The sequence below is a fragment of the Elephas maximus genome, chromosome 16 (genome assembly GCF_024166365.1).
Source record: "Elephas maximus indicus isolate mEleMax1 chromosome 16, mEleMax1 primary haplotype, whole genome shotgun sequence".
NCBI lineage: Eukaryota > Metazoa > Chordata > Mammalia > Proboscidea > Elephantidae > Elephas > Elephas maximus.
The window spans coordinates 65,943,902-67,093,163 of record NC_064834.1 but is presented as its reverse complement, the minus strand read 5'-3'; the positions used below and the strand labels follow the sequence as shown (position 1 = coordinate 67,093,163).

Sequence of the window (1,149,262 nt, the reverse complement as noted above, 5' to 3'; positions counted from 1 at the left end):
GTGAGTATATGATGACAATGATGGTAACAATAGTATTTACTGAGTATTTTCCAGGCACTATTCCAAACACTTTACATCCTTTTGAGAATGATTTTAGTATTGCTTTCATTGCTTAGCGGGGGAAACCGAGGTACAGAACAGTTAAGTATCTTGCCAAGGTTGCATATCTACTATATGGCAGAGTGAGCTCTGAACCCAAGAAATCTGTGATCAGAGGCCATGAATTTAATTTTTGTTTCCGCTCTTTTTTCCTTGTATTATATCACAAGTATTTTACTATTTCATTGAAAGCTTCATAAAAGCATTTTTAGAACTTCATAATTCCCCATCATATAGACACGTGTAAAATTTAGATATATAGGAATAAATTTGACTCTTTTATTTGCTCAAGGATGAAAAACAAAGCTGAAATTGTGGTTTGAGCCATTTTCTTTGAGCACTCGTTTGGAGGCTTATGAACTGTACCACGGCTGCCATCAAAGGAAAGGGCTTCCAGAAGATAAATTATATTACTAATTAATATCACTCCCTTCAGAATTATTTCCTATGGACTTGCACAGGGAGCATCCTCACAAGGAGGCTGGTTTTCAAAAGCATGCTGCTATTTAACATTCCAATTTTATTAGTTACACTCAAACTCACATATATTATTTAACATTCTCTTTCCGTTCTGAAACTTGGCAGAGTGAGATTTGGGCAGCCTTTAGGGAGTCTAGTTGCCTCACTCACACAGGAGTGTCGAAGGGAGCTGTTGGAATTTCAGGAAAGGACATGTGGGGTGAGATGGTTTGCTTCTTCATCTTCTGTGGTCTTCTTCACACGCCCAGAATATTTGGTGCTTTTAAACACTAAGCTAGAGTATTCTAGAAGTACCACAACTATAGACAACAGCAGGGTTTTTTATTTTGTTTTGTTGATATAACATTATTATGCAAGCCCACGATTCCAACTTCAAGTGTTTCACAATAATGAATAAAAGAACCATAATTAAGATATTAAAATGCCATTATCATATTTAGTGTTCTTCATGTATTTTCTATAGCATTAAGATATTTTTCTTGTAGACCTACTTGCTGATTACATTCTATAATGTTCAGAGAAAGCGTGGCATTTCTTAAATTTATGCCAAATAAAAATGGTATATGATGTGGTAAAACTTGGGCATACTGTTTTCTGGAAGTGTATCGATCTTTTAAGTCTAAAAAAAAGAAATGATTCATTCAACAACTGTTTAATGACTCTCTGCTATTCACCAACAAATATTATTGAGTATCTCTTATGTGCCATATTTGAGAAACAACAACAAGATTTAATAAAAACAGAACTACATAAAAAAGTATTTTTCTTCCCCCGGATATATCTAACCTCGTTGGAGAATTATTATATTTTTCAACATTTTGGCAAGAGTATAAACAACTGCTTTCAGATGTTTCAACAGATGTTCTTATTTGCATTATGATACCCACATATGATTCTCAGATCTAAACTTTCCATCTGTACATATTTCATTGAATTGCATACCTATGGAATATAAATGTTAAGAACACTCATTGTCTCTCAACCTCAAACTTTTGTTCATAATAACTCTAGCACCTGGGTTATTGAGCAATTGGTAATTGCTTTGCTAGAAGGCCTTATATAAGGCTGTATTGTTCTTGTAATTTAAAATGCATTTCCTCTCCATTCTTAGATTGATAACATCCGTAAGTTCTAAACCAGGCTTGCAAATACCCACTAACCCAGGGCATATATATTGCAATGGAAAGAGGAAAAGTAATTCATTTATTTTATGTTTTACTCACGGCATCTGCCAAAAAGAAAAAAAAAAATTATGTGGGTTCAACCAAGTTTTACAACCATTTATTGAGTATCTACTAAGTGTAAAACTGTCTGCTAGGTACTATGGGGATACAAAGTCAAAAATGATACAGGCCCTGCCCTCCTGGAGGTCATAATCTGTCAAATGGGACACAGCATATATAATAACTCCCAGGCAGGCTATGTACAATAGAGCTTCACTCTTGTGCTATGAGAATATGGCAGAGGGAGAGAATAAGCCTTACAAGTGTGATCTGGGAAGACTTATCAGGAGAGTATAACTTATGCGATTGGTTTTTAAGGAGGACGGGACTTCAAAAGATAGAGAATAAGGGAGAAAAGGGGGTAGAGTGTTAGGCGAGGCCAATATTTAGAAGGTGTTGAACATTTTCATGTATATGATGGAAGATCATATGTTTTCAAGCAGGTGAGTGACATGTAAGAGTTGTTTTATGCAGTCAGTTCTTGGCAGTGGATTAGAAACACTAAAAAGGAAGATATTGACAGCCTATGCATTGAATAGCTTGGTATTTGCCAATCACCATCTGAGACCGTGGCAAACATTAACTCATTTAATCTACACAACAACCCTACGAGATTGATGCTTTTCTTATTTCCACTTTATAGTTGGGAGACTGTGGCAGAGAGAGGTTAAGTAACTTGTCCAAGGTCAAAACAGTAGCCAGGAAGCAGCAGAATCACAATCTGAACCCTGATAGTCTGATTCTAGAAGGCGCATCCTTAACTACATCACTTGGTCGCCCCTAAAAGCTAGAAAAAAAAGGAAATGAAAGTGTTTTGGCAGCTCAGTTTCATTTCAAGGCAGATGAATTTCCTAAACAATGCTCGTCACCAACAAATTATTATCTTTTCTGAAGACACTTGGAAACCTCTCAGACTTCTAGAGCTTGGATTAGTAATGCAAAGCGTCTGTAACAAATTAAGACCAAATGTGATCCAAGGGTAAAGAATCGAGAGTGCTTATTTAACTAGCTACATATCTAATATGTAAAACTAAAAATGAAATCTGTGTATAAAGACCTTAAAAGGTAAGATGTGGAAAATAAATTCTGATTTTAAGAAAAGAAAGTGAATCAAGACTTTGATTTACTTCTATTATAATCAAAGCATTTTTGGTGGTTTAAGTGACTTTAGAAAGCATCCTGCACAATTCTTTTATTAGGTATGTGTTAATATACCTCAGGCCAGGGATATGTTGGATTTTCCCAACAATGCAGAAGCAGTTAACATCAGAGCTTTGTCTAGAACCTTCTCCTAATTCCTTCCTACTCCAACGGAAGATCCTTTTGTTCGCCAGTGGTTTTCAACCACTTCAGCTAAAACAACTCCTCTTTGATTTGTTTTCTATTTTGAACTTTGTTATAAGAATTTGAAGGAAGGGTCTGACAGCCAGAATGCAGGGCTGGTCTGGAGCAATTCATCTACTGCAGAAATCCTTCCTATTAAGAAGATACATATTTATGTGGATGTCATTATTGTCAGTTGCCATTGTGTCGGTTCTGACTCGTGGTGACCCCACGTAAACCAGAACAAAAAAAAGGTCTTGTGCCATCTTCACTCAAGTCCATGATTATAGCCGCTGTGCATTTTGAGTGACTTTCAACCAAGGGGTCTCGTCTTCCAGCACTATGTTGGGCAATATTATGTTGTGATTCATAAGATTCTCATTGGCTAATTTTTAGAAGTATAATTCTAGGCCTTCCTTCCTAGTCTGTCTTAGTTTGCAAGCTCCAATGAAACCTGTGTATCATGGGTCACCCTGCTGGTATTTAAAATACCAGTGGCATAGCTTCCAGCATCATAACAACATGAAAGCAACCACAGTAGGACAAACTGACAGATGGGTGGTGGATTTAGATAGATAGATAGATAGATAGATAGATAGATAGATAGATAGATAGATAGATAGATAGATAGATAGATAGATAGATAGATAGATAGATAGATAGATAGATAGATAGATAGATAGATAGATAGATAGATAGATAGATAGATAGATAGATAGATAGATAGATAGATAGATAGATAGATAGATAGATAGATAGATAGATAGATAGATAGATAGATAGATAGATAGATAGATAGATAGATAGATAGATAGATAGATAGATAGAGGTAGATGAGAGAGAGAGAGATAGGTAGGTAGGTAGATAGGTAGGTAGTTGGGTAGGTAGGTAGGTACGTTCTCATGTACATATGTACATAGGTACATAGATGCATAGACACATACATATATACATACACACACATATGATAAAACCATATATGTAAAAGTATAAATCCTTAAAAGTGTCAACTTTATTTTCAAACAGGTTCACACTTGTACAGCAGAAATGAAGGTAAACTCTTCATTCTTAATTACTGGTTAAAAAAGCTACCTTTTTTTCTTGGTTGTGAAATATGTTGGATGAAGAAACTCCATGAACACATTAAAAAACATTAGTAGTCATTAAATATTAAAATCTTCAGGGAAAAAAAAGCTGCAGTGTGGCTTGTGAACCTGGATTTTCATATTTTTCACAGTCCAGAACCCAAGCACAGGACCCAGGAAGGCTGCCCCAGGTATCCTACCCAAGAGATTAGCCTGCCAGCTCCAGAAAACACAAGAAAAGCAAAATGTGGAAGCCACTGCTCACTGTGTGTCTTAGCTATCTAATGCTATTACAACAGAAATACTACAAGCTGATGGCTTTAACAAAGAAAAGTTTACTCTCTCACAATCCAGGAAGCTAGGAGTCCGAATTCAGGGTGCTAGCTCCAAAAGAAGCCTTTCTCTCTCTGTTGGCTCTGGAGGAAGGTCCTTGTCATCAATCCTCCATGGTCGAGGAACTTCTAAGCACAGGGATCCTGGGTTCGAAGGACGTGCCATTCTCCTGGCTCTTGTTTCTTGGTGGTAGGAGGTCCCCATGTCTCTCCACTTGCAAAAAAGATTGGTTTAAGATGCGATCTAATCTTGTAGATTGAGTTCTGCCTCATTAACATAACTGCTGCTAATCCCATTTCATCAACATCACAGAGACAGGATTTACCAGACACAGGAAAATCACATCAGGTGACAAAATGGTGGACAATCACACAATACTGGGAATCATGGCCTAGTCAAGTTGACAGATATTTTAGGGGACACAATTCAATCCATGACATCATGTATAATTCATTTGTTTATTCAGTAAATATTTATTGCATATTTTTTACATGTAAGGCAATTAGAACTTGGGGATGCAAAGGTGAATAAGACAAGGGGCCTGAACTCTAGTTGTGCCAAGTTGTAATTTCAATGACAGTATGTTCGGTGGTATGGGCCTATGTAGAAATAATTAACAGAAAAATTTAAGAAATTTTAATTTAAACTTAAAAAAATTTAAGTTTTTTTTTCCTTACCAGTTACCTGTTTTAGTCATTAATTTATTCTTTGCCTACCTAATAAGTACATGGTTACTTACCCACTAAATAATTGACTCTTCAGTTATGAGTAGGCCTAAACCCAAACCAACAATTAACATATTCTGCTCCATCTAGTCTTTTATTAGAATTTCTATGAAAATTTCTGTTAACTTCCGTGAGTTATTCATAGTGATTATTTGGAAATTTGCAGGAAATTTCAATATGTATGTAATTTTCTATGAATTATTTACAATGACTATTTGAAAAGTTTGAAAAAACACACACATAAGTGTGTATTAATTTTTATATTAATATTACTTATAATGTAAAGTGTATTATATATAAATGCACAGTGAAACATAAATCCTTGTTTCTTACAGCAATTAGCTAAATTTTTCAATTATCAAGATAAAATTGCATTATGCTTTCAATGTTTAACATGACTTTAGTGGCCTTAGGCAATAGTATTACATTTTAAAAGCCAGACACTTCCATTATTTTCCCTCCATGATGCCACAGACAGTTTGAAATGTTTTATCACAGTTTACATGGCTCATAAACCTTCTCTTTTATTTGACATTGCAGGTGTGTTGATAATAGAATATAGAAAGCCCTGTGTAATGGTTAAAGGAAACAATTAATTAGCATTTAAATAAAAGATCTCACGAAGAAACATTTTAAACAGAAAACAAAGTGGTTACTTCATAGGTAATAGTAAGCAGTTCTGGAACTGAATTGAATGGAATGAGTAAAGAGAGTGAGAGGAATTTAAATGTCTGGAAACATTTAAGGAAATACTGCAAAATATTAGAATTACAAAAGAAGTTGTATATCTGTCATCCTTTAAAAATGTCAAGACTAAACCAATGTTCTGTCTTTTGACAGCCTTATAATTCCATGCCTGTTATATCTCTACTTTACTTAAAAAATGTGAACATGCACAGATTCCCTAGACCTTTTGGTAATTTCCCATTTCCTTTCTCAAGGCATTAACACAGAGAAAAACAGGAAACAGCTGAGATCCCTGCACTGTATTGTGTCTCAGCCTCTAGTGAAAAAATGCAAGGGCTGTGCACCCAGGATCCGAACACTCATAAAAAAGATTCATAGTGATATTCTTAGAAGAAATTAATAAAACCTAAGAGAACTTGTCAGAAGAAGGTCCTAAAGATGATTTTATTCTAGTAATTGTTATATTTGAAACACTTTCATTTTCTTTTGTGGTGTCTTTTATCTTACTTACGGATGCTATTACTCATAGAATATGATATTTCAGTCCAGAAGGCTGTAACTGTAAATGAGACATAATAGTCTCATCCAGAAGTAGATAAGGGGGTCCAAATCTGCTGCTTCATTGTGTAAACTGACTACCATAGAGGTCAGAAAGCTAGTTTCAACTTCCCTCAAATTAAGTGCTGGCTGTGATATTTTTACCTAACTGGTCAGAGACCTTTTCTTTCCTTTATTCACTTATTGTTGCTGTTGTTGGGTACCACTGATTCCATTCCAACTCAAAGTGACCCTATGTGACGGAGTAGAACTGCCTTATAGGGTTTCCTAGGCTGTAATCTTTACGGGATCAGATAGCTAGGTGTTTCTCCCATGGAGCTTCTGGGTTGGTTCGAACTCCTGACCTTGCAGTTGGCAGCCTGGTGCTTAACTGTTGCACCACTAGTACCAGCCTCTAATTGGCAAGCTGTCTCCATGCTTTCCAAGATGGCCTGGGAACTCTGTGCATTGGGAGTGACATTATAGCTTTATGTTGAGGCCATGAGGAATGACTACAAGTGGCATTCGGTAAGTGTTCACTGAAGACCCCCTGTGCACCAGGCCCTATGCCACAACAGTGGACGTGATAAATGAGCTCTCTGAGCTCATGGCACCTACAGGGCCCAGGGGGCAACATGAAACAAAGAACACAAATTCATTAATTCAATACAAATAGAATAAGTGTAGGTGTAAAAACTAATAGTGTAGGGTTGTTGTTGTTAGTTAATTTTGACTTATGGCTACCCCATGTGTGTAGAATAGAACAGCTCCAGAGGGCTTTCAAGTCTGCGACCTTTCAGAGGCTGATCACCAGGCCTGTCTTCTGAGGCACCTCTGAGCGGGTTTGAACTGCCAACCTTTTGTCTAGTAGTTGAGCACTTAACTGTTCATGTCGCCCAGGGACTTTTACAGCGTGGGGTAGAAACCTGGTGAAGACATGTGGACAAAGAGTTTGCAGTTCAATAAAGTCCCTCAAGTTGGGCAGAGCCTGGCATCTTAGGAACTGAGAGGAAACCAGTGTGACTGGAGCATTGGTGAAGCAGTGGGCCCGATCACGCAGGGCCTTGAAGTCTGTGTAAGGAGTTTGGGTTTTATTCTAAATGCAGTGACAGACCACAGAAAGGTATTGCAGGGGAATAATTGCATTGTAAGAATAAGAAGATGACTGATAAGTGCTGTTCCCTTGATGGAGGGATTACTAAACACCACAGTATATGGGGATGAAGAGTGGCTACCCTGGTCCTGGGCTCGGTTTGGCTGAAAACTAGCTGTGTGACCTGGAGCAAGTCATTGACTCTTTTCCTTTTATTGCCCTTGTTTTAAAAATGGGGATAGAAAAGGGTAGAGAAAAAGAAGGGAGGAAATACAAGAGAGAAAATAAATAAATACTCAGTAGCCTTTATGGTTAGAAATAGTTGGAAATTGGAAATATTAAATTGGAAAAAAAAAAAACCTAAAAATTCAGTAATAAAAGTCCTTAAGCAAGAAGGATCATTCTAACCCACATATAGATGTCAAAGCAAAAGTGCCACTTCGAGGACTAGGGTACACCTGACCCAAGCTATGGTACTTTTAGTCGCCTCAAACACATGCAAAAGCTAGACAATGAGTATGGAAAACCAAAGAAGAATTGATGCCTTTGAATTATGGTGTTGGCGAAGAACATGGAATATACCATTGACTGCCAGCAGAGCAAACAAATCTGTCTTGGAAGAAGTACAACTAGAACGCTCCTTGGAAGTGAGGATAGTGACACTTAGTCTCATGTACTTTGGACATGTTATCAGAAGGGACAAGTTCCTGGAGAAGGATCATGCTCGGTAAAGTACAGGATGAGCGAAAAAGAGACAGCAACTCTACGAGATGGATGGACACAGTGTCTACAACAATGGGATCAAACATAGCAATGATTGTGAGGATGGAGCAGGACAGGGCAATGTTTCATTCTGTTGTACACAGGGTCATAATAAGTTGGAACTGACTTCATGGCACCTAAAAACAACAAAGGTCATGTAGGAAAAAATCTAGAAATCTATTAGAATCATTGCATTGGCCACCTTGGCTTAGGGTTATTGTTAGAGTCTTAGGGAAAAAATTCAAGAGTGATGCTAGAATCCAGTCTACATCCTTTATATTTAGTTGTACATAAGCATGTACAACTAAATATAAAGCATATACAAGAGAAACTCACACTGGTACATTTACATTATTGTTGTGTTGTTCTGTGCCATTGAGTGGATTCCAACTCATAGCGGCCCTATAGAATAGAGTAGAACTTCCGTGTAAGGTTTCCTAGGCTGTGATCTTTATGCGAGCAGATTGACAGGTCTTTTCTCCCATGCAGCTGCTGGGTGGATTTGAACCACCGACCTTTCAGTTAGCAGCCAAGCACTTAACCATTGTGCCACCAGAGATACTTGGTACATTCATACTAACTACAAAAGTACTCTATACTGGTTGGTAACTACTGCCCAGTCCTCTGTATACCAATATCCATCACCAGGGACAGATTACCCAACAAGCAAGGTAAATACAGGTTTAATTGTGCTTACTTACTAATCTGTAGTGCACAATTTCACCTGGGTTTCACCACATCGAATCTCTCCTGGCCCCACCTCCACAACCATATACCAAAAGCTGTTGCCATAGAGTCGATTCGACTCATAGCAACCCTGTAGGACAGAGAAGAACTGCCCCGTAGGGTTTCCAAGGAATAGTTGGTGGATTCAAACCACCAACCTTTTTTTGGTTAGCAGCCATAGCTCTTAACCACTGTACCACCAGGGCTCCCCATGACCATATAGCTCTCCCTCAAATCTGACAACTATATGGTTAACACCTTCCTTACCAAAGGGCCTCAAAGACCCTTCTCAGTGTCAGTTCTGGTTGCCTGGCGCCTGCATCCTGCAGGTGGTTGTATTAGTTTCCCATGGCTGCTGTAACAATTTACTATCAACTTGGTGGCTTAAAATAACAACAAATTTATTATCCTATAGTTCTGGAAGTTTATAGTTCTGGAGGTGAGAAGTGGGTCTTACTGGGCTAAAATAAAATGTCGGAAGGGCTGCATTCCTTCTGGAGGCTCTAGGGCAGAATTCGTTTCCTGGCCTCCCTGTATTCCTTGGCTCTGGTCCCTTTCTCCATTTTCAAGCCAGTAGCATAGAATCTTCAAATCTCTCTCTTGCTCTGATTCTCCTGTCTCCCTCTTAGAAGAACACTTGTGATTACATCGGGTCCATCCTGATAATCCAGGATAACCTTCCCATCTCAAGATTCTTAGCTTGATTATACCTGCAAAAACCCTTTTTGCCATATGTCATGGATTGAATTGTGTCCTCCAAAAAATATCTGTCCGTTTGGCTAGGCCATGATTCCCAGGATTGTGTGATTGTCCACCATTTTGTCATCTGGTGTTATTCTCTTATGTGTTGTAAATCCTAACCTCTGCCTGTGGTTAATAAGGCAAGATTAGATTATGTTAAAGAGGATTAGAGTGGAATGTAACACCGTTTCTCAGGTCCAATGTACAGGGGGTTTTTCTGGGGTATGGACTGCATCACCTTTTATCTAACAAGAGACAGAGAGTTGGGGACCTCATACCCCCAAGAAAGAGCATAGATGTCCTTTGGACCTGGGGTCCCTGCACTGAGAAGCTCTTCGACCAGGGAAGATTGATGACAAGGATCTTCCTCCAGAACTGACAAAGAGAGAAAGCCTTCCTCTGGAGCTGACACCCTGAATTTGGACTTCTAGCCTACTTGACTGTAAGAGAATAAACTTTGGTTTGTGGAAGCCATCCATTTACAGTATTTCTGTTACAGCAGCACTAGATAACTAAGACGCCATGTAAAGCTACATATTCATAGGTCTCAGGATTAGAATGCAGACATTTGGGGGGTATTATTCTACCTACCACAGCAGTTATATATTTTAAATATCATACCTTAGTATATACAATAATAAACATACAGTTCTCATCAAAGAAAACTGAGTGTTCCACAGTCAGAAGGTAAGATATGAGGGGGAAACCTCTGAGGCATACATGAAAAACTTAAAAGTAGACCTGTATCTCCAGAACTTTCTAGGATACTACACAAACGTCATTTCCCTCTCTGCTTTAGTAGTGACCAGTACCAACAGATGAAATAATTAAAAAGAGGGAAGAGTTGAGGCAATATCGCAAAAAGGAGTGAGGAAGAGGGGAGAGAATGAAAATATCACTTGTACATCTAAATATCCTGTTAGGGCTCAAGAAGAGAGGGGGACAGAATGGCAAACCCTCCAGAGGATGTATCTCAGCAAAGACAAGACTCCAGAAACTGATGGCAGGGTTGCCAGCTAATCCCCAAGCCTTCCAGGATCAGTTGTCTCCTAATCCGGGATACTGCGGGACAACGAACACGAAAAAAATGGACCAAGGAAGAGAATGACAGTTTGAATGTCCCCTGCAATTTAATGTCCAAGGAAATACCTGGGATTGGTTTGTGGCGGTTTGGGGGAGATATTAAGATGTATAAGGGGCAATTTGAAGTACTGGTGGTCCAGTGGTAGAATTCTTGCCTTCCGTGCAAGAGACCCAGGTTTAATTCCCAGCCAGTGCAGCTCATGTGCAGCCACCACCTGTCAGTGGAGACTTTCGTACTGCTGTGATGCTGAACAGGTTTTAGCAGCACTTCCAGACTAGGACAGACTAGGAAGAAAGGCCTGGCAATCTACTTCCTAAAATCAGTCAAGGAAAACCTGATGGATCACAATGATCTGATCTGTTACCAGGCAGCGTTTAGTTCCATTGTGCATAGGGTCACCATGAGTTGGGGGCCAACTCAACAGCAGCTATCAACAATAACAAGGGACAATTCATCTGCTCTGGTAGGGCAGGAATCATATCTGATGGGTCTTTATATACCAAACATTGCCTGTACACAGTGGGAGTAAATGTCCCAAAACAAAAAGCCAGGAGCAACAGTGAACTGTGAACTCCAGGAGGGAGGCCCTGTTGGTCTTAGTGCCTCCAACTCCCCGCTCCTGGAACAGTGTCAGGCAAACAGCAGATGTCCAATAACTTTGTGTTCAATAAATAAAGGCAAATGAATATATGTAAACGCTTGGTGTAAACAACAGTCTTACATTGAAGTGATAATTTTAATAGCCAGGAAATGCTAGAAGCCAATACTGGCATTTTCATAGGATGTATCAATGTTTAAGTGATCCAATGAATTTACTCCTGTCTACAAATAGGATTGCCAGATTTAGCAAATAAAAATACAGGACACTAAGTTAAATTTGAATGTCAGATAAACAACAAGATTTTTTTTTTTATATAAGTATATCCCAAATATTACACGGTACCAGGTTTATAAAGTCACATTGTATTATATCTTAGATATGTTATAACTTTGTAAGGATGATACACTCTTAATGATGGCATTATGAAGGAAGTAAAGGGAAATGCTGCCATTAGATTGTGTACAAAATGGGGGTAGGGGGAGGTGGAGACCAGCTCTGTTGTATTGTTCTGTTTTAAAAACCTGCTTTTCTGAGAGTGGGTGCCCACAGAGAAGAACTGAAATTCAAACACTCCTAATTTCTGCAAAGCTACCAAGGAACAGTAATCAGTAAGGATAAAATCTGAAAGGAAGGTCAGGGAGGCAGGTAAGAGTGGCTGTGTTCATGTTACCTAAAGCACACAGAACTCCACAAGGCGGGCCCAGGAAAGGGAGCAAGAGAGGAAGGAGAGAACCATCCCACAGGGCACTGATACAGTGTCTTTTAGGAACAAGCCCTGTATCCGCCTCAACAGCTACTTCTAATGTATGTGCATGTTGCTCTTGTTTAGTCCATAAAATAGAGTTTGCATGTTTTCTGTACTTAGCGATCTATCTTCATAAGCCTCTGTTGCTGGTAAAGTGAGTCACTGTTTTTCTTAGAAAGGGCACAGTGTTGCTGCATTCATTTCAGCCTGATCCAAAGACTATAGATGCCTTTTTTTCCATTAGGCATTTAGATGCTACCTGGCTGTTAGGCCTGAAAATACCAGATGGAGCTTGGGAGAAGAGCAGACACTGTTGTCATAGAAACGAGATGCTATCCCAGCTCTATGCAGCTGCCTTTTTTTTTTTTCTTTTCAACGTGTGGAGTTCTGATAGGAACAAGTACCGATAAAATACAGAGATTTCCCGCACACGCACACTCGCCCACCTTGGAAAATAGAGCTACGTTTTCAAATGTTGCATAAATAATCCATTAATATGTCCCTCAGCTAACTGAGAGCCTAAAACTATGGACAATCATCTGATTTCCAGATCTTCTAATCAGAGTATATAGTGCAGGCTTTGACATCATCTTCTTCCCCTAAACTGCGATGATGCCAGTTATCCTGTCCCCAAATGAGACAATATCCTTCATAGCCAAGAGAGCCTTAGCTTTGACATTCCTGGAAAATAAATGGAACCTAAGTGTTTGTAATCACCCTGCAAAGTCTGTGCTCAGCAGGAGAATGGGGAGTGACCTCTCCGATTCTCTGAATTCCCCACAGTGGTTCACAGAATGCTGAGCACACGGGAGGGGAAAGATGAATCCTTGTGGCGGGGTAAGATGAATTGAATTCTTGTGGCTTGATGTCCAAATTTGAAGGAAGGAACTATTGGCCGTGGTCACTCAGGCTGCTTCGTCTTTTTCTGGCAGCGATGTGCCCTCAAGGGAATATGACTATTGGAGAATTGCTGAACACAGATGGGAAGAGGGGGCAGCAGAATTTTCTACAGGGATGGTTGCTCTTGTGTCCTCCAGAGTTGGGGAACCGGACAAATGCAAGGGCCTGAAAGCTCTGGCTTGAAGGGTTGTGTTTAGCAACAAAAGAACATTAAAACAGAGGTCATTTTAGGGTAATGGTTCCTGTACTCGCTTCCTATAGTTGCTATAATAAATTACTGCAAATTCGGTGGCTTAAAGCCAACACAAATTTATTCTCTTACAGTTCTAAAGGTTAGAAGTCCAAAATCAGTTTCACTGGGCTAAAGGCAAGGTGTGAGCAGGGTGGGTGCCTTCTGGAGGCTGTAAGGGAGAATCCTTTTCCTTGCCTTTTCCCACTTCTAGAGGCCACAAATGTTCCTTGGCTGGTGGTCCCTTCCTCCATCTTCAAAGGCAGCAGTAGAGCATCTTGCTTCCAAGGTCACATTGCCTTCTTCTTCTGTAGTCAAGTCTACCTATGCCTCACTTTTTCCCTTATGATTACATTTAGGGCCTACTGGATAATCCCAGATAATCTCGCCATCTCAAGGGCCTTAATTCAATCACATTTGCAAACTCTCTTTTTGCCATAGAAGGTAACATTCACAGGTTCCAAGCATGAGGACATGGATATCCTCCTGAGCCATTATTCAACCGATCCCCTTTCCCAAATCTAGATAATTATCAGAATTACCTGGGAAGCTTTTCAAAAATAAAGATTCCCAGGCCCTGCACTAGACCACCCTGTCAGAATTTCTTAGGGTGCAGGCCTGGCAATCGCTATTTGTAAAATACCCTCCAGGTGATTCTGTTGAAAACCTCTGTTAAGAGCTTCCTCAGGCTCTTTGCCAAACGCACGCAGCGAGGATTTAGTAACACCGTCAGAGACTGAGTTCTCTAGATTATTGTTCGGGGGCAATGAGTATGTGGGCGAGGGCTTTTATTTTGTTGTTTTTGAAGCATGGAAGGTCCAACTATCCTCTAAGATCCAAAACATTCTCACAAAAAAGTTCTGGCATATAACTGTGCCAGGGGAACTGGGCCCGGCAACTCTTCAGTGTAATGGTAAAAAAAAAATGGTAAAGACACCAAAATTGTTTGCTAATGTCTCCTTAGGTCTTCCACCATAAGAAATATGTATTTTGATACCTGGGATTAGCTATTGTTTCTTTTCCTTATGGAGACTTATCCACTTACTACCTCAGAACAATCTCTTCCTTCATAGGTGCTTCCATGGTGTTCTTGGAGCTCAAGTTGCCTATTTCATCTGCTTCAGGAAAAAGAGCCATGGCAGAGGGAAAAACCCATACAGTATCTTTAGAAAAATCGTAAATATTTCCTCGTTTCTTACTAAACATACATTATTTACTCTGCAATGTAAATATTTTATGGCTTGCAACTGGCAATTTTGGAATATATTGGTATATTTGGAGAATTGCGGTTCAGTTAAAAATCCTACACTGCACACCCAGCTCATATTTAACTTACACAACTCTTTAAAAAGCATTTAACTCTCAGAATTAAAGGAGTAATAGAATCTATTTTTCAAAGGGGCCTTAAGGACCAAACTCAGAACCTGAGACAGCAGAGTTGAAAGCAGACAGTTGGAAGGCATAACAGCCCAAGACGGCCCTGACCTGCGGGATGACAGCATGATATAGTTACCGAGGCCTGAGAGGGTCTAATTTCATCCAGGGCAGGGAAGGGGGAGATCCACAACCAGTTCATCAGAATGTCGGTAATCGGGTTGGGAGGAGAATCCGAGAAGAGCTTTACCACACACAAAAAGGCAGAAAATCTTCCCCAGCTTTGGGGTAAGCGTTTGGAGCTGTGCCTAAACCCGTTGCGGTCCAGTTGATGCCGACTCATTGCGACAGAGTAGGACTGCTCCATGAGTTTTCCAAGGAGCAACTGGCCGATTTGAACTGCCGAACCTTTGGTTAGCAGCCATTACTCTTCCCCCCCGGGGCTTCCAGAGCTGTGCATAGGGCAAGAAAATCCTTTCATTGAATAAAATGGCGGAGCATCAGAACATTTAAGCCAGGTTTTCAAATATAGACCTTAATTTTTTGGAGAATTTTTATTTTTTATTCCAGTGACTCTCCAATGTAGAGGTCATAGAAGCTGCCATCACTCTAAATCATAACCCATTTCAGAGGTTGGCTGTAATCCAGAAGGTTGCATTATTCCAAATTGCCTGTCAAAAGCTGTCAAAACACTGCCATTATTAAAAAGTAGTCCTTTTAAATAATTTTCTCACTCTTTACTCTGAAACTTTACTGGCATCGAGCCTTAATATCATAAGCGTAGTAAATGGAAGCCTTTCAAACGAGAGTGGCAAAAAAAAAAGTATACATACATATCTATTATTATATGTGTATATGTTCTAGGCAGACAACAACAACATACAAATCTCTAGGCAGAAAACTGAGCCAAGTTTACAGATGTATCCCCCAAAGCAATAGCCATTGGTAATCTACATTTGAAATGGTAACCAAAGGATACAGAAATGATGAGTCTTAGTAACATGACTTTCTTTCCATGTATTACAATGAATTCTCTAGTTAGTTGCTAGATTACACATTATTCCTTTTTTTTCTCCTTCATACTAAGTTTCTAAAGAAAAAGGTTATTTTTTATAGTTACTGATAGCTATTCATTCCTCGCAGCTCATAAGTACCGAAATTAACACTCAGCTGTTTGATTTACTCAGGCCTTAGTAATAGACCCAGACTTGAACCCTGTACTCATTCTAATACACATGCCGGCTCTCCTTTTGTCTTGGAAATTCACTTTCTTTATCTTCTCTTCTTTACTTTAGACCTGACTTTGCAGAATTCCACTCCTTGGATTAGAAAAACCTACCTCTGATGGTTAATTTTATGTGTCTGCTCGACTAGGATATAGTACCCAATTCTATGGTCAAACACTAGACTAGATGCTGCTATGAGGTAGTTACGTGTGATGAGATCAGGTGGCCTTAAATAATGCAGTTTACCCTCCATAATATGGGTGGGCCTTATCTTATCAGTTGAAGACCTTAAGAGCAAAAAATAGCAGTTTTCCTTAGGGTGTATTCTGTCTCCAGACTAAAAATAGATGTCTTGTCAGAACTGCTCCACTCTTTAGTGGCCTGACCTATCTCCAGCCTGTTGCCTGACCTACAGATTTTGGACTCACTAGCTCCCACAGCTGGGTGAGCCAATTCCTTAAAATAAGTATCTGTCTGTCTATCTGTCTGTATCTCTATCTAGCTGTCTGTCTATCTGTCTGTCTATCTATATTACTAGTTCTATTTTTCTACAGAACCCCGACTAAGACACTATGCTAAAAAGAGAAATTCCTGTCACCTAGATTCTCTTGCCTAGAGACCTGATGTTAAAGCTTCAGTTCTAGCAAAGAATTTCAGCAGCTATTCTGTTTAAGACCATTTATCTTTCAAAGAGCATAAGATGACAAAATATTTTAGAAAGGCTGCTCTTATTTTGAGGCATTACAATTTAAGCAACAAATTAGGAAATCAACAGGGTAATTCAGTCCTACAATCATTGTGGCAGTCGTATTTGTCAACAACTAGTTTTCAGAAGAAACAGAACTCAAGGAAAACACATAGCTTCCACAGTCAGACAAAAAGATACACAGAAATACCTCTTCAAACTCTCTGTAGTACATTATAGAGAAAATTTAATGTGCAGGTGAATTCTTGTAACAGAAAGACAATGCTTTGAACAAATGTAGCATAAAGATATTTCAAAATAGATCTGCAGCTTCTGAGATTGCCAGTAATATATGTAATGGTGCTTGATCTCATTAACAAGCAGCTCAAACTCTTCGGCTACCATAAAATAAAAATTGTAATCAGCACATTCTCTGGAGCAGTATTTCTGTCTGACCTGACTTCTGCTCTGCAGTTAACAATTTTGTTTTAATCCATAAAAAAGTAATTCTCATCGTCTCTCCATTTTGCAAACAGGTTCCCAAAAGATCACACTTTGGTCTGGCTTTCATGTTGCACGTTGTTCCATGTTCAACAGCAATCTCTAGGGCTTGAGGAATTTTCTTTTTAAAACCACCGACAAGCCTTAATTAACTCATTACCAACAGAGATAACCCCAGGATCTTTCCTATGGAGGACGCAGGATTCCAAGGAGCCCCCCAAAAGAGCATTTTATTGGGTCTTTTTGGTTCTTTGTTACTGGGTGCCGTCAAGTTGGTTTCAACTCATATTGACCCTACGTGACAGAATAGAGCTGCCTTATAAGGTTTTCTAGACTGTAATCTTTATAGGAGCAGATCACTAGATCCTCCTCCCACATTGCTGCTGGGCGGATCTGAGCCCCCAACCTTTTGGTTACAGCCTAGTGCTTAACCATTGCGCCACCACGGCTCCCTTTTGGTTCTTTACTCTCCTGTTATTAAAAATGTACTAGCTGAAAATATCTGAACTCAAGAAGAAATTACATGAAAAAGTGTTTTCTAAACTGTGCCTTAAGGAACACCTAATACTGCTCAAGATTTCTCTAAAAAACAGTAATTCTGTGGGTTTTTTTAATATGAAAATAAGTTGGGAAATTGCATTCTGTAGTCAGTCCTCTTGGAGACTCACATGCATATTTGTTTGTCAAAGGTTCTGAGATATTCTGCGATAAAGAAATCCAACTTTCGTTGTTTAACATAGTGTTCCCGAACTTATTTTGACCATGAAACCCTTTTTTTCAGGACGCGTACTTAGCCATTTTAAGGGCCAATGATGTTCTGCAAAACACAGCTTATGGCTCAAGCCCGGATAGGGTATTCTGTTTAGGAAGCTATAGAGGCCTTGGTCGAAAGGCACTCAGCTTCCTTCTGCCAGGAGCTGTAAAAGCTCCTGGCCAAGGCCAGAGGGCATAAGTGTATGTTTTGAATAGAGTAAATCGCCACTGATAATTTTGCTGCTAACACATAGGTCCCCCTGATGATAAAAACAATTAACATTTTTTTTAACTGTACTTTAGATGAAGGTTTACAGAACAAACTAGCTTCTCATTAAATAGTACTCATATTGTTTTATGACATTTGTTAACAACCCAGTGACATGTCAACACTCTCCCTTCTCAACCTTGGGTTCCCTATTACCAGCTTTCCTGTCCCCTCCTGCCTTCTAGTCCTTGCCCCTGGGTTGGTGTGCCCCTTTAGTCTTGTTTTGTTTTATGGGCCTGTCTAATCTTTGGCTGAAGGGTGAACCTCAGGAGTGACTTCATTACTGAGCTAAAAGGGTGTCCGGGGGCCATACTCTCGGGGTTTCTCCAGTCTCTGTCAGGCCAGTAAATCTGGTCTTTTTTTGAGAGTTAGAATTTTTGTTCTACGTTTTTCTCCAGCTCTGTCCGGGACCCTCTATTGTGATCCCTGTCAGAGCAGTCAGTGGTGGTAGCCAGGCACCATTTGTTTGTACGGGATTCAGACTGGTGGAGGCCGTGGTAGTTGTGGTCCATTAGTCCTTTGGACTAATCTTTCTCTTGTGTGTTTAGTTTTATTTATTCTTCCTTGCTCCTAAAGGCGTGAGATCAGTGGAGTATCTTAGATGGCTGCTCACAGGCTTTTAAGACCCCAGATGCTACTTACCAAAGTAGAATGTAGAACACTTTCTTTAACAACTATGTTATGCCAGTTGAACTGGACGTTCCCCGAGACCATGGTCCCCACAGCCCCCAGCCCAGTAATTCAGTCCCTCAGGGAGTTTGGATGTGTCTATAGAGCTTGCGGAAACCCTGGTGGTGTAGTGGTTAGAGCTACATCTGCTAACCGAAAGGTTGGCAGTTCGAATCCACCAGCCACCCCTTGGAAACTCTATGGGGCAGTTCTGCTTTGTCCTATAGGGTTGCTATGTCAGAATCAACTCGATGGCAATGGGTTTTTTATGGAGCTTCCATGACCTTGCCTTATACAAGTTGTGCTGTCTTCCGCAATATTGACTACTGTCTTACCCTTCACCAAAGTTACCACTTGTCTATTAAAAACAATTAACATTGGGCACTAACAACAAGTAGAGACAACATTCTCAGTGCTTTGGGTGTAAACTCATTTAACCTACATGAACAAACCTATAATTTTTCACGGCTTTCAGATGGGGAAACTGAGATACTCAGAGTCTAAGTTACTGTATTTTTACACAAATAACTCAGTGCCTTCTGCGTTTGTTTCCTGGCCATGCCCCCTCCCCCATGAGGTATTTTCAAAGTGCACTATACTAATTTTTTTTACAGCAATGTGTGGAAGAGGATTGGAATGGCTGCGCTTGTGAAGGTGTCTCACGGGGACATGACTTCTGTTCACACATAAATTCATAATTTAGCTCCTCTGTAAGAAATCAATTCAAAGTCAAAAGCCCAATAGGTAAATATATTTTAAAGATTTGCAGCTCTGAATTCCGAACCTACTTCTCAAGTGTAACATAAAGGGAACGTTCATACTTGTTTTTGAACCATAGAACATGCTACACTTCAGTAAAGAGCGTCTGCATCCTTCCACATCATAGACAGAGTACGCAGCTCGAACCAAAAATGAAACAAATATTAACAAAACCTAAGACCTAATGCTCACAAAGTGACATGTGTTGTTTCTGAAGTATATTTTCAGATAACAGGAAGAAGTTCTGCTATGAGAAGGGCTGTGTGTCGTGGTCTTTTGGAACCATTGTGTTAGGACCTTCCCTCCTATCTCTACAGCCAAACTCTTGTGGTGCCAACTAGCCAGAGCTTTCAGTGAGGGAGTCCAAAGACCTTCCCTTTTCTCTGTTCAAATAACTGAAGGGCAAAAAGTATTGAAGGTTGTCCATTGGTCTGCTCTTGATATCCAACATAGATCAATGTCATAATAACAGTCCCCAAATTGTGTTAATGTCAACACCTTGATGGAGAAACAAACAGATGAAATAAATGGACCAGATTAGGCTCTTGGTTATAAGGTCTGCTCTTCTGGTTAGTACCATTTCTGGGACTTTTTTTTTTTTTTTTTTTGGTAATTCCTTTTCTCTGTTGACCTCAAGATAATGCTATGTGCCAGGCACTATGTTAAACATTTTTTTTATCATGGATTATCCCTTTTTATCCTCAAAACCAATTCCACAGTGTACGTACTGTTATTACTCCCAGTTTAAAACTGAGGTTTCAAGACGTTGAGAAATTTGCCCAAAGTCACACAGGTAATGATTGGTGGTGGCAGAACGCACACTAAAGTCTATTCCATTTCTGTTCATAGGCAGTACGTTTCCTTCAAATGAAGCCAGATTTTCCCCTTCCAGATTGCTGCATACATTTCTACTAAAATCTTGTTTTCACATAAATTCATAATCTCTTTCCTTGCAAGGCAAGAATTTAATGCTATTTAATCTTCAAAGGAAGTGTTGAATGTTAACAAGCTACCCAGGCATTTGAGAAGATGGAATAATGAAGGAGAGGGCACAGGAATCAGTTCCTGGAGTTGTACTTGATTTTAATTTTGATGTTAGTAAATTCTTGAAAAAATTACTTGAACAATTACCATTATCCTACTACAAGCATCTGTTAAGCCCCTACAGTATACAAAATGCATTTGTATGCATAGTTCGTGCTCAATGGATTTGATGTCAGAAGAAATCTCAAAGAAAGAAAGAGAAAGGGAGAGAAACAGAGCTTTCAGTTTTCCCTTCTTATAAAATCTAGCTTTTCCCAGTTGAATTCAGGTGCTGTGGTTTTTCTCTGTTCTGTCTAAAAAATAATTTTTCCATCACTTACCATTGTGTGGTCTCTGGAATCAAGACTCTTACAGAAAAATGCAGCAATGGCCAAATTTCCACTGCCAGGAGAAAAGGAAAGATTGAGACAGTTTTCTCAATAATTGCTTCAATCCTCCCCCTTGTGCTGGCGGTGGAAACTTGGCCAGCGACTATTAAAGAGATGTTGGATTGATTTTCCCCCCTTCCTCCTATAACTGTTTCCTCTGCCTGAAATGTTCTTCTACCCCTTCTAGGTTATCACACTCCCTCTCATTCTTCAGGTCAGATGCCGCCACCCCTGGGAAGCCTACACTGACATCCCTCCATCCCCTCTTCCCTGATTACTGCCTGCCCCCTCTGTCCCAGCAAGATTAATCACCCCTTCCTCTTTGCTCCTCTAGTGCTTTGTTTATACCATTCTCATAGCACTAATCACATTGTGTTAAAGTTAGCTATTTATTTTTCTGTCTTCTCCAAAAATGTGTGAATTTTTTGAAGGCAGGGTTTTGTTTTTTTTTTTTTAATTACTCACCAGTATGTCCCGTGTAATGCCTGCTACCTAAGAGGTGCTCAAACCAACTAGTTGCTTTTGATTCATGGAGACCCCCATGTGTTGCAGAGTAGAACTGTGCTCCATAGGGTTCTCAATGGCTGGGACCTTTTGGAAGCAGCTCACTGGGCCTTTCTTCCAAGGCATCTCTGGATGGGTTTGAAATACCAGTCTTTGGGTTAGTAGCCAAGCATTTAGGCATTTGTGCCACCCGGGAACTCCAAAATATGCTCAGTACAAGCCTATTTGGCCAGGTTTGCACCAGAAATGATATCATCACCACCTGAACCAAAACTAGGGAAAGAGAATGTTCCCCATGTCAGTGCCTACCCTCATTTCCTGCAGTAAACACCAGCTCCACTACTACATGGCCCTACCCCATGTCCAGAATTTGCAGTCTATGTACACATGGACAAGTCTGAGCAATGCCAGTTGTCGTAGATTGAGAGACAAAGCCTTCCCTAGAAGTTGACACCCTGAATTTGGACTTGTAGCCTACTAGACTGTGAGAAAATAAATTTCTCTTTGTTAAAGCCATCCGCTTATGGTATTTTTGTTATAGAAGCACTAAATGACTAAGACAGAATTTGGTACTGAGAGAGTGGAGTGCTGTTCTAACAGATACCTAAAATGTGGAAGCAGTTTTGAAACTGTAAATGGGTAGAAGACTCAGAAGGAAGTGAGGAGAACTGTCAACACTGGAGAAGGCACAAACGGTGAGAAACAGTAGCAGAGGACTGGCAGCAGCAGTACACCAGCAGCAGCAGAACCAGGAGACTAGCACCAGACACTGCTGGACCTGACCCACAGAGTGAGATTGCTGAATGCCTGTGTTCAGGAAGCTTCCTGGGGAGCTGGATACCTCTGGGAACTTATCAGTGGGACTAGGCTTGCTAACTCACAGAGATAGAGCTGAGTGCCTGTGCATGGAAGGCTTCTTGGCTGAGTGGGGTGCCTCCAGGCACTTATCAGTGGAGCTACTGGTTTTGGAACACTCACCACAGCAAGGCAGATATGGGCATGAGGCCCGAGGGCCTAGATACCAAGAAACCAGAAAGCAAAAGCTAAAGGGATAAGGAACCCAGGAAGGCGAGCTGCCTCAGTCTCAAAAGGTATGGTCTCGGCCTCTGGGGTTTCAAAGGGTGGAGTGGCCACTCAGACAGACTAGAAGAATGTTGCACCTAAGGCAAGGGAGCAGAGTTGCCATCCCAGTGGGCCTGGAAGGCAGAGCTGAAGCCCAGGGCCAAGGGGCCTCCGCTCATAGTACTTAGAGTCTGGAGGGCAGGGCCTTTGTGTAAATGGTCTCAGAGAACAGAGGATTATTTTCAAGCCCTGAGGGCTAATGTAATGCCTTCTGCTGACTTGCGTGGTGCCTGCTATGCCTTCTTTTCCTCCAATTTCTCCTATTTGTAGTGGAAATGTCTAGCTTGTGCCTGTTCTGCCCTTGTACTTTGGAAGCAGATAACTTGTATTCTAGATCTCACGGCTGAAGAGGAATTTTTGGATTTTGGACTTGGAGTTGGTTTAAGACTTTTGCTATGGTATGATGGGGTGAATATGTTTTACGTGTGGCAAGGACATGAATTTTGGAGGGCCAAAGAGTGGAATGTCATGGATTGAATCGTATCCCCCCAAAATATGTGTCAACTTGGTTAAGCCATGATACCCAGTATTGTGTGGTTTTCCTCCATTTTGTGATTTTCCTATGTGGTATAAATCATAATCTCTGCCTGTGGTTAAAGAAGATCAGGGTGGGATGTAGCACACTTGCTCAGGTCACATCCTTGATCCAATGTAAAGGGAGTTTCCCTGGGGTGTGACCTGCCCCACCTTTTATCTTACAAGAGATAAAAGGAAAGGGAAACAAGCAGAGAGTTGGGGACCTTGTACCACTGAGAAAGCAGTGCCAGTAGCAGAGTGTGTCCTTTGAACCTAGGGTCCCTGCACTGAGAAGCTCCTCCACCAGGGGAAGATTGAAGACAAGGCCCTTTCTCCAGAGCCAACAGAGAGAGAAAGCCTTCCGCTGGAGCTGACACCCTGAATTTGGACTTGTAGCCTGCTAGGCTGTGATAAAAGAAATTTGTCTTTGTTAAAGCCATCCACTTGTGGTATTTCTGTTATAGCAGCAGTAGGTGATTAAGACACCAGTCTTTGGTGAGGACAGAATCAACATTATGGCATGAAGGAGGAACAAGCTTTCCTCTCCACACTGAGCTCCTGGATTCGACTTAGTTCTCCAGATTTGACTTAGTTCAACTGGCTTTATGGGTCTCAGCTGAGTTGGAAAATTGGGCTCCGGGTAAACCTTGTAAAACAGCAAACACTGATTCCTCATGGTGGTTTCAGATTGAGGTGGGGGTTGAGTCTATTTCTTGTTTGTGCGCAATAGAACACTTCCTCTGAAGGACTGTTTCCTCTAGCTCAACAGCACGTTATTGGTGGGGCTGCCCATCAACACATCCTCCACTTCCAATAGGGATGGGCAGTTCATAGGCCAACTAGAATACTCCATCTCAGTGGGGAAAGTGATTGATCAGGGCTGAGGGTATTATCCAAGCATGACCAATGGTGTCCAGTTTTGTAACATGATATGGCTGGGGGTAGGGGGAGGGAAGAAAGACAGATACAGAGAGAGAAGAGAGGAGGGGAGGGGAAAGAAGGAAAGGGAGGGAATAGACTGTTGTGAAATTATAAATAAAATTATAAGCATATAAAACTGGGCCAATGAGAGAGGGAGAGTTGGGGTGGGGGGGTCGGGAAAAAGGTAGTACATATTACTGGGGCCAGTATCCAGAAGAATGCTCTGGGCCCCAATGTACAGATCAATACAAATACAGTGTCAAGATTATAAAACTGTCTATTCTGGTTATAAGGTACCTGGCTGTTATGGATTGAATTGTATCCCCTCAAAATATCTGTCAACTTGGCTAGACCATGATTCCCAGTATTGTGTGATTGTCCACCATTTTGTCACCTGGTGTGATTCTCCTATGCGTTGTAAATCCTGCCTCTATGATGTTAACGAGGAAGGAGTAGAGGCAGTTATGTTAATAAGGCAGTACTCAATCTACAAGATTAGGTTGTATCTTGAGTCAATCTCTTTTGAGATATAAAAGGGAGAAGCGTGCAGAGAGACAGGGAGACCTCATACCACCAAGCAAGGAGTGCCAGGAATGCGTGCATCCTTTGGACCTGGGGTCCTTGCGCTGAGAAGCTCCTAGATCGAGGGAAGATTGATGACAAGCACCTTCCCCCAGAGCTGATAGAGAAAGCCTTCTCCTGGTGCTGGCACCTTGAATTTGGACTTCTAGCCTTCCAGACTGTGAGGGAATAAATTTCTCTTTGTAAAAGCCATCCACTTGTGGTATTTCTGTTATGGCAGCACTAGATAACTAAGACACTGGCTATAAGGGTAATGCAAAGGGTTTGTGCTGGACTACAAACCTAAATGTTGGCGGTTCAAACCCACCTTATGGCGCTGAAGAAGAAAGTCTTGGTGATCTGCTCCCATAAGGATTACAGCCAAAAAAAAAAAAACACCTTATGGAGCTGTTCTACTCTGTAACACCTGAAATTTTCATGAGTCAGAATCAGCTCTACGGCAGTGAGGTTTTTCTTTCTGTTGTTGTTGTTTTATCCTGGCTATTTAGCCTGGAAAAAAATTTCCTCAGACCTGAACCCCCTCTCAGTAACTGTGAGGGTTAGCTCATCTTTGCTTCCACCTGGATACAGCTTGGGAACGAAGCAATCATAAAGGAAGCACAGCTGAAAGGTAGAGAAAAACAGACACGTTCCTGATGACATCATCTGAACCCTGGATCCTGCTTTACTGGACTTTCCAATAACATGTCGCAATAAATCCTCTTTTTGGCCTCAGCTGGTTTGAGTTTGGTTTCTGTCACTTGCGACTGAAAGCGTCCTGAGTAATAGCCTTTGCTAATACTCAAACCTGCTTCCCGTTTGCAGGTTACAGAAAGAGCACTCCAAGCACAATAAAGCAGGACCATTGACTTAATTTCAGTGCTGTACTTGACTGTTGCTTTTGGGAAGGTGTTTCCTAATGATTCTAAAAGAGTGTGCAGCTTGAAAGAGTCCAAATTCAGACTCTATTAGAGCACACGTCTCACCTATACATCAGAAGTTAGTCCCTGAGAAAGTTTCCTACTTACATAGATACATTTTCAGCCCCTCAAGAATGATTGCGTTGGCCTGCTAGGGTTTCCATTAAGGGACCTTACTGCCTATGGATTCTGCCCAAATATGCACTTTTTTAATATAAAGTGAGTTTATATTTTGACTGAATATCTTGGTACTTTTCGAACTACAAACAAGAGTGCTTGCTAAGAAAGGTTGAAAGTTAGTGAGATTCCTCTTCATTTGCATGGTATTTTATAAGTAAAAAAAAAAAAAAACCTTCCAAAATTTAATAATTTAAAATGACCATTGGCCAGTCAAATAGTCCCCACATTTTCAACTTTCCTGTAATATATCATGTCTCCATCAAAGTGGACTATTATAGCGGCCTGAAAAACTATTGTTTGATGTCTGTAAGCACAGTCAGCAATCAATAATTTGAAATTTGTACCATTTGTACCTTTAAGTCCTGGCACATCATTTTTTATTTCATTCAATCTGCTTACTGTTGAAGAAAAAGGATTTTGAACCATTGCCACAAAGCACATTTATGTGTGAAAAAGGGCTCATTTATATAGTGGGAAGTATATCATTTTGACGTTTATTTGCAATATTAATTGTGCATATTGATTCTGTTTTTCAGAAATTGTAAATTTATTATAAATACTACCACTGAGGACCTTATTTTGGTGAGGATGTTCTTAGGCAGAACTTGAAGAAATGCTGGAGTCAAGTCATGGATTTTTTAACTACAGAAAGGTAACATATGCTGTAATATTAAATTAAAATTCCATAATCAGTTGTTAGTTCAAGGACAAACTCAAGCAGAAAATGCATTTATATATATAAAAAAAAAAAGTCTCTTAGCTGTTAGATTAAGAGGGAGTGACCTTTCATGATCGGCTCCTCTTGTCTTTGTAATTCATTTCTCTTGTTTGATCTTAGTCCAAATATAAATATAGTGTGGAAAATTACCTTTAGCCATTTCTAAGTATCGTCATTGTTTTCAGGTAGTAATCATAAGACATAAGAGCAGGCGATCTCAAACTGCCTCTGCCCCCCTCCCCAAAATAGACCTCCTTCACACACACAGTACTATTTAAAACAAACAAAAAACTAAAACTAAACAAAAATCTTTCTTCCCTACAGGTTTGCAGTTAGAAATAGTGGGGTAATAGACTCTTACAAAGTGAGGGTTCAGCATACCCGGGAATAAGAAAGATCTAAGAGTTGTCACCTAAGAACTCTGAGAACATTCTCAAAAAGAAGAAGGAAGACTTCAGACTCTTAAAAGAGGATGAGATCCTCTCATGCCATTAAAAGGGATTTAGGTGTGGCATGCAAGCTTGTCATGGAATGGTAGTTGCCAGTGAGAGAAGAACACTCTTCATAGAAGGTAACTAAACTCTGGGAGAGAGAATGGTCACCTAGACTCTGTTCTTGAGCTTACTCAAATGTATTGGTCAGTTACTGGATATCATGTGGACATGATAATTTAAAAAAATACTATGCTGAGCAATGTAGTGCTCATATTTTTATCAAATACCTACTGTGTGCTGATGTGAAAGACACCGTGGGAGAATAGGGGTGAGGAAGGTGGAAGATGTAATCCTGGCAGCTAAGAGGTCCCTACAATGGTGGATCGAAAGTCAATGCCTGTAAATGCACAATGATGTAGCAGGAGATAAGTGCCTGAAGTGATGTATAGATAAGGTGCTATAAATATTCAGAAGCAGGAAAGATAATCCATGCCCTGAGAAATTTGAGAAGGCTTCATAAAGGAGTGGGTATTTGAGCTGGATCTTGAAGGACGGGCAGGAAGAGACAGAAGGAAGAACATTAAGCAAAGGTAATAAGGCAAAAGGTAGGAAAATATATAGCATATTGAAGAAGCTTTGGAGTAGTCCAGCTTGCCCCACATGTAAGATATATGGAAGTGAAGTAGAAGGTAAGGCTGGAAAAGAAGTTTGGAGCCCAAAAGTGGAAGGTCTTCAATGACAAGAACAGGAGTTGGACTTTCCTGTGCAGACACTGGGAAACCACAGAGTATTCATGGGTAGGAGAGATAGGATCCTGGTGTAGATCAGGAAGCTCATCCCAGCAGCATGCTTCTTATACATGACAGCTGGGGCTGACTGGAGGGAGCAAGTCCAGGGGAAGGTAGTGAGGGCTTGATTGGGAAGGGGAGGATTGGAATGAAAAGAAGGGGAGCAACAAGGGAGAGATGGCGGCAGTAGAACTGTCAGGTCTCAGCAACTGCCCTGGTGGGGATGCAAGAGACAGATGAGGGGGTGTTGAGTTTGGAAACTGAAAGCATGATGGGAAGTGATTGATTCTGGACACGTTGACTTAAAGTTTCCGGTGTGAGATTTAGGAGCAAAGTCCAGCAGACAGCTGTAAATGTGGCTCTGGACCTTGGGAGAGAGGACAGAGCTAAGACAAAGATTTGGGAGTCAGCCACAGAGAGGTGAGTGCTGAAGCCATAAGAAGGGATGAGATCACCAAGGAAAAACCATATGGAGGGAAGACAGAGGATGAGCATAAAAATGGAAGGCAAAAAAGGAAGTACTTTGGAAGACTATTAAGTGCCAGAGAAATGCTATGTAGTTACGAGGATTCATGAAATAAAAGACGATTCTTTGGAGCTGAAAGAGACCTTAGAGATCAGTCGGCCCAATCATTTTATTTGACAGGAAGCAGAGGCTCAAAAAAGGTTAAATTACAGCTGGCTAACAGCTGCACCCTGGGCTGAACTCGGTCCAAATTGTGAAGAAGTAGATAAAGTTTCTTTTCCCTGTCCTCCTGCCTCCCTATCTCAGAACCTGACCTCTCTTTCTTTATTACTTACAATAACATTAATAGTAGAGACATTTATTGAGCTCTTTCTCAGAGACCTGGATTTTGGAACTAGGCCACCCAGGGTTCGAATCTGGGACCCTCTACTTTGGACAAACTACTTAGACTATCCAAGCCTTAGTTTCCTCAGCTGTAAAATGGGGGTAGCGACAGTGCTTGCCTCATAGTTAGTATATATAAAACACTTAGAATAGTACTTGTCGCCTTGCGGTCACTGTGTAAACATTAGTCATTATTTTACAACATGCTCTCAATTAAAGTGATCGTATAATTTATTGTTATAATCAGGGTGGCTTTGAGCAGTGCCATATTGGAGCCTGAGGCTTTTATTTAAAATTTTAATATTTTGTGAATCATGGATGTCTTTGCATTCATTTGAATTTTTTTAAATGTTGCATTAAAATATTATTTATCTTGATTACTGAGTTTATTGGCGCCTCCTTAAATTTTGCACCCAAGGGGAGTAGCTTACTTACCTCATTCTAGTTCCAGCCCTGCTTTTGAGGGTGAAATGGAGGTCTTTAGTAATTATACTAGCACAACAGGCATAAATCATACTTTCCCAGGCATGATGGGATGTACAGCTCCCCTAACTTTCAGTGCACCATCTGCCAACCTCCTCCCTATTTTCAAGGGGCCGTGTGTGGCTTGTCTCCCATCAGTTTAAGCACTGCCTTTCCCAGGGCATGGCCGTGTCCTCACACCCACTGGGGACGCCATATATGAAACCCAGGATGTGCTCCACAAATGGCAACATGGAATTGAGAACTAGGCCCCAAGCTGACCCCGCTGGAGTTGTTTCCCCTCAAGGTTGTGGTCTCTACCTTTAGTCTCTACCTGGAAACATGCCAGCAGGCCCAATGATAAGCTGATCTCATGAGGTGAAAGTGACAAGCAGTTAATGTCATACTATTTCCCGGAATATTTGCATAATTTGGAGGATAATATTAGAATCTACCTCATGGGAATAAATGATAAAAAGTATGTAAGCCACTTAGCAATGTACCTGGACATGGTATGTGCCCAGTAAGTAGTTGTATGCCATCCAATCAATTCTGACTCATAATGACCCTATAGAACAGAGCAGAACTGCCCTAGGCTGAAATTTTTTTGGCAGCAGATCACCAGGTCTTTTCTTCTGCAGAGCGGCTGGTGGGTTCAAATTCCTGACCTTTCAGTTAGCAGCCGAGTGCTTAACCGTTGTGCCACCAGGGCTCCTTGAATAGGTTAAAAAAAAAATACAGTAGATATTATTATTATAGAATGACAGATACTTATCTAATACCTAAATAGCAATAATTTTATTATATAATATTTTATTATTATTAACATACTTGAACCATATGAAAATGCTGGTAGCCAGCAGTGTTTGATTATACAAAATGTCAACTGTGTTTGACTATACAAAATGGGAAAAATGGGAGTCTCATATAGTTCAACTTACTACAACCACTACTACTAATGTGATAATTAGATTAAATGATATCAAATTGCCGTTTGGGGAGATTAAAAATGATCGAGTATTGGCAAATTCATTAGGTCCAACCTAATAAAAACAGTATTGTGTCGGCAACACTGAAGTAATCCAAAAGGCTGAGTAATTAACAACTTACATTAGGTAATTACTTCATATGGGCAACTGCTTGCTTTGTAAATTAATTTTAATTATATATATGTATGTTATATAATTACATATTTATGTATGTATTTAATTATATGTCATACAAGAATCTGTACATTCCATTCCACTCCGCTTCACTCCACTCCACATTTATGGAGCTTCCCAATGTGCCAGGGATTCAGACAGGAATAAAAGAGCCAGATGCTCCCCATTGTTGTCGATTTTCTCCAGGGCACAGTGTTCTGGTGGCTGAAGTCGCACCTCAGATTGTGTCCTTTTAGAAACTTTGAAGAAATTATTGTAAGTGGGGTGTTGTACATGGTCATTTTCCTATGCTGATAATTCCCAAATTTTTCATACAACTCCCACCTTTTCAGCAGAGCCCATGAAGTACCAGGAATAATATATGAGATGCAGTCAGATGGTGGAGGGATGGCATCAATGGTGGAGCGAAGTTGGTCCATTTCCAGCTTTATTCCCCGTTCCGTAAAATCCAACCCAAAACAAGCTGAAGGAAAAGCAACACACTTGATTTTGATTTGCCAACATACACTGTGAACCCCTTCTGCCCTGACTCCCTAAGTCATTGTTATAAGAAGACAGGATTTAAAAATTCACAAGCATTATACTGTCTGGAAACAATATGGCTTAAGTTACAGTATGTCAGCCAAAGTGACCTTTTCGTTTTCCCATTTGGAGAGAACTGAAGGAATTTGCAAACCCTTCCAACCATCTTTCCAAGTCTTCTCCCTGATTCTCCCCTACCTTGCTAATTAAGCTCAACTTGGCCTTTACCTAAAAGTAGGTTTATCTAAAAGTATGTGTTCTGGCTAAAACGGGGTCTCGAAACTGGGAATCATCAAGCAATGGAGAAAAAATCCCAGGAAGTCAGTGACTAACAGTCTACGGAAACAAAAAAATCAAGATTTTTCTTGAATTCCCATTAAAATCAGTGAAGCAGTAACTGGGACATAATTCAGCTCTCAGAAGTAGTGGATGGGAGGTAAGCAGGTATACGTAACTTCAACCTAACTTTGACTGCAAGCATTTCTCCCCTGAATATGGACAGATAGGAAAATATATTTTTAAAAAAAGATTATTCCAGACAAAGGAAAAAGACGTCAAAGTCATTTAAAAATAATATTTTGAGGTTCAATGCTCATTCTACTAACTGTTTCATTTAATTCTCTTTCTCTTTCTGGAATAGGGGAAAAGACCCTTTCAAATGTCAAGTTAAAGCTTCCTCCCTTTCCTTTCCCTCCTGTGTCCCTTGCCCTCCATCTCTTTCTCTGGCTAAAGTACTGGCCCTGTGTCGGTCTGAGCCACCAGACTCTTCAGTGCACAGTCTACAAAATGCATAGATTTGCTCTCTCGGATTCTATAACTCATTCTGAACAGTCCTGTTCCAGGCAGTAGGGGACACTTAATTTCTCTCAGCCTGCCACTTAGTCTGTCTTGCCCTTCCAGACAGGGGTATTCCCGCTTCTGAGAAGGATTCTTTCCAAACACTAAACCATGAGCTCCTTGAGGCACCTATTCTTCTTCTTTTAAAAGTGATTTTATTGGCAACATTTTATTTTCATATTAAAATAATTGTTTTGCTGCCTATCTTCTGTAATGCAGACATTTATTAATTTTTAAGCAAAGGGCAACTCATTATTTTTTCTTCTTTCCAAATTGCTACTCTGTGAATCGTGTTCGTTTATTTGTTCATTCACGGAGATTTTATTGGCTTCCCTATTACATGCTGGACACTTTGAGTTCAGATTCAAGACTTATCTTGAACTCCCAGTAAAACCAATGAAGCAGTAACTGGGACATGATTTAGCTCTGAGAAATATTCAGTGCCAGTCACTTTGAGCTATTCAATGCTGTGATTTACTCCAAGTTGATGCTGAGAGCTATTCGAAGATGATTAAGAAATAGCCCCTGCCTGCAAGAAATCTGCCATCTAGTAGAGGATATAATAAATGTGACACAGTAACCATAATATCAGGTAGACTTAACAAATAACATCCAAGTCAAATGATGTAAGTTTTCAGAAAAGTGATCTGAGTTTCTTTGAGACTCCTCCAGTTTCAAGCTTTTATCACTGTCTTGGGCTTTTTAAAAATTTCGTCCTGCCAGGCATTTTTTTCCACAGTATTAGCTCTTAATTCAGTCTTGAAAGTTTTCCTCTGTGTTTTCACTCTGAAAGAACCACACCTTACTAGCCAATATGTTGGGATAACCCTTGTAGCATTGATGAACGCTGGTAAATGTGAAAGTCATTCTCCAATGTGGACACCAAGAAGTCAATCAATCAATGTTTCATTGGCAACACAAGGATAGATTAACAACTGAAATAAATGCCTCAAAAACTCAGGAATCATCACCAGCAATAATTCCCTCATTTATAGCCAAGAGAAAAATTCTAATGTCATCAGCTCAGGAGCCTAGAAATAAAAAATGAAATAATTCTTTGTCATTCCCAGTGATCATCATGAATGGAAATAATCAATATTAATAAGAAATATATATGAATTTTGTGAAACAATTAACGAAATGATATAGCACAACAATTTCCTGTAATTTTCCTACACCTAGCACAGCACCCACCTCATCGTCAGTGAATGAACGCAAGATATTTCCTGGGCCTAGCAATATGCCCAGTATACAGAAGGCACTTAACAAGTACATGCTAAAGAAATGATTGAATAATAACTCTCATTTTAAGTACTCAACTAAATTCTGAAACTCATTTAGAGTCCTCAGTGCTGATGAAATGTTCTTGATGGCAATTCCACTATCTCAGTCCACGCTACCAGGTTTATGAGGCTATTGCTATTCTCTGCTCTTCCCCTGCTCGACTCTACTCAGACTTTGAGACTCGGCTCAAATGTTGATTTCTCAGAGGCTCTCCTTGTCTCCTAGACCATCATTTGTCAACGTCTGGTTCATGACCCACCTGTAGCAGACGTACTAGGTTATTGTTAAAAGTGCAAATCCCTGGCTTCCATCCACCACCATCACATCATGCCAATTCAGACTCACAATGACCCCATATGTTTCAGAGGAGAACAGCACTCCGTAAGGTTTCTCAATGACTTTGATCTTTTGGCAGATCACCAGGCCTTTCTTCCGCCTCTCGGTGGATTCAAGCTGCCAACCTTTTGTTTAGCAGTTGAGTTCTTAACCATGTGTACCACCCAGGGACTCTGGCTTCCACCCAGGCCTATTAAATTGGAAAACTGAGAGGAGGGGAAGGAATGGAGGAAGAAAGCATAGCAGGAACCTCTAAGCTTCCAAGTGACTCTGATATAAAACTTTGAGATAGACGCATTGAATCCTCCTGTAGCAATCTACACTTTCACTTTTGTAATCATGCTTGTAATTAGACTGTAAGCCCCAAGAAGGCAGAGACTCTGGCTGTCTCGTTCAGTGCTGTATCTCCAGCATTTAGTACAATACCTGGCTCAGAGTGGCATTCATTACATAATTGTTGAATTACTTGATTTGAACATGAGAATCGTATTTCTTATTTGTAAAATAAGGATAAATTGTCTTCAATGGTTGATATGAAGATCTGAGATTATGCGCATAAAGGAACTTGCACCATGCCTGCCGTAATAAATGTTGGCTCACTAGAATTTTTATTATTGTCACAGGTATCATCAGCATCATCGTCGTCACTGGGGGAAGAGGAGCATAATTATTCAGGGTTTAGACCAGGAGTTACAAACTCGGATGCCTGCGGCCTCTAAACTGGTCCTGTCATTGCATTTGGCATGTTGGTTTTGCATTTTCCAGTAGGAAGTGGCAGGAACTGTGGTGAGCTGAGCTGTGTCCATGCCATCTACAGAAGCTGTCACTTCTTAACTCTTGCCTGTTGGTGCTCTACAGGTGCTCAGATCCAGAACAATACAGACCTTACTCTGAAATGCCCCCAATTTATAAAGTTGTCTAGTTATTCAAGGTTTTTAAAGCTCTGTTCAAGCCAAATAAAGCAAGTTTATCCCTGAGCCATGAGTTGTGTCCTCTGATTTATCCCAAGGCTTAGGGTATTCCAGGTCTCTGGAATGGACCCTACTTCTACTGAAAATAGAACTGGAATCATCTACCTTGCTTGGGCTCGCTGGACTCCCGGGTTTGGGAGACCATCTAGTTCAAACCAACCAAAACAATAGCAGAAAAGGTGGTGACAGTGTGCTTACTAGTGACTGTCTAGGAGAAGTTCATATGGGGCATGGAAGACCAGGATAATGCCACGGATGCTCACAGCCATGCTGACATTACTACCAACCAAGTGGTAAGACAATAGGAGAAGATCATGTTGCAAGCTTTTATTGAATTGTTTTCCAGCAGGTTTCTCGGGGAACTGCTTACTGCTTTGCAGGTAGGTTACTTATCTCCACTGAAAAAAAAAACCCAGTGACTTATCTCCACTACCACTAAAAAAACCCAGGGACAGAATTATTTCCAACAGCTAGGGGGCTCTAGCAGCCCACCTTTCCCATACAAAGGGATTTGCTCTAACAGATTCAAATCTGAAAATAGATGACTCTTCTCATGCTTATCTCTAAATATTCATAGATTAATATTACCTAAACATTGTTTAATCATGTAAAAAATTACTGCTCTTCCTTGTCAAAGGTTTTTTTCTTTGTTTCACATTCTCTCCTTTACATTTAAAAAGATTTCCTATATGCCATAAAGCTTCATGGTTTTATGGTGAACATGTTCTTCTAAATATCTAAATTAGACAATAAATTTCTATTGATATGGTGAATACATTTTAGCACTTAGGTTGATATATTTTAGCCCAATTCTTATCCTGTAGGTCTATGAAAAAACTATCTATCGATCCTGATAGATAACAGGAAAAATAAAATTTCATTCCACAAAAATGACATAATTCGACCATTTTAAAACCCAAACAACTTTTCAGCTTTGAGAGATGCTCCGCAAAAGAACGTTTAAGTGGGGCATCTGAAGTTTTATCTGCTCGTCACGCCTGCTTATTTTTTGTCTGACATTTCCACTATCAAGACACTTAAATGTAATAATTTAGCCTTAATTCCCAGCTTCACTTTCTTCGGCCCTCCGTTCTGCTCTAGGACATGTTTTAAAAGCACTTAGAGGCACTTAATGGACAGATTTAGGAAAATCTTCCTCCCGGCTCCACTGCTCTGTGGAATACAAAAGGCTGAATAAACTTCCCTCCTCCTGCCTTCATCCCCTGAAAACGTTGATTGTGGTCAAGGGGGGAGGCAGAGCGTGATTTCTCTTGTGTGAAAGCTACACAGGGAGAAAAATTTTTTTTTGAATTGGTTCTTTTCAGATGTTAAATGCTCACTTCCTCTTTCTTATCAGCCACTTTAGTCTACTGGAAATCACAGTACTTAAACAAGCACCCGCACAGATTTTCCGTTTCCTGAACATCTCAAACATTGCTGTTGCCCAAATATACTGACTTCGGGAAAATAGAAAATGCATTTTTGGTCTGGACCATCCTTTCCTATTTGCAAACCCGTGAGAATTTAACCAGTTGCCATCGACTCAGTTCCAACTTGTAGTGACCCTACAGGACAGAATAGAACCAGGGAGGGGCTGGTGGATTTGAACTGCCATCCTTTTGGTTAGCAGCCAAGCTCTTAACCACTAAGCCACCGTGGCTCCAGCAATGCTATATGACAGAGTAGGACTGCTATACAGGGTTTCCAAGAAGTGGCTGATGGATTTGAACTGCTGACCTTTTGGTTAGCAGCCAACCTCTTAACCACTGCGCCACCAAGGGTCCCCAATCCTCATGTTTCTGGCCACTTCAATTCAAATACATTAATCTGAAGAGCTCTCACCACCCCCCAAACTTTGTGCTTTTCCATATGAAAGTGACTTGATGGCTAAGAAGCTTTTAAAAATAAATCTTGGTCCTTTTTTTTTCTTAGAAAGAGAAAGTTTCTTTTGGATAAGATTAAAGTACACCCTGAAGATTTGACTTTGGCTTCACATTTAGAAGTCTAGAAGTCATTTCAGTAACAGCAGTTTGTACAGTCACTTCTAAGCCTACCAGCTCATCTAGTTCCTCACCTATTTTTATCATTTCCTTTTTTTATAGTTCAAATCCTTTTTGTGTATTAAACACTGCATCAGTCAACTTATTTAGAGTCCCTACTTGTGCCAGGTCCCATGCTAGGTGCTGGAGATACCACAAAAACATGGCAGACATACTTCCTGTCCTCATGGAGCTTAGAGTCTAGCAGAGAAAAGAGATACTTAACAAGGGATTGCAAGTCTGATGGAGATCCTGGGTGGTGCAAATGGTTAACATTCTTGGCCGCTAACCAAAAGGCTGGCAGTTTGAGTCCACCCAGAGATAACGTGGAAGAAAAGCCAGGCAATCTACTTCTAAAAAACCTTTGAAACGTCATTGAAGTCATTGAAAACCTCATGGAGTGCAGTTCTACTCTGATACACATAGGTCGTCGTGAGTCAGAATTTACTCAATGGGAATTGGTTTGGTTGTTTTTGGTTGCAAGTCTGATGAGAGAATTCCCAGTGCTCAGTAGGGGAATAGCAGAGAAGGCTTCCCTGAAGAAGTATCCCATGAGCTGGGACCTTGAGCCAAACAAAAGAGATCAGGTCTAGACCCAGGCCAAGGTAACAGCAAGCTCAGAACTCTGAGGTCAAGATGGCCGAAGCTTTGAGGCTGGACTTAGAATTCATAGCACAGTCATTGCCACTCATGGGGTGAAACAGGGTCCGCCCAGCCTGATACATCTCCCAGACACCCCTCTGTGAATTTTTCAACTGAGTGCCACTTGCAAGGCAAAACAAAGGCATTTGTAGACAGACACACACATGCACACACACACACATCTTTATATATAAACATATATATGAATATATGTGTGCGTGTATCTTTTACACTTTACTACCACTTGGTTTAAGGAGTCCTGGTGGCAGTGCAATGGTTAAGTGCTCACTGCTAACCAAAAGTTTGGTGGTTCAAACCCACCCAGAGGCTCTGCAGGAGAAAGACTTGGTGATCTGCTCCCAGAAAAATTACAGCCTGCAAAATCCTATGGGGCAGTTCCTTGCCAACCTCCACACTGCTGCCAGGTTTAGCAATGTCACTTCCCTGTTCAGAAATCCCTGAGAAATCCTAGATGGACCTCTGATAAGTCCTCTTTGCCCACTAGGCAGAATCCAGAGTAGTGCCGTTGAGTCAGCCCCCAACTCATGGTGACCCCCTGTGTTACAGAATATAACTCCTCTATAGGGTTTTCTTGGCTGTAATCTTTACAGAAGCAGATCGCCAGGCCTTTCTTCTGTGGAGCTGCTAGTAGGTTCGAACTGCCAACCCACGGATTTGCAACTGATTGCAAACCACTTGAGCTACCCAGGCTCCTAATAGGAGTTAGGCCTGCAAATAGTCAAACATGTTGGAAAATGCTGTTAAAGTTAAATAGCTTATTTCAGCGCAAGACTTTCAGAGTCTTTAATATGCAAATACACACTCTGACTCTCCAAGAGCAGGGATACAGTATCCCAAACTTATTTGACAACAACCCCCAGGCCCCCGGAGTATCACATGGGGACCAGCATTCTGAAGGCCACAATTTGGGAAATGCAAACCTAGGGCCCTGAGCTTAGTGAAGAGAATATGCTGTGAGCAAACTAGGAAGCAAGTTTGCCCTAAGTTGAGAATGGCTGACAGCATTTTAACACTTCTGGAACATTCTCCTCCACAAAACTGAGTGAAAAATTCCCAGTGGTGGAAGAATAAGCATTTGGGGTGACAAGATGTCCTAGTCTTTTATCTTTAAGTATGACCATGACCCAGGACCATTTATTTATACAACTTGCAGGGCACAGTGCAAAATGAAAATACAGGACCCCTTATTCATTAAACTAGGAAGAATTTTAAAATGACAACAGCAGAGCATGGTTTCAAGCGCGGGCCCCTTCTGTGCACAAGGCCCTATGTAATAGCACAGATGTCATGCTCATGGAGCTGGCCCTGCCTTCACTGGTCCAACGTAAGTCTGCAACATAAGTCTTGCACACCTGCCTTTTTAATTTCTTGAATTACATTTAGAACGTTTCTGTGTCAGGGATCTCCAAACCACCTCTGGTTTGATGATTCTTTAGGAGGGCTCACAGGGCTCAGCTGTTATTTATTACAGCAAAAGGATACAAAGCAAAATGAGCAAAGGGAGAAGGCCCATGGAGTCCTTTCCAAGAGTTCTTTCCAAATGGAGTCACAAAGGACAAGCTGAATTCCCCCAGCAAGGAGTAGTGACAACACTTGTGAACTGTTGTCTACCAGGATTTCTGGGTGGCACAAAGGGTTTGTGCTCAATTACTAACAGAAAGGTTAGCAGTTTGAACCCACCCAGAGGTGCCCTGGAGGAAAGGCCTGGCAACCTGCTTCCATAAGATTGTTGTTATTTGCCATCAAGTCAATTCTGACTCATGGTGACCCCATATGTGTAGAGTAGAACTGCTCCATAGGGCTTTCAAGGCTGTGACCTTTCGGAAGCAGATTACCAGGCCTGTGTTCCGAGCAGCCTCTGGCTGGGTTTGAACTGCCAACCTTTTGACTAGTAGTCGAGTGCTTAACGATTTATGCCACCCAGGGGCTCCTTAAGATTACAGCCAAGAAAACTTCATGCAGCAGTTCTACTCTGTAACACATGGGGTCGCCATGAGTCAGAGTCAACTCTTCATTAACAGGTTTTTTTTTTTTTTTTTTTAATGTTTGCTTGTTTAGTTTTTTAGGTAAGCTCATTAGAGACTCAGTGCCCGTGGTTTTTATTGGGAGCTCGGGACCTGGTCATGCAGGTACGTTGCCTGGCACGTCCCAAAACTCCAGGCTCCAAGAAGGAGGCAGGTGGGTTTGCATCAACCATTATTGTTTGCACAGTTTTGGGCACAGTGAGGCACTCTTATCAGGGAATGGTGGGAACCCTCCCAAATCCAAGTTCCCAGACACCAGCCAAGGAGTCTACTTGCAAGTAGGGTTTTCTAAAGATAGTAGTCTCTGGCCTGCTACATTAACTTATTTGTCTGCACAGATTCAGAAGATTTATTTTTTTCTAAAATTCATTCAATCTCACTAATAAGTGTTTAAGTTAACAGGTGATGGTGAGTTAGACACAAATCAGCTGAACACTCTCCTACTCAGGCTGAGTGGACACGCTTGCCAAGGAATTCAGATTTCTTCTGTTCAATTATTTAAGACAATTCCTCTAGGAAGCCTGTAAAAAATGACCCATGAGTGAGCCTCAGTTATCTGATCAAGAAACTTTCTTACACCGTCTGCTTCTACGATTCATTTGGGCATGAGGTAAAAATGAGAGCTTATTTCACCTTCTTAAGAGGCTTTACATTCAAGCATTTGTGTTGTGTTAGGTTTGCGTGTTCCTATGATGCTGAACAGGTTTCAGTGGAGCTTCCAGACTAAGACAAATGAGGAAAAAAGGCCTGGCAATTTACTTCTGAAAATCAGCCAGTGAAAACCTGGTGGATCACAACAGTACAATTTGCAACCCATCATGGGAATGGCGAAGAACCAAGCAGCTTTTTGTTTTGTTGTACATGGGGCCGCCATGAGCTGGGGGTCAACAAAACAACAAGCAAGCCACGGCTGAGGTTGACCTCTGTACACCAAACCCAAGTCTGACTGCCAGTTTCCAGAAATCTCTTTTGGGAGTCAGTGCTCATCCACTCCAGACCACCATGTTGGGCCGTGCTGCAGCCCTTTCTCCTCCCAGCCAAGGGGTCATCAACTCAGTGACACTAAAGTAAAACTGACCAAAAAGTCTTCCAAAGATACATATGTTTTGACAGGGGACACTAATTATATCAAAGCTTTAAAGATGGACCCTCACACATCAGCCAGCAAAGTAGGGAGTCATTTCAGTAACACAGGGAGCTATCCTGAATAGACATTCAACTCATGGTGGGATTGAAAACATTCAAGAGAAGCCTTGTCCATTTAAAGGCTGTGTGCTGACCTGATATTCTTAACCGTTTTTTAGTCTTCATAGTAATGACACTGAGAATAATTCAGGTTAAGCCAATGTCTCCTAATGTTTTGGAGAGGCATCCAAGAGAAGGAGCCTTGGATAACTCTCCAATTTATCCAGATTTCTATTTATCCAGATTGTATTTGGTCTTGATCAACCCATATGTATGAGTTACTGCCTTAATATTCTATGAATAGAGCAATTAAGCAATTTATCGAATTTTCAAAGATAAATTATTATTTAACACTTGTCATTTCAATGTGCTAGGTGCTCTAATAAATATATAATTTTGGTTTTTGCCATTAAGAATAGCACGGACTTTGGACAGATGGTGTGGCACACTGGAAGCGACACTCTACTTGAAACTTGACTCCTCCATTAAGAGTGGAGTCGGTCCTTTGCCATGAGACCAGAAGAAATGGATGGTGCCTGCCTACCGTTACTGCATATTTTGATCAAAGACACAATAGATGGATCTTGATCAAAAGGAGGAAAATGTGGAACAGAACTTCAAATTTTTATAGGATACCAGGCACAGGCACAGGCACACTGGATACATTGAGACTGGAGGAACCCCTGGATCTATTGGCTAGAAGCAACTTTTAAGCCTTGAACCAAAACTACCCTATAAAGTCATCTTTAAACAACAATCAAGCTTATTTAATGAAAAGAATGTTCACCTTGAGCATCATGCTTTTTTAAAGAAACGCCTGTATGAGATTAAATGGACAACAGTAACTCTAAAACACAGCTGAGAACATTAAAGGGCAGAGAGTCTAAGTTAACAGTGGTTAAATAATATGGGCAGAGAGAGGGAGTATGGCAACCCAATGTGATGTAACCATTGTCAATGAACTGCACATATAAAAGCATGTGGAATGGGTGTAGCCTTTGTTGTGAATAGTTTCACCAAAAAATAATAACAAAAATAAATTTTAAAAGTGGAGATGGGTGGCCCTGGGCAAATCACTAGACAGCTCTGAGCTTCAGCCTCATCATCAGCTCAGTAAAGATAACTTCTACCCTTCATCACAGAGTAGGTATAAGGATCAAATAAGGCAATAATTCATGTGAAAGTGGTTGATAAAAACTATGAATTTGTATGTGTGTGTATAAGATCTTAAAGAATAAGGAAAATTGACTACTTTTTAAAAAAAAGTACATTTTATAAATGATGGCGATAACTCAGTCCCGTTATGGGGAGCAGTTACTGTCATCGTCTGCATCACTGATGGCACAATTAACTTAATTAACACATACCTCTGTGGTAAGTCTGCTGAAATTACATTTTTCCTTTTAACATGCCCCTGCCTTGCCAGTGAGGCATCTTGGAGCCATGTATCTTCCAAGTAGGGAGGCCCAAGTGCTAAATGGCTTTTTGTTTTGTTGGGTTGCAGAAAACAGAATTCCACAATATCGACATCTCTGGCAGGTAAAATTACCAAGGAAATATTAGAAGTCTCACCAAAATCTTGTATAATAGGGCAGACCAATGGATCCTAAAGTGGAGGTGTGTCTAGGTGGGACAGGTATGTATGAGCCCATAAAGAGGCAGTTCTCATGAAATCCAGGGTGATTTTCCACAAGGAAAGCATCCTGTTCTGCAGGAGGTTCTAAGGAAGGGGACATTGCAACGTTGTGACGGTAACAAGGGTTTCTGAAAAATGAGAATGAATCTGCCTAGATGAGGAACAAGTCTGTAGACTGTAGACTGGCCACTTTGCCACAGCATGGACTCCTGTTGATCACCTGGTTGAGTGCTATTTAGGGTTGGAAATGAGAGATCCAAGATAAAGGGGCGTTCTACTTCCATTCTGGAGGTCTTTAATTTTATTTCAGTTCTTCAGAGTGGCTGAAAACTTCTCATCAAAGTTATTCCTCCCCTTTCATGTTCTCTTCTTCCCTCCTTTTCTACATTTTCCATCTATTTTCTCTGACTCTATAGAGCCTTATGTTTCCCACAGTCCTTCCCATTATTTATTTCAGATGCTGAGCTTGTTTTCCCAATGAGATTGCACTTTACTTCACCGTCTAAACTCTTCTGTATTTCCCACAGCAGCCTAGCAGAGAGCTGGTCCGTGAGAGATGTTGTTGTTTTGTTGTTAGCTGCCCTCAAGTCAGCCCCCAACTCACGGCAACCCCATAAACAATGGGAGAAAGCACTGCCCCATCCTGCACTATCTCCATGGTCAGTTGCGGATTGGACTGCTGGGATTCAATTGGTTAATTATCGAAATAGATCACCAGGTCTTTCACCCTCCCTGAGCCTGGTAGCTCCACTGAGACCAGTTCAGTATCACAGCTGCACACGATCCCCCACTGATAGATGGGTGCTGGCCACCCATGAGATGTGTTGGCTGGGAATCAAACCCAGGTCTCTGGCATGGAAGGCAAAAATTCTACCACTGAACCACCAATTCCTCCTCCATGATAGATAATCACTGTAATAATTGTTGAATTGAATTTATTTTCTTTCTTTCGTTAGAAATTGGAAGAACTAGTTCTGCAAAACTGCACTGGATTGGATGTACTGGAGACCAAATACAACAGTGCCTAAATAAGACATCTTCATTTATCCCTCATATAATTGTATTGGGGTGCAAGGTTTGCTACTGGAGGTCATCCTGGGACTCAGGTCTCTTTTATCTTGTCACTCTGCCATCCCTAGTGCATTGTTCTCACCCACCTGATCCAACATAACACAACTCCAAACACCAGGAAGAAGGAAGATACAAGGGGGTAGTGTAAGGGTTCTCCTCAGATTGTTCATCTTATTCCTGAGATCCTGGCCACGTGACTTTAACTGATTGCAATGAAGGCTGAGAAATACGGTCTTCATTCTATGTGGCCAGAAGTCCGCTAAAAATCAGAGTATTATCACTACAGAGCAGTGGCTTTCAAAGTTTTTTTTTTTTTTTAACCTTGATTCACAATAAGAAACGCATTTTACATGATGTCCCTGTAAAGGCATCATAGAAAAAAGAAAGGCATCATATACATATAAAAATGAAATAAAAATTTTATGAAACAATACTTATCTCTACTTTGTGTAATGCACCTTCCTTTTTGTTTTTATTTTATAAAACAAACGTAATTTTGCTTCAATTTTTTTTTAATGACCCTGGTGGCACAGTGGTTAAAGTACTCAGCTGCTAACTGAAAGGTTGGTGATTCAAACCCAACAGCTGCTCTGTGGTAGAAAGATGAGGCAGCCTTCTCTCAAAAAGGATTACAGCCTTAGGAACACTACGGGGCAGTTCTACTCTGTCCTATAGGGTCCCTGTGAGTTGGAACCAACTCGATGGCAATAGGTTTGGTTTGGGTTTGCAATGGGGTCTGGTAAAAATCTTCAAACCATGTTTTTTTCAATTGTCTCATAGGCATGTGAAAGCTGGGCAATGAATAAGAAAGACAGAAGAATTGATGCACTTGAATTACGGTATTGGCGAAGATTATTGGATAATACTATGGACAGCCAGAAGAAAGAACAAGTTTGTCTCGGAAGAAGTACAGCCAGAATACTCCTTAAAAGCGAGGATTGTAAAACTTCATCTCACTTACTTTGGACTTGTTATCAGTAGGGACCAATTCCTGGAGAAGGACATCGTGTTTGGTAAAATGGAAGGTGAGTGAAAAAGAGGAAGACCTTCAATGAGATGGATTGACACAGTGGGTGCAACAGTGGGCACAAGCATAGCAACAGTTGTGAGGTTGGCGCAAGACCAGGCAACGTTTTGTTCTGTTGTTCATAAAATCCTTATGAGTCGGAACTGATTTGATGGCATGTAACAACAACAACAACAATGGGACCTGACCTGCAGTTTGAAAGACACTACTATGAAAGGACAAGAGAAGAATCCTAGGGAGCAACTAAGAGTCTCCACCACTGAGAAGGAAGCATTGGAATTTGACGTTAGGCTAGACTGATAACTTACCTGTATTCTTTGTAGTGCACATCATGGTACTGGCCGCTGGACATACACTCAAAATGAATAAGTCAACCAAAACCATCAATCAAGCAATGAGGGAAATCTCAGAGAGTACAGGCGAATCCTCTACCAACACTTCAGAAAACCAAATTGAAGACCAGAGGGACCTTTTCACCAAGAGACCCTCTAGGGATGGGAAGAGAAGAAATTCTTTTTGTCTCTAAACATGGGTTGTATGTAGGCAAAACACCTGCAGAAATGCCCATCCCATGGATCCTCCTGTACTTTGAGCTTAACAGATAATTCAGATCAAAGTCAAGTTCATCTCATTTTAATTCTTTGTCATGGCCTCAAATTTATGGACAGTGTTAAGGGCAACCTCATATACTCGTGGTGATAGTGTATCTCCCAGACTTTCCTAATTCACTTTTGTGCTGGAGTAACCTATATAACAGATTTGTCATTCTTTCTGTATACTTCAAATTTGAGGAAAACCTCATATTGTGTGATGTTTTTCCTTGACAGCTGCAACTGACTTTTGTCAGGTTTTTGACAGGGGAAAATAATACCAACGACTCTAAGAATATTACACTGCTTTTGTTTTCTAAGCAATAGTTTTGGATGAGTTTGAAATGACTTTTAAATGATGTCACAGTAGAGGCTTTAAAACAGGCCCCAAAATCCTTTGTGTTACAAGAACGGTCGGCTTAATTAGTTCTTTGAGGGGCTTCATCATTAACTACACACTAATTGTGTTAGTGGGGTCATCAGCCAGTGCTAACAGAGGCTGTAGTTTTGGTAAGCAGTGCATTTCCATGGCATTTCTTGAGAGATGCCTGAGTAAATGGCCCAATGAGAACAGTGCCGGACAACAGAGCCTTTCACTTTTGCAGCCAGGGCCTCCGGGCCACTCACGCCCAAGTCTCTGGTGGCCTTTGCTGCTTCCCCTGCTTCCTCATTGCTGGGATAGGCCACATCCCATCACTTCAAACCTAATGAGCATCCATTGAAATCCAAATTTTTTTTTTTTTTTTTTAACGGTCGTAAAAGCTGCTAAAAGGCTTCTGGAGAAATGAGTCAGTGTTTTCAGTCTTGTTTTTATTCCGAGGCCCAAAGCCCATCCGGATCGGCATCTGTGTTTGCTGCCTCCAAAGAGAGAGAGGCTAATTACTGGACAAAGCTGGGGATTAAGCTTCTCTCTCTCGCTTTTATGAAGGAACAGTCCCTCTGGAGCAGTCTTTCGGGCTTATTAGTGGAGTAGTGAAGAGAAAAGGTGTTTTCTTAGTGTAGGCGTTCCCATCCTTTCTGGATAAAGATGGCTGGAACGTACAGAGCTTTTAGTCCACCACCTTTGGCAATCACTAGGAAAACCCAGCAAGTCCCCTAAGATGTGCTATCTTTTGCCATATATTCAAGCAATAAGATATGACAGGCACTTTAGTTCAGCAAGACTGCACACCTTGAAAGCGTTTTGTGGCATAAGGCCAAAGTACAAATGACTTCAACTTTCATGAAATGCAATATTCTTCCGCAAACGCATTAAAATCCTTGCATGGGCTTATTAGTACTAAGAAACGACGATTACTTGAAAACTAGGGAGATAGAGAGGTTTCCTGAGACAGGTTCCTAGGGGGTCAGGTACCCGGACTGCCCATAAGAAACTTTCATTTGCAAGTAATGTTGGAATGACGCATCTTAATAGAGTCAGCCTGGAAAAGGGCTCTGAAATCCAAGACCGAGGTGCTTTTCCTGAATCACCGAAGGGCAAATGTCAAAGTCTAGGGTCAGAACGTGAAATCTTTGTCCCCAGATAGAGCCTTACACCAGCCTTGCAGGTTTGGGTGATCACTATTATCTCATTTTCCTTAAAGATTACAAAAGCACTTGAGTGTTATAGAAGAATTTGAACACTTCTGGGCCAATTGGCTTTTACAAATTTGCCTTTAAGGATGAAGGCTCCAGGGTAGTTGTGATCTGGCCCTTCTAAATCCCTCTCTCCCAGAGGGAGACACATTTCTAGATGATTAGAGATTTTCAGGTGGGAACGTTACTCTGCCTCTGGCTTTATGCCTTAAAATATGACCTAAGGCAAGCTATCATTTCCCAGAAATGAAATATGTCATATGTTACTATTAAAGTGAACCAGAAAAAGAGCATTCTATTACAATAATGGGTTTTGTTTTTAAAAAAAAATGTAAATGTCAAATCCCCAAAGGAATAGTGCATATTTGATACTATTATTGGAACAGCAGTGCCGGTACTTGCATGAGGCACTTATATTTAGTATTGTTCATAGGGTAAAGGGATTTTATGTAAACCTTTCAGTAAAATTATGGTGGCAGACCAAAATGAGAAACAGTATCACTCAGTATTCATGCAATCGATAGACATTTATTGGGGTGAGTGTGTGCCAGGCATCAGTCTAAATGCTGGGGATGCAAAAAAAAAAAAAGATTAGAACATCTTCCTGCCTTCAAGGAACTTACATTCCAGATGAGGAAGCAGATGCGGCCGCTAACTACAATGCAAAGTCGCAAGAGTGATAACAGAGACTCAAGTGGGTTCACTACGTTGTTGCTGCTGTGGTTGTTTCTAGTTGCCGTTGATTTGGCTCTGATTCATGGCCACCTTTGGCAATCAAAAAAAATGTTGCCCAGTCTTGTGCCATCTTCATGATCATCGGTATGTTTGAGTTCCTTGTTGCGGCTGTTGGGTACATTACAGGGAACTATTAATTCTGGCCAAAGGACTCCTTGTTATCCTTAGTGGCCTGTCTGAGCTGAGCTGTACCTTCAAATATCAAGATAAAGGGCACATTAGGCAGATGGAAGAGTACAGGCAGAAGCAGGGCAGCAGAAACTTGCACGGCACATTTAGGGCATTGTGAGTGGTTCTGTGTAGTTAGAGAGGTAAGTCTGTCAAACTGTCTAATGTCAATTACTTTGATGGACCGGTTTGAGTTAAAGGAACTTGAATGATGTTCGAGCAGTATAATTTTACAAAACAAATGTATTTTGCGTTATACTGTATAGGGCCAAGGCAAGGAGAGTAAGAGACAAAATGCTGCATGGAATAAAACTGTCATTCCCCCTATGACTCATCTGTTAACTTATGAAAATACCCTTACATCAAGAAAAGCAAGAAAATTGTTCATTTCACGTGCTTATGGGTGGATTGAACCTAATTTTGTAGCATTAAAACCAATTTCCCACCGAGAAAACATGTCACAGAGGATAGCATGAACCTTTATAATTATTAATAATATTTGATATTTTGATGTCACCTTTCATCCTGAGATCGGTCCTGTACACGTGGGAACAGATAATCTCCAAGGGAACAGAGATCATATTAATCCAGTAAGTCATACTGTATTTCTATCTTCCATATTCCAAGTTAGTGGATACAGTTGTATATAACACTGTAAAGCAGGGATTTTTTTTAATTTAAATAATTAGCTTTCACTATAACACATCTTAGGCCAGAGCAAGGGTCATGTCTTTCTGTTCACAGATCTTCTAAGGAGATCAGCTTTTAACATATCCATTCCCCTACTCCTTGGTTAAGAAGTCCTAGTGGTGCAGTGGTTAAGCGCTTGGCTACTAACCAAAAGGTTAGAGGTTCGAATCCATCAGCCACTCCATGGGAGAAAGATTGACGGTCAGCTTCTGTAAAGATTTACGGCCTTGGAAACCCTACTGGACAATTCTACCCTATCCTATAGGATCGCTGTGAGTCAGAATCGACTTGATGGCAATGGGCTCTCCTTGGTTTCTTTGCCTGCTGACTGGCTTCTGAGTAGAAGACACACCAATAGTGGGATGTGCCTTCATGGATTCTTCAGCTTCCTTGCAGAGTAACAAATTACCATCATCATCATTACCACAACTGCTACAGCTTAGAAAGCACTCACTCTATGCCTGTACTATCCTAAAAGCTTTATACGTACATCATAAAAAAAGTAACCAAAAATTCATACCAACTTTATGGGTCAGTGTTGTCTAACAGAACTTTCTGTGATGATGGAAATGCACTATATCGGTGCTGGCCAGAATGGTAGCTACTAGCCGCATGCCGCTATTGAGCACTTGAGATGTGACTAGTGTGACTGAAGAACTGAAATTTTTCCTTTTAGTTAATTTTAATTCAAATAGCCACATGGTTAGTGGTTGTTATGTTGGACAACACAGTTATAAGGGCTGGTGGGCTATTTATTTTAAACAAAGATCTGTTTTCATCATTTGCTGGGAAAAATTTAATGAGGAATAGTGTGAGTGAATGGTTCTAAAATATTATTGGAGCTGCAGATATTTTAAATTCCACTTATGAATGGAATGATGAAAGACTTTTATGTTTTGGATGTCCATGGAGAAACACAGTTCTCAGATAAACTCTTAATTCAGAGCCCTGGTGACCCAACAGTTAAGGGCTCAGCTGCTAACTAAAAGGTCAATAGTTCTGACCCCACCCAATGGTTACAACTCATCCAGTGGCTCCATGGGAGGCTAGACCTAGTGATGTGCTCCGGTAAAGATCACAGCTAAGAGAACCCTATGGGGCAGTTCTACTCTGTCCTATAGGGTCCTTATGATTGGAATCCACTTGAGGGGTCACAACAACAACAACTTCGTCTCAGCAAAACCACCTCCCTGGGATTTCTCTGGTTTGTGTGTGAAAATATGGGAATAAACTTCTTTAAGGTGGAACGACATCAAGGACATCATACATGAAGAAAGCGAGAGGCCACTGAAAGGAGAGGAAAGAAAAAAAAGACCTAGACGGGTGTCAGAGGAGACTCTGAAACTTGCTCACAAACATTGAGCAGCTAAAGCAGAAAGAAAAAATGATGAAGTAAAAGAACCAAACAGAAGATTTCGAAGGGTGGCTCAGGAAGACAAAGTAAAGTATTTTAATGACATGTGCAAAGAGCTGGAGATAGAAAACCAAAAGGGAAGAGCACGCTCGGCATTTCTCAAGCTGAAAGAACTGAAGAAAAAATTCAAGTCTCAAGTTGCAATAGTGAAGGATTCCATGGGGAAAATATTAAACGACTCAGGAAACATCAAAAGAAGATGGAAGGAATACACAGAGTCATTATACCAAAAAGAATTAGTCGATGTTCAACCATTTCAAGAGGTGGCATATGATCAGGAACTGATGGTACTGAAGGAAGAAGTCCAAGCTGCTCTGAAGGCATTGGTGAAAAACAAGGCTCCAGGAACTGATGGAATATCAATTGAGATGTTTCAAAAAATGGACGCAGCGCGGGAGGTGCTCACTCGTCTATGCCAAGAAATATGGAAGACAGCTTCCTGGCCAAATGACTGGAAGAGATCCATACCTATTCCCAAGACAGGCGATCCAACCAAATGCGGAAACTATAGAACAATATCATTAATATCACACCCAAGCAAAATTTTGCTGAAGATCATTCAAAAACGGCTGCAGCAGTATATCGACAGGGAACTGCCAGAAATTCAGGCCAGTTTCAGAAGAGGACGTGGAAGCAGGGGTATCATTGCTGATGTCAGATAGATCCTGGCTGGCAGCAGAGAATACCAGAAGGATGTTTACCTGTGTTTTATTGACTATGCAAAGGCATTCAACTGTGTGGATCATAACAAATTATGGATAACATTGCGAAAAATGGGAATTCCAGAACACTTAATTGTGCTCATAAGGAACCTTTACATAGATCAAGAGGCAGTTGTTCAGACAGAATAAGGGGATACTGATTGGTTCAAAGTCAGGAAAGGTGTGTGTCAGGGTTGTATCCTTTCACCATACCTATTCAATCTGTACGCTGAGCAAATAATCCGAGAAGCTGGACTATATGAAGAAGAACGGGGGAATAGGATTGGCGGAAGACTCATTAACAACCTGCTTTATGCAGGTGACACAACCTTGATTGCTGAAAGTGAAAAGGGCTTGAAGCACTTACTAATTAAGATCAAAGATCACAGCCTTCAGTATGGATTGCACCGCAACATAAAGAAAACAAAATTCCTCACAACTGGACCAATGAGCAACATCATGATAAATGGAGAAAAGACTGAAGTTGTCAAGGATTTCATTTTACTTGGATCCACAATCAACAGCCATGGAAGCAGCAGTCAAGAAATCAAACGACGCATTGCATTGGGCAAATCTGCTGCAAAGGGCCTTTTTAAAGTGTTGAGAAGTAAAGATGTCACCTTGAAGACTAAGGTATGCCTGATCCAAGCCATGGTATTTTCAATCACATCATATGTATGTGAAAGCTGGACAATGAATAAGGAAGACAGAAGAATTGATGCCTTTGAATTGTGGTGTTGGTGAAGAATATTGAATATACCATGGACTGCCAAAAGAATGAAGAAATCTACCTTGGAAGGAGTACAAACAGAATGCTCCTTAGAAGCAAGGATGGCGAGTCTGCGTCTTACATACTTTGGACATGTTGTCAGGAGGGATCAGTCCCTGGAGAGGGACATCTTGCTTGGCAAAGTACAGGGTCAGTGGAAAAGAGGAAGGCCCTCCAGGAATTGGATTGACACACTGGCTACAACAATGAGCTCAAGCATAACAAAGACTGTGAGGATGGCGCAGGACTGGGCAGTGTTTTGTTCTGTTGTGCATAGGGTCGCTATGAGTTGGCACCTAACAACAGCTAACAAGGTGAAGAAGCTGATTTGAAGACTGAATTTCATTTCACTTAGTCTGCTCTGGAACTTAGACTGTGAGAGACAGGGAACTTAAATGGCCCTTGATTTGAACCATCTGTCGTGAAAATGTGACATATGTTTGCTTTGTTTACTCAACAACCCAGTGTAAACTGATACACTGAACTAGAAATCTATGTATGGTGACTCTGTACGTGTGTGTTGGGGTGAGCTGGTTGAGGGCGGCAATCTCCTCAAACCTTGCCCTGAGAAACACGTGCATAGCAAACGAGGCACGCGAATAGTGGGACAACTCCAGCGTTTGGGATGCGTGGATAGGCCCAGACGTACCTTGGCGACTCCAAACAATACGAAGGACGCACTGAAGCAGCCTCCGCAGCCTAGAGGCACGTAACACAAACGGGTAGCTGAACAGGCAACTACCCGCTCCTCCCCCTTCCTCCTCCTCTTCTCCAGGCCCTTACAGCCCGGCCTCCAATCTCAACCAAAGCCGATGCCCTTTTCAATTAACCTCCCTCGATCAAAATGAGAGTTTTCCTTTCTCTCCTGCGTGGCTTATTGTCTGGTGTGATGGGTTTGCAGATTTGACAGCTGGACTCGCCCAGACTTGATTCAAACTCGGTTTCCCTGAGAGATGAACTTGGACATTAGCAAAGATCTCGAATACAAGCCCTGAACAGCCTGACGGCCACCCGCCAATGTGGGCTGTCCCCCAGGCCCTCTCCCTGGGCCCAGGGTCGACCACCACCACCACCACCACCCCCCCTCGGGCCAGGCGTCCCCAGGAGGGGGGAGGTGAGGTGAGTCTCTGGAAAGAGAGGGGCGGTCTGCAGACCCGCTGAGAACTAGCGTTGCAGGGCTTGGGGTGAGGGGCTGTATAGGTGTCGGGTATTTTCTTTTTTTTTAATTTACTATTGAAACAGCCAAGAAGGGGGTCAGCTCATAAATTTCCTAAAGCCAGGTGCTGCCCCGCTTAAATGCTGTGGGTTGGGGGCTCCGCTTTTGTCTCCTTGTCCAAGCTGGAGGAGAGAGGGAGACTGCGCGCGTCTGTGTGAGTGAGTGTGCGCGCGCTGGCGTGGAGGAGCGGGTGGACGCATCTCGCGATCGCTGCTTCGGGGGCCCGCGTATGAGTGTGTCTTTAAAAAGCCAAGTCTTGAGTCACAGGCGCGAGTGACAAGGAGAAAAAACTTTCTGTTCCGAAGAAGGGTCTGGCTTCATTGTACCAGGACGAAAGAGCCCTTGTGCATCGCGCCCTTTTGTGTCTCTGAGTGTGTATGAGAAAGAGACACAGAGAGAGAGACACTAGCGGCGCCCGTGGTCTGCGGCGTCGCAGCGCGTGTCCAGTGCGTGTGTGCGGGGTCTGGCCGGGGTCCCACGGCGGGCCGGTGTCTGCGTCTGCGGAGTCTGTCAGTTCCAGCAGGCGAGGTTCGGAGGGGCTGGTGGGGCGCTGCGGGGCGGCGCGAGCAGGGGTAGGCGAGGGGCTTCTGGCCAGGAGCAATCTAGCCTCGTAACCCTCCATCCTCCGTAGGGCTTCCAATAACCACTATCAGTCCTAACCGGCTGACGAGCCGAGCGCTCTGCTCGGAAACAGTCCTGACCCGACTCGGCCCTCCGCGCTCGCGAAGATGACCGCATTTTCCTGCCTAGCGCAGAGAAAGTGAGCCGGGAAAGGGAAGGAGAGGGTGGGAACACCCCCTACCGAATAAATAAATAAACACCTAAACGCGCTCCTCGCCGCAGCTGGACGCGGTCGGTTGAGTCCAGGTTGGTGGCGTTTGGAGAGTTTTCTCGTTCTGTCGGCTCGGGAACCTATCGCCGCTTCCCCGCATCCCTGCTACCTCTTCGTTTCTTGCAGGTGCCCCCCAACTTTGGAGCCCAGCGCGAGCGGGGGGCGCAGGGCGCTGGGCGGGCGGCGCGGGGCTGCACCTGTCCGGGAGGGCGCGGGTGGGGTGGTGGGGGGAGGCTACGGGCCGGCCAGCTCGCCTGGGCGGTGGTGTGGATGCGTCTGAGTCCTGGGCGCCAGGCAAGGGTGTGCAAGGCGCAGACTCCCGGGACGAGCCGAAGACTTGCGGCGGGTAGGGTTGCACGAGCCGGGTGCAGGCCCCAGCCGGGACGTCGCTTCCCGGTTGCCTCAGAAAGGAGGCGCGCTCGGGGAGGGGGCTTGACGACCCGCGCAGCGATTGGTAGTTTGGTGGGGGTGGTGGGGGGGCAGCGGCTGAGCGAGCGAGAGGTGCGAGGAGGGGCGGCCAACTTCCCCGGAGAGGGGCTCTTTCCTCGCCGGGCTGGCGAGCGAGCCGCCGCCGCCGCCGCCGAGGGCTCGGATCACCGGCATCTGCCAGCTCCACTCCCGGTGCTCGGAAAGTAACGTTTTTTTTTCTTTCTTTGCTTGGGTTGGAGCTGGGCAGACAGCCCCTAGCACTTTGCGAGTCCGCGTCAGACCTCTCCAGCCCCTGCCCGCGGTTGCCGGGGCTCCCGGGATAACGCACAGGCACCCCTGTGCCCGGCCCGGGTGGGGTGGGGTGGGTCCTCCCCCGGCGCTGGGAAGTTCCCCCGGCGGGAGCGGGGGAGGGAGGGGGCAAGGGAGGCTCTAGTGCTCTCGGCTCTCATTTCAAAGAACGCTTTCCCTTCCAGGTTGGGTCGGACCTGATCGGGGAGAAGCGGCACCGCCTCCCGCCCTCGCGCTCGCCGCCCGCACGGAGCTGAGTGGCGCGGGCAGTGGTGGCGGCGGCTGACCTGGGAGTTGGCTTTCGAGCTGGATGGAGCTGAACTTTGGGCGACCGGAGCAGCGCGGCCGTCCCAGCATCGCTGCCTGCTGAGCTCCCGGGCGAGACCCCCCGGCCGCTTGTGATTTTGGGGGGGCGGGGGACCAGCTGCGCGCCGACACCATGTTCCTAGCGACCCTGTACTTCGCGTTGCCGCTCCTGGGTAAGTCGAGGCTGTCGCTGGTTTCGTACCCGCTGAGCCTTTGCAGAGGGCACGGGTGGGTGGACTTGGGAGGGCGACGACTGGCTGGAGGAGAAGGGGTAATAACGCCTTTCAGCTCAACGCCCTAGGCTCGGGAGGCGGTGGCGGCGCGGCACTTGACCGCAGCTTTGCGTGCTTGGCCTTTGATTTTCTGTGGTATTTAATGCCCCAGTGTGGCGGACCTACGGGGTCCGCGACCTCCAGCCCCGGGCCTGGCGCCCCCGGCAAGTCCCAGGGAGCTCTGAGGCGCGGGGGAGCAGGTGGGGTGCGGGCTAGCACCGGGCTGCGAGAGCAAACTTCGAAGGGAAAACTTTTCCCAGAACAGCATTTCGGCGCGCCCCGCCCGGCCGGCAGCCGACCGAGGCTCACCCGTGCCCCGCTCCCCGCTCCGCGCACCCCGCGCCCCGCGCCCCGCCAGCTGCTGCTCTCCTTAGAAGCCCCCGGCTTCAGCCAGGCGGGCCGAACGCGCAGCGGGAGCCGGGTGGCGGGAGGGGGCTGGCGCGTGCTGGGGGCGTCACAGGCTCCCCGCCCACCCCAGACCCCGCGGGGAGCCGGCGCCGCCTTCCCCTAGGCCCGGGGTGGGCGCAGGAGTTCCCGGGGCGGGCAAACGGACTCCTGGGGAGGCGGGCTCCTTCCCTGCGCATGGCTCCCCGGGAGGCTGGGCAGGCACCCCCGCCCAGGACGTGTGTCTTGGAACCGCGCTTTTCCTCCCCGGACGCGGCACTCACGCCCCTGTTCTTGGCCCAGCAGACTTGCTCCTGTCGGCGGAGGTGAGCGGTGGAGACCGCCTGGACTGCGTGAAAGCCAGCGACCAGTGCCTGAAGGAGCAGAGCTGCAGCACCAAGTACCGCACGCTGAGGCAGTGCGTGGCGGGCAAGGAGACCAACTTCAGTCTGGCGTCCGGCCTCGAGGCCAAGGACGAGTGCCGCAACGCCATGGAGGCCCTCAAGCAGAAGTCACTCTACAACTGCCGCTGCAAGCGGGGCATGAAGAAGGAGAAGAACTGCCTGCGCATCTACTGGAGCATGTACCAGAGCCTGCAGGGTACGCGCAGGCTGCCCGGCCCCACTCTCGCTCTCTCCGCGAAGGCAGGCGGCCTCTGGGCCCCCGGGCCGGCTGACCTCATCCTCCACTCACTTCTCCCCAGCTGCAGAAAGAAGACCTTTCATAGGTCCCCAGGGACAGGGCAGCTGGTGTTTGCTGCAGCCCGAGTAGCACTGGTGTGGCCTGGTTGTCGGAGAACCCTGTGGGGGTGCTCGGGTACTCGGTACTCGGGAGACCCCCGCTGACCTCTCTGAAACCTGGTCGGAGCTTCGGACTAGGATCCCATTAAAGGCCTCCCAAGAAACCGGCAACTTCTCTCCAGGGAGATCCAGCCTGAGGCTTTAGCTAACTTCACAGAATAATAATACAAAGGCTTACCTTGCTTCTTGTCTCCTTCCCCTCAACCTATTCTGGCATATGATAAAGAATTAAGTGTAAAAGGTCCAATAGAATCCTATCTTCACAACCCTCCCCACCCCCAAAACCTGATCAAAAGCTGATGTGTGAAAAACCATTTGTCATCTTAGATTAGCAGCTGGTGTGGTTCAACCTTGGTTAACACAGAAGGAAGTAGTTCAGGGAGAGAACGATCCACTTGCCATAAGCATGCATTCCAACGGGAATTCTCTGGTCCTTGTGTGCCAGAGGAGGCTTGTGTTTGTGAATCTACCACGGACATCTGTGCACTCACTCTCCACTGAGACTCACACCAAAAATTTGTAATACACAGATTTGACTTAGTAGCTTCCACTTGCTCTGTAACCTATGAGTGCAAATAGCTTAGGACACCTGCTTTCATGCCATGTTTGGGAGTAAACCAAGATGGGGCCTCCTCTGGGTCACCTTTCTTCCATTGGCTCCTGGAAGCAAGCAGGGCTTGTGACGTCACTGGCTTTTTCCTCTTGATTTCATTCCTTTGCAAAGAGTGGGAGAGTTTTCTGGCAAGATCAGGCTGGGTTGCTCTCCAGTGTTTTCATGGCACTCTTGGGAGAGCAAGGACAACAAAGAGGGAATGAAAAGAAACAACCCAAACCGAATAAACAGATGCATTTGAAATCTTTGGAAGTTTCAGCATCTTTTTGTTACACAATCACAACATAATTAGAATTCAGATTCAGTAGTGAAAAACTGCCCGAAGTATATCTGTTTTCCAAATGGGATCCCAATCTTTTTGTTGTTTTCAGGAAATGACCTGCTGGAAGATTCCCCATATGAACCTGTTAACAGCAGATTGTCCGATATATTCCGGGTGGTCCCATTCATACCAGGTAAGAAGAGTTATACTTCCGCTCTGTTGCCTTTGCCTGCTTGAAATTCTTTGGCTTGCATTCCCTTTGGCTCTCAAATAGTGTATAAGTAGAGAGTTGAATGGTGCAGTGTTTCTGGGAAATTAGAAATAGGCTGATGATAATGAAGAGGCAGAATGCCTAGAGATGATTGTATGACTTGAAAGTAATTCTAAATGAAGTAATGTGGTGTGGTGATTTGGAAGCGGTTGGAGGGAGGTGACTTGGTCGAATTTTTTTCTTCACATTAAAATATGATTGGCCAGCTTTTGCAAAGGAGTGCCTCTTCTGTCTGTAGGTGGCAATCGTATTCCCTTCTTGTTACATGCCTGAGACAGTGCCTCCTTGGAAATGGGATCTGGCCAAATGATGCCATTTACTTTACGAGATGTCTGCAGATAATCTTAGATTGCTGAAGAATTTCAGATGGATTCACTTATCTGCCTTTGATTTAAAAGATTAAGCTCTGCCATTTGTTAGAAATTCTTTTGTTTCTAATGTTTCTTGAACAAGTGTCTGCATTTATAAGAGAATGTATGACCCTTTACAAAGTAGTCTTGCTTCCCATGGGTTGTTTTTTTTTCTCTTTGATGCTACACTTAGTTTGGAAGTGTACGTTGTTTTAGAATTAAGTTGTCATAAGATCTTCATTCAAACAACGCTATAAGTAATGATCAAGGCAGTAATTTCTCTTAATGGCAGGCAGATTCCAGACAGATGTTGTCTTTATTTGTTTACAGTTAGTTAGATATAACCCAAAACCCAAATTATATATCTCGATGGTTCAACATGGTGGTTGATGTTGAATTTGAACCTATGAAATGACACATTACTCGTGAGAGTGTTCTAAACGGTTTATGGTTTACTGCAGAAGAGCCACAGAACCAAGGAAGGGGTCCATAAATACTGACATTGTGTGTGGGTATGTTATATATTCATGTATTCACTCACAAAACATCCATTGAGCAACTACTATGCTCTAGGCACTGGGGGTTTGGCAATGAGCCAGACAGATATGGATTTTGCCCTCATGAATCTTAGAGGCAGCCAGCAGCTGACATTTATTAAACCCTTTTTATGCCAAGCACCGTATTAAGAGCTTTACATCATTAACTTATTTAATCATCATCAAGTGCTTGTTAGGTATTATCATTTCCATTTTATAGATGAGAAGGTTGAGTCATAGTGAAGTTAGGAACCAACCCAAGATCATAAAGCTTCTAAGTGGTGGAACCAGGATTTACACCCTGATTTGTTTGGGACCCTGGTAGCACAGTGGTTAAGTGTTTGGCTGCTAACCAAAAGGTCGGCTTTTCGAATCCACCAGCTGGTCCTTGGAAACGCCATGGGGCAGTTCTACCTTGTCCTGTAGGTTCACTATGAATCAGGATCTACTTGACAGCATTGGGTTTTTTTGGTTCTGTCGGAGTCTCGACCTGCATTAACAACTTCTACCCTTTGCTAATTGCTACCCAGAGTGTGGTCCTCAGACCAGCAGCATTGGCATCATCTGGTGACTGGTTAGAGGTGCAGAATCTCAGACTCTACCCCAGATCCACTGAATCAGTATCTACATATATAACAAGATCCCTGAGTGCTTCCTATGTACATGAAGCATCAGAAGCCTTGGTCTATATTATTCTTTCAATTCAGTGGAAAAGTGTGTGTGTCTATGTGTGTGTGGTTCAGGGTGGACAGTAAGGGTAAAATCTGGTATTAGAAGCATCCATATATTATCCTGAATAATGCTGATAGTTTCCACTCCAAATCCCCATTGATGCTTTCTGTTCCCTGGGCCCAGGCAGGACAGTGGCCCATGCCGTGTACAAGGGACACACAGACAAGTGTATGTGACCATCTGGGCTTTCATGGGAGCAGGTCTGTAGGGACTAGAATGAGGCGTCACAGATGGCGTACTGGAGGTGAAGCTGGCCTTTCTAGTGTGGGCCAGTTCTTGTTGCCTGCTGTCTGCCCCATGGAAGCATGACTCCTCGGTTTTTCTGCTGATGCCTGCCAGGGTCATCCTTACATGAGGAAGTGGACAAGGAGGAAGAGTCATTTGGGTTTTAATGTCAGACCTGATATGAGCTATACGGCTTTAATGGACTCATTTTCCCTCCTTGGGTTACTCTTTTCTCATTGGTTTAATGATATAATCTCCAGTCCCAACAGTCCATGATTCTGAGGGAAAGGGCAAGGTCCCTTCCTGACTCTCTCCACTGTGCTCTTGCATTGCCTTTTCAATCCTTGTGCTCATTTCTGTACTCGAAGTGGCTCCGTCATTTTCAGATACCATTGGTTCATCTGAATTTCTTTCATGAGTATCTGAAATTCTTCTGCATGGACCAAATTTCAGTCGTTTGGTTTTTGGATCCACCCCTTAGCCAGGGATCTTTTCCATAGCAAACGTGATCTTGAGTTTGTGAGACTTGTCCCGCTGAGAATCCAGAAGTCATAATGAAATTAACCAGAGGCAGGAAGGCCTTCTGTAGAGCCACATTTCATATCTCAAGGGCATTGAATTTAGGTTCCAGCACTAATGAGATTTGACCTCTGACAGTGACTGTGTTTCTTAAGTGCGTGTAGTAAAGCCAAATGGAGCCCTGAGAGGTTTTAAGTCATTGAATAATGCATATTATTCAGTTTGGCATTTGTAGGATGGGGAAGGACAGAGGAACAAGATGATAAATATTGCTTTTCATGGTTTGAATCTGAGTTTCTAGAACATCTCTTTCCATCTTGAAAATTTCCCTGAAGAAACCAGGACAACAGGGCCTCTGCCTTTTTACAGATATGGTAGTAATCAGAGTTTCCATATTTGGATTTCTCTGCCCAATGTGAAGAGAATGTTTATCTACATCCATTAAGCGTGGGCTGAATCCCCTCACTGAGCAAGACATGTTTGACGTCTTGCGTTTCCATTTTCTTCAGACTCCTTCAACCTGCAGCCATCTTTGCCATTGTTTACTGGCTAGCCAGATTAAAGGCCATGATGAAGTATTACCATCCGTGGCTGGGTGGGAACAAAGAAGGGAGTAAAAATAAGGTAGAATCTAAAACTGTCATCTCTGTTCTGAAGCCTGAACTGCAGAAGAGAAATAAATGAATCACCCCTCCCCAGACGAGAATTGCAGTGGAAGGTTGGAGGGACGACTCTTGTGGAAACTTGATAGTGGAAGCATTTGGCCTCAGAGGCACTTTTAAGGCCTTGAGGAGGTGTGTTTACTGAGGGTTGATGTGAGTGGATTTTCGAGATCTTGAGCATGAAGATAGGAGCCCTGGTGGTACAGTGGCTAAATGTCCAGCTGCTAACCAAAAGCTCGGCCGTTCAAACCCACCAGCTACTCCAGGGGAGAAAGACATGGCAATCTGCTTCTGTAAAGATTTACAGTCTTGGAAAGTCTGTGGGGGCAGTTCTGTTCTGTCCTATAGTGTTTCTATGAGTTGGAATCGATCCAATGGCAGTGGGTTTTTGTTTGTTTGGTTTGAATGTGAAGAGTCAGACAGGGAGTGGGAGCACACGTAGAAAAAAGTGAGCCAGTTGCAGGAGATGTTGGAGTAGAAGAGAGAACACAGCAAGTGTCTTGGGAACCAAGAGGGCAGAGCGGTGTGGGAGCTTGGAGGCCCAGGAGACAGAAACCCCGATATACTGCTTAACATCTGCGTCTCTCCCAGCTATTCTTTAACCTTCGTTCTGCCTTCCCTTTTGTTTTTCGCGGAAGTTCAAGAGGCAGCAAGAAGTAAACATTGGTTTAAAAGGAAGATGAACCTATTGACGATTTTTTGGACCCTCTGGAGGGGGAGAACAAAGCAGCGAGAAATTCTGAAAGGCAGCGGCGTAGAGTTGGGTGCCAGGAGAAAAGTCTGAGGATGGACGATCAGAGGGAGGATACAAGTGCCTCAGCAGCAGCAAGAGAAAAAGAGGGCTCCGAGGTTTAAAACTATGGATTGGGAAATGGGATTTTGTAGAGAAGAGTCAAGGGATGCCAGGCCTTCCTAGAATGTCATCCAAGTTGATGATACCGCAAGCAAGAATCAAGCGAATAGATTGTAAGGAAAGGGTGATGTTAGGATTTGAGCATTCTAAATCTGATTTAGTGAAAGCCAAAGCCCCTGCCCTCTGGCTGTGACATCATTTCCCTACCAAGTCCTGTTGTTGTCGTTGGGTGCTGGCCAGTCGATTCCAATTCATAGTCATCCCATGTAACAGAGTAGAACTGCTCCATAGGGTTTTCTTGGCTGTAATCTTTATGGAAGCAGGTCACCAGGTCTTTCTCCCACAAATCTTCCGGGTGGGTTTGAACCGCCAGTCTTTCAGCTGGATCTGGGAGTGGCTTAAACCTTCCCAGAAAGCTGGAGTACCTGGAAATGGGAATGGTTTCTTCCAGGATGAGATGCCCCTATACTCTCTTTTGAGTCCAACCTCTTTTTCTGAATTATGCTGTAACTAATTAGTCATTTATGTTTTAATGTACCGTCGTGTTTATGTAACTGTTTTTTTCAAAAGTTCTTAAAAAGTTTTCTATGTTGGAGAAAAGCCTTATAATATCATCTGCTGTCTCCTCAAAATGTGGTGAGAGAGAAGGGCTTATAAGTCCCAGCTCCTAGGGGTATGTGTTCGTCCATTCCTTTTCATTCAGCTCTCTAAAGCAGAAACCTAATTGTGTCGTTCCTATATGTGAGGACCCTGGCTGGTTCTGTACCACTTCTTCTGATATGTGGGAAAGCCTGGAAGGCCAGTAGAGCCCCTTTACAGCCTGACCCTGTCCGCCTTCTCCAAGCATCATCACTCCTCTCTACTCAAGCGCGATGAGCTCAACCATTACCCAAGTATTGCATGTGCTTTCACATTTCTGTGCCTTTGCATATGGTCTTGCCTCTGCTTGGGAAGTTTCTATTAGTTCTCCAAGAGCAAGATCAAATTTCATCTCTAAGGGCCTTCCTGGAATTCCCCCAGACAGGCACTTCCAACTCAGGACTCCCTCACTCTGCCTTTTGCTCTTGCCTTTATGAGAGCCGTTAATCACGGTGTATTGGGAGGACTTTTTATGTGTCTGCCCTTCCCACTGGAACATCAGTGACTTGCTTGGTATGCTGGGCATCTGCTTAGCACCACTCATCCTCCCTGGTTCTAAGCTGGTGTCGCAGAAATGATGGTTGGTTGAATATCTGAGTAGAAGGGACCTTGGGATCTAGTCTAACACTTTGCTTTTACAGAATTGAAGTTCAGAGAGGAGAAGTGATTTGGCCAGGGTTGCGCAGCTTGAAGGCAGCCTCCAGGACCTTTGCTAGGGAGGCCAATGTTGGCCTCTTACTGTTTTGTACAAACTTCATCCATTCCTGGGACTTCAGCTACCACTTACAAAGATGACACAGAGCCTTCCCCTCCTGTTCCATCCTTTCCTGAGCACTATGGTAAACCAGTGTTTCCATCTCAGTCTTGGACCAAGCCATCTGGATGTGTCTCAGTCATCTCAAACTTAGCTCATCCAAAATGGATATTATTATCTCTTTCCTTTTCTCCTTATACCCTTCTCTTCAGGAGTCCCTATTTTATATAATGGCATTATAATCTTATCACCTACCTAGTGATCTAAGCTGTAAACTTTGGGGTCATCTTTATCTCCTCCACCATGCTCACTTCTTCAGCAGGACCCATCACCAAGTCCTGCTGAAACTACCTTGGATGTGTCTTTTGAATTTGCTCCCCTCTCTTCATTCCCTTCACAAATGCCTTAGCTCTCACTTAAACTTTGCGAAGTCCTTCTTTTTGGCCTCCTTGTATCTAAAAAAAAAAAAAAAAAATTTATTTATTTTTTTGTATGTAGTTTCTCCTAATTCAGTCTGGCCTCCGCAGTGCCATGTCTTACCTTAGCACCTTAGTGACTTACAGAAATGACCTGGCTTCAGTGATCCTTTACAGGTTCTTCTGCTAATCGTAGCCTTCCGTCTTGCCCCAGCTGTCCTATGTTCTAAGCAAGCCAGGTTGACCTCCTGCTATTCCACCAGTGCTCTAGGCAGCTTCATGCTTTCACACCTTTTCACATGCTGGTGCCAGAGAAAGGACATACTCTCTAAAGTTCCACCCAGCTTGGTGGATCCCAGCCCTGTCGCTCACTGGGTCTTGTACAGATCACTTGAGCTCACTGAGCCTTAGGTTCCTTGGATGTAAAATGAAATGATTGATGCTGCCTACATTTTTTTTTTTTTTTACCTTATAGTTTCTTGTGGCGCTCTGGTGGCATAATGGTTAAAGGCCTGGCTGCTAACCAAAAGGCCAGCAGTTTGAATCCACCAGGTGTTCCTTGGAAACCCTATGGGGCAGTTCTACTCTGTCCTATAGGGTTGCTATAATATGGAATCAACTTTATGGCAAAGGGTCTTTTTTTTTTTTTTTTTAATTCTTATGGACTAAGGACCAAAAAAAAAAAAAACCAAACCCGTTGCTGTCGAGTCAATTCTGACTCATAGCAACCGTATAGGATAGAGTAGAACTGCTCCATAGAGTTTCCAAGGAGCGCCTGTTGAATTCGAACTGCCAGCCTTTTAACTAGCAGCCATAGCATTTAACCAATATGCTACCAGGGTTTCCAATACTATATATAAAATAGCTAGCATAGTGCCTTTTCCAATACTATATATAAAATAGCTAGCATAGTGCCTGAAACACACTTGGTCCTCAATAATATCTGTCATTTTTAATGATGTGCCAGTGTCACAGAAACCCTGGTGGGGTAGTGGTTAAGTGCTATGGCTGCTAACCCAAGAGTCAGCAGTTCGAATCTGCCAGGTGCTCCTTGGAAACTCTATGGGGCAGTTCTACTCTGTCCCGTAGGGTCGATATGAGTCAGAATCGACTCGATGGCACTGAGTTTGGTTTTGGTTTGGCCAGTGTCACGTTAGTGGCCTGCTGTGTCCTGACTCGAAGACTAGGACCCTTTTCAGTACAACACATCCCGTGATCATGGAACAATGATTCTATATCTTGAAAGAGATAGCAACCCAGAGCTTTCAGGAAGCCTGCTCGTAAACTACCTAGGACAAGAAATGAAAAATCTATCCTCTATCTAAAGGGCCCTGGAGGAAAGTCCTGTCTCTTAATAACTCAGTTTGAGGTTTAACTACCCTTTGGGGAAAGTCTTCCTTATTCCTGCTCTGAATCCCTCTTGTTCCTTTGGCCCGTGCCCTTATGCTCTATGGTGAGAGGTGAGTTTGCTGCAGCTGGTGATCACAGGGATGGGAGTTCTTCCTGTGCTTAAGAATTCTTGTGATCAGCCTTCCCGTCTCAGCTTGACTGACTCGCATTCTTCTAACCTCTTCCCATAAATCTTCTTTCCAATACCCCTCATAGCAGGAAGAATTACTGCTCCCTGAGAAGGGCATGCCTTAAACCTGGGAGGTGCTTCCGTCTCCACAGGCTCGGCTAAGTACACTTACATTTCACTTTCACAGACCACTACTTTTAGTTTTATCCTCTTCCCCTCCTGCCCCCTTAGCAGGCCATTTTTATTATGTGACAAGGAGAAATTACAAACAGGGTAAATAGGAAAACAACTTTGAATCGCCCATAATTCCACCCCTTGAAGATAACCAGTTGTTGTTAGGTGCTGTCAAGTCAATTTTTGACTCCCAGTGACCCTCATGTGACAGAGTAGAACGGCCTCATAGAGTTTCCTAGGCTGCAATCTTTATGGGAGCAGATCGCCAGGTCTTTTTCTCACAGAGCTGCTGGGTGGATTTGAACTGCCAACCTTTTGGTTAGCAGCTGTGAAAACTTAACCATTGTGCCACCAGGGCTCCTCAATAACCACTGTAAACATGTTGATATGAGCCTTTCAGATTTGTATATACCCTTTGCTGTCGAGTCGATTCTGACTCATAGTGACTCTATAGGTCAGAGTAGAGCTGCCCCATAGTGTTTCCAAGGTGCAGCTGGTAGATTTGAACTGATGACCTTTTAATTAGCAGTCACAGCTCTCTATACACACAAACACACTTTTTTTTTTAGTAACAAAAATGGGGTCATGGTCCATACCTGCTCTTACGTTCTGTACCTGCCTGATGACGTCAGGAATCTGTGTTTCTCTGTGTTGCTGATCAGTTCCCAAAGGCAAATTTTATTATTGAGAGCAACTGCCAACCTTAGAAGTTTCATGAATAAAGCAGCAGTTTTCAAGTATCTCAGGACCTCTGGCAAAGGCCTGTAAAATCAGGGAAGTAGAAACAGTCAAACCTTTTGCACAGAGTTGCCGAAGTACCTTGCGGGCCTGTTGCCAGAAGAAGGGAGATAAAACATGAGTGAGTGACAGGTCATTGCACGAACTGAAGATTATTACAAGGTGCACAATTATTTATAGGCAATATGTCTGTCCTCAATCCTCCGTAGTCCTCTGAAGTATTTCTTTCTGCCGTCTCTTAATTTTTCTGCTGTCGAAGCTTGTTCTTTCCAAAGGGTGTCCTTTTTTTGTTCTCTGGCATACAGTACCAAATTCTCAAGAGGAGGTATCAAATCGAGATTGTTTGGTGAAAAAGCACTGGTCTAGGAGCCTGGAGAACTGTGTTCTGATTCCAGCTTTGCTCCTGACTAGCTGGGTGACCTTGGCCAAGTATCTACACTTTCTGAGAGTAGATGTAACTTCCTCTTTTTACAACATGAGGGCAGTGAACTAGGACAGTCTTTAATGTATTTCTCCCCCTTCTCTAAGGGTCTGTGTATTGAATCTTGTATTATTTCTGAACTCACTGTTCTTCCTACCCAAGAAACTTGTGATCTTGGCATATATATTTTTCATATTAACAGCATTTTTTAAAGCATGATTTATTCCATGTACACCTTACTTTGATCCAGACTGCGTTTAAGGCATCTTATTTGATACATGGAAGAAGATAGAACAAAATAACAAATATGTAAACAGAGAAAATAGGGAAAAGGGGGAAAATGGAAGTAGGAAAGATAAAACGAAGCCGGGGTGAGTTCAGTCAACGGAATGTCTGCCACCAGGTTATATTTAAATAAATTAAGTGATTGGAAGGGCTGCGTTTGTTTTGCGAAGAGGCACATAAAATCACTGGATTATAGATGCCATAGGACTTCTGGAGGTCATTCGAGTCCAGTCCCCTCATTTCACCGATAAGAAAACCGAGAGTTCCATAAATTTCTAGGACAGTACAACATAAATTGCCTAGAACAGTGATGACAAGTCATATTAGGTGTGTGTTTGTTTTTAAATTGATATTTGAAACTCACCATATCCTGGCATTTCCCCGCCCCATTTAAATTGTCCTTCACCTGTCCGGGCCTGTGGTCCCTTCAGGCGATAGGCTTTATTTCTCCTGCAGTGAGGTCAGGAACCAAGCCATCGACTTTGGTTAAGGGGGTGGTTGCCCATGTTTTCCAATTGTTTCAGAACAATGGTTAATTAAGAAGTCTGTTTGGCAGCAGGAATTGAACCAGTGGCTAGAATGTTTATTTTCCTATCTTTGGGCCCCCTTCAGAGTGGCCTGTGAGGAGAAATGAGAAATCATTTGTTGCTTTGAGCTCTCCCAGCCCTCACATTATTATTTTTTTTTAAATTAATCTTTCATCTGAATTTTTTTGTTTAAGAAGTGAACCACTTCCCGTAATTTAAAGACTCAACTAGCTGGGTCAGTGATGAAAACCAATGGATGATTTGCATAAAGGGCTAATTTATTATGTCCCCTGGGCTTTTCTTTCATCTCTCTTTCTCTTCTAATTAATGTTCTAAGAAGGTCTATCACCATATCAGAAATGAGGGGTGAAAGCAGCCATTGTTAACCTTTATTATTCTTATTTTTTTAATCCTCTGTGATCTTTTAACCATTTTCTTTTCATATTGAGGGATTTACATAGAGAGGGCTGGGAGTGCCTGGAGAGATTGCAAGGCTGTGCTCTTTTATGATCTTTCTTCAAATAGTAGGATGTTGTAAAAATAAAAATGACTCAGGGTGGCTTGCCAACCACCAAGGGATTTACAAAGCATACAGAGGGTTATGGCAGTGGCGGCATAATTGTTTCTAAATGTAAGCCCTCTAAAACATTTATGTGAACATGTATATATACAGATACACATACACATATTTGTATATATGCCTGCTCACGGGTATGTATATTTATAGCATGTGTAAGTGTCTAGATATATACACACACACACATATATTCTATATATGTATATGTATGTTATCTTTTTGCCTCAAAAAGATCTTCTTCGACATGTGTTTCAGTGGCTCTGGCTGTGACAAAGGCAGCTGTGTGTGAGACAGTGTGACACAGCTGAGGAAAGACAAGAGAACAAGCAATTCCTTCGAAAATCAATTGCAATTTACTCCTACTAAACTGGCCAAAGGTCCGCGCCATCCAGTCATTAACATGTGACAGACTTTTAATTACTTGGTCACATGGCCTATTTTTGGTCAAACCACACTGGCTTCAAAGGAAGGTAGGAGTGGAAGAGGAATCACCCTTGGGGAGCCCCTGCTGTGTGTCCTGCCTCCCTGCCTGTTTATCTCATTGTTTGCCTGGAATGCCCTCCCCAGTACACTGTTAAATTTCTGTCTCTCACCCACAGTGGTGGGCCAGTGGTTAAGGTCAGCAGTTCAAATCCACCAGCCTCTCCTTGGAAATCCTCTGGGCAGTTCTACTCTGTACTACAGGGTTGCTATGAGTCTGAATCGACTCAACGGCAACAGGTAATGGTAATGGCTACCCACTGAGCCTGGTGAGGAAACCTGGGCTCAGAAAGGTTGAGTGACTTTCTCAGGCCCATGCAGCAGGCACGTGGAGGAGCTTGGATTCACATCACACGCTCCAAAGTCTGTGCTCTTTTGCCATTGTTGTGTGCCATCGAGTTGAGTCTGACTCATAGTGACCCCATATGACAGAGTATAACTGCTGCATAGGGCTTTCTAGGCTGTAATCTTTACAGGGGAGCCCTGGTGGCTCAGTGGTTAAATGCTTGGTTGCTAACCGAAAGGCCGGTGGTTTGAACCTACCAGCCGATCCACGGGAGAAAAATGTGGCAACCTCCTTCCCTAAAGTTTAAACCCATTGCCCTCGAGTCTATTCCGACCCATAGTGACCCTACAGGAGAGAACAGAGCTGCCCCATAGGGTTTCCAAGGCTTTAGAGTCTTTATGGAAGCAGACTCTAGTTTGTCTCCCACAGAGCGGCTGATGGGTTCAAACCACAGACCTTTCAAAGAATTAGAAGCCGAGCTTAACCTCTGCACCACCAGGGGCTACTACCTCAAAGATTACAGTCTAATAAACCCTATGAGGCAGTTCTCCTCTCTCCTATAGGGTTCCTTTGAATCAGAATCTACTCAACAGCAAACAACAATCTTTACGGAAATAGGTCACCTGGCCTTTTCTCCCACAGAGCAGCTGGCAGGTTTGAACTGCTGACCTTTTGGTTAGCAGCTGAGCGCTTAGCCATCATACTACCAGGGCTCGTGCAGACTTGGATCCTTCATTAAGGAGGAGATGCGTAGTCCTTTCTCTCCCTCCCTAATTCCCAATTTCTCCTCCACTGTCTTCCACCTTAAAACGCTCTTTGACAAAGGAACTTTACAGTTGAAGTATCAACCAATACTTACTATTGTAATATTTAGCCCTGAATTCTGATGGGTTCTTAATTGACAACTGAAATCCAGAACACGCGTGCTATTAAAACCATTCCTGCGGAACTGCAGAAATATTAACCAAAGAAGCAATTTCTGGATTGTATCTTTTTTCATTTCAGTGTGAGATGGAAGCTCTAAAGTGGGGCAGGATGCCTAGGGCCATTTTTTGTCATGTTGTTGTATAAATAGCATTACACAGTGGTAAAGAAAGGAATGCGTAGGTTAGTCCCACTTTAAGGTGACCTAATACACTATTCATTTGTCTTCCGCCATGCTGGTACTGCTCTCCTTTGCGTCCCTGTGAATTGTCTATGAAGCATCGTGCCGACTGCGATTTCTGTTGCCCTTTGTGCATTATCATTTTGTGTACAGTTAATAATGTATGAAAATAAGTATTGATTGTATTCTTTGAAGGACTAGGCCAGCAGGTTGCTCAAAGCCCATGTTTTATGAAATGTTTCATTGATCCCTGTTACTACAAGTTTTCAAATCAACTTTTGCTGAAGAAGATACCAGGAGATGAGTGAATTTCAGAGCCCTGGATGGAACCGTTCTGTTCCTGGAAGCTTAGGAATGGCAGGTGGCACAGGAATGGGAAAGGGATGACCAGGCTGAAAATCTAAGCATACTCCCTACTGGAAGTGATTGCCTTGCCTGTGATAATGCAAGAGAAATAAAAATAATTACAACAGCTGTGAGAGGCAGTGAGCTAAGTGTTTTACGTGTGATAACTTTTTCGTGTTGTTGTTAGGTGCAGTCGAGTTGGCTCTGACTCATGGTGACCCTGTGTACAACAGAACAAAACACTGCCTGGTCCTGAGCCACCCTCACAATTGTTGTTATGGTTGAGCCCATCATTGTAGCCACTGTGTCCATCCATCTCATTGAGGGTAGTAGGTTCTCTTAGCCCCATTTGATGGATGCGGAAACTGAGGCCCAAGTAAGAAACTTGTCTGAGGTCAAGTAGTCTGTGGTAGAGCTAGCATTTTTACCCAGGCAGTCTATCTCTGGAACCCACACTGTTACACCCATTTTGCATACATATAACAGAAGCGAGTTCCTGTGAAAATGACTTAATGATGGATTCTTAGATATTTTATACTGTGTTTTATCTACATATAGGTATATACACATATTAAGAATAAGAAGACAAGTCTGTCATTTTTTTTGTGATTTCTACCCGTTTTTTGTATTTCAGTGTGATAGAATGACTTTCCTGCCAAATTCATTCATCAGCTATTTACTGAGAACTTACTATGGGCCTAGTGATTCAGAGGTAAATAGGACCCTGCCCTTGACTTATAGGAACCCTTTTGTTGTTGTTATTGTTTTAGGGGTATATATATAGACAAAAGAAACCATGATGCAAAATGGCAGGTGGATGAGTAAACTCTGTACAAGGCTCAGATGTAGCCCTATGGAAGGAATAACTAACTAACTAGAGTTGTGGATCATACAAGGCTTGCTGAAGGTGACTTTTGAGCTGGGTTTTAAGGGATGGATAGGAGTTTGGTAAGTAGATATGGTTGGGGAGGGCATTTCAGGCAAAGGTAATAGAATGGACAAAGGCATGGAGTGTCCAGGGTGCTAGTAATAAGCTGTTTGCTGTGACTGGAGCATGAGGTCTGAGGAGTGGTGGGAGAAAAGCTGAACAGGGAGGCAGGTTTACCTTACTCAGGAGTTTGGACTTTGTCTTTGCAAAACTGAGGAAGGGTGATGGCTAATTTATCTCAGCATTGCTGGGATTTTTAGGTTGAATGATATGAAATTGTCGTTTTTGTAGGTCAGCCTGGTAGAAGAGCAGAAATTTTATATGGTCCCACTTAACATAGTTGTGGGTTATAAAAGCCCATACAGGGCTCCTGGGTGCATCTAGAGTGAAGAACGTCATAAGGCCTACTGTGGATGAGTCACACCTGTCACAGAAGACACCTTCTACGGAAATGAGAAGAAAGAAAAAAAAAAAGAGGCCAGGAGAGCAGTGCTATTGTCCACAGCTCCTGGTGGAGGCAGAGAGAGTGCAGGTCAAGTTCAAGCTCCTCCCTCCCAGACTTGTCTTCTCCTTGAGGAGTCCACACTGTCTACCATGAAGACCCCGAGGCAGGCAGAGGAGAGGGAGTCAGGGAGGCCGCCTGGGGCTTACATGTGGTCCTGGGGAAGAGGGTGGGCCACAAGTTGTGTGGACTGACATCTGGGCAGAGCGCTGTCCGCATGGAAGAGGGTGGGCCCCAAGTTGTGTGGACTGACATCTGGGCAGAGCGCTGTCCGCATGGAAGAGGGTGGGCCCCAAGTTGTGTGGACTGACATCTGGGCAGAGCACTGTCCGCATGGAAGAGGGTGGGCCACAAGTTGTGTGGACTGACATCTGGGCAGAGCGCTGTCCGCAGGAATGAGTGTGAACATGAGGCTAGTGGCTTGGAGCCAGATAATGTAGGGCCACAAGTTTGGGAGATGTTTTGGCTTGTGCTGGAGGAAGGCAGCCACAGAAAACTGTTAAGTGGGGGCCCCATGGACTTTGAGTGAGCAGCTGGTGAAAGGTTGCCTCCCCGGTGGGCGGTGGGTGCGGGGACAGTCTGGGAGGAATGGCTCCCTGCCTGCCTTTCTTGTGCCCCACCTCCAGCCCCACACGCTGGCCTCTGTCCGGGGCTGAGGATCACTACCACCATCAGCTGCTATCCAGTCGATTCTGACTCATGGCGACCCCATGTGTGTCCGAGTAGAACTGTGCTCCAGAGGGTTTTCACTGGCTGATTTTTTGGAAGTAGATCTCCAGGTCTTTCTTCTGAGGCACCTCTGGGTAACAGCTGGGTGTGTAAAGCGTTTGCACCACCCTGGGACTCTGGGCTCAGGATGGACGTCTGCTTCTTCACTTGGGGGTGGCGTCTCAGTCATGGGGGTGTGGCCCCCCAGGCCACTGCTGCCCTCCTGGCTGGGAGGAATGGCGCTGCCCAGCTTCTCTGAGGCCCTTCGGAACCCTGGCGGATAGTGCCTGTTTGCAGAAATGGACGCATGGGCTTTTTTTTTTCTTATTTATTTTCTATTTACAGTTTGATTCTTGCGGTTCCCTAGTTTCCTGTCTCACTTGGCTGTTCTCTATGCTGAATTCTCCACTCAATTCAGAACATTTCGCAAGACAGTGTCTGAATAAAAACTCAAAGATTCTAAATGCAGGGAGTTGTCTTAATTGAAAGAGATGCCGCAAACCCCAGGGCATGGCCTGGGAGGGAAGGATGAGGAGGGAGGGCGTCGGGACTGCAGCCAGGGACTGCAGCCAGTAATTACCGCAGCTCATAGAGCTGCTTCCTAAGAAGTGACCCACTCTCCCCGTGCCCTTTCTTGAGCCCAGAGTGCATATATGATACTGTTTTTATGACATTGTGGTGTGGAGGTGGAGAGAGGTGGTGCTACCCACTTTTGACTGCTAGTAACCTTTGTTAGAAACCCACCCAGAGCCTGGCAGCACTTTCTGACATGAAGAACAAGGGTGATCATCTGCAATCATTGCAGAGGTTCGGGTGGGGATGGGAGGGGCAGTGGGTGAGGTCCCGATGGTCATAAGAAATTATGAAATTCAGAAGAACACAGTGGTAAGGAGCAAAGGTCTTGGTTAAACACACTTGAATTTGAATTCCACCTCCTTAGCACTTACTAGCTATGAGACCACAGGTGAGTAGTTACTTACTCTGTCCTAGGTCTTCTCTCTGTAAATGAGGATAGTGAGATGGCACAGTGGTTAAGTGCCTGGTTGCTAACCAAAAGGTCGGTAGTTTGAACCCACCAGCTGCTCCACGGGAGGAAGACTTCTAAAGACTTACAGCCTTGGAAACCCTATGGGGCAGTTCTACTCTGTCCCTTAGGGTTGCTATGAGTAGGTTTCTTAGTTATCTAGTGCTGCTATAACAGAAATATCATAAGTGGATGGCTTTAACAAACAGAAGTTTATTCTCTCACACTTTAGGAGGCTAGAAGCCCAGATTCGTAGTGCCAGCTCCAGAAGAAAGCTTTCTCCCTCTGTCGGCTCTGAGGGAAGGTCTTTGTCATCAATCTTCCCTTGGTTTAGGAGCATCTCAGCGCAGGGACCCTGGGTCCAAAGAACACACTATTCTTCTATCTTTTTATTTCTTGGTGGTATGAGTTTCCCATGCCTCTCTGGTCATTCCTGTCTTTTATATCTCAAAAGAGATTGGCTCAAGATGCAGTCCAATCTAGTAGATTGAGTCCTGCCTTGTTATCATAACTGCCACTAATCCCATTTTATCAATATCATAGAGACAGGATTTATAACACACAGGAAAATCACATCAGATGACAAAATGGTGGACAATTACACAATACTGGGAGTCATGGCCTAGCCAAATTGATACACGTATTTTTGGGGGACACAATTCAATCCATGACAGTAGGAATCACCTGGACAGCAGTGGGTTTGGTTTGGTTTTCATAGGGTTGTTGGAGGTAATACGCAAAAAACCTTTAGCGCGTGTTTTGGCCAGCAGGAAGTGCTCAGGAAATGGTAGGTGAGTGACTGACTGCGGGTCCTTCCTTTTATGTGCACCCTAACACCCTTGCCCCTCCTCCCCCAATTTATTAGCAATAAACAGGAATAGTAGATTACTCCTGCACCAGTAATGATACCTGAAATGATGATTGCCAGTTCACATGAAAACACGGATAATCTTCTCTGAAATTAACAGTAGCTAACTTTTTTTAACACTGTTGGAGAGCTTACTGCGTGCCAGGCACTGTGCTGATTGCTGGGGAGATGGTGAGAACCAGAGAGAAAGTGCAGAGTAGGATGAAGTGCCATGGAGGAAGCTGGAGTGGAAGAAGGTTCTGGAAGGAGATGGCAGAGACTGGGGAGTGGGGAAGGGGTGTGGAGTCCAGGTGAGAGCCAAAGCACACCAGTGGGACTGGGAAGGGTATGCACCTGGCCCAGGAAATTAATATTAGATGTGCAAGCCTTGTGTTGAGCGGATGTGAAAAAGCTGAAAACTGCTTTTTTTCCCCTCACTGATTATTCTCAAGAATGTTTAAAAAAAATGTAATGTTTGCAAACAGAGTACAAACAATTGAACCATTGTTTTGTATTAGCAGTATAAGGTTCACTGGCTGTGGGTATTTTTTCATTCTTGTCTTCCAAATTGTAATTTTAAAAGACGAGGCATTTCATATTCAAGAGTTTTCTTTGTCTGAGATAAATTATTCATTTCTTTCAGAAACAATGAACATAATACTTAATGCATCACAATTAAGCGGGTGTAGCTTCATATAAAATTATGTTCTGTGCATTTGGGTGGCACACAGAGCACTGCATCCTCTATCTTGCCGACATTTGTTCCTCATAAGCAAAACATGGAGAAGCCCCAGAAATATGTTTTCTTTCCTCTTGTCGTGGAGGGGAGGGGGCGGTAACTTTAGAGCCAGGCAGCCGCGTTTTGACATTCCACAGCTGTTGGTGGCTGTGTCGCTCTGCAGAGAGAGTGAGCTTTCTGCCCCTATGCTGTGCGTGAGGTCAAGGGAGGGTCAGAATGCCTGGGCACTGTCGACTCCTTTCAGTCCGCTTTGTCTGGGTTTGAGATCTTCGAACCCTTTTAGAAGGGCATTGCCGGGGGTCTGGTCCTAGAATACCCTTCCTATAACAAGGCTCCTCTTTGGGAAAATGGGAATCGCCAGCAAGAATCAAGATTTCAATGGGAAGCCTATTTAGGCTTGAAGGTAAAGGCCTTTAGCTATGGCAGTCCACAGGAACATTTTTGGGATGCCTCCAACTCAAGTCCCAGTCCTCAGGTCAGAGCCCAAACTAGCTGCAGTTGCCAAAGCTCAATTATGAAATAACATTAATTGTGAAATGCCTGCTGGGTGCCCAGCAGTAGGACACTAGATGTCTTCATGTGTTATTTCATTTAACCCTCACAGAAACCCTGAGTGTTGGCAGGGGCGGAAGGGAGGCTGTTATTCATATTTTAAGGAAGAGGAAAACGACAGCTCAGAGAAGTTGAGTGACCTCCCTCAGGCCACACAGCTAGTTGGAGCCAGGCTTGTCCAGCTCCCAAGGCTTAGCTCCTCCTTGCATGCCGTCCTCCTAGTTGCCTCTTTTGATTGTTAGAACTAGGCAAAAAACCACTGATTGGAAGGTGGATTCTGAGATATCTCTGGTCCAAGCATCAATTTATATTTTGACAGAAAAAAATGCATTTTTGTTATATTAGAGAGTTTGGGAAGAAGGTCCTTGGCTAGAAGTTTTTGTGGATGGTTCCTTGCCCTTGACCCTGGTTTAGTTTGTCTAGCACCTGGCCTTGCAGGCTGGCTGGACTGACTGCACAGCCCTCGAGGGACCTCGTGCTTTCATGGTCTCTGCTTCTACCTGTGTGCCCATGACCCCACCACGGAGTTTCTGCTGAGTCCTTTGCTCTGTGCTTCAGTCCAGTATTTCCTTTGTGGGATTCCGAGGTCCCCCAGGAATTGATGGATGTGTTCTGGGGAGCCTCTGAAATCTCAAATTTGATGAGGCCTCTTTTAGAACATACTAGTTACACCAAGGAAACCCTGGTGGTGTAGCGGTTAAGAGCTACCGCTGCTAACCAAAAGGTCAGCAGTTCAGATCTACCAGCCACTCCTTGCAAGCCATGTGGGGCAGTTCTACTCTGTCCTCTCGGGTCGCTATGAGTTGGAATCGACTCGATGGCAACGGGTTTTTTGGTTTAGTTACACCAAGATATCCTGGCCATAACTCAAACCTGTTTCACGTTGAACTTGCCTTCTCTCTGAATCCTAGGACAAGAGGAAGAGATGTTTTAGAATCTTAGGAAGGTATTTTGGTATTTTGTGGGTAGCAGTGGTATATTGGAAAGAATGTGGACTTTGGAGTGAGATCTGGGTTTTCAATCTGACTTTATCATTTCTTAATTTAGCTCAAGTTATTTAATTTCTTTATGCCTCAGTTTTCTCATTTGTACAATGTGGGTAGTATCTACTGTGCAGAGTCATTGTGAGGATTGGATCTGAGTTGTTAGTGTGTTTAAGGATATAACACAGTGTGGAGGTGGTGGTGGTAGCTGCCGTCAAGTAGGCCCCCGACTCCTGGCGACCCCACGCACAATGAAACAAAACGCTGCCCTGTGCTGTGCCATCCCCTGATCAGTTTTCAATTGAACTGTTGTGATCCATAGGGTTTTAATTGGCTGATTTTCAAAAGAAGATCACCAGGCCTTTCTTCCTGGTTCGTCTTAGTCTGGAAGCTCAGCTGAAACCCGTTCGTCATAGCAGCATGATAGCAGCACGCAAACCTCCACAGACGGAGGAGCAGTGGCTGTGCCTGAGGTGCACTGGCCAGGAATCGAAGCCAGGTCTCCCACAGGGAAGGTGAGAATTCTACCACTGAACCACTAATGGCTCATATTGGCACTAAGGGTAGGGACCTCAAGATAGTAGAAGTCCTTAGTAAAAAATAAGAACTTATTCAGTGGCTTCAAGAAATTTCAGTTCAGCAAGGGAGGGCATGGTGGTCCAGGCGCCTGTCCTTCCAGCTTCCCACAGTCGAGGCTGTGAAGATGCATCTTGACTTCGTGGTTGCCATCTGGAGGTTTGCTAAGATGCATGACAACTGGTTGCTTGGTTTGCCTGTAAAACAGTGCAGCCCCACCAGGCTGGCCCCCAGCTGTGTCCCTCGCTTGTTCTCATCTGCAGTCCTGCCTCACTTAATGTCCCCAAACATTCCCACAGCTCTAAGGAGCCGACACAGAGCACCCTGAGCAAAGGGGCCCTCACTGACTTGTTCTCCCCGCCTTCGTGCTTAATTAAGAGAAAGCGCAGTGCGCACAGAGAGCCCTCCCAGAAATGACCCTTACGCAGGTCCAGCCTCCTGCTCGCTGGTAGTAGGGGCTCACCTGGGAACCTGAGGGAAGCAGAGTGAGTGTTGTGGGTCTATGGGCAGGGTGAGTCTCCTGAGCTGAATGGAGAATTCTATTAAAAGCAGCACAAAACAGCTTTTTTAGATAAGCACTCTAACATGGGCCAGAAATGCCCAGCAAATATTTACCCCAGATATAAAACACATACCAAGTTAAATGCTGTTTAGGAAATGCTAAAATAGAAGAATTTACACTCAGCCTTTTATATTTGGTATTTAAAAAAAAAAAAAGGGGGGCCTACTGTTGTTTTCCATTTCTTCAGGGTTGCCTTTTGCAACATGGGAAGGATGAAGAAGCTTCCCTTCCTGCCTGCCTGCCCTGCCCCCTCACTCAGTGACCTCAGCCTCTTTTCTCCATCCCAGTCCCCCTCTCAGAAATATACCCCCCCAATAATTCAAATGACTGTGGAGCTTTCACTTTTTAATCCCTGACCGTGGGCGTAGCACCATCTCGCCTGCCTCCCCGCCGTGAATCTCCACATGGTGAGTATTTGACTCTGGCATTTGCACATTTTACCTTCCAAACAGCTTCCAAGAGTAAAATAAGTCTATTGACCAAGATGTTTAAATTTCTGAAGGGCCGGCATCGGACTTGAGAACACTTTTGTATGTGTCAGACACCAGGGTTTGAGTTTCTGACTAGTTGCCATTGAATTGACTCCAATTCCTGACGGCCCTGTGGGTGTCAGAGTAGAACAGTGCTCCATAGGGTTTTAAATGGCTGATTTTTCAGAAGTAGATCGTGAGGCCTTTCTTCTGAGGTGCCTCTGGGTAGACTTGAACCTCCAGCCTTTCAGTTAGCAGCCAAGAGCATAAATGGTTTGCACCACCCGGGAACTCCTTAAGTTTCTGAATGTCATGCTAAATAAGTTACTTTCCTTTGCTAGACCTTCTTTTCGTCCCTGGCAAAACAGCATTTTGGGCTTCTGTGGTTCTAACCTATAACGTTATGGATTTTGTGCAGTCATTGTTCCATGGGGGAGGTGTATGATATTCCGGTAGCTTCCTTCCTTGTCCCCAGATGTGCTGTCTTGGTTGAGAATTGTTGTGCTAAACTAGACGATTTTCCCAGGAACTTTCTAGTTCTGGTGTGCCATGTGCTCTTCTGTGCTTTATCAAAGATCTTTGGATGACGTCTTCCTTCAGCCTAGCAACAAATATTCACTGATCCAACTTTCTATGGGCTGGACATTGTGCTAGGCCCTGCGGACATGGGCATGGAGAGACAGGTGAGGCCTCTGTGTCCATAAAGCTTGTGGTCTAGGAGGAGGAACATAATGAATTAAAATAATTTTGGTGATGGTTGGAGCCCTGGTGGTACAGTGGTTAAGAGCTCAACTGCTAACCAAAAGGTGTTCAGTTCCAATCTACCAGTCACTCCTTGGAAACTCTGTGGGGCAGTTCTTCTCTGTCCTATAGGGTTGCTATGCGTCGGAATGTACTTGAGGGCAGCGGGTTTTAACTATTCCGGAGAAGATAAACCAGTCAATGTGATAGAGAATAGAGGGGAGAGGGAACCAGTCTATACAGGTAGGGCCTCTCTGGTGAGGCAACTGAGTTGAGACCTAAATAACAAGGAGGAGCTGGCTATGTTGCATGCCGGTTGAGGAATATTGTCATCAGAGTGCAAAGGCCTAAGGTGACCACATGCTTGGTGTGTTTTCCGTAAACAGGGAGGCAAATGTGATTGGAACCTCATACCTTGTTGCAAGGGACGATCTTCTGCTACCCTGGTCAGCAGTGCAGGCTATGGGGGCAAGACCACCAGCAAGGGTCAGTAGGGTGCTATGGCCCTGAGGTTTTGGGAGCATGAGGACGCTTCAGGGCCATGGCACCTGCTTTGGGGGAGCTCCTGTACCTTAAACAAGAAAGCATCCATGACTACTTCACCACTCTAGAATTTTGAGACGTGAGGAAAAAAAAAAAAAACTGTCTGAATTGAAGACTTTGTGTCTGAGTGTGACCTGGTGTGATGAACTTGGCCCTGTTCCACTTGAGGTACATGCCTTGAAAATGTACTTCTTAAATGATAATTCTCTTTTAGTGTCAAGTTCATGTTTTCTATTCCTTTGTCTCATTTTCTTACAGACAATGCAAAGGAAAATAACTTCAGAATATTGGAGTTGAGCCTTTTGTGGTCACCAATCCAGGTCGTTACTTGATGGATAGATGATGGAGTTAGAGACCAGAATGGTTAAGGAACTTTCTAGGAGACAATCTGGTTCTAGTGTGAGTTCCAACACTCTTTCTTCACTACTCAGCTGACATACTCAGCTATGGCCAAATGAGACATGCCTGAAGGAGAGTGAGGCCCAAAGGAATGAAGACTCTATGTCTGTAGACATTATACTATCCTCAGAAGAAGAATTCTTAAATAAGGTGGTCCCTGCCCACTTTCCTGGCCTCATCTGGTTTTATTCTCCCTGTGAAGAGTTTCTTAAGCCACTCTATTTTTTTCTGCTCCTCACACACATCAATCCTGTTCCGTCTCATAGCCTTTGCTCTTGCTTTTGCCCATTGTCTGGAATGTCCTTCGCATGATCGTCACTTGGCTGGCTCCTTTCTTAATGCCATTTCCAATCCAGAGCCCTCCATGAGCACCTAGCAAAATATTCCCGCCCCATCTTTATTACATTTCCCTACTTTATTATCTTCCTAGAGCTTACCACTATCCAAAATTATTTTGATTTACTTAATGTGTCTGTTTCTCTTACTAGAATAAAAGAAAGAACCTCATCTGGCTTGTTCACGTCTCTGTCTATAATGCTAGAAAACCACATCAAAACCAAAACCAAACCCATTGCTGTCAAATTGATTCCAACTCATAGCGACCCTAAATGACAGAGTGTAACTGTCCCACAGGGTTCCCAAGGAGTGCCTGGTGGATTTGAACTGCCAACCTTTTTGGCTAGCAGCCCTAGCTCTTAACCACTATGCCACCAGGGTTTCCTAGAAAACCACATAGTAGGCACTTAATAAATATATGCCAAATAAATAAATGAATGAACAAATATACAGTGAACATAAGCCAGATAGGTGAAAACAAATAGGATCGAAGTATACGAAACTATGCTATTAGGGACCGATAGTCTTGTTAAAGAGGTGCATCTGTTAGGATTCTTTGTTATGAATGGCGGAAAACTTACCTCAAACAGACTTGGATGATAAAGAGAATTTATTAGCTTATGAACTGAGTGGTCCAGAGGTAGAGCAGCTTTCCAGTAAACACTGTTACAAAGAACATGACTTCTTAACCTCCAGCTCTTGGATCTGCCCTTGGCGATGAAAGTGTCTTCAGGATCAACAGAGTAATATCTTCCAACACGTCAATGTTGTTTCCTCATGGAAGCAAAAGAGCCTAATCTGAGCTCTGACTGCACGGCCTTGCATACTCCATCCCTGGTTAGGTGTTTGGTGACGTTACGGAAAGACCATTTGCTAAAGAAGGACATCCTACTTGGTAAAGTAGAGGGTCAGCATAAATGAGGAAAACCCTCAATGAGATGGATTGATACAATGGCTTCAACAATGGGCTCAAACATATGAAAGATTATGAAGACGGCATAGGACCAAGCAGTGTTTCATTCTGTTATACATAAGGTTGCCATTAGTTGGAGCTGACTTGATGGCAACTAACAGCAACAACAACATGGTGAACAAAGTCAGACTTGGCCCTGCCCTTACGGAGCTTCTAGAGACATTAATCAAATAACCACACAGATACATAGACAATTACAAGTGTAGAAAATTGGTCTAAAGGAGAGCCTGTAATGGGAGTCAGACTTGGCCAGGGACGTCTGGAAAGTCTTCTCTGAGGAAGCGAGGAGTGAGATAGGGTGACAGAAGAGGGTGGGAAGGGCGGTCCAGGCAGAGAAAAGCCAAGGTCAAGCCATGTGAGAGAGCAGGCGAGACAGAAGACCAGTGTGAGATTAGTGTGAGATGAGTCTGGAGAGGTCATCTTGGGCTAGTTAGGAATTGGCGGGCCTGGCCAGGGCATGCGCGGCTAAACATTGGAATGCACCGTGGAAGGGACTGAGGGGCCTGCATTGTTTTCTCATCCCACTGTCGTCATTGTCAAATTTGAGCAGCTACACCCGTCTGGGGAAAGAAGCCCCCGAGCACAAGTGGTGAGGACTGGAGATTTAATTCACTTGTTTTTCAAAAAGAACTCGATTCTTTGAGGCAGGCCCCTTAACTCTCCTAGCCTCAGTTTCCTCAACTCTGAAATTCTGGTAATATTTATAGCTGCCCTAGATTCCTCACAGATTTGTTGGCAGGCTAGCTTGAGATGACAAATGGCAACGTGCTTTGTGAACTCCAGAGCTCAAAAGTAAGTTGCTTTCAGTTGTTTTGATTTTTCTTCAGCTGTGGGAAGAGATATGGATTCAAGGGAGTTGGAATCAAAGTCCAGGAAGTTTGGAGCTGGAAGGAGCTTGAGGGACCTCTTGGTTAAACTGTTGATGGCAAGGTGTGAATTGTTGAGGCTGTCTACCTCTGAGGGGTGTGTGGTCATCTTGCTGTCGGCCATCTCCCCTGGTCTCCTGTGTTAGGGTGTCCCCTTCATGCTCCCTCTAAGGCTGTAGAGAAAGAATGGCTGCTCTTCTTCCAGCCCTTACTGGGGTCTAGTCATGTTCTAGATGAAAGCTCAGGTCTGGAAATCGGAGGTGACTTGGCCGCAAGCTAATGGCGTACGAAAGGCAGAGTTCAAATGAGCCTTGTGCTCTACCCTCTGTGGCTGTTCCTCACCTCTCCCCCAGCCCTCTTACCCTACCCAGGCCATCTCCTCCAGCCCTCTTACCCTACCCAGGCTGTCTCCCCCAGCCCTCTTACCCTACCCAGGCCGTCTCTCCCAGCCCTCTTACCCTACCCAGGCCATCTCCCCCAGTCCTCTTACCCTACCCAGGCCATATTCTGGAAGAAGTGTGGGACCACAGATTCAGTCGGAGTCAGTCAGCTCCTCAAGTCTTGACTGGGAATTAGTGTCTCATATCAAACATACAAAAAAGTCAAGAGTACAGCAACAAAAGCCTACGCACCCAGTATCCAGAACGAACAAACTGAACCACTCTGCCATATTTGCCCCATATCTTGTTTAAAAGGAGCTATATGTCTGCTAACCAAAAGGTCGGCAGTTTGAATCCACAGGTGCTCCTTGGAAACTCTATGGGGCAGTTCTACTCTGTCCTATGGGGTTGCTATAGAGTTGGTATGAGTCAGCATCAACTTGACGGGAACGTGTTTGGTTTTTTAATTATTATTTTAAGTAAAGTTGACATCTACTTAAAGTATCATTGAATAATGAATTAATTCTGTAAATATTTTCTGAACACCTCCTCTGGTCCAGATGTTCTATATATTGGAGGTACAGTGAAGAACAAACCAGAAAAAGTCCCTGCCCTCAAGGAGCCTACGTTCTGGCTAGGGGAGAGAAATGAATATAAAGTGAAGATGAACAGTGGAGGGTAGTGGGGAGAGAGTAATAGAGAGATGGACGCTAAGATTCAGGAAGCCCTCTCTGGTGAGATGACATTTGACCAAAAATCACAGTGAAATGAGGGAGCAAGCCACATAATAGAATATCTGGTAAAGACCTCTGAGGTTGAGGAATCAGCCAGTTCACAGACTTAGAGGTAGGAAGCCCTGATGTGTCCAGGGAACAAGATGACCAGTTAGAGTGAGACTGAGCAGCGAAGGTCCTAGTCACCAGGTTGCAGGGCCACACGCCATGACAAGAACTTTGGACTTTGTTTCAAGAGTGGTGAGAAGCTCTTGGAGGGTTTTGAACAGGGTAGCCTCATGATCTCATTTATGTTTTAGAAAGATCACTTGGCTGTAGGCAGGCAAGGAAAGCAGTTAGAAGGCTGTTGTGATGTCCACTTGAGCTGAAGGTAGCTTGCATTCACTTTAGTGGTGAGAAGTGGTGCCATTCAGGGATCCACAGGACATGCTGATGGGTTGTGTACAGAGGGTGAGAGAGAAAGAGAACCAGGAATGATGTCTACGCATTTTTGCTGTTACCATTCACATGGATGAATGATAGTGCCATCTTTTCAGTTTGGAAAGCCTGGGATTGAGTGCTATTTTTGTTTTGGGAGATGGCAATCTGGAGTTCAGTTTTGGACATGTTAACCTTGAGATGGTTGGTGAAGAATATTGAATATACTCTGAACTACTAGAAGAATGAACAAATCAATCTTAGAAGAAATACAACCAGAATGTTTCTTAGAAGCAGGGCTGGTGAAACTTTAGCTTGCTTACTTTCTCATGTCATCAAGAAAGACCAATGGCTAGAGAAGAACACCATGGCTGGTAAAGGAAAGGGTCAGTGAAAATGAGGGAAACCCTCAGTGAAATGGATTGACCTAATAATCACAACAATGGACTCAGAAACACTAACGCTTACAAGGATGGCACAGGCCTGGGCAACATTTGATTCTGTTATACGTAAGGTCACCATGAGTTGGAGCTGACTTGACGGCAATTAAAACCTACATCGTTCAGAGGCTATTTGTTTATCTGAGTAGATGTCTTTCCTCCCTTCTCCAGAATTCAGTGTTCATGGAGCTCTTGTCCGTCCTGTCCATATTTTATGCGTTTACAGCATATGTATATGTTTCCTTGAATAATACTCCACTCTTGGCAGGCACTAGGCTGTTTCCTTGTTTTTGAAATTACAGACAATATTGCCATAATGTTCTTACTTGGGTATCTTTAAGAGGATACATTTTATACTTAGAATTACTGGGCTATGGGACATGCACTTTTTTTTTTTTTAATAACATCTTTATTGAGATGTAATCCATATACCATTACAAAGGGATGCACATTTTCACTTTGTTTTTAAATCCTCCAAAATTAGTTTTTGTTTTTCAATAGTCAGTGTATCTTTTTATTTACCAACGTATGTAACCAGCTTCTCTGCTGACTTCCTTGGGTTGTGTATGCTTTTTACTGGCACATAGCTTTTAAGAGTTATTTCATCCAGTGTTTATCTGTGCATGTACCAGCAAGAAGGATTATCTTTTTTGTTTTAATTATTTGCCTTTATTTTTAGAATAGTTTTAGATTTACACAAAAGTTGAGTAGACGGTACAGAGAGTTCCCATTTGCCCCCCAACACACATGCACAATTTCCCCTATTACTAAGGTCTCTCTTTAGTATGGTACATTTGTAACAATTAATAAACAAATACTGACACATTGTTATTCACTAAACTGCATAGTTTACAATAAGGTTCACACTGTGTTGTTGTTCTCTGGGTTTTGACAAGTGCATAATGTCATGTACTCACCATTACAATATTATCAGTCAGAATAAACTCAATGGCACACAACAACAACAACAATAGGTGTGTAGTGGCACCTCATTGTTGTTTTAATTTTCAATCCCCTAATGACAAATAAAAAAAAATTTTTTTAATGACAAATGAAAGGAGTCCTGGTGGTGCAGTGGTTAAGCACTCAGCTGCTAACCGAAAGGTTGGCAGTTTGAATCCACCAGCAGTTCCATGGGAGAAAAGACCTTGTGACCTGCTCCCATAAAAATTACAGCATAGGAAACACCCACATGTCTCTCAGTTTATTGTACTGTGGGGGCTTGCGTGTTGCTGTGATGCTGGAATCTATGCCACCAGTATTCAGATACTTGCAGGGTCACCCATGGGGGACAGGTTTCAGCTGAGCTTCCAGACTAAGACAGACTAGAAAGAAGGACCTGGCAGTCTACTTCTGAAAACCATTAGCCAGTGAAAACCTTATGAATAGCAGTGGAACATTGTCTGATATAGTGCTGAAAGATGAGCCTCCTACGTTGGAAGGCACTCAAAAGATGACTGGGGAAGAGCTGCCACCTCAAGGTAGAGTTGGCCTTAACGATGGGGATGGAGTAAAGCTTTTAGGACCTTCATTTGCTCATGTGGCATGACTCAAAATGAGAAGAAACAGCTGCAAACATCCATTAATAATCAGAACCTGGAATGTATGAAGTATGAATCTAGGAAAACTGGAAATCATCCAAAATGAAATGGAACGCATAAACATCAATATCCTAGGCATTAGGGAACTGAAATGGACTGGTATTGGCCATTTTGAATTGGACAATCATATAGTCTGCTATGCTGGGGTTGACAACTCGAAGAGGAATGGTGTTGCATTCATCGTCAAAAAGAACGTTTCAAGATCTATCCTGAATACAACGCTGTCAGTAATAGGATAATATCCATACGTCTACAAGGAAGACCAGTTAATATGACTATTATTCACATTTACGCACCAACCACTAGGGCCAAAGATGAAGAAATAGAAGATTTTTATCAGCTTCTGCAGTCGGAAATTGATTGAACATGCAATCAAGATGCATTGATAATTACTGGTGATTGGAATGTGAAAGCTGGAAACAAAGAAGAAGGATTGGTAGTTGGAAAATATGGCCTTGGTGATGGAAACAATGCCAGAGATCGAATGATAGAATTTTGCAAGACCAATGAGTTCTTCATTGCAAATACCTTCTTTCACCAACTATACACATGGACCTCGCCAGATGGAACACACAGAAATCAAATTGACTACATCTGTGGAAAGAGACGATGGAAAAGGTCAATATCATCAGTCAGAAAAAGGCCAGGGGCTGAGTGGAACAGACCATCAACTGCAAGTTCAAGCTGAAACTGAAGAAAATCAGAGCAAGTCCACGAGAGCCAAAATATGACCTTGAGTATATCCCACCTGAATTTAGAGACCATCTGAAGGATAGATTTGACGTATTGAACACTAGTGACTGAAGACCAGACGAGTTGTGGAATGACCTCAAGGACATACATGAAGAAAGCAAGAGGTCATTGAAAAGACAGGAAAGAAAGAAAAGACCAAGATGGATGTCAGAGGAGACTCTGAAACTTGCTTTCGAAAGTTGAGGAGCTAAAGCAAAAGGAAGAATTGATGAACTAAAAGAACTGAACAGAAGATTTCAAAGGGCATCTTGAGAAGACAAAGTAAAGTATTGTAATGACATGTGCAAAGAGCTGGAGATGGAAAACCAAAAGGGAAAAACACGCTCAGTGTTTCTCAAGCTGAAAGAACTGAAGAAAAAGTTCAAGCCTCGAGTTGCAGTAGTGAAGGATTCCATGGGGAAAATATTAGATGACGCAGGAACCATCAAAAGAAGATGGAAGGAATACACAGAGTCATTATACCAAAAAGAATTAGTCGATGTTCAAACATTTCAAGAGGTGGCATATGATCAGGAACTGATGGTACTGAAGAAAGAAGTCCAAGCTGCTCTGAAGGCATTGGCGAAAAACAAGGCTCCAGGAATTGATAGAATATCAGTTGAGATGTTTCAACAAACAGACGCAGAGCTAGAGGTGCTCACTCGTCTATGCCAAGAAATATGGAAGACAGCTTCCTGGCCAACTGACTGGAAGAGATCCATATTTATGCCTATTCCCAAGAGAGGTGATCCAGCCGAATGTGGAAATTATAGAACAATATCATTAATATCACACCCAAGCAAAATTTTGCTGAAGATCATTCAAAAATGGCTGCAGCAGTATATCGACAGGGAACTGCCAGAAATTCAGGCCAGTTTCAGAAAAGGACGTGGAAGCAGGGATATCATTGCTGATGTCAGATGGATCCTGGCTGAAAGCAGAGAATACCAGAAGGATGTTTACCTGTGTTTTATTGACTATGCAAAGGCATTCAACTGTGTGGATCATAACAAATTATGGATAATATTGCGAAAAATGGGAATTCCAGAACACTTAATTGTGCTCATAAGGAACCTTTACATAGATCAAGAGGCAGTTGTTCGGACAGAACAGGGGTATACTGATTGGTTTAAAATCAGGAAAGGTGTGTGTCAGGGTTGTATTCTTTCACCATATTTATTCAATCTGTATGCTGAGCAGATTATCCGAGAAGCTGGACTATATGAAGAAGAACAGGGCATCAGGATTGGAGGAAGATTCATTAACAACCTGCGTTATGCAGATGACACAACCTTGCTTGCTGAAAGTGAAGAGGACTTGGAGCACTTACTAATGAAGATCAAAGACCACAGCCTTCAGTATGGATTGCGCCTCAACGTAAAGAAAACAAAAATCCTCACAACTGGACCAATCAGCAACATCATGATAAACGGAGAAAAGATTGAAGTTGTCAAGGATTTCATTTTACTTGGATCCACAATCAACACCCATGGAAGCAGCAGTCAAGAAATCAAAAGATGCATTGCTGCAAATGACATCTTCAAAGTGTTGAAGAGCAAAGATGTCACCCTGAAGACTAAGGTGCGGCTGACCCAAGGCATGGTATTTTCAATGGCATCATAGGCATGTGAAAGCTGGACAATGAATAATGAAGACCGAAGAAGAATTGACGCCTTTAAATTTTGGTGTTGGCGAAGAATATTGACTATACCATGGACTGCCAAAAGAATGAACAAATGTCTTAGAAGTACAGCCAGAATCCTTCTTAGAGGCAAGGATGGCGAGACTGTGTGTTATATTCTTTGGATGTGTTGTCAGGAAGGATCAGTCCCTGGAGAAGGATATCATGCCTGGCAAAGTACAGGGTCAGCGGAAAAGAGGAAGACCCTCAACGAGGTGGATTGACACAGTGGCTGCAACAATGACATCAAGCATAAGAACGATTGTAAGGATGGCGCAGGACCGGGCAGTGTTTCATTCTGTTGTGCATAGGGTCGCTATGAGTCGGAACTGACTTGACGCCACCTAACAACAACAGGAAACGCTTTGGGGCAGTTCTGCTCTGTAATATAGGGTTGCTATGAGTTGGAATCAACTCAATGGCACATACCAACAAAAATGACATATGATGTTGAACACCTATTCACGTGCTTATTTGCCATAAGTGGTATCTTTTCAAATCTTTTACCTTTTTTTTCATTGTGCTTTAAGTGAAAGTTTACAGTTCACGTTAGTTTCTCATACAAAAATTTATATGCACATTGTTATGTGACCGTAGCTGTTCACCCTATAATGTGGCAGCACACTCCTCCTTTCCACCGTTTATTTCCCATGTTCATTCAACCAGCTCCTGTCCCTTTCTGCCTTCTTATCTTGCCTCCAGACAGGAGTTGCCCACTTAGTCTCATGTAGCTACTTTAGCTAAGAAGCGTACTCTTCACAGGTACCATTTTGTGTTTTATAGTCCAGTCTAATCTTTGTCTGAAGAAATGGCTTTGGGAGTGGTTGCAGTTTTGGGCTAACAGAGAATCCGAGGGCCATGTCTTCTGGGGTCCCTCCAGTCTCAGTCAGATCATTAAGTCCGGTCTTTTTTACTAGAATTTGAGTTCTGCACCACACTTTTCTCCTGCTCTGTCAGGGACCCTCTGTTGTGTTCTCTGTCAAGGCAGTCATTGGTGGTAGCCAAGCAACAGCTAGTTCTTCTGGTCTCAGGCTGATGGAATCTCTGGCTTACGTGACCCTTTCTGTCTCTTGGGCTCATATTTTTCCTGTCTTTGGTGTTCTTCAATCTCCTTTGCTCCAAGTGGGTTGGGACAAATTGATGCATCTTAGATGGCTGCTTGCTAGCTTTTAAGACCCCAGAGGTCACTCAGCAAAGTGAGATGCAGAACTTTTTCTTAATAAACTTAGTCATGCCAATTGACCTAGGTGACCCCTGAAACCATGATACCCAGACCCCATCCGTGCTACTCGGTCCCTTCAAGTGTCTAGTTGTATGTAGGAAACTTCTTAGGTTTTGGTTTAGTCCAGTTGTACTGACTTCCTCTGTACTGTGTGTTGTCATTCCCTTCACGTAAGATAATTCTTGTCTACTACCCCTCTCCCTCCCTCTCTACCCTCATAACCATCAAAGAATGTTTTCTTCTGTGTTTAAATGTTTTCTTGAGTTCTTATAATAATGGTCTTATACAATATTTGTCATTTTGCAACTGACCAATTTCACTCAGCTTAATGCCTTCCAGATTCATCCATGTTATGAGATGTTTCACAGATTCATCATTGTTCTTTATTGTTGTGTAGTATTCCATTGTGTGAATATACCGTAATTTGTTTATCCATTCATCCATTGATGGGCTGCTTGGTTGTTTCCATCTTTTGCTATTGTAAACAGTGCTGCAGTGAACACGGGTGTGCATATATCTATTCGTGTGAGGGCTTTTATTTCTCCAGGGTATATTCCAAGGAGTGGGATTGCTGGATTGTATGCTACTTCTATTCCTAGCTTTTTAAGGAAGCACCAAATTGATTTCCAAAGTGGTTATACCGTTTTATATTCCCATCAGCAGTGTATAAGTGTTCCAGTCTCTCCACAACTTCTCCAACATTTATTATTTTGTGTTTTTTGGATTAATGCTAGTCTTGTTGAGGTACGATGGTATCTCATTGTAGTTTTGATTTATATTTCTCTAATGATCGTGAACATTTTCTCATGTATCTGTTAGCTGCCTGAATGTCTTCTTTGGTGAAGTGCCTGATCATATCCTTTGCGCATTTTTTAGTTGTGTTTTAGTTGTCTTTTTGTTGTTGAAGTTTTGCAGTACCTTGTACATTTTAGAGATTAGACACTGATTGGATTTGTTGTAGCCAAAATTTTTTTCCAGTCCGTAGGTTGTCTTTTTACTCTTTTACCCATTTTTTAAATTGGGTTGTTTGTTTTCTTATTGTCTTTGTAATTTTGGATTCAAGTCCATTATGAGATGTGTGTTTCAATATGTCTTTTCATGTTTGAAAATGTCTCTGTTTAGTCTTCATTCTTGGATAATATTTTACCTGGTTATAATATTTTAGTTGGGCAATTTTCTTTCATTATTTTTACAGTAGTATTCCACTGTCATCTGGTATCTGTTGTTGCTGATGAGAAGTCTGCTGTTGTCTGATATTGTTTCTTTGAGCTATCTTTTTTTTTTCTAATATTTTAAGATTTCCCTGTTGTCTTTGTTCACTTGTTTCACTGAAATTTAGATGTGGTTTTGTTTTTAATGTTTCCTGTTTGGCATTAGGTATGATTTAACTGAATAGGCATATCTTTATTTAGTTCTGGAACATTCTGTATCTCTTCTGATGATCTTCTATTATTGCAATTCTTTTTCTTTGGAACTTCTGTCAAATACAGCTTCTTATTTTTGCTCCATTTTTCATAGTTTTAGATTCATGTTTTCTATTTCTCTGATGTGTGTTTTGGGTCAGGTCTTCAGATCTGTTATCTTAGTCATTATCTCCTTTTCTTTGTTTCACTGAACCCATCTATGAGTTTTTATTTTGACACCTGTATATTTTAGTTTTAGAATTTCTATTTGGTTTTTTAAAAATATTTTTCTTTTTTATGAGATGTGTTCTTGCGGTTCCTATTCCTTCGTCTACCTTATTGAACATATTTATTTTAAAGCCTCGTTTCAGATTGATGTTCTCTCTAGTTCTCCTGTGTGCTGCTTCTGCAGAATTGCTATCATAACTTGTGTATGTATGTGTTTTAATATTTTGACTAAGTTTATCTTCAGTGACAGTGGCTTTCCCTAGGAGTCCTACAGATGGGCTTGGAGGCATCCCTATGAAATAACCTTATTTGCTTGGCTGGTCCCTACAGATTTCATGAATTCTGGGCCATGTTTAAGTTAATTTGGCTTGGAGTTCCCACATGATGTGAGGAATGTTTTTGGAACTAAACACTATTATGAGGTTCAGATTTCTTTCTGTATCTTGTCTCCAGGCCAGTGAAAAGAAATACTTTGGGCCTACTTTCGAGATCTGAACCTTCTGGGATGCTGATTTCATGTAAAGAGCTTTTTCAGAGCTTCCTGTGGCCATGGCTGCTCTTGCATGGCCCTGTCATGGTAGTTCTCAAAACAGGCTGCATTTTTGAATCACCTGGAAGCTTTAACATATCCTGACGCCTAGGCCCCACTCACAGAGATTTATTAAGGCTCCCAGATGATTCTGAATGTGCATCCCAGGTTGAAAATTATTGCCTTACAGGCATGTGCCTAGTTCCCCAGTTTTTTCTTGATTTCAATAATTGTTTTTTTTATATTACTTTTAGTATTTTCTCTATTCGTTTGTTTTGGGAAGGCGGTGTGTGTGTGTATGTGGTATGGCTGGGAGCAAGTATACCTACATTAGTCCAGGCTACCTTACTGACCAGAAGTCAGAAGCACCACATTTCAACCAGTGTGTTTAAATAAAAGGACCTAAACAGATGGTTTTAGAAGAACTTTGGGTTGTTGAATTCTTTCTACAATTTTTATTTTCTTTGGAAAAGATAACTCATTTTCTGGAACCTTCTCCCCTTCTTTTCTTTCAGCACGCGTGCTTATCAAATATCTTTAATTAACATGAATTTATAGTTCGGGGACTGAATTTGAGTTAGTGGCATTCTCTGCTATCCCTTTGTGATACAAATATTTAAATAGATTGTGTAGCTAGAGAATATATTCCAAAAATAAGTTAAATTTGGGGGATATAAATGGAGTAAAATTTAAAATACCACATAAAGAAATGATTAATTTTTTTTTTTTTGGCAAAAATCAAGGTGAAAGAGTAATATTTAGGAGGGAGGCAGTGTTTTTAGTTGATTTATGAAAATATACTTGATGTAAATTTGGCTTCTGAAGCAAAAAGGGGGCAGCTTTTATAGGAGTTCTTTGTTACTAGAAACTGTGTTCTTATAAATACATTGCCTTGTCAAATAGTGAAAGAGTCATTAGGACAGTTTTAAGGACATGTCTTATTGTATATGAATTCATTTTGGGGGGATAGATATGTCATTACATGCTTAAGTGACTTTTTGCAAGGACTGGGGTTTAAAAGGAATTATCTTTTTTTTTTTATAGTCAGATGTTCAAAATAGGCTTCCAAAACTTCAGACTTGACTCTGGTCTGTGCTGAGTTACATCTGCACATAATTGTAACCATAGATACTGGTGCATCTGTGGATAATTGTACTTCCAGTTGCCAACCCACAGGATGGTCTTGTGGCTCTCTAAAGAACAGTGGAGAGATGAAGCCACTATCTGGATAACTCAAGCCAAAAAAATAAGAATCCTCCATATCATATCTTCAATTTTCTGGATATTTCAGTTGAGGGGATGATTTGATTGGAATCATCTGAATAATTACCTTAGTTTTCCACTTCACTTTGTATGTGTCAACACAGCTGTTGTATGATTGATGACCTTTTCTTTTTTAAATCTCACTTTTGGAAGTAACCATTTTTCAAGATCACTGTTCTTGCTCGGGGAGTGTGTACTTGAGCTCACTTTTAGGATCCTTGAATAGTACTTGGTGTCTCCCAGTGAAAATAGCTGGGTAGGCAGTTGGTGCTCCTGTTCTTAGTGTTAGAACTTCCTTTTGGAGCAAGTGATATTACTAGCTAGCCGTTAGAGAAAGTAGAGCAGTAGTCCAGCCAGTGCTAACAAATCCTGCACCCAGAAAAGCTTCAGTCTCCACCTGTACCTAAGAATCACAAGTCCGGCAAGAAGCAAGCAAATGTTTCCATGTTTGGAAAAAAAAAAAAAACCAATTTGGCCATTCCCGTCAGGTCCAGATGGTACCTGTTTCTGATGAGAGCCTGTTTATGGCCAAAGTGAAACCTCAGCCAGTGCGTGTTAATTCCGTTCCCGAGTTCCTCAGCGTCCTGTGGCAATGTGTACTAATACGCATGAGCTGAGGCTTTGGTCGGCTGAGGATGCTAAGGTGGCGGTGGGGGACAATGCAGAGACGCTGGGCTGGGGGCGGTGGGGAATCGGCATTTTTGCATCAGAATGAAGGCTGCGTCAAGAAGAGCTGAGGAACTGAGTGGTCGAAGTTTGCTTTGACAGATTTGGCTCTATGAGGCCTCTCCGTTTTCTCAGTCTCTTCCAGGCAATTTGAAATGCTCACAAGATAGTTGGACAGAAGCATGGGAACCATGAACCTCTTGGTGACAGGTTCTTGGAAATGTGTGAATTGCTTTTTTCCCCCCATTGTTGGTTTAAAAAGTTTTTTAAATACTGGCAGAAGACGCTGTATCACCTCAATATCTTAGAGTGTTATTTTGCTAGAACATGTTTTAGGAATCTAATGTATTATGAAACTGTAAACTTTTCATTATATGAAAATAGGTGCATCTTAAATAAGGGCTTATTTTTGAGGATTGAGAGGTGTTTCATTAATCTGTTAAGCACTTTAGTTCAGTGGTTGCGAGCCTAAGGCCTTGAAGCACGTGGCTTGGTTTCACATCCCAACTCCACAATATAATTTTGCTGGGTAATTTTAACCTCTCTAAGCCTCAGTGTTGTTATCTATAAAATGGGATGATCTTCACTGTACCTACCTCATAGGATTGTGTTGAAGATGAAAATGTGTAGTGTCATCCCTGACTTAGAGTGAGCTTTCTGTATGTTAGCTGCTATTTATTCATTTATTCCTTTTAGCTGCAGACATTTGTTGAGTGCCAAGTACTATGTGGGATGCCAGTCTGCAAAGATGTGTAAGACTTAGTCTCTTTCCTTAATCAGCAGTTCAGGAGCTAACAGGTTAGAAAAGCACGTGAAAGTTAACAGTGATACCATGTGGTGAGTGGAGGGCAGATAGCTCATGGGTTCTTGAGACGTATCCTTTAGAGTCACTTCCCACACACTTGAGGGCCTTCTTTGTGTTCTGCCCAAGTGTTTTATTAGGTGGCCGCGAAGGGCAAAAGTTCAAAGCGAGTAACTGACTCTTGAGCTCCTTTGATTTTTGAGACGTGGTAGAACTGGACTTGTTGACGAGAAATCTGTCTCTAGAAAATGCTTCTTTGTAAGTATGGTTTTGTTACTATTAATAAGAAAGAAAATAGTTGCTTGGTGCCAAGGGCTCAGTCTTAGTTTTCTGTCTGTGGAGAGGTGGGCGGGGCATTATCTGAGCTGCATGAAGGCTCATGTAAGGATGAAGTGGAGTAATTTCTCATGGTGCTGGGAGGTCCTATCACCCAACAAGAACCCAAGCAGCAGCGGGGCACTTAGGTCAAAACGATGGGAGTCAGAGGCGAGTGTGTTAGGTCAGCCCGTGAGGGAACAGTAGGAGCTTTGTCCTGAGGACATAAAATTATACCAGCTGCTTTCTGAAACTCAGTCACTTAGGTTTTCTGGGTGGTTTATAAGCCAGATACAGGATTTCAAAATACAGTGGTTTCCCCTTTTTAAAGAATAGAACATAGGCAAATGGAACAAACACCTGTCTGTAGACTGTATTTTTCCCCCTATGAAGTGCTGTGATTTCCCCAATGTAGTTAAGCTCTGAGGAACACGTTGTGACCTTTTGGTCTGAGGACCTTAGCTCGTGTAATGACGAGCCGGCCAACAGGGCTCTATTATGCAATACTTTCAAGACTCTAGTTTTGCTCAAATCTGACTCTTCAAAAATTTCGAGTTAATCCTAGGAGACTTGGCTCTCCGTTTAAGCCTTTGTTGTTGTTGCCGTTAGATTTTTTTTAAAAATCCAAATTAATTTCTCTTTGATGAGGCGCCATAACCTTCTTTTGTTGAAGATGATACTTGTCTTTCACCAGATAAATAACAATTTTTAATTATTAGTGTGGCATGGGAAACAACTTTTTAAACAGAATTTCATTCTGAATGTATGACAGACTAAATTAGTATTTAGGAAGTACTGAAAGGAATTCATTGTTAAGTTATGTTTTTTATCTTCTACCCTATCTGGCTTTGTTTCTTTAATTGAATGTTATTATTTTGAACCTCATAATATTTGCTATGGGTAAAATAACAATAACTCAGTAGATTCACTGCCTCTGCATGAGATCAATAACAAAATTTCCATTATTTATTTTCCCAAAAGACCTTTAGACACTGCACTTCCAGCACAGTAGGAAGGAAAGGGGTTTTATAATGATTTACTTTAAAAAGATTTTCACCTCTGATATATATCCGGCAAAGCCCCACTAGAACTGCACTGTGATAATAATAATTATAAAACAAAAATGTCAAGAAATTGTTCCATCGTGATCTGCGTTTTGACTCTAAATGAAACCTGAGAAACACAAGGCATGCAAAGCACGGCGGTGTTTATACAAGGCTTTGTTTGAATGGAATTGGTCAAATTATGTGTTAGGAGGAGCCGTAAATATAAACAGTTTAATGGACACTGACAAATGATGAACATGTCCATTGATCAGCCAGCTGAATTCTTTCTGTCTCTCTTTGTCTTTCTCTCTCTCTGGTCATCTTAGTAAAATAGAGTTTCCCCTTTGCTTCTAATATAGCTGGACATGGTCACAATATTTCTGCTTAGAGATTTTTGTTCCACGTATTTCAGTGTGAGCCCCAGTTGAGGAGACTGCAAAACAAACATGTAAGCTTTATAAGGTGCTCGTTTTAGGGCAGTTGCAAAGGCTAATCCTGAAGCTGGAATTCCTGTGTGGTACAGTTAATGCGCTCAGCTGCTAACTGAAAGATTGGAGGTTCGAGTCCGCCCAGAGGTGCCTTGGAAGAAAGGCCTGGTGTCCTACGTTCAAAATATCAGCCATTAAAAACTCTGTGCAGCACAGTTCTACTCAGATACACATGGGGTAGCTGTGAATTGGAATTGACTCATCGGCAGCCTGTGCTGGTTAATCCTATAGCTAGCAAGCTAGCCTTCAACCTGGGCAAAAAAGTATATAGAATTTTTTTTTTGTGTGTTGTAATCTTTTTAAGGAAACTCTGGTGGCGTAGTGGTTAAGTGCTATGGCTGCTAACCAAGAAGTCGGCAGTTTGAATTTGCCAGGTGCTCCTTGGAGACTCTATGGGGCAGCTCTACCCTGTCCTTCAGGGTCACTGCGAGTCAGAATTGACTCAAGGGCAGTGGGTTTGGTTTTTGGTTTTCATCTTTTTAAAGGAATGGCCATTTGTTTTGCATGTCAGTGGCTTCACATTAAATGTGGAGGAAGAGGTTTCAATATTCTATCTCTGAACAATCTGTAATATCCCATAGATTTTAGATTAAATGGATTAGTAAAATTGTGGGGGACATTATTCCCTCATCGAACAGATTACAACCAATTACATCGTAATTCTGAGCCCTTGTTAAATAAATACCTCTTATTAGCAATCAGGAAACCCTGGTGGCGTAGTGGTTAAGTGCTATGGCTGCTAACCAAAGGGTCAGCAGTTCGAATCCACCAGGCTCCTTGGAAACTCTATGGGGGCAGTTCTACCCTGTGCTATAGGGTCACTATGAGTCGGAATCAACTCGATGGCACTGGGTTTGGTTTTTTTGGTTTTATTATCAATCGTGACAGCTAAGTGTCAGAGGAAAGACGGGGCGTGCATTTTCCGACGCAGTCTCTCTCTCTCCAGAAATTTCATATGTATACGGAACATACACAGAGAGCGTAGACAGGGGATGGTGTATGTCACATGTAAATATACATGACACACACACTGAGTAATTTTAAGTCTGGCTCTTCAGAAGGCAGGCGTTCCATATCATTGGAAGGCCAAATGCAGCTGGCAAGTTTGCAGCCTTCTTCCAACTTAAAACGTCAGATGAAGTAAACTGTTCTGATACCTTGTGAGGTCACAAGGAGGTGAGCTTTCAGGCCAGCATTCTCCAGGGCCTGGAACGTTAACAGACACGGCTTTCCTGTCGTCAGAGGCTGCACCTTCCTGGCAGCTGCGCACAAAAGAGCCTGCGAAGAAGTCAGCTGTGTTCGAATGCACTTGATGTTGTATATAATTCCGGTGTTAAATTTATGGACGACTGAGCTTAATGTAAAACACAGTGTAAAAAATCAAGGCGACACGTGTCAACTTTATGGCACATTTGGAAGGAGTTTAAAGTTTCCAGAATGTCTGCGTTGTGGAGGAAATGGGCGCTAGGAAGCCCTGGAGCAAGGAGTGGCGCCCAGAGTGAAGTGTGAGCTTGGGGATGTAGGCATATGTGTTGTTTGCCCCCAGGAACCCTTTTCACTGTTTCCTTGTGACCTTGTTGAACAGAGCTTTGGGGCTTTGGGCCCGAAGAGGTGAAGCTTGCATTCATCCTAGCATGTTCTTTTATCCGGGGCTTGGGTCAGATTAAATGAATGTGGGGGGATCAGGCAGGGACCCAGGTCTTTGCAGAATGTTGAATGGCTGAAACCTTTTTTGTTCAACTACTTTGATAATATGAGGCATTAATGGTTGAGTGGTAGACATCCCACCTTCGTGTCAGAAACCCAGGTTTGATTCCCAGCCAGTGCCCCTCATACGCAGTCACTACTCATCTGTTAGTGGGGGCCTGCATGTTGCTATGATGCTGAACAGATTTCAGTGGAACTACCAGACTAAGACAGACTAGGAAGAAGGGCCTGGTGATCTACTTCCAAAAATCAACCAATGAAAACCCTAGGGATCACAACAGTCTGATGTGCAACTGATCATGGGGATGGTGCAGGACTGGGTAGCATTTTGTTCTTTTGTGCATGGGGTCACCATGGCTTGGTGGCTGACTCGATAGCAGCTAAATACAACAACTCTGATAATACGCAGGAGTGGGTATCTACAGGGGGAAACACCTACGGGGGAAAAAGAAGAATGGAATAGCAAGGAAGAATGGAGATGAGAGAGAGTAGAATCGCGCTTCTTGCTTTTTTGCCACTGGTTTGTGGGTTCGTTAATCTATTCGCCAAATATTTATTGAGTATCTACTGCATACCAGGTATTGTGCCAGGTAATAAATACAGAAAATTGCTTAAGAGCTTAGAACTGAATTTAACTAACTTCAGTTTGGGTTGCTCCTTTGTGGCATATCAGCAGTGTGACTTTGGACAAGTCACTCACCCCCTTTAAGCCCCAATTGCTCGTCTGTAAAATATAATAATAGAAGCATCCATGTCTCCATCAATGGAGATATGGTTAAATATTTTATGGTTCAACCACAGAATGGAATACTGTACATCTATAAAAAGTATGAGATGGCTCTCTGTGTAAAGATCTCCTGGTTAAGTAAAAACTCAAAGCGCACTTTGTACAATATGCTGTCATTTGTGTATAAAGAAAATAGAAACTGGGTAGAGGAGGAAGGCAAGTCAGGAATAGGAGGAGGATGGGGAGTATGTGGCTAATTGCCTCCTTGAATAACTGCCTCTTTTGCCATGAGACCAGAAGAACTGGATGGTGCCTGGCTACCATTACTGAATATTTTGAGCAAAGATTCTGTAGGAGAATCCTGATCAAAAGGGGGAAAATGTAGAACAGCATTTCAAATTCCCATGGACTCCAGACTTTCTGAAACCATGGGGGTTGAATGAACCCCTAAAACTATTGTCCTGAGATAATCTTTAAAACTTAAACCAAAAATATCCCCTGAAGTTTTCTTAAAACCAAACAGCAGTTTAGCTTAACCAGTAAAAAGAGCCTGCCTTAAACATTATGCTCTTTTAAAAACTATCTATATGGGATCAGAGTGACAAGAGAAACTCAAAAGATGAGCTAGGAACCTTAGAGGGCAGTGAATTTATGTTGATGGGGGAGGAACAACTCAGAAAAGGAGGGTGAGAATGGTGGTACTACTCAATGAATGGAATCAGCGTCACTGAATTGTACATGTAAAAACGGTTGAATTGGTGTATGTTTTGCTGTGTTTTGTCTCAACAACAACTAACTAACTAAATAAATAAAGAGTGTGTTAAAAAAAAAAAAAAACCAACAACTATAAATTGATACATGTTGTGGTCCTTAAGTGCTGCTCAGTCAATTTCAACTCCTGGCAAACTTACGTGACAGAGTAGAACTGCCCCACAGGGTTTTGTAGGCCGTAATCTGTATGGGAGCAGATCATCAGGTCTCTCTCCCATGGAGCAGCTGGGTGGGCTCCAACTGCCAATCTTTAGTTGCTTAACTATTTGTGCCACCAGCACTCCTTTGAATAGGGGTGTGTGTGTGTGTGTGTGTGTGTAAAAAAAAATTTTTTTTTTTTATGGGTACATGAGACACCAATAATAATTATATGTGAAAGGGGGTGTGGGAACTTGGCATATGGAGGACAGAGTGGGAGGGAGATTTTACCATGGTGTCTTTTTATGTTTCTGTATTGTTAAACCATGTAATAGGACCTTTTGTGAGGCTCCAAAGAGATAACACACTTAAAGTTCTTCAATTATTGTTGTGATGGTAGTGTTGAAACAAAATTGCAATGAAGAAGTAAACTTCTCAGTTTTCCAGGCTAGGGAAGATACACACAGAATGTCACCAAAGTGCTCTGGGAAGAGCACAGATGAGGCTGTAGCTCTGCCTTTTCAGGGAAGACAGGAAGCCTGGCTGAGGTGGTGACTAGACTGCACCATGGCTTTATTTTCTGTCTTCAATTCCTTCTTTGATTAAATAAATGTGTTATTTAATCCTGACAGTTGCTCCTCTAATCCTAACAGCTGCCACTTCCGTCATATGGCATACATATAGGGTATGTTTAATTTGTATACATATTGGGGGGTTTTTTCATACTTTTTGTCAGTTGTCTGTTTTTAATCATTTTCTTTTTTCTGTGTCTGTTTTTTCTCAGATCACCAGCCTCCAGGAAGCCAGGGACCATATTAATTTAGCTTTTCGTCATAATGATTTGTGCTTACTTGGTAGTTCTTTATAAATATGAAACAGTATACACTTGTCTCCTTTTGTGTCTGAGAAGGTACTGACAGCATTCTTTCTGGAATGGAGGGGAAAATTTCCACCACAGGCCCTTTTCTTTACAGAAAGAGAATTGTTATTCCCAGTTCTGTGGTTTCTGGCAAACACTTGGACTTCAGGGCTGATCGGAAGCCATTTGGGCAAGGCCTGGGAGGGAGCACTGGCAGCACCACCATTGTGGGTTGCGTGTGGGGCAGGACCCCCTCTGGGACCATGGGCTAGGGTTGTTATCCTAGGAGGGCACTAGGGGGCGCCCATGCTTGTGGTCTGCTGGTACTGTGCTTGTTACCAATGCCAAAGCAATGGTGGATTCTGTTCAGAAGAGAGGTGGCCTTCATAGTGTCCATCCTTGGACATATCCTTGGACATAGCTTCCTCCCCTGCCACTGTCCAGAAGGGTAATGAGAGAGCCCACAGAGATAGGTGGCATGGGCATTTGTCAGCTTTGGGCAAGAGCAGTCGTTACAGTAGAGTTATGATAGACTCCCCTCTCCCCCAGTGTGGCAGCAGCCTCTGACCACAACCACTTCCTTCGTTTTGGATTAACCTTCCAGGTAGATGGCACAGAAGGTTTGCACTCATCTACTAACCTAAAGGTTGGCAGTTCAAAACCACCCAGTGGTGCTATGAAAGAAAATCCTGAGAATCTGCTTCCATTAAGCCAAGAAAATCCTGTGGTGTGCACTTCTACTCTATAAGACCTGGGGTCACCATGATTCAGAATTGACTCAATGGCAGTGGGTTTGGTTTTTGCTTTTGTGTCCAAGTGCTGGAGTGTGTGGTGGTGGGGGGAACGTTTCTTGAGGCTCAGAGGTGCAGTGATCTTTTGTACAGGCATGTAGCAAGGCATTTGGATGTCCAATCAGAGGTTGTCAACATTATTTTATCATTTTTAGGGAGACAGGGAATATGTACCCTGAGACCCGTTTCTTATAAAAAGAAACTTGTGGACCTGAAAAAAAATCTCTTTTTAGGAGCCTGGGGATACTCTAGCTACCCATGAGTTTTCAGGCAAGCTGCAGTGGCCATTTTACCTATGGCTCTCCCCCTTCACCGGCCTTTGCAAATCAACTCAAGGGGTATCATTTGGTTGGGTTGTCTGCTCACTGAAAGAGGTGCAGATGACGTTGACTCAGCAAGTCTGGTGCCCAATATTGAGGTTTTCCTGTTCTACCCCAGGTTTAGTGGTGCTCAGTGGGGTCCTCGCACCACCCCAGGCGCTATGCAGTGGCCTGAGTGATACTGAGTTACAGAGTGTATGGCTATACTTGGAGGGGCATTAAGGGGCTGAATGTCCTGTTGTACCAGAAGCACTCAAGGTCACCGAGCGATTTAATGGAGAGTCGCAACTAGGTTTGCAGGCCCACTGCCTATGAATAGTTAACTGAATTGGACCCAACTGAAACCTCCCCTGAGCTAGGTCCTATTTGTTGTGTATTCTGCTTTTAAACCATACGCTGAGTATTCCAAGACACCTGTTCCAGGTGCACAGGGCTGGCTAGATTTTAGGATTCCAGACTCTAATTCCCCCATGGAAATTGGAGCTGATTCCTTTTTTACACTCGTCTCTTTATTTCTATAGATTCCTAAAAGGCTGCCTGGTTAGAACTAGGGTCACACCTAGTTAAATGGGTTCCCATAGCTGGAAGCTTTTCCTGGGACTGTAAAAGTTTCACTGGAGGGGGAATAAGGTAGCCTGATTGCAGGCATTTTCCTCAAAAGGTAACAAAAATAAATGACTGTGGGATGATCAGCACTCTGTTCTGGTTTAGCACATAAAGCCTGCCTCTCAGAGTTGTAAATATAAGTACAGTTTTACCTTCTCCAAAAGAGTAGGGAGATTTAAAAGGCTCATTCAACTCAGGTGCTGAGGAAAGAGACAAAAGGAGCCATATCCCAAAATGAATCGATCCGGGGTCTGCAGATCCTGTGGTCCCCGGCAAGGAACGTGGATTATAGTAAATGACAGACTCTTCCCCAAAGCCGTGTACAGTGGAGTGTAAGGAAAATAATAATTCTTTTTCCTCCTTTTATGTAAGATGGGCATTTATACATGATTTACGTTGGGGGGAAATGGAAAAATCATGTGCGTTTGTTAAAAGAACCCAGGCAAAGCATTTAGATTATACAGTTTTGGAAGAGAAAGCCAGTTGAGCTGGATGGGGGCTCTTGAAGGAGGGAGATGCTGATAGGTTGAGAGGACCTGATTGGTCATGGCCCTGGTAAGGTGGGGAGAGGGGACAAGTAACAGAGGAGCTCTGCCTCCAGAACGAGTCTGGTACAACAAGGCAAGGTGGATAGAGCATCATGAGGGCAGGTGGTGACATGCCACGACAGACTTCAGCAGTATTTTCCCAGTATGTCTGTGTGGTCAGTCCGTTAACTGGATTGCTCCAAGATGCTGGGAATTAACCCTGGGAACTCCCCAGGGCAGGAAATTTTTATATTTTAATATGCTTACACACGGCCAGGTGTACTCAGAAAGCTAACACGATTAAAAATAATTACACTTTTTAAATAAAAAGAAGAAAGAACTAAATATAGCTTGTTTGGATCCTGGTTTAGGCCTGAGATCAAAATAACATGTTCTGTGGCCTCAATGAACAAAATATACTTAATTGAAGGTCAGAGATGTCTGCGGCCCCGTTGAGGGTCCCCAAGGCAAGAAAACACGTGAAAAGTGAACTTCCCAGCAGTTCCCTGAGACTGGTGGCAACTCTTAGATGGAATCCCTCAGAAGATCTGAGACTTGGGAGCCCTGGAATTGGAGGTTATCACAGAACCTCCTGATTACTTTTCACACCTTTGAGGAGTTTAATGATTAAAATGTGTTCCACTTCAGAAAACTTCAGAACAAGCTGTAAAAAGTAATTTGCAATTCTTCCTTTCTCCATATCTATGCTGAATGTAGTGTTTAATTACTCCGTAATAGCTTTTTGTTCTGGTGATTTGTTACAAAAATAGGCAAGTCCTTTATCATCATTAAATACCAGGATTAGTTTTTTTAAATTAGGAATCACTTAAATCTCTTAAAAGGTTTGAAGAAAAATGGCAGAGAAATTTTTTTTTTAGGTATGAAATTTGAAACACAATGCCTCCATATTGACACTAAATGGATTCATTCAAATGGTGCATATTTAAAAAGAAGTCAAGGCACTAAAATACTCATCGCTTTAAATCACCCAACAGCTATTTAAGACAAGATCCTGGAGGGGAGCCAAATTACATTCTGTAATGTATATTCCCCGGGAGGTTGAAATCTCTGGCATTTTTTGCTCACATTATTTCTCAGTAGTATGGAATGCGTTTGATTCTTAACCTGTTTATTTGAGCAAGTTACAGAGTGCAGCAGTAGGTTTGAATAGGTTGACATACTAGGGCAACACTTCTCGGAAACTCCCAAGAGTTTTGACTTCTCAGATCATTTTTGGAGAGAAGAGAAAGTTAACCGTTGAGGAAGAAATGGGTAGGTTGGCCTTCTCTCTCTCTCCCCCTCTGTCCTTTCTGTACTGGGCTCCCCACTGGATCCCAGTAATAAAGTGTACTTGTCCACAATTTAAGGAAATTCTTCTTGGGTGGTTCTGTTTTCAGAAGGAAGTACAGTTGATTCCCAGCGTGGTTGAATTAGTTTTAAATGAGCTTGTGTGCCCAGCTCTTGATTTAGGTGTTGTGGCACTGTGAAGTAATAGACCTGTCACAGAGCATTAGTTTTTATATTGTAGTTAGAATTTAAATTTATGGGTCTATTCCAACAGATTATTTTTCTTTGCTAAACAGGTGAGTTGGGGAAAAGGTGGTAGCTATTTTTAGTTAAGATGAAAGAGAAAGGTCTAGAATTTGGGAGAGGGAAAAGACTTGGAAAGGTAAACGTTATTTAATCAATATAGCATTCAAACAAGAAGCTTTAACCTGGATTTGCCTGACATACACATTTAAAAATACTTTATATAAACTGTATAATTTTTATCCACAATAATCTTAGGAATTCTTATCCTGATGTCTTTTTATAATACAAAGGCACATTTCATTTCATGTGTGTAAATTTATAACTTTGAACTGTAACATTTTAGAGGTAGATGTGACGTTAGCATCATCATTTGTGACGGTCAGCCTCATCATTTAAAGCACGAGGGAAACTGAGGCTTAGGAAGTTGATGTAACTTGGCTATGTCACAGAACCAACTAGTGAGAATTGGGGACTAGAAGAAGAATTGATGCGTTTGAATTGTGGTGTTGGCAAAGAATATACTGTGGACTGCTAGAAGAATGAACACATCAGTCTTAGAAGAAATACAACCAGAATGCTCCTTAGAAGAGGAGGATGGTGAGACATTGGCTGCTTACTTTGGACTTGTCGTCAGGACATGTCATAGGGAAGAGGTCTCTGCTTTTAAGGACTCATGTGATTAGACGGGGTCCATATAGATAGTTCAGGATAATCTCCCCATCCCAAAATCTTTAATTTAGTCACATACGCAAACTTCCTTTTGCCATGTAAGGTATACGTATTTACAGTTTTTTTGAATACAGACATGGACATCTTTGTGGGGGGCATTACTCTGTCACTCAGCCAGAAAAGAGAAAGAAGGGGTTGGTACCCCTGGTCATCTTTTAGGGCCACCCTGGCTTCAGGAATCTCTAGCTGGGAGATGATTGAGGCACCTTTAAACCTCTTTATCAGACGCCTCCAGACCTTGGATGGCCTGCAGTGACATTTCCATCACAATTTCCTTGAATTTCCAAATCACACCACCCAGAGGTTTCTAAGCCAGCCAACTGCTTACTGACTACCAGGCCTGGGAGATAATGGGAATGAGGGGAGGAGAGTGGAAAATGAGGGCTTTGATTATCCAGGTCCTGGAGAAGTCCATCTAGAAATAGCTGTGTTACAGCTAGTTCTTTTGAAACTCTGAGTCAGGGACATTTCGTAACAACTGCTATGATTTGAAGATATCTCAATCCACAAACTGGCTCAAGAAACAAGCTTTGTTCTTTACAGCACACTTTGCCCAAAGCACAGGCCCTTTAAAATGACTTGATAGGGTCTAACTGAGGAACGTCCTAGAGGGGAGAGAGCGTGGTATATCCATCTTTGCCCAGGACTTAGTGCAACACAGGGCCTGTCCTAGGTGTTAGAACCAGCATGGTACATGGAACCCTCAGTCATTTATGGGCATGCAGCGGAAACAGGTCTAATGTGACAGAATATGGAAAGATGGACTCTTTCCCACCTATACCCATGTGTGCCCAGATGAGATTAAGGATCTTGGGATATTTTGGTTGGAGCACTGGTGGGATAGCGGTTAAGAGCTCAACTGCTAACCGAAAGGTCAGCAGCTCAAATCCACCAGTCGCCCCTTAGAAACCCTATGGAGCAGTTCTAAGCTGTCCTATAGGGTTGCTGTGATTCAGAACCATCTTGACAGCAATGAGGTTTTTTTTCTTTTTTTTTTTTGATGGGAGAGGGTTCTATAATGTACAGGATGGAGGCATTTTGGCCATTGAAACTCTCTTCTATCCAGGTTACTGGAGATCCTAAACAGAAGTAGATATAGGAATTTAACAGTGTTTCATTAGAGGACGCAGATTTCTAGTTCATGTTTCTTTTCCTAGGTGGCTATAATTCTCTATCCCCACAGCACACAGCAGGGACTAGTGTTTGTGGAATGAAAGAATAACAGTGTTGTTATTGATGACGATACTACCACCCCATGATTGGCCACAGATTGGACCATTATGATCTGTAGGGTTTCATTGGCCAATTTTTGGAAGTAGATCACCAGGCCTCTCTTCCTAGTTTATCTTAGCCTGGAAGCTCTGCTGAAACCTGTTCAGCATCATAGCAAAATGCGAGCCTCCACTGCCAGATGAGTGGTGGCTGTGTACGAGGTACATCGGCTGGGAATCAAGCCCTGGTCTGCCGCACAGAAGGCAGAATTCTACCATTGAACCAATGCTGCTCCCATTAATGACAGCATAGCTTAGTGCTAATTAAGGGCATTGGCTTTGGAATTAGGTAGGCTTGAGTTTGAAGTGGGGCTGTGCCATTTATCAGCACTGTGTCTCTGGGCAGTTACTTCACTTCCAAATCTGCCTTCTTAACTCCAGCGACCCAGGACTGAAAGGGTCAGTTGACACAGGTCTTTGGGTATTTACTGGGTAATGAAGAAGCAACAAGACATGCTGGTAGGATCTCAGCTATGTTCCTCTGTGGTGGTGTCTTGATGAGGAGAGCCTGTTATACCTGAGGTCCATTTTTGTTTCCTGGCTTGGGGCCCATACTCACCTCTGGATTTTTTTTTTTTTTTAATTGTACCTTATGTGAAGGTTGCAGAACAAACTAGCTTCTCTTTAAACAATTAGTACACGTATTGTTTTGTGACATTAGTTACCAACCCCATAACATGTCAACACTCTCCCCTTTTCAATCTTGGGTTCCCTATTACCAGTTTTCCTGTCTTCTCTTGCCTTCTAATCCTTGCCCTTGGGCTGGTTTGCCCCTTCGGTCTTATTTTGTTTTACGGGTCTAGCTAATCTTTAGCTGGAAACCCTGGTGGTGTAGTGGTTAAGAGCTACAACTGCTAAACAAAAGGTCGGCAGTTCAGATCCACCAGGCGCTCCTTGGAAACTTTATGGGGCAGTTCTGCTCTGTCCTGTAGGGTCGCTATGAGTCAGAATTGACTCAACAGCAATGGGGTTGGTTTTGGTTTTAATCTTTAGCTGAAGGGTGAAACTTGGGAGTGACTTCATTACTGAGCTAAGAGGGTGTCTGGGGGCCATACTCTCTGGGTTTCTCCAGTCTCTATCAGACCAGTAAGCCTGGTCTTTTTTTGAGAGTTAGAATTTTGTTCTATATTTTACTCTATCTCTGACCATGACCTCTGTTGTGATTCCTGTCAGAGCAGTCGGTGGTGGTATCCAGGCACCATCTAGTTGTGCTGGACTCAGTCTGGTAGAGGCTGTGGTAGTTGTGGTTCATTAGTCCTTTGGACTAATCTTTCCCTTGTGTCTTTGATTTTCTTCATTCTGCCTTGCTCCAGATGGGGTAAGACCAGCAGAGTATCTTAGATGGCTGCTCACAAGCTTTAAGACCCCAGAAGCTACTCACCAAAATAGAATGTAGAACATTTTCTTTATAAACCGTGTTACGCAAATTGTGCTATATGTTCCCCGAGACCATGATCTCCACAGCCCTCAGTCCAGTAATTCGATCCCTCAGGGAGTTTGGATGTGTCTATGGAGCTTTCCTGACCTTGCCTTGTACAAATTGTGCTGGCTTCCCTGGTATTGTGTACTGTCTTACCCTTCACTAAAGTTACCACCGATCTGTTGTCTATTTAGTGTTTTACCATTGTTGTTCTTTATCTTTGTGTAGTACTCCATTGTGTGTATGTACCATAGGTTGTTTATCCATTCATCTGTTGATGGGCATCTAGGTTATTTCCATATTTTTCCTATTGTGAACAATGCTGCAATAAACATGGGTGTGCTTATGTCTATTTGGGTGATGGCTCTTATTTCTCTAGGATATATTCCTAGGAGTAGGGTTGCTAGATCATGTGGTATTTCTATTTCTAGCTTTCTAAGGAAGCCCCATATCATTTTCCAAAATGGTTGTACCATTTTGCATTCCCACCAGCAGGGCATTAGAGTTCCAGTCTCCCTGTAGCCTCTCCAGCACTTGTTGTTTTCTGTTTTTTTTTTTTTGATTTGTGCCAGTGATGCCAGGGTAAGATGGTATCTCATTCATGTCTGGATTTTTTTATAAAAATTTGGCAGAGCCAGAAGTTTAGAACTTGCCTCTGTCTCACAGGTCTTGTTCTCATTGCCTCGTGGCTGTGTATCCAAGAGAAACCTAGGGAAGGAGAAACAAAAACCTTCTTAAACAATTCAGGGTTCACAAATGTGGTATGAAGTGGGGAGGGAGGAGCTCTCACAGACTTATGGATTGAACTGTGTCCCCCCAAGACATGTGTTGTAAATCCTAACCTCTATGCCTCTTTAAAAAGAGCCCTGGTGGCACAGTTGTTAAAGTGATCATCTGCTAACTGCAAGGTCGGTGGTTTGAAACTACCAGCGGCTCCTAGGAGAAAGACGTGGAAGCCTGCTTCTGTAGAGATTTACAGCCTTGGAAACCCTATGGGGTGGCTGTGAGTTTGAATTGACTTGATGGCAGTGGGTTTAGTTTTGGTTTGGTATGCCTCTGAAAGTGTTAAAAAGCAGATATTACATTGAGGACTAAGGCGTGCCTGACCCAAGCCACAGTATTTTCAGTTGCCTCTTATGCATGCGAAAGCCGGACAATAAATTAGGAAGACCAAAGAATTAATGCCTTTGAATTATGGTGTTGGCAAAGAGTATTGAATATACAATGGATTTCCAGAAGAAATGGAGAAAAATCTGTCTTGGAAGAAGTACAACAAGAATGCTCCTTAGAAGCAAGGGTGGCGAGACTTTGTCTCATGCACTTTGGTCATGTTATCAGGAAGGACTAGTCCCTGGAGAAGGACATCATGCTTGGTAAAGTAGAGGGTCATGGAAAGAGAGGAGGACCCTCAATGAAATGGATTGACATGGTGACAACAACGATGGATTCAAGCACAAGCAAGGATTGTGAGAATGGCACAGGATCGGGCAGTGTTTCGCTCTGTTGTATATAGGATCACTTTGAGTTGGAGCCGACTCCATGGCACCTAACAACAACAATAATGCCTGTGGTTGTAATCCCAACTGGGAATGGTTTGTCTTTGTTATGTTAATGAGACAGGATCGGTGTAGGGTGTATCTTGAGATACAAAAGACTAAACGAAGGCTAGCAAGCGAGAGCCTGGGGAAGAGTGATGCCAAGCCACATGTAGGTCACCCAGGAGCAGAAGCTCGACAGAGACGAAGACTTTCCTCCATAATCTACAGAGAAAAAAAGCCTTCCCCTAAAGGCGGAATGCTGAATTCAGACTTCTAGCCTCCTAAGCTGTGAGAAAATAAATTTGTTTGTTAAAATCACCCACTTGAAGTATTTCTGTTATAGCAGCACTAGATAACTAAGACACAGACGAAACTCAAAGACCCTTCTAGAAGAAATCCCTTTTAGCAGAAGTTTCCTTTCTGTGAATAGTGGTCTATCATATCAGAATAATCTTTAATCATAATCAAAAGGCAACCTTTTTCATCATGAATCTTAGAGAGTTCAGACAAAGTTCTGTGGTCCTGTCTTATTTGGGAAACATTTGTGCTTTGTAAAGACTTGGGCACGCCAATATTTAAAAGTCCATGCCGGGTATCTTCTACCCTAGTCAAAGGAACCGACTGGTGGAGGGCAGCAAACAAGGAAACTTTTGTGCCTCCGTAATTACAGAGTAGCAGCATTTTATAACTGCTGAGTGTACTTCTACGTTAATTACCATTTTGAAGTCTGAATAAAATAACCTTCCCAAATTTTGCGTATCAGCAAAGTTTCAATGATTCATTTATTTTTAAAGATCTAGACAAGTGCCGTTCAATGGAAATAATAATGCAAGCCACTATATAATTTAATTTTTTTTAAGTATCACATTAAAAATATAAAAAGGCACAGGTGAAATTAATTTTAATAATAACATTTATTTCACCCAGTTTATCGAAAATATCATCATTTTAGCATGTAGTTTGATAGAAACAATTATTAATGAATTGTTTACCTTTTTTGCTAAGTCTTTGAAATCCGGTATCTATTTTATACTTAATAAAACCAAACCAAATCTGTTGCCGTTGAGTCGAATCCGACTCATAGTCGGACCCTAAAGGACAGAGTAGAACTAACTGCCCCACAGGGTTTCCAAAGAGCAGCTGGTAGATTCGAACCATTGACCTTTTAGCTAGCAGCTGAGTTCTTAACCACTGCACTACCAGGGCTCCACATTTCAGTCCAGATTCACCATGTTTTAAGTCCTCACTGGCCATGTGACTAGGGCTACCACAGGGGATAGCAGAGGTGTGAGCTAAGGCACCACACAGTACTCCCTTGAGGATGGGGATTCAAACTCCAATCTGTGCAATAGCTTTCTCTGTGCCCAGCATGGTGGTTGGCACATAAGGTCATTCTTTAGATGCGTTCATAGGATGAAGAGCTGTGATGCAGTTTTGAGAGATTGGCTTTGGGTGTCCTAGGTCTTTTGCACTTCCTTATTTTTTTTATTCTGGGTTCTTATATTCTTTATAAATTTTAGAATTGGTTTATTATTTTCTACAAAAAGTTTGGTGGAATTTTGGTTGGGATTGTGTTGAATCTATAAATCAATTGGAGGAGAATTGATATTTTAACAACATTTGAGCCTTGCAGTCTGTGAACATGGTATATATCTGGATACATCCAGGAAGGAGACCTGGTGGTGCCACGGTTAAGTGCTTGGCTTCTAATAGAAAGGTCAGCGGTTCAAAGCCACCAGCTGCTCCATGGGAGGAAGATATGGCAGTCTGCTTCCATAAAGATCACAGCCTTGGAAAGCCTATGGGACGGTTCTGTCCTGTCCTGTACGGTCATTATGAGTCAGAATCGACTCGATGGCAACAGGTTTGGCTTTTTGGGTTTATTTATGTCTTCTTTAATTTCACATGTTCGTTTTCTTTTTTCTGACTCATGTGTTTTCCTGGTACTTAGTTCATACTGTTTTGGGGAATATTATATGAAATATTTAAGCCTTAGAACAAGGCTTAACATAGAGTGGGGCTCAGTAAGTGTTGGCTTTTCCTAGGACTGACTTTCGTGGTCCCTGAAGCCTGCTCAGAGCTCCGTACCAGGATTTTCTCTCCCTCACTGTGCTATTTCCCTCTTAGTGTAGAATCTAGCACCATTGCGTGAGTGTGTCTGCCTCCTCCTTTCTGTTATAAGCTCCTTGCTTGGAGGGGCTGCATTTTAGGTACCTTTGGGTCTATTATTTGCTTATCGTAATGCATCAGTTCCATTGGACACTAAAGAGATGTCTCTGAATTCAGAAATTGTAAGTTTAATTCTTCTGAGTACAATCTTATCCACAATCTCATTTTTTCCCCTAACAAGTAGTTAAGGTGACTTTTATCCTTGATTACAAATGAGGAAACTGAGGTACCCCAAGAGAGGCTAAACCTTAAACAATTAGGGACAGAGCTAGAGCTAGAACCTAGTTTTCTGCACTTGAATAATGACCATCCCGTTAAATCAAGTTTCTGTTCCTAGGCCACAATGCTTAAAAAAAATATCTAAAGCATAGTGAAAATTTGTTAAGCTCTGGAAGATACTGGAATCCCTTCCTCAGGGGGCTCCTGGCAAGCCAGCCCCACAAGTCCTTCACAAAAACGGCATTTACGTTTCATGACTGTGTTGAGCCACATAGTCATGAAAGAATTAAAAGAATTTGAAACTGCCATATCAATTTCCCCCTTCTCTTTTGAAAAGACACTGAGTGGGGTATGATCTATGGCAACGACACTGACCGCTTGCTGCCTCTTCTTCACAAGCATGACTTGTGGCGCTCCCCCATTTACAGCTGCAGAGGACATTTGTAAGGTGTTCTCTGCTCTACTGTTGTTACTCTGTCTCTTTCTGTGAAATGCCTGGCTTCGCTGCGGAAGAGCCCAGCTCAGTGTGTGTCATGGATTAAATTCTGTCCCCCCCAAAAATACGTGTATCTACTTGCTTAGGCCATGATTCCCAGTATTGTGGTTGTCCTCCATTTTGTGATTGTAATTTTATGTTGAGAGGATTTGGGTGGGATTGTAACACTATCCTCACTCAGGTCACCTCTCTGATCCAAGGTAAAGGGAGTTTCCCTGGGGTGTGGTCTGCACCATCTTTTATCTCTCAAGAAATAAAAGGAAAGGGAAGCAAGCTGAGAGTTGGGGACCTCATACCACCAAGAAAGCAGCACCAGGAGCATAGCATGTCCTGTGGACACAGGGTTCCTATGCCGGAGAAGCTCCTCAACCAGGGGAAGATTGAGGACAAGGACCCTCCTCCAGAGCCGACAGAGAGAGAGAACTTTCCCCTGGAGCCGACGCTCTGAATTTGGACTTGTAACCTACTAGACTGTGAGAAAATAAATTTGTTTGTTAAAGCCATCCACTTGAGGTATTTCTGTTATGGCAGCACTAGATGACTAAGACAGTGTGTTGTCCGGAGGCAGAGCCAAGGCATGGGACAGATGGAGAGAGAGGACCCGTGTTAGCTACTGAGCCTGCCAGTGGGTGACTTTAGAAACAGGGCTGTTCTCTAGAAGCAAGGCTTGTGGTCTGAATGATTCCTGCAGTACCCATAGCTCACATTTAATTATTTGCTTCCAATTCCCTCTGAAAAACACTAGCACCTATGTGATCTAGATGTGGGGTATTGTGGTGGTGCCCCTTTCCTGGCTTTCTTCCTGGGATTCTCATCTTTTCCTTCAGCTCCACATGCTTTCCCCACACCTTTAACCTACCTTACCCATCACCACAAGCATGCTGAAATGGTTGTATTTTTTAAAAAGAGAATTTGTGAAGGTTTAAAAAGTAAATGCACATCGCAGTGGTGTCTACTGCTGGATCCAAACTCCATGGATGATAAAATTATGGAAAAAGTATGATTAGGGTTCTAGAAATATGAGGATGATTTTGATATTAAAAGCATGATGGATGTGATTCAAGTTAACTATCTCTGGGGTGTTTTGGAAGAAATGAGGCATATTTGTTTGTCCATCCTTCCTTCCAACCATCTATCAGACATTCATTGAAAGATAGTGTAGCATAGTGGTTAAGAGCTGGGCTCTGAAGCCAGGCAGCCTGGATGGAATCCCAGCTTACTAGCTTTCCCTTGACTCTTGGCAACTTTAGTTAACCTCTTTGGGTCCCTTTTTTCTTATCTGTAAAATGAAGATAATGATGATAGCTACCTTTTAGAGTAATTGAAAGGTTTAAGGCAATCTATGTAAAGTACTTGAAATAGTGCCTGCAATACGGAGAACTCTGAAAACAGATAGTTGGGTAGCTGCCGTTGAGTTGACTCTGACGCATGGTGACCTTACATATAACAGAACAAAATGCTGCCTGTTCCTGCATTAGCTTCACTTTCACCGAAAGTTCATGTCCATCACTACACCCACTGTGCCAGTTGATCATAAGGTTTCCCTTGCCCTCGTTGGCCCTCTACTTCACCAAACATGATGTCTCTCACCAGCGATTGATCCCTCTTGATGACGTGTCCAAAGCAAGCAAGTTGGACAGTGTTCTGTTGTGATCTATAAGGTTTTCATTTGGCTAGTTTTTGGAAGTGGATTTCTAGCCTTTTTTCCTAGCCTGTGTTAGTCCGGAAGCTCTGCTGAAACCTCTCCACCATTAGTGACCCTGCTGGTATTTGAAATACCTGTGGTATAGCTTCTAGCATCAAATCAACACGCAGGCAACCACAGTACGGCAAACCAACACACGGGTGGTGGAAAAACATATTTGTTATCTTTGATATTATTATGTGCCTACTATATTCTTGTAAGGAGACTTGGTGGTACAAATGGTTAAACACTTGGCAACTAACCAAAATGTTGGTGGTTTGAACCTACCCAGCCACTCCATGGGAGAAAGACCTGGCAACCTACTTCCTTAAAGATTACAACCTAGAAAACCCTATGGGACATTCCTTTGTCACATGGGGTCGCAATGAATCAGAATCATCTCGACAGCACCAGCAACAAGAAACATGGTCTTGTACCTGAGCTTTGGGACTATGATAGACAAAACATGGTGCTTGGCACCATGGTGCTCACCAGCGTCTGTTAGTGTACGAAAGAAACGCTTAGGATGATGTGGGAAGCTGTAGCAGAGGGTCCTAATGAAAGACCCTGGTGATGTCCATTCTAGAACTATAGAGCTGAAAGGGATTGTGGAGATTTTCGGTCAAACTCCCTTTGAGACCTGGAGTGCTTAAATGATTTGTCCAAGTTTATTCAGGCGATTAATGGTAGAGGCAGGCTGGAACCTGTGCCTCCTGACACTGAGCTGAGGCCAGAGCGTATCACGTGACCAGACCTCCTCCTTGAATAAAGACTTAGGCCAATTTGCTGAAACAAATTAACTCCCACATCATTGTGATCAGCAGTGCTTGATGTTGGGGCAGCTTCTCAGAACTCAGAGCTTAATTGTCTCTGGCTCCTGGGAGCTCTCTTGATAGTAATTTGTGCCAAGCCATCAGAATAATGATGATGGTCATTGTTTTGTGTTTACTTTAAAGTTGCCCATCCTGATAATGATCACCTCGCAAAGAGAGAGGTGTATTCTGCTGGACATTTTTAAATATCCAGTTTGGATTTAGGAGACTGAGTTACCAATTAGATTAAAACCTGGCTGTCACATACCTGCCTGAGGAAGACACATGTGATAAAGTTAAACAGTCGACTTACAGATGGAGTCGAAAGAGCATCTTTCAGGAAGTATATTACCAGGGGTTGAGGGGAATTGATTAAGAAGGCACTATAACCTTTAAGGTTTCAGATGGTTTATAATTTATCTGTAATGGGGAAATACTTTACCACCAAGATAATATCTTAGGATAAATTTGAAATCATCAGTCATATTATGGACGTGTTTGTGAATGTACAGGAATTGCAGGGAATGGAATTTTTTTCTGTGAATGTAATTTAGTGTGGGTAAGGTGACGAATAAGCTATATGCAATAAGAGCCCATTTGATACAATGCGTGTAATTTTAAACTTCAAACCATCATGTTTTAGAGCTGGAATGGGCCTGAGAGATCATTCAGTACAAATCATTTTGCAGATGGTAGAACTGAGTCCCAGAGAAGGTGGGTGGTTTTGCCTACAGTGAAGACTAAGCATTAACTCCATTGCTGTCGAGTCGATTCTGGCTCATAATGACAGCGTGTGACAGAGTGGAACTGCCCCATGGAGTTTCCAAGGAGCACCTGGTGGATGTGTACTGCCAACCTTTTGGTTAGCAGTCGTAGCTCTTAGCCACTACGCCACCAGGGCTTCCACAGTGAAGACTAGGATCCAGATATCTAGACTGCTGTGTTTAGAGATACTTTAGAACAGAAGGCTTGATACCCACGGCTTGCGTTTAGGGTTTGCCAAGTGATTTTATGTCATTTCTAATCACAGCTACAACATGATTTCTTCTGAAAGGTGGGACGACTCTTCAGACTTTACATGCGCTTAATAAAAATACTTCCTGTGATTCCAAATTAATGCCCATCTCAGCTGTTAGCCAAAAGGTGGGCAGTTTGAATCCACCAGGCATTCCTTGGAAACCCTATGGGGCAGTTCTACTTTGTTCCATAGGGTCGGTATGAGTCGGAATCAACTTGACAGCAAGGGCTTTGGGTTTTTTTTTTTGGTAAGAAGTTTAGAGGAATTAGAACACTACTATTTGTTTTTTTTTTTTTTATTATTTGTTAGCCTCTTCTTTTGCTTGGGCTATTTATGAGGCTTCGTATGATTTCTCAGTTAACTGATTTGAAAGAATTTAGAGAAAGTCATGTATACTGGTCTTTTTAAAGAAAAACACTGGAAGCTAGAGGAATTGAGTTTAATATTGTTTCATATCATAGAGGTTTTAATAATGCAGTCTAAAGTATTTGTACATGAATTCATTAAGCCCAGATTAGTCTTATTATAATTACTCAAAAAGTAATTCAATTTAAGAGAAAACATCTTAAATGGATATAAAATACACTGTTAGCTGGGAAGCCATACTGTTCTACTTTATCAGCTCCATAAAGTACTAGCAGATTTGAACATAAGTTTCCCAGTATACAGAATGCAATCATAAAAAGTATTATTCCTAAATCTATTTTTTTTATGTTCCTTCAGTAGTTAAGAGCTTTATCCCTCTGTGCTAGGAATGAGATACACTAGGAATAGAGTGTCATAAAAATGTTGGGGACTTACTAGCTTGCGTCCTTTGCGTTGCCTTCCCTGGTCTGTGTGGGCTGATGCATTACACGCATGCGGACTAAGATTGATGTTGGCTGCACATTGCCTAAAAAAATGTCGCAGGAAGATACTTCAGGGCTCTTTTTTTTTTTTTCCTTTTTCACAAATAAAAGACATGTACTGAGCACTGTGTACCTTCAGAGGTATGACAATGACAGACAAAGGGTTGATCTTCATTTTTTACATGACAAAAGGGGAGGGGAGGCCAGGAGCAAGGAAGACAACAAAACTTTACCCAGCCCGCATCCCAAACGAGACAGAAGAAAAAGGAGGGTGATAAAGGCCTTGGCATTGAGGGCTAGAAACTGAGGAGCCACTAAACCTTCCGCTTGGTCTTTAAAGCTGTTCCGAAGACTCATGGGGGCTCTGCTTAGTTTGAGCTGCCTGAGCGTGCCTGGAGGAAGTGGGAGGGTTGGGGATATTGGCTGAGTGGCCACAACACTGCCCCAGCTGTCTGGCTTTGGAGACACAGAAAACTAATCATGGCCCCGGTATGGTGCCACTGAGGCCAAGCCGGGGCTCCGGAGCCGTGGACTCTGGCTGCACTCCAGGAGAGCACAGACCTGCACCTGCACAGGAAGCTTGTTGTGTTCAAACTTGAGCTAATTTGTTTAATTAAGCAGTGGAACCCTTTTCTCAGGCAGATTCTCCATAGAACCCCATGAAGCTGCAGAACAGAGGGTTCTCTTTGAAGCACTGCCAACTCAGCTGCCCCCCTGCAGTCCCTACCTCTTTGAGCCTTGACCTACAGGAAGCTTGGCTTAAAACACTGATCAAAGCCCAGGGCAGGGCTGGCTGAGCCCCTTCAGTGGTGGCCTGAGAAACAGAGACAGGTCCAGAGGAGAAAGGGTATGTCACAGAGGTACCAAAAACAGAGGCCAAGCTCTGGGACTGGGTTTCTGAAATTCCTGGTTCTAATCACAACTCCTGAGGTCATTTAAGGAACCCTGGTGGCACAATGATCAAGTGTTCTGCTGCTAACTGAAAGGACTGCAGTTCGAACCCACTAGCAGCTCCGTGGGAGAAAGACCTGGTGATCTGCTCCCATAAAGATTACAGCCTTGGAAACCCTATGAGGTAGTTCTACTCTGTCACATAGGGTTCGCTGTGAGTTGTAATTTACTCGGCAGCACCTAACAACAACAACAGATCAATTGGTGTTTGAAGGTAGGTTGTCACTAGAGCGTAAAAATAACTCATTGTTGCCCTTTATTGTTTCATAAGAATAAGGTAATATTGGGATTGACTTTAGAGTTTCTTAGGGAATGTAGCTACATGATGACAGGCCCTAGATAGGTCATTAGGTTTTTTACATAGTTGACAATAACTGTTTGTTGAATAATATTACTACCATTTATAAAAGATTTTGTGTGTAGTAGTTGTTGTGTACTTTTATATATATTCCTCATTTAGTGTCTTTAGCAGTTTATGATGCAGGACAACATTTAGCTGTTATTATCTGCATGTAACTCATGAGAGAAACCCAAGGCTTGGGGAGGTTACAGAAGTTTCCCAAGATCACACAGCTGGTCAGATGTAGAACCAGCTCTGACTCCAGGACCTGAGCTTTTTACACCCTGTTCTGTTGCTTGCTATTATAATAACATTAAATTTTATTTATTGAACATGTTCTATAAACTAGCCACCACGTGCTAACTGCTTTACCTATATGATTTGGGTTATTCTTATAGGAATGCTGAATGATGAGCTTTATAAATGAGGAGATTGAGGCTGGGAGAGTTTAGATAACTAGCTCAGTATCATATGGCTGGAAGGTGATTTAACTGAGAGCTAAGAGTTGAACCTAGTATTATTTGACTCCAAAGCCCATGTGCTCTATGCTTCTTAGTTAACCAATTAGATTTTCATGATCTCCCTGTGGTATAGAAAAAGCTTGTTCCTGCCATCTTCATTTTACAGAAGGTCCAAGAGGTTGAGTGATTACCCCAGGTTTCCACCCGCTAAGGAGCTGGGACCTAATTTCAAGTCGTTTGGTGACACAGCAGTAGATCATATTGGCGAGAGAAGGAGTCAACCCTTGTCTTCCTTGGGAAGCTCACGTGTCACTTTTGCACCTGGGTTTTGTCATTCTGGAGCAGAACTACTCGGGAGCACTGATATTTCAGTGAGAGGGAATGCATTGGCAGGCCCCACTTTTCAACACGGAAGAGGAACAGTTCGCTTCATTCACAGAGATTTGCAGGGGAAATATATATGCTGAATTTTAGTTACCCTTCATAGCCATGTACAGAGCTTGCTGATCATGAAATTGACTTTGGTTAATGGTGAACCTGGTCCCTATTCAAGAAACTGCCTGCTCCCTAGACCCTTTCGTTGGACCCTGGTTAGCCGCGTCCCAGTAAAATTTACAGTGCTTTCCTGTAAAAGCACTTGTACTTGAAAGAGAATTTTCTTTCTGTAGCTCAAACCACAGGAGGATTAGCAAGACAGCTGTCTCCCCAGGTGAGACTCCTTAAATGGGAGTTAAGTGCCTGCATTTTCAAGAAACTAAACTCCCCTCATATATAATTTAACCTAGAAAGGAGAGCAAAATTGAGAGAGTAGTATGATTACATTGTTTGAGAACTAGTAACTTTACCTCCCCCAGTCTTCTGGAAGTCATGCACACTTTCACTGTTTGGCATGTCTTTAATGCTGTGGGACGTGGGCTAAGTGTGATCTTGTAATAACAGTGAGGCTTTCTCTAACCATAGGTATAGACTGTGGATTGAAATAGTAAATTATTCCTAGTAGACTGAATGTGCAAGAAGACTGCTATCCAGTCTGCCTCATAAAACAAAACAATAGATAAATAAAGGAGTACCAACTTACTTCACCCACGTGGCTCTGCGCGCTGCTAATTATTAACCCGGGCACAAGAGAGAGGTTCGCCCAGAGTGTAGTTAAATCATTTTTAATAGAGGTAAACACTAGCCATGTGGACAAGTAGCACTCAAGAAAGTTTTTAATCAGCAACGTTTAGGAATCACCCAGCCTAATTGCCATAGCTTATTAATAATAATAAATAATCTAGTCTCTTTTTATGACCCCTGTCTCTGGAGGAATCCATGCTGTCAAGATCTCTGGAATGTGAATCTCTCAGTAGCTGAGGGGGAGGGGAACAAGGATCTTTGATACTTATTCTTAACTGAAGAAACTGGACATAGTGGCTCAGAAAGGCAAATCTGAGTCCTTCTTTTTTATTTTCTTCTTCCCATGTCTGAATCACCAACTTATACATGCCCTTTCCTGTATTTATAGGACCAGAATGGCTCCAGGGGGTGGGGTTGGAGGCTGGAGAACAGGCTTTCTTTGTTCACTTGAATGACTGGGTTGAGGTTTTCTCCCTGGGGAAGTGAGTATGAGCAGAGGTTTGTCTGAAAGAGTTCATTTCCTCTGCACAAATGTCCCTGGTGTCCTCTGGGCTTAACCTTGTTGTGGCTAGGGTTGGTGTTGGCTAGATGACTCAACTCCCAGCTCTACTTCTATACGATTTCTGATTCCTGTGAGAACAAAGAAGATGGCCCTGAGTCTTTTTTGTTTTTTTGGAGTAATCTCCCACAGTAGGTGATGAAACATTGTTGGCATAAATTATTTAATTTTGCCTTCCCAACACCATGGCCAGGGTATTAGAATATGCACAAGTCATGGGCAAGGACACTCAAACCCAGAGAGGGAAAATGATTGACCTACAAATAATTATTTGTAGTTGGTTAGTCTGAAAGGAAAATATCATACCTATAGTTGAGGCTCTTTGATTCTTTATAAGTGGTTATTCCCTGTGGCTCAGGGGGATGGTGTAGGGGGAGGAGGCTTGGACAGCAGAGTAGGAAATGGTAGGGGTATTTCTATGGCTAATATCCTCTGAGGTCCACAAGTTTTGTTGCAGGTAAAATGTAGTCAACCAGCAGAGAAACCACCTTCTTCTTACTTATTTTTCGTTCTTCCAGCCATGAATCATTTGAGCCTGAGTCTGGAAGGCTGTTTCAGTCTGGAAAAGTGGTATTTTAAAGAAGGTACCCAAGCCATTATTATACAGAGCAAAGAGCTAAATGATGCTAAGGATGGAATGATTTATGCCACAGACCACAAAAGACAGAAATTTAGAGTGTAAATTACAAGAGTGCTCATGTGCAAAATTGTTGCAATATTTATATGAGTGTTTATTAAAATTTACATTTGAATAAAAGGTGCAAAATGTAAATGAAGCTGGAAAAGATTGTTTTAAAAAAAACTAGCACAGTTTATATGAAAACTGAGAGAGGTTTTTGGAAGAGAGGGTATTGTACTCTATGCAGATTTGTCCACTAAAGCGTGAAATATACGATGGAATCAGAAGGAATAAGGTCACCCAATCCCTGCCTGAATTTCCTTCCTCCCTGCCTGCTGATACTTCCCAGTGATTCAAATCAGTGCTGAATTTTGAAGGAAGTTCTCTCTGTCAAAGGCCATGGAGAGGAGGTTGAGGATTCTGGACAGATGTCGAGACGGGATCCGTATTTGAAAGGCTAATCTTATTTCGCTGATGTTTTCAAGGGTGGAAACTTTTGTCTGTATTCATTAGAGGAGAATGATAAATCTCTAATTTGTACTTTGCTAATAATAGGAACGTGCTTTTGTGCTTCATTAAGGTTAAATGAATCTTGTGTAGTCCTGGCTCAGATTTTAACTCCATTTGTGACCTTGAGAAAAATTTCAGAGTTCTCTGGGACTCCGTTTCCTCACCTGTTAAATGAGGGGATGGGCCAGATGAGTGGTAAGGCAGTGGAGCCCTCTCTCCCGCTGCCCTGTTGAGGACCCACGGGGGTGACTAAGACACTCAGCTTTTGTCTTTAATTAGGATAGGAGCTGTAATTGCAGCTTGCACACATCACTGTAGGAGCATTGAGGCAGAAACTGAGTTTTCTCTGTGTGGGGATAGGCTCTACAAAGACTTCACAGTGGCAGTGACATCTGAAGCCTGAGTAGACAGGCTCCTACAGGAGTGCAGACCTTCAGAGGGTGGGTGGTTCTCACCATGCATACCAGGAAGCGAATGCAAGTGAACTGGTGTACTTAGGGAGCTGCACACGTACCTTCTCACAGTCCCTGGGCAGCATCAAGGGACTGGAGGTCAGCAGCATTCCACTGCTGTGTCAGAATTTGTACTAATGATGAATTACTGGGCTTAGCGAATAATACAGAGCCTGTAAAATTAGAGCAGAGTCAAGGTTGTCCTGTAACAGCACCAACATGGTCCATTCACATCCCAATTGGCTTTGTTGAATGAAGAGAATGGGGTGGTATTTTAGCCAGCTCCTGGGAATTGTGAGTCTGCCGTCTGTCTTACCTGTGCCACGGCCCTTGGCCTGGATGTGCCCTTGGGAGTCTGTGTATTGCATGTGAATGACACCCCTCATGGAGGTCATGTGTGTCCCAGTGGAGTGAAAACCGCTCCCGTGGATATGCTCTCCTTGCAGCCTGTTAACCTCCCACGGGCATGTTTCATCCACACCATTCATGGGCCATTGGCTCTTTGTGGCCTTGTAGGAGCTGATGCTTCAGCTGTTGATGAAGTACAACGTTAGATGTTGTATATGTATGTATATATATGCGTATATATGTACACATATGTATTATATATATATAAACCAAATGTGTGCCATTTAGTTGATTCTGACTCATAGCGACCTTGTAGGACAGAGTAGAACCACCTTATACGGCTTCCAAGGAGCTGCTGGTAGATTCAAACTGCTGACCTGTTGGTTAGGAGCCAAACACTTAACCATTGCACCACCAGGGCCCTGATGCTATAGTTCTTATTTATTAGCTTTTCAAGATGCAAATAACTTTAGTTTCAAAATTTAGATTATCAATGTACGACATCTGCATTGTTCAAAATTAAAATTATACAGAAATACCACCACACCACCAGCTGTCGCTGAGTTGACTCTGATGCATGGCAACCCCATGTGTGGCAGAGTAGAACTGTGCTCCACAGGGTTTTCGGTGGTTGTGATTTTTCAATAGATCACCAGGTTTTTTTCCTGAGATGCTGCTAGGTGGATTTGAACCACCTACCTTTCTGTTAGTAGTCGAGGACTTAACCATTTGTGCCTCATGATATTCAAAGAAAAAAAAAAAACCCAGATTCCATCACCTGAAGGTAAACATTTCCGTGACCGTCATCACAGAGCTTTGTTCATGTAGCTGTGCACAGGCATGCATGTACATTAATGAGTTCAGGATATATGTTCCATTTTGCTATCTGGTATTTTCACTCAAATGTAACCAAAGGCTTTAAATAATCATTCTAAATGGTGCACCATAATCCATTGCATGATATGTTATTTTTTGTTTGGTACCCTATTGGTGAGCAATTAGGCAGTGTCTAGTGTTTTGCCACTATAAATAATGCCATGATGAACATACTTGTAGACTTCTTTTGTGCTTTTAGTTATTTCATTAGATTAAATTCCTGGAAGTGGTATTGTTGGGTCAAGGAATGCATATTTGACATTTCCAAACCAAACCCATTGCCACTGAGTCGATTCCAACTCATAATGACCTTGTAAGACACAGTACAACTGCCCCGTAGGGTTTCCTAGGCTGTAATCTTTATGAAAGCAGGCTACCACATCTCTCTCCCATGGAGTGGCTGGTGGCTTGAACTGCTGACCTTCTGGTTAGCAGCCCAGCACTTAACCACTGCACCACCAGGGCTCTTTCCATTTTTGTACAGGCCATCAAAACTGTTGTCTAGAAGTCTCATACTATATACAATCCCAGCAGCGGGGCAGGAACTGGCTCACATCTGTGCTGTCTGTATCCATGTCCGAGTCTCTGGCCTTTCCAAGTTACTGAATGACAAAGTACAGGCAGACAAGGACACTTTGGGGGTGACTGAGGGGTGATTGAAGCAAGGTGAGCCTGAATGCACATGAGAGATGTCGAAAAGTACCTGGCATATGTACATATGTCATCAAAAAGTATGTATGAAAATGTTTGTCACAATTCCTGACTGTGAAAGACTGAAAACAATCTGGATGTCCATCAGCATTAGAATGGAGAAATCAGTTGTGGTGTGGTCACACAGTAGAATACCACGCAGCAATGAGAATGAATGACCGACCACGTGCTGTGGCAGGGATGACTCCCACAATCACTGTTGAGCAAAGAAGCCAGGCGTAAAAGAAATGCATAATGTGTGAGTCCATTCATGTACAGTTAAAAAATGGGCAAAACTAATGTATGACGTTAGAAGTCATGGGAGTGATTACCCTTTCGGGGGATGTTGGTGACTAGCGGAGCACAGGAGAGTCTAGGGACAGAAAGTTTCTTGATCTGGATGCTGGTTATGCAGGTGGGTCCACCTACCTGTATGATTACAATTTGTGCATTTTACTGTAAGTGTTATGTTCCAATAAAAAGTATACTTAAAAAGAGTAATGGGAAGGCCAGGTGGCCAGATCAGCTCAGCTGGATTATGTGGAGATTTCCATTCTTTCTCTGCTTGTTGGGGCCATGCATCCCCCAATTTTTCCAAGATTAATTCTTCCTCATTCTTGAGGAGTCAATTCCAAAGTCACTTTCTCCAGGAAGTCCTCCAGGACTCTCACTCTGGTTCAGCATCTGCCTGTGCCCCATGGACTCTGCATTTACTCTCATGCTGTGTTCTCTCTGCCTGCCTGGTAGGTGCATGCTTCTCAGAGCCACACGTGGTGCTTGGCATAGAAGAGCTTCTCAAATGTTTGTTGAAAAAAAAAAAGGTTAATATTGTTTCACCTTTTTAAGCAGATTTTGACCTAAGATTTAGTATGAAGACTTGATATTATTAGTTGTGGGTTATAATGTAGAGAATTCATACAAAAGTTTTGTTTATATGATTTTAAGTTGGAGCTTTAGTGTATTTATAGGTGCTTCCTCTGTTTATTCTCTTGGTATTGTTTATTTATAAACTAAGTCAGGCAGCTTAGCAGTGGGTAAGCAGATGGTTACTGGAATCAGACATACCTAGGTTCAACCCTGGGTCCATCCCTTCCTCCTCTGTCGCATTGGATGAGTTATTTAACCTTCTGGAGCCTCAGTTTCCCCGTCTCTAAAATGAGGATGATAAATAGGGTTGTTGTGAATAATAAAAATAATCATATTAATAAAAGTTGCCAAATTTTGCATGTTTATATGTGCTGGGCACTGTTAAAATGTATGACACAATTTGTTAATCTTGCCAGTACTCCTGTCTATTTTATAGGTTAGGGAGCTCTAGGTAACAGAGTTAACAAGCGTAGAGCCAGGATTTAAGCCCAGGAAGTCTGACTCCACAACCTGAACTCTTAACCACCTCCTGCCTTGTTAAAGGAAGTACTGTCCATAGGTGCCCAGCAGAGTTAGCATCTGTTAGCTGTGAATATCATCACTGTCACATTCAACATCATTATTAATATTTTTTCTTCTCTCTCTCTCTCATTCCCTCCTCCCTGTTTTTCCTCTCTCCTGGCAGATGTTTTTCAGCAAGGTAAGTCTCACAGCATACTGTGGCTTTTTTATTGGCCCCGCTCTTTTGGGAACAAGGGTGTAGTCTGTTTGCAGAGGCTATGGGGTTTACATTCTCTGTGGAGATGTCACGTGGCCTTTGGGGGACACTATGAGGACAGTGGCCTGAGGTAGCCTGAAATGCCATCAGCCTCACTCAGCCTCTGGTATCCAACCTCTGCTTCTTCCTCTGGATCACACTTGGGTGTAGGGTGGGGAACTAGACCACTGACGTGGGGTGGCTGGGGAGAGGTCTGTAGCTGGGCCCCTGGAAGGGGCAGGACTGACGTGGGGCTTGTAAGGCTGGTAAGGAGCAGGTGTCTCTGGAATGTGTCAGGTGGAAGGCCTCTTGGCAGTAGCCTCCCAGCCTCTGAGTCATCCTGTGGGGCTCCCGTATCAGGGCTGGCTGCTGCTTTGGGTGGGCCTCCATATGACAGCTCAAACACGTTGCTATTGTGGAGGTGTGGTCAAGACCATGGCCGCCTGGTCACTTCGTGCCCTTTAGCCCAGCTGTGACTCACCCCCTCCCAACTGGGCCTATGACAGGGCCAGATGTGGGTGTGCAATGTCTTATTGTCCCACCACCAGTCAAGGTCATATGTCTGGGGAGCTGGTGACAGAAAGCCTGAACCCAGACTGCGTCTCCCGGCCGAGCTGGCGGCGTTAACACCCCACCGTGTTTCAGTCTGCCATCAGGATGCACCGCTACTGAGCTCTGGCTTGCAGGAAGAGACTCACAGGTCATGGCACGGGCTAACCTGCTAGACGCACATTAAGGGGGGCCACCTTTTTGCTTTTTGCCGTCACAGTTTGAAACGACTTGATAAAAGTGGCAGGGCATAACTGTTTGCATTCAAGCTGGGAAAGATATTTGTAACACCCGTCTGCTATGCCTTTCTTGAATCCAAGTCTGCCTTAGAATAAAAAAGACTGGTTTCAAAACATATCCAGGCATTTCAGAAATAGCTTCCAAATAATCTTCCAGGCTTGATATTTTCACAACTGTTATTTCACCCTAAACACGCAGAGTGTGTTACGGGGAATGTCTGTCTGCTCCCTCTGATAGAAGTGCAGTGTGGGTTACAGCCATGGGACTGTAGTATTGTCTTTTGAGTCTGGAGTCATAGACCTACATCTATAAATAATTCATAAATCCCAACAAGCTATAAGTAATAAGTTCCATTTGGCTAGAGACTAAGAGATGAACAAAATTGAAAAGGTGCCGTGTCTGTTGGTGTAATGAAAGTGCGGCTGTCAGGGCCTGTTGCTACCGTAAGATTTCTGCCTTGACAGATTGGGGGTTCGGTGGGATGCTCTGGGAGGAGAATATTTTTTCTATGAATTAGAAAGCCAGCACCACCCAATGCTGAATTGCGTTTCTCCTCCTGAACCATGAAACATGTGAGCTTAGGTAGCCTTTCTAAAGCATGTGTGGCGAGGCTTCTAGAGAACAAGGGAAGAGGCTGATATCAGCTGTGGCTTTTCCGGGCACAATGGTGAGAGTTCATGGTGTTGTCCTGGATATCAGAAAGGCTCATCAGACCCTCCATTTAAGTTGGCCTCCTTTGTTAATCAGCCATGCCATTCAGTGGATGGGATTTGCCTGTCAGTAACAATGATAGGCAGAGGAAAAGTTGTAATCATCTACAAATCACTGACTATCCAGACTTAATAGCATTTGCTGGAGATGGAAGCCGCTCGCTCGTTGCCCTGTATGATGGCGTGGTGCCTACTCCCTTCTAAGATTTTACTAGGATTTCGGATGGAGAGAACTGAACTCACTTTTATGAATTATTACACGGCTCTGACCTTATTGGATCATTTCGTATGGAGACACGTCTCTGAAATGATGGCATAGAACTCACCAGCCAGTACCCCCTCCTCCCCATGCCTTGCTTTTGTTTCTGGGCCATTCTGCCTATGAAATGAATGCTCAGTGAAAGATACAGCCGGTGGCAGTCACATCAGACCAAGACGGAATGTTCTGTGTCTTGCAGGCAGGATCTAAAATGTGATCCCCACAACTGCTTTGGTGGTTGAAACCCAGTGCCAGAATCGTGCCTTTAACTGGCAATATGGGAGTGATGCATTGTTCTAGAAGGGAACTGGCAGAAAACCATGTGGCTTCAAATGAACAGATGCCACTGGGCTAGCCCCTGAAGCCCACCCGCACTGTGGCGACTCTGAGTGGCTCTGCCCTCCTGATCATAGTGTGGCATCCAGGCCCTGCTTGTTTTGGCATGGCCAAGGAATCTCAGGAAATTGTGGGGGGTGCTGCTTTGGAAATGTGTTTCCTTCGGTGAGGATCTGAGGCCCCTTTGCCCAGAGGAGTCCCAATGTTTGGGTTGCTGTGCGCTGTGGCAGGCAGAAGAGGGAGGCAGACTTGCAGTTGACAACATCAGACATTCTCTGAGGAAACGGGAGTTATTTCCTGTGGATTGCATTATCTTTTATTTCGCTACAGATCAATCTTGTTATAGTAGGTGACAGCGCTGTGGCTACTGCTGGGTTTTTCTCAGCATTATCTGTGGTGTGTGCACGCAGGAGTGTGTGCCTACCCTGCTCCTGTGCCATTTCATAGCTTATTTCAGTTCTTTCATCTGTAAATGCCACTTGCTATGGTGTGGAGATCACCACGTATGAGGACAGCCAAGGACTTGTGGGGCCCACAGCAGGGCCTTTCAAAAGTGTGAGTTCCAGGGCCGTGGGGCCAAGTTTTCAAAGAGCCTTTAATTGACCCACATTTCCAGGTAACCACGGAGCTCACAAGGTGTTGGATGGCTCTCAGGAATTCCGACGTGCCACACAACTGCTCTTCACAACATCGAACGCAATTGAAAATGTTGTCTGTGCACACGTGTCTAGAATTTTGAGTTTTAGAGCACTTTTATACCAATTGTTTAATAATGATGAAGTGAGGACCACACACGCATGCCTCATTTGAAGTTACTGAAGCACCTTTTGAATGCTCCTCCATAGGCTGAACCTTGATTCTGAAATTGAATAGAAAACCTGAGTGAGTGGCTCGGTAATCAGAGCAATACCACTCAGCAGGACGCTTTAAAGCCCAAGTGGGTACAGTGTAAAGATCTCACCATTGTGTTAATTCTCTGCTCTGTGCTGTGAACTGAAGTCCCTTAAATACGTGGAGCCCAAAGACCAGAGCTTTTTTTCCCCAATTCTCACCTGGAGCTGGGATCTTGCTAAAGGAAAGGCTTCCCCCCCACCCCCGCCCCCAGCTCTCTAACATCGTACAGTCATTTATTCTGCAGCCAATAAATATGTGCCAGGTACTTTCTAGGCCTTGGGGATAAGGAAGAGAAGACAGCAAAGGCCTCTCTTCTCATGGAACTTCCAGCCTAGGTTGGAGAGATACTTGTTAGCCAAGTATGGAAATAAATAATTTCATGGAGGAATAAGTGCGGTAAAGAAAATAACACAGGGTGATGTGATGGTGGCTGGGAGGGCCACTTTAGGTGGGGTGACCAGAGATTGACAAGAAGGACCAGCTACTGGAGGACCTGGGGGAACAGCAGAGGGCCTTGCAAGGGAAACATCTTAGGTGAGAACCCCCGGATGTCCCAGAATAGAAGGAAGCAAGTGTAACCGGCACTCCTGAGTGAAGGAGAGAGTTGAGTGACAGGACCCAGAAGAGGAAGGCAGGGTGGTAGTCTAGGGTGAGAGCAAGGAATTCAGTGGTGGGCTTTAAGCAGAAGAGTGGCACTATCATTGATGGCTGTGAAAATGCACAAGAACGTGCGTGGAAAGTAAGGACAGGGGCTGAGTACTGAGCGGGCTCAGGTAGGGCTGGGATGGGGCCCTGTCCCCAGGCCCTGAGCACTTCCGTTGGTGGGTGTCTGCTCTCCTGGGCAGTGGAAACAGGTGGCCCCATTTTCAGCCAGCTGGCCTCTACTAGGTGCCCACTTTGTGCTTGCTTTGCCTGTGGGGAGTCTTGTGCCCATGGCTTATGTCTCCTTTCCTGGCAAATGATGCTCATTAAGGCTGGCCCCTGACTCTTGGCGACCCCAAGCACAATGGAATGAAACTTTGCCCAGTCCTGTACCATCCCCATGATCGGTTGTGGATAGGACCCTTGTGCTCCACAGGGTATTCACTGACTGATTTTCAGAAGTAGACCACCAAACCTTTCTTCCTAGTCCTTCTTAGTCTCGAAGCTCTGCGGAAACCTGTTTAGCATCGTAGCAACATGCGAGCCTCCAGTGACAGGCTGCATATGAGGTGCATTGGTGGGAATCGAGCCCAGCTCTCCTTCATGGAAGGCAGGAGAATTCTACCACTGAACCACCACTGCCCTCTGTAATGCATACCCACATACATATATGTGTGTGTGTTATATGTATCATATGTTAATGTATGCGTATAAGTTGTTTTAAATCTCAGTGGAATATGTTGGAGAGGAAAGGTAGCAAGTCCAAGGTCTATAGTCAAAAGTAGTACAAGGAAAGGCGGTCCTAGGGTTGTGGCTTGTGGCCTCCTGGAGACCACATGCCCATCTGCCACAGGAAGCCATCCCCAGCTCCACAGATTGAAGCTGGGCAGGAATTGGGGCCCAGGGGTGTCAGTTCCTTGGGATTTTCAAGAGAAGCAAAAAATCTGGGGTTGTATGTGAAACTTTATTATTTTTAAGCTTTTAATAAAGCTTAAAGAAAGCAACTAAACCTAACCGTGGTCAGAATGGCCTCTAACTTCTGGAAAGATTGGTGGACAATGCTTAGGAGACCTGGGCTTTGCTCCCGGCAGGGTTGCTCCTAGTGTGGGGAAGCTTAGGCCAGTTGTTTTGACCTCTGGCTTTAGCTTTCCCGTCTATAAAATGACCCATTTGGGCTTCCTGCTCCTGCCATCTTGAGAATTTTTATGTGGATTTCAGTTAATAAAGTACAGAAATACCCACAATGTGAAATTCCCATGCTACAGGATTTGGTTCTTCTCTAGAGACCTTGGGTGAAAGCAGAGGAGTCCCTAGTGGCTGAGAATTAAGGTTAAAAGAATGTGGGTTTAAAAGTGCAGCCTACTCACATGGCCATTTTAAAACATTGGCTCTTTCCCACATGGATTAATACTGGAATTCAGAATGGATGGCATTGCTTTCATTAATTTGAAGAGGACAATAAATCATAGTTTGGCTTCTGGCAGCCAAGCCAAGCCTGTTAATTGTTGGGGTGGGCTAGTGGTGACAGGGGACCGCTGCCATTTATAACATGTTTGACATAAGCGCTTTTTCATGTTTCAAACTTATTGGTCAAACTGCTTGGACTGGATTGTAGGTTTTTCCCAACCAGTTCAGAAGCCCCATCTATTATGAAGCTATGACCCCTTCTCCATGAATTATGTTCCCCTGATAATGTTATACACTATGAAATTTTTTTTTTTTTTTTTGATGAGAGTGGGATTTGGGTGAATAAATTAAATCTATTGTAACCATTTCTAGGTAAAAGTCCCGAGTTGTCTTATGATGGTTAACTAGTAAATGAGAAAAATGCATTAGCATTTTTATGGTGGAAAGTGGTTGGTTCCCTGGCCTCACTTCCTATATGGTAATATTTACTGTGTATGTAAACCATCTCCCCATTCTGTCCAGAATCAGTAGAATATTCTGAGTCACATAGGAAATGCATCCATCTTTCTAGCACAGACGGAACAACGTTACCATTTAATTTTAAATAGATTCACTTTGTGTGTGTGTGATGTATGAGGAAAATGATAGCCGTATTTAAATAATCACATTCTCTGAGGAGCTTTATTACATTCAGTGGGGGCTGTGCAGGGCCGCCTGTTCCCTGCTGGGTGACCTTGAACAGATTTTTCTTTGGAGCACATTAATTGTACGCCCTCTCCAATCCCAGGGCATGAGTTTGGGGTGGTTTTAGAGCCTCTCATCCTAGTAACTTGTGTTTCAAAATTGCTAGGTCAGGCTGGGGTAAACTTCTAGATGCTTCTGTTAAGATGGTTGCTAATAGGAAGAGCAATTTATACTTTTTTATCCTATTTGAATGATAATGATCATGTCAATGCCAACATTTGTGTGCCAGGCATTGGGCTAGGCACTTTATACATGTTTTCTCATTGAATCATCCTCCAAACTTTATAACCAGTAATCCCACTTTACAGAGGAGAAAACTGAGGCAAAGAATAGAATTATCTAGGGTTAGTTATATAAATAGTGGGAGAGCCAGGATTTTTTTTTTTTTTTTAATTAGCAGACTTTATTTTTTTAGAGCAGATTTAGGTTTACAGAAAAATTGCCGAGATAGCACAGGAAGTTCCCGTATACCCCTGTAAAAGGGTGCAGGAAGCTCCCGTATACCCCTGTAAAAGGGTGCAGGAAGCTCCCGTATACCCCTGTAAAAGGGTGGTTACAGTGACAGTAGTAGCATCAGAACCTGTCTAATTTCCGGTGGGGATGATAATCAGGGTCAGCCCAAAGCTGATTCCCATGAGGTGGAGATCAGACATACTTCCACTCTCCAAACTTTTTACCAATTCTGACACCAGCTGTCCCTCCGATAGCACTCTGTACTTCTTTGCTGAATTGGATAATCCGTTGCAATGGCCACAGAGAACTCACAGACTATACTTAACAGTTAAGTGGTTTATTAAGGAACAGGGTATAACTCAGGATCAGGATCAGGAAGCATGTGGACAAAAGTCTTGCTTCTTCAGTGCAGGACAGCTCTCTCATTTCCTCTTGACAGGACAGACCTCCTCTCAGCCACCTGAGGACAGGTTCCTTTTGGCCCTCTCAGGACAAACTCCTCTTGACCTGGCCACCTGTGATCACCGACACTGCCACAGGGCCCCTTCTGAGTCTCTTCCTGTCTTCAGTGTTACAGACCTTAACTTGTGTTACAGCTCTTTTAGGAGGCCTCTTGCCTTCTCTCTTTCTGCTTCTCCTGCTTCCTGTCTGCCTCCAAAACCTCCATGGGGCTGGCTGTATATATACATAAACTACTGATCAACTTCAAGACATGGCTCTCTCACCAGGGCCTTGAACTGACCAGTCCTTTCTCAGTAGGCTACAGACATTTCATTTGCATAGTAGGCTATAGGCACTCCATTTGCATAGTCTATTGACCAATCCCTGCAAGGTACATACTGATCACAGGGCAGGCTGCAGCCCAGGATCAGACAAAAAGTATCAAACCAAGTTGTTTACAGTTTACCCAGGAAATGTAACAAACCGTGGGGTATAAAACTAAGGCAAAGATAACTCCTCAGGGCTTAGTGGGAAAATCTCTTAAGCTGTTTTTCCAAAGAACCAAGGAATTCATTTCACCACACCCCACACCCAGGTTTCCCTCTTGTTAAAATCTTACATTAGCCTGTTGCCGTCAAGTCGATTCCGACTCATAGCGACCCTATAAGACAGGGTAGAACAGATCCATCGGGTTTCCAAGGAGCGGCTGGTAGTTTCAAACTGCCAACCTTTTGGTTAGCAGCCAAGCTCTGCCACTAGTGGCCTTCATAAAATCTTATAGTAGTGTGATAAATTTGTTAAAATTAATAGCTTACTACTGATACATTGTTATTAATAAAGTCCAAAGCTTATTCAGTTTTCCCTAGTTTTTTTTTTTAATTGTGCTTTAAGTGAAAGTTTACAGTTCAAGTCAGTTTCTGATACAAAAACGTATGTTGTTGTTGTTGTTAGGTGCCATCGAGTCAGTTCTGACTCGTAGTGACCCTACGTACCACAGAATGAAACACTGCCCAGTCCGGTGCCATGCTCACAATCGTTATTATGCTTGAGTCCATTGTTGCAGCCACTGTGTCGGTCCATCTCATTGAGGGTCTTCCTCTCTTCTGCTGACCCTGTACTTTACCAGGCTTGATGTCTTTCTCCAGGGACTGATCCCTCCTCACAACATGTCCAAAGTACGTAAGACACATTCTCACTGTCCTTGCTTCCAAGGGAGCACTTTGGTTGTACTTTTTCCAAGACCAAGAAAAAAAAATTATACACACATTGTTATGTGATCCTAATTGCTCACCCTACAATGTGACAGCACACTCCTTCTCTCAACCTTGTATTTCCCATGTCCATGCAACCAGCTCCTGTCCTCCTCTGCCTTCTCGTCTCGCCTCCAGATAGGAGTTGCCCACTGGTATCATGTATAGACTTGAGCTAAGAAGCACACTCCTCACCAGTATCATTATATGTCTTATGGTCCATTCTAATCTTTGTCTGAAGAGTTGGCTTTGGGAATGGTTTTAGTTTTGGGCCAACAGAGAGTCTGGGGGCCATGACTTCTGGGGTCCCTCCAATCTCAGTCAGACCATTAAGTCTGCTCTTTTTACTAGAATTTGAGGTCTGCATCCCACTTTTCTCCTGCTCTATCTGGGATTCTCTGTTGTGTTCCCTGTCATTCCCTAGTTTTTTTTTTTTAAAACCTTGTCATTGTGTGCTGTTGAGTCTATTGTGACTTATTGTGACTCTATAGGCAGAGTAGAATCTCCCCATAGAGTTTCCTAGGCTGTAATTTTTATGGGAGCAGATCTTCAGGTCTTTTCTCCCATGGAGCTGCTGGGTGGCTTTAACTGCTGACCTTTCAGTTTAGCAGCTGAGCACTTAACTTGTGACACAAGGGCTCTGAGTTTTTGCCTAGTGCCCTTTTTGTGGTCCAGGATCCCATCCAGGATCCCACATTACATTTAGTCATCATGTCTCCCTCCTTAGGCTCCTCTTGGCTGTGACTGTTTCTCAGACTTTCCTTGTATTTGATGACAGTTTTGAGGAATACTGGTCAAGTAGATTGTAGGAGTACTGGTTAGGTAGATTGTAGGATGCCCCTCTTTTGGAATGTTTCTAATGTTTTTCTCATGAGTAGACTGAATTTATGGGTTTTGGGGAAGAAGAACACAGAAGTAAAGTACCATTTTCATCACATCGTATCAAAGGTATCAACATGACTTGTAACTGTTGACATTGACCTTGATCACCTGAGTGAGGTAGTAGTTGTCAGGTTTCTCTACTGTACAGTTACTCCCCCCTCCCATTTCCATACTGTACTTTGAAAGGAAGTCACTGTGTACAGCCCACATGTAAGAAGTGGGGAGTTATGTTCCATCTCATCGAGGGCGGAGTATCTACATAAATTATTCTGCACAGCAGATTTGTCTCTTCTTCTCCATTTATTAATTTATTTAATCATTTATTTATATCAATATGGACTCATGAATATTTATTTTATACTTTAGATTATAATCCAGTACTCCTTCATTGATTTTGTTGCTCAAATCATTCTAGCTTTAGCCACTGGAAGCCCTTTCAGTTGGCTTCTGGTGACCCTTTGATATACCCTCATCAATTTTTGTTTGTTTTGAGTACTTCCTTACTTTCTGATACTAATTGGTGTATATACACATCTGTAAGTATTTCTGTATGTAACTAGCTATATCTGTATCGGAACCCTGGTGACACTGTGGTTAAGAGCTCAGCTGCTAATGAAAAGGTAGGCAGTTTGAATCCACCAACTGCTCCTTGGAAACTCTATGGGGCAGTTCTACTCTGTCCTTTAGGGTCACTATGAGTTGGAATTGACTCAGTGGCAACTTTTTTTTTTATATATATATATATATTTATATTAAGTTAGACAGGAGCTGTTACCGATGTCTCTAACTCTATTCCATTACCACACGGATCAGTCTAGCTTCCTGCCCTCGCTTCTCTGTAAATTCCCACTCCAATACTGAGAAACCTGAGGCAGGATTTTGAACCCAGGTAGTTTGACTTCAGGACCTGCAATATGCTGTTCTGGCTCTTACACAAGTATTTTTGTCTACCTCCAGTGGCACACAGTCACAAAGCCTTGACTTTCCTGAGGCCCAGCATAGTTAGGTTCAGAGGGATGAGTTTTTTAGGAGCCCTGATGGCACAGTGGTTAAGCACTCAGCTCCTAACCAAAAAGTCTACAGTTCAAACTCACTAGCCACTCCTCAGGACAAAGATGTGGCGGTCTGCTTTCGTCAAGATTACTGCCTTGAAAACCCTATGGGGCAGTTCTGCTCTGTCCCAAAGGCTCGCTATGAGTCAGAATTGACTTGAGGGCAGTGGGTTTTGATTTTGATTTCCTCTGCCTCTACACCAGACCTAGGCTTATACTCACAACCCCTCAACCAGTCCCAGCTCCACAAACTTTTAAGTAGGTCTGCCTTATCTAAAGCAGAGGCCGTATTGCAGAGGGCCTTGTTTCTTAATGTAGTCATTTACACTTTATCTTAATAGCCTGGGTAAGCCACACATGGGAGGCAGGGTTATAACAACTGATCTGTTTATAATATCCCAGCTAGTGAGTGCAGAAAGCCCCTTGCACCTTCCTTAGATTGATTGCTGCTCATTGGAAACAAGGTAGAGCCATCCTTTAAGCCACCAAGTTTGTCCTGGGGACAGTAGGAGGCAGTGGGGTATTTACTGGATGTGATTGGCTGAGCATATTGGTGCCTGGGCTGCACCCAGCTGCCAGCATTCCCCAGCTCCTCCCTGTGACACCCTTCCCAGATGCGGTGCTGATGGGCAGTCCCCTGTGGGAGAAAGATGCTCTGAATTGGAGGCCCACCGGCGATGGCCGCATTAATCAGCTGGCAGCCGGGGTGTCTGCAGAGACAGGTGGCACCCATTTTCCAGTTCCCCCTGCTACCTCCAGTGCACCTGATCCCCTCCAGCCCAGCAGTCAGGGGATGGAGCTGCGTGGACTCGTGATGTCAGGAAGCCCCACTCCCACTGTTTGTGGGTTCCCAGAAACCACAGAGCATTGTGAACAACTGTAGTTGACCCATCCAAATGTTTTTGTTCATAGCTGAAGCAATCTTTGGGGACGCATTTTGCCAGTCGATAGAAATGTTTTCCTTGTCCATAAGAGTGAGTTTGATGATGCTGTCCCCTGCAGGTGGCTGGATGTGGGCGCTCATTGATAAGCAGCCTTCTTCTAGGGGACACAAAGGCCAGACCTCCTCCACCTGGGGCCCGCCCCCATCCCCTATCTCACCTTTGTTCATCCCGGTCGGGCTCCAGCAGCTTGATCCTGATTCTTCAAGATGCTCCTCCGCACCTATGTGACCTCGGGTCTTTTGATTCCTCAATATGAAGCTATCTTCCCCTTTTCAGCAGCCCTTGTCATGTTCTGCACCCACCCTCAGAAAAGTGCCTGGGTTCTGCTGTCATGGTGGCTGTCGGGGCTGGGGCAGGTGGGTCTTCAGCCTGACCACTAAAGCTTCCAATTAGGTGGGGGAGACGGACTTTAATTTTCTCATGTCTCCCTCTAATGTCTTATTGGTATGATATTCATAACCATCGTGCCAACATTTTACCTTGAGATAATTGAGATGGTGCCACCCAGCTTCACTTCTAGATATGCCCTAGCTCCTGTTTACCCTTCAAAACGTAGCCCAGGTCCTCTCTGCTAGGCTGCCTCTGACTCCTCCCAGGGGAATTCTGCCTCCACTCTGGAATTACCATTGCCTCCCTAAGCCTCCACCAACACTTCTCTCACACTGCGTGATGATCTGCTTGAACACCTGCCTTCCCTCACCAGAGGAGCTCCTAATGAGAAGGCAGTATGTCTCTCTATTTTGAATCCCTAGCACTGGGTGCAGTGTTTAGCACATAGTAGGTGCTCAATGAATATATGATGAATGAAAGTGGAAAAGAGGTAACAAGTATAGGTCCTTCAACGTTGGTGAGATAGAATGCTGGCAGTGTGGCAGTATAGATAGTGACGCTGACAGTCAAGCCAAGTTGTTTCTGACCCTTGACATCTTTCTCTATTCTGTTCTCCCACCAGTGTTTTTTGGGGGAATCAGTATTTGGATCTAAAATGACTTCAGCAATTATTTGTCTGCTCAGCAAGGTTTGAGCAGGAGTGGGGGAGATGTAGCAGACACTGCCCCTAACTTCCAAGAGCTGTTGGAGACCCAAGGCCAGACAATGTTTGGGGCAGGTGGGTGCTGACCTCTCCTGGTGCTGAAGGAAGTCGTAGAGGATGGGGTTCCAGGAGTTGGGAGAGGTTGCTAAGAGAGTGGCAAGGCTGACTGGGATGGTTCCGGAGAAAGGGGAGGATCTGAGTGGGCAGGACAAGTGCAGGCCTAGGGGTTGTGGTAGGAGGAGAGTCATATGGAAGTGGGGACAAGCACAGTGTTGTGTTTATGGGACATTGAGAGGGCAGTCAGCTTGACAGGCTCTGGGCTGTCATTGGATAGGGCCAGATTATGGCACCTTCTCAGCTTGTTTACTGCCATAAACTTCCTTGTTTCCTTGTCTGCTCATCCCAACACCCTCACTAGATTGAATAGATTTTGTCTACCAAGTGAATAGTATTGGCTATTGAGTTTTCCCATTTTTTTATTGCTCAAGGGCTACCCATCAGCCAATCATATTCCTGATCAGCACAGTGATTGTCATGTCCCTGGGCTGATAAAACTCTAGTCCATAGAAAAAGAGCTTGATGTTTTAGATAGCCTGAGCAATGATTTTTCTTGGTTATTTTAAAATCTAGGCAGCCAAGTTTTGACTCATTCATTTGCCCAAGAAAGCTGTGGTAGCTTTTTAAGCAGAGAAATAGTATGTACCACGCACACGATCAAACTGTCCATGGTGGCAGTGGATAACGATAGGCACTACTTACTGGGTGCTTCATGTGTGTCAGGCACACACGTTAACTCACTTCCTCTCCAGAACAGCTCTGTGAGGTTCACATACTTGTTTATCTCCTTTTGTATCCCCATGTTTTCAGATATGAAATAGATTCAGAAAGGTTAAGTAGTTTTAATTCAGAAGATCTCAGAGCTAGTAAAGACCATGTTTGGGTTCAGATCCAGGCAATTGGACTTAGCCTGAATTCTTAAGGACTGCGGTGCATAGGAGTCTTGGAAGGATGGGAGGAACCTGAGTTGGGCTTGCCAGTGGGTCAGGACAGATCATGCAATGATCAGGCAAGACGTCCTAGCCAAACCCCAGAGAAATGAAAGCATAAGTCCAGCAAGAAGACTTGCCCACAAATCTTCATAGCAGCTTTATTCATAACAGCCCCAAGCTGGAAATCAGGTGTTCACCAGTTAAGTAGGAGAAAGGACAGCCTGTGGCAGAGTCATACAATGGAATACTACTCAAAACCAAACAGGAATAAAGTAGTGATACACACAACATAGATGAATCTCAAAAGCATGCTGAGTGAAGAAGCTTTTCACAGAAGAGGACACTGTGTGATTCCATTCATATGAAATTCTTAAAATGAATCTAGGGTGCAAACACATCAGAGCCCTGCTTGCCTCTGGGAGATGGGAGTGGGTATTGATTTGGAAGAGGCAAGAGGGCACTTTTCTGGGAGGATAGTAATGTTCTCTATTTTGATAGGAGTTTAGGCTAGAGAGGTATATGCATTTGTCAAAACTCAATGTACCCTAAAAGATTTATGTATCTCACTGTATGTAAATTTTACCTTAAAAGGAAAAAACTGTAAACAAATAATTGAAATCTGGTTAATACTGTTGTATACTGAAATATTTAGGGGCAAGTGTTCTGATGTCTGTGCTTCATTTTGAAATGAATAAAATGAAAAAACAAACCAAGATGGATTGATGGATAGGTAGAAATGTAGTCGGGTAGAAATAGGACAAAGCAAGTATAGTAAAGCGTTAATGATAAAATCTCGGTGGTAGACATGTGGGTGTTGCTTGTAAAATTCTTTCAGCTTTGCTATATGTTTGAAAATATTCATAATAAAATGAAAAAAAGGATCCCAGCTGAGGTGCTTATATAAATAGCAGTCCTGTGGCCTCAGTACCTATGAGTGCAGATGTTGGTCAAAGTTGGACCACCTGAAGGAGGCAGGCAGGCCTGGGGTCTGGCTTCAGAGTTCTAGGTGAAGTGGAGGCCAAGGCCGAGGGTCCAAAATGCATGAGGAGGCTCTGGACTCAGAAATGCTAGTAGATTCCGAGGACTGCTCTAACAAATGACCACAAATTTGGTGGCTTAAAACAACAGAAATTTATTCTCCCACAGTTCTGGAGACCAGATGTCCACAATCAAGGTGTTAGCAGGGCCATGCTACCACTGAAGGCTCTAGGAAAGTGTTCTTCATTGCCTTCATTGCCTCCTGGAACTCCTTGGCGTTCCTTGGCTTGTAACTGCACCAGTCCAATCTGTGCTTCTGTTTTCACATAGCCTTCTTCCTTGGGTCTCTGTGTGTCCTCTCCTCTTCATATGAGGGTATCAGTCTTTGGATTTGGGCTCTCCCTGATCCACTATAGTCTTAACTTACTTACATCTGCAAAGACCCTATTTCCAAATAAGGTCACATTCCAAGGTTCTAAGTGGACATGAATTTTGGGGAAACACTATTCATTCAACTACAGATGTCCAACCAACTGGGGGCCCATAATGAAGGGAGTGCATAGATAGAGATCTAGAGAAGAGAGTGTCGGGGGCTGGAGGATTGGGAGGAAAACCTGGGGAGGGTGGAAAAGGAAACCTGATTAAACCTGGCAAGAGAAAGAAACAAGGGGTTGGGAGAGAGGAAAACAAAGCAACTGGGTTTGAGAGGAAAGGGGCTATTTCTCAACCATAGGCCTCTCTATCGATTTATCTCCTGAATATTTTAAAGAATTAAAATGTAAATCTCGGAAATTAAATCCATGGGTACGGTGTAAAGAGGGGAAGCTTTTGCCGCACAGACAAAGCTGTTCTTTTTCCTTGTTAAACAGCTATGTGTGGGAAACCAAGTCTGTATGCACAGGTTTTATTTGAGATGGATTAAGGTTCACGATGAGTGAATCTCTGAAGGATTGCAGGTGCAGTTCTCATAAGCCTGCAAAAGTTCAGCTCCTTATCTGAGGCTTATCCAAACCTGACAAAACCTTTAAGGCCAGCATGGAGGTTAGGGACCTCCAGCAGTCAAAAGCTAATATCTTGCATCAGGAAACCACCTGTGGGGGAGCGGATGGGAGAGGTCTATAAATTAATGCCCTCCGGAACAGCGGGAAACATGCTGCGGTCTGGGCCTTTCTTGGCTTAGTCCACTCGTTCTCTTTGGTGGACAAATTATAAGTTCCGCCCTTTTGGAGAAGGAGTTAATGCATACTAGTTCTTTAGATCTTTGACCACATTCAGCTCTCATGTCAACTTGCATGAGCTGGCCCCTGCCACCCCACTGACCTAACCTTCTTTTAGTGTCTCCCTCCCTTACCTGGAAGAGCCACTTCCTGGGGCCTCTGTTCTGAGCCTCAGACCTGTTGGTCAAGGTTGCTCTTGCCTCAGGGCTCTGGAACATTCCTCTTATACTTGATGACTCTTTGTCAGGCAGTCATCTCCTCCGAGAAGCCTTCCCTGGCCATCCTGGCTGAAGATTTACCCCCAGACACTCTATCTCATTTCGTTCTTTAATTTCTTTATAGCACCTGTAGTGGTTGAATACCCAGTGCCGTCGATAGTGCCCCCAAATTCACATCTCCTTGGAACCTCAGAATGTAACCTTATTTAGACATAAGGTCTTTGCAGATGTAATTAGTTATGGATCTTGAAATGAAATCATCCTGGATTTAGAATGGGCCTGGGGCGCTTATAAGACGAGGAGAGAACACAGAGAGATACACAGAGAAGACAGAGGCAGAGGTTGGAGTGATGCTGCCACAAGCCAAGGAATGCTTGTGGCCACCAGAAGCTAGAAGAGGCGAGGAAGGATTCTCCCCTAGAACATTCAGAGGAAGTGCGGCCCTGCTGACAGTTTGATTTCAGACTTCTAGCCCCCTAAACTGTGACAGAATAAATTTCTGACGTTTGAAGCCACCACTTTTGTTAGTAGCTTGTTGTAGGAGCCCCAGGAAAGTAATACAGGAGTCAAGGCTGTCTGAAACTATTTTGTTCATTTTCTTGTTTGTCGACTTGTTCATTGCCTGTTTCCCTAACTTGCATATTAAGCTACATGAGTGCAAAGTCTTAGCCATCCCTGTATCCCAGTGTCTACAACAGTACCAGGCATGTAATGATTTATAGTTTTGCATTTTACGTTTAGGCCTATGATCCATCTTAAGTAAAATTTTGTGAAAGGCGTGAGGTTTGTGTCTGGATAGATACAAATACACACACACAGACACACACACACATATATCTATTGTTGTTATTAGGTGTTGTTAAGTTGGTTCCGACTCATAGCAATCCTCTGGACAACAGAACCAGATGCTGTCTGGTCCTGTGTCATCCTTACAATCACTTTGAGCTCCATTGTTGCAGCCCCTATGTCAATCCATCTACTCAAGGGTCTTCCCCAGTCGTATTTTGAGTGCCTTCTAACCTGAGGGGCCCATCTTCCAGTACTGTATTAGACAGTGTTCCGCTGCTATCCATAAGGTTTTCACTGGCCACTCTTTTTTGGAAGTAGACCACCAGCTCGTTCTTCCTCGTCTGCCTTAGTCTGGAAGCTCTACCGAAAGGTGTCCACCAGGGGTGATCTTGCTGGTATTTGAAATACTGGTGGAATACTTTCACCATCACAGCAACACACAAGCTACTGCAGTATGACAAGCTGACAGCCGAGTGGTGGTATATGTGCATACGTCAACTCAACGACAATAGGTTTGGGTTTGATTTTTGATTTATATGTATGTATGTGTGCGCTGTTGTTACTGTTAGGTACTGTAGGGTCAGTTCTGTCTCTTAACCACTATACCACCAGGGTTATGTGTAGGCAATCAGAATTTGTTGGGAGATTTTAAAGGCTTACCTTAAAGATTTCCAAGCCAAGAGTCCTCATCCATGCCCTTCTTTGTGTCTGCCTGCGATTCCCAGTGGGGAGGCTCAGCACATCTCTCCTTTAGAAACTTTAATGCCTATCTCTTTTTTTCTCATGTTGCCCCCCACCCCACCTATTCTCTTAGACTTTAAAAGATAATATGGTAGACAGAATAATAGCCCCCAAAGATGTCTGTGTCCTAACCCCTGAAACTTAGAATCTGCTAGGTTGCATGACAAAAGGGAGTTTGCAGATGCAGTTAAATGAAGGATTTTGAGATGAGGAGATTCTCCTCGTTTATCTGTGTGGGCCCAATGGAATCACAAGGGTCCTTATGAGAGGGAAACAGGAAGATCAAAGTCAAATAGGAGATGTGATGACAGAAGCAGAAGGTGCGTGTGTGTGAGAGAGAGATTATTGATTTAAAGACAATGCTGGCCTTGAAGATGGAGGAAGGGGCCACAAGCCAGGGAATGTAGACAACCTCAGAAGAATAAAAAAACAAAGAAATAGATTTCTTCCTAGACCTCCCAGAAGGAACACAGCCCTGCTGACACCTTGATTTTAGGACTTCTGACCTCCAGAACTATAAGATAGTAAATTTATGTTGTTTTGAGGTACTGTGTATGGCACAATGTGGGCATGCTGGATTAAAAAAAAAAAAAATCAGACACGGACCTGGCCCTCAAGGAGCTCACAGTTTTATAAGAAAGATAAGACAAGCTTAAGAATAATATCACACAGCTGAAGGTGGTCAGTGTATAAATGATGGGTGGGCCAGCCAGGCAGCTGCCTAGGAAACCCATCTATAAGGGGAACCAAAACATCATCAAATAAAATTGGAAAAGATTAAACAAACTCTTCTTAGAAAAAGTGTGGAATGTGTATGCAAAAAATAGTTTGATAAGCAGTTTGGGATGTGAAGTAAAATTTCAAGGATCGGTCTTATGGAAAGCTTTGGTTTTGCTGCATAGGGTTTGCCGGTTTGGGGCCTGGGCTGAATTGCTGACCCAAGCCGTGATGTTTTCAGTCGCCTCATATATATGCAAAAGCTGGACAATGAATAAGGAAGGCTGAAGAACTGACACCTTTAATTATGGTGTTGGCAAAAGATATTGAATATTCCATGGACTGCCAAAAGAATGAACAAATCGCCTTGGAAAAAGTACAGCCAGAATGCTCATTAGGACCAAGGATGGTGAGACTTTGGCCCACATCCTTTGGACATGTTATCAGGAGGGATCAAACCCTGAAGAAGAACGTCACGCTTGGTAAAGTAGAAGGTCAGCCAAAAAGAGGAAGACCGTCAACGAGATGGACTGACACAGTGGCTGTAACAATGGGCTCAAGGATAATAATGATTGTGAAGATGGCACAGGACTGGGCAGTGTTGAGTTGTGTTGTACATAGGGTCGCTATGAGTCGGAAGTGACTTGATGGCAGTTAACCACAACAGGCAGGAGAATGTGAGGCTGCCCCCTCGTGGCCCCTCCTAGCCTTCCCTGACATAGTGCTCATCTTCCTCCTGCAAGGATGTTGAACAAATATTTAAAGGCTATCAGTTTGAAGGGTAGAAAACCAACAGTTTGCCTGGTCTATTATATGTCTCAGCCTGCCTGTGAAAATATAACAAAAAAGATAGCGCTAAATTGATAGGACAATTTAGAATAGAGAGAGTTCTTTTGGAAGGCATTTAAGAAGACTCCATGGGGTAGGGGCTTTCTAAAACTTGACCATGAAGGCAAAGAAAACATTACTTTAGTGAAGGGATTGCAAAGGGGCTAGCCATCTATTGTAAATAAAGTTTTATTGGCAAACAACCACTCCCACTCATTTACATACTATGTATTGCTGCTTTTACACTGCAGTGGCGGATGTGAATAGTTTCCACAGAGACTGTAATGGCCCACAAACTGAAAACATTTACTATCTGGCATTTTACAGAAATGGCTTGCTGACCCCTGTTTTCATGTGTCTACATAGCAAGTTTTTGATCAGAAGCCATAATGAATAAGAAGTTTCAGACATAACAATTGAGCTGCAGATATTGATAGAGTGACAAAATGAGCCTACCAGTAGCTCAGAAACCAAAAATCGGTTGTCGTTGAGTCGATTCAGACTCACAGCGACCATGTAGAATAGAGTAGAACTGCCCTATAGGATTTTCAAGGAGCGATTAGTGGCTCAGAGATGCTCCTGAATGCTGAAGTTTCTTCTTAATTCAGTCAAGTTTCAAACAATTATCGATCCCTTGCTGTGTGTGATTCAGTAGGCTAGGGATTGAATCATCAAAAAAATTGAAGTCACTCAGTGGTTTTGTTTTTATTCTAATGATTGAGCATTGGCAATCCATGGATGGTGGTGTAATTCTGTATCAACCAGAAGACTTAATTATTCAGAAACCCCATCCTTGATCTAGCTAAACATTGTGTACTTTGTTACCTATCGACAAGAACCATACCAGAGATTTTAATTAACCTTTCAAACCCCCTTTCGATTTCTTCAGGATAAATTAGAAAACATGGAGTGGCTACTGGGTTCATCTGCAGTGAGGGGAAGTTTAAAGTTGACCCAGAAAGGTAGCTGGGCCAGGGACGATTCATTGCAAACAGCTTTGTTTACTTGACTTCCCAGTGGGAAAGAATTCATGTGGTTATTTTTAGATCGCCTATTCACATTTTATTCACATTTATCAGTCAACTTTGGCATCATCGATTTACCTAACAGACCCAATCTGTAAATGGTAAAACAAATCCGCAGGAATATTTAGAACCCACTTTCTGCATAGATGAGAGGCAATTATTAGTAACTTGGAGGCCATCCTAAAGATTCCTCAGTCCAGGCTTTAAAATGAGCTTCCTATTTATAGATCACCGGCTCTCCTGGGCCTTGGTATAGGACTGGCACAGGTATGTGGGGAGTGGGAGGTAGGACAAGGATATCTGGAAGCAGGTCTAAATGCAAGAATACCCCCTCTGGGCTTGGCTTACAGACTAGACTGTCTGGATCCCTCTGCCTGTCTTCTCAGGTGGCAGGGCACAGGATTTTCCCAACAAAAGCAGGATTTGCGTCTCTTAGGAGACGGGTCCTTCTGGCAACATCAGAAAATACAAAACAGATGTGATTGATGGTGAGAGGCTGGTGACATTTCCATGAACTTGGGACTTGATGAAACCCTTTATCTTTTATCACCAGCCTGTAGTGTTTTCTTACTCTACCTCACCAAGTGGTGTCTCGTTTTATTTCCTTTGAATGGTAAAAAAAAAAAAAAAAAGTTAATAGATTTTTAAGAATCAACCCGAAAATCCCCAAAGTCTTAAAAATGCTTTCTGTTTGCTTCCCCTCCCCAAACTTTAATAGCCCTTGGAGTAGGTGTGGAAGTGGCAGGAGTCCTTTGTACTTTCTAAACCTGCTGTTTGCACAAGTGGCTGTTATGACTGCAGCAACATAATTGCTCTTAAAATGCCTCAATAATAATAATAAAAAAAAATCTATTTTTGTTTGATAATCTTGAGGCTCCTTGGCTTCCATTTTTCCAGGCCACTTTAGTAACTTCAGAAAATTAGCCTGACAAATGCGGTTTCCCAGCTTGACCCAAGAACAGCTTTGTCCAGGGAGGGGGTTGGGTGACAGTGTGTGTAGGGGGGGTGGTGGAGGGGAGTTTGGAGGTGAGGTGGTGGGGGCTGAAGTTACACAAGTGGGGGTGGGGATTAGATTCCCAGCTGGCAACTGTTTCTGTCTTCTCTTGACCACTTTTAAAGGAAGCATAAATATAGAAAATACTTTCCAACTTGGACACAGTCCCCTGGACAACCTTGGTTTCCCCAGGCTGGATTGAGACGAAGGAAAATGGCCCTTCCTCATCTCTTCTTGGAGCCCCTAACTGCTTGCTGGGCTGGCCAGGTGGCTATTTGGTGGCATGGAGAGCCCAGCCACACTCACTTGGAGTTTTCTGTGCTTTTCTGAACCACACTTTTAAGAGAATGTGCTCTGGCTGTGGCCGAATGGACAAGGGCTTGTCAGCACTGTGAGGGGGGATTCCCACCGGGTGAAGGTTCACCAGGCGGCCTCTTCCCATTCTCAGATTCTACAGTGTGACTCTTTGAGCTTTCAGCCTCCAAACAAAGCCAGCTCTGTGTTTGCCTTGGACAATTCATTCACACTGCACCAGACCATGAGTTGATCCAATTTGCGATAACCCTGGAAGTAGGGACTTGAAAGGAGAATCATCTCAGATGGATTTTCCAGGGCTGGTGGTGGTGCTGGAGACGCTGGTGGTGTAGTGGTTAAGAGCTACGGCTGCTAACCAAAAGGTCGGCAGTTCTGGTCCACCAGGAGGAGCTCCTTGGAAAGTCTATGGGGCAGTTCTACTCTGTCCTATAGGGTTGCTATGAGTCAAAATTAACTCGATGGTAACGGGTTTGGTGTTTTTTTTTTTGGGTTGGTGGTGGTGCTGAGAGTGGGTGTGTGGAATGGAGGTTCTGGGCAGGCCTACCCTCAGCATCTGGGAGCCCCAGGCAGGAGTACAAGTGAGGCCTACCCCAGGTCAGAGATGTTAGGCACACACCAGTGGACACCCAGCCTGCAAGCCCAAACTCCTCCTCTGTAGTGGGAATGAGTATTTGTTTATTTGTGTAAAGCTCTATACTCCTAGCCTGTGGGAGTGAGGAATAGGGGTGTCCATTTAAGGCAAGAACATTTATATCAGTGTGGCGTTTATATCAGCCCCAAACCACTAAGAAATTAAATTACTCCTTATCTCGTTGTAAGGAATGAAGGAAAGGATTCATTTGGACTAGGTCTAACTCCTTGTTAACTGAAAACTAACTCAGATTGGTGTACAGGGTCCCAGCCCATGAAGTAGCAGGCCTGTACTTTCTTTTTGAATGCTTTAGCTCACTTTAAAATGTTTTCAGGTATTTGGAGACTGAAGGAGACAGCCTAGTTAAAACCTTGTAATTTTCCCCTGGCAATGCATAAGTCACCCCTTCTTGTACAGTGAAGAGGTATAAACGGAAGCCAGTCTGTCTGATGCTGTAAGGCTTAGAGTGTCAGCTTTTCACAGCGTGGCTATTGAAAAGTTTGTTGCCTCGTGCCAAAAAAGTCATTTTGATTTCATTTTCAAAAGTTGAATTTCAAACTCAGAATATACTTTCTTGATAATTATGCTTCTTATTTGGCAACATGTGGTGAAAATTTATACAGCCTATCAATGTGAAAGAACAGAGCCGAGGCTCGGGGCTTTTATGGTGATTACCTCTACCTGTATGGGGGCTTTATGTGCTTACAATTTGAATCATTTATAGATGCACACTCAACAGAGTTCTAGCATAACTAGTACTCTGGGTTTTTTTTTGCTGACTAAATGATAGGCAAAGCAATTTTCCACAAATGTCTCCCAGTAGGCTGTCATCATAGCAGCCTTATAATATTGCTTTTTAACCTTAGCACTGGCAGCTATCCAGAAATTATTGCACTGATACCAAACTGCCTTGTACCAGGCAGTTGCCCTTTTCTCCATGGGAACCTGGTGAACTCTCAAGTCGGCATCTGGTTCCCCCTTTGGCTCCCCTTGTTTTTATTTCAGGGAACTCTTTTACCTGTTCTTGTTCAGCTGTAGGCAGCCAAGCATGCTGGAAGTTTAAAAATATAGCAAAACAATTCTCTGGCTTGTGTTATAATGCCTTTTAATGCATTCAATTAACATTCAGAGCTTTGCCACCCAACAAGTGACGTACCTTGGTGGCACAAATGGGAGAGGAAAGGCTGTGGGTGTATGTGTTTTCTTTAGGTGAAGACAGATCTAGCTTCCTTCCTTCTTGGCTCCTTCTCACCCCCCTCCTTGCCTTTCTTTCACTTTCAGAGCAGCTTGTAAATGGCATCTGGGGATTGGTAGATCCTGATGCTGTGTGGTTTTGAAGGATTAGTTGTTGCGACTTTGGGGAAGGACTGAATGAATCACAAGGTCCTGCCCTGCAGTTTCCCAGCACAGAAGGTGGGACCAAGGGTGAGATCTGGGCAGCCTTCTCCAGGTCTTTACAGGAACTTTAGTTCCTGGGCCTGCACCTTTATGGAATCCCTGGGTGGTGCAAATGGTTTTATACTCATTTACTAACCAAAAGTTTGGAGGTTCCAGTCCACCCAGCGGCACCTTGGAAGAAAAGTCTGGTGAACTGCTTCCAAAAATTCAACCATTGAAAACACTTTGGAACACAGTTCTGCTCTCACAAACACGGGGTCACTATGAGTTGGAGTTGACTCGGTGGGTACTGGTACTGGTTTGGAGAAGGCTGTGAGCCGTGGCTTCCTTCCATCTCCTGTCGGTGGAGCTCTGGCTAAGGATAGAAGCTGACTTCCTGGGAGCCCATCACTCTTCTGGACCCCAACAGGTGGGATGCACTGATGAGCTCTCGTGTCCAAGTAGAGAGGGGAACAGTGTGGTGACTATCTAGTGCTAAAAGTTTGATTTCAAACACCCATCAAGCTCCACTCAAGTTTTGAGTCCACCTGTGCAAGGTCTTGCTGGGCACTAAGACTTGAAAGGTTTGGCTTCATGAGTGCAGAAGAGTCTCAGTCAGTGCGTTGCATAAAGGAGCCTTTTCTGATTCAGTGGGGAAGGCTGTTGTGTTCGTATGCCATGTTGGCCAGGGCTTGACTCACCTTGTGAGCCCAGTTGCATCGCAGTTACTGCCCACAGTAGTTCTCCCTGAGCTTTGATTCTCCTCTCTGCCTTTCCTGGGGCTTTCATCTGGTTCCAGATGCCTCTGTGAGGGGCATTTGCCTTCTCATAGAGAGCTCTGTCTCTACCCACCCTCATCAGGAAAAGAGACCTTAAAAAAACCTCTGGCCTAATGCATTTGCCTTGACCATCTAAAATGATGAGTGCTATAAATGGAGAAATAGATAACTATTGTATAACCATGATTCGTAGGAAATTCTGTCTTTGGCTTGGGAAAAAACATTGTACCAGATAAAACTGGAGATGTAAATTGTAATAGAAAATCAAAGTAAAAGCGTTGAATAAAATTGTGGAAGTCAATGGTTTTCAACCAGCTTTGCTTATTCCCATTGCTTGAAGAGATGTTTCATTCAGCAAGTATGAATGGATGAATGAATGAGTGAATGAATGAATGGATTTTAGAAGCTGATTATGTAATAATTCTGCTATGATTGACACTTAAAGGGAATTAAACTTAAGATGATTAATTTATCTAGTTCCAAATGAAGGTAGCTAGAGAGAGAGAGGGAGTGGATGGAGGGAAGGATGAGTGCTCCTCCCAAGATGGATAGACAGAGGCAAGCACAAAAATGAACACACTAATGAAGAAGTACAGCCAGAATGCTCCTTAGAAGAACGGGTGGTGAGACTGTGTCTCACATGCTTTGGACATGTTATTAGAAGGAGGGATCAGAATAGAGGGTTTTTGAAGAAGAGGAAGACCCTGAAGGAGATGAATTGACACATTGGCTGCAACAATGGGCTCAAGCATAGTAATGATTGTGAGGATGGCACAAGACCTAGCAGTGTTTCGTTCAGTTGTACCCAAGGTCGTTATGAGTCAATGGCACCTAACAATAATAATAATGAGTATGCTGAAGCTCAGGGGATGTTGTTCTTTTGGAAAATACGATGTGTCAATCAAGGGAACTCCTTGGAGGAAATGTTTCTCGAGCTACAATTTGAACCAACAGAGACGCACGTTGGTATCTGGAGCCTGCTGATGAAACCCATCCTCTCAAGCAGTTGTCTTGCTTGTGGTCGTTCATTGTGCTCTAAGTCTTCTGAGAGCAGAACCACTTCTCTGCCTGTAGGTAGATTCATTTACTGGCCCAGGGAACATGCTTAGGTGCACTGAAAATGCTCATTTGCTTGCTCATGTGGCATTTTCAAGACTGGCTTAGCGTAGCCAGGAGCATCTGGTGGCAGCGGGATTACCATTGATTCAGCTCTGACTCATGGAGGCCCCTCGTGTGTCAGGGTAGAACTGTGTTCCATAAGGTTTTCAATGGCTGATTTTTCAGAAATAGATCACCAGGCTTTTCTTCCAAGGTGCCTCTGGGTGGACTTGAACCTCCAACCTTCTGGTTAGCAGCCAAGCCCGTTAACCATTTACACCACCCAGGGACTCCTGGCAGCAGGGGTACTGGGATTCATTTACCTGAACCTCAGCGTGCACAGGCACTTCTGCATATGGCTGCGCCCCTCACCCTGCAGGTCTGAGCTTAAATGTGCCTCCTCGAAGAGGCTCGTACCCCAACCATCCTACCTGAAAAGATCCCTGTTCCCCATCTACTCTGCCCCTGTCTCCGGTTCTTCCCATCGTTTCTGCTCTCACAGTGTGTAATCACATGTAGGAGTATGGTTTCTCTTCATTGACTCACTGGACCACTAGATCATAAGGTCTGAGAGGGCAGGAATGCTATCATTTAGATTATCACCTGGGACGTAACATGGCGCTTATCACACAGTGAGTGCTAAGTAAGCATCTGTAGTGGGAGCAAGGGGTGAAGGAATGAGTTTCTGTCTCTTGCCATCATCAGGGATCGGCCTGAGATCATCCATGTGGCCGTACTTGGAGGCCCTCAGAGATAAATGCTTACTTAATCCTACCAATTCTCATTAGAGTCTTCACTGTCTTCATATAGAGTTTCCATGACAACTTGTTAGATTTCAAACAGCTCCCCTCTTATAGCCTGACAGGGTTCTGGACTGCTTTGCTCTAGTCCCTGCATGGATGTGCACTCAGAGAAGATAACTGAATTTTCATATCATCCTACATAAAACACAGTTAAAGGCTGAAACCTGCTGTAGAAAAGTCGATCGCCACATTCTTGTGCTGGATAAAATAGCTTTTGGATGATCTCCTCTATTGGATTATCCAAGCCACTAACTCCTAGATTAGTATGTTAATTAGACTTTATTAATATTAAAAATAATGTAGCAGTTTTTAGGGCTGGCGAATTAGAACATAACTCCTGGAATAAGGCTGAAGTTACAGAATGTTAGTTCTAGAAGGGGGCTCACTGAGCACGTAGTCCAACTGGTTCATCATGCAAAGGAGAAAATGGCAGGCAGGTGAGACCAGGGGCCATGCAAGGTCCCCCAGAGAGACTCTGGCAGAGTGTGCACGGAGCCCAGGGCTCTGGCCTCATAACCCCAAATAGATATTTTTGAAAGAAAAAAAAATTATGTACAAGTACAAACTATTCACAGAATATTTGCATTCACAGAGAGTTCAGTTTTTTTTCTAGAATACTTGGTGCTTTCATTAACTAATGCCAGTATTGCAATCATCATTTTTTATACCTCGTTGCCTTTAAAACCCCATCTTCCATCCAAATGCAACATTTTGATTACATAATAACACAGCTATCGGAACACACCTGAGAAAAACCTCGGGTGCCTCCCTGGCTGCGTTTTAACGTTAAAGTTCCTGGGAACGTTATTGGTTCTTGGGAAAAGAACCAAGACATGGCCCTGTGAGCACAGGACATCTTCCAGCTTTCAGTATCACAGCTTGAAGGGACATTAGCTTGAGCCCAGTGAGGGGAAGAAGAACTTGGAAGTTTGCTAACGCTCACCGGAGCTTGAGATTTGAAGTACAGCTAAAATGTTTCATTTCTTTGGGAGAAAAGTCATATTCCTCATAAATACAGTACGTTCACTTGCCAAGGAAAATCTTACTTCTTTTATGTTCCGTTCACCTGAGATGCAAATAGGAGTTTGCTTGCGATTAATTAAGCAGATGCTGCATGGCACTTAAAATGAACATTCAGCATTTTCCCGTCTGTATACAGAATACAGAGATAATCGGATGGGAAACAATATGACATTCAAATGTGGATTGGCTTTTTTGAAGGAGATTTTTCCCCTTTGACGTATATAGATAGAGAGATTGGCCTTTCAGAATTGTCATAGCATAGACGTGTGTAACCCCATCAGTGGTGCTTTGGGCCCTCATTTTGTAAACGCACCCGCCCATTTGGCTGTTGGCAAAGTCTTGCTTAGTGGTGCATCAGTAATTAGGAACTGCCACCACCTCTGTGCTAAGTAATGTGGCTTTTTTTCTCCTGTCACTTAGTTCCTTGGGGGCTGGCAGGAGACTCACATTTTATCACTGGCAAAATACAGACCTATTTGAAGATGGCAAGGTGGCTCAGGACTGTTTAACTACATTTTAACCATCGGAAGGACCTCCCTTCTCCAAGACAGTCACTGTCACCATAACTCCTGCTGACATCTCCCCTGAGCGCAGGAGACTTTTGCTCCTGGGTTGCCATTTTTGGGTCCTGTGCTGAGGACCTGGTCAAGCCATAGAACAGCTGCTGCTGGCTGCAAGGCCCTGGGAGGGATTTTCCCTTGGTACTTGCTCCCCATCTCCCTCTTGTCAAAAAATTAATCAATTAAAAAAAAAAAAAAGGATCAAAAATCAAAACTGCGGCTTTCTTAGAGAGGTACATCAGAATCCATGCCCAGCTCTCAACTGGGGGAATCCAGTCCTGCAGGGCATTGAGACGGGCATGATAATAATTAAAATAACAACCATAATGCCATCTGACCTTTATTGCACATTTTGTAGGTGGCCAGATGGTTAAATGCTGGGTTACTAACTGAAAGGTTGGCAGTTTGAACCCACCCAGAGGTGCCTCAGGAGAAAGGCTTGGTGATGTACTTCAGAAAGATCACAGTCATGACAACCCCGTGGAGCACAGTTTTACTCTGCAACACGTGGGGTCGCCATAAATGGAGTCAACTTAACAGCAAGTAGTTATGCTAGTGATCAGCAGGCTCTGAGATGAGAATTCGTGTGCAAATGATTTATTAAGGACCTGCTCCCTGAAGAAGCTAAAAAGGAGAAGCAGGAAAAGGAAGGGGAGGAGGCCAAGCAAGGGTACAAATTCCTGTGAAGGCCTGGCCCCAGCCTGATGCAGGCTGAGGTCTGAGCATGAGTAATACCTCAGAGTTTGTCCTGCCTCCAGGCAGAAGAGCTGGGCTTTTGAACTCCTTCACTGGCTGGTCATTGGTTATGGAGCCCCTAGCCTAGCTGGGAAATGTAAACTCGCAGGCACTTCCAGCTCCCCAGCAGATGGCCAAGGCAGCTCCAGTGCCCAGAGGGAAGCCTTTTAAGGCCACAGGTGCAGGATCTGAGCAGCCACACACACAGAAGCTGGGAGTTGGTGCAAAGAACGGTAAGAGAGATCTGCGAGGACTTGGGTGGGACGTCCCCAGCAGTGTGCTGTCCAATGTGTTATCATATTAGGGGCTGTTAGTAGCCTGTCCCACAGAGGAGGAAAATGAGGCAGTGGTGGGTCAGTGGTAGAGTCTCGCCTTCTATGTGGGAGACCTGGCTTCCATTCACGTCCACTGTACCTAATGCGCTGCCACCAACCACCAACCGTGGAGGCTTGTGTGGTGCTATGATGTTGAACAGATTCCAGTGGAGCTTCAAGACTAAGATGGACAGGGAAGAAAGGCCTGGAAGTCTACTTCTGAAAATAAGCCAATGAAAACCCTATGATTCATAATGGTCCAGTCCCCAACTGTGTAGCATTTTGTTCCATTTCGCTTGGGGTCGCTATGACTCAGGGGCCCACTCAACAGCAGCTGACAACAACAACACAGATAAGAAACAGACTTCAAGAGGTTACAGAAGGTATGGAAGATCACAAAGCTAAGAAGTAGCAGAGCTGGGATTCAAACCCAGGTGGTTCTTTTTTTTTTTTTAAACTCCTTTGCCTTTCCGTTCTGCCACCACTATGCTGTATGCTGAATTCCAGTAGTTGTAGCTCTTCACTACAGTAAGGGTCTTCCCTTAAAGTAGCTAAACTTTGAGGACTTTAAAATTCTTAAGGCAAAAAAAATTAAACAGGAAAACAAATGGAGAATTTGGTGCACAAGAGTACTGGGCTGATGGGCCCACCTCTGGAGCTGCATGAGGACCTGGCAAGGTTTTGTGGCTGACCCCTGCCCTGCAGATGGACAGTGTCTGTTGGGGACATATGGGCTCTTGGTGAAAAAGGCGTCCCATGAAAGAAGCCCTCTGCACTGTCCCTGGTCTGAGAGGCTCCCAGCTCCTGTTGGACCAGGCTCTGGGTATACATCGAGGAACTCAGGGTGACTGATAAGACTAGTCTTCCCTGGGCCTCTGCTTTGAGCTGTCCATCCAACCTCCCATCAGGACAGAAAAGATGCACTGAGGGGGCCTCCCCTCTCTGCTGTGGCCCTCTGAAGGGACATTTCAATTAGATCTGGAGCAGCTAGCCAGGAAGCCCAGCTGCAGCACCACGCCCTGTTGGAGAACAGGGCCTGGTGAGCAAAGAAGCCTTCTCTGGTGGCCAGAAGCTACCCCTGAAGCCACCCCTGGCCTCCTGGTTCGTTGGTTTGGGGCTGTACCCGGGAGCTGCAGTTCCCTACCAGGCCTAGTAAAGGAAGAGACGTCGCTCCCCTGGGAAGCACATTCATCTATCAGCTTGGTGAGTGAGGTCGTTCCTGAGAACCGGGGAAGCTGATGGATGCTGGCATGTGGGCCCAGGGAGGACACTGCCATCCATCCTCCAAGTTGTGTGGACCTTACTACTGACAGCTGGCCAAGGAGATGGCTGTCCCTGGCAGTCCTTGATTTGCGGGGACTCCCCCAAGCTAATCGGGGGCTTTGGCGGGCAGCTTCTCTGCATGCCTGGTGATTCCATGCACCAGTTCCTAGCAGGTAGAAAGGCTGCCTGTCTGGGCCAGTTTTTACAGTGTAGGAGAATCAAAGGATCTGCTAATGGCATACACTTCATGAACAGCTGAGCTTTCTTTAGAAGGTCTGCATATGGTGTGAGCACTATGTTTTATGAATGTACTCCATGCAACCTTGGGAAGTGCTTTCAGCAGCCAACACCCTGGAGTGCTTCCAAGCATGGTGTGCAGGTTGGTTGACCATGGCGTGACCCTCACTCTGGTCAGTTTGCCCACGGAGGCAGTGGGGTGATGTGAAGAACATTGACCTGGGGATCTGGAGACCTGCTTCAGGTCTAGAGAATGAGAATAGAGCATGCTCCTGGGGAAGCTGAGATGGACCAAACACTGTCCCAGCCTCTAGGAAGCATGAGCAGAAACTGCCTAGGGACCCCTGGAACTGATGCTCAGAGCAGCCCCTGGTATGTTACCAAAGAGGAGCCTGGGAGCAAAACGTTATGCCAGGCAGCATCAGGCTCTGTTGCCCTCTCTGAGTAAGACACCCAGGTAGATGTTAAAGAAAGACTAGGTGAGTGATCTAGAAGCAGAGGGAAGGGATGGGAGCAAAATAAGAAGGGGTGGGTCTCCGCCTAGGCTGCAAGAGCCTGGTGGCCTCTCTTGGAGAGGAAGGTGCTGGGAAAAAGGAGAGCCCGGATTGTGGTGTTCTTTACATCGTTTCATGCCCTTATTGGTTGACAATGTCAAGCACCTTAACTCTCCATCCATAGGACTCTGCCCACTTGGTGCTGAAAGAGCGTCAGGGATGGGCATGGCAAAGAAAGCATGATTTGAGACCAACAGTGTTCACATCCACCCTCTTGATCTTCATCAAGATAACCTCTCTGAGCCTCATGGAATGAGTATAATCAAGGGCTGCTCATGGGACTATTGAAATGATTGCATGATGTGATGTAGTTGAAGTCCTTATCGGACATTGGCACATGGCCCACACTCAATGAATGTTAGTTACTAGAGTTGCTTGGACCCATTGTGGTAGTTCTTGGAATGATGGGTAACCTCCCATGTGAGGTGCTGTCCTTACCCACCAGACCTTATTTGACCTGAGGGGAATAGCCTTGAACCTCAGGCCCAGCGAGCAAAGCTTCCTTTGCTCATAAAATGGTTTTGAAATCATGAAAGAAAAGGAAATTGATTAACAAATGCCATGATTATTCCTTCAGAGGAAAAGAATGCGTATTTCCCTTCTGACTTAGAAAAAGTCAGGAAAGAACAATGAAGAGGGAAAACTGTGTCTAGGCAGACATCTGGGAAGCCCCTTGGATGGCCTTGATTCCAAAAGGTAAATAGCCCAGTGTAAGGTCCTCACAAAACTCCTTGGCCACTCCAGCTGGAAGCATGGGGGAAGCCATGATCTCGTGATACTTGTGAATGTCTTCATGGATGATTTCTGGTGAGGCTTGGAGGTGGGTATCGCTGTCTGATATTGTTGTGACTGCAGCCTTCACACCTAGGCTTTGCTTGCTTCCTGCTGCCCGTCTCAGCTTGGGTCTGGGCATCTCTCAGAACTGGGCATCTCTCAGAGACAGTGACAGGACCTTGTCATTTATTTCATTTTGTGATGCTTAGGAATGGGATGAGTGGGGTTTCCATCACTTCTGGCAATCTGACATGAAGCACAGGGCTGTGTGTGGGCTCCTGAGTCATGCATCAGCTTCTAGATCATCTCTGATTCAGAAGATGGGAAACAGCTGGAGCTGTTTTGGAGCCAGCCTTAGCATTTAGAGCATTCCTGAATTTTGTTTTGGGTTGAATATAATTCAGCGAATGCTACTGGCCAGAGAATCAAGAGCTGTCCAGATCCCCCACTTGGCAACTTTCTGCTGTGTTTGCTTATGTAGCTTAATTAAGCATTTGACTTCTGGGGGTGGGGGGATGAGAGAGAGTGATTCCAGACAGAGCTATGCTCAGATCCAAACTCTGTCGCTTAAGACATGCCTGCTCTTTAACTAAACATTTAAGACATGTTTGCTCCTTCAGGTTCCTAAATAAAATAGTTCCAGCAAGAGCCTGTCATTGAGGAAACAGTTGTTGTGTTATTCTTCATCTTATTGTTATTAATAATGATAATCTTCTTATCATTGCGCCAGTTACTTCTCCTTAGTTTGTAAAGTCCTATCGTGATAACAGGGAGACAACCCTCACTTCAGTTTATTTTGGGTTTCCTCCTTCATTCCCCATCTCCACTCCCCGCTGCCTCCACCCCCACTCCCCTGTCTTTAATCTGTGTCCTTGAATAGGTATGTACCCTGAAACAAGATACGGTTTATGTGCCCAGTATTTTTGTTGTTTTTCATACAAATGATATTGCGCTACAGAGTTTGCTAAGTTTCTTGCCTTTTTACTCAAAACTTTTAAGGGTCAACCTATGTTTTCCTGTGTATAGTTAGTTCATAGCTTCTGCTGTGTGGGGCTTTTGAATAACTTCTTGAAAAAAAGAAACAACGCGCGAATAGCTGAATGAAGTGTTATTGTGACCATTTTACAGATGACTAAACTAAGGCTTCTAGCATGAGGACGTACGGCAAAGTGGGCGGCAGAACTGGGCCTTACTCCTGATTGGTGGTCCAGTACCCTCTCCACTTCTAAGCCAGTGACATTGGTGTTCTTAAGCCCCCTAGTGACTTCAGCTTGTAAAAATGTCTGACCTTGATCACTTTGACCACCTTTGATGGTTGCATCCTAATCAACACTTGGCAGCAGAGGACAAGCCTTTGGCCTCTCCTCACCCCAGTCTCTTATTCTGTGCATGCGACTGTGCTCACAGCATTTCTACCCGTGTTTTCTGCTCTTTGCTACTCAACAAGAGATAGCAGTACCTCCTACACACTAGAATAAAAGTAATATCGCAAGCACATAATTATTCTTATAAGCAGATTATTATTCTTATAGGTCTAAGAATAATAACATTTTTGTTCCTAGGTTCTTACAGATGGAGTCCAGTAGGCTTATTTCCATTCAGTATAATCATCCACCTCAAGAGCTTCATCAAAATCAGCTCTCTACCAGGAAACACATTATTTGTGGGCCACAGTGACTGCGTGTGACGATTTAGAAGGAGTAGAAAGATTGGGCTACTGAACTCAAAGCCCTTCTTTGCTAAAAAAAAAAAAAAAAAGTGGATCCTTGAAAGGCTTACAAAAACTATTCAGAAATGGAACAAAGATCTCAGAAAAGGATGCTTTCTAGAAAAAAGAGACTGCAGATGCAGTTATATAGAAGGGTCTTCAAAGAGAATTGGAAGGGGTAATGGCAAGTGTGTGGAAGCCCAGATGGAATGGAGCCTCCAACTGGGACAATAACAGAATGTTTTTATCTAGCTCCAGAATTCAAAACCCAAACAGGGCACTTGGAAAGAAACAATAACAGAAGAGGTGGAAGGAGATGAGAAACAGAGAAAGAAAGGCCAATGATTGGCCATCAGTTGGTGTAGAAGCTAGAAAGTAAGGGTGGGATAATTAGTTCTGTTGGGAGAAAAAGTTAAGAAGTTAGTGACAAAATTTATAGTGACCGAATATTGAATGAAGGGTTGACACATAACTTTAATTATATTGTTCTGTTATTTGTTATTGTATTATTACCACCCTTTTTATTTAGTAACTGAATAATGAGAGAGGGTTGAGATTGATGAAGACCTTCAAGTCAAGAAATTTATCACAGGACCCAACTTTCTTGGAATATGTGTCAGGGACGTAGATTCACAAAAGAAAATTTCATATTTGTGAGGACAGTATAACTATTTGGCTTTTATTTATGTCCTCACACGCTACACAAATAGATTTTCTGTCCAGTGTGCTGGAATTTATGCTGCAGAGTCTTATTACAATATTGTAAATTGAACCATGTATGAATTCTCCTTTGGAAATACCATTATTTCTCCTGAATGTTCACCTCAGCCAGGCACTTTAAAACCTTTGAGTCAAAAAGGCCTCTGAATTAATTATGTATTTGTTTGGAAAGAGGTATATGCTAACTGGCATGGATTGGAATAATGACTCTTAAGGAGCCTAATTCACGTGACAAATTGTGGATTGCCAGAGTTACAAGATCGGCAGTGTAGGAAACATGATGTCCCTTTGCAAGGTCTGGTGAGAGGGTGAGACCCAGCATCTGTGGTTTCTTCTCTAGTGGATAGCGCATAGGGCTGGCCTCCCCTGGACTGGTACTCCCTGGAATCCAGAATCTGCATTCTGCCTTTCTGTAGGCACAAAACAAGTACCTCTATCTGGACACAGTGTCTGCTCACTTCCATACCCTTGGTAGCTCTCCACAGCCTTCAGGAGTCGAACAAGTCACCCCCGGGCACCATTTAGGGTCGACCCTTTGCTGTGTGTGCCCAGCATACGATCCAGCCTTCTTTCTCACGGACTGTTGCCATGTTCCCAATACTCCAGGCAAACCATTTAACTCACTGTCCCCAAGCCCTTGTGTGCACTTTCCTGGTTCTCGTTCTGACATTTCTTCTGCATTGAGTGGCCTTTTCCCAGCCCTCTCTTCCTATCTAAATCCCACGCATTATTCCAGGCCTAACTCATATCTCTCTTTCTCAGACCATTTCCTCAGACTGTTATCTCTGACCAGTGAACCCAAAGGCCCATCACATCTTTCGGCCAGCATCCACCTCAGGAGTCTGTATGAGTGCAAGACAGTGTATTGTGGTGGTGAAGAGCATGGACTCTAGAGCCCGGCTGCCCAAGTTCAAATCCCAGCTCTACCACTTACCAGCTGTGTGACCTTGAGCTAGTCACTTAATAAAGTACTTACCTCACAGGGTTGTTAAGAGGTGCTGATGAGTTACTGTTTGCAAAGTATTTAAATCAGTGCCTGGCATATAGGTGACTTGATAGAAGTGTTTGTTAAATCAAATACTGAAGTTGTAGTTGGTTAGCTTTTTGGTTGTACAGTAACCCCCTTCCCCCCGCCGCCATCTGTATTTGGTCTTCTTGTCTGGTCTGTAAGCTGCTTGTGGGCTAGCCAGCCTCAAACTTCTAACTTGCTCAGCATCTAACACTGTGTCCTACACATCAGCAGTCATCGAGGGAGGGAACAGATGGGGAGCAGAGACCTGCCTGGCTGGAGGGGAGCTCTGCAGAGGGACTGCAGGCTCCTGCAAATGGGTGCTCTCCACCAACAGGACAGAGTGCTCTCATATGTACCTGTTGCCATTGAGTCAATTCGGACTTATAGCAACCCTACAGGATTGAGTAGAACTGCCCCGTAGGGTTTCCAAGACTGTAATCTGTAAGGAAGCAGGCTGCCACATCTTTCTTCGGTGCTAATATATACAGGGGCTCCAAAGCGGGTACCTGAGAGTCTCCCCACAGGGACCCAGAAAGGACGGCCCCATCAGGGAAGAATTCTAGAGTGAAACAGGCAGGCAAGTCCTTAGTCTAAGGAAGAGACAGAATGCTTTTCTGTTTGCACATCTCTCTTCCTTTCCAAAGAGTGTTTTTTCAGTTCCATTCAGGGCTCCTTTGGTTTGGATTTATGTACTGACATCAGCAAAGGCACACACCATGGTGACCCCAGTCAGATCTGAGGGGGGCGTCCTCTCCCAGGCGTCTACTGTGTTCTGTGTCTATCTCTCTTAGAACTCTGAGTGCAGTTCTCCTCGTTTGGTTACTCATGGGGTAGGAATCCCTGTCCTGCACCTGATTTGGAAACCCTGGCCCTCCTCCCTGAAGTACTGAATGAGATTCCTGAAGCCTGCATCACTGAGTGCTTCCTTGTAGTACACAGAAAAGTGTGACTCAGCCAGGGTTCTCAAGAAACCTGACATCTGGCCAGGTAACAATCAAATAATAATAAGCTCAACCAGTGTTAATCAGCAGTACAAGATAGTACAGACAGTAGCTACTGTAGGGGTTGGGGGGTGTGAAAGGGTCCCCCACTTCCGTGGGCTGAAGTGCTCTGGGGAAGGACTCCCGGCACAGCCAAGACCACGGTGTTTAGGGGATGCAGAACGAGTAGCTTATAATTTAGCTTTCTTTGAAAATGTTCCAATTTATCAGCTGGGAAGGAGCCAAGTCCAAACGAGATCTGTAGGCAGTTCAAGCTCAGGTACACTGCAGGCAGACTGTCCCTGCTTTGGAAAGTGTGTGTTTGCTTTATAAGGCTCACGTGCATCTTAGGAAGAGGTACCAAAATATGGATTTTTGAAAATGGAATCGTTGGCAGTAGGTGCTTGTCCCCGTTGTTGGTGTGTATGGCAGAATGAGCCTTAGGGAGCCTGGGGGTCTCTGGCTGCCATGAACCTGGGCCCTTTCGTGGCCACTATTTCATGGCATATTCCCTTTCTGGCTCAGGAATTGGAACTTAACACAGTGTTAAGACTGTGCCCTCAGCACAACCAGATACGTGGCATATATACTTACCAGTAGAAAAAATATCAGGGGGTGAGCAGAGGTGTTGTTTTATTCTTTTATAGCGATGATGTTGTTGTTAGTCACCGTCAGTTGGCTCCAACTCATGGCGCCCTTATGTATAACAGAATGAAGCGTTGCCTGGCCCTGGGCCGTCTTCATGGTCACTGCTGTGTTTGAGTCCATTGTTGTAGCCATTGTGTCAACCATCTCATTGAGGGTTTTGCTTGTTTCACTGATCCTGTACTTTACCAAGCATGATGTCCTTTCCCAGAGATTTTATAGTGATGCCTCTCAGATACCCAGGACCTAGTTGTATTGTTTTCAGTCATTGTTTCATTATCCCAGCTAAACTACCATCTCTTTGAGGGAAGGTACCTGGTGGTCCTTTGGAGAGTGGAAGTGGATGCTTGGTGCCTCCTTTTGTCCATTTAGCATGCTCAACTACTCCCATGGTTTCAGCTACCCACCTGTACTGACAGCTACCACATCTGGCCCAGACCCTCGTCTCAGGCTCCTGGTTTTTATTTCTGATGGCTTTCCCTCAGCCTAATCAGGCTAAACATTGCCCCCAAGCCCAGCCCTGCCTTCTCCAGTGTTTCCTGTTGCAGATGATGGCGCTGCCTTGGCCCAAGCCTGGAATCAGCCTGTTTTCCTCCTGCTCCTCCTCACCTCCGCTGACCACATCAGACCCTCATCAGGATCTTGGATTCTACCTTCTGGGTCCATCTCAAATGTTTCCCCTTGTCTCTATCCCTGTGTTATTTCTCGTAGTCTGGGCCCCACTATTTTGCCTGCACAATTGCCCAAGCCTAATAGGCCACTCTCTCTCTGTCTCCTCCATTCTGTCTTCCTCACTGTCACTAAAAAACTAGAGTCACCTTTATAACACATCGATGTTCTCCTGTAATTGTCTATTTTGAGACCCTCGATGGCTCCTCATTGCCTGATGAGGAAGCCTCCATTTCTCATCAGGTCTGACAATGTTTGCCATATCCAGGCCTCCATCTTTCTTTCCAGCCTCATCTTCTGTTGTGTCCTCTGTGTTCTAGGCGCACGTGACAACTTACCTTTCTCCAGACAAGCCAGCTATATTCCAGCCTCTGTGCTTTTGCTCATACTACCCACTGGTGTCTGTCCACCTTGTTTCCCTAGTGAATGCCAGTTTACCCTTCAAGACCCAGCTCAAAAGTCCCCTCTCTAAGAAGTCGTGCACCCTAACCACAACTCCACTGCAGACCCACCATACTTCAGACAACCTCCTGCTTATGTATTTGTCTTCTAGTGGAAGTTAACTTTATGAGTGCTGGGACTGAATCTTATCCACGATGCCCAGTCTGTAGTCCACAGGAGACCCAACATTGGTTGTGAAAGTGAAAGGGTGGGTGGGAAGACTGATGTAGGAAAGGATGGAAGGACACATGGAAAGAAAGATAGAAGGATAGATGGAAGGAAGGATGGAAGGGTGGATGGGTATAAGAATGAAAGGAGAAGGGAGGGAGGGAGGGAGAAAGGAAGAAAGGATGCATAGAAGGAAGGAGGGAAAAGAGGGAGGGAGGAATCTTTTTTTACTGACTCAGAATCCTAAAGTGTTCTCTTTGCATGGACTTCTGTCCCATCTCCCTAATGCCTAAGGATGCCACGTACTTTTTTTGTTCCCTGTTCTAAATGTAGCCACGAGCTCTAGCACATAGTAGGCTCTTAGTGAACATTTGCAAACTGATATGTTTGTGGAAAATATGCTTTAAAATTTACAGCTGTTAAAAAAAAACAGGCAACTGGGTATGTTCAGTCTGCTTATAAATTGAAGATTTTGTTTGTTGTCTTTAAAAAAGAAAATAGTGCACTTGCTGGGTTATTTGTAGTAGAAACAGTCTGCCTGCATCAGACATTAGTAGCCCCTATTGTTTTTTTTTTTTTCAACATCCACTTAGGAAAAAGTGAAAGGAAGGTCGTTTGGTAACCAGCTGGGAATGCCATCTCACATGCGAGTCTGCCTTCTGACTTAATGCTTAGTTTCTGCAGAGTTGAAATGGGTAGGTCCCTTTGGAAAAGAAGGCAATGAACACAAAAAGAAAAACTGGGCCCATTCATTTCCTCCTGAATTTGAAAAGCTGTGCAACCCAATTCTTTGTTTCCTTTTATTACCATATTGACGTTTACATTTTGTAGCTATGGTAATGGAACAGGCCTGTTGTGAGCGATGATGGATACAGTTCCCAGTGTCAGTACCATGCCAAAACAAAGGGACCCTGAGGATGGTGGAGGTCTGGGCCAGCTACCTCTACCGATTTTTCTGAAGCTTCTAATTTAGCTCACGAAGCAGAGCTAGCAAGGAAATGCTGGATGAGGTTCCCAGGTGAGGCTTGTAAGGAGCATAAAATCAACCAGCATTAATCTCGCCCTTTAATGATCTACGCATGGTAATCTAACATTGCATTTTTTTTTTCTTCTGTCCTTGGCGGAAGGCAGCCTGCTAGGCTCCCCCTTGCTCAGGCTTCCTGATAAATGCCAAGCCATTTTTTGGAGCTAGCACCTAGATAGACAGCTAAGAAGTCACATATTTCCTCCAAGTCATCCTCTTTCCCAAGGATGCGGAGAAAGCCCAGGACATATTCTACACCAGCCACAGAACAAACGCTACTAACCTGGAGGAAAGCTGACATTTCTGCAGGCTGCCACAGTGTTGGTATTTTATTTGCTTCCCTTGGGGTCTGTCCATATCCTGTCTCTTCCCGTGATGTGCTCTGATGAAGCTCGAATGCCACGCACAGGTTTTCTAACAGGTTATGGGAGAAAGAGGCCCCTTCCCAGGGTGTGTGTGAGTGAGATTTCATTTGAAGTCCTAGGACGGGGTTGGGGGTTGGGGGGTAGGGTGGAGAGCAGCTCGCACCTGTCGCCTTAAATTGATTAGGATAGTGCATTTGCAGGCGGGACACAGGCTGGGCTTTCTCATCAGTTATGGGGAATGGTCGCACAAATCTTTTGGAAAAAAAATACAATAAATCCATAGCTCACGCCGAGTCATTGTATATTATATTTTGCTTTCAGCAGTGAGAGAGAAAAATCATGCTTTAAAGCTTATTAAAATGTTACCCATATAGATGGTTTTTTAAAGATAATTTATATTAGCACTGGTGCATAAGCTTTTAAATTAATAATTCGGAACAGTGGCTAGAGGTTGCAGTGATCTCTCGTAGTATATTATCTGACTGTTCCAATAAGAAAGTAGCACTTATGGACCAAGGTATAAAATTGAAAAATCTAACCCATTTGGTAGTCTGTTCTCAGCTACGAGAGTCTTCTTAAATGAGAGCCTATTAGTGTGAGAATTCTGATTTCGAGAATCAAATCTGTTTTAGGCCATTATGGAGTTATATATATATATATATATAAAAAGGTCTCTGCTGCCTAACAACATGTTGAAGTCTTCAAAGTAGGCAGACTATTGATTTTTTTTGCACGAGTTTTACTGCCCTAGATGCTGAAGAATGATTCTCATGACTAAAATTTATAGGTTATTAAGCAGAAGAATGCAGGGCAAAGACGAGTTGGAAGAGTCACAAAATTAGCTCATTTTCTTCGTTAGAATCCACTTAGCACTCTTTCCTGAAATATAGACATCTCTGAGTCTGAAAAGCGCTTCTTGGTTTTCCATGGTAAATTTATATGGATAAGAAATATGCCAGAATCATATTTTAGCCCGCAAGGATACAATCACTTTTTGGAGGTTGGCAAAGAAAGGGCAAAGCAATTTTTTTTTTTTTGGAGAAGTCTAATTTGTCGAAAAGATCAGGGCTGACAGATTGAGCTACAGGATGACTTTTTTTACCTGGGAAGGTGAGGAAACAAAATAAAACTTCAGCCCAAACTAAGCAGACACATTACAGAGAGCTTTCTGTAGTTCAGGCTGGTTTTTAATGCAAGGTTTAAAAAAAAAAAAATCCAATTCTGTGCCTCAGTTGAGAATAGGGAAGCTTTCTGAATGCCTTTGGAGGGAAGGTGTAATTGTTGGGAAGGGCAGTTCTGTGAAAGCCATAGGTGTTTTCTTTCCATATGTGGGCTAAACTATAATATGTGCCTTATGCCACAGGCGTTGTAGTACAGGAGAACCACTGGACTAGGAAGGTCAGAAGGGGCATTGCTTGTCTGCTGTGTCACTCGGCAGTGAGGACGACACTGGGCATTCAGCTAACACTCAGCCTTCTTTCTTCATCTGTTGAATGGAACCCTAGCCCAGCATTCTGGAATCCCTGGGTGGTGCAAATGGTTAACGTTTTTGGCTGCTAACAGAAAGGTTGGAGGTTTGAGTCTACCCAGAGGCTCCTTGGAAAAAAGGTCTGGTGATCTAATTCCAAGAAATCAGCCCTTATAAACCCTTTGGAGCACAGTTCTACTGTGATGCGCTTGGAGTCTCCAGGAGTCGGAGCTGGCTTGATGGTAACTGGTTTAACCCCATTGTGCCTCCACCAAAGACGTCCTTGGGGACTGTGACCTGGCCTCTCCTATACAGGGATCACAGAGAAGGAGTTCAGCACCCAGGAAAAGCACTGGAACAGCAGCCTCCCTGCCTCCGTTCCCAGGCACTGAGGTGTGCCCACCACCCTGTGTGGTTTATGTGAGGTTAAAATGAAAATCCTACATGTCGAAGTGCTCAAGAAGTGTATAGATGTGAGAAACTTAGCATGTAACCATTCCCCATTTTAAAAATAAATAATACGTATTCAGTACCAGATACAGAGAATATATTCCACATGTTGGTTGTGTGAGTGAATGAAGAATTTATATATCAAAATTAATGTTGTCTCCTTCAGAGTAGACCCCTGAAAGAGCTGCTCACAGCCCATTATGGAAATTTTCATGTGAGTTTTTTGTCCTCACACCTCTGGGTGCCTGTAACACCTTCCCAAGGGCTCTTGGCTTCTGAGTGTGTGTGCCTTTTTGTCAACCTATCTCCTCTCAGCTACCAGAGAATTCTTCCTGAAGTGTAACTCTGAACAAGTCAGTTCATTCTAGAGAGGAAGCCCTCAGATGGTGACCGCCCGACTCTATCAGAAAAAGGTCCTACTTCTTTCATGGGACACAAAGCCCTGGATTTCCTGCTTCCTGCCAACTCTCCCGCCTTCTCCTCACATCCACCCCTCACTTCAGGCCAGCTGAACTACTTGAGTCTCCCAAATGTGTGAGTCCTTCTGTGGCCTCCTGCTTTCTCACCTGCTCTCCCCTCTGGCTTGTGTGCCCTCTCTGAACCCTCTATTCCCCAACCCGTTCTTCCTTCAAGAAGTAGTTCAAAGGCCACCTCCTCTTGGAAACCTTTGCACACCATCTTCCAACTGAGTTTGGAGTTTCTCCTCATTTCCTGTTGACAGCCTTACCACATTTTCCAGTCGTTCTTGGTGTCTGCCCTCCTTTCCAGACTCTGAGTGTATTGAGAGTAGTTAGTGGGGCCTGATTTCTTCCCATACCACCTCAGTAGGAAACACATCATAGGCTCTCAGTGAACATTTGTTGAGTGGGTGAGTGGATGGATGGGTGAATATATGTAAGCTACCACCTTTTAACTTCTGGTGTATTAACTATCAGGAACAAATGGTACTTCACAGGGATTAGTTATTGCATATTCTGTGAAGAATTGTGAGTAGTCCTAGATTCTGTTCTTCTTCCAGCGAGATTCTAAAGGCTTTAAAAAAAAAAAAAAGATTCCAAAGGCTTTGTGAAGATGACGGATTCTAGCTCAGGAATGCTCAGCTTGGTCCCATCTCCTAAGGAGTTTTCTGGACTGAAGATAAGACTAAAGTGCTTGAAGTGTATCCTTGGGGAAGGGAGGCTTTCAGAATGGAGCTGTTGGTGATCTGAGTGGATCCAGGAGAAGGGAAGAGGAGCTACTACCAAACTGAGCCATGAAATGATTGTTTGTGCTCAGCTGCTAATCAAAAGGTTATCAGTTCGAGCCCACCCAGTGTCGCCATGGAAGAAAGGCCCAGGGATCTGCTTCCATAAAGATCATAGCCAATAAAACCATATGGAGCTCAGTTTTATTCTGTAACGTGTGGGGTCGCAATGAATCAGAACCGACTCTACAGCAATGGGTTTTACAAGGTTTACTAACCAAAAGGTTGAGGGTTAGAACCTACCCAAGGTGCCTTGGAAGAAGGGCCTGGTGACCTGCTTCTAAAAGTTCACAGCCACGAAAAGCCTTTGGGGCTCAGGTCTACTCTGAAATACATGGGGTTGCCATGAGTCTGAATCGACGGCAATGGGTTTGGTTTTTTTGGTTTGAGCTAGTTGAAGCAGTGATTTCCTTTGCACACCTCCCTCTGCTCCTTGGCACACTGATAGGTGGAGAGTGTCCTCCTTGAGGACACATCTCTGGTTGTGACCAGGAGTGAGTCAGTAGACAGAGGCCTTCAGAGACTGTGGGAGAGAAATCGATGTCACACTGGTTGAATCCTTGGTCCCAGCAGCAGGGAAGTTCAAGGCAAAGCACCACAAAGCTGTGCTTGTGGCTGAGCATCTACTAACAGCCACTCATCATTCCAGCTGTGTATGTGCTGTTCCAGGAAGCCTAATACATCTGCTGATTTAATTACAGTAAATTACTTAATCAGAGAAATTTTTATGCTACAAATTATTGCTTTAATAAAACCAGAGAGAATAAAGAAAAATTTCTCAAATATCTTTGCCCAATCCGTCTGGGCATCCATTTTCAATTTAATAACTAATAGCAGAGGAGATTGAAGTAGATGTTATTACAGATTCTTTACAAGGCAAAATATATTTAAGCAGGATCAGAAGGTTAATTAAAATTATAGTTGGGGCTCGTCATTATCCAGCCGCTCTTTTTCTTCGGCACAGTTGCTCCGAATTTAACATGTTTGATTAAAAAAAATGCTTCAAGTGGAATCCTCGTTTAAAAGAGAATTATCCTCAGTATTATTTCTGAGCCTGATCTCATGTACCTACGTCGGAAATAAATGCATAATTAACCCTTTTTCATGATAAATTAACGTTCATTTTCCTAGGATTAGGAGGAAATAGCATAATACAGGGCAGATTTTGCCTTCTTTGGAATGGTCCTGTGGGACCTCTAACACCCTTAAAGGATTAGTGAAGCCCGTGATTCATTGTGGGCCCGTGCACACGGAGAGAGGGTGCAGTTCCTGGCTGTCAGAGGGAGGTTTTCCTAATTGACGTCTTTTACAAACAAACGTGGAAAGATTAGCCTGTAAATACTGGGAGGATGGCTGAAATGTGTTGGCAAAAGGAAATATCTGAATATTTGAGATGTAAAATTCATTCTTCCAGGGTTTTTAGACACAAAGCTACAGCAGCTGTTGAAATCAAGGCCCTAAGAGAACAGATACGATTTCAGGGGAAGCTCTTTGTCTTCTTGTCTAAACTCTTGGGTCTTCTTGCTTATCTGAGCCCGGTTTTATCAACACTAGGTTTAAATTGATATAAACAGTAGGGTTTGTTTCATTTGATCTAGTACAATCAGGTTGGAAAAAGGGTGGGCTCGTTGGAGAACAGAATTTTGAGTCTCCTTGTTTTGAATCTTTAATCCAAAATTCCCAAAGCCTGCATGAGCTTGAATACTTGCCATCCAACATTTATTGAGCTCCCAAAGGTCACAGGGCAGAGAGTGTGCGTTTTAAATGTTTGAAAGGTGGGGGAGGCTTCAGCAACTGCACTCAATAACAAGCAGAGTAACTTTTCTTTCGTTTGGTACAAAAACCAGGAGTTTAGAAGGAAGGATGGAGCCACCATCTGTTGAGTAGCTGTGATGTCCAAGTAATTTTCCAGGTATTTTATGTGAACTATCTCAGTGCAGAGCTTGAAAGTCAAGAGCTAGACACCTGTGAGCAATATAACTCGGAGAGATAATAAGGTCGATCCTCCCACCATCGTTTTCAGCAGCACACACCCGTTGCTGTTGAGTCAACTCCGACTCAGGGCAACCCTAAAGGACCGAGTAGAACTGCCCTATCAGGTTTCCAAGGAGTGGCTGGTGGGTGCCAACTGTTGGTCAGCAGCCTGAGCTCTTAACTACGGCACCACCGGGCTCCACATTGTTGTTAATTGTCCTCAAGTCGATTCCGACAGAGGGCAGCTCCATGTGTTGCAAAGTAGAGCTGCTCCTGAGGGTTTTCAAGGTTGTGACCTTTCAGGGGCAGATCACTAGACCTGTCTTCCAAGGTGCTTCTGGTGGGTCTGACCCACCAACCTTTTAGGTAGTATTCAAGTGCTTAGTCATTCTTGACACCCAGGGACTCTAAACGCTTTGTTGTTGTTAGGTGCTGTCAATCTGGTTCTGACTCATAGTGACCCTAAGTTCAACAGAACAAAACACTGCCTGGTTCTGCACCATCCTTGTAATTGTTGCAATGTTTGATGAGTGCCCCCCCCAAAATAGCTAAGGTTTCTCACTAGATTTGTCGCATTTACTTAGTGGAGTCTGTATGAAGATCGAAGCTCAGCATCACATTGTAGATATAACCCTGGTGCGTTCCTTCCTGGTCCTAACCTTAAACTAAGCTCATTGGAAGCCTTTGATTAGGGGGTGATTAGGATCGGCTTTGGGAGAAAGGAATTTTTTATTTTACTTTTTAAAATTCTAGATCCAAGATAGCCTTTGGAAGGCAAAGAATGACTATACTGGTGATCTTGGGGGTGCTGGGTGAGTTTGTCAGGTTCTTGCCCCATCTGAACAGTGGCATTCTGGGGATGGGCTCTGGAGGCAATCCTGTGTCTGGGGTTGGAGGCAGGTCTCAGTGGTGGTGAGGGCAACCCATATAGGAAACAGGATAGGAGGTGACCAAGACAGAGAGGCACAGCCAGGGAGTGGAGCCCAGCCGCCCGCCCGTGCAGCAATGGAGCTGCTGCTTATTTCCCAAGGGCGTGCTACACTTAACTGCCCCATCTGGAACCCAGGGATGTCACTTAGGGTTTTGTTTTCAAAAGGAAGCTATTGAAGTGCTCCAGAGTACTGGGAGGTTGTTTACACAGCATAGTGGGTTTTATTTTTGAAAGAAAATCTGGTACGCATGTAATCTGCATGCTGGATGTGGATGGCTTCAAGAAACAGTTGGATCAAATAAAAGTAATGATGAATAAAACAACCCTAGCAGCAGCCAATACACATGAAAGATTCAGCTCCAGCCCCACAGCCATCAGCACAGCCCCTGCCTGACAGCAGGGAGGAAAGGCTGTCTGAGGACCTTAGGATAAATTCCCTGCCCAGCCCTCTTAGGCCCATGCTCCTCCCCTTGGCAGTAGTTGCCAGGACCTGGAGAGGACTTGAGAATTTATTTTAAAAGGCCAGAATGCATGCCCCTTCTGTGGAGGCCTAATGAGCAGACAGTATGAGGCCAGGACCACAGGGTGACCCAACAGCAGGTAGACATTTGGGAAGGAAAGAGCTGACCTAGAAGGACATTGGGCCAAGGTTGCCTCGTGTGGGAATTGGTTATGCATACTGTGAGAACACACGTGCTTTGACCGTATTGAGAACTTCAGGAGCTAGTTTTTCCCTGCCTTGCCTTCAGTTCTCTCTCAAGACTAACGCAAATGGCTATTATGATGGAGGGTGCCCTGGCACCCATGCTCCATAAGAAGGCAAGCTCCTGGAGGGCAGAGGTTTTTGTTTGGTGTGTTTAATTCACTGCCATATCCCAAGTACCTAAGAATAGTACCTTGCACTTAGTAGGCCCTCAATAAATAATTGTTGAATGACAGTCACACTGGCCTGTCAAATCTAAAAACACAACTGATGACATTTTTGAATCTTGAATCATATTGACTTAAGAATTTCATGAATCAGTTGTGAACTTTGCCCCTTGATCTGAAGATGACCTCTCATGGACAGTTCATAGTAGTAGCTGTATCATGGATAGAAAGCATCAGTTCTCAAAGCATGGCTTGGTTCCCTGAAATACTTATTAATAAAGCAGATTCTTGGGTTCTACCATAGGTCCAATAAGCCTGTTGCCATTGAGTTGATTCTGACTCATAGCCATCCTATAGGACAGAGTAGAACTGCCCCATAGGGTTTCCAAGAAGCATGCTGGTGGATTCAAACTGCCAACATTTTGGTTATCAGCCAGGCTCTTAACCCCTACGCCACCAGGGCTAGCTTATCTGAGGTGGAACCTGGGAATCTCCATTTTAAACTCAGGCTCCCAGGGTTTTTCTCCACAATGAAGGCTAAGAAGAGCCTTGGTTGTGCCTAATGAGAGTCTACCAAAGACACTGGGAAGGAAAAACATTACTTTAATTACAACTAATTTTGCAAATGAATTCATCCAGCATTCAGGAGACATTATATGCCAGGCATTGAGCCAAATCCACAGGGATTTTAAGAGAATTGGGGCAGTCTCCACCTACCACAAGTTTAGGATCTGGCCAGGGAGAGAAGACCGGAAATAGATAACCATGAAGTAGAAGTAAGAGGGCTATGTCAGACATGTGATTGTTGTTCAGAGGAGAAGACGACTGGGGTGGGGGACGGGGGGGCAAAGGGAAGGCCTAATGGAGTTGGACCTGAAGTGGTGGGCTGATTTAAACAGCAAGTGATGGCAGGGAGGACAAGTTCAAGCCCTAGGAATTTCTTAGCAAAAGTATTGATATGGGATAGGCTTGAGGAGCAGTTGGCAAATTAGGAGAAACTTGAGAATCTGATGTCGGAGGGGAGAAAGGTTCATGAAGAAGCAGACAGTTGAGTCTTCTATTCAAAGCTTAAAGAAATTATGGTCTGAGAGAAAGCCGTTGGATTTAAGCTTTAGGAGACTGTTGGGATCCTTCAAGAGAAGAAATTCAATGGCAGATTTTGGCTGAAACCAGAATTTAAGGAATGGGAGAAAATGGCAGGTGAGGAAAGGAGACAGAACAGACCAGTGGGGTCTTCTCTCCACAGTATGGTAGTGGATATTTGGCAAGAGGATGGCAGCTTGAGGGGCTGATGGAAAGTGTTTTTAGGAGAGGGGATCTGAATGTTTATGCACTGAAGAAGACTTTGTGGAGAGGGAAAGGGAGGGAGGGATGGAGAGAGAAGACACAGAGAGAGATTGAAAGTGCCAGAGAGAAGCGAAGTGGTCCCAGAGAACAGTTATATACCTGGGAGCGTTAGTGTAGTGATTTTAAATAGCCATGAGTTAATGTGTGTGCATGGGGTTGAGGGGGGGAAGGGCTGAGAGTAACAACAAGCCACCAAACTTACCTTGGTTAGAAGTGATTTCAAGGAGCAAGTAAAATGTTGTTAACGGCCACAGTTTGATAGCTGATGTGAATGACCATGTGAGAGAGCAGAAAGCACCACTTTGTGTGAGTTACAGCCTCGTACTATGATTAAGAGTTTCTCTCCTACGACATCCCCAGTGTTAAAAGGAGAAAAATGGACCAAACAGCTCAGGAATATTGAAAGTGATTCTTTATTATCCACAGTAGGAGGAGGATAGCAGAGTGACAGAAATAAATTATTGCAACATAGCGTCTCCACATAGCCACCATTTTGAACATTCCTCAGATGTTATGCGGGCTAGGAAGTGTTGAGGGTAGACTGAGATACTTAATATAGAGCCCCTGAAGAAACACAGACTCTGGTTTATTCAAAAATCACCTCAGATTCAGAAATTTCCTGGCCACAGGCTCTCAGAGGCTCTGCCTTTCCAGAGAATACAAAGTCGAAAGGTAGCTAGAGAATCCAATAACACATTATGAAGAACCGTCTGTCTTTTGTAGGGTGGAGTGAGAAAGCACAATTTAGAAAGTAGTGCTGGTTCCATACTTAAAAAGAATGACAGTTTTTATAAGGAACTTATAAAAATTTTGTGTCAGTGGTTTCGTGAGTGAGGAACAAAATGTCTGCGGTACTTTTAAATGATGGTCATTGGGTAGAAAAAGCTTTGGGTTTCTGTGGGCCAGCAGAGTTTTGGTCAGACTTAAACTCCACTGCTGGCAACACTGGGTTGTTGCTGTTTGAAAGTGAAGTAAAGACCTTATTTTTCAAGTGCAAATCATATGTGACTTTAATAGTACGAATCCTGTCAAGTAGTCCATAGAATAAATTTGCACACAGTTTAACATAACACGAGTACATTAAATAGGTTTTGGCATTAAAGGACCCAACACTGAATGGGAATCCGAAAATAAATGCCCACATTCTCCCCAGAAGACCATTCACCCTGAGGCCTTGGGCATTAATTTAACTGAATGAGGAAGCCACTGGGGCAGCTGTCGGGAGCTTATTTGATTTGTGAATAAACAATGGCTTCATTTTAAATGCTGTTCACTTTTACCCAAACCAAAGCAGGACCAAGAGCACAAAAGACATTAATTGGTTACACAAAAGTACTGAAAAACAAAACAATCGGAGGTTTTTTGGGCCAGTGTTGATTTTTTTTTTCTTTTTAAAGGAAAATGCAGAATTCAGGAGGTACTGCTAATTTTTAAGCCCAGCGAGCGACTCTATGCCTCAGGGTGTGGCCTGTCGTTAATTGATACTGTGCATTCAGGCATAGGAAACCCTTGTGGCGTAGAGGTTAAGAGCTATGGCTGCTAACCAAAAGGTCAGCAGTTTGAATTTACTAGGCACTCCTAGGAAACCCTGTGGGGCAGTTCTGCTCTGTCCTATAGGGTCTCTATGAGTCAGAATCGACTCAATGGCAATGGTTTTTTTTGTTGTTTTTATGCAGACATCCTTTGGTAATGAGGATTTGGGGTGTATCAGGCCATCCAGTAGAGTCTGACCTTTGGGGCGTCAGCTTGAATTAGACAGCATTCTGTCTGTGGCAAACGGTGGCCAGGAGGAGGGCTGAGAAGAGTGGTTGTCCTTGGTTGATTTTCTCCAGTAAAGTGAGAAGCCACCTCTCCTCGCCCAGTGCTGCTGCTGCTGTGTGGGGTGGCTGTCGCCCTGTCCCATTCCACATGTAGCTCTAGGTTGTTTTTGGCTAGACAGGTGATTCAGATCTCGAATTGTGTCTGTGCATCAAGTCCTATTGTCCATCCACCAAAAACCAAAAAGAAAAACCCGTTGCCGTCAAGTCAATTCTGACTCATAGAGACCCTATAGGCTAGAGCAGAACTGCCCCATGGAGTTTCCAAGGAGCGCCTGGTAGATTTAAACTGCCGACCTTTTGGTTAGCAGCCATAGCTCTTAACCACTACGCCACCATGCACAACCCAAAGGAGCCTTGCTAGGAGATCTTTTCTAAGTCAGAGCCCTTTTTTTTTTTTTTTTTCCTGAGATACAATTTAAAGACCAAAGAATTCATCCTGCAACATGTACAATTCAGTAGATTTTAGTATATTCACTCAAGATTGTGCTACCATCTAGAGTGGCGTCAGCTCAGAATTGGCATCAAGCGAATCAGTGGGAGCCTTTACAGACATCTCTGGCAAGGACCTGTTGTCACTGCATAAGGACTAGTGGCATTCAGTGCCTACCATCTCCCTCTCTTGGGAGAGACGTGACAGTTGGGGACACCGAAACCTTTGGGAGCTCACTTCGGTTAGAATTTCTGAATGAAGGAAATCTTTGGCAAATGTTTGAAAAGAGTGATATTTTAAGGCTTTTCTGTATCCCCCTTCCTTCATGGCTCACCAATTTACCACTTGTTTTAGCCAGAAACGGGTCCGTGAAGCAACCAGGACAACCAAATGGAGGCCTGGTGCTTTGGGCTCTGTGGACTTCCTCAGGCCTTCTGACCTGGGAGGTGAGCAGCACAGCCAGGGGCAATGGGGGCCTGTGGGAAAGGAGAAGGCATTGTTCAAAGGAACAAATTGCATGTATTCATAAATACACATGAATTTCAAGATGCTGCTTCAAGTTTGCACTTAGCAACCGAGATGAAATGGGCTTTAAAGGCACCATAGTGGCACTGGAAATCTGGGTCTGTGGATAAATTGTTTTCCAACAAGGTCTTCAATGTATGGAGAACAAATAGGCTTGTCTGCGGCATTAGTTGTGCTTTGGCCTCTGGTGTTTCTCAAACAAGTGGCTGGTATGTGGGCGCTTAGGGAGTGTTCATGAATACAAGCCAGGGCAGTTGGTATGGACAGAAAAGAGGAAGGAAATGTTAGCACGGAGGCCCACAAGTCTTTCTCCTCCCCACATCACACATGTCAATAGAGCATGGGGTTATGCCCTACTCATAGATTTTTATGGTATTTTCTTTCCTAAGGGGCCGGAGAATCACTAGAAGTGTTTAGTGACCTTCTTTATGAGTGGTTTCCTCTTATGGGTCATTACATTGATTTTCCTCATCCAGCCCAGGGAGATTAAGAGCAGGGCACTTGGCCTTTCCCACACTGTGGACCAGGGTTGCCTGCCAGCAGCAGCATCTACGGGGTCCAGCCTTGCGGTCATTAGAAAGTGTGGGATGGCTGTCCTCCTGTCCTGTTCCCCAGGAAGGTCTAGGTTGCTTTTGGAAAGGCAGACGATGTAGATCCCACATTGTGTTTGTGAATCCTATTGTTCCCCTGCCAAAGGCATGCACGACCCAAAGGAGCCCTGCAAGGAGATCTTTCCTAAGTTAGTCTTTTTGGTGGGGGCGGGGGGGTGAGGATATAATTCACCCAACATAAAATTATTCGCCCGGTAAAGTGTACAGTTCAATGGGTTTAGTATATTCACACACGGTTGTGCAATCATCACCATCCAGAGTTCTTTTGACCAGAGGAATAATTGTCCTTTGATAATTGAAAGTTTCAACTGGGGATTTTTGCTGTGAGCTTTTTCCACTAAGGGAAGTGCCCGTGTGTGTATGTGTGTATGTGTATGTGTGTGCGCACACGCGTGCTCTCCCCAGAGCTTTTCCAGATGCAGCTCTGTGGAGAGGACTGTGAGGCCTGACCACGGGAGCTTGGCAAGAAGGGAGCCCAGAGCCTGCCATAGCTGGGATGTTCTGCCTCGAAGGCCAGCACTGCTGGGAGGCTGGCAGGTCAAGGTGGCCTCAGACCTCTAGCCACGTACTGGCAGTGATTAACGGAGTGCTCAAGCTGGTGGAGAAATGCATGCCCTGGGCTCTGAGACCAGAGTTAACGGTGCTCTTATAGGTTCTCTCTGATCCTCAGCCTCTCTCCGTCTAGACCTCAGGTCTCTGCTCTTCCCTGCCTTAACTGCCTCCTGCTCAGACCCGTGATGGGGGCCAGACCAGGATCGGCAGGCTAGCACTCCACCTTCAACTAATGCTGGTTAACCCAGTTCTGGTGCCGTCTAAATTCTGGGAGAACCGATGAAACATATGGTCAGCACTTGGGATAATCCCAGAAGACAAAGTCTGGGGTGAACCCTGCTCAGAACTGTGAGTCTGAGAAAGAGCTGATAAACAGAAAACAACCTGGATGATTAGCCCCTTCTCAGCCAGGGTGTTATTATCTGAGGTTGTAACTGGAAATAATTCTAATTGTTTTAAATAGTCCTAAATGCCTCTTCTTATTTGAACATGGCCAAGTGTCCCATTTTGAGACTGGTGTGTCATTTTTTTTTTTTTTGCATGTTTGGTAGTGCAGTTGTATATCGTTAGCTGCTGTCAAGTCGGCCCCAACCCATGGCACAATAGGACGGGACCATTTTGACTCACAAGGTTTTCGTTGGCTGATTTTTTTCAGAAGTAGGTCACCAGGACTTTTTTCCTAGTCTTAGTCTGAAAGCCCCACTGAAACTTGTTAATAATCATAGCAGCACACAAGCCTCTACTGACAGATGAGTAGTGGCTGTGCTTGAGGTTCATTGACTGGGAGCTGAAAATAGGTCTCCCACACGGAAGGCGAGAATTCTACCACTGAACCGCCGCTGCCTTCCATAATTGTATACAGGATATACATTTCATGACATAGTTGTAAGCACCTGTCTTGGAATAGAGGTTCCTCGTGCTCTTTTCGTTAAAGAAATGCTGTTATTTCCAAATTGGTTCTTAAAGAACATGGTGGGATTCATCATAAGTGAGAATCTTGCATGTTTATGAGTTAGAAGGTAAGGGGCTTGGATTCGGGTACCAGCAGGGAAAACATAAGCACAGCAAATGCTGTGAGTCAGGGCAGAAGCATCAGGCTGGAGAACTGACATTCTAGTGACCACACCAGGGAAAACCTAGAGTTCTAGAAGACCATCAGTAATGTGTCTTCAAATGGAACTTTCCTAGACTTATGTTTAGAGATGCATATCACAAGCCTCCCCTTAACATAGGCAGCTTCACAGATAAAGCATGGGGCAACAGGGCTCACCCCCCATGTCCTGGCAACACAGCTCTTATGCCCAACCCTGAATTCTGCCTCCCAGACCCATTCTCCATGCTGGAAACCTCTGATCTCTGGTTACCTGAGCCATTTTGTCCAGAAATCTCCTGAGAAAGAGATTCGAGTCCTGGGTGTGCCCTGGTTGCTTCTCTTGCATGGATTTCCTGTGAGAGGTGAGCAGTAAATTAAGCTCTTGTAACCAAAGAATGAATAATTCATTGTTACTATTGACAGGTGTCCTCCTTCAGGAACCCACATTGGCTTGTATAGAATTGAATGTGGCATGTGGAAATCCAGATCTATTCATGGCTGTGTGCCTGGTGGTCCCCGCCACTTGGGGGTTGTCTAAATGCATGATTTGTTAAAGGCAATACATCCTTTTGTGAAACTTATATTGTCCATTAATTGGTCATTGATCTCCAATCCATTTAGGGCGGTTACTCTTCAGATAATTCTATGCCTTTGTCATGTTGTATAACACTGGATCTTAGTTTATTGCTTGTGGATGATGATGGTTTCATCCAAGGCATTTGAATGATGTCTAATGATTTCCTACTGACATTCATCCAGCAAATATTCCTTGAGCATCTCTTGTGAGTGAGGTGAAACGCCAAGCTGGTGTGTACACAGGATGCATAGTGATGTTTGCCGCCTTCAAGGTGTGTTTTGACTGGTCACATATACAGGTATACCTTGGAGATATGGTGGGTTAGGTTCCAGACCACCACAATAAAGTGAATATCACAATAAATTGAGTCACACGAATTTTTTTATTTCCTACTATACTGTAGTCTGTTAAGTGTGCGATAGCATTATGTCTTAAAAAATCATGTACATACCTGAATTAAAAAACATTTTATTGCTAAAAAGTGCTAACCATCTCTAAGGCTTCAGCAAGTCATAATTCTTCTGCTGGTGGAGGGTCTTGTCTCAATGTTGATGGCTGCTCACTGGTCAGGGTGGTGGTTGCTGGAGGTTGGGGTGGCTATGGCAATTTCTTTTTAAAGTAAGGCAACAATGAAGGTTGCTGCATTGATTGGCTCTTCCTTTCATGAAAGATTTCTCTGTAGCATGCTATTCGATAGCATTTTACCCACAGTAGAACTTTCAAAATTGGAGTCAATCCTCTCAAACCTTGACACTGCTTTATCAACTAAATTTATGTAATTCTAAATCCTTTGTTGTCATTTCAACAGTGTTCACAGCATCTTCACCAGGAGTAGATTCCATCTTAAGAAATCACTTTCTTTGCTCATCCATAAGAACCAAGTTCTCATCTATTAAAGTTTTATCGTGAGATTACAACAATACAAGCACATCTTCAGGCTCCACTTCTAACTCTAGTTCCCTTGCTATTTCCACCACACCTGCAGCCACTCCTCCCCTGAAGTCACGAACCCCTCAAAGTTATCCATGAGGGCTGGAATCAACTTCTTCCAGCCTCCTGTTAGTGTTGATATTTTGACCTCGTCCCATGAATCAGAGATGTTCTTAATGGCGTCTAGAATAGTGAATCCTTTCCCCAAGGTTTTCAATTTACTTTGCCCAGATCCATCAGAGGAATCACTTTCCCTGGCAGCTATAGCCTTATAAAATGTATTTCTTAAATAATAAGACTTGAAAATAGAAATTACTGCTTGATCCACGGGCTGCAGAATGGATATTGTGTTTGCAGGCATGAGAACATTAATCTCCTTTTACATCTCTATCAGGACTCTTAGGTGACCAGGTGCATTGTCCATGAGCAGTAATATTTTGAGTCTTTTTTTGTGAGGAGTAGGTCTCAACAGTGGGCTTAAAATATTCAGTAAACCGTGTTATAAACAGATGTGCTGTCATCCAGGCTTTGTTGTTCCATTTATAGAGCACGGGTGGAGTAGATTTAGCGTAATTCTTAAGGGTCCTAGGATTTTCTGAATGATAAATGAGCACTGGCTTCAACTTAAAGTCAGCAGTTGCATTAGCCCTATCAAGAGAGTCAGCGTGTTCTTTGAAACTCTGAAGCCAAGCATCGACTGCTCCTGTCTAGCCATGGAAGTCCGAGAGGGCACCTTCTTCCAGTGTAAGGCTGTTTTGACTACACTGAAAACCTGCTGTTTAGTGTAGCCCCTTCATCAACCGTGTTAGCTGGATCTGCTGGGTAACTTGCTGCAGGTTCTGCATCAGCACCTGCTCCTTCCCCTTGCACTTTTATGTCACAGAGACAGCTTCTTTCCTTAAACTTCCTGAACTAATCTCTGCTGGCTTCAGACTTTTCTTCTGCAGCTTGCTCACCTCTCTCAGCCTTTATGGAGTTGAAGAGAGTTAGGACCTTGCTCTGGATTAGGCTTTGGCTTAAGGTAATGTTGTGGCTGGTTTGATCTATCCAGACCACTAAAACTTTCTCCCTGTCAACAATAAGGCTGTTCCCCTTTCTTGTCATTCATGTGTTCACTGAAGTAGCACTTTTGATTTCCTTCAAGAACTTTTCCTTTGCATTCACAACTTGGCTAACTATTTGGCGCAAGAGGCCTAGCTATCAGCCTGTCTTGGCTTTCGGCATGCCTTTCTCACTAAGCTTAATAATTTCTAGCTTTTGATTTAAAGAGAGATGTGCGACCGTTCCTTCCATTTGAACACTTAGAGGCCATTGTAGGATTATTTATTGGCCCAATTTTGATATTGTCGTGTTTCAGGGACCAAGGAGGCCCAAGGAGAGGGAGAAAGATGGGAGGACAGCCCATTGGTGGAGCAGTCAGAACACACAATATTTATTCACTAAGTTCACCATCTTTTATGGGTGCGGTCCGTGGTGCCCCAAGACAATTACACAGTAACATCAAAGACCACTGATCATAGATCACCATAATAGATGTAATAATAATGAAAAAAGCTTGAAATATTGTGAGAATTACCAAAATGTGACACAGAGACATGAAGTGAGCACATGCTGTTGGAAAAATGGCCCCCGTAGACTTGCTCGACGCAGGGTCACCACAAACCTTCAATTTGTAAAAAATTTATTGTGAGGTGCACTAAAGTGCAGTGCAATAAAATGAGATATACCTGTATCCAAATAATTATTATGGGAAAGTGCTAAGCACCCTTCTTGTAGAGTGTTGGCGAGAAGGTAAAACTGTTATAGCAGTTTGGAGGGTAATTTGACAATATCTGTTAAAATTAAAAATAGCCTTCCATTTGATTCTGCAATCCTATTTCTAGGAATTTAATCCACATAAATGTAGTACATAAAGACATAAATCCTAGAATGTTTACCACATTATTTATAATAACAAATAATAAAACAGCCTTTTATATGCAACAATTGGGAACTGGTGAGCACGTGATAGTTCTTACACTGGAGTAGAATGAAACTGTCCCAGGGATGAGGCATTTCATGTGTTAGCCAGGCCAGGACAAATGTCCCTGATATGCTGGTCAATGGAAAAAAAAAGAAAGTTTCACATGGTTCTGTTTTTGTAAAAAAAAAAAAAAATTCTGTATATTGGGACTTTTATGATTCAGTTATCAGGAGGAGGTGGGATTACTTACTCATTTATATGGTTTGTGGAATTATAGGTGGTCTTCACCATTTGTTTTCTGAATTGACTTTAAGAGCTGGTCTGTGGGAGTTGGGAGAGTGAGGACATGCTTGCTGTCCCTCTGAACCTCTGTGTGTGGTCACCTGTGGCCTGCATACCACAGGAGGGCACCTGGAGGTCAGCGGAGCAGGCTTTCTACTCTGGACTCCCTGCAGTCAAAGTCTTTGTCCTTCCTTGTACATGGTGGGCTTAGCAGTGTAGCAGGTATTGCAAGTTCAGAGTGCGCGTCTCTGGCCAGGACCTGGTGTCCAGCCAGCCCCAGGGCCCAGGGAACACAAGCTTTATACCCTGAAATGAGTACCTCACTCTGGGGCAGGTTCCCGTGACACAACACTCTGCACAGGGGTGAGAGCAGCACTCCCCCTGTTCTGTGACACTTTCCATGAAATAAAGGGGGGAACCACAGCAGAGTACACATTGTTACTTGCTTGGGGAGCTACGGCATGGTAGCATTTAGAGGGTTTAATAAGTTGTGCAGTGGTGAAATATGTTTCATTTTCTTTGTACCAGGATGGACTACTTTTCCTTTTTTTTTTTTTGGCCAAGAAAAAAATCCTTTTCACGTGGCCACTTAACATCCAGTTTCTATGAACACACTGGGAACTGCTGGGTTAGAAGATAGATGGGACTAGAATGACCTGGGCCCAAGGAGGGATCCTGGTGACTCCACCCTCCACAGAGGCAGTGTTAGAAGTGCAGTGGTTAAGAGCTTTGCCCCTAACCAAAAGGTTGGAAGTTTGAAATCCACCAGCTGCTCCTTGGAAACCCCATGGGGCAGCTCTACTCTATCCTATAGGGTCGGTATGAGTTGGAATCAACTCGAAGGCAACAGGTTTGGGGGCCCTGGAGTAGGCGGTGCCTGACGGGGGGAGAAGGCAGGATAGTGAAGAAGGACACACACACACAAAAAAAGAGAGTTGCTATTGAGTTGATTCCAACTAATGGGCAACCCCGTGTGTATCAGAATAGAACCGTAGGGTTTTCAGTGACAATTTTTCAGAAGTGGATGGCCAGGCCTTTCCTCTGAGGCAACTCTGGGTGGATTCGAACTGCTAACCTTTCAATTAGCAGCCAGGTACATTAACTGTTTCCACCCTTTTTTTTTTTTTTATTGTGCTTAAAGTTTACAAATCAAGTCAGTCTCTCACACAAAAACTTACATACACCTTACTACATACTCCCAATTGGTCTCCCCCTAATGAGACAACCTGCTCCCTCCCTCCACTCTTTCTTTTTGTGACCGTTTCACCAGCTTCTAACCCCCTCTACCCTCTTATCTCCCCTCCAGGGAGGAGATGGCAGCATAGTCTCAAGTGTCCACCTGATCCAAGAAGCTCACTCCTCACCAGCGTCCCTCTCCAACCCATTGTCCAGTCCAGTCCCTGTCTGAAGAGTTGGCTTTGGGAATGGTTCCTGTCTTGGGCCAACAGAAGGTCTGGGGGCCATGACCACTGGGGTCCTTCCAGTCTCAGCCAGACCATTAAGTCTGGTCTTTTTACGAGAATTTGGGTGTGCATTCCACTGCTCTCCTGCTCCCTCAGGGGTTCTCTGTTGTGTTCCCTGTCAGGGCAGTCATCGGTAGTAGCCAGGCACCATCTAGCTCTTCTGGTCTCAGGCTGATGTAGTGTCTGGTTTATTCCACCCATTTTCTTGAAGGAGGACAAAGAGACACCCGAGGCACAGGGACAGCATGCATAGAGCATTAAGGCTTGGCCAAGCAGAGTTCTAACCCCTTCCAAGGGGCTAGAAGGCATAGATTTTTGTGGCGAGTGGTGTGTCTGATAGCGCCTTTCACTGCCAGCCACCAGACAGCTGTATGCTGGGTACTTACCACCATTGCCACATGGCTAGTTCAGGGACGTGTAAGAAATCACATGTCCACCCCTTCTGGACAGTTGATACCCAGATCTAGCAGCTTTTGAGTCTTGGAAGATGTCGCCACAATCCTACTTTGGAATCCACATTGAGGGCAGTATGAACTCAAGTCAGCAGAAGGAGCGTTACCTCAATAAACTTCTAAACGTCCTACCTGTGGACTTCGGTCTGCTCCCAGGTGTCCAGTGAGCAAACGCCAGAGGAAATATTTGGATTAACCTTTCCTTTAAATTTTTATTGTTTAAAAGCACCTTTTCACTGTGGTCTTACCTTATTCATTCCACCTGGGAGAGGAAAGTGGGTTTTTAATTGAGTCCATTGTAGTTTGATCATTTCAAGACAAATAAAACAGTGAGGCTGCTAAACTCTGAAAAGGACTTATTCTGCAGTTGAGAGTAGCTGGTTATAATTAGCCAGCACTGGTGATGTTAAATTTATAAACGAGGGTGCACCATTGTAGCGGGAGGGGGAGGAGATAATGAACCCTACCCCTAGTTTGGTAACACAATGGATATAACTCAAATTAAAGAACAAAAGGGAAACTGTGTAAAGCCTGTGATAAAATATCATCTCTAATTGGGTTTTCCTTTCACAATAGCACAGATTAAATGCGGAATATCAACTTAACCTTTCCGTTTGCCGCCTTTTGTCAGCCCAAAACAGATGGTTAACATGATTTAGACTTTGGTTCTTATTGTACTTCATAGCCGTTTAATTGGAATCAGGTTATCCAACTGTTTTGTAAACAACCTAAAAGTGAGGTGTTTGTTTTATTGCTGAATCAAATAAAGAAGAGGTAGAAATGAAATGCATCTTAGATTGAACCAGAAAGACATTGCCTGGGAAGTGGGGGGAGGGCAAGACAGATGTTTGAAACGGTTCCAGTTGCATCCCAGCATTCAGGCCTCCACACATGAAAGGTTTATAAAATCATGTAAATATTATTTGTTCTCTGAATGAAACATGCAAAATAAAATTCTGGGTAAATTCTTCAGAAAACTGAAGAAAATCATTTAAACCCATAACTTAATTTGAAATTACCCCTAATGACCTGTAATTTCCTCCTTTTGAAATGGTCCCATTACATTAATCAGATTGATGTAGTGGTGATAGATTATTCTCATTAAAAGGAATATTCCTTTGTTGTTTACCGATCAACCATCTATAATATCTAACCAGGGATAGTTCAGAAAGCAGTGGCTCCATTCCTTGTCTTTAGGGACATGCTTTGTTCCATTTGGTTTGATATGGGGGGAACTGGGTTGCTTTCTTTGGTGGCCGAAGAGACGCATGTGTGTGTGGAAATGGCATCTGATTCGGTACCTGGATCACGTTAAGCTGATTTGTCTGGGCTGCTCAGGCCAGCCTGGGATCGTGACCTTCTTTGTTTTCTAGCATTTGCTTTCAGCATGTGTCCTGGAGAGCCTTTTATGATAGGGTGCTTCACCCTTTCCAAGCCTCCAGATTCATAAACCAGAGTTGGTCTTTACAACCATCTATTTTTTACCAAGTCCCTAAACCTCGATGGCTCTGACATTGCCTACAGTTCCAGCCTGCATCCAGTGTGATGATTTGATGGCACAGATGCAGGGCCGTTTACACCCCAACAGCCAAACCTTCAATTTTTCATGGGGTGCTAGAAGAAGAGCTGTGTGTTCCCACATCTTCCTCAGCACATTGCTTTCAGGGCTCTGCCTTTGTTACCGTGTTTTGCTGAACCTGGCCCTGCTTGAAGGATGAACGTTGCTCATCAAATCAGCGAGTTTGGGGGTGAAGGAAAAATAATACTTTATGATTTTTTTACTTCATTAATGTTTTATCAGTTTCTGGGAATCTAGGAGAAAGGTCTTTGTTTTCCTTGGGGCCTTCCCTAGACGTTTGTCAGGAACTTGAAGCCAGTCACTCTCATCTTGGGCCCACCTGGCCTAGTAGTAAGGCGCAGGTGACCGATGGTGTCTGTTGCTTGTTTCTTCCCTCCTTTCACTAGAGGGTGAAAGGTTTAGAAGGACTGTGTGTCACTGCGTCTAGAGAAGCACCAAACCAAAAACTCAAACCCATTACCATTGAGTCAATTCCCGCTCAAAGCGACCTTACAGGACAGAGTGGAACTGCCCCATAGGGTTCCTAAGTCTGTAAATCTTTACGGAAGCAGACTGCCACATTTTTCCCCATTCAGAGTGGCTGAAAGGTTCCAATCACCAGCCTTTTGGTTAGCAGCCGAGCGCTTTAACCACTATGCCACCAGGGCTCCTTAGAGAAGCACCACAAATTGTCAAAAGGGTGTTGGAGCCCAAGAGATGGGGCTTTGCTCCATTGTGCTCTGCCACGCACCAGCTTTGTGACCTTGGGCAAATTATTTCACCTGTTTTTAGTCTATTTCCTCATTTTTAATATGGGAACAATAATGCACATTTTATAGGATTGCTGTGAAGATTAAATGAATTCTGAAAAGCTACAGACAGTAGTATTATTTTAAAATAGGGTTAAAAAAGGCAAGTGTTTTCAGCTTTACTGTGTCTGGTATATAAATACTATAGAAAACAGGTAAGATCTGGGGCAATTAATTGTATTACTCTAAATGATTCCCTTTTCTGAAGAACTCCCAGTGTGTTTATTTGAGCAGAGTCTCCTTTCTGCATTCAATAGTCTCTGTTGGTTAGTCAGCAGCAGCCAAGGGTGGAGATGGCCAGGCACTTCAAACTGTGGAGGACACCACAGGTAGACCTGGCCTTATAAATGGGTAGATGCCCACTTGCTCTGCTCCAGCCTGGGACCTGGTGTGTAGATGCTCAGTAAGTGCTTGTGGTGCAGGTGTTGGGAGCTCACTGTGTTTCAGTGAACATTTTATTGGATTACAACTACATGTGGAATACTGACCAAACCCGAAGTGTGCGGATGCAATTTTACGAAGTGAACACAGCCATGTAAGTAAGTACCACTCAACCAAGGTAATAAGAGATTTCTAGGATCCAGAAGCCTCCTCTTGCTTTTTCTAGCCAACACTCCCCTCCAAAGATAATCACCATTCTGACTCCTCTGACCATGGATTAGGTTTGCCTGTTTGAACCATATATAAGTGGAATAATACAATATGTACTCTTTGAGACTGGGTTCTTTTGTTCAACATTATTATGCTCATGAAATTCATTCATGTTGCAGGTAGCAATAGTTTGTTCATTTTCATTGATGTAGAATGTTGCATTGTATAATTAGACTATTGGGTATTTTGTTGTATCCAGTTTGGGGCTACCAATAATGAACAATGATAGGGTGAAAACTTTTGTACGTATCTTTTGGTGAACATATATGCACATTTCTAGTGAATAAAATTGCTGGGTCATAAAGCTTATCTTCAGCTTTAGTACTACCAAATGGTTTAGTTTTCCAAAGTGGTTGTACCAGTTGACACTCCCATCAGCAGGCTGTCAGAATTCTCGTTCACACTCACATTTGTCTTTTTTTTTTTTCCTTTTAGCCGTCTTGGTGGAGGTACAGTGGTATCACATAGCTTTGTTTAACATTTTCCTGGTGACTAATGATGTTAAGCGTCTTCCCATATGTTTTTGCCATTCAAACGGCCTCTTTTGTCAAATGCATGTTTGAGTACTTGCTTGTTTTTCCACTTGTCTTTTTTTTTGCTGATTTGTCAGAGTGCTTTATAAAATCTGGACACAAGACCTTGGTCAGATAAACATATTCCAAATATATCTCCTACATGGTAGCTTGTCTTTCATTGTTTAAATGGTACCTTTTAACGAAAAGAAGTCTGTTTATTTTAAAGAAGTACAACTTACCCATTTTTCCATTATGTTTAGTGCTCTTTGTGTTTTGTTCATTGCCTATCCCATGTCATGAATATATTTTCTGACTTTTTGAAGCTTTGTTATTTATCTTTCACAATTAGTGGAGTCACTATTTTTTTTCTTCTAATAGCTTTATTGAGATATAACTCACCATACAATTTGGAGTCGCTGCTTTTTAAAACCAAACCCGTTGCCGTCAAGTCGATTCTGACTCATAGCGATCCTATAGAACAGAGTGGAGCTGCCTCATACGGTTTCCAAGTACTGGCTGGTAGATTCCAACTGTCAGCCTTTTGGTTAGCAGCATGAGGCCCTTAAACACTGCTCCATCAGAGCTCTCAAATAAATGGAAAACTGTCCATAGTGGTATCTTAAGGTGACGGAGGTTTAAGTTCCAAAGCAACAGATAACAGCCAACCTGTCAGGAACTATAAGGTTGGTTGTTGCTGTTGTTGGGTGTTGTGGAGTTGATTTCGACTCATAGTGACCCCACGTGAAAGAGTAGAACTGCCCCATAGGGTTTTCTAGGCTGTAGTCTTTATGGGAGCAGATTTCCAGGTCTTCCTCACGTGGAGCCACTGGGTGGGTTCAAATCACCAACCTTTTGGTTAGTAGCCAAGCGCTTAACCATTTGCACTGTCAGGGCTCTTTTAGAGTTGGTTAACAAAAAAGCAAACCAAACCCATTGCTGTCGAGTTGATTCTGACTCATAGTGACCCTGTAGGACGGAGTAGAACTGCCCCTTAGGGTTTCTAAGGCTGTACCTCTTTACAGAAGCAGACTGCCACATCTTTCTCCCACAGAGCAGCTGGTGGGTTCAAACTGAAGACCTTATGCTTAGCAGTTGAACACTTAACCACTGCGCCACCAGGGCTCCTTCTAGGGTTGGTTACCAAAAGCCAAAACCCACTGCCCTCGAGTTGATTCCGACTCATAGTGACTTTACAGGACAGAGTAGAACTGCCCCATTAGGTTTCCAAGGAGAAGCTGGTGGGTTCAAACTGCAGCCAAACACTTAACCACTGCGCCACTAGGGCCCCTAGGGCTGCTTAAGTGGGATATACTTGACAAAGATGTGCTGCTCTGCAATGGGCCTGACGCTGGCCAGGTAACCATGGGAGGTTGCTTTTCACAAGGCCCTAGTCTTCATCTGTACCAACCCGCTCCTGCTCTAGGAATTCCAGAAAGATGTGGACTGCGAGGGAGGCATGGTGAAATAGTACCTCTGGGGGCCTTCGGAAAAGATATCCTTTCTTTAGCAGTCTACTCGTTCACCTTGTCTCTGCATCTTTTAGAACCTATGTGTCCGGCTTCCAAACCTGCTCTCCTGGCTCTGGAAATCCATAGTTTACTGGCTTTATGGTGTTAAACAACTACTTAACTGTTTTGATCCTGTTTCTTAATCTATAAAGGCACGGCAATAAGGAGAACCACTTGAAGTATTTATAGATGCATGGATGCATAAATGCATGGATGGATGGGTGGGTGGGTACATGGGTGGCTGGGTGGCTGCGTGGGTAGTTGAATTGTTCATTGTGCTGACTATTAAATAAGACAAAGTTTATAGAGCACTTAGTACAGTGCCTGACATATAGTTCGATACTCAAGAAAAGTACTTGTTTTCCATTCTCTTCCTACCAAACAATAATCATTTCCTGAATAGTAAAATGTCATCAGCTTAGAAGACCTAATACAGCAGATAGTAAAATAAATCTAAATTATGCCAAAATGTCCACAGAGTAGGTTTGCCTTATGGTCGTGGTAGAAAATACGTGTGACTTTGAAACAACACCAAAAAAAGATACTGCCTTACAATTTTTAAATTGTAGTATACCTGACTTCTGTCAGGTGGGTGGGTGAATATGCTGTTGGAGAGGTGTCTTTTGGTGAACGTTTTAAAGATGCAGTGTAATTACAAAGCATAGGGTACAGAATTATTTCAGTATCCTCCCAACTGATGTCCCTGCATCTTCTCCAGTCTACCTTACACCACCATACTCATGCCTTCTCCACCCAGCAGACAAAGTGAGCTCTTCAAAAATGAATCAGGTCATGGCACTGATCTGATTACTGTGCTTGGAAGCCTGAGATGATTTCTCAGCGCAGGTACAATAATACCCAAACACCTTTCCATGCTGACGAACAGGGATGGATTACCCAGTAAGCAAGGTACGCAAGGGCTTAATTGTGTTTACTTACTAACCTGTAGTGTACAATTTCACCACATCTTTGTTGTGTTGAAACCCATGTACAATTGTGCACCCCAGATTAGTGAGTAAATACAATTAAGCCCGCGCATTATACCTTGCTTGCTGGATAAACCCCCGCCCCCCCACCGCCGCTGATGAATCCGTGTGTGGTATGGCCCATGCCAGCCTTTCCAGCCTCATTTCCTACCTCTCCCCTGTCCCTCCCCCTGCCCAAGACACAATAGCCTCCTTCCTGGTTTCTCCAAATCTCTTAGCTTTTCCCTGCCCCAAGGCTGGCCTCAACTCTCACTGTAGAGAGCTCCTCCCTGGCTATGCTCTCTCAAGTTGAGTGGTAGAGTTGACTCCTCGTTTTATCATGATGTTATTCCTTCTATGTCTGACCCAAGCCATGGTCTTTTCAGTCACCTCATATGCATGATAAAGCTGGACCATGAAAAAGAAAGACTGAAGAAGAATTGACACATTTGAGAATTATGGTATTGGTGAAGAATATTGAATATACCATGGACTGCCAAAAGAACAGATAAATCAGCCTTGAAGGAAGTATAGCCAGAACACTCCTTAGAAGCAAGAATGGCAAGACTTCGACTTACTTATTTTGGATATGCTATCAGGACAAGGACATCATGCTTAGTAGAGTGTCAGTGAAACAGAGGAAGACCTGCAATGAGATGGATTGACAGTTGCTGCAACAGTGGGCTCAAGCATATCTCTTCTTATGAGGATGGGGATGGCATAGGACTGACCACCGCTTTGCTCTTCTGTACATGCGGTCACTATGAGTTGGACATGACTCAGTGGTACCTAACAACAACCCTCCCTCCACAATACATATCTTGTCTATTTGTTTGTTTTCGTTTCTTCTCTCCCTTGCCTACTGGAATCTAAACTGTGTAATTCATTTCTGGCACAAATAGATGCTCAGTGAATGCTTACATAAATGAATGACTACTTGGTACCAGCCTCTCCCCATCCTGGGTTTTTATGTCCACCAGCCTGCCAAGTCTTCATCGTGTTGTACATATCGTCCGGCCTCTTTCTCTCACTAACCACAAGGCTGACTCTCTGCCCCCTTCAGTGTCATTTACAAATTTTAGGTGGCCCTGCTTCCCTCCATCTTGCCATAGCAACTTGCAGCCTTTCACCTCCCTGGAAGATGCACTGTCTCCATTTGAAATCTCTCCTTAAATTCTATTTTAAATAGTGACAAAAGTTACTGCTCCAGTCCCACATAATGATCATTCGTCATTTCTCCCCGAAGGAAGAATGAGTGTTTGTAACATAATGAACCGTCTTCCCCAGTGGCCTTGTAGTAAGTGTGGGTGTGTTCATTTCATCCCTACCAGGAACCCCTGATCTGGGAAAGTTTGTTATATCATCCATTCAGTAACATAAACTTCCAGGATTCCTTTGGAATGTTTGTCAATTGGTCTGTTGGTTGCAGATAAGAGAAAACAACTTAAGTTGGTTAAGTTATAGAGGGAAATTTACTATAAGAACTGTCATGGATTGAATCGTGTCCCCTCAAAATATCTGTCAACTTGGCTAGGTCGTGATTCCCAGTATTGTATGATTGTCTACCATTTTGTCATCTGATGTGATTTCCCTATGTGTTGTAAATCCTATCACTGTGATGTAATGAGACGGATTAGTGGCAGTTATATTGATGAGACCTACAAGATTAGTGTCTTGAGCCAACCTCTTTTGAGATATAAAAGAGAGAAGCGAGCAGAGAGACATGGGGACCTCATACCACCAAGAAAGCAGTGCCGGGAGCAGAGCGTGTCCTTTGGACCTGAGGTTCCTGTGCCAAGATGCTCCCAAACCAAGGGAAGACTGATGACAAGGACTTTCCTCCAGAGCCAACAGAGAGAGAAAGCCTTACCCTGGAGCCGATGCCCTGAATTCGGACTTCTAGCCTACTGCACTGTGAGAGAATAAACTTCATTGTTAAAGCCGTCTACTTGCGGTATTTCTCTTGTAGCAGCACTAAATGACCAAGACAAGAACCTAAATGGTGTTGTTGTTCTTAGGTGCCGTTGAGTTGGCTCTGACTCATAGTGACCCCATGTACAACAGAACGAAGCACTGTCCGGTCCTGTGCCATCCTTACTATCGTTATGCTTGAGCTCATTGTTGCAGCCACTGAACCTAAGGGTGTCTTATGGAAATCTAAGAGCAGAAAGCACATCTAGGACTTGTGAGAGGCCTTGCCTTCATACCCATTCCCAGTTTCAGTGGTCAGAAGATAGTACCAAGACCAGATTTCTGGTAGAGAGCACTTGATTGATCCAGATGGTGACCCTGGTGTGGTCAGCTGTGACTGGGGGGTGGTAGGGGTGGGGCTGCAAGGCAGATGCTCCTCGAATGGGAAGAACAGTACTTCAGGGGACTTGGGCTGTGCAGAAAACCAGGACACCTACTATGGAACTTATCAGAGGCATTTCCATGTCCTGAACAGTAGCAGGAAAGGATGGCCACCCCTGACCTGGGAAGGTTCCTGAAGGAAATGCAGTTTGGCCAGGGTTTTTTCTTTAATGAAGAGTAGTGGGACAGCTAAAGAGGTTGAAGAAGCTTGCTCACTGGGATGGAGGGAGGAGGAACCATCCAGACCACTATTGAGATGGCTTGGAATATGGTGCACTGGGGGCTGGGAGATGGGCAACAAGTGGGTGAGAGAGTGGGAGTAGGTTTAGTCTTCAGGGATGCAGCAGACCCAGAGGTTAGGCTGTGGTGTCTGTCTGCCAGAGTTCAAATCCCAGCCCTACCATTTAGCCTTTTCCTCATCTTTAAAATAGGGAGAGAACAAGAGTAAGATAATGCATGCAGAGTGCTTAGTTGGTACCATGCGTAATCACAAATGTTTAGCACATGGCTGCTAAATGAAAGATTGGTGGTTCGAATTTCCCCTCCCCCCAGCGGCTCCACAGTAGAAAGACCTACTCCCATAAAGATTACAGTCTAGAAAACCCTATGGGGCCATTCTCCTGTGTCACATAGGGTCACCATGAGTAGGAATCGACTCAACGGCACCTGACAACAACAAATATTAATTCATATTATCATTAATCTCTAAAAGGATATAACTGCTTTTGCCCCAGTGAAATCGGCTCTTGGAGTGCTTTCAACACATTAAGAAGGAGTTTTTGTGTGAGTCTCGCCTGCCCCCTGCACTCCTGGTTTCAAGCTTTAAAATGGTGTGTTTTCATTTTTTAATGACAATAAGGAATGGTTTAATAAACAGTAAACCACACTCGTATCCTATCCATCCTTAGGAATTAAGGAACTGATTCTGGTCTTTACGTAGCTGAAAAATACATACGAGGCTAAATCCTAAATTCATTCATTCACTGATGTCCTGAGTTAACAACACAATGAAATCTGTAATGTTAGTACAGACTGAACCCATTAGGTAGATCCCCAGGTGAATTTTACCTGGACCTCTTTGAAATGTTTGGAAGTTATTAAGCAGTAATGATGCTCTAAAGAAAAAAATGCATTTTCTACTTCTAAAATTAAGGTGTCTTCCCGCAGGAGAAACAAGTCTTCTTCCTCCAGCGCGTGGTAAGCAGTTTGTGTGCACACAGCTTAGCACCCCTTCAGCTATGTGTTCCCTTTGATCCCCAGCTTATTAAAAAATGCAAATCTAAATTGTATCTTATTAATGTGATCCTTTGTGTTAAAGCTATGGGGGGTTAAAAATCCCAGTTTCTCTAATGTGTTTGTGTTTTTAATGCACAAAGTATGACGAGAGCTTGATTTTCCGCAGGCCATATTTTCTAATCAACTGTTACGGAGGATTTTTTTTATTGTGCTACTATTTCTTGCTTTCTCAGAATCCAAGGAGATAAAGAGTAATGGCACTATTGTTACACTCCAGGTATTCTCAAGCCAAGTCGAGATCCTCATTAATTTGCCGCAACTTCTCCAACAGGACAGTGGCTCTGTCTTACAGGAAGCATATTGTAGAGATGGGCAGAAGGTCAGAGGTAGTGGATATATAGAATTTGTTGGTGAGCCCCCAGGCTTGGGAGGCACATGTGTGGGACAGTGCCCAGCCAGGCCTCCTCCAGATGTGTACAGCAGCCCTCAGACCCATTGTGCTCTTATTATTAGAACAGTTTCTTTCCTTAAAAAAAAAAATCATGTGTTTGAAATTTAATTTGGATGAAGTTAAAAATTGATCCCATTAGCATACGGGTGCATCTTTCTCACTTGTTGCATTTCTGGTTCTCCCAGCAACTTCTCTCATCCTTCCTCCCTTTTCTCCATGGCCTGGAATAAACTTCCTCCTCTTGTTCAATGATTCTTTTTCTTAAGATCAAAGCCAATTATTTCACAAAAATCGTCATGCAGAAACAGCCGTTTTATATTTATTAGGCTGTCAATATGTACCCCCAGAAAAGCCCTTTCCATAATAACCTGTAATGGTGGGAGTCATGACTGTGTAGAAGGAATAAGTGAACTGATTAATGATAAAAACCAACAATAACTACTAGTAGCATTGCACTCCTGGTGGTGCAGTGGTTAAGTGCTCAGCTGCTAACCAAGAGGTTGGAAGTTCGAACCTACCAGACACCCCTCAGAAGAAAAGACCTGGTGATCTGCTCCTGTAAAGATTACAGCCTAGGGAACCCCATGGGGCATTTCTCCTCTGTCCTATAGGGTCGCTCTGAGTTGGAATTGACTGGACGGTACACGGCAACAACAACAGCACTTGCTGTGTGCTAGGCAGAGTGCCTGGGTGGTGCAAATGGCTAATGCTCGTGACCGTTAACCAAAAGGCTGGTGATTGGAGCCTACCCAGAGGCACCTTAGAAGAAAGTCCTGGTAATCCTCTTCTGAAAAATCAACTATTGAAAATCCTATGGAGCACGTTCTACTCTGACATGTATGGGGTCACCATGAGTCAGAACTGACTCGAGGGCAACCAGTTGGCTGGGTGCTAGTCATATGTTATCTCGTTTAATCCTCAAAACACCCCTAGGAGGTTCCTACTATTATTACTATACCCCCATTTAACAGATGAAGAAATGGAGACACAGAGGTTAAGTAACTTGCCTAAGGTCTCATGATTTTGGGGGTCAGAGTGGGCGTACAGCCCTAGGAGTCTGGTTGCAGAGGCTGTGCCTGCCTGTAACCACTGCACACTGCTGCTGTTTACCATTTATGGGAAGATCTGGGCTCTTCTGGCTCTGCTGTGTGGGTTCAGGCAAGTTGCTGTTTTCCCTCATCTTTAAACTAGGATATTGGACTGGATTATCTCTGAGGTCATGTTTATCTCTAAAATTTTGTAATTCTTAGCTGTTATTATTCATCTGTTCTAGGGGTAAACCCGAAGACAAAAGGCAAAATTTTTAAAACATCCCTACTCCAACCATTTTCTTTGTTGTTACACTCGATGAAACCCCAGTAGAAAGAATCTCAGCGGTGACATCTTATAAAATCCTTCATTTTAGGCAGAAATTGTTACAACTCATATTCAGGAAAAAAATTTAAAAAAGGCTACATGTGGCTTCTTGACACCTTCCCTGTGATCTGCAGGAAACGGATATGTGGGGGAGGAATGTTTGTAGGTGGGAATAGTGGCGGGTCTATTTTTAACTTGAGACTTTTGCAGAGCTGCTTCCTCCTCTCTTGTCTCTAGTTCTTAGCAAATGAGATTTCACCTTATTCTCATTCACAGAGATGGCATCGTGGTTCATAAAGAAAATTCTCTCTTGGTTGCTGTTGAAGTGTTCTACGAAAAGAAGTTTGATGTGCTCTGTGAGAGGATGGCAGGTGGCAGCTTTCTGTGTCATTCTTTGACATGTGCCAGCCGATGTGAAGTGACATGTGGAGACAGAGTCACCCTTGGCACTAGCAATTTCTTTTGGCTTGATAAAACAGGTAGCCTTTTCTGTGGGGAGTCCAGGGCCGGGGCATAGGGTGGTGTGTTTTGGAGAAAAGGATAGATCTCTGAGCATGCTTTCAGATGAGATGGTACGGTATGAACTGCCAACTAGTACTGCAGATGAACTTGACCTTTGGTGACTGACAGCTGTCACAGGATCTATTGGGTCCTCTCCTCCTCCCCCTACGTCTACCCCCAGGCCAAACAGCTCTCTCAAAGCCATTTCTCCAGAACTCTCCACCAGCTATTCCCCAGGAGACCTCAGAATATAAGCACACTCAGCATGTTCTCTGGCTCTATCCTGAATCTCTCTTAATGGAACATTTCAAATATACAGAGAAGAGTAAATAATAATACAAATGTATATGCAAGTACCTACCAACTCGGATTTATCAAATCTTAACATTTTGTCATATTAGCCTCTAATCATTTGATCTTTCTGTCTTTCTCTCACATACACACACAAACACACGTACAGAAATAACTCATTACAGATCCCTTCCTTATTCCTCCCCTCCCCCCAAAAAATCAAACCTGTTGCCGTTGAGTCAATTCCGACTTAAAGCGACCCTACAGGCCAGAGTAGAACTGCCCCATAGAATTTCCAAGGAGTGGCTGGTGGATTTGAACTGCCGACCTTTTGGTTAGCAGCCGAGTTTTTAACCACTGCACCAGAGGTGTTTTACTGTGAAGCTAATGAAGTTTAAGATTCTGGCCCTCTCTTCCACGAACCCTAGGAGAACCCTAGCAATGTGTTTACATGACTATATGTTTTTGTAAAATTTGCAAAAATAAGACATTTTAGCTGTGAATGATAACAGCCACTGTCTTTTTCCACTTTGACCTTTCTTCTCTCACACTTTCCCTCCTGTGTCCTGTGGCACTAGACAGACCTCAGATATTTGAGGATCTGGCTAAGGGGAACCTGAGCTGGGGATACATTTAGCTTGGGCTTAGTTGGATGTATTTATGTGGTTCCCAGTTAACTTTTGTGTATCGTTGAATTATTACTAGATGTCCCAGTGCAGGAATGGTGGAATAGCTTCTAGGAATCCTCCCACCACCTGCTTGTCTGAGTCAACAGCAATGTGACACGCAGTTACAAGTCCAGGGGTCATAGAGTGATATAACTCTGTCCTTTGGTGCCTACATTTGATGTTTGTGGATAGTAAAGGAGAAACAAAGTGTGAAATGTATTTAGCCAGAAGTTAGTCTATGGAAATGTTTTGAAGTCATTGTTGTTGTTTTTGTTAGGCGCCATAGAGTAGGTTCTAACTCATAGCGACCCTATGTACTACAGAATGAAACACTGCCCCATCCTGTGCCATGCTCACAATCGTTGTTATGCTTTAGCCCATTGTCATAGCCAGTGTGTCAATCCATCTCATTGAGGGTCTTCCTCTTCTTCAGTGACCCTGTACTTTACCAAACATGATGTCCTTCTCCAGGGACTGATCCCTCCTGATAACATGTCCAAAATATGTAAGATGTATTCTTGCCATCCTTGCTTCTAAGGAGTATTCTGGTTGTACTCCTTCCAAGACAGATTTGTTCCTTCTTTTGGTAGTCCATGGTATATCCAATATTCTTTGCCTATACCACAATTCAACACATCAATTCTGCTTTCGTCTGCTTTATTCATTGTCCAGCTTTCTCATGCATATGGTGTGAATGAAAATACCATGGCTTGGGTCACGTGCACCTTAGTCTTCAAGGTGACAAAGGTGACACCTTTGCTTTTCAGCACTTTAAAGAGGTCTTTCACAGCAGATTTGCCTAATGCAATGCATCTTTTGACTTGATGACTGCTGCTTCTATGGATGTTGACTGTAGATCCAAGTAAAATGAAATCCTTGACAACGTCAGTCTTTTCTCCGTTTATCACAATATTGCTTATTGGTTCAGTTCTGAGAATTATTGTTTTCTTATGATGAGGTGTAATAGATACTGAAGGCTATGGTCTTTGATCTTCATCAGTAAGTGCTTCAAGTCCTCTTTACTTTCAGCAAGCAAGATTGTGTCATTGTGCCATAACCCAGGCTGTTCATGAGTCTTCCTCCAATCCTGATGCCCCATTCTTCTTCATACAGTCCAGCTTCTCAGATTATTTGCCCAGCATACAGACTGAATAGGTATGGTGAAGGATACAACACTGATGCACACCTTTCTTGACTTTAAAGCATGCAGTATCCTCTTGTTTTGTTCAAATAACTGCCTCTTGATCTATGTACAGGTTCCTCATGAGCACAATTAAGTGTTCTGGAATTCCCATTCTTTCAGATCATTAAACATGTCAAATTGTAATTTTTTTTTTTGTTATTATCATCAATTCCTACCCAACATGAAAGTGTTCTAATCTTAGGAATGTACTTGTGTTACGATTGAATTGTGTCCCTTCAAAAGATAAGTTGAAGTTCTAATCCCCAGTACCTGTGAGAGTGATCTTGTTTGGAAATAGGGTCTTTGAAGATGTTATCAGTTAACATGAGGTTACACTGGAGTAGGGTGGGTCCTAATCCAATCTGAGTGAGGTCCTCATAAAAGAGGAGAAGAGAGGCACACGGAGGGAAGATGGCGGCAGAGATTGGACTGATGCATTGTAAACCAAGGAACGCCAAGGATTATGGACCATCACCAGAAACTAGAAGAGAAGCATGGAACAGATTTGCCCTCACAGCCCTCAGAGTGAATCAACACAGCTGACACCCTGGTTTCAGACTCGTACGTAGCCTCCAGAACTGTGAGACAATGAGTTTCTGTTCTTATAAACCACCTGATTTGTGGTATTTTGTTACAGAAGCCCTAGGAAACTAATACAGCTTCATAATTTCACATATACAGTTATAAACATATCATATTTTTTTCTGCTCAAAACTGTTTTCGTTTTCTTAAAGACAGTGCCCTATTATATAAGCTTCTCACCCCACAAAACCTGGGACCCACCCAGATACTGAATTGTTTCCCCTTTGATTTGGCGTTTATTACTCTCTTGCATGTTTTCATATCTTCATTTTATATATAAACCAAACCCGTTGCTGTCGAGTCTATTCCAACTCATAACGGCCCTACAGGACAGAGTAGAAATGGCCCGTAGGGTTTCTGCGGAACAGCTGGTGGATTGGAACTGCTGACCTTTTGGTTAGCAGTCAGGTTCTTAACCACTGCACCACCAGGGCTCCTAATTGTATATATTATAGTTGCTGTCAAGTTGATTTCGACTCATAGCAACCATATAGGACAGAGTAGAACTGCCTCATAGGGTTTCCAAGGCTGTAATCTTTACGGAAGCAAACTGCCACATCTTTCTCCCAAGGAGTGGCTGGTTGGTTTAAACCCCAGACCATCCAGTTAGCAGCCAAGTACTTAACCACTGCACTACGAAGGCTCCACGTGTGTGTGTGTGTGTGTGCGCATGTGTGGTGCAGGTGTACGTGTGTATATACTTGTTTTCTAGGTTTCTATGTTTTATACATATGTTACCATTCAGTACATATAATTCTTGCTTCTTTTTCAAACATTGTTTTTGAGATTTATTCATTTTGCTTACTCATTTTCACTACCATTTATAGTATGCCATTGTGTGAATGGAATACATAATTTATTTGTCCTGCTTTCTGCCAGTAGGTTCTTGGGTTATAATAGTGACTAATTAGAAGCAAACAGTGTACTTATGTGTGAGAGGTTCTCTGGAACTATGGTCTTCAGACTTTCTTGCTCAGGTATCCCCTAAAAGAATTTTGGAAAATTGTGGATCTCCTTAGACATTTAAAAATTGACATCTAAAACATTTCAGCAAAAGATTATGTAGTTGGAAAAGATGTAACATGCATAACATTGTAATACAGATACTTAAAAATAAAACTAAAGATCTCTTTTCAGTAAATCCAGTGAAATGAAAATTATGTAATGATTTGGCTTCCACAAGCATATTTGTTAGAATTTTTTTATCACTCCTTTTGTACTTTGAACTTGAAATTCTGTTCCTTCCATACACAGAATTTTATCTTAATGCAATATATTTTTATGTTTAACCGTGTTTTATTGCTCTCCTCATCATATTTCTCATTTTCACATTGGTTTGTAATAATTCTAGCAGTTTCTGAATATCGTTCTTTGGTCGTTGTGTGAGTTCAAATATCATTTCCTGGTCTGTGGCTATCTTTATACATTGTTCAGGGGATTTTTTGTTGTTGTTGTACTAAGTTTTTATTTTAGTGTAGCGAATGTATCAGTCTTTCTTTAATGGTTTAGGGGCATGTGTGTCTTGTTTAAAAATTTCTTTCCTATCTAAAAGTTATAAAGATATTCTCCTGTGTTTTCTTCTAAAAGTTTTAAAGTTTTGTTTTACACACTTCATTCTTTCATCCATTTAGGATTTATTTTTGTGTATGGATGCCATAGAAATCTAATTTTATCTTTTTCCAAGGGGATAAACAGTTGTTGCTGGACTGTTCTTGAGTAGTTCATCCCTTGCCAACAGATAGTTTCTGCCAAATTCATATATATATATAGGTTTTTTTTTTTTTTTTCTGAGCTATCTGTTTTATTCCTTGTGTCTGTTTACAACTTGCATTTTTAACATGAAGGGACTACTTTTTGCTTAGCTGACATTATCTTGTATTCTTTGTAGGTAACCAGCCCAACAGTATACAACATGTCCATTATTTAATTAATATTCACTAATTTGAACTGAATTTGAATGGGTAGGTTGGTCTTGGAAAAATAGGGATAAGATATATACCTGGCCTAGCCCAATAGTAAACACAATAAATGTTAGTATAAACACTATGAATGAATGAATGAGCAAATGGTGCAATAGAATGATTAAAGAGTACTTGATATAGCTTAAATTATCATTGACTTATACTGTAGGAAATTTATGTCAATGGACTTAGTGTTAGAGGAAGCCATTTTTTTTAGCAGTGCAGTATCTCTCAAAATGTGATCTAGCAGAATCACATGGCAAGTGTGTTAAAATGCAGATTTCTGGGCCCCTTCCCAGATCCACCAAATCAGTATCTATGGGAATGGAAGGGACCCCCCAAAAATGTAAGAACTGCTGGTTTAATGGAATGTCATTCAGAGCCTTTATGCAGATGCTTTCCCAAACAGGGCAGTGACAAGGACAATTTTGGCCAGCACACCTTTTTTAGCAAAACCACCACCACTTGCAGGTCGTAATACATTAGAGTGGAGAGGACATCCTCGTGGGGTACCATGTTCAGTTCCTCTTTTAAGGAAGCTATTAACTTATCAACATGACCTACTGCAAGATCCTTAGTCTTCCTTATGTTAATTTGCCTATCTGTGACTTTTCCAGTGTGTTAGAGAGTTACAGTTAAAATTGCCATGTTCCTTTTAGGGAAGAGAGAATTAAACTGGGACAGGAAGCCCTGCCAGCTGGTATATTTTCCTCTCACCATAAATCTAAATGATATTCAGGTAGTGGTTGCAGTGTATGGAATTTTGTCCTCAACTCACAGCAAAGTAACCTTTTCAGAAATGTGACTTGGGGTACTGGGCGTGAAAGCTGCCATTGCTGCCGTGTGTCTTGGCCACTCAACCGATTGTTACACAGACTGCCTGAGGGTGAGTAGACCCACTGTCCTGTGCTAAAGACAACCAAGGAATTTTATTCAAACCACCCTCTTTAGTAGAGCCATTAGCCTTCTAGGTATTTGGAAAAAAAAAGGAACTGACAGTGCCACTTTGTTGTTCCAGAAGAGCTTTGTTTGGCGTCCTAAAAACCAGCCTTAGGAACTGGCTCATCATGTCTCCAGAATACTCCAGCTTTTTCCTCTTTGCAGTAATTCGATTTGAATGAACACACACTTGGAGTATATGAACCGTACAACTGGTTTTAAGCAGGGATAAAGCTGGGCTCATCCCCACCTCCATCCTGTATGGCACAATCATTTTTTATTTCATTCTGCTCGGCAGTAGCAGCAATTAAAGTTCCCAAAGTATGAAATGTTTTTATCAAGTAAGGCATTAAAAATTTCGGCCTGTCAGAGGGGGACGTGGACCTGTGCTTTACTTTGCTGTTTTTCAGCTCCACTAGGGCATGAAGTGGTGAATAGCATTCATTTCATGCAGTGGAAAAATAAGGCCAGCTTTGGCTTTAATCTTTATTAGGAGGAGTCTCCTAGCTGTTGGAAGGTAATGAGTGGATGCACCCCATTTAGCTTAAAGTAACAGATCTATATTTTTAGGGCACGAAGTGGTGAATAGCATTCATTTCATGCAGTGGAAAAATAAGGCCAGCTTTGGCTTTAATCTTTATTAGGAGGAGTCTCCTAGCTGTTGGAAGGTAATGAGTGGATGCACCCCATTTAGCTTAAAGTAACAGATCTATATAGAGTTGTTAATATGTAGATAAATATGGGTTTTCTACTATTGATGTTTCTTGATCCACACGAAGTGGTTATATTAATACTGAAACATTATTAATCAATAGTTTGCTGTTTAAAAATACATCAGTAAGACTACCCAATTACCTTTAAGTATATATCAAAGGGCACAAAGCAATCTGACGTATACTCAAAGTCCATTAGAAGCTGCCAGACACATTAATTAAAATTTTTAGTTACAATGAACCTTACAATGGGAATAAAAATTTCTGCTTTAGCCAAAAATAGTTACGGGTTAACTGAAAAGTTGACAGTTGCAAATGGATCTGGGTACAGGGTTTTATGGAGGATTTAGCCATAATGAAACCCCAGGATGACTTATAGTTTACTTGAATCCAGCACGTAAATGGCTTTTACTCAGGTCTGTGAACTGACAGATTCAGAGGGCTTCTCTCCTGTGTGCGGTGAAGGGCAGAAAGACATTCCTATGTAGTGAAATAGAGCGTTAGCAACGTGGTAATCGCTTTCAGGGAGCACAGATAAAACCCCACTGGAGATTAGAAAAACAAAACAAAACCACCACGGTGTGTGTAATACAGCCCTTTCTCGGTCCTGCTGTGTGGCCAGGAGTCATGGCCCTTGATCAGTATGGTTGTGGCAAATGCCCACAGTGCATAACCCTCCACTGCTTGGTCCCTGTCCATTCTGCAGCCAGTATACTAATGGAAAGCTCTGGATTTGTGCTGAGAGGTATGTCATCTTCTTTTTTTTTTTTTTTGTTATCTAGCTCAATAAGCTTTCCTTCCAAATTTCGGTTCTCACTACCAACAGCCCAGCCACCTCTCTTGTCCAAGTAGACCATTTTGACCAAACTGTTCACCTGACTAGCAACCAACATTCTCAGACAGTCCAGGAGCTTACCAAAAAAAAAAAAAAAAAGATAGGACAAGGGCCAAACTATGTGTATGTTGTTCTCTCCCCTCCCCGGGGTTCTGTGGGTCTAGTTACTACTGATTCCGAAGAGATAGGGCATAAGCTCTTACACTGCAGTGCAGAATGCGATTTATACCAATATGCTCACTACATAACTTGACTACAACGAAGATCTGGACACCCTGAGGAACTTGCAGTAATGGTTCTGGACTGACAGCCTTGTGCATTTCTAATTGGGTTACTTTGTCAGCATGTGGCAGCCTCATCACACGTAAAGGAGGCGGCCAAGAGAAAACGTACCTGAGATCCATGTGTGACCATCCCATACCTGGGCTGCTCCTTCAGGGATATACCCTCCCTCCACCCGCTTTGTGTTTGTCCCTGAGCCGTTATCCAGCACAAGCCATTCACTGAGAATAGTGTGAGGTGTAACAGATTGTCATTCAACCCAAGTGAAATCTTCAGGTGAACATTCGTCACTGTTTTAGACATGTTAGCTTCAAGTGGAAGCAGTCAATTATAGACTAGAGGTTTTATGGCTACATTATTACCATCATACTATTAGGGTTTCAGCAGTCCCGTTCTGTTTGATCGATCTGTGCCAGAATGTTGATGGATAGCTTTGTTCTTCAAATGTCAAATATGTGGGACTTCTGTGCTTTATGTATTTACTGACACACTAATCTCCTCTAGATACCTTTTTCCCCTCTGTGGTGTTCCGCTTTAGCAGATGGTTGTGATCCCTTTCCTGAGAGCGCTGTGTGGGGCTTGTCATCAAATTGTAATTTCCTTTCTATTGTCTCTCAAAATGCAGTCGCACTCCTGAGTTATTGGCATGTGAAAGAAGGCTTCCCCACACAAAGAGGACCTCTTGTTGGTGTCAAAAAATAGATTTAGACATTTGCTTTTTTTTCTTTCCCCTAACATGCAGACAGCGTATTAGAAATGGATTCCCAATTGCAGGATATATATTAGATTTCCAGAACTTCTGCTCTCTTTTATTATGCTGTTTGACCTATCTTTCCCAAAGTCACATTTAACTTTCAGTTTTTTACAGATGCATCCCTAAACCAAATCTCTGAACTTCAGGAACTGTATAAAGCCACCATGACAACCTCCAAACATCACTAAATATGGTACCATTTACAATATTTCACAGAATTTCTGACATGAGACCCTCAAAAGGCTCATAGCAGACTTTAAGGGATTTGTCTCCTTTCAGAGGAAGTGAAGAGCTCGTAAGCCTGGCAGTGAAGATCGTCTGTTTCCCACTTTAAATAAAATAGAAGTGGAGAAAGCCTTGTTTCCCACCAAAAAGCTGAGTGGACTTCCATCTTGTCTTTAATCAAGAACTACCTGGAGGGGATGGAGTCCATGGGTGGTGTAGACAGTTACCACTCTAGGCTGCTAACCAAAAGCTGGCGTGGTTTGAGCTTACCTAGTGGCACCTGTGAAGAAAGGCTTGGTGATCTACTACTTCAGGAGAATCAGCCAGTGAAAATCCAGTGGAGCACAGTTTTACCCTGACACACATGGAGTCTCCATGAATCGGAGTCGATTTGGCAGCAACTGGTACCTGGAGGGCACATTCAAGTACTGGGAATGCCAGCTTTCTCACAGAGTCAAACCAGTCCCCAGCTCCACCTCCATGTTTCCACTATAGGGCCCACTTTTCTACCATGTTTTCTACCTAAGGAACTTGCTCAGTTCTTTTGGGTCAGTTCATCAGCTAAACTAATAGAGAGGAGACTGAATGATCTTTCCTGGTAAGGGGAGGCAGCCCTAGACACATCAGTGGAAATTCTCAGGGGCCATTCATTATTCATTTTTAAGACCAAAGGGTAAAAGGCTAATACCTGTGTTTGGCAGTATCGCATGTAAGAATATGAAATCATAGAGATACCAGGTCTGGCTTTTTGTGATTCTTCCTGTGTCTTAAAAGAGGATATCCTGCAACACAGAGCCTCATCCATTAGCGTAGGGCTGTGCGGGGACCCAGGCCATTCTCCTACAGGGCAGAAATTCACCACAACTTTCAGCTTTCAACCCTTACCACGAAAGGGCAGCCTGGCCTTCCTCACTTCTGTTGACCTTGACTGCCCTAGCTGAAGGGCAGCCCTGTACCTCTGGGCTTGTCCGGGGCTGCCGAGTGCAGCGTTCGTGCTGGCCTGAAGCTGGCCCTTGTGCTTATTGTCATCCTCATGTCTCCAGGCACAAAGCTGATGGAATCATCCTGACCCGAACATTCACATTCAGCTTCAACCTCGCCCAGGGTTAAATGGAACCATTCAAGTGACAATTTCTCACAAAAACTGGCTGGTATGCAAGTCTAAATCTCTATCAGAAAAAAAGCACATTGTGAAGCCTGAAAGAGTTTGGGGTAGAACACATACAATTTTGCACAAACTATGCTCGCTTTTTACTGAGCAAACAGCTAGGTGGAAGTATTCTCTAGGTGATGGGCTTGTTCTCACTGAGCCCAGGGGCCTTAATTTGTGTAGTGTCCATGCACAGTAGGGACACAGCAACCCTGTAACTGACACAACTGTGAGAGAGGCTAAGGAAACTCAGGTTCCAGAAGCAGGCTGAAAGTGCTGGGTTCCTCACCTGCCTCAGTAGACTGGCATCTGTGGACAGGAGGCAGGTGTGAGAGCACCCCCCACGGAGAGGTGGCTCGATGCCCACGGAATACCATGAGAATATGGCCGTATTTACTCTGCAATTCCTGCGGGAGGCAGAACCTCGGATTAAGTTGTAGAGACACAAAGGAATTTTAATGTAAAAATTCTGTGGTTTAAACTTAATCTTTGAGCTAAACTGGTGTAGTTTTTCAAATGGGGATATAATAGGAGTTATACCGGGGCTCAGAAGGGCAAGTGTGTGAATGCATTTGGAACCAATTTAAAGCTAGAAATGAAATGAGCAGAAAGACTTGCCAACACACCATCAAAATAAAACACAAAAGCTCACCGGAGCGTGGAGATGGCGCTTACACGCCCTTTCTGCTGTCTGCTTCCTCTGCAGTCACCCGGAGGCCATGGGGTCGGTGCGGGATGGGTGGAGGTACTGATGTCTTGCTACGTTGTGCTAGGCCCTCCTGCTATGTCTAATCTAGCCTTAATCCTGAAGTTACACTGGAAACATCGGTCAAGAAGATCTTTCGCCAACAAGATCTTTATGGAATGAGGGCTGGGTGAGCTTTCCACAGGAAGGCATCCCTTAAGGACTAAACTGATAAAAAATTTGACCAGAGCCAACTAGAAAGCTGAGACATTGGTGGTTTGGTGGCAAAATTCTCACCTTCCATGTGTGTGTGTGGGGGGGGGTGATTCCCAAGTTCCATTCCCAGCCTGTGAAGCCTGCCTATCAGTGGAGGCTTATGTGTTGCTTTGATTCTAGACAGGTTTCAGCAGAACTTCCAGACTAAGGCAGACTAGGGAGAAAGGCCTGGCTATCTATGTATTTCTGAAAATCAGCCAATGAAAACCCTGTGGATCCCAACCATCTGCTCCACAATCGATCATAGGTTTGACACTGTATGGGGCAACGTTTCATTCCATTGTGTGCGGGGTCCCATTGTGCCTGGGGTTGCCATGAGTTGAGGGTTGACTCGACTGCAGCTAACAAGGACTAGAAAGCCAGGATTGACTAATAGATGGAGATACAGGTGGGAGAGTACAAAGGAAGGGTTTAACCTACTGAAGAGCAGCAAATACCAAGCCTGATTCTCAGAAGTTCCTGGAAACTTCTTTAAAATGCAGATTATCAGAAGGTGGGGCAGGGCCCACATCTATTTAAAAACAAAAACAAAAGATTGTTCACCAGGGCCTTCTGATGCTCCCTAGGTTCTATCACTGCTGGAAGGAACCAACTTTTCAAACCCTTAAAACTTGTTTACATAAAAGAGAAATAAAGTGCTAATCTTCATTAAGATAGGTCACCTAAAATGGCCCTTAACCAAGCAAAATTTTATTAACCCCGCTTGACATGAAACACTTTCTTGAATGAAGCAAAATATCAACTATAGATGATAGACAGATAGATAAGATAGATTAGATGGATAGATAGTAGATACAATCTTGAGTTCACATATCTGACTAATTAAGATTGACATTCCTTCTCCCCCTAGTCTTCTGGAACGTTGTTACATTTACTCTAGACAATTAGGCCTGGCTTTCCTGGAAACGGACCTCAGTTTCTGGCTACCATCTTAAGATAATGTACACCCTGTAAATGCGAAGCGCTGCCGTCGTTATTCATGCCACTTTTGTTTGTCTTCCCTAAAGAAACAGTTGAACTGTAGCAGAAGAGTGATGGTTGCAGGGCTGTGGTGAAGGTAAAAGCCACTGCAGGTGGAGCTGCTTAATGGGGTATTAATTGGGAAGCAGGTGAAGGCAAATAGGTAGCTCAGCAGGTATGTAAATAGGCTCGTGGGAGGAAAAGCATTGAATTTTATGCTCTTTAACTAAAAATAAAGACCTGATATTTAGCTTATCTGTGCTGAAATCCGCTCTGTGAGGGTCCTGACAACCGCCAACATCATCAATGATTCATTATTATCTCAGCATCATCCTGGCTACTTAATAGGATCTTCAACCTCTTCATTTTTCATTGTTCCAGCTGATTCTTTGGCTTTAGAATCAATACTTATTCTCCTCTCTATGCATATGAGAACCATTTTTGTAGACTGTGTAATAGAAGTGACATTTAGGCCTCTAGCCTTCCTTCAGGTGGCATTGTTTTGCTCTAACTTGTTAGAGGAACCCAGGAAATGTACAGTGAGATCGTGGATAATGAGCACACCAAGAACATATACATCCAAATCAATACTGTCCTTCAGAGTAGTTACCTTGAGAAGGGTAACACTTATTCCATTGCTATTTTTGATTCAAAGTCTTTTTCAAGAAAGCCACTTCAGTGATTATTTTCAGAGCAGATTTATAAATCACCTGTACAAAAAAAAAATCCATATATATATATATATCCCACTGCCGTCGAGTCGATTCTGACTCATAGTGAGCCTATAGGACAGAGTAGAACTGCCTCATAGAGTTTCCAGGGAACACCTGGCAGATTTGAACAGCTGACCTCTTGGTTAGCAGCCTGGAGTACTTAACCACTAGGCCACCAGGTTTTCATGTATATATATATTCATCCCTGATTTTATACCTCTAAGCCTTGCTGAACATCATCACCTACTTCATTCACCACCAAAAAAACAAAAACAAACAAACAAAAAAACCGTTGCCATTGAGTCTATTCAGATTCATGGTGACCTCATGGGCAACTGTGCTCCGCAATGACTGATTTTTCGAAAGCAGACCACCAGGCCTTTCTTCTGAAGTGCATCTGGGTAGACATGAACCACCAACCTTTTGGTTAGCAGCTGAGTATGTTAACTGCTCGTACCACCCAGGAACTCCAAAACCAGATGCCATTTGGTTGACTCTGACTAATGGCTTAGCACTAAATGACACTTGGCTTTTAAAGCTGCCCGCAGTGCAGATTCACTGTGGCTCAGGGTATTCCAAAGAACATGCCTTGGGCTCCCGGGGAAGAGACCCATGGAATGTTCTCAGCTCTGGCAGCCTCCTTGGCGTAAGTGCCCACCCAGCTTCCCAGAGCGATGACTTTGCATGGCACACACTTAGATATTCCTGAATTTCAGTATGCTGGTTCACAAGTTCAGGCACTTGAGTTTAATGTTACCTTTTTATTTAATAATAACTTAGAAAAAACTGAAAACAAACTACTCCACATTTCCCTTCCAATTGGTCCTCCCTGTGGTTATATGTTGGTGGAAAGCTGAGGGGAAGCTCAGATTCTTTGTTACTTGGGTTGACTCACATATGTTGTTTTTTCAAAACAAAAAAGAAACCGTACTGGTTCTGGAGACTAATTTAGCCTTTTCCTGTTGGAATGGTTAAATATTCGTGGAGCTTGAGCAGGCTAAATATTAGCAGAGCTACAGTTTGTACCCCATAAAATGAATTAGGTTTATATTATCATGCAGATCTTTTCCTGTAGCTGAAGTACTCATTAATTTTACTGCTAATGAGATGTTAGCAATTAAATACCTTTAATTAATGAAAATCAGACAAAAGCGAGAGCTGCTTTCTGTATCTTCATAAAAATAGGGAAAATGTTTATAGATCTCATTGTGAATTTTGTCTGTGGAAGAATCAGAAATCAGAGCTACTGGAGATCAAATGTTCAGGTCCAGAGAAAGTCATTAGAAGATTTTGCTTTTAGAATATGAAAGGAGTAGGCATTTTTGGATCTTATGAAGATTATCTGAGATTGGGGGGGAAAAAAAACCCGCAACTGAGAGCCAGTCCTACCTGTAGTAGCAAATTTCATGGTTGAAGATGCAACAGGATTGAGCGCAATTAATGGTTCTGAAGCAGTCGTCGAGTTCTGGGGTAGGCCCTGAACACATAATTAGATTATTAAAAATGGCCTGTCTTAGGCGGACTATTACTAAATTGAAATCCAATTATGGTTTTATTTTTTGCCGAAAAATATTTCACTGTTTTGCTGAAGTCCTCGTGGCAGATCATCTCCGTTTTGCATCAGCGTTTGCACGTGTCACAATACATTTTCCAAACAAATCTGACATCAGTTATCTCGGAATCAATCTTACATTAGATAAAATCTATTTTAATGAGTGTTTTTTATGTCTAATATCATAATCGTGCCCCTCCATACTTGAGGAATTGAAAGATGGTGATAGAAGACTTTGCAAGGTATCTTTTTAATAGGAGGCATGCATATTTTAGAAATAACTAGCTTGTGCCATCTTAATACACTGAAAGGCATTATGCTTAAATAGGTGCCTGAACATGTTGCAAGACAAACTTGGTTCAGTTTGCAGTAATTGGCATTGGAATTGTAATAAAGCAGTTGTTTGCAAAGAGATAGGCTCAGACGTTTCAGGCACTCCTGCCATGTGGATTTAAATGCTAAGTTAAATATTTATGAACCCGAGATTTTTATAATTGATCATTGTATGATTTATACACAGTAATTATAATTAGGTTGAAAGAGATTTTAAAAAGCCAGTTTCCTGGCAGCCAAGGCCATTAACTAACACTAAGCTGCCAAAACAAAAATTAGGTGGGAACCCAGCCACCAAGTTCTGAGCGCCTGTCCCCACATCTGATGTACAATGAGGCACAGCATCTCAGCAGGCATCTCACCTGGTGCCCGTCATCTGTCATCATTTTTCATGCCTTTGTTTCAAACCCAGTTGAACATAAACAAGTATAAAACTTCAGAGATCGAATGTATAACAAAAGGCAAAGGTGGGGGAGGTTGGAAAGGTTAATTAAAAATGTAATGATCCCATTTGCTGAGACAGCACTATTAATCACTGTGTAGCCGCAGTCATGTGACTTGCCCACCACTTCCAGGAGACATCTAATTTTTTAAGGTATACAGTGGCCCCAGCAGCGTGTGCATTAAGGAAATGGAAACTGTGACGGATGAGGCTAGACCATGGCTTGTGCTTAACATTGGGAACCGCCTTCACCAGACAGAAGAATTATTTTCAAATTTACAGGTATTCAAAATAATTCAGTCACTGGAACCCCAGAGGAAACTTGGGTAGGGATTGAGGTGTAATGTTGTTGTGTAAGGTATGAAAAAAACAGGACTTGGAGGAAATTCATCATCATGTAATATAATATTTCTGAAACGATGTATGAATGATAAAATGGGTTCCAAAGAGCCAACATGTGCATTTTAAATGTAATTTTTAGCACCCCAGCTGGAAAAGGCCAAGCTCTTGAAGGATCGATGACAAGGGTCGCAACCTTGTATGATCAGATTTGCCACCTGATCCTCGTGGATATCAGAAAGACCAGACTGTAAATGTGAGCTTCCAGAAAAGCCTGCCTTATCCCTGCGTAGCTCTTGGGAGTCTTTTGTCTGTTTTTTATTTGCTGGGATGATACGTTAGAGGGAGCCTATTAGAAGAAGAAGAATAGTAGTTATGTTAACATGGCAATTAATCAAGTTGGAAAGAAAGAGGAAACAAGTTGTGAATTCAGTTCTGCAGCCCCTAAAACGAAAGGCAGAAAGATACCCAGAAATTAGCATTTGTAAACAAGATCCTCACACTGTGTCTCGTGAACTTTTTGCTTAAAAAGTCACAGCTGGTACAGCCTCCGCTGATTTTAATGTATTTATTGTTTCATTCCGCCTCATAATCTATAGAAACGGATTTCTAGTTGCTTGCATCTGTGTTGCATCCTGAATCATTTTGACTGGTTAGCTGGCTCTGGCATTTGCCAATAATGGTGGCATTTTCTACATGTAAATAACGAGAGGCTGCCGACCACAGTGATAGCCTCTTTGACTTGAGACAGTGTGAGGATTGTATTTGGGATAAAGGCAGTTCCGTGCTCAGAGGAGTTTAGAATATGAAAGCTTCTCCCAGTGCATAATTCATCCCTGACACCTTAACACTAGGGTCTGAGAGAAAGCTGGAGGTGGATCTGTGAGAAGACTGAGAAGGCAGGATCCATTTCCATGTGCTGTGCTCGTGGGTCAGGGTTGAAATCTTTGGTCCATGTATTCTTTACAGCAGCAAATGGCCAACATGGATAGAAGCTCCAACTGAGGCTGTATATTCTGTCCCCAGTCATCAAGTTTCAGCCTAAATACTTGAAGTTATTATCAGTAAAGGCAAACTACACTATGAATTGATGCATTTGAATTGTGGTGTTGACGAAGAATGTTGACTATATTCTGGACTGACAGAAGAACGAACCAATCTGTCTTGGAAGAAGTGCAGCCAGAAAGCTCCTTAGAAGCAAGGATGGTGAGACTTCAGCTCATATACTTTGGACATGTTATCGGGAGGGACCAGTCTCTGAAGAAGGACATCATGTTTGGCAAAGTAGAGGGTCAGCAAAAAAGAAGAAGACTCTCAATGAGATGGGTTGACACAGTGGCTGCAACAATGGGCTCAAACATAGCCATGATTGTGAGGATGGTGCAGGACCGGGCAGTGTTTCCTTCTGTTGTACGTAGGGTCACTATGAGTCAGAACCAGCTCGAGAGCACTTAACAACAACACTATGACCATCGAATCTAAGACCCTTAAGGGTTGAAGGACTTTAGTTATATCATTTCACGAACAGGGAAACTGAAGCCCACAGGGAGAGAGCTAGTGTGTACAAAGACACTCAGATGATTGGACCAAATAAATTTAAGCCCCCTATCCCCCTGACTCCTAATTCATTGCTCCTTCATCAGCACCTGACTCTGTTTCTTCCATGTTCTGGGGCCTGGCCTTCAATTGCTATGGCAGTTACTCACTCCTCCCATGCCCAAGAAAACAGGAAACTAGTCAGTCAGCTGTGATCACAGCCAGAAAGGCATAGAATGGTGATGGAGAAAGCAATCTGTAATCTGCAAAGTAACAACATAGTTATGACTAACTTTGGAGGAAAAAGCTGGTTCAATGGCCTTCTCTGTCATACAGTGCTGATGCTGGAGAGGATCTCATTAGCCAAGCCCAACTAAGGTGCATATGCCCTCCCTCAAGAAAAAAGAATTTCTAGTCAACAGCCTTCATTCTGAGAATACTTCCCATTCAGACGGCATCCCAGACATTCCACCAACTTAAAGATTGAATAACAGCAGATGGAAGGAGAGATTAGAGGTGGAGAGGAGGGGGGAAAACAACATTTTAAAGCTGAGCTCCAAAATGAACTGTGGAGAGGATGGCACTCAGAGTTATGGAAAAGCTGTTCCAAAGCCTTCCCATGCAGACTAGAAGGTGCTTTTGCCCAGATCATAAAACAGAGGCACATTGCTGTTTGTTGGCGCAGTGTGTGAGTTGATGGAGAATTGGGTGTGACTCAAGTTGTGTAAATTGGGCCATTCTCCCCCTCCCCCTCTTCCTCTTCAAGTAACTGAGGTGCCATTTAATAGATGTAGAGAATCAATCATCTTACCAGGTGAAAAACCAACTCTAATGCACCAAAAAACCAAAACCAAACCCACTGCCTTCAAGTTGATTCCTACTCATAGCAACCCTATAGGACAGAGTAGGACTGCCCCATAGAATTTACAAAGGAGTGGCTGGTGGATTCGAACTGCTGACCTCTTGGTTAGCAGCTGTAGCACTTAACCACTATGCCACCAGGGTTTCCCTCTAATGTACATGTCCTGCAATTTCAGGAGTGTTTATTTTGGATTTCACCGCAGTAGGATGCTCAATAGTAGGGCCGGAGAGGGAGTTGAGGGTAGATTTTTGACAGAAATTAGAAGGAAGGGAAAGGGGTACCGAAGAGTTATTTTCCAACTGCTGTACGTAATTGGCATGTGAAGTTTTTTTGGTAAAATCAACGGTCAGCGAAAATGAGGGAAACCCTCAATGAGATGGATTGACACAATACCCACGACATACCAAAGACCATGAAAATTGCGTAGGACCAGGCAACGTTTCATTAGATCATACGTAAGGTCGCCGTGAGTCAGAGACAACTTGATGGCAATGATACGGGCATAAGTGCATCTATCATTCTCATTATTTTATTACAAACCTTTTCAAAGATATGAGAAAGTGAAAAAATTTTTACAGTGAACCTTTGTACCTACCACCTCAAACCAAACCAAACCCATTGCTATTGAGTCGATTTTGACTCATAGCAACCCCATAGGACAGAGTAGAACTGCTCCAGAGGGTTTCCAAGGCTGTAATCTTTACAGAAGCAGACTGCTACATCTTTCTTCCGTGGAGCAGCTTGTGGGTTCAAACCCCCGACCTTTTGGTTAGCAGCCACACCCTTTAACCATTGTACCACCAGGGCCCCTTCCTTATCCACCACCTAGATTCTACTACTAATGTTTGCACGTAATTACATTATCACCTGTCTATCCATCTATCCATTCTTCTATTTTTCCATCTAAAATTGTTTATGCGTACCATAGTAAATTGCAAACATAAGTATAATAAGCCAGTTAAACCAAACCCATTGCCGTTGAGTTGATTCTGACTCATAGGGACCCTATAGGACAGAGTAGAACTGCTCCATAGGATTTCCAAGTCTGTAATCTTTATGGAAGCAGACTGCCACATTTTTCTCCCTCAGAATGGCTGGTGGATTCAAACCACTGATCTTTTGGTTAGCAGCCGAGCACTTAACCACTGTGCCACCAGGGCTCGTTTGACATAAGTATAGATCAAAAAAACCAAACCCATTGCTGTCAAGTCGATTCCAACTCGTAGCCACCCTATAGAACAGAGTAGAACTGCCCTGTAGAGTTTCCAAGGAGTGGTTGGTGGATTCAAACTGTTGGCCTTTTGATTAGCAGCCATAGCTCTTAACCATTGCACCACTGGGGCTCCATTGACGTATGTGTACCAAACCAAACCAAACCTGTTGCTGTCAAGTCAGTTCCGACTCATAGCGACCCTATGAGTAGAGCCACTCCCATATGATTTCCAAGGAGTGCCTGGTGGATTCGAATTGCTGACATCTTGGTTAACAGCTGTAGCTCTTAACTATGCCACCAGGGTTTCCGACATAGTACCCAAAACCCAAAACCAAACCCACTGCCATCGAGTCCATTCTGACTCATAGCAACCCTATAGGACAGAGTAGAACTGCCCCATAGAGTTTCCAAGGAGTACCTGGCGGATTCAAACTGCCTACCTTTTGGTTAGCAGCCGTAGCAGTTAACCACTACACCACCAGGGTTGCTAAACTAAAAATACCTCAGAATAAATACCATTAACCGGAGTTTAATATTTCTTTGTAGTTTTGTTAAAAATTTATATATGCACAAACCTTGGTGTACTAATCTCTGAGTTTTGACAGATACATACACCCATGCAACCCAAACCTCCATCAAGATATAGAACAATACCGTCAACCCAAAAAGTTCCCTCTTAAGCTGGCAAAGTTGTCATGAAAGGAGAGACTGAAAGGGCTGACTCAATAGGGGGAGAGCAAGTGGGAGTAGGGAGTAAGATGTATGTAAACTTGTATGTGACAGACTGATTGGATTTGTAAACGTTCACTTGAAGCTTAATAAAAGTTAATTAAAAAAAAAAAACACAATGGGTCTGAGATTCAGATAATCAGAAACAGATTATTCGCCTACATGAATCCTGGTGGGACATTCAAAAGTTATGTTGTCTGACACGGATTGGACTGGAGAATGGGTTGGTGAGAGATGCTGATGAGGAGTGAGCTACGTGCATCAGGTGGACACTTGAGACTATGTTGGCATCTCCTGTCTGGAGGGGAGATGGGAGGGTAGAGGGAGTTAGAAGCTGCAAAGTGGTCACGAAAAGAGAGGCTGGAAGGAGGGAGCGGGCTGTTAGGGGGAGAGTAATTGGGAGTATGTAGTAAGGTGTATATAAGTTTATATGTGAGAGACTGACTTGATTTGTAAACTTTCACTTAAAGCACGGTAAAAATTATTTTTAAAAAGTTAAAAAAAAAAAAAGTTCCCTCTTGCCCCTTTCAACCAATCCCCACCCCTACCCTCTAAAAGCAACGTATGTTCTGATTTTTTTTATTGTAATTTAGTTTTGCCTGTTCTAGAACTTCAATATAGGGAATTGTAAAGTGTGTGCTATTTTTGGCTAAGGCTTTTTTTTCCACTCAGCATATTACTTTTGAAATTCATCCATGCTATTGTGTATATCAGTAGCTGTTTTTATTGCTGAGTAGTATACCACTGTGTGGATAGACTAGAGTTGATTTAGCCATTATTCTGTTAATGGATACATGGGCTGTTTCCAGTTTAGGGGTATTATCAATACACTGCTATGACATTATTATCAAGTCTTTTTGTGGCCGTATGTTGTCATTTTTCTTGGGTAAGTATCTAGGAATAGAATTTCTGGGTTGTAGAGTAGGCATATGTGTAGCTGTATAAGAAACTGCCAAATATTTTTCCAAAGTGGTTGGACCATTTCGCACTCCCACCAACATCTTTTACAACATTTGGTGTTGTCAGTCTGTAATTTTAACCATTGTGGTGGGTGTGTAGTGGTATCTTGTTGTGGTTTTAATTCGCATTCCCCTAAAACTAATGATGTTAAGCACTTTTGATGTGCTTATTGGCCATTTGTCTCTTTGTATGTGAAATGTCTCAAATATTTGGCTCATTCTTTAATTGGTTTATTTTCTTTTAATTTTGGGTCTTAGGCATTCTTTTATGTATTTTAAGTACCAGTCTTTTGTCAGATGTATGTTTTGTGAGTATTTTTTCCCAGACTGTGGTTTGTCTTTATTTACTTAAGTGTCTTTTTGACAAGCAGAAGTTTTTATTTTTGAGGAAATTTAACTTATTCTTTTTAAATTTTTTTTTATGATTATTGCTGTCTGTGTCCTGTCTAAGAAATCTTTACCTGCTCCAAGTCATGTAGATATTATCTTGTTTTCTTCTATAAGCTTTATCATTTTTGCTTTTATGTTTAAGCTTGTAATCCATCTTGCGTTCATTTTTGTGTATGGTGTGAAGTAGGAGTTGAGATTTTTTTTTCCCATGGTGATGTTCACTTATTATAACACCATTTGTACTTTCTTTTCCCCGTTTGGATTACTTTAGCACTTTCATCAAAAATAAAATCATTTATTTGGGTTATTTCTGAATCTTGTCTTCTATTCCATTGTTCAGTTTGTGCCTGGTGGTGTAGCGGTTAAGTGCTGCAACTGCTAACCAAAAGGCTGGCAGTTCAAATCCACCAGGCACCCTTGGAAACTCTGTGAGGCAGTCCTACCCTGTCCTATAGGGTCACTATGAGTTGGAATCAACTGGACTGCAATGGGTATGCTGTACTAATTGTCTTGATAAGTGTAGCTTTACAATAAATCTTGAAGTCAGTTTAAGTCCTCAACTTTGTTGTTCTTTTTGAAATTGCTTTGGGTAGTCTACGTCCTTTGCTTTTCCACACACATTTTAGAATCAGCTTGTTAATTTCAAAATAGGTTATAATTTGTGGATAACTGACACTTTAACAATATTTAGTCTTCCAGTCCATGAACATGGTATATATCCCTATTTATTTAGGTCTTCTTTAATTTTTCTCATCAGTGTTTGGTAGTTTTCAATGGAGAAGTTTTGCATGTCTTTTGCTAAGTTCATTCCTAAGAGCTTTCTTTTATTTTATTTCTTGGTGGTATTATAAATGGAATTATGTTTTTAAATTTCATTTTCTAGTTTCTTTTTACTGCTAGCTTATGAAAATATGATTGATTTTTGTATATTAGGCCTGTATCCTTTGACCTTGCTAAATTCATGTATTACTTCTAGCAGTTAGGATTTTTTACATTATCTGTGAAGAGATAATTTTATGCCTTCCTTTCCAACTGTTACTCCTTTTATGTCTTTCCACTGCTTTTATTGCAATGGCTAAGACCTCTAATACAATGTTGACTATGATTGGTATGGAGGGCATCCTTCCTTTGTTCCTGATTTCAGGGGAAACAGTAGTTTACCACTGAACATGATTTTAGCTGCAGGTTTTTCATACATGCTTTTTATAAGATTGAGGAGGTTCTCTTATATTCCTAACTTGCTGAGAGTTTTTATCATTAATGAATGCTGAAATTTGTTGAATGCTTTTCTTCATCTATGGAGGTAGTAGAGTCCCTGAGTGGTGCAAACTGTTAACACACTTGGCTGCTAACTAAAAAGTTGGAGATTCAAGTCCACCCAGAGGTGACTTGGAAGAAAGACTTGGTGATCTATTTCCAAAAAAATCAGCCATTGAAAACCCTGTGGAGCTCAGTTCTACTCTGTGCTCACATGGGGTCACCAGGAGTTGGAATCAATTCAACGGCAATTGGTTGGGAATGGAAATAATCATATGATTTTCTCCTGTATCCTGTTAATATGGTGAGTTATATTAATTTTTAAATATTAGACAAACCTTGCATTTTTGGGATAAACCCTAGTTGGTCATTATACATTGTCCTTTTAACATGTTGCTAAATTTAATTTACTAAAATTTTGTGAAGAATTTTTGCATGTATATTCACGCGGAATATTGGTCCATAATTTTCTTTTTCCGGTTCTCGTATTTGGTTTATGCTAGCCTCATATGTGAAGTTGGGAAGAGTTTTGAGATAGTTTTCTATGAATGAAAAATCAGAAACACAAAGAAAGTCAACACTGAGCTGTAAGCTGGAAATAAATCAGTAGTTTTTCACCTCTGAATGTTCGAGATTGTGCATTTTGGGATCTGCCATTGGGTTGTATGTTAAGGAAAGCAGAATCAGCAGAAAGTGAGGCTAAGTCACACCCATTGTTAAATGGGGAAACTTAGAGCTGCAGTTTTGGGCATAAAATGCTATATCCTATTCCTACTTTACACAAAGCTTTTCCTTTAAAATATTCCTTTTCTTTTTTGATAACACTAAGAAGAAAAAATTAGTAGGTTATATAAATTTAACAACTTTACAAAGGACACTACCAGTGTTACAGCAAAGAAGGCATAACGTAGGCCAATTATTTTAAAGCTTGCATATTGTACAGACTACTTTCAGAGAGAAAAAAATTACCTGGACTCTTATTTTTATTATAATGTTATCTGAAATTCATAAACATAAAACTTTAAGGTCTTATTCTTTGCTTTTACACAACTCTAAAGCAACACACACACAAATTAAGTATGATCAAAACTTTGAAAACAATAAAATGCAAGTTAATAACATTAACACAAGGGATGATACTGTTTTGCTGAAACTAAATTGGTGCTTCTACTCTGAATGTGGAATTCTGTTTCAGTATGGGTTCTTTTCAGTTTGGCAGGCCTGTATTACTGAGGTGTGTGATGACTTAATTCTTCTGCCATTTTTCTCCATTTGAACTAACATAAGCTGTTTGTTCATGTATCACTATCTACATCCTTTAAGAATTAAGTCCACCCCTGTGCCTCTGTTCTTTCTTTGAGCCAGAGATCATAAAGTACCATTTGACAGCGAGTGCAAATGTAACTGCGAGTAGTGAAATTGTGTACCAAGATCCAGCCTTAAGCAGTAAATCCAGGTGATCCAGAATATGGTCATATCAATTTATTTTAGGTTATTATCCAAAGACATGTGTAATTTAGAAATCTCCTAGAGAGCCCCAGACCTTCAAGAATGTAAATCACTTCCCTAGGCCCCAACAGTGGCAAGATTAGAAGTCTCAAAAGAGGAGAAAGCTAGAGTGTCACCAAGGCCTAGAGGTCCTGATCACCAGGTATCTTGGTTTCCTGGGCTGCCACAACAAAATACTGTGAAGCTGGTGGCTTTAAAGAACAGCTCTGGAGGCTAGAAGCCTGAATTCAGGGCACCAGTAGGACCATGCTGTCTTACAGCTCTAGGGGAAGATCATATCTTGTCTCTTCAGCTTCTGGCAGCCCTGGCATTTCTTGGTGTTTTGGCTTATAGACAGATCCCCACATGGTGTCCACCCTCCATGTTTGAGTCTATGCCCCCCTCTGTCCTTCTCTTTTATAAGACACTTCTCAGAAGGGGTTAGGATTAGGACCTACCCTACTCCAGTATGTCTTTGTTAATTTGATGACATTTGCAAGGAAAAACTCTGTTTCCCCAAACAAGGTCAGATTCCCTGGTACTGGGGTTAGGACTTCAACACATCTTTTTGAGGGAGAGAGTTTAATACATAATGCCACATAAGGACACATGGTGACAGCAGTGTATGTACAGAACATAGTGCCTATGGCAACTAGTTTTAAATTGTTGAGTAATTTCTCACAGCTGGCAATGAAAACTGCAGAGGCCAATAGAAACTGCCACACCCAGGGTACTTGCCATACCTGCCATACCTTAGATACACCTCTGCGTGGTAACTGTTCCACCCCTTGAGTCCTTAGGAACCTCAGTGTGGAGCAGAGGAGCCAGAGAGAAGTAGGCTTGGAAAGAGTGTGATGGGGAGGAACACCAGGTGTGCTTGTTAAACCAGCAGGCATGCATTTCCAGCTGCTAGCTTCCTGTACTGCTTACCCGAGAAGGGCTTGATTGTCTTGTTTATTGCCTTCCCTATTCAATTTTTTGGACTCAGATGTGATAGGCAGAAACATGAACCTGGGGCACAATAAAATACTACTTGTGGTACCAGGGTATACAGTCATTTTGTAATTTCAGATTTTTGCATAGTGAATTTTCTTAAAGCAAGGCACATCTTCTGTAGAATATGGAGACTGCGTATACCCTTTAAACCTGCACTAACTACACTGTCCCATTCATCAGTCCCACCTGACCCACCTGGACTCTCCTCTCTTGTCATTTCTCTTGCCAGCTGCCATGACATCGGTTCTGACCCACGGTGATCCCATGTGTGTCAAAGTAGAACTGTGCTCCATAGGGTTTTCAATGGCTGATTTCTCAGAAGTAGATCACCAAGTCTTTCTTTCAAGGCTCTGCAGGGTGGAATCGAGCCTCCAAACTTTCACTTAGCAGCCGAGCACATTAACCGCACTACCCAGGGAAGTCAATTCTCTAGCCTCCTGTGGTTTCCCGAATGCCTTCCTGGCTTCCGTCTAGAGGGAGCACATAAACAGAATGAAAGGGAGTCACGGAATCCGTGGAGGGGCTGAGGCCAAGCAGGAACTTGCTGGGCTGGCTAGTCCAGCTGTGTGTTGCTTGTCTACCATCTCCTCCGAATCACTGCTACGTGGAATTATCCATCTTCCATGGACTACTTTATAAGTTGGCTCTGGGAAGTCTTCTCTATCACTTCCCTCTCTGTAGAAACATCTGTGTTCTGGGGATGGAGCTCACTTTTCTTCTGCCCAATCTTCTTTTCACTTGGCCACTGGGCTTGCCCCTGGCCAAAAAGAAAAAAAAAAACAACTCATTGCCATGAAGTCAGTTCTAACTCATGATGACCCCATGTGTTACAAAGTAGAACTGTTCCATAGAGCTTTCTTGGCTATGATCTTTGTGGAAGCAGTTTGCTAGGCTCTTCTTCCGTGGCACCACTGGGTGGGTTTGAACCTCCAACGTTTAGGTTAGCAGCTGATTACAAACCTCCTGCACCACCCAGGCACCTGTTGCCCTGACCAGCCTGTTCAAGCACCCTAGTGGGCTTTGCCTCCACAATGGCTCTCTCTCCAGAGTGCACAGTGGGCAGTCCAGCAGTGGATGGCACTGCTTCTCTGATGGTCTGAGTACAAAGGAGCTGGGCCAAAGGCAGTATATGTTTTGTGAGTCCTAAAGCCTGTGGTTTGTAAACTCATGGAAATGCTATCCAAAACACTAGCTGAATTTTTCTAATCTGAGACTTAAGTACTTGTTGAGACCTCATTCTGTACGTGGTGAGTTACATGGTAATTGAGGTTTGCGAATTTTTTCTAATTCTGGTTTCGTTCCAATGGTCTGTGAGTTTGAACTTAAATACAGCTTCCTTGTAGTTGCTTCTTCCTGTTTAGAGAGCCTGGCATAATATTTTGTCTTCTGGGCTCGAATAACTGTGTAATTACTCTGTAATCATATAGTAATTAGCATGTACTATATGCATTTATTACATAATTATATTCCTGGAGGATTGCATGGCAATTATACTTGCATTCAGCATATCATTTTATATACTGTATAATGAACAAGTATATAATTTGTTGCTGCTTCCTGTTATTCTAATTTCAGTTTACAAACCAGGAGCTGGAAACTTAGTCTCCTATTGCCTTGTCTGCGCATAGCCGGGCAGGTGCCTGAGGTCCTTTTTCTGCACTCAGTACCTCCTAATTACACATCCCAGAGAATATGAGCCACCTGCTGTGGCCCTGGACTCCCAGCACTGTTAATGCATTCTGCTTGCCATGAACTCATTAGTTATTAGGTTTGAAACATGGAGGTGAGTTGATTAGAGCACCCAGCATTGTGAGGTAAATGGCAAGATCTCAATGTGAACAGAGTACGTGTGAGCTGCCTGGAGTCTGAGCACCGTGATCATGGCTGCTGCCTTTCTCTTGTTTTGCAGTGGAGCACATACCCAAGGGGAACAACTGCCTAGATGCTGCCAAGGCCTGCAACCTCGACGACACATGCAAGAAGTACAGGTCTGCGTATATCACCCCCTGCACCACCAGCATGTCCAATGAAGTCTGCAACCGACGCAAGTGCCACAAGGCCCTCCGGCAGTTCTTCGACAAGGTTCCCGCCAAGCACAGTTACGGGATGCTCTTCTGTTCCTGCCGGGACATCGCCTGCACCGAGCGCAGGCGGCAGACCATCGTGCCTGTGTGCTCCTATGAAGAGCGGGAGAAGCCCAACTGTTTGCATTTGCAGGACTCCTGCAAGACGAATTACATCTGCAGGTAAGCAAGCGCCCGGCAGCAGGGTGATTAATGAGGTGGCCTGGAGAACCTCGGTGGCTGTCGCAGTTGCCAAGCGCTCGTTTTCTGTATTTGTACCTGGGTGGAGGCTGGAGGTGGAGGGAAATTGGTTTTAAAGGACTGGCAAAAATACTGACCTCTGCCTGTGACACATGGTTGTTCAGAAGTGGTTCAGGCTTTCATGCTGAGGAAGCTTCTGTCTTTAATACGTGATGCTCCATGAGCGGTGCTGGGATGCAGTCAAATACGACTGCATTTAGTGAGCACAGAGAGTCACCTGTGGGTGAGGTGATCGTGAAGGCTTGTGCTCACTTCTCAAGCCCTGAGTGGCTCCCAGGGGTTCCGAGGAGCAAAGTACAATTAGGAGGGGAGTTGACTGGAGCTATGGAGGTTCTTGGCCTTTGGAGTTCAGAAACTGGAAGAGACCACCGAGAGAGACTGAATGGTATCCAGCCCTAGAGAGGAGAACTTTGAGAATGCCTGATTCTGTTCTGAGTCATGTAGCCATCTACCCAGCTAGGAAGAGTGGGTACCTCCTACTCAGCCATGCTTCGAGATAATTCCGCGTCCATCAGAAATCCTGCTGAGCCTTGAATGTGTTTTTAGAACATTGACTTCCATTTCCTTTGGGGCCATTTATTGGTTTATTTTAATGTAGTCCATGAATACATTCTCAGTGTAAAAACAAAATTAAGCAATGTGGAATGCTCCCTTCACTCCTCTCACCTCCAGCCTTCAGGTGATCACAGTTAACAGTTGATGTGTGCCCTTCCAGAACTTAGGCTTGAATGCAGCTGGTAAGCAGAGACTTGCCACCTCTGGAGACTGAGGCTGCTCCGGGGCCTCATTTAGAAGAGCAGGCTGGATCCTGGGTTGGAAATTCAGAAGGGGCATCATTTTGGACAACACCTATACTTTGTCCCCAGGGATCAAAGCCAGGAGCCTTCCAAATGGACATCTCTGACAAAATGCTATGCACTCAGTAAACCTTAGACAGACGGACAAGCAAAGGAAGAGTCTCCTCCAGGGACTCTTCCTCACTTCCAAGCCTCTGGTCCATTGTTGCCCTCTTAGCTGCAGACTAAGGCCAGGGATGGCTGTGCTAGAAGGGTCCAGAGGAAGAAGCAGGGCTCTGCCATAGCCAGTGGCCTGGGGCAGACAGTCAATCAGGGTGTCCAAGGAAGCCCCTGCTGAAGAGTTGACTGAGGAGCTGGACCCAGGGGAGAAGCTGTAGGAGTCTCACTCAGGGTTCAGTCATGTGAGGGGCAGAGAGTTCTGCATCCTCCTCAGAAGGCTCCTGGATCTGAAACCCAGATCCCTGGGTCCTTTTAGCCTTCAGGGATTCATCTTCCTGCTGAAGGACTGGGGTTCCAGGGTGTTACACGGCTTAAGGCAGGGCCACCCCTCGTCACCTGTACATTCAAATGTCATCCTGCTTACTGATGGGTCCAGGCCAGAAGACCTGGGCTTTTGGTCCTGCCTTGAGTTGAGAAGCTATAGGGGAGGAAATAGAGTCATAGATGATCCTTCCTTCATTGAGCAAGGGGTGGGAGAGGTCCCGCTGGTGGAACCTTTTCCTTCTCTCCTCACAAGCTTCCGCTTACATGCGGGGTCCAGAGAAGGTGTGTTACCTCCCCTACACAGGCTGAAAGGCCACCCTTAGTGGTTAGTTAGCATTACCTGGCCTGCTCCTCAAAAAACAGAATCCTTAGAGGGTTGGTATGAATTATAAATCAGATTATTTTTGTGCTAAGCTATAGGGGAAAGTAACTGGGAGTTTGGGAACTTCGGGATACTCTGGGAGGTGGCAGGAGGAGCCTGCAGATAACAGGATGGTTTGGATGCTATTTGAGGGCCCAGACAGACCTTGTAGGAGGGACATTTGTGCTGACATACTCCCACTAGCAGAAAGTAGACTCAGTTGATGGAGCAGCAAGACAGACCTTGCCTAATAGAGTAACTGATTTTGCCTGATCATACCAAGGTCCAGGTGTCGTGGACAAGAGCCCCCTTGCAGTAAGGTGAAGGCAGGAAGGAAGATTTGTACTGCTGTCACATTTCTGCATCTGGGTAGAACTCAGGGGCTGTTTGGGAACCTGGGTCTTAAACCAGCCAAGGTGCTGAACCACGTGAGTTTTGGCTCCGCGTGATCGATGGGTTTTCCACCCTGTCTTGACTCTTTCCTGGGAAGGTGAATCAGTGACTTGCCCTGCTGTTGCCCCGCTGTTAAGTTCTTTAGCCCAAATGTCTTTCCAGAACCTGGACTTACTGCTCGTGATCAACCCCTCCCCATCAGATAGAGTAAACGTAATTTTAGCTGATAGGTTGGCTAGCAGTGTTTTCTTTCATCAGATTGTATTAATCGCATCTTTAATTTTCAGCTTTTGATTCCATTCCTGCCCAGTCCATCTTGGTGAGGCGGCTGTTGTCACTAATGCCCAAGCAGCAGCTGGTAGGAGTTGGAGACGGAGGTTTCTGCACGTTTCCTGTTGCTCTAACCTTTACCCCCTTCAGAGGGAGACCCCACCTGACATGATGACTTAAGGCCTAATTTGAATGTCCCCAAAGGGAAGGGTTGGCAAGAGGGAAATTTGCTTCCTAAAAACCGTGTTCTTTGAAAGCGCACACTTTCAAATGCTCCATTTCCATCTCAACGTCAGTGAATGTCAGAGAGCTGCTCCAGCTCAGTAAAACTTCCCAGCACTTAAAGTTTTCCAGCTCAACTAGTGGCATACAGGTTTGCTTCCCCAGGGCCCCATGTGCCTCTGTGCAAAACCTGCCTCTCTCCCTCCTTGTCCCTTTAAACAGCTTGAAAATCTTCTTTAGCTTTTCCTTTTGACTCTGTTTTCCTATTCCTTCTCCCTTTTAGGGAAGCTGACAAGTACCTGTACTCTTGGGGTGCTTGGGGAGAGGCAATAGGCTTGACTGTCGGGCCTCCAAGCTTGTCTACAGAAAATGCGGAGGTGTTATTAGGAGGGTGTGATGGAATTTCAAAGCCTCAGGTCCTTTCCCTGAAGCATGGAGTCTCCCATGCCAGTTTTCCTCTGCTTGCTTTCCTTAGCGTCTGGAAATATGTCAGGACTGGGTTTGGCTGTAATGAAAGAAAATACCTTTATTCCTGATGCAAATTGTTATATATACATAATTTAAACTTACACCTTACCTCCTTTCCCCCAAAATTCTGACATCCAGAATTAGCTCATTACTCGAGCACTGGCTTCAAAAACGGAACACCAAATCCATTGCCGTTGAGTTGATTCTGACTCTTGAAAACCTTATGTGTTACAGAGTAGAACTCTTCCCGTAGGGTTTTCGTGGCTGTAATCTTTACAGAAGCAGATTGCCAGGCCTTTCAGCTGTGGTACCACCGTGGTATCACTGAGCAGGTATGACTGCCAACCTTTAGGCTAGTAGTCAAGCACAAACTATTTTCATCACCCAGGGACCTGAGCACTGGTTCAAGGTGCCACAAATACATTCATATTCCATTTATATTTCTAATTAATCACCAGATTTACACAGTGGCTGCGACAGTGGGCTCAAACATAACAGTGATTGTGAGGATGGCTCAGGACCAGGCAGTGTTTCGTTCTATTGTACATAGGGTTGCTATGAGTTGGAACTGGCTCTACAGCACCTAACAACACAACAAATTAATCACCCAGGCACCTCAGCTTCTCTTAATTAACAGGAGGTTAGGTCTATCATCTTCCTTTTGAGCATGCTTCCTCCTCTATTTGTCTAAGAATCACAGAGGAATACTCCAAAGCCCACTAGGCTTCTAATGCCGAGCAAAGGGAGAGCTTGAGGCTACCGAGCAGCCCATCTACCTTGTTGTTTTCGCTGCTGCCGCACGGTGTCGCTGTTGAACACAGCCCTAAGGCTGCTTCGTGGTTCAGTGGCTGTGCCCTTCTCGGCCATTTGGGCACCGGATTAACAACTCTTAGTGCACATTCATGTATGGTATGCAACCACTGTTGCCCAAAGCATGGCATTTTGCCAGGAGGGTTGGGTCTTAAAGAGTTCCAATCAGAGCCAGCCCTCTGCCTTGAACACCAGTAACCTAGACTCTCCCTTCCTTTCACTACATTCCTAGGTGGAATTGAGCGCTGCTTTTGCATTCTTTGGAAACCCTGGTGGTGTAGTGGTTAAGTGCTACGGCTGCTAACCAAAGGGTCAGCAGTTTGAATCCACCAGGTGCTCCTTGGAAACTCTATGGGGGCAGTTCTACTCTGTCCTATAGGGTTGCTATGAGTCGGAATCGACTCGATGGCACTGGGTTTGGTTTTTCGGTTTTGTTTGCATTCTTTCTTACCAGCAGTGCTTGTTCGAGGCTATTTCAATCCTTTTAGAAAGGTTCTGATAATGCTGACCCTGAAAGGGGAAGGAATCAGGCCCATAGTGTCAATAGTGGTGGCTTTGATGAAGTCACAGATCGCCTGGCTCTACCTTTCCCAGAGGAGCCGTAGTAGTTAAATGCTCAGCTGATAATTGAAAGATTGGCAGTTCAAACCCAACCAGCAGCTCCACGGGAGAAAGATCTGGCAGTCAGCTTCCATAAAGATTACAGCCTTCTAAACCCAATGGGGCAGTTCTACCCTGTCCTACGGGGTCACTGTGAGTTGGAATCAATTTGATGGCAACGGGTAACTTTCCCAGGGGTCAAGGATATGATAGTTGTACTGTGGAGACTTGGGGGACTCTTGGCAGAACCACAAAGATCCTTCATACAGAAGAACACCATATGTAATTTTCAAGATTCATTCCCAGCTAGCCATTTCCGCTCTGAGGATGACCCTGTTATATTTAGAGGAAATAGATTGTTGTTAATGTGTTAACTGGGGCCATTGGGAAACCTGTCTACAAAACCACGCAGAATATTACTGCACTGGTAACTTCCTTGGTCTGACAGTGTTAGTACACCTTGAAAACGTGGGAAATATGTCTCATTTGCCTGGAGTCAGACCCCATTCCCACAGTAAACTGCTGATCTTAGAGATCAAGGCCATCCTCCCCCTCATGGCCTAAGTTCCTGAGTAGAAAGCTGGATTCTGTATCACTGTATCCAAGCTTGTCTTGACGTGTGGCAAGCACAGGAGAAAATGGCTCCAAGGATAATTAATGCCTCAGAAGAGATGGGTAGATTAATTTGGCACTTAATTTTATTTTACACTGATTCATTCACAAATGGAAATCAGCAATTAGACAATGCAAACTTTTGAACCATGGAAAGAAAGGTTCGGGGATATGAGAAAATACAAGTAAAATATTTTCCAGTTCATTTGAGCAGTTTTCATTTCAAATGATTACATGGGTGTCTTTAGCAATGCATTCAGAGTGCCAAGCGGCTCGTTTTAATGTGCCCCACCTGTGTGAGCCGCCTGCCACCTTTTCTCTGTGTTGGAAGCTGCGTGTGTGTGCCAGAGATTCAACACCACCCTCAAGAGCGAGGGTGTCCGTGGACATCTGCTGTGGCCCTCTTTTGATTCTACCTAGGGGCATAAGCATTCTTCTTGTTGGACCCTCTGTCCCCAGCCTGTGCCTCTTGACATGTGGCCAGGCAGCCCCAGCTAAGCAGTGTCAGAGCTGGTGTCTCTCTGCTCACGGGGTAACTTGAGCTGTGGACCAGGCGGGAGCCAGCTACAACACGCTCCATCTTGTCGTCATGTATCTCCCCTTATCTCTCCTCTGGTGGAGGTGGTGTAAAGCCATTTGTCTGTTCCTGCTGGAGCCTGCTGCTAAAAAACGCCTGTCTAGGTTTACTCCGAGGACCCTTCTCTCAGTTGGCCCCTCCCGATGTCTGCCCAAGCTCAGATTTTTGGCTTCCTTTTTCTTGTACCTTCCTTCACCTGCCCACATCCTCACCAAAATCACTTTTTCTACTCTTGGCCCTGAGACAGAATGAGGGACTCCCTTTCTTCCACATTTGTATATTCTGTGGGTTATTGGATCCATGTAGACAGGTGGAGTCTTGACATCAGAACTTCCTTTTCAACCTTTGAGCGTGAAAGGAATGGGATGAGTCTGTCCAGAAGGCCCTAACAGAGAGCCCCAGGTTTCTCGGGGCGGAGGGGAGTGTCATAGTGGAGAGTCATAAGAGCCATTTTAGGGTCAGATCTTGGTGGCTGAGAAGCAGGAAAAGTCAAGCAGAAGGAAGGAAGCTCAGTTTGGGGGGATGTAGTGCTGGGGTGGGAAGTAGGGACCTGGGGGCCAAAAAAAACCAAAACCAGATCAGTTGCTTTCAAGTCAGTTCCGTCTCACGGTGGCCCCATGGGTGTCTGAGTAGTACTGTGCTCAATAGGGTTTGCAATTGCTGATTTTTTGGAAGTAGATCACCAGACCTTTCTTCCAAGGTGCCTCTAGATGGACTTGAACCACCAATTTTCTGGTTAATAGTTCAATGCATTAACCATTTTCACCACCCAGGGCAAAACGATTCATCGACAACCATCCTAGTGTCAGAGGGAAAAAATCGGTGTGATTTAAAGGCAAGACAAGACGTTGGAGACCTTGAGTCCATGCTGCAGCGTGTGGATGTTACCCATCAAAGGTCCCTGAGAGCGGAGAGGAGTGATTGGCTGGGCTTTATAGACGGCTCCCAGGTGTTGGTGCAGAGGGAGGTTTGCAGAGGGCAAGGCTGGTGGCCAAGAGCCAGTTAGGAGGTTCTGGAAGCAGAGTAGATGAGAAGTGATGAGGCCAGTGAGCAGTGAAAGCTGGACGGGAAGTTAGAAACTTGATAGATGCCGGGGAAGGAAGGAATGACTCCCAAATGCTGGGAATAGACAAGATAATGTGGGGACTGGGCAGATGATAGTCTCCATAGCCAGAATGGGGAATAGAGGAAAGAGGGGCAGAATTGTCACTTGAGTTGGAGGCAGGGCAAGAAGAAAATGAATTACTTTGTCCATGCTGCCTTTGAAGGGTGTGTTCACCTGACTCTTTGGATCCATGCTAGAAATTTCCTAGGGCTAAAGCGGGGGAGGGGTCTATTGACTCATGTGGCTGGGGAGGGAGGGGTACTGGGGACAGCCAAAATGGAGGCTTTGCGATCCGCATCCTCGCCGCCCTGCTGCTCTCTGATTGTCTGCTTCTTTCTCTAGTACAATCTACCAGTGAACACAGCCACCTCCTGTCACCTCAGGATCACAAAGAGACTCTTCCCCACTGAAACCTGCTGAAAAATCCCAGGCAAGGACTTCGTTGGCCTTGCTTGGGTCAGTTACCCAGCCCTGGACCAGTCTCTGAGGCCAAGGGATAGTCTCAAGCTGGGTCGGCAGAGTCTGTTAGTGGAAGGCCGTGGAAAACAAGGTCCAGACCTCCGTGCACTCAGCGCACTGCATGTGGAAGTATGGTACAGGCAGGCCATCAAGGCAAAGGCACAGTCCTTTCAAAGGCCCTCACAGCCCTTCACGAACTACCCTACCCAGTTACCTGCCTGCCTCGTACCTGGCCCCCTACCTCCGCTTACTCTGCTCCAGCCACATGGGTGTCCTTGCTGGTCCTGGAATGAGCAGGCCTTTACCCTGTCTGTTCTCTCTGCCAGGATCACTCTCACCCTAGATACTTCCCTGGAGAGCTCCCTCACCTCCAAGTCTTGCTGAAATCTCATCTGGAGGAGGCTTGCCATAGCCACCCCATTTAATACTGTCAGTTTCCACACACTCAGTCCCACTTAGCCTGCTTTCACTTTTATTCTTTTCAAAGCACTTTTCACCTTCCAACAGCTTATATGATTTACTTATTTTGATTGTTGTTTTCCTTTTTTCTTTGCTAGAATGAGAGTTCCATAGAGTTGGGGACCTTTGTCGCTTTTTTCTCTGATGTGTCCCAAGTGCCTAAAGCTGTGTCTGGCCAATATGATGTACTTAGTACTAAATATATGCTGAATGAGTGCACGACTAAACAAGTGTAAACCATGACCAGATCTTGGAGAAGGGGCTGGGCTAGAGGAGAGGGCAAGGTTTTAGAATCATCAGCATAGAGGTGGTGGCTGAAGATGGAAGAGAGGATTTATTCCCCAGCAGAAGTCTGGTGGCATAGTGGTTAAGTGCTATGGCTGCTAACCAAGAGGTTGGCAGTTCGAATCCAGCTGGCACTCCTTGGAAACTCTTATTGGGCAGCTCTACCCTGTCCTATAGAGTCACTATGAGTCAGAATCAACTCAACAGCAGTGGGTCTGGTTTTGGTTTTTTGGGAAGTGGATGGAAGAAGAATAGGCCAAACACTGCACCTTGTGGACACCAAGCTTATGGCAAAGGTGGTGGAAGAGGCCTTAGAGAAAGGGAGGCAGTTGGAGAGTGGAGAACAAGCGAAGACCTCAGCAAAGCCCAGGGGACACAGTCTGAGGGAGGAAAGGGCAGTGGTCATCAGCGTTGATCATTCAGAGGGTGGGAAAGGAGAACCCAGAGTGACGCTGACGTAGCACATTGGCAAGTCATCCCTACCTCCTCCATCCATCTATCCGTCCAGCTGGTCTGCACTTACTGTGCCAGGAATAAAGCCCTGGTTTCTCCGCTCCGGTGCAGAGAGGAAAGCACATATGCCCGTTACAACACGGTGTGACAGTCTGTGATCAGGAAGGTACTCACTGCAATGGGAGAACAGAGCTGAGAATAGCCAGCTCAGCCTCAAGGGTCAGCAGAGCGTCCTGCAGAAGGTGGCACCTGAGCTGCGGCTGGAAGGGCAAGTGGCAGGGAAGAGAGTACCTCAGTAGTAATGCACAAAGGCTAGGGCAGTGGGTTTGCGGAAGACATGGGAGGACAACCCATTTACTGCATGTTGATGGTGAGCAGCACTGGGCTACCCATCTCCCAAAGGTGACCTCTCATCAGCCCAGCCACCCTGCAGGGAGCAAACCAGTGGGCTGACTAGCCTGGGGATACCTCAGTTCCCAAGTGGAGCAGTGGAAACCAGTTCGATCTTGCTAACCCCAAAACCTGGCTCCTGTCACTGTTACCAAATGTGAGCGTCTCTCATGACAAGAATATAATGTTCTTACTCTGTTCAGCCTTACCGCCTCTAGTTCCAGATGGCCAGAACGACAGTCCTGACTGCTTCTGAATCCAGATGCACTTTGTGGTGCAGTAACTAACACAGCATCGGCTGTAAAGAGAGTTTTCACAGGGAGTCAGAACATAATGTTCGCCAGAGCCTCTTAGCATCGTTAAAAAAAAAAAAAAAAAGCTACTCAGGTAATACATGGTCATTAGGTTCTTACTTTATCTAATTTCTTTTTGAGCATTCATTGCTTATTATACAGTGATTTCTCAGTGACAGCTTACTGATTTCAAAAGAGTCATTTCTACAAATAGGAGAAAAATCCTCCCAGACCACGCTTTTTTTTTATTAACTCAATCACTCACTCACGGCACATTTATCGCGCTCAGCCTGCTTGACCCCAAGGGTGCCAGGATGTGTACATCGTGTGCCCCTCTCCCGGGAGCTCAAGCTAGCTGGTTTGGATTCCTCAACTGCCCGCTGGCCCGTCATTGGAAGGCAGAGTCCTCCACCCTCACCTACCCCAAGGCAGTGGGTATCAGAGACCTGGCTGCAGGATAGATGAATTCTTTGCTGTCACAGAGTGACAACCAGCTCTAAATAATCCTTGGTATTGTCACCAGGTTGGGGCTATCCAGGTGTTTTGCCTTTCTGCCTCCTTTCTGCCCTGTGGCCATTTCATTAATCATTAGGAAAAACCTCAAATGTGTGGATTGCATCTTGAGATATTCCTGCTAAAAGGGGCAGTGGGGGAAAGACCTTGGACTCATTCCTGGAAGTGGAGGTGTGGGGGATTTGAAAGGGGCCTCTGAGTTCCTAATACCCAAGACTGTCTTATCTAAGGCATCGGGTAGCTGAGAGAGACCCCAGTGGATCCTCACTGCTGTTCTGGACAGCCCGGGCCTCTTCAGAAGGGGCCCTTCTTGCCCAACGACTGTTCAGTTCACGTCCTAAGAAGCATGAGGTTCATGGACATAGAAACTAGCTGCCACCCTCAAGCCCATACTGAGACCCAACCGGATAGATTTCACTCTCTGTTTTTCATTCCAAGGGAAAGGGATGCTTCCATTTCGGGTAGCTCTACTTCCAAATGTGTTTCATCCTCAGAACAAGGAATGAGAAGAAAAAGAATGGGGAGAAAGGAAACCCCAGCATTCGTGGGAGCTACCCTCATCCAGGCCAGCAGCCTGCAGGGTCTAAGGGCAACCCCATGATGGCCAGCATGCTGTTGCCCCCTGGTTCTCCCCCCCTGCCACCCCCCACACACCCCAGGAGACAGGATGTCTTTTTCTGTTCCTGCCATGGTTTGCAGTTGACGTAAGCCTGTGACCCAGAGAAGTCCTGTATTTGTGGGGGAACCTGCGCTGGGTTGCCGGGTACATGTCATGTATTCAAGGAAGGAATAATGTCTCGTGTTTAATTAGCGCCTGCTGACTTAAGGAGAGGCTCGAGGAGGATAGGACAGGCCTGGACACCGTGGATACCAGGGCACCTGCCTGTGCCACAGCCAATTGGCCAGAATGGGCCCTTCTTACCCTGCTGGCCTGGCCTTGGAAACTGGCTCTGACCCTTCTCCTCTGTGGCTTCCAGTTCAGACTCACTTCTGCCTGCCCCTCCCTGCCGCTCAGGCCAGCGGGGCTTGGAGTCCTGCCCCACCCAAGGAGACCAGACTCTCCTCTTCCCCCAACATTACACTGTGGTAGGCACCCTCCAGTCAGGCTTGCATTTACATTTCTACCGAACATCTCCAACTCAGTGAATGGGAAACAGCTCTGTAATTTCCAAATGCAATTAATTATGCAGAAAATTTTGCATCCAAGAAAAACAAGAATTTAAAAAGAACCATCAATGTGAAAAGTACCGCCCCAAGTGAATGTTTTGGGATTTGCCTTTTTTCCCTTCCTTAGTTGCTGTCAATGTAAGGTTTGTGATCGAGGCAGACAGACCTGAGCTCACATCCTGGTTCTGCTAGCTCTAAGACATAGGCAGCCTGAGGCCTCAGTTTCCACATCTGTAAAATGCAGGCAGTGACCCCATCTTCACAGGTCTAGTTTGAGGATTAAATCTGCAAGTGTGCACCAGAGCACCAGGAAATGCTCCATAAAGGTTTCCCACATCATGGGTTGAATTATGTTCCCCAAAAATGTGTATCAACTTGCTTAGGCCATGACTCTCAGCATTCTGTGGTTGTCCTCCATTTTGTGATTGTAATTTTATATTAAAGAGGTTGAGGTTGGGATTGTAGCATCCTTCCTAGGTCACATGCCTGATCCAATGTAAAGGGAGTTGCCCTGGGGTGTGGCCTGCACCACCTTTCATTTCTTAAGAGATAAAAGAAAAGGGAAGCAAGTAGAGAGTTGGGGACCTCATACCACGAAGAAAGCAGCACCAGGAGCAGAGTGCATCCTTTGGACCTGGCGTCCCTGTGCCTGAGAAACTCCTAGACCAGGGGAAGATTGAGTACAAGGACCTTCCTCCAGAGCCGACAGAGAGAGAAAGCCTTCCCCTGGAGCTGACACCCTGAAGTTGGACTTCCAGCCTACTAGACTATGAGAAAATAAATTTCTCTTGTTAAAGCCATCCACTTGTGGTATTTCTGTTATAGCAGCACTAGATGACTAAGATACCCACTCTCCCTCACTTTTCCCAGATTCTATTGAAGAGGACATAGAGAGCTTAAGATTGCAGATGTAACATTTCCCCCAGTAGTAGACAAAGAGATCGTTAAAGTGGGATTTCTCTGTGTATGCTGGGGGTGCAGATTCTAACTGCTTACACTTTTACGCACCCACAGCATTGAGCAGAATGTGGAAATGCCAGCACCATCATGTGAGGCTGCATTGCTAAGCTTTGCACGTCACCATCTTTCCAGTCTTTGAAGCATAAGGGAAAACTGAGGGAGGGGGCAGGGGACAAAGCACAGAGGTGTCTAGAGCGTGTGTCATCTCAAGAACATTCCTGTCCAGAAGATGCAGTTGTTGACACAGAGACACGCAGTAAGAGGTGAGCGGAGCTGGCCATGAGACTGCCGGGCGTGGGATGGTGAGATTCATCATTGTTCAAACTGAATAGGGTGTGGGGGGACCACGTGCTGCTTCCGTGACCTGGGGTGACCATGAACAAGGGGTTTTTAGAGGTGCTTGCGTGACTCAGTGATAGAAGGATTCCTTCAAAGGGCAGCCACTGAGTCAGTGCAACTGAGTCCACACCTCCCTCTCTTCTGGATGGTTCTCTGTTGTGAATCATCAGATCATCTGTTAGGAAGCACGCCACAACCGGGGGCTGAGTGCCTCCTTGTGCAGGGTGCAGGAGCTGAGAGCCCGGAGAGAGGGGCACCATGGCAGGAGTTTCAGGATGATGGTGGGGGTGATGAGGGTGATGATGAGGAGAGCAACATTTATTTGACATTTAATGTGTGCCAAGGACTATGCTGAGTACTTTACAACACCTCCAATGAGGGCTACTGTTGTCCCTCCCCATTTCACAGATGAGGTGAGATCTTGAGCAATTTGAGCAAAGCGATCCAAGTCATGCAGCTGGCCTTCGAACCCTGAGGGTCTGTGGGAGCTGTGTTCCTGTCAGCTGTGCTCCCCATTTCCTGTACAAAGTGTGTATCTCTCGTAAACACCCACATAATTTTCCAAAGGCTCTTGTGTGTGGAATTGGATATTGGAGGTGATTTTGTTTTTACTTTTTATTTATTTATTCATTTTAAAATATATATATGTATTTTAAATAAGAGACTTTTGAATCTTGTCATGATAGGGCTAAAGTGCCCCTCACCAAACATGTTTCATTTTCCCATTCAAACAACAGTTCTCAGACTGTTCAGCTTCGGGACTCTTTTATACTCTTAAAAATTACCAAGGCTCCCAAAAGGCTTTTGTTTATGTGGGTTGAACCTATCAATACTTACCTTATTAGAAAGCAAAGCTGAAGAAATATTTGTAAATTTATTATTTAAAAAGTAATAACATTAAGCCCATTACATGTTACCATAAGTAACAGAACATATTTTTATTTAAAAAAGAAATACACTTTCCTAAACAGAAAAATATAGTGAGACACGTAGCATTGTTTTACGTGTTCACAAATCTATTTCTGCTTGGCTGAAAGACGGCTGGATTCTTATATATTGGCTTCTGTATTCAATCTTTTGTGGTATCTCATGTCATGTAGCCCCTGGAAAAACTCCACGGTACTCTCATGAGAGAATGCAAGTGAAAGGGTAAATAAGGTCTTAGTATTATTATGAAGGAGCCCTGGTGGTGCAGTGACTAAGCACTCAGCTTGCTAACTGAAAGGTTGGCGGTTGGAACCCACCCAGCTTCTCAGTCTGTGAGTGAAAAATCTGGCGATCTGCTCCTGTAAAGATCACAGCCAAGATAACAGTATGGGCAGTTCTACTCTGTTACATGGGGTCACTGAGTCACAATTGACTCAACAGCACACAACCATAGCTTGGTGAGATGGGATTCTTTCTCCCCAAATCTCCAGTCTAAGAAGTTTAAGGCTATTTGACGAACTCTTCAGTAGGAATTCCAACTACTGGATGCCCACAGGAATCTCGAACGTGTAGCTTTCTGGCATTTCCGATTCTAAGGATAAGCCCAGGCCAGAAGTCACTAAATCCTTTAGTTTATGCCATGACAAATCATCACAGAGGAGGAGGAACAGAGAGGGTTACCCCTGAGATGGCCCACATCAAGTGCATCCCCCTGCCCAGCATTCCATGGGGCCACGGGTTTACCTGTGACATTTCCCAAGCCCTTAGCCAAGAGGAGTGCTCCATCAAGTCTTTCTGGACACAGACGGCTTTTACAGATCGGCTCAAAGCTCTGCCCCACTGAGCTGGATATGGCATTGAAATCCTTTGGAGTGTTGGTAAGAAGTGTCTGTGAAGGCACTGTCTGTCAGGGCATCTCAGAGCAAGGAGCCAAGCTGTGGGAATGACCATGTTCCAGACTGCCATGCCGCCCTGCTGTGAAGGAGAGGTGGATGGTAGAGGCTCAGCAATTCTCCCATTACCTGAGCCCATTGCCATGAAAATAGTTTTGAGCTTGCGGACCCCCTAAAAGGCTCTCTGAGACTGCCAGTGTCCCTGGCCCTCACTTTGAGAACCGCTGCACTAGAAGGACCAGCATAACTTTCAGCTAGAAGACGGGTGTGCACTGCATTCCTATGGGCCCCTTGAACCAGGACTGTCTGGATGGCACCTGGCTGTGCCCTCCTGGTTTAGCTCCAGCAGGTCAAGGATCCTGAGGCTGTGGGAGGACTTTGGAGCCTGGCGCCGGACCGTCTATGTGGCAGTGGGAGCAGCATATTTTCTCTAGCAAAGGATCCTGACACTGCCCTCCTGGAAAACCTTTCTGTGGAAAGAGACAAAAGCAAAGGGGAAACACTTCTTCCACGGTCGATAATTTCAGGATGAAACATTTTTACCTACAGGTAAGGGATATGGCTTGAGATATGGTGTGCTTTTTTCTTAGCAAACTAGCTGGTGATTTTGCCATTGCTGGTAGTGGGCTCATACAGTGATTCAGCGGAACTGAAGAGCCCAGTGCTTTGCTGGGCTAGGATTTGCAGAAATGAGTGGTGCCTGCATTCTCTGGGCCTAAAGGGGACATGGAATTATCTTCATGGGTGCAGCTCTGGCCTAGGGCATCGCTCTGGGGCAATGATTCTCAACCGTAGCCTGAATCAAGACCAATTTCTAATTCATGAAGTCTGAGCATCTTCATTTTCAGAGTGTTCCTGGGTATTATGGATTGAATTGTGCCCTCCAAAAAGATATGTTGAAGTCTAACCCCCCTGTTTAGTCATCTGGTGCTGCTGTAACAAAAATACCCCAAGTGGGTGGCTTTAACAAAGAGAAGTTTATTCTCTCACAGTCCAGTAGGCTAGAAGTCCGAATTCAGGGCACCAGCTCCAGGGGAAGGCTTTCTCTTTCTGTTGGCTTGAAGGAAGGTCCTTGTGATGCATCAGTCTTCCCTTGGCCTGGGAGCATCTCAGCCAGGAACCGCAGGTCCAAAGGACGCGATCTACTCCTGGCACTTTCTTGGTGGAATAAGGTCCCCATGTCACTCGGCTTGCTTCTCTCTTTTATATCTCAAAAGAGATTGGCTTAAGACGCTACCTAATCTTGTAGACCTCGTCAATATAACTGCCGCTAATCCATCTTATCAATCATAGTGATGGGATTTACAACACAAAGGGAAATCACATAAAATGGTGGACAATCACATAGAATGGTAGACAATCACACAATACTGAGAATCATGGCCCAGCTAAGTTGACATACTTTGGGGGGGACATGATACCCCCAGTATGTGTGAATGTGATCTTATTTGGAAACACAGTTTTTGAAAACGTTGTCAGTCAACAGGGGGTCATATTGGAGTATGATGCATCCTAATCCAACCTGAGTGGTGTTCTTATAAAAGAGAAGAGACACCGAGACAGACACGGGGAAGATGACTCTGTGAGTTACGCTGCAGCTGCAAACCAAGGAATACCTGGGGCTACAAGAAGCCAGGAAAGACAAGCATCTCCCCCTAGAGCCTTCAGAGAGAATATAGCCCTGCCAAAACCTAATTCAGACCACTACCCCCAGAACTGTGAGACAGTACGTTTCTGTCCTTATAAGCCACCCAGTTTGTGCTACTTGTTATGACAGCACTAGGAAACCAGGGGTTTGAACCAGTTCATTCTGGTTGAACCCCTGCTGAGAATTTGCATCTCTAACCAGTTCCAAGGCCATGCTGATGTTGCTGGTTAGGGACCCACCCTGAGACCAATTAGTAGAGCAGTGGTTCTCAAAATTTATTATACCTAAGAGTCACCTGGGAATCTTGGTAAAATGTATTCAGTATGTCTGGAGGTGGAAATGCAAAATCTGAACTGGTTGAAGCCTTGTAGGAAACTCAGACCCCAGGGAATGCCGTTGCGGGTCTGGGCCCACTGCCTTAGGGAATGCTGACCAGGTGAGCTAGGTTGGTGCGCCTTACCTGCTCTCTGAGGGGCCTGCAGAGCTGAGGGTGGGCAGGAGTAGACAGCCAGATCGACACTGCACAGGCACGGAAAGGATAGCACACCGCCATGGCTAGGAGTAGGGCGCCTGCCCAGGTGGGGAGAGGGCGATGTGCAGGATGGGAAGCCAGTGCCATGGACCAGGGACGATGCTGGAAGTTTGTGCTGCACTAAAGCTAGGCTCTATTTGGAGCAGAGTGGGTAGTCACTGGGCAGGGCTCTAATGCCTGGGTGATAACACCTCAGAAACTAGGGACAGAGACATGGGTCGTGGGTATCTGTTTAGTTATTGTCCTGGCAGGCCCCAGTGTGAGCCAGGACCTTGCCCTCCATGCACAGGAGGACGTTGACAACCAGCTGTCTGTGACTGAGCTTAGCCTGAGAAAGAATCCATTTGGCTGAGTTATGCCTGAAAATGTAAAGCAAAATAGATGGCTTTAAGGGAATTGCCTGAAAAGAAATCCTCCTTCCAAAATGACTTTCAGAGCAACCTTCGACCTGGGGGATCCAAAGGAGAGCTGACGTTTTTTTGCTATGCTGTTCTTGCCACTTTGTCCCTGTGCACATGTCCCAGGTTGTCAAGGGGGAAGGTGGGATGGGCAGTGTTTAGAGTCAGTGCCTACAGTGGGGCTGTCGTCCAGATTGCTCACACAAACACATACATGTACTTGAGAATCAAAAGCACTATGCATGCTCTCATGAGCCAAGGTCACCATGTACCTTATGCACCTTGACCTGCCTATACAAGAGCATGGTGCTGTCACATTCCTCAGTTCACTGCTGGGTCAGAGGAGCAGGCAGGTGGTAGGAGGGGGTGACCATGCACACAGCCCGGGGAGGGGGTGACCACGGACACAGCCCAGGGAGGGAGTGACTACATACACAGCCCAGGGAGGGGGTGACCACAGACACAGCCCAGGAAGGGGGTGACCACATACACAGCCCAGGGAGGGGGTGACCATGGACACAACCCAGGGAGGGGTAACCAGATACACAACCCAGGGAGAGGGTGTGACCAGGTACACAGCCTGGGAAGAGGGTGACCACGTACACAGCCCGGGGAGGGGGTGACCAGGTACACAGCCCAAGGAAGGAGTGACCACAGACACAGCCTGGGGAGGGGGTGACCACGCACGCAGGCTGGGGAGAGGGTGGCCAAGCACGCAGGCTGGGGAGAGGGTGACCACGCACGCAGGCTGGGGAGAGGGTGACCACTGACACAGCCCAGGGAGGGAGTAACCACGCACGCAGCCTGCGGAGGGGGTGGCCACTCACAAAGCTTGGGGAAGGAGGTGATCAGAGAAAGGAAGGCCTAGGCCAAGATGACTTCTCCACAACACCGTGAGTGGAATTGCATTTGAGCCATACTGAACAGTAGCAACAGATACTATATTTTTATGTTTTTAAATGGCAAGCACTGTTAAACAAAAATACGTGGACTAATTCTGTCATTACACCTTATCGGGCGTAGTAAAGGTCACTCAAATCCACCTAAATCGGATTTCCACTTCTCCAGAACACAGTTCACATCAAAATTATTGCCAAGTCCAAGGACTAAATGTAAAAGGTTGAACTTTAATTCTTCTTCCAGCACCGTGGGGATGAATACGAGCTTGGGAATCCGAGGGCTTGCTTTCAAAACCCGACTCTCTTACCAGCTTTTTAGGCTGGTTATTCCCTTTCTGGGGCCTTAGCGTCCTCGTTTGTAAAATAAGTCTAACCTGGCTCATCAGGTTATCGTGGGTCAAATCACACAGGCCTGCAGAGCATTTGCACGGTGACCGGCACTAAGTGAACACAGTTGCTGTTGTTAGCACTGTTTCTGGAGCAGTTAGGCTCGGGCTGCTATTTAGCCTCATCTGGTACCTGTTACAGGAAACCCTGGTGGCATAGTGGTTAAGTGCTACGGCTGCTAACCAAAGGGCTGGCAGTTTGAATCCTCCAGGCGCTCCTTGGAAACTCTACAGGGCAGTTCTACTCTGTCCTATAGGGTCACTATGAGTCGGAATCAACTCAACGGCGCTGGATTTGGTTGGTTTTTGATGCCTGTTACATTGCTGAACCTGTACCGTCAAGATGACTGATGAGTGTTGATCTGCAGGTGTGTGGAGCCATGGTGCACGGCACTTAGATTCATCCATTCATTCATACACTGAACAAATATTTACTCAACAGCTACTGTCTGCTGGGCATAGTTCTAGGCACACACATTCTCATGGAGGCAGACTGTACTATAGATTATAGCATACTAAAGAGGCACAGGTGGTGCAGTGGTTAAGCGCCTTACTGCTAACCAAAAGGTCATGTTTTCTCCAGCCACTCTGCCAGGAGAATAGACCCGACAATCTGCTTCTGTAAAAATTACAGCCTGGGTTACCCTATGGGGCAGTTCCACTCTGTCCTATAGGGACGCTGTGAGTCATAACTGTCTCCATGGCAATGGGATAGTATGTTACGTTAGTATATTATGTTAGATGCTGTCTTAGTTATCTAGTGCTGCTATAACAGGAATATCACAAGTGGGTGCCTTTAACAAACAGAAATTTATTTTCTCACAGTTTAGGAAGCTAGAAGTCTGAATTCAGAGCACCGGCTCTAGGGGAAAGATTTCTCTCTCTGTTGGCTCTGGAGGAAGGTCCCTGTCTCTTCAACTTCTGCTTCCTGCTTCCTTGGAGATCTCCATTTGTCTTGGCATCTGTTTTACCCCTGTCTCTTTTGCTTGCTTGTTTAATCTCCTTTATATCTCAAAAGTCTCAGAAGAGATTGACTCAAAACACACCTTACACTGATCCAGTCCATTAACATAACAAAGACAGCCCATTCCCAAATGGGATTGTAACCACAGGCATAAAGGTTAGGATTTACAACACATATTTCTGGGGGATATAGTTCAATCCTTAACAGTTTCCATCTAGTAGATTCCACCTCATGGCAACCGATGTGTACAGAGTAGAACTGGTCCACAGGGTTTTCACGGCTATGACCTTTCAGGAGCAGATCGCCAGGCCAGTGGCATCACTCAGGGTGTATGGGGGTTGCAGACTGGGTGACACTGTCAGAAGGGGTGATGCCAAAATGACTGTCTATAAAATTTTCGTGCAGTGTTTCAGCAGAAATGTATTTTTTTGATAAAAATATCCGTGAAGTTAGTTATAACAACAAAAAATTTTTTGTAAGCCCAGCTTACATGTATCAACTAGGCTAAAACTCTATGCTGATTTACTTTTTGAACCTTCTAGTGCGCTTCATCAGAGCTATCATTATTATCCAATTACGATGAGGGTTTGAAACACGTGGTTTTGTCTGCACTCACTATAAGTGCTGCTGTTTTCATTGCAGCCGGTATTTTCACAGTCGCTGATTTTGTCATATTTTCTGGTGTTTTAGCTAGAGTATTGTAAAAAAAAAAAAAAAAAAAAATTTTTTTTTTTTATTGTGGTAATTAGCATGGGGCGTGACACCAGGAGTTACCAGACTGGGTGATACCAACCCTAGTGATGCTGCTGCACCAGGCCTGTCTTCTGAGGCACCTCTGTGTGGGTTTGAACTGCCAACCTGTCAGCTAACAGTTGAGCATTTAACTTTTTGCCCCCCCCAAGGATATTATAGATTATACTTTACTATAAACAAAGTAAAGACATAAAATAGAAAGCACTGAAAAGGAGGTTACGTTGGCATCCTGCTGGCATCTTAGAGCCAATGATGGGGGCTGGGTGGGAAGGCTCAGAGGAGACCCTTAAGATCACTGTAAACGGGTCAAAACAAGCCCTGGCAGGGGTGGTGGTGGCTGGGGAGACCACCTTATTAGAAAGCAGCTTATGTGGACCATGGAAATCAAATCTTCTGCTTTGAAAGAAAAAAGGAGAAATTTAGTTATCAATTCAGCTGTGAGAACTTCAGATAAAATGCAGAAAATGGGCAGTATAGATGGAATAAGAGGATGTTAAACACGTGAATGGGTTTCTAAGAAGAGTTATGGGTTTTATAAAAAGTGGGCATTGTCATTTGGCAACAATGGAATAAGCAATTTCTTATGATCCTGTGACGCCACAATCCCCAGTCTCCTGAGCAACAGTGATATTCTCAATGCAATGCCCTGTTAGGAAGGTAGCTATTAGAGACTAGTTATTCGTTAAGCACAAAGTCTCTGTTGACCTTAAAACTGCTTGCCTGGAAGAAAAATGACCTACTGTGTATTTACTATTGAATATAATTTTCCTTAGGAAGCCTGTAACCCTATTAAAGATTAATAGAAGGTCTTTTTTTCATGGTTTTGCTTAAAGTCTGTTTGTGCAAGTGTAGGTTATTAGCCACTCAGCTGTTCATTCACCATCCCCTTCCCTCACCCGCTCCCAGGGAACACAGAAACTTGGCTCCTTCAATGGGCCAAAAGTAAATTAACACCCATTGAGCATAGCTTGAGGCTCAGGTACCGCATTCCTTGCCTCACGGCCATCTTCCACCATCTTCAAGACAGCAATGACCAGTCAAGTCTTTTTCACACGGCATCACTCTGACCTCCTCTTCTGCCTCGCACTTCCATTTTTAAGGACCTTTGTGATTACACTGAATCCACCTGGATAATCCAAGATAATCTCTCTACCATCTCAAATCCTTAACATTAGTCACATCTGCAAAATCCCTTTTGCCATGTAAGGTAACATATTCATAGATTCCAGAGATTAGGGCATGGACATCTTTGAGAGCCGTTAATCTTCTTACCAAGGAGCCCTGGTGGAGCAGTGGCTAAGCTCCGGGCCACTAACCAAAAAGTTGGTTTGAACCCACCAGTGGTGCCACAGGAGAAAAGACCTGGCGATCTGCTCCTGTAAAAATTATAGCCTTGGGAGCCCTATGGGGAAATTGTAGTCTATCACATAGGGTCACTATGAGTCAAAATCAACTTGATGACACACAACGACAACAACCTTCTTTTTCTTTTGAGCATCTATCTTCTTTTTAATTCTATGGATATCATGAATGTGGGACTAGTTATTTTCCTCTCTTCCAAGTGGTTTCTAGAGCTAGCAGGAGGTCTTTTGTACCACCTTCATTTCTACCTCCATCTTGTCTCTCTCTGGCTCCTAAGTCCCTCACTCGTTTTTACTTTTAGTCTATTTCATTGTGGCTATACTTGAATGCTTCTGTAAATTCTTTCTGATGCAAATGTGGGCATAGGTAATTCAACAAAGCCATGGTGGGTGGCAAAGCTTTGCTACTTAGGGTTCCTTAGCAGTTGAGGTAGACCTTCTTAGACTTCCAAGATGAATCCAAGGCAGCTCCTGCAATTCACTCCTGATGATGGAGGTGCCTGCAGAATTCTACAGGAGGAAAATTCACTCCATGCTGCAGAAACATTGGTTGAATTTCTATTTCTCCTTGTGGCCTAAAGTCACTAAACTGATTCCTAAGTGTCCCTGCAGAAGTATAAAAGACTTATTTATTGGGTAAGATTTACTCTTAAATAGTCTTAGCGTGTTTGTCAGCCACACTTATCCAAGGAGACAACTATTGGATATTTGAGAGCTTTATGATAGTTTCATCATCCAGAAAACCTCCCGTTCCTTTTCTCCTTCACTTTCTTCCTTTAAAAACAAGTACCATCAAAGCTAGATTTTCTGCACTAATGGGCATAGTGTAACATGGGTAATACAAAACAACTTATTTGAGTTGGCAGTGCATTAGAGGGTTGTTTGTGATTCTCCCATGCTCCCATTCCTTGTAACCGTTTGCCGATGCTGTGACTATCAGTTTGTACCTTTGGAGACACTGGCTCAGGGCTGAGAGGGGGCATGAGTCCTGACCAAAGGGCAGCTGTTGGGCATCAGATCAGGCTGCCGAAACCCCCTTCTGGATTGGAATGGATTTCCTTGCCAACCACCCTGACTTGCCTTTCAGATTTGCCAGGTAGAGATTAAGTGTCAAGATTTGTCAGCTGCTCTGCAGATGTTGATCGATGGCTGTCAGTGTTCATGCAAGGTGGCTTCTTGAGGGCTGCCGAGATGGATCAGATGCTGCCCTGGATTTCTCTGGGGGCTGCTGCAATAGAAGGACCACGTGGCAGTTTGATGTGAGCACAAGGCTAAGGAAGCATCGCATCTCCACCACAATCTACTTTCCCTGAACCGTCAGCAAGCAGAGAGACCCAAGGCAGGAGCCAGGGACTAAATGACACGTGACTCCACCTGCACCAGCTGAGTGCCTTACTCGGATGGTGCTGTTTTGCTGGAGCACCTATGGGTCAAGCTCAGAGAGCAGGGGCTGAAGCCCCCCATGACCCGTGTTCTGGGCACACTGCAAGGAGACCTTGAGCCAGAGGGAGCCATGGAGATCAGGGCTTCCAGGGGGAAGTGAGAGGCACGTAGTCTTGGTTAAATGGGTTGCAGCTTCACGAATGTGAGAATGAGGCTGAGCAGAGATTTGGGAGAACAGGCGTTGATCTGTACTTGGCCAGAGAGGCCTTCCTGCCCCAGGAAACAAAGCCTTTAGGAAAGTCTTGAAGGCTCCTTGTACCTCATAGTGCTCTTTCCCATGTGGCCATGGGCTGGCTAGTCACCTAAAAGCTCATCAATGGGTCTGGGGCTCTAATAATCCCACAGAGAATTAGTGATGAAGACAAGATGTGGGAACTCTGCGCATCTGCCCCTGGGGCACGCCAGCCTGGGAACCAGCCCCAGGGCCTGGCTAGTTTCCCACACTCACTCCAAGGCAGGGGGTGGCCCCCGGCTTTCTGCAGGGCCGGCTGAGTCCTCAGTCTCACAGCTTGCTCCCGGGCAAACACAAGGTCTTTGCTCCGGCAAGCCACAATGCATTGCGCAGAGTGAGGGACAGCAAGACAACACCGCCTGCAAAATATCTTTCGTACAGAGGCTGATCTCCTGAAGGATGCTTTCCAGATGTGCTCTCTAGTAGCTGTTGGAGAAGAAGGGCTAAGGTAATGCTCTAAAAACAGAGGAAAAAAATCTGTTTTGTGTCACTGTTCCAGAAAATTACCATTCCGGTGCTCATGCTCTGTCATCCAGGGTCTAATATTAGCAGCATGTTTTTCAAATTGTTTTTATTCTGCATAAGAGATCAGCAGTATTAACAAACCTGCTGATATTTAGTCATTTCTAAAATATGTCTTCTCCCTTAAGCCCCTGGAGAAAGGAGCTTTTCTTAAAATGCCTCTGAGCTCATATGACTGGGAGGTTTTAAGTCACACCTCAGGGTTCCTGGCTTCGGACTTAACCAAATTTGTTTTGGTCAATGTTGCTGCCTTCAGTTATGGAAATGTAGGCCATTATGAGTATGTAATATAAGGACCAGAAGCTAGAAAAAGATATGTTTCTCTGTGTTGAGTTTCTCCTGGGTGCTTTTGCTGCGAGGGCTTAACATTAGAATGAGCCAGGAATTTGGGGAGAAAAGATGAAGAGATGGGAAGTAAAAATGTACTGAGCAATTGGGATAGTCTGTAATCTTGGTAGGGTACTTTATATAATTGTTATTAAAGTCTCAAACCAAAAAAACCAAACCTATTGCCATTGAGTTAATTCCAACTCAGAGCGACCCTATACGACACAGTTGAACTGCCCCATAGGATTTCCAAGGAGTGGCTGGTGGATTCAAACTGCCAACCTTTTGGTTAGCAGCCAGTCTCTTAACCAATGTGTCAGCAGGGCTCAGAGCAGCCACTTAAAGCAACTATGGGTAGCATTGGCCTCTTTCCCACGTGGAGAAACTGAGGGTTGGAGAAGTCAAGTAACTCACTAAGGTGTAAGAGCATAAGAAGTGGAGCTGGGATTATAAACCAGGTTGTGTGTCCCTCCCAAGCCCATGCTTGGTTACCTCTCCTACTCTGTTCCCTCCAGCTGACCCACTGAGAAACCTTTCAGAAACTAAATGACTTGAACTGGAAACTAAGACTTTGAAGCCCCACCGTTCACACTGGGTTCAGAAAAACTCTGGTGATGTCTTATGTAAGCAGATTGATAAAGGGATCCTGCTGCAAGGTTCTGAGTTTCTCCTGGGTACCCAAGTCTGTAAGGGTAGTGGTGTGATCCAAAATTGATTGCTACCACCCAATCTGTCAGTTTGTCCTACTGTGGTGGCTTGCATGTTGCTATGATGCTGCAAGTTATGCCACCAGTATTTCAAATACCAGCAGGGTCACCCATGGTAGATAGGTTTTAGTGGAGCTTCCAAACTGAGACAGACTAGGAAGAAAGGCCTGGTACCTCTGAAAATTAGCCAATGAAAACCTTATGGATCACAACAGAACATTGTCTGACTTGCTCGCTTTGGAGATATCATAGGGAAAAACCAATCGCTGGAGGGGGACATTGTGTTTGGTAAAGTAGAGGGCCACAAGTGTGAGAGAGACTTTCATTGAGGTGAATTGGCACAATAGCCACAACGGTGGACTCAAACATGCCAGTGATCATGAGGAGGACGCAGGAACGGGCACCATTTTGTTCTTTTGTACATAAGGTTGCCATGAATTGGAGTCAACTCAGTCCCAGCTATCCGTCTATCAGTTGATTGATTGACCAGCCAATCAGTCTATCTATCTTGTTTATTGACAGACCCCCACGCTGTTGTGCAGAGTCTCATCCTGCATCCTCTGTCCCCCCGGTACTCAAGGTATATGCAAAGTCAGTGGAACATTAGGAAGGAGACTCTGAAGAACAAGCTGGGCCTGTGGTGCCAGGGGAGAGCAATTATGATGACTTAAATCAAACCCTAGGGAAACTGAAGGCAAACATCCTCCCCGCTTCTTCTTTTCAGGGATGTTACAGGTCATTGGCAGCTCTTCCGCTGAATGCCATCTGCCACCACCCACCATGTATCTTTGATCAGGCACTTAACCTCTTTGGCCCTCCCTTTTCTTGTCCGTGAGATGAGGAATCCACTAGAAAAATCTTGTTCTCTAGACTCAAAGGAAACTAAATGCTTTGACGTAAAATCAGGGGTAATGGCAGAATGGGATCTTGGGTAATAACAGTAGTAACAATTCTTTGAAAACAAGTGGATTTTTTTTCCAAGTAGTTCCAAGTGTCCTGTGGATTACGTTTCCGATGTGGAGGTGTGGGAAAGAGGATGGGAAATCCAATAGCAACATACTCAGGAACTCTGGTTAATTAGTGTCAGAACCTGAATCTCAGTCAAGTTCTCACCATTCCTAGTCCAGGGCTCAATTCCACTAACCACATAGCTTGTGTCCAAGTATGGGATTTGTCCTGGAAAAACATCCAAAGGATTATGAAATCCAGGATGACATAAACTGGGCATTACTGCTATGTTTTTTTTTTTTTTTTTACCTGTTTGTCGTAACACTGTTTTCCAAAAACTGTTACAGAAAATGTAGGTAAATGATTTTTCCCCACTGTCAAAAGACCATCTGCCGTTTGAGAAGATTTTCCTAGATTTTATCATTATAATCATTTTTCTATTTCCAGTTAGCAGCATGCTTACTTTAATGTGATATTTTCTGCATAAACTACTGTCTTCTCTTCAGCTGATTTCCTAAGGCCAACTTGGCATTTGCCTGCGTTTTCCTCCTGTTTAAGGGTGGAAGCTTTTCTCTTTCTGAGGGAGATAGATTTCTACATTCGTGCCTATTCATTTCCTTTTCTTTTTCTCAGAGAAAAACAATCAGGGTTCATCACTACTGTAGTCATGGACACTTCATGTTCCCCGAAGAAATCCAGTTGTGGGGTTTCTTTGTTAATCCCATACTGGACAGACAGTTAAGATTCCTTGTTTGGATCATTGCAGCCCAGGCAGGGAAGCCATTGAAACATAATGTGATTCATAACTCAGTGGGGGTAAAGGGAGTGTATATGGGGCTCTGCTGGGATAGGGCATGCCCCCTCTTCTCTCTGCCCCACAACTGGTGCTCAGGCAGCAGTTGGTGCTGGACAGACGAAGCATCCAGAGGGCTAAGAGCCTACTAGACTCTTGGCTCCCCATGAGTATCATGAAGTCAGTACAGACACCATTCTCTCACCAATGTCCTCCCCTGTTGTCCTCTACACCACTGTTGCCCTGTCAACTGAGTTGTCCCAGTTCTGATTCAGGTGCCACCTTTCTGCAGAATCCATTTTAGAGATACCTACCACTCCGCGCATCCTCCTTGCTTCTTCCCTCTGGCCCTCCTCGTTTCCCCTTGGTTCACCACTGCAGTCTCCTAGGTAACCATCCCTCTTTGCTTTGGCCAGTTTCCCTCTTCAGACCCTCTCCCCATTGCTGCTGGAACAGTTGGGGCAAAGAACAGGTGTTCAGCAAATCTTTGCTGAACAAATGATAGGTGGAAGAATCTTCCTAGTATGCAAATTGGATCAAGTTGCCTCTTTGATTAGAATCCTTTAATGGGTCACATTGCTTTTAGGATAAAATCCAAACTCCCAGCTCTGATTCAAGGCTTCTCATGATCAGACCTTTTCTGACCTCTCCCACTTCACCTCCCATCATTCTCCATTTGTGTCCGGTGGCCTGGCCACGCTGAGTGAATGAATGCCTAGAAAATTTCTGGATGGTGCATGTTTTAAGTATAGTGGTTAAGAATGCTCTGTGGCACTGGAGTCTTGTTGAATGTTGTCACATTCTAGCTTCACCAAGGAATTCTTCAATATGAAGAGAATGCCTTAGGCTCTATGTGCCTCAGTTTCTCCTTTGTAAAACTGGGCTAAAAGTATCACCTAGTAAAGTTGTCATGAGAGTTGAATGCGTCAATACTTGAGAAGAACTGAAATCAGCACCTAGCATGAACACTCTGAAATTGTTACAAGCATGTTTATTTTATTATGTATTGTTTCTTCTGCCCAGAACTCCCTCCCCTATGTTTATCTGACAAATTCTTCCCATTTTTCAAGCTTCAGCCCCCAAATCAGAGCCTCTCTTGAAACTAGCTCCTGTGGCTGTGTAGCATGGAAGTTAAAAGCTTAAGTTATGGGGTTAGAATGTGCGGCTTTAAATTAAATCCTGGTTCTACTATTTATTACCTGCTCACTATTTTACTCTGGTCTAACCTCATTGTGAGGCCCTGGGTGGTACCGACGCTTAATGCACTCACTGCTAAACAAAAGGTTGGCAGTTTGGGTCCACCCAGAGGCTCCTCAGAAGAAAGGCTGGGTGATCTACTTCCAAGAAGTCAGGCACTGAAAATCTTATGGAGCACACTTCTACCCTGACACACGTAGGGTCACCATGAGTTGGAATCGACTTGACGGCAACTGGTTTTGCCTGTTTTTTTTTTTTTTTTTAACCTCACTAAGCCTTGCTTCCTCCATCTGTAAAATTAGGGTAACAATAGTACCTACCTCACTAGAGTTGTCAGGAAACAAATGTAAAGTGCTTAAAAACATACCTAATATATACTAAATCCTTAACTGATGTTAGGTATTATTTTTATTAAGAACCCTTCTTACATTCTATCAAGAATTAGCCACTGTGTTATTATAACCACTTTAATTATTGGTCTCTATGTTTTTACTTCTAGACTGTGAGTTACTTAAGTTCAAGGACAGGATCTTATTTGTTGTTATATCACAGGCTCTTTGCGCATCATTCAGCTAATGGAATGAACTAGAATGTAGCTGCTTTGTCCATACATGTAACCAGCTGCACACATTACTTTAAGATTTTAGAGGATGGTGATGGCAAGAGAAGATCTTGTGAGCCAGAAAGGATCTTTGGTGGGGGGAGATTATTTCCTTCCTTTAGAAAGGACTGAAGCCTGGAGGTTAGTTGGTACTATACCATTCATTTAGCATAAGCATGATCAGAGATGGAGAGGAAACTTGTCCCAGAAGGACCAGACTGGACTCTGGGGCCATGACACATTCTTGATCAGTGAGATTGGCTGCATTATCCTGTTCTTAAATAGGACTCTGCTGGTAAATGTTAACGACTGCTTCTCTAAGAACAACACAAAGCCCTGATTTGTAGTTTTTGCTGATTTCCATGGTTTAAATACTCTGAAATCAAACCAGTTGTCATTGAGTTGACTTTGACTCATGGCAACCCCGTATGTATCAGAGTAGAACTGTGCTCCGTAGAGTTTTCAATGGCTGTGACCTTTCAGAACTAGGCTCCCAGGCCTTTCTTCTGAGCCTTTCAGTTATCAGCTGAGTGCCTAACCGTTTGTACCACCCGGGGACAGTTGTAAATACTCTTACCATGGTCGATTTCAAGCTACCACTGTGATTCTTAACCAACTCTCAAAATTCCTGAAAATTTACCAGTGACCCAGTTTGAACATACCACTTTATAAACCTCTTACTCTAGTTTTTCCATCTGTAAAATGAGAATGTTGTAATATTCCCATTCTGTTTCCAGGCATAAGTGTCAGGGAGAAAGAGCCACGGAATATTAGTGCTTTAGCAGCGCTGTGTTTGCACAGTATTGTTTGGAAAGCCTCTTCCCATCCACTGGCTGTGTTCATCTTAGGGCCAGGATCTGTGCTGACCATCTTCTGTCAAAAAGCTGCCTGTCCAGGGCTCTGCTCCGAGCCGTATATTTAGTTTTATCCTCCCAATCAGGGTATGCTCTCTGCAGCAGACTGACTCAATTAGCCTTTCATTCCAGAGTCCAATTGTGAGTCAATTCTGAGGTTGTTGAGCAAAATGAGTCTGGTGGCATTAGTCTCACGCTGAAAGACAGTAATCCATGTCACACTGTTGTTCCGTTAATAGTCTGCTCAAGAGACTACGAAAAACAGGAGATGTAGAGACAGAGCGACCTTCAGCCGTCTCTGGGGGCTGGGGCTGGGAGTATGGAGCTTCCAGGTCAGAGAGCTATTCAGCAGCCAGCTTGGGTGCAGAACCGGGACCCCAGCTGCCTGAACCACAGTTGGCCTCTGAGAAATTAGAAGCCCGATACTACTAGGTCGTTAACTTTCATGACCATAAAAATTCTTATGAAATTAGCACACAGCCCAAGCTGGATGTGATCAGAGCCAGTTGAGTAAGCGTGAACCACCTTTAGGGATTGCCTCTGAAAAATAAATCCTTTAACTAGGCTACAGAAAATGGCAAAGTTTTATACCCTTCAGTGTGTGCAATTAGAGTCAGAAAACACCAGTGCACCGCGGGCTGGGGTGGAACCCAGGCACACACACATGCACGCACAAGCCTCATCTGGAGGATTTGGCCAAGGCAGTTAGCTTCAGCACATGGCCCTGCTAGGGAAGCGTTGTAGAGGGCCTCTCTGAGGAGTGTCAGGTGCTGTGCAAGGAAAATGAAGCAGCCCTCTGCCACCTGCCCCAGGGACTCACTGGGATGCACCAGGCACACAGAACACAGAGTGCGCCAGATGGGCACAGATAAGGGAGGCTTGAGCAGGCCTTGTTTATTAGGGTTCAAGGAGATAACCCACCCCACACGAACACTGTGCTGCCTTTGCAGTGTACTGTGACTGAGATAATTTCATCAGGCCCTTTAATCCCCCTTCATGTTAAAATTGTCCTAAAGGGGTATGTAACGTGCTTCCCGTGTGCCATTTGCAAACCTTTATGATCCCCCTAGACCAAGCTGTTTATATTACAGAGTGCACTAAGTAAATACAGCTCTTGGGTGGAAAGAAGTAAAAACGGCACCGAGTATATCAGCTGCCAACTCGGTGAGCTGAAGACAGAAGAAAGCTGGGACAACCTCCCATTGTCTCCCGTAATTGGCAGATAATTTAAATTCTCTCGAAGTGCATTGTGTTCTTCACACAGAATCAGAGCCGTTGTCTGCTGATGTGACCTCAGAGGGGGCCCAACTCTCATTCAGGATTTCTGTAACAATAACCTCTTCAGAGTTAAAAAACAACCAGTTAGCCACAAAGAGCCCTTTTCCTCCTCAGATCTGTGTGGCGTGCTTGCAGCATCTCTCCATGTCTGAGTTTCTGCACCCTCCCTGGAGTACCTGAGTGGTGCAAACGGTTAACGCACCTGGCTGCTAACCAAAAGGCTAGAAGTTCGAGTCCACCCAGAGGCACCTCAGAAGAAAGCCCTAGTGATCAACTTCCAACGAATCAGTCATTGAAAACCCTATGGTACACAGTTCTACTCTGACACACGTGAGATTGCCGTGAGTCAGAGTTAACTCAATGGCACCTGGGGGCAACTTTTCCACCACCCAGAACGTCCAGTTGGACTGCGCTTGCCTCTGGAGAGTTCCCAAATTACAGACAGATGTTGATTCTTTGATCGTGGACTCTCTAGGTGCTGCCTCCAATCACAGGCCCATCACATCCCATCAAGGATGGGTGTTACCCCTCCCAGAGCGAGTGTCTCCTGTCCCTCCTGCCTCTCCCTTCAGGTCTAGAAAGGCAAGCTCATGGGCATCGCTTAGCTGGAATACATCAGGGCTCCCTGGGCTGGCGGATGGGAGAAGACTCACAAGACAGATATACATATTTCTAAAGCCAGTAGGAATTACGGAAGCAGATGGGCTGTAGGATGCTATTTTGATGCCAGGGACATGTTTCTGTATAAAGTAAATATTTTCCCAGCGTGGATCTCCGGTGAATGTGTGGCGAAGCATATTTCCTAAAGATGTAAATAAGTCTAGTCAGAAATAAATATTGAATGGAAACTTCAAAGCGTCAAGATTTCCCCAGTTATAGGCCCTGAAGACTTCTCTCCAAATAAGCAGACACACAGAGGTGGACGGGGGATACAGGGCACAGAGGATGCTTGGGGGTTGTATATGAAAGAATGCTAATATTTCGATATTTTGCATTTTTCTATATACATTGTGTGTGTGTGTGTGTGTGTGTGTGTGTGTGTAAAGAGGCATTTGAACAAAGGAGTAAAGAACAATGATGGCAGTCCAGAGGTTTACAAGGCTTTAAAACACGTTTTCCCCCTTTCTTCATATCGCAGGTCTCGCCTTGCAGATTTTTTTACCAACTGCCAGCCGGAGTCAAGGTCTGTCAGCAGCTGTCTGAAGGAAAACTATGCTGACTGCCTCCTCGCCTACTCAGGGCTTATTGGTAAGATGGGGAGAAGGGGAGACGGGAGCAAATCTGGTTTACAAATACTCACAGACTATCCCTCACTGTCCAATGTCTGTAAAATCAAAAAATCTCCCAGGAACCCTGCGTGCAGGGGTTTTGATGTGAGGCCCTTTAGGACACGTCTGTGAAGAGAAGAGGATAATGGACGTTCACAGCCAAAGGCAGGAAGCTGGGATTATTAAAGAGCAGGAAGAGCGCGAGCGTGGGGAGACGTGTGAAGAGGCTCAGTTGGGGAACTGACTCGCTAGGAGCAGAAGTCTGTATAAAAGAATGGTTATGGAAGAAGAGAGCAAGTCATACAAAGTGAATTGAATTAGGAACCTTGGAAAAGCGGCACTTGGAAGTGCCTCAGTCTGGGAAAGTCAAAAAGGTTCTTTTCCAGAAGTGGGCCCTTCGGAAACAAAAACTCTAAATGCTGGGGTCTTTCCCTCTGTTGATATTCTTGGTAATTCAACTCCTGGCATACAGGGAGTGATTTAGGCTAAATTTTTTTCCTTGGAAACAGATATAGCAGAAATGGTATTTTTTTTTTCTTTTAAGACCTGAGGCTTTAGAAGAACAGAGTTCTGAATGCTCAGGAGAACAGTGTAATTAGACAAGGCACGGGGAAGTTGGAAGAGGACTGGACCGGGGCAAACTTGTGCCCACAGATCAACTGAGCAGGCAGGGGGAAGGCAGACGTCCCCAGTGGCCAGGCTTTGTCACTGATAGCACTTGAGAAGGATCGCGAGGTGAAAGCTGTGTAGGGGTGAAGGAAATCATGGTTGTCAGGAGCCTGATGGCCCTGCCAGGGTGTGTGTCCCTACCAGGTGTCTATGTCAGTTTCACACAAGTCATCAGGCAGGAAAAACTTCCCACCAGGAATGACATACACCAATTCAACAATTTCTACATGTACAGTTCAGTGGCCTTGGTTACATTCTTCAAGTTGTGCAACCATTCTCACCCTCCTTTTCCAAATTGTTCCAGTGTTTATAGCAACACTATTCACTATAGCTAAAAGGTGGAAACAACCCAAATGCCCATCGGCAGATGAATGGATAAACAAAACGTGGTATGTATATACAATGGAGTGTTATTCAGGTGTTAAGAGAAACGAAGTTCTTAAACACGCCACCACGTGGAAGAACCTTGAAAACATTACGTGAAGTGAAATAAGCCAAACACAAAAGGACAGATATTGTGTGACACCACTTACGTGAAATATCTAGAATAGGTAAATCCATTGAGACAAAACATTAGAGGGAGTGGAGAAGGGAGTTAAAAAAAGAGAAATCACGATGATGCCACATTTATTTTAATTATTTGACACTGCCTTGGAAGTTCAAACAAATGCAATGAAACATGAAAAAAAAAAAAGAAAGAAAAGAACGATGGTACAGACTAAATTCTTTCTTACCAGACTTTTTTAGCAAGAGCGATTGAAAAAACCAGTAGTATTTAATGCAGGGATATTATAAGTGATTGGCACAATTGTTGCTCCAACTGCTTTGAAACGATACTGTGTGCTCTTGGATAGCAGCTTTCCCCAGTTACTTACCATTTTATTGGTATTTCCAATGAATGTATCTTCCTTAAGTCAGTGTTCAGAATTTGCATTCACTCATCCCCCTTCTGAAATAAATTAGTGTATTAGAAATTACTTATCAACTATGGAATTACAGGTTTAAGAAATAGCATTGTGTATTCCATTCTAATTATGAAAGTAATTAAGACAGGCTCATTGTAAAAAGCTTTTTTTAAAAAAAAAAGGTACAGAGGAGAGTGAAGGAGAAAATGTGAAGGATCTCCAACCCCACCCTGCAGACATGATCACCATGAACACTTTCATCTCTGTCCTTCCTGGCGTACACACTCACTGAACTCCTCCATCAGCAACCTTGCCCGGTCCCGCTGGACATTCCTGAGAGCTCATTTCTAGGCTGGGCAAACCCTTATGTGCCTGAGGATGAGAAATCAAGGAAGCAACTGGCAGAGGCAATGTATTATACAGACAAAAATTAATTTCTCTCTTGGGTCTGGATCAATCCCTCCTCACTGCTTCCTGGGTCATTGGATTCTAACTTCTTTCAGGACACAACTTTTGCCTACTTCCTCCATTCGCCAGAGGTCCGCTATGGTACCAGGAATACAATGGGTGCTTAGTAGATACTCCTCAACCTCCTCACTCTGTGTTCAGGATGCCTGTTCCTTAGAAGATGTTTCTCAACCAAAGTGATGGGCTCCCTCTGTTCTGTGGGATACAGTTCTCATCCCAAGTTATAATGGGGTATTATCTTGTTCAAGTCAGTACAGAATGCAGGACAAAGAAGATAAGCATGCCCTTAACCCAGAGGAACTTACCAGAATCCTTTTTTGATTGTGGACCAAATATATCCTGTGGATCACCGATCACCTATTACTTCTTCTACAAAATATTTAAAAACAGAAGACTTCTTGGCATCCATGGGCACTTCCCAGTGTGAGCCACCCAGGAGAAGACATTTGGTTTGTATTAAGTATAGATACATTGTTCTTCGTGCCAATATAGAACTAATCAGACAAAACAATGGAACACTGGAAGGCATAGGCAGGAAGGACCACCCAGCGACTCTTAGAGGACTACTGGGGATCGACAGTAAGAACCATCGACTCAGAGAATTTCCACTGTTTGTTTCCAGTTCTTTCATAACTTGGAAGACTTCACTGAAATCATTTGAGACCCTGGTGAGCAGGCGCCTCATTATAAACATCCAGAATGTGGGGTAACCCATAAGGAGAGCTTCTAAGCTTCCCTGTGTTACTCTGAGGAAGCCATTTGCTTCTGAAGGAAGTGGATTCAAAGTCCTAAAAGGATTGTTAAGATATGTAAAACCAGTTCTATCTATTTATGAAGATTAAGGACATTTTCAAGAAAATACAAGGGATTTGGCAACTCATACATTCTAAGTTAATTCTCTCCTACTCCGTGTCATCCATACCATTTGTGCAGGGAAAAAAAAATGCCCTAAGTGCAGCTCAAGGAGCTTGGTTATAATTTTTAAAGTAAATGCATAAATTATTTTATGTGCTCAAGATAAATTGCCAAGAAAATGCACTACTTAACATAATTTCCCACTCAGCAAACACAATGTTTGTAATTCTCCACGGTGCCTCTGCTGTCAGAGGAGCATTTGTTTCTTTCCAGGCTACAGAAACATCCCTATCACCCCACGAGAGGGAACGCTTTGTGTTTACTCTTTTAGGCACCGTCATGACCCCTAACTACATCGACTCCAGCAGCCTCAGCGTGGCCCCATGGTGTGACTGCAACAACAGTGGGAACGACCTTGACGAGTGCCTGAAGTTTTTGAATTTCTTCAAGGACAACACGTGTCTTAGTGAGTTTTGTTTCTTAGTGTTGTTTTGTTTTTTAATCATTTGTCTTATTTTTTTGCACTCGTTGAGAATACTCACAGCAGAACATACACCAATTCAACAATTTCTCTGTGTACAATTCAGTGACCTTGATTACATTCTTCAAGTTGTGCAACTGTTCCTTACCCTCCTTTTCCGAATTGTTCTTCCCTCCATTAACATAGACTCATTGCCCCCTAAGTTTCCTATCTTTCAAGTTGATGGTGCCAATTTGATTTTATATAGATAGTTCTTAAAAGAGCACAGTGCTCAAGGCAGATATTCTTTACTAGTTAAACTAAACTATGTTTTGCTTTTGAGAAGACTTCAGGGAATATTTGTGGTTGAAGGTTTAAGATTTAAAGATTATCTCAGGGCAATAGTTTTGGGGATTCGTTCAACCTTTGTGGCTCCAGAAAGTCTGGATTCCATGATAATTTGAAATTCTGCTCTGCTTTTTCTCCCTTTTGATCAGGATTCTTCTATAGAATCTTTGATTAAAATGTTCAGTAATGGGTAGCCGGGGCACCATCCAGTTCTGGTCTCATGGCAAAGGAGGTAATTATCACGGAGACAGCCACACATTCCATTTCCTCCTCCTCTGTTGCTCTCAGTGAGTTTTTAAAAGATTTAAAAAAAAAAAAAAAAAAGCTTTCTTCTCCAAACATAAGCTGAACCTTCTTGTTTCTTGTGTCTGCTTACTGTGTTGGTCTCTCTCTTTCCCTTTTTTCTGAGCATGGATGGGGACTGCAGCCTGTTTTGGGCCACACAAGGTAAAGCAGCAGAGCACAGAGCAAGTGATGAACTGGGTGCTGCCAAGACTGTGAATTCAAAGGCCTGAGAAAGCAAGAGATGCAAATAATTCAGGGTACATTGTATGGGAATCAACACTTCTACCCACAGATCAAATTTTGATCTTGGCAGTCAGAGGAGCGTCTGTTCCAAAGGTCCTTAAAACCTAGGAGGAATATACAATGTGAGAAGCTCAGACAAATTAGATGGGGATAGGCCTCTACGGACTCTGAGAAAAATTAGAATGTTAACATCAATACCCCGTTAGATGTTCAGGGTTGGCTCAGAGTTAGGAGCAGTAATTCTTGAGTGGGATAAGCCAGTAGATGCAGGATGTCGGTTATCTTGGGAGATATCATGAGCACTGATGGGCTTGGAAACAGCATCGATTATTATTGCAGAGTCCTTTTGGCAATTTGGAAACATTTTTCTCAAAGGGAAAGGGATGGAGGGAAACGTAAGGGTATCAACAATGGATAGTCAACAAACAAACTCTAAAGGCCCTGTGTCAGGTCTTCTTTATAGCCACCAAGACGGCATGCTCTAGATGATGATCCAGCTGAGATACTTCAGTGTCTGCACTCACGCTGTGTAGCAGCTATCATTTAGGTGCCTTCTGTGAACTCACTCCATAAAAATGTAATATATATATCATTTACTGGGATCTGCACAAGAATCCTAGGAGATGTAGGTATGATCGTTTGCGCTCTACAGTTGAGTAAACAGCTGGTATTCACATAGACTATGCATGCCAGAGTTAGAGTCCAAAGCCCAAGCTCCTTCTACTGTAGCACTCTTCTCCTGAGGTCTTTTGTTCCATGCCTGCCACTGAAGGGTCCATTGGATAAGAACATATGCCTGAATATCAGGGGCCAGATATGTCTTCCTGATGGGAGGTACAAACCAAGTTTCTAGGAATGAAGATTCAGCCACCCCTTTGAAAGCATGTCCTCCAGGACAGTTTCCATGATGCTCTGCTATAAGGTGACTAATTTTTTAAAGAATTAGCTAACAGTCTACCATATGCATGTGGAAAAGCATTTAAGTGTTACTTCTAAGTCCTCCTCATCGTTTCTTTTGTTGAAGAGAAAAACCTAAGGCATTTGCTCACAAGGTGCCTGAAGGACTATGACTGTAAATAGATTGCTCTGGTCATCTTAAAAATAAAGGAAGCTTTTGGACACTTAAGTGTAAAGTTCAAACCCACAAAACTAGTCTCAAGTATGGAGGCACTCTCCAAGACATTGGGGTGTACCAAGGAATTGTACCTTGGCCATCTTGTTTGGTCTTGATTTAAATATATTTAAGCATAAATACAGTAAAACCTGCAAAAGCTGGAACGTTTGTAAGGCAGAAACCTGTCAGAGAAGGAAAACTCAAATATTTTCCACTAATAGAGAGTGATAGAAAAGTGGTAAGATTGCACCCTGTCAGAGGTGGAAAATTTGCAAGACTCAGAAAAACAAGGCAGTCCCATCGAGTTCTAGCTCTCACAGGTTTCACTGTATAAACACACACACGTATGTATATATATATACCTCACCGCTCTTTTTCACATCCTGCACACTTCTGGCAGAATACAAGTTTTAATGAAGATAAAGCATTGACAATACAGGTCAGTGTGAGAAAAGATTCTACTCATACTGGCTGGCAAACGTCTCCTCACAGAGAAATTAAAGTTGGCCCTGCTTAATAACATTTTGGTGAAGGGGAGAATAGTCTGGTATCTTATTGCTAATGACTTTTCAATAAAAATAAATGCATTTGGTCTGCAACAGGGGCCAAAGCCAGCCAGAATTGTTCACAGTCATTCCATTTATACTGTCATTAGGAGGGGCAACAGCATACTAATGACACGGGGCTGTAAATTCAGTCTCTTGCAAAAGGCCCTAAGGTAGGAGGAATTGGAATTTGTAGATTCCAACCCAAATGCAGTAACTCAATTTCTGCTCCCTTCGGATGAAGCCAGACCGCTCCCAAATTCCCTTATCATCAACACAACCTCAACCAAATGTGTTTACTTCTGGTTGTCGGGAAAGAAACAGTTGTTTTTAAGCCAAGTGCATGGCAGATCTAAAAGGAAGGGAGGAGAATGAGGTGGAGGTGGAGGTGGAGGTGAGATGTCAGTTGCTGTCACTCAAGTCTTTGTTCAGATGTCACCTTCGCCTGGAGGCCTCCCCTGACCACTTTATCTAAATTGCAGTTCTCCCTTCTCACTCTATAATCCCTGTGCCCGCCCTCACTTCATTTTTCTCCAAGCACTTACCACCACCTAATGTATTATCTAAGGAGCCCTGCTGGTGCAATGATTAAGCACTCAGCTGCTAACCAAAAGGTTGGCAGTTTGAATTTACTCAACAGCTTCTTAAGAGAAAGACCTGGCTATCTGCTATAAAGATTATAGCCTAGAAAACCCTATGAGGCGGTTCTGCTCTTTCACATGGGGTCGCTCTGAGTTGAAGTCGACTTGACGGCACCGAACAACAACAATGTATTGTCTACTTAACTTTTTTGACTCCTCAACCCAAATGTGACTCCATGAGGTCAAGACTTGTCTTTTGTTGCTGCCGTTGTCATTCAGCCCATAGAGCAAGACCTAGTACTTAATATTTATTGACATTTGAATGAACAAATGAACTCCCAAAGTGGCAAAGCAGACACACCAGGAAAGCAAAGGTAGTTTCAATAAATAGCAAAAATCTCTTGAATCTACATGTTTTAACAAGAAAAAAAGGAAGATTTGGGTTTTTCTGTTTTCTGGGGTTTTTTTTTTGCTCTCTCACAGCCTAAAAAAAAAAAAGTAAAAGTTTCAAAAAACAAGCTTCCAATTTGCTAGAATTTAAAGGATAACAATTTTAGAACAAAATGTCACTTCTAAGAGGAAGATTAGGCTTAAATTATTCTGTTTTGTGTATTGAAAAATGCCACCTAAGAGTCATATATTAGCAATTTGCACATTCAGGTCCCAAATGGAAAAGGCTGATTTCTTATACAATGAATATAAAATAAAAAATTCCTAAATCCAGGCCAAATCCCTGGAGACCTGATTAAAAGCTGTTTTTTATTCATTTTGGGGAGGGGAACAACACACAACCAATTTACTCTTGCCGTAAAAACAATCTAATCCCATGAAATTGTAATAAGCTTTCAAAGTTTTACCTCTTAAACTTCTCATTTACGCAGGGCTGCTCCTACCTAATTATGCAGATTTTGTTTGAAAGTCTGGGAGCAGAAAGGGAAAAAATAATCTTGCTTAAACTTGCCCCGTATATTGAGGAGGTTTGGGGTTGATTTTTCTTTTAAAGAAAGTGGTGGCATTTGTACTTTCAGCAGTGCCGAACACATAGTTACCCATTGCCGTCCAGTCAAATTCCAACTCATAGCGACCCTATAGGGTGGAGTAGAACTGCCCCATATGGGTTTCCAGGGCTGTAATCTTTATGGAAGCAGACTGCCACATCTTTTCCCGTGGAGCGGCTGGTGGTTTCGAGCTGCCGACCTTTTAGATAGCAACCAAGGACTTAACCACTATGCCAGAAGGGCTCTTCAGTGCTTAGTAGGCACTCTATTACAGTGGTTCACAGTGTGGGCTGTTTTATATCACTGCCTGCGAGATTAGAGGGTAAAGGCTACTGAGTTATCTCTGTCTCATAATTAGAGATGCTGTACTTTAAAAGAAAGTGCTAATTAGTTTGCTTTTAATACAGTTTTGACAGAGCACGAGGATATTCTTGGAAGGTGGAATAATGATTATAAGCCCAAGTAACAGGGCTGAGGCTGAGTCTCAAAGAGCTCGAATGAGGAGGATTTCAGGGGAAGCACCTCGCTCAACACCTGGCACATAAATAGGAGCGTGATAAATATTTGGTGCATTTGGAGCACAGCTAAGTGTCCAGCTCGCTGCTGAATGAGTGAATTGATTTTTGAGTATCTGACCCAGTGACTGGCCCTCAGCAAGCAGAGGATGAATGGATGGATGGATGGGTTTTGTTCAGAGAAGTCCGATGCCATAATCAGAATTTCTAGTATACCTCTCCAGCTGTGTGTATCTTGACTGTTACATTTGCTGCTTGCCTTTGAAATGGGATTCTCTCCTGTTTTACTGCAGAAAATGCCATTCAAGCCTTTGGCAATGGCTCCGATGTGACTGTGTGGCAGCCAGCCTTCCCAGTACAGACCACCACTGCCACCACCACCACAGCCTTCCGGGTCAAGAACAAGCCCCTGGGGCCACCAGGGTCCGCGAATGAAATTCCCACTCACGTGTTACCACCTTGTGCAAACTTACAGGTGAGATTTGGGCCCTCCCTGCCTGCTAGAGCCCACTTACTGGGGCACACTGATCCACTTTCTGATGGGCATTTACAGAGAGATGGCAGTGCTGCTCAGGTTTGGGTCTGAAAAGTGCATTTTAACATGATGTCTTGGGGCTCTGAAGTGCTACATAGTGGGAAGAAAGACGGACTTTCTAACTGACTCTACCATTTCCTGGGGGCAGTTTTGGTCCAGTCACTTGGCCTATCTGGCCTTAGTTTCTTCATCTGTCAAATGAGGGAGTTGGGCAGATGAATTCTCGAGATGAGTGAAATCTTTTTGATGGTGGAGTAGAAGGGTTGCATTGGCTCTTTATTCCTTTATTATACTTGTCCTGTGTTCTCTACAAAGCAGCAACATATATTGAAAAGGAAGGAGCTCTTGGGTTTCTCGCTATCACTGCAATTTAAACATTAATGAAGAGTATATAACTGTATCTAAAAGTAAACCAGAGTCCCTGGACGGTGCAAATGGCTAACACACTCAGCTACTAACCAAAAGGTTGGAGGGTTCAAGTCTATACAGAGGCACCTCAAAAGAAAGGCCTGGCAATCTACTTCCCAAAAATCAGCCATTGAAAACCCTGTGGAGCACAGTTCTACTCTGACACACATGGGGTCACCATGAGTTGGAGTCACTTCAAGGGAAGTCATTTAGAGGTAAACCAGAGTCCGCATTATTGGTTATGTGTTAGCCCAGATGTAGAGTCCTGGATGGATTTATTCGTCAGGAAGGAAAAGCACATGCTATTAGGTCAACAAGCAGAGCAGCGAGGAGCCACATGTAGCCCTGCAAAATCCCTCTTGTGAATGGTGTCCCAGCAAGAATGGCCGAGAGGCTTCTTTGGGGTTAAGCCAGGTCTCCAAGGGCAGAACCACAACAACATACAAATAGTGATTTCCTGCTTTCGGTCAAAGCAGAGGGTTTATTTGCCGTTTTGTTGATTTTTCATAGTAATGAGTATTCAGCTACTTGGCGAGACATATTTGTATGTTCACAAGGTAGTTTCATACCCTTTACATCCTTGGATGGCACCCCCCTGACAGCTGGGAGATAGATACTGTTGTAGTATCGTCAGCCTGGCTCTTGCATCTGAGGAAATGGGCAGTGGGGAGGGGGTCTCAGAGAGGTCACGGTTTTGCTTTGAGGCTGCAGAGCCAGGGCTGGAAATCCAAGAGCCTCGTTCTTTTCACATTTCTTCCTGTACCTGGTGGGCAGTGGTGACGATGTAGTGACATCTGACTCCCACCATGCTGGGGAAGGGGACACTTCCATGGCCCATGTTCCAAGCACTGTGCCGTCACTTCACACTTGTCACTGCAGTACACCCTCCCTTCTCCTTCTCCCTTCCCCATGGATCAGCCTCCCCAGAATGCTCACCAGAAGCTTTCTTTTGCCAAATGCCATCTTGACCCACAACCCACTTTGTCCTCTAGATAGTACTGTGGCAGTTTTTCCGCCCCTTCCAATTGACTTGTTGTCTTGTCATCTCCCATGTCTTACCTCTTCTTCTTAGATATCCTACACGTCATCCATCTGAGCTTTGGTTTCTGTCCTTTCTTCTCCTGGGTCTCCAGCCCCCAACATGCATCTTGAGATACACACACACCACTAAGGAGAAGGCAGGTAGGGAAACCGCATAGGCTAAGGTCAACCAGATAGCTTTCATACTTCAAAAACATTTCCTGTGTACTTACCATGTCCAAAGCACTGTGCAGAGAATGCTGGGGCTAGGAGGAGGCTTAAGGAGTACTATGGCATCTAACTGCTTCAGCTTATATCAGGGCCCTGAGGTCAGAGGGAAGTGACTTGCACGAAGTCTCCCAGCCGGCTACAGGTGGATCTTGGGTCAGACATGGCACCCACAGAGTCTCTTCTTTATCTGTGGTCACTGCTCGGTGTCTTGCTTCCTCTTAGGCCAGTCTCCTGTTCTCTTCAGGCCCACTCAGATTCCAGTGTCAGTAAAGACAAGTGCCAGCTGAGGGATAGGAACTTGTCACCCTAAGGTGATAACGGTGACTCTATGGTGGTTCCTGCAGGTAGAAGAGGTGAGCTCTGCTGTGGCAAAACCAAGTTCTTCTCTGCACGTGTTTAAGTGCCCAGAGCATGACTGCAGAGATGGCATTCAGCCTGCTTACTAAGCCCCTCTTTGCTTTGGAAACTTGGTGGAGATGGGCATTCAAAAATAAATTCTCTCCTCTGTGGACTTAAATAGAGTGAGCAAGATGTGGCTTGTCAACATTTTTGGAAGGTCAGACTTAGTTAATAGATGGCATCTCAGAGGAAAAGCCACCACTGGAAACATCGTGAAATTAGTTTTTCCCCCACGAATGGGCAAGGAGTCCACCAGCCATTAGGAGGCATTTCCCCCAGCCAGATCACAGCGCCTGACTCCGGCTTCCTGTGGTGAAGTACGTGGTTGGGTTGGCCACACAGACCTCTGATATTTTGCCTCCAATACAGATCTGCCAAACCACCGCTCCAAGTTCAAGGAGAACGCTGTGTCCTGTAGGGTTGCCCTGGCAACGTCAGGGAGCACGTAAGCTCTGTTCCCCAGAAACTGCACCTTTCCTTCCCTGTGTTAGCAATAGGAACTCTGCTTCATAAACAGAGGGGCAAAAGTAGAATTAGAGCATGGTGTTTATCCCAGGGTTGCCTTTTAACTTCTCAGCAGAGGGAGATATGGAGGTGGAGAGGTGCGGAGGAGTGAGGGGGCAGCCTCACCTCTCCTCCCTGTAACACACACCCAGTATCCATGAACCTTGTAGCTGAACAGCATTTTGCTTCCAGGAATCCTTAAGAGTTCCACAGAACCTTGCTTTTACCCCTAAGATAACACTACGTGTTTGAGCTGTTTTTGCACTCCGAGTCCAGTGTACTTTTGCATGGTTTCATGGTCCTTGGATAACCCAGCCACCTCCTTTGAGTTAGAAATGAACAGAAGGAAATAAAGAATGGAAAAGGAGGAAGGGAGACGCTGGTTTTGAGAGAGATGTATGTCCTAGTTCTTCTTGGAGGTCAGTGACGTGGGACTGGGTTCCTTCAGGCCTAGATTCCAGCAGACAAGGAACAGGGGAAGGACTGGAATGTTGACAGAAGAACTTTTTGCAGCCTGATGATCTTTTTAGGGTGACCTATATTAAGAATGGTTGAAAGAATCATTGAGGCCAGAGGATTTGGGGGAAGGGCATGAAGGAGTGATGAGCGAAGGCCTTTATGTGAGAACGTGGCTCTCGTGCTGATTTAGGACTCCTGTCTCTGCGTAGAACCCCCAGGAGAGTCATTCTCCCCATGTGTCCTTGCCTTGCCTACCTGGCTGTCTCCAGATGAATTACCATTTGCCAGGGGGTCCTAGAAATATCTTAGAATGGCGTTTGTCCCAGCCGCATGTGTCGTTACTCAGGATAGAACTGACTTCAACCAGCTTGGGATCCATTGGTAACAGATTTGGAGAAAGTCAACTCTCTTTGGCAGCTCGAAAGTTCACGTCCCTTGAGAAGCACCCTCTTGTAATATTTTAAAATGTACAGATAATATGAGAAAACTCTCGGGGACGTGCATTTCTCTCAACATTTGAGAGAGATTTCCCTCTTGGAAAGGAAGAAATAAGAATAAACATTTTCAAAAGTCTGCTTGAAGGGTAATTATTAATAAAGCCAACCTGATGAGGTTTGGGGAAACGGGTGGGATGGGTGTCACACATAAAGGACTCATCTGCAGTTTCTATGAATGGACTCTGCTTTTAAAAAAGGAAAGTTGATTGATTAGTATAAAATGTCACAGAAATGTCCAATTGCTTACCCCCTGAGGTGACAAAGTACAGGGTTTTGGCTATGCCGCCAAGCTCCCGTGTCAGGATTAATTGGCAGTTGTATTAGTAACAAGCCTGACACAGACTGTGCTATTGTTGGCATACCCCTTTGACTTGTACAAAATGGTCACATGAAAAACAAAGACACACTAATACTTCTACCAATTACTTCATCTCCTGGGCACTTGAGTGGTCTGGAAAAAGCTCAGGATTTTTAAACAAAATGGACCGTACTTATCGCTTATTTAAAATAAATACCTTTGTGAGGTGTAAGTAAGCACTTGAAAAAGTTCTGCCCTGCATCATTGTACACTGTTTACCTCTGGTGGCTTAAAGTGAAGGCCTCTTAACCTGTTTTTTGTAGACCTCTGATCTCGTCGATCAAATAATTTGTTTCTGTTTTGTGCCGTTGAGTCTATTCTGACTCATGGCGACACTATAGGACAGAGTAGAACTGCCCCGTAGGATTTCCTAGGCTGTAATCTTTACGGGGAAACTCTGGTGGCATAGTGGTTAAGTATTATGGCTGCTAACCGAAAGGTCGGCAGTTCAAATCCACCAGGTGCTCCTTGGAAACTCTATGGGGCAGTTCTCCTCTGTCCTATAGGGTTGCTATGAATTGGAATCGACTCGATGGCCACAGGTTTGGGTTTTTTTTTTTAATCTTTACAGGAGCAGATTGCCAGACCTTTTCTCCCGCAGTGCCGCTGATAGGTTTGAACTGCCAATCTTTTGGCTAACAGCCAAGTGCTTAACCATTGCACCACTAGGGTTCCTTATAATAGAGTAAAAATGAAAAAAACCCATTGCCATCGAGTTGATGCCGACTCATAGTGACCCTATAGGACAGACTATAACTGCCCCATAGGGTTTCTAAGGAGCACCTGGTGGATCCAAACTGCCGATCTTTTGGTTAGCAGCTATAGCTCTTAACCACTATGTCACCAGGGTTTCCATAATAGAGTATAGGGATTGGGAAATACAGCCTTGGGGCCAGTGTTCAGGACCCCTGAGAAAGTTTCGCTGTCCCTGCCCCTCTTCACCCCTTTGGTCCCAGAAGTGATGTGAAGGGTGGTTGAGAGGAGCGAGTCTGATACACCACGGGGCTCAGCCTCAGAACCAGAGGCCAGCAGGGTAGCCACAGGCAGCTGATGGGAGTGCTAATGGGACTTTTAAGACAACATTCTAGAAAGGAACCAGCAAAGTAGCCTGCGCAGTCACAAAATAGACGCGAGCAGGGTCTGGGGGTGCTGCAGGTAAGTGCTTGGCTGCTAATTAAAAGATTCGCAGTTCAAACCTACCCCAGTGGCTCCATGGGAGAAAGACCCAGTGATATGCTTCCGTAAAGATGAGAGCCTAGAAAACCCTATGGGGCAGTTCTGCTCTATCACATGGGGTCACTATGAGCCAAATCAACTCAATGGCATACAACAACAACAAGGGTCCAGATGGGCAGCCTGTGTAAGAATGTTTTCTTCTGAAATCAGCAATGCCAAGGTCAGCTGCATCCCCTGCTCCCCAAAAGCATCATCTCCTTTGATGGGCAGATCACACTAACCATAAGTGGCCCACCCGGATTAGCGTGACAATGGGGACACTGCTGGCCCTTCTGTGGGCTGTGGGTGCAGAGGCCTTGGGGTGGCATCTTGCCTGGCACAGAGAACCTGCGGCATTCACTGGATTTCAGTCTTGATCCACACCTTCTGGTCTCCCAGGAAGCTTCAACACATTTCCTTTGCTTCCCAGAGTATAGCTTCAACCTCATAGAAATGGGCTGGCCACTGGAAAATAGAATATACAATGTTAACAAATTGGTAGGAGGTGTGGAGGATATCCAGGATTTGCCTGTCTTTAACACTTCCTTGTAATCCCTGTAACTTCTGTGTATTCTGCTTTAGAATATGGAAATGAATTGACTTCTTAACTCAGGGTTTCAGTTCAAGAAGAACAGTGTCCCCATCCCTGTCCCCTTTCTCCCACCACTCCAGGACCTCATCAGACCTAAATAAAGTCCATTTGGACCAGATAGCACCAGACTGGAAACAGCTCCGTAACACTTCCCGAAGCCAAACCCCAAAAGTCTAGATGTGGCAGGAAGGCGATTATCCAAACCTGCTAAATACCCAGGACTCCACTGGCTGCGACCAAGTGAAAATTTTAAGTGTTGAGTTTTAAAAGGAAAGCTGCCAATGGGTGTTCTGTAAATCATTTGTGCCAGCCGACTGACCCCATTATGTCAGCTAATCCTGGAAATACAGGAGGTAAATTTAAATCTTCTAGCATGAAGCACTTAATCAATATTCTAAATGTTTTTCTTGCAATTTATGCTAGCAGAGCAGTGGGGTGCTTTGGCATCCCGTTAATCTTCCACCAGAGATGAGGTGCTTGAGAGCAAGGCCAGGGTGGTGGGATTTTGCGCAGGATGCCTCATGGGAGAGCCTTAGGAAGATGGAGGCTGAGAGGGAAAGGGGGGGGTTGTACTCACATCAGGCCCCTGGCATGACCCCACCTCTCCCAGTGGGTTGGAGCCACCTGATTCAGAGTTCTTTCTTCTGGCTACATCTTCAGGTACATCTTCAGGCTTTCTTTTTAAAGTCAGAATCCTGACTTACCACCTATTGCTCTGTGGTCTGGGGCAGGTTTCTTACCCTCTCTGAATCTCTGCTGGAAAATACCAATAATACCACCAACCTCTCAGGGTTGTTGTGAGGATAAAGAATAAATGCCAGTATATAGAGGGCTCAGCACAATGACTGGCCAACCCTCAGTATTTGGGAAGTGGCCACCGTTACCACCATGATTAATGAGATGTAGCAGTGTTAGAGCTTTAGCTCTGGACACTGGGGTCTTAAGAAAGGGTGGTTCCGGGAGATGGGGAAATGGAGGAAAAAAAAGACAGAAGCTCTCTGAGTCTTGCCTTCTTAATTTTAAGAAGGGTTTGAACCAAATGATATCATGCCAGTTCTGAGATGTGGTTGCTGTAGAAAGTCCCAAGGAAAGAGGGAAATGGGTGAGATGGAATGTTCTCTGTCTGGACACCAGGCCAGGAAGGAAGGAAAAGCCAAAAAAAAAAAAAAAAAAGAAGGACTGGCCTTTAGAGTTAGAACTCTTCCAAATCCCATCTCTCCAACAAGGAGTGTCCTAGGAGCATCATCCTAACAATCTCCTTCTTGGAGCTGAAACAGTAGTCAGATCTTAGGCCAGCCTGATTATCACAGTCGGACTGTTTGTCAACAGCTATTGCTACATCTCTTTAACCAGTGATAATGTTGGGAAGAGGTGACACATTTGTAAACAGGAAAGGCAGCAGACTAGAATACATGTGTTTGAGAACTAGCCCTGCCTCTTAGCCTCAAAGACTGTACAGCAGCCTTAAGCATATCTGCATTCCACCTATACTATTATTTACTTACTTACTTAGTTACTAGATATGCTTCTTTATATATACAATACTTTGGACATGTTATCAGGAGGGACCAGTCCATGGAGAAGGATATCATGCTTGGTAGAGGGTCATCAAAAAAGAGGAAGACCCTCAGTGAGATGGATTGACATGGTAGCTGCAGCAATACACTCAAACATAGCAACGATTGTGAGGATGGCGCAGGACTGGGCAGTGTATTGTTCTGTTGCAATGAGTTGGAACTGATTCAACAGCACCTAACAACAACAACTGCCTGTTAGACTTCTCCTAACCATTTAATAACATGTGAAATCATGGATTCAGTGTGTTAGTTGTATATATATTAAAAATGACGTACAAGTATTAAAACTAAAACAACGAAAGTTTGTATGCCACCTACAATAATTTCATATACCACCAGTGGTCCACAGACCCTACTTTGGGGAACATTGTAAGCAATCTAATCATGTGACAGAGCCCAGAACTATTTGTTTTAATAACTTGTGTCACCTCTGTTTTTATGGTTTGATACTAATAAAGTAGCATGTATATAGTGCTTCCCATGAGTCAAGCACTATTCTTAGCACACATACACACACAAATACACACACACATATGTATATACACACACTCATTTAATCCTCATGATAACCTCATGAGGCCAGCACTATTATTATTCCCATTTTACAGATGAGAAAACTAAGGCACAGAGAGGCTTGATCAGGTGAGGAAAAACAGCAGACTGACATTTTTCCCTCAATGCACTTTAAGTGGCTACACTGTGTTACCTAAATCCAGGGCTTTGAACCAGATCAGTCATGGCTGACGAAGCAAAATTAGATCTGAATTTTTAAAATTTGGGTGAAGAAGAATGAGAACCGGAATAGGAAAAATTATAGGTCAAAGCCCTGGAATGGGAGACTCAGAAGAGGCACGGTGAACCCTTTCAGGAGGCTGATGCCTGAGATTGGATTATTGGCAGGACTGTGGAAAGCGACACATATTCAAAGGAGTGTGGTGAGCCGCCATCTTTGAGCAGGGTACCTCTGTTCCTGACTCTGCGGGTCAAGAGATTTGGTTGCTATGCAACGCGCAAGCTGCTCTTGTTTTCTAAGAGGGGGATTAAGTTTCCAGCAGGGTTTCAACCAGTAGTTTTTCCTGTTCTGGTTCTCATTCTGGTTCACCCACATTTTTAAAATTTGGGTCCATTCGGGCAGAACCCATTCAAAAAAAAAAAAAAAACTTAAATCAGAGCACTTTCACGTTTTGTTTCTGGATAACATTTTTCATCACCATAGATTACATCAGTCCTTCAATTCTGGTTGAGCATCTGGCAGAATGAGATGCCAGGCTGGTTCATAAACCAGCATAAAGAAGGGTAAACATGCCTTATCAGAGTTGGGTGTTCTGAAATGTAATTTTAATCCTAGTGACATCCTGAAATTTCTCCTCAGGAAGCATGGGCTGACATCATCACTAACTGGCCATGAAACTTTAGGCAAATTATTTATCTTCTTGTCCTCAACTTCTTCATCTGTAAAATGGGGAGGATAGTAGAAAAACCTCATGGGGTTGTTACAAGGTGTAGCCATGTTTCTGCATATAAAGTATACTTAGAACAGCGCCTGGCCCAGAGAGGGTACTATGGAAGTTCATCAGTTATAAGTTTTGACAGCTTCTTGGCACTTGGATGTCACAGCCCCCTTTGTTCCCCCATCCGTCACAGAGAAGTATTCTGAAGGAACAGGCTGCAATATTCAGTGCACTCTAGGTTCTGTTTTCTAGCGGGTTTTCTGCTCTTGGTGGCCCGTGGAATTTTGCATGTGTAGAGAAGACTTGTTATGGGTAAGAAAAGGAGACAAGTCCCTGCCAGAGTGGTACTTTTGAAATGTTGTTTAAAGGCAGATGCTTCTCCACGGAAAGTCCCTTGCTTCCCTTGGCATTCTTTGCTGATGGCCTCTATGGGCTGCACACCCCTATGCCAACCTTGGAGACTTGGATGCGGATTGTTTAGTAACCTGTTGACCATGAATTGAAAACCGTTCTCAAGTTCTGGCTTGTTCACCACTGGCACTAGTGATGTTTGGGGCTGGATAATTCTTAGTTGTGGGGGCAGTCCTGGGCATTGTAGGATATTCAGCAGCATCCTTGACCTCTATCCTCCAGATCCCTGTAGCACCTCTCCCCAACTGTGACAACCAAAAATGTGACCAAATATCCCTGGGGGCAAAATTGTCCCTGGTTGAGGACCACTGCTCAGGAAGCTAGGATTGCCTCAAAGACCCCCCCTTTTCTTTATACTAACAAGGAAAATGGAGTGGGTTGAGAGTCCTCACGGGTTTCCTTTGGTTTATATGGTAAGAAGATGTAAGAGCAAATTGGTGTGTCAGACTGAACATTTCCTAAGTCATGTGGGCAGAAACAGGGAAAGGGAGCTGAGATTATCACCAGTCACCCACTTTGGGAGACTTAAATTAATTCTCCCATGGCATCACTCCCCTCAGAGTGGCACCATGGATAGTATCGTCAGTGACATTAACTTAGGCCCCTGAGCTGGTTCTTGTCATTCGTGAACCTGCAGGAGCCCAGAGTTTCCTGGGGCCTCACACCGTCACCTCTTCTGAGTGATATTTCCACCTGCCCATTACCCTGGGCCAGTACCCTGCAGGTTTTTCAAAGGAGATATTTGCCAGATGACCATGGTGATGGCAATGTTTATATCAAACTGCAGTCAGGCTCCTCACACATGGAGTTTGAGGATCGGGGTAGGGATTGAATGGGGTTATAAAGCCAGCACCAGACAGATCCACACAGCCCTTAGCACACATGCTGAATCTAAATGACCGTGGCAACGTGGATACCATTTCCTGGGCCTTTGTTTAAGTGAATAATCTTGGCACCATGTGTTCTTTGTGGCATTCAGTTTATGGCCTTTGTGAGGTGTATCCATCATTTCTGTGTAAAACACAGTGTTTTCTAGTACCCACTGTTTTTGTTTCATAAAAAAAAAAAATCTAAACCTTGGCTACATCTAATGTTTCCATTGCACAATGCTCTCCTACTCAGAATGAGTGCATTTCCCCTATTCCTCCCGGCCACCCTGGGCTCAGGGAGAAATGAGCTGTTGGGGGTCTACCCTTACAGAAGGGCTGAGCCACCAGGCCCTCAATCAGCCTGCTTCTGGACTCCCCTGGAAGCCTCATGGTGGGGGAGCCCTGGACCAGGCTGCCAAGTGGGCCTGGGTCCCTGTGTGATGGGCCTGGCTACTCCCAGCACAGAGAGGCTGCTGGTGGCCCTCTGAGACTCTGTCTTCCAGGCTCCAGGTGCCAGCAGATGTGCTCAGAGGGAAGCTGCATCCCAGAATCCACCCACGTTAGCCCTGGGAGGAAAGCACCTATTGTAAAAACACTTTGAAATAGCTGCTTAGAGAGCATTTTCAAAGCTCTTCATCCGGGAGAGCGTGTGAATACAGAGCTCAGAGCTGGGCATTACTCCTTGAAGGCAGCCACACCGTCCAGCTTGCTGAAATGCGTTTTCAATTGTGTATTCAAGCCCTATTGGAGACAGAAGCTTGCAGGGTATAACTGGGTACCAAGAAAAAAGGAATTTAAAACTGGGAATAAAGTATGAGCTGGAAAACTTCTTGGGGCGCAGGCTTCATGGCAGGTACGTGTATGCATCACCCTCCATCATAGATCGCGGTATTGTGCGTGAAGGGGGCAGGTCCCCAGTAACTAAACAGTTGGCATTTTTAAAATCTCATGTATGGGGAGACTTAAAAAAACCAAAACCAAGCCCATTGCTGTCAAGTTGATTCCAGCTCATGGCAGTCTCGTGCATGACAGAGTAGAACTGCTCCATAGGGCTTTCTTGAGTATAATTTTACAGAAGCAGATCACCAAGCTTTTCTTCCGTGGCGTCCCTGGGTAGGTTTAGCCAACCTTTAGATTAGTACCATATTTTTACATAGATAACACCCGCCTCCTACATTTGTTCGCCAACTGCGCTCGCTCCTTACGAAGTATTTTTCTAAGCACCGCTATGCCCATTTTTTTTACATGTTGTTATAACGAAAAATTGACATAGTGTGCTTACGAAAATACCTCCGGGGGGAGGGCACAGTTGGCAAACGAACATAGAAGGTGTTCATTATTTGCATAAAAATACAGTAGTTAAGCACAAACCATTTGCACCACCCAGGAGACTTCAAGGGAAGAAACAAATTCCTATTGCAACAGCCTTTCCTTGCTCTCCAGGGCCCTCCTAAGTGTCACTTGTACAGCCTTTAAATGTGAGAGGCTCTGACTCTTGGCTGGTCCTATGGTAGAAGGAATTGTTCCGTCCCCACCTACAAACATAGGTGCTCGCTGCCATGCTGAACCAGGTGTTGTCAGACTGCAGCTTCTGCAAACTTAATCCAAATTTTGTGATTGGTGTGCTTGCATTGTAGGAAACTTTGGCTCAGCATATGTTAGAATACATAATACTGTAATTTAAGATTATTTTATCAGCAGTAAAGGCCTTTATAATTCATTTAAAAAGTTGTAATGGTCTTGAGCATCTTCAGTATATTTTAATAATATAGCATTTTATGGTTGGCTGTAAAATATCTGATTATGGTTTTAGCCATTGTGCAATTCTATTTTATCACTTAATAATTGTTCAAATGAAGGAGAGTGTAAAGTTCCTGAAAACTAATTTAGTGACTTCAAAAAATAGTGTTTATCAGAATCTATTGCACACCTTTAATGAACCCAGTTTCACCTTCTCAACAAAGGAAAGTTGTGGGATCTTTTTTCCCCCAACTGCATTGTAACCAAGGAGCCCTGGTGGCACAGTGGTTAAAACGCACAGCTGCTAACTGAAAGGTTGGTGGTTCAAACCCACTGGCGACTCCACAAGAGAAAGATGTGGCAGTCTGCTCCCATAAAGATTACAGCCTTGGAAACCCTATGGCGCAGTTCTACTCTGTCCTATAAGGTCGATATGAGTCAGAATCGTCTCAATGGCAACAGACAATGTAGCCAGATGCCCTGCAAATTAAGCACACAGAGTACAGTATAATTTCTCTCCCTTTTTACTCTTTTATTTTTTTTTCTGTAGCTACGTAAGCTTATTTGCCAAGTACAATGTGAGCACAGCTAGGCCGGAAGAACTTCAGCACGAACAGAGAGTAAACTTGGTTCTTTCTTGAGAAGGTTCTTCATTTTATAGATGGTTCCTTATTCACGCAGCCTCAGTCTCGGCTCCTAACTCTCATAAAGCCTCTTATTAACTCCTCCAAATGACCCATACTCCACCATACTGTGAAGTGAGCGGCAAAATGGGAAGCCCTACATTATAATTTAATTTTACACTATCACTACAGGTAATAAAAGTGTTAGCGTGTAGCATCGGGAGAAGGCACTGTCTCATGTTGACATTGGAATTACTGTTCATACTATTATATCATATTTATGGGATTTACCAGGGGTGTGTTTTCAGACGACTAAAGTAAATATGAGAGGGGGCCTTAGGCCGGGTACACAAACATGGTTACACGTAGCAGGTGGAGCACACCGTGGGAAATGTGGTCCCAGGCCCCTTGGGTGCAGTGAAAGTCCCTGGCAGAACAGCTGTGGTTGGGAGCTCAGTTTCCATTCTCCAGAAAGACCAACGGTCAGACGGTACTCCGTGGAGCTGGGCTGTTTCCTCTCTGGGGCACAGCCAGGGATGTGGGGTTCACAGCCCATTACCACACTGTGCTATAAGCAGTGGTACCCCATGTGTGAAGGGTGAAAGGCTGACTCTGAACCTCACCTGGTAAGTAAGCTGGGGAGAGGTCACCTGCAACAGCTGGGACCCCTCTCTTTCATCACCCCAACAGGATAACGGGCCTCCCTTTCTCTGACTCTCATTCAGTTGTTTGGCCCTTCTTTTCGGCTTGGCTACAGGATATTCTGGGTTGGAATTGGGCCTCGTTTTTGAACAACTTAAGGCTATCCACGCCTGCTGTGAGTATCTTTGGGCAGGTCATGGTCATCTCAGCAATAATGCCGTGGCCGGATGGCATTCTTGCTGCCCAGGGGCAGGCAGTGGCTCTACTCTGTAACACTTGTCTCTGTCTAATCAATACCCCAGCACAGGTCACTTCCATGTTATAAGGGAGAAGAAACAAGAGCGGGGAGTGCCAGTGCTTCGTTATTCTGAGGTCCTATGGAGAGTGGGGTCCCTGGGTGGCGCAGATGGTTAACGCGCTCTTTCACTATATGAAAGATTGGATGTTTGAGTCCACCCGGAGGAATCTCAGAAGAAAGCCCTGGCAATGTACTTCTGAACCATCGGCCACTGAGAACTCTATGGAGCACAGTTCTCCTGTGACACACAGGGGTCACCATCAGTTGGAGGAGACTTGATGACAACTTTTTTTTTTTTAGTGGAGGCACCACCATCATTGATTTTACTCCAAACCAAACTCATTTTAAGATAATATAACTTAAGCAAAACCCAGTGTCCATCGTTCCCATGCTTGCCAAGGATCTTGCAAACGATATTGTTGTTGTCGTTAGGTGCCGTTGAGTCGGTTCCAACTCATAGCAACCTACGCACAACAGAACGAAGCACTGCCCGGTCCTGCGCCATCCTTACAATCGTTGTTATGCTTGAGCCCATTGTCGCAGCCACTGTGTCAATCCACCTCATTGAGGGTCTTCCTCTTTTCCGCTGACCCTGTACTCTGCCAAGCGTGATGTCCTTCTCCAGGGACTGATACCTCCTGACGACATGTCCAAAGTATTTAAGACACAGTCTCGCCATCCTTGCTTCTAAGGAGCATTCTGGTTGTACTTCCTCCAAGACAGATTTGTTCGTTCTTTTGGCAGCCCATGGTATATTCAATATTCTTCACCAACACCACAATTCAAAGGCGTCAACTCTTCTTCAGTCTTCCTTATTCATTGTCCAGCTTTCACACGCATATGATGTGATTGAAAATACCATGGCTTGGTTCAGGCACATCTTAGTCTTCAGGGTGACATCTTTGCTCTTCAACACCTTAAAGAGGTCCTTTGCAGCAGATTTACCCAATGCGATGCGTCTTTTGATTTCTTGACTGCTGCTTCCATGGCTGTTGATTCTGGATCCAAGGAAAATGAAATTCTTGACAACTTCTATCTTTTCTCCATTTATCATGATGTTGCTCACCAGTCCAGTTGTGAGGATTTTTGTTTTCTTTATGTTGAGGTGCAATCTATACTGAAGGCTGTGATCTTTGATCTTCATTAGTAAGTGCTTCAAGTCCTCTTCACTTTCAGCAAGCAAGGCTGTGTCATCTGCATAACGCAGGTTGTTAATGAGTCTTCCCCCAATCCTGATGCCCCGTTCTTCTTCATATAGTCCAGCTTCTCAGATTATTTGCTCAGCATACAGATCGAATAGGTATGGTGAAAGAATACAACCCTGACACACACCTTTCCTGACTTTAAACCAGTCAGTATCACCTTGTTCTGCCCGAACAACTGCCTCTTGATCTATGTAAAGATTCCTCATGAGCACAGGTAAGTGTTCTGGAATTTCCATTCTTCCCAATGTTATCCATAATTTGTTATGATCCACCCAGTCGAATGCCTTTGGATAGTCAATAAAACACAGGTAAACATCCTCCTGGTATTCTCTGCTTTCAGCCAGGATCCATCTGACATCAGCAGTGATAACCCTGGTTCCACATCCTCTTCTGAAACCAGCCTGAATTCCTGGCAGTTCCCTGTCAATACACTGCTGCAGCCGTTTTTGAATGATCCTCAGCAAAATTTTGCTTGCATGGGATATTAATGATGTTCTATAATTTCCACATTCAGGTGGATCACCTTTCTTGGGAATAGGCATAAATATGGATCTCTTCCAGTCAGTTGGCCAGGAAGCTGTCTTCCATATTTCTTGGCATAGATAAGTGAGTACCTCTAGTGCTGCATCTCTTTGTTGAAACATCTCAGTTGATATTCCACCAATTCCTGGAGCCCTGTTTTTCGCCAATGCCTTCAGAGCAGCTTGGACTTCTTCCTTCAGTACCATCAGTTCCTGATCATATGCCACCTCTTGAAATGGTTGAACATCGACTAGTTATTTTTGGTATAATGACTCTGTGTATTCCTTCCATCTTCTTTTGATGCTTCCTGCATCGTTTAATATTTTCCCCATAGAATCCTTCACTATTGAAACTTGAGACTTGAATTTTTTCTTCAGTTCTTTTAGCTTGAGAAACGCCAAGAGTGTTCTTCCCTTTTGGTTTTCCATCTCCAGCTCTTTGCACGTTTCATTATAATACTTTACTTGTCTTTTCCAGACGCCCTTTGAGATCTTCTGTTCAGTTCTTTTACTTCATCAATTCTTCCTTTTGCTTTCACTGCTCAACGTTCGAGAGCAAGCTTCAGAGTCTCCTCTGACATCCATCTTGGTCTTTTCTTTCTTTCCTGTCTTTTCAATGACCTCTTGCTTTCTTCATGTATGATGTCCTTGATGTCATTCCACAACTCATCTGGTCTTCGCTCACTAGTGTTCAATGCACCAAATTTATTCTTGAGATGGTCTCTAAATTCAGGTGGGATATACTCAAGGTCATATTTTGGCTCTCGTGGACTTGCTCTGATTTTCTTCAGTTTCAGCTTGAACTTGCATATAAGCAATTGATGGTCTGTTCCACAGTTGGCCCCTGGCCTTGTTCTGACTGATGATATTGACCTTTTCCATCATCTCTTTCCACAGATGTAGTCAATTTGATTTCTGTGTGTTCCATCTGGTGAGGTCCGTGGGTATAGTTGCCGTTTATGCTGGTGAAAGAAGGTATTTGCAACGAAGAAGTCGCTGGTCTTCAAAATTCTATCATTCGATCTGTGGCATTGTTTCTATCACCAAGGCCATATTTTCCAACTACTGATCCTTCTTCTTTGTTTCCAACTTTCACATTGCAATTGCCAGTAATTATCAATGCATCTTGATTGCATGTTCAATCAATTTCTGACTGCAGAAGCTGATAAAAATCTTCTGTTTCTTCGTCTTTGGCCCTAGTGGCTGATGTGTAAATTTGAATAATAGTCATCTTAACTGGTCTTCCTTGTAGGCGTATGGATATTATCCTATCACTGACAGCATTGTACTTCAGGATAGATCCTGAAACGTTCTTTTTGATGATGAATGCAACACCATTCCTCTTCAAGTTGTCATCCCCAGCATAGTAGAGTATATGATTGTCCAATTCAAAATGGCCAATACCAGTCCATTTCAGCTCACTAATGCCTAGGATATCGATGTTTATGGGTTCCATTTCATTTTTGACAATTTCCAATTTTCCTAGATTCTTACTTCATACATTCCAGGTTCCGATTATTAATGGATGTTTGCAGCTGTTTCTTCTCATTTTGAGTTGTGCCACATCAGCGAATGAAGGTCCCGAAAGCTTTACTCCATCCATGTCATTAAGGTCGACTCTACTTGGAGGAGGCAGCTCATCCCCAGTCATCTTTTGAGTGCCTTCCAACCTGGGGGGCTCATCTTCCAGCACTATATCAGACAATGTTCCGCTGCTATTTTTAAGGTTTTCACTGGCTAATGGTTTTCAGAAGTAGACTGCCGGGTCCTTCTTCCTAGTCTGTCTTAGTCTGGAAGCTCAGCTAAAACCTGTCCTCCATGGGTGACCCTGCTGGTATCTGAATACCAGTGGCATAGCTTCCAGCATCACAGCAACAGGCAAGCCCCCACAGTATGACAAACTGACAAACACAATAGACAGGCCAAAAGTGGGATGGTTAGTTCTCAAAGTGGCTTTTTCCAGAAAAAGAGGCTGTTGTGCTTAGGAGTAAAAGATACTGAAGGGCCAGGTCTCTTGACACAATGAAAATCAGACCCTCTGTGAACTAAGATGGAGCGTCGTTTTAATCTCCTCAGCCTTTGGCTTTATCATATGTAATGTGGGAATAATGAACACCACCATTATTACAGGAGGGTGGTAATAATTAAATACATTAAAATCTGCTGGGCCTCCAGCACAGCAGCTCTTATTATTATTTTATCCTCCTGGGCAGTCTGTGCTGGCAATAAGCAAGAAGGAACCCGTGCTGAGAGGGCATTCAGTGACCTTCACCCCAGAATTCACCTGGGAATGAACTTGGGCATCATACAGGGTATGCTACCCTGCACACACAGGTCTGTTGTGACAGTTTTTTTTATGATCACCCATTTATGATGCCTTCTCTTAAGCATCTTTTTTACCTTAGTTTGCTAATGGTGCCATAACAAAAATGCCACAAGTGGGTGGCTTTAAAGAACAGGAATTTTATTATCTCATGGTTTTGGAGACCAAAAAGTCTAAATCAGAGCATCGGCTGTAGGGAAGGGTCCTTCCTCCTCGGTTGCCCCACGTGTTCCTTGGTATTCTTTGGCTTGTAGACAGTTCCACATGTGGTCCCTTCCCCCTGTGTGTGTCTCTCTGTTTTCCTTTTTTATAAGACATCACTCAGAAGGGATTAGGTTTAGGACCCACCCTACTCAGGTATGGCCTCACTTACGTAACAAAAAAAAATCTATTTCCAAGTAGGGTCACATTCATAGGTACAGGGGTTAGGATTTCAATGTATATTTTTGGACACAATTTAATCCATAACAACCACTTTTCTCAAAAAATTAGAACAATTTAAGGGTGGTATGGGGAAAACTTGGCCCCACCTCCATGCACTTGGGGAAGAGCTGCTAGGCCCCCACACTTGTGGTCCAGGGGGCAGTGAGGCCAGCCCAGCCAGCCCATCAGTGGGACAATAATTCAGCAGTTGGACAATTGCTTAACCCAATTGCTGGGTAATAAACATGCTTAATAAAAAGCAAGAGGACATCTGTACCATCTTGGCCATAAATATGCTTTCTTGTTCTGGGTAACCTTTGAGAATACCTCTGAGCACACTTAGATCCCATACCATAAATACATCCAGTTTCTTATATCCCCTGCTGACCTTTTATCTCTAGGATTTCTAACCAACCATCCCTCTCCTGAACGATAGGCTCTGCCTTGTGATTGAACTCTGGAGCCCAGGGAGGTGGAGGAAAAGAGTTCTGGTTCTTTTGGGGGTGGGGTTGATGGAGGGCTTCCTTCCTCATCACTCCTTACATTTAAGACCCAGGAGGAACCTTATCATGGGCCAGGACATCTAGAAAGAAAGCTCGAGATGGTGGGGACTGGATGGACATTGCAGGAGTGTCCCCAGATTGGCTGTCCCCTGCCAGCCCCTCGGCTGTAGGGATTTGACATGACCAGTTCACCTTTAGGGCTCTTGCAGAGCAGAAAGCTCCCATCCCTGGGCTGCCCGACTTGACCCCTGACTTCCAGCAGAAGCTGCATGCATGTATACAAGTTCTTTCTGGTTTCTGGGGTGAACTTTGGGAGGACCTCCTAGTGCTTGGTACTCAGCAGGCCCTTTTCAGTGATTCATTTGACTCTAGGCTGCCCGTGATGGCTCCGTTCCATGCTGTCTGTGTGACCTCAGCCTTGTTACTCTACCTCTGGAACCCTTCCTCAGCTGTAGCAGGATAAGCACAGCCCTTTCTAAAGCTTAATGAAAGGAGCCTGTGAGATGAAGTCTACAGTGTCTGGCATAGAGTGAATATACGTGGGTGCTGGAGTCAGAGAAACTGAGTTCAAATCCCAGTACAGCCACTCCACACTGTGAAAATGGGCAAGTCATGCCCTCTCAGGACCCCATTTCCTGATCTGTACAAGAAGGGGGAACAATAGCGCCCCCTTCAGAGAGTTATTGTAAGTGTTCAGTGAAGTTCAGGACAGGAAGCCTGAGCCCGGCGTCCTTATTGACAGAGGTTCCCCTTAATAGTAATCACCACCGTCATCATCATGATGACCCTACTTGGTTTTCCTGTATTCTCTGGAATACTAAAAACTCGGTCTTCTAAAAACTCATCTTTTCCAAAGCCTTTTGGATTTTTTTTTTTTTTTGCTTTTTCCCTTGTTTTCACAGCACCTAGAGTGCTCCATCTTCTGAACCAGAGGGTGAACAAAAGCCCAGGTCTGTTAATGTCTCCAGACTAAGGCACTTTATATCAAACCTTAGTTACTACCATAAGTCACAGAGCCATTACAGGGCCGCCCTCAGCTGCACATAAACCCACAGGAGAATGGAAGGCTTAATAAATAGTATCTGATGGTGATGAGGACGCGTGTCCGGTGAGATAGGCTTCATGCACTCCTCATCAGGGACCACACTGCATCTTCTCTGTTGCTCTTACACATTTGCATTTCCAACTGCACAGGCTGAGAAAACAACCGTTTCCTTCTAGAGTCCTCTTTCCACGATTATTGCAGAATGTTTGCGCGACTAAACACCACCCTCCCCCCACCCCCACCCAGATGCCTTTCACACACAGTTTGGCATAATCTTATTGTTAATTGGGCATCATTTCCTGAAACACAGCTCATAAGTGCTTCTTATCTGACTATTTTACCAATCCGGCAAGTTAACCGTGAATGAAAACACACAGCTCTCTGGTGTATTTTGTAACTTGTGTTTGCCCCAGCTTGGGGGAAAAGCAAACTAGGTGGCAGGTGATCCTGTGAAGTTGTGAAAAGCCAAAGAAAGCCCAGCTTGAGTGCTGTGTTCATCTCCAAGTTGGAGACATTGTCTGCACCCAGCCCTCCCTGCCATCCTGCCATTAGTGTTAAATTACAAGTCTGCAGGCATCCTTTTTATGGAGCGCCAGAGACTGACAGGGAAGCCCGAGGGACTGCTTAGCTAATGGAGGTCTGTTGATATATCTCACTGGACTGTATCTCTTTCATTGTATTCATTTTTAAATCCACGGAATCACACAAAATCATGAGCCAGTTACATCCAATATCATGTTCGCAAGCAAAATCAGCCTGAGGTTTTTGCATTTTCCTACCCCTGGCCCTAACCCCAGAATGACCAGCATAGGACCCGCAGATGACGTGGACAGAATGGCTAAGAGAATATCCACAGCAACTTGGATTTTAAAAGGACGTCCATCTAGAGTATTGCATTTGATTTTCACAACTCTGTGAGGTTGACAGTAGGGCAGGGATTATTCTAATCATAGCTGCTGTTGTTGTTAGCTACCATCTGGTCAGCCCCAACTCGTGGTGACCCCATGTGCTACAGAGTAGAGCTGCTCCATAGGGTTTTCTTGGCTGTAATCCATACAGAAGCAGTTCTCTAGGCCTTTCTTCCATGGAGCAGCTGGGTGGGTTCGAATCTCCAACCTTTAGGTTAGCAGTCCGTCACACACTGCCTGCAAAAGGCTGACACTAGGAGCCTCCTAATCCGTATCAGTCAAGCCAGTACTAGCGGCAAGTTCTAAATTATAGTTGAAGCTGTTCTCACTGACCCTTATTTAACCAGCTCACCAGACAAGCCAGCCTCTCCATTCCCCTGTAAACGTTTATGCCCAGGACACACTGAATGCTCCAAGCGAGTGGGCTACCTTCTCTGCTCACCTTGCCCATCTGGTCTTTCCTGTTGAGACATAGGCTTACCAGGAGTCAGGTATATTTGTTCGCAAACCTTCTTATGATGATTGTATTTGTTGTTTTGCTCGCGTAATTCAATTAAACAGTACATGAATGAGTGAAATATGAGCTCAAAAGAAAGCACGGTAGTTTCAATGCAGACTACGTTGAACACATTGATAAAAGCATAATGTAAATTCCTGAAGAAAAAAAATGCTGTTGGATTAGGTGTAAGCGAGACAACTGTAAAAGACGGAGAAAAATTATAAAAATGTAGAAAGAGTCTACACTTAGATTCCTCTGTGGGCGTCACACAAATCTTACTCCCACTTTAAAGAAACGGCGAGACTGGAAATTGTAGACTATGAACCCAAACCCATTGCCATCGAGTTGATTCCGACTCGTAGCAACCCTATAGGACAGAGTAGAACTGCCCCATAGGGTCTCCCAGGTGGAATCTTTATGGAAGCAGACTGCCACACCTTTCTCCCATGGAGCAGCTGGTGGGTTCATGTAGTTTTATGCAAAACATAACACAAGGAATGCCAATCAGCAGACTCTTGCTTTAAAAAAAAGAAGGCAGCCTTGGGCATATATCCAAAAATCAGTAAATGAATGGCATTTAGATTTTAAATTAAAATAAAGTGTTTGACACAAATGTGTCATTTAAAATGATTCTCTGACTTAATTTCTCAATTGACCCATCACCTACAAGCCCTGGCCACAGTTCCGTCAGGTAAAGGCTTGAGGCACTGGTGGTTCAGTGGTAGGATTTTCCGCTTTCATACAGGAGACCTGGATTTAACTCCCAGCCAACACACCCCAAACGCAGCCCGTACCATCTGTTAGTGGAGTCTTGTGTGTTGCTGTAATGCTGAACAGGCTTTAGTGGAACTTCAGGAATAAGACAGAGTAGGAAGAGAGGCCTAGTAGTATAGTTCTAAAAATCAGCCAACGAAAACCCTGTGGATCACAATGGTCTGATCCCCTACAGATCGTGGGGATGGTGCAGGACCGGGCAGCATTTTGTTCTGTCGTGCATGGGGTGCACATGAATTGAGGGCAGACTTAACAGCAGCCAACAACAACTCTAGGCTTTGCCCTAACCTCAACCTAAATGCCACAGTTAAACTCTGAATGCCTCACAGGTGCCAAGAATCCAAGGTGTTTTAGACTCGAGAGCATGTCCCCAAGTCGCCTTCATGGCTGTGACCCTCCCCTCACGCCCGCCTCACACTCAATCTGGCTTCATTTCAGTGCATTGCACAGGCATTTTTGGAGGCCTCATTTAAACATAGCCCAACTGAGGTCAGAGTGTAGGCTTCTTCCTGCTAAGGAAGCATGACTTAGCCCCTCAGATCCCTTTCCTAAAAAATTCCTGCCACCCATTAAATGACCAAAACTCAACCTGCCCAGACTCATAAAACTCGGCACCATGGGCCTTCCTGAAGCCTGTGCTGAGTGAACTATGTTTATGAGGACTTCTTAGAGTTGAAAGCAACGAGAGCCCTTTGGCCAAGGTTCAGGCAACACGTAGTCACAGTGTCTTCCAGTGGAAGTAGGTGTAGGAGCTGAAGTGGGCTTGGTGGAAGAAAAGCTGCCTACCCCATTCTTAGAAGGGTATTTGCCTCGTCTCACCCTGGCTGTGCTCACAGGCCCGCACCCCCCTCCCCGGCATGGGCCAGGTTCCGTGGGGCTCCGCAGAAATCAGCGTGAAGTAATTGGACCCCTTTCTTGTCCAGCAGAGTCTCTGGAAGACAAATACCCGTGCTCAGGGCTCCAAGCAGGCCTTATTTATGTGTCCACTTATTTTACGCGGCCGACTTTAGTGCACATTATTCAGACCAGTGGTTTCAAGTGTTTGTTACCAAGTTTGTAGGAAAAGCAAATCACCAAGAAGGAGAGTTTTGAAAGAGATAGTCACAGGGATTTTAGAAAGGCTGGCCAGTGGCTTGTGAGCAGGCTAGCCATAAAACCTCCCCAGCTCTCCCAAAGCCAACTGGCAAAATCAAAAAGGCTGAGAAGATGATAAGGCCGCAGAGCACTAGGCTGACCACTGTTCCTTAGGGTGGACTCACTAACAGACAAAATCTTTTTTTTTTTTTTTTTTGTCTTTTTCACGTGCAGAAATGAATCTGGGCAAATACTTACCAGATACAGAATAAAATTGTTAGGTAAAACCAGATGCTGTTGAGTCAACTCAGACCCCTGGTGACCCCATGTGTGTCAGAGTACCACCGTGCTCTATAGGGCTTTCGGTGGCTGATTTTTCAGAAATAAATCACCAGGCCTTTCTTCCGAGGCACTTTGGGTAGGCTTAAACCTCAAACCTTTGTGTTAGCAGCTGAACTCGTTCACCATTTACACTACCAAGAGACTCCGTGTAGTAGGTACTACCCGTAAACGTCAATGATCAGGTACATCTATATTTTATTAAAATAAAATGTGAAAATACAAATTCTGAAGCAAGTTACTTTGCTCAGTTATCCTTCAGAATTAGGTGCACACCCTCCTTCCTGTGTTTTGCCTGATGGGAGATTGTAAGGTGTATAGGGTATTATTAAGACATGGCTTTGAATTTGGACTTTTTGCTTCTGGACTGTTTCAGGAAGAACCTTCCAGTGGTTTTCCCTAGCAGAGGTCCAGTTTGTGCTGCAAAAGAGACTCGTGTGATAATAAGCCAGTACTGACCAGGGCGATAGATGTGGCAGACTGTTTAGTGAGTGCTAGAGAGCTAAGTGGATTGCCTTTTACAGTCTGTGTATTTCTCTGTTTATTGCTTGTGTTCTGTCATTAAGCAAACAGGTTCCTAATATAGCAAATCTCTCTAATCAGTAAAGCAAGAGAGAAAAGAACCAGAAGCATCATTAATTATGACTATTTGGCTGCAGCCTGGACAGTCTGTTGCTATTGGATGGGGCAGCTTCCTCCGGTTTCGTTTTCTGGAGGTAGAGCAGAAATAGGCTTTCCTGCTGCATGGAAGAGAGTAGAAAAATGTTCCATGCCCTGCTGGCTGACAGCTCCCTAAAAACCCCAGATTAAACACTGGTTTCTATACAGCCTTGGAGTCCTGGGATGGCAAAGGCCAGGCTCTGAGCGGGTGCCTTTTAAGTCTCCAATTCCATAAACAGAGCAAACGTGCTGCCTGCGAGCCTGACCCATCCTCCAGGCTTGGGGAGAGCCTGCTATGAGCAGATCCATGTGTGGATGCCATGGCCAATGAGTGGGCTCTACAGAGAGCTATAAATTCTGTGTGTGCCTGTGTGTTTGGTACAGGAAAGCCTTTGGCACCGAGGCAGGTTTTCCAAATGCTAATCACTGCGGTAAAGAGCAGGAGCCTCACTGTTCTGACTCCAGGTAACAGAGGTTAACAGCATTTAATGCATTTATTAACCCTCTGGTGCCAGGGACTAGCGCAGTCTGGCCCTGCAATTACAGCACCGAGGAAATTCTATTAGGCAACGTGCCTGGACTTCCACATTAGCACCAGTGACAACTTTTATAACATGAGAGCCACGGTTGGTGGAGGGGCAAGGCTTACAGAGTGCCTGAAGCAAAGGCTTCCCTTGGTTTTCCAAATGATGGAGGGCTGTTGGTTTGGGGTCTGGTTTCTTCAGTATCCTTTTCATCTTGCCATTCTCAAAAAAGGAGCCAAACCCTGCAGGGTTGGGTTTGGCTTTTGTTGGGAAATCGGGTGGCTTTCCCCACAACATGTAATTCTGTATTAGCTGTTATGAAACTCTCCATTATAAAAGCGATTAAATAATTCATTTTTCAGCATACTGTAACAGTGGTTAAAACTGGCTTTTAGAAAAATGAAATACATTTTCTCTCCAATTTTTTAGTCTCTTTTTCTAAAGAGATACCATATTTTAAAACCACACACTGGAAGATTTGGTGTTTAGATAGAGATGGACAAAGCTCTGTGTTGGGTACCTGCATATCCTTGAGATGGTCTCTAAATTCAGGTGGGATATACTCAAGGTTGTGCTTTGGCTCTCGTGGACTTGTTTTAATTTTCTTCAGCTTCAACTTGAACTGGCACATGAGCAGTTGGTGTTCTCTTCCGCAGTCGGCTCCTGGTCTTGTTCTGACTGATGATATTGAGCTTCTCCATCGTCTCTTTCCACATACGTAGTCGATTTGATTCCTGTGTATTCCATCCAGTGGGGTCCACGTATATAGTCACAGTTTATGTTGCTGAGAAAAAGTATTTGCAATGAATAAGTCATCGGTCTTGCAAATTCTATCATGGGATCTCCAGTGTCATTTCTATCACCAAAGGCCATATTTTCTAACTACTGGTCCTTCATCTTTGTTTTGACTTTCACATTCCAATCACCAGTAATTATCAATGCATCTTGATTGCATGTTTGATTAATTTCAGACTGCAGAAGTTGGTAAAAAAAATCTTCAATTTCTTCGTCTTTGGCATTAGTAGTGGTTGGTGCATAAATTTGAATAACAGTTGTATTAACTGGTCTTCCTTGATATTATCCTGTCATTGATAGTGTACTTCAGGATAGATCCGGAAATGTTCTTTTTGACGATGAATTCGACACTGTTCCTCTCAATTTGTCGTAGCAAACTGTATGGTTGTCCAATGCAAAATGGCCAATGCCAGTCCGTTTCAGCTCACCAATGCCTAGGATATTGATCTTTAAGCATTCCAGTTCATTTTTGAAGACTTGCAGTTTTCCTTGATTCATACTTTGTACATTCCATGTTCCGATTACTAATGGATATTTGCAACTGTTTCTTCTCATCTTGAGTCGTGCCACATCAGCAAATGAAGGTCCCAAAAGCTTGACTCTGTCCACAGCATTAAGCTTGACTCTCCTCTGAGTCGCATTTTGAGTGCCTTCCAGCCTGAGGGGGTTCATCTTTTGGTAGACAACACTCCATTGCTATTCATAAGGTTTTCACGGGTTGATTTTTTTCAGAAGTAGATTGCCAGGTTCTTCTTCCTAGTCTCTCTTAGTCTGGAAGCTCTGCTGAAATCTGTCCACCATGAGTGACCCTGCTAGTATTTGAAATGCTGGTGGCATAGCTTCCAGCGTCACAGCAATACAGAAGCCACCACAGTACAACAAACTGACAGATGAGTAGTAGATGCTCAGGATAAAAACCTTTAAAATGTGGAAAACACAGGTTGTTCAGGCTCCAGTAATGAGCTGTAAGAGCCAGATTTCTTAAGTGGACACTGTATATGCATAGGTAGATTTATGACCCTGGGTGTCACAAATGGTTAACATTCTTGGCTGTTATGAAAAAGGTTGGCTGTTCAGATCCACCCAGAGGCACCTCAGGAGAAAGAGCTGGTGATCTACTTACAAAATATCACAGCCATTGAAAACCCTATGGAGTGCAGTTCTACTCTGAAACACATAGGGCCCACGTGAGTCAGCACTGATTCGACAGCAGCTGCTTTTATTTTGTTTTATAGGATTGCTAATCGTGCAACCCCCTCGACACATGTAGGTGTAAATTCCCAGTCTCTGCCTCTCCATCTGCAGCTTATGCACCATTAAAGGCACTGGATGCCCAGTGTGAGTGTGGCAATGCCCTGTCATAGTTGCCACCATTCAGCCTAGGCAGTTGACCCAATCAGGCCTTCATCTTGTAACATGCACCACAGGCTTGGTACGGGATTTGCAAAGATCTCAGGTCTACGTGCAGTCCTTTGATTGTGTTACCCATGTGCCACCCCACTCCAGTAGCCAGTGACGTTCACCTTTCACCTTCGAATCAGCCTCACAGATCTTACTATGGTCTGTGTCTGGTTAAGGTGGAACTCAGGGGCTGCGTGGACCTTATCCTCTTCATGGGGGTTTCCCGGGTACCCAGATTTCCCCGTAGCAGCTGTAGTAATCCACTGTGTCAACACAGTGTTTAAAGACCTGTGTGTGGACTGCTAAGCCTCTGGAGTGCTAAGTGCCGCTGTGGGTTGAGAAGGTGTTTAGCAGGAGAGAAGGCATGTTCTACAGAGCATGGGTAGGGACCTGGCTGCACATTATTGCCTTTACTCAGCAGTTCGCCCCTGTAAAAACAGCATAGAGGCAGTGTCTGACCTCCTCCAACCCCACAAGGGGAAAGGAGAACCCAGATCAACAGCCCAAGGCAGATTCTTATGAGGAAGAGATCAGACATACTGTCTCTCTCCTCCATTTTTACCAACTCTGTCACCAACCGTCCCTCCCATAGCACTCTCTACTGGGTTTGATAATTCATTGCAATGACCACACAGAACTCACAGTCAATTCTTACGATTATGGGGTTTGTTAGGGAAGCAACGGTTACAGTTCAGGCTCAGGAACACTCAGGATACAGTTTTTTCATCAGGACAGCCTCTTCCCAACTGTGCTCACAGGCACAGCTCTCCCTGGCCCTAGGCCTCTCCCCAAAGGTGCTAAGCCTACTTTGCCCGTCTTCTGCTGCTGGGTCACTGCTGCCACTGCTTCTCACCATCTTCAGGGTTACAGCTCTCTCTCTTTCTCAGTCTCCTGCTTCCAGGAGCTTCTCAGGGCAGGGATCCCAGGTCCAAAGGATACGTTGTCTGCTCCTGGCTGCTCTTCCTTTGTGGTAGGATTCTTCTCTCTGCTCTGGAATTGGCTCTCTTTTAAGGCAAAACTGACCAGTTCCCTTGGTGGACCATGGTTACCCTATCACCCAATCACCTGGGTGAAAGTTATAAGACCATGGCTAGAAAGGCCACACAAAAGTAATCAATCACACAGCAACCCACTTATACGATCCATAATGGTCGTAGGGGCCAAGATGGGGGGGAGGTGCTGCTGCCTCAGGCTTTAATCAAGGAGCAATGAGGCTATAGGGAGACAAGGCCAAAGTTGACCATTTTCTTCATGCAGAGGCCAAGAGAATATGTCTGCTTTGTGGGAAGAAGAGCCTAGGGTTAGGAAAAAAAAGAGGGTCTAAATGCATTTTCCCATGTGACTGAACAGTTATTCCAGCCGTTCCCACTTGGAGGGGAAGAGCCTATGAATTTAGGCCCATGCATGTCTACCAGGTTGCATGTTTATCTTGTACCCAGTGTGAAAATCCCAGCAGCCATCGAGGGCCAGAAATCCACTTTGGCAGATACAGAGTCCACTTAAGAAAATCCATTAAGATAGAGGCCTTTTCTAGGCCATTTATGGAAGCCCCTTTTGTAATCATTTAATAATAGTGGGCACATATATTAGTGCTTCAACAGGTTCTGGAGCCCTGGTGGCACAGTGGTTAAGCTCTCGGCTGCTAACCAAAAGGTCTGCGGTTCAAACCCACCAGCCGCTCCACTAGAGAAAGATACGGCAGTCTGCTTCTGTAAAGATTACAGCCTTAGAAACCCTATGGGCCAGTTGTCCCCACTATGAGTCGGGATTGACTCAATGGAAGTGGATGCGTGCACAACAGGTTCTTGACGTGACTAAGACGTGCAGCTAATGAGTATTGCAGAATTGGTACACAACAGCAGAACACCGCACACCAGAGCTGATCATACAGAACAAAGCTGGAAGACGCCCCACTGTGGTCTAAGGCACTGAGGTGCCATTTAGCTGTGACCACAACACGAAGGCATAACAGGTCCCATTCTGGAAGCCATGCTGCCTTCTCTGCATAGTTTAGTGAACTTATAGTTATGCAAAGGCTCTTAGCCAGGGTTTATGTCTTTTCTAGATTATGGCCTAGAAAAGAAAAAGAGAATGTGATGTTTTAGGGCCATTTTGGTACCTGGGCACAATTCCAATCTTGAAGAGAAATAAAACATGTAAAGCTCTACATATTCTCTGTAGGTAACAACGCAATAGACCCAATTTGCTATTAATATAGATTAAAAGTAGACTTTTGAGTAAGGTTCAATTCCTCTTCCAATTTCCCTTCTGTTCTTGTTATACATAACATTTAGTGACCTTTTAACAGCCCGGGAATGCTTTACAGTGTCTTATTCTTGATGCCTGTTTAAAGGTTTCTATTTCATATTCACAGTTGGTGTATGCAAATATAGATAAAGATTATGATGCCTCCCAAGTAGCATTATGGCCAATAAATTACTCCTTGGGTGAACATGCTGTCATTGCAGCCAAGCATGTCTTCAACTAGTTGTAAAAAAAAAAAAAAAGTCTTCTTGCAATAGGCAGTTGGCCCATGTCATTCTCACAGAGTTGGATGCCCAGGTACTCCTTGACTCTGGTGTGATGTTTAACCAGGGTCACTCTGCTGGAGAGTGGTCTCTCTGTCAGTGCCCAAGGGCTCTATCTTAGGGGGATTGTCAGAGGGGTTCTTTGGTCGACTTTGGGGAGGGTGGTGTAGGAAGAGTCAAACACCCATGAATTCCTGGGAGAAGCCCTGGAATGCAGGAAAACATACCTTCATTCAACAGTGGAGAGACCTGGTCTGTATCCGGACTCCACAACTAAATTGCTTGGTGGCCTTGGATAAGTCACTTAACTTCTACATAATTTTTTTCCTTTGTATATCAAGAGGGTTGTACAGGCCGAGCCTTCAGAAATGTTTTCACTGTAGTTTTTTTCTTCACCTAAATTGAGTAAACACCTAGTTTCAGTTAAGGGGAAATAGGACTGATTCACAGATCAGTCCCCTTGCAGCTGCCCTGGGAGCAGTCTTTAAATTGCTAGGTCAGAGATGCTGCACAGTTCCTCGAGAGTACTGTACGTCTGAGCGAGTCCCTGTGCCTTGGCTTCCAAGCAATGAGTGGTTTACTCCCTAGAGGGGAGCCCCCTGAGCCCAGGAACCATGTAGTCTTTGTTCATCACTGTATTCTCTGCAATGGAAGATGGTTATTGTTGTTGTTAGGTGCTACCGAGTCAGTTCTGACTCATAGTGACCCTATGTACAACAGAACGAAACACCGCCCGGTCTTGTGCCATCCTCACAAGCCTTATTATGCTTGAGCCCATTTTTGTAGCCACTGTGTCAATCCATCTCACTGAGGATCTTCCTCTTTTTTCTGACCCTCTACTTTACCAAGCATGATGTCCTTCTCCAGGGACTGACTCCTCTAGATAACAGGGCCAAAGTATGTGAGATGTAGTCTCGCCCTCCTTGCTTCGAAGGAGCATTCTGGTTATACTGCACTGGATAGTGTTTGTTGAATGCAGCAACGAATCAAACAATGAACAACCAAACGAACTTCAGAAAGACCTACCTTTATTGTTACTAATAAATGGGAATTTTTATTGCAACATTTTTACCTAGGAGATACTTCTAAAAAATTAACATTCAGAAATACAAATGAGTGATCATTAAAAAAACTTTTTCTTTAGTAACCTAGTCCTGTGCCACCCCTAGGGTAAATGGGGCTGGTCCACTTCATTGTGATGGGCTATGTCAAACACATTTTTATTTTGAAGACTTAATATTAAAAAAAAAAAAATGTGAATTAGCTCATTAATAAATTTTATATCAATTACATGTTGAAATGGTAACATATTGGGTTAAAAAATTTATTATTAAAATTAACTTTACCTGTTCCCCCTTTACTTACATGGCTACAAGAAAATTTCAGATTACACATGAGGCTTATAGTTGTGGCTCACACATTTCTATTGGATGACGCTGCTCTGACAGTTGACTAATGGATCATCAGTAATTACTCTTCTGCTTTATACCTATGAGCTTTTTTTTTTTTTTTTGTCTCCAGGCACAGAAGCTGAAATCTAATGTATCAGGCAGCACACACCTCTGTCTTTCTGATGTAAGTTACTTTTCTTTCTGGGTCTTCCCCATTTGTAAAGACAGAGCCTTTGGGCTGCTGGGACATGATATGGCCTAAAGAGCTCAGAGAAATAAACTTTTAGGTCTAGAAAAAAGCTAAGCCACCCTCCTTGTCCCTTTATCCCTCTGCCCTTTGAACCAGGTACAGACTTCATGGCACAGAGCAAAATGTCAGAACTAAGTATGGGACCCGGGGTCTTCATCTCAGAGTTGGTCCAGCACTAATACCGTGGCTGCAGTGCCATGAGACTCTGTAATCACAGTCACCCAGCACAGAGGTGATACCCAACAACTCTCACTGTTTGCCCACACGTCCTCTATCCACAGTGCCTTTGACTCTCCACAGCAATTCAGAGGTAGATAGGGGCAGGTGAGATTCCTCTCCGATTTACAGGTGAGGAGATAGGCCATTCCATTATGTGGTGATTATCGTTCAGGGTTTGGGAATGACACACTAGGGGATTGAGGTAGGGATGGGGATGAAGGAGTCAATCCTGGAAAGAAAAGCTGTGGTGGCTGGGTCTGGAAACCTGGGTTCTAGCTTGGGCTTTCCCACTGCTGAGCAGAGCAAGTTCCTTCCCCTCTCTGATTCCTCATCTAGAAAATTTAGGGTTGAGCTGGCTGATGGAGAGAAAGACTGCCCATCTCTGATGCTATTGGAGACGTATCTTGGCATGAGCCATTACTTGACCGGGGAAGTTTTCTGAGATGGTACAACTTGCCCTCCCTCCCTGATGGGGAGAGACAGGGAGCATTCCTCCTCAATCAGTGGTACCCAAAAGGGGAAGTGTTCCATGTTATACAGCTACTGGGGGATTTGCAGAGCAGAGGTGGAGAATGGCAAGGATACCTTCCCCCAAATCTCTTCTCCCAAATGGATTTTAATAAGCCCTAACAGAGGAGGAAGAAGTAAGCATTGGCCAAACAGTTTACTAAAATTACCCAGTTCTCACCCAAGTTCATGGTTACTTCCCATAAAACCTTTAAGTGTGTGAATTGAAGTTTCAGTGGGAAAATCTTAGGTCAGCGTTAGCAAGTGGTAGAGCTAGTCACTATGAGTCGGAATCAGCTTGACAGCAACAGGTTTGGTTTGGGTTTGGGTTTATAGCTAGTCAGGAATGGGGGGCAGGAGAGAAAGGATGTGGTTAAAATATACTGTGGTAAAATAAATACACACAGTGAGTGATAAAGAAAATGTTCTTTCTTACAGCGTGATTACGAAAAGGATGGTCTCGCTGGTGCTTCCAGCCACATAACCACAAAATCAATGGCTGCTCCTCCAAGCTGCAGCCCGTGCCCACTGCTGGTCCTGGTGGTAACAGCCCTGTCCACCCTGTTATCTTTTTCTTTGGCAGAAGTGTTGTAGCTGCATTTACAAGACAACACGGACATGTAAAAAGACAAAAATCAAGTTATCTGTTTCCTGTCTTCTTGTATATCTGAAATTCCAGTTTTAGGAGCTCAGTTGAGACACTGTTAAAATGGTTTCATCCAACTGGAATTTTTTTTTTTTTTAAAGAAAGCTTCTTGTGATACTTAGGGGCTTCTGTGGCATACTTGATGCAGTGCTATATTCCAAACACAGAAGGCTTTAGGGCATGCTGTATTCTGAAGGGACAGTCTGTAATCTGGGTGGTGAAACCAGCTGGGGTGATGCTGCTGCTGCCGAGGATTTGAATAGTTTAAATCTGGCCCTTCCTAGCTAGAGAATGACTTAGTATTTCTAAAGAATCTTCCGTATCTCACGCAATGGCTTTGATTTCTAAGGACAGAAACTGCAGCCTATCGTGGGCGCTAAGCTTTTTTGTCACAAAGCGAAGAGTCTCATCGAGAGTAGGCTTTGTGAAAACAAGCTTGTACTGACGTTCACCGTGCTGTACGTACTCGCATTTTCCTCGCCGAAGTTTATGTACTGTAAACAGCTCTGCGCTCTCCGGAAAACAAAACAAAAAAACACCTGTCACCTCCAAATGTAATGTCTGTTTTGTAGTCAAAACAGACAGAGAGAGTGGGCTTGAAACGCCGCAGTATCTTGATCATTGAACAATGCTCTCCTAAGCCTTACCTGAGTGAGAAGCCCTTAAACTAACACAAGTCAAATATAGCTGAAGCTTCACTCTAATACTCTTTACACTTATGAGGTTATATGTAGAAAAAAATTTTACTACTAAATGATTTCAACTATTGGCTTTCTATATTTTGAAAGTAATGATATTGTCTTCATTTTTTTACTGATGGTTTAATACAAAATACCTAGAGCTCGTTTTCCTCACAGTAAGTAGCATTATCTCTGATCTTAACTTTACAAACAAAACTCTTCAAAAGCAGACTCCAAGGGGTCTTGTGCTGTAGCAGAAAACTCTGTATCACATTACTGTGGACAGGCAGGAGGAAACAGAGCAGCCCTGGCTTGGTCTTCTGACATTTCTAGAAACGCAAGCATGCATACCTGTGAGGAAAATGGCGGCCATTGGTAAATGTTTGGAAACGTGTAATGGCACCCTTGCCAGTTAACAGGACCCAGTACCCTGGTATTCATGATACCTGACAAAGGTAGCTTTGACTCGGGTGGGAGGGTGGGGTGTTGCTCTCTCTTTTGAAGTAGATCTATCCCAGGGTCCACAATTCTTTCCTAAGGATTGTCATTACCCCCAACTTGATGGCACGGTCCCTGTTTTAGAGCAGTTTGGTGTAAAGATCATCAAGAATCTCCTCGCATTATGTTGCATGTCCTCCATGACAAATTGTGATCATGCAAGAAAGAAAGAAGGTTCATGGATTAAGACAGTCAATCTTAGGTGGAGATGAGTTGGTTGGCTCAGATCAACAGAACAGCAACAGGACGCTTGTTATAAGGCTTGTGATTTACTAGCTGTGTTAACTACACACCATCTTCCATTGTTCTCTTCCTTAAAGGAATATATCCTAAAGTGCACTTTTGAAGCCTGGTTTTTGATGGCAAGATGTAGATTCTACAAAGATTGAGTACTAACGTCATGTTTTTCCTAAAGTGGATAAAGAGAAGAGATGGCACCTTAATAGAGTGCTCAGAAGCACTAGCTTTCCTCCACATTAGTAGAGGAGTTGGAGCGGGAAATCCATGGTGCACATTTCATGTTGGTCCCCTTTGCCCAGTGATGTTTTCCTTGTAAGAATTAATCAAATTACTGAGAGAAAAGTCTATTAAGTCCCAGATAAAGGCATTGTCTTTTAGCTCTATTGGTGTTTGAAGTGCGTTTATATCCAAATGTTAATAGACACAAATGTGTAATACTAAGTGCCACCGTTTTTCACTTCAAAATGTTTTCAAGGAAAATTCATCAAACGTCCAACTGTATTTGATCAGTGGAAAGTTTCGTAAAGCTCTTCCTTTGAATAAACACGTTAAGTGTGTCAAAATATCTGGGATGCTAGTCATCTATGACAGCCTATCTGTGACAGAGCATATTTCGTTTTAATTAAGGTATCTCTGTGTGTCTATACTGGACTAATTACATATGGGCTTGATTCTTTGCGATCCCCTGAAGAAAGCTATTGATTATTTCTGCACTAAACAGTGACTCTAATTAGCTTCAGACGACCAGAGAGGAAATGGGAGCTATCAGCCCTAACAAGGGTAGCCTTCAGTGATGAGTGCATGCATGTGCAACACAAATTGAATTTTGAAAAGTCTCATCTATCACCAACAAAGATCTCATTTTTCTTCAGAGATAAAAGCATATTAGAGTTACCAAATCCTCAATTCGAAAATAAATTGTTAAATAAACAGGGGGAAGGACATTCAGTGGCAACACTTTAGAGAGGTTCTTAGAGAATCCTGGCAAGCAAGTGTGTCTGCCATTCAGTGTGGTGCCAGTGTGACACCATTATTTGCACCAAGACCAGAGGAGGCAAATGATTCCAGTCATTCACCTATCTGACTTCTTCCATGGTGGGCTAAGAAAGCAAAAATGGTTCACTACTTCCTGTTCTTTGCTCCCCACATTCAGGGTGTCCCCAAATACAAGGGGTGTATGCCAGGGTTTGAGCCTTTCACAGAAAGCATCTCGTCCTAGTTGATTTTAATAAAACCAAGACAGTAACTTATGTCCATGTAGAACAGGACTTCCCAGATCAAGTCCAGCTACGCCCTACCGATTTCGTGAAAAAAAGAAAATGGCAATTTTGCCAAACTGATTAGAAGCACATTTATTCCGCTTTGGTGGTGAATATCTTTGACCAACCTATGTTTGAGTGTCTTGAATAGAGCACACGAAGGAGGACGTGCACAATAGAGAGAGGGGTTGCTGAATGCCAACTGAATACTTATTTTTCCATATCAGAGTTTTTCCAAGCTTCTGATAGAAGTATAAGTTGAAAATCACATAGATTATTTTTCATTAAGTATAACAAACTATATTCACAGTGTGATTTATATCACACTGTGGTCTCTATATAATTTTTTTTTTTAATTTTACAATTCTTTATCCTGTAGTAAAAAATGTCTTAGAAGTTGGGCCTTTGAGTTTATCAGACACAGGACAGGGCTCCTCCAGGGTGGCTGTGGCCTGAGATTTGCCCCATATTAAAACTGCTCCTGTCTTCCACACATTCCAAGGAGGGGTCATCTGCAGTTGCATCCCATTTCTCATGTGCCTCTTTGTACGCTAAATCAGACTTTCCCAGCACTCCATCGGCTGAACTAGAAAAGTGGGAGAATGGAAGCATTTCTGTGTCTGTGTAAAGTACTCTGGAAAAAAGACTTAAGCGCAGCAAGAGTTGATATAATTAGCAAATTTTTTTCTTGGGATCCAGCTTCAAATGTATTTCTGTATCTCCTCCCTCAGAGGAGCTGTCTTTTGGAAAAGAAATTTTCATTCATGTAGTCAGACATGCACGGCTTAGATGAGTCAGTAAACAAACTGGTTCGGGAAAGGGCTGCGTGTATCAATTACATTTTCTAATTCTTTTCAACACTGTCCATCTTCTGGATTCATACCCCTGTGATCTTGTGGCTCTTGCTTCTGCCATCAAACAAGACCTTGTGAGCTCCATCTTCTGGGGTCATCATGAGTAAAGAGTAGGGACTTTGGTATTTTTCTAGAAAGATCTAAAAGCAACAGATGGGAGTGACTTTACCACTGGCCCGGTCACAGTTACAGCAGAAGGGCCTGGCGGCACTGGACTCTGAATTTTGAGAGATGAAGCTGAATCAAGGTATACCATGATGGTGCCTGTCACAGTTGAATGATCATACAGTCTGTTGACGCTCCTTACTGATCACAGTAGGGAACTTCTCCAAACAGAGCCAGAGTTCTGTGAATTAGATAGCAGTTCCTCTGCAAGCAAGAAGCCAGAGCTAATATCTAGATGCCAGAAGAGGCATTTCTTTTTAGAAATTCTAAAATGTAATAAAACAGCTGACTGTTGGATACTCTTAGAAGCTACATTTTTCTCTTTTCCCTAAGATAGGCATCTCATGTGTATATCTCACAACTCTTGACTCTGACGCAGCTTTTCTTCTCAAGGGACCATTTGTTTTAGTCTGTTGTCGAGAGTTCTTTGTGAGAACCACACTTCTGAAATACATTCTCATGGAGAGGACTTAAATCTGTGGGCTTTTCCTGCTTCTGTCCCAGGATGTATTCAGTGAGCCATTTTGCAAGGCTACTGGTCTTCTGAAGATACTGGCTGACTCAGTTCTCTTTCATATTGATTACTAATGCCCCCACCTCATCCTTGTTCTCTATTGCTTAGTATTTAAGAGTGTCCCTTCCTGTCAATTCTTAATCCTTATCACTCTAAAGGTAGTCCTACCCAAGTGAATTCTTGTTCCATCAGATGCGTGTTTTACACTTAACCCTGGCTTTTAGAAGAGGCAGAAGCCTGTCTCAGGAGCCAGGAGACCTGAAGATGATGCTGAATCCCCAAGTAGGAAGTTTGTCTATGTAACCCTCCCTGAGTGCCCTCTGTTTAGCTTAGGATTGTCTTGTCTGCCAAATCGTCACCAGGAATCTCTTTGTTGCCCCCTGATGAGCTCCCTCTGCCCTTCTAGAGACAATACAGGGTGGTAGTTCAGCAGGATGCACCACCTGCACTCTCCATTGTTCTGAGACCCAGCCGGCAGGGGTGGAGAAGGATCACCATCTCTATTTCAATAAGCTGCCTGCTGAGAACCGCAGCTGCGAATAGTCATTGAGGTCTCAGCCCCCTGAGGTCCCCAAGCTCATTTGACCAGTGCAGCTGCGACTTCGGCTGTTTGCCTCTGGCAGGTGCCAATATCAGCATCTTGTCCCACTGCCATGAGGAGTTTATTTTTGCTCAAGGGTAGCTGCCAAGCCCAGCACCAGCATCAACAGAAGGTTCTTTCCGATTGTAATCTCTTCATCCTAGGCTGGGCTTCCCTACTCGTCCCCCTAGTTTTTGTTTTGTAGAGAGTGCTTGGAGGCTGGCCACAGACCTCATCAGCCTTGTCCTGGGTTTTGACATTTCCCGCTCACCCAGCCCTTTCCTAGCAAAAAGCATGACATGTCGTAGGTACTTAGTAAACACTGGTGGAATGAAAGACTTTGGGACTTTGAAGGGCTTCATTCTGTGACCTGTTCTGTTTGCATAGTCCTGCTGGCAGTGAGCTGTTATACATTGACTCTGAATGTATCCCCTGAGGTTATGAAGGGTGGCCTGGGATAAAAAAAAAAAAAGGGTCTCATAAAACATAAGAATCAAAGAAGCTTTAAGTCAGCCACTGTGTTTCCTGCTGAGAGGTGAAGAAATGGCCGTTGTCCCAGGACCAGCCAATCCCAGGCAGCTCACCACACCTACCAGGAAGGCCAAGACCTAAAATGGGGTAGACTTGGGAAATTAGCCAGTGAGCCTGCTGAAGGCTTTGAGGTTAAATGGACCTCAAGTGCAGGATGCCACAAGGAAGGTGGCCACTCCATAGCCCCTGGTACTACAGCCGTTCTGTGAGCATTCTGAGAAGCAGAATCAGTGCTGACCCACGCAGCACCTGGGTGCTCACTTTCTCTGGATAGGTGAGCCAGTCTTGTTCTGAGGCTCCCCCTGTTCTCGAGAGTGTAGGGCCTTCCGAGAGTAGCTGAGGGAAACACCATCTCTCCCAGATTTGCACAATCCTTCAGTTTGACACCATTCAGAGAATTTAATTCTCTTTGTAAATATTCCTTGAAGCTCAGTCACCAATCGGTCACCTAGAGGCAAGTCCAAGCCACCCATGTGTGTACAGCCACCCACCCACAACACATGCTGGGGACAAGGCAAACACAGCCACCCTGAGCCAGAAAGGCCTCCAGATGAGCCAGAAAGGCCTCCAGAGAGGAACCAATAGAATCATTCCACTGAGCCTCAGAGGGCCGTGAGCTCAGCCAAGCAGGCCACAGCTGTCAGGTACCAGCAAGGATGCCAGGTGGGAATAAGCTGCACCTAAGCTGCTTTAGCCAAGGAAAGCAAACAGCAGTACTCCTTCAAAATAACAACTGTGAATGTGCCAAACACAACGTGGCTCATAAGACTAGAATGAAGTAGAAGAACTGGCAGATCCAGTGGATTCCCTGGATAGAGGAAACCCAGGGCTATTAGAAGTCAGTGCAGGTCTGTCACAGGGTCCAGACTAGGGTGTCCATCACAGGGACGGGAAGGTGCTGTGGGCCTTCTGACACACTAGCATGTAAGGCTAGATAGATACAGCAGCTTGTGTCACAACTGCTGCAAGGTAGTATGATCCAGCGTTATCTTTCTGGCATACAAAGCGTGCTTGATCTGGAATTTGTTTTTTTATTTTTTAGCTTCAACTGAAGGCATTTCTGAAATGTGGGAAAAAAAAAAGAATGGAAACTGCAGATCCAAATCACAGCTGGCCCTGCCTTATTTGGCTGTGGTCTTACTGGAATCAGGCATTTCTGATGTGTTTTCCTGGATTCTGAAATAGCTGATTGTCCTCCGAGGGTTGAAGAAATGGCTTCAGAAACCTGAAATCCAGGGCCTTATAGCTCTCCCAATTATTTCTTTTCTCTTCTTCTCCCTTCCTTCCCCCAAGCAAGAGGGGAGAGGCTTTTCACCACGGAATTTGCTTTAAAAGAGTTCTTTGCCGTCTCATGTGCATTATCCCTTGATATTGAAATTATTTTCTCTGTTTAATCCAACTCCTGCTGAGAAGCTGTGTGAGATTTAGGATGTGGGATTTTTTTTTTCTTCTTCTTCTTCTTCTATTGGATGGTGTTGCGTTTTTCACTTTTAACCCGAGGGCATGTCTCAAGTTTTGTTCATTCTATTTCATGCAGGTTGAAACAGTACAGGTGGAATAGAAGGAGTCTGATTTTGAGTGTATTTTTACAATTCTGTCCCAGGAGAGGGGTTCAGACACCAGGCCTTGTCAGAGCTGGGTGAGGGGTGGAGTGGGCTTAGTGGAAACCTCCCATTACAAGAAGCTACAGGTGGATCACCTCCTTCTGCCCTCCTTTATATTGTGTGTTTACCACGTTTTCCTCGTTTAGACGGTCATACATACAAAGAGTATCTGCTTTTCTGAGGAAACCTACGCATTCATTCCCACATGGCGTCCTCACACAGCTGTTTTGCAACGTACTTTTTCACCCACACAGCCACGGAAGAACATCTACACGTAGAAGTACAAGTTCTGGTGTTTGGACTTTGGAAGTGGTTTTGTAACGTTTGAATTTTCTGTTAGCGTATTGCTCAAGCACTACAGAATGTATGTATTCCCCTTGACCGTTCCCCACCCCAGAATATCCTAATAAACATTGTTTTCTTTTTTAAAATAAAAAGAGTATTGGGCGTCTTTCTCTTTTACCCTAAATTCATTGGAAACCCGTTGCCATCGAGTCAGTTCTGACTCATAGAAACGCTGTAGGACAGAGTAGAGCTGCCCCATAGGGTTCCCAAAGCTGTAAATCATTACGGAAGCAGACTGCCATGTCTTTCTCCCGTGGACCGGCTGGTGGGTTCAAACCGCTGACCTTTCGGTTAGCAGCCGAGCACTTAGCTAACAATCTTGAAATCTACAAGCACATGAAGATATCCAGTGTTGAGATCTTGGGGTTTTGAGGCAGGAGAGGAAGTAAGATTCGTAAGAACTGAGCGTGGCTGGGAGATTAGGGTTTCTCAGCCTGGGCATGATTGACATGTAGAAAAACAAACCAAACAAGCTGCCCTCTAGTCCACTGGGACTCATGGTCACCCCATGTGTGCAGAGTAGAACTGCACTCCACAGGGTTTTCAAGGCTGTGACCTTCTGGAAGCAGATCATCAGGCCTGTCTTCTGAGGCACCTCTGGGTGGATTCAAACTGCTAACCTTTCAGTTAGTAGTCAAGTGCTTAACTCAGTGACTCCTTATCAACATGCCCAAAAAAACCCCACTGCCGTCAAGTCGATTCTGACTCGTAGCGACCCTATAGGACATGCAGGGCTGGGTAATTCTTTAGTGTGTATGTATAACAGGATGGAAACCCTGGTGGTGAAGTAGTTAAGTGCCACGGCTGCTAACCAAAAGGTGGCAGTTCGAATCCACCAGATGCTCCTTGGAAACTTTAGCGGGCAGTTTTATTCAGTCCTATGGGGTCGCCATGAGTCAGAATCGACTCAATGGTAATGGCTTTTTTTTTTTTTTTATAGCAGGGGGTGGGGTAAAACTATCCTGTGCATTGTAGGATTTTTAGCAGCATCCCTGGCCTCTACTACCCAGTAGGTGCCAATAGCAGACCTCCACCCCCAGTTGTGGCCAAAAATATCTCCAGACATTGCCAAATGTCCCCTGAGGGGTAAAATCACCCCCGGTTGAGAGCCACTCTTTTAGACCCAACCCAATAACTCATGAACACCGGAAGGAAATCAGTTTCTAGCGTGGAGGCCACACACATGTGGTGTTTATTTTATGTCCTCAAAGTACAATTGTATGATTAGTAGGTAGGGCTAGTGCATTCTCTAGTTATTTTTATTGAGTTATTTATATAAACTAACAAATACTAAGTATTTTAATAAAAAAAATGAAGACCTAGAGTGGGTCATTTTTCTTACTTACAGCATCTAGTTCAGTACCTGACAAAGAAGAGTCCCTGGTCCCTTAGCATCACATGAGGCTAGTTTTTATCCTTCTGAATTAGGATCATAATCCTGGTTGCTCAAAAAAATTATGGCCCTACTTCCTCGGACAGTTATAATCTCTAGTGTTCTAGTCACCACCAGGATTTTTTAGGCGGTGTATTAAAACACAAAACATAGTAATTAATTTCACTACCCTGGTTTGCTTCATTATGCAACTTTTTAAAAAAAGCAAAAAACAGTTGCCATTGAGTCTCTTCTGACTCATGGCAACCCCACGTGTGTCAGAATAGAACTTCAATTCACAGAGTTTTCAATGGCTGACTTTTCTGGAATAGAACACCAGGCCTTTCTTCTGAGGTGCCTCTGGGAGGACTCAAACCTCCAACCTTTCAGTTAGCAGTGATGGACCTTACCCATATGCACCGCCCAGTCCACTAAACAGCAAGAAGACCTTAAAAAAAGCTGTTTGTAAAAGCCTGCAATTCACTTGAAACCTGCAGAACAAGCTTTTGTTCTCTTTGTAATTTTTCATTCCACGGGGATTTCCTTCTCCCTTGCTTCCTGAACCTGTTTCCAGACAACCAAGTTTAGAATGATTTTAGGCAGCTTCCTTGGAAACACTATGGGGCAGTTCTACTCTGTCCCATAGGGTTGCTATGAGTCGGAATCGACTCGACGGCACTGGGTTTTGGTTTTTTTGGTCCACAGAATACCCAAGTTGGTCTGGACCAAAAGTTTGTGAGCAGTGGATCTGGGCCTGTTGTTTTAAAGGTACACAGCAAAGCCCCAGGTCCAACAGCTCATCTGGCCCTTGCTTCTCAGGGTGGCCTTTACAGAAACCCCCACGTTTATTCATGGAGAAATGAAAAGTCCCGCCTGTTACATAGGAGAGCTGGGCTTATGGGGAGGAGGAGGGCAGGGACATCCCTGAGTCATCAAATAGAAATGAGGGATCAGACACAGCGCCCTGGGGACCTCAGGCCTCCGCCTCCAGCCTGTTTCTCCTCTAACCATCCTTCGAATACAACCAAATCCCCAGGACACAGGTGATAGAAATTTTAGGAGCTGAAACAAGAAATGACTAATAAAACCCTGAGAGAAATGCCAAGAAAGTGAATACAAACTGCGACGGAAACAAGTTACAAGACGGCTTGTGTTTGGAGATATAAATAAGGCATAAATGAAAACACAGTGATGCAAAAGATACAGACAGGCAGGAGTATCCACAAAAGTCACAGAAACTGGCGGTGCCGGCTGCTCTGATGGGTTTTATCCTCACCAAGACTGGCCTCTCCGTCCAGTCTGGTAGACAAAGAATACTCCGAGCATTAGAAGGAGGTGAGCCTTTGAACAGAGAAACCAGTACTCTTAAATAGTATAGCTTGGGTGGCTATATATATAGGGGCAATCTTTTTAGGACTGTTTGACAATACGTGCCACAATTTAAAATCCACACTCCCTTTGAGCAAACAGTTCTACTGCAAGGAATTTACTCCACATTCGTACACAGGGTACTGAGATCCATGCAAAAGAATTTCTACAGCAAAATAATTCATAATAGCAAGAAACTTGAAACAACCTGGACAGTGAACTGGTTAAAGAATTTACCACACATCTAGATGAGGGTATATTATGCGGCTGATAAGAAAGTAGGGGGGCGTCCACTGAAATGGAAAGCAGTGCAAGGTCTATCAAGTGAAAAGGCAGGTACGTACGGGACAATGAAAAATACAGCCTACTGGGAGATATTTTAGAAAGACAGGTAGACCAGTACCAGTGTCAGTCGCTGCCTAGTCAAATCCAACTCATGGCAACCCCATGCATGTCAGAATAGAACTATTTCATGGGGTTTTCAATGGCTGATTTTTTGGAATTAGATCGCCAGGCCTTTCTTCTAAGGTACCTCTCAGTGGACTTGAGTACATTAACAGTTTACAACACCCAGAGACTCCAGATAGAGATAAAGATGGAGATAGGATCCCTGGGTAGTGCAAAGGGTTAAGCACTCAACAAATATCCCAAAGGTTGGCAGTTTGAACCCACGCAGAGGCACCTCAGCAGACAGTCCTTGTGATCCACTTCCAAAAGGCCACAGTCTTGAAAACCCTACAGAACAGCTCTAGTCTGCACACATGGGTTCACCATGAGTCAGAATTCACTGGGCCACAACTAACAACAACATAGATAAAGTTATAGGTGTTTGTCGTTGTTGTTGTTAGGTACCACCAAGTTGGTGCCAACTCATAGCGGCACTATGTGCAACAGAACACAACAATGCCCGGTCCTGCACCATCCTTGCAATCGTTGCTATATTTGAGCCCATTGTCCATCCACTGTGTCAATCTATCTCATGGAGGGTCTTCCTCTAGTTTGCTGACCCTCTACCAAGCACGATGTCTGTTTTAGTTATCTAGTGCTGCTATAACAGAAATATCCCAAGTGGGTGGCTTTAAAAAAGAAAAGTTATTCTTTCACAGTCTAGGAGGCTAAAAGTTCAAATTCAGGGCTCCTGCTCCAGGGGGAGGCTTTCTTTCTGTCAGCGCTGGGTGAAGGTCATTGTCATCAATCTTTCCCTAGTCTAGGAGCTCCTCAGTGCAGGGACGCCAAGTCCAAAGGATGTGCTCTGCTCCAGGCTCTGTTTTCTTGGTGGTAGGACATCCCCCGTCTCTCTGCTTACTTCTCTCTTTTACATCTCAAAAGAAATTGACTCAAAATACAGCCTAATAACAATTAAGTCCTGCCTCATTAACATGACAACCTCTGATCCTGCCTCATTAATATCAGACAAGTAGGATTTAAAACACACCAGAAAATCACATCAGATGACAAAATGGTGGACAATCACACAATAGTAGGAATCAAGGCCTAGCCAACTTGGCATATATTTTGGAGGACACAATTCAATCCAACACAATGTCCTTCTTCAGGGACTTTTTCCTCCTGATAACATGTCCAAAGTACAAGAGAGGAAGTCTTCCATTCCTTACTTCTAAGGAGCATTCTGGCTGTACATCTTCCAAGACAAACTTGGAATATTCAACATTCTTTGTCAACACCATAATTCAAAGGTATCAATTCTTCAGGCTTCCTTATTCATTGTCCAGCTTTTCCATGCATATGAAGCGACTGAAAAAAACATAGCTAGAATCAGATGACCTTAGTCTTCAAAGTGACATCTTTGCTTTTCAATACTTTAAAGAGGTCTTTTGCAGCAGATTTGCCCAATGCAGCACGTCATTTGATTTCTTGATGGCTGCATCCACGGGCATTGATTATAGATCCAAGTAAAATGAAATCCTTGACAATGTCAATATTTTCACCATTTATCATGATGTTGCTTATTGGTGCAGTTGTGGATTTTTGTTTTCTTGATGTTGAGGTGTAATCCACACTTAAGGCTGTAGTCTTTGATCTTCAACAGTAAGTGCTTCAAGTCCTCTTCACTTTTAGCAAGCAAGGTTGTATTGTCTGCCTAACGCAGGTTGTTAATAATTCTTCCTCCAATCCTGATGTCATGTTCTTCCTCACATAGTCCAGCTTCTCAGATTATTTGCCCAGCATACAGATTGCATAAATATGGTGAAATGATACAACCCTGACACACAGCTTTCCTGATTTTAAACCACACAGTATCCCCTTGTTTTGTTCGAAGGACTGCCTCTTGGTCAATGTACGGGTTCTTGATGAACACAATTAAGTGTTCTGGAATTCCCATTCTTCACAATGTTATCTATAATTTTTTATGATCCACACAAATGCCTTTGCATAGTCAATAAAACACAGGTAAACATCTTTCTGGTATTCTCTGCTTTCAGCCAAGATTCATCTGACATCAGCAATGATATGCCTCGTTTCATGTCCTCTTCTGAATCCAGCTTGAATTTCTGGCAGTTGCCTGTGGATATACTACTGCAACTGTTTTTGAATTATTTTCAGTAAAATTTTACTTGAGTGTAATATTAATGATACTGTTCAATAATTTTCACATTCTGTTGGGTCACCTTTCCTTGGAATGGGCACAGATATGAATCTCTTCCAGTTGGCTAGCCAGGTAGCTGTCTTCCAAATTTCTTGGAATAGACGAGCAAGCGTTTCCAGTGTTGCATCCATTTGTTGAAACATCTCGATTGGTTTTCTGTCAATTCTTAAAAAAAAAAAAAAAAAAGATTCTTAGCGCCTTGTTTTTCTCCAATGTCTTCAGTGCGGCTTGGACCTCTTCCTTCAATACTACTGGTTCTTGATTATAAGCTGCCTGCTGAAAAGTTTGAACATCAACAAATTCTTTTTTGTACAGTGGTTTTGTGTATTCTTGTCATCTTCTTTTGATGCTTCCTGCACCTTTCAATGTTTTGCCCACAGAATTCTTCAATACTGCAACTCAAGGCTTGAATTTTTTCTTCAGTTCTTTCAGCTTGAGAAATGGTGTGTTCTTCCCTTTTGGTTTTCTAACTCCAGGTCTTTACACATTTCATTATAATACTTTATGTTGTCTTCTTGATCCACCCTTTGAAATCTTCTGTTGAAATCTTTTACTTCATCACTTCTTCCATTTTCTTTAGCTCCTCTACATTCAAGAGCAAGTTTCAGGGTCTCTTCTAACATCCATTTTGGTCTTTTTTTTCTTCCCTGTCTTTTTAATGACCTTTTACATTTTTCATGTATGATATCCTTGATGTCATCCCACTTGCCCGGTTTTTGGTCAGTAACGTTCAATGTGTAAAATCTATTCCCGAGATGGTCTCTAACTTCAGGTAGGATATACTCAAGGTTGTACTTTGGCTCTCATGGACTTGTTTTAATTTTTTCAGCTTCAATTTGAACTTGCATATGAGCAATTGATGGTTGTTTCCACAGTCAGCCCCTGGCCTTGTTCTGACTGATGATATTGAGCTTCTCCAACATCTCTTTCCACAGATATGGTCGATTGATTCCTGTGTGTTCCATCTGGCAAGGTCCATGTGTATAAAAAACATGTGTATAGTCACCATTTATGTTATTGAAAAAAGGTATTTGCAACAAAGAAGTCATTGGCCTTGCAAAATTGTATCATGCAATCTCCAACATCAATTCTATCACCAAGTCCATACTTTGCAACTACTAACCCTTCTTCTTTGTTTCCAACTTTCTCATTCCAATCACCAGTGATTATCAATGCATCTTGACTGCAGAAGTTGGTAAAAATCTTCAAGGTATAAGTATAGGGAGGAATCCTGGTGATGCAGTGGTTAATGCGCTCAACAGCCAACCAAAAGGTCGGCAGTTTGAACCCACCAGCCACTTCACGGAAGAGAGATGTGGCAGTGTGCTTCCATAAATATTTATAGCCTCAAAACCCTGTGGGGCAGTTCTACTCTGTCTTATAGGGTCGATGTGAGTTGGAATCGACTTGATGGCAATGGGTTTTTTGGTTTTATAGGTACAGATATAGAGCCTGGATATGCAGTTTTACTATGTCTGTTTATTATTTTTACAAACTGCTTTTTAAAGAATAAAAAGTAAAGGAAGTGAGAGCTGTGCAGCTGCTGGAATCCAACCTCTGAATCTGACCTCTGCTCACTGGAGGAAAGAGGCTGATGCAGCCTGCACACCCTGGACTAGCATTTCTTCCTGCCTCCAGGAAAGCCCTGCACAGCCCAACAAAGTGGCTTTCCCAAGATTAATTGCTGCAATTTGGGGAAGAAGCACCTTCCGGTCACCTGCTGTATGGTGTGTGCATGGGAGGGTTTTTAAACAATTCTTCACCCAGTGGTTGGTGACATGGGTGAGTCATCTCCAAGGAGGGCCTACCCGAGCCAAGGGGAGGCTGGGTCAGCCCTTCTGGTGACAGGAGTGTCAAGTGTCACCTGCTCTGGGGACGTTGCTCTCAGAGGGCTCCTGTTAGCACAGCTCTCAGTTTTGTGCCCAGCACAGGAATGGACAGGCTCTATGCACATGATTTCACTCCATCCTTAGAGTACCTCTAAGACAGGATTAGTCTAACTTTGCAGCCAGGAGACTGGGACTCAGAGATGGCAAATGACTGATGTAAAGTCACACAGCCAGGAGAGGCTGAGGGGGATTAAATCCAGTTTTCTGATGCCAGCGTCCCTTTAAACTATTTTCTCTGGCCTTGTGGAAAGAAAGTTCCCTGGCCTTTGGCCAGGAAACTCACAGGACACCCCACATCCCCACTTCTTTCCCTCTCCTCTTGGGGCCACGTTATGAGAGCAACCAAGTTGACATATTGCAGTACGAGCCTGTCCTCGCAGGATAATGAGATTACCTCCCTCGCCTTAAGGAAAAGAACAGCAGATTAAAAAAGAAATATGACAACACATCTGAGTGCCAGGACTGCTCCCTGGAGAGTCCCACTTCCATTTCCGTCCCTCATTCTAGGCACGAAACCAATTAAAGTAGTTGCAGCGTCCACAGTTAACACCCAGTGACAAAAGCCTGCCTAAGTGTTTTAAAGATCTAATTTACCCACAGGCTGTGCTCAGAAAAACATTGCTTCCTGTTATCGTACAACTTTGGAAGTGCTTGACCCAACTCCAACTTCACAGGGTGTCCAGTTCTCCTCCTTGGACTCCCCCGCTCCCCTGCAGCCATCATGCTCTGCACCTATTCTGTCTTCAATCCAAGGATGGCAGGAGCTCTTGCCATTGGGTTTTTGGTGGAGAGCAGGGCTTGTGTTTCTGCCTTGGGTGGAACTAGACCTCTAGCAGGGTGGCTGGCTCAGGAAAATCCTTTACTCCTTAGTTGCTAAATTTTGACCTCTCCTGCTTATGCCCTGTGATGATTAATTTTAGATGTCAACTTGGCTAGGCTATGCTTCTCAATGGTTTTGCCAAACACTAGACTAGTTGCTGTTCTATAATGTAATCTAATGCAATTTAATGTAATCACTTTCCATAATGTAATCAGTCAGCTGAAAGGGGAGTTCCCTAAGGTGTGGTCTGCCTTCAGACTATAAGCAGTTTGGCAGAACTTGATCTCTTTCTTGACTTTGCACTGTTCGTGTCACCAACCTGAGGATCTTGGAACACAAGTCTGCCACCTGACCCACAGATTTTGGATTTGCCAGCCACCTACAGTCCTGTGAGCCAGCAGGAGTCTCCAGCCTGTCACCTCACCTATGGATTTTGGACTTTTCCGCCTCTGCAAGTGCATGAGCCAATCCCTTGAAGTAAATCTCTGTCTCTCTCTCTTTCTGAGATATATATATCTTACTGGTTCTGTTTCTCTACAGAACCCTAAGACATGCCCCACATCTTGAAAACTAGAGGACAAGAGAGCATTGCAGTTAGGCAGACTTATGCTTGAGGACTTTTATCAAACAGTTAAAGCCATTTCCTTCATCTTATTTCAGGACAGGGGCATCTATCGTATTTTTATGCAAATAACTCACACCTTCTATGTTTGTTTGCCAACCATGCCCTCCCCTCTTGAGATATTTTCATAAGCTCTGCTATGTCAATTGTTTTTACATGTTGCTGTAAAAAAATTAGCATAGCATGTTTATGAAAATACCTCATGGGAGGAGGGCATGGTTGGCAAACAAACGTAGAAGGCATGCCGTTATTTGTGTAAAAATACAGCTCTTTTGAAGTGATCAGACCAAGATCAGTGGATGGAAAGCAGGTTTTATTCCTTCATTTGCAAGGATTTCATTCCAGCTCCAGCAAACAGTCTTCAGAAAATATTACCCAAATTGAGGAGAAAATGTAAAAAGGGCAATAAGAAAAAGGCCGCTCTGGTGATACATGTTTCTAATCTAAGTTTGTTTCCCCTTCCAGTCAATTGAAAAAGAAACACTGACCCCATCCATCTTCTGTGAGTGCCCAACACTGAATATTAAAGTAGCCACACTCTGTACGAAGCTGGTTTGTTTTCATATTTCCAAAACATTGCTGGCAACGGAAGATGCTTCAGGTACTCAAATAACATCTCTTTAATTTGGAAGCGCTTTACAGTTTACTGCCCCATACAGTTTCCAGGAATCCCTGGGTGGTACAAACAGTTAAGTGCTTACCTGCTAACCGAAAGGTTGGAGGATCGAGTCCATCCCAAGGTGCCACAGAAGAAAGGCCTAGTGATCTAAAAAAACTTCTGAAAAATCAGGCATCGCAAACCCTGTGGAGTGCAGCACTATCGTATTTTCACACAAATAACGTGTGCCTCCTGTGTTTGTTTGCCGGCCTCGCCCTCTTCCCTCGAGGTATTTTTGTAAGCATGCTATGCTAATTTTTTTTTTTTTACAGCAACATGTGGAAGATTGGCACGGCGGTGCTTGTGAGGGGCCTCATGGGGGGAGGGTGCAGCCAGCAAACAACTGTAGAAACTGCGCGTTATTTGCGTACAAATACGGTATTCTGGCACACACGGGGTTACTGTGAGTTGGAGTCCGCTTGAATCCTCACTTGTGCTCTCCCTTGACCCTCCTGGGGGTGGGTAGGGAGCCAATGGGTCACCTCCATTTATGGATACAGAGAGAAAGGCCCAGAAACGGACTGGTTGGTTCAAGGGCAGAGGAGGCCCTGTAGCCCTGCAGCTCTCCAGCAAGGTCCCCACCACGTGGCCTTCTTCAGCCTCCAGTCTTCCTTTTCCAGCATTCTCCTACTCACACAGGGATTGCAAACCATTTTAATTTACAACCAGCTTTTGCTACGCACATCTATCACCTTGATTTTTCTATGCCCTTGAGTTTTTCCAGGCAGTTTTTGCAGAGTGTTAAGTGTTCTTTGAATAACACCTTCTGTGATTTAGGGGACAACCAACTCCTGATACCCAGCGTGAGTTGGCCAGGTGCTGCTCACCTGCTGATAAGTCTCAGCCCTTGTGGACCAACAAACAGAGTAGAGGGATGGGATGATGGCTTCCTCACCAGACACCAAAATGTCCTGAGGTTGGGAACCAAGGTGCAGGGGAGAGGTGACAAGGGGGGTAGGCACTGCCCTCGGTGGCCTGGCTACACCCCCTGGTGCTGGGAGACACTCACATTCATCTTCCCTTTATCCAAAGAAAGAGCCTACAGCTAGCAAACCCTAAGTGGCTCAGACACTGGGACCTCCAGGCCTGCCCTCAGCCCCCACCATTGAGTCCATTTTGGTTTTGGTCTGGATTTCTTTCCTGCCTGCAAAGACCTGTTTCCCCTGGACTCCACAAATTAGTGTTTACTCTGCTAAATAACACTGATGATCTCATTGGTTCTTCTCAACACATCCATTTTGCAGATGAAGAACTTGACTAAGTAACTTGCTGCAAGCCCCACAGTTCCGAAAGGACCCAGGATTCAAACCCAGGCATTCCAACTTCAAGGTTGGCCTTGTAACCTCTGTGCTATCCTGCAACAGCCCCACACTGGAAGAGGCTTCCTGCAAATCCTGTTGTTTTTCAAAGCCACAAAGGGATTAGATCTCTAAGGAAACCTGAAGTTTCACATTGGTAATCCTTTTGTAATAAGGATTTGGAATAAGGTAAACCAATGTATGTGTTTGGAGTTTTTCCTTAATTTGGGATTTACCGACAGCACAACGTAACTCTCCTTTAGGCAATCGTTTTAATGAGTCTGACTCCAACATTTGCCTGGATAACTTCACACACAGCTCCCTCCCTACTCGGGAAAGGTCCATCCCCGGGTCTCTGCTCTTTTCCAACTTTCCTATCCTCCTTGGAGAGCCCATCCATTCCCCAGCTCTGCAGCTCCATAGCTCCCGTTGTCACCCTGAGCAGATCAGATGACGCAAGCGCTGCCTCCAGTGTGACTTCACTCAGCCTCTAGTTCCGTGTCTCCACCCCCTACCAGTAGGGCCGGCCATCTCCTCAAGCCAGATGTAATTAGTTAAGGATCTAGAGAAGACCATACTGCATTAGAGTGGGTCCTAAGCACTCAGCTGTTAACCAAAAGGTTGGCAGTTCAATCCCACCCAGTGGCTTCATGGGAGAAAGATGTGGTGATCTGCTCCCGTAGAGATTATAGCCTAGAAAACCCTAAGGGGCAGACCTGCTTTGTCACATGGGATCACTATGAGTCGGAATCAACTCAACAGAACCCAACAATAACAACCCCCCCAAAATAACATTTGAGAACCAGTCGATTCTGACTCAGAACCACCCCTTGTGTCGCAGAGTAGAACTTCACCCCATAGGGTTTTCTTGGCTGTAATCTTTTCGCCAGGCCTTTCTTCCCCAGTGCCACAGGGTGGGTTTAAACTGCTAACCTTTAGGGTTAGCAATCCATTTGTGCCACTCTAAGAATTTATCTTTTTAGGAGAGGTTAAAGTCTTCAAAAGATCACCAAGTCCCTACCTACCAAAAGGAATTTTCTGCAGACAGACCCCTAACCTAGGAAGGATGCTCATGTTTACGCAGTCGATTGAATGGCATTGCTCCAGTGCTTGACAGAAAACAGCCATTTCTGTGCCTGCTCACATCCTGTCACTTAATTGTCATTGTATAGGAGTTCATTAACTTTCCCTTAATTTGTTGTGAAGACTTAAAAGGCTTTCAAATCTCGTCAAACTCAAAACTAGCTTATTTGCCTTTTATGATGATTGAAATGCTGTGCACTGTAAATAACCTTATGTTCAACACTCAGCAATATTAATTTCACTTGACTTCGTGACTTAAGGTCAAATACGTTAATCAAAGCCGCCATCGTTAACGCAGTTTCCTTTTCTATTAAGCAATTATGGTCGCTTACTATTAATGAGTCGTGAAGTTTTAATAAATTTTTGCTGGTGTGAAATTGCAAAACAGTAATTATGACACATACCGCATGGATGGCTTGTTCCACAATGTAAATTTGGCCTAATGTTGGTAAAAGCACAAAAGAACAGCAAATAATTACTTAGTTGCCACTGTGATACCGGAATAAGCCTTCACCATGATGGTGAGTGCATAAAAAAAGGAGAGCCTTTTGTTGTTACCAGTGAACTGTTAAACAGACTTGGACACTCAAAGAGACCTGATCCCCCCCCAAACAACATCTTAAGCCAAAAGAGAAATAACTTTGCAAGAATGTGTTGGGCTGAACTCAATATTTCCGGCATAGGGCTGATTGTATGCCAGCATGTGGTGGAGGAGGCTTTTGAAATAAAATTAAATGTTGATGCAGATGAATTGCTGGGGTTGGGACCAAAGAATTACCATCTGAAGGCTGAGAGGCATCCTGTGAGTCTGGAATGGAACTAGAGGAGCAAGGAATGAACACCCTTATTGGAGTTCTCATGCTACAGGGTACACAAGATCATTGAAGAATTGTGTTAAATGCAGAGTCCTGGGCCCTGCCCCTAGAAATTTGATTCAGTAGGTCTGGAATAGGGCTTAGGCATCTGCATGTACTCAGATGAAGGTGGTCTGAGGACCATGCTTTGAGAAAAAAATTATTTCAAAGCCCTAAGCCATAATATAGCTTCAAAAAAAAAAAAAAACCTGTTACCTTCAAGTTGATCCCAACTAATAACGACCCCATAGGACAGGGTAGAACTGCCCCATTGGGTTCTAAGGCTGTTAATCTTTACAGAAACAGGCTGCCACATCTTTCTTCTGTGGAGTGGCTGTTTGATTTCAACTACCAACGTTCTGGTTAGCAGCCAAGTGCTTTAACCACTGTGCCACCAGGGCTCCTCAATATAGTTTAGGACTACGAAAACCCACTGCCCTTGAGTCGATTCCTACTCATAGTGACCCTATAGGACAGAGTAGAGGTGCCCACTGGGTTTCCAAGGCTGTAATCTTTACAGAAGCCAACTGCCATATCTTTTCCCTTCAGAGCAGCTGGTGGGTTCAAACCCCTGACCTTTTGGTTAGCAGCTGTTCTCTTAACCACTGCACTACCAGGACACTTTTAGGACTATATGTATAAGCTATGTAAACTGCAGTATATGCAAAACTATATAGGAGTCAAAATCCTCTAGATTATGTTTACAATCTAGTAAGAAAAGCATGACATGTATATAAATAATAAATATAATACCATCATATAAAATTTCCAGCACAGGGTTGAGTATTTTATATATGTGGAAACTGAGGCACAGAGACATCAATTAACTTGCCCAAGGTTACACAGCCAACAAGTGGCAACCCCGATTTGGTAGGCAGTAGGGATTGACTGGACATGATCAGGCAGGGGAAGGCCACCATCGAGTGCTAAAGATTTCTCCAGTAACAGCAGTGTGTAGCAGGGCTGGGGGTGGGTCCAGAGAAGCCCTCTGGGAGACAGCTTCAGTTGTCCAGCACAATGGCGTTCAAACTGCTCCCCAGAGCCCTGGAGGCTTTAGGGTGTGCCCCAGGGTCAATGCTGAGGGGGGCTTTAGATAGGGTTCCTCATCCTGTTGCCCCTATTCTATATCCCCAATTCTCATTCATGTTTTTTTTTTTTCTGTTTTGTCGTGTGTGTGCGTGTGCGTGTGTGTGTGTAAATATTGTTGCTTGATAAAATATTTGAAAAATAGCTGGCTCTAGGCAAGCAAGGAAAGGGGTAGTGGGTAGAAGGGCAACCTCAGAGATGCTTCCAGAAACGTGATAGGGCAGGGGGATGAGGTTGAGTTGGATTCTGGACCCAGGGTTCCTAACCTCTGGGCAAGAGATTTTGGTGGGAAAATACATCTGGAGGTGAGGAAAGAAGTTGGGGGTGGGAGATTTGCTATTTATTTTGGAATCACCTGTGTCCAAGTAATTCTCTCCTCTAGACCCGATGGCCAACTGGTTCCTGAGCGAGGGTCAGAAGGACCTGGGTGCCTGCTCTGTGCTGGTTGCTATGCCAGGGACTGTCTTGCCCCAGCCCCAAGAGGTCTGCACTTATACCATGCCGACTTGGAAGAGAAGACTCACTGAACTCAAGGTCCACCATCAGCATTTCTCACTGAACACCTCCATGTGCCAGGCACTGACAAAGCACTTTAAATATCACCTCACTTGTTCCTCAGGACAGCTCATGAGGAAGACACAATTATTTTCCCATTGTATAAAAGGTAGAGATAATAAATGCTAAGTGAGCATGTTGGGGAGTGACATTCCAATGTTCATGCACTTTCGTCTCCACCTGTGATAACATAGTCAAGACCCAAATCCATCTTAAGAATTAAGCAACCAAAGGTAGAGTAGCTTCAGTTATACATATAAACTGGACAGATGGGACTTGCCATTTACTCTAATTTACAACAACCCAGCTGGGACATTCGGATACTTCTCAAAGCCTGCCCCAGCTTGGGCTCATCCTTCCTGCAGGGAGAGGCAAGTTGTCTAAACATGAGAGTAGATGGAAAAGAGTCCAGAAAGCTGAAATCCTACCCAAGGTGGCCAAAGTAACAGGTAAGGACTACAAATCTGGCAGGAAATGGGAAAGGTTTTTCCTATTACCACCAAATACCTTATTACACTGGGCAACTTGCCTAGAAAGGTAACTCTCCCCTTAGGTATCACACATGTCAAGGTTTCATCAAGTCTTCCAAGGCTCAGATCTCATAACTAGAGCTATGGTATCCCTGCCTCTTAGATATTTTATCCAGCTTGCCAAGAACAGGTGTAACAGCCAAAGCCCAGCTGGCAAGCGCTGCTGTCTGTGTTCCTCACAGATAGGGTCATTTCCCTTCTTGTTCGCAAGACTGGTGTCATCTGGCTTTACCTCATTAAGTGTCCTTCTTCTTTACCCACAAAGGAGGCAAAAGTAATGTGATAGAAGACAAGAGTTGCCAACATGCAAACAAAAATAATGAGGTGATAAAATGTTCAAATAGCTCCAGAGAAACTCCAAAGACAGAGGGCTGAGATGACCTATTGTCCAAATTCCATGATGGGATGCCCGTGACGTGGGGATTACCCCTCTCTGGTGGAGATCATGGAAGAGCTTGGTTCAAGGAGTGAGAATTTCCCACTTACAAACTATGCTAGAATGGCCACTGACTTCCCCTTAAATGGTGAAACCAACATTTAAAAGCTAATTTTTGTTGAGCACTAACTGTGGTGGTACAACGGTTAAGTGCTCAACTGCTAACCAAAAAGTTGGTGGTTAGAACCCACCAAGCAACTCCATGGGAGAACTACCTATTCATCTGCTCCTATAAAGATTATAGCCTAAAGTCAACATCATCAGAGCTGGGACAAATCACCATCATGTGCTACCTGATAGAGGGGAAAGAAAGAACTTGAGTCACTTCCATGACATTCCTGCTAAAGATTCACAGTCTAAATCTAATCATGAGGAAACATCAGACAAACCCAAATTGAGGCACATTCTACAAAATATCTGACCCGTAATTTTCAAAAGTGTCAAGGTCATAAAAGTTTAGGAAATACTAAGAAGCAAAACATTAAAATGATATGACAAGAAAATACGGTATAATCTGTGATTCTGAACTGGGTCTTTTTTGCATTACTGGGATGATTCATGAAATTTGAAGAAAGTCTGAGCTTTAGAGGGTAGCAGTATATCAATGTTAACTTCCTAATTTTGTTGGCTATATCATGTAATATGTGATCATGTCTTTACATGTGAAAATACATAATAAAATATTTGGGGGTGATGGGTATCACAACAGCAACTTACTCTCAAGTAAGTCTCAGGACAAAAAAAGTTATTTGTACTACAGTTGCCAAACTTTTTTTTAGTAAATTTCAGATTGTTTCACTAAAAGTCTGAAAATTCCTAATCTATCAGAATGGATGGGCTGCATATTAAAGTCCTGTACCTCGAAGAAGCAGCTACTCCATGTCTACTCAGGTGATCCAAGACATACTTGCATACAGAGCTAAGATTATCCTTAGGGCATGTCTTAAAACATTTTCTCTTACAGACAAATACAGGATCAATGTCGAAAAGTTTCATGTCATACAGCATAGCTGCAATATTTTTATCTTAGGGTTTTTATGAAGTAGAAAAACTAAATCTATCCCTTCATTCATAAAAATGCACCCTTGAAGGAGCCAGGAGGTACAATACTGTGTACCGATGGTCTGGTCTCTGTGAGCTAGTTGCCAAAATTAATGCCAGGATGACAGAATGAAATGGGTTACTGAGGTGGCTTATTAGCTATAAAGCAGTTATTAATCAGTTTTGAATCTGGCAATGACTAAATAGCAGGGCCAGTTGTTGAGATTAATTAGATGAGATCATATGAATTGATTAATCCAGCTACGTCCCAAGCATGGTGTATGGTACAGAGTAAACACCACTGTCATCATCATCATACTTACTGTGATCATTATTATTATTATTGTTATTATTGGTGGCCATTTTTTTATTCCCAGCCAGAAACAGCAAACACCCTCCCTAGCATATTCTTCTAGTCTTCATCGCAGGTGGACACACTCATGGCTCATTCAAAAGCGGCATCCAGTCACTGAGGAACAAGTTTAAAAGACGTGAATGTCAGAAATTGTTTCCCCAGTGCTGGAAGCTATTCACTGACCATCCCAGCGACCATTTGTGTGCAGGCAGTGATTTACTCAGGGACATCTCAGTGTATGTTCTGGACAAGCCCCAACAACTTGGGGACTTCATTAAGTTTATACATGTTGGTGCATAATTGAAAGTGAAAGGCAAAGGAAAGGTCTGTGAAAATCCACAATGTAATAGTGCTCCTGGTTTATTTCTCATTCTGCAAAGTCTGTAGAACACTGACCTAGGAAGTTTAGGCTAACCATGTATCATGCATTGAGGTTAAACAGGCGTAGTTTTTAAATGGCATGCCCAATAAACTAACTGGTCTGTGACTAGGGAAAGAAAAAGGGGCAATCCTATACCCATCGCCTGCAAAATTGCAAAGTAAGTACCTTGACAGTTTTTTCCACTGAAAATAGCCAAAAATGCCAGAAAAAAAAAAATTGTAAACACCTTCTGAAGTGCACTGATGTAGTAAGAAAAAAAGGAACACTAAGACAAAAAAAAAAGAAATAAAGATGTAAATCTAAGAGGTAAACAAAAAATTGAACAGCTTTCAGCCTGGGGCCATTTACATAACCAGGTTAGGTTTTGCACAATATCACAGGGCACAAGAGACAAAGTGCAGGGTTCACCTGGGAGGAGGGAATCGAATGAACTAGAAATGACTCCACTCTCTCCTTACAATCAATGGGACTACCAGAAATGTTGTTTCTCTTGAACCTTGGAACATAGAGAAGAGGGAAAGAGCCCCTGAGAATTTTTACCCATAGCCTCGCCCTCACGTTGTTTTGCAGCTAGAATTCTTAGGACCTCGCCACCAGTGGTCATTAAGTCAATTCCAACTCATGGCAACGTCATGCGTATCAGAGTAGAGCTGTGCTCCGAAGGGTTTTCAATGGCTAATTTTTCAGATGTAGATCACCAGGCCTTTCTTCCAAGGTCCCTCTGAGTGGACTTGGACCTCCAGCCTTTCGTTTAGCAGAGTCGGGGTCTGAAAATACTCAGACCAACAATTTAGGTGATCCTAAATTAATAGTGATTCCAGGCAGCCAGCAAGAGCAAAAACAAATCCTCTTTGGAGAAGGCGAGTGAATCCCACCTTCAACCCACAGATAAAGTTTCAAGGAAAATAAGCTTCCAAGCATACAAGGAAATGAGGGACCATAAGTAAGAATTAGCAGAAACAAAAATCAGCAACAATGATTTCAGGTATTGAAATCATCAGAGACAGAACATTAATTATATTTATAGAAACAAAAAAATAAGCTGAATATAAGCAGTGAAAAACTATTTAGAAAAAACTAATAGACACAAAACATCTCACAACATGGGCGAATCTGTAAGGTGTTATGCTGAGTGAAATAAGTCAGTTGCAAAAGGACAAATATTATATGAGACCACTATTATAAGAACTTAAGAAAAAGTTTACACACACAAAAAAAACATTCTTTGATGGTTACAAGGATAGGGAGGGAGAGGAAGGGGAAATCACTAACTAGATAGTAGACAAGTGTCAACTCGGGTGAAGGAAAAAACAACATACAATATACGGAAAGTCAACACAACTTGGCCAAAGCAAAGGCATAGAAGCTTCCTAGATATACCCAAACACTTTGAGGCACCAAGTTACCAGGGGGGCTGGGAACTACAGCTTTGGGGGACATCTAGGTCAACTGGCATGATATAGTTCACAAAGAAAATGTTCTATATCCCACCTTGGTGAGTAGCATCTGGGGTCTTAAAATCTTGTGAGGGGCCATCTGAGATGCATCTATTGGTCCCATCATGTTCAGAGCAAAGGAGAATGAAGAAAATCAAAGACACAAGGAAAATATTAGCCTAAAGGACTAAAGAATCATATGAAACATAGCCTCCATCAGCCTGAGCCCAGAAGAACTAGATGGTGCCCAGCTACCAGCACTGACCACTCTGACAGGGATCATAACAGAGAGTCCCGGACAGAGCAAGAGAAAGATGTAGAACAAAATTCAAACTAACAGAAGAGATCAGACTTACTGGTCTGACAGAGATTGGAGGAAGCCCCAGTACTATGGCCCCTCGACACCCTTCAGTACTAAAACCACTTCTGAAGCTCACTTTTCAGACAAAGATTAGACGGGCCTATTAAACAAATGAGGCCCTGGTGGTGCAGTGGTGAAGCGTTTGGCTGCTAAGCAAAAGGTTGGCAGTTCAAATCTACCAGCCTCTCCTCGGAAACCCTACAGGGGAGTTCTACTCTGTCCTTGTAGGGTTGCTATGAGTTGGAATCGACTTGATGGCAGTGGGTTTTTTATAAAACAAACAATAACAAATATGAGGAACATGCCTTTTAGTTCAATCAAATGTACAAGACCAAATGGGCAACACTCACCCAAAAGCAAGAAGAAGGCGAGGAAGGAACAGGAACTGGACGAATGGACACAGGGAACTGGAGTGGAAAGGGGGAGCATGCTGACACATTGTGGGGATTGCAATCAATGTCACAAAGCAATACGTGTATGATTTTTTAAATGAAAAAAACTAACTTGAGCTGTAAACGTTCACCTAAAGCACAATCAAATTAATAAAAAAAAAAAACTAACAGGTATAGCTGAAGAGAAAATTAGTGAAGAAATCATCAAAATTGTAGTCCAGACCAGATAACAAAGACTTGGAATGTGTGAATAAGACATTAAGAAACATGGAAGGTAGATTTTTTTTTTTTAAAAAAAGGGTTTAACATATGTCTAAATGAGTGGTTCTCAACTAGGGGCAATTTTATCCCCTCAGGGGACATATGGTAATGTCTGGAATCATTTTTGGTTGTCATATCTGTGGGTGGGTTATGTTATTGGCATTTAGTAGACAGAGGCTAGGGATATTACTTAACAGCCTGTATTGTTTTGGACAGCCAATCACAACAAAGAATTAGGTCAATAGTGCTGAGGTTGAGAAACCCTGATCTACATGGAGTTCCAGAATCAGAGTAAAGAGAAAATGGGACAGAAGTATTATCTGAAGAGATAAAAGAAGCCAACCTCAATGAATCCCCCCAAAAAAGATATATAAAAAGAAACCCATACCTAGAACACCATATGAAACTTCAGTACACAAAAGAGAAAATTTAAATCTATAAACAGCAAAAGGATATTATTAAGGAATATCATAATATATTTCTAGGTATGATAATGGTAATATGGTTTTTTTTAAATCTATTTTTAAAGATATATACTAAATATTTTTAGATAAATGATGTGAGATCTGTGAAGTGTTTCAATATAATATAAAAAAAATTTTTTGGGGGGGGAGATGAATATTGGGTAAATGAAACAAGTTTGTCTATGAGTTCGTAATTGTTAAAATTGGGTGATAGGTACATAAAAATTCATTATAATATTCTGTATTCTTTGAAATTTTCCAAATTAGTGTTGTTGTTGTTGTTTTAAAAAAAAGGACAGTCAGAGGAAAAGGACCACCTCCAAAAAAACTTACAGCCAACTTCACAGCTGCAAAAAACAGAAACAACAAGACAATAGAATGTTATTTTCAATGTACTAGAGACAAATTATGTTGAAACCAAAACTTAACAGTAAAGTATAAGGAAGTGCAGTTATAGGCCAACCTTACTCAGGAATATATACACAGATACATTAAATAGAATGTGAACAAAACAGATCCAGAAATATACAAAACATGAATGAAGTTGATCATGACCCAGTTGAGTTTATCCCAAGATTGCAAGGTTGGTTTTAATATTAAAATATACATTAATGAAAATAGCCACATTATTAGAGGAAAGGAAAAATCTTATCACTTCAGTTGATGCAGGAAATGTATTTGATAAAACTCCACATGCATTTATTATTTAAAAATATACTTTCTGAAACAGAAAATATCATACTTAATGGTGTGGTGAAATATTGAAAGCATTCCCTTTAGGATGGTGACAAGACAGGAGAACACATTATCACCATGCCCGTTCAACATTGTACTGGAGGTCCTAGCCACATAGTAAGGTAAGAAAAAAAAAAGTAAGATTCATAAAGGAAGAAACCAGTAGCCATTATTTTCAGATAATAATTTGCCAAAAAAACTAAAAGAATCTATTGATAAATTATCAGAAATAATTAATTTAGTAAGGTCACTGGGATTAAAATCAATACGCCATGGTGGCATCAGCAAAAATGATGGAGTGAGTAACTACAAAATTCCTCCTCTCTATGATAGCAATAAAGAAACTGGCGAACAATAACTACAACAAGTAAATACAATAACAACAAACTGAGGTGGGGGAAAGTCTGATTGCCAGAGTTGCTACATTATTGTATTCAAAATGTCCAGTTTACAACAACAACAAAAACTACGAGGCATACAAATAATCAAGAAAGTATGGCCCATACCCAGGGAAAAAAGCAATCAATAGAAACTGTCATGGAGAAAGCCTGGATGTTGACCTTACTAGACAAAGACTTTACGACAACTATTTAAAATATGTTTAAAGAGTTAAAGGCAATCGTGATTGAAGAACTAAAGAAAAGTATGAGAACAGTGTCTCACCAAGTACAGAATGTCAACAAAGTGTTAGAAATTATAAAAAGGAACCATGTGGAAATTCTGTAGTTGAAAAGCACAACAAATTAAAAAAAAAAAATCCATAGGAGAGGCTAAACAGCCAACTCAAGCAGGCAGAAGAAAGAAACAATGACTTTGAAGACAGGTTAATTGAGATCATCCAATCTGAGGAACAGACAGAAAATCCTAGGTCTATATCCAAAACAATTGAAAGCAGGAATGCAAACAAACTTGTATACTGATGTTCACTGCAGCACTATTCACAATGGCCAAAAGGTGGAAACAACCTACATATGTATGAACATATTAAGGGATAAACAAATGTGCTATATATGCACGATGTAATACTACTCAGCCATAAAGAGAAATGAAGTCCTAATACATGCTGTGACATGGATAAACCTTGAAAACATTATGCTGAATGAAGTAAGTCAATCATAAAAGGACAAATATTGCACGATCCCACTTATACGAAATAGGCAAACATAGAGAGAACAAAGTTTATTAGTGGTTACCAGGGGTTGCTGTGAGTTGGAATTGACTCGATGGCAACAGGTACAGGGGTAGAAGGGAAGGAGGAAGTGGGGAGTCATTGCTCAGGGGGCAGAGTTTCTGTTAATGGTGGTGGAATAATTTGGAAAAGGAGAGTGGTGATGGTTGCACAACATGATGAATGTAATCAATGTCATTTAATTGTACACACAAAAATCATTGAATTGGAAGATGTTTTGTTATATATATTTTTACAACAACCAAAGTCAAAAAATAAATAACAAAAAACAGACAAATAACCCTGAGCAGACCGCCTGCAGAACATCCTTGCTAAGTGGAGGCTGCAGAAAGCCAGGGACACCAACAGTCCCTCACTTGGAGGCATTTTTTTCTGCAATTAGTAGAACAGAAATCTGCTACTAACGATCAGCAGGATCAAAGAGAGAGGTTTGCACTTTGCAGGAGCTCTTCTGAATACCATCTGCTGCCACTGGCCTCTTTTATCAGAGGCTCAGTGTTCCAATAAAAGGATCACAAAGAAAGATCTGAGTGGGCGGAGGGCAGTCTGGAGTTATTGGGATCCCCTCGTGGGAAGTGGTGGTGAACAGGTGTGGAAGGACAGACCAGGTTCCTCATTTGTCCCAAGTCAATGGCTGCTGGGGATTGGGAGATGGAGGGCGGAGTTGGCTAACCTTCTCTGGGCACCAGCCTTAGTTTCTAGCTCTCCCAATCCCCCTGTGGACAGCCCCACAGGGCTTCACTTCTTCATAACCCTTGCAGCATTCCCAGACACCAAGAAGCCCAAACCAACCAAAATATCCTGATATCCCCCATTGACTAGAGTCACACACTAGATCAGAATCTTGCCCCTGCCAAATATTAGCTGGGTGACATTGGAAAAGTTACTTCTGAGCTTGTTTTCCTCGTTCACCAAATGGATTTGAAGGCCCTTCACCTCCTGGAGCTGTGATGAGGAGGAAGGGTTACAGCTGATACAGGGACTAGCATAGAGGAAACTCACCCTCAGAAAGTGTTGCTATCATTTCATCGTTCACACACTCACCAGGCATTTGCTGAGGGTCACATAAGACGTGGTTCCTACCGGGTCATAAAGAGCTCAGCTGAAATGAATGAGTGAAATGAATGCCTTACGAAGCAGCTACATGGACAAGCTCCTCACCCTCAGAGCCCCAGAAGGGCAACTAGTCAAAGTGCTGCCTTCTAAATCCAAGCCAAGCTTACCCCCGCGCCCCCATTCCCCACCCTCACCACCATGTCCCCCTCATCCCCTACCCCCTACCACTCCCCCGACCACCATCTGGGTCCTGAGGCAGAGAGCCCATGCAGCCTCCTACAGGGACTTCTCTCTCTTTCCCCTTTGTCCTCTTCACAGTTCATCTGAAGAATTGAAAACTGCCGGAGAAGGTTCATCACTTTTTATCCCTTTGGTGCTCACAGGTACGACTAGCGACCAAGTACTTTTTCTGCCTCTGAAGGTTTCTTGGCAAGAGTTAGAACCACTTTAAATAAGCATTGGCATGGGGCGGAAACTTGCCTAACTGCAAAAAAAACGAAGAAGTTGCTCGCCCACGTTTGAGGGTTGGGAGGCATTCTTGTGAGCGGACGTATCCTGGAGAGGTGATTTTGTGAAGCTTTCATGTCTTTGGGTTTCTGTACAGAGAGGTAAGTCTTGTAAGTATAGATACTATCTACTTTGTGTTACTGGGAAGGTATGTTACTGGCATGCAGAAATATTCAACTGAATGACTTATTTTCAGGGTTAAAATAGTATAAGCGTGCATTTGTGATGTACTTCCTGGTCTGTGGTGCCAGTAAGTGCCCTTAGCATTCATTGTTTGCTTCTTGGCCTAACACACATCAAGATAAGGCTTGTAAGTTTATTTGCTATTTCATGTGTGTTGTTGGGAAGGTGAGATTTCCAGGATTCATTGATACTCAAGTGAGTAAGACATTTTATGGCTCAAAGCAATGTAAGCGCCCCTTCCTGCTCAAGGGTGCCAATAAGTGCCAGAAAGTGGGGAAGATTCTGAGTCCACCAGGACATACGTTGTCCCATATAATATTTATAAAAATCCATCATAGGTAACAAAAAATTACCAACACTCAATGACTCAGCATGCACTCCATTAGTGAAAAAACATGACATCACCAAAAAACTACAAACATAAAATAAGTCGGCCACGGAAAAGTTATAATGGAAAATTGTCCAAATACAAGGTAGAAGTTTCCTGCAAATTATACTCCAGGGAAGCTGATCTAGTGACTTCCTCTTTCATGGAGAAACTTCTCAAAACATCCAAGAGACTCAGCAGCAGAGAATGAGGGTTTGCAGGGTGGACAGAGGCAATGGGTGACTCCAGAAGCCTGGGAGGCACTTTTAGAAAGCACCTGGTACTCCCGTTAGGATGCAAATTCTCAGCCAGTCAGGGGTAGTGCCTGACAATCTGCATAGCTAAGGAGCTCCCAGGTAGGGCCAGTACTGCTGACCTGTGGCCCACACGTTGAGTAGTAGTGTTTCTCAAATCTTGGCCACATGAGAATCACTTGGGGAATGTCTTTTTTTTTTTAACAGTTGTATTGAGATATAATTCATATACCATACAATTCACTTATTTAAAAGGTACAACTCAATTGTTTTTAGTATATTCAAAATTATGCAACAATTATCACAGTTAATTTTAGAATGTTTTCATCACCCCCAGAAGAAACTCCACACCCATTAGCAGCCACTCTCCATTTTCCCCTTTCTTCAACTAACTTACTTTCTAACTCTATTGATTTGGCTGCTCTAAATATTTCATATAGATGGAATCAAACAATACATGGTCCTTTGTGGCCAGCTTTTTTTACTCAACATAATATTCTAGAGGTTCAGCCATGTTGTAGCATGTATCAGTACTTCATTTCTTTTTATTGCTGAATAATATTCCATTGTATGGCTAGACCACATTTTGTTTCATTGTTGTTGTTGTTAGGTGCCATTGAGTCACTTCCAACTCATAAGGACCCAATGAATACAACAGAACAAAACACTGCCCAGTCCTACACCATCCTCATGATCATGTTTTATGCATGAGCCCATGTTGCAGCCACTGTGTCAGTCCATCTCGTTGCAGGTCTCCCTCTTTTTCACTGACCCTTTATTGTACCAAGCATGATGTCTTTCTCCAGGGATTGGTCCCTTCTGATAACATGTCCAAAGTATGTAGGACAAAGTCTAACCATCCTCTCCTCTAAGGGGCACTCTGGCTGTACTTCTTCCAAGGCAGATTTGTTCACTCTTCTGACAGTCTGTGGTATATCTGATAGTCTTCACCATCACAATAATTCAAAAGCATCAATTCTTCTTTGGTCTTCCTTATTCATTGTCCAGCTTTCACATGCATATGAGGCAATTGGAAACACCATGGCTTGTGTTAGGCGCACCTTAGTCCTTAAAGTGACATCTTTGTTTTTTAACACTTTAAGGAGGTCTTTTGCAGCAGATTTGCCTAATGAACTGCATCCTCTGATTTCTTGACTGCTGCTTCCATGGGTGTTGATTGTGGATCCAAGTAAAATGAAATCCTTGACAACTTCAGCCTTTTCTCCATGTTTCATGATATTGCTTATTGGTACAGTTGTGAGAATTTTTGTTTTCTTTATGTTGAGGTGTAATCCATACTGAAGACTGTGGTCTTCGATCTTCAGCAGTAAGTGTTTCAAGTCCTCTTCACTTTCAGCAAGCAAGGTGTGCCATCTTCATAACGCAGGTTGTTAATGAGTCTTTCCCCAATCCTGATGCCCTATTCTTCTTCATATAGTCTAGCTTCTCAATTATTTGCTCAGCGTACAGATTGGATAAGTATGGTGAAAGGATACAACCCTGACACACACCTTTCCTGCCTTTAAATCATGTAGTATCCCCTTGTTCTGTTCAAACAACTGCCTCTTTCTGGTAACTTCTTTCTAGTATTCTCTGCTTTCAGCCAGGATCCATCTGACATCAGCAGTGATATCCCTGGTTCCACATCCTCTTCTGAATCTGGTCTGAATTTCTGGCAGCTCCTTGTCGATGCACTGCTGCAACCACTTTTGAATGATCTTCAGCAAAATTTTACTTGCTTGTGACATTAATGATATTGTTTGATAATTTCTGTATTTGGTTGGATCACCTTTCTTGGGAATAGGCATAGATATGACTCTCTTCCAGTTGCTTGGCCAGGTAGCTGTCTTCTAAATGTCTTGGCATAGATAAGCGAGCACTTCCAGTGCTGCATCTGTTTGTTCAAATATCTCGGTTGGTATTCCATCAGTTCCTAGAGCTTTGTTTTTTGCCAGTGTCTTCAGTGTACCTTAGACTTCTTCCGTCAGTACCACTGGTTCTTGATCATATGCTACCTCCTGAAATGGTTGAATGTTGACCAATTCTTTTTGGTACAGTGACTCTTTGTATTCCTTCCATCTTCTTTTGATGCTTCCTGCATTGTTCAGTGTTTTGCCCATAGAGTCTTTCACTATTACAACTCGACGCATGAATTTTTTCTTCCATTCTTTCAGCTTGAGAAATGCCTAGCGTGTCCTTCCCTTTTGGTTTTCTAATTCCGGGTCTTTGCACATGTCATTATAATACTTTGTCTTCTCGAGGCACCCTTTGAAGTCTTCTGTTCAGCTCTTTTACTTCATCATTTCTTCCATTCCCTTTAGCCACTCTTTGTTCAAGAGCAAGTTTCAAAGTCTCTTCTGGCATTCATTTTGGTCTTTTCTTTCTTTCCTGTCTTTTTAATGACCTCTCGCTTTCTTCATGTATGATATCTTTGATGTTATTCCACAACTCGTCTTTGGTCATTAGTGTTCAGTCATCAAACCTGTTCTTGAGATGATCTCTAAATCCAGGTGGGATATACTGAAGCTTGTACTTTGGCTTTCGTGGACTTGTTCTAATTTTCTTCAGCTTCAACCTGAACTTGCATATGAGCAATTGGTGGTCTGTTCCACAGTCGGCTCCTGGCCTTGTTCTGGCTGATGATATTGAGCTTTTCCATCATCTCTTTCCACAAATATAGTCAATTTGATTCCCATGTATTCCATCTGGTGAGGTCCACATGTATAGTCACTGTTTATGCTGTTGAAAAAAACATGTTGTTTCTATCACCAAGGCCATATTTTCCAACTACCAGTACTTCTTCTTTGATTCCAACTTTCACATTCCAATTATCAGTAATTATCAATGCAACCTGATTTCATGTTCGATCAATTTCAGACTGCAAAACTTGGTAAAAATCTTCAATTTCTTCATCTTTGGCATTAGGAATGGTTGGTGCATAAGTTTGAATAATAGTGATATTAACTGGTCTTCCTTATAGACATATGGATATTATCCTATCACTGACAGTGTTGTTCTTCAGGATAGCTCTTGAAATGTTATTTTTGATGATGACTGCAATGCCATTCCTCTTCAATTTGTCATTCCTAGCCTAACAGACTGTATGATTATTCGATTCAAAATGGCCAATACCCGGTCATTTCACCTCACTAATGCCTAGGATATTGATGTTTATGTGTTCCTTTTCATTTTTGATGATTTCCAGTTTTCCTAGATTCATACTTCACACATTCCAGGTTCCGATTATTAATGGATGTTTGCAGGTGTTTCATCTCATTTTGAGTTGTGCCACATCAGCAAATGAAGGTCCAGCAAGCTTGACTCCCTCTGCATCATTAAGGTCTAGTCTACTTTGAGGAGGCAGCTCTTCCCCAGTCGTGTTTTGAGTGGCTTCCAACCTGAGGGGCTCATCTTCTGGCACTATATCAGACAGCGTTCCACTGCTATTCATAAGGTTTTCATTGGCTAATCTTTTTCAAAAGTAGATCACCAGGTCCTTCTTCCTCGTCTGTCTTAGTTTGGAAGCTCAGCTGAAACCTGTCCACCCTGGAAGAGCCTGCTGGTGTTTGAATACCAGTGACATAGCTTCCAGTATCACAGCAACACACAAGCCCCCACAGTACGACAAACTGACAGACACATAGGGGTGCTTTCATTAGTTGAGGGCATTTGGGTTGTTTCACTTTTTGGCTATTATGATAATGCTGCTGTGAACACTCATGTACAAGTTTTTTGTTTTTGTTTTGTTTTTTATGTGTGCGTGGATGTATGCTTTTATTTCTCTTGGTATATACCTAGGAATGGAATCACTGAGTCATGTGGTAACTCTGTATTTAACCTTTCAGGAACTGCCAGGTGGTTTTCCAAAGTGGTTTCACCATTTTCCATTCCTACTGTCAATGTATGAAGGCTCAGATTTCTTCACAATACTTGACAATTCGTATTATTGTCTTTTTTATTAATGCCATCCAAGTGGGTGTGAAGTGGTCTCATTCTGTTTTTGATTTGCATGTCCCTGATGGCAACCTGAAAAGTTTTTAAAAATATGGGTTTCCTATCTATACCCTGAACAATTAAGTTAGAATGTCTAGAAAGGCCCACATAAGCCAGAGACTACATCAGCCCGAGACTGGAAGAACTAGATGGTGCCCAGCTACAACCGATGACTACCCTGACAGGGAACACAACAGAGCCTCCCTGATGGAGCAGGAGAACAGTGGGATGCAGACCTCAAATTCTCAAAGAAAGACCAGACTTAAGGGTCTGACTGAGAATAGAGGGACCCCCAAGGTCATGGTCCCTGGACCTTCTGGACTGGAACTATTCCCAAAGCCAAATCTTCAGACAGGCATTGGACTAGACTATACATCAGAAAATGATACTGGTGAGGAGTGAGCTTCTTGGCTTAAGTAGACACAGGAGACTATGTAGGTAGCTCCTGTCTGGAGGTGAGATGAGAAGGCAGAGGGGGACAGGAGCTGGTAGAATGGACACAGGGAACACAGGGTCAAAGGAGGAGTGTGCTGTCTCATTAGGGAGAGAGCAGCTAGGAGTACATAGCAAGGTGTAAGTAAGTTTTTGTATGAGAGACTGACTTGATTTATAAACTCTCACTTAAAGTATAAAAAAGAAAGAAAGAAAGGAAAGAAAAAAATGAGACTGGGAATGGGGGCCAAAGGAATCAGTATTTTTTAGAAATGCTCCAGGTGCTTCTCATGTGGTCCGCCTTTGAGAACCTGTTGGGTTATTCATTCATTATGCAATAACATTAACTACCTACCTACCAGGTAATACCCCAGGCACTGGAGATACTGAAAAATTAAGACATGGTCCCCTACTCTCAGGAAGGTCACAGTCTAAAATGGGGAAACTTAAGTGCCTACCTCATAGGAAGATTTAGAATAAATAGAAAAAAAAAAAAGTATATATGGCAACTAGCATGGTACCTTGGTGTCCAGAGCCACATCTACACATTAAGACCCAAAGATCATGGGAACCAGGTAATAGTTTCCTAGATGATAAGAATAGTCTTATTCTTAGAGGCGTTTCATAAACTAAGCCATGGCCACAGCTGTCCCCTGGTACAGTGTGAGAATCCTCACTTGAGAGAGATTTACAGCCATAAAAAATACTGTCCTGCTGGCCAGGAGAGCCTCAGTGCCTGCTGTGCCTGCTGGCAGCCTGCTGCCCACAGCTACACACACCAATCTAAGTGGGGTTATTAAAGCATAAATTCCCATCTCTTGTCTTCCTCTCATTGGGCCGAAGCATCCCCATGTTCATTAGTGGGAAATGTGAGGTTATATAATCTAATTTTTATAACTCTCCAAGGAAGAGTGTGGGTCATACATTAGGCTGAGACTCCAACCTTTAAAGATAAGGGGAATGTCATTTTTATTAAAAAGGACCACAAAGCATAATGAGAATTATTACCCCAAATACGTGGACTAACCAAGAATCCACAGAAAGGGGCATTTATGATTCTCTCCGATACTGTGGTCCTGGAAGCAGGCATGAAAATGAAGCCGCTCAAGGGCATTGGCCAGGACTGCCTGAACCGTACGGGGTGCTCAGGCAGACGGCGAGGTGCTGTGGTGAATTCTGATGCCACCGACGGCTGGGCGGGCCGTGGGGCTCCATCTACAGCGAGTGGGGCCAGGGAGGGGGCAGACCCCTGTCTGCAGGAAATGGGGCCTGGGAAGGGAAAGATCCCCATCTTTAGGAAGTAGAGCTGGGAGGGGGCAGACCGCTGGCTACCTGGCACCCCCACCCTGAAAGCAGCTCCAAGAAGTGTGCTTGAGAAGACTGTGGTTCACCTGGGGGGGATGGGCCTCTGTGACCACTCCCACCCCTGAGGACAGATGCCTGCTGCTCCCTTCCTCCTCCAGATGACACCCTTAGCTCTCCATGAGCAGATGGTAGTGCTCTGAGGTCAAGAGTGACCCCACTGCCAGAGGCTTTGAGGCATCCACAAAAGTCACCAGCATTTCATCTGCACATTCAGGTGTTTAAGGTACCCCAGAGTGGGTTAGAGGGCAGTGGTAGAAGGTGGTATAGTGGTTAAGTGCTACAGCTGCTAACCAAAAGGTTGGCAGTTCAGATCCACCAGGCACTCCTTGGAAAATCTATGGGGCAGTTCTACTCTGACCTATAGGATTGCTATGAATCAGAATTGACTCGATGGCAATGGGTTTGGTTTTTTGATGTGGGAGACCCGGGTTCAGTTCCCAGCAGTGCACCTCATACCCAACCACTACCCATCTGTCATTGGAGGGCTGTCTGTTGCTATGATGCTGAACAGATTTCAGCAGAGTTTCCAGGTTAAGATGGACTAGGAAGAAAGGCCTGGCTATCTATGTCCAAAAAATCAGCCAATGAAAACCCTGATTTGCAACAGTGTTTTGTTCTCTTGTGCATGTGGTCACATGTGTCTGGGACCAGCTCAATGACAGTTAACACGAACAAAAGAATGGGTTAATGACACATTTACTGTGTACAGAAGCGGGCAGGCCATGGGTGTCCAGACCATAGGTGGATTTTGCTTGACCTACAGTTTCAAGACTGGGCAGTGTTTCATTCTGTGGAACATAGGGCCGCTATGAATCAGAATTGACTCGACAGCACCTAAAAACAACATTTTCAAGAGATTCAAGAAAATATTTAGGAATCTAAAGTTTTCACCTAAAAATACAGTTCACTGGTTTCCCAGCTTAGGTCTTACAGGCCTGCTATAAACTCCATCCTGCCCAGGATGTAAGCTCTTCTATCTGGGCTGCTTCCCTCTTTGATTGTATTCATCCTCAACCCTCATGGGTGGGTAGGCATGGATGGGCAACCCATGAATTCAAGCCTGGCTCTTCATCCACCTCCCAATACCTTAGCCAGCTCATCCTCAAAGATGTCCTGCTCTAGGGGTTAAACCACCTCCTGATGGTCCCCACTGCCTACCTTTCCCTTCTCCAGACTTTCCTGCTGCTCTGCCTGTAGTATGAGGTTGTTGTGCTGCCTGTGGCTTCCCTTCTCAGCGGATGATAAGCTGTTGAGGACAGGCATCCAACACCCAGAACAGAGCCCCAGAATCCACAAGCCAGCCCAATCACTATCTGTGGGTTGGTTCCATCAGAATCCATCACAGTTGGGTATAAAAGAAGTGAGGAAACAAGCCAAGCTCCTTAAAATTCATTTCCCCACATCTCCAGTTATGCTGGACACAGTAACAACCTGTCTACTGGACAGCTCAGGGAGAAGCTTAAGGCCCAAAGAAAAGAAGAAGAAATGGAGTCTAAGGACACAGGCTCATCTCAGCCTCCACCTCCTACTCCTGTCTCAGAGAATTTAGGGCTGGGACACTCTCAAAACCCAGAGTCATTCAGGCAGGAAGTTCTGCCTTAGCTAATCTAAATCTTTCTTGCTGCTGTTTGAGCCAATTTCCTGGGGCTAGAGATGCAGTTTTCATCAAGGACACATGGGTGGCAATTATCTTTGAGAGTGGCTATTAAACAGGCAGTCTTAGCAGATGACAGCCTTTTAAGTTTTCAGAAGTGTGTATGCCTTTATTCCATGCCATATGGACTTCCTGCTCTGTTCTGCATATTTAAAAACCCATCTTCTAGCTTATCTATTTGAAATACATTTAATCCATTGTAATGGTCACAGCACAAGTAAAACCACGTATGCAACTTCTAATCAATAGCCCACCAAAGAAAGCACTTAAGCAAAGATGACTTACGTACCAACCTTAGAGCAAACATGACCAGGGCTCTCTCAAAAACATCCTAGACCTTCACTTCTGTAAGTCCCCAAAGTCCTAAACGCCAGATATTTCCGATGAAACCCAGAAATAAATGCCTATAGCCAGGTTATCCTAACTTTGAAAAGTATGGTTCCTTAAAACGCTATATGCAATTTCAAATAATACATTTTTTTTTTTTTTACAATTTAAAAGTTTTCCAAAAGAATGATTGTAGCTGGAAGTTTAGCTAAGTCGTTTCCCACAAAGGGGAAACCTGGTGGTGTAGTAGTTAAGAACTACGGTTGCTAACCAAAAGGTTGGCTGTTCGAATCCACCAGGTGCTCCTTGGAAACATCATGGGGCAGTTCTACTCTGTCCTATAGGGTTGCCATGAGTCAGAATCGACTTGATGGCAATAGGTTTGGGTTTTTTTGTTTGTTTGTTTTCTCACAAAGAGCTCCAGTCCCTAAACCCAGACTTTGAGGGGCTAAAAATTAATGCAGACCCTGGTGTTAAGCAAAATTCCCATAATGAAACCAAACACTAAAAAAGAAAAAAAAAAAATTACTCAATGCCTTAACACAGATCTGGGTGGAGGATTGAAACTCCAATTAGAAGCTTCTCCACCCACTCTCATTTATTACAGAAGACATGTTTTCTGTCCAGGTAGTCTGATTTGGATGACATTAATTTTCATAATATGTCCGTAATTCTCCAGTTCTCATTAGTGCTGGGTATGAGTACAATACCCAAGTTCTAAAATACCTCTTTGAGGCAGGAGGGACATACAGCTCTCCTGCTGAGCTGTGACAAATCTCTGCTTACTATTTGAAACAGGGAAAGTCTTGACATTTCCAAACAAGCATTGGGGGTCCTCCAAGGCAGGCTTCCAATTTCCAGAAGTCAGGCCCAATAGACTCTCAGGAAGAGGTGCTCTCCTATAAACACAAGAGCCTCCATGGAGAAGAAGGCACTGTTGTCCACCCACAGTGAGAGAAGATCTTCTTAAGGTCAGTTGCCATGAGGAATGACATGAGTTTTCACGGTGTGGGGGTGGAGAGGTGGGTACAGAGTTGCTTTTAGCCCTCAGTCCAGGACTTGTGGGTCACAGAATGTTCCCTGAATAAAGAGCTCAAAACACACTTAACTGCTGCTTCTGTGAATGACTGACCTGTTCCTTAATGGTTCCACAGAACAAAATGGCCAGAACAGTAGCAGAAAGAAGACCAATCCAGGGCAGGAAATTGCTGAGATTCTCAAAGAGGATGGGAGAAAGAACGGAAACTGGTTATTTTCTTAATGGAGCAAGAAAGTATTTTTCATCCAGTTCCTATTGTTAAAATAGAACTCCTAATTGTTATTTTTTTTGGGGGGGGGGTGGTAATTGTTATTAAAAATCAAAGGATTCTTTGGTCTCTTGGGAGCCACCACTGCTGAGTTCCAGATCTGAATAAATGGGTTTGGCCTTTGTCAGTTCAATAGATGAGTGTTTAACTTGTGACAACTTTTTAAAATGTGTGTACTGTCTGAGTTTCCTTTTAATTTTCAATACTTTTTCCCTCTCCTGATTTACAGCTAGATATGCAGCAAACCAACAGATATTAGAATCAGAAATGCATTTCCAAAGGCCTGGAAAAACCAGATTCATTTGATTTGTGGCAAGTTTTGAATAGTTAAGTCTATCCACTAATACAAGTAATAAATACGAAAATCAAAATCATTTTATACTAAAATGTTCCGTTATTTCCTCTCAGCCTCCACCCCTTTCTACTCTATTTTATTGTTTTTATTATAATAAGCACAAGAAGATATAAAATGTGAAAGCAAGAAATCCTGGCACCAGAGAGGCAATTGCATTTCCAAGTACCAGAATTGATCGTCTACTGTTCCCATTCACGCTGTTCAAACTCATATTGGTCTTTCTAATTTTAACAGCCAAAGTCAGCTTGGAGAGAATGATACTGTGCATATTTTCACAATATGTTAACAATTCCGACTGTGAGGAGTCAATAGTGACAGCGTACATCAGAATCATGGAAGCTGCATTAAGAGGAGATAATTATGAATGGAAAAAATATATATTATTTTTGTCTAATAGCAGCACGGGATGATGAGAAGACGGCTTTGCTCACAGGAACACATGTTTGGTAATTGAGCTCTCATTTTGAAGATTAATTGTTCAGTGACAGCTGTCAGAGACACACACTCTCGTCACTGACAAAACGGTCCCTCGAAGTCTGCCCCTCCAGAGTCCTTGGCTCCACGCTGACAGTAGAGCGAGACCACAGGGCCCAGGGCTGCAGTTTTGTGGGGGCCTCTGGTCACGGTTCTGCCTCAAACAGAACATTTCTGCTCTAGAAATCTATGCCTACCCGACCCTTAGGGCTATGTCCCCCCAAAGGGTGCTTTGTGTTTCAAAGGTGTATGCAAGATGAGTTTAGGGACAAGTGGGGATTTACTTTAAATGCTTTGTAGTTACTTTCTTTTGTGTTATTAAAAATATCAGCAGCACATGCAAGTGTGATTTCAGAGGTAGGATTGCATAGCATGAGGCAAAGTAATAAAAGTGAGTGTATTGAAGTCAATGTAAAGGATAACAATAAGTTAATAATAGCCCAGGAGGTGCTCAGACATGGCAGGAAGACGGTCTGAAAATGATTGAGTGTTGGAAACCACCGCTATGAGCCATTGCCTTGTCCCAGACACATAGGACAGAAGCCCTGGCTCCTTTCACTGGGGAGAGAGATGTGGGATGAGGGTTAGTTGTTTAAATTTCATGTGCCAAACGCTCAAATTGAATTCAGATACATCTGTGGTCCCCAGCGGGCTTAACAACAACATACTGTTGGCATTCCCAGGGTTGTCAACATGAGGGCCTCAATTATAAGCCAGGCTTCAACTTTGGCATAGAAATAGGAAAAGCAGAACTTAAATAATACGTGTGACTTTGAATTCTATGACTTAAAAGTAGCCCCTCGAGGCCAAAAGCCTGCTTCCAGAAATCCTGGAACCTGCAACGACAACATCTGAACTATAGACGGTCAGGCCCTGTTCTAAGACCTTGGCCCATATTATCTCATTCCAGCCACAAATGCTCCTGTGGGAGAAATTATTGTCCCTATATTAAAGATGAAGAAACTGAGACACAAAGATTGAACAACTAGCATATGGAAGAATCTGGATTTGAACCCAGGTAGTCAGGCTTTGGAGCCCTGGTGAAGCAGTGGTTAGGAGCCTGGCTGCTAACAAAAAGGTCGGCATTTTGAATCCACCAGCCACTCCTTGGAAACCCTATGGGGCATTTCCGAGCCAGAATTGACTTGACGGCGGTGGGTTTGGTTTTGGCTTTGGAGCCTGTCCTCTTAACCACTACACATACTTTACGGCCTCAAACTTTCAATCTCTCAATGCTCATGTCATTAAGTGCCCTGAAATTGAGAAATTCACAAGGGAGCTGAAGTCCAACAGCCTTAGCCAAGAACATGGAGGTTGACGAAACATCTTCTCTTCACCTAATTGGTCCCCTTGTCTAGAGGGCTGGAGCCTCTCCCGCGAGCCATTTTCAAGAAAGGAATGAAGGTACTGTTCATAAAAATTAAGATGCTTGCAAGAAACTGATAGGTAATTGTTTTATTTCTTTTTTATTTCAATTTCTGATAGGTAAGAAATATTTCTTGAGTCGATTCCAACTCAGAGAGACACTATCGGACAGAGTCGAATTGCCCCACAGGATTGTCTAGGCTGTAAATCTTTATAGAAGCAAACTGCCACATCTTTCTCCCACAAAGTGGCTGGTGGGTTCAAACAGCCAACCTTTCAATTAGCAGCTGGTCACTTAACCACTGCGAAACCAGGGATCCTTAATGCTGGATAGTAGCATGGTAGAAAAAAGTCTGACCACCATGTCTCGACTTCATCAAGCAAAGTAAACACCTTTAGCCTTTCTCTCTTTTTTTTTAAGCTTGTCTTCTCCCCCTGGCTCCATCACTTCCAGAGCAGATATGCCTTATGAGAAAACATGATTGAAGAGAGTCTGTACTTCATTTCTCAGCTTCTCTTGGCTTTTCCCAAAGAGCGCCCGTTAGGATACACAGAAGTGATTTTTCAAATCTGCTGTCAAATTGCCTATGGAAATGACTTCTCCTCAAGGTCAAATTAGTCTTTGAAGAATATTTGGGACCACTGAAGGAAAATTACTTTTTGGCATCCTAATGGTAGGCAGTAGGAAAAGAACTTCAATCCCTTTTTAGAGTTATTATGAAAATTAATCAAACGCTAAACTTAGATAATGAGAAAAATATGTGCTGTGTGAAGAGAGACATACTATTTGAGGGGGGCAAGTGGGTGGAGGGGGGGCTCTGAGTTAGTTCTGCTTTGGCACTAATGCTGGTTAATGCCAAGTTTCTGACGTGCACATGGGAGGTGCTGCTAGGCCAAATGGCCTGTGTGTGTTTTCAGGTTACAATAAGCTCTGTTACGTTGCAAGGAAACACACTTGTACTTACCATGGGAACAAGAGAGAAAGCTGTCACAGGAAACTCTAGAAGCCCTCGTCTCCTTTCCCTCTCTGAAAAAAAGGCAATGAAAGGAACACTTAAAAAAAAAAAAAAAAGCCAAACTGTGTAGTTAAAACAGCCTGGCAGAGAGCCTTCCAAAACCAATCAGCCTAAAAATTCATCTTCAGCTTTTGACATTGGCGTTTTCTCCTGTTTTCCTCTCCTTTTTTTTTCCAACTGTACACTTCAATTTTTTTTTTTTTTTTTACTGTGCTTTAGGTGAAACTTTACAGCTCAAGTTAATTTCTCATACAAAAATTTATACACATATTGTTATGTGACATTAGTTGCAATCCCTATAATGTGACAACACACTCCCCCTTTCCACCCTGGGTTTCTTGTATCCATTCAACCAGTTCCTGTGCCTTCCTGCCTTCTCATCCTGCCTCTGTACAGGAGCCGCCCATTTGGCCTTGTGTATCAGCTTGAACTAAGAAGCACACTTCTCATGAATATTATTTTGTATTTTACAGTCCAGTGTAATCTTTGTCTGAAGACTGGGCTTCAGGAATGGTTTTAGTTCTGGGTTAAGAGTGTCCTGGGGCCATGGCATTGGGAGTTCCTCCAATCTCAGCCAGACCGTTAAGCCTGGTCCTTTTACGTGAATTTGAGTTCTGCTCCACACTTTTCTCCCGCTCCATCAGGGACTCTCTGTTGTGTTCCCTGATGGCAGCCAGGTACCATCTAGTTCTTCTGGTCTCAGGCTGATGGAGTCTCTGGTTTATGTGGCTTTTTTTTGTCTCTCGGGCTTATACTCTCCTTGCGTCTTTGGTGTTCTTCATGCACCTTTGCTCCAGATGGGTTGGGGCCAATTGATACGTCTTCTTTTTTTGTACTGTCTCTGTGGCATGCCTGTTCTAACCAGTGGCAAACTCAGAACCCCCCCTCCCCAAACTTGAGTTTTTAGGAGCAACCTAAAGGATGGGCATAGATAAAGGGCATAGCCAAGTTCATGGCTCTCATGTTCTTTTTAGGGCAGCTGACTTGCAACCCACAGACCTGTCAATAAAAGTCCACTCCCATTCAAGGTGGGGTTTCAAGGATAGTAACAAACACAGTTAATCTCAAAAAGTCATAAACTAAGCACATTCACAGAGCCAACACTTACCTCACTGTCTACACTGCCTTCTAGCAGCTAACACGTAATAAGAGCTTATCGAAGCCTTCCTGTCCACTTTAGTAATAACTAACATTGACGGGGCACTTACTGAGTGCCAGGAACTGTGCCAGCAACTTTGCAGCACTATCTTATTTCTCCTTTACAACGGTGGCACTGTCTATTTTGCAGGTGAGGAAACTGAGGCTGGGAGATGTTAACTGGCCAGAAGACACAGGTGGACCAGGTCTGAGACATGGACAGGGTAGTAGATTCCAGAGTTCATGCTGACAAAACTGGCTAGATCAAGACCAACTAAAGTTGAACACCTGACACTGGGTGCTGACAACTACCACTCCACTAGACGTCATTAATACTTCAGGAGGGACCTACACCAAGGGCAAAAGGCCCCACCCCCCAAAAAAGGCTTTTTCATTCATTCACTGAACAGTGTTTTTAAATTAATTTCTTTTTATTGTGACTAGTATATATACAACAAAAAAATTGCCATTTCAACATTTTACGTGTACAATTCAGCAATTCAACAACTATTTCAGGAGCACCTCCCATGAACCAGACTGCTCTGGGCTCTTGAGTTATAACCGTGAAAAAAGTCTGTAAGCTAAGGAGCTTATATTGTAGTGAAGGGTGGCAGACAGACCCATAAGCAAATTACACTTTCGGAAGCTGGTGTTAGAGAAGGATGCAGCAGCGTAGGGGTGGTGCTGTTTCATACAAAGTGGTCAGGAAAAACCAAGACGTCTCTGATGCAGTGCAGAGACGTGAAGGAAGCGAGGAAGAGAATCATACAGGTACTGAGAGAAGAGTGTTCCAGTCAACACAGTGTACAGAGCCTCTGAGCAGGCAGGAACATGAAGGAGAATGGTTGGATGTAGGGGCAGAGGGATTCCAAGGCTCTGAGTGCCTACACTGAGCTGTAGCACCTGTGGGAAACACAAAGAAGCAACCCCAGACAGAGTTAACAACCCCATTGGTGACTCAAGATACAGAAAAATGGAGGAGTTACTTGGGGAACAAGAGGTCAAGTGCAAAATGAGCTATCGGGGGATTTAGAGGAGGCAGGAGACAGTCCTATGGCCTGTGGGCATTGAGAAGGTATAATAAGTGGAAATATTCCTTGAAGGATAAACCAAAACCAAACCCATTGCCATCGAGTCGATTGTGACTCATAGCGACCCTACAGCACAAAGTAGAACTGCCCCATAGGGTTTTCAAGGAGCTGCTGGTGGATTTGAACTGCCGGCCTGTTGGTTAGCAGCCAATCTCTTAACTACTTTACCACCAGGGCTCACCTTGAAGGATGACAGCATCCAAATAGGTAGAGAAAAAGAGGGAAGGTTTACTTTGTAATCAGCACAGGGCCTGGCACCTAAGAGGTGCTCAGAGTGTCTTGAGTTGCCAAGAAATACTGGTTGCACAGACTGGATAAATTAATCATGACAGGAAAGTAGTAGAAGATAAAATTGGAAGGCTAATTGGGGTCATACCTTCGAGAAAAAGGAATACCTGCCTACAATGTTCCATAGAGAATTAGGGTGTTTCTGTTCACCTTGACCTTAAGAACAATTTTTAATGTACTGTGTAAATTGCAATCTTATTTTTCATAATCAACCATTTTGGGATAAGTTTTATATGCTGCTAGAGCTGAAAAGATACCCAGCATGTGTGTTTTAATTTTTTCTTCCACTGATTTTGCCCCAACTGTCATGGACAAGACTGGTAATAAAACATGTGCTCAAGTTGCCCCTTCCACAAAGAGATGGGAGGCCATCCAGGGCCCAGATCTTGTGCAGGAGAAACTCAAAAATTCATAGAGAATTGCTTCAGTCACCCCAGATTCTTGCTCATGTTAGGGATTCGTGCCAGTATAGATTGAAAGTGCCAGTTGACCTGTTTCTTGGGGAATGTCTGCAATATTTTAACACGATCCTTATTGCGCCAAAGCACTTGAAGGAGACTGGTAAAATACATCACACTGGTTGGGGAAAAAAAATTCTTTTTTTTTTTACTGAACAAAATATCAGGGTAGGTGAGCTATTCCATTTTTCCCTCATGGCCCAGGACACCATGTAAACTCCAGGAACGGGCCATCCACGTGCAACTGTCAGGCGAATGGGTTTTGATGTGAAACTGCAATTTGGAGTGAAGACGAGTACCTTGCATGCCATATTAAATGAAGCATCACATAAAGCTTAGAAGCGGTAGGATAGAGGAAAAAAAGTTACTGGAGACACAGACACCTAAGGTTAAATTCAAGATAGAAGCCAACTTCCCAAGATGCTGTATTACTGCCTATTGCTTCGAAAAATGAATGCGTAAACAATAAGCAGAATTAAGCCACCATTGAGCAAGGAACTATTACAGGAAAAAATGATTTGTTTGTTTGATCAACAGAACTCTTCAGCAGCAGCATCTGCACCGCAAGAGGTAATTCACAATCAACACCACTTGGCACTGTTGCTGAATTTATTAAATTAAAAAAAAAAAAATCAACAACTCCTTTTGTCAACTTTTTCTGAGAAAACAAGGCCAGAGTACAGAATTTCAAGCTTGTGAGGTGGGTTGCTGATGATAGCACAAAGAGAAAAATGCAGAGAAAGTGGAATACCAGCTCCTGGAGATTTTAGCCTTCTGTCCCTACCTAACTTTCTGGCCCCTCCTGACCAAGAACTTTCCTTAAGTTTTTCTGGCAGTCTAAATGCAGACCATACACAAAGGCTTTGGTGTGTGATTGGGAAGAAACGAGGTGAGAAGAGGTTTTCTAGCCTAATCTCTCAGAAGTTGATTGCCAGGCCTTTCTTCCAAGGCACCTCTGGGTGGGTTCAAATGGCACACCATCTCGTTAATAGTTGAGTGCTTAACCATTTGCGCCATTCAGGGACTCCACCTCATTTCTATGCAGACTTCTCACCTCTGCAGCCACATATGACATGGATTTCTTTTTACCCTGTTCTATTCCACTGCCTCCTGCCAAAGGCAAGAGAACACCTAGATATGAAGGTCCTGCAGCTGATGGAAAGCTTTGCCTCCCTGGGAAAGATTGACTGGGTCCTATTTTTTTAAAAAGCAAATAAAAGACCAATAAATAGGTGCCTTCCATACTTTCTCAGGGCAATGACTCAAGCCCTGAACCCAGGAGAGACAAGTTAGATAGATTCTCAGGAGATTAGAGCAAGGACTGCTGTGATCGATCCCCAGAACCACACGCCATTTGGGATGAGAACAGGCATATTTCCTGTGCTGTGATGAGGACTTTTATCTTCTTGGGTCCAGGAGGAGGAAGAAAAGCTTGACTGATCCTTCTGATGACTACATTATTAAAAACTTTCCACCTGCCACCATCTTATTTCTTTCTCATTGTCTAGTGACCTTTTTTATTGGATGGTGAAGAGAGAGCCTCGTTGCCTTAGACTTATGATCCATTGCCTCAATTTAGTATTCTATTTACTCAAAAGCATATCTATTGCCCAGAACCTCTGGCAATATGTTGGAAATACAGATGGGAAAAATATGACTCTTATCAGCTTAAGTGCTTGGCTTAAAAAATAGCCTGAAGCATTATTCAGTGGAAAATACCAGGCATCATACACAATGTGTGGTATACCAGGCAAAAAGGTCAAGAAAGTAGGAAGGTGGCCAGGTAAGGAGCTGCTGTGTTTATCAAGGGTGTTGGTAAGGTCCAAGTACTGAGGATACCACATGGAAGGCAAGGATCTGCCCAAACATGTGGGTAAATTCTTCTTTCCTAATGCGTCCCCAAGGAGCCCTGGTGGTGCAAATGGTTAAGCGCTCGGCTGCTACTTAAAGGTTGGTGGTTTGAACCTGCCCAGTGACTCCAAGGGAGAAAGACCTGGTGATCTGTTTGCATAAAGATTACAGCCTAGAAAACCCAGTGGGGCTGTTCTACTCTGTCACATGGGGTTGCTATGAGTAAAAAACAACTCTGCAGCACGTAACGACAATGCTTTCCTCCTTGACGCAGCTGTCCCATTTACTTTCTTGCTTTGATGAATTATAATAAGGGTTCTGAATGGAACAAGGGTGCTTGAAACATATATTTTGTTGTTGTTATTAGGTGCTGTCCAGTCAATTCTGACTCACAGTGAACTTATGTACAACAGAATGAAGCACTGCCCAGTCCTAATCCTCCTCACAATCATTGCTGTGTTTGAGCCCATTGTTGCAGCCACAGTGTCAGGCCATCTTGTTGAGGGTTTTTCTCTTTTTCGCTGACCCTCCACTTTACCAAGCATGATGTCCTTCTCCAGGGACTGATCCCTCCTGATAACATGTCCAAAGTACGTGAGAAGAAGTCTCACCATTCTGGCTTTTAAGGAGCATTCTGGTTGTACTTCTTCCAAGACAGATTTGTTTGTTCTTCTGGCAGTCCGTGGTATATTCAATATTCTTCTCCAATACCGTAATTCAGACGTATCAATTCTTCTTCAGTGTTCCTTATTCATTGTCCAGCTTTCACAACATATATTTATGGAAGGCTAATTTATTCATCAGATATTCTCCAGGGATGAGGGTTTGACTGACAGTGTGTAATTCTGTGCATGTGGGCAAGCAGTTTTCTCTTTTCGTCTAATGGCAAATAAGCATGCATTTCCATAGCTGATGTAGGGAGTCACAAGTTCCAGGTGAGAAATACAACTTGAAAAGTCCAGCTCTTCCGAAGAGTATCTGCTGTGGAATCTTTTTCTAGACAGCTCTGTTGAACTTCTGGTGACCCCTGAGAGAAAGGCTGTGGGTCAGAATCATCAGCACATCAGGGTCTGAGGGGCCTGTGATCTTCAGGGTGGCCGATGAGGAAATGTAACCCAAGAATCAAAACTTCTGGAGGTTGTCAAGCCTCTGTTTAACATCAGCTCTAACAAGCATGTCTCAAGTTCTTAAATGCTGGTGGTAGAAAATGTTGTGAAAACAAAGCTTCGTGGTTTTTATTGTTCCCCTCTCAGTGATTATAATGGTAGAGAAAAACTTACTGAGGTTTTCATTGGGGTTGTATTTTTCCCTGAATTAAGATTTGACAACGAGCTAGGGAAGCACTTTTTCCAAAACCCTTCCAACCAAAAAAAAAAAATTTTTTTTTTTTCCAATCCTAGCAGACCCATATTGACCACTTTGTTTTGTTTTAATAGGCTGGCCTACTAGCCAAATCATGTTAGGATTTAAGAAGCAGATACTAGTCAAGAGAAAGAAGGATATTTCTGGCAAAAATGAGAACTATTCCAGATTCAAGGCAAGTTCACAAATCCGATGAAAGGTCAAAGAAGAAGGAAAGAAATTGCTTCCCAGTATTAGGAGTTCTAAAACAGTGGTGTGCAAACTAATTACTGGCCAGAGTTTGTAGCAAACCAGCACCCCATTTAGAAGACTGGGTGAAATCAGCACTTGTTTGGAATGTTGAGCTGTGCCTGTATCGAGCCCTGAAGCCATTGCTATGGGCAGTCCTCCAACAGGCAAGGGTCCCCAGATGACAAAGACCTGAGATTGGAATTGCTCTGATTTCCCACTAAGGCTGTGGCTAAATTTAACGAAGTCAAGTCCTTCAGAGGAGAAGAGGGAGAGTGACTAGGTAGAGCACAAGGCATTTTTAGGGCAGTGAAACTATTCTTTATAATACTGTAATGGCGGATACATCACATGATACGTTTGTCAAAGCCTATAGAACTGAACATCACAAAGAATGAATCCTAATATTAGCTATAAACCAAAAACAAACAAACAAACAAAACCTGTTGTTGTCAAGTGGATTCCAACTCTAGCGACCCCATAGGACAGAGTAGAACAGCCCCATAGGATTTCCAAGGAGCAGCTGGTGGATTCGAATTGCCAACCTTTTGGTTAACAGCTGAACTCTTACCCACTGTGCCACCAGTGCTCCAAAATATTAGCTATAGACTTTAGTTAATAATAATGTATTAATATTGGTTGATCAATTATAATAAATGTAGCAAACTAATGGGAGAAATTAACAACAGAAAAACCATATACAGGAGAAAGAGGAGGTGTATGGGAACTCTCTGTACTTTTTGTGCAATTTTTCCGTAAACCTAAAACCTCTCTTAAAAAAGTAAAGTGTATTAAAACACGCACACACATTAGATACTATACACCTACGGGAGTGATTAAAATTACAAAGCCTGATTATAATAAGCATTAACCAGGATGTGAAGCTATTTTACTTCATCATTTCTTCCTTTCCCTTTAGCTACTGAACATTCAAGAGCAAGTTTCAGAGTGTCTACTGACATCCACTTTGGCCTTTTCTTTCTTTCCTGTCTTTTTAATGACCTTATGTCTTTGATGTCATTCCACAACTCATCTGATCCTCAGTCATTAGTGTTCAGCATGTCAAATCTATTCTTGAGATTGTCTCTAAATTCAGGTGGAATATACTCGAAGTAATAGTTTGGCTCTTGTGGATTTGTTCTTAGTTTCTTCAGTTTCAACTTGAACTTGCATATGAGCAATTGATGGTCTATTCCACAGCTGGCCCCTGGCCTTGTTCTAACTGATGATCTTGAGCTTTTTCATCCACTGTTTCCATAGATGTAGTTGATTTGATTCATGTGTATTCCATCTGGTGAGGTCCATGTATACAGTTGCCATTTATGCTGGTGAAAAAGGTATTTGCAATGCATAAGTCATTGGTCTTGCAAAATTCTACCGTGATCTCTGGCATCATTTCTATCACCAAGGCCATATTTTCCAACTACTGATCCTTCGTTTTCAACTTTTGCATTCCAATCACCAGTAATTATTCTTGAATGCTGACTGCATGTTTGATCAATTTCAGACTGCAGAGATTGGTAAAAATCTAGTTTCTTCATCTTTGGCTTTAATGGTTGGTGCATAAATCAGGATAATAGTCATATTAACTGGCCTTCCTTATAGGCACATGGATATTGTTGTATCACTGCCAGCATTGTACTTCAGGATAGATCTTGAAATGTTCTTTTTGACAATGAATGCAATGCCCTTCCTCTTCAAGTTGTCATTTCCAGCATAGTAGACCATATGATTGTCCGATTCAAAATGGCCAATACCAGTCTCTTTCAGCTTACTAACACCTAGAATAATGATGTTTATGCATTCCATTTCATTTTTGACGATTTCCAATTTTCCTAGGTTCATACTTCATACATCCCACGTTCATATTATCGTTGGATGTTTGCAGGTGTTTCTTCTCATTCTGAGTAGTGCCACATCAGGAAGTGAAGGTCCAAAAAGCTTGACTCAATGCATGTCATTAAGGTTGACTCTACTTTGAGGAGGCAGGTCTTCCCTAGTCGTCTTTTGAGTACCTTCCAACATAAGGGGCTCAACTTTTGGCACTCTATTGGACAATGTTCCACTGCTATTCATACGGTTTTCACTGAAACTTGCTCTTGAATGTCGAGTAGCTAAAGCGAATGGAAGAAGTAAAAAGAGCTGGACAGAAGATTTCAGAGGGTGGCTCAAGAAGACAGAGTGAAGTATTATAATGACATGTGCAAAGACCTGAAGATAGAAAACCAAGTGAAGAACGCTGTCAGCATTTCTCAGGCTGAAAGAACTGAAGAAAAAATTCAAGCCTAAAGTTATGATAGTGAAGGATTCTATGGGGAAAATATTAAATGATGCAGGAAGCATCAAAAGAAGATGGAAGGAATACACAGAGTCACTATACCAAAAAGAATTGGTTGATGTTCAACCATTTTGGAAGGCAGGATTTGATCAAGAACCGATGGTACTGAAAGAAGTCCAAGCTGCACTGAAACCATTGGTGAAAAGCAAAGCTCCAGGAATCGACGCAATAGCGATTGAGATGTTGCAGCAAACAGATGCAGCTTTGGAAGTGCTCACTCATCTGTGCCAAGAAATTTGGAAGACAGCTACCTGGCCAACCAACTGGAAGAGATCCATATTTATGCCTATTCCTAGGAGAGGTGATCCAACAGAATGTGGAAATTATGGAACAATATCATTAATATCACATGGAAGCAAAATTTTGCTGAAGATCATTCAAAAGCAGCTGCAGAAATATAGCGACAGGAAACTGCCAGAAATTCAAGCAGATTCAGGAGAGGGCAGGGAACCAGGGATATCATAGCTGATGTCTGTGGATCCTGGCAGAGAATACTAGAAAGACTTTTACCTGTGTTTTATTGACTATGCAAAAGCATTTGACTGTGTGGATCATAACAAATTATGGATAACGTGGTGAAGAATGGGGATTCCAAAATACTTAATTGTGCTCATGAGGAACCTGTACTTGGACCAAGAGGCAGCCATTTGAACAGAACAAGTGGCTACTGTGTGGTTTAAATACAGGAATGGTGTGCATCACAGTTGTATCTTTCACCACACTTATCCAATCTGTATGATTAGCAAATAATCCAAGAAGCTGTACTATATGAAGAACGAGGCATCGGGATTGGGGGAAAACTCATTAACAACCTTCGTTATGCAGATGACACAACCTTGCTTGCTGAAAGTGAAGAAGCCTTGAAGAACTTACAGATGAAGATCAAAGATGAGAGCCTTTAATATGTGTCTTAGTCATCTAGTGCTGCTATAACAGAAATACCACAAGTGGATGGCTTTAACAAAGAGAAATGTTATTTCCTCACAGTAAAGTAGGCTAAAAGTCCAAATTCAAGGCATCAGCTCCAGGGGAAGGCTTTCTCTCTCTTTCAGCTCTGGAGGAAGGTCCTTGTCCTCCATCTTCCCATGGTCAAGGAGCTTCTCAGGCGCAGGGACCCCAGGGTCCAAAGGACGTGCTCTGCTCCTGTGCTGCTTTCTTGGTGGTATGAGGTCCCCCTGTCTCTCTGCTTGCTTCTTTCTTTTATTTCTCAAGAGATTGCCTGAAGACACAATCCAGTCTTGTAGATTGAGTCTTGCCTCACTAACACAACTGCCACCCATCCTCCCTCATTGATATCATACAGACAGGATTTACAACATATAGGGAAATCACACAATACTGGGAATCATGGCCCAGCCAAACCGATACACATGTTTTTGAGGGGACATAATTCAATCCATGACAGTATAGACTACACTTCAACATAAAGAAAAGAAATATCCTCACAACTGGACCAATAAACAACACCATGATAAACTGAGAAAATATTGAAGTTGTCAAGGATTTCACTTCACTTGGATCCACAACTAACACCGATGGGAAGCAGCAGTGGAGAAATCAAATGACGTGTTGCATTAGGCAAATCTGCTGCAAAAGACCTCTTTAAAGTGTTGAAAAGCAAAGATGTCACCCTGAAGACTAAGGTGCGCCTGACCCAAGCCATGATGTTTTCAATCACCTCATATGCGTGCAAAAACTGGATGATGAATAAGGGAGATCAAAGAATTGACACCTTTGAATTGTGGTATTGTCCAAGAATATTGAATACACCACAGACAGCTAAGAACAAATCTACCTTGGAAGAAGTACAACCAGAAACCTTAGAAGCAAGGATGGTGAGACTGCATCTCAAATACTTTGGACATGTTATCAGGATGGATCAGTCCCTGGAGAAGGACATCATCGTTGGTGGAGTAGAGGGTCAGCAAAAAAGAAGAAGACCCTCAATGAGATGGATTGACACTGTGTTTGCAACAATGGGCTCAAACATAACAACAACAGGACCTGGCAGTGTTTTGTTGTATTGTACTTAGGGTTGCTATGAGTCGGAACTGACTTAATGGCACCTTACAACGACAAGAACAGGATGTGAAGAAACCAGAACTCTGATATGCTGCTCTTTCAACCACTTGGAAGAACAGTTAGGCAGTTTCTTTAAAACCTGAAGCTACCATATGACCCTGCCATCCTACTCATAGGTATATACCCAAAAGAAATGGAAGCATGTGTTCCCATAAAGACCTATAAACAAATGTTCATAGCAGGCTTATTTGCAGTTGCTAAAAACTTGACATAAACCACATGTCCACCAACAGATGAAAGGATTAAGCAAGTTGTTTTGCATCTATACAATGGGCCACTTACCCAGTAATAAAAAGGAATGGACTATTGATAACAAACAACAACATGGATAAATTTCAAAACAGTTACGTTGAATGAAAGAAGACAAACAAGAGTTCATTCTGCATAATTCTATTCACATAAATTCTAGAAAATGTGCACATTGATAGAGCCCATACTATCTCTTTGGAGGACCATTTGACAATATGTATAAAAAATTCAAATAAACCTAGCCTTTGACCTAGCAATTATACAGACAGGAATTCATCTTATAAATATGTGTAAAATATTAATATATTTCCTGCAACGTCGTATGGAACTGCAAAAGACCAGAAACGACCTAGAGAATTTGGTTGTGAATTGGAGATTGAGACAAAAATTATAGAATATTAAAAAACTATGTAGCCATTGAAACTAATTAGGCTCCTCTCTATGTACTGATAGAAAATAATCTCCAAAGCTTATTTGTAAAATGGAAAAAAGCAAGACGCAAAACCAAGTTTGCTCGAAATTGTGTAAATGAAAAGGGGGCTGGAATTGTATATACACACTGAGACACACACAGAGTTGTGTATGCATAAACAGTGCTGGAAGGATATATAAGAATTGGCACCAATAGTTGGGTCTTGGAAGGGTGGGAGAGACACCTTTTGATTCTTTGAATTTTTACCATGAGCATGCATAACTTTTCATTGAAAAATAAAAAGTTAATTAAAAAAAAAAAAAAACCCTCTCCACCTATACACTAGATTTCCTCCTTCCCAGCGTCTGAGAACCTCACCTTCTTACTTAGTTCTTCAGTAATTTCAACAGCTTGCTCCTCACCAGCTTCCCATCTATCCTTGGAGGAGTACAATCCCACTCAAAAGCCTCTACTCAGCTCTGCTCCCTCCTCCAGAGATCCTTTTTCTCTCCTTTCTCTCACAGATTAACCTTTTGAAATGGTGGTGAAGCCTGCTGTCTCCACTTCCTTGCCTGCCAATCACTCCTGATCCCTCTGCAATCTGGTTTCTGCCCTCACACTCTCCCCAGATTGCTGTCTCCAAGGCCCTGGCAACTGCTGTCTGCTTGCCAAACCCGGAAGCTGCACTCAGTGCTTCTATTCTTCACTGGCTTCTTGGCTGCATTTGGCAATGCTGACCACCTCCCATTCTTGAAATTCTTCCCTTACTGAACTGTGAGCACCAAGGCAAGGGTGGATTATCCAATAGTCAAAGTAAGCGTGGTGCTTACCTTGTTTACCAGATGATCTGTAGTGAACAATTTCATATTTTTTCAACACATCAAAGATTCTGCTTCTAGGTATGGCTGGCATCTGTCTCCCTCCCAACCCCACAGCACCTTGCTAAAGAATCAAAGCCTCTTTTCAAATGTACAATCCCTCACAAGGGCAGATGACCCTGTAAGCATGGTAAACACAGATTAGTAAGTAAGTCCATGCTTACCTTGCCTATTGGATAATCTACCCCTACGCCGAGGATCGTTTTTTTTTTTTTTTTATCGTCACCACCATATTTGCAGCACCAACTGGCATATAGTAGGTGCTCAATAAAATATTTGCTGAATGAATCAAGCCCAGCCCCACGCCACTTCTCTACTTGCTCCTTTGCTTCTGCAGACTCTTCCCTTCTTTCACCCTAACTGTGGATGTTCCTCAAAGCTCAAGCTTTGTCTTCCTGACTTTGTCTACATCAGTGTGCCTCTACAGCATTCCCCCACACAGCCACTGATGTACCAGCCCCACAAGTTGGTGCCCCTCTGAGTCCACCTCTAGTGCCTGGTAGAAACCATTTTTGGATGAACCATTGTTCCCTCTGACTCAAGAACTTGTCTGAACTTATCTCCAAACCAGCAACCTCTCTCCTTCTCAGGAATTACTGACTCTTGAGTCTCACTCATCCCTCCACCCAGGCAGCAAGTCTGGCTCTTTCTTTACATGTTGCTGGCCTCTTCCTTACCTGCTTCTCCTCACTCTACCTCCCAGGTACAAGCCTCAGCCCCTCACACCTAGACACCCTGCAGCAGACCTCCAGCTGGCCTCTCTGTCACCTGTCACCTGCCCCACCAATACATCCTTCACGTGGCCATCAAACTAATACTTAAAAATGACTTTTTAGCAACTAAAAATTAAGCTTCTCACTTTTAAATGGTTAATTATATGTTATATAAACCTTACTCAATTAAAAAAATCAATTACTAAACTAGTTATAACATCTTACTGGTTCCCTCACTAATTAATGAGTTAAATAAAATCTCCAAAATATATTCACTAACAAAAAAAAAAAAAATTAAGCTGCTTTACTCTCATGTAACCTGCTCTTAAACCATAAATGTTTCCCAAATGCCCTCAGGAAGAAGTCCAGATTTCTTAGCTTAGCTTTCAACATCCTGGGATGTCCACTAGACCCTTCTGCAATGATAGAAATGTTCTATATCTGCATTGTCCAATAAGGAAACCACTAGGCATATGTGACTATTGAGTACTTGCAATGTGGCTAGTGCAGCCAAGGAACTGATGTATATATCTATTTAACGTAAACTTAAATAGTCACATGTGACTACTGACTACCGTACTGGACAGCACAGTGCTAGACAATCTGATGGGCCCTGTTCTATCTTTCCAAACATCTCCCCTACTTTGTCCCAGCATGAGCTCTCTTCTCCAACCAGATTGGTCTCTTCCCTGTCTTTTGAATGGTCTCTATCAGTGAATATTTTCATTTTTTATTTCTTTACTCTGACTACCCTTTCTGCTCTCCTTTACCTATCCAAGCCCTACCCATCATTCCTGGGCTAATCCTTATCCCACCTTCTTCCAGAAGCTTTACTGATAGTCCAATCAACAGTGCTTTCCTCCTTGCTTAGTTCCCAGAGGACTTCATCTCTAGTACTCACTCTGGGGCTCAAATGACACTCCGTTCTTGAAGGACGGTGTCCTCTGGGTTTGTCTAGACCCCCCTCTCTAGATCGTGAGCTCTTGATCAAGAACACTTTGTGCATTCCTGTCCACCACCCCCAGAACATCCAATGCCTTCCCCGTGATCAGAGCATGGGCACAGTGCAGCAGCATTTTAGTGGGGTGTTTTGCAGGAAACCAAAGCCTCCTTTGCAATGGAATGGATGAAGTATGTGCTTAATTTGAGCAAGTTCAAAAGCAGAGGCTGAGAGTAAGATGCTTAGTGTAAGGAAGTAACATCTGAGTGCTGAATGGGAAGGACAAGAACAGAGTGGCACACACAGAAAGAATCTGAGAACTTGGAAAGTGCCTGAAAATACTCATCAGCCTTTGACCATGAAGTCTCTTCTCTATAAGCCATTTTTGTTGAAATGCTTACTAGTTCTTCAGCGAAAAAGAACTAGAAATTAATCAGAATCTTACTAAATACCAATAGTAATAATAATAAAGAAGAGGAGGAGGAAAAGGAGAAGCATTAAGAATAGTAGTTGTTACAATGAGATATTATCTCACCCAACAAGGATAGCATTAATTCAAAAAAAGCAAAATAATAAATGTTGGCAAGGTTGTGGAGAGACTGGAACACTTACACAATGCTGGTGAGAATGTCAAATGGTACAATCACTTTGGAAATCGATTTGGCGCTTCCTTAAAAAGCTAGAAGTACCATACGATCCAGCAACCCCACTCCTTGGAATATATCCTAGGGAAATAAGAGCTGTCACATGAATAGATTTATGAGCACCCATGTTCATTGCAGCACTGTTCACAATAGCAAAAAGATGGAAACAACCTAGGTGTCCATCAACAGATGAATGGATAAACAAATCATAGCACATTCACGCAATGGAATGCTACGCAACGGTAAAGAACAATGATGAATCTGCAAAACATCTCATAACATGGAGGAACCTGGAAGGCATTATGCTGAGTGAAATTAGTCAGTTGCAAAAGGACAGATATTGTGTGAGACCACTAGTATAAAAACTCAAGACAACGTTTAAACACAGAAAAAAAACAGGCTTTGATGATTGCGAGGGTAGAGAGGGAGGGAGAGGGGTATTCACTAACTAGATAGTAGATAAGAATTATCTCAGGTGGAGGGAAAGACAACACACAATACAGGGGAAGTCAGTATAACTGGATTAAACCAAAAGCTAAGAAGTTTCCTAAATATAACCAAACATTTTAAGGGACAGGGTCGCAGGGGCAGGGGGTCTGGGGACCATGGTTTCAGGGAACACCTAGGTGTAACAAAGTTTATTAAGAAAATGTTCTGCATCCCATTTTGGTGAGTGATATCTGGGGTCTTAAAAGCTAGCGAGTGGCCATCTAAGATGCATCAGTGGGTCCCAACTCATCTGGAGCAAAGGAGAATGAAGAACACCAAAGACACAAAGAAAATATTAGCCCAAGAGACAGAAAGGGCCACATACACCAGAGGCTCCATCAGCTTGAGATCAGAACTAGATGGGGCCTGACTACCACCAATGACCACCTTGACAGGTAACACAACAGAGAGTTCCTGAAGTACCAGGAGAAAAGTGGTGTGCAGAACTCAAATTCTAGTAAAAAGACCAGACTTAATGGTGTGACTGAGACTGGAGGGACCCTGGAAGACACGGCCCCCAAACTCTCTGTTAGCCCAGAACTGAAACCATTCCCGAAACCAACTCTTCGGACAAAGATTAGACTGGACTATAAGACATAAAATGATACTTGTGAAGAAAGTACTTCTTAGCTCAAGTAGATACAGGAGACTAAATGGGCAGCTCCTGTCCAGCGGCAAGATGAGACGGCAAAATGGAACAGGAGCTGGTTGAATGGACACGGGAAATCCGGGGTGGAAAGGAGGAGTGTGCTGTCACGTTATAGGGAGAGCAACTAGGGTCACATAACAATGTGTGTATAAATTATTGTATGAGAAACTAACTTGAACTGTAAACTTTCACTTAAAGTACAATTAAAAAAAAAAGAAGAGTAGTTCCAGTAATTGTCGTAGTTGACTATGGTAAAATGTATACAGCTTTTCCTCCATACTGGGTTTTCAGTTGCTCTCGGCTAATTTGTTGGGCTGTCTTTATCAAGTTCCCAGGAAAAGAACATTTCTACATGCTGTTTCAGATAAGTATCTGAACTGAGCAGATCCTGCCCAACTTTGCAATCAAATTATAGTGCCCAGAGCAGAAAAGCAGGGAAGCAGTCAATTCCCTAACAGAATTGTGTGTTAACAATGCTTATATCTCTCTGGCTGTTTTAAGTATAACTCCAAGCCTTGGTAACCTATAGTGATGACCCAGAGGATAATAGGTTGGTCATATAGTCAGAGATCTACACGTTGTTGTGTGCCATCAAGTTGATTTGGACTCATAGCAACCCTATAGGACAGAGTAGAACTGCCCCATAGGATTACCTAGATTCTGTAGGCACGGATGGCCAGATCTTTTCACCCACAGAGCCACTGATAGGTTCACACTGCCAACCTTTTGGTAAGTAGTCAAACACTTAATCATTGCACTGCAAGGGCTTCTTGAGACCTACATAGTGGACATAATGCCCACCTAGTACAACTATTACAACAATTAGAGAAAATGCATGCAACTGCTTGGCATATAGTAAGAGCTTAATAAATGATAGAGATGATAATGTCAACGATGATTGACGGGACTCGGCAAAGGAGTAGTAAAGGCCTTTGTGACCTGCGGCCCTGGAGAAGCAGGCTGGTTTCTTGGCTTTGAGCGGTCCTGCCTCACAGACACTGTGTCACAGTGCTACAGACAGGCCAGGCTAAGGAGAGGAGCCCTCAGAGAGGGAGAGGACCTACCCCCAATCTTCCTTCCACCCAGAAGCTACAATTCAGTGCTGTTGCAGAGGGGACACAACTGGATCAAGCCTGAAATGCAATTACAGCCCATGCAAGAGAATGGAAAACGAATTTCAAAGAAATACAGATATTGTGAAAAACGTCATAACCCTAAGGAGTTGGGTTTGGCTCCTGTTTTTCACACACACACACACACACAGATTATGCCAGAATGATCACTCCCAACATCACTTCCCCTTCCAAAAAAGACGAAATACATTTCTCTAGCTTGGCTGTCTGTTTCTGCAGAGGGTGAGATGACAAAGCGGCTGTGTGATCGGAGATAAGTGATGGGAATTGTGGGGTGGGTATAAAGTGTATGAGTCTGAGAGGAAGACAGTCACTCGTCCACGGAGTACATGGGGTGGGCCTTTCCATCCTAACAACAAACAGGAAGCAACAGGGCCCTATAACCGGGGCGTCCTTCTCCTCTCATAGCATTCAGAGACTTGAAAACGCCACCTCCCCCCCTACCCCCCGGCCAGAGACACATGTATTTGTTAATGCTGCCTATTACAGAATGCAATGGTTGACTCCTTTTTACAGTTTTAAACAACAGTGCAGAAGAATTGCCATGTTGGGGTGCTGGGCCCTGTGTCAAGGATTCCATTTACCCCTTTCAGCTACCCTATGAGGTAGGTACCATCCTCAACTTCCAGATAAGGCAAACCTAGACTCAGAGAGGTTTGACCGTTTGCTCTAAGGCCGCAGCTGTTAAGTGTCAAGACCAGGATTCCTATCCAGGATGGCTGGCATCAAAGCCCTTGTTGTCCCCTCTATGCTGGGCTGGGTGCAGGGAATGTCTCAGAGGGAAGGAAGCTGCCATACCTGCCAAGTCCTCAGCGTCACCCTATATGGAGAGGCTGACCCCTGACCATGCGTCATGTTTCTGAGGTTTTCCCTGGGCTACCGGGATGTTGACTTGTGGTTTGGGGGTGGTGGGGGAGGACAGAGTCCTGCCCCAGTTTCTCTGCCTCGGAGATGCTGAGTCTTTCAGCCCAGCCTACAGTTTCCCCTGTCCTGCGTAAAGTCATGGCGTCTTCTATGTCCTGAGCACTCTGAGGAACCTTTCTTGGCAACTCCAGTCTCCAGCCCCCATCACCCTACTCATCTGTCCCTAGTAATTCAGTGCAGGGACATGTCTACACATAAGCTGACTTTGTACAATCAACCTTAAGCGATCAGGTGGATGTTCCCAGCCAGCCAATAGACACTGAGAAGGCAGGGCCCTGTTAACTAGTGGTAGCCACTGGCTACCTGTGGCAACTTGGCACTTAAAATGCAGCTGGCTTGAATTGAGATGTGCTGTGTCAAGCACACCAAATTTCACAAACAGTACAAAAAAAAAAATGTAAAATATCTCATTAATAACTTGTTGATATATATTCCATGTTGAAATAATATTTTGAATATATAGGATTAAAATATTATTAATTCACCTGCTTCATTTTACTTTTTTCATGTAGCTATTCAAAAATGATAATTTCGTATGTGGCTTGCATTTTTTTTCGACTGGACAGTTCTGACTTAGGCCTCAACCAAAAAACCAAACCCTTTGCCATCGAGCCAATTCTGACTCATAGCAACCGTAAAGGACAGAGTAGAACTGCCCCACAGGGTTTTCAAGGAGTGACTGGTGGATTCAAACTGCCAACCTTTTGGTTAGCAGCCATAGCTCTTAACCACTATGCCACCAGGGTTTCCGTCTTAGGCCTCAGTATACCCCAAAACCCCTCTGTGGTCTTAGCAGATAGTCCATGCTCAGCAAGCTGCAAAGGTCTGACTCAGTTGTCACAGGCCACACCCCTTCCCTGGGAGCTCTAGGGCACGAACTGCTGAGGGTGCAGTTTCCCTAGGGCCCAGGAGTTAACTAAAAGTACCCTCCAGGGGAGGTCCAGGTACTCAGGCTGGCTTAGGTTCCACTGAAAGCCACTTCCCTCTCACCACACAGGACTAGGGAGCAGCCGGGGGCAGGCCAGCACTGGATTAAAATCCAGAAAAATCCACGTGAAGCTCTTACTGAACTTGGCCTCCAAAGGAACTTTAAATAATGAACAGGGGAAATAAAAACTCAATTTGCAAAAATAAGAAAAAAATTGAGAGAGACAAATTAAACTACATAAAAAAAAAAAAAAAAGGCTTCTGAGGGCCATCAAATAAATGCCAGGCGAGAATTTGCGAAAACATATTATTTTCGTTTCAGGGGTTTACCAGCTAGATTGATTTGGTGATAAGGGGCTCTGAAAGCTATTTTCTCAGCTTCAGCAGACCCTAACCCACCTTGGAATGCCTCAGTATTTAGCTCTGCTGCTGACAGCAAACATGTCGGGGAAAAGCAAGATAGATGCGTGAACATACCGGCTCAGAGCCCCTAGCGGCGTGTGCAGCTCCATCCGGTGGCCCTGATTAACACCGGGCTGGGTTAGAAGTCTCCCACTGTAATTCCAGGAGCAGAACAGGAGCCAAAGTTCAGTGATAGGGAACTTGTTGTCAGCAACCCCACAAAAGGACAGGAAAAGTTTTAATTGGTTTTTTAGCCAGGCTGACAAAAGAGGGCGAGGGCTTTTTTCTCCTCCCCTGTAAGCTACTTCCAGCCCCCAGGCCTCGACCCCCAAAACACACACGCTCAAGCCTTCACTCATTTTTGATGTGGGCAAGCAAAAAAAAAAAAAGCAACCCTTTTATTTATGCTCCTTACCAGGAGACCTTGCAAATGACACACTTATAAACATTTGTTCTTGCAAGGAAAAAAGAGAAACATAATTTCTTTTGTGACACTTGTACAAACCCCACTGCCTTTGGGTATTTTGGAGGCAGGAATAAAAGCTCTGTCTTCAAAGGCAGGTTTCTTCTCACCCTTTCTAGAATTAAAGGTGCTCTTGAAAACATGTCTAGAAAACGTTCACAAATTCCAGGTGGCTTTCTGGTTCTCTCTCCCTTCCTCTACCTGGCCTCCCTGAGTAAAATACTAATTTCCTGTCAGATCCCAAGCCACAGATAAATTGCTTCTCTGGCCATCAGGGAGAGGGAAGTGCCTTTTGTTAAAGGCTGATAAATCGGAGTGACAGGTTGGAAGGTCTTGACAGGATTCACAAGTCTGAGTGTGTCCCTGGCCCTGGTTGTTTTGTCTGCCCAGCATGGCTGTGACCTGTCTAACCTCAGGAATATATCAGAGCAACATTCACTTCACTTGCTCCTTCATCAATCAACAAACACGTACAGAGGGACTATTAGACATGGTGCTCCATGTGCTGCTGCTAGAAGCGGGCTCTGAGCTGTCCCTGCAGTGGTGTAGGCTTTGGGAGCCTGTAGGCTGGGACCCATTGTTTGAACTTGAGCAGCAGATCCCCCAGCTTAAGCTGGCCCAAGATGAGGCTTACGATGCCTGGTGCTGCTGGGTGCAACAGCATGAATGCCCCCTCTCCTGTGAGCCCCTGGGCGGACTTTAATCCCTTGCTTAGAAACAAAATACACCTAGTGCATTATAAATTTTGGAGGAAGTAAATGCAGCAGTCAGAGTAGCTCTAGCCAGCCAGACCTGGGGTCAAATCCCAGCTCCTCTGATTACGGCTCATGTGACCTTGGGCCATTTATTAACCTCTCCGTGTCTGATTTTACTCCCCTGTGATCGTTGCTCGGAGACAGTGCTGTCCAACAGAAACATCCCAAAAGCCATGAATGCAAGCCATGTATGTAATTTTAAATTTTCCAGTAGCAACATTAAAAATATAAAAAAGGTGAAATTAGTTTTAATTACATTTTATTTATCCCACCAGAAAAAAAAAAAAAAAACCTACAAAACCAAACGTGTTGCTATTGAGTCGATTCTGACTCATAGTAACCCTACAGGACAAAGTAGAAGTGCCCCATAGGGTTTCCAAGGCTGTAAATCTTTACAAGAGCAGACTGCCACATCTTTCTCGCACAGAACAGCCGGTGGGTTCAAATTGCAGTCCTTTCAGTTAGGAGCTGAATGCTTTAACCACTGCTCCACCAGGGCTCCTTTTATTTAACCCCAAATCTGTTGCCATCAAATCAATTCCGATTCATAGCCACCCTGCAGGACAGAGAAGAACTGCCTCATATGGCTTCTAAGGAGTGGCTGGTGGATTTGAACTACTGACCTTTCGGTTAGCAGGCTCTTAACCACTGTGCCACCAGGGCCCCTTTATTTAACCCAGTAGATCCAAAATAGTAGCCTTTCAACATGTAATCAATATAAAAATTATTAGTATTATTCATGAGATCTTATGCAATCCTTTTTTACTAAGTCTTTTAAATCTTGTGTGTATATTTTACACAGCATATCTCAATTCAGTCTAGCCACATTTTAAGCGCTCAATAAGCCACATGTGGCTAGTGGCTACCATATTGGACAGTGCAACTCTAAGAGTTAAATGAGATGTCTTAACATAAGGCCAGACATAGCGAGTGCTCAATAAATGCTGGTCACTATGACTTTGCTAACAGGTCTGCTCAGAAAAAACGTGGCCAAGGGAGTCAGGACTTCTTTCATGATCCTGGCTTCACCAAGACACGTCAAAGCCGACCCACTCACAAGCCAACCAGCAAGCTCTCATGCAGCACCCTGAATGTGCTTTGCCTCAGGCTAGGTCTTATAAGGTAAAATACACCCATGACGGGTAATTCTACCACCTTTGTCTCCAATAATCTTTCACACTAGCTGATAATAGGAGCTATAGAATCATAGAATCTTCTATTAAAGATGAAGAAGTAACCATGGAGAGGGGAAGGGACTAATTTAAGGGAGCAAAGAGAGCCCAAGGTCAGTGTTCTTTAGATGTGCTATAGTCAGCACCTAATTAAGTGCTTGGTCAAAAGCTAAGGTAGTACGCAGGAGAGGACAAGATTGGGTAGATCTGCTGGCTTCTGGAAGACATCACCCCTGAGGCCTGGGGAGAAGGTAGGGCTGTGCTGGGAAAAGCCATAAGCATCTGGTGCTTGTGTTGAGGTCCTTCCCTTTCTCTCCTTGCATCAAAACTCACCTTTTCCAATCCCATGATGGGGTATATCCTTGGCAGTGTAGGGTGAAGGACAGACATATAGGAAAACCAGTCTGCCCTCACCAGGGTGGGCCCTCTTCACAAACTCATTAATTAACCCAAAGTTTTACCACATTATCAGAAATTCTGGCCCTGGTGCAGGTCTGTGGGTGAGATGTTTGGGGTTGGGGAGGCTCTCGAATTCCGTCCCGTGGGCTGCCCTGATCAGCCCCAGGTAGGTGTTCTGCTCCATACCCGGCAGCTTAGGCACTAGCTTCCTTCTCTGGGGGTCAGTGTTCTCTTGAACCTATATAAGCTCTGAACCAATGATGGTGCCTCACCAACATCCAATTAAAAGGATCAGACAAACTCATAGGAAAGGAGCTAAGTGCTGAAATCACGCAAACTAACCCAGTTAACCCAGCTCATTAAAGGGTGTGCTGATTGACAAAGGCCCAGTGTCAGTTAATTGGGGAAAAGATAGTCTTTTTAACAAATGGTGCTGGCATAACTGGATATCCATTTGCAAAAAAATGAAACAGGACCCATACTTCACACCATGCATAAAAATTAACTCCGAGTGGATTAAAGACCTAAACATAAAGACTAAAACGATAAAGACCATGGAAGAAAAAACAGGGATAACGTTAGGAGCCCTAATACAAGGCAGAAACAGAATACAAAACATTACCAAAAATGACGAACAGAAACCAGATAACTGGGAGCTCCTAAAAATCAAACACCTATGCTCATCTAAAGACTTCACCAAAAGAGTAAAAAGACCACCTACAGACTGGGAAAGAATTTTCAGCTATGACATCTCCGACCAGCGCCTGATCTCTAAAATCTATATGATTCTGTCAAAACTCAACCACAAAAAGACAAACAACCCAATCAAGAAGTGGGCAAAGGATATGAAAACACACTTCACTAAAGAAGATATTCAGGCAGCTAACAGACACATGAGAAAATGCTCTCGATCATTAGCCATTAGAGAAATGCAAATTAAAACTACGATGAGATTCCATCTCGCTCCAACAAGGCTGGCATTAATCCAAAAAACACAAAATAATAAATGTTGAAGAGGCTGCGGAGAGATTTGAACTCTTATACACTGCTGGTGGGAATGTAAAATGGTACAACCACTTTGGAAATCTATCTGGCGTTATCTTAAACAGTTAGCAATAGTACTACCATACAACCCAGAAATCCCACTCCTCGGAATATACCCTAGAGATACAAGAGCCTTCACACAAACAGATATATGCACACCCATGTTTATTGCAGCTCTGTTTACAATAGCAAAAAGCTGGAAGCAACCAAGGTGTCCATCAACGGATGAATGGGTAAATAAATTGTGGTATATTCACACAATGGAATACTACGCATCGATAAAGAACAGTGAAGAATCTGTGAAACATTTCATAATATGGAGGAACCTGGAAGGCATTATGCTGAGCAAAATTAGTCAGAGGCAAAAAGACAAATATTGTATAAGACCACTATTATAAGATCTTAAGAAATAGTATAAACTGAGAAGAACACATACTTTTGTGGTTACGAGGGGGGAAGGGAAGGAGGGTGGGAGAGGGTTTTTTACTGATTAGTTAGTAGATAAGAACTATTTTAGGTGAAGGGAAGGACAATACTCAGTACCTGGAAGGTCAGCTCAACTGGACTGGACCAAAAGCAAAGACGTTTCCAGGATAAAATGAATGCTTCAAAGGTCAGCAGAGCAAGGGCAGGGGTTTGGGGACTATGGTTTAAGGGAACTTCTAAGTCAATTGGCAAAATAATTCTATTATGAAAACATTCTGCATCCCACTTTGAAATGTGGCGTCTGGGGTCTTAAATGCTAACAAGCGGCCATCTAAGATGCATCAGTTGGTCTCAACCCACCCGGATCAAAGGAGAATGAAGAACACCAAGGTCACACGATAACTATGAGCCCAAGAGACAGAAAGAGCCACATGAACCAGAGACTTACATCATCCTGAGACCAGAAGAACTAGTTGGTGCCCAGCCACAATTGATGACTGCCCTGACAGGGAGCACAACAGAGAACCCCTGAGGGAGCAGGAGATCAGTGGGATGCAGACCCCAAATTCTCACAAAAAGACCATACTTAATGGTCTGACTGAGACTAGAGGAATCCCGGCGGTCATGGTCCCCAAACCTTCTGTTGGCACAGGACAGGAACCATGCCCAAAGACAACTCATCAGACATGGAAGGGACTGGACAGTGGGTAGGAGAGAGATGCTGATGAAGAGTGAGCTATTTGTATCAGGTGGACACTTGAGACTGTGTTGGCATCTCCTGTCTGGAGGGGGGATGGAAGGGTAGAGAGGGTTGGAAGCTGGCAAAATTGTCATGAAAGGAGAGACTGGAAGGGCTGACTCATTAGGGGGAGAGCAAGTGGGAGTATGGAGTAAGGTGTATATAAACTTATATGTGACAGACTGACTTGATTTGTAAACGTTCACTTGAAGCTCAATAAAAATTAAAAAAAAAAAAAGGGTGTGCTGATCATTCATGATGCTGCTGGTAATGGCATGTCTGCCAACAGAAAATTCTTACATGTGCACAGCACTTGGTAAATGGCAAAGTGTTTTCGAGCCTCATAAAAACCTCATCTGCTAATGAACCTGATATAATGATGACCTTCCTAACTCCCACTTCCTCTGGCCATCAGTCTAGCATAGAACATACATTTATATGCATATACATATATATATAGGAAACAGGTTTGGAACATCAGTTCTGGCAAAGGATGTTTGTGGGTAAGTTTTCATGCAAAGTCCTATAAAGTATAAACATGAAGTGTCATTGAATTATGCATATCATGAATTTTATTGAAAAGAGTAAGTTTGGTCTAAAATTAGGACTCTCCTATAACGTTCAGGCTCTATGACCACTGCAGTGGTGACACAGGGCACTGAGAAGCTATCTGCCCACATCCATTAGCAGCCCAGCCAGCAGCACTGACTAGGAGTCAGGTGATCTCATATCTGAGGATGGGTGACATTATTAAAAGGGAGCCCTCCTGAGCCCAGGTCAAAGTAACCACTGCTAGAAGCTCAGAGGGACCCATATTTTTGAGAGGAGTCTTTAGAAGGCCATCAGAGAGGCTACTTTTTTGGATAAAAGTTCCAGATCCCTGTCTCCCCCTCCCCTTTCTATCTGTAGATTAAAGGGAAAAAACCAAGTCAAGAAGAGGGTACTCAGAACAGCAGGGACTCCCTTTCACAAAATAAACAGCTTGAGAGAAGCCTGAATACAAAGGCTGAGTAGTCCTGAGTGGAAGCACTGTCCACTCACTACCTCAGTCACCTCACTGAAGAGCTGCAGTGGCCTAAAAAGCTCAGCAACATGGTGCAGGCTAGACCTTGGATGGTAACCTGGGGCTCCTGAGAGTCCTTGCTTGAAGTCCAAATCACTTTTCCAGGACACTTAGTGCTAGGTAAGGCCAGGGCCTTGAATGACTGAAGTTATGTTTACCCTAGGTTGGGTGACTCCAGTTGCCTGGCATGTCTCCCCATGTCCTGGGATGTCCTGCAGTTCCTAAATGACACCTGTGAAACTCAGACCCTCTCACCCTCCCTGACTGTCCCCATGCATTAAGTATGCAATCCAAAGGTATTCACTGGGCATAGACCATGGGTCAGGACTGGTTCCCCAGCTTCTGAACTGATCTCTGCCTGTTTATTCTTACTCCAAATCATACTGCATGACAACAATAAATGGATTCCCTAAAATTCCTCTTTTGTTTCACCACCTCAAGGCTCAAAATTTCTCTGTGGTTTACCACAAGAGTTCTTTTAGTATCAAACAACTTTTTGATGTGCAATAGTCAGCACCTAATTAAGCACTTAATCAAGCACTTAATTAGGTGCTGACAATTCTTTTTTCAAACAGCTTTGTGTAGAATCTTTTTTCAAACAACTTCATGTAGAATCCCAATATGACGAAATTGGTCCCTAAAGCACCAGCTTTGTGCTCAGAATCCCTCAAAACTTTCTCTCAGGTGCTGATCCTCTCCTTCCAGCCAACCCAAAACCAAAGCCATTGCTGTCAAGTCCATTCTGACTCATAGAGACCTCATTAAAAAAAAAAAACAAAAAACCCTGTTGCCATCGAGTTGATTCCTACTCATAACAACCCTATGCCAAAGCCAGTGCCATCAAGTCGATTCCGACTCATAGCGACAGGATAGACTAAAACTGTCCTGTAGGGTTTCCAAGGCTGTAAATCCTTACAGAAGCAGAATGCCACATCTTTCTCCCATGGAGCAGCTGGTAAGTTTGAACCACCGACATTTTGATTAGCAGCAGAGTGCTTTAACTACTGTGCACCAGGGCTCCTCTTCCTTTTAGCCATAGGGGCTCAAACCCTGTCCTGCGGGTAAGGTGGGCAACAGATGCCATGATACCCACCATCGCCTTTTCCAAAAGCAGCTCTGCTTCTGTCTCCCAACCCTGGTTAATTCCCTTGTCATTGGTATTGGTACTTCAGTGGTAGAATTTTCACCTCTCATGCATGAGGCCCTGGCTTGATTCCCAGCCAGTGCACCTCATATACAGCCACCACCCATTTGTCCATGGTGGATTATGTGTTGAAATGATGCTGAACAGGTTTCAGCAGAGCTTCCAGACTAAGCTGGACTAGGGAAAAAGGCCTGGTGATCTACTTTTGAAAATCAGCCAATGAAAACTCTATGGGTTACAACTGATCTCCAATTGATCACGAGGATGGTGCAGGACTGAGCTCAGTTTCATTCAGTTCTATACGAGGTCACCATGAGTTGGGGGCAACTCTTTGGCAGCTAATAACAACTGAAACCCATTCCTGTCAAGTCAAATCCGACTTATAGTTAGTTGTAGCGACCCTATTGGACAGAGTAGAACTACCCCCATTGGGTTTCCAAGGAGTGCCTGGTGATTTTGAACTCCCTACCTTTTTTTTTTTTTTACCTTTTAGTTTGCAGCCAAACTCTTAACCACTATGCCCCCAGGCTTTCCAGAATAACAACGACCACTATTAAAACAGTTTTTAGCTTCTTAAAGGGACAGCATGGATCTTGTCTTTTCATTTCCGTAACTAAAGGCCCCAGTTGGGTGTCCTTCTCAAAACAAAGAAACCATTTACCCCAAGGGAGTTTTGGCATCACCACTTCTTACAACATAATCAGTTGGGCAGGTTTAAAAAGCAGGTTGAGTTTTATTTGATGCTTTTTAGCTTCAGCCCAAAAAGATTTCAAAAATTTTAGGGTCTTCATTTCTGCTTAAGTACCTTGCAACATTAGTCTAAATTTATTCCATAAATTGAAATTATTAAACATTTGTGAATATAATCAAGTTGGTCAATGAGAATAATGAGGCTGTTTTGACAAACATAAAAATTTGAAATCTGGGTTTATGGAAGAAAACGGCAATCTCGTAACAGCCTCAGCATGTAATTTATTTCTGTATTTGATTTAAGTTGCCTAAAATGGAGAAAATCTTCATTCGCACCAGTAAAACTGATACCATTTACACCTTAACAGCAAATGTTGCAATCTCAGAATAGTCTTCAATTAAACAGTTATACCCAGGGTTTTATTTAGTGAGTTGATCCAGTCGTACAAGTTAACCCACTTTAGGTCGACAATGTGTTAAAATTTACTGTAAACCAAATTTGTGTGTGCTGATGTAATTGTATTACTATTTAAAATATGTAATTTGGAAAATTAAATTTAAATTATTTACAGAACCCCTGAAGCACCTCTGAGGTGCCCTGGAGTTCTTTGGAAAAAACATAATTGGAAAATCTCTGACCTACTTGTCCAGGTCCAAGCTCATCTGCATTTTATGTTTCCCTTCAACCTCATTTTTCCCTGCTCCCCTAGTGTGTACTTCTAGCTCCAGGCAGGCTGACTTCTCAGTGTCCTTGGCTTAAGCTCAGGATTAAATAATTTCAGGTGTTTGGTTTATGCGGCTGGCCTGCCTGGAATCCCAACTCTTTCCTGACTTTTGAGTCCAGCCCATCTTCTGGATCAAATCTTCCATCCATCCACTCATCCCTCCACCATCATCACCTGCTGGATGTCAATCATCTTTCTGGACACTGCAGTGTACCAGCTGGACGCTGTTGAGTAGACTCAACTCATGGCGATCTCATGTGTGTCAGAGTAGAACTTACTCCATAGGGCTGTCAATGGCTGATTTTCCAGAAGTAGATCAATTGCCAGGACTTTCTTCCTTTGGGTAGACTCGAACCTCCAACATTTTGGTTAGTAGCTGAGCATATTAGGGACTCTGCAATGTACAGAGAGTAGCCATAATCTGCATCCAATTCTGTTCTCTGGAGATCCCAGGAGCAGGGGAGACAGAGCTCTGAATGGAGTTAGAATACAGTGAGGCCGACAGCATAATGGAGCGAGGCACAGGTGTCTGCAGGATCACAGAGGAGCAAGGGCTGAATTCAGAGGCCTCTAACACACCCAGCTTTCTGTGGTCTCTGGTCTTCAAGTTGCTGCCAGTTTTTCACTTCACTGCTCATGAATTTGTTCACAGGCTTTAACTGTAGTGTTTTTCTTACCCCAACTTCTTTGGAGATAGGACCGCAAACACCTTCACATGCCCCTCAGTGCCAGGCACAAGGACAGGCACATAGTATTCAGGAAATGTTTGTTGGCTGATGTTGCTAATCAATAGGATAAATGAAAGTAAGTGTGGATGGGGATAGAGGAGGGGAACACTGTGGACAGAAAGGCACTAGAGGGTGACCAAAAGGCCCACAGTGTAAGACAGAAGGTCATATTGGCCCTCCCAGCATAGCATCCTGTAGGGATATATCTGGTTGTGATTTTAGCCCTGGCCCCAGTGTTGGTGTGGCCTCGTTCTGGCAGTTTCCTTCTCTCACACTCCCCTGAGCAGCAAAGAAAGATTCTGCACCTTAAGAACAGGTCTGGCTGGTCAGCCTTGGAGTCAAAGGTGTTCTATTAGATGATTAACAAAAGCTCTGATTTGCAGCACTTGCCAATTCCTGTGGTGTAAGTACTCCCACCATTCTTGATTTCAAGCTACCACGGTGACTTCCCTGGACACCCAACTGGCTGCTTGCAACTAGTGTTTCATGCAACAGCTCTCCTTTAAGGAAGGCTCCTGTAATCAAACCAGACATTGTCTTTGATTAATTTCAACCACATTGTCGAAGATAGAATATACAAGAGCTTATTCATAGTACAAGACAGAGAGACAGCCTAATGCCTCTCTTCCTTCTAACTATCAGTTTCCATGAGTGAATAATGACTGCCTGGCTTATGTATGAGACAGTTCAAAACCAAGAACAAGATGCTAGTCTTCGCATCTCAGTGCCATCTGCATTCCAGAAGCAAAGCTCATATTAAGACCCTACATGATGTTCTACAAGAGGGATCCTCAGATCAGCCTGTGGATCTTGGAGCTTATGAAAACGCAGATTTTAATCTCACCCCACCCCCACTCCCACCCTCGAATCCATGAATGAACGCTGTATTAGGGCTACCATAACAAATGCCACAGATTGGTGGCTTTAAAGAACAGAAATTTATTGTCTCAAAGTTCTAGTGGCTAAAGTCCCAATCAGGGTATTGGTTGTGTTAATTCCTTTGAGGGCTCTGAGAGAAGACCTGCCCCATGCCTCTCTCCTAGCTTCTGGTGGATCCCACCAATCCTGGTATTCCTTGGCTTGGAGTTCCCTCTGCTCATGTTACGTGATCCTTCCTCTGTCTCCGTGTCTGTTCTCCTGTTTTGTAAAATACCACTCAGAGGGGATTAGGACTTACTCCGCTCCAGTATGACCTTATGTTACCCGATAACATCTTCAAAGATCCCCTTTCCAAGCAAGGTCACGCTCACAGGAACCAGGGTTAAGGACTTCAGCATATCTTTTGCAGGGGACACAATTTAACCTATAATGAGCACTAAGGTGTAAAAACTACTATTCTACAGAATGACTTTGGGGAGAGGTGCAATGGCTTTTCTACAACCTACTATGGACCAAACACTGTTCTGGGTGCTGGAGAAAGAGTGAAAAAAATAGGTGCAGAGCTTAAGTTTTAGTGTTAGGAAGGTATATTAAGACCCACCTGGTTTTCCCTTTCCCACTCGCCCCACCTACTCTTACTATACAATCCTTCTTCCCCAGACAATAGCTGAATTTCCCTTCTGAGGGCCAAAGGGCTAGAGCTGGCTTGTGTGGCCCATTGGTGCTAAGACCCAGTCCAGAGATGGAAGCAGAGGATGTGCTCAGCCCTTTGGCTCCTCCATCATCTTGCTGTGTGAGTTGGGGAGAACTGGAAACTCAGACCCTAGAATCCTAGCCATCTTTAGAAACATATGCCTGGGAGAAAATAGAGTTTCATCAATACACATCCATCCATCGGGAAGATGCTGCCATGCCAGTGTCTCAACATCCCATCTTTTGTGAGCTCAGCGCAGTTCTCTTAGTAGCCTCATCATTTTCCCTTTCCAAGGTCTCCAGTTCCCATTCCCTGGGAGGAGCTTAATGGGATGAAGTGAATTTAAAGGGATGGGGTCTCTTGGCTACCTTTTTGTACCAAATTTATGAAAGCTGCACGTCAGTAGTAGTTGTTGCTTTGATTGATGAGCTGCTTCCAAGAGCAATGATTAAAAGTGACTTCCAGGAGATATTTATTCAAACTTCTCTTTAAATCCCTGATCCATCATCTGTAGCCAATTTGAAATGCAGATGGTGGCCATTATTGTTCTGTATCCAAATACTCTCCTTAGAAAGCCTGGTGGATACGCTTTTCCTGCCGTGGAGAAAGAAATAATCCTCAGAAGTGCATGCATTAAAGTCCCATCTGCTGGAGCCATCATCTGACAGGCATCATAGGTGTAGGCACTCCTAATTCGTCTTTGTCTCCACCATTGCACAGACCCAAATTCATGAAGGGGCTTCTTCACTTACCTCGTGTAATTAATCTCTGTCTCATTGGGAGAAAAACCCAGCCAGCAACAATGCAGTCTGTGTATCTGCAGGCATCAGACACCACACCTATTAGAAGTGCATGCACCAAGTTCATTTCCTCATCATCAACTCCCTCAGGTTTCTACAGTGAGACAGCTGGTTGCGCAAACAAACGAGCCTTGTGGACAGCAACAGGGCCACTTGCCGCAGCCTAAGGGAGGACACCAGGGTCGGCGAGCAATGCATGGTGTACATCAGGCCAGGGACTTTATGTTGAATACCCACTCCAGGGAGTACTTCCCTCCACAGCATGTGTCTGCAGCTGAGCAGAGCAGGACCAGGAGCAGTCCTCATTTGGAGTCAGGCAACCATGGTTCCCTTCTACTGTAGAACAGCCTCTGTTTTTCCCCCAGAATGGCAATTAACACAGGCCCCATACTGGTTGTTAGCAGTTGCCATTTTGCTTAAGTGGGCTCCATCTGGGACCTTTGCTTCTCTCTGGCTTCCTCCCTGGCGGGTGTGGAACAGCACTGACCTTGGCCATTAACCTTCTCGTTGGTAATTTCAGCCTCTCTCATGCACTGCAGGAGGATTACATCTGTGATGTGGAGTGCACCCACACAGTTGTCTCCAGAACAGTCATGGTTTGCTTGAACATTTGTTGCCCTGGACCTTGAGCTCTGCTCTCCTTTATGCCAATGCATGGGGTGAAATCTCTTGGCTGGTGGGATCTGTTAAATCAGGGCAGGTGGAGCATAGATGGCTGGGGGTGGGAAGGAGAAGAGAGCTTTTCAAAACACAGATATTCATTACCTTAGGCAACATGTTTTATGGATTGAATTGTGTTGTTCTCCCCTGCCCCCAAAAATGTGTTGGAATCTTAACCCCTACACCTGTGAATGTAATCTTTTAGGAATAGGGTTTTCTTTGTTACGTGAATGAGGCCATATCAGTGTAGGGTCTGTCTAAAACCTAATCACTTTTGAGATATAGAAAGAACAGACTAGGCACAGAGCCAAGCAAGCACAAATGGAGAACAGGTAGGTGCCACATGGAAATTGCCAAGGAACCAAGGAATGCCAGGATTACAGAAGCTGAGACAAGGATTTTCCCCTAGGGCAGACAGACAGCCTTCACCTAGAGCCGATGCCCTGGATTCAGACTTCCAGTCTCCTCAACTGTGAGAAAATAAATTTCTGTTCTTTAAAACCACCCACTTGTGGTATTTCTGTTACAGCAGCACTAAGAAACTAAGACAACACGTAAACTTCCTTTCAGAAGAAGGTTAAAATAGAGTCTTTAGAGAAAGTGTCCACTTCCTTAACACTCCTTCTGGGTCTGACACGCCTGATGCCATGGTGTCTGTTCTCCTCCTTTCTCCCTGGCCTTCCCTTCTCAGTCATTTATCTGGAGACTCTTCTGCCGCTGGTTCCTTAGGCAGCCTTCCTCAAACTGGGTACAACAACCGTTTTGTGCTTAAACCAGATTGGGGAATGAGCGCTCTGCACCTTCTCTTGATGAGCCATAGCTCCATTAGCATATTATATGAGCAAGGTGGATTGGTTGACTCCTGAACATTTATTCCACCTCTCAGATGATTGGTCTTGGACAGTTAGGCTAATTCCATTCCGCTTGCTCTTGGCTGATTCAGGAACAGGCTTGCAGCCCAATCAGAGTCAACAAATTCTCCACCATCTCCTCCCATTGTCTCCCAGCTAAACTGGGAGACAGAGGGTCTTAACTGGATAATCCAGGATAATTTCCCTACCTATTAGCATAATTACATGTGTAAAGTCCCTTCTGCCATGTAGTTCAACATATTCATCCATCCAGGGGTTAGGTCATGGACATTTTAGGGGGCCATTCCACCTACCACATCAATTTCTACTGGAAGCTGTAGAATTTGATTTTCAGTAATCATCAGGCCTTTCTTCCTAGTCTGTCTTAATCTGGAAGCTCCGCTGAAACCTGTTCATCATCACAGCAGTGTGCAAGCCTCCACGGATGGACAGGTAGTGGTGGTATATGAGATACATTGGCCAGGAATCAAACCCAGGTCTCCCTCATGAAAAGTGAGCATTCTAACACTGAACCTACCCATACTCATTGCTGTTGAGACGATTCTGCCTCTAAAATCCTGGGTATGCCTGTCACATTATACAGTAGTTGCCTGTAACTAGTCATCCGTCCTCTCCCCCCAGGACTGTCAGATCCTCAGAACAAAGACTGCCTGGCTTGTTCACCACTGTACTCCAGGAACCAAGCACACGCTCAGATATACACGCACTCGTGATCTATAATTCCTCAAAGCCTGTGTTATAACACAAAGCCTCACCTGAGTTTTTCATAAATTCTATGATCTGAATATTAATAATAAAGTTGACATTTAAGATCTCTCAAAATAGGACCAGATTCTCCTGAGACCCACACTTCCTCCTTGGCTGTTAAACTTGGGTAGGGGATACACAGAACAGGGTTGGGTGTTTTGTTATATTTTTTGGCAATAAGCTCAAATACACCTCCTCTCTTTGGAATTTCTTCCCCAAACACACACATCACACATCACAGGGTGCTTCAGTTTCTTGGGGTAGCCAGCTCCCTCTGAGGAAATGTTCCTGTCATTTCTTAGCCCCTCAGAGCCATGTCTGCTTTTTGTCTGCGGCAGCTGCCAGGTCTAAAGATGAATGTTCCAGGTTCCGCCTTGATGGATAGCTGCCCCCAACAAATTGACGCATGATCTACAGAGATCTTCTTCAAGAAAGGTGACAAATGGTGACAGATGAGGAAGGGGAACTGCACCTCTGCTGCCAGACACATCGGCTCTGAGGAAACTTTCTGTACAGGATGACAAATATCCACCACCAAAGCTCCTTACACCTTTATTCAAAGGTGTAATACCCAGTTCAGTGGTGAAATTAGTAACAGTAGGTATTTGGATAACTTTGCACTTGTCAGAGATGCTTTCACCCCGTTTTAATAATTACCCTGTGAGAGAGACAGGATAGTTAGTATGTTTCCTTTGTTCTGGTGGGTAACCTGAGGCTCAAACTGGTTAAACAGCAATGCCAAGGTCACCTGGCACATAGGGGCAGAGCTAAGCCACAGCCCATCCGTCCACCTGATTCCCTGCCCACTAATTGGCCAATAAGGATCCCTGATGGTACCAAGTTAAGCATTTGGCTATTAACCAAACCCACCCAGCAGCTCCACAGGAGAAAACCCTCGCAATCTGCTTCCATAAAGACTGCAGCCTAGGAAGCCCTATGGGGCAGTCCTACTCTGTCACATGGAGTCACTATGAGTCAGAGTCAACTGGACAGCACTCAGCAACAACAACAACAACAATGGGCTAGTGGTGTGGGGGGAACACAGTAGTTTATTTTATAATGAAGAAGTAAAGGAGAGACTGACACTAAGAAATGTTCGTATTCAACGTGTTTGATCCTTGAGACTGATTCATGCAAGGAAGACATCATGGGAACGCATTCGGTTGGAGCAGAGAATTAAAAAGAAATGTTGTTTTTGTCGTTTCAGGTACTTGAGGATGCCATATTACCCAGCAAGCCTGAGGTGGCGTGGCCGGTGGGTGGTCGATGCTGCATACCTTTGATGTGGCAAACACGACTGTATAGGGACCTTGGTGAAGCAGCTCACCCACTCTGAGAATGAAATGCCAAGTACATCGCTTTAGGGGACAAAGCTGGGGATCATGTACCAGCTTCGGGCCAATTAAGCCTAAAATAAATTCTCAGGCTGCCAGCAGTAACGATTACACTCAAGGTGCTGCAGCCCCAGTCCAGGAAGCAAAGCCTGGTGGACGTGCCCTGGTAATTGGGCTGCTGCACTGGCTCACCGTCCGCAGCTTCCCTAATGACCAGGGGGGCTGCCTGTTTGTTTAGAAGCTTTTAAAAAGCGAACACTCTACAAAAATGCAGTCAGCAAGCTCACAAACCAAGTCCCCCTGGAGGCCATTTGCTGGACACACAGGTTGGATTTTTCTACCATGTCTAGGGGCATAAGCAGGGGAGCAGAGATGAAGGGTCAAAGAAGCCAGAGCTATTAAAGCAGGGACGAGATGCCTCCCACCAGCACAAACTGTAGCCTCAAATCAGGTAGGAAAAAGTCATGGATTTTTCATCAAGAAAACACAAGCTCAGCATCGAAGAGGAAACAATTATTCATAAAACCCACGTGTTGTAAATGCATGGCTTCTTCCGTCGGAGAAATTCCAAATGGCTAATAGGTTCAGGTTGATCGACTTGGGCTAGATGGTTTAAATTTGTGTTATAAATGGATCAAATCCACACAGTTTAGAGGTTACAAAACTGTGAGTTCCCCCCAGTTTATTTGTAGAAATAAGAAAATGAGACTTGAGAAGAACATGTGTTGATCGATTCAATTCCACAAATGGTCCTGTGTGCCTGCTATGTGTTGATGAGCGACATGTCTGCTCCTGGCAAGAAACAAGCTCCTAGGAGTTGACCATCTTGGGTGGGAGACTCACACTTGGACCAAGTATCTGAATCGGTGGTGGTGGTGGTTGTTTGCCATCAAGTTGTTTTTGACTCAAAGTGACACCATGTGACAGAGCAGAACTGCCCCATAGTGTTTTCTTGGCTGTAAGCTTTATGGGAGCAGATCACCAGGTACTTCTTTCTTGTAGCTGCTGGGTGGGTTCTAACTACTAACCTTTTGGTTAGCAGCTGAGTACTTAACTGTTTGCACCACCATGACTCCCAAGTGTCTGAATTGGGAGGGACCCTAACAGTCATCACCTTCATCAGCCAGCCTCAAACCCAAAATACACAGGACACCTCACCCTCCCAGCTACCATATCTAAGATTGGGACCCAGGTGTGTGTATTGTTAAAAATCTTCCCAGGTGAGACGGCAAATGGATGCTAAGCTGATCTAATCTTCCCATTTTCCAGATGAGAAAACTGAAGCCCAAACTGGGGAAGAGACATGACCAGGTTAATCACTGCAGTGTGTAGATTTTATAACTCCCAGTTTCCTGACCAGTGCTCTTCATCCTACATGTTCCGACCACTCAACAATGTAAAGCAGATTGTGACACCCACAGGGGTGGTCCCTGGCAATACGTGGGGATAATTCCCGTTGGGCAGATCTGGGAGAGCTTCTTGGCAGAGGCAGAATCTGAACTGGGTCTCGAAATATGTGTAGTGACAATAACAAGACTATTACTAGTAACAGCTGCCTGTCCAGCCCCCTGCCTGAATCCAATGGGCAGCCCTTTCCCTCCCTCCTGCTCTGATTAGAAAGAGCTAATCTTTTTAATGGGGACAGTGGTGGTTCAGTGGTAGAATTCTTGCCCTCCATGTGAAGACCTGGGTTCGGTTCCCTGCCAGTGTACCTCATGCGCAGTCACCACCTACCTGTCAGTAGAGGTTGGTGTGTTGCTATGATGCTGAACGGATTTCAGTGACGCTTTCAGACTGAGATGGACTAGGAGGAAAGACTTGGAGATCTATTTCCAAAAATCAGCCAGTGAAAACCCTGTGGATCACAATGGTCTGATCTGCAACCAATCATGGGGATGGCACAGGACTGGACAGCATTTTGTTCTATTGTTCATGGAATCACTATGAGTTAGGGCCAACTCGATGGCAGCTAACAGCAACAACAATCTTGTTAATATAAAAACAACTCCTAGAACTCAAGAAGAAAAAGGACAATCGCCCAACTGGAAGATGGACTAAATACATGGCCAGACATTCTATGGAAAAGGAAATATGATTGCCAAGTAAGCCTATGAGAAGATGCTCAGCCTCATGCGTGAGAGAAATAGAAATTAAAATCATCCTGTGGATACCATTTCTCTCCAGCAAAAATCCAAAACCCTGATAACAGTTGAGGAATCCATGGCAAAATGGATATTCTCGGGCATTTTTTTTTTTTTTAATTAACTTTTATTAAGCTTCAAGTGAACATTTACAAATCCAATCAGTCTGTCACATGTAAGTTTGATGGAGGTACAAAATGGTGTTATCTGTGTCCAGGGCAATTTGGCAACATCTATCAAAATTATAAATTCACTTAACTTATGATCCAGCAATCCCAATTCCGGGTTTGTATTCTTCAGATCCCTCCACACATGTATGATATCACATAGATACAGCCCAGGTTGGTCAGTGAAGTGTTACTTATAAGTTTGGAAGTAGCTAAAAAAAAAAAACCCAAACCCATTGCTGTTGAGTCGATCTCGATTCATAGCGACCCTATAAGACAGAGTAGAACTGCCCCATACAGTTTCTGAGGAGTGCGTGGTGGATTTGAACTGCCAACCTTTTTGGTTAGCAGCCTTAGCTCTTAACCACTAGGCTAAAGAGTCCATCAGTAGAGAATAAATAAATCATGTTGCATCCACCCAGTGGATCTGCCATGCAGCTAACAAAGAACCAAGAACCAGCATTGACACGGGAAGGTCTTAAGGATTTACTTTAAGAGGAAAAAAACAAACCCAAGAAGGTACAAAACCGTGTATAAAGTATCCTTTCTTTTGTGTAATGAAGGAGGAAAATAACAACATCAATTTGTATTTGCTTCTGCTCACACGGGAAGAATTTTCAAGGAATTAATAACAGCAGATGTGGGTGTGGCAGGCGAGGTGTGGTGGCCAAGAATGGGGAGTGAACACAATTTGGCTGAGCAACCCTCCTTAGATCCTTCGCTCTTTGAACCACATGAATATATTATTTTCTCATAAAAATTAAATTAATTTTTAAAGAAATAGTTCTTTCTCGAATTCAGTCCAATTGCATATCTGTGCCCCTGTGATTTCTACCCCTGCCCCAGCCACTGCAAACAATGACCCTTGGGAACTGGAGACAGCTGTTAGTTCCTCTTCAAAGTTTTCTTTCCCCTCCCCACCCACTAAAGGAAAGAGAGCTGCTTCCCTGTTCACTGTGTACATAGGAGAACATCAGTGCTTTATCACTTGCCTTTGCAATGACATTTTTACCATTGCCCTGAGGCTTGGATTCTGTAACAGTAATTAGAGTCTCCCTAACAGCTGACATTTGTAGAGCCTTTCCTACGTGTCGGTGCCAGTGTAAGCCCTCAGGGTATCACCTCACTTAATCATCACTACAGCCCTGTGAGGTGAGCATTATAGGTACCCATTTTGCGGATGGGGAAATGAAGGCCTAACATGATCAATCAACTGTCCAAGGTCACAAAGCTGTCTCAGTTCGGAGTCAGAGATGCTGCCGCAGAGTAACCTATGACCATCCTACATTGAAAAGAATAGTAGTAATAACATATTGAGAGCTGCTGTTCACCAGGCTCCAGGCTAAACATCATTTGCCTTATTTCATGTAATCCTGAGAAGGCCCTAGGCAGTAGGCTTTGTCTCTCTTGTACAAAGGTGGAAACTGAGGCACAGGGAGGTTAAGACACATTCCTGTGGTCACAGGCTAGTGAGAGTCGAACTGGAAGTTGAGCCAGACCCCTACACTCCCACCCTGTGTCAGTCCCCAAGTGTAGTGAGCCCTCGACCTGCAGGCTGGCAGTCCACGGTCTTTAACCCTTCGTGCTACCTCTTAATCCTCATTTTTTCTTTACTACCTCACTGACAGCCACCTCCAATGCTGGGAGGTGAGATGGGAAGGGAGAGAAGAAAGAAACAGTGTTCAGTTATGCTATGGATTGAATCACGTCCTCCAAAACTTTAACCTCTGCACTGGTGAATGTGACCTTGTTTGGGGAAATAGGATTTTCTCCTGTCGATGTTAATCAGTTAAGTTAGTGAAGTCTTAACAGAGTACAGTGTTCCCAATCCTAGCACCTTCTGAGTGAGGTCTTATAAAAAAGTACAGACAGGGAAGGAGAGTCACGCACAAGGGAAGACAGCATGTGAGGATCTGTCTACAAGCCAAGAAATGCCTGGGGCTGCCAGAAACTGAAAGAGACAAGGAGGCATCTTCCCCTGGAGCTGACAGAGAGAGTGCAGCCCTGTCAACGCCCTGAATTCGGACTTCCAGCCTCTAGAACTGTGAGAATATAAATTTCTGCTCTTTAAAGCTATCCACTTTGTGGTATTTTGTTATGGCAGCCCAGGAGACGAGGACAAGCTACTCACCACCTACTTGGACAGGAGGAACGGCTGGGTTTAAGGGCCACAGTTGCTCTGTGAACTCCACCTTCCCTTACATCCACCTCACGGCAGTGCAGGATGGCCTCTGCAAGGTGGACTCCAGGACAGAGTCAGGAGCTTTAGACAGGTTGGATGGCAAGCTGCACCCATGGCTCTCAACTATGGTATAAGGTGCCAGTGTTTTATTGCTCATGACGATAGAGTGCTTGTCTTGGTGTCCTTAGGGCCACCATAACAAAATTCCACAAGGTGGGTGGCTGTAATGAACAGGAATTCATTGTCACAGTTCTGGAGGCTAGAAGTCCAAATCAGGGTATCAGCCACATCAATTCCTTCTGAGGCTTTCAGAGAGGGACTGCTATTGGCTGCTGGTGGCTGCTGGCAACCTCTGGACTTTCTTTGCTGCTTATAAATGCACCTGCCTCAGTCATCACGTGGCATCTGTCTTCCGCCTGGGTGTGACTCTATTTCTCAGTCTGTTCTCCCCTTTCACAAGGCACCACTCAGAAGGAATTAGGACCCACCCTACTCCTGAATGACCTCATTAACTTCATTAACTGATAACATCTGCATTAAAAATCTATTTCCCCAAACAAGTGAAAACTGCATTTGTTAGGAGAATTTGTGGGAAGGAAAAAAAAAGTCTCCACAGGAATAAATATGGTTTTTTATTAAAACTCGAAGCTTGCCAAGTTTGCAGAGCTCACCGTCTGATTGTCATCCACAGGGAATTTGAAAATCTGGAAGAAAATAATGCACTGCAGAGAAAGTGCTGGATCAGGGAAAAGCACAGAGAAGCAGTGGAGGGGCAGGGAGGCTGCTCATTACTGACGCCAGACAGAAGGTGTCAGGGATCAGAATATCATTTGGGAAGATGTGTGTGTGGGGTCGGGGGGCAACTTGGAGGGGAAAATGGTGTCTTAGGCTGGGTTCTCCAGAGAAGCAAACCAGTGAAGCATATATATATATATATATATATAAAACCAAACCCGTTGCCATTAAGTTGATTCCAACTCATAGCAAACTTATAGGACAGAGTAGAACTGCCCCATAGGGTTTCAAAGGGGCAGTTGGTAGATTCGAACTGCTCACCTTTTGATTAGCAGGCAAACGCTTAACCACAGCCCCACCAGGGCCATATATATATATATATACACACACACACGCATATATACATGTATACACACAGGGCCATATATATATGTATGTATATATGTATGTATATGTATGTATATACTCATACCCAGTAAAAACCCAGTGCTGTCAAGTCGATTCTGACTCATAGCGACCCTATAGGACAGAGTAGAACTGCCCCATAGAGTTTCCAAGGAGCGCCTGGCAGTACTTAACCACTAAGCCATGAGGGTTTCCATATATATACATACATACATATATATATAAACAAAACACATACACACATATATAGAGAGAGAGAGAGACATTTATCTCAAGAAAATGGCTCATGCAGTTGTAGAGGCTGACAAGTTCCAAGTCTGTGGGTCTGGCATCAGGCTGGAGGCTTCTCCTGATTCACATAGCAGCAGGGGCTGACAAACTCAAGATCAGCAGGTCAGATGGTAGGCTGCTGGCTCACGGTCTGTGGAAGCTGACAAATCCAAGTTTGGCAGATGAGACAGCAGGCTGCTGGCTCACAATCTGGGGTGGCCAATGACTCCCAAGACAGGCAGGCTGCTGGTTCAAGTACCAAGAACTGGAGGTCAGATGATGACAAGCTGCATGTAGGATCCAGAGCAAGCAAGCACGCTTTCCCAGACCATTCATATAAATATTTTATGCATGCCACGCTTCTGAGGAAATTTCTCTTACAACTGATTGGCTGATCACATCATGGAGAATGACTATATCATTACATAAGTGCCAAATTCATCATTACAAAACTGTCAAACCACTGAGAATCATGGCCCAGCCAAGTTGACACACAATCTTAGCCATCACAGATGGCAGGCAACCCCTTCATTGTGTTCACCTCTCTCCCTCCTTCCTCCCACCCCTCTTTCCTGTGGCACACCCAGAGCCCCGCAGCTCAGCTGTGCAAACTTCCTGCCCCCAAATAAGCAGGAGGGAGAGACATGCCACTGAGGTTTGCAATCAAATCACTAGTTCTACTTGGAACAGAGGAGTCCCCAGGTGGCGAAAATGGTTAAGCAGTTGGCTACCAAGTGAAAGGCTAGTTGGTGGTTTGAATACACTTAGAGGTGGCTCAGAAGAAAGGCCTAGAGATTTAAAAAAAAAAAAAAAAAAAAAAATTCTGAAAAATCAGCCACTGAAAACCCAGTGGAACACAGTTCTACTCTGATACGCGTGGGGTGCCACGCACGAGTCGGAGTTGACTCCAAGGCAGCTAGTGACCCAGGTCAGAAGAGCTCGTTGCCCAGGTGAGGAGCTCATCCCCACGGGCTAAACTCCGTCTCTGCCACTCGCTTTGGAACCTGAGCCACCACTTTACCTCTCTAAGCCTCCTTCTCCTCTGTGAAGGCTCCTCACAAGTTTGCTGGGAGGATGAAAACAAAATACGAAGGCCTTGCCCACATCTGGGCATTCCAGGAATTTAATGTCCACTCATACATCCATTCATTCATAGGTGATAACTCTCTTTATTTTCCCCATGGAGCCCAGGAGTGTGTCCTAGACACAAGAGTTGCTAAATAAAAATTTCCCTAGTAAACTGATCAAACAGAAATAAACCAAATCTGTCCACTGCTAACTAAAAGGCCGGTGGTTTGAATCGACTGGCCTCTCTGTGGGAGAAATGCATGGAATTCGGCTTCCATAAAGATTTACAGCTTGGAAACTCTATGGGGCAGTTCTACTCCGTCTTACAGTGTGGCTCTGAGTCGGAATCAACTCTCTGGCCATCGGTTTAATCTTTATGCAAGCAGACTGACACATCTTCCTCCCACGTTTGCAGATCAGGAAACACTTAAGCTGGGGTGAGCTGGAGGTGTTCCAAATGACTGCTCATTAAGCAACTATCAGACTTTTTAAGAAAATAAATCTGATACCAGAGTGTCCCAACCCTCACACACAGAGATACACATTAAAGGCTGTGTTCTATTGTTTGTTTTTAATCTTTGATCTACTATATAGGAAGCATGCGTTGGGCACCTCCAGGGCACTAGTTCTCTCCTGGGCAGCACTAATCCCCAGCCTCCCTGCCCCAGCCTTCCAAGGGCTCCCACCCCACAGAGACCAGAGCTGAGCCCCGACCCACCCAGTCTAGGGTGTCTGCTTCTTTGCTACTGCAGGTCCAATTTCTGCAAGCTGGCCTCCAGAAGGGTCCTTTGAAAACCCTTGAGCTGAAATGTACTCAGCACTGCTTCAGAATAAGAGTTTGTAAATCCCTCTTCCAGGGAGAGGCACACCCTGAACAGCGTTTCCAAAATTGTCACAATTTGGGACTGCACGATATTTAGTCTAACAGGCCTTTCCTTCTCAAGAGGCTGTTTCCAAAAGTAGGGAAGATTCTGGCTGCCTCGGAAAGGGCCTCATGCCGGCTCCCTTCCCCCAGGCTCCATGTTGCTCCACAGCAGACAGGATCTTTAGAAAGTACTGGAAAGCTTTCACTCTGTGCCGCCTGAGCTGGACCTAAGCCCTAGGAGCCTTTCCCCACAGGAGACGAGAGAGGCCACTCAGACAGGGCAGAGAACCCAGGAGGCGAGCACCTGGAGAAGGGGCAGAGCTGCCTAACTGCCACCCCACCCCAACCCAAGGCAGCAGAGGCTGGGACTGAGGACCTGCCAGCTCCCCAGGACTCCCGCTGCCAGGCAACAACCTGGGTTAAATAAAGCTGCCGCGCTAATGAGAAATTAGCCAAGGGCACGAACTGAGGGCTGGAGTCTCTTCAGTCAGTCAGCAAGTGTTTTTGAGCACCTGTTCGCATGCCTGTGGTACAAAGAGCTAAGGCACTCAGCTACTAATGGAAAGCTTGGAGGCTGAGTCCACCCATCACAGCCTCGAAACAAAGCCTGGTGATCTATCTACTTCTGAAAAATCAGCTGTTTAACCCTGTGAAGCACAGTTCTGCTCTGATTCAATGTGGCTGTCATGAGTCAGAGCCAACTCAATGGCAACTGGCATTAGAATGCCTGGTACTGTTCCAGGTACTGTGGATACAAGGGGGCACAGAAACCCTGTCCCATGGGCAGGTGGAAGCACCCAAATGTGTGATCTGATTATTTCTTCACAGCTGTCACGTAACTCTTCATCACACTGCACTGTAGACAGGGCTTCCCCCATTAAATAATAAAATGTTTAAAGCCGTGGTTTTTTCCTTTTTACAACCCTGGGTACAGTTTTGACTTCTTAGTAGGTGCCCAACAAACATGTAAAGGATGGATAACATTGGAGGCAGGGGACAAAGAAGGCAGGGTTGCTAGTGGGCCTGGTTCAGAGGCCCTGGAGGGTCAAGTGTAATTATCAACTGCTGCTTTGCAAGAGGTCCCAGGGAGGAGCCAGAATTCCCAAAAAGCCTGGGCAGAAGGGACATACTATCAGAAGGAGGCTTAGATACAAAGACCCGTTGCAGGAAGACCCCTCTGTCTCCCCTTTCAACAGTTGCAGCTGGGCGTGCCATGATCTCATTGGTAGGATGCTCATGTCATTGGCTTTAACAACTGAATATTTCCCCATCTCTTGGCACATCGCGTATATTAAATCCCACTGAGTGGCACACCTTGCTGCTCTTCGACAGCCTGTGCCATTAAGCCTGTTCCCTGAAGAACTCATGAGCATTTCCTACCAACTTCCTGCTACCCAAGCAGAGCATGTCCTGACGAGGTGACAAGAGGTGCCTGTCGGATTAGAACAGGTCAGAGCACTGTTTCTTTACCTACCCCGCATCACCATGGGTCATGCAAACCCCTAATACAAGGGAAGGCAGAAAAATGGGAGCAAAATCTATTTGCTGTTCTGCTAAAGCTAGGACAAGAGGGCTTCTTTCATGGAGGATAAAAGAGTAAAATCAATGACAGGGTTGTCTGAAGGCTGTAGTTCCATCTTATCTCAGGAAAATAAATAAATAAATAATAAAAACAGGAATCAGCCATTCCAGTCTTTCTCTATTAGATTTAGTTTGAAAATGCCTCTCGCATTGGCAGCCGAGTGATATGAGCTATTTATTTGAAGGACACTTGATAATTCATTTGTTTATTGATTTAGTTAAGCAAGTGTATGTCACCCTGTTTACTTGGAAGAAAAAGAAGTCTTGTACTATGTGAAAGAGAAACTCTACATGAGTTCAAAAGAGTTTTGTTAATATTAAAAAAAAATTGTTAGGGTAGAATAAAAAATCAAGTGCTGTCTAAGCCCTAAATAACTTCAGAAGAAGCCGGAAGTTAAGCTAAAACGATGGTCTGAAAGGAGAGGGAAAACTTTCTCATAAAACTCAGAAGTGAAAAGAAATGTAGAAGTGAAGAGAAATGAACCCAAGCGCCCGGGGGCTTGAGGGGGGAGAGGGAAGCTTGTGAGAGAATGTTCCCCATTTTTCACTTTGATACCTGCAGACATGAATTCTTGCTAGGAGAAACACCTTAAAGATGGCTTTTCACATTCGGGCAAAGTGAAATGTTCGTCTGCATGAAGGAGGAGCCATGCTTGAGGAAGATCATACCCTTTGCTTTCGAGTCCATTCCAACTCATAGCAACCCTGTATGACGGAGTAGGACTGCCCCATAGGGTTTCCAAGGAGCAGCTAGTGGATTCGTACTGCCAACCTTTTGGTTAGCAGCCTAACTCTTAACCACTACATCACAAAGATAACAAAGTTTATAGTCAGGCGTTTTAGAATACAATGGATTTTGGGGTGCTTAAAAAACTTTAGAAAAATGAGTTACACATGAGCAATGTCGTCAGTTAGCTCCTTTCAGACAAAAGCAGAGCATCTTACAAACAAACTCCTGTAACTTTGAATGGCAGAGGCATCACAATGAGTGGTAGGTGCTCCAGGACGGAGACCACTTAAAAGCTACTCTAATCTGCCTTATCTTCTACCATGCCCATTAGAGCTTTCTAGGGGAGCTTTGCTGCTTGGCCCAGTGGGTAGTAGTATTTGGAGTAGTTGTGGCTACTATGTTAAGGAGTGGGCCTTACATGAGGCATTAAAGCCCACAGGACCAGTTGAGCCAATGCCCTGAAATGCTTTCTGAGTGGCAAAGCCCTCCAGCTTCTTCACTGGCCAAGGTATCTCTCCTGAAGTTACAAGCCAAATGCCCAGGCTCCTGACCACCAGCTCCTCCAAAGTTCTCTAGCCAAGAGAACTGCAAAATACAACCAGACTTCAACCACCGAGACCACCTGGACTGCTTTCACCCTGGTTCTAGCCATCCTCATCTCACCCTGGATTGTCCCCTCAGCCCTCTAGCTGGCTTCTTTGTATCCACCCTTGCCCCTTTACAATTCTGCTTTCAACACAGCAAGTCAGAGTGATTCTCTTCAAACATAGTACAGAACTAAATCTGAACAGTGTACCTTTTGACTTCACTTCGAAATACGCACATGTGTTCACCAAAATGTGCTCACATGCTCACCAGGACACATGTGTGAGAATGCTCATAGCAGCACTATTTGTAAGAATCCCAAAGAGCCCATGTGCAATGAATGGATCCTGCACATCATGGTGCACTCTCACACAATGACCACTGCAAGGACAAGAAACAACCTACAACTACTTGCAATAACATACATGAATCTTACAAACATAATGTTGAGCAAAAGAAGCCAGACACAAAAGAGAATATATCTCATCCACCATTTATATGAAATTTAAAAATAGGCCAGCTGAATGTACGGAGATAGAAGTCAAGATAGTAATTACCCTTGGGGGCTAGGAGGCAAAGTAGTAACAGAAAAAAACCACAAGGGGTGCTTTAGGAAGGCTGTAGTGTATTTCTTGATCTGGTCCTGGTTAAACAGACATGTTAACTCTGAGAAATTTCACTGAGTTGTACTCTTCAGTGCGCTTTTCTGTGTATTATGTGCTATACTTCAATAAGCCAAGAAAAAAAAAAACTTTGATAATTGCATAAAGTTAAGATTTAAATATGGACAGCAATGAAGATAATGAAACTTCTGTAGTTGCTCATACATTCTGGGCATAGAATATTTGGTACAAATTTTAAGCACCTTGTATCTATGTGTGGAGCCCTGGTGGCACAGTGGTTAAGAGCTTCACTGCTAACTAAAAAAGTTCGGCAGTTCAAATCTATCAGCTCCTCCTTGGAAAACCTATAGGGCAGTTCTACTCTGTCCTATGGGATCCCTATGAGTTAGAGTCAACTTTTCAGCAACAGGTTTGGTTTGGGGTTTGGTATCTACGTATGAGATAAGTACTTTTTAAATTAAAGTAGTAAGGTTGGAAAAGAAAATTGGTACTGATATTACAATTTTCACACAATTTTTTTCACTGGGTATTTACTTTCTACTTTCTGTTTTTTAATGGTAGGTGTCGAGGCCAACGCTTTCACAATGATTTGACTGGGAGAGTAGTAATACCAGTTTCTTGATATCTTCATCCCAGATATCACTGATACAATGGATAGAAAGTCAGGCCCTATCACTGCTAGGTTCACAACCTTCCAATGGCCCTCATGTCACTCAGACTCAAAGCCAAAGTATCATGGGGCTCCACAGTGCCCTGGCTGATCTGGCCCTTCTTAATTTCTTACTCACTGGGCTCCAGGAAGCCAGATAACCCTCACCTCAGGGCCTTTGCACCAGCTGCACCTCCCTGTGGAACATCCTTCTCCAGATTAAGGCAAGCCTTACTTCCTTACTTCCTTTGATTTTTGCATAAGTGTCACCTTCCTGATGACCATCCCTCCCCATACCCTGCTTTACTTCTCTTATCGCCTACTCTGATTTTATTCAATTACTTATTGTATTTATTGTCTGTCTCCTTCTACTAGAGCCTGCCTGGCCCTTTCTCTTGCAAACTAAACCTCTTCTGTGTATCTCAGTTCTGTGTTGGAAGTTGTGGTTATACTAGATCCTTCTATGGATCTTAGTTAATCCACGATTGAAAACATTTTTGTCTTGAAAGCTGTAGTTACACCAAATCCTTCTAAGCATCTTAGTTACTCCATGATTGAAGGCATTTTTGTCTTTTTTTTTCACTGCTATAGCTCTAGTTGTTGTGTGCCTTTAAGTTGACTCTGAGTCATAGTGACCCTAGAAGGGTTGATGGCAACAGGTTTGGGCTTATATCCCTCGTGCCTAGAAAAAGAGTTGGCACGTAGTAGAAACTCAATAGATATTTATGGCCGGACTTAATGGACATAAGGACCTGACTTTGAATCCAACATGGTGTGGGTCAAACTGGTAGTTAAGGCAATATCCTGGTCAAACAAAACTGGATTAAGAACTCCTCCAGCCACATTAGGGCCAGAATAGAACTACAATAAGGGGGAAAGGTGTATTTCCCTGAATATGCTCTGATATCACTCTCCCAGAGTTTCTATTTTGGTGTTCCTGTTCACTCACTTGGAAACCCTGGTGGCGTAGTGGTTAAGTGCTACAGCTGCTAACCAAGAGGTCGACAGTTCAGATCTGCCAGGCACTCCTTGGAACTCTATGAGGCAGTTCTACTCTGTTCTATAGGGTCGCTATGAGTTGGAATCGACTCGACGGCAGTGAGTTTGGTTTGGTTGGGTTGGGTTCAGTCACTCATTGCAATATTGGAGCACCTACTGTGTGCAGGCATGTTGCTGGGTGCCTAGTCCCAAGCCTAGTGGGTGTCTTGATGAAAGATGGTGATGGCGGATAACTGTTATTAAACCTTACGTATTGCTGGCATTTGCTCATAAAGGCATCACAAAACCGTTGTAAGGAGAATACTATTGCTACTTTTATATCCTAATTTTAAAAAGAGGCTTAGTGAGGTTAAGTGAAGAGGTGGCAAAACAGGGGTTAGAACCAGCCTGCTGCCTCCAGCCTGCACTGAACCATCCCTCCCTGTTCTTTCCTATGGGGAACATGACTGCAGCCAGATCCTGAGGTTGAGTTCAGCGACCTCCTCAAGGAGCCCGCCCTGCCATGGGGAGAAGGAGGTGAGGATGTTAGGGCTGTAGTGCAAGGTTAAACCAAATTCATGGGTGCACAGGCTGAAAAACCAATGCATTGGTGGTGAGTGCTGTCAGGAAATGTATCATGGGAGCTTTTAAGTGGACCTTGAAACACAAACAGAATTTTAGCAGGTAGGACAGGAGAAATGGGCATGAAATTAAGGAAGAAAGAACTTGAGCAAATGGGGTGCACACAGGGACAGATTACCCAATAAGCAAGTTAAGCACATGCTTAGGGCATCAACAAAAGTGACCAAAGCAAAAACCTGTACATGCCAGGCAGACAGGACACAAGGAAAAGTGAGTGCTGCAGTGGAAGGGAACGGGCAAGGCACTAAATGAAAGTGATATCAGCTCTAATGAATGAGAATGAGCTGGCTGGAAATAACTTTCATGCAGAGTCACAAGGTCACCCACTTGCAAGGTTGCTTAAGCTACGAGGTCTCTACAACTTCAACACCTTTGTTGACTTCTGTCTCCTATGATCCCCTCCTGTGTAATTGAAACTCTTTATCCCAGTGGGTCTCTTGGGAGTATACTATTTCTTTCTAATAAATGAAAGGTGACGGTGGGCCGTCGAGTCTAACTCTTGCTACAGTCATCCAACATGCAACTGGATCCAACTTTAGCAGTTACTGGGCAAGGATAAATTATATTAATAGGTAACAGAACTCTGAGCCATTTTGAGAGAACCATTTTGTATATCCACGTCTGTTAACCCAGCAACTCCAGCCAGGGAGAGCAGCGATGCTTTTTGTCATGATCCAAATACAAGGGTGTGCTCTTGCACACATCCTGGTAAACAACTAATGGGCACTCCCGTCCCAGGTGATGCCCAAAAGCGAAGGAACTTGAATAAGTGGACCATTGCAATGATTTCAGTCAAGATACTTTTTAACTGTATAGACAGCATTTACATACAGGGTTATGTCCTAAATTTTGTAAACAATAATATTTATAACTTTAACTTAATATGTTTGGCATACATGTGGATGAAATCTAGCATACATTTAATATAATACTAACATGGGTAATAATTTAATATAATACTAACATAGCAAATGTCCAAAAAATACTGGAAATATTAATATTTATCTAACCTGAAAAGTTTTAATTTATGTATCAAGTGTGTTTTGTTTTTTATTGTCTGTTGCATGGGACACTGTGCTTGATATTGCTCTATATATGCTAATAAATGAGGTATGAGGCATATTAAGGGAGCCCTGGTGGTGTAGCGGTTAAAGTGCTTGGCTGCTAACCAAAAGGTCAGCAGTTCAAATCCACCAGCTGCTCCTTGGAAACCCTGTGGGGCAGTTCTACTCTGCCCTATAGGGTTGCTATAAGTCAGAATTGACTTGACAGCAATGGGTTTGGGTTTGTTTTAAGCATATTAAAAGGGCACAAAAATCAGTATTTATCATTCAAAATATGTTTCTGTTTTGTAACAATGGGTGTATTTCTAAATTTGTCTTCCAAGAAAGCAACAAAGGGCATTTATCAGAACATTACATTTCCATTTTATCAGAATATTTATGTATCTCCATGTAAGGAAAGTGAACAATTAATTCCTTGAGGGAACAAATTAAATGCATATTTAGATAGTAAAAATTATACAAATGTATTTTGTTTTCTGTTTCCCTTCAGAATGACTTTCTTTTAAGAAGTTGGTTGATATTGTCATGACCAGCAAAACAAACTTGCTTGCTGAGAAATTGTGTTATTGTTACATGAATTACGTACATATCTCCAAAACAGGAGTTGAACAATTCCACCAAGAAACAAAATGTACATTTTATACATTTTGTGTATGATAACAATTATATTTTCCTTTTCATTTCACACGAATCAGGTGTGACCTCACATCCAGTTCTCTCTGCCAGCAGCACTATGATCATGTGTCTTGTGACTTCTCTGGTTCTGTCCTGTGCAAAGTGAACCAAAACATCTTCAGATTGAGCATACCCTTGTATCTGTATCATGCTTTTTGTGATCACTTTTGCCCCTGTCAGGTATCAGCTGTAGTCCAGAGAACAGAGAAGGCTCAGTATCAAAGGACAGAAAGTGAATGTGCAAGTTTCTAAGTGTTATTTCAAGACAAAAAACACCAGTGAAGATCTGCGAAGGGCCTGCCAACAAATATCGTACAACGAACGAATAAAATTATTTGACTATCTTGTAAGTACTATTTCTTTTGACTGTCTCAGATCTGAAGAACAAAATTACATGCTCCAGATCAATTTTTTTCACTTACTAATTTTCAAAGACAAGTTTTTGTGTTAACATCCAAATTTGAATGTAAATTTTATTTTATAAATCTTACGTATTTTATAAACTATTTTTATTCACATTTATTTGGTACAGTAGAACAAAATTTAAAAAGTGACATAATTTTACATCCAGGTAAAATGAAATGGCAACAATGAAGTGGAGTGCAAAAGCAGAAGCTCACAGAAGATAAAAAGACAAGGATTTGTCAATTTCTAAAGACAATTCCAAATTTACCTTCTTTTTTAAGACGTTATGAATCAGAAGATACTTCTTCCGTTGAAAGCTCAAGTTTAACGGGTGCAAATTGTTGTATTAGTACCACTAGGACTGAAATTACTAACAGCAATACAAATAGAACAGAATTTATTCCAAAATCTGCATCCGTTCCTTGTTGTAGTAAAAATATTAAAATAATGGTGTAGAAAGTGAAACTATTTTAGAATCTGAAATTGTTGCATCCGCAGACCCCATAAATAACAGAAATACAGACTCTGCTTTGTAGAATAATTTTTCCTTTAATGATGTAAATTATTGGATTGAAAGATGGCCAAGTGATTGTTAAAATCACAGTGGGTCGTTTGAAAACCCGTGTTGGAAATTTCTGAGTGGTACTAATTTCAGTGAAATGTGGTGCAGAGGGTAAGATTTGGCTGCTAACCAGAAGGACAGTAGTTCGAATCCACCAGGCTCTCGTTGGAAACTCTATGGGGCAGTTCTACTCTGTGCTATAGAGTCACTGTGAGTGGGAATCAACTGGAGGGCAATGGGTTTGGTTTGGTTTGAAGTATAGCTCGATATTTCAGTTTGTAGATTTCGCTCCTGATCTTTGTCATACAGATGAGCCAAGTATTGTTTTAAGACACATATCTCTAACAGAGGGAAAACCTGTCGAGGGATTTTTCACATTTACTAGTTTAAAAAGTCGTATAGGTGAAGAAATTGCAAACTAAGTACTTCACTATTTCTGTGAAGTTTGCAAAATTGATTTTTCTAAGTGCTGAGGCCAATCGTATGACAATGTTGCCAAAAATGTCAGGGCATTATAAAGACATGCAACAGAAAATATGAGAATGTAATGAATATGTCATTTTCATACCATGTGCTTTGCATTGACCTAATCTTGTAGGATGTCGAGCAGCAGATGATTGTCCAGGAGCGGCTGGTTTTTTTCTACTGTTCAGTTACTCCCAACACTTTTTGCTGCTTCTACTCTCCGATGGGTAGTTCTTGAAACATACTTAGGCAATGATTAAGGATTAAAATGTCTTTCTAATACACTTTGGGAAGCGCATGCTGTAGCAATGAGTGCAATCCTGGAATTGTACACTCAGATTCTAGATGCCTTAGAAAATATTGGTGAAGGCCAGGCACAGAAAGGAGACACCAGAGGAGAAGCTGAAAACATTGCCAACCAAATGCAAACACGAGGCAATGTATTTATGTTGGTTATACAGAATAGTATGTTGCAGCACTCCAAGATTCAAAAGTAAATTTAAAGACATGCACAGATCTCTACCAGTCATTAACAGGGTATTTACGTAATTTAAGAAAAAATTTTGAAAACGCAACAAAATAAATACTGCCAAATACTGATTATCAAGTATTTCACCATCGAAGAAGCATTAGAAAGAAGCAAGTAAGTGATGAAAGTACTCCAGAACTATACAGTGCCAGAGATCAATTTCGCATAACTACATACTACACCATCATCGACACGCTCGAATCTTGCATGAAAAGAAGGGTGAAAGTGTTTGAAGTGCTTTCAAATAGATGTCCTTCTTAAACACTGTGGATATACCTGATGAAGAATGCATGAAGGCACCTGAGAAATTAGTGCAGGCTTATCTCCATGGCTCAATACAAACCTTTACGGAGAATGCGACAATTCCATTCTTACATGAGAACTAAATTTACAGGTTCAGGAAAGACAAATTTTACTTATGTAGGCATGTATGATTCCATAATAGAAGATAAAATACAATGCGTATTCTCCCAATGCTGAAATTGCTTTATGCATATTCCTAACTTTAAAGATCACAAACTGCACAACAGAACGCTCATTTTCGTCCCTGAGAGACTCACAATCCCTCAGTGTACAACGATGATTCAGGAAAGACTCGATTCATTATCCTTACTGTGTACGGAAGCAGATGTTGTTCAGTGGCTCAAATGTAATGAAATCATTGAAGAATTTATAAGAGCAAAGAATTAAAAAACGTTTTTAATTATAACATGTCAGAGATGAAAGATCTAAAAATAAAATATATTAATTTGTCTTAATATTTGTTTTCTGAACATTAAATTTTCTTTTATGACATATTTTCATTTTTAATTTATAATTATAGCATTTATTACCAAACAAGCATCAAAACTGAAGTCTGAGTCGTTTAAAGTAAATCGGTGAAAGTCAATTTTTCCTTGTCAGAGATAAACAGAATTTTACATTGATTGTTGAGACAACAAGTTCTCCGACTCATTTTCTTTGTTGTAGAATACGTGGAATATTCTTTGTGTAGAAAATATGTGGTATATTGTGCCCTGAATCCACTAAATTTTTATAATCCAGTTTATCCCATTCTGTTAAAATGGCACACGCCACTTCCACGTTCAATCGCTAATATTAGAGTTGCATTTAAAAAAGAAGTCACATCATGAATAGCTAAGACACACACAACTTTTGTGTTTATTTATTTATATATATACATGTATATATATCACTCACATATCCCATTTGAATGTATCAGCCGAGGAGGGGGCACCACAGATTATCAGTGTTTAGGGCCCTCACGTGCCTTAATCTAGCCCTGGATGCAAATCGTTGGTAAAAGCAACTCAGAGACATTTTTGACATTCACCCTGCATTGTGGGAAGCCCTGGTGGTGAAGTGGTTAAGAACGCAGGCTACTAACCAAAAGGTCAGCAGTTTGAATTCACCTGCTGTTCCTTGAAAACCCAGTGGGAAAATTCTACTCTGTCCTATAGGGTCACTATGAGTCAGAATTCACTCAACGCCACAAAACCACAATACAATAACAACTGCATTGTGGGTAAGATTATCAAGCTCTTTTCTGAGACTATGATAATAGGTATAAAAAGGTTTTATCACATATTAAAAAAATACAAAAAACGCCGGTTTTCCTTCTTAGGATATCTGGGGATGGGAGACATCAGCAGAAAGGACATAGAGAGGGGGCATGCTGTTTCTCCAGGGTAGCCCTGGCTCTAATGAACATTTGAGACTGATGGTGCTTACTCAAGGCTGAAGTCAGAATCCTATCCTTCAGAAGACTGTCATAAAAAAAAAAAAAAATTTTTTTTTTTTTTGTGTCATAGGTGGCATCTTATTCGAGGCTAAGCCCGCTTCACTACTGTTAGCGAATCTTAGCATGTTGGAACTGGGAGTGGCCCAGACCTCCCCAACGCTCTCGTCTTGAAGAGGAAGACATTGAGAGGAGAGGTAACTCTGATCCCTAATCACACGGCTACCTGCTGAGAGGAAGTAATTGATCCAAGATCCTGCTGGCAACCTGAGGACCATGCCAGGGCTAGCTGTGTGTGCTGATGGTGAGCCACCAGAGAGAAGAAAGGTCATTGGAAGAGATCATAGCAGGCTTTCCTGCACCAAAGCATGCCTCTACAGACTAACCCCTCCCCATTCCACTACTATGCCGTGAAGTTGGGTCAGCAAACAATGATGCTTGGCTCATGCCTAGCCACTCCTTGCAAACTCCACCTCTTTTGGATTTCTCAGTTAAGGGTCAAAAGCTGTGGTTATACAAGATTCTACTATGCAACTTATTCTTTGACCATTTTCAGGCTTATGGTTTTCCACATAACACCCATTTCATCAGCGCTTTGTGACCCACTATTTACTGATTATGCCTCATTTCAAATCATTCTTTCTAGCACCATCTACCAGATTGAATCTCGGCCCTAAGGAGGCAGTCCCCTGGGTTGAGGCCTGTCACATGTGTCTAGGAAGTCTACTATTTCACCCATTTGCACATACTGTTGTGAGCGACTTTATTAGCTTTTTCTGAACCTGGTAGCAGCTCTCTGAGGAAGTCAGGATCTGGCTAACAGGGATTCAAACACCATCACACAAGACCGAGGGGCTGTCCTCAGCAAAAAGGGAGAGAAGTGTGTGAGGGAGGGACAGGGAGAACAGTGCAGGCATGCAGTAGTATCTCCAACACTTTGCCTGCTTCCTTCCTTATTAAAGTGGATGATGCCTTTACCAGGCCTCCTCCATTCTATTAGCCTGGATATCGGATTGGTTACTCAGAACACCCCTCAGGGCTCTGAAGCCTGTTGAATAATGGTCTCATGGCCTCTGCTGGAGCAAATGCAATCATGCCACATCCAATTCCCAAAGATGTAATGCAAGGATGCGTTCGAGGTCCCGTTTTATTCAAGAGAACGTCTTATGCTATCCCACAGGACACAGTAACAAAAGACTAGCCTGAGAGTTAGACTCTGAACCAGGTCCTCGGGGAACTTTCCGAGTGTTGGAGCTGGAGAATACTATCAGACTATTTGGTAATAATTATAATCAGTGACTTCTAACTACATGCCAGGCACTTTCCTGAACACCTTATGCATGTTACTTGCTCATCTCAACCATGCTCTGAAGTAGGTACCATTATCTCCATTTTGCAGATGAGGAAATTGAGGCACAGAGAGGTTAAATGACTTGCCGAGGGTCCCCACAGGATATGAACCCAGGCTGCCTGGCTCCAGAATGTATAGTCGGAGTGGGTGCTCTTGGCCTGGTCAACGCAAGGCTCTGGCTTCTATGCAACAGGGGAGCTGCCAAGGAAATCTGTCATTGCCAGGGAACAACTCACTCAGGCCCTCATCTCTGTTCCAGAGAGAACAGACTCCAGGACTGATCGCTGTGGTCCCTACTCATTCTGGGGACTGTTACCCATATGCCCTTTCATCATAAACTCTCCACCTTTGCCAAAACACTTGTGCGGCTATGTTTCTGGAGGAGGAAACTGAGGCAGAAGGAAGATGACAGCCAAAAGTCAAATTTGTTCAAAGCTGGGCGTTGCTTACCTTCTAAGACACTCTCAGGCCTCTGGGGGATATTATGCTCAGTGGATTTCTGCGTTTATTGGGGAAGGCAGTCCAGCACAAGCAGTGTTTCCTTAGGTAGGTTACCGAATCTCTGTTTCCTCCTCCACAAGTGGAGAAGAACAGCAGTCAGGTCACCTGAGATTGGTGCGGATTGAATTAAGTGAAATAATGCACATAACGTTTCTAGAACAATGGCATCATGGTAAAATGTAGTAAGTGTTAGCCCGTTTGGATAGCTATTTATCTGTGTCCTGAATCTATTAATTACATATAAACCACGTTCAACATTTGATCACGGGGTTACAGGGTGAATGAGACCATTTATAGCAAACCATAATCTGTTCAGACAGCTCTGCTAGGAGGGATAGAGAAGTAAGTGAAAAAAAAAAAAAAAAGCAAATTCTCTCCAAGCAGGGAGCTGAAATCTAGAGCTCAGGGTATTTATTATTTCTCACTCATAGCAGTATGAATAAACTTGGCATATTAGGTATAATAAGGAGCCCTGGTGGCACAGTGGTTAAGCACTTGGTTGCTAACTGAAAGGTTGATGGTTTAAACCCACTAGCTGCTCTGAGGGAGAAAAATGTGGCAGTCTGTGTCCCTAAAGATTACAGCCTTGGAAACCCTATGGGGCAGTTCTACTTGGTCCTATAGGGTCGCTATGAGTCAGAATCGACTCGATGAAAATGAGTATTAGGCATAATACTTTACAAGCCACATACCAACGTGTGTGAAAAAGTAGCTATTTAAGTGAACCTATTTTTTCTCTCAAGCTCCCATTCCAACTCATGGCAGAAGTTTAGGCAAGTAAAAAAAAACTCAGTGTCTTGGTTAACTAGTGCTTCTATAACAGAAATACCACAAGTGGATGGCTTTAACAAAGAGAAATTTATCCTCTCACAGCCTAGTAGGCCAAATTCAGGGCATCAGCTCCAGGTGATGGCTTTCTCTGTCAGCTCTAGAGGAAAGTCCTTGTCATCAAGCTTCCCCTGGACTAAGAGCTCCTCCATGCAGGAAGCCTGGTCCACAGGATGTGTTCTGTCCCAGTGCTTCTTTCTTGGTAGTATGAGGTTCCCACTCTCTGCTGGTTTCCCTTTCCTTTTATCTCTCATAAGATAAAAGTGGTACAGGGAAACTTCCTTTACACTGGATTAGGGATGTGACCTTAGTAAGGGTATTACAATCCCACCTTAATCCTCTTTAACATAATATAATCTTGTCTCATTAACCATAGGCAGAGATTAGGATTTTACAACACATAGTTGAAATTACAATCACAAAATGGAGGACAATCACACAATACCGAGAATCATGGCCTAACCAAGTTGACACATATTTTGGGGGGACACAATTCAATCCATAACACTCAGCCACTTGAGGTTTCTCTTAGGGTTTTAAAGTTATTTGAGTCCCTCTCTTTCTCCTTAAACCACGTCTACATTCTTATGGGGCAAGGTGATGGGAAGGAGACAGATTGTGGCTCCTCATCAGTGGGGAAGGCCCTTCCTGTTCCCCATGATCTTCAGTCCCATAGAGGCATCTCTGGTGATGTCCACCACCCTGTCTTGCTCTGATCATCAGCATATACCCTTGCTGGCATCCACTGAGGTAGCGGGCCCTCCAAAGGCTGCCTCCACCAGCCAAGACATTAAACCCATTGCTGTCGAGTTGATTCCGACTCATACAGACCCTATAGGATACAGTAGAACTGCCCTGTAGGGTTCCCAAGGAGTGGCTGGTAGATTTGAACTGCTGACCTTTTGGTTAGCAGCCAAATGCTTAACCACTGTACCACCAGGGCCCCAGCCAAGACATTAAGACCCCCAAAATGCATGTGCATACATACATACACACACACACATACCCATTCCCCCTCTGGTCTTAGTCTAAGGAGAGGAGCAATGGGGCAAGGCCTTGACTCCTTATTAAATTGCCTCTTCAATAGTTTCTTCCCCTTCTCCCATATAACTGTCTATCATTGTCTCTCTCCATGGTGAGTGCAGGGAACTGTTGGTTAACTATTCTGTCCAATCCACTGCTTATGCTAGCACTTGGGCCTTAGGAATTTTGAAATGCCGGATTGAATATTAATATACCTTCTTTCCCTTTGTATTTTTACTTGGGCCTTCTTTCTTGAGGAAGAAGGAGCCAAAGTCTGGTTTTCTTGACTGTGTATTTTATTTGGGAAGGTGCACCAACCTAGATGGCATTAAAAAAAAAAAAAAAAATTTGGAGACAAAGTTAAAAAAAATAACAAAGGCAACCCACATTATAAACTTTACGTATCAGTCCTCTTCATTGATGACAAGTTTGCACCACAAGACTCAGATGTGCCTGGCATGGAAGCCACGTACTGAAAGGGTAAGCTGGCTTTTTCCAAACAAAGGTGTCAGGACCAGAGGCTCAGACTCTATACCAGCAGCACTTGCGATGGAGGAGGTAGTTCTGGAGCACCATGAATCCTCAGCCACGGAGTGAGTGGTGAGGGTGGGCCCCACATACTAGCACCATTTAGAAGTCCTTGGAGCTCAGAAATAGGCTTAGGTCTGAGAACACATTTCTGAGAAGTAGCTGTGCTTGCAAGATTGTGACAGTTTCTTCCCCCTCCTTCCCAGCAGAGAAAACAATTATTCTTCACATTAGTCTCCATCAGTTCAGACCCTCATCCATCTCTATCCAAATGGCCTGAGATGAATGCTGTCCAAAGAGCTTCTTTAAAAGCCTCCCTCAGCACAAACATGTCAGTGCCAGGAGTGGCTCCCTCTCCTCGCTTTAGGTCAGGCCCAACCATCCGCAGAGTGATGGCCACCCCTGCTGGCCCGTGCTGTTGCCTCTGCCCCCTTGGGTCACAGTCACTGCTTTGGATGAGACATTCCTGCCCCCTCTAAGTCTTTCCCAGATCCATCTGATGTCTCTTTAAGGTCGCTAATGACCAGCCTTTATTCACTTCAGTGGCGTGTATAGTCTTCTCAGAGACTCTTCTCAGTCTTCATTATCCTGTCAAACGTTTTTTGTGGAGAAAAGTACAATTTACCAAGCTCATTCCAGGACGGAATGTAAAGAACATATCAAGTTGGTTTTCTAATTGCCCTCTTCTCACCTATGAGCTGATGAAGTCAAGGCAAGCTAGAGGGGTTTGGATAACCTCAGGCATTCCCTCCTATGTCTACATGCCCTTCTGTTGTTGGGGGCAGGATGACAATGGTGACCAAGAACCTGCAACTGTGACGGGCAGGGCCATTGCCTCTCTAGGCTTCCTAGTATCTTCATTCTTACCCTAACCCAACCAGGATCTTATTTCAATAGTATTTGAATGTTCTATGGAATTCCCATCTGTATTCCATCTGTAAACTACATTAAAAAAATTAAAGAGTGCATTATTGGATTCAAAGTTGTGGCACAGGGAATGTCACGGACTACAAGTTGAGTATATTAGTTTCCTATTGCTGTTGTAACAAATTACCACACACTTGTTGTTATTAGGTGTCATCAGCTTGGTTCCAGCTCATAGTGATCCTGTGTACAACAGAATGAAACACCGCCCAGTCCTGCGCCATCCTCACAATCTTTGCTATGTTTGAGCCCATTGTTGTAGCCATTGTGCCGTCTATCTCATCGAGGGTCTTCCTCTTTTTCACTCCCCCTCTACTTTACCAAGCATGATGGCCTTCTCCAGGGACTGGTCCCTCCTGATAACATGTCCAAAGTAAGACCGTCCTACCATCCTCATTTGTAAGGAGCATTCTGGCCCTACTTCCTTTAAGACAGATTCGTTCTTTCTTCTGGCACTCCATGGTATATTCAATATTCTTTGCTAACACCATAATTCAAAGACATCAATTCTTATCCAGTTTTCCTTACTCATTTAAAACACCTCATATGCATGGTTGGGTCAGGTGAACCTACCACACACTAAGTGACTTAAAACAATAGAAATTTATTCTCTTAAAATTCTGGAAGCTGGAAGTCCAAAAGAGCCTTTGGGGCTAAAATCAAGTTGTCAGTAGGGTAGGATCCTTCTGGAGGCTCCAAGGGAGAATGCATTCCTTACCTTTTCCAGCTTCTGGTGGCTGCTGGCATTCCTTGGCTTGTGGCTGCCTCACTTTCATCTCTGCTTCTGTTGTTACATTGCCTTCTTGTCTTCTGAAGTCACATCTCCCTCTGCCTCCCTTGTAATTACATTTAGAGCCTGCCCAGATAATACAGAATGATCTCCCTTATCTCAAAATCCTTAACTTAATCATATCTACAGAGTGCCTTCTGCCACATAAGGTAACATTCACAGGTTCTGGGATAGGACCTGGATATTTTGGTGGGCCGTTATTCAGCCTATAACAATGGGGGACCAGTTTCAACTTGGAGCCTACGCAGAAAGTGATTCTTCCTGCTAAAGAGAGCAGATGACATGACCTGTCCTTAGTCTCAGTAGTCATGGAGAATACTGACACTGGTCAAAGAGCCAGCAGGTGAGGGAGAGCTGCAGGGCCCCACGGATGGACTGGAACGATTCCCTGGGTTAGCAGTCACAGAAGAACCAGCATTTTGCAGAGCGTGTTGGAAAGTAATTGGCACCCATACCAATGATAATCCCAGCAAAGGTGATGAGGGACTAGAACATTGCAGCAAACACTGATGGTCGCACCTTGCTTGCTAACATTGCCCAAGTTGCGATGTGCCATCTGTGGGGGATGTATTATCATTGGTTTAAAGCCTGAGTTACCCACAGTTTCATGTCTATATGCATCACCTTGGGTGGGGAGCTCTTGTTAAAATGCTGATTCTGACTCAGTAGGTCTGGGATGGGGTCTGAGATACTGCACCTGTAACAAGCTCCCAGGTGATGCCAATGCTCTTTTCCTAAGATCACACTCCTAAGAGGGTCTAAGCCAATCATGTCAATCATATTCCCTCTCATCAGGGGTTGGTATGGTGTAAACATATGACTCAGTCTTGGCCAATAAAATCTAAGAGAAGATCTGCTGAAGTGCAGGGTAGGCTTCTAAGGAAGATTTTCCTTCCTCATGAAAAACAAGAGAATGCTAAATAGAAAGCACTATTGCCCCCTTCCCTCCCTTCTACTTTGTACAATGTCATGTGGAGATGTGAGGGCTGGAGCCATAGCAGCCATCTTGTGACCAAGATAAACACATTTGAGGATAAAACCGATTCCCTGTATATAGGGGAGGAGGGGAAGAGAAGAGTGTAGACCCTGTGTCTCTGATATCGTCTTTGAGCCACCAGAACAACCCAAGACAGCTTGCTGCTAGATTTCTTGATAAGTTAAATCTAAATTCCTTATTGTTTAATCCACTGTTAGGTTGTCTGATATTTGAAGCTGAATATACTCTAACTGCTATAAAACAAACATAAGAGCCTCAGAAGGAATCAACAGTATGGGGGAAAACAACAGAGAACTGGGGTCTAGAGCCAACCACCAGAAGGAGATTATTTTCTTGCCACTCTAAGGGACTCAGCAATTCTTCATAGTAAAGCGCCTTACAGGCAGTTCCTCAGTTATGAATGAGTTCCATTCTGAAGTCTGTATTTAAGTTGAATTTGTATATAAGTTGGAACAATTAGGTAAGGAGATCATATCCAAACATCATTTAGTCAAATGCTTGTCTTAGTACATATTGTACCTTTCTGTGCATAAAAAATTAAAGAAACACTAAAACATCGTTAACATAATAATATAGTAATTTAGTATAATAATATTAGTAATATGCTGAAACTGAAGAGGATTTGAAGCATCTCCTCGTGAAGATGAAAGACTACAACCTTCAGTACAGATTACACTTCAACATAAACAAAACTAAAATCCTCACAACTGGATCAATAAGCGACATCATGATAAACAGAGAAAAGATTGAAGTTGTAAAGGATTTCATTTTACTTGGATCCACAATCAATGCCCATGCAAGCAGTAGTCAAGAAATAAAATGGCACAATGCACTGGGAAAATCTGCTGCAAAAGACATCTTTAAAGTATTAAAAAGCAAAAATGTCACTTTGAGGGCTAAGGTGCACCTGACCCAAGTTATGATGCTTTCAGTTGCCTCATATGCATGCGAAACCTGGAGAATGAATAAGGAAGACCGAAGGAGAATCGATGCCTTTGAATTATGGTGTTGGTGAAGAATACTGAGTATACTATGGACTGCCAGAAGAATGAACAAATTCGTACAGCCAGAATGCTCCTTAGAAGCAAGGATGACGAGACTTTGTCTCACATACTTTTGACATGTTATCATGAAGGATCAGTCCTTGAAGAAGGACATCATGCTTGGTTAAGCAGAGGGTCAGTGAAAAAGAGTAAATCCCTAAATGATATGGATTGACACAGTGACTGCAACAATGGGCTCAAGCATAACGAGGATTGTGAGGATGGTGCAGGACTAGGCAGTGTTTCGTTCTGTTGTACATAGGGTCACTGTAAGTCGAAACCAATCTAACAGCACCTAACAACAACAATAATAATGTCTTGGTGTGTGTTACAAAGTTGCATCCATTTGTTATTATGAACCAGTGTATGTTCCTTGAATTTTTAATACAATAGGCTTTACAAGGGTTGGTTCTTAACTATGGGTTGCAGGTAGATGGAATGTTGGTAACCTGGGGGGCTGCCTGTATCTTTGTTCTGCATCTTTGTGCAGAGTTACTATATGGTAAGTATGTGTATTGTTCTCATTCCTCTGTTTGGAACCAGAGTCTCGATAATTTTGTAGTCATCTTTCTAAGTCACAACTCAAAATGTCCATCAGGCATAATGATACCTGAACTGAATAAGCCCCATCTTTAATAATTAGGTCTCTGATATTCACATGGAACAGCTAAGCCATAGGAGTCACACCTTGCCGGCCCCTCCTTCTAACTATACTCCCTTCAGTTGTGCTCATTTCAGTCTGGGTATGCCATGTCTCCGGTACACACTTTCCAAACAACAAGAATGTCCCTTTGGCTCCATGTGTCCTGCAATCAGCCACATGATTAATTAATTCTGAATGGGACTTAAGCTACTTTGAAGAAAATCCCAGGCAAACAGACATAAAATACCTATTTTTCTTGCTGAATTGTTTGTTTGAATTCCCTCGTTGGTATCAGACTCAATTATGTAATATCTTAGAAATACATAAACATCTGCGATTTTATTTCTAAGCATATTTGATAGACAAAGATTTCAATGCCCTGTGTGTACTTTCTGGAACACGATGGATCTTCTTGAGACTAAAAAAAAGAAGGAAAGAAACACCTTCATTCAGATGACGTGGAGTTAAAAATATTGCAAACAACCTAAGAGTAAAAGATACCAGCTCATTTCAAAATGCACATTCTGGGTCCTACATAGAACCTGTATAGATTTTTTCTTTTAAGAAATGAATCTTAAGGAAGCTACCACCTCCTTTGGGAGATGGTTATATTATGCCTGTAGCACTGATGAGCTACATAACTTTTCATCTAGAAGGTTACGATTTTGCAGGACAACTATTCTACCATTGGCTCAGCCCTTCCATTTTCTGAGTCAGCACATTCCCTGGTGGAGGAGCCTGCACTGTGCAGAGCTGTCACTTCTATCAAACACAGTGCCCTCAGGGCATATGCTCATAATTAAAGGGAGAAAAAAAAAAAAAAAAACTTGTTAGAATATTAGCCAGGCCCAGCACAGCCTCTTTCAATTAATTTTTAGGGATGTATCTAGGTCATACATCTGCATGATGCATATAAACCCACCAGCTAGTTACCAGTGTTTGCATGTTTCTAAACTCTTACAGCCACGCTTGGTGGAGAAGTATAATTTGTTTCAGCTCCAAATAGAAGATGACTGTCCCTCTTCGATCTAACCATAAAGCGATTGTGATGTTTCTCCGGAAAGTTGGCCGCTGCAAAAAATATTTCCGACCATTCTTCTTTGAAGATTGTGTCTAAAGGACATTAACATCCCTAGCTCTGTTAACTAGCGGTTCTTTACATAGAATTGTTTGGTGCCAAAATAATTTATGAATTTTCTACATATCATTTTGTTTTCAGAGTAGAAAGAACGTATTTCATAAAGTCCCTTTAGGGGCAATGAAGGTTCAACACACAGCAGAGACAGTTCAGTTACAATATGCAGTTCTTTGGGTAGAAATTAAACTTCCCTGAGAAATAAAATAAGAATTTAGTATTTTTGTGGTGGCAAAGAATGTTTGAAGTATGTATAATGTAAAGGATCTTTGTTAGAAAAGATAAGGAAAAGAGGCAAGGCTGCAAGACCCATGTCTTTCAATAAGCTATGATGTCATGCCAAAGGGTAACCAAAAGAGTCCAAAGTTACAGAACGAAACCTTTGACCCTGCAAATGCCATTTCTATGAAGACCGTGAGCTGTTTTAAGAATATGTATTTCTCGTGAAGCTGAACTAGCCGAAATCTAACACAGCCTTCTCAGTGCTGATATCATAAAAGTCTAAAGCATGGTAACCCAGGTAAGCACAATGGCATTGTCACCAGGTAAGAACCCAGAGCAAACCAGCCACATACGTCCTGAGAAGGTCCCTAATTAGACAGATGAGTAAAATGAGGCTGAGAAAAAAGAAGTAACCCGCCTAATCCCATGCACATAAAAAAAAAAAAAAGTGCTTTTGTCAGTTCCCAAAGAAAAGATTTCCCAGCTTATATAATATTTATAATAGCAACACTGTAGTTCTAGGAAAGAATTTCAATGCCTCTCACAGCAACTCATAAATGTGATCTGACCTTATACCAGCCTATAGCCTTCATTATAACCCATAGTTTGTTTCTCTGAGAGCTTAAAATCTGGAGAACTCTGAATAGGTAAAACATCTTGAAAAAGAACAAAGTAGGAGGACTCACACACCTAATTTCAAAACATATTATAAAGCTACAGTAATCAAAACAGTCTGATATTGGTATAAGGATAGATACATAAGTCAATGGAATAGAACCGAGAGTTCAGAAATAAACCCATACGTTTATGACCAACAGATTTTCAACAAGGGTGCCAAATCCATTCAATGGGGAAGGAATAGTTTCTTCAACAAATGGTGCCAGGACAACTGGATCTCCACTTGGAAATGAGTGAAATTGGACCAATACCTCACACTACATACAAATATAAGTCAAAATTCATCAATGAACTAAATATAAGAACCCAAACCATAAAACTCGTAGAATAAAACTTAGGTGGAAAGCTTCAATACCTTGTTTTTGACAATGTATTCTTAAATATAACACCAAACGCATGGCAACAAAAGAAAAAAATAGATAAACAAGACTTCATCAAAATTAAAAACTTCTTTTGCATTAAAGGACTTTATCAAGAAATTGAAGAGACAACCTACAGAATGGAGAATATATTTGCTTATCACCAAATATGCATGATAAGCATTTAATACCCATAACATATAAAGAAATCCTACAACTCAACAATAAAATGACTGACAACCCAATTAGAGAAATGTGCATTTCCCTAATGAGTAATGATGTTGAGCATCTTTTCATGTGCTTGTTGGTCATTTCCAAAGAAGATATACAAATGACCAATAAGCACATGAAAAGATGCGCAACATCGTTACTCATTAGGGAAATGCAAATCAAAGACACAAGAAATAGATGTCATTTCACACCCACTAGGGTGGTTATAAGGAGCCCTGATGGTGAAATGGTTTAAATACTTGGCTACTAACTGAAAGGCTGGTGGTTCCAGCATACAGCTGCTCTGCAGGAGAAAAGGCCTAGTGATCTGCTCCCCCCATAAAGATTAAAAAAAAAAAATTTTTTTTTTTTAATTTTTTTATTTTATTACAGCCTAGGAAACCCTATGGGGCAGTTCTACTCTGTCCTATAGGGTCACTATGAGTCAGAATCGACTCAACAGCACACAACAGTGAAAACGACAGGGTGGCTATTATCAGAAAACAACAAGTGTTGGTGAATATGCGAAAAAATCGGAGCCTTTGTGCATTGCTGGAGAGAATGTAAAATGGTGCAGTCACTGTGGAAAACAGTTTGGCAGTTCCTCTAAAAGTTAAACATAGAATGACCATATGATCTAGCAATTCCACTCTAAGTATACACCCAAAAGATTTGAAAGCAGGGACTCAAACAGATGCTTGTACACCAATGTTCATTGCAGCCTTATTCACTGGAACCAAAAGGTGGAAACAACCCAAATGTCAACAAACGAATGGACAAACAAAAGGTGGTAAAATGTGGTATATTCATAAATGGAATATTATTCAGTAATAAAGAGAAACGAAATGCTGCTACATGCTGTTGTTGTTAGATGCCATCAGGTTGGTTTGGATTCATTGTGACCCAGTGTACAACAAAAGGGAGCACTGCTCCGTCCTGCGCCATCCTCACAATTGGTGTTATGTCAGAGCGTATTGTTGCAGCTACTGTGCCAGTCCATCTCGCTGAGGGTCTTACTCTTTTTCACTGACGCTGTACTTTGCCAAGCATAATGTCCTTTTCCAGGGACTGATCCCTCCTGATAACATGTCCAAGTACGTGAAACAAAGTCTAGCTTCTAAGGAGCATTCTGGCTGTACTTCTTCTAAGATAGTTTGTTCTTCTGGCAGTCCATGGCATATTCAATGTTCTCTCCCAACATTATACTTCAAAGGCATCAATTCTTCTTTGGTCTTCCTTATTCATTGTCCAACTTTTGCATGCATATGAAGCGATTCAAAATACCATGGTTTGGGTCAGGCCCACCTTAGTCCTCAAGGTGACATCTTTGCTTTTTAACACTTTAAAGAGATCTTTTGCAGCAGATTTGCCCAATGTAGTGTATTACCTGATTTCTTGACAGCTGCTTCTATGAGCTTTGTTTGTAGATCCAAGTAAAGTGAAATCCTTGACATCTTCAGTATTTTCTTCATTTATTACGACATGCTTATTGGTCCAGTTGTAAGGACTTCGTTTTCTTTATGTTGAGGTGTAATCCATACTGAAGGCTGTGGTCTTTGATCATCAGTAAATGCTTCAAATCCTTTCCACTTTCAGAAGCAGGGTTGTGTCCTCTGAATATTGCAGGTTGTTAATGCAACAACATGGATAAACCTTAAAGACATTGTGCTGAATGAACTGACACAAAAGGAAAAATATTGTAGGATTCTACTTACATAAAATATCTAGAATATGCAAATACATAGAGATCAAAGTTTACCAGTGGTTACCAGGGGCTGGAGGGAGAAGGGTATGGTGAGTTATTATTTATGAGGTACTGCATTTCTGTTTGAAGCTCTGGTAGTAGAGCCCTGGTGGCACAGTGGTTAAGAGCTTGGCTGCTAACCAAAAGGTCAGCAGTTCAAATCCACCAGCCACTCCTTGGAAACCCTATGGGGTGGTTCTACTCTGCCTATAGGGTCCCTATGAGTTGGAATTGACTTGATGGTTTTGGTTTTGGGGGTTTCTGTTTGGGATGATGTAAAAATTTTGGAAATAGATAGTGGTGATGATAATACAACTTGGTGAATATAATTACTGTTACTGAATTGTACACTTAAAATGGTTGAAATGGTAATTTTTTCCTCTATATATTTTACCACAATAAAATTTAAAAAAAAATGGGAGAAGAGCTGGGTAAGTGAGAGTTCTGCACAGGACTACTACTCAGTAAGGGTCCTCGGAGAACGTACAGAAATGTGGTGTGCTTAGCACTATCCAAATTAAGTATTAACAAGTGAGTCACTGACGATTGTTCTGATGACTTTGTGCATTGGGCTGAGAAAAACATTCCAACTGCATTCTAGAGATTTGTAGATCCTGGCAAAATGGAATACTGACAATATGATCCCATCAAGATATAACTTTAATTGTAAAAGTCACTTTGGATTAGATCACTGCACTTTTGTGCCCCTACAATGTGACATTATTAGCTAGCCCTAATGAACACACACAATTGTGCGGTTAAGTAGGCAGATTCATGGGCACGGCGGGTCACGGCATCTGGAAGTCTGAGCCTGCCTGGGACTGGGTAAAATTAGAGCTCATTTTCTTTACATGGGAAAGCCAAAATAACTCCAAAAGATTGCTCATTGGAAATGGGAAAATATCCCTTCAATTAAAAATGCTTCTGTCATTAGAAAGTGTGGTAAGGGAATGATAGTTGGGAGTTTTCAACATTATTTTTTCCACCACTGTCTGAAGGTTGTGTGTTAATTAATCACCTGCAGGTTTGGGGGAAGCAACATATCGTAGTTGATCGTTTCCCAGCTCTGCCACTTGCCAGCCACGTAAGCTTAGGTAAGTTAACACTCTAAGCCTCAGTTTGTTTATCTGTAAAACCAAGACTCTAATATTCTTCTCTTACTGGTTGTAGGAAGATTAAATAACCTGGCATAGTCTCTGAAGGGCACAAATGGTTAAGCACTCTACTGCTAGCTGAAAAGTTGGCAGTTCAAACCCACCCAAAGGTACCTTGGAAGACAGGCCTGTTGATCTACTTCCAAAAGGTTACTCACTCTGCACACATGGGGTTGCCATGAGTTGAAATTGAGTCGACAGCAACAAGTGCATGGCACATAGTAGGCGCTGTTAAATATTTGAACTTCCAGAAGTTACATTTTAAAACAGGGTCATCTTTGAACATTCAACTCCATGTCCACTAATTAATTTCAAGGGTGAATATAAATGCAATTAAATAACCATTCATACTTATTATATATGAGGACATAGCCCTCCTCCCCAGCAACGCTGCCTTAAGATAGAGGAGTCAGAAAAACATCACAGCATTGACAGAACAGAACAAATCATAATTGAACTTATCACACTATGTGAGATGCTTCCACAGCTTAAAAACACACTGGGCCAGTTCACATCCACCAATACAATTATGGCATGGGTCAGGGAAAGCCTAAGAAAACAAGGTCGGCCCCTGTAGTATGCAGGCACCTGCCCCAGACAGATGTCTTAAAAATGGGCTTCCCTCTGGAGCCTTGGAACTCCAATCTGAAGAACAGCTCGAGAAAAAGAACTGGGTCCTTAAGTGTAGTTCCCCAAACTCATCTCTTAAGGATTAATTGGGGCCCACAGGGTTGCCATGAGTTAGAATCGACTCTACAGCAGTTGGTTTGGTTTTCATTTGGTTTGTTAAAAACTCAGAAGCCCAACAAGGCCCCAGCTCATTCGTAATATCAGCTTCACCTTGGTCTAATTTTTTATAAGCCAGTTGGGTTTCTGGCATGGTCTATTAGAACAGGTGAACCAGATGTCATTCCCATTCAAAATGGCAATGGTTTTCAACTGCTTATTATTCTAGCAAGGCCCTCCAGCTGAATCTCCATGAATTAATATATGGTTCTAATGTCTCCCCTTTGCCCAAGTCACCCCTTGGCACCTGCCCAACTCTGTCCAGAAGCTTTACCTCGAGGCCACTACAGAGACGTTGGAGACCCACCTACTTTCTGGGAGAGAACCTGGGAAAATACCCGGGAATACGGCAGTCCCCAGCTTACCAACGAGATTTATTCCTAAGTCTGTCTTTTGGTTGAATTTGTAGGTAAGTAGGAACAGATGTAGGGTTCTTATTTAGCATCAGTTAGTCAAGTATTTGTCTTAGTATATAGTATATATTTTACCTTTCTATAGTCAGAATGGACTCGATGGCAATGGGTTTTGGTTTTTTATGCACATAAAACACTTAGGGAACCCTTCCAAACCATGCAATATTTTCATGAGTGTCACAAAGCTCAAATAGACACATAAGACTATGCGGGCAGTTCTTGTCTGGTGTGCATCCATTATTATGAACTACTGTATTTATTTACTGTATTTAACTCAAATTTTGAATATAGTAGGCTTTATGGAAGTCCTTCTTAAGTAGGAGTTGCCCATAAATTGGATGTTCTTAACCCAGGGAGTTACTGTAATAGACTTTATTGCAATCCTTTCTTAAGTATGAGTTGTCCGTAAGGTGGCCGTTTGTAATTCGGGGACTACTTGTACATAAGAAATCCAGATTCTTTGCTCAGTGCTGCATTCAAACCCATGCCACCTCATTCTTGATTTGGTTATAGGAGTTCTCAGAGTGGGGTCCCTGACCCCAAGCATCTGCATCGCCTGGAACTTGTTAGATGTGAAAATTCTTAGGCCCCGCCCCAGACATACTGCATTGGAAACTCTGGGAGTGGGCCCAGCAACCTGTTTTAGAAAGCCCTATGGATGACTCTGATGCACTCTGAAATGTGAGAACTACTGGCTTTAAAAAGAATTTCATTTTCTCACTTATTTCCACACAGTCAATCAATAAGTATCTTACTGGTCAGGCCTCTCAAGTATTTCTTGGGATTTTTCTATACTCAGTTAGAGGAAGGAAGAAAAAACCCTCATTTCACATGATTGATATTCTGCAAAGCAGCCTTGCTTTGAAAACATCAGAATGATACTAAAGGTGATCATTAGAAAAGAAAGGCCCTATTCTAATTTCCTTACTTCGTGTGTTTATGTTCATAAGACAAGGTCACCTATTTTCTACAAACTAGAGGCTTATCATACCGTAATGCCTCTTCAAGGTGCAATTGCCTCATACCTTGTAAGTGTTTCCTTCACATGGTGCAATCTGACTTAAAAAAAACCTGTTGCTGTTGAGTCGATTCCAACTCGTAGTGACCCTGTAGGAGAGAGTAGAACTGCCCCATAGGGTTTCCAAGGAGCAGCTGGTGGATTCAAACTGCCAATCTTTTGGTTAACAGCCAAACTCTTACCCACTGCACCACCGGGGCACCAATTTGACTTTAGCAGCTCAAATTATGAACAACCACTCAGTGACAGTCGTCCGAGGGGTAAAAACGCTCCTTAAAACCTAGCGCTCACTTATAAAAGAAGCCCTGGTGGTACAGTGGTTAACCTAAAGGCTGGTGGTTCGAAACCACCAGCCGCTCTGTGGGAGAAAGATGTGGCAGTTTGCTTCAGTAGAGATTTACAGCCTTGGAAACCCTATGGAGTCACTGTGAGTTGGAATCGACTTGGTGGCAGTGGGTTTGGGTTCAATTATAATGTATCTTCCATCATTCTTTTGCTACATACAAACACTGTCTTACAAATACATTTTCTACATTTAATAAACAAGGGCATCTGATGTATGTGTAAGCACATTCTATATAGAGAGAGACGTGAAAGGTTGAATATAAATGTACTTTAAATGGGAAACATTAAAGTCCATTATAGACACACACACACGTATATGTCAAAAGTGTATTATGTAACACAATATACTCTATTTAATAACTTTCTCTTTGGTTTATAAAACTCAAAAGAACATAGTTACATGAACAGGAATTGAAAGGATATGATGGATACGTCCCTTGTAGCATTTAAATCTCTTCCACTTGATTAAAAATTCCTAGTTCCTCTTCAGTGAATTGTTTGGAGTTTTTGAGCAGGCTCTGCCCTGATTAAAACAAATTAGCATCAAAGATCCCCTGTTGAATGAGAAATCATTAATTGAGAAACATGCAATGCTCCTTAATTACCTTTAGAACAGCAAGAGAACAAATAATCTCCGGTTCCGCAGGGACTGACTGCTCCGTACTGTGGACTCATTTCATGGAGCTGCCGGAATAAAACTCAAGTTGCAAACACAACTGGGGAATATCAATGCAAGCTTCAGTAAACACACTGTAGATTGTTTATCTAAAAGAAAAATATCTAGGTGATAACTAACAGGAAGAGAGAAAAATGTTTTAGCCTATTATTTCGATGAGAGCTTTAAAAATATTTGTTGCTGTTAGGTGCCATTAAGTTGGTTCTGACTCACAGCAACCCTGTGTACAACAGAACAAAACATTGCCCATCCTGCGCCATCATCACGATTGTTTCTATGTTTGAGCCCATTGTTGCAGCCACTGAGTCAGTCTATCTCATTCAGGGTATTACTCTTTTTCACTGACCCTCTACCTTGCCAAGTATGATGTCCCTCTCCAGGGACCAGTTTCTCCTGGTAATGTGTCCCAAGTACATGAGACAAAGTCTCGCCCTCCTCCCTTCCAAGGAGCACTTTGGCTGTACTTCTTCCAAGACAGACTTACTCATTCTTCTGGCAGTCCATGGTATATTCAATATTCTTTGCCATAATGCAAAGGCATCAATTCTTCTTTAGTCTTCCTTATTCACTGTCCAGCTTTCACATGCATATGAGGTGATTTAAAATACCATACTTGGCTAGCAAGTGGCCATCTAAAATGCATTTATCGGTCTCAACCCACCTGGAGGGAAGGAACATGAAGAACACCAAAGACACAAGGAAAATATGAGCCCAAGAGAAAAAAAGGGCCACATGAACCAGAAACTCCATCAGCCTGAGACCAGAAGAACCAGATGGTGTCCAGCTACCACCAATGACTGCCCTGACAAGGAACACAACAGAGAATCTCTGATAGAGCAGGAGGAAAGTGGGATGCAGAACTCAAATTCTAGTAAAAAGACCAGGCTTAATGGTCTGACTGAGACTGGAGACACCCCCAGAGGTCATGGCCCCCGGGACTGTCTGTTAGCCCGAAACTAAAACCATTCTCAAAGCCAACTCTTCAGGCAAAGATTAGACTGGACTGTAAGAGATAAAATGATACTGGAGAGGGGTGTGTTTCTTAGCTCAAATAGACACAAGTGAGTATGTGGGCAGCTCCTGTCTGGAGGTGAAATGAGGAGGCAGAGAGGGACAGGAGCTGGTTGAATAGACACAGGAAATACAGGGTGGAGAGAAGGAATGTGCTGTCACATTATAGGGAGAGCAATTAGGGTCACATAACAATATGTGTATAAGTTTTCGTATGAGAAACTGTCTTGAATTGTAAACTTTCACTTAAAGCACAATAAAAAAATAAAATACCATGCTTGGGTCAGGTGCACCTTAGTCCTTAAAGTGATATCTTTGCTTTTTAAAACTTTAAAGATGTCTTTTGTAGCAGATTTGCCCAGTGCAATTCCTTGTTTGATTTCTTGACTGCTGCATCCGTGGGCATTGATTGTGGATCCAAGTAAAACTTAATCTTTGACAACTTCAGTATTTTCTCTATTTATCATGATGTTGCTTATTGGTCCGGTTGTGAGGATTTTGTTTTCTTTATGTTGAGGTGTAAATAAATTCTTTTAGTAGGATCAAAACGAAGCTGGTTCCTATGAGGTAGAGGTTAAAGATGTCCCAAATGTCCAACTTTTCCAATTGCTGTACCACTCCATCATCTCTAACATCAACTACTCCTCCTCCCCTCAGTACTCTCGCTCATGTCTTTGGGTTCTGTAGTTTGCTGCAATGTCTCACAGAACTTAGGAGCTCTATCAAGTAAACAGCTCATGCAGTTGTGGATGCTGGCAAATTCCAAATCTGTGAGTCAGGCATGGGCTTCTCCTGACTCACTTGGCTGAAGGGCCAACAAGCCCAAATTGGCAGGCCAGACAACAGGCTTCTGGCTCACAAGGCTGCGGAAGCTGGTGAATCAGGTCAGACGATAGGCTGTTGGCTCACAGTGCTGGGGAAGCTGGTGAATCCCACAATTGGCACGTCAGACGGCAGGCCGCTGGCTCAAGACCCAAGAACTGGAGGTCAGACAGTGATGAGCCAGATGTAGGATCCAGATGCAGAGAGAGACAGAGAAAGAGAGAGAGATCACCCCACCGAAGCACCTATATATATACATTGGATGCAAGCCACTTGAGTAAATGTGTGACTTGAGTAAGGGTGGAACTTGAGTCATGCCTTCTTGCAAGGCTGTGACTCATGATACACGCCACACTAATCCTGTCTCATTAACATACAGAGGTTAGGATTTACAACACATAAAATGGAGCATAATTAGGATAATGACATTAAGTTGCAAAATGAAGGACAGCCAAACAATACTGGGAATCAAGCCTAGCCAAGCTAACACACAACACCAACCACCACACCTCATTAAGGTTCCATACACCTATTGCATGGATCCACCCAATCATTGTGTGTGAGTCACAAAGACTATGACTAGAAGGCCATATTAAGTAATACACTGCACCGCAAGGTGTAATCCATACTGAAAGCTGTATTCTTAACAATGTGTGCATATACCAATATTGACGGAGAAATAATACGAGCTGTTCTTTCTTATACAGATCTTAAGGTTTTGTGTGAAATAGTTCATTTATGTAATTACCTGATAAAATTTCAGAGGCTTATGTGCAGATGAGTAACGTTCTCGTTTTAACAATGGAATGGAAAATGCCAAAGTGTTAAACTTCACAAAACCAGCGACAAATATAAATTCAAATCATGATAGGACATCTTAGTCATTCTTTCCTTTATATAGCAACACAGTAGTTACCACAGCTTCCACAGGTCAGTGTGACATGATGCTTCCCTCCACATTCAAAATCTAGAAAACACCTAATAATAACACATGGGAATGTCATTTAGGAAACCAAATTGCTACAGGTGTAATGACAATGTAAAGAATGTTACCAAAAATGCATAAGAACCGTGGTGTGGTACAAGTTCTGAAGACTGTGGAAGCATAGTCCTCACAAATACCCTGGAACAGGTAGTGTTTTCAGGTCAAGTTCATTCTGACTCATAGCGACCCTATAGGACAGAGTAGAGCTGCCCGAAGCGTTTCCAAGGGAGAGCTGGTGTACTCAAACAGCTGACTTCTGGGTAGCAGCCGAGTTCTTAACCACTACATCACCAGAGGCTTAGTTATTCAGCCAAGAGTAGAATCTTGGTTTTAGTCTAATTTGCCCAGGTCTCTACTTTGACCATAGATCGTGCTTCCTCAATAGTCTTTAAAAAATGGACAGAATTGATTCAACTACTTCTATCTTCTTGCGTATTTTTTGTTGACTGCGTAGTTATAAACTAGTTCATATAAAATACAGCACAAAAGTCCCAAACAATGCTGCTACCGCAGATGATACTGATGTAGTTAAGACCTACTTTCAGGAATTTGAGTTTAATTTGTAGTTACATGAACTGATATATTTTACAAGGTGAATTAAAATTTACACCAATATTCTTAGTACCTTTCAAACTTTGTAGAAGTTATTAATCATTATTTTTCCTGTCTTGCATTCCACCAAGATAACAAGCTTGACATTGCCAAAATCTGAAAAATGTACAATATGGAAAATAGTCCCTTAGAACCTACATTATAAGGGGAATTATCAAGAAGATGTACACGAAGTAATTGGTACAAAAAAGAGAAGCTTATTATAACTGTATAAATACACTACGCAGGCCCGCCGGCAAGGTTGCGGTGCTACGAACCACGAGAAAAATTGTGTGTGTGTGCGCTTTTCCAAGGGGATTCTCGTGAAGCTACGAACGTCCCCCTTTAGGACAAAATAATTCTCAGCTCACTAATGTGTAAAACCGCTGGGAAAATCAAATCTCATTTCTCTGCTACTTCCGTCTGACGTCAGATTCACATACAGCCCTTTTCTCCTCTGATCCTAACCAGCTGGAGCCAGGGCAGACCTCACAATTCAAATAGTACGGTCCTCCAGCCGACCAGCTCAGCCCAAGACCTCAGACAGTATCCATAAGCTTGGGGGTCCTCACAATATCCTCACTTCTGACCTGCTGGCTAAAAATCTGGGGTCTTTCCACTACCCCTTCAGAATGTCAGGGCTTGTAGTACCCAGGGCTCCCCTCACTTCTGACCTGCTGGCTCCCACTACTCCCTGAGGTTCAGGGGCCAATTAACTAGTAAGCACCGTATGTACTGGTTTACAGTAAGCAAGGTACACACAGGCTTAATTGTGCTTACTTACTAACCTGTAGGAGCCCTGGTGGTGCAGTGGTTAAGAGCTACAGCTGCTAACCAAAAGGTCAGCAGTTCAAATCTACCAGTTACTTCTCGGAAACCCTATGGGTCAGTTCTGTTCTGTTTTGTAGGGTTGCTATGAGTTGAATTGACTAGACGGCACACAACAACTAATTTGTAGTGCACAGATTCACATGGGTTTTCATCAAAGATGTGGTGAAAATCAGGTGAAACTGTAAGCACGATTAAGCCTGTGTGTGATGGATTGAATTGTGTCCCCTCAAAATACATGTCAGCTTGGTTAGGCCATGTGTGGTTGTCCTCCATTTTATGATTTTCCTATGTGTTATAAATCATCATCTCTGCCTGTGGTTAAAAAGGATTAGGGTGGGATGTAACACTCTTGCCCAGGTCACATCTCTGATCCAATGTAAAGGCCTCTTCCCTGGGGTGTGGTCTGCACCGCCTCTTATCTCTCAAAAGATAAAAAGGAAAGGGTAGTAAGCAGAGAGCTGGAGTGTCATACCACCAAGGGGGAAGCACCGGGAGCAGAGCACGTTCTTTGGAGTTCCTGGGGTTCCTGCACAGAGAAGCTTCTAGTCCAGGAGAAGAGTGACGAGAAGAACCTTCCTCCATAGCCCACAAAGAGAGAAGGCCTTCCCCTTGAGCTGACGCTCTGAATTTGGGCTTCTAGCCTGCTAGACTGAGAAAAGAAATTTCTTTTTGTTAAAGCCATCCTCTTGTGTTATAGTTTCTGTTATAGTAGCACTTGATGACTAGGACAGTGTGCATACCTTGCTTCTTGGGTAATCTATCCCTGCTCGGGTTTGGTAATTTGCTAGAACAGATGGGAAGTGCTATACTTATGATTATAGTTTTATTATGACAAAAAGGATACAAATGAAAAGACGCATAAGGTAAAGTCTGGGAGGGTTCTCAACTCGGATCTTCAGTGTCCCAAAGGACATGCTACCCTCTCACACGCATTGATAACTTTCTCCAACCAGGAAACCCATGAATCTTCTGAGTTCAGAGCCTTTGTTGGGGCCTCATTTCTAGGCATGGTTGACTGAATCAGCTCCCTTACCCTGAGATTGGGCTGATACCCCAAGGTGGTCTTTCTGGCCTGGTCAGGGCCGACTTGAGTCACTTCATTAGCATAAACCCTCAGGTGTGGTCTGGGGACCTCATCAAAGACACTTCAATCATCAGAAAAATTCCAAGGTTTTAGAGGTTATCTCTCAGGAACTTTGGGTAAAGATAAATTCTTTACCATCCAAGAATCAAAACATTTTAAATAGATTATCATTTATGAGAATTTCTAATGAAAGGTCCACTCCGCAGCAGTCTTCTGAATATTGTTCAGAAAAGAAACATTGTGTAGCGTGTGTAACAATACATGACACACATGGTTTGTAAAACTCATCCTAGACACTGCCTTGTGAGAAATAAAATGATGTATTTGGTAGTTGTCCCTTTAAGGAAAGTGATCACTTCTTTAACAGCCAATACCGATTGCATTTTCTCATTAGAAGGTCAAATGGAGCTGTCACTTGAGAAATCAGCAAGGAGTGGACACTGGATACCCCGAATGTGAATCCCTTTCCAACCAGTTTATCTGCACATGAATGTTTGGGGAAGACCATATTTTTATCCTCACTGGGAAACAAGCTTCAAAGGAGCCTAGAGTTCTGACTCTCATTGGGGAGCAGTCTTGATAAGTAGAATATCCTGTTTGCCATTATCTATTTGCCTTGCAAGGTAATTCATTTTGGGCTGATATCAAATTGTTTTAAGCTGAGCTGGTGTTTTTATTGGTGTCCTTCCAGCCGGCCTTCACTTTTAAGTGCCATCGTATTTCAAACATGTTGATCTAAAGAAAAAAATTACTGCTGCCAAGCGCACCGTCACAAGGGAAAAAAAAGATGTGCAAGACCTATTTTATTTCTTTATTTTGTAAAGCATTGCTATAGGTGTAAGAGTGCTAGCCTGCTGCTGGGGGAAATGAGCTGACTAGCTGATAAAAGGTCAGGAAAGATGTGTGATGGGAAAGAAAATCTAATATGATCTGTTAGTATTTGCTATAAAATTGCCATTTAAAATCCAGGAAGGTAATATTTGAAATGCGCGATAGAGATTTTTTTTTTTAAGCTCTGAAAAGCACAACTCTGAATCAGCTGGCAACTCGTACCATTGGTTCTGACTGTGGTGTAATTATTTGGGAACGTTGGAACATACATACACTTCAGAGTGTTACCAAAAAATAAATAATTTCAAGGGAAGCTTCATTGCTGGTGGTTCACTGAATTTAACCTTGCACCTTTCATAGTAACAAGAAAAAACGTTTAACTATCATCTATTTCCCATTTCAACAACAACCCATCACAACACCTAGGTTAAGGAGGTTTGTGTTTTTATCCCAGCTGACTTAGAAACAGGGCTTTCAACTGGCTCTTTCAGGTTCAGCCCCCTGCTAAGAATTTGCATTTCTACCCCAAATATTCATAATCTGCATTTTAACAAGATCATAAAATGTAGATTCTCATTCAGTGTATCTGAAGTGGAAACCCAAATGCTCAGCAGGGGGTCCAGCCAGGACCCAACAGCTTGGAAGCCCTGCTTAGAAATGGTTAAGAGAGCTGGCCCAAGTCATTAAGAGAAAAGTTGACATTTGAGTTTACATTGAAACTTGACTGTGTCCCCACAGAAGACCTATTCTAACTTATAACTCAAACTATAAAATATCTTTGGGAAGCAGGGGTTATAGAAGCTCAAAGAACAGTTACAAGAATTTGCTTGCTAACGCTATTTTCCTTGGTGGATTTTGTAGAGCAGGGTCTCCTATCTGACTAGGCACATAGCTGGTTTAAAGAAGCTTATGCTTGAACAACTATCTTGCCTGAGTAAAATACCACTTCTGCACGAAATAGAATCAGTCAAACCTTTGGATGGATGAGTAGAACGTAGTCTTTCTCCTATGGGCTTTGAAGAGTCTGCTTTCTTGTTCATTGAGTACTGCTCCACAGCCAGTCCTTAAATGCGGAAGGATTATTTCCTCAAGGCAGCAGTGTTCCTTAACAAAGGCTGGGGAGCCCTGGAGGGCGGGCAGTTCAGAAGAGGGGGTGCAGTTTACAAGAGCTCACTCAAAATTATAACATAGTTTCATATTTGGAAGGCAAAATGGTACTTGCTGTTTTCATAGTAGGACTAGAGAAAGCTCATCAAAATCTTGGCTGCTTTGGATATGCCAGGTACCTTGATTTTAAACAAGTAGGGAAGCAGGTTAGAATTTGGAGAAAGAGTTGTGTGTTTATTAAGAGGAGCTGAAAGGCCAGCCCGTCAGCCACTCACAGGTAATTTCTATGGGGAAACTTTCAGGCCAGACAAAATTCTGGTTTGAGCTAGAATCTTTAACTCTCTTGATAGCCACTCGTTTACCATCAAAAAGCTGGAGAGGAGCGTGCCACAAGGCTTGACCGTTCAGGGCTGTTGCTGCTGTTTGGTTGCAAGAGAAAGGGGCTCCAGGGTTCTATCACTGGCCCTACCTGCTGTAGGCCCCTCAAAAAGCTTCTTTATTTTATTGCTTCTGGGCAAAGCGAGCCAGGCTGGACATGTTTCTCAGGGTTGGATGAACCTCTTGATCCCAGCCCTTTCCTTGGCCTACTCCTGGGAGGCGGAGACCACCAGTCCATCTCCTAGAGCACAGAAGGGGCCGACCTTAGGTTTAGGCTTCAGTTCAGGGGACAGAGGTCAAAACACAGCCCAAGAGGGGTTACAGATGCTTGATGGTGTGGGGTTGGAGAGAGAGAGGCCTGTGGGTCCTCCTTGGCCTGCCCCTTGCCAGCAACACCTGGCTGAAGGCCAGCAGAGCAGCACCACTGACAAAAGGCCCAGATGGCGACATGGGGACCAAACCCAGCACTTGCCAAAGAACAAGAGGCTTTTCTCAGAAAATTCCTCAGCTATGGCACAGCTGCACTAGTCTCAGAAAGCTGACTTTTAAGTAAAATCAGTTTATGTAAACAATAAACCAAGGGGCCAGCACCAGCAGGCACCCTGGCTGTTCAGGCTCTTCCAGGTTTTCCCTTCCACCCTGGTGGTGCAGTGGTTAAGAGCTTGGCTCCTAACTAAAAAGTCAGCAGTTCGAATCCACCAGCGGCTCCTGGGAAACCTTATGGGGCAGTTCTACTCTGTCCTGTAGGGTCGTTATGAGTCAGAATTGACTTGACAGCAACAGGTTTGTTTTGGTTTTCTCACTCAGGAACAGTATAGTGTCCAACATGCTGATCAGAGAGAATGTAGGAAAGGCCAACAAATACTGGGTGAAGAGAGAAAGAGTGAAAAATGTATGTAAAATGAGGAAATTCAATAACAAATTTTATAACCAAGTCTTAGATGGGGACAGGCTTTTTCAGGTTTTCAGTGTTTTCCTGTATGATCCTGGAAGGGTTAAAGAAAAAAAGCTGCATTTGGCAGTGGGGGTTGGCATATCCAATGTTTTTATTTCAGTAATTAAAGTTCCAATTAATAGCACATGTATCAGAGAATGTTGGCTTTTTAAAGCAGGTTTGAAGTTTTACACCATCTGTTTTGAACACTGGCATGCACACCTGCACACATACGTTGTGAGGGTAGCTATGAGTCTAAGTTTTAATTTAAAATTGTGATGAAACTGAAATGCTAAGTGTACACTATGATGAAAACATTGCTGTTACGCCAACCGGATGGCCTGTATTGCTTGGAAAATCACTTAAAGCATTTTGGAATGAGGATGATATCATCATCGTTTAAAGAAATCACTCTAAGAGCAGACAATGGCAGCTCTTTGGCCCAGAGTGGTGTTTCCCAAACTTGCCTGGTCATAAAGGTCACCAAGGTGCTCACTAAACATATCGATCTCCAGGGGCCAAGCTAGTCCTTCTGAATCAATCTCTGGAGGCCAAGGTGGGAATCTTCACTTTTTATGTGTTTCCCTAGGTGATTTTTATGATCAAATAAGTTCTAAACTTACCTAATAAAATGCAAAATGGGCTTTGGAAGTTGATTTTTTTTTTTTAAAGCCCGGGTGGAATTAGTTCACTGGATCAGTTTTCCTTTTAAAAACCTTTTATGTAAAAATTTTTTTAAATCGTAGTTCTATGTTTAATGAAAAAAGATGTACCACTTATGACAACAAAATGTTAGGATTGACCCCCTTCTTGCCTAAGTTTGTATGTGAAAAGTGACAACTGATGTTCCTGTGTAAATATCATAAAACAGCAATTTGAAAATTACTGTAAATATTTATTTAAAAAAATGTTAAAGCCTCTATTAACCGAAATATCAGAGTCATTTTTTAGAAATCCCTATATCCTAGAAGGAGCCCTGGTGACACAGTGGTTAAGAGCTCAGCTGCTAACCAAAAGGTGGGTAGTTTGAATCCACCAGCTACTCCTTGGAAAACCTATGAGGCAGTTCTACTCTGTCCTATAGGGTCACTATGAGTCAGAATAGACTCAATGGCAACGGGTTTTTTTTTTTTTTTTTTTTGGTATATCCTAGAAATGTAGGAACTTGAGATTTTCTTGAAACTTTCATTTGCAAAAACCTACTGAACTTATCTATGGTGCAAAGATAGATGAATAATTAATAGGTGGATTTATGAAGAGCGGCCTGGTGGCTGCAGGATTGTTGGAGAGCCTGCTGTGTGTGCTTTATGTTTCGTACCTTCTCCCTCACACCTTATAGCTCTCACCTCACTCTGCAAAGTGGCCACCATTACCTCCCTTTACAGATCAAAAGCCAGAGGCCCCAAAAAGGTTCAAAACCTGCTCACAACCAGACACCTCAAAGGTGTTTCCAAAGTCTGTTCTCACACCTCCTCATCCATCCACCGGTCTTCACTCGAAATGATCCAACAGCATGGACAACAGCCATGAAGTCACCTATATCTTACTGTGTCTTTTTGTGAACTATCCAAACCAAACCAAACCAAACCAAACTCATTGCTGTTGAGTGAATTCCAACTCATAGCGACCCTATTGGACAGAGTGGAACTGCCCCAGAGGGTTTCCGAGGCTGTAGATCTTTACGGAAGTAGAATGCCACATCTTTCTCCTGAAGAGCCAACCTTTCACTTAGCAGCCAAGTGCTTAACCACTGTGCCACCAGGGCTCCTTTTTGTGAAGTACAACAAATATCAATTACATATTTAAATATTTTCTATTTGAAGTTTTCCTATTGAACATAACACTAGTATATGGCATCTGTTTTGCTTCTCTTTATGTATCACTAAAGTAAAATGTATCATTTAAAGGAATTATGAAAATTTCAATCCTCTTAAAATTTATTAAACCCATCTGTAAGCATGTGTATCTCTTTCAACAAGAATTCTCTGTTTTCCAAATAGCATCCCTAGGTTAATTTTTAAAACTTTATTCTACTTTCTAAAATTTTTTCATATTCAGTAAAATAAGAAATCCTAAAATCTAAAGAATTTTTCCAAGTCATTCTAAACTGAAATGCTCAGAATTCCATGAAGATAAGCTTTCAAGAGAATCAGTCATTTAACTGCTAACTTCTTGGATAGTACTTGCATATGCTATCCTTGGTGGTGTATTTGATTTAAAAAAAAAAAAAAATGAAAGCAATCAGATTTACAGTGTTTGGAATCTGGAAAACAAACGAACAAATAAAAAACCCAAGACACAGATTCAAATTGATTATCCCTGAAGTCTTTTCAATCTACTTCACCTGAAGGTGAAGAATTTTATTGCCAGGAAAAGCTTTGATAAGTTGAAAATATATTGCATAATTAGTCACAAAGTTAGCAATATTTGGCCCAGAAAGGGATAGTATGACTTTAACCTAACATTGCATTATTTCCCATAATTCTCTAAAATTTAAAATTTCAAGTTTTAATTACCCAATGGGATTCAGTGTGGGTGAAGCTTGATAATTCTTTCTGAGTAATACTATTTGCTTAGCCTCTAAAATACAGCAGAAATAGATTTTACATCCAAATCTGTATGTTTTTGCATTTTTGTTATATGAGCTTTCTCTCATAACAATTATTACATAATTAAACAAATTGGGCCATAGTTTTCTTTTTAAATGATTACATTTTTGTAATCACCAATTTTGTCAATTTATTTTCCCGTGAGAAAAACCAACATTTAAAGGGTCCAAAAAGAAGCTGGAAAAATGACTTGGTGTTTTTTTGGAGACATTTACAAACTTAACTCACTGTTCCTTTGAGAAAGAAAACATCATAGGAAGGTAAAAACACCCAGCCTCACCCCCTTCCCCAAAAAGCTCCACAGGCTACAGACAAAATTACTCTAAGAGTTAGTCTTATTTTTAACGCATGGAAAATAGTAAAATTATCATGCCAACATAAGGAATATATACGATAATTCATGAATGTCTAATTATAAAAACAATGACATAGTCACGGTTTTAGATGCAACCTAGCAGTCTTGTATCAGATGCAACTACATATTGTATGATCATTCTGGTTATGTTTTACAGTCAATCTTCATCAAATTAAGCTGACTATATATAAATGGCTTTATGAAATAAACACTTAATATCACAATAGGGTTGTATTCTGCTACTGCACAACCATAGCATGCAAGTAACTATGCATTAGCTGTAAACGGTAAAGTGTCATTACCTTCCAGAAAGTCCAAAGAACATGAAAAGTACATATATAGTACTAAACATCAATTATTTTTAAATGGCTTTCATATTGAACAAAACTATATCATGTACAACCACTTTGGATTATCTGTCACGGTTCTCTACATGTCCCTAGTAGTCACCCTGAAGTTAAGAAACCATGATTCCAAACAAGACCTGTTAATACTACTGGCCTTCAGTGAACCTTTATCAATATTAGGACATAAATGATGTTATGTTCCAGTATGAAAGCTGCTGTATATCATTCCTCGCTTTTGCCATAATTCAGATTTTTTTAGTCATTAAAAATATGCTGAACATGGGCAACAATGAGCTTATTTTTTAAACGGGAGGCTTTCTCTCCTGACACCAGTGGGTTCATGTCAGAGATTAAGAATACCGTTGATACTTGCCAGTAAGTGCTCATCCCTGCATGTATTCTCAGTGAAGTAGTTGACAGGAAGGAACCTGAATCACATTATAACTTGGGAGGTGTCACCTCTAACACACATTTCATAACCACTGTGAAGGCAGATCAAATCTAGCAGCTAGAAGAGGAACACCAAAAGAAGATGACCTTTTCTCATAAAAACACAGATGGATCACTTTGGTCTGATCCAATAACTCCTAGGCAATTACAGAATTACCATGCTGGAGCAGAAGCCTGCACACTGTAAAATAACTATTTCAGCGGTCTTCGGGTTTGTGGCATCGGAGGCTGTTTTTGAAGGCAGGGGACAACTGATTGCTGGACAGGCTTCTCCATGCTCTATCAGCTCTGATAATGAGTTAGGCAGTTGGCATAGATGACAGGAATGTCCTCTTCGCTCTGAATTCTAACAAACTTCCTGTGAAGTTGTACACACCATCCATTCAAATGGACTCATTTTGGTCTGCATTCCAGTTAGGCAGAAAACTGTCATGTTCTCAGACTGAGTCTGGACATGATATTGCCATGTGAGATATTTAAATACATTACCTACACCTAGGAAATCAAAATCTTTCACATTTACAATGAGACAAAACAGCATTTAAAGCCATTGTAATCTGCTCATCTCCTGTTCTTATACAGGCAATTCAAGTTTGCTTATGAGGCAAAAACTGTACAATTCTCATCATTCAGGCATTATAAAATGTCTTTCTTCAAAGTCTTGAGATATAAACAGTTTGGTTCATATGAATTACATATTTTTCATTTGTATTAAGAAACAATATACATCTTTTTCCAGGAGTAATTTAAAGTTATCTATGATGAGTCTAAGATCATCGTAAAAACTGACTTTATCACCTGTGACTGTCGACACCACTACTTTCATAAAAGCCCGACTCATGACATTCTTTGGCCACGTAGGTCATTGCCATTCGGAAGGAACTGTACTCAGGCCCTGGGATCATACAGAGATCTGCCTCCATAAAAACTGAGGCTATACAGAACATCTTTAATGGAAGCCATTTATAAAGTATAACATTACAGAATATCTAGAGCAGTTTCTGTATCTCAGACACAAGTTCCTTGACGTGTTGAGAGGTGGTGCTTTCGATTTCGGATTCCTGAAGTCTTGTCTTTACTATCTGAAGGCTTCTGTTGTGAAATGTCTATTAGGGCACTGGCGATGGCAAGGCCTGGAAAAAAAGGAGAAAGACATTTAAATGCTTGGTTGTATACTTCTGGGAGGACAGCATGAGTAGCTTAGCACCCTGTTTGGTATTATTTCCCATTCAGCCATCAAAGATTCAGCTGTTTATTGGAAGTCATCCAGTACTTTCCGCTTTATCTAAAATGTTTCTTAACTCGGACACAAGAACTTCACACATGAAGAAGAACAAGGGCCTAAAAGGTTAACTGACCCTGACTTTGGACAATCGAATTCAGTGTCTGATAAAATGTCACATTCAGCTGTAGATGTGACCCCATACCTTAGTTTCTATGTCTGAACACAAGTTGGTTCTGGATGTACAATGAATTTTCAGTGTTATTTTTTTGTTTTGTGTTTAAGGAGTTAAATGCATCATATAAAGAATTTTTAATAGCCTTTTTTTAAAGAACAGTTTTAGATTTACAGAAAAATTACACAGGGAATTACACAGAGTTCCCCTATACCCTCTCTGTCCACTCCCATCATTTCCCCTATTATCAACATCTTGCATAGTGTGACACATTTGTTACAATTGATGAACCAATGTTGTTGCTGCTGGGTGCCATTCAACTGGTTCTGACTTATAGTGACCCTGTGTACAACAGAACAAAACACTGCCTGGTCCTGCACCATCCTCACAATTGTTGTTATGCTTGAGCCCATTGTTGCAGACACTGTATCAATCCACTGTGTTGATACTGACACATTATTTTTAACTAAAGTCCATAGTTTCCGTTAGGGTTCACTTTGTGTTGTACAGTTCTAAAGGTTTTGACAAATTCATGATGACATATATCCACCATTAGAGTATCATACAGAATAGTTTCACTGCCCTAAAAATGCCCTGTGCTCCACCCATTCATTCGCCCCTTCCTCCTCCTGAGCACCTAACTTTTTACTACAGTTTTGTCTTTTCCAAAATGTTACATAGTTGGCATCATAAAATATGTAGCCTTTTCCGTCTACCTTCTTTCACTTAGCAATATGAATTTAAAGTTTCTCCATGCCTGTTCATGGCTTGATAGCTCATTTCTTTTGACTGTTGAATAGTATTCCACTGTATGGATGTACCACAATTAGTTTATGCATCCCCCTATTGAAGGATATCTTGGCTGCTTCTAAGTTTTTGTAATTATAAAGTTGTTATAAACATTCATGTGCAGGTTTTTGTGTGGACATAAGTTTTCAACTCATATGAGTAAATACCTAGGAGTACAGTTGCTAGATTGTATGGTGAGCCTATGTTTAGCTTTGTAAGAAACTTCCGTATCGTCTTCAAGGGTGGCTGTAACATTCTGCATTCCCACCAGCAATGAATGAGAGCTCCTGTTGCTCCATATCCTCACCAACATTTGTATTGTCAATGTGTTGGATTTTAGCTATTCTAATCGGTGTGCACAGCCAGAACGCTCACTAGAAGCAAGGATGGAGAGACTTCATCTCACGTACGGACGTATCATCAGGAGGGACCAGCCCCTGAAGAGAGGCATCATGCTTGGTAGAATAGAGCGTCATTGAAAAAAAAGGAAGACTCTCAAAGAAATGGGCTGGCAAGGTGGCTGCAATAATAGACTCAAGCATAACCATGATTGTGAGGATGGTGCAAGACTGGGCGATATTTTGTTCTGTTGTACACAGGGTTGCTATGAGTGGGAACTGACTTGATGGCACTTAAAAACAATAGGTGTGTAGTGGTATGTCATTATTGTTTTAATTTCCATAGCTTGGGTCAGGCACACCTTAGTCCTGAAAGTGACATTTTTGATTTTTAACACTTTAAGAGGTTATTTGCAGCAGATCTGCCCAATGCAATATGTTGTTTGATTTCTTGACTGTTGCTTCCATGAGTGTTGATTGTGGATCCAAGAAAATGAAATCCTTGACAACTTCAATCTTTTCTCTGTTTATCATGATGAGGCTTATTAATCTAGTAGTGAGGATTTTTGTTTTCTTTATGTTGAGGTATAATCCATATTTAAGGCTGTATGTAATCTTTGGTCTTTATCAGTAGGTGCTTCATGTCCTCTTCGTTTTCAGCAAGAAAGATTATGTCAACTGCATATCGCAGGTTGTTAATTAGTCTTTCTCCAATCCTGATGCCCAACTCTTCTCATATAGTCTAGCTTCTCGAATTATTTGCTTAGCATATAGATTTAATAAGTATGGTGAAAGGATACAACCCTGATGCACGCCTTTCCTGATTTTAAACCACGCAGCATCCCCTTGTTCTGTTTGAATGACTGCCTCTTCATCTATGTACAGGTTCTACATGAGCACAATTAAGTGTTCTAGAATTCCCGTTCTTTGCAATGTTATCTATAATTTGATATGATAGAAACATACATATTTTTGAAAGAAAAAAGGAGCCTCTATTAAGTTTGAAAACAGAAGAGAAGGGATTTATGGTGTTAGAGAAGAAAACCAAACCAAACCAAACCAAACCCACTGCTGTCGAGTCAATTCCAAATCATAGTGACCCTACAGGACCAGAGTAGAACTACCCCATAGAGTTTCCAAGGAGCACCTGGTAGATTTGAACTGCTGGCCTTTTTTTTGGTTAGCAGCTGTAGCTCTTAACCACTATACCCCCAGAGTTTCCTAGAAAAGAAAGGGATTACAAAAATCACAATAATTACTGGCCAGGCTGATCATCTTACAAAGTTACCTTGTAAGGGTTCCTGTGAAGTAACTTCATTCTTTTGGGATGTTAAATATCATCTTGAATTTCCAAGAGTTAATGGAAGTTCAAAGGTTGAAAGAGTAAACAAAAATTGCTTCCTTGACCTTCCAGGAACACATATGAAATTCTGAATGGTGCAAGATAGTTGTTTTAACCACTTGCTCTGCTGTAGGAAATAATTATTTTCTCATTTCTTTAATTGATGGAGCTAAAGCATATTATTTAAAAAACCACGGGCCATGGTAGTGCTAACTAAAAGTTGAGTTCAGGCAGACCTCAAGTTTCCACAGATCTCCTGGCATGCTGCTGTCATAATTTACAACCTTCTGCTATTTCATTCCTGGCCCAATCTTATCCAGAGACAGCCAACTATGACAAAGAATATATGTCTCCTTTAATGTGGACAGAGCCCACTTACACTAATTTCAATATCACCATATCCAAATATGAAATCATTTTATTCATTAAACGACTGCATGACCTAGTCCAAAGAGGCTTTGAAAAATAAGACTTTTCCATTTACATGTGGCTGCGAATGTTGTCTTCCTTACAGAAGAGATAGTGCCAGAAGAAAAGTCAGCATTGTGAGATGCCAAAACAGGAAATTTTATGCTAATTCAAAACTGTCATTGTATCTTTGTATTTCAGGGTATACGAAGTCTAAAGCCTGACTGAAGTAGTGTCTCTCACAACATATCCTGGTTTTACTAATGATGCTTAAGCTTGGAAACACATTCAGTGGACAGTAATAAATCATAAACTACATTTCAGCTCTTAATTTACAAATAAAATAGCAAACTATGCTTATTTTTAATTGGATAGCTTTGGACTGCTTGGTTTCTCTTTGCCCTTTACAATAAAATGCAAGAGGAAAGAGATGGACTTAAAAATGAACTATGCAAAATAAATGCAGAACTTAAATATTTGGAAAATTCTGTTGTACAAACTAAGGCCATGGGTCCTAGGATTTACATCGAGGATGTGGCTACACAATCTTTAGTTAACGAGATTAAGCCTGTGACTGATGGATCTAGGCAACTACCACAGCAGAGATTGGGGAAGAGAGACGCCAAGCCACATGAAGATGTTCCAGGAGCAGAAACTCGAAGAGACAAGGACTATATTCATAGCCAACGAAGAGATAGAGCCTTCCCCTAGAGCTTGCACCCTGAATTCAGACTTCTAGCCTTCTAAACTGTGAAAAAATAAATTTCTGCTTGTTAAAGCCACATATTTGTGGTATTTCTGTTATAGCAGCACTAGCTACCTGGCCAAGAAACTAGAAGAGATCCATATTCCTGCCTATTCAAAATAAAGGTGATCCAAAGGAATGTGGAAATTATCAAATATTATTATTAATATCACATGCAAGTAAAATTTTGCTAAAGATAATTAAAAAATGACTGCAGGAGTACATCGACAGCGAACTGCCAGAAATTCAAGCCAGATTCATAAGAGGACATGGAATGAGGAATATCATTGCTGATGTCAGATGAACGTTGGCTGAAAGCAGTGAATACCAGAAAGATGTTTACTTGTGTTTTATTGACTATGCAAAGATATTTAACTGTGTGGAGCATAACAAATTATGGATAACATTGCAAAGAATGGAATTCCAGAACACTTAATTGTGCTCATGCGGAACCTGTACAAAGACCAAGAGGCAGTCTTTCAAATAGAACAAGGGGATACTCCATGGTTTAAAATCAGGAAAGTAATACATCAGGGTTGTATCCTTTCACCATACTTATTCAATCTGTATGCTGAGCAAATAATCCAAGAAGCTGGACTATGTGAACAAGAACATGGCATCAGGATTGGAGGAACAACAACATGCAATTTGAAGATGATACAACCTTGCTTGCTGAAAGCAAAGAGGACCTGAGGCATTCATTGATGAAGATCAAAGACCCCAACCTTCAGTGTGGATTACACCTCAACATATAGAAAACAAAAATCCACACAACTGGACTAAAAAGCAACATCATGATAAATGGAGAAAAAATTGAAGTTGTTAAGGATTTCATTTTACTTTGATCCACAATCAACATCTATGGAAGCAGCAATCAAGAAGTTAAATGACATACTTCATTGTGCAAATCTGCTGCAAAAATCATCTTAAAGTATTAAAAAGCAAAGATGTCACTTTGAGGACTAAGATGTGCCTGACTCAAGCCAGGGTATTTCAATTGCCTCATATGCTTGTGAATAAGTGAAAAGATACAACCCTGATGCATGCCTTTCCTGACTTTAAACCACGTGTATCCCTGTGTTCTGTCTGAACAACTGTCCCTTGGTCTATGTAAAGGTTCCTCATGAGTAGAATTAAGTGTTCTGGAATTCCCATTAATGTTACCCGTAATTTGTTATTATCCATACAGTCGAATGCCTTTGCATCAAACAACAAAACAAACTTGCATAGTCAATGAAATACAGATAAACAGCCTTCTGGCATTCTCTGCTTTCAGCCAGGATCTACCTGACATCAGCAATGATATCCCTTGTTCCAAGTCCTCCTTCTGAATCCAGTTTAAATTTCCGGCAGCTCTCTGTTGATGTACTGTTGCAACCACTTTTGAATGACCTTCATCAAAATTTTGCTTGCATGTTTTGTTAATGATATGGTTTGATAATTTCTGCATTCTGCTGAATCACCTTTCTTTGGAATAGGCATAAATATGCATCTCTTCCAGTCAGTTGGCCACGTAGCTGTCTTCCAAATTTCTTGGCACAGACAAGCGAGCACCTCCAGCACTACATCTGTTTGCTGAAACATCTCACTTGGTATTCCGTCGATTCCTGAAGCCTTGTTTTTCGCCAGTGCAGCTTGGACTTCTTCAGTACCATCAATTCTTGATCATACGCTACCTACTGGAATTACTGAACGTTGACCAGTAATTCCAGTAGGTAGTAATTTTCAGTACAGTGATTCTGTGTATTCCTTCCATCTTCTTTTAATGCTTCCTGCATCGTTCAGCATTTTTCCCATAGCATCCTTCAATATTGCAACTCAAGGCTTGAATTTTTTTTTTTCCTTCAGTTCTTTCAACTTGAGAAATGCCGAGTGTTTTCTTCCCTTTCGGTTTTCTAACTCCAGGTCTTAGGACATGTCATTATACTACTTTATTTTGTCTTCTCAAGATGCCCTTTGAAATCATGTGTTCAGCTCTTTTTCTTCGTCACTTCTTCCATTTGCTTTAGCTACTCTACGTTCAAGAGCAAGTTTCAGAGTCTTTTCTGACATCCACTTTGGTCTTTTCTTTCTTTCCTGTCTTTTTAATGACCTCTTGTTTTTTCACTTTATGAAGAAGAATGGAGCATCAGGATTGGAGAAAGATTCATTAACAACCTGGATTATGCAGATGACACCACCTTGCCTGCTGAAAGTGAAGAGGACTTGAAGCATTTACTGATGAAGATCAAGGACTGCAGCCTTCATTATGGATTACACCTTGACATAAAGAAAGCAAAAAACCCAAGCCACCGCAGTTTCAATCATTTCATGTGCATGCGAAAGCTAGACAATGAATAAGGAAGATTGAAGAATTGACGTCTTTGAATTACTGTGTTGGCAAAGAATATTGAATATACCAGATTGCCAAAAGAACGGAAACCCTGGTGGTGTAATGATTAAGAGCTACAGCTGCTAACCAAAAGGTTGGCAGTTCGAATCCACCAGGTGCTCCTTGGAAACACTACGGGGCAGTTCTACCCTGTCCTATAGGGTCACTGTGAGTCAGAATCGACTCGACGGCAATGGGAATGGGCCAAAAGAACAAATAAATCTGTCTTGGAAGAAGTACAGCCAGAATGCTCATTACTGGCAAGGATGGCTACACTTAGTCTCACATGCTTTGGACATGTTATCAGGAGGGACCAGTCCCTGGAGTAGGACATCATGCTTGGTAAAGTAAAGCGTTATCGTAAGAGAGGAAGACCCTCAACGGGATGGACTGACACAGTGGCTGCAAGGATGGCTCAAGCATAACAACAATTATGAGGATGGCACAGGACCAAGTGGTGTTTTGTTCTGTTGTACAGAGGGTTGCTATGAGTCAGAACTGACTTGACGAAGCCTAACAACAAAAACAATACATGCATGCAAAAGCTGGACAATGAATAAGGAAGACTAAAGAAGAACTGGTGCATTCCAACTGGTGAAGAATATTGAATATACTACAGACCACCAGAACAATGAACAAATCTATCTTGGAAGAAGTGCAGACAGAATGCTCTTTAGAAGCAAGGATAGTGAGACTTAGTTTCTTTAGAGAAGGACATCATGCTTTTTAAAGTAGAGGGTCAGTGAAAAAGAAGAAAACCTTCAGTGAGATGGACTGACACAGTGCCTGCAACAATGGGCTCAAACATAACAATGATAGGATTGCACAGGACTAGGCAGTGTTTTGTTCTGTTGTACACAGGGTTGCTATGAGTTGGAACCAACCTGATGGAACCTAACAGCAATAACATTAAGTACTACACACCTAACACACCTATGAAAATACAATAATCAACTGCATTTTCAGATTCTGCATAAATGGCAATATGTATGTAGGAAAGCTTGCTTTCCTCCAACCAGCAATATTTGGGTGTCCACCATGTAAACTTACAGAGGAGGCTCGGAGGACTATTTGCCCCAGGCCTTCTCATCTTGTTGGGCCAAATGATGTTTTACTCAGATTTAAGGCTGCATCCTTCACCGAAGGACATGAGTTATTCTTCTTTATAAATCTTGTAATTCAATTATAAATAGCACAATAATCATAAATTGCATTTGTTTGTATGTATCTTAAGTGTCAAGTTAATTGTAAATTTTGTATCATTATTTTCGCATTTTTTCATTTTTAGTATATGGAGAACTTTTTAAAACAACACAACAACAATGACAACAACCAGAAGTAGTTAGGTCCTTTTTCATCCTACAAGAGGCCCTGGACACTACAGTGAATAAGGGACAAGATCCCGGTCTTCCTGAATTATTTAGTAGTGGGCAGGGGGAGGCTCATTAAAAAAAAAAAAAAAAAAAGATTAGTTTCTAACTTTCATTGCCCTCCAGCACATTTTATTATTGTAGAAAATCTGATTTTCCTAATTGATAAAAAGAGAAAATTCAAGTCAGTAGCTCTTTAAAAAAAGACTTTACACCTCCCCCCGCCCCCCCACACACAGTGTAACTTTTATATTCTGGCAGTGAAGAAGTAAAAGGTAGCTTAAGATGTATTCTGGATTTTTAAAAAATACGCATCAATAAAATAAAAGCCACCCAGAAACACGTTCGCTGTATTGCCCTTTGAGGCAAAGCCTTTCTCCTTGTTGACGTTTCCCTGGGAATTTCTTCCGGGTGAGGGTTGTCCGCAATGGCTGATGCATCCCTGCACCCAAGGAGGAAGTGCTTCTTTCCAGGTGGATGCTGGGTGGTGGTGCATGCTGGGTACCCATAGAGTTCCATTAAAAGCAGGTCACTCAAGAAGATAATTTTTCAAAACGTCACACAAATCATCTGATGAAATCCACTTATTGTGTTCTCTAGGCCTAGCATAGTTCTTGTTATCAAAGCAATACAATTAACTGGGGGAACAATTCATTATTTCAGACTGGCAGTCTAAAGGAATATCATTTACCATGTCAAGATGATGCACAGACGCTGCAGGCCAGCCAAATTCACTTCAAAATCTGCTAGGAGATTTCACAAAAAACTGGGGCTTAAATGCTTATTATAAGCTTCACCTTTTTAAAATTTTAGTTTTTAAATATCAAACACTATGACATTAAAAAAAAAAAAAATCTGAAATATAAACCCATGAGTAAGAAGGTGCCATCTTCTGTTTCTTACTCCATTTTCCACGGGCTCTTGGTGTTTGAAAATGGTGTCTGCTAATGTGGACCATCACCAGCGGCTGCTTTGGATCCTCCAGGGTGCATGCCTGTGAAGGAAACCAATTCCTTTGGGACCATCAGGATTTCTTCAGAAAATGAGCACTGTTTCCGTCATCACTGGTTCGGATGTCAAGAGCTACGACAGATATTTTGCAAATACGTAGAACATGTGCCTAAATCAGACCTTTAATAAACTTAGAAAATAGCCCAATATTTTCTTCCTAAAATGTAAGAACTTTGTTCCTCTGTAAACATTTGTAAATATACCTTCAAGAGAAAGCAATGTAACTAATAGGTAAATATTTAAATGGTAAATATATATTTTTAAACCACTAAATTCTCAATGATATCACCAAGGGGAAACATCAGGAATTTAGTTATCTTTAGTAAAACTCCAGGTTTTCCTAACAGAAGTGAACTGGTAAGAGTAGACTCCAGCAGTAGCAATCTAATCATAAAATTACTGATGTGTGTTTTTTTTTTTTTTACAATTATGTGGAACAATTAATAAGTACAGTAATAAAATACAGCACATCAAACTAAATTGCCTTGGAAAGAACATTCCCGCTTTATATACAAACATAGCACTTCCATTTTACATTTGAACAAAAGCCTCAGAAAAGTCATTCATTTTGAAATGCTCTCCTCCCAAGTCTGTGTAAAAGCAGGCACCACTATATATTTTAATTTTCCAGAAAAACAGCTTCATTAGGCGTGAAAGGTTAATTGCAGGTTTAAGTGGAGTTCAGGGAACGGTGCAGGGTCTGTAGTGAATTGCACAGTTGGCTTCAGGAAGCCTGAATGAGAGCTATAAACTGTTTGCCCTGCTGAAATGTTTTACTACCTCATTTACTATCTGTCTTCTTTTACTGCTTGTATTTGTAGTTCTTCTAAACCTTTAATGGCTACAGTTTTATTTCACTGTAATCAGATTTAAATGGAAATACCATGCTGCGATGTTTAAATGTTTTCTCTCTGATTGTATATAGCTACATACTACTGATCAGAGTCTTGGCTATCCTTCACATGATTAAGAAAGTGACTTTGGGAAACTTTGAACGTTCCATAGACTCTAGCTATTGTGCAAAATTAATTTAACATTCAGTGTGGCCACCCCTGCCAATATGCAACTAGGGTTGGATGCATAATTAGAAAATATGCATTTCCACTTTAATTTATCTGTTGGAAGGCCAGCACAACTGAAGTCATTATTAGGCAAAACTCCAAAGGTTACAGTGTTGAACAAAAATGGAAATACTTCAGTGCTGAAGAGACCGGAATGACAAATAGATTTGTCAGATCTGTCTGAGAGTTTAATGAAAGGTTTCCCCTCGCCTGCTAAAAACCAGTGGCAGCTACGGGTGCCAAGGTTTAAATACAAATGAAAATTGTATTCTGGTTATAAAATTGTGTTTGGCCTTTAACACATGGCAATAAAAAATTTCATTTAAAGATACTGTACAAGTTATTTAAAATGTAATCCTACTGTCCCACTACGGATGCATTACCCAACCTTTTCCATGTCGTTGCTGAGCCCTCCCTAAATTTTGCATGAACTGTTCTCTCATTGGTTAAAATGTGCTGAGTAAATCATGGCTGGTACTGTTTCCAATCATAGTTTAATGCAAATCATTATGGTCCTTACCAAGTTCAGCTTCTTTTACATCCCATCAGTTCTAATTTTAATTCTATAACAGGAAACTTTACTTGATTCATTTTAAATATTTTTTTTTTTTCTTTTTTAAGAAGTCACAAATATTTACAAGAATCAGCCTTGCAGCTACTTTTCCACATTGTTAAGTCCCTTTTCCTAAGTCAACTGGGGAAATATTTTCTAGTATTTTCCTCCTTCAATTAAATAAAAATTTGATATAATTCCTCACTTTAAACCCTAATCATCCTTAATTTAAGTGCTACTTTCTCATTAAAGAAATTGAGCTATGATTGTTTTATAAGGATGGCAGTATTTTATTTTCCATAAAATTTAGTATTCCTAGTGTTAAATGTCATTGCTTCTTTTAAAATTGAATGAGGTTAGTAGAAAGTACTTTATAAACTATAAAGTACAGTACGAAGTTAGTTTTTAATTTCAATAATAAAATAATCAGTCACTATTATTAATAAGTATGGTGAAAGGATAACAACCTGACACATCTTTCCTGATTTTAAACCATGCATATCTGTTTGAACGTCACTATTAATAAGTATGGTGAAAGGATAACAACCTCACACATCTTTCCTGATTTTAAACCATGCGTATTTCCTTATTCTGTTTGAATGATTGCCTCTTGGTCTATGTACAGGTTTCTCATGAGCACAATTAAGTGTTATGAAATTTCCATTCCTTGCAATGTTATCTATAATTTGTTATGATACAAACAGTCAAATGCCTTTGCACAGTCAATAAAACACAGGTAAACATTTTTATGGTATTCTCTGCTTTCAGCCAAGAACCATCTGACATTAGCAATAATATCCCTTGTTCCATATCCTCTTCTGAATCTGGCTTGAATTTCTGGCAGTTCCCTGTTGATGAACTGCTCCAACTGCTTTTAAATGATCTTCAGCAAAATTTTACTTGTGTGTGATATTAATGATATTGTTTGATAATTTTCACATTCTATCGGATCACCTTTCTTTAGAATGAGCACAAATATGGATCTCTTCCAGTTGCCTGGCCAGGTAGCTAGCTGTCTTCTAAATTTCTTGGCATAGACAAGTGAGTGCTTCCAGCGTTGCATCTGTTTGTTGAAACGTTGTCAGTTGGTATTCTGAAAATTCCTAGAGCCTTGTTTTTCACCAATTTCTTCAGTGCAACTTGGACTCTTCTTCCTTCAATACCATTAGTTTGAGATCATGTGCTACCTCCTGCAACGGCTGAACGTTGACCAATTCTTTGTGGTACAGTGACTCTGCATATTCCTTACATCTTCTTTTGATGCTTTCTGCATCTTTCAATATTTTGTCCATAGAATTCTTCAATATTGTAACTCAATACTTGAATTTTTTCTTCATTCTTTCAGCTTGAAAAATGTCTGTCAAACGTGTTCTTTCCTTTTGGTTTTCTAACTCCAGGTCTTTGCACATTTCTTTATAATACTTTGTCTACTTGAGTCACCATTTGAAATCTTCTGTTCAGCTCTTTCACGTCATCATTTTGTCCATTAGCTTTAGCTACTCTGCATTCAAAAGCAACTTTTAGAGTCTCTTCTGACATCCATTTTAGTCTTTTCTTTCTTTCTTGCCTTTTTAATGACCTCTTGCTTTCTTCATGTTTGATGTCATTGGTATCATTCTACAAGTTGTCTGGTCTTCAGTCATTAGTGTTCAGTGCATCAAATCTATTTTTGAGGTGGTCTCTAAACTTAGGTAGGATATACTCAAGGTTGTACTTTGGCTCATGTGGACTTGTTTTAATTTTTTTCAGCTTCAAATTGAACTTGCATATGAGCAATTGATGGTCTATTCTGCTGTCAGCCCCTGGCCTTGTTCTGATTGCTGATACTGAGCTTCTCCATAGTCTCTTTTCAGAGATGTAGTGTATTTGATTCCTGTGTATTCCATCTGATGAAGGCCATGTGTATAGTTGCCGTTTATTTTGGTGAAAAAAGGTATTTCCAATGAATAAGTTGTTGGTCTTGCAAAATTCTACCATGTGATCTCCAGCATCATTTCTATCACCGAGGCCATATTTTCCAAGTACCAATCCTTCTTCTTTGTTTCCAATTTAGTCAATCTGTATGGTGAGCAAAAAATCCAAGAAACTGGACTATTTGAAGAAGAATGTGGCATCAGGATTGGAGGATGGCTCATTAACAACCTGCATTATGTGGATGACACAACCTTGCTTGCTGAAAGTGAAGAAGACTTGAAGCACTTACTGATGAAGATCAAAGACCACAGCCTTCAGTATGAATTACGCATCAACATAAAGAAAATAAAAATCCTCACAACTATACCAATGAGGAACATCATGCTAAAGGGAGATAAGATTGAAATTGTCAAGAATTTCCTTTTGCTTGGATTCGCAATCAATGTCCATGGAAGCAGCAGTCAAGAAATCAAACAATGCATTGCATTGGGCAAATGTGCAGCAAAGGACCTCTTTAGGGTGTTAAAAAGCAAAGCTTTAAGGACTAAGGTATGCCTGATCCAAGCCATGGTATTTTCAATTGCCTCATATGCATGCAAAAGCTGGACAATGAATAAGGAAGACCAAAGAAGAATTGATGCATCTGAATGATGGTACCAGCAAAGAATATTGAATATACCATGGACTGCCAGAAGAATGAACAAATATGTCTTGGAAGAAATAGAGCCAGAGTGCTCCTTAGAAGCAAGGATGGTGAGACTTTGCCTCAAGTACTTTGATCATGTTATCAGGAGGGACCAGTCCCTGGAGAAGGACATCATGCTTGGTAAGGTGGAGGGTCAACGAAAACGAGGAAGACCCTCAACAAGATGGATTGACACAGTGGCTAAAACATTGGGTTCAAACACAGCAACAATTGTGAGGATGGCATAGTATGGGCAGTGTTTCGTTGTGTTGTACCTAGGGTCACTATGAGTTGGAACTGAAACAATGGCACCTACCAGCAACATTAGTAATAAAAATAAATCATAATCAAGTTGAAAATTCCCACAAAACTCCAAAGTCCTAAGATACAAAAAATTGTTTGAAAGAGCAAATTACTTCATTTAATAATTATTTATTGAGTTTCTCCTATAAGCCAGGCACAGCTGTAGTCCCTATGGATTTAGAGGTGAACAAGACAGACAATGCATAAAAGATTCTGCCTTTCATGGAGCTTACTTTATAGTGGATCAAGCTCACGTACTCTTTTATGCAAGTTATAGTGAGGATTAAATAACACATGTAAAGTGTTAGAAAAGTGCCTGGCACATAACAGCTCAAAATGTCCCTCATCGAAATGCTTGAAATCACATACGTTGCAATACAAAAAAAGCTGGGGCACTCATGGATGTTTTGCCTCTCTTCTATAGTAGCATTCATTCATTTATTTATTCATTCATTCAAAAACCATTTACTGTGAGTTGGAATACCAAAAAAAGGAACAAAATTTGATAAAAAGGTGAACTCAAAGACTCACAGGCAGCATCAGTCTCGGGCAGTATCATTTGCACAGTGAAACTGTGTTGTTTCAAGCCAGAAAATCTAGATAATTACCTGTGTTGCCCACACAATGTGAAAATAATTGAAAGTGATAACGGCAAAACAGAAGGATGACAACATTGAACAGAGAAATCAGAGTTTATATAAATATTGCTGGCATTATGAAAATATCACTAATAACTAACTTTATTCATTTTTCAGAGTTAAAAAATTCTTTTACACTAATTATCTAGGTTGTTCCTCAAGCTTATTCTGCCAAAGTGGGTCAGGAAGCTATTTTTACTCCTTTTCACAGATGGCTAAAACAAGGCATGGAGTGACTGAATGATTAGTTCAGGCTCACACAGCCGATGGCAATGCTGGGACCTGAAACCATCCAGGTGGCGCACTGGTTAAACTCTCAGCCGCTAACTGGAAAGGTTGGCAGTTCGAACCCACCAGCAGCTCCACAGGAGAAAAACTGTGGCAGTCTGCTTCCGCAAAGATTACCGCCTTGGAAACCCTATGGAGCAGTGCTACTCTGTCCTACAGGGTCGCTATGAGTCTGAATCCTCAGCAAACAGGTTTGATTTTTTGTATTTGGTCACTTAGACAGATAAGACGGAAAACTGCTTTTTCAATACAAATGTCTATCACCTCATTTTGATCCAGCGGTGCTAATATTTCAAAGAGAAAAGAGAAAACAAAAACTCGTAGTCAGTCTGTTCTGGTCAAAGGCATTAATGCTGATAGTAATGGAAACAGTAATAACACAAGAAACAACAATTCTGTTAACAGTGACTGAATGCTTCCCACATGCCAGGCATTGCCCTCAGCATTTCATATGCATTATTTTATCCATTTATGCAGATGGAAGTGGATGACAACACATATTCAATCAATAAACACGTACTGAGGGCATATTGCAGGCAGCATTGTAGCTGGTCGCTCTCAGAGTCAGTCACTACCAAGTAGCATCGACCTAAGGCAAAGATGCAAGAGTGCCTAGATTTGCTAACAATTACAGAGACAAATTCTATGAAGGAAGCACAAGACATGAAAGGAAGATAGGGCTGAGGTCTCTAAGGTGGCTATGGAGGTTGGGGATTCCCAGGGAAAATGAACTCTGAGCTGAATTTTGGAAGATGAAAAGGAACTAGCCGGATGACGAACACTGGCGTGAGGGGTAGGAAGAGCAGTTCTGTTCTATGTAGTGATTTGGGGACCCAGATTGATGAAGACTCTGCTGTCTTCAATGTGAGGCTTCCACGGTTGCCTTTAGCACTGACATCTATGTGGCAGGAGGGAATGAGAGGGTGGAAGAGGTACCATTCCTGTCTGAAGAGTTGACTTCAGGAATGGTTCCAGTCTTGGGTTAACAAAGGGTCCGGGGACTATGATCTCCGAGGTCCCTCTAGGCTCAGTCAGACCATTAAGCCTGGTCTTTTTATGAGAATTTGAGGTCTGTATCCCACTGCTCTCCTGCTCCATCAGGGATTCTCTGTAGGGTTCCCTGTCAGGGCAGTCATCGGTGGTAGCCGAGCACCATCTAGTTCTTCCAGTCTCAGGTTGATGTACTCTCTGGTTTATGTGGCCCTTTCTGTCTCTTGGACTCATATTTACCTTGTGTCTTTGGTGTTCATCATTTTCCCTTGCTCCAGGTAGGCTGAGACCAATTGATGAATCTTAGATGGCCGCTTGCTAGCATTTAACACCCCAGACGACACTCATCAAAGTGGGATGCAGAAAGTTTTCCTAATACATTTTGTTATGTCAATTGACCTAGATGTCCCCTGAAACCATGGTCCCCAAGCCCCTGTCCTGCTCCTCTGGCCTTCAAATCGTTTGGTTGTTTTCAGGAAACTTCTTTGCTTTTGGTTTAGTCCAGTTATGCTGACCTCTCCTGTACTGTGTGTCATCTTTCCGTTCACCTAAAATAGTGAAAACCCTCTCCCTCCCTCCTCACCCTTGTAACAATCAAAGGATATTTTCTTCTGCGTTTAAACTTTTTCTTTAGTTCTTTTAATAGTGGTCTCATACAATATTTGTCCTTTTGCAACTGACTAATTTCACTCAGCATAATACCTTCCAGATTCCTCCATGTTATGAGATGTTTCACGTATTCATCGTTGTTTTTAATCATTGTGTACTATCCCATTATGTGAATGTGCCATAATTTATTTATCCATTCATCTGTTGATGGGCACCTTGGTTGCTCCCATCTTTTTGCTATTGTAAACAGTGCTGCGATGAACATGGATGAGCACGTATCTGTTCGTGTAAAGGCTCTTATTTCTCTAGGATATATTCCAAGGAGTGAGATTACTGGATTGTATGGTAGTTCTATTTCTAGCTGTTTAAGGAAGTGCCAAATCAATTTCAAAGTGGTTGTACCATTTTACATTCCTACAAAGTAGGGACTATGTTTTATTCACCTTTATATACCAATGGTTAGTCTAAGGTAGGTGGCCAATAATATCAGTTGAATGAGAATGAAATAATGTATCCTGGAGCTGTGTGCTGTTCAGGAAGTGAATTCTGATTAGAAATCTCAGTTTTGTTTTACCCTGATGATATTTGGAAATATAAGGCTGGCCTCTTATATTTCTTGAGTCCTTATACTTAGTGGCACAGAAGTTACTGAGTGGAGGGTGGGAAAAATGCAGGGCAGAGAAGGGAAACGCCATAGCACCACAAATGTGGCTACGGTTAATAGACTGCCCAAGAAGGTGACACGGGGGAGATGGGCTTGCATGATGCCACTGTGCTCCAAAAAGGTTACTGCCCCTTCCAAAGGGCTGGACATACTGACACCCAGAGAGTGAGAGCCACGCTAGTAAGCATCTGACTTAGTGTGTTGGTCAACACTGTCTCCCAGACAAATTTTCACGTCTGTAGCTGGGTGTACAGTATTAATGAAAATTGCAACAGCTGCCACACGGGCTTGGTGTCAAAGGACCAGCAAGTCAATTCTCCTCAAATGTTTTTGGAGAGACTTTTAGTGTTTTAAATCAACTTTGCAAGTCCCACCATAAGCGTCCCTCAGTTCCTGAAGGAACTACTTCCCAAAGGGAAAAATGAGCTCACCTTTCATATTCTGATCTGTCTTTGGATATCTGTGCAAAGTTAGAGCCAGCATCGATTATTATTTTTTATAACAATAATACCTCTTTACACAGAAATTTGATGATACTTTTAAGTCAAGGCTAACCAGTGTTGGGTGGTGATATGCATCACTGCTTTTCCATGGCATTTATGGAAGAGTTTATGAGACAGATGCAAAGTTATAGAATCACACAGCACAGACACAGCACTTTGAATATTAAAATACCAACTATTGACTAAAAATGAATTTTAGTATTTTCTAAGGTGCTGTTTCTGCTGTCATAATTTCATAGCAGTCAATGTTTTTCTGTAATTTCAGCATTAAAAGAAATTAAAAATATATAACTATTTCTGCAAAGTAAAAATATCATTTTAACAAATTCCAACGACAAAGCCAATCTGTAACTAATATATAAAACTCCCAGATCATAGCCAAATCGGGAGAAAAGAACCTGGGTAGGATTATGCAAATCCTCACTTCTAGCCATTTAGATAAAATGGAAAAGAGAAATGCCATATAAAATCATGATTTTCCATTAATAATATTATAAATTGCTTAGACCTTGCCAAGCGTTATTGCAGATAACTTAATGGCCAAAGGCATTTTAACAGAAACAGATGTGCCTGTAGCCAAATTGATCCTTGATAAATCTCCTTTGCTGAAGGAAAAGGCAGTATAGTTGGACAGTATATTTCTCAAAAAAAGACTTCAAACCATTTCTCTGATGTTTGCTAAGTGATCCAGGGCCCCAGATAGTACACATTCTTTCCAGTAATTCAAAACAGGGACTTATTGGAAGCGGTTTGTTTAAATGACCTCCTTTAATCTAACAGAGGCTGGTGTAAAAGAAACTGCTCTTCTCTGAAGCGATTTTGAGAATTTAAGGAACATGTCCCATAAACGCTGACCCTTCTCAGTGAAAAAAGTGTCATTTTGCCCCACTTTGCCTTTGGGAGCAATCCAAGTGGCCTCTGAGCTACTCTAAATTGAGAAGTGTCACAAAGAGTCAATGCTAGTGGGAACCTTTCAAGCTCCACAGGGAGGTAAATCATAAAGGGAAAAGACTGCAGAGTGATCTGGAACTTTCTTAAGTTATATCCGGGAGGGCGAACACTGGCCTGCATTCACTTAGAGGTATCCCCAGACACAAAGAGAATGAATTCTCAGGTATTGGTGTCACCGTCCCTGCCTACTGTTTCCTAAGTGATTTGCCAAGCATATTTGTTGAAGGAACACCTTGCTAACCATGGTTCCTCATATGGGTGGCAATGAACTAGGGAAAGAGATGATCAGAGATAGAAATTCTCATTAGCATATGTCATTGCAGAATGCCCAAAGGAGAGAGAATCGAAATGTCATTTGAGGGGAGTGATGGAAGACTTCAGCCTGTTTATGAGGCACATTCCCTTTGGATGCTACCTACCTACTTTCAGTAAGTGCCTTAGCTGGCAGGAAGATGAAAACACTTGCCTTCAGGTCAATAAAGGAAATCTTTTATGAGCAATAGCTGATTAGAGCAGGATCTTCTGAGCAGCAGGCTCTGGGCTACATTCTGTAAAGGTTTCAAATTAGTCCTGCTCTGAGGTCTGGGCAAGTAGCCAGTGTACCACCCAGCTGCCACTGACTTATAGCACAATGGTAGATGAGTTGCCATAATTAGGGGAAAAGTTTTCTTTATTTTTTTAAAAAAGAAATGTATTTTAGAGGCATTGAATCTAAGCAAGGGGAAAAGTATAGCAAAAGTACGGTACTATAAGGTTTAAAAAAGTCTCTATCAAAACAAAACAAATCCATTGCCATCAAGTCGATTCTGACTCGTAGTGTCCCTATAGGACAGAGTACACTGCCCCATAGGGTTCCCAAAGAGCAGCTGGTGGATTCGAACTGAGGACTTTTTGGTTAGCAGCCATAAATCTTAACCCCTTTGTGATCAGGTCTCCTCTCTCTCTGTATATGCATATTTTGAGTGTGTGTGTGTATACACACTCTCTCTATATAGGGTTCCTGTGTGTCAGAATCAACTTGATGGCAACGGGTTGGGTTTTGGATCTCTCTTTCTCTATATCATATTTTTGGCTTCATATTCTCTTAATCCAAACTTTGACTTACTAAGGTCAGGAGAAACGTAGATGATAATTTTTATTCCCAAAGGAATTTCTGACCTGCCCCAAACAATGTAAAAGTGAATCTTGAAAGAGCAAACTATAACTGGCTTATTTAAAATTGATTAGTACCTTGAGTCTTTTTTTTTTTTTTTGTAGAAGATGATTCTTTTTTAGCATCTTGACAAATCGGGATCATAATAATCAGTACAAAAGCAAGTCCCCTATGAAAATCTGCAGATTTTAATTAATTGTATTGTGTTCCTATTTCATTTTCTAAAGTTGGAAATAGCCAATCAGTTTGCTTTTATTTCTTTGGTCAGGTACTAATTGAGAGAAGGGGATGGGGAAGTAAAAATACAGATTCTATGCCAATGAACCATCATACCAAAGGGCTACCCATTATATTTAGCAAGGCTGGAAAGTGTACAAAAATTCTCTGATTGCTGCAGATCCTAATGCCTAGATGCCTACCTTCTACCAGCATTACTCTCAGTTGCAGATTCTGAGCTCTTTTTGAAGGGACTATGCTGCTAATCAATGTTAATTGTAAAAAAAAGTTGAGTGAATTGCCTGAGACAAAATATGGCTATGTCTTTGTACAGAACTACTTGTATGACCAGAACTGACCGAATCCAACATATTAGCTAAACCAATTATATGCAAAACTTAATTTTAGTTCAAATATAAACCAATGATTGCATTGTAGGTGGACAAATTACCTGGTTGTTTGACTGAACTAGATCCCTGATGTCATAGTGGTTAAGAGCTTGTCTGTTAACCAAAAGGCTGGCAGTTCAAATCCACCAGCCACTCCTTGGAAACCCTATGGGGCAGTTCTACTCTGTCCCACAGGGTTGTTATGAGTCAGAATTGACTCAACGTCAACAGGTTTTTTTTTTCGGGTTTTGACTGAACTGTTCAGATAAATATCCAGTTATATGGTGCCCCTCAAGGTATGACTACATCATTTCTGAAGTTTAGGATCCATCCTTAGTTCCCCTGAAGAGGTATTGCACTCTAATTCTGAGCATGACCTTTGTTTAAGGTTGTAATTAAACATGACAGGAGCGAGTTTGGAGAAGGAGAAAGTCTAACAAGCCTCTAGAATGACTGTGGGATGAAATAGGTTGTTTAGAAATTTTAACTAATTGGGGAAATTTCTGTTTAGAAGGCAATGAGGCACACAAAACCACATGAAAATTAATTTTAAAATCCGGAGAACTGGCATTAAACTGTGAATTAGATCAGCTTTTTTTTTAATCAATGATAGCCATATCCCTACAGTCTAGGTTCATGAAGAGGATGAGAAATGTCTTCTAAACTGCCTAAAATGATCAGTATTTTAGTATGCAAGAATCTATGCCACATTCTATGGAAGGATTTTAGGAACTATACCGTCAGCCTTCAGAAGGTATTTCTTGTACAGGTTATTTAGCCTTTCTCAAACATGTATATTGGATTGATATTTGAAAAATAAGGTGTTCTGAAAAGAGAAAATAGATATTTTTTATATACAAAAGCAATTTGTTCAATGTTTCATCTTTAATATATTGACACATGTTTTGTTCTAAGGTTATTCAAAATTAGCATTGAGATAAAAGTTCATATTAATTATCCCATAATGTAGCCTAATCACTGCTGACATTTTGAAAGAAGATATTAAGGCAGCCAAGATAAGAATAAAAAGTGGGTGCAAAAGTATTACACATATTCATCACTAAAAGCCTGTAGTGCTCGTCCATGACTTCATTTTCTCTTAAAATAAAACCTGATAATGACCATTGCTGGAGGCAGGATAAGCTAATTGGACCCTCTGACCCACTCAAGCCAGTATCTCCTTCATACTTAGCACTTCTCTTTGGCAGACGAGCCAAAAAGATTTTGGATATGTATCAGTTTTAATTTCATTGTTTTATTGATTTTTGTGACTTTTAGTATGACATAAAATAAGATAGAATGTGTCAAAAGATTGATGCTTTCAATTTCTCTTTCTCAATTTAAATTAGCCCTAGAATTAAGTAGGCCTTAAATCCAATCAGCTACTACTTTTTGAATTTAGTCAACGTTGTAAAGTTTAATATTAAAAAAATCAGGTATAGTTAAAAAAAAAAAAATTTTTTTAAATTCCTGAATCTCAGTAAGAAATATGTGTAATTAATCTTTGCAACTACAATTTTTCCCTTTAAAAATGTAAAGCATAAATTAAACCTTATAGTTTATGTTCATGACTAAACAGTCAGTATAAAAAAGTTGAGTGAAAACCAAGTACAAAGCAATTATGATACAAAAAGCAAAAGAAAATACTGATTTTACTTTTCTCGTGTTCTTCAGGATAAATATTCTACAAAATGGGGTTTGCAGACAATTATGTCAAAGCAGAACACAAGGATGTCAGTAGTTCTAGAAACGTCTACCCTTTACAATCCTACTGAGGGGACTTTTAATAATCTTAAAGGTATGGGAGCATCAAGGTCACTGGACATGTCTCTAAAATCATTCTTAAAATCTCATCCTACTAATCAAGATGCTTTCTCCACACACGCATGCATGCGCGCGCACACACACGCATACGCAGAGAATATTCAGTGAAGCCCTATAAACCAACAAATTATAAAATATTCTGTTAAATTTATACTGGTGCTCTTGTAATTTGGAGCTCTAGTGGCACAATGGTTAAGAGCTATGGCTACTAACCAAAGGGTCGGCAGTTAGAATCCACCAGCCACCCCTTGGAAACCCTATGGGGCAGTTCTGCCCTGTCCTATAGGGTTGCTATGAGTCGGGATTGACTGCATGGCAGTGGATTTTACTTTTGTGATTATCAGTAAAAAAAAAAAAAAAAAAATTTTTTTTTAAATCAGTAAAGAGAAGGAAAATGCTCCCTTATTTAAAAAAAAAAAAAAAAAACTATTTTATTTCTGGTTTTGATTAGAATACTTAAGAAGGATAAAGATAAGACAGTGACCACCAAAAACTCAATCTGGTATCCTTGGTTTCAGATAATTAACTTATCAACAGACAATTCTCCTTCCCAGGGACACAGAAAACCAGACATTTACTAAGGAACTTTTCAGACTTTCTACAAGGTAATTAATATAGGCTTCAATATACAAAATTACATTTTAATGACTTTCTGTTCAAGTTACATGAATTTTATGTAAGGAAAAGCTTATAAAACCTAAGATTTTCTTTCCACCCAAGTTATTAAAATTTGTGTTTGACTATAGCTCCTTTCATTAACATCAAATTGGTTAGCTTTAATTTATGAAAAAGGACTGCTAAGTTTTACCACAATAGTTTGCACAGCTTTAATTTGCATTCATGAAAAAACACAATAAATTAATTTGCTACTTGGAAAGAATCTGACAAATGCATTAATCATGAAGAAACCGAATTCCATTTTCTTTAGTTTTCCTCACAAAGATAGATGTAAGATAAGCGACTACCGATTTAACATTCTTTAAGCAAAATGAGATGTAATGATAATAAGGGGATATTCATAGAAGCAGAGAATTATAGAGCTGGAAAGAACCTTAGACACTTCCAGATTTAACAAATGGGGAAAGGACAAGTCAGTCTACCCAACAATCCATGGGGCAGAGCAGTGAAAGAGGGACTACTTTCATTTTCTCCATTGGAAACCCCCAGCGAAGCTACAATTGTTCAAGTGCCGAGTAATTTGGCTTTTAAATTACTTTGGTTCCTCTTGAACCATGCTAGTTCATTTCCCTAAGGTTTTCAGAGTACAGTTTGAGCTCAGAGATGATGCTGAATCTTAGCAGGAAACACTCATTGAAGAACTTAGATAAAAAAAAAAAATTGCATGAAAACAGCACGGAAGCCGTGCCCAACACCTACACTGTGCACAGACTCTTTTGACAAGTCAATGAAATATTGTCAAACCCATTTACAGGTTTGTATCTCCGTGAAAAGGTTTGGTTAAGGAAGCATTTAACAGCAACATATTGTATTGCAAATATTTCTCTTGCTTTGTTAATTGTCTTTTTACTCTCTCCCCACCCTTCATCAAATTTATGGTTTTATATGCAGTTCAAATTACACATCTTCTTTACGGCTCTATGTTTATGGCTTTTCCACTCTTAGACCACGTCAAGGTTATCCCATGTTGACATGTTGCTGCCCTATTGCTTTTTTTTTTTTTTTAATAATGTTTTTTATATTGGTGACATGTTGCTGCCCTATTGCTTTTTTTTTTTTAATAATGTTTCTTATATTGGTGAAAATATACATAGCCAAAAATACATCATTTCAACAATTTCTACATATACAATTAGTCAGTGACACCGATTACATTCTTCAAGTTGTGCTACCACATTACGTTTTTGCTAATTTTTAAGAAAATATAAAAGAAGTTACTGAAAGCAACAGTATTCACAATATTCTTTGCAAATGTTCAAACTTATTCATCACTTTTTGAATGAAATTAATTTTGATTTCTTACTATACATATGTATTCATAACTGGGTTACATGATGATATTGATATACTAACTTAAATCATGAGACACCAAATAGAAGAAATTCAATCCTTAGGTAAAGGTTTTGGACAAGAAAATACTGTAAGTGCCTACAGAATATTCTTAATAAGAAATCAAAAAGCTTTTTTGATTCACACATTATATTGGATTCATGGAAATGATTCATACTTGCCCTTAACTTTGGGGTAAAAAATCACTATTATCCTAAGGGCAGGAAGAGAATAAGCCAAGTACCACCTGCCACGCATAGGTTGCATTTTCCTTGTATTTAAAACTTCTAAATTCTTTTAAACTAATTGAGTCTTTGTTTGTGTAGAAACCAATTTAGTTTCTTCACTTAACCTAGTAACTGTTTTCTCTACACGCGTTTCTTTATATGAAAGAGCTGGCCTTCTTTTTTCTTATTAGTTTTCTAATCTTAAAATCAATTCTTATACTCCTATATAATGTCAGTATGAAAACGTCAGTACTGATGGGGTATTTTTGCTAGAGATTATTCTTACTGACTTCTGAAAAAGGAAACTATCCTGGTTACTTATTTACATATGTAAAAGGGTTGTGCTATTTTCAAGTATACTTAGTTTTGATGTGCTACTTATCTTCAGAAAATTTTGAGGATATTAAATTTTAGCTAAATTATTATAGACCACTCTTTACTCCACTGTCTTTACTAAAACATATAAACCCCAGTCAACAAATTATAGTGTTTTTCTAAAAGGTAAACAAAACCAAAAACACCCAAACTGCCATTGAGTCGATTCCAACTCATGGCGACCCCGTGTGTGCCGAAGTCAAACTGTGTCCGTAGGGTTTACGACAGCTGGTATTTCTGGAAGTAGGTGACCAGGGCTTTCTTCTGAGGTGCCTCTGGGTGGGCTGGACTGCCAACGTTTTGGTTAGCAGCTGAGCATTAGCTGTTGGCACCACCCAGCACTCCTCTAAAAGACAAGGACTGAAATAAAAAATATTTTCCCAGACAATCTCTAGCTGTCTATGTACACCTACAGAATTTCTTCACTTCAAGAAATCTTAGTGCCGGAAAACTTTGGTAAGCATGTTGGACTGAGTTCAGAGAAGCTTCCATCCCAGTCTAGTACCATCTCTACCTACAGTCCTGGTAGCAAGTTTGACAGCAGCCTCCATCAGCAGAGTAACCCTTTAGACTACTACTCTAGGTGAGTGAGTAATTATGAGCAGGGAAGCTGACTAAAGTTTTAGAAACAATTTCACTAGTTAGGTATGAATTTATGGTTAAACCCAGGGATGCACGGGCTTACTTACTAATCTGTAGTGCTCATCATCACCTATTTTCACCACATCAAACATATGGTGAAGCCCATGTGTCATGGATTGAATTGTGTTTCCCCAAAATATGTATCGACTTGGTTAGGCCATGATTCCCAGTATTGTGTGGTTATCCTCCATTTTGTGATTTTAATTTTATGTTAAAGAGAATGAGGGTGGGATTGTAATACCCCTCTTACTCAGGTCACATCCCTGATCCAATGTAGTCCCCCTGGGGTGTGGCCTGTACCACCTTTTGTCTCTCAAGAGGTAAAAAAGAGAGGGAAGTGAGCAGAGAATGGGGACCACATACCACCAAGAAAGTAGTGCCAGGAGCAGAGTGGTTTCTTTGAATACCAGCCCCTGAGCAGAGAAGCTCCTAATCAGGTGGAACATTGATGAGAAAGCTGACAGAGAGGAAAGGACTTCCCTTGGAGCTGACACCCTGAATTTAGACTTTTAGCCTACTTTATTGTGGGGAAATAAACTTCTCTTTGTTAAAGCCATCCACTTGTGGTATTTCTATTATAGCAGCACTAGATGACCGACACCATGTGAAACTGGGCACTACAGTTTAGTAAGTAAACACAATTAAGCCCACGCGTACCTTGCTTACTGGTTAATCCGTGGCTGGTTAAACCTGAATTATCCACAATACTCAGTTAATCTGTTTTATTTTACCATCTTTGGAAACGTGGAGCTATAAAAGAGATTATTAAGTTTGGGATAATCCCATGTATCAGGATTCACCAACATTTTATATTGACACAACTTTTTAAGAAATCACCTGCTGCATGAAGGGAAGTTTGCTAATGTTACATTTCTTCTGGTATTGGTACACTTCTGTGGCACTTGTTACTTGATGCATCCAACACCTGAGAAATCCCCTTAAGAATCAAACCCTGACAAGAAAGAACACTTGTAGCAAGAAGTAAAGGAGGAATGTATTATCAAACTTCAATACGCTAAACCCAGAAACATGGAGGTGGGCGGAATAAAGGAATATAGACCGCTCACTTGAAACTTGTTGTAACTATTGCCTCTTTCCTTGGCCTTTTAAAAAAGTTCCAACAGTTTTCTTTTAGATCTTTTAATATATCTTAACTCATATATCAACTTTTGAGACAAAAAACATTCATAGCTCCAACCTACACCTGACAGACTGTCTGTAATTATTATTTTTCTCTTCCTTTTGTCATTTATTCTTCCTAGCTTCCTTAATTTTAAAGGCAGTATGATGGCTGGTATTTGAAATTTTTGATTAAATAATAGCATTATCTAAACCATCTTTGAATCTTCAGGGACCTCCTTTTGTGAAACTACAAAAATGTCTACTAAAATTTCTCTGACGCTTTCTTATGCTGTGAGCAACTTAAAACTGTCATATCATTATATGATACTGTGGAACTTAAAAATTTCACATGCTTTCAATAACCCTTTCTGTTATTGTGCTATTGCTCACTTCTCATATTGGTTCATAGAAAACGTATATTTAAATATCTTCTATATATGTTATCAGTTATAGAAAGACATACTAATTTGATACTTTCAACATTTTCAGTTTTCTCTAATTTTTTTTGTAATTTTAGTACTAACATCTGCAGAATATTGGGTATCTTTTTTTTTTTTATTACTTTGTAAACCTGTACTAATTAGAGGTTTTATTAATGCTTTTTATTCATGTTTCTGTCTAAGGTTCTGAAAGTGATTTTTTAAAAAGCACAATGAAAATGAATCCAGATTTTGGTTTTTTTTAACCATGCAAAGTCCCTTTAAGGAATGGCGGCTTGAGTTCATTTCACGCTGCCCCGTACCTTCTGAGCATTCTCCTTAGGGGTTTCTAAAACATGCCAGATCTGCCTAGATGGGTTCTTGGGTCCTTCTCAGACTCTGGGTATCATAAAGCAGATAAGCAATTCTATTATTCCGTGGCAGAGGAAAGTTGAGTATCTCCGAATTACAGTCTTAAAACTACCTCATAATTGCAAACAACCCACCTTTTGCCATTTTTTTTGGAGGTGCTTGCGATAGCTTTGGCTTTTGATGCCCCGAGTTCCGCGAGTAGCAGCAATGAGGACTCAGGTCAGGACAGAACCCATTTTAGCATGATTCCACATGTGTGCTAGCATCAGACAAGGTCATCTGTCCACTAATCACCACAGGAGAGATCAGAAGACAACATGCACCAGAACATGCCAATTCTAATGTCTACAGCCACAGTGCCTGTTTTCTCATGGAGACGAGGGATGTGGACAGTGGGGTTCATGGTGACTACGGGAGAAGTGTAGATCCAAAATTCACTGTATATCCTTTAGTACGGCACAGGTGATAGTTACTGTCTGCACCAGAAATATGGCTGAAAGTTCAGAAAATTTTAAGCAAATTTTTTTTAACCTTCCTGAATATCTGGGCGGAGGGGGGCACTTGAAACCAGTAAGGGAGATAGGATGATTCTTTATTGTGTGGTACTATTCCACCTATCTCTAGACACCTAGGATCCCTGCCCCCTGCCTACTAACTGCCTGTATAGTGGCCCCAATCATTATGAAAACCTATGTCCTGGAAATTTCTGAAAGACTCTAGGTGGTGGTATTGCCCCCACTAAGAATCATTACTCCAAATGTGTTCTTTTGGTTAAGATGTGAAAATAGCAATGGTAGACTAAAGCTTATTTGCCCTTTTGGGGGCCTATCAAAAAAAATAAGGAATTGTCATCTAATTGTTTGTATGGCTTTTACTTCAGGAGTGTACGTTACTCTGTTAGGTCACTGTAGTAATATGTATTGCTGCATAACACGTCACTCACAAAGTAGATACTTAAAATAACCAACGCCGATCAACCTCATGGTGTCTGTGGATTAATAATTTGGAAGCAGCTCAGCTGGGTGGTTCTGGCTCAGGGCCTCTCATGATGTGACAACCAAGATGTTGGCTAATGCGACAGTCATCTGAAGGGTTTTCTGGGGCTGGAGGTCCTGATTCCAAGCTCATTCAATGCTACTGGTGGGGGTGGGGGTCTCAGTTCCTTGCTGGCTGCTGGCCAAAAGGCCTAGTTCCTCTCCACATGGGCCTCTCCAAAGATGAGTGTCCTTAAGACATGGCAGCTGGCCTTTTCCAGAGCAAGTGATCCGAGAGAGAAGGAGAGGACATGAGTGCCTTTTATGACCTAGCCTCCAAAGTGGCACACCGTAACTTCTGCTCTCTTCTATTTGTTAGCAGGGAGTCACTGAGTCCAGCCCACCCTCAAGGGGAGGGGAAGTAGGCCCTACCTTTTGAAGGGAGGAGTGTCAAAGAGTTTGTGGACATAGTTTAAAACTACTACAGTCATCAAAGCCAGGGATAAGCTATCCCTGTCTGGAATATGAAAGATCTAGAGAATTAATAAGATTCTCACAAAGCTAGTATAATATGGGCACGGAGTGACAGGAAATAGTGTGAATGTGGCGGTCAGTGGGTCTAGGTTTTGAGCTGAGTTAGGAAGCAAAAGAGTAGAGTAAGATGAGTAAAGGATACTGGGGGACACAGACAGGTGAGCAGACTCTTAAGGGAACTCTCAATTTCATTAGTGTACATTCTCTAGCCCTGAACTTCAATTCCTTCACCCTCATTTTATCTGAGGAAAAACAGATAAAATTCATTGTGACTCTTAAATGTTTGCACTCCTTCGTGATAGATGTAGCAGGAAATAATTAGACATGTGGAAAGTTTCCAATGTGCGTTCTACACCTATCACTGGAGAACTTGGAGCTGAGATCATAATGAGCAGAGCTGTATTAGAGAACATTCTCCATTCTGCTGCACTTCCTCCAGGCTGAGTGAACCCATCATTTCTTACCAAGGAAGTTCTATTTAGCATTTCAGCCAGCTTTCCAATTTAGCTAACTCTCAGGCTCTCTTGTTAACAGATTTACTTGTGCTCCCAAGTAGAATTTGAACATCTCATTTACATAAATACAATCTGTTGACCCCTTGTCTTTTGAAGATCTGCATGCAAAAATGCAGGGCAATGCTGGATTCCAGTGGGAATGGTAGCCTCAATGGAAGTATTTCTTCTTCCCACGGGCCATCTCTATGAAGTTTTACTGCTGAGTAAGGGCCCATCATTTAAGCCATTCACAGTCAAGTTCTTATGTTTGCTAATTATCTGTAAACATTTTATACACTTGTAATGGGAAAGAATTCACAGATTCCCACTGCAGAATAGGGTATAAAACACAACAGCTAAGTACTTGGCTGCTAGGTGAAAGGTTGGTGGTTCGAATCCACCCAGCAGCCCTGTGGGAGAAAGACCTGGCAATCTGCTTCCATAAAGATTACAGCCTACAGATACATGAGGAAATGTTCATGATCATTAGCCATTAGAGATATGCAGATCAAAACTATGCGGAGATTCCATCTCACTCCAATAAGGCTGGCATTAATCCAAAAAATACAAAACAATAAATGTTGGAGAGGCTGTGGAGAGATTAGAACACTTACACACTGCTGGCAGGAATGTAAAAAGGTACAACCACTTTGGAAATCGATTTGGCACTTCCTTAAAAAGCTAGAAATAGAACTACCATAAGATCCAGCAATCCCACTCCTTGGAATACATCCTAGAGAAATAAGAGCCTTTACACAAACAGACATATGCACACCCATGTTCACTGCAGCACTGTTTACAATAGCAAAAAGATGGAAGCAACCAAAGTGCCCATCAGTGGATGAATGGATAAATAAATTATGGTATATTCACACAATGGAATACTTCGCATCGATAAAGAACAGTGAGAAATCTGTGAAACATTTCATAACATGGAGGAACCTGGAAGGCATTATGCTCAGTGAAATTAGTCAGATTCAAAAGGACAAATATTGTATAAGACCACAATTAAAAGACCTCAAGAAATAGTTTAAACAGAGAAGAAAATATTCTTTGATGGTTACAAGAGTGGGAAGGGAAGGTGGGAGAGGGGTTTTCACTAATTAGGTAGTAGATAAGAACTATTTTAGGTGAAGGGAAAGACAACACACGATACAGGAGAGGTCAGCACAACTGGACTAAACCAAAAGCAAAGGAGTTTCCTGAATAAACTGGATGCTTCAAAGGCCAGTGTAGCAGGGGAAGGGTTTGGGGACCACGGTTTCAGGGCACAGCTAGGTCATTTGGGATAATAAAATCTATTAAGAAAACATTCTGCATCCTACTTTGGAGCGTGGCATCTGGACTCTTAAATGCTAGCAAGTGGTCATCTAAGATGCATCAATTGGTCTCAACCCACCTGGAGCAAAGGAGAATGAAGAACACCAAAGGTACAAGGTAATTATGAGCCCAAGAGACAGAAAGGGCCACATAAACCAGAGACTACATCAGCCTGAGACCAGAAGAACTAGACAGTGCCTTGCTACAACGGATGACTGCCCTGACAGGGAACACAACAGAGAACCCCTGAAGGAGCAGGAGAGCAGGGGGATGCAGATCTCAAATTCTTATAAAAAGACCAGACTTAATGGTCTGACTGAGACTAGAAGGCCCTTGGAGGTCATGGTCCTCAGACCTTCTGTTAGCCAAAGACAGGAACCATTCCCAAAGCCAACTCTTCAGACAGGGATTGACTGGACTACAGGACAGAAAATGATAGTGGTGAGGAGTAAGCTTCTTGGATCAAGTAGACACATGAGACTATGTGGGCAGCTCCCGTCTGGAGGGGAGATGAGAGGGTAGAGGGGGATAGAAGCTGGCTGAATGGACATGGAAATAGAGGGTAGAGAGAAGGAGTGTGCTGCTCATTAGTGTGAGAGCAACTAGGCATATATAGCAAGGTATACACAAGTTTTTGTATGAGAGACTGACTTGATTTGAAAACTTTCACTTAAAGCACAGTAAAAATTAAAAAAAAGATCACAGCCTACATGATTTTTTATAGGGCAGTTCTACCCTGTTACATGGGGTCACTATGAGTCACAGTTGACTGGACAGCACCTAACAACAACAACAAGGAACATGCTTCCTCTACTCATCCAACCAAATTCTATTCATTTTTCAAGACCCAGACCAAGGCCCAGCTTCTCCAGCAAGCTTTTCTGATTACCATAAACTTCTGAACTTATTTAGCACCTGAAGCTTGGGATAAATAATTCAACCCTGGTAGTTTTATTATTTATTGTTTTATCAGCGAAGACTGAGGAAGATCCAGCTGTGAGTTTTTTCTCCCCTCTTATCCTCAAATTCCTGGCCCCAGTCCACCCTTACTGTATAATTTGTTTGAATAAAAAATATAATTATTTCTCAAAACTTACTGAAATAACTGCCTTGAAATTATTGAATCTTTTCCCAAGAATTTCTTAACCCTATATTCTATAAGGAAACCCTGGTGGTATATTGGTTGAGAGCTACGACTGCTAACCAAAAGTTGGTAGTTCGGATTCATCAGGTGCTCCTTGGAAACCCTATGGGGCAGTTCTACTCTGTCCTATCAGGTCGCTGAATCAGAATCGACCAGACAACAACAGGTTTGGTTTGTTGGGGGTGGGGGGGGGGGCGGTTTATATTCCATAAGGAATGCAGTTAGCACTTCTTGTTTACTTACATAATTAATTAAAAAGAGGAGACACTAGAAAATAGATTGCTGTAAACTAGCACATGTATTGTCCAAATCTCAGTCTATATAGCATGCCAAGAAGCAATTTTAAAAAGTAGTTTAAAAAAATATTAACATTATTTCTATGATCTATTATATACTATCTTAACAATTATTGGCAACAGAATTTTACCTGTGAAAAATCAGTCAAGAAAAGAATACTTGTTTGTGATCACTATATTAGCAGTGATTTTTGTTGCGCCTATTTATATTGTTGTTACTTTTTTATACAGAGAATACCAGGTGAGTAAGCACTGAGCTGACCTGAAATAATAATTAAGCCCCAAAGAAAAATCTAATTCAATCATGATTATGAAGAAAACATGATTATGATAACTATTTGGTGAACTGTTCCACAGGGTCTTTGTTCCGTATAAAATGGCATTTGAGAAAAATATATAAAATTTTCATTTAAAATATGAATCATAGACTTTTTTACTCCATAGAAAATATGTAATACATTGAAATAATCCCCTCACTGAATGCAAAACAAACAAAAACCAAAAACACATACATTGAGCAGACTTTTTGGATACTTTTCATATTGAGCCCATACAATCACTTTAGAAAAGTAAAAGTTGCTATGAAGTCATTTCCAACTCCTGACGACCCTACACGTGTCAGAGTAGAGCTGTGCTCCACAGGGTTTTCAGTGGCTGATCTGCAGAAGCAGATCACAATGCTTGTCTTCCGAGGTGCCTCTGGGCAGACTTGAACCTCCGGTCTGATGGTTAACAGTCAAGTGCATTACCTGTTTGGACCACCCAGGAACTCTACATCACTCTAAAAGGCGCATATTATGGTCCTATTTTACAGAGGAAGAAATTCTGGGTCCTGAAGATTACCCAAGGTTTCCTAACTCCTAAACTTGAAGCCAGAATTAGAACCCATTCCCAAGTCCCTCAGTTTTCCCTTTATCGTGCTGCAAGACTATAGCACTGGCCGTCTTGCCCTGTATAGTGTGTACTGCACAGCTTGCATAGCTGCGTAGTCAGCCCTCCTCATTTGTATTGCAAAAGTGAACACTTTGAACTTGATTTTGGTGCCAAACCTACAGACAACTACTGATGGGGGCTGATCCTGAGCCTGATACAACTAAGCATTAATAATACCCAGACAAAAGTAAAAGGAGTGGTGTTGGAAGCATGAAGACAAAGCATCTCAAAGAGAGACTCTACAGCCCTCAGTGCTATAACCTGTCCTGGTGCTGAGAACCCCTGCCCTGACACAGAGCAGCTGCAGGGGCTTGGAGTTCAGCCATCCATGTCACCAGGGTCTCTCCCCAACAGACATTTGCAGATGAAACTATTGCGAATTCTAATGCATCTGGGATTATAGAATAAACATCAGTGGGAAAACAGGCCTTGCTTTACAGAAATTTACAGTGCAGATAGCTCCAGCCCATATATTCCAGCAGGTGAGGGACAGCTGAAATCAGAGCCATGCTTAGGATCGGTGCAAATTCAGTCACTTTAAATGTTGTGTTTACAACCATCTTCCCTCTTTACACAGTGTTGGTGCATGACTGATGGACAGAGATGATTCAAAACAAAAGGTCTCTGAGGGATGGGGCTATCTATGTCCACCTGACTGGCTGTGTGGGAACACCCGGAGAACCCAACAGACATTGTAGGAATTATGATTAAGGAGTCCTGGTAGCACAATGGTTAAGCGCTCAGCTGCTAACCAAAAGTTTAGCAGTTTGAACCCACCAGCGGCTCTGCAGGAGAAAAGGCCTAGTGATGTGTGCCGGTAAAGATTACAGCCTTTGGAAACCCTAGGGGGCAGGACTACTTTGTCTTACAGAGTGGCTATGAGTCAGATCCATTTGAAGGCACACAACAACAATTATGATTAAGCTATAGCTTAAAAGAAAAATAGTTCAGCAGTAAAATTGAGACTAAAATGTGGGGTCTCTGCCTCCCAGCAGTCACAATCAAATTCTTTTTTTTTTTTTTAATAATTTTTACTGTGCTTTAAGTGAAAGTTTACAAATCAAGTCAGTCTCTCATACAAAAACCCATATACACCTTGCTACACACTCCCAATTACTCTCCCCCTAATGAGACAGCCTGCTCTCTCCCTCCACTCTCTCTTTTCGTGTCCTTTTCGCCAGCTTCTAACCCCCTCCACCCTCTCATCTCCCCTCCACCCTCTCATCTCCCCTCCAGCCAGGAGATGCCAACATAGTCTCATGTGTCCACCTGATCCAAGAAGCTCACTCCTCCTCACCAGCATCCCTCTTCAACCGATTATCCAGTCCAATCCATGTCTGAAGAGTTGGCTTCGGGAATGGTTCCTGTCCTGGGCCAACAGAAGGTCTGGGGGCCATGATCACCAGGGTCCTTCCAGTCTCGGTCAGACCATTAAGTCTGGTCTTATGAGAATTTGGGGTCTGCATCCCACTGCTCTCCTGCTCCCTCAGGGGTTCTCTGTTGTGTTCCCTGTCAGGGCAGTCATCGGTTGTAGCCAGGCACCATCTAGCTCTTTTGGTCACAGGATGATGTAGTCTCTGGTTCATGTGGCCCTTTCTGTCTCTTGGGCTCATATTCGCCTTATGTCCTTGGTGTTCTTCATTCTCCTTTGATCCAGGTGGGTTGACACCAACTGATGCATCTTAGATGGCTGCTTGCTAGCATTTAAGACCCCAGACGCCACTCTTCAAAGTGGGATGCAGAATGTTTTCTTAATAGATTTTACTATGCCAATTGACTTAGATGTCCCCTGAAACCATGGTCCCCAAACCCCTGCCCCTGCTACACTGGCCTTCGAAGCATTCAGTTTATTCAGGAAACTTTTTTGATTTTGCTTTAGTCCAATTGTGCTGACCTCCCCTGTATTGTGTGCTGTCTTTCCCTTCACCTAAAGTAGTTCTTATTTACTATGTAATTAGTGAACGCCCCTCTCCCACCCTTCCCGCTCTCATAACCACAAAAGAATGTTTTCTTCTCAGTTTAAACTATTTCTCAAGTTCTTATAATAGTGGTCTTATACAATATTTGTCCTTTTGCAACTGACTAATTTCACTCAGCATAATGCCTTCCAGATTCCTCCATGTTATGAAATGTTTCACAGATTCCTCACTGCTCTTTATCCATGCGTAGTATTCCATTGGGTGAATATACCATAATTTATTTATCCATTCATCGGTTGTTGGGGACCTTGGTTGCTTCCATCTTTTTGATATTGTAAAAAGTGCTGCAATAAACAGGGGCGTGCATATATCTGATTGTGTAAAGGCTCTTATTTCTCTAGGATATATTCCAAGGAGTGGGATTGCTGGATCGTATGGTAGTTCTATTTCTAGGTTTTTTTTTTTTTTTTAAATTTTTATTAAGCTTCAAGTGAACATTTACCATTCCAATCAGTCTGTCACATGTAGGTTTACATACATCTTACTCCCTTCTCCCACTTGCTCTCCCCCTATTGAGTCAGCTCTTACAGTCTCTCGTTTCGTGCCAATTTTACCTTCTTCCCTCTCTCTCTATCTTCCCATCCCCCCTCCAGTCAAGAGTTGCCAACACACTCTCCCGTGTCCACCTGATTTAATTAGCTCACTCTTCATCAGTATCTCTCTCCCCCCCACTGACCAGTCCTTTTCATGCCTGATGATTTGTCTTCGGGGATGGTTCCTGTCCTGTGCCATCAGAAGTTCTGGGGAGCATTGTCTCTGGGATTCCTCTAGTCGCAATCATACCATTAGGTGTGGTCTTTTAATGAGAATTTGGGGTCTGCATCCCATTGGTCTCCCGCTCCCTCAGGAGTTGTCTGTTGTGTTCCCTGACAGGGCAGACATCAATTGTGGCCGGGCACCAACTAGTTCTTCTGGTCTCAGGATATTGTAGGTCTCTGGTTCAAGTGGCCCTTTCTGTCTCTTGGGTTCTTAGTTGCCGTGTGACCTTGGTGTTCTTCCTTTGCCTTTGCTCCCGGTGGGTTGAGACCAATTAATGTATTTTAGATGGCTGCTTGTTGGCATTTAGGACCCCAGGTGCCACAATTCAAAGTGGGATGCAGAGTGTTTTCATAATAGAATTGTTTTGCCCATTGATTTAGAAGTCCTCTCAAACCAAGTTCCCCAGACCCCAGCCCCTGCTTCACTATCCTTTGAAGCTTTCATTTTATCTCGGAAACCTCTTTACTTTTAATCCTGTCCAATTAGGCTGACCTTCCTTGTTTTGAGTGTTGTCTTTCCCTTCACCCAAATATTTCTAGGTTTTTAAGGAAGCGCCAAATCGATTTCCAAAGTGGTTGTACCCTTTGACATTCCCACCAGCAGTGTAGAAGTGTTCCAATCTCTCCACAGCCTCTCCAACATTTATTATTTTGTATTTTTTGGATTAATGCCAGCCTTGTTGGAGTGAGATGATATCTCACTGTGGTTTTGATCTGTATTTCTCTAATGGCTAATGATTGTGAACATTTCCTCATATATCTGTTAGCTACCTGAATGTTGTCTTTAGTGAAGTGTCTATTCATATCTTTTGCCCATTTTTAATTGGGTTATTTGTCTTTTTGCAGTTGAGTTTTTGCACTATCATGTAGATTTTAGAGATCAGGTGCTGATCAGAAATGTCATAGCTAAAAACTTTTTCCCAGTCTGTAGGTAGTCTTTTTACTCTTTTGGTGAAGTCTTTGGATGAGCATAGGTGTTTGATTTTTAGGAGCTCCCAGTTTTCTAGTTTTTCTTCTACGTTCTTTATAATGTTTTCTATACTGTTTATGCCATGTTTTAGGGCTCCTAATGTCCCTATTTTTTCTTCCATGATCTTTTTCGTTTTAGATTTTATATTTAGGTCTTTGATCCATTTTGGGTTAGTTTTTGTACATGGAGTGAGGTATGGGTCTTGTTTTATTTTTTTGCAGATAGATATCCAGTTATGCCAGCACCGTTTGTTAAAAAGACTGTCTTTTCCCCATTTAACTGTTTTGGGGCTTTTGTCGAATATCACCTGCTCATATGTGGATGGATTTATGTCTGGATTCTCAATTCTGGTCTATTGGTCCATGTTTCTGTTGTTGTACCAGTACCAGGCTGTTTTGGCTACTGTGGCAGTATAACAGGTTCTAAAATCAGGTAAAGTAAGGCCTCCCATTTTGCTCTTCTTTTTCAGTAATGCCTTTATTTATCTGGGGCCTCTTTCCCTTCCAGATGAAGTTGCTGATTTGTTTCTCCATCTCATTAAAGAATGTCGTTGGGATTTGGATTGGAATTGTATTAAATGTATAGATCGCTTTTGGTAGAATAGACATTTTTATAATGTTAAGTGTTCCTATCCACGAGCAAGGTATGTTCTTCCACTTATGTAAGTCTCTTTTGGTTTCTTGCAGAAGTGTACTGTAGTTTTCTTTGTATAAGCCTTTTACATCTCTGGTAAGATTTATTCCTAAGTATTTTATCTTCTTGGGGGATACTGTCAATGGCATTGATTTGGTGATTTCCTCTTCGATGTTCTTTTTGTTGGTGTAGAGGAATCCAACTGATTTTTGTTATGTTTATCTTGTATCCTGATGCTCTGCTGAGCTCTATTAGTTTCAGTAGTTTTCTGGAGGATTCCTTAGGGTTTTCTGTGTATAAGATCATGTCATCTGCAAATAGAGATACTTTTCCCTCTTCCTTGCCAATCTGGATGCCCTTTATTTCTTTATCTAGCCTAATTGCTCTGGCTAGGACTTCCAGCACAATGTTGAATAAGAGTGGTGATAAAGGGCATCCTTGTCTGGTTCCCGATCTCAATGGGAATGTTTTCAGGCTCTCTCCATTTGGGTGATGTTGGCTGTTGGCTTTGTATAACTGCCCTTTATTATATTGAGAAATTTTCCTTCTATTCCTATTTTGCTGAGAGTTTTTATCATGAATAAGTGTTGAACTTTGTCAAATGCCTTTTCTGCATCAATTGATAAAATCATGTGATTCTTGTCTTTTGTTTTATTTATATGGTGGATTACATTAATTGTTTTTCTAATGTTGAACCATCCCTGCATACCTGGTATGAATCCCACTTGGTCATGGTGAATTATTTTTTTGATATGTTGTTGAATTCTACTGGCTAGAATATTGCTGAGGATTTTTGTATCTACGTTCATGAGGGATATAGGTCTACAATTTTCTTTTCTTGTGGTGTCTTTACCTGGTTTTGATATCAGGGATATGGTGGCTTCATAGAATGAGTTTGGGAGTATTCCATCCTTTTCTATGCTCCGAAATACTTCAGTAGTAGTGGTGTTAACTCTTCTCTGTGAGTTTGGTAGAACTCTGCAGTGAAGCCGTCTGGACCAGGGCTTTTTTTTTTGGGGGAGTTTTTTGATTACCTTTTCAATCTCTTCTTTTGTTATGGGTCTACTTAGTTGTTCTACCTCTGTTTGTGTTAGTTTAGGAAGGTAGTGTGTTTCTAGGAATTCGTCTATTTCTTCTAGGTTTTCAAATTTGTTTGAGTATAGTTTTTCATAGTAATCTGATATGATTCTTTTAATTTCAGTTGGGTCTGTTGTAATATTGCCCATCTCATTTCTTATTCAGGTTATTTGCTTCCTCTCCTGTTTTTCTTTTGTCAGTTTGGGCAACGGTTTATCAATTTTGTTGAGTTTTTCAAAAAACCAGCTTTTGGTCTTGTTAATTCTTTCAATTGTTTTTCTGTTTTCTATTTCATTTAGTTCAGCTCTAATTTTTATTATTTGTTTTCTTCTGGTGCCTGTGGGTTTCTTTTGTTGCTCTCTTTCTATCTGTTCAAGTTGTTGGGATAATTCTTTGATTTTGGCCCTTTCTTCTTTTTGGATGTGTGCATTTATTGATATAAATTGGCCTCTGAGCACCGCTTTTGCTGTGTCCCAAAGGTTCTGATAGCAAGTGTTTTCATTCTCGTTGGATTCTATGAATTTCTTTATTCCACCCTTCATGTCTTCTATAATCCAGTCTTTTTTGAACAGGGTATTGTTCAGTTTCCAAGTGTTTGATTTCTTTTCCCTGCTTTTCCTGTTATTGATTTCCACTTTTATGGCCTTATGGTCAGAGAAGATGCTTTGTAATATTTCAATGTTTTGGATTCTGCTAAGGCTTGCTTTATGACCTAATATGTGGTCTATTCTAGAGAATGTTCCACGTGCACTAGAAAAGAAAGTATACTTGGTTGCTGTTGGGTGGAGTGTTCTGTATATGTCTATGAGGTCAAGTTGGTTGATTGCAGCATTTAGATCTTCCGTGTCTTTACTGAGCTTCTTTCTGGATGTCTTGTCCTTCACTGAAAGTGGTGTGTTGAAGTCTCCTACTATTATTGTGGAGCTGTCTATCTCACTTTTCAATGCTGATAGAGTTTGTTTTATGTATGTTGCAGCCCTGTCATTGGGTGCATAAATATTTAATATGGTTATATCTTCTTGCTGTATTGTCCCTTTAATCATTATATAGTGTCCTTCCTTATCATTTCTGATGGATTTAGCTTTAAAGTCTATTTTGTCAGAAATTAATGTTGCCACTCCTGCTGTTTTTTGATTGTTGTTTGCTTGATATATTTTTTTCCATCCTTTCAGTTTTAGTTTGTTTGTGTCTTTAAGTCTAAGGTGTGTCTCTTGTAGGCAGCATATAGACGGATCTTGTATTTTAATCCATTCTGCCACTCTCTGTCTTTTTATTGGTGCATTTAGTCCATTGACATTCAGAGTAATTATGGATAGGTATGAATTTAGTGCTATCATTTTGATGTCTTTTTTTATGTGTTCTTGACAGTTTCTTTTTCCCACTTGATTTTATGTGCTGAGTAGATTTACTTTATATATTGTCCTTTCCTCATATTTGTTGTTGATGATTTTGTTTCTGCTGAGTCTGTATTTTTCCCTTGTATTTTATTTTGATGAGTAGGATAGTTTGTCTCCTTTATGGTTACCTTATTATTTACCCCTATTTTTCTAAACTTAAAGCTAACTTTTAGTTCTTTGTATCCCCGTATCTTCCTCTCCATATAGAAGGTGTATGATTACATTTCTTAGTCCCTCTTTATTATTTTAATGTTGTCTTCTTTTATATAATAACATCGCTGTTACCCTGTTTTGGCCTTTTTTTTTTTTTAAATAATCTTGCTTTGTTTTTTTGGATTTCCCTGTCTGGGTTGACATCTGATTGCTCTGCCCAGTGTTCTAGTCTTGGGTTGATACCTGATATTGTTGATTTTCTAACCAAAGAACTCCCTTTAGTATTTCTTGTAGTTTTGGTTTGGTTTTTATGAATTCCCCAAACTTGTGATTATCTGGAAATGTCTTAATTTCACCTTCATATTTAAGAGACAGTTTTGATGGATAAATGATTCTTGGCAGGCAATTTTTTTCCTTCAGTTTTTTAAATATGTCACGCCATTGCCTTCTTGCCTGCATAGTTTCTGCCGAGTAGTCCAAGCTTATTATTGGCTCTCCTTTGTAGGTGACTTTTCATTTATCCCTCTCTGCTTTTATAATTCTCTATCTTTGGTTTTGGCAAGTTTGATTATAATTTGTCTTGGTGACTTTCTTTTAACATCTACCTTATGTGGAGTTCAATGAACATCTTGGATAGATATCTTCTCATCTTTCACAATATCAGGGAAGTTTTCTGCCAACAAATCTTCAACAATTTTCTCTGTATTTTCTGGTATCCCTCCCTGTTCTGGTACTCCAATCACTCGTAGTTTATTTCTCTTGATAGAGTTCCACATGATTCTTAAGGTTTCTTCACTTTTTAAAATTCTTGTATCTGATTTTTCTTCAAATATATTAGTGCCAAGTGATTTATCTTCAAGTTCAGAAATTCTAGCTTCTACTTGCTCAGTTCTGCTCCTCTGACTTTTTAGTGAGTTGTCTAATTCTGTAATTTTATTGTTAATCTTCTGAATTTCTGATTGCTATCTGCCTATGGATTTTTCCAGCTTATTAAACTTTTCATTATGTTCCTGAATGATCTAATTTCTTCACAGTTGCTTTATCTGTGTATTCCTTGGCTTGTTCTGCATATTGCCTCATTTCCTTCCTGATGTCTTGAAGGGTCTGTATATTAAACTTCTGTATTCTGCATCTGGTAACTCCAGGAATGCACTTTCCTCTAGAATATCCCTGGATTCTTTGTTTTGAGAGCTTCTTGAGGTGATCATGGTCTGTTTCTTTATGTGACTTGATACTGACTGTTGTCTCTGAGCCATCTATAAGTTATTGTACTAGTTTATGCTTGCTTACTGTGTCGTAGCTGCTTGCTTTGTTTTGTTTTGTTTTGGTATACCCCTATGGGTTGCTTGAGTGAGCTTGCTGATTGCTTTCTCCTTTGGAGCTCTGGTGTCCTGTCCCCAGCTGGCCAGAGCTGGTATCAGGTATATCAGTCTAGGAGTCCATTCAGTTTTCTTGTATGAATTCAGGTCAGGTTTCCAGGTAGCTGATCATCAAGTGTGTGGTACAGGCTCTGTCCTACAGTCTTAGAGGGGCAGGGGTGATTGGCGTATACACTGGTCCCTGATTGCAGCAGGGGGTCACGCTCTGAACAAGGCAGGGGGCTGAGAACCAACCCCCCAAGTGTCTCTGAGGAAAACACGTCTCTGTTCCCTAGTGCGTGCTGGTGGGTGGGTCCTGCAGAGGGACCATGGACACCCAAAGTTTTTGGTTGTAAGGACTGGGAGGTACCAGTTATCTTTGGACTTCTGTCGTGTGTGGCTGGGTGACCTGAGTGTACCTACCAGTCCTTAGGTCCCTGATGTGGGTAGGTGACGACCTTGTTTAATAGGCAAAGCAATGTCAAATGTCAAACACCCACCTCTCCACCGCACAGCTGAAATGGTCGGAGTTTGCCAACAAGTGCCTATTGTCCCGAAATAGGCTCACACAGGACCATGCCGAAAGGAAAGGTGCTCAATGTCCATGGACGGTTTATGCCTGGACAAGTGCCGCTTCTGTCCTGAGCTCCCCTGGTTAATGGAGCTAGCAAATGATGTTTTTCCCCCAGTTGCAAATTTTTCCTTCTGCAAGGCCGGGAGGATGGCTCTAGGTGCACATCAGGGTCTATCTCAGGCCCAGGTATTCAGCCGCTGAAGCCGGCTTGGGGGTGGGCGGGGGTGTGGTAAAATATACGCAAGTACTTAGCTTTTGCAGAGAGCGCCCTTCTCCTCAGGTTCCAGAGGTGTGAGTGGGCTGTGTGGCTGCTGCTTCTCCCTGAGGAAACTGCGGCTGAACGCTAGTACCCGCCTGCTGCCACCGCCGCTGCTGCTGCTGCTCCCGGAATGGTGCCTGAGGGCTCCCCGCGATTCAGGTCTGGTAACTCCTCTTCGCTTCTGAATGGTCTCTTCCTCCCCCTCTCCTTCAGTTAGTTGTCTAAGCTTGCCTTTGATAGGCAGGGCTTCCAGCTTGTCACAAATATACTCATTTCACTTGTTTTTTTGGGTCTTTGTTGTAAAGAGTGTCTGTCTATTCCGCCATCTTGGCTCCACCTCTTCACAATCAAATTCTTGATGCACGAGTGCAACGCTGAGATTTTTAGGGAAGGAGGCTGCCCTTTAAAAGGCCCATTCAAACTCAAAAGCTTCTGGACAAACACATGAGAAGCAGCCGACTCACTAACGTACCTGCAAACACTTTAAAACTGTACTTTAAACGATTCTCTGCTTCAAACAGATAATTGGCCCAATTCATCCCTTTCTCTGTGTCTATAACTCTCATTGAAATCAATGAGAATTGCATATTCAAAAGGAGGCGAGCAGCGAAGGAGCTGCAGGTTCATTTGGTGGAATAAAGGGCTTTGGCAATCTCTTAAAGCCTGCGGATTTAAATTGTGGCCTCACACAATTCCCTAGGGGCACCAGCAATTTGCTGGCCTAGGAAACCCAGCTGACTTTGTTTTCAGAGGTATCACAATTTATAGAATGCATTTTCTTAGATGGCAACATGTGATAGTTCCCAGCTCAAAATCTACCTCCTCATGCTAATCCCCTGAGGATCGGGCCCCTTGGAGTCTGGGCTTGCATTCAAACGCCCTTATCACCAGCTAAGCTCGTCAATCAATTGATCCCCAAAATTCCCATTCAAAAATCATATAAGTCAACTAAGCATCTATGAATATTGTATTTTTCAACTTAAAGAATTCTTTTCGGCTCAGAATCCCCCTTGTCGGTGTTTAGGACCTGACTGGGTCACATATCTGCTCAAAGCAGAGAATAATTTAAACCACAGTTTTTTAAAGTGTTTGTAGGCACATTAGTGAGTCTTTAGGACCTGATACTTTGGAATCTGGGATTTCATTCACATGTATTTATCTAAGAAAATCAATCAATCAATGGGCAAAATCTCCATTTAAAAGTCATGCAGGGGGGAGTATGCTGTCACATTGTGGGGACTGCAACTAATGTCACAAAACAATAGGTGTATAAATTTTTGAATGGGAAATTATCTTGAGCTGTAAACGTTCACCTAAAGCACAATAAAAAAAAAAATACATATAAATTAAAGGAAAAAAAGCATCATTTTGTTTACTGGGTACTGTGACAATAAAATAGTTAATTAGAAAAAATAAATGTCATGCACAACTAAGCATATGTGAATATCTTATTTTTCTATAAACATATTTATGTATGCATCATTTACATAAAGCTTTGTCTGCTGTCTTTCCAAACTAGAATGAAAGCCCTGGGTGGCAAAGACTACGTCTTATTTATCTTTATGTCCTTAGCACTTGATCTGATTTTAATTGTCAAATGATTTTAATCATTAGGACGTTTATGAGAATATCTGACTAAGCATTCATAAGCAACAAGAACAATAAAATACTTGCCTGTAAACATGTTTTTTCTCCACTGAAGGGAAAGAAGATATCATTTATTAACCACCAACTATTATGTTGGTTTCTCTCCAAATATATATTTTTTCAGTCAATTCTCACAACAATGGAGTGGGATGTAGTACTTTTACATTTCTGTAACCAACCAAGAAATGGAAGCAGTGGCTAAGGACACAGAACTAGGAAGAACGGGGCAGAAGTTTGAGTCCTCTTCTGATTCCAAAGCCATATCTCACTGTTTAATAGGTGAAAAGTAGGGAAAGGGAACACATTTACAAACTGAAAGGGTTATGACCAGTAAACAGAAAGAATCGGCAGTGATTAGAGCATGGCTATCAGCATAGAGAAGTACCGAATGGGTGTAAGAAAAGTTGAAAAGGAACCAAGTGATGAGAAAGAGCACAGCCTGGGTTGGCGCTTCAGCAGAAATCAATGAAGCACCTCGAAGGCCGTGCTGCCCACTTGTCTGCTTGCTCTCAGATGGTGTGTCCATGCAAGCTGGGTACATATGTGGCATAAATGTAACTCCATTGCTTCAACTCATTTGGTGGACTATTCCAGAACCCCAAATCCCTGCTCTGTGGTCAACACCAACTCAGAATTCCATCATTCCTCCATGTTCTATGGACCATACCAGATTTATTTCTCTCCATCCACATCTTCCCCAGTGTGTTCTGTTTTCCCCAACACACCCTCCCTACCAAATACTTCATGAAGTGTTGCCAAATACTGACTACATTCCCAATTTGCACTTATCCTTGAAGCCCACATCAGGTAAGGGCCCTCGGTTTTGGAATCCCAGTTTGGAGGCATCCATGGGCACTCTGGACATCCATTATGTACTGTAATGTCATCTATGTTTTCTGCATTGGCTAACCCTGTTTTGGGATCCTGAGGTTGTTTCTATCCTCCTCAACCAGAGTAGGTTGGGAGTGCTGGGGTGGGCACAGGCAGGGTTCTGTAACTGGAAGCTGTAAGCTGTCTAGGAGTTAGGGGCAGTAGCAATAATAAGATCCACCATTGAGTGTTTGCTCTGTACCAGGCATTGCACTAGCCAAGCACTTGGATTATTTCATTTAATTCTCTCACCAACCCTTTGAGTTAGATGATGTTATCCTCAATTTATAGTTGAGGGAATAGTAGCTTTAGAGCAGTTAAACATCTTGCCTATGGTTTTGCAACTAGCATGTGACAAAACAGCTCCCAGAGCTGGTGAAATCAACTACAATGCTACCCCGAAAGGCTCTGGGGGAGGCTGGGGCCGTCTTTGGGAGCTGGTACTGGTAGGAGTGATCAAAGGACTCAGAATTGTGTCTGAGGAGGGCAGCGGCATAATTAGGCAATTGGGATTACGTTTAAGATAGGACAGCTGGGCAGATGACTGTTAAATATGTGGAAAGAGAATTAGGAATTAGTTAAAATGTTTTATATATACTGCAATCTAGTTTATAAAATACTTTCACGGCATCTTATCCGTCCCACTAATAATTTTTCTCTCTCCAGTTCCTGCATTCTGAGCCAACAGCAGCTGCTATCACAGCTTCTTCATCACACTGCGGTTTACAAACTACCCTAATACACATTACCTCACAACTCTCCTGCTGAGGTAGGTGCAGGGGCACCAGAAGGAAACGTTACCTCACAGCTCTCCTGCTGAGGTAGATGGTGGGGGCACTAGCAGAAACATTACCTCAGAGCTCTCCTGCTAAAGTAGGTGCAGGGCACTAGGAGGAAACGTTACCTCACAGCTCTCCTGCTGAAGTTGGTGCAGGGGCACTAGGAGGAAACGTTACCTCACAGCTCTCCTGCTGAAGTTGGTGCAGGGGCACTAGGAGGAAACGTTACCTCACAGCTCTCCTGCTGAAGTAGGTGCAGGGGCACTAGGAGGAAACGTTACCTCACAGCTCTCCTGCTGAAGTAGGTGCAGGGGCACTAGGAGGAAACGTTACCTCACAGCTCTCCTGCTGAAGTTGGTGCAGGGGCACTAGGAGGAAACGTTACCTCACAGCTCTCCTGCTGAAGTTGGTGCAGGGGCACTAGGAGGAAATGTTACCTCACAGCTCTCCTGCAGAAGTAGGTGCAGGGGCACTAGGAGGAAACGTCACCTCACAGCTCTCCTGCTGAAGTAGGTGCAGGGGCTCTAGGAGGAAATGTTATCTCACAGCTGTCCTGCTGAGGTAGGTGCAGGAGCCCTGTGCAGTAACTTGGCCAAGGTCATGTGGGTAGTAAGTGGCAGTGGCCAGGGCTTTTGGTCCTCAGTCCAGTGCTCCCTGTCTGCCTCATGTGCCCTCTCAGGTGTGGAGAAGGTCCCCTTTCACTTCACCTTGCCTACCACATGAAGACTGTACATTCTTCATGATTTTAGGTGAGTGAATTGTGGTTTGATATTTCTCCATGTCATTAAATATTCCTTGTACTATTATAATACAACAACATATCTGTATGCTAATTCATATAAATTGGTCTTACTGTTGTTTATCTAATTTTCTGTTATTATACATGAAACTGGATTAACCATTTCGGTTTATGATTGTCCAAATTTCTGATTGTTTCCTTAGATTCCTAAAAAAAAATTATTGGGCCCAAAAGTATGAACTATTTCAAAGCTCTTGATATACTGTCCCAATTTATTTTACAGAAAGGCTTATTGTACTGTACCCTCACCAGCAGTGTTTAAGACGTGTCTGTCTGATCATGTGCTCACAGACACTGGACACACACACACACAATTAAATTTTTTACTAATTTGACAGGTGATGATCATTGTTTTAATATCCATTTTATTGACTACTAGTTAATTGCGATTTTTCACTTTTTATTAGTCATTATTTATCAATTGCTTCTTTGTGTACATACTTTGTCCCTTTTTCTATTGATATCTTAGGTTTTCCTTATCAATTTCTATGATCTTTCTCTATAATAAAGCTATCAACTTTTTATCATTTTTGTTGGTAATATTTCCCGCCTTGCTTTAGTGGCTAGTTGATGTCTTCACTGTCAATGAAGACCTCTAAGATGGGGGTGGCAACAACTGTCACCTGTAGTTCTTCTAACCAGATTCTTCCTATCACCCCTATGGGTGGGCCGCTGTTAAGTCAAAAGCACAAGATGAAATCATTCGCTAGTCTGATGTCAGCACGTGGTGTGGCGGTAGGAAAACCAGCACATGAAGGAAGCACACCATACAGAGTTCTATTAGGTATGCAGACCTAGGAAATGAATCATAAATTATGACTTTCCAGGCTTCAGACTTTTCAACTAAGCATGGAACAAATCACTAAAATAATCGGCAGCTCAAATAGTGAGGAAGGAAGAGGAGCACAGGATGGCGCATGGAAAAGCAAGGCAGCGGTACCTGTAAGGGAGAAGCTGTACTCATCTCTCTGTGCCTCCTTTGGGCTGGTTTCAGGGCCCAGCACCTATCAGCCGTCTGCTAAGGGCTTGTGGAGGATGGGTGGATGGATGACCATGCCCTTTTCTCCTGATTGCCACCTACTGTCCTTGTTATTTTCAACAAATCTATTGCCCTGGTTGGGCCTCAACTTCATCATCTGTAAAACGGGGATTCCTCAGGCTTATGGACAAAACCCAATGAGATAAAAGGCATATGAAAATAACTTGTGAACTATAAAGCAAACAGGAAATGTGAGCCATACATTTGACTGGACATTTAACCACAGTGATTTAGTATCTTAATGGGGATACTCATTGGCAGCAGCATGAAAAGCTCTGACTTTTCTCAGTGATTACTCTGGTTTCTTTCTGCTCTTTTCTCCTTACATAAACATCTAAATCTCCCTAAAACTCAGGTACTGTAGTCATTTAACTTGTTTTCACTAGTGGCCACTGTAGCCTGAGAACAAAATGTTTTGATGAAAATGTTTCAGGAAAATTCTGTCATACACAAATACATCCTATGTAATACATTAAAGGTTAGCATAAAAAATTAATTAATGACCTTTCCTCGGTGTGTGTGCTGGGGCGTGGTCATTAGGAAGAGCTTCACAGGGATGTCCTGTGTCTGACAATGGGCAGGAACTGCCTGGTGTGAAAATGGTGGGGAGGGTGGTACAAGGGTGATTCAGTTACTGGAACAGCACATAAAATATCTGCAGATGTAGAAGAGTGTGGCGTGTGTCCTGGATGGCTTCTCTAGAGGGGGAGGTGGGTGTTGGGGAAAATAGCTTGTAAAAATTTCACCTAGCACGATCAAAGTGAGCCTCTTAACACAAGCCCTTAAAAAGTAAGAGGTCCATGTAAAGGGCATAGAGGACAAAGAGTGAAGGTGAGACTGTAGTGCCATGAACCCCATTCCTCTCTCCTCTCAGCCCTGGTCCTTAGCAGGAGGTCCTTGTAGCATGGTGTAGGAAGTCTTCCTCCACAGCAAGTCGCCTAAGGAGGGTGGAATGTCAGTAGCCTTTCTTGGGTCTTTGGTTGCTGTCCTTGGTGCCAAGGCATCGGGTGACTAAGAAGAGGTAACCTGCAGGTGTGCCAAGCCCTGCGCAGAGGACAGACTTCTCATATTCAACTCCACACCCCTCCCCAAATCCGGTAGCTAAATCCCAAGAAAAGCTGACTTTCCATTTATTTACTTACACCTAACACCCACTGAGTGAAGTAGGGACTCAATTATTCTTGGCTCTCCTATCTACTAAATTTAGGAAAGATAAAGTCTAATAATGCTTAAAACATCCTTCTGGCCAGCTATCACTGACCACTACAAAGTTATCTCTAATTAACTGTATGTTCTTAGCTAAAACATACATTTTATCTGAATTTAAACACATTCAGTATATTTCTTCTCCTTTTCCAAGGCAAGATAATCATTGTAATATTCTTTAGAAAATCCCTCTAACACTGATCAACACTTGCCTTATTCATTCAGGTTAAAAAACAAAAAACCATGGTGAGAACAGTAAGTCCTCTCCTCTCTGGAGCATGTTTGGGGCCTGGCAAAGTTATGCGTATGGATGGCAACTGAAGCTGGAAAGGGAGGACAGGATCAGATTCGGAAGAGCCTTGTAAGTATGCTAACCCACTGCCATTGAGTCAATTTCGACTCATAGCGACCCCATGGGGTTTCCAAGACTGTAAATGTCTACAGAAGCAGGCTGCCACATCTTTCTCCTGTGGTGCTGCTGGTGGTTTTGAACCTCTGACCTTTCAGTTAGCAGTTGATCACTTTAACCACTGTGCCAACAGCAACAGGTATGGCTTTTGTATGTATGCTGAGGTAGTTCCTTCATCTTGTAAGCCTCAATGGCTTGTTTAGGCAGCCTCGATGGCTGTTTTAAAAATCAAAAATGTTTTAGGAAAAAAAAAACAAATAACAACACTGGTTCCTGAGTGCAGGATGAAGTGGAAAATTGACTGTCGTTTCCATGTTATATACAAGGAAACTGAGGCACAAAGACATTAAGAAATTTGCTGAGGCTATCACAGCCGCTAAGTGGCAGAGGCAGGATCCGGATTTGGCAGTTTTATTCCAGTGCCCTGTACTAGAGGGAGACTTTTAACCTCTAGGCTGCTGCTGCCTTTGATACTTGCCACTGACAGAGAACCAGGAGAAAGGGGAGTGGGGCAAAGGCAGGGAAAGAGAGAAGCCAAGTTCACTGTTAATCATTATATCACTAAACTCAGACAGTCTTGAAAGGACTCCTCGCATGTGACAATTTTTTAAAAATAATTATTTTCTGAATAAAAATTAGTAAAATCATAGATGTAAAAATGTGAAAGAAAAATATCAGTGTGGGTGTGTAGACATCATACACAAGTACACATACCTATATGGACACCGCCCTCCCCCAAGGGTCTATCTCACAGGGTATTATTACCAAGAGAATAAAAGGAAGATAATGAATCATACAACTTCCCTATCATTAGGTTTAAAAAAAAAGCAATGAGTAGGGAGAGAGGCAGTACCAACTTTAGAGACATAATATAAGGTGCATTAGGGAAGTAGTAGAAGAATAGCGAGATGAATCGGAGATGCCTCTGAGAACCACTCCAAGCAGCGCACCCAGCAGATTTCAGGTGCCCTGTGGACTCTGCTCACCCAGAGTTTGCCAAGTGCTTCTGAGGTAGGTAGAATAATGCCTCCAGCACCCCAAAATGTCCACTCCCTAATCCCTGGAACCTATGATTATGTAAATGTTACTTTACACGGCAAAGGGGGCTTTACATATGTGATTAAGTTAAGTACCTTGAGGTGGGGAGATTATTCTGGATTATCTGGGTGGGCTCAATGTAATCAGAAGTGGAAGAGGGAGGCGGAAGAGTTGGTCAGAGTAAAGTGATGTGAGAAAGACCCAAGTGGCCATTGCTGGCTTTAAAGATGGAGGAAGGGAGCAATGAGCCAAGGGATACAGGTGGACTCTAGAAGCTGGAAAAGGCAAGGAAACAGAATCCCTCTAGAGCCTCCAGAATGAACACAGCCTTGCCGACCCATTTTAGATTTCTGACTTCCAGAACTGTAAAATAATAAAGTTGTGTTATTTTAAGCTATATATTTTTATATAGTTTGTGGTAATTTGTTACAGCAGCAAAAGGAAACTAATATAGCATAAATACTAATACTAATAATATAAAACTAATATGCTTAGAACTATACTAGAGGGAGACATAGGCTAAAGGCTGTGGTCTTATGTATGCATAAAATACAAGTCTTCCGGGCCCCAGATGTGTCGTCATCCTCTAAGAGTTTATGATCCAGGTGGTTCACCAGTCATTCCCAGTCCTATCCCATTCAAGTTCCTTTCTCTCTTCCTTATAGTGCTATTCTTACCTGCTGCTTGTTGTAGGAAAGATTTCTCAGAATTACCAAGTCAGAAAATGAAGGAGAAATAATTTAGGTAATGCATGAGAAAACTAGCTATTAATCTTTTAAATTTTCTTACTTATTGCCATGGATTGAATTATGTCCCCCCAAAATATGTATCAACTTGGCTAGGCTATGATTCCCAGTATTGTGTGGTTGTCCTCCATTCTGTGATCTGATTATCCTCCATTTTGTGATGTGTTGTAAACCCCAGCCTCTATGCCTGTGGTTATGGTATTTGGGAATGAGCTGTCCTTTAAGTTAATGAGGCAGGATTAAACCAATTGCCATCAAGTGGATTCTGACTCTATGGGACAGTTCTACTTTGTCCTATAGGGTTGCTATGAGTTGGAATCGACTCGATGGCAACAGGTTTGGTTTGTGTTTTTTTTTTTTTTTTTCTGTATGTTAGGCACAGTGCTGGATGCCAGGGATTCCACAGTGAACATGACAGATATGGTTCTTGGTCTCAAGATAAGTGCTTTGGAAGGGAAAGTATTGGGTCAAGAACATTTACTAGAGTGGAACGTTTACACAGATGGATTTTTTTTTTCATAGATACAAATGGTCAAATTAACCTCTTGTGAAGTGATTCTTCCCAGTTGAATTTATGCTCAGGGGTCATGGTTCTGGGCATCTGGCATAGACTGGCTGGCATCATTGGAACTAAAGCTAAGATTTTTTTCTATCTACCCTCTTCCCTCACTTACCACTGAATCTCTGCTATGTTTAGGCCATTTTGGGTGCTGGGGTAATTGCTTTAGGGACAGGGACTAGCTCATTTTCTAGTTAGGATAAATGTGAGGCCAGGGTTGTCATCATCTTGAGATTCCCACGAACTCTTAGGACTCTTTCAAAGCCAGGCACTGAAGGATCTATATCCATTCCCGTGATTGACAGCATAGATTGAAGCTTCTGAAAAAGACTCTTACTCCTCCTAGACATTAAGAACCTCACTAGTTGGCACTGAACGATACAGGAAATTAGAGAGGATGAACTCTGGATTTTCATTATTTTTTAAATGAATAAGGAAGACTGAAGAAGAATCGACGCCTTTGAATTGTGGTGTTGGCAAAAAATACTGAATACACCATGGACTGCAAAAAGAACAAATATATCTGTCTTAGAAGAATTACAACCAGAATGTTCCTTAGAAGCAAGGATGGCGAGACTGCGTCTTACATACTTTGGACATGTTGTCAGGAGGGATCAGTCCCTGGAGAAGGACATCAAGCTTGGCAAAGTAGAAAAAAAAAAAAAAATTTTTTTTTTTTTTTGGGTCAGCAGAAAAGAGGAAGACCCTCAAGGAAGTGGACTGACACAGTGGCTGCAACGATGAGCTCAAGCATAACAACTATTATAAGGATGGCACAGGACCGGGCAGTGTTCGTTCTGTTGTGCAAGACAACAGGGCAAGAGAATTTGATTTCAGGTTTTTTTCTTTCAACTTTAATTTGCAAAGTTATTGAATGTTTGACTTAAATTTTCTCCAGGTATTTGAAAATGGTTATTTTTAGGTGCCATCAAGTCGATTTTGACTCATAGTGACCCTAAGTACCACAGAACAAAACACTGCCCAGTCCTGCGCTATGCTCAAAGTCGTTGTTATGGCTGAGCCCATCGTTGCAGCCACTATGTCAATCCATCTTGTTGAGGGTCTTCCTCTTTTCCCCTGACCCTGTACTTTACTTAGGATGATGTCCTTCTCCAGGGACTGATCCCTCCCGACAACATGTCCAAAGTATGTAAAACACAGTCTCACCATCCTTGCTTGTAAGGAGCATTCTGGTTGTAATTCTTCCGAGACAGATTTGTTTGTTCTTATAGCAGTCCACGGTATATTCAATATTCTTCGCCAACACCACATTCAAAGGTGTCAATTCTTCTTCGGTCTTCCTTATTCATTGTCCAGCTTTTGCACGCACATGATGTGACTGAAAATACCATAGCTTGGGTCAGGCGCACCTTAGTCTTCAAGATGACATCTTTGCTTTTCAACACTTTAAAGAGGTCCTTTGCAGCAGATTTGCCCAATGCAATGCATCTTTTGATTTCCTGTCTGCCGCTTCCATGGCTGTTGATTGTGGATCCAAGTAAAATGAAATCCTTGACAACTTCCATCTTTTCTCCGTTTATCATGATGTTGCTCATTGGTCCAGTTGTGAGGATTTTTGTTTTATGTTGAGGTGTAATCCATACTGAAGGCTGTGGTCTTGGATCTTCATCAGTAAGTGCTTCAAGTCCTCTTCACTTTCAGGAAGCAACACTGTATCATCTGCATAACACTGGTTGTTAATGAATCTTTTTTCAATCCTGATGCCCCGTTCTTCAAATAGTCCACCTTCTCGGATTATTTGCTCGGCATACATATTGAATAGGCATGGTGAAAAGGATACAACCCTGACGCACACCTTTCTTGACTTTAAACCACGAAGTATCCCCTTGTTCTGTCCGAACAACTGCCTCTTTATCTATGTACAAGTTCCTCATGAGCACAATTAAGTGTTCTGAAATTCCCATTCACTGCAATGTTATCCATAATTTGTTATGATCCACACAGTCGAATGCCTTTGCGCAGTCAATAAAACAATAAAATATTCTTCTGGTATTCTTTCAGCCAGGATCCATCTGACATCAGCAATGATATCCCTGGTTCCACATCCTCTTCTGAATCTGACCTGAATTTCTGGCCATTCCCTGTAGATACACTGCTGCAGCTGCTTTTGAATGATCTTTAGCAAAATTTTGCTTGTATGTGAGATTAATGATATTGTTCAATAATTTCCACATTTGGTTGGATCACTTTTCTGGGCAATAGGCATAAATATGGATCTCTTCCAGTCAGCTGGCCAGGTAGCTCTCTTCCAAATTTCTTGGCATAGATGAGTGAGTACTTCCAGCGCTGCATCTGTTTGTTTAAACATCTCAATTGATATTCTGTCAATTCCAGGAGCCTTGTTTTTCCCCAACACCTTCATTGCAGCTTGGATTTCTTCCTTCAGTACTGCTGGTTCCTGATCATATGCCACCTCTTGAAATGGCTGGATGTCAACCAATTCTTTTTGGTTAACGATTCTGTGTATTCCTTCCATCTTCTTTTGATGTTTCCTGCATCGTTTAATATCTTCCCCATAGAATCCGTCACTATTGCAACTCAAGGCTTGAATTTTTTCTTCAGTTCTTTCAGCTTGAGAAATGCTGAGCATGTTCTTCCCTTTTGGTTTTGTATCTCCAGCTCTTTGCATATGTCATTATAATAATTTACTTTGTCTTCTCGAATTGCCCTTTGAAATCTTCTGTTCAGTTCTTTTACTTCATCATTTCTTCCTTTTGCTTTAGCTGCTTGAGGTTCAAGAGCAAGTTTCAGAGTCTCTTCTGACATCCATTTAGGTCTTTTCTTTCTCTCCTGCCTTTTTAATGACCGCTTGCTTTCTTCATGTATGATGTCCTTGATGTTATTCCACAGCTCAACTGGTCTTCGGTCATTAGCGTTCAACGCTAATGAAAACGGTAGAGGAGTTTATGTTCAAAATTAGGTCATCTTTGTGTTAGCAGTCTACTATTATTATTTTTTTGATGTGGTTCCCAATTGATTTTTTATAACTCCCCATTCAATGATTCATACACAAATTATCCCATGACAATGATAAAAATCCCCACAATGTGTCAGCATTCTCCCCATTTCCACCTTGGGCTTCTTATTTCTGTTCCTTGGTTTCCGTGCCTCTTCCTGCGTTCTCATCTTTGCTTTTGGGTAAATGTTACCCATTTGGTCTCATATAGTTGATTGCTCTAAGCAGCACATTCCTCATGGGCGTCATTGTTTATTTTATAGGCCTGTCTATAATTTGGATGGAAGATGATCTCTGGGAGTGGCTTCAGTTCCAAGCTAGAAGGGTGTCTTAGGGCTATAGCCTTGGGGTTCCTCCAGTCTCTATCAGACCAGTAAGTCTGTTTTTCTTTTTTTATGAATTTAAATTTACTATTTTTTTTATTGTGTGCCTGGTCAGAGCAGTCAGTAGTGGTAGCTGGGCACCATCTGATTCTTCTGGTCTCAGGCTAAAGGAGGCTATGGTTCATGTGGGCCATCAGTCCTCTGGGCTAATTGCTTCCTTAAGTCTTTGGTTTTCTTCACTCTTCTTTGCTCCAGGCAGGAGGAGACCAGTAGTTGTATCTTATGGCCGCTTGTAAGCTTTTAAGACCCAAGATGCTACTCACCAAAGTAGTATGTAGAACATTATCTTTATGAACTATGCCAATTGACTTGGATGTCCCCCGAGACTATATTCCTTTGTCCCCAAGCCCAGTATTTCAGTCCCATGAGGTGTTTGATTATGTTGAAGAAGTTTCCATAAGTGTGCCCCCTATGTGCTCTATTAGATTTATGAATGTATATGTAGCATACACAAATATGTATGTAGAAATATCCACAACCACACCTATGTAAGCACGCGGGCGTACTCCCATATGACCTTCCACACCTATTTAGCATACATATCTACCTATGTATCTGCTCATAAATTATTGTTTGTTATTCCTGTTGTTGCAGGATTGTGTGTTACAGTATTTACTGTAGTTGCCCTGTATTTTTTCGTACCTCTCAGTGTTTTCCTTTGCCTTGGTCACACTGTGCTGACTTCCCCTATATCATGTATTGCCTTTCCCTTTACCAGAATTAACATGTGCCTACTATCCAGTTTGTGATTCTCTCTCCTTCCCCTTTCCATCCTTGGTAGCCATCATAGTATGTTTCTTTCTGTGTGTAAAACTTTTCTTGACTTTTTATAATAGTGATCTCATACAATATTTGTCCTTTTATGATAGACTTATTTCACTCAGCATAATATCCTCCAGATTCATCCATGTTGTGAGATGTTTTGCAGATTCATCATTATCCTTTATCGTTGCACAGTATTCCATTGTGTGTATGTACCACGGTTTGTTTATCCATTCATCCCTTGGTGGACACTTAGATTGTTTCCATCTTTTTGCTATTGTGAATAATGCTGCAATGAACATGGGTGTGCATATGTCTATTTGTGCCACGGCTTTTATTTCTCTAGGATATATACCTAAGAGTGCCAGACCTGCACGGTGGGCTGAGGCTCTCCTTACTTATATACACTTTTTCCCTTTATCCTTCCCAGGGAATTCCTCCAATAAAGCTCTTGCATATCTAATCCCACCTTGGTGCCTGCTTCTCAGAGGACCTGAATTAACACACTGAGGAATATTAAAGGGGATAAAAGTACTTTAAAACTGTAACATGAAAATGAAATGTTTATGAGACCTCCCTTTCGCCCACTCTACTTCCCTTCCCCAGGTCCTACCAGACAGGTTTTGCAAACCACTTCACAATACCAAGTATGAAATAAACTTGATTTTGCTGTAAGATGAAAAATAAAGATGAATCTTTAGGGAATTCTGATAATAGGAGATCAAGGTTTCAGGGTTGAATTGGATCCCAAGACAAAAGGGATGCTATTAAAGATGATGAATAAAAGACAGGGATACAATCACATTATAAGCCGAAAAAGAACTCTGGCTAAAGGAATTTAACCTCTCTTTCCTCCAAAAGAAAGCTGCAGGTAATACTTTGAAGCAGAAAATTTGTTACAGGTAAGAAAGGAAGCAATTAAGGTAGGAAAATATGTTAGAAGCATTTTCCAGGTCAGTATGAATAGTAGCAACATTCCAGAGACAGTGCTAACAGTCATGGAAAGCAAGAAATCAGGGGTATGAAATGATGCTACTGAACCTAGTTTTTATAGCTCAATGAAAGTCCAAGCCAAGGAAATAGAGGACAGAATGAAAGACACCAAGGAGAGGGTAGTTACTCAGAAGATAACTTGTATCCTTGAAGTACATTTTCAAAAACTAAAAACCAATTTAAACTCAACATCCACCAGACACAAAATGAATGTGTCAAAATATTTTTAAAAGATTGTGATAGCGTAGGGAGCTAGTCATACTGTAAATAATTTAATTCCCAAGTAATTAACCAAAGAATAAAATGATAAAAGAGAAACATCCCCAATTTATGTCAGATTATGTCAGTGTAAAATGTAAAAATTTCATAAGGTACACAGGAGAAGCTTGGGGCCAAGAGGATCACAAATTCGGAGGCTACTGAAAAGTCAGAAGCAGTTTCCAGATTTTGATAGATTTCAGGTAAGATATGTCAAAAGATAAGCTTGACATTTGACAGCCAGGCTCCCTTGAAAATTAAGCTTCTATGTACAGAGTCCTTCAGGTAACCAATTTCTACTTCACCTCTGCCTCCAAAACCAGGTCTCACAGGACTCCATTTCAACAAAAACCTGTCAAATTCCCCGATTGCTTTTCATTACTGAATTCCGTCTGTAAATTCTGTTGTTTGTGTTAAAATAACAAATCCGCATCTGACTGGTTTTTAAAGGAAGGAACTGCCTCAAAATTATTCACTGGCTTTTCTTGAATATACAAACAAGCAGAAAGTGTAAGGGGAAAACACATTTGTGGATTGAGTCATTTGCTTTTTGTGTAGCTTCTCTAGCTAAAAACATGGAGACATTCATTACAGAGTCTGCTTTTTTCCCTTTCTATTATGATGGGCCCTCTTTTCTCTCTGAAAGTGTTTCCCTCCCATTAATGTTAATGGAAGTCACTCTTGTGTATCAAGGGGAGAATAGGTCCCTTTGTCTTTTTAATTGGTCCTATAAAACAATAAATGAAGGCACTATCTGAGTTCTATCTAGAAATAAATTCTAGCCATATATACTATGCTGCCCTTAAAAAAAAAAACAAAAACTTTTTTTTTAATTTTAAAGAAGATAATATATAGTTTCCTGGTTGGACACTAGCTAGGAACTAAATACATAAAAAAAGTACATCTAGATTAAAGGGATAATAGGTAATTTTGTTCTTTAGGAAGATGATGTTACTAGGTATGTCTGCAGAGCATGGGGCAGAATACAAAGCACAAAGTGCCTGTTAAGATGAAGCAATTGCAACCACAATTTAATGGAGGACAAGAAAGCAATTAGCAGTGTAAAGTCACTGATGCAAAGGATAGACCTCGAGATTAGGATCTTATTAAAACAAAGGCTGGTACAACTTGATTATAATGAGTTAAGTTGAAATATCTCCACAACAATCTCAGCATGTAGATGTAGAAAAGAAAACATAATTTACCCTGTTATTACAGTTTGGGTTCCAGAAGCTGTTCACAGCACTAGGATCTTTTCTTAAAGAAACTGGACAGGAGCTGCCTCCAAGGACTTAATTCTGCAGGACTGGTGGACTGAGGGTTTTTGAGGTGTTCTCTCTGTCACTGCTAACCAACTGCCATCAAGTTGATTCTGACTCATAGCGACCCTACAGGAGAGAGTAGAACTGCCCCATAGAGTTTCTAAGGAGCGGCTGGTGGATTCAAACTGCCATACTTTTGGTTAGCAGCTGAGCTCTTATCCACTGCACCACCAGGGCTCCCTATCACTATTACCCAGTCCAAAAACATAGTTTGAAGCCTGATGATTCTTACCACTGATGTCTGGAACCCTTCTAGGACAGTAATGCTTTTTTTTTTTTTTTTAATCTCTCTAGTCTTTTTATAACAACATCACTAAAACTGTCCTGCAGGTCAATGTAAGATATGTAGTGGTTTGAGAATGAACTGAGCTATAATCTTCTGACACTTTCCTTGTCGATTCTAATATTTTAAAATAAATATGCAAGGAACGTGAAAAATGAGGCAAAAGGGCACCAGCCTAAATGATGACAAAAAAAAAAAAACAAAAAAACCACAGTCTACAACCTTTCAATCAATTAAGTTTCCATTTTGTCAGCACCCCAACCCCCTCCTCCACTGGTATAAAAATCTATCTTAACTAGGCTCTTTAGAGTAAGTTAAATAATTTTTTTCAGTCACATGTACACCAGCTTTTAATCAAAATAGATTTGAATGAGGCTCAATTTCTCCAATTTTAAAGACTAATTTAACATTTTACAAGTCATTTAATAAACTCCACATGCATATTTTGGAAACCCTGGTGGCGTAGTGGTTAAGTGCTATGGCTGCTAACCAAAGGGTCAGCAGTTCAAATCCACCAGGCACTCCCTGGAAACTCTATGGGGCAGTTCTACTCTGTCCTATAGGGTCGCTATGAGTCAGAATCGACTTGATGGCACTGAGTTTGTTTTTTTTATATGCATATTTTATAAATTGATAAATATTTGCTTCTATTTTTAATGAAACCATTTCATGTCCATGTTGAATGTGTAAAATAAAGAAAAAAGTTACATAAAGAGATAATGAGCCAAAATTAGGATTTTTTCATAAACGTTTTAAATGTTGTTGTTATGTGCTGTCAAGTCAGCTTCAACTCATAGTGACCTTGTGTACAACAGAATAAAACATTGCCTGGTCCTGTGCCATCCTCGCAATCGTTGCTGTGTTGGAACCCATTGTTGCAGCCACTGTGTTAGTCCATCTCATTGAGGGTCTTCCTGTTTCTCGATGATCCTCTACTTTACATGATGTCCTACTCCATGGACTGGTCCCTCCTAATAACCTGTCCAAAGTGTGTGAGACAAAGTCTCACCATCCTCGCTTCCAAGGAGCACTCTGGCTGTATTTTTCTAAGGCAGACTTATTCGTCCTTCTGGCAGTCCATGGTATATTCAATATTCTTTGCCAACACCATAATTCAAAGGCATCCATTTGTCTTCAGTCTTTTTTATTCATCGTCCAGCTTTTACATGCATATTAGGCTGAAATGGACTGGTACTGGTCATTTTGAATCAAGACAATCATATGGTCTGCTTTGCTGGAAATGACAAATTGAAGACAAATGGCTTCACGTTTATGGTCGGAAAGAACATTTCAAGATCTGTCCTGAAGTACAGTCCTGTCAGTGATAGGATAATATCCATATGCCTACAAAACCAAAAAAAACCGAACCCGTGGCCATCAAATCGATTCCGACTCATGGCAGTCCTACAGGACAGAGCAGAAGTGCCCCATGTGGTTTCCAGGGAGGCAGTCTGCCTGGCTTCAAATCCCAGCTCTGCTGCTTACTGGTCGTGTGGGCTGGAGCAGGTTCCCTAACCTCTCTGCACCTCAGTTTGCTATCTGCAAATGAGGATGACAATATTGCCTGTCTCATAGGACTGGTGTGAAAGTTAAATGCATTACTACGTGTAACATGCTTACTACAGTATTTGACACACAGTAAACCCTCAAAAATCACTAAGTATTGTTATTGCAGTTGCTGTGGAGTCAGCTCCCGACACATCACCAAATGAAGTATTGCCAGGCCCCGTGTGACCCTCACGATGACTGGTGTCTGCGCCCGTTGTTAGGGCTGTTATGTCAGTCCATCTCATGGAGGGTCTCCCAGTTATAGGTGTTTAAAAGTACATTCCAAATTTTGATGAAGATTGCTAAATTATCCCCCTAACAATGCGTGAGCCTGCCCACGTCCTCAAAGACCATCAGTAGTAGATATGATGAATTTGGTTCTTCTTTGCTTACCTCATAGGTCATAAATGAGAAATCATCATACTTATAACTCTAATTTCTTTAATTATTAGCAAATTGAAATATATTTTCTTATGCTTAGAGTCTATTCTGACTTTTTTCCCCCCTTTAGTTTGTATGTATGTAAATTGCCCGTTCATTTCCTATGCCTAGTTTCCTATCGGCATAGTCATCTCCTTAAATGAATTAACGTGGACTCTTATTTCGGGGATATTGACTCTACCGTTAAATATTGTAAACAGTTTGCCAGTTTGGTCTCAGTCCTCTACTGTGTTAAAGTGTTTTTGGCTATAGAATGTATATGTCTGTGTTACAGTCACAACCATCAGTCTTTTTCTTTATGGATCTTCCCTTACTGAGAGCTTGTAAAAATGTTCACTCATATTTGCATCTAATATATTTATGTATGTCTTTTAATATTAAACTACTTGATCCATCTGGAATTTATTTTAATGTAAGTAGTGATGTTTGACTCCATATTTTTTTGAACAACTGTCCTGATACTGTTATTGAATATCTAGCCAACTGTCCTCCCCTTCTTCTGCTTATTTGACATAGTCTATTATTGCACTAAATTACCATATATATTTGTCCCTATTTCAGTATTCCTTATTTTATTGATTTGTGCATTTAGTCTACACCTCACATTATTTTAATTTCTGGAGTTTTAACTTTAAAGTGTTAAAAAGCAAAGATGTCACCTTGAGAACTGTGTTAGTCATCTAGTGCTGCCATAACAGAAATACCACAAGTGGACAAGTGGATGGCTTTAACAAAAAGAAATTTATTCTCTCACAGCCTAGTAGGTTACAAGTCCAAATTCAGGGCATTGCCTCCAGGGGAAGGCTTTCTCTCTCTGTCGGCTCTGGAGGAGGGTCCTTGTCTTCAATCTTCCCCTGGTCGAGGGGTTTCTCAGGTGCAGGAACCTGGTGTCCAAAGGTTTGTGGTCCCCAACTCTCTGCTTGCTTCCCTTTCATCTCTTGAGAGATAAAAGGTGGTACAGGCCACACCCCAGGAAAACTCCCTTTACCTTGGATCAGGGAGGTGACCTGAGTAAGGGTGGTGTTACAATCCCACCCTAATCCTCTCAACATAAAATTAGAATCACAAAATGGAGGACAACCACACAATACTGGGAACCAAGCTGAACCATGTTTTTGGGGGGACACAATTCAATCTATGACAAGAACTAAGGTGCACCTGACCCAAACCATGGCATTTTCAACTGCCTAATATGCATGTAAAAGCTGGACAATGAGTAAGAAAGCTGGAAGAAAAATCGATGCCTTTGAATCACGGTGTTGGCAAAGAATATTGAATATACCATGGACTGCCAGAAGAACAAGTAAGTCTGTCTTGGACAGCCAGAGTGCATCTTGGAAGCGAGGATGGTGAGACTTTGTCTCACATACTTTGGACATGTTATCAGGAGGGATCAGTCTCTGCAGAAGGACACCATGCTTGGTAAAGTACAGGGTCAGCGAAAAAGAGGAAGACTCTCAACAAGATGGACCGACACAGCAATTGCAACAATGGGCTCAAACAAACAATGATTGTGAGGATGGTGCAGGACTGGGCAGAGTCTCATTCTGTTGTACACAGGGTCCTTATGAGTCAGAACTGATTCGATGGCACCTAACAACACAGCTTTATATTTTAATATCTATAATAATTATTTTTCTTCTTTTCATTACTCTTTTTTCTAGACTTTTAAGAAATACTTTTTTTACTTTTATTTTTCCAAATAATTTGTAGAACCATTTGAACAAGTTATCTTTTTGCCATGCTATCTTTCTTAGGCTTTGCATCATGGTTATACTTGCTTGAGAAAAAAGACGACTTTTTATGTTCTGAAATAGCTTAATTAGCATTGCAACTACATATTACTTAAAGGTGTGAGAGATTTTGCCTGTAAAACTATGTGGGCCTAGAATATTTTTAGGGGGTATCTTTAAAATAGCTTTCTAAAGTTATTTTGTGATTATTGGTCAATTTAAGTTTTCCAACTTGAGTTATTTAAAATTTGAAAAGTACAGTAGAGAGAGAACAATGACCAAAGGTAGCACACCATTAGATTCCTATAAAAGGGGCAATGTAAGTTTTCAATCTATCTGCTGAATGTACTGAGGGAATTTTACCAACATGGCTTGATGACAATGATGACAGCAATGATGACAATAACAGAGCACGCTAAAATCATTCCCCAGACTAGGCTTGTTACAGGCATCCCATTTTCTCATTTTGTATTTTTTTCTTGGATTATGGCATCCTCATTTATCTGGCTGATCAAGCTAGGAAACAAGAAGCCATTCTTTCCGCCTTCACAAATGTTCTTTCCTCTATCTGGCACTATTCTCTGCTTCCCATTTGATCCACCTGGTGAATTCCCTGCATCTTTCCAGACCCAGCTTGAGCATCTGCTCCTCTATGAAGCCTCAATGATTCCTCTTCTGCACCTCACCCTTGGATACAATTAGGTGTTTCTTCTTCTTTATGCCCATCACAATTAGAGCTCTTCTCGTAATTACTTGTTTACATGTCTGTCTCCTTCATGGGCCATGCACATCTTTGAGAGTAGGATCTGGGTCTTATTGGCCTTTATGTCCCTGGCATTTAGCAGTGTCTACTGTATAGTAGGTGTTCAATAAGTGTTTGTTGAATGCACAAAGCAGGGCTTTCATGGGAGGAGGGATTTCTGAGATGGAGGAGGCAAGAGGAGGTAAAATGATTGTAAACTCTTGCTGGAGCTTCCAAGGAGCTGGAAATCATGCATTCGCATTAGAACAGCAGGATGAACACTGTCCGTGTGCAGTATGCTGCTGGTTGAGTAACCTTCTGGCAGCTGGGAATGTATCACAGTAGAGAATACTGGATTACAACGAATACCTCCAGGTTAGTCAGCTGTATCCTCTGTAGGCCATGTAGAGTTGTTCCTTTGATATGCACGGCCACCTTGGACTTTGTGCCTCATATGTAATTTCAGATCATGCAAATCTCCAATCTTCTCTGCTGAAGTTATGAAGGTAAAAATGCTCTTTTTATTTTGCTTTTTTAGGAATAGTCTTCAGAGGAACCAAAGGAACATTAGTGGTCTAGCAGCAATTTAAAACAAGAAGCTTTTGATGAAATTGTTTTAATTACATAGCCCACTTTGGCGTCCTCCAATTTTGATCATTAGTCTGGATCTCATACACACAGCAATTTGAGTTTTACTTAAGAAAACAAGTAAACTAGAATTACCACACAGCTTGTGAGTGAAACCACGGTTACAACTGCGTGATTAGGAGCCATCTAATTGACCTAGAGGTATAGTAATTAACTGCCAGGGGATAAACTAAAAGCTCATTTTGTAGACTCCAAGTGTTTCTACACAGGCCCCCACATGTTATTTCAGTCTGCCAGAAGCAAAAGCCATTATGGTTGCGTTTGTATAAACACACGGAGGTAGATATTTGTGATGGATTTTAAAAGAACTAATATTGCCATTCTCAACGTCCAAGAATTGTTATGTGGTGGCAACACAGATGCCACACTATTTTGCTACTAAAACAAATTAGATAAAGGGGTCTTTTATATGAACATATTCTTGGCCATTATAACAATGCAACAATGGTCAATATCTTGGTAGCTGCTTCAAAAACTAATTTTCCTTGGGATTTTTTTTGGAGATTGACCAAACATTTATATTGCAACTCCAGTAGTTTTCAGAAGCCTGATAAATGTCTTTGTAATTTTAGAGAAAGAATAAAAATTCCGTTGGGTGCTACCCTGCTTACATGCATTTCACCTGTCTGAAGCCAATTTCAAAGCACTTAGTTTCTTGTGGAAGTGAGAATAAAGTATTGCTTATAAGATAAATAGTGACAACCCAACACGTTCTTGAAGAAAGCTCAATGTGGCTTCCCAAAGAACAGCAGAATTAGGGAAAAGCAACATGATGACGAAATTCTGTTTCAGTCATTAATTGCATGGCCTGTAAAGCAGGGAAAATCTAACCATCATCTCAGTACCATTCCCCCAATATCTTCGCGGACAGCAGCTCAGTCATTCTGATGCATCTTCAATCAAAGGCTATACTAATCAGCACCACCAATGCAATATAAATTATATTCAAGGCACTGGGCTTCACATGTAGCTTGTGACTTTCTCATCCTTTGAGATCTTGTTAATATTCCCTTTTCCTCCCTTTGCCTCTTTCCTCATTCTGTGGAATTCCAAAACCCTTTCAAAGATTCAGGAAACCCTAGTGGTGTAGTGGTTAAGAGCTACAGCTGCTAACCAAAAGGCTGGCAGTTCGAATTTACCAGGCGCTCCTTGGAAACCCTATGGGACAGTTCTACTCTGTGCTCGCAATAGGGTTGCTATGAGTCAGAATCGACTCGACGGCAGTGAGTTTTTTCCCCAAAGATTTATGTTCTTTCTTGTCAGGTTACAGGGCCCTTTGAAATTTTCTTGAATTCAAGCTTACTTATCAAAGAAACTTTCCTTTTTCATGGTGACTTGGCATGAAACGAAGGCCCTTATTTGATTCACACCATAAACATATTCACACCGGGTATTTGTGAGTTCAGTAGACATCACAAAACTTGTTTTTAGCAGAAATTCTTAGGGAGGGAGTCATATTTCATACAATGACATGCTGTTTCTCCCATTGCTGGCTCCCAACTCCCTACTGCCATCCCTACAGCCCATCCCTGACTCCTGAATAGTCTCGGAGAACTGCAGACCTCTGAGCTCTAAAGGTAGGGCAATTCAGCTCTCCCAGACCTTCTCCCAAAGTGCAGCTCTCCCAGACCTTCTCCCAAAGTGCTAATCTATCAACATGCTCAGTAGAACACAAATTCCTGCAGTTAGACAGAACTCATCCACCTTAGAAGAAAGGTGAGGCTGTAGAAGGAAAAAAAAAAAAATCCTGTTACATAATCTAAATTTAATTTTATTTACAGAACAACCTGAGTTAGATGTCTTTATTTCGATTTTAGAGAAAAAGGAACAGAGGTTCAAGGGGTTAGTACATTGGTAAAAGGCAGTTAGCAAACCCTAAGTCTTCTTCTTTCCTCTGCACCACACTCTTTAATAAAGTCCTTCCCAGCCTTAAACTATCTCCTCTGTAACTTCTTCCTCCTCACATCACACAATCACAGGCTACATGTCCTATACTCGTCTCCTCCATCTCATGTTTAATATCTTGAAATCCAGCTTCTGTTCTCATCCATATAGTAAAACTCCAACCTGCATGACTGTCAGTGGCTCTGGGGCTGCCAAATCCATTGTGGTCTTTTCCTGTTCTTTATCCTGCTCCTATTCTTGAAGTATTTGACACAATTGAGCACACATACCCTCCTTTTTAAAACCTTCCCCTGAGGCCTCAGATAAGTAAACCCAGTGCCATCGAGTCGATTCCAACTCATAGTGACCCTATAGGACAGAGTAGAACACAGTGTAAAAGAAGAACAAAGTGGGAGGCCTCATTCTACCTGATTTTAGAACCTATTGTAGTACCACAGTAGTCAAAACAGCTTGGTACTGGTACAACAATAGGTATGTAGACCAATGGAACAGAATTGAGAATCCAGACATAAATTCATCCAACTATGAGCAGCTGAAATTTGACAACGGACCAAAGTCCATTAAATGGGGGAAAAGACAGTCTCTTTAACAAATGGTGCTGGCATAAAAGGATATCCACCTGCAAAAAAATTAAACAATACCCATACCTCACACCATGCACAAAAACTAACACAAAATGGATCAAAGATCTAAATATAAAATCTAAAACAATAAAGATCATGGAAGAAAAATTAGGGACAACACTAGGATCCCTAGTACATTTTTAGGAGCTCCAAAAAATCAAACACTTATGCTAATCCAAAGACTTCACCAAAAGAGTGAAAAGACAACCTAAGGGCTGGATAAAAATTTTTGGCTACAACAAATCTGATCAGCATCTAATTTCTAAAATCTACAAGATACTTCAAAACCTCAACAACAAAAAGACAAATAACCCAGTTAAAAAAATGGGCAAATGATACGAACAGGCACTTCACCAAAGAAGACATTCAGGCAGCTAACAGATATGCGAGGAAATGCTCACGATCATTAGCCCCTAGAGAAATGCAAAGAAAAACTACAATGAGATACCATCTCACCCCAACAAGGCTGACATTAATCCAAAAAACACAAGATAATAAATGTTGGAGAGGTTGTGGAGAGACTGGAACACTTATACACTGCTGGTGGGAATGTAAAATGATACAACCATTTTGGAAACCGATTTGACGCTTCCTTAAAAAGCTAGAAACTGAACTACCATATGATCCATCAATCCCATTCCTTGGAATATATCCTACAGAAACAAGAGCCCTCACAGGAATAGATATGTGCACACCCATGTTCGTTGCAGCGCTGTTTACAATAGCAAAAGGATGGAAACAACCAAGATGCCCATCAACAGATAAATGGATAAACAAATTATGGTATATTCACCACAATGGAATACTATGCAATGATAAAGAACAACAATGAATCCGTGAAACATCATAACATGGAGGAATCTGTAAGGGATTATGCTGAGTGAAATTAGTCAGTCACAAAAGGACAAATATTATATAAGAACACTACTATAAGTACTCAAGAAAAGGTTTAAACACAGAAGAAAACATTCTTTGATGGTTACGAGGGTGGGGAGGGAGGGAGAGGAGTATTCACTAAGTGGATAGTAAACAGAGCTATTTTAGGTAAAATGAAAGACAACACACAGTACAGGTGAGGTCAGCACAACTGGACTAAACCAAAAGCAAAGAAGTTCCTGAATAAACCAAATGCTTCGAAAGCCAAAGTAGCAGTGGTGGGGGTCTGGGGACCACGGTTTCAGGGGACATCTAGGTCAACTGGCATAACAAAGTGTACTAAGAAAACATTCTGCATCCCACTTTGGTGACTGGTGTCTGGGGTCTCAAACGCTAGCAAGCAGCCATCTAAGATGCATCAATTGGTTTCAAGCCACCTGGAGCAAAGGAGAATGAAGAACACCAAAGACACAAGGAAAATATGAGCCCAAGGGACAGAAAGGGCTACATAAACCAGAGAGTCCATCAGCCTGAGACTGGAAGACCTAGGTGGTGCCCGGCTACCACCAACAACTGCCCTGACAGGGAAAACAACAGAGAATCCCAGATGCTGCTAGAAAAGAGTGGGATACAGGCCTCAAATTCTAGTAAAAAGATCAGGCTTAATGGTCTGACTGAGACTGGAGGCACCCCAGAGGTAATGGTCCCCAGACTCTCTGTTAGCTCAAAACTAAAACCATTCCCGAAGCCACCTCTTCAATTCAAAGATTAGAATGGACTATAAAACATAAAATGATACTGGTGAGGAGTGTGCTAAGTTCTTAGCTCAAGTAGACACATGAGGCTATGTGGGCAGCTCCTGTCTGGAGGCGAGATGAGAAGGGAGAGGGGGACACGAGCTGGTTGAATGGACATGGGAAATATAGGATAGAGAGGAGGAGTATGCTGTCTTATTGTAAGGGAGAGCAACTAGGGTCACATAGCAATGTGTGTATAGCTTTTTGTATAAGAAACTGTCTTGAACTGTAAATTTTCACTCAAAGCACCATAAAAAATAAAAAAAAAAGTATTCACCAGAAAGAAAAAAAAAAATACCCTTTTCCTTCCTAGGTCCATGACACAGGCTTCCACATACAATTCAACAGAAATATTTTAGCTACTTGCTTAAAATGTTTATCTCAAGCACTTAATATAATTTTAAAAGAAACAATTTTTGAGCTAACGTTTTATCAGTTTATGGAATATTTAATGAGATCACTTGATTATAACACAAAACATATATTATCAGAGTTACAATTATAAGCACAAAGGCATAAACAGATTTGTGGAAAAACTCAATCCCTCCTCTTGTCTGAATTTCCTTTATTTATAGTAAATACTCCCTGGCCATGAAATATTCCAATCAGAATTGAAACCCATTGTGTAATATGCAGTAATTGCACATTGTGTAATATGTGTAATATGACTTTTTAATATGGGTGGCTTAAGGGGGCTTGAGGGGGCTCTTTAGGTCCTCTATAATCTCCATCAGCCTCCTCCCCGAATAAATATTCAGTATAGCCGGAATCGACTCGACTGCAGTGGGTTTGTTTTGGTTTGTGTTTATAGTTTGGAAAGCAAAGATGTCACCTTGAAGACTAAGGTGCGCCTGACCCAAGCCATGGTATTTTCAACTGCATTACATGCATGTGAAAGCTGGACAATGAATAAGGAAAACTGAAGAAGAATTAAGGCTTTCCTTTGAATTGTGGTGTTGGTAAAGAATATCGAATATGCCATGGACTGCCAAAAGAACGAACCATTCTGTCTTAGAAGAAGTACAACCAGAATGCACCTTAGAAGCAAGGATGGCCAGACTACGTCTTACATACTTTGGACATATTATCAGGAAGAATCAGTCCCTAAAGAAGGACATCATGCTTGGTAAAGTAGACAGTCAGCGAAAAAGAGAAAGACCCTCAACAAGATGGATTGACACAGTGGCTGCAACAACGGGCTCAAGCATAACAACGATTATGAATATGGCCCAGGACTGGGCAGTGTTTCATTCTATACTACATAGGCTCGCTACGAGTCAGAACCAACTGGACAGCACCTAACAATAACAACAAATAGTTTAAATGATGTGCTTCTATGCCTGCTTTCAAAGAGTTCATAATCTGACGAGATACATATCATCTGCATGGAACAATGCTAGCCTCGAATTAACTACTCCACTTATAAGGTATTAAAGCATTACCACTTTGAATGACTCTGTGTCACATAAAAGTTGTTAAGAATTACTATACATATTGAGGAGCCCTGGTGGCATAGTGGTTAAGGGCTCAGCTGCCAACCAAAAGATCAGCAGTTCGAATCCACCAGCTGCTCCCTGGAAATCCTATGGGACAATCCTGCTCTGTCCTATAGGGTTGCCATGAGTTGGAATCGACTCCATGGCAATGGGTTATACATATTTAGGAGCCCTGGTGGCGCAGTGGTTAAGAGCTCGGCTGCTAACCAAAAAGATCAGCAGTTCGAATCCACCAGCCACTCCTTGGAAATTCTATAGGGCAGTTCTACTCTGTCCTGTAGGGTTGCTATGAGTTAGAATCTATTCAACAGCAATGGGTTTGGTTTTGGTTCCTATATATATTGAAATTACTGGTAGATGAACAGAACAGAAAATATATTAACAGATGTATAAATTACAAAGACAAAGTTTTTTACATTATAATTTTAGATACTGTAAATTTCCCCTTATTGGGTAAAGAGTCTCTTACACAAAAATTTACCAGATGCCTTCAACAGGGAACAGGAACAGCTGGCTGTGTTTGCTCAGCTAGCAACTTTCTTAAAAAAATGACATCAAATTTTGCTTGAAGGAGAACCACCTTTTCACTATCATGAAATTTCAGAAATATCCTTCTGAGAGAAAAAAATTCTAGAATGAACTGGGTAAAGATGGCAGAAAGCAACAAAAAATTTTGATAGGGTTTCAGGAGACTCCATAGTTTCTTATCCCTATTGACATTAATATGAATCTTGGTTCCCAAAACCATGAACTTGGTTTTGCTTCTCTTACCTTGAATTTATCATTCAGTAAGTAAATGTGTGAGCATTTGCACCACACATTTGTAAAGGACTAATAAGGAGAATTAATAACATCCTATTTAAATTGTGGAATATTTAGAATACGCGAGATTATCCAATCCATGCAACAAAACAATAGCAGTCTTACAGAGGAAACACAGACTCTTACTAGCTTACCTCATCAAGTTAAATGAACCCCAGCCAGAAAACCTAATGCCAAGACAAAAGTAATTAAACCTACCCTTTCTTGTGATAAAGTAGCCCTCGTGGCACAGTGAATAAAGCGATCAACTGCTAAGGAAAGGTCCCTGGTTCAAAATCATCAGGGGCTCCAAGGGAGAAAGACGTGACAAGTCTGCTGTAAAGATCAACAGTCTTGGAAACCCTATGTAGTTGCTATGATTTTTAGTTTTCTTGTGATAAGGAGCCTTCGTGGTGCAGCGATTAAAGCACTCTGCTGCTAACCAAAAGGTCAACTGTTTGAACCCGCCAGTCACCCTGCGGGAGAAAGACGTGGCAGTCTGCTTCCACAAAGACCACAGACTTAGAAGTCCTATGGGGCAGTTCTACTCTGTCCTATAGGGTCGACAGGAGTCCAAATCAACTCGATGGCAGTGGGCTTGGTTTTTTGGTTTTTCTTGTGATGTTTGAAAGTTCCTGCCCATTTTGAGGACACAAATTCTCTACAACAAGGATCTAAGTGATCTTACGGGATTTGGAGAGATGCATTTTGAAACAGAATAAATTGAGGAATAAATATCTAATGAATAGGTTCAAGGATAGATAAGTAAGTGATAGGAGGAGATTCCTGATACGTCACCTTGAAACTCAGTCATCTGCTCCAAACATGGTATAATTCTATACATAATTTAATTCGATACGTTGTCCTCATGGAGTTTTTGCACGAAAATAATTAAGTATGTCCTTGTTTATTTGCAAAACTCTGCATTTCAAAAGAGAAAGACAAAGCCAGCAACCCAGTCTCAGGTCAGTTCTTGGATGAAGCTCACAGAACTAGGCAGTTCAGAGATAACAATTGGCCTTCCCACTTCCCCTAGACTTCCAGAACACTGTCCCTGGCTTTCTCTGCTCCCTGAGCTGATTTTCTCCCTCCATAAATGTCCCCATTGTCAGTTTTCCCTCTTGGCCACTCAGGTTTTGCATATAATGATGGATGCTATTTTAGATTGCATGCTTTAATTTGCCACTAAAAGAGTATGTTTAAAATAAGATGAACATATGACTTTTTTTTTTTTTTTTAACCTGGGGATGAAAGAACACATTTGACAAGAGAAAATGCCCGTTAATGCTGTGGGCAGGAGGTGCTCTCACAAGCCCACAGACCTTGATTTGCACCTTGAAACCCACCCAAGAGTTTCCTGGACATTTCATGAGTCCCTTGTCAGCATCAGTAGTAAAAGGCACCATCAGAGATAAACCAGACTGACCTCCTCCAACTTGATGACCATAATTCTAATATCCACCCTGAATATTCTCTCATCAGAAACCTCCCTCAACACTCATTTGGCACAGAGGTAAACAGGCTATTGAGCAAACCTGTAAACCAAAGGTGTCAGACACTAAAATGTACCATTAAACTGATAAAATACCTCTGCATATGAGCAGGCATCATTACGGGTCTGTATTTCTTAGTACCTAAAGTTTATTGGCTCCTTCTCCAAACCTGACAGTGTCCTTCATGAACTCTCAAACATATCATAACACAAGCTATTAAAGGAAATAGGAAGTGTACATTTCTCTAAATAATCTTTTCCTGTAGCAGGTAAACTTAGTGCACTTGGAAAAAAAATAATGTGAAATAACTAGCAGCAACAATTTTGAAGGGATGATGGGAGGAAAAAAGTCTTACTTTATAGGCACTGTGAGTCACATAAAGGGCCTTTATATGGCACCATTATCGCAAATTTTAACAAAGATACGAATGAAAATAGGTGATGAATGAGAGTGGTAGAGAAAGATTCATACTACCAAGTGCTCAATCAAATGTCTTTGTGTTCAACAAATAGCTTTAAAATTAACCGTATTCAAACTGGTGAAAAATGGAGCCCTTCAACTTCTCATTCTATACTAAATAGGCTCCACATTCCTAACCCAACACAAGCTGCCATTCTTCCTGGTATGCTCTGATGGCCCACCACCCAGCAACCTGGATGTGGAGACAAGATGAAAGGCCCTACGAGGGTTTCTCTGGCTTTCCCATGATGAACGTGTTCACCATTTAATGTTTCAACTGTATAGAAAGCTAAGCATAAACCCAAAAGCTAGTCTTTTTTGTGCAAACATGGATGAGTGTAGATATCAAAGAAGGAAATGACAAGGCACAATGTGGTCCTTGTTTCGGCTGGACCTCCACGCACCCTCCCCATATTATCAAAAGAAAATTCACCTATTGTGAGAACATCACCATAACTCAATTAAATGCAGATGTTTATATTCTTTAGGAAAAAAAAAAAACTTTGGTGGTATAGTAGTTAAGTGCTATAGCTGTGAACCAAGTGGTCAGCAGTTCAAACCCACCAGGCGCTCCTTGGAAACTCTATGGGGCAGTTCTGCTCTATCCTATACAGTCGCTACAAGTTGGAATCGGCTTGACAGCAGGGTTTTTTTTTTTTTAAACTTACATTTTTTGGAATTTGGCTACAATCTTAGCAAAATTCTGTAAGTGTTCCATCAGAGTCTCTTTTCCAAGTTTAGGTCAGAGGATTACAAAGAGAAGATTAGTTACACTACTTATATGTACTCATTCTCAGGGTTGATAAATATTCAGGTGTTTAATTAACTCTGTTCAATGTAGCAGCATGCTTAAGTGCATAGGTTTTTGAGTCAGACAGACCTGAGTTCACAGCCTCTGCCAGCCAGTTTTGAACTGTGTTGTCTAGAACAAGACAGATAAGCTCTGAGATAATAATACCTGTATTGCAAAGCTGTTGAAAGGATTACTGAATGCCAGTACAGTTGTCCCTTGGTATCCACGAGGGATTGGTTCTAGGAAGCCCCACGAATACCAAAATCTGAGAATGCACAAGTTTCTTTTATAAAATGGCATAGGATTTGCATATAACCTACACACATCCTCCCATACTCTTTAAACCATCTCTAGATTACTTACAATACTAGTACACGTAAACGCTATGTAAATATAGTTATACTGTGTTGTTTAGGGAATAAGGACAAGAAAAAAAGTCTTTTTTTTTTCCCAAACATTTTCGGCCCGCAGTTGGTTGAATCTGCGGATGCAGAATCTGTGAATACCGAGGGCCAACTGTATATGTAAAGCACCTTGCACACTGTCCAGCACATAAACAATTATTCTGAACATTTTCATCAAGGTCATTGCAGCACAGGAAGCCACAATGTTACAAGAGCTGATTTTGTTTTGACTCAGGCTGTTGATGGGCTTAGTTAGCATTGCAGAAATGTGTGTCAGTACTTGAAACAAACAGCAATGGGTTATGATAGAAGTGGCGTCTACTAGTTCTGTATCTTTCTGTCTGTCCTCTCTGATGTTATCTCCCTCTCTATTTTTCTTTTCTGAAATCTTTACTTATTCATTGAACCAGCAGCTTGTATTAATTTCGAGGCATGTGAATGGTGCAATACTAACAAGTCAGGTTTCTAAACATGACTCAGACTTGGATCTTTTTCTCTTTGAGGAGTTTATAGTCTGGTAGAGATTATTAGTTTTCACTCATAGCTGGTTTTATACACTTTCCTGGGCATATGGAAGACTATACTCCACTATTCCATTCAGTTGGAGGGACCAGATTTCTAATTTCAGTCAATGAAATGTCAACAGAAGTGACATACCATTTCTGGGCCAGGGCATTTAAGAGACTGTAAGGTACCTCCATACTCTGTGGCAACCTTGGAAGCCACACAATAGGAAAAATGACATTATAAGATGAGGGAAGCCTAAATTCCCAAGTCAGTGAATGGTAGGGTGACTCAGCCAGCCCACTGTAGAACTGAATGTGAGTGAAAATCAAACATATTTTATCTTTTGCGGCAGCTTATAGGTACCGACACTGACTAATACAGACAGGAAAAATGTATGATATTAAATATTGTAGAGGGTAATGAGTACCATATAAGAGGATTTGAAGAGGACTTCAGGTAGGGAAGATGTCATTTTAGTCAAATCTTGAAAGACAGGTACTTTTCCATAAACAATGGGAGAGAAGGGAATTTCATATGTAAGGACCGATCACAAACGAAAGTAGAGAGGTAAGAACCTCTAGGATAGTGCCTATTAGCTGCCAGGCTCTGAGCTAGGTACTACGGTTACAATAGTGGGAAAAAACATGCATGACCCCTGCTCTAATGAAGCTTGTAGTCTTATGGGGAGACATGTTAATATAATAACTGCAAAAAATGAATGTTGAGTTACAACTCTTGACTATTATGCAGGAGGATAACTGGTATAATATGAGTCACAGAACAAGAGGAATGGACCTAATTAAGGAGGTCAGGGAAGGTTCCCTAGGAAGTGATGGAGCTAAGAGCTAAAGGAAAACTGGAGTTGTGTAAGTAGATTACGGTGGTGTGAGAGTGCCAGCCAGAGACAGCAAGGTGTGAAAGGACTGCTACCTTAGAGAACATCATACAAGTCTGGACAGTCATGTGAGGAACAGATCACGCATGATCATGTTACAGATTTTCATCTTTATCATGAGAACAATGGATGGTCACTGGGATATTTTAAGCAAGATGATGACGAGATCAAATATGTGTATCCAAATGATTACCCAGGCTGCATTGTGGAAAACATTGGAAGAGGTAAAGAACAGAAGCAGGGTTACCAGTTAGGAAGAAACAGCAAAAGAAGAAGAAGAAAAAAAAAAAGTCTGGGCTTAGACAAGGTAGCTTAGACAAGGATGGTGGCAGTGGAGAAGGAGATGGAAAGAACAGGAGGGATGTGAGACATAGAGAACTTGGTGATAAATTAGATATGGGGGTAAAATAGAGGAAGAATTCCAGCTTGTATGACATTGGATGGCTATGCTATTCATTGAGATAAGGAATCATGGAAAAAGAAGTAGGTTTGCTGAAAAAAATGATTAGTTCTATTTTGAACATAATGAGTTTGATATGTCTTTGACGCAGCCAAAAGGAAATGCCAGGGAGGTACGCCTGTGGACCTAGCTCTTAAAGTAACGTGTCTCAGGCTTACATATGAGCAGGAATCATATGGGGATCTTGTTAAAGTGTAGGTTCTGATCCAGAAGGTAAAGGTGTGGCCCGTGCTTCCGCACAGTTAACATATTCTTAGGTGCTGTGAATGCTGCTGATCTACAGACCACACTTTGAGTAGCAACGGTTTATAGAACAGGTCTGTTTGGAGCTAAATTTCATGAGAAATCTGTAATTGAAGCCTTGATTATGCATGTGAGCATTTAGAGCGAGTATATAGCTTCTAACAAAAAGACTGGCAGTTTGAACTCAGCTGCTCCACAGGAGATAGATGTGGCAGTGGAAACCTTATGGGGAAGCTCTACTGTGTCCTATAGAGTTGCTATGGGTCCGAATTGACTCAATGGCAATGGGTTTGGTTTTGGGTATACAGTGATAAGAGATGAGGGCCTAGAATTGAGCCTTCAGTACCACTAATATTTAGTGGCTGGATAGAAGCATATATGCCTGGAAAGAAGGCAGAAAAGGCATAGGGAGGAAATCCAGGAAGTCAAGGCAGGAGAGGATTTTAAGAGAGAGAGAGGGCAAGAGTTGCTTTGATGGTATAATGGAGCCAAAAAGTAGATTGGGGTGGGTTGAAGACTAGGTGGAAGGTGAGGAAATGGATACCGTGCACAGAGAAAATTCCCCAGGGAATCTTGATGTGGAGAGGATGAGAGATAAAGCATAGTAGGGGATGGAGGGGCTAGAGGATTGGGGAGTTGAGGAGGTGGGAGGATAGGAGATGAAGGAGTTAGACTTTTTGTTTTTAATGGTATATCCTTAAGCAAACTCCTGTTTCTTTGAGTTTCAGCTTCATCACGACTCCCCTGTGAACCCTTTCCTGACTCCCACGCAGACTGAGGCACTCCCTAGCACACTGTGCATCCATGTATTTCGACAACAATCATATCCTATAGCAGTGGCTCTCAAAGTGTGACCACACACCCTTAAGGGTTCTGGAGGCCCTTTTAGGCGGTTTGCAAGGTAAAAGTGTTTTCATAATAATAATAAGAGGCTATTTGTCTAAATCACACCAAGATATTATTTGCCTTTTTCTTTGTGTTGAAATTTGTAATGATGGTGCAAATGGTGGGTCAAATTGCTGGAGCCTTAGCAGGAATCAAGGCAGTGGTACAAACTCTACTAGTAGTCGTAGTTTTCTTCACTGCTACATGCCTGAGGTAAAAAATACCAATTTCTCTTAAAAAAAAATCCATCACCATCAAGCCGATTCCCACTCATAGCAACCCTAGAGGACAGAGAACTGCCCCATAGGGTTTCCAAGGAGCAATGAGTGGATTCAAACTGCCAACCTTTTGGTTAGCCGTCAAACTCTTACGGACTCCGCCACCAGGGCTCCAGTTTCTCTTAAGAATGCATTAATTGTATGGTTGCATAACTTGAAGAATGTAATCAATGTCATTGAATTGTACATGTAGAAATTGTAGAATCGGTATATGTTTTCAACAACAAAAAGGAAATTATTTTTAAAAAGAATGTATTAATTTTGTTAAATCCCAGCTGTTAAGTACATGTCTTTTTAATATTCTAAGTAATGAAATGGGAAGTACACAAAGCACTTCTGCTGCATACTAAATATGATGGTTGTCTCAAGGAAAATCACGTGTGTGAAGCTTGAACTGCAAGCTGAACTAGCCACATTTTTCATGGGACACCATTTTTGTTTTCTTTTTAAATGCGTGAGCGACAGACAAATGATGGTTATTCAGATGCGTGCGCATGGCAGACATTTTCTCAAAAATGAGCAAAGTAAGCCTGTCACTTCAAGGAAAACAATTGACAATATTTGTGGCCAATGAAAAAATCCAAGCTTTCAAGCAAAAAGAAAGATATTTGCATTTGAAAAATTTATCAGTTTTTTAATAAAGTAAATATCAATAGATATAACCCACAGAAATAAAAGGTCTTTGGGGCTCCTTGGTCATTTATAGAAGTGTAAGGTGTCTGGAAAACAAAACATTTGAGGACCATGGTCTTGTGTTATCATTTCCCAATTATTAGATGGGCTCCTTCAGGACAGAAACTGAGTCCTTCTATGTTTTAAGACCCAGTGGCTAGCATGGTGCCTGCACATGTAAGCACTCAATAATTTATTTTTTATTGTGCTTTAAGTGAAAGTTTACAAATCGAGTCAGTCTCTCATACAGAAATTTATTTACACCTTACTATATACTCCTAGTTGCTCTCCCCTTAATGAGAAAGCACACTCCTTCCTTCCACTCTCTATTTTCATGTCCATTCGGCCAGCTTCTAACCCCCTCTGCCCTCTTATCACCCCTCCAGACAGGAGCTGTCCACACAGTCTCATTACCTACTTGATCCAAGAAACTTGCTCCTCACCAGTATCATTTTCTATCCCATAGTCACTCCATTCCCTGTCTGAAGAGTTGGCTTCGGGAATGGCTCCTGTCTTGGACTAACAGAAGGTCTGAGGATGATGACCTCAGGGGTCCTTCCAGTCTTGGTCAGACCATTAAGTCTGGTCTTTTTATGAGAATTTGAGACCTGCATCCCATTGCTCTCCTGCTCCCTCAGGGGTTCTCTGTTGTGTTCCCTGTTAGGGCAGTCATCGGTTGTAGCCGGGCACCATCTAGTTCTTCTGGTCTCAGGCTGATGTAGTCTCTGGTTTATGTGGCCCTTTCTGTCTCTTGGGCTCATAATTACCTTGTGTCCTTGGTGTTCTTCATTCTCCTTTGCTCCAGGTGGGTTGAGACCAATTGATGCATCTTAGATGGCTGCTTGCTAGCATTTAAGACCCCAGATGCCACTCTCCAAAGTGGGATGCAGAATGTTTTCTTAATAGATTTTATTATGCCAATTGACTTAGACGTCCCCTAAAACCATGGTCCCCAAACCCCCACCCCTGCTACGCTGGCCTTCAAAGCTTTCAGTTTATTCAGGAAACTTCTTTGCTTTTGGTTTAGTCCAGTTGTGCTGACCTCTCCTGTATTGTGTGTTGTCTTTCCCTTCACTTAAAATAGTTCTTATCTACTATCCAATTAGTGAAAATCCCTTACCCTCCCTCCTTCCCCACTCTGGAAGCCGTCAAAGAATATTTTCTTCTCTGTTTAAGCTATTTCTTGAGTTCTTATAATAGTGGTCTCATACAATGTTTGTCCTTTTGGAACTAATTTCATTTAGCATAATGCCTTCCAGATTCCTCCATGTTATGAAATGTTTCACAGATTCATCACTGTTCTTTATCAATGCATAGTATTCCATTGTGTGCATATACTATAATCTATTTATCCATTCACCTGTTGATGGGCACCTTGGTTGCTTCCATGTTTTTGCTATTGTAAACAGTGCTGGAATGAACATGGGTGTGCATATATCTGTTCGTGTAAAGGCTCTTATTTCTCTAGGATATATTCCAAGGAGTGGGATTGCTGGATCTTATGGTACTTCTATTTCTAGCTTTTTAAGGGAGCCCCAAATTAAGTTCCAAAGTGATTGTACCATTTTACATTCCCACCAGCAGTGTGTAAGTGCTCCAGTCTCTCCACAACCTCTCCAACATTTATTATTTTGTGTTTTTTGGATTAATGCCAGCCTTGCTGGACTGAGATTCAATCTCATTGTAGTTTTGATTTGCATCTCTCTAATGGCTAATGATTGTGAGCATTTCCTTATGTTATCTGTTAGCTACCTGAATGTCTGAAGTGCCTGTTCATATCTTTGCCCATTTTTTAATTGGATTATTTGTCTTTTTGCAGTTGAGTTTTTGGAGTATCATGTAGATTTTAGAGATCAGATGCTGATTGGAAATGTCATAGCTAAAAATTTTTCCCAGTCTGTAGGTAGTCTTTTTACTCTTTTGGTGAAGTCTTTGGATGAGCATAGGTGTTTGATTTTTAGGAGCTTCCAGTTATCTAGTTTCTCTTCTTTTTTTTTTTTTTTGTTGTTGTTAGTAATGTTTTGTGTACTGTTTATGCCATGTATTAGGGCTCCTAGCATTGCCCCTATTTTTTCTTCCATGATCTTTACCATTTTAGATTTTATATTTAGGTCTTCGATCCATTTTGAGTTCGTTTTTGTGCATGGTGTCAGGTATGGGTCTTTTTCCATTTTTTTGCAGATGGATATCCAGTTACGCCAGCACCATTTGTTAAACAGACTGTCTTTTCCCCATTTAACTGTCTTTGGGCCTTTGTCAAATATCAGCTGCTCATATGTGGATAGATTTGTCTGGATTCTCAATTCTTTTCCATTGGTCTATGTATCTGCTGTTGTACCAGTACCAGGCTGTTTTGACTACTGTGGTGGTATAAAAAGTTCTAAAATCAGGTAGAGTGAGGCCTCCCACTTTGTTCTTCTTTTTCAGTAATGCTTTACTTATCCAGGGCCTCATTCCCTACATATGAAGTTGGTGATTTGTTTCTCCATCTCATTAAAAAATGTCATTGGAATTTGGATCAGAATTGCATTGTATCTATAGATTGCTTTTGGTAGAATAGATATTTTTACAATGTTGAGACTTTCTATCCATGAGCAAGGTATGTTTTTCCACTTACGTAGGTCTCTTTTGGTTTCTTGCAGTACTCTCTTGTAGTTTTCTTTGTATAGGTCTTTTACATGTCTGGTAAGATTGATTCTTAAGTATTTTACCTTCTTGGGGGCTACTGTAAATGGTATTGATTTGGTGATTTCCTCTTCGATGTTCTTTTTGTTGGTATAGAGGAATGTATGTTTATATTGTATCCTGATACCCTGCTGAACTATTCTATTAGTTTCAGTGGTTTTCTGTGTATAAGATCATGTCATCTGCAAATAGAGATACTTTTACTTCTTCCTTGCCAATCTGGATGCCCTTTATTTCTTTATCTAGCCTAATTGCTCTGGCTAGGACCTCCAGCAGGATGTTGAATAAGAGTGGTAAATAAAGGCCATCATTGTCGGTTCCTGATCTCAAGGGGAATGCTTTCAGACTCTCTCCATTTAGGATGATGTTTGCTCTTGGCTCTGTATAAATGCCCTTTATTATGTTGAGGAATTTTCCTTCTGTTCCTATTTTGCTGAGAGTTTTTACCAGGAATGGGTGTAGAACTTTGTCAAATGCCTTTTCTGCATCAATTGATAAGATCATGTGGTTCTTGTCTTTTGTTTTATTTGTATGATGGATTACATTCATTGTTTTTCTAATGTTGAACCATCCCTGCATATCTGGTATGAATCCCACTTGGTCATGGTGAATTTTTTTTTTTCTGATATGTTGTTGAATTTTATTGGCTAGAATTTTGTTGAGGATTTTTGCATCTAAGCTCATGAGGGATACAGGTCTGTAATTTTTTGGCAGTGGGTGGTGGTAGTGGGTTTACTTGGTTTTGGTATCGGGGATATGCCTGCTTCATATAATGAGTTTGGGAGTATTCTGTCCTTTTCTATGCTCTGAAATACCTTTGGTAGTAGTGCTGTTAACTCTTCTCTGAACGTTTGGTATAACTCTGCAGTGAAGCCATCTGGCCCATGGTTTTTTTTTGTTGGGAGTTTTTTGATTACCTTTTCAATCTCTTCTTCTGTTATGGGTTTATTTAGTTGTTCTACCTCTGTTTGTAGTTAGGTAGGTAGTGTTTCTAGAAATTCATTCATTTCTTCTAGGCAGGTTTTCATATTTGTTAGAGTACAATTTTTCGCAGTAATCTGATATGATACTTTTAATTTCAGTTGGGTCTGTTGTAATATCGCCCATCTCATTTCTTATGCAGGTTATTTGCTTCTTCTGTTTTTCTTTTGTCAGTATGGCCAATGGTTTATCAATTTTGTTAATTTTTTCAAAGAACCAGCTTTTGGTCTTATTAACTCTTTGAATTGTTTTTCTGTTCTCTGATTTATTTAATTCTGCTCTAATTTTTATTATTTGTTTTCTTCTTGTGCTTGAGGGTTTCTTTGTTGCTCTCTTTCTATTTATTCACATAGTAGGCATAATTCTTTGATTCTGGCCCTTTCTTCTTTTTGTATGTATGCATTTATTGATATAAACTGACCTCTGAGCACTCTTTAGCTGTGCTAAATACGTGATAAACTAAAATGAATGGGCTGTTGCAGAAAGTATTAAAAAAGAAGGAGAGACTAAAGAAAAAGTAACTTGAAGATTGCTCTCAAATTTAACAGCAACATCAAAAGCCTTAGAATGTTTACTGCATCTGACAGTAATTTTATGTCTAAGAATTTTCCCTATGGAAATAATTTATTCTAAGGATATGCATAAATATGTAGCTGTTTAGAACAGTGAAACCCAAACTGAGAAAATGTATGGATTCACTTTAAAAGAAAAAATTCTTACACAGCCCCTGTGTCGACTTAAATTATTTTTACTATAACGTTACTTAAATGTGTAAAAATATAAAATTATATATTAATTCCTTATTGTTATGGTTCTTTTATGACTATACAACCGAAACAAACTTAAAATAAATCTACAAATTAAATACAATATGTATAACACTAATAAAATTCAAATCAACAATATTAGCTTAGGGTAACTGATGACATTATTTGAACCTCAATGGCTGCTTGCTATGTGAATATGGTACCAACTTCTCAGGGTTTTTTTCTGTTTTGGTTTGAGGTACCTCTACTGCTGCCATGTGATGACTCAACCCTGCCATCATGCCTCCCTGTCTGAACTTCCATTTGTCATTTACACTATGAGGTCTTTTGGCCTCACTTGGTGGCAAATGGTCATTTACTTATTAAGTCAGCCTCTTCCCTTCTTCATCAGTCCCCTTACCATGTGTTGTGAAAGCAACGCACCATGGCTCTTGCACGGTGTGAATACAGACGCAAACTCGGGCACCAAAATTGCCACAAGGTAGTTATTTAGAATGGATGATCCAGAATACGCTTACACAAAAAAACAACATTTAAAAATTCTCTTAGAGAACACTGTTACAGTGAACAGCAAAGTAATAGTAGTGATTAATCATAAAAGCAAACAAACAAAAACCTGCAAATAACCTAAATATCTATTAAAAAGTGATGGGTTAAATAATTTAAGGACTATCACTATTATAGAATATTATGGCATCATGGGAAATATGTGTATATATATAATTTACCTAAAAACATGTATATATACACACATACATAAATATGTACACACACACACATATATATACACACGCTTTTCTAGGTAAATTATATATATAGGTTAAGAGCTTAGCTGCTAACCAAAATTGGCAGTTCAAATCCACCAGCCACTCCTTGGGAACCCTATGGGACAGTTCTACTCTGTCCTGTAAGGTCAGTATGAGTCTGAATTAACTTGAGAGCAACTGGTATATATATACATATATATAATTTATCTAGAAAAGACACCGGAAGCATATACAACAAGAAGTTAATGCTGATTATATGGGAGTATAAATGAGTTCTATTTTCTTCTGTATGTTTTTCAATGTTTTACAAACTTTCTATAATGAATAAACATCAGCAGCTTAATTAAGATAAAATATTACTTTTTAAAAGGAATTCTTACACAAAGCATCATAAGTCTGACAAAAGCTAGCAGTCTTAGCAGCTTACAGTCAGGTCATATTTAGTCAGACAAATTGTAAGTACTTGCTATTTGACGTACACCCAGAAATAACGGTGGGAATTGCTTGGTGCAACTCACGCCCAGTGGTGAGGTGAAACACAGTGGGCATCTTTCTGACAGAGGCCAGTATTATCTTCCTACTTCTAAGGCGATAACAGTATTATTATTAATTTTTGACATGCTATAGAATCTCCCTGTGAAGAATGGAATTTAAAATGAGACGTGCTTCTTTGAACCTGTTTATTTTATTTTATTTTTTGGATAAGGCACAAATTTTACATAAGTACTCTCTATTATTTATCCAGTCACTGTTCATCATTTAATTACACAGTTAATGCCATGGATTACAATAGCAAGTGCACAAAGATGTAATTATAGGATAAGTACCGGGTAATTTCTATTCTCTAAGTGAAGATTGAATGTTAATTAGCTTTAAGCATATTACTGTAGGTGCACTTATCAGGTAATCTTTGGGAATGTGTACTTTCTGTATCGGCACTTATTAAGGAAATCCCGTGTAGTTACTGAGGAATGTCATAAAAAGCTGCAGACCTTCGTGCAATGATAAAAAGAAAGAATAATTAGAGAAGTCAATTCCACCAGCACCTTATTGGTATTACTATATCCCCGTTGCTCCCTTGTAGCGCTGTCCTGCTAAATGCTCGATTATTCAGTATTCCCAGCTACCTGAGAAATCTGGAGAAGATGTACACGTGCTGCATGTCTAACTACAATGTCCTTGCAGAAGCCAAGTCCGTCAAACAGAACCTCTATTCAGCAGTTTTTGCATTTAAATATGAAATCATAATGAAGCGTCCAGGTGGCAAAATTTTTTGCTCCAGCAGCTGCAGCACCGACTCAGGAATTTAAAAGCAGGAGCCCAACAGATTAACGATTTCCCATAATATTATCTCTGTAATGTGCAATTTGTTCTCAATGATAATTAGATATTTAGAGAGAGACATAATTAGGAAGTAGCAGCTTAATGTTTTTTTTTTTGTTATTGTTGTTTACTGAGGATCTCCTGACAGCTAGAGGATTCGCATGGGAGCAATGTGATTCTGATAGTGGAATTTGCAGTAGCCAGCTAGGTTGGGATACAGCTTAAGCATTCTGCATGGTGAAATAAAAAAAATAAAATAAAAAAATAAAGCCATTCTAAATTCAAACCTTTCTATAGTTAATTGGTGTGTTGTATCTCCCATCCTTGAAAGTAGGCCAGGATTCTGTTTCTCCGTGCTTCATAAGCATGGATTACCAAGAGAAATGTTGAGCCAGATATAAAGAGAAATGAAGTAAAATATAATTTCAAATCCATTTGGAATGATGATGGCTAAAACAGCCACCTAAAGGTAAGGTCCAGATGGAAATTGCTATTTTCTGTTGTCTGTTTGTGACAGCTGGTTCCCTTTTTCCTCAGCTCCAGTAATGCTGGCACCAAAGCCCACCTCTGTATGCACACTGTTTTTCCCTGGAATTTTATTTACCGAATCAACCATCAGGTTCCTTCCTATGAGCAGAGTAGACATCAAGCTACTGACGAATGTCATTCTCCATGTCTACCTCGAATGCCTACCACAGGCGGGTGTGGAGGGAACAAAAAGACAAGTCGCTCTGATGGATGCAAGCCATTTCTGCACATTTCTTACCAAGCTGAAGTTCCAAGCTTAGTCAGAACAGTTGGCCCTTAAAAGTCACAGTTCTTTACACACTAGGGCCCCAGAAGACCCCCTTTGCTCTTTCCTCCCCTAAGATAACATCTAAACTGACTCCTATCACCATCGATTAGTTGTCTCCCACAAAAACTTAATATAAATGAAATCATATGGTATATACTCTTTTGTGGCTGGCTTCTCTTCTTCACTCTTCTGTATGTGAGATTCATCCATATTGTTGTATGTAACCCATTGCCATCTAGTCGATTCTGACTCATGGCAATGTTACAGAGTAGAAATACTTCATAGGGTTTTCTTGGCTGTAGTCTTTATGGAAGCAGATCTCCAGGTCTTTTTTTCTTGACACCACTGGATAGGTTTGAACTGTGGACCTTTAGGTTAGTAGCTGAGGGCAAACAACTTGAGTCACCCAGGGACCTTACTGTCACATGTAGCAGTGAAGGCTTGAGCAAGATGACTTTATCCTGGGTAATAATTTTGGTTCCTGGTCTACCATATAAAAGGCTTTCTGTCTGAGGCAGTCCTTTCTAGACGCCTTTGGCATCATCTATGTTAGCTTTTACCACCAGATGAATTTTGATTTCTGGCTCCTGAGCTCACCTGGAAACCCTGGTGGCATAATGGTTAAGTGCTATGGCTGCTAACCAAAAGGATGACAGTTCGAATCTACCAGGCACTCCTTGGAAACTCTATGCGGCAGTTCTACTCTATCCTATGGGTCACTATGAATCGGAATTGACTCGAGGGCAACAGGTTTGGTTTTTTGAGCTCATCCTGACTATGGGCTTCTATATACTGTTCTTAAAATTGTTCCCATCCATCACCCACAGCCTCTTCTCGAATCCCCTGATTTACTGATGGCCATGAATGAGGATAGCCTCAAATTCAGGTTGAAACTGCTTTCTTTGCAACCACTTGAGCAATGATGTGGAAAGAATCTCTATTATTTCTTTCAAAGAAACTCATGATGATTAATATTTATAATTTATCCACTATCAGTAAAAAAAAAAATTAAGACAACCAAATGACTATTATTGTTATTTTTAGTTTTAGTCAATCATAGTCAGGTCTTCCCCAATTTACCCTGTCCTCTTCTCCTTTCAAAATTTCCATTTCTTTCCTCACAATTTCCTTTATCCAATCATAAAAACCCACTGCCATCAACCCTATAATACAGAGTAGAACTGCCCCGTAGGGTTTCCCAGGAGCGGTTGGTGGATTCAAACTGCTGACCTTTTGGTTAGTAGCTGAGTGCTTAACCACTGTGCCATTCATGCCCCCCATTTGGCTTACAAGTAATCCTCCCTCTACACATCCTAACCCTATAGGTGAATAGCATTGTGCTGACAGCCTTCACTTGATAGCCAGACTGGGTTCACATCCTGATTTTGTCACTCATTAGCTATGTAATCTTGGGCAAGTAGATTTATCTTGGTCTCTCCATCTCTAAACTTGGGATAATAATTATGTGTACCCCATGGGGCTGCTGTAATGTTTAAGCAGATCTCGAGGTCCCGATAATCAACAGTACTCGAACATGAAAGAGAACCAGAAAACTGTTTGTAGGGTATAGGCCCCCTGCCCCAGATTAATCTACCCAGACGAGAGGCACACTAGTTTTTCTAATTATCTAATACTCTGCAAGTTTAAACCCTTGACAGTTCAAAGCATTTGGCTAATATGAGTATCTGCGTGTGTAGCTATACTGAGGTTTCTTACAGTTATCTCATTTGTAGAAAGTAAAACCTAGTTAAGAGTCAGTGAGGGAGACTTTTCTCTGTCTCAATAGAAAACTTTGCTCTCTCAGCATTTGTAGTCAAGGGAAAGTGTAAAATGGGGCAATAGAAATGAACATAGTAAGAGGGATCTGTCTGTCTGTATTACAGGAAAAGAGTCTTCCTACTGACGATCTCTCTTGCCTAAACCATGTTGTGTTGTTGTTAGGTGCCATTGAGTCGGTTCCAACTCACAGCAACCCTGTATACAACAAGACAAAATACTACCCAGGCCTGCACCATCCTCACAATTGTTGCTATGTTTGAACCCATTGTTGCAGTCACTGTGTCAGTACATCTTATTGAGGGTATTCCTCTTTTTGACTGACCATCTACTTTACCAAGCATGATGTCCTTTTCCAGAGACTGGTCCCTCCTGATAACATGTCCAAAGTATGTGAGACAAGTCTCACCATTCTCACGTCCAAGGAGCACTCTGACTGTACTTCTTCCAAGACAGACTTGTTCATTCTCCTGAGAGTCCACAGTATATTCAACATTCTTTGCCAGCACCATAACTCAAATGCATCAATTCTGCTTCGGCCTTCCTTTTTCATTGTCCTGCTTTAACACGCATATGAGGCAACTGAAAATATCATGGCTTGGGTCAGGCGCATTTTAGTTCTCAAAGTGACATCTTTGCTTTTTAACACTTTAAAGAGGTGTTTTGCAGCAGATTTGCCCAAAGCACTATGCTATTTGATTTCTTGACTAATGCTAACATGGGCATTGATTGTGGATTCAAGTAAAACGAAACCCTTGACAACTTCAATCTTTTCTACGTTTATCATGATGTTGTTGCTTATTGGTCCAGTTGTGAGAATTATGTTTTCTTTACATTGAGGTGTAATCCATACTGAAGGCTGTAGTCTTTGATCTTCATTACTAACTGGTTCAACTCCTCTTCAGTTTCAGCAAGCAAGGTTGTGTCATCTACATATCGCAGGCTGTTAATGAGTCTTCCTCCAGTCCTGATACTGCGTTCTTCTCCATACAGTCCAGGTTCTAGGATTATTTGCTCAGCATACAGGTTGAAAAAGCATGGTGAAAGGATACAACCCTGACACACACCTTCTCTAATTTTAAACCGTGCAGCATCCCCTTGTTCTGTTCGAACCGTTGCCTTTTGGTCTATGCACAGGTTCCAAATGAGCACAATTAATTGTTCTGGAATTCTCATTCTTTGCAATGTTATCCATAATTTGCTATGATCTACAAATTTGAATGCTTTTGCATAGTCAACAAAACACAGGTAAACATTTTTCTAGTGTGTTCTCTGCTTTCAGTCAAGATCCACCTGACATTAGCAACAACCCTCTTCCCATGTACTCTCCTGAATCGGGCTTGAATTTCTGGAATTTCCCTGTTGATGTGCTGCTGCAACCGTTTTTGAGTGAGCTTCAGCAAAATTTTACTTGCTTGTGATATTAGTGGCATTGTTTATTAATTTCCACATTCCACTGGATTACCTTTCTTTGGAATGGGCACAAATATGGATCTCGTCAGTTCGCCCGGTAGTTGTCTTCCAAGCTTCTTGGCACAGACACATGAGCATTGCATCTGTTTGTTGAAACATCTCAATTTGTATTCCTGGAGCCTTGTTTTTTGCCAGTGCATTCAGTGCATCTTTGACTTCTTCCTTCAGTATCATTGGTTCTTGATCATATGCTACCTATCTCCTGAAACAGTTGAACATTGATCAGTTCTTTTTGGTACAGTGACTCCATGTATTCTTTCCATCTTCTTTTGATGCTTCCTGTGTCATTCAGTATTTTGCCCATAGAATCATTCAATATTGCAACTCGAGGCTTGAATTTCTTCTTCAGTTCTTTCAGCTTGCGAAATGCTGAGTGAGTTCTTCCCTTTCGGTCTTCTAACTCCAGGTCTTTGCATATTTCATCATAATACTTTACTTTGACTTCTTGAGCTGCCCTTTGAAATCTTCTGTTCAGCTTTTTTACTTCATCATTTCTTCTGTTCACTTTAGCTTACCGTATGGTCAAGAGCAAGTTTCAGAGTCTCTTTTGCCATCCATTTTGGTCTTTTCTTTCTTTCCTATCTTTTTAATGACCTTTTGTTTTCTTCATGTATGATGTCATGAGGCCATCCCACAACTCGTCTGGTCTTTGGTCATTAGTGTTCAATGTGTCAAATCTATTCTTGAGATGGTCTCTAAATTCAGGTGGGATATACTCAAAGTCATACTTTGGTTTTATTGACTTATTAATTTTAATTTTCTTCAGTTGGAACTTGAACTAGCATATAAACAATTGATCGTCTGTTCTGCAGTCAAGCCCTGGCCTCGTTCTGACAGATGATATTGAGCTTCTCCATTGTCTCTTTTGACAGATGTAGCTGATTTAAGGAAACACTGGTTGATTTGATTCCTATGTATTCCATCTAGCAAGGTCCACATGTACATTCACTGTTTATGTTGTTGAAAAAAGGTATTTCCTGTGAATAAATCATTGGTCTTACAAAATTCTATCATGTGATCCCCAGCATCATTTTATCACCAAGGCCATATTTCCAACTACTGACCCTTTGTCTTTGTTTCCAGTTTTCACATTCTAATCACTAGTCATTATCAATGTATCTTGATTGCAAGTTTGATCAATTTTAGACTGAAGATGTTGGTAAAATCTCCAGTTTCTTCATCTTTGGCATTAGTGATTTCTGAGTAAATTTAAGTAACAGTCATATCAACTAGTCTTCTTTGTAGGCATATGAATATTATTCTATCATTGACAGAGTTGCATTTCAGAACAGATCTTGAAATGTTCTTTTTGACAATGAATGTGAAGCCATTACTCTTCAAGTCATTCTCAGTATAGTAGATCATATGATTGTGTCCCTTCCAACCTGAGGGGCTCATCTTTCATCATTCTATTAGACAACGTTCTGCTGTTATCCATAAGGTTCCCACTGGCCATTCTTTTTCAGAAATAGACCTCCATATCCTTCTTCCTAGTCTGTTTTAGTCTGGAAGCTCCACTGAAACCTGTCCACCATGTGTGACCCTGCAGGTATTTGAAATACCTGTGGCATAGCTTCCAGCATCACAGCAACATGCAAGACACCACAGTAAAACAAACTGACAGACAAGTGGTGTGCCTAAACCATGGGGATAAATAAATAGTGTTTCTCAATGTAAGGACCAAATTGTGTGGCATTAGGTTGGCTGGAATGAAGTTATGTTTCCTTGGTATGCAGCCAATGTGTTGAGGCTGTCCAGCAAGATCTGAAGTAGATTTAACCAGGATGGCAGCCTGCAGACAGAGATTCTCCTTTCTTTCTGGACATCAGAGCCATTCGTAAAGTGGTTTTCAAACTAGGTCCACAGAGTCCTAAGGATATTTGCTGAGAGGGCAGACTGGTGAGGAGAAGGGGAGTGGCAGGTCTCTTGGCTCAGATCCATTTCTACCAGAGCTGCTCTACTTTTGTTTGTTGGATTTTTCCTAGGATTCATTTGCAGAAGGGATACTGCAGCACTACCTGACTCACGTCTGTCTCCTATCCTAGACCGTCCACAGGGCAGGGTCGGTTTGACTTGACTTCGTGCAGTATACCCGGTGCTCAGCACAGTGCTTAGGATTTTGCTTGTGCTCAATAAATATTTTTGGAACAAATGAATAAAATATATGTGAAATCTACTTGTCAAGGGAAAAATATTGCCAAATCCCTAGAGAGGTTAAAACCAACATAGCATTTGCATAGATACCATGTGTCTGGTTGAAATATTTGAAGTTAATTATTTGTGTAAATTGTATTTATTGGTGGTGCAGTGATTAAGTGTTTGGCTGTTAATTAAAAGGTTGGCAGTTCATATCCACCAGCCACTCTTTGGAAACCCTATGAGGCAGTTCTACTCTGTCCTACAGGGTAGCTATGAGTCAAAATTGACTTGATGGCAATGGGTTTGGTTTGGTTTGGGGTTTATCTTTGATGCTGCTGTTAGTTGCAGTTGAGTCGATTCTGACTCATGGTGATCCCATGTGTGCAGAGTAGAATTGCTCTGTAGGGGTTTAAAGGCTGTGATCTTTAGGAAGTAGATCACCAGGCCTGTCTTCCGAGGTGCGTCTGGGTGGGTTTCAACCACCAAACTTCCAGCTAGTAGCCGTGAGCTTAACTGTTTGTGCCAACAGGATTTAAATATTCTCAAACAATGTTTTTGTTTTAATGTCCAAATAAAATAATCTCATAGAGATATTATAATAGGGGACAATATTTGAACACCATTGTAGCTTACTGTCTTCTTGACACTAACCTATTCCTGATCCAACTGTTTATACAAATAGGGACCATTTGGACTGGGCCTCCCTGCACTCCCATATTCTGGAGGGGGAGCTAAGGGGAGTTTCAGTAACTCTCTACAGACATTCTTGGTTTGAGCAAATCTATAGTGTTCCCACTGTGATTTCCAGAATTGTCTCCTAAGGTCTGATCAGACTCAGATATGTCTCAGGCTACATAGAAAGCTTCATTTCTAGCTGTGTGTAGTGGTACAGATCTTTTTTGCAAGCTACATTCTGAAAAGAAGTGATCTCTCTATTCACACTAATAGCAAATAAAATGACTGCCATTCTGCCTGAAGTAGAGTACAATGCAAGTAACCTCCTCACTTCAATCGGATAGATGCCTTCTTCCCAATTTTGTCCTCATGCTTCTTAGAAAGCCGGAAAGTATTCTATGGTAATAGTAGCTCAAAGCAGCCTCTATTACAGTATACCAGTTATGCATTTTAGTTGGCAATTGCTTATAAAGCACAAAAGTTGTATGGTTCTTGGCTTGGATCCATAAGGCAGAAAATTTACTGTACTATGCTTCTAATTGTCTACTATTCCTTTTAAAGGGAAAATCATTCTAGATAAATTGTTTAGCTGAAATGTTAGAAATGTTTTAAAAAGAAAAAATGGTTCCTTTCCTGGAACTATCAGAACAGTTCTCTAATTAAAGCAACATAGGCTTAGAGCTAAGAGAATATTCCAAGAGCAAGAGGCTAGAATTCAGTTTACTAACCACTTAAATACACAAATTACCAAAAATGCTTTAAAATTATTTTTAATGCATGCCATCTTAGCAATAAATTAACTATGTTTATCACTGTCAAATCTCTGCAATTATACAGTAATCATTCATTCATCACATGTTAGTTGAGTATTCACAAAACTCTATGCCTAAGTGAGTAGATTTTCATATGAATCCCTTCTTCCTCCTTCAATCTGGAGCTTTCACTTCAGAGGGCCTCACAAATATGAAACACAATTACAAACCCAGAAACAGGTGGAAAAGAAAGGTGCTCAGACAAGCTTCTGAGCAACAAAGAAAAGGCTGGTTACAAAGGTCATGAATTTTACTAGATGTGCAGATATTTTCATGTTCTTACCCCAATAAATATGAACCAAATAGAAGAGTAAAAGCATTGACATATGAAGAAGAGCATATATTGTACGTCAGGCACTGCATTAAGCACGTTACAAACATTATCTTCTTTGAACCTTTTGTTATTCCTGAGAGTTTTTTTTTCTTTAAGAGTTAGGTAGTATTACTCCCATTCTGCAGATTGAGAAACCAAAGCTAAGAAAGGTGAAGTGTCGTCTCTGGATAGAACCTCTAGGAAGTGGCCAAGCTAGGATTTAAAATCACATCTGTCTGACTACAAATCTGATGTTCTGACCATTATACAACACTGTCTTGTCCATTAGTTAGGTTCTGGGTAGGTAATATGAGGACCTCACAGGTAAGTGGTTCACTGGTTTAGACTTACATCTGTCCTATTTTCACTATGTATCTGGGGTTCCCAGTATTTTGTTGCTTTTCTATACTCCTGTGACTTAATCTTGCCCTAGGTCAAGCCCTCAGTCATGAACAGTTGCATTTATCCAGGGTTCTAGATGCAGTGATTAGCTCGTTTCCAGTGAACTCTGGTCTCTTGATGACAAGATTCCAATCCATGCTGCCATATATGGAGTGTTAACAGCTAGGCCTCTGGATCCCCCGCATATCACTGGCCTCATCCCTGCAATGAATCTCTTCCTTCTAGTCCCTGCCTGGCTAATTCCTGGTCATTCTTCATGGTTTCCGCTGGAATGTCATTTACTCAGGGAGGCCATTTCTGATTGCCAAATCTAAACGAGGAGCCCCTGTTATACTGTCTCATACCATTCTGCACGTTCCTTCGTGGTGATTATCACAATCTGTAAGTATGTATGCATTTGTGTGACTGTTTGATGCCTGTCTCCCACATGAAACCATAAGATCCAGAAGGGCAGGGACTATGCCTGTTTTGTTCACCATTGAATGGACCTCTAGTAAGAGCTCAATACATATAAATGAAACAAACTATCTACACATAGAGCCTTTAGGAATATTGTTATTTTATGAATGAATGAACTCTACTTAGATTCTTGGATCTTGACCTTCATGCCATGCTCCATTTTGTCTCAGGGATTGATATCCTGGTTTGGGGGAATTTCTTCTGAAGTTCCTTTTCTGATTCTTCTTAGAAATACTGACCTTGAACTTATTCCTCCCTTTGTCCCTCAGGATAATCTAACCCCAAAGTGCTATCTAACCTGGCGAGTTTCTCTGCCTCCTAAAACCAGGTGATGACAGCAAGTTTCAATTGTTTGAAAGTTTTGTTTACATACAGTTTTTACCAATTGCCATCGAGTCAATTCTGACTCAGGATGACCCCATGTGTGTCAGAGTAGAACTTTAACGATGCCAAATAAGTGTGGTTTTGGTTACTAAGACCTTTTGGGTAATTCCAAGAACTCGCTAACTTTATTCAACTGGAAAAGAATTCTCAAATCCACTTATATTATGAGCTTTGCTATCAACATGAAAATCTCCTTATGAGTTCACTGGTCAAGATTTATAATGTTGAGATGCACCAAAGATTAAATGATTTACTTTCAATATAACTCAATTTTATCACCAAGCCCTGTCAGTTCAAATTCATCAGATCCCCTCCTCTTCTACCACCATCTGGACCTTTACTTGCCTAGATAACTGTAATTTTTTTCCTAACCAGTCTTCTTCCCCTTCTGGAATTATCTTTGACAACTGAATTTGTATACTCCAGTAAAGTTAGTTTTTTTAAACCTTGCATTTTTAGGTCCGTTCCCTGCTCAACAACCTATAATTGTTACTCAAATCCCACCAGATCAAATTCAAACTCATCTTGGGAATGAGGGCCTTTCTATCACCTTCTATCAGACTTAGCCAGCGCCACTTCTAGATCACTCCAACTTCTAAGTCTTCTTTGCTCATGTGTCCCTCTGCTTCGATTGTTCTTCTCTTTCTATGCTGCTCACCCAAGTCCTGTCTGCCCGTCATTTGTAAATCTCAAGTTCTGCTAGCTCCATTTAACTTTTAGTTTAGTTTCCTTCTCTCTCATCTACGTTTTTATCTTTTGTAGAAATGGAAGCTTCATATTTTTATTTATCATCTACCTGAGGAGACTGCAGTCTCCTTCAGATAAGTGATTATCACAAATTTCTTTTGAATTCATAGTGTTTGTGGATAATTAACATTAATTTCCTTCTCTAATAGTACCTACTACTTGAGAAAGGGACTCTCAAGGAACGACTGTAAAGATAAATAGCATCTTTGCCATTTCCCAACTTAGTAAAATCAGCTGAGGACCTGACTACCAGGAGGTGAAGCTATCAGTTTATTGGTAAGGGTGACGATGGAAAGTGTAGTCCGCAGGCAGAGCCATCGGGGAGGTAAGCTTCAAGCTGGAAGGACTCAGGCCAGCAAACACCAGACTCATCCAGCCTTGGACTCTGCGTTCCAAGACAGCACTGAGGTAGAGCCAGTATGTGGGGGAGGATGTCACTGATAGACAGAAAAGGCAATAGAATCTTCTATACCAGGCTGCCTCCAAGTTGCAAAGGACAGAGAGAGAGAAAAGTGGAGTACCACCTCTGGGCACCATTGGGCTGTCTCATTTTGATTCTCCCCAGCATACAATCTGCTGCTGTACCTCAAACATGCTCACTGCCTTCCTCCACTATCCCTAGTAATTCCACTGTGTCTTTAGAACCTTGCCTTAGCCATGCCAGCAGTCTTTGTATCTGAGTTAACATTTTTAACTGATAAAACAGTGGAATTAATAAAAACCTTAAAGAATTCGCAATAACATTTTTCCTACATGAACACTAAAGAAAATTAAATATAGTGTTAGGAAATAGTCCATAGATGTTCTGTAACTTTGAATGAATGCAAAATATATTTTCCTCTGCCATTTTGATAGAAAACAAAAATACTCACCTAAATACACAATCAACTGGGTAGATCCCAGACAAAAGCTTGGAGCGACAAAGTGTCTTCTTCTTACATCCCAAAGGGCCCTGTCTTAGTTATCTATTGCTGCTATAACACAAATACCATAAGTGGATGGCTTTAACAAAGAGAAATTTATTCTCTCACAGTCTGTAGGCTACAAGTCCAAATTCAGGGCGTCGGCTTTCGGGAAATGCTTTCTCTCTCTGTTGGCTCTGGAGGAAGGTCCTTGTCATCAATCTTCCATTGGTCTAGCCAGGAGCTTCTCCACACAGGAACCTCTAGTCCAAAGGGCACACTCTGCTCAGGTGCTGCTTTCTTGGTGGTATTAGGTCCCCAACTCTCCGCTTCCCTTTCCTTTTATTTCTTGTTAGACAAAAGGTGATGCAGGCCACACCCCAGGGAAACTCCCTTTACATTGTATCAGGGATGTGACCTGCGTAAGGGTGTTACATCCCACTCTAATCCTCTTTAACATGATCTAATCTTGCCTTATTAACCACAGTCAGAGATTAGGATTTACAACACATAGGAGAATTTTATCAATCACAAAATGGAGGACAACTACACAATACTGGGAATCATGGCCTAACCAAGTTGACACATGTTTTTGGGGGACACAATTCAATCCATGACAGGCCCTCACTCTTCCTTTTGCTGGATCAGAAACTACCTTAAGGAAAGGGTCTAATAAACTTACTTAACACAATACACATTTGCATTTTAAAAGATTAACAAAGCTTAAGCCAAATAATTGTTAATCACAGAATGTCATTATGATCAGGTTGTGAGAAGTGTTTTATGGTGGATTACAACGGTGAGGAGAGAAAGGCCACAGCTCTTAAAATCATAAAGTGTATGACTTCTCATTCTGAGCGAGATCTTGGGTTGTAGGATAATGCTATTCAGCTATATGCATCCCCTCCCTAATGGAGTCAGCTTTGCTCTTCCCCGAAGCATGCTGGGGATGAATTTGGGATGGACTCGGGCTAAGGTAAAAGGCTGGGAGTGGCATGACTGGGCCAGTGGCCAAGGCCGAGAAATGCCTTAGCAACAAGAAGGAAAACATCTGGGCCTGGACCTGGAGTCCCTGGGAACACTGACTGCCCAAGGGCATGGGAGAAAATGATGAGCCTTGGTCCCAGCTGGAACGGTATATAAGCTTGGGTCCCTTGCTAGGTGGTTGCGGAGAATACTCCAGGTGGTTGCCACTGGAGAAAGCAGCTGCCTGCCCGTGTCAGTAAGTTTCCCTGAACGTATGAATCTGGAAGGGCTATGTGTCAGTTCTTCAGATTATCTGCCAGGATGCACAGCGCGGGTCTTCCCTTGCTGGGGCTGTCCCACAACATAGGTATTTTTCAGTCCTCCTCAAATTCACATTTTGGATGAGTCTATGAATGAGGATACGAAATACTCCCACAAGACCCTTCGGCCTCATATTTGCTACTTTGGGGTCTAGGTCCTGATTCCTCTCACTGTGGCATCACCAGTGACGTACACAAACAGCATCTCTGCTCACAACACAGACAGAAGCTGTATGAAGGTCACAGGCAGACAGGTAGACAGATAAGAGAATGTCTTTCTGGAACCGGCCATATCCCCCACGGAGGTAGCAGTTGATTATGTTCAGCTGTTGTGTGGCTATTGTCTCCCATTTCAGGGTACTTATCTCACAACGAGGAAAGCGAGAGGACACTGTGAAATATAATTGGAAGGATCGTCTTAAATGGCCAATAAAGAGCAGGTCCAGCTAGATTTTAAGGAACAGCAGCTATGCTGTAATCCTCACCAGTTCCCAGAAAATCTAGGCTTCCCAGAATTCTGGCCTAATTTACATAAACAAATCAAGGAAATGTTTTACTCGTGGGTTCTTCATTATTTCTCTGACAAATGCTAGAAAAATTGGCAAAGTGAAGTATCTGCCTGATTTACGGCTGCTCTTTCTCTGGGGCTCCTGCCGTCAGGATATAACAGTAGCTCCAGGAAACTGCAAATATTCACTGTATTTCAATTAGTTTTCTCCACATAGTCCACTGCCTCTTCAGCCAGCTCAGAAAACAGGACTTCTACCATTGCTTAAACTGCTTGACGTGCGAGATAAACACTCAACTCCTACCTTAGTCATTCCCCAGCAAGATTGAGTCCATTGTGTCTTATCAGTTTACCTGCTGGTATTTATTTAACACCATTTGTGATGAGCTCTCACTTTTTTTTGTCCATCTGAATTTTGACTTGATATTAATTTAATCTTTATCTTCTGATTAACACAATTCTACCTTTGTGACCCGGAGTCAAACTTTTTCTTTCAATAGGCCCATCTAAAATACAAACCTCTGAATGGAATAGTGCCCTCTTTTAAATAAGACGTTTAAGCTGGCAAGGCCCCTATTAGGCTTTTGAACTTTTAACTAGAAAAAGCACTGACATCTTTCTGTCAACATTTTCCTGAACCACAAATTGCTCATGCATTAGAAATTCTCTAGAAATGACATAAAAAGGCTAGGAAGCAAATGTATTCTTGTAGTGCAGGTCTGCAAGTCAGGGTAATTTCAGAATATACCACATAAGCTGAAAAGATGGCAGATGCAAGAACTGGATTTAACCATGGATGATAACCCAATTTTCTCCCTAGCACTGTAACTCAATAAGTCTTTAATGGCTTCTTAGATAAACAGATGGATGTCATCAAAAGGCAAGGATGATAAATCTGATTGGTGTCTGAATAATTTGCACGGCTTTATCCCCAAAACAAGTAGCAAGAGAAAAACGGAGAACCTACCCTTAAGCTCCAGCATGGGAGTTTAAATTATTTGATTAGAAACAGTTGTATGCCCCCAGTGGCATATAGTGGAAAAAAAAAACAAAAAACAAAAAACCAGGGTTGCAAAATCCAGGAAGTAAAATATATCTTTTTAATTAGGGTTCTTCTTTTGAAGATTTATACTGTTTAGTTTAGCTGTGTTTATTCTTATTTAATGGACTCAGTTTATTTTGGTACAGATTTTCAAATATTCAATTAAAGCCCTTTGGAAGATTATGACTTTCAAGTATGCGTGATGACCCAGAGTTTATAAACCTTCAAGTCCATGGCCAATTTCTGCTGGTCAAGCAGTTCCTGATTGTTTGAGCAGTTCCTTTACTTGGACGCTTTTTCAGTGAGCTCACTTGCTCACCAGGATCATTCACTGGAATTAGATTTCCAACTGTCCGTTGTCAGAAGTCCAATATATATGAAGGACCTGACCACGTCTTTCCAGGGCTGGTAATGTCAAATTCTAGAAATACACTGAAGATCTCAGCCTGTCAGTAAGATTTGTTCAGATGAATCTAGGAGAAAAAAACCCGTTCCAAACCTGTTGCCATTGAGTTAATTCTAACTCATATGAGGCAGTCCTACTCTGTCCTATAGGGTCGTTATGAGTCGGAACAGACTCGAGGGCACTGGGTTGGGTTTTAGCGACCCTACTGGACAGAGCAGAAATGCCCTATAGTGTCTCAAAGGAGCAGTTGGTGGATTCGAACTGCCGACCTTCTCATTAAGAGCTGAACTCTTAACCACTGTACCACAAGGCTTCTCCAGGAGAAACTGTATATGTCAAAAAAAAGTTCTGAAAGGAAATAAGCTTTTTGTTGCTGTTGTTATTATTATTAACTCTGGTTTGTGAGATTGTGGGAGGTTCTATGATTTTTAAGTGTGAATTTAGGAAATCCTTTAACTTAGAATATAGGGCTAGATTTTTTTTTTTTTAAATGCCTGATGATAAAGTATACTACTTCTTATAGTGTAGGGGAAAATACAGATGGGTTGGTACTGCTATTATCTCCACTAAAAAATACTGCTTTCAAATATTCTGAGAAATGCAATATTTGACTAAATATACAAAACTAAAATAAAAAACTAAACCTATTGCCAACAAGTCTACACTGAATCTTAGTGACCCTACAGGACACAGTAAAACCGCCCCATAGGGTTTCCAAGACTGTAAATCTTTATGGAAGCAGACCATTGCATCTTTCACCCTTAGAAGGCTAGTGGGTTTGAACCGCCAACCTTACAGTTAGCAGCCAAGCGCTTAACCACTGCATCACCATGGCTCCTCCATTAACTTACTATAAAATCAAACCAGACCAAACCCGTTGCTGCCGAGTCGATTCCAACTCGTAGTGACTTTATAGGACAGAGTAGAACTGCACCATAGGGTTTCCGAGGAGCAGCTGGTAAATTCAAACCGCTGACCCTTTATTAGCAGTTAAACTCTTAGCCACCGGGCCAGGAGTGCTCCATTAATTAGTATAAAAAAAAAAAAATAGTCATCATAAAAAAAACCTTATAAGGCACAACCTGAATATTCTTGGGAACCTAGTTGGAAAAAAAAAAAAGTTTTCCTTTTATCTCCAAAGCTCAATCGATAGCTTTAAAACATTTTTTTTTTTTTTAATGTTACTTCCTCTGTTGAAGTTAATTCTTAGCAACTTGAAATAATAAAAATAGAAAATTCTTACATAGTGCTTACTGTGGGCTAGATGCTGCTCCTAGTACTTTACATGTATTAACCCCATTTACTCTTCATGACAGTTCTTAAGGAAAGGACTATTATCCTCAATTTATAGATGAGAAAACTACAGCACAGATAGATAAAGCAACTTGCCTAAGGACACACAGATATTAAGTGGTAGAGCTAGGAATTAAATCTCAGGCCGACTGGCCTTAGAGTCTAAGCAAGCTCTTAACCATTTTTATGCTTCACTGCCTTTCATAAAAGCGTGATGTATTAAGATATCCCATGATACAATCAGCAATTAAGTAGAGATGGATTGGTTAGGCCACACTGAACATGGGGATAACAAGGATAATAATCTCTGCTTTGGAATCTGGTTACTCAAGTATGCAGGCTAGAGGGTGGGGGAGTTTCATCAGGGACAATTGGGATGTGGTGACCAGTGTTCACCTCAAATGCTTTTAGAAGGCAGGTAGAAAAACCCATTGACCTTGACTCGATTCTGACTAGTCGCAACCCCATCTGTGTCAGTAAAACTCCACTCCCACAGGGTTTTCAATGGCTGTAATCTTACGAAAGTAAATACCCAGGCCTTTCTTCCATGGTGCCACTGGGTGGATTCGAACTGCCAACCTTTCAGTTAGTAGCTAAGCACAAACCATTTGTGCCATCCAGGGGCTTTAAAATAAATGGTAGCCTTGTCTTAATTTTGGAAACCCTGGTGGTGTACTGGTTGAGAGCTACAGCTGCTAATCAAAAGGTCAGCAGTTCGAATCCACCAGGCGCTCCTTGGAAATCCTATGGGGCAGTTCTACCCTGTCCTATAGGGTCACCATGAGTCGTAATTGACTCGATGGCAACTGGTTTGGTTTTTTGGTTGTCTTAATTTCACTTGTTTCTACAGTACCCTTCCTCCACTAGCCTTCCATGGAGGCTTCTGGTTTGCTGAATGCAGGGTCCTGTTGCTATTCAATTGCAGTTAATCCCTTGATTGCAAAATCTGTCTGTCTCCCTATGTCCCATGGACATTTTCATTACCGAGTGGGATGTGGTCATAATTTATTACATGGTTTTCATGCCAATCAAAATGTCTCCGTTGCCTGAATAAATTGGTAAAACTTTCCCTGAAAAGCAATCTAGCAAAGTTGTTTGTTAGGCATCCTCGAGTTGGATCCAACTCATAGCGACCCTATGCACAAAAGAACGAAATACTGCCCAGTTCTGTGCCACCCTTACAATTGTTGTTATGCTTAAGACCATTGTTGGAGCCACTGTGTCAATCCACCTCGTTGAAGGTCTCCCTCTTTTCCACTGACCCTGTACTTTACCAAGCATGATGTCCTTCTCCAGGGACTGATCCCTCCTGACAACATGTCCAAATATGTAAGACACAGTCTCGCCATCCTTGCTTCTAAGGAGCATTCTGGTTGTACTTCTTCCAAGACAGATTTGTTCATTCTTTTGGCAGTCCATGGTATAGTCAATATTCTTCACCAACACCACAATTCAAAGGCATCAATTCTTCTTTGGTCTTCCTTATTCATTGTCCAGCATTCGCATGCATATGATGTGACTGAAAACACCATGGCTTGGATCTTTGGAGAGGCGGGGCCAAGATGGCAGAATAGCCAGATGCTTACTGTGATTCCCTCTTACAACAAAGACCCGAAAAAACAAGTGAAATGATTATATTTATGACAACCTAGGAGCAGCACTGGGGGGGAGGGGGGAGCCCTGAACATCAAAGGCAAAGTTAGAAAACGGACTGAGCGGCAGGGGGAGGGAGAGGCAGTTCAGAAGCAGAGAGGAGTTACCGGACCTGAATCACAGGGAGCTCTCAGGCAGCATTCCTAGAGCGGTGGCGGCGGGCTGGTACTAGCGTTCAGCCGCAGTTTCCTCAGGGAGAAGCAGCCAACTGCACAGCCTACTCACACCTTCAGAACCAGAGAAGAACGGCGTTCTCGGCAAAGCTAAGTACTTGCCTATATTTTACAGTGCTTCCCGCCCCCAAGCTGGCTTCAGTGGCTGTTGATTTCCCTGGGCCTGAGATAGGCCCTGTTGAGCACCTGGAGCCATCCTCCCAGCCTTGGAAAAGGAATAAATTCACAACTGGGGGGAAAAGATAATTTGCCAGCTCCACTAACCTGGGGAGCTCAGAAGTGGCTCCTATCCAGGCATAAATGGTCCAAGGACTTTGAATACCTCTCCCCTCCGGCATGGACCTGTGTGGGCCTTTTTCAGGAGAATAGGCCCTTGTTGGCAGACTGCAACTGTTTCAGCTGTGGGGTGGAGAGGTGAGTGTTTGACGTTTGACACTGCTTTGCTGTTAAACAGGGTCCTCATCTGCCTACATCAGGGGCCTAAGGAATGGTGGAGCCACTCAGGTCACCCAGCCACCTGCAACAGGGGTCCAAGGATAACTGGTACCTCCCAGTCCTTACAACCCAAAACCCTGGGTGCCCCTGGTCCGTCTGCAGAACCCACCCACCTGCACACTCTAGGGAAGAGGAATGTGCTTTCCTCAGAAACACTTGGGGGATGATTCTCAGCCCTCCGGCCTTGTTCACAGCATGACCCTCTGCTGCAGCCAGATACCAGTACCTACGCAATCACTCCCGCCCCTCTAAGACTGTAGGAAAACTTCACGGCTGGGGTCAGGAGCACCTTAGTCTTCAAGGTGACATCCTTGCTTTTCACAACTTTAAAGCGGTCCTTTGCAGCAGATTTGCCCAAAGCAATCCGTCATTTGATTGCCTGACTGCTGCTTCTATGGCTGTTGATTGTGGATCCAAGTAAAATGAAATCCTTGACAACTTCAATCTTTTCTCTGTTTATCATGATGTGGCTCACTGGTCCAGTTCTGAGGAATTTTGTTTTCTTTATGCTGAGGTGTAATCTGTACTGAAGGCTGTGGTCTGTGATCGTCATTAATAAGTGCTTCAAGTCCTCTTCACTTTCAGCAAGGAAGGTTGTGTCATCTGCATAATGCAGGTTGTTAACAAGTCTTCCTCCAATCCTGATGCCTGTTCTTCTGCATATAGTCCAGCTTCTTGGATTATTTGCTCAGCGTACAGATTGAATAGGTATGATGAAAGGATAAAACCTTGGTGCACACCTTTCCTGACTTTAAACCAATCAGCATCCCCTTGTTCTGCCCGAACAACTGCCTCTATGCAAAGTTTCCTCATAAGTGCAATTAAGTGTTCTGGAATTCCCGTTCTTCGCAGTGTTATCCATGACTTATGATTCTCACAGCCGAGTGCCTTTGCATGGTCAATAAAACACAGGTAAACATCCTTCTGGTATTCTCTGCTTTCAGCCAGGATCCATCTGACATCAGCAATGATATCCCTGGTTCTATGTCCTCTTCTGAATCCAGCTTGAATTTCTGGCAGTTCCCTGTTGATATACTGCTGCAGCCGCTTTCGAATGATCTTCAGCAAAATTTTACTTGTGTGTGATATTAATAATATTGTTCTACAATTTCTGCATTCTGTTGGATCACCTTTCCTGGGAATAGGAATAATGTGGATCTCTTCCAGTCAGTTGGCCAGGAAGCTGTCTTCCATATTTCTTGACATAGATGAGTGAGCACTTACAGCACTGCATCTTGTTTGTTGAAACACCTCAATTGATATTCTGTCAATTCCTGGAGGGTTGTTTTTCACCAATGCCTTCACTGCAGCTTGGACTTCTTCCTTCAGTACTATTGGTTCCTGATCTTATGCTACCTCTTGAAATGGTTGAGCATCGATTAATTCTTTTTGGTATAATGACTCTGTGTATTCCTTTGATCTTCTTTTGATGCTTCCTGCGTCATTTAATATTTTCCCCATAGAATCCTTCACTATTGCAACTCAAGGCTTGAATTTTGTCTTCAGTTCTTTTAGCTTGAGAAATGCCAAGCGTGTTCTTCTCTTTTGGTTTTCTATCACCAGCTCTTTGCACATGTCATTATAATATTCTTGAGCCACCCTTTGAAATCTTCTGTTCAATTCTTTTACTTCATCGTTTCTTCCTTTTGCTTTACCTGCTCGATGTTCGAAAGCAAGTTTCAGAGTTTCCTCTGACATCCATGTTGGCCATTTCTTTCTTTCCTGTCTTTTCAATGACCTCTTGCTTTCTTCATGTATGATGTCCTTTCACAACTTGTCTGGTCTTTGGTCATTAGTGTTCAACGTGTCAAATCTATTCTTGAGATGGTGTCTAAATTCAGGTGGGATATACTCAAGGTTGTATTTTGGCTTTCGTGGACTTGCTCTGATTTTTTTCAGTTTCAGCTTAACTCACATATGAGCCATTGATGGTCTGTTCCACAGTTGGCCCCTGGTGTTGTTCTGACTGATGATATTGAGCTTTTCCATTGTCTCTTTCCACAGATGTAGCTGATTTGATTCCTGTGTGTTCTATCTGGCAAGGTCCACGTGTATAGTCACTGTTTATGTTGGTGAAAAAATGTATTTTCAATGTAGAAGTTATTGGTCTTGCAAAAATTCTATCATTCTATCTAAGGCATTGTTTCTACCACTGAGGCCATCTTTTCCAACTACCCATCCTTCTTCTTTGTTTCCAACTTTCACATTCCAATCACCGGTAATTATCAATGCACTTGATTGCATGTTTGATCAATTTGCAGAAGCTGATAAAAATCTCCAATTTCTTCTTCTTTGGCCTTAGCGGTTGGTGCGAAAATTTGAATAATAGTCGTATTAACTGGTCTTCCTCGTAGGCGTTATGGATATTATCCTATCATTGCCAGTGTTGTACTTCAAGATAGATCTTGAAATGTCCTTTTTGATGATGAATGCAACACCATTCCTCTTCAAGCTGTCACTCCCACATAGTAGACTATATGATTGTCCGATTCAAAAAGGGCAATACCAGTCCAGTTCAGCTCACTAATGCCTAGAATATTGATGTTTATGCATTCCATTTCATTTTTGATGATTTCCAATTTTCCTAGATTCATACTTCGTACACTCCAGGTTCCAATTATTAATGGATGTTTGCAGCTGTTTCTTGTCATTTTGAGTTGTGCCACATCAACAAATGAAGGTCCTGAAAGCTTTACTCCATTCACGTCATTAAGTTTGACTCTACTTTGAGGAGGCAGCTTTTCCCCAGTCGTATTTTGAATGCCTGCCAACCTGGGGGGCTCATCTTCTGGCACTGTATCAGACAATGTTCCACTGCTATTCATAAGGTTTTCACTGGCTAATGCTTTTCAGAAGTAGACTGCAGGTTCCTTCTTCCTCATCTGCCTTAGTCTGGAAGCTCAGCTGAAACCTGTCCTCCACGGGCGACCCTGCTGGTATCTGAATACTGGTGGCATAGCTTCAGCATCACAGCAACATGCAAGCCCCCACAGTACGGCAAACTGATAGACACGTGGGGGAATCTAGCAATATGTATCAAAAACCTAAAAAAGAGCTCTTATCTACCAGTTTCAAAACTGGTAATGTATCCTAAGGAAATAATCAGAGATGTAGACAAAAGTTTTACATGAGAATCTTTATCCCAGTATTTTGTATAGCATCTAAAAAAAAAAAAAAAAACCCCAGCAAAATGGAAACAACAACAAAACCCAAAGCTTGGCAAAACATAAACAGCCAAGAAGAGGAGAATAATTAAGAAGTTTATGATACATCTATAAAATGCAATATCATGCAGTCATTAAAATTATGATTCTGAAGAACTTTTAATGACACAGAGAAATACTCATTATATAACAGTGAAAAAGCAGGATGCAGACTTCATAAAAAATGATGCCACTTTTGTAAAAAGACGAAAATCTAAATGTCTACAGAAAATTCCCAAAGAAAATATGCCTTTTGTTGGTTTTCTCTGGCTTGTGAGATTTGAATTTCTCTTTTCCCAAATTTTCTATAATGACCTGATGTTAAATTTGTAATCAGAAAACCAACCGTGAAACATATATAAAATATAAATACACATGAGCTACAGAGAGAATAGGAGTCCCTGGATGGTTCAGACTGTTAAGTACTGAACTAGTAACTGAAAGGCTGGAAGTTCCCCCCAGCCAGAAGCACCTAACAGCAACAACAGGTAGAAGAACTGACAGATCTTTGTTTGTGGCTGTGGGAGGTAGGTGGAAGTGGACAGCAGAAGAGAAATGAGTCCTCCTTCCCCAGAAGAAATATCCTGCTTCTCCTGTACCCTCTTCCATTCCCCCATTCCTCAGCACCTGTACACGCGAGCACATACTCACGTGCACACGTGCCTATACAAACACCTTCCTATCAATGTCACGCAGCTCTTTCCCACAAAGTTACGAATTCCTGGCTACTACATACACAGGGGAACAGAGTCATATCATCTCTCTGGGTACTTTTATGCAAGTTACTCTAAAAACCCAATGCCTGACCAATAATTCTCCCATTATGAGGCCTTAAATTCTTTAGGCTAATGCTAGCCTGGACAGTCCTTTCACACACACATGTTCACAGATTTTTGTAGTTCGTTGTAAGTTGTGACACTCATTGATAATCTCTTCCTCTTCTCTACTGAACACCAAGTTGCTATGCTCCTTTTGGGGGCCATTCAGTGTAAGATAAAATAGTAAAAGGTATGTAGCTCAATAAATACTCGTTTTCTTCCTCCTTCTGTCTTTTTAGGTCGTATTTTTGTTTTAGAAAGAACATGAACCGAGGGGAGCAGGCTTTGAGAATTTGGAGAGTGGAACAGGAAGGGCATTGCTGGTGGAGGAAATATCACAAGCAAACGCCTAGAGCTGGGAAGACAAGGTTATGTATGAGAAAGAGAGAATATTCAGTTATTTGGCGTGAGGGATATGACACAATAATCGCAATGATGGGCTCAAACATAGGAACAGTCATGTGGATGGCACAGGACTGGGCGATGTTTCCTTCTGTTGTACATAATGTCGCCATGAGTAGGAGCCAACTCTACAGCAACTAACAACAGCAACGAAGAAAGGTTGGTTTGAGGCCGGATCGCAGAGGCTCCTGGTAGTTTTTGGACGACTCTAAGTATCAAGTCAAGAGAGTAACCCCACACAGCCAGAAGGATACAGATTTGCCACCAGGTACGTTTAGGAGACTACGCTACGGGCTCTGACAGCAATCCAAGAGAGAAAGCCAGAACCTACTCTGAGCAGTGAACGCCAGCATGTTACGACATGAATCGGCCTACGAGTTAGCAGACCTGGGGCTACATGCTGTTTCTGCCAATACTGTATGATCTTGGGCAGATTATGTGCCGTCTTAAAGGCTTCTGTTTCTGTACATGTAGAATAGAGGGACAGAATAGATGTGCTCATTTATTCATTCAGCTAATGACTGAGGGTCTATTTTGTCAGTGGCTAAGAGCTTGGCTGCTAACCAAAAGGTCAGCAGTTTGAATCTACCAGCTGCTCCTTGGAAACCCTATGGGGCAGCTCTACCCTGCCCTACAGGGTCACTATGAGTTGGGCTTGACAGCAACGCGTTTGTTTTTTTGTTTGTTTGTTTCTTTTGGACTTTGTCAGTCACTGTGCTGGGTATAGGGTACTGTGATAGAGCTTACAGTCTGTCTAAGGAGGCAGACAAACAAATAACTGTAAGTGGAATGAGTGGGTTAAGGAAAACAAGAGTTCACCAAATCACCCCCATTAAGAGATAGGAGGACGCTGGTGTCCTCAGTAGGAGACTTAACTGAGACGTGGGTACTGAAGCCAAATTAATGTGGGCTGGGGGAGTAAATGAAAATGGTGACAGTTGGCATTAACACACGAAGTCTGGCTCTGAAGAAGACGAAAGAAAAGAGCTAGACAGAATGAGTTAAAAGTCCCAGAGTCCTCTCTCTTTCTAAAATACTAAGATTCAGGTCACTCAGATGGGTATATTTAACCTTCCAAGGCAACAGCCTTGAAGGGGCAGCAACCAATTCAATGTATAAGCACCAGAATGTTTATATAAAAATCAATCACACAGTGGCCACATTCCAAATGCTAAAAGGAAATTAAGATCTGGAAATTATTACCGTGAGAACCTGTATAGTCTCAATCTTTAGAAATGTTTAAAAATGTAAGATGGACGCTGTGCAGACCAGAGGGCCAGACAAGACAAACTCTTAGCTGTCTGAACCTGTTATGCTAATGATGCTGAGACTGGAAGAGGGAAAGGAAGCCCAGCTCAGTGAGGAAAAAAGCATACCAGGAACCCTGAGCAGCTCCAGGCTGCTACTTCCAGTAAGCAGGCTTTGACCTCTTGTACCATTCTTCTGCTACTAAAGATGGTGTACATAAATGGAAGCTTCTTCTGATTATATGACATGAGTGAGACATTGATGCCTAGGCAGATAGTTGCCTGACATCCCTAGATGTGTTATCATGATGACATTATAGCCTACAAATGACAGCCCTGAATACTATTATTCTAAAGAAATGTAACCATAGAGTATAATTTTATAAAGCAGCTAATTTTTCAGCACCAATTTCTGGCAATTCTTACACTATCCACTTAACACTAACAATTTTTTAAAAGGACAGATGTGCTTTTTTTCCTGTGTGAAAATGTATGGATGTCAGAAAGGCAGGTATAGCCATCTTTGTGGTCAGAATCCAGGGTTATTATGGTAAAGTTGGGATTTATTTTTTTCATTAGCATTTTATCCACTGGACCAATTTATCGGAGCAGGCTTGACTTTCCCAGGATTTCCTGAAGCTAGCATCTGCGCCTTTCCTAAGCTGCTGGTGACATGCACGATGTAAATCTACAAATGACAAGACGGCGCTGGATGCGCATCAGCAGCAGTGAGGCCTTGGGTTTCAGTCTCAAGTTTCAAAAAGCTAAAATGACCTTGGATCCCTGAGTCACTCTTTAAAATCCTTTGTAGCTTTCCTTTTACTCTTAAAAAAGGAAAGCACAGCAAATTAAAGGTAAGCTTAACAAATTTCACTTAAGTGGCTTTTTTTCCTTCTTAGATTTCTATGCTGTATTGAATACTTCTCTGTCAGGTATGCGTTAGAGTCCAGGGATTAAAGGTATAAACTCTGGAGTCAGACAGAACTGGGTTCAAATCCTGGTTCTGTCAGTTATTAGCTTAATAATTATGGTTAAGTTTTGAACCTCAGTTTTCCTCATTGGTAAAATAGGGATAGTAGTACCCAAGTTAGAGGATTATGGCAAGATTGAACGAGAAAATACAGAAAACGCTTATCACAGTGACTGATTCTTAGTAAAAACACAATAAAGCGTGGGGCTTTTGGTTTTTGCCTGTGTGTCTTCGCTCATTTTGGACACTTACACAGCCTACTAAACATATCTTCCCAACTGAGAAAAAGTCATAATAGAAATGACATTTACATCCAGAACTCTACCTCGCTATAATTTAACGACATGTTCCTGTCAACATAATTTATGGGTGTTTTTCACAGAAAAGAACTTCTCAGTCTCATATCATGGTCTTGAGATAATTAGTTACAACATTATCAAAAATTATAATAAAAATATGGTAACACGTTGTAAGTACACAAATAATTCAGGAAATATACATCATCTGGCTTTAAGCTTTTATTAACCTTGCTCCTAAGATTGCTACCGGGAGTCCGTACTTTCTGATTTATCTGCAAAATACAACTGAAAGATGGAAGGCAGAATCAGAGAAAATAAAAGTACAAACTACTTAAAAGTTTGTGTTTTAAGAATAAGCAACTCTAATGAATGAAATGAAGATGAACCTGTAGTTCAGGGATCAAGGGAAAGGTTCAAGAGGACAACACAGAAGTGTCTGTAAGATCTACTCATTTTCAGCGTCTGTCTGTAAGCTAGCGCCGTAGCAGACGAGACCTCAGATACTCCAACAACAGGCAGCTCAGACCACACAGGCCTGGCTCTAAATCCCAGCTCTACAATTTGCTTGCTCTAAATCTTAGACAAGTAAAAAAATTGAGGCAAGTAAAGTAACCTCTCTGAAGCTTAGTTTCTTTAGCTATGAAGCCAAAACAAAAACAAAAAAGAAACAAACCCACTGCTGTCAAGTCAGTTCTGGACTCATAGAGACCCCATAGGGTTTCCAAGGTCAAAAATCTCTATGGAAGCAGACCGCCACATTTTTCTCCCTTGAAGCTGCTAGTGGTTTCAAACTGCCAAACTTGCGATTAGCAGTGGAATGCTTTAAGTACTGCACCACGACTCCAGACTTTAGCTGTAAGATAGGGATAATTTCCCCTATGAGTTGTAATAAAAAAATTAAATGGTTTAGTAAACATAAAGCATTGAGAATAAAGAGGAATCAACAACGCATTCATTTTTTAAGAATAGGAAAAAAGATGGTCTTAGAAATGATCAAATAATGATCTGGGAATGATCAAACCATCAATGCAAGATTTTGCATGTGGAAAAAATAGCAAAAGACTCAAAGAAATCTGTTAAGTTTAGAAGACATTTACACGTACCAAAATGACTAACATGACTTGTGACAAATGGGTCTTGAGAATCAAACTGATTGTGTACCAACAGGCCTAGTCTGTAGTGAGAAATCAGTAGTTTTAATCTCAGTAAAGTTTGCAATTCTACTTTATAAGTCAAATTTTAGGCCATAGATTATAACACTGTTTTCATTTTTCAAAATTGAGAATCATCTAGAATTAATTTATAATAAGGTACATGTGAAGGAAGCCTAGTGGTGCAGTGGTTAAGGTCAGGTTTCTAACCGAAAGGCTGGCAGTTGAAATCCAACAGCCGCCTCAAGGGAGAAAGGTGTGGTGATCTGCTGCCCTAAAGATTTACAGCCTGGCAACTCCATGGGGCAGTTTTACTCTGTCCCATAGCATCGTTGTGAGTTGGAATTGACTTGATGGCAAACAGTTTGGTCTGTGTGTGTTTTGGAAGGTGCATATAATAAGTACAGGACAAAATGCAATAAAAAGTACAAGTCCACAGCTAGTTTAAGGGTTAGACTCTAGGACGTTAACGCCAACAGGGACATGTGAGTAAAAGAAGGAAAGAAAATAATAAATTACACAAATATATTGAGTTTCTATTATGTTGTTGATACCACTTTTGGCCCCTGGGAACATAATAATAAAAAAGGAGAAAATCTCTGCCTTTAGCTTGCTGAAGTGGGAAGGAAACAGTGTAACAAGAATTTTTATAATGATTAAATGAAAAAAAAAATGGTGACCTGAGGCTGGCTAGAGACGGGGAAAACTTGCACAGAGAAGAAGAACCCTTGAATTAGAAATTCTCTTGGTGGAAAAATGAAGGTGTGAGTGTGTGTGTGTGTGTGTGTGTGTGTGTAGCGGGGAGACAATTCAAGTTGGGGACTAACCAAACCAAACCATTGCTGTTGAGTCAATTCCAACTCACAGTGACCCTACAGGACAGAGTAGGACTGTTCCATAGGGTTTCCAATGCTGTAATCTTTACAGAAGCAGACTGACACATCTTTCTTCCACAGAGCAGTTGGTGCATTTGTGTTGCCATCTTTTGGGTTAGCAGCCGAACATTGAACCACTGCACCACCAGGGCTTAAGTGGGGACTAGTATGAACAGAGGTGTGATACATTCGTAACAAGCAGTGTTTTAAAAGGTACTTTGAAATCCAAAGCTATGAGTCATTTAATATATTCTTAAACTATCAATAGGAGTCACTAAGTATTGTAAAGTTTATGTGCTTGGGTGCTAACGAAAAGGTTGAAAGTTCAAGTTCCATCCAGAGTCACCTTAGGAGAAAGGCCTGGCTATCTACTTCCAAAAAATCAGCCACTAAAAACCCTATGGGGCACAGTTCTACTTTGACACCCGTGGTGTTGCCATAAGTTGGAATCGATCATTGGTACCCGGAAAAAAACACATCATATTAGCAGATAACATCAAATGGGGCATAGGGTACAAGAAAGGCCTTTAGAAGGATAGTATTAAACTTCAGAATGGCCTTGAAACATCAGAGAAATTAGCTGAAACTAACCATTCCCTTTTTTGTGCAACAAACAAACAAAAAACCCAGTGGACATAAATGTAAAATGCAGAATGGCAGAAAAGGTGAGAAAGGGCAGAGCGGTCCTACTGAAGTGTAAGCGGGAAGGTAGCCAGCAGTTCAGGGCAGCTGGTTTGAAAAGAGAGGTTAGGCACTGAGAAAGGAATGACGAGCATAAAGCCTGAGAGCAGCACCCGGGTTCTAGCACTGGCTCGGCCATGGATTGAATGTTGGACTCTGAGGAAGTCTCTTCAGGTGAACCTCCCTTTCCTCCTCTGGCAAATGAAGGGGCAGAGCCATCTCTAAAGTCCTTTTGTATTCCACAGTTCTGTGAGCCAGTGATACTTGGGAAGGTTGAAAAACATTTTGAGAGTCAAGATTCACCTGAGCTGGGAGACATGGGCTCTATAGGGCCAGGGCGGAAGCACTGGGAGTGCTGTATTGAACTTGAACTGCAGACTGGAAGTTGATTTCCAAACTGCCCTCTACCACGTGAACGGACTATTATGGGGAGCACAATCAGCTGTTCTCTATTTCTGGCACGATGCGAACAAGAAGAAGGAGAACAAAAGAAAATGAGATCAAATTGCCGTGAAGACTGTTAAATAACAGAATGAATGAGTCCCGGAAGTCATGGGCATGCCTTTTGGGGAAGTCTTTAGAAACAGTCTGTCTGTCCAAGATGATTCTGGGCAGGGTCACCAGCTGTGGCTACAGGCAGTTGGACGGGCCAGATGTCATTTCAGTACGCTTCCTATCTCTCTGTTTCTGCAGTTGTATGACATTATGCATGAATAGTATAATACCAAATCACCCCATTTATACATTTTATGTATCTATTAATACAGACAACAGCTTCCTTTCCATTTTACCAGTAAAGTTTTGAATACAAATGTAACTCTGGCTCTCCCCATTACAGCTCTACATTCAGAGCTAATTGCCTTGCAGAACACTTAAGGAGTCATTTTTCATTATGATGGTGAGCAAGGGAAAGGCAGATGGCACAGTCGTGTTATTGATTTGATGATCCTTGCCTGGATTGTGGAATAAATGGAACTGAATGGTATGGTCACTGCGTCCAGACTTTCAGGGACTTCAAGGTTCAGTTCAAATTGTGTCAGACAGCAGGTTCAGGAGATGAGAATCCACTTACTCCCCAAGGATTCTAAACGATGATCCGGGAACCACGCAGGGCTGCTCACACCACCTTCTTGGAGTCCTGCGGACCAATTTAAGTTTCCCAGCCCCTAAGGAAGAGGATGTGCTCTCCAGTTTTGCCAGGGCTTTAGTAGCGTGACAGCCCTGAATACACAGCCCACCAGTCAGGGATGTCTGCTCAACTTCCATGGACTAGGCTCACTTGCAAAGAACAAAGTGTGTGAAAGGAGATAAATCACTCACTTTCAGAGGGCCATTGACTCTTTTCCTTCAAAGAAAGATCGCTCTGGCTTTAAAGAGTTAATGTAACTAAAATCAACATTGACCTTTTTTAGAATTACTACAGCTGATGCTCGTTCTTCCCCTGGGTTTTTTTGTTAATAATGAAGACCTTCAAACTCGAAAATACCTTTGGTGGATACTATAGCACCATTTTTCAGTAAACAGTAAGCCTTGAGATTCAGTCATCAGTGAAGTATGGGATTTTTACCAAAACTTGAATATACTCCCACTGAATTTGCTATAAGGCCATTGGCCATTTGAACCCATCCCCAGAAAAAATGTTTATGGGAGAAGAAAGAATTCCCAGGGCCCCTGACCCACGTTTTCTTAGCTTTTTGCCAGTTTGCTGGCAAGGAGAAATATTTTTCCAAGCCACTTAATCTTCCTTCTTGGGCCTAGGGATTTCTCTTCTATCTGCCATTTCTGGCCCCTGTGGCAGAAGGTATGCAGTACTGCCTGCTCGTAGGAGGTGGGTTATTATTATTTTGTTCTGGTTTGATTTTGTAACGTGGCATAATAAACATGAGGGAGGGGTAAGGGCCCTCCCTGTATGAGCGATCCAGAGACCGAGGTTCTAGTCCCTGTTTAGCTACAAACGCACAAGTCTCTCCCCATTTCTGACTCTCCATGTTTCTCTTTGACAAAATCTGGACTAGAACTAGGCGATTTCTAGGGCCATGTCTGCAACTCCAAAAATTCTATAATTTCCTGACACTCAGGATTACTTACGCATCTTAATCCTTGTTAAATGCAGTAGGGTCAGCCTTTCGATAAGTTCTCTCAAACTATGTCAAGCAAGACTACTTCATGACCAATTAAAAGTAAACTTTCTGACTAATCAGCACTTTCATATAGACCATGGTGTTAGCCATCATAAGAAATACTGGGGGGCTGATTTGCCCTTTATATTTTACTCATACCCACACAACTCTTATTTTGTTTTTGTGTTGCCTCAAGGGCAGCTTGCTCATTCCAGGCAAATCTTGATTTTCCTTTGGCTTTGTAAGTTGATTTGTTGAGTTGCTTATGTTTTCCTGTTTTTCTCTTTGACCACAGTCATTATTTACCAGTCAATTCAAGAAATACCTGACAGGGGTGAGGGATGGGGGGGTGGGGAAGCGAAAAGTAAAATGTGCTGCTCACACTTTCAGTGCTGGTGGTCTCATCTTTCATGTCCAAAAATTCTGACTCTTTATGTGGATTTGTTTCTAATTGCTCCTATCCTAGAACTATTTGAGTTAGTTTTTAGGGTATTTCACTCACTTCCGCAGCATGTTTAATTAGCCATGCTCATTATTCCCCATCCTTATTTTCTTCCTTGTTTCCATTAGACATTAATCAATTTTTTTTTCAAATTAACAGTGGGACAAAGATTAATTTAAAAATCTCAACTGGGAGAACCATGACCATGTCACCTGACAGTGACACTGGTTGGTAAAAGAAGAAGCTTGTGTTATCCCAAAAGGCAAATGCTGGTAGCCTTTGGCAAAGGCACTACCTCCCACCAAAAAAAAAAAAAAGATTTGGAAAGAGCACTTCCACATAATACTTTTCTGGTTTTAAATTCTAGCTCCATCATGTGTCTACTATACGGCTGTAGGCAAGTTACTTAACCTTCATTAGTTCATTTTCCTCATCTGTGAAAGAAAAATGTTAAGATATACGTTGCAGGTATATACCCATCTGTCAGTTTGCCATACTGTCATAGCTTGTGTGTTGCTATGAAGCTGGAAGCTCTGCCACCGGTTTTTCAAATACCAGCAGGGTCACCCATGGTGGACCTTCAGTGAAGCTTCCAGACTACAACAGACTAGGAAAAAAGGCCTGGTGATCTACTTTTGAAAATCAGCCAGTGAAAATCCTATGGATCACAACAGAACATTGTCCAATATAGCACTGGAATATGAGCCCCCTAAGTTAGAAGGCACTTAAAACACACAATGGCCACAACAATGGACTCAAGCATATGAATGATTGTGAAGATGGCACAGGACGGGGCAACATTTCATTCAGTTGTACATGGGGTTGCCATGGGTTTGAGCCAATTCAGGTACTAACAATAACAGGGTTATGAGAATTCGAGGAATAAAACACTGAGCATAGAATAGATTCACAAGAAAAGGCATGTGTTAATGATAATAAGTAGAACAACAACAAATACTTTCAATTTTCCAGAAATATTTTGTGAGCTTATCTTTCCTGAATTTAATTATTATGTGGACATTTATTCCATAAATTTATTTTCCTGGTCATAAAGAACAGAACCTAGTTGTGCTCTTTCAAACTTAAATGAAATGGCTTAAAAAAATTATTATCCAAGGAGGAAATAAAAGTTCAAATCATGAAAATAGAATAGCTTTATGATATGTTTAGTATATGCTACATTGGAAATATACTCTGTGCTTTATTGTCTTATGTCATCTTACACTAATATTCTGATTTTCATTGAATCTTAAACTAAACAACTAAGCTTTAATAGATATAGTCCACCAAAGGTATGATATTGGGCTTGATTTTAGTTCCCAATATATGTAGCTTGAATCCTACATGAATCATAAAAGCATAAAATTCAGTCTGTCAAAAATTATGGGCTCAAAGTGAAATTTTTACCTAGTAAAGCTTACATTTCTATAGTATATATCTTTTCTACATCTTTTTTGGTGAAGAAGTTCTATCATGTAAGGATAAGTAATTTTATTCATTAATTAAGTATTTATCAAGCAACTATTAAATACTAGGAACCTGTTAGCAGTGAGCGATTCAAAGATAAACAGATTCCTGACTTCAGAGAGATTACTACCTGAGAATAAAGGTAAGTACTCAAATGACTTTGATATATGTAAAAGCTAGTAAAGTAGTAAAGAAGGTAGTAAAGAAACGAATCAACAAATTCTATGGAATTTCAAGGAGAATGAAGTCCAGTCAGCGTGTGGGAAGTGACAAGGCTTCATGTAAGAAGTAGCATTTGAAATGGGCTTTGGAAACGGGCAGCTAAGAGGAAAGGGCATCACAGGTACAAAAACAACAAGTATGACACAGAGAACACACATACACTCATAGAATCATAAGAGGAACAGTAAATGTGGAATTACAGGCCCCGCAGCAATTCTAAGGCTACTCTATCTAGTCATCACCCTTACAGATGAGGAAACTGAGGATCTAAGAGGTTAAAATAATTACCCTGGGGCCCCTGGTGCAGGTAGGCGTAGGCAAGGCCTCTGTGGGTGCTAAACCTGGAAGGGAGGTTGAGGAGAGGTCAGGGAAGGCCTTACATCCCAGAGTAAATGTCTGGACTTATTTAATTAGGCAGTGAAAACGCAGCGAAAGCTTACAAGGAAGGGAGTGATAGGATTTGAGTTATGCCTTCCTATGCCAGCAGCCAGCTTAGTTGAGAGGCAACCAGTGTCTGAACAAAAAAATGGAGGGAGTAAGAACGGAAAGAGGAGATGCCTACTCTCTGCTATGGGGTAAAATCTACAGGGCCTCCTGAATGCACAGGGAGAGAGAGAGGAAAAGAACAAAAGCTAACTCCAAGATTTCAAACCTAAACCACTCTGAAACAGACTCAACAAAAACAGTAAATTTGGGGGAAGAGCAAATCTGGAAAATATGTAATGGTGGAAGGGGAAAGGGAAGGGAGGCTGACTTTATATCTGTTGCTGTGTGCCTTCGAGGTGATTCCAACTCATAGCAAACTTACAGGACACAGCAGAGGTGCCCCATAGGGTTTCCAAAGCTGTAAACTTTATGGAAGCAGACTGCCACATCTTTCTCCCTCAGAGCTGCTGGGCGAGTTCAAACTGCCAACATTTCAGTTAGCAGCTGATTGCTTTACAACTGCACCGCTAGGATACTTTATTTTATACCTAGACAGTGGGAAATACAGGAAGAGACGCAGCAGGTGAGAGGTGTTGGCTGGAGATCCATAGTTGGGAGTTAGCTACAGAGGCGCTCCCCTAAGTGAGTGTGAGGGTATGATCCTACAGGGAGAGAGTGGAGAGAATGAAAGTCTAGCTAAGGGTCAAACCTTGGGGAATGCCTACTTCTTCTTAAGGGCAAAGGAAGTAGACAATGAACACAGGAGGTGTTCTACCTCCATTATCTCCAGGTCAATTCTGAGTAATGTATCTTAGATAAATCAAGGCACAAAATAGCAGAGGAGGAAGAACGTTTCCAAGGGTTCGGGAGGTGAGGTGAGGAATATTCAACAGTGGAACACTACAAAGACATCATTTTGTCTTTGTACAAGTGAGAACTGAGGAAAGGGGTTTTTTTTTTCCCCTCTTTTAAATCTTTTTTTAAATTTATTTATTGTGTTTTAAGTGAAAATTTACAAATCAAGTCAGTCTCTCATACAAAAACTTGTACACTCCTTGCTGTGTACTCCTAGCTGCTACACTCCTCCTCTCCACCCTGTATTCCCCGTGTCCATCCAACCTCCCGCCCCCCTCTGTCTTCTCATCTCCCCTCCGGACAGGAGCTGTCCACAGAGTGTCATGTGTCTACTTGAGCCAAGAAGCTCACTTCTCACCAGTATCATTTTCTGTCTTATAATTCAGTCTACTCCCTGTCTGAAGAGTTCGCTTAGGGAATGGTTCCAGTCTTGGGCTAACAAAGGGTCCAGGGACCATGACCTCTGGGGTCCCTCTAAGTCTGGTCTTTTTATGAGAATTTGAGATCTGCATCCCACTGTTCTCCTGCTCCGTTAGGGATTCTCTGTTGTGTTCAGGAAAGGGGATCTTAATGGCTATGTTTATCACTCTGTTACTTCTATAGAAAAATATTAAACTCAGCAAATGCAAACCAGTTTTATTTCACCTCTCTCAGAGAACTGCCTACTCTTTCTTCACAGTATTTAATACAATGTGTAATAAGGGTTCATTTGCACAATTATTTGTATCATGTTTCCATATAGGCTATAACCTCTGTGAGGGCAGGAAATGTACGAGCTAAAGTTCTTCTCCTCTGACTGCATGCCCCTTATTCCTAGTACACACATCCATTAGCAGATGTGTCATGGCTTGCATATATCCTCATTTTACCAAATATCTGGAATTAAATTACCAGGAAAGATAGATCTATCTTCCTGCTCCTTCAGCCCAAGGCTTAGCAGTACCTTCTAGGTCATTGCTCTTTGACTCTGGATTTAAAGCATTTTCAGGAATAAGGCTCTCTGTAGTATGTCTAGTCCCTATATCCAGAGAAGCACAGTGAGGGGGAGAGTCACAGAGCTGGGAATCCAGAGGGACCCAGGTTGGAGCTCTGGTTCCCTCACTCACTACCTGTGTTGGCCCTGGGAAAGCTATTTAACCTCTCTTGAGTTTCAGTTATTTTATCTGGAAAAGTGGGATAAGAGTAGATACTTCATAGACTCATTAAAAAGATTAAACCAATAGAAAAAGTATACATATAGGGAACCTATTAGAATACTCACAATTACTAGTTCTCTTTCTCCATTTTCATTTAATTAAAAACCAATGTTCTCTTTCTATCGCCATCACAAATAGGACAGGTGTCTAGGACACTGTGGGTAGACTTTCATTTTTAACATTATATAGTGTTTATAGATTGTTCAAAATAATCTGATCTTCCTGCTACAATTTTTAAGCCTAAACAAGAAAATTTTAAAACCTTACGTTATTAGTAGTCTTTTTGGTAATGTTAGACTCAATCGCACATGAGGCAAGATCACAACAAAATTGTGCTTTTAGTTGAAGCATGTAGCTTCTTTTCAGCAGTGGACACCTGAGTCACTGGGATTTTTAACCCAGTGAGGAAAGTTAATCTCCTTCTCATTGGGAAGAATCCACAAACTATGAAATCCATAACCCTCCATCACAAAGGGAGAGCGATCATTATCATTTTCAATTTATGCTTCTGAAGAGCTCTGTTTACTTTCCCAGGTTTTATCTTAATGTGAGTCTCCAGTGCTTTGGGACTCTGCTGTCCAGGGCGATTGGAGACACGCTTGGTTGTTTATAATGTCACGCAGCAGTGTTACTTAATATGCTCTGTTTTCATTGGGATGACAGTCTTTCAACCACTCTGAGATCAGAAGAGAAAGTGGCTACACAGCGAACATATGTCAACAGCATAAAACCCACGTATAGCCCAACAGAATCTGGTTGGCAGTAGTTACGAGCAGAAAATACAGGAATGAAACATCACAGTTTATGGGGTTGAAAAAAAAAAAATCCACTGCCGTCGAGTCTATTCTGACTCACAGGGACCCTACAGGAGAGAGTAGAACTGCCCCATATGGTTTCCAGGGAACCTCAACTCTAGGAATGCCAAAAAGTATATTTAATACTGTTTGCTTTTACTCTTCTGATCAGCTAGAGGAAGAATTGTTCACAAGTGCCTAAATTCATTACGTTAAAAAAAAAAAAAAAGTTGATGCATGAAGTAATCATAAGGATGAATCTGCACAGTTTTCTTTCTGACCTGTATAAGATGAGGGCTGTGGCAGGGACTTCGCACATTTCAGGGAGACACTAAAAGGGGTGTCTAATCATTATTGTTAACATTACTGAAATACTTGCTGGTGGAAAGGGAATAAAATAAAGTCCAAAGACAATGCCATATTTTAAACTTAAAAAGAAAAATCAATAGCTGCCACTGAAAAGAGATGGCCAAATTATCACCTGCATGTTACTGAATCACTCATATGTGAGTGCTGAAATTGAGTTTCCGTAAGAAAACCACCATGTTCATAGGATGTTAGTGCCTTCCCCATATCCCCAAATGCACCCTTCACTTAAAAGCTTTTATGCATAGCAATGAAGAGTGGATAATGAAAAGCATCACACAACATGTGGACCCTACATTTCACAAAAGGGCCTGATAAGATTTTAAAGTTCTGCAAAGTTTTTTTATATTTATTTTTCCCTGTACCAAAGCAGCCAGAAAATAGTATCATTTATATAAGCCATCCCTAGCAGGCAAGAGGACTTTTAATCTAATAATGAATGCTAATTTAATCACTGAACAGATATGTTAACATTTGGAGACAACATAGCCCAAGAACCAAGAGAAGACTCCCGGCACCCTGTCTGTCCCACAGTGGGAATGGGCTCAGGAGTCTGTCCACGAAGTCTCTCCTCCATCTCCTCCTCATCACCCCCAACTCTATAACAAAACTGGTGGAGGCTCTTCAGAACACAGGGCCTCTAGGAGAGCAATCTGGGACACATGAATGAATTTTAATCTAATCGCTCATTACAGCGTAGTTAACTTAGGCTCATAGATGGAAGTGGTTGCTCAGGTTACATTTCAGGTCGCCTATCATCATCATGGAAACTCTGGTGGTGTAGGGCAGTTCTACCCTGTCCTATAGGGTCGCTGTGAGTTGGAATTGACTCAACTTTTTTTTTATCATCATCATGGAAACTCTGGTGGTGTAGGGCAGTTCTACCCTGCCCTATAGGGTCGCTGTGAGTTGGAATCGACTCAACGACAGTGGGTTTTGGCTTTATCATCATCATTGGAAACCCTGGTGGCGTAGTGGTTAAGTGCTACGACTGCTAATCCAGAGGTCGGCAGTTCAAATCCGCCAGGTGCTCCTTGGAAACTCTATGGGGCAGTTCTACTCTGTCCTATAGGGTCACTATGAGTCAGAATTAACTCCACGGCAACACGTTTTTTGGTTTATCATCATCATCAAAAATCTTCAAGAACTACTTTCTATGTGTAGGGAATTGTGATAAGCACAAACATATACGTGGCCTTCCTACAAAGATGCAAGTCAAACTTCAGCAATGAGATACCTGATCTCAGCATTTCCCTCCAAACAGCAAGTATGTTTCCCAAATAATCATTAGAATGTATTTCCTCTCAAACTTTGGATGATACGATATCAAGTTTTAATAGGCTATGTACACACCAAATACCCCGAAGAAGAGTGAAGAAAAATAGACATTTAGTTTATATACAGGTGTCAGTATTTGCCTCATTCAGGGAAGAACAAGATGTAACATTAAAAATTTTCTCTGTGACGTAAAAGACCTATACAAAGAAAACTACAAGACGCTACTGCAAGAAACCAAAAGAGACCTACATAAGTGGAAAAACATACCTTGCTCATGGATAGGAAGACTTAACATTGTAAAAATGTCTATGCTACCAAAGGTGATCTATAGATACAATGCAATTCTGATCCAAATCCCAACGACATTTTTTAATGAGATGGAGAAACAAATCACCAACTTCATATGTAGGGAAAGAGGCCCCGGATAAGTAAAGCATTACTGAAAAAGAAGAACAAAGTGGCAGACCTCACTCTACCTGATTTTAGAACCTATTATACTGCCACAGTAGTCAAAACAGCCTGGTACTGGTACGACAGCAGATACATAGACGAATAGAACAGAATTGAGAATCCAGACATAAATTCATCTACGTATGAGCAGCTGATATTTGACAAAGGCCCAAAGTCAGTTAAATGGGGAAAAGACAGTCTATTTAACAAATAGTGCTGGCATAACTGGATATCTGTCTGCAAAAAAAATGAAAACAAGACCCATACCTCACACCATGCACAAAAACAAACTCAAAATGGATCACAGACCTAAATATAAAATCTAAAACAATAAAGATTATGGAAGAAAAAATTAGGGACAATGCTAGGAGCCTAAATACATGGCATAAACAGAATACAAAACATCACTAAAATGTACAAACACCAGAAGAGAAACTAGATAACTGGGTGCTCCTAAAAATCAAACACCTATGCTCATCCAAAGACTTCACCAAAAGAGTAGAAAGATTACCTATAGACTGGGAAAAAGTTTTTAGCTATGACATTTCCAATCAGCATCTGATCTCTAAAATCTACATGATACTGCAAAAACTCAACTACAAAAAGACAAATAACGCAATTAAAAACTGGCCAAAGGATATGAACAGGCACTTCACTAAAGAAGACATCCAGGTAGCTAACAGATCATTAGCCATCAGAGAAATGCAGATCAAAACTACAATGAGATTCCATCTCACTCCAACAAGGCTGGCATTAACCAAAAAAACACAAAATAATAAATGCTAGAGAGGTTGTGAAGAGACTGGAACACTTAGGCACTGCTGGAAATAGATTTGGTGTTACAAATAGAACTACCCTACAATCCAGCAATCCCAGTCCTTGGAATATATCCTAGAGAAATAAGAGCCTTTCCATGAACAGATACACACACCCATGTTCACTACAGCACTGTTTACAATAGCAAAAAGATGGACACAACCAAAGTGCCCATCAACGACTAAATGGATAAATAAATTATGGTATATTCACACAATGGAATACTATGCACCATAAAGAACAATGATGAACCTGTGAAACACTTCATAACATGGAGGAATCTGGAAGGCATTATGCTGAGTGAAATTAGTCAGTTGCAAGAGGACAAATATTGTATAAGACCACTATTATGAGAATTTGAGAAACAGTTTAAACACAAAAGAAAATATTCTTGGATGGTTAGGAGAGTGGGGAGGGATATTCACTAATTGGATAATAAAAAAATAATAGACAAGAACTATTTTAGGTGAAAGGAAAGACAACACACAATACAAGAGAAGTCAGCATAACTGGACTAAACCAAAAGCAAAGAAGTTTCCTGAATAAACTGAACGCTTTGAAGGCCAGTGTAGGAGGGGCGGGGGTTTGGGGACCATGGTTTTAGGGGACAACTAGGCCAACTGGCATAATAAAATCTATTAAGAAAACATTCTGCATCTCACTTTGAAGAGTGGCGTCTGGGGTCTTAAACACTAGCAAGAGGCCATCTAAGATGCATCAATTGGTCTCAACCCACCTCTATCAAAGGAGAATGAAGAACACCAAGGACACAAGTCGAATATGAGCCCAAGAGACAGAAAGGGCCACATAAACCAGAGACTACATTAGCCTGAGACCAGAAGAACTAGATGGTGCCTGGATACAACCAATGACTGCCCTGACAGAACACAACAGAGAACTCCTGAGGGAGCAGGAGAGCAATGGGATGCAGACCTCAAATTCTCGTAAAAAGACCAGACTTAATGGTCTGACTGAGACTAGAAGGACCCTGGAGGTCATGGTCCCCAGACCTTCTGTTAGCCCAAGACAGGAACCATTACCAAAGCCAACTCTTCATACAGGGATTGGACTGGACTATGGAATAGACAATGATACTGGTGAAGAGTGAGCTTCTTGGATCAAGTAGAGACATGAGACTATGTGGGCAGCTCCTTCCTGGATGGGAGATGAGAGGGCAGAGGGGGTCAGAAGCTGGCTGAATGGACACAAAAATAGAGAGTGGAAAGAAGGAGCGTGTTGTGTCATTAGGGGGACAGCAACTAGGAGTATATAGCAAAAAAAAAAGCAAGGTGTATGTAAATTTTTGTATGAGACTGACTTGATTTGTAAACTTTGACTTAAAGAACAATAAAAATTAAAAAAAAATTTTTTTCTCTGCAGATACTGCCTTTTTTTTTTTTTTAATAGTGAAGACAGGAGCTTTTTGTTTTATTGTTTCCCAACATTTTATTATGAAAAAATGTCAAACATACAGCAAAGTTTAAGTAATTTTATAAGAACACCACTACCTAGATTCTACCATTAACATTTTACTTAACTCATTTTATAATGTGTTTGTCCATCTATCTATTCCACTACCCATCTATCAATGTATCATGTTTTCGATGAATTTCAAAGTAGATTGCAGATCATAGATAACACTGTATTTTGAAGGAGTAGAATCAAAGAGTCTCCCTGCTCCTGTAAGTGTCACATTCCAGGTAATTTTTCCTGATAACCTGTAGCAGAGAGCTTATTTCTCTATGATCAACATCTCATGTCTTCACGAAGCCAAATATTTGAAGGGGAGCTGAAAATTTGGATGAGAACTGGAAGATAAAGCTTGAGATAATTCACCTTACTTTTTTTTTTACTGAGCTTGCAGATTGAACTGTGATTAATATCTTTGTGCATAATTTAGGATGAGCTTTGTAAAAAAAAAAAAGATTAACTTTTTTCTAGGTATACTTATACTTTTTTTTAACAAAGCTCTTTTGCTCTATACCCTAGCACCCCCAACCCCATTATTCCCTGAGTGTAGAAATACAGTGCTTTCTATGCCTCAATTCCCTCATTTATAAAGTGAGCCGGTCATGAAAATCAGATGTGATAAATAGGAAAACACTTTGTAAAAAGTAAAGCACTAGGTACATCTAAGATAGCATTATCATTAGTAATCATAATGCATCCGTAATGCAACACAGCTGAGGTAATGGTCCACCCAGCTTCTGCGTCTTTTAAATCAGTCAGAAAGGATTTCAAAGGTTAAAGGGACAGAATATTGGCAGTTGCCTTCACTCTGCCCATCAGTAAGTCATCTTGTCAAGGATCTAGAAGAACCTTGGTGTATATCACATAGACTTGTTTTCATTAGTGAAGTGTTTGTTTTGGAAATCATCCCAGCTTTAAAACAATACGTCCATTAGCTGGGCATAGCACCTGTAATTATCCATCTTATCTGACCAGTGCAAAACGATTCTATTACTGCATCCCATTTACGTTGGTGGTACAGGAAGAAGAGTGAGGTATGCTCTCCATGCCTGAGAAGGTACAGAGAATGTTCAATTCTTTGAATAAACACATAGAAAGGAACTCTGGGTAGAAATTGCTGCAACAAGATTATCCTCAGGCTCCATGAAGGTAATGGAGACCTTCTGACTCAAAATGGGGGAAAAAAGTCTCTTGAGTGAATTATCTTAAGTTTACAGATCAAGTCAGTCTCTCACACAAAAACTTACATACACCTTGCTACAAAAAACTTGCTACATACTCCCAATTTCTCTCCCCCCTCCACTCTCCCTTTTCGTGTCCACTCCTCCAGCTTCTAACCCCCTCTACCCTTTCATCTCCCCTCCAGACAGGAGATGCCAACATAGTCTCAAGTGTCCACCTGATCCAAGAAGCTCACTCCTCACCAGCATCTTTCTCCATCCCATTGTCCAGTCCAATCCCTGTCTAAAGAGTTGGCTTTGGGAATGGTTCATGTCCTGGGCCAACAGAAGGTCTGGGGACCATGACCTCCGGGGCCCTTCTAGTCTCAGTCAGACCATTAAGTCTGGTGTTTCTATGAGAATTTGGGGTCTGCATCCCACTGCTCTCCTGCTCCCTCAGGGGTTCTCTGTTGTGTTCCCTGTCATGGCAGTCATCGGTTGTACCCGGGCACCATCTAGTTCTTCTGGTCTCAGGCTGATATAGTTTCTGGTTTATGTGGCCCTTTCTGTCTCTTGGGCTCGTAATTCCCTTGTGTCCTTGGTGTTCTTCATTCTCTTTTGATCCAGGAGGTTGAGACCAATTGATGCATCTTAGATGGCCACTCACTAGTGTTTAAGACCCCAGATGCCACTCTCCAATGTGGGATGCAGAATGTTTTCTTAATAAAGTTTATTATGCCAATTGACTTAGATGTCCCCTGAACCATGGTCCCCAAACCCCCGACCCTGCTACGCTGGCCTTCGAAGCATTCGGTTTATTCAGGAAACTTCTTTGCTTTTGGTTTAGTCCAGTTGTCTAGCACTTTATTTTATGCTGAAGGGAAACTGAAGAGAAAAACAGATCTGAAATCACCCTTGCCCTCAGAAGCATTCCTTCCATTAAGATTTGGATAGAGGAAACAATCGGGAGATAGAAAAATGAGAAAATGTAAGTAGGAGTATATATGTAAAAAAAGATTCAAGTGCAAGGGCTTAAGTACAAGTTACACTCAGCATGGAGCATGTTTACACTGCAGACACTATCACAGTCATCAGAAGACTTCTAAGAGCATACATCGAGTTACTCCAAAATTCAAAACATGTGTTCAGTGTAGGACAGAGAGAATCAGAGGCAAAGGCTGGCCGTGCTCGTCTACAGGAAAGGTTTCCCCTGGTCTATGAACTCCACCATCTGGTCTGGGAGCAAGAACACATCTTGAATATATTGAGATTGCCACATCAACCTACCATCCTCTGATACCACTAACCATTCAAAACATGCCGGCAATTCCCTTAGCTTGGTTCCATAGTCACAAAGCCAACTTCTAATTATAATTTGGCTTCCCATGTGACATGCATACTGAAAGAAAAGAAGCTGGTCAGGGAGGCAAGAACTTGTTGGCCCTGCTGGTGAAATTTCTCATTGTAAATATAACCGTGAACTGGAGTGTGTGTATGTGAATGTACATATATGTGTATATCATTCTATGCTATATACACACAAATGCACATACGCACATTTGATGTGTTTATAAGAGAAACACTAGTAAGTTTGATTTTATGGCAATGCACATATCTAGATATTTAAGTACATGTTTGTATTCTAATAAAATTTTACCATGCTCTAAGTTTGAACCTTGTAAAAGTACTGCTCAGTCCGCAAGTTCTGCTTAACTGCTGATGGCCCCTCATTCAACGTACCTGACTGCCCAGGGGGCGGGGCGCCTGATGATGCCCGTGGGAGACACAGAAACACTGTCAGGACAGCAGCTCTATTCCCGGCGCATGGCTCCATGGCTATTGGTTTGGGCGCCCCCTGAAAAAGAAAACCCATTTTAAGTTTGCATAATTGACATGCCACTGTTAGTTTACTTTTCACCTTATCGATGCTCCAGTCAGCTAGACTGTACATTCCAAGTGACGGGGACACACCATATGTGCCATTTTCACACTGGCTCCTGGCACAGTAGAAAGATGCAGTAAGCCTACATTTGAATAAATGAATGCACTGGGCGATACTGGGTATGCAGTTTTTGAGCCACAAAGCTATGCAGCTTTGCATAAATAGTGAAATACATCTTTAATAATAACCCACCAACGCACTTCCATAAATAATATGTCTTTAGGAACAAAATGGAGTAAACGAATAAATGATCATGATAATAATAGTAATTAGTACCATTTAATAAGTACCTTTTTTTTTTACTACTAGTTAGGTGTCGTTCACAGTGCTTTACACATACTAAGTTATTTTTGGCTGGTTTTGGAGTCTATGTTGTTAACCTCCACACAATGCAGCTTATGTTATCAATGCAAACATACAAACATGCATGCACACACACACATACAAGCGCACACACATGCACGTACGTGCACACACGAACACACACAAGGCATTTGTGTTGAAAGGCAACATCACTTTTAAAATAGGGTGAATATCATGTTAGCCTTTGGAAGGTGATTTTGGCTGTATCACTCAAAGAACTACAGGTGAGAGAGAGTTGAACTATCAAAGCAACAACTCTGGGTAAGGGCAAACTTAACCAGAAGAAAAAATACTATGGCTTTAATTATGAGAACACATGAGTTGTTTAGCCTTTTTCACTGATGATATTTACACTTTTCAGAGGATAGACAGACATATGTAGCCATTCACCTAGAATATTTTAGAATATTGCAGTTTCCAGAAAGTTTAACGAGGCATTAAAGATAAAATATGTCCCCTTTCATGTAAAACTTAGACTGAAATTTCTGGTGACAACGGTTTTATGTGGTTATAAAAGATTTCTCCTTTATAGCAACATAAATCTCAGGTTTTAAAATTATCCTCCTACACACACCTTTTGGGAGTTTCCAATATAAAGGTGAAAGTAGTCACGTGGCAGAAGCACAGGGCATTAAAACGTTCCGAGAACATGCTGTGAGCCATGCTGCAATACTTGTATCAAGTCACATGACCTATGGGTTTACGTTTTAAAGCTTACATTTAATTTAACAGACTTATTTTTTTTGAATGTTAAGTCAAAATCAGCGTAAGTACATAGATATTCTACAATGATGTAAATATTCAGAGAATGGGCTTGTTGTATTCCTAGGCCAAAAGAAAAATACTATGAATATTTTGAACCATATTTCTAAGCTACTAAAATTTATTTTAATTTAATAAATGCAAAGTATATGTAAAGGTCAATTGGTTAAAACACACAAAGAGAAAATAAAACCAATTCAAGGTTTAAATGATGGTACTATATTAGAAATATCAAAATCCCTTTTACTACATCCAAGAAAGAATGAATTTATCATTTCTACCATCAGGTTTTTTCAAATTGTTTTGTTTTCAAGTTCTCAATGCAATAACTGGTACTGTTCAGAATATCCAAAATTGTCAATTAAAAAAACTGTCAAAATTAACCAAAACCAAAACCAAACCCAGTGCCGTCGAGTTGATTCCAACTCATAGTGACCCTATAGGACAGAGTAGAACAGCCCCATAGAGTTTCCAAGGAGTGCATGGTGGATTTGAACTGCTGACCCTTTGGTTTGCAGCCGCAGCACACTACTACGCCACCAAGGTTTCCAAAATTAGAACAGTATAATTTTATGATTACAAAAAAAAAAAATAACAGAAACAGCAGTTCTTGGTTTAGGGAACTTAAACAATCAACAATTTGGCAGTGTATCAGTTGATGGTGGTGTCAAGCTTATTGTCTGCTTTTTTTTTTTTTAACACTAGGAGAAAATATTTCGAAACATCAAATGTTGGTACCAAAAGCAGCAACTGAGAGAAAAACCAGTAAAAATTAACTGTAAATTTCAGGTAGAAAATGGCCTAATTATGTAATCCTTTAAGTTTTAGAGGCTCAGTAACAATGACAGGGTAGTAGAATATCTTAACCACGGAAAACGTCTTCCTTAAAATAATTCTCTCATTCATTCTACTACTGCTATGATAGAGAAAACCTTACATTGATAAGGTATACGAAAGAAGATTATAATAATTCTATTTTAAAATCGAATTGGCTTATAACTTTGTCTGGTTTTAACTATAAGAATTTTCATAAAAGGATATTAGCAAAAATATGGATTATTCATTATGTTTAAAATATTAGTGACTAAGGGCTCTTTGACACTTCTGGCAGGAATTCATGTAATTTCAAAAGTTATTTCCAAAGAGTTTGGGGTAAATCTTACTTTCAATACAGACTTTAAAAAAAAAAAAAAAACTTTATAGTACTTGAATTTTGTAAACAGAAAACTAAAAAAACCTACAAATGATAACGTTTCTGATATGTGAGGTTTGTCAGTGGTTTGACGTTAAATATATAAGCATGAATCAAAATCATTTCACAATGACATGCATGTTCACTGAACTGTACAATTTATCATGCATTTTCCATGGCTGCCTTTCAAAGAGATAAGGCCTGAGTTTGTTTGCCCACAGCACTCAGCAACTGTGATTTACTTCTCGGCATTGTCATGTTGGTTGTACTTCAAGAAGCGAGTGTTAGACCATGCCAGAAAACACACTGACAGCTATGTAATTAGCAGTCCTTGTTTATTAAGCAAACAGCACTTTTACAGAAGACTTATTTTGTTCACTGTAGTGTTTTTGAATCTCTTATTTTCAAGTTCTCATTTTGGGGGCCCAAAATTCTATGTTGAACTGTAGATGAGACTTTCCATCTTTCAGCCATTAAAGATAAGCAACTTACCAGAAATCATAAGGAGTTTTCAAGATTACAGTACTTAAAATTCATAGTGACATGTTCTGAAAGTGAGGCCAGCCATTTGAGCCCAGGATCTATCTTGTGAGCCTACAGTCACAAGAATCACTGGACGTTTAGCAATGGGTAAATATTCTATCTCCCCGCTGGAGCATGCTACTTGAGGGCTGATCTGTTTCCTTACTTGTCTCTCTTGATCCTGTACGTACTTCTTCTCTTTGAAATGCCCAATCATTTCAAAGTATTGATGTTTATTATGCCCCCATTAGGTTTATGGAGCCTTGGTGGTACAGTGGTTAAGACCTCGGCTGCTAACCAAAAGGTCACGCATTCAAATTCACCAGTTGCTCCTTGGAAACCCTGTGCTGTGGAGCAGTTCTACTCTGTCCTATAGAGTTGCTATGAGCCAGAATTGACTCGAGGGCAATGGATTTTTTTTTTATTTAAATTAGGTTTCTGCTCCTCCAAGACAAGCATCATATTGGATCCTTCTCTGTTTTACCTGTAGAATCTACAAAAGTGCATTCAATGGTAGGTGAATAAGTGAGTGAGGTTGAGATAGAAGTCACATAGTAAGATAAGGGGTAAGGCATGACTCAGTTGCTACTGAAATTATGACTATTAAGGTATAATGTAATAAATGGATAATAAAACATAATAAATAAGACAAAATAAATAAACATTAATAAAGGAAATCATCATAGCTGACATTATTGAGTATTTACTACATGGCAAGTGCTGTGCTAAGCATTTCACATGCATTACTGTGTGTACTCTACACGGCAACTCTAAGAGGGGGATAGTGCTATTTTCCCATTTCATACAGATGAAGAAACTGAAGTTCAGAGAGGTCAGATAATATTCTCAGGGTAACACAGGTAGTAAGGGGGCAGATCCAGGATTGGAACTCAGATCTGTCTGATTCTAGAATCTAGGTTCCTACCCACTGCACAAAACTGCTAAAAAATGTAGTTTAAGAAACCAAGGATCATCTCATTCCCTCAATTTGGCTATTAATAGTAGAAATCAACTCGGGATATTGGCTATAAAAATTATGTACATACACCTGCTCCATATCTGACCAGAGTTCAGAAGACCTGAGTTCTAGAACCAGCTCTGCTATAATCTAGTGTGATCCTGGCCATGGCACTAAGGCAATTTCCCCAAATGGAAAATGAATAGGTAGGTTGGATGACTTTTAGGGTCCCTTTCCTTTTTAACATTCCGTGACTATAAAATACAGACAACCTCCAGAATGTGTAACATACCAATGTCTAATACTTCACCTAAGTACAATGAAGTTGGACATTTCCAATCCTTAGTCTTTTTTTTTTTTTTTTTTACTCTTCAGGCACTTTAAGTGGCACATCTAATTTTTAAAGAACATTATTATACCATATGATGAATACATCACATAAGAGTAAATGGCCACCACTGCATGCCAAAAAAGCAATTAGAAAATTGAATCAAGGAAGCAAGGATTAATGTGGATATGTTATACCTGTCAGCAGTAATAAGTGTTTTGACAAGAACAGAATAAAGTCTGACAGTATGCACAAATACTAATCTGATATATGAGTGAAATATTAAAAATGCAAACAACTGCACATTAATCACTCCAACGTCTCCCTACTAAAACACTTCTCACGCTATTCTTATCAGAATCCATCTATAAATAATGCGTAGTCTTTTTCAACAGCTTGCATGACTTGGTATTTGCAGTTTAATGAGTGTTTACATTGATAGGAAATTTAGTTTTTAGTCACATTAGTAAAATAGAATTAATTTACTGAGCATCAAATTAAGTCAGCCCAATGGCGTGGCTCACAGCTAATCAAGTGTGTTGATTCCACAGGCTCAAAAAAGACCAATATTCCAGATCTCAAAAACAGATTCTCTGCTTTCATTGTTTAGACTTGGGAAAAATCAAAGGGAAAATCATATTTTTTCCTTGTTTACTTTTTGCTTTGCAAGCGATGATAAAGAAAAAAAGAACATTAGCTGGTTTTACTCAGTAGGAGAATTCATATTTATAAAAGAAATTAAGCTGATGGGCACTTTCAGAAACAAGGTTAAACTGTGTTGGGAGCAAATTCAAAGAGAATAAAGTATTACATGTGGGAACAGGTAAAGGAATAAAACATAATATTCACAGAATCAGGATGCTGCTCCTGAGCTTCTGAAGGTATTTCAATTGTAAACTTCATTTTCATACAGTAATCAAATATTTTTTCTTCATTGAAATGCTTCCATGCTCAATCTGTTCAATATCTCACTCTCACTGCACACACACATACACACACACACATTTAAGGTGCGTATCTGTGGTGTAAACATCTGGTTTAACTGAGTTTTGCTGTTATTCAGATTGATGGCCATCATTTGGGAAGTGAAGAGACTGGGATATGATAGCAGCAGTTTCTCTGCCTCTCTCTCCCCAGGCATTTAGGTCCCAGAAAGTAAAATGGGGACTCTATTGTCTCTTTTGAGGTATTACATAATCTTGCTTTGCCATGAGTTGATCAATAAATATGAATATTAATAAACTTTGAATACATTATCTTCAAAAGTTGGTTACTGATACTATTTTTTGAAATAGAATATCTATTAATCACTGTAATTAGATTTTTAACAATGTGTAGTTTTCTCCACAGCTCAATGCAAAAAGAAGCCTAACCATTTTACTTTATACATACTTTCCCACCCTCTACCTTTCTTCCCCCTGCTCGGCCTCCACTACTTTCCGGCAGGCCATGGTCACTCAGCTGGGGAGATGCTGGCTCCTTGCCGCTTGGATTTGCCTTGCCCACTCTGGCCAGCTCCTTCAGTGCCATCTTTTTGTTGTTGCTTTTCTCGGCTTCTTTTGGTTTCTTCTCTCTCTCTCACCTCCTTCCCTTCCTTTCTCTTGAACACCTGGTTCCATGTGCCATTTTTGTTCCTTCTTGACAGGCTGTGAAGCAGTGCTCAGCTAGGGAACTAATTCCCTGGTCCGTGCCACCACACTGGTGGGATCCTGGGAGCACTTCTTTTTTTCCTTTTTGTTTTTCTTTGTTTCTCGGTGTCTCATCTCTTTCCACTTTCCTTCTTTTCCTATCTCCTGAATACCTGGCACTATGTGGCATCTCTGCCCCTTCTAGATGGGCTGTGCAGTGCTTCTCAGCTTGAGAGCCACTTCCCCAGTCCTTGCTGCCAAGGCAGTGGGCTCCCTTGGGGATTTTTTTCTCTTTTCTCGATTTCTTGTCTCTCTCTACCATCCTTCCCTTCTTTCCTCCTGAACACCTCGCACCATGTGCCATATCCACTTCTTATTGATGAGCTGTGTGATGCTGCTTGGCTGGGGACCTGCTTCCAGTGCTTCCCTTGGGGCATTTTTTTTCTTTTCTTTCTTCTGTTTTTCTCAGTTTCTTTTCTCTCTACCTTCCTTCCTTACCCTTCTCATGAATACCTGGTGCCATATGCAATCTCCACTCCTTCTTGATAGGCTATGCAGTGCTGCTCAGCTGGGGACCCATTTACAGAGTGGGCTTCCTTGGGGCTTTTTTTTTTTCTTCTTTTTTTTCCCTCGGTTTCTAGTTTCTCTCTACCTTCCTTCCTTACCCTTCTCCTGAACAGCTGGTGCCATGTGCCATCTCCACTCCTTCTTGACAGGCTGTGGGGTGCTACTCAGATGGGGACCCCCTTCTGATAGGTTCTCTTAGGGCATTTTCTTTCTTTCTTCTTCTTTTTTTCCTCAGTTTCTTGTCTCTGTCTACCTTCCTTCCTTTACTTCCTCCCAACCACCTGGCATCCTTTTTTTTTTTTTTTTCCTTTTTCTTCTTGGTTTTTTGTCTCTCTCTACATTCCTTCCATTCCTTTCTCCCAACCACCTAGCCAAATGTGACTTTCTCCTTTTTATTTTTGTAATCTAGTTTCTTATCTCTCTCTCCCCACTTTCCTTTCCTTTCTCCCACCCACCTAGCTGCATGTGCTATATCTGTCCTTTCTTGATGGGCTGTGCCTTGTCACCTGGCTAGAAAGCCACCAACACATGGCTTCCCTGGGTCTGCTCCACTCCAATGGTAGGCTCCCTCGACACTATTTTTTTGGCCGCTGTTTCTCTCTCCTCTGTCTCTTCTTTCCCACACCAACTTAGCTCCACACATCACAACCTTCCCCCTCCCTGCTGCCTATCTGCACCATACACTGGGCATTGCAACCTGCTGACCAGCACAGGCATGGTCTACTGGAATCTGCCCTGCACTGACCCCTAGTCCTGTCCTGTAGACCCCAGTACATGCCACAAACAAACCATCCCAGCCCCTCCTCTTCTGCTGGACCTGCCCTGCTGCACCATAGCTGAGCAACTGGCCCTGCACATTGGACAAGGTGGTAAGTACTGTACCCACAGATGAGCAAACAATAAAGCATACCCAGCCTGCCTGCTCAGACATAACCAAATAAAACAAAAAAGCAGGACAAACCAAACAAGTCTACAACCAATAAACGAAGAAAATAACTAATGAATGTCCCAAAGACAGCAGCCAATATCAAAACATAAAAAAAAAAGGACAGGATGGTGCCAGCAGACATCCAAAATAAAACACCAGATGACTTTCCAGTAGAAGAAAAGGCACTGGAACTACCTGATAGGAAATTCAAATCTCTAATATTCAGAGCCATTCAAGAGTTGAAACAAAAAGCACGAAAAAGGGTGAAAAAACAGACAAAATCATGGAAAAGACGGACATAATCATGGAAAGGACAGATGAAACAATGGAAGAATTCAGGAAAATAATGCAGGAACAAAATATCAAAATCAATTCACAACTAGAAATCATACAAAAACAGCAATTAGAAATCCAAAAGATAACAAGATTTCAGAAATGGACAGTATTACAGAAAGTTTGAGGAGCAAGTCTGAAACAATGGAAGACAGGATCAGCAAAACTGAAGATAAATATCTGGATACCATTTTGTTTGAGGAAAAATCAGAGAAAAGAATGAAGAAAAATGAAGAAACCGTGAGAATGATGTGGATAAAATCAAAACCAAAAATTTGTGAGTGATCAGAGTTCCAGGGCAGGGGGAGAAAATGGAAAACACAGAGAGGATCATTGAAGAATTGTTGACAGAAAACTTCCCTAATATCATGAAAGATGAAAAGGTGATCATCCAAGAAGCTCAACAAACCCCATATAGGGTAGACCTCAAAATAAAATCACCTAAGCATATCATAATCACACTTGCTATAACCACAGACAAAGAAAGAATCCTGAGAGCGGCTTGAGAAAAACAAAAAGTCACATACGAGGGGGAAATGATAAAGCTAAGCTCTGACTACTCAGCAGAAATCATGCAGGAAAGAAGGCAATGGGATGACATATATAAAACCTTGAAAGAAAAAAAAAAATGCCAACCACAAATAATATATCCTGCAAAACTCTCGCTCAAATATGATAGTGAAATTAAGACATTTCCAGATAAACCGTAATTAAGGGAATATGCAAAAAACGAGACTAAACTTACAATAATTACTAAAGGGAGTCCTTTGGTTTGAGGACAAATAACATCAGATGCCAGCCTGAATCTAGGGTGCAAGACCACATCAGTCAGATACCAACCTAGGTAATGAACTCTCAAGGATTAATCAAAATTAAAAGATTTACAATAGGGAACCAGAGAGGTTAATCTGTAAATGACAACAACTTCAGAACAATAAAAGAGGGAATAAACCATGTAGGTATAGAACTTTCAAATGGAGAGGAAGACAAAGTGATACCAAGTAATAAAAAACTGGTTCAAATTTAGGGTAAATTTCAAGGTAACCACAAAGAAGGTTAACAAACCTAGTCATCAAAATAAAGAAGAAAACATAAAGTCTCAGTAAACACAAACTCTACAAAAACCAAAGAAATGAAAAAAAAAAAAAAACCCCACAAACAAAAGGAACTCAACACAGGAGAGTAAGAGGAACAAAGAAAACATCAGCACCACAAAAAAAGCACTACAAAATGACAGCAATGAACTCACACCTATCAATAATTACACTGAACGTAAATGGCCTAAATGCACGCTAAAGACACAGACAGTGACAGAATAGATTTTTAAAAAAAAAATGATCCATCGATATGCAGGCTACAAGAGACATACCTTAGAAACAAAGACATAAATTTATTAAAAATCAAAGGATGAAAAAACATACCAAGCAAACAGCTGCCAAAAAAGAGCAGGAGTGGCAATACTAATCTCAGATAAAACAGACTTTAAAACAAAATCCACCATAAAATACAAAGATGGGCATTATATAATATTTAAAGGGACAATCCATCATGAAGACATAACCATAATAAATATCTACACACCCAACGGCATGGCTCCAAAATACAGAAAACAAAATCTAACAGTGCTGAAAAGAGAAAGTGACAGTTCCACAATAATAGTAGGAGACTTCAACACACCGCTCTTGGTAAAGGACAGAACATCTAGAAAGAAACTCAGCAAAGATACAGAAGATCTAAAGGCTACAGTCAGCCAACTTGACCTCATATGCATATACAGAACACTCCATCCAACAGCTTAAAGTAAACATTCTTTTCCAACACACATGAAACATTTTCTAGAGTAGACCATATCTTAGGCCACAAAACAACCCTCAACAAAATCCAAAACATTGAGGTAATACAAAGTATCTTCTCTGATCACAGAAACTCTGGTGGTGTAGTGGTTAAGAGCTATGGCTGCTAACCAAGAGGTCGGCAGTTTGAGTCTGCCAGGTGCTCTTTGGAAACTCTATGGGGCAGTTTTACTCTGTCCTATACGGCTGCTATGAGTCAGAATCGACTTGATGGTAGTGTTTTTTTTTTTTTCCCTCTGATCACAACACCATCAAAGAAGAAATTAACAACGGGAAGAGCAAGGAAAGAAAATCAAATACATGGAAACTGAATAACACCTTGCTTAAAAAACACTGCATAATAGAATAAATCACAGATGGAATAAAAAAATTCCTAGAATCAAACAAGAATGAAAACACATCATACCAAAACCTTTGGGACGCAGCAAAGGCAGTGCTCAGAGATCAATGTATAGCAATAATGCACACAACAAAATAGAAAAAAGGGACAAAATCAAAACATTAGCTACACAACTAGAACACACAGAAAGAGAACAGCAAAAGAAGCCCACAGCCACCAGACGAAAGGGAGCAATAAAGGTCAGAGCAGAAACAAATGAAATAGCAAATAGAAAAACAACAGAAAGAATCAACAAAACCAAAAGCTGATTCTTTAAAAGGATCAACAAAATGGCCAAACTGACAAAAGAAAAACAGGAGAGGATGCAAATAACCCAAATAAGAAATGAAATAGGGACATTACAACAGACCTAACTGAAATAAAAAGGGTCATAACAGAGTATCATGAAAAACTATACTCCAATAAATTTGAAAACCTAGAAGAAATGGACAAATTTCTAGAAACACACTACCTACCCAAACTAACACAAACTGATGTTGAAAATCAGAACAAACCCATAACAAGAGAAGACATTGAAAATATTAAAACAAAAACAAACAAACAAAAAATCCCAACAAAAAAAAGCCCTGGCCCAGATGGCTTCACTGGAGAATTCTACCAAACATTCAGAGAAAACTTACAACAGTACTACTCAAACTATTTCAGAACACAGAAAAGGATGGGATATTTCTGAATTCATTCTATGAAGCCAGCATAACCCTGATACCAAAATCAGACAAAGACACCACAAAAAAAGAAAATTACAGCCCAATATCTCTCATGTTGAGCAAAAATTCTCAACAAAATTCTAGCCAATAGAATTCAGCAACATATAAAAAAAAATAATACACCACAACAAAGTGGAATTCATACCAGGTATGCAAGGATGGTTCAACATTAGAAAATCAATCAACATAATCCGCCACATAAATAAAAGAATCACACGATCATTTCAGTAGATACAGAAAAGGCATTTGATAAAGTGCAACACCCATTCCTGATAAAAACTCAATAAAATAGGTATGGACAGGAAATTCCTAAAACTTCATAAAGGATACCCATACAAAACGAACAGCCAACATCAATCTTAATGGAGAGAGGCTGAAAATATTCCCCTTGAGACTAGGAACAAGACAAGGGTACCCTTTATCATCACTTCTATTTAACATTGTGCTCGAAGCCCTAGCTACAGCAATAAGGCAAGAAAAAGAAATAAAGGATATCCAAATTGGTAATAAAGAAGTAAAACTCTCCCTATTTGCAGATGATATGATACTATACATAGAAAACCCAAAAGAATCCACAAGAAAACTACTGGAACTAATAGAAAATTTTAGCAGAGTTGCTGGATATAAGATAAACATACAAAAACCAGTTGGATTCCTACACATCAATAAAGAGAATGATGACGAGGAAATCAGGAAAACAATACCATTTATAAAATAGCCCCTAAAAAAACAAAATACTTAGGAATAAATCTAACCAGGGATGTAAAAGACTTATACCAAGAAAACTACAAAACACTACTGCAAGAAACCAAAAGAGATCTACATAAATGGAAAAAGAAACCATGCTCATGGATAGGCAGACTCAACATTGTGAAAATGTCAATTCTACTCAAAGTAATCTACAAATACAATTCAATCCCGATCCAAATACCAACAGCATTTTTTTAAAAATAATTTTTATTGTGCTTTAAGTGAAAGTTTACAAATCAAGTCAGTCTGTCACATATAAGCTTATATACACCTTACTCCATACTCCCACTTATTCTCCGCCTAATGAGTTAGCCCGTTCCCTTCTTCCAGTCTCTCCTTTTGTGACCCTTTTGCTCGTTTCTAACCCTCTCTACCCTCCCATCTCCCCTCTAGACAGAAGATGCCAACACAGTCTCAAGTGTCCTCCTGATACAAGTAGCTCACTCCTCATCAGCATCTCTCTCCAACCCATTGTCCAATCCAATCCATGTCTGATGAGTTGTCTTTGGGAATGGTTCCTGTCCTGGGCCAACAGAAGGTTTGGGGTCCATGACCACCAGGATTCTTCTAGTCTCAGTCAGACCATTTAGTCTGGTGTTTTTATGAGAATTTGGGGTCTGCATCCCACTGCTCTCCTGCTTCCTCAGGAGTTCTCTGTTATGCTCCCTGTCAGGACAGTCAACGGTTGTGGCCGGGTACCATCTAGTTCTTCTGGTCTCAGGATGATGTAAGTCTCTAGTTCATGTGCCCCTTTCTGTCTCTTGGACTCATAATTATCTTGTGACCTTGGTGTTCTTCATTCTCCTTTGATCCAGGTGGGTTGAGACCAATTGATGCATCTTAGATGGCCGCTTGTTAGCATTTAAGACCCCAGACGCCACACTTCAAAGTGGGATGCAGAATGTTTTCTTAATAGAATTTATTTTGCCAATTGAATTAGATGTCTCCTGAAGACATAGTCCCCAAACCCCTGCCCTTGCTCCACTGGCCTTTGAAGCATTCAGCTTATTCAGGAAACTTTGCTTTTGGTCCAGTCCAGTTGACCTGACTTTCCCTGTATTGAGTGCTGTCCTTCCCTTTCATCTAAAGTAGTTCTTATCTACTATCTAATCAGTAAATAACCCTCTCCCACCCTCTCTCCCTCCCCCCTCTCATTATCATAAAAGAATGTGTTCTTCTCAGTTTGAACTACTTCTCAAGATCTTATAATAGTGGTCTTAAACAATATGTGTCGTTTTGCACCTGACTAATTTCACTCAGCATAATGCCTTCCAGGTTCCTCCATGTTATGAAATGTTTCACAGACTCATCACTGTTCTTTATCAATGCATAGTATTCCACTTTGTGAATATACCATAATTTCTTCATCCATTCATCCGTTGATGGACACCTTGGTAGCTTTCAGCTTTTTGCTATTGTAAACAGTGCTGCAATAAACGTGGGTGTGCATATATCTGTTTGTGTAAAGGCTCTTATTTCTCTAGGATATAATCCGAGGAGTGGGATTTCTGGGTTGTACGGTAGTTCTATTTCTAACTTTTTAAGGAAATGCCAGATAGATTTCCAAAGTGGTTGTACCGTTTGACATTCCCACCAGCAGTGTGTAAGAGTTCCAATCTCTCCACAGCCTCTCCAACATTTATTATTTTGTATTTTTTGGATTAATGCCAGCCTTGTTGGAGTGAGATGGAATCTCATTGTAGTTTTAATTTGCTTAATGGCTAACGATCGAGAGCATTTTCTCATGTGTCTTTTAGCCGCCTGCATATCTTCTTTAGTGAAGTGCGTGTTCATATCCTTTGCCCAATTTTTAATTGGGTTGTTTGTCTTTTTGTGGTTGAGTTTCAACAGAATCATATAGATTTTAGAGATCAGGTGCTGGTCAGAGATGTCATAGCTGAAAATTTTTTCCCAATCTGTAGGTTGTTTTGGTGAAGTCTTTAGATGAGCATAGGTGTTTGATTTTTAGGAGCTCCCAGTTATCTGGTTTCTCTTCGTTGTTTTTGGTAATGTTTTATATTCTGTTTATGCCTTGTATTGGGGCTCCTAAGGTTGTCCCTATTTTTTCTTCCATAATCTTTATCGCTTTAGTCTTTATGTTTAGGACTTTGATTCACTTGGAGTTAGTTTTTGCGCATGGTGTGAGGTATGGGTCCTGTTTCATTTTTTTGCAAATGGATATCCAGTTATTCCAGCACCATTTGTTAAAAAGACTATCTTTTCCCCAATTAACTGACACTGGGCCTTTGTCAAATATCAGCTGCTCATATGTGGATGGATTTATATCTGGGTTCTCAATTCTGTTCCATTGGTCTATGTGCCTGTTGGTGTACCAGTAACACGCTGTTTTGACTACTGTGGCTGTATAATATGTTCTAAAATCAGGTAGAGTGAGGCCTCCCACTTTCTTCTTCTTTTTCAGTAATGCTTTACTTATCCAGGGTTTCTTTCCCTTCCATATGAAGCTGGTGATTTGTTTCTCCATCACATTAAAAAGTGTCGTTGGAATTTGGATCAGAAGGGCACTGTATGTATAGATGGCTTTTGGTAGAATAGACATTTTTACTATGTTAAGTCTTCCTATCCATGAGCAAGGTATGTTTTTAGTTTCTTGCACTAGTACTTTGTAGTTTTCTTTGTATAGGTCTTTTACATCTCTGGTAAGACTTACTCCTAAGTACTTTGTCTACTTGGGGGCTACTGTGAATGGTATTGATTTCGTGATTTCCTGTTCGATGTTCTTTTTGTTGATGTAGAGGAATCCAACTGATTTTTGTATGTTTATCTTGTAACCTGAAACTCTGCCAAACTCTTCTATTAGTTTCAGTAGTTTTCTGGAGGATTCCTTAGGGTTTTCTGTGTATAAGATCATGTCATCTGCAAATAGAGATAATTTTACTTCTTCCTTGCCAATCCGGATGCCCTTTATTTCTTTGTCTAGCTTAATTGCTCTGGCTAGGACCTCTAGAACAATGTTGAATAACAGCAGTGATAAAGGTCATCCTTGTCTGGTTCCTGTTCTCAAGAGAAATGCTTTCAAGCTCTCTCCATTTAGAATGATGTTGGCTGTTGGCTTTGTATACCCAGAAACCCAGTGCCGTCGAGTCGATTCTGACTCATAGTGACCCTATAGGACAGAGTAGAATTGCCCCACAGAGTTTCCAAGGAGCACCTAGCGGAGTCGAACTGCCGACCCTTTGGTTAGCAACCGTAGCACTTAACCACGCTTCATATAAAAAAAAAATTTTTTTTTTTTATAGATGCCCTTTATTATGTTGAGGAATTTTCCTTCAATTCTTATTTTGCTGAGAGTTTTTATCATGAATGGGTGTTGGACTTTGTCAAATGCCTTTTCTGCATCAATTGACAAGTTCACGTGGTTTTTGTCTTTTATTTATATGGTGGATTACATTAATGGTTTTTCTAATATTGAACCAACCTTGCATATAAATCCCACTTGGTCATGGTGGATTATTTTTGGATATGTTGTTGAATTCTATTGGCTAGAATTTTGTTGAGGATTTTTGCATCTATGTTCATGAGGGATATAGGTCTGTAATTTTCTTTTTTTGTGGTGTCTTTACCTGATTATGGTATCAGGGATATGCTGGCTTCATAGAATGAGTTAGGTAGTATTCCATCATTTTCTATGCTTTGAAAGGAAACCCTGGTGGCGTAGTGGTTAAGTGCTACGGCTGCTAACCAAAGGGTCGGCAGTTGAAATCCACCAGGCGCTCCTTGAAAACTCTATGGGGCAGTTCTACTCTGTCCTACAGGGTCGTTATGAGTCGGAATCGACTTGACGGCACTGGGTTTGGTTTTTGGTTTTGGTCTAGTAGTAGTGGTGTTAACTCTTCTCTGAAAGTTTGGTAGAACTCTGCAGTGAAGCTGTCCAGGCCAGGGCTTTTTTTGTTGGGAGTTTTTTGATTACCTTTTCAATCTCTTCCTTTTTTATGGGTCTATTGGTTTATTTTTTTTATTGGTTTATTTAGTTGTTCTACTTCTGATTGTGCTAGTTTTAGGTAGGTAGTGTTTTTCTAGGAATTCATCCATTTCTTCTAGGTTTGCAAATTTGTTAGAGTACAATTTTTTGTAATAATCTGATATGATTCCTTTAATTTCAGTTGGGTCTGTTGTGATATGGCCCATCTCATTTCTTATTTGGGTTATTTGTTTCCTTTCCTGTATTTCTTTAGTCAGTCTGGCCAATGGTTTATCAATTTTGTTAATTTTTTCAGAGAACCAGCTTTTGGCTTTGTTAATTCTTTCAATTGTTTTTCTGTTCTCTAATTCATTTCGTTCAGCTCTAATTTTTATTATTTGTTTTCTTCTGGTGCCTGATGGATTCTTTTGTTGCTTGCTTTCTATTTGTTCAAGTTGTAGGGACAGTTCTCTGATTTTAGCTCTTTCTTCTTTATGTATGTGTGCATTTATCAATATAAATTTACCTCTGAGCACTGTTTTTGCTGTGTCCCAGAGGTTTTGATAGAACCTGTCTTCATTTTCGCTGCATTCTATGAATTTCTTTATTCGCTCCTTAATGTCTTCTATAATCCAGTCTTTTTTGAGCAGGGTATCGTTCAGTTTCCAAGGATTTGATTTCTTTTCCCTAATTTTTCTGTTATTGATTTCTACTTTTACGGCCTTGTGGTCTGAGAAGATGCTTTGTAATATTTCAGTGTTTTGGATTCTGCAAAGGTTTGTTTTATGACCTAAAATGTGATCTATTCTCAAAAATGTTCCATGTGCACTAGAAAAAAAAGTATACTTTGCAGCTGTTGGGTGGAGTGTTCTATATGAGTCTATGAGGTCGAGCTGGTTGATTGTAGCAATTAGATCTTCCGTGTCTCTATTGAACTTCTTACTGGAAGTCCTATCTTTCTCCAAAAGTGGAGTGTTTAAGTCTCCCACTATAATTGTGGAGGTGTCTATCTCACTTTTCAATTCTGTTAAAGTTTGTTTTATGTGTCTTGCAGCCCTGTCATTGGGTGCCTAAATATTTAATATGGTTATATCTTCCTGGTAAATTGTCCCTTTAATCATTATGTAGTGTCCTTCTTTATCCTTTGTGGTCGATTTAACTTTAAAGTCTATTTTGTCAGAAATTAATATTGCCACTCCTGCTCTTTTTTGATTGTTGTTTGCTTATTTTTTTCCATCCTTTGAGTTTTAGTTTGTTTGTGTCTCTAAGTGTAAGGTGTGTCTCTTGTAGGTAGCATATAGACGGGTCGTGTTTCTTTATCCAATCTGAGAGTCTCTGTCTCTTTATTGATGCATTTAGTCCATTTACGTTCAGCGTAATTATAGATAAGTTTTTTTTTATGAATTTACTGCTGTCATTTTGATGCCTTTTTGTGTGTGTGGTTGACAATTTCATTTTTCCACTTACTTTTTTGTGCTGAGAAGTTTTTCTTTGTAAATTTTGTGTTCCTCATTTTCATAGTAGTTGAATTTATGTTTGCTGAGTCATTATGTTTTTCTTGGTTTTTATTTTGAATTATGGAACTGTTAGACTTCTTTGTGGTTACCTTAATATTTACCCCTATTTTTCTAAGTAAAAACCTAACGTGTATCGTCCTATACCACCTTGCTTTCCTCTCTATATGGAAGATCTATGGCTCCTGTATTTAGTCCCTCTTTTTGATTATTGTAATCTTTTACATAATGACTTCAATGATTCCCTGTTTTGAGCATTTTTTTCTTTTGTAAATTAATCTTATTTTGTTTTTGGGATTTCCCTATTTGAGTTGTTATCAGGATGTTCTGTTCTGTGACCTTGTGTTGTGCTGGTATCTGACATTATTGATTTTCTGAGCAAACAATTTCCTTTAGTAATTCTTGTAGCTTTGGTTTGGTTTTTGCAAATTATCTAAGCTTGTGTTTATCTGTAAATGTTTTAATTTCATTTTCATATTTAAGAGAGAGTTTTGCTGGATATATGATCCTTGGCTGGCAGTTTTCCTCCTTTAGTGCTCTATATATGTCATCCCACTGCCTTCTTGCCTGCATGGTTTCTGCTGAGTAGTCTGAACTTATTGATTCTCCTTTGTAGGTGACTTTTCTTTTATCCCTGGCTGCTTTTAAAATTTTCTCTTTATCTTTGGTTTTGGCAAGTTTGATGATAATATGCCTTGGTGATATTCTTTTTGGGTCAGTCTTATATGGGGTTCGATGAGCACCTTGGATAGATATCCTTTCGTCTTTCATGATGCGAGGGAAGTTTTCTGCCAATAGATCTTCAACTATTCGCTCTGTATTTTCTGTTATCCCTCCCTGTTCTGGAACTCCAATCACACGCCAGTTATTCTTCTTGATAGAGTCCCACCTGATTCTTAGGGTTTCTTCACTTTTTAAAATTCTTTTATCTGATTTTCCTTCAACTAGACTGGTGTCAATTGCCTTATCCTCCAGCTCCCCCACTCTGCATTCCAATTGCTCGATTCTGCTCCTCTGACTTCCTATTGAGTTGTCTAATTCTGTAATTTTACTGTTAATCTTTTGGATTTCTGAATGCTGTCTCTCTATGGATTCTTGCAGCTCATTAATTTTTCCACTATGTTCTTGAATAATCTTTTTGATTTCTTCAACTGCTTTATCAGTGTGTTCCTTTGCTCTTTCTGTAGATTGCCTTATTTCATTTCTGAGGTCATCCCTGATGTCTTGAAGCATTCTGTATATTAGTTTTTTATATTCTGCATCTGGCAATTCCAGGATTGTATCTTCATTTGGGAAAGATTTTGATTCTTTAATTTGGGGAGTTGTAGGAGCAATCAAGGTCTACTTCTTTATGTGGTTTGATATGGACTGCTGTCTCCGAGCCATCTATAAGATATTGTAATGATTTATTTTATATTTGCTCACTGAGTCTTATCTTGTTTTGTTTTGTTTCAATATACCCTGGTGGGCTACTAGATTGTGCTGTCTTGATCGTTGTAGCCTTCGAATCACTTATGTCCTATTACCAGCTGGTTTGGGCTGTGACCAGATATATAAGCCTAAAAGTCCATTCACCATTCTTGAACAGAATCAGCTTAGGTGTTCTGATTTTGGGTCACCAAGTGTGTGGTGTAGACTGTCACCTATTAACTTAGAGGAGTGGTGGTGATAGTTGTGTGCACCAGATTCTAGTAGCAGCAGGGGGTCACACTCCAAGGGGGTCAGGATGCTGACAGCCTTCCCCCACTTGCCAGTGAGGTAGGTGTGTCTCTATTCCTAAAGCACTTTGGTGGGTGGGCTCTGCAGCTGTACCTTAGGTACACAATGCTTGTACGTCTAAAGATTGGTAGGCATCAGTATCCTCAGACTCCTTTGGCAGGTAGCTAGGTGGTCTGGGTGGAGCTTCAGCCCTCAGTTCCCCGTTGTGGATCAGTGAGGGCTCTGTTCAATAGGTAGAGATAGCAGACCTGGAAAACTTGTCTTTCCAGTGCTCCGCTAAAATAATTACAGTCAGATCTCTATCAGAATTGCCTGTGCAGTATAACAGCCACCTTGTTGCCTGTAGTGATGAAAGCCAAAGACTGTGGATGCCTGTAGGGATGAAAGCCAAAGACTGTGGATCTCATATGCTTGGCTGGAGCTGGTTCTGTGTTTTTATTCCAGTTTAGGGAAGTCAGGGAAGAATTTTTTGTCCCTGGATTGTTAGTAGCTGCTTCTCTCAGGCCAGGAAAATGGGTTAAGGGGGAAAAAAAAGCACAGAGCACTTCACTCCCTGGCCCAGGAAATTCCAATGTTAATGAAGCCGCCTGGGGCAGGGAGGGGAGGGATCAGATAGATAGGAGAGAGTAGCACCCAGCAATATAGACAAAGTTACTTATTTTGCTTGGTGATGACTGTTTTATCTGAGATTCCTGAGGGGCGTGTAGCCTGTGTGCTCTGGCTGGGTGGAGATTGCCCCCCAGGGTCAGGCCTGCGTCCCGTGCTTGTGCTGTCTCAGAAGCCGTGGTCAGCTCCTCTGCTCCTAGTCCAAAGCCCAGCGCCAAGGTTTCCTGGCTGGGACGCTGCACTCCAGGCTCCAAAACTAGTCGCTGCTTCCCAGTGATTTCTCCTGTCAGCCACGTCATGCTGCCTGCGTGCACTGGCTGGGCTTTCCCCGAGGTTACTTCGGGGGCTGGGGCTGCGTCCCAGGAAGCCATGCTCAGCTCCTCTGCACCTAGTCCAAAGCCCGGCGCCAAGGTTTTCTGACTGGGATGCTCGCTCCAGGCTCTGAAAACAGTCACTGCTTCTCTGTGGTTGCTCATTCTCTCGTTAGCCATGTCGGTGTGCAGCCTGCTTCCACTGGCTGAGTCTCTACCGTGGTTACCCCAGGGGGCTAGGGGTTAGGGCTGTGTTCCATGCTTGCCCCACCTCAGTAAGCCGCAATCAGCCCCGCCACTCAGCACCAGGGAACTGCGAGGGCTCAAGGCTGTGGAGCGGGGTGCCAGTTCCAGAAGTGGTCGCTGCTTCAGGGCGCAGCTTTTCACTCCCCTGTCACTCAGGTCATCTCTTTAGATCTGTGTTTGATGGTCAGGGTTTGTAGACTGTCATGTATGTGATCGATTCACTTGTTTTTCCGAGTCTTTCTTGCAAGAGGTGGAATCGACTTGACGGCACTGGGTACTGGGTGGGTTGCAAGAGGAATCCGCAGTAGCTTCTACCTAGTCAACCATCTTGGCCCTGCCTCCAGCAGCATTTAAAGAGCTGGAAAACTAATCACTAACTTTATATTGAAAGAGAAGAGGTCCCACATATATAAAGCACTATTGAAGAAGAAGCGTAAAGTAGGAGGAATCGTACTACCTGACCTCAGAACCTACTGTACAGCTATGGTAGTCACAATAGCCTGGTACTGGTACAACAACAGATACACTGACCAATGAAACAGAATTGAGAACCCAGATGTAAATTCATCCACCTGTAGTCACCTGATCTTCACCAAGGGCCCAAAGTCCATCAAATGGGGAAAAGACAATCTTTTTGACAAATGGTGCTGGCAAAACTGGATGACCATCTGCAAAGAAATGAAACAAGACCCATACCTCACACCATACACAAAAACTATTTCAAAATGGATCAAAGATCTAAATATAAAACCAAAAACTATAAAGATCATAGAAGAAAAAATAAGATCAACACTAGAGGCCCTACTACACAGCATTAAAAAACCTGTTGTTGTTGATTCGATTCCGACTCACAGTGACCCTACAGGGCAGAGCAGAACTGACCCACAGGGTTTCCAAGGAGTGGCTGGTGAACTGCCGACCTTTTGGTTGACAGCCGAGCTCTTAACTACCGTGCCGCCAGGGCTCCAACTACACAGCATTAACAGGATACAAACCATAATTAACAGCACACAAACTCCCGAAGATAAGCTAGATAACTGGGATTTTCTAAAAATTAAACACTTACATTCATCAAAAGACTTCACCAAAAGAATAAAAAGAGAACCTACAGACTTGGAAAAAAATTTTGGCTATTACAAATCAGACAACAGTCTAATCTCTAAAATCTACAGGAAAATCCAACACCTCCAAACAAAAAAGACAAATAATCCAATTTAAAAATGAGCAAAGGAAATGAACTGACACTTCACCAAAGCAGACTTTCAAGTGGCTGACACATGAGGAAATGCTCACGATCACGAGCCATTAGAGAAATGCAAATCAAAACCACAATAAGATACCGTCTCACCCCAGCATTCCTGGCATGAATCAAAAAAACCGGAAATAACAAATGCTGGAGAGGCCGCGGAGAGATTGGAACTTTTATGCACTGCTGGTGAGAATGCAAAATGGTACAAAGCGTTGGAAAATGATATGGTGCTTCTTCCAAGAGCTAGAAATAGAAATACCTTATGATCCAGCAATTCCACTCCTAAAATTATATCCTAGAGAAATAAGAGCTGTCATATGAATAGACATATGCACACCCATGTTTACTGCAGCACTGTTCACAATAGCAAAAAGATGGAAACCACCTAGATGCCTATCAACAGATGAACGGGTAAACAAACTATGGTACATACACAGTGGAGTACTATGCAACGATAAAGAACAATGATGAATCTGCAAAGCATTTAACAACGTGGATGAATCTGGAGGGCATCATGTTGAGTGAAATAAGGCAGTCTCAAAAGGACAAATACTGTATGAGACCACTACTGTAAAAACTCATGAAAAGGTTTACACACAAATAGAAACAATATTTGATGGTTACGAGGGAGGGAAGGGGTGCGGAAGGAAAAATACTAAGTGGTAACTTTGGTGAAGTTGGTGCACAATACTGGGGAAGCCAGCACATCTTGTACAAGGCAAGGTCATGGAAGCTCCATAGACACTTCCAGACCCCCTGAGGGACCGAATTACTGGACTGAGGGCTGTGGGAACCATGGTCTCGGTGAACATCTAGCTCAATTGGCATAACATAGTTTACACTGGTGAGTAGCATCTGGGTTTTTGAAACCTTGTGAGCGGCCGTCTAAGATACTCTACTGGTCTCACCCCTTTGGGACAAAGGAGAATGAAGAAAACTAAAGACACAAAGGAAAGATTAGTCCAAAGGACTAATGGACCACATCTACCATGGCCTCCACCAGACTGAGTCCAGTACAACTAGATGGTGCCTGACTACCACCAATGACTGTTCTGACAGGGATCACAATAGAGGACCCTGGACAGAGAAGGAGAAAAATGTAGAACAAAATTCTAACTCACACACACACACACACACACACACACACACACAAGACCAGACTTACTGATCTGACAGAGACTGAGGAAATCCCGAGAGTATGACCCCTGAGACTCTTTTACCTCAGTAACGAAGTCATTCCTGAGGCTCACCCTTCAGTCAAAGATTAGACCGGCCCATAAAACAAAACGACACTAACGGGGCACACCAGCCCAGGGCCAAGGACTAGAAGGCAGGATGGGACAGGAAAGCTGGTAATAGGGAACCGAAGGTTCAGAAGGGAGAGTGTTGATGTGTCGTGGGGCTGGTAAGGAGTGCCACAAAAGAATGTGTGTACTAACTGTTTAATGAGAAGCTAGTCTGTTCTGTAAACCTTTATCTAAAATACAATCATAAAAATTAAAAAAAAAAAAAAATTTAGCCTCCAGGAGAGAATTAGTGATGGCTTGTAAGATGCAAGGAGCCCTGGGGCAGGAAGAGGGAGGGGTTGGAAGAGGGAATGAGACACACTCCTGGGGAAGGACTTTCCTTGAGTGGTGCTATGAGAGAAGAGGATGACTTGGAGGTCACCCAGTAATGGGCAAGCATGGGGCTTCCTGGCAGAAGGAAGAGCATGAACACAGAGATATGAAGGCACGTGGTTTATCTGGGAAGTAGCTGGAAGTCCACTGTGAACATAGTCTAGGACATGATGAGTAGAGATGGGCAAGAAAAGGCCAGACTGGAAGACCAGCATGCTCCAGGAAATTCAGGTCCCATGTCAGCCCTTTCACATTCTTCCTGGACATGACTGGGACTCTCGCCTCCTTGTCAGATGCTCAGATGTAACCTGACAAGTGCAGCACATAGTGGGTCTCTGTGTAACCTTCATCAGTACGTGCTGCAAATCACCCCCAGTGGACATCAGCAAACCTTTCCTTATCAGGGATTCACAGTGCTCTTTTTTAAACAATTGGTCAGATCTGTTACACAGAGTGAACATTCAATTAAAACATTTATTTCTAGAACTTTCATCATAAAACTAAATCAAAAAGCTCTGTAAAAACTAGCTGTCAGCAGAAAGAATAAAAGTGCAGATTTGGCAATATTCTTAATGAGGAATCAAATGTTAATAGACCCAGCATAATAAATGACTTTCTACTATGATTGTTATAGCAGTCACAGACTATTATAAGTAACAGAAGTATGGACAAAACTCTGAATGGAAGAGCTTATTTGACTTGTTACGGATGCGTGTATGTAATTATCATACAGTAAAACCTACCTGGATCTCTGAGAATGAATCATTCGGGATGGCAGAGGTTTCCCAGAAAGGTGAACATTAACCCCACAAGGACCAACACTTTGCTATTTTAGGGTGTTTTGAATAACTAAAATACAGTTGCTTAAAATAAATATCTCCCTACTTTTCAACCAGATTATAGTAAACATAATTTAATACCATCTCGATGTTCTATTATCACCATTATGAATATCAGTTTTCGTGATATGTAGAGGGTACATGGAGTTACAAATGTAGGTGTGAATAAGTATGTCACAACTATGGCCCTAACAGTTTCTTTTTTTTTTTTTGAGAAGCCACCAAAGCCAGTTTGCTTCTTGCTGATTTATCTCTTTATATAAAATCAACGTAAAGATTGTAAAGCTGCCAATGGGTAACATGGCAAAACCTACCAATGATGCCAAGATTAGAGCAATCTTCTCAAGTGGTTTTTTGTCCTCCACAGTATATTCTTCCCTGTTGCTATTGATGTGCTATGCCTGTCAGCATCATTCAAAGTACTGCCTGAATTCTCCATGACCTATCCCACGGACAACAGATACTCCTGCCAGCTTGTAACAATCCTCCTGCATTTCTTGAAGCTTGTGGGCAGAGTAGCCTTTCTAATTTTAAGGATTTTGACAAAGGAGTTTGGAAGTAATCTTACTATGAACTCTAGATATTCTTCATCAGGCCCAAATGATCTGATGGAAAATGAAACCACAAGCCTCAATTTTCTTCAAGTACTCTCCAATATCCAATTTGTCAAAGAATTCCAGATTCAAGCATCTTTAAAATGTGTGTCTAATTGCCTCCATGAACAACGGCCTCCTCTGCCATGAGACCAGAAGAACTAAATGGTGCCTGACTGTATCACTGCTGAACATTTTGATCAAAAGTTCTATAGAAGACTACTGATCAAAAGGTGGAAAATGCAGAACAGAATTTCAAATACTCATGAAACCCAGACTTTCTGGATCCGTGGAGGCTGGATGAACCCCCAGAGCTATTGCCATGAAATAATCTTTAAACCTTAAGCCAAAAACATTCAAAGTCATCTTAAAACCAAACAACAGTTTAGCTTAACTAGTAAAGAATGTCTGTCTTGAATATTATGCTCTTCTAAAATCTATATGGGATCAAACTGAGAACAGCAACTCAAAAGATTACATAGGAGCCTTAGGGGTAGTGAATTTATGTTAATGGAGGAAGAACAACTCAGAAAAGCAGGGTGAAAATGGTTGCACAACTCAAAGAATGTAATCAATGTCACTGAATTGTCCATGTAGAAATGGTTCAGTTGGTGTAGGTTTTGCTGTGCATATTCTCAACAACAACAATAAAAAAAATCACAAAAAAGTGTGTCTTTGATAGCTTGAATAGTGCTATAAGACAGAACAACTTTTTCATGAAACCTCATGTCCTATAACATTGCAGAATCAGATTCAGAGACTCACACACAGATCCGTGTGGCAGTATGGGCGGGCGGGCAGGCAGATGAAAGCACCACCTGCAGCAAAAGCAGAGCTGTTTCCTGTTAACATGCTGTTGCCAATGGGCAGGGTTGCTCTTGGTAGCTTCTAAGCGAGACCTGGCTCTCAGCACTCTCTCGCCAGTACTTGGTTTTACTACTAGCTTTTTGTCGCAGACTTTCCAAATGATACTTACCACAACAATTATAGCTACTACTTGCTGGGTGTCTACTGCTATGTTTCAGGATATACAGATAGGCAAATAGTAAAATAGAGGAAGCCAAAGAAAAGACAAAGGGAACAGGGTCCAGGGCACACACGATAGGCTAGATATTCATGGTAGGAAAAGCAACTGGAACGGCTCAAGTTCTTTAACATCTACATGTAATATGGCGCTATGATGGTTCTCCTTTGGCTTGTAGTAGTAGATGCAATTCCTACATTGACTGAATTTTAGTAAATGCAAATGACTTTTAATAAGTACACATTTTATCTGTCCCTGAACTTTGATTGGAAGTACCTAACAGAGAAGACAAGTAGGGTCAGGCAGTGAAGCCAAGTGCAATGAGCCTCTTGCTAAAATGAAAGAGGTGGATCAATATATGTTGATAAGAAGGCATATTAAGTACAAAAAGCTAGATACAAAGCAATGTATATGGCTGTTCTTACTTGTATTCAATTAAAAGATAGGTATATTCATAAAGTTGTATGTATGTTGTTCCTGGATGACACAACAGAGTAGAACTGCCCCTATGAATTGAAGACTTCCAAAGGAGAATGAAAAAACTGGTAATAGTGGTTATCACATGGGCAGAAGAGGCTCTGTCCATGAGAAGCTCACATTGTACTGTCCCCCTTTGAAGTATCTGAATTTCTAAAACCCATTACGCGTACTCCTTTTTCAATAGGGTTCAGTGATTTAAAAAACAAACAAGCAAACAAAGACTTATTAGGTTTTAAATTAAATGTCAGCAATTTCATATGGTTCAACCTTCATCCTTCCTTCCCCTTCCTCCAACTCTGTTTTGATGATCCACTGTAGGACAGTAAAGGAGGCTTACGGGCCAAGGTCTTATTTTCCCCGCTGAGGTACTTCCATTTCCTTAGATGCAATCACAAAGTTTGGGGTCAGTATTCTAGTGTGTGTGCATTAGATTTGGAACCAAGTTCTACACTTAGACATTAGCCTAGTGTAGAGAGGATGATAAGTGATTAATGCAAGTGGTGGAAAGTTCAGGGGGCTAAGCCATTAAAAAGATACATCTTCTACTGAAATCTTTCTGCTTACACAGCAAAGAGAAAAATAGTTTATGGACAGACATGCTTAGAAATGGTTCCTAGGTGTGCTCTGTGCGTGGCCTGGTTGCCCACTAGCTCCCTCACCATGATTTGGTATATTAAAATTGCCTTAATTTTATAATAAAGTAGAAGGCTAAGAAGGACGGGGAAAAAAAAAAAAAGGAAAGGAAAGGAAAGAGAATGTTAGGCAGAGGATGCATTTGGCAGGACCGTGGGGTCCTCACCAGTCATCCTAGTCATTCCCAGGCTCTGCGGAACCCACAGGACAGGACTTGCTGCCCTTGCCTGCGACCTGAGATGTGTACAGTCCTGTGTGTAGCCAAACATAATATATTTGCATAGCATCCCTTTTGGCCTCGCCCTCAAAACATGTGACCATATGAACTCAACACCTTATCAGAGCTTGCTTTAGAAAGTGCAGTATGTAAGAGTGAATAAAATCTCTCTCCAAATTGGTTTTTTCCCCAAAGCTCCTTTTTCAGAATGACTAACAATTAATGGTCAGAGTCTGTGTAATTATACTTCCCCTGGTTTTACTCATGCTGCTTTACCAACTCCCTCTTGGTCCGACTAATTATCTAACTGATTAAGCCTTAGAGGAACCTTCCGTCACTGGGTGTGGCCCACTGCACATGTCTGGTTCACGGTGTTTTCTTTAAAAGGGACAATAGGTTAATTAAAAGAAGCACAGCACAAATATAAGTATCAGCAGGGATGTAAATCTTGGTTGTTTCCTTGCTTGGTTTCCCTAGTCACAAGCCAACTCTTAACACGGTGGCCAGAGAGTGTTGACTGGCTGCCACCTTTTTCTGTTGTTTTGGAAATGATCATGAAGCATAATACCGAAACTGTGACCAATCCTAATTTCTCATAACATTTTCCCTATTTTGGGGGCCTTCAAATTACTTTTATTTGAGGAATAAGCCACATATCATATAGCATGGCAAATGCAACCCACACAAATGTCAATGGGAAAATTCACTTAGTTATGAGAGTTTTGTGATCATCAAAAATGGATGACATTTAAAAAAGAGGAAATCGTTACAATGAGAGCTCCTCAGAATGTAGACATGGTCTATATTGCAGGTCAGCTTCTCTAGGAAAGATTCTGTGAAACTCCAAGCTTTGTGTGCAGGGGATTCCTGGGAAGTGTCCTCAGGCATAACTGCGGGGTAAGGGAAGCAGAGACGGGCAGAGGGAGAAGCTGACCTGTGATGCAGTTACAACAGAAGCCTCAGCCTGAGTGAGACAGCTCTTCAGAGTTGCCTCAAATTGAGACAAGGTGTTCTGGCCGTGGAACATCCCCATGGATGTAGGATGCCCTCAGGGAAGGGTCATAACCTTGGGTGAGGCAGCTTTGTTCAGGAGAGAGCAATTCCTGGAGAGCTGTAAAAATGAGAGGCTCAGCCCTGAAGCGGGGGACCTGGGCAGCACACCACAGCACCACTACAGTACTCGTAATTCTAAAAAAAATCTTCCTTATTAGCTAAGAAAGCAACCTTAGGTAGGTACATACATAATACAGTATGGTATAAAAAAAGTAAAACAAGAAAACTTGCTCCTGTCAAGTTTGTCCCGACTCATAGTGGCCCTATAGGACAGAGTAGAACTGCCCCATAAGGTTTCCAAAGCTATTATCTTTACAGCAGCAGGCTGCCACATTTGTCTCCCATAGAGCGGCTGGTGGGTTTGAACTGCTGACCTTTCGCGGTTAGCAGCCTAGTGCTTAACCACTGTGCCGCCAGGGCTCCTTATGTTATGGTATAGGTCAGGCTCTTTCCTCACAGGGTTTTGTGAAGCTGCAACATAATGGCCATCGCTAAACTTCCCATGAGAAGGCTTGCTCTTCAGGATAGCCTTCCTCTTTAATTTTCCTACCTTGGCTAGCAACTCTCTGATGATAATTCTTCTCTTTAGAAAACGGCAAAAATTATGATCTCAAGTCCTAACTCCATGGCTAGGTTAATAGTATAAAGAACTGAGTAAGCATTACTCAACAATATTTTATTCTTCATACTTTTTATTTAAATGACTCAATGTATCTTATTTTTTGTTAAGTCATGAAGCTTCCAGAGAAAGCGGTCATCCTCATTTTACATGCAGGCACAATGGAAGATGGGATGATTAATCTCGGAAAGCTCTGGAAGGAATCCAAAGGAATGGCAAAGAAGATACCAATTTCTTCTCTTTGCTGCTAAGTCATATTCTCTTTCGGGAAATGACTAATTTATATGGCTTTTTTCCTTATAATAATAATGGAAGCTATTATTTATTGAGCACTTACCATTACTGGAGTATTGGGCAGAGGGAGTAATTAAACTAAAAAGCAGTTGCTGGATATTGGGCTAAGTACTAACACACACTCCCAGTATTAGCAATATTAAAATATTTTCTGATCCCACAACATGGGATTATATTTGGGAACATTAAGTCATATTTGGTTGTAAAAACCACTGCCACAAAGGAAATGAAACTCTTTAAGGGGAGTATTCCCATCAACACCTTTAGGATAAAGAATGGTTACTATTACAGCAAGGCAAGAAGGTGCTCACCTGGGTGAAATTCATAACCCCGAGGATGGATGCAGGTAGAAAGTACTAGGGTGAAGTGTGAAGTATGAAGTAACAACATTGTAGTACTACAGTGTAGACATCCCATAGAGAGAGAAATAAGGCTGATGGTTCCCTAATACTGAGTCCAAACCTGGCCCTAGCTACATGTCTGTTGGCACTCTCATTCTGTTCAAAGCAAGTAGGAGGAACTGATCATATTACCTAACTTAACTAGCTGACAGTTTTATTTCTCAGGATGTAAAAGAATAAAGAAGCAGAGATTCTGGTTTGGTTCTACCGGCAGAGAGGTTCACAAGAGTATGATAAACAAACAAACAAAAACCTCAAAAGAGTGATCATGGTATTTTAGAATTTACAATACTGGACACCTACAGGTACTTTTTAAGTACATAATTTGAGCCCGGGCTGTTGCAGGCACTAGGTATAAAGCAGTGAACAAGACAGGTAGCATCCTTCCCTTCATGGAGGGGAAATGGTGATTAAAAAAGAAATAAATAACATAATATCAAGGAGAAATAGTGCTAGTATTACATTAGAGCAGGTTAAGAGGGATCAAGAGTGATGAGGAGTGCTACTTTACAGAGGAGGTGAAATTTGAGCATGAACGGAATGTAGTGAGGAGGTGAGCCATGAGAAGATCTAGAAAAGTGTTCTAAGGAGAAGTAATGGTAAAGGCAAAGGCCCTGAGGGAGGATGGGAAGCGGTACATTCAAGCACCAGCATGACCAGTTGACTTAGGGAAAGCACAAGGATTGATCAAAGTTGTAGTCATCAGGTTAAGAAACAGGTGTGGGGGTGTGTGGGGGGGTGTGTCAGCCTCATTTTGCTGGTTGGGTACAGGATTGGAACATACAGAGAATTGGGCAAGTTGGGTTTAACTAAGGCTGTGGCTTTTCCAGGTAAATATGAGAAAACATAGGAGTGAGGGAGAGAGAAGCAAGAGTGTTCAGGGTGTATACATACAAGGAAATGGAAGTTGGGTGAGGAGAAAAGTAAGAAGAGGGAGGTAATCACCATTGAAATAGTGGTAGGATTGGACTGGAGGTCTCAAAGGAGATCAGAGAATTTTTGGAGTAGAGGTTAACAGAGTAAGCGAGCTGGAAACACAGGGGAAAGGAATCAGAAATGGATGTATGCAATCAAGTATTTGGACGCAGTGATGGCACAGGCTCCAGAGGAGCTAGAGGAGCACAGACCTCACCCCTAGGTCTAATGGTCTAAGGACTGCGGGTAACCCCACTTGAGAGAACTGCAGAAGGTTCATCAGGGAACAGCCAGGTTTCAATTAGAGCAATTAGGTCAGAAAAGGAGAGGCCCTGAACCTTACGAAAGTTAAACAAGTATGTTGTTGTTATCAGGTGCCCTGGAGTAGGTTCTGACTCATAGAGACCCTATGTACAACAGAACAAAACACTGCTGGTTCCTGTGCCATCCTTACAACTGTTGTTATGTTTGAGATCATGGTTTCAGCCACTGTATCAGTCCGTCTCCTTGAGGGTCTTCCTCTTTTTCGCTGACCCTCTTCGTTACTAAGCACGATATCCTTCTTTGGGGACTGGTCCCTCCTGATAACGTGTCCAAAGTACTTAAGACGAAGTATCTTCATCTTCACGCTTCTAAGGAACCTTCTGGCTGTACTTCTTCTAAGACAGATTTGTTTGTTCTGGCAGCCCATGGTATATTTAATATTCTTCATCAACACCATAATTGAAAGGCATCAATTCTCTGGTCTTCCTTATTCATTGCCCCAGCTTTCCCATGCATATGACACGATTGAAGATACCATAGCTTGGGTCAGGTGTACCTTAGTCCTCAAGATGATATATATATATATATATATATTTTAACACTTTAGAGAGGCTTTTGCAGCGTATTTTCTGAATGTAATATGTCGTTTGATTTCTTGACTGCTGTTTCCATGGGTGTTGATTGTGGATCCAAGTAAAATGAAATCATTGACAACTTCAATATTTTCTCTGTTTATCATGATGTTGCTTATTGATCCAGTTGCAAGGATTTTTGTGTTCTTTATGTTGAGGTGTAATCCATGCTGAAGGCTGTAGTCTTTGATTTTCATCAGTAAGTACTTCAAGTCCTCTTCACTTTCAGCAAGCAAGGTTGTGTCATCTGCATATTACAGGTTGTTAATGAGTCTTCCTCCAATCCTGATGCCAAGTCCTTCTTCATATAGTCCAGCTTCTCAGATTATTTGCTCAGCATACAGATTGAGTAAGTATGATGAAATGACACACCCCCAACACACATCTTTCCTGATTTTAAACCACGTAGTATCCCTTTGTTATGTCTGAATGACTGCCTCTTGGTCTATGTACAGGTTCCTCTTAAGCACAACTAAGTATTCTGGAATCCCCATTCCTTGCAACGTTATCCGTAATTTGTTATGTTTCACACAGTCAAATGCCTTTGCATAGTCAATAAGCCACAGTTAAACAGCATTCTGGTATTTTCTGCTTTCAGTCAAGATCCATCTGAGATCAGCAATGATATCCCTCATTCCACGCCCTCTTCTGAACCCAGCTTGAATGCCTGGCAGTTCCCTGTTGAGGTACTGCTGTAGCTATTTTTAAATTGTCTTCAGCAAAATTTTACTTGCCTGTGATATTAATGATACTATTTGATATTTTCCATGTTCTATTGGATCATCTTTCTTTGGAATGGGCACAAATATGGATCTCTTCCAGTTGGTTGATCAGGTAGTTGTCCTCCAAATTTCTTGTCATAGACGAGTGCACGCTTCCAGCTTTGCATCCATTTGCTGAAACATCTCAGTTGGTATTCTGTCAGTTTCTGCAGCCTTATTTTTTTGCCAATGCCTTCAGTGCATCTTGGACTTCTTCCTTCAGTACCATAGGTTGTTGATCATATGCTACTTCCTGAAATGGTAGTATGCCATTTCAGACAAGTATACTAGAACTTTAACAAAGTGGGTTTTAAAAAGTTCAGAAAAAATAATGTCATTGCTAGAGAATCTAAAATAATATACCTTGAGGGATTGGAAGCCTTAAAATATGAAATATAAAGAATAAAGATGGAAAATTATGGCTGAAAAGGAGTTTCTGATGGGATGGAGATGTGGTAAGCCAGAATATAGAATCACAGACACAACAGGCCTACTCGGTAAGCAAGCTCTTAGAAGTGGGCTGAAGATGTAGGAAACGCAGGCTAAGATGGACAGCCAGGTCCTGTGAGCACAGTAACTGCTCTTTATTTAACTAGATAGAAAGTGGTTGAGCAGGAAACAGCCATGGACAATCCATCCACAGGAAACTTTGCTCCACAGCATCCCTGACATCTTGACCACAGTGGTGACATCCCAGGGTGTGAACACAGTGGGAGGGAGGTCATTGCTGCTTATGAGGCAGACCCTTCCACTGCAGCTTTAAAAAATGACATACTTTATATTAGGATTTAAAGAAATTAAAATACGTAGGTGTCTTAGTTATCTAGTGCTGCTATAACAGACATATCAGAAGTGAGCGGCTCTAACAAACAGTAATTTATTTTCTCACTGTTTAGAAGGTTAAAAGGCCGAATTCCGGGCACCAGCTCTGGAGGAAGTCTTTCTCTCTCTGTCAGCTCTGGGAGGTCCTTGTCTCTACGCTTCTATTCCTTGGCTCCTTGGTGATCTTCATGAGGTGTGGCATCCATCTTCCCCCATCTCTGCTTGCTTCCCTATGCCTATTCTGTTCTTTTTATATCTCTAAATAGATTGATTCAAAACACACCCTACACTAATACGGTCCATTAACATAACAAAGAAAACCGTATTCCCAAATGAGATTATAACCATAGGTAGATTAGAATTTATAACACATGTTTTGCGGGGGACACAATTCAATCCATAACGGGGTAAAATTAAGTAGGCAGTTGGTATAGAAGAGTGATTAAAAACATATGGGCTCTGGAACAATGCTGTTGTTGTTAGCTGCCGTTGAGTTGATTCCCACTCAGGGCAACCCCATGTGTGTAGAGTAGAATTGCTCCACAGAGTTTTCAAGGCTGTGAGCTTTCAGAGGCAGACTCCAGGACTGTCTTCTGAGGTACCACCGGGTGGGTTCACACTGCCCACCTTTCAGCTAGTAGTCAAGCGCTTAACCATTTGTGCTACCCAAGGACTCCAGGAAACAATATAACCTAGATTCAAATCCTAACTCAGCCACTTACACACTGTGAACTTGAGCAGCTTTCTTAACTCTGTGCTTCACTTTGTTCATCTGTACAATGACAATAATTATAATATCTACTTTATAGGGTTGTTATGAGGAGTAAATTAGTTGATACTTAGAATACTACCTGTTATACAGCAAATGTTCAATAAATGTTAGCTACTGTCATCTTATTGTGTTATTTTTCATGGTCTGTTTAACTTACATTTTTACTATAAGAATAAATTTTCTTGTAATGTAGCCTAAATCTTCTACTTTGAGACAGACTAGCCCGAGGACTGACATGAGGCTCTGGTGTGACACCGACTTCGGAGAAGCTCTTGCAGGAAGGTTCTAGATCCAGCACACTATACTATGAAAATCAAATTGAGTCTGAGTCCTCGTTTCACCACTTAACAGATTGTGTGACTTGAGGCAAGTAAACTAATCTTTCTCAGGCCCAAGTTACTTCAGCTGTAAAATGAGAATAATAATGGTACCTATAACTCACAGGATATCTGCAATGAGTGAAACCAAAAGCACCTGTTATATTCTGTGGCATAGGGGAGGCATGCAATCAGTGGTGGCTGCATTATTATTTAGCTCTTGTTTTCTCTTTAATTAGAGATATCTTTAACCTGCCTGCTTATAACAACTGAGCACCATAAATTCTTAGTTTGCTATTTCAATTTCCTTTTTTCTCTTTTCTTACATGTCTTGAAGGAATTAAAAAGAAAGAAAGAAAAAAGATTCTCACTAAAATGAAATACTGCAGCATAAAAATACTTGTGACGGTCATTTTCCATTTAGAAGGGAATTACCTTGCTACTTAACTGCATCTCTCAACCATAGATCTTTGTACGTTGAAACTATAATTCATGTTATTGTCAGAGCTGGGGCAGGGGCAGCCAGGGGTCAGTGGTAAGATGAGAGTCTGAAGCAGAGGCCAAGTATCAAGAATGAGTGGATTTAAAGTAAGCGGGGACAAGATAAGTATAAAGTATTACGGATGAACAAAGATAGTTGTGGGTATGGAAGTGATACAAATGATAATAATGGCTATATTTGTTAATGCCCAATGTTTAGCTTGCCTCTGCAAGATAAGTGGAAGAGTCAGGACTTGAACTTAAAGCCTGTATGACTTTAACACCTGGGCTCTTTCCCCCTCACCATACTTGTATCTAGAAGCTACAAGCTACCACAGGAGACAGTCAGACACATGGCAGTTTTAAGTCCAAGGCTCAGATTCCAGAGATTCTAGGAGATTTGAAGGAATGAGTCGCGGGCAAAAAGAATGCCAAGTTATAAGGAAATCCAGTAGGAACCTCAAAACAGAAAGAGCTTTCTACACCTCCATCAGCATTGTCTCTGGTTCCTAGTGGCAGGAGTCAGTCTTCCCAACTGGGCATTGGAGCTTCTGAAGGTGGAAGAGGTGATTGGCAGCCCCTGACCAAGGGGAGGTCCACAGGGGCAGGAGCCATTAGCACCAGCTACTGGAGAGAAAATCCTACATCCCTCCCTAATTTACCCTGAAGCTCTCTGACCTAGACTACATTTTTAATTTGAAAAGGATCATGCCCCCCTTTCCATGGAACCTAAACAGGTTTTAAGACAGAAATATAAATTAATTTCTCCAATCTTAGCAACTGCAAGCCCTCAAATTTTCCATGACCTTAGCTTTTTTTTTTTTTCCCTTCATTTACCTCATAAAAGGGAAGTTAGGACCTATTGTTGTTGTTAGGTGCTGTCAAGTCGGTTCTGACTCACAGCGGCCCTATGCACAACAGAACGAAATACCGCCCGGTTCTGCACCATCCTTACAATCGTTGTTATGCTTGAGCTCATTGTTGCAGCCACTGTGTCAATCCACCTGCTTGAGGGCGTTCCTCTCTTCCGCTGACCCTGTACTCTGCCAAGCATGATGTCCTTCTCCAGGGACTGATCCCTCCTGACAACATGTCCAAAGTATGTGAGACGCAGTCTCGCCATCCTTGCTTCTAAGGAGCATTCTGGTTGTACTTCCAAGACAGATTTGTTCGTTCTTTTGGCAGTCCATGGTGTATATTCAATATTCTTTGCCAACACCACAATTCAAAGGTGTCGATTCTTCTTTGGTCTTCCTTATTCATTGTCCATCTTTCACATGCATATGATGCGACTGAAAATACCATGGCTTGGGTCAGGTGCACCTTAGTCTTCAAGGTGACGTCTTTGCTCTTCAACACTTTAAAGAGGTCCTTTGCAGCAGATTTACCCAATGCAATGTGTCTTTTGATTTCTTGACTGCTGCTTCCATGGGTGTTGATTGTGGATCCAAGTAAAATGAAATCCTTCACAACTTTAATCTTTTCTCTGCTTATCATGATGTTGCTCACTGGTCCAGTTGTGAGGATTTTTGTTTTCTTTACATTGAAGTGCAATCCATACTTAAGGATTTTGCTCTTCATCAGTAAGTGCAGTCTACTTCTGAAAAGCATTAGCCAGTGAAAACCTTATGAATAAGGACCTATTAATCTCTGTAAATAGCTCTATTTTTCTGAGATCACCTCAGAAGAAGACTATTTGAATATGATAAAATTACTATCTGTCAGAGAATTTAATCACATTATTTCTCTTGGTATTAGTTGTAAAGTTTCTTAATGCTTTTAGTTAATAGCAGGTAGCTATAATAATTTCTAAGTGTCTCTTGGTGATAACAATCTCTATTGACTTTTTGCGATCACTGAGTTTTTTTATGAGTTGGGGCGTAGTCAACTGCAGCTAACAATAATAACAACAACATACAGTTGACAGAACTGAGGATTTGAGAGTTAAGAGATTTGTTTAAGAGCATAAATTAGCTCGGTTATGTCAGCAGATATAAGATTTGACTCTGACTCCTGAACTCTTTCTCCTACTTCATAATACAGATACACACCTTGCCAATTGGCTTGCTTTCCACACCCACCCCGCCCTCCGCCCCCAGTCCTACCCCACTGTCCTTTCTGGCAGAGGAATTCTCTTATGTGATCATGTGGGTCCTGGGTTGTATCACACTCAGTCATTTGTACTTATCTATGAGATGCTTGGAAACCCTGGTGGTGTAGTGGTTAAGTGCTACGCCTGCTAACCAAAGGGTCAGCAGTTCGAATCCACCAGGTGCTCCTTGGAAACTCTACGGGACAGTCCTACTCTGTCCTATAGGGTCGCTAGGAGTTGGAATCAACTTCACGGCACTGGGTTTTTTTTTTAAAGAGATGCTTATTTCTTTTCATTAAATAATAGTGATAAATATAACCTGTGGTAAAAAAAGTTCTATATCTCAAATTCTCTTTCCTCTAATAATTCTACATTGTTGTAGTTGTTAGGTGCTGATGAGTCAGTTCCGACTCATAGAGACTCTATGTACAACTGTAAATATGAAAGACGTAAGATTGAGAGGTTGAAGGGAAACACATTAAAAGAAAAGAAGCTAAGCGGTGCTAGGAAGGGAGAGGGCCAGTAGACGCAGTGGCCTTCTGTGCTTCCTTTCTCTCCCAGTAACAAATGGTTAGTGATGGTACTGAACAAAGTCTCTGAGAAGCCATCGAACCACAACAAGAAAAGGGAAACAAGCAAATTCCAACCAACAAACAAATCAATCGAAATGTGTTTCCTGGCAAACGAAGGGGTGGGGAAAGAAAATAGCTATTCTTGATTTTCTTCATAAAATATGTCAGTGGGAAATCTGTAAAGAAATGGAGTGAGGGGGAAGGAACAATAAGTAAGACAGTGTATGTGGCTAAACGTTAGCTCACAGCCACGGAATAAAAAGGCAATTTCTGAAATTGCGTTTTACGGTTTTTCCATCTGCTTATTCTCTTATATTAACAAGAAAAAAATCACTCAGACAGTGAGAACTCGACTGATGGACAGGAATTAGCTGACATCAGAAGGCTGTCAAGAAGCCATCTTAGCACAACCAGCCAAAACAGCTAGATATCCATGGGAAATGACCAAGAAGTGTTGGCCAAGATTCCCTAAGGAGAAAATCTTCCCAACTGGGGCAGCTTCTTCAAAATGTTTCCCACTGTTCCTGGTTCCATCTCAAATCATCAGTGCAAAAAGAGTTACACCTCCACGTCTTTGTTTGCAACTCCACAGATTTTCAGATAGTGCTATATTTTCTGACAAAGGGTCTGCATCTGTCTCAGTTGAATTTTCGGACTTTGTGAACACAAACACAATTGGAACTATTATCATCACAACTCATCCCACTCAAGCAGATGGTCAGACTAAAACCCCTAAAGCTTATTGCTGCAAAGTCTCGGTAACAAGACAGTCATTCAATAAATGTTTATTGACCATGACCTATGTGCAAGATACTGTAGCCAGGCCAGATTTCTTATTACTTGGTGTGCTGCTCCATATAATGAGAAGGTTGGTCTTGTTGAATTCCTAATAAGGAGACTCCTCAAATCTTTCCTCAACCACTTCCAAAAACTTATGGAGCAAACAAGAACTCTTTTCTGGTTGTAACTCTATCTCCACGTATTCTTCAGTTATTGGGCAAGATAGGTTTCGCTGTGAAAGCTTCTCTTTATTTGTGTATCTAAAAAATATTTATTGAGATCCTCTATTGCACCAGGCACAGTACATATACAGCGAGAGCTGCAGGCCTGGAACAGTATTGGGTCTGAGGAATTCTGTGGTAATAAAGGATTATCCTGCTGCAGGTCTGCTGGTTAAGTAAAAATAGCTAACACTTAACAGGACACACTGCAGAACAGGGTCAGGCCCTGTATTATGTGTTTTACAAAGCATAGACCAAGATGGATTCCTATCATGGAACTAAAATTATAAAACATTAGTCATTTAAAGTCCATAGAAAGGGGCGCCAGGGTAGCTTGGCTGTGTGGGGAAATCTGACAAGAGGCTGAACCATGAAGAACGTATCTTCTAGGGCCACCTAGTGTTGACTTTTTTCTGCTTTACTTCTCAGAGAGCCCCCAGAACCATAAAGAAAACCAAAAGATAATTCCCTAGCCCTACAACGACCAAAGTGAAACTCCTTAGCACACAATCGAGAAGGCCTTGGAAAAGGGTATCCCTTTTTTGGCTTAGAAGAATATGGTGGCTCAGGAGGGGGAAGGGTTTACATGATTCAGGGAACACTGCTGTCAGCTCTTGTTGCAAGCAGCAGTACCTTACTTTTTAAATATTAAAAAAAAAGTAACCTACTGAAATCTCCTAAAGAAAAGACTACAAAAGGGAAAATCAACATAAACTTATCATATAACAGAATACCAAACCAAAACCCGTTGGCATCAAGTCAATTCCTATGAATAGCAACCCTATAGGAGAGAGTAAAACTGCCCCACTGGGTTTCCAGTGAGCAGCTGGTGGATTTGAACTGCCAGGCTTTTGGTTAGCAGCCGAGCTCTTTAACCACTGCACCACCAGGGCTCCATATAACAGAATAAACCTTCCTAAAATTTCTCTTTATCCACCTGTGTGTCTCACCTGCTCGTTGCCCCTCGATCTCTTTGCTTTCTTGGTTTCCTCCTCACACTCGACACCACCAGCCCTCCCCCTGCCACCCTGGTGCCCTCAACCTCTGTATGACACATACGTTCCTTCTCTCCCTAGAGTAGGGAAAGTTTGTAGGAATAAAGGGCCATCTTGCTGTAGGTCTGTCATTCCTTGCATTTGTGTTTTCCTCAAATGCTGTGTGGTACATCACTCTCAAGTTCAAAATATTTTATAAATCATCACTCCTTGCTTCTGGTTCTTATGTGATATTCACAGAGGGAAATCGTTCAGAGAGGAAAAATGAAGAAAAAGATGATTATAGTGTAACACCTATCTGCTAAACTTAGGACTCATTACTTTCAATCCAGGGTCCTCTCCCTTAAAAGTGCCGTCAACATATATACATATAAAAGTATGAAGTTTATAAACATATAAATATAAAAGATAAACACTGAGGTTTATAATAACGTTAGGAATTTAGAGAGGGCTAAAAGATTACATTTTTTTTTTTAAAGAATTTAGTAATACTCTTAAATTTTTCCAAAATCCCTTACATAGACAGATAAACACATACATATTTCACTATTGGCACAGACTAGACTGAGGTGAAATTTGGCAGCCATTTAATCGAGTATTGTGAAGGTTAGATTAGCAAGTAACTTCCCCCACAGACAGACTGCTGAAACAGTAATAAAATTTAGGGAGGTAAATATGATGACTGTAATTTGAGCTTGTCTAAAGAACACAGAAATGTAAAACATTAATAAAACCCAGAGAAATTAGAAAACAACAAAAACAGGTAGGCAGCTGCCACCATGTTGTGTGCCAGGGTGAGAAACAAACGTTGTAACGGTAGCTACCTATCTATCGAAACCTTTCATTGCATTTGAAATGTCCTTTAGAGTAAAATAATTGACAAGCCGTGAAGAATCTCTGCTTTACTTCCTTGATTTCCATTTTCGACAGTACCTCTCCACAACCTTAACAGCTGCACACAGTCTGCTGCTCTGAGTCTTGCGCCAGGCTTGGTGTTTCTTGAAATGTTCATTCCATGGTTTATGCGCATGTGCTGGGACCTTTGTTAAAGCGTCTGCCCTCCACTCCAGTTGGGTTGCTGCAGTTCTCTCTGGTCCACTTCCCTTGGGTGCTGAGCAAGGAACGGCTCTGGTGGTACTGCCTTTAGAGGCAGCCCCACAGGAACATTCTTTAGCCATGATTTCATTGTGACCACTGATAAAGGCTAGCCTGAGCATCATGTCTGACCACCTGCGTGCTCACTGAATCCAGTGTAGTTCCCTTGTGTTGGGAACTGACAACTGTCTTTATTCGTATGCCATCTCTTACCTAAGCCAACATGTGGCACATGGAAGCTATTCTGTTGACAAGGGAACCCTCATCCCTTCCCTGATTTAATATCTATTCCAGGCAGCAGTTTGGTCCAGCTGTTAGGATGTTGTCAGAATTGTTTTGTCCGTAAGAAGACCAAAACCCACACCACGTTACGCAATGTGTTCATTCCTTTGGATAATAATCAACGTTAACATCAACCAATACCCTGCCTCTGACCTCAGAGGGCTTCCAACTGATGCAACAAAACATGGGAAATGCAATCTCTGAGACAGCATGAAGCCTGCCAGCATTCTTTGCTCAACTGGCATGTGTAAGATTAGATAACACATTAATTTTAGGCACTAATCAAGCATATTTTAAAAATGTGAGATCCCAGAGCACAAGCCAATGTTATGACTTTTCTATCCAAAAACTGTTTGTAGGGGTGGAGCCTATACAATTGGCAACATGAGCTCTAATACTTTAACTGCTTATCCCATGGGCTTAGTTGTTTACACTTTTAATAAAGCAATAGACCGGAGTCATTCTATCAGATTCTCAGACTTTGGGAGTCCCTTGGCCACAAGAACACTGTCTTCTGGAGCTCTGACTTTGAGCGTGATGATGTCCTGTGATGCTCATGCCATCCAGTTTTACAAAGAGATCTGTCTGTGGGAATAGCTCACTTGGATAAAGTGTAGCTCCTGATGTACAACATTTGAATAGAAGCTGCCAGTGTTCAGCAACTTAAGATAAATTCAGAGGCCAATAGAGCAGAAAAAGCAGGACAGTATATGGTGGGTCCACTTCTGAAATGCAGTGGAGATACAGTCATGGCTAGCATGGCCATCTGTAGTTTCCCCAAGAAACAGCTCTTCAAGGAGCTGGTTTTTATCAGATGTGTATATTTCATGTTAGTCCAACCTTGCAAAAGACATCAAGACATATAAAAATAAATAGCCAGAAGTGAAATCAACACAAGTTGAATATCATGTACATATATAATAAATTGTTTACTGCATTCACTCATTCAGCAAACTTATTGAGCACTATTTGTTTGCTGGATGCTGTACGAGGCACCGAGTTCACTAGGCTGAGTAGTTTCAGCCAGAAAGACACCTAAAGAAACAAAAGAGTCAAAATGCAACCAAAAAATCCCTGCGCAAACTTGCACAGGCTGGTAAACTGTGCAAGCATGACTGACAGCTAGAGCCTGGAGACCCTCCCAGAGAAGACAGTGTTTAGCCTAAGAGCTGGGTCTTAAAAGACTAGTGTTTATTTACTATTATGGGTGAGATCCTGAGAACCTGGCATGCAGTTTGACATGGTTAAAACCCAGGGGTCATTGATAGGAAAAACGCGAGAGGTAAGGCTGAAAAGGCAGAATGTGGACAGATCTCAAAGGGACTCCTGTGCAATTGCGAGGTGTCGTGGATTGAATTGTGTCCCTCAAAAATAGGTGTAACAGTTTGGCTAGGCCATGATTCCCAGTATTGTGTGATTATCCACCATCTTGTCAACTGATGTGATTTTCCTGTGTGTTGTAAATCCTATCTCTATGATGTTAATGAGGTGGAATAGGCGGCAGTTATGTTGATGAGGCAGGACTCAATCTGTAAGATTGGACTGTGTCTTGAGCCAATCTCTTTTGAGATATAAAAGAGAGAAGTGAGCAGAGAGACAGGGGGATCTCTCACACCACCAAGAAAGCAGCGCCAAGAGCAGAGTGCATCCTTTGGATCTGGGGTTCCTGCGCAGAGAAGCTCCTAGTCCAGGGGAAGATTGATGACAATGACCTTCCTCCAGAGCCAACAGAGAAAGCCTTCCCCTGGAGCTGACACCCTGAATTTGGACTTCTAGCCTACCAGACTATGAGAGAATAAACTTCTGCTTGTTAAAGCATCCACTTGTGGTATTTCTGTTACAGTAGCACTAGATGACTAAGACACCAGGCCAAGGATTTAAAACTTTAAATATATTTCAGATAATGGGAAACTGCCTGGGGCATAGATATTAAGTATGGATGTTAAAAAAATAAACCAGTTGCTCTTGAGTTGATTCTGACTCACGGTGACCCCATGTGTTTCAGAGTAGAACTGTGTTCCATAGGATTTCAAAGGCTGTGACCTTAACTTTTGGAAACAGATCACCAGGCCTTTCTTCTGAGGTGCCTCTAGGATGGATTCCAACCATCATTCTTTCTGTTAGTAGCCAAGTGCGTTACTGTTTGAGCTCCCCAAGAACTCCAAGTGTGGATATTAAAAAAAAAAAAAAATCCTGTTGCCGTCGAGTCATTCTGGCTCATAGCGACCCTATAGGACAGAGTAGAAGCAGCTGGTAGATTTGAACTTCTGACCTTCTGGTTAGCAGCTGAGCTCTTAACCACTGTGCCACCAGGGCATGCTAATAATGGCTAACATACATAGAAAGTTTACTAAACACTAGGTACTTTTCTAAGTGCACTGCATGTGTAAACATATTTAATCTTTACAACTACCTATGAGGTAGGTGCTTTTATTCTCCCATTAGAAAATGAGGACATTGAGGCTTAGAGGAGAAGGCAGAGGTGACAAAGGTAGTATGTGATACAGCCAGGCAAGTCTGACTGCAGAGTGCATACTCATCATGATTCTACACTGCCTCTCAGATGCGGGTCTGGAGATAGAGCTCTAGAGGTGGTATGGAGTTTGGACTGGATAGAGGAAACATTGGGACCAGAGCTCTTTGCCTCTGACAGACTGTAGTAACTAGATGTGATATAGTTCAGACCTATCTCCCTTTGTTTAACAACAAAACCAAACCACACTCTCAGAGGTCAGTTGTTAACTCACTGAAACCCAAGCCCTTGATGTGAATGGCAAAAAGCATGTAAGGTGGTTTTCCTCAAAGATGGTTTCATGTCCTTTCTGGATTCCGATGAAGGGACTATCTGAAGCATTATAGTTCTGGGGCACACAAGTAATGGCGCTCCCTGCAATAAACATGGTGGAAAGCTGGAGATGTGTCCTGCGAGAGCAGTCAGCTAATACTTGTAACAAAAACTTACTAATCAGCACTAGAGAGAATTTGATGGGCATGAAGATGACATTTACTTATGTGTGACAGAATGAGATGACGAAGAGGAAAATGAATATCATGTTCCAATAATTTATGGAATTTTTCTCAACATTCAAACCACCGTGATTTTCAGAGTGAGATTTAAGGGAAAAGACTGTATCCTCTTTAACCCTGAAAAGAGGTTTATATAAAGGATAAAAAGAGAGCTTATTTTTCTCATATTGGGTCGTATTCTGAAGGTGTACCCACATGTGGATTTTGGACTGTAGCAATCTAGTGTCAGAATATCTCCTGTTATCAGTTCCAGATCAAATGCCTCGCTGCCCCTTCCCCCATTTATGGTTCCTATTCCTTCACTTTTACCAGATACTAGGGTTTTTAAAAAAAATTTGCTGTTTTCTGGAAATAAAAATTCTGCTTTACAATTGAAAAAAGGAAGACGAGTAGAAAAAAGGCAGCTGACGAGATAAAGCAACGGTTAGTGTTGTATTTAGTGTTTGGTGGCAAGGTCCACTTGGGGTGGAAGAACGTAATAGATGCTTTATGTCTTGAGCAATATGTATCTGTACTAGGTATTTTATAAAATAAAACAATTTGGCATATAAAGTACATGGGTGTGGGATGTTATTGAGAGAGAGAGCAATAGAGACAGAGATACAGAGACGAAAGCACTATCTTGGTAGTATAAAAGAAAGGGCCTGAACTAAGTACAAGGTTGGAGGTGGAGATAATAAAGAAAGGATGAATTCTAGAGAGGTTTTGGTAGTATAAGTCACAGGACTAGAGAATCGCTTGAAAAAATTATATTAGTGATAAGGGAGACAGAATATTCAAGAAAGCCTCTTAATTTACTTAACAGATATTTACTGAGTGCCTAAATTTATTAGGACCCAGGGACACAGACCTGGTCAAACACATTCCCTGTCCTCATGGAACTTAGTAGTGAAAATACTCTAGGTAGACAGTGATGCCACTAACTTAGAAAAAGAATATAAATGGAGGAGAGGGCAGGTATGAAGAACAGGTATTAAAGCTAATGAGTTCAATTTTGAACATGCTCAGTTTCAGGTGCCAAAGCCACACGAGGTGGAGACGTCTAGCAAGCTGTTAGCGAAGGGGTTTGCAGATCAAGAACCGGCATCACAGGCATATGGAAAGTGGCTGAAGCCTGGTGAGTAGATGAGATTACCTACAGAGAACGGTTAAGGGCCTAGGAAGGAAGTCGGAGTAACAGTAATGTTTAACACAAAGGAAGAGGAAGCAGCCAAAGACGCTGTGGTGGACAGGTCCGATAAGGTAGATAAAATCTGGATTGAATGAAGTCATGACATTAAAGGGGAGAGTTTTGTTTTCAGTAACTGCCTGCTTTCTTTGAACCCTTCACTAGACAGCAAGTTCTATATGGGCAAGGACCACGGCTATCTGGTTCACCTTGTCTTTCCAATATCTAGCATAGAATCTGGCGAAGGTGACATACTTGCAAATTACTTAATGGAGGAGTAACCAAGTCAAGTAAGTTAAGGACTGGAAAATAGATACTGGATTTGCCAATTAGGAGATTCCTGGTAGTGTTAATAAGAACAAGTTAAGTGGTTGGAAGGAAGGAAATGTAATAAATATCACTGGGTTTGAAAATATTATAAATGTAAATAACTATGAAAAAGGGGATAGCAAACACATAATTTCTAGACAATAATTTTTTTTGACAAGTTTAACTAAAATGGAGTAACATTACGTTAATTACTTGCTGACTGCCACACTGACGTGAAAATAGAATACAGGATAAGATAGGTATAGCATAATAAAAGTACAAAAATAAAACAAAATAACAGGGCATTCAGCCATCAATAGAATGCCAAGTTATTTCCAAATCCTGAATAGTACAATACAACCAATACACTCCAGCCTGAAGCAGCTCGCTGCTTAACCTGAAACTCGTTTAGAAACATAACAGGCAAGACTTGCTTGCTGTGTGGCTTCACGGACCAAATGGAGCTTTACTCCAGAGAGCTTCAGCAATTCCATGTATCTGGTTCTTATTCACAGAAACTAAAACTAGTAAGTAAAATGATTGGCTGATTATCAAAAACAAACAAAAACCCCTGAATCAAATAAATCCTGGGCTTTAGCTTGGACTAAAGAAAATTTGTTTCCAAACAAGCACTTAGCAGCCCTTGGAAAGCAATAAAATGAAAGGCAATTTGCACAGGCTAATGGAGCAGCTGAAATAGGAGGAAGTGGAGAAGGAGTACTACGTAATGGAGCAAAGTTTTGTTTTGGAATTTTCTTCTGAAACAGTCTCTCCCTGATGATAAAACACTGGCTAATGACACCTAGAATTTTCTGTTGGAGCCAGATAACTTTAAGTTTGTGTGACCGTACATTAAATCAGAAAGCAGTAGAACATAAAATCAAAGCCATTTGTTAAAATTTTGTATTTTAGGTAGTAGCCTATGTCACCAGGCTAAAAGTTTCTCAATTAAAAAAAGAGAAAACACGGTCAACCTGACCACAATCACCCACAGTACTTATCAGTGGGCACACACATGTGGCTCACTCTCCTTTTATATCCTTTCATCATTTATATACATGTCTGTCTTTATTAGATTGTAAATAACTTTGAGGTCCAAGGCTGTGTCTCATTCATTGTTGCCTGAGCCCTAGCACCGTATTTTATACTTAGCGCTCAATGTTGTTGTTGATTGCTGTCAAGTAAGCTCTGACTCCTGGCAACCTTACCTACAACAGAACAAAGCACTGCCTGGACCTGTGCCATGTTTATGATCACTGGTATGTTTGAGTCCATGTTCTTGCTATGGTGTCAATCCATCTCATTGAAGGTTCCACTCTTTTTCACTGACCCTCTATCAAACATGGAGCCTTTTCCTAGCAAGTGGTCTTTCCTAATGGTATGTCCAAATAAATAGTGATTAAATAAATAAATAATGATTTTTCAGGTGCTTGCAGCCTTAGATAACCTAGTCTCATGGAACCCATACTGGGAATCTAAATCATTTTTATTACCACTTCATAAATAACTTCATGATTTTTTTTTTTAACCAATAATAGTCCAAGATAATCATATTTGCTCCTTAATTCAAGAGTCAAAGAAAAGCCTAGACCAGAAGGTGAGCTTAAATTATTGGCTTTAATGACACTGTCTTTAGAGACTCTCCTGTTGTCCATTGGCTGGCTCTAGGGCCAAATCTGTACAGGTAAATATCTAGACGAAGGCACGGGGATACTGAAGGGGTAGTAAGCTGATGTTGTTAAGTGCCATTGTGTTGGTTCGGACACATAGCGACCCTAAGCACAACAGAACAAAACACTGCCCAGTCCTGTGCCATCCTTACAATCGTTACTATCCTTGAGCTCACTGTCACGGCCACTGTGTCAATCCACCTCATTGAGGTGATACATAGCTGATACATAGCACCTAAAAATGAACTATGAACTCTATTTTCAATCTGGCCTGGAATTTGTGTTTAGAGAATCAATTTCCTTGTAAATTATCCAGTGATGCAATAGGAAAAGTTAGGCAAGGAAAAGGGTTTGTATTTGATGTAACATGGAAGTAAGGTTTGAAAAATACCTGACTCCAGACATGACTGAATTATAACTGTTGATAAAATAGTGGAGCGGTATATTATGGATCAGAGTTATTCATTTTCTTCCTTCTATCCTCCACAGTGAGGACATATAGCACTGATGAAAGAGCACAGGTGCTACAGCTAGAAAGACCTGGATTTGAAATCTTGCTCTTCTACTGGCTATCTCAGTCACCCTGGGCAAGTTACCCACCATCTTACATGGTGGTTGTATGAGGTAGATGAAAAATGCCTTATAGAGTGCTGGAACTTGACAGGTAGTGCTATTTTCTACCTTCTTTCCTTAAAATGTATGAAGTATTAATAATGTTAAATCTATAAAAATTCTTCCAATGTGTGCCCCAGTGCCTAAGTATTTGTTGAATGAATGAAAAACTTATATCTGATTCCTCTGCTGCTGCAATGTTTCAGTTAATTTCCCATTGTTTAGCATCACTCATGTGGACAACAGGCAAAAGAACTTAACGGTACAATGAATGCAGTCAGGCTTCCCTTCCATAGCAGAGTGGTAGACTCTGAGAAACTATGTTTGGCAGATCATGTTGTGTGACTACAAACACAAAGAATCCCAACAACATGGCAGGTAAATCTCAATGTGAAGTAAGTGAAGGCTGTGCTCACTGAATTTAGTGGTAACATGGATTTTTTGTTTGTTTTGTTTTTTGTTTTCTACTCTCATACTGGAGAGGGGTTTCTTTTTGCTTAAAACTGTCTCAGTTGACCCCAAGACTGTAATTCACCAAACCTGTTTCTGGACAGCGCTCCCAGGGAACATAATTAGTCCCACTCTATACGCTTATGTGGGACAAGATGGAAAGTTCATAGAATTGGCCTGGGTTCCTATTTATTCTCCTTTTACCCAGCAACGTGAGACTTAAACATGATTTTTAAACGAATTATAAAGCAGGATATCACTGAGAAAATCAAACATACAACTATTCAGGATTCTACCGCTTTTTCTTTCTCCAGCCTTTCTGAGATAGATATGAATTTAGAGGCTTCTTTCACTAATACCACTTATTCTTGACAAGCATTTCTATTTATGAATGCATCTGTTTTGTTTTGTTAAATCCTGACTAAAAAGGGAACAAAGAAAAAAGATAGGTTAAAGGAAATAAAAACTCTCTGTTTTGAAGTCAACCTCCACTTAAAGACAGTCCACTACCACTGGCCTCAAGATGGCAGGTTATCTTGCACCTAGAATAGTAAAACTTTTGGGGTATTTGTCAAGCTTCACATAACTTATGATTTAAGAAAAGTACTAAAGAGACCACATTAAAAAAAAAAAAAAAAACTCATGAATTCAGCATATTCTAAATTAGGGTTTATAATTTGGACAATCCAATGGATGTCTGGAACTTTGGTGGTGCAATTCAATACCAACTTCATTTTTAGGTATTTTAAATAAAATTAAAAGACATGAACAGAGTAGTTTTATTACTTTCAAATAATAAAACTGTATTTTCCTACAATGTAGGGTTCTCACAGTTTAGAAGGAGGTTCTCAAGCTGAAGTTTAGGCTTGTGAGTATATTATATTTGATTTGAAGTAAGAACCAGATAAACCTGAAATGAATATAAGAATGGACTATGGAGTCCTTACCTCCATGAAGATTAGCTAGGGACTGTTTGTTATTTAGGTTTTTTTGTTTGTGTGTGCGTGTGTGTTTGTTTAAAAGCTTCGGCCAATTTACATAAAAATTATGTAGGCAAGTAATCTTGGAAATTTGCTTGACCAATTTTCTTCTAATCTGATCATGTATGAGAGGTGTTATTAATACATGTACCATGCTTTGCTATTTGAAAAAGTCCCCCTCTCCCCACAAGATTATGGCATTTACATTATTCAATAACTCAGTAAGATTCCATTATTTGCCTCAAATTTTACACCTAGTAGGCATTACAATTGGAACTCAAATCCAGGCCCTAGGACTAAAGTGTGAAAATGAAAGCACTTTTGTTTCTGATCCCACTAGGGCTGCCTACTCCTTTTCCTCTTTCTGCCTTACCCTCTTGGCTTTAGCCTTTAAAGGCATGTTAAACAATCACAGCAAAAGAAGAAAACATTCATTCTGCCTGGCCTACCAGTTGCTCCTTTAGACACTTGGATCTCAAGTGGCTATCACACATGTCTACATACCGGAAATGCTTCTGCAAATCAGAAGATTTATTTTCAAAAACCAAACACTGTATTTTTATTTTAGTAAGATCCAATGGGTAGATTAAAATGATTAAAATGAGCATCTAATTTTTTTTAACTAAAAAAGAAACCAAATGTACTCTTTTTTTCTAATATGCTGATCTTCAGTCAATGATAAGTTCTGAAAAATCTCTTTAAAATTAAAACTTTTTAAAGAAAAAAATTATATTTTGGGGGTCTAAGTTACCACTGCTAACCAAATCAACATCATGTCATATTTTTGCCCAATATGGCTGATATTGTGATGATTCAAGTAGGATTAAAACAGTATTAACTGATTCACTAACTATAAAAAAATATACTTTCCATAAATTGAAGGAGAGGAATATTTAGAAGGCTGAACTTTTTTTACATGATATAATTTTCTCTTCTTTCCATAAAACAAAACATAACTGTAGCTTCCTACCATCAAGAAAATGAAAACGAGATTCACAGTTATAGGTCAAATGAAAAAACAAATAATTCTTTTAAGATTTTTCTTTTCAGGGTACACTTGGTTGTCAAGGAATATTTTCTGTAAGTATGAGATGTTCTAAGAATGTCTGATTCAAGTTAATTAAGGGAGAAAGAAAAAATATACTTGAAGATAAAATGTCCGCTGTAATTATGTTTTCTATAAATAGACAAACCACATTTTTAGTCAATACCTTTTTTTACCTATTACCACAATTTGTCTTGTAAGAATTTTTTTAACCACACATTGTTCTTTAGATATCTATTATTTAGTACCATTTTACAATCACTGCTATCTTGATGATGAATTTTGTTGTAGAAATTTTAAAAAATCAATTTAGAAAAGGTCATTTAAATGCTCTGTGATAATCTAACACAAAAAGAATGTTGTTTCCCAAGGGTACAAGCACAGCCAGTAGCTATCCTATTGTAAAAGCATAAAATCAGATTTTGGTACTTGGCCAGCGATACGATTCAGGCCCCTATTAATGCAAAACAACAGCACTGAATTTTCACCAACTCAGCTTCAGTTTTCTAAACTTAGACACAAGCTTCTTTAGTTCGGTGAGTTCAGCACTTATCTGAAAGAGAACGTTCCTTTGGGTTCCACTCTCTAAATAACAATAAAACAAAATTGCCTAACTCCATTGTAACTGAACAGATTATATGTAAGGAAAAGACATCTCTGCAGGGATATGAGAGGTTTCTCTTATGACTATAACTGAGATGACCTCAGAAAGGATGGGCAAAAGAACCCTGTAGAGGCACTCCAAAAGGAGATTCCCTCGGTGTAATGGAGTGGCAAGCTGGCATGGAAATCTGGTGAGGAAGTATTCCTCTAGAAGAGGAAGACACTGTCATTCATTCTCTATCACAGTCCCTCCCACACAGTCCATAAACTAAGCAATCTATACTTGTATAGCAAGCTTTAGGGTAGGTGAAGCAAAGACAGGCAGACCTGAAATACTAAAATAACTAAGATCACAAAGATTTTCTCTTCTTTCCTTCTAGAAACTTTATTGTTTTAGCTCTTACATTTAGGTCTATACTGCATTTTGAGGGTTTTTTTGTTTGTTTTTGTTGTTGTTTATCTTAAATATGGTTATAGGTAAAGGCCAAATCTAGACCTGAAACATTAAAAAAGCTTTTTAAAGAAATCTAATCTTTGTTGTGGTGGCTGTTGTTGTTGTTAGTTGTCTTTGAGTCCATTCTGACTCATGGTAACCACATGTGAGCAGAGGAGAACAGCTCTAGATCTTTATTAGGATCTAATGGATGAGCAAGAATTAGTTAAATGAGGTTGAGGCACTAGGGAAGTCTGGGCAGGGTGAACTAGGCAGAAAGAACAGCTCGTAGAAATATGAGGAGGCAGAATGTGGCCCATTCAAGGAATTAGAATAAAAATTATACTAAGTACATGTAGAGTGGGAGAAAAATATCGAAATACGTATGAGATGACAGAAACAGGGCTAGAACCACACAAGGACCTTGAAAACAAATAAGATGATAGATTTTAACACAATCATATTGATAATTACAAGAAGTTTCAATGGTCTAAAAACACAGTGAAACCTGTGAGGGCCAGAACACAACGAGACTGCGTTGTTTTTCTGGGTCTCACAAGTTTTCCACCTTTGACAAGGTACAGTCTTAACACTTTTCTATCACTCTCTATTAGTGGAAAATATTTGAGTTTTCCTTCTCTGATAGGTTTCTGCCAAACATAGGTTCCAGGTTTTGCAGGTTTTACTACAAAAATTAAAAGGCAGAAACTGTCATATTGGATAAAAAAGCAAGACCCAATTATAGCTGTCTCCAAGAAATCCATATAAACATACAGATAGGTTAAAAGTATAAAGATGAAATAAAATATATCATGCAAACACTAACAAAAGTATAATCAGTAAGAGTAGACTTCAGACCAAGGAATATTACCAGCAAAAAGAGGGACATTCTTAATGGTAAAGAAGTCAATTCATCAAGAAGACGTACCAAACCAAAAACCAAACCCACTGCCATCGAGTTAATTCTGACTCATAACGACCCTCTAGAACAGAGTAGAACTGCCCCATAGAGTTTCCAAGGCTTTACATCTTTACAGAAGCAGGCTGCCACATCTGTCTCCTGCAGACCAGCTGGCGGGATTGCACCACCAACTTTTGGTTGGCAGATGAGCGCTTTAATCACTGTGCCACCAGGGCTCCTTCAAGAAGACACAGCAGTCCTAAAGGTGCATGTGCTTAATACCAGAACTTCACAAGTCATGAAGTAAAAACTAATAGAATTTAAAGGAGAAATAAACAAGACCAAAATTGTGGTTGGCAATTTCAACATTTCTCATTCAGCAACTGACAGATCAGTAAGAACATAAAACTAAGGATGTAAGATACCTGAATAACATTTCAACCAAATTGAACTAATTGACAATTCTAGAACTCTACACAAGGGCAAAATATATATTCTATTCAAGTGTACATGGATCTTTTACCACGACAGACCATATTCTGAGCCATAAAACAAATCTCGACAGATGTAAAAGGATTGAAATGGTACAGAAATATTCTTTGATCGCAAGAGAATTAAACTAGAAATAAATGTTATAAAGATACCTGAAAAATCCCCAAATATTTGGAAATTAAACAATGCACTTCTAAATAATTCAAGTATCAAAGAGAAGGAAGCCCTGGTGGTACAGTGGTTAAGAGCTTGGCTGCTAACCAAAAGACTGGCAGTTTGAATCCACCAGCCACTCCCTGGAGACCCTATGTGGCAGTCTTACTCTGTCCTACAGGGTTGCTATGAGTTGGAATCAACTCAAAGGCAAGGGGTTTTTTATGGTTATCAAAGAAGAAATCACAAGGAAAACTGAAATATGGTTTGAATTGAATGAAGATAAAAACATAACATGTCAAAATTTGTGAAACGCTGCTAAGGAAGTGCTTAGAGGGTAATTTATAGCACCAAATGCTTACACTAAGAAAGAAGAAAGGTCTCAAATCAATGAATCAAGCTTCAATGGTGAATTGACTCTCATCAGTTCTATTCGACAATGTACTAGAGGTCCTAGCCAGTGCAATAGACAGATTGATTGGAAAGAAATAAGTAAAACCGCATTAATTTGCAGATGACATGAAAATGTCATAGAAGATACTAAGGAATATACAAAAAATCTGCTCGAGCTAATAACTGAGCTTAGCAAAGTCACAAGATAAAAAAGTCAATATAAAAAAATTAATTGTATTTTGGTATTTGATAGCAACAAAAAATTGGAACTTAAAATAAAACTGGCGCCATTTACAATAGCATCAAAAAAGGACATAGGGACAAATTAACAAAATATTTCGCTACAAAACACTGTTGAGTGAAGTTAAAGAAGACCTAAATAAATGGAGAGAGATTACTGTGTTCACAGATTAGAAGACACAAGATTGTTAAAAAGTCAAATTGATCCAAAGATTCCACCCAATCATAATCAAAATCCCAGTTGACTGTTTTTTTTTTTTTTTTTTAGAAAATTGAAAAGCTGATTTTAAAATTTATATGGAAATGCAAAAAGACCTAGAATCACCAAGACAATTTTGAAAGAGAAGTACAAGTTGAAGGACTCATACTACTTTATTTTAAGATTTACTATAAAGTCAAAGTATTCAAGGCACAGTAGGATTGGTAAAAAGATAGATACATATCAATGGAACAGAATAGAGTAAAAAAAAAAAAATCACATGTATGTAAATATTCAAATGATTTGCAAAAAAATAACAGAAGTAGTTCAATAGGGGCAGGGAAAGTGGTAGAACAATTTAGATATTCATATGAGAAAAAACCAAAAAGAACTTTGGCCTTTACCTCTAGCTATATTTAAAACAAACAAAGTCAAAATGCAATATAGAACTAAATGTGAGAGTTAAAACAATAAAATTTCAAGATGGTAACACAAGAAAATCATTGTGACTCAGGTTAGGCCAAGATTTCTTAAATCTGATATTAAAAGCACAATTAATAAAATAAAATAAATCAATAAATTGAACTTAATCAAATTAAAAATATCTGCTCTTGCATTGTAATAGCAAAAAGATAGAAACAACCTAGATGCCCATCAACAGATGAATGGATAAACAAACTGTGGTACATACACACAATGGAGTATTATTCAACGCTAAAGAACAATGATGAATCTGTGAAGTATCTCATAACATGGATGAATCTGGAGGACATTATGCTGAATGAAATAAGTCAATCACGAAAGGACAAATATTGTAGGAGACCACTGCTATAAATACTCATGAAAAGGTTTACATAAAAAAAAAAAAAAAACCTTTGATGGTTACGAGGTATGGGAGAGGTGGGAATGGAAAAACACTTAATAGACAATAGATAAGTGGAAACTTTGGTAAAGGGCAAGACAGTACACAATACTGGAGAAGCCAGCACAACCTGTACAAGGCAAGGTCACGGTAACTCCATAGACACACCCAAACTCCCTGAGGGACCAGATGGCTCAGCTGAGGGGTGTGGGGACCATTATCTCGGGGAACATCTAGCTCAATTGGCAATAACATAGTTTATAAAGAATATGTTCTACATTCTACTTTGGTGAGTAGCGTCTGGGGTCTTAAAAGCCTGTAAGTGGCCATTTAGGATACTCCACTGGTCTCATCCCTTCGGGAGCAAGGAAGAATGAAGAAAAGTAAAGACTCAAGAGAAAGATTAGTCCAAAGGACTAATGGACTACATCTACCACAGCCTCTACAAGACTGAGTCCAGAACAATGAGATGGTGCCTGGCAACCACCACTGGCTGCTCTGACAAGGATCACAATAGAGAGTCCCAGACAGAGCTGGAGAAAAATGTAGAACAAAATTTTAACTCAAAAAGAAAGACCAGACTTGCTGGCCTGACAGAGACTGGAGAAACCCTGAGAGTATGGCCCCCGGATACCCTTTCAGCTCAGTAATGAGGTCACTCCTGAGGTTCACCCTTCAGCCAAAGGTTGAACAGGCCCATGGAACAAAGCAAGACTAAAGGGGCATACCAGCCCCGGGGCAGGGACTGGAAGGTAGGAGCGAACAGGAAAGCTGGTAATAGGGAACCCAGGGTTGAGAAGGCAGAGCGTTGACACGTCACTGGGTTGTTAACCAATGTCACAGAATAATGTGTGTACTAACTGATGAGAAACTAGTTTGCTCTGTAAATCTTCATTTAAGTACAATAAAAAAAAAAGAAACAAATCTGCTCTTCACAGGCCTATAAAATGAGACTAAAGGGGCGCACCAGGCCAGGGGCAAGGACTAGAAGGCAGGAGGGGACAGGATAGCTGGTAATAGGGTACCCAAGGCCGAGAAGGCAGAGTGTTGACATGTCGTGGAGTTATTAACCAATGTCATAAAATAACATGTGCACTAAACTGTTGAATGGGAAGCTAGTTTGTTTTGTAAACCTTCATCTAAGGTACAATAAAAAAAATCTGCTCTTTAAAGGACAGAGACCCTTAAGAAAATGAAAAGGCAAGTTACAAATGGGAAGGGCATACTTACTAAAAATAGTTAAGTCCCCGGGTTAAGAACCTCTAAGTTACAGACAACTTGTACTTAAGAATGGATTGCCAAAAAAGCCTACTGGATTTAAAATTTGAGTTAGATGCAATGAAGAAAGCACACACTACTTTGTGACGCTCGTGAAAACACTGCGTAGCTTCAGCAGTTCCTCGGCTCCAGGAAGGAGAACACCACCCACCTTTTTAAGTCTGATCACATTGCTGTTAACACTGTGCTGAGTATGGAACTTTGTATTTGGCTTAAATTCTCCTCTTATTTACCCCGGTAACCATGCCCCCAAAGCACAAATCTGATGCAAGTGCCGGTGATACTTCAGAGAAAAGGAAAATAATCACAACTGAAAATACAGTGGAAATAAAGCGATCAGAAAGCGGTGAAGTGCCACTGGTCACTGGAAAAGTGTTCGGCTACAGTCGGTCAACGATGGAAACAATTTTAAAGGACAAAATGAGAATGATGGAGCACGTGAAAGGCTCTGCCCGGGTGACGCAGTGGTTTCATTATTGAAATGGAAAGGCTGTTGATAATTTTGTTAGATGATGAAAACCAGTGTAATGTGCCTGTTGTTGTTGTCCGCGGAGTCTGTCCTGACTCACAGCGACCCTACAGGAGAGAGCAGAACTACCCCGTGGGGTTTCCAAGGAACGGCTGGTGGACTTGAACTGCCCACCTTTTGGTTAGCAGCCGAGCTCTTAACCACTGCACCACCAGGGCTCCTAATGTGCCTATTAGCCTTACTTTAGTGGGAGAAAAGGCTTGAAGCCTTTTCAGTTATTTAAAAGCTGAACGCGCAGCAAGTGAACAGGATTGTGATGAAGAATTTGTTGCGAGTAGGGATTGGTTCAGCCGTTTCAAACGAGAGCAAATTCACATAACGTTAAAGTGCAAGGTGAGGCGGCAAGCACTGATGTAAGTAAACGCTGCGAATGATTTTCCTGAAATGGTGAAAACAAATCTTGAAGAGAGAGGTCATTTACCAGATCAAATATTTAACGTAGAAGAGAAAGGCTTACTTTAGGTAAAAAATGGACGAGGGCATAAGGCATTGAAGGGTATCTTTGCTGTCAGCTGCCGTGGAGCCGGGTCTGACCCACAGCCACTCATGTGCAACAGAAGGAAACACTGCACAGCCCCGCGCCCTCCCCAGAGCTGTCGCTAGGCTGGAGCCCACTGCTGCGGCCGCTGTGTCAACCCGTCCTGTTGAGGGTTCCTCTTTTTCGCCGACCATCTACTTTACCAAGCATGATCTCCTTCCCCAGGGACTGATCCCTCCTGATAACATGTCCAAAATATGTGAGACAAAGTCTTGCCATCCTTGCTTCTAAGGAGCATTCTAGCTGTACTCCTTCTAAGACAGATGTGTTCATTCTTTCGGCAGTCCATGGTATGTTCAATACCCTTCACCAGCACCATAATTGAGAGCCATCAATTCTTCCTCAGTCTTCCTTATTCATTGCCCAGGATAGGCTAATGTTATTGCTTGTGTATCGCTCCCTAAATCTGAGGGCACTTCCCCACATCATCAAGGCATCTCTTCTGGTTATTTGGAAGGCAAACGCAAAGGCCTGGGTTACAATAACGGCTGGGTTACCCAATAAGCAAAGTACGCACAGGCTTACTTGTGCATCCTTATCAATCCATAGTAAACAATTTCACCGTATCAAAAATGTGGTGAAACCCATGTGAAACTGTTCACCAGAGATGAGTAAGTAAACACAAGTAAGCCCCTGGTACCTTGCTTAATGTACCAGTGTGCACCTTGCTTACTGGTTAATCTGTCCCTAGTTATAATTGCCATCTTTGAAGACAGGCTCTTAAATCATTCTGTCCTTGCTGCTGAACATTATTGCTATGCCAGAAAAATTCTTTCAGGACTCTCCTTGTGCTTGACAATGCACCTGGCCATCCAAGCACTTTAGATGAACTTTACTCCAATATAAAGTTCATAGTTTTACTCCACCCAACACCACATTGCTACTTGAGCTAACGGCTCCAGGAGTCACAGCCTCCTTTAAGGCTAATTGTTTATGAAGGAACTTCTCACAAGCAGTCAGGGCTACCCAAGACGATGTGACGAGCTTCAGAGAGTTCTAGAGGGATTATAACACCTATGATGCCATCAAAAATATTGCTGATTCTTGGGATGAAGTGAAACAGTCAAATATGAAAGGAATGTGGAACAAATTGTGCCCCCAGTTCATGCATGCTTTTCTGGAGTTTACAGCTGACAATATTGCCAAAGCCAGGCAACTGTGGTTGATACTGGTACATCAACTGCAGGTAGATATCAGTGAAAATGATGTCATAGAGTTACTTGACTCCCATGCTGAAGAACTAACCAGTGAAGACCTCATGGAACTAGAGCAGCAGATGATAGCATTTGAGGAAGAAACTGAGACCTAAGAACTCCAGAACCAAAATAGTTTTTGATGAAAGAGTTAGCTGAAGCCTTTAGTGTCACTGAAGAAGGGATGGCAAAGTTAGAGGAGCAAGATCCTAATGCAGAGAGATTCACCAAAGTGGATGGTACAGTTACCAAGGGTCTCAGCTCCTACAAGGCTATGTATGATGAGACAAATAAAAGCTCTGTACAAAATCTCCCTAGATGCCTACTTCAAGAGATTGACTTCAAGAAGTAAACTCCCCCACTCCAGAAACAGAATCAAACCCTGACTCTCTAGCACCAGGTTCATCCTTTCCAGCACCAGGCCCATCATCTTCAACAATAGCCACCTGTCCATCATCTTCTCTTGTATCATCCAATTATAAATCTTATCTTGAATGTCCATTCTGGTATGCAAGACATTGACGGAACCTGAGTAAGTGTTAACCTTTAACCCTAATCTTTTTTTCTATCTAAACTTTTTTAAGAACTGTTTCTTTAATTTTTTAACAGTACCATATACTTACACACATACACACAGAGATTCTCTCTCTCCAGTACAGTAATAAAAAAGTACCCTTTTATTATTACTGTATCATTATTATTATGTTCTGTATTATTATCTTTAAGATGTTTTAGGTATTTGGAATTGCTTAAGTGTTTTATATGCATACAATTGTAAAATATATACTATATACTAAGTCAAACATTTGACTAAGGCTAAATAAGAACTGTATGTACTTGGTGCAACTTACCTACAAATTCAGTTTAAAGACAGATTTAGGAATGGGTCTTGTTCATAACCTGGGGACTGTCTGTACATATATGATGAACAATTTGTATCCAAAATATATTTTAAAAAATTTTACCATTCTTAAAACTTGACACTAAGACAAACAACCCAATTAAAACTGGGCAACAAAATTGAACAGATACTTCCCCAAAGAAGTTATATGAATTGCACATGAAAAGATACTGAATGTTAGTAGTAGAATTACCCTGAAAAGATACCCTTCGTGACAAGTTAGTAACATTTGCCAAAAGCTGTCCTTCTCCATGTAGTTCACTTAAACCAGTGTTAGGAAGAAAAAAATTCAGGTGTATTTGTTAGCAAATATATTTTAGGGATTCAATTAATATGTTTCTATCTTCATTATTATTAATTAAAATAATATCTGAATAATTCATACAGAAAAGATAAATTATACAAGATGGAGTGATAAAAGGTACTATACCAACCAAAATTCAAAACAGAACAACAAAAAATAAACCCTTAAACCAAGGGAACCTGGAAACGTAAGAGAAATCTTTAATTAACGTGGGGAATTAAAAAGCAACTTTTATAATGCAAGCCTTCCTAGTAACAAGACCCAGTCAGATGAGCATATAAGCACATAATAACAATAAACAAAAAAGCTATTTCAAGTATATCACTGACTAGGCATTTACATTCAGTTCAAATGAAGCCAAAACTAAAATTTGTTAATGTTACTAACTAGATGAACAATATAGTCAAAGCAGTAACAGTCCTTAATTCTATGTTTTATTGTGTCTTTATTTAAATTGCAACCCGTATTGGTCATAGAGCCATGCTCTGAAAACCTGCCACCCTTACTGACGTGGTTTCAGCTGCTGACCTAAGTGCCGGTCCCAGCCGCTGTGTCTCTCTGTAGAGCTGGGTCAGTCGGCAATACTCTTCCAAACATTTTTCCAAGAATTTCTGGAATCTCAGAAAGAAGAACCCTTTTAGTCAGTCGAAAAATTTATCAGACACTTGGGATTTGGAACTCCTAACATTGACTTAAACATATATAAACACAACTACAGTGTACGCTTTGAAACCCATTGCCATTGAGTGGATTCTGACTCATAGCAACTCTATAGGACTGCTCTATAGGGTTTCCAAGACTGTAATCTTTATGGAAGCAGACTGCGGCTGGTGGGTTCGAACCACCGACCTTTCAGTTAGCAGCCTAGCTTAGCCACTGTGCCACCAGGGCTTCCTGTACCCTTTGGCTTTCCAGATGATCACTTATTAAATAGGCATATTAATGCTGAAAGACTTAGAAGAACAAAACAAAATTTGGGAGCATTTTAAAATCTTGAATTTGTTTTCCAAAAAGGAGGCTCCAGTGGTTGTAGAAGGAGATAGCTACATTAAGAAATGATTTTTTCTTGAATTTTAATATTTTAAAGCATTAATTGAATTTACTAAATACATTTAAGTATTGTTGATTGTAGTCAATACTTCGGTGGCACTTACTATGTGCTCCAGATGATACACATATCGACTCATCTAATCCTCAACCCGTTACGGTAGAGATTATGATCCCCATTTTAAACGTAAGGAAATTAAGGTACAGAAGGTTAAGAAATTGTCCAAAGTCACATTGGTAGTAAAGGGCAGAGCCAGAATTCAAACTCAGGCAGTCTGTTTCTAGAGTTTACATTCTTAACCATTAAGCTATATTGCCTTGCAAAATTTTATATCCTAATCAATTAATGTCTTTTATATTATATGGAGAGGAGCCCTGGTCGCATAGTGGTTAAGAGCTCAGCTGCAACCAAAAGGTCAGCAGTTCGAACCCACCAGCTGCTCTGTGGGGGAAAAATGTGGCAGTCCGCTTCTGTAAGGGTTTATGCCTTGAAAGCCCTATAGGGGCAGTTCTACTCTGTCCTACAGGGTTGTTATCAGTCAGAATTGCCTCAATGGCAGTGGGCTTGGTGTTTGGTTTTTATATTATATTGAAGTTGAGAGGTTTTAAAAAAATATTTATATATATATTATATTATATTGAAGTTGGCCCTGTTTCTTTTTTCAAATTTGCCTTAAGAATTAAGAAACTTCATGGAATTAAAAAAAAAAAAGCCGTGCAGCTTAATTTGTTTTGATGAATTCAGTGACTCCCAACTGTAGCATGTATTTATTCTTGCCGGCCACCCCCTCTTTCATTTTATTAATTTCCTACAGGAAATTGCAAGTTAATAGAAAAAGCAGCACTGGAACTGCCTCACATCCTATAGTTATTAATTAAAGGAATATCTGGTTCAGTAACTTTGGATACTAAAAATATAGAGTTAAACAAAGCTGACTGCCTCTTGAAATGAAATTTCAACTTCAATAGTCTGTCTAAAAAATTTATGCATTAAAAGCCACATATTTCCTTAAAGAATTTCTCCACAAAATTTTTAGTGAGTAAAGCAACTCAGTATCTGACCATTCCTCGCTAAGACTTCAGAAGTGAAAAGCAGCCGAGAAACACTGAAATAAACAGCTAAAGCTTAAATAAGTTTCTTTTAAAGGCAGTAAGTCACATCATTCCACTCAAGTCTCATCTACAGGTTATTACCCACAATCAATAAAGCAAGGAACTGTATAAACTATCTTATTAATTTTATATAATGGTTAGTAAACTTTAAAATACTATACTGTAAAACTTTTAAATGCTTCTGATGGCTTTAGATCACCCTGGATAATTTCTCGTTTGATGTGGCATAAAGTGTTAGGTAAGTGGATACCATGCCGGGAAAATGCACTTAATTTCTGAACGTGAAAATCCATTCCATTGTGGAGTTTTCTTGCATGATATTAGGTTATTATCGGGTGATTTTTAGACTCTAGTTCAGTCAAAGTCTCTAGCTGACAAACATGCCAGATATGTCTTTAAGCCACACAGTGCTGCTGGTGCGTACACGTGTCACACACACCCCGGCCCCCACTGCTGAAGAAACCACGGTCCAGTCACTTTAACGTTGCTTTTCTGTTCTGCCATATTACACAGAACTAAACTCCCTGAAAGAAGCCCTGGTGGTGCAGCAGTTAAAGTGCTCAGCTGCTAACCGAAAGGTTGGCAGTTTGAACTCACCAGCAGCTTTGTGACTCGACAATAACGGGTTTTAAATTCCGTAACACCCTCTCACCAACCTCCTTGCACAACTAAGTCAAGTGGGTGATGTTGCAGTGGAGTGACATAGATGGAAAGAAACAGTAAGCAGTGAATGTTTGATTTAGTACAGCTAAAACATCAGTGGTAGGAAGTTCCCAATTATCTAACCATTGTTTTACGTATTTATGAAAACTACCTTACAAAATCATAAATGGTGAAAAAGGGAGAGAGAATGGACCCTGTAATAGATAATTCCAAGACTGAAAGAGAAAAAAGTCATAGCACTGGTTTTTTTTTTTTTAAAAAGTAGCATCTTGAAAGTAACACTATTTGCTTCAACCGGAGAGTGAAGCAGCCAAGAACAATCTCAGAGTCTTTGAGGATTCCCAAAGCTTCCTGTTGTCAAGTGAATAAACCAGTACGAGTTGCCATGAAGTCAACTCCAACTCATGGGGACTCCTTGTGTGTCAGAGTAGAACTGTGTTCCATAGGGTTTCGATAGCCAATTTTTTGGAAGCAGATATCCAGGCCTTTCTTCCGAGGCAGCTCTGGGTGAACTTGAACCTCTAACCTTTTGATCAGCAGCTGAAGGCACACCATCCAGGGACTCCTGCCAAGTCAACAGAATGAACTACTGGAGTTGTAGATAAGAACAGACAGGATCATTGGGCTGAATAACGAAGGAGCATCTTTTTCTACTCTTAGTAGAGAGATGGGGAGTGTTTGGACGTGGAATGTGGACCACCTTGAACAATACCTCCTAGGTTTTTACATATTTTCCTAGGAGGTATACTGCACTCAACTCCCTCTTTACCCACCCACCCAACACATATACACATATACACAGTTTGCAAATTATTCTTTAGATTTAACCTATACTTTATTACATTGACCTACAGATGTGGTTAAGAGCTACATCTGCCAACCAAAAGGTCAGCAGTTCGAATCTACCAGGTGCTCCTTGGAAACTCTATGGGGCAGTTCTACTCTAACCTATGGAGTTGCTATGAGTTGGAATCAACTCCATGGCCATGGTTTTTATAAATGTATTCTTCATTTTATTTTATTCTGTTTTAGGTGAAACTTTACACAGCAAATTAAGTTCCCATATAAAAAACTTTTATACAAATTGTTCTATAACATTGGTTACAGTTCTTGCAATGTGTCGGCATTCTCATTATTTCCATTAATCTAGCTTCCCTTTCCCTCCTTGCTTTTTCATCTTTGCTTTTGGGTTAAATGTTGACCATTTGGTCTCATTCAGTTGATGGTTTAAGGGAGTATATTACTCTTGGGTGATATTGTTTATTTTATAAGCCCATCTATTATTTGGCTGAAAGGTGACCTCCAGGAGTAGCTTCAGTGTCAAGTTCAAAGGATATCTTAGGGCTACAGTCTCTAGAGTTTCTCCAGTTTCTATCAGTCCAATAGGTCTGGCCATTTTTAGGAACTTGAATTTGGTTCTACATTTTTCTCCAATTTTATCCAGGACCTTCTGTTGTGTCCCTGGTCAGAACGGTTGGTAATGGTAGCTGGGTACCACCTAGTTCTTTTGGTCTCTGGTTAGAAGAGACCATGGTTCATGTGAACTGTTAGTCCTGTAGACTAGTTTCTTCTCTGAGTCTTTGGTTTCCTTCATTCTTTTTTGCTCCAGATGAGTAGAGACCAATAGTGTATCTTCCAACCAAAAACAAAAACCAAACCCATTGCCATCTAGTTGACCCTTTAGATAGCCACTAACAAGCTTTTAAGACCCCAGATGCTACTCACCAAACTAGGGTGTAGAACATTAACTTTATGAACTATGTTATGCCAACTGACTAAGCTGTCCCATAATACTACAGTCCTAAGTCCTACGCCTTTTAACCCAGTAAACCAATCTTGAGAGTTGTGTGGATATGCCCAGAAAGTCTGTCACTGTGCCCTGTGTATGCTTTGTTATATATACGGATATATATGCAGCACACACAAACATGTAGACACATATGCCTACAGATACACCTATACATGCATGTACTCACTTATGTCTTCCTATACACATATATTAGATGTATTCTTTAAAATCAATTGAGATATGTTCCTGAAAAGTTGAAAGAATAAATTATTTACATGTTGAATAATATTTTCAAGTTGACTCCCTATCATTTTAATATGTTTTCCACTTGGGGGGTGTAGGGGAGGGAGGAAATTTACCTCCAATATATACTGTCACAGAACCCCAGTGGTGCAGTGATTAAGAGCTCAGCTGCTAGCCAGAAGGTCGGCAATTTAAATCCACCATCACTCCTCAGAAACCGTTCAGGGCCACTCTATCTACTCTGTTCTATAGGGTTCTATGGGTCGGAATTGACTTGAGGGCAACAAGTTTGTTTGTTTTAAATATTGTCACGACCCACTCCAAGAATCCTGGCTTTCATTGCAAGGTTCTTGGAGGCTATGCATGGATTTCAGTATTTTGTATTTCCTGGGGAGGTGTTAATCAAAGCGACAAATAAGACGAGTAAATTTGAAAGGCAGTGCATCAAAGTACTTCAGAATCCAGCTATGGAGTAGTAGACAAACCTGGGTTCATGTCCTGGACACACCTTTCACCCCCTGTGTGCCTTGGACAAGCTATTTAAACTTTCAAACTTCAGTTTTGCTCCTTTCTAATGATAACAAGGGTTCCTGTACGGATTAAAGAAGATAAGTATGTGATATGCTCACCACAGTACCTGGCACATAGTATAAGCTAACTAAATGTCAGCTATATGAAGCTGTAAGGTCGCTATGAGTTGGAATTGACTTGAAGGCAATGAGTTTTTGAGTTTATTTTTATTTATTTTTGTTTATGAAGCTAACACATTCATTTAAAATGCACAACAATTATTAATTACAACAACAATGTATTTCCTAGTTCATAGACATCTCATGATGTTTACATTAGTAACATGTCCACAGTCCTAAGTACCAAGGAGATGCCCATGATTGCAGGAAAAAAAAAAAAAAAGAGACATAAAAGTAGAGTAAGTGAATGTGTACATAACAAATACACATGTTCTGACTTTGCTCTTGGAAGAGTCTATTTCTGTGTTGGTAATTATGATTACTATTCCTATAAAGTAAGGAAAATGGTCTATGCTAAAAAGTTCATTAAGATTCAATCTGCAGTAAAGAATATGCTTAATCAGAAAGATATGCAGACCTGTTTAAAATGTAAAAAAAAAAAAAGCACTAAGAAAAAAAATAATGTCAGAGTAAAGCCCTTTCCCTATTTCCAGTGAACACTATACTTGAGGAGAAACTAAGAACATAATGTGTTTCTATTTGTTCTCGTTAACAGTGTACGTAAGTGATATTTTATCTGCAAGGTCACATAAAATCATAAAGGAAGTCTATGTAAAAACATTGCTCATATTTCAGGGGAGGGTTAATTTACTTCTTTCTTTAATGACTGCTGGTAGATCTGTGTCATTGCAATATATTATATCCTTCAGAAAAAAAAATATGATGGACCATTTAAAAATATTAACATATAAATTTCATTGTAAAAGGATTAGGACCAAAATAATCCTGCCAAATTAATTTTGTAAGTATACCGGGTAAATCAGTCAGCACCCCTTTAGTTCTAAAAAGCACTCCAAGCGATTTCAAGTCATTAAAGATACTTTCAGATACAACATTTTGCCTCTTAGCGGTCTTCATGGTTACACGACAGCACATTCTACTACTGACTGTACGGCTTTTATTGTATGTCCTGACAGCAACAGCATTTTAGAAAACCTCAAAGAAAGCTAAAATCACCAGTAATTTTTGAACACGTCTTCTAAAATGGTAAAATCAAAAAATGATACAAATGTTGTAAGCTCTTATAAAATCTAGTTTTATTCAGTCTTTTCCCCAAACATGCAATGGGAGATGAACCCTCCTAAAAGGACATATAATATAGGTAAGAAATTGCAAAGGAATAAGGAGTCCCTGGATAGTTCTGGAAAAGTTTTACCAATTTATCTAACTTGCTGATTTACAAACAAGCCTTATAGGATTGTGACTTAATTTCTCTTAAGTCTACCAATGTCTCAGATAGATGAATGGCATTATGTTTCATATCTATTTAGATTAAAAGCCAAGTCCCACAAGGCAAGAGACAGTCAATTATTTTCATTTTGTACTGTTATTATGAAATATTGCTGTTTTTAAAAGGTACTTCTGGACAATGAGAATTGTTCACCAACATATTTTAAAGTGAATTTCAGGTGTCTGAATGCCAGAGAGAAAATAATGTAATCTTGAAATATAACTTCAAATGAATTGTATTTGTAATGATTTTGTGATTTTTTTTTTTTCCACTAAGTTTTCTCTGACAAAGATGATTAATTCTTTTCTCCATTTCTGTGCTTACTGTTATAAGCTTCTGGCAGTTGGTACGCTTTCTCCTCAAAGAAAAATATGATAAACCTACAGATTCTATAGGGTAAAGCTGATAACACTCTTTTTTAGGCAGAATAAGACCTTTGGTTTAATTCCATAAGCTTGAGGGAAATGACTCCAATCACTTTCAATGTTGAGTGGTGGCACTAGCAAGATATCACCAAAATAGGGTGTTTTATAGCCTGTTGATCAAGTAAAGTGAGTTTATTGCTTACCCCCTTGTTATGGGTTGGATTATATCCCCCTAAAAGATATGCTGAAGTCCCAACCCCCCGTACCGCGGCTTTATTTGGAAATACAGTCTCTTCAGATGTAATCAGTGAAGGTAACATGGGGTCCCAGTAGAGCAGAGTGACCCTAATTCATTATAACTGGTGTGCTTATTAGAAGAGAAAAAGAGACACCAAGATGGAGAGACACAGAGGGAAGACAGCCATGTGAAGACACGGCAGAGACTGGAATTATTCTGCCACAGCCCAAGGACACCTGAGACCACCAAAAGCTCGAAGGCACAAAGAAGGATTCCTCCCTGAGTCTTCAGAGTGTACTGACACCTTGATTTCAGACTTCTAGGCTCCAGAATTGTGAGCGACTAAATTTCTATTGTTTTAAGCCACCCAGTTTGTAGTGCTTTGTTACAACGTCCCTAGGAAACTAATACACTACCATAAAGTAGATGGGTTACTTGACACAGTTTTAGTATCTCTCTGGTGGGGAGGGCAACGGCAGGATATTTAAGAAGATTGAGGGGGAATGAGTCTGGTTTAAGACAAGTTTTTCAATGGGGGAGGGTTTGAGAATGGTTAAGTATTAGAATATAAAAGTTTAGGACTGATAGACTCACAAAGCGGGGGTTTCAATGCGAATCTTGGATAGTAAATAGGGGTTTGATGTTTTTTCATTGAAAGCTGAGTGGTCTAATATGCCTTTAAATAGATTTTCAAAAGTTGTTGAAAAGAACAATAAAGTTAATGGCAACTTATATCTTCCCGGGCAGGAGTTTCTTGGAATAGTACAGTCATGTTGAAGAAGACAGTGAAACAGTAAAGTCATGTTAATGAAGACATACTAATGTAGACACTAAACTGTGTGGGTGTAAATGGATTTGGCTCTTAACCGATATAATCATGAACAATATCCCCCATCTATAAGTTAAATAATTAAAGAGTTTAAAAAAGTGAACAATGGTTAACCGTGCAATTTGCATTTCAAAAATAATAATATTCCAACACCCTTACTTCAGATCAAGGACAGAATGGTTTATTAAACACATTTGCAAACAGAATAATTCATTACAATTTCAGAAACTTCTGTACCCGAATTTTATTTCTCTCTTCCTCTTACTGAGCTTTACTCTCTCTCCTTATTTGTTTCCTCCCTGGGAAAGTGTCCTATTCCACCTTAAAGTTTTCCAAATGGCCATAAAGAGTTCCTAGAGGACTCACATTTTCTCAAGGTCAAAACAGATAATCATTTAAAGTCAGACAAGACAGGAGGATGACTAGCTGATCATTACCAGAAGTCTGAGCTGCTAACTAATGGAATTCAGAGAGTTAAAGCAGGAGAGAAAGGTTTTACCCTTAGCAGACATAAGGACCAGACTAGGACTACAGAAGGGAAGCCTCAGGTTGAGGTTCAGACAATGGCCAATTAGACAAAAGGTCCACCATCTAGGCCAAGAACTGGAAAACTAGGATGTGAACCTGTCTCTTAAGACAGTTCTGGTTCAGCCAAAGGCCTTTCACTTCCTTATTACAAGAGAATAAAGAATCATTGTGGGAGTATATAGTGTGGATGATAACCCAAAAACCACACTCCTTGCTGTCAAGTCGAGTCTGACTCATAGCGACCCTACAGGACAGAGTAGAACTGCCCTATAGGGTTTCCAAGAAGTGGCTGGTAGATTCAAAGTGCTGACCTTTTGGTTAGCAGGGGGAATACTAGAGATGAAGGAGAAAGTTGGAAGCCTCCCTTCCTGGGCAGAATCAGAACTTTGAGGTTGAAAAAAGAGAGATGGCAACAGATTTCATTACTTTTCTTCTCCATTTCAAACATGGCTTTCTCTCCTTCTCTTTCTTCTGTTTCTTTCCCTGCTTTTTTTCTCTGCTTTCCTTCCTTTACTTGACCATTAAATGAGAAATAGAGTGGAATTATGAAATGAGTATGAACATTAAAGCCAGGTAGTCTTGAATTCAATTCTTGAATTCAATTCTTAGGTCTGCCACTTAACTGTTCAGTCTCGGGCAAGGGACTTTTCTTCCCATCAGGTTCTTTACTAATAGGAGAAAAATAACAGTCTGTACTACCTTACAGGTTTACTGTGAGGATTAGAGATAAAGCACATAAGCTGGCTGGCATAGTACTAGTAAATGGGAAATACTTAGAAAATGGTGCAATAAAACCCTGCCATAATGCAATAACTGATGTCCAAAAAATTCACATGTGTAAAATGTGGGGTCGTGTTATTACTAGATTAATGAAATGATCAAGGTGAGCCTGTGAAGTTGCCTGGGAATTCAGTCTGGCTGTTTGATTCAAATTCCCTGTACTCTTGGCTGAGTTTTGGCGCCACCTAGTGGTGACTGTTTGCTCTAGTTTAAAAATTGATGGGGACAATTCTAGGACCTGTAGCTGGCTGGGACTTCTGGGACAGCAGCAGTGATTCCAAAAGTCTCTTGGCTAGTTGATGCAAATTTTGTTGGCCTGATTAAGAGAGAATGGCCTGGGAGAACACTGGGACCTAGCTCCACCTCCTCGCTCCTGAGATGAAATTGCCTGTTTTTACTCTATACAGTATCATCCTAGCATTCATGTTCCCTCTCCTACCTGAGGAACTTTGAGAAAAGTGATCAGGTGGAAGACAGGCCACTTGCCAATTATGCTATGTTTGAATTCAAGTTATTTTAATTTTCATTATTTCCAGGTGCTTTGTTACAGGGTCTTACAACTGTTACAATTAATAATATTAGTTACATTAATAATGTTAAATTTAACAAACATATGTTAAGTATGTATTATGTGCAAAGCAAACAGATAGTTATTAGGATGTAAGCATGGATAAGACAGAATCTCCGATTTAAAGAAAGCTTATTATCCAGTGTGCAGAAAGATATTTAAATAAAACTAAAGCCAGGTTTTAAAAATATCCTAAAAGCATAGCACAAACCGAGTTCTTTGGGAATACCCAGTGGGAATAATTACTTCTGGAGAGATCACGATACATTTCAGGGAAAAGACGGCAGTAGAGCTGAGTCTGAATTATGAGTACGCTTTCAATAGTTGTGAGGCTGAATGAACATGTTCCAGGATGAGTAAAGGCATGAAGGTGTAAATATACAGGTGATGATGCTTAACAGGATTTAAACATACTGCTTGGCACGTCGGCAGGTCTGCAGTACTCTGGAGACAACATGCTGTCCTACACTTTCATATTTTGGTATGATGTGTTTACTTTTGCTTAGAATGTACTTTCCTGCCCTGTCCGACCAGGGAACTCCTATTTATCTTTCAAATTCTGTCCAGGCAGGAGGATGGCTTCTCCTATTCTTTAGTGGTGATGACTTGATCACTCTTTCAAGGCTGAATAAAAGGAGGGTAGAATGGGAAGCCTGGTTACCTAGTAAATAGAAGTGGCACTGGCACAAACACACAGCCTCCCTGGGCATCTATGGAAGCCTATATTCTTTGGGAATCTCACTCCTATCACGAAGGAAAAAAATTGCTCCTATTCCCTTCCAAAAACTTCAAGTGTTTCTAAATCATTTCTCCTGCTCAAAGAAAAAAATAGTGTCCTCTTTCTCAATCTCTCAACCTCTACCCTCTCCTTCCCCAATCATGGCTATACAATAAGAGTAGATTCACATTAGACTTTGCTTCAAAGTTCCTTTTTATTATTACAGCTCTTTCAATCTAAGATGCCATTAATTTGAAGTGCACAACTGCCTTTAAAACAGCACTTCGAGCACTGGTGGTGAAAAAGGGGACCACTACATTACATATATACATGGATTGTAAGATGGATAAAAGAAAGAGAGAGAGAGAGAACTGTAATCAAAGAAATCTGAAAGCCACAGGACTGGTTTTCCAAGTGTTTGAGACTTTAGCGCCAGTCTCAGTGAGGAAGATGAGCGGCAATACAATGGGCAGAGAGATTTGAGGCTGGATTAGAAGCCTCTGGTAATTGGTGAGATATGGCAGGAATCTCACCTAGGATAGTTAAATTGGGAAAGAAGATGGAACAGATTCCAGAAACAAGATTAGTAACATGGGGGAAGGTAGAAAGTGAAGGGGAAAAGTCAAATGTGACCCCAAAAGATTGGACGTTATCAGTTGAAACATCTGTAGCATCGCTGAGGAGACAGAGGCTGCTTTGGCTGCTCCTCTGCCTCTAGTCTCCTTCCCCAGGTGTATACGTGGCTGCTCCCTCAGTTCTCTCAGGCCTTCGTTTGAATGTCACCTTCTTAGAGAAGCCTCTCTTAACCTCCCTATTTTACACGGTCTAGCCCCTACGTGTCTAACCCCTACAGTGAGGATATCCTCTAGCTCTGCTTTACTGCTTCATTTGTGTGTGTGTGTTTATTTATTGTCACAGGACCCATCACTATCTAATAGATACTGTGCACACACACACACACACACACACACACTGTTTTTTATCCCTGCCTTCCACTGGAATATAAGTTCCACGAAGCAGGGCCTTGTTAAATTTTGTTCACTCTCAGAGCCGCAGAGATGGTCCAGTGACTGACCAGAGGAGAATCTCTGTAGCTGGTAGCCTTGTGGGCCTGACTATGAGCTTGCCTGGTGAGTATTCTTGTGCCTGAGGAAGCTTAAAATTAAGTGACATATAAAAACCACTGTCTCAGTCAAGAGAGAGACTACAGATGAAAGGGAAAAATTTTTACATTTCAGTATTTTTAAGGGCTTGCCATGAGTTGTAATGAACTTCAAGTGAGTTGTAATGAACTTCAAGGCAATTTTTAAGGGTACCTTACCTACTTTTTGAACAGGGAGGGGCTCTGAATTTTCATTTAGCGATGGACTCCGCAAGAATGGATGAAATGAATCCCCTGGAATTGATATAAACAAATAAAACTTGTTCCTGCCAATACCAGGAACTAAAAGCTAACTAAGGCTGTATATTTCAAAATGAACTCACAGTTTTTGTAATTTCTATGTAATGCTTCATTACAAACTTCATTTATTTTAATTCTCTTCCGATTTATCATGTTTCTGGGATTAGCTATAAGACTGAGCATACATAGAAGCTAAGCCATTTATCTGTATTGTGAAAATGGAGGAAATATGGCATAATTTGTATCACTCATGATTTCTGAAACTAAGAATAAAAGCTGCGCATCTAACTAATGTTGCTGTTCTTATAATAGAAGAATTTATGATTTAAAAATAAATCAACAGATTTGATTCCCATTATCAGCAAATATTATATGGAAGTTTCAGTCTCTGTGAAAAAAACAAGTTGCCTCTGTTGCACTCTTCAGAAGTAGCCTTCTTCAGGACTGCCGTGTAAACTGATGCATACTTGCCTATTTGGTCAACACTGGCTCAGAGTCAATAACATTATAATCAATATCATTACATTTTCCGTACTCTGTCAATAAAGCTTATTTTTCGAAATAACTTTCTTAAGATACAATTCACATACCATAAAATCCAGCCATTTAAAGTGCACGCGCATTGGTCAGAGATTTTTGGTATATTTACAGAGTCGTGCAACCATGACTACAATCTAATTTTAGAACATTTTCATCGCCCCCAAAAGAAACCCCATACCCATTAGCAATCATTTCTCAATCCCACCCCCAATATTTCTATTTTTAAACAGTATTTAATTTATGATGGGTACAGAATGTGATAGCACATAGTGAGTAGTCAATAAATATTTTATGAATGAATGAATTTCCAACTGATTGATATTGCAGCTTCGTATGACTGGTGTCTTTATGGTTGTTTTCCACTTGCTAGATTTTTAGAGTTTCATGAAACAACAAAGTGGACCTCAAGCATCTTGTTGCTAAACTAAATGAAGCTTTCAGCTTCTTAAAAGTTATTTTATAAAATCCGTGGTAGTGAAAATTGAGGTTTAACGGAATATGGATGGTGAGCTACTAGTACATCAATATGTTTTGGGAAATGTTGAGGTCATTCTAACACAGAAAATAATCATCACCATGCTTGAACGGAAAAGCTTTGCCAGACTGGCAACCCACCATCAATTTCTATGATGGTCTAAATCCAATTCTTCAAATGTAGGATAATTTTCCTACAAGGCTGAGCTAAAGACAAATTTACAAAACAGCATATTTCTTCATATGTAAACTTGTGACAAAAAAGCAGTAGGAGCACAGAAAATGCATAACCATACTATTACTTTTCTATATAAGCTGTATTTTATTTTCATTGAAGACTGAACACAAAGACCTTCTTTTCATGATCAAATGACTGCAAAGCTCTTAAAAATGGTCAAGTTATTATTCTTTGGTAACGATGAAAAGATGTTTAAGCCTCCTCTTTAAAGTATCTCCTCAGAATTTTACCACTTATATGGGTACAGTCTTTTATACCATGGTATTTCTTTTAAATGTCTGGCTGTAACAAGTCTGTCAAAGAACTGAATTAATTTGCCACAGAAGATAGGTATTATCTCTAGAAAGAATTATTTTGGAGTAAAGCAAACTTCCCAAACTAAAAACAGATATTTCAGTTATATTTTTTGAGTAGAGTTTGTATGTATGTGTGTGTCTGCCTGTTTAAGTTTCAATTTATTAAGCAGAGGGTATAGTGATCTCGGTTATCACTTAAAATTTTGTTTTTTGAACCAAGAAAGAAATGCAAAAACCCGAAGCTAAAAAACAAAAAAATAAGCCACAGTTATATATTTTCTTAGAGAATTTTCATTATTTCTTCTTTATCAGAACTCCTAGGCTACATATAGCAATTCTGTTGCTCAACAACTTTTGTTTCTAGTAAAGCAGCACCAATGCAGAGAGAAAGCAGAACACTGATGAACTGCTACAAGGGAAGTTAACTAAGATAGATACTCTTATACTGACTGCACACTGCTTTGGATAGGTAAAATGGCAATATTCCCAACAGAAGATTTAGATGCTACACCTAATATATGCTGATAGTGTAGTGATGGCTGAATCTAAGAGTTCGTATCAGGAGCCAGGGACACAGTGATTGCAGCTATTGTAGAAGTCAGATTATAGCTGAATGATACATCTAATTCGAACAACACAAAAAGAAAATAGGCGCTGTTCCCTGCTCTCTAGGGTGTACAAAAAAAAGGTGGACATTGTTCCACTGAAAACTGTAGAAGAAAATTATAGCAAACTTCAATGAGATGAGGATGGAGGACACTGGCAAACAGGCAGAGGTCCCAATGATGATAAAGTTTCATTTGCATAACCTCTGATTACACGTTTTGATTGTATATGAAATGATTGGGAACATCACCAAAACAAAATGAGATCATCTGTGAAGCAGTATGCTTGCTGGGATCTTTGGAATAAACCTAAATAGAAATTGTAGCTTGTTCATGTGATAACCCTAAGCAAAGGAAAATCACTCGGAGGATTGGACCAAAGAACAGAGTTTGACTGTCAGGACAATGAGGCACGAGCCATCAGCCAGCCTGAGTGTACTTGGCACTACAATGGCTAACACAATCAGAAACTCTATAACGACTTCCGTTTGCTTTAGGAATGAAAGAAGTTACCTGTCATCTTGCCCAATAGTTACTTTGGATTTTGAGATGTGGATTATTTTTGGTAACATTATATTACCTTGGTCAGTTGATTCTGACCTAAGCCAAAAGTGGAGATTATACCGATAAGAGAATTGAGGAAGAATTAGAAAATCCAGCAAGGATAAATACCAGAGGTTGAGATCAATGCCAAGCTGAGGAACAGAAGTTAGAGGGAGTGGGAGGTTAAGGGTGAAAGATACAGGAGAAAAGCAAGCTGGCTGAGTTAAGGATGGGTTTGGGGCTACTTCGGAGTATTTCTAGAAACTGATTTGTACAAAGAATTCCAAGTATCTCGGTCTTTTGTTGTAACTATAATAAATAAGTAAATTATGTTGTTATTAGTGCATAAATTATACATAAATAAATGCTAAAACAATAAAGAAATGTAAGAGAAGCAAAATCAAAAAAGTCAGAATAGAGGTTATCCCCGGGAAGAACATATGGAGGCTTCTTTGTTCTTTCTTTAAAAAAAAAAAAAACTTATCGTGTTTTTGGCTAAAGTTTACACAGAATATTAGGTTCCCATTTAACACTTTCTACATAATTTGTTCAGCGGCATTGGTTACATTTTACACAGTGTGTCAACTTTCTCATTATTTCCATGGTGGTTGCTCCATTTCTAGTAATCTAGTTTCCCTGCCCCCTTGCTTGCCTTCTCGTCTTTGCATTAGAGTAAATGTTGACAGTTTGGTCTCATGTAAATGATTTTTTAAAGGACCACAGTACTCACTGGTGATATTGTTTATTTTATGAGCCAATCTATTATTTAGTTGAAAGATGACCTCGTGGAATAGTTTTGGTGAAGCTTCTTATTTCTTAAGCCAGGAGGTGGTTACACAGGTGTTTGCTTTACCCAGGTGTTGGCTCTAAACTGTACATATATTTTGTACACTCTCCAACATGAACGATATTATTTCACAAATAAAAACGAGAAAAGCATATGTAAGGTGATGATGGATCTTATGCATAAAAGAAGGCCGTCGGGATCAGGAGGCAAGATTTAGCATGTACGCTTTCTGGTATCTTAAAGGATCGGACCCTTCCTGTTGCAAATTGGGGGAACAGAAATAGGACAATAAGGGAGACTTCAATTCAAAGTAAGCAAGCTCTTCCAAACGATGAGTGTTTTTTGGGAAACTGACAAGTCTGCTTTGGGTGGGGGGGTAGTCACCGGTTTCATTATGATGTAGAGACTGCATGATCACTTATTAGGGGCTTTCCTGCTCTGGGGAGACAGATGAGATAAGATGACATCTCAGATCACAGAAAAATTCTATGGTCCCAAAACTGACTTGGAAAACCCATAAATGCTCACACACATGAAATGTCTTTGGAAAATGAAAGTAAAGAAAACAAACTTAATGGAATAAAAATATCTTTATTCCCTGGCTAACAAAACAGTTTTATACTACATTTTAAGCAAGTTCTGCTTATTCTTGATCTGTTGTGTAATTAATGCCTTTAATCCTTCTGTATTATCCTTCAATCGTTGCTAATTTAAAAAATAACCTCTTGGTTGTATATTCATTTTGGATATGCTTCTCCAGATTTTAATCCTCAGTTGTACTGCAATGTTTAAACTGCTCAGCCATAATTACAGATTTGCATTTGTTTTGACTTTTATTCAAGATAAGTTTTTTTCCACATCCATAGACATTTTGCCCTGGCTTACGAGCCAGGAGGTGTTGACTGAACTAAAGGACTAAGACCAGGCAAGAGGAATGATGGGAAAATACACGGCAGGGCAAAGAAATGTAAAAATAGGAAAAAATGACAAAGGTGTTTTTCCCAGTTAAATCATTAATTCTTCTAGCATTCTTGCTCTATTTTTGGAAACTTTGACCTTGCACTCCTTAGCTCTTCCGGACAACTATCCACACGTAACCCACATAACTGAAACCTTTTAGCAGTGATATTCAGTGCTGTGGAGGAACTCTCAGGGCTATTACCACTAGCGCCATCAAGCACACTATAATTTGTACTGTGTACACCCATTTTGAAATGTGTCAGGAGACGTGGTGATTCAGGCTTTTTCATTTTTTCTTGACAGCAGATTTAATATTTTCAGGTATTTAGAGTAATGACTTTCTCTACAAGTTTTATTTTATTTTATTGTTACACGAGAGCTAAGTTGTTTGACTTGCTATCGGTCAAAACAAAATTTCTAGCCCTTCTCATTTACATGAACAACTGGCTTATGATTGGGTAACAAAGAACAAAGAGCACAATCAGAAGCTTAATCAGGCAGAAAGCTGCAGGGATTTCAACACCCAGCTAGCCACAGGAAGCTTTTTGCTGAAGTTGAATTTGCTGAAACATTTAACTGAAGTTCTGTTTCTTGAAGAGTTGGTCAGGGAGAGTTGAAAGGCAACCACAAACAAAGTGATGCTCTTCCTAGGGTTGTTTATTAAAGCACCCACAAAATAGATGCTGACAACACAGCATCACCAAACATAATGCTCTAGAACGGATTTCACAACACGTTTAGTTCCAGGAATGAAAGGACTTAGAAGACCGAAGTGTTCCTGATTTGGATGTAAGTGCATGTGCACATTTTTGGCAGGTTATTATTGTCAATGGGGGGACCTCCCCAAGCGCAGCCCTTTGCCAGAGCCAGATAGGCTTTGGACAGCCCCCTCCTAGAAGCTTACTTATAGACCAGGTAGGTCTAGTATGTGATTTGTTTTACTGCTTGTCATTCTAGGATTACCAGATGCAGTGAAGTCTTTTGACACTTTCCAGAGACTGGTTTTCTGCCCAGCAGATACTGGTATCATTTTGCTGGGTACAACGTTCATTCTTGTAATTAGTTGTGGGTACTAGTATTGCTTTTCTAATTACCTGCTTAAGAATGCCAGTTATCTCCTTGCCCGTACAAAGCATTTGCAATTGGCTAATTAGACCTTCAAGTAGGCAACTAGAAATATAATTAACCATTTGAGAGAACAATTATTTGTACCACCAATGTTGCACCCATAAAGGAAGCTTTGGGTTGATTTGTAATTTATAATGTGAAATGAAAACTGAACAGGACTTGACTCTTTATAAAGGAATATGAGCGTTTACAGAAGGAAGGAATCTGAATGGTATTCAGGTGAGGGCAAATGTACCTCTTTTTAAAAGACATCATTGCAATAGTCTGCCAATTTAGGAAACAATTCTGTAAGGAAGTTCAAAGTTAATTTTGATAGCCAGGTTAGGTGTTAATGCTTAGATCAAAGAGGAAGAATGTTACTCAAACTCAGTATCAACTTAGAGGTTGTGCTTACTCATAGAACTACTGATAAACGTAACCATTATATGTAAGATTGAAGTTGTTAAGAATGTCATTTTACTTGGATTCACAATCAATGCCCATGGAAACAGCAGTCAAGAAATCAAAAGATGCATTGCATTGGGCAAATCTGCTGCAAAAGACCTCTTTAAAGTATTCAAAAGCAAAGATGTCACCTTGAAGACTAAGGAGTGCCTGATCCAAGCCATGATGATTTTTATTGCTTCACATGCATGCAAAAGCCAGACAATGAATGAGGAAGCCTGACGAAGAATTGGTGCCTTTGAATTTTGGTGTTAGCAAAGAATATTGAGTATACCATGGATTGCCAGAAGAAAAAACAAATCTGTCTTGGAAAAAGTACAGCTAGAATGCTTCTTAGAAGCAAGGATGGTGAGATTACATCTCACATTCTTTGGACACATTATCAGAAGGGACCAGTCCCTAGAGAAGGCATCATGCTTGGTAAAAGTAGAGGGTCAGCAAAAAAGAGAAAGACCCTCAAGGAGATGGACTGACCCAATGGCTGCAACATTGGGCTCAAGCATAACAACGATTGTGAGGATGGCACAGGACCAGGCAGTGTTTCGCTCTGCTGTACACAGGGCTGCTATGAGTCCAAAATGATTCAACGGCACCTGACAACAACATCCTGTGTAAATCCAGTATATTACTAGATTTTTGTTAGGATCATGGTGAATCTCATATCTTCCAAGGAAAAATGTAATATACCTATATCAGTTTCCTATCTGCTATAACAAATTACCACAAGCTTGGTGGCTTAAAACAACAGACATTTATTCTCTCACAGTTCTGGAAGCCAAAATCAAGGGGATGGCAAGGCCAACCAGTGTCCCTTTGGAAGCTCTAGGGGAGAATCTATTCCTTCCAACTTCCAGTGGCTGCCAGCATTCCTTAGCTTGTGATCATATCACTCCAATCTCTGCCTCTGTGGTCACATTGCCTTCTCTTTTGTCTATCATCAAATCTCCCTCTGCCTCTCTCTTACAGGGACACTTGTGATTGCACTTAGGGCCCACCAAGATAACCCAGGATAATGTCACATGTCAAGTTCTTTAACCTAATCACATCTGCAAAGGCTCTTTCTCTAAATAAGGTAACAGTTATAGGTTCCAGGGATTAGGATGTGGCTATCCTTTGGAGTACCATTTTCAGCCTACGGCAATGCCCAAATGAAATAAGAGTTTGGAGCTTATGTTTTCTTCATCAAGAACCTCAGGAAACAAACTCCAATATAGCTTATTAGTAGTATGAGACAGAATTTCTAAATATCCCTAGCATATGCATTGGAGCCCCGGTGGCACTGTGGTTAAGAGCTTGTTTGCTAACCAAAAGGTTGGTAGTTCAAATCCACCAGCCACTCCTTGGAAACCCTATGAGGCTGTTCTACTCTGTCCTATAGGGTTGCTATGAGTTGGAATTGACTGGACGGCAACGGGTTTGGGTTTTTGTTTTTTTTTTTTTTGGTTTAGCACATGGATTGCTATGAAGATAAGAAGTAAAATCAAACAAGTGGGAGACGTGCTTCACTAAAAAATAAGTTATTTTTTCATAGGTTTCAAATGATAAGAGTCAAGCAATGAAGAAAAACATTCCTGGAATTAACTATGTCAAGTCAAATAATTAAAGCTATGAGCATCAGTCTTAACAGCCTGAACAGGCAAAGCTCAGTTATACATTGATGTTGCAAATCTCCACTCTCAGGAGCTTAGAAAGTACAATGAATTTACAGTCTTAGATATCATTCTTTTCTTCAAGAATGACCTTCAATTACAAACAAGGTACAGAACTATTGAATATAAAGACATTTCCAAAATCACTAGCAGCTTACACATTGACTTTGCCATTGATTGATATGTTAAAGTAACAAATCCCAGACTGGGAAATCATGGCAGACCATGAATTAAATACCAATTCACAGAATCAGTTAAAGAACCCTTGATATTCTCAACTTGAGCAAGTGACTACGAACAAAGATTATTATTTAATCACAGTCAGTAGCAGACAGACATATTAATCCAATAAAGTAAAAACGATGTTTTATTGTTTCTGACCTCACCTTGGTAAAATTCCCATCTCCAGATACATAGAATATTTAGATTTCTGAAGATATTGCCATCAGTTTATCTGTCAGTTTAAAGATTTAATATTTAGGAAATCCAGTTTGAAAAGCAATAAGGTATTAGAATGCAGACCATAGGTCAAATGAATACACTGTCATCATAGCAACTTAATATTAAGTGTTGTCAACCAAGAGAGAGAATGGGAGAGAATCAGGGGTCTATTAGAACTCATCTTGTAACTGACACATATCTTACTCATTTGTCAACTCCCAGCTTAGGACCACGTCCTGTAAGAAGTCTGCTTTGATCCCACATCTCCTGGCACCTCGGGCATACCTCTATTGTGGGATTCATCACTCTGTATTGACATTTTTATTGACATTATGAAGAGCCCTGGTGGTACAGTGGTTAAGCACTTGACTGCTAACTGAAAGGTTGGTGGTTGGAACCCAGCAGCCGTCTCAAGGAAGAAAAGTGTGGCAGTCTGCTCCCTTAAAGATTACAGCCTTGAAAATCCTACAGGGAAGTTCTACTCTGTCCTATAGGGTCACTATGAGGTGGAATCAATTTGACGGCAATGGGTTTGGTGTTGTGAGTTTATCTACATTATAGGAGCCCTGATGGTGCAATGTTTAAGGTCAGTGGTCGAACTTACCATCCACTCTGCAGGAGAAAAGACCTGATGATCTACTCTATGGGGCAGCTTTACTCTGTCATATAGGGTCACTATGAATCAGAATTGACTTGGTGCCACACAACAACAACATTGACATTATCCCTTTATATGGTAGTGGTGAAGTGCTATGGCTGCTAACCAAAGGGTCAGCAGTTTGAATCCACCAGGCGCTCCTTGGAAACTCTGTGGGGCAGTTCTACCTGTCCTATAGGGTCACTATGAGTCAGAATCGACTCAACGGCACTGGGTTTTTTTTTTGGTCTTTATATGTTATCCCCTCGCCCCAGTTGTCTATGGATTTCAAGGCATGGACAGGGTCTTTTCCTATTTGTATCCCCAAAATCTAGGGTCACGACAAAAATAAAAATCTTAACCCCAATAGCTAACAGGCCCAGCGTCTAGTGATTACCTAGTGTCCTTAAAGCTTCATAACACTGCAGCAGGCGTATGATCCCAATTTTACAGAATAAGAAGCTAAGGTTCAGAGATGTTGATCTCTTATGAAACAAGCTGTAATAAGTGGTAAACAAGTGGCAGAGCCAGGTCTTCAACATAGTTCAGACTCCAAACTACTTGCTATCTATCTCTCCCACAATCTGAACTGGGAATTTCTGCTAACCACCTGTAATTAATTCACAAGAATCAGGTAAAGAGTAACTGCCTTATGAGCCTAGATAAAATTGTATTTGAATGTTAAAAACCAAAGGTTATCTTAACAATACCTTACATTTGTAGATACTTTGCAATTTATACATATTTTAACATTAACACATTTAATAATCAGGACAAACTCTTTTGAACTACTGCCCTGTTTTCGAGATGAATCTGCTGAGATTCATGGAAGTCAAATGTTATATTCAAGGTTATTTAACTAGAATGTCTAAAGAACTTGAATCTATACCTTCTGTCTTCACATCTGTCTTCTTTCTATTAGATCACAACTGTGCTCTAGATCCTGAACTTTAAAGCACTGATATTTTCTCTTTATTACATGCCCTCCACACACAACTTAAAGGTGTGTTGTATGTGTGTTTGTGTGCATGTCTGTGTGTTTAGTATCATACAGGCAATGGGAACGAAGAGTCTGATTCTTCGTTTTGTTCCTTAACTATTACCAATGTCTGGCAGTTCCTCTCTATCAAGCCATTAGACTTTAGATGTGCACCATTAATTCTATTTGTTGTCTGCTTTGAGGAGAAATATGAATCCATGTTGAACAACACCAACCAGATCACCAAGCACTTTTCATATTCTTAAATGGAATATCAAAGGTTTAAAGATTCTGATCATAAAAGACCAAGTCATGTGCAGTGATTTAAAAAAAAATGCTTCCAACAAATACATTTGGTCAATTAACATGACAACACCTTCCAGATTCTTTCATCACTGTCTTGTTTATTTTAAAAATATTGTGTGGCAAAAAGATTTTGCCCCAAAGGTAAGATCCTAAAAATCCTTTTATATAGCTATAATCTTATATTTTTGACTGCTGTTATGTTAAAAGTCACCATTCAAGATATTTCACTGCCAAAGCTTATTATTAACTCACAGATTGAAAATCGGAACCAGAAAGGTAAAATGCTTTTTCCTAAAAGGCCTAATAGGGTGGACAATGGAATCGGGAACATGAAAGACTCCCAGTTTGGACCACATAGTCCTTTGCTCTAAGCGCTGAAGAGTCCTGCTACGGGATAATCGCAGTCATTTCACAGTTGGTCTACAATACCCAGGTGAATGAAATGGGTTACTTATTACTCAGGTGAATGGAATTAGAAACTGTGAGACGGTGACTTCGATAATTAACAAAATGGCAAATTGTGAATATACCTTTTCACCATAATTATTCTAACTGAGCAACAGTCATCATTAGGGGCTAACTTATATTAATTAAACCTAAACGAGTGATCACTTTCCCTGTTTATTTGTTTGATTCAAAGATTAACATAAAAACCAAAAAAAAAAAAAAAACAACAAACCCGTTCCCATCACGTCAATTCCAACTCATAGCGACCCTATAGGACAGAGCAGAACTGCCCCATAGAGTTTCCAAGGAGTGCTTGGGGTAGAGTCGAACTGCTGAGTTTTTGGTTAGCAGCCATAGCTCTTAATCACTATGCCACCAGGGTTTACAAAGATTAATATGGATCCCTTAAAAACATCTTTTGATGAACTGCTGTAAGTCTTTAAGGAGCTTAGTTAAATAAGCCATGAAGTTGAGGTGGCTATGATTTGAAACAGTTAAGATCTGCTAAAGATATCATTGAAGAATGTTTACTGGTTCAAGAACATCCTGTTCCACGGCATACTACATGCAGCATATGGGCACGTTCCATACCACTCTGTATGTGTTCAGTTAGAATGAAGGCACTTAAACCCAGATACTTGCAGGCCTTCTGTTTTCAAAAGCACAAGTGATATTAATTCTTTCCTTTAGCCTTTCTTGGTTTCGTGGATCACTGCTTGGCATAAATATTCTAAATTCTCTAAATATATCCATGAATCCACAGGAATTGTCATTTAGGGCAGAAAGGCAGAAATAGAATGAAAAGCATTGAGAATAAAAAAAGAATTGATACTAGCTAAACATAACTACCCAACCTAGATTTGAGACAGTGGAGAAAGACTATTACTTTTTTTGGACAAGAGAGCGGTGAGGTATTGAAATCTAACACGCAGAAAACTACAAAAATCTCAAGTGTACAGCATGGTGGATTTTATAAAGTGAACAGACCCATTTAAAATTCACCCATATTAAGAGAAATAATTTTTTTTATTGTCCCAGAAACTTGCCTTATTTCCTCTTCTAGTCATGTTCTCCTATTCCATGAGGGTAACCATTATCTTGACTTCTAATATCACAGATTCCTTTTGCCTGTTTGAACTTTATATTTAGTGGGATACTCTTTTTTGTGTCTGGCTTGACTCAACATTCTGTTTGTGAGATTCGTCCACATGCTTGCATGCAGTTCTGATTTGTTCATTCTGATGATGTACAGTGTTCCATTAGGTGAATATACTACAATTTATCTGTTCTAATTTTGATGGATTTTTACACCAACCCTAGAGGTATGCTGAGGAAGAAATATTTGAGTATAAGTCATTGAGGGTATTTCTTTAGGAAATTAAGTTCTAATGTAGGCAAGGTAAACTATTTTCTGATCTTTAAATTTCTGTAGGTACAAATAGTTTTTTGGTTTTTTTTTTAGCTCTTCTAATAGAGTGTAAGCTACAACTAACTGACACACTTGGAATTTAATAAATAGTTGTTATTACTGTCAGTTGTTAACTCCTTGAGGATAGGGTCTAATTTCATTCCTACTCAACCTTCAGCACCTATCCCAATGCCTTACATGACTAAGACACTAAACAAACGCCACCTGAAATGAAGAAAAAGTACAACACTCAGCTCCAATTCCATTTTGTGATTGTTGCGAAATTATCCATTCTTATTCCTCCCCGTTGTTCATAATCCCCAAGGAAAAGCCTGACACTGAACAACTGCTTTTGCCTTCCACCAAAAAAACATGTTCCCAATAAGTTTCTTTCATGTTCCACAGGGCTTAAATAGGGATATAATACTCAAAACTTCTTACTTCAAGGCCATAATGATTTTTTTTTTCACTCTTCTGAACTTTCAGCACATATTAACTATATTATTCATTTGGCTCTTGATCATCTACTTCTTTGTTACATGCTTCATATTTTTAACTCAAACACTGTTCTCTTTTCCCAGAGGCTGGATATTTCTTCCTAACCACACTGAAAGTCTTTTGTGAAGACAGGCCTTGTGTTAAGCTCCATTCTACCCAGAGGGTTTCTCTCTCATAGCATCTAGCACAGTGCTGTTTTTTGTTGAATTGTTTTGTTGAAAACAATATGTTCAGCTAGAATTTTATACTGAATTTCCCCTTTCTTTCTTTTCAGTAAAGTAGAGTTAAATTTAAATTTGGTAAAACTAATCTTAAAATACATCAAATTCCATGGAAGTTTTGATAATTAATTTTCCTCAGTGCTATAGAATTGTTATTGAAGTTGGAGATCTATTATAGAAAACACACTATGTGCTTATCAAGAGCTTTGCATTTCTTGATAAAACAATCAAAGTCACAGTGTCTATACTGAAATTTTTTTTTAATTTAGAAAGATTTTTAAAGGGAAATTAAAAAGTAAAAATAATTTTATTTTATTCAGTTACTAGTAGGCATAAAAATTTAAAAAAGACAATAACTTGCCCTTTTTGAATATTTACTATGTGCCAGATGCCTTACATATCTTATTGAATCCTTATAGCCTTATATAGTATCCTTATATAGTATATCCACACTATATGGTAGGTATTACACTCATTTTACAGATGACAAAATCAGAGCTTAGTGAGTTGGAATAACTTGGCCAGAGTCACAGACTACAAGTGACAGAACACACAGTCTGCCTGACTGCAAAGCCTGTGCTCAAGCTGTAGGCTGACTGGCTTCCCAACCAGAACAAAAGGATTGTTTCCCTTTTCTACAGATAAACATTTCCCTCCAACATTTTATTATGAAAATTTTGAAGTGTGCAGAAAAGTTGAAAGTATTCTACAGTAACCAGCATATACCAATCACCCCAATCTTAATGTTTTGCTCTATTTGCTTTACCAGCTTTATCACAGATCTAGTCATTTGCCATCTATCAATCTTTTTTTTTTCTGACACATGTTAAAGTAAGTTGAAGACATCAGTGGATTTCACTCCTAAACCCTTCAGTATATATTACTGATCAATGCTTAAGCTTATTTGTTCTGAGAACTTTAATTTGATGACACAGCACTTTTTTTTTGGCACAACGGACTTTCGAAAATCTTAAGAAACACTTTTCCTGGTGTAGCAATATGCATCTTCAAACTTTTTCAGTCTTTCAAAATATATGTATATCCATGAAACACAGAATATAATGTGAAAAGTGCCATTTCTCAAACTTCTTTAAATGAGGCAAACTTTCTACTACCTATGTCAATTTTAAGCTGGCAGGCCCAGGTCGAAAAATGATTGCCCACTTATGTTATCTTTGTCCAGTTTCTTTTATACAAATATAAAGATATTTCACAGACACACTCAGAAAAAGAAAAAATGCCAGTGATGTCATGATGTCTCCTAGAGCCCAGATGATAACACAATCTATGTGTTCTAAAGTTTTCCTACCTCACTGACGATTATGCATATATACACACTATGATAACTTATTTGCCTGGTGGTACTTGCCCTGGTGGCACAGCGGTTAAGTGTTCAGCTGCTAACCAAAATGTTGGCAGTTCAAATCTACCAGTTGCTCCTTGGAAACCCCATGGGGCAGTCCTACTCTGTTCTATAGGGTGGCTATGAGTTGGAATAAACTTGACAGAAATGGGTTTTTTTTTTTTTTTGGCCAGTGATGTCATACTTAAGTGCTACTGGCCTCTGAAAGACTCCAGAGAGTTGTAATGGTGTTTGGTGATGGTGTTGAGATAACAAAAGTGATCTACATATTCAATAAGGTGTCTTCTAAGCACTCGGTTCTGACTCATAGCGACCCTATAGGACAGAGCAGAACTGCTCCATACGGTTTCCAAAGCTGTTATCTTTATGGATGCAGACTGTCACTTCTTTCTCCCACATAGTGGCTGGTGAGCTCATACAGCCAATCTTTTGGTTAATAGCCAAGCACTTTAACCACTGGGCCACCAACACCTTTCATATCTACTTAATTCATACAAAATTCTTAGATAATTTTTTGTGTTGTGTTGGTGGGGGTAGGTGGCTGAGAAGTTTCACTGAAACTTTCTGGCAAAAGTAATCATGAGCTGAGAAAAACTAGAGACAGAGCGCAAAAGAAATGTGGTAATGCCATCCTTTCTCACTTGTGATATAAATAGCCTCTCTTCTGATGCCTTCACTTACAATGAATATTCAGTCAATGAAAGCATCTACTCTGTTCAGCACAGTGCTAGACTCCATGGAGGAATGGAGGGAAATGTAGGACTTGTTCCCAGCCTCTCAGAATATCGGGCTCTATTTAGAGAAGGGAGATGTGGACAGAATGAAATATAAAATAAAGAAGCCGATGTGTTCTGTGAGTGGCAAGAAAAGTATGAGGTACAGCAGCTGGGTGATCAGGGTTGCTGTACAAAAATTTGAACTTGGTCTTTAAAAATAAATAGGATTTTTAGGAGAGTAAGAAAATGCATCAAGGCCGAGAGCTTAGCAAGAACTTGGCACGAAGGCACATTCAGGTTTAACGTGGTTAAGAACAGAGGTTTGGCCTAGAGTTGCACAGGGAGATGGGGCTGGAAGGATGAATAGTGCTTGGTTTCAGAGGCATTTAATGCAAGTTTTTACAAAGTTTGAGCTTTACTTCCAAGTTCTGTTGAGTCCTTTGGGATGTTTGCATTAAGAGAATGATTGAAGGCATAATGAAATGTGTTTTGTAACTTTAGAAAGATACAACGGGTATCTATTTAGAGAAGTTGCTCTAACTAGATCGTTGTGATAGTACCTTAGTGAACTATGCACTGATATGTTCTTTTCAATTCAGCCTGTATTATTACCGAACAAGTATGGGTTGCACACTGTCCTTGCTGTGGGGCAAGGCCAGTTTTCAACACTTGGTGCACGTGTACAAGCTTACCATCACCATTCTAAGGGCCAAGGAGGCCACATTCATCCTGCCTAAGAAAACAGGGAAATTATCCTGTTTCCCAATCTTAAGAGATATTGGGGAAATGTCTTAGCAAAAGATGAAAGCCTGAAATGTACTCTTTATCCTCAAATTCTCTAGTTTTTCATATCTTAGCTCCTTACCTCCCCTACACTCTTGTGATTACTAATCATTGCTGCAAATGGCAGCAGCCAATCCTCAAATTCCCTCCTGCAACTAAATCTGTCATTTCAGGGCAGCTTGGTGGCAGGGCTTGTCAGGGGTGGCTCATCTCTGAGGATCTCTTCCAAGATGAATCACTCATATGCCTAGCAAGGTGGTGCTGGCTATCCCCTGTCAGCTCAACCAGACTCTCAGCAAGGGCCTTGGTTCCTTTCCATATGGGTCTCTCCATACACGGAGATGTCTAAGCTTCTTTAGAGAGTTGCAGCTTGGTTTCAAAAGCAAATATTCCAAGAGACAGGATGTAGAAGTTACAAGTCTCTTAAACCCTGGGTGCCAAAACAGGCAAGCTTCATTTTAGTTGTATTCTATTTGTCAAACAGTCACAGAGTCTAGCCAAATTCAAGGTGGGAGGGGAGTGGAATCTAGACCTCACCTCTTGATGGAAGGAGTGTCAGAGGATTTGCAGCCATGGTTAGCCTACCACAAAGCCTGCAAATTTACTCAGCAATCAAACATTATCTTGAAAGATTTTTAAAAAAATTTTTCCCAGGTCACATTCTTTCAGGGAGGCACTTGTAGGGTGACATAAGACATCTATCTACAGATACTCCATGCCCAGGATGTTGCTGTTGTGAGGTGCCTTCGAGTCAGTTCCAACTCACAGCGACACTATGTACAACAGAATGAAACACTGCCCAGATAACAAGCCAGGATAATATGCTTCATATAATTGGAGGCAAAGGCCTGGAGTAAGATTTTAGAGACTGATTTTGATACTGAGTTTACATGCTAAGCAACATACTATGCACTCTACTATTTCATTTATTTTAAAGATATGTCATCTTACATTCCTGATTAAGCTTGGTCACTGACTAGATCACAAGAAGGTAGACAGCCTATAAAACCAAAAAGCTAAACCCATTGCCATCAAGTCAATTCTGACTCATAGTGATCCTATAACACTGCTTAAATGTTACTTTTAACATATAGCAGTTCCTTCAGTAAGAGTATTTGACTTTCCTATAGATTTACTTTATCCCTCTTCCTTAAATGCTTTTGCCTTAAGAATGAACAAATCTGTCTTGGACGAAGTACAACCAGAATGCTCCTTGGAGGCAAGGATGACAAGACTTTGTCTCATGTACTTTGGACATGTTATCAGGAAAGACCGGTCCCTGGAGGAAGGCATGATGCTTGGTAAAATACAGCGTCAGTGAAAAAGACAAAGACCCTCAATGAGATGGATTAACACAGTGGATACAACAATAGGCTCAAGCATAGCATAGCAACGATTGTGAGGATGGTGCAGAATCGGGAAGTGTTTTGTTCTGTTGTACATAGGATCTCTGTAAGGCGGAACCAACTTAATGGCACCTAACAACAACAAGCAAATTATCATACGGACTCCTCCAGATTTGTTGTATTTTTGAAGTCCATATACTTCATTTGTCTTTTTCAGTTCAAACATTATAACTTTCCATATTTTGTTGTAGGGCTTTGCTTTCATGTTTATTTTGCTATACTGCATCATAACTAGAAGGCTATAAAACATTAAAAAGGTTCCCAGTTCGAAAGAATACTCTGACTCCATAAATTGGTGCTTAGTAGATAAATATCTTTTGACTGAATGGAAAGTACTGCTTCCTAAAGTCAAAACAATCTATTGAGAATGAAACACTTTGTATACAGTAATTGAATCACAAAAATAAGCACTATCTTACTTAGATATTTTCATTTTAAAAAAGGTAAGAGTAAATAATAAAAAAAAAAACTAAGTATTGCAAAGATGAGTTAACATTTTTTAAATAAACTATTCAAATTCATACCAGTAAGCTGACAAGCTAAAGTTGCAAGTTCTAAAAGGAAAAATCTGGAGGTAAGTATGTACTTAGAATTGCACTAGATATAATGCAGTTACTCAATAAGTATTACTTAAAAAAGGAGAATTTTTAATGATCAACTGATCAAACACAGAATTTATTATTACCTACAAAAGCATAACATTAAAGGAGGTGGGGCCAAGATGGTGAAGTAGTCAGATGTTTCTGGTGAACCCTCTTAAAACAAAGACCAGAAAAAACAAATGAAACGATTACATTTATGACAAGCCAGAAGCCCTGAACATCAAAGGCAAAGTTAGAAAACGGACTGAGCGGCAGGCGGAGGGAGAGATGGTTCAGAAGAGGAGAGGAGTTGCTGGACCTGAACCACTGGGAACCCTCAGGCTGCAGCGGGGTGGTGGTAGCCTTCAGCGGCAGTTTCCTCAGGGAGAAACAGAAAGCCACACAGCCTACACACACCTCCGGAACCACAGAAGAATGGCGCTCTCAGCAAAAGCTAAGTACTTATGTATATTTTACCACACTCCCAGGCCCCAAGCCAGCTTCAGTGGCTGTAAATTTCCCTGAGCCTGAGATAGGCCCTGTTGCGCATCCTGACCACTTTCCTGGCCTTGGAGAAGGAATAAATTTGCAATTGGGGAAAAGACCATCTGCCAGCTCCACTAACCTGGAGATGTCAGGACAAAAGTGGCTCTTGTACAGGCATAAATGGCCTGTGGATTTTGAAGACCTTTCTCCCTGCATGGACCTGTGTGGGCCTATTTCAGGAGAATAGGTCCTTGTTGCCAGACTACAACTGTTTCAGCTATGTGCTACAGAGGTGGTGTTTGATGTTTGACACTGCTTTGCTTATTAAACAGGGTCCTCACCTACCCACAACAGCTGCCTAATAACTGGGGGCTCCACTCAGATCACCCAGCCACCCATGAAAAGGGTCCAAGGATAACTGGTACCTCCCAGAAAATACAGAGAGAATGATTGTTGAAGATTTGTTAGCAGAAAACTTCCCTGATATAGTGAAAGATCAGAAGATATCTACCCAAGATGCTTATCAAACACCACATAAGGTATATCTTAAAAGAAAGTCACCAAGACATATTATAATCAAACTTGCCAAAACCAAAGATAAAGAGAGAATTTTAAGAGCAGCTAGGGATCAACGAAAAGTCACATACAAAGGACAGTCAAAAAGAATAAGCTCGGACTACTCAGCAGAAACCACATAGGCAAGAAGGCAGTGGGATGACTTATATAAAGTGCTGAAGGAAAAAATTTGCCAGCCAAGAATCCTATATCCAGCAAAACAGTCTCTCAAATATGAAGGTGAAATTAGGACATTTCCGGATAAACAGAAGTTGAAATTTGTAAAAACCAAACCAAAACTATAAGAAATAAAAAACGGAGCTCTCTGGTTAGAAAATCAATAAAATCATGTATCAACCCAAGACTAGAACACCGCAGAGAGCAACCAGATGTCAACCCAGATAATGAAATCACAAAAATAAATCAAGATAAAAAAAAAGCTCAAAACAGAAAATCAGCGATGTCATTGTGTAAAAGAAGAAAACATTAAAACAATTAAGAGGGACTAAGAAATGCAGTCATAGATCTTTCATATGGAGAGGCAGACAAGGCGATATAAAGAAATAAGAGTTAGGTTTAAACTTAGAAAAATAGGGGTAAATATTAAGGTAACCACAAAGGAGCCTAACAATCCTATTCATCAAAATAAAATACAAGAAAAAATAGAGACTCAGCAGAAACAAAAATAACTAAAACAAGTAAGAGGAAAAGAAAATATAGAAAGATAAAATAATCAGCACAAAAAATTAAGTGGGAAAAAGAAACTATCAAGAACACACACAAAAAGAAAACAAAATGACAGCACTGAACTCTCACCTATCCATAATTATGCCAAACGTAAATGAACTAAATTCACCAATAAAGAGACAGACAGTGGCAGAATGGATAAAAAAAAAAACACACGATCTGTCTATATGCTGCCTACAAGAGACACACCTTAGACTTAGAGACACAAACAAAAACTCAAAGGATGAAAAAAAATATATCAAGCAAACAAAAATCAAAAAAGAGCAGGAGTGGCAATATTAATTTCTGACAAAATAGACTTTAAAGTTAAATCCACCACAAAGGATAAGGAAGGACACTATATAATGATTGAAGAGACAATATACCAGGAGGATATAACCATATTAAATATTTATGCACCCAATAACAGGGCTGCAAGATACACAAAAAAAACTCTAACAGCATTAAAAAGTGAGATAGACAGCTCCACAATTATACTAGCAGACTTGAACACACCACTTTTGGTAAAGGACAGAATATCCAGAAAGAAGCTCAATAAAGACATAGAAGATCTAAATGTCACGATCAAACAACTTGACCTCATAGACATATACAGAACATTCCACCCAACAGCAGACAAGTATAGTTTCTTTTCCAACGTGCACGGAACACTCTCTAGAATAGATCATGAATAAGGTCACAAAGCAAGCCTTACCAGAATCCAAAACATCGAAAAATTACAAAGCATCTGCTCTGACCATAAGGCCATAAAACTAGAAATCAGTAACAGAAAAAGCAGGGAAATGAAATCAAACACTTGGAAACTGAACACTACCCTGCCCAAAAATGACTGCATAATAGAAAACATCAAGGATGGAATAAAGAAATTCATATAATTCGATGAGAATGAAAACACTTCCTATCAGAACCTTTGTGACACGCCTAAAGCAGAGCTTAGAGGTCAATTTATATTAATAAACACAGACATACAAAAAGAAGAAAGGGCCAAAATCAAAGAATTATCCCTACAACTTGAACAAATAGAAAGAGAGCAACAAAGAAACCCTCAGGCACCAAACCAAAAAACAAACCAGTGCCGTCTAGTCGATTCCGACTCATAAGCAAATAATAAAAATTAGAGAAGAACTAAAAGAAATAGAGAAATAGAGAACACAAAAACAATTCAAAGAGTTAACAAGGCCAAAAGAAGGCTCTCTGAAAAAAATAACAAAATTGATAAACCATTGGCCAAGCTGACAAAAGAAAAACAGGAACGGATGCAAATACCCCAAATAAGAAACGAGATGGGGAATATTACAACAGAACCAAATGAAATTAAAAGAATCATATCAGATTACTACAAAAAAATTGTATTGCACAAATTTGAAAACCTAGAAGAAATGGATGAATTTCTAGAAACACACTACCTACCTAAACTAACACAAACAGAGGTAGAACAACTAAATAAACCCATAACAAAAGAAGAGATTGAAAAGGTAATGAAAAAAACTCCCAATGAAAAAAACCCCTGGCCCAGATAGCTTCACTACAGAGTTCTACTAAACTTTCAGAGAAGAATTAGCACCACTACCACTAAAGGTATTTAAGAACATAGAAAAGGATGGAATACTCCCAAACTCATTCTATGAAGCCAGCATATCCCTGATATCAAAACCAGGTAAAAACACCACAAAAAAAGAAAATTATAGACCTATATCCCTCATAAACTTAGATGCAAAATACCTCAACAAAATTCTTGCCAAAAGAATTCAACAACATATCAAAAAAATAATTCTCTATGACAAGGGGGATTCATACCAGGTATGCAGGGATGGTTCAACATTAGAAAAACAATGAATGTAATCTATCATATAAATAAAACAAAAGATGAGAGCCACATGATCTTATCAACTGATGCAGAAAAGGCATTTGACAAAGCTCAACACCCATTCATGATAAAAACTCTCAGCAAAATAGGAATAGAAGGAAAATTCCTCAGCATAATAAATGGCATTTATACAAAGCCAACAGCCAACATCATCCTAAATGGAGAGAGTCTAAAAGCATTCCCCTTGAGATTGGGAATCAGACAAGAGTGCCCTTTATCACCAGCCTTATTCAACATTGTGCTGGAGGTCCTAGCCAGAGCAATTAGGCTAGATAAAGAAATAAAGCGCATCCAGATTGGCAAGGAAGAAGTCAAAGTATCTCTATTTGCAGATGGCATGATCTTATACACAGAAAACCCTAAGGAATCCTCCAGAAAACTACTGAAACTAATAGAAGAGTTCAGCAGAGTATCGGGATACAAGATAAACATATAAAAATCAGTTGGATTCCTCTACACCAACAAAAAGAACATCAAAGAGGAAATAACCAAATCAATGCCATTTACAGTAGCCCCCAAGAAGATAAAATACTTCGGAATAAATCTTACCAGAGATGTAAAAGACTTATACAAAGGAAACTACAGTACACTTCTGCAAGAAACCAAGAGAGACATAAGTGGAAGAACATACCTTGCTCGTGGATCGGAAGACTTAACATTATAAAAATGTCTATTCTACCAAAAGCAAGCTACACATTTAATGCAATTCTGATCAAAATCCCAATGACATTCTTTAATGAGATGGAGAAACAAATCACCAATTTCATATGGAAGGGAAAGAGGCCCCGGATAAATAAGGCATTACTGAAAAAGAAGGACAAAGTGGCAGGCCTCACTCTACCTGATTTTACAACCTATTATACCGCCACAGTAGTCAAAACAGCCTGGTACTGGTACATCAACAGATACATGGACCAATGGAACAGAATTGAGAATCCAGACATAAATCCACCCACATATGAGCAGTTGATATTTGACAAAGGCCCCAAAACAGTTAAATGGGGGAAAAGACAGTCTTTTTAACAAATGGTGCTGGCATAACTGGATATCCATCTGCAAAAAAATGAAACAAGATCCATACCTCACTCCACGCACAAAAAACTAACTCAAAATGGATCAAAGACCTAAATACGAAATGTAAAGCAATAAAGATCATAGAAGAAAAAACAGGGATAACGCTAGGAGCCCTAATACATGACATTAATGGTAGATAATACATTACTAACAATGCAGAAGAGAAACTAGATGCTGGGAGCTCCTTAAAGTCAAACACCTACGCTCATCCAAAGACTGCAGCAAAAGAATAAAAAGATTACCTACAGACTGGGAAAAAGTTTTTAGCTATGACATTTCCGACCAGCATCTGAGCTCTAAAACCTACATGATACTGCAAAAGCTCAACTACAAGAAGACAAATAACGCAATTAAAAAACAGGCAATGGATACAAACAGGCACTTCACTGCAAAGACATTCAGGTAGCTAACGGATACATGAGGAAATGCTCACGATCATTAGCCATTTCAGAAATGTGTATCGAAACTACAATGAGATTCCATCTCGCTCTAACAAGGCTGGCATTAATCCAAGAAACAAAATAATGTTGGAGAGGTTGTGGAGAGACTAGAATACTTATACACTGCTGGTGGGAATGTAAAATGGTACAACCACTTTGGAAATCAACTTGGGGCTTCCTTAAAAAGCTAGAAATAGAAGTACCATATGATCCAGCAATCCCACTCCTTGGAATATATCCTAGGGAAATAAGAGGCTTTATACAAACAGATACATGCACACTCATGTTCACTGCAGCACTGTTTACCATAGTGAAAAGATGGAAGCAGCCAAGGTGCCCATCAACAGACGAATGGATAAATAAATTATGGTATATTTACACAATGCAATAATATGCATAGATAAAGAACAATGATGAATCCATGAAACATTTCATAACATGGAGGAATCTGGAAGGCATTATGCTGAGTGAAATTAGTCAGGTGCAAAAGGACAAATATTGTATAAAAACAAAAAAACCAAACCCGTTGCCATCGAGTCAATTCTGACTCATAGTGACCCTATAGAACAGAGTAGAACTGCCCCATAGAGTTTCCAAGGAGCACCTGGTGGATTCGAACTGCCAACCTTTTGATTAGCCGCCGTAGTTCTTAACCACTATGTCACCAGGGCTTCCAAATATTGTATAAGACCACTATTATAAGAAATTGAGAAACAGTTTCAACAGAGAAGAAAATATTCTTTGATGGTTACGAGAGGGGGGAGGGAAGGAAGGAGGGAGAGAAGTTTTCACTAATTAGATAGTAGATAAGAACTACTTCAGGTGAAGGGAAAGACAACACACAATATAGAAGAGGCCAGCACATGTGGACTAAGCCAAAAGCAAAGAAGTTTCCTGAATAAACTGAATGCTTCGAAGGCCAGTGTAGTGGGGGGGGGGGGGGGTGCGGTTTAGGGACCACGGTTTCAGGGGACGTCTAAGTCGACTGGCATAATACAATCTCTTAAGAAAACATTCTGCATCCCACTTTGGAGAGTGGCATCTGGGATCTTAAATGCTACCAAGTGGCCATCTAAGATGTATCAATTGGTCTCAGCTCACCTGGAGCAAAGGAGAATGAAGAACACCAAGGACACAAGGTAATTATGAGCCTCAGAGACAGAAAGGGCCGCATAAACCAGAGACTACATCAGCCAGAGGCCAGAAGATGGTGCCCGGCTACAAGTGATGACTGCCCTGACAGGGAACGCGACAGAGAACTCCTGAGGGAGCATGAGAGCAGTGGGATGTAGACCCCAAATTCTCGTAAAAACACCAGACTTAATGGTCTGACTGAGACTAGAAGGACCCTTGTGGTCACGGCCCCTAGACCTTCTGTTAGCCCAAGACAGGAACCATTCCCAAAGCCAACTCTTCGGACAGGGATTAGACTAGACAATGGGATAGAAAAAGATGCTGGTGAAGAATGAGCTTCTTGGATCAGGTAGACACTTGAGACTATGTTGGCATCTCCTATCTGGAGGAGAGAAGAGAGGGCAGAGGAGGTCAGAAGCTGGCGAAACGGACACGAAAAGGGAGTGGAGGGAAGGAACAGGGTGTCTCATTATGGGGAGAGCAATTAGGAGTGTATAGCAAGGTGTATATAAATTTTTGTATGAGAGACTGAGTTGATTTGTAAGCTTTCACTTAGAGCACAATAAAAATAAAAAATAAATAAATTCTCAAAATAGAGCCCTGGTAGTGAAATGGTTAAGAGCTATAGCTGCTAACCAAAAGGCTGGCAACCCCTTGTAAACCCCAAGGAGCAGTTCTACTCTCTCCTATAGAGCCACTATGAGTCCAAAACTTGAAGTCAACAGGTTTGGTTTAAAATCCTCAAAATAATGTGAAAAAGACTGTAGGTTCAAATTTTGGGTATTAGTGTTGAGAATTTGCAAGTCACAATATATTGGTAACCTTTAATTGAGTCACTTGCATTAACAAAGCTTAGAGTTCACCATTTCAACTGTTGTAATAAATTAAATCGGGGCTAGCTTCGTGGACGTGCCATCTATGTAATTGCATACGGCACCATGCTCAGTAGGTCCTCATACTCGCTTTGATATTCTTAATAATTTTTGAACACCCCATTACCCACTGCCGTTGAGTCGATTCCGACTCATAATGACCCTGTAGGACCGAGCAGAACTGCCCCATAGGGTTTCCAAGGAGCAGCTGGTGAATTCAAACTCCCGACATTTGGTTAGCAGCCAAGCTCTTAAACACTGCACCACCAGGGCTCTATTCTTGAACAAGGGGCCCCATATTTTCATTTTGCATTGAGCCCTGCAAATTATGTAGCATGTCCTGAATAAAACCCGTCATGACTAGGTTATATTCTGTATGTCAATATGAAGAGTGAATAAAGTAAACATTGAGCAAAAATGACGTGTCCGCTAGGTTAAGCCATGTAGTAATCCTTCCTAAGCACACCTCATTCTTCTGATGCCACCAGGAATGTTCTTGTGCTTTCTTTGTACTAGACCCAGTTAGGAAAACACCTGATGTAGGAAGATCAGGGTTTAGGATTTTAACTCCTGGGCATATGAATTTTAAAGGGACTGGTGAAAAAACCTGATGAACAAATGAATTAGTAATGATGGGCTTTTACAGAAGATTTTTTTTAGTGATGGATTTTTCTTCACCCTTCCTTTTTTATGTAATACACATTTATGTTTAGTTAGTGCCTGACCTGAGGACTATTAAAAAAAGTCACTCTGTTCCCTACCTTGATTTTGCTTCTCATAGTAAAGGCAAGTCTCTCTTTTTTGGCTCCCCCTCAATAGTTTTCTTTAGTGAATCTTTTCTAATGTTTTTTGCTAAGCTCTCTGTTATAAAGGGGGTGGCAAGAAAACATTGTCTCCCCAGTCAAATATCGGTTGAAATTGCTTGTTGGTTGCGGTCACTTTTTACCTCAGCCACTAGCCATGATTTCCATGACAAATTCTCTTTATGCTCTTTTCTGCCACCCCCAAGTCTCTCCTCTTGCAGCATTCTGAATCTCAATGCAGCTGAATCATGCAGGTCTAATTTGCCTGCAAAACGTCAGTCAAAGCAAGCAAGATGTACTCTTTGGCCTTGAGTGCTCTAAGCTGCCATGAATCACAGGTTTAGTTTTTGCCAAATGAAAAGCAATTTCACTTGCAAAAAAAATCTGTAGGGATACTTATGGCTTTTAGCTCATAGAGAAAATGTACTAAACTTGTCTAGGAAAAAGGATATATATATATTTCCAATCATTCTATAAAACTAGAAAAAAAGAGCCTACATTTACTTTTAATTAAATCTTTCCATTGCTCCGCTTCATCTAACAGGTGTTAACCATTAGACTAATAAATTGCCTCTTTAAATGGACCATGTCACTGAGTTAACCTAACAAGGTTCAGATTTTTTAAGGGAGCAAATCAGCAAGATTTTATTGGGAAGACATTTGTAATTATCTGCCGAAATATTGAGCAATATGATAATTTTCTCCTGCTTAAATATAAGCAACAACTCCTACTTATAAGCATCAGGTACAACATAAACATTACATTACAAATACTGAATGAAATAATTTTGGATTTTCTGTTACTAGGAAAGAAGGATTAAAAAAAAAATGTTAACCTTTTTTACCTTGGAATCCAATATCACAAATTGCAAGCTTTGTTCTGTTCTTTGTTCATCTCTAACGTTCTGTTCTTTGTTCATCTCTAGCCATGGCACACCTATAACGGCCAAAGGAGCTTTCATTTCTTATAAGTACTATCTATCCTGACTTTTAAAGTACATCTTAAGACAGTGTTTATCATGTTCCGTCTACACTAGCCTTCAGCTAATCCAAGGCTCCTTCTAAACAGTGGTTATCTAGTACAGTAGCAGCCCCATTCAGCTGTCTGAAACATCTCATCTTATTTTCTTCCCCAAGATTGTTCTTGTTATGAACAATTTTTGCAGTGTATAAAAGAATTGGGAAGGAGTAGGCATTTCAGATAACACTTCAGATTAGGCTATTATAGTAAAATTGAGCATCCCAATCAAGTCATCGAGCTTCTAATCTAAACTGATGTACTACATCTGTGATCTTTTATGTTTTTAACTATTTGGAAGAGACAGAAAACTGTTACTGATTTCTCTCCTGTACGTATTTTCTGAGAAAAGAAAGCATACAAGGAGTAAAGCTGGTATATTAGATTCACAATCTGCTGAAAACACAACAAAAAGGTCATTTTCTAAAAATGCTGAGAGATGATATGACCTAGCAAGACTACCAGCCAGACCGGAAACCAGAAATCTAGGAATGCTAGTTCTAGTTGCATCAATAACCTTGAGAAAGTTACCTAACCCAAGTTTCTCTGATTTTCTTCCTCTGCAAAATGAGCATGAGGTTTCTTATCACAATATATTTGATAAACAATAGTAAATCTTATCTGCTACTCTGCTTCGTTTTCTAAAAGATCTGGCTTCCTAAAAAGTTAATAAATAATCCTACCTATTTTATAAGATTATAATTTTATAGTTTTCAACTGAAACATTTTTAATACAGTTGTTTATCTTTAAGTAAATGGGCACTTTTGAAGGATAGGGTACATATTTTTAAAGCAAATGACCTGCCAATCAATAATATTTTTCGGAACAGCTTCACATATTTTTCATATTTTAAACCTACTGAATATGTAGCTATATTGAGGTAATCCACCAATAAATTCTTTCAAAAGATCAAGATGAACAATATAAATGACAAAGTATTTTCAGAACTTTTATTAAGGTTGAGGATCCTTGGTGGTACAGTGGTTAAGCACTTGACTACTAACTGAAAGGCTGGCAGATCGAACCCACAAATCACTCTGCAGAAGAAAGATGTGGCAGTCTGCTTCTGTAAAGATTACCAAAAATAAAAGAAAGCAAAGCCGTTGCCACTGAATCGATTCCGACCCATAGCAATGGAAACACTATGGGGTAGTTCTGCTCTGCCCCACAGCGTTGCAATGAGTTAGAATCAACTCGATGGTAGTGAGTTTGGCTTTTGGGTTATTCAAGTTATATTTAAACTCACCATTTGCTATCACCAGAAAGGCCTCAACGTATTTTTTCTCTACGTTTTAGATATGAATATATTTTCTGTGGACTGCAGTTTATTTTTATACCATAGTTTGTTTTATTGATTTCAAATCTGTAATTTTCTCAGCTTCAATTATTGCATGTGTGAGTAATAGACATGTAATTTATAATTTGTTGGAGGATCTATGCCTCAACATGCTTTTAAAGCACTCTCACTTGAAGAGGACTAATATTTATTTTGAATGAGTGTAATCAGTTAACTTTCTCACTGATCTTTTAGAACTGTTTTCCTTTTTCTTTTGACAAACAGCTAAACAATATTGAGTATGCAAAATTAGACAATTCTATATCATTGATTACATTTATTTTGAATTCTACTGCCATACCCAAGTTACCCCTATTTCTCATTGCCTAAAATGTCACTTAATACAATTATCATTCAAATTTATGCACCAATCACTAAGGAAAAGATGAAGAAATTGAAGATTTTTACCAATTTCTGCAGTCCAAAATTGATCAAATATGCAATCAGGATGCATTGATAATTACTGGTGATTGAAATGGGGAAGCTGGAAACAAAGAAGGATCAGTAGTTGGAAAATACGCCATTGGTGACAGAAGTAATGATGGAGATTGCATGATAGAATTTTGCAAGACCAACAACTTCTTCACTGCAAATACCTTTTTTCATACATGGTGACTATACACATGGACCTCACCAGATGGAATACACAGGAATCAAATCGACTACATCTGTGCAGAGACAATGCAAAAGGTCAATATCACCAGTCAGAACAAGGCCAGAAAAGACCATCAATTGCTCACATGCAAGTTCAAGATGCAACTGAAGAACATTAGAAGAAGTCCACGAAAGCCTAAATATGATCTTTAGTATATCCCACCTGAATTTAAAGACCATCTTAAGAACAGATCTTACACACTGAACACTAATGATCGAAGACCAGAGGAGCTGTGGAATGACATCGAGGATATCATACATGAAAAAAAAAAAAAATCATTAAAAAGACAGGAAAGGAAGAAAAGACCAAAATAAGTGTCAGAAGAGACTCTGGAGCATACTCTTGAATGTCGAGTAGCTAAAGCGAAAGGAAGAAATTATGAAGTAAAAGAGCAAAACAGAAGGCTCAAAAAGACAGAGTATTATAGTGTATAAATATATAAAGTATTATAATGACATGTGCAAAGACCTGCAGATGGAAAGCCAAAAGGGATGAACATGCTCGGCATTTCTCAAACTGAAAGAACTGAAGAAAAAATTCAACCTTCGAGCTGCAATATTGAAGGATTCTATGGGGAAAATATTGAACGACACAGGAAGCATCAAAAAAAGATGGAAGGAATACACAGAGTCACTATACCAAAAAGAATTGGTTGATGTTCAACCATTTCAGGAGGTAGCATATGATAAAAAACGGATGGTACTGAAGGAAGAAGTCCAAGCTGCACTGAAGGCATTGGTGAAAAACAAGGCTCCAGGAATTGATGGAATGCCAACTGAGATTTTTCAACAAACGGATGCAGCGCTGGAAGTGCTCACTCGTCTATGCCAAGAACTATGGAAGACAGCTACCTGGCCAACCAACTGGAAGAGATCCCTATTTATGCCTATTCCTAAGAAAGGTGATCCAACCAAATGCAGAAATTATCGAACAATACCATTACTATCATATGCAAAGTAAAGTTTTGCTGAAGATCACTCGAAAGCAGCTGCAGCAGTATATTGACAGAGAACTGTCAGAAATTCAAGCCAGATTCAGAAGAGGATGTGTAACCAAGGATATCATTGCTGATGTCAGATGGATCCTGGGTGAAAGCAGAGAACACCAGAAAGATTTTTAACTGTATTTTATTGACTATGCAAAGGCATTCAACTGTGTGGATCAAAACAAATTATGGATAACTCTGCAAAGAATGGGAATTCCAGAACACTTAATTGTCCTCATGAGGAACCTGTACATGGATCAAGAGGCAGTCATTTGAACAGAGCAAGGGGATACTACGTGGTTTAAGGAAAACGTGGTGGCGTAGTGATTAAGAGCTGTGGCTGCTAACCAAAAGGTCGGCAGTTTGAATCCACCAGGCACTCCTTGGAAACTCTATGGAGCAGTTCTACTCTGTCCTATAAGATCACTATGAGTCGGAATTGACTCGACGGCAACGGGTTTTTGGTTTAGTGTGGTATAAAGTCAGGAAAGGTGTGTGTCAGTGTTGTATCCTTTCACCATACTTATTCAATCTGTGTGCTGAGCAAATAATCCAAGAAGCTGGACTATATGAAAAAGAACATGGCAGCAGGATTGGAGGAAGACTAATTAACAACCCGTGTTATGCAGATGACACAACCTTGCTTGCTGAAAGTGAAGAGGACTTGAAGCACTTACTGATGAACATCAAAGACCACAGCCTTCAGTATAGATTATACCTCAACATAAAGAAAACAAAAATCCTCACAACTGGGCCAGTAAGCAACATCATGATAAATAGAGAAAAGAAGTTGTCAAGGATTTCATTTTACTTGGATCCACATTTTACTTGGATCCACAATCAACACCCATAGAAGCAGCTGTCAAGAAATCGAAAGGCACATTGCATTGCGCAAATCTGCTGCAAAAGACCTCTTGAAGGTGTTAAAAAGCAAAGATGTCACCTTGAAGACTAAGGTACACCTGACCCAAGCCATGGTGTCTTCAATTGCCTCATATGCATGCGAAAACTGGACAATGACTAAGGAAGACTGAAGTAGAATTGATGCCTTTGATTTGTGGTGTTGGCGAAGAATATTCAATATACCGTAAACTGCCAAAAGAATGAATAAATCTGTCTTGGGAAGAAGTACAACCAGAATGTTCCTTAGAAGCAAGGATGCCAAGATTAGGTCTCACATACTTTAGACATGTTATCAAAAGGGATCAGTCCCTGGAGAGGGACATCATGCTTGGTAAAGGGTCGTCGAAAAAGAGGAAGACACTTGACAGGATGGATTGACACAGTGGCTGCAACAGTGGGCTTAAGAATAACAAGGACCGTGAAGATGGTGCAGGATCGGCCAGTATTTCATTCTGTTGTGTGTAGGGTCACTATGAGTTGGAACCAACTTGATGGCACCTAGCAACAACTACAACAATATGCCATTTTATTTGAAGTATCATTTTGAAGTTGAACGTACAATACCGAATATATGGAATTTGGGCTTAAAATAGAAATTTTATGTAAATATTGTTACCAGTGGGCTCATTGGATAGCAGAAATTTTTATACTGTCTTATAAAGCCTTTCTCTTGGATTTCTTAGTTAAAGAAACAAAATGAAACAAAAACCTCAGGGTAGTAAAACCCAGATGCAGGTTTTGTGGAGTCTGACACTTACAAAAGTTTGGAGGCCCATTTCCAGGAAAGAATATAAAATAGAGAAAACCTTTATTAAGTATTGTGATGGTTAAGATTGTGTGTCAATTTGGCTGGGCCATGATTCTCAGTATTTATATGTGATCACTCCCATGATGGGATCTGCTGTGAGTAGCTAATCAGTTGAAAGGGAGTTTCCTTGGGCATGTGGCCTGCATCCAAATATATGTGGATGTTCTGACTCTTGCCTGCTCTGGATCCTGCAGCTGCCTCCTGTTCGTCTGACGTCCAGTTCTCGGGACTTGAATTAGCAGCTTATCTGCCGATCTTGGGATCTGTCGATCTTCACAGATTGTGAGAAAGAGCCCTGCGCTCTGACCTGCCGATCTTGGGTTTGCCAGCCCCTGCAGCTACATGAAGCAGGAGAAGCCTTTATCCTGATCCTTGGACTTGGGACATTCCAGCCTCCACAATTGGGTGAGCCATTTCCTTGATATAAATCTCTTTCTATTTATATGCTCTATTGGCTTTGCTTCTCTAGAGAACCCAGCCTAAGGACCATGTCTTAGAAGGTGCCTGTGCAAGTGAGGAGCCTTGAAGCTTAAGCCTCATTAGCTTCTAGGTAAATCCACTTCTGGGGCATCAGTTTTATGACCCTTCCATGTTGTTCAACGACATGCAAAGAAACCTAAAACCCAAGACACTATATTTACTAGTAAGAATAAGAATAACAGCTACCACTTACTGAGTGCCTATGATAGACCAGGCACTATAAAGCCCCTTGTATGTATAATCTAATTAGATCTTCAGAATCACCCTGTGAGTCTGCTGCTATGTATTTTCATTTTATTGATGAGGAAATTTAGTTCAGAAAAGTTAAGTAACTTGCCCCAAATCAGCCAGCTATTAGGTGATTGATCCAAATATGAAACCAGGTTTCCAAAATTGGTGATATTCAAAACATATATCCAAAGAGCTAGCTCTACCTTAGAAATCCTATTTTAAAGCCCACTATAAAACACAGGTGAAAACACAAAGCTCCACTGAGAAGACTGCAGTTAGGGTTTCTCCTCTCCCACACCATCATCTCAAAAGAGCTCAATGTATTGTGCATTAACTATGCACTGGGCCTTCTGCTAAGTGCATTTAATTCCTTTTAACAATTCTGTGAACAATTTGTTGATACTCAATGAAAAAAAAAGAGTATCAATATATTCATGTTACAGATGAGATGCGGATCAAACATATGTCTGTCTGATCCCATAAATCTACTATAAGAAGGGTAATTCCCAAGATACCTGGAGCACTTTCATCTTACCTCTGAGCCCTCGGTATTCTTGACATTTGTATAAATTCCAGGTACAAATATTTTGGGAACTGAAAATGTGGGCTATTTAGAAATGCTATTTTCTTAGCTTTGACTAACTCTTTATGGGAATAACTTACATGATTAATGGGCATTCCAAAGAAACCTGTACAGTTTCACATTTTAGTGCAGGAGGGGATGGCTTCCATATATTACTTTTACAACTTCAAATCTGAAAAACCAGTATAAATGTCCATAGTAGAAGAAATTATTTTAATTAATTGCTCTGGGAAATTTCTTCTGTCTCACAGTTGGCAATGTGCCACTTTGGTTAATTCCTTTGTTATTGTTTCCATCTTATTTAATGGAGGCAAGTCATTAGCTAATACTTGTTTTTCATATATCTGTATTTTTAATTAGAAAAAAACAATACAATTTCAGTTCTTTTTTGTCAGTAAGAAAAGAAATGATGCAAAATAAATCATTTAAAGACATTAGAACTTAATATAATAAAGCTAATTTACACAACACCTTTCTTCTGTGGAAAACAAAATACTTTGTTTTCTCATTAATTCTCACAAGAGTATCATAAATATTGAGTGTAAATTTAGTAGAATAATGTTATAATTCCTTTAATTTTAAAATAAAATGGAAACACTACAAAGTGTAAAATCATAATGAGCTAAATTAACAAATCAAAAACTTCCCCTAAGTGTAATTAACATGAAGAAACAGCCTCTTGACACTGATAGATAGGATGCATAAATTTAGAACGTCTGTGGTTTAGAGTTGCTACTGACAACTATAATGATGTGTATTCTCTTACAATCAAGAGAACACTTAATAGAGGGATCATCTAAAAAATGGGACATTCATTTGTTCCTTGAAATAAGAACGTATAATTAGATTTAAAAGACATAAAAATTTACAGTGATTTGATAGAGCCTTGATATCCTGCTTTCTTAATTCCAATAATAATGGAGATAAACAAATTTACCAACTCATAAAATTGCAATCTCAAAACAAAAAAGGAAAAAAGGGTCTTCAGCATCTCCAAAAGAGCAGAGAGGATATACAATATTTATACTAATAAAATGCCCATCATTTATGAACTATTTAACCATGATAAGTGATTTAGATACATTAGCTCTACTTCTCATAACACTTAGCAACATAGATATTATTATCCCCACTTTACAGATACAGACACATGAGGCAAAAAGAGATTAGGTAATACATTCAAAGTCACAGGAAATTAGGTAATTGCACTTAATTGTGCTCATGAGGAACCTCTACATAAATCAAGACGCAGTTATTCGAACAGAACAAGGGGGTACTGCGTGGTTTAAAGTCAGGAAAGGTATGTGTTAGGGTTGTATCCTTTCACCATATGTATTCAATCTGTACGCTGAGCAAATAGTCTGAGCTCAACTATGTGAAGAAGAATGGGGCATCAGGATTAGAGGAAGACTCATTAACAACCTGTGATATGCATATGACACAACCTTCCTTGCTGAAAGTGAAGAGGGCTTGAAACACTGATGACAATCAAAGACTACAGCATTCAGTATGGATTACACTTCAGCATAAAGGAAAAAATCCTCACAACTGGACAAATAAGCAACATCATGATAAATGGTGAAAAGACTGAAGTTATCAAGGATTTCATTTTATTTGGAACCACAATCAATCCCATGGAATCAGCAGTCAAAAAATCAAACGACACATTGCACCAGGCAAATCTGCTGCAAAACTCTTCTTTAAAGTGTTCAAATGCAAAGATGTCACTTTAAGGAATAAGGTGTGCCTCACTCAAGCATGGTATTTTCAATCGCCTCATATGCGTGAGAAAACTAGATAACAAATAAGAAAGACCCAAGAAGAATTGATGCCTTTGAGTTATGGTACTGGTGAAGAATATCAAATATACCATGGACTGCCAGAAGAGCGAACAAATCCATCATGGAAGTATAGCCAGAATGCTCCTTAGAAGCATGGATGGAGAGACTTCATCTCAACAACAATCACCAAGGAATTTATAATTTCTTGGTTAGAAAGACAACAATTAAATACTTCATACATCTTCAGAAATGTTCAAGCCAGTGAACTTTAAAAAATATAATGACTAAGCTCTACCTAGAATTAGAATCTCCAAGGATGGCCCTGGGAACGCATAGTAAGATAACAAACAAAACCCTCCTCAGGTGATTCTGATGAGCATCCAGGATTGAGATCCATCGTTACACATTAAGTGACACTGGTTAAGTACTGTAAGTGTTGCGTGATAAAGAGACCAGAAAACCAGTTGCCGTTGAGTCGATTCTGACTCATAGTGACCCTAAAGAACAGAGTAGAACTGCCCCATAGAGTTTCCAAGAAGCACCTCGTGGATTCGAACTGCTGGACCTTTTGGTTAGCAGCCATAGGACTTAACTACTATGCCAAAGAGAGACAAGAGACCAGAGTAAGCTGAAATAGTGAAAAATGGAGAAGATGGAGGATAAACAGGCATTGAAAGATTGGACTGATTGATAGGTGACAGAATGGATCAAGAAAACTCTAGGGAGGAGACCATTATGAACAGAAGCATCCTGATGCAAAGAAAGGAAAAGTAATAAGGAGAATGAGTTGGTGAGGGTAATTAAAGAAGTACTGGTAAGAAGTCATTTGGACTCAATGTGACAGCCAACAGGGACTCTTACACGCTTATAATCAAAGGGAGGGAACTGAAGAAAGTAGTACTGTATCATAATAAGTCCAGCCCTGGGATGCAGGATCCATGGGACAGGGAACACAAGAAAGGCAGACAACTACAATGTTCCTAGCCTGGAGACTAGATTAGCGATGACATTGACAAAAATGGGGTTGTTTGGAAGGAAAACCATTTTGGGGAAAGAAAATAGTGCTCATTTAATGTGCACTGAATGAATAAATGAAAGAAATGATAAGTTGATCTGGAACTTAGTTGTAAGAATTGTACAGTAATGATTTAAGGCTATAGAGTTGGAACATTACATTAAGGGTACAAAATACCCATGTTTAATAAATAAATCAGTGAGAACAATTTGAGATGACTGCTGGAGCATTAAGAAGAGACAAACTCTCAGTACGCTATCAGTCATGAAATAATACCAAAAAAAAAGCAGTTGCTGTCAAGGCAGTTCCAACCTCATGGCAACCCCACGTGTGTCAGAGTAGAACTGTACTCTATAGGGTTTTCAACGGCTGATTCGTTGGAAGTGGATCACCAGGCCTTTCTTCAAGACACCTCTGGGTGGACTCAAACCTCCAACCTTTTGGTTAGAAGCTGAGCAAGTTAACTGCACCACCCAGGAAGTCCAAGATAACAACAGTGTGTCATAAAATCTTCATAATAATTATTATAACCCCTTGCAATTGTCAAAGGCTTCATGGCCTAAAACATTAATTTTTACAATAACCCAGTGGTGAAGAGAGTACAAATGTTATTATCCACAATTTTCAGACAAGTAAATTGCAGCTCAGAGTTTATGGGACTTCCTCAAGGTAAAACAACTAGTAATTAGGAGAGCCAGCACTCAAATCCAAGGTTGATTCCAAATTTGTTCATTTATCAAAACTAATTTATATAATTTTAGAGAAGATTTAGTCTATTGTCATAATAGTCTGAAGAGAAATAAGTATTTACAAATTAACAAAAAAGTAAGATCAAAAAACATTTTTTCCAGTTGATTTTGATTTCATATATTCATTCTATTCCTTTCCCTTAGCAGTGAAAAACGAAACTTGTCTTTGTTACTACAGTGTAAAATGCTGGGGATTCGCTACAGTGCAAAAAAACAAAACCCAAACCCACTGCCATTGAGTCGATTCTGACTCATATGAAAAATACGACTTCAAATGCAAATTAAAACTCTGAGATACTACTTTTTACCATCAGATTTCAAAAAGCAACGTGTTCGCTAAAACATAGTGTTGGCTGTGGGGAAACAGTCATTGTCGTAATGGCTGGTGGGAGTCTAAGGCAAGATAACCTCTTCTCAATGAGGATATCTGGCAATGCCAGGAGCCCTGGTGGTGCGGTGGTAAGAGCTCAGGCTGCTAACCAAAAGGCTGGCGGTTCGAATCCACCAGCTGCTCCCTTGGAAGCCCTATGGAGCAGTTCTACTCTGTTCTATATGCTGTGAGCTGGAATCAACTGGACGGCAACAGGTAGATAGTTCTGGTTGTCACGACAGGGAGATGTTACTAGCATCTAGTGCTTAGAGGTCAGGGATGCTGCTGAACAGTCTGTAAAGCACAGGAGGGCCCCCACCACAAAGAATTACCTGGCCCAAAATGTCAATAGTGCCTAGGTTGAGTGAGAGACCTTGTTCTACAGAGATCAATTTGGCGATACATGTCAAAATTACAAATACATATACCTCTTCAAATAACAATTTCACTTTTCAGATTTTTTCCTAGGTATAGTCATACATGTGAAAAATTCATTCATTCAGCAAATATTTATTGGACACTTATTCTAGAAGCTGGGTTAACAGCTTAAACAAAGACAAATCTCCGTCTTCTGGAGCCTACATTCTAGTGTGGAGTGGTAGTGGGGACTGACAATGACACAGACAGGGAAAATACTTAGTATATTAGATGGGAATAAGAGCTTTAGAGAACAAAACAAAACAAAAAAAAAAGGGAAAGTTGCACAAGAATATTCACTGCAGCACTGTTTGTAATAGCTAAAGGCTGGAAAGAGCCTAATTATCCATCAGTGGTGGACCAGTTAAATAAATTATACTATTATAGAACATTATACAGTTATTAAAAATGAGGTAGTCTCATAAGTATCTTCATGCTATAGAAGATTTAAAAAATAGATATACATATATGTACATATGGAGCCTGGTGGAGCAATGGTTAAGTGCTCGGCTGCAAACCGAAAGGCTGGCGGTTCAAACCCACTAGCAGCTCCACGGGTGAAAAGAAAAGGACGGGAAATCTGCTCACATAAAGATTACAGCCTAGGAACCCTATGGAGCAGTTCTACTCTATCCTATAGAATCGCTGTGAGTTAGAATTGCCTCAATGGCACAAAACAACAATAACAATATGTATATCCCCAGTATATATAATATATACATGCACACACATTTTCTTAATTTATTGGAAATTCAACATGAAACAAAGTTTACATAGGAATCCCCTTTGTCCTGGAAAAACTACTGAGGTGGGGAGGGGGAAGGAGTCCTAGTGTCTTATGTCTAGGATATAAAGTTCATGGGCATAGGGACTTGGTCTGTTTTTTCGATGCTGAATCTCGAACAGTGCGTGACACATAATTGGAAGTTGAATATTTGTTGAATGAACAAATGAATGAATAAATAGCCTTAGTTTACTCCAGCTTCCTCTCTGACCTAACTAACAGCCTCCTAACATCTTTCTCTGCCTTCAGTCCTCTTCCTCCAGTTTATTCCCCATAATACTGCCAGAGGTATTTACCCGAAATGCAAATTGATTGTGTTTCACTAATTCCTCCACATCCCCACTGCCTAAAGGAGGAATGCTCTGTGTGATCATCCCCTATGTCCTTTCCTTGCCTCTGGAGTCATTTTTCTCTGATTCTATGTTCCAGCTATGTCAGCTATATCATGTTCCTTCTTAACTACCTTCCTGAGCAAATACTGCCCTCTTGTTGAAACGGTTACTCCACTTCTTCTCTGAGCATAATTACTACCTCCTTTCTTTCTGTTCCCGAGAATTTGAACACCTCTATATTATTACGCTGTATTGTCAAGTGTCTGTATCTCTCTGTCAACAGATTATCAGTGCCCAGGGTCAAGGCCTGAGTTTTATTTATCTTTGTCTATCCAGTTTTAGCATAGTGCCAGGCCTGTGACAGGTGTTCAATAAATATTTTAGAATGATGAATAAATGAATGAATAAATACATTAACTCATAAAAAAGTCCTAACCTGTGACATCAACTGCATAGAGTAAGAGGGTTAAACGGTATATGCAAAACAGAAAAATAAACTCACTGGTAAGAATTCGAGTACAATATATTCATTGCATAATTTTTGCAATAACTTGTACAAATAATTTGAACCCCACATTTCATCTGAAATTTTATTCCGCATTATGTAAATGCCATAAAAAGAAATGAAAAGCACATTTTCAGTATCAAATCCTTTATAACTATTAGTGCTTCTAACAACCTAGTTTTTATTTAATTTCATAAATACTACAGTAATTTAAATAGGACTGAGTAAAGATACTTCAGCACAATTAGAAAAACTAGAAGCTTTCATTTTCTAAATCATTCAAAAGTACAGTTGTTACAGAATGATGATTTTAATGGTTAACTGGTTACACCTCAAAATGTTCTGTAGTTAGACCTGTCAATATAAATTATCGATGGTTACTTTCTCAAGTATGGAGTAATTTTTTATTATTATACTCTTTTATAGTATTTTTTGAGATGCTTAGTTTTAGGTGGGAGTTAAAAGCACTCTTTCTCCCCAACTTATGTTACAATAAAGAAAAAAAGTAAATGGTAAGTTTTAGCCCCCTAAGTTTACCCTTCAGGAAAGAATTTTTAAATTCTAATTATTTTATTTCTGGTATTGAGGTCTATACTACCGTGTTAAGTTTCTCATTACACTAAGTACGAATACTTCATCTTGAACTTTTCATTATTACCTAGGAAGTACTTCATTGTCTGCATCCAATTAAGCTGTCTCATCTATACACTTTCAGCCATCATGGATGAGGTCATATGAACCCCAGCAAATCTGCCAAAAGACTAAACAGGGTTTTTGAAGTCATCACTGAAGCCTGAGTGAAGGGGAATAAAACTCCAAAGCTTAATGACATGTCTGCTAAAAGTTTTTAAAACAGGAAGGAAAAGGAAGCTTCTTTTTTTATTCCTTTTTCTAAGCAGCAGAGGTCCTCCTGCTAGGGCTGGGGTGTGCCAAGTGCCTCTCATATTCCCCACAGTTCATATCCAGGTTTCCTGCACAGAGTAGATACTCAATAAAGACCGGATACTGGCAGTTGCCAGTTTCTTCCATACCTAATTTGGCTATTCTTTAGTCATTGTGATCTTAGACACTAAAAAGATAAAGCTTGGATGGAAGAAAGAGGAAAGAACCTTCTGGCAAAGCTTCCTTGAAATGCCCATATCTCTTAGAAGAGAGAAAAGGAGAGAGGAAAGAAAGGTTCATTGTTGAGCCCCTACTTTGTTTCAGATATTACGCTAGGTCTTTTACCTATTTTAGCTCATTTAAATGACACAGGAAGCCTCAAAAGACGATGGGAGGAACACACAGAGTCATTATACCAAAAAGAATTAGTCGATGTTCAACCATTTCAAGAGGTGGCATATGATCAGGAACCGATGGTACTGAAGGAAGAATCCCAAGCTGCACTGAAGGCACTGGCGAAAAACGAGACTTCTGGAATTGACGGAATATTAATTGAGATGTTTCAACAAATGGATGCAGCACTGGAAGTGCTCACTCGTCTATGCCAAGAAATATGGAAGACAGCTTCCTGGCCAACCTACTGGAAGAATCCACATTTATGCCTATTCCCAAGAAAGGTGATTCAACTGGATGTGGTAACTAAAGAACAATATCGTCAGTATCATATGCAAGCAAAATTTTGCTGAAGATCATTCGAAAGCAGCTGCAGCAGTATATAGACAGGGAACTGCCAGAAATTCAGGCCGGTTTCAGAAGAGGATCTGGAACAAGGGATATCATTGCTGATGTCAGATGGATCCTGGTTGAAAGCACAGAATACAAGAAGGATGTTTGCCAGTGTTTCATTGACTGTGAAAAGGCATTTGACTGTGTGGATCATAACAAATTATGGATAACATTGTGAAGAATGGGAATTCCAGAGCACTTAATTGTGCTCATGAGGAACGTGTACATACATCAAGAGGCAGTTGTTCAGAGAGAACAAGGGGATACTGATTGGTTTAAGGTCAGGAAAGGTGTGCTTCAGGGATGTATCCTTTCACCATACCTTTTCAATCTATATGCTGAGCAAATAATCTGAGAAGCTGGACTATATGAAGAAGAACGGCATCAGGATTGGAGGAAGACTCATTAACAACCTGCGATATGCAGATGACACAACCTTGCTTGCTGAAAGTGAAGAGGACTTGAACCACTTACTAATGAAGATCGAAGAACACAGCCTGGAGGAACCTCTTTAAAGTGCTGAAAAGCAAAGATGTCACCTTGAAGACTAAGGTACGCCTGATCCAAGCCATGGTATTTTCAATCGCATCATATGCATGTGAAAGCTAGACAATGAATAAGGAAGACTGAAGAAGAATTGATGCTTTTGACTTGTGGTGTTGGTGAAGAATACTGAATATACCATGGACTGCCAAAAGAACGAACTAACAAATCTGTCTTGGAAGAAGTACAACCAGAATGCTCCTTAGAAGCAAGGATGGTGAGACTGCATCTTACATACTTTGAATACATGGTCAGGAGGGATCAGTCCCTGGAGGAGGACATCATGCTTGGCAAAGTACGGGTTCAGTAGAAAAGAGGAAGACCCTCAACAAAGTGGACTGACACAGCGGCTGCAACAATGGGCTCAAGCGTAACAAATGATTGTACGGATGGCACAGGACTGGGCAGTGTTTCGTTCTGTTGTGCGTAGGGTCACTATGAGTCGGAACCAACTAGAGGGCAGGTAACAACAACAACAGCTCATTTAATCCTTGCAACAATCCTGAGATAGACATTATTGTACCTGCTTTTGTTTAGGGAAACAAAGTTCAAAGAACTGAATTAACGTATTCAAATAAAACAGCTTGTAACAGAAAAGGCAAGGGTTTTTTATCCATGCCTGCTGGACTCCGACGTTGATTCTAATATGCCACTTTTTACTTAAAACCACTTCCGCCACTAACTACAACAAATGTGCTTTCATTTTACCTGTCCCTTTCATTTTTTTTTTTTTTATTTAATTTTAAGTCACCTCAATTCCTTTTTGGACAGAAGTAATAATAATAATGAAAAAAAAATCCTAAAGCCAACAATAAGAACATCACCCTTCCATCATATTTGCCCAAATGAAGAATTTGATTGCTGGCAATATTTACCAGGGGTAAGGGATTTATTGCTTTTGTGTCTCATCAACACATGTATATGGATCACCAGGTGGTGTATCCCTCTTAGAATTCAGGTCATATACAATTAATGAACCCATGTTCTAAGTTCAAAGTGTGTGTGTCTTCCCCACTTTTCAAACTGTTCAACTGGGAGAGGACAGAGAGTACCTAAAAATAGGTATGCTTACCAAGTGTAATTATTGTGGCCTTTAATGTGTATTTTAATATTATTTGTGACCAATTTCGAGCACTTCAAATAATGACTATTATAACAGAAGAAAAGTTTTCCTAATAAAAGCAGCCTTTTGCTATCATTTTCACCTTTCTCATGATAATGTGAATTAATTTTTTTTTAAAAGAGCTCCAGCAGCCAAGTCTTTGAAACTCTATCTCAAATAGGTCAGAGTCTTACTTCCCTGGCTGTGTTGCACAGCATGAAAGCCTGCCTGTGTTTTCTCATGACTTTACTCCTTTTTTTTTTTTTTAACTCCTGGGGTGGGGAGGGGGGCCTCCCATGGATCATTTCTCTTAGTAAAAAAGATTCCATTGACTGAGCCTATCCTAAAGCTAACAAACTGAGCTTACCATGGGGAAAACAACTGCAAATTGAACACAGCTATTGACCTGCCTTCTGTAGTTAAAAATACAACAAACTATGCCTTGTCTGATTCACTCTTGCATTACTGGTCCTTTTCATGCTCTGCTGGCATTGCGTACTACTTGATCACCTTTCAGAGAAACAGCACAAAGGTATCAGCCATTGTCTCTGTTTTTGTTATCTGTTATCCAGAATTCATATAAATATGTTTCCTTTACTTGTAGCTAATAAGAAACTAATAAAATATATGCATATTATACATTATAATAATGTATAAAAATAAATACATATATAGATACATATTTCATTTCTAAAGCAAGATGTTTAAAATTCAGTGACTTACTCACGCTAATGATACCCTGAAATACATATTTATTTTTCTTTCAATCAAGGGTAAAAGAATAAAAGGAAAAGATTGGTCATAATAAGTGATACAATTAAACTATAAATTATTTTATTCTATATGTAAAACTATTACTAGGTATACTATTTGCAGATATTAAAAAATTAGTTATGTTACCCCTATTTAAATTCAGTATCAATGAAAAATGTTAAAATGTATATTTTTTATTCAGATATTAGTTTTTTGAAGGAGGAAAATGTCACTATAGGGAAAAAAATCTATGGGATAATACCACATGAATTAGAGAAAAAAAAAATAGAAATGAGCTTTCTCCTAAAATTTAATTAGTATGTATAAAAACAAAATAAAATACAATAAAAAGCAAAGACACAAATATTTTTAGTAAAAGTTTAGCAATTTTTGTTTTACAACAGGAGTCGTGTAAACAGTGTTTTGTAGGGTAGCATTAACTGAACAAATCACATGTAACAAGCTACATGGAAAATACATACAGTGTTTCCTTTACTGTAACTAAAATTCACATTTTTATTTCTGTACATTTTTATCAGATCAATTTCATATATTCACAATTATAAAATGCTATTTACTCGAATATTTCGTGCCTATATCATAAAATATCTTAAAAATCATCATCTTTACTTTTTAGTATTAGGAAAACACATGAATCAGGGCCTAAATCATGAGAACTTTGCTGTGTGATAGTGTAAAGCTGTGGTTCCAGCTGAGGTGATTTTATCCTCCAGATGACGTGTGGCCATGTCTGGAGGCATTCTGGTTGTGACAATTTGGTAGGTGCCACTGTCATCTAGAAGGAGCTCTGGCACCCAATGGTTGAGCACTTGGCTGCTAAATGAAAGGTTGGAGGTTTGAACCCACCAGCCGCCCGGAGGGAGAAAGGCATGGCACTCTGCTTTTGTAAAGATTACAGCCTTGGAATCCCTATGGGGCAGTTCTACTCTGTCCTATAGGGTCACTACAAGTCCGAATTGACTCAACGGCGACAAGCACTGTCATCTAGTAGAGGCCAGGGGTGCTGCTAAACAAATCACAGGCCAGCCTCCCCACAACAATCACCAACCCAAAGTGCCAATGACGCTGAGGTTGAAAAACCCTGGTTTAAAGATAAAAGAACATCAAAAAGAAATTTATTATAAAACACCAGTTTTCTCAAAACCAGACACATTCAGACTAACTACCCAGGCCTTCTGCATCTGCACAAGCAATAGGGCATAATGATGGCTGATTTTCTAAATGGTATGTCTGAGCTCATTTTATTCATCTATGAGATCGCGGTACTATAAACACCTATCTCTTGGAGCTGCTGTAAAGACTGAATGAAGCGCTTTTTAAATTGAATTATACACATTTTGTTATTATTACAATAACAAAAACCATAAAACAGAATTGATTCCGTTTCATATAGTCTACTCAATATGGTAGGAAAATGAACTAATGTATTTTAAACCACAAGAATTGAAATATAAAAGGGTTTATAGTTAAGTTAACCATAAATTTTATTATTATTGATCATATGTCATTAATAACATCAACAACTACCATCTGTGTATCTCATTTCGTGCTCACTAAATCCTTGAGGGTAGGCATTATTATTTCCACTTTCCAGAAGAAAAAAAGTGAGCAGTAGGTAAACTAATTCACCCAATGTCACACAATTATTAAGTGGAAGGGGAAGTCTCTCAGGCTTTCCCTTAGCCCTTGACCAAACTCATCCATCCAAGAACAGTCCTTTCTTTGGAGAACTCAATTTATCAAAATGTTGGAAATATTTTGTTTCCATAGAATTATATTGATACATAAAGGAAATAAAATGAAAAGGATGGCCATACATTTTGTTGAAAAAATAGCTCTATTCCCAGTAAAGACTCCCAATTTTGAGCCAAGGATGAGGGGGTATGGAGTTAGGGGGAGCAGTCTAGGAATTCTTCTATGCATCAAGTATTATCTATAGATTAGAGAAATAAAACAGCTTGCTTAAATATGTATCATTTCTTTCAAATTCATACACAGGAATAATTAAAAGGCAAATGCATTTTTAAAAAGCAATGCTACTTTTATGCTAGCCTTTGACAACAGTATTTTAGTTCAATATCTTTACTTTTAGCTGTTATTATCATTAATAAAGTAGCACTTCCAATGTAGTTTAAGAGTCTCTGGAGGAGTCAAAACAAATTTAATTTTTTTCTTCACAGTAAAAATCTTGAGTTGTTAAGACTGAATGGTAATGACTGAATAATTACTTGCACATATGACTTACACAATTAAATGTTATGAATATGTTGTAGCAATTTTTAAAATTTATGATTGAAATGATTCTGAAGATTATGAGATCTATGGTTGGAATTATTTTTTATCTTTATTTTCAAGGTTATAAGATGTAGATGTGCACTTTGATAACTAACAGGTTGGAATTTATGAATGATCTCTGTAAAATGTTCCCTTAGCTACTGATGTGTCCAGTAGTATTTAAGTTTGTCTATCTTCATCAAGCTCTACCTACTTATAATAATACTATTAGATATAAACATTTCAGAGGCTGGCCAGTAGGACTATGTGAAAAAAAATTGCTAGTAAGTTAATTTGTATAAATATATGTTTTTCTTGTCCTTTTATGGAAAAAATAAATATTCATTGAGAACTTGCTATCTATTAAATACTCATGTGATACAAGCTTTATGGAGACTTCTTAAAAAGTAGATAGGACATCACGCTACAGTGCACTTGGCTGCATGAATGTCTGTCTCCATCACTAGACTATGAGTGTCTTAGTGCTCTTTTCCCTTCTCTGAACTCCCACCACACCCCTCTTTGGGACATTTTCACTATCTACTTTAGCATATGCATGCGAAATCTGGACAATTAATAAGGAAGATCCAAGAAGAATTGACACATTTGAATTGTGGTGTTGGCAAAGAATACTGAATATACCATGGACTGCCAAAAGAAAGAACAAATCTGTCTTGGAAGAAGTACAACCAGAATGCTCCTTAGAAACAAAAACAGCACGACTACATCTCACACACTTTGGACATGTTATCAGGAGGGATCAGTTCCTGGAGAAGGACATCATGCTTGGTAAGGTGGATGGTCATCGAAAAAGAGGAAGACCCTCAATGATATGGACTGACACGGTGGCTGGAACAACGGGCTCAAGCATAACAATAATTGTGAGGATGGCGCAGGAATGGGCTATGTTTCGTTTTGTTGTACTTAGGGTCACTATGAGTCAGAACAGCCTCGATGGCACCTAACAACGACCTTGTATTTTACTTATATACACGTACTCCCCTACCAGATTATGAGGACACAATGGGTCTTAGTAATTATTTCTTAAAGAACTTTGGACAATTCAATTTATCAAAATGTTGGAAATATTTTGTTTCTATGGAATTCCATTGGTAAGGCAAATCAAAGGAAAAGGATGACCATTCACTTTGTTGAAAAGATAGCTCTATTCTCAGTGTGACTCCCAGTCTGTAGGACAAGGACCCAAGGGATGCAAGGTTATGGAGTTAGGGGAAGGAGACACAAGGTCTGATAAGTTAAAGTAGAACTAGAACTGGAGCTAGGTCTTCTGACATCAAATTTGATGTTCTTCACATGAGAGGTAAACATTCTTGGCCTTGATGACTTTCCTCCTTAGCTCTCTCTCTTCCAATTCCAAAATAACATGCGTCTTAGAGATGTGCATGTTATTGAAGTCCAAACCTCATTAATAATGGCATAAATCAATTATTCTTCATTAAAAGGAATGCATGCAAGCTGAGGTTACATTTACAAAAGCTCAGTTTTAAACATCATTCCCAGGATGAAAATACAAATTACATGTCTGAAGGTGATATCAGACAATGAAAAAACAAGTTTTGTTCAACACCTTCATTCTACAAGTCTTCTTCTCATTTTTATATTTCACTTATTTTTTTACTAATAGATGATGAAGATTATACATAAATCTATGTGTTCAGATACTAGCATAAAACTATACACAAAAGAAGTTCAGGAAATGACAATGTTGTGTTTCTAAGTACAATTTACAGGCCAAAAATGAACACATGAGAAAAAGTAAATCTTCCTTATTTTGGAATTTTTGGTTCATTGTTTTTAGTGATAAAAGGAAAGAAAATAAAATAGGAATAATAAAATCAGATATGAAAAGACTGTAACAGTATGGTTGAAATCCACTAAATTTTTATATTTAAAAAGTTGAATATCTGTTTAACAAAGTTGTTCCACTGATACAGATAATACATCTTAGTTTGGCACTATATTAAATAACTGATTAATTTAAGAACATCAATTTTAGATTTGAGTTCTGTGGTTCATCTTGAAAGATTTACTGTGAGACTTATAATTTAAGTCCATTTCATTGTGATTATATTTAAAATCACCATAGACCCTGATAAAATGTCTTATACATTTCACTGTTACTCTATGGCTCTATCACTTAAATATATATCATGTGAGCTAAAATATATTTGCATTTAATAAATGAACATTCTAAATCTAAAATGCTCATTTCCAGAATTAAGGTTCCTATTGCTCCTTGTGGAAGCAAAACATAATGCTGTATAATCGATTGGTTCACTTGAAGGCATCAGCCATGCTCCCTCTGATGACAGATTAAGTAAATATAAGAGTTGACAGCATAAACATTACGGGTATTATACAGCATATTGTAGAAAAGACTATGAAAATTGGTCATGCTTTAGAGCAAGCAATAGAGATGAAAATGCTTTATGTGAAACGTACTTATGAAGAAATTGAGGAAAATGTTTATATTAATTATATAAATGGTGAATAAATAGTGACATACAGGGTGAATTAAAACCAATATAGTCTTTAGGCCTTTGCAGAGGCAGGAAAGCATTCTGGACTTTCTAAAGTAGGCAAGTGATCATACAAGTTTATTCTTTATGTAAAGAAAAACCTATTTGCATATATAATGGAAAAATACAAAGTGAACAAGAAGAAATTACAACACCTAACAATTTACAATAAACCAAAAAAACCAAACTGGTTGCTGTCAAGTGGATTCTGACTCATAGAGACTCTGTAGGACAGAGTAGAACTGCTCTATATGGTTTCCAAGGCTGTAATCTTTTACAGCCACACCTCCCTCCGACAGAGAGGCTGGTGCATTTGAACCACCAACATTTGGGTTAGCAGCTGAGCACTTAACCTCTGTACCACCAGGGCTCTTTTCTCACCAAGACTAATCAAATTAATTGCAGGTCCACATGAGCAGTATGGCCTCTCGACCTTCCTTAATTTTATAAAACAGCCAGGAAGCTTCAAGCTGGTAAGAGTGTGCTTCAACATTGCTGGAGGACTTGGATACATTTCTGCATTAACCACACCCAGAAAGCAATGACTGCACTACACTGTGCAAGATTTACAGGCTTGACTAACAAGGCTAGTAAGGACACCCACTGTAGGTGCGGCCCTATGGTGGGGCTACAAACAATAGATAGCCAGGTATGGGTGGAAATCCAGGTTCTGCTTGGCATGACTCATCTCACCCAATAAACAAGAGACCAAGGTGGGAGAGTGGAAAGGCTCCTTTATTTTGCTGTGCAAGGAAAGGAGACAGTTGGAGATGCTGCCACCGTGACTGCTCAGTGAGGGCAAGGGGAAAGGTTGCTTTTAAGGGGTTTACAAACAGGAAGTTCATACAAGTTATATCAGCAACGTTCTTAAGCATACTATGCAGGTGCAATGGGGTTTACATATAGCTTCACGCATTGCATGTTCAGAAAATGACAGTTAAACTCCACCCAGAGGTGGGAAGGTTACTATGTACGAGGCATTTTACGAGTTAAAAGGTTATCCTGAATGTCAACATGGCACCTAAACTGGTTTCTGTCAATTTTCTCTAGTTTTGGGGCAGCAGTTCAGGAGAGGGGAACCAAGATTTTAATGTAAAGTTACAGGGCAAACCAGGAATCTAATGTAAAGCCACGGGGTATGCCAAGCAAAGGAACCAGGATTCTAATGTAAAGCTACCAGCCATGCCAAGCAAGCTGCTTGAGGCAGTGGAATTTTCCACAGTCTGGGGACCTCAGTCTTACTCTCATCTTACTATACCCACCAGTGATCGTCACTAGTTTCCTCTCTCCCCACCACTGTAAGGTCAACATGGGTGTGCCCGAGTCTAAGGAAAGATCCACACAGAATAATACAACCACCATGAGATACTGTACTTGGGTCATATTCATTATACATGCTTTGTTTAAAATCAGTACCTGAAGAAGCCCTGGGGGATCTTTCAAGTTATTTGAGTCTATTCCCAGTGTTACCACCGAGTAACTGAACCAGTTTTCCCACCTGCAAGAAGCAGCCAACACCTTGTCTCTTTCTTTCATAATAAAAATGTGATGAAGTAAAAAAGATAAAATGTTTCAGCTATCTGGAAGAAAAAAGCACTATAGAAATTGAAGGTGTTCTAACTGCAATTGAAAGATTAACAGGATCATCATCCTAGTGCCAGTCTGGGAGAATGAAGAGAAATGAATTCGAACTCAAAGCTGTTATCGATAGAGGGTGACAAGACTCAACAGGAAAGGCTGTAGGCTGTATTTTGTTTCCTTTCTATCTGTGATAACTATGTTCCTTAGCACAGTGAATACCAACTCCTACTGCTCATTAAGGCTGTCATGTTTTTCACAGTCTCATCTGCCTTATAATTGAAATTCTTATTTTAACAGCATTATCTTAATGTTATTGCTAGCTATGGAATGTCTTGTGAAGAGTGCAACATTAAAGTTAATTTGGCCCTACATCTTTGGTAATGGATACTGTCTGGAATATAATAAATTATAGATATTCACACTTGGACTGAAATGTGTCAAGGTTACTTTCCCAATTATTGTAGTTTGTTATCGGCGACCCTAACATGGGTGGTTATCATTTCTCACATCTGACTAATCTCATCTTGCTCATGGTCTTTTTTGTTAAAGTGGCAAAAATCAGAATTCCTAATGATGAGAAGTTTCTTTTCTTTTTTTTCTTCTTAATTAAAACTGGTTATGCACTTCAGTTGAGCATCCCAGTGAGAAAAATTCGATCAGTATTGGAATAAGAATTAAGAAAGTACTCCTAGGATTATAGTCAAGGTGTAATTTAAAAAATACAGTGAAAGAAAAAAAAATGGTCAAATGGCCTATATCATTAACTTAGGTGGCACCTTCCATTAAGCAAAACCCGAAGTTCTTATAATTTAATGTATATACCATGCTATTAAAGAAACTATAAACACAGTATGCTAATAAAGTAAAACAATCTCACTTAATGAGCTCTTATTTTCATTGAGTTGTGATGACTTTCCATTGCTTATTGAATAAATGCCTGAAATAGGTCAAAGGAAGAGGCTACTAGTACCTTAGAGATAAATACTAAAAATTTAAACATTTTTAAATAACTATTTTCAATACTAATATGATAAATCAAGAACTCTGAGATTTATTTAAAATGCAATCTTTGAAGCCTGGGATTTGATTCAAAAAGGTTGAGGGAAATGGGGATAGACATGAAACGAGATTGTCCAGGAGTCAACAACTGAAGCTTGGCGACATGATTTATTTCTTTATTTCTATGTATGCTTCATTTTTTTTAATTATAAAAGTTAAAAATTAATCTCTGATATTAATATTTTATTTTTTAGTTAATAGGGTTATGTATCAAAAGAGTTTTTTTTAGAGTTATGTCACTAAAGATTGCCACATAGGAAGCTGGAAAAATGCAACTATTTATTTTATGAGGATATTTTTCCAACGTTACATTTCCAAATTCTTGTTTCACAGGCATATATTTGACCCCTGCCCTGCCTTTTATTTTGGGCTGTCCCTGAATTAATGTCTGTGCATATATGTCTATGAAAAATTAATACTGGAAGATATACATACCTATAAATGGGGAGATAGTCCACACCTACACTGAAAAGGAATTTAGGTCCCCTCAAAACCAAATAAAACGAGATACCACTACACACCTATTAGAATGACAATACATTTAAAAAAAATTTGCAATACCTAGTGCTGGTGAAGATGCAAAGCTAGAACGTTCCTATGTTGCTAATGGGTATGCATATAGTATACCCACTTTGGAAAGTAGCTAAATATACTCTTTTCATATGACCCAGGAATCCTACTGCTAGGTATTTACCCAAAAGGGATGAAAATGTATGTCCACAGAAAGACCTGTATGCAAATGTTAATGGCAGCTTTATTTATAATAGCTCCACATTAGAAATAATCCAAATGTCTATCACCTGGTGACTGGATAAACAAATCACGGTGCATGCAAGGAACAGAATGCTACTGATCAACATAAAAAATTACTGATACATGCAATGGTATGGATAGATTTTGAAGTCATTATGCTAGGTGAAAAAGGTCAAACACAAAAGGCTACATATGGTATGATTCAATTTACAACACTTCCTAGAAAAGACAAACCTGTAAGGACAGAAATCAGATCAGTGTTGGCCAGGGGCTAGGGGCAGGGGAATAAATTGACCGCAGAGGGGCATGAGAAAACTTCCTGTGGTGATATAGTCTGTATTGTCATGGATTGAACTGTGTCCCCCCAAAATATCTGTCAACTTAGCTGGGCCATGAGTCCCAGTACTGTGTGATTGTCCACCATTTTATGTGATTTCCGTATGTGTTCTAAATCCTATCACTTTGATGAAATGAGATGGATTAGTGGCAGTTATACTGATGAGATACATAAGATTAGATAGTGTCTTAAGCCAATCTCTTTGAGATATAAAAGAGAGAAGCGAGCGGAGAGACAGGGGGACCTCATACCACCAAGAAAGAAGCACGAGAAGCAGGGCACATCCTTTGGACCCGAGGTTCCTGTGCAGAGAAGCTCCTAGTCCAGGCGAAGAGTGACGAGAACGACCTTACTCCGGAATCGACAGAGAGAAAGTCTTCTCCTGGAGCTGACACCCTGAATTTGAACTTCTAGCCTACTAGACTGTGAGAAAATAAATTTCTCTTTGTTAAAGCCATCCACTTGTGGTATTTCTGTTACAGCAGCACTAGATAATGAAGACATATATCTTGATGAGAAGGTTGCTATATGACTCTATATATTTGTCCTACTGATGGACTATGGATGAAGCTCTTTCTCTTTATGATATACTTATCTGTTTGCCAAAGTTTCTACAATTAGAAGGCATTACTTTTCTATTCAGAAGAAATTAACACATTTTAAAAATAATAACTGATGTTATGACAACTATATTGCCTTGACAATTCGAGAATACACAGGAAAATAACCAAACAATATGCCGATTACATATTTTCTCTGTTTGATGAAAATGTACGTATGCGTTTATATGTGCATTTGTGCATGCATTTAGTCACCCCTCATTCAGTGCAGCAGGAGGCCGACTAGAGGCGGTGAGTTAAATATTATGGTAAAAAGAGTGGTTATACGTGAATCCAACTATGATAAAATATCTTTATTATAAATTATTCCAAAATTAAACTTTGATGAGTTAAAACTATTCTGGGATCTTACAATGTTTCAGGTTTATCATCCTATGCATCAGTTATTATTATAATGCACAAGAAAGTGTGGGGTAACAAGCTAAGTAGAGAGAAGAAGAGGATGAGGAGGAGGAGGAGGGGGTAAAAAAGAAGCAGCAGGAGGAGGAGGAGGAGGGCATAATTCAAGGAGTGAGGTAATTAATACCACTCTCCACAGCAGATTATAAGATCTTCTAGAGCGCTGAGTCACAGACATCTTCGTGTTATCTGGGATGCCTAGTATACTTTACTGCACATTTTCTTCTTAAGAAAAATTTGCTAAATGAATGGGATCATCAAAATTTAATGCACTTTTAATAAAATGTTATCTGGAACTGCATTCAATTCAATTTATATATGATAAAGTTATTCCATTTTGTGAATGCATTTTCTAAAAATCCCCCAGAACATACACATAGAGGTCATAATGTACCATTTCCAAGGGAGATCCAAAGATACAATTCATACAATTTTGAAAGCGAAAACTCACTAAAAAGAAGTTGCAAGCAAAATGCATATGTATATTTAATAATATTAAATATTCATTCACATAGAGTACATAATCATTTTCACTTACTTTTCTCTTGGGATATATATGTGCATATGTGTACAACATACTGGTTGAACAACACTTACCAATGTGGTTACCAAAAATTTTTGCCTTTAAGCCTGGGACATTTATTAAGTGTGAGGCATTGCATGTGTGCATGTGTTTTAATGCATTAAAACAAAAGAAGGAAGCTGCAAAATTGACTGATTAGTATATCCTCCCCCACTTAATTGAAAATAATCAATAAACGAAAGAAAACCAGGTAGTACTAACTACCTCATAACTTAAAACTTGTTAAGATCTTGAGTACTGAATTTCCCCCTCACCCTTAATTGAATTTTTATTCACTAGAGTGGGGATTATGTTCCTATATTAATTTCTGTATCCTCAGTGCACATAACCCCAAAAAACCCTGCTGCCACACAGGAGGTACATACCGGGTTAGTAGTGAGTGAATGAATGAATGGATGAATGAATTTCAACTCTCTATCCATTATGCTTCCCATATTGGCAGCCACAGAATTTGTCCTCATTACCAACCCTCTTACTCTCACCTCCAGCTCTGACCCCAATTTAAAGTTCTCATGTTGGTATCCCAGAATCTCTCATTAGCTTGATTCTTGCCAATATCTAATGCTGAGTAAGCCCACTATCAGCTTTTCTCACTTCTGCTCCTAGTTTGAAGGCCATTACAACACCAAGTCACTGTCTGTACTAAGCTTCTTTGGGTTTTCACTGCTTCTCAACAATCTTTTTTATCACCTTAAGATAATGTTTTTCATTCTTTCCTTCCTATCTTCACTCTTTTTTCAGACTTGAATAATTAGTTGAATTCTGTCAGACAGGCAAATTCCTCCAGGAAGAAAGAACACTAGAGGCACTGATACAGAGGCAGGAGCAGGAAAGTGGGTGAAATGGCAGGAAATGGCTAGATAGGAAGCAAGGGACTGGATCCCTGTGGTATGGTACACTATGCAGAGGAGTTTGGATTTTTATTATAAAAGATAGGAGCCACTGGGGAATTCTGAACAGGATGATATGAGAAGACTTGCATGTTAGAAAGATGGCTTTGGTACCAAGGTGGAAAATATCTTGGAAGAGGCAGGTAAATAGAGACAGGGAGATCAGTAAAGAGGATAATATCATGAGGATAAAGTTCAGGATAAAGATCATGAAGGCTTGAAATAGAAGAATCGTATTGGGAATGAAGTGATGGATTGAAGATATATTTAGTTTACAGAACTGACAGGGCTCAATGACTGAAAGAAAATGGAGAATAGATTAGAAGGAAAAATTCTGGATGACTCCCAGTTTTCTGTTTTAACCAACTATTACAGCCTTTACAATGAGTGTTTTATATCTCTTCAATTATTGTTAAGCCCTCAACTCAATCTCTGCAGATGACCTTACTTCTAATATTACCATAAAAAAAAAAAAGATCATCAGAGTTAAAGTCCCATCACATGGAACTCCTCAAAGTTTCCTTTAATCTTTACCCATCATGTTCTTAATCTTTCTTACCTTTCCAGAATTAATCCTTACACTTGTTTCCTTGTTCTCCTCTCTGCTTCCATCACCCCTCTATCCTCACATACATCCCCCCACCTCAATACTTCTTCTTCCTAAGGAACTTTCTCTTGAACATGCCACTTCTTAAACTACCATCTTATTTCATTCAGTTCTTTCAGCATTATCAATTTCAAAATAGTAGTTTATCCATCTTGCAACCACTTTCTCATCTCCCCCTCAACCCTGGTTGTTTGGCGACTGCCATTCGACAGAAACTGCTCCCTCACCTGTCACAGTAACTGCATAATTACCAAATTTTATCTCCTCTCCTTAGAGCTCATCCTCCTTGACTGCTATGAAATGGATTACATCTTTTACTACCTTATTCTTCTTGGCATGCCTTCTTTATCTTAATTGTAATGGTCCTACGCTCCTCAATCTGCTTCTTCCTCAGCCTGTCATTTGCTTCTTTCTTTCCTTCAATCTGCCTCCACAAACTTAACTGCGGCAATTTTCCTAGGTTCTGTCTGTGATTCTCTACTCACTCTCATGACTTCAGCTATACGTGAAGAACTCCCAACACCCTGCTCACTCTCTTTGCCCCAGATTCTATCCTCACATTCAACCAGTTACTTAGCTCTGCAAATTCTCTTCATAGTTTTCATTAACGTTACTCTTCTACATTTTGATAGCCACTTGTTCAGGGCCTAGCCTCCCAACTTGTTTCTCTACCTCAGTTATTCTTCAGTCCAACTGATGCTACAAAACACTGCCAGTATAAACTTTCTGAAGCCAATCGTAAAACTCTTCTGCTCAAAAACCTTCTGTGCGATCCTTGGCATCATGTTAGAACTGACTTCCACAATATCCTTCTCTTCTACCTTGACTCCCACCACTTCCTCCTAATTCACCCAAACCTGCCTTCTGTTTCACAAACATACAGCGCCCTCTTCTGTCTCTGTTCTTTGCTCATATTGCTCCTTCAACTTGGCATGCCTCTTTACTCTTCCCCCTTCCCAATCCTACTCCTATTTCTACCAATCTTTAAAGGCCAAGATTAACTACTACAATCCTTCAGAAAACATTTAGCAATATCCTGAATTTTAATTTCTTTTTTTCCTCTTCTCTGGGTTTATTGACCTTTTAGCATTAACCACATTTTATTTTCTATTGGGAGTATTTTTTTTTTTTTACATATCTTATGTCTACTGTTATTCTGTAAGTTTCTGGAAGATAGAAACAATGTCTTTTCCATATGCATCTCCTGTACTGCTTTGCACATAGTAAGTTTGGTAAATGTTTGTTTAATCCATCTTTCAAAGGACATAGAGTTTTTTTACTAAGATAGAATTTCCATAATGTAATATAAGAAAATGAACTTGGGTCATTTTGCTTTTGTTTTCTAAAATGTGCTGGAGCTGAGAAAGGGCTTAAGAAATAATCACTCCTGCACGAAAAGCTGCAACCAAATTTAACCTAGGTGATATTTAGTCTGCTCTATTTTTACATGTCACTAATGGCTGATCCAGAGCTTTTCTTCATGAGCCAAATTAAAAGGGGTTAATAATAAATTGGAGCAAAACAATAAGGTATAAATATGAAAAAGGTCTCTGGTATGAAAAGTGTAGAGCTATGATCCTTGATTTAAAAAAAAATAAGTATGTTCAGATTTGAGGTAAATTCTTTGATTTAATATTCTAAATTTTAACCTAGCTACAATTTTATTTTCTAAGAAAGCAAAGTAAGAGTACATATGAAAACTTTTACTTGGCTAAAGTATAACATTATCAGTTTCTACATATATAATATCTAGCTCTACACTTCCAATATTTGGGACTTCACTTTATGAGATTTCAATTTGATATAACAGTATTTTATAGAATTCTTTCAGGCAGTTCTTGAGGATATAAACTCAATCAGATTATCTACTAATGCAAGTAATAAAAAGAAAATACAAGTTAAATTAGTAGCTGAACTTATATGAAATGTAAGCAAAAAAAAAAAATTACACAGAAATATAAATTTAGTGTAACAGCAACTGTCATAGGGACCTATAGTCTAATAAAATATTTAAACAAAAATCAGAAAGTAACTATTGCACATGACCAGACTAACAACTCATGCTTCAAGACAGCCCATGAAGTTAGAAAAAGGGGCCAAAAATATTACAACTAGCTTGTTTTGTTGTTACTGAGAAAGCTGTATTATTTAGTATTATTTTTGTAATATATTAAACACTAATATTTCTCACATACATACAAGGAATGAGTGCAAAAAGGATTTTTTTTTTCTCCAACATATTATCTCTTCTACCTGAAAGTAGGTGAAGGACTGGGGGGGGCAGGGGCGGGAGGGGAGGTTGGAAATTCAGTCTTGTCTACCCAGACCTGGAACACTGCCCAAAAGAATTGCTAAACTCTACTTATGACTTTCCAATAAATGACACTGTAGGCTTATTTACATAGCCATTCCTTACTTGCAAGGCTGTTGTATAAAACATAGTTTATGCTAGCACTGCTTCCACTGTGATATGGCTATGACCTTAAGTAGTGTATTTGTTTTGCTGAATTGCAGCCAACGTGAATAAGGGTGATCAGGCCTAATAAGCCTTTTATGTGTGAAAATGTTACTGTTTTTCATGTCAGACACTATGAGGTAAAACCCGGTTCATCTTTTTTTGTTGTTGTTCATTTCCACCTTTATATATATTTTTTTATTCTTCTCCACCATAATTTATACTCATTTTAAATAAATGAAGTTTCAATAACTCGGTGAAAAATCGATTTGTAAAATTTTAGTTTTGAAAGTGCAAAAGAAATAGAAATATATACACATTATATATTTATTATATAAATATTATATATTATTAGTTTAATTCAGCAAATTCTGCAGCTCTGAATGAAGAAGCTGCTGGCAGTATTTTACTTATAAAGTTAACCTAGGGCACTTCTAAAGTTGTTTATTCAGGAATGCAAAGAGATCATTTTCTTGTGCATGAACATACATTAATTTAGGACCATGCAGATTCCAATAACATAATTAATACATTATATTCATATCATGCCTATAGTTTTATTCATGTCATGCTAATACTGAAGAAATGCCTTCATTTAATTATTAATTCATGGTCTACTCAATCATGAAATTCATGGTTATTTTGTTAAAACTGCAAATCTTATATTTCTGAAAACATTATCTGCTAAATGGTCTTAGTGAAGAAAGGGTCATTACTTCTTTGATAATTTTAAGAGAGATCAAGAAAACTTCAAAATGCAAGTAGGAATCCAGATCTTTCTTTACTTCAAGAACCAAAGATGTGCCTATAAAAAATCTCCTATTTATTCTAAATAATTTTCTTAAAATCAGAAAATCTTTATCCTTTAAAGCATTTATCCTGAAGGATGTGGGAAGACATGAACTTAACATGCATGACCTTACTATCAATTGAAAATCAACTCCCTCTTCTGAGTCAAATGGCTCCTGATGCCCACGGGTGATTATGTACAAATAGGACTTGGGTCTTGTAGAAGATCTAGATGAGTGAAATGGTGCCAAATGTACTGCTGTGTGGGCTGGGCAAATGCACAGAAACCAATACAAAGACTCAGGGTATAGATTCCACAGAGGCTTGGTCTGGTAAGATCTGTGGGCACCAAGAGCAAAGTCAACATAGGCCCTAACTTAAAAGTATACCTGGGTTCTCTGGTCTCAAGAGGCTAAGAAACAACACTATTGGTGGACCTCCCTGTCCCTGAGCCTCAGGGGGTGCTAAGAGGTCAGTAGGGAATTGATGACTGGATTATTTCTTTACCACTAGCCCATTAACAAGCAGAGAAGACCCCACACACAATTCATTGTGACCCCTTGAGAGGTTGCCAAAACCTGAGTCTCAAAGTGGTGACAAAGAAAACAACAAGCCAACACTAGGAAGAGGCGCAGAAATTCAAACAAAGAGAGCCTATGCCCCGTAAAATAGAGCTACTAGAGAAGACAAATAATTAATGAAATAGAGTCTTACTACCACAAAATAAACAAATACTTAATAAAGTATACTTTAAAATTTTTTATTTTGTCCATGTTGCGACTATAAACAGCAAAACATACACCAATTAAACAGTGGTCATGCAGTGGTTAAAAGTTCGGCTGCTACCCAAAAGGTCGGCAGTTCCAATCCACCAAGCCGCTCCTTGGAAACCCTAGAAGCAGTTCTACTCTGTCCTATAGGGTCTCTATGAGTCAGAATCAACTTGAGGGGATTTTTTTTTTTTTTTTTTTAATGTGTACAATTCAGTGACATCAATTACATCCTTCCAGTTTTGTAACCATTCTCACCCTCCTTTTCTGACTTGTTCCTCCCCATTAATATAAACTCACTGCCCCCTAAGTTTCCTATCTAAACTTTCAAGTTGCTGTTGTCAATTTGATCCCACATAGATAGATCTTGAAAGAGCACACTGTTCAAGGCAGACATTCTTTACTAGTTAAACTAGACTATTGTTTGGTTTTAAGAAGACTTCAAGGGATATTTCTGGTTTAAGATTTAAAGATTATCTCAAGGCAATAATTTCAGAGGTTCATTCAGCCTCCAAGGCTCCATAAAGTCTGGAGCCCATGAGAATCTGAAATTCTGTTCTGTATTTTCCTCCTTTTGATCAGGATTCTTCTATGGAATCCTTGATCAAAATGTTCAGCAATGGTAGCTGGACACCATCCAGTTCTTCCAGACTCATGGCAAAGGAAGCAACTGTTCATGGAGGCAATTAGCCACACATTACACGCCCTGCTCCTATTCCTGACTCTACTTCTTCCTCTGTTGCTTCAGGCGAATAGAGGCCTATTATCATGCCTTGGATAGCCGCTTGCAAGTTTTTAAGACCAAAGGCACTACACAACAAAATAGGAGGTAGAAGAGAAGCACTAAACACATTATTAGGCCAATTAACTAGGATGTCCCATGAAACCATGACCCTAAACCTCCAAACCAAGGAAACAAATCCCATGAGGCTTTTGGCTGTGTATAAGCAATGTGGTGGTCCCTCAAAACACTAAAAATAGAACTACCATATGATTCAGCAATTCCACTCCTAGGTATATACCTAAACGGCATGAAAGCAGAGACTCATACACAGACTTATACACCAATGTTCACTGCAGCACTATTCGCGACGGCCAAAATGTGGAAACAATCTAAATGTCTATCAACAGATGAGAGGATAATCAAAATGTGGTACACATATACATTGGAATGCTTACTTAGCCAGTAGGAGAAATGAAGTCTTGATACGTGCTACAATATGGATAGAGCTGGAAGACATTACACTGAGTGAAATAAGCCCGCCACAAAGGACAAATGTCATATGACCTCATTTATATAAAAAGATTAAAAAACACAAATGTATAGAGACCAGTGTTTATTAGTGGTTACCAGTGGCAGGAGCGAGAGAGGAAGAGGGAGTTAACGGTGATGGAAAAATCGCATCGATTAAGGTAGGATGGCACAGTTGATTATTACAGTTGTTGTCAATAAGTGTCACACCTGTAAAAAGTTGAATTGGCAAAAGTTTATGACATATACTTACAATAACAACAAAATACAGTGAGCTTTGAACAGCACTGCTCAGATTGCAGGCAGTAAGGGAATGCTCCAAGGCATGCAGCTGAGAGTGCTGAGGGGAGTAGTGCACAGCAAGCAAACACCAAAGAAGAGGTGCCCTGAGGACAAAAGCCAAAATAAGTAAGCCATGGATGGGAGATCCCTGCATTATGCCAGGGACCCTGGAAGAAGTGGTTAAAGAATAACGGCAGCCTTTTGGTTTCTGGCAGAAGACATCTTCTCCGGAGGAAAGCATTCTTTATTTACAAACGAATCAAACACGTTGCAGTCGAGTCAATTCTCAGTCATAGTGACCCAATAGCACAGAGTAGAAGGCCCCACAGGGTTTCCAAGGAACAGCTAGTGCATTCGAACTGCTGACTTTTCGGCTAGCAGCTGAGCTCTTAACTACTGTACCACACAGATTAAGAGCAAACAAACAGGAGCTCATAACCAAAGATCGCCAAAGGCACAAGGAAATAAGGCACAACGAATAAAAGCCAATAGAAATAAACAATTGATTTAGACTGCCCAGGACCTCAGATACTGGAAGGATAAGATACAAAACATAAAATAACTACATTTGAAATGAAATATTAAGTAATAAAAATCAGCAAGCAAGAAGACATTTGAGGAAGAGTCAAATACAACTTCTAAAAATGAAAAAAAATATATATCTAATTGTTGAAAGTGATGCAATTGATAGGATAGAAAGCAGATTATTTACAACTGAATAAAGAATTCTTGAACTGGAACAAGGCTCTGAAGAAATAAGCCAGGAGAAACACACAGAGAGAAAGAGATGTAAAACACGAAAGAGGTTAAAAGATGAAGATAAGGTTCAACATATGTCTAATCAGACTCTTAGAAGAAGAACAGAGAAAATGGAGGAGAAAAAAATTCAAAGAGATAATGATTGAGAATTTTTAGAAGTAAACAAAGACCTAAATCATCAGACACAGGAAGCACAAACATGAAAGCAAGTTAAATGCAAATAAATTTATACTTAGGCATATCAGAGTAAAACTGCAGAACAGCAAAGACAAAAAGATTCTAAACACTGGAGAGAAAAGTTAGATTAGCTGCAAAGAAATGACAATTATGTTGACAGGTGATTTCTCAGTAAGAACGGAAACCAGTAGTCAGAACAGTTTTTAGATAAACAAGATGTTTGAATATGGCTCTTCCACTACAAAATAACTAGATACTTGATAAAGTGTATTTTAAATTTATTTCTTAGATAAATATAAGGGGCTGCCCCAAAGCATCGAGCTGAAACTGGAGAGGGGAGCAATGCACAACAGCCAGACTATAAGAGTTTATTATCAAAAGGGTTATTGTCTTAAAGGAATTTTCTCAAGATGAATAACGGGAAAATGGAAACATTTCAGATAGAAGATCTGAATACAAGAAGAAACAGTGAGCAAAGAAAATAGTAAGTATGTCAGTAAATTTAAACACATATTGAGCATATAAAATAACAGTATCAATAACCATGTTTAATTTGAGGGGTGAAAAAACTCACAGAACTACAATATACCCACTCTGCCCTTGCCAACACAGTTAGGTTTTGAAGACCAGTGGTTATGCAAAAGCCAACATTATGTGAAAATGGAGTACTTTTTTTCTGTTTTCAGACCATTCATTCATCCTATTCTTTTTATTTAGGAAATACGATCATAGAAATAACAACAGCTAAGATTTCCTGATGTGCTCATCACTGAGATGAGACAGCTATGGATTATTTCTCTGCACAGAAGCAGGCTTGGAGGAGACAAAGCTGGACTGTGTGACTGGAGGGCCCACGGCTTAACCACTTTACCTTTTTCCTGTGCTAGGCCAGGGCTTCCCTTGCAGAACTGCCTCCAGGGCTCCACAACCACCTTTGCAAGCTCTGCATTCACAATCTGCCCCTCCCCAACCCCCCCAACCCCCCAGCCTGCTCTGCCCTCCGGGGCTGGTGAGTCACCAAGGCTCGGGGCTTCCAGCAAGGGCACTGGGAGCCTGGTTGTGCACCTGACCCCACTGAGGCAGAGGCTCAGAGCGTGTTCTACTCAAGATGGGATGTCATTAAACTCACACACATTTCTTCCAAACACCCTCTCTGATGCCTCTTTCAGGCCGCATAAGAGCTGGGAACCCAGACAGGTCCCCACTGGGTGGTCATCAAGGAGGCAGGCCCCACTCGGCAGCTGGATGTGGCACCCCTGCAAGTAGGAAGGAAGAAAGGGCCAGGGCCACCACAGCCCAGCTTCCTGGGGGCCACTCAGAGACCCTCCTGGAGAGAAGGGATGCTCCTCAGCCATTGCTGCCATGTCTGCTGCCTGGCTAACGCACAAAATAGTCTGGTAGTAGATTTTTTACTATTGTCATAAATGGAAAATGTCAGAGACTGAGAAAATTAATAAATGAGTAGGTATAAAAGATAATGATAACATGTAAGATGGAAGTCAATGAACAATTTTGTTTTTAAGTTCTTATTGTTTAGGAAGAGTGAGAAATGTTAAGAGATTTCAGGATTAAGTGGCCATCCAAGCTTATAAGCTGCATGAACAACTGCTTCCTTTGCTATGAGATCAGAAGAACTTGATAGTGCCCAGCTACCATTACCGAACATTTTGATCAAAGATTCCATAGAATAATCCTGATCAAAAAGGGGAAAATGCAGAACAGAATTTCAAATTTGCATGGACTCCAGATTTTCTGGAGCCATGGAGGCTGGATGAACCCCTGAAACAACTGCCCTGAGATCATCTTTAAACCTTAAACCAAAAATATCCCTTGAAGTCTTCTTAAAACCAAACAATAGTCTAGCTTAACCAGTAAAAAATGTCTGCCTTGAGCATTATACACTTTTAAAAGCAACTGACAACAGCAACTTGAAAGATCAGAGAGAAATCTTAGGCAGCAGTGAGTTTATGTTAATGGAGGAGGAACAAGTCAGAAAAGAAGGGTGAGAAAGGCCGTGCAACTTGAAGAATGTAATCAGTGTCACTGAATTATATGTGTAGAAATGGTTGAACTGACGTATGTTTTGCTGCATATATTTTCAACAACAAAATAAAAAAATAAATAACTTGATTAATTAAAAAAAATTGAAGAGTAAAAAGTAAGAAGAAAAATAGAGTGTATAACATAGAAACCGGTTGAGGAACAGTAACTTTAAAAAAATCTTCAATTTAAAAAAAGGCCAGTAAAGAAGGGAAATAATAGAATATTCGGCATAAATAAAAAACAAAGGGTATAATCTGAAAAGATTATAACAATTGATAAGGGTAACTAGTCCTACTAATTAAAAAATAATAAAAAAAACAGAGAAAATGTAAAATTTTAAAAACAATATCCAGAAGGTGAACTATTTATAAGAGACAATTTCAAACATTTAATATATCTGATTTATAAATAAGCAAACAAGGAATGTTCCAATAGATGAGACAGGACTCTGACTGGGCTACTGTATGATTTGTACACTCCACGTTCCAATTACTAACGTATGTTTGCAGCTGTTTCTTCTCATTTTGAACAGTGGAACGTGCAAAGTATAAATCTAGGAAAATTGGAAGTCATCAAAAATGAAATGGAATGCATAAAGATCAATATCCTAGGTATTAGTGAGTTGAAATGGACTGGTATTGGCCATTATGAACCAAACAATCATATGGTCTGCTATGTCAGGGATGACAAATTGAAGAAGAATGGTGTCGTACTCTTCATCAAAAAGAATATTTCAAGGCATATCCTGAAGTACAACACTGTCAGTGATAGGCTAATATCCATATGCCTACAAGGAAGACCAGTTAATACGACTAGTATTCAAATTTACACACCAATCACTAACGCCAAAGATGAAGAAACTGAAGATTTTTAACAACTTCTGCAGTCTAAAATGGATCAAATATGCAATCAAGATACATTGATAATTACTGATGACTGGAATGCAAAAGTTGGAAAAAAGAAGAAGGATGAGTAGTTGGAAAATATGACCTTGGTGATAGAAACCATGCAGGATATTGCATGATAGAATTTTGCAAGACCAACAATTTATTCATTGCAAATATATTTTTTCAGCAACATAAATGGCGACCACACACGTGGATCTTGCCAGATGGAATATACAGGAATCAAATCTACTATATCTGTGGAAAGAGACAATGGAGAAACTAAATATCATTACTCAGAACAAGGCCAGGGGCCGACTGTGGGACAGACCATCAATTGCTCATATACAAGTTCAAGTGGAAGCTGAAGAAAATTAAAATAAGTCCACAAGAGCCAAAGTATAATGCTGAGTATATCCCACCTGAATTTAACACTATCTCAAGAATAGATGTGACACATTGAACACTAGTGACCAAAAAAGAGATGAGTTGTGGTGAGACATCAATGACGTCATACATGAAGAAAGCAAAAGGTCATTAAAAAGACAAGAAAAAAAGAAAAGACCAAAATGGGTATCAGAAGACTCTGAAACTTGCTCTTGAACCTAAAGTAGCTAAAAAGAATGAAAGAAATGACGTAAAAGAGCAGAACAAAAGATTTCAAAAGGGCAGCTCAAGAAGACATTGTAAAGTATTATAACGAAATATGAAAAGACTTGTAGTTAGAAAACAAAAATGGAAGAACATGCTTAGCATTTCTGCAGCTAAAAGAACTGAAGAAAAAAATTCAAGCCTTGAGTTGCAATATTGAAGGATTCTATGGGGAAAATATTGAACGACTCAGAAAGCATCAAAAGAAGATGGAAGGAATACAGAGAGTCACTGTACCAAAAAGAACTGGTCGACATTCAATCATTTCAGGAGTGAGCATATGATCAAAAACCAATGGTATCGAAGGAGGAAGTCCAAGCTGCACTGAAGGCATTGGCGAAAAACAAGCCTCCGGAAATTGATGGAATATCAATTGAGATGTTTCAACAAATGGATGCAAGTCTGGAAGCACTCACTTGTCTATCCAAGAAATTTGGAAGACAGCTACCTGACCACCTGACTGGAAGAGATCCATATTTGTGCCCATTCCAAAGAAAGGTGATCCTACGGAACGTGGAAATTAGAGAACAATATCATTAATATCACACTCAAGTAAAATTTTGCCGAGGATCATTCAAAAGTGACTGCGGCAGTACATCGACAGGCAACTGCCAGAAACTCAAGCCAGGTTCAGAAGAGGATGTAGAACGAAGGCTGTCAATGATGATGTCAGCTGGATCTTGGGTGAAAGCAGAGAATATCAGAAAAATGTTTACCTGTGTTTTATTGACCATTCAAAGGCATTCGACTGTGTGGATCATAACAAATTATGGATAGCATTTTGAAAAATGGGAATTCCAGAACACTTAATTGTACTCATGCGGAATCTGTATGTGGACCAAGAGGGAGCTGTTCGAACAGAACAAGGGGATGTTGCGTGGTGTAAAATCAGGGAACATGTGTGTATCCTTTTATCATACTCATTCAATCTGTATGCTAAGCAAATAATCTGAAAAGCTGGACTACATGAAGAAGAAACCAAAGGAAGATTGCAGGAAGACTCCTTAACAACCTGTGTTATGCAGATGATGCAATCTTGCTTGCTGAAAGCTAAGAGGACTTGAAGCAGTTACTGATGAAGAGCAAAGACTACAGCCTTTGGTATGGATTATACCTCAACATAATACAAAAATCTAAACAACTGGACTGATAAGCAGCAGAAGAAAAAGACTGAAGTTGTTAAGGATTTCATTTTACTTGGATCCACAATCCATGTCCACTGCAAGCAGCAGTCAAGAAATCAAACAATGTATTATACTGAGCAAACATGCTTCAAAAGACCTCTCTAAAGTGTTGAAAAGCAAAGATGTCACTTTGAGGACTAAGGTGCACCTGACGCAAGCCATATTTTCAATTGCCTCATATGCATGCAAAAGCTGGACAATGAATAAGGAAGACCAAAGAAGAACTGATGCCTTTGACTCATGGTGTTGGCAAAGAATGCTGAATACACCATGGACTGCCAGAAGAAAGAATAAATCTGTCTTGGAAGAAGTACAGCCAGAATGCTCCTTAGAAGCAAGGAATATGAGGCTTGGTCTCACATACTTTGGACATTTTATCAGGAGGGGCCGTTCCCTGGAGAACAACATCATGCTTTTTGGTAAAGTAGAGGGTTAGCAAAAAAGAGGAAGGCCCTCAACAAGACAGACTGACACAGCGGCTATAACAATGGGCCCAAACATACCAACGATTGTGATGATGGTGTGGGACCAGGCAGTGTTTTGTTCTGTTGTACACAGGGTCACTATGAGTTTGAACTGACAAGTCAGCACCTCACAACAACAACAATTGTATGCTTTCCCAATTTTCTGTAATTCATAGAGTATTTCTTTTCTAATCAGATTGCTGCTGCTGTTGTTGTTGTTGTTAGGTGCCGTAGAGTCAGTTCAGATTACTATCAATAAATGCCATTAAAACAGAAGAGACAAGGTAATAGTGAGCAAAACCACTATGCCACCAGGGTTTCCAAAACAGCGATACCATGGAGAAATACAAATGGTTAAAGACAATACAGGAGCAGTCACTTTCATTAGTAATACGAAATTGGATTAAAAGAAGATATTTCAGGTATCAAGTTAACAAAATCGTTTTAAAACTAACAATCATTTTTTAACAAAGATGCTGGAAAACAGGAATTCTCATACTTTTCTAAAGGTAACATGAATAGGGACATTTCTAGAAAGTACATAAGTAGTATCTCAAGGTCCATAAAAGGTCATAATTTTTGATGTAGCAGCTTTTCTTTTATAAAGATCAAGATTGATGTACAAAAATAATTATAGCCTTTTTTAAATTAATGTAAAAGTACAGTCAAGCTAACTGAAAATAAAACATGCAAATAAATGATGCTATATTATAAAATAATTAAAATAGCATTTTTTATTGTGCTTTAGGTGAAAGTTTACAGCTCAAGTTAATTTCTCATTCAAAAATTTATACACATATTGTTTTGTGACATCAGTTGTAACCCCCATAATGTGACAGCATGCTCCCCCTTTCCACAGAAGTGAAAAATGTTCTTATAATACTGGGAATAACAGAAAGCAAAATCACATATACGATGTGCTCTCAGCTTTGTAAAAATTCATATTTGCAAGAGGTAAAAGTTATTGGGAGAAGATAAAAAAAATCTGGCAGAAGCTATTTATGGGTGGTGGGATTTGGGAGATTTTCATTTTGATTATTTCTGCATTAATTTTTTTTTCTCTAATGAGGATGTACTATTTATATAATCAGATTAGTTATCTGATTATATTAATGGTAAATGTTAATAAAATAATTAAAAATATCAAGTATCATAAAATGACTGCAATTGTCTGAGAAATAAGAAACCCAGGGAGAAGGCTAGTCTCTAGAACTACAGTCCATGCAGATGGCCAGGGGGGCCACGGGCTGTGCCCAGTAGCAGAGGACTGGGCTCACGCTGTTCTGGGAGGGAAGCCAGCAATGCTCTTAACCTGAGAGCTTCTTCACTGTTTCTGCCTTAGACTTGAACAATGTGTCTGTCACCTTGGGAGAGAGGCTTCTAACATAATGTACTATGCTGAACTGTCCAAATAAACTAGAGAACAGATTTCAATGCAATCTCAAAATTAGCACTGTTAGGAATACCAAATAGAAAGTAGAATCCTAACTGGATTATTTTCTCTAGTCTAGGGGCTTGAATTCAGGTATCTGTCTCATGTGACCAAGGTCTCTTTGAATAGGGAAAGCATTTCACGATTATAACCTTCTTTACAGAAGAGGGAAAATCAAGATTACAGATTTGTAAAATGATTTTTACATGGGATAAAGAATGGTTAAAATATATACAAGGATACTAATAAAATACAAGGATAACAATACTAATAAACTACAATTTAGTCAAAATTAATCACTAGTCTTTAATATTATTAATTAGCTTATATAACTATAATGATCAAATAACCCATTTTAAACTACTTTGTTTCTAGGGCAAATTACAAAGCTCTGATGCTTTATTAGCATACAGAAACTATAAAAGTTCTTTTTAAAAGAAACTTCTAGTATAAAAATAACAGGAAGCTCATGTGTTGGGTTTATTACAGTTTAGTAAATCACCCTGATTCCTTTATGGCAATTTACATTACAAATGACAACTGCTGGAATTCTCTGACACACTAAAACAGCATACAACTTTGCAATGGAAACATCTTCCATAAGATCCACAATTATCCACAACTATTTGAACACTTGGAAAAAAAAAACACTACATGAACTTTAAGTAACTCTATGCTTTCAACTAGCTTTACAAGAAAAAAATACTCTATAGATACTTTAAAACTTAAGATATAGTCTCAGTTTGAACTAAAATCAGTACAAAGAAGGGCATGGAAGAGAAATCCCTGGGCCAGTCTGAGATTCTGACCCTGGTTCGTACTCTGCTGGTACCTGAATTGGTGATCCGGAACAAGGGTCTTCGCTCTCGGACTGCTTCCTCAACAGTCAGTAGAAAAGCAAAACTTGCTTTGCCTACTTTATAAGACTGACCTAAAGCTCAAATGAAATTGAGATAGTGTATGTAGGCGAATTTTGAAAAACAGTAATTTAAACTCAATTTAAAACATTTTAATTGTTTCCATGACCTAGGATGATGATCAAGTTCAAACTCCTTATCCTGACACAGAAATCTGCATTTCTACTGTCTGGATAGCTCTACCTACTGCATGCTTGCTGCCTACCTAAATACTAATCTTGCAGTATATACCCTAAAGATCACCTACATTTTCAAAAATTGGAATATGGATAATTAATTATGGTTGGTTAAAAGGTAACAGGACAATATGCACCTTAGGCATAAGAGCACTCTCCTCCCCTACCCCCAAAGCAAAAATGAGGGTTGGAATTATTCATTTAAATAACTGGCAAAATTTCAAACATCCAATTTCTGCAGAGTCAGTCTAAGGGATTAAAAGTTGGGAAAAAAATTACCCAGATTTTATACTTTCAGTTTACTGTTTCTCTTAGTTTTTTCTTGTTAAAAATAAAAAGAACATGTTCTATTACAGAAAGAACAATAGAAATACACAAAAAGAATAACTCGTACATGCCACTATTATGAAGAATTAAGTAGACCAGATCTTTTCTCAGCTTTATCAAAAAGTAGATCACAGTGTACACATTGTTTTGTTACTTACAATAAATTTATTAACAAATCCCTTATTACTGTTCATTAAAATGGTTTCCAACTTTTAGTGCTGTAAGTAGCAGGCTAAGAATAATTAGCTAAACAATAATATGAAATAAAAAATGGAAACAAAGTATATTCCAGTAAAAACTGCACATGACACTTAAGGAATCATAAAAGTTTGTAAAACTGCCAACTCTCTCCCTTCTTCCTTGCCTCCCCCCCCAAAAAAGCAATGAAGGGAGAATGTACATTTTCAATATCACCATCATTTCAACCTAAATGACTGTAAATTAACTTGTTTGTGACCAAAGTATATGATATACTTCTAGTGTGACACCGACCTACATGGTCAGTCTATCTTCATCATTTACGGGGCAATAGATCTTTTGCCTCAGTTTCTCTTGGTTTCTATTGGTTACTTAAGAAAATCTCATACCCCTGTGTTGCAGTAAAAGAAAACAGGACTATTGTAAATCTGTGACCCACAGATAATTTTAATAGAATGAAAAGTTTTAGCACTTACAGTTCCAATTAAAGAGACATAACCATTTCCCATCTTTCTATTCATCTTACGAACATAAAACCAAACGAAATCCATTGCTGTTGAGTTGATTCTGACTCATCGTGACCCTACAGGACAGAGTAGGACAGCTCCATAGGGTTTCTAAGGCTGTATTCTTCATAGAAGCAGACTGCCACATCTTTCTCCCATGGAGTCACTGGTGGGTTGAACCACCAACCTGCTGGCTGGCAGCGAAGTGCTTAACCACTGTGCCACCAGGTCTCCTTTTACTAACATAAGATCACTGGAAAGATTTTCAAAATAACCACATTATACTCATAATGATCTTAAGAATATACTCCAGAATCTGACCACTTCTCTTTCCTTCCACTGCTATCACCTTCATCTTGCCACCATTATCTCTTGCCTAGATCACTGTATTAGCCCCCTAACAAGTCTTTCTGTTTCTATATTTGTCCCTAGCAGCAGAAGTTGTAGGTTAATTTCCATATCCCTCACACTTAGCAGGGCAGTTGACCTGCTGACTTCCATATCTAGAACCTGCATTTCCTTGTTTGAGGGCTTTCTCAGGCCGCCCAAGGAGTTGCCCTCAATCAGTGGCTGAAGGGAGTTGGGATATATATACCCTGGTGCCAGATAATCTGAGGCATGTGTTTTACCCTGGCTTCCAGAGCTTCTCCAATGGGATTAAGCTGTAGGTGTCCACTATCTAGCTGTGATGACTGTTTTTACAATTCACCCTTATTAGTTGCCTTCCCTTTCCTTTCTCAAGGCTCCACTCCCCTGCTAGTATATCCTTCAATTCCCAAATAAACAAATTGTCCTTGTCTCGGTGTCTGCTGCTGAGGGAAACCAAATGAAGACATCCTCTTTCAAACACTTCTCAAGCCAGAGACAGAGTGATCCTTTAAAAACCAAAGTCAGATCATGTCAGTCAATCTTCTCTCAAAACCTTGCAACTGGCTCTCTCTTCACTCAAAATTGAATGTCAAAGTCTTCACAATGCTGTACAAGGCCCTGTATCATCTGCCTCCTACTCACTCCCCATATCTTTGCTCTTCTATGAACTTGCCAGGCAAGCCCCGCCTTAGGGCCTCTGCCCTGCTATTCTCTCAGCCTGGAGCGCTCCTTCCCTGGCAATCTGCCTGCTTAACTCCTTCACCTCTTTCAGGACTTGCTCAAATCTCACTTTCTCAGTAAGGTCACTCTGACTGCCACCCTATTTACTAACAGCAAGCTCTCTCCTTCCCCCACAAAGCTACTGCCTTTCTTTTTCTGTGGCTCTTACCACCTCTTCACATATTAACTTACTTTCCCTGCTAAAAAATAAGCTCCATGAGGACAAAGTTCTTCACCACATTCCCTTAGGTCTCTCAAGTGCCTGACACACAGGAAGCATTTCATAAATATTTGTTGAATAACTACTATAATTATCACATATTGCTTAAAAAAAAAAACATATTGCTTAGAAGAGGAAAAATAATAAATAAATACTATGGGTCACAGAACTTCTACAAAATAAGCCTCTTTTTAAAGCCAGCAAACAAACCAGTCGCCGTCGAGTCATGGTGACCGCATATGTCTCAGAGGAGAACTTCACTTCACTGGATTTTCAATGGCCGCGATATTTCAGAAGTAGATTGCCAGGCCTTTCTTCTGAGATGCCTCTGGGTGGGTTCAAACTGCCAACCATTTGATTAGTAGCTGAGCACTTAAACATTTGTGCCACACAGGGACTTTAAAACCAGCTAAGAAAATTGTGTTTATAGACAAATTCACATTTTAAATCTATTTGTTAAAGCCTAATAATGTATTCTAATTTGTGGTGCAGTGGTTAAACGTTTGGCTGGTAACCAAAAGGTTGGCAGTTTGAATCCACCAGCCGCTCCTTGGAAACCCTACAGGACAGTTCTGCTCCGTCCTGTAGGGTCCCTATGAGTCGGAATCAACTCCACGGCAACAAGTTTGGCTTAGGTATTAGCAAGTCTGCATCACCAGATTTTCCTATGTGATAGTGATAAACTACTCACAAAAACCCATTGCTGTTGAGTGGATTACTACTCATAGTGACCCTATAGAACACAGTAGAACCACCCCATGGGGTTTCTAAGGCTCTAAATCTTTGCAAAAGCAGACTGCCAGATCTTTCTACTGCAGAGTAGCTAGTGGTTTGAACCACGAACCTTTTGGTTAGCAGCCGAGTGCGTAAACACTGCACCACCAGGGCTCCTCACGTTAGGAATACTCGGTAAATATTTATATGAGTCAGAATCAACTCGACGGCACTGGGTTTTTTCTGGGTATTCATACAACAGTCATAACCAGCTAACTTACAGCTTTGTGTTGAATTTAAACACTGAATTTTAAGTAAAATTTAGCAGAGGAACCCTAAAATTACTTTGATTTCAGGTTTAAATAAAACCCTTAATGGGATTTCAGGAAAGGCCTACGCACCAGAATTTGCTGCGTAAGCAAATCAATAAGCACATCATACTAACTTATGTACATAAAAGAAGAGAGACTTGGGGCAGCTTCCTGGGTACTGTAACAATAGAAAAAAGAAACTTCGTACATGTATGTGTGTGCTCTATATCAGATAGAGTATGTGTGTGCTCTATATCAGATAGACAACTTCTAATTAGTACTAATTACTATAAAATGCTTAGCAAAGAGGAAAATAAAATATAACATATATAATTTTAAACATTTTGCTTCTGCCTCTATTATTTTCTAAAGAATGTCAAAGGAAGAAATTAGCAGTTTGCTGCTGAGATTTACTTCTGATGCTTAATTTTAACAATAAATAACCAGCCAATATAAGGTCTAAAAATCTACTGAATGACAATGTTTTCAAACTCAATTAAAAAAAAAAAAAAGTTGCATATTTATTTGAGACCACTGGATGTAGGACCATAAGGAATATTAAATATCAGGAATCATAAGTACTTACCAACGTGTAGGAAATCAGATATCAAATTTAGGATTTTATGCATGGAGCACTGAGGTAGTCAGGTAACAAAGCGAATGTTAAAACACTACATATTTGCCAAATTGATCTACAGATTGAACACAAAATCCTATCAAAATTCCTATGTAGAAATTGAAAGCTGATCCTAAAATTCATATGGAAATTCAAAAGACCTAGAAGAGCCCAACAATCTTGAAAAAGAACAAAGTTGGCTGATTCACGCTTTTCAATTCCAAAGTTTATTACAAAGCTATAGTAATCAAGGCAGGGTGGTACTGGCATAAGGACAGATATACAGATTAATGGAACACAAGTGAGAGTTTAGAAATGAATCCTTACATTCATGGTCAATTGAACACGATTAAGACAAACCATGGTAAGACATATGTATGTTAACTACATTTGTTCTTTTAAATTTGTGGGTTTTCTAGTTCTTTGCTTATTTCTTTTCCTCACTGGCCTAAGTATTGTATTATTTACATTGGTTTTTCTCTTGTTACTTGATTTTTAGCAATACTTGAAAATGTTTTCATTGGGTGGTGTGATGGTTAATGCTATGTGTTGACTTGGCTAGGCTATGATTCTCAGCGGTTTGGCAGACACTGTGTAATCACCCTCCATTTTTTAGTCTGCTGTGAGCAGCCTATCAGCTGAAAGGGGAGTTTTCTTGAGTGTGGGGGCTGCCTTCAGTATGAAAATAGATGTTCCGGCAAAGCTCCACCGATTGTGCACGCTTCTCATTACCTGACCTCCAGTTCTCGGGACATGAGTCAGCAGAAGCCTTCAGCTTGCCACCTGACCTGCAGCCCCAACAACCACGTGAGCCAGCAGATTTGGAACTTGCCAACCCCCACAATTGTTTGAACCATTTCTTTGAAGTAAATCTCTCTATATATATGTATATACACATTTCACTGGTTTTGCTCCCCTAGAAAACCCAGAATAAGACAGGTGGGACATAAAAGAAGTTGAATTCAAATAGTCCAGGCAATCTGTTTGTTAAACTTTTATAATAAAGTTACTTGAAACTAGGGGCAAAAATGAAATTAAAGCACTTGCTGTAACTTTTATTTAATCATTCTGTCTCTCTTCTAATTTCTCCCCAAGTAATGTACACAAATTTCCTAATGTTCTAAGCTTCCATGGCAACCGATGACCAAGAGTAGTAAAAAATCAAGTCCACAAAAGCTAAAAAAAAAAAAAATCATAGGGAAACTGGCCTCTAAAAACATGCCCTTTATATAGTATTCATGAGGTCTGATTTAGTTTTATTTTTTCAGAATAACCAAAAATGCAATGGACAGAATCAATTATATTTGTATATAGGTTTCGGAGAAGATTAAGGTAAGCTTATTTTTATAGCCCTTGCTTTCCTTGAAGAAAAGCAGAATCTGAAAATAGCAACATGGAAATTAGTCAAATAATGGCATTTTTTAAAAAGAGAATAAAACAGTTCGATTATATAACGTTTCTTAATCTTCCTACTTAAAAATCTTACCATATATTAGATATAAATAAAAATGAGCATACAATTAAATTACTATGCATCAAAATGTTTCCATTAGTCATTACTCACAGTCTATGATTTTTTTTTTCCTCTTTGGGGTTATTATTCTCAGAAACCATTTCATACATTCTTTCAGGATTATAATATCACATGAACTTGCACATGTTTATTTGTTTCACTGTATTCTATTTCTGTATTTGCAATAAATGAATGTGATAAGACAGCCATTAATCAAAAATGAAAATAGTCACTGAATTTTACAGTGACTTAACATTAACATTAAAAAATGAAACGATATAATTAAAATGCAATCATCTCCATCCACCTTTCACAGTAAACTTGGTTAACATAGATGTTAATGGTTAACTAGGGTCACTGGGTGCTCCCAGGACTGAATATGGAAGCTTCGTTTTTTCTGTCACACCTGTATCTTAAATTCCTTCAGCTCCTGTCAGGGAAAGGCTGCCAGGTGAGCAGTCTGTCACTCTTGCCTGGGCTAATAGGTTCTCCAGTGGCATTTGTTACAGCTCATGTCATACTATTAAAACTATGTGCCTTGAAAATGGCATAACATATGTAGCTAAATCTTGTCAACTCTAGATAATCAGACTCAGTTTGGCTTCAGAAGCAGATGCAGATCAGAGAAGCAATATAAATATGCAAATCACAATGGTCCCCTTCCAGCACCACTGTTCCTACCTCTAATGGCCCTTGCAGAAAGTCTGTCTGTTCAGCTCCTACTTCCAGTGCTACATCAACAGAAGCAAAGGGACGGCTGGCCATCTGCTGTCGTTCTCGAAGCAGTTGCTGGAGGGGGTTAAAAATGATTTGTTTTAAAATACGTTTAAAACAAAACATTAATCCTACAACATTCAGTTTCATTTTTTAACAAATGGCACTCAAAACTTAGGAACCATTTTATGCACATATCCGTATCTAGATCATTAAAGATGAAAATTGTTTTCTCTCCATGACTTGAGTTATATTTCCATAAAGGCTTTAAATGCACAGTGCCTACAAAGAACTTTTCTCCTGACCTCCATATCACAGGCCTAATGAAATGTACTCAAAAGCACTTTGAAAACCTCAAGTGAGAAGTATTACTTAACCAAAAAGTGCTATTATGATGATGACTATGCTGTGTTTTCCCACTCACAATAATGCACTTTTTTTTAAGCTGAAAGCAAATAACAGTAAAAACATTTAAGAAAGGATAATGAAAAGCTGTCAAATTATATTAATAGAGCTTAAAGGTACATAAACCTGCCAAGACTAAGTCTTCTAAGTCATCAAGACTCTCTGTCAATTGCCATGAAACCAGTAGGAATTGCTATCAGCCTTGTTTACAACTTCATGCAAAGTCCCTGTGTTCATTATTTAAAAATAAGGAGCAATTAGTATGTTGCAGAAATTTTGTGCCAGGGCTTGTAAAACACCCCTATTTGATTCTTTCTCCTTGTGCCTATTCTGGGCTTTGTCCAAGCTAAAACCAGTAAACCAGCAAGTCCCAACCAACCACCAAGCTCATTTATATTTCTGCCTCTCCTTGTAATTATAATATTCATTAAAGTCATGATAAGAAAAAATTGATGACCGGCACTAGATATTGCAAATCTTGCCCCTCTGATTCTATACAGCTAATAAAATTATTATTAAATATTAAAAGCAGATGAGCAATGCAATTAAATACTCTTTCAAATGAAAAGAAAATCATATCATTGAAGAAAGGCAACATCCTTGAACACAATGAATGGCTTCATTACTTACAGAGGTTTTTCAAGGTTCAATGGCATTAACTTAAAACATTAACGACTGGTCTTTGAATATAAATGCATGCAGCACTGTGATGCATCATTCATAAAATTCCCTTGTAGCTAATGAAGGAACACGAGGCAACACCTGATGGCAGTTTATTATTTAACACCTATGACACAGGCAGTGACAGTGTTCACAAAATGATGGTCTAAAATATAACTTAGTGCCCTCTTTTATATTAAAGAGAGAACAACCAAGTGACAATACCAGGGTAGAAATAATACAACTCTTACTGAGTGATAGCTTAACCCACTGCCATCAAGTCAATTCCGACTCATAGAGACCCTACAGAACAGAGTAGAACAGCCCCAGAGGGTTTCCAAGGCTGTAAATCTTCACAGAAGCAGATTGCCACATATTTCTCCCGGGGACTGGCTGGTGTGTTAGAACTGCCATCCTTTCAGTTAGCAGCCAAGCACTTTAACCACTGCACCAGCAGGGCTCCTCGAGTATTATCTTAAGTTCTGAAATTAGAGTTTCTTCAGAAGTGGTGAAGACATACTAAAAAACATACTCAATGTAAATAGTAAGTGTGATCTAAACCACCAAATGATTCACTTTAATATAAGCTGGAAATTATATTATAAAAATACCCCCGCTGGCAAACATAATGTGGTTTGTGCCACACCCAACATGAGTAGCCTGAAGATTATGTCTATGCAAAACGGAAAGAAAATGCTACTTCAAATGCCAAGAGATACTAAATGTAGAATACACCAGGCTCTTTGTCTCTGGTAAAAAACAAACACATTAAAACACACCAATACACACATACATACAAACATTAAAAAAAAAAACACTACCACTCCCACTGTTATATAAAAATAGCTGTAAGAAAACTGTAAATTCTAAAAACAAGTGTATGGTGACATATGTATGCATAAGGAATATATGTATACAGGTTGGTACAGGTGTGTACATACATGTGCACAGATAGAAATATCTGTTTAAGTACATTTATATACAAATTCATGTGTGATAGCATATATATTCATAGAGAACACAGTTATATATAATTCTTAGACATAACCAAATACCTTTCTGGGCTGTAATTTTGTGAATGTGTGTTGTTGCTGTTGTTAGGTGTTGTTGAGTTGATTTTTGACTCATGGTGACCCCATGTGACAGAGTAGAACTGCACAATAGGGTTTTCTAGGCTATAATCTTTATGGCAGCAAATTGCCAGATCTTTTTCCTGCAGAATCACCAGGTAGGTTTGAACTGTCAGCCTTTCAGTTAGCAGCAGAGAGATTAACTGTTGTGCCACCAAGGCTCCTTTGTGGAATTTGTAAATATTCTAAATTCACCGACAAAGAATAGAGTTCCCTGGAATCTAATGTATTATTTTGACCCTCAACACTCATAATCCAGAAAAAGCAGTGACTGATAGTTTTATCCAGTTTTATTTTTAAATTATTAGTAGAATGCAGTCTTCTGAGCTTTGAGTTTTATTACTTTTTAGCAACTGAATGCCTCCTACGGTATATGCCTAGCTTCTCGTTTAAAAAAAAAAACAAGAAAATCATTGTTCTTACCCAGGACCTTAACATTACAGTTTGAAAAATAAGACATGAAATAAAAATTATTAGGGTATAATACAGTATATAATAAAGCTTACAAGTAGGAGATTAGCCAGATAAATTTATCCCAAGCTATTCAGCAGAGGACTAGTTAGAAGAATCTTGCTAACATAGCTGAGTTTCAGACTGTCAAAGGCTGACACAAATGTTCTTACTGCGAATCTTGTGGAGGGCAAATCATTTCCCCTCCTGAAGCTCTCTTGCTTTGGTGTGATAACCCTAGTATAATAAAATGTGATACGATGGGATTCTCTCTGCTACTAATTTCTGGGTCTTAGCCCTTTCTCTTGCCAGTTAACATCTAGATATCATCATTTCCCAAATTTTGCCTCCTCTAATTTTTTTTCTTTTATGGGAGCCTTGGTGGCACAGTGGTTAAGAGCTCAAGCTGTTAACCAAAAGGTTGGCAGTTTGAACCCACCTGCCACTCCGTGGAACCCTTATGGGACAGCTCTACTCTGTCCTGTAAGGCCACTATGAGTTGGAATTGACTCAACGCCAACGGTTTGGTTTTTTATGTCAGTATAGGAGATGTAAACAACATGCTTATGACTTAAATCTTGTCAAAATTTAGCATCAATTTTCACAGGCAATAAAACTAGACTCTGGAGTCAGAAGAATCTGGATTTAAATGCCAGTTTCTCCACTTAGTAGCTGTTTGAGTTTAATTCAATTATTTAGATCGCTCTAAATCTCAATTTTTCTCATCTGTAAAGTGGGGATAATAACAGCACCTCTACCTCAGAGAACTTGTTTTGAGTTCTGTCTTTTCCACTTACAAGCAACTGGACCTTGATCAAAGTACTTAGGCCTTCCTAAGGCTACTTTTTTTCTCATCTATAAAATAGGAATAATATCTGTACGTCATAAGGTTGGGACTAAATAGCTAATGCAGGTGAAGTGTCCAGCACAGGAGCTGGTGCACTGAGCATTCAATAACTGCTAACTGGAGCAATGATTACGCGAAATTTCAAGAACTCATTTTGTCTCTGAAGACGACACACTAATCAGCACAGTCCCATTTTCTTCAGCACTAGTGACATATTTTGCTTGACTACTTTCCCTTTGGAAACCCTGGTGGCGTAGTGGTTAAGTGCTACGGCTGCTAAACCTAAAGGTCAGCAGTTCAAATCCACCAGGTGCTCCTTGGAAACTCTATGGGGCAGTTCCACGCTGTCCTATAGGGTCCTAGGAGTCGGAATCAACTCGACAGCAACGGGTTTACTTTCCCTTTTAACAAATGTTGCAAATTTATGAGACGGTTGGAAAATGTCATGAATGTGGTAAAATGAATTAGATTTGGAACTTCTTTTTGCCATTCGTGACGCAGAAAGATAAAAAACACAACCTGCAAGTTAGAAGAAAACATAGCACTTCCTTAAGATATTTTTTAAATTAATTTATTTTCTGTGACTGTGTTTTTATCTGTAAAATGAGGTTTAATATTATGTACATCCATAAGAAGCCATATAACAGATGTATCTGTTTTATAACTAATCTGCTATGGCCAATTATTCAGCAGAAAGATAAAGCCAATAGAACAAACTGATCGCACTAACAATAGATTATAATCATGTGGCTATAAAAATTGTTGTAAAGAAAATTTAAAAATTAAAGAGATGTTCTGGGTATCATGTTTGCTGTCCATAATAGCTGTTCTACTATTCAAAGTGTCTTAAAAAATAAATCATGGAATTTAAGAATATATAAAAATCTATGCTTAAATATGACAACAACCAGGTATAGTCATATTGAGTCTATCAATATATATATATATCAATACAGATAATTATTACTTCTAACATTGTATCACTCTCCAAAGATTATATTCACCACCATTCTCATCCAACCCAAAGACATACAACTCTCTAACCGATTTTTTAATAACAATCCTTAAAACACATATACACACAACTGTCTTCATATCTCCTACCTTACGTCTGTTTTGTCTAGGTTGCATCCATTCTTCCCCCACCTCCAAGTGTGCATCTACCCCATCCCCAGTTTGAAGCAGTTACCCTGTCTGTGAATTAATACACTGGTATGGAACTACCTCTTTATATCTTCACGCTTTTTGAAATTGTCTTTAAGGCAAAAATGTATTTCTTTTTATTCTGTACAGCATTTATTGTTGTTAGCTGCTGTTGAGTCGATTCTGGGTCCTAAATCCAATTACTAATATCCTTATAAGATGGTCTTATGAAGATACATAGAGCCACCCACAGAGAATGCTATGTGAAGATGGAGATAGAGATTATAAAGTGATGTGTCTACAAGACAATAAATGTCAAGGATTGCCGGCGACCACTAGAAGTTAGGAGACAGGCATGGAACAGATTCCCCTTCAGAGCCTCCAGAAGGGGCAATTCTACTGACACCTTGATTTCTGGCTTCTGGTCTCCTGAACTGTGGTATTTTGTTACCGCAGGCCTAGGAAACTAAAACAGTGGTTAAAATCTGAAGATACATAAAACTACTGTGGAATTATTTTGAAGGTTACCTCGAGTAATTTTAAAATTGAAATTTGGATTCTTAATCCTTTCTTTGTTGACAGGTCAGAGATGACATCACTGATAAAGGCTTTGCCAAAGATGATCTCACTTGAGGATAAAGAAATTACAAAAAAGTAATCCACCTAGAAGAGCCTTAGAAACTCTGCTGTGGCTAGATATTGGTGAGCAAAAGGAAACACAAGGGACCTTTGCAAGGAGGTTTTTTTGTTCTGGTTTGCTTTTTTTTTGCACTTGTTGCTATTAAAAGCAGTCAAAAAATGAAATGCTTATTGCCAATGTTCAAGATTACTCTGGGCACTTAACAAATCATAATAGCATATAAGTTTTGCTTAATTAACATATGTAAACAAATAAAAATACTACGAAAAATTGCAATGGAAAACATAAAATGGGCATACAGAGAGATAATGGAGGGAGGAAGTGATTTAGACAGGGTGGTTACAGAGGGGTCTTAAGTAATGACATTTGAAGCTGCTGAGGCTGCTTATGTACAGCCAAAAACCTCATGGGATTTGGTTCCCTGGTTTGGAGGTTGAGGGGCATGGTTTCATGGGACATCCGAATTAATTATCCTAACATGCTTAGTACTTTTGTTCTATCTCCTAGTTCACTGCATAACGCCTGGGGTCCTAAAAACTTGGAAGAGGCCGTTCAAGGCATGGCAATTGGTCCCTATTTACCTGGAGCAATAGAGGAAGAAGGAGAGTCAGGAATAGGCAGAGGATATGGGATGTGTGGCTAACTGCCTCCATGAACAACTGCGTCCCTGGTCATGAGACCAGAAGAACTGGATGGTATCCAGCCACCATTACTGAATATTTTGATTAAAGATTCTGTAGAGGAATCCTGATCAAATGGAGGAAAACACAGAACAGAATTTGAAATTCTCATGGACTCCAGATTTTCTGGAGCCATGGAGGCTGGATGAACCCCTGAAACTACTGCCCTCAAAAAAACCAAAAAACCAAACCCATTGCTGTTGAGTCGATTCTGACTCATAGCGACCCTACTGCCCCCAGATAATCTTTAAACCTCAATCCAAAGATATTACCTGAAGTCTTCTTAAAACCACACAACAGTCTAGCTTAACAGGTAAAAAAAAGTTCGCCTTGAGCATTATGCTCTTTTAAGAACTTTCTATACAGGATCAAATTGACAACAGCAACTCGAAAGATTAGATAGGAGGGTGAGAATAGTTGCACAACTTGAAGAATGTAACCAAAGTCACTGAATTGCACATGTAGAAACGTTTGAATTGGTGTATGTTTTTCTGTCTATATGCTCAACAACCACAAAAAGTAACAAACAAACAAAAAGAAAGGACATTTGACCTGTAACCTTCAATAGCCAGAATAGGTATGCTGTCCCTCAAAGCTCAGGGGTTTAACACAGAAAAGTTTACTTCTTGCTTACACAAAATCTTCAGGACCAGATACTTCCCACTTGGTAACTCAGCAAAATAAGCTGTTTTAATCTTGCAGCTCTGCCATCTCAACCCAAGGCTTCCCCAGGTCTCATGGCAGAAAAGAGATGAGTGAATTGTGTCTGGGATTTTTACTACCTCAACGCAGAAGTGACATACGTCAGTTTCCAAAAATAGTTACACAGCCAACCCTAACTACAGAGAGGCCAGAAAATACAGGGGAGCAAAAGGAATATTAGGTGAATGGAACAAAAAAAGTCAGAAAAGAACATTTCAAGCAGAGGGAACAGCAAGGGCAAAGGGCATCAGGCAAGCCTGAGCTTAAAGTGTTTAAGAAAAAGAAAAAAGTCTAAACCTAATAAGTAAGGTGTTAAGGAGCAGGAGACAAGTCAAAAGATAATAATGTTTTATCAAAGTTAGGATATATCAAAATAATAGAAATTATCAGGTACATAATAAGGGATCTAAATAAATTAGATTCATTATTTTTTTGTGTGTGTTAAGTATATGTATAACCTATTCCTTTTCGACCTTTTCTCCATATACCATTCGGTGGCATTAATCACGCCCACTGTGTTGAGCAACCATCACTGTAATCTGTTTCCAACTGAATGCAGCTCAGTGCCCCCTAAACAGTGACTCCCTCTTCCCCTATCACCCCCAACCCTGGTAACCACCAATAAACTTTTGTCTCTATCCATTTGTCTGTTTTTATATTTCCAGATATTTCACGTAAGAGGGATCATACAATATTTGCCCTTTTGTGACTGACGTATTTCACTTGGCATCATAATTCATCTTTGCATTGCTCAGAGAGCCCATCTGTATGGTGTCAGAAATAGCCTGGAACAAACGGGCCCCAGAAATAGCCTTTACTATCCTCAGATAAAGTTATTTAAAACATAACCTAGAAAACAGCAACAACAGTTAATCTCAAATACAATGGACCTAGCTCTCCCAATAAGTACCAAAAGGTCAATTTTGTATGTAACCTTCTTTAAAATGAAAGGCCAGGTGGTTGTAATTTATCTGAGCAAATCGAAATGAGGAAAAGGATGAGTACTGAAAGGTCATTTAAAATCTAGAGCCCCAGGAGGGATGTTTAATACATACTACTCGTCAAAGACCAAAAATGGGAACATGGATACTTTCAAGTTTTGAAACTTGCACTTCAAAAAAAAATTTTTTTTTTCTCACTGAGAATATCCTCACAGTCATGCTGTGGAATATATTACTTCCCCAACTTAGAGGTCTAAGTTGTGAGAGAAATACCCTGTCCTGCTCTCAAGAAGAAGAGCAGATGAACGCAATGCCATGTCTTTAACATCCACCTTGACAACTGGAAATACAAAAGCAGCTAATTACAACAGAAATGACACACTGACTTCTGCTTGTGTGCCCGTCATTTATGACTGGAGGCTCTTGTTACGATAAAGTTCAGATCAATCCTTCAGTAGTGTTTTGTTTTTTTTTTTTCTTTCCCTTGAGAATTAATTTACTAAAGAAAGATTTTTCTTTTTTTTTCCTCCCTGATTCTGGGAATCAATACAAAGCTCAAGATTCAGTTCTGAGCCACAATATGCGAGATTCCAGGTTAAGAAATTCTAAATGCAACATAATCTGGTTAGCTTTTTCATTTAATGTGTAAGGAGTTCATGAGGAACATTTAAGTAGTTTGTGACAATCATTTTGAAGTTCTCGACGTACTTAAATCTTCCTGAAGGCATAAATGCCCCCAATACTGCCCTTTTCTTCTTAATCAATGTTTTAAAAATATTATTTCCTTTAAAGGAAATGCGATTATTTTCCTATTAGCTAATGGATTCATTTTCAGTTCAATATTGAGAAACTCTAAAAATGTTTATTTTGTACCATGTTCCTTTGTGAAGTAAGAAAACTGCTAATTATAATTTTTCAAAGTCTCCACTGGAAGATATCTATGATGTTCAGTGACGACTCAGTGTGGTAGATTAATATGCAGTCTCTTCTGCTTCCACTCTTCCGTGAAAGGAGATGATATAGTATTTTTAAAAATTAAAACTAATTTCAATCATTCAAACATTTTAAATGTGAAGGGCAGTTTGATGCAGCATGCATTACTCATGACCGATATAAACTGGCTTTCTTATGTACTTGGAACAATGTGTTAAACCACAGATGTCAGAATGTAAGCAAGTCAACAGTCACAAGAGACTCATTGGAGTAACTCATTCTCAGAGTTGGAAGGAATCCTAGTGGTTACCCAGTCCACTGTTCCTACTGAAGCGGAGTGAAAAGCGCTATGACTTTTCTGACAGATGAAAAGTCTTTAGAAATTGCTGGGCAGAACAATATTTGATGGTATTAAACTACAAAGAAGTCAAGTTCCATATACATATTATAGACCCCAAGTGAGCTTTAAACGGTGAGTTTCAGACCTAGGTAGCCAGTTCCTTTGCCTAAAATGCGGGTCTGTACTTCTTTCCTGACCTCGCCAGTTAAAACGTCAGTCACTGTTACACACGCAGGCTCACGCTGCCATTACTCCTCTTCCTTGCTTTGTTTATCTCCATAGGACTTTCCACCCTCTGACATGCTGTACATTTTACTTATTATTTGTTTATAGTCTGTCTTCTCATTGAGAATGCAGCGATTTTTATCTATGTTAAAATCTGAGCATCTAAAAAGTACCTGGTACCTGGCAGATACTCAATAAATGTTTGTTGAATTAAAAAATTGGTTTAGGGCCACGAAGGGACCTACGGAGGAACCTTAGAATCATGCGGTTTGAACACAGGCTCAAGGTCACTCCCTACCATGTGCTCTCAGCTTTTCTCTGAATTGGCTGATTATAGATAAGACACAGATTCTTCCTGAGAGGCAACGCCATAAAAAAGTGCACTGGAAGCAGCCACGGCAAAATAGGACCAAATGCCTGCTCGGACTCAACGTAGGTGCTCTGCACCAAATACAGTCACTCTCCACTTAGTCCCGCCTGGGAACAATGAGGTTTTGAATACATAGTCTGGGAAAAAAGGCGTATAAGAGGAAACAAGATGTGTTTGGGGCTGATACCGTTACAAACTTCTGAACTTTGCAAGAAGATGGCACTGTTTCTGTGAGAAACATGTATGCATAAGACCAAAATTAACGTTTGCTTATAGATTTCTCTCTCTTGGATTTAAACTCAAAGGTCATGGATTTTGGACAACTGGTAGAGACTGCTAGGCATTCTGGCAAGATAAAAACCACAGAGATTTTCTCAATTCACTCTTTTCCTTTAGATACCACTGAGTCTTGGCTATGGTGTTTGGCAACACTAAGGACTATGTTAGGTTGTTGTTATTAAGTGCCACTGAGTCGGTTCGGGCTCATAGCAACCCTGTGTACAACAGAACAAAACACTGCCTGGTCCTGCACCACCCTCACAATCGTTGTTATGCTTGAGCCCATTGCTGCAGCCCCTGGTTAAGGGTCTTCCTCTTTTTCACTGGCTCTCTACTTTACCAAGCATGATATCCTCCTCCAAGGACTGATCCCTCCTGATAATATGTCCAAAGTATAGGAGATGTAGTCTCGTAATCCTACATTAAGGCAACATAATTTTGTCTGAGATAATGCCTTCAGAGGCTAGGGATTGGTCTATTTTCTAAATGTGGTGGTTGTGGTACCAACGCTGCAAAAATTCTCTATGCCTTTTTAATGATTCATACTCTTTGAAAATAAGGCTTAGGACAGACTTGACATTGAACTAATACTGCATTAGCCCTGATAAGGGACTTCCTCCATTCAGGTAAGAGATAGATAATCCCAACTTCATCTATGAATGGACAATGCTTCTGGCTGAGAATGAGTAGAACAAGTAATACTGAAGAGTAGTTTTGGAATTTATTTGAAGAATTTTTTAACTCAAGAGGGTAAGATAATTTTATTTTGTGCTTTAATTATGCATGACTTTAATGTACAAATATAATTTTTTAATTTTAATGACTTTTCCCTGGAAATTGGAAAAAGGACCAGGGAACTTTACTCAATTTGGGACAATTCTATGTAGCTGAAATTCTATTATCGGTGTTATCTTTACGCATTTTAATATTAAAGTTATGTAATGGGGCCATATAATATAGTTAGACATAATTTGAGATACAAAATAGATTAGGAGGTAAATTTCCAAAGCGGTACAAAGTGTCCTTGATTTGATATATGTACTCTTCCAACTCATTTCAGAGCTTTCTAGGTGTAAAATCAAAACTGACCACCATGAGTCCCAGGAAGATACCCAAAAAGCAGAGATTGGAAGTGGCACCCTGCCTTCTGAAGGTGGGGAACAGAGCTATCTTGATAAATTGCTGTTCTACTCACCCAGGGTATAGAGCCACTCCCATGGCTGGCCATAGGCTTCATGGTTAAGTCCAGTGGGTTAAGAGAACAAAAAGGGGAGTAATGTTAGACTGGAACACCTTTCACCATTCCCAATTTCCATGAGAAGTTATTTTCCATAAGCACACTCCTGGCTTCTTTCCTGCTTCTTTGCTCACTCTTCTAGGTGGAGTGACTTATTCTATTGGTGAATTAGGGTGTGTTCAACCCAGGTCTGCCTTTCTTCCGTTTAGAAGCTAATGTGCCTGAAACTAATATTAATTCTTTTCTGATCCTCCATGCCATAGTTTCTTATTTGGAAAGGAGAAAGCACGCTCCAGTCTAGCTTTGCCCACGGCAGGTGACAAAGTCTGCCTAAGTTTGAGGTTCAGAATTAGTAAACTCATTTGGCTTATAGACCCAAAGCCATGTCTTCACCATGGTCTTTAACAATAATAAAGTTATATATTGGCCAGTACTTCCCATTTGATTCACATTTGTTTTAGAATGTAGATGGAGGTTGTTGTTGTTAGGTGCCATTGAGTCTGTTCTGACTCACAGCGACCCTATGTACAACAGAATGAAACATTGCCCAGTCCTGTGCCATCCTCACAATCGTTGTTATGCTTGAGCCCATTTTTGCAGCCACTGTGTCAATCCATTCTGTTGAGGGTCTTCCTTTTTTTTTTTTGCTGACCCTCTCCTTTACCCAGCATGATGTCCTTCTCCAGGGACTGGTCCCTCCTTCCGCTGCTATTCATAAGGTTTTCACTGGCCAATTTTTTCAGAAGTAGACTGCCAGGTCCTTCTTCCTAGTCTGTCTTAGTCTGGAAGCTCCACTGAAACCTGTCCCCCAAGGGTGACCCTGCTGGTATTTGAAATGTGGGTGGCATAGCATCCAGTATCACAGCAACACGCAAGCCACCACAGTACGACAAACTAACAGACAAGTGGTGGAACATTTGTTTAGAATGCAGGTGAACAAGAGTGCTAATTATTCAGCCCACCTTAGAAAATCCCAATAATAACCATACTGTTCCCCAGTCTCCATTATTCTACCTGCTTCAAAATAACACTGACATTGTTAAATGCCTTGTTGAAATCAAGAAACATCACATCTACCAGCCATGTTGTCTTAATTAAAAAAGAAAAACTTCAGTTTTGAAGTTTTAACCTATTTGTATCTTTAGGCTTTTCTAACATAATTGGTTTTATTGAATAAATGAATGAATTATCGTTTAGGATGCTGAGCTCTATTTTAGCATCTTTTGTAAGAGGCTCAAATATAACCATTTTGAAATCTATCTTGCTAAAATCTGGGAATATGCATATGCTTGCCTCTTGTATTTTGTTTCCTTACTATTATATAAAAAATATAAGGTTGCTAAAGGGTTGCTATGAGTCAGAATCAACTCTATGGCAATGGGTTTGGCTTTTTGGTTTTTAGTATTATATACTCAAAAATGACATCATCAACTTTTCCTCTCACAGCACTTCCACACCCCCAAACAGCTTAGTATTTCTTTCCCTATTTTCTCTAGCTTCTGAGAGTTGATGTTCTTAGCAAAGCAAGTCAAGAATTGATCATACCCTCAACTTTCAGCAGAACGTACATCCTAGCAGATGTCCAACTGGGTGCTATTTCCCTACAATTATTCTGTTTTGACTCAGTGCCAGTTTTGTAATCTGTTTTGGGGACAAAGACAATTTATCACAAGTCATGCAATTACAAAGACGCACACTTTAAGCTCAAGAAATATATTTTGGAATTAATTCAAGTGCAGTACCTATTAGAAATGGCCACAACAATGGACTCAAACATACCAACAAGCATGAAAATGGTGCAGGACCAGGCAACACTTCATTCTATTATAATAAAAGAAAAAATAAGGTTGCCCATAATACTCATTAGAATGACCATCTTTACAATGTAAATAATCTGATTCATATAACCCATTTTCCATTTGTTACACTCCTTCCTCCAATACCATCTTGGCTCACAAGCATCAATCCTCCATGTCATGACTATCACATAACCAAAATCAACAACTTACTGATGAACTACCCAGTGCCCAGTGCCATTGAGTCGATTCCGACTGATGAACTACGTGTTTCAACCACCAAACCCCAAGTGTTTCAAAGCTTCTAAATTTCACCCAAGTCTCTGTATGCTTCAGTGCTATTTTTTTCCTTTCTCTTAACATAGGGTGCATAACTTCCTTTGGTGAAATGCTACATATTTTACTCAATTAATCATTAGAAAATTGAGATGCCTCCACAATGTAAGAGCATTTCTTAAGGCTGTGGAGGCCAGCAAGAAACAGGAGACCACTTGTCTTTCAGATTTATATTCTTAGAAAATTAAGATGTAAAGCATGAAATGTTAACTTACAGTGGAAGATTTTAATGACAAAACAAGGTAGAAATGCAAATGTGCGATCAATTGTCAAGCAAGCAGCATACACAGTAAGTGGTATAATTTCCGAAAAAGACAATATCCCTAGGGACTGGATTGGCACTAAAGGCCTTAAGAAATCTGAGACAGAGCTGACGGTTAAAAGGTGTAGGATTTTAATAAACCACAATATGATAATTTGGGTCAGTGAATAACACTTTTATTTCACAATTCTCTAAGTTTATGAGAACAAATGAAGCCCTTTATCTTTCTCCGTATTACAAATCCTGTATATTATTCCTTCTCGTCTGTCAAACTTTACACATTGCTTTTCTTCCCCACCTTCATTCGCTTGGAATCTCTCTAATTTTCTCATCTCTGAATCTCATAAATCTTTCTCTGGTCTGCTTTTTCTCTTCTCTTTTAGTTACCATAACTACACGGAATAAATTCTCACCCTTTCTACACATGGTATAATTTCTCGATACCAGGATTTGAAGAACGTAACTACACTTATATCAATCACTTATTTGACATCAGTTTTGCTCACAGTACAGTATGTAGTAGTTGGACATGTATGACATCTGTGTATGTTCCACGTCAACAAACACCAACTAAATCCTGCCACTGTATTGGATCTTATAGGCTTTGTTCATTAAGAAAACACCTTACAGTCAGCTATAATTCTAAGGCCATGTAGCTAAAAATTCAGGAAAATATATGTAAATTATTGGAAAGTAAATAAATTTTTATAAATACTATTAAAGCAGACTTAGAAATTTAATTGGTCTCTACTGCCTTTCAATCAGCTCCTCCCTCCATCAGTGATAAAAAATCATGTATATAGCATAAATGATTACCCAGTCCACTGAACACCATCATTTTCAACAAAGCACATGCATGGGTCTCCTTTCAGAGAACATAAGTAAATTCGTTGCCTATTTGTTTCAAAAAAAAAGTGAGATGGCTAACCAAGCAAATATTACTCTAAGTTAAATATATTCTTGACCTAAAAAAAAACCAAAATCATATTTTAATTCAAGTTAAAAGCTACTGTAAGCTCATCAGTCTAAATAATACATACCATAGACATTAGCAAACACACAAAGCCAATAAGAGTTTCAATGTTACCCTTCAGCAATTCTCTTGCTAACATTTCTGCTTGAACTTACAATAACATTTATGATAATTTACTATATACTGCTGACTTAAAACATTTAATTGGTTCTAAATGATGCAAACATTCCTTCAGAGAATAATATTACAGATCTGGCAAGACTTTCTTTAGTGTAAACAAAAGGACAGGGAGACCAAATATAATGTCATTTTAAATAATGCCCTCTTCCTATAAAAAAAGATCTCTTACCCCTTTTAAATTAATGGTATTAAAAAGAGAGCAAGAGGAGTAGCTTCTGGGGTCTTAAATGCTAGCAAGCAGCCATCTAAGATGCTTCAACTGGTCTCAAGTCCCACCTGGAGCAAAGGAGAATGAAGAACACCTAAGACACAAGGTAATTATGAGCCCAAAAGACAGAAAGGACCACCTAAACTAGAGACAGCATCGGCCTGAGACCAGAAGAGCTAGATGGTGTCCGGCTATAACCAAATGGCTGCCCTGACAGGGAGCGCAACGGAGAGCCCCTGAGGGAGCAGGAGAGCAGTAGGATGCAGATCCCAAATTCTCGTAAGGAAACCAGAATTAATGGTCTAACTGAGACTAGAAGGACCCCGGAGGTTTTGGTCCCCAGACTTTCTGTTAGCCCAAGACAAGAGCCATTCCCAAAGCCAACTCTTCAGACAGGGATTGGACTAGACTATGGGATAGAAAATGATACTGGTAAAAAATGAGCTTCTTGGATCAAGTAGACACGAGACTATGTTGGCATCTCCTGTCTGGAGGGGAGATGAGAGAGCGGAGGGGGTCAGAAGCTGGCCAAATGGACATGAAAATAGAGAGTCGAGGGAAAGAGTGTGCTGTCTCATTAGCGGGAGAAGAGTTAGGAGTGTATACCAAGGTGTATATAAATTTCTGTGTGAGAGACTGACTTGATTTGTAAATTTTCACTTAAAGCACAAAAGTTTTTTTTAAAAATGTTGAAAAGCTGAATAAAGTCTATAATCTAGTTTAAAAAAAAGGGAGCAAGACTTCATTAACTTTCAAATGTATTTTATTTTATTATGTATTGATATATCTTTTCATTAAAACCTTAGCTTCTTTTAGGAAGGTCACACTTTTGAAAGTTATTTTATTGTCACAAGAACTTTGGGAGGGCAGGTCTCACTTTTCTCAGTAAAAAGTGAGCCACAGAGCATATATGGGACTTACTAAAGGGCACAAAACAACTCTACACATAGTTCTGACTTAAAGACATATTTGAGTTATGACGAACTGCACTTTTTGTTTGTATGTCTTATCATTAGTAAGATGTACTACATACAGTGTTGCAATGCCTAAATTGCTGATGTTCTTCTCAGATGTTCACTCGTAGATGTTCGAAGATCAGATTTATAGAGATACCGATAATAAAAGGCAGTAATAATTGTCTTAGTCACCTAGTGCTGCTGTAACAGAAATACCACAAAGTGGATGGGTTTAACAAAGAGAAATTTATTCTCTCACAGTCTAGTAGGCTACAAGTCTAAATTCAAGGCACCAGCTCCAGGGGAAGGCTTTTCTTCTCTACTGGCTCTGGAGAAAGGTCCTTGACATCAATCTCCCCAGTTGAAGAACTTCTCAGCACAGGGACCCCAGGTCCAAAGGATGCACTTAGGCTCCCAGTGCTGCTTTCTTGGTGGTATGAGGTCCCCATGTCTGTCCGCTTGCTTCTGTTTTATGTCTCAAAAGAGACAGGCTTACGACCCAGCCTAATCTTGTAGATCTCATCAATATAACTGTTCCTAATTCATCTCATTAGCATCATAGTAATAGGATTTACAACACATAAGAAAATCATATCAGATGAAAAATGGTGGACAATCACACAATACTGAGAACCATGGCCTAGTCAAATTAATACACATATTTTGGGGGGACACAATTCAATCCATAACAATAATAAAAACAAAAAAAAAAAAAGAGGTATTCGACTTACATCAGAACGAACGACAAGAGTCATTGGAATGGAACACGGTGGTGAGTCAGGGACTACCTGTAGAGCTACTTTATTTTCACTGTTTCTAATGCAGTATTGTCAATTCTGATCTACCCAAAAAAATGCAGCTCAGTTATACTCTACAGTCCCTGCCACCTTTCGAAATTATATTTATCCTCCCAAAGTTTATTTCCTTTCTCTAATATTAGTTTAGTAGGCTGGATAATGATGATCTTTATATCAATTATATATATAATTTAAAGGACTTACAAGGAAACAGTTCTGTAAGATGAATTAGTAAGCAATAAAACATCAAGGACATTTTTTCCTTAAATAGCAGAATTGTAACTAATGAAGCATTTGGAAAGAGTGTTGAGAGAGTGCAACTAGTTCAGGCTTTTAGGAAAGCTAGGTGCTGACAGATATCAAATAATATCTAATAATCATAATATCAAATGTGCACATATCCTTGGACTCGGTAATTCCACTGCTAGCACAAAACAATCAGAGACACAAACAAGACGTATACATTTTTCTACCAGTGTATAGATAACAGTAAGAAGCCCTGGTGACACAATGGTTAAGCACTTGGCTAATAACCAAAAGGTCCGCAGTTTGAACCCACCAGCCACTCCGCAGGAGAATAGACCTAGCGGTCTGCTTCCAGAAAGATCACCGCCTAAGAAACCTTATATGGCAGCTCTACTCTGACACATGTGGTCGTTATGAGTTGGAATCGACTCACCGGAACACAACAACATAGTTTGTAATAGTGAAAAATTTGGATACAATGTAGCAAATTTGCTTAAATAAACGGGAATATCAAAAAGATGAAATATTATATGAGCATTAAAATAATGCTTTCAAGGTTTTTTTTTACCATTGTGGTAAATACATATGTGACAAAATATTTTCCATTTCAACGTTCTTCACATGTGCAAGTGACATTAACTGTGTTCATGACTTTGTTCAACCATCATCATCGTAAGTTTCTTTTAAGGAATTTTTAATGACATGGGAAAATTTCAAGGATAAAACTTTACATGAAAAACCAGAAAATAAGACTTGGAAGGATGCTTACTTTGGGTCAGGGGATAGAGAGGGATGAAAAGGGGGAGGCTCTCTACAATTAATCTGATATCTCGCATGAGGTCACAAAGAAAAATAAAACCACTATATAGTATGATTGCAAATATATCAATATCACCTGTATCTACATTCATGCTTCTGGGAGTAAATACAGGAAAACCTCATCTCTAGAATATGAATTTTAATTCATTTAAATTTCTGTTTTTTCCCAACTTTTCTACACAAAGGGAAAGAAGGAGAATATCAGCTGATAATTTGATGCCTCTAAATTCTTTGAATTGTTACCATAAGAATGTATAATTCTGGAAAGAAAAAAGAAAAAATTAATAACATTTGCTATTTTAGAAAGCTGGCATATTTGTGTCTGTAATTTACATTATATATTCCATGACAATATAAAGGGTAAAACTGGCAAGGCACAGTACTTGCCTTAGATAACAGCATTAATGAAACAAGTTGTAGGAGATATCCTATATGTAATAATTACTATTAAGATAAATAACTGACCATACTTTTAATAAAACTGAGGAGACTTAGAAGCAGTTACTGGAACAATAAGAGAATACAACACTAGAAGAATCTTTTGTTAAATAGAAACTAGCTTAATTGTTGATGTTACAGTTAGATACAGTAGTTATCTGTTCAGAGGTCATTCAAGTAGCTCAGAGGGCAATTCTTAAAATCTGATTGTGTGTAGTTATTCTTATCAGAAATAATCTAGTACGATAAAAGTTGGGCTGATCCAAAACTTCACAGCCGTCTAACCGACTTTAACTTAGCATATTTAACTACTTAGGCTATCAATTTAATTTACATCAGGACTGAGAATATAGTGATGAAGTTTGCCATCTGGTGGTCAGTGTGATACAAATCCGATGTCTTTAAGTTTCTATGTCAGAATTTTGAACTGGGTCTAAAAATGTGAAGACAAAATAGGTTCTAGGTAAATTCATGGACAAAATTAAAGCCATGGCAAAGAAAAGTGTATTGTGTGATTCAGTCATCTAAGAGCAGTGGTACACTGAATAATGGTCCCTAAAGGCATCCTAACGAGCCCTGGTGGCGCAATGGTTTAGCACTTGGCTGCTAACCGAAAGGTAAACAGATCAAACCCACCAGCGGCTCCTCAGAATAAAAGACCTGGTGATTGGTGATCTGCTCCTGTAAATATTACAGCCCAGGAAACCCTATGGGGCAGTACTATTCTGTCATATGAGTAGGAATCAACTTTAGCAAAGACATCCAGGTCCTAATCCCTAGAACCTGTGAGTGCTACCTAATATGGCAAAAGGGGGTTTGCAAATGTGATTAAATTAAGGATTTTTTGAGAAAGAAAGATTATCCATGATTATCCAGGTGGACCCTTTATGTAATCACAAGTGTCCTTGTAAAAGGAAGGCAGAGAGAGAGTTGCTCACAGAAGGTGACAATGTCGCTGCTTAAGCCTGATGCTAGGCTGCTGGCTTTGAACTTGGAGGAAGGGGCCAGGAGCCAGGAATCAGCTTTATTAGCTGGAAAGGCAAGGAGAGGGATTCTCTCCTAGGGCCTCCAAAGGGAGCATGCCCTGTTAACACTCTGGTTTTGGCCCAGTGAAACTGTTTTGGCCTTCTGACTTCCAAAATTATAAAAGAATAAACGTGTTTGTTTTATGCCCCCAAGTTTGCCGTAATTCATTACAGCAGCACTAGGAAACTAATGCAATAGTTAAATGGAAGATGGCCTGGGGCTTAAACGTTACAATAAGATACAGGAAAAAGTGTGAAAAATGAACTGATTAGATCTTAGATACAACCATGTCTGTCAATAAACAATGCATTAGGGCTCAAATTAATTATTTGTTTAAAAGGTAGTCAAAACTGATCAGAAAGAAACTCAGCAGAATGCACACACAAATCAATACTTTCTGTCACAATGCCTGTGATCTGACCAGGTAATTAGAGAAAAAGATTACGGAAACTTTTACTCTACAAGTGTTTTAGGGCTCTTCCAATGAGCACAGCAGTAATCTTAGATTACTTGCATGTTTCACTAACCAAGGTAATGTGATCAAATTGACTACATCTGTGGAAAGACATGATGGAAAAGCTCAATATCATCAATCAGAACAAGGCCAGGGGCCGACTGTGGAACAGACCATCAATTGCTCATATGGAAGTTCAAGCTGAAACTTAAGAAAATCAGAGCAAGTCCACGAGAGCCAAAATATGACCTTGAGTACATCCCATCTGAATTTAGAGACTATCTGAAGAATAGATTTCACACATTGAACACTAGTGACCGAAGACCACACGAGTTGTGGAATGACATCAAAGACATCATACATGAAGAAAGTGAGAGGTCATTGAAAAGACAGGAAAGAGAGAAAAGACCAAGATGGATGTCAGAGGAGACTCTGAAACTTGGTCTCAAACGCCGAGTAGCTAAAGCAAAAGGAAGAACTGAACAGAAGATTTCAAAGGGCAGCTCGAGAACACAAAGTAAAGTATTATAATGACATGTGCAAAGAGCTGGAGATGGAAAACCAAAAGGGAAGAACACATTCGGCGTTTCTCAAGCTGAAAAGAGCTGAAGAAAAAATTCAAGCCTCGAGTTGCGATAGTGAAGGATTCCATGGGGAAAATATTAAACAACGCAGGAAGCATCAAAAGAAGATGGAAGGAATACACAGAGTCATTATACCAAAAAGAATTAGTCGATGTTCAACCATTTCAAGAGGTGGCATATGATCAGGAACCGATGGTACTGAAGGAAGAAGTCTAAGCTGCTCTGAAGGCATTGGCGAAAAACAAGGCTCCAGGAATTGATGGACTATCAATTGAGATGTTTCAACAAATGGATGCAGCACTGGAGGTGCTCATTCATCTATGCCAAGAAATACGGAAGACAGCTTCCTGGCCAACTGACTGGAAGAGATCCATATTTATGCCTATTTCCAATAAAGGTGATCCAGCCGAATGTGGAAATTATCAAACAATATCATTAATATCACACGCAAACAAAATTTTGCTGAAGATCATTCAAAAACAGCTGCAGAAGTATATCGAAGGAGAACTGCCAGAAATTCAGGCCGGTTTCAGAAGAGGACATGGAACCAGGGATATCATTGCTTATGTCAGATGGATCCTGGCTGAAAGTAGAGAATACCAGAAGGATGTTTACCTGTGTTTTATTGACTATGCAAAGGCATTCAACTGTGTGGATCATAACACACTATGGATAACATTGCGAAGAATGGGAATTCCAGAACACTTAATTGTGTTCATGAGGAACCTTTGCATAGATCAAGAGGCAGTTGTTCAGACAAAACAAGGGGATACTGACTGGTTTAAGGTCAGGAAAGGTGTGCGCCAGGGTTGTACTTTTTCACCATTCCTATTCAATCTGTATGCTGAGCAAATAATCCGAGAAGCTGGACTATATGAAGAAGAACGAGGCATCAGGATTGGAGGAAGACTCATTAACAACCTGCATTATGCAGATGACACACCCTTGCTTGCTGAAAGTGAAGAGGACTTGAAGCACTCCATTTAGTTAAATCTTCATTAATGCCTCTCGAAAAGCTTTATAAAACTTTGTAATTTTCTACATAAAAATCTTGCATATCTGTTAAACCCACTGCTGTCGAGTCGATTCCGACTCATAGCGACCCTACAGGACAAAGTAGAACTGCCCCATAGAGTTAAAAGTATTTATTTATAAATACCTTATATTTTTGTTGCTACTATAAATATTTTTAAATTTATATTTATTGTTTACATATAAGTATGAAATTTTCTTTTGCATATTTTGTATATTGATTGGAGGAAGATTCATTAACAACCTGTGTTATGCAGATGACACACCCTTGCTTGCTGAAAGTGAAGAGGACTTGAAGCACTTACTAATGAAGATCAAAGACTACAGCCTTCAGTATGGATTGCATCTCAATATAAAGAAAACAAAAATCCTCACAACTGGACCAATCAGCAACATCATGATAAAAAGACAAAAGATTGAAGTTGTCAAGGATTTCGTTTTACTTGGATCCAGAATCTACAGCCATGGAAGCGGCTGTCAAGAAATCAAAAGATCCATTGCACTGGGTAAATCTGCTGCAAATGACCTCTTCAAAGTGTTGAAGAGCAAAGATGTCACTTTGAAGGCTAAGGTGTGCCTGACCCAAGCCACAGTATTTTCAATTGCATCATATGCATGTGAAAGCTGGACGATGAATAAGGAAGACTGAAGAAGAATTGACGCCTTTGAATTGTGGTGTGGGCAAAGAATATTGAATATACCATGGACTGCCAAAAGAATAAACAAATCTGTCTTAGAAGAAGTACAGCCAGGATGCTCCTTAGAGGCAAGAATGGCGAGACTGCGTCTTACATACTTTGAACATGTTGTCAGGAGGGATCAGTCCCTAGAGAAGGACATCATGCTTGGCAGAGTACAGGTCAGCGGAAAAGAAGAAGACCCTCAAGGAGGTGGGCTGACACAGTAGCTGCAACAATGAGCTCAAGCATAACAAGGATTGTGAGGATGGCTCAGGACTGGGCAGTGTTTCATTCTATTGTGCATAGGGCCACTCTGAGTCAGGACCAACTCGATGGCACCTAACAACAACATGAAATTTTCTTTTGTATATTTAGTTTATTTCCAGAAGCTTTTCTAATGTATTTTGGACATGTCATCAGAAGAGACCAATCCCTGGAGAAGGACATCATGCTTGGTAAAGCAGAGGGTCAGAGAGAAAGAGGAAGGCCCTCAACAAGATGTATTGGCACATGGCTACAACAATGGGCTCAAACATAGCAAAGATTGTTAGGATGGCTCAGAACCAGGCAGCATTTCATTCTATTGTACATAGGGTCACTTTGAGTTGGAAATGACTCAGTGGCATCTAAAAATAACAACACAATACTTTCTCCATAGATTCATTTAGGTGTTCTACGTAGTCAGTAAATCTGTAAAAACACGAAAGGTTTGTTTCTGATCTGTAAACCTTTTAATTCCTTTCTTGGTTAGAGGCACCAGAACAGTGTTGAGCAGAGTTGTGGACAAAGACTTTTCTTGGCTTGTTTACAATATTAAATGGTATGCTTTGTTCACTTCTCCACTGAGTTCCATGTTTGCTGTATGTAGGATTTCTACAGATACTCTTCATCGGTTAAAAGAAATTCCCTTGTAGTCCTAGTTTGCTAATATTATTTTTTAATCATCAATGGATATGGAATTTCCTAAATTTATTAAGATGCTCAAATGATTCTTCTGCATAAGTTTATAACAAACAAAATAAACGCCAACATTCAGAAGTTAAGTAGTGGAAGAACTTCTAATGACAGACAATAAGAAGAAAAAATTATAAAGGTGGTTAAAGAACCAAAACACCATGACCTTATCCAAGCTAAAGGAAGAGGGCATTCCAAACACTAACAGTGCTCCAATGTAGCAAAGATACTTCCTCCTTTCTGCTCTGATTTTTGTCTCTGCCTGTGTGACTCAATCATAGTGCTTCTCATTCTTCTGAATACTGTCTTTACCTGATATTAGCAATACTGGTTTCTTTTAATGCATCTGCTTTACTGAAAACATGATGCGCCAGTATTTTTTTTTTTTTTTAACTCAGTTTGGCAGCAGGTCTCCATTTCTTAATGATTTCCTTTGCTCCATAATTTGCTTTGGTTTTCTTGGCCCTGAACTGTTCTTGTACTTCTGATAAGTTAGGAGTCTAACAGGAAGGTCTTGGCTCTCTTCCCTTGACAATACTTCCTCACAAACAGGAAGTGCAAGTTTGAACAGGTTTTAGCAAAAGTTACAAAGGATGCACTTCTCAGCCCATCAATGGCACTAGATGGTCCTCAGCCTCTAGGAGTCTTCTTGTTGCCTTTGCAATTTATCACAACTATAACTCCTCATTAAAAAAATAAAAATAAAAAAAGCAAGGCAGAAAAGAAAACAACTGAAATTACTGTGATAAAACATATTACTGATCACTACCACACAAGTCAACTGTGAGGTTGGCTCTGCAGTTCTGTTCACACTGGGTAGCTATGTAATCTATCCTTCCTTCCTTTCTTTCTTCCTTCCTTCTCTCCCTCTCTTTTGGTTAATATTTTATTTTTACTACTTGTCATTTACTGAACGTACCTAAGCCCATTTATCATGGGAACACCATTGATTAATCATATGATTAAAGACAAGCTCCAATATCTCAACTCAATTTCTATAAACTGCAAAATGTAATGATTAGACGCTTTAGTGTAGTCTCTAACACTTCTGCCAAACCATAAAAGGTATGAGACTATGGTTTGAAAGAAACCTTAATTTTTTTCTCCTTACACCCCTGTGTTGTCTATCCTGAAAAGATTATGTGAGCAAAAAAGCACAATTCTGTGGATGCAAACTGTTGAGGATATTTTTTAAATAACCTAATGGAAAAAAGCACTGAAAAAATATTGTTAGTGATGGTAATTTTTGAATAGCTGCTCTTTTTTGCTTTGTTACATTTCTACTTGATGCTAGTAACAACTGGAGCATCCTTCCAGTTCCACTGAACTCTACCATCCTGCCATATGCCGGGAAGGTTCAGCATGCTGAGACGCCTACGTAATCTCTCTTCTCCTTACTTGCAAATTGTGGCATGTATTCTGGTTCAAGGGCATTCAGATTCACCAAAATTTAAAAAAAAAAAAAATGACTACAACGACAACAAAAACACATTGTGATATAAAGTCCAGTATTTTACTTAGCCTTTTTTTTTTTTTTTTTTTACTTTTTTTCCCTTTTAGAGTCTTCATTTGTTTTCACAGCATTGAATTAATTGCATTATCATTATTCGGTAAGCCCCCCCTCAGGTAATGCTTCTTCTTTTATCAGTGGTTAACTGCTGGTATGTTTAAGCAGAGTCTATATCTCTGATTGCTGTACAGCCAAATATATGGAGGTATCCAGAAAGAATTAATTCCTGTCTCTCTATCACTACAATGAGTTGTTCAATATCAATGTGACAAAGAGTATAAATCAAAATACTCATCTGGCATTTTAAGATCTACTCAGTGTGTTTCAAAAGGGAAAATGGGACAATTTAGAGTTCATCAATTATATCACATTAAATTAGACTCCATCGTTGACTTGGCTCGACAGCCATCATCTATTTTAATTTACAACAAAAAGGACAGCCAAGTACAGGATAGTAGCAATGACACGGTCAAAGGGAGGCCCTGTATTTTTAGTTATAAAAAATGCTTTGCTTTTGTAGCATTGAGGTGACATTAAGATAAAGACTTCTAACACAAAGGAAGTTTCAAAATAGCATGTAGTATTAATTTAAAATATGTATGTTATGCTCACATGATAAAGTATAAATTCCAACTGTGATATTCTATTAATAGGGCAGAATACAGTAAGTTTTTTTACATTGTTCACCATTATGATCCTTCAGAGATACGTATTTCTCATGTAATAGAAACAGCATTTTACAAATATTACTGGACGAAGTAGGAGTCTACCAATGACACCAAACATGAGGACTAACATATTTCTAGGTTAGTGAACAGGAATCATGGCAAAATGTAAGCAATAGCCAAGGTAGGTTGTGCTGATTGTCATGGAGTTCTTGGCTTTGAAGTTAATGATAAAGGCAGCTTTGCGGGCAGAACATGATAAACTTCCAGAGGCAAAGAAGTAGAATACTGGGTCTAGTAAGATGTACTCTTACACTTAGTAGAAAACAAGAACATCCAGGAAGAAGATATGTACAATCCTAGAAAGAGTATAAGAAATAAACCTTTGCATATTTAAAAATAGGGTATTCATTAAACATTCTACTGTTTGTTGAGCATCCTATTATATACCTGTATTATATACAGCCTAGAGCCCTGGTGGCAAAGTGGTTAAGAGCTCCACTGCCAACCAAAAGGTTAGCAATTCGAATCTACCAGCAACTCTTTGGAATCCCTATGCAGCAGTTCTACTCTGCCCTATAGGGTCGCTATGAGTTGCAATGAACTTAGTGCAATGGGCCTTTTTTTTTTTTTTTTTTTGGTTTATAATACAGCATACAATAACCTGTGTCCATGCTATTATACTGTGCTAGGTGCCAGACCTACAAACATGAAGAAGACATGGTTCTTACCTTTCAGGAAACTGATACTCTAGGCAAATTAACTTTTTTTTTTTGCCTAGAAAATTAGTAATTAGGACACAATGTGATAAGCATGATAATAGAGGCATGTTCCAAGGGTGATTCCCATCTAGAGCTCCATCCTATACAAGGTAGTTAGAAGTTTAGCAACCAAGATCATAAGAGAAAATGATTTTTTTACATGAGAGAACACACCAACTGAAGATTTTTAATTACTATCTGCATGTTAATATTTAGTATTATTATAAAAATTCTATATATTCCTTATAAAATATTTCTAATTGACAATATTTTATTTTTTGTAGTAATATGGTTTTTAACATATTAGGACAACATTTATTTTCTAAAAATTTGTGATTTTGATTTTCATTAATTAATCCGAAGGAATGTACAACTGGTAGGAATTAGTTATATTTCCTCATGGTTAAACTCTTGTTTTCCACAACAGCTTTTTCTCAGAAAGGTACTTTGCTTTTAGATACTGTCTTAGTTATCTAGTGCTGCTATAATAAAAATACCACAAATGGGTGGCTTTAGCAAACTGAAGTTATTTTTCTCATAGACTAGGAGGTTACGAGTTCGAATTCAAGGTGCTGGCTCTAGGGGAAGGCTTTGTCTCTTAGCTCTGGAGAAAAGTCCTTGTCTCTTTGAGCTGCTACTCCTGGGTGACCATCTCGTGGCTTGGCATGTCTCTTCCCTTGTCTCTACTTCCTAGTTTGCTTGTTTAATCTCTTTTATATCTCAAAAGAGATCGATTTAAGATACACCCTCCACTAATCCTGTCTAATTAACATAACAAAGACAACCTATTCCCAAATGTGATTATAACCACAGGCACAGAGGTTAGGATTTACAATTCAATCCATAACAGATATCATACTAAAATGTTTATCTTATTTCCCTTTTTCTAAGAGTTTAATTTTAGATACCATACTAAAATGTTTACGCTATTTCCCTTTCTCTAAAGAGTTTAATTTTCAGCTCTTATAGCAAACTTATATATGCCATATTAGGGCTAGCCTCCAGTATCGTTCTTTTTCCCTGGAAGCCTTCTTTTATGTGTCCAATTTTCTTAGCATAGCTCAGCACTCACATTCTCCATGAATATCTTCTAGAGACTCCAACCAATGTTTGTTCACTGCAAGCACTGCAGAATGTTAATTGTAAATTTCAGATTGATTCCTCAGTGTGGCACAGACAGCTAGTGTCCATTTCTTCCTCCTTCGCACCAACCTACACTATATTTCCCAGTCCCCTTTGTATCTAAGCGGGGTCATGTGATTAGATCTGGACAATAAAATGTGGGTAGAAATGATTTGATTATCACACGCCTCCACAGAGCCTATCTCTTTGCTCCTTGGCTGGTCGGATGCAGAGGTTGGAGTCCAGGACTCCAAGGACCTCTCGGACTACCGAGTACTGATTAGAAGGCTCCATGTTCCCTAAGTTACTAAGTGCGTATTTCTACTACTCACCCATTTTGGACTGCAACCTATGCTAAACTTTTGGAATTTTAGAATTAATTTACTAAATTACTTTAATTTACTAAAGCAATTACTGTTATCTACTAACTTTGTTTAATGATTGCTCATAGGAGTAGTACCTCAGGGTGTAGAAAGTAGTTTATGTATTTAGGGAAACCTCACAAACGGATTTAAAGTATGAATTTTAAATATAATCTTATATAACATGAGCATTTTGAAAGATCTGTTGTGGTATTTATTCTTCAATTATTATTGTGTTGCTACTAGATGACTGGAGCCCTGGTGGCGCAGTGGTTAAGAACTTGGCTGCTAACCGAAAGGTCAGCAGTTCAAATCCACCAGCCACTCCTTGGAAACCCTATGGGACAGTAAAAAAAAAAAAAAAATTTTTTTTTATTTTTTTTTTATAGGGTTTGGGTGGGTATAGAGTCACTATGAGTGGGACTTCATGGCAATGGGCACATGTACTAGATTAGATGGCTAGGTATGTTTAGTCACCTAATCTCTTATTATTTTGCTCACTACCTAAGCATTAATATCTACATGTTCTTTATTTGTATTCAACTTAATATCATTAACATTTATTTATGTTATAGAAGATTATCATATAGTTTTGAAATATATACTTATTGACACCAGGAATATGTACTCTATACTGAATGTAGATTAAAATACAAATTACAATTACTCTTCCTGGGTTTTAGAATAGGAGCCCTGGGGCACAATTGTTAAGTGCTCAGCTGCTAACTGAAAGGTTGATGGTTTGAACCCAACAGCCATTCCACGGGAGAAAGATGTGGTAGTCGGCTTCCATAGAGATTACAGCCTTGGAAACCCTATGGGGTAACAGTTCTACTCTTTCCTATAGGGTCATTATGAATGGGAATCAACTCAACAGTAATGGGTTTTGGGCGTGTTAGAATGACATTGTGCTATGTTCAAAATTTCGACAGCTTGGGCTGAGAATAACATCCCTATAGAAATAAGCTATATTATCTCAGTATTAAATTCCAGGCGCAGTGTAAATTTCTGACTTTGACTGATTACAGTCCCTTGAGTTTAGATCTGATGATAGTAGGAAAGTCTCCTTCAGGTCAGTATTCCTAGAGTCAAATTTAGCAGACGTCAGAGCGCTGACAACTACCTTTTGCTAAAGTAAGAGAGAGTTTCGAATTTTTTGTTTTTCTTTTCTTTTACTTTGTCACTTGGTCTTTGCTAAAGCATATTTTTGGGAAACATCACTTTTATTTCATCAAAATCGGCATCCTTTTGATATTTAATAGATATTAACTAAAAACTAAGCCATGTTCCACAAGCTCTTTGACCCCAAAGAATCATCTAAGTGGTGGAGGTCTGCAGTGTGTGTGTGTGTCTGTGTGTGTGTGCGCGCGTGCGTGCATGGCATTTTATAACATTTATAAATAACTGGAAACATAGAATACATTCAATCACTTGAAACTGCATTTCTTACAGCTCCCCCCCCGCCCCCGCCCACCAAAAAATACAGCAGGTAAAGGTGGATCTATTATTTAGTCACAATAAATGTCTTATTCCCAGCTGGGAAAATTCTTTTCCAAATGCAGTCTCTTTTATAGCATCCTCCTATTCTACTCAGAGCTTTGCTAGTTGTGCTGAAAATCAATCTACGTTTAAATAAGTTTTAACGTGCCCCCATATATTTATTTACTACTCAGGCTTTAAAAGAATCCCAGAAAGGGTGTTCCGTATATATGAAATGGATGCAACAGTATCAATTTCTTTGAAAATACATTTTATATGTAAACTCAAAAGCCATGCTTTTGCATAACTCTTTATATTATGAAAAGTATCCTGTTATAACACTGCTACCTGAATTATGACACTGATGAAAAATACTGAATATACCATGGATTGCCAGAAGAACGAACAAGCGTATCTTGGTTAAAATGAATACATAACTCAGTGTTATTTAATGGTCTGTGTTCATGTATCACCTAAAACTGCCTTGTAAAGTAACATGTCTTTTCAGTAGTTGTCTGGTTCTCATAATTTGGGAACACTGAGCTAATATATCTTAGGAACTTAGATAATAATGTGCTATACAAAGATGTCACCTTGAGGACTAAGGTGCGCCGACCCAAGCCATGGTATTTTCATTTGCCTCACGTGCATGCAAAAGCCGGACAATGAATAAGGAAGATAAAAGAAAAACTGATGCCTTTGAATTATGGTGTTAACGAAGAATATTGAACCTATATAGCATGGACTGCTAAAAGAATAAATAAGTCTGTCTTGGAATTTCAAGTATGGCCAGAATGCTCCTTAGATGTGAGGATGGCAAAACTTTGTCTCAGGAATTTTGGACATGTTATCAGGAGGAGCCATTCCCTGGGGAAGGACTTTATGCTTGGTAAAGTAGAGGGTCAGCAAAAATGAGAGAGACCCTCAATGAGATGGATTGACACAGTGGCTGCAACAATGCGCTCAAACACAGCAATGATTGTGAGTATGGCACAAGACTAGGCAGTGTTTTCTGTTGTACATGGGGTCACCACAAGTTGAAATCAACTCGATGGCACCTAAAAGCAACAACATACAAATCTAAGATATTATCAAGTGGTCACTAAACTGTATGGTATTCTTTAACATACTTATTCAACCAGTCCTATTACTAGAGCTCCACAGAACTTCATTCTTTGTATTACTCAACTGAATATTACCATTGGAATGTAAGTATTATGTGGGCAAGAAACCCTAGTTAATTTATTACATATGGTCGACATATTAGCTATCTGTTTAACCATGTCGTTTTACCTTGCTTGTTGTTTACCAGGGCTTTGAGAGAATGAGTCTTAGTCTAGGGTAGGTTGACTTCGACAGAGGAAAATAGTTAGGAAAGCTGAGTGTACAGGCGCTACCCAAAAAGAGGTAATGGCCAGGTTTGATCGGGAGAGGGTGTTACCGAGAGGACAGTGATAGGATGAGCATCTTCTTCATCTATGTTAAAATTTTACTTTTGATCTGATATGTGGCCTCCATACAATGAGTTTAAGAAGTTGGCTGCAGTCATGAGTGGGATATGTGCGTGTATGTTTGTGTGTACATGTGTGTGTATGTAGATTGTAGGGATGGGGATGGTGGTAGAGTGGAAATGAGAAATAGAAAAGTGGTATTTAAGAGAGGAAAAATGACAAATAGATTAAAGAGGTACAGATCGGAAACTAGTATTATGACTGATTTGAGATTACAATTAGGTTATTAAAAATATGGATAACCATTGGATTTACATGTTACACTTTCCATTCAAGTATCCTTTTTGAGGAAACCCTGGTGGTGTAGTGGTTAAGTGCTACAGCTGCTAACCAAAGGGTCAGCAGTTTGAATCTGCCAGGCGCTCCTTGGAAACTCCATGGGGCAGTTCTACTCTGTCCTATAGGGTTGCTATGAGTCGGAATCGACTTGACGGCACTGGGTTTGGTTTGGTTTGGTTTATCCTTTTTGAAATGTGCTTTGGAGGTAGAGATGGGGCTTGGGGAACAGGAGGGTAAAAGCTGACAGGGATCACCACCTCTGCCCATTCCTCTTTCAAATGTAGCAATTTCTCTTGTACTTGTTATACATATTGGGCTTGTGGGTAATTCGGTTTGGGCAAAGAGTACAGTAGTTAATAAGAAGTGTAAAAACCAATGTTCTATTGAAAGCATGTAAAAGAGCCACTGGATAAATAGATTCTTCTGGTCAAATAGCTATGCTAAATCTCAGCCACTGACTACATGGAATAGTGATGCATCTGAAGCTATTAGAGTCTTGGTAAGAATCTGAATTTAAGTCCAGCTTCAGTTCTGCCCATAATGGAATATTAAAAAAGAAATACGTACGAAAAACATTTTGAAATAGTAGTTACCTTTTAGCTATTTAAATCACCACAGAAGTATTACTACATATTATAAAACAAAGGGTAGTGAAATGCCCTTATTTGAATAAAATCTGTGCTTTTTTAAAACTCCATTATATATTTTAAAAAAGCCAACTAAATTAGAGAGGAATTTTGCACAGAAATTGCTCTTCAATACATAAATGTATCAAATTCAGTGGTTTTGCTAAGTGCCTTTTCAAGAATATAATGCCAATATAGAGAGAGGAACATTGCATTTTAAAGAGACTATGGAAAAACCAAAGGGTCAGCAGTTCGCACCCGCCAGGCGCTCCTTGGAAACTCTATGGGGCAGCTCTACTCTGTCCCATAGGGTCGCTACGAGTTGGAATCAACTCGATGGCACTGGGTTTGGTTTTGGTTTTGGTTTTTGGATGGAAAAACAAGGACAATGCCTTACTCACAGATTATATCTCTGATCAAGTGATAATGGCATGAGCATCAGGCATACACTGAACAATAAGCTCAAAATACTCTGTTCTAAAATACCAACCTCTTCTACAACCACTAATGATTTGGTTTTATAACTATTTTTATGTATTATTTACGTTACACATCTCAGTAGCTTAAAAAATTCTATGAACTTTATATTGTGATATTTTTCAAAAGTCCTTTAATAATCTAACATCTGCTGTCAAGTTAAATCTTCCAAGGCCAATCAGCTCATAAACATAATAGAATAGCCTTCACCTGTAACACAGCTACTATGACACGTGCTCAGGGTTCATGGCCCCTGACTGCAACTCTGTACACTGCAAGCACCATATGGCAGTTTATTCTGAAAGTTCCTGCACTGTCTTGGTTACTCATAAGTATTCTTGAACTCCTGGTTCACAAGTCAAGTAATGGAAGAACAATTCTGGTTGCAATGAGATCCTTAAAGCAATGAGAACCCATCAGGCACCCATCAGCTTCACACATTATTAGCAAGAGTGCAAGATGTTTGTAATAGCCAAGAGCTTTGTATTGCTGTAGTTAAGGGGAACAGTGTTTTCTTTAATTGTCAAAGAATTAGGAATTTAAATTATATTATTTTATTCCACTCTAGGGAACAGTCTTAGAACACTATTTAAAAAAAACACTACCAAGTCAAAAATTCCTCATTGGTGAAGTTCAGAATTTTACATTCATCCCTCAATAAGGTACTTCACCAACATGTGTTTCAAAGGCAGGAGTCAGGGATTCTATCAATTCTGTAATAGGTTTAGTGAAAATTTGGATATCAAATTTATAAGTGTGAAACTTGAATTAAATGTGACTCTTTAATTCAAAATGAACTAAAGTGACTCTGTAAAATGAATCACGTATTTGACATGTACTGGCTTAGTCAGGAGTCCTTGAGTGGCGCAAATGGTTAAGTGCTCAGCTGTTAACCGAAAGGTTGGCAGTTCAAACCCAACAAGAGGTGCCTCAGTAGAAAGGCCTGGCAATCTGCTTTGAAAGGTAACAGCCATGAAAATCCTATGGAATACAGTTCTACCCTGCATCACATTGGGTAACCATGAGTAAGAATCGACTCGATGGCAACTGATGGCAACAGGTTTGGTTTAATCAATTGACGTATAGTGTATTAATTTTACAAATGCTCATTGAGCATCTACGAACATGCCAAGCATCATATTAGGTGCTAGGGATGAAACAATAAATAAGGCAAGAGTCTTTGCTATTTAGACCTTGCATGGGTTTTTTTTTTTTATGCTAGGAATGGAATTTGGTAATTGCTCCAAAAGTGCATATTAATGAGCCATGATGGAGGTCTCTACCCATCCCTCCCATTCTCCCAGGAGGAAAAAGGGCAAAGCTTTCATAGCAAAATTCTGACTGAGGTTTCTAAATGGACATATCTGATCATTTTCTCAAGAGGGGGGTCAAACTAGAATTCTTCTAGAACTGAATCTATAAAGGAGTAGTGCCTTTTGCCATAAAGAAACCCTTTGAAGTAGTGTGCTGTTTTCTTCCTCCAAGGGCAATACTTTGTCTTTAACCATTCAAACATGTGGATGGGAGTTGATCTGCCCACAGTGTGGCATTAATAATTCAGAATTAATGTAAGAATAGCGCTTCCTCCTGAAAAAATAGAGCAAGTGCTATTCAAATGAAAGGGAATGTTTAGCTTAAAAAAAAAAAGTTATCTAATAATTATTTTTCTCCTTGTGATGTCTTACAATAGCAGAAAGAAGAGATTATAAGTACTATTCTAATTTTCCTAAACTTCTGGAAATAAACCATATATTGTACCTCAACGTCCTTATTTTTAAGTAAACAATTATACCTCATATTTGGCAATTATTTATTTTTATTTGCAACATGACTATATTATCGTGGCCTTCATAATGGTGCAGTTAATATACATAGAAAGGCTTTGTTTTAGAAAATATTGAAAACTTAAGGAAGAAAAAATTTGATAATTAAATTAAACACAAAATATAATATAGGCATCAATAATATTCTTGGGCTTAACAAAAGCTTCCAAAGCCTAGTCTAATGTAAAGATAAAGACAGGCCTTTAAAAATTATCAACTGAAATATGGATGGTAAGATTCAATCTATTGCTGCAAGTAGGGATATTTCGTAAAAGACCTTCACATTCAGTAACTATTCCATGTCTGCAAAGACAATCTGTATCTTTGAGGCATTACATCATCTGCAAATGTAGGCTTTCTATACTTAAAAAGTGACTTTGGCATAAGATGAATTATCTAAATGGATGATTCCCAGCATTTTGGATTTCACAGACCGATGATGATGATGATGATGATGACAGTAATTTTAGCTATTTATGGAATGGTTACTATGCACCAGAACTGCCAAAAAGATAAATAAAATACCCTTAGCGATATAAAGTTATTTTCGGGAAAATCAAAACAGAAGCTGTTAAAAAAGAAAAGTTTACTTGTGATAACATCATACGCATAAACACACAATGCAAACGCCTCACAGGTGGTCATTAGAAAAGCAGGAAAATGTTCCCTGCTATGCTTCTTATTCAAGTTGTAACACTGATTTTGGAGGGCTCAGGACAAATAATTTTCTGAAAAATAATTTATAAGCATTCCATAAAATATACAAAGAAAACAACATATTACTAAGTGATAGGAAGTTTAAACTAAAAACTTTTAAAATCCATTGCCATCAAGTCGATTCCGACTCACAGTGACCCTATAGGACAGAGTAGAACTGCCCCACAGGGTTTCCAAGAAGTGGCTGGCGGATTTGAATTGCCAGCCTTTTGGCCAGCAGACACGCTCTTAACCACTGGTCACCAGGGCTCCAAAATAAAAAAAAAAAACACCTCTAGTCAACAGAATCTATAAATTTTACAGATTATCAGATTTCTGAAGATATTTTCCTTTCAATCAAACTACTGTACAAATAATTAATATAGGTTAACAATAATATCTAGATATGAAAACAATTATCATGAATGGTATATTGATATTATTCCTAGAGGAGTCAATGACACGTTAGACAAAAATGTGTGTATCAAATATCTAGTGTCTCAAAATTTAATTAGGCTAAGACACATGGTGGTCAATGCAAATTTTCTTATGCAGGACTTGTTTATATGCTGTGTTTATGTTTATATGCTTTATCAATGTATATGTGATTTATAAAAATCTCTTTAGATACTGAAGCTAATACACATTTCAGCTTAGGAATTAGGTTACTAAATTCTACAATTCTCTATGATTCACTTGACTATCAACTATTTGCCTTCTCTGGGCCTTTGAGGTAGATTTGGGTTGAATTTTCCAGTTTTACAACTTAATAGTTACATGACATTAGTCATGTATTTTTACTAACAAATTATCTAGTTAGAGACGTTGCTGTGAGGTTAAATAAGTGAACACGTAGAAAGGTGTTTAATGTATTAGGTAGACATGCAAAAAATTGCTAGACTTTCCCTTTATATAGCAAACTAGTTACCAAGACAAACTGTAACACTAGTTCTTAAAAGAGGTAGCTTTTTTTTTTTTTTTTAAATATATATATGCATTTACCTAGTTAAACATGTGAGAATGTGTAAGAGTGAGACGGCGGAACAGAGTCACAGAAAGATCTGTGTAACTAGAAAAATTCCCCTTAGTTGACTATGACCTGGTGACTACTGAGTAAGAGTCTATCAGCACAAACGCTCAAGGTGGTTCAATTCAGCAATCCAAATACAAACAGGACCATCTATCATACAGAGGGAGGCAGTACCAAGTAGGAACTAAGAATGGGCTTCTAAAGTCAGATTGTGTGGGTTCGAATCCCAATTCTGTTACTTATTGTGTGACATTGGGTCAATTACTCAACCTTACTGCCATCAGTTTTGCCATCTCTAACGTAAACATAATAACTTTACTACCCCACAGGATTATTATGAGGAATAAATAAGATAATGCATGCAAAAATCCTTGGCATGGTACTTCAGTAAATAACACTTCTTATTCTTACAGTTACTTAGACTGTCCAATATTTATTTTGTATTAATTTTAACCTCTTAATCTTTCAAGGTCCTGACCTATAACTAACAAATGACATAGAAAGGCAAAAGAAACATCTAATTTCTTCAATAATCCTATCATTTAATGCTCAAAGCTATATTTTGAATATTTCAATTCTGAATGTAAGAAATCCGATAGACTCATCGTAATTCCTCACCTAGAAATTCTAACAACTCATTATATATGTTCGGAAAGAGTTAATGAAAATGTTGACAACTTACAACAGCACATCGTCTACAGACTGCCAGTTGAAGAACCACCAAAAAAACCCAAAACCAAACCTGATGCCGTTGAGTCGATTTCGACTCATAGTGACCCTATGGGACAGAGTAGAACTGCCCCATACAGTTTCCAAGGAGCGCCTGGTGGATTCAAACTGCGACCTTTAGGTTAAGCAGCTGTAGCTCTTCACCACTATGCTACCAGGGTTTCCTGAAGAACCACATTTGGCCTCAAATCTGGATATATTACAGGTGTAAATCATTTCTCCTGAAACACAAGTCTTATACTAGGTCAGACACGTGCTCTCTCTAGTCCAGCATTTAGTCCGATAGAAACCCCAAGGCTCTGCCTGTTGGAGGCCGTGGCAGCCATATGATGATCTTTCCAAAACTCAAAGATACACTTCAAACACCATTTCCTACAACTTACATGTGAACACATCTCTTCTTTGAACCTACTTCAAATAATTCCCTAAAGAGTTTAATAAGTGTATTACTAACCTGCTGTCTCAGTGTTCTTTAGAAAAACAGAACAAAATGCATATATTTATGGAGAAGGACATCATGCTGGGTAGAGGGTCTGCAAAAAAAAACGGAAGACCCTCTACGAGATGGATTAACACAGTGGCTGCAACAATGAGCTCAAACATAGTAACAATTGTGAGGATGGCGCAGAACCGGGCAGCGTTTCATTCTGTTCTACACAGGGTCATTAAGAGTCAAAACTGACTGGACGGCACCTAACTCTCTCTATGTATGTATATGTATATTTATATGTATGTATATGTATATATATGTGTACGTATGTATATACATATACACATACATATACATATGTATATTTTTATACTTATGTGTGTATATGTAAATATGTAATCAGAGATTTTTTTAACGAATTGGCTTTTGCAATCGTGGGGGCCTGGAAAGTCCAAAATCCATAAGTCAGGTGACAGGATGGAAATTCTAACAGTTTTGTGTCAAAATCTATAGGCTAGGCGGTGTGGGCAGGGATTCTGGCAGGATGTCTACAGACTCAAGGTAAAATCTTTCTCCCTCGGAAAACCTCAGGTTTCTACAGCAACATCTAGTGTTTGATCAAACAAATGGACATCATGTTGTTGTTGTCGCTAGGTGCCATCGAGTCGGTTCTGACCCCTAACGACCCCACGTAAAACAGAACGAAACACTGCCTGGTCCTCCACCATCCTCACAATCGTTGTTATGCTTGAGCCCATTGTTGCAGCCACCGTGTCAATCCATCTCATTGAGGGTCTTCCTCTTTTTCGCTGACTCTCTACTTTACCAAGCACCATGTCCCTCTCTAGGCACTGATCCCTGGATAACACGTCCAAGGTATGTGAGACATAGTCTTGCCATCCTTGCTTCTAAGGAGCATTCTGGTTGTACTTCTTCCAAGATAGGTTTGTTCGTTCTTTTGGCAGTCCATGGGATATTCAATATTCTTCTCTAACATCATAATTCAAAGGCATCAATTCTTCGGTCTTTCTTATTCTTCAGTTGAAAACACCATGGCTTGGGTCAGGTGCACCTTAGTCTTCAAGGTGACATCTTTGCTTTTCAACACCTTGAAGAGGTCTTTCACAGCAGATTTGCCCAATGCAATGCATCTTTTGATTTCCTGACTGCTGTTTCCATGGGTGTTGGTTGTGGATCCAAGTAAAATGAAATCCTTGACAATTTCAATCTCTTCTCCGTTTATCATGATGTTGCTTATTGGTCCAGTTGTGAGGATTTTTGTTTCATGTTGAGGTATAATCCATACCGAAGGCTGTGATCTTTGATTTTCATCAGTGAGTGCTTCAAGCCCTCTTCACTTCCAGCAAGCAAGATGGCGTCATCGGTATAATGCAGGTTGTTAACGTATCTTCCTCCCATACCAATGCTCCATTCTTCCAATGGGCACCATACATAGCCTAGCTAAGTTGACATATAAAATTAACTATCACACTTGTGAAAGTAGAATTAGTTTTATTTATCTGGAAACTAGTCTTCCAAGTTTACAGTGACAGATTTCTAGTAGCTCTGAAACTCCAGATTTGACAAATGCACATACCCCTTAATTTATCTGTACTTTTTATGACTTTATATACTTTAATAGGTTTTCTTTGTAGGAGGGACTGCAATGCTTACCAAATATCTCATATTGTTCCCTATATTTCTTAGGCAGTTTGCAATTAGGCTGAGCCATGTGACCAGTTCTGTCCAATGAACTGTGAGAAGAAATGACATCTATTGCTTCAGAGCTAGAGCAGAAATGTGAATTCTCCACGTATTCTCTACCTCTGCCTTGGTGACCAGTGACTTTCTAGATGTGGATCTTCTTTTAGGCTGGACCTTGAGTGACTACGTAGAACAGAGATCCCTTGCTGATCTGTTTTAGACATGTTGTAGGGGTGGGAAATAAACTTCTGTCATACAGAGGCACTGAGATTTCAAGGTTAATTTATCACAGCACAACGAAGCCTATCTTGACTAGTCCAGAAACTGGTACCAGGATAGGGTTCCGGTGTAATAAAAACTTAAACTTTGTGGCACTGACTTAGTAGCCAGATAATGAGAAAACTGGTATTGGAAGATGGATAGACGGCAACCCATACTAAAAACAAAACCAAACCCAGTGCCGTCGAGTCAATTCTGACTCATAGCAACCCTATAGGACAGAGTAGAACTGCCCCATAGAGTTTCCAAGGAGTGCCTGGCAGATTTGAACTGCCGACCTCTTGGTTAGCAGCTGTAGTACTTAACCACTACGCCACCAGGGTTTCCAACCCATACTATGCAGTGGAAAAAACATGTGGCTAAATGTTGCCTCTGATAACTTGGAAAACAGATCATGCGCTTAGCGATTTTAAGCTTTAGGGTAAGAAATTGTGAAACAACATTAGTAGGATATGTTGACTGCATTTGGCAAGAGATTAAGGAAAGGCCTTTAATCAGGAAAAAAATTAGTCAGACTGCAAAAAGGACATTAAAGGAAATAGAGAGAGTTCAGTAATTTGAGGCCTTGCAATATTAGAAAAGATAATTGCCTGTAGCCCCTAAACAGTAAGAAATACAGCTGAGAAAGCCTTTGAGTGACAAAGGCCCATTAAAATTTAATCTTGTTGCAAAGAGTACATTAAAGGTGTAGCCTTCTTGCCTATTGTTAAAGTCTCTCAACTGATTATGATGCCTCAGAACAAGTATCATATTAAGGGTGAGGCACCCAGTAAAACATCTCAACTGGATAAAATAACTCTGGGCAGAGCAGAAATGATAAACGCCTCTTCCTGGCCATAGCAGAGAAGGTCAGGGATGAATAGCCAGTGGCACTTCAGGTGCTGGAGCTCCTGGCAGCCTGGATCCTTACAAGTCTATACGCCAACCTGTCTTAGACATGTAGTGTGAGTGAGAAATAAACTTTGGTGTGGTAAGACACTGAGATTTGGGGTTGTTTTGTTACCTAGTCTATCCTGGAGTAATATACTTTCTTCATTCTTCATTATTTCCATTAATCATTCATTACACTTACTGAGCTCCTTCTATGTTTCAGGCATTGAGTTGGGGGCTGAGAATACAAATTTGAATAGGGTGCAGTCCCAGTTCTCAAGGAGCTCAGAGTCTTGTGGTGAAATCTTTCTAGTTATTTAATTGTTTACTTGCCCATTGACAGAGTTTCTCTAGATCTTCTTTGAAAACCCCATTGCTATCAAGTCAATTCCGACTCATAGCAATCCTACAGGAAAGCATAGAACTACCCCACAGAGTTTCCAAAGGGCGCCTGGCAGATTTGAACTGCCGACCTTTTGGTTAGCAGCTGTAGCATTTAACCACTACGCCACCAGGGTTTCCTCTTCTTTGAAAGTCCTAATTATTCAGCCTGAAATGCAATGCCTTCCAATTATGGTCTCATGCTACCATTCTTATATTACTTTCTATAAGACATTCCAACCACATCAGAAGCCTCATTTTCCTAAAAAGCAGTGTTTCCAGACTATTGTGATTTTGCATATGCTGTTAATTTTGCCTGTAATGCCCTAAATTCTCTCTGTGAATCAAAATTCAACCCATCTTTTAAAGCCCAGCTTAAATACCACCTCTTTGTGAAATATTTCCTGACCTTCTCACCAAGTAGGATACATTTCTCTGCTAAAAGCTCAGTGATGATTTGTATCCACATCTTTTTACTTCCTCCTGGCTAGACTCTAAGTTCCTTGAGACAAAGACTACTTCTGATTTATTTACGTATCCACATGCCACTTTGAACAAAGTCTTGCATACAGTGGGCACTCAGTAAATATTTATTGAATTGAACACGGCACCTTGAACTAGAACTGCATCATTTGTTCATGAACGCATCATGAATTTTACAAGTATAAGAGAAAATCTGATACAACGTGAATTTTCAAAAATGAGATTCCTGTTCTAGTCCACTGACATTATTATTATAAAATGAGGGCCACTGTATTAAAACGGTCACTCATATGGGGAGAAAAAAAAAAGACCTAAAATGTGAAAATGCTTTAATAACACAACCATGCTATAAACACATTAATAAAGCTAAACTTGCTGTATAATAAAGCTGATAATTTATTTAACAATTTAATATTAATGAATTCTTTTTAAGAAACAAATTTTACCTCTAGGTACAGATTTTTGTAGAATGAAGAGAAAGATGCACTTTGCTACACAGATGATCTACTCTGATTTTGAAATCCAATAAAAGTTCGAAATTAAAATATATTAACATTTGGTGTGAATACAATGCAATGTTCATTAGTTTCAAATTGAAAATCTCATTTTCTGTCCTGGACCATATTACTCATTTGCTTAAGCCAAACAGGCTCTTTAGGAGCTTCTGTCTTGCCTTATGTTCTTGTTCCTCTGGAAAGACACAGTAATGAAGGCCCTTTTAACAGATGTTCCTCTAGACTTATGAACTTCTGAGTTTTATTGTTCATTTTACTCACCACAGCTATCTTATCAGAGCAAATAAGAATGAAAAAACGCAAAGGACAAAGTATTTCTACCCTGGTAACAACCGTGGCTACATACCTGGCTAGACGTGATTAATAATGCCATTATAGCTAACAGGTATTGAGTGCTCGCTATGTGCAGGCAGTCTTGTAAATGCTTTGCATCTCTTACCTAATTTAATTTTCATAATAGCCCTATGAGATAGGTTATTATTAACCTCATCTTACAGATGAAAAAAATCTGGCAAAGAAAGGTTAAATAACTTGCGCCTGAGGCCAAAAAGTGAGTAAGCTTTTAAACAGTGAGTCAGGATCCCAGGATCCCAGGCCATTACCCCTGGCCATGCTCTAAGCAAGGAAGAAAGTTCTAAAGCCCAAGTGGTTGAGTTCCTCAATAACTTGGGGAAAATTTTTGAAAATGAATCTTTTTGAAAAGGAAATCTAATAGCCACTTCAATGACTATTACCGATAACAAAAAGTTAACCCTATAGGACAGAGTAGAACTGCCCCAAAGGGTTTCCAAGGAGCGGCTGCTGGATTCAAACTGCCGACCTTTTGATTAACAGCGAAGCTCTTAACCACAGTGCCACCAGGGCTCCCAAAAAGTTAACAGTGCATTTAATTAACATTTCCAGTGGGTTTTTTTAAGAATAATTTTTGATATTAGATGAGATTTACTTTAGTGCGTGAACCACCTGCAGTGGCAATGAGGAAAGGACGTGGTGATGCCCTATTATTACAAAAACTACAGAAAGCAAGCTTTCCAAACAATCATGGCCAGAACAAAGAAAAAACTGTTTCAAAGATCTTGTACATTTTGCTAGGAATAGAGCACAGTTTGACTTATTCAGAAATATTTCTGGAGAAGTATGTATTTATTCAGCAATAACTCGGCTTAACAGTTTGCAATCCCTTACACACAAAGTTCAGTAGAATTATTAACTCCATTATTTAAACAACCTGAATTCTGCAACTTTACTTTGCAGATAAGAAAAGGATGGCAGGTTAATTATAAATGACCCAGAATGAATGATTGAGATCTATATCTGTATCTATTAGTTCACTAAACATGAAGTTGAGAACACAACTCTGATCTTTCTAACTTCTAATGTATCAGTTTATACCATGTCAAATATATGTAAAAAAGAAAGGCAAATATAGGTAAGGGTAAAAGGAGGCTATGGAGGGAGGGAATTAACATAAAGGGTAGCAATAGGGAAAGACTGGGAGAGAAAAAGGACAGGTAGGCAGAGTGTGATGTCACATTATTTATAGCACCTGTTGAATGGAGGTACCCACAAGGAATATCTGGTCAAATGTGTGTAAATACTGGACACATTTCTGTGTTTAGTAATGCTCTTTTTTCTAATTACACCCATAACCAATGTTTCAGTTAAAGAAGGTAGAAAAAAAGATAAGTGAACTATTATGGCTCCTGTTATGTATCTTTTTTATAGTACTTATCACACTGCTGTAATAACTTGTTTTTCTATCTGGCTTCCTTACTAGCTTCCAAGAGAATTAATCATTCTCTATCTACCTTCATTTCCTTATTATATCATACACAGAAGGATGAATTTATTTGTTGAATACATGCATGAATGTAATAAAAGAAAACAAGTAGAAAAAGGGGCAATGACACACATATTTAATATCTTGGGATCCATGTTGTGAATGTAAGTAAATAGGATATAAAAGATAAAAATTCAAGAAAGAGGGGAAAAATTTGCCAATGCCTTTACCAAGCATTGTTTCATGTACTGAATTTCTCCAGGCACATTAAGCTAAAAGGCTGTGTCATGCTAAGAAACAGACTCACACCACTAGACACATACTCAAATAAAGGAATCATTTCCGTGGTTTGAGTTTCAGTAAATGCATAAAGGAACAATAAATATGAATATATATACACATACACATATATATTAAGAAAAAAACTATGAATCTTTTTATAAACATTGATTATAAAATAAGCTCTCCCACTTTTGCTAATATATATAAAAGAATATTATGCAGAGAAGTTAGAATGAGTTAACTCCTCTGAAGAAAAATGAGCTATAATTATATTCTCTTTCATTACTACTTTACTTATTAGGAAAACTTACTACTGGCTTTTAGAAAATGGGTAGTTGTATTTGTTTAATATCATTTGAGTACCTAAAATCGTCTTTATTCATATAATATAATAAGTGTTTGTTTCATTAACATTTGCCTTATATTATCTGTCTCCTCCAAAAGGGAACTTCCATCTTAAGTTAAATGCTGTGGATACCTATACGTTACATATGTCATGGATAAAAGCCTATTGCTACCATTTAGCCAATTTGGCATGTAGTGAAGAAAACCGAAAAAGAGCACCAGCCCAAAGCTACTCCCCAGTAGGTCTCCTTCTCCCACCTATTTACTCTAAACCCAAAACCTGTTGCCATCAGGTCACTTCCAACTTATGGCAACCCTATAGGACAGAGTAGAACTCCCCCATAGGATTCCCAAGGAATTTTGACAGAGACTAGTGAGATGGCATGTCTCTACATCAGGATGTCTGGGGCCTCAGCTGGGGAGATTTGGTTGGGAGTAACTTTAAGGATTTGGAGCTGGAATCATCTGGAAGCTTCTTTTCTCACGTCTGGCACCTGGGCTGGGCTGACTTGAACACGGGGCCCAGCTGGGTCTGTTAACTGGAGTGCCTGCATGTGGCCTCTTCATGTGGCCTGGACTTCTAATAGCACAGGAGTTCCTGAGATGAAGTGTCCAGATAGCAAGTGTTCCATGAAACCAGGAGACAAAGGGAGGAACTGCAAAGCTTCTTCTGACCAAGCTTCTGTTACATTCTAACAGTTATAAATGAGTTGCTACAACCAGTCCACATTCAGGAGAAGAATAAGACTGTACTTGTTGATGAGGGAATAGCAAGTTCACACTGTAGAAAAACATGTAGGATATGAGATACATTGGTGGCTATCTTTGGAAAACACAATCTGTCACAGGTGTTAATACTGGTTATATTCATTTTGTTTACGTTTAACTTAGTATTTGGTTACATAAATTTCTTAACCTTAACATAACTGTACTTAAAAATCACTGGTACATACGAATGTTCTCTCCTATCATCCATTCCACCACCCATCTGACAGTTCATCGTACTGTGGTGACTTGAATGTTGCTGTGATGCTGGAAGCTATGCCACCGGCATTTCAAATACCAGCAGGGTCACCCATGGTGGACAGGTTTCAGTGGTGCTTTCAGACTCAGATGACGGAGATAAGCCTGATGATCTACTTCCAAAAATTAACCAGTGAAAATCTTACGGATTGTCTGACATAGTGCTGGATAATCAGCCCCTTAGATGGGAAGGCACCACGCAATGGCTGCAACAAGGGACTCAAGCATACCGGTGACTGTGAAGACGGCGCAGGACTGGGCAACATTTCCCTTTATTGTACATGGGGTTGCCGTGAGTTGGAGCTGAGTCAGTGGCAACTAACAATTACAACAATCATTTCATTACCTCCACCACTGGAGTTCCCACTGTTTCCCCAAAAATGCTGCTACCACTGTAGCTCCCATTACATCCATCTGGTATTGCAGTCCAGCAACCTTTGCATGTCAGCTATTACTACAGTTGTTTCTGCTTCTGGGGTCCCCAAGATGCTAATGGGGCCAAGAGTATTCCAGCTTCCACGATTCATGCTGCGGCAGGGAGATAAACATTATGTGCATTCCAACTTGAATTTTGGTATATGTTTTTCTAGGAGTGGTTCGAGTCTACTGAATAATTAGTACAATAACTTTTTATTTAAAATAAATGATTTAAACATGTCCTGGAAAGCAAAGCTCTATTTATAAATAATATCTAAGGAAAACGAGTTAAAAATTTAAAAACTAAGTTACAAATGAATACCTGGTACCTTGTGTATATTTCTATCATATACTGGAATATAATCTCTATGAAAGCAGGACATTTGTCTATGGTTTATTGCTATATTCCTAGGTAGCGCAAAGCCTGGTATAATATGCCTCAAGAAATATTAACATATGTTAGGAAAAGTGAGTGAATGAATCATTGCACTTATTACATATAAAGCTCTGTATTTATAACCGGTTTTCAATGATTTGAGGGAAAGTTTCAATCTCTTAATATGCCTCACTAATTATAACAGCTGTGTTCTATGCTTATTTTTTATTAATTAAAATTTTAAAATCTCAGATGTGATCTTATGGTGGATAAATTACATGAGAAAGGAACAAAAATTAATCATTAGGTCCCCGTAAGAAAAATAAAAGTTAATGGAAGTGAAAGTGGAGGTGGGAGAGAAATATTAAGAGTGGAGCAGAGGAAACAAAGGTAAGGAGGAAGAGAAGGAAGAGGAGACTGATAATTTGAGAATCTAGCAACACATATTGGAATCCCTGGGTGGCACAAACGGTTAAGCACTCGACTACTAGCCAAAAGGCTGGCAGTTCAAACCCACCCAGAAGAGCCTCAGAAGACAGATCTGATGGTCTGCTTCCGAAAGTTCACAGCTTTGAAAACCCTATGGAGCAGTTCTCTGCACACATGGGGTCGCCATGAGTTAGAATCAACTCAATGGCAACTAACAACAGCAACAAATAAGGACGGTATCTAAGTCAAGAAGAACTCATTCCACAAGACTATGAAGCTCCATCATGAAAAGCTTCTTTCCCTAGAACCAAGAGTTGAGGTCTGAGCTGAATGGAGAAAAAAAGAAAGGCATGAGATATATGATGTTTCCAATATGGCTCTTGCATTCCTTAGTTTTAAGTACTTCAGTTTTAAGTTCCGGGTGTTGAGTGCTCGTCGTGTGATTAATTACTTTTGTGTGTGGCCTTTCTAGCCATGGTCTTTTAACTCCCACCCAGGTGGTTGTGTGATAGGGTAATTGTGGCCTACCAAGGGGATTGGTCAGTTTTGCCTTAAAGAGATCAAATTCTAGAGCAGCGAGGAAGAGCCCACTACCACGGAGGAAGAAGAGATTCGCAGCAGGAGAGACCTGGGAGCAGGAGACTGCGGTAGGCTTCCTGGCCCATGGAGAAAGAAAGATGAGCAACTTTGGGCAGAGACTGAAGGCCAGGGAGAGGCATGCCTGAGAGCACAGCTGGGGAGAGGCTATCCTGATGGAAGAACTGTATCCTGAGTATTCTTGAGCCTGAATTGTAACTGTTACTTCCCTAATAAACCGAATAATTGTGAGTATGGTCTGTGAGTTCTGTGTGGCCATCGCAATGTATTATTGAACCCCACAGAGAAGTAGAGAGTGCTGTGGGAGGGATGGTTGGTGTTAGAGTTGGTAAAGATGGCGGAGAGAGGAGGCTTGTCTGACCTCCACCTCATAGGAGTCGACCTTGGGCCATTGATCTTGGTTCCCCTTCCCCCTTGTTGGGTTCGAAGAGGTTAGGCACTGTCCCCAAGCCATTTTTGCAGTGTTTAATTTGATTAGTCTTTGAGTCGGGATAGACTCAACGGCACTGGGTTTTGATTTATTGCAAGTTAGGAAGGAAATAAGAAACCTCAACATTGTACATTTTCATCAGTGAACTGGACCTAGTCCAGGCTCATTGTTAACAGTACGATAATTGTGGTTCGTTTGTCTTTCTCTCTCAAAAAATGTAAACCCCTGTAATGCAAACTTATGTCTTTTAAATTTGTTTTTCTAGACGTTATTCAATGACTGGTGTGTGATCAGATCTTCAAAAATATTGGTTCAATGATAAAAATAATGCATACCTACACAGATATCCTTACATACCCACATATCCTACCAATATAACTCATTATTCATTTAATATTTATTTTAAGATACTAATTTAGACAAAAGAACATATAAAAATAGAATGAGATTATGGCACATTCATATAGTCATTAAAATAAATAACTCAAGATTCATCTATAATTGTATAAGTAATCAAATATTTTAAAAGGCTAATTATGTGGGGAAACGCCCATGATATAATGGTAAGTAAAAATGGCAGGTTGCTAAATCATACAGATAGCATGGGCCCAATTTTCTAAAACACACAAATAAACAAAAAAATGGCATATAACAGGACCTCCAAAATATTGGCTGAATGAATAAAGCAATGCATACATACACACATTTCCTTACATACCTACCCTTATAAATAACTCATTAAGTTATAAATTTATTTTGGTAAAAATCAGAAAAAGAGGAATTGGAAGAATATGCTCTAAAATAGTAGTGGTTGTCTCTGGAGTTGAGGGTAATTAAGTTTTCCTTTCTAAAGGGTTGTATTTTCTAAATTTTCAAAAATGTAATGTGTTATTTTTATAATGAGTAAGTAATTAAGTGAAAAAGATACTGTGTAACACATTCTGGGATACAGTGATAAATAAGATACGGTTCTTCTTATCAAGGAACATATGTTGAGTAAATAATGGTACAGTCATAAAATGCTGTGGGATGAGTACCATAAGAGAAAGAAGTGTGATGCTCACTGGGGTTTAGGAGAGAGGAATCACTTAAAACACTTCTTGGATGGGGTAGCGTTTTATCCGAATTCTAAGGTAATGATAGATTGTGACAGGGACATGGGGAGCACAGAAGGTAATCAAATTCTTCATCAGGATTCCTGAATTTGGGGTTTTTATTTTGTTTAAAAACTTTAAGTATTTTTTCAGTGTGGCTTCGTTGCTTTATAACAGCTACACACATAGGAATTATATCTAATTTAATGTTTATACACATTCAAGTAAGAATGAAAAATAATTTGTCAACCATAATGTCTGTGAGATTTCCTTTAAAGGTGGGCCATTATTTATGTTTGAAACCACTGTTTTAAGTACGTATCCTAAGCTCTGAGCTCACTTGTCCCATCCCAAACATGTGGGCATCTCCCCCAGAATGCCCCATCACACTTGAAGTCCACATGCTTTATCTAACACTAGGAAACAACACAAACAGATCTTCTGGGGGCACTTTTTCATTGTTTTGTTTCCAAATCAGGAAAAAAAAAAAAGGTTAGTTGGATTGTAAATGGGAATGAAGTAAAAAAAAAAAAAAAGTGGCAGGATCTGGCAATGAACTGAACTGCTGAAATTAAGTGGGGTGGGGATGGAGGAAAAAATACTACATCTTAAACTGAACATATAAAACTACTTGTTTTATTATGAACACAGAACTTCAACCTGTATCGCAATTCAGGAAGGGATATTTTTCTTTTTTTTTTTTTTTTTCCACTTTGGCCAGATAAGATAGGAACACTAGATCATATAATTCAAGGAAAGCAAAAACTGACAGATAAAACTAATTAAATGAATTAGAGATATTAACAGATGACTAGTTTTGTTTTGTTTTGTTTTTTTAGAAATCAGCATGTAACATAAAATTAAGATTTTCTGCAATAAGAGGTTATTGCTTTGAACATCTAAGAAGCTCATATTACTAACTTCTTAACATTCAGCTTAAATTTGCTTAAATTAATACTATTGTTTTGGGTTATTTTTACCCTGTTGATCATTTTCCTTGTACCAGTACAAATATATTCCACTCTTTCATATACTATACTTTTAAAATGATACAATTTAAGATTCAATTTATGAGATTACAAATATAGGAGATGCTTCTATAAGTAATTCTAAAATGTGTTCATTACAAAGGAACATAATAACTTGGAAAGAGAACAGGCTCTGGAGTCAACCTCAACTGAAATTTTGGCTCTGTAACACCCTGGGCTGTGTGATCTGGGCCATATCACTCAAATCACTTAGCCTCGTTTTTCTCATCTTTAAAATAGGATATCAACACTTACCACATTGTTTCAAGTTACTGTTAGGATTAGGTGACACAAAAGCACCTGGAATAATTCTTGGCATACTCTGGACACTCGCAAATGGTAGTAGTAACTGTTGTTCTTATTATAATAATTATAATATTATATATTATTATATAATATAATTATAATTATTATAATATATCAAATGAAATTGTGTTATTTTTTAGATCTCACAATTATTGACTTGTTTAGGGGTTGTCAGAGATAAATAATATGTACCCTTTAAAAATTTTATTTAAAGTGAACATTATGTAAAATTCTAGCGGTCCCTGTATTTGGTTTATTTCTTTATAAATCTGTATGCAAAATTGGTTGGCCCATCTTGTTATCTTACCTTATGGCCAGGCTGAGCATAATTTCACATCCCCAAATAATCATAAATACCCACATACCCAATTCAAAAGCACTGAGGTTAAATATGGGAGTTCTGTGATGGTTTCTTTGGGATAAGAAAGGAGGGTTACATTACTTACAACGAAACTTCATAGCCAATTTTCCTTAAACTTCTTGCTCGAAAGTGCCTCTTTCTCTGGAAGCTCTCCAAATTGCTCTCTCTCTCCGTGCTGAATCAATGGTCCGTCTCTCTGTCCCTTACCCTCCCCGACCTTCAATTACCTGTACTCCCATATTTGTCTTTCCCCAATACTGATTACAAAAACAATGGATTTCTTTTACGTAGCTTCGGAATGAGGAATACAGACACTTTCCTTGATACACGTCTTTCCTCAGCTACACTAGAAGAATCTTAAGGACAAGGCATAGCTGATCATCTTTGTAGACCTATGGATAGCACAATAGATGCTTGTTAAAATACTTCCTTTTTCTTATATAACAGTAAGCTAACTGGTAATTTTTTATATTATGGGCATTTACTATGTCTACTTTTTTTTTTCCTTCTCTCTACTAGGCTATTTTCTAGAGCTATTAGCACCTCCACCATGGACAGTAAAAATGAAAAAAGCAGATACAATTGAAATCTTTTAATTTTGTCATTTATTAATGATCCTTAGGAAAATATTTAATAGGAGATCTGTCGAAAGTCTTTGAACATTTTGAGTGAACATCTAAGATACCCAACTGGTCTCACCCCTTCGGGAGCAAGGGAGAATGAAGAAAACTAAAAACACAAGGGAAAGATTAGTCCAGAGGACTAATGGATCACATCTACCACAGCCTCCACCAGACTGAGTCCAGCACAATTAGATGGTGCCTGGCTACCACCACTGATTGCTCTGACAGAGAGCACAATAGAGGGTCCCGGACAGAGCTGGAGAAAAAAATGAAGATCAAAACTCTAACTCGTGAAATAAGACCAGACTTACTGGCCTGAGAGAGACTGGAAAAACCCGAGAATATGGCCCTTGGACACCATTTTAGCTCAGTAATGAAGTCACTCCTGAGGTTAACCCTTCAGCCAAAGATTAGACAGGCCCAGAAAACAAAACAAGAATAAAGGGGTGCACCAACCCAGGGGAAAGGACGAGAAGGCAGGAGGGGGACAGGAAAGCTGGTAATACGGAACCCAAGGTTGAGAAAGGAGAGTGTTGACATATCATGGGGTTGTTAACCAATGTCATAAAATATGTGTATTAACAGTTTAATGAGAAGTTAGTTCTGTAAACCTTCATCTAAATTACAATAATAAAAAGTAAAGTCTTTGAACAAAAATAAGGCTTCTAAATCATTTTATGTATACCATGGATCTGACCTCTAGGTTGGATCAGAGATTAAGAAACCATATCACCTTAGCCAGATGCACTCTGTGTAGCTGGTCTTTACCATCACACAGCTGTTCAGAGAGTTGCTGCTTTACTCTAAGAATTGGTGGCAAATCATCATCAACTCTCTCCGTAAGCATGAACAACAGTGTGTTCCACGGGATGTGAAACACTGTGGGATACTTCACATATAAACATAGAAATGCAACTTACATCAAATAATAGGAAAGGGATCTACTGCGTTTTTTTTCACTGCAGTAAAACTGAAACAAAATAAATAAGAATGGATTAGAACTAATTAAATGAACAAATGTACTTTTTATTTTCTTTCAGTAATAATAATGATAGCAAACACAATTTACTATATGCCAGCCACTATTTTAAATAAGCACTTTATATATTTTAATTCTTAATCCTCGCAACAACCCTGTGAAGTACTAATATTCCCATAAACCAAAAACAAAAAAAAAACGATACCCATTGTCATGGAGTCAATTCTGACTCATAGCAACTCTAAAGGACAGAGTAGAACTGTCCCAAAGGGTTTCCAAGGCTGTACATTTTTATGGAAGCAGACTGCCACATCTTTCTCCCACTGCATGGCTGGTGGGTTTGAACCACCAATCTTGCAGTTAGTAGTCAATTGCTTAACCACTGCACCACCAAGGCTCCTACATAGGTGAGCATTACGGCCATTTTACAGGTAAGAAAACTGAGGCACTAAGAGGGTAAGTAACTTATACAAAGTTAAACGCAAGTAAAGGGCAGAGCTGAGAAGAATAACGCAGGCTGTCTGACTTCAGAGTCTGAGCTCTTAACCACCATGCTATTATAATCCTTCTCAAATCTTCTACCTTTTGCATATACAAATGTGAAAACTTCCAGGAGTATAACACATTTCTAAATCAAAGAAAAAGGCAATGACAAGTCATGAAATTGGAGACCTGTTTAAAATGCCTCTAAGATAACACTTCTTTTTGTTTTCAGTTTTTAAATTCGCCTGGGAGTTCAGATGAAAAACATAATAATATCTACATGAAGTTCAAAAACATAGTTATATATGGGAATTAAATACCTGAAATTTTACCACAGTTGCAGATAAGAGTTTTTAATCAAAATCTCCCTACTAGAATATCAATTTTACCTGCTTTATCACTGAAATATTTTTGTGCTTCAGTGAATATATAGATGATTTATTGCTTGGCAGAATGTCCCTGGCCTATTGTTACAAATGAATGCTTTGCTGGAAAGCTTCTGCACTTGTCTTACGTCAATACAAAAGTCACTGCAGTTCACAAAGAAGAGATTCTCTCATGAAAGGAAATGATGGGAATATGTCAGGAGCACAATGAACCTGAACACGGAATGTCAGTTACCAAAAGTGATACATGCTGCAAAGTTAGCATTTACCTTATGGTAAGTCACACCAATTTTTTACAGCTGCAATGAAATATCACAGTGATGTGATCTCAATATAAAAATCTGGTACTTCTACATCTAGACACACTCCATATTCTCATGTATATCATATGAACGGGCTGCATTTGCTAACACCAATTTGTAACATTATATATCCTTCAGGCAACATCACTTTATATCAGAAATAAGAGTGAAAAACAAAAATTTGGCTTCCAACAGCATAAATACTGTTAAATAGCTTAATAAAAATAGTCCCTTCAGTGTTGGGGTAGAGGTCCACTTTAAGATTTTTATTTCTCCTCTAATCAGAAACAGAAATAAATTTTAAAGGAATATAGTATACCATCAGAGATTTAAAAATAAAAAAAGGTAATCATTCAGAAATACATTTTAATGTAAATTTAGAGGATAGACTTTTTCCTTTTTTAATAGAGTGCTTTGTTCTTTTTTTTAAATTTATCTCTATGAATCCTAAAAAAAAAATTAATACCAAGAAATGAGTATGTCTGAGGGAAAACACCAAAATTCAGTTTTGAAAATGCTGACTTGTTAAAAGACTGAGTGATCATATGATCATCTGACTCAAACCTCAATTGTCCAAACAGAAATCAATTAAATATATCAGAATAGAAACAAAAGAAAAAATGCCTTCAAAAGTCTATTGAACTTAGATGATCTAGAAGGATTAGAGTGAAATGCCCAGTGAATTTCTTAAGACACAAAAGTAAAAGACTCATATAACCCTAGAAAAAGTAAGACATTTTAATGTACTGACATCGAAATTCAACATAGTCCTGAGACACACAATTGGAAATCGTCAGCCTTGTCACAGAAAGTAGCAGAAGTCACCAAAACAATGAGATTTGAAAAGTGTGGAAAACGGTATACAGATATATTAGGTAAACCTAATATGCATTCCCAAACATGATGATATCTTGATGTAACAACTCACAAAAATTCAATGTAAAGCTAACTGAGCAAAGGAATTATCTAAACACCTTATGATTGCTAGAAAACAAACTACTGATTGAACATTATATACAAACTCAGGTATAAAATGGTAGTATAAAGTAGTATAACTAAGTTTTAAAAGTTTTAAAAACATGCTGAAACAGACCTCTCGAATCAGGTAATTTCAAGAAAGTTTAATACAGGGACTACTGACTAAGAGGTGGACAGGTGTAGAAAATTCAGGTGTAGGAAATTCAGTACCTTAGGCCTAGTAAAACTGGTGAGCCACACCACCCCTAGGCTTGAAGGAGTAAGGAGAATAAGTGGTTATTAGGAAACCAGAAGCAAAGATAGTCATATGTAAAAGGGTCACTTGACAGGATGATGGATAGAGCTACTAGCAATTCTGCCCATCTCAGTACGTGCATGCTGCTTCTTCCATAAAGAGTTTCCTCTCTGCCCCTTGAAACTGGGCTGGCTTCATGGCTTGCTTTGACCAATAGGATGTCATGGAAGTAATCCTGTACTGGTTCCAGGCCTAGGCCTTAAGAGATCTAGACAGTTCTGCTCATGCCCACTTGAAGCCTTGAGCCACCATGTAAAGACTGTCTTGCAAGAGAGAGAGAGCTAGCCAGCCTTCAGTTATTCAAGCCACTATAGCTGACATCCTAGCTGAATGCAATCATGAGTGGCCCCAGCCAATACAACATGGAAAAGAGAAACTTCTTGAAGAGAACCCAGAAAACTCACAGATTTATGAGAAAGCATAAATTGCTACAATAGCTGATATGCCTTGGGTTGTGGGACTGTTATCTATAGCATTCTGCAAGGAGGGAACTGGAAAACTAAATACGCTGACCTCATGGACTCCATTAAGCCTACAAGAAGAAAGAGGGCAAAGGAGTCCATTGTTATCCTAGCTAAAGGGATGAAGAGTGGGCCTGGAGGGGAACATAGACTATATTCAGCACCTACCAAAATGTGTACATTCAGATAAGAGTTGTACTAGTAAAAGTAATCATCTACAGTCCCTAAGCTCTACATGTTTTTGAGATATTCCTCAAAATACTTTCGAGCATTCAACTTTCCTTTAGAGACTGTGGCAAAATTCTTCAAATATCTTCAGGATTAGTAAATACTTTTGACCTTTGAAAGAGGATGTGAATGGTGCAAATAGTTAAAAAGCTCTAGAGACAGGCCTTGTGAGTAAGGTAGATGATCAACCTAGATGAGTGCTGTCCAGCAGAACTTTATGTGATGATAGAAATGCTCTCAATCTGTGCTGTTCAGTACAGCACAGATGTGTGACTGAGGAAATAGGTTTTTAATTTTATTTAATTTTAATTTAAATAGTTACGGGGCACACCCAGATCTTGATTTCTAAATACCATTCTCCAATTAAAGGAACATTTGAAGAAATGGCTGATTCTAGCACTGAGGGAAGGAAAGTAGGAGATGAATTTAAAGCATTTGTTTATAGTAGCAGAAGGTAAGGAAGTGCTCAAAAAACAAAAGTATGGGAATATGCCAAAGGGAGATAGGAGCCAATTGTAAAGAGCTCCTATGGAGAAAGACGGAACAATTTGAACAATTAAAAAAAAAAAATGTAGTACTGGATTATAACTCAAAGTATAAAGTAGTCATGATTCCCCATATTGATATAAATTAATGACTGAATAAATGGAAAAGAAACAAATCTTCCTTTCAGAAGAATTACAAATAATAATTGTAGATACTTTTCCGTCCAAGAGGTAGGTTTAATTCCTGCTTTACCCTTTCTCTTCTCTTCAGAATGGACTACACTTAGTGACTTGCTTCCAAAGACCAGAATAAGAGGAAAAGTATAACGTTACAGTGGAAAAACCTGGCAAACAATAGTTTGACCAAGTGATGAAGGTTATCATCATCAGTGACATCATGTGGCTAAAAATTGAGATGATGTGTTGAGAAGGGCACTTTATCTGTGTTGAATTCTTTCCAAAACCCATAACTGCAGTGTAATCATGAGGAAAACATCAAACAAACATAGATTAAAGAACATATTACAGGATACCTGGGCAGTATTCCTCAAGACTGTCAAGGCCATGAAAAACAAGCAAGGGCTGAGAACTTTCACAGACCAGAGGAGACTGGGGAGATATGACAACTAAATTCAGTATGGTATCCTAGGTTAGATCCTGGAACAGGAAGTGGACATTAAAGACAAAGCTGTTGAAATCCAAATAAAGTCTAGAGTTTAGTTCATAGTAATGTGCCAATGTCCGTTTCTTAGTTTTGACAAATGTAACATGATAATGTAAGATGCTAACAATGAGAACTGGGTGAGGGTTATATGGGGACTCTGTCCTATCTCTGCAACTTTTCTGCAAATCTAAAGTTATTGTAATATAAGTTTATTAAAATTTTTAATATTACTACTTTTTCTGTGACATCAACTCACCATTTTAAGTTTCATTTTCTAATTATAAGTTGAAGGGAGGTACTATTTTGTCAGTCTAAAACTCTCAGGTTACAGAAAGAGATATTGGGCAGTTGTGGAGATCACTGCTGTTTTAACTTGGAGTATCTCTTGAGTACCTGAGTGATTATGGTATGCCTCGCACTGGGTTAGGTATTTCCTGATTCCTGCCTCTCTATTATACAATCAAGTAGTTCATACTCTTAAAGCCAGGCTTCTCAACCTCAGTCCTGTTGACGTTTGGGGCAGATGATACTTTGTTGAGGCGGGAGGGTAGCAGCTCTCCTGTTCAGTGTAGAATGTTCAGCAGCATCCCTGGCCTCTACTCCCTAGTGCCAATAGTATCTCCCAAGTTGTGACAACCAAAACTGTATCCTGACATTAGGAAATGTCCCCTAGGGGTCAAAATCATAGCCCCTTCCTCCACCCCTGTTGAAAACCATTGCTCTAACAATGGTATTATATATAGGCCATATATAATACACAAAGCATAATTATTTTTCACAAAACATTGCTGATTTCACATCAGCACTGCACCATGAGACAAATTACTGCTATATACAACAATGCTGTTTGTTTATGAGTTCCCGAAACCTATCTAACATAGAATAGCCAAACAGTGCAATACAATTTGATCCGTACCCAATTCAAATTCTAAACTGAGAAATTAAAATGTTGAATCTAAAAATCGTAGTTATGTATACTAAAGTTTTATTTATTCACTTAAAATTATAAACTTTTTTTATATACTTAAAGTTCAAAAAAATAAGGTATAGAATGAACCTGTCTTTTCCTCCAAAGATAACACTGTTAACAGTTTCTTGCATATTTTTCCCAGATGTTGATGCATATAAACACCTACGTGTGTCTGTATGTTTTTTTAAAGGTCAAAAGAATATTGGACTCAGAATCATGAGATTGAGTTCCAGTCTTAATGATTAACTGGCTGGGTGATGTTGGGTAAGTCATTTACTTTTTCTGTGCCTTAGTTTCCTCCAGGAAAATGAAGAGTTCATACTAGAAAAGCTTTAAGTAACTTCACAGCTTTAATAACCCACAGTTCTACAATATGTTTCCATTAGGAATAGGGCCTCAATCCCTCTTCCCCCTAACCCCCACCTCATATCACCAGTCTCTTGATAACTTTTAATGCTGGCCACCACAAAACGTATTGCCTCTATAGCTGCAGTCTCTGAATTAATAAGAAACCATTAGATGTTCTCCCATCTGGTCTTCAGATTCAGTAGCCAAATGACCAAGTATTAACTTTTCTGGGATATTGCTCCTAAACTGAACCAATTTTTCTGTGGCTTTAAAATTAAATAAACAAAAAACTCAGAATTTAATACCTAATGACATACATTTGTAAATATAGAAACAGTTAAGGAGTGCGATAGCTTGATACAGGGCAAGGTGACCTTGATCTTGTAGACTTCGCCACTGGATAAAATTACAGTTAAGTAAATAAGGAAGTAAGCATTAAAAGAAAACGTTTACAAGTAGCTGGGCTTCTAATTCTAGGAGGGGAAGGGAGGAAAAAAAAATATGACTTTTTCCCTACATCTAAAAAATAAACCTTGAAATGTGAAGAAAGCAGACTTTTATATTAAATTATTCATACAATTTTCATATATTAAAAGTGACTATAAACCTTGATGATAAAAACAGAGGAACCTGAAAAATGTGCAACTCATTTCTGTCTGAATTTTATTTTGCTGCAAAACACTAAATTGTTTCAAAGTGATATACATGGTGACAGGATATAAACTTAATAAGCAAAATAATGACTCACTATCTTGAACAAAAATATTTTCTTTTCTATCATGTATTACTCATAAAAAAATTTTTTTTTACTCATAGCAACTTAGAAATTATAAAAATCCCACATATTATCCTCATAAACTATAATCGCTGATATTTAATAGTACAAGAAAAAGGACATTTGGCACTTAAAAAGGTATGAAGGTTCAATGTCCTTTTTTTGCCATGCCTTTGCCATGGTGAAGCAGTTCTCGCTACTAAAACACAAGCTCACAATACTTGACTCTGCCATGGCGACCACAGCCTAATACTGACGGTTCGGCTTCCTACAGATTAGTACGGGGAGTCAGCAGGGCTGGGGCAGCGAGCCAGAGAAGCTGGCAAGTATATAATTATCTCTTCACTTGGAGAACGTTGGTAGAGTTCAGGGAGGTAGGTTCAGTGAGAACAGGTACCAGGGAAGGATGCTATGGCAGGAAGGCTGGCTTTAGAAGGGAATATGGTGGGGCAGATCCTGCAGAAAAGAAATGCAAGTAAAGCCAGGGCTGTGGGAAATGGTATGGACCAAGCAGTGAGATTTATCCGCGGACCTAAGCGGAGGCCAGGATTCCAAATAAACTCCCTTGGCCACATCACAGTAATATACAACAGCCACAGAACATACAAATTCATGGTGTCACCTGTGCTAAAAGTACTTCAGAGCCAGAAAACTCCTATCTGCCTGTCTATCTAGCTATCTACCTACTCTCTACACAGACAGAGTGTGAGACAGTGTGTCAGCACACCATTGGGATTAAGAAAGCGAGCTTCCAAGTGAAACAAGCACAGCTTGGATTCCTTGTTTTGTCTAGTTACCAGTTTGTGACCACAGCCAAGTAACCTAAACTCTCTGAACCTCAATTTACTCATTGGTAAAATGGAAATACTACTACTGCATAGGGTTCTTGTGTAGATTAAATGAAATAATATATGCAAAGCACACAGTACCATGCAACAGAGGCAACCAGTTTAAAAAATACACTAAACTTTAATTTATATTAGAATTAAAACTGAAATCAATTTCAGAAGAGATAACAGAATGTATTTCTTCACTTTTAGCAGTTTTCATATTTAACATTATTTATTTTAAATGTTAACTCAGATCAATCTAATTTTCATCAGCAGATGTCAAAGATATGTCCACTATTTTCTTTTTCCCTTAATGCTGGGAATATATAAATTTTACAGTTTGTATAAGATCAATGGTAAAATTAATAAAAAGATTTTAAAGATACATAAAAATCAATTTGCCATCAAGTTAATACTTCTGTCTTTGGAAGGATCAGGTGGTTGGAATTTGTCTTCTATCCTTTTAAAATAACCATTTTGATATATTTTGAAACTCTGTTATGAGGGGTGGCATCTAAATTCATAAATGGGATGGTATTCCCAAGTAAGTGTTTCACAAAAAAGTCTTCAAAATATAAAATATTTTTAAGAGAATATGCTTACTTGAAAATCTTCAGAAAGGAAGTATGACAAGTAGGCTTCATGCCACTGATCAAAGAGTACACATCACACTCCCACCAAAACAAACTCCCACCAACAACAACATAATTAGGTGAAATTTAATTTTAATCGAGTCCTCATAACCAATCTCCACAGCACTTATCATGATTTTTTATTATAGAATCTAGATTACTTCTGATCGTTCACTAAATTTGAAATTTTATTGTGACAGAAAACCATGTGGCTGGTATACAGTCTAATCTAATGTTAAGAGACTTGAGGCTCTTGAAATAGGAGCAATCAATAAAAAAGAACAGGTGAGATGCAGAGTCAAGAAACCAAAAGCTGTCTACAAATAATCACCTTACTGGAGCCTATATATCGAGGGAGTCTTTGTCACATCTCACACTACTATCACAGAAATAATGTGGGTTCTTCAACTTGTATTTTATTAAATTGAACCCTAGTAGTCTTTTAGTCTACTCACTTCTCACATTTATCAGACACTCTTTTTTCACTTAGTGCATATCAGACGAGCACTGAAATTACACACTAAAACTAACTCAGAATTACATGTTATTTAATGTCTGAAATGGGTAATTAAAAAACACTTCTATAAATGTATATATATATATAAAGAACACTGTTCAACAGTTTTTGAAGGTGGGATATAATGAAAATATTGGCCTAGGATCTTGGAAGATTTCTGAGGTAAATGCTTTTATCAGGTTACTGTTTCTTCTTTCCTTCAATTAAAATGTAGAACACCCTATTATTCTCCAGTTAATGTCCTAGGTACTGAGGATACGGAGACCTTTATAGCCTCTGCCTCTTTAGGGCTCAAGCTAGTAGGAAAAAAACATATAAATTGATAATAACAACACTGTTCCTCTCCTACTTCTACCTCCCGGGGAAACTAAATCTATGATTCTCCTTTTCCTGTAACTCCAATCCACTTCCCACTGTCTATTTCCATCAGCATTTAAACCTCCTGAAGGATCCCTTGTTAACATATGTACATGCATACATACATACACATATATGAACATACATGTGTATATAATACAATCCATGTCCTTGTGCCACCACTATATCCACCAAAAGTACAACTCACTTTCAGAGACAAAATTCTTGAATGAATTGCCTATACTCACTCTCCTTACTTTCTTATCTCTTACTTTTCTAATCTGGCTCCATCCCCAACTCTCCAGGGAAACTGCCTTTGTCCAAGGAAATTTCTTTGCTGATTTGATTCTTTCTCTGAGCATTTCTGATTACTTAATATTATTTGCCATCTTCTTTAAATGTCCTTTTCTTAGCAGGTCACACAATTATATTCTCCTCATTTACCTTCCTGCCGGCACCATCTTCACTTCCTTTGCTTCAATGATCATCTTATGTTGAGGACTTTTAAAACCATACCACCAGTCCTCACTTCTCTCATAAAATTCAGGCCCATATAGCTACATGACTATTAGATAGCTCCACTTAGATTCACCACACCTAATGCTGAATTAGTGATTTTTTTCCTCTAAAACCTGCTCACATCCCACCTTCTCTATCTCATTGAATGACATTTCCAGCCAATTGGTTTACCTGGCCATTAATGTGGAGGTTTAACCTTGAATCCCCTCATACTCTGTGGTGACTGGGGGCTCATACTCCTCAACTTCCAATAAACCACCAGGTCATGTAGGTTCTGCCTGTAAAATCCCTCTGAAATCTGATCACTCACTTCTCTCCTTCCCCACTACATATACCGTGGTCCAGCCAACCATCATAGCCCTATATCTGGTCTACCTGCCTCCATCTTGTTCTCCTCTTACCCATTCTCTACAATCTAATCCGAGTGATATTTCCAAAGTTAAGACCTGTTCATTTTACTCCCCTTCCTTTAGTGGATCCCCATTAGAATAAAGTGCAAACTCCTTAACGTGGCCTGTAATATCCTTTAAAATCAGACCATGTTTATTCTCCAGACTCATCTCTTATCACACCTTCACTCATTCTAAAAACTCATTTTTTTTTTTTTAACTCAAATATGGCATGTCTTCATTTCTTGGTTTTGTAAGTATGCTTTTCTTGGCCTGGAACACTTTCTTCTCACCTTTAGCCTCCTGTGCAGGACTAATTCTTACTCATCTTTCTGGTCTCAGTCTTCAAGACAACTTCCCTAGTGCTTACATGTAAGTTAGGAGCCTTTCTTTTGAGCTTCCATAGCACTCTGAAGTTTTCTATGTACAAGATTTATTACATTAAATAATAACTACCTATTTCAGAGCATGGAAACCCTGGTTGGTGTGGTGGTTAAGAGCTATGGCTGCTAATCAAAAGGTTAGCAGTTCAAATCTACCAGGTGCTCCTTGGAAACTCTATGGGGCAGTTCTACTCTGTCCTACAGGGTTGCTATGAGTTGCAATCAACTCGACAGCAATGGGTTTGGTTGGCTTGGTTTATTTCAGCGCATGTAATGCTTACCTAGCTTTGAAGTAACCTAAATGGATATATCTTTCATGTGGGCCCAGGAGAGTTCCTGACACTTACTATGTGCTTAATATATGCTGGATTAAGTAATAAATAAATGAATAGAAAGGCTATGTGTACAGTGTCATGGGAACACCTTGGAGAAATCAACTGTGCTTGGCAGGTGTATTAATTAGGGTGCTAACAGAACACAGATGACAATATCAAATTAGAATGATTTGAGGAAGGTTTACGAAGAGATTATTTACAAAGGAGTGGGCAGGATGTAGCGAAACCACATGGAGTTGTGTAGTACCCTGGAGCAGGGTCCACGGTTATCTCAGGCAGTCTGAGGTAACCTCACAGGGAAGAAGTTGAGGAAATAAATACCTTCACCTCACTAGTGAATGCGCCTTATACTCCTAGCTGGTGACCTGAACTATTGTCTTCCCAACCACGTAGGGAGAAGAATATACCCCTTAGTACTCTCTCCCTCAACAGGCAATGCTATTAATTTGAAACAAACTGCTTAGAAGTTTTTCAACTTATTTGTATCATTTAAAAAGTGTTGAAACATCAAAGAATCACAATTAATATAGAAGAAGGATGCTAACAGAACAGTATTTTTTTCATGTATCCACCCAACAAACATGTACTTACTATATGCATATGACTTCTGGGTAAGAAAAAAAACAAAAACAAAACCTGTTGCCATGCAGTCAATTTTGACTCATAGCGACCCTGTAAGACAGAGTGGAACTGCCCCATAGGGTTTCCAAGGAGTGGGTGGTGGGTTTGAACTGCCAACTTCTGAGTTAGCAGCCATAGCTCTTAACCACTACCCTGCCAGGGCTCCATTCTGGGTAAAAAAAAAAAAAAAAGAGACCCCTAAAAAGAAAAAATTGCACTTGCTTTTATAGGGCTTATAATACAAATGAGTGGACTTACATATACACATGAAAGGAAAAACAATTACTAAGAGTTTAAACTGGGATGTATATAACACAATGAATAATACTAGTTAAAAGATTCAGTAGTAAGAACATGGAATTTGTATATCAAGATTTATGTATATAGAATATATTCGGTAAGAGATTTCATAAAAGGAAAGTTATAATTATGTCATTACAGAAGTTTGGTAATATTTTGTGTTTATTGAGTTAGTGGAAATTATATGTGCTATCCCAGGAAATTCAGGAAATATGCTGTCAGTAAGATACTGGGGGAGAAACAGAGACATTGAAGAAGAAAAGAGTGTTTAAAGCAGAGGATCTTAATTGTGCCATTCTATAGGTAGTGGGGTGTTATAAAAGTTTCTGTGGATATAGGAGTTGTCACAATGAGTGGGGGAAACTGCTGGACTGGACTGGACAGGAACTGGGAGTCTAAAGAGTCCTACAAAGCACAAGACACTTCCTCAACCATGAACAGTCTGGATTCCTGCATGATATTCAAGTGTCTTACCAAACATTGCTTGTTTATGATATCTAAGCCTAACACCTAGCTGTATTTTTATATATGCAGCAATTACGCTTTGCGCAGCTATAATTAACACTGAATTTTTCAGAAACCCAACAATCATATATTATAAGAGAAGACTGCCCTTTGCTTTGTTCCTAACTGTACCATGAGTCATTTACCCTTTGAGAAAATCCCGTCACTGCACTGCAATGCTGCTCCTGGTAGATGAGTCACCAATACAGCAAACCTCTCTATCAGCATCTGTAGCTGCCCTTTGCTTTGTTCCTAACTGTACCATGAGTCATTTACCCTTTGAGAAAAATCCCGTCACTGCACTGCAATGCTGCTCCTGGTAGATGAGTCACCAATACAGCAAACCTCTCTATCAGCATCTGTAGCTGTCATACTTGTGGTAATTCCATGAATAGACACAAGCATCTAATACTGAGGAAGTATTATGTCTTATAGCACTGCCATATACAAGCATTTAGATATTGAAATACACATTGATTTATTATAAACTACTTCCCTTTTATATCTCTTTTACATTAGGGCATTTATGGTGCGATGGATTGCTTTTGTGTGGCCTTTCTCACTATGGTCTTGTAACTCCCACTCAGGTAACTGGACGTGGCTGTTCCAATAGGGTAATTGTGGCCCATCAAAGGGGTTGGTCAGTTTTGCCATCCCACTGGGCTTGAAATGAGCCACCCCAGAGGTGGGAAAGAGAGGATCCCACCACGACCAAGGAAGAACAGCCAGGAGCAGAGAGCTCATCCTTTGGGCTCAGGATCCCTGTGCTGAGAAGCTCCTGGAACCAGGAGACAGAGACTGAGCTGTTACTCTGAATACAGAGAGAAGCAATGGCAAGAGAGACTGGCAGGATACCATGTAGGGGCTTCCCTGCCCATGGAATGAGAAAGCTGAGTGCCTGGGGTGACTCTGGGGACTTATGGAAAAAGGCTAAAAGAGTTCTGTAACGCTTGCCTGAGCAGGGCAGAGGCCTAGGGCCAGAGAGAGGTGTACCTGCAAGCATAGCTAGGAGGAGACTATCCTGATGGAAGAACTGTATCCTCAGTGTTTCCGAGCCTGAATTGTAATGCTACTTCCCTAATAAACCCCATAATTGTGAGTGTGGTCTGTGAGTTCTGTGTGGCCATTGCAATGAATTACCAAACCCAGCAGAGAAGTAGAGAATGCCGTGGGAGGGACGGTTGCTGTCAGAATTGGTAAGGATGGCAGAGAGAGGAGGCATGTCTGACTTCCGCCTCAGAGGAATCAGCCTTGGGCTGCTGATTCTCTTGCCCATTGTGAAGCTAGAGCAGGTCAGATTTTGCCCTCACATCATTTTTCCAGCATTTCATATGTTTTTTAATTATGTGCATAATTGAGTTATACCAGTGATAAATTTTCTTTCATGGTGATAAAGAGGGGGAAACACAAAGCATTTGCTATAATGGCATGGAGTTGAGGATCACTGGTTTAAATTCTTGGAAGCACAAAAGTGTTGTGAGCCAAGAACACTGTTGGAGATCAAGCACAGCAGAAGGCCTGGCTAACACCAAACAGCAGAAAAGTCACTACTCCCAGTTTCCCTGGTCACAGAGTCCCTGACTTATGCTAATAACATCATAATGAGAAAATCCATGTGCAAATAAAGAGTATTTAAGTAACTGGTGTGTATGGTCAGGCTTATCTTCCCACTTAATGGATAGTCTAAGGAGGAATTTTTGCAACAAAGGATAAAACCACAAGATGAAGTACTGACATGGTCATTGTCAAGGTAAATAAACTGAGTTTTCATTAATTCCCATTGCCTTATCATCTTAAATTTTAAGTATTAATATATGTAAAGACCTCACGTTCATTTGAGCTACTAGTAACTTGCAGCAGCTTGCTGCCTTAATTGTTCCCCTTCTCTTGCTGCACGTAAGTGTGTTGGGCCAGCCCAAAGGTGTAAAATAAAGCATAAAAATAACATGCAAATCAAAGAAAGTATTTACAAAACTCAGAAGAGATAGTTGTCATTGAATGGGATGTTGTTGTTGTTAGGTGCTGTCGAGTCAGTTTGGACTCAGCGACACTATGCACAACAGAATGAAACACTGCCCGGTCTTGTGCCATCCTCACAATTGTTGCTATGCTTGAGCCCACTGTTGCAGCCACTGTGTCAATCCACTTGATTGAGGGCCTTCCTCTTTTTCACCGACCCTCTGCTTCACCAAACATGATGTCCTTCTCCAAGGAGTGATCCCTCCTGATAACACATCTAAAGCATGTGAGATGTAGTCTCGCCATCCTTGCTTCTAAGGAGCATTCTGGTTGTTATTTCTTCCAAGATGGAATGGGATAGTCATCTTAAATTGTACTTCATCCATAAAATTTGTATTGCTTAGAGCCCTCTCAAACTCTGTCACTTTCATTGAAGAAAACATAATTTTAAGAATTTATTAACTGATAAGAAATTTGAAAAGAAACTTTCTGGCAATTTGTGTCTATTGCCAATGATACTACAGATATAATTCAATATCCATTCTTCTTCAAGCTGTATCATAAAAATATTTTCAACATTCTTTAACAGTTTTTAACAAAATAATAGCCTTAAAATACTATATTTTTATATTTCTTATTTATGAATAGAGACTATGTGATGTTAAGATCCATTTCTTGTGTAAAACTATCTTTGTTCTGGTTATCTATTGCTTAACAAACTATACAAATACTTAGTTTACAATTTTGTAAGTCATGAATTTTGGAAGAAATTGGATAAGTGGTTCATCTCTGATTCATCTTGTAAAAGCTGAGGGGCTGGGACTGCAAAATCCACTTCCAAGATGGCTTTTTTACTCATATATCTGGTATCATCGCGCTTATGACCCCTCCTCCCGCCCACATGCCTTGAGCTTCTCATAGCATGGCGGTCTCAGGGAAGACAGACTTCCCCATACGGAAGCTGGTCTACCCCCAAGCTAGTCTTCTAAGAGCAACTGTTCTAAGGAAAAAGAAGTGGAAGCTGCCTGTCTCTTAAGGACTGCACCGTTTAAGTCTCTTAAACTGGCACAGTGACACTTCCACTGTACAGTATTAGACAAAAGCATCACAGAACGCACCCTGATTCAATGGAAGGGGACATAAATCTTGTCTATGTGAGTAATACCAAAGAATCTGTGGCCATCTTAAATCTGCCACATCTTGTTTGCAGCAATAACAAAAATTATTCTATATCCTATCTAGAAATTATCACTCAGCTAAACATGAACGCCCACTGCATGTAAAGCACCATGCTAGGAGCTGTATAAACAGAACACAGTCCTTTACTTAAAAGAACTAAAATTTTCACTCAAATACGAAAAATGTGACTATAAATAAGTAAATGACTAGTTTTCCAGGTAATATTTTTAACTAGTCGAGGAAAAAAGGAGAATAGAAGTGAGAAACGGTCTTATTAGAAACCCACAGATTCCCATTGTCTACCACATCAGTGACAATCTCTCCCATATGCAAATAACTGGGAAATGTTCCCTGCTTTGATAAAATGTCAAGAATGGATTGTATTCACTTCCGAGGATAAAACATTTTCTGAGCCAAATATGGTGGATTATTTCACTTTCTCACAAGAGAAGCTAGATATAACCATATTTAATATTAGTATTCATATTTTATCTAAACCCAGAAATGGTGTATATAAAAAGATGTAATCATATGCACATTTAAGATGGCATTTGTAATCTAGGATAGGCTAGTGTACAGAAACCAAAGTTTATTGGGGTGCAGGGGGGAATGAGGCCTCACTATTTAGAAGACAAAATGCTTCTGTTAAGGGTGATGGGAAATTTAGAAACAGATCATGTTAATGTCTGAACAACATCATGAATGTCACTGAATTATACACGTGAAGAATGCTGAAAGGGCAATTTGTATAAATAAATAAATATATATACACACAAATTTTATACATATACAAAATATATGTGTACCTATATTTTTTACCACAATTAAAAACAAAAAAACATTGCATTTGTAAGTGGACCTCACAAATAATTTTATTTGATAAACACTAATGAAGCAAATATTTATTGAGTGTCTACTGTGTGCCAAGGCACCGTACTCCTTTTTTCCGGAGATATAAAGATAAATAAGATGTAATCTTTGCAAACAGGAGCTTGGAGTCTAGGAGAGAAATAACTAAACAGAGACTTCAATAACCATATGACCAATCCCATGACTTACGTCACCTTGAGGACTAAGGCGCCCCTGACTCAAGCCATGGTATTTTCAATCTTCTCGTACACATGTGGAAGCCAGACAATGAGTAAGGAAGACCAAAGAACTGATGCATTTGAATTAACATGTTGGTGAAGAATACTGAATATACCCTGGACTGCCAGAAGAATGAACAAATCTGTCTGGGAAAAAGTACAGCAAGACTGCTCCTTGGAAGCAAGGATGGCAAGTCTTCGTTTCATGTACTTTGGACATGGAATCAGGAGGGACCAGTCCCATGATGTTAGTTATAACATCATGCCTGGTTAAAGTAGAGAGTCAGCAAAAATAGGAAGACCCTTGGTGCCCGGCCACAATCGATGACTGCCCTGACAGGGAGCACAACAGAGAACTCCTGAGGGAGCAGGAGATCAGTGGGATGCAGACCCCAAATTCTCATAAAAAGACCATACTTAATGGTCTGACTGAGACTAGAGGAATCCCGGCGGCAATGCTCCCCAGACCTTCTGTTGGCACAGGACAGGAACCATCCCCGAAGACAACTCATCAGACATGAAAGGGACTGGTCAGCGGGGTGGGGGGAGAGAGATGCTGATGAAGAGTGAGCTAATTAAATCAGGTGGACACTTGAGAGTGTGTTGGCAACTCTTGTCTGGAGGGGGGATGGGAGGATAGAGAGAGAGGGAAGCTGACAAAATTGTCACGAAAGGAGAGACTGAAAGGGCTGACTCAAGAAGGGGAGAGCAAGTGGGAGTAGGGAGTAAGATGTATGTAAACTTATATGTGACAGACTGATTGGATTTGTAAACGTTCACTTGAAGCTTAATAAAAGTTAATTAAAAAAAAAAATAGGAAGACCCTCTTTGTTAAAAAACAAAGATGGTTACCTTGAAGACTGAGGTGCACCTGACCCAAGTCATGTATTTTCAATTGCCTCGTATGCATCGGAAAGCTGGATGATGAATAAAGAAGACCGAAGAAGAATTGATGTCTTTGTACTGTGCTGCTGGTGAAAAATAACAAATACACTTTGGACAGCCAAAAGAAGGAACAAATCTGCCTTGGAAGAAGTACAACCAGAATGCTCCTTGGAAGCAAGGACGGCGAGACTTCATCTCACATACTTTGGATACGCTATCAGGAGGAATCAGTCCCTGCAGAAAGACATCATGCTTGAAAAAGTAGAGGGTCATCGAAAAAGAGGAACACCCTCAACAAGATGGATTGACACAGTGGATCCAACAATAGATTCAAGCATAGCAACTATCGTGAGGATGGCGCAGTACCCAGCAGTGTTTTGTTCTGTGTACACAGGGTAGCTATGAGTCGGAACTGATTTGACAACACAATTTTTTTTTTAAGAACAACGGAAACCCTGGTGACATAGTGGTTAAGTGCTACGGCTGCTAACCAAAGGGTCGGCAGTTTGAATCCGCCAGGCGCTCCTTGGAAACTCCATGGGGCAGTTCTACTCTGTTCTATAGGGTTGCTATGAGTCGGAATCGACTCGACGGCACTGGGTTTGGTTTGGTTTTTGGGTAACAACAAGAAGAAGTTGGATTTGATACCAGAAGCCACCAGGGGGCACTAAAGGACAAAATGAATGCTTATTATAATTTTAGATGAAGATTTACACATGCATAGCCTAATTCTAGACGGAGCCTTACATGTGCATAGCCACATACATAAAAGCATATTTACAAACAGCCAATATAACATTTATGAAAAGACACATAACATAGCTCAATAAAAACATGTGAAAGCTTTTAAATTTACTGCCATAAATATGAAGGGTTTTATTTATGAGCCAAATGTATTTTTTCATTTTTGCATTTATTAGAATACCTATTGATTTTGTTTACACTTTTAGTGTTATGATTATTTTATGCAGTAACAAGTATAACTATTATTTTTAAGGTGACTAATTAAAAACTTCTTTTCCAGCTTTTAATTAGAAACTACATAATTACAATATTTAAATTGGTAATAATAGACTTTCCTTTTTATTAATTAGAAGGAAAATCTATGTGCACTATAAATTTCTAATAATTCAAATATGACAATGATTTAGAAAATACAAGAAGCTCAGAAAAAAGGTTGTTTTACCTCATTCAAGTAAAATTCAAATAAACAGCAAGCTGTTCTTATCTAACTTAATGATACCTAATGGCATAGTCAAACGGCATAGTCAGTTATAACAAATTAACCATTACAAACATTTATTTATTCTATATGTGATCTGAGAATCATAAAAATGAAATATACACCAGAAGCTATGCTCTCGTTCAGATGCTCTGAGAATGTACAAGACACCAAGTACACTCCTTCTTTAAGGTTTTGGTCATAAAAAAAAAAATCAGTAACATTTTACTATCAATTAATAGGAACGGTTATATACATTTTTCCATTTTCTGATGCTCTAAAATGTCTTTCATTCCACAAGCCATTTGTCCAGGTTCATTTGTTCTGGTGAGGTATATTTCACAAACAATTCAATGGAAAACAGTATGTTATTGATACAGAAACCAAAATCAAACCTGTTGCTGTCAAGTCGATTCCAACTCACAGCAACCCTATAGGACAGAGTAGAACTTCCCCACAGCGTTCCCTAGGAGTGGCTGCTGGATTTGAACTGCCAAACTTTTGGTCAGCAGCAGAGCTCTTAACGGTTGTGCCACCAGGGGGACCAAATGTATTCAGGACTTATTATTATTTCTTGGCATCTGGCTTTTAGTTCATGTTGCATTATTCAGTGAATTATATTCTAGTAATTGAGAATGATGAATGATTTTAGCATTACAAATATACATTAAGAAAAATACAAAATAGGAAAAACTCCAACTTTCCTCAGATTATATTATTCAAAGAGGGGAAAAAAAAACAATTATTTCTGGCAGATACTTTTGGAGAGAGAAATGCTAACAATCATCTTTAAGCTATGAAAATACACAAAATTGCTTGAAAAACAAACTGTATATGATAAGTATTAACTAACAATTATCTACTTTGTAGTATAAATTTATTAAAATCTATAACAAAATTGTGAACAATATGGTCCCTGAGTATATAGAAAAAATAAATTCCTGTAACCTGTTTTATAAATTCTTTCAATAAGAAAACCTTAATTGTTTGCATGATCACAATGGTGGTTAACTGACTAGTTCATCCCCGCATATATTCCCTATTGGTATCATTTGGTTGACCAATTATAAATTCCATATATAATATTTATATACTGTTGCCATATAAAGGGTGACAAATTCACCACTAACCAACCATTAATATATGATAAGAGAACTTCCAATAAATAAAGTAAATTGGCCAAAGGTACCTTTGGGTTATCTTATGAATTCAAACTAGAACACTTTTAATAATTCTTACCAAGATGTTTATGTAAAGGTCCCCATCTCTGATTTCTCATGATCTGTATGATTTTCATGAATGCCTGTGCATCTTTTCAAACACACACTTTCTTTGAATTCATGCCTTTCTGCTCTAGGAACATGGGCGTTTCCCTTACAAACTAGGTGGGGGCCAATAGCTGAAGCAAGGGCTTGTGGTTAGATGTTTTTCCAAGGGGAAGTCAGGAGGGCATTCCAAATGACTCTCATTCTGCCTACAACTAAGTCCACGTACCGAAGCACATGTTGATATTCTTAAAGCACAAGGTCCACAAGTTCAGGTTTAAATATGTTCAGGGCTGTGAATCGGGAGACTTACTTCAGTGACTACTTCAAAAAGCCTACTGCAGACAAAAATCATTCGGATGAGAATAATCAACTAACCAAAGAACAGAAATGGGAACAAGTTGATAATGAAAAAACAAAACAAAAAACAAACAAAAAAAAAACCCAGAACATTCTATTAAGCTCTCTCTCTTAGGAAGGCGCATTCAGTGTTTGTAAGATGACTGACTTACATATGCCATTTAATTTTTATTGACAACAGAGAGTAAAATGATACAAGTAATTTTTTTTAAGGAGAAGCCAAAACAACGGAACTAATCCCTTTATGTTCTACTTTTTTCTGTAGTTTTCTAAAAAATCTTTTGAAATCCACATGGTCAATTTTCCTGTTCAGTCTGTTCAATATATGTGTTTGCATGTATTTACATTCTCTTGGAAATCATATACTTATCACCCTTTACCATTTCATTAAGTATCAAATTACCTCCCAGATTTGATACCTCTATAATTCTTAAAGGGGAGCTCTGGTGGTGCGACAGTTAAGCATTCAGCTGCTAACCAAAATGTTGGTGGTCCAAACCCACCCAGCAGCTCTGTGGGAGAAAGGCCTGGTGATCTGCTCCCATAAAGATTACAGCCTAGAAAACCCAATAGGACTGTTCTACTCTATCATGTGGGGTCACTATGAGTCAAAATTGACTGCCTGACACCTAACAAATAACAACATAATCATTAATGGTGTCCCTGGGTAGCACAAATAGTTCAGTACTCCACCACTGGCTGAAAGGTTGGTAGTTTGAACCCACCCAGAGGTGCCACGGAAGACAGGGCTGGTGATCTGCTTTCAAAAGGTCACAGACTTGAGGACTCTATGGAGTGCAGTTCTACTCTGCACATGAGGTCGCCATGAATCAGAATCGACTCGATGGCAACTAACAACAAAAATAATCATGAATAATAAATATTAAGTACATTATACTCAGGCAGTAATTTAAGAAAAACAATCATCTGACCAATTATATATATATATATAAAATGAGAAAGTGATCTGACCAAATATTTATATACGAAACAAAGACAAAGCCTCCATGACACCTGAACAATAGCATATAGACGGAACTACTAAGATGTGTGCACAATAACGTCACGTTGCATCAGCTCTGCATACACTGAGGTTTGAAAGTCTTTGACCATGTTGGGAAGAAGGTCATTGAGCTGATTTATTCTGCACATGTTCAGTTAAGGACTATAGTAATGAAATCACGTTCACGTGGAAGAAAACTGTCCAGTGTTAAATTACCAACGGCCATGTTAATAAGGCCCTCTACCTAACTTGGCTGATAGAAGCTTTCAGCTCAAACACTATTAATTTATTTAGTAATTCTAAAACTCATAAGTAAAAGGAAGGAGGAGAGATACTTTCTAAAGAAACATAGATAATTCAGAAGGTCTATTGTTGTTCTTCATAACAATAGAGCTTTTAGTTCTATTCTCTAATTTACTGTCACTTTATCACTTTTATCTTCCACTTTAAGTCTGTTTCTTTTATTGAACTATCTATTCAGCTGATAATTCATTTAGACTTTTGAAGTTCTATGTCATAAAAACTCCATTTAACTGCCTCCTAAATGGTGGTTAATCTGCACAAATTTTAAATTTGACCTTAATGGAACAGCTTATTCCTGAAGTGACGAGGACTCTGGAAAAACTGACCATGTCCTTAAAAGTATACTTATTTTGTACTTATCTTCAAAGTTTTGTTTTGTTTTTCCATTCAGAAAACAGATCTTGCACAAAGAGACATTTGCAAAGTGTCTCCTTCTACAATAAAATGCAGGGTCATTTTCCCATTTGAATTCCATCTACACAGTTCAGAATCTCATTCAAGCATGAGATGAGGTGTCAAAGTGCTTTGTTAACAAACTTATTTCCCAGATGTGGTTAGAACAGGGACAGAAGGCTCAAATGCTCTAACATACCTAACAATTCAATTACAGTTATCTTATGGTGCCATCGCATATTTTTCTTCAACAATCAAACAACCTCAGCTGGAAACCTCTAGGAATAAATAAACGACCATCTGGCTAGAATAATTAAGGAAAGCTAGAAATAAAACATTAATTAGTGCAGTATTTCAAACGACCTTCAGAGCCCTTATTATGAAATTATATCCAAAACAGGTAATCATTTATTCCATGTTGCTGTTAAATTAACTAGACATGAATAAATACAAATACCAAATTTTTTACTCTTTCAGTGAGGACTACTAACTCAAAATGATAATGACCATTGTATTTCTTAAGCGTGATAATTAAATTAAAGCTATAAATAAATGAAACCAAAATGTCGCTACTAAAATTTAAATAGTTCAAATGTAGTATTTTCACATTGAAAGGACCTTGTCTAACCTCCTCAATTTTGGACGAGAAAACAACGCTTAGAGATTAAATGATTTTCCCAACTAGTTCCCACACGAGAGTAGAGAAACTAGAGAACACGGACCTGGTTTTCATTCTAGAAATACTCTTTGCAGTCTAGAATTTACATATAACTTTGTACACAGATTTTGATGGCTGTTATTTTGCCACTCATTGAATTAAAACAAATTTCACAAAAACCTGTGAAAGTTATAAATTAAAGGGCCACATAATGAGACAACACCTAAAGTATTCCTAAAATACAGTCTGCTGGAGCAGATTATCCAACAGGCAAGGTAAGCATGGTGTTTACCTTGCTTAACAGATCATCTGTAGTGACCAATTTCACATTTTTTCACCTCATCAAAGACTCTGCTTCTAGGTATAACTGGCATCTGTCTCCCAACCTCATAGCATCTTCCTACAGAATCAAAGGCTCTTTTCAAATTTACGACCCCTGCTAGGATGGATTACCCAGTAAGCAAGGTAAGCACTGGCTTACTTGTACTTACTTACTAATCTGTAATGAACAATTTCACATGATTTTCACCATATCAAAGATGTGAAATTGTTCATTACAGATTAGTAAGAAAGCAAAAGTAAGTCCGTGCTTACCTTGCTTATTGGGTAATCTGTCCCTGGTACACCAGAGATGACTAGCTATTTACCAAGGGTTCTCTCTCCGTAGGGAGGAGTCGATATTAGGAAGCAGCTGCCCAGAAAAGGATTACATATCCCAGACCTCTCTTGCATACAGATGTGATCATATGACTAGTTCTTGTTAATGAAATACAGATGTGGGCACATTAGCACTTCAAGGCCATAGTTTTTACGAAGCAGGTATGTCTCGTCTACAGTCTCTTCACCATTCTGCTAGCTGAGAAAACTAAAGGATGAGGGAGCCTCAGATGGAAAGGGCCCTTGACTCACTAAACAGAGGAAATTGGCTTATACTGGCAGGAACATTCCCATTAAACTAGTCGAAGGGAGAGAAATTCCTTTTGGTTACTAAAATTAGCATTGGTGCATTATCTAACAAACAAGAAGTCCACAGGAGCCTGATATACATTAATTTTCAAGCTAGAGCAGATATTATAAAATGACATTGATGCATATTTTCAAAGAAAGATCAGAATAAAATCAATCTCTTTTTCCTAAAATCAGTATAACTTCAAGCCTCTTTCAATAAAGATCATTCCTTTTACAGTATTTTTACACAAATAATGCACTCCTTCTAAGTTTGTTTGCCTACCGCTCTCTCCCTCCTTGAGGTATTTTTGTAAGCGCACTATGCTAATTTTTTTACAGCAGCATGAAAAAAATTGGCACAGCAGTGTTTACAAAAATAGATCGAGGGGGGGATGGAGTGAGTGCAAACTTAGAAGGTGCGCATTATTTGTGTAAAATACAGTAAAAGTAATGATGTATGCTGTAGAATTGATTCCAACTCCTAGCAACCCTACAGGGCAAAGGAGACCGCCCCGCAGAGTTTCTGAGGCTGTAAATGTTTACAAAAGCAGACTGCTATATCTTTCTCTTGGAGAGTGGCTGGTGGGTTTGAACCACCAAACTTTCAGTTAGCGCCAAATCCTTTAACTACTGCACCACAAGGGCTTAGTGAGCATAATAAAAAAAAAAAAAAAGTTATCATTTATTTAGTGTTTACCTTGTACCAAATTTTATATCCATTAATTTCTTTAATTCCCGCTATGAAAGAGAAAGCATCCAAACTTCCATTTAAGAGATGTTAAATCTTAAATCTAGCAAATGGATGGACAAGGATATGAATCCAGGTCTACCTGATTCTCAGCCTGCATACTACATGATGAAAATATACAGGTTTTGGCATAAGACTTGCTGAATATGAAATTGTTTAGCTGTGTGTCCTTGAGCAAGGTACGTCATCTCCATGAGCCTCTTTCTCCTTATTGGTAAAAAAGTGTTTAAAATGCCTACACACATTGTTGAGGGAATGAAAGGAGAGAACATAGCAGTGTTTGGTAAAGTAGGTAGCTCATGTTTGTTACATTAGGGAAGGTAAGACTAGGCTGTTGTAACAAAGGATCCAATAATATGCTGACTGAAGAAAAAAGAGGTTTATTTCTCTGGCACAAAACAATCTCAATGTCATTGGTTCAGACTGCTGGGGCAGCTCTATTCCTTGCAGTCAGTCAGGAGCCCGGTTCCTTCCATGTTATTGCTCTTCGAACCCCTCGAACATCACCTCTCAGACTACCAATTTACTCTTAAAAAGGACCTAGGATCCCAAAGAGTTCTGAGGGTTAAAACTATGAGTATTTACCATATTACAAATAAAAACGGAACATTTTAAAAATATTAATTTGTTCTGAATAAAAATGATAAAACTTTATATGTATAAAAATCTATTTTTATGAAAAAGCTATATTTAACAAAACCAAAAATTTGTGAGAAGAGTCACATTGTTTTATATATTTGCAAATCTCTTTAATGGCTAGCTTAATAGAGGACTACTGAATTCTCACAATGAATTCGCCTTTCGGTCTGTTATGACATGCTGTTTTGGTTGACATCAGAAAAAATCTGGCAGCACACAGATGTAGTTGGAAGGGGGAAGCTTTTTATTTATTCATGTATTTTAATTTTATTAAACAAAAAACATTGGGTTAGGTTTAATTTTTGTTATTTTTATTTTGGGGTTAGGTTTTTTTGAGATACAATTTGTTGTCATTGTTGTGGTTGGGTGCCGTCAAGTAGATTCTGACTCATAGCAACAGACCACAACTGCCTCATAGGGTTTTCTTGGCTGTAATCTTTTTGAAAGTAGATTGCCAGGTATTTCTCCCACAGACACATTTGGTGGGTTTGAACAGCCAATCTTTCAGTTAGCACCCAAGCACTTAATCATAGTGCTACCCGGGCTCCTTAAGGCATAATTTACATACTTAGAATTCACTCGAGAAGCTGGACTATATGAAGAAGAACGGGGCATCAGGATTGGAGGAAGACTCATTAACAACCTGCGTTATGCAGATGACACAACCTTGCCTGCTGAAAGTAAAGAGGACTTGAAGCACTTACTGATGAAGATCAAAGACCACAGCCTTCAGTATGGACTGCACCTCAACATAAAGAAAACAAAAATCTTCACAACTGGAACAATCAGCAACATCATGATAAACGGAGGAAAAACTGAAGTTGTCAAGGATTTCATTTAACTTGGATCCACAATCAACAGCCATGGAAGCAGCAGTCAAGAAATCAAAAGACGCATTGCATTGGGCAAATCTGCTGCAAAGGACGTCTTCAAAGTGTTGAAGAGCAAAGATGTCACCTTGAAGATTAAGGTGTGCCTGACCCAAGCCATGGTATTTTCAATCGCATCATATGCATCTGAAAGCTGGACAGGGAATAAGGAAGACCGAAGAAAAATTGACGCCTTTGAATTGTGGTGTTGGCAAAGAATATTGAATATACCATGGACTGCCAAAAGAACGAACAAATCTGTCTTGGAAGAAGTACAACCAGAATGCTCCTTAGAAGCAAGGATGGCGAGACTGTGTCTTACATGCTTTGGACATCTTGTCAGGAGGGATCAGTTGCTGGAGAAGGACATCATGCTTGGCAGAGTACAGGGTCAGCGGAAAAGAGGAAGACCCTCAACGAGGTGGATTGACACAGTGGCTGCTACAATGAGCTCAAGCATAACAATGATTGTAAGGATGGCTCAGGACAGGGCAGTGTTTCATTCTGTTGTGCATAGGGTCGCTATGAGTCGGAATCGACTTGACAGCACCTAACAACAACAACATGGTTTTATGAGTTTTGATGAATGCATACTAACAACCACCATAATCAAAATATAGAACAATCCATCATCTCAAGATATTCTCTCATGATCCTTTTTTACCTAATCCCTCCCTCTACAAGGAGCCCCGGTAATGACTTTTTTTTTAACTGTGGTAATATATTTAACAGTTTGCCATTTTAACCATTTTAAGTGTACAATTTAGTGACACTACTATCACTACTATCCATTTTCAAGTTCTACATCATCCCAGACAGAAACTCAGTACCCCTTCTGCAATAACTCCCATTCCCATCTCCTCCCAGCCCCTGGTAACTACTAATAAACTTTGGTTTCTATGCATTTGTCTAATCTAGATATTTCATGTAAGTGGGATCATACAACATCTGTCCTTTTGTCTCTGACATATTTCACTCAGCATAATGTTTTCAAGGTTCATCCACATTATAGCATGTATCAGAATTTCATTTCTGTTATGATTATGACTGAATAATATTTTATTGTATGGCTATATCACACTTTGTTTATCCATTCCTCTGTCAAAGGATATTTAGGTTGTCTGGTTTTGTTTTAAGGTAATGTTGGTCTCAAAAAATGAGTCTGGAAGTATTCCCTCCTCCTCTATTTTATTGATGCACTGTGTAGAATTGGTATTATTATTTTTTTTTAATTCACCAGGTAAAGGTATGCAAGGCTGATTTAATATCAGAAAAAACATTAATGTAATCCATCACATAAATAAAACAAAAGACAAAAACCACATGATCTTATCAATTGATGCAGAAAAGGCATTTGACAAAGTCCAACACCCATTTATGATAAAAACTCTCACCAAAATAGGAATTGAAGGAAAATTCCTCAACATAATAAAGGGCATCTATGCAAAGCCAACAGCCAATATCACTCTAAATGGAGAGAACCTGAAAGCATTTCCCTTGAGAACGGGAACCAGACAAGGATGCCCTTTATCACCGCTCTTATTCAACATCGTGCTGGAAGTCCTAGCCAGGGCAATTAGGCTAGACAAAGAAATAAAAGGTATCCGGATTGGCAAGGAAGAAGTAAAGTTATCACTTTTTGCAGATGACATGATTATATACACAGAAAACCCTAAGGAATCCTCCAGAAAACTACTGAAACTAATAGAAGAGTTTGGCAGAGTCTCAGGTTATAAAATAAACATACAAAAATCACTTGGATTCCTGTACATCAACAAAAAGAACACCGAAGAGGAAATACCCAAATCAATACCATTCACAGTAGCCCCCAAGAAGATAAGATACTTAGGAATAAATCTTACCAAGAATGTAAAAGACCTATACAAAGAAAACTACAAAGCTCTACTACAAGAAATTCAAAAGGACATACTTAAGTGGAAAAACATACCTTGCTCATGGATAGGAAGACTTAACATAGTAAAAATGTCTATTCTACCAAAAGCCATCTATACATTTAACGCACTTCCGATCCAAATTCCAATGTCATATTTTAAGGGGATAGAGAAACAAATCACCAATTTCATATGGAAGGGCAAGAAGCCCGGGATAAGCAAAGCACTACTGAAAAAGAAGAAGAAAGTGGGAGGCCTCACTTTACCTGATTTCAGAACCTATTATACATCCACAGTAGTCCAAACAGCCTGGTACTGGTACAACAACAGACACATAGACCAATGGAACAGAATTGAGAACCCAGACATAGATCCATCCACGTATGAGCAGCTGATATTTGACAAAGGACCAGTGTCAATTAATTGGGGAAAAGAAAGCCTTTTTAGCAAATGGTGCTGGCATAACTGGATATTCATTTGCAAAAAAAATGAAACAGGACCCATACCTTATACAATACACAAAAACTAACTCCAAGTGGATCAAAGACCTAAACATAAAGACTAAAACGATAAAGATCATGGAAGAAAAAATAGGGACAACCCTAGGAGCCCTAATACAAGGCATAAACAGAATACAAAACATTACCAAAAATGATGAAGAGAAACCCGATAACTGGGAGCTCCTAAAAATCAAACACCTATGCTCATCTAAAGACTTCTCCAAAAGAGTAAAAAGACCACCTACAGACTGGGAAAGAATTTTCAGCTATGACATCTCCGACCAGCGCCTGATCTCTAAGATCTACATGATTCTGTCAAAACTCAACCACAAAAAGACAAACAACCCAATCAAAAAGTGGGCAAAGGATATGAACACACATTTCACTAAAGAAGATATTCAGGCAGCCAACAGATACATGAGAAAATGCTCACGATCATTAGCCATTAGAGAAATGCAAATTAAAACTACGATGAGATTCCATCTCACACCAGCAAGGCTGGCATTAATCCAAAAAACACAAAATAATAAATGTTGGAGAGGCTGCGGAGAGATTGGAACTCTTATACACTGCTGGTGGGAATGTAAAATGGTACAACCACTTTGGAAATCCATCTGGCGTTATCTTAAACAGTTAGAAATAGAACTACCATATAACCCAGAAATCCCACTCCTGGGAATATACCTTAGAGATACAAGAGCCTTCATACAAACAGATATATGCACACCCATGTTTATTGAAGCTCTGTTTACAATAGCAAAAAGTTGGAAGCAACCAAGGTGTCCATCAATGGATGAATGGGTAAATAAATTGTGGTATATTCACACAATGGAATACTACGCACCGATAAAGAACAGTGACGAATCTCTGAAACATTTCATAACATGGAGGAACCTGGAAGGCATTATGCTGAGCGAAATTAGTCAGAGGCAAAAGGACAAATATTGTATAAGACCACTATTATAAGATCTTGAGTAATAGTAAACCTGAGAAGAACACACACTTTTGTGGTTACGAGGGGGGGAGGGAGGGAGGGTGGGAGAGGGTTTTTTATTGATTAATCAGTAGATAAGAAATGCTTTAGGTGAAGGGAAAGACAACACTCAATACATGGAAGGTCAGCTCAATTGGACTGGACCAAAAGCAAAGAAGTTTCCGGGATAAAATGAATGCTTCAAAGGTCAGCGGAGTAAGGGTGGGGGTCTGGGGAACATGGTTTGCGGGGACTTCTAAGTCAATTGGCAAAATAATTCTATTATGAAATCATTCTGCATCCCACTTTGAAATGTGGCGTCTGGGGTCTTAAATGCTAACAAGCGGCCATCTAAGATGCATCAATTGGTCTCAACCCACCTGGAGCAAAGGAGAATGAAGAACACCAAGGTCACACGACAACTAAGAGCCCAAGAGACAGAAAGGGCCACATGAACCAGAGACCTACATCATCCTGAGACCAGAAGAACTAGTTGGTGCCTGGCCACAATTGATGACTGCCCTGACAGGGAGCACAGCAGAGGACCCCTGAGGGAGCAAGAGATCAGTGGGATGCAGACCCCAAATTCTCATAAAAAGACCATACTTAATGGTCTTACTGAGACTAGAGGAATCCCGGCGGCAATGCTCACCAGACCTTCTGTTGGCACAGGACAGGAACCATCCCCGAAGACAACTCATCAGACATGAAAGGGACTGGTCAGCGGGTGGGAGAGAGATGCTGATGAAGAGTGAGCTAATTATATCAGGTGGACACTTGAGATTGTGTTGGCAACTCTTGCCTGGAGGGGCGATGGGAGGATAGAGAGAGAGAGAAGCCGGCAAAAATGTCACGAAAGGAGAGACTGAAAGGGCTGACTCAAGAAGGGGAGAGCAGGTGGGAGTAGGGAGTGAGATGTATGTAAACTTATATGTGACAGACTGATTGGATTTGTAAACGTTCACTTGAAGCTTAATAAAAGTTAAAAAAAAAAAAAATTCACCAGGTAAGCCTGTAGTTTTCTTTATTAAAAGCTTTTTAATGAAAAATTAAATTTCCTTAATAGATACGACTATTCAGGGTATCTTCTTCAACTTTTTTGAGCATAGGTAGTTGTGCCTTTCCAGGAATTTTTCCATTCCATCTAAATGGCTGAATTTGTAAGGACAATGCAATTAAAAATACTCCTCATCCTTTTAAAGTCTGTAAGATCTGCTCTGATGTTCCCTCTCAATCCTGATATTGGTGATTTGAGTCTTTTCTTTTAATTAGCCATATTAGAGGTTAATCAATTATTTTCACTGTTTTAAAGAGCTAGCTTTTCATTTATTTGATTTTTTGTATCGTATTTTTTATTTTGAAATTGATTGAACATGCAATCAGGATGCACTGACTATTACCGGTGATTGGAATGTGAAACTTGGAAACAAAGAAGAAGGATTGGTAGTTGGAAAACACAACCTTGGTGACAGAAATGATGCCAGAGATTACATGATACAATTTGCAAAACCAACAATTTCTTCATTCAAAACAGCTTTTCTCACCAACATAAACGGAAACTATACACATCACGGACCTCGCCAGGTAGAATACACAGGAATCAAATCGACTGTATCTGTAAAAAGAGACGATGGAAAAGCTCAATATCATCAGTCAGAACACGGCCGGGGGCCAACTGCTCGTATGCAAGTTCAAGTTGAAGCTGAAGAAAATTAGAACCAGTCCACAAGAGCCAAAATATGACCTTGAGTATATCCCACATTTAGAGACCACCTCAAGAATAGATTTGACCAGTTGGAACACTAATGACCAAAGACCAGACGAGTTGTGGAATGACATCAAGAACATCATACATGAAGACAGCAAGAGTCATTATAAAGACAGAAAAGAAAGACAAAACCAAAACAGATGTCAGAAGATGCTCTGAAACTTGCTCTTGAACGCCGAGTAGCTAAAGCCAAAAGGAAGAAATGATGAAGTAAAAGAGCTAAACAGAAGATTTCAAAGGGCAGCTCGAGAGGACAAAGTATTATAATGACATGTGCAAAAACCTGGAGGTAGAAAACCAAAAAGGAAGAACACATTCGGCATTTCTCAAGCTGAAAGAGCTGAAGAAAAACTTCAAGCCTCGAGTTGCAATAGTGAAGGATTTTGTGCAGAAAATATTAAACGATGCAGGAAAGATCAACAGAAGATGGAAGGAATATATACAGTCACTGTACCAAAATGAATTGGTCAACGTTCAACCATTTCAGGATGTAGTACATGATCAGGAACCAATGGTAGTGAAAGAAAAAGTCCAAGCTGCCCTGAAGGCACTGGCGAGAAACAAGTCTCCAAGAATTGATGGAATACCAATTGAGATGTTTCAACAAACGGATACAGTACTGGAAGTGCTCACTCGTCTATGCCAAGAAATTTGTAAGACAGTTACCTGGCCAACTGACTGGAAGAGATCCATATTTATTATGCCTATTCCCAAGAAAGGTGATCCAACTGAATGAAGAAATTATCAAACAATATCATTAATATCACACTCAAGTAAAATTTTGCTGAAAATCATTCAAAAGTGGCTGCAGCAGTACATTGACAGGAAGCTGCCAGAAATTCAAGCTGGATTCAGAAGAGGACATGGAACCAGGGATACCATTGCTGATATCAGATGGATCTTGGCTGAAAGCAGACAATACCAGAAAGAAGTTTACGTGTGTTTTATTGACTATGCAAAGGCAATTAACTGTGTGGATCATAATTAATTATGCATAACACTGCAAAGAATGGGAATTCCAGAACACTTAATTATGCTCATGAGGAACATGTACATAGATCAAAAGGCAGTCATTCTAAAAGAACAAGGGGATACTGCATGGTTTAAATTCAGGAAAGGCGTGCACTAGGGTTGTATCCATTTCACCATACCAATTCAATCTGTATGCTGAGCAAATAATCCAAGAAACTGGACTATATGAAGAAGAATGGGGGAAGACTCATTAACAGCCTATGCAGATGGCATAACCTTGCTTGCTGAACGTGAAGAGGACTTGAAGCATTTACTGATGAAGATCAAAGACCACAGCCTTCAGTATGGACTACACCTCAACATAAAGAAACAAAAATGCTCACAACTGAACCAATAACCGAGGCCATATTTTCCAACTAGGGATCCTTCTTTGTTTCCAAAGTTCACATTCCAATCACCAGTAATTATACTTAGTATAGTCCAATTTATTACTTTTTTCTTTTACGGTTAATGATTTTTATGTTCTGATTAAAATTTTTTTGCCTACTCCAAGGTCATAAAGATGGTTTAATAATAAAAACCTTTTCACGTTCAGATCTACAATCTGTCCAAAACTGATCAATTTTGCCCTTTTTAACTCTTGTACATAATGTTTACTTTTATGTAGCAAAACAAATTAAACAGTTCTAAATTTTTAGACAGAGTATATTTCCAAATTTTATTCAGATAGTAAAGGACTATGATGATTATCTAAATACAATTTTTCTCAAATCCCTTGGCTTATGTGGGGTATAGCTCCATTAGGCTTAATGGACAACTAAATTATATAGATTTTTGACATCTTATTTGCTTACTGTCTGGTGGTCAATTAAACTCATTGTTGCAGTATGAATTTTATCAACCATAAAATATTTTACCATTTACCACAGTCCAGGACTATCAAAATCCAAATATATGTATCACTATTCTTTGAACCATTGTGGAATAGGTCAATGCTTAATATGGTTGATTGAATTCAAGTGCCACTATAGACACTAATGAATTGCTACTGTGTAACACAAAATGGAGAATCTGTCTCATTGTAGTCACTTACAAAATGGTAAGGATAATCTGGCAGATAATAAAAGTGCACAATAACCATGGTATGTTGTATATATCAAAAGTTGAATTGATTTAAGATGTATTACTGGATAAAATTAGCCCGGCTGACTTTTTCACTGATACAAATTTTCATTTTCAGTTCTTGTTCTTGGTTTCATTAATATTTCATCATCACGATGTTACATATAACTCTTCCTTTTTTTTTCCTAATAGAAAGTAGAATGCCAAAATTGTCAGACTTAAGAATCCCCTTTTTCCTCAGACAATAATGACAACAGATTTGAGGATAATAAAATACTGTTTTTATCCATAGCTCCTACCATATATGGTCCTCCTCTCATACCTACCAAGGGAACTATGAAAAGACTCATCTCCTATGGCATCACTCACATCTAAGTACTCCGGGATCTCTATGTTTTAATATTTCTAGAAATAATCTATGAGTAAAAGATTTATTAGATAGCAAAAAGGGTTGATGAGAAAAGAAATCTCATATTAGCTCATGCTACCAGTATCTGTAACTTTTAAAATGCATATGTCACACATTCAAATAGGATGGCAGGGTCAGTATTAATAAACTATTATTCATTTTACTCGCTTTGTAAGCAATTAAGGACAAATGCAAGCAGTTATTTGTTAGTATTACCGACTAGTCTTATTTTTGAGTCCGAACATATGCTACAGTTTGCTATCAAAATGTTTCAACTTATGCCCTGTAGAAGAATAAGCTGTTTCCTTGTAGTGTAAATCTATAGACCAAATTCAAACAAACAATAAGAACCTGTTCAAAATGAATCCCAGAATGACCAAATCTGAACGTTTACAGTGACAAAAATACATACATTAGCATAGGCAGAACCAAGACTCACAAAACTTCTCTATTTCATGATGCAAGTAGTTTTCTCACTAGAGATATGTGCATTTTTACAATGAATCATGAATGGGCAAGAAGAGTGTCTCCTGAAATTTTAGCTTTAGGGCCTAGTTTTGTGTTTAGAATGTTGACTCATGATTTAAAAAAATGCACTGGGTCTTTATTTATGCACTGGGTCTTATCGAAAAATTCTATGTGTACTCTGACAAGGATCACAATAGAGGGTCCTCGACAGAGCTGAAGGAAAATGTAGAACAAAACTCTAACTCAAAAAGAAAGACCAGACTTGCTGGCCTGACAGAGACTGGACAAACCCTGAGAGTATGGCCCCCGGATACCCCTTCAGCTCAGTAATGGAGTCGCTTCTGAGGTTCACCCTTCAGCCAAAGATTAGATAGGCCCATAAAACAAAACGAGACTAAAAGGGCACAACAGCCCAGGGGCAGGGACTAGGAGGCAGGAGGGAACAGGAAAGCTGGTAATAGGGAACCCAGGGTTGAAAAGGGGAAGTATTGACATGTCGTGGGGTTGTTAACCAATGTCATAGACCAATGTGTGTACTGACTATTTAATGAGAAACTAGTTTATTCTATAAACCTTCATCTAAAGTACAATAAAAATTTTTTTTTAAAAAGGAACTTAACTTAAAAAAAAATTCTATGTGTATGTGTAATAATCTTACTACTCTCTTTACCTACTAGGATTTTCTGGTATGATAAATCACTAATAAATAAAAGAGTATATTCCATCACTAGACGCAGCACCTCTTTTTTATTAGATTTTTAGAACTCTCGAGGAATACCAAGAGTAACACGACATGTACAATTAGGTAGTTTGCTAAGACAAAATCAGCCACAAATGTGACAGGAATAAGACAGACACTTGAAGTCCAATTCCAAATGGATTCTTAAAAAACTCAGAACACTTATTATTTAAAGAAAGAAACATCCTCTTTCTGATCTCTATGCCTACTTTCAAAGAGAACAAGAATTCTTATTTACAGCCAACTTGATATCCACTGAAGATCATCGGAAAATATAAGAAACTAATTTGCTCTGTAAGCCCTCACCTAAAATACAATTGTAAAAAACAAAAATAATCATACATGAATATTTTTCTTTCTTTATCCCAGGCATGAAAATCTGGTGCTTCTATTCTTGTAACGTTTATTGGATCCACCCAATCCTGTCCACGCCAAACCTCATAAGCCAGATAACTGGGTTACTGGCCTAAATGGGCCTAAATGGTCTCCTGTCTCCACCTAGTCTCTCGAAATCATTTCCCCTGTGAATTTCTATAATTACACTGTTTATTGTTAATTGTTCTCCAGAATTCATTCTCTCCATTCTTCCTTTTAGTAACAGAATACGTGGATTTTAGCCAGGTACAGAGCTGCAGAGATAGAGACCATATTCTAAGGATCCTATGCAGCTAGATGTGGGCATGTTTTAAATTTTGGCCAGTGGAATGTGACCATAAATGATGAGGGCAACTACTAATATATATCCTTTAAAAAGGAAAGTTGCAAAAATTTCAATTTCTAGCGTCCTCCTTACCATGTGCTAGAATACAAGGATGTGGTGCTTGAGAGCCAGCTTCAGCCATCTAAATGAGGACAACATCCTAGAGCACTGCAGAGAACAAGAGAGAAGGAACCTCATTCCCTGAGTGAGCTTATAGAACAGAGCTGCCTGCCTGCTCTGAACCACTCACCAGCCCTGGAATGGGTGGGAGACAAATACATTTCTATCATGTTGGGTTTTTTTTTTTTTTAATCTCCATTACAGCAGCTCAGCCTGTAAAAAAATAATATAAATGACATGCGTACGCTATGAGAAATTAAGATGTGGCCCATGTTTGCTACTTTTGTTAACCAATTATAAAATATATGGTACATATATATATCATTTATATAAACAAAAAAATTTTATATAAATGATAGGAATCAAAAATTGTTCTTAAAGAGACCAATGTTTAAGGGATAAACATGCAGCATGACCTAAGTGCTATATTTCCAGATCTTTCTGTACCATTTCATAGCAGAACTTACTCTAGAATAGAAGCATCCACTTAGCAGAGTTTATGATTTTATAGGAAATATGTTCCTTTTAATCAACAGAACCTCCTTGGGGGACATCAAAGTTTACTTGCTCATATAAACCCTCACAATCTAAGAACGAGGGCAAGAGTAGAGAGCCAAAAAATGCTTTTTTACCTTCTCATTATACAAAAAAAATGATCAAGGGATTATGGAATCAAATGGCTAGGGTTTAGACCCCAAATCCAACAATTACTTGTTCTGTGACATTGGGCAAGAGGTTTTTACTCTAAGAGACTGGGATAGAATGAATATAGAGGGATACTCACCATGTCCCCTATACTCCCAGAGCATCCTGTACCCATCTCAGTCTTAGCACTTACCAGATGAACTTAAATTGTTGATTTAGTTATGTTGGTCCCATACTAAGTATGAAAATGGAAGTTAAGTGGAGACAAGAAACACGTCAATAAGAATTATTTTAAGAGAAGGGAAGGACAACGCATAAATGCAGGGGAAGTCAGAACAACTGGACTAAACCAAAAGAAAAGAAGTTTTCTGAATACAACCAAATGCTTCAAGGGACACAGTAGCAGGGGTGGGAGCCTGGGGACCACAGTTTCACGGTACATCTAGGTCAACTGGCATAACAAAGTTTATTAGGAAAATGTTCTGCATCACATTTTGGTGAGTGGCGTCTTGGGTCTTAAAAGCTAGTGAGCGGCCATCTAAGATACATCGATTGGTCCCAACTCATCTGGAGCAGAAGAGAATGAAGAATACCAAAGACACAAGGAAAATATTAGCCAGAGGGACAGAAAGGGCCACATAATCCAGAGACTCCATCAGCCTGAGACCCAAAGAACTAGACGGTGCATGGCTACCACCGATGACCACCCTGACACGGAACTTAACAGAGAGTCCCTGATGGAACAGGAGAAAAGTGGAGTGCAGAACTCAAACTCTAGTAAAAAGACCAGACTTAATGGTCTGACTGAGACTGGAGGGACCCCACAAGACATGGCCCCCAGACTCTCTGTTAGCCCAGAACTGGAACCATTCCCAAAGCCAACTCTTCAGACAAAGATTAGACTGGACTATAAAACATAAAACAATAGTTGTGAAGAGAGTGCTTCTTAGCTCAAGTAGATACATGAGACTAACTGGGCAGTTCCTGTCCAGAGGTGAGTTGAGAAGGCAAAAAGGGACAGGAGCTGGTTGAATGGACATGGGGAAATCTGGGGTGGAAAGGAAGAGTGTGCTGTCACATTGTAGGGAGAGCAACTGGGGTAACATAACAACGTGCGTGTAAGTTTTTGTATGAGGAACTAATTTGAACTATAAACTTCCATTTAAAGCACAGTAAAAAAGCAAAAAAAAAAAAAAAAAAAGAGGGTAGATACTACCCCCTCTTGAACCTGGAAAAAAAAAAAAATCAGGAGATGCGAATACATATTTGCCAAAGATTATCAAAAGTGGCTAATCAAGAGCGTACTATGCTTCTTGATGATTTCTGTATGAAGAAATGGCTCCTACATAGTTGCTAGATTTCTTTTTTGTTTGTTTCATACGTAAACCCAAAATAATGCCATAAATTGAGTTAAGGAAAAAAATATATACATATATATATCATTAATAAAATTTTTTTTTCTGTGAAAATTCACCTACTTTTGTTTTCAATTAGGTTTATCTTAGTTTGCGCACTCTGAGAAATGATTTGCAAGTTTATTCCTAGTATCAAATTTGACTAAGATGAAAACAGGACACATTAACTTAAAATAATTCAGTTTGCTGCCTGTCTAAAAAAAAAAGGGAACCTATAAAACATTGTCCAAGGACTACTTAGGAAATCCGTGGTTTTAACTCATCATTGTAACAAAACCAAACATGCCAAACACGAACCAGAACATATTGAAACATTTCAAAAACTAATTCATGGACAGATGCTTAAGCAATATAGAGACCACAAATAAATTATTTGAGCCAAATTATGGTTAACTCTAAGTATGATAATTACCAGGACAGCTGATGTTTCAAATGAACCTATGTTGCTTTGGCTACTGAACAATTTATAAAGTATAATTATTCCTGATCCTTTTCTTCTCCTAAAACAATAACTGATACACAAAAAGAAAACAAACAATTCTTCCCAAGATTTATAGATTATGCATGCCATCGTTTTTAAGTTTCCTTTAGTTACAGTGAGTATATTCTTAACAAAACCAATATACATGAAAGACATATATCTATATATAATATAGATATAGATATCTATATATTATATAATCTCTATATACAAGATAACTTATCTATATATAATGGCATAGGACCAGGCAGTGTTTCTTTCTGTTGTACATATGGTTGCTGTGAGTCGGAACTGACTCGATGATACCTAACAACAACATCTATATATAATATCTATATATAATATAGATTATCTATAAAATAGATACGATATGCATGCCATATATATATATCAACCTATTGAAGAACGGTTTATACTAGTGTTGGGTATCTTATTTCAGGTCAGTACTAAAACAATCTAAGCTGGCGTGAAGATATACCACATAGTTGTCATTGTCAGGTGCTGCTCAGTTGATTTATAACTGACAGCGACCCCATGCGACAGAACAGAACTACCCCCCACGGAGTTTTAGAGACTGTAATCTTCAGGGGGGCACACTGCCAGGTCTTTCTCCCGCAGAGCTGCTGGGTAGGTCAAACTTACCCCGTGCACCCCCAGGGCTCCTTACCATGTAGTAGAAGTCATTACTAACAAGGTTATTTTCTCTGAAAGGCAGGCTGGAGCAAATTCAAAATGTAAGAGAGAAGGGGTAGGGAACAGTTAAGTAAGGGTACACTGGCAAGGATGGTCTTTCCCTAACAGCACGTCAAGTTAGGGCTGCTTGAGGGGCTTTGATTTGGGGCCTTTGCAGCTTCCTCTGGGTAGAGAAGAGGTTGATTGTTGAGGTAGAAAGTATAAGCTTACAGGGTCATTCTTATCCTCTCAGCACCTAATCCTAGGTTCTGTTTGATTAAATGCTCTCAGAGGCAAGAATGGAGCCTTGTGAACCCAGGGGCTTAGCAATTATTCTCCTAAGAGAAGCCTAATTTTGATACCACAAACTGGAAAATATCACAAATAGTAAATAGTAATCATTAAACTATCAATACAGCAGGCAAAACTTACATCAAACACCAATGCATAAATAGTGAAATTAGTTTTGGGAACGTTCCATAGATGATTGCTCAAAGTAGACCCACTGTCAATATTAGATCACGCTACATTCCACTTGATAATGTCACAGCTTTGGTAGGCTGAATTTTTAGCAGGTACTACAATAAAAATCAAGAACCACTTGGAAGCAATGTGGAACAAAAAATTTGCATAGTGATGTCCAATTTGATTCCAAGTTTGAAAAGCTGCGCTGTGTCCAGCAGGCACACATAACCACTAGTTACTTAAGAGTGAAATGAAATATCATCTTTTATTTTATGTAAGGTTTTGGGGGAAATTTTATTGTAGTAAACCAAAAATAAACAAACCCATTGCCGTCAAGTCACTCATAGCAACCCTATAGGACAGAGCAGAACTGCCCCACAGGGTTTCCAAAGAGCGCCTGGTGGATTCGAACTCCAAACCTTTTGGTTAGCAGCCATAGCTCTTAACCACCACACCACCAGGGTTTACTATATATAACATAAAATTTGTCATTTTAACCATTTTTAAGTATATAATTCAGTCACATTAATTACATTCACAATATTGTGCAACCATTTCCACTATCTATTTTCAAAATTTTTCTATCACCCTAAACAGAAACTCAGTACTCGTTAAGCAATATATGTGTATTTTTTAAAACAACTATTAAGTTGTTATGACATAAATACCATTAAGCTGTTTGGATCTACCTATGTAACAACAGAACAAGGATATACTGCGTGGTTTAAAGTCAGGAAGTGAGTGCATCAGGGCTGTATCCTTTCACCACAGTAATTCAATCCGTATGCGAAGCAAATAATCTGAGAAGCTAAACTATATAAAGAAGAACAGGGCATCAGGATTAGAGGAAGACTCATTAACAACCTGCAATACACAGATGACACAACCTTGCTTGCTGAAAGTGAAGAGGACTTGAAGCAAGAGGACTGATGAAGATCAAAAACCACAGTCTTTAGTATGGATTGTACCTCAACATAAACCTCAACATAAAGAAAACAAAAATCCTCACAACTGGACCATTAAGTAACATCATGATAAATGGAGAAAAGATTGAAGTTGTCAAGGATTTCATTTTACCTGGATTCACAAATCAACATCCATGAAAGCAGCAATCACGAAATCAAAAGATGCATTGCATTAGGCAAATCTGCTGCAAAAGACCTCTTTAAAGTGCTAAAAAGCAAAGAAGCCACCTTGAAGACTAAGGTGCACCTGACCCAGGCCTGGATGTTTTCAATTGCCTTGAAGACCAAAGAAGAACTGGCGCCTCTGAATTATGGTGTTGGGGAAGAATATTGAATATACCACGGACTGCCAAAAGAATAAACAATTCTGTCTTGGAAGAAGTACAGCCAGAATGCTCCTTAGAAGCAAGGATGGTGAGACTATGTGTCACATACTTTGGACATGTTATCAGGTGGGATCAGTCCCTGCTGAAGGACATCATGCTTGGTAAAATAGAGGGTCAGCGAAAAAGAGGAAGACCCTTGACAAGATGGATTGACACAGTGGCTGTAACAATGGGCACAAGCATAACAATAATCATGAGAATGGTGCAGGAACAGGCAGTGTTTCATTCTGTTGTACATAAAGTCACTATGAGTTGGAACTGATTCGATAGTACTAAAACATTTAATAAACAAAACTATTAAGTATTTCTTTTGGCCTAGGGACACTATAAAAAGTTTGGGAATTGGAATGATTTTTCTTTCTTTCAACCTTACACTTTTTTGTGTGTGTCTGGATGTTTTCAATAAAGACATAGTACTTTACAACCACTATAGAAATTTTTCTTAATAAAAAAAGAGGCAAAACTGACAACAAATATGTTAAGATATCAATAGCATTTCATTCTGGGTGTGGGACGATGAATGATTGTTATCTGCTTCTTTGTTCTTTCACTGTATTTTTTTTTCCTAATTAAAACAAAAAGTTCAATCAGAAATTTCTATCAGCTCAAGAAACTTGCACTGACAACTCTTCCATTTTCAAATTCATCTGTCCAACTTCTAGCCAAATTCTGATCATCAATGTGTGCGGCAAACAAAGGTATTTGGCTTAAAAGAACAGTGAAAAAAAAAGAAAAAAAAAAAAGAAGAAGGAGCCCCCAAAATCTAGGTCCTTGGCATAAGGAGAGGCTTCTGCCCAAGATGTAGGCAGACTCCTTTTTGCTGTTTACTGCTCAGTCTGTGCTGACCCTCAAAAGCCAGCTAGCCAGAATAACTCAGAAAGCCTGAGGGCTCCCTCTATTCCCTTTCTCTCACAGCATGCTCCCAAGAACACTTATTCAGGATGGCCTCCAAAAATCCATAGATTAACAAAATGTTAACTGATTCAAACTTTATGGTTAACAAAACAATGCTTAGGGGATCTCCTAATTACCTTGTGTCTTTTAAAGCATGATTTTATAAGTGTCAACCAATCAGAATTTATTCCTTGTAAATTCCCGAATTTCTGAATGGGTTTGGGTTTTTGTTTGTTTGTTTAAACTCCATGAAAAATTCCTTTGGTCAGAGTACTTTTCTGAATCCTCACGAACTCCTGCCCAATCTCAATTACTCTATTCCTTCAATAAAACTCTTTGCTTTAGTTTTGACAGAGATTCCAGTTTGTTTTTTGACAGAACAAAAACATACTATTTCAAATATATTCGGATTTTCCTCATTAAATACAATGTCCACTAAGACTGTAAAATATCAGACAGGCCAAAGTTATAAACCCCAGTCCCTCACTGAATTTATGCCTGGCTTTTTTAGGAAGAGTATGTGATTTTGTTTCTGCCAGTCTACATAGCTTGCTTCCCCACCTCCCCTCTCAAAGGGTGACTTTAAATTTTGGAGGGCATACAATCACCTGTTTTGGCTTTTATTTAGCATTTCAATAGCAAAACTACACTGCCTGAAAATGTTACAATATTCTAAAAAGTTGTTCTGGATACAAACTCTAAAGATAGCAGATCCAACTTGGGACACTGCAGGGGCATAATAAAAGAAAATGAGTTTTATAAAAAGATACAGAAGATTTGCAGACAAAGGTAATTCCTTTATCTTTCTAATTTCTACCTCAATTCCTTCTTTGTCCCACTAGGTAGTGCTTACTTTCCAAAAATTTCATAATGCCTAGCATTTTCAAGTTATATATATATTCTTAATTCCGATTTTATTAGAGTAACAGAATATGGAGTATATGAAACTGATTCTTTAAGACATTCTGAGACTTACTTTTTGGCCTCATATATAGTTACTTTTTAAAAATGCTGCATGTGTATTTGAAAATGTTTATTTTCCATTTTGGGGAGGATCAGTGTTCTACATTTCTCAATTAAATCCGAGGTTATTCATTGTATTATCAAACGCTTCTCTTTCCTTTAATAATGTTGTCTGCCTGTTTTACTAGTTGCCGAGAGATGTATGTTAAAACTTCTCACTGATGGTAGGTTCTAATTTTGTTAATTTTTTCTATTTACATACAAGTTATGCTATTACAGGATTATAAATTTAGAAGTATTGTATCTTCCTAAGAAAGATAAATCTGTTGCAAAAACCTCTTTAAAATGTTGAAAAGCATAGATGTCACTTTGAGGACTAAGGTGCGCCTGACCCAATCCATGGTTATTTTCAGTCATCTCATATGCATGCAAAAGCTGGACAATGAGTAAGGAAGACCAAAGAATTGATGCCTTTGCATTACGGTGTTGGCAAAGAATATTGAACATACCACGGACTGCAAGAAGAATAAACAAATCCGTCCTGGAAGAAGCATAGCCAGAATGCTCCTTTGAAGCGAGGATGGCGAAACTTCGTCTCACTTACTTTGGACATGTTATCAGGAGGGACCAGTCCCTGGAGAAGGATGTCAAGCTTGGTAAAGGGTCACTGAAAAAGAGGAAGACCCTCAACAAGATGGACTGACAGTGGCTGCAGCAACAGGCTCAAGCATAACAATTGTTGAGGGTGTCACCGCTAACTGAAAGGCTGGAAGTTCGAACCCTCCAGCCACTCCACGGGAGAAAGAAGTGGTAGTCTGCGACTATAAAGATTTACAGCCTTGGCAATTCTATGGGGCACTGTCCTATAGGGTCACTATGTATTATAATCCACCCGATGGCAATGGTTTTTTTTGGTTTAGCCTCTTTCTCCCCCAACCCTCTAAACACCTGATAGTATTTCCCATTAATAGAACTCATCAAAAGCCAGAGGGTAAGGGAGCCTCGTTGATGGAATCCAAAAACTAGATTAGTCACCACCCACAGCCCAGAGCTAGGGTTCTAGGTAGTGGGGTGAGGGAGAAATGTGTGGAATGGATCTGGAGAGCCAAATGGATCCTGCATACCTGGTTTAACATTTTCAATTCTTCTGCTATCAACAACACTGTTCATGTTTTAGGAGTGTTTTGGTTAGCCAAAAAAAAAGAAAGGGGGCCAAATTTCATTTTATTATTGTTATACAGAATGATAATCCTTACATGATATTCAGTGAGTTTCCACAGTTTACACTTATCGTGCTTACTGTTATACTTTCATTTACTTTTTGTTTTCTGTTTCTCTTGTTTTGTGCCATTTAAATTAATGAATTCCTTCCCCTCTTCTTCAACTCTGTTTTCCTGTACTGGTCTGTAAGGAAACAAAGTTTAGTATTTTATTGGCTAAAATAGGTATTTTTATATGTACACTAAAAAGATCTAGTATTAATAGACTTCTTTACCCATCTTCTGAATGTTGGAAAACCTTCGAATTCTTTGACTTGGATCAACCTCCCTCCTGACTTATACATTATTGTTGTTCAGTATCGTAGCAATAGATTTTTCTTGGATATTTTTAAATTTTAGATGTCTCTAATTATTATTTTTAAATTTTCATGCATTAACAAAGAGTTTTAATTTTTTTGATGTACATTTCTATGAAGTTTAACACATGTACAGATTCTATGAATTTCAATACATTTATAACAAAAGTAAAAAAAATTTTTTTTTTTTTTTTAATAACAGAAGTATAGATAGGTTTAACATAATCAGAATACAGAACAGTTCCATCACCCTCAAAGAAACTCACTTGTACCACACATTGTAGCCACATTCTACCCTGGCACCTCCCCCAGCAACCACAGATCTCTTCTCTATCCCTACAGTTTTGACTTTACAGAATGTCATATATATGGATTGTACAGTATGTAATCTTCTGAAGTTGGTTTTTTTACTCAGAATAAATGTCTTTGTTCTATATATCAATGAATCACTTATATTTCTTCCCCTGCACCTGGGTTACATTTCATTGTTTGGAAGTCTATTGTCTTCATTCTTGAAAGGTATTTTCACTGGGTAGAGTTTTATATTTTAAATTATTGCACTTTTCAACTCCACAAGTTCTACTTGGTTATATTTCAGATTTGCTTTTTATAGTTTTTTTTGTTACTCGCATATTTTTCCAGACTTTCTTTTATCTCTTTCAGCATAGTAAGCATAGCTGTTTTGTATTATTTACCTGATCATTCCAATATTTTAAATTTTCAGGTGTGTTTTACTCCTTTGTTGTTTCTTCAGGTTCTTGTTCATGGTGCTTTATTTTCTGTGTGCTTGGTAATCTCTACTGTGTGTTGCTGATTTTCCTTGGAGAAAAAAAATACTGAGAAATTCTTTGAACCCTAGATGAAGCTGTCTCCACTTTAAATCCACGGTTCAAGATTTTTTGGATCTCATAGATAATAAGAGACGGCTTGTAACTACAAGCGGGTGTTGCAGGTTGATTTATGCTGAGTAGGAAAATTAATAAAAGACATCTTACTTTGATTTTAAGGTTTTTTCATCCATGAAACCAATTATTAACCATAAAAAGCCTGATCCAAACTGCAAAAGCCAGAGAGAAACTTCCCTATAAACCAAAACACCAACCAGTGGATTCCAACTCATAGCGACCCTATAGGACAGAAGAGAACTGCCCAAGAGAGTTTTCAAGTAGCACCTGGTAGATTTGAACAGGCAACCTTTTGGTTAGCAGCCTTAGCACTTAACACTACACCATCAGGGTTTCCAATTTGTCCTATCCTACTAGAAAAGGATAGTTGTCAAACCATTAACTTCTAATTCAAGTCTCAAAAAGCCTCATGGTTGCAGGTGGGTGAGGGGCCAAATTACTAGCAGTCAAATAAAAGTAATCTGCTTATCAGTTGTTCCCAGTAAAACAGGAAGGCAGGGTTCAATCAACCATGTTAAGATTAGCCAATGGTTGGTCTTCTGTATTTCTCCCTCTTCTTCTCTTTATAAGTTCCATTGTATCAGCTTCTTTGAGCCATTTGTTTTTTCTGGAATCAAAGTGGCCTCCCTATATTCATACAGAATAACTGCTCAGAATAAACCTTATTGTTATGTTCACATTAACATTTCCAACTTGCCCTTACCATGAATGCACAGCTCTTTGAGGTTCCACCTTGATGTGGTGTGCACTGTCTACTAGATTCCCAACCCTAAGTAGGGCTTGAGTTTCTACTTTTTCCCCCTGACCCCAGATATCAACAAACTAAATGTCAAGTTTGCCTTTATGGGCACAGTGCTCTTCTTACTTCTAAATCCTCTTTTTCCCTTAGTATTTGGCCTTGCAATTATTAGGTATTTTGTCAACTTAGCTCTTTGCGGTTTTTAAGAAATTAAAAAACAAATTTATCTAGCATTTTAGAATTCAGTGGAATGGTTTGTCTGAAGAACCTATCCCATCAACAAAAGTCCCTGCATTAGTGGCCCTGATCTTTTGGATAAAATACTATCCAAAATTATAAATTGCATTCAAAGAATATTAATTAAATTAATATTAATAAAAATTATTTGTCTACATATATTAATAAAATATATCACACCATTTAGCTATTTAAATTTTTGCTTATTGAAATCAATAAAAAGGATGTTATTACACTTCTTTCCTTATTACATAAATCTTTATATTATGATACAGATAACAACCTAAAAGATAATAGATAAATCCCTCATATGCTAAACCTACTGAATTACATAATCTGAAAAAGATATACAGTAGCCATTCTATCAATTTATACTTTTTAATATGTCTATTCTGTTTAACTTTAAACATTATATTTTGGCAACGTCCAAAAATGGTATATGAGATAGACTAAACAACCTGGTATAAGCAAAATACAATTTTCTATCCAAATGAAATATATATACTTTACAAGGGCAAAATTGCTACCTATAATTAAGAATTGGACATTAGAAATAAAATATTTTTCCAATGTTCTTATTTCTACTTTTTATGTTATTTATATTAATCTGCTTATTTAATAACTCAATCTCATGGACAATTAAACAAATTACAGAGGTATACAAATGTCCAATTTAATCAGTTCCACTTTATTAAGCTCTTCTTTCGCTATTTCATTGTATTCTAAGGTTTATAGTAAGAAAAACTACTCCTTTGAAAACTGTTTTGTTGATCGGACAAGACTTGTGTTTTAAAAGTCCAAATTTTTGTAATATATGATTTACATATTTGAAGTTTTAAAAGAAAGGTAAATGTTTGTATTTGTTTTTTCTTTTCACTGCAATCTTCATTAATGCAAAATGTTAACAATGTTCTTTACTGATTGAGACTAGAGGAACCCCAGAAGACACAGCCCCCGGACTCTCTGTTAACCCAGAACTAAAACCATTCGTCAAGCCACCTCTTCAGACAAAAATTAGACTGGACTATAAAACATAAAATAATACTCGTGAAGAGTGTGCTTCTATGGAGAGCTCCTGTCTGGAGGTGGAATGAGAAGGCAGAAGGGGATAGAAGCTGGTTGAACAGACACGTTAAATTCAGGGCGGAAAGGGGAGTGTGCTGTCACATTATAGGGATCGCAACTAGGGTCACATAACAATATGTGTATAAATTTTTGCATGAGAGATTAACTTCAACTGTAAACTTTCACCTAAAGCACAATTTAAAAAAAGGGGGGAAATGTAAAATTGCTATTAGGCAAACACCACAGTAATTAATTCTGTAGTATTCTTACCAAACAGTGCATAAACACAATCTAATTGTGAGAAAAGTCACACAAGCCCAAATTGAGAGACATGCTACAAAAAAAACCAATATACTCATAAAAAAGGTTGAGGTCAAAAAAGATAAGGGAAGACGAAGAAACTGTCATGGGGGCTAAAACCACTGGGTAAAATTTTAGAGTTTTAGAGAAGACTAAGGAGACACAGGGGATCATGGTGGTATAGTGGTTAAGTGCTATGGCTGCTACCCAAAAGGTCGAATCCACCAGGTACTCCTTGGAAACTATGGGGCAGTTCTACTCTGTCCCACAGGGTCAGTATGAGTCAGAATAGACTTGACGGCAATAAGTTTTAAGGGGACATAAGGACATCCTGGTGGCATATAGGGTTGCTATGAGTCAGAATCGACTCGACGGCACTGGGCTTAAGAGCTATGGCTGCTAACCAAAATGTTGGCAGTGTGAATCCACCAGGTGCTCCTTGGAAACTCTATGGGGCAGTTCTACTCTGTCCTATAGGGTCACTATGATTCAGAACTGACTCAACAGCAATAGTTGTTTTTTTTTTTTTTTAAAGGAGACATAAAGACTAAATACAATGTGTGACACTAGATTGGGTCCTAAAATGGAGAAAGGACATTAGGGGGCAAACTGGTGAAGTCTGAATATGGTCTGTAGTTTAGTTAATAGTATTGTAACCAATGTTAATTTCTTGGGTTTGATAATTGAATTATGGTTATGAAAACTGTTAACAAGGGGGGAGCTAGGTGAAGGGTATATGTGAGCTCACTATTTTACAATTTTTCTCTAAATTAAAAATTATTCCACCCCTGAAACTATTGCCCTGAGATAATCTTTAAACCTTAAACCAAAATATCCCCTGAAGTCTTCTTAAAATCAAACAACAGTAACTAGTAAAAAATGTCTGCCTTAAGCATTATGCTCTTTTAAGGCTATATATATAGGATCAGAAAACCCTGGTGGCATAGCGGTTAAGACCTACGGCTGCTAACCAAAAACTCAGCAGTTCAAATCCACCAGGCGCTCCTTGGGCACCCTACCGGACAGTTCTACTCTGTCCTGTAGGGTCACTATGAGTCGGAATCAACTCGACAGCAACGGTTAGTTTTTTTTTTTTTAACATAGGATCAAAGTGACAACGGCAACTTGAAAGATTAGATAGGAACCTTCTGGGGCAGTGAATTTATGTCAATGGGGGAGGAACAACTCAGAAAAAGAAGGTAAGAATGGTTAAACAACTCATAGAATGTAATCAGTGTCCCTAAATGGTACATGTAGAAACTGTTGGTTTATGTTTTGCTGTGTATATTCTCAAAAACAATAACAAAATTTTCAAAAATTAATTCAAAATAAAAAGTTACAAAAAAGATATCTTTATTTTGACATTTTGTATTCTGCTTAAGTATATAATCAGAATTAATGATATTTAGTTGAACTTCTGGAAACCCTGGTGGCATAGTGGTTAAGTGCTACAGCTGCTAACCAAGAGGTCAGCAGTTCAAATCCGCCAGGAGCTCCTTGGAAACTCTATGGGGCAGTTCTATCCTGTTCTATAGGGTCATGCTATGAGTTGGAATCAACTTGACGGCAGTGGGTTTTTGGGTTAGTTGAACTTCTATTAAAAATGGAATTAACCTAAGTTTTCATAATTTTGACATTAACAATTATTGTTAAAGAGGTTTCTGTTTAACAATAACCATTGATGAAACAACATTTATTGGTGCTTAAACAAGCTAAGCACTTTTCTAAGGCCTTTAACATGTAACAATTTATTTAGGTATTATTATTTTCTCTAGTTCACAGATGAGGAAACTGAGCACAGAAGGTTTAATAACATCACTGAGATTTGAATTCAGCCAAACTGGCTGTAAGTCACCATACTATTCTAACTTTATTAACCAGTTAATCACAACCAAAATTAATTCACTTATAAAAATAAAATTATAAACAGTTACAACTAATCCTTGAGTTCTCAGAAAAAAAAGAAAAAGAAAAATTCTTGATGAGGCTTGGCCTCATCATTTCTATAGAAATAAAGCTACCATAGGAAATGAAGGTTTTTTTGGTAGTTACACAGATTCTACAATATAAAATTATTTTCATGAGATTCAACTGCTGTTATTTATTTATTATATTCTGTTTACTACTCAAATTTGGTTATTATTGCAGGTTTGGGAAGACCATATAGCGTACCATGAACCTACATTCCGGCAGAAAGTAGTGGTTAAGAACAGTTTCTAGCATTACAATGCCCTGGGGTTTGTATTCTGTTTTCTCCATCACTAGCTGCATAATCCTGGGCAGTTATATAACTGCTACAAGGTTCATTTATACAATGGGAAGAATAATTTTATCTACCTTACAAGTCATGAGGACAGAGAATCCAGCATTAAAAAGGTAAGTATTCTTTTTCCAATTACCTTATGTCCACTTGATTAGAATACTAACTCACGAGATGAGCTTACATCTGTTACACCTTACCCTGTAGTCCCGGGAGCACAGAGGACCTACGCTCCACCTACCTCTACTGAAGACACTATAGTTCATCCTAAACTTCTGCTAACTCTAACCAAAGGCATGACTATCAGATTTACCACTTTTTGCTTAATATTGATGATGCTAAAATGTGAGATCCTATCCCCTGCTTTCTCCTCCCCCCACCCCACTGCTCATCTCCTCCTTTTCAAGCACTATGCCAAAAAATGTGCAGGAAAAGGCAAGCACAAAAATCACACTTATGCGAAGTAGGTGTCATAAAATATATTTTGTGTATATTTCTAAATATAGGAAAATAATTTTTCTCCTTTAAAAGGTGAGTTCCTAAAGGATTGACACAGTTTTGATGGTGATTCTAAAACAATGATACATAAAACAAAGTTAGAGTCAGTTATTTTTTAAAACCGAAATTAAACTCTCTTAATTTAAAAAAAATAAGGAGCCCTGTAGGAGCATGGAAACTCTGGTAGCATAGTGGTTAAGTGCTACAGCTGCTAACCAAGAGGTCGGCAGTTCAAATCCACCAGGCACTCCTTGGAAACTCTATGGGGCAGTTCCACTCTGTTCTATATAGGGTCGCTATAAGTCGGAATCGACTTGATGGCAGTGGGTTGGGTGGGGTAGGAGCAAGGGTTAATGTTCGGCTGTAACTGAAAGGTAAGTGATTAGAACTCACCGGCAGCTTCACTGGAAAAAAGACCTGGCAATCCGCTCCCATAAAGATTACAGCCTAGGAAACCCTATGGGGCAGTTCTACTCTGTCACATGGGGTCACTATGAATTGGAATTGAGTGGATGGTACGCACAACAATTTATAATTTTAGCCTATGTTAACTCAGAAGTTATAGTATAGTTCCTTGTGTGTGCAACTCCTAGAAGAACAGAGAAGAGTGTTTTCCCTTGGATTTCGCCACGGTCCCCGCCAGAGCTCTCTACTGCAAACATCCTGGGTATTGCATTGTCAGTTTCTCAGTATGTTCCACGTCATATCAACAGGGTGCTTGTGTAGAAAGTGACATAATTTTGGTAGCGTGAAGCCTCTACAACTCCACTAAAAATATATGCCTCTAAAAAAATTCAGAGTTTTCACAAACCATGTCTCATACAAATTAGTGAATTAGTGTTATTATATTTTGGTAACATTAAAATACAGAAACATTGCTACCTAACTTCTATATTTCATTTTAAAAATATATTAGCTATAAAACATTTTATATGAATAGTATATTTATAAGTCCTTAGATATACATATTCAGTAAATTCATGCTACCTAAGCAACCGAAATTAAAAAAAAATAAGCAATTGAAATTAAAAAAAAATAATCCCCAGTAACTGTTGCCATTTTAATATGGTAAGTTAAACAAAATCTTGAAGAAATTTTTCAATTTTGTCTATGATTTTAAACTATTAAGAAATTCATTACTTCCAATAAAAATTCATATCATATTATTTTGAAAGTAAAAGCTTACACACTTTAAAAAAAAAAGCTACACCTAAAGTGTGTAGCTTTAGCCTCTGCGTACTCTTATTGAACTTAAGAGATCTTTTAAGATCTTAGGTTTTCAAAATAGCAAAATAACTCAAAACTTTCAACAACTTACATTGAAAGTTATACTACCCAGTGGTATTTTTCAAAGCAGGCTCTGTAAATTTTTTGAATTCTGTATTATTAACAACATGTATCAATTAATTTCCATTATTTACAGCTACCATTTCACAATAGTCAGTTTAAGTCCATAAAATGTATAATATGGAATTCTGAATTCAATGGAAATTCAACAATGTAAATTCTCCTATTTACTGACGGTAATACATAGCATTGACATATCATGATTTTTTAATTTATAAACATTTAATTAGTAATAAAAAACCCAGTTACTTTCCATGTACCATAATTAAAAATATGAATGCAAGTTTTTAGTAATAACTGTAAATCTGCTGTGACATATTTGGGCTACTGTAATACATGGCTATAATAATAAACTTTCATCCAAGAGTATCTAACTAATTTGTATTCATTATCCTTATTATTTGATCTACAGGGATCTTTCAAAATAAAAATTCAGACACAGAATTTCATAGTTCAGATCTGCTTTTCAAATCACCTTTTTGTATGACTTCTAGTGATACTGAGGATTTTTGAACAGCAAAATTCAGAATCTGAAATTATACATCTTACAGACTTTCACTCTTCGTTGTGAAAGGGTAGGCTGTAAATAATTGAAGTTAACTGATGCATACAACACTGTTAATAATACAGAATTCAAGAGATTTACAGAGCCTGCTTTGAACAGTATCACTGGGTAGCATAATTTTCAACATAAATTTCTGAGTCCTTAAAAGAGTCATTAAAAAGATCTTGGCTGGAAGCGAAGAATAACAGAAAGATGTTTACCTGTATTTTACTTACTACACAAAGACATTCGACTGTGTGGATCATAACAAATGATGGACAATATTGCAAAGAATGGGAATTCCAGCACACTGAATTGTGCTCATGAGGAACCTGTACATAGACCAAGAAGCAGTGGCTTAAAATCAGAAAAGGTGTGCATCAGGGTTGTATCCTTTCACCATATTTGTTCAATCTGTATGCTAAGCAAATAATCTGAGAAGCTGGACTATATGTAAAAGAACACAGCACCAGGATTGGCAGAAGACTCATTAACAACCTTTGATATGCAGATGACACAACCTTGCTGAACATGAACAGGACTTGAAGCACTTACCTATGAAGATCAAAGGCCACAGCCTTCAGTATGGATTACACCTCAGCATAAAGAAAACAAAAATCCTCACAATTGGACAAATAAACAGTAGCATGATAAATGGAGAAAAGATCGAAGTTGTCAAGGATTTCATTTTACTTGGATCCACAATCAATGCCAATGGAAGCTGCAGTCAAGAAATCAAACAACGTATTGCACTGGACAAATCTGCTGCAAAATACCTCTTTAAAGTGTTAAAAAGCAAAGACGTCACTTTGACCACTAAGGTGAGCCTGACCTAAACCATGGTATTTTCATTTGCCTTATATGCATATGAAAGGTGGACAGTGAATAAGGAAGACCAAAGAATTGATGCCTTTGAATTATGGTGTTGGTGAAGAATGCTGAATATACCATGGAGTGCCAAAAGAATGAACAAATCTATTTTGGAAGAAGCACTGCCAAAATATGCCTTAGAAGCAAGGATGGCAAGACTTCATCTCACGTACCTTGGAATGTTATCAGGAGGGACCAGTCTCTGGAGAAGGACATCATATTTGGTGAAATACAGGGATAGCAAAAAATAGGAAGACCCTCAATGAGACAGACTGACACGGTGGCTGCAACAATGAGCTCAAACATAGCAACAGTTATGAGGAAGGCACAGGACTGGGCAGTGTTTTGTTGTGTTGTACACAGGGTCACTATAAGTTGGAACAGACTCAATAGCAGCTAACAACAACAACAACAAAATACTAAAAATGCTACGGGGAAAAAAACACCTTTGATGACATATTTTTAGGTTGGAATTGGAAAGACAGTTGCTTTTTCTATTAAACCAGTAAAATTATCACATGTAAATGTTTATGAGCAATATGTGTTCTATAAGTGAGACAGAATCAACTACAGTAAGTAAACTCTATGAACAATGGCTTCTCTTATCTAAGTAAATACCTGCAATGGAAAATGATGCTGATGATGTATATGTGAAGGGGGAATATAGCTGGCAATGAGCCACTGAAGTTTTATAAGTAATGAAGTGACATCTCCAGGGCAGTGATAAAGAAAGCAGTGAATATTTAATTGCAATAACTGTAACTATTCTACAGCAGTGACATGCAATCTTCAGCTTCTCAATAAATATAAACAAATAAGAGTGGAATAGAAGAAAAGATACTGGAATTGGAATCAAAAAGTTCAGGCTATGTGACCTTAGGGTACCAATATCCCTGAGCTCTATCTATAAAATGGGGTGGGGGATAATATTTCCTTAAGTACCTACTGCATAGATTGTTATCAGGATGAAAATAAATATTGTCTGTGTTAACATACGGTAAATCTTAAAGCACTGCATGAATAAGAGATAATTATTGAGTAAACAGAATGAATTACTAGTTGTCATATAATTACTATTTTATGAAATAGTGTCATGTTTATAGAAATCAATAACAGGAAGAGAATTTAAACAGACCAGAGAAAGAGAGGGTTCTATCTTGAGATATACCTTTAAAGGAGCAGCAAAAAAAAAAAAACAAAAAAAAAATAACTAAATGCTGTTTTATTTATTTTAAATGAATTATTGAGAAATCAAAGTTAAATGCAATTCAAAGTATAAAAGAACAGATTCTTCTTTAAATTGCAGTATCTATTTGTCTCAACATTTTGGAAAATACCTAACAAACTTAGGGAAAGGCTACGATGGACAACACCATATAATAAACAAATTGTTGAAAAATATAGATGAATCTCATTATTTTGACCTTGAGTAAGAAGTCGCTGGGAAATATCATCATTGCATTAATACATTTAGCAGTGCAGGAAGACAATGTCCCTCATACTTTATCATGCATCACTGAACTGTAACAAACGCTGACAGTTAGAGAGCAGATCTCTAAACATTATGACACCATCTTAGTGACACCTAAAGAGGAAAGCTGAGTACCATCATTGTTTCCTATTTATTAGCACAGCCACGGCTAGAAAACATAAAAATAAATTGACTTAGAGCATTCGTGTAAATAATTGCTAATTCTGGCACTTGAGAAAAAATGGTGGGTGCATTTGTTTAGTCTTTTACCACTAGCAATTTATCTCCAGGTCTTATGTATAATAATGTCATAGAAACATCTATTTTAAAAATATTGTTCAATAACCTTGCTCCATTACAAAGCAATTCATGACAAAGGTCTTTTGCAACAGCAATAATATTTGCATAATAATTGCAAGCTCAGAAAAAAAGCTTGAAATGTCACAACCATATTCCAAAAGTTTTCTTTGTCATAAATTAAAATTTCCCAAAATTGCTTCAAAAATTCAGTATTTTATTTTTGAAGCTTGTTACTTAAATATTCATTTTAAATGGAATATAACATTCTCATGTTGTACCTTGAAAATGAGAAGCAGATAAGAACATTTCTTAATGAGCATTTCTGATTGAATGTATTGAGCAGGATGGATTATATTTTCAGTGTAGCACTAAATTAAGCATGCAGCTCCCATTAACAGTTTTGGCAGCTGTGATTTTAATTCCATGAGTATCATGCTGGAAATGTACATTCCCAGAATCAAATATGTGAAGGCTAATCTATATAACAGCTATCTGAACTTCTGCCTCTCAATTAAAAGGTCTATGTGAAAAATATTTCTGAAAAATGCAACATTGTACATTTGCAAAATGAAAATCCATTATACATTTCAATCTACTCCAGAGCACTCAATGTCAGGGAATGGATCTAGGACTTTTAACATAAGACAAACTCAGATAAAAATTTCTTTAGTTCTTCTTCTCCCTTCTGCTTTTTTTTTTTTGGTTCAAATCATTATGTATTTTCCTTGCTTGGTAGTGTAGTAAAGATCATGACACTCAAATTTTTATTTAGAAGAACTAAATTTTATCTTAACTCAGCCTGTAGGAATTAAGAAGAAAATAAACTGGAAATACTTAGTATGATATAAAAAGATTTCATATTTTGATAAACAAAACTATCAGTAATTTGTCTATGGAATTCTGTATTCACACACTGAAAGGCACAGGTCTGTTTAGTTATTCTACCACAAAAGATGTCTGAAATAAAAATATGAGAATAACGGTATTTAATCTCTGTAAAGGTATAAATTAAAATATACAATATACACATGTTAAGTGAGGCTACAGAACATTCCTATTATTAGGTGTGGATACATTTACATATTCATCAAGAATTATGCCTAATCCATCATCAAAATCTAGCATGTTATTTGTAAGTAATTAAGGCAAATTAATGCCATCAAATGGAGAAGGAAATCAATAATTCTGTTCTCTTCCTGGGTACCAGAGCTATTGTTTCTGGTGAGCAAAACATAACAAAAAATGGATGCAGAAAACACTTTGAGACAGAAAGCTTTATAAGGAGATAATAAACATTCAAATTGATACATAGTTACAAAATTATATTAAAATGAAACTATAATATACATATTATATTTGGCAAATGGTTGCCATGAATATTAAACCAACCACTAATATATCCTCCATGTTATTTCATGTAAAAATGTTAACAATTTCAGTAACATGTGATATTACAGTTTTTATAATTTAGACTCTTGCACAAAACTTACAAATTAGGAGAAACATATCCAATAGTATATTTTGAGCACATGTTTTGGAAAGCAAATTTCAAATGCAAGAAATTTAAAATTAAGACTTCCACATTTAGCCATGATTGAGTAACAGAGATCCGATTTACCCATCAGCCATAAACAACTAGAAAAGTGAATAGAATATATGAAAGACCTGTTTCCCTGACATTGGACAACAGACAAAGAGCAGAGCTGTAAATCCTGAGAGAAGAGAAACAAAGTAAGCCAACAATTGCCTGGTTCTCTGTCTGGAGGCACATTTCAGCCTGTGGAGCATGAGGGGTTTCCTAAACTAAAGCTAACTTAAGGAGTAAAAGCACCTAAGTTCAGGGAGGCTGAGGTAGTTGCAGGTTGTGGGGCAGCATTCTAGATGGGAGGGATGGACATAATAAAAGAACACCAAGAATATGCACAGGGGTCTCTTTGAATCTTAGCTGAATATCAAAAGGCACAAGTTCTGGCAGAGTGACCAAAGAATGGTGGGTTGAACAGTTTACCAGCTCACAAAGAGCCAGAAGACCTTTGAGCTCCTACCCGCCAGAGCGGAGAGTCTTTGTTGATCAGTCAGGGTACTCAGCAGAGAATACACAAAGGCCATACCTTAACAGTGGGCTGAATCCTAGGCAAAGCCTAGCGTAGACTTCTCTCACGAAGCTTCAAAACAAGCCTCACAAGGATTAAAGCTCACATCAAGTAACTTAACTGCCAATCAGAACAAAACTCAACACTAACTAAAGGAGCAACAAAACTTGTAACTCGATAATGTAAAATATACAATATCCTGCATCAAATAAAAAGATTACTAGACATGCCAAGAAGCAGGAAACTGACTATAATGTGGGACAAAATTATCAGACCCGGAAATGATATTAAAAGAAAATGACACATATACAGATAAACAGATATAAGACAGACAGCAGTCTTTCTTTTTCATAAGAAACTACGCAAAGAAGAAAAAGGAATGACATGTTTAAACAGTTGAAAGAAAAAAACACGTAAATCTAGAATTCTAAACCCAGTGAAATTATTTTTCAGAAAATTAAGGCAAAAAAAAAAAAAAATTCCACATAGTGGAAAAGAATTTGTTGCCCACAGATCTGTGCTACAGGAAATGTTAAAGAAAACTGTTTAAGAGTAAGAACAACACCAGATAGAAACTTAGATCTAGACAAAGGAATGGAGAGGACTGTTTATGGCAAACGTGTGGATAAATATGAAATATTTTTCTCATGTTTAAATTTCTTTAAAAGACAATTGATACCCATGTATTATGATAGTTATAAAACATATATAAGTAAAATGTATAATACAATAGTACAAATGATGGGATTGGGAAAACAGGAATAAATTTTTGTAAGGTTCCTACATTAGCCATGAAGCTGTAAAATATAATTTGAAGGTAAACCATATTAAGTTCAAAATGCTTATTGCAAACCCTAGAGCAAATGTAAAAAGGAAAGGAAAAGCTAGTAAGACTATAATAAAGATATATTTTTATCCTAAAATGTACTCATTCTAAAATAGGAGGCAAAAGAAGGAAAAAAATGAACAAAGAAAAAATAATATAAAGATGAGACAAGCAACACTATTGATAATTACATTAAAGATACATAATCTAAACACCACAATTAAAAATGTAAAGAAAGATTGACCTGTTGAATAAAAAAGCAAGACTCAACTACACGCTGTCTATAAGGACCTACTTTTAAATGTATAGAAACAGAGTAAAAGAAAAAAATGGAAATGTTACACCATACAAAGATTTAGCTTAAGAAAGCTGGAGTGGACATACTAATATCAGAAAAAAATCGACGTCAAAAGATAGGTTACTATCAGGAATGAAAGGGAGTATTTCATAATCCATAAGCAAATGTGAATTCATAAAAAGCCACAGCAATCTTAAAACTATATGTCCCCAATAAGACAGCTTCAAAATACACGAAGCAAAACTAACCAAAACTGAAAGGAGAAATAGACAAATTCACAATTATAGTTGGATATTTCAATACTTCCCTTTCTCTATTAATAGAATAAGTATACAGAAAAAAGTAAGAATATACCCAGTACCCAGTGCCGTCGAGTCGATTCCGACTCATAGCGACCCTATAGGACAGAGTAGAACTGCCCCATACAGTTTCCAAGGAGCGCCTGGAGGATTCAAACTGCTGACCCTTTGGTTAGCTGCCGTTAAGAATTTATAAAAAAAAAAAAAGAATATAGATGACATTAAATCAAACAACAGGGTCTAATTGGCACTAATGAAACAATTTACCTAACAACTGTATTCTTTTCTTGCATGTATATAACATTCATTGACGTAGAGCATAGTCTAGGCTATAAAACAAATCACATAAAATATTGTAATCATGCAAAGTATGTTGTCTTCCCACCTCAGAAATAAATTAGAAATAAAAACCAGAAATATATATGGGAAGGAACAAAAAATATATGGAACTTAAACAATATATTTTTATGTAACCCATGGGTTAAAGAAGAAATCACAAGGATAATAAGAACACATTTTGAAATGAACAAAAATGAGAATATGACATTTCAAAATTGTGGAATTCCATAAAAGCAGAGCTTAGCAGATAATTCAGTGGGGAAAGGACAGTCTGATGGCACTGGACCTCAAGGACATCCATGTAGAAAACAAATGAGCCTTGATCCTCATCTTACACCATACTCCAAAATCAACTTGAACTGATCCTAGACCCAGACATGAAAGCTAAATCCATAAACTTCCAGAAAAAAGGCACACGAAAAATACTTTTTGCAACCTTCAGATAGACAAAATTTTCTTAGATAGTACACAAAATGACAAACCATAGAAGAAAAATTTTATAAAATTAACTTCATAAAAACTAAAAAAAAAAAAAAACTTCTGTCTTTTGAAAGCTACTAAGTAAAACAAAACAAAAGCTACAGAATTGGAAGATATTTTTGCGTTACATATACCTGACAAAGGATTTGTAAGCCAGAATATATTAAGGACTCTTACATCTCAATAGTAAGATTTTAAAAATAGAAAATGGGTAAAAGAATTGAAGACATGCTTGACATAACAAGATATATGAATGGCAATGGTAAGTTAAAAAAAAAAAGTTAAGTACATGAAAAAAATGTTTAACAACATCATTAGTCAACAAAAACTGGACATGAAAACCATTGGATTCCACCATAAAACCAGTAAAATGGCTATAATCTAAACGACTGACAATACTACATACGTTGGCAAGGATTTCGGGCAACTGGAACTCTTTACATTGCAGGTGGTAATATAAAATTATACAACCATTTTGGAAAACATTTTGTCAATTTTCTTATAAATTAAACATACACTTACAGTAATACCCAGAAATTTCACCCCTTGGTATTTTTCCAAGAGAGATAAAAATAAATGTCCACAAAAACCTTTTAAACAAATCTTCATAACAGCTTTGGAATACAACTCGGCAATAAAAAAAAGGAATGAACTGGTGTTATACCCAAAATACTGATTTATCTCAAGACCATTACGGTGACTGAAAGAAGCCAGGCTGGAAAGATTGCATACTGTGTAATTTCAATTATATGGAACTCTAGAAAAGACAAATAAAACCTATCAGTGGAGATGGAAATGAGGAGTGACTAAGACGCGAAACAGGTGAACCTTTTAAGGTGACGGCAACGTTCTTTATCTTGATTGTAGCGGTAGTTAAAAGGATGCATATTTTGTAAAAACTGATAAAACTGTACAGTTAAAACGGGTGAACTTTATGGTATATAAATTATATTTCCATACAATTGATTTTTAAAAATTAGCAAATTGCTATAGAGCAACAGTTCTCATAGGACGGCCCAGGAATGCCTGGGAGATCTAGAGACTCTCTTAAAAGTCCACTAAGTCAAAACAGTAACAGTAACTCTAAGCTGTTATTTGCCTTTTGTCTTTGTTGACATCTACAGTGATGGTACAAAAGCAACGGTGGGTAAAATTGCTAGGGTCTTAGCAAAAATCAAGTTAGTGGCACCATACTACTGCCAAGTATTTGCAAAACAACAAAAGAGTCATGTTTAATGAAAAAATGTCCTTGATGAAGCAGTTAAAATTATTAATTTTATTAAATATTGACCACTGAATACATAATATGGGAAGTATGTTTATAGCATTTTTGCTTCAAAATAAAGTATCTCCAACAAATGCACTTTTCTGATTAAGCTGCAAGGTGATCTGGTTGCCTTTTTTAAGGAATGCCACTTTTACTTGGAAGAAGAACTGGTAGACAACTGGTAGATGGGTATTTGTCAGGCAGCTGGGTTTCTGATAAAGACTTTTCTCATGAGATTGGTGCTGATATTTTTTGATATTACATAATGAAATGTATCAATATTTGGAAGCACTGAATAACTCAGTGAATCAATATTTTCCAAATGACCAATGTATGATGTTAAAAATCAAGCATGGGTACAAAAATCTTATTGCTGTATTTTCAAATTCCATGTTGGAATTATCCTTCAAGAAACTACCACTTGATGAAGTACTGAAGTAAAATTTCCATGATCATCTGAAAACACTTTAAAAATATTCCTCCCTTTTCCAACTGTTAGGCCAGATTTTCTTCATATACTTCAACCAAACCAACATATGACAACAGACTGAATGCAAGAAGCAATAGGAGAACACAATTTCTTCCCTTGAACCAGACATTAAAGAGATTTGTAAAAAATGAAACAATGTTACTTTACACTTTTTTTTGAAAAAAAATTTATTTTTCATTAAGGATATGACTTACTATAATAGGTAATGCAGTTCTCATAGTTTTTTAAATAAAATTTTAAGTAACTTCAAATTTTTAGTTTTTAATATGGTAAATTTCCATAGCCCACATAAATAAAGACAGATATTCACCAATTTCCAACACCATCCTAGTCCTCTGACCCAAACCAAAAAAAAAACAAACCAACTGGTAAAAAAAAAATCCTCAATTTAAGTCAAGTAAATCTGCCCATTCATTGAACATGACTTCTGTTTTAATTCCCTCATATTAGCCCATTCCTTCTAGTAGAAAATGTTATTTGGATTACTAAGAAAAACCACAAAAACTTTCCTTTTCATTCATAACTCCTTTTATTTATTCATGATAATCCAAGAATGACATTGTTTTTACCATGAGTTAAAAACAGGATGCAGGCATACCCATGCCTACCATATTTTTACACAAATATTGACTCCGCGGCACTGGGTTTAACGTTTGTTTGTCAACTGCTCCCTTCCCCTGTGAGGTATGTTTCATAAGCGCCACAATGCCAATTTTTAAATATGTTGCTGTAAAAAAATTAGCATAGTGTGCTTAAGAAAAAAACCTCACAGGAGGAGGGAGTGGTTGGCAAACAAATGTAGAAGGAGTGTCTTACTTGCATAAAGATAAGTATTGCTCTAATGAGAATAAACTAGAAAATTCAGGTGGGAATCATTTCTAAATAGTAAACAATATAAAGTATTGACAAAGTTACTAATAACACTTATTACAACTTTATCAGTTTTCTATGTATAATAACAGAGAAAAAATGAAACATAACTTAAAGACAGTGTTATTTTTAAAATTAGGTTGGAGTAGTTATGATCTGTGATTGTCTAACATATTAGTAATATTCTCAGCCCATTCAAGCAGCTTCACAATAACTATACTGACATTTGATTTCAGGTTCTAATTATCAATCCTTAATGCTTCATTATAATTAGTTCTAACCTTTCAAACTGAGATCAAATTACAACTCAAGGGAAGAAAAAAAATTATAAGATGCTGAGTCATAAATATAAAAATCCGAACAACTGCCATATTGCTATTTTCGTATCTAAAAGGATTAAATGAATCAAACCTTTTTATAACAGATGAATCCTAAAAGAAAAAAAAGTTCCACCCTCTCAATAAGGTATGTGAGTGCTCAAGGAAATACAGGGAAAAAGTCTTGTTTGTTTGTTTTTGCATAAAAATTCAACTCTCAAATATTGCCTCAATAATTTTTTTTTTTTTACCAAATTAACAATAATAATTTTAAAATGAATAAAAGGTAGCACAACAGTTTTTAATAAAGTTACCCGGTAAAACATGATATTACAAATACCATGGTGGTCTATGTTCAGAGAAAGTAGAAACATATTTCATCTATGTTTGCCATTTTCCATTTTGAAACTGATGACACTGCATAAATTATATCAGTTTTTCTCGTACTTGACCCTTTCGAAGTAAAAGAAAAAGAAAAAAATTTTTCTAACACCCAGATTAACCATAAAAACAAACCAAAAAACCAAACCCATTGACATCAAGTCGATTTCAACTCATAGTGACCCTATAGGACACAGTAGAACTGCCCCATGGGGCTTCCAAAGAGCGACTGGGGGGTAGATTTGAAATGCCGACCTTTTGGTTAGTAACTGTAGCTCTTAATCGCTGCGTCACTAGGGCTCCTAGATTAACCATAGATTATTTTAATTAAAATGTCAGAATGATAATTATTTTAGAAAGGACTGTGATTAGGAGAGGGCTGAGTGGACCCCCTGGTGCCAAACCAAAACCCGCTGCCTTCCAGTTGATTCTGACTGATAGTGGCCCTATAGGACAGAGTAGAACTACTCCACAGTGTTTCCAAGGCTGTAATCTTTACTGAAGCAGACTGCCACATCTTTTTCCCATGGAGCAGCTGGTGGGTTTAAACCTCTGGCCTTTTGGTTAGCAGCTGAGCACTTAACCCCTGACTCCTCTATGGTGCCAGTATGTTGTTTCTTTATATGGATGAACACAAGAGTGTTCATTCTGTAAAAATTCATCAAGCTATATACTTCTGATTTGTTAATTGTTCTATATGTATCATATCTCAATGGAAGTTTATTTAATAAAGACCTAAGAAAATGGGAAATTTGAAAAAAATCAAAGAATTTCTAAGCATTCATAGCTAGAGACTTGGAAAGGGAGGATGGCTCAAAAGGATTACATGTAGCTCATAACAGCTCTTTTGATTCAAAGCCGCACATCTCCTAGCAACCTCCTTGGGACCTGGAGGAAGATCCCATAGAAATAGGACTACCAGAGAATTATTTTCTTGTACTAGAGTTCCTGGTGAAGATATGCAAATAAGACCCATCCAAATGCACACTACCTAAGATTGTTCACCTAAATTAAAATTTCAGAGTCCTGAGCAAGTTTAAAAAAGCAAATGTAAAATTTTCCCAGAGAAACAAAAGAAGAGACTCTAAAATCAGCTAATATTTAGCTTTTAAAAGGGTATATAATTAAAACATATCAATTATGTAGTATAAAATATGTAAGGGGAAATATAAACTAGTAGGTAGTACTTTATTTACAATATGTAATTGACATGATATCATGTATATATATGCATATTGTATATATACAACAGTATTTAGGATCTTGGGACATTTATTGTTTTCAGGAATAAATCTGGAATAAAAAAAAATTGCTGACATCAAGGAATGGCTAAGCGTTTCTTTCTCTTCTGCAAATAATTATAAATTAGTAATATAAATATGAAATTATAGTTTTATTCCTTTTGAAAAAATAGAAGAAAATATGATGTCACAGCTAACAAAAATAGATCACACAAAAAAAGAAATTTGTAAACTTACAAACTGAGTGATGTTTACAAAAACCCATTGCCAATGAGTTGATTCCAATTCACAGCGAACTGCCCCACAGGGTTTCAAGGAGCAACTGGTGGATTCGAACTACTGACCTTTTGGTTAGCAGCCCTGAGCTCTTAGCCACTGTGCCATCAGGGCTCCCAATAAAAACCAATATAATGAAATATAAAATACAGTTTTTGAACAAAATAATCACATACTTCCTGGGAAAAAGATGATCAACCTTATCTTCATTGTAAAGTAGGATAATGTTACCATTAGCAAAATTTTTACTTTAAAGGACAAAATTACCCATTTAATGAGAACCTCGAAATGACTGTAAGGAATTGCCTACAGTTTCATTTCAATGTAAATTTTACTAGACATAATTATTAAATTCTATCATTAAAATAGAAATCTCTTGGAAATGTTTATATGATATTAACTGAAAAACTGATCAGATAAATTCCCATCTATACAATGATCCTAACAACATATTATTGGGTATATACCTGTGGAAACATTTGTCGCAAAATGATGGATTGGAATGATTTGTTTTGTGTTATTTTCAAATTTCACTTTAATGATGTTATACTACTTTTCAATAAAAAGAAAAATACTTAAAATTGGAACACTGATACAAGGTGTACTATCATAGTACATACAGATGCAAAACCAAAATAAATGTTAGTAATCCAGACTTACAGTCACTTGATCTATGAGAAGCTCTCTGGAATAAAAATGAAACTCAGGTCAATTACTTGTCCTCACACCCAAACTGTTTGCTCAATAAAATTTATAGAGTAGCACACATTCAAATATTTGTAATCTTCTAAAATGGCAAACGAACTAGTGTTTTCTAATAGGTCTCACATAAACTAGTTTATAAAACAAAATCATACTGTATTTGATTCAGAAGCTAAACAAATTTCAAGAATATTGATTTTTCATATTCTCAATAATCCCATCATTTTCAGTGTTTCACCATCAGTATTATCAGCCCACAGTTGAAATAAATCTTTACTTCCATGATAGAAAGGAAATTTGGTCTCTTTTAAGACTTTCAAATGTAGCACTAAGCCACACAGAATATTCTGAGACAATGAAAAAGCTGTTTAGAAACTGATCATTTCATTCATTTTTAAAAGAGATAATAAATTGGCCATTAACACAAAGGGAAAAAAGATCACATTTCCTTTCTTTCTATGGCAGATAGAATTACTGATCACAAATACTCCTCTCGCTACCACACGCCTTCCCCCATATTTCTTCCTGTCCCATTTATATTGGGGTTGATCATGTCACTTGCTTTGGTCAATGGGATGTGTAGAGACATGACATATGCTGCGTAGCAGGAGCTTTAAATGCAATTGCGTGGCCGGGGCTAAGGCTCTCTGTTGTTACTGCCTTCTGCCATAAAAACAGCATGTCTTCTCAGGGAGGGGCTGCTTCTTCATCAGAGTCTTAGGATAAGAAGACATGTGGAACAGACCCACTGTCAATCTGCTGCCTGGAGCAGGGCCAAGCTAACTTCTCCTACCCTCATATAGCGAGTGGCTTTTGTAAGCCACTATGATTTGGGGAGTTGTTACTGAAACGAAAGCTGACTAATAAAAGAAATTGGGACCTAGGAGTTGAGCGCCACTACACTAAACTAAACTAACCTCAACTATGTGGCATTGGCTTCAGGGCTGGGAGGTCAACAAGAGGTCAGTATTACTGAAGGCTGGAAAAAGGCAGCCTCTGCTATGTAACTGTATAAACCATTTGATAAAGCTGTCATCTGTTTAATGTAAAACGAACGGCTAAATGTATAATGAACATGTGGCAATGAGTTCTCAAAGGGCGATATTACTTGTGTGAGCTAATTATTATTGCTAAACTTGGTAAGTTAAAACAAGAAAGGTGAACTCACAAACGAACTGTCTTGTTGTAGTAAGAGATGAAAGAGAAAATAGGGCAGAAATACCGGGACTTGGGAGGTTCTCCTTTTCCTTTGCCATCTATAAAGATGAAACTGAGAAATGCTTAGAGACAAGGGCTAACTAATACTCAGGTAAAAAGTAAAATAAAATAATAAATCCAGAATAGTGACTGGCATGATTTTTGTTTTTTAAGTCTGTTATTGGATTAAGCTGATCCCAGTAAATCCATTCAGTTGGTCAAAATGTTTTAGGGAAGACTATGGTTCCAAAGAAGCTCAAAGTACCTGTTATTAGATCGAGATCTAAACCAAGGTGGAAAGAGAGAGAAAAAGACAGAGGGAGAGAGTCAGAAGTGAGAAGAGAGATCCACACCAGTAATTCCTGCAAAGAATTCTGAGTAGGCACACACAGCTGACTGGAATCAAACAAAGAGACAGCAGCAACAACAAAACAACTATGTTTTTGAGGGAGTTGTGCTGTCAAAAATGCCATCATCTTCGATGTAAAGAGACTATGATCGCTGAAGACATAAACAAAACATCTTTAATATTATCTGGCAATAAAAAGGAATGAAGTACTGACACATGCTACAACATGGATGAGCCGTGAAAACATTATGCTAAGTGAAACCGGGCAGTGTAAAAGGATACAAGGGGGAAGAGGCTGGATGAAATTAAAAGTGACTGCTAATGGCACAGTGTTTCTTTTTGGGGTGATGAAAATATTCTAAAATTGATTGTGGTGATGGTTGCAAAACTCTGTGAATACATTAAAAACCATTGAATAGTATACTTTAAATGGATGAGTTGTATGGTATGTGAATTATATTTCAATAAAGAAGTTATAAAAAAAGGCCATCTTTGAACCACCAGCCTTTACCAAAAAGATTTACGGACCCTTCCCCAAGAGATACATGCTTACGTTCCAAGGTGGTAAAGTAGAGGCCCTTCCCTTCCCTCTCAAGAGACAATTTGTTTTCATTCCAGAAAAATAGTACCCCCATCTCTCTCTACATCTTGAAGGGGAGAAGTGGCAGATATAACCACTGCCCTGTAAAAACTTGGAGATTCATAATTTCAGAGTCCTTCTCCTGGGGTACAAACCTTATTGTGCGTGCAGGATACATCTGGTTCTCACAGTGGCATCCTGTGGGAAATTGAGGTATAGAGAATCGATGCACCCGCTGCGTGAGGAAATATTCTCTCTGTTCCAGAGATCTCATGATTCTATTAAAATGTGCGTGCATGTGTGTGTGTGTGTGTTTGTGTTTGAGTGTATATACACACACGTGTATTATATGTGTGTATCTGTGCACATACAATAGCATCTCAAACCCTTCACAGTTTTGAATTCAACATTCCAGTGCCTCTTCAGATATGATCAAACAAAATAACAGAAACAGATGGATTTCTGAGAAGGAAGAGCCAAGAGCCATGAACAATGGACTGGGGAATTACTATCAAGAAACCTATGCAAAAATTTCCTACTTAAAGAGAAAAACCAAAGAACCCGTTGTGTCAATTCTGACTCATAGCGACCCTATAGGAAAGAGGAGAACTGCCTCATAGGGTTTCCAAGGAGCAGCTGATGGATTTGAACTGCTGACCTTCTGGTTGCAGCCTGAGCTCTTAACCACTGTGCCACAGGCTCCTACTTAGAGAGAAGGGGATGCAAAACATTTGACCAACAGGATTTCAGAAATGCTATGTTCAGGGACTGCTGTATGCCTTCCATTCTTTCCTTTGCAATGGAAATGTTTATTATGGTTATCCTGCCTCATTTCGCCATTGAAGGTTGGGGGAGGGCTGGGAAGGAGGAATGATAAATTGAATTTTGGGTTCTAGATCTGCATATCAAAAGAAGTTATAACTGGACCTGTACAGGCTATTTTGAGACCCCATACTTCAAGGCTATTAAAAAAGATGAGACTTTTGAGTTTCTTCCTAGGGCAAGGGCTGGGAGTATGTGTATTTAATCTACTGAAGGAACTGAAGTATTAGCGACTGAGAAAATGAACTATAATGGATTTTACTACTGTTCACAAATATTCCTCTTCTTCCCCTGCTCTGGGGGAGGAGTATACTTTCTTTTTATATTTATTTATTTATTTATTGGACATGGGGTGGTTTAGAACATAAATGATGGAAAGCACAAGGAGAAAAACATTAAATATCTTCCAAAGGCAACAATAATTAAGCAACTCAAGGTTAATACACACAGAAAGAAAGCAAAGTGCCAAAGACCTTAATATGATTATGAGAACAAGAAGGTGACACTGAAGTCACAAGCCTGTTCAACACGAAGAACAAGAGTACAATTCAGATGCCTGAATAAGCCTACTAATCTTGTTAGGTTATGCATTCATGTAAAATTAGTCTCTGCATCTCTGTCTGAGAGAAGCACTTAGACCTTTTTAATTTTTATGGCTTATTTTTTTATAGCAGTAAATGATTGTAATCACTTAACAATCAGACTCTTTACAATTCAGATTTATTCTTAAGGCTTGTAGAGTCAATACCTTCAATTTAACTAGCACAACGCTGAATTCACTTACTTTGTCAGAGTATATTCTATACTATGCATTTCACAGTGTAAAGAGTACGTGGCTATATTAGAGCTCTTACAGAGAACCAACACAAAGCTGCGTCAGCTATGATTCAGTTTCACACAGAAAATGATGAACAGCAGCAAAGGAGATGGCCTGTAGCCAAATGCAGTTGTCTGATAAGACAATTGCTGGCTATGGACTCCTGACCTTTCTATCAGAAGGGTAACAGTCTCATCTTTCATCAGTATCCACTATGACATTTTTGATCCAAAATACGTTGGGAAAAAATTATGTTGCATAAAAAAATTAATTCAAAACAATGCCATTCAAAGTTAAAATAAAAATTGGTGACAGTTGCAAAATCTTTGTCCAAAATTACTGCCAAACAGATAGCCACAGTGTGTACAGGTGTATGCCCAGGAAATATCTTGTCCTAAACACTCATATAATAAAGGAGGGAGAGGGAAACTTCATCTGTCTTTTTGAAAGCATTTGGAAGTAGTCTTTGGACAATGAGAATTTAAGATCAGCTTTATGACGTCTGTAGCTCTTTGACGATTACTGTCAAAGGCCTAGATACTGCAATATAATCTGCAAGACAATTCAATGTATTTTCTTCATTAAGCAAATGAGAATCCAATGACAAAGAAAGGATATAATGATAAAAGACTGAATATTCCTAATACTTATCTAAGACGCCCTTTTGAAAGATGAAGAGGACATGTTTCCCAAAGATTATTGTTCAAAGAGTAATTGGTTTTGCATAGATCATTTAAATATTCTTCAAGTTTCATATAACTAATAACCATGCCACACTTTTCCTAGATATTGGTAGAATTTCATTTATGCTTTATATATCATAGCATGTTAATAATCTTAAGAAATATTTTTAAACCTTGTTATATATATTCATACATTAATTTTATCCTATACATTTTTTCCAGTCTCATTTATTACTTTGATTTCCATTTCTCGCAACCACTACTGCTCAACTTACCATCAGCTGGAATGGTAGAGTCATAACTTCTTCAGCAATCAATACTTCAGGTTTAATCATCTGCAAAAATGCTCTACATGGAAAGTGCTACAAATGTAAGGAAGTCACTTATACTTGTTATATGTTTACCTGAATTTTGCATCAAGGACGTTTACATAAATGCAGTTGTGGCATGCAGGTGTCATTAGCATGCGGAAAGAAAAAGGTTTCTAACACTCGGAAAACACTACCAGGGATGGGAAATGGCTATGTGATCAGCAATGAAAAGAGTGTAAGACACATTATAAAACATGGCGAAAAACATTCCAGATGTCAACAACACTAAAACTTCAGACTTTCAGATTATAATAAATGCAACATTGTATACAGAGTTTACTTCTCAACTTAAGCCTAGTTGGGGTAGAATTCTGGTGCTGCTCTTCTCCCTCACTGCAAATGAACACGAACCTTTTTTCATGCAATGCATTCTGCTTTCAAGGTTTTACTACGCATGTAATTGCTCAGCTCTCAGCTCCAGCCTAGTAAATAAAATGACTTCAAAGTGGATGGTCCACTGACGATACAGATTTTTGAAAGTTCAACATTAAATGGAAAAAGATGAATCTGTATTATACGTTCTACCTAAGTAACTTTCCAAAATATATTTTTAAATAGTATAATTTATAAATTGTTGTGATAAAGAATGCTTACTTTTCATTAAAACAATGTGCTTAACAGCTTCAATGAAAAAAATAGCAATGTTTATTACAGTTCTATTTTTAAATGATATCTGTAAATTAGGGTGTATTATTCTCATTAACATGAAAAGTCAGATCTAAAATGCTTTACACTGTTTTAAAATATTATCTCAACATGTTTCCACAAGCCACAGTGATGTCAAAATGACTTGATTCTGCTTATTTGGCAATTTTATTTAAATAAAAGATGCTTCTGAGTGCTTACAGAGAAAACTGGTAACGTCTGAGTTGAATAAGTGAGAGGAGAGGGAGATGGAAAGTTTGCCCCAGCACCCTGCTAGGTGTAGGAAAACTGGTTGCCAAGAATAGGGTTGAGGAAACTTGAACTAGCTTTGATGCTAGCTAGCAATGGCCAGGGAATCTCTGGGGCTCCTGGAAATCTGCATGCAGAAATCCACTAAGGAGCATCTGTTGCCCAGGTAACAGAGGATTTACATGTGATTAAGACTGAAGAAAATGTTACAAAGCATTTAGCAAGGAATTTCAGCTAAATAGCACAGGTTTCAGAAAAAATATACTAAAAAATGGAGATGATAGAATGGCTATTAGTCTTGATAGATAATGATACACCAGTTACTGTCTTTTGACATAAGTTCACAAAAACAGGGAAAGTAAACTTGAAGAAACTTGTTTTAGTGGAAAATATTGGCAATTATAGACATTTTCTCAAAAAAATAAATAAGCATGGTATGCTCAGTCATATTTTTGTGGATATTTTGCTGTAATTAGTTTGCTCCTTGTCAAAAATAGAAGAAATGGGATCATGATATCGTAAGGCTTAATGAAGAACAATCACTCCCGTCAGAATAAAGTCAGAATATATTGCTTTAAATGACTTGTCCAATTCTTTGTTTCCCATTTCCTTCCTGCCAATCACAAGTTTTTGTAGTCAGACCCAAACGTGTATCTTCATCTCCATCTTTGAATTTTCATCACACATTCAGTGTTTGAAAAACAGTGGTTATTTTCACACCTGCCAGTAATTCCCAATGGTGTTTCCTCTACCCATATTAACATTTAACCAACTTTTCCATGGAGAAAATGACTACTCGTTCTTTCTTTAAAACTGTGGATATAGATATAACAGGTACATACATGCACATATTACCACAATATATATATTGTTGTTGTTAGGTGCTGTTGAGTCAATTTTGACTCACAGTGACCCCGTGTGACAGGGTAGAAGTGTCCATAGGATTTTCTAGGTTGTAATCTTTACGGGAGCAGATTGTCAGGTCTTTCTCCCACGGAGCCGCTGTGTTATTAGCATCTGAGCATTAATCATTAAGTCACTAGGGCTCCCTAAATATATATAATAATTGAAGTCTCAATTGATGGAATACCAACTGAGATGCTTCAAAAAATGGATGTAACATTAGAGGCATTTACTAGTCTATGTGAAGAAATTCAGAAGACAGCTACCTGGCCAAGAGACCAGAAGGGATCCATATTTGTGCCTATTCCAAAGAAATGCAATCAAATAGAATATGGAAATTATCAAACAATATCATTAATGTCACATGCTAGCAAAATTTTGCTAAAGGTAATTCAAAAGTACGGTAGCTATACATTGACAGGAAACTGCCAGACATTCAAGTAGAATTCAGAAGAGGATGTGACTGCTGATGTCAGATGGATCTTGGCCAAAAGAAGATAATACCAGAAAGATGTTTACCTGCGTTTCATCAACTATGCAAAGGCATCTGACTGTGTGGAGTATAACAAATTGTGGATAACATTACGAAGAATGGGAATTCCAGAACACTTAACTGTGCTCAGGAAGAACCTGTACAGGAATCATGCAGCACCCATTCAGACAGAACAAGGGGATACTGCATGGTTTAAAATTGGAAAAGGTGTGCAGCAGGGTTGTATCCTTTTACTTTATACAATCTGTATGCTGAACAAATAATAGGAGAAGCTGGACTAGATGAACTATATAAAGAAAAACATGGCATCAGGAATGGAAGAAAACTCATTAACAACCCACAATGTATATAAACAACAACCTGCAGATGTATATAAAGTTTTAAAAAGCAAAGATGTCACTTTGATGACTAAGGTGAACCTGATTCAAGCCACAGTGTTTTCACTTGTCTTATATGTGTACGAAAGTTATATAATGAAAAAGGAAGACAAAAGATTTGATGTGTTCAAACTGTGGTGTTGGCAAATAATACTGAATACATCCGTCAAAAAAAAAAAAACTCCATTGCCATCGAGTCAATTCTGACTCATAGCGACCTTAAAGAACAGAGAAAAACTGCCCCATAGGGTTTCCAAGGAGCAGCTGGTGGATTCAAACTGCTGACGTTTTAGTTAGCAGCGAGTTCGTAACCACTGGGCCATCAGGGCTCCTGAATATACCATGGACTGCTAAAAGAATGAATAAATCCATCTTAGAAGAAATACAATCAGAATGGTCCATATAAGCAAGGATGGTGAGACTGTGACTCTCTTCCTTTGGACACATCATCAGGAAAAATCAGTCCCTAGAAAAGGACATCATATTTAGTAAAGTACAGAGCCAATGAAAACAAAAGGAAATGCTCAATGAGATGGACTGACAGAAAAGCAACACCAACGGTCTGAAACATACCAACGATCATAAAGATGGCATAGGACTGGACAATGTTTCATTCTGTTATACATAAGGTCACCATGAGTCAGAGCCAACTCGACAGCAACTACCAACAACATGTATAAAATTTGCCATTTTAACCATTTTTAAGTGCTCAATTCAGTGGCATTAATTATATTCACAATGTTATGCAACCATCACCACTATTTATTTCCAAAACTTTTTCATCACTCCAAGCAGAAATTCTGTACCCACTAAGTAATAACTCCCCATTCTCCCCTCCACCAGCCTCTTTCTATTTTTGGAGTGCACACAGCACAAGAGCAACACAGATTAAATGGTGAGATGGAAAGAAGCCTACTCACACAGGGCATGTTAGCAATGTTAGTGTTTATGTTGTTGCTGTTAGGTGCCACAGAGTTGGTTTCAACTCAGAGTGACCCCATGTGACATAGCAAAACTACCACATAGTTTTCATTTCATAGGGTTGTGGTGAGAGTTAAATGAGTTAGTGGATGCAGGCTGCTTAGAACAGTGCCTGGCACAGTGGAGATGCTCAATAAGTATTATCTATTGTTGTTGTTATTATTACTTAATCCAGGTACTAGCTTTTTATTCACTCAACTATTAAACCTGTGTTCAAGTTATTGTATGTACAATTAACTAAGTAATACTTCATTTTGCGTATTTCACATGAATACTATTAAACCAAAAAAAACCAAAACTATTGCCTTTGAGTCAATTCTGACTCAGCAACCCTACAGGACAGAGCAGAACTACCCCAACAGGATTTCCAAGGAGCAACTTGGTAGATTCAAACTGTCAGCCTTTTACTTAGCAGCCGAGTTCTTAACCACTACGACACCAGGGCTCCTGAATACTATTAGAGAATAATTAAAATAACATGAGATGGTGAGTTATTTGGATGTGAAACTCCGTATAATTCAGGAAATAATTTTGATGACAAACACCTCCCACTTCATAATCACTAAAAAGATATGGTATTTACAGGAAAACTAAAAATTTACGATGGGAGAAAAATTCTTATAAACTATTTGTCTCCCACATAGTTTTAGATACTTTAATCACATAAACGAGCTCAGTGTGTTTTGTATCTTAAGAGCTGCATAAATAATCTGTCACATGTAGTGATTACGCTCTTGTTCAGTGTGCAAATTATTTCAGATATAGTCTTTGTCATATGTACTTTATACTATTTAAAAATACAATTCCATTGTTTTATTCTCGTCAAAAAAAGTATTACTTGTATTTCGAGCAGAATGTAATTCTTTTTACCCAAGTTCCATCATGAACTTTGAAACATAGCTTATACATATCCATCACTCTAAAAAATATATGATAAAGGCAGTCTTGTCCATATTTCACAGAGAGGGAAGAATGCACATGCATTTCACATGTAGATTTCTTAAATATAAAATTTCCACCTTTTTATGGTTTTCATCACCAGTGTAATTACTTTTCTTACCCTGGACAGAAAGGTCATTTAATTTTGTGGTTATATATTGGTCAGAGTTTAGTTGTGCTCAGGATAGAGCAAGCATTGAATATATGACAGCTATATTATAATTAAAAAAACATTTTTTTATTAAAATATTTGGCCTCTATCAGTAAATTAGTTATGGCTATAGAGAATATTGAATCGACTTGACCGCAGTACCCAGTGCTGTTGAGTCGATTCCGACTCATAGCGACCCTATAGGACAGAGTAGAACTGCCCTGTAGAGTTTCCAAGGAGCACCTGGTGGATTCGAACTGCCGACCCTTTGGTTAGCAGCCGTAGCACTTAACCACTACGCCACCAGGGTTTCCTCAACAGCAGTAGGTTTGGTTTCGTCGAGAACATTTTCTAGTACTCCTACTTCTGGGAATAGCTACTAAGTAGTTTTGCCTGATGTTGAACTATATAAATGGAACCATATAATAATTTCGGGAGGTCTGGATTTTTAGCTCGATATTATGTTTATGAAATTGATTCATGTTCTTGCAGATGGCAGTAGTTCGTTCACTATCGCTGTATAATATTTCATTGTATGACTATATCACAGTTTATTTATATATTCTACTGTCAATGGATACTTGGGTTGTTTCCAGTTTTTGATTATTATATATATAGTTCTGCTATGAATATCCTTTTAGGCTTTCAGGACATATGCGTGCCATAGGAGTGGAACTGCTGGTTCATAGGGTATTTGCATGTTCAGAATATATACTGAACTCCAACAAATCCATAAAAAAAAGAGTGACAATGCAATTAAAAAAAAAGGCCAATGACAAAGCAAAACATCTTAATGGCTCATAAATATATGAAAAGTTGCACAACTTCATTAGTCACTGGAAAAATAGAAAACACAATGATTATGGCCTTTTAAAAAATGGCGGTATCAAGAGTTTTGCAGCATGTAGTACAAACTCTCATACACCACTGTATTTTGCAAATTGGTATAACCTCTTTGGAAAACTGTTTGACTGTTAGCTATTAAAACTGATTATAAAAAAAGGAATAACGAAGGTCTGCAAATGGAAAGACAATCAAGTTACGTTGCTAAGTGACAAAAGTGATGTGTAATAGAGATTACATACCATATTTCTCCAATTCTCAGGTGTGAGTTTTTCACCTTCTAATATTTCTGATATTGCAGTCCATTTTATAATCAAGGGCATGTGAAAGTTTAATTCGCCATGCTTTTTCTTTCTTGGTACTACATAAAATTTTTGAGCATTACATTTGACAATGTCTCAGATTTGATGAAATATGGAAATCCATTATTTTCATGTAAGAAATAGGGGAAATAAGAATATAGGTTTGCATTTGCTCGTATCTGCATAAAAAGCCTGTAAGTACAGATAAGGAACAAAAGTGTTTATCTGTGGAAGCAGGAGGTGAAAGTATGGACGTGGTTATGGATAGATGTGAGGCTTCTCAATTTATAACTTTTATTTTCTTCTAATTTCTATGTGAATGTAATACTTATTCAAAAAATTAAATTTGATTAAAAGAATATCTGACACACCAAAGTCATTTTTTTTTTTTTAACTCTTGTTTAAAAGAGTCTACATTCAGTTTTTTACTGGCCACATCATATTCTTGCTGAAGCCAAACCCTCCATTTTGTCCAAGCATTGACGGCTTCCTGAGAGCACATTCTCCTTACTTCTATTTAATATCTAAATTCTGGCAAGGAAATTTCAGGTAAAATCCAGTCCCTGTGTGTACGTGTATATATGTATATATATATATACATGCTTTAGAGTCAATACTGACTGATAATATTGCTACCAAAGTTATGTCACTGGCATTTAAAATCTTTAATAAAGCAAAAAGCTGAAACAAGACATCCGACCTTCAGTGGATATGCTTTATTTTAACACGCTGGTGCTCAGACTATTCAGTTCACTTTCAATATTAAATTGTTGGTGTTATGGAAAAAAAAAAAAAAAAAGATGAAACCACAGTTATAATGTGTTCCTTTTCTTATGAACTTCAATACTGAGAAAGGACTTAGTCCAATATCGCCTTTTTCTCTAGCTGAAACAGCATATACTGCCAATGTAATAGTCTGCACAAAGAGTGCTGGCCACTTACTATGTATGACAATAACCTTTGCCAGACGTGAGTCTATGTACCCCCCCTCAACAACAGTTATTTCCCTGTTATCACTAGCTGCCAGCCTTCAGCATGAAAGTCACCTTCATTGAAATCCAGCAAATACGTATCAAGAAAAATAAAAAGTAATTCTAAGCACAATAATGAGGCATATTAAGTAACGCAACAACTAGATAAAGTATGATAGCACCAAGGCTGCCACCAAGTATTTCAGTCATCAGGTAGCAAGACTGTAAAGGTTTAATAAAGGTTAAACAAAAAGGACTTGCAGACACTGTGATTGTTGCTTACTTGTGTGTTAATCTCCTCACCAGCATTTTCTGGAGGATTTGTTTGGTTGTTTATCATCCTAATTAAACTAACTGTTATGAAAACACCTCCTGGTTGTTCACTAATGAGCAGGTAAATTGCTAATTAGGAGATGTTAAAAAATGAGTTAACTTTTAACAAAATAAGGAAGAAACACATTCCTGCACTAATCTAAAATTATACCTTAATTTGGAATTTAAAATAGCATATGATTAAAATTTTGGATTAAAAATAGTCTAAAATTATTAACAGAGACATCAAAAGCAAAATAAATCCTAACAGATCTTCATCTTTTTGATTGTTGGCATGCATGGCATCTCTGACCATTTCATCTGATATACATATTTTAACTATATATTTTTTCCTTAATAAAGTATATCCAGTAAAATTAAATACAAGGCAAACTTCTTTAAGCACACCATAATTTTGAATTAATTTCTAAAACAAAATGAGATATGTCTTCATCTGAAAAAAAATTATCCCCATACGCCTTATAGATTAAACACAGTCTATTTCACCACTGTGGGGTTTACAACTAAATTTGTCCAAAGAATTTCATCTTGGTTCCAGAAAGAGAACCTCTAAAACTTTGAAATTTTCCCCAGTGATTGAAGTGTCTTTATTATCTAAGGGGGCTCCAAACCTGAGGGTTCCTGCTAGATGAGGTAACTCTTGGATGGGGGCTGGCCAGAGCAGAAAAACACACCACTTGATATCGATCCAGCCTCAGTGCAGAGGGGGTGGAGTTTGAGCTCAGCCATGTGGACACTGGTTCAATCCATCATACCTACATAATGAAAGCCTAGTATAAAGTCCAGGTGCTCAGTCTCCATGGGCTTCCTGGTTGGTGACAGACACTGAGGTACAGGTAAGGGTAATATGTCCCTTTTTGTGACTCAGAAGCTCCACATTGAGAACATTCCCAGATCTCATTCTATGCTCTTTATTTGTACCCCTTTTTAACAAAACTGTAATTTTAAGTAAAATGCTTTTCTGAGTTTTGTGAGCCATTCTAGCAAATTATTGAACCTGAGGGAGTAGTGGGAGCCAGCAGGTCAGAAGTGAGGAGGGTATAGGGGCCTCAGAGCTTAAAGCTGGAATCTTGAGGGGGTGGAACAAAACCCTAAATCTGCAGCCACCAGGTCAGAAATCAGGGCATTATGGGGACCCCCAAACTAGCAGCTGGCATCTGGAGTCTTGAGCAGAGTTGGAAGTCTGAAGGACTGTCCCCTTTAACTTGTGAGGTTTGCCCTAGCTCTGGTGGTTAGGGTCAGAGAAAGATGTAAAATAGAATAACATTGACTTGGATTTGGTTGATCCAACTTAACCATACATATTAAAGAAAAAAGAGACAGTGGTCTAAAAAGGCATTAACTCTAATTTGTAAGATAGTAAGATTACTAAAGGAGCCCTGGTGGTGCAGTGGTTAAGTGCAGGACTGTGAAGCAAAAAGTTGGCTGTTCGAACGCACCAGGCACTCCAAGGAAGAAAGACGTGGCAGTCTATTTCTGTAAAGATTTATAGCTTTGGAAACCCTATGGGGCAGTCCCCCTCTGCTACAGGGTTGCTATGAGTCAGAATCGACTCAACAGCTCTATGGACAAGATTACTAAACTATAATCTACAATATTACACTAATATTCTCAATAATAATCATCTATTCACATAAGGTCTCAGCCATCAGAAAATTCTACATTCAACCTTCTTTTTAAAAAACTAGCAAATTTTCAACATTTTAAAATTAAATGCAACAGAGTTATTTGCCCATCATTGGGTAGCTGCTAAACAACGTATGTTAAGTAAACAGGTTGTTGACAAATACTTTTAGCATGACCCTGCTGCACAGACAGGTATGCCATTTACCGGGTCTTCTCCAAAACTGGGTTTCCGGTGCCAGTAACTGGAATGTGGAATCATAAATTGGTTATAAATATTTTGATCTCCTCAGTTTCTGAAGAAGCCTCTAAGGATCTCTGTCAGAGCCCCTAGGCAGGATGCCTCCAGCCACAACTGGCCTCACCAACTTACCTTAGTGTATCTTACGAATTAATCCTTTTAATGTGTACCATAATATAAAATAGGCTAGGTAGCATAATATAGTAACAGTAGCATTATTTCTAAACACAGTATATGTGAGAGAAAAATGCAATCCTCTAAGTACTTTGGCCCCCCACATGTCTGTCAGTTTGTTATACTGTAGGGCCTTAAGTGTTGCTGTGATGCTGGGAGCTATGCCACCGGCATTCAGATACCAGCAGGGTCACCCATGGAAGACACGTTTCAACTGAGCTTCCAGGCTAAGACAGACTAGGAAGAAGGACCCGGCAGTCTACTTCTGAAAGAACTAGCCACTGAAACACCAATGAATACCAGTGGAACATTGTCTGATATAGTGCTGGAAGATGAGCCCCCCAGGTGGGAAGGCACTCAAAAGATGACTGGGGAAGAGCTGCCTCCTCAAAGTAGAGGTGACCTTAATGACGCGGATGGAGTAAAGCTTTCGGGAACTTCATTCACTGATGTAGCATGACTCAAAATGAGGAGAAACAGCTGCAAACATCCATTAACAACTGGAACCTGGAATGTACGAAGTATGCATCTAGGAAAATTAGAAATTGTCAAAAGCGAAATGGAACGCATAAACATTGATATTCAAGGCATTAGTGAGCTGAAATGGATTGGTATTGGCCATTTTGAATCAGACAATCATATAGTCTACTACGCTGGGAATGACAACTCAAAGAGGAATGCTGTTGCATTCATCGTCAAAAAGAACATTTCAAGATCTATCCTGAAGTACAACACTGTCAGTGATACGATAATAGCCATACACCTACCAGGAAGACCAGTTAATATGACTATTATTCAAATTTACGCACCAACCACTAGGGCCAAAGATGAAGAAATACAAAATTTTTATCAGCTGCTGCAGTCTGAAATTGATCAAACATGCAATCAAGATGCATTGATAATTATTGGAGATTGGAATGGGGAAGTTGGAAACAAAGAAGAAGGATCGGAAGTTGGAAAATATGGCCTTGGTCATAGAAACAATGCCAGAGATTGAATGATAGAATTTTGCAAGACCAACAACTTCTTCATTGCGAATATCTTCTTTCACCAACATAAACGGCGATTATACACACGAACCTCGCCAGATGGAACGGACAGAAATCAAACTGACTACATCTGTAGAAAGAGATGATGGAAAAGCTCAATATCATCCGTCAGAACAAGGCCAGGGGCCGACTGTGGAACAGACTATCAATTGCTCATACGCAAGTTCAAGATGAAACTGAAGAAAGTCAGAACAAGTCCATGAGAGCCAAAATATGACCTTGAATATATCCCACCTGAATTTAGAGACCATCTCAAGAACAGATTTGATGCATTGAACACTAGTGACCAAAGACCAGACGAGCTGTGGAATGACATCAAGGACATCATTCATGAAGAAAACAAGAAGTCATTGAGAAGAGAGAAAAGACCACGATGGATGTCAGAGGAGACTCTGAAACGTGCTCTCGAACATCCAGCAGCTAAAGCAAAAGGAAGAATTGATGAAGTAAAAGAACTGAACGGAAGGTTTCAAAGGGCAGCTCGAGAAGACAAAGTATTATAATGACATGTGCAAAGAGCTGGAGATGGAAAACCAAAAGGGAAGAACACGTTCGGTGTTTCTCAAGCTGAAAGAACTGAAGAAAAAATTCAAGCCTTGAGTTGCAATAGTGAAGGATTCTACAGGGAAAATATTAAACAACGCAGGAAGCATCAAAAGAAGATGCAAGGAATACATAGAGTCATTATACCAAAAACAATTAGTCGATGTTCAACCATTTCAAGAGGTGATCAGGAACCAATGGTACTGAAGGAAGAAATCCAAGCTGCTCTGAAGGCATTGGCAAAAAAACAAGGCTCCAGGAATTGATGGAATATCAATTGAGATGTTTCAACAAACGGATGCAGCACTGGAGGTGCTCACTCGCCTATGGCAAGAAATATGGAAGACAGCTTCCTGGCCAACTGACTGGAAGAGATCCATATTTATGCCTATTCCCAAGACAGGTGATCCAACCACATGTGGAAATTATAAAACAATATCATTAATATCACATGCAAGCAAAATTTTGCTGAAGATCATTCAAAAACGGCTGCAGCAGTATATCGACAGGGAACTGCCAGAAATTCAGGCCAGTTTCAGAAGAGGATGTGGAACCAGGGATATCATTGCTGATGTCAGATGGATCCTGGCTGAAAGCAGAGAATACTAGAAGGATGTTTACCTGTGTTTTATTGACTATGCAAAGGCATTCAACTGTGTGGATCATAACAAATTATGGATAACATTGGGAAGAATGGGAATTTCAGAACACTTAACTGTGCTCATGAGAAACGTTTCCATAGATCAAGAGGCAGTTGTTCAGACAGAACAAGGGGATATTGATTGGTTTAAAGTCAGGAAAGGTGTGTGTCAGGGCTGTATTCTTTCACCATACCTATTCAATCTGTATGCTGAGTAAATAATCCAAGAAGTTGGACTATATGAAGAAGAACAGGGCATCAGGATTGGAGGAAGACTCATTAACAATCTGCGTTATGCAGATGACACAACCTTGCTTGCTGAAAGTGAAGAGGACTTGAAGCACTTACTGATGAAAATCAAAGACCACAGCCTTCAGTATGGATTACACTTCAACATAAAGAAAACAAAAATCCTCACAACTGGACCAATCAGCAACATCATGATAAACGGAGGAAAAACTGAAGTTGTCAAGGATTTCATTTAACTTGGATCCACAGTCAACAGCCATGGAAGCAGCAGTCAAGAAATCGAAAAGATGCATTGCATTGGGTAAATCTGCTGCAAAGGACCTCTTCAAAGTGTTGAAGAGCAAAGATGTCACCTTGAAGACTAAGGTGTGCCTGACCCAAGCCATGGTATTTTCAATCACATCATATGCATGTGAAAGCTGGACAATGAATAAGACCAAAGAAGAATTGACGCTTTTGAATTCTGGTGTTGGCGAAGAATATTGAATATACCATGGACTGTCAAAAGAATGAACAAATCTGTCTTAGAAGAAGTACAACCAGAATGCTCCTTAGAGGCAAGGATGATGAGACTGCGTCTTACATACTTTGGACATGTTGTCAGGAGGGATTAGTCCCTGGAGAAGGACATCATGCTTGGCAGAGTACAGGGTCAGCAGAAAAGTGGAAGACCCTCAACGAGGTAGATTGACACAGTGGCTGCAACAATGAGCTCAAGCATAACAACGACTGTGGACCGGGCAGTGTTTCATTCTGTTGTGCATAGGGTCGCTATGAGTCAGAACCAACTCGATGGCACGTAATGACAACAAGCACTTAGGCAGTTTCACTTGTTTCAACTGATTGATAAAATAACCTCAAGCAGTCCACAGAGGTTAAAATTTAGCTTTCTTACACACCCCATTCAGGCTCCTCAAATATTCAGAATATTCTCAATAGTATCATTTAGCAACAAAACTGTACTAAAATAGTAGTGCACTGTAATTATATTTTGCATTTCAAAGCACTTTTTATACAGAAAGCAATTTTATGCAACTTACATCAATACTGTAGGATAAAAGAATAGCCAAAGGTTATATGTAAATTCCTAATTATCTAAAAGAAGCAAAACTGATTTACTGCTTAATTTATGTTAGTGCATCTGTTAGGCAAATAACTTCTGAAAGTAATAATTAATTGTCCACATCAGGTTGACATAAGGTTTTATACTAAATGATATAATACAAAAGCAGCTTCTAAGAGAGCATATTTCTCTAACTTTGATTAGAAAACTAAGGGCTGTACACAGAATTGTTTAAACAATTGTTTGGTTTTTGAAATTCAAAGATAATGCTCCAATTATAGATCTCACTGGAGTGTACAACATCAGTCCTTTAAGATGTATTTAAGGAGAAACAAGCAGGTAATGTTTTTAGTGAGGCGTTTTTAAGAAAAAGAATACGTAGAATCTTGCCAACATATGGTTTATTAAAATTAATGTTACTTTGTACTGATAGGCTGATTAAGAAAGCTATATTTTATGCTGGTAGAAAATTTGTTAAGGGGAAATCATTAAAAATGAAGAGAGCCAAAATAGAAACTTTCAAAATCTAATGACGTTTTGGATTTTTAATCATTATCTTAAGTATTTCACTCAAAAATATGGACCACGTATAGATTTTAAATTTGGATGCCATCATACTTTAAATTATGAGTAGTTAGAAAATTTCTGCTTTGAAGTTGTTGTAAGTCAATGTCTAAAACAAGGAATTAGGTCCCAGGTAAAAAAGCACCGATTGTTCTAAGTGTGCTAGATGGAAACCAGTACTTGAGCGTCATACGTGGGTACCAGTCTTTAGCACAATAAAATAGTACATATCTATAATCACATGACATTATAACCATATAATTCTACTCTTTTGATGTCAATACAAAAGTCTTTTAAAAACCTGTTACATATATACACACACACACATATATTTTAGATTTAAGTGAAGGGAAAAGTAGCAGAAGCCAAATTTTATTATTATTGTCCAGTTTTTCTTCATATTTCAAAGAATTTAAAACATGATCTAAAGCAATTTGCTAACATTTGACTTTAACTCTCTAAGATTATAATTCAGCTTGCTGCGCCTTAAATTTCTTACTGAAGTCCTTAGTTATTTCCTCACATAACTGCTATAAACCTGGGTAAGAGCCATGTAATCTTTGAGAGGTGCTTCACTAAAGTGTAGTTTTAAAAATGATTTCTCAGAGTTATATAGCTGGAACAGTATCCTGGAAAGTCTTATAAAAACCTTTTTGAAAGCATACTCTTAAGTTCACTATAGAAACAAATAGCATAAACAATAAAAGTGAACTTTCAGGAAGATAGTAGTTTTTACATTTTGAATCTTCATCAATAGATGTGAAATAATCATTTGAAGATGGGAATAATTTAAAATTATTAGAATTCATCAGAATTTTAAAATTAAATGTTAAAATCCACAAAACAGGGAGTGGATACCCATGTATACTAATGTGTGCTACCATTAGTAAAATAATGTAGAAAAAATATATGTTCACATTTGCTTGTGTATATATAAAATAACTATACAAGGATCTACAAAAAAGTGGTAACACTGGTTAGCACTGGGGAGAAGAGAACTGAATGGCTGGGGAACAGGGATGGAGATCTTTGAATTGTGAAGCACAGATATATCTCTATTACAAGGAAATATTAAAACAAAAAAAAAAGTAGAACGGTGCAAAAAAAAAAAACAATAAAAAAGAGAGAGACGCTTGATTTGACAGCAATCTGGCCATGTTTACTTCCAGTAGAGACAAGAATGACTTCTAAAAATCTCTTTCATTACTAGAATAAAATTTTATGGCACCAAATTGCCAAGGAAACAGAAAGCATACGTCTAGGAAAAAAACAGAGTTAAAAATTCATACCAACCCTAGCTACTCAAGGAATAGGACAAAATGGCTGCACAAAATTAGTTTGAATGGGCTGAGGGAGTAAAGAATTCAGCTTTGAACACCTGTGCATATTCAAAGTATTGGCTGCAATAAAGTTGCATTTCCAATTAAAAATAATTAATGTACATAAAATAGTTAATATTTTCAAATTAGATTCATAAATGAATCTAATGCCATGTCCATGCAATACACTGTAACAGTGATTTAGCTAAATATCATCATTAAATTATATGAATCATTTCAATCAATGACAATAAACCAAATAGACCATAATTACACTGACATCAAAAGAATTTATAAGTAAATATAACACAGATTACGCTAAAATGACACAATTATTTGGAAATTATATAAGTTATATAATTTCTGGATAATGACTGTACATGTCAAATGCCCATTTAGCATTATTTCTAGTACATCAGTGATTCATGAGGATGGGAAGGAAAGTAGAATTTCTTCTCTAAAGGGGATATCAAAATCAAGAGAAGTAGGCTCTTTCAAATTATATCATTTTGAAATGTTCTCTTTGACAATCACTATTCTAGTGAACCACAGTTAGTGACGGGGCATGTACAATACCCAGAGTTTATGATTTATTATCAATTTTCATGTTCCTTATAATATGACTGGATTATTGGGAAAACTAATTCTTCAGGATGCTGGTATTATTGTAAAAGCACTTTTATTCTGGAATAAAAATGCATAGCAAGTGACTAAGGTAACTCTATACTGTTAGATGACCAAACTTTTTTTGGACAATTAATAAGCAGATCATCATCATAAACGATCACCATTAACAACTATGTTCAAGTCACAATCAAATCATTTCATTGGAAGAATTTTTCTTTCAAATTAGAACCAGTAGAATATATTTTAAAAGCAAAGAAACTTTAGCACATAAAGATATACATAATGCTCAATTTTGAATTAGATTTAAATGTGTATATAAATGTTAACATTTTTATACATAAAAATTTTAACTGTATATAACTGTGTAAAGTGGAAAGAAGGGATACTCAAACACAAAAGTGAAAATTATGTCACAATTCTTCAAATGGAGTAATTTTAAACAACAATTTACAAGAATATGAGCAAAATGAATATGGAATGCTGTTTACACTGTTACCTATACATACAATTTTTAATGTGTCAAATCCTATATGTCAATAAAATCCAATTTCTGTCATTAGGCAATAATTTATGCAATACAAAGGATCATACACTAGTGTTTTGATGAAGATATTATTTTAGCATAAAACAATACAAAGCTAGATGAAAGAAAAATTCTTCTTTTACTAACCAGGTATTTAGCCCACTTAAAGAGTGGGGAGTCATGCTCCATCACCTTGATGGCAGAAGATCTACAGAAATTATCTGGAGTTCTTCAACATGAGAGATGGTCAGTTCAACTCTTCTCCTTTTACTTATTTATTCCATCGTATCTATATTCCTATACCCTTACAGTGCTATCTATCTATCTATCCATCTCAGTATGACTCATGGATATTTATTTTATACTTTATGTTATAATCCAACTCAAATACAACTTTATTTTATTGTTCAGATGTTCCAGCTTTGATCATTGGAAGTTTATTCAATTGGTTACAGTGTCCCTTTGACATACTCCCATCACTGTGGATTTTTTTTTTTTCTTTCTTTTTTAGTACTTCCTTACTTTCTGGCAATATAAGATGCTACAGACTTATCTTGCATATTTCCCGCCCAGTGCTAAAATCAGCCATTTCTCCAAGGAGCCCTGGTTCCTTTTACTGGAGAATGGTATTAGAAATCAAGATCTGGGCAGTAGATGTGCTCGTTATACACGAGATATTGATGCATCTGGTAGGAATGTTTTAAATTACTAATGCAATCTGTTTAATTTGTTATGGGTCTATTCGGATTTTTTATTTCTTCTTGAATCAGTTTTGGTAGTTTGTGCCTTTCTAGAGCTTTGTGTAATTTCCACACAATTGTGATTTTCCTAAACTTCTGTTATAGATTTCTAATTTCATTCCACTGTGTCGGAAGAACATACTTCACATGACTTAATCCTTTTAATTTTAAATTTCCTGTGGCTTGTCTCATGGTCTACTAAACGGTCAATCTTGGTGAATGTTCTATATGCACAGAAAGAATGTATGAGGCCGTTCTGGGTGGAGTGTTCTACAGATGTCTGTTACTTGGTTTGTACCATTGTTCAAGTCTTCTATTTCCTTGCTGATCTTTTATCTTGTTGTTCTATTCACTAGTGAAAGTGGGGTATTGAGTCTCCAACTATTATTGTTGAACCCATCTATTTTACTTCATTTCTGTCAGTTTTCTCCTTATGTATTTTTGGCTCTGCTGTAGGTCAATAGGAAACCCTGGTGGCATAGTGTTAAGTGCTACAGCTGCTAACCAAAGGGTTGGCAGTTCAAATCCAACAGGTGCTCCTTGGGAACTCTATGGGGCAGTTCTACTCTGTCCTACAGGGTCGCTATGAGTCAGAATCAACTCGACGGCACTGGATTTGGTTTTTGGTTTTGGTAGGTCAATACAACATATGCTTATAACTGTTCTATCCTCTTCCTTACGGATTGACTCTTTTATCATTGTAAAACTCCATTGTATCTCTAGTGACTTTTTGTTTGTTTTATAGTCCATTTTGTCTGATATTACCACAGACATGCCAGCTTTTCTGTGGTTGTTGTTTGCATGAATCTTTGAATCTAAAGTGTATCTCCCATAGAGACCATATAGTTGGGTCTTGTTTTGTTATCCAGCATGACAATCTTTGCCTTTGGACTGGATTTTTTAATCTATTCAAATTTTAGTTTTGATATACTTGGATTTATGCCTGCCATTTTGTTTTTATTTTCTATATGTCTCATGTCTCTTTTATTTCTGTTACTCTTTTACTGTTTTCATTTATAGTATGTCAATATTTTCTACTGCCATATTTTAAATCACTTAATGATTTTTTCACTTTACTTTTTTTGAGATAATTTCTTAGTAGTTCTTCTCAAGCTTACCATATATACCCTAATTCATTGGACTCTACTTCAAATTTATACTAACCTAATTCCAATGGTATATATAAATGTTATTTCTGTATAGCTCTATTTGCTCTTCTCCCCTTTGTATATTATTATTATACATATTACATCCTGATATGCTGCAAACTGAACAGTAAGTTGTTATAATTATTAATCTTTATATTTTATGTCTTTTAAAGAAGCTGAGAGAAGAAAGGAAGAGAAAGTATGCATTTATACAGTTTATTGTATTGACTCTTCTGGTTCTTTTGATTATTCCTTTGGATTCAAGTTACCATTTCGTATAATTTCCTACTCAAGTACAGGTTTGCTCCCACCTGTTTCCTTTGTGCTCTTATTATAAAATATATTACATTTCTGTATGTTCTAGGCCAAACAATACAATTACATACATATTGTTTTATATAACTTCTTTTTAAATCCATTAAAAGAAAAAATATGCATATACAGTGTCTTTTATAACTTCATAATACCTTTACTAGGGTTCTATGTTCTTTCATAGTAAGGGAAATTGCTTGCTGGGGTCACTTTCACTCAAAACACCTTCAGTATTTTTTATAAGGTAGGTCTACTAGCAATAAATTCTCTAAGTTTTTGTTTTTCTGGGAATGTGCTCATTTGACCTTCATTTTTGAATTATTTTTGCTACATAGAAGATTCTTGGTTGATGGTTTTTTGTTTTTCCTTTCAGCACTTTGAATGTGTCATCCTACTGCCTTCTAGCTTCATTGTTTCTGATAAGAAGTTAGCTCTTAATCTTCTTGGGATTCCCTTGCACATGATGAGGGCTGTTTCTCCTGTGGCTTTCAAGATTTTCTCTTAGGCTTTATCAGCATGTTTACTACGGTATGTCTGGGTATGGGTCTCTGCATTTATCTTACTTGGCAGTTGTTGAGCTTCTTGGATAGTTAGATGTTTTTCATCAAATTTGGGAAATTTTCAGCCATTATGTCTTCAAGTATCTTTTCTATTCTGCTCTTTTTCCTCTCCTGGTATTTCCACTATGCATATGCTATTTCACATTTCTCTGAGGCTCTGTTCATTTTCTTCACCATTTTTTTCTCTTTATTATTCAAATTACATAATTTCTGTTGATTTTTCTTCTGCTAGTTCAAATGTACCATTTATCCCTCTAACAAATTGTTCTTTAGGTTTTTGTACTTTGCAAATCATGATTTTCCATAGGTCTTTTTTAAATTTCTATCTCTTTACTGATTCTCTGTTTGATGAGATGCTGTCATCATATCTTTTTTTTTTTACTTCTTTAATCATGGTTTCCTTTAGTTCTTTGGACATATTTATAATAGCTGCTCTGAAGCCATTTTCTGTTAAATCTGACATCTCTAGTCCGTCTCATAGGCGGTTTCTGTTGTCTGCTATTTTCCTGTATCGGCCACACTTTCTTGTTTCTTTGCATGTCTCATGATTTCTTGTTTAGATTCAACATTCTAGGGTATATATTGTATTAACTCTGAGTAGTGATCTCTCTCCCTTTCAATATATGGGGCTTATTGTGTTCATGCTTATTTGTTAGTGATTTGTTGGACTATTTTAGTAAAGTCTATTTCCCCTACAGTGCAGCCTCTGATGTTGCTCATCAGAAGGTGCAGCCTTGGACATATGCATATCACCTGGGATGATAGTGGTTTTATCACGTCTCCCTTTGACAATATCTTTCTAGTGACTAAGGAGTCTAAGATATCAGAAGCTGTTGTTATTAATATTAATGGATGATATAACACTAATCACTCTTTATGTTACATATAAACAACAATAACAGCAGCTATCATTTGCTGAATGTTTGCTAAGTAAAAGACACTAGAATGCGAACTAAGCATGCATTAATTCATTTAGTACTAATAACCTTACGAGGCAGTCCCTACCAAATTTTACTGATGCTAATATACGTTTTTTTACATATTTTAGTATCTCTGAAATCATATATGTCTTACAACCAATGGTATTGTACAAACACCCCTGGCCAGATGGCAGTTCTGATGTATTTAACACTGCCCCCACAGACACAAAATTGACTATTCCAGTCTATGGTACAATGTGACATAAATAAAACATTTTCATCTGAGTGTAAATGTGATTTTTTAAAAATTAGATTATGAATTTGAATACCTCTAAGCTTTCGGGTAAGTATTCATGTTGGAAATCAGGTTGCCAGATTTAGTAAAAAAGAATACAGAATGTCCAGAGAAATTTGAATTTTAGATAAACAATAAATATCCCTGGTATAAACACACACATACACACACAGAGAGAGAGGGGGAGATGCATTGGTGTACGTACATCATATATATACCGTTTTAGGGTTAATCAGACTAAAGTTTTTTGAGATGAGATCATTATCTTGGTCATTCTTTAATCCATCTAAATAATTGGGCCTACATATAAAAATAATAATACATAATAAAGTAAAAGTTGTAATATTAGGCAAATTTTCATATTTTTATAGTAAAAAAATCTCTAAAAGTTTGTCTTTTTTTTTTTCTAGAAATTCAGTTTACGTATAGTTCTGCAACACTTCACATCTTCCATTATTAATCCCATTTCCATAAACCTTTTAATGCACTACCCATTGCCACTGAGTGGATTCCAACTCATAATGACCCTACAGGACAGAGCAGAACTATTACCCTGTAGGGTTTCCAAGGAGTGGTTGGTAGATTCGAACTGCTAACCTTCTGGTTACCAGTTGAGCTCTTAACCACTGTATCACCAGGGCACCTTTAATGCACTATACCCTCCCCATTACACCACAACTTAATCAATCCAAGTGCTTCCCTTACAACTGTGTACACTGAACTGTGTATGTGTCTTAATGAAAACATTTTTTAAATATAAGCTCTCTAAAAATAGGGAACTCATGTCTATAGGGAACTCATGTCTTTTTCTCTGTGTCCTCAGCATTTACCAGTCTCTCTGGAATATAGCAAGAGATTAATACACTTTTGTCAAACTAAACAAAACAAAAGCACTTCATCTAAAATAAAATTTCTTGAAACACGTTTGCAAGGCAAGAATCAGTTAACTTTCAAATCCCACATTCCCATATCTGGCTTCTCAATTCAAGTTATTTTTAAACAGACATATTAATTTTGTCACTTTGGGTTATCACAATATAAATAGGCAAGTTGAAGATTTGTAATTTCTAAAAAATTTAATGTTATAGTAGTCATATTTTATAATTCAATAAAAAAGCAAAAATAAGTTGACACTGAGGCCATTGATTTTGCAACAATACATATTCATCTGAGAACAATGTTTACTAATGAGTAGAAGAAACTTCTTGGGTTTTTTTGTTTTTCTGTTTTTACTAAAACATGTGGTTTTGTGAAAAGCTTTACTTATATATTTAAAAAAGTAAACATTACATAAAATACTGATTTTTAAAATGCTAAAAAAATCTACAAATATAATGTATATTACCTAATCAATCAGTTTTAATTTCTCCAGGTAAAATAATAGTTTCTCATTACTCTCCTCATTCCATGCCTAATCTCTTTTCTCAGAATAAGCTCAATGTCTAAGGAGACAGAGTAGCTCATTTAGTATTGCACCGTACTGCATTAACGCTGCATCGCATTAATAAAATTTGGATAAGAACCCATTTACCACAAATTTAGCACCTCTAATATTTTTTTAATATTTATTATTAATCATTTACCTATGAAGCGTACTTAGTAAAGTATGACATACTGATATTATTGCTCCGTGGCTGTTTTTATGCCCATAAACAGGTATAGAAGGAAAGAGCTAATACATTTGCCTCTAGAAAATACTTTGTTACTCAGAGCTACAACCAGTTACCGTCAAGTCAGTTTCAACTCATTGTGACCTCATGAGTGTCAGAGTAGAACTATGCTTTGTAGGGTTTTCAATGGCTGATTTTTCAGAAGATCTCCAGACCTTTCTTCAGAGGTACCCCTGAATGGACTCGAATCTCTAACCTTTTGCTTAGAAGCCAGGTACCTTAACTATTTGTACCACCCAGGAGTTTTAGTTTATTATTTTTAATGTAAATTTGGGTTGTCAATGTTAAATTCAAATCTAGGTGTTATACTGCAAGATTATGAAATATACAGGGAAGTAGAACAGCAAGAAAGCAAGTTCATTCACTCATAGGGCATTGTCTCATCCCGGCCAATTTTTTCACTGATTTTGAAGAAAAAGAAATGATAAAATACTATTAAAGAAAAATATAAAGGATGTGATAAAATGACAAAAGAATACAGTTTAAAACCATAAATTTTAGAGATGAATTAAAGAAGTTTCTGGTAAATGGAATATTAACATCATTCAAACACACAGACCTACTAGCAAATATAGGAGCCCTGGCGGCGAAGTGGTTAAGTACTCAGCTACTAACCAAAAGGTGGGCAGTTTGAACTCACCAGCCACTCTGTGGGATAAAGATGAGGCACTCTGCTTGCAAAAATAAAGATAACAGCCTTGGAAACCCTATGTGGCAGTTCTACTCTCTCATATAGGGTAACGAGTGAGAATCGACTAGACGGCAGCAGGTTTTTTTTTTTTTTTACTGGTAGTATGAAGTTGATGTTAAAAATAACCCTCTTTGCCTATGGGAATTATTCTATGGATTTTGCTGTTACATTTTACCTAAGACATACCACACTTAGACCATTCAAAATATGTGGGAATAAATGTTTCCAACTGAAAAAAAATTAACTTCTTGTAACTATCAAGATGGGCACAATAGGCTAATCAAATATATGATTAAATATGTTCACCGCCAAGGAGTAATTCTAACATTTTGATGTGTTTGTGCCTTATGATATTTATTAAAAACTAAAATTTTTCTTTAAAAATGAAGATTATTAGGTATAATAATATTCCAAAAGACTTCTTTTAGAATATACTTGCTGTTAAGAAATGTTTTAGTCAAGTGGTGACAATTTATCTAAAATTGAATGTTTCATTAAAACTAAAATATTTCTAATACCTTTGTAAAAAAGGACAGGTTATAAAAAGAAACTTATCTTTCCAGTGTATTGTAATACTTCCACTGGTCAATATTCACTTATTATTTTCATTCATTAGCACAGTCTAAAATAAAATTTTCATATTCTTAATACTGTTTCCATAGAAACTAGTTTGGGGCTCCTATATGAAGGGGTAAAATTAAAGTCCTCTGCAGTTTCATTTCTATGTTTTTAAAGAACAGCCCCTTAATTCTCAGGGGTGTTATTCGAAAGTAATAACATTAATAAGATGTCTCTGATATTAAAATTATACCACAAAAATGTGTGTTTGCATTTATGAGAAGCCAAATCTCCAAAGAGTTTTTTTTTTTTTTTTTTTAAGTAATATGCCTGGTTGAATTAATACAATATATTTTAAAATATCCAAAGATTATTTTCATTTTAAAACATTCCTTATATTTAGAAAAGTAACTAGCATAATTACTGTAATAAAACTACAGAAATACTAAGACGGATCAATGTTTTAAATAGTTTTCATTTATTGTTACAGATAAATTGTCAATCTACTAATCACAGGTGTCCCCTGAGCTTTACAGTCATTGATCTCTTCTTGTTTCAGAGAGGGTAAAATAAGCACATAGTGAAAAAGTACTAGTCTATTTTTATTTTGTAAATATTATAGTTAATCTAATAGTTAAAACCGAATAAACAGAAAATCAGAAAAAAAGGCATGCCGACTCACAATTTTACTCATATGAAGTCTATATAAGTATACTTGGGGTTATCACAAAAACTACAAACAGTGTGGTTAAAAATCATTAAAGGTTCATAAAATCTAAACGAGAAAGAATCTTTTAACAATATAAAAATCATTATCCAATAATAGAGCCCCAGTCATCACCTACACTCGTCTGTCAGTTTGTTGTACCGTGGTGGCTTGTGTGTACCTGTGGTGCTGGAAGTTACATCACAAGTACTTCAAACACCAGCAGGGTTACCCACGGTGGACAGGTTTCGGTGGAATTTTCACAGACAGACGAGGTAAAATGACCTGGCGATCTCCTTCTAAAAAAGTGGCCAGTGAAAACCTTATAAATAGCGATGGAACACTGTCTGACGTAGTGCCAGAATATGAGCCCCTCAGCTTGGAAGGCACTCAAAATACAACTGGGAAGAGCTGCCTCCTCAAAGTAGAGATCAGCTTAATGATATAGATAAAGTAAAGCTTTCAGGATCTTCATTTGCTGATGTGTCGTGACTCAAAATGAAAAGAAACAGCTGTAATCATCCATTAAAAATCATAGCATGTAATATACAGAGTATGAAACTAGAAACACTGGAAGGTGTCAAAATTGAAATGCAATGCTTGCAGATACATATCCTAGGCATTAAAAAAAAAAATTTAGTGAGCTGAAATGGACTGATATTGGCCATTTTGAATCAGACAATCAGATGGTCTACTATGCTGGAAATGATAAATTGAAGAGGAAGGGCATCACATTGATGGTTAAACAAAATTTTAAGACATATGCTGAAGTACAATGCTGTCAGTGATAGGATAATATCCATATGCCTACAACAAAGACCAGTTAATACGACCATTATTCAAATTTACACACTAATGACTAATGCCAAAGGTGGAGAAATTGAGGATTTTTACCAACTTCTGCAGTCTGAAATTGATCAAACATGCAAATTAGGGTGCACTGATAGTTACTGGTGATTGAAATGTAAAAGCTGAAAGCAAAGAAGAGGGTCCAGTAGTTGGAAAAGACGGCTTTGGTGATAGAAATGACACTGAAGATCACATCATAGAATTTTGCAAGACCAATGACCTTTTCATTGGAAATATCCTTTTTCAACAACATAAACAGCAACTATACTTGTGGACCTCGCCAGATGGTCAATTACATCTGTGGAAAGAGATGATGGAAAAGCTCGATATCATCAGTCAAAACAAGGCCAGGGGCCAACTGCAGAACAGACCATCAACTGCTCATATGCAAGTTCAAGCTGAAGCTGAAGAAAATTAAAACAGCCCAGAAGAATCAAAATATGACTTTGAGTACATCCCACCTGAATTTAGAGACCGTCTCAAAAAAAGATTTTACACATTGAGTATTAATGACTGAAGACCAGATGCGTTGTGGGATGACATCAAGAACACTACACGTGAAAAAAGCAAAAGGTCATTAAAAAGACAGGGGAGAAAAAAAAAGACCAAAATGGATGTCAGTAGAGACTCTGAAACTTGCTCTTGAACATACAGCAGTTAGGTGAGGGGAAGAAATGACGAAGTAAAAGAGCTGAACAGGAGATTTCAAAGGGTGGCCCGAGAAGTCAAAGTAAAAGATTAAAATGAAAGACCTGAGATAGAAAACCAAAAGGGAAGACATGTTTGGCATTTCTCAAGCTGAAAGAACTGAAGAAAAAACTCAAGCCTCAAGTTACAATACTGAGGTATTCTATGGGCAAAGTATTGAAGGACGCAGAAAGCATCAAAAAAAGATGGAAGGAATACACAGTCACTGTACCAAAAGGAATTGATCAATGTTCAACCGTTCAGGAGGCAGCATATGATCAAGAACAGATGTTACTGAAGGAAGAAGTCCACGGGGCACTGAAGGCATCAGAGAAAAGGCTCCAGGAATTGATGGGATACCAGCTGAGATGTTTCAACAAATGAACGCAATGCTGGAAGTGCTCACTCATCTATGCTAAGAAATTTGAAAGACAACTACGTAGCCAACCAAGTGGAAGAGATCCAAATTTGTGCCCAATTCAAAGGAAGGTGATCCAACGGAATGTAGAAATTATCAAACAATATCATTAATATCTCATGCAAGTAAAATTTTCCTGAAGATGATTCAAAAATGGTAGCAAGAGTACATGGACAGGGAACTACCAGAAATTCTAGCCAGACTAAGAAGAGGACGTGGAACAACTTATATCATATCATTGCTGATGTAAGATGGATCTTGGCTGAAAGCAGAGAATATGAGAAAGATGTTTACCTCCATTTTACTGACTATGCAAAGGCAACCTACTGTGTGGATCATAACAAATTATGGATAACATTGTGAAGAAAGGGAATTCCAGAACACTTAATTGTGCTCATGAGGAACCTGTATATAGATCAAGAGGCAACTGTTGGAACAGAACAAGAGAATACTGCGTGGTTTAAAGTCAGGAAAGGTATGTGTCAGGGTAGTATTTTTTCACCATACTTACTTAATCTGTATGCTGAGCAAATAATCCTAGAAGCTAGACTATGTGAAGAAGAATGGGGCATCAGGATTGAAGGAAGACTCATTAACAACCTGCGATATGCAGTTGACACAACCTTGCTTGCTAAAAGCAAAGAGGACTTGAAGCACTTACTGACAAAGATCAAAGACTGCAGCCTTCAGCACGGATTACACCTCAACATAAAGAAAACAAAAAGCCTTACAACTGAACCAATAAGCAACATCATGATAAACAGTGAAAGTACTGAAGTTGTCAAGGATTTCATTTTACTTGGATTCACAATCAACAGTCATGGAAACAGCACTCAAGACATCAAAAGATGTATTGCATTGGGCCAATCTGCTGCAAAAGACCTCTTTATAGCGTTAAAAAGCAAAGATGTCACTTTGAGGACTAAGGTGCACCTGATCCAAGCCATGGTATTTTCAATGTCCTTATGCCTTTGAAAGCTGGACAATGAATAAGGAAGACCAAAGAAGAATCAATGCCTTTGAACTATGGTGCTGGAAAAGAAATATTGAATATACAATTCAAAATGGCAGAATTGCAAACAAATCTGTCTTGGAAGAAGTATAGTCAGAATGCTTCTTAGAAGCGAGGATGGCGAGACTTTGTCTCATGTACTTCAGACAAGTTATCAGGAGAGACCAGTCTGTGGAGAAAGACAACACGCTTGGTTAAGTGGTAGTAGTTGTTAGCTGCCATAAAGTAGAGGGTCACTGAAAAAGAAGATGATCCTCAACAAGATGGACTGACATGGTGGTTGCAACAGTGGGCTCAAACATAGCAAGGATTGTGAGGATGGCGCAAGATTGGGCACTGTTTTTATTCTGTTGTACATAGGGTCAATATGAGTAGGAACTCACCCGATGGCATCTAACAATATAATAACAAAAGCAGTCATCAAAGACAATGGGATCTTTAATTTGAACATCAGTATACAAATGGTTTCTAAAACATTTAAAACATTTAGGCTCTAACATTTAAAATTTTTTAATAAAATTAGCCAAATGGACACTAAAAGAGAGAGTAGAGGGAAGGAGTGTACTGTCTCATTAGGGGGAAAGCAATTAGGAGTATACAGCAAAGTGTATATAAATTTTTGTATGAGAGATTGGCTTGATTTGTAAATGTCACTTAAAGCACAATAAAAAACATTTTTTAATAAAATTAAATCTGAGCTAATTTCTGAAAATATTTTTAACATATGATATTGTAACATGACATTACTTCTCAATAAGACAGAAATGATTTCTTATTTCAGTAGAGGCAGAAAATTAAATGAAAACACTATTATGCTTTTTAATAGAAAGAATCACTACCTAAATGGGTTTTGGAAAGAAGAGCATCATATTGAGAGAATATCAAGAGGATGTAGTCATATTTAGAAGCACAGATTAGAACGGGCGCAGTGGTCCCTAATCTAGCTTTCCCTTACTATTTCTCCCTCGTCCTCTCCATGAGCACCACGTATTTTGAAAGATTTTCACGTCCATCAGATGGCATTATTAAAGATAAATTCATCTTCGTATTTTTACAAAGTCTACTGAAGTAATATCAGCTTACCAGAGTTTCTGATAAATACGCAATAAAGAGCATCACTACACTGAGGTCATGTAATATTAACCAAAAACAATTTTTCATTTTGAGAAGTGTGAAAGGTTTGGAGGTAAATTAACTATTTGCATTAGTTTTCATAAAAATTAAATACTGTTAATAAATTCTACTTACTATATGCAACAGGTTATATATAGACATTCCTAAGGCTCTAGGGACCCCAATTTGGGAATTAGTTATACAGTCAAACCCCTTCTTTTTAGAGGTAAGAACATTCAACCAGACAACTTACCCCAGTAGGTGCCAATTAATGGCACAATTTTTCATTAATCCTTTGTTGATACTATATTTATAGAGTGGCATTTTATAATCTTTATAAATCAGATATTTAAACTCTGCTATTAATCCAGTGGGGATTGAGGCTCCCTGATTGATACTGAGTTCTTTTCTACTGGATAGAGACAAAGTGTCACCTGTCCCACTCCATTTTGGAAGGCCACAACACTACCTGGTCACCAGTTGTTTCTCTCCCTCTCTCTTGAATTATAATTTTGCCATAATACATGGTCACCTGTCTCACTCCATTTTGGAAGGCCACAACACTACCTGGTCACCAGTTGTTTCTCTCCCTCTCTCTTGAATTATAATTTTGCCATAACACATGGTCTAAAATGTCTAGAAGACTGTTTATCTCCATACAGAATTCTACTCCTTGCCAAACATTATATATGTACATTTAATAAGCTCCTTTCCAATTAGATTACTTTTCATCATAGAGCCATACCGGGAAAATTCTCATTGATGTTGCTCTGGTCAGAGAGACAGGAATAAGCAGAATGATTTATTTGGGGGTAAACTCAAGCTCACAAATATATCAGAGGTTGGCACTGAGTTTTTATGAGTGTTTGAAAACAAACAGGAGAAGAATTAAGAAGAATTCATGGCATTCACTGATCCTACACCTTAAAATAGTCTGGACTGTTTTAAAGTATCTTAAAAAATAATCTTTTATATGAGGATAAAAAAGGCAAGCAATTACACCACCGCTTTATATTATGCAAAACTAAACATATAAAAATATACCAGAAATGCTTAGCAAATAGAATACCAACAAGCTTAATAAACAAAATATACTTTTTCATTATATGAGGTATACAATAACAAATATACTGCATAATTATGCACCTCAATAATTATGTTTCTTTGTTCCCTTCAGTTAGCTCACATGTACGAAGCATACAGACTACATTTATTTGATTCACGTGTATCACTGGGTGATTTGCGGACACTTTCGTATGGGTTTTAGAATCATGAGGAACATCTATGATTGATTCTGAGACAGAAATGAATCACATTAGGGTGTTCTTCAAACATACTTGAATTTTCAGATAATAAACAAACAAAAAATATTTGAATACCAAAAAGTGAATGTTTTAATGAATTTCTAGAAAATAACATTTTTTTCAAAAACCACCAATAAATCAGTCAGAATTTTCTTTTAAATTGCAGCAAACACTTTAAAAATAAATGACATTTTTAGCATAACTAAATACCTAAATTAAAGAGATTGCAGATTATTTAGTCAACAGAATTAACATTTCTATTTATTACAAATTCACATATTATAGAAAAAACTGGAATTAACCAACATTCCTATAGACACAGACAAAATGACAGCGATAAAGTTTATTCTAAAGCTTAACAGACTACTAGACTGCTTTGTTCAATCTTGGTAAGTAAAATTGATTTGAAATTCAGTTTTTGAAATGCTCCTCTTGATTAAGCTCGATCCTTTAAGCAAAAGGATTAAATAATATTACTGTTACCTCTCTCCGTCGAGAAGCCCAACAAGTTTGTTTGATCTTCCATACCACAGCAGCCACCAGTAACAAGGATAAAAAACAACTGGAAAATAAAGTACAAGTAGTTTTCACTCAAAATATATCTGAAATATGTATTGAAATAATAAAAGAATAAGGAGATGATTACAAAATATAAAGAAGTTATCCCTTTGTCTTAGTAAATAACTGAAGCATAAAAAGGCAGATTTTCAGGGTTTAAAATGTTCTCTCTAACCAAAGCAACCAAGTAGAAAGAGAATTTATTTATATTCCTTGCTGTACATGACAGTGACCTACTACGGGTAAATAAAGGCAGGTTACATTTTACTTTCCCTCTTTTAAATTATGGACATTCTCTAAAACAGTTCACAGCATTATGCTCTTCTCTCACTAAGAGAGTTTTCAGTCATTTTCATGGCCTTCAATTCTGACCTCAAATGGAATGACTTCCATATCTATAAGCTTAGATTTGTCAAAATCAGAGCAATCCAATCATTAAAAGGAAACCCTGGTGGCGTAGTGGTTAAGAGCTATGGCTGCTAACCAAAATGTTGGCAGTTCGAATCCACCAGGTGCTCTTTGGAAATTCTATGGGCCAGTTCTACTCTGTCCTATAGGGTCATTATGAGTCGGAATCCACTGAACGGCAGTGGCTTTGGCTTTTGGTTTAAGAGATTAGTTAGTTCAAACTCCATCCCAGGAAAGAAACTCCCAGCACAACTCCAATAGTGATCCAGCCCCTAATTAAATACCCACAGCAGCTGAGAAGGTACTGACTCAGAAGCCAGTGTACTCTCTTTTTAGCAAACTGAAACTATGAAAATGTCCTTTCACTAAGGTGTCTCTCTTTTATCAGTTCAGTGGGTTACACTGAATCAGTCTATTCCTTCTTCCCTATGCTAGATCTTCTTTACAAATTTAAAGCAGACTACTTGATTCCCTCTAGTCCAGTGGGTCTCAATCAGGAGTGTTTTTGCCCTGCAGAGGACACTGGCATCACCTGGGGACATTTTTGGTTGTCACAACCCAGCAGACATCTAGTGGAATGCAGTTAAACATCCTACCACACACAGGCCACCCTGTACAAAAAAGAATTTTCCACCCAAAGTGTCAAAAGTAAAGAGGTTTAGTAGTCCTGCTGTAGTGTAAAATATTACCATATCAGGTACACTTCTATTATTATACTCAGGTTAATAATGTAACTGTTAAAATACATCACTGAGAATTGATACTTTAGCTATAGTCTGAGGATCATTTATCTGAATTTCAGTCCCACCATCACACCTTTGGAATGTTAACATAAGTGATACAAGTATCACCTCAAAGTCGCCATGTCCAAACTGAATTCGTTGATAATATTCATAATCATAAAACATCTATTGAATATGTACCAAGAACTACGCTAAGTGTTTAAAATGTATTATATCCGTAATTGGAAACCCTGGTCGTGTAGTGGTTAAGTGCTACAGCTGCTGTCCAAAAGGTCAGCAGTTCGAATCTACCAGGCGCACTCTGGAAACTCTAAGGGGCAGTCCTACTCTGTCCTATAGGGTTGCTATGAGTCAGAATCAACTCGACGTCAACAGGTTTGGGTTTTTTTTGGTTTATGTCTTTAATTATTACATTCACACATGTTATATTGTTTATACAGTTATATACTCATTTAACATATGACAAAGCTGAGCCATGGGGAGTTTAAGAAAATTGTTTAAGTTACAAAAGTAGTAAGTTGCAAGTTCTCTCCTTTCTCCAACTTCTTTGTCTCACCATTACCTTCTCAGCTAAAATGTAAATAGCACATTTAACTATATCAGTCAGACACCAAATATCGTCCACTGTTTCTTTCAGAGTATCTGCAGTAGTATATAACAGCACGTATACCAAAATTCATTTGTATTTAACAAATACAATTTAAATACTAAAATATATTTTTATTTGATGATCTGGCAGTTCACCCCCCAAATAGTTAAATGATAAAATTCAGCTAGAGATGGCAGACTAGGAGTATTGAATTTCTCCATCAGGAGCTTAAAGTCTCCCTGAACTAAATTTTATGATTCAAGTGGAAAGTATAACTTTTACACTGATGTAGAAGGCCAGTATAAAAATTTGTAGTTTTCATAATTTCATCTTCTTTGAGAAGATAAGACACAATTTAGAAGTTTACAGCAAATGCTTTCTATGCCAATTCCTACTAGGTTAGCACTAAAAAAGGAGCCCTGGTGGCGCAGTGGTTAAGGGCTCGGCTGCTAATCGAAATGTCAGTGGTTCAAACCACCAGCTGCTCCATGGGAGAAATATGTGGCAGTCTGCTTCTGTAAAGATTATAGCTTTGGAAAACCTATTATGGGGCAGTTCTACTCGCCCTATAGGGTTGCTATGAGTCGAAATCGACTCAACAGCAATGGGTTTCGTTTTGCTTTTTTTGGTAGCACTAAAAGTAAAAAAAAAATGGTGATAATGTTAACAAACTGGATGATAAAACCAATATGCAATTTAAGAAAATACTTAACACAAATTTTAAATGAAAATGTCAAAGTAAAGAATATCATACTATATTTGATCCAGCACTAAAAATAATCCAAACAAAAGCCACATTTTTATGCAAATGATGCACACCTTCTGTGTGTTTGCCAACCACACCTTCCCCCCTTGAGGTATTTTAATAAAGTAGCACTTACTAAAACACCTCAGGGTGAGAGGCCCTGACTGGCAAACACACAGAGAAGGTGTGCATCATTTGCATACAAATAGGGTACATCTCAGTAAAAAAAATCTCAGTAGCTGGTATAATTGTCAATAAACTTTGGCTAAATGAATGGAATTCATTCTTTAATTGATTTTAATAGCTTATCATTTCTTTTCTAATATTGAATGCCTTCCTGGGGCCAAAAAAAAATTTTTTTTAAGACGGTGAAATTGAATCTCATAACAGATTAAAGAATTTGCCCAAGGAAGGTCATTTAGAAAGTAAGTGCAATCGTTTATTCTTATATCAAGGTAAAAACCCAAAACTAAACCCACTGCCATAAAGTCAATCCCGACTCATAGCAACCCTATAGGACAGGATAGAACTACCCCATAGGGTTTCCAAGGCTGTAATCTTTACAGAAACAGACTGACACATCTTTCTCCCATGGAGTGGCTGGTGGGTTAGAACCGCCAACCTTTGGGTTAGCAGCTGAGCATTTAACAACTGTGCCACCAGGGTTACTTCTATATCAAGGTAATTCTTTATAAAAGTCTTTGGTTTCTAATAAACTGCTGTGGTGTGATGGATCACTTTTGCGTGGCCTTTCTAACCATGGTCTTGTAACTTCCATCCAAATGACTGAGCAGGACTGTGTTACAGGGTAATTGTGGCCCACGAAGGGTATTGGTTAGTTTGCCATTCCCAGAAGCAGAAGAGAGAAAATACCACCACCAACAAGAAAGAAGAGCCAGTGTGTCCTTTGGACCTGGCATCCCTGCACTGAGAAGCTTCTGGAAGCAGGAGGCAGAGAGAGAGAGAGAGAACTATAGCACTAAAGGCAGGAGTGGCAGTAGAGACTCAGGAGTAGAGATCCAACAAAATGAGATGGTGCTGTGGGCTTCCCAGCCCACAGAGAGAGGAAGCTGAGTGCCTTTGAACAGAGGCAGGGAGAGGCATGCCTGCAAGCACAGCTGGGAAGAGGCTGTCCTGATGGAAGAACCATATCCTTGAGTGTTCCTGGGTCCGAATTATAACCTGTTACTTCCCTAATAAACCCCACAATCACGAGTACAGTCTGTGAGTTCTGTGTGGCCACTGCAATGAATTATCAAACCGAACACAGAAGTACAGAGTGCCACAGGAGGGACGGTTGGTGTCAGAACTGGTAAAGATGGTGGAAAGACTGGACATGTTTGACCTCTGCCTCACAGGAATCAGTCCTGGCTGTTAATCTTGATTCTCCTTCACTCTTGTGAAATTAGAGCAGGTCAGATACCATCTTCACGCAGTTTTTACAATTACATTGCAAACAAAAGATATAGTTCTTTTTTAAAAATGTACATAAAAACAAAAAACCAACTCATATTTGTTTCATTAATAAGCAAAAGGAGGGAGGGAGGGAGGAGGGAAGGAGGGAGGGAGGGAGGGAGGGAAGGAAGGAAGGAAGGAAGGGAGGGAGGGAGGGAGGGAGGGAGGAGGGAAGAGGGAGGGAGGGAGGGAGGGAGGGAAGGAAGGAAGGAGGGAAGGAAGGAGGGAAGGAAAGAAAAGGGGAGATGAGGCGAGGGGAGGGGAGGGGAGGGGAGGGGAGGGGAGGGGAGGGGAGGAAAAAGAAATACTTATTAATCTGGAGCCCTGATGGTGCAGTGGTTAAGAGCTTGGCTGCTAACCAAGAGGTCAGCAGTTTGAATCCATCAGCTGCTCCTTGGAAACCCTATGGGGCAGTTCTACTCTGTCCTATAGGGTCACTGTGAGCTGGAATCGACTCGACAGCAATGATTTTGATTTCTTCGTTATTAATCTACTATAGTTGAAAACTTACATTCACACTTTGGTGGCCACTAGAAAATCCCAGTTGACAGTTCTGGAAGCCTGGAGTATAGCAGGATTTCCATCAGCCTGAATTCCTTGAACAACTCTAAAGCAGTGACCTGCATACCACCTGGTCCCTTCCGCAGGCTCCCTTCTGCCCACTACACTTTACATGAGTGATAAATAAACTTGTATTATATTAAACCACTGAGATATCTTGGTTTATCTGTCCCAGTTATCTTTTCCTTAATAGATTTCTTAAGCCAAAGGTCTTAAATGGACAGCATCAAACATTAGCATCATTTAATCTGATATTATAGCAATTCTGTCAAACAGAAAAATGTGTTTTCACTGCTTTCTTTCAAGTTTCTTTTTTATTATAATTCTACAATAGCTTTTATTGTTCCTCGGTATAGTTTTTTGTTTTTTTTTTCTGGTGGGGGGGAGAGGGAATAATAATTGAGCTTTTTCTATACTGCCAGAAGATTTGAAAGGTTTGACATCCCTCAGTATAATCCTCCAAATGGAAAAAAAAAAAAAAAAAAAAAGGATTTAAAAAAAGCAAGTATATGAGCTACAGAGATAAAAAAGAGAAGCATAGGAACTTAGGGAAAGATAATTCAATATTTTCTTTTTAACCTTCTAAAATGATCATTATTGAAACTTTTCTCAATATGAAAAAACATGGAACTCGTTAGGTATTCTCACTGAGGGGAAATTAAAAAGAATCCAGTAGAATTAACACAGTGTCCTATAGGGTTATATCCTAAAGCAGGTTTCTAGCGGCAAAGCAATACCCTCTCGCGGCAATCTAGCGCACCAAATGCAACAAGTGATAACACTGTCACTAGTTTATAGCCATTGAAGGTTACCTGATCGTAAACATCATGCCTTAAATATGTATTTTAATAGTTGTATGGGCATATTAATCTTTAATGTCACTGAAAAAACGTTAGAAAGTAAGGAATTGTGTTGAAACACAGAGACATATTTTTAAAAGTAATTTACCTCCTAATAGCTGCTATTCTAGAAAATATCTTTCAATGGTTTAAAAAAACACCTTCCTACCACTTATTTCTTAACAACTAAAATGTTAGCAAAATAAACCACTAACTTATAAACACAACAAAGCTGTGTATATTACAAAGAAAAATTTACTTATGTTTCAGTTATCAGATTGACAAAGATGAAAAATCAATAAATCCCAGTGGGTGGGAAGTAGGAAAACAGTATCTTCATAGCATAAGTTGGTAAAACTACTTGGAGGGTTGTTAGGCAAGAATTACTATACCTTAGGATGCACTATCAGTTAAGATGATTTCAAATGCAAGTAACGGAAACCTAACTCAAATTAGTGTAAGCAATGCCGTTGTTGCTGTTTTTACATGTCAAGTCAGTTCTGACTCACAGCGACCCTGTGTACAGCAGAAGAGAATGTTGCCCGGTCCTGTGCCATCCTCACAAAAGCTGTTGTGCTTGAGTCCATTGCTGTAGCCACTGACTGTGTCAATCCATCTTATTGAGGGCCTTCCTCTTTTTCTTCGACCCTCTACTTTACCAAGCACTATGTCCTTCTCCAGGGCCTGGTCCCTTCTGATAACATGTCCACAGTACATGAGAAGCAGCCTCACTATCCTCGTTTCCAAGGAGCATTCTGGCTGTACTTCTTCCAAGACAGATTTGTTCGTTCTTCTGACAGTCCATAGAATATTCAATATTCTTCTCCAACACCATAATTCCAAGGTGTTAATTCTTCTTCAGTCTTCCTTATTCATGGTCCAGCTTTTTGCACGATCAGGACTAAATTGATTTAATACTCTCCAAAGTCCAAAAGGTTTGGTGTGATCAGGACCCTAGTTCCATTTCTTTCTGATTCTCTGGACTGTGCACTGTGCTGTGCATCAGCTTATTCTCAGGCTTATTGCCCTCTTAGCAACAAAAGCAGATGTAGCAGTCCCAGGCCTTATTTCATACACTCACACGTTCTCACCTCTTACCAATCATTTTTGTTAATGGAAGGTCACGTACTAAACAGCTTTATTTAGCCTGTCAGGACCCACCCGTGGAGCTGGACAGCAATCAATTCCACCCAAATGGCATGGATGCTAAAGAGCCATGTGGAAGTAGTTGAACGAAGGCTGGGAAAAAATCCATAAAAACTACTACATTTATGTAAAATTTATGCAAAATTCATAGAAAAATACCTTGATGAGCCTTCCCCAATTGCTTACACACTTGCAAATCTACAGAGCATCTTTGATAACTCTTAAACCCTTTCTTGGAACCTTTACAAAAAATAGTGCTCTAAAACCTCTCATGGCAAAGTACTGAAGAGTCCAGAAAGTAAGATCTTTCTGGTTATCTCCTCCTGTTACAGATAACCTACATGGGTAGTGTCTTATTCTTTCAAACTGGCCAACAAAAAGTAATAAAGGTCAATGTACGGAGTGTTTCTTTCTACAGTTAATTTTTATTTGAAACATGCCTTTTGATATCATGCTGTTAGGTCAAAAAGTTTTAAGCACAAAAGCCTCTTAATATTTTAAAAGCAGTCGTTTTTTTTTTACTTTCTTAAAAAATGGATGCATAACACATATACAGAAATCCCAAGTGTACAGCTCAATAAATTATTACGAATATAATATACTCATGTAACCGCCATCCTAATAAAGAAATACAACTTTACCAATTCCTTCCTCCCCAAAGAGAACTACCATATTGATTTTTAACATAACAGATTAGTTCCGCTTATTTCTGAACTTTACATAAATGGAATCCTGCAGTATGTGTTCTTTTGTTTCTGGTTTCTTTCATTCAACACCATGTTTGTGGACGTCCTCCATGTTGTTCATTTTGCATCAGTTCACTCTTCTTCATTTCTCCAAATTATTCCATTATATGGGTAAACTATAATTTATTTCTCCATTCTGCTCTTTGGGGATATTTAGGTTGTTCTCAGTTTTTAGCTATTTAAAACACACTGCTATAAATACTTTTCACATGGCTTTTGATGGGATGGAATTGTTGAGTCATAAAGTGTTCGTAACTTCAAATTTAGAATATGATTTCAAATCGTTTTCAGATTTATTACACTGATTTTTAGTCCCATCAGAAAAGTTGAGAGTTCCATAGCCTCTCTAACACTTGGTATTATCTGGCTTTTTCCTTTTAGCCATTGTGGTGGGTAGTATAACACAATAGTAATATTGCATTATGTTTTTTATTTGCATTCTGTGATAAATAATTAAGTTAAGCACATTTTCATATTTTTCTGGCCATTCAGATATCCCATGCGGTGAAGTGCAAGTTCAAGTCTCTTGTTCATCTTTTTAGAGGAGAGGTTGAGTTTTCAGACTCATAGGGTCACTATGAGTCAGAACTGACTCGACAACAACAGGTTTTTTGCATGTTCAGACTATTATTATTTTTTATTGATTTGTACAAGTTCTTTATATATTTTAAATACAAGGCTTTATCATTTATATAGAATGTAAATACACCACCGTGTGGCTTGACTTTTCATTCTGTTAATAGCATCTTCTGATGAACAAAAATTCTTAGTTTTAGTGTAGTTTAATTTTATTTTAGTACCTTATGCATCTGTTTAAGAAACCTTTCCCTACTCTAAGGATATGAAAATGAATTCCTATTTTATCTTCTAGATACTTCATTGTTTTTCTTTTCCTCTTAGCATTTATTTATTATTTTATTTTTATTTTTAGTATGAGGTACGGGTCAATGTCATTTTCCCCCATATGAATATCTAGTAGATCCAGCACCTGATAAAGGTCTTCTAAAAGCAATAAACATTTACAGACAGTCCTTGAGTTTGTAACTAAACTTAAAAATCGCACCACTTCTATCAGAGTCTTCTCTACTGTTTTCTTCACCCCAGAGCACTCTTGTGCTACATCCACTTTACATGGGGCTTGAGGTCTTATTTTATTCTACAGACAATTTTGATATTTTGTTTTAGCCATCTGTGGGCTGTGGCTCCAATGTTTTGAATGCCTTTGCAGTGGTATGTGAGTCTGTCCCTCCTGTGAGTCACCTCTGCTCAGTCTGTGACTTGGACAGAGTTCTATCATCAGCTTAGTTCTCAAAGTCTCTGATAAGCCAATTGGCATCAGATCCACACAGGTGCAGTCAGGATGATTCCAGGAGCTCAGGAACAACTTTATAAAATGACTTTTCTCTATCTCTTATCTCCCAGGTGTCTTCTGTTTGCCTGGGCTCCACTTACAACCTGGCCAAAAACCACCTACTTCCATGAGTGCACAATGTCCTGCACTGAGAGGACAGGGAAGAGGAAAACCAATGGGATTTGTCTCTGCCCTCTCCTAACCACAGCTCTACCAGACTTAGAGGAAGATTGCCTTTCTCAGAGCTTTGGCTCTTACTGCTTCCCATTCTCAACCATTTTTGCTGATGACAATGTTCCTACTCTGGGACTGCATGGGGCTGAATTCTGAGTAAACTGAGGGAAAAAGGGAATAAAGAGGGGACACAGCCTTAAGTAGGGCCAGAGCAGGAAGGGGCACTGTAACAGGCCAAGGCTATGACAGCCCGGTCAACTGGGCCATATAATTCATCATACTTCATGGTGCTGGAGACATCAGGGTGGGAAAGGATGCAGTATGAAGCACATGGCAAGCCCCATGAGAAGAATCTCAACACAGGCCCTTGAGATTCTGGAGCAAGGCCATGCTATCTGCAATAGAGAATTATACACCCATTGAGAAACAGCTCTTCACGTGTTACTGGGCCCTAGATAAGACAGAAAGTTTGACATCAAGCTGAGATATCAAGTGACCATAAATGCCTATTATGAGCTATTTTCTGTCAAACTTACTAAGTGAAGCTTATAAATATGAGTGCAAGGGGATTACAAAACATTTAGAAAAAAGGGCTTTAAAGTACCCTCAATAATTTAGAGTCATTTATCAACATAGGTTTTATATACATGTAGCAAATTATATAATTATATAATCACCAAACCACTTCTAGGAAGCAAAACACTAACTAGTTATTGCATGAAGCTGAAAATAATAAAACTGCATTTCTTTAAAATAAATAATTTAGATTTTTTTAAATCACAGAGACTTACTTTGCAATTTTACGCACCAGAAAATTAAGTATTTACTTTAAAAAACAGTTCAGTTTTCTATCCATTTACTGTATTATACCATGGTCTCTAACAAAAACAACAAAAATGTAATTATATCTGAAAGGGCTGAGATTTAGAGAAGGTAGGTGACCTACTCAAGAAAGCTACGATCAGAGCTAGCCTTTACCTCTATATTACATCTCTCCAATTTCGGCCCAATTATGTTTACCACCGGAAGTACACTCATCGTAGAGGTAAAAATCTGACATGAAGCTGGAGAACTGGTTCTCCTGGCACCACGGCAAAGCTGAAAAGCTGACATAGTCAACTCTGCTTCCTCAAAGGCTGGACTGGAAACAGCAATAGTAGTAACAGTAGCCCGACTGCAGGGTGTCCATAAATACTGACTCATTTTGAACTTTTAAAATTTAGCAGTGGCCTTATAAAATGAAATTTCAAAATATTCTGTCCTTGTTATTTCTGAACAATGAGACTATTTTAAAGCTACCTAATTTACATTTCAGTATTTAAAGAAATTTAAATGACAAATAAAACTGTCCAATATGTTTTATCCCATATAATGACTATAACATTTTATTTCACTTAGTCCAGGATGACAACCTAATAAATAGGATCATCTCTAAGACATGGTGCACACCAACACGACTTTTCTTTGGCTGAATAAAAGAGCTACTGAATTTAAATATGTACACAAACTCAAAATCTAAATAAAAGGTCTAAACACACAAGTAATTTACATGAATGCTCAGCTTTGTGAATTTTTACAGACAGCTGAAATATTCAGTATATTTCTATTCACACTATTATACATAAAAAATAGTTTTATTTTAATGCATTAAACAATGCTTATTCAATTGTAACTTCTAATATTTTCAAAATTATACTCTTTTCCAAAATCCACCTCTGTCGAATCAATTCTGACTCAGGGCAACCCTACACAACAGGGTAAAACTGCTTCATAGGGTTTCCAAGGCTGTAAATCTTTATAGAAGCAGACTGCCACATCTTTCTCTCACAGAGAGCAATTAGTGGGTTCAAACCACTGACCTTTTGGTTTTCAACCAAGTGCTTTAACTACTGCACCACCAGGGCTCCTTGTAAGCTGGTTACCCATTGCCATCAAGTTGATTCTGACTCATGGCAACTCTATAGAACAGAGGAGAACTGCCCCATAGGGTATCCAAGGAGAGGCTGGTGGATTCGAACTGCCAACCTTTTGGTTAGCAGCCAAACACTTAACCAGCATGCAACCAAAACAACAACAAAAAAAAAAACCACTGCCGTCAAGTTGATTTCAACTCATAGCTACTGTATAGGACAGAGTAGAACTGCCCCATAGAGTTTCCAAGGAGTGCCTGGTGGATTCAAACTGCCAGTCTTCTGGTTAGCAGCCATAGCTCTTAACCACTACGCCACCAGGATTTCCAGTGTGCCACCAGGTCCCTGTAATCTGGTTAGTAGCCTTAAAATACATTCATATTAAGACATATACATCATACATAATTAAGTATATTTAAGATGTTTTCTCAAATTTCATTTTGTAAAAGACAAATTTTAAGTGTTAATAAACTTTCCACAGATGTTAGTGATTAATGTGCTTTCTTAAAGATTTTTTTAAGCATTAAATTCTGGGAATCACATCTTTTAGGGGACACAGACTAAAACAGCAAAGGTTTTGACAAAAGGAGTGAATAAATGAACAGAGAATGTGTAATAAATCAGAACAGAAAGTTTTAAAAATCAGAAAGGCTGTAAATGGAGAAGAGTAGACTTTTTATGTACGGACCCATATGCATGAATTAGAAGAGATACTATAGAGAAGCAGATTTCAGCTCAATTATAAAGAGCAATTAGTTTTCTGAAGATAGCAAAGGCTATCTCCGGAGATGGTGAGTTCCCTGAAATTAAAGGCATCTAAGGATAAGCTAGATCAGGGGTCAGGGAAACCAAGGCCCACAGGCCAACTTCAGCCCACCAGCTGTCTTTATAATAAGGTTTCATGGAGTGTAGCCACTCCCACTGGTTTCCTCATTGTCTGTGGCTGTTTTTGTACCACAATAACAGAGCTGAATGCTGGTAGATGCAACAGAGACCATGTAGCCCATAAATCCTAAAATATTTACTATCTGGCCCTGTCCAGAAAAAATTTGATGACCTGATGACCCCTGAACTAGACTATCACTCTGGAGGAGGGTTTTTATTAGGTTATTGGACAAGACAGTCAACAAGATAATGGTTACTTTGGTGTTAAGGGAAGTGCACGGCACAGCATCTATGCCAGCAGTAAGTTGTACAGGTTCTTTACTATAAAAAGCAGCCCAGTGAAGGACGTAAATGGGTTGAAATTCATATCGCACTCTGATCTTGAAGCCATGTGTCCTGATGTAGGTCTCTGTCTGTCAGGAAGAGGAGACACAGTTGTCTAACTTGCACAAACGCACCAAAGGACTAGAATGAGCTGTACATATTATAAGCACATTAATACAAAAATTACATCCTCTGCAATCCGGAGGATCCAAGATTCCACAACACAGATACTCTATCACTGAAACTCAGTTTCTCCCCTAACCCAGTGTTTATTTACATATCATGGAAATGAAAATGCGTGTTTCCTAAATAGTTTTCATGTTTTGAGAAATGCTACAAACTCTACCATCTCTTTTCGAAAGATCCATTGCAAATTAAGATATTAAAAGTCTGAAAAATAATGTTAGTTAAAAACCAGGAGAGCCTTACTTAACTTTAGTTTACACAGCATTTCCCCAAATTGTCTAATGATAGGACCCTTTTTTTCAGGGAAACTGCCATTAATCAATGTCTCACATAACTAATGGTCTGAGGAAGAACACTATTTTCAAAGACACATTTAGTACTTCAGATTACAAACTCCTTGAGACAGAAAATACATACTTTCTCTAATCCTCTGTAGACTTTGTTAAGCACATATGATAATCACTTAAGAAACCACTGATTTAATTCTAGGAGACACACCTAATCCATATGGAGCATAAGCTGTGGTTTCTTTACTTAACCAGAAAAAAAAGGAAAACAAAACCCATTGCTGTCGAGTTGGCTATGACTCATAGCAGCCCTATAACCCACTGCCATCCAGTAGATTCTGACTCATAGCGACCCTACAGAACAGAGTAGAACTGCCCCATTGGATTTCTAAGGAGCAGATGGTGGATTTGAACTGCTGACCTTTTGGTTAGCAGTTGTAGCTCTTAACTACTACGCCATCAGGGTTTCCATGTAAAGCAGACTTTAATTATCTAGGACAGGGGATCTCAAAGCTATCATCCTCCTTCCACTAAAACTATTTCATTCTTAAAGAATGCGACAGTGAAATACTTTTGCACAGGTATATTTTGAGCGTGTTTCCTCTGCTCTGTGCTATGTAGTTAAGCATATAAGGCTACTCAAAGCATGCACTATGATATTTTAAGGTTAAAGAATTGAGAAGTTTTCTAATATTACAGGACATATATCAGAATATAAGTTTAACAATGTCAAAGTCAGTGAAAGCAAATTACCTGAAGAAGGTGACAAAAAACTGCACAAGGTCCATGATAGTGTTGTGTTGTGAGAATGCAATCTGAAAAATCAAAATAAAGTAAAATTTGAAACTTTCTGAATCTCTGTCCTTCTCCAATAGCTGTGCTGAGGTTTCAGAGTATTTGTACGTGCAATGGTTTTAAAGTATCAAGACATTTAGATCGCCATGTAAGAAATCAAATATATACTAGAATTCAAACTTCATCTATAACACCTAATATAGTCAGTGGTAAGCATGACCTTCATGTAGGCTATGAGAATAACTAGTTAAAAAACTATAATAGATATTACTTTAAGACCACATGTGAAGAGTTTCGTGTAAAATGCTATGACAGGTTCAATGTGCCTAACAAAAATATGCAGAATGAGTTTCTTCATCTAATAATGATCACATTTTCAATTAACACAATTGATAATTGCTTTTGAGCCTCTAAAAGAAATTTAAACTCTATATAAGACACGGGGGGATTTTTTTTTTATGTGTTCTTGTCTAAGGAAGCTGTGCATATACATAGAAATATCATACATCTTTCAAAGAGTAAAATATGTCACTTCACTTTAAAAGTTCATATTAATAAGAAATGAATTTCAAAAGGTGAAACTAGACCATAAAGTTAAAGTTGTTATCCATTTCTGCTAACATACAGATCATACAGTAACACCTCTCTTTAGGAAGTACTATACCGTGCATTGGTCAAGAATGTAACATCTGAATAGGGAATGTCTCATTTTGAAATCCAGTGTTCTACTTGGTATCTATTTTAGGAAACTAATCTAGTCCTGTCTGTTTTTCTCTTATGTGAAATGACAATAATAATAGCCCATAGCATTAATGGAAGGATTAACTGACAATTTGCAGGAAATACAAAGGAAAGGATTTAAAGTACTTTACGAGTGAGTTCTATCAAACTTTAAAGAACACAGGGCACTTAGGGTAACTATCCACAACCACAAAAAGACGTAAAGTTCTCTAATCCATTTTATAAAGTATAATCTTAATATTAAAGCTTGAAGGAAGGTAGTAATGAAAAAGAAATCTATGAACCCAGTTTACTTATTATTATGGATACAGTTTTCTAAATAAACTATTATCTAAAGGCATGCTGGAACACCACAGCACAGTAGGAAAGAGTCAAAGACTATTAGAACGATCCAACATGAGGAAATCTACGCAATTAATTACATCAACTAGTTTAAGGAGAAAGTCATTCATTTGATAACACAAACAGATGTTAATGTTGCAATTTATACTTCAATGCTAATAATACTTTCAATAAAATAAGATGTGTTTAAATATGAGAAAGACTATTTACCCTCAAATCAATGAAAACATTAGATTGTGAAATATCCTAATTTATATCAGAAAGTTGTTCAGCCTTGTCTTATGTAAACAGAATGGGCTTGGAAGATTTGACTAAAGAGTCTGACAAAGTCATAAAGGCTATCCATAATTCAATCTGATATCACTTTAGTATCGATGAATGTCATGTCCTAAGAAGTAAATGAAGATAATGCTGAACTCTAAAGTTCAAAGGGCACTAGGGTTAAATGAAAAGGTATTTGCCTATCTCAAAACTCAAAGAAATACAAAATCTACAAGAGATGTGTGAGTTATAGACTTCCCTGAGTAGAGGCATAGAAGAGTAGTGGGCTAAGTGATCACACCCCTTTTGAAGTTATGTAGTCACAATTTATAAATAAATTTCAGTGCATCACATCAACGTTGCTGACAAGAATCCAGTCAACGTCCTCATCAAAATCTCTACTTGTTTTTCTATCTCAAGGAAGCTGTGAAGGGAACCTTCAAAATTACTTGGGTTGATACAATATTACTTAATGAGTAGGCATCTGTCAACTTCTGCAAGATTTAAAATTGGGAAGACATATTCACGAGACACAAAATTTTATGAGTAATATTGATGTATTTCACTTGAAATATTTAAGATAATTTGGCCTCTCAAAATGAGTTGATTTAATAATTCCAATTTATAATGTATAATTAAATAATTTAATTGGAGCTGTGATTTTAGGTTAAAACCATATTAAGCATACATAAAAGCTTTACAACATTTGAGAAAACAATTATTACTATATTTGTAAGTAAAATTTACTAGCTATAAAAGAATTGTCTAAAATTTTGGAAGATCTGTCTACCAAAGTGTTGAAGCAAAAAGTGTTGAAGAAGAACAAATATATTAAATATATAAATAGACTTTAAAGGTGTCAAGGTGTTAAGTTTTTAAACAGGCATATATGGTATTCAAGGTCCCTACGTGGGACACGGCATCACTCCTAATAGTCTAAAAATATGCAGAAGTGCTGAGGTCAGACAGGAATAAAAGCTGGGAGCACCAGGAAGAAATGTAGCATTAGGTTCAAACTTATCTCACTGTTCTCCATATATCTTCATCAAGAACTGCATCTAGCAGCTCCAGGCCCCTTCCAATGAATTTAAAAGGACTATAATTTTATAGGGGCACTTTGAGTCGGAAGTGACTCGACAGCAACAGGTTTGGTACGAGTTTTTATAAGGAAAGGAATATGTGGCCCTGGTGGTGCAGTCGTTAAGCATTTGGCTGTTAACCAAAAGGTCGGCAGTTCAAATCTATCAGCCGCTCCTTCAAAACCCTACAAGACAGTTCTGCTCTGCCCTATAGGGTCACTAGCAGTCAAAATTGACTCGACGGCAAAGGGTTATTATTTTTTTTTTTTTTAATAGGGAAAAGAATAGTATAAACAGAGAGAGAGCCATTCTAAAGGATGTTGGGCAACTGGTCATCACACACATGTTGGTTCCTTACCATCTAGACCTCACTTCAAATACCACATTTCTTAAGACACTTTAACTACAGTAGCAGCCCTCTCCCTTACTCTCTACTCTCTATTGTGTAAATCTATTTCCTTCATACTTTAATCTGAAGTGATCTTATTTTATTGCTTGATCATTAGTTAAAATGTCTTTTCCCATAAAAACGTAAACTCCTTGAGAATAATAGCCTTTATACTGTTCACAGCTCTGTTCCAGCACCTAGAATAGTACTTGGTATATAATATACGATAAGTATTCAAAAAAAGTTTGTTGAATAAATGAGTAAATGCAATAGCAAAATTTAGCATGGGACGGTTCTTAGGATTTTACATATCATTACTAAAAGCCAAAAAAGGAAGGAGGTACAGATGTTAATCTGAGAAACATTAAAAAAAAACATGCTTATTTGAATTTCTTACATAAGTCAATAATTCATATAGATAATAAATACCTTCTAACTTGAGACCTTCAAATATTGATTAGTCTTCCTTATAAAATTGATATTTATTATAGGGTTCAGAAGCTCTAGAAGATATTCATTCCTATGTAAAAATATCTACCACCCATCTGTCGGTTTGTCAAACTTTGGTGGCTTGTGTGTTGATACGATGTTAGAAGCTATACCACCAGTATTTCAAATACTATGGTGGACAGGTTTCAGCAGAGCTTCCAGACTAAGACAGACTAGAAAGAAAAGTCTGGCTATCTACTTCTGAAAATTAGCCAATAAAAACCCTATGGATCACAATAGATAACTGTCTGATACAGTGTTAGAAGATGAACCCCCCAGGTTGTACTCAAAGTATACAGTGGCCACAAAAATGGACCAAGCATACCAAAGAGAGTGAAGATGGTGCAGGACTGGGCAACATTTCATTCTGTTGTGCATGATGTTACCATGAGTCAGTCAACTTGACAGCAACTAACAACAACAATATAAACATATATGAGTTTTCATTTGGTCTTTAATCAGAGAAAAAAAATTCTGAGATTTAACATATACTTTTTTTTTTTTTTTTAGCTAGAATATTCTGAAACTAAGAGATCGGAAATGGTTTCTTCATATGTATTTTCACCTTAATTTCAGTATTAAGTATTTTTAACTATGTTGGTTTCTAGGAATTTCATTTCAGAAGCTGAATTAGAACACACTACAATTTTCTAGTCTAAATTAGATGGCATTGCCTGAAACATTGTTTCTTAACCTATGAAAAAACAAATGAGATTGCCTTCAAAGAGTGGTTATTTAGCTGATTACATTTAGAAAACAGTGAGACAAATCAATAACATCAACAACACTCTAAATTTATAGTTTCTCTGAGAGTACATCTCCTCAGTATACGGAACATTTCTGTCCCTAGAATCCATAATTGTCTAATTAGGGAGATTTCCATAGACTGATGTCATGGCCAGAACATGGCCCTTTACAGGTAATCAATATTTTCTATTTTGTCTCTATGGTCATTCTCATAAAAAATATTCCATGTTTTCACAAGTTGCGTTTAAAGTTAGTTTTAAATGTTTATACCCAATGTAAGTGCACTTTTGAAAGTCCCTCTTCTGTAACGATTTCGTTCAAGTTGTCCAATGATTAAAGAAATCTAATCCTAATCGAGAGACCAATTAATGGTAAAATTTCACAATATTCTTTTTTTCCCCATCTTTTTAAAGAGCCCCCACAAAATACTAAGAAGACAACATGCTTAAAAACTAAGCTAGCTAAAACTACAGCACAGAATGAGAATCTATTTTGTGCATTAAAGCTTAAAAGCAAATTCATATTGCTGCATGTCTAAAATAAAAAAACTTGAATTTAAGGCATGCCGTATTTTTCATGAATTGACAGCAGTAATCAACATTTTGAATTTTATGATTTGAAGAAAAAAGTTATATTAAGTACACTTGACAGAGTAGTTTAATAGTTTGATATTTTCCAGAAAATGTCAAAATTTGTAAGTGAGGGGAAAAAAAATGTTCTTATTTTATAAAGGGCAAATTGGTGTATTTATGCAAAATGTCAACTTGCCATAAATAATAAACTCTGATATAATATTCAAGATGAATAAAATGGAAAATATAAAAGGATAGGCTAAAATTATCAAGTTCGTCCAACAAACTGAAGGTAAAAGAGAAGCTCTTCCAAACTACTGTTGTTTGAATTACAGTTCTTCAAAATGCTGATTTAAAAGCATAGTTACACAATGTAAATTAGTCAAGTAGTCACATCTCAAAGACATTTTGGGTCACTTTTCCGGCAAGCAATTTGAAATATCGTTAGGTTTTGTTTTTATTTATTCATCTTTCTTTATAAAGAAATGCAAACTGGGACTGAAATTAGCTATTACTGGCTAAAACTGGTCATTATAATCTATTCCAGATAAGTATACATTTCCTAGAGATAATTCACATAACCTTGCTTACTGATATAATAATCTGCATCATTCCTGATGGCGTATGATTTCAAAAGGATGGTTAAATAGAAAATGGGTAATTTTTAAAAATTAGAATAAAGCATATTTCTAGATAAAAACATAAGGAATAAATATACCTGCCAATTTTACATGACTATTGCACAAATTACTCTGATTATAAACCCTTGAATATTGTTCACAAAAATATAATGGATGTAATTCTTTTGAGGGCAAATAAATGCCAAAAATTAAGGATAACAATGGGGAAGTTGAATTCTTAATATTTTTTTACACCTTTTTTTTTCTTTTTGCAATCCTCTCCCATTTATGCCTTAGTAAAGACACTTATGACTTCCCTCCTAATTAATGAAAAAACTTCTTAAATGTTCTCCCTGCCTTCAATCTCATAACCCTTTTGTTCAATTTCACCCAGCTGGCAAAAAAAAAAAATGGTCTATTTAAAACTAAAACAGATTTCTGTAATTCCCCTCCTCACGGCCCTTCATTTCCTTGTCTAAAACCCCTCCATGTTTCTCTACCACTTTCAGTTTGGAGTCCAACCGTCTTAATACAGCATATAACAATCTTCAAAAGTTGGCCCTTGGTTTTCTCTACTAATAGCATGGACACTGCAGAATTGGCAGTTTCTAATATTTGGCATAGGTTAATAAACTTCTATGCCTGTGTGGCATAAACTGTCCTCTCACGCCCTCACGCCTTCTTGTCTTGGGTAACTCTATCCAAAAGACTCCCATTCAAACGATCCAGTCTGTTTGGTGGCCCTCAGCTGTATTGCTGAAGTCTCCATCACACACTTTTATCAAAGTACTACTAAAAAGAGCTAACATTTATAGAGTGCTTGCTAAGAACTGTGATAAATGCTTTCCATACATTAGGATATTTAATCCTCAGAATAACTGCATAAATGAGATAATGTCATTAACTCCATTTTATAGATAAGAAAATGGGCTTAGAAGGTCACCCAGGCAGTAAGCAGTGGAGTTAAGATTAAAATCAATGCACTCTGACTCTAGTTCTTAAATTCCACACTTGGGAATTAATCACAGATTACTGTGACTATTAGCTTACATTAGCTGAAGCCTTTTTTTTTTCCTCCACTTGACTTCAAGATATTTGAAGCCAGGATTATGGCTTTTATCTATACCTCCTTAGCAACTAGCAAAGAACCTAGCATTTTTACTGATACAGTTTGGTGAATGAATAACGATTGCAATAACTACTAGAGATGTGTATCTCAATGTTCTAAATAGTCTTAGAACAGTTTCACTTTAGCTAACGGTCAAACTGTACAAGAAAACAAGAATTACTTTAATATCAAGATTATGTCAATTGAAATACATAGAACTTTTTATGTACATTGAAATCATGTCAAGGAAGTACGGTTTCTTAAAGTTAAAGGGTATTATTTTTTCAAAAACAGTATTGCTATGAATTGTTTAAAAAAAAAAAGGCACTTTAAGATGACCACATAAAATCTTTGCATCTTTGTAACAGGTACAATACTACTTGTTCTTGATTATAGTATTAGTATATTTATGAGTTTGCTTAAAAAGCCTTTTAATTAGCAAAGTTTTATAAAGCAGAAAAAAAAGGCTGACATAGAAGTCTATAAGAAATTAATGTTTCTAACACCATTTTGCAGAAATCGTGATTTTTCCCCCATAACTTGGCCATTCGTCTATATTTTGTTAAATGGCCAAAAGGGAACTTCCTTTTGTAGAGTGAAATTCACTAAGCCAACTTTATCAGTCTTAGCTATAAAACTTCATAAATCAAGGTTACGTCTACATGCTCCAAGTATCAAGTGCAGCCACCAGCATTAGGGTAAAGTATGTGCTACTATACAAGAGTCAAGTATTTTATACATATGTATTCCCATGACTCGAACCTGCCAGGCGCTCCTTGGAAACTCTACGGGGCAGTTCTGCTCTGTCCTATAGGGTCACTGTGAGTTGGAATCAACTCGACGGCACTGGGTTTGGTTTTTCGTTTTGGATTCCCATAACAGAGCCCCAGTGGTACAGTGGTTAAGAGCTCAGCTGCTAACCAAAAGAAGGCTGGCAGTTGGAATCCACCAGCCACTCCTTGGAAACCCTGTGGGACAGGTTCTACTCTGTCCTATACGGTTGCTATGAGTCAGAATCGACTCAGCGGCAATGGGTTTGGTTTTCTTTGGTTTGATTCCCATGAAATGAGTAATAAAACCATCTGCATTACAAAAAGATATTATAATACTTGTTAAGGAAACAAAATAAATAACAAAACTTCAAAAAGAATCTTTTTCTCTATATATCTAACTTTTGATACTTTAAAAATCAATACACTAGTCTCTTCTATCCATTAAAACTTTGACTCATGAAACAGAATGCACCCAGTGAAGTGTTTTTCAGGAGAAAGGGCTTATAACCAGGATTTGGTAGATGCCCACATTGTTCTGATAGTGTTACAGACACATTTTTATTCTGTATAGGTAGATTTTCATCCTAAAACTACACCAGAAACAATGGTTTTATAGAGCTGAGATTTCATTATGATAAAAGGTGATAAATTTTAAAAACCAAGTGGAAAAATCATGGCTTTGCAATGAAAAAAAATCATGAAGTGATATGGTTATTTAATGGAGTTGAAAATTTAGGTGAAAATTACATGATGTCACGTATCATTTACAGGAGTTTTATTTGTAAGTTTAAAAAAAAAAAAAACTTTTCTACTCTGTGACCTTTAGCAGGTCCTTTTTTTTTACCCCACAGTATCTTAGGTAGGAAAAATAATGTGATAATTTAATTTTAATATTATGTGATATTTAAGAGTATTATTTTCCTAAACCATGGGTAGTTGTAATATTTGAGCTGAATCCATTGTGTGAAATAAAACCAGATGGTGCTGATCACTGTTCTAACCTAGGATAATACTAATAAAAAAATAGCATAGTTATAAAGCAATATGCTCGTAGAGAAAATTCTTTATGATGAGATCTCAGTCACTCATGGATTCTTTGTCGATTTCTTTTTTTAAATTATGCTGTTAGTATGTTTACTCTGGCTAGATGAATTACAGATTCATATAAACAGAATAATATAATAATATAGATGACACAAGTAATACAATTTTGGCATTACATATAAGTAGATTCTGCCTCTGATTTATTATGGAATTCTGAGTAATCAATTTCTTTCAATGCCAGTTTCTCCATCTAAAATTCCTTAGGGAGAACAATGGTGCCCTCCTTACGAGGCTAATAACACCTAACCCTTCCCCTTATGCTACCTCCCAGTCACTACGCACATATACACAGACTCAAAGTTAGCTCCAACCCCATTGCCATCGCGTCGATTCTGACTCATAGTGACCCTACAGGACAGAGCAGAACTGCCCCACAGGGTTTCCAAGGAGTGGCTGGTGGATGCAAACTGCCGACCTTTTGGTTAGCAACCAAACTCTTAACCACTGCACCGCCAGGGCTCCAAAATTAGCTCTCGAATACCTGAAATTATCTGGGAAAAACTCAAATGTTTCTGACATTAGAAAAGAGTCTAATCTAGGATCTCATACTTCAAACCGGAAAACCAAGAAGTTGTTCAGCATCCTTATCCTAGTCCCTATCAAAGCTTTTGCCAGAGCCTGCATGAAATTATGCCAGAGAGCATCAATAATCAATTAGAGGTAAAATGTGAACCTAAACTACAGTTAGCTCTTATCATACATACAATTAACTCCCTCTTGGATTGGGGTGCTTGGATTTGTACCGAAGGCTATAGGTGGCTATTGTTTTTGCTGTGTGCCGTGGAGTCTATTCCGACTCATAGAAACCCTATGAGACAGAGTAAAACTGCCCTATAGGGTTTCCAAGGCTGTAACCTTTACAGAAGCAGACTGCCACATCTTTCTCCCATGGAGCAGCTGGTGGGTTCAAACCGCCAACCTTTTGGTTAGCAGCTGAGCTCTTAACCTCTGTAACACCAAGGCTCCTCAGGCTGTAGGTTTAAGATGATGCATTGGAAAGCGGGAAAAAGGGAAACAGTCAATTATACCAAAGGACTATATTTTCAAAGGATATATTTAAAGTATGCCTATAAGAACATGAAACACATAAAGAAGATGAGCTAAAGGAAATATACATACTGATTTACCCCAATACATATTCTACGTACGTATTCACACATACACAAACCTAGAACTACATATTACAGTGAAATCTGTGAGAGCCGGAACTCAACAGGCCTGACTTGTTTTTCCGGGTTGCACAAGTTTTCCGCCTTTGAAGGATTGCGGTCTTACCACTTTTCTGTCGCTCTCTATTAGCGGAAAATATTTGAGTTTTCCTTCTCTGACAGGTTTCTGCCTTACACAGGTTCTGGCTTTTGCAGGTTTCACTCTATATTTACTAATTTTATCTTGACTCACCATGAAGAATTTATACTTTTATTTTGGCTTCTTTTGGCTTGCTCTTAGAATTTTTTAAAAAATATATGTCTTTAAAGATTTAAAATTGATTTATACTGCTTAGCACATTCTTTCATTTAACCTCCTGGGCAATGGCTCAATAAAATAAATCATGTAACCATATTTGAAACTGGCACTTCAGACTTGTGATAAAACACAATGTACAGCTTTCCTATTAATTCATTAAATGCACCCATATATAGACATAAGTTATTGAGTTGAGAGAATTACTTAATTTAGAGTATGATTTTTATTTATGTGCTAAAGTGCCATTTTAATTTTGGATTTCAGTGCAAATACATGATATGGGAAATCGAAGAAGACTGCTTTTTAATAAAAGATTTCACTCTTGAAATATTTCATCATTTCTTATATACTGTGGTGACAAGAGTCCTCAAAACATCTTATTTGGGAAGATATAATATCTGCAATATACTTGTAATTATAGGTCAATTGCATTTTTAATTTTTAGCTTTACTTTACCCACAATAAATTTCACTCATTTTAATTGTACAGTTTGATGGGTTTTGGTAATTCTACGCAGCCATGTAATCTCCACCACGATCAAGATAGAGAATAGTTTCATCAACCTAAAATGTTCCTTTGCGTCTTTCTGCAGCTGAACCTCTCCTCAGGCCCCAGGCTATGTATTTGCTTTCTACCACTATAATTTCACATAACTAGAATCATGTTGTTGTTACGTGTCGTCGAGTCGGTTCTGACTCATAGCAAACCCATGCAAAACAGAATGAACACTGCCCTGTCCTGCACCATCAATCATTGCTACACTTGAGCCCACTGTTGCAGCCACTGTATCAATCCACTTCATTCAAGGTCTTCCTCTTTTCCGCCGACCCTGTACTTTACCAAGCATGATGTCCTTCTCTGGGACTGATCCCTCCTGACATCATGTCCAAAGTATGTAAGATGTAGTCTCACCATCTTTCCTTCTAAGGAGCATTCTGGTTGTACTTCTTCTAAAACAGGTTTGTTTTGGTTTTTTGGCAGTCCATGGTATATTCAATATTCTTCGCCAACACCACAATTCAAAGGTGACAATTCTTCTTCGGTCTTCCTTATTCATCGTCCAGCTTTCACATGCATTATGAGGCAATTGAAAATACCATGGCTTGGGTCAGGCGCACCTTCATCTTCAAGGTGACATCTTTGCTTTTCAACACTTTAAAGAGGTCCTTTGCAGCAGATATGCCCAGTGCAATGTGTCTTTTGATTTCTTGACTGCCGCTTCCATAGGTGCTGATTGTGGATCCAAGTAAAATGAAATCCTTGACAACTTCAATCTTTTCTCCATTTATCATGATGTTGCTTACTGGACCAGTTGTGATGATTTTTGTTTTCTTTATGTTGAAGTGTAATCCATACTGAAGGCTGTGGTCTTTGATCTTCATTAGCAAGTGCTTCAAGTCTTCTTCACTTTCAGCAAGCAAGGTTGTGTCATCTCCATAACGCAGGTTGTTAATGAGTCTTCCTCCAATCCTGATGCTATGTTCTTCTTCATATAGCTGAGCTTCTCGTTCAGCATACAAACTGAATAGGTATGGTGAAAGGATACAACCCTGACGCACTTTTCTGACTTTAAACTACTCAGTATCCCCTTGTTCTGTACAAACAACTGCCTCCTGATCTATGTAAGGTTCCTCATGAACACAATGAAGTGTTCCGGAATTCCCATTCTTCGCAATGTTATCCATAATTTGTCGAATGCCTTTGCATAGTTAATAAAACACAGGTAAACATCCTTCTGGTATTCTCTGCTTTCATCTAGGATCCATTGGACATCACCAATGATATCCCTGGTTCCAAGTCCTCTTCTGAATTCAGCCTGAATTTCTGGCAGTTCCCTGTCAATATACCACTGCAGCCGCTTTTGAATGATGTTCAACAAAATTTTGCTTGTCTGTGATATTAATGATATTGTTCGATAATTTCCACATTTGGCTGGATCACCTTTCTTGGGGATAGGCATAAATATGGATCTCTTCCAGTCAGTTGGCCAGGAAGCTGTCTTCCATATTTCTTGGCATAGATGAATGAGCACTTCCAGCACTGCATCCGTTTGTCGAAACATCTCAATTGATATTCCATCAATTCCTGGAGCCTTGTTTTTCGCTAATGCCTTCAGTGCAGCTTGGGCTTCTTCCTTCAGTACCATCGGTTCCTGATCATATGCTACCTCTTGAAATGGCTGAACGTCAACTAATTCTTTTGGGTATAATGACTGTGTATTCCTTCCATCTTCTTTTGATGATTCCTGGATCATTTAATATTTTCCCCATAGAATCCTTCACTGTTGCAACTTCAGGCTTGAATTTTTTCTTCAGTTCTTTCAGTTTAAGAAACGCAAAGCATGGTCTTCTCTTTTGGTTTTCTCTCTCCAGCTCTTTGCAAATGTCATTATAATACTTTACTTTGTCTTCACGAGCCATCCTTTGAAATCTTCTTTTCAGTTCTTGCACTTCAAGATTTCTTCCTTTTGCTTTAGCTGCTTACCATTCAAGAGCAAGTTTCAGAGTCTCCTCTGACATCCATCTTGGTCTTTTCCTTCCTTCCTTTCTTTTCTTGCTTTCTTCACGTATGATGTCCTTAATGTCATTCCACAACTCGTCTGGCCTTCGCATTAAAGCTATACTTCAGATGGTCTCTAAATTCAGGTGGGATATACTCAAGGTCGTATTTTGGCTCTCATGGACTTGCTCTGATTTTCTTCAGTTTCAGCTTGAACTTGCATATGAGCAATTGATGGTCTGTTCCACAGTCAGCCCCTGGCTTTGTTCTGACTGATGATATTGAGCTCTTCCATCGTCTCTTTCCACAGATGTAGTCAATTTGATTCCTGTGTGTTCCATCTGGTGAAGTCCATGTGTATAGTCACCATTTATGTTAGTGAAAAAAGGTATTTGCAATGAAGAAATCATTGGTCTTGCAAAATTGTATCATTCGATCTCCAACACTATTTCTAACACTAAGGCCATATTTTCCAACTACTGATCCTTCTTCTTTATTTCCAACTTTCAAATTCCAATCACCAGTAATTATCAATGCATCCTGGTTGCACGTTCGATCAATTTCAGACTGTAGAAGCTAATAAAAATCTTCAATATCTTCATCTTTGGATTTAGTGGTTGGTGCATAAATTTGAATAATAGTCATATTAACTGGTCTTCCTTGTAGGTGTATGGATATTATCCTATCACTGACAGTGTGTCTGTCAGTTTGTCCAACTGTGGGGGCTTGCATGTTGCTGTGATGCTGGAGGCTATGCCACCAGTGTTCAGATACCAGCAACTTCACCCATGGAAGAGAGGTTTCAGCTGAGCTTCCAGACTAAGACAGGCTAGGAAAAAGGACCCGGCTGTGTACTTCTGAAAAGCATTAGCCAGTGAAAACCTTACGAATAACAATGGAACATTGTCTGATATAGTATCAGAAGATGAGCCCCCCAGGTTGGAAGGCACTCAAAAGATGACTGAGGAAGAGCTGCTTCCTGAAAGTAGAGTTGACCTTAATGACATGGATGGAGTAAAGCTTTCGGGACCTTCATTTGCTGATGTGGCATGACTCAAAATGAGGAGAAACAGCTGCAAACATCTATTAATAATTGGAACCTGGAATGTAAGAAGTATGACTCTAGGAAAATTGGACATTGTCAAAAATGAAATGGAACGCATAAACATCAATATCCTGGGCATTAAAAAAAAAAAAAAAGTGAGCTAAAATGGAATGGTACTGGTCATTTTAAATCAGACAACCATATAGTCTACTATGTCGGGAATGACAACAAACAGAATCATAGGGTATACAATCTTTCATGTTTAAATTCTGTCACTTAGCATAATGTGTTTGGGATTTTTCCATGTTGATGCTTGTATAAATATTTCATTTCTTTATATCACTGAGCAGTACTCCATAATGTGGGTATATCATAATTCCTTTATATTCTCACAACAACTAGCCTAAAAAATTATGCTCAACTCAAAAGACAAGGACAAATAAGGGATTGATTCCTTCTTTGAGTTTGTTGACAAATACTTGAAAATTCAATGTTTATTTCTGTTTATCTGAATTGTACTCCAAAACCAAGCTCATGTGTAAAATGTCTAAAAATCATAATCAAAATGGTATCATTAATCACCTTTGGGTTAAACTGCGTAAAACATTCTGTAAATGATTAAATGATATAAAATTAGTAGTAGATTACATCATTTCTTTCACTAACTACATTCATGAAAATTAAGTGTGATGAAATTGGTAAGTCTTAAGCAGTAACTGTGGACTATAATTTGCAAAAATGAATCCCAGCATATCTCATAATTCCTGTGGTATATGTATTCATATAAGGTATTAATGTCTATATGGTATTGCCATATCAATTCTTAGTAAATATATTTGTCAATTAAAAAAAATCTGTATATGCACAAAATAACATAATTATAAGAATTGAAAGAAATGCATTCTCTTCTATTTTTTAAAACAGATAATTTAGACTAGTGGAAAAAATTATAAAATAATTAACTAAAACATGAGCAGTAATAATCTATAATTGTCTTATCAGTAATAATTAAAAAAAAACAATATCATATAATTTCCTAAATTTACGTTAAAATTAATCAAGACACCCTCCCTGTTTAAAAACCATTTTCAACATGAACTCTGGAAAGAAGGTCCTTATGTAAGCTAGGAGTTCCTGAGTAGTACAGGAGTTAATGTGCTCAGCTGCTAACCAAAAAGCTAGAGGTTCAAGTTCACCCAGACTTGCCTTGGAAGAAGCACCTGATGACCTACTTCTGAAAAAATCCACCACTGATAATTTTATGGAGCACAGTTCTATGCTGACGTACTGGGGCACCGTGAGGCAGACTCCCCACAAAAGACAAGGGAAGTGTATCACTTGATAAAGAACTATTTCAGTATTAAAAAAATAATAAAGGTCCTATATTAAAATTTTTAATATATAAAAAGAATGACAGCTCATATGACCAAATTATACTATGATAGCAACTATCTAAAAATATCTATGAGACCATATGGATATTCTACATGAGTACATTAAATTTTTAGAACTGAATTAGATTTCAAAAGACCATTAACGACTTTTTAAATTACTATTAAAATGAAGTGGGAGAGGGTTTACAAACAAAAAAGGTTGAAAATGTTCTTTAGGAGATGTTTTCCTAGAAAACGAGATTTTATATTTAAGCCATCTTATCAAATTCAAACAAATTTTGTTTCTTATGATGACTAACATTATGTGCAGTATTTTAGTTAAGGAGTCAAAAAACTATTTCTGTAGAGGACAAGATAGCATGTTCAGCTTTGTTACTAATATGGTCTCTATCACAGCTACTCAATTCTTCCATTATAGCATGAAAGTAGCCCTAGACTCATAAGTAAATTGACTAGGCAGCTGTGTTTCAATAAAATTATATTCACAAAAACAGACTGTAGGCAGATTTGGCACACAGGCCATAGTTCGGCAACCCATCTTTTAGATTATATATTTTAATGAAGATGTTAAAAAGGTACGGTGATTCCATGCTTTTTCCTAAACTTGATATGATTTATCTTTCTTGTCTGAATCTCCAAAAAATCTGTAGTTATCATAACCATATTATCTTGTAGCTGTAATAAATTCTTTCTATTTCACTCTATAATAACATTTAAGTACTGTTTTATACATACCTCATCTTTATATTATCTGATTACTACAGTTAATATATCTTTAAGTAATTGATAAAACTGATTGACAATTGCCAATACCACATCTTAATCTCATGCCAACCTTGGTTTAATGGCGAATCAAAGCTTAAAGGAAAAGGAAAAAGTATATTTGAAAATATACATGATACATTCCTCAAGTTCATAACAATTTGGAAAACAAGAACAACAAATAATAATAAGTATCAAATGAGGTAATTTGAAAAAAATTATGTAAGAGTGTCCTTATCAGTATATTTTATTATAACCCTTAGTTTTCAAATTACACTCACAAGAGACAACTTACCCTCTACATTGCTACCTACATAACCAGTAGCTTTTCATCTTATTTTTTGTTCAAATGGCTCATCTTCTATGTTTGAAATGTTGACACACTTGTGATAAAAATTTACAGACATCTGCATTAGGATTCAGTTCTATTTCCATCTGTTTGGGATAAGTTAACTATTAGTAAGGGAGTATCACCTGGTCTAGAACAGAAATTAGAATCACAAAGAGAAGAATGATTCTTAACATCATTCTCATAAAAAAATCAAATCTAAATTATGACATCAGCTTGCAGATTGACTTAATAGTGAATTACAAAATCTCATTTACTCAGGAACAAGTAATTTAGATTCAATCTAATTTAATTTAATTTAAACTGTGATGTATAAATGTTGATGAGCAACACCATCGTAGGAGAATACGAAGTACTGGAGCTCAATGTGCTCTTCCTGTTTTTCAAATTATTCAGCACTGCAGCAACAGCGGTAATTTTTTCCCCTCCTTTTATACGGCCAAGATACAGTTGCATGGCATTATATGTCATAAAGAAAAAGTGTTACCAACATAAAATTTCACTTTTGAAACTCATAAAAACCAACTCAGCAGCAAGATTCTGAGTATTCTGAAAGGAAAAGAAAACCACAAAAATAATTTTGTTTTATTTATGCACCCAATGACAGGGCTGCAAGATACATAAATCAAATTTTAACAGAATTGAAAAGCGAGATAGATACCTCCACAATTATAGTAGGAGACTTCAACACACCACTTTCGGAGAAGGACAGGACATCCAGTAAGAAGCTCAACAGAGACACGGAATATCTAATTACAACAATCAACCAGCTTGACCTCATTGACTTATACAGAACTCTCCACCCAACTGCTGCAAAATATACTTTTTTTTCTAGTGCACATGGAACATTCTCTAGAATAGACCACATATTAGGTCATAAAACAAACCTTTGCAGAGTCCAAAACATCGAAATATTACAAAGCATCTTCTCAGACCACAAGGCAATAAAACTAGAGATCAATAACAGAAAAACTAGGGAAAAGAAATCAAATACTTGGAAAATGAACAATACCCTCCTGAAAAAAGACTGGGTGATAGAAGACATCAAGGAGGGAATAAGGAAATTCATAGAAAGCAACGAGAATGAAAATACTTCCTATCAAAACCTCTGGGACACAGCAAAAGCAGTGCTCAGAGGCCAATTTATATCAATAAATGCACACATACAAAAAGAAGAAAGAGCCAAAATCAGAGAACTGTCCCGACAACTTGAACAAATAGAAACTGAGCAACAAAAGAATCCATCAGGCACCCGAAGAAAACAAATAATAAAAATTAGAGCTGAACTAAATGAATTAGAGAACAGAAAAACAATTGAAAGAATTAACAAAGCCAAAAGCTGGTTCTTTGAAAAAATTAACAAAATTGATAAACCATTGGCTAGACTGACTAAAGAAATACAGGAAAGGAAACAAATAACCCAATTAAGAAATGAGAAGGACCACATCACAACAGAACCAAATGAAATTAAAAGAATCATTTCAGATTATTATGAAAAATTGTACTCTAACAAATTTGAAAACCTAGAAGAAATGGATGAATTCCTGGAAAAACACTACCTACCTAAACTAACACATTCAGAAGTAGAACAACTAAATAGACCCATAACAAAAAAAGAGATTGAAACGGTAATCAAAAAACTCCCAACAAAAAAGCCCTGGCCCGGATGGCTTCACTGCAGAGTTCTACCAAACTTTCAGAGAAGAGTTAACACCACTACTACTAAAGGTATTCCAAAGCATAGAAAATGACGGAATACTACCCAACTCATTCTATGAAGCCACCATCTCCCTGATACCAAAACCAGGTAAAGACATTACAAAAAAAGAAAATTATAGACCTATATCCCTCATGAACATTGATGCAAAAATCCTCAACAAAATTCTAGCCAATAGAATCCAACAACACATCAAAAAAATAATTCACCCTGATCAAGTGGGATTTATACCAGGTATGCAAGGCTGGTTTAATATCAGAAAAACCATTAATGTAATCCATCACATAAATAAAACAAAAGACAAAAACCACATGATCTTATCAATTGATGCAGAAAAGGCATTTGACAAAGTACAACACCCATTCATGATAAAAACTCTTACCAAAATAGGAATTGAAGGAAAATTCCTCAACATAATAAAGGGCATCTATGCAAAGCCAACAGCCAGTATCACTCTAAATGGAGAGAACCTGAAAGCATTTCCCTTGAGAACGGGAACCAGACAAGGATGCCCTTTATCACCGCTCTTATTCAACATTGTGCTAGAAGTCCTAGCCAGGGCAATTAGGCTAGACAAAGAAATAAAAGGTATCCGGATTGGCAAGGAAGAAGTAAAGTTATCACTTTTTGCAGACGACATGATTATATACACAGAAAACCCTAAGGAATCCTCCAGAAAACTACTGAAACTAATAGAAGAGTTTGGCAGAGTCTCAGGTTATAAAATAAACATACAAAAATCACTTGGATTCCTCTACATCAACAAAAAGAACACCGAAGAGGAAATACCCAAATCAATACCATTCACAGTAGCCCCCAAGAAGATAAGATACTTAGGAATAAATCTTACCAAGGATGTAAAAGACCTATACAAAGAAAACTACAAAGCTCTACTACAAGAAATTCAAAAGGACATACTTAAGTGGAAAAACATACCCTGCTCATGGATAGGAAGACTTAACATAGTAAAAATGTCTATTCTACCAAAAGCCATCTATACATTTAACGCACTTCCGATCCAAATTCCAGTGTCATATTTTAAGGGGATAGAGAAACAAATCACCAATTTCATATGGAAGGGAAAGAAGCCCCGGATAAGCAAAGCACTACTGAAAAAGAAGAAGAAAGTGGGAGGCCTCACCTTACCTGACTTCAGAACCTACTATACAGCCACAGTAGTCAAAACAGCCTGGTATTGGTACAACAACAGACACATAGACCAATGGAACAGAATTGAGAACCCAGACATAGATCCATCCACGTATGAGCAGCTGATATTTGACAAAGGACCAGTGTCAATTAACTGGGGAAAAGATAGCCTTTTTAACAAATGGTGCTGGCATAACTGGATATCCATTTGCAAAAAAATGAAACAGGACCCATACCTCACACCATGCACAAAAACTAACTCCAAGTGGATCAAAGACCTAAACATAAAGACTAAAACGATAAAGATCATGGAAGAAAAAATTGGGACAACCCTAGGAGCCCTAATACAAGGTATAAACAGAATACAAAACATTACCAAAAATGATGAAGAGAAACCCGATAACTGGGAGCTCCTAAAAATCAAACACCTATGCTCATCTAAAGACTTCTCCAAAAGAGTAAAAAGACCACCTACAGACTGGGAAAGAATTTTCAGCTATGACATCTCCGACCAGCACCTGATCTCTAAAATCTACATGATTCTGTCAAAACTCAACCACAAAAAGACAAACAACCCAATCAAGAAGTGGGCAAAGGATATGAACACACATTTCACTAAAGAAGATATTCAGGCAGCCAACAGATACATGAGAAAATGCTCTCGATCATTAGCCATTAGAGAAATGCAAATTAAAACTACGATGAGATTCCATCTCACACCAGCAAGGCTGGCATTAATCCAAAAAACACAAAATAATAAATGTTGGAGAGGCTGCGGAGAGATTGGAACTCTCATACACTGCTGGTGAGAATGTAAAACGGTACAACCACTTTGGAAATCCATCTGGCGTTATCTTAAACAGTTAGAAATAGAACTACCATACAACCCAGAAATCCCACTCCTAGGAATATACCCTAGAGATACAAGAGCCTTCATACAAACAGATATATGCACACCCATGTTTATTGCAGCTCTGTTTACAATAGCAAAAAGTTGGAAGCAACCAAGATGTCCATCTACGGATGAATGGGTAAATAAATTGTGGTATATTCACACAATGGAATACTACGCATCGATAAAGAACAGTGACGAATCTCTGAAACATTTCATAACATGGAGGAACCTGGAAGGCATTATGCTGAGCGAAATTAGTCAGAGGCAAAAGGACAAATATTGTATAAGACCACTATTATAAGATCTTGAGAAATAGTAAACCTGAGAAGAACACATACTTTTGTGGTTACGAGGGGGGGAGGGAGGGAGGGTGGGAGAGGGTTTTTTATTGATTAATCAGTAGATAAGAACTGCTTTAGGTGAAGGGAAAGACAACACTCAATACATGGAAGGTCAGCTCAATTGGACTGGACCAAAAGCAAAGAAGTTTCCGGGATAAAATGAATGCTTCAAAGGTCAGCGGAGTAAGGGTGGGGGTCTGGGGAACATGGTTTGCGGGGACTTCTAAGTCAATTGGCAAAATAATTCTATTATGAAATCATTCTGCATCCCACTTTGAAATGTGGAGTCTGGGGTCTTAAATGCTAACAAGCGGCCATCTAAGATGCAGCAATTGGTCTCAACCCACCTGGAGCAAAGGAAAATGAAGAACACCAAGGTCACACGACAACTAAGAGCCCAAGAGACAGAAAGGGCCACATGAACCAGAGACCTACATCATCCTGAGACCAGAAGAACTAGTTGGTGCCCGGCCACAATCGATGACTGCCCTGACAGGGAGCACAGCAGAGGACCCCTGAGGGAGCAGGAGATCAGTGGGATACAGACCCCAAATTCTCATAAAAAGACCAAACTTAATGGTCTGACTGAGACTGGAGGAATCCCGGCGGCCATGCTCCCCAGACCTTCAGTTGACGCAGGACAGGAACCATCCCCGAAGACAACTCATCAGAAATGAAAGGGACTGGTTAGCGGGTGGGAGAGAGACGCTGATGAAGAGTGAGCTAATGATATCAGGTGGACACTCGAGATTGTGTTGGCAACTCTTGTCTGGAGGGGGGATGGGAGGATAGAGAGAGAGGGAAGCCGGCAAAATTTTCAAGAAAGGAGAGACTGAAAGGGCTGACTCAAGAGGGGGAGAGCAAGTGGGAGTAGGGAGTGAGATGTATGTAAACTTATATGTGACAGACTGATTGGATTTGTAAACGTTCACTTGAAGCTTAATAAAAGTTATTAAATAAATAAATAAATAAAAATAAATAATTTTGTTTAATTACTAGATTATTGGCACATTTATCATACAAGTGATATGTCTCACAGTCAAACTTAGAATTTCTTTAGAATATTCGAATACTAAAGGTTGGCAATCTAAATCTTAAAAGATTCTATCAAAGACAATGAAGAAAGCTTATTTAAAATTAGAATGATATACATTAAATTAAGACAGCTTTTCAAAATACATAAATTGATTAAACAATATATTAAAATGGCAGAGACTCTTAATGATGAAATTAAACCCTGATTAACTGTGTATAAATAGCTATCTACTTATATCTGCCTGCTCTGGTAGGCATACTGTGTTGTTGTTTTTATTTAATTGCTATTGAAAGGGCTCCAACTCATGAGGACCTTAGGTATAACCATCCCATGATCATCATTATGTTGAGTCCATTGTTGCAGCTACTGTGTCAATCCATCCCACTGACGGTTTCCTTTGTTGTCACTGACCCTCTACTTTACCAACCAGGATGTCCTTTCTAGTGACTGCTCATTCCTGATGATGTGTCTAAACTATGCAAGTCAAAGTCCCATCTTCTGCCCTTCCAAGGGGCATGCTGGTTGTATTTTTTTCTAAGATTGATTTGTTCCTTCTTTTGGCTGTCCACAGTATGTTTGTTATTTTTCACTAACATCACAGTTCAAATGCATCAATTATTCTTCTGTCTTCCTTTTCCAAACTAGCCAACATTCACATGCAAATGAAGTGACTGAAAAACCCATGGCTTAGGTCAGGCACATCTTAGTCATCAGTGGCAACTTGGCTTTTTTAAACTTTATGAGTTGGAATTGATTCGATAGCAATGGGTTTGGGTTTTTTTGGTTGGTTTTGCAGGATATTTGCAAAAATTCAATACATCACTTGATCTCTTGACTGCTGCTTCCTTGGGCATTGACTGTTGATCCAAATAAAATGAAACTACTTCCATTTTTTCTCCAATTATCATGATGTTGTTTATCAGTCCATTTGCGAGGATTATCATTTTCTTCACATTCAGGCGTAATCCATACTGAAGACTGTAGTCTTTAACCTTTATCAGTTAGTGCTTCAAATCACCTTCATTTGCAGCAAGTAAGGTTGTGACATGTGCGTATCACATGTTGTTAATGATTCCTGCTCCAATCCTGATGCCACGTTCTTCTTCATATAGTTCATATTTGTTATGACACACACACGTTCAACGGCCTGGTGCAATGGTTAAGAGCTCAACTGTTAATCAAAAGCTTGGCAGTTTGAATCTACCAGTGGCTCTTTGGCAACCCTATGGGGCAGTTCTACTCCAACCTATACGGTCACTATGAGTCAAAACAGACTTGAGAGCAATGGGTTTTTTGTTTCTGTTTTGTAAGCACCCATCTGAGATTCTCTACTTTCAGCCAAGATCTATTTGAAAAAAGCAATGATATCCCTCATTTCATGTCCATCCAGCTTTAACTTCAAGTAGGTCCCTTTCAGTGTACAGCTGCAGTCATTTTTTAATTATCTTCAGCAGATATTTGCTAGCATGTGATATTAATGATATCGTTTGATAACTTCCACATTCTGTTTGATCACTTTAAAGAAAATCATTTTCTTGATTTCTAGAAATACATTAGTAAGAATATAAGACTTAAGAGGTTATAAAAAATACTTTTACAATACACATGACTCAGCAATGAGAAATGAAGAAAAAATATAATTTATCAAAATTTATTACACTACTTACACACAAATAAAATAATAAACATCTTGAAAAAAGATGTTTACTCCCAAGTCATCTTCAAACACATAAAAAAAAAATGGAGATGGTAGGTTTTAGCAGCAAGAACAATAGTGGAGATAAGACAAATTTTACCTTTTAATATAACAGTTATCATCTTTACCCACATGAAGTTTTTGTACCACGATAACTGCTTGTTAGACAAGTATTTCACACAAAAATGTTTTATAAAACAATAAATGAGTAAATAAAAATAATTTAAAAATTAAAGAGATTTTTGAGAAATGGGACAGAAAGCAGGTAAAAAACAAAAGTGTATTTGATAATACAACCTGTAATAAAGCCTACTTTACCGAAAAAGAAAATTGCCACTATTTTAATTCAAATGTAATACAAAGGCTAATGTTATTTCAGTCAAGAAATTTACTGTATAGCCAAAACAGTTTAAACAATTTTCCATTTATACTTACCTTTACAACAAACATATATATATGCACACATACCTACATATATGCAATACATACATACATATAAAAAAAAAGCCAAACCCACTGCCATCGAGTCGATTCCGACTCATAGCGACCCTACAGGGCAGAATAGAACTGCCCCACAGAGTTTCCAAGGAGCACCTGGCGGGTTTAAACTGCCGACCTCTTGGTTAGCAGCTGTAGCACTTAACCACTATACCACTAGGGTTTCCAACATACATACAGATATAGATATATAGGTATATGCTGCTGTTGTTAGGTGCCATCCAGTTGGTTCTGACTCACAGCGACCCTATATACCACAGAACAAAACGCTGCCCGGCCCTGTGCCATTCTCACAATCATTACTATGTTTGAACCCATTGTTGCAGCCACTGTGTCAATCCATCTCATCAAGACTCTTCCTCTTTTTCGCTGACCCTGTACTTTATCAAGCATGACGTCCTTCTCCAGAGACTGGTCCCTCCTGATACCATGTCCAAAGTTCATGAGACAAATCCTCACTTCTAAGGAGCATTCTGGCTATACTTCTTCCAAGACAGTTTGTTAATTCTTCTGGTAAACCAGGAAAAAAAAAAAAAAAAAAAACCACTGGCATCGGGTCAATTCCAACTCATAGCAACCCTGTAAGACAGAGTAGAACTGCCCTATAGGGTTTTCAAGGGGCGGCTGGCTGGTGGATGTGAACTACTGACTTTTTGCTTAGGAGTCGAGCTCTTAACCACTACACCACAAACACCATATTTCAAAGGCATAAATTCTCCTTCGGTCTTCCTTATTCATTGTCCAGCTTTCACATGCATAAGTGGCAGCTGAAAATACCACGACTTGGGTCAGGCACACCTTAATCCTCAAAATGACATTTTTGCTTTTGAACACTTTAAAGAGGTCTTTTGCAGTAAATTTCCCTAACGCAATAGGTCATTCGATTTTCTGACTGCTGCTTCCATGGGTGCTGATTGTAGCTTCAAGTAGAATGAAATCATTGACAACTTCAATCTTTTCTCCACTTATCATGATGTTGCTGATTCATCCAGTTTGAAGATTTTTGTTTTCTTTATGTTGAGGTACAATCCATACTGTAGTCTTTAATCTTCATCAGTAAGTGTTTCAAGTCTTCTTTACTTTCAGCAAGCAAAGGTTTGTCATCTGCATAATGCAGGTTGTTAATAAGTCTTCCTCCAATCCTGATTCTACATTCTTCTTCATATAGTCCAACTTCTCCGATTATTTGGTCAGCACACGGACTGAATATGTATGGAGAAAGGATATAACCCTGACGCACACTTTTCCTTATTTTAAGCCACTCAGTACTCCCTTGTTCTGTTGAAAGACTGTCTTTTGGTCCATGAACAGGTTTCTCATGAACACAACTAAGTGTTCTGGAATTCCCATTCTTTGCAATGTTTTCCATAACTTGTTATGATCCGCACAGTCGAATACCTTTGCATAGTCAAGGAAACACAAGTAAACATCTGTCTGGTATTCTATGCTTTCAGCCAAGTCTATCTGACATCAGCAACGATATCCCTCATTCCACGTCCTCTTCTGAATCTGGCCTGAATCTCTGGCAGTCCCCTGTCAATGCGCTGCTGCAACTGTTTCTGAACGACCTTCACAATAATTTTACTTGTCTATGGTATTAATGATACTGTTCGAAAATTTCCGCATTCTTTTGGATCACGTTTCTTTGGAAAGGCCACAAACACAGATCTCTTCCAGTCTGTTGGCCAGGTAGCTATCTTCCAAATTGCTTAGTACAGATGAGTTAGTGCTTCCAGCTTTGCATCCGTTTTTTGAAACACTCAGTTGGTATTCTGTAAATTCCCAGAGCCTGGTTTTTTCACCAATGCCTTCAGTGCAGCACGGACTTCTCCCTTCAATACCATTGGTATAATATGTAAAGGAACCATCAAAAGAAGATGGAAGAAATAGAGTCACTGTACCAAAAAGAATTTGTTGACATTCAACCATTTCAGGAGTTAGTATTTTATATTTATATATATATACACACACACACACACACACTCATAGTGATCCTATACACACACATACTATATGTAGTATGTGTATAGATGTATTTGTATGTGTGTGGATAGACAGATCTGTAGTATCTCATATTCATTTACATACTTATATTCCATATTCATTTATATATATATATACTTTTAGCAAGTTGCCTGTTGTCAAAAGATTTTGGAATTTTTTATTTTTGTATACTTAAATAATCTTTAAACTATTTATATTTCATCAGCTCTGATTATTCCAGAATATTTACAGCCTACCTAAAACAAAGCATGCAAGTGACAGTAGCACCAAATTCTCTAATAAGATAAACCTTTAATAAATCAAGCACATATCAAACACAGTAAAAATTCCAATAATTAATAGCTATTAAAAAAAACTCATCTATTTAAAATATAAAATACTGAGAGTATGATTACAAAATTACAGAATCACGAAGCACCCAATTCAGACAGAAAGCCACCTATATCCCATCTTTGATATCTCTATGTAATAAAGCCTCTAATTAAACATTTTGGAGGTAGAGAGCTGATTAGTAAACAATGCAAACCAATCTTCTGGATAACTCTGTTCATTAAAATTCTTCCTTAAACTGAACTTGACTTTCCTATAGCATCTATTGGCTGATTTTAATTCCACTGTGGAGAAATACAGAAATATTTTAAAACCTATTCTATGCAAAAAGTCACATTTCATAATTAACTCTGCAAACACTTTATCATCTGGCTCTGAGCAAACGTTCCACTTTATTTCCTGTCCTCTTTCCACCACCGCAACCATCCTACGCCACCACTTTTCTGTCATTCAACTTGTTTTCCAGCCGCTTCAAAATTCTATTTGCTCTCTGATGAAAATTCTTTAATTGGAACTTTAAAAACTGATCCCTCTTTTCCAGAATTCCCTCCATGCACCGTGTCCCATTGCTGAACTATTAGTCCTAGTCATCCTGCAGAACTGTGATTCAGTATAACTCTAAGAAGCTTTTCTGCTTGAATATTACCTCTGTAACTATCACAGTTTTTTTTTTTTTAACTATCACAGAGGAGTCCATATAATCCAGACCCCCATGCATAAATACCACTCACATACATGTCGGCCAAAGTGAATAGCTCAATGAACAGTTTACGACCTAAGCAAAACACAAATATGTCCCTGAGACATAAACATAGGAGACAATATGTCCCCAATATAAAGACTCTAAGACAGAGAGAAACCTTCTTCTCTCAGACAGCACTAAATTAGGATGCTATAAACCTAACTAAAATAGAATAGAATGAGGTCAACATACCCTGTGAAACATAACTTAGAGAAAAATTACATTCATCAACTCAACAATTATTTATATGGCATAATAGGAGTGCTGTTATAGATTAAACTGTGTCCCCTAAAATATGAAGTCCTGGCTCCTATACCTGGATGTGATCCCTTTTAGAAACAGGGTTTTCTCTGTTATGCTAATTTCCTCAAATCCAAGTAGGGTGGGTCCTAAATTTAATCACTTCTGAGTTACAAAAAAGAGTAGAATAGATATAGAGATACACAGGGGTATGAGGGAAGGGACAGGTGCCAAGGAACTGACAGGGAATGACCTCTGTCTATAGTCATGCCCTGAATCTGGACTTCTTTTTTTTTTTTCTAGCTTCCTGAATTGTGAGAAAATAAACTCCCATTCTTTAAAGCCACCCACTATGTTACTTTTTTTTTTTTTTTATGGCAGCTCCAGCAAACTAAGACAAGTATAAAGAATGTCAGGGATGCAATTTTAGGTCAGAGGGTCAGAGGAGGGGATAGTGAGTTCTTGGACCTCCTAAACACCTTTCCCTGGATGCCTCATTTTTTAAGCCTATAATGTCCCTTTTTTACTTTAAGCTAATTTCAAGTTGGATTTTTTTATTTGCAACTGAAAGGATCCTGACTGGTATGTTGCATAACCTATGTGAGGATAGAAACTATTTTTGTACTATTACATGTCCTAGCAAAGTATACTGTATGTGATATAAACTTACTTAATATTTATCTGGTGGGAAGTGTAGCCAAGAATTTACATAAAAATTTAATATATGTCATTTCTCTACAAAGCACTAAAAAAAAAAAATATTTACCTGGTGGGAAGTGTAGCCAAGAATTTACATAAAAATTTAATATATGTCATTTCTCTACAAAGCACTACTATATATTAATTATCCTTTTGACCAATGGAATACAGAGGAAGATGCCAAGTAAATAACATGATTATGGCTTTATATTTTCCTCATTCTTTGTATACATTTAAAAAGTTCTATAATTCTGCTATTAAGTTTTTCCCCACTAATAACAAGATTTGACCCAAGTTGAACAAATCTAATGAAATATTTTCTTAGTGTCTTACATGTTAGTCATAGCTTCTCCTTATTCACTGAATAGCTTCAAAATTGGTCTGTTCAAATATATATGGAAAGATTACAACTGCCACGTACTCAAAAGAAGTGTGATTTTAAAAATTACGTAATTATATCACAAAAGTATGAAACTACTACTGTCATTAATTGAAGCAGAATCTATGTGAATTGTTTGGCTCACAAAAAGAGATATCACACAAAGGCATTTTGTTATACAAAAACAACAAATAATTAAAAATTAAACTCTTCATGCATCTTTTATGCTATAGCATAGTAAGAAACAAAGAACTGAATTACAAGTAGATAGGATGAAGTAACTTCAAGCATTTTCTTTGAGCTAACACAAAGTTCTCTATATAGCAACTCTACTGAAACCAATATAAATACAAATTAAGTAGAAGTGATAATAAAAATAAAATGCTTATTTATATCAGAAATAATATTTTTGCTTGTTAGATTACTAATAAAATTTTATCAAAAGAAAATAATGATTTTTGTCTGTTGACTGAAGTATTCTTGGTATCTTACGGTCTGATGTTTTTGTTTTTGTTTTTCCAGTTAAGAATTAGGTTGTTTGTAATCTTTTACTTCAGCCACTTTTCAAGATAATTGCTCCCTACAGTGTAGTTGATAAATATGTATGAACAAATTGATCTGTGGATTGTAAACTTTCTCATAGGTTGAAGCTTGCTGGAATCCACAATACTATATGCTCATGAATTCTAAAATACGTATACTTACGTCTAGAACCTGACTGCCATCTATTTTAAAACTACTTAGGAAATGAAAGTCAAGCTTCTAAATATAACATTTACAAATAAAAATATAAAACCATATACATAGTAACACCCCTACCATTTTGTGAACAAATTTATGGCTACCACACATATTTATTTGTTAGACTCAAATTATATGTTGAATTTCTGTTTCCTTTCCAAAATGGAGTAACAAGGAATAGATTTACCCTCCTGCTAGAAACAGTTGTAAAAAAATATATGAAACAATGGTTTCAGATATTGAACATTAGGTAACACAGGACAGTGATCCCTGAGAGAAAAGAGGTATGCTCTCGAATGTCACATATTATTGTGGTTTCAAAAATACATCACAGGGAAGCGGGATACAGTTGTAGTCCTGAGCTTTCCCTGAGTTAAGGCGAAGCTAGGAATCTGAGAGGGCCAAGGCGACTAGAGCTCACAGGATAGAGTGAGTACCAGAGAAGAGAGAGCAGCCGAGAGCGGTCCAGAGATTTGCTAATGATCTCCCTAGATCTTGATCGGGGTGGTGGCTTTATGGAGTACATGCACGTAAAAGTTCAAAGCTGCCTGCTTAAGACTTATGCACTTTATTGAATGCATCTTATAACTCAATACACTATTTAAACAGGGAAACTTCACAGGCCCTAACTATTTAACTTTGGATGAATATGAAGTATATTTCTACCATATTGTACTGTTACAAACTAGTCAAGAATATTGGAATGGATATCTACGTAAATGTGCAGTCTTGCTTATCCCAAGAGCACCATCCCAGTGTTCTTACAATTGGCAAAAAATGGACAAAACAGAAGAGGCCATCTACCTTCCATTTTCACAAAGTAATTGGAATTATGTTTAACACCAGATTGCTAGAATTCTATATAGCAACACTGAAAACATCTACTCTTCAGAGCTTAAAGATCTGAATTTGCCAGTATTCAATGTTAAACGTTAAAAAAGGAAAAACCAAAGAAAACCCGAAGCCATTGCTGTTGTGTTGATTCCAACTCATAATGACCCTATGTACAAAAAAACCTGTTGCCATCTTAGGACAGAGTAAAACTGTCCCATAGGATTTCCAAGGAGCAGCTGATGAATTCAGACTGCCACCAACCTTTTGGTTAGCAGCAGTAGCTCTTAACCACTGTGCAACCATAAATCCAAAAAGAGGAAAACATTTAAAAAATTAAATACGCTAGTACATTTTTAGGAAGACTGATTTTTTACATTTATTAAAATGCTTTTTTCAATTATAAGATTTGGCATATTAATTTAAAAATATAAATCTTTCCAGAATTCTAAAATTAGAACTTGTATAGCAAGAAGTTTAAAAACTCATTTTTCTAAAAAATCTTATTAAAATTTGAAATACAACAAAACTAAAGACATTAAGACTCTTTAAACCTTAGACTTAACAGGAAAGTAACTAAATATTAAAGAGCAAGATGATTCGTTCTCTTCACCAGCAAAGAAAGATAAAGTGATATAAAAACTGGAAAAACATAAATTGAAATAACTTTACTATTTTATGTTAATATCTTCTAAGTTTATTATAGCCCTATAAATAAACTCACATACTTATGTGACTTAATATAATATATTCCTCAGGACTAAAGTAATAAATTTCATCAACAGGTAGGAATTAGGCTCTATGTATCTTGACCACTGCAGTTATTTTCCATGTTTTACAATAGTGGAGTATTTTAATTATATTACACAAATTCTGATTTTGGTTTCTAGAATATATTCCTTGTATAGTCTCAAAAGAAAATTCAATTTAGAAAGTTAATTTTCGACAATTAAATATTCATGAAAATTTTAAAGTAATTGTGTAATTTGCTAAAACATACAATGTAATTAGATAAGAAAAAAATAAAAAGGGCATGAAACAATTAAAATGATATATCAATTACATGAATTTTAATTACTACTTATATATGCAGTGGTTAAAAGCTGGGTTGCTAACCAAAAGGTCGGTAGTTCGAATCCACCAGCCGCTCCTTGGACACCCAATGGGGCAGTTCTACTCTGTCCTATAGGGTCTCTATGGGTCAAAATTAACTCAATGGCCATGAGTTTGGTGTTTTGTCCTGTTTTGTTTATTAAGCTCTATAGGTGACCTCTATTTTTCCCTCCTTTAATAATAATAATTTGAATAAACCAATTGAAATCTGATCTGTATTTCTGTATGAATCTTTGAAAATAAAATGGTACATCTACCATCCTCAGTGTTGGAACTAAATGAAACCATACGAAAATATTTCTGGAGTCTACTGACTGTATCCATCATCTAAATCAGTCACTATGTAATGAAAAAATACAATTGCTTCTCAAATAAATTTCCATTACTAACTATACTGAATAGTAATTATAATAATATTTCTTGAACAGTTAAGTAATTACCTTAATTTAGATGTTAAATCAACCTTAGAAATAAGAACAAAGAGTTTTTCTAGTATACATACGATTTTTTAAAAAATCAGTCTTCCCACAAAAGATCACATAGAAATTAATATAAATAAAATGTAAATATTTCTAATCATAGAGCATAAACTGTTGCTTATTAGTTTAAAGGGGAAGAAGTGATTTGTAAATCTTTAAAATATTTTTTAAAATAACAATCTAGCATATGACCTATTCAAGGAATCAATGTGAATTCAACGTGAGATCCACTATCAATCAATCAACCAGTCAATAATGGAGTGAATAAATTAGCAAATCCCAAGTTCACCAATATAGGATTTCTTTCATAAAAGCATAAATTAAGAACATAAACATTGACTTTTCAAAGATAAACAGAAAATCTCAAAAATGTTTCCTAAGAATAAAATCTGAAACTTTTAGCAGCCTACCTCTAAACATGGCACATATAACATAGAAAAAGAAAGCAGCAATGAGAAGTACTGGGTCTTAAATTAAAGAAGTAACCGAGAAGTACTATTAATCCTAAATCTTTAATGAAAAATTACATTAACAGCAAATGATTTCAAGTAGGGATATAAAAAAGGGGTTATCTACTTAAACCTCAATTAAAATAGAAAATTAACCAGAAAACCCTAGTTATTTCAAGTTTTGCTGCATATCTTTAAAAATAAACTATTCGTTGAAAAATTTTAGTACATATTTTGGTAGATTCAATATTATTGGCATGAGCGCTTTTCATGAATACATTCATAGTCAATTCTGTTTTCCTCAAGGGTCAATACATGTTTTAGTTTTCTTCAGTTTGAGAAATACATCTATCCCACAACTTTAACAAAAAACAGTGTCTCATTTTGTAAAGAAAATACTCAGTAGTAATTAGAATGAAATATTACTAACACTTACCTGTATTTTAATAGGCCAGGAAAAGTTACTGACGTATACGTAGAACGTAATGTTAGGATTGCTTCTAAAGTTAAACTTTTCATAGGAAAAACTATCTCTGTATTCCTTTATATTGGTCTTGGAAACTATAGGAGTCTCCTCCCCAGATATTGTTCCAGCTAAAATGCAAATAATAGTAACAACAAATTTAATAACTCATACTCGGAAAAAATCTCTAAGAATTAAAAAAAATTACACTTACTCAATTTTTCACAATTGCACACATAAAAAAACAAAATTATCACTTCCTTTTACAATTTAGGATGACAAAAAAGATTTGCCATAAATATAATTTCCATTAGATTTATTATAAAAAATATATTTTTTAAATGCTACCAATTATTAAGTATTATTTACTAGGCACTGGGTTAGAAACGTCATATATTTTTTTCTAACAGTAACTCTATCCGGGAGTTATTATTATCTCTATTTTCAAATTGAAAGCCAAATCTCAGAAAGATTAAAGCATTTGCCCCCAAGCTTAGAGCCACTAAGTAGTAAACTCCTATTTGGAACTTGGGTATATGTGCTCCAAAAAAATAGCCACTAAGTAGTAAACTCCTATTTGGAACTTGGGTATATGTGCTCCAAAAACAGAGCTCTGTCACTTACTACTCTACAGGGCCTTTCAAAACATATTTTTGAATGTCTCTATCCAATTAAAAATGGAAAAGAAATCAATTTTTTTGTCTTACCACAAACAGAACCATCATTCTTTAAATAAATTAAGAGGAGGCCATAATTTAAAACATGAGCTAAATGCTCTATTAGTTAAAAGCACACTGGGCACTCAATAAATATTTGCTGAAGTCAACCAAGTAGAATAAAACATTTCCAATAAGCTTACAAGACCTCTACTTTAATGAACAGTAAAAATTAATTAGAATCAGTATAATGAGCAACTGGACTAATCTTGAACTGTTCGACTATTCCAGAATTACCCTGGGTACTTTGCAGAAATGCACATCCCCTGACCACACCTCCTACCTGATTAATCCAAACTTCTGAGATTTGGTTTTGGGAATCTGAAAGTTACAAGTGATTCCCTGTAATCTAAAAGCAGTGTTCTGAAGTGGTTAGAAATGGTTTATACATTTTTTAGACAAGTTTTAAAACCCTTGTAGAGTCTTGCTTATTATGCAGAAGTAAATTTCAAATTACCAGGACAAGTCATCATGAATTCTTAATTAATGAGACTCACAATGCCGAGATTTTACTGTATGTTTGGAACCACAGTAATAAAATGTCCAAATGTTTGCTTAAGGGCCTCATTTTGTTTTGGCACTTTACAGATGTAATACAGCTTCTAGGATAGCAAAAGGTCTCTTCACTACTGAATTCTATGCTTCCATGATTCTACATATTGGAATAGCAAAACATTTTCATTTTCAGGAATCAAATATGGATTTTTAAGCATCCATATGTGTTCTATACCAAAAAAAAAAAAAAAAACAAGTTTTCAGTAAATCTGTGCAACAGCATATCATTAATATAGAAAACGGAAAATAGCAGAAATCCCTAAGACGTAAGTGTATAGAAAGTGAGCACAATTTTTTCGTAATTCAACATACAGGTAAGTACTCTAAAAAGTCAGTAGTTCCAATTTATAAACCTGATTATGGAAGACTTATTAAACGTAGTTGTTGGGTTTTTTTTCCTCCTCTCAGCACTGAATTTGACAAAGGAGTTATATTTTGAAGTTATAAAGTGCTAGATACGTTGTTACTTTTACCAGTACACACAGAAGAATTACATCATTTGATATAAATATTAAGGTTAATAATTAAATTTATAGCTTCAAAATTGAATCACATAATTGAAATCTCAGCCTCTTTACTCATTAAAGAAATAATCTATCTTAATTAAAATCACAGCATTTCATAACACTGCCATTTAAAAAATTAAATAGTGTGCAATATTTGCTACCCATCTAATTTTAATTGAATAAGACAGGCAGTTAATAAATTGATAAAACATTGTTCATATTGTTACTGATTATCTACACCTGTAACAGCATGATGATTATGGCATATAATAATTTTTAAATCATTTAAAATCACAGTAAATGGTCATCTTTGAATGACTTCCATGTAGGAACACATGTCAAAGGTATGTAACACCAAAATTCTCTTACCTGTTGAACCAACAGACCACGTAATATTGAGATTAAAGTTGTTTGATGCATTAATTGAAATATCCAAGTTTTTGTTTGACTACCAAAAAAGAAAAAGTTTAAAAATTCAAATTACATTATATAGCATATCATTTAGTCTACTATTTTAATCATGTCTGTTACATTTCTCAAACAATACACATTATGTCAATATCCAACTGAGTAAGTATAGATGTCAATTATGCTTTTTTAATGAAAAAATGTGTGATAAATTCAAGGTACCTTAAAAGTTCCTTTTTTTAATCTAGAATAGACAAATGCATAGAGACCAAAGTTTATTAATAGTTACCAAGAGCAGATGGGAGGAAGTAAGGGGAAGTTACTGCTTAAGGGACACTAAGCATCAGATTCCTGGTCAAAAGGGGGTAAAATGTCAAACAGAATGCAAACTTCTCCTGGAATCCAGAATTTCTGGAGCCATTTAGACTGGGTGAGCCTCTGAAATGGCTGCCCTGAGATAATGTTAAAATATTAAACCTTAAACTACAAGTATCCCCTGAAGTCTCCTTTAAACCAAACAATAAGTTTGCTTAGTTAATAAAGAATACTTGTCTTGTATGCTACGCTCTTTTGAAGAACTACCTACATGGGTTCAAACTGACAACAGCAACTCGAAAAGTCAGACAGGAAGTTTAGGAGGCAATGAGTTTATGTTAATAGGGGAAAAACAATTCAGAAAAGGAGAGAATGGTTGTACAACTTGAAGAATGTAATCAGTGTCACAGAATTGTACATACAGAAATTAAAGTGGTGTATTTTTGCCGTGTATACTTTCAACAACAAAAAATTATAAAACTCTCCTTGAATTTTTAGTTCATCCTTTATCAACTCCAAGTTTCAGGATTACTGAACTATACAGTACATTTAAAGTCCCAAAATAAATATTTAGGGCCAAGAGAAGAAATGCCATTGTAAAAGAAATGATACTGGCATTATGCCAATAAATGATAAAATTCACCATAAAAAAATACTGTTGGTTAGATGTGGATAAGAATTTGGTAAGGTCAGATTATATAGAAACCTACCCCAGAAATTGTTCACATGAAAGCACTAGCTAGAATTGATCTATAGTGGTCTAAATAAAATCTATTATCGAAATGTAGAAAATGCATAAATAATTAAGGTATCTGCTTTTTATTATATTCTTCTAAGATAACTAGGAAACCACGGTCAGTAAACCATATTAATACTGAGATTGTTCCCAGGTTGACTCTCTCTTCAATTAAGGGGATTATTCTAAACGATGCTATAAGGATTCTTAGTGACATTTCTCATATTAGTTTAGCATCCTTGAGCTTCAGAGAACATATATCTGGTTTCTTGGCTTCAACTGGACAAGAAAGTAGGAAGGAAAATTGAAAGCTAGAACATTTGGAAGCACTCAAGGATTTCTGGAAATTGAAGGAGAAACGGGTAGTCAAGGGAGAGGCAAACTCGAATTCTGGCTCATCTGGACCTATGTGAATGGCAATAAGGATAATAAACCCATTGTTGTTGAGTCGATTCAGAGTGCTCACCCAATACACCACCAGGGCTCCTTACTAAGGATAATACTGGGAGGCATATTATTCACACCCAACCTTTGTCAGACATCCACTTACATTTAATTTCTTATATCTTCAAAGAACTCTACAGTTTGGAGTTACCATTAAACAATCAAGAAGCCAATGATGATTATAGGGCACTTATAAAAACTTTGTTATCACACTGAGAAACGCAGTTTCTTATATGTTATTAACTTATCTTTATAAGAACTCAGAAAATCAGTGCAGAAAGTACTGTATTTAAAAGTATCATACAAAACCTTATTTAAGAAGTTAAAACTTTAAATGTACTCTCAAGAATTCAGCCACTACTTAAAATCTAAGGAATAAGAAACAATGAGATGAACTGATCTATGGTTTTTTAGATCCTATTTTCCTAGAAAATAAAAATATAATAAATTATATTGTTTATTAGCAAGTCCAATAAAATATTTTAAAAGGAAAATGCCAGCAACTGTTAGAATATATTTAGAGATTTCACCTATTTTAAAAAGCTATTAGAACTATATGGATTTAAAAATACAGATTAATGCATAATAAGAACATTTATTTAACACAACATCTTCATTTTGAAAGGCTTATTTTTGTTTCAAAAGAAGTAAAATTACACTCAAATAAAGTATATGGTTCATATTTCCATTCCCTGGACTTTTTCAAATTTTATAAAGTCTCAGATGGAAAGCAATGTATCTGTTATTTCTAGACCATATCAGGGCTTTTTCCTAAGTTGATGTATTGGTAAGAGAAAGAAAATATATTTAATACAGGATGTTTTGAAATCATGGGCTCTATTTTCAGATAAGACCACTCCAAGTTTGAGTGAATAATTATAAACATAAACACTGTTATGATCCTGAGAAATAATAAAACATGTACAATACGTAATTTAAATTGTAGGACTATTTGCACAACCTGAAATACGCTGTTATTGTTAGGTGCCATGGAGCTGGCCTGACTCAGGTGACCCCATGCACAATGGAACAAACACTGCCTGGTACTGCACTGGCCCCATGATCAGCTGCAAATCAGACCATTGTGATCCATAGGGTTTCACTGCCTGACTTTCAGGCATAAATCACCAGGCCTTTCTTCCGAGTCTGTCTTAGCTTGCAAGCTCCACTGAAACCTGTTCAACATCATAGCAACATGCAAACCTCCAGTGACAGATGGGTGATGGCTGCACATGAGGTGCACTAGCTGGGAATCAAACATGGGTCTCTGGCAGGGATGGTGAGAATTCTACCACTGAACCACCAACACACCCTATCTGAAATACAGAAATCACAAATTCTCCAAAACCCAAGGAAACCTAAGTTTTACGAAAAGAAAAGAATAACAGGAACAGTCTTTAGTAAAAAATCCTATAGAATAGTAAGTCTCAGAAGAGGTAAAATCTCAATGAAATATGACAGAAAAGTTGCATCCTTTCACACTAGTATTATAAGAGATAAATGCTCTTTCCTCACCTGTTCTGGGTTTGCTATGAAGTTTATGGCAGTATGGTGACGATCATCTTCCTGTAATAAGCTGAAGGTAAACTGATAGTCAATCAAAAGGCTGTCTGTAGGGAAAATAATAGAATCCTGATAATGTACTTTAAAAAAACTGTTTGAAAAACAAAAGTTAGGTGAAAACACGTTGTACACCAGTATTGAAAACATACAGTCATCATTAAGTACTAGTGGCCTACTTCAAAATTGGCAAAATATAGATATTTGGCATTAAGAAACAAAAAGACACAGAAGAAATCTAATGCCTTAAATATCATATCTATTTATTATCTTTGTTGTCATTATAAAAGTACTACATAGTCACTGTGGATATTCTGGAAACTATATAAAAGTTAAAAAAAAATAAAGTCATCCATAATCCTACAACTAGAGAGAAATATACTGAACATTTTGGTGCATTTATTCCAGCTAAAATTCTGTAGATAGTTAGACAGGCAGACATTTGGTATCCTATTTTCATAACACTAAAATTCTTTGGAAATATGAGATTTAACGGCTAAATTATATTTCATCATATGCAGTAATACATTTACTTCTTCCTTTGTCATTTAGGTTATTTCTACTTTTAGGAACTTTGAGTGATTCTGTGATAAACATCAAGCTACAGAATCGACCCTTATTTACAACTGATAAAAGGAATGTAAAGGAGAGCAATTTCTAATCAGGTCCGTGAATAATGCTGAAACCAAGGTGAAACATTTAAATTTTACAGGTCATAAGTAGCATCACATGTTACATGAAAGTGAAGTATTGCTCATAATGCTAAAACGCAACTTTTATTTTTTAAAAATTCAAATTATTTTAAATAAACAGAGATGACTTTTACTTTGGGAACACATGCCTTTCATATTATGTCCTCAGTCATAACTGGATTTACTCTTCAAGTTGTTCTTTATGTTGCTTACTTGCATACTTTATAAGATCTACTCTATATATTTCTTGCATAAGTTAGTACAAGGTAATGCTTTGTCTTTCTAAGAATTTATATACATCCTTATATCTGGTAATGAAAATTATGCAATAGATCATATTTCCAAATTTCATGTGACTGCCAGAAAATAGAGAGGTAAATTCAATGGACCATGCATTGGTCTAAAGCCCTGGAAATAAAACAATAAGTGAAAGATAAAAATTAATGTCTTCATGTAACTTATATTCTATGAGATGGACATAGAAAATAAGTAATTTACATATACGGTATATCAGATGATGGCTATGAAGAAAAACTAGAGACTGTAAAATTGTTACAGGGGCAGGGTAGGCTTACACTTTTAAATGTCCCTGCGAAGGAACATTTAAAGACCCAAGATACTAAGAGAATAACCCATGGAGAGTTTACTGGAGTAAAAGTATTCCAGGCAGAAGAAACAAGTATTAAAACCCCAAAGCAGAACAAGCCTTATCTGCAATTCTCGTAAACAGGCCGTGGCAATAATGGAGGCAAAAGATGGTGGTGGCCAGGGTCATCCAGTGGAGGTGGTGAGAAGTGTTGAGTTATTGGGAATATACTGGAGGACAGAGCCAAAAGGATTAGCTGAAGAAATGGAGGTAGCCTTTCAAAGAAAGAAAGACATTAACAGGTTCAGAAGTAGGGCTGCAATCTTGAAGAAACACAGTATCTATTAAGCATGAATGAAAAATACCGCTGAAGAACAGCAAGCATTTCAGAAGAATTTTCACGAATTTGTCTGCACAATTATCCTTGATTTTTTTTCAAATTTGAAACAAAGTCTTGAGAAGCCAGGAGCAGACGGCCTTCATGAGTGTGAGCCTGACTGAACTGAGACACCTGAGCAGTTCTGGGCAGACCCTTTCCTAAACCTGAGGACATTTTTCAGTCATAATGGATTCCAGTCCTCTGCCACCAAATTCTTGGCCAGGCATCCAAGCTTTATTTCTCTCCTCTTATTTATTCTTGCTTAGTGGAGTTGCAAATATTAGATCAACACAATTTATCTTGTGTGTGGCAATGATCAATCCCAATGCCAGCTGGGAAAGAAAGAATAAACTCAATCCGAGAACAAAATTAGGAAGAGTGCTACTCAGTTCAAATTAAATTATTCAAATAATGTATGGGATCATGAATGAATATAGAGAAATGACAAAGTATCTGAAGGGATAAATGCAATCAAGAGAAGTGAGAGAGGGCTTTGTTTTTAATTGGGTGGAACAGAATGTTTTTATCCTGACTAAAAGATTAGGTAGAATGGAAAAATTGATGAAACAGGAGAGCGGCGAAATTTTCAAGCACTGTCCTCGAATGAGTAAAGTTGATACTAATGCAAATAAAAGAAAGACCGGGTTTGCATACGGGTTCTCATTACTGAGGGAGAGAAGGTAGAGTATAAGTAGTAGTTAGGAAAAATGTAGAGGTGGGTCAAATGGAAGCTGTCTTTGGATTGTTTCTATCTTCTCAGTAAAATCAGAAAGTCTGCCAGCTAAGACTGAGAATGTGGTGGTGGCGTGGCGGGGGTGTGTTGGAGATGTGAAGAGAGAGGAAAAGATATAGAACAGTCATTAAGAAGAGAGAAAGCAAATAGGTAAGGAAATATAGTAGGATAGGTAGGTTACATTACAAACATACTTGTGATCACGATACTGAAGCGAGACTAGTTAGCCTAATTGTATATTTTTTTCTAGCTGAGTATGCAGGGCAAGCAGAGAATTCATTGTACCTTGGATTGGGGTTTGTCAACTATAAGGAATAAAGTAAAGGAAGGGCAAAAGAGCTCAGAGCACATGCGTAAGACAGTGTTGTTCTTGTTGTTGTTGTTGTTAGGTCCCATCCAGTCAATTTCAACTCATAGCAACCCCATGTGACAGGGTTTTCTAGGCTGTAATCTTTAAGCGAACAGATCGCCAGGTCTTTCTCACATGGAGCCGCTGGGTAGGTTTCAATCACCAACCTTTCGGTTAGCAGCAGAGTGCTTAACCATTGTACCACCAGGGCTCCTTGCATAAGACAGTAATATTATCTATAATATTATTTCAAAATTCATTCTTAGCAGATTACAGGTATCTCCAAATTCAGACTTCAATTACATTTCACTGTCACATGTCTTTTAAGAATATTTTCACAGATATATTAATAATACTATATTTATTTGTTTATTCAATAAACATTCACTGAGTTCCACCTACATACCAGAAAGTAGGTACTGGAAAAATGGAAATGATAAAATACATATTTTCTACCCTCAAAGAACATGTGGTTTAATAAGAAAGGTAATTAGAACAAATAATTCAGTAAATCAATAATACAATATATTACATGGGTTGGGACAGAAGCACTTGCAAGGAGATGAAGGGAATAGGAGATAGTACAAATTAGACTAGATGGATAGGGAAGGCTCACCAGAGGAGGAGGCACTTAGATGCACTTTGAAAACTGAGCAGAAGTTAGGCAAAAAAAGTTGAGGAAGGGACAATGAAAGCAGAAGGGAAAACATGTCCAAATGAATAATGGAGATTAAGAACATGGTATATTTTGGTTGGGGGGGAGGGGTACCACTTGGCTCAATTTCTGGTGCAAATGATACATGTGTAGGAAAGTCTAGACATGACAATAAAGAGAAACTGCTGGTTCCAGACAAAATAGAGTAATTACATTCCACTGTATTGCTCCTACTAATTACTTTTGCCTCACTTATCGACTGTCTTGTTGTCCTACATTTCACATTTACAACAATAGTAAAAAATCTACTATCCAACTATTTTGCGCACTATGTATGTATGGCAGTAACAAACTCTGAGTTGCGAGGCAAGAGTAACGATGGCTTTGATGGTTAATGTCATGTGTCAGCTTGGTTGGGCCATGATTCTTTGTGGTTTAGCAGTTATGTAATGATGTAATTTGGCAGTTATGAAATGAGGTAACTTGCTAGTTATGTAATGATGTAGTCATCCTCCATTTTGTAATCTGATGTGGTCATTCTCCACCTTCGCCTAACACCGATTTCGCATAATGACCTGGTCTTTGGAAACTAATCATGTGGATAAGTGAGGAGAGACTGTATAACTAAAACCTCACGATAAAAATATACAAAACTATCATAAGGCTCTGAAAGGTGGAATCAAGACGGTGGTTTGAGAACTTGGGTCTCAAGAAAGGACCCATCGGAGAGCTCCCTAATTTTTGTTTCCTTTTTTGCCTCCTATATATTCCTACCTGGATACCACAGTAGCCCACAACCTGGAAACACCAACTTCAGATCAAAGAGTCCCAAGAAAAGCCTGCTGTGCAGACTGTGGGTGCAACTCCGTAAACCATACCTACCCCACACTAATGAAAAGTGGAACCTGTATTGTTGCAGTAAAGTACCGGTAAACTACAGTAAATTATCTCCGCAAGGCTCTAATGCAAGCAGGAGTGATGTTCCTCCCCCTCCCCACCAGGTGGAGATTGTGGGGTGGAGCATGGTCACAATCTCTGCCCTTTACTAAGTGAAGTTCAGCAAAGAAGTGGTACCTTTCCCAACTAGAGTTGACTATATTAACATCAGACAAATTACCAGGGACAAAGAGAGATATAACATAATGATAAAAAAGGTCAATTCACCAAGAAGACATAACAATTCTAAATGTACATACACTGAAAACAGAGATTTAAAATACAGGAAGCAAAAAGACAGGATTGAAAGGAAAACCAGACAAATCCAGAATTATAGTTGGGAACATTAACATCCCTTCTTCAGTAACCAATAGAACCATTAAAAAGAAAAATTGCAAGGATACAAACGAACTGATCAACACCATTAACTAACATCAGGAGGATGCTTCTTTTTATGATAAAATGTATATAACAAAATATTTGCCATTCTAACTACTTTTAGATGTATAATTCAGTGATATTAATTACATTCACCATGTTGTGAAGCCATCAACACTGTCCATTTTCAAATGCTTTTCATCCCTCTAAACAGAAACTCAGTATCCCTTAAGTAATAACTCCCCTTCCCTTCCCCTCCTCCCATTTCCTGGTAACCATTAAAAAATTTTGATCTCTATAAGTGGGATTGTACAATATTTGTGCTTTTGTGTCTGACTTACTTTACTCATCGTAAGGTTTCACATCCATGTCATAGCATGTATCAGAACTTCATTTGTTTTATGGCTTAATAATACCTCATTGAATGGATTTACCACATTTTGTGTAACCATCTGCATGCTGATGGACACTTGGGTTGTTTCCAACTTTTGGTTATTGTTAATAATACTCCAGTGAATACTGGTATACAAGTATCTGAGTTCCTGTTTTCAGTTCTTTTGGGTATATAACTAAGAGTGGAATTTCTGGGTCATATAATTCCATGTTTAATTTTTTGAGAAAACTCCACAGCAGCTGCACTATTTTACATTCCCTCCAGCAACAGATAAGCATTCCAATTTCTCCACATCCTCATCAATACTTATTTTTTGTTTTTCTGGTATTGGCCACCCTAGGTTTTGGGTAGTGGGTATAAGGTGGTATCTCAGTGTGGTTTTGATTTGCATTTCCATAATGACCAATGTTATTGGGAATCTTGTTGTTGTTGTTGTTAGGTGCCATCGAGTCAGTTCTAATACGGTCACTATGCACAACAGAATGAAAAACTGCCCAGTCCTGTGCCATCCTTACAATCGTTGTTATGCTTCAACTCATTGTTGCAGCTACTGTGTCAATCCACCTTGTTGAGGGTCTTCCTCTTTTCCACTGACCCTGTACATTGCCAAGCATGATGTCCTTCTCCAGGGACTGATCCCTCTTGACACCATGTCCAAAGTATGTAAGACACAGTCTCGCCATCCTTGCTTCTAAAGAGCATTCTATCCTGGTGGTACTTCTTCCAAAACAGATTTGTTCATTCTTTTGGTAGTCCATGGTATATTCAATATTCTCCACCAAAGCCACATTTCAAAGGCAACAATTCTTCTTCAGTCTTCCTTATTCATTGTCCAGCTTTCACATGCATATGATGTGACTGAAAATATCATGGCTTGGGTCAGGCACACCTTAGTCTTGAAGGTGACATCTTTGCTTTTCAACACTTTAAAGAGGTCCTCTGCAGCAGATTTGCCCAGTGCAATGCTTCATTTGATTTCCTGACTGCTGCTTCCATGGCTGTTGAAATCTTATCATGTGCTTATTGACCATATGTATACCTTCTTGGGAGGGATGTCTATTCACGTCCTTTGCCCATTTTTAAATTGGGTTGTTTGCCTTTTTGTTATTGTAGAAAATCATTATATATTCAGGATATTAAACCATTATCAGATATATGGCTACCAAATTTATTCTCCCACTCTGTGCGTCATCTCTTCACTTTCTTGATAAAGTCCCTTGATGCACAGAAGCTTTTAGTTTTGATGAAGTTCAATTTATCTGTTTTGTCTTTTGTTGCTTGAGCTTTTAGTGTCATATCTAAGAATACACTGTTAAAAACTAGATCTCAAAGCATTACCTCTATGTTTTCTTCTAAGAGTTTTATGGTTTTAGTTCTTATATTTAGATCATTAATCCATTCTGAGTTAATCTCATATATGTTGTGAGGTAGGGGTCCAACATCATTCTTTTTCATGTGAGATTCAGTTGTTCCAATACCATTTATTGAACAGACTATTCCTTCCCCTTTGAATGTACTAAGAATACCTGTTCTTGATGAACACTCTAAAAGCCCTTTAAAGGGGGACATACTCTGCTCTTGCTGGGTGGAATGTTGCATAAACGGCAAATACATTCAGCTATAATTTTGAATTTTTACATTTCTCTCTTATGAAATTTATAAACATGAAGCTAAAAATGATAATATACTAAATTCAACAATAAAAAAATAACAATGATAACTCATCTTGAGCAAATAGTGCTTATCCAGGAATAATAAAAACCCACTGCTGTTGAGTCGACTCCGACTCATAGCGACCCTATAGGACAGAGTAGAACTGCCCCACGGGGTTTCCAAGGAGCACCAGGAATAAGAAGATACCTCAATTTCAGGAAATTTATAAATATAACGTACTTGTTAAGAGAAGATAAATATTATCATCTTAATTGATACACAGTAATCACTTAATTAAATTCAAATATAATTATGAGAAATGCTTAGCAAATCAGATTAAAGGGAATGCCCTTAAACTGATAAAGGATATTTGCCTAAAGCCTAGTGACAACATCATACTTCAGGTTGAAATTTTTTAAATAGTTTATTAAAATTAGAAACAGGACTTGGATGCTCACAATTGCCATTTCTCTTGTCAACACTGTACTGGTGGTTCTAGCTAGTACATAGGGTAAAAAAGAAAAGAATCAAAGTATATGGCTAAAAAGAAATAAATAGTGCCCTGTTTAGAGATGATATGACTGTCTAAATGGAAACTATTAAAAAAAAAAAAAAACCTACAGTAAACACTTTATTTAGAAAATTCAGCAAAATGCTGGATACATGATAAGCATGCAAAAATCATTAGTTTTCCTAAATTATATTAATAACCAGTATTACTATAGGCAAACATAAAACATCTGAATAAAGAGATGTACCATGTTCATGGTTGGACTCAATATTGTAAAGATCATCATGCTTCTCAAGTATATCTATGAATTCCATGAAATTCCAATCAATAACCAAATAAAGATTTTCATGAACTTGAGAAAGTGATCCTAAAATTCGCATAGAAGAACAAATGTCGAAGTATGTAAGAGAAAATTTTGAAGAAAACAATAGTGGGAGGTGTGTTCTACTCTACCAGATAAAAAGAAGTATTACAAAACCATAACAATTAAGACAATGTAGTACTATGGGTGACACATGAATAACTAGGTACATATACAGAACAGAATAGTAAGGCAAGTCATAGGGCTCTGAATGTGTGGGAATTTTACCTATGAAGCAGTGGCATTACGAACTAGTGTAGAAAAGACAAACTATGCAATGAATTGTGCAAACTATGCAATACATGGTGCTGGGATCAAAATAAAAAATAAAATACTGTATTTTTATGCAAATAACACACACCTTCTACGTTTACTTGATAGCTGCTCCCTCCCTTCGTGAGGCATTTTTGTTAGTGTCCCATGCTAATTTTTTACAGCAACTTGTAAAAAAAAATTAGCATAGCTGTCCTTAAGAAAACACCTGGAGGGGGGAGAGCAGCTGGCAAACAAACTCAGAAGGTGTGCACTATTTGTGTAAAACTACAGTAGGTATTTATATCCCATATAAAAAATAAAAACTGTTCCAATTAATTAAAAACATAAATGTTAAAAGAGAAACTTTCAGGAAATATACAAGAGACTATTTTTCATTACCTGAATGAAGAAATTTCTTAAGTCAGGCACAAATCACAAAAGGAAAATATTAATAAAATTTAAAACCTCTGCACAACAAATGCCATTTTAGCAAAGGTAAGAAACAAGCCATGGACTGTGAGAATATACATCAACGCATACAACCAACAAAGGATTGGTATCCCGAATCTATTAACTTCTATAAATCAATTTACAAAAATACTAACAATATGAAAAAGACAAACTACAAAATGAAAAAGGACAAAAAATACGAGCAACAATTCTTAGAAGAGAAACCCAAATAGATAATAAATATGTGCAATTATCTTCAACTTTACTAGTCATCAGGGAAATACAAGTGAAAACAAGAAGATGCTATTTCAAACCATCAGATTAAAAAAACATCAGATTAGAAAGTAATAAAAAGCCTAAAAGCACAAGCTGTCGGTGAGAAGTGGGAAAAAAGGGAAGCTCCTTGTACACTCGTGGAGCATCAATTGGTAAAAATACTTTAATACCTGGCAGAGCAACTTGGCCTATCTAGTAAATCTGTATTTCCGCTTCTAGCTATATATCCCCAGAGAAGCTCTGGCACACGTACTTAAGAAGAAATGCATAAGAATGTTAATTGCAGGATTACTTGTAATTGTAAAATATTGGACACAACCTAAATATCCATCAAGAGGACAATGAATAAACAAATTTTGGTATATCTATACAAATAAACCGCCCATTGCCTTCAAGTTGATTCCTACTCAAAGCAACCCTATAGGATGGGGCAGAACTGCCCCATAGGGTTCCCAAGGCTGTAACAATTGTGGAAGAAGACGGTTGCATCTTTCTCCCGTAGAGCAGCTGGTGGTTTCAAACCACCCACATTTTGGTTAGCAGTCGAGTGCTTAACCACTGCCTCACCAGGGTTCCTATACAAATAAATACTATACATAATTCAAATAAATGAGTTAGTGCTACATATATCTTCACTGATAAATCTCTAATATGTTGTACGTTAAAACAATTTGTAGGATACTAAGAGTATGATACAATTTACATGCATTTTAAAGCATATGGAAAAGTATGTTTTTTCACATGATATATACTTATATTGCTCAATAATTAGATCTATATAGGTATATTTCTTTCCCAATATGGCATATATCATTTCTAATTCACCTACTTTTTAAGTATAGGCTATAAAAACATAAGATGATCCGTTTCTCATTCTGGTGTTCTCTGACTAGAGTGCATCCAGGGTTATGTTTCAACATGCAATATCAGATTTTTAAAGTAGCTCACCCGGTACAGGGGTAGCAGTCATGAGGCAAAAAAGTGGCTGCTATTTAGAACAAAGAATTAATAAAAGATTATGCACAAAATTAAGCCTATGAGTAAAATACTCAGCATGATAAAGAAGCTTAAGAAACTAAAATATAGAGAAAGGTCTTTAACCTGTAAAAATGTTTAAAGAGGTCAGATATTCCACAAAACCAATGATCACTTGGAGAGGGATGACTGAAATTTTACATACAGAAAAAGACATTTTGAAAGAGAATTTGAACTATGAAAAAAGTTTCTGAGTACACAGCTTTATGAATTGGGGTGATAAATAGCAAATAACCAAACATCTGACATTTGTTCTACTCTTTCAGCAAAAGCTAAATGAAACAATGTATATTTTTAAAAAACAGTAACCATTGATAAAAATCATCAAAGTGTTTACTGGAAATATCTATAGATCTGAGATCCAAATAGCCAGGCATGCCAGGGTCACAAATGGAAGCAATCTAGATTCGTGTATATCAATGGCACTGTTTGTGCAAAATTTATCTTACTTGGGAACCAGAATTACTGTACGTAAATTTTGAATTGTTTAAGAAAGAACTAAGGCCTAATGACTTGTTTTGTTTTTACCCATATTAATGTTTCAGCTAATATTGTATTTTACTTGACTTTAACATTACCTACAGCATTTAAGGAGACCTAGACTGGAATCTCCGACTTTTCTACTGGGTTATCTTATGCAACTTAATTAAATTCAGAGACTCATTGGTACAATGGGAATAAAACAGCCTATCTCACAGGATTGCTCTGAGGATTAAACATAATTCCATGAGTGTGTATTTGGCTTAAAAAAGACTTTCTCATGAAATAAAGGCATTCAATAAATGTTACTTCACTTTTCTTATTATATTTGGTGCTGAATGAATTCTGAAAGATTTCGAAAGTCAAACAGATTCTCATATGTATATTTACATATAGTTATATATTTGCTCAAAAACATATGAGTTCACGATCATGTATTTAGCCATCCCAAGGAGTCGGAAAAGAATATACATAGACTTTGACAGCAATACCAAGAGTTCAAACATGTTTTAGGTAAACACTAGCAAGTGGCCATCTAAGATGCATCAATTGGTCTCAACCCACCTGGATCAAAGACGAATGAAGAACACCAAGGACACAAGGTAATTACGAGCCCAAGAGACAGAAAGGGTCACATAAACCAGAGACTACATCAGCATTAGACCAGAAGAGCTAGGTGGTGCCCGGCTACAATTGATGACTGCCCTGACAGGGAACACAACAGAGAACCCCTGAGGGAGCAGGAGAACAGTGGGGTGCAGACCCCATATTCTTGTAAAAACACCAGACTTAATGGTCTGACTAAGACTAGAAGGACCCCAGTGGTCATGGCCCCCAGACCTTCTGTAGGCCCAGGACAGGAACAATCCCCAAAGCCAGCTCTTCAGACAGGGATTGGACTGGACAATGGGTTAGAGAGGGATGCTGGGTGAGGAGTGAGCTTCTTGGATCAGGTGCACACTTGATACTATCTTGGCATCTCCTGTCTGGAGGGGAGATGAGAAGGTAGAGGGTAGAAGCTGGTGAAATGGACACAAAAAGAGAGAGTGGAGGGAGGGAGTGGGCTATCTCATTAGGGGAAGAGCAATTGGGAGTATGTAGCAAGGTGTATATAAGTTTTTGTGTGGGAGACTGACTTGAATTGTAACCTTTCACTTAAAGCACAATAAAAATTAAAAAAAAAATTGTTACTATGAGTCAAAATCAATGCAACAGCGAGTTAGGTTTTTTCGTTTTTTGTGTTTATAAACGTGATTTACTGATTTAGAGAATTGTTTAGTAAATGTTATAACTTATGTGAATATAATTCCAAGTACATTCACATTCTCAATGTCTCACAGTCATCTTTAACATGTAACTCCTATAAAATGCAACAGAAAATAAACAAAAAGGGTCTCTTTCATGCTCTATTGCCCCACCAAACTGTTTTAAACACTGAAAGCTGACTATTTTAAAACTCAAGTCTCAAAATTTTACCCTCCTTTTAGTACCCTCCAGCGGTTCCCGTTGTTTTTATGATAAAGACCAAAATCCTGACATGTTTTATGAAGTACTGCACATTTGGCTCCTGCAGACCTCATAAGCTTCATTTCTTGCTTCTCTTCCCCTTTTTTCTCTGCGTTTCAATCTTACTGGCTTTCTTTTAGGAACTCATACATGCCATGTTCTTTCCTGACACAGGCCTTAGCACATGCTGCCTCACTTAACCTGCTTCTTCCCACCCTCACACCATCACTGCTCCTTGTACCAAGTCATCCTTCACATCACAGCCTGAGAATTCCCTTGCCTAAGCCACTCCCTCTCTCCCTCCCACAGATTAGGTCAGGCCTTCTTGTAATATATTCCCAATGTATCTATAATTCTTAACCACAGTTCTTTTGACAATTATAGCTAGGTAATTATATAGCGACTACAGGGTCACTGTGAATCAGAATCTACTTGATCAATGGCAATAGGTTTGGTTTGGGATTAGTTGTATAACTGGTTTATCTATCTTTGCTACAAATTTATAAGCTTCAATAGAGCAGAACTCATATTTTATTCACTGTGATATTCCCAGAGTCTAACAAAGTAGTTACCCAATAAATATCTGTTGAATGAATAACCAAAAGTGAGTAAATTCCAGTAACTGGCACTGTCTCCAAGTTCTAATAGTCTATACAGTAAATAAATTAAGGAGGAAAAATATGGCACTGTAGTATTAAATTAAACAATATGAAATTGGTTGAACATAACAAATATTGAATAGATTTCCTTGCTTGCTGTATAGCACTATCACTGCTAATAATTATAAACTGAGCATCTCTACTGAGCTTTGGACATTTAGAATAATCCCAAGGGTGAAATTCATTGGTGGTATTTTGCCAAGTTTAACATTCAAAAAAAAAAAAAAAAAGTTTTTTTTTTTTTTAGGTATGCTATTACAGAAAAAGTTTAAGAACTTTGTTCCTATTCAGGTTCTGAAAATGACTGATTGTGTTGCCTAGGATATTCACTTTAACTCATGGGGTCCTACTTTTTTTCAATAATAAATAAAACAGCATGGGTGATAATACCAACATCTATAAATTAATTACTCCAACTCAGGTGTTTTCAAATAATAGGCCATTATTTCTTCAGAGGTAATAGCACCACTGAAAGTATTGGCAAAAAACAAGGCTCCAGGAATTGATGGAATACCAATTGAGATGTTTCAACAAACAGATGCAGCACTCAAAGTGCTCACTCATCTATGCCAAGAAACTTGAAAGACAGCTACCTGGCCAACCGACTGGAAGAGATCCATATTTATGCCTATCGAAACAAAGGTGATCCAACCATATGCAGAAATTATCAAACAATATCAGTAACATCACACACAAGTAAAATTTTGATGAAGATCATTCAAAAGCTGCTGCAGCAGTACATCAACAGGCAACCGTCAGAAATTCAAGCAGGATTCAGAAGAGGATGTGGAACCAGGAATATCACTGCTGATGTCACATGGATCCTGAGTAAAAGCAGAGAATACCAGAAAGATGTCTGCCTATGTTTTAATTGACTTTGCAAAGGCATTCGACCGTGTGGATCATAACAAATTATAGGTAACACTGGGAAGAATGTGAATTCCAGAATACCTAATTGTCCTCATGAGGAACCTGTACGTAAATCAAGAGACAGTAGTTTGAACAGAACAAGGGATACTGTGTGGTTTAGAGTCAGGAAGTGTGTGTCAGGGTTGTATCCTTTCACCATACCTATTCAATCTGTATGCTGAGTAAATAATCCGAGAAGCTGGACTATACCAGGAAGAAAGGGGTATCAGGATTGGAGGAAGACTGATTAACAACCAGCGTTATATATATGACACAACCTTGCTTGCTGAAAATGAAGGGGACTTGAAGCACTTACTAATGAAGATCAAAGACCACAGCCTTCAGTATGGATTACACTTCAACATAAAGAAAACAAAAATCCTCACAACTGGACCAATGAGCAACATCATGATAAATGGAGAAAAGACTGAAGTTGTCAAAGATTTCATTTTACTTGGATCCACAATCAACACCTACGGAAGCAGCAGACAAGAAATCAAAAGACACATTGCATTGGGTAAATCTGCTGCAAAGGACTTCTTAAAAGTGTTGAAAAGCAAAGATGTCACCTTGAAGACTAAGGTGCGCCTGACCCAAGCTATGGTATTTTCGATTGCCTCCTAATGCATGTAAAAGCTGGACAATGAATAAGGAAGACCGAAGAAGAACTGACACCTTTGAATTGTGGTGTTGCCGAAGAACACTGAAGATACAATGGACTGCCAAAAGAACAAACAAATCTGTCTTGGAAGAAGTACAACCAGAACGCTCCTTAGAAGCAAGGACAGTGAGACATCATCTTACACACTTTGGACATGTTATCAGGAGGGACCGGTCCCTGGAGAAGGACACCATGCCTCGTAAACTATAGGGTCAACGAAAAAGAGGAACACCCTCAGTGAGATGGACTGACACAGCGGCTGCAACAACGGGCTCAAGCGTAAGAACTGTGAGGATGGCGCAGGACCAGGCAGTATTTCGTTCTGTTTTACACAGGGTCACTATGAGTCAGAACCCACGTGACAACATATGCTTAGAAGGAGTCCCTGGGTGGCAAAAATGGTTAAGTGCTGAACTGCTAACTGAAAGTGTGGCAGTCTGAACCCCCCCAGAGGCACCCTGGAAAACAGGCCTAAGGATCTGCTTCTGAAAGGTCACAGCCTTGTAAATCCCAGGGAGCAGTTCTACTCTGCACACCAGGTCACCATGAGTCAGAATCGACTCCACAGCACCTAACAGCAACAATCCGCTTAGATGCTATTTAAAGAAAATGTCACCGAGGCTAAGGAAAAAAACAAATTTAAAACTCACTTTTATTTAAATGAATGGTTAATGCTGAAAGTTTTTCAAAGATAAATCGCACTACCTTATGTCCATGATAAACATAAAGCAACTTTAGTCAATAACCTATAATGTGATTTCCAAACATGTTTTGGTCAAGCCCCCCATCAATAAAAATGCTGGCGCATGTACTCACCATACATGTGTGTTCATTCATTGATTGGTCTTTCATATGCTTGTACCACCATTAAGTATTTAATTCAGGCCTGTCAAGAGCCACACACATTTGTATGTATAAAACCCATTGCCTTCGAGTTTATTCCAACTCATAGTAACCCTATAAGACAGAGTAAAACTGCCCCCAATAGGGTTTCCAAGGAGCAGCTGGTGAACTTGAACTGCTGACCTTTTAGTTAGCAGCAGTAGCTCTTAAGCACTGAGCCACCAGGGCTCCATTTCCTATGTATGGAGGATTCAACAAGTCAAGATCACAGGCTTACATTCTAGAGGGAAAAGAAAACCCATATCCAAGCAAATAAGTAAACAAGCAACATCATTTTATCCAGTGTGTTAGAATAGAAGTAAAAGGGTACTAGACTACCTGGAGGAGTTCATTTTACATGGCAGTGGAGTTACTGACGCAGAGAACTAGTAAGTTCGAAAGCCACAACGTAAGGTTGAGTTGGGGATATTTAAGAACAAGCAAATTAAGTCATTAAAGACTTATAAAAATAGCTGCCATATAAATTTGCAAATGTTCTAGAATCTAATACTGGGCTGTATTGTCTTCACTGCTTATTATTCTATTCCTAGACCAGTACCATGCTCATCTGTTACAGAGTCACAGTTAGACTGGATATTTACCACTACACTTCTTTTTCGTAATTTTACTGAATATTTGAGAAAACAGTATGATTTTCTAATTGTTTAGATCCTCTTTTTATTTCCTTTAACATGATTATTTTATTTTATTCATATAAAAACAACTCTTTGGTTAAATATGTTGCTAATTTCTATTGCTCTAGGTTTATCACCTGAGGTTAAGAATATAAGCTCTAGACCAGACTGCCTAGTTTCAAATCTGGTTTTGCTATTTCCTAATTGTGTGATGTTATACAAATTAAACTCTTTATATCCCTGTTTCCTCATATAAAAGACGGGGACACTATGTGTTCAATACATACTCAATTAGCATTATCGTTATTTTTAAGTTAGGTGGTTATTTTCCACTTTGGAAGAAAACTATGTTGTATTTAATAAACGTTTGAGTCTACCAGAGATGCTACAGAAGAAAGGCCTTGCAATCTACTTCCAAAAAATCAGCCATTGAAAACCCTATGTTGCACAGTTCTACTCTGACATACATGGGGTCGCCATGAGTCAGAATCAACTCAACGGCACCAGGTAGATAGTTAGGATATACTATTACATACCTGTAAGAAAAATAATTGTCCACAATAAAAATATTATGGGTGTTATGACTTGTTTTATGTACAATCATTATCAGGCTATGATAAGAAAGGCAAGCAGGGCCTTCATTAGCCCATTCAGCATCCTTGTACAAATAAGGAACTATTATCACTTGCTCATGGCAGATACAGCCCCATATAGGGTACATGACTTTGTAAGAAAAATCAGAACAGGATACCAGCTCCCCCTTCTCCTCAGCAGGGTACAAACTGCACAACTCTACTTGGTAGCTTGGTGGGAGGTTTTCAGGTGATTTTTCTTTTCTTCCTTAATATTTTCTGTTTTGTTTGATTATTTTTACAGTGAGTCTGTTATTCACATAATCAGAATAATATAGCTGGTTTATTATGAAATAAATGGATTAAATATTTTATCCTTGTTCTAGATTAACTCAATAACAATTTTTTCTCTCAGCTATTTTCAACTACTTTCTCATAATTGTGTTATTTCGTCCTTCATTTTGAACTATGCTAAAATATTAAATAATTCTGAAATAAATATCAAAAAATACTGGGCTATAAGCTTCGGGAAATTTAATAAAAACACCGATAAATCAAAGAATGAAGTTAAAATGTTAACAATGAGAATCATTTGTTTTGTCAGCTAATCATCAATTCATCATGTTTAAACCAAAACCAAACCCACTGCCGTAGAGTCAATTCCAACTAATAGCGACCCTGTAGGACAGGGTAGAACTGCCCCATAGAGTTTCCAAGGAGCACCTGGCAGATTTGAACTGCCGATCTCTTGGTTAGCAGCCGTAGCACTTAACCACTAAGCCACAAGGGTTTCCAACATCATCATCATGTTTGCCATCTGCTAAAATATAAAAAGTTAGATTCTCTGTGCTCATGAAGGTCACCACTATCCCAATTATAAATGGACCAATCAGGTCCTACTTAAGCAGTGACTTATAGTCAATAGTTAAAAAGCCATATAAACTGCAAATAACAAAATACAGCATATTTAGTTTAAAGCAGTAAAAATTTTCCATTCAGTTTTATAACAAAAAAGAGAATTCCATAAAATTGAGGGTTTATTCTTTTTTTTTTTTTTTTGCATTCATCGTTTTCATAGCATTTTAAGTAATCAAATCGAGTCTAAAATCTGTTTTTTAATACTTGTTGGAAATATTATCTGGCATTTATCATAAAAAGAAAGAAAAAAGCCAGTAAATAATATCCTTGTAAATAATGTCTTTCAGTCCCAGGCATTAAAATCACTAATTAAGTAAATCAATAATAATTAAAGAGTTTATGACAAGACAAATATACAAATATTTCATTTTATTAGTAATATAAACTGAGGTAAGATGAGTGGCAGAGGTGAGCACCGAATATCAAAGTAGGAATTAAATTCCTCTCTATCAAAATTTTTTTTTCTATCAAAATAGGCAGTGTTTTATCATCAGAAAATTCCACCTTGAACTCTAAACAGCAACAGAAGAAATTCAAAATGAAACAGTAATTAACCAAGAGTAAAAGTTGAAATAAACCAAAATACGTTGGACTATTTGGAAATAAACTAAAACACTATAATCAGTGGTTAAGACATTGCATGTCTTTAAAGAATTAACCCAGTTGTGGCAAAAGCACACAATTGCTGAAAGCGGCTTTCTGAAGGCTACTCCTTGAGATATACCATGAATGTAACATTTTCACAGACCAGTTTAAGGCTTAAGGTTTTCTTTGTTATAATTGTTATCCTACTTTAAAAAATCATTTAAGAAAAAAAGAAACTATACTACTTGGTGACTACTACTTTTTATATTATTTTATCAAGAATATATTAAGAAATTCAGGGTTCACAGGGGTCAATCAAATTAGATAACATTGCTAGAAAAAACTTTTTTTTTCTATGTGAGACATGACAGTTTTCCAATACATTCAGTTTTTGGTATTCAAAGGAAAACTCAATGGTGCATTACTTTCAATTAAGTTAAAATCACACTGCCCTCAATTACTTTAAGTTACAGTTGTGGGCCTACATTTTAAATTTTGATCTAATCTCTAAAATCTGGATAGTTTCCATTAATACTATTACAAGAACTACTGGTCTTTTCTTTTTTTAAATACCATTCATTTCCTTCAACTGTTAAGGTTTAAAGGTCTCAAAACAAATGACAAGACTGCCATCTAGTGTTTTATAACATTTCTAAATATGGCAGTCACCAGCCACATGTATCTGTTGAGTAACTGCAATTAAACCAAAACCAAACCAAACCTGTTGCCATCGAATCAGTTCCAACTCATAGGTCATAGCAACCCTATAGGACAGAGTAGAGCTGCCCCTTACCGTTTCCAAGGAGTGCTTGGTGGATTTGAACTGCTGACCTTTTGGTTAGCAGCTGTAGCTCTTAACCAGTACACCACCAGGGTTTCCTGCTGCAATTAAACTGGTTCACATTGAGATATGCTACGAGTGTAAACAGAAACCCTGGTAGCGTAGCAGTTAAGAGTTACAGCTACTAACCAAAGAGTTGGCAGTTTGAATCCACCAGACGCTCCTTGGAAACTCTACGGAGCAGTTCTACTCTGTTCGATACGGTCACTAGAAGAGTTGGAATCCACTCAACGGCAATGGGTTGTTGTTGCTGCTGTTATAAGTGTAAAATACATGATTTTAAATACTTCATACAAAAGAAAAAATACAGTAGAACTTTTACTAAAGTACAAAAGAACTTGTACTAGCTTCCTCAGTACAAAAGAAAAAAACCCACCTCACTGATTTTTTTAATACTGTTTATATGTTAAAGCAAAAATATTTTGAATGTAAGGTAACTATATTATATTCTTAAAATTTCATCTGTTTACTTTTTTAACACAGCTACCAGAAAATTTAAAATTACATATGGGGCTAACTCACGTAACATTTGTATTTATTTATATATTTATATTGGACATTACTGTGAGAAGGCTAGAAACCCTGGTGGCATAGTGGTTAAGTGCTACGGCTACTAACCAAAAGGTTGGCAGTTTAAATCCACCAGGCGCTCCTTGGAAACCCTATGGGGCAGTTCTACTCTGTCCTATAGGGTCGCTATGAGTGGGAATGGACTCGACAGCAGTGGATTTTTTTGGCAAGAAGGCTCGCCTAGGCACCATAGGGTGCTTAGCAGCACTTCTAGCCTCTATGCACTAGATGCCCTTAGTATAAAACTGAACGAAAAAAATAATGAAAAAGAACCAGACCCAGAGATTTTAGGTTAATTCAGCCAATGTTTAAAGCTCACATAACATTTTCTAACTATTCCTCTTTTAAAAAACAACAGTAATCCTCCTGAGTTCATTTTTTAAAGAAATTACCATAATTACATAATATGAATACAGAAAGGGAAAAAAACTAATAGGTACAGTCAAAAACCATTAAATTAGCAAAAAGTGCTATATTGGCATAAAAATAAACAGAATAGAGTCCAGAAATAGAGCCACACATATACAGACAGGTAATTTTCCACAAAGGTGCAAAAGTCATTCACAGGGAAAGGACGGTTTGTTAACCTGAACATCTGGGTATCCACGTGCAGAGAAAAGGAGCTCTGGGATCCATACCTTACAATACAGACAAATATTAACTCAAAATGGACCACAGACTTAAAGGGAAAGCCTAGAAATACAGAAGTTCTAGAAGAAAATACATGGGGCTATCTTTGTGACCTTGGGTTAGGCTAAGATTTCTTAGATATGACATTAATACCACAATCTATTCTTTAAAAATTGATAAATTAGACTTTGTCAAAATGTAAAAGTTCTGTTCCTCAAAGAGCAACTGTTAATAGGGTGAAAAGACAAGCTACAGACCAGGAGAAAAATATCTGTAAATCATATATCTGACACTGACAAAGGACTTGTATCAGAACACTGGCAGTTCTCCGGGTTACAAACGTCCAATTTATGACAATCTGTAGTTACCAACCAATCCGTGTAAAACCTAATATATCAAAATTTCAAGGTACATACACTGGTTTGTAATAATAAATGGGTGCTACTTTTACTTTGCGACACACATCAAAACATCACTGTCATTATTACTGTATTATGTTAAGATGTTTTAGTGCATCTGGAAGTGTTTCTTAAATGATTTTTACACACTCTGTACTAAGACATACATCTGACTGACTCATATAAGATACAAACCGTACCTAGCTGTCTGACTTATGTACAAATTCAACTTAGAACTCATTCATAATTCGGGGACTGCCTATACACAAAGCACTCTGAAAACTCAGTAATAAGGAAACAAAAAATTCAATTTAAAAAAATGGACAATTCATTTAAACAGACACTTTAAGATATACATATGACAAATAATCACATAAAAAGATGGTCAACATCACTAGTCATCAGGGAAAGGTAAATAAAAATGACAATGAGATACCACTGCATATCGACTACAACAGCTAAAATTAAAAAGGCTAACTGTACAAAACATGGAACAGCTGGAACTCACACGCTGCTGGTGGAGACGTAAAATGGTACAACTACTTTGAAAAACAATTTGGTTGTTTCTTAAAATGTTAAACATATACCTACCATATGATCATTACCCAATGAAAGCATCTGTCTGTAAAAAATCATCAACTCTTTAGCAATGGACAAAACTGCCCCCTGCAAAAAAATCTATCACTTAAAACATTCCATTTGTTCAAAAGTTCATCATAATGAAAAAGATTACATTAAAATCCATGTGAGTTTACTCAAGTTCTATACATTGTTTTGTTTTCAGAATAAGCTCTATTGCTATTTTACTCTTCAGAGTAGAAAAAATACACCAAATAAAATTAACAGAATATACCAAAAGAACATTGCATTTCTTAGAAATGTATATAAAGTTGTATTATAAGATTTAATAAATGGCAAACTGTAGCATATTAATGGCAATATCAGTTATGCAAGATGACTTTTATTATATCTGTGTCAAAAAAAAACACTGCAGTCAAGTCTACAGGACAAGCAGAACTGCCCCATAGGGTTTCCAAGGAGCAACTGGTGGATTCAAACTGCCAGCCTTTTACATGGTAGCCAAATGCTTAACCAGTACAGCACCAGCAAGAAAAAAACCAAAAAACAGTTGTCATCGAGTAGACTCTGATTCATGGCGCCCTTCTCCGTGAGCCACAGGATTTCAAAGGCTATGAATGTCGCCAGGCCTTTCTTCTAAAGCGTCTTCGGGTGAATGTGAACCACCAACTTTTCAGTTAGTAGCCAAATGCTTAGCCATTTGCACCACCCAGGGACTCAAAATTAATGATACAAACAACTTATTAAAAAAGAAAAATACACAAATACTTACAGTAACATGTTCCTCTAAGTGGATTACCAACATAGCGGTTTTCAGAGTCACATCTGTAGAAATACAAAAAGTCATTTATTATTAAACAATGCAATTCAAAAATCTCATCTTTTCCTCAAGCAAAAAAGTATTAAACTCTATGTTAAAACATCTTAAAAACAAATCGAAAGTTGTAAAAAGAAAAAGCTTCAGAAGAATTAATCTATGAGTGAGAGAAGAAATACATGGAGAGGAAGAAAATAAAATACAAGAGAGGGATAAAAGGTATGTGGCAAGGAAGATAGGATAGGATTATAAGCACAGTGATGTGGATTCTTCCCCAAAAATGTGTGAAGTTGAAAGGATGGATAAAGATACAAAGTTGTTTTTAGATAGGGGAAGATAACTGAAGGAGTTCATAAATCCACATCATTTTCTTACTTGTGATACTCTTTGAACTTAACATATTTTTTCCAAGTGTCTGCACCAACAAATCTATACAAAAAGACACCCCCTCAAAGTTTTCTCTAAATCAACCAACCCAAATAAAATAAACTACCATAGGCTAAATTCAGGAGCTCAAACTTAAACACATGTAGGCTGATAATAAAAAATGAAACAATATATAAAAATTCAAACTTCTGAACTCTAAGTAAAATCCAATACATCAAAAATCTAGTCAGCCTGCTCTGACAGGGATCATAACAGAGGGTCCCAGACAGTGCTGGAGAAAAATGTAGAACAAAATTCTAACTCACAAAAAAAGACCAGACTTATTGGCCTGATAGAGACTGGAGAAACCCCAAGAGTATGGCCGCATGACACAATAGCTCAGTAATGAAGTCACTCCTGAGGTTCACCCTTCAGCCAAAGATTAGACAGGCACATAAAACAAAACAAGACTAAAGGGGCACACCAGCCCAGGGGCAAGGACTAGAAGGCAGGAGGGTACAGGAAAGCTGGTAATAGGGAACCCAAGGCCAAGAAGTAGGAGTGTTGACATGTCACAGGGTTGATAATCAATGTCATACAACAGTATGTGTACTAAGTGTTTAATGAGAAGCTAGTTTGTTCTGTAAACCTTCATCTAAAGTACAATAAAAAAAATCTTGTCAGCTCTAGGAGTCAGAGGAAATCATAAGTATTCTCTAAATTTCTGAAGTTCACATTTTTCAATTCTTGCTTCCATAATAAAATCAAACTGACAAGTGCTTAACAGAGATACAGCTTGGTTTTCTGAAATGCTACTTCTTGGAACATCTGCTAAAACAAGTTATTATAAAATGCATACATCAGGGTAACTGAATAAAGTAACATAATATTTGAATTATCAGTACAAGTTTAAAGAAATGAAAGAGGCCTTCAGGTAATGTAATTTTAGTAGAGCTCATTAGAACAGAGAATTTTAATACATACATGTTTTATTTAATCAAGGGACAAACAGCAGAGATCCATACATGAAATAACCAGGTTACAGTTTTCTTTATTGTACTTTAGATGAAGGTTTACAGAACAAACTAGCTTCTCTTTAAACAATTAAAAAAAAAAAAATAGGACATATACTATTTTGTGACATTGGTTACCAACACCATTACGTGTCAACACTCTCCCTTCCCGACCTTGGGTTCCCTATTACCAGCTTTCCTGACCCCTCCTGCCTTCTAGTTCTTGCCCCTGGGCTGGTGTGCCCCTTTAGACTTGTTTTGTTTTATGTGCCTGTCTAATCTTTGGCTGAAGGGTGAACCTCAGGAGTGACTTCATTACTGAGCTAAAAGGGTGTCTGGGCGCCTTACTCTCAGGGTTTCTCCAGTCTCTCAGGCCAGAAAGTCTGGTCTTTTTTCTGCAAGTTAGAACTTTGTTCTACATTTTTCTCCAGCTCTGTCCAAGATCTTCTATTGTGATCCCTATCAGAGCAGTCAGTGGTGACAGCCAGGAACCATCTAGTTGTGCTAGACTCAGTCTGGCAGAGGCTGTGGTAGTTGTGGTCCATTAGTCCATTAATGCATTTTTCAGCCATGTGTTTGCTAGATTTTGTTTTCATTCAAAAAAAAAGTTTAAGAATAATCATTTTTCTACACTAACTACAAAATTAAAGTGGAACTATGGTAACCCCTTAGTACCCTCACTTTACTCTCCATAAAACAAAGGAACTTTGAGGGAAGATTTTCTGTGACTTCTCCAAACACTGCTTTTAAAGTTTGTGACATGTAGAAGTTTTCCAGGTTTAGAAAATGAAATACTCATTATTGCTAGGTGAAGCATTTCAGAACATGATTCATATAATTTTGCTCCTTCCTTCTGACTTGCCTTCTCAAATCCCATCACTTTGTGCCAAGTATATACACATACTAAAAGACTGATTTACATAACACTATAATTTCTTTTTCTGTTGCAAGAATTAACTTGAGTTATTGTAAATGGGTATCTAATATATTAGTTTTAGAATAGGCAAGTAGTCAACATAATATTCTCTCCATTGCTATGTACAACATTCATTCCCTGCATGTCTTCCTTGCTCAAACAGCTGGCTTTCAAAGTTCTAAAACTACTAACTTTGATAAATGACAAGGAATTTCAAGTGCTTTTTAAAGGATCATGTATTGATTTTAAGAGGTCCAAGATACAAATCCATTTCTCCAATCTGTACGTTATAAAGTTTTCATCTTGGTTAACTAATATTTAGTTTATCAAATTACATACTTTTGTATTGGAAATTATTATAATATGCTTATGTTCAACGTGATGCAGTTTTTACAAAGGAAGGGTTAAATTTTAGTTGCTCCAAACCATAAACATTCTTGGAAGAATGAAATGATATATGTGTTCCTGTTTAGGAGGTAACTTTTGCTAACCTTTATTAGTCAAAGCTTATAATTTTAACAGAAATAAAGGATTTACACTACCTTGGTAAGAATTAAAATGAGAGGACTCACCAAGCCCTTGGCAGTGTTTAAGAATTACATTCTCTCTTAAATTTCAATCACTCAAAAAAAACAAATTAGAAACATTTTCTAAAATAGTTTATAATAGCCAATAATTAACAAATTTTTGTAAATACTTTATAAGAGTTAATTTTAAGCATCAATAATCTCAGATACTATTTAAAGAACCATCAGTGTCTACAAACAATTAATGACATAAATAGTCCTAAAGGAAACATAACAACGAAAGTTTAGGAAATAAATTCAACCCGAAAGACATAAAGTATACATAAATAAATGGAAAGATTTCCCTTATTCTTCATTAGGTCACCACAACAGCATCGGGGGGGGGGGGTGTCAGTAAATCTTAAAAACAATCTTTAATTTGATCCAATAAAAATTCCAGTGAACTTTTTATGCAATGAGAAAAGTTGATCTTCATGTTCACATGAAAAATAAACAATAATGGTTTGAAAAATATTCAAAAGGAAGCACTCCGAGGGAAGCTAGACTTAAAAGATACTAAAACGCACTCCAAATCTCTATAATTAACAAAGTGTGGTATTGGCAAATGAATAGAAAGACCACAGGCTAAGAACAGAAAGTCTAGAAATAGGCCCAACTATCATATACTGAAAATCTGGTATGTTATAAAAACAGTATTTCAAGTCACTAGGGTAAAGACGGAAACCCTAGAGGTGTAGTGGTTAAGAGCTATGGTTGCTAAACAAAAGGTCAGCAGTTTGAATCCACCAGGCGCTCCTTGGAAACTCTATGGGGCAGTTCTACTCTGTCCTATAGGGCCGCTATGAGTCGGAATCGACTAGATGGCAATGGGTTTGGTTTTTTTGTTTGTTTTAGGCTAAAGATAGTCTTTTTAATAAATGGTGCTGAGAAAACTGGGTAGTCATTTGGAAAAATATGTAATTAGATCTAGCCCTCACATTATAAGCAATATGAAGCTCTAAATGCAAAAAATAAAACTTAAAGTATATTGGAAGAAAAGATGGGTGAATTCCACCATAACCCAGGTATAATGAAAGGCTTTATAAGCATGAATAAAATTCCAAATGTAATTTTTAAAAAAACGTTAACAAATATGACTACATAAAAAACTTTTTCATGGCAAAACAAAATGCCATTAGCAAAGTTGAAAAAATATATGACAAACTGGGGGAAAATATTTGCAACATATGTCACAAATAAAACAGCTAAAATCCTTAATTTATAAAGAATTTTCCAAAAATGAAGGAAAAAAGACCAATGATCCTATAGAAAATTTTAGAAAAGACATGGACAATTCACACACACACAAAAAGATATAAAAATGGCTCTTAAACATGAAAAAAAAGTTCAGTTTCACTCATAAAAGAAACGTAAATCAAAACTACCCCAAGATACCATCAGGTTGCCAAAATTTCAAAAGCATGGTAATATACTCTGTTTGTGAGGCCATAGGAAAATAGACATTCCTGCACACTGATAGTGGGAATACAAAATGGGACAACTACTACTGAAGGGAATTTGGTAATATCTAATAAAACTACATGGGAATTTATCCTTCAATAGAGCAATTCCACTTCTAAGAATTTACTCTGAAGATAAACCTTCAACTGTATGAAAATACATTTATGCACAAGGTTATTCTCTGCAGCATCATGTCTCCTTTTAAAATATTGTCATAGTACAGCTACTTGCCCCTCAGTTCTCCTAACTTGGCCACTTAATTCTTCAAAGTCGGCAAGGGAGAAAGACTCTACAGCAAATCTTCTAGCCAGACATGACACAGCATATTCATGGAAGTGACGTATAATTGTCATAAGTGTAATATAATCATGGGAGTGATATTCCATCACTTTTGCCTTTTTTTTTTTTTTGCAAGTCCTGCTCACGCTCAAGGGGAGAGGACTATACCACAGTGTGAATATCAGAAGCTAGAGACCACTGTGGGTCACCTTAAGGTTGTATACAAAACTTTTTACCATAAAATGTTTCAATATAGTCATTTGAAATATAAACATGAACTACTAATCTAACTTCTATAATAAAAAAATAAGAGGTTAAGCTATTTGATCAAGTTCAAACTCAAATTAGAAAAGGTGAAGAGAATGTGGAGGGAAAAACGTAGATAGGAACACTAATCCTTTAAATAGCTGCATATTTCACTATACAAAGTATATTAATATTTCTGAGTTGTAAGCTAAATAATATTTTTAAAATTCAGTCTTTCTGTATAAAGATTAGCTACAAACATTAAAAGCCTTCAGAAGTCTTCTGCATGACTTAATTAAAAAAGTAACATCAAAGTATTTCTGTGTCTAAGCAAAGAGATAATATCTTCTCTTCCTCCCACTAAGCAAACAGCCGGAGCTTTTTAGAAAACAGATTTAGGCTGAAATATTTATTAGGGACTTTGAAAAGGTATATAATGTCATTAAATGGTACCTAAATAATGGCCCCATTTATGTAATGATCACATTACATTATAAACTTCTTTTTAAAAACAAACAAAATATAAAATAATTCTAAGTTTATAAATGTTAAAATTGTTTTTCTCCCTGAGGCATCTATAATGCTACTGATTAAAATATTTAATCCAAAATATATATATTTTTTCTACTTAGAATCTAAAAAAAGGAGGACATCTAGTTACAATTTGAAAATATCATTACATGATATTTTCAGCTGAGAGCCATTAAATGAATTTTTATTTTTAAGAGAAAATATGGAAATCATACACAAAGTGAAACATATGTGCTTTTGCTTTGTTTTTCCTCCAAAGAAAATCATAAAAAATTCATCTCCTATGAACAAAGATATGATATTAAGGAATATCATGGTATCAACATTGCTACCAAACTTCTAAGACAATCTATCATTAAAAAAAAAAAAGAATAAAAACCCAGACATGAAGTCACGGTAATCTGCTTTGAATCATCTTTTTCCCTGAAAATGATTAAGTTACTAGTGCCAGGCACATAACAGAATTAAATCCTCTTTGGAAGAAGATTTTATCCCAGGTTTCAAATGATCTATAAATAGATTTCGCAACTATAGTATCCAGTTTAAAAAAAAAAAAAAAAAACAGGCACAGATAAGAAAATAAGAACAAGAGCCAGCAGAAACAAAGGACAATGAGAATACAGCCATGGGTATTCAGAAATTGTCTAGGAAAAAAAAACGATTTTTCTGTAACAGATAAGATCAAGAATCTAGTCTGAAAAAATTTAAAACTATAAAAGAAAAAAATAAAAATGCAATAATCAAAATCAAAAACTGGATGGATAAGATTAACAGCAAATTAGACACAGTAGAAAAGAGAAGAGTGAAGTAAAAGTTCAGTCAGGAGAGAGCAGAAAAATAAGAAAAGTATAAAAGAGACATACAAGACATGGTATCATTTGAGTCCAGAAGTAGAAGAGAGAGAAAATGGAGAAGCAATGTATCAAAGAGTAATAGCTGAACTTTCTGAAAACTGATAAATGAAATTAAAAAAAAAAAAATCATATCTAGGCACATCATGGTAAAACTGGTTAAAAACAAAGGGAAAATCTTTAAAAACCCAGAGAATAAAAGAGACACAAGAAAAAATTTAAAAATCTAAAAAATTAGACAATAATTAAAACTATTTCAACAAAGAAAAATCCAGCACCAGTTGGCCACCTTGTGTAGGCAACTCAATAACGGGAAAGGCAAAAAGAACTTAAACAGGGCTGACTGATGTGCTCGTAGATTACACATTAAAGGAACTACCACTTATCAAGTTTTGTTGAACTATGAAAGAAAAAAGCCATAACCACATGAAATGGAGCTAAAAAAAATTCTTCCCCTTTCCACCAACAACTCTGTGTGAGGCTGAATTTTCTTCATATATTTCAACCAAAACAACATGTCATAAACAGATTGAATGCAAAAGCAAATACGAGAATCCAGCTACCTTCTATTAAGTCAGACATTAAAGAGATTTGCAAAAATGTAAAAACATCATTCTTCTCAGACATTTTTTTGTTTTGTTTTGGAAAATAGTTATTTCTCATAGAAATTTGCTATTTATTTTAATATATGATGAGTTTATAGTTATTTTAGATGAATTGACAAATTCATCTAAATTAATAATTAATAAAACTCATTTTAAAAGTAATGTTACAGAAATGGATCCCTGGTTGCACACCAGTTAAGAGCTACAGCTGCTAACCAAAGGTTGGCAGTTCAAGTCCACCAGCTGCTCCTTAGAAACCCTCTGGGGTAGTTCCACTCTGTCCTATAGGTTCCCTATGAGTCAGAGTCAACTCAATAGCAATGGGTTTATTACAGCAAATACTGGTTGATATAATCTACATACACAAAATCTCTTTCAGATCCTCAATAATTTTTAAGAATATGAAGGGATCCCAAGACAAAAATGTTTGAGAAGCACTGACTCAACTAGGACCAGTCTGTAAAATAATTTATCAGCTTGAAAATCCCTGTATCACGTAGGTAGTGTAAATTTGAATTCCACACCCATATGTGACTACCTCAGTCTTTAAATTTTCCTAGGAAACTTTTTTTCCTAACACAGAGCCCTGGACAAAGACAAGGTTCAATTTTCATTCCCCAGGATTGTACTGCTAGTCCTTTTCAGACAAGAACTTTATATACTACAGGAAATACATACATACTTTTGATGCAAATAGGATATTAACAAAAATTATATGTAACAACTAAAAACAATCCTAATTTCAAGAAGTAAAAATCATATGATCCCAATCAAATCTTAGCAACTTATTCTGTGGATACTGACAAACTGATCCTAAAGTTTATATGGAAAGGCAAAGACTGAGAATAACCAAGACAATACAGAAGAACAAAGTCAGAGGGTTGACACCACCCAATTTCAAGACTTAGTACAAAGCTACAGTGATGGAGACAGTGTACTATTGGCAAAAGAACAGAAAAATAGATCAATAGAACAAAACAAAGAGCCCCAAAATAGGCCCATATAAATGTGGTCAAGATCTTTGAAAAAGGAACAAAGGCGATTCGATGGAAAAAGGATAGTGTTTTCAACAACTGCATCTAGGCAGAAGCCTTATTATATCTTTTGCAAAAATTAACTTAAAATGGATCACAGACCTAAATGTTAAAAGCTAAGCTATACAACTTCTAAAAGATAATATTGGAGAAAAATCTAAGTGACCTTGGGTTTTGCAATGAGTTTCTAGATAAAACACCAAAATACAATCCATAAAAGAAAAAACTGAAAGTTAGACTTCATTAAAATCAAAAACTTCTGCTCTGCAAAGGACACTGCAAAGAGAATGAAAAGACAAGCCACAGATTGGGAGAAAATAGCTACAAAACACATATCTGATAAAGGACTTGTATCCAAAATAATACAAAGAACTCTAACTCAACAATAAGAAAACAAAAAATCCTGTTAAAAAAAATAGGCAAAAAATCTAAACAGATACCTCACCAAAGAAGATATACAGATGGCAAATAGGCATATGAAAAGATGTTCAACATCATATGTAATTAGGGAATTGCAAATTAAAAACAGCAATGTGATAGCACTACACATCTATCAGAATGACTAAAATACCAAAACACTGACAACACCAAATGCTGACTAGGATGTGGAGCAACAGGAACTCTCATTCATTGCTGGAGGAATGAAAAGTGGTACAGCGACTTGGGAAGGCAACCTGGCAGTTTCTTACAAAGCAAAACATAGTCTCACCATATGATCCAGGAATCATGCTTCTAGATTATTTACTCAAATGAGTTGAAAACTTATGTCCATAAAAAACCTGAATGTAAATGTTTATAGCAGCTTTATTTGTAGTTGCCAAAAACTGGAAGCAACCAAGATGTCCTTCATTAGGAGAATAAATAAGCAAACTGTAGAACATCCATACAACAGTTATGAAAAGAAATTAGCTATCAAGCCATGAGAAGACAGAGGAACCTTAAATGCATTCTGCTTAGCAGAAGAAGCCAAAATGAAAAGGCATACTGTATGATTCCAATTATATTACATTTTAGAAAAGACAAAAATATACCAAAAACCAAACTCAGTGCCATCAAGTCAATTACCAACGCACAGCAACCCTATAGGACAGAGTAGAACTGCCCCATAGAGTTTCCAAGAAGCGCCTGGTGGATTCAAACTGCCAGCCTTTTGGTTAGCAGCCGTAGCTCTTAGCCACTGCACCACCAGGGTTTCTGACAAAACTATAGAGACAGTAAAAAGATTAGCGGTTGCCTGGAGCTTGCAGGGGCAAGGGAAAGGATTAATAAGTGGAGATTAGGGCATTTTTAAGGACAGTGAAACTATTCCGTATATTTCAATGATGGATAAATGATATCACACGTTTGTCAAAATCCATACAGCTATACAACACAAAGAATAAGCCCTACTCTAAATTATGGCCTTTCGTTAATATTAATGTCTCCATATTGGTTCACCAATTATAACAAATGTACCACCCAATGTAAGATGATAATAATAGGGGAAGCAATGCAGGGGTGTGGGGAGGGGAGGAGGAGATATACGGGAACTCTCTGTACTTTCCATGTAATTTTCTTATAAACCAAAAACTTCTCTAAGATATCAAGTATATTAAAACAATTTTTAAAACCTGACTAAAGGTGGCTAGAGCAAAAAAAAAAAAAAAAAAAAAAAATTACATGGTTCATATTCTCTGATCTCAATGTAAAAAAAAAAAAAAAAATCATTCTAAAAAAAAGGCAACCAATAGCAATTTAATGTTTTTGAAATTAAGAAAATTCTAAAAATAATCATTGGACAAAAACAAAACTGAAGTTGAAATTATTGCTAATTTGGACAATGTTTTGCACCAAAAAAACAGACTAAGTGGTGATTAGTCTAAAATTTAGCACAACTGCAAAACAGGTCAGTGAGAAATCCAATCAACCTTTATATTCTGTAATTGTTCCCCTAGAGGGGGAAACTGTATTAAGAATTTTTGCTATACAAAGAAAATTTAATTTTAATCAGTTAAATACTAAACATTTTACAATAAAATTTGATAAATACTATTCATAAACTTTCATAAAAATTCTCAATGAGAAGAACGAAAATTTTTTTCAATCTGGAAATACTGCTTAAATTTTAATTTGCTAATTATTCCTAACAAAGAAATAATGGGTATACAGTAGGTGAAGAGTACTTTTTTTTAGTCAAAGAAATCTAAGTGGGAATCCTTCTCCAACATTAATTGGGTGTGACCTTGAATACATTTACTTTTATAAGTCTCGTTTTCTTTCAAAGTAAAATCGGGCTAATAATACTACCTACTTCACAGGATTGTTGTAAGAATTACATAAAAGTGCTTAGCCTACAGTCAGACGTTTAGTAGGGCTCAATACATATTAACTATAATGCTAGTAATGATGACAACTAAGAAGAGGAAAAACAAAAATAAAGGGAAGATATTATATTTGCATCTGGCAAATGTCAAAGTAAGCAAGACAAAATCAAAAATTATTTTAGAAAAGGATTACACTTAAATATTTTCAAACATGTATCATTTTTCCCTAGAAGTAAGAGTGTTAACACTGTTAATATAATAATACAGTATAGTCACTGTACTGGGGCCCCTAGAAATGAATCAAACTGACATAGTAGCATACTCTGGTAATTAATCTCATAACACATGCATTTGAAATGAGTTCATGTTTTGATAAAACATCTTGCACATACACCGGATCAATTTTCTACATTACACTCTTGAACCTTAACTCTAATTTATTTCTTCACAGGGGTTAAGTAGGAACATACTAGGAAGTTATTTATTTCACCCTCTGATATTTCAAGGTAACTTTTAATAATAAATACAGAAGACAGACCAAAATAAATGTTAAAAATGTTTTCTCTTTCTCTGGAATATAAATCTCTTTCTTTTTGTAATTGTTATCAACTTTTAATTAATATATCCTACACCTGAATTTACTAATTATATTTTACACCTGAATTTACTAATTGGTTCCATATTGCACAATTTCTTTATAACAACAATCCCAACAATTCTGTATGTATTAGGACCTATTCTGACCATCTGGAGATAAAACCACTTAACTTTGTTATGCCTGACATCAATGTAATAATCAAGTTGGAAACATACACTACACTAAAATCTCCTAAGAGGTATCCTTCAATGATAATAACTGATCAGAAGTCTACGAAGGTTTTAAGGGGTAAATGGGGCTCAAAAAACAATCTGACCTGACACAACCCACTAACCTAACCCAAACAATCACCTTTAATGGACAGGTCATACAAGGTTATTTATATGAAAATGCAGCAATTAAGGATGTCAAGTGAAATAGTAAGGGAAGAGTAACTACTCGTGTGAGGGTATGCTAACTACAACATACAACCTTAAAGTCTCAGTAGTTTCACACAATGAAAGTTAGATTCTAGCTGAAAGGCAAAGTCCAGTGTGGTGAGAGAGTCTATGTGAGAGGTGAAGCAGCGAAGCTGGGGAAAGGCCGTTAGCAAAGTACATCATAAGCATCTGCCACAACACTTGGTCAAAATTCCTTTCACCTATTCTTACCCTTTTTCCCCCAGTATTTCTCACTGAGGAGCACCAGTTTCTATCATAGAGGTTATTCAAAGGCAGAGGAAGAAGAAATAACTACTACTGAACTTTTTACACTATCACGTTGAAACTGAATTTGATTAAATGACATTATATTTTGTAGGATACAAATATGTATTCCCTACACAACGTAAAATAGAGAAGTTTTACAAAAATGTGTTGTTTTCTTTAAAGTCTAAATATTATTTCCTCAAAAGTAAATAATTTTCAGAGAAAATACCACTTCATCCATTACATATTTATATTGTAGTTCATATTTCCATTAAATTCATTTTCTAAGTTAACCATTGTTGAGTACTAACTGTGCCATGGCCAGAGTGAGAACTTTTAGCACCCTGGCAAGGTGAACAATTTGGTGCCTCTTTAAAAAAAAAAAAAAAAATTTTTTTTTTTTTTTTAAATGAATATACCGACCCCATTACTGATTTCCCTTCTCTGTGGCTGCCGCTCCCCTCTCCTCAGTCTATACGAAAAGAGACACCTTCTTAAAATTTTCTCCAACTTTGGTGGGCAGACTTCACAATTTTAGGGGTCCCCATGGGCTTCAGAAACCCTGGTGGCTCAGTGGTTAAGTGCTACGGCTGCTAACCATAAGGTTAGCAGTTCAAATCCACCAGGCACTCCTTGGAAACTCTATAGGGCAGTTTTACTCTGTCCTATGAGGTTGCTATGAGTTGGAATCGACTTGACGGCAATGAGTTTTTTTGGTTCATGGGCTTCACACTCTATTGACAGTGCACACTAGTCCTTCATCAATTGACCAACCACCCTAGCTGAACTCTTCTGATCAATTTCCAGTTGGTTTTGCTCCAGGTAAGACAGTGTTCACATCTTATCTCTCCCTGCAGGCTCTTGTCTCTCTTTAAATTTGGAGCCATTTGGTTGCCCTGTGATCTCAGTTCTCCAATGGTTTCAAAAATTTGCAGTCTTTCCAGGTTTTCTCTCATTGTAAGGACGGAGGTTACAATGTTTATAGCTGTATACGTCCTTCAGCAAAAACCTGAAGTGCTATGACTCTGTTCATTTTTACTTCCTTGAGTCTACCAGTGCTGCCTCGCCTTTGGTTAGTAGTACACTCTCTACCCAGAAAAAAATCTTAAATCTTCAAGTACTAGCTCAAATATTCTCTGTTCAAACTGTCCTTATCCCTCCAAAAAGAATTAATCACTCCCTTTTCAGTACTCCAGTACTCTCTTCATTCCATTCCATTAGATAAATTTACTGAATACTTACTTTGGGGTTCCTTTGGTTTTCAGACCAAAATTCCCATCCTGAAAGAAATTCCTTTAAGATCTTATGCTTTGACTTCATTTTTAAGGTTAGAGAATATGAAGAAATTAAGTAAGAACTGTTTCTGGTCATGTTCTCTGAATTTTAAAACCTCAATGGCTAGCCAAAATCATGGTCATCTAACTTGAAATCTTTAGGACAATTCTACAGCAAATAATATTGTTGTTTTTGAAAAAAACAAACTAAAGAATCATATTCCACAGCTAACAGGCTTTTTTGGATATAAATGTTTACATTTATTTATAGTTTTGAAGCATCTTTATTAAAATTTTCCTAGTATTCTCTACTTATTATCATTGTAATTTATTGTATGTGTTAAATACAATAGGTATTTACACATACATAATTTAAACCCACAAAAACTTGATTTTAATGATACATGTGAATAAAAAATAGAAACAATTTAGCCTGAAACAACTGCTTTTTGAAGTTAATTTTTTGGGGAGGAATAAATCTTGAGACTAATAAGTACATAATAAAAAGAACAAAAACCACTTATAAAAGTGCTAACAGCACAGTAAAAAAAAACAGTGGGTTCGTGTATATTGAAAGAGGAGATGACAAAAGGAACCAGATGAAGAGGAGTTTAAAGAACCAATTGAAAGGGTTAAAGAGCTACAATTATCAGAATTAATAATGTAAGATTCTAGAGAAAAAAAGGCATAAAAAACATTAGACTAGAGTTATTTAAGAAGATATGGAAGAAAATGTGTTCTGTGGGATCTGTTTTACACCTCTATAAAACTGTCATTTTAGAAGTTTTCATTTTGAAGGCGATCGATAACATGCAAGTAAAAACAGCTTATAACATCAGTTGCTTAACTAGCACAACACTAAATCTGAAAAGGAAAAACAACAATTACTTCTACAACACAAACGCAATTCACAAAATTTCTAGAAAATTATTTTTACTTACAATTGGCACTGATCCCCTTTTATTCCTTTGGTTGTGCAGAAACATTTTCCTGTATGCATATGACAAATATTTGCATGGCCACTGCATGTACAAGCTGAAAGTAAAACCAAAATGACACTGAATACTCCACAACACAAACATGTATTTCAGGGCGGGTATTTAATTTTTTTATTATTATAATTATTACCTCATTTTTATACCATGTTATATTCTCTTACCACTACAAAAACTAAGGTAAGTATAAGTTATTTTTCATTAAAGGGAGGTAAATTTGCTTATTTGAAAGTTTTGTGAAACTCTTTAAGTCTTTAAGGGTATCTGGAAGTCTGTAATGGATCCAAGTATTCATCTAATTCTCTTTTGGGCCTCTTTCCTTTTCTTATTTGGTACATCTCTTAACGGAATGAGTTTCAAAGAGTTAAATTTAGGGCAAGAGCTTTATATTCAAAACACTTAGCTTCAAAACCTGTTTCTACAATCACTAGCTATGCGATCTTGGGCAATTTATTTAACTTCCCTAGGCTTAGTTTCTTCTTTTTTAGGCTTAGTTTCTTCTTCTGCAAAAAGAGAATGACAGTATTTAGCTCTCAGGATCATTGTGAAAAATAAATGAGATAATGTACTTTAAAGTACTTAACGTATGTCAAGCACTCAATAAATGCTGGTATTACTGGCATTACTATTACTCCTGCTAACAATAAAAATACAGCTACAAATTGTATAAAAAAGCATTTACGTGGGTAACATGCATAGATGTTAATAATAAGAGAAACCACCTTCTGGGAGGAATGGGGCTATGTGGGAACTCTCCGTACTTTCTGCACAACTCTCTGTAAACAAAGAAGTCTCTAAAAAATAAAGCCTATTTAAAAAAAAAAAAAAAAAAGGTTGGTTTCTCTTCCCCTCAATCATCCTTTGGAAACCCTGGTGGCATAGTGGTTAAGAGGTATGGCTGCTAATCAAAAGGTCAGCGGTTCAAATCCACCAGACACTCCTTGGAAACTCTATGGGGCAGTTCTACTCTGTCCTATAGGGTCACTATAAGTAGGAATCAATTTGACGGCATCGGGTTTGGTTATGGTTTGGTTAATCATCCTTTATAAGTTCCTGAGACCATTCTCAGTTTTCGCGTTCTAGAATACAATGAAACATTCCATGGGATAATAGCTACATGTGCTCAGTTATGTTCATATGAACACAAAGTCTCATTTTCCTTACTTTGCTTTCCTTTGTTAAAGAGCAGTATTCCAATTATTTAGGACACAAAATTCACACTTCATTGTGCCCAGCATCCAACCAGTAGGTTATGTCCTAATTTCTACATGCACAATCTCTCTTGTATTTGACCTCTCCCTTTCATTCTGATAGAAACCCTGGTGGGTTTGGTCGCTAACCAAAAGGTCAGCAGTTCGAATCCACCAGGTGCTCCTTGAAGACCATATGGGGCAGTTCTACTCTGTCCTGTAGGGTTGCTGTGAGTCGGAATCGACTGGACGGCAACAGGTTTGGGTTTTTTGTTTTTTTCATTCTGACAGGCACCATTCAAGTTCTGTCAACCACTTTCTCTTATTGACACCATTTTTTTTTTCCCAGTTCCAACTCATGGCAACCCTGTATGTGTCAGAGTAGAAATGTGCTTCACACAGTTTTCATTGGCTGATTTTTTCAGAAGATCACCAGGCAGCTCTGGGCAGGCTTCAACCACCAGCCTTTTGGTTTTTAACTAGGTGTATTAACTATTTCTACCACCCTATTTGCTTAATCTGGACATTTTATACGAATGGAATCATACAATTTGAGGTCTTTTGTGACTGATTTTTTTTCACTTAATAATATTTTCAAGGTTCATCCATGTTGTAGCAAGTATCAGGACTTCATTCCTTTTAGGGCTGAATAATATTCCATTGGATGGATGAACCACATTTTTTTATCCATTCATCAGTTGATGGACATTTGGGTTTTTCCACTTTTTGACTATTAAGACTAATGTTGCTATGAATATTCATGTACAAGTTTTAGTGTGAATATCTGCTTTCATTTCTCTTGAGTACATACCTAGAAGTAGATTTGCTGCTGGGTCATACATTAACTCTATGTTTAACATTTTGATGAAGGAACTGCCAAACGGTTTTCAAAAGCAGTTGCAAATGAGTATAAAACCAGCAGTAGTTTATGAGGGCTCCAATTTCTATACATGTTCGCCAACACCTCCTATCAGCTATCTTTATTATTATTACAGTTATTCTAATGGGTGTGAAGTGGAATCTCATTGTGCTCTTTGTTTGATTTCTCTAATGACTATTGATGTTGAGCATATTTTCATGTTCTTATTGGTTATTTGTATATCTTCTCTGTAGTAATGTCTATTTAAATGCTTTGTTCTTTTTTAATTGGGTTATTTGTCTTTTTGTTATTGAGTTGAAGGATTCTTTTATATATTCTGAATACAAGTCCCTTATCAGATACATAATTTGCAAAAAACTTTCTCCCGTTCTTTGGGTTTTCTTTTTACTTTCTTAATAGTACTGATTGCAGTACAAATTTTTAAACTTTTGATTAAGTCCAATTTACCTACTTTTTCTTTTGTTGCTTGTCATCTTGGTGTCATATCTAGGAAACCATTGCCAAACTCAAATTTACAAAGATTTATTCTTACATTTTAAAAGTTTAATAGTTTTCACTCTTAAATTTAGGTCTATAATTGACTTTGAGTTAATCTTCGTATATGGTATGAGGTAGGGGGTCCAACTCCATTCTTCGCATGAGAATATCCAGTTGTCTCAGCAGCGTTTGTTGAAAACGTTATTCATTCACATTTACTTATGTTGGCTTTTTTGCTGAAAATCAATTTACCATAAATGTAAGAATTTAATTTTGTAACTCCCATTTCTATTCCTTTTATCTGTATGTGTGTAATTACACCAGTACCACAATGTGTTTATTATTGTAGCTTTATAGTGAGATTTGAAAATGAGATGTGTGAGCCCTCCAACTATGTTCTTTCAAAGTTTGTTTCGGATATTCTGAGTCCCATGCAAGTCCATATGTAGAATTAACTTGTCAATTTCTACAAAGAAGTCAGCAGAGATTCTGACAGGAATTGTGCTGAATCTGTATATCAATATCTTATTTCTATCCACAAACATAGTATCTCTTTCTATTTATTTAGAACTTTCAAATTTCTTTCAGCAACGTATTGTAGCTTTCAGGGTACAAGTCTTGCACTTCTTTTGTTAAATGATTTCCTAAGAACAGTATTCTATTTAATGTTATTTTAATTGGAATTGTTTTCTTAATTTCATTTTCAGATTCCTCATTGTCAGTATATAGAAATACAAGACTTTTGCATACTGATTTTGTATCCTGCAGCCTCTCTGAAATTATTTACTATTCTAATATATATTTTTAGTAAAATTCTTTAGAATTTGCTATATACAAGATCATATTATCTAAAAGCAGCAATATTTTTTTATTTCTTCCTTTCCAATTTGAATGCCTCTTATTTATTTTCCTTGCCTAATTGCCTTGGCTAGAATCTCCTCACCATGATGAAAATAAGTGGCAAGAGCTGATATCCCTGTCTTGTTCCTGTGGATGTTTTATAGATGCCCTTTATCAAGTTGAGGAAGTACTCTTTTTATTCCCAGTTTGGCCTGACGACCTGCTTCCAAAAAAGCAGCCACTGGAAATCCTGTGGATTACAGTTCTACTCCGGCACACATGAGGCCGCCGTGAGTCGGAACTGACTCCACAGCAACTGTTTGTTTTTTTGTTTTCACTTTTTCTTTCCTTCCTTCTTTTAGAGAGAGACAAAGTCGGTTAATGGCTGACTAGGCTGACAGTGGCCTGGGGCGGCTAGTGGGGCTGGAAGAGTACGGTGAGTGACTACAGTGGGTAATGAAAATGTTCTAAAATTAGATTGTGATGGAGATTTCATAGTTCTATTAAAAAAAAATTTTTTTAATTAACATACTGAAAATAATTAACAAAATACCCATTAAAAGGCTATTTTATGGTATATGAATTTTGTCTCAATAAAGATGCTTTAAAAACATTAATTTTGATGAAAATATGATATATTCTAGCACACTAAGCTTTTTGCTAATTGCTAACAGTTAATTACTTTGAAAAATTCGATGATTACTACAAAATAAATATACCCCCACCCTTGAAACACACACACACAAAGCAAGCTTTGGTACCACACAGATTTCCAAGAACCTCCCTTTTTCAGTAGACCAGATTTCTTCATAAAGTTGTAAGTTTTCCTTCATGAAGCATATTTTTTAAAATAAGCTAAGTTTCCTTTAAGTTTTTAGATGTTAGCTATGGGAATTTAAAATGTAAGGATTACAGAAATATAAGACAAGGCGTAGAACTGCAAGGAATAAATGCAACTATTATTGAGCAATAAAGGGACACCAGATATACAGATAATATATAACCTCATAAATAGTGAATGAATATATCATGACATCTTTTAATATTAAGCTGCAGAGTTTCATATTACTACTGCCTTTTATTCAGAACTTCACTGAAAAAAAAGTATATTAATATTTAAAAACTTGGATCAAACCTTTATTTATTCTTTATGGCACAACTGGATAATAGTTATGCTTACAGAGTTTCTTAAAAGAATTATCACTGTATATAGTAACTTTAATAATTTCTGAGACAAAAATAAATTGTGTTAAAAACACCTTTTAACGTGAGCTCATTTTGAGAGAATTCCCTGGTGGTGCTGTACTTCAGGGTAAAATTACACAAATGCATTTTAAATTCAATTGTTTAAAATTTATACTTCATGACAGTGTTGAAATTATTCTGTTGTCAGCATTTGAGGGTTTGAGGCTATCTTTTCATGCTGAATAAGCACCTATGAAATCATCACACACTAGCCTTTTGTCAAATTTTATATAATGTTGACTTTTTTTTATAGCCTAGATATACACTAGAGGGATATAACGTGGTCACATATTTCTGTCCCCTCTACAATCAATGGGTTTTTTTTACAATATATGTTACAGTATCAAAGTTACAATATCAACTGATAAGAAAACTAAAGAATAAGGGCAGAAAAAAGATGCTGTAAAGGTTATTTAAACAAGTTACATATGAAGAACATACTTTAGCACGTGTTTCAAAGACAAGTTTATGCTCCTACGTCCTTTCATTAATGTATCACTGCTATCTGTAGTATGCATATGACAACAACTTCTGAAGGTTAGGAGACCATGCCAATTTAGCTTCTTTTGTATGTTTCTAACATAATTACACTTAATAATATTTCATAGGTATGTTACCATATTATATTTCAAACACATTAAGGATTCTGGTACAGGCAAAAGTTCAAACTGTTCATGATTTAAAATCCTGTTCTTCAAGCTTATATTCTTCTTTTATTTACAGCTTTCTATTACCTTCCTAGGGCTGCCATAAACAAGCTTCACAAACTGGGTATCTTAAAATAATAGATATTTGTCTTCTCACAGTTCTGCCACCTAAAAGTTCAAAATCAAGGTGTCAGTAGGGCCAGGCTCTCTCTGAAGACTGTAGGGGAAGATCCTTCCTTGCCTCTGCCTAGCTTCTGATGTACTTTTTTACAGGTTACTCTTCGGATGAACAGTTTCTGTTTAAATTCAAACCACTGTGAAGGAAGGATTATCAGATGCTTACATTTGCATTTAGAGGAAGAAGAGAGTGGAAAAAATGGAGTACATAAGAAAATATTAGGGTTACTGAGCATTTGAACCTTGAGGGGCATATCTGCCAAAGACAACAAAGGTTTCAAAAAATCTGTCTACAGAAGAGGCAAACTAGCTAAAAATATTATAGAAGCGATGCAGTGGAGAACTGTGTTTATGATGCAGCTGAAAAGAGGCAGCTCTGCTTTGCATGACTTAAACAGGCTTTCTTGATTTTCTTAATATCATTGACTTTATATTTAAAAAACGTTATTCCAAAGAGATTCTTTGATCAAAGTTTACCTTCATGGCTATATCATAAACTAATACCTTCACAGGATTATATAATTATTCATTTAATGGCCTCTTTCTGGAATATTTTAAAACTCAGTTTGGATTTTCTCTGCTACATAAGATGATAATACATACTCAGAAAATACAAACTAATTTTAATTTTGCCATGTTAAAACAATGAATAGAACCAAGATTGCCTTCTCAAGTGATTTTCACTTATCTGCAATTTTAGATTATTTAGGACAATGCCCCACTTTGAGAGAATTAACATTCTATATTTACTTCATGAAATGCTCAGGTTTATTTGGTTGTAAATTTTCTGCTTCTACGAAATATATATACATACATATAAAGTTAGGTAAGCACACAACTTAAAAATGTAGAAAAAAGAACAAAAATAAACTAAAAGATATAAATTAAGAAATATATAATCAAACTTTACTAAAAGCAATTAGAAATGTAATGTTAAACAATTTATGCATAATACCAACCAAATCACTAAAAATCTTTGCAATTAATTTAACCAAAAAGATTAAGACCCAGATGAAAAAAAACTACTAGTCATGCAAGACTGGAACCCTTTTTAGTGTCAGCATATTTTTTTATTTGGAGAAGTGGTTTTCATTAAAATATTTTTTTATGATTATTAACATTGCTGTTACTGTAGTTGTTGTTAGACACTGAGCACATTGTTGCAGCCACTATGTCAATCCATCTTGTTGAAGGCCTTCCTCTTTTTCTTTGACCTTCTACTTTACCAAGCATGATGTCCTTCTGAACAACAGTCCTCCCGATAACATGTCCAAAGTACATGAGACGAAGTCGCATCATCATTGCTTCTAAGGAGGATCCTGGCTGTACTTCTTCCAAGACAGATTTGTTCGTTCTTCTGGCAGTCCGTGGTATATTCAATATTGTTTGCCTACACCATAATTCAAAGGTGTGAACTCTTCTCAGGTTTTCCTTATTCACTGTCCAGCTTTCACATGCATTTGAGGCAACTAAAAGTACCAAGGCTTGGGTCAGGCTCACCTTAGTTCTTAAAGCAACGTCTTTGATTTTTAACACTTTAAAGAGATCTTTTGCAGCAGATTTGCCCAGTGCAATACATCGTTTCATTTCTTGACTGTTGCTTTCATGAGCTTTGACTATGGATCCAAGTAAAATGAAATCCTTGACAACTTCAACATTTTCTCTATTTATCATGATGTTACTTATTGGTCCAAATGTGGCTATTTTTTGTTTTCTTTATGTTGAGGTGCAATGCATACTGAAGGCTATAGTCTTTGATCTTCATGAGTAAGTGCTTCAAGTCCTCTTCATTTTCAGCAAGCAAGGTTGTGTCATCTGCATAATGCAGGTTGTTAATGAGTCTTCTTCCAATCCTGATGCTGTGTTCTTCATATAATCCAGCTTCTCGGATTATGTACCCAGCATACAGACTGAATAAGTATGGTGAAAACATACAACCCTGACATACAACTTTCCTGAGTTTAAACCATACAGTATCCCCTTGTTCTGTTCAAATAACTGTCCCTCGGTCTATGTTCGTAATGAACACAGCTAAGTTCTGTAATTCCCATTCTTCACAATGTTACCCATAATTTGTTATGATCCACACAGTTGAATGTCTTTGCATAGTCAATAAGACATAGGTTAACATCTTTCTGGTATTCTCTGCTTTCAGCCAAGATCCATCTGACATCAGCAAGGATATTTCTTGTTCCTCGTCCTCTTCTGAATCCAGCTTGAATTTCTGACAGTTCACTGTCAATGTACTGCTGCAAACACTTCTGAATGATCTTCAGAAAATTTCACTTGTGAGTGATATTAGTGATAATGTTTGATAATTTCCGCATTCCGTTGGGTCACTTTTCTTTAGAATGGCCACAAATATAAATATCTTCCAGTCGGTTAGCCAAATTTCTTGGTATAGACAAGTGGGCAACTTTAGCGCTACATCCATTTGTTGAAACATCTCAACTGATATTCCATCAATTCCTGGAGCCTTGTTTTTCACTAATGCTTTCAGTGCAGCTTGGACTTCTTCCTTTAATACCATCGGTTTTTGATAATATGCTATCTCCTAAAATGGCTGAATATTGACCAATTATTTTTAATGTTTTTGATGCTTCCTGCATCATTCAATATTTTTCCCATAGAATTCTTCAATATTGCAACTCGAGGCTTGAATTTTTTACTCAGTTCTTTCAGCTTGAGAAATGCTGAGCATGTTCTTCCCTTCTGCTTTTCTAACTCCAGGTCTTTGCATATTTTATTATAATAGTTTATTTTGTCTTCTCAAGCTGCTCTTTGAAATGTTCTGTTCAGCTCTTTTATGTCATCATTTCTTCCATTTGCTTTAGCTATTCCATGTTCAAGAACAAGTTTCAGAATGTTTTCTGACATCCGTTTTGGTCTTTCTTTTCTATTGTTTTAAGGACCTTTTGCTTTCTTCGTGTATGATGTCCTTGATGTCATTCCACAACTCATTTGGTCTTTGGTCATTAGTGTTCCTATTTTTGAAATAGTCTCTAAATGCAAGTGGGATATACTCAAGGTTGTACTTTGCCTCTCATAGACTTGCTCTAATTCTCTTCAGCTTTAATTTTAACTTGTGTATGAGCAACTGATGACCTGTTCTGCAGCAGGCCTTTGTCCTTGTTCTGACTGATGATACTGAGCTACTCTATCATCGCTTTCCTCAGATGTAGTTGATTTGACTCCTGTGTATTCCATCTGGAAAGGTCCATGTGTATAGCTGTTTATGTTGTTGAAAAAGGTATTTGCAGTGAAGAAGTCTTTGGTCTTGCAAAATTCTATCACGCAATCTCTGGCATCATTTCTATCAGCAAGGTCATATTTTCCAACTACTGATCCTTCTTTGTTTCCAACTTTCTCATTTCAATCACCAGTAATTATCAATGCATCTTGATTGCACGTTTGACAAATTCAGACTGCAATGTTAGATTGGCTTTAGAAAGTTGAATTTAAAAAATAATACTTCAAATGTGCAGTGTATTTAAAGCGCCACCATTCAATATGAATCTATTTCCTGGGGACAGTGGTGGTTCAGTGGTAGAACTCTCGCCTTCTTTGTGCGAGACCCAGGTGTGACTTCCATTCAATACACCGCACGTGCAGGCACCGCCCATCTGTCCGTGGAGGCTTGCGTGTTGCTATGATGCTGAACAGGTTTCAGAGGAGCTTCCAGACTAAGACAAACTAGGAAGAAAGGACAGGCAATCTACCTCCGAAAATCAGCCAATGGAAACAATTTATAAGAAATTTAAGAATGTATCTATTTCCTTCTTTACCTTAACATTATCATGGACTTTGATTGTTAAAAAAAACACATCCACTAATTTAAAAAAATGAACTTTTCTCAATAAGGTGAACTGAAAATGGAGAAATGGTAGTAAATTTGTACTTTCAAGGCTTTACCAACTGATTTTAGCTACTACTGCATGGAGAATAATTCAACTAGATGTGACGTATTATTTATTTAGTTGGATAATGTGATCCTAAAAAATAAAACTAACTTTCATATATCACATCACGATAGAGAAGCCATAGACAGCAAAACAATATTTTGTCAACTTCAGGAAATAAGGAAACTATGAGGACTTTTCTATAGTAAAAATACACTGAAGTAAAAGAAACAATTGTTACCTGTACACTGTCCTCCATTGGTTGGATCTCCGTAATAACCAGGCATGCATTCTTGACACTGCTTTCCTGTGGTCAGATTTTTACACTGTTCACACACATTATTATTTATGCACGTGCTATGTCCATTACACTGGCAAGCTAGAAAAAATGGTAAACAGTGTTACAAATACCACATGACAATATCAAGTATGATAACTATCAAGACAAAGAATTTATTTTAAAATTCTAGATGGCAGCAAAGTCCAAAAGTCCTAAGATTTTTTTATTGCATACAATATGTGGCTCAAAATACTAACATAAGACATTACAGTAAGTTGTGTGTTGAAATTTTACCTTATGTTCTATGAAATCAAGGTTTGGAGACAAAGTAAAACAAAAACTGTAGCTAAGGAAAGAATACTTTTCAGCATAGTCCTTAAAGATTCATATGAATGCTTTATCTATTAGGGTTCATAAAACCCATTCCAAACCCGTTGCCATCCAGTCAATTCCAACTCATAGCAACCCTTATGGGACAGATTAGGACTGCCCCATAGGATTTTCAAGGAACAGCTGGTGGATTTGAACTGCCAACCTTTTGGTTAGCAGCCAAGCTCTTAACCAACGCACCACCAGGACTTCAAGGTTCATAAACATAGGACTAAATTACAGCTTTGATAAAGAATGCTAAATTGCATCTTAATTATATATAAAACAAAGCACTGATAAATATAGAAAATTATATGCCATTAGGTCCTTACTTCAAGGACGTAAATTAGTAGTAAAAGTAACAAAAACAGCCCTTTTAAACCATTTGCATAAATGTTTACCTTCTTTGAGCAAGAACAGCTTCATCGCTTAACTAAAATCCTATCTGAATTCGAACTAAAGGGAATCAGATTTTCAGCTTAAAGAATTTTTATGTCTTTACAATCTGAGACTTTTAATAAATTTTCATATTACAGTGAAACCTGTGAGAGCCAGACCTTGACCAGACTACATTGTTTTTCTAGGTCTCCGAAATTTTCTGCCTATGACAGGGAGCAGTCTTGCTACTTTTCTATCACTTTTCTTTAGTAAAAACCATTTGCGTTTTCCTCCTCGGACAGGTTCCAGCTTTCGCAAGTTTTACTGTAATATTATACCAGAACCCAAAAACTTCAGATTGAGATAATGTTCATAAAAAAAATGAACAAAAACCATTGTGGTTGAGTTGATTCCAATGCATAGTGACCCTACAGGACAGAGTAGAACAGCCCCATAGGGTTTCCAAGGTTAGTGATCCTATAGGACAGAGCAGAACTGCCCCATAGGATTTGCAAGGCTGTAATCTTCAAGGAAGCAGAATGCCACATCTTTCTCCTGTGGAGCAGTTGGTGGGCTCAGACCACCGACCTTTCGGTTACCAGCCTAGTCCTTAACAACTGTACCACCAGAGCTCCTTTTAGTGCCTATATAGGACCTAATATTGACTCAGATTGGTAACCGCTCACCCTAACATCTTCAACACTGTCCCTTTCGTACTTACAACTAATATAGCAGTTAGCATTTAAATGAGCACTCTCTCACTCTGGCCAGAAAGACAATGTTCAGTCAGTTCCAGTTCTTTGTGGCTGGCATCTGTTCTGATCGGTCAGTGTACATACTGAATCAGTTTTAAAATATTGTAAATACCTCCCAATGGTCAAATACAGTACCACGTGCTACACATGAATTATATATCATTTCATCCTCACAATAATTCTTTGTGGAAGGTGCTAGTTATAGGATCATATCTAAAATGAAGAAACCTGGGTTAAGTAACTAACCAAAGCCATACGGCTAATCAATGGCAGAGACAAACGTAAATCAGAAAGTCTGAAACAAAAGACCAGATATTAAATACGACATAAACTGCCTCTCAGATGCACGATAGGAGAGGGATCTGCCCAGAGACTCGCATAGTGTCTCAACATGAATTAACATCAGATGGTGAGGGTTTACACAAGAGTAAAAACCAAATACCAACATTTGATAGAAACTTTCAGAGGCATAACTACTGGGAAAAGGTTAGTCACCATCCTCTTTATGAAATTAAGAAAACTAATAGTTTTCAAACTTTATATTACATTATGAAACAATTAGGAGAAATTTTAATATGTTAAGATAAATGTTCATGACAAATTAAGTGAAACAAGTTTACAAAACACTATTTGGAATGATCACAGATGTTTTAAAATGTATAAACATGCCTGTGGAAAATTAATCTACTAAGATTTTTCTGTATAACCAATTTTCTACAAAAATTTATATTATATAATAAGAAACTAATGTTATTGACAACACAATTTTTAAATAACTGGGACTGGGTATGGCTATTATTTCGTAGAAAATTTATTATGTGGCATCACTCCTTTAACGTACTCCGGTAAAAACAAAATTTATTGAGTCCCCATATGTATAAAACATTACTTGAAGATCTGAAATAAAATATGGGTTGTTTATACGTACTTTATGAAACTTCTGGCCAAAAAGAGGAAGTCACCAGACCAAAAAAAGAAGCTTTAACTTCTGAGTAAGATATTAAATTTAGCATCTGCATCTAATTCTCTCCTCACAGATTTCACTGAAATAACAAGGAAATTTCCCAGCAACAACAGAAATTTGAGTATTGTGCCAGCTACACAAATAAAACTAGAAAAAAGTAATCTACAATACTTCTAGAAACTGACCCCAGACATATTTGGAGCAACAGTTAAGGGCTCAGTTGCTAACCACAAGTTTGGCAGTGTTATGGATTGAATTGTTTCCCCCAAAAATGTGTGTCAACTTTTCTAGGCGATGATTCCCAGTATCCTGCGGTTGTCCTCCATTTTGTTATGTGATTGTAATTTTCCTATATGTTGCAAATGCTAACCTCTATGATGTTAATATGTTTATGATGTTAATAAGGCAGGATTAAAGGCAGTTATGTTAATGAGGCAAGATAAAGGCAGTTCTACTCTGTCACATGGGATCACTATGAGTCAAAAATCTACTGGATGGCACCTAACAACAACAAATTTCACTCAAATCCCCTTGCTTAAAGTGAGTTCTAAAGGCAAGGATGGGCATGAGTCAGCCAAGAAGCATATCACTACTACCCTCTTAAGACAGTTGCTAGAAAGTGTGAAAAGGGGAAGTTCAATATGTCATGCACTTTATACATACCAAGCAGAAAGCTGGTATAATTTAGACCTAATTGCAGACAAAATTTCCAGAAAAAAAGACTGGTCACTGGCATAGCTTTTAACTAGTACGGTAGCAGTGGCAAAGGAGAAAGCGTATTACACAGTAAAAACTGTGAGAGCCGGAACTTGATGAAAAACTGCCTTGTTTTTCGGGCTTGAAAGTTTTCCGCCTTTGACAGGGTGCTTACTACTGCTCTCTATTAAGAATCCTACCTTGTATTAGTTTTGAGTTTTCTGTCTCTGACAGTTTTCCACCTTACAAAGGTTCTGACTTTCACAGATTTTACTGTATATAAAAAGATAGCCACAAGCATAATGGCTTTATCAAACACAGACAAGCCTATGATTGTTTTACTCCTCACTACCATCAGGGTGTCGGATCAACAGGTAATATAAATTTACATCTAATAGTTCTTCCAGGGTACACCATTATTTGAAAGGTCCTCAGTAACAACCTAGTGGCGAGACCTGAATAAAACTAAAGGGAAGCTATCATTTCCATTTTGTCTAAATTTTAAGACCAATCCAGATGGTTCCTGATTTATGGACATACAAACAGAAAAATATCAAAATAAAGCATGATGAAAAACAAATCAAGATTTGATATGCAAGTAAGGTACATAGTTTCGAAAAACATGTGTCCTCTAAAACAGATGTACAACATTTAAAAATATATACTTGGCATTCTCAATAAAATTCAAAAAATATATATACACAGAAACTCATGGCAAAATTTACCAGAAATGTTATTCTATACATGTTGTTGTTAGTTGCCTTCAAGTCAGTTCCAAGTAGAAATGGTTAAGAGAAGTTTGAGCTGTGGGTCAATTTTTGCTATACCTAGGTATTGCTTAAGTCTCTACATTTGTAGTAATTTGTTATGCAGCAGTAGACAACTAATACATTTTCCATAACAAAACAGCAAGAGAGGAAAAAAAAATTGGTATGGTGCTATGTACACAAGTTATCTCTGGGAACTAAAAGGTGATCTTTGGCATACTCCAGTAAACCTTCATCTATTTTTATCCTCTGTTATAAGGTATAAAAATGGTTAGGATTGTTATGACCTCTTAGTAAATTAACATGTTTACCATTATGAAATGACCCTCTTTATTTCAGGAATTTTTTTTGCTTCAAAATCTATTTGTCTGGTATCAGTGAAGCCAACCCAGCTTTCTCTTAATTATTGCTAGCTAAGTGTTTCTATTCTTTTACTTTTAAATTATTTGTGCCTCCTACATTTTAGGTAGGTTTCTTACAGGCAACATATAGTTGGGTCTTGCTTTTTTATTCAATATGACAATCTCGCCCTTTTTATTGGGGTGTTTAAATCATTTATATTTAGTGTGATTATTAACATGGCTGAGCTTACCATTTTGCTATTAGTTAACTGTCCTGTCTGCTTGCATTCCTCTTTTTCTCTTGTTCTGCTTTATTTTGAATTATTTTAATTCCATTTTACCTACTTTTTAGCTTATTAGCTATGACTCTTTTTGTTATTTTAGTAGTTGTTTTAGAGTTTAGAATATATACCTACAAGTTATACAGTCTACCTTCAAATGATATTATACCATTTCACATACAGTGTAAGAAACTTAGAACACCGTACTGCCATTTTTCTCCCCTTGGCCTTCGAGCTATCGTGTCATATTGTTTATTTCTACATATGCATTAAACCCCATAATACTTTTTTGTCATTTTTACTTTGAACAGTTTCTTTTTAGATATTTCAATAACAAGAAAAACATCTTTACCCACATTGTTATTTCCATTATCTTCATTCCTTTGTATAGGTCCAGACTTATATCCAGAACAATTTTCTTCTGATTAAAGGACTTCCTTTATTACTTCTTGTAAAACAGGGCCACTGCTGATAAATTCTTACAGCTTTTGGAAGTCTGATGGAGTCTTTATTCACCTTCATTATTGAATGATACTATCGCTAAGTAAAGAATTGAGAGTTAACCTCTTTTTTCTTTTGATATTTGAAAGATGATGCTACACTGACTTCTCATTTTCAGTTTTACTAACGAGAAATGTGATATCAGGCTTATCTTTTCCTCTGTATGCATCTTTTTCTCCTTTGGCTGCTTAAATTAACTTTTATTATTGGTTTTAAGCAATGTGATTATTTTGTGCCTTTGTATAGCTTTCTTCATGTTTCTTGTGCTGGGGTTCACTGACATTCTCGAGTCTGTGGGTTTTTAGTTTTCATCACACTTGGAAACTATTTGGTCATTATTTCTTCTCTCCTTTAGGATATCCAGTTATAATAGTAGGCCACATGATATTGTTCCACAGCTCATGCATGCTCAGCTCATTGTTTTTCAGACATCGTCCTGTGTGTACTTCATTTTGTGTACTTCCTATTGTTTGTCTTTGAGTATACCAATCTTTTCTTTTGCAATGTCTAATCTTATATTAAGCTCATTAAATTTATTTTTCATGCCAAACATTGCAGTTTTCATATTTATAAGTTTTACTTGGGTCTTTTTTATATTTTCTGTGATTTACTTAACATATTCAATATTTCACCTTTTTTCTTAAACATATGGAATACAGTTGTAACAACTATACTTTTTTTTTTTCCAACTAATTCTACCATCGGGTTCATTTTTTTTTTAATTATGGGTGTTATTTTCCTGTTTCTCAGTATACCTGCTAATTTTTGATTGGATGCCAGACAACGGGAATTTTTCATGTTACCTTGCTGGATATTTTTGCATTTCTATAAATATTCTTCAGTTTTGTTCTAGGATGTGGTTAATTGGAAACAGTTTGCTCATTCTGGTCTTGCTTTGAAGCTTTGTTTCATAAGATCAATGTAAGATTTAGCCTAGGGCTAATTTTTACACACAACTGAAACAAAACCCTTCTGAGTACTCTACTAGATATCTAAAGAATAATGAGCTTTTCTACCCTATGTGCTAGAAGCAGACAATATCCCAAGCCCTCCGTGTTATTGGTGATTGTTTCTCTTATTCTTTTCTAGTATTTCTTTCTGAAGATTTAAGTAGTTTCCTACAATCATGCCCTTTTCAGTACTTAACGGAACACTTGATGGTGGACTCTTTTGCAGTTCACTGGAATACCAACTTTTTGGTACTCCTTCTGCAAAATTTAATCACCTTGACTTACCCAGACTCCTAGCTCCATCTCCTCAACTCAAGGTGACCGCTAAGCTGCCCGTTTTGCCTCATGCAAACTTTCTTCAGGTATTAATCTGGAACAGTGATAGTGCTCACCTCATGTGCTTCCTATCTCTAAGGAACAGTTCTCCTTCATTGACTAATATCCAATTTCTTCAGAACCGTTCATTTATTTTGTTCTACTTCTTAATTGTTTTAGGTGGGAAGGTAAACTGAGTCACTATCAGCATAACCAACCATCCTAGCTTGCTCAGGACTCTCCCAGTTTTACAACTGAAAGTCCTGCATCTAGGAAACCTCTTGGTCTCGGACACACCCTGACACTTTGCTGGATGATAAAGGTCCCTTATTATTTTTAAATATATTTAAAATATAATTTGCCATTTAAAGCAAAAGTAATAGAAATGTTCTGTAGGTATTATAACATTTTAAAGCAATAAGATTCTTATACTATATGTGAAGCATAATATTACTTAAATGTAGGCTGTGATAAGTTAAAGACGTATGCTATACAACCAAGCTCAAGCACTAAAAGAAGGAAATGCAATTAACCAATAAATTAAATACAATGAAACTATAAAATATGTTCAGCTAATGCAAAGGAAGGCAGAAAAAAAGGGAAACAGGAACAAAGAATAGATGGGAAATATAGAAAACAGCCAGATGTTCAATTTAATCCAAATCATACTGATACTTACATTTACCTTAAATGGTCCAAGCTCTCTAATTTAATGGTTAAAAAAAAAACCATTGCTGTCAAGTCGATTCCAACTCATAGCAACCCTAGAGGACAGACTAAAACTTCCCTATAGGGTTTCCAAGGAGCACCTCGTGGATTTGAACTGCCAACCTTTTGGTTAGCAGCCATAGCTCTTAACCACTACGCCACCAGGGTTTCCAATTTAATAGTAGAGACTGTAAAATTGGATTAAACATCAAAACCTATCAAAATGTGTTATCTATAAGAAATATACTTTAAATATAAAGACACAGGTAACTTAAAGTAAAAAGATGGAAATAGATACATCATTAAAACACTAATCAAAAGCATTTAGCATTTAGAGAAAAATTTATAAACACTAAATGCTTACATAAGAAAAAAAAATAATCAATTATCTAAGTTTGTACCTTATGTACCTAGAAAAAGAAGAGCAAATTAAACTTAATGTAAGAAGATGCAGTGAAAAATTAAAATAAGAACAAAAATAAATGAAATATAAGATGGAAAATTATTTAAAAATCAATGAAAAAACAGCTGTTTACAGAATCAATGAAAATTCACAAACCTCTAGCAGGTTGATTAAAACAAATATAAATTACCAATATTTGAAATTAAAGAAAGGACATTGCCAAAGATTCTACAGATAGTAAAAACACCATGACAAATATTATGAATACTTCTATGTCAATAACACCTTACATGAAATGGACAAATTCCTTGAAAGATACGAACTACAAACTCACTAGAGAAAAACTAGGTAACTTAATTGAATATTTAGTTAAATACTTCTCACAAAAAGTCCAGGCCAGATGTCTTCATTGTTAAACTCTACCAAACATGTGAGGAATAAATAATAGCAATCTACACAAACTCCAATTCACCCAGCATTATTTATTGAGAAGACCATCCTTTTCCAAACTTCACTATAGTGTTATCTCTGTCATTTATCAGGTAACCACATATATAGTGATTTGTTTCTATAATCTGTCATGTTTCACTGGCCTATTTCTCTATTCTTCCACCAATTCTATACCAATTACTACAGATTTAGCCCAGATGTTGATAGCTGGCAGTCATAAAAAAAATTTTTTTTTTCTTCTTGCTTTCTGAAAACTCAACAAAAGAACAGGGTAATAGTAGCCACAGAACTCCAGAGGCCATCTTAAATTAAAAAGGTCATTTTCTCTTATATGCTAACAATGAACAATCTGAAAGGAAATTAACAAAACAATTTCATTTCCAATAGCACCTAGAAGAATAAAGTACCTAGGAATATATAGCCATTGTGAAAAAACTGTCTGGCGATGCCTCAAAAAAACTAAAAATAGAACTACCACACCATATGACCCAGCAATTCCACTCCCAGGTGTATACCCAAAAGACTTCAAAACAGAGACTGAAACAGAGACCTGTACAAACCAATGTTCACTGCAGCACTATTCACAACAGCCAAAAGGTGGAAACAACCTAGATGCCCATCAACAGATGAATGGATAAACAAAACGTGGAATATACATACAGTGGAACACTACTCAGCCAGTAGGAGAAATGAAGTCTTGATAATGCTACAGTATAGACGGAGCTTAGAGACATTTAAAAAAAAAAAAAAAAACATTCCAGTTGAGTCGATTCCAACTCACAGAGACTCTATAGGACAGAGCAGAACTGCCCCATAGGGTTTCCAAGGAGCGGCTGGTGGATTCATGCTGCCAACCTTTTGGTTAGCAGCCTGAGCTCTTCTACAGACGGAGCTTAGAGACATTTAAAAAAAAAAAAAAAAAATTCCAGTTGAGTCGATTCCAACTCACAGAGACTCTATAGGACAGAGCAGAACTGCCCCACAGGGTTTACAAGGAGCGGCTGGTGGATTCATGTTGCCCACCTTTTGGTTAGCAGCCTAAGCTCTTCTTAACCACTAGCTGAGTGAAATAAGTCAATCATGAAAAGATAAATATTGTATGACCTCACATATACAAAAAGACAAGAAAAGGCAAATGTATAGAAACCAAAGCTTATTATTAGTTACTAGGGGTGGGACGGAGGAGAAAGGTGGGGGGGAGGGAAGACGAAAGGATGGGGTTAAAGGTAGGGCTGCAAGCCAATTACTGTAATTGCTGTCAATAAGCTGTACACCTATAAAAAGTTGAATTGGCAAAAAAAAAAAAAAAAATTAGGAATAAAATCTAATCAAGGAGGTGGAAAACTATAAAACATCGCCCAAAGAAATAAAAAAAAAAAAAAAAAAAAACCTAAATAAATAAGAAGGCATTCCATGAGCATAGATTGGAAGCCTTTATATTGTTAAGATGTCTGTAGCACTCAAAGTGATCTACAGGTTCAATGCAAACCCTATCAAAATTCCAACAGCTATTTTGGCAGAAATGGAAGAGCTGATTCTCAAGTTCGAACAAATGGGAAGAGGCCCTGAACAGTCAAAAATATCTCAAAAAAGAACAAAGTAGGAGGACTCACACATCTCAATTTCAGAACGTACTATAAAGCTATAGTAATTAAAACAGTGTAGTACTGGTGTAAGGATAGATATATAGACCAATGGAATAGATTTGTAAGCCCAGAAATAAGCCCATACATTTATGGTCAACTGATTTCAACAAGGATGCCAAGTTCATTCAACTGGGAAAAATAGTTTCAACAGATGGTGCTGGGACAACTTGATCTCTACATGCAAAAGACTAAAGTTAGACCCTATCTCAAATCATATACTAAAATAAAATCAAAATCGATCAATGGCCAAACATAAGGGCTAAAACCATAAAACCCCCAGAAGAAAACATAAGGGTAAAGCTTCAGGAACTTATTTTGACAATGGATTCTTAGATATGACACCAAAAGCACTAGCAACTAAAGAAGAAATAGATGAGTGAACTTCAACAAAATTAAAAACTTCTTGCATCAAAAGACTATCATGAAAGTGAAGAGCCAACCTAAAGAATGGGACATCAAGGGAATCATACATGAACAAAGTCAAAGGTCATTAAAAAAACAGGAAAGAAGAGAAAGGCCAAAATGGATGTCAAAAGAGACTCTGAAAATTACCTCTTCCTTCCTTGCTTTATTTTTTTAATAGCACTTATCACCATCTATCTTTTTATCTGTCTATATGCATGTGCATATGTAATTAATTTTATTAATTTTAATTATAAGTTTCATGAATAAAACAGCTTTACTCTAATTTGTTAACTGTTGCATCTCCAGCATCTAAATTACTCCTTGACACGCAGTAGGCAATCAATAAAATATATTGCATAAATTAATTTTTCAGGAAGGTTGATTTTGACTTAGTATAAGAACAGATTCTTTAAGGGAACAGCTTCTGAAAAATTAAATGACTTTCCAAATTGAATGACAGTAAATATCAACGGCAGCTTTCAATATGAGGCCAGATAACTCCATCACAGATGTTATACATAACATTTTCAGTTATGACTGGCATCAAGGTTGACTGGATGCTCTCTGAATTCTTTGAATTTCAATATGCTATATATGAGGAATAAAAGACTATACTGCAGGGTAGAAGATTTTTTTCCACTTAACAGTTCATATGAAATCATATCTAATCATTATATGTCATGCACCTGGTTGGGCTACTTAATGATTTCAAACAAAATACCACCTACACAACAGAAATGTAAGGAAGAATAATTTTCCATATTTGAAATTTGAGCCTCATTTTCATCTTTTTTTTTTAATCATTATTATAAGAGAACAGAATTTGTTCTTGGTTCACACAAGCAGAAACTAAAATTGTTTCAATGACACTTTCATTACCTGGGCATTGGATAAAGGACCACTCATAGTACTTTTCTTTGGGACAAAGGCTGGTGTCCAGAACCATCTCATTGCTGTGCATTCCAAAAAGCTTCATTGGTCCGCGGGAAGATCCTTCAATGCAATATCCTCTTCCTGTATTACTAGGATCGTTGCACCAGCCACATCCAGGCTGTTCCAAACACTGTCCACAGGTTCTTAATCCAGAACAATTTTGGGCTGCATAACAGAGACATTAGCAAATATGTTATATGACTTTATATTCAAACAGAATTGTAAGCTAATGGAAAAATACATAGTCCTAAAAAAAGATAGCAAAATGTCTCCATAGTTATGTATACACTTTTGCAATAATACCTAAAAGACAGCAATTACATAAGGAAAACACATTAGGAACCAAGAGGAGATGAGGGGATTAACTTGAGAAGCAGGAAAAGGTGTCGTAACAATGCCACAGAGAAAAAGTCAGCATTTAAAGACATGAATATGAAATTAGAGGAGGAGAGAAAGAATACTGTGTTGTTGGAGCAGAACTGAATTATTAATATTAACTCAATATTTACATATATATATCCAATATATCTGACTACCGAAGTGCCTAGAAGTAATGACAACCCAGTAACAAAAAGCACACCAAGCTCCCAGATATTGGTATCTAAATACATTCTTCATTACAAGAAACAAGTAATTCTTGGATATATAACTGATACCAGGCTGGGGAAAAATACAAGGACTGAAAACCTGTTTCCGTCAGAAAGTAAGGAAATACTCAAAATGATACTGGAAACATGTTAAAAGGACTAAGCAACTAGCCTAAGGTGGCTTCCACCTCACCAAATCTCAATTTCAGCAACAAAAACAATAATAGAAATAATGAATTATGGCACTTATTAAAAGCAAAAAGTACTACATGATCCCATATTACATAATAATTCAGAAAAGCAGGGAGGAGAGAGGAAGAGAAGGAGAAGAAGGGAAGTAAAGGAGGAGGAAGTATGATGGTGGGGCAAAGGAAGAGGGAAAATTATTTTCTACTGACAAATGCCAACTAATAAATATAAAAGAAATGATTAAATTAGAAACCAACCATTTTGTAGACATCAATAGATGACTCAAGTAATGGATCATGAATGGATGCTAAAACCACTAGATAAAAATATAATAGGGAACAGGATATTCACATAGTCTGCAAGTATCACCCCAGAGGTCTTAAAAGCCTGCGAGTAGCCACGTAAGATACATCTACTGGTCCCATCCCAGCTGGAACAAAGAAGAATGATGAAAACCAAAGACACAAGTGAAAGATTAGTCCAAAGGACTAATGGACCACGACTAATATAACCTCCACCAGACTGTGCCCAGAACAACTAGATGTTGCCCAGTTACCACGACCTACTGCTCTGACAGGGATACAGCGTCCCAGATAGAGCGGGTGAAAAATGTAGAACAAAATTCAAATTCAAAAAAAAAAAAAAAACCAGTCTTGCTGGTCTGACAGAGACTGGAGAAACCCCGAGAGTATGGCCCCTGGCCACATTTTAAATCAGTACTGAAGTCACTCCTGAGGTTCACACTTCAGCCAAAGATTAGGCAGGTCTTTTTATGGTGTAGTGGTTAAGAGCTATGACTGCTAACCAAAAGGTCAGCAGTTCAAATCCACCAGCCACTCCTTGGAAACCCTATGGGGGCAGTTCTACTCTGACTCAGTGGGTCTCTGTGAGTTAGAATCAACTCAAGGGTAGGGGGGTTGAGTTTTGTTTTGAATAGGGCCAACAATAACACACATGAGGAATGTGCTTCATAGTTCAATCATGTATACAAGACTAATGGGCATACCAGCCAAAAAGCAAAAATGAGAAGGCAGGAAGGGATAGGGAAACTGTTCGAATGGAAGCAGGGAACCCAGGGTAGAGAGTGTTGACACATTGAAGGGTTGGTAACCAATGTCACAAAACAATTTGTGTATTAACTGTTTAATGAGAAACTAATTTGCTCTGTAAACTTTCATCTAAAGAACTGTGATGGTAAGATTGTGTGTCAACTTGACTTGGCCATGATTCTCAGTGTTTACATGTGATTACTCAGATGATGGAATCTGCTGTGAGTAGCCAATCAGTTGAAGGGTGTTTCCTTGGGGGTGTGGCCTGCATCTGAATATAAGCAGACATTCTGGCTTTTTGCCACTCTGGATCCTGCAGCTGCCTCCTGTTCATCTGACTCCTGGTTCTTGAGACTTGAACTATCAGTTTGTCAGCCCATCTTGGGATTCATCGATCTTCACAGCCTGTGAGCAGGGGCCCTGCCCTCTGACCTGCCAATCTTGGATTCGCCAGCCCCTGTAGCTGTGTGAATCAGGAGAAGCCTTGTGGTCTTGCCTGCCAATCTTGGATTTGTCGATCTTCACAACCAGTAAGCAAGAGCCCTGCCCTCCAACCTGCCAATCTTGGGTTCACCAGCCCCTGCAGCTACGCAAATTGAGAGAAGCCTCTATCTTGATCCACAGACTTGGGACATTCCAGCCTCTACAATCCCATGAGCCATTTCCTTGATATAAATCTCTCTCTATATATATTTATACTCTGTTGGTTTTGCTTTTCTAGAGAATCCAGCCTAAGAGAAGCACAAAGAAAAGTATCACCCCAGAGATTACTTACTACTTAAAAGAACAACCAAACCCACTGCCGTCAAGTCGATTCCAACTCATAGCGACCCTATAGGACAGAGTAGAACTGCCCCATAGAGTTTCCAAGGAGCGCCTGGCAGATTCGAACTGCCGACCTGTTGGTTAGCAGCCGTAGCACTTAACCGCTACGCCACCAGGGTTTCCACTTACTACTTACAAGAGGGAAAAAGTAGTTTCATAATGGAGGAATCTGATAGATACCACCTTAACCAAGTGGCCCCACTTAACAATACCAATAATGGCAAACAAACTTCCAAGAGGCCTAAAGAAGGATATATCATCATTAATACGATTTTCTTGCCAAAAAAATGCTTAACCTGAATCTAATTGTGAGGAAACAATTAAACAAATCTAAAATGAGAAATGTGCAAAATAACTGGTGGGGATTCTTCAAAAATATATAAGTTATGTAAGAAAAAGAAGACACTGTGGTAACTGTGCTAGATTAAAGGACACTTTAAAAAGGCACAAAAAGTAGTATGTGATCCTTGAAGTAAGCACTTTCATGAGTTGTCGTTATACTGTCTACAACATACACTCAAGAGCTCGGGGGGAAGTACCAAATGTGGCAAAATGTTCATATTTAGGGTAAGATACTTAGTGGGATTCTAAATGACAGCATAACACAAATTAAAGACTAGCAGCATTAATAGGTCTCAAAGCCAGCTACAACAATATTTTTTCTCATATATTCTGAAACTTCCTCAAGTGTTTAATTCCTCTGTCCAACACAGAAAAATGATTCATGTTTCCGTTAAATGAAAAGTCACTTTAAATAAATACTTACGAGAGCAGGTGGCAGTTTGCCACTCCAGACACTGTCCATATGGAAAAGAGATTATGTAAGCATTAGAGTCAACACATCGTTTTGTGCTGCTGCACCACATACACTCCATGCCGTTGCTGGTACAGTTGGAACATGATGTCCTTAGAGAGCATGGCTTTTTGCACGGCCTTGCATTTTGATTCGGACTAACTGGAATAAATCAACAAATACAATTATTTCATTTGTTAACCATATTTTTACACAAGTGAATGGGTTTTGTCTTGTCGTTTAGAGAACATTTCAATTAAGCTAAGTGCGGCATAAAAATCATATAACAACATTACAGGATGAAGTAAATGAAAATTGATGATATGTCAATACTTAAGTTTATTATCAAATTTGAAAATGCATAATTCCTTGGAAATTTTTAATTCTTAACAAAGTACTTAAAGTTGTACAATTTTTAAAATTATACCACTGTAGTATAATTCATGACCTAGTTGTACTGGATATAAGCTGAATACTGTGTAAGCTGTCATTATTTACTTTCTTAGCCACGAATTTTCCATAAATATCCCACACCTTATCAAAGTAGATGCATGTCAGTGAATACGTCTCTGATATGAATATATAAAAATTTACTATAAAATTTTGTATAAACTACAACATTTAAAAAGAGAAAAGAATTTTTAAAATTCCCTTTTTACTAACAAAAATCCATTTCAAAAAACCTAACAGAAATGTCTGATTTTGGTTTCCAACTGAAATAATAAATCTACAAGACTAAAATGATTCTCGATCACTTCTTAACCTCAGAAAAATTTTTCTTTGTAACACCATTACGTAAGTAAAAGTAATTAATAAATTAAGAACAGGCTCTTACTATACTGAAATAACTCAACCAAGAAACAATGGTTGTATAAAACAGGAAAAACTTTTTTATTTTCACAGATTAATGCTGAGATAACTAAAAGTGAGTGGGAAAAGTGGATAAAGATGGAACTTACCTAAAAATCAGAGAATCTGCTTCATAAAAAAAATGGTGAAAGTTACTTTAGGCTCACAGACTATCACACCCTGGAAAAAGGTGGTGGGAGGAGGGGTTGGGAACATTGCATTTTTAAAGGAATATTGGTTTACTGTACTACTTACCAACAGGCTTTTCACAGACAAGGCCATCTGCCATAGATGTACAAGGATTAGCTTTCAAGCCTGCTACCGCAGCCCTTTCTAGAAACGCACAGAATCCAGAATCATTTGGTTCACCAGGAAGCCACTGTAGGGTTGTGTTCGTAAAAGGAGACATGTCTTCCCATCCCCAGTAGGATATATTGATCTTGCGCAAGCCTACCCAAGGTGATACCTTCTGTAAACAATAAGAAAAGGGGATTAAAAAAGCCTAAATTTAAAAATACTGTATCATATTCCTTCACAAATAGTTCATGGTCATTAAGAATTACACTCGAAAACATATATGACTTCTGGTATTGAGAATAATGAACAACCCGAGCACATTTTGGAGACTGACATAGAATTAAACTTTGTAAAACAAAGGTTTTGGGTTTAATTACATGTTTGGAGTCAGTTTTTTAGCCTTTATGAACCTCAGTCTCCGCTTCTATAAAATGGGGGTATAAGTATCTGATATAAATTTCCACCTTATGAGGCAAGATCATTAAGAAACTTAACATGATGCTATTGCTGCTGCTACTACTACCACTATTACCAGTCTAATCACTTAGAGGTTAAGAAATCTAAAGACAAATTGCTTTGATCTGCAGTGTCAGAAAATAGAAAACAAGATCAACAAACAGTATATAGTGAAGACTTCATAAAAGGATTGCAAAAGGACTGAAGGAAGAATAACAGTCTCACTCCCAGTTCAGACCTCCACTACTACGTTTGAACTTTCATGTAACTTTAGATAAATTAGTATCTTCTTTCATTAATAAAAAGAACAAGAAAACTGGTAAAATCTGTGGCTCTTGGACCCAAAATATAACTGACAAAGGTTGATGCTCTCACTAATATTTCAAAATTAGCATGAAAACAAAATCTATTCTATATATTCTTCATTTTCATTATTAATTTTTAAAATATATTACACTTATGGTATGCAAAAATAATAATTCTTTACTCTCTTTACAAAATTGTAGTAAACACCTCAACCCTAACAGATATAATTTATTTTCTAACATACTATGCTACCTATCTTATATTACAGTGTGAAATGGTTTCAAAATGCCAAATCATCTCTTGTTTTACATTATGGACAATAAAGGTAGAAAAAAATATGTCTCCCCAGCTAAGTCTTTAACAACCTAAAAATTAGATATTTATATCAGTATTTATTCCAAATATGTTATATAAATGATCATAAAGAGGTTATAAAGATGGCCACAGGCATGGAATTTTGCATAGCATATAAAAACAATGCATTCCACACTAAACTTAGACATTCAATGAATATTTCCTGAATAAAATTAAAACATCTTTTGAATACTCATTATGACAGGAGATCACACATTGCCTAGTAGAGTACTGTACCCATAGCTGGAAGCCAATAAATTTTGCTAAACAAAGTTCATTACAGCAGAGGCAGTTATATCCAGCACTGTGTCTGAGATAATAAATAACATTTGTAATTATAAAAATACACATGCTGCTTTTACATTGTGATTATTACATATTTCAGACATTATTCTCAAAAGATATTCTGATAACAAAGAAACTATAACATTTTTACAGTTCTTGATAATGACAGCAGGGGTCAATCCAACATCGATATTTCAGATTAATGATTGTGCTTCACATTACAGCAACTCTGCCTATATTTCCCAACTATCTATAGGAAAGACAAGTCATTTAAAATGAAATATTACTCCCTAACTCATCATGATAAGAATCTGAGAGGAAGAGGAGATGAATAGAAAAATGAAGCAGTTGATAAAACATTTAAAGTAACTATTACTCAGTAAATGAACTGGACAGGCAGTTGAAAATGAAAGATAAATTACTATATTATAAAAATTTACCGCGGCACACCGTAAATCATTTTCACAGTTCATTAGCCATTTCCGGTAAGTAGATGACCATTTGACCCAAGATATCTCTTCAGAGTGTATTAATTTGTTGGCCTTTATTTGCCAAGGAAGGGTTATCTGAAGTTTATGCAACTGCAGTGACTCGGAATATAATTCATTTTATACAAAGATACGCTTAATGGAATGTCACCTTGCAGAAGTTCCCACCTGTGAAATCTTACTAAAGCTCTGCTTTCTGGTGAAATAAAACATTTTTCATTTATAGGGCATGTTGGTCAGCAGACTGAGTCTAAGTTCATCACATATTCAAAACAACTGTTAGTCCAATCTTTATGATTTATAAGGGTAAGCAAGAAAAATGAGCAACTAACACAAAAAATTCTGAAATATGCAACTTGTTAAAATAGCACGTTTTAGGTTAAAGGGTAAGAAATAAATACATTTTAAACAAGGAAAAAAGCAAGGCAGCTCTAATGCTAAATACTAATACCTTCTAAAATTCAAGGAAAATAGATCTACCCACAATAATCTTTTTGAAAGTGACAGATATTCACAGAACTAATTTTCACATGTTCATTGGTAACTGTCCCTCATTTTTTATCATTAGAGAAGTGAAACTCCTGGCATCATAAGAATATAAGCAGATCTTAATTTATACTGTATGCTCCATAGGTTTAAAAATAAGACTTTACCAAATATACCTGGACACATTTTTCTAAAATATTATAAAAATCAATAGGTTTCTTCTACACGCCACTAAAACATCTTATTCTCCAGCCATACAGAACCTCTAGTAGCTTTCAAATAAAACAAGTTAAGACAAAAAACTTAGGAGCTTCTTTGGCCGCCTTTTAAATGTTCTCACGTGCTGTCCAACTCCAACTTCTGAAAACCTTAGCTAGGGAAGGTCAGATGTCCATACTCGTTCCTCACAGATCACCTTGTGTGCATCTAACATTGTAATTATCACAATTATCATTGTGTCTGTCTCTCTCCCTACTAAACTCATTGAGAACAGTCACCATCTTTTAATCATTATATTCTGAGCAAGTAGACTGCCAAGTACTTTGAAGGTACTCGATAAACGTACTAAATGAATAAACACTGGTCTTTCTCCTTCATAAAAAAATAACTACAAAAAACACAAAAATCGTTTTTACAGATTAATTTTTTATACAAATTTAGTTATTAGAGGTTTTCTTACTACCTTGTCTATTAATCCTAGGCATGTAAGAAATATTTTATATGGCTAAGAATCATCATAGTGTGATATCCATTTCAAAATATCTGAATATTTATAAACCCCCGGAATAAGATGAACTTATCAATTTTATTACTGGGAAGGTGTTAGCTCTATAAATAGAAACTGGCATTAGAAACTGGATTATCCATTATTTATACTCATAAGAAATACACCATATTTTATGGAAATAACACATGCTTTCTGTTCATCTGCCAACCACTCTGTGATGGATTGAATTGTGTCCCCCCACCCCAAAAATGTGTTTATTAACTTGGTTAGGCCATGATTCCCAGTATTGTGTGACTGACCTTGATTTTGTGATTTTCCTGTGTGTTATAAATCATAATCTCTGCTGTAGTTAAAGAGGATTAGGGTGGGACATAACACCCTAGGTTGTGGTCTGCACCACTTACTATCTCACAAGAGATAAAAGGAAAAGGAAGCAAGCAAAGAACTGGGGACCTCATACCACCAAGGAAGCAGTACCAGGAGCAGAAAGGGACCTTTAGACCTGGGTCCCTGTACCTGAGAAACTCCTCGACCAGGGGAAGATTGATGACAAGGACCTTCCTCCAGAGCCAACAGAGAGAGAAAGCCTTCTCTGGACCTGACGCCCTGAATTTGGACTTACAGCCTACTAGACTGTGAGAAAATAAATTTCTCTTTGTTAAAACCACACACTTGTATTTCTGTTACAGCAGCACTAGATGACTAAGACACACTCCCTTCCCCATATGAGTTATTCTCTTAAGTGCCACTAATACCAATTTTTTTTACATGTTGCTGTAAAAAAAAAAGATTAGCATGGCATGCTTATGAAAATACCTCGGGGGGTAGGAGGAGCAGTTAGCAAACATACGTAGAAAGTGCAAGTTATTTGCGTGAAAATATGGTACTTATAATACCACCACAGAAATTAGGATAGGCAGCAAGAGTAAACTGAATGCCAATATAAAAATTTCAAAAAAGAACGTGCTTAAGTTCTTACAGTTTTTTAATGTTTACACATAACCGGTAAACCCTGGTGGCATAGTGGTTAAGAGTTTGGCTGTTAACCAAAAGGTCGGCAGTTCGAAACCACCAGGAGCACCTTAGAAACCCTATGGGGCAGTTCTGTTCCACCCTCTAGGGTCACGAGGAGTCAGAATTGACTCGACAGCAACAGGTTTGGTTTTGGTCTTATACATAACTATTCTTACGCCATTCTTTAAAAACCAGATGCATATTCTGCTGTTACTACCAAAATAAAAATCAGTAACATTTGTTCATACTCTTCATCACAAACCAGAAGCGATTTTAAGAGACAAAAAGTTTTTGTACAACTTTCAAGGGGGAAAGAAGCTGGTTATTAATCACAGAAAAATTAAAATACATGCCTAGGGTAAATATTTTTCACAATCAATGTCTATATTAACTAACCATTCAGCAAATACATTCTAGTTACCTGGGAATTTATTTTCTAAATAATGATTCCTGGAAATACAGTAATAGCAGTAGTGGGAAAGTAGATACAAAAATAATAACCCTTACAATTAAGATAATGATAATCACAGTAAACATCTAAATATAAAATTTACTCATATTCTTTATATGCACTATCTCATTCCTCACAATAAATATACAAGGTTGTTGTTGTTGTTAGTTGCCATCAAGTCAGTCCTGACTCATAGCTACCCGGTGTGGTAGAGTAGACAGAACTGCTCCATAGTGTTTTCAAAGCTGTGCCCTTTCGGAAGTAAGTCTTCCAAGGTGCCTCTGGATGGGTTCAAATTCTCTCATTTTACAGATGAGGAACCTAGCACTGGGGAGGTTAACTTGCTACTAAATTATAGAGATAATACTACAGAATTCACACTTTCCACCTTTTTGACATACTGTCCACTAAAATGCTGCTTAAAAATCAGTTATTCCAAGCTATATCAAGAAAGTATTACTTAAGTGTTTCTACAGCAAGCAATTGGTAATATTTGTTCTGGAAAGTTTTCAAGTTGAAATCATCTCTGCCACACTACAGAGTGAAGTTCTGGAGTATTAACAGAGCACTTAACCAAATAAAAGCTATTATTTAAGGTCCAAAATAAAATCAATGAGATCTGACCTAATATAATTTTGAAAGTAATATTTGACTTTTAGGCACATCACTATTTACACAGAAATTGGGCCACTCTGTATATTATCTACCATAGGCTGTTTATGTATAAATGTACGTATATGTCTTAAACACTGGCTCGAATCCAACATAAACTCCAGATTCAAGGTATTTATTACGGTTTAGCCTTATCACTTACCTGCGATTTGATTTATTAAACTCAATATTGATTGAGTTCTAATTTTATTTTCCAAACAAAATATAAAGCTCTACTATCACCATTTACATTATATTAATATATTTCAAGTAAGTATACAAACTATATAAGGTATTTCAAAACGAGATTTAGTAAATTATTTTCAAATTTGCAGCTTCTACTCAAGTTGAATATGTTTTAACAACTCAATAATAGAAAATAAATACACAAACTGCAAATTTCTCTAGGAAATTTCTTATAAAACGGCATTTGATAGCATTTCCTAGGAACTATTTAACTTTTTCAAAAAGCACCTCTCTAAAAATCCAAAACTATTTCTAAGTGCTATATGCTCCAATAACTTCCATATACTTTAAAATCTGTCTTAGTTCTGTTAACCTTTAGTATATTGATTCAAGCAAATCTGAACCTAGAAACGTAACATAATTCTAAAACTTACTCCATAACACAACACACACACACATACACGGAACACACATATACAAATGTAGTCAATTTGTTGATCCAGTGTTTTTTAATAAAGAACACCTCAAATTACCTAACTGCAGAACAAATTCTTAAAATGTATGCAGAAGTTTTTTAGGTGTATTTATTCATAGCAGACGACTTTTAGATAAACTGATTTATATACAGAATGAGTCCTCTGCCAGTTCAATTTTGTAATCAGTTGCACTATTATTTCCAAGATTTAATAAGAATAATGGATAAAAAAAAAAAAGCAAGAAAGAATGAATTATTTCCAATAATTATTAGATCATCACAGCATATTATCATATTACATAATCAAGTTGTTACCTGTTGTGTATACTTGTGTATTTCATCCAGAACAAACTCTACTTCTTTGGGGGTTGTTAATGAGGCAAGATTTCCACTAAGATTATAGCAATAAAGTTTTGCGTTGTCATAGCTTTCTCTACTGGAATTGATTCTAAGACAAGCATCCCCAATATGACTCCATCCTTCTCCACAAAGATGAGCTAGAAAAACAAGTTATATCTTATTTATAGATTGCCAAAAAGCACACGTTTTTCAATTATTTCAAGATACAAAATATTACTTCCGTATTTGTTTAAATAAATTCTAAAAAGGTAAAAGTTTTGAAATACTTCAAAATAAATTTCGAAACAAAATCTAACAGTTTGATGTAGAATGAGAACAGAAGATGCTTTTTCTTTAATTCTTAAGCGTAGCATAGGCTAAAAGATTTCTACAAAATCTGTTAAATTGTGTTGACTGTACTTGCTAAGTTTTCAGTGTAAAGCCTAATGTATTGGCATATGGTGTTTCAACAAGTTAAGGCTACTACTACATTTGTATCCCAAGGTCTAGTTTACATAAGAAAAGATCACTTTAATAGAAAAATGATCAGCACATAACAAAAGCAATTTCATTCTGATCAAAGTGGGAAAATATAGGACAAAATTTCAAATTCACATGGACTTCAGACTTCCTGGAGCCACGAAGGCTGGATGAACCCCTGAAACTATTGCCCTGAGATAACCTTTAAACATTAAACCAAATACACCTCCTGAAGTCTTCTTAAAACCAAATAATAAATTAAAAAAAAATTTTTTTTTTTATTATAGTTTAGCTTAACTAGTGAAAGAGTTCTGCCTTGAGCATTATGCTCTTTTAAGAACTATCTATGTCAGATCTAACCAACAACAGCAACTTGCAAGATTAGATAGGAACCTTAGGAGAGAGTGAATTTATGTTAATGAGAAGGAACTCAGAAAAGGAAGGTCGGAATGGTTGTACAATTTAAGAATGCAATCAATGTCACTAAAGGGTACATGTAGAAACTGTTAAATTGTTGTAACTTTTGCTGTGGATATTCTCAACAACAACAAAATAATTTTTTAAAAAATCTACTTCAAAATTACTCCTACAAGCATAGCTAAAGTAAGTAAATTTGATTTCCACAGCCCAGGTGTGCGGTTCTAATTTAAGTTAGATTCTTTGATTCTTTAGTTATAATGGACAGAGATGGTTCATTTTGCTTACGTTTAGTAAAGAACCTATAATCTTTGCTTTCTAATGTCTATTTTTACAGGTCTTTCTAAATTTTAAACTTATTATTCAGTAAAAAAAATAATTTTTTTTTACTACTACTATTATTCAGTAGTAGTGGTTTATTTGTAGAAAGTCCACATTGAACTTAAAAGTTTATTTTCTAAAGCACAAGTCTATAAATACTTTATCAAGTTATGTTCTAATGCACACTAATTAACAGTGTAGTGTCTCATAAACACACTAACTATAAACTTAGACTGCGTTTTAGTTTTCCTACCACATCGAACACATCAGTGCCTCTTTCCTATGTGATAGGTCTTAGGTGCTCTAGTGCGACTCTCATGGCATTGTTCTAAGGTAGTGGTCCTGAAACTTTTTGGTCTTAAAAAAAAGGTCTTAGAAACCCTCTAACTCTTAAAAATTACTGAGGACCCCATAGATCTTTTCTTTATGTATGTATCTCTATTGATAATTACCATATTAAAAATCAAAACATAATTTTAAATATAGATCTATCCACTTAAAATAATCATTTAAAAATCCATTATAAGTTAACATAAATAGCATACTATATTTTTAAAATATATTTTTAAAATTTTAAAATATAGTCTCCAAAATTGTGAGAAGAGTGGCATTGTTCATTTTTGCAAACCTCTTTACTATATGGTTTAATACAAGAAAACGGTATTTACAATTCTGCTTCTACATTCAATCTGTTGGAATATCACATATCAAGGTAGCCTTTGGAAAACTCCATCATAAGCCCATGAGAGAATGAGAATAAAAATAGCAAAAAATATCTTAGTATTATGGTGAACACAGTTTTAACCTCACAGACCCTGTGAAATGATCTTGGAAACTCCTGCCCTATGATAATTACTGTTCTCCTGAAACACAGTAATTCCTCAGGAAACTGTAATTACCATTTAATACATTTGTTTAGAACACGCTTGTTTTCATTTGAGGCCACAAATATAGTAATTCACATGGTGTTCTGGAATCCAAAGTACCAAATCACTTCAAGGAAATAATGTAAGATCAGGCCAAGAGAAGTCAGTGTACAATTCAATGTTTGATTGTATCCCCCAAATAACAGTCTGATTAAGTGGAGTCCTTATACCAAAGCAACATTTTTTTCCTGGAAAATGAGTACTTGGTAATCCCAAAGTTCACTTCACTATCATTTTCCCAGACTTCCACTGGTAATCAAATACCCTTCTTATCGAAGCTAAATTTCTTCAGTTTAAGTCATATTTTAGTCCAGGATTTACTCTATCTTTTAAGGAATCCGTAAATACTTCCACTGATCTATATGTTGATTTTATAGCTTAACTCTCAGACATCAATATTACTTTCAAGTTCTCAGTGCCATCTTACTTTGCTTCTCAAATTCTGCCTACTGCATTAATATTATCTAATTTTCACAAAACGAATATATACACACATTCCACTCCTTAAAAGCTTTAATGATCATTACACAAGTAAAATTCAAAATTGGAATAAACATTCTAAGACTTAATGGTACTTTTAAAAGCAATCTCATTTTTATTTTATTACGTAAACTTGTCAGGAGATTATCTTCAGACATAGTAACGTCTGTGATCAAATTTTCCAACACATTTTATATTTATACAGGTTCAGAAGTTTTTCTATGAAAAAAAAAGAAAAACCATGGGACAGAAAACTGCAGAGATAGGATAGCCTCGCCATTTATAAGCCATGCAGCTTTGAGCAAGCCACTTATCTAGTATGTATCTCAATTTATCGGCATAACAAGAAGATAGAGCTGAAAAAACAAACATAACATTTTCTGATTTTATCTTTATAATTAAAAGAAGACTACTGAGAAAGGCTCCACTAGGAAGAATATCAACAGTGAAAAATACACTGGAATTACTTTCTAAAACAAGCTTTGTTATGATTTGTACAACTTACCTAGATTCTGATAAAATTATACATTTATCATAAACTTTACAATTTATAATAAAAAAGTCAAATTGCTCAGTGGATTTAAAAAATAAAGGGCATTTAAATCAAATACGGCAAGATGTTAACATGTCTTAAATCTGGATATTAGTTCTGTGCACGCTTGTTTTCTATGTTTTTAAGATACGATTTTTTAAAAACTGAAAAGGAATCTTATCAAATCAACAGTATATAATAAACACGAGCAATCATAAACATCTTTAAAGAATAAGAAGAAAAAAACACAATTATAAAACTCTGCTTTCCCAATTTCTTGAAATTGTAAATCAAGTAGAAACAATGTTATTAATACTCCAGTATTATGGGTTGACATTTGCTATTGTTTTAATTTTAGAACAGGAAAGTTCTTACTAAACACTCTTTACTCTAACTGTGTTCGTATGGAAATGATAACTCTCATTTACTAAATTCTGAAATCTTTACCTGGTAAAGCTTGGCATTCCTGCTGTCGCTGATCCCACTGGCAATTCAAGTTCAGCGAACAGCTTTTACAGCTGGTAAGCTTGTTACAAATCTGTTCATTTCTCACATGACATTTGGTATAGTTTTTGACAGTCTAGAAAATTAAAAGATAAAAGCATGTTATTTTGCACCTTTGTAAAACAGTGTATACATAAGTCACCTGTGAACTTTAAAATACAGATTTCTAGCCCCACGTCCAGTTCTACTGAATCAAAATCTCTCATATTCATTTAATTACAGTTTTTCAATTAATTAAAATGCACCGTATTGAAAAAAAAGTACAAATTATCAAAAGAAACTATCTAATGAAAGCCTTGCCTATTGAAAACACACTTCCAATTCAATAAATAAAGCCAATGCACAAAATCATTTCCTTCAATGCTCACATGAAATAATTCTAGCTTTAATAAAACCATCATACAAACCCTGTAGGGAAGAAGCAGAAATGGAAAGTAAGGAAAGTTAAAGAGGTACTTTATCAAAATCTAATACATTCTGAGAAGATAAATTCCTTTCTCAATAACTGAAACTATTTTTATTTCCATGGACGCTGAATAATGGTTTTGGTTGTCACATTTCCTTCACTGAGGCTGCAAAGAACCCGCAAAAGTTACATTTATATTTCCAATCTTACTATATACAATGTAATTATATTTCAACTAATTCCTGAACCGAGAAGTTAAAGGTTAAAAAAAAAAAGGCAACATAAGAACTTTAGTGGTAAGCCCCTACACACCCATACACTGAGGTTCAGATACTTCACATAGTATTATTATTATCTATGATAAAACAGACTTCAGTATGGATTACAACTCAACATAAAGAAAACAAAAATTCTCACAAATGGACCAATAAACATTACAATAAACAGAGAAAATACTGAAGTTGTTAAGGATTTCATTTTACTAGGTTATACAATCAACGCCCACAGATGCAGCAGTCAAGAAATCAAACGATGTTTCAATTGGGCAAATCTACTGCAAAATATCTCTTTAAAGTGTTGAAAAGCAAAAATGTCACTCTGAGAACTAAAGTGCGCCTGGCCCAACCATAGTGTTTTCAATCGCTTCATATGCATGCAAAAGCTGAAAAATGAAAAAGGAAGACTGAAAAATTGATACCTTTGAATTATGGTATTGGCAAAGAATATTGAATATACCATGGACTGCCAGGAGAATGAACAAACCTGTCTTGGAAAACATACAGCCAGAGTGCTCCTTGGAAGCAAGGATGGTGAGACTTTGTCTCAAGTGCTTTGGACATGTTATTGGGGGGACAAGTATGTCGAAAAGGACATCATGCTTGGTCAGGGTCAGCAAAAAAGAAGACGACCCTCAGTGAGATGGAATGACACACTGGCTGCAACAATGGACTCAAACAGCAATGATCATGAGGATAGCACAGGACCATCCAGGACCATCCTCAGGTCTGTTATACATAGGGTCACTATGAGTTGGAACTGACTGGGCAGCACCTAATAACAACAACATGATGAAATCTTAGGGAGCCCTGATAGTGCAGTGGTTAAATATTTGGCTAGCTAACCAAAAGATCAGTGGTTCAAACCCACCAGCAACTCCACAGGAGAAATGAACTGGCATTCTGTTCCCATAAAGATTTCAGTCTAGGAAGCCCTGTGGGGCAGTTCTACTTCGTTCTATGGGATCAATATGATTTGGAATCAATTCCACGGCACAAGACAATAAGAACATGATAAAACCTACCTCAACTATTCCTTTGACTCTTGTTTTCAAGAGAAATATACAAAGAACGTAATACTAAATACCAGTACCCCGAGCCCCAACATAACCTTGTTTTTCTCCATAGGTATATATACTTACCTCAGGTCTTCTCAGGTAAATATTCACCTGAGAAATATTTACCTCTCTTCTAGGGGTAGCGGTTAAGACCTATGGCTGCTAACTAGATGGTCGGCAGTTTGAATCCATCAGGCACTCCTTGGATACTCTATGGGGCAGTTCTCCTCTTTCCTGTAGGGTCACTATGAGTCGGAATTGACTTGACGGCAACAGGTAAGGGAGGTAAATATTTAATTTCAGTCAATAAGGCTAAAAGTTACTTAAAATTAGGTTATAGCTATCCACACATATAAAAGTGATTAAAGCAATTTTTATCCTCTTAAAAAAAACCACTGCCGTCAAGTCAATTCCGACTCATGGCGACCCTATAGAATAGAGTAGAACTGTCCCATAGAGTTTCCAAGGAGCACCTGGTGGATTTGAACTGCCGACCTCTTGGTTAGCAGCCGTAGCACTTAACCACTACACCACCAGAGTTTCCTTTATCCTCTTAGATACTTTAAAAGTCACCCACCGAATATTTACCATTTTTTATGCAAATAACACATGCCTTCTACATTTGTTTGCCAACCACACCATCCCCCCAACGAGGTATTTTGTAACTGCTGCTATGCTAACTTTTTTACATGTTGCTGTAAAAAAAAAAAAAAATAGCATAACACACTTACCAAAGTACCTCACCAGGGAGGGCGCAGTTGCCAAACACAAAAGGCATACATGTTATTTGCATGAAAAGATGGTATTTATAAACTACTATACTTTCCAACAAGAAATACTTTTCAGACACCTCCATTCCAGAGGCGTTGACTTCTTGAGAGCAAATTACAGCTATTATTTAAAAAAAAAAAACCATTGCCATTGAGTTAAGTCTGACTCATAGTGACCCTATAGGACAGAGTAGAACTTCCCCACAGGGTTTCCAAGGAGTGCCTGGTAAATTTTAACTGCTGGCCTTTTGGTTAACAATTAAGCTTTTAACCGCTGTGCCATATTTACTGTACGGCAACGAAAAAAGGTAAATACTAACGTTTATCTTTATTCATCTTTAAAAAATGATTATGTTTTAAACTCAAATTACTTTGTGACTCTCAGTCAACCACCACATCCTCATTAGAAATATACAAACTTTCTTAATGATATTTTTTTCCTGACTTACGTTGTTGTTAGTTGCCATCAAGTCTGCTCTACCTCAAGAGAACTCCATGCACAACAGAATGAAATGCTCCCAGGTACCACCCCCTCCTCACCTCACGGTCACTAGTTTTTTGTTTTCATGTAGCATATCAATCTTAACATCATTCAAAATAATCACTAGAGTATAATTCTAAATATTTACCAGGTGATTGAAAAGAAATAAATTTACTTTAATTGTCTGATAAGATAACCTATAAACATGGCAGCAGAATGGCTGAACAACACATGGGCACAAGAGAAAGAGTAACAGCTTAATGTCAGTCTTTAAAATAACAATTGTAACATTAGAGTCCATCCAAATAACTATTGCTCTTCATTAAGAACAATATAGTTGTTAACTGATACTGAACCAATACAACAGATGACATTCTATTTCAGTCACACATAGGGCCAATTTATTCAATGATGGAAGAAACCTGACTGTTACTATGAAACATTGCCGGCATTTTTTTGGCCCAAGGAACCAGAGGCACACTAGTAAACAGACTATGAAGAGTAACTATTACTCTACTGATCTTCACTCTAATATATTTAGATGTAAATTTAAAATAAAAATCTGTAAGAAGCAAGCAGTTTATATGAGCTATTAGAGCACAAAATATGCAACTTGCAGTAAATATGGCTAGATAATGGAGTAGGGTAGCAATGCACATAATTTGCACTAAAATCCCATAAATCTTTCTGTACTCATTAGCATTTGGTTTAGTTTAATCACCATTCTGATAAAACTGTCTAAAAAATACATTACGACAAATTCTAAATTACAAGTGAGTACCATCTGCTTACTTATACTATCTAGCCCAATGCTTTCCTTGTTAACACATCATTATCAAAAATAAAATATAAAGCAAAAGCCCAATTTATAAAATATGTATTTGAAAATTATTTATATAGCACAATTTCTAAATTATAAAGAATATGTGGTTTTTCACCTAGTTTAACTGTTCAAACACAAATTAACTCAGGGTTATTCAACAAAGCTTAAAATGAAATCTGCTAGTATTTTTAGTTGTCCTCTGCAAAATCTGTCGTACACGTTATTTCGTTATTCAGCTGTAGCGCAATAAAAGAATCTTTAATCCTAGTAAATACTATTTAATTTTTTCTTTCAATATGTGGACATCCAGAAAACATGTAATATTTCGATGCTGTTAACTTAAAATACAAACTTTTGTGCTCTTAATCCATCCTCATCTACCATAAATATTAATTTTGTAATTTTTCCAACAGTCCTTCTTCACCTAAAATAAGGTTTCTCAAACTCGGCTCTACAGACATACCTTGGAGATAACTGTAGATTTGGTTCCAGACCATTGCAATAAAGAGAGTCACAAGAGTGTTTTTTATTTCCCAGTGCATATAAAAGCTATGTTTACACTATACTATTAAGTGTGCAATGGCATTATGTCTAAAAAATCAATGTACATACCTTAATTAAAAAATACTTTATTGCTAAAAAATGCTAATCATCATCTGAGTCTTCATCAAATTGTAATATTTTTGCTGGTGGAGGGTCTTGCCTAGATATTGATGGCTGAAGACTAATCAAGGTGGTGTCTGCTGAAGCCTGTGGTGGCTGTGGCAATTTCTTAAAACAAGACAACAATGACGTTTGCCACATTAATTGACTCTCCCTTTTACGAAACATTTCTCCGTAGCACACAGTGCTATTTGATAGCATTTTACCCGAAGCAGAACTTTCAAAATTGGAGTCAAACATCTCAAACCCCGCTGCTGCTTTATCAACTACGTTTATGTAATATTCTAAATCCTTTGTTGTCATTTCAACAATGTGTACAGCACCTTCACCAAGAATAGATTCCATCTCAGGAAACCAATTCTACACTCATCCATAAGAAGCAACTCCTCATCCACTAAAGCTTTATCATGAGATTACAGCAATTCAGCCATGTCTTCAGGCTCTACTTCTAATTCTAGCTCTCCTGCTGTTTCCACCATATCTGCAGTTACTTCTTCCACTGAAGTCTTGAATCCCCCAAAGTCATCCATGAGGGTTGGAATCAACTTTTTCCAAACTCCTGTTGATGTTGATATTTTGACCTCCTCCCATGCATCGACATGTGTTCTTAATGGTATCTGGAATGGTGAATTCTTTCCAGAAGGTTTCCAATTTATTTTGCCCAGATCCATCAGAGGAATCACTATCTGTAGCAGCTATAGCCTTACAAAATGTATTTCTTAAGTAATAAGACTTGAAAGTAAAAATTATTCCTTGATCCACTGGCTACAGAATGGATGCTGTAACAGCAGGCATGAAAACAACATTAATCTCCTTGTATATTTCCATCAGAGCTCCCAGGTGAGCAGGTGCATTGTCAACAAGCAGTAATATTTTGAAAGAAATCTTTTTTTCCAAGTAGTAGGCCTCAAGAGTGGGCTTAAAATATTTAGTAAACCACGTTGTAAACAGATTTGCGTCATCCAGTCCTTCTTGTTCTATTACAGAGTACAGGCAGAGTAGTTTTAGCATAATACTTAAGGCCCCTAGGATTTTCAAAAGGGCAAATGAACACTGGCTTCAGCTTAAAGTCACCAGCTACACAGCTCCTAACAACAAAATCAGCCTGTGCTTTGAAGATTTGACTCCAGGCATTGACTGTGAATTGACAGGTTTTCTGGCTATGAAAGTCTTAGGTGGCAACTTCTTCCAGTCTAAGGCTGTTTCGTCTACACTGAAAACCTGCTGTTCAGTGCAGCCCCTTCATCAGTTATCTCAGCTGGATCTGCTGGAGAACTTGCTGCAGCTCCTACAGCAGCACTTGTTGCTTCACCTTGCACTTTTATGTTACAGAGGTGGCTTCTTTCCTTAAACCTCATGCACCGTCCTCTCCTAGTTTCAAACTTCTGCAGCTTCCTCACCTCTCTGAGCCTTCACAGAATTGAAGAAGTTAGGCCTTGCTCTGTATTAGACTTTGGCTTAAGTTGTGGCTGGTTTAATCTTCTATACAGACGACTAAAACTTTCTCCATATCAGCAATAAGGCTGTTTCACTTTCTTATCATTCTTGTATTCACTGGAGTAGCACTTATAATTTCCTTCAAGAACTTTTCCTTTGCACTCACAACTTGGCTAACTGTTTGGCATCAAGAGGCCTAGCTTTCAGGCTCTCTCAGCTTTTGATGTGCCTTCCTCATTAAGCTTAATCATTTCTAGCTTTTGGTTTAAAGTGAGAGACGTATGACTCTTCCTTTCACTTGAATAGTTAGAGGCCATTGTGGGGTTATTAACTGGCCTAATTTCAGTATTGTCATGTCTCAGGAATAGGGAGGTCTGAGGAGAGGGAGAAGAGGGGGAGGAACAGCCAGTTGGTGGAGGACTCAGAACATACAAAATTTATCGATTAAGTTCCCGGTCTTATATGGGTGTGGTTCATAATGCCCCAAAACAATTACAATAGTAATATCAAAGACCACTGATCACAGATCACCGTAGGAGATGTAATAATAATGAAAAAGCTTGAAATATTGAGCAAATTACCAAAATGTGACACAGAGACACAGACTGAGCACATGCTGTTGGGAAAATGGTGCCAAGAGACTCGCTCAGACCCGGGTTGCCTAAAACTTTCAATTTCTAAAAAACACATTATCTGTGAAGTGCAATAAAGCAAGCACGAGAAAACAAGCCGAGCCTGTATGACGTTTTGAGCCACGTAATTCTTTGTTGTGGGGTGCTGCTCTATGCATGGTAGAATGTTTGGCAGCATCCCCGATCTCTACCCACAAAATGCCAGTAGCAGCCCCCCAGCTGTGAAAACCAAAAATGTTTCCTGACATTGACAAATATTCCCCAAGGGACAAAATAATCTCCAGTTGAGAACTACTGATCTAAAGACTGATAAAAAGGCAACCGCCACTCTTAAATCCTCATAATAAATTTACACACAAAGTATATAAACTAAATACTGGCCCACACCACTATTAAGGCATGTCTTACAAAGAATTCCGTAGAGATGATTTCAGTACTTACCTATATAATCTTATTTCCATCAGCACAGAAGATAACATTTATAATCTTTTTTTTTTAATCAGTTTTCAAAGAATTTTCCCAGTATCATCCATGAAAAGAAATAAAGGTTACTGGATCCTAACTGGAATCTACACTGAAAAATTTGAGCAACAAAGCTACATGGTCTGAAATTACAATGTACCAAGAAGTGACTGATTCCCTACATATTTTCTAATGTCTTGATGTGTAAACTGCTATTTTGTCCAGTGTTATTAAATGATAGGAACCCTGGTAGTGCAATGGTTAAGAGATTGGCTGTTAACCAAAAAGTGGGCAGTTTAAATCCACCAGTCACTCCTTGGAAACCCTACGAGGCAGTTCTATATTGTCCTATAGGGTTGCTATGAGTTGGATTCGAGTCATCGGCAATGCAGTTTTTTTATTAAAAGATATGCTAATGAATATAAAACAGCAATGTTAACTACATCACCATTTACCCACAAACACTAACCATACTGCAGTTACTGTTTGCTGAAATGCACTTCTTGTCATCGCACCACTGGCACCCATTTGTATTGGCTGTACAGCTGGCACAATCTGCGTATCTATAACATCTGTCATCAGAAGCAGCTGTAATACAAATGGGACACAACACATCAGCAGGAATACGAGAATGTCACACTTCTTAATTTACGTATTTATAACATCTGCTTAAGAATCACTAAGGCATTTTTTAACAACATTTATGACCTTAAATACAAAAATAAGTTTCCCGATATGAAATTAACTTTGTAGCTTAATTGTGTTTCGGGGTTGTAGATACTTCCTACCACAATCTATCTTAATTACTCATTCCACCAGGATTCCGCAGCCATTTAAAATTCACATATTGTGAAATGGGCAAAAGTGCTTATTGGTATTTTATTGAACATATTACTAAACACCTAAAAGAAAATATCATAAAGACACTTGTTTACAAATTCATTCTTCATAAAGATATTTAGAGACACCTGAGTTAATATAGATTAGTAAATCTATAAAATACATTTGTTAATTATAGCATCAAAAATGAGTAAAATCCCCCACTCATTTAAAGAAAATTGATTTTTTAATCCTAATCATTCATAAATAAATAAATATTTACTGCTAACTTTTCAGAAGTCTGATTTATTTATTCAACATTTTTATAAGCAGTATGAAACTAGAACATTGGTCATCAAATTCTAGAAATACTTTTAATTTTATAGTCTGGCTTGGCAATAATTCAGGAAGAAAAAAATACTAACAAATGCAGAATAAATCACTTCATTTTATTTTATTTCTTAGAAGCACAAATTTCTTAGAAATGACGTATTTGAAAGCATTTTTTACTTATAAAGGAAAATAATTCATTCATATATATGTATATACAAGACTCCTATAAAAATATTTTATACATTATATATATTTCAAAAAACTAAAAATAGCTAATAAAATATTAACTTATTAATTGCTGTTAAGTTCAAACATAAGATTTAGTAATTACAGATTTGAATTTTTAATTTCTGAAAGCTACTCAGATAATTCTCATAAGCAAAATGAATCTTTTCCACCTCTAACAAAGTACACAATTTTTGCTGACAAAGAGGGAGAAAAAAAAAAAAAAGAACCTTACATGTTTTAGGAGGGCACTTTGCTCTAAGAATATTATTAGTATTCCCAGTTTCCCAAGATTCACAGTGATTTTTATTCCAAATACATTTTATCCCCGGGCCAGCATTTTTACAAAATTCTTCATCTCTGAAAGCCTTGCAATTTGGAGGCTTGTAGACAAGGATATCATTAAGGAGTACACTAGAAAATCCCCCAAATATATACATGGACCTATTAAAAATAAAACAAGAATCTTAAAAATATATATTTATTAAAAGTCTAATGTACTAGTTTTTAAAAATTAACATAAATTTAAACACATATTTTATATTATTTTTAAATACTTATGTCAGCACTCTTCTTTCAAAATCGTATCTCTAACATACAATATATGAAGGCAACAAGTGAGCTATTATAAGATTTCTTGAAGATTTTCCAGATAAAACGTGAAATATTATTACATAGGTCTTAGTATATTAAGAAAATATTAAGTCTTCAAAACATGTTTATCAGTAAGACAAGAAAGGAGAAGGAACAAAGATTAGATACAGCATTCTTTTGATCAGGAAAATAACCACTATTTTAACAAGGTGGGAGACAATTTTTTATAAAATAGATAATAGCTATACATGGGTAATAAAATACACTCTAGAAATGCTGTCTTCAATTATACTTTATGAATACAGATACAGAAAGAAGTTTGGCATGTCCTCAAAACCACATTTTTTTTAATTTCTGGAAATATTAATATAATAAATAGGAAGGATGAGAAAAAGCTTCAAGAATATCTTTTATATTTTAAAAAGCAAGCAGCAGAATTTTTCCATAGAGAAGCCTATTATTATCATCTTGAAAGCCAAATGGTATCAGTTACATAGTTTCTTTGTTATTAATTTCTAGCTGTTTTTAGTATCAAGTCATTATGTGGTAATACTGGGGAAATTTTACATAATTAGCATAAGGCAGCAATAAAATGAACTTTTAAAGATGGCATTATAAATTACAAAGTTTAAACTACTAAATGAGCTAGTGTATTGTTTACTGCCACTTGAATCCAAATTATAAAAATCACATTAGCTTAAAGGAGGAAGGTAACTTAATGATGATCCAGTTCAAATCTCCAATAGATATGAGGATTCTAAAATCCAGAAATGTAAAGTGACTTGTTAAAACCACATGTTTAGTTAATGACAGAGCTAAAATGAGAATCTAATTCTTTTCACTTTCCCCATTCTCCTTGGTAAAAATATGGGGCTATCCTCTCTATCATTTCACTTCGATCTTTTTTAAGGAAAAGTCATTCCTTAACTAGTCTCTGAAAAAAGGAAAGAAGGCAGGATGATTTCAAAAGAGTATCTGAAGTTTTATCTCAGCACCTTTCCTTTGACTACTCAGTACTCTCTTTTCCCTTGGCCCATGTTGTTGTCATATGCCATCAAGTCAATTCCAACTCAGAGGACCGTACAGGACAGAGTAGAGCTGGCCCATAGGGTTTCTAAGGCTGTGTTCTTTACAGAAGCAGACTGTCACATCTTTCTCCCATCCTTGGCCCTTAAACGTATTTAAATAAAAATGAATGAAGGGTGTGGTTAATGAACCAAAATTTAGCCCACAGTAGGGCTACACAGAATTCCACTCCATTAAGTACAAACAACAATTTTAAAAAGGATAACAGAACATGTGGCTAGTATGACTAAAACCCCTAACCCTCCAAAAATGGCAAATACGCTTCCTTTACCCATTAATGACAACTGCAGAGTGTCCAAATCTGTTGACATCTCTATGAAGATTTGGTTTGGGTAATATTTTCCATTCATCACAAGCTAGAAAAAGGAAAACAGAAAACAAAAAAAAAGAGGAATTAAGATGAATACTATAAAATATTCATTGGCCAAATTAAAGATACAATACTTAAAAATCAAGAAACAAAAAATTTGGTCTCTTGCTAATTTTCTGTGATCTACAATTTAGTATCATTACTCAATTAGCAATAGTCCTTAAATAAAGATAACTTCTGCCTAAAATTCTCACAAATAATTTTACGTGTCTGAGAATAAAGGGAATGAAAGAAATGAAATTAGATGTACTTTATGTTAGAAGATAATTTCAATGACATATCATTTTTATTAAATAAATCCAGGTTTCTATAGTAAAATTCAAGAACACTAATACTGAATCAATTAGAAAGTTAAATCACTAAATGAAATTTTACACGTACAAATAAAAAAGTAAATGGATTACATAATATTCACTCAAAGAATGCCTGAAAACAGAACCATCAGATAAAACATTTAAATCTTTAACAATATATTTCAAAAGCATAGTTTTCACATTACAGATGAGAAGGATTTCAGTTGCAAAAAAACTAGATAAAAAAATTAAAGCAAATAATTCATGAGCTATATACAGACTATGGAAAGTAAAATGGTTACGAAAAGTGTATACCATTCCAATGTAACCTAAAATAGACACATACACTAACACAGATTTAGAGATTTTAAATAACTTAGCATTCAAGGAGTAGGGACATTTAAAGGACGGTGTTTTAGATTCCGTCAGCTTAGATATATATAAACAAAGGCAGGCTTGGTATTTAATAAAAGTATATCATGTAAGAAACTTTTTAAAAACAAATTTAGTTATTTTTAGGTTTTTTTTTTTTATAGATGCCCTTACAGAAGAAAGTAATCTAAAGTATAGTTAGTTATAAAAGTTAAAATTTTAATGAATTACTTGTTTTCCTATTTAATAAATTATGTCTATAACACTAATAATAAAATAATAAATTGGTTTTCCTTCAATATTCTTACTAGTGAAGAGAAAAGGAATTACAAACAACAAAACTGCAGTTTAGAAAATGAAGCTGTAAGACTGAGAGCTATATAAGGACATCTTGAGTTATATTTCCCAACGTGTATTCCAAGAACACAAATTCCCCAAACTGGTGTATTCTTAGTTTGTATTATCTCTGTCTTTAGTTCACAAAGTATATTTTTATATTAAAAATCTCAAAACAGATGGTACAAAGGTACAGAAGCCCCTTAATTTTACTTAACACAGTGTTTTCCCAATGCTTTTTTTTTTTTTCTCCATAGGAAGCATTTTCCCATAACATCCATCAACATCCCAAAGAGTCAGTGCTCTGAAGATCACAGTTTGAGAAATGCTATCACAGAAGCTTATACGTGAAGATTAAGTCTCACATTTTACATGCAGGAGTTCATTTAAGAAATGTGCACTATATGTACATACTATCATAAAACTTGCAAAGTCCTTCCATCTACATAATTCTAAATGGTTATCTAAAAGAATTCATTAAAGTTGTTTAAGTATTTCCCTATATTAGAAATGAATAATTATACCTCAAAAAAGTTAAGTGATTTGCCTAAGGTCTATTCAACTATATCTGTTTTTCCTTAATTTATGTTTATGGATGTTTGATATTATAAAGGTATACTGATAGGATTCTGAAAGATTGTTCTCATTTGGGCAGGGGGTGGCCCTGTCATGGGCACAGGCTTTGTAAAAGAATGAGATGTAAATGTAAAAGACAGCTTAATGAGTTAAGGCAGATAAATCTCAATCCTTCCACTCATTCCAAACCTAAACACACACACACATACACACCCCATGTAGGCACTGATTTATAAGCTGTTGACTATGTGTTCCAACAACAACAATGCAGACAACTGAAGATGCTTCAAGAAAATTAAACAGAAAAGAAAGTGAGTCAAAGGATAGAGTAGGAGTTCCAGAAAACAGTTTATTATAAAAATCTCCAAAGAGAAAGTACCTTCAAGGTCATTTTGGGACATCTGAAGTTAGAAAAGAGAACGACCCAACAATCTGAGTCTACCTAAGGCTAAGTTATATAAAAAAAAAAAAGTATGTATTTATACAACCAAGCAGAAGAAAGGAAGGAAAGTGGGTTTTCTAGACAAGAATTGTAGAAAACGTTCAGAAAACCATCTAAGGAGTAAGATAAAGGATCTGAGAGACTAAAGACCAGCATTAACTAAAACTTGGGCTTTTTGAAGATTTCTTCCAACTCTATAAGCCAACATCTTTTGGAGGAGAGATGAAATTTTTTCAACACACAGAATACTCTGAAGAAAAGTTTTAAAACACCTACGTACCACTACCCAGCTTTGTCAAAATCCAATGTTTTGCCATGCTTATGCTGTTTTTTTGTTTGTTTGTTTAAGAAATAAAATATTACAGATATGGGAAGTTCCCTGCATACTCCCTCCCCAATTCCAGTTTATTTCTGCCTTCTTTAGAAGCAACCACTATCCCATATTTACTTAGACATGATACTTACAACATATACATAATATTTTGTAGGTTGTAAAACTTTATATTGATATAAATGATAACATACCATATGTAGCCTTCTGCAAATTTGTTTTTTTCATTTAACCCTTGAAATTTACATATACATGTGGCAGTACGTGTTCATTTTAACCATGTTATAATATTTTATGACTATTTTATGACTATACCAACACATATTTATCCACTAAACTGTTAATGGTCATTTGACCTTTTTTTAATATTTTTGAATTTACTGTTGAAGTTTTTTGCCCATTTTTCTATTTGATTTTTATCTTTTTTTATGGTTTAAAGAATTGTTTATTATATATTATGAATACCAATCTTTTGTTGGTTATATGCATTACCACATCCTCTCCCATGCTATACCTTGTCTTTCACTTTAGTCTGTGAAGACTTATTTTACAGAAAGGTTATGTCTTAACTTGGTCAGATGTACTATTTTCCTTATGATTTGTGCTTTTTACTGCCTGACCCAAGATTTAAAAGACAATCTCTTTGATTTTCTTCTAAAGGTTTTACAGTTTGGCTTTTACTATTTTGGTCTTCAGTCCATTTGGAATTAATTTTTGCATATATTGTTGGGATCTAATTTAATTATTTTCCATATAGATAATCACTTCTCCCAGAACCGTATTTGAAATTTTATCCTTTTTGATATAAACATTAGCGTCATGAAAGTGAAAAAAATAATAATAATAAATCAAAGTACACAAGTCCCAGCAGAACAGAAACATCATAAAATCTGTTGCCATTGGGCCAATTTTGATTCATAGTGACCCTACGGTAATAAAAATTTAATTACACACGAGAGCAATTAATTCAGATAAACAATAATAGAACATAGTTCTGCTTCTAGAAGTTCTCTGCCTTTTCAACATATGTGGTGGTAGAAGAGGAAGGCTTTATTATTATCCCCAAGGCATCTCCTTCAATTATACTAAATGTTTTAAAGAATTACATACAATATTTGTGGTAGCCAGTGGTGCTGTTCAGCAAATATTCCACTTCTCTTTTCTTTAGGCACAAGGTGAAATTATACTTCCACATCTTCGGGAAGCTGGGAGTGGCCATGTGACTTGCTTTGGCCAATGAAATGAAGGAGCTGAAACATCCCCTTTATTTTGGGATGCAATTGTTTAATTGTTAATGAAAGGTAAGGCAATACTCTATTACTCCTTCCACAGGTAATTGTGGAAGACCATGTCCTGGATCCCTGAGTGATGACAATGGGCAAATGTGCCCTGCCAACCAACACTGGATGTGTATCATGAGTGATAAACTTATATTAACACTAATACTTTAAAATTTGAGGAATTGTGGTGGACATGATATGTGCTCTCAGATCATCATTCCAAGAAGGATTTGTTGTCTGAGTTCCTGGGAGTGCTGTCGAATAGTTGTCAGCTACAAGCTCCTTCAGGAATTGCCTCATCAGCAGAGATCACTTCCCTCAAGGTCACATGCTTCCAAGAATGACCCACATGCAATAACTGACCAACACAGGGACATAAAGGCCTGGCCATGTCAGTCCAACATGGGACTACTCTGAGAGCATCCACCATATAAGATGCTTTAAAAAAAAAAACAAGAAATATATGTCTCAGACAGCTGACCTTAGCCAGTCTCTACCACAGGCCTCCTCAGTGGTAGCACAATGGGCACATAAACAAAGTGGCCATGATGGCAGATATGGAGGCTATTCAGAAGTCCAACAGCATGTACTCCTTCATAACAAAGTGGATGTAACTACTGCTGCCACCAAATGTCCAACTTGACAGCAAGAGACCAGTGATGAGACCCTGATATGACCATTCCTCAAAAGACCAACTGGACGCTTGGTGGCAAGTTGACTACATTGGATCCCTTCAACCCTGGAAGGACCAACAATTCATTACATCCAGAACAGAAAGATACTCCAAGAATAGGTTTTCTTTTCCTGCCCATAGCATTCTAAATATGGGTCTTCTTTTCTTGCCTATAATATGTTTTAACCAGCACCACTATCTGAGGAATTACAGAATGTTTGAGCAATTAGCAAGGGATCTCACATAATCAGAAGAACTACTTTACAGCAAAGGAGGTGAAGGAATAGGCCCATTAACATGGGATCTGCTAGGTCCCATACCACAATACCTGATAGAACTTTGGACAGGCACAGTAGAAGCACCAGAATGAAGGAAAATTTTTGTTCTTCTATTTTTTTTTCCTGAATTCTTCTATTGCTTTGTCTGTAGAAGAATTCAGGAAAATAATACAAGAACAAAACATCAAAACAAATATACAATTAGAAATCACACATAGACAGCAATTAGAAATTCAAAAGATAACAAAATTTCAGAAATGAACAACTCAATAGAACCTTCCAGGAGCAAATTTGAAACAATAGAAGATGGAATCAGCAAGGCTGAAGACAAATTCATGGATGCCATTTTGCTTGAGGAAAAATCAGAGAAAAGAATGAAGAAAAGTGACAAAAACATAGGAATTATGTAGGACACAATCAAGAGCAAAAAAAATCTGCATGTGATCTGAGTTCCAAAACAGGAGGAAAAAATGGAAAACACAGAGAAGATTGAAGACTTGCTGGCAGAAAACTTCCCAAATGTTAGGAAAGAAGAAAAGTGGACCATCCAAGATGCTCAGTGAACACCATATAGGATAGACCCCAAAAGAAAGTCACCAAGACATACCATAGTCACACTTGCCAACCAAAGACAAAAAAAGGAATTCTGAGAGCAGCTTGAGAAAACAAAAAGTCACATACAAAGGGGAAACGATAAGACTAAACTCTGATTACTCATCAGAAACTATGTAGCAAGAAGGCAATGGCATGACATATATAAAACCTTGAAAGAAAAAAAACCTCCAACCAAGAATAATATATCCTGCAAAACTCTCTCTCAAATATGATGGCAAAATTAGGACATTTCCAGATAAACAGAAATTAATGGAATTAGTAAAAACCAAACCAAACTTACAAAAAATATTAAAGGGGATCTTTTGGCTAGAGAACCAACAACATCAGACAACAACCAAAGTCTAGGACACAGGACGGCACATCAGCCAGATACCAAACTAAGTAAAGAACTCTCAATAATAAAATGAAGCTAAACACTTAAAACACGGAAACAGAGACATCAATCTGTAAATGATGAGAATGTCAAAACAATAAAAAGGGGAATAAACAGTGTCAGTATGTTGTTGTTTTGTTGTTAGGTGCTATCAAGTTGGTTCCAACTCATAGTGACCCTATGTACAACAGAACAAAACACTGCACTCTCCTGTGTCATCCTCATAATCATTGTTATGCTTGGGTCCATTGTTGCAGCCACTGTGTCATCCATCTCATTGAGGGTCTTCCTCTTTTTCATTGACCCTCTACTTTACCAAGCATGATGTCCTTCTCTAGGAACTGATCCCTTCTGATAACATGTCCAAAGTATGTGAGGCACAGTCTCACCATTCTTGCTTCTAAGGAGCCCTGGAGTCGCAGTGGTTAAGTTCTTGGCTGCTAACCAAAAGGGTAGCAGTTTGAATCCACCAGCTGCTCCTTGGAAACCCTATGGGGCAGTTCTACTCTATGAGTTGGAATCAACAAGATGGCAGTGATAGTGTAAGTATAGAACTTTCAAACGGAGAGGAAGTCAAGGTGATATCAAGTAATAAAAGACTGATTCAAACTCAGGAAGAAAAGAGTAAATTTCAAGGTAACCACAAAGAAAGTTAACAAACCTACTTATCAGCATAAGAAAGAAGAAAAACATAGTCTCAGTAAACACAAAGTCTATAAATAACAAAAGAAATGAAAAGAGAATCCACAAACAAAAGAAACTCAGCAAGGAAAGTAAAAGCAACAAAGAAAACGTGAGCACCACAAAAAAAAGCACAATATGACAGCAATAAATTCATACCTATCAATAAACACACTGAACGTAAATGGCTTAAAGAGTCAGAGAGTGGCAGAATGAATAAAAAACATGACCCATCAATATGATGTCTAAAAGAGACACATCTTAGACACAAAGACATAAATATATTAAAAAATCAAAGGATAGGAAAAATATATCAAGCAAACAGTAACCAAAAAAGGTCAGGAGTGGCATTACTAATCTCAGATAAAAGAGACTTTAAGACAAAATCCACCTAAAAGACAAGTAAGGACAATGATTAAAGGGACGATCCACCAAGAAGGCATAACTTTAATAAATACCTACGTACCCAACGACAGAACTCCAAAATACATAAAACAAACTCTAACAGCACCAAAAAGAGAAATAGACAGCTCCACAATAATAGTAGGAGACTTCAACGCACCACTCTTGGTAAAGGTCCGAACATCTAGAAAGAAACTTAACAAAGATACAGAAGAGCTAAAGGCCAAAATCAACTAACTTGACCTTAGAGATATATATAGAACAGTCCACCCAACAGCAGCAAAGCATACATTCTTTTCCAAAGCACATGGAACATTCTCTAGAATAGACCACATTTTAGGCCACAAAGCTACCCTCAATAAAATCCAAAATGCTGAAATAACACAAGACATTCTTTCTTACCATATCATAAAGTAGAAATCAGTAACAGAAAGAACAAGGAAAAAAATCAAATACATAGAAACTGAATGACACCTTGCTTAAAAACAACTGATTAATAGAAGAAATCAAAGAGGGGAATCAAAAAATTCCTAGAATCAAATGAGAAAGAAACGACCTCTGGGACACAGCAAACCCAAACCCAGTGCCATCGAGTCGATTCCGACTCATAGCAACCCTACAGGACACAGTAGAACTGTCCCATAGAGTTTCCAAGTAGCGCCTGGCGGATTCAAACTGCCGACCCTTTGGTTAGCAGCCATAGCACTTAACCACTACGCCACCAGGGCTTCTGGGACATAGCAAAGGCAGTGCTTAAACATCAATTTGTACCAATAAACACACGTATCAAAAAAGAAGAATGGGCCAAAATCAAAACGTTAGCCCTACAACTAGAACAAATAGGAAGAGACTGGCAAAAGAAGCTACAGTCACCAGAAGAAAGGAAATAATAAAAATTAGAGCAGAAATAAATGAAATACAGGACAGAAAAACAATAGAAAGAATCAGTAAGACCAAAACTTGGTTCTTTGAAAAGATTAACAAAATTGACAAACAACTGGCAAAACTGACAGAAGAAAAACACCAGATGAAGCAAATACCCCAAATAAGAAATGAGATGGGGGACATTACAACATACCCAATTGCAATAAAAAAGATCACAACAGAATACTATGAAACGTACTCTAACAAATTTAAGAACCTAGAGGAAACAGACACATTTACAGAAACACACTATCTATCTAAACAAACACAAACTGAGATAGAAAATCTGAACAGACCCATAATAAGAGAAGAGAGTGAAGGGGCAATTAAAAAAAAAAAAAAAACTCCCAACAACAAAAAAGCCCTGGCTCAGACAGCTTCAATAGAGAATTCTACCAAACATTCAGAGAAGAGCTCACACCAGTACTACTCAAACTATTTCAGAGCATAGAAAAGAAATATTCCTGAATTCATTCTATGAAGCCAGCATAACCCTGATACCAAAGCCAGGCAAAGACAACACACAAAAAAGAAAATTACAGACCATTATCTCTCAGGAATATAGATGCAAAAATCCTTTACCAAAATTCTTGCCAGTAGATCTCAGCAAACCAAAAACCAAACCAAACCCAGTGCCATCGAGTTGATTCCAACTCATAGCGACCCTAAAGGACAGAGTAGAACTGCCCGATACAGTTTCCAAGGAGCGCCTGGCGGATCCGAATTGCCAACCCTTTGGTTAGCAGCCATAGCACTTAACCACTATGCCACCAGATCTCAGCATCATATCAAAAAATAATAATAATAATACACCACTACCAATGATGGTTCAACATTAGAAAATCAATCAACGTAATTTGCCACACAGAGAGAATGCAGGATACACCTTAAATGAAATACCTTTAAATGGTGCTATGTTTCCAATAGAAAGAACACACAGGTCCAGGAACCAAGGGGTCAAAGCCGCTCCTAGTTAAAGTCCTGGTCCCCAAAGGAGAAATACTTCAGACCGGGGACATAGTAATGGCCTGGATGTTTCATCCTAATGACAGACAACTCTTGAGTGGTCATTTCCACTCCACAGTTCCCCATGGAGTTGGCTAAGACTGTTAAGTTTACATCACAGCTTGACTTATTCCTGTACACAAACCTGCTTCCTCCTCCTCCCTTCCACAGATGTTGGCCCTGAACACTAAACTCTGTCTCAGGGTTTGCTTCCCAGAGAACCCAAACTGTGACAGTGTTTGTCATTGCAGTATAACCTAACCTACCCTGACTGGTACAATCAATGTGAATTTTCCTCTGCAGTCTCTTAAAAGAGCAGGCAAATTGTTTTCACTCAAAATTGTTAGAAGGAATATAATTTAACCTGGAAGCTTATGAAAAGCTAATTTAAGCTAAGAAACTTTTGCAACTATAGATACAGTAATTCATGCTTACTGATATTATTTGCCCACCTGCAAGGTCTTTTCTATAGAATGGAAAGAGAAAAAAGATAAGAGCAGTTATTTCAAATAGGGTTTCCACTTATCTCTTCCAGCTTTTGCAATAACTACTGAACAGAATGTTGAGCTAGATAAATTCTGCTACTCAGTTTTCACATTCTTGATCAGGTTACTCTGTAAAACACAGATTGGTTTCCCTGTAAGATGCAGAAGTTATCAAATGCCGTAAAGCTCAATACTGAATTAATATAATTTGTTTACATGTAGGCTCTATTCTCATGCTTACATTATAAAGTCTCTTACATTATTAATACGTATTACTGAAATCTATAATTACATTTCTTGCCAAAAAGAAAATATATTTCGAGAGCACTCAGGCCATTATCACTTTATAAATAGTTCAAGGCTAGACAAATTAAAGCAAATTTCATGTGGATATTGGCATCATGAAAATTGACAGAAGCACCATTCCATACCAAAAGAAGAGCTCAGGAGAATAAAAGCTAAAGTAAAAGATGCTCCCTGGAACAGAGATTTAAAAAAAAAAAAAAAAAAAACCTGTGCTTCAAAGTACTAAACATTAACTTACAAACTGCACACTCACACACACAAGATCAAAAAGTTAGAGTTGCTATTTTCCCAAACGCAAATTTCAGCAACAAGAATACTGTGTTGTCAGAACTGTCTACCCATGAGGTGCCACCCAATCACATTAAAAACATAAGCTGAAATTTAGAGACTGGTTTATATTCTCAATTGTGCATAAATTAGTATGGAAAATGCATACTCATTGGTTAAGGTTTCCTACAAATACTTGTGTTTTTCCATGAGACTACACCTCTATAATACTTTAAGGACACACTTAAAAAAGTCTTTTATTATTCCACTTGAAATGCAAATTCTTAAGTCAGTCTTAATTGCACAGTCAAAATATGCTACAAAAAGCACATACATTGTGTGTTTAAAGACTCAAAACTGGATGAAAAAAAGAAAAACATTTATTAACCATTTAGATACTTCACAAATATTTATTTATTACAAATAGGATACCAAATTTCTGGATGCTGCCAAAAATCTTTTCCACTGCCTCTGTTAAAATGATGTTTCACTGGGGTTTTTCCCTAGGTCAAAATTTCTCTTATTATTCTAAAATGTGCACGTTTTCCCTGTTGTTGTGGTAGTGGTGGTTGTTGTTAGGTCCCATCACGTAAGTTCCAACTCATAGCGACGCTGTGCACAACAGAGCAAAGCACTGCCTGGTCCTGGTCCATCCTCATAATCATTGCTATGTTTGAGCCCATTGCTGTAGCCACAGTTTCAATCCATCTCATTATCTCACTCATACCCACAGCTCCTCTCAGGATTTTATTCACTGGTTAAAAAGCTAAACAAGCTAAGTTAGTCAGAGTATGGGCAGAGGCACTAAAACCAAGGGAGCAAACAAAGTCGAACCGAGGTTATCCTAATGTCAGCAAGCTAGAGAAGTAGCTTATTTTATAAATTGTTTGGCAAGATAAGAAGCACCTGAAGCAACCAGAAGGCCAGTATCAGCAGATACGAATTAATGGCCTCTGGTAGAGATGGTTCTTGAAGTGTGACACATTAAAGGATGATTCCCAAAACCGTACTTTCATTCAAGATATCTCTTCCAAGTAGAAGACCCATATATTCTATTGTCCACTGACAACTCTGCCTAAATATTTTCTTTTGCTTTTAACTATTGCTCACAGACATGGGATCATGTTCGTCTCTTATTTTGCAACTTACTTTTTTTCACTTAACCCTATCGCTCATGCAAGTACTATCGAAATCTTCTTCGGTTTCTCTAACTCTTTCATAATAGTCTATAAATTACGATATTTTTCTTCCTCTTATCGACCCAAATCATTTCATTTAAAGATTTACTTTTCTTCATTTAATTATGCCTTCTCTTTCTTCAATCACTATGAAATCCATTGCTAAATATTACAACTTTAAGATTTGTAATGTCTAGAAGAGTTTCAAAAAGTATAAATCTATGAGAAGAAAATGAACTCAGTTAAATAAGTAAATCTCATTCACAACTCTAAAACGTGTTTATGACACATGCAGCAGACAGTGTAAGTACCATGCCCATACCCTCTGACTCCCACCTCTGCTCACCGCAAACACCTGCACAGTTGCACACTTGGCCCACAGGCAGGCCGGGCCGAAAGTGCCAGAGGATTAACATCAGCAGAATCAACCCCTAATACAGACAGAGTTCGTAGGTACTACTTCAGCTGCTTCTCTCTGCTGTTGGACAGCACTCAGACATGGTCTATACTGTCTTCAAGTTCCTTGGTGACTTTGACCTCCACTTATCCACAGTGGTAACTTACTTCATAACATGCTCTCTACTGGTTTCATTCACTTTCCATGTTCAGTTTGCCACCCCTCCAACCACAAGCGTTTCCTGGGATTGCCTCCCCAAAAAACTATCTGTACTCTAGGGCTTGCTTCAATGCTTCTGAAGAAATCCTACCTAAAACAGTATGTTAATTAGTCAAAACAGTATTAAAGTTTAGCAGGAGAATAACGAAATTATTTTCCAAATTATCTCTTGCAAAATAAATACTCCTTCAACTAGCTCATTTAAAGCTAAGCTACTCTTAACAGATTTAAAGTCCAAAATAAGTTCAGAAAAGCAAAAAATAAATTTTAGTCACATCTGTATCATCCACAATAGAGTTTACAAACCCAACAACTCCCAAAATACTATATAACATGTTAAAATTTCTACCAAGACCTATCATATAATATATATGATATTCACAATCACATTGATGTGTGCAAATTTTCTTAGATATATTCAGTATCACATGCCACACTCTTGAATCTGCTTTCCCATTGTGAGAATATAAAAGGGGTCAAGAGATTGAAAAAGAAGATTTTGTGAGAAAGATACATTTAGAGAGAGTTGTGCTGTGAGCCCCACCCCAAAGAGACGCATGAGAGGCGCTACATTCTTTACCTCAAGTCTGATGAGGGGGGTTCCAATGGAACTACTCAGAGAACTTTGAAATGCATGTCCCTGAAGTTGTAGGACACCATGGGATGGGGTCTGACTCCCACCCAGGATATCTAGAGGGAAAAAAAAGAGCCAACTGCTTTAGTGGCATAGCAGGGAGAATGTTTTACACTGAGAATGGTTTGCATTTCCATGATTCACTACGACAAACAACGCATGACTGTGAACTTTGCATGTGGGCCACACGGGATAGAGCCTATATGAATAATCTTAGGTCCTGCCCAAGAGGACTATCTGGAGATCCAAGGACCTCAACAGAAAAAGGTTGGACATGTGCTACCACATATCAGTTTAATCATCAAAACCCTGAAGGTGATTTAAAAGTACATGGAATTACACACTCTAATTATCAAATGGAGATAATTTCCTGCTTAAAAGGTCTATACGATAGCCTATTTTCTATGTTCTTAGGAGATAATAGGGGAAAATATCATCCTGTCCTCGGGGTAAGGAAGAAAATCTTTAAAGAAGTCACCAAAAAGAGGCTAAATATAAAGACTGAAAAAGTCAACTACATTAAAATTTAAAATATATGCTCACCAAGAGACATATTAAAATAAGCAAAAAGGCAAGACATTAACAGGGAAACATCTGCAACACATTTAACTAACACAAGATTAATATCAGGAATACGTAAAGAATTCCTATCAATCAATTTTAAAAAATAAACGACCTGCCAAAATCGCTTCCCCCCCTTCCATAGCAATATAATTTAAGCTAAGCACCTGCCTGAATAGCTAGATGCTACATCACCCAGCCTCCTATGGAGCTGACCAAAGCCAAATGACAGAATTCTCACCACAGGAATAAGAAGAATTGATTCATGTGGCATCTGCCTCATTTACTTAAAAGCAAGTTGCTACCTTAGACTTAAAATTTTTCTCCTTCTTAGGAGCTAGAACACAGATGTGTCTGCCACTCAACTCTGACTACACACATAGGGAAAATGTCCTGGGGAGTGGCAGAGCAACAAGGTCAGAGGAACTGGGGTCCCTGAGTAATGATGAGCGAGCTGCACTGGCAACCTGGACCACATTCCTTGGAACTGTTACATGAGAAGAAATAAAAAATTATTCTATGTTCTTAATTTACTATACTAATTTTTAGGTCTTTGTGACAGCACACGAAATAAAAAAAACTGACAAAACACATTAACAGATGTTTCTGTTTCAAAACAGAGGAGGCACATATGGCTGAGCCACACAAAGAAACACTTAACCTCCCTACTATCCAAAAATGCAATCGAAGACCACAATAAAACAGCCTTTTACACTCATTTGACTGGTAAAAGTTAAGAACTCTTAAAATACTTAGTGATGGAGATGATGTGAATTTTATATCGGGGTGGGAGCATGAATTGAAAAAAGCATAAAGGAGACAGGGGGAGGGGGAGACAAGAGCTATACAGGTAGATTTAAGTTACTGGCATAGTTGTCATGTGGGTAATTCATTATATTATATAATACTATACTATGTCATGTTTGTTATGTGATGTGATGTTAGTAATGAGCGTTAATTATATTATTAAATATTACACGCTTAAATAAATTATAAACACTATACATATACAGTATAAAAGCCATGCATAAACAATCATGACTAATCCAGTTCTGTGCCCCTGAGGTATATAAACACATACACATACACGCACACATTTACACATACATGGTAAGCCCTGCAGCCCTGCAGCCCTGAACCATGGGATGGTACTCAAGGCTGACTGATAGTCTTCTGACAAATCACTGAGACAGAGAATTTTGGTTGTCTAATGTTGATCCCCTGGTGGCGTAGCGGTTAAGTGCTACGGCTGCTAACCAAGAGGTCAGCAGTTTGAATCCGCCAGGCTCTCCTTGGAAACTCTCTGGTGCAGTTCTACTCTGTCCTATAGGGTCTCTATGAGACAGAATTGACTTGAGGACAGTTGGTTTGGTTTTTTTTTTTTTTTTTTTAAGGTTGATCAAAGGAACCCTGGCAGTGCAGTGGTTAAGCGCTCAGCTGATAACTGAAAGGTCAGTGGTTTGAACCCACCAGGCATGCTCCCCAGGAGAAAGATGTGGTAGTCTGCTTCAGTAAAAATTTGCAGTCTTGGAAACCCTATGGGGGCAATTCTACTCTGTCCTTTAGGGTTGCTCTGAGTTGGAATGGACTCGATGCCAAGGGGTTTAGTTAGCTTAATGTTGATCAAAGGAGTCTCTGAGCTGTGCAAATGGTTAAAGCACTCATCTCCTAACTGAAAGGCTGGAGGTTCGAGTCCACCCAGAAGCACCCTGGAATAAGGTACTTTTTAAACTTGAATATAGCTACTTTGTGAAAGTAATAATAATAGTTATAATAAAAATATTAAGAAGTTTTCAGATTTTAAAATCTGACTTCAAGCTAGATTTACAAATTGGAACTTTAAATAATATATCATGCTGTATGTTATACTCAACCCAGTCTCGTTCACTTTTTAAAACACAGATGCCCAGTGCCTAATCTCAGAGAATCAGATTCTCTAGGTTTTTCTTCCTTACAACCTTCAAAGGGGATGTCAAGGTGCAGCCATGTATAAAAAAATCATCATTATATGCCTTCTAAGGCCATCATGGCTAATATAATGAGAGCTGTGAAGGCAAGGTTATATCCTCAGACACTCATGATATTTGCTGTATAAAATTTACTAAGGCAATAAGGTTGAAATACTACATTTTACGCAATGAAAACAGGATTGGCACAAATATTCCCATACGTTTAAACATCATATAACACAAATCAATCAGCTAAATCTTCAGGTACATTCCAGTTAAATATGCCGTATGAATCCTAGTATACTCTATACTAAAGAGGGAAACAGTAACATAATTTTTCTTTTTCAAAACAGATCTATTTTCTAATTGGTTCATTATCCAGTGGTTGTATTTTATTTCCATAAAAATATATTCCTAAGGAAAACAATCATTTTGAAATAAATTTTCTGAAATGTTAAAAACATGAAAAACCATTTTCCCTCAGAAATAGTCCAACATTTGATGTTACAAACCCAGGAGGATAAATACAGATGGTTTGGGGGAACTTTGGATGGGAACTACGTAAAATATAATCAAATGAAATAAGACACTTTTATCCTTTGTTGAATTATACGGTTGCTTCATGTTTTTGTTGTTAGTCTCAGCTAACACAGGACAAAAAAGTGTGTGTTTAAATATATGTTTAAAATACGCTATTCTTTCTCTGGTCCAATTAATTTGCCTGAAAAATGAAACCGATTATTTGTTTCCGTCTTGCCATACTCTTAAGAAACAAACAGTATTAAACATAATGTAATACCATTTTCTTTAAATGCTGTCTTGACTCAGTTTTGAGACTCTGGCTGAAGGTCAGTCTATTCCCCTTTTGAGTAGCTGATTAAGTCCAACCATTCCCCTTATCAGGTTCTCATATTCCTAGGCCACTAAGTATCCATCCTAATCTTGCTACAGCCAGATACTCAACAACTAGGGACAACTTTTATGCCCCTTGAGCCTGTAAAATTACTCAAAATGCCCAATCCCTAGGAAACCCACAAAAATTCTATACTTCTTCTAGAAGAAAAAACAACTTTCATTACCTCCAGGAAAATGAACACACTGTCTCATCACCATAGCAGAAACAATAGTTGACACGATGAGCTGACAATCACAGAATATAATAAGGTCACTGCCTGCCTACACTCAGTATTTCATGTGACCCGTTTTTCCAGATCTCACACATTAATTTATGAACTCTCTTCTCACTGAGACAAGCCCATTTTCTTCACAAATCATCACTTCAAATTGTTCTTTCAAAAAGGTAAAGATTTAATTACTTAGAATCTAAAGATGCTAAAGACATTGAATTGTTTTAAATGATTAATCACGGACTGACCCCCGCAATATAAGACTTAAAAATCATGTTTAACTTTATTATTAGGAATTTCATCCAAACAGATTATAAAGATCAAAATGCTTATTAATAGTCATAATTTTCTTTATATGCTGCCACTTGAGATAGTTTTCCAAATTATGTACCTTTATGACGTTCAAGAGCACAAGTATACATCTTAAATGTGTTATCAAAAGTGTTATTCTTTAGTCTCTTTAAATTTAATTCATCAAATTGCTTAAGTTGGAACTTGCTATGTTACTGTACTGACACCATCAATTTAAAACCGTTCTTCAGTACTACTAAATAAACGTTAAATATCAGGTAGGTTTTTCACATAATATGATACACACAGAAGGAATGTTTTCCCTATAATGGTCTATTAATACCTAAATTTAGTATTTCAGTAAATATATCCACTTAAACATTCACAAATTGATAGGACTACAGACAGCATAAGGCCAAGTGAATTTTATAAATGCCTTGTATCCCTGGTTCTCTTGAAAAGTATTCTTATTCAATTACTTCCATTCTAAGGTATTTTCTGGGTTTCCATTTTGTCAGAAAAATCTGATTTCTTTAGCTCTACTTTCTCTACATTCCTTTCCCTAGTTCTATCGGATTGCTAGTAAGTTTATATGGTATGTTTAATTTAAATATGATTTTGCTCATCTCTACTAAATTGAAAATGCCTGAATTCCTACTATTTATAACTTGCATAGTTGCAAAGTTTTCCATATTGACCCATTATCAAAACTTATACACAGTAACTAACACAACGGGGCTACAGTATGCCTCTGGATACAATACATAAAATCCTTCTAAAAGGACATTCAAACCTAGATTTTTCTGCTCCCCTGCCTCCACCCTGACTAACCCTAATACTGTTGTTCTCTTGGTCCTATACTACTACTTTATGGAAATTCATTATATTTCACTGAATTAATCTCTAAAATGAACTATACATATGTTGTCAATTAATGTATTTAAGAATCTGTATATGAAAAATTTTCTGTTATTTTCTATTTTGTATATTCCTAACAGATACATACCTATGTCATATGCCAGGAAATCGGCAGAAAAACATTTTGCACCATTACTCAAGGAAGTGTCATTATGGGTGTTTCCTCCAAAAATAAGCATAGCTCCATTGATAAGAACAGCTGAATGAAGGTATCGAGCAAACCCACTTTCTTTCAAAATAGTCCTACAGAATAAAATTTAAAAATGTATTACAAAGGATACAAGACTTCCCTGATTATATGTATTATATAAAGGGTCTAATTTCCATGTAGAATTTTCCCCGGAGTGGTGAAAACAACATGCTTTGTTTTGTCTTTGCAACAAATCCTCACACCTCAATATTTTAATTTTAAAATTTATGGCATCTTAAAATGTTCTGAGGAAACACAATATGAATCAGAACTGTTAATACTCATAAAAATTTATATTTTTAATTTAATATTTTTTCATTTATAAATGTAGGAAACAAAGTCTCAATACTAGAGAACATAAACACTATCATTTTTAAATACCAAACTAAACTAAGAGTTAAATATAGTAAATTTATTCCAAATGGTATTCTGTTAAAAATATATAACCCATATTCGACCCCAAAATATACTTTTTAACTTTGTATTTCAGTATAATATACATGCATAAGTGTAAGCATATCATAGGCCTAAAATGCAGTGAATCTTCTCCAACAACCAGATTAAAAAAGAAAACACTACTATTCTAACAGCATATATTCATTTTGCTATTTTTGTTACTTAGATAAATTAAATTATGTCGTTTGTAGTCATGTGTACAAGCCTTCTTTTGCTCAACACTTTTTGTGAGATTCATCCATAATGTTCTGCATAGTTGAAAATCGCACGTATTTTAGAGAAACATTGAAGTTAATATAAATGCTCTTCTTTAATTAAAGAGTTACTCTGAGAGAAGATAATATACGTTCACAATCACATCTGGCCTGATAAAAGGGTATATGATAAAGGTACACGGCAATATGAATCGATACTTTATAAATACTCTAAATAAATCCCTGGTACAAAGAATCAGAATGTCAACATAGTTAGTATGGTATCATATGTATAGTATCCCCCAAACCATGAGTTACAATAGCAGTTGTTTAAAGAATATGGTCTTGCAAAATTCTATCATTTGATCAAAATTCTATCATTCAATCTCCGGCATTGTTTCTATCACGAAGGTCATATTTTCCAACTACTGATCCTTCTTCTTTGTTTCCAACTTTCACATTCCAATCAGCAGTAATTATCAATGCATCCGAGTTGCATGTTCTATCAATTTCAGACTGCAGCAGCTGATAAAAATCTTCTATTTCTTCATCGTTGGCCTACGTGGTTGCTGTGTAAATTGGAATAACAGTCGTATTAACTGGTCTTCCTTGTTGGCGTATGGATGTTATCCTATCACTGACAGTGTTGTACTTCAGGATTGATCTTGAAATGTTCTTTTTGACGATGAATGCAACAGCATTCCTGTTCAAGCTGTCATTCCCAGCATAGTAGACCTTGTGATTGTCTGATTGAAAATGGCCAATACCAGTCCATTTCAGCTCACTAATGCCTAGGATATCGATGTTTATGCGTTCCATTTCATTTTTGATGATTTCCAATTTTCCTAGGTTCATACTTTGTTCATTCCAGATATCAATTATTTATGGATGCTTACAGCTGTTTCTTCTCATTTTGAGTCGTGCCACATCAGCAAATGAAGGTCCCAAAAGCTTGACTCCATCCACATCCTTAAGGTGGATTCTACTTTGAGGAGGTTGCTCCCCCCCAGTAGTCTTTTGAGTGCCTTCCAACCTGAGGGACTCACCTTCCAGCATTATATCAGACAATGTTACACTGCCTGAAATTGATCAAACATGCAATCAGGATGCATTAATAATTACTGGAGATTGGAATGCAAAAGTTGAAAACGAAGAAGGATCGGTAGTTACAAAACATGGCCTTTGTGATAGAAACAATGCCGGAGACCAAATGATAGAATTTTGCAAGACCTACAACTTCTTCATTGCAAATACCTTCTTTCACCAACATAAACGGCAACTATACACACGGACCTTGCCAGATGGAACACAAAGAAATCAAACTGACTACATTTGTGGAAAGAGAAGAGGGAAAAGCTCAATATCATCAGTCAGAACAAGGCCAGGGGCCGGCTGTGGAACAGACTATCAATTACTCACATGCAAGTTCAAGCTGAAACTGAAAAAAATTAGAGCAAGTCCACGAGAGCCAAAATATGACCTTGAGTACATCCCACCTGAATTTAGAGACCATCTCAAGAATAGATTTGACCCATTGAACAGTAGTAACCAAAGACCAGACAAGTTGTGGAATGACGTCAAGGACATCACACATGAAGAATGCAGGAGGTCATCGAAAAGACAGGAAAGAAAGAAAAGACCAAGATGGATGTCAGAGGAGACTTTGAAACTTGCTCATGAATGTTGAGCCCCTAAAGCAAAAGGAAGAAATGATGAAGTAGAAGAATTGAACACATTTTAAAGGGCGGCTCAAGAAGACAAAGTAAAGTATTATAACGACATATGCAAAGAGCTGGCAATAGAAAACCAAAAGGGAAGAACACCCTTGGCTTTTCTCAAGCTGAAAGAACTGAAGAAAAAATTCAAGCTTCGAGTTGCAATAGTGAAGGATTCTATGGGGAAAATATTAAACGACACAGGAAGCATCAAAAGAAGATGGAAGGAATACACAGAGTCATTATACCAAAAAGTACTAGTCGATGTTCAACCATTTCAAGAGGTGGCATATGATCAGTAACCAATGGTCCCGAAGGAATAAGTCCAAGCTGCACTGAAGGCAATGGCAAAAAAACAAGGCTCCAGGAATTGACGGAATATCAATTGAAATGTTTCAACAAACGGATGCAGAGATGGAGGTGCTCACTTGTCTACGCCAAGAAATATGGAAGACAGCTTCCTGGCCAACTGACTGGAAGAGATCCATATTTATGCCTATTCCCAAGAAAGGTGATCCAACCGAATGTGGAAATTATAGAACAATATCATTAATATCACACGCAAGCAAAATTTTCTTGAAGATCATTCAAAAACGGCTACAGCAGCTAATCAACAGGGAACTGCCAGAAATTCAGGCTGGTTTCAGAAGAGGACATGGAATCAGGGGATATCATTGCTGATGTCAGATGGCTCCTGGCTGAAAGCAGAGAGTATCAGAAGGGTGTTTACCTGTGTTTTATTGACTATGCAAAGGCAATCTACTGTGTGGATCATAACAAATTATGGGTAACATTGGGAAGAATGGGAATTCCAGAACACTTAACTAGGCTCATGAAGAACCTTTCCATAGATCAAGAGGCAGTTGTTCGGACAGAACAAGTGGATGCTGATTGGTTTAAAGTCAGGAAAAGTGTGTGTCAGGGTTGTATACATTCACCATACCTATTCAATCTGTATGCTGAGTAAATAATACGAGAAGCTAGAGTATATGAAGAAGAACGGGGCATCAGGATTGAAGGAAGACTCATTAACAACCTGTGTTATGCAGATGACACAACCTTGATTGCTGAAAGTGAAGAGGACTTGAAGCACTTACTGATGAAAATCAAAGACCACAGCCTTCAGTATGGATTGCACCTCAACATAAACAAACAAAAATCCTCACAACTGGACCAATCAGCAACATCATGATAAACGGAGAAAAGAGTGAAGTTGTCAAGGATTTCATTTTACTTGGATCCACAATCAACACCCGTGGGAGCAGGAGTCAAGAAATGAAACAATGCATTGCATTGGGTAAATCTACTGCAACGGACCTCTTTAAAGTTTTGAAAAGCAAAGATGTCACCTTGAAGACTAAGGTGCGCCTGACCCAACCCATGGTATTTTCAATAGCATCAAATGCATGTGAAAGCTGGACAATGAATAAGGAAGACTGAGGAAGAACTGACGCGTCTGAATTGTGCTGTCAGCCAAGAATGTTGAATATACCGTGGACTGCCAAAAGAATGAACAAATCGGTCCTGGAAGAAGTACAACCAGAATGTTCCTTAGTAGCGATGACGGTGAGGCTGCACCTTACGAACTCTGGACATGTTGTCAGAAGGGATCAGTCCCTGAGGAGGACATCATGCTTGGCAAAGTACAGGGTCAGCAGAAAAGAGAAAGGCCCTCAATGAGGTGTATTGACTCAGTGGCTGCAACAATGAGCTCATGCGTAACGATTGTAAGGACCGGCAGTGTTTCGTTCTGTTGTGCATAGGGTCGCTATGAGTCAGAACCAACTTGACGGCACCTAACAACAAAGAATATGGGGCTGACTTCACATGGCATAAACCATATCTCCAGAAAAAAAAACTATAATTGGTAAAAATTATTAAAAAACAAAAAAAATTACAATCTCAGGGAATTGTACTAAAGGCAACAGCAAATGAAACATGTATTCAAGAAAATATACTAAATCTCAATAATAACACCAAAAGTCCATGGCATTTGACCCCATGACCTTCTGCTGTTCTCCAAGTTCATCCCCAAGTGAGTGAGGCCAAGAACACAGGGCTTCTCTCTACCCAGTGCCCAGTCCAGGACAACAATATCTCACTGAAAGGGTCAGGCTGCCAGTATTTCTCATGACCCCAACATCTAGGTTGCAGAAGTTCTTTTTCAATAAAGAGAGGCTTAACAACCTGAAATCTCATCCTCCATCTAACTTCCACTCATACGGTGGAAGCTAAGCCCAAGTGAAGCAAAGAACACTGGAACCCTGATCTCCCTTGCCCCAGCTCACTTGTGGGGCAAAGAAAGGGGCAAGTTGAGAAGACTCGCGGCTACTATCCCCATGCAGCAGCCTGCACATAAAGCAGCAGTATCACTCTAAAGGACAGCACTAAACCCACCTTCAACTCTGAAGCAGTGGCACAGAAGAGGCAGGCTATAAGAACAGAGAGCTCGAAAGCTATCCCAAGGTCCTAACAGAGTGTGGGAAGTTCAACCCTAACAGAGCTCTCAAAAACAATGGAGATTTTCATACTAAGCTATTAAGAGAAGCCTGACAGCTCTACAAGAGCCATAAGCAAAACCACAGGCCAATTAGAAGATCACCAGAGAGAACAAGGAAAAAGAAATCTAAGAAGACGCCTTGTGGGGTCAGAACAAACTTGAAAGACTAGCCTCAAAGGCTGCCTTTGAAAACAGATCCAAACTGAGTTTTCTACTGGAAACAATACAGCAGTAAGCTAGCTCTAAGTGAAGGCTAAAAAAGCCCTGGTGACATAGTATAAGTGCTTAGCTGCTGACCAAAAGGTTGGTGGTTCACACCCACCAGCTGCACTGCAGGAGAAAGATGGGGCACTCTGCTTCTATAAAGATTACAGCCTTGGAAACCCTAAGGGGTAGTTCTACTATGCCCTATAGGGTCATTATGAGTTGGAGTTAACTCGACCCCAATGAGTTTGGCTTGGGGTATTTAAGTGGGGGCTAACAGCTGGGTACGATACTAACAGAGGCAGATAGCTTAACAGAGAGGTCAAGGAAAGAGATATTTGAAGAGGGTCCTTCTAAAACTACTGCCATACCAGGGTGACCGTGCACACCCCCATACTCTCTGAAGAGCTACATTAGCAAAAACACACTCAAGGGGAAACAGACTTCAGTAAAAAAGAGTCTACCAACTCAAGCAAATAAACAAGCAAACAATAAGAACAACAAAACCAGAAAGTGAAATCAGTATCCAAAGATGCTACATCATTTTAATGCCTAGTTTTTAAGAAAAAATTATAGCATGCAAGGAAATACAGAAGTATGACACATACACAGGCAACAGAAACTGTCTTTGAGAGGGCCCAGTTGTTAGACGTGGCAGGCAAAGACATGTTTCAGCTATTGTGTCAATCTACCTCATTAAGGGTTTCTCTCATTTTCACTGACCCTCTACCTTGCCAAACCTGATGTCCTTTTCTATCAACTGGTCTTTCCTGATTACATATCCAAAGTAAGTGAGCAGAAAGCTCACTCTCCTCGCTTCTCAGGAGCATTCCAATTGTATGTCTTCTAAGATAATTTGTTCATTCTTTTGGCCATTCATACTATATTCAATACTCTTCGCCAACACCAAAATTTGAATGCATCCATTCTTCCTATGTCTTCCTTTTTCATTGTCCAGTTTTCACATGAATAGGAGACAACTGAGAAGACCATGGCTCGTGTCTGGTGCACCTTAAATCATGAAAGTGACATCTTTGCTTTTTGAAACTTTAAAGAGGTCTTTCACAGTAGATTTGCCCAACGTAATATGTTGTTTGATTTCTTGACTGCTACACCCATGGATGTTGATTATTGATCCAAATAGAATGAAATCATTGACAATTTCAATTTCTTCTTCATTTATCGTGATGTTCTTTATTGGTCCAGTTGTGAGGATTTCATTTTCTTTAAGTTGAGGTGTACTCCATACAAAAAGCTGTAGTCTTTGACCTTCTTCAGTAGGTGCTTTAAGTCATCTTCATTTTCAGCAATGAAGGTTGTGTCATCTGCACATCATAGGTTGTTAATGAGTCTTTCTCCAATCATAATGCCACATTCTTCTTCAGATAGTCCAGCTTCTTGAATTATTTCTTCAGCAAACAGATTGAATAAGGTCAATGGATACAACCCTGCCACACACCTTTTCAATTCTGAATCACTCCTAACCCCCTCTGTTCAAAAGATTACCTCTTAATCCATGTACAAATTTTGATTCCTCGTATTGTTATCTATAATTTGTTGTGATCCGCACAGTTGAAGACCTTCATATAGTCAATAAAACACAGGTAATCATCGTTCCAGTATCTTCTGCTTTCAGCCAAAATCCATCTGACAACAGCAATGATATCCCTCGTTCCACGTCCCCTTCAGAATCTGACTTGAACTTCTGGCAGTTCCCTGTTGATGTGCGGCTGCAGTTGTTTTTAAACCACATTCAGCAAAATTTTGCTAGCATGCGATATTAATTATATGGTTCAGCGATTCCACATTCTATTTGATTTCCTTTATTTGGAATGGGCACAAACATGGACCTCTTTCAGCTGATTGGCCAGGCAGGTGTCTTCCAAATTTCTTGATATAGGTGAGTAAGTGCTTCCAGGGTTGCACCCATTTGTTGAAGCATCTCAATTGGTATCCCATCTGTTTCTGGAGGCCTGTTGTTTTCAATGCCTTCACAGCAGCTTTAATTCTTCCTTCAGTACCAATGGTTCCTGATCACATGCTACCTCCTAAAATGTTTAAACACTGACCAATTATTTTTAGTACAGCAACTCTGTAAATGCCTTCTGTCTTCTCTTGATGCTTCCTGCATCAGTTTTTTGCACATAGAATCCCTCAGTAATGCAACTTGAGGCTTCCTGAATCTTCCCTTCAGTTCTCTCAGCTTGAGAAATGCCAATCAAGTTCTTCCTTTTTGGTGTTCTAACTCCAGGTCTTTGCACATTTCATCATAATACTTTGCCTTGTCTTTTTGAGTTACCCTTTGAAGTCTTCTGTTCAAAGAAGTTCTTTTACTTCATAATTTCTCTCATTCACTTCAGCAATTCTGCACTTAAAAGCAAATTTCAGGGTCTCTTCTATCCATTTTGGTTTTGTCTTTCTTTCTTTTTAGTGAACTTCCACTTTCTTCACAAGTGGTGTCCTTGATGTCTTCTCATAACTCTTCTGGTCTTCAGTCACAATGTTCAGTACATCAAATCTATTCTTGAGATGGGCTCTAAATTCAGAAAGAATATACTCAAGGTTGTACTTTTGCTCTTGTGGATTGTTGGCCAAAGTATGACCTGAAATCTAAATATAAGCACCACTAAAAGACAATGATGCACACCTGACTAATGGCAAAGATGACATAATTGTTACAAAAGAAAAAGTAATCAAATGTTTTATAAAAAGAAAAGGTAGTCTTGATACATAATTAACTTAAGAAATCAGAATATAATATAATTTTATGTTTACAATCAAAAGAATGTACATTTACATAGAAAACAGTCTGAGTTGGAATCACTGGTTTTATTTTCTACTTTTTGCTTAATTCTACCTTTTGATTTAATTTTAGCTTTTAAGGTATTGGGAAAAAACAAGGGCTGTAACTTCTATTACCTGAAATATGGTGGAATAGGCATATGAACCATTAAAAATAATACATACCTACATTTTTACATACATCTATGAGTTGGCAAAAATATTACAAAATAATCAAAACAGGATGTGAAGGTTAGAAGCTCAGAGAAGTATAAAAAGCCTGAAGACTGATTTCCCCTAAGGTCATTTCTCAAGCTAGTCAAATGTAATCAATCATTGGAGGCAGTGGCACTATAGAACTCAGACGGCAATAACTTGGCACAGCTTAAAATGAGAAATCTAAAGAGATTCCTTATTAAGCTGGGACACCCAAGGACTATATCCTAAGTCTAGAGATGAAGAGTCCAACATTCCAACCCCATTACACATATTCGTTTGAAACCTGAAATCACACAACCTGGACAAAAGAAAACAATAACAAACCTACATGAGAATTTACACTAAATTGGTCCTAGATCAATGATGCTCTAAGAATTATGACAGAAATGAATACAAACTCTTTCTAGGGAAGCCTACCTACATCCCAGGCCTCAAAATGTTTCCATATATAGGATATTCAGAAAAACGAGCAGCCAAAAACTTATGAAACACAATGTAACAAGGCACCAAGAGTGAGACAACAGAAACGACAGACAGCAAAATGAGATCCACACACAAACAAAAATCAGAAGACTTAATGTTATTAAAAAAAAATTAGAAATCTTGAGGACATAAACAAAAAACAAGAAAAACTAAAAAAGAACCAAAAAGTAAACTAGAAGATGGAACAGAAGCCATTACCCAGAATGTAAGCCAGAGACAAAAAGAAATTACAGCAATTAGGAGACGGATAATACATAGAGAAAGAATGTCTACTGAATGTATACTTCAAGTTCTGGACAGAAAAGAAGAGTATGAAGCAATGACAAAATTTCAAGAAATAATACCTGGGAACTTTTCAGAACTGGTGAAAGAGACCAATACAGAGGCTTAAGAAGCTGTCATGGATTGAACTGTGTCCCCAAAAAATATGTGTATCAATTTCACTGGGCCATGATTCCCAGTACTGTGTGATGGTCCACCATTTTGTCATCTGATGTGATTTGCTTATGTGTTATAAATCCTATCACTATGATGTTAATGAGATGGATTAGCGGTAGTTATACTGATGTGATCTACAAGATTGGATTGTGTCTTAAGCCAATCTCTTTTGAGATATAAAACAGAGAAACGAGCAGAGAGACAGGGGACCTCATACCACCAAGAAAGCAGCAACAGGAGCAGAGTGCATCCTTTGAACCCAGGGTTCCTATGCAGAGAAGCTCCTAGAACAAGGAAAGATTGATGACAAGGACCTTCCCCCAGAGCCGACAGAGAGAGAGAAAGCCTTCCCCTGGAGCTGTTGCCCTGAATTTCGACTTCTAGCCTCCCAGACTGTGAGAAAATTAATTTCTCTTTGTTAAAGCCATTCACTTGTGGTATTTCTCTTATAGCAGCACTAGAGGACTAAGACAACTTCCCATCAGAGAAAAGCAAAATCCTTATAATGACCTCTCAGACCCTACATGATAGGGTTCCCAATAACATCTCTAAGATTATTTCCTACCACTGCCCCTATCCTACCCCAAGACATCCCACTCCAGCTCTACTGCCTCCTTGCTGTTCAAAATTGCAAAAACATTCTCATTTCCGGACTTTTGCATTAGCTATCCCTCTACCTGGAACACCTGTCCCTGAGATATTTGCATGGCTCACTATCTCACCTCCTTATTAATTCAAATACATTCTCAGTGACATTTTCTATGGCCACAATATTTAAATGCAAAAACCTGAAATCTGTATCCCTTTCCATGCTTTATTAAGCACTCATCACCACTTAAAATACATTTTACTTATTTCTATTGTCAGATGACCAAAAAAGCAAGTCTCTGAAGGAAGCATACCATGTTAAACAATGTGTGCAAAATTCAAAAAAGCATTAACTAAATGAATGTTTTGCTTGCAAATACGTATCTTGAGGATGAAAACGGATAATGAAAAGCAAGGAAACAACACAATATTAAGAAGAATGGTTACCTCATTGGGGGATAACGAGGGGGGTGTCATCAGGGAGAGACACATGAGGGCTTCTGGGCTACTATAATGTCCTTTCCTGGCTCAGGTAGTGGAAGCGTTAGTTTTATTATAGTTCTTAAGCTATATTATGTATTCTTTCATATAATCTTGCAATATTTCCCAATTTATAATAGAGCACTTGTTAAAAAATAAGAGCTACAAATTTTGAAATCAGAAGATAATGCCATAAAGTATTAAATATCAATATGTGATTTTAACCAGATAGTCCAAAATTCCAAATCCCAAAACATATCATGATGTTTATAAAAACAAGTCTTTTTTACTTGTATAAATGTTTTATGTTCACTTTAATAAATCTCTCTGCTATACTTCTTAAATATATATATATATATAAATTCCAACATATATCATATATCATATAATTTTAAATTTCCTGTCTCCTTTACTGATAATTTCTTATGGTTAGTTTCAACATAGTGCTTGGTATGGAGTCAACAAAATAGTTGTTCAAAAGATTTGTAGCACTCATTATGCAGAGAAATAAGCAAAGATAATATGAAAATCATGTTCACCAGTATTTACCAAAATGTGATACCATATTTATAAAATGTCCTGTATCACTTTCCAAAGCCTCTGAGAGCTAAATTTTTTAGAGAAACCACAAAAACTTTAAAAAAAAAAAAAAGCTTTGAATGTTTTAACATAAAAAGAACTCATTGTATCAAATTTAAAAAGAAATCAGCTCATGCAAGCATGTGTATCATCATTATGAAAACATACTTTATGTATATGTGATTGCAAAGATTTTTTTAAAGTAAAGAATTAGTAATTGGAATTAAAATCACAGTTTATCTTTCTAAAAAGCTATATAATATTCTCAAGTACAGTTGAAATCTTCTCTCACTTGGAAAACAAGAAATAAAAAATAAATAAATAAAAATACCAAGCTAATAAGTAGAGCTGTAAGTTATAAATGATAATGTCGAACTTAGCATGCTTTTTTTTGCAGGTTAAAGGAACATGATGACAGAGGAAAGGACTCCAATATTAGGCCAAAAATACGTGAAGTCTCTATTATCCCAGAAAAGCTTTGACACAGAACAATGAAGGACTGTTGATGAACATTTGATTTATATCAAATTATTGTCTATCACGAATAACACTCATGACCATTGTTCTATAAGATTTATAGTGCACACATATATGTACTTCTGTTGGATATACAATTAGATATATAAGAATTATTAGTTCATGGAAAAAATTACATACATTATATACATATATATATATTTGTTGTTGTTAGGTGCCTTCCAGTCGATTTTTGACTCATAGTAACCCCATATGACAGAATAGAACTGCACTATAGGGTTTTCTAGGTTGTATTCTTTACAGGAACAGATCACCAGGTTTTTCTCCCACAGAGCTGCTGGATGGGGTTGAACCACCAACCTTTTTGTTAGCAGCTGAGCGCTTAACAGTTGCACCACCAGGGATACACACACATACTGTGTATTCAAATTTAGCAGATACTGTCCCAAGTTTTTCAGAGTGGTTCTACCAGTTTACAACCCACCAGGCCCCAGAAGCAGAGCATGAAACATTCAATTGTTCCACATCATTGCCCACGCTTGGTGTCTGCAGTCTTTTTAGTTTAGCCAATTAAGTTACTGTGTCATAGTCCTCAATTTTGTTTTAATTTGAACTGCCCTGACTAATATAAGGTTGAGCACCGATAGCCTTTTTTATAAAGTACCTGTTCAAGTGTCTTGCCCATTTCTTTACTGGGTTGTCTGACATTTTCTTATTGACTTGCTGTTCTTTATATTTTCAGAAAGAGTTCTTTGTTGACTTCATGTGTTTCAAATGTCCCCCACACTGCAGCTTGCCTCTTCACCTTCTTACTGATGTTTTCAAACATATAAATATAGATCAGTTGATCAAAGAAGTTGCTGTGGAGTCAAATCTGACTCATGGCGACCCTGTGTGTGTCAGAGTAGAACTGCGCTCCATAGGGTTTCTAATGGCTGACCTTTTTGGAAGTAGATCAACAGGCCTTTCCTCCAAGGTGCTCCTGGGTGAACTGGACCCTTCAAGCTTTGGTTAGCAGCCAAGTGCATTAACCATGTGTACCACCCAGGGATACCCCTTTATTAACAGTACTACATAAATACCATCTCAGAGTCTTTACCCATGGATATGAAGATATTCACCAGTTATCTTCCAGAATATTTATTATTTTACCTTCCACGTTTAGACTTACAATTGATTTGAAGCTGATCTTTGTGTAAGCTGTGAGGTAGGACTCAGAACTCATTTTTTCCAACTTTATACTCAATTAATGCAGAATGATTTACTGAAAAGATGGCTGTGCCTTGCCAACAATGTCATAAATTAAGTGTCCATATGTAGGTCTATATGTGAAATTCCTATTTGCTTAATTGCTCTATTTCTCAATCTACACAACAGCATTTTAATTAGTTTCGTAGTTACTCATGTGATCTGGTAAAGAAGTCCTCCAGTTTCATTCTTCTAAAAGTTTGCGTTACCTGTAAGTGCCTTCTTATAAACTTTAGAATCAACCTGTTAAATATCTTTTATAAATACTCTGCAACTCTGTTTGGGATTACATTAAATCTATAGATCAATTTGGGAAGATCTCTATGATATTGAGTTTTCCAATCCATTCCCAGTGCCATCCATTAGCATTAGGTATTTTCCTTTTATTTAGGTCTTTGTTTCTCACAATAAGGTTTTAGTTTTGTGTGTAAAGGTACTGTACCTATGTCATTAGATTTATTCCTTAGTAGCTGATTTACTGATGATAATATAAATTGTATTGCTTTGAAACTATCACTTTGTACTGATAATTGTACATTATTTGGGTATATAGAATTACAACTGATTTTTTTTTATACTGACCTTAAATGCAACCTGTTATCCATATACCTTTTATGTTATATTATTTTACTTTAATTGCCTTACTGCACTGGCTGGAAATTCCAATACAATGTTGAATAGAAGTGGTCATACTGGCCACAATTATGCCCAATCATAGAAGGAAAGCTTTCAACATTTCACCATAATGTTTGCAGTAGAGTTCTGTTTGTTTGTTGTTTTGATACCTTTTACTTATTTACTTAATACATTTTAGCATATGAAAAGTTTGCTTTACTCCTGGTCCTATAGAGATTTTATCATAAATACATACTAAATTTTGTCTAAAGCTTTTTCTGCATCTTTTGAGATGACCATATGGTTTTTCTTCATTACACTTTCACTCTGTTAATTACATTTAATTTTTAACTAACATTTTAACTAAGCCAATTTTTAGAATAAACCCGTTGCATAAATTACTGGATCCACTGATTTTTTTTTTTTTCCCATCTATGTTCATGAAAAAGATAAGACTATAATTTTCCTTACCTCTAATTTCTCTTTTATAGTTTAGTATCAAGGTTATCCTGGCCTCATAAGTCTCAAGATAATTATTTCTGTTGTCTGGCATTTTGGGAAAGACTGGTGTTATTTATTTCTTAGATATACACTTCTTAAATATTTGTTCAAATTCATCAGTGAAATTACCTGGGCCTGGAAATTTGTTTTATTTGTATTTATTTGTTTGCATATTTGTTTTCTGTTGAAACATTTCAATTATAGATTCTTTTTCTTTGATATGAGACTATTCTAAAATTCTCTTTATGTGTCAATTTTGGTAAGATTCATTTTTCTAGAGATTTGTCCCAATTCATCAAATTTTTCAAAATTACTGTCATATAGTGGCTATATGGTTGTTTATCATATACTCTATGAACTTTTAATATCTATAGGATCTGAAGTGATATCTCCTTGCATTCTGATTTTTGTGATAGGTCTTAAAATAGGTTATTTAAAAGTATACCTTTGTTCCTAATCTGGGTGGGAATTTATCTATTTTAATGGTTTTTTATAGACAACCAGCTCCCTCCATTTTTTTGTGTCTTTGTGGATCATCTCTATCATATGGTTATTTTCCATTTCTTTAATCTGTGCTCTTATCTCATACTTCCTTCCTTCTTCCTACCTTTATTCACTTTCTCATTTCTCTGGAATTAACCTACTGTTTTTTCCTAACTTCTTAAGGGGAGCCCTGGTGGTGCAGTGATTAAGGGCTATGACTGCTAACCGAAAGGTTGGCAGTTTGAATCCACCAGCTGCTCCTTGGAAACCTATGGGGCAGTTCTACTCTGTGCTATAGGGTCGCTATATGAGTCAAAATGGACTCAACAGCAACGGGGTTTTGGGGGCTTTTTTTTTTTTTTTTGAGGGAATGTTTAGACCACTGATTTTCAGACATTTTTCAACCTTTTCTAACAAATGAATTTAAGACCATAAATGTTCCTCTTAGCTGCATCACACATATTCTGATGTATCACTATTGTTCAGTACAAAATATTTTCTAACTTTCAGTGTAATTTCTTTGATGAATTATGTGCTGTTATTGCCAAGCATTTCAATTTTGTATATATCTAAGCCTCTATTATATCACTATTATACTATTACAGCTTTCTATCATCAACAATTATTTAATTTACTCCTTTCATTGCTGTACATGCATTCCAGTATCTCAGGTCATTTTTATTCTACCACAATAATATCCTTTATTTCAGGTCTGATGTTGTCGAATCCTCTCAGTTTTTGTTTTTCTGCAATATCTTTATTTTGTTCTCATTTTTTAATGATATTTCACTTGGTGTAGAATTTTAAGCTGGTGATTATTTTCTGTCAGCCATTTGAAGGCATCGTGTTTTCTGGATTCCATTTTTTCAGTTTAGAAATCACTTGCCAGTCTTACTATTGCTCTTTTAAAAGGAAATTTTTCCCCCACCTCCCTACCCCGATTGCTTTTATAATTTTCTCTTTATGTTTTGGTTTTTGGAAGCTTTAGTATGATATTCCTAAGTGTGACTTTCTTTGTGCATATCCTGCTTGGTGGTCAAGGAACTTAATTTATGACCTGATGTCTTTTGTCACCTTTGAAAAATTCTCAGTCAATAACTCTTCAAATAGTGCGCTAAATTATTTTCTCACTTCTCTCATTCTAAGACTCCATTACATGCATGCTGTACGTTTTCTACAAGTCATATCATTTCCACATGTCTTTCCCTCTTTTATTTTTCATCCCTTTGTCTCTCTGCACTTCAGTCTGAATATTTCCTTCTGACAAAGCTTCCATTTCATTAATTCCCTCCTTAGCTGTGTCTAATCTGCTGTTAAACCAATTCACAATATCATACTTCAGTTAATCAATTTTTCAGTTCCAGAATTTCTATTTCATTCTTTAGTAAGAATTTCCAGATCTCTGCTGATATATTAATTCCTTGGACACAAAGCCATTGCTATTTTAAAGTTTGTATCTAAAAACAAAGAGGAGCCCTGGTGGCCCAGTGGTTAAGAGCTCAGCTGCTAACTGAAAGATGGGCAGTTCGAACCCACCAGCTGCTCTGCAGGAGAAAGATGTGTCAGATTGCTTCCATAAAGATTACAGCCTTGGAAGCCCTATGGGGAAGTTCTACTCTGTCCTATAGGGTCACTATGAGTCGGAATCAACTCAATGGCAATGTGTACCTGCAAACATCATTATTCTATCGGTATGTTTCTAATAACTTTTTTTTGATCTCTTGTTTTTTCCTAAGCCTGGTTATTTCTTATTTTGTGCCAGATATTTTGTATGACATATTAAAGAAATAATTTAAAGATCTGGGTATTATCTTCCTCAAGATGATTTACTTTTGCTTCTGCCAGCTGTTAGGCTATGAGCAGCTCACTGTAATTCAGTGAGATTGTAATGAATCAAAAATGGGCTCATATACACTAGGAGAGTTTAGAACTTCAGGGACCAGACTAAATCCATATGGTTTTACCATGGACCCTCTTTCTTGGCACACCTAGAAATCCAATTCCGGTCATCAATACTGAACCCGACAAGAGTTCTGCTCACTTCTCAGTTTTCAGAATTGGGAATTAGTGAGAAAGTTGCACAAAATACCAGTCTCACCTCCCTTGACATCCATCCTCTCCTAGATCTTGATCTGCAAATTCTCACTGCCTTGATAGTTCTGTGATGCTGTAAACAAATGTAATTCCTAACTTTTCTCAGTGTAAGTATCATTTCAAAATAATCTGTTTCAGCACTGAAAAATAAGAATTCCTCTAAAAACATTTCTTAATATCTCAACAAAATGGCTCTTTCAAACCCTATCTACTAAAAAATAAAACCAGTTCTGAGGTAATAAAAATTAAAGATCAGACTGTAGAGTTAACACATAATAGTGGCATTTGTAAATTGCATCAAATTTGAGAAACAAACCTGACACATAGTACAATCCATATCTAACAAACTTGCCAAAAAAAAACAAAAAGCATCAAAACTATAAGGATGCTATAAACTTTAAGAATACTAGAAAATAATCATTTTAGTGCTTCCTGATTAATCTTTTAAAACAATTCAGGACACATTAAAATATTAAAGCACTGTATATATCTATAACATATTTCTTATGACGTTCTCAAAGAATTCACAAATCAGTTTATTAAATTCTCCTAAGGAACAAGTAGCCAATTTTTTTTTTTTTTGCATAATCTAAAATTGTCAAGATTGATAATCATATTCTTCAATGCAAAAGTTAACTATGGGAAGTTTTCAGATAAAGAAGCATGTACAAACTGAGCAAACTTCACACAAGTGATAAGCAACAACTAAATCTCTCACTTTCATTTTATTCTAATAATACTCAGTTCTGTTCTCTATTAAGATCCTCCCCTGAGAATTTCTATAAGCCATTATTATTACTGTAAAGTGTGCCACTTTCTTCCTGCAAATGCAGTTATCCTTCCTTATTGATATAATACAACCTAAAATACACATAAAAATATGTTAAGCAGATACACAGTTCCTTAATCACTAAATCACAAGTCCTCCTGCAAAAAGTCAAAGACAGTAAGTTACAAATATTAAATTAGGAAATAAAATGCAATGTATAAATTATAAAGAACAAAAATGTAATTAATCTATTTTACTTTTTATAAAAAATAAAAAGAATAATACCACATTTTTATTAGACTAACAAGAAATAAGGAGACTTAACAAAATCACCCAAAGGAAAAGTACTCATTTTTTTTAACTCCATCTTTATTTATTTATTTTTTTAAGTTAGCATATATGTTTGAAAGTGAAGAGAGCAGAACGAATCAAAATTTGGTGGAAAACTTTCATTTAAATATTTAAATTAACTTCATGCTAGCAGTTTAAAAGAATGCACAATGTCTTAAAACAAGGGAGTCATCTCCCAGCTTTTATAAAGGGAAATGAGTACAACAAAAATTCTGCTTGAAAACTTATAATACCCAGAAAAATCAATAAAACAAAAAAATAATGAATAACATTTCAAACATAAAGAGAACATTATGGATATGAATAGTCAATTCACTGAACAGGAAACACAAATGTCAAATGAACAATAAAAAGATGCTTATTCAAAACAGTAAACAGGTAAATGCACACGAATATATCAATAAAATACCATTCTCAGTCACTGCACTGGCAAAAAGTAAAAATTCTCACAGTTATCAAGTGTTGGTGAGAATATGAACAAATAAGGCACTCGTAACTGCTGGTCAAAATATACATTGCCACAAGTTACTTGAAGAGCAACTAGGCAACGTGCAGTGAAGCTGAAGATGTGAACGAATAACCTCAGACACAGCAATTGCACTTCTAAGTACAAACCCTAGAAAATTCTTGCACATGTGCATGAGAAGACCAGTACAAGATGTACAATGCAGCATTGTTTATAACAATAAAAAAGGAAAATCTACTTAAATGCTACCAAGCTTTATATTTCACATGAAGTTAGGGGATGCAAGTAAAGAAACACTTTTTTAAATTTACAAATGATAATAAAATATGAGTACAAAGAACAAATCCCCAGACAGATAATATCAAAGCTCAAAGTTATCTTGTCAAACTAAATCGTTCATCTGAAATGAACATAATATCAGCACATATAAGTAATGTATACAGAATAAATACTTCTTTGCAATCAGAGACTATTTTAAAGTCAATCATTTACAGTAATGGTGGCACATAGAAAATTTATAATTTTGTGCCTTTGCTACATAATAGTATGGCATTAGCTGAAACAATGGGTTAGAGTTCAAGAATTTCTCCCTGAAAATATTTAATTACCACTATTATACAAATATAAAAGAAAAAAAATTAAGATACAACTAATGTCAAATTTCCTCCATATCATGCTTCCACTCAATTTACTCACCAAGTCTTGGTGTTAACTTCATACTTATAAAGATCATCTACCAATCCATATTTATTGCCTGGTAATGCTTTATAGCCTCCATGAACATAAATGGACTTTGTTATTTCATCATACACACTAGTATGGCCATATCCACCTTGCACAATAGCTCCTTTAGTTTCTGGAACAAGCCAAGTGTTAGACGCTGTAAGACAAAGAAGATAAATCATGAACTTGTAGTAATATTAAGAAACATAACTAATATATCATGAAACCTACCAACAAGTTAATTCTAATACCACATGTTTATGACTAAATACAGTATACTAATATTCATTTAATCAAGAAACACTTATTAAAAACATGCCAAGTACTACATTAGGTGCTCGGATTAAAGTTCAGTAAGAATGGTCTTTCCAAAATGAACTTAAACTCTGAAAATACCAAATTTTGGGAGCAAAAGGAAAGCTTTCTTCTCACACACACTGCTATATTTATAAGCCACCTGAAAAAAGGCTTCATATTTTATGAGATCCTACTATTGTGATAGGCTGAGTTAGTCACTGATATTACAAGCACAAAAAACACATGATCCTTGCCATTAACAAACTTAGATCAATTCATACATTGAAAAAAATTTAGCACTCTACTTGTCCTTAATCTCTTGGTTCTTAAACCCATTTCTGCTTCTGTAGAGTTCTTTGTGCCGAGGATGAAAACCTAAAAAACTAAATTTCCAAGCCTCCCTTATAGCTGGGTTGCTGTTAGCTTCCACCAATGGGATGTACTGTGAGAGGTTAGAAGGCAAGAGGAAGAAGGGCATTCTGCTTTTGGCTCTGGCAGTAGAAGCAGGCAGCTAACTGCAGGGGGACTTTTCTAGCAACAGTAGCAGAGGTGGCTTCTGCTCAGTGGCAGCAGTGGCACCTTCAGTAGTTCAGTTGCAGACGTGGGCTCAAGTGCCCTAACCTGAGTGTGTAGTAGGTTCCAGATTTCTGAGTGACCCACTCCCTTTGGTGTCTCTAGCCCTTCTAACTTTTTTTTTTATTAATTAACTTAACGTAATTAATTCCCTGTATGCAATCCCACTCTGCTTTGTATATACAAAAAATGTTCTTATTTCCTAATGCAGATTCACTGATACAAGCACTAACTATATGCAAAGCATACTTTTAAGAATAGGCATATGAAAAACACACAGCTTCTTGCCCTTAAAAATTTAGATTATGAAGTACAACTACGTAGAAATTTATCATTAGTCTTCAAATATGCACCCAGACCATGCCACTTGCCTTTCCTCTAACTGGTCACCTAAACTACGGCATCCTAGGCAGCACACTGAAAATATCCAAATCAAATAACAGAAAATGAAGATGACACTTAAAAACTCTTTAAGTTTACACAATATGAATTACATAATTACAAATTTCTAATTATTCAATAGTCATAAAATATAGAAGTATCAAAAAGCAATGATTAAAGACAGCTGTACTTTGAGAAAACTAAAGGTGTAAGAATAAACTTTGTAGTACTCATGTAACTAATGGATATTGTATTTTGGTACTAATTCTCATTGAATGAGTAAATATCACCTTATCAAAAGTAATATGATCAATATTCTTTAATCTCTTGTTAAAGCAATACATGTATATTTAAGCATATATAAAGGTCTTTCATATCTGTATTCATTCTCCTTTTAATAAAGATAAAAACGCTCCTTACCAAAAAATACTAAAACAATAAGTGTATAATGTAAAAAATGAAACTCACCTTCTCCCCCAGCACACTAACTAGAGTTACAGATTATTTTCAAACTATGTTTCCAGCTGTTTTATTATCCATATATGAAGCACCTCACATGACCTACATGTACATATATACTTGTACAAAGATAAGAATCATACTATTTTGCAACTATTTTTTCACTCAACAAAACATTTGCAGCATCCTTCCATGTCCCATTTATTACTTTTTAACAGCTACATTCAGTTATACACATGATATACAACATTTAAATAACTCTACATCGTTGCTCATTTGAGTTTTTATTTGCCATTAAAAACAACCACGCAATAAACAACTTTGCAATTATCATCAGAGTCATTATCTAATAGAGCATACACTGTTATCTCAGGAAGTACCTTATTAACTCATTTAAACTTAATAACAACCCTTTGAGATAGGTACTATTTCTGTCTTCTGTTTACTTTTGAGGAAATTTAGAGTTGGACAAGTTAAATAACACACATCAAAATTTTAAAAATTACTAAGTGGTGGTGGGTTTAGGTGGCACAAGATGGTGTAGGCTCATCTCTCTCTGTTCCTGCCTGTTAAGAACAAACGTAGACCCCAGAAATAATGCGAGATAACCAAAGGATTCTGAAAGGTATAAAAAAGGAAGGCAGACAGCTAAATCAACACTCGTTGCTGTCGAGTCGATTCAGACTCATAGCGACCATATAGGACAGAGTAGAACTGCCCCATAGAGCTTCCCAGGAGCGCCTGGTGGGTTCGAACTGCCGACCCTTTGGTTAACAGCCGTAGCACTTAACAACTACGCCACCAGGGCTTCCGGCAGACAGTTAGGGACCCCAAAACCGGGAATAACATAGCAGCAGGTGCTTTATGGCACCCCCACCCCAAACCATCAGAAAAAGTCTACTCAAGCCTAGCATTTCCCAACCCCCAATACTGCTAACTCAAAAATGGGTGGTTTGAACCCACCCAGCGGTACTGCTGAAGAAAAGTCCTGGCAATCTGCTTCCATTAAGATTACAGCCAAGAAAACCTTGAAAGCAGTTTGCAAGAAATGACACATTACCCACAGAAGAACACTAATTCGAGTAACAGTGGATTTCTCATCTGAAACCATGGAGGCTCAAAGGAAGCAGCAGGCAACTTTTCAAGTGCTGAAAGAAAAAAACTGCCAAACACCAACTGGATATCCCAGAAAGCTATCCTTCAGGAATGAAAGGGAGAAAAGACTCTCAGGTGAACTAAAACTAAAATAAAATGGCATTTGTAGGCCTACCATTAAAGAACGGCAAAAGGATGTTCCCTCAAACAGAAATGGAATGATGAAAGAAGGAATTTTAAGGTACACTTAACCCAGACCATGGTCTTTTCAGTCACTTCATATGCATGCAAAAGATGCACCTGAAGAAAGAAAACAGAAAAAGAACTGATGCATTTGAATTGTGCGTTTGGCGAAGAACACTGAATATGCTGTGGACTGCCAAAAGAAAGAAAAAACAAGTCTTCGAAGAAATACAACCAGGATACTTCTTAAAAGCAATGATAATAAGACTTCATCTTGTTTGCTTTGGATGCCTCATCGGGAAAGACCAAGAAAAGAACATGACTTTTGGTAAAGTAGTGGGTCAGTGAAAACAAGGGAAACCCTCAATGAGATGGACTGATACAATAACCACAAGAATGAGCTCCAGCGACGTTTTGTTCTGTTATACATAAGACAGTCATGAGGCGAGGCTGACCTAAGGGCAACTAACAATAACAAATATATGAAAATAAATTTGAAAATCTAAAGGTATAAATCCTAGGGAAATACAGATTACTAAAACTGATCTCATTTAGAGTGAGAAAGCGTAAACAGGCCAGACTGTAAGTACAAATTACAAGGAGTGCATATTTCTTCTCAATATAACCAAAATTTTTAAAATATATAAAACAACAGAACAGCTAGCTGCCTTGTAAGAGCTGGGATCACCATCAATGAAAGAATGTTGAGCAGAGACAAAATGAACAGGATGTCATGAATCCTGAATGAGTACCTACTTAATATAGATAATGAATGTTTTCAAATATATGCATAATACTTATGTAGCTTAGAAACAGTTTTAAAAAGCACATGGTTTAATCATTTACTTACCAAAACTAATCTCTTTATTTTGATATTTTCTGAAACATTTAGCAAATATTAAAATGTATACGATCTTAGCAGCTTCTGTCACATAGACCTAGTAATTTATAAAAATGATTTTTTACTTGTTATATTGAAACTGTATCACTTTGCCTAGTTAGTCCTGAAAAGTTGCTGCACAAATGAAACTCGACAGCAAATGCCAAGCCTAACTTCAGCAAAATAAAAGTTTCCTTTTCATTATTGCTACGTTTAAGTTGTAAGGAATCCTGGTGATACAATGGTTAAGCGCTCAGCTGTTAACCAAAAGGTCAGCTGTTTGAACCCATCAACAGTTCTGTGGAAGAAAAGACCTGGCAATCCGCTCCCATAAAGATTACAGCCTAGGAAGCCCTATGGGGCAGTTCTACTTTATCATATAGGGTCACTGTGAGTCAGAATCAACTGGACAGCATATAGCATGATGAAATTATTTTTAAAGGGAATATTTTTTCTATTAAAAAAATCCTCAAGATGGAATTATCTTTAAAGGGGAGATTTCTTCTATTAAAAAATCATAATCCCCAGTACCTAATACGTATGCTTGATAGATCTGTATTTTCAGATAGCAGTTTTCTAAAAAGCAATATCCAATTTATACTTGAAATTCACCAAAGAATTTTGAAAACATGCAATGTTAAGAGCTGAAGAGAAAGTCACATGTAGTATCATTACACTTAATGGAGGGGGAAAAAAAAAAAAACTGCCTTTCTAAAAAACATTGCATCTAACGGTTTTTAAATCAAAAGAAAAAAGTTAACATAAAATGACACATTAGTAATGACTTCCCAACCACACCTTCCAAATTCTAAAGCCATGAAAAATACTAAAGCAAAACATCAATATTCTACTCACCTTGAGACTCACATTGAGATTCTTAGAAAGTTTATGAGGTATTGCTAACCTGAAGTGAAATAAATTTTCTTAAGGACTAACCCAGAAAAGCTTTATGGTCCAAGTTAGTAAAACCATCCACATAACTCCCCTTTGAGATTTATAGATACCCTAAAAGCCATCATTCTAAGTATAGTAAAAGGACAAGCTGACGTTTCCTTCACTGTCACGGCAGGTCACAGGAATTCTTACCATCTTCAGTTCAAAGGTATTTTCTGTATTACCAGATATGAAAAAAATATGTATCTACTTCCTCTAATGTTACTAATCTATTTTTGACATTTCATTTAAAAATAATTTCAAAGGGACAAACAAGTTACAAGAATAGTCAAAGAACTCCTCTGTACCCTTCACTGAGATTCACCAATTATTAATATTTTGTTCCATTGTTTCATCATTAGTTCCGCCCCATAAACACACTCATTCTTTTTCTGACCCACTGAATTGTATACTTCATTGCCATTTACTCATAAATACTTTATGGTATATTTCTCTTTACGGCTCAATAATATTCCGCTGTATGGATGTACCACATATTGTTTATCCATCTGCTGATGGACACTTGGATTTTTTCCACTTTTGGCTATTGTGAATAATGCTGCAAGTATACAAGAATCTGTTTGAGTCCCCGCTTTCAAGTCTTCTGAGTATACACTTGCCTGAAATTATTTTGACACTCAAATTGTGCCAGATTTTGCCCCTGGAACCCTCTTCAAGCTGTTTCCTATGCTCTTTTGACAGGACCCCATCCCTTTCTTGGGTACTGCCTTAATTTAACAAGAAGTATCGGGCTCACCTTGTACTTCCCCTGCCACAGTCCTAGAATCAGCCATTCTTCCAAGGAGCCCTGGTTCCTTCTCATGGGGAATATTAGAAACCAGATCTGGGAATATGGGCGCTAGGTGCGGTCACTACTACTGGAGTATCTTAGCTTCTAAGCCCTTTCAGAAGGACACCTCTTTCTGTCCTCTACCTAATCATAACCTCATAATGATACCTCCAATATCAATCCATTTGTGCAGATTCTTCCTTGCCGTCTCCATTTCATATTTGTATCTCCAGTTTTTTCACATCAAGAACCCTGATTCCCAGCAACATCAACACATGTACTAATTTTTCCAACTAAAGACACCTAAAATAATACCCTCAAAAAACAAAAGATTCGTTTGTATTTCTTCATCCAACCACACCTAGATTAAGTGTATATAGTTAAACATTGTGCCCAAGAGTCACCTGGATTAGTTCTCTTATCCCCCATTCAGTGTGGCTATATTATTTATTTGAAACAGGGTCGGGCTCATTTGTTTCAGTTTATGCTGCTTTAGAGGGCTTTTTCTTTCCCCCTTCTTCCTTTCCCTGCTAATTTAATTTTTTAATAAGTAAACTATCAATACACTTCTAAAAGTCAAACTATTTTAAAAAACTATAAACTCAAGGAAATACATCTCCATCCCTTATCCTTCCCACTCCTTTATAAGTAACCAACATCCACTTACCACTCTTGTAAGTAACCAAAATCATCGTTTTCTGGTTTATTCTTCTTGCATTCCTTTTTGCTCAAATAAGCAGACATGAGTATATTTTACTTCCCTTACTTTCTTACACAAACAGTAAAATACTATTTCGTATTTTACTTTGTCACTTAATATATCCTGGAAATCATTTCATATGACTTCAAAGAGATCTTCATTCTTTTTTACAGTTGCATAGTGCTCCGATATTTGGACGTAGCATACTTTATTCATCACTCTCTTATATTTGGGCACTGGAATGACTTCCAAGTGATATTTCAAAGAATAACCTTTGTATATGTATTTTTTTTATTTCTGCAATTGTATCTGCAGGATAAATTCCTAGAAATGGAACTGATCTGTATTTTTATTAGATATTGGAGCAGTTTCAAAATGCAGCCCAAGTTCTTTTAAACTCCTCCCATCAAGAGGTGGATTCTATGGCCCCTCCCCTTAAATCTGGGCAGGCTTGTGACTGCTTCAACCAATAGAAGACAGAAGAAGTGAGGCTATGTGACTTCCAAGACTAGATCATAAAAGCTATGCAGTGTCTTCCTATTTTTTTTGGAATGATTGATTTCCTAATGTTTCATCATGGCTGCCTTATCATCTGTGCATTATTTATAACTCCCTTAATAGTAGAAATTATTTGTAATTTCCCAAATAAAATTCTTTCACTTGAAGTCTGGTCTCATGTCTGCTTCACTGAAAACCCAGGCTAAGAAGGACTCCACATTTCCTACCAACTGCTACCCATTTTCTTCGCTCTGCTTCACATGCAACATTTCTTGAAAGAATTGGCTCTACCCATTGTTTCCAATTCCATGCCTCTCATTCCCTCTTAAATCCAATCCAGTCAGGCTTTCATCCCACCATTACACAGAATCTGTGTTCACCAACATCACCAATAACCTACAGAGCACTAAATCCAATGGTTAATCCTTACTGCTCATTGTACTTGATCCAGCAGCAACATTTGGCACAGCTGAAGCCTCTCTTGCTTCCACACTCTTTATCACCCCCTTCTTCTCTATCATTGTAACATCCTCGAACTCGATCCTTTTCCTCTCGTCTTTATCTATACCCATTTCCTTAGTGATTCTATCTAGTCTCGTGGCTTTAAAGCACTACATGTAGTCAAAGAAGTCTCAAAATTATGTCTCCAGGCCAGATCTCTCTCTAGAACTCCAGGCTCATATATCCAACTGCCTACTTGACATTTTTCACGTTGTTGTCTAATGGAGATCCCACCCACAACATGTCCAAACTGAACTCTTGATCTTCAACCCACCTTCATTTTAAACCTACTTGAGAATCGTCTACATGTCAGTTGATGGCAATTTCATCTTTCTAGTTGCTCAGGCCAAAAACCTGTATCATCCCTGACTCCTCTCTTTTTATCATACTCCACATCTAAACTCTCAGCAAATACTATTGGCTCTGCCTTAAAAACATATAAGACAAGCTAACTAATTCTTACCATCTCCAAAGCTACCACCATCCTTTAACCTTGATTACTGTACTTCCTAACTGGCTTCCCTAGAGTCTATTTTCAAGACAGCAGCCAAAACGGCTCATTTAAAAATCACGCCATTCGCTTCCTTAAAAAACTAGAAATAGAACTACCTTACAAACCAGCAATCCCACTCCTTGGAATATACCCTAGAGAAATTAGAACCTTTACACAAGCAGATATATGCACACCCATGTTCACTGCAGCACTGTTTACAAGAGCAAAAAGAAGGAAGCAACAAAGGTGCCCATCAACAGATGAATGGATAAATTACAGTATATTCATACAATGGAATACTACACACCAATACAGAACAATGATGAATCCGTGAAACATTTCATAATGTGGAAGAATCTGCAAGGCATTATGCTGAGTGAACTTAGTCAGCTGCAAAAGGACAAATATTGTATAAGATCACTATCTTAAGAAATCTAAAAATAGTTTAAACAGAGAAGAAAATATTCTTTGATGGTTACGAAAGTGGGGAGGAAGGGAGGGAGAGGGCTATTCACTAATTAGACAGTAAATAAGAAAAATTTTAGGTGAAGGGAAAGACAACACACAGTACCGGAGAGGTCCACACAACTGGACTAAACCAAAAGCAAAGAAGTTTCCTGAATAAACTGAACACTTCGAAGGCCAGTGTAGCAGTGGCGGGGTTGTGGGGACCATGGTTTCAGGGGGCATCTAAATCAACTGGCATAATAAAATCTATTAACAAAACATTCTGTATCCCACTTTGGAAAGTGGCGTCTGGGGTCTTAAACGCTAGCAAGCGGCCATCTAAGATGCATCAATTGGTCTCAACCCACCTGGAGCAAAGGAGAATGAAGAACACTAAGGACACAAGGTAATTATGAGCCCAAGAGACAGAAAGGGCCACATATACCAAAGATTACATCAACCTGAGACCAAAAGAACTTGATGGTGCCCAGCTACAACCAATGACTGCCCTGACAGGGAACACAACAGAGAACCCCTGAGGGAGCAGGAGGGCACTGGGATGCAGACCCCAAATTCTCGTAAAAAGACAAGATTTAATGGTCTGACTGAGACTAGAAGGACCCTGCAGGTCACAGTCCGCAGATCTTCTGTTAGCCCAGGACAGGAACCATTCCCAAAGCCAACTGGACTATGGGATAGAAAATGATACTGGTTAAGAATGAGCTTCTTGGGAGGCGGAGCCAAGATAGTGGAATAGACACACACTTCCGTCAAGCCCTCTTTACAACAAAGACCTGAAAAAACAAGTGAAACGAGTATATTTGTGACTAGCTGAGAGGCCCAAGCATCAAAGGCAAGCTTAGACAACGAACTGAGGGGTAGGGGGGAGGAAGAGACCATTGAGAAGTGAAGAGGAGTTACTGGACCTGAATCGCGGGGAGCCCTCAAGCACCATTCCCGAGCGGCGCCGGCGGGCCAATACTAATGTTTGGTCACAGTTTCCTCAGGGGGAAGCAGCCAGCCACACAGCCTACTCACACCTCTGGAACCTGAGGAAAACGGCACTCTCAGCAAAAGCTAAGTACCTGCATACATTTTACCGCGCCCCCCCTCCACCCCCAGCCAGCTTCAGCGGATGAATCCCTGGGCCTGAGATAGACCCTGGGGAGCACCTAGAGCCTTCCTCCTGGCCTTGGGAAAGGAAAAAATTTGCAATTGTGGGGAAAAGATCATTTGCTAGCTCCATTAACCAGGGGAGCTCATGACAGAAGCGGCTCCTGTCCAGGCATAAACCATCCATGGACCTTGAGCACCTTTCCCTTCTGCATGGACCTGTGTGGGCCTATTTTGGGAGAATAGGCCCTTGTTGGCAAACTCCAAACATTTCAGCTGTGCGGTGGAGAGGTGAGTGTTTGATGTTGGACACTGCTTTGCCTATTAAACAAGGTCCCCACCTACCCATATCAGGGACCTAAGGACTGCTAGCTCCACTCAGGTAACCCAGCCACAAGCGACAGGGGTCCAAAGATAACTGGTACCTCCCAGCCCTTACAACCAAAAACTTTGGGTGCCCATGGTCCCTCTGCAGAACCCATCCACCAGCACGCTCTAGGGAACAGAGACACATTTTCCTCAGAGACACTTGGGGGTCGGTTCTCAGACCCCTGGCCTTTTTCAGAGCATGACCCCCTGCTGCAATCAGATACCAGTATATACACCAATCACCCCTGCCCTTCTAAGACTGTAGGACAGAGCCTGTACCACACACTTAATGATCAGCTACCTGGAAACCTGAGATGAATTCATACAAGAAATCTGAATGGACTCCTAGATTGATATACCTGATAACAGCTCTAGCCAGCTGGGAACAGGACACCAGAGCTCCAAGGGCGAAAATAATCAAGCTACCTCACTCAAGCAACCCATGGGGGTATACCAAAACAAAACAAAGCAAGGAGCTACGACACAGTAAGCAAGCATAAACTAACACAATAACTTAAAGATGGCTCAGAGAAAACAGTCAATATCAAGTCATATACATAAACAGACCATGGTCACCTCAACAGGTTCTCAAAACAAAGAATCCAGGGATCTTCTAGATGAAAGTGCATTCCTGGAATTACCAGATGCAGAATACAAAAGTTTAATATACAGAACCCTTCAAGACATCAGGAAGGAAATGAGGCAATACGCAGAACAAGCCAAGGAACACACAGATAAAGCAACAGTGAAGAAATTAGAAAGATTATTCAGGAACATAATGAAAAGTTTAATAAGCTGGAAAAATCCATAGACAGACAGCAATCAGAAATTCAGAAGATTAACAATAAAATTACAGAATTAGAGAACTTAAGAGAAAGTCAGAGGAGCAAAATTGAGCAAGCAGAAGCTAGAATTTCTGAACTCAAAGATAAACCACATGGCACTAATATATTTGAAGAAAAATCAGATAAAAGAATTTTAAAAAATGAAGAAACCTTAAGAATCATGTGGGACTCTATCAAGAGAAATAACCTACGAGTGATTGGAGTACTAGAACAGGGAGGGATAATAAAAAATACAGAGAAAACTGTTGAAGATTTGTTGGCAGAAAACTTCCCTGATACTGTGAAAGATAAGACGATATCTATCCAAGATGCTCATCGAACTCCACATAAGGTAGATCTTAAAAGAAAGTCACCAAGACATAATCAAGCTTGCCAAAACCTAAGATAAACAGAGAATTATAAGAGCAGCGAGGTATAAAAGAGAAGTCACCTACAAGGGAGAGCCAATAAGAATAAGCTCGGACTACTCGGCAGAAACCATGCAGGCAAGAGGGCAATGGGATGACATATTTAAAAAATTCAAGGAAAAAAACTGCCTGCCAAGAATCATATATCCATCAAAACTGTCTCTTAAATATGAAGGTGAAATGAAGACATTTCCAGAGGAACACAAGTTGAGGGAATTCGTAAAAACCAAACCAAAACTACAAGAAAAACTAAAGGCAGTTCTTTGGTTAGAAAATCAATAATACCAGGTTATCAACCCAAGAATAGAACACTGGGCAGAGCAACCAGAAGTCAACCCAGACAGGGAAATCCAAAAAAAAAACACAAAGCAAGATTATTTTTTTTAAAAAGCCCAAAACACGGTAACAGCTAAGTTATTATATAAAAGAAGACAACATTAAAATAATAAAGAGGGACTAAGAAATGTAATCACAGATCTTCCATATGGAGAGGAAGACACAGTGATACAAAGAAATAAAAGTTAGTTTTAAATTTAGAAAAACAGGGGTAAATAATAAGGTAACCACAAAGGGCACAAACTATCCTACTCATCAAAATAAAATACAAGCGAAAAATACAGACTCAGCAGAAACAAAATCAACAACAAATATGAGGAAAGGACATTATATAAAGAAAATCTACTCAGCACGTAAAATCAAGTGGGAAAAAGAAACTGTCAACACACCAAAAAAAGACATCAAAATGATAACACTAAATTCATACCTATCCGTAATTACCCTGAATGTAAATGGACTAAATGTACCAATAAAGAGACAGAGAGTGGCAGAATGGATTAAAAAACAAAATCCATCTTGATGCTACCTACAAGAGACACACCTTAAACATAGAGACGCAAACAAATTAAAACTCAAAATATGGAGAAAAATACATCAAGCAAACAACAATCAAAAAAGAGCAGGAGTGGCAATATTAATTTCTGACGAAATAGACTTTAAAGTTAAATCCATCAGAAAGGATAAGGAAGGATACTATATAATGATTAAAGGGACAATATACCAAGAAGATATAACCATATTAAATATTTATGCACCGAACAACAGGGCTGCAAGATACATAAAACAAACTCTATCAGCATTGAAAAGTGAGATAGACAGCTCTACAATACTAGTAGGAGACTTCAACACACCACTTTCGGTGAAGGACAGGACATCCAGAAAGAAACTCAATAAAGACACGGAAGATCTAAATGCCACAATCAACCAACTTGACCTCGTAGACATATACAGAACACTCCACCCAACAGCAACTAACTATACTTTCTTTTCTAGTGCACATGGAACGTTCTCGAGAATAGACCACATGTTAGCTCATAAAGCCAGCCTTAGCAGAATCCAAAACACTGAAATATTACAAAGCATCTTCTCTGATCATAAGGCCATAAAAGTGGAAATCAGTAACAGGAAAAGTAGGGAAAAGAAATCAAACACTTGGAAACTGAACAATACCCTGTTCAAAAAAGACTGGGATTATAGAAGACATTAAGGATAGAATAAAGAAATTTAGAAAATCCAGTGAGAATGAAAACACTTCCTATTAGAACCTTCGGGACACGGCAAAAGCTGTGCTCAAAGGCCAATTTATATCAATAAATACACACATCCCAAAAGAAGAAAGGGCCAAAATCAAAGAATTATCCCTACAACTTCAACAAATATAAAGAGAGCAACAAAAGAAACCCACAGGCACCAGAAGAAAACAAATAATACAAGTTAGAGCTGAACAAAATGAAATAGAAAACAGAAAAACAATTGAAAGAATTAACAAGACCAAACGCTGGTTTTTTGAAAAAATCAACAAAATTGATAACCACTGGCTAAACTGACAAAAGAAAAACAGGAGAGGAAGCAAATAACCCGAATAAAAACTACGATGGGCGATATTACAACAGACACAACTGAAATTAAAAGAATCATATCAGATTACTATGAAAAACTATACTCAAACAAATTTGAAAACCTAGAAGAAATGGATGAATTCCTAGAAACACACTACCTACCTAAACTAACACAAACAGAGGTAGAACAACTAAGTAGACCCATAACAAAAGAAGAGATTGAAAAGGTAATCAAAAAACTCCCAACAAAAAAAAGTGCTGGTCCAGACGGCTTCACTGCAGAGTTCTACCAAACTTACAGAGAGGAGTTAACACCACTACTACTAAAGGTATTTCAGAGCATAGAAAAGGACAGAATACTCCCAAACTCATTCAATGAAGCCACCATATCCCTGATATCAAAACCAGGTAAAGACGCCACAGGCAAAGAAAATTATAGACCTATATCCCTCATGAATGCAGACGCAAAAATCCTCAACAAAATTCTAGCCAATAGAAGTCAACAACATATCAAAAAAATAATTCACCATGACCAAGTGGGATTCATGCCAGGTATGCAGGGATGGTTCAACATTAGAAAAACAATTAATGTAATCCACCACATAAAACAAAAGACAAGAATCACATGATTTTATCAATTGATGCAGAAAACGCATTTGACAAAGTTCAACACTCATTCATGATAAAAACTCTCAGCAAAATAGGAATAGAAGGAAAATTCCTCAACATAATAAAGGGCATTTATACAAAGCCGACAGCCAGGATCACCCTAAATGGAGACAGCCTGAAAACATTCCCATTGAGATCGGGAACCAGGCATGGATACCCTTTATCATCACTCTTATTCAACATTGTGCTCGAAGTCCTAGCCAGAGCAATCAGGCTAGATAAAGAAATAAAGGGCACCCAGATTGGCAAGGAAGAAGTCAAAGTATCTCTATTTGCAGATGACATGATCTTATACACAGAAAACCCTAAGGAATCCTCCAGAAAACTACCAAAACTAACAGAACAGTTCAGCAGAGTATCGGGATACAAGATGAACATACAAAAATCAGTTGGAGTCCACATCACCAACAAAAAACATAGAAAAGGAAATCACCAAATCAATGCCATTTGCAATAGCCCCCAAGAAGATAAAATACTTAGGAATAAATCTTACCAGAGATATAAAAGGTTTATACAAAGACAACTATAGTACACTTCTGCAAGAAACCAAAAGAGACTTACATAAGTGGAAGAACATACCTTGCTCGTGGATAGGAACACTTAACATTATAAAAATGTCTATTCTACCAAAAGCGATCTATAGATTTAATGCAATTCCGATCCAAATCCCAACAACATTCTTTAATGAGTTGGAGAAACAAATCACCAACTTCATATGGAAGGGAAAGAGGCCCTGGATAAATAAGGCATTACTGAAAAAGAAGAACAAAGTGGGAGGCCTTACTTTACCTGATTTTAGAACCTATTATACTGCCACAGTAGTCAAAACAGCCTGGTACTGGTACAACAACAGATACATGGACCAAGGGAACAGAACTGAGAATCCAGGCATAAATCCATTCACATATGAGCAGTTGATATTTGACAAAGGCCCCAAAACAGTTAAATGAGGAAAAGACAATCTTTTTAACAAATGGTGCTGGCATAACTGGATATCTATCTGCAAAAAAATGAAACAAGACCCATACCTCACTCCATGCACAAAAACTAACTCAAAATGGATCAAAGACCTAAATATAAAATCTAAAACAATAAATATCATGGAAGAAAAAATAGGGACTACGTTAGGAGCCCTAATACATGGTGTAAACAGTATACACAACATTATAAAGAATGTAGAAGAAAAACTAGATAACTGGGAGCTCCTAAAAATCAAACACCTATGCTCAACCAAAGACTTCACCAAAACAATAAAAAGACTTCTTACAGACTGGGAAAAAGTTTTTAGCTATGACATTTCTGATCAGTGCCTGATCTCTAAAATCTACATGATAGTGCAAAAACTCAACAGCAAAAAGATGAATAACCCAATTAAAAAATGGGCACAAGATATGAACAGACACTTCACTAAAGAAGACATTCAGGTAGCTAACAGACACATGAGGAAACGTTCACGATCATTAACCATTAGAGAAATGCAGATCAAAACTACAATGAGGTTTCATCTTTCTCCAACAAGGCTGGCATTAATCCAAAAAACACAAAATAATAAATGTTGGAGAGGCTGTAGCGAGACTGGAACACTTATACACTGCTGGTGGGAATGTAAAATGGTACAAACACTTTGGAAATCAATTTGGTGCTTCCTTAAAAAGCTAGAAATAGAACTACCATATGATCCAGCAATCCCACTCCTTGGAATATATCCTAGAGAAATAAGAGCCTTTACACGAACAGATATATGCACACCCAGGTTTACTGCAGCACTGTTTACAACAGCAAAAAGATGGAAGCAACCAAGGTGCCCATCAATGGATGAATGGATAAATAAATTATGGTATATTCACACAATGGAATACTACACATCGATAAAGAGCAGTAAGGAATCTGTTATCTTTCATAGCATGGAGGAACCTGGAAGGCATTATGCTGAGTGAAATTTGTCCGTTGCAAAAGGACAAATATTGTATAAGACCACTATTGTAAGAACTTGAGAAATAGTTTAAACTGAGAAGAAAACATTCTTTTGTGGTTACGAGAGGGGAGAGGGAGGAAGGGAGGGTGGGAGAGGTGCATTCACTAATTAGATAGTAGATAAGAACTACTTTAGGTGAAGGGAAAGACAGCACACAATACAGCGGAGGTCAGCACAATTGGACTAAACCAAAAGCAAAGCAGTTTCCTGAATAAACTGAATGCTTCAAAGGCCAGCGTAGCAGGGACAGGGGTCTGGGGACCATGGTTTCAGGGTACATCTAAGTCAACTGGCATAATAAAATCTATTAAGAAAACATTCTGCATCCCACTTTGAAGAGTGGCGTCTGGGGTCTTAAACGCTAGCAAGCAGCCATCTAACATGCATCAATTGGTCTCAACCCACCTGGAGCAAAGGAGAATGAAGAACACCAAGGACACAAGGTGATTACAAGCCCAAGAGACAGGAAGGGCCACATGAACCAGAGACTACATCATCCTGAGACCAAAAGAACTAGATGGTGCCCAGCTATAACCACTGACTGCCCTGACAGGGAACACAACAAAGAACTCCTGAGGGAGCAGGAGAGCAGTAGGATGCAGACCCCAAATTCTCATAAGACCAGACTTAATGGTCTGACTGAGACTAGAAGGACCCCGGTGGTCATGGTCCCCCGACCTTCTGTTGGCCCAGGACAGGAACCATTCCCGGAGCCAACTCTTCAGACATGGATTGGACTGGACAGTGGGTTGGAGAGGGATGCTGCTAAGGAGTGAGCTTCTTGGATCAGGTGGACACTTGAGACTTGAGATGTAGGCATCTCGTGCCTGGAGGGGAGATGAGAGGGTAGCGGGGGTTAGAAGCTGGTGAAATGGACACAAAAAGAGAGAGTGGAGGGAAGGAGCGGGCTGTCTCATTAGGGGGAGAGTAATTGGGAGTATGTAGCAAGGTATATTTAAGTTTTTGTGTGAGAGACTGATTTCATTTGTAAACTTTTACTTAAAAAGCACAATAAAAATTATTAGAAAAAAAAAAAACGAGCTTCTTGGATCAAGTAGGCACTTGAGACCATGTGGGCATCTCCTGTCTGAAGGGAAGATAAGAGGGCAAAGGGGGTCAGAAGCTGACTAAATGGACACAAAAACAGAGAGTGGAGGGAAGGAGTGTGTTGTCCCATTAGGGAGAGAGCAACTAGGAGTATACAGCAAGGTGTATGTAAATTGTTGAATGAGAGACTGACTTGATTTGTAAAGTTTCACTTTAAGAACAATAAAAATTAAAATAAATAAAAATCACAACATTGTTCTGCTCAAAATCTTGCATTGTCTTCTCATTTCAAAGTAAAAGGCAAAAGCCATACAATGACCTATAAGGCCTCATGTTATGTGGCTCCTTACTACTCATCTGATCTCATCTCTTTAACTGCTATCCTCCCCACACTTATTACTCTTCTCCAGACTCCTTAACCCCAAAAAAACCAAACCCACTGCTGTCGAGTCTATTCAGGCTCATAGCAACTCCAAAGAACAGAGAAGAACTGCCCCATAGGGTTTCCAAGGCTGTAATCTTTATGGAAGCAGACTGCCACATCTTTCTCTCATGGAGTGACTGCTGGGTTTGAACCGCCGACCTTTCGGTTTGTAGCTGAGTGCTTAACCACTGGATCACCAGGGCTCTTTCAGATTGCATACTATTTCTTAAACATGCTTTGCCTGTTCTTGCCCTTTGGCCTTTATACTAGCTTTTCCTCTCCCAAGAACATTCCTCCCCCAGATATCCACATAGGCAACTCTCGTTTTCTTCCATTTTCTACTCAAAACTCATCTTCAGGAAGCTGGCCTTCCTATCTTAAATTATAACCACCTCCTGCTCTCAGGATTCTTGATTCCCTTATCTTCCACTATTTTTATTAAACTTTTCTTATAACTCATCATATGGTATTCATATTTATAATGTTTAGTTTATTGTCTGTCTCTCCTGCTAGAAATAAGTTCTTCAAAGGTAAGGAAAAATCCCTAATGTATCATCTGTTAATATGCATTACTGCATGTCTAGCACCAAGTGAAACCAAAATCATGCTCATATAACCTATAAAGTCAATGTTCCAAGGTACTCTTCAGCTCAACAGATACTCTAAAACTTCTCACTCATTGAACAGGGATAACAGCTATAGACTTTTAACTATAGTCTCAACAGTTAAAAAATTATTATCTAGTATCTTAGACATTGTTTAAACATTAATTTTTAATGCTCAAACCAGATGGTTTCTTTGTTCTAAAACCCCAAAAACCAGATCTATTGCTGTTGAGTCAATTCCAACTCATAGCAAACCTATAGGACGGGTAGAACCGCCCCATAGGGTTTCCAAGACTATAATCTTTACAGAAGCAGATTGCCACAGCTTTCTCCGATGAAACATCTGGTGAGTTCAAACTGCTGACCTTTCAGTTAGCAGCCAAGTGCTTAGCCACTACGCCACCAGGGCTCCATCTTTGTTCTATATCAGATAGCAAGAAACTCAAAAAAGATTCACAGCACTGAGCACAGAACCAGCAATACTTCACAGCCATTTGAAATACGGTTAAAAGCTGGATAAATGGTCATATTGATATGTGTTAGCTAGAAGGTTTTTTTGTCTTATATAAATTGCTACAAATGGTGACATAACTTAATCGGAGTATACTTCAGAGCTAAGTTTTATATAAAAAAAAAATACCCTATTTTTTCATGAATTACCCTGATATAGTTTCAGCTTTCTTTTACTTTTCCAACAATGATGAGTAAAGAGATAATCCCGTCTTTAATACAAACACATTTATTTTCTTAGTTTTCTAGAAGCTTTAAACTTGTAAGGATACTCAAAGCAAATCCAACCTACATTTGGGTATCTGATGACATTAAAGTCAGTCAGAAAAAAGAGCCTAAACTTAAGGCATCACACTATACTAGTTCCCACTAAGAAGAGAAACAAAAAGTAAATCCTCTCTGTGAAAATAACCATTCACTTTACAAACTAAGATGATACATGATCCCATTACTATGTTCAAAGCAACTCTTCATAACAAGTATCATTCCCTGAAGTATATTTTTCTGAGTTAGTGAACTTAATTATACCAACAATATCTTTAAAGTATACAGGCAATCCTCTGGTTACGAACAAGATCTGTTCCTGTGTCTTCAAGAATCTGAAGGTAAATTGGAACAGGTGCATACAATTCTTATTTAGCCTTACTTCAGTGCAAGAAACAATGATTTAAAAGCTGCATGTGCAGCAGGTAAAGGTGATTGTGATGAAGAATCTGTTGTGAGTAGGGGTTCAATCGTTTCAAAATCAGGACAAATTTACATAACTTTAAAGGACAAGGAGGAGTTGTCCTTAAGCTAGACATTCCTAACCCAGGGAACTACTTGTATTTACACATTGCTTTGTACTAATTTTCTTCATAAGTACTTTTCAAAGTGAAAGTACTACTAATAGGCTATTCTTGACACCTCATAGTTTCAACATTTAAACAGCAAATTAAAAATGAATTAGGAGTAAATAAGTAATAAGTTGATTTTGCTGATAAGATCAAATTTTACAGATAAGGTGGTAAGTTTACTTTGTACTTAAATAATTCACAAAATTTTAAAACTGCTCATAATCCATGTATTATTGCTATAAAAGGCATAAATCATGTATTCTTCCTCTCTGCATCTTATAGTACATTCATAAGTATGTCTAACAAGTAATTAACAAGACAAAAATCAACCCAAAATAACCAGTAGATTATTTAGAAATAGTATTCAATTATAAAATAAACTGTAAGAAAAGCTCTACAAATTACTTAAAAATTTGCCAAAACCATAACTGAAATTCTGTGAACTGAGGAGATCGTGGCCACCTGAAGCAAAAGAGAGTGATAGGGACATCAGGGCCAAAACCCCAGGGAATGAATTTCCTTGGGTAATTGGGTATCTAAAGGTACCAAAAAAAAAAAAATCCAAACCCAGTGCTGTTGAGTCGATTCCAACTCATAGCGACCCTATAGGACAGAGTAGAACTGCCCCATAGATTTTCCAAAAAGCACCTGGTGGATTCAAACTGCGGACCCCTGGGTTAGCACCTGTAGCAATTAATCACTACACCACTAAGGTTTCTCCAAGCATGTGTAATTAGGAGAGCCACACACATGCACAGAAAGACCTAAATTCTCAGCTTTCTCCTGGGTGGATCTCCCAGCCCAATGTAAGCCTGGTTAAGGACTGCCTTAGCACAGAGCCAGTCTGCAAAGACTGCAAGAGGTTGTTTTTGCTATTGTTGTTTTCCAGTGGTTTTCTTCAGTTTGTTTCTGCAAAAATGGTTTGGAAAAGTCACAAAGCTGATGGACTATCACAGCCTTGAACAATAAGAGAGGAAAGGAGAAAGGAAGATAAAGAAACCTAGCAAACCCTGAGGAAGGGGGAGAATCTGAGTTCTAGAACTATCACATCATATGAATTCAAATGTCCCGTTTTCAACAAAAAATTCAGAAGACATACAAAGAAACACAGAATAATGGCTTTTTCAAAGGAACAAAATAAACTCACAAAAACCACCTTCTAGGAAGACCAGACATTGGAATAATTAAAAAAAATAATGGTCAAAAATTTTCCAAATCAGACAAAAGATGTGAAATTGCACACATAAGAAGTTCAATGAACCCCAAGTAGGATAAACCTAAGGAGATCCACACAGAAACACATATTATAGTCAAATTATCAACAACCAAATATAGAGAATCTTAAAAGTAGAGAGAGAAAAGTGAACCCTCACATACAAAGACGCTTCAGTAAGATTAAGTGTTGACTTCTTAGGAACCATGGAGGCCATGAAGCAGTAGGGCAGTATATTCAAACTGTCATTCAAGAATCACATACTGTCCTTCAAAACTAAGGATGAAATTAAGACACTTCCAGATAGACAAAAGCTGACTCAGCTGATTATTACCAGGTCAGCCATAAAGAAAATGCTAAAGGGAACCCATTGTTTGAAATGTGAGGACACAGATAATAATTCAAGAAATATTGTATGAAGAAATAAAGATCAGCAGTAAAGGTAATTTCAAGGACATATATGATGGCCAGTTTTGCTGAGAAATTAGAATGACTCAGCCACGTTTTGCTTCAATGCTTTCCAAGAATTTGTTATGACAATAATGTATGTAAGCAGCCTATGTTCAGTGCAGCATTGCTTACTGACCGCTGTTGCTGTTGTTAGCTGCCACTGAGTCAGCTCTGACTCATAGCTACCCTATGGCCAATAGAAAAAAGTAGTGCCTGGTACTGCACCATCCTAGCAATCATTGATATATTTGAGCCCATTCTTGCACCTGCTGTGTCCATCCATCGGGTTGAAAGTCTTCATCTTTTTTGCTGGCATTCTATTTTAACAAGCATGATGTCCTTCTCCAGGGACCGGTCCCTTCTGATAACATGTTCACAGATATGAGACAAGTCTTGACATTCTCACTTCTAAGAAACACTCTAGCTATACTTCTTTACAAGACAGATTCATTTGTTCTTCTGGCAGTCGACAGTATAGTCAACATTCTTCACCAACATCATAATCAGAATGCATCAAATCTTCTTCAGTCTTCCTAATTCATTGTCCAGCTTTCTCATGCACATCAGGTGACTGAAAATACCATGGCTTGGGTCAGCACACCTTAGCCCTTAAAGTGACATCTTTGCTTCCGACACTTTAAAGAGGTCTTTTGCAGCAGATTTGCCCAATACATTATTTGATTTCTTGACCTCTGCTTTCGTGGTCATTGATAGTGGATCCAAGTAAAATGAAATCCTGACAACTTCAACCTTTTTTCCATTTAACATGATGTTGCTTATTGGTCCAGTTGTGAGGATTTTCATTTTCTTTATGTTGAAATGAAATCCATATTGAAGGCTATAGTCTTTGATCTTTATCAGTAAGTGCTTCAAGTCTTCTTTACTTCCAGCTAGCAAGGTTGTGCCATGGGCAAATCGCAGATTGTTAATGAGTCTCCCTCCAATACTGATGCCCATTCTTTTTCATACAGTCCAGCTTTTCAGATTATTTGCTGGGCAAACAGCCTGGATAAGTATGGTGAAAAGATACAACCCTGACAGACAACTTTCCTGACTTTAACCCAATCAGTATCCCCTTGTTCTAGCCAAAGGTCTCTTGGTCTATGTGCAGGTTCCACGTGAACACAATAAAGTGTTCTGAAATTCCCGTTCTTCCTAATGTTATCCATAATTCATTATGATCTACACAGTCAAATGCCTTTGCATAGCCAATAAAACACAGGTAAACATCTTTCTGGTATTCTCTGCTTTCAGCCAAGATCCAATTTGACATCAGTAATGAGATCCCTTGTTCCATGTCCTTATCTGAATCCAGCCTGAATTTCTGACAGTTCCCTGTTGATATGCTGCTGCAACCATTTCTGAATGATCTTTGGCAAAATTTTACTTGTGTGTGAAATTTTACTTGTGCGTGATATGATAGTGTTCAATAAATTCTGCATTCTGCTGGATCATGTTTCTTTGGAATGGGTACAAATATGGATGGATCTCTTCCAGTCAGTTGACCAGGTAGCTGTCTCCTAAATTTCTTGGCACAGACAAGTGAGAACCTCCAGTGCTGCATCCTTTTTTTGAAACATCTCAATTGATATCCTGTCAATTCCTGCAGCCTTGTTTTTCACCAACGCCTTGAATGCAGCTTAGACTTCTTCCTTCAGTACCATCAGTTCTTGACCACATGCTATCTCCTGAAATGACTGAACGTCAGCCAATTATTTTTGGTACTGTGACTCTGTGTACTCCTGTCTTCCTTCGTCGTTCAATATTTTGCCCATGACAAAAAATAAATTATAAAAAATATTTTTAAAAAATATTGTGCCCATAGAATCCTTCAAAATTGCAACTCGAGGAAGGTCAAAGAATTGTTGGAGTGTGGGTACTAGAAAGAGTAAGCTGGAAAGACTGGTAGTAGTTGAAGAGTGAAATACTTAAAATGGAAATTATGGGATTTGTTGCAGGTAGGTAATGACAAGGTTCATAACCAAAACTGAAGTATGTTAGTGAATCTAAGTAGCCACCATAGGGTATATATTTGTAGACAAAATGAAAATCAACACTAAAGCTACAGCTCTTTGAGAATGTCACAGAGAATATTAAAATAGAAAAAAAAAGATACCAGAAAAACAAAGAGTATTTAACAATATAATACAAAAAGTCACATATAGATTTCCCCAGTTATCTTCACACTGCAAATAATCATCTGTTATAGACGTCAAGAGACTATCCTCAGGAAGCTTACTTTAATGAGTAAATATATAAATATGTAAAGATAAAGCAACAAGATTAAAAATGGGACCCTGAAAAATAAAAAATACTGCAATCATAGCATGTATATAGTAAAGTGATAGGGTTAGTTTCAGCATTTGGTTCACAAGTAAAATACAAAGAAACATCGCCATCTACTGGGATTTCTCATTTTAAATATTCTCAATTCTTAGAAAATGTGACTATATAGTAAGGTTTCCTTAATTTGGCTAAGAAGATAAACCTAAATATTAAGACAAAATCTAACACATAATCAAAAACTTACATTAAAATTCTGGTCTCAAATCACACCATTTTGACTAAATTCATATGAGGATTTTATTCCAGGTAAAAAATATTCTCAACCACAGAAGAAGAGAGTATGTAATTGAATACATTTTTAAAGTAACTCACAGATATGGTATTCTTGTATGCTGCTAGTATAACCATATATTGCAGAATATCCAAATATTATGATCATGACAACATCTCTGCTATCCAGCTCCATAATGTGTGCTGAATGTCCCTCCACAGCATACTGTTGACCATGCCCCAGAACAGTAGGAGATTTTGTACTCCACGACTGGCTGTGTATGTTGAAAACCCATAATTCATCTGTAACATTGCCATCATTTGTTTCAATTCTGCCTCCATACATAAAGATGTTTTCCTGAAAGTTAAAATATATATATTAATACAAAAAATAGTTACAGAACAAAAACTAATTTTAAACATTAGATTTCAGTAATTGCTCATGGCATGCATAAGGTATAACTCTTATTTGTTAAAAGTCAACAAAGACCACATGAGTATTGATAATTAATACTTTTACATACCAACACGGAAAAAAAAATCCATGCTTATAAAAAGTTACCCTAAGATATATTATTTAAGACATGTATAATACATACTCAATAACCATATTTTTAATTATTAGTAGGAAAACAACACTGAAACAACGTTGGGAGAATAGAAAATGAAATAAGCTATTTAAGAACTTACAACCAAGAATAATTTACTCCTCACATACAACAGAAAAATAACAGACTGAGCTGCTGATTAAAGTTACCCAAAGACTGTCATTTCAATCTTTGAATGATCTGAGTCCCTAGTTGTTACATTTGAAGTTCCTGTCAATTTGTAGTGCTTTGTGCTAGTCTTACTTTTGTACTGTTTTCACCAATTTCTGTCACCAAAAAGGTAGAACACATTTGTGCATCATGTGCAGTACATTTTTATCACCATTTCTTACGGCTATAAGCAGTACACCTTTGGGAAGTCTTTACAGTATCTATAAATCACGCAAATAATTTCAATCACATATGACTAAAATGAGTGATACATAAATGAAATACATCATCACTGTTGATTTCATCTGAGAATAGAAGGGAACGTCCTCAACGTGATAAAGGTTATCTAAGAAAAACCAGGAAGCCCTGATGGCATAGTGGTTAAGTGCTACAGCTGCTAACCAAAAGGATGGCAGTTCAAGTCCACCAGGCACTCCTTGGAAACTCAATGGGGCAGTTCTGCTCTGTCCTATAGGGTCGCTATGAGTCGGAATCAACTTGACGGCAGTGGGTTTGGTTTTTTTCTTTTTTTTTTTTAAGAAAAGCTCAAAGCTAACATCATACTTAATGGTGAAAGACTGGATGCTTTCCCTCAAGATAAGGAACAAGACAAGGATGTCTACTTTCACTGCTTCTATTCAACATCATATTGGAGGTTCTAGCCAAGGCACTTAGGCAAAAGATAAAATAAAAGGCATCCAGATTGGAAAGAAATGCCTCTTCGTGGATGAATGATCATGTATATAGAAAATCTTAAGAAATTCACACACACAAAAATAAGACCTAATAAGTTCAGCAAAGTTCCTGGATACAAGATCAGTACACAAAAATCAATTGTATTTCTGTACACTTGCAATGAACAATCCAAAAATGAAATTAAGAAACCAATTCTAATTACATAGCATCAAAAAGAATAAAATACATAGGAAGAGATTTAATAAATGTGGAAAACTTATACTCTGAAAATGACAAAACACTGTAGAAATAAATTAAAGAAGATATAAATAAATGAAAAGACATCCCATGTTCATGGCTTGGAAGGCTTCATACTCATAAGATGATAATACTCCCCAGAGTGATCCACAAATTCAACATGATTCCTATCAGAATCCCAGATGACTTCTAGGCAGAAAATGTCAAACTGATTCTAAAATGCAAACGTAATTTCAAGGCATCCAGAATATTCAGACAAGCTTAAAAAAGAATAAATTTGGAAGAGTCACACTTCCCAATTTCAAAACTTACTACAAAGCAAAAAGTAATTAGGACAGTGGTACTGGTATAAGGACAGATGCATAGAGCAACGGAATATAAATGAAAGTCCAGATATAAATCCATACATCTATAGTTGACTGATTTTCAATAAGAAAGCCAAGACCATCAAATAGGGAAAGACTTGTCTTTTCAACGAACGGTGCTAGGACAACTAGATAGTCATACGCAAAAGAATGAAGTTGAGAACCTTTACCACAAACCACATAAAAAAATAACTCAAAAGGGATCAAAGATCTAAATGTAAGGGACAAAACTATGAAATACAAAACACTTTTAAAAAATAGAGGTACATTTTCATTTACCTTGAATTTGGCAATGAATTCTTAGACTCTTAGACATGGCAACAAAAGTACAATCAACAAAGGAAAATATAAAAACACTGAACTTCATCAAAATGAAAAACTTTTGTCTTTTGTGCTTTAAAGGGCATCATCAAGTAAGTGAAATGAAAATCCTCAGAATGGGAGAAAACATTTGCAAATCCTACATCTGATAAGGGGCTTGTATCTAGAATACACACAAAAAAAAATCTTAAAACTCAATAACGAAAAGACAAATAACGTGATGTAAAAATGGGCAAAGGATCTGAATAGACGCTTCTCCAAAGAAGATATACAAAGGGTCAAGAAACACATGAAAAGATTCTCAACATCATTAGTCATTAGGTAAACACAAAGCAAAACCACAGTGAGACACCACTTCGCACCTGCTACGATGGCTATAATCAAAGAGTCAGATAATAACAAATGTTGACATGGATGTGAAAAGAACAGAACTCTCAATGTGGGTTAAAATGCAAAATGGTGCAGCCACACTGAACAATACTCTGGCAATTTCTAAAAAAGTTAAACACAGAGTTACCATTTGACCTAGCAATTCCACTCCTAGGTATATACCCAAAAGAAATAAAAACACACATCCACACAAAAACTTGTACAATATGAATGCTCATAGCAGCATAATTCATAACAGCTAAAAGTGAAAACAATCCAAATGTCCATCATCCGATAAACAAAATGCAGTATGTCCATACAACAGAATATTATTCAGCCATAAAAAAGGAATGAAGTACTGATACATGCTATAACATGGATAAACCTTAAAACATTTTGCTAAGTGAAAGAAGTCACAAAAGATCATATACTGTATGATTCAATCCATACGAAATATCCAGAATATAAAAATCAATACAGACAAAAGGTAGATTAGTGACTGCTTAGGGTTGGGGATAAGGGGGCTGGGGAGATGACAGACACCTAAAGTGTACAGGGTTTCCTTTTGGGGTCATAAAAATCTTCTAAAGTGGATTTTGGTGATGGTTGCACAACTCTGTGACTATACTAAAGAACACTGAATTGTATACTTTAAATGAATGAATTGCATAGTATGTGAATTATATCTCAATAAAGCTGTTACAAAAAAGAACAAAATGCAAAAAAGCAAAACTAAAAGACAAAGACAACACATATATATTATTTATACACATACATACACACACACATATGAAGGAGAGAGAATTAAATTTTTATTTTAGTTTTAAAACATGCATATGCATTTAAAAAAAAAAAGAAGTGGTAGCACCATGGTCATTTTTATTTTGTTCTTTTTACTGTCCCTGTATTTTCCAGATCTTTTTAAATATGCACAAAATACACAAAAATCTGATTTGAAAGGCCTAACCACAAATTACATTCATATTTTTTTATTAAAAATATTTCTTGATTCAAAATATTCAAATGATAACTTCATGAATCCCATACACACATAAAAGTAACTATGTAAAATGTAACCAATGTCCATACCTGATATAAAGCAAGAGAGTGTCCATATCTCTGGAGAGGTCCCCTTGAAAGACTTCCTACATTCCATATACTGCTTTCTAAATTGTAACTAAAAGCAAGAAAAGAAAATAACTGTATGAGCTAAGATTCATTTTCAGCTCTTTAATTTGCATGTGTTTTTCTTCAATATGTATCCAAGTATTCATTAAATTCAATAACAATTTTAACTAATAAACTCATAATCTCATGTACCATATTAGAAATTCTTAAAAAGGCTCATTCAAGATATACCTAATCGAAACTAGGATTCAATGACCTAAATGTATAATATACATTAACTTGACTAGGACATTATTACTAGAATTAATTTGTTCAATTACCTTTAATCATTTCAACCAACTGATTAACCTAAACGATAGTGAGCTGTTCTGCATTTTTAAACAACAAAAAAAAAGTCAATTTTTTCTTCTTGGAAAGAGATAAAAATTTTCTCCATTTGTATAATAGCCATTTCCTTTATGTATTCTACACACATATATTTTATACTGTTAGCTTAGCACTACATAAACTAAGCATATATTTCTTGTATATAAATACAGCCTATCAACTGATAACTCTTTTAAGATTGTGCAAAGTAAATCCAGTAGTATAAAAAGTTCTGTAAAAACTCATCAGACATGGAAGGGACTGGACAATGGGTTGGAAAGAGATGCTGAGGAAGAGTGAGCTACTTGTATCAGGTGGACACTTGAGACTGTGTTGGCATCTCCTGTCTGGAGGGGAGATGGGAGGGTAGAGAGGGTTAGAAACTGGCAAAACGGTCACGAAAGGAGAGACTGGGAGGACGGAGCGGGCTGACTCATTAGGTGGAGAGTAAGTGGGAGTATGGAGTAAGGTGTACATAAGCTTATATGTGACAGACTGACTTGATTTGTAAACTTTCACTTAAAGCACAATAAAAATTATTTTTAAAAAAAAGTTCTGTAAAAATAAGGTACTTAAAAAAATTAAAAATTTAAAAAAGGTACTACTGGATTACAGAATACAAAAAGGAAATTAATATTTGTTCCCCTCTTGTAAAAGCATAATATGAAGACAGAAGTTTCAAATGCTTATCTAACAGAATTCCAGTTTAGTTGTCATCATCATACTCAACACTCAAATCTCCTCAACTTGCCAGAACATACAAGAGAGAGCACCCAGCCAAGAAATGACTGGGGCCCTGTTGTAAGGGAAGAACCTCACTATCGTTAACTTCCCTTTCCCTCCTCCATCTCAACAGGAAAGAGAAGAAAGTTACTCTTTATAAAAAAAGGTAAGGGTTACCAAAAGTTGATCTCAGCATTATGTTTAACTTACTGCCTCCTCTGAGCTATTAGATATGTGTAATACAAACGAGGAAATATAATCAATCAGAACACAGTCTACAGACTTGTACCACTACATCTACCCATACAACCAGTATCTGCACCCAACACACTGCTTTCCACTAAATTACCGTAAATCATCAGGGGTCAGTAAACTATTTCCATAAAGAGCCAAACAGTAAATATTTTAAGCACTGCAGGCGACAGTGGTCTCTCATATTCTTCTTTGCTCTTTTTTACAACCCTATAAAAATTTAAAAACCATTCCTACCTCCCTGACCTGGGCTCCTAGCGCACAGCTGGCTGATTCCTGCTATAAATGAACATTCGCGTCCCTTATGCACTAGAGCTCATAACATTCCAGCAGCTCTCCCATCTCTTCCCTGTATCACCAATTTTTCTCATACTAGATCATTACCTTACCCATACAAATATGGTGTCAGACTGGCCATGTTAAAAAAAGAAAAACTTCTCTTGACCTCACTCCTGCTCAAACTACCACCCCATTCTTTATTATCCCCAGTTTGTGCATCCTCTCTTAAACTAACTCCAGTCAGGCCTTTAACCCCACCACTCCAGAAAAAATGCCTTTGTCAAGGTCAACTTCCTTATGCTAAAACCATGGCTACTTTTCAGTGCTCATTTTACCTGATTTGGTGAATCACTAGCATTTAACATTGTTAATCACTTCTTACTCTTTATATACTCTCTTCCCTTTACTCTTTATATACTCTCTTCCCTTGCCTTCTAAGACATGACACTCTTGATTTTCCTCTCACCAGTCACTCCTTTCAATCTCCTTTGCCGTCTTCTCTTCTCCCCAGCCTCTTCGGGATAAAACGCCTCAGCCTCATTTCTTGGTCCTCTTTTCTACCTACAGCACATTGCCTTCATAATCTCATCCTAATTTACCTCCTTGTTTCTATTCTTCCTTTTAATCCCCAGTCTACTCTCAACACAGCAGCCATAGTGACTCTTCTAAAATCAAGACAAAGCATACTCAAAACCCTCCCATGATTCCCCAAAGATCTACAATGCCCTATACCATCTGTCCCCCTCCCCCATTACCCTTTTAATTTCATGCTTCCCTTGCATGTATTCCATGCCAATCACATAGGTCTCTTTGTTGATTCTTGAACACTACAGGTAGCTCCTACCTTAAAGCCTTTGTCTCTGTATCCAGGAAACTGCACTGCCAACTCCCTTACCTCCTTTCTGTCTGCACTCGGTTTTCACCTTCTCCCTGAAGCGTACTTTAATCACTACATTTGAAATACAAACTCCTTCCTCTTTGGCACTCTGATCTGCTTACCCCTACTATACATCTAATCTATCTATCATTTATCTATCACAGATATATACACACATACAGGCACACACATACATATGTGCATATATATATAATTTACTTATTTACTGTATTTTTTCATTGCCTGTGTTTCCTCACTCACTCTACAAACACAGGGACATTTGTTATGACTGCTGATATATCCAAAACCAAACCCACTGCCATTGAGTCGATTCTGACTTAGAGCTATCCTATAGGACAGAGTAGAATTGCCCCACAGGGTTTCCAAGTAGCAGCTGGTGGATTCGAACTGCCAGCCTCCTGGTTAGCAGCCACAGCTCTTAACTACTGCACTGTCAGAGATATATCCAAAGCACTCAGAAAACTTAAACTAAGTGCTCAAAAACAGTCAGGTAAGCTCATGAATACGTATTTATTTTCACTAATGCCAATATATACATTCTGAAAAACATTCTCTCTAATGTAACAGATAGATACTAACACAGAACTTCTATATTATTTACTGAATGACTTTGTCTTGAAATGTAACATCTACACCCAGTTAAAATTCTACTATAGAATACAAATCAAGCTATGACTGACACTATCACTTCTAAAAGCTGTTTAAATATCCTTACTTACAATTGAACTACATTCAGAATGGTGAAAATACAATATTCTCTATCCTGTGAAAACAGTTACAAAAGTTATTTCTGATCTGATTTTGATAATAACCCCACAAACCTCAGAGCTTATTACAAATCTTTACAAACACCCTAACCAAAAAAACCAGGTTTCAGACAAAAATTAATCTGGTTCAAGTGGAAAATATGCAAGTTTAGGAGAATATTAAACAATATTCCTCACTTAACTTCTAATGTTATTCAACTTGCACAGAACACAAATTTTCTTCCGTGTTTTCATGACAATTTTGTTCTTTGTCTTCAGAACTCAAGTTTGCAAGCATCACAATTTAATTCCAAGTTCTATTTTACTTTCATAGGCTTTTAATTTTTTTTAATCAGTTGGTTTCCTTTTCGTTTCTACATTAAAATCACATTATTTATTCATGTTCTTCTCACATCTTTACATTTTATCCCACCAACTCCTCTTTTCAATTCTTCCTATTATATTTTTACTATCTATCTGTACATTTTGTTGTTGCTGTTACAGAATTCTAGTTAACTTACTCCCTGCCTCCCTCAAGAATTCATGTTATTTTATTTAATTTCACAGATTAATTGCAGTCATTTTTCAATTACAACTTTAAAGCAATCTCCTCTTACATCCGGTAAGAATTCCTTAAATCCCCAAAATTAAAAGGGCTAATATATTCAGTGAGCATGGTTACCAGATAAAATATAGGATGCCCAGTTAAATCTGAATTGCAGATAAACAACAAATAATTCTTTAGGATTTAAGTATGGTCCATTGATATCTGGGACAAAACAAAAGCATTGCATGGGACCTACTTACACTAAAGAATTATTTGTTTACCTGAAATTCAAATTTAACTGGGCGTCTTATACATTTACTTGTTAAATCTGGCAGCCCTGGGTATACACCATTGTGGTATACTCTCCAATGCCAGTCTGACTGGTTGATGCCCACGTCACACCAGTTACCACACATTTATCCCTATAAACAACATTGATGAACACACGATTCTATGTCCTTTTATTCTGTTGTTGAATGGTCCATAAAATAATCCCCTGGAAAAAATTCAGATAAAGCTCCTATCACCCAATCCTACAGAGGACAATATCTACTGACCCAAAAGTAAATAAAAGATCTCTTTTCTAAATATTGGCACTCCTCTCCCAATAAATGCTTTTAAAGAACGTACAAAATAAAAGTTCAGGAGAAATAAAATTTACAGAACTGGAAGTATTTTTATAAGAGACTATACTTCGTTCTGAAAAAATAAGAAGTGGCAGGATTCACAATGCCTGACAAAGGCATGACCACCCTTTATTTAAAGTTAATAGTTTCTCATTCAGATTAAAAGCAGTCTATAGAGGTACTGAAGTTTCTATACACAAAAAAAATCCCTAAATGTACAACGGCAAATAACTATAGACTTATTAAGCTCACATATTCCAAAATAACCTCCATGTAGCAAATAAATACTACCACAAGAATAATTATTTATAAGTTTGAACAGCAATAAAGCAAGACATTTATGATAGGTCTTATTACCAAAAAAAAAAAAACTCAGTTTATAAAAAGATTGTGAAAATCTGAAAAATATTACTTACTTCAAGACCATTTGAAATGAACTGTAGTTAAAAGTATATCCGCCAATCACCCACATAAATTTCCCATGTAAAACTGCTTTATGTGAAGCCCGACCTACAGAAGGACTGAAGGGTTTCACATTTGGCAGAATCCAGTAAGACTCAGTAGAAGGAACATTCAAGGAACAATCAGGACCTATTTTAAAAAGAATCAACACACTGCATTAAGCAAAGACCTCATATTATAAAAACAATATATGGATTAAGAGAATTTAATAATCCATTAATAAAAGTAATGTTCCTGAAACACACAACAAATGGCCTTAAATATAATTTATTTCAAAAAATTCTAACAGCAAATGTAATGCCTACAGAGAAAAAAGAATCACATTCAATCAGACTTGAATACGTTCAAATATCGCAATGTGAAAGAATTTGTTTAAACAACATAAAATTTTAGATTTACATTAAATTTTAGAAACTAAAATAACATACTCAAATCCTGCTTCTGTCTCCTCCTAGCAGTATAACCTATGACCTCGGGAAAGTCTGTTGACCTCTCTCATCATCAAGTCTTCATGTATAAAGTGTAAATCACAACCTACCCTCTAAGGGTTGTTATGAATATTTGATTTTTAAAAGACAGTAGAAATGAAAGCATTTGTAAATTATAAACTTAAAAGATAAAGATTACTTTTTTTTTTCAACTCAGGGGTTGGCCAACAATTTGGTCTATGAGCCAGATCTGGCCCGCTACTTTTTTTTTTTTTTTTGTAAATAAAGTTTTATTGGAACACAGTCATCATCATTCATTTAAGTATCTTCTATGGCTGCTTCTGCACAACAACAGCAGAGATGAGTAGTTGCAACTGACACCATATGGCCTGCAGAGTCAAAAATATTTACTATCCTATGCTTTACAGAAAGCTTGCCAACCTTGATTTAACTGAAGAAAAATGTGACCATATGGACATTGTATATAAGCAATACATCTATTGGTATAAATTGCAGATCTTATCTTCTTAAAAAAGAAATGTAGACTTATTTTAAATCATATAAATCAGGGATAATAAAGCAAATAGAATAAAATGTTAATAACAAATTAATCTGGGTAAAGGGCATGGGGGTATTCTTTGTAGTACTCTTACTCTTGTAACTTTTCTATAAATTTGAAACTATTCCCAAATAGAAAGTTGAAAACAAACAGACCATTCCCTAAAGGCACAGAGTTGGAAGCAGTCAGGCAGTATCTGGCTGCATATGTGACTAGGGATTTTGAGATGGGAAGATTACCTGGGATTATCCAGGCAGGACCTAAAAGTGATCACCAGTATCCTTACATGAAGGATGGAGGGGGAAAACTGACTACAGAAGAAGGCGGCAATGTGACCACTGAAGCAAGATGCTGTGCTGCTGGCTTTGAGGATGGAGGAAGGGACAGGGGGCCAAGGCATCAGGGAATACGGCTCTAGAAGCTGGAATATCAAGAAAACAAATGCTCCCAGAGCCTCCGGAGAAAACACGGCCCTGCCAACACCTGGTTTTCGGCTCAGCGAAACTGGTTTTAGACTTCTGACATCCAGAACTGGAAGAAAATAAACGGGTGTTGTTTTAAACCACCAAGTGTGCGGTAATTTGTTATAGCATTCATAAGGAACTAGAAAAAACAGAATTCCAGATATTAAAAAAAAAAAAACTCTATTCTGTTATTTAAAATACCTAATTTTCCAACAAAAAGAAGAAAAGCAGTCAAAAATCTTCCTATCTTTGTTGCTAACATATTTTGTATAAATTCTGTAAATTATTAGAAGGATTGGTCTACAGCCCAACTCTATAGACTGCCTATATTTTACCATAAATTAGTAAGTTTATAAGCAGAATGACAAGAGTTATGAATATTAACTTAATGTTTTCAGCAAAATTCAGTTTTCTAATTTGGAACTTTCTGCATCTTGCAATCAAAATGATTAAAAGCATAAATTAATAAATAATTAATTTGAAACTCAAATAACTATAAAACACTACTTTATACATACATGGGCATACCCATCCACTAAAAATCTAATATTGGCATCTCTAGTGAAGACCATTCAAGACTCCCTTTTTATAAAAATATGGCCGTCAAAAACCTACCATTTCATAACCTGGCCCCTCATGCAAAATCTCTGCATAACTTCTCTTAATCAGTATCGGTATCTCCTCAAAGCAGCAGATCTCAGCTGTTTTGAAAAGGATGTAATCAATGAGTTCACATTACAGTGGTTTTTCATAAAGATTTAACATTCTGCTTTTTCCACGGGTAGTTTAATAATCCAAAGAGCATATATGAATTTCTAATGCTGTAACTTTAGGCATTAGTAACAGGCTGCTGGGAGTCAGAGTAAAAAACACTGTTATATAATCATACAAAGTATAATTATACTCTGATCCCTCCCAGATTTGTATCTCCAATCTCACAATCTCTCCTAAATTCCAGGCTCAAATTTAGTCTACCTACCTGACATTTCCACTTGAACGTCTAATCATTACCTCATACTTAACATATCCAAAACTAAAATTGTGATTTTTTCCCTCTCAAACCTACTCTTTGACCAGTTTTAACCATCTCAGTAAATAGCACCTCCATTAACCCAGTTACTGGGGGCAAAAACCTTGACGCCATTCTTGAGTTCTCTCTTTCTTCCACATCCTACATTCAATCCATCAACAAATCCTAGACTGTCATTACGTAAACAGGGATACAGCCTTTCCAGTTGCTAAAATATGGAAATGCTTCAATGACAGTTGGTAAGCAGATGTTGCCTCACTAGTACCCCCACTTCGCTTTCCAGCTCCACTGACCTCTTCCCTGAGATAGTTCAGACCTCCTCACATTCCATGACTAAAGGGGCAATATCTGGCACAACATGATTCATCAAGGATCCTGCTCCAGTCCTAAGGCCAGCATCCATTTTGATTGTTGGTGACTGAGTGTCTGTGTCTCACCAGTTATGAACATTTTTTAATTCTATCATTCCTACAAGACTCCAACCATTAAAAATACCTTCCTAAGCAACCAAGGTGCCCACCAACACATGAATGGATAAATTATGGTACATTCACACAATGGAATACTACACATTGATAAAGAACAATGATGAATCTGTGAAACATTTCATGACATGGAGGAATCTGGAAGGCATTATGCTGAGTGAAATTGGTCGGCTGCAAAAGAACAAATACTGTATGAGACCACTATTATAAGAACTCAAGAAATAGTTTAAAAAGAGCACAACCAAATTAAACCAAAAGCAAAGAAGTTTCCTGAATAAACTGAATGCTTCAAAGGCCAGCATAGCAGGGGCAGGGGTTTGGGCACCACAGTTTCAGGGGACATCTAGGTCAACTGGCATAATAAAATCTATTAAGAAAACATTCTGCATCCCACTTTGGGGAGTGGCGTCTGGGGTCTTAAACGCTACCAAGCGGCCATCTAAGATGCATCAATTGGTCTCAACCCACCTGGAGCAAAGGAGAATGAAGAACACCAAAGACCCAAGGTAATTATGAGCCCAAGAGACAGAAAGAGCCACATAAACCAGAGATTATATCAGCCTAAAACCAGAAGAACTAGATGGTGCCCAGTTATAACTGATGACTTCCCTGACAGGGAACACAACAGAGAACCCCTGAAGGGGCAGGAGAACAGTGGGATGCAGACATCAAATTCTCATAAAAAGACCAGACTTAATGGTCTGACTGAAACTAGAAGGACCCCAGAGGTCATGGTCCCCAGACCTTCTGTTAGCCAAAGACAGGAACCATTCCCAAACCAACTCTTCAGAGAGGGATTGGACTGGACTATGGGATAGAAGACAATACTGGTGAGGAGTGAGCTTCTTGGATCAAGTAGATACATGAGACTATGTGGGCAGCTCCTGTCTGGAGGGGAGATGAGGAGGCAAAGGGGGACAGAACCTGGCTGAATGGACAGAGAAATAGAGAGTGGAGAGAAGGATTATACTGTCTCATTAGGGGGTAAGCAACTAAGAGTATATAGCAAGGTGTATATAAATTTTTGTATGAGACTGATGTGATCTGTAAACTTTCACTTAAAGTACAATAAAAATTAAAAAAAAAAAAAAAACCTTCCTAATTCCTTCCTCTACCACTACCATCCTAGTCCCACTCACCATCCACTCTCCCCTGGACTATTGCCATAGTCTCCCAACTGGTCTCTTTATTTCCCTTCTTGCTCCCTTTCCACCACGTTCAACTGTCCACAATGTAACCAGAATGATTAATAATGTAAGTAAGCTCCTATCACTTCCCTACTCAAAATTCTTCAATGATTTCTCACCACACTTAAAATCAAAATCCTTAACATGGCCTACAACCCCTGCATGACTGACCTCAGTATACAGTTACTGAATCAATGAACAAACAAGATGACGAGTGAAAGAAACTTAGAGCTTTAAAGGAGTAAAAGAATGAAATATGCAGTTAAACCTAGCTTTCCTTCTTACTAGCTGTGAAACCTGGGAGAAGTTAGTGGACTTCTCTAAGCTTCAATTTAATCATTAAGATTATACTAAAAGAACATAGGAGTTTGTGAAGATAGAATGAGAATGTATGTGAAATCATTAATATTTCATACATGACAAGTCCTTTATAATAGGAGCATTATTGTTATTATGCCAACCTTCTTCATTTCATGTACATACAAGGAAACTAGGTCTAGAAGCAGAAGTACAGGCCAGAAGAAAAAATAAAATTGCAAGTAAAAAATTTCTATAATCACAGGTAAATCCAATTTGAGAAATAATTACAAATAACAAATCCTAGGATAAAGATAGTACTACAGAGTTCTGAAAGTTTTTCTAAAGCAATTCCAGAACCCCTTTCTTTCTTCCTTTGCAAAGTATTATAATTATTCTGCATTGGAAACTTTTTCTTAAAGGAATGTATTTCTGATTTTATAATGTAAATCAGTACAAAAAAAAGTTATCTGCTTTACACAAAATTTACAAACTAACTTTCTTTCCATAAAAGAGGATAAACATTTAAAGTCTTCAGCTGAGGGAAAGAGCACTTCCCCTAAGGTCCCTCAATTTACGAATAGACCTCTGTACTAATTTCTGATGCTGTTAGAAAAACTGTAATTGCTATGTACAAAGATGCAGAATAGAAAAGCTGGCAGAAATTTTATCTCCCCTAACAACTGGGCAGATGAATTGTTCCTTCTACTGACTAATATTTCAACAGCCGGCTTTGATTTTTAAGAACATGAATTTTCCTGAGTGGAGTTTCTTGGTATCATTTCTAAAATGTAAAAACATTCATAAAATAAAGGGGGGGAGGGCAATCATACTAGATCAGTCAAATAAGGAATTTGGGGGAGAAATAAATTAGTCTTTACCCAGGCATTTTTTTTTATACAATTTTGGCTTATACCTTTAATTCATATCTAATCTACACTCTCATGAGAAAAGTTTATGTTACTACTGAAGTGAAACAGGTTTAAAAGGCCTCGTGTATTTATTTTCTTCTTGTAGTTCTCAGCTGAAAATATTAATAAATATTGTTAACTTTGAACTAGATTAAATGCAGATTGTTAAGCTGAATTTCTGTATATAACTCTATCACTGCAGGTATCACTTTTGGTATTTTAAATAAATGCAATAAAGGGAAGAACTAAAACCTCTAATAGTATCCCTAGGATAGCATATCCGTTAGGTTTCTGTGAGGGTAAGCCAAATAAACTAATTTTGCTAACTTAAGAAAAAATGTGAATTTGTTGAAAAAATATGGGAAAATTCAGAGAATTTTAAAAATGAGGGTAAAAAATCAGGATTGGAATAGCCAGGCACCTGGATTTATCATCCCAACAAGACTACCTCAATGAGTGGAAGGCAATTTCCCACAAAGAAATTGGATTGCTGATATAAAAAGGAAATACATGCTGGGGAGGGAGATTTTAAGAGAGATATACGTAGCTTACTGTAATGGTTGAAGAAATAGTCTTATTAATATGTGTACTGAAGCTCAAATACTCCAATAAAACACAAAACAAGACAACATGATTGCAAGTATCCTATCTTTTCAATGTTAATATTTGAATAATCTGACTTTGTTATAATACAATGGCCAAAGTATAGTGTTTTCTAAGCCATAAAACCAATCTCCAAAGGCCAGGTTTCAATTTTAATGTATTTTAAATGTCCAAAGCTGTTCTCTAAATGTGATGGCTAATTTTATATATCAGCTTGGCTAGACTATTTAATCAAACACTAATCTAGGTGTTGCTATGAAGGTCTTTTGTAGATGTGGTTAAGATCTATAATCTGTTGACTTTAAGTAACAGTGGGCCTCAAGACTGCAGTGTCAACTCCTGCGGAGTTTCTAGCCTCACAGCCTGCCCTACAGATTTCATGCTTACCAGCCCCCACAATCATGTGAGACAACTCTGTAAAACACACACACGTGTGTGTATATATGCGTGTCCTAGCAGTTCTGTTTCTTTGACTTATACAGGCCAGTATTTTCATTTTATAAAACAATGAGTTGGCTGAGTGGTAATCATTACATTAGATGTGTTCTAAGAATATTTGGTTCTCAGTTTAGATCAATGACGCTATTATAACATGGAAAGGAGCTGCCCTTTTCTTAACAAACATCAGTGGTTTCCGCTTATTATTTTTGAGCTGTGGAAACATTAAAGCAAAGTTTACATGGAATCTTAATACGTAAAATATCACAAAGTGGTGATGAAGGTATTGAAGAGCCACTTCTCCTTCATCCTACCCCACTACTGAGCCCATTATATAGCTCTTGAGTCACACATTTTCAAAACTACCAATACCAACAAAATATGTGTTTAGAAAAGACTAATTTAAAAAATGTTAAGGATCTATTTTTGGAATAATTATGGCCCTCAAAATTATACTTCATCTAAAACAATGAAAGTATGTTGTTAGGTGCCATCGAGTAGATTTTGACTCATCGCAACCCCATGTAACAGAGCAGAATTGCGCCATAGGGTTTTCTAGGCTGTAATCTTTATGGAAGCAGACTGCCAGGTGGGCCACTAGATGGGTTCAAACCACCAACCTTTGATTAGCAGCCAAGCACTTAACCGTTTGCACCATCGGGGATCCTTAATGAACGCATACAAATCAACATTTCTTTTAGGCACAATAATCAACCTGTCACACATTTTAGATTGGTAAAGGTATAATGCTTACAGAATATCTTTAATAGTATGCCTGATATTTAAATATTGTTCATAAATTCAAATTTTTACCTATGAATAAAATATATTAAATCTGCTTACAAAGGGAAGAAACTACCATACCAAGACCTACTACAAAGTGTCTACTTATTAAGAAGGAAACTGTTATGGTAATATCAATCCTTTAAACGAATACTACCTTATATTTGCACAAAAAAGCAGTTTATTGTTAGTTGCCTGTTGAGTCGGCTCAGACTCACAGCGACTTTAGGTATAACAAAAGGAAAGGTTGCCTGGTCGGTCTATTCTCAAATTCAAACCCAACTAAACAACCAGCTGTAAACATTAAATGATGCAGGAAGCATCAAAAGAAGATGGAAGGAATACACAGAGTCACTATACCAAAAACAACTGGTCGACATTCAACCATTTCAGGAGGTAGCATACGATCAGGAACAGATGATACCGAAGGAATAAGTCCAGGCTGTACTGAAGGCAATGGCAAAAAACAACACTCCAGGAACTGACAGAATACCCACTGAGATGTTTCAAAAAACAGATGCAGGGCTGGAAGTGCTCACTCATCTATGCCAAGAAATTTGGAAGACAGCTACCTGGCCAACCAACTGGAAGAGACCCATATTTATGCCTATTTCCGAGAAAGGTGATTCAACCGAACGCAGACATTATCTAACAATATCATTAATATCACACGCAAGTAAAATTTTGCTGAAGATCATTCAAAAGCAGCTGTAGCAGCGTTATCGACAGGGAAAAAAAAAACCAAACCCATTGCCATCAGGTCGATTCCTACTCAAAGCGACCCTATAGGACAGAGTAGAACTGCCCCATAGAGTTTTCAAGGAGCACCTCATAGATTCGAACTGCAGCCATAGCACTTAACCACTATGCCACCAGGAATTCCATTGACAGGGATCTGCCAGAAATTCAAGCCAAATTCAGAGGAAAGTGTAACCAGGAACATCATAGCCAATGTCAGGTGGATCCTGGCTGAAAGCGGAGAATACCAGACGGCTGTTTACCTATGTTTTATTGACTATGCAAAGGCATTCAACTCTGTGGATCATAACAAATAATGGGTAACACTGCAAAGAATGGGAATTCCAGAACATTTAATTGTGCTCATGGGAAACCTGTACATAGATCAAAAAGCAGTCATTCAAACAGAACGAGGGGATACTTCTTAAAGTCAGGAAAAGTATGCGTCAGGGTTATATCCTTTCACCATACCTATTCAATCTGTATGCTGAGCAAATAATTCGAGAATTTGGACGACAGGAAGAATGGGGCATCAGATTGGAGGAAGACTCATTAACAACCTGTGATATGCAGACGACACAACCTTACCTGCTGAAAGTGAAGAAGACGTGAAGCACCTACTGTGAAGATCAAAGACTACAGCCTTCAGTATGGATTTCACCTCAACATAATCAAAAATCCTCACAACTTGGCTGGGTCGAGATGGCGGACTAGGTAGATGCTACCTCGGATCCCTCTTGCAACAAAGACTCGGAAAAACAGGTGAATCGATCACATACATAACAATCTACAAACCCTGAACAACAAACACAGATTTAGAGACGGAGAACGAACAAATACGGGGAAGCAGTGACTGTTTTCGGAGCCTGGAGCCAGTGTCCCAGTAAGCAGATTTTCTGGAAAAACAAGTTTCCCAGGTCTGCTATCTCTGCTTATTCAACAGAGCCCTAACTGACCCACAACAAAGAACTGAGGGCTGAAGCTCCTCCTAGACCACCTAGCCTCTTGCCTTAGGGGTCTAAGGAGGGTGACATCTCCCAATCAGTAGAGGTACTTGCATTGGGGGCCTAAGGTACAGCTGCAGTGCCCTCCCACCAAGGTGCTATAGGAATAGAGACACACCTACCTCACTGACACTTGGGGGAACCCTGTCAGCATCCTGCCCCCCCTAGAGGGTGAACCCCAGCTGCTAATAGAATCTGGTGCACACAACTATCACCACTACTTCTTGAGGTGGATAGGTGCTGGGTGCAACACACACTTGATGCACACAGATTCTACTCAACAATAGTGAATAGACTCAGGCATATATATCTGGCAACAGCCAAAACCAGCTGGTAATAGGTCATAAGTAAGTCAAGGGCTACAATAAACAAGACAGCACAATCTAGTAGCCCATCCATGTATATTGAAAGAAAACAAAACAAGATAAGACTCAGTGAGCAATTACAGAATAAATCATTATTTTTTTTTTCTATATCTTAGTGATGGCTCGGAGACAGCAGTCGATATCAAACCACATAAAGAAGCAGACCATGACAGCTTCCACAACCCCCCAAACAAAAGAATCAAAATCTTTCCCAAATGAAGATACAATCCTGGAATTATCAGATACAGAATATAAAAAACTAATTTACAGAATGCTTCAAGACATCAGAAACGAAATAAGGCAAACTGGAGAAAAAGCCATGGAACACACTGATAAAACAGTTGAAGAACTCAAAAAGATTATTCAAGAACATAGTGGAAAAATTAATAAGTTGCAAGAATCCATAGAGAGACAGCATGTGGAAATCCAAAAGATTAACAATAAAATGACAGAATTAGACAACGCAATACGAGGTCGGAGGAGCAGACTCAAGCAATTAGAATGCAGACTGGGAAATCTGGAGGACCAGGGAATTAACACAAACATAGCTGAAAAAAAATCAGATAAAAGAATTTAAAAAAATGAAGAAACCCTAAGAATCATGTGGGACTCTATCAAGAAGGATAACTTGCATCTGATTGGAGTCCCAGAACAGGGAGGGGGGACAGAAAACACAGAGAAAATAGTTGAAGATCTGCTGACAGAAAACTTCCCTGACATCATGAAAGACGAAATGATATCTATCCAAGATGCTCATCGAACCCCATTTAAGATTGATCCAAAAAGAAAAACACCAAGACATATTATCATCAAACTTGCCAAAACCAAAGATAAACAGAAAATTTTAAAAGCAGCCAGGTAGAAAAGAAAGGTCTACTTCAAGGGAGAATCAATAAGAATAAGTTCAGACTACTCAGCAGAAACCATGCAGGCAAGAAGGGAATGGGACGACGTATACAGAGCACTGAAGGAGAAAAACTGCCAACCAAGGATCATATATCCAGCAAAACTCTCTCTGAAATATGAAGGAGAAATTAAGATATTTACAGATAAACACAAGTTTAGAGAATTTGCAAAAACCAAATCAAGGCTACAAGAAATACTAAAGGATATTGTTGGGTCAGAAAACCAATAATATCAGATACCAGCACAACACAAGGTCACAAAAGAGAACGTCCTGATATCAACTCAAATAGGGAAAGCACAAAAACAAATTAAGATTAATTAAAAAAAAAAAAAAAATGCTCATAACAGGGAATCATTGCAGTCAATATGAAAAGATCACAATAATCAAAAACAGGGACTAAATACAGGTGGCATAGAACTGCCATATGGAGAGTGATACAAGGCAATATAGAACAATACAAGTTAGGTTTTTACTTAGAAAAATAGGGGTAAATACTAAGGCAACCACAAAGAGGTATAACAACTCCAGAACTCAAGATAAAAGCCAAGAAAAACGTAAAGTCAAACACTACGAAAATGAGGATCTCACAATTTACTAAGAAAAACGTCTCAGCACAAAAATGTATGTGGAAAAATGAAATTGTCAACAACACACATAAAAAGGCATCAAAATGACAACACTAAACACTTATTTATCTATAATTACGCTGAATGTAAATGGACTAAATGCACCAATAAAGAGACAGAGAGTCACGGACTGGATAAAGAAACACGATCCATCTATATGCTGCCTACAAGAGACACACCTTAGACTTAGAGACACAAACAAACTAAAACTCAAAGGATGGAAAAAAATATATCAAGCAAACAATAAGCAAAAAAGAAGAGGAGTAGCAATATTAATTTCTGACAAAATAGACTTTAGACTTAAATCCACCACAAAGGATAAAGAAGGACACATATAATGATAAAAGGGACAATTGATCAGGAAGACATAACCATATTAAATATTTATGCACCCAATGACAGGGCTGCAAGATACATAAATCAAATTTTAACAGAACTGAAAAGTGAGAGAGACACCTCCACAATTATACTAGGAGACTTCAACACACCACTTTCGGAGAAGGACAGGACATCCAGTAAGAAGCTCAATAGAGACACGGAAGACCTACTTAAAACAATCAACCAACTTGACCTCATTGACTTATACAGAACTCTTCACCCAACTGCTGCAAAGTATACCTTTTTTTCTAGCGCACATGGAACATTCTCTAGAATAGACCACATATTAGGTCATAAAACAAATCTTTGCAGAGTCCAAAACATCGAAATATTACAAAGCATCTTCGCAGACCACAAGGCAATAAAACTAGAAATCAATAACACAAAAACTAGGGAAAAGAAATCAAATACTTGGAAACTGAACAATACCCTCCTGAAAAAAGACTGGGTTATAGAAGACATCAAGGAGGGAATAAGGAAATTCACAGAATGCAACGAGAATGAAAATACTTCCTAACAAAACCTCTGGGACACAGCAAAAGCAGTGCTCAGAGGCCAACTTATATCGATAAATGCACACATACAAAAAGAAGAAAGAGCCAAAATCAGAGAACTGTCCCGACAACTTGAACAAATAGAAAGTGAGCAACAAAAGAACCCATCAGGCACCAGAAGAAAACAAATAATAAAAATTAGAGCTGAACGAAATGAATTAGAGAACAGAAAAACAACTGAAAGAATTAACAAAGCCAAAAGCTGGTTCTTTGAAAAAATTAACAAAATTGATAAACCATTGGCTAGACTGACTAAAGAAATACAGGAAACGAAACAAATAATCCGAATAAGAAACTAGAAGGGCCACATCACAACAGACCCAACTGAAATTAAAAGAATCATATCAGATTATTACGAAAAATTGTACTCTAACAAATTTGCAAACCTAGAAGAAATGGATGAATTCTTGGAAAAACACTACCTACCTAAACTAACACATTCAGAAGTAGAACAACTAAATAGACCCATAACAAAAAAAGAGATTGAAATGGTAATCAAAAAACTCCCAACAAAAAAAAGCCCTGGCCCAGACGGCTTCACTGCAGAGTTCTACCAAACTTTCAGAGAAGAGTTAACACCACTACTACTAAAGGTATTTCAAAGCATAGAAAATGACGGAATACTACCCAACTCATTTTATGAAGCCACCATCCCCCTGATACCAAAACCAGGTAATGTCTTTACACATTACAAAAAAAGAAAATTACAGACCTATATCCCTCATGAACATAGATGCAAAAATCCTCAACAAAATTCTAGCCAATAGAATTCAACAACATATCAAAAAAATAATTCACCCCGACCAAGTGGGATTTATACCAGGTATGCAAGGCTGGTTTAACATTAGAAAAAGCATTAATGTAATCTACCACATAAATAAAACAAAAGACAAAAACCACATGATCTTATCAATTGACGCATGAAAGGCATTTGACAAAGTCCAACATCCATTTATGATAAAAACTCTCACCAAAATAGGAATTGAAGGAAAATTCCTCAACATAATAAAGGGCATTTATACAAAGCCAACAGCCAACATCACTCTAAATGGAGAGAACCTGAAAGTATTTCCCTTGAGAATGGGAACCAGACTAGGATGCCCTTTATCACTGCTCTTATTCAACATTGTGCTAGAAGTCCTAGCCAGAGCAATTAGGCTAGACAAAGAAATAAAGGGTATCCGGACTGGCAAGGAGGAAGTAAAATTATCTCTATTTGCAACTGACATGATCTTATACACAGAAAACCCTAAGGAATCCTCCAGAAAACTACTGAAACTAATAGAAGACTTTGGCAGAGTCTCAGGTTATAAGATAAACATACAAAAATCACTTGGATTCCTCTACATCAACAAAAAGAACATCGAAGAGGAAATAACCAAATCAATACCATTCACAGTAGCCCCCAAGAAGATAAAATACTTAGGAATAAATCTTACCAAGGATGTAAAAGACCTATACAAAGAAAACTACAAAGCTCTACTACAAGAAATTCAAAAGGACATACTTAAGTGGAAAAACATACCTTGCTCATGGATAGGAAGACTTAACATAGTAAAAATGTCTATTCTACCAAAAGCCATCTATACATACAATGCACTTCCAATCCAAATTCCAATGTCATTTTTTAAGGGGATAGAGAAACAAATCACCAACTTCATATGGAAGGGAAAGAACCCCCGGATAAGCAAAGCATTACTGAAGAAGAAGAAGAAAGTGGGAGGCCACATTCTACCTGATTTCAGAACCTATTATACAGCCACAGTAGTCAAAACAGCCTGGTACTGGTACAACAACAGACACATAGACCAGTGGAACAGAATTGAGAACCTAGATATAAATCCATCCACATATGAGCAGCTGATATTTGACAAAGGCCCAGTGTCAGTTAATTGGGGAAAAGATAGTATTTTTAACAAATGGTGCTGGCATAACTGGATATCCATTTGCAAAAAAATGAAACAGGACCCATACCTCACACCAAGCACAAAAACTAACTCCAAGTGGATCGAAGACCTAAACATAAAGACTAAAACAATAAAGATCATGGAAGAAAAAATAGGGACAACCTTAGGAGCCCTAATACAAGGCATAAACAGAATACAAAACATTACCAAAAATGACGAAGAGAAACCAGATAACTGGGAGCTCCTAAAAATCAAACACCTATGCTCATCTAAAGACTTCTCCAAAAGAGTAAAAAGACCACCTACAGATTGGGAAAGAATTTTCAGCTATGACATCTCCGACCAGCGCCTGATCTCTAAAATCTATATGATTCTGTCAAAACTCAACCACAAAAAGACAAACAACCCAATCAAGAAGTGGGCAAAGGATATGAACACACACTTCACTAAAGAAGATATTCAGGCAGCTAACAGATACATGAGAAAATGCTCTCGATCATTAGCCATTAGAGAAATGCAAATTGAAACCACAACGAGATTCCATCTCACTCCAACAAGGCTGGCATTAATCCAAAAAACACAAAATAATAAATGTTGGAGGCAAAAGGATAAATATTGTATAAGACCACTATTATAAGATCTTGAGAAATAGTATAAACTGAGAAGAACACATACTTTTGTGGTTATGAGGGCGGGAGGGAGGGAGGGAGATGGTTTTTTACTGATTAATTAGTAGATAAGAACTGCTTTAGGTGAAGGGAAGGACAACACTCAATACATGGAAGGTCAGCCCAATTGGACTGGACCAAAAGCAAAGAAGTTTCCAGGATAAAATGAATGCTTCAAAGGTCAGCGGAGTAAGGGTGGGGGTTTGGGAACCATGCTCTAAGGGGACTTCTAAGTCAATTGGCAAAATAATTCTATTATGAAAACACTCTGCATCCCACTTTGAAATGTGGCGTCTGGGGTCCTAAATGCTAACAAGCGGCCATCTAAGATGCATCAATTGGTGTCAACCCACCTGGAGCAAAGGAAAATGAAGAACACCAAGGTCACACGACAACTAAGAACCCAAGAGACAGAAAGGGCCACATGAACCAGAGACCTACATCATCCTGAGACCAGAAGAACTAGTTGGTGCCCGGCCACAATCGATGACTGCCCTGACAGGGAGCACAATAGAGAACCCCTGAGGGAGCAGGAGATCAGTGGGATGCAGACCCCAAATTCTCATAAAAAGACCATACTTAATGGTCTGACTGTGACTAGAGGAATCCCGGCGGGCATGGTCCCCAGACCTTCTGTTGGCACAGGACAGGAACCATTCCCGAAGACAACTCATCACACATGAAAGGGACTGGACAGTGGGTAGGAGAGAGATGCTGAAGAAGAGTGAGCTAATTATATCAGGTGGACACTTGAGAATGTGTTGGCATGTCCTGTCTGGAGCGGGGATGGGAGGATAGAGAGAGTTGGAAGCTGACAAAATTGTCACGAAAGGAGAGATTGGAAGGGCTGACTTATTAGGGGGAGAGCAAGTGGGAGTAAGGAGTAAGGTGTATATAAACTTATATGTGACAGTCTGACTTGATTTGTAAACGTTCACTTGAAGCTCAATAAAAGTTAATAAAAAAAAAAAAATCCTCACAACTTGACCAATAAGCAACATCACGATAAACGGAGAAACGACTGAAGTTGTCAAGGGTTTCATTTTACTTGGATCCACAATTAACACCCATAGAAGCAGCAGTCGAGAAATCAAAAGACACATTCCATTGGACAAATCTGCTGCACAAGACCTCTTTAAAGTGTTGAAAAGCAAAGATGTCACCTTGAAGACCAAGGTGCACCTGACCCAAGCCATGGTGTTTTTAATCACCTCATATGCATGCAAAAGTTGGACAATGAATAAGGAAGACCAAAGAAGAATTGACGCCTTTGAACTCCGGTGTTGGCGAAGAATATTGAATATACAATGGACTGCCAAAAGAACGAACAAATCTGTCTTGGAAGAAGTACAACCAGAATGCTCTTTAGAAGCAAGGATGGTGAGACTGTCTTACATACTTTGGACATGTTATCAGGAGCAATCAGTCCCTGGAGAAGGACACCATGCTTGGTAAAGTAGAAGGTCAGTGAAAAAGAGGAAGACCCTCAACCAGATGGACTGACACAGTGGCTGTAACAATGGGCTTAAGCATAAAAACGACTGTGAGGATGGTGCAGGACCAGGCAGTGCTTCATTTTGTTGTACATGGGGTTGCTGTGAGTCAGAACCAACTTGATGGCACCTACAAACAATAACAAATATTTCAATATTAGGCAAGTCTCTGTAAAGAGGGAACCTATATGCCTCGTACAGAATGCTCTGTGAATTTTGCTGTGACCCAGGGCTCCATCTTAGTTCAATTCTCTACCTATGAACACTTCCTTGGTGATCTCATCCAATCTCATGGCTTTAAGTACCATCAGTTTAAGTTTCCAATTTAATATTTTTAAGTCAAATAACCCCTAATTTATATCTATAGTACAGATTTCTTTCCACCAAACTCTAGATCCATATATCCAACTATCTCCTCAACATCTCCTCTTGGATGTCTTAAAAGACATTTTAAACTTAAAATACCAAAGCCAAGCTGATCTTCCTCCTAAAACCTTCCTTATATTGGTTTATGACAACTCTATTTTTCCATTTTCCCAGGCCAAAAACCTTAGTCATCTTTGATTGTTCTCCTTCTCTCATTCCCTACATCCAATCCATCAGCAAACCCTACTAACCTTCCTTTCAAATTACATTCAGAATTCAAACAATTCTCAGTATCTCCACTGTTACCACCCCATCCAAGCTACCATCAGCTCAAACCTAGATTATAGCAGTAGCCTTTTAACTGGTTCTCTGCTTCCACAGTCCATTCTCAACCCAGCAGCCAGCCAGAACCTTTCAAAACTAAGTCAGATCGTATCAATCTTCTGCTCAAAATCCTCCAATGGATCCTCATTTCACGCAAGGTCAAAGTCAAAATTCTTACAATCGCCTACAAGGCTAAAGCTTAGATGATCAGACCCCACCCTTCACAAAGGCCCACTACCTCAACAACCCCTTAACTTCATATATCCACCTCTCTGCCTTGCTCTAGACCTTCATTGAGCTCATATCTGACTAATCTTTCCTTCAGTAATTCAACTCTAGCCACAGTGGCCTTTTTGCTGGTTCTCAAACACATCAGGAATGCTCCCACATTAGGGCCTTCACACTGACTATTCCCTCTGCCTGGAATGGTCTTCCCCTAGATAGCTATATGGGTAACTCCCTCACCTCCTTCAGGTCTTGGCTCAAGTATCACTTTATCCATCTCCTTAAGACCTAACCTGACCGTCCTATTTTAAATTGAAACCCTAACCCCAGATCTATCCCTCTTTCCCCACTCTACTTTTATTTTCCATTCCCTTATTTTCTAACATGCTATATAATTTTATATTTATTACTTACGGTCTATCTCTCCTAGCTAGAATGTAAGCTCCACAAGGACAGGGATCTTTGTCTGCTTTGTTCTATGATGTACACAAGCACCTAGAACAGTACCTTGTACTTAGTAGAAGCTCAAAAAGTATTGTTGGATTAATGAATGAACAAAAATAAATGAATTAATTAGTGAATAAGGATTGTCACATATACATTCTCAATGCTACTTTTCTTTAGAAACGGTCAACTTTTCAGGTAAGTTTACAATGAGGGCTCAATTGCACTAAAAAAAAAACCATTGCCGTCGAGTCGATTCTGACTCATAGCTACCACAGTCAAGTCTGCTGTTTTTGCTGGGTGGGAAGAATGAACCAAGAGAAAAGACTTAAAGCTAGCACATTACCTATCACTTGTCTCTCCACAAAGTTAAATAAAAGAGATATCCTGTTCATTTTTACTAAATTTCTAAAGGGAAATGTAAGCTACCTGTGAATTTCCTCAAGACAACCTCTAATCTTATTTGTACCTACACACTATTCTAAAATAAACAATTGTGGTGGTACAGTGGTTAAGAGTGTGGCTACTCATCGAAAGGTCAGCAGTTCAAATCCAGCAGACACTCCTTGGAAACCCTACAGAGCAGTTCTACTGTGTTCTATAGACTCATTAAGAGTTGGAATGGAATCGATGGCAACGGGTTTGGTTTTTTTTGTCATCGTCGTCGTTGTTGTTGTTGTTTAATATGTTATATGACTAACCCAGAAAAAAATGCTTTAGAATAAAATATTTGAGTTTTGTTAGAAGACCGTATTTTTCTAAATCAAGCAAAACTATCAAGTTTTTACAATTTGGATAAAGCCATAGAGTTCAAGTGCTTTTTCAGGTGGTCAACACTGCCCCCCAATGGTCTATGTTAAAATCTGAAAGGAAAGGACTAAAACTAATATAATGAAGAAAAAGGTTCCAAAAACCAGAGGTGAAGAAAGATAACATTTAAAATGTTCAAATTCAATTTCTTCTTTCAATACTTAGAATTATGTTGTATATATCAGGTAAATGACATAATTTAGTAAAGTACTAGTCTTCTAAAACTTCTAATCAGTAATTTAAGGGCTTGAAACAACCAACTCAGACCCTTATATGAGAATTGTGCCTGAATTTGATTAAAAAAGAATGGATGGATTGAGCAGGACATGCTGGAATAGAAAAGGCACAAGGACAATTTTATAACGGTTAAATAATAGTCTTGTATATAAGAGATGGTGACCTGTTTTTCATCTCTATACCATAGAAAAAAAATATATTTTAGGTTAAGAAAAAAATCAGACACTGAGGCCTGCTAGTTTATCTTTTTAACCTGTTTACCACAGCTCTGGTGGTACAGTGGTTAAGACTTACAGTTGCTAACCAAAAGGTCGGCCATTTGAAGCCCCTAGCTGTTCCTTGGAAACCCTGGTGGCATAATGGTTAAGAGCAACACCTGGTAACCAATAGGTTGGCAGTTTGAATCCACCAGACACTCCTTGGAAACCCTACAGGGCAGTTCTACTCTGTCCCATAGGGTTGCTATGAGTTGGAATCGGCTCAACAGCAATGAGGTTTTTTTTGTTTGTTTAAGCTGCTCCTTGGAAACCCTATGGGGCAGTTCTACTCTGTCCTATAATGTCGTTATGAGAAGGAATTCACTCGACGGCAATAGGTTTTTGTACCCTTACCATCTACTCCACACTGCAAAGTTTTTCTGAGTAAACACAGGAGAAGTATTTATCCCATTCCTTGTCAAGGACAGCACCTATCTTAATTTATATTTTAGTCGGATTCTTTATTTCTTTGGGGGATCTCAATCATTTGAACTCCCTTCTTATGTTTGGGAAAATCACCCATTATGTGAATTTTATTCAGAAACATGATCCCCTTTCACTACACATATCAGAAATTTTAATTCTATATTTCTATATCTCTAGGCAGCCAAGGTTAGGTCAGGACTTAGGTTTAGTCAAATAGATGCTATTAATCAGGACTTCGAATCTTCGCAAGTGACACAAACATATGAGGAAAATTTAGAATTCATCCTATCTACGCCTGCAGCATGCTGTGTCCATGGTAATGATGCCAGTGATGGTACAGTGGCAATGACAGGACTACCCTAATCAAACCTTCCTGTGGCTTCATGTGTGCTGTAGAACTTAGCCACCTAGCCTTCCTTTGTACCTCCCTCTTTCCAAGCATGGTTTTTCCAGCTTTCTCATCTCTTTTGTGAGCTACTCAATATCCTTTTGTATTAGTTAGGGTACAAAATAAATCACTGAAATAAGTTAAAAGTTAATTTTTCTCTCTTAAAACATTCTAGGGGTAAATGGTCCAGGGCTACTGGTTGCTATACTTGTTGCCATCTACCAGCCACTGGGAAAGAGAAAATCCAAGCCATGATGTAAAATTTGCACAAAGCACTTCCACTCCCATCCTACCGACCTAAACTTAGTAGTATGACCATACTAACTGCAAAGGAGGCTGGGAAATGTAATAAGTAACTGGAAGGCCACATGCTGAGCTTAAAACTCAGTGAATTCTATTACTAAAAAGAAGAGAACAATGAATGCTTGGAGATAGCAACCTCTGTCACACATTGTAATAATTGCCTTTTCTCCTCAACTTAGCCAGGAATAGTTTTTTATAACCAAACGCCCCCAGGTGATTCAGATTTTTTTAATTATGTAAAAGAGAGAAACCTGGAGCCACTCTGATTAAGGGAGTTAGCAAGGGCATACCACACTTTTGAGTCCACTTTAAAAACTGCTGTTCTACTGTATTCTTTACATATGAACATTAATCTAATTTGTTATATCATTATTTTGATTTTTTTTTTAATTCCTCATCTATCCCAAGGTTTAGCCATCTTAAGAGAGTAATGCTTTTCAGAGTTGCCTGTTTACCTCATATGACTTAAGACTTAAAATGTATTAAACAAAAAATGTCATAGAAGCAGATGAGTTCACAAAGGCCCCTATTTTTTTAGTAATCTATTTAATTATATATATATACACACACACACCCAACCAAACCCACTGCCATCAAGTCAACTCTGACTCATAGTGACCCCATAGGGTTTCCAAGGCCGTAAATCTCTACGGAAGCAGATTGCCACACCTTTTTCCCACAGAGCCACGTGGTTTCAAACTGTCAGCCTTTTGGTTAGCAGCTGGTCACTTTAACCACTGCGCCACCAGGGCTCCTTTTATTTATTTATACACACACAGACATACACATATATATATATACACACACATCCACATATATACATATCTATTTATATTATGATTATATATATAACTGCAAACCTTTGGTTGGCAGCCACAGCAGTTAACCACTATCCCACCACGGTTTATATATATTTTTATATATATATATATGTGTGTTTGTGTGTGGGTGTGTGGGTGTGTGTGTGCGCGCATGTATATATACACACAAATATAAAATCATATAAGCATTATATATATTTGTATATATATGATATATACGGAAACCCTGGTGGCGTAGTGGTTAAGTGCTACGGCTGCTAACCAAAAGGTCGGCAGTTCAAGTCCACCAGGCGCTCCTTGGAAACTCTATAGGGCAGTTCTACTCTGTCCTATAGGGTCGCTATGAGTCTGAATGGACTCAACAGCAGTGGGTTTGGTTTTTTTTGATTTATGATATATACAGTGATATACCATCTTTGACAACTACACATTAGGACAAAATTAAACATTAAAAAATAAACTTTTGCGTTTTTCAAAATACTGCACTTGACATTTTCTATATCTTTACTATACCAGGTTTTGATTTAAGTGTTTTCTACAAGAAAAGGAGCAACAGTTGGCGTTAATGGTGCTATCTATCCTCAGACCCTACTATGTACTTTGGGAAAATATCTCAAACAGTAAACAGGTAAAAGCAGGTGGTAAAGGATGAAAGCAACAGGTAATAAAAGTATGAGGGGAAAGTACCATGATGGCTGAGCAGAAGTCTTAAGAAGTGCTATATGGAAAACACTAAAGAAAACAAGGAGTTATGAAGACCAGGTGGGACAAGCACTAGAGAAACGTTAGGAAGGGAACCCAAGACTTAACATAAAGGTAGACTTTTCCTCTGTTTTCTTAATAAAATGTCAGTATCTAGAGGGCAATGCTCACTTTTTTTTTTTAATTAACTTTTATTAAGCTTCAAGTGAACATTTACGAATCCAATCAGTCTGTCACATGTAACTTTACATACATCTTACTCCCTTCTCCCACTTGTTCTTCCCCATTGAGTCACCCTTTCAGTCTCTCGTTTCATGACAATTTTGCCACCTTCCCTCTCTCTCTATCTTCCCATCCCCCCTCCAGTCAAGAGTTGTCAACACACTCTCCAGTGTCCACCTGATTTAATTAGCTCACTCTTCATCAACATCTCTCTCCCCCCCGCTGACCAGTCCCTTTCATGTCTGATGAGTTGTCTTCGGCGATAGTTCCTGTCCTGTGCCAACAGAAGGTCTGGGGAGCATTGCCGCTGGGATTCCTCTAGTCGCAGTCAGACCATTAAGTATGGTCTTTTTATGAGAATTTGGGGTCTGCATCCCACTGATCTCCTGCTCCCTCAGGAGTTGTCTGTTGTGCTCCCTGACAGGGCAGTCATCGATTGTGGCTGGGCACCAACTAGTTCTTCTGGTCTCAGGATGATGTAGGACTCTGGTTCATGTGGCCCTTTCTGTCTCTTGGGTTCTTAGTTGTCGTGTGACCTTGGTGTTCTTCATTTTCCTTTGCTCCAGGTGGGTTGAGACCAATTGATGCATCTTAGATGGCCGCTTGTTAGCATTTAGGACCCCAGACGCCACATTTCAAAGTGGGATGCAGAATGTTTTCATAATAGAATTATTTTGCCAATTGACTTAGAAGTTCCCTCATACCATGTTCCCCAGACCCCCGCCCCTGCTCCGCTGACCTTTGAAGCATTCATTTTATCCCGGAAACCTCTTTGCTTTTAGTCCAGTCCAATTGGGCTGACCTTCCTTGTATTGAGTGTTGTCTTTCCCTTCACCCAAAGCAGTTCTCATCTACTGATTGATCAATAAAAAACCCTCTCCCTCCCTCCCTCTCTCCCCCCTTCGTAACCACAAAAGAATGTGTTCTTCTCAGTTTTTTCTATTTCTCAAGATCTTATAATAGTGGTCTTATACAATATTTGTCCTTTTGCCTCTGACTAATTTCGCTCAGCATAATGCCTTCCAGATTCCTCCATGTTATGAAATGTTTCAGAGATTCGTCACTGTTCTTTATCGATGCGTAGTATTCCATTGTGTGAATATACCACAATTTATTTACCCATTCATCTGTTGACGGACACCTTGGTTGCTTCCAGCTTTTTGCTATTGTAAACAGAGCTGCAATAAACGGGTGTGCATATATCTGTTTGTGTGAAGGCTCTTGTATCTCTAGGGTATATTCTGAGGAGTGGGATTTCTGGGTTGCATGGTAGTTCTATTTCTAACTGTTTAAGATAACGCCAGATGGATTTCCAAAGTGCTTGTACCATTTTACATTCCCACCAGCAGTGTATGAGAGTTCCAATCTCTCCGCAGCCTCTCCAACATTTATTATTTTGTGTTTTTTGGATTAATGCCAGCCTTGTTGGTGTGAGATACAATCTCATCGCAGTTTTAATTTGCATTTCTCTAATGGCTAATAATCGGGAGCATTTTCTCATGTATCTGTAGGCTGCCTGAATATCTTCTTTAGTGAAATGTGTGTTCATATCCTTTGCCCACTTCTTGATTGGGTTGTTTGTCTTTTTGTGGTTGAGTTTTGACAGAATCACATAGATTTTAGAGATCAGGCGCTGGTCGGATATGTCATAGCTGAAAATTCTTTCCCAGTCTGTAGGTGGTCTTTTTTTTTTTTTTTTTATGGGGTCCTACCCAGGCCCCTTGCACATTTTTCCAACCATCTTCCTGCCTTTTTTTTTTTATATAACTTTTATTAAGCTTCAAGTGAACGTTTACAAATCCAATCAGTCTGTCACATATAAGTTTACATACATCTCACTCCCTACTCCCACTTGCGCTCCCCCTCTTGAGTCAGCCCTTTCAGTCTCTCCTTTCTTGACAATTTTGCCAGCTTCCCTCTCTCTCTATCCTCCCATCCCCCCTCCAGACAAGAGTTGCCAACACACTCTCAAGTGTCCACCTGATATAATTAGCTCACTCTTCATCAGCATCTCTCTCCCCACCGCTGACCAGTCCCTTTCATGTCTGATGAGTTGTCTTCGGGGATGGTTCCTGTCCTGTGCCAACAGAAGGTCTGGGGACCATGCACGCTGGGATTCCTCTAGTCTCAGTCAGACCATTAAGTTTGGTCTTTTTATGAGAATTTGGGGTCTGTATCCCACTGATCTCCTGCTCCCTCAGGGGTCCTCTGCTGTGCTCCCTGTCAGGGCAGTCATCAATTGTGGCCGGGCACCAACTAGTTCTTCTGGTCTCAGGATGATGTAGGACTCTGGTTCATGTGGCCCTTTCTGTCTCTTGGGCTCTTAGTTGTCGTGTGGCCTTGGTGTTCTTCATTTTCCTTTGCTCCAGGTGGGTTGACACCAATTGATGCATCTTAGATGGCCGCTTGTTAGCATTTAAGACCCCAGACGCCACATTTCAAAGTGGGATGCAGAATGATTTCATAATAGAATTATTTTGCCAATTGACTTAGAAGTCCCCGCAAACCATGTTCCCCAGACCCCCGTGCTTGCTCCGCTGACCTTTGAAGCATTCATTTTATCCCGGAAACCTCTTTGCTTTTGGTCCAGTCCAATTGAGCTGACCTTCCATGTATTGAGTGTTGTCTTTCCCTTCACCTAAAGCCGTTCTTATCTACTGATTAATCAATAAAAAAACCCTCTCCCACCCTCCCTCCCCCCCCCCCTCGTAACCACAAAAGTATGTGTTCTTCTCAGGTTTACTATTTCTCAAGATCTTATAATAGTGGTCTTATACAATATTTGTCCTTTTGCCTCTGACTAATTTCGCTCAGCATAATGCCTTCCAGGTTCCTCCATGTTATAAAATGTTTGAGAGATTCGTCACTGTTCTTTATCAATGCGTAGTATTCCATTGTGTGAATATACCACAATTTATTTACCCATTCATCTGCTGATGGACACCTTGGTTGCTTCCAACTTTTTGCTATTGTAAACAGAGCTGCAATAAATATGGGTGTGCATATATCTGTTTGTATAAAGGCTCTTGTATCTCTAGGGTATATTCCCAGGAGTGGGATTTCTGGGTTGTATGGTAGTTCTATTTCTAACTGTTTAAGATAACGCCAGATAGATTTTCAAAGTGGTTGTACCATTTTACATTCCCACCAGCAGTGTATATGTAAGAGTTCCAATCTCTCCGCAGCCTCTCCAACATTTATTATTTTGTGTTTTTTGGATTAATGCCTGCCTTGCTGGTGTGAGATGGAATCTCATCGTACTTTTAATTTGCATTTCTCTAATGGCTAATGATCGAGAGCATTTTCTCATGTATCTGTAGGCTGCCTGAATATCTTCTTTAGTGAAATGTGTGTTCATATCCTTTGCCCACTTCTTGATTGGGTTGTTTGTCTTTTTGTGGTTGAGTTTTGACAGAATCATGTAGATTTTAGAGATCAGGCGCTGGTCGGAGATGTCATAGCTGAAAATTCTTTCCCAATCTGTAGGTGGTTTTTTACTCTTTTGGAGAAGTCTTTAGATGAGCATAGGTGTTTGATTTTTAGGAGCTCCCAGTTATCGGGTTTCTCTTCATCATTTTTGGTAATGTTTTGTATTCTGTTTATACCTTGTATTAGGGTTCCTAGGGTTGTCCCAATTTTTTCTTCCATGATCTTTATCGTTTTAGTCTTTATGTTTAGGTCTTCGATCCACTTGGAGTTAGATTTTGTGCATGGTGTGAGGTATGGGTCCTGTTTCATTTTTTTGCAAATGGATATCCAGTTATGCCAGCACCATTTGTTAAAAAGACTATCTTTTCCCCAATTAACTGACACTGGGCCTTTGTCGAATATCAGCTGCTCATACATGGATGGACTTATATCTGGATTCTCAATTCTGTTCCATTGGTCTATGTGCCTGTTGTTGTACCAGTACCAGGCTGTTCTGACTACTGTAGCTGTATAACAGGTTCTGAAATCAGGTAGACTAAGGCCTCCCACTTTCTTCTTCTTTTTCAGTAATGCTTTGCTTATCCGGGGGTTCTTTCCCTTCCATATGAAGTTGGTGATTTGTTTCTCTATCCCCTTGAAATATGACATTGGAATTTGGATCAGAAGTGCATTGTATGTATAGATGGCTTTTGGTAGAATAGACATTTTTACTATGTTAAGTCTTCCTATCCATGAGCAGGGTATGTTTTTCCACTTAAGTATGTCCTTTTGAATTTCTTGTAGTAGACCTTTGTAGTTTTCTTTGTATAGGTCTTTTACATCCTTGGTAAGATTTATTCCTAAGTATTTTATCTTCTTGGGGGCTACTGTGAATGGTATTGATTTGGTTATTTCCTCTTCGATGTTCTTTTTGTTGATGTAGAGGAATCCAAGTGATTTTTGTATGTTTATTTTATAACCTGAGACTCTGCCAAAGTCTTCTATTAGTTTCAGTAGTTTTCTGGAGGATTCCTTAGGGTTTTCTGTGTATAAGATCATGTCATCTGCAAATAGTGATAGCTTTACTTCCTCCTTGCCAATCCGGATACCCTTTATTTCTTTGTCTAGCCTAATTGCCCTGGCTAAGACTTCCAACACGATGTTGAATAAGAGCAGTGATAAAGGGCATCCTTGTCTGGTTCCCATTCTCAAGGGAAATGCTTTCAGGTTCTCTCCATTTAGAGTGATATTGGCTGTTGGCTTTGCATAGATGCCCTTTATTATGTTGAGGAATTTTCCTTCAATTCCTATTTTGGTAAGAGTTTTTATCATAAATGGGTGTTGAATTTTGTCAAATGCCTTTTCTGCATCTATTGATAAGATCATGTGGTTTTTATCTTTTGTTTTATTTATGTGATGGATTACATTAATGGTTTTTCTGATATTAAACCAGCCTTGCATACCTGGTATAAATCCCACTTGATCAGGGTGAATTATTTTTTTGATGTGTTGTTGGATTCTGTTGGCTAGAATTTTGTTGAGGATTTTTGCATCTATGTTCATGAGGGATATATATAGGTCTGTAATTTTCTTTTTTTGTAATGTCTTTACCTGGTTTTGGTATCAGGGAGATGGTAGCTTCATAGAATGAGTTGGGTAGTATTCCGTCTTTTTCTATGCTTTGAAATACCTTCAGTAGTAGTGGTGTTAAGTCTTCTCTGAAGGTTTGGTAGAACTCTGCAGTGAAGCCATCCGGGCAAGGACTTTTTTTGTTGGAAGTTTTTTGATTACCGTTTCAATCTCTTTTTTTGTTATGGGTCTATTTAGTTGTTCTACTTCTGAATGTGTTAGTTTAGGCAGGTAGTGTTTTTCCAAGAATTTATCCATTTCTTCTAGGTTTGCAAATTTGTTAGAGTACAATTTTTCGTAGTAATCTGAAATGATTCTTTTAATTTCATTTGGCTCTGTTGTGATGTGGTCCTTCTCGTTTCTTATTCGGGTTATTTGTTTCCTTTCCTGTATTTCTTTAGTCAGTCTAGCCAATGGTTTATCAATTTTGTTAATTTTTTCAAAGAACCAGCTTTTGGCTTTGTTAATTCTTTCAATTGTTTTTCTGTTCTCTGATTCATTTCGTTCAGCTCTAATTTTTATTATTTGTTTTCTTCTGGTGCCTGATGGGTTCTTTTGTTGCTCACTTTCTATTTGTTCAAGTTGTCGGGACAGTTCTCTGATTTTGGCTCTTTCTTCTTTTTGTATGTGTGCATTTATCGATATAAGTTGGCCTCTGAGCACTGCTTTTGCTGTGTCCCAGAGGTTTTGTTAGGAAGTATTTTCATTCTCGTTGCATTCTGTGAATTTCCTTATTCCCTCCTTGATGTCTTCTATAACCCAGTCTTTTTTCAGGAGGGTATTGTTCAGTTTCCAAGTATTTGATTTCTTTTCCCTAGTTTTTCTGTTATTGATTTCTAGTTTCATTGCCTTGTGGTCTGAGAAGATACTTTGTAATATTTCGATGTTTTGGACTCTGCAAAGATTTGTCTTATGACCTAATATGTGGTCTATTCTAGAGAATGTTCCATGTGCACTAGAAAAAAAAGTATACTTTGCAGCAGTTGGGTGGAGAGTTCTGTAGAAGTCAATGAGGTCAAGTTGGTTGATTGTTTTAAGTAGGTCTTCCGTGTCTCTATTGAGCTTCTTACTGGATGTCCTGTCCTTCTCCGAAAGTGGTGTGTTGAAGTCTCCTACTATAAATGTGGAGGTGTCTACCTCACTTTTCAATTCTGTTGAAATTTGATTTATGTATCTTGCAGCCCTGTCATTGGGTGCATAAATATTTAATATAGTTATGTCTTCCTGATCAATTGTCCCTTTTATCATTATATAGTGTCCTTCTTTATCCTTTGTGGTGGATTTAAGTCTAAAGTCTATTTTGTCAGAAATTAATATTGCTACTCCTCTTCTTTTTTGCTTATTGTTTGCTTGATATATTTTTTTCCATCCTTTGAGTTTTAGTTTGTTTGTGTCTCTAAGTCTAAGGTGTGTCTCTTGTAGGCAGCATATAGATGGATCGTGTTTCTTTATCCAGTCCGTGACTCTCTGTCTCTTTATTGGTGCATTTAGTCCATTTACATTCAGCGTAATTATAGATAAATAAGTGTTTAGCGCTGTCATTTTGATGCCTTTTCATGTGTGTTGTTGGCCATTTCATTTTTCCACATACTTTTTTGTGCTGAGACGTTTTTCTTAGTAGATTGTGAGATCCTCATTTTCATAATGTTTAACTTTATGTTAGTTGAGTCGTTACGTTTTTCTTAGCTTTTTTCTTGAGTTATGGAGTTGATATTCCTTTTTGTGGTTACCTTATTATTTACCCCTATTTTTCTAAGTAAAAACTTAACTTGTATCGTTCTATATCGCCTTGTATCACTCTCCATATGGCAGTTCAATGCCTCCTATATTTAGTCCCTCTTTTTGATTATTGTGATCTTTTGCATATTGATTTCCATGATTCCCTCTTATGTGTATTATTTTATTTATTTATTTATTTTTAGAATTAATCTTAATTTGTTTGTTTTTGTGCTTTCCCTATTTGAGTTGATATCAGGACGTTCTGTTTTGTGACCTTGTATTGTGCTGGTACCTAAAATTATTGGTCATCTGACCAAACAATCTCCTTTAGCATTTATTGTAGCCTTGATTTGGTTTTTGCAAATTCTCTAAACTTGTGTTTATCTGTAAATATCTTAATTTCTCCTTCATATTTCAGAGAGAGTTTTGCTGGATATATGATCCTTGGTTGGCAGTTTTTCTCCTTCAGTGCTCTGTATACGTCGTCCCATTCCCTTCTTGCCTGCATGGTTTCTGCTGAGTAGTCTGAACTTATTCTTATTGATTCTCCCTTGAAGTAGACCTTTCTTTTCTCCCTGGCTGCTTTTAAAATTTTCTGTTTATCTTTGGTTTTGGCAAGTTTGATGATAATATGTCTTGGTGTTTTTCTTTTTGGATCAGTCTTAAATGGGGTTCGATGAGCATCTTGGATAGATATCCTTTCGTCTTTCATGATGTCAGGGAAATTTTGTGTCAGGAGTTCTTCAACTATTTTCTCTGTGTTTTCTGTCCCCCCTCCCTGTTCTGGGACTCCAATCACTCGCAAGTTATCCTTCTTGATAGAGTCCCACATGATTCTTACGGTTTCTTCATTTTTTTTAATTCTTTTATCTGATTTTTTTTTCAGCTATGTTGGTGTTGATTCCCTGGTCCTCCAGATGTCCCAGTCTACATTCTAATTGCTCAAGTCTGCTCCTCTGACTTCCTATTGCGTTGTCTAATTCTGTAATTTTATTGTTAATCTTTTGCATTTCTACATGCTGTCTCTCTATGGATTCTTGCAACTTATTAATTTTTCCACTATGTTCTTGAATAATCTTCTCGAGTTCTTCAACAGTTTTATCAGTGTGTTCCTTGGCTTTTTCTGCAGTTAGCCTAATTTCATTTGTGATGTCTTTAAGCATTCTGTAAATTAGTTTTTTATATTCTGTATCTGATAATTCCAGGATTGTATCTTCATTTGGGAAAGATTTTGATTCTTTTGTTTGGGGGGTTGGAGAAGCTGTCATGGTCTGCTTCTTTATGTGGTTTGATATGGACTGCTGTCTCCGAGCCATCACTGGGAAACTAGTTTTTCCAGAAAATCTGCTGACTGGTACGCTGGCTCCTGGCTCTGAAAACAATCGCTGTCTCCCCGTATTTGTTCGTTCTCCGTCTCTAAATCTGTGTTTGTTGTTCAGAGTTCGTAGATTGTTATGTATGTGATCGATTCACTTGTTTTTCCAAGTCTTTGTTGCAAGACGGATCCACGGTAGCGTCCACCTAGTCCGCCATCTTGGCCCTGCCCCCTCACTTTTTTATATACATAAATATACCAGCATGGAGCCAAACAGAGTAAGTCAACCAACAAAACGATCAAATATAATGGAGGTAACAACAATCTGTTATTTTAACCTAAAGAATCCAGTACCAAAATAACACATTATATAAAACTGTCAAATTTTGAATCTCTTAAAGATTGCCTCTTCAGCCCTAATTTTCAAATACTGTATCTCTAGTTCTTTGATCATCTCCCAGATGTTCTAGAAGCAAAGCTATCTCTCCTCTTGCTTCATTAATTCCTCCCCATCACACATATCTGAAAAAAAAAGAAGAAATTATTTCCCTACTAATGACCCTGGTTATAAGCCTACCTACCTGTAGCTGTGCTACCTTATATCCAGAATCAGGATCGGGTTTGAGGCTCAAAGTAACCAACGTGCATATCATTGATCCTAAATGAAGCACACTACCTCTTTTACCAAGCCCTCTACCCCCAAAACATTCACACCAATTCAGAGACCCTGTCCTGTATTAGTAAAAATCAATATGGTATGAAAACTCATCTGATTTCTGTATAATATCTTAAAATTTATAAAGCACTTTCGCATCATTTTCATTTTAATAAAATACCTCTATATTTTAGACTATTCATATTAGTGCTTTGTTTTAAAAGTGAACATACCACACATTTTTATTTGCTTATAGACATATTGGATTCGGGAACATTTATTATTGGGGGCACCACTGACAAGGATAATAGAATGTGAAAAGATCAACGAACAAAGGCCAGAAAAACAAAACAGTTTAGACCCGATCTCTATTATAAGACCCTCAAAAAATAAAGTAGCTCAAAAAAGATGAATAAGAGGAAATAAAGAACAGAAAAGGGACAGACATAGTTTACAAATTCTTCTTTTGCTTTCAAGACTGCTGAAATAAGATGCAAACTAAAACAGTTTAAGACCAGTTTGAAAAAACACTGTTATTATATGCATCTTTGAAATAACATGTAAAAGCTCTACCTTCCATTTCTCAGGCCTCAATTCAAACATATTCTTGATATACTTTTCTCTCCATAGAAAAGGATGTTATTTTAGTTTCAAGACTAAAATTTTTTTTTAATTATACTTTCAAGGTACTTTTGGGAGGAAAAAAAGTAACAAATTATTAAAATAGCCATTTAACAAAATACATGACCATATAACTAAAAAGCATTGAAAAATTTGTATCTCTCATAACTATAATAGGTAATCAAATTCAGTAATAAATCACTGATTTTTTTTTTTTGCAGTTAGCATATTTTTGTATGAGATAACATGGGTTTAAGATAGGCAAGGGTCTCATAATTCATACAAAGCCTAAAAAATTGCCCTCAGTAAGTACTTTGTATACTCAGTAACACCAAAAAGAAAACATCGTCTGAAAAACAGTAAGTACAACTGTATGAGGAGCACATTCTTCGCAATTTTTCACTTAGAACAAGCCTGAGAGAAACTATTACTATTGTTGCTACACCATGTAATAACATGCGATCATGAACCTTTGGATTATGTATTTCTTGAGTCAACGTCTGTATCAACGGGATTAATAAATTGGCACAAAGTAAGCTATCAATATTTGTAACTAGCACAAATTAAGCTCTCAATAAATACTTGAATTAATAAACGACTAAGTGAGTGGGTAACTGAAAAGATAGCTAGACCTATCTCTTAACTCCACAATGACAGAATTTATATTATATCTGGATACCCAAGTAAGCCAAACTCTTTAGTACACTCTAAAATTAATATTTGATGACAGATATTTATAAAAATTGTTTTGAAAGTCTTTCCCAGCAGACTACTCTAGCTTCTAAATACTTTTTTAGTCTATTCTTTTTAATTCTTTTATTCTTTTAAAATAGCCACAAGAGGTCAGTCTTCTGCAAGAAATAAGCTTAAAACACTACAGTCACAACGTAATGCATTTATTTTTGTAATATACTCTTTGTTATCTATTATCAATAAAACTTGAATGCACCATATGTTAAATTCAGTCAAGTCATCAAATCATTAGAGATTCAACAAAAATTACAGATCATAATTACACACCTACAAAACCAAAAAAACCAAACCCTCTGCCATCAAGTCGATTCTGACTCATAGCAACCCTAGAGGACAGAGTAGAACCGCCCCGTAGAGTTTCCAAGGAGCATGTGGCGGATTCGAACTGCCGACCTTTTGTTTGGCAGCCATAGCACTTAAGCACTATGCCACCAGGTTTCCACACCTACAAAGAGCCTGCATATATAACTTCAGCTGATCCTCAAGACAGCTTATAGGTAAAATCCTTACCAATTCTACGTGTGAGGAAATAAAGCAGATTATTAAGAAGGTGGTTGTTAAACTGAATGTTCTTTTGAAAAATGAGATTTGGGTGCACAGATTACAGTAAACGAGTAAGTGCAGAGTTTTCTATTAAACTACTAGATACATGAACCAAAGTTTCAAAGACCATCACACCAGATGTGCTTACCTTGCCAACTGTCGTTGCAGACACACAATTTTTCTCCCGTTAGGTCACAGTAACCATGATCCGGACTGCCGCAATTGGCTTTACAGTAAGGAATATCACAAGCTTCACCCTTCCAGTATTTATCGCATTCACAATATACTTGACTTGGAACAGAGATACTAGTTGTACACTTCCCATGACCAGAGCAATTGTTAGGACAAGAATTGATTCTGTAAAATATAATTCACATATATTCATATTCAAGATAATTGAAAAAGATTTTCATTTGACATTTTGTAAGTTTTATGTTGTGTCTTATATGCTTCATTTAACACAACTGAACAATGTGGCTTCACTTCTTTATTCTGTACCCTTTTGCCCCTTAATACAATTCAGTTGGTATTTATTTGCATTCATCGTCATTCAACCAATGAGATGACTTCACTACCACGACTCCAAACTTACAAGGACTACACACTTAATAACTGCAGAATCTACAGGGTTTCAAGGACAACATTTTGTAAAGACTTCAGTGCTCAAGTGTTTCGAATATATATTTTACAGAAAGAAGATTAAATTCATGAATACCTGAAGATGTACGAGAAGCCAAGATACAACCTAGTTATATAATACAGTAAAACCTGCAAAAGCCAAAACATGTGTAAGGCAGAAACCTGTCAGAGAAGGAAAAATCACTGAGTATTTATGAGGTAGGATTCTTAATAAAGAATGATAGAAAGCACACTGTCAAAGGCAGAAAACTAGAATGACCCAGAAAAGCTCGATGGCAGTTCCATCAAGTTTCAGCTCTCACAGGTTTCACTATACTTAAATAGCGTACTATCACCTACACACTCTTACGGAAGACAATGAATATTTATCAAATTCTATTTTAAGATCCTTTAAATGAACGTATTCTACTATATATTTATTATTCCTTGGGTACCTACTTGAGATAAATTCTATAATTTCTGATAACAGAATATTCAGAATATTTTATTTCTGGTGAAAAATTCTGTGGTTATCAATTTCTATATTCCTGGTGATAAGGAAAAAACTAATTTATACAGCTCGTGTGGGCATTCCTGGGAAAGAATGTGAAAGCACCTCTGACTACCTCATTTCACCTTTGTATTTCTAGACAGAAAAACTGAGGTAAAGCGTCAGACGTAACAGAATTCTCAGTATTATTTTTCCTATTTTAAGGAGACACTGCAGAGCCACCTACCTTATCTTTTAAGCCTCAATTTCTTCATGTATAGAATGATGAGATAATGTCTACAAAGCACTCAATACAGTCCCGGTGGCACAGAAGGACTACTAAACCTTAGCTCCCATCCCCCTCTGCATATTAGGAGTAAAAGACCTTGGAACACAGAAGTCAGGTCAGGGCTGCCTGTTAATTCCATCTGTTGATAGCAATTCAGTTACATCAGTTTGTATTTGTTTGCTTAATGCTTTGCCAACAAACTGGAGACCTGGTGGCGCAGTGGTTAAGCAATACGGCTGCTAACCAAAGGTTGGCAGTTTGAATCTACCAGCTGCTCCCTGGAAACCCTATGGGGCAGTTCTACTTTTTGCTACGTGGTCGCTATGGGTCGGAATAAACGCGACAGCAACTGGTGTTTGTTTTTTGCCAATAAACTATTTTAAATTTTGTGATTAATTTTCAGCCAAACTTAACTTGCTATCATAATGTCCTGAGAACTTAGAAATTATCCTAATTTTGTTGCATCTTATGTCAGTGAGGAAGGGATCCTGCATAATTTGAAATTTAATACACTAGCCAGCTCCTGGTATGTAAGATATCTGTAAAAACAAACTGTTTTAAATCAAATTAAGAAAATGATTACGAGATCATTTTTTAAAAATACTTACGAATAAAAAATGTTGAAACCAGTTAGATTATACGCAGCATCACTGAAAAAATGTAGCAGCGCATAGCCGGACGTTGTAACAACTTCAGGCACAGTCTCATTGCCCCTCACTTCTGGGACTATCAAGCCACTAAAAGAAAGCACAATTGACCATTGTGTATATTAGTATGCACATGACTGTTAATTACATAAAGTTTACTCAAAGATATTCTTGTCAGAATCACTGAGCACCTACATTACAATGGGCAACTGGAAGGAAAATAAATCTACAATGAGTTCCCATCCATTTCTCACCCAATCAGCTCTGCTACAGCTGCTATACACCAACATCCACTCTCAGACCTCCCCCTCCCGTTTTTTTCCTTCTCACCATCTGGACTATGATGTGACATTTCTCTCTTGTCCTGCTACCCATCCTGTCACAATACTACAAGGAAGACTTTTACTTAACTCCAACAAGCGGCCCTTGAGCCTTATACTTTCTCACTGGTTGTAAATTCTGATGAAGCTAAAAGGTTTGCACCACACCACCTAAGTGATTACAAGGCACTCTAGTTAAAGTTATGTATTTCTGATACATTAATCCAGGTTTTTTAGGTAATTTTAAAATATATAATTTCTATGTTTCTTTAAAATTTTGCTTAGCTATATAAAAAAATTTTTTTTTATATAAATTATATTAATGTATAACTATCCCAAAACAGAATACTGCTCACGCAAGCCCACGTGCTTTATGCATTTGAACCGATACCTTTGAATTATGGCGTTGTCGAAGAATACTGAATATATCACGGACTGCCAGAAGAACAAATCTGTCTTGGAAAAAGTACAGCCAGAATGCTCCTTAGAAGCAAATATGGCAAGACTTTGTCTCACATACTTTTGGATATGTTATCAGGAGGGGCCAGTCCCTGGAGAAGGACATTACGCTTGGTAAAGTAGAGAGTGTAAAAGAGGAACACCCTCAACTTGGTATCATCAGAGCTAGAGAAATAAAAAGCAGAGCACAGAGCCCTCACTTTGAACTGAGACCTGAACTACCAAGCATAAAATGAACTAGTAAAAGACAGACAGGCCTTTAGGGAGAATGTACTGCAGCTCAGGTGTGAATCACAATACCTGAATTTGGAATGAGTTGACTATGGATTGCTAGTGTCCCTAGGTACTCTCTGGAGGAATATAACATCTTTCTAGGTCACAAATTATTACCACATATGATTTTGCAAACACAATGTCCACCATTCAGTAAAAAAATAACACTGAAACAAGACTACATGAAAAATAAACAAGACAAACAGCAAAGAATCTGATATCTGATAAGGGTCTTGCATCCTAAGTATGAAAGAGCCCTGGTAGCGCAATGGTTAAGCACTTAGCTGCTAATCAAAAGGTCAGTGGTTGGAACCCACCAGCTGCTCCACTGGAGAAAAATGTGGTAGTTTGCTTCCATGAAGATTACAGTCTTGGGACTCCTGTGGGGCAGTTCTACTCTGTCTATAGGGTCGCTGTGAGTTGGAATCAACTCAACAGCAATGGGTTTGGTTTTGGTTATCCTGAATACATAAAGAACTCTTACAACTCAACAACAAAAAAGACAAACAATACACTTTAAAAATGGGCAAAGGGTTCTCGCTTCAGCAGCGCATATACAAAATTTAAAAATTTTTTAAAATGGGCAAAGGACTTGAATAGACTTTTCTCCAAAGAAGATCTACAAATGGCCATCAAGCACTTAAAAAGATGCTCAACATCATTACTCACCTAAGTACAGCTATTAAAGGTGCATATATTGAATCTCCATCATAAACATACATATGATCCCAGCTACATTCTGTAGCAAAATGATTGAATCTTAGTCTTAATACTGCATTTGGACTGTAAGAATATCAAAGTAGTTAAAAATGTATAATACACAAAGCACAATCTGAAGAAATTTTAGACAGTATTTTATTAAAAACCTATCTACAGGTAATTTTGCTATAAATCCTTAAATCACCAGTACAAAAGATTGATAAGCAGTCATATTTAATTTGTAAAACTGACATACAACTTCAAAATCTATTAAGGCCACAAGTATACATCATCATTTTCTAAAAATTAATTAATATGAAATGTTCTAGATCTTGATTCAGGTGGAGGTTACATAAGTTGTGTTCATTTTAGGTAAAATGAGTATATTTTATTGCATGCAAATTATACTCGAATAAAGTCGATTTTTAAAAATCAAGGCTAACTCAAAAAAAATTATTCTGTTTTTTACAGAATCTGTAACTAAAGGCACTACTGAAGTCCTCAAGTTTTAAACAAAAGGTCTTAATGTGATATACTATTAAAAAATAAATTGACCACAGGTACATGGCAGAGAATAGTTTCTAAGTTTTTAAAAATTGTTTTATAGTAAGAAAAAAAGAACAGTTTTCCAAACATCATAAAATGGATCAAAAAGAATAAATATCAATTAATTTATGATTTTTTTCACAATATATTTAAATAGATACATTCAGTTTTAAGCCCTAAACCACTGAAAAATACCTCTAACTGGATAATTAACTCTCTCTTCTATAAAATGTTCTTTTTCAACACCAATGGCATAGCTCAGCATGGGACTTTATTTTTAGACTTTCATGGAATCTTCAAATTGTACCAGATGTTTAAAACCAGTCAAAAAATGCTTACTCAATTTAGAGCACCACAGTAACATAACTCAAAAATAAAATATATAAACTAAACCATTATCACAGGTGAAAGGGTGCTATAATTTATAAACATGATGTCTAAAAATTGTAAATCTCATGAAAAATTGTTTCAATAACAAGCAATTAAGTAAACTATATAAAGTCATTACACTTTAATGCTTTAACACAGATATGATCACCTTATTATTCCAGAATAAAATAAATTAATCCAACACAAAATGTATACTTACTAGCCTTCAATTAGCCATGTACATTTAGTTTTATACTTATAGTTAATTGGACCATCTGTTAAATATCCAGAAGGTTCTGTTAACCTAAAAGAAAAACAAAATCATGAAACTAATTACCTTAATTTTAAGACACAGAGCAGCATAAAAAAAAATTAAGACATTAAACCAAAAGAATGGGACGTAGCTATTACCAAAAAGGAAGATTTCTTCACAAATGAAGAACATTTTCAAATTACTATTTTTCTCTCTAAATCTCAAAAGAAACTTATTTTATTTCATTAAGCCTTGACATACCATGAATATGTCTATTTACCTAGAGGAAAAAGACACTGAAAGATTAAATGTGGTACTGCTGCGTTCCATGTTGATGCAAGGTATGTTAAGATAAACTTTTTTGCACAAAAATTAGGTTGAGGCTAAAGAAGAAAAATCAAATGTACTCTGAAAGATGCACATCTATGGAGTGGAGAAATACTACATGTGAGTCCCACTTTGGGGAATTACATTATTACTTATATTTACTTTTTACCCATGAAGATTGCTAAGGTAGCTGTCATCAGACTTTACAAAGGCCTCCTACCTGTTTGTATTATTATTTTCTCTTGTCTAAGTACAATTATCTTCTATTTTAAACATTTTAAAAAATATAATTAGAAAAACTTCCTCAGATTTTCAGAACTTAAAAATATTTGGAACAAAAGATTCCAATTTTCTTCATTTTGTTCTCCTTAACTCCAGCCCAATTATTTTATCAACAAAAGACCATATTTTAAAGAATTAAAATATCTTCTCACTTAACTTTTATATATTTGTATGTGCACATGCACACACATGCACACATACACACATATATATCTACACCAGGGCTTATCAGTCTTTACATATTCACATATTCCTACACACATACACATATACATACACACAAATACATACATACACCTATGAGAGTAATTATCTAATTTTAGATAAAATTAAGTTTTCCTTATAGTACAGAGTCTTACAAAAAAATTTTAGGGGAAAAAATGTTTCTTTTACCTAAATCAGGTGTGACAGAAAAGTCAGTCAATATGAATGTATTTGTAAGCCTTTCATAATCCTTGAAAATTGCTTTGGATAATAAAGGGGGTAATTTATCCTTGGGGAAATTTCTGAAGACCAGCAGGCAAATTCCTTTGTTCTCAAATCAATGTAACAATAATTGAGCACTTTCTTTGTGTCAGGTAAGCACATAATGCATTCCATCGTTTAATCACCTCAAAAACCCTATGAGATAGTAATCATTAACCCCATTTTACAGATGAGACAACTGAAGGACCATTTAAATAACAGGGTAAATATCTTGACCTGATTTTCCACTTCAAATGATAGCAGAAGCAGTAATTCAGAAAAACCTTGCACTGAGCTAAAAAAGCTAAAGGAAGATTTTACAATCTTAAAAGCATTTAATAAGTAACAAAACAGTAAGAATTTACCAAGCCAAGATCCAAAAGTTGCAAATTTATAAAGGATGTTAAACAGTCAAGGCTGTTTTTGCTCAAAAATGATTTTCCCCATTTAAAAAAACCAAAAATCCAAACCTGTTGCCTTTGAGTTGATTCCAACTCATGGCAACCCCATGTGACAGAGGAGAACTGAGCTCCATAGGATTTTCCAGTCTGTAATCTTTACAGAGACAGATCACCAGCCCTTCTTTTGTGGCACCATGGATAGGTTCAGATTTCCAACCTTTCTGGTAGTAGCTGGGAGCAAACCATATAAACCACTCAGGGATCTATCCATTTAGAAGAGACTGTCAAAAAGCTAAGAGTGCTTTTGGCAGCCTAAAGGAGGCAGGAAGACAAATGTTTGAGGCAGTGGCTCACAAAAGGTAGGGGCCCAAATAGACAACATGTTGACTTGGGACACAAAAGTGCTATTAGGGTAAGGTTGCACCAGAAGTAAATCAACTCCTACATGGACTTCAACCTAACCATGAATCTGGATGGCAGAAAACCCTAAGTCTCCAAATTGGGTTAGGGTGATGCTAGGACTGCTAGGGGAGCCCTTTTGGCACAGTGGTTAAGAGCTATGGCTGCTAACCAAAAGGTTGGCAGTTCAAATCCACCAGCCACTCCCTGAAAACCCTATGGGGCAGTTTTACTCTGTCCTATAGGATTGCGATGAGTCGGGGATTGACTCGATGGCAGTGGGTGGGTTTAGGACTACTAAGGAGCCAGAATTCTCCTTAGAAGCAAGGATAGCGAGACTTCGTCTCACATACTTTGGACACGTTATCAGGAGGGACCAGTCCCTAGAGAAGGACACCAGAGAAAAAGAGGAAGACCTTCGAAGACATGGGCTGACAGCGGCTGTAACAATGGGCTCAAACACAGCAACAGCCATGAGGATGGCACAGGACAGAACACTATTTCGTTCTATTGTACACAGGGTCACTATAAGTAAGAACTGACTTGACAGCACCTAACAACAACAACATAACAGGACTGCCAGCAAGTCAAGGCTCCTAGCAGAAGACAGAAAAGCCCTCTCTGAAGAAAGATAATATTATCCTAGGTATCAAGTTATTTCTACCAATAATTTTTCAAATAAAATGTCTAGCACATGATAATTAGTTAAAGATACAAGACAACAAAAATAAGAATAGAAGGAATAGACCTGAAGATAGTCCAACCACTGAGATTATCACATGCATACTATAAAACAAATACATTTACTAAATTCAAAAACATAAGTGATAAGATTTAAAATTTTGGCAGCACACTGAAAACTATAAAAAGTAGCACAGCATATTTTTTAAAAATAGAAATTCTCGTGCTGAAAATTATAATAGACAAAATTAAAAACTCAATGGACAGGCTTAATAACACATTAAACACAGCTGAAAACAGGATGAGAGATTTCAAAGGCAGGTTCATAGAAAATATCCAAACTTAATCATGCAGAATCAAAAGAAAGGAGAAAGCAGAAGAAAAATTATATAGAGGAAAGAGTGAGGTCTAATACATATTAAGTTGGAGACCCAGAATGAGAGAAGAGAAAGAAATAAGTTTAACCATAAAATGGCCAAGAATTTTACAGAACTGATAAAAGACACTAACTTAGAGATTTAATACGCTCAGTAAGCTGAGTGATAATGAAAATCAAACGATTTATTTAACACATGAACAAATTTCAAAAAGTCATTTATCTCAATAAATTGAGTAAAAAAGCCTCCTAGTTTTTTTTTTTTTTTTTTTTTGGAGTCTTAAAAGCTTGCAAGTGGGGGTTGAAGGCATGATAATTGATCTCTACTCACCTGAAGCAACAGAGGAAGGAGAGTCGGGAATAGGAGGAGGGTATGAAATGGGTAGCTAATTGCCTCCATGAATAACTGTCTCCTTTGCCAAGAGGCCAGAAGAACTGGATGGTGCCTGGCTATCATTACTGAACATTCTGATCAAAGACTCTAAAGAAGAATCCTGATTAAAAGGGGGAAAATGCAAAAAGAACTTCAAATTCTCATAGACTCCAGACTTTCTGAAGCCATGGAGGCTAGATGAATCCCTGAAACTACTGCCCTAAGATAATCTTTAAACCATAAACCAAAAATATCCCCTGAAGCCTTCTTAAAACCAAATTATAGTCTAGCTTAACCAGTTAAAAAAAAGTCTGCCTTGAGCATTATGCTCTTTTAAGAACTATACATAAGGCATCAAAATGACAAAAGCAACTCAAAAGATTAGATAGGAAACTTAGGGGCCAATGGCAGAGGAACAACTCAGAAAAGGAGGGTGAGAATGGGTGCATAACTCAAAGATTGTAAACAATGTCACTGAATTGTACATGTAGAAACAGTTGAACTGGTGTTACATTTTGCTGTGTATATTCTCAACAACAAAATAAAATAATTCAATAGCCAGTCATGTTTAAAAAAAGAAGAAAAACTGTAACTGTATCAAAAAGATGAGTGTCTTAAGCTGAAAAAAAAAATGGTGTCTACGAAAGTCAACTGCAAACAAAATAATTAATGGTGAATTATTTGAACCTTTCCCTTTGAGACTGGGAATGAAACAAGGATGCCCACCATCACCATATTTACACAACAGGGGATTAGAGGCCCAAGCCAGTGCAAAGAAAAAGAAAAAAATAAACAATATAATGATTTAAAAGGAAGAAATAATATGTGATTATTCACAATGATAATCTAAGAATGTATTCACATAGAAAGTGGAAAATGTGGTAAATTTTGTAAAACATCTGTAGTTTGGTTAAGAATAATATTGTATATTAATCTTAAGTTTCTGTTTTTGGTAACTGTACTATGGTTGTGTATGATGTTAACATTAGAGGGAGCAGGATGAGGATATAAAGTACTCTGTAGTATTTTTGCAACTTTTCTATAAGTTTAAAATTAGTTAAAAATCATTGACTTAAGCTCATTAATTTTTAACCAGCAAAAGAGTCTGTTGCCTGATACAAAATTATACACAAAAATCAACTGAATTTTTATCTTCTAATGACAAACAGAAAATGAAATGTTTAAAATAAAATTCTTAAGAGTTTCAAAAATATTAAACAGGAATAAATCTAACAATGTTCAATACTCTGCTTTAGAAACTATAACACTATACCAAACCCAATCCAATGCCACCATGTCAATTCTGACTCATAGCCACCATGTAAGACAAAGCAGAACTGCCCCATAGAGTTAGCAGCTGATCTCTTAATCACTGTGCCACCAGGGCTCCGTAACACTATACAGAGAAGGTAAAGGAGGCAAAAAGGAAGAGTTATGCCTTATGCTTAGACTGTATGAGTCATTACACACTTCATGTTGCTCTACCATGTTGCTCTACAGATTCAGTGCAATCTCAACCAAAATCACAATGATTTTTTGTGAAAATTGTCAGGCTGACTCTAAAATTGGAAAGACCAAAGGCCAAGAATACTCAATAAACTCCTGAAAAAAAAAGGAAATAAAGGATATCAAACTTTCTTATCAAACTACAGAAATTAAAATACTGTGATATTAGTGCAATGACAGACCAAAAAGAACAATGGAATAAAATACAGTTACATAACACCCATATATATATACACACACACACACACACATATAGATGTATAACAAAAGAAGCACTTCAGAACAGTGAGGAAAAGACAGCCTTAATAAATGGCACTAGACCAGTTTTGTTTTTTTATCTTCTAGAATATAGGAATATGATGTCTTCATGACCTCAGAGTAGAGAAAGATTTCTAAAACAGGACATAAAAAGTAAAGACTGATAAGCTGGACTATATTAAAATTAAGGATTCATGTTCATCAAAGACATCACAAAAAAAAGTAAAATGATAAACCACAAACAAGATCATATTTCCCACAACCTTAACTTAAAAGGGTTTATATTTGGAATATATAAAAAATTCCAATGAATCAGTAAGAAAGAGACAATGGGTAAAAGACTTGATCCAGCACTTCAAAAAAAGAAAATCCTTCAATACAAAAACTTACTACAAAGCAAAAGTAATCAAAACAGTGTGGTACTGGCCTAAAGACAGACATATGGATCAACAAAATAGAATTGAGAATCCAGATACAAACCCATATGTACAGTCAGTTTATTTTCAACAAGGATGCCAAGACATCCAACGGGGAGAGAACAGACTTTTCAACAAATGATCCTGGGACAACTGGATAGCCTCATGCGAAAGATGAATTTGGGCTCCCACCTCATACCACCTGCAAAAAGTAACTGAAACTGGATTATAGACTTAAACGTCGGAACTAAAACTGTAAAACTTTTTGAAAAAATATAGGAAAAATTCTTTATGACCTCAAGTTACACAAAAGTTTTTAACTATGACACCAAAAGCAAAAGGAACAAAAGAAGATATAAACTGGATTTCACCAAATTAAAAACTTTTGTGCGTCAAAGGAAGCACATCAAGCAAGTAAAAAGAAAAGCCACAGAATGCGAGAAATATTTGCAAATGGTGTATCTGATAAACAATAAAAAAAAGAACCCTTACAACTCAATAATAAAAACACAAATAACCCAGTTAAAAAATGGACAAAGGATCTAAATAGAAATCTCTCCAATGATATACAAATGGCCAATATGCACATGAAAAAGTGTTCAACATCAGTAGTCATTACAAAAATTCAAAGCAAAACCAGAATGAGATACCACTTCATACTTACGAAACCAAAAAAAAAAACCCATTGCTGTCAAGTCGATTCCAACTCATAGTGACCCTATAGGACAGAGTACTACAGGAAACTCTGTCCTGTAGGGTCACTATGGGTCAGAATCCACTCGATGGCAACAGGTGTTTATACAAAACCAACGGCGAACATCATACTCAATGGAGAGATGCTGAAAACTTTCCCCTTTATAACAGGAACAAGACAAGGATGCCCTTTATTACCACTCCTATTTAACATAGTGCTAGAAGTCCTAGCTAGAGCAATAAGGCAAGAAAAAGAAATATAGGGCATCTAAATTGGTAAGGAAGAAGTATAAATACCCTTATTTGCAGATGATAAGACTCCACAAGAAAACTATTGGAACTAACTGAAAGATTCAACAAAGTAGCAGAATACAAGATTAACATACAAAAATCAGTTGGATTCCTATATACCAATAAAAAGAACTACAAAAAGGAAATCGGGAAAGCAATACTATTTATAATAGCCCCTAAAAAAAATCAAATACTTAGGAATAAATTTAACCAGGGATGTAAATGACCTATACTAAGAAAACTACAAAACACTACTGCAAGAAACCAAAAGAAACCTACATAAATGGAAAAACATACTATGCTCACAAATAGGAAGACTCAACATTGTGAAAATGTCAATTCTACCCAAAGCAATCTACAGATATAATGCAATCCCGATCCAAATACGAACATCATTCTTTAACGAGATGGAAAAACTAATTACCAACTTTATATGGAAAGGAAAGAGGCCCCGGATAAGCAAAGCATTACTGAAGAAAAAGAACAAAGGAGAAGGCCTCATGCTACCTATCTCCCAACCTACTATACAGCCACAGTAGTCAAAATGGCCCAGTACTGGTACAACAGACACATAGACCAATGGAACAGAAACAGAAACCTAGACATAAATACATCCACCTAAAGGTCAGCTGATCTTCCACAAGGGACCAAAGTCCATTAAATGGGGAAAAGGCAGCCTTTTTAACAAATGATGCTTGCAAAAGTGGATGTCCGTCTGTAAAAAAAAAAAAAAAGACACTGAAACAGGACTCATATCTTACACCATACACAAAAACAAACTCAAAATGGATCAAACACCTAAATATAAAACCTAAAATGATAAAGATAATGGAAGAAAAATATCAAGACAATGCTAAGTGCCCTAATACATGGCATAAATACAACACAAACCATAATTAATAATGCATAAACACCAGAAGATAAACTAGATAACCAGGAGCTGCTAAAAAGTAAACACTTAGTTCATCAAGGAGGCACGGTGGTTAAGAGCTTGGCTGCTAACCATAAGGATGGCAGTTCAAATCCACTAGCTGCTCCACTGAAACCCTATGGGGCAGTTCTACTCTGTCAAATAAGGTCACTAAGAATCGGAATCAACTCAGTAACAGGTTTGGCTTTGTTTTTTTGTTTGTTCGTTCATTCATTCTTTGGTTTATGTTTATCAAAAGACTTCACTAAAAGAGTAAAAACAGAACCTACAGACTGGGAAAAAAAAATTGGGCATGACATACTCAACAAGGGTCTGATCTCTAAAAATTCTACAGAATACTTCAGAACCTCAATAACAAAAAAAAAAAAATCCAATTTAAAAATGGACAAAGGATATGAACAAACACTTCACCAAAGAAGACATTCGGGCATCTTAACAGACACATGAGGAAATGCTTGGGATCATTAGCCACTGGGGAAATGCAAATTAAAATTAAAATGAGATACCATCTCACACCTACATTACTGGCACAAATCAAAAAAAACAGAAAATAACAAATGTTGGAGAGGTTGCAGGACACTGGATCTCTTAAATGCTGCTGGTGGGAATGTAAAATGGTGCAACCGCTATGGAAAACGGTATGGTGCCTCCTTAAAAAGCTAGAAATAGAAATATCAAAAGATCCAGCAATCCCACTCCTAGGAATATATCCTAGACAAATAAGAGCAATCACATGAATAGACATATAAACACCCATGTTCACTGCAGCATTATTCACAATAGCAAAAAGGTGGAAACAACCAAAGTGCCCGTCAACAGGTGAATGAATAAACAAATTATGGTACATACACACAATGGAATACTACACAACAATAAAGAACAAGGATGAATCCATGAAATATCTCACAACATAGATAAAGAGGGCATTATGCTGAGTGAAATAACACAATCACAAAAGGACAAATATTGTACGAGATCAATGCTATAAAAACCCAAGAAAAGGTTTACACACAGAAAAAAAAAACTCTGATGGTTGCAAGAGAGGGAAGGGTTAGAGAGACAAAATCTACTATCTAGATAGTAGACAAGTGTTAACTTTGGTGAAGGTAAAAACAATATACTATATAGGGGAAGTCACTACAACCTGACCAAGGCAAAGTCATAGAAGCTTCCTAAACACATCTAAACACCTTGAGGGCCTGAGTTATTCAGGCAGAGTGGCGGGGACCACAGTCTCCGGGGACATTTAGGTCAATTGGCATAACATAGTTCATAAAGGAAAGTTCTACATCCTACTTTGGCGAGCAGCATCTAAGGTCTTAAAAGCCTGCAAGTGGCCATCTAAGATACATCTAGGGGTCCCATCCCATCCAGAAGAAAGGTGAATGAAGAAAACTAAAGACACATGGAAAATATCAGTCCAAAGGACTAGTGGACCATATGAACCACAGCCTCCACCAGCCTAAGCCCAGAAGAACTAGATGGTACCCAGCTACCGCCACCTACAGCTCTGGCAGGGATCACACTAGAGGGTCTCAAACAAAGCAGGGAAAAAAAGGTAGAACAAAATTCAAATTCGCACACACACACACACACAAAGACCAGACTTACTGGTCTGACAGAGACTGGAGGAACCCCCAAGACCATGGCCCCAGGACATCCTGCTAACTCAGAACTGAAGCCACTCCCAAAGTCCACCTTTTAGCCAGATATTAGACAGGCTTATAAAACAAACTATAACACACATGAGGAACGTGCGTCTTAGTTCGGTCAAGTATACAGAGCAAAGCGGCAACACCTGCCCAAAATCAAAGACGAGAAGGCAGGAAGGGATTGGAAAACTGGACGTACAGAAATGGAGAACCCGAGATGCGAGATGAATAGGGAAAAACATTGCAGGGATTGCAACCAATGTCACAAAACAATTTCTGTCTAAATTTTTGAATGAGAAACTAATTTGTGCTATAAACTGTCATCTAAAATACAATAGAATAAAAAACTTGTACACCACGAATTTTATAGAAGCATTATTCATAATTGCCAAAAGAGAGAAACAACCCAAAAATCTATCAACTGACAAATGGATAAACAAAATGTGTTATATCCACACAACGGAGTATTTTTCAGTCAAACATACTCTCGCAAATACATGATACGTGCTTAATGTTTATCTCAGCATCTGCTTCAGGGTGAGGGAGGAGAGGATGACCAAACTAAGACAGCTTTAGAAGTGGGTCTTCAGGGTGGGATTCAGGAAGTGGATCAGTCACCAACCGGAGGGCAACATGGGCCACACTGAGTTGTAGATGCGGTGGTAATAACACTTGTTATGCTGTAACATCACAATTACTAAGATTCTCACTTGTGATGAACTGAGACGGGATCCCAGTGAAGAGGCTGTACTGATTAATGCAATAGGCTTATGCAATATCCCTAATATTTGAGAGATATAGTAGCAGTGCTTAATACAAGTACTGTAGAATTGGGAATCATTGATTTGCTGAAGAAAGAAAATTATAGACTGAATTCAGCCAGTTACCAATTATAGATTCAGTATAAAAGCCCGAGGCTTCTATAACAGCATTTAAAGACATTAAAACCAGGGAGCAGATCAGGCTGAAAACAGGCCTAGGACCAGATTGTAAGAATAGCAGAATTACAGAAAAGGTTTAGCTCACAGCCCTGGAAAGACCCCAACGCTACAATTGTTGTCGTTGTTGTTACGTGCCATCAAATCTGTTCCGACTCATAGCGACCCTATGCACGAACAAAACGAAACACTGTCTGGTCCTGCGCCATCCTCACAATTGTTGTTATGCTTGAGCTTGCTGTTGCAGCCACTGTGTCATCCACTTCATTGAGGGTCCTCCTCTTTTCCGCTGACCCTGTACTTTGCCAAGCATGATGTCCCTCTCCAGGGACTGATCCTTCCTGACAACATGTCCAAAGTATGTAAGATGCAGCCTCATCATCCTTGCTTCTAAGGAGCATTCTGGTTGTACTGAAGTTAGTGGACCAAAAAGAAAGTGGGACCCTGATACCTAGTAGGGTGCCATCAGAAGAGGTGCATTTCACAACCTTTAACCCCAGATCTTTTTGAACCCTCTGGGCTTGCAAAAGTGGGCCACAACCCCTTGCTAGAAAATAACGATCTCCTCTTGTCTGGAAACCACATAAAGGCCTCACCAGAAAGGAATGCCTCACAAGAAGACACCTGTCCTCCTTAAAGTCTGACCCCACCTCCTTTCGATACTTATTTAGCCAATGACTAGGATCAAATTTCAGCATGGCCTGACTGGGCTAAGTACTGTCCCTGATTACTAAGAAAAAGGCTGCAGAATGTGGCTTACACCTACCGATAGAAACCTGGGAGAACATGCCTGGGAACGAATCTCGAACGTGTTGTTTCAGGGAAAACGGAATATAAGGCTAAATAAGGGGGTGTGTACTGGTATGGGGCACTCTCCATGATTCAGAATTTAGCTTTCCGGTAAAAACACCTGGAGCTGGTTTTAACATCCTGCTGGGAAGGCTCCATGACGCTTATGAAAATGATAGCCCACTGTAAATGAGGTGACAACACTGAATCTGTTTCGGCAGAGTTCGAGGAGAGACCTCTGGCGGGCATCCTGGAACAGATTCACTACAGAGAACACCTCAGCTGGCTGTGTCCTCCAGGAACGCCACAGGACTCGGCCCTTATCAAAGCCAAAAAGAATGAACTAGGGAGGAGGGGCACCAGCATCCCTGAGAAGCGCGGGGTGGCTGTCTTTCAAAAGCCAGACTAACAATGAGAAAAACAAATTCCCACCCTCTTTAAAGGGCTACTTGTTCTGTAGCCATAGCAACAAGTAACACCAGAACTGAATTCAATCAATTTAATCAATCAATGACAACTTGCTTCAGTAATCATGCCTCCAAAAGCCAGGCAATCGGTGGCATTCCCATATACTACAACCACAGTGACCAGAGTGGAAAGATACATTAAAAACTCCCAAATGTCTGAAAATTAAGCAACAGACTTGTAAAACACTAAGGAAATTAGAAATTTTTTTTAATTAAATACCAAAAACACAAATCAAAACTTGCATGATTAAGCTAGTGTTTAGAGGGAAATTTATACCTTTAAATGCATTTATTAGAAAAGGAAATTTTAAATAAATTATCTAAGGTTCCACACTTTCGACCTCTTCATAACCTGGAACTGTTCTTTTAAAATTCAGAAGTCTTACACTCCAAGGCCACTCTCTGACCACGAAAAACTAGTTTTTGGTTTGTTTCACTTCTTGCTCCTAATGATACCCTCATACTCCAACTGTGTGGAGATCTCCAAAAATTGGACAGCATATAGTTCAGCTATCTAAAAACTAGAATACGCTTCTTACGTAACTTATTACTTCAAAAGTTGTTTCTATGGGACAATCCATTCTCAGTGTCAAACTTAAATTTGGTAGCACTCTTGTCCTTGAATCGAGGACCACACTGACTTCCTAATCTAGATCAGGGCTCCTCTAGCTGCTGGCCCTCCACCTGTTTCTGTAAATGAAGTTTTACTGTAACTTTGTCGCACACATTTGTTTATAAATTGTCTAAGGCTGCGTAGCAGTTACAAGGGCAGAACTGAGTAGTGACAACGGAGACTATATGGCCTAACCAAAAAAACCAAACCCGTTGCTGTCGAGTGAATTCCGACACAATACCTAAATATCTACTATATGACTCTGGACAGGAAAGGTTTGCCAATATGTCTTCTAGGTGCCTGCCACATACACATATGCCTTGCCAATGTCTCATCCTAGCTGGAACGCCCAATCCTAAGCCCCTAATCAAATAAGCGGAAACCCTAGTAGCACAGTGGTTAAGAGCTACAGCTGCTAACCAAAAGACTGGCAGTTCGAATCTACCTGGCGCTCCTTGGAAACCCTATGAGGCAGTTCTACTCCGTCCTAGAGGGTCGCTATGAGTTGAAATCAACTCTACAGCAGCAGGTTTGGTCTGTTTGTTTTAATTAAGTAAGCAGGCTAGGCTGTTTATAACACAGCCACTGCTAGATGCAGGAAAGGCAGCACAAGCATTACACAGAACTAAAATTAAATGAACTAGGGGCTGCTCTCTACCCTGGCTGGAATAGAAATGTTGATTAAGGCATTATAAAACTGAGAAAACACAATAGTTTTAATATTACAAAGTCTCTGAAGCAATAAATCTTGTTTATCAAAGAACTGGGTTTTAGTGCTGCCATAAGCACTCCACAAGAAATAGACAGATCCACTCTGGGGTAGTCTTTATGAAAGGCCACCTTTATAAGCCAGCTCACATGTCTTTTTGTAATGACTTTTTAATACAGGGTTTCTAGATAAAATATTAACTTCAAAATTTTAAATATTCTCACCCCCATCTGTCAGTTTGTCACACTGTGGGGGTTTGCGTGTTGCTGTGATGCTGGAAGCTATGCCACCTACTCAAACACCAGCAGGGTCACCCACGGCAGACAGGTTTTAGCTGAGCTTCTAGACTAAGACAGACTAGGAAGAAGGACCTGGCAGTCTACTTCTGAAAAGAATTAGCCAGTGAAATCTTATGAATAGCAGTGGAACATTGTCAGATATCGTGCCAGAAAATGAGACCCTCAGATTGGAAGGCACTCAAAAGACAACTGGGGAAGAGGTGCCTCCTCCAAGTAGAGCCGCTGCCCCAAAGAAAGCACTTACATGGCCAATATGCACATGAAAAAGACTGTCACTGTCACTGAAAAAAAAAAACCAATTCTGACTCACAGTGATCCTACAGCCTTTAAAAACCAAAAGCTCACTGCCTTCAAGTCAATTCCAACTCACAGCAAGTCCATGTCTTACAGAGCAGAACTGCTCCGTTTCTTACAAGGCTTCTTGGCTGTAATCTTTACAGAAGCAGTTCACCAGGTCTTTATTCCGTGGAGCTTCTGGGTAGGCTCAAACCGACAACCATAGGTGAACAGGAGACTGCAAACCACTTACACCACCCAGAGAAATGCCATTCAAAACCATAATGAGAAACCACTTCACATTCACTAGAACGACTATTACCAAAAAAATAAAAAACACAGAAAATAATAAGTGTTATCAAGGAGGTAGAGAACTTGGAACCCTTCTCCATTGCTGGTGAGAATGTAAAGTGATGCAGCCACTGTGGAAAACAGTTTGGTAGGTCTTCGAAATATTAAAGACAGAACTACCATAAAACCATAAAACCCAGCAATTCCACTTTTAGATGTATTCCCAAAAGAACTGAAAGCAAAGACTCAAACAGATACCTGTACACCAATGTTCACTGCAGCATTATTCACAATAGCCAAAAGATGGAAACAACCCAAGTGTCCATCAACAGATGAATGGTAAACAAATGTGGTATACACATATAATGGAATATTTCCTAGCCATAAAGAGAAATGATTCCTTATATAAACATGAAGTTCTTATATAACAGTTCATCATAAAGAATAACAATTATAAATACATATGCAGCTAACATCGGAGCCCCAAAATATATGAAGCAAACACTGATAAAACTGAAGGGAGAAATGGACAGCTCTAAAGTCATAGTCGGAAACTTCAGTATATCACTTTCAATAATGAAAAGAGCATCTAGAGAGAAGATCAATAAGGAAATAAAGGATTCAACAACACCACATACCAATCAAACTTAACAGATATATAGATATAGAATATATAGCATACTTCACCCAACAGCAGCATAAAACACATACTTCTACAGTGCACATGGGTCATTCTCTAGGATACAGTATATGCTAGGTCACAAAATAAGTCTCAATAAATGTAAAAAAAATTGAAATCATACAAAGTATCTTCTCTGACCACAATGGAATAAAACTAGAAATTAATAACAGAAGCAAAAATGGAAAATACACAAATATGTGAAAATTAGAGAACACACTATTGAACAACCAACAGGTCAAGAAGAAATTAAGAGAGATAATCAGATAATACAAGAGTCTCATGAAAATGAAACACAACACACCAAAACTTATGGGATACAGCAAAGGCAGTGCTCAGAGGGAATTTTGTAGTAGTAAATACCTACATCAAAAAAAGAAGAAAGATATGGTGCCCAGCTACAAACAATGACTGCCCTGACAGGGAACACAACAGAGAACCCCTGAGGGAGCAGGAGAGCAGTGGGATGCAGACCCCAAATTCTCATAAAAAGACCAGGCTTAATGGTCTGACTGAGACTGGAAGGACCCCGGTGGTCATGGCCCTCAGACCTTCTGCTGGCCCAGGACAGGAACCATTCCCAAAGGGAACTCTTCAGACACAGATTGGACTGGACAATGGGTTGGAGAGGGATGCTGGTGAGGAGTGAGCTTCTTGGATCAGGTGGACACTTGAGACTATGTTGGCATCTCCTGCCTGGAGCATAGATGAGAAGGTAGAAGGGATTAGAAGCTGGCAAAATGGACATGAAAAGAGAGAGTGGAGGGAGAGAGTGGGCTGCCTCATTAGGGGGAGAGTAATAGGGAGTATGTAGCAGGGTGTATATAAGTTTTTATGTGAGAGACTGACTTGATTTGTAAACTTTCACTTAAAGCACAATAAAAATTATTTTTAAAAAACTCAACAAACTTTAGATACACTGACAAAAAAAGAGAGACAGAAGATGCAAATAACTAAAATCTGAAATCAAAGTGAGGACATTACAGCCAATCTTACAGAAATAGAAAGGATCACAAGAGAATAATATGAACAACTGTACACCAGCAATTCAATAACTTAGATAAAATGAACAAACTCCTAGAAACACATAAACCACCTCCAGTGACTCAAGAAAGAAACAGAAAATCTCAGCAGACCCGTAACATGTGATGAGATTGAATCAGTAATCAACAACTGCCCAATTAAAAAAAAAAAGTCATGGATCAAATGGTTTTACTGGGGAATTCTATCAAACATTTAAAGAATTGACACCAATCCTTCTTAAATTCTTCCAAAAAATAGCGGTGGAAAGAACACTTCCTAACTCATTCTATGAAGCCAAGCTGATATCAAAGTCAGACAAAGACACCACAAAAAAACTATAGGCCAAGATCCCTTAGATGCAAAAAACTCTCAACACAATACTAGTAAACAGAATTCAACAACTTATTAAAAGGATTATACACCAAAGTCAAGTAAGAATTTTTCTAGAAATGCAAGGATGGTTCAACTTAAGAAAAGCCAATCAATGTAATACATCACTTTAACACAAGAAAAGAACCACACAATCATCTCAATCAATGCAGAAAAGGCATCCGACAAAATCCAACACCCTTTCGTGATAAAAACACTCAAAAAACTGGGAATAGAAGGAATATTACTCAATTTCATAAAGGACAGTTATGAAAAACCTGCATCATACTCAGCAGAGAAAGACTTAGCATTTTCCCCTTAAGATCAGAACCAAGACAGGTATGCTCATTCTCACCACTGCTATTCAACATTATACTGGAAGTTCTAGCCGGAGCAATTGTATTTCCATATAATGACAATAAACAAATGGAAGCTGAATTTAAAAGAAACACTACCAATTAAATAGTATCAAAACTCCTGAAATTTAGGTATAAATCTAACAAAATATATTCAGGATCTATATATTGATAACTCTGAAACATTGATGCAAGAAATCAAAGAAAATCCAAATAAATGTACCACAGTGATGGAATGGAGAACGCAACATTATCAAGATGTCAATTCCACCACCCCCCAATCATCTATACAATCAACAAAATCCTAGCAGAATTTTTTGTAGAAATCAACAGGCTGATTCTAAAATTATACAGAAAAGCAAATGAACTAGAAAAACTAAAATAATTTTCACCCAAAAATAAGAATACCAAACCAAACCCGTTGCCACCAAGTCAGTTCAAACGCATAGCAACCCTCATACCCGCACGGTTTCCAAGGTGCAGCTGGTGGATTTGAACTGCTGACCTTTCGATTAGCAGCCAAGCTCTTAACCACTGAGCCACCAGGGCTCCAAACATAAGAATAAAATACTATAAAGATACATTAATAAAGAAAGTGAGGAATTCATGAAAGGAAAGACACATGCATCAACGGAACAGAACAGAATGAGAAATACAAATATTGCTATCCAGCTGATTTTTAACAAAGTGTAAAGACAAAGGGGTCGATTTATCAAGAGGACATAATCCAAAATTGTATGCACCTAATAAAAGAACTTCAACATACATGAAGCAAAAACAGACAAAATTTTATGGAGAAACAGATGCAACACTGTGGCTGAAGATTTCAATATTCCTCTCTCAATTACTGATAAAGAACTTGAAACTTATAAAAAACTTGAACAAAACTATCAACCAACTTGACCTAACTGAAATTAATAGAACACTCCACCCGTCAACAGAATACACATTCTTTTCCCATGCACAACGAACATTTACCAAGATAGACAATATTCTGGCCCACAAATGTAAAAGGATTCTAGTCATACAAGGTACTTTTTCTAACCACAATGGAATTAAGTTAGAAACAAATAATAAATTTATCTCTGGAAAATCTCTGAATAGTTGGAAACTGAATAATACTCTTCTAAATAACTCATCCTTTGTCTTCTCGAGCTGCCCTTTGAAATCTTCTGTTCAGTACTTTTACTTCAACAATTCTTCCTCTTGCTTTAGCTGCTCGACGTTCGAGAGCAAGTTTCAGAGTCTTCTCTGACATCCATCTTGATCTTTTCTTCCTCTCCTGTGTTTTCAATGACCTCTTGCTTTCTTCATGGAAGACGTCCTTGATGTGATTCCACAACTCATCTGGTCTTCAGTCACTAGTGTTCAGTGCGTCAAATCTATTCTTCAGATGGTCTCTAAATTCAGGTGGGATATGCTCAAAGTCATATTTTGGCTCTCATGGACTTGTTCTGATTTTCTTCAGTTTCAGCTTGAACTTGCATATCAGCAATTGATGGTCTGTTCCACAGTCGGCCCCAGGCCTTGTTCTGACTGATGGATTGCACCTCAACATAAAACAAAAATCCTCACAACTGGACCAATGAGTAACATCATGATAAACGGAGAAAAGATTGAAGTTGTCAAGGATTTCATTTTACTTGGATCCACAATCAACACCCATGGAAGCAGCCGTCAAGAAATCAAAAGACGCGTTGCACTGGGTAAATCTGCTATAAAAAGGACGTCTTTAAAGTGTTGAAGAGCAAAGATGTCACCTTGAAGACTAAGGTGCACCTGATCCAAGCCATGGTATTTTCAATCACATCATATGCATGTGAAAGCTGGACAATGAATAAGGAAGACCGTAGAAGAATTGATGCCTTTGAATTGTGGTGCTGGTGAAGAATATACCGTGGACCGCCAAAAGAACAAACAGTTCTGTCTTGGAAGAAGTACAACCAGGATGCTCCTTAGAAGCAAGGATGGAGAGACTGCGTCTTACATACTTTGGACATGTTGTCAGGAGAAATCAGTCCCTGGAGAAGGACATCATACTTGGCAGAGTACAGGGTCAGTGGAAGAGAATAAGACCCTCAACGAGGTGGACTGACACAGTGGCTGCGACAATGAGCTCAAGCATAACAACGATTGTAAGGATGGCTCAGGACTGGGCAGTGTTTCATTCTGTTGTGCATAGGGCCGCTATGAGTTGGAACCAACTCGATGGCACCTAACGACAACAGTAAATAACTCATAGGTCAAAGAAAAAATCATAAAGGATATTAGTAAGTCACTTTGAGCTGAATGAAAATAAAAACAAAATATTTCCAAACTTGTGGGATGACACCAAGAGCACAATGCATTAAAAAAAAAAAAAAGATAAATTGGACTTCATCAAATTTAAAACTTCTGTTCTCTGAAAAACATTTAAGAAAATGAAAAGCCTCAGCCTTAGAGAAAATACAATCATATATCTACTAAGCAACTAGTATCCAGAATATATAAATAACTACCAAATATCAATAAGAAAACAAACAGCCTAATGTGAAAAAAAACTTTGAACAGACACCTCACCAAAGAAGATACACAGATGGCAAATAAGCATATGACAAGATGTTCAACATCATTAGTTATTAGGAAAATGCAAATTAAAACCACCAAGAGACACCACTACATGCCTAAAAGAACGGCTAAAATTTAAAAGACTGTCCATAGCAAGTGTTGATGAGAATGCGGAGAAACCAGAGCACTCATACACTGCGGGTGATGATGTAAACGATACAAGTACGTTGGAAAGCAGTTGGGCAGTTTCTCAGAATGTTAATCATGTATCTACCATATGATCCAGCCATTCTACTCTCAGGCATTAAGAGAAATGAAAGCCTATGCCAGTACAAGGGGAAGTTCTACTCTGTCCTATAGGGTCACTATGAGTTGGAACTGACTCAATGGCAACGAGTTTGGTTTTTGTCTTATGCCCCTACAAAGATGGCTACATGAAAGTTCATAGCAACTTTATATGCAACAGCCAAAAAGTGGAAAGTACCCAAATGTCCATCACCAGATGAATGGATAAATTGTATCCATACAATGGAATACTACTCAGCAGTAAAAAGGAAGACTACTGATACACTGGTTATGTTGGTGAAAAAGGTATTTGTAGTGAAGAAGTCACTGGTCTTGCAAAATTCTATCATGCAATCTACAGCATTGTTTCTATCACCAACTACCATATTTTCCAACTACCACAGGCTGCCAGAAGAACAAATAAATCTGTCTTGGAAGAAGTACAACCACAATGCTCCTTAGAAGCAAGGATGACGAGACTACGCCTCACATACTTCGGACATGTTATCAGGAGGAATCAGTCCCTGGAGAACGACATCATGCTTGGTAAAGTAGAGGGTCAGCAATAAAGAGGAAGACCCTCAACAAGATGAACTAACACGGTGGCTACAACAATGGGCTCAAGCGTAACAACAACCATGAGGATGGTACAGGATCGAACAGTGTTTCATTCTGTTGTACACAGGGCTGCTATGAGTTGGAACCAACTCGACAGCACCTAACAACAACACTGATATACCATTAATGAATGTCAAAGTAAATATGCTGAAAGAAGCTAGATAAAAAGAAGTAAATATCGTATGTTTCCATTTGTATGAAATTCTAGAAAATGCCAGCAAATCTACAGTGACAGAAAGCATGTCAGAATTTGCCTGGAGACAGGAAGAGTTGGCAAGAAGGGGAGGGAAGGAAGGATTACAAAGGGGTTGCCATGGCTTGAATTGTGTCCCCCAAGAATGTATGTATCAATTTGGCTAGGCCATGATTCCCAGTATTGTGTGATTGTCCAGCATTTTGTTATCTGATGTGATTTTCCTATGTGTTGTAAATCCTACCTCTACAATGTTAATAAGTGGGATAGCCAGCAGCTGTGTTAGTGAGGCAGGACTCAATCTACAAGATTGGATTTTGTCTTGAGGCAATCTCTTTCAAGATATAAAAGAGAAAAGCGAGCAGAGAGACAGGGAGACCTCATACCACCAAGAAAGCAACTTCAGGAGCAGAGCACATCCTCTGGACCCAGGGTTCCTGCACAGAGAAGCTCCTAGTCCAGGGGAAGACTGAGAAGGATTTCCTCCAGAGCAAACAGAGAAAGAAAGCCTTCTGCTGGAGCTGATGCCCTACTTTGGACTTCTAGCCTACTTTACTACAAGGAAATAAATTTCTCTTTGTTAAAGTCATCTACTTGTGGTATTTCTGTTATAGCCAGCACTAGATAAATAAGACAGGGGCACACAGAAACTTAAGAGTACACTGAATATTTTTATGATCTTGACTTCAGTGACAACTTCACATATCTATGTGTGTGGACGTGTATGTATATATATATATAGAGTCATGAGCCACATAACATCCGTTAAGGCACCATCCAACTGCACGTACATCTGTGGTCCCGTAAAATTATAACAGAGTTAAGAAATCCCAATTGGAGAAAGGGACATAGTGGACATAACCAGATGTACAAACACAACAGATTCCCGGACACAACATATGTATCTCATTTCTCTTGTATACAAAGCGATTGCACTGACAGGTGTATTTAACTCAAATTTTTAATACAATAGGCTTTATTATAGTCCATTCTTAAGTACGAGTTTTTCATAAGTAGGATGTTCATAACCTGAAGAAAGCAGCTAGGAACTGCAGGCAGACAAGAATCAACAAATCAACGAGTCACATATGGTAGGAAAATCGCTTCTCCGACCATCCCTGCCCTTTGCCCGGCCATGTGGGCCACCAGCAGCTGTGAACTGGGGTAGTGGTCCCCATAAAAAAAGTCTGTTTCCCTAACCACCACAGCGCCTGCCTGTACAGAGACAGGACCCCAAGCTTCTACCCTAAAATCAACAAGGCAGACCTCCCCAGGGGTCCATTTGGAATGTGCCAGCACCTCCCCCACTCAAAACCTGTCAGTTGCAAGCCTACTGTGAACTGCTATGAAAGCCCTGTGCAGTGGAGGCTGTTCTCATAATCAACTTTCTACCTGCCTCCCTGAGTACTTGCCTTAGGTATCTAGAGCTGCTGTAACAGAAATACCGTAAGTGGAAGGCTTTAACAAACAAAAGTCTATTCTCTCACAGTCTAAGAAGCTAGACGTCCTAATTCAGGGTGCCAGCTACAGGGGAAGGCTTTCTCTCTCTGTCAGCTTTGGGGAGAGGTCCATGCCATCAATCTTCCCTGGTCAAGGAGCTTCTCAGCACAGGGACTCTGGTTCCAAAGGACACACTATTCTCCTGGCTCTTGTTTCTTGGTGGTGTAAGGTCTCCCATACCTCTCTGCTTGCTTCTCTCTTTTATATCTCAAAAGAGACTGGCTTAAAACACAACCTAATCTTGCAGATTGAGTCCTGCCTCATTAACATAACTGCTGATGATCCTGCCTCATTAACACCATAGAGGTAGGATTTACAACACACAGGAAAATCACATCAGATGACAAAATGCTGGACAATCACACAATACTGGGAATCATGGCCTAGCCAAGTTGACACATATTTTTGGGGCACACAATTCAATCCATGACAGTACTCCACAGCTCAGGCCTCTGAAACCAATAGGAAACACCTCCCGGGAAGTCAGTTCTGGTCTGTCTGCTCCCCCTTTCAGTCAGTGCTTAGGACTGCTGACTGAGGTTTCTGTGTGCTAAGAAGCAGACATCTTTAGTGGAAGCTACCTGCACAGCCAACATACTCCAGTGGGGCTCTGACAGCAACAAGGCAGACCTCCACAGGGATCTGACCAGAGCATGACACATCCTCCCCAACCTGGTAATTACTGGTTGCCAGGCTGTTGTAAATTGCTACAGAAGGCCCCCTCAGTGGAGTCTGCTCCTATAGTCAGTACTCTACCTGCCCTTGAGGACCTCATTGCTCAGGCCTCTGAAACGAACAAAACAGACCTCCCTGAGGATCAGTTTGGGTCTGTCTGCTCCCCCTTACAGTTAGTGCTGAGGACTGCTGACCGAGGCTGTTATGTGCTAGGAAGCTGGCATCTTAAGTGGAAGCTACCCCCACAACTAACATACTACAGGGTGGGCTCTGACAACAACAAGGCAGGCCTCCCTGGGGGTCCGTTCAGAGTGTGACTACCCCCCTTCCAACTGCTAACTGTTGGCTGCTGGACTGATACAAACTCCTACAGAAGGTTCCCTACAGTGGAGTCAGGAGGTGGGTTCACCTAAATGGAGACTGCTCCCCCAACTGCCACAGGGCCACTGGGGCTCTGAAACCAATAAAATAGATCTCTTGGAGGTCCTTCTGTGGAGTGCCAGCCCCTCCTCCTCCTGAAATGGAGGAAGTTTGCCTGTGCTTCCACTGAATGCCAGCTCAGATATAAGCAGCCCCCAAAGAGCAGGGAAGGAAACCTTGGACAAAACCAGAGGGCAACACTCAGTACCAAAGAGGACTTACTGGATGTGGATTTTCTGACTAAATACATGATTGCAGAAAAAGACAAAGGAAGTAATAACCAGAGAGAATGGACTGCACCCCCTGGTGGACAGATTGATTAATCCATGATATCTCACCTAAGTGGTGATGCTCACTGGTGGTCAGATTTACTGCAGAGTGTGCTCTGGTGTGTTTGAGAGAGACCGAAAGTTGAGAAACGAGATCCGGAATCAATTAAACCAGGGAAGGAGAAGGAGCTATCACAGAGAGGGAGAGGAAGTAGTAAGCAAAGGCCAAAGGCTCTGCTCACCTAAGAGCTTCTTACAGAAAACAGTGCAGGCAAAAACACCAAATACTAGGGAAAACTGAGAAAGTTAACACTCAAAAATTCCAAATGCCTCAATGAAAAAAATCACAAGACACTCAAAGAACAGAGAAACCCCCAAACAAACATGACAAAGGAAGTGAAAGTACATCTACCTGCTGCCATCGAATAAATTCTGGCTCATGGCAACCCTATGGAACAGAGTAGAACTGCCCCACAGGATTTCCAAGGAGTGGCTAGTGGGTTCGAACTGCCAACCTTTTGGTTAGTGGCCAAGTTCTTAACCACTACGCCACCAGGTGCTTTGAAAGCACATCTAGGAGTGACCAAACAATGAAAAAAAAGGAAAAATATAACCCAACATTAAACATAATTAAAGAACTAAGGGAAAACACAGGCAAAGAGCTAAAAGAAATAAGGAAAACAACGCAGGAACAAAATGAGGATCTAAGAGAAGAAAAACTGCAACTGAAAGGGATGATAATTGAAATGAATAACACAACAGGACTTATCAGCAGATTTAATCAAACAGAAGAAAGAATCAGCATAATACAAAATACAATAGTTAAAATTATAGATGCTGATGAATGACAAGAAAAGAGGCTCAAGAAGGTGAGCACAGCTTAATGGAATTACGGGACAACAAGAAACCTAATATACACATCATGGGAATTCCAGAAGGAGAAAAAAGAGAGACAAGGACAGAAAGAACATTTGACAAAATAATGACAATTTCCCCAATCTAACAAAGGACATGAATCTACAAATCCATGGAGCTCAAAGAACCCCAAGCAGGAGACAAATCCATGGAGCTCAAAGAACCCCAAGCAGGATAAACCCAAAGAGATCTACATCAAGAGACATCATAGTTAGGCTCTCAAAATTAAAGACACTAGAAAGTAATTCAAAGCTATACATAAAAAAGATCCCTAATAAGGGGAAATGCATGGCCAAGTATAAGGGCCAGTAATAAGGTATTTATGCTTGATAATTCTAAGTGTTTTGTCCTTCACGTTTTTAATCCCAAATATATAAAAGGCAATGAAAAAATCATGTTACAGGGCACATGAAATATAAAGATATAATTAGTGATAACATCAACAAAAGGAGAGAAATGACATAGATATAGAATTTCTTGTATGTTACTAAAGTTAAGTTGGTATCAACTTACACTACAATGTTATAAATACAAGCTCCTAAATGTAATATTCATGGTAATCACTAAGAAAATATATTAAAGTCATACACAAAAGGTAAGGAGAAGGGATCCCAAAAGGCTCACTACAATAAGCCAACAAAACACAAAATCAAGTACTACTAAAGGACAAACACACACAAAAAACAAATAACAAAATGGCAGAAGTCAGTCACTTCTTATTAGTAATTACAGTGAATGTAAATGTACTAAATGCTCCCATCAAAAGGCAGAAGGTGATAGAATGGATAAAAATCATGACGCAACTATATGCTGTTTACGAGAGACACACCTTAAACCGAAGGACACACAGGTTGAAAGTGAAAGGATGGAAAAAAATATTCCACACAAATAATAACCAAAAGAGCTGGGATGGCAATCTTTATACCAGACAAAGCGAACTTTAAGACAAAATCTGTCAGAATAGATAAAGATGGACATTATATAGTGATAAAAGATCAATTAATCAAGAAGCTTTAACAATCATAAATATGTATGTACACAACATGAGGGCACCTAAATCTATAAGGCCAATACCGACTGAACTGAAAGGAGAAATAGATAGTACTACTACAGTAGTTGGAGACTTCAGTACATCACTTTCAGTATTGGACAGAACATCTATGAAGATCAACAAGGAAAAAAATGATCTGAATGACGCTATAAATCAACTAGACTTAGCAGACATATATAGCACACTCCACCCAAAAACAGCAGTGAGTGACAGTAACCTTTAAACCTTAAACCAAAAATATCCCCTGAAGTCTTCTTAAAACCAAATAATAATTTAGCTTAACTAGTGAAAGAGGTCTGTCTTGAGCATTACGCTCATTTAACAACTATCTACATGGCTTCAAACTGACAAGAGCAACTTGAAAGATTAGACAGGAATCTTAAGGGGCAAGTAAGTCTGTAAATGAGGGAAAAACAACTAAGAAAAAAAGGGTGAGAATGGTCGCACAACTCAAAGAGTGTAATCAATGTCACTGAATGGTACCTGTAGTTGCACTGGTGTATGTTTTGCTGTGTATATTCTCAACAACAAAATAAATAAAATCTAGGAAAAAAAAAAAGACTACATAGGAAAGAGGGCCCAGAGAGAATTAACAGCACGTGTGAAAGACCACGGAAACCCTGGTGGCATAGTGGTTAAGTGCTACAGCTGCTAACCAAAGGTCAGCAGTTCGAATCCGCCAGGCGCTCCTTGGAAACTCTGTGGGGCAGTTCTACTCTGTCCTATAGGGTCGCTATGAGTCAGAATCGACTCGACAGCACTGGGTTTGGTTTTGGTTTTTTGGTGAAAGACCATGAAGCCAAAAGGAACTGACACATTCAAGGAACGCTAAAAGACCAGTGCAGAAAAAAAGCGGAGGGGGAGACAAGGAGGATGAGTCACAACCGAAGTGAGCACGAACCAAATCAAGCAGACACTTGACCTTGGAAACCATGCTTCTACTTCACCAACTTTGGATCTTAGAAATATTCAACTGAAATTATTTTAAATTATTATCGTATGATTATTTTAATAATGTAAAAGAAATCCATGGATATAAATTATATATTACAAGTTTACTCTGAAATAAGGCCTGTGACTAAAAAAAAAAAATGTGACAGGGAACATTAATTTTATAGTTATTAATAGCTTCCCTATTATTAATAAAAAGATCCCAGTACATATGTATACATGCATATATATTTTTAATTATTGCTTAGGAAAAATAATGCACACACATTTACCCTTCCCCTCTTTAGTTCATAGTAGTAACCTAATTCCTGACATTATATCTTCATTTTGCTGTCACTAGAAATGGAATACTGCAATTACAAATACGTTTGAAAGTCAGTACTCTTTGTCTGACTAACCTAACAAGTTTAAAAAACTATGTATATACTTTACATATATAATAACCTTAATACATGATTTCAGGAAAATACCCAACAAATGTGTTTAAAATAATAATTTTACAAATATGAATAATTATCAATACAGTGAGATATTTTCCAATCTCAGAGTACTAATTTATTTTGTTTCCCTAAGAGAAATTAGAAATCATAGCTTCCTAAGTGACATTAGCAAGAAAATGTCCACGTCTGAGCACAAAATATAAATATAAATTTCAACCACTCTACAAAAATAATTCTAAAGAACTAGCTTCTAAAAAGGTAACGTCATTGCTTATTTGCAAAATGTTTTCTAACCTAATATTATAATAAGCTACTCAAATAAATCTGATTAGCATATAATTATACACTTGGTTATTATTATATTGGCATTGTCCTTTCTGATTCTCAGTTCTAGGTCCCTTAGTCTACCTTTAAGCTGAAGATCAGTGTTCATTTTGTTTTACATATGTAAGGAACGGCTTGTAATTCTGAATGTTTTATTCTTTCCAAATAGAAACAGAAGACTGCAATCAATGTTAAGAGAACTCAAGTACCACTTTTGATACCATATTTGCTCTGCTTTTCTCCCCCTCTAAACATCAATCTTCCGTTCTAGAGAGGCATCTGAAGAATACTCTTATTCCCTAGTGAAATCCCTATAAAAAAAATAGTAGGGGGAAAAAAAAGCAAAGTTACCATGGAATCAGCCAATTAATTTTGACACCTGCTTACCAAGACTTATCAATCATTTCTTATGTCTGTTAGATTGCTATCCTTCAGTTTACGGAAAGATTCTCAAGATAGTTAATAAAGTGAGAATTCCCAGTTAAAAGTCTTTGTTACTGTGAAATTACTTCAAATGCTGGATAAAACAAGTCACCATCCTCAAAATAAACCTTTTATAGCTCACATGTACTTTACCAGGAAGAATTCTTTTCCTCTATGTATGATTCTTCCTTTTAACATTAAATACCACCTTTTCTTTACCTTCAAGAGAATACTTAAGAAAACACAGTTGTACCAGTAATATTTACTCAAATTTGCAGCCTGTATTTCACAGGGAAATGAAAAAGCATTTACCAATAGGGTACAATGAATCATAGGAAATAACAGTGTCCAAGGAAGTGATGAGTGTTCAATGATTGCTCAGAGTTTATCCTTATATATCTACATTAAAAATCTATCTTTTACTCACTAATGTATGATATTAATGAAAGCCATCTCTCAGTGTTATTTAACCTGGTTTTAACTCGATCTGTGATCTTTCTTACCAACTGGGACAACATCTGCTAGTGAGGTCACAGGCTGCTGAGCCAGCTGATTTAACAAGTTCCACTACTACAAAACGTAGCTAGGAGCTTCCAGAATCACAGCAATTGGCTTCTCCTTTTCAGACGGATGGCATAAATCCACCCACACAGAGGCCAATATCCCTAAATTACATATTAAATCAGGCAAACTTTCTATGTATGTATAAGAAAGATGTAAAAAATGGATGTGGCTTTTTTTCACTGTTGGCAACCAGTTTACATGTGCAAAATTCCCTCTTGTCAGGCAAAAAGCTGGCTGCCGCTGTCATAGCAAAAGTTTAAGAACACTTAGTTCTACTGTCACATGGGGTCGACCTGAGTCAAAACTGACTCAACGGCACCTAACAATAACAAGGGTACTAACAAGCACATTTTAATACCTTGCCTCATAAACTTTTCATTAGCACCTCTCCCAAATTAAAAAAAAACAAACCTATGATACTTAAGATTGAAAAAAAAACCTATGGTACTATACTACCTTGAGAAAGTATGGGCCCAGGAAACAGTCCAACCTATTGCTATGAGCAAATTTCATAAAACTTCATTTTGAGACTTCACTTCCAAAACCCTGTGGTAAATTATTTAAATAGTAGCTTCTCACCTGAAATTAAAAAGTTCCACTTAAAAACAAATTTCATTTTACACTGAGTTCTAAGGGGCATTTTTTTAACCAGCAACAACAACAACAAATTGGAAAATACGCCATGTTTAAAATGCCAAGAAAATTGTTCTACAATACATTAATAAGATGAGCCATAAAATATCCAATTCCTATCTTTGCTTAGGGCCCAAGATACATTTCACATAGATTTTGCTATCATCCTGACAATAAATATTAGTAATCTACATAGTGTAATTTCACAGAAATAAGTCAGCCAGCAAACCTTTTATTAAATTTTGCTGACTAAGAAGAGGATTTACCTTGTCTTTAACACAGAATTGCTATCTGCAAGTTGTCAGACGGACACCCTAAAGGCCTCAACTTACCCACTGCCACTACTGCCAGGGCTTCCAACCAGTTAGCGCAGGTTCCAAGCCCTCCTGAGAACTTGCATTTCTAACAAGTTTCCATGCCATGCTGATTAGGGATCAATTCTGAGAACCACTAATAGGGCAGTGATTCTCAAAATTTATTATACCTAAGAATCTGGGGCTCTTGCAAAAATGTAGATTCTGAGTCAGCATATCTGTTGTGGAAATGCAAATTTCTCAACAGTGGTTCCAACCAGAACCAACTGGTTTGAAGCCCTGCTTACTGTTGCTCCCCAACCTCAACCCTCGTCTTTTCATATCAGGAGAAATGCAATAAACACCAACCAGCAGCGTGAAAGTATCTTTACAGTTGTAAAGCAAACTCCTTAGCCTCTTACCTTCAGAAAAACCGAACTGATGCTCCCACACAAAAGCTGACATGGAAATAAACCAAAAAAATCAAACCCATTGCCATGGAGTCAATTCCAACTCATAGCGACCCTACACATCTGAGTAGAACTGCACCATGGGGCTTCCAAGGAGCAACTGGTGGATTTGAACTGCCAGCCTTTTGGTTAGCAGCCAAAGCTCTTAACCACTGCACCACCAGGTCTCTGACAGTGAAATAGCCAGTTTGAAAATTCCTTATCTTTACTACACAAAGTCCAGGTATCCTTTTATCTCACCCAAAGTCACACCTGTATTTCTTAATTCAGGACCGTCCCAGCAAACTCAACATGGCGTATTGTGTAAAAACACACATGCTGGAGGTAAACTGGGTTAGAATCACGACTCTGCCTACTACTGTGTAACCCTCGGCATCTGACTTAAATTCATTGCCTCGATTTCTAGCTGTAAACCCAATATAACAATTCTAGTAACTCAGAGTTATGAGGATCAAACGAGATAATACCTGTAAAGAGATCAGAACGGTGTTTGGCACACAGTAAGCCCATCGTAAACTCTTCTTAATATGATTACTATTAGTAAATAAAATGATGGCAGTGGTTACCTCTAGGGAGGGCAGTAGGATGGGGAAAGAGGGAGGTATTGGTGGATCGAAACTTTTAACCTTTACATTTCTGTGCTGTTTGAATTTTTCACTATCTGAGTGTATAATTCTGACTTAAAAATATTCTCCTAGCAAAACGCTGTTTGGCACCATAACTAAATGTGGAAATGTTCCCGATGAGCCGGGCATCAGAAGTGGCTGCGGGCATCTGGAACGCTCGGGAAAGGCTTGGCGTCCACGCGGTCTGAGCACCGTGCTCGGAGCCGGAGGGGTGCGGCGCACGTACCCGGGGGCCCGAGGCCGCAGCGGGTGGGGGGCGTGCGAGGAGGACACTTACTTGAACCGGCCCTGGCAGTGCTGGCACTGGTCCCCCACCCAGCCCGGGTCGCAGAGGCAGGTCGAGTTGACACAGCGGCCCGAGAAGCAGGAGCCGGTCTTCTCGCAGGGCTTGGACTGGGACACCTGCGCGTAGAGCGCCAGGTAGAGGAAGCCATAGCACAGCAGCCAGCTGTGCCCGTCCAGCAGCCAGGAGGAGGCGCTCCCGCCGCCGCCGCCGCCGGCCGGCCGAGTCCTCCACAGCCCCGGGCTCTCCGGCTGCGGGGGGCCCGAGCGGGCCTGGCCCCCCAGTTCCATCTCCCCCGCGCCGCTGGCCGGCGGGGCTGCGCGTGGGGGCGCCGACGGGGTGCTCCGGGGCACCGGCTGCAGGAGCCTCGCCGCCGCCGCCGCCGCTCTTCTTCCTCCTCGCCGCGCCTGCCCCAGTCCCGCTCCCCGGTCAGGAGGGACAGATGGACAGATCCCAGCCGCTGTCGCCTGCGCTCGACTGCCTCCAGCCGTACTCGGGCATCGCCTCGGGTCTGTGACCTTGTCCTCAGCGAGCCGACCGACGCCGCGGCGCCCGGGCCGGGCCGGAGGCGGGAGCGGCGGCGCGAGCTGCTTGGGGCGCTCGGAGAAGACCTCGGGGGAGGGGCAGGCGCCCTGGGGGAGGGGCCTGGGAAGGGGGAGGGGCCCGCGCGGCCCCGCCTCGCCCGCGGCTCGCGCCAACTGCCTCGACTCCAAGTGCCGCGCGGTCGGGGGGCGGGGGCCGAGCGCGAGCGCTGAGGTGGGCGCGCCCAACGCGGGGAGGGGGGACCGGGAGGCGAGGGTCAGCCCCGCAGAGCCCTGAGGGCGGCCCGCGGGTCCCCAGCTGCCATCTTCTCTTCCGTGCCTTCAGCCAGCTGCCGGGTCTGCGGCTGGAGCCCGCTGCGCACTGGACCGCCTCCCCGCCCTCGCGCGAGCCCACGCTCCACCCCCGGCAGCGCCGTGGTCTCGCCCCGCCCCTGACTGAGACCCGCGGCTCCCCGCGCGCGCCCGCCCGCCCGCCGGCTCCAGAGCTGAGGGGAGCCTGGCCCCCAGGTGTGGCTCCGGTGCTCGCGGCGCCCTTCCCCTGGGCGAGCACGGGAATCCCCTCACCCCGCGCCCGTGAACCGCTGAAATTAAAGATCGGACGGGCTTCGCAGCTTCAGCAAAAAGGCAGCCCTTCCCGTCTGCCGTCCTCAGCAGCTAAAGTGCAGCGCTGTTCCCTAGCGCTTCCCCTTCTTCCGCCCCATCCTCCTGCCGATTTCTTCTTTTTCTCTTAAATGAGAAAAACTCTCAACAACACACAAAGAGCTGGGCATGTGCAGCAGGCAAAAGTCTTAAAGGCACCGCAGTCCTACCACGTTGTGGGGTCCGCAAGGACAGGGAGGGGCGAGGGGCGGGAAGCCGTGGCCAAGGAGGGACCTCTCCAAGGGGGAGCCATTTCTCCCACGGAAACAACCACCCCCTCGTCCCCAACAAAGAACTAAGAGGTTCTGAGCCCCGAACGCGCCGCCTCTCGCGACGCTGTTCGGAACCCCACGTATCTCCTTTTCTGTCTGTCAGTGTTTCCTCCTCCATCTGGGACAATATTCTGCCTTGAAAAAAGACGTTGCAACATCGGGGCTTTTTTTCCAAAGAGCAGAAATGATGCCCAGGAAAGAGTCGTTTTCCTTCCTTGGCGGCAATCTTCCTTCCTCTAAGATGACTTTCCAAGATTTGATGGTATATGGTGGAATTTTTCCTTCATACTTTTGTGCCTTCTCTAAATAGGCTCTTTGAACCTTTGAAAAAAGAAGCCGAGAACAAATTGCAGCCATGCAAACTCCCAGTGTTGCTGGAGCCATACCAAAGACGGGCAGGCAGAATGAAAAAGAATTTGAAGTCATCAAAGGCATTTCTGACAGCAAAAAGAGAAAAAAGTTTTAGCTGCAACCACGCAGTCATAATATTATTGTTAAGATTCAACTCGTGTTTATTTTGGGTATAATGTACCCAAAGACACCTATTTTAATCCTTCCTCTATTATCCCCTCTTTGCAGATGAGATCCTCTATTAACCCCTTTTTGCAGATGAGAAAAGAGATTCAGAAAGGTTAAAGGATTTGTTAATGGCAGGTTAAAAATAGTGAACAGAGCTTTAAACACAAGTCGTCTGACTTCTGTGCTTGTTTCACTCTTTACCAGGCTGCTTTTATCCGCAGATGCTTTGTCCTCTTTTGGTGAATAAAACAGGGCTTAAAACCGTTTCCTTTAGGTTACAACCCCTGCTGATAATTTGCGTTTCTAACAAGTTCCCAGGCAATGTTAATAGTGCTGGTTATGGACCAATTTTGAGAAAGCTTAGGAGAGCAGTGGTTCTCAAAATGTATTATACGTAAGAATCATCTAGAGATCTCCTTAAAATGTAGATTCTGATTCAGTATATCCGGGGGTGGAAATGCAAATTTTCAGCAGGGGTTCAAAGGGAAGGAACCAGTTCAAAGCCCTGGAATAAAAGAACAGAATAAAATGTAAGTGTTGGCTTGTCTTGCAAATACTTCAACAGTGACTTAAAGAGGAAAACAAAGGTCCAGAAAGAGGTGGCTCCTTTGCAAGTAAAACCGTGAATCTCATTTGTATTCAAGCAAATCAAAATTTCCGCATGATATCAGTACCAGCAATGTCATCACCAAAGCTAAAGATTAGGACAGCCCCTTCTTCCTTTCACATCTTTTCCTCATCAGGATGCCCCTTAGAGACTTCTTGGGATGGTGGAGAAGAGAGAGGAGGACACTCTGCAAAAAACAATTGAAAGGGTGATATTTTTCTTGGTCATACTTTTTTATTTCCATGACTATGAAATCCAGAAGAACTATTTCTCCTATCAGCCATAGATGAACAATATCTGCTGCTTTTTCCACTCCTCTCGTGCCAACCAAAGTCAGCCACATCTTTTTCACATCTAATGTGGAGTTACTTTCAGACCTGTGGAAAGTGGCCAAGCTCTTAAAACCCTCAGTAAGTGTGAAGGTAATTTAAAGGATACACTGGAACCCATTTAACAACAGAGCACTGCTCAGTCACACACTGACTACAACCTGTATTGGAGCAAAGGGTTTGCCCATTAAAAATATATAGCTTTTAACAATCTAAAAACCATTATCAAGGACATCATGCTTGGTAAAGTAGAAGGTCTCTGTAAAAGAGGAAGACCTTCAACGAGATGGATTGATGCAATGGCTGCAACAATGGGCTCAAACATAGCAATGATTGTGAGGACGGCGCACGACCAGGCAATATTTTGTTCTATTGTATATAGGGTTGCTATGAGTCAAAACGGACTTGATGGCACCTAACAACAACAACAATCATCTAATAACTATAATCAGCTCAGTACTGCATGTTACACTGATGAACATGCAGCCCCAGAGGCCTCCTCTCACCATTGTCTTTAGAATCAGGCTGAATATATGAAATTTATATAAAATTGTTCTCACAGTAATCTCACAGAATTTCATCTTACCCCGTATCGTATTTTTCTTTTTTTCAACAGACACGTTCCGGTCAACATTTACTAACTAACTATTACGAATCTGAGCATGAGAAAACAAAGATGAAAAAACGTGATTTCTGTCCTTGGATGAGCTTCTCTTCTGTGATGCTCACTAGACTGGAAACTCCTTATACAGTTGAGTGCCATGTATTTTACAAATGTAGACACAGAAAACTTAAATGATTTACAGTGTTAATACAAAGAGTCAGCGACAAAGCTTGCCTAGAATCTTGACTGATGGTTCAGTATCTCCTATGATGAAGAAATTTTAAAGTTCCGACATGATGTTCTCTCTCTTTTTCCAAAGAAGTAGAGTCAGCATCATAGCAGTTCTGTATGACACTACAATAATTCATAGTATTGGTAATTGCAGCCATAAATCTAGCGGAAAGGTGAAGAGTTACTCCAAAGAGGTAGTGGGAAAAAAAGTCAGTTACTGAAGTAGGATGAAACTGTTAAGATAGGAATTATCTATTAAAATCTCTCCATAGGAAAGATGAGAAAACTATATTTGTTTTCTCCACAATTAGCCTTATATTAGGACTTTCAGATATTTGGGGAAGTGTATTTAATTTTAGCTCATACTACTTAACAGTTATGCTGTAATATGATGGGCAAAAATCTAAGACTTCACGCCATCAAATTGTCTGAAGGAGACTCAAAGGATTGAAAAAAGAGAGAGAAATGGTAGATTCATTGATCTTTTGATTGCTACTCAAAAAGTAAAAGATCCTGTTTGGACTAATGAACCAAAGCAACCCTCCTCAGCTGCTCAATTTAAGAATAATCTCTGCTCTGGTTATTGTTCACCCTTTGGCTCCTATGAGGCTTACGAAAGCAGTCAAGGTAATGAGAGCTGCAGAATCTTGGCCCTACAAGCCAGAAATTCATTCATACAAAGGGACCCTTGGTGTAATTGTGACAGTACTTTGATTACACTGATGGAGAATGAATGGCTTGCAAGACTAGAAAATAAAGAAAAGTCAAGTTTAAGTACTCATTACAAAATTGTTGGTGATGTTAAAAATGTTTGTATGGCTAAGATCTGAAACTCACCACCCAAAAGAAATCTAACACTTTGCTTTCTCTTGGGTTTGTTCTTTTCTTCCATCCGTTTCTCTTGCTGTCACACAGGCAAACACACACATACACTCTGATCTTTCTGCCAAATTTTCTACTTAACACATTTCAAGCATATTGTTATAAGTAAATCCAAGGAAATAAATCCAAAGATTCTAAATTCATTATGCTGGGCTAGTACAATTGTTTTTTAAAACTGGAAAATAAAGCGACTATCCCTAAACTCCTCACCCTAAATATTCACACTTGATACAAAAGAAGTTGATTGCTGGTAATCGATTGCAAAAAATTGTCTTTTGTGAATTTAATTCAGTAAAAATATGAACTAGGAATTCCTGTTAAACATGCTGTATTAAGTTTTTTTTTTTTTTCAGTCTCATTTATCTCTGTTCCCTCCCCAAACTTTACCAACGTTACAAGAAACCAAAAACCAAACCTGTTGCCGTCAAGTCGATTCTGACTCATTGACGTAGTGGTTAAGAGCTCAGCTGTTAATGAAAATGTTGGCAGTTCAAATTCACCAGCTGCTCCTCGGAAACGCTATAGCACAGTTCTACCCTGTCCTATAGGGTCATTATGAGTTGGAATCAATTTGATAGCAACAAGTTTAACATTACAGGAAAGACATTTAAACTTTTTGTTTGTTTGTTTGAAGGTACAAATTCACAATGACAAAGAAAAGGAAAAGGAACCAAAAAGCAGATGAGAGGAGTCAATGCATTTTTGGAAGAAGAAAAATGGATGGACAAATGATAACTAAAGCATACACACCTGCAGAGATGAATAATGACAAGAAACAAGCCCGTTTCTCCCAAAGAGCCCAGAATAGCTTCAGGACCCAGGCAAGAGGTATCATTGATGGTAGAAGTGGGGCTCTAGAGTGAAAAGAAGCAGAATAGTTGAGGCAGTTTAAAGCCCCAAAGTTCCCTTCCTCGACTTCAAGCAGCCAGAAGACTACTTCAGACCCAACCCTGAAAGGAGGTTAATCTCTTGAGAAATTGAATCAGAGAAGTACCAAACTTGGGTCACGAGGCATAGAGGAAGAAGGAGTGAGGCATCCGGTTGAAAATGGAGAGAGTCAGTGAAAATGTGTATGTTTAGTGATAATTGCCAGTCCCCTTCCCACCTGTTCCAAGAATTCTCATAGCCAAACAAACAACCCTCAGGGAATATATAGAATTCTATACCCAGCTAAGCTATCAATAATGTATAAGAATAAAGACATTTTCAGACATGCAAGCGTTCATAAAATTTATCTCCCAGGTACTCTTCCTTAGGAAGCTACTGGAGAATGGCATAAAGAAAGAGATTGAATTTAAGAGAACTATGAAGAGATGCCCCAGGCTGACAGACAGCTTTGCCACAGGCAGTCCAGTCTGAACCAAAGGGATGGGGAGGGAGGTATCCAGAAAAACAATGGATAAATGCTTGGAAATGTTTGAGCTTCAGGGAAAAAACAATAAAATATGACAGATCTTGGAGTATTTGCAGGGGAGCAGGAAAATAACAACATAGAAATGTAAGCAAATGTATAAAATGAGGCAAGTGTTGCCTAGACAAAAACAAAAAAAGAAACCTGTACAAGGTGGCTCAGCAATAAACAATACTTAATTACATACCAAAATGATATAAATAGAAAAAAAATAATAATGACCATTAATTTACCATAAAAATATAATATTCCTATATTAAAACGACAACACTGCAAAGAATGAGAATTCCAGAACGCTTAATTGTGCTCATGAGGAACCTGTACATAGACCAAGAGGCAGTCATTTCAACAGAACAAGGGGATATTGAGTGGCTTAAAATCAGAAAAGGTATGTGTCAGGGTTGTATCCTTTCACCCTACTTACTCAATTTGTATGCTGAGCAAGTAATCTTTGAAGCTGGACCATAAGAAGAAAAATGCAGTGGCAGTGTCTTAGTCATCTAGTGTAGCTATAACAGAAATACCACAAGCAGATGGCTTTAACAAAGAGAAATTTATTTTCTCACAATCCAATAACGCTAAAAGTCCAAATTCAGGGTGTCAGCTCCAGGGGAAGTCTTTCTTTTCTGTGTCAGCCCTGGTGGAAGGTCCTTGTCACCAGTCTTCTCCTGGACTAGGAGCTTCTCCACACAGGGACGCCAGGTCCAAAGGGTGCACTTTGCTCCCGGCTCTGCTTTCTTGGTGATATGAGGTCTCCAACTCTCTGCTTGTCTCCCTTTCCTTTTATCTCTTGTAAGATAAAAGATGGTGCAGGCCACTACCCAGGGAAACTCCCTTAAGGTTGGATCAGTGATATAACCTTAGTAACAGTGTATCAATCCCACCCTATTCCTCTTTAACATAAAATTACAATCACAAAATAGAAGACAACCACACAATACTGGAAATCATGGCCCAGTCAAATTGATACACACATTTTGGGGGGACGTAATTTAGTCCATGACAGTCTGGATTGGAGAAAGACTCAGTAACAACCTGCATTATGCAGATGACACAACCTTGCTTGCTGAAAGTGAAGAGAACTTGAAGAACTTACTAGTGAAGATCAAAGACTACAGCTTTCAGTTTGGATTATACCTCAACATGAAGAAAACAAATATCCTCACAACTGGACCAATAAGCAACATGATGACAAAAGGAGAAAAGATTGAAGTTGTCAAGGTTTCTAATTTACTTGGATCCACAATCAACACCCATGGAAGCAGCAGTCAAAAAATCAAGCAACATCTTGCATTGGGCAAATTCTGCTGCAAAAGACCTCTTTAAAGTGTTAACAAGCAAAGATGCCACTTTGAGGACTCTTAATTATCTAGTGCTGCCATAACAGAAATACCACAAGTGGATGACTTTAACAAACAGATTTATTCTCTCACAGTTTAGGAGGCTTGAAGTCCAAATTGAGGGTGCTATCTCCGGGGGAGGCTTTCTTTCTCTGTCACCTCTGGGGGAAGGTCCTTGTCATAAATCTTCCCCTTGTCTAGGAGCTTCTCAGCACAGGGATCCTGGGTCCAAAGGACACAGGCATTCCTGGCTCTTCTTGTTTGGTGGTATGAGATCCTCCTTGACTTGGTCATCTAGTGTTGCTATAACAGAAATAACCAAGTGGGTGGCCTAACAAAGAGAAATTTATTCTCTCACAGTCTAGTAGGCTACAAGTCCAAATTCAGGGTGTCAGCTCCAGGGGAAGTTTTTTGCTGTCAGCTCTGGAGGGAGGCCTGTGTCACCAATCTTCCCTCAGTCTAGGAGCTTTTCCTCGCAGGAACCTCAAGTCCAAAGGAAATGCTCTGCTCCCAGCACTGGTTTCTTGGTGGTAAGAGGTCCCCATGTCTCTCTGCTAACTTCTCTCTTATATTTAAAAAGAGGTTGGCTTAAAACACTAATCTTTTAGGTCTCATCAATATAACTGCTGATAATCCATCTCATTAACATCATAGTGACAGGATTTACACCACACAGGGAAATCACATCAGATGATAAACTAGTAGACATATTATACAATACTGGGAATACCTAGCCAAGTTGACAGATAATTTTGGGGGACACAATTCAATCCATGACACCCCTCGTCTCTGCTTGCTTCTCTCTTTTATATCTCAAAAGTGATTGACTCAAGACACAACCTAATCCTATAGATTGAGTCCTGCCTATTATCATAACTGCCTCTAATCCTGCCTCATTAACATCATAGAATTTAGGATTTACAGCACATAGGATAATCACATCAGATCACAAAATGGTGGACAACCATACGATATTGTGGATAATGGCCTAGACCAGGTTGGGACACATTTTTAGGGGACACAATTCAATCCATTACAAAGACTAAGGTGCACTTGACCCAAGCCATGGTATTTTCAATCACCTCATATGCATAAGAAAGTTGGACAACGAATAAGGAAGACCGAAGAAGAATTGATGCATTTGAATTATGGTGTTGGCAAATAAAATCGGATATACCATGGGCTGCCAGAGGAACGAATAAATTTGTCTTGGAGAAGTACAGGCAGAATATTCCTTAGAAGCAAGGATGGCAAGACTTCACCTCACATTCTTCGGACATATTATTGAAAGGGGACTGTTCCTAGAAAAGGACATTCATGCTTAGTGAAGTAGAGGGTCAGCAAAAAAGAGGAAGACCCTCAACGAGATGGAATGACACAGTGGACGCAACAATGGACTCAAACATAACAACTATTGTGAGGATGGCACAGGACCAGGCAGTTTCATTCTGTCGTACATAGGGTCACTATAAGTTGGAACCAACTGGACAGCACCTAACAACAACAACATATTAAAGAGATGGGAGAGGTGAAATGGTAGTGCTAAATCCTTAATTCATTCCTTATCAAGAATTAATTATAAGTCTAAATTAATAAATCTAGAAATAGCAATACCACACTTAAGTACAGAGTTGAAAGCTGCTTTCTCTGAAGGATAAGGAAGGGAAGGAGATGGAGCATTTTATTATAATGCTTTTAGTACTTTTAGATTGATTAAAAATTAAAAATTAATTCTAAAAAAGACAAAAGTACATGAATAAATAAAAACAAGCCAATAAGAAAATTAAGGTGGCATAGGGCATATTCCTCAGAGAAAGCTGGGTTTTATTTCTAATTCTCCCATTTATATCCTGGTAACCCTTGAATGATTCATTCACCTCTGTGCCTCAGTTGCCCCATGTGTAAGATAAGAATTATCAAACTACCTGTCAATGAATAGACAATAGATAAGTGGAAACTTCGGTGAAGGGTAAGACAGTACACAATACTGGAAAAGCCAGCACAACCTGTGCAAGGCAAGGTCATGGTAGCTCCATAGACACATCCAAACAGACTGAGGGACCAAATTGCTGGGCTGAGGACTGTGAGGACCATGGTCTCAGGGAACACCTAGCTCAATTGGCATAACATAGTTAATAAAGAATATGTTCTATATTCTACTTTGGTGAGTAGCATCTGGGGTCTTAAAAGGCTGTGAGTGGCCATCTAGGGCACTCCACTGGTCTCACCCCTTTGGGAGTAAGGAATAATGAAGAAAACTAAAGATACAAGGGAAAGATTAGTCCAAAGGACTAATGGACCACGTCTACCACGGCCTCCATCAGACTGAGTCCAGTACAACTAGATGGTGCCTGGCTACCACCACTGACCACTCTGACAGGGATCACAATAAAGGGTCCCGGACAGAACTGGAGAAAAATGTAGAACAAAATTCTAACTCAAAAAGAAAGCCCAGACTTGCTGGCCTGACAGAGATTTGAAAAACCCTGACAGTATGGCCCCCGGGCACCCGTTTAGCCCTGGGGCAGGGACTAAAAGGCAGGAGGGAACAGGAAACCTGGTAATAAGGGACCCACAGTTGAGATGGGAGAGAGCTTGCATGTCGTGGGGTTGTTAACCAATGTCATACAACAATGTGTGTACTAACCGTTTGATGAGAAACTAGTTTTTTCTGTAAACCTTCATCTAAAGTACAATTAAATAAAAACTACCTGTCAATGTCCATTTCAGTGCTGTAATGGATTGAATTGTGTCCCCCCAAAATATGTATCAATTTGGCTGGTCTATGATTCCCAGTACTGTGTGGTTGTCCTGCATTTTTTTATTGTAATTTTATGTTGAGAGGATTAGGGTGGGATTAGAACACCACCCTTACTCAGGTCACCTCCTTGACCCAAGATAAAGGGAGTTTCCCTGGGGTGTGGCCTGCACCACCTTTTATCTCTCAAAAGATAAAAGGAAAAAGAAACTAGCAGAGAGTTGGGGACCTCATACCACCAAGAAAGCAGCACCGGGGGTAAGGCATATCCGTTGGACCTGGGGTCCCTATGCCTGGGAAGCTCCTCAACCATGGGAAGATTGAGGACAAGGACCTTCTTCCAGAGTTGATGGAGAGACGAAGCATTCCCCCGGAGCTGACCCTGAATTTGGACTTGTAACCTACTAGACTGTGAGAATAAATTTCTCTTTGTTAAAGCCATCCACTTGTGGTATTTCTGTTATAGTAGCACTAGATGACTAAGACAAGTGCTAAGATAAGAGTCCAAGAAAAATAATACATGAAAGCACCCAGTAAATGGTAAAGCACTATACAAACTTTGGTGTTTGATGTTCATCAAAAATTACTCGTAGGAACAGAATTAATTCCATTCCCATGTGAGGGAAAGGATTGTTGAAAGGGATTTGGGTCAATACAAAAACGCAAACAATTTGTGCAGGTTATTTTAAAAATGGATCTAGTCTAAGCTCTTCAGTTTATAGATGAGGACCTGAGACCCAGAAAAGTGAAGTACCTTATCCAAATTCACACTGCCGATTAGTGGCACAGCTAAATCTAAAACCTCATCTCTCCTGAAATGCAATCCAGTTTTCTTTCTATTATACTTCATGGTTCAGTCTAATAGGACAAAATTTCAAGTTAGTTATTCATATCTACCCCTTCGGAGCTCAATAAAGTTAAGTGACTTGCCCAAGGACACACAAATCAGTGGCAGCAGAAACAGAACGGAAAACTTGACCGAAGAATGAACCAAAAACTTGGAACCAAATGAAAATTCACCAGCAGAGTTAAAGGCATAAACTGAAAGCCAAGCTTAGAGCCTTCAGCATAGCAGATTTCACTAAAAATTTTTGACTGACTGGCTAAATATGGAGAGAAAAACCATGAAGGAGATTAAAAAAAAAACAAAAAACAGTTGCTGTTGAGTCGGTTCTACTCATAGTGGCCCCATGTGTTTCAGAGTAGGACTGTGCTCCAGAGGGTTTTCAATACCTGTGACCTTTCAGAAATTGATCCCCAGGCTTTTGTTCCAACTTGCTTCTGGGTGTATTTGAATTGCCAACCTTTAGGTCAGTAGGAAAGTGCTTAACTCTTAACTGTTTGTACCACCCAGAGACTCAAAAAGGGAACAAGCATGGTTTAAAATATGTAGTTTGAACAAACTGAGTCAGCAGCAAAATTCTGCTTGAAAATGGAGATGTAAGAATTTGACTTACTGAATCAAGGAGAATGTGAGGAACAGGGAGGAAAACAAAGGCAGAAAGGGCCTAGCCATTAACAAAAATGTGTCAAGGAGGGTTGCCTACATTTGGGACTCTCCGAGCTATCTATAGTCGACCACAACAACAAGCTATTGTAAGACATTCAGTAGGCCTCCTCTCCTCTCCTTGTGATAATGTTGAAAGGAACAAGAGCATGGGGAAGACAAAAGGAAATTCTTCTGCATTCCATAATCGGGAAATCATTTACAGGTACTTTCCTTCATGAAAAACCCCCTTTGTAAATCCAGTAACACTTGTGAAAGCCAGAACTTGTATAAGGCAGAAAGCTGTCAGAGAAAAAAATGCAAATCCTTTGCACGTAGAGCATGATAGAAAAGTGGTAAGACTGCACCCTGTCAAAGGCAGAAAACTTGTGAGACCTGGAAAAACAAGGCAGTCTCTTCGAGTTCTAGGTCTCACAGGTTTCACTATACAGTTCTGTCAATAAAAATGAGCAAAAGTGCAATTTAAGTCAGGTAACAAAAAAGAAAATAGCACACTATTTTATTGTCAGAAGTCATAATTTTTTCCCTACTATTACGGAGTCCTGGTGGCACAGTGGTTAAGAACCTGGCTGCTAATGAAAAGATCGGCAGTTTGAATCCACCAGCCGCTCCTTGGAAACCCTATGGGGCAGTTCTGCTCTGTCCTGTAGGGTCGCTATGGGTTGGAATTGACTCGACAGCGACGGGTTATTAATTATTTTTTAGGTTATTCAAATTTCTCAAGATGTCTCCTATTAGGAATCACTGCACTGTGTTGCATCATCTTAAATCTAAATAGACCGACTTTAAGAAGAGTCATGGAATGGACTTGAGGGCAACCAGTCAAAAGAAGAGTCATACACTGAAAAACAGTGTACTTGTGAACACAGAGAAGTACTTGTGATTTTGAGAAATTGCAAGGATTGTTTTGGCTGAGATCAAATCCAGCAATGGCTACAATCAATCTCTTAAGGCATCGCCCACATACAGATAAACCAGGTAGAAATTCTACAAACCTTAGTTAAATCCCGGTTTGTTTCACATTCCCTCTGTATAGAGAAAAAGTCAGTCACAGCAAGAAAAACAGGAAGTACTTAAAAAACAAAAGCTTTCAAGCAAGATAAACAATTCATAAGAACCCTAACATACTAGCTTTTAGAAAGCTGCTTGGGGTCCTAACACAGAAAAATATGTTTATGTTTACAAGTAAAAGAGCATGAAGGAGAATTATGGACTGTCTCATCAGAACAGACTAAGCCGTCAGGATGCAGAGAAGTCTCCTTGAACAGGGCTCAGAGACAAAGAGGAACTACGAAACAGTGCACACATATAAAATAGAAAAGTATCTGACAAATGATAGTCAGACCCCACAAATCCAGATAACACGACATTCTACTTATTAAAAACATCAGTCTTGGAAGACTCCAGGCACAGTAATTTTGAAAATGTACATGAGTAAATTAAAACCAGGCTTATGATTCTTCTTAGTGAAAGTCCCTCACCCATATCCCTCGGCAAAGCTGATGTGAAATTTTAAATTAAAGGGGGAAAAAAGAGTCGACATGAGCATTGCTTATTTTAAACAAGATCCTCAAGTTTTCCATTTTTTTTTTATTGGAATATAGTATGAAAGTCTACACATGAGGGTACGTACTTTTCTAGGAAATCTGGTTTTAGGGTAAACAGAAAAAACGTTATTCACAATTCGGACGCATGTGTGATAGTTTAATTTTTAATTTGTTTAAACTGCTTGGTAGCAGATATTTTAGGACATGTTTTGTGGCATGTTCTTCATCGCTGGACACAGTCCTTTAGTTTTTGAACTAGCACAAGGTAAGGCCAAGAGCATTGGATAAAGAGCGCTAGACAACATGTGTCTCACTAACCACCCTCAGTTTCTTCACTTGTAAAACAGCCAGAATATTGGCCCTCCTCGAACATTGTCAGGAGAATCAAAATTTCAAATGAGATAAAATGTCAACATAATTTTTAAAACTGTGAAGCCATATTTGAATGTGCCCACTTCAATTCTTTCCAGGAGAATGCTGCTCTAGGACCCAATGGATCCATGTGACATTTGAGAACCATAGAGCAAGCTCAATAAAGAATTCTTTCACTGCCTAGGACTAAGGTGCCAGGAACTTCAGCCCATTGCCTTATGCCTAGGTGAGGTATGGGATCATATGTACGAGGTGACTGCAGCAACCTTGGGAAGACCCAGAAAACAAAACACACGACCCCCACGCTCTAGCTGAAACTGGAAACTCCAGGTCAGCGATTCTGTCCTTTAGCTTATGGGTTTATGGGCAGGTGCTTGCTCTATTGCAAATGCCTTTGAAGGGCTAATATGCTTAGTTTGTACTGGTCATTACCATCTTGACTTGAATGACTTTGGATCTATTCCTGAGAGCAGTTTCGATAAGGAATATCAGGGAAGTATAAAGACACATCGCCTTCATTGCCACCTCCAATAACTTCCCCCCCGCCCACAGCATGTGCACACACACACACACACAGAGCACACACATAATGTGCACATTCTTTGACAACTCCCTGGCCTATTAGAGGGAAAATGAATCTGAGAAGTCACTAACACCTGTTAGTAATTTTAGAATAATATAATGCGCATAAAAGGAATATTTGTATTTTTTACAAGAAGACCAAAAGAGGGAAACAACACAAAGGAATCGAACACCAATGGTAGAATTTTAGACTAAGTGGCTCCTGGGTGAAAGATTTGACATGTTCCTCGAGTCAGTTCTGATGGTAACTACCTATTTCCCCTAAGTGGAGATGGGATCTAGCAGCGGCATTTTGGCATCTCTGACCACACAGTGAATTATTATCTAAGAAGAGAATTAGAATGAAAGAGTAGGTCTTCACCAGGAAATACCCTCCTCAAACTCAGATCTGGCAGAAGTCATCGGCAACAGACCTGACTGTTTTTAATGGCTAGGAGGAAGCTTAAGTAAATGTCAATCTCTCAGATTACCCCAAGTCTTCTCTGCATAAATAATAACATCATTACTGACAGATTCTTGGCTCTACGCATCCTCTTTTAAACATGCAGACTAGTCAGAATGAAATACTTATTAGAGAAAGATTGGAAAGGGTGAAACTGGAAATGATCACTCAAAATAAGGAAAAAATAAGCCTCATTAAAAGAGAAAAAAAAAAAATATGGGCAATCTGAGCTAGCCAGACACCAAAAATATGTATGAAAAATACCAAAGCGTCAACACGGTATTTGTATGATGGTCTGTGAGGGTGCAATAACTCAAGAGAAACCACAGAAGAAGTCAATGCCAAACCCCAGCACACGCTGATAAGGTTCGTAGATGCCCAGTAGTCCCGGGGGGTCGACAATGTTATATCAAGGGGGAACATTTCCTTTGGCTTATGATCAGTGCATGCCCCAAAGCCTCAGAACTTCCTAGTGCTGATTATTTTTATTCTAACTCTGTTGCCGCAAACACTATCCTCGTTCACATGGATGCTTAATCTTTCTGAATCGTCCAAAGCTATCTGTAGCAATCATCCCATGATTAAACGTCTGAAGCTAATTGTTAACTTTTAAAAAGAGTCTTTTATAACTTTAAATTTTTCTGCTTTTTCATTTTATCAAGTGTCCTTTTGTTCCCTTATTATTAGAAAATATAAGTAAGTGTCCAATTAGCCTTCTTTTCGCATTTATTATTTTATAGCTCTTGCCAGATTTCTACCTATCTTTTTTTTATCAACTAAAAAGCCCCTAGTCATTCACCTCTGGGCTTTATCTTGCTGCACTGACTGTAATTATTTTAGCTGACCTTGTCTAAATTATTTCTTGTCTGTTATTTTTGAGATGAAGAAGATAAAATGGGATGGACCATTCAAAATTAGAATGCATTCTTGTTAAAAATGAACATAATTTATCACATTATTTTCTACAACCCTTTTTAACCAGGATAGTTTCTTATGTACCTGTTTGATGACCACTGCTCTTAAAGATGTATTCTTTGAACTGTCCATATTGGTGTCTAGATACTTTTCCAGAAGGCTTAAAACTAATACAGCACCCAGACCAGACCAGAACCATTGCCTTCAAGTTGATTCCAACTCATAGTGACCCTATAGAACAGAGTAGAACTCCCCACAAGATTTCTAAGGGGCAGCTGGTGGATTCGAACTGCCAACCTTTTGTTTAATGCTGAGCTCTTAACCACTGTGCCACCAGGGCTCCGTTCAGCACCCATGAGGATATCAGTTAAATTATTTCCTTCTAAAATGTGTGAGTCGTAGAATCTCAAGATAACTTTCTGCCTTTGGTGTGTTCCTCTACTTGGTTAAGCAAAATGTCGAGGTGCTTCTAGATTTTCGTGACTGTGAGTTTTGAATAATGTAACCAGTCCTTTACCGTCTGCACTAGACAATTACGATGAGAAATAAGCCCTTTTCTCCTTCCAAGGAAAACTGTCCTTCCCATATCCTCCACAAATACAGCCAACTTAGGCAGCCAGGTTTTACACACATAACTCTGCCCTCCTCAACTGCTGATAATTAGAATGGGGGAAGGTGCCAACCTGTGGGCAGCCAATCCTTAGGCTCACCAGCAGCTTACAAGGTAACTTGGCTTGAAAGCTCTGATCAAACAGGGTGAACGAGGCCAACCAAATTCTCACTTTTGGAAATTTGGATTAGGAAATACAGAAAGAATTAAGCAATTAAGAGCAGGAACTAAAGCTGGAAATTTGTGCAGAACGAGACAGAAAGACCACTGGGTAAAGAAGGCCAAAAACGTATAAGTAACTCAAGTTATGAGAAGGTTGAAATAATAAGGAAGAAGAAATTATGGAAAAGCAGCAGGTTTAACATAAAGAAATGATAGAATAGAAGATGAAGAGATTTCTCTCTTCTACTAATTAGACAAAGAAGAGACAAGCAGACACACAGGGAGTTGTTGAATCATACCCTCATTAAGTGCTAACGTGACAATCCGTGGACTCCCGCTGCTAAGGGTTCTAGAGCTGCCTTGGATCCAAAAAGGGCATTGAGTTCCAGTCTCTGTGGTTCCTATCCTTGGATTTCCACGAGATTCTGTCTCGTATATGCAGTGAAACCTGTGAGAGCTGGAACTCAATGGGACTGCCTTGTTTTAGCAGGTATCACAAGCTTTCCACCTTTCCCAGGGTACAGTCTGTCACTTTTCTATTGCTATTAGTGGAAAATATTTGAGTTTTCCTTCTCTGACAGATTTCCACCTTACACAGGTTTTGGCTTATGCAGGTTTTACTGTGTATTCATACAATAATTCTATTAATTGAGCTGGCTTGAGTGAGCCTCTGTTTCTAGAACCCCAACAGCCTAATTATAGCACTCACTTGTGCTCCACCTTTCCACTCCCATAATGTCTTCTGTGTACTTCTATCATGACATCTACATCATTTCATATTACGTGGTCTCCCCCTCTAAATGGTGAGCCTACAGGAGCCAGGAATGTCTTGTTTGTCTTTTTCGTCATCAGAGTCTAGCATAAAAAAAAAAACCCACTGCCACTATGAACTAACTGAACAAATGAAAGACTTTATACTCTACACTTTAATAGCCATTCTCTCTTCCAGATTATTAATAAATATATTAAACTTAGAAGTGAGCATTGAAAACATAAAAAATCCAATAAAAAATGGGCAAAAGACTTGAAGAGATGCTTCACAAATAAGAACATCCAAATGTCCAATAATCGTATGAAATGTTGCTTAACTTCAAGAGTGATCAGGAAAATTCAAAATGAAACCACAATGAGATACCCCAACACAATCATCAGAATGATTAAGATTTAAAAAACTTCCAATGCCAAATGTTGCCAAGGATGTGCAGCAACTGGCAACTGGAACCTTCATACATTGGTCAAAAAACCAAACCCACTGCCATCGAGTCTATTCTGACTCATAGAGACCCTACAGGACAGAGTAGAACTGCATCATAGAGTTTCCAAGGAGCGCTTGGTGGATTTGAACTGCCGACATCTTGGTTAGCAGCCATAGCACTTAACCACTACGCCACCAGGGTTTCCATCATACATTGGTAGTGAGAGTATAAATCGGCACAATTGTTTTGGAACACTTTCTGGTAGTATCTACTAAATCTAAACATATACTCACCTACGACATAACAGTTCTACTCCTAGCTATATACCCAACAGAAATTATTTATATGTCTACCTAAAGACATGTACAAGAATTTCATAAAAACTCTATTCTTATTAGCTCCATGTTGGAAATAAGCCAAAAATGTCCATCAAGGGTAGGATACATATATCAATGTGGTATATTCATGTCATGAAACATTACAAAGCAATGAAAAAGAATTAACTACCGATATATGTAACAATATGCATAAATCTCACAGAGATAATACTGAGCAAAAGAAGCCAGGCATAGCAGACATCTTTTATATGAAGGTAATGAAAAGGCAAGACTAATGCATGGTGAGAAATATCAAAATCACGGTAATCTCAGAGTGGGCCTGGTGACTAGAAGGAAGGTCTGTAGTGATGGAAACATTCTGTAACTTGAGCTGACTGGTGATTACACAGAAGTTTACATATTTTAAAAGTCTTTGAACTATATATTTAAGATTTTAACACTATATGTATGTTGTCCCTCAACAAAAACTTAAAAAAAAAAAAAAGGCACTGAGAAGCAGAAAATATACTCTTCCATAGGAAATGTGCTATTTGCTAGTATGCTTTGTAGATTTATTACATATATTAACATTTAAATCTTATAGAGAGTGTTATGCTCCAGAAAAACCAGTCTTTATAGCCAATAACATGATGTATTGGGAAGATCTGTGGTTAGAAGACCTGGATTCCGCTAGCTATGTAAACTTAATCTAGTTAATGAATCTAAACTACTTTCTTCACTCTTAGCTTCCTTATTCTCATGGAGTTCACATTCTAATGAGAGGAAGTGATAAACAAGTAAAATGTGAGGGATGCCAGACAGTGACTGAAGAGAAAAAGAAATCAAGAAAGGGAAATAGAGAGGATAGGATCAAAAGGACACTGTAGTCAGAGAAATAGAGTAGTTAGGGAAGCGCTCACTGATAAAGTAACATTTAAGCAGAAACCTAAAGAAGGGAAGAGGTGAAGGAAGCAGGCAGTTGGAAGAAGGTTCTAGACAAAAGGAACAGCAAGTACTTTTGACATGATGGCACGGACACTGTCAGGGAGCACAGGGATTGCTGACTTCTACTGCTCCTTCAAATTGCCTCCAGCATGACGACTACACCGGCCCCCAGGACAAGTGTTTTGCTGCCTTCTGAGGTGTTCTTAACAAACACTGAATTGATACAGACTTTTAATTCTGTGCAAGGAGTGTCCGCCAAGGTCCTGACCATGGTGCCTAGCCCGCCTGAGGAGCTATCTAGGCCATTTTCAAACCTAGTTCAATTTTCTGTAGTTCTATACAGTCAGTTGGTCTAAGTTTTCATCCTCAAAGGGCTGCCAGAAAGAAGGAAAGCAAAACATTTTAATAGGATTTATCAACATGCCCTGTGTGTGGAGCCACTTCAATGGCCTTCATTCATGGAATGAAGCTGTATAGCCCCAGGCCTCAGCCTTCCTGCCCATCTCCTTACTCATAGGCTCAGCTCTGCCCCAGATGCCAGACAGGAAGCACCTGAGAAGCCTCAGCCTCTCAGGAAGGTGAGCTGAGTTGATTTAGAAAGTGGCATCCAAGAAGTGATCCCTGGACTTTTACATTGGACCCTAAATGCTACTCACACTGTCATGCTGAGATGAGACCTAACCAGCTCATCCCAACATGTAGTAAATTGATAGACAGGATAAGTGCAATGTCCAATTAACACATAGAATATCCATATTTCAAATTCAGTTTCAAAGCCATGTATAGTTGAACCTGCTGAGACTCTACCTCCTACCTTGAAATCCCAGAAATTCCAACATCTTGGATACGTTCCACCAGTGTAACAACCTAGGATCTGTGGCAAAGATTTTTTCTGTCAAAGAGAGCTAACCTATTCGTTCTTGAGCCGAGCTAGAATTTAAATGCATGTCCCAGGAAGGATTTCAAGTCCTTTCTTCAGTTTTTGCCTCCATATGCTAATTCTAACCATTCCTCAGAACAGAAGTTTTTAGTCCTCCAAGATATTCCTAGTCCCATTTTTTACTATTCATGCCTTAATAACAATAATAATAATTTATGACAGTTTTTGCCTAATTTTTCCTGTTTTAAGAGACACAAAAATATCTGTTATATGCCAAGAATAAGAAATAATGAATACAAATTTTTCTTTTAGGTGAAAAGAAAAAAAAAATGAATGTCTTTAATTGACTGAAAGTTCAATATAAAAATCTTAGATTTAAAGAGTCAGATGGCAGTGGCTCCTTGCCTTTTCTCTTTAAAAAAAAAAAAAAAGCAGTGTATTTGTATAATAACAAATTTTGACTTATTATGGCCTTAAAAAAATAAAATTTCACATGGAAGCTCCTGTATGCTTGAAAGATACCTTGAGTTTAGAAAAAGCATTTTAATTATTTGAACTTTGCCTTTTACACAGGCGAGTGTTCAGTCCTTCCAGGGATTGGAATGCATTCCTTCTAAATGCATTCTATTTAGCATTTTCTTCTCTGACATCATAGTTAAAAAATCTTTGAGAAAAATGACTGGTATAAGTAGAACTCCCTAAATGCAACTTACATACATCTATTTGAAGTGAAAGAAACACAATGTGCTTATCAGAGATTCTTTAATCCTGCTACTTACTATTTTTTTCACTTACTGTCAGCTCTTTGCTTCTTGGTCAAACCTGTGGTAATGGGCGTTAAACATAATTTAGAAACAGCATTTGAGAGTATCCAGCTGATTAACGATCCATTTTGGACCTCGATATCTAAAATCCTTGCTTCTTTGTCAACACAGAGAACATTTTCCAGCCATGTAGGAGCTGTGTCAGGACTTGGCTAAAAGTAACATTTTAGATCAAATTCAGCAAACAATAAGAATCTTGTTGTTACTCTAAAAATAGACAAAGCCGGAACTTTTCCAATAAATTTTATAAAAATCTCCAGATGTGAGCTTGACTTCAGAAAACAATCTGTTCCTAATTTTACGGGATTCGATTTGCTTTGCTTGTTTTGCTGCAGAAACAAATTTCCCCTGGCAATCAGGGATGATATTTGTTGAAACTATTTTTTTCTTAATTTTTCTTGTGAAGGGAGAACTATTTTAATTGACATTTATCATAAGACAGAATAAGAATCATTTCAGTTCTAAAATTTTGGAAGAATCATTGCCCATCTGTTTCAATAACCCAACTGGCTAATTACATTGCCAAGAATAATTTGTCACCAACAGAAAGACCGTTCTTTGCGGGGGAAACTCTTATTGCTTAATCTTATATCACATGCTGATGGATGAGCAATTATAGAAAACTTATGATACTGACTTATGCCGTGGATTTATTCTATGAATTAGATCCTGAAAGGAATCACAGAGTGCCGGTTAATCATTTACATTCCTTTAAAAAAGAGAGGATGGAGTCTCTTAATTAGTTGAAATTATGTTGGAAAAGTTGTATATATTAACTATACCCTGCTTTTAAGATGTAGGCATTGGAGTATGAATGACTCAGCCTAACAAGGAGGTGATAAAATGTAGGCAGTGTGCCTGCAATATCCTCTCCACCCTCTGTGATTTCGAGATTATAGGTGGGCAGTAGAGGGTGGGAGTGAAGAGTATGGGCTCTGATGCTAAACCACCTGTGTTTGAATCCCAGTTTGAGTGCTCACTAGCTTGGCAAATTGTGTAAATCTTAGGTGCCTTGGATTCCTCCTCAGTAAGATGGGTATATTAATAATAACAGTAACTATCTCTTAGAGTTATTAAGACAAATTAGCTAACACATGGAAAGCCCAAAGAATTTTAGCTATTAATATTAATAATATTATCAACAAAAATATTACTAACAATAATTTTAACAATGCTATTGCCATTGCTATTATTACACATCTTTAGATGTTAACAGTTTTCTGGTCTTTCAGAAGCCTATCCAACCCAAACCACATCCATGCTGTCGAGTCTATTTTGACTTACAGCAACCCTATGGGTTGGAGTAGAACTCCCCCATAGAGTTTCCAAGGCTGTAAATCTTTACAGAAACAGACTGCCACATCTTTCTCCCATGGAGCAGCTGGTGGGTTTCAACTGCAGAGCTTTTGGTCAGCAGGTGAGTGCTTTAACCACTGCACCACGAGGGCTTCTCTCCAGATCCCTACAAAAAGTAAACTATTCCGGGGTGGGGTCATCCTTTGAGCTTTAATTCTCAGTGTGCTTCTGAACCCTGGCTGCACACTAAAATCATCTGAAAAGTTTAAGAAAGAAAGAAAAAAAACAAAAATGCAATGTCCAGGATCCACCAAAAGAGATTCTGATTTAACAGGTCTTTTTTAGCTATAGGGTCACTATGAGTCAGAATGACTCGAGGACAACAGGTTTTTTGTTTGGGTTTAGCTGGGGTCACTGTGAGTCAGAATCGAGTCAGACAGCAACGGGTTTGGTTTTAGTTTAGTTTTTTTTTTTTTAGGGCCCAGGAGCCCTGGTGTGCAGTGGTTAAGAGCTCGGCTGCTAACCAAAAGGCTGCTCCTCCCAGAAAGACCTGGTGATCTGCTCCAGTAAAGATTAAACTCCAACCCACTGCTGTCGAGTTGCAAGGCTGTCTCTATGGAAGCTGACTGCCACATATTTCTCCACAGAGCCACTGGTGGTTTCGAACTGCTCAGTTAGCGGTCGATTGCTTAAACCACGGCACCACCAGGGCTTCTTCTGTAAAGATTACAACCTAGAAAACACTATGGAACAGTTCTACTCTATGAGTTGGAATCGACTTCATGACACCTAACAACAACAGATAAGGTCTAGGTACCAATTTGTTTTTTTTAAGTTTCCCATGAGTTTCCTAATGTATACCTAGGGTTGAGAACTACTGATTGCTAGATCTTAACAAGGACAGCTGAAAGCCAACTGGGACCAAATCTTAGGACCACCCGAACTAGGATTGGCAAGCAGGAAGGAAGTACTGAAAACCAGGAGAGTAAGAGAAATTGGAGTTGGACGAGCTCTCAGTTTTGCCCAGGAAGAACCCTGCTAAAGCACTTACTTGAATCTTAGGGCTCATACTAGAATCATTTCTTGATGTGGTCAAAAGATGAGGCTCAACCACCACATTTCCTGGTGATCTCTGCCCTTTCCGCAGCCTCCAACCACACATCTTACTTTTACCTTTTGGTGTCCCCATTTGAAAGGCATCTGAACCCTTGTTTGGATATTCAGTTTGTAAATTCCAGTAAGGAAGGAGCCACATTTCCTTGTCATTGTTATGTTTCTTCTCAGTTCCAACTCATAGTAGTTCTATGCACAACAGAATGAAACTCTGCCTGGTCCTGTGCCATCCTCACAATCTTTGCTATGTTCGGGCCCGTTGTTACAGCCACTGCATCAATTCATCTCACTGAGGGCCTTCCTCTTTTTCACTGACCCTCTACCACGCATGATGGCCTTCTCCAGGGACACTCCTGATAACGTGTCCGAAGTACATGTTGTCTCGCCATTCTCGCTTCTCAGGAGCACTCTGGCTATACTACTTTCCAGACAAACTTGTTCATTCTTCTGACAGTCCGTGGTATACTCAGTATTTTTCGCCAACACCATAATTCAAAGGCATCAATTCTTCTTTGGTCTTCCTTATTCATCGTCCAGCTTTCGCATGCATATAAGGCAATTGAAAACACCATGGCTTGGGTCAGGCACACCTTAGTCCTCCAAGTGATATCTTTGCTTTTTAACACATTAAAGAGATCTCTTGCAGCAGATTTGCTCAATGCAATACATCGTTTTTCCTTAGCGATAACTTACACCTCAGGTAGATCGAGTGTAGTTACTGTAATGAATGAATGGTTTCAACTCTAAGGATCCCTAGCCACTAAATAGACGTGTTCGTTCTTCTGAAGAAATAAAAAAAAAAAAAAAAAAGAAGAAGAAATAAGAGGCTCCAAATCATGAGGATGAACTGGGTTGTTGTTCTCGTTTGGTAGTAGCTTAAAAAGCTCACTTTACTCTTAACTAAGAAGAGGGAGAGGGGAGGAAAATATAGATAATACCCACATTCAAAGAGTCAGAGAAACGGGCAGTGCGGAAGCAGCAGAAAAATCTTTTGCCTTTCTGATGCTTTATAAAAACCTGAAATTCTGAGTGATCTTGGCACCTTTTCAGTTCTGTCTTCGCCCCACACATTCATTACAGAAAATTTTCAAAAGTAGTGAAGAGCACAAAAAGGAAGTTTAAAATGACTCACAATTCCAATGCTTTTTCCTTTCCTTTATTTTTAGGGGCTAAAGTGAAGAGTAAAAGTCTACCCTTTTATATTTATGTGCATATATACAAGTCTTAGCATTATCTTATGTTTCAGTTATTGTGCCAAGTACTTTATAGGCATTATTTCATATAATCCCAAAACAACCCTTGGAAGTAGGTACTAGTAATATTCTCCCATTCTAGAGGTGAGAAAACAGTGCCTTAGTGAGGTTGTCTTACCCAAGTTCATCTCTCATTTATTCATTCACTCAACAAATATTGAGTCCCTACTACGTGCCAGAAAAGTCCTGGTGGTACAGTGGTTAAGTGCTTGGTTGCTAACTGAAAGATCAGTGGTTCGGACCCACCAGCTGCTCTGTGTGAGAAAGATGTGGCAGTTTGATCCCATAAAGATTTACATACAGCCTTGGAAACCCTATGGGGCAGTTCTACTCTGTCCCACAGGATCGTTATGAGTCGCAATCAACTTGATGGCAGCAGGTTTGCTTTTTGGTAGTATGTGCCAGTATGACACAAGTGAACAAGTAGTATGTGCCAGTATGATACAGGTGAACAAGCCAAACATATTCATAATGTACGCCTTATTTCCTCTACGCTATCACTCTGGTCTAAGCCACCATCATCCCTCACCTGGATTGTTGTAAGAGCTTCCTAACTGGTCTTCCCACTTGCACATTTATTCCCCCACCAGAGGGGAAAAAAGCAGTTGCTATTGAGTCAATTCCAGCTCATGATGACCCTGTGTGTTTCAGAGTAGAACTGCACTCCATAGGATTTTCAATGGCTGTGAATTTTGGAAGTAGATTCAGACTTTTTTTCTGAGGCAACTCTGGGTGGATTCGAACTGCCAATGTTTCAGTTAGCAGTTGAGCACATTAACCATTTGCACCACCCAGGGACTCCTTTTGTTCCCCTACAGTCTATTCTAAACATACTAGTTCTGTCACCCCTCTAGTCAAATGCCTTCAGTGGCTCTCCACGTCACTGAGAGTAAAAACGGAAGCCTTTATGGTAGTCAACAAGACCCTACATGATCTGTGTCCCCTGCCCCATCACCTCATCTCCTGCCACTTGCCTCCTCACACTCTGCGTTACCATGTTAGCTTCCTGGCTATTTGGTGATCATGCCAGGCACACTCCTTTCTCAGGGCTCCCAGGGACCATGACTTTCTGTTCCCTCGGCCTGAACTGTCCTGAACCCAGGTTTCCACAAGGCTCACTTCGTCCCCTTCAAGGCTTTGCTCAAATATCGTCTTTTCAATGGAGGCTTCAATGACCACCCTCCTTACATCTGTAACACCTGCCCCATCCCACACTTCTCCAATTAATTTTCATTTTAAATACACAGTATAATTTATTTTGCCTATTTTGAACTGGACCAATAAGCAACATCCTGATAAACAGAGAAGAGATTGAGGTTGTCAAGGATTTCATTTTGCTTGGATCCACAATCAACGCCCATGGAAGCAGCAGTCAAGAAATCAAAAGACGCATTGCATTGGGCAAATGGGCTGCAAAAGGTCTCTTTAAAGTGCTGAAAAGCAAGGATGTCACCTTGAGGACTAAGGTGCGCATTGCCCAAGCCATGGCGTTTTCAATCACATCATATGCATGTGAAAGCTGGGCAATGAATAAGGAAGACCTAAAGAGAATTGAGGATTTTGAATTGTGGTGTTGGCGAAGAATATTGAACATACCATGGACTGCCAAAATCTGTCTCGGAAGAAGTACAACGACAATGCTCCTTAGAAGCAAGAACGGTGAGACTATGTCTCACATACTTTGGACATATTATCAGGAATGATCAGTCCCTGGAGAAGGACATCATGCTTGGTAAAGTGGACGGTCAGCAAAAAAGAGGAAGACCCTCAACGAGATGGATTGACACAGTGGCTGCAAGAATGGGTTCAGGCACAGCAACAATTGTGAGGATGGCACAGGACCGGGCAGTGTTTTGCTCTGTCGTGCATGGGGTTACTATGAGTTGGAACTGACTCAAAGGCACCTAACAACAACATATTCTTGCTTCAGAATGTAAGCTTTATGAGGGCAGGTGTGTTTTCCTGTGTTAACCACTGCTGTATGCAGAGTGGCTATTCTGCTTTTTGAAGCATTTATTTGTTTAACAAATACTTAGTACTTTGTTGTAGCAAAAACTAACTCATAAATATTCTTCTATAAACTTCAACTCATTTAATCCTCACAGTAACTCTATGAGGTAAATACTATTGTTGCCCCTATTTTAAAGATGAGGAATCAGAGGCACAGAAGGGTGAAGCAACTTGCCCAACGTCACATAGATAATAAGTGGCAGGGACAGGATTTGAACGCAGGCAGAAGTAGCTCCAAAGAGTGCAATGGTGGTCCAGTAGTAGAATTCTAGCCTTCCATGCAGGAGATGCATGTTTGATTCCCAGCCAATACACCTAAGGCATGGCCACCAGCTATCTATCGGTGAAGGCTTGCATGTTGCTCTGATGCTGAATAGGTTTCAACAGAGCTTCCAGATCAAGATGGACTAGGAAGAAAGGCTTGGCAATCTACTTCCGAAAATTAGCCAATGAAAACCCTATGGATCCCAACAGAATACTGTCTGATATACTACTGGAAGGTGAGCTCCCTAGGTTGGAAGACACTGTACAATGTTTGCAACAATGGACTCAGATATAATAATGATCATGAAGACAGTACAGGACCAGGTAACATTTTGTTATGTTGTACATAGGGTCACCATGAGTGGAACCCACTCAACGGCAGCTAACAACAACAGCCTGGACCTAGGATCCAAGTTGTTAACCACTCCACAGTGCTGCCTCATTCTCAAACCCTTGCTCTCTAGTGACCACCAATGTAATCCAGGACATTGTAACATGGACCATATCCCCTGAACCCAAAATATGGATTTACAAGTTCACTCTGTTGAAGCTAAATGTTAATTAAGGGAGAAAATTAAAATAAAGACAGTAACTTTATCGAAATTTCTCTGAAGGGCACATTAAATAAAACAGATTACTTTCCCATACTTTCAGATCAGTTTCAGTGTTTAAGGAATTTCCTCTTCATCAACACCTCTTATTTCCAGAGCAAGGGAAACTTAAGTCAGGAACTGTGTGTGTTTATGCCTTATGTCCACCATACAAAACACAGCATTAGATCTCAGTGGTTGACCCTGCAATGAAGTCAAAAGCACTGTTTAATGATACAGGGCAGGAACAGAAGATTAAATTTAATGCCCAAGAGCTGAATGAAGTGTTTCAATAATGGTACAGATTGTTCTGAGAACTTTCTATCTAAATGTGACATTATGCAAGAGGTGCAGATTGGATCAATAATATTATTTTGAAATAAGCCAAAACTAATGAGCATATATGCAAAACCTGGTGGCGAAGTGGTTAAGAGCTATGGCTGCTAACCAAAAGGCCAGAAGTTCAAATCCACCAGGCGCTCCTTGGAAATCCCCTGGGGTAGTTCTACTCTGTGAGTCAGAATCGACTCGACGGCAACGGGTTTGGTTTTTGGTTTAATGAGCATATAGGAGTCCCTGGGTGGTGCAAATGGTTAAGAGCTCGCCTGCTAACCTAAAGGTTGGTGGTTCAAACCCACTCAGAGGTGCCTCGGAAAGGTCACAGACTTGAAAACCCTATGGAGCAGTTCTAGTCTGCACACACAGGGTCGCCATGAGTTGGAATCGACTCAACAAAAACACCACCACCATTTATTCAACATCAGGAATGTATGATAGACACTTTGCATGTATTGTTCCTAATCTTTCTGGTAATTATGCAAAGAAGGAGCAAGTAGAGATGATCTGGGCTTGAGTCCTATAAAAACAAGAGCACTGACTTCCCAGGGTTATAAAAAAGAGGATTAATTGAGGTAACACCTATAATTCACCTGGCATGACGTCTTGCTAATTTTACTATCATCATCTCCATCTTTCAGATAAGGAAGCCAAGGCTCTGAAAAGTTAAATAACTTGACTACATGGTTTTTACAAAGGAGTTATTGCTTTAGAATTTCTCACATAAGCCATCTGAGCCAACAAGTGCCTATGATAATGTTAAATAAGTATGCTCGTTAGACCAAGAGCTTCAAAATCCCCGGGGGTATGTGATAAAAATTCAGTTTCCTGGCCCTTCCCCAAATTCACTCAACTAGACACTCTAGAAGTAGAAGAGAACAGGAATGTGCATTTTAGAAGCTCCCTAAAGTATTTCTGTGCACTAAAATTTAGCACCATTGAATCTCAGCTTCCGAAACTCAACAGCCAGGTTCCTGGGCTCTAGCCAGGTGAATCTGCTTTTTCATTCGCTCTGTCTCACTTTCGATTTTCTCAGCTTTCCTTTTTTTGCAACATGTTCATTACCTACCAAGAGTACATAGAGCCTTTCCTCATGGTAATAAACCAGTTGCCTTTGAGTTGATTCTGACTAATGGCAACCTCATGTATGTCAGAGTAGAACTGTGCTCTGTAGGGTTTTCAATGCCTGATTTTTTAGAAGTATAGTAGATCACCAGGCCCTTCTTCCAAGGTGCCTCTGGGTGGGCTCAAACCTCCAGTTTTTGGTTAGGAGGCAAGCAGATTAACCATTTGCATCACCCAGGGACTCCTGGTAATATGGACACCTGAAATCACAAAGGGCCCTGGGTCATCTAGCTCCTACTAATGTCACCTCAAGAAGGAAGAGGGGCACATCCTGGCCAGATAGAAGAGGTTGACAGCTTGCCCTTTAAAGCCCTGTTAGAGTGTGGGAAGGAGAGGAAAGCCAGAGAGAAGCCAAGAAGTGAGCAGCAGGGTAGAACTATCCAGATGGGAATCCGGAACCCACGAGCATGGCAAATTGAGGTGGGGAGGGGGGACATACCCCAGACACATTAGAAAGAGACTACACACCGTCAAAAAAAACAATACAGCACAAGAGATGGTGCAGCAGAATCAGAGGAATGTGGCTAGATAGAGAGCCTGAGGCTGCACCCTTCATCACCCATGGTCTACGTGTGGCCTGCAGGGCATCTAGAAGTTTCCTCACGTCCTAGTGAGGGTACTCAGGACTGTCAAGAGGGCTAGTGGACAAAAGGTTTGGGACACAGAGGGCATTGTATGTCAGGGCATTGAAAGAGGGAGAAAACAGGATTATGGGCTCCAGCAGTGATGTCTAGTATGATACCCCAAAAGGCCATTAGAGACCAGTCACACCTCAGTAGGTATCAGTCCAGAGAGTCACCTATCCTTCACAGCCATTTACACCAAAGACCTGTGAGGCTCCAAACCATATGACACATATCAAAGGCTGCTGTCTCCTCCCTGACCTCCACCGGAACCACTGGAAGATCAGGTAAGGCTCATTCTCCCAAACATAAGATGCCATCATGGAAAGGAGCAGAGAGGAGAAAGGAGACTGAAAGTCCTAAACATGTATTTGAAGGAGACCAGGTAATCCAAAAAATTTTTAAATTATATTAAAAGACTGAATTTACCAGATTCAATTTAATTTTTTCCTGCTACCCAGTGGACGAGGTAGATTGACACAGTGGTTGCAACAGTGGGCCCAAACATGGCAAAGACTGTGAAAATGGCACAGGACCAGGCAGTGTTTCATCCTGTTGTACCCAGAGTCTCTATGAGTCGGAACCAACTCGATGGAATGTAACAACACTATGCAGTGGACTGAGAGCTCATAAGGAAGATTATGTCATTCGTAGAGAAATGAAAAGCTACATTTTTTTTTTTTTTTTGCATGTATGTGTTTCTGAGTGTAGTGGCTGCATAACATGTAAGATTGTGTGCTTTGGAGTAAGTATATTTTTGGAAGGTGCTATAGTTTTGTCAAATTTTAAACTTGTACATAACCACCAAAAGGTAAGAATCACTCTGCTATAGGGATTCTTTCTTGAGAGCAAGTTTAAAAAGAAGGAAAGCAGAGTCTCTTGAGGGCAGTGGGTGGGCAGCTGGAAAGGAAAAGGCCCAATCTATCAAGTGGGAGAAAAATGCTTAGAAAGCGTACCTAAGTCTTGCCTAATTTCAATAGGCCGAGGACATTTTTTTTGTGTCAGTGCACACATATGGCAGAGCCCTGGTGGCGCAGTGGTTAAGAGCTTGGCTGCTAACCAAAAAGTCAGCAGTTCAAATCCACCAGCCACTCCTTGGAAACCCTATGGGACAGGGGGTCACCATCAGTCAGAATCGACTCTACAGTAATGGGTTTGGTTTTTTTGAATACACATGTAACATTTGTGTAAAGTAGAACAAAAAACACCTGATGGGGTTCAGGTCCCAGTTACACCACATATAAACAGTGAGAGATGGAAAAGTCACTTAACTTTCCCCAGCCCAAGCTTCTCCCTCTGTGAAATGGGAATAATATTACTGTCCCTCAGACTAGCTGGAAGGATGAAAATGGTAAATTGTATGGGAAAGTGCTTTGCAACTGTAAAGGCATCTTTGTTTCTCCACATCTGAGTCAAGACTTTCCAATTAGGGAAGGCCAATGTCCAATGTCTTCAAATGAACAGCACCTTGGCAGGCATACTTCCTGCTAGGCCAAAACAATGAGATTGTATTTTATTTGCCCCCCTCCTCCCCCCATTATTTATCTTTTAGCACTAAACATATAGACACTGTTCTGAAGACATGTTATCTTCTCCTATTTCCCACCACAGCAGTCTCCCCAGAGGAAACTGGGTGTTGCCACAACTCATGTTAAATACCCTTGTTCACTGTGTTCTTTCCCTGACTGTTCAGTAGAATTACTGTTCCATTTGTCTGTGGGGGACTAGAAAGCCTGCAGTTTGCTAAGGAGGTCTTTGTGCTCCATGTTTCATATCCTGAGCTGTTAAAGTATGTCTGACATTTTCTTTTCCAGGTATATGATTATGAGTTAAATCAGCACGTAATCAAACCAGCCCACTTGGCTAATCTTCCTCTTAATTGGGTGGCTTTTAGGAAAGGGAGTACAAGCCATATGCAAAGAAAGAAGTAAAAGCCCAGAAACCACAAGCGTGAGGACTAAGGTTTGCTCTGTGGGCAGGGCTGGACTGAAGTAGAAATAAGGATGTGCCCCAGTGAGAAATAGCGTGAGCTGCTCTCTTCCCTCTCTCCCATGAAGCTAGCCTCTCCATGGAAACTCCTCACAGAGAGAATGGAAAAACATTGGCTGGAAGGATATAGGTTTTCATCTGCGTAAAAGAAAATCTTCAGGTTCGTCGAGGCTCTGAATGTTGGGTCTTCTAGAACCACAAACTATAAAATCAGAGGCCATCTATTGTTTCTTTGTTTGTTTGACTAGGTCTTACATTGCTCCAATCTTATGAGACTTGTGGAGATACCAATCTCAGTTCCGCATTTCCCTATTCCAAGTGATTGTTCCGGGGTTGGACATGTAACCCAGAGGTCGCCAATGAGAGTTCTGCCCTAGGATTCTTCTTAAAATTTGAAGCTGGAGGGGAAGCAGCCTTGCATTTTGGGTCACAGAGCTGGAAAGATGAGACTTCCGTAAGGTTGTTGGTTATCACCACCACCGCGAAGAGGAAGTCTGTTTGCAAAAAGAGAATAAAGCCTCATAAAAAGACCAGACTTAATGGTCTGACTGAGACTAGAAGAATCCCGGCAGTCATGGTCCCCAAACCTTCGGTTGGCCCAGGATAGGAACCATTCCCGAAGACTGTTCATCAGACATGGAAGGGACTGGACAATGGGCTGGAGAGAGATGCTGATGAAGAGTGAGCTACTTGTATCAGGTGGACACTTGAGACTGTATTAGCATCTCCTGTCTGGAGGGGAGATGGGAGGGTAGAGAGGGTTAGAAACTGGCAAAAGGGTCACGAAAGGAGAGACTGGAAGAAGGGAGCGGGCTGACTCATTGGGGGAGAGTAAATGGGAGTATGTAGTAAGGTGTATATAAGCTTACATGTGACAGACTGACTTGATTTGTAAACCTTCACTTAAAGCACAATAAAAATTATTAAAAAAAAAAAAAAAAGACAGAATAAAGCCATGAGAAGTTCAGGAGAATTGCAAGTGAGCGGAGAGACCCTGCTACCTGGACCCTGCAGTTACCTAGTATGCTTGGAATAAATCCATCTTAGAGTTGAAGCTAATGATAGACTAATCATGCTGGTGATGGTGAGGACGACACGGGACTGCGCAAGGCTTTGTTCTCTTGTACCTAAGGTCACCGTGAGTTGTAGTTGACTCAACAGCAGCTAAACAACAACAACATAGTTTAAGGTAGTCTGAGTTAGCTGTCGCTTGCAAACCAAAGAATTCTCACAAACTTTGCCCCAGTTCCCTCCTGTCTCCTCATTCTGTATGTGGATACCCAGCATTCCTCACTTCCAGACTACAAATCTGTAGTAAATCATCTTTACACAGTGCCGACCTTGATGAACCATTCTTTTGGTAAACAACACAGAAAAGCTAGTAAACTAATCCCCTTGAGATAGCTCATGACTGATCTAGGTTTATGTGTTTCTTTTCCCAGGAGACGCATCTTAATACTATTACACACTCTGCTACTTCTACAGCTACGACTACTAATAAATAATAACAATAGCTACTACTTTTTTTTTATTCTGCTTTAGATGTGAACAAACTGGTTCTCACTAAACAGTTAGTACACATATTATTTTATGACATTGGTTAAAAACCCCACGACATAGCAACACTTTCCCTTTGCAACATTGGGTTCCCTATTACCAGCTTTCCTGTTCCCTCCTGCCTTCTAGTCCTTGCCCCTGGGCTGGTGTGCCCCTTTAGTCTTTTTTTGTTTTATGGGCCTGACCAGTCTTTGGGTGAGGGGTGAACCTCAGGAGTGACCTCACTACTGAGCTGAAAGAGTGTCAGGGGGCCATACTCTCAGGGTTTCTCCAGCTTCTGTCAGGCCAGGAAGTCTGGTCTTTCTTTTTGAGGTAGAATTTTATTCTACATTTTTCTCCAGCTCTGTCTGGGACCCTCTACTGTGATCCTTGTCAGAGCAGTCAGTGGTGGTAGCCGGGCACCATCTAGTTGTACTGGACTCATTCCGGTGGAGGCAGTGGTAGATTAGTCCATTAGTCCTTTGAATTAATCCTTCTCCTGTATCTTTAGTTTTCTTCATTTTTCTTTGCTCCCGAAGGGGTGAGACCTGTGGAGTATCGTAGATGGCCGCTCACAGGCTTTTACGACCCCAGATGCTACTCACCAAGGTAGAAAGTAGAACATCTTCTTTCTAAACTATGTTATGCCAGTTGAGCTAGGTGTCTATCAAGCTTCCACGATCTTGTCTTGTACAAGTTGGCTTCCCCAGTAATGTGTGCTGTCTTACTTTTCCCCAAAGTTACCACTTATCTATAGTCTATTTATTGTAATAGCTACTATTTACTGAGTGGAAGACCCTGTGCTAAGCACATTATGTATAGTAACTCCTTTAATCCTTACAACAACCTTAATGTTCACATTTTATATTAGGTAAGGACTGAGATGCAATAGGGCGTAGGGGCACAGAAGGGAGGAAACTCTTAGCCCAAAGAAATAATCCCAAGTAGCATAATTTTAGGGACTGTAGCTAGGGGTTGAGGTCCCTGCGTAGCGTAAGCAGTTCGTGCTCAACTACTATCTGAAAAGTAGCACCGCAGAAGGAAGGCCTGGCAATCTATTTCCATAAAGATTACAGCCAAGAAAACTCTAGGAAGTTCAGGTCTACTCTGTAATGCGTGGGGTCACCATGAGATGGAATCAACTTGATGGCAATCGGTTGTTTTGTTTTTTTAGCTAGGGATTCCTTGCCTACCCACCTGTAAATCTATGCCACCACTCACATTCCATATCTCACCATGCATAACCAGTCAAGGTGCAGGGGAGTGGGTAGAGAGGGTCATAGGGCCTCATATTCTGCTTTTCTTCTGGAGACTTGATGGCTAAGAGAGGCCATAGTTCAGCATTTGCCAGACAGAAAGAACAGTCATGTACGATGTGTTCACAACAAGCAAGGAGCAGGCTGAAAGCCAAGGAACCCTGGCCAAAAGGACTGGGGCAAGAGTATTCGGCATCAGCTAACATCCACACAGTGAACACAAGGCTGAATCACTTCCCTGGGAAAAAGGATCAATGACATTGGGAATATGACTCAGAAAAATGAACCAATATTTCCTAGCCAAGCGCCTTGCAAAACTGAAATGTGCCAGGCTTAGGAGGAGGATAAACTCCACCCCAAAGCTTTTTCTCCCCTCTCCTTCCCTCCTTCCTTTCATAAATATTTAGTAAGCTTCTATGACATATTAAGACAAGATCCTTGCCTTGGAGAGGTTATAACTCACAGAAAAAGCGTGCAAGAAAGCCAGCAATGACAATAGAGTGTGGAGTATGTGATGATGTAGCAGAATGAGCACAGGTTTAGGAGCCAAAGACACTTAGGTCAGAATCAGGGCTTTGCCTCCTACTTCAGATGTAATTTGGCAACTTACTTTACTGTGCATGCCTGCATTTCCTCATCCGTAAAATAAGGATAATAAGCAGACCTATTTAACAAGTTGTTGGGAGGATTAAATGAGGTGTATTATCCAAGTAAAACATTTGGCATGGTACCTGGCAAATACCAAGTGTTCAATAAATGTTTCTATGACTTCCTTCTCTGCAAGCATTTGTCCTGAAGAAAAAAGCTGGTAAGTCAGCCCTTCTTCATTCCTGATTTCATTCAACAATCTTTACGAAGAGCCTACCAAGAATATAGTATCCTCATAGGCAATGTAGGGAAAAATCAAAGAATATAAGAAAAGTCCTTATTATCAAGCAACTTGTAAACTAGCAAAGAAACAAGATAGATGCACAGGAAATTGTGTTTTAAAATGCTAAGAAGGGTGATTCAAATACTAAGTGTTGCTGGAGGACTGGAGTGTTCTGAAAGGCTTAATGGAAGAGGTAGGCCTGGAGTTGGACTTTGAGATGAGATGTGAGTGAGTGGGAGGAAGCTAGGCAAGGTGTGGGAAACAGCAAGAGGAAGTACGGTTCTGGGGATGAGGTAGACTAATCCGGCTAGGGTTTGCTTTCTACTAGGAATCAGTAGATCAAAAGTTTGGAAAATCTATTGGGTCCTATACGCCAGACTGGAGTGTGAACTCGATCCTGAATTCAATGCGGAGCCATGAAGGTTTGTATATTAGAGAAAGGCACAATTCGAGTGCTGTTTCAGGAATATTAATTGCTGCATGACACGCAGGATAGATTGTTGGGGACCAACTGCCAGGAGGCTGGAAGTGGGGAGACAAGTTTGGTGACTACAATAGCTCATCCATGGAGCAATGAAGACCTGAATAGGGCCATGGTAGTGAAGAAGAAGAGGAAGCTGACACTAACAGACATTTGATATCAGTTAGGACTCTTAGTTTCAAAAGCAAAAGACAGCTTGCAAAAATGGGGGCGGGAACTTAATTGTAGGCTTACAAAAGAGGATCACAATGGTCCCACACAAGAATGCATCTGGGCCTCTGCATCAACAGAAACCTAGCAGGAGTGGTGTCAGGCTTCTCTGAGTCCCTGTCCGCTTCTCTCTACATGCTACTTGGTTCTCTTCATACAGACTGGCTTCCTCTGCTTCTCTCTCCACTTGGGAGAATACTGGCTCCCTGTAGCTTCTGAGTTCATATGTTACAGTGCAAGCCACATGCAGAGTCTAAATGGCTGCTTCTGAATCTAATTTGAAATGAAGGAGAGAGAGAGAGCAGGGAGGGAGGGAGACACAGGATACATTTGATTGGCCCAACTTGTGTCAATTATCCTTCACTGTTCCAATTACGGAAAAAGTCATATAAAACAAATGTGGCTGCTGGGGCTGATTGCAAGAGACAGCAGTGGTCATTGTGAACTGGGCAGATAACCTGAAAAGGTGTCTACTACACGTTTCAGAAAAAGAATTAAAATGGCTTGGTAACTGTTGGAATTCTGGGGTGAGGGAGTGGCTGGGAGATGAACAAAGAGAAGCAAAAGATACAGTTGCTCCGTTCATGGAGCTCACAGCCTAAGTGAGAAGATAAATTTTACAAGAAACATTCAACTGAGGGATAACTCCAAAGAGCTCTCCCATTTTTTAAAGTAGCTATAGTTGCTGTCCCCTTCTGGGAAGGTGCTGCTAGTCTCATAATGGACTAGGAAAGGAAGTTAAAATATATCATTTACATTCTTTCATGAGAAACCAAAGAGAGGGCACCTTCAACCTCTAGGGGCATTGCAAAAGGGAAGTGGACATATCTCAGGCTACAGCCAAAAAGGCGAGTCCTTGATCCTAAGTTATGAAACTGCCTTCAAGATCAGGGAGTGTCAGCAGCCCTTCTGCAGCCAGGCTTTCTGGGGAGATTTCTGCAAAGGCACAGTTTGTTCATACTACCAAGAACAAAAACAAAAAAAAAGACAAAATGTGAAGGAATTCAGAGACAAAATTAAAAATAAAATCCAAATCAAATCAGTCTCTGATACATCCTGAGAACCTCCCACAAATCTTCCCAGATCTTTTCAGCAGATTGGTGACTCCAGCTGCACCTAAAATGCAATGAACATAATTAAATATGGTATTTAAATGGATAAAATTGTATAGTCACAAAGCTACCGAAGGCTTCTTTTCTTCAAAATATTTAAGCTCTAGCTTCTTTAAACGTAATTTTACCTTAAAATTTCAAGAGACCAGCTGAATTCTTTGAGATTACATATTCTGTTTTAGATGAAAGCTGAGTAGTTCAGGGAATTATATTTCAACTCATTACTCAAGACATCAGTTACCAGAAACCCTTTTAATGAAAGCTTTGAGGACTGTCCGTCCATTATGCCGCGGAGGAGCCTGAGTCAGCAAACTCATTCAGATTTAAAAATTTAACTGGCTCTCATCCAATCTTTAATCAAAAGCTAATGCGCTTTTCCACCCTAAGACTTTTCCATTCACTGTCTCGAAAGGACGCTGGAGAAAACACTCCAGGGAAACAGCTGGTTGGGTATGTAAAAGGGGCGTGTGCGCATGCCTATGGTTTTCTCAGAAGGGATGACCTACAGAAGTTCCTCACTGTTACTGAGCATTAATAAGCCCTTGTAAGGTCAGCCTTGCTACAAATCCTTTTTCTCCTACACCGAGAATAGAGAAGGGTCCTTTCCCCCTTCAAGTCTCCCATTGTCTAAGGAGAGAACTAACAATTGAATAGGCTTGAGGAGAGGCAGGGAGGATTCCAATGCTTCAAAGAGTCTAAGCTCCTTCCCTTGAGGGCTTTGGGACAAGGCTGAGTATATCTTAGAGAGCAAGAATTTGAATGTTTAATTCCCTGTGGTTAAACTGATGACAAATGAGAGAAAAATTAGCAGTGTTACAGCCTTGGGACAGCACGCAATGAATTGGAAAAGGAAACTGCTAAATAGGACCGTGAGGGCAGTGGTGGTGCAGCGGTAGAACTCCCCCCTTCCAAGCTGGCCAATGTGCCTCTTGCATAGGCAGCCACCACTTGTCTATCGGTAGAGGCTTGGGTGTTGTTATGATGTTGAACAGGTTTCAGTGGAGTTTCCAGACACTTACGGCTAGGAAGAAAGCCCTGGCAATCTATTTCCAGAAGTCAGTCAATGAAAACTCTATGGATCACAAGAGCTCAATCCATCATCCATTATGAGGATGGCGCAGGGCCAGGCAGCATTTTGTTTCACTGTGCACGTGGTCACCATGAGTAGAAGGCCAACTCAAGAAGCAACAACAAATAGAACCCTGGCAGATCATTTCCAGAAGCCTGGCAGAGGTGTCTCACAGAGGGATTTCCTTTAGTTCCCTGAAGGATGAAAACACAATCCAGAGTGTTTTTAAGGGCAAGACTGGGCACTGATCACGGTACCATGAGAGTTTATGGCAAAGCAGCTTTCTTTACAGTTATGAAAGACCACTTGCCTACTTGAGTCAAGATAGTTCTCATCAGAAGGAAAAAAAAAATAATAAAACTTTTTAATGGAATCTCAATAAGCCTGGTTAAAAAAATACTTTGTGTGTCATTTCACAGTATCCTTTGTCTTATTTTTACATGGGGCAAAGTCTGCTCTTTTAATTGCATGGATTGTATTTACCCGTTCCTTGTCTAATGACTTCCTCATTACAAGCAAGCACAGACATTGACAAGTCAGTCTGTTTCAGCCAATCTAGTGAATTCTTTACAGATGAGAGTTGTAAAGACAAGATTTCTGTATCATATTACTCAATACCCCTTTATATGTAAGCCAAGAGCTTCAGTGCATATAAAACATTTACACTTGAGAAATACAGATCATTAATAGAGCTGTATAAGCAAAGCCAAGTGTTGCATGAGAGGGAATTGTGTGTGAATGACTTACAAGAAAATTGTACAAATTATCAGTGGATTCAAAATAATTATGTCATAAAATTAGGGGGGCTTATAAAAAGCAAGGTTTATCTGAAGAGCTCTCAGCTTTCTTGTTTCTGTCTCATAACCTACTGCAGGCTCTGGTGCTCTAGTGGTGAGGCTTTCTAGGACTGTCTGGAGTGCTTACCACTCCAGGTGATAGTTTGAGGATTCAGGCACTGCTTCCAGCGCTGCACTTGTTTGTTGAAACATCACAATTGGTATTCTGCCAATTCCCGGAGACTTGTTTTTCGCCAATGCCTTCAATGCAGCTTGGACCTCTTCCTTTAGGACCGTTGGCTCTTGATCATATGCTACCTCTTGAAATGGTTGAAAGTCGGAATTCTTCCACCTTCTTTTGATGCTTTCTGCATTGTTTAGTATTTTCCCCATAGAATCCTTCAATATTGCAATTCAAGGCTTAAATTTTTAATTCAGTTCTTTCAGCTTGAGAAATACTGAGCATGTTCTTCCCTTTTGGTTTTCTATCTCTAGGTCTTTGCACATTTCTTTATGGACATTGCAGACTTAAAAAAACAAAAATCTTTGCTGTCGAATCAATTCTGGCTCATAGTGACCCTATAGGATAGAGTAGAACTGCCCCATAGGGTTTGCAGGCTGTAATCTTTATGGGGAGCAGTTTGTTTAGTGGTTACGTGACAAAAAGGTCAGCAGTTCGAATCCATCAGCCACTCCTTGGAAACCCTATGGGAAAGTCCTACTCTGTCCTATAGATTCGCTATGAGTCGGAATTGAATCGACAGCAACAGGTTTGGTTTCTTCTTTTAAAATCTTTATGGTAGCCAACCACCAGGTCTTTCTCCCACAGAACGGCTAGTGGGTTTGAGCCATCAACCTATTCGTTGGCAACTGAGCACTTAACCACTGTGCCACCAAAAATCCTTATAGCAAACTTAGTGGCATTAATTTCAGGGCTGTGCCCTAAATTTTTGGAGCATATGTTAAGTGCCCCAAATACAGCTCTCTAGGGCGCCTTGCCTTCAGGAGGCCTCCCTACATTCCAGGGCAGCTTAGTTAGTGTTGTTTCAGAAGGGGAGTGCTTTCATTCCAAAATATGAAAAAATTCTCACAACATGTCAAAAAGAATCAGTTTCTTGAATGTGAACTAAGACTCTTTCTAGAAGTACATGGCCCTGGGAGCAGGGCCAAATCAGAAGAGGGGAGACTGGCCCAGTGGCTACAGTTTATTTAGTCTAGGGTAATCTGAAGACATGTTCCTCCAGGAGCAAACACAAAAGCAAAGCTTGACATTCAGTGCAACCAAGACACAAGTTGCAGGGTCAGGAAAGGAAGGAAGTCACTAGCGTGAAGTGATGGACAAGGGAGAGAAAAATATGATGAGCCCAACTTGGGAGCAACCCTGCAGAAGCTTTTAACAGGGCGCCTATAGCCTCAGGCAAAGACAGTGAGCTGTGCAAGGCAAGCACCATGCTCAAGATACAGCATAGCACCCACTAGTATAGTTTCTGTGTTCTATTCCCTGTGTGCTCCTTCTTTTAGAAGCATTTGCAAAACATAGGAAGACATCAAAGAAAACCGCTTTTAGCATGAGGTGGCCCTAGTCTTTGTCCACTTAGTCCCACCTGTACATCAACATACACCCCTTCCTCTGATACGACTCCATCATCAGCATCACCACCTCAAGAAACAAGCAGGCAATTCACATTGGATTAATCCTAAAATCCTAGTCCCTTGTCCCTAAGGAAACACTGGTGGCATAGTAGTTAAGTGTTACAGCTGCTAACCAAATGGTTGGCAGTTCAAATCCACCAGGCAGTCCTAGAAAACTCTATGGGGCAGTTCTACTCTGTCCTATAGGGTTGCTTTGAGTCAGAGTTGACTCGACAGTGACAGGTTTGGTTTTGGTTTTTTTGTTCCTAAAGCCGCCTCCATCCTGGCCTCTCTAGGATAAGGTTACATGAGCTAATACATTTTCCTTTTTGACGTAGATTAGCTTGCTTGCATTTTGAATTGAGACTCTGTCATTTACAATCAAAGTCTTCCGAATAATACACATGGTAATCTAGTTTTTATGCTCTTTTTCTTTCTGTCTCCTACAAAGAAAGGTGTACTTATCATAGGCACACATCTGAATACTCAGTTTTCATACCGCTATGATTAAATAATGATTTGCCCTACATCTGGCCCCTTTGGTATAGGGACTTGGTCCTCATGGACAATTCTAGAGTGGGTACGCAGGGTGGGTGAGAGAGGAGATTAGTAAGCAAAGCCCACACACGCTCTGCTATTTGCTATGGGGTATCAGAAGGCCAAGGGTCTGAACTAGGGCAGGATTTAGACTTACCTCTTTGGGTCCTCGTTTGGCTATTATAGCAATAGAACCACAACTGCAGATAAAGCTAAAAGCTTTCTATGGTACCTCCGTGTAGATGTTTGGTATGACTAGGAAGTACCTAGGGATAAACAAGGAGGAAATGGAACAATCAGTCAATGTCAGCTGTGTACCTACTTTGTGAAGGGCACTGCTTGGTGCTATATGATATCCACAGATGAATAGAACGTGGTCCAACACCCTTGAGAAGACTACCTCGTATATGGGGAGACAAGACATGCGCACAGATTCTTACCCAATAAAAAGAAGCAAATACTAAAGATTAATAGGTGGGTTAGACAGGAAATGCCACATAAGATCAGAAGCAACATGGATCGTCACAAGCTGGAATTTTATTAATTCTTCGAGACTAACTTTGTGGACACAGCAGACATAAAAAAAAAAAAAATCGCCATCGAGTCGATTCTGACTCATGGCGACCCTATAGGACAGAGTAGAACTGCCCCATAGGGTTTCCAGGGCTATAATCTTTATGGGAGCAGATTGCCAGTTCTTTATCTTGCAGAGCGACTGGTGGGTTCGAACTGCTGACCTTTCAGTTAGCACCTGAGTGCTTAACCACTGTGCCACCAAGGGTCCTTATAGCAGACTTAGCAGCATTAATTTCAGGGCTGTGCCGTAAAGGAGACTCTGGCCAACTACAGCCAAAATAGGATTTTATTGAAAGGACGGCTGTTTCTTCACAGGCCTGAAGAAAGGGGTGAACAAAAGATCTTCTATAGGACTGGAACCACAGCAGCCCCAACAGACCTCCTCAGTGGCCACCAAAATAGTGTCAGAACAAAGAATGTGGGCCTGGACTAGTTGGGGGGCAGTGAGAAGGAAAGAAGGCACAAAGAGAAAGGCATCTAAACCTGAGAGAAGATGTACTTATCATTCTTAGAGGCTGGAAAGAAGCAGTTGATCAGATATAACTCATCTGGGGGAGGGCATCTAAGAGGAGAGATTTGTGCGTATTGAGGGCAAAAATATCAGAGCAGAATCTCAGTCATAACAAAAATTCTCCAAACTCAGATTAAAGGCCAGTTAGGGATTTTAACCAGTAAAGAATCAAGACTAATATCCTAAAATTGACTGCCTTGAAAGCCCATCTGCAGAGAACTCGGACTTAGCAGTCAGTGTGCAGAAGGAAACCATTTGGCCTTGTGGCTTTATTGAGCACTATTGACAGGACCAGGCAGCCATGACAGTAATCACAAAGCTCCAATTAGCTCATGTCTCCTCATGCCCTTCTGCTGCCCAAATGAGGCTGGTACCTCTCTGGGGAACCCAGAGAGAGAGCCAGCAGCCCAAACCCTGGTAAACGGTCACATCAGAGAGCAAGCACGCAAAAGCGCTGACAACGAGCTGTATTTTCTAGACAAGGGAACACATTTTTGCAAACGAACTATGTAAAGGGAGTCTTATGGCCAAATAAATCATGGGGAGTTAAGGAGTGGGTGTGGAATTACAAAGTTGACAAAACCATATGAGGCAGACACAGATGGCTCCCTTCAACTCAGCCAAGTGGGAGGCAGAAAGAGCTGGGGAAAGACTCCCCATGGTCCCTGGAAGCTATTTCCTATTAGTAACAGAGCTGGTGATTTCGCCGTCAGGAGGGAAGCCTCATTCCCTCAAACCTCATATTCCCATACAGAATTCCAAGAAGGAACTCTTGCCCCCTCTTTCTCCACACCCCCTCACTGGCGTTGTCCAGAGTGACTAAAGTATTTGTTGGCTTAGGAAGAAGGACCTGAGCAGCTGTGGTTTAGTGCCTTTTGTCCTTTGTTCTTTGGAGTGGTCTGTCCTCAGTCTACTTTCTCCTCTGCTGCCGTGTAGACAGCAGTGATGGCAAGAATGAAGGTCAAAGCCCACAGGCAAGACTGATCTCCTGCAGGTGCCTTGGTATGACTGCAGTAGTTATTAAATATGGAAATATTGTTATGTAGTTTGGAAATAATATGAATGACTGCAATATGCAGTTAAATAAATAATATGCATTCCAGCACATGTGGTTTATCTCAGAATCACATGCACTGTGATACTGAGGTTTTTTTTTTTTTTTGGCATCAGTGGAACCTGCTGTGGGCTCTAAGTTATTTATTTCAGGTGTTCATGCCCCTCCCCGAAAATACTCCAAATAATTCTGAGCTGGGCTATCATTCAAAATGGACACTGATCTTAAATGACCAATGTCCAAAAAGAAATGGGAGGAGTGAGACAGGCCCCCACAATGCTGTATTCTTTACCTGGATTCCTCCCCTACAGTGTTGTACTGCAAAATCATTTCCCTTGCTGGGTTCCCCCCCACTCAGCTTTGTATCTGAATCCTGCTTTTGCTTACAGATTATATGTAAACCCCATTTGGTCTGTGTAGTATGCTTAAGAATGGTGCTGACGTAAACTCTATGAACTCCCTACTTGTAAAGCCCTTTAAAAGTAACTTACCTGCCTGCCCATGGTGAGCAGCCTTGGCTGTAGTAGCCCCAACTGACTCCATTTTCTGGTACAACAAAATAAAGGTGTCTTTCTTGTTTTCCCACCTTGGTCACCCATTTATTGGCCAATACGGATCATGCCAAGAGGAATCTGAAGTTTCTACCTGGTAAAATTGGGAAGTTGCCTCCAGTTTCAAAAACCTTGGTGGGGTTGGGGCACGTCACAGATGAGCTGAGGAGAACCTGTTCTGCACTTCCCCAAAGGAATGCCTAACTATGCCCAAGGGGAGACGCAGGGTTCAGGTGGAGGTTAAAGAGGCTCCTGGGGGCTGCAGCACGGATTGTGTGGGTACATTCCCTCAGTGGGTTTGGTAACCTTTGGTAACCTTTTTATTTGACAGCTGTTATGACTTGTATTGTGTTCCCCCAAAAATGTGTGTTAGAATCCTAACCCTTATGCCTGTGGATGTTTGGGGAAAGGGTTTTCTTTGTTATGTTAATGAGCCATATAAGTGTAAGTTGCGTCCTTAACCTACTCACTTCTGAGTTATAAAAAGAACAGCTGAGACACAGGAACAAACAGGGGAAGAAGATAGAGGCCACGTGAAGATTGCCAAGGAGCTGAAGAAGACCAAGGCTATAGAAGCTGAAAAAGGAACTTCCCTCAGAGCTGGCAGAGAGAGAGCATTCTCCTACAGCCAGTGCTCTGTATTTGGACTTCTAGCCTCCTGAACTGTGAGAAAATAAATTTTTGCTCTTGAAAGTAAAAAAAAAAAAAAATTGCCTGTGGAGGAGTCAGAAAGTGTCCAGCTCTGACAGTGACCAGGTGGGTAAGTCTGTCTCCTCACTCAATCCTGAAGTGTTAGGAAGTCCATTGCAGGCATACCGTTAGGCCACATTCCCCAACCAGCTGATATTTTCATCCCCATCTGTTGGACTTGTGTATGTACCTCAGCTGGTTCAGAACTCACCACAGAATAAGATGAGTATCCCAGAGCCCCAATATTCTTTATGACCTCTGACAGAGATCAGACATATTCATTTATTGGTGATGTTCACTAATCTCAGCAATCAGGCTAATACCTTATATTTGTATGGTACTTTGCCACATTAGTTCTATGCACCTCACAAAGCCCTGTGAGGTAGGTAGAGCAGGTGTATTACCTTAGTTTTAGAGATTAATTAATGAAGATTCAAAGAGGTTCAGTGAATTCCCCAGGTTATCCAACTACTAAGTGGTGGAGTCAGGACTCCAACCTGGCTTTCTAACCCCAAGTTTGATAGGAAGAGATGGTTGGGAAGTGGCATAATATAGGGTTAAGAGCCATGTAGATGTGGATTCTAGCCCCAGTAAAAACCTTGGGCAAATTACTCACATTCTCTAAGTGTTCCTTTCCTTACCTATAAAATGGGGATAACAGCAGGGTTGTTATGAAGACTTCAAGGAACAATGCAAAGCCCTATGTATACATTAAACGTTCATTAAGAGTCAGATTTTTATTACATGTTCCAATCGGTTGAATAAGCAATCTGTTTATTAACCTAGGTTTGGTACAGATCATCTTGTAAATGTCTCTTTGGCCATAACTCTGTAAGAGCCTGTAAACAGCCCAATAAAATTGTTTTAAAGTTAATGTGAAAACACTGTATATTCCTGTGTCAAGTACTTTAGGCATGTCATCTATTACAAAGCCCTTAATGGAGAGTTGAATTTTTGTAGTATTTTTTAGTAGTACTTTTTGCAATACAGGGAGCCCTGGTGGCACAGGGGTTAAGCACCTGGCTGCTAACCAAAAGGTCAGTGGTTCAAACCCCCAGGCACTCCATGGGGGAAAGATGTGGCAGTCTACTTCCATAAAGATTTACAATGTTGGAAACCCTATGGGGCGGTTCTAATCTGTCCCACAGGGTCACTAAAAGTTGGAATTGACTCGAAGAAATGGGTTTGGTTCTTTAATACATATAATATAAATTATAAATTTGTGTATTTTTTTACAAAGCATTTGAACAATTTATATTAAGTATCAGAAGAATCTTCATACCTTTTGACTAGGTAATTCCCCTTCCGGGAAATTATTTAAAATATGTTTTAAAAAAAACATACACACACACACAAACACAAAGATGTTTATCACAGAGGTATTAAAAATAGTAAACAAACAAAATGCCTAGGAACAAATCTATCAGTTGGAGTTTCCTTGGTTGCAAAGAACAGAAGGCAGCTTTGACTATCTTCAGCAAAAGAGAATATTGGGAAGATTGGCTAGATCTTTGAGTCAATGGCATCAGGAAGTATGGAACAGTCTGTCTTTGGGATCGTTACTATTAGAATGACCCGGCTTCAGTGACCTTCTGCTCATCTCCAACCATACCTTAAGTGGGGTGACACTATGCTCAAGACTCAAATTACGTGGGATTGCATCTAACCAGCCTGGCTTGGGCTGTATGCTTACCTCTTGGTGAGGTGAAATAAGGAGTGAAAACCCTGTGGTCAACAATCTCATCAGAGTGGCATTTTCCTAAAGGAAAGAGAGGAGCTGAACAGGCAAACAACAGATGCCCGTTACTATAGCAGAACGACCAAGTCTATTGTTATATATCCATCAAAGAGAGTATTGTACAGTAAAACCTGCAAAAGCTGGAGCCTGTATAAGGCAGAAACCTGTCAGAGAAGGAAAATGAAAATATTTTCTACAAAAACAAGTGATTGAAAAGTGGTAAGACTGCACCCTGCCAAAGGCAGAAAACCCAAAATCCAGAAAAACAAGGCAGCCCTGTCGAGTTCTGGCTCTCACAGCTTTCACTGTATTATCTTAAAAATGACAGTTATGAGACTGTCTTAGTTATCTAGTGCTGCTGTAACAGAAATACCGCAAGTGGATAGCTTTAACAAACAGAAACTTATTCTCTCATAGTTTAGGAGGCTAGAAGTCTGAATTCAGGGTGTCAGCTCCAGAGAAAGTCTTTCTCTCTCTGTCTGCTCTTGGGGAAGGTTCTTGTCATCAGTCTGCCCCCAGTCTAGGAGCTTCTCAGCACAGGGACCCCAAGTCTAAAGGACGAGCTCTGCTCCTGGCTCTTCTTGCTTGGTGGTAGTGAGATCCCTGTCCTCTCTACTCGCCTCTCTCTTTTATATCTCAAAAGAGATTGATGCAAGATACACCTAATCCTGTAGATCGTGTCCTCCTCATTAACATCATAGAGATTAGGATTCAGAACATATAGGAAAACTATATCAGATCACAAAATGGGGGACAACCACAACAATACTGGGAATCACAGCCTAGCCAAGCCGACACACGTTTTGGGAAGACACAGTTCAGTCCATAAGAGAGACTATATAGGAGTCCGTGGGTGGTGCAAACAGTTAAGCAGTCAGTTACTAACTGAAAGGTTGGTAGTTCAAACCTACCCGGAGGTGTCTGGGAAGAAAGGCCTGGAGATCTGTATCCAAAAAGTCACAGCCTTGAAACCCCTATCTATGGAGTACAGTTCTACCTGCAACACATGAGGTCACCATGAGTTGGGATTGACATGACAGCAACTGATTTGGTTTTACAGCAACTATATAAAATGTTCATAATGTAATTTTAAATTGAAAATGCAAGATTTTCAAATATGTGTGGGTATGTAATTATAACCGTGAAAGAAAAAAATGTATACAAAAGGATTGGAAGGAAATTCATCCAAATCCTTGCGATGGTTGTGTTCCTGTCTGATCTAGGCCCAGGAGAGCACCTGCCTCATGGACTAAAACCAGAGAGGGGTATGGGGTGGGGAGCTGGTTCAGAAGGGGTCATCTCCAGTCTCTAGAAGAAGAGTCGAGAGATAGAGGGTGACAGCAGCTAGAGCAAAGAAGGTTTGTTAGCCATCTAACCTGAGAAACCCAAAGTCAATGGCTAGAACAGGTTGGAGAAGAAATGGGAGGGCCAATGGCTTTGGCCTGATCAAGACTGAGTTGCCCAGCCTTCCCTCCTGTGGGATGTGGGCTTCACAGTGAGCAGGGGTCTTGGCCTGAGGAAAAGAAACACATTTGAAGGAGACTGTTGAAGGGAAGTAGGTGATTTTCTGCACCTTCCTTCTCTCAAACCTTTAGTGACTATTTAAAAATTTTATGTCAATAAGAGGAATGAATAAAATCACATAATAGTTTTAAATTGTTGGTTCATTCTATTTATTTTCTTCTTAAATGTGTATTGGGCCGCACCTCCACTAGCTCGGGGAAGGGAACTTTAAATTTGGAATGCCAGGAGTCTATTAAGCTCAGCTGCTGTTGATATTCCTGAATCGTAAAGTTTTACTTGTTTGAGTTACCAGTTACTTAGCGTTATTAGAATCTCAAAATGCAATCTTTCTATTCTTCTACAACTTAATGATCCAAGAAGAAATTTTGCTTATGCTTAAATGTAATGACTTTACAATTGTTTCTCTTGTAGGTTCAGTAGTCTGTTTGTTTTTATAAGTCCCCACAGATTCAGAGATGAAAACATTGCCTAGAGCTTTCTTTAAGATTTCTACGATTTTTGACAATATGAGGACAAGGCAACTGTGATTAACGAATTCGCTTACCCAAAGAGAAGGAAGGACCTCTTTGCAAAACAAAGTTTAAAAATAGGGCTTTAGAATTTCATACTCTTTGTTAGGAATATGACACCCCTCTGTCCTCTCTACATTAAAAAAAAAAAAAAAAAAAATTGGTCCTGGTGTCATGCAAAGAAATTTCAAAGTTTCTTAGAGGGGGGAAGTAAACACCATCTGTGAAGAAAACATATTCATGATTAGTATAGGTTTTGAGGACCTTGGAAAAAGGAAGTAAAAAATAATATTCTCTTTTCTGACCGCTGTTTACTTTTTGAAATACATACTTTCTTTAGAGCAGGGGGGAAAAATACTGTATTTTACAGAAAGGCTGCCAGCTTCTTGTCTAGAGCTATTTAACATTTCCGTGAGGAAAGGCTGCGTCCTAAGTCAAAGGAACCGCTAAAGTTGTACCCTGAAACTTCCTTTGATAGGAAACTGTATCTTCTATTTGGCATGCCCTTCAACCACGGAGGAATTTTTTTCTTTAAAAAAATGTCTTACAGCAGATAAAGAGAATATCAAGAAGCACAGATTAGGGGATGGAAGGCACCCAAATATGCCCAGAATTCTTTGCAGGGCTGAGAACATCTTGAGAACCACACACTTTAATCTTTAATGCTGTCATCTTTTCCTGATGAAAGCTTAAAAATCTTAAAATCTAAACCAAAAGGTTCCAAGGAAAATTAATTTGTTAAAGTAGAAGGGGGGGTGGGGAACAGCCTGTCATTTGAAATGATGAATATTATAATTCAATGCTTACATGCTAAGTCCTAGTCTTAAAAATGGAAAAATGCCCACTGGGGTTTGAATTCAACTTTAATGCTAGCTGAGCCTTGTTCTCTAAAAAGAAAATGGGAAACATACAAGACAGCCTTTTTTCTCCCCTCCCCATGAGCTGTGATCCATAAATCTGAACCTGTAACTGTGACATTAAATAAGTTTATAAAGCCTCTCTCTGCCATTTCAGTCTGTCCTGGGAGCTAGTTCTTCTCCTGCCCTGGATGAACAACACTCTGGCAGGCTCCTGACTTTTCTGGACACACTTAGGTAATAAAAATAGCTCTCTCGTCACTTTAAGTAACAAGACATGGTCTTAGTTTAA

At 39.6% G+C, this 1,149,262-nt stretch overlaps 2 protein-coding genes across 15 annotated transcripts; one reads left to right on the top strand and one right to left on the bottom strand.

The window, feature by feature from the left end:
• Positions 1 to 51,987: 51,987 nt before the first annotated feature.
• GFRA1 (GDNF family receptor alpha 1) lies at positions 51,988 to 291,118 on the top strand. 7 transcript variants are annotated; one of them, XM_049854962.1, is made up of 11 exons: positions 51,988 to 52,140; positions 53,347 to 53,640; positions 54,430 to 54,723; positions 55,908 to 55,991; positions 122,569 to 122,583; positions 218,273 to 218,609; positions 249,505 to 249,614; positions 252,863 to 252,997; positions 257,914 to 258,095; positions 288,493 to 288,546; positions 289,777 to 291,118. In XM_049854962.1, the coding sequence occupies exons 2-11, from the start codon at positions 53,601 to 53,603 to the stop codon at positions 289,930 to 289,932; spliced, it is 1,407 nt and encodes a 468-aa protein (XP_049710919.1). In that variant the 5' UTR covers positions 51,988 to 52,140; positions 53,347 to 53,600; the 3' UTR covers positions 289,933 to 291,118. The 7 variants fall into 7 exon arrangements, with proteins under 7 accessions (XP_049710919.1, XP_049710920.1, XP_049710921.1 ...); XM_049854963.1 differs by lacking the exon at positions 51,988 to 52,140 and adding an exon at positions 52,353 to 52,479; XM_049854964.1 differs by lacking the exon at positions 51,988 to 52,140 and adding an exon at positions 52,733 to 52,790.
• Positions 291,119 to 415,460: 124,342 nt separating this feature from the next.
• Positions 415,461 to 1,100,831, bottom strand: ATRNL1 (attractin like 1). Of its 8 annotated transcripts, none has more exons than XM_049854677.1 (29): positions 1,100,443 to 1,100,831; positions 1,071,076 to 1,071,159; positions 1,069,911 to 1,070,024; positions 1,068,151 to 1,068,279; positions 1,066,294 to 1,066,502; positions 1,034,107 to 1,034,281; positions 1,029,215 to 1,029,302; positions 1,025,482 to 1,025,737; positions 1,002,209 to 1,002,392; positions 983,770 to 983,924; positions 966,670 to 966,754; positions 964,954 to 965,162; positions 963,811 to 963,929; positions 956,278 to 956,410; positions 952,651 to 952,832; positions 946,415 to 946,628; positions 945,284 to 945,472; positions 941,814 to 942,032; positions 930,967 to 931,104; positions 921,317 to 921,410; positions 907,602 to 907,654; positions 886,317 to 886,411; positions 883,268 to 883,346; positions 881,095 to 881,252; positions 849,538 to 849,599; positions 836,361 to 836,439; positions 687,895 to 688,002; positions 542,999 to 543,113; positions 415,461 to 418,128 (listed from the first exon to the last, which is right to left on the bottom strand). In XM_049854677.1, exons 1-29 carry the CDS (start codon positions 1,100,736 to 1,100,738, stop codon positions 418,004 to 418,006), a joined length of 4,146 nt encoding a protein of 1,381 aa, XP_049710634.1. In that variant the 5' UTR covers positions 1,100,739 to 1,100,831; the 3' UTR covers positions 415,461 to 418,003. The 8 variants fall into 8 exon arrangements, 6 of the variants coding, with proteins under 6 accessions (XP_049710634.1, XP_049710635.1, XP_049710638.1 ...); XR_007513388.1 differs by lacking the exon at positions 415,461 to 418,128 and adding an exon at positions 738,394 to 738,443 and having other exon boundaries at positions 543,025 to 543,113; XM_049854678.1 differs by lacking the exon at positions 1,069,911 to 1,070,024.
• Positions 1,100,832 to 1,149,262: the final 48,431 nt, after the last annotated feature.

What these genes read in the sequence shown, in the direction of transcription:
- GFRA1 (XM_049854962.1), top strand. Translation starts at nt 53,601, where the DNA reads ATGTTCCTAGCGACCCTGTACTTCGCGTTGCCGCTCCTGG. An exon ending in CATGTACCAGAGCCTGCAGG is followed by an intron (nt 54,724 to 55,907) that starts GTACGCGCAGGC and finishes TGTTGTTTTCAG; the next exon opens with GAAATGACCTGCTGGAAGAT. An exon ending in CACCTTGTGCAAACTTACAG is followed by an intron (nt 258,096 to 288,492) that starts GTGAGATTTGGG and finishes TTTTGTCTCCAG; the next exon opens with GCACAGAAGCTGAAATCTAA.
- ATRNL1 (XM_049854677.1), bottom strand. Translation starts at nt 1,100,738, where the DNA reads ATGGAACTGGGGGGCCAGGCCCGCTCGGGCCCCCCGCAGCCGGAGAGC. An exon ending in TCATAGCAAACCCAGAACAG is followed by an intron (nt 883,347 to 886,316) that starts GTGAGGAAAGAG and finishes CTTTTTTGGTAG; the next exon opens with TCAAACAAAAACTTGGATAT. An exon ending in TTCTGCAAGGGCCATTAGAG is followed by an intron (nt 543,114 to 687,894) that starts GTAGGAACAGTG and finishes TTTCTTTTTCAG; the next exon opens with GGGGCGCCCAAACCAATAGC.